Source organism: Ambystoma mexicanum, chromosome 4p (genome assembly GCF_040938575.1).
Source record: "Ambystoma mexicanum isolate Mex_15411 chromosome 4p, UKY_AmexF1_1, whole genome shotgun sequence".
Lineage (NCBI taxonomy): Eukaryota > Metazoa > Chordata > Amphibia > Caudata > Ambystomatidae > Ambystoma > Ambystoma mexicanum.
Window position 1 is genome coordinate 488,422,201 of NC_090927.1, and position 1,153,433 is coordinate 489,575,633.

Consider the following 1,153,433-nt stretch of genomic DNA (forward strand, 5'->3'; position numbering starts at 1 on the left):
TGTGTGCACCTCCATTCTTGTGATACATGTTAAACTGCCTTTGTACGTATTTTATAATGTTTTGCAATGAACTGCCCAAGTGCATGAATTAATGCTTTTTGTGAATCTTCTCTCTTGTTTAGGCAGTCCACACTGCTGGCATAACATTGTAATCATTTGTACTAATTCAACTATAGTACAGCTTGCATTGTTTCCTGTGAACCTTTTTCTGTGCACATGTTGTTCACAGAGTTTGTGTTTATGTTTATGTTTGATGGAGTAACTTGGATACTCATACAGAGGGAATGAGCTGAGCCAACCTCTTGTTGAATTTATGCAGGTCAACTACTGACCACAGACAAACTTTGTTGCCTCTACAAAATCCACAAAAATATTAAAAATAGTGTCAGCAACAGCAATTAGTTGCAACTGATAAGAATTTTTTTCAGGCAGGACACCCCCTTGTTCGCATCCATTGATAGCCCAAAGTCCTGATCCTGTTTTGGGCCATCCCTCCTGTTACCTCCAACTATGGTCCTGGCACGAACATCTAGAGGTCACGTGACTTACGGAAGTCACATCACCCACGCAAACAGGAAGTTCTGCAATTTCTACAGTATTTAAGGGAACTCCTCGCACTCTGTGATGCTTCTCAATATTTGTGAGTGGCAACCTTGTTTCTTGCGTTCCTGTTATCTTCTTTGGATTGCCTGGCTGCTTTGGACCTCTGCTTATTGGATTGCTTCTGAATTACCCATTCTTTGGTGTCGGTGAACTGACTTCTGGACTTGGCTATGTTTACTGGAATGCTGTTGGATTTCCCCTTTTCTGGCAATGATGTATTTTTTTTGGGACTTGGCTTAACTTATAGATTGCTTTTGGAACTCTCCAAACATTGGTGAACTGGTACTTTTGTTTCTACAAATTGTGTGCCTTCTGGATTAAGTGACTACCATTTCCCCTGAAATATTTCCTGTGGGTTTCGAGTTTTGCATTCTTTGGCGGTGCATTCCTGTCCTCTACAGGTTCTTCTCACCAGCGTACCATCCTGGTGTGGGTTCCGCTGGTGCCAGGTAAGAATCTATTGCATGCACACCGTCCAGTAGGGGGAGGGTGTCGTTGCCAATACTTCACTGTTGTTAATCACATTATTTCCCATTTTACCACAGAGGACCTGGAGCACTGTTTCCAGTTTCACCTTTGGCCTCAATGACTGGCTACGGAGACTATTTAATCTCTCTTTTGGTTTATTGGTGTATTTAGGATTGCGTCTAGCAACAGCAACGACTTTAGTGTTTACCCCTGGCCCCCCAGCATCCTATCGATGTGCAGCGCTCCCACCCATGGGTACACATGGCATGCTGTGCAGCTGTGAGTATACACCGGCAAATGGAACGTCGTGTATGTGGAAGTGTGGTAGCCACGGCTACTGGCTGGACATTATTTTATTGCTGTTAAAGCCACATCTATTGAACCACCCATTTTCTGTGCAATAATCATATTATGTGGATGAAAAAGCATAGAATTTAATTTCTGTTTTTAATTTGTTGTACTTAGGTTTTCCCTTATTTCATGTGAGTTTTGAAGGCCAGCTTAATTTGATTTTGAGCTTGCAAAAAATAGCCACAGAGATGCTGGGCAGGTATGAAATAGATTTCTGTGAGTTTGACTGTTATTGGTTGTTGTTATTGTTCTATTTGTGTAGCTGTCTGTTATAGGTTGCAGTGAAAATGTGTCATCGTTTTAGTAGTTTTGTTTTAATATAGTCCTCTTTTTATGGTATTCCTTTTGAAAAGTATAAAACCCACCGTTTTGTACAATATTCTATTTTGATTGCAGAACTACACAGTACAGTCTGCTGAGCATGTGTCTAAGGATGTAAATACCAGTAAGGATTTAAATATTTAAAAGTTTATTTGGGTTGTTATGTGTCAGGTACATTTCCACTGCTATCAGGTGGTATATATTGGCACGATTTTGGGCCTATTTAGATTTACTGGTAGTTTATTTGTACCTTTTACTTTAATGCTGCTCAATTAAATGTGTGTGAGGTATATGTATTACTATTCTCAGCTGCATACTTTGGTACTATTTTTCTCAATGACCCAATGATTTCTATGTGTGAAGAGACAGTGTTGGATGTACAAATGTTGTATCTTATATAGTGCTTGTGATGCAGTACATATGAGATATGAGGGTCATAAAAACTTGAGGATTAAATTGTGTTTCTTAAAGTGAATCTGTTCTCTAACTAATTATGTTTTCTTTTTTTACAGATAGAAGGATTTATTGAATCTTCCCTTTTCTATATGTAGGAATCTTTTCACAGCTTCTGTACCGTAGAGATTAACTATACTCCCATCTCTTTATTCTGGATGACTTTACATATGCAGTTTTTTTAAAAACATAGTTCCATAACCGCAGCTACCGTATTGTCCAACGTGACGCCGGAATTTGAAGGCCCGGGTAATCGTAGAAAATATTGGAGGTCGTAGCCGTGTAGCCATGGGTGAAATGGAACTTACCTGTGGCTATTAGGTCCCAATATGCTGAAAATATGCTAAAAGGCCTCTTTCAGGTACAAACCTTTGGTAACTGAAAGAGGCCTTTTTAAGAACTGTCTACTACATAAATATGTATATATGTATGAAATCCTATGTGAGCCCCCCTAACAATTTCTAACTGCGGCTATAAAAAAAAGTCAATGAGCTCTAGCCTCAGTTATACTAAAAAAAATGTTTTTGGGTATAGCTGTATTTTATTTGTTTATGTAATAATTAGTCCATAAAAGTACTATTTTGGGGTACACTGAGTGTAGTATGTTAGCACATTTGGAGTATTGTTTTGATGTTATGATGGAACACCGCATTTCCTTCATCGGTTAGGTGTACTCCATCATGGCTATAGAAATTAGCCATGTAGAACAGTATATTGTTGTTTGAAATCTATAATTGCTTGTGGTGTCTCATGAATGCTGGGAGTATTTTATTAATATTTCTTTGTGATGTTTCAGTTTTACTATTAAATCTGGTGGTCCATCTCCATTTTTGCCTCTCAGCCAGATTGGAAAAGATATAGATGGTGTGAGGAAACATTTCCCTTAGTCTTCCCATGTCTTGTTTCATCATTAAACTAAGGGACATACCTTGTACATTCCCTGAATCATTGCCTCCAGGAGGAGGAAATAGTAGGACGTCTGGCTGCCCTGTACTTCTCAGACTGAACAATTTTGGCAAAACCTGGAACCAACGCATCCCCTGCAATCCAAACCTAGGTCCATGTTAATATTTAGTTTCTCACAAAAAGCCAATATCCAAAACAGCCAACTGTCTCCATTCAGCCACACAGTTTTCAAACCAGCCATGATATATGCAGTATTTCTATGTTTCCAGGAAAATTATTCCTAGTTTGAATTTCTAGTAATTTTACTGATGTGTGCATGTTGTGTGTGTTTTGGTGTTTGGAATTGGTTGATGTTACTGTTGTAATTATGTGTTTGTCTGTGATAGGTTACACTCAGAATGTGTTTGCCATTTTAGTATTTTGGTTATTAAATATAGTCCTCTTTTTGTGGTTTTGATTTTGGAAAGTATGAAAGCTATCATTGTATTCAGTGTTGTTCTTATGATTGCAGAACTCTCTATGTACTATACTCTCATTGTTTGTGCCCAACCCATCCTTTACCTGTTTTTGAAAGTTATCCACCCTGCCTAACCCCAAACTTCTATATCCCAACTACTATATATACTTTATCATCATCCACTTTAAATAATTCCATGAGCAGTCATTTATTGTTCTGACATATTTTAATTACATTGTATCACTACTGTCTCTTTTATCATTTATATTCTATAGTCAGATTTTGTTAAAAAAAATAATTCTTATAGCAGCGGCTATACAAAAAGGCGAGTGATTGGTGGATTGAGGATTGCGCCTAGAAACAGCAACAGCTGGGTGGTGTTTACCCATTGCTATCCCATGTCCACCTAGTGTGCTGCTTTACTACCCGTGGGTATAGGTGGCACCCTGTGGAGCCACGGCTATATACTGGCAAATGGCACGTTGTGTGTTTGTGGACGTGTGGTAGCTGTGTCTATCTGACATTTTGGTTAGAGTAGCATCATAGATTCATAGAGTGTTTTGGGGGATTGGGAGAGACAAGGGGAGTGGAGGAGGACCATGGGGAGTGGAGCGTGGCTCGTAGGCATGTTAGGGACTCTTGTTTGGAGTTTAGGGGAGTGCAAATACATGTTTTTATTCATAGTTCTTCTCCTATAGCTGCGCTAACAGCCAAGAAAGGGTGTTTCTATAACTTCATCTATAAAAAAACATGTGTAGGCTTGTCAATGCTTTTCACCATTTTGTTAGTTGTACCTTTAGGCACAGCTATGGTTATAGCCGCGTCTATTAAAACATACATTTTCTGTGCAATAATCTTATTGTTATGTGTAGTACACAGTGCACATGTGTGAAGAATGTGGCCAGTGTCCATGACTGAAGGCCATGATTAGTACCCATTAGTGGGTTAAAATATATTTGGCCATGCACACTGACCATGGCTGAAGTCCATCCTTAATGCCTGTTATTGTTGTAATGTAATTAGTGATGTTATCAGTGATGTGAAATGTGATGCCATCATTGTGGTCATAGGCTGCGCAACAGGGGGTGCAAAGTTAAGGTGGCTTTAGCTGAATAACACATAACACAAAAAAGACTCTGGGGAAACTTCAAATGGCCCTGAGATTCATCCCCTAGCAAGGCATACGACAGTTTCAAAATTAGAGAATCTGGTGACTTCCATATGGGCCCTCCTTTGGAATGAATCTCACCATACTTCAGACCACCTTAGCAAACAGAACAATTAAACTTATGGGTAGTACATATAATTATAATACTTTAATAATTTGACATTTGCATGAACATATTCATATGATTGTAAAAATCAGTGCTTAGCATTGAACTGCTAAAAACACACATTTAATTTCATTTTCTGTTTTTTAGATTATAAAGTGCAATCAAACCAATATTCTTAAACTAAAACCCTATAACACAACCTATTACCTCCGATAACCGGTTGCCTATACTATATAAAAGACCCTGTAAAGTGATAAACACTCCTAATATATACCAAAGATAGTCCCTATCCTGTAGGGTACTCTCTCACTACACCTTATGTCCTTATTCAATGAATCTGCATAAATACTGGCATGTCGTTCTAAGCAGTAAAATACTTAGTTGTCAAATGTTGGCTATTGTACAACACATTGACAAACCCGACATGTTTGTTCTCTATCAACAGTTGGTAAAATGTAAGAACTTCTTCAGGGGGAGAACTTGGCAATTTATCAAACAAGCACAGGTCTTGGCACTTTTAACACTGTATATATAAAGAATAATTCTTCCAAAAGAACATGAGTAATTTGTTCTTCATGGTGAACTTCATGTAACCTAAGGAGGGACAACATGGAAAAACAGCCGTCAATTAAGCTGTAAATTATTTCATAAAGCCCAAATTCAAGCAGGAACACAACTATCCTACTGACGGCTTACCGTAATCATATTCACAATTAATGCTTATGGACGGATGGGTAAACTTGTCTTCCTAATAGACAAAAACAGATCTGAAAACAAAAAACACGCACACCGATTGAGAAAAATAGTACCGAGTAAGTCACTTTATAACTCATCACCACAAGGCGCCTCTAAGGGCACAACTGTCTACTTGATCTTTAAAGTGATACCGTGAAACGTGGCCTCTACTTGCAATGATATCTCTTCATCAGACACTCCTTTACCCCTTACTGGTGTGACTCATTGCTGCCTGTAACGCTCGTGATCAACAACTAACAACAGTTACATTCTAACTCTAGGCTGATAGACTTACTAACCCTTATGCTCTGGGTTGTCAAAGAACATCTCTGTCTACCTTCACCATAGCCACAGGAACAGAATCAACGTTCTTACATTGAAATCTCTAACTGTATTACTACATGAGCCCATAGCCTTAATAATGTGCACGGTTTACCCTTGGTAGAGCGACACGTTGTTCTCTATTAGGTCTTAAACGAACGGTCTTCTCAGCTGTAGTCATTCATACCGTGGCGTGCGTGCTATCAGCAGATACTACCTGTTTTAGTTGCTGAGGACGTACGCGGTTTTCTTGGAGACTTCAATCCTGTGTGGTAAAAATCTGAAATTACCAAGCACTTAACACGGGGATGTGGTAGAAAAACAACTCGCGTGTCCGGAAAGCGTCGGCGCGATTGAAAGGGATACACACAATCACACCCTTTCGATGGAACAGATCATCGCAGAATACAACAGCGACTTGGCTACTTACTTGCACAGAATCCAAATGCTGTCTAGCTCCCGTCAGCCCGAATCGCGTAACTGGTCACCTGATCATCACGCACTCGGCCTTTGTTTCTTTTAAAGCTACAGTTCTCGATCACCAATTACACCTAATTAAAAGTATTGGCTCCATGAAGTGCCTAAGTTAGGACCGCTCAGTACTATGAACGGCCCGCCTAACATTTAAATCACAACCAGACAGCTGGGCATGCTACTAATAAACTCACCATAATTACTGTATTTTAGTGGGGAAGAGTGATTAAACACTCATGTTGTATATACAACGTGCTGTTCCACTACATTTCTATTGCGCACTTTTCCCGACCAAGATGCACAGGAGAAAGGTATTATTATTTTATCCTGTATTATTCCAATCGATAGCCTCATTAAGCCCTACTTCTGTAGTATTACAGAGAAAAATAAGCCAAGTTTCTTTTCTTTGCAATCTTTTCACTACAGATTCCCCATCTATGTCAGGATCAACATGAAGAAGTATAGTCCACCTGAGATCATTTTCCTTATGGTCCATCATTACAAAATGATAGACAATTGGAGCCGTGGTCACCTCATTTTTTATGCAGCTTTTGTGCTGAAATTCTCACCTTAATCTTACGTTTAGTCATTCCTATGTACATTTTATTGCAAGGACACCAAATTGCATATACTACATTGCTAGTATTGCAATTGGTGAATTTCTTTTGGGACCATGGTTTATTCAAACCTATATCCACTTGTATAGTTCTACTAGTAAGGTGACAATTCGTACGCTGGCCACAGGGCACATGCCCTATCAATTTCGGTAAGCCCCACATCGCTATGATGCTCCTCTGTTGGGGTCATCTTCTTGAGATATCATTTTTTGTAAGGAGATCTTTTAAACGCGCATAATGGCCGATCTACAGGGCATTCGCCTCCTAATAGGATATGCCAGTTCTTTCTGATGATTCACACCACTTGATTAGCTAAAGGGTTGAAAGTACTGACAAACACTAGATTTTTCTTCTCTATGGTCCTGTCAGCTTTAGCTGAATTTCATGGGTTGTGTTGCAGTTCTCACCTTAACATCCCTGCAACTTGTTTTTTCCTTAAAAAAAAAAAAAAAAATATATATATATATATATATATATATATATATATATATATATTCAGTGAAAAAACATTGTTAAAGGGACGTTATGGTTACAAGTAAAACTGAAAACCTCCAGAAATTTACCAGCTATGGTAAGCTAAGCAACCATAACTAAAGTCACTGCCGTGCACTGCTAAGTCTAACACCCAGGACATCAAAGATGACATCACAAATGTCACTAATGACATCACATATGAAATTAATTTTGATGAAAAGTCCCTAAAAGGGGTTGTGTTTAGAATGTTGGTAACAAGATGTCAGGGGTGAAAGGAAGACCTACCATGACCTACCTAATGTATAAGAGAATGTATTCATCTAAACAAAACATTATATTGGAGTGTTGTTGTTAATGCAGAAACAACATCAACCTTTGCAGAACCATTCAGGGTCAGGTCTAAAATTATATTGCAAGATTGTATGCACTTTCATTGAGTAGTGCCAAAGATATAAGCCATCCAAAAACTGCTTTTCACTGAACCTGTAATGCAGAAATATGCATGGATGTACTCAAACTTTTGTGAAGTTCGCATACATCCCAGTAATTTCCCAGAACATCTGAGATGTTCACAGACTTCATAGTAGAAAAACACCTGATTTTGGGCTTTTTATGGCCATATGCCACCCCTCCCCTCCCCAGAGATCGTTTCATTTGTTCGACAAGTGCAATTTTGTGTTTTTTAATATGTTTTTACTTCGATGTCCGTGGACTATGGTGCTGTTCCCAAATCCAATATGGCGTAAGTTTCAAAAGTTTTGACAGACCTCATGTTTTTAATTGACCAATCAGCGGGTGTGTATGATGTCCGCAAATGTCTTGCTGCTCTCTCATTGGTCCAGGGGGTGTCCATGGTCAAAAAATCGACTGGACGGATTTATACCAAAATTTCAAAAGCATATGTCCGGGCCCAAACCGCCTCTCCTCGTGCAGGTTTGGTGCAACTCCGTCCAGCAGTTTGGGCTGTAGGCACAAGCAGAAATTTGCTTCCATGGTGTCTATGAGGATTTCAAACATTCCCCCGCCATAACCTCCGGCCCCTTGACAAAACCACAAGAAACTGTGCAGAATCGTTCCATGGGGGCCATACACTTTTTTTTAAATGTTTTGTGAGGGGAGGAAAAGTTAAAAGCTGCCCAAAAAGTGTTCTTCCTATGATTTGAGCAATTTAACCATAACTACAGTGCTGCTACCAGAGGCCCTGTATAGATATATACATATTCATTTTTCTCTGGTCCTCTGTGTGAAATGGTAAGATGTTCCATGCTTTTCTCTGCACTTTGTAATGTTTGTTTGTTTGTTTATTAATTTGTAGGGCTCACCAGACCCTTAGGTAACTGGGCGCAACAAGGTACAAAGGATACTTAAAGGTTAGTTACTCAATACTGTTGGGTGTCCTGACCCACGTTTAAGCTATCATGCCACAACATTTGGTGCTGTGGGCTTAGAAAATTCAAGATGGCGTAAAACCCACATGTGCGCCGAAATCCAGGAAAGCTGCGCAGTTTGTGCGCACACCAAAATGGTTGCCTCACTTGCCACCCACCAGTGCGAGAATGAAAGGCCGGGTTGCCATGAGGGAAATGGGTTGCCAAAGGAAAAACAGTAGCGCCGGTTAGCTTCAAAGCGCTTTAAAACCACCATTGGACTACCCGCACAGTAGTCTGAAACCATTGGGAATGGCAATGCTGATTGCCAAATGCAACCTAGAATTGTGGGGAATTCATTTCTTAAATCCCAAAAATGGGTGCAGTACCAGTACTCACCACTATCCAAAAGCCGGCGTTTTAAAACCACCCTGTGTTTCTCTGAAGGCAGGCTCAAAATGCCTATTTTCAAACATTGCAACATGTGCAAAATATTCACTGAACACCAGCAGACATTTGGCAGAATGAGGTTTTGTGTGCTTACAAAATCTGGGAAATGAAGAGCCCAAAACAATGCTTATAACAAAACTGCTATGGAGTCAGCAGTTTAAGTTGCACTGGATTTAAAGACACTAAAATCGAAAATGTTTAGATTAAATGAGTGACCTATGTTTGGTGTCACATGCCTTTGTAACTGTTGAAATGTCATAGTTTTGCACTTAGAATCAGCATTCTAGCTGCATGTGTAAAATTGCAAGTTAATTTAAAAAGCAACAAAAACATGACAGTTAGCTGAAAGTCTGGCTTAAGGAACTTGATTTTGCTTGACAGCTACCCCCATCAGGAGTGAAACTTGAGTCACAACTGTGTTCCCAGGCCTATCTGCCTTTTGCTGGCCACACTAAGGATATGCCATTTATCTGATAATTGAATTACCTGTGCTCTACAGGAGCTCTGAACAAAGCCTGTCTTGACTCAGGCAAAGGTTTTATTACAGCGGTCGTAAAATGTAGCTTCCTCTTGGCAGAAGCTGGGAGGGGCACTGCCTGTGAGAGCAAGCTGGCTTGGCAGAACTGGATAAACCAGTATTTCCACCATGTGACCTGGGAAACCACACCGCTTTGTAGCCAGAATATTGTTTAGAAAAAGATGAATAACTCATGGTGCGGACATGTGAAAATTTTATAAATGACACCATAATTCTTGTGATTTTTCTGCCCACAGTTTAAGAGGTTTTTAGAACCGGTGGTATGTTCAGGGGGGTGTTAGCGGAAAAGTGGATATTACTCTAAATGTATGCATGTTAAAAATCTGAAACTTCATCAGTTAATGTCCATACTCCCTGCGCACATGTATGTAAAGTTGGGTCAATGTCAGAAATTGAAAAATCAGTTAAAAAGTCAATTATGTGCCATTTCTGAATGCAAGCTCTTAGAAACAGCAGATTTGGACAGAGACATGGCTAAATTCAGCCACACCATGTATATGTAATTTCAAACAACTGTGTAACTCTGAAATATGTATTTTGATCATATATAGATTTGGGTGCACAGATGACAGGGGAGGTTTTTCAAGAGATCATAAATGGCTGACATCACTCTGACACAACTTAGTTCCCCAATCAGGGGAGGAATGAAAGCTGGACCAATGACAAGCGAGAGGGGCAAGTTTAGTTATGACCAACACACACACCCACTTGCAGAACATATAAATGGACCACTGAAACTTAGGTAGAGACCTTCAAATCCATTTGCAGCTGGAAGCTCTGCCGGGAAAATCCATACCTTGCCTCCATCAATCTCCAGAGAAAGCTGTGCAGAAAGATCCAGACTTTAAATCCCTCAATCTTCAGAATCCAGAGAGAGAGCAGACCCAGATCACTGTGAAGTGCAGAGACCAGAGTCCCGTTTAAAACCTGACCAGATCCATGACGAGGCCCATTTCATTCAAGAATATAGTGTGAGTACCTAGAAAACTGTGCAGAACCAATCTCTTAGTTAAAATAATATAATTCAACCTATTTTAATCTAAGTAGAACTGTCTCCTAACTGTCACCTGTCATTTGTAAAGCTGTCACCTGTCATTTTCTAGTTGCAAGCTGCACTTGTCTTTTTGAACTTTAAAATTTCAAATCTGAAAAACGACCTTTATTTAATCGCTCATATCTCCGTGACCGTTTGTGCTAGAGACTTGCAGTAACTTTCATCGGAAAGCTTAGAATCGTGGCTTTCCTACGAACCTAGAACCGCATTCCTACCCCGTATAGTTTTACCGCAATTCTCGCTAAAGTGAGCCTGGACTAATATTAACTTGATTTCACTCACCCTGAACCTCCTAGAATGAATTAAAAGCATTTTAACATATTTTCACTCCATTGCCAGCACATATCAAGCATTTTGCCTGTGTTTTCAAACTTCTGTAGTCTAAGCTTGCTGGGGTGAACTGAATCACATTTGATTGCATTTCTGAGAACTGTGTGCTTTCCTCCCATTTCCTTGCATTGCATAAAGAGGGGGGGAGTGAATAGCCAGAGAAAAGTGATTACATTGTTTGGTTGAAATCATATTGAGTATTTTCTGTACTGCATTCATTGAATATTGCATCCACCTGAGCTTACATAAAGCATTCTGTACCACCTTCTTCTTTTGTTCCTATTCACCTGTGTGCTACCTTATCCATTTTATGTCAACTCCTTATTGATTATAGAGAAGCGTGTTAGTGCCAGATTCCCTGTTGTTAATATTTATCATATCAGATTAAGTGTGATATTCAATTATTAATTTATTATAAAGTGTGATATACATATCTATTGTTTAAATTATCGAATAAACCTTTTAATTTGCAAACCAGAACTACTTCTTGGCTCAGTGGGGTCAGGGGGATTCCAAGAGAGGGGTGTTATATAGGGGTAGTCATCCAGAACGCATGAACTGGACATAAAGATATATCAATAAGGGTTTTCATTCAGTATTATAGACTAGGCGTTGACTTAGCTGTAGTGTTGAATTGAATCCTCTTACAATACATAGGTACACAGTAAGTGGGAACAGTGGGGATCAGAATAATGCAAAAATAAAATAGAAGAGGGGTACAGTAGGTTACAGGAATGTAGTACGGCAGATGCATACGTAAGAACAGCAGAGTTGAGTCCACAAGAGATCGTATGTCATCGGAGCGCAGCTAATTAAAAGTATTCCGTCTAAAACTGAAGTAGGATTGGTCAGTTCTGAGAGCTGGTGGTAATGCATTCCAGGTCTGAGCGGCTTTCACCGGGAAGCTAGTACCTCCAGATTTTTTTTGCTTAAATATTGGTATCTCTATGCAAGTTGGCCACTCTAGTTTGGGGGGTCTAGGTTCCTCTAACCATTCTCTATGCTAGGTAGGGGGGTGCTGCGTTGTTAAGACATTTGAATGTCAGTGAGACTGTTTTAAGTAGGATCCTATCGCATATTTCTAGCCAATGGTGTTCCCTTCTGATTTTAGAGACATGTTCTCTGTTGGGTATGTTTAGGGCATTGTTCTGTAATGCTTGGATTTTATCGAGGATATATTTGTTAGCTCCTAGGTATAGAGCGTTTCAGTAATCCAATTTTAACAATATTAGTGTGGTGGCAAGGATAATGCAGCTGGCTTTAGTTAGAAATGGTCTGCAGGCCCTGATGAGCTTGCAGGTGTAAGCGGTGGATGATGCTAAGGAGTGTACCTGTTTCCTTAGGGTTAATGTGGAATTGAGGTAAAAACCTAGCGTTTTTACCTCTCTAAATACTTTAATTATGTTACCATCTATGTTGAATGCAGAGTAGTTAGAGTTCAGATTTTTTAAACTGGTATCGGATTCAAAAATCAAGATCTCTGTTTTCTCGTCATTCATGCAGAGGCCATGGGATGCCATCCATGCCTGAATGAGGAGGTATATTTCATTTACCAAGGCCGTATCTTTGTCAAAATTGCCCAAAAGGGGAAAGAGGATCTGGGTGTCATCTGCATAATTTGTGTAGGTGACACCCAGTCTGTCCAATTTGTCAAATAGAGGCTTGGTAAATATGTTATACATGGTTGGCAAGACGCATGAACCTTGTGGGATGCCGCATGTAGTCTGGATCGGTTCTGCCAATGCCGAGGGGGAGAACACTCTCATCGTTCTGTTGTCTTAGAAAGACTGGACCCAGGCTATTGCATCACTTGAGAAGTGGGCTGCCGACAGTAGGTGTTTGCATAGAACTGCATGGTCCACCAGGTCGAAGGCCACGGACAGGTCAAGGAGGAGCAGCATGGCAGTTTTGCCTTTTTCCTTGAGTATGTCAATTTGTGTTTTTAGGTCGATTAATGCCATTTCTGTGCCATGTTGTGGTCTAAATCCGGATTGGTGGGAGCCTAGTAGGTGGTTTGCTTCAAGGTGGTTCTGAATTTGAAGGTACGCTAATCTGTCAATTATTTTGAGAAAGTGTACTGTGGTGATGTGCCTGTAGTTAGTGGGGATGGAGGGGTCTAGGGGTTGTTTCTTTAGGAGAGGTAGAACCCAGGACTCTGAAGTTGCTTGGGACAGTGTTGGTTGTGAATGAGGCATTAATTAGCTTTGAGATGAAGGGCGCTAGGTCTCTCGCAGCATACTTAATTATTTAGACGGGGCAGTTGTCACCATGGCAGTTAGATGGCTTCAGTGATAATATAATTTTCTCGGTTTCCTGGCTGGAGACTTTGGTGAATCTGAATGGTGCTGGAATGCTGGTGGCTTCAAAGGGGCTGGTGGGTTGCGTTTCCGTGGGGAGCAAGGAGGCTTTTTTATTGGAAAATTTGTTTTGGAGTGAGGTTATTTTATTGGTTAGTGCATTCTGAATGCTAGTGCACCATTGTTGGTCCTTAGGTACATTGTCTAGGAGGGTATGGGGGATTCTAGTTCCCGAGGGTCACAAAGAGTTCCTTAGTGTTGGAACTGGCATTTGAGATTCTGTCATTAAAGAGGTCTTTTTTGGTACAAATTATTTCCTTTTTGTAGTTGTTAGCGAAGTGGGTTAGTTGTAGTTTATTTTCATCCGGAGGAGTGTGTTGGCACAACCATTCAAATTTTCATTTTTGAAGTCTCAGTTCTTTGAGGTGGGGTGTAAACCAGGCATTGGGGTGTGCCTGCTGTTTACTTTTGCTCAATTTGACAGGCGCAATGATGTCTAGGGCTTTTGTCATAGGGTTATTAAAGGCCTCAATGAGGAGATTGGGATCAGAGTTGCTAGGGAGAGAGTTAAGGAAGGGATGGAGATTTGGTAAGAGTTTGTCTGGCGTAATGTTTTTTTTTGCTCCTACTGGGAAGTGCTGGTGCCATGGCTTTAATTTAACTTTGGATGTTTGTTTGTCGATTGCTATGGAGAAGTCGATCAGGTGGTGGTCAGTCCAGAGCTGTAGTGTTATTTTTGTGATGGAGGTTATGCAATTCAGGTCAGCTACACAGTCTAGGGTCCTTCCTTTGATGTGGGTTGGGGCAAGGACTTATTGGATTAATCTGTGTTCAGAGAGGATGGTCGCAATGGCCTGGGCATGTTTGTCCTCTGGAGCATTAAATCCCAGGTTGAAGTCGCCCAATATTAGTATATGCAAGGGGTCTTTAGTGTTCTTAGCCAGGAGACTGGATAAATCCTCTTCAAAGGTGGCGATGGGTCCTGGAGGTCTATAAAGTAGGTAGATGGTTAGGGTGCGTCAGCTAGAAATGGCCAGTTTAGCAACTAGTATTTAAAAGGATTTAACTGGAGGTGGAGTCAGAGGTCTTATGGCGAGGTTGCTTTTCGCTACAATGGCTAGGCAGCCCCCTCTAGCATTGGGTCTGTCTACTCTGAGTATTTGATAGTTGTCGGGTATTGCTAGCGTGAGGGCTGGGCCTGCTGCATCATGCAACCAAGATTCAGTGACAGCTAGGATGTACAGCTCATCCGCGGATAACAGGTCTGCTATTTCAGTGGCATGTGCCACTAGTGATCTGGCGTTAATAAGAGCTCCGGAAATGGTGGTCGTATGTATCGGCTCCTGAGGTTTGGTAGGGGTCATTTTGGGTTGATTAGATCTGGTGTTGGATTTAGAGGGAGAGTAGGGGACATGGTTCAATGTTTTAGGCAGTGCCTCGAGGTCTGATCTAGATGTCAATTCATGGCATGAGGCAATGGAGATGTTATTAATGCAGGGATTAGGGTTCATGTTGCTATTAGTGTTTGGCTCATAGAGACGGGGTAATCTGGCTTGGAGTCTGTTGTTTCTGTCTGGTGGGTGACGGGGTGTGAGCCTAGCTTGGGACATTGTTGCATAGATAATTGGTAGGATACACAGAAGGAGGGTCAACAGAGTCTTTCTGGTGTACATAATTCTACGCTGGCAGCTGTAGTGGTGTGTCTGTAGGTTGGTCAACCGGGAGGGCTGGTCATGTGGCAGAGTAGGCTAATCAAGCCTTGGGCAGAGATAGATACAATCAACGGAATAGAATAGGCTAATGCAATCTGAAGAGTAGGCTAGTCAAGCATAAAACACGGGCATGTGCCATCCACAGAGTAAGCTGCTCAGACATTAGGCAAACACATGTGCAATCAACAGCAAAGGCTAGTCAAACATTAGGCAAAGGCATGTGCAATCAGTAGACTAGGCTAATCAAGCACTTGGGCAGGTGCATATGCAATCAGCGGAATAGGCTAGTCAATCATTAGGCAGGTGCAAGTGCAATCAGTGGAATAGGTTAGTCAAATATTAGGGACAGGCATGTGCAATCAGCAGCATAGACTAGTCAAACATGTGCAAGCAACAGAATAGGCTGGTCAAACATTGGGCAGTGGCATGTGCAATCAGTAGACTAGGCTAATGAAACATTTGGGCATGTGCATATGCAATCAGCGGAATAGGCTAGTCAATCTATAGGCAGGTGTATGTGCAATCAGCAGAATAGGCTAGTCAAATATTAGGCAGGTGCATATGCAATCAGCAGAATAGGCTAGTCAATCATTAGGCAGGTGCATGTGCACTCAGTGGAATAGGTTAGTCAAATATTAGGCACAGGCATGTGCAATCAGCAGCATAGACTAGTCAAACATGTGCAAGCAGCAGATAGGCTGGTCAAACACTGGCCAGTGGCACATGCAATCTGTAGACTAGGCTAACCAGGCATGTGCATATGCAATCAGTGGAATAGGCTAGTCAATCTATAGGCAGGTTTATGTGCAATCAGCAGAATAGACTAGTCAAGTATTAGGCAGGTGCATATGCAATCAGCAGAATAGGCTAGTCAATCATTAGGCAGGTGCATGTTCAATCAGCGGAATAGGCTAGTCAAATATTAGGCACAGGCATGTGCAATCAGCAGCACAGACTAGTCAAACATGTGCAAGCAGCAGATAGGCTGGTCAAACATTGGCCAGTGGCACGTGCAATCAGTAGACTAGGCTGATCAAGCTTTTGGACATGTGCATATGCAATCAGCTGAATAGGCTAGTCAAATATGAGGTACAGGCAAGTGCAGGCAGCAGAATAGGCTAGTCAATCATTAGGCAGGTTCATATGCGATCAGCAGAATAGGCTATTCACAAACATAGGCATGTAAGAGGGCTGGAGAAAGGGCTGGTCATGCATAGTTAGACTGTGGTACAACAATATAATGAGCAGCACTGGAGGCTAGTCGTGGCATAGGGCATGTAAAAGCTGCTTGGATGTATCAAAGTGTACATGATGGTGGCCGGCACAAGGAAAAAGTCAAAGTGAGCTGGCCAGATTGGTAATTGCCGTAGGATCAGGTGTACTGCTAATGGTGGGTGCTCCAGCAGGAGATAAGACGGGCGTAGGTGATGGGTAGAACACAATTCTAGAGGCGTGTGTTCTTGAGTTGGTGTGAAGGAATGGATGGACTGTGGTGATAGGCATACCTCTACGTGGTGGTGCCTCAGAGATCAACATATTAATATGCTGTACAAAGTTGCCTAATCTGTTTGAATATGAAAGGTTGGTATTGCAGGTGTTTTGTATGTGAATTGTGATGAGCATGTTTTGTGCAACGTAGTGCCTAATAATTCAGCATGTCTGGGTCCAGAGCATTGTACATTATGCAGTCTCTCTTTGTGTTGCCCTTACTTGATTCACCAAACTGAAAAAGCACATGAAACATTGTCCCTAATCTGTGACACCATCCCACAGTGGTGACAGTACAGTATATATATAAAATACGTGTGTGTGTGTGTGTGTGTGTGTGTGTGTGTGTGTTTTTTTTTATGGCAAATAGAACAGCCCTTTGTAGCCACAGTGCCAAAGCTAGTGTTTAAGACCAGTACCTGGCATGCCTATCTCACTCTCAAATTACTTTAATTCTTTCCCTGCCCCCCGGCATCTCCCCCGACTCCCTGTACTCCGCTGCACCCACCCACCCGTGCCCCTTCTAAAACCAAACCACAGACACTCTTTGCTATCACTTGGCTTCATTTTTCTCTGTTCCTCTTTGTAAAATGGTAAGATTTTCCATGCTTTTCTCTGAAATTTGTAATGTTATTTTGAGTTGGTGTGGAGGAATGAATGGACTGTGGTGGTAGGCATACCTCTTGGTGGTGCCACAGAGATCAACATATTAATATGTTGTACAAAGTTCCCTAATTTATTTGAATGTTGAAAGTTTGGTATTATACGTGTGCACATTTATTATATTGTTTGTTTATTTGTTTGTTTGTTTTATTTTATTTGCACCGAACCCAAGGGTATCTGGGCGCTTTACTTATAGCACAACATGGTTACAGGATGAAGTGACATACAATAAGTAGTACAGTAATGTGCATGAAAATGTGCAACTAATTGCATAGAGAATTACAGGCAGAATTTACACGAAATAGTAATAAAACATAATGGAATACAATGAAATATAATTTGGGACTATAATATGGACAATATGCATGATAGCCATAACTTGGCGTTGAAGCGGCTTGGACTAGGGCGTAGTCAGTGCAGAAGTTAGGTCCTGTCAATGCGCTAGAGCGTGATGATAGCTAATGAGTTTGTGAAAGTAGCCAGGATTTTACTTTGTGCTGGAATGAGAGGAACATAGGGTCTGATCTTAGATTCAGAGGTAGCTTGTTCCAGTCCTTGGCTGCCAGCACTGGGAAGCTGAAACCTCCTGCTCCGGACAGCCTGAATTTGGGAATGTTGAAGCAGTGTGTGTAGATGGCTCTGGTAGGTCTCGTGGATTTGTTCCTGGGGAATTTGTCTGCCAGATACTTGGGGGTTGCGCTGTTTAGTCACTTATGGATGATCATGAGTGTTCTGAATGTGATTCTGTCTTGGATAGGGAGCCAATTCATGTTGTGTTGGATTTGTGAGATGTGATTGGACCGAAGAATGTTTAAGGCAGATCTAAGGGCATTATTTTGTAATACTTGTAGCTTATGCAGGTTTCTTTGGCTGGTGCCAAGGTAGAGGGTGTTGCAGTAGTCCAATTTGGACAGTATCAGGGCTCTTGCCAGGGTGGTGCAGCTACTAGTGGACAGAAAGGGTCTGCAGGCATTTATCAGTTTTGATGTGTAGGCTGTTGTGGAAGAGGTGGAATTAACTTGTCTTTGTAAGGTTAAGGCAGAATCTAAATAGAAACCTAAGGTTTTGGCTTTGTTGCCTACTTTAATAAGATTACCATCAATGCTGAAGGTGGAATATTTGAGCCAAATTTGTTAAGTCTCAACTTTGATCCAATGAGTAATACCTCGGTTTTATCATAGTTGAGACACATAGCCTGATTCATGGAATTATTTGCGTGAAAAACGCAGATTTGCGCACCTTTCTGCCCAAAAATCCCTACACTTCATACAGGGATTTTCAGGCAGAAAGGTGGGCAAATCTGCGTTTTTCACGCAAATAATTCCATGAATCAGGCTGATGATCTGTGATTGGCCATGCAAGCCTGGATTTTGCTGTAGATCTTGTTTAGGAGAGTGGAATCAGTTTGGTAGCCGCCTGATACTGTGATGAGGATTTTCGTATTGTCTGCGTAGTTAGTATATCATACACCAAGGTCATCTAGGAGGTCGAATAGGAGCTTTGTGAATATAGTATAGAGGGTGGGGGAGACACAGAAGCCTTGTGGCACTCCACATGAGATGGGGGCAGGATCAGCTGATGTGGTATGGGAGAAGACCGTCATGGATTCATCCGAGAGGAAGGACTTGATCCAGGCTGCTGCTTTGCTGTAAAAGGCAGCCACTGTGGTTAGATGGTTGCTTAGGATATTGTGGTCGACTAAGTCGAACGCTGCCGTCAAGTCCAGTAGGAGAAGTAGTGCAGGTTCTCTGTTGTCCCTTGCCTCATCCATTTGGATTTTCAAATCCAGAAGGGCCATTTCTGTCCCATGTCTGGGTGGAAACCGGATTGTGTGAGGCCTAGGAGGTTATTGGTGTCGAGATGATTCTGAATCTGGACATAGGCTGCTTTGTCTAAGATTTTTAGGAGAAAAGGAACTGTGGTGATTGGTCTGAAGTTAGTGGGAATGTTGGGATCGAGGTTAGGTTTTTTGAGAAGGGACATTGGGCCGGTATCTTTGAGGTTTTTGGGCACTGAGCAAGAAGCGAAGGAGGCGTTTATAAAGGAGGTGATAAAGGGGTAACATTCTTTGGCTCCTTCTTTTATGATTGAAGCTGCGCATATAGTCAGTGAAAAAACGCTGTTAAAGGGACATTATGATTAGGTTGGGCTACTAAAAAGCTATCAAATTCAGTGCAAAGACTTTTTTAAAGGGACATTATAGTTACTTTGCACTAATAACAACCTATCCATATTATGGTTACAAGTAAAACCGAAAAACCACAGAAATTAGCCAGTTATGATAAGCTAAGCAACCATAACTCGCGCCACCACTGTGCACTGCAAGGACTAACACTCATAACATTAAAGATGACATCACAAATGTCATTGATGACATCACTGATGACATCACAAATCTGACTCTCTTTTTTTTCTTTACTGACATATGTAGGCCAGGTGGTTTTCTTCACTGGCAGTCAGGAACTAAAAATGCAAACGGTATTATATTTGTAGATCTTATCCTTTTCATATGTTCTTACAATACTTTCCTTAGGATCCAGTCACATCTTATGCTACATATACATGGGGAGGATGCAGCCTTAAAACACAGCAATCATTTGTGTGCATGAAGATACTCAGTTACATTGTTATCACATTCTAGTTGTACTCCTGCTTTCTTGCTGACTTTACTTTCCCTGTACATGCTGATATTTCTATGCTTTGTGCTCTCTTTATGTTTTGTCTTTAGTAGTATAATTATGTAGTAAGTGGGGCTTTATTAGCTACTTATTACATGTTTCACTGTATGCAAAACTCTAATACGAAAGCTTTTATCAATTTATCATCCAACATGGCAATATTATGAATACTGCACCTCTATGGTGTATGCTGCACACAATGCCTATGTTTCTACATGAGTAGGTTCCTATACTACAAAGAATTCAGTAATACAATGGTGTTTATAGCAATGTGTTGCTTAATGAACTATGTAGCTCATGATATTTCCCCCAATAACCCCTGACAGTTTTGTGCCATCATTATAATAAGAATCCCTTGTACAGACTTTTCATGCAAAGTAAATGCACATGTGATTTCATCAGTGATGTCATCAATGGCATTTGTGATGTCATCTTTAATGTTATGGGTGTTATCCCTTGCAGTGCACAGTAGTGGTGCGAGTTATAGTTGCTTAGTTTACCATAACTGGTGAATTTCTGCTCCCCATCAGCAAAGGAATAGAGCCTGAAGGGCTCTTTAAGTAGGGAAAAGAGCAGCAACCAGGAAAGCACCAGGTGGGCGAGGCTTGCTAAGTGGAGAAAAGAGCAGCAACCTGGAAGGCACCAGGTGGGAGGGGCTTAGGCCAGGTGACCTAGATCCACTTGCACCTGCTCACGTCATCCATAGCTTCTGCCCCTCCCCCAACCCAATACCTCAAAGGTAAGAAACATCGCTCACTAAGGCAACCGTACCACCCTTATACCAGGCAGGTACAACAGCTTAGGGACACAATGGCCCTCATTAGGACTCTGGCGGTAGCTGCTCCGGAATCATGAATTTACCAGCACCCGACAATGTGGACTTAACAGGGCATTCCAGCCTGGCGGACCCGGTAAATCCCCATTGCTGGGTGCCGGTATTTATTACTCCCCATTCCTATTTGAGTCGCATCTGGACTCAATGGGAATGGGGAGTCCAGATGCACCAGCACCATTCGGGAATTCAATTTAAAGGTGGTCTAAGGAGGAGCCCTCAGATAAACTTAACCCAATTAGAAATGTAACCCCTATAAAAAGTAAATGTACTCACCACCGCTAACCAATGCTCATTCCCCTTAGGTTTTGGTAACTAAGATTACAGTATGATGTCAGTTATGACAAACATTGACTATGTAAACCATTATTTTGATGATAACAAAGCTGGGTTTTGCCTTGCAATTTTGTCTACTTCAATGACTTAGTCTGGTTTGGACTGACTCCATATTCTCTGGGTAACCCAGGACTTTCCTGGGCCGTCTTAAAAGTAACACAAATAAAATTTTAAACAACTAAACTAATAAAGTTAGCACAGTTACAACCAACATCAACATATTTTAACAAATTATTAAACACCATAATTTATGAAGGGTGCTTTAAATCAATTCATACGGCCTCATTACGAGTTTGGAGGTAGCCATGCTGTTTTTACCGGCATGGCTAACCCCAAACTCGGGTCCGGGTCCGGCAAAATGGGAATTACCTAGCCATTCCGACCTTTGCGGGTCCAGTAATTCCCTTTCGCGAGACCCGGACCCGGTACGTCCCCCATTCCCATTTGAGCCCCCGTAGGGCTCAATGGGAATGGGGAGGATGGCAACAATGGCCCCGTTAATAACGGGGCCATTGCTACCATCAGGTATAGCTTGCCGGTGGCCCCTCTGCATGTCTGATCTGACCAGGCATGCAGAGCTGCCCCCGCGAGCAGTACTCGTAATGTTGCGGTGAGGTAACAACGGTGCCGGTAGCACTACCGGCACCTTGTTGCCTTACCGCAACACTTATAATGAGGCCGATAAACAATTACCTAACGGTAAAGAAAACATTGAAATTATTTAGAAAATCTATGTTACAAAAGAGTTATGGTTAAACCAACAAAAGGTTAAAGTCTACAAACATTAGAAACAATAACGCTATAGTAGAAACATAATATATAAATTGTCAAGTAATTTATAAACCTATTATATGAAAATATAATATATTCAGTGAAAAAACTTTAGTTGAAGCATTGTTAAAGAGAAACAATTTGATGCAACAAAGTCCTTGAGATTCAGTAAAAAAAAATTAATTGAAGAAATTTTAACATGCCAATTTAATGCCACAAAACCGCTGAAATTCAACAGGTGTGGAAGCTATGCCACTGTGAGGAATTGCCCACTTGACAGCCACAGTGACAGCCAAGTCCCGGTGGCGCAGGGGCACCATTTAGTATATGCTTCCCTGTACAACAACTATGATAATCATAAGTAACCCATGATGGTGGCAGGGTAATTTCAAAAATAAACCTATGTCTGAATTTAGGGATAGTGCATGGCCCTACTTATGATCGTGACCACAGCATCCCAATTGGTATCGTGCATGTGTCAGCTCCCATAAGTCAGCTAAAATGTAGAAGGTGATATATAAGCAGGTCAGCTGGGTGTAGACTGCCAAATGGCAGGACAGGAACCTGGAGGGCTGGACTTCCTCTTTGATCCCTTTGTGAGGGCAGGTATCAGCCTGTCCTGAACCCACGCATCAAAGGAGTACACCCATCTGAAAAGAGTAGCCTCAACATCAGGGTGCTGCATCATTAAAGGCCTTTTTTTTAGTGAGAAGGAAAGGGGTGGAATTATGATAGACAGGAGTGCTGGAAGGCGACTTCCATCATTTTGTTTCTCTCTGTCTTTCTCTATCTCTGTCTGTCTCTCTCTCTCTCTTTCATATCTCCTCCGCATCCTCTGCAGCAAAGCACTTTGGGTGTGACATCAGAAGAGCAAAGTACACTCCATTCAAGAGCTGGGATTGGACCACTAAGGAAAGCTAGCTTTAGCCCAATCACTTGGGGACTTATGCCTTTAAAGGAAGGGGTCATCCACCCCTTCAACATATTCTCTCTGATCTTATCAGATCCTCTTAAGGCTGCAGATTCAATCTGAGGAACTCACTGGACTTCCTTTGGGAAAGTTGCACTTTCCTAAGCCCTCAGCCTGAGGTGAAGAAGGAGCCATCCAGGGTAGAAGAAAGAGTTGTCCCCTACCCACTCCCAGGGCACCTAGAGAGTGACCTATGCTGTGGACCAGTACCTACCACTCTGCACTGGAACCTCCTAGAGCTGGGGATGACGAAGAGGAAGAAACAAAGAAAGACCGTGAGGGGATGAGGAAGAAGCATCCTTAGATGAAGCGTTGTTAGAAGTTGAATGTAGTGATGGGGACAGTGATAAATGGACCCCAAACAAACTTAGGTGGAGGAGACGAAAAGAGTGGAAACAACAGGACAGTGACGGTTGTGACAGGGACTGATCCACCGTCTTAAGTAGCAAGACAGGAAAGGTAAAAATGGGGTTAACACAAGCTGTCAGAGAGGGAGGGATGGGACCTAAGACACAGGAGAGTCCTGTTACTGCAGAAGGGATGCGGGGGAGCCCTTTATGTGCCATGGCAAACAATGGACCGGAACAACCTAATATGCAGTGAATGTATACAGGTATTCGAGAAAAAGGCAGTGGGGGTGAAGCTGGCCATAGGGTATATGAAAAGTTTGTTTGCCACAATTATAGGAGAGCAGGCAGATAAAATGCTTATGACAGAGCTCCATTTAATAATTGCCGAGTGCATGTCTGGGAGGTTCTAACAAGCGTTTATCCAGACAGGTATGACCTGGGGACAGTGATGGCATATAAAATGAAAGGTGACGATGACCTAGCTGAATATATAAAGCGAGTTCAGGATTTATGAACCCAAGAGACGCGGAGATCCTAGGACGAATGCATACCATTGGTTTATCACATACTAGTGAAAGGACTGCCAACAGAAGTACAAGCTTCCTTGGATAAGGTAGTGGGAAGAGAAGCTAAGGGCTGGCCCGAAATACAAGCAACAATATTGCACTTTTGTAAGAGGAAGAAGGAGAGGGAGAGGCAGGTAGCCGCAAATGCCATGAATGCAGAAAACAAATTAGTAGAAAAGAAACAGGCCAAATACACCATGGAAGGAGTACTGTTATTGCCAGATGCCACTGCTGTGGCACCAGCACCACAGGGAGGGTTTCCTGTAGGACCAACACAACAACAAGGAGGGTACATGCAGCCGCAGTATGGACCACAATGGGAAACACTGCAACAGGGGAATTACTTACATGGGGTATACTTCCCTATAGGAAAAGGGGTTTCACAATGGGGAAGAGGTGGATATCGACAAACAGGATACAGGGTTTTTGGACCATTCTACATATGTCAGAACATGGGACAAATAGCACGCACCTGTCCATTTATGCAACACAACAGTCACAGGCAATCCAAGTAGCGCAAAAGTAGGGGCCCCAGTGGCAGCAGATGCAGTGTCCTCCAGGCAGTTACAGCCAGCGCCGGTGCCAGCACAGCAGGGAGGAGTGCAGCCCCAAGGAAGGACAACCAACAGCGGGATAACGGTCCCAGCTATGGTTGAGCCACAGGCAGTAGCAGGCGGAACCACAGTGGTGTTAGGAGAAAACATGGCACCCCATTACACAGAGGTCAGTGTGGTGGGAGGGAACCATTTTCCCTTCCCAATAAATAACACACACCAATAGGGGGCCCACAGAAAGCCTAAACATGTCCATTCTTAGTAGTAACTGATAACCCCGGGGAGGAACCTGATGTAGCAGTGAAAATAGGACCAAGAAAGTTCTTGTTTGTCATAGATACAGGAGCAACCAAATCCTGCACCTGGAAGGGAGAAATCCCATTATCTGACAAAGTGATGGATACGCAGGGCTTTTTGGAGGCAGTAGTTGCGGTCCCAGTAACAAAATATGCACCATTAATTACAGGGACACAACACCTTGTAGATCCCTTTCTGTACTCCAAAGACATAGCCATCAATATCTTGTGGAGAGAACTGCTCAGCAAACTGAATGCAACCATATCATTCACAGAAAAAGGAATGGTGTGCTCCACGCCCAGCATTTACTATGCTTGGGTAGCAGCTCTTATCTTAGTAGCACACACGCAAAGCACCTTGCGAGCACAGCCACTATACCACTGCATGTTCCTGTACGGGGTCAAAGGATGGGTCCCAGGAATACAGGGGAGTGTTCAGACTGCCTTCGAAATTCCTATTAATTTAACAGTGTCAAGAGGATGACTTAAAGGAGAAAACAATGGTGTTTTAGTTGGAAGAAGCAGTAGTACGCAAAGACATGGTCATTCTGATGTCCAGTTAAAGTTTCGAAAACAAAAGGATTGAATGCCAAAAGTGAGAGTGCATTCGACCGAAAGCAAAAGGACCTAAAACATTTTTTAAATGTATATTTATTTTTTGCTCTAGTTTATCTTAAAAAGGGTGTTTTTACACCAGAAACACGGGTTTTGGGGGGGACCCCCCAAAAGAAAAAAAATGTCGATCCTTTTTTTCAGTCGAATTGACTCGACCCTTTTGTCATTCAACCCTTTTGATTCGATACTATAACCTATAAACGGTCATTCTGTGTGGAACAGACGATGACAACATGGAGTCATGAACAGTGCTCTGCATTGACCCCACTTTGACCATTACAGGTGCATCAGATGAACAGTTGTTTAAGGATGAGGAGGAAAAAGTGGAGATGGTGTTCCAGATACAGATACATTGCTCATTTCAGATATTGCCGCATGAGTTGAGGACCAAGGGACCTCACGATGTGGGGGCACTGAAAGGGGTTGGGGCTGTAAAAATAAAACTGAAACAAGAGACCCTGCTGCCCTGGACAAAACAATACCCATTGACTAGAGAAGCAGATGAAGGGATATATTCCACTTTGTATGCATTATGGCAGCAAGGCATAGTTCAGACATCAAAATCAACCCGCAGCACGACGATCTATCCAATAAAGAAATCAAAGGGTAGGTCATGGCATTTCATCCAGGATTTGCGCCCCCTTAATGAAGTGGTGGAAGCAGAATTTCCTGTGGTTCCAAATCCCGCCACAATATTGTGTAATATACCAGCAAAGGCAAAGTACTTCATGTTCATTGACTTGAAAAATGCATTCTTCTCTATACCTTTGCACCCAGACTCAAGACACCTGATTGCCCTTATATATTGCAGAACTAGATTCGAACACAATCATTTGGCCAAGGGGTACTGCAATTTGTCCAGTACTATCAATAGGATAATGCAAATGGATCTAAGCAATGTGTAAGCAGCAAGCACTGTGATTCAATATGTTGATGATCTATTAATATGAAGTGATACAGAGGAAGACTGTAGAACAGACGTAGTACACATTTTGTCACTACTTGCAGAGAAAGGGTATAAGGTAGATAAGGCAAAATTACTGTATTGCCTAGAAGAGGTTGTGTACCTGTGGCAAATATTATCCATTGAAGGGCGTAGAAAGGACACAAACGATTAATCCCACCACCCGCCTACGAACAGTGAAAGAGATGCAGAAGTTCCTAGGTCTATGCAATTACTGCAGAGCATGGGTATTTGATTATGCCACATTCACAATACCCCTACTGCCGGGCCTTACGGAAGCACAAAAGGAGAAGAGGGACATAAAATGGACATCTGAAATGAATGAAAGTTTCACAGAACTAAAAGACACACTGGCACATGCACCAGTGTTAGCTACTCCAAATTACAGTGAAAGATTCTATTTGTTCTCAAGTTCAGATGGGTTAGTGATGACGGCTGTCCTCACACAAAGGAAGCTGCAGGGCCACCAACTACTTGCTTACTCCAGTGGAAGCCTAGACCCAGTAATGCAAGGACACTTCCCTTGCGAGCAATCGCTTGAAGCTGCAGTGTTTGCAATTGAAACGGCATCAAGGATCACCATGGGGTGTCCCGTAGTACTGTAGATGGAACACTCATTCACCATTCTTGAGAAATCAAAAAGTACCCTAACAACACAAAAAGCATCAGGATATGAGGTGATATTAACCAACCCAGTTATAGAGGTGGTAAGGTACCGAAGTGTAAACCCAGCAATCTATCTAGCAGAACACATACAGTAAGGGGATTACATACAAGATTGTGGAGCACACATGGACAGGATGGAAGGGAACGTACAGGTAAAAGAGGACAAAATAGCAGGAGCGGACATGGTCTATATTGACTGGTCATCAATTTTTCACACAGAGACAGGAAGGAGACATATTGATGTGGCAGTAGTGTGGTGCATAAATGGAGAACATGTAATAGCATCTCAGCAGCGACTACCTTTGCATTATTCAGCACATGCAACAGAATTATTGGTGATTATAAGAGCGCTAAAAATTATGCAAGGGCATGCAGCAAACATCTTTTCCAACTCGGCCTATGTCACATCGACTATCCGTTCAGGACTGGCACAGTGGGAAAGGAGGGGATTAAAAAGAAATGATGGATCCACCATTCAACATGCAAAACTACTAAAGGAATTGAGGCCCTAAAGGTCCCAATAGAGGTGGCGATAATATAAATTCACCTCCCACAAGGAAAAACAAGACAAACTACCAATAGGGAACGAAATGGCTGACAGAGCGTCAAAAGCAGCAGCACATTTACCAGAGGGAGGAGGTGTTAAGAGATACCCCAGAGAAGGGGGAAAAGTGCCACTCATTGCAGAAGAAAGGAATAAGAGTGGTGAGGAAGAAAGGGAGGAAAACTTTAACACGATCCCCACAGTACACATAATAATAGAATTACAAGGAGAGGTACCAAAAGAGGAAAAAGAACTATGGATAGAAAGAGGGTGTTCACTGTCACCAACTGACCTGCTTTGGCATCAGAATGGCACAGGGAAGCCTGTGATGCCCATAACATTGTTAGATGTAGCTTTTGAACAACTGTATGGCTGCAGAGCTGAGTGAGGGATGGTACATTCCAAACATGCATGAGCGAGTGAATGAGTTCAATGGAAATTGTATGGCTTGAAAACAGTTTCTGTATGGCCACACTTTAAAAACATTGTGGGGAACAATACCACAGCTGGAAGGGCCCTTCTGGCACTTGCATTTCGATTATGTTGACATACAAGAAAGATGTTCCCCCTACAGGTACCTAATTGTAGTGGTCTGTCCATTTTCGTGTTGGCTTGGCGGGAGGGGCTGTACAAAGAATGATGCAAAATCTTCAGCAAGTTCCTAGTGAGGGAAGTGTTCCCAAGACGGGGTGTATGTGAGGAAATAAGGTCAGATAATGGTCAACAATTCACCAACCATTCTTTGAGGAGATAATACATCTCTTAGGGATCAAACTTTGCACAGTTTACTAGCCGTTTACTGGCCTCAGGTGAACAGCATTGTGGAGATAATTAATGGATTACTAAAGGAGCGCTTGCCTAAACTAACAACTACTATGTGCTAAAAGTGGCTTTTTTGCCTCCCTCTTGCACTTTTTGCCCTTGGAAATGTACCTTCTATGGAGCACCACCATACTGAGTATGAAATTGTAATGGGCAGGAGAATTCATTTGCCTGTCCCTCCTTCACGTTTAATGTTTGATGCTAACCCTAGCTTAGAAGTACTTTGCAATGAAATTAAACACTATTTAATTGAGATGGCCAATGTACTTCGCTACATCTCCCGCCAGGTCCAGCAATCTACAAGTGAGCAAACCAACATTGAAGAGTGTGCACAAGGATATCGAGCATTTCTACAAACACAGCCTCTTTATCCAGGGGAGAAAGTACTTATTTGAAACACAGTGAGGACGTAGAGGGAGCCTCTGTTTTGTGGTTCTTTGGAAGTGGTCTTTTCAACACCTACAGCAGTGAAAATAAAAGAACAATGTGCATGGATCCATCACACAGACATTTGTCGAGATATCAGCAGCATATATCGGGAAGAGGAAGAATCACTTTAAGGGAAGTATTAACCAAATTACATTAATATTTTGTACTATAATAAGGTGTTACAGAAGACCCACAATAGAGATGGAGATTGGACAAGAAGAAAGAATAGGGGGCTGGTTTTAAAGAAAAGAGTGGGGCAAAAGTCAAAAAGAGTTTAATTGTTCTGCATCTTTGTTTTTTATGTCCTCCTTCTTTTCTGGCATTTAGCACGTAGGATAACTTGGACCCATCAGCTGGTGGTGATAGGGAGACACACGCTAAGCAAAATATAGCTAGCCCAGAAGAATTCTGCAAAATTGTCAGGAAGGGAGTGGACCTGGCCTCAGAAAATGTATGGTATGGGGAAATGAAGATGGTGGAATGAGGGAGCCCCAATGGTACACGCTATGTTTGCTCACTCATCCCACACCTTACAGGAACACTGAAGCAATTCTTGCCACAAGAGGTGACAGCAGAAGAAGAAGGATGTCTGGTACATATGTCCTTATGCAGGACTAGGGGTATGTTCCAGGGGCATACAGTGGAAGTAAAGTGGATTGGTGAGGGGGGAGGTGTACAAGGACACTTCATACAGTTAGAGAGTATGGCCCAGGGGGAGAAGAGTAAGCACCTAGTCCAGGAATATGTAACAGAAGGGGCACAAAAGGCAAAACAGGTGCCCCCTGTCCATAGAATAATAATCTGTAAGAACTGCACGGGGTATGATGTGCCATGGTGTCACACCAGACCCTTGATGCAAATCCAGGTTCCAGTGCTGCACAATGGAAAGTGGCAAAGGGGAGTGTCACAGTGCCATGCAAAAGGACTGGTAGGCTTCGAAGAAAGGGTGGTTAAGAAAATAAATGCAGGATGTATGAACATTTGGAACGGTTATGTGCATGCTTTAAGGATAAATGAAAACTCATGTCCAGAAAACAAAGTCGCTCACACAGTATTCCTTGTATTTTTCAGAGCAAATGGAACAATAATTCTGTGGATGAATACCGGATTCAGGAGGACGATGGACTTCGGAAAAGGGGACTACAGCTGTGATGAACACTTGGTGGGCATGTGGAATGGGAGCATACGCCCAGCTACCACCAGACTGGAAGGGAGTGTGTGCTCTGGTAACCCTCCTTAATCCTACCTTAGTTGTGCCCCACACAGACTTGCTACCACTCAATGAGTTATTTGCATATAAAGAAAACACGCTAGCAAAAATACCAACAAACAAACAAACACAAGGTAACAAGGAAGAAAAGCTCCAGTAGCATCTACATCTTGGCGGAATCCACCAAGGGCCTAGAGAACATTCCACCCCATTTCAAATTGTTCAGCTCAGCATCTGTCTTCTGTATTTATCTCCTGCTTCCTAGGGTACACACTGCAGCCAATACAAAATGGTTGCAGATCACACAATATAAACTGTCCCAGTTCGCAAATGAAACCAAAAAAGGGACACCACATGGTTGATGACCCTTCAATATTGTTTCATTTTGGATGTTATGATGGCGATGGAGGAAGGGGTGTGCCATAAGATAGGGAGCTTGTGCTGTACCACAATTCCTGCTAATGATGCTGCAAAAGCAACAATCACAGAAGATATTTCATCGGCAACCTGGCTGGATTTGTTGTTCACCAAGGAATCCAACTGGCTTAATGCAGCATTTACGATAACTTTCCCTGTGCTCATCACGATCCTCATTGTCACTTGCATCGGCTGTCTGATCATTCAGTCGTGTAAATGCCACCAGCAAAAGAAGGGTTACAGAATGGTATTACAAATAATTTAGGTCGAGAAGGTATTAGGTGAAGAACATCCCAGTATGAATGAAATATAGAATGAAGTAGAAATAGTTTTCACAGCACCCCCACCAGAAAATTATGAAGCATTATGGGGAGAGTGTTCACCCGATGGAAAAAAAAAAAGATTTTTGGGAAATATTTGGATGGAAACAAAGAGGAAGGGGACATGACAAAGGTAGCACAGGTGTGGGTGAACAAGGAAAAGGAAAAAGGGATGAGAGGGACAGAAATGTCGATCGAAAGATCGATCAAAGAGGGAATGTTTTAAAGGTGCTAATTCAGCACCAGGCAGGGTGACAGACCTGCCAACTGCAAGAGTAAATAAGGGGGATGGTGGGGCAGCTACACAGGAAATGATACAGGTATTCTAAGCCACAGATGCCCCATACAAAGGGCTTTACCGGGAACGGTAGGCAGTAATGATGCATTGGGTGTACACACAGTCCGAGATACTGGCTTATGATTAGCTAACGAAGGGGAAGGAAAAAAATAGCACCATCATGAATATGTCAACCACCTGGGGTAGAGCAATATGCAACTGCTCATAGGAAATAATAAGATGTGAGCAGTTGTGCTTGAGCACAAGACTTTTGACCATTTGGTTTTCTATATTGAGACATAAATTCCTTTTTTATCACTGTAACTAAAAACACATTTGTATTGCCCATGTAGCACATTGCTCTGAGCACTCCACCAAGAGCCAGTGACGCCTATTGGCCCTTGCTTCTTTGGCTAAATCACTTATTTTTAGGAGAGACCCAATTGAATGTAGCAACCTATTTTGTCAAGTAGCAAAAGCTTCACTGATCGATCCCCTGTGAAACTAATCTCCTAATCTTAGAAAAATATGGCTAGTTTAGGATGCAAAACTAGAGTGAAATGTTTTTTCCCATCATGGTAAGCCTTGGGATTTCCACTTTCATTTTCTTTCTTGGTATGCTATCTAATCTTTTCCTTAGCAAGTCTTCAGCAAAACTCATGACATGAGGAAAACCGAACTGTTCTGATGAATTGGGCTGTGCTAAATCGAAAGGGGATAGCATTGGATCCTGTGTGTGATCCACTATGACAGAGGTTCTGGGAATAGCGGGAATTATGTCAGTGTGCTCTATCTCAAAATCAGGGATGGAAATTGAAGGGAGGACAGGTGTGTTTGTAATGCTGGCTGTAGCCTTCCACCATTTCTCCGAATTCTGAGCTTAAAGCATGATCTAACATTGCTCTCACTGTTCTTCAACTTCCTGGAGGTGGGGTCTGTGGTGAGCCCCTGTGGAAAGAACAGAAGTACATACCGACTTGTAGATACAAGCAGACTGGGTACTTGAGCAGTGGTGATGAGGCAATAAATGTCAATAATTTCAGTTTAAAGGATATGTCTTTTCAGGGAAAGGTGCAAAAAGGTTCTTAAGAGTCTCAATGATCCCATAAAGAAGACTTGGGGAACAAGGCCTTTCAACAGTACATTGTTCTTGATCTTTGGTGGTTTGACCATGACAAACTGGGTTCAATGTGCAGTGAGTCATGTTGATGCAGGGCACTAGTCTGTGTCAAATTAACTTTGAGACAGGAGCTGTTACTGCTAAGGCAAGTCAGTGTGTGGCATGCTGGATTGCAACGATGTGAGTCGCAATTCGAGTTGGTTGAGGGGACATCCTCATGGTTCATGATGTCCTCAAAGAAGCTGTGAGCCAAAGGATTCTGCAGTGGTGGGCTGAGGTTCAAGCCAAGGCAGTATTGAGTGCATCTGATGCAATGCATTGTCAAGTTGATTCAGAGTTGCAAGCTAACAGTTTGAAGTCAGGGATAGCCAAGAAGCGGCACCATGGGTCCTGCGATTCGTAGAGAATCAAACACAGTTCAAAAGCAGTTTTAAAATAACCAAAAAGTATTCCAGCTACTGGTTGGCTTCTGGTTACTGGGAGACACTGGATATAGATAGAGAAACAAAGGGAAGAAGATGAGAAGGAAAAGCACATTCTAGTAAAGAGGGAGCAGAGAAAGTGGGAAATAGAGAGACTGGCAAGAGAGCGCATACTCAAGGAAGAGGAGGAGCGTGCGATCAAAGACATAAAGGCACAGTGTACACTGGGCACGGGAGATGACAGGATGAGAGGGGATAGACAAACAGACAGGACTGCCGCTGTATCAGACAGGACAGGCATGGGGTCTTGTGGGGGAGGAGGCAGGCAAGACTTGATTGACAGCAACTTCACAGTGAATCCCAACACAGACACAACCTCTAGGAGACTAAGCTTCATGGACAATTTTTGAGGTAATATGGACACTGACTCAGACAATGATGCAAGGGATAGTGAGGATGAGGGAAGCAGTCAACCTAAGCATCGATCAATGAGGAAAAGTGCAGACAGAAGTGTGACCTGGGACATGGGAAAAAGAACAGGGGGATCAAAGGGAGACAAAGACGACCAAGCATTGCAGTCAATGGACACCTTATGCAACCTAGATGACCTGGTTCCATATGTTCAAAGGCTTTGGGATCTCCCAGGACGACAGAAAGGGGAGCCAGTAAAAGCATACACTGGCACTAAAGACATCAACAGGCAGATTTAGACTGACTCCAGGAGTGAATGGGGAGTAGGGTTTCACACAGTTGCGCCTGCTGGAAAAGGGAGGGGGGGCGACCTCAATATATACCATGGAAGCACATAGACAAGGAAAACCTAAGGTGTAGGCTACTCCCATTAACCGCAGGTGTGGAGAAATTGATATATGAGATGGAAAGAATGACACCGGGACAGAAATGAGTAGTGGGGGACATAAAGGGGCTACTAGTGGCAATCATCGGAGAGGCCGCTGATGACATTTGGAGAAGGGCGGGGTACTCAGGATTAATTATCCAGGACAGGGCCGAATGATGGTTCACAATTTGCAAATTGCCAAGCAGCTGTATTGCAAGCTCTAAGGACACAATACCCAGATACTTCAGACATTAGTGTGATTATGGCAGGCAAAATGGGGGAAGTCTAAGACCCCTTACACTATATTCAAACAATTGATGAACTTTGGCACCTTGAAATGCAGGAACCGTGGGATAAAACAGCAGCATTATTTTATCACATATTGTGCCAAGGGTTACCAGAACCGGTAGAGACGCATCTTAAGAAATGAGTATGCATGGAGGCAAAACCGTGGCCAGAAATACAGCTCACGATAGTACACCATTGTAGGATGCTGCGGGAAAACGCTGCAGGAAAACGCGAGGAAAAAGTGGGAGGAGAGGAAACATGAGGCAGCAAAATTAGTGCAGAGGAAGCTATCCAAATATGCCCTGGAAGGGCAGTACTGACAAGCACGGAAGGACAGGGGACAGCACAGCCATAGTACTCACCACCACCCATGGGGGAGGATTCATGGAGCAGGAGAAAGTGCAGCATGGGTTTTCGAGGAAGAGCGGGGCAACCTAGAGGACTTGGGTACCGACCACAGATACATTACAACCAAGGGGGATTTCCAGGAGAGTTTTGAGGATACAGGCAGCAAATGCAGCAAGGCCCAGGAGGATTCTCTCAGGGTTTCCAAGGGCAGGGGAGAGAGCCACCACAGTGCTGGGTATGTGAACAGATAGGGCACATTTTGAGAGTGTGCAGAAGCAGGGGGATGCCACAGAATAGGTGGATGCAATACCAGCCAGCAAACCAAGGGGAACTGGATGGGTATTATACACAGGACCACACACAACAACAAGGACAGGCACAAAACGCATACCCACAGCAGCACCAGCCATGACACAGGCACTGCAGATGCAAGCGCCTATACCAGAGTATTTGCAGTCACCACAGATGCCCCAGGCACAAGATAACACACAGCACATCTACACAGGACAGGATGTACTGCAGACACTGAATAACATACAACCAAATAACAAAACAATGGCACGTACAGACTCCATAGCATCAGTCCCCATTAGGAACCTGGGGGGGTCACTATGGTAGGGAACAACCCATTTCTGGGGAATGGGATGTCCTAATACCCTCAATGAGACAGCCCACAGATAGACTTAATGTGTTCCATCCTGTCGATTACACCCAACCCTGTGGAGGAGCCAAGCATAGGCGTGACGATAAGTGACACAAGTTTTTTCCTTTCTTGTGGACAGATGGGGCAACTAAATCCTGCATTAGTGAGAGGCGATATAGGTTGTCAAGTGATGCCATGAATACTCAAGGATTCTCTGGGACTACGGAAGTCGTTCCTTTCACAGACAATATTACACTTTCTATTAGGGAACATGATCTATCCCTGCCCCTACTTTACTGCTGACAGACACCTGGAAACATACTGGGGAGAGACATTATGAGCAGACTTCACATGGCCATTTGATTCACGGGAAAAGGGATAGTGTTCTCCACACCAGGGATACACATTCTCAACGTGAGGGAAATCATTCAAGCTTACTCTGGACAAAGGGTATAAACGGGGGTGCCAGTGGTCGAGAAGCTGTTCCAATATGGGACTGAGACTGCAATAGCATGGTTCCCAGGGATTCAAGGGAAGATGTGGCGCATTCCAAATGAGTATTTGTTCAGACCAGAGATACCATTGGATGTAGAGGAAAGGATGATAGTGCCACTAGAATTAGACACAATAATTGTAGGAGACGAGTGGATAGCAGTACATGGGACAGATGACACAGGGCAACCAGTGATCGCCGTAGCAGAAGGATACAGGTTGACCACAGTGACAGATGCAGAGTTGTTGAGGGACAACAGATCTGACCATGAGATGGTGTTCAAAATGAGCATCACATACTGGGTGAGGATACATTACAGAGAGGTACCACAGAGAATGGTGATGGCGCTGAAAGCACTGCTGACCTTTCTCAAAAAGGTATTCAGCATTTTATGGACCAACAGTCCCTATGATATGGGGCTTCTGAAGGGGGTGGTAGCAGTGAAGATCAAGCTGAAGCCAGGAACTATTTTATCACGAGTAAAACAGTACCCACTCTCAAGGGAGGCAGGCGAGGGAATCTATGAAACCATTGTGACACTAGTGAAGCAAGGCATCCTAGTAACATCAGAATAACCATGCGACACAGCCGTGTATCCATTCAAAAAGTTGACGGGGATTGTGGCATTTTACACAGGACTTGCTCCCTCTTAATCATATTTTAAAGGCAGAATATCCTTTAGTTCCGAATCCAGCGACAATTGTGTGCCGCATCCCAACAGAAGCTGTCTGCTTTATGGTCATAGATTTGAAGAATGCTTTCTTCTCTATACCTCTACACCCAGACTCACAAGAATTGACTTCATATCTATATAGAAATAAGAAATGGAAACATACAAGACTTTCTCAGGGTACTGTGAATCACTGTCCGTATTCAACAGGGTCCTTCCGAGGGGCTTAGGCAACATATAGATGGAGAGCATGGTCATACAGTACATAGATGACATACTAATCTGTAGCAAGACAGAAGACCAGTGCAGAAACAACACAGTACACATGCTGAAAGTGTTAGCAGACAAGGGATGCAAGGTGGATAAGGCCAGACAGAGGTACTGTACATTAGACAGATGATCTCCCAAAATGGTCGATGAATGATGCTGGAGAGGGAAGAGACAATACGAAAGACAGTAAAACCTACAACAGAGAGATGCAGCAGTTCTTAGTACTATGCAATAATTGAAGGGCATGGGTATTTGACTACAGCACATATACCAGATCCTTATAACTGCACTAAAGGAAGCACAGTAGGGGGAGAAAGTAATATGATGCACAACAGAAATGACTGACACCTTTAACGAGCTGAAGGAAGCAATCTGCACAGCTCCAGCGTTAGGGATCCCAGACTATCAAAAGGAATTATTTTTGTTTTCCAGCTCCGATGGAGTGGTAATGACAGTGGTACAGACTCAGAAGAATAGCCTATGGCACAAGCCACTAGCATACTACAGCAGGAAGCTAGACCCAGTAATGAGAGGACACTATCCATGCGAGTGAGCTATGGCTGCAGCTGCATTCACAGTGGACAAATCAGAGTATTACCACGGGATGAAGCACCACTCTTTACATGCAGCATGCTCTGCTCTCTTTGCAATACTGGAGAGAACAAAGAGCACACTCACAACATGAAGAGCATCTGGTATGAGGTGAAACTATCAAACACAGCCCAGAAGGTAGAGAGATGCAGACTTGTTAACCCGGTGACATTTATCGCTGACGTTCTAGAGGAGGGTGACTACACACACGACTACACAGCAAATCTGGAAGAATTCAGTGACACTCGCAAGGTACAGGAAGACACACGTGAGGGGGGAGACGTGCTTTACATTTATGGATCATCAACGATTGACCAGACAGATGAGAAGAGACATACTGGGACTGCAGTATTGAGACTGAGAGAAGATTGGACTAGTGAGGTAGTGACAAGCGCAAGACTGCCATCACACTCAGCACAAGCAGCAGAGCTAGTAGCCTCAGTATTGGCCTTAGAGCGCAGCAGGGGAAAGGAAGTGATGATTTATTCAGATTCAACCTATGTAACATTCACAGTGCATTCTGGGTTATCACGTTTGATGAGGAGGGGCTTCAGGCATGTTGATGGATCCCTGGTGCAGCAAACACTTCTACTGGGCAGGTTGGTTTGTGTCATACATTTCCCAGAGCAACTAGCAATAGTAAAATACCAGGCACACACCAGAGGGGAGGACCATGTCTCAAGGGGAAATGAAGCAGCAGATGCATGTAGGCTTTATCACACACATGTGATTATGCAAGAACCATGATACTAAACAAGGGATACAATATACTACCAGCGACACAAATCATGGAGCTGCAGGGAGCTGTACCCAGGTAGGAGAAGGAACTGTGGCTTAGGAGGGGATGTACAGTATCGCCAACAGATGCCCTATGGTGGCAAAATAACACAGGGAAAGTGGTTATGCCACTCGCATTATTGCATACAACACTGACACAACTACGCTATCCAATACATTCAGGGAAGGAAGTGCTTGCCTCCCATATTGGAGAAAGATGGTTCTGTCCTAACTTGGCGGAACACATGGCCGAATTACTGAGTCTGACTTGCAAGCAGTTTACTGCAGGACATACCTCACCCAGTTGGTCCATTTTAAGACCTCCACATCGAATATGTGGGCATGATCGAGTCTGCCAAGGGTACCGGCTACATGATAGTGGTTGTATGCCCATTTACCCGGTGGATCGAGACTGGTCCCTGTTCTCAGAGAGGCAATATTTCTGGTCAGAGAAGTGTTCCCATGATTGGGCATGTGTGAGGTCCTACGGTGTGACAATCGTCCTCACGTTGCCAATGAGATGTTCCAACATATTACAACATTTCTGGGCATCCAACACAAATTCTCCTGTGCTTATCACCCACAAGCAAACGGAATGTGTGAATACTTTAACGGCCTGCTCAAGGAATGTATAGCCAAGACTAAAAAGAATCTCAATAACAATTGGCTACACTGTCTGTCTGCCTCTAGCCCTGTTCGCATTGCGCAACAAGCAAGTGTCCGACCACCATTTACCCCCACATGAGGTGGAAACAGGAAGGCACATGTAAATTCCCCTGGCTCCTCCCACTGGGAAATTGAGGATGTGCAGAACACTGCAAATGTATTGGATCAGGAAATATATGATTATGTGACTTACTTGATTGCTAGTACCTCTTTTATCTCTCGCGAGATACAACAACACCGGGGGTAGCCTGAAGTCGGTAAGGACAGCAACGGCATCAACAGCATCAGTAACCCAGAGGACGTGTTTAAGCAGCCACCTGTATATCCAGGAGACAAAGATCTCCTCAGAAATGTCTCTAGACTTTGGGACACACCCAGGTTTATGGCTTCCCACACCGTTGAGGCAGTGACTGAAATAGCTATCCAACTAGTGCGAAAAACTGTCTGGAATCATATCGGTGACATCAAGCTCTAAAAAGCTATGGCCTCACTTGGCAACGAGATCGGAAGGGCCAATCATCCTCAGCAAGAAGAGCAAGGAGACACTTTGGAAAAAGGACTGCAGAGCAGAGGACACCCAATGGTTACTTGCTCATGGGTAGCATAGCTAGGGCAAGGACTTCCTACACATCCAGAGTGAGAGTACACTGTCTGTTATTTTTCTCTTACACACATTCTTCATGAAATTGCGACTGTTTTGTTGCATAATTGTTCATGCTGCACGATGATTCAGAACCTGATACTTTCCAGAGCCAATGTGTTCACTTCATCAGAAGGTCCAACAGATTCCGAGCAAGTCCTCCTAAGGTGTACTACCACATTTTTTGAGGATATTGGCCCAAGCTTACCCACAACTTGAATGAGGTAACCCAATTGTCCTTGCAGTACTAAGAGACCCCAGAATTAGAACTGTGTGGGAACAATTGTTCATCTTCAGCATGACAGACTATATGATCCACAGGGCTTAAACTAATACAATACTAAAACAATAACACACAGTTTTTGCACCTTTCAGGCGGGCAATGGATATTTTCAAGCTGCACAAGAATCTGGCAACACAGGTAAATTGAACAAGCAATTAAAAATATGCTCATCTTGTCTTGCTTCTTATTTTCAAGTGTTGTTTTTGCATTTCTCTTTTGACAAATATCTCTTGTGTCTAGTGAAACTGCTGAATCCTCTACTAACATTACCCCAACCCCAGAAGATGGAACGACCAAGTCAGGTGGACAGGGGAGCACTGTAAGCACGGTAAGGAGGCGTAAGGGCAGTGCTGACACAGACATGGGGGGTGGACCTATGTCTCACGGACCCTGCTCGAGTGTCTAACAACATGCGGTACAAGTGCATGACTAACGTAGCTAAGAAAACCACTTGGGAGAGTTGCTATACCTGATCACTAATCCCCTATGTCATGAGTGCCTGTAGAATGTTCATAGTAACTGAAATGCCAGCAGCAAGAGCACAATGCCTCATGTACCTATCAATGTTCACAACCCAAGGAACATTCCAATGGAAAACAGCCACATTGAGATGGATGTCTCAAACAACATTTCCCTATGAAGACAGCTACATAAAGCCTCTTGACATGAAGAACAATTACTGGCAGTTAGACCAAAGCATACAATACATAGCTGATGGCCCGCAGAAAGGCGAGACGAAAACAATAACACTGAAGAAGCTACTGTGCCCGAAGAGGGGGCCAAGGAGATAGGAGGAGAACCTGAATGCTGGGAAAGACTGCAGATGCTTGTGTATGGCCAAGTACACATAGAGGATGGATGGAAAGATGGAGTAGTAGGAAGCAAAGTACACACCCTAGTACAATCACCAGGGGACATAGTGCAAAGAGAAAATGACAAGTGCCTGAAAGAACGGGATGCAAGTGCCACGTTGCTTACCTGCGTAGACAATGAAGCTGGACCAATGCCCATAATACCACTGAAGAAACCAGCATTGTGCTACAAGAATGAAGGTGCAGTAAAGGTTGGAGATAAAATAGAATGTAGGTATGCAGAAAAGCATCCAGCAATGAAGGTCAGCACAGCAGTATTAATGGACCACTATTGTGCGTGTTGATCTGAGGCATACGAGAAGCTGCCACCCAACTGGGGAGGGGTTTGCTAGTTGGGGCACATCAATATGCCAGCCCTGGTAGTGCCACAGAAATACGTGAATATAGACGACTTCCCAAAAATGGATACTAACACGAGAAAGAAAAGGTCTGTGGAAGTAAAAGAAAAGGGAAGAAAGAAACAGTCTGTGGAAGTGAGTAGAGTAAAAAGAGACAACTATTTCTCATCAGAGTCAGAAGCATCACTAGATGATGTACCACCTGAATGTCGATTATTCAGCAGGACAGAAATGTTTTTCAAGTCAGTGCTTCCAGCAGTTCAGATGAATGCGAAATGATTTCAGATAACCAGGTGGGAGCTGATGCAGACAATACACTGTACAGTAAATGGCTTCAATGTGATAAAGGAAGAGCTCCGAGCAGTAAGGTTCATGGCACTCCAGTACCAATATGTTCTAGATTTTCTCACAGCAATGGAAGGAGGAGTTTGCGCCAAGATCAGGAGTCCTGTTTGCACATTAGTGCCTGCCAATGACGAAGAGAATGGCACACTGACGGAAGCAGTGACACGATTATCGAAGATGCATGCCAAGATGAAGGAAGAAGCCAAAGGGAACAGAATAGAACAGAGTTTGTAGGTGTACATATGGTCCTGGATGCTGTCATGGCTGGCGGATGGACTGAAAGTATTACTAGGGGCACTAATACTAGTACTTGTGGGACTGCGTGTGTGGTGAAGATCTACAATACACAATGCCACAAAACTACTGAGAAATCAATAGGAATGAAGGTGTTGGTGTATGTGAACATGGGAGAAGAAAGAGACAAGATAGTGGAAGAAAGAAATAGCCTAAGGACTCGGATAACAAAATGCCTGATGTTCCCGACTGAATTCATACAGTTTGATAACCCATATGAAAATAGCAGATACTGGCAGAAGTGGGTGTGGTGCAACCCAGAAGGAGAATGTACTTTTATGACCTGGAGTTTCGATGATCATGCACATTTCTATGGACACGTTGGGGGAGTCACAAAGATATGGGTGCCAAAAGCAAGAGTGACAAAGTATAAAGTATTAGTCGCTAAATTGATCAGAGGGGGACTGAAGAGAAGGTCCCAGGAATGCCCCTCCTCAACCCATGAAGATGGCGAACCGAAGAGCCAAGGACACCCGGAGTGACTCGTTATTCGGACAACCCCTGAGTGTACCACTGCCTGGCACTTATGCAGAGAGGTATTCCCTCAGAAAGCCATTCCAACCTTATCCAGTGCATGCCCTCACGGGTACAGGTGACTCAACGGTGATCATGGATACAAGTACCATAGTGGACTGCATCGATTAAATGCCAAGAAGCCACTATGCGGACATCATTAGTGATTCCACGACGTAGCTGCGTTATCCATGAAGAACACTGGCAACCATGCACATCTTACATAAACACTCACTCGCATACACGAAGAACATTCTTACACAGTTCTGTAGATAGAGGATAGATACATATACATACTGTAAAAGCTTTTAGCATTTTTCTCATTAGTCAAGAGATCCTGAGCAAGCTTGCAGATGATTATGGCAAATAATCCTACAGGACTACGGGAGTATATAGGGAGCATGGTATGACCACTAATGACTAACCTACAGGAAACATAGCACAATATAAGTAGGTAATCACATTATAAATCTAATGAAAATCACAGAAGGCCTTAAGCTACAGGACACCAGACAAGGGAAGCAGTCTCAGACTGCACTAAGTGGGAAGACCAAGCTCACAGCCAAGGTCAGAGATAAACAAGCTCATTCCCAGCTCCAAACGAGAAGGGGTCAGCTGCAGGAAAACAGAAAGAATCCTCATAAATGCAGGCCCAAAGAGCTCTATTTTGTAGTCCACAACCACGTGATGCAGCCGAACTAGACAATGGTTATTCACCCCGGGAGGATAGCTCAGCGGCAGCGTGCGCTTCTTGGAAGCAAGATGACACGAAGCAACATAGGTTCGATCCCCGGGTCCGCGCTTAGAAACCTCTGGGTGTTTAAGCGCATTATAAATACGTAACTAAGACAAAAAAAAACAATTACGCAACTAAGAAAAACAAACAATTCCTGTAACAGCGCCTCGATGCCCGCCGGCTGTGTGAGCGCTTTAAAAATGTAAAATAAATGAGCCATTCTCAGCAACCCAGATGAAAAGTGAAACAAATGTTGCAATGTGGAGCCCACTCTCATAGGCAAATGTGGTGTTACTACCATATACATTTGGGACACAGTCATTTCACATCACCTTGGAGAGGTGCAAATAGGGGTGACAATCGAATCCATCCCAGGCATGTGGAGGCTAGTCCAACCAATGCGGAGACAAAAATCCAGGGGTGGATGGTAAAGGACAAGGGTCAATTATTGCAGAATTGTGATTGTCCTGTATGTCCCTGTCGGTTTTTGTAATAAACGTTGGTTCTAACTTGCCCTTGGCTGAGTCCTCTGTTTATTCTGGGGAAAGGGCTGTTGGGCCCTTGGGAGCCGAGTGGGCAGGCTCCTAGCCATCCCCAGACCTCTGTTATACCGGGATTCCTCACCAACAATCACCTGCAGTGAGGAGCCAGGTCCCAGTGAACCTGGAAGAGTGGAAGATCTTAGTCTAAAGCATTTCACACGCAATGTGCATTGAGGAGGGTTAGGGAGAAGAGCTTACCTCTGCTTTGGATAGCACCAGTCCTCACCTCTATGACAAAAGACATTGTTATTGATGGTACTCCCAACCGGGATCCAGAGAGGTTTTATTTTTGGTGTCAAGGAAATAATTAAGGAAAGAGTAGCAGACCACGTATTATGGCAAATTGTTACCGGGGATTGGACAAAAGCAAGCCTACTGTAATGGGCCCAATCACTATTGCTGTAACAAGTGACCCTTGCCATCTGGCATCATACCCATAGTGCCTTTGGCATTATACTCATAGTGCCTTTTTATACAATAAATATAGGACAGGGAGGAAAAAGAGCCCAACAGAAAAGCAAAATAGCAGACCCCTTCTCAGATACACTTTCTCCTCTCTGGCTAGTCTAATTCCACCCTCTCCCCATGCTTTCATACCTCAAATTCCCTTTGTGTGCAACATCCTGGTGTAAGGCTAGCCTTTGCGACGTGAATGCTCCTTTATAGCAGGTTTCCCAGAAGATCTCCTGGTGAGAGCTCCTGTGGCCGGTGGGGAGGTTTAACCCTTCCACCTTGGGGAATGAAAGGAAGCCAGCATTCTCCATATTGTCTCACTTGCTAAAGTAGAAACAACCAGGGAGAGGTTAATAAACATGCCTATCACACATCTGATCTGAGCTCATAGAGCCGACACATGCATGATATCAAATTGGTGGGGCTTTAATAACTGTTTGCTCTTAACAGTCACACACCATAGCCAGGTATGGCTTATTCATATAGATTTTGCTGGCACCATAGTTATGAGGCAATAATTATTACATTTGGAATTAAAGGTGAAGAAGTTGAAATGTCACCGCTGGCAGCAGTGGCTTTGGGTCACAGCAGCTGTCAAGAATGTGCATGTCATCAAATAAACACGGTTGTTTTAAACTAAAAATGTGGTCCTGATTCAAAAACTGGCAATGGTGTTCAAAAACAGCATATTACAAAAACAACAGCCATAAAATAACTACACAAAGTTAACGGAGGATAAATCAGTAAAAGGTTATCCTGAGGTTTATGCCACAATATGGCAACACAAGATTCCAACATCTCAACTGCAAAGTATAGGCAAAGGCAGGCGGGGTTTCCCGCTAAAGTGCAGAACTATGGTGTACACAGCAGCCAGACTAGGGATTTTGGAAAAGGTAACTCAGAATAAAGTGCTAAGCCAATTGCAGTGTACCCTAACCACTCTATTGAAAATTGACACAACATATAATAAACTAGATGCAAGGAAAACACAGGTTGCTTTGCCTAGATATGATATTATATGATAAGTCATTTATAACGCCCCTGTACACAAGTGTTTCCAGGCGTGACAAGACAAGGAAAGGTAGACGGAAGGGGGACAAAAGAAACGATTTTACTAGGCCTTGTGTAATTCAGATCATACAAGTCCTAGGGGGAGAGAAGAGGAGAAGTGCCAAGGGCTTAGGGGGAGGGGAGAGTGTAGTGGCAAGAACGCGGTAAGTGCTGCCAGAGGGTGGCTCAGTAAGTGCAGAGAGGTAGGGGACTGTAGGGTTGCAGATACAGTCCATAAGTGTGTGGGAGGCCCGGAGGCAGTGCAAGAGGCTACTGGTCACACGTAGCGCAGAAACCTGGTGCCTGTGCGGTTCAGTGGGTGGCCAGGTAACCATTTAGCAAAGCAGCAAGGGAGAGAGAGTGAATAAGCAGAAGCGAAAAGTAAGGTCTTGAGTTGCTTCCAGAACGTTAGGTGGTCCTGCTCAAGTTTGAGAGAGGCAGGGAGGCTGTTCCAGAGGGGGGCCCCAGCCGAGGACAAAGATATACCCCACATGCTCTGTTTGAAGAAGCTTCTGACCCTTAGAGAGTTGGAGGTGGATGAGCAGAGGGCTCGAGAAAGAAGATGCTTATGAAGAGAGAGTTGGATGTAGTGTGGTCCCCGGCCACAGAAAGCCCTGTAGACGATGCAGAGGGTCTTGAACTTGATCCTTGCAGCCAGTGGTGAGATTTCAGGGCTGGAGAGATACAATCCCTGGGCTTGGGGCCAAGGACAAGTCTTGCAGTCCTGTTCTGGATTAGTTGCAAATGGCAAAGAGTAGAGGCAGGCAGATTTAGAAAGAGGCTGTTGCAGTAGTGCAGCCTAGAGAGAACAAGGGCTCTGGAGACAGTGAGCTTCTGGGGGAAAGAGAGAAAGGGAAGAATACCTCTAAGGACGTGCAGCTGGTAGTGTGACTTCTTAGAGACATCAGAGATGTGAGGAGAGAAGGAGAGGGTGGAGTTGAGGGTGACCCCAAGGTTCTTAGCCTTGCAGGAAGGTGTGGGTGGAGGGCCCATGGTGGTTAGCCAGAGTGAAAAATGGAAAGTGGGAACAGTGGTCCCAATGAGAAGGATATCAGTCTTACTGGCATTAAGGCAGAAATCGTTGGAGGCACAACATTCCTGAATCGCAGATATACAGTCAGGAATGAGCGAAAGATCAAAGGAGGCTGAGGGGAGCCTGAAGGATAGTTGAGAATCATCGACATAACACTGATAGTTCGAACAGAAGGTAGGGATGCGGTGGACCAGAGGAGCCAAGTAATGGTTGAAGAGCCCGGGTGAGAGTTTAGAGTCCTGGGGAACACCACAGGTAGAGAGAAAGGTGGGAGAGAGAAAGGACCCAAGTTGGACCTTGGAGGGTCGATTGGCGAGAAAGGATGTCAACCATGCTAGGGCCTGACCTGTGATGCCCAGGTTGTCACGGAGATGATTAATCAGGATAGCATGGTTGACCATATCGAAAGCAGAGGATAGATCAAGGTGAATGAGGCCAAAAGGAAGGTTAGAGTCAAGATTAGAGAGCAGGTCTTCACAGGTGTTCAGAAGAGCAGTGTCTATGTTTTTGGCTGCTCTAAAGCCAGACTGATGGTCATGGAGACGGCCAACAGATTCAGTATGGAGAGTAAGATGGGATATGGCTATCTTTTCCAGGAGTTTGCCCAGGAAAGGAGTGATTGACATTGGGTGGTAGTTTTCTGGAGAAGAGGGATCAGCAGAGGGCTTCTTGAGGAGGGAGTGCACAAGGGAGTGCCTAAGGGCCTAAGGGGAGGTTACAGTGGCAAAAGAGTGATTGCAGAAATCGGCAAACGCTGTAGGGAGGGTTTGGATGTGGTCCTTGATGGTTCTGGAGGAGAATGGGAGCACCTGCATAGATCAGACTTGTCTAGAAATATCATCAGGGGTGAACAAAGGGAAAGAGGCAAAAGGAGGAGGAGAGATGACCCAAAGGGGGGCAGGAGTGATAGAGGAAGAGGAGAGAGTGGACAGGGTGACCTGAGTTTTACTTGTGAAGTGAGAAGCCAGTACCGTGCAGAGGGCCTGGGAGGGAACAGGGGAGGTGGAGACTGCAGCAGGATGGGCCAGCTCCTTGCAGATTTTGAAAAGTTCAGCCAAGTTGTAAGAGGCTGCAGAGACGCGGGCTTGGATGTAAAATCCCCAAAAACAAATCTCACTGGTAGCTGTTGGAAAGAGCTCACCAAACCAGACCCAACCTGTACATCAAAGGATCATGGCCAATGTGGTCAGCAAACAACCCTGTACATTTCTGGGTGTCTCGCAATGAAGAAAGGAAAAGGATTTGCCCTTTTCATGTCTCTTGTGAAGGCCAAAGATGACTTCATATTCAGGAAAAAGCTACAGCTATCAATGGTTGAACGCTGCCCCACAAGTGTCAGGATAACTCTGACACCTAAAGCATACCTGAGTCACTTGGATAGCATCTCTGAGGGGTAATATTCATGCAAGCAGGGTTGAGTTGGGTTTCCAAATAGATCCATCTGGCACAGCAAAGATGAAAAGTACAAATAACATGTTTCTGCGTGTTACTCATTGGCCCATCTACTCATCACCTGTCCACACTATAACACCCACAGGATGATTACAGTTGGAGTATATCAGCAAGCATTAAAAGATCACTCAGAGGTATCCGAGGCATGGAAAGCCCCCATGGAAAGATACCCTTTTGGAAACAGCAATATGTCCTAGTTTGGCCTGGAAGTAGAGGGTACAGGTGTAAATGCCCTCTAGACTGGATCACCCTGTCCCCACAATGCACTCTAGCTCAGGCCGTCCGGCCCACATAATGCACTTTAGTCAGATTGTTCAGCCCCCACAATGCCCTCTAGCCTACAGCGTCCTGCCCCAAGAATGCACCCTAGCCTAGAACGTCTGGCCCCCACAATGCACTCTAGCATGCACCATGCAGCCCCCACAATGCTCTCTAGCCTGGACCGTCGTGCCCCGACAATACACACTAGCTTGGACCGCACAGCCAGTACAGACTCATATGCCTGCTTTGGAACATTAAAGCCTTGAGGACTGCTGGGAAATGTCACGTTACTTCTGGTCCATCCAACACTACAGCCATTACTGTGCACAGCCCCTCGAACCCATGTACGTTTCGGGCTCTCTTTCTGTTTGTACCCCATCTGACAGACACTACAGCCTGGCGGTTGTGTCGGCTAGAGCAGTATCTGGAAAATAACACTGTTTCTTAAGCACCTAACCACTGGCGATGGTTCTTAAACAAGTCAACAAACATAAAAGTAAAGGTTAGACCTTGTAAACGCATCTTTATTACACTTACAAATTGTGAACCGTATTGGTTTCTTGTCATTCACGAGCATACCTCTTCAAGCCGTGTTGTAGTCTTTTTTTAAATTTTATTTTGTATCCCTTGTTGTAGTCTTGTATGCACTTTAGTGAAGCGCAAGCATTAGAACCCGAGTAAAGTTTCACCGGTTAAAGTTGTGAATCGCCCTCAAGTTTCTGAATGACTCTGCTTTCCAAGCAGGGCATTCTCAAGTGACATTGCGTTCAGGGTATATTTGCGACAGTAGCAGAATTTATTTCCTCTGCACCCGCACATTTCGACAAACGTATCTATCTACTTGTATGGCCAGTCTGCTCTCTTTCCGTTGGCAGTGGTGGGCCAGCGGTGCCGGACCACTCTCGTGAAGGGCTCTGCAGGAGAGGCCCTGTGCCTGGAAGGTAGTGCTGGCGCAGCGCCGAATCAGAGTCATCAGGCAAAAGTCTGGCGGCATTGACTGTCGAGCAATCTTCTGTCTGCCTTCTTCTTGCTGATAGATTTGATCCACCAGCTGTGATTATTGGATACCTAGGCTTGATCCCCATTACTCCATCTTCTCGGGTTGCGTATGTGGATGGGTTATGATTCTTCCTGGTCTGTGTGGACTTGTCATAGATGGGCTGGTTTCACAGGGTCTTCGCCGTGATGGCCACGGGTAGCGGTCGAGAGAGTAGGCAGTGGTGGCAGTGAGTCTTCTGATCTGGAAGCTGCTCTGCCCTTTTATTGGGTCAGTCACTTGGTGCACAAGCATGTGACACAGCACAAGCCGTCGGCACAGGGTCTCAAATTATAACATCCCATGCAAAGGGTATAAAATGAAACAAGTTCATAATAATAAAGCAAAATGACATATATCCAAGATTAATACATTTCAAACTCAGTCCGTGCGGACATGGGGCATTGCCCTTGCTGGCAACTTTATTAGTCCGGGGGGGGGGGGGGGAGCGCCCCACTGGCTGGCAAAGGCGCACCCAGGGACACCGGGGGACACATCGGCATTTTGGTCCTTAGGATAGTCCCCCTTTACCAGTCCAGGAAAGGTGGGGCAGGGTTAGCAGCAGGCAGCTTACTTGGTTCGCTTTAAGCTTGCTGAGAACATGCACGACAACAGCTTTGCACCTGCATCACTGTTCTTTGGAGGTCCCAGTCAGGCGCAGACATTGTAGTGTGAGTTGGGGATAGCCTGTAGGTAGCGTGTTTGGACTGCGCCATGCGGGGTCTACCCTGGCAGAATTCATCTTGGTAGGAGTGCACCACTATGGTGAGATGCTGCGGCGACTCCGGCACCATGAGCCTGCATACTGCGGGGCCTTGTTGGGAAGGTCGACTGTCGCCAGAAAGCCAGATTTGTGGTGGGGGAAAGGCTGCATCCCCTTGAAACATGCACAGATTTCCCCTGGTGGGAGCGAGTCTCGCCGCGCCGGCAGTGTGGTACAGACAGGTCTGGTCCCTTGCGTGTGACCTATGCTGGAGTTCTCATGGGCACTGCGGGCTCCCCCAGGCAGGAGTCACTACCGGCCACATGTCTGGGCTGTGCCGTGCATGTGCTCCGCCAGGCAAGAATGCTTTGCCAGCAACCAGGGGCGTTGCTAGGGGGGGCTAAGGGGGCTATAGCCCCTGATCTTTTGGTTGTAGCCCCGGATAGAATCTCAGGAGCTACAGCCAAAATACTAGCTAGCCCCCAGTCCCAAAAGTTCCGACATCAGCATAGCCCCGGGTCTTTTCCAGACCTAGCAACTCCCATGCCAGCAACACGTGTCCGGGCTGCAGGGAGGCCGCGCCAATCATTCTGGCCACCATTTCAGCTTCGATTGCCCCCCCCTGCGGGAGAGGATCTCAGTTTGGCGTCAGGGGGTGGCGGGGTGACACCCAGAAGGGCTTGATGGCCCTGGGTACCGCTCTTGCCTCGTCTTCATCAATGCCGGTAGCCAGCTTTGCCGTCGTGGTAGGAGCAGGCTACACCCTTGATGTCGGGACCGGGGGGAGGCCGTATCCCAGCCTCGACACCAGTTGTTGGGTTTGCCGGGACTGTCGGACTACTCTCATTAAGGGCTCTGCAGAGCAGGACCTCTGCCTGGAAGGCGGCGCTGGCACAGCACCGAATTAGAGTCCTCAGGCAGCAGTCTGGTGTGGCATTGACTGACGAGTGGGAAGCCACTCAACCTATGGATTGGGTCAGTCACATGGTGCACAAACATGTGACACAGCACGAGGGCACAAGTTACAACACATAGGCGACCGCCTCGAGTTTCCTTGTTCTAAATCTGGCCCTCTTTGAGATCTTTTACAGAGCCCTTAATGGAGAATGTCCAAATTCACGAGAAGGTATGTTAACATAATGTAATAGGCACGGCTTACAGTTCGAGGATCCTCGTGCTTCTCTCACTGTGGTGTTGCCACTCTTTATTTGTTTAGAGGACGAGTCCTCTGTCTGTTGCCATTAATTAGTGGGCTGTGACCCACGGGAGTTAAGCAGTTGTCCAATAAAGACGTGTTGCACCCCAGCTCTGTGTCGGCTCATCCTTATCGATGAATGACACGACAGCGTGAGGCGGTCCTCATAGAGGGACACTACACTCACGAGACGTTGTCAAGTGGAAGCTTCGAGAATACATGAAATATCACTGCATGCAGACCCTGCAATGATTGCACGCTTACACTCTCAAACTAGGTTACGATACTACCACGTTAGGGGGGCTAGTTAAAGGTTTAAAATGCACTTGTTTAATGAGAGATGTTGTCACTGTATCTCTTGTTAAGGTTCGGCCACTTGGCACCCATCCCAATTCACAGAAAGTGGCATCAGCATGTAGTGATTTTATTTAAACAAATAAGCTCACGGATAGTCTAGATGCGTAGGCATTCCTAAAAAATGTGCAACTTTACCAGCCTTTTCCGAGCACAAAATAAGCTATAGCATTAAAACTGATTTGCCACGTCTTTCCTAGTGAAACAGCGACCCCTAGTGACGTTGATTGGAAAGATAGGTACAATTCAAGTTACATGAAAATAACAGCCGCCTTTGCAAGTTTTCAAAATAAAGAACAATCAAAAAAGTAAAAAGAAATTGGATTCGTGAAAGATGTGAAAGTTAAAACGTCTATAAATCGCACTGTACTCAGAACCCAACTTCCAGTCGTTGAACCGCAGTTACATTCCTGAACATGCCAATGCTCTTTATATTTTCCGTCAACGTCTCCGAAATGAATGTTTCCATTCCCTGTGGTCAGAACACTTGCCATGTAGGAAATCTGCACACTGCAAAACGGGAAGAATTCAACAGCCAGGAATCAACCGTAAGCTAAGCGACCTGCTCCATTCTATCTACTTTAATGTCAAACCCCTGCTTGGGTTATCCGCCGTTGCCCACATGACCCCCGTTCTGCAGGCACGCAATTAACTGAGGCGGGCACCAGAGACGATTTCAAATTACGTTTTTATTCAATGTATCCCCATCGTTAACTGCCCTCCATTTCCCCCTCCCTCTCCACTCCCCCCTCCCATGATCCTTGTCCCCCTCCCAAGCGATACAGGTGTCAGCTTCATGCGATGTCACAACCCCCCGCCCCCTTACTTAACAAAATGTTACTTTTCATGAATTTCCTCCATACTCTCTGGGGTCTATTCCTAGCCGTCTGTGGCCCCTCCACTGTACTTATGGGTGGGTGGTCACGTGTCCCTCTGACAGGTGAACTGACCTGTTCTTAAGTGAAGTCTTCACCATCACCTGTGGATCAAACTCTTCCTCTGACAAACTGGTTGCGATGATTCCCTGCATCTTCTTGAAGTCTGAGGAGTTTCTTGTTATTCCCTCTGCTCTGCTTCGGGCTGTGACATGAGAACCTTTCGCTCGGGTGACAGTCAGTGGCTCTTTCTCAAACGCAGCTGTGCGTTTTCTGGTCTCTGGTTGGTGCACTATCACGACATCTCCCACATCCAAGTCATTTTCACGAGCTCTCCTGTCCACATGCGCTGCCCTTTCATGACTTCCTTAGCTCTCGTGTCTCGCTCTCTCATTTCCATACCTTCCTTGTATTTTTCCTCGGGACTCACGACATGTAGAATTCTTGTGCCCACGATACGCCCGAACATCACTTTAGATCAGAGGTCTTCAAACTTTTTTGGCCAGGGCCCCCCTGAGCAAAATTTGGGCAGGTCGGGACCCCCCAGAAATGCCAAATGGACAGTATATATTGCGCGCCGTCACCTGCTCCCATCAAAGTCGCTGGGCTCCCTCATCCCACTCCTACCCAGTCGCTGGTCTCTCCCCACCCCATCACACACCCAGGGCTCTCCCCACTCTGCTCCCATCACTATCCCATGGTTCCCGCCCATTGTGCTCCCACCATAGTCCCTCGGTTCCCCCATCCCGTTCCCAACACAGTCTGAGGGCCAGTGGCGGCTGGTGAATCTTTTTTAAGTGGAGGGGCATTAAGGGGAGGTTCGGGGGGTTTCCCCCTGTGAATTTTTTTTTAAATAATAGGTTAAAATGTTGCATTGTAGAGCATACTTTTAACAAAAAATGGGTAAATAGCCAAACAGTTTGCAATTGTTGCTGGGAGTCCAGGGGGCAGGCATTGATATTTTATTTCTATCGCGCTCGTACACAAGTGTTTCAGAGCGTGACAAGGCAAGGGAGGGGAACAGAGGAGAATAAAACAGCGATCTTACTAGGCCCAGTGACATTGAGAACGCGCAAGCGTGAGGGGAAAAGTGCATGGAAGGGGGGAGAAGTGGAAAGTGCGAAGCAGAGGAGAAACAGATAAATAACAATAAATAAATAATAAAGGCAACAAACAGTGGTAGTGCAGCCAGCAATTTGCAAGTGCTACGTTTAAGGCAGCAGACAGGGTAGGTCTGATAAGTGCAGGAAGAAAGATGGTTCTCCTCAAGTTTTAGAGTGGCAGGGCGCTGTTCCAGAGGGAGGCCCCAGCCGAAGACGGAGATCTACCCCCAGCTCGTTTCTTTGATAAACGACTGACCCTGAGGGAGTTGGAGGTAGAGGAGTGAAGAGCTCGAGAGGGGAGGTATTTGCGGAGGAATAGCTGAAGGTATTTTGGACCCAGGCCCCAGAAAGCCTTGTGGACAAGGCAGAGGGTTTTGAATGATAGATGTCCGGTAAAAAGATACCATCCCTGTCCCCTGGGCCCCATTGGTCCTAACACAATGAACATGATTATGTGTATATGCAAGGCGCTGCACATTCATACAGCAATCACTCTATCATTCACATGAGCATCCATCACCATACACTCACTCATAACGCATCCATACACATGTTTAAATAAAAACAATGAACATAAACGTACCTAAAGTTTAGATGGTGCTTTTCCTGTGGTGCTCTGGGGTGTATTGTGATAATCACACAACAGTTGGTATAAGGCCTTGTCCACGGGCTCTCCCGTCAAACGTGCGAACTGCGCATGCCTACCCCTCTCGTCTCCCAGTTAAGTACTATATATGTATGTTGACATTGCCTCCATGTGGCTAACCGTTAAACGATGTCACCACCTACAAACGAGCATCTAGCGCCCGTATTGTCTGCACGCCACTGGTTGGGCTCCTTAATGTAAACTCTCTGGGAAAGTCTTGTCTATCGTATAACTTCATCTGCCTACCCGAAATCTGCTTCACGTTGCCACATTGAATGGGTTGTTTGCCCATGATGTGTCGTAAAGCCTTTCAGGACCATTAACCAATTACTGCAGTAATGTGCTATTAATACCGTATGACTGCCGACCTTTTTCACGGTTACACTTTGCGTACTACTCATGGTGTTAGCACTATCCCGCACCTACAGCCTGTGCCCACTGTGAGCCACCGTCCACTTCTGCCGGCCCTCTTTGCCTCCCACAGAACTAACCGACTGCGGCTCAAACGTGCTGTACCGTATGCCCTCTGCACGGTCACATCTACGTGCCACCACGACTAATCATTCTGCGGATTATCCTGCGTTTCGTCATCCCTAGATGCCATAGTCAGCCTGCTTCCTTCTTGACCAACTGGCGCCTCCATGCGTCTACTATGACCAAACGATGTTAACCAATGCCTCAACTACTAAAGTGCGGAGTTAGTATTTATTACCTCAAGCCACTCATTACAACATCATACTATTTGACTTGTACATGATCAGAACCAAGGCTCTTGCCGTGTTAAGCGCTGCTACGGCCACTCATGCATTTCGTGCAATTTGCAACTGCTTTGCTCACATGAACAAATAATTTATAGCAACGAGTACTGACGTCTCAACCGCTTCAAGTGTTGCAACTACTATTTTTTTTTACATTTCGTTCTATCTGTACTGCTTTGTCTCACGCTAGCAAATCCTTTACAGTGACTCGACCTAATAACGTTCTAGCCCTAACACGCATGCATTTGTCTGGTCTCTAGGTGATCCTGTATCATCCTATTGAAATCGATCACCCACTCTCATTCTTACTGGTAAGCACGTCCTCACTTCATATCAGTGCAAATAGATGCAACAACAGTGCCACTGTGCCCCTGACTCGCACCACACGTACAATGATATTTCCCATGCATCGCTCTCTGTCACAATGGGTCCTCATGTGCACATCTAGGTAGATTGTGCTTGTATATATATATACTGAATCAGCATTGAGTCCAGTAGAGCGGACCAGACAGATGTAGGGAAACTAATGTTGTGCTTTGAATTACAATAGCTTGCTTGCTTATAGTTTAACCATCACAACTCTCTATAAATCGACCAATTCCCTAAGTTTTCATACCTCTGGCATCGTTTAAACCTCAACTACACAGGGACCTAGTTGCACCTAGTTAACCTAGTAGACCTAGTTGCACCTAACCATGTTAGTTTGGTTTACTATCGTCATGCTTCCATGCCACCTTATACCTCACCACACTCCCTGCCTACGTAGTCATTACAACATCCACGAAAATGGGCCCTCTAAACCAGCTTGTCCCAAGCACCATCCTGTCCTTGCCCTAAACCCTTTTTGCATTCACTATCACCAGTCACACCTGTCACGAAAGACGCTACCATCCTCAAACCGATGGCCAACACTCAAGTCTCCCATCTTGACGTCTCTACCACCATATACCATAAACACACACAGAAGCACAGTAATGCAGTAGAAATCCAATCACTCACTACCTGTCTCAGGTAATGACAGACGACAAAGTCTAAGAGCTCATACTCAGCACCATGCCAAGTATCATACAGCCCTTGATACACTAACCACTACTCCCCATACCAAATCGCTGCTAAACTGCCACTTTGCCATGCCTAAAATTAAACTGCAACAATTACTACCTCCAAACGAGCAACCACAACAACAGAAGAAACCCACTCTCCTAAACCACCATCCACACTCAAATGCCCCCTCATAAATGCTCGCTCTTTAGGAGCTCATGCCATCCAAGTACATGACCTCATAATAGAATCTAAACAGGACATCCTAGTCATTACTGAATCATGGCTCCACCAAGCCTCAGGCCCCCACCTCACCATTGCCATCCCCCCGGACTATACCATTCTTAGAACAGATAAAACCCACTCACATGGAGGTGGAGTAGCCATCATTGCAAAAACTAAACTTAATCTAAGATCAGGCCAAATTGAAAGCCTAAAAGGACACAAAATCCTACTAGCCAAACTTCCTATAGATGGAAAAACAACTATCAATGTAGTTGTCACCTACAGAGTCACCTCAACTCCAATAATCAGACAGAGATAGACATCCCGTTACTATTGGCACCCATCATTAAACCTAATACCAAATGCATACTTTCGGGAGATTTGAATTTGGGATTCAATGATAGTCAGGATCATAAAGCAGAAGCCCTACACTCAGCTATGAAGGACATGCGTTTCACCCAACTAGTGAACGTCCCCACACACTCGAAAGGAATAAGAGACAGTAAATGTTCCACCATTGGATGCGCTGCCGTCTCACACAAGTTATACATCTGCTATGGCAAAAGTCTGCATAATCAGTCCATGTGCAATATGTATTTCAATAGGTTGTTGCGTTATTTAATTGTATTTGTTTTTAATAACAGAGTTGCATGACAACACGTGTTTCGACTTCCACAGGTCTTTTTCAAGGCAAGACTCTGCTTCACAAATGTGGTGTACAGTGTTTTAATACACATGTGTGTCACCATGCATTAAACAGGGTCAGGAAATACAGGAAAACACATCAAACAATGAAGTAAGGTATACATTACCAAGCCAAGATGTCATAATCAGTTAACACACCAACATGTCATCAACAGCACAGGAAGAGAGAAATAAAAATAAGGAAAGAAAACTTCAAACTCGAATGAACAAAAGTAAATCAACTGGTATGCTATGGAGTGTCATCCGAGTATTATATTTGCATTTTCAAAGGCTCATGCAATAGATTCATGCATGCCACCGCCAGGAGCCCGGGAACACCAGCTACAGCATCTCTGATATGATATGATATGGCATTTATAACGCGCCTATACACAAGTGTTTCAAGACGCAACAAGGCAAGGGAGGGGGAACAGGGGAAGACAGACAACGATCTTACTAGGCCAAGTGTCATTCAGATCGGGAAAAGCTTAAGGGGGAGGGGAGAGGGGAAGTGCAGTACATAGGATAGTAGAATAACAAGATAGTAACGGCCAGAAGGTGCCAAGTTCAGGGTAAGTGCAGATAAGTGCTGGTAGGGGACTGTAGGGCTACAGGAAACAGTCCCCAGGTACAAGGGTTGCTGGGGAGGCAGTGCAGGTGTGCAGCTGGTGGGACCTGGGCCCGAGTATCAGCCAGGAATTCAGCAGGGGAAAGGGGGGGAGAAAGCAGAAGCAAAGAGAAAGGTTTTGAGGTGCTTCCGGAACCGGAGATGGTCCTCCTCAAGTTTAAGGGAGGCGGGAAGGCTGTTCCAGAGGGAGGCCCCTGCCAACGACAGAGATCTACCACCAACTCGTTGCTTGGAGAAGCGACTGACCCTGAGGGAGTTGGAGGCGGATGAGCGAAGAGCTCGAGAATGAAAATATTTAGGAAGACATAATTGAAGATATTTCAGCCCCAGGCCCCAGAAGGCCTTGTGGACAATGCAGAGGGTTTTGAGATCCTCACAGCCACTGGGAGCCAGTGCAGAGATTTCAGTCCTGGAGAGATACGATCCTTGGGCTTGAGGCCAAGGACAAGTCTCACTGTCCTGTTTTGGATAAGTTGCAGAGGGCGGAGAGTAGAGGCAGGCAGTTGTAGATAGAGGCTGTTACAGTAGTCCAGTTTAGAGAGAGAACCAGGGTTCTGGAGACAGTGAACTTCTTAGGGAAGGAGAGGAAAGGAAGAATACCTCTGAGGAGGTGCAGCTGGTATTGCGACTTCTTAGAGATGTCAGAGATGTGAGGAGAGAAGGAGAGTGTGGAGTCGAAGATGACCCCGAGGTTTTTTGCCTTGCAGGTGGGAGCAGGAAGAGGGCCAAGAGAGGCCGGCCAGAGAGCAACAGGGAAAGAGGGAGTGGGTGTGCCGATGAGTAGAATCTCAGTCTTACTGGCATTAAGGCAGAGGTCATTTGCGGCACACCAATCCTGAATGGCAGACAGACATTCAGAGATGAGAGAGGGAGAGGAGGAGGAGGAGGAGGGTAGCCTGAAAATGAGCTGGGTGTCATCCGCATAACACTGAAAATTGGGGCAGAGAGCGGGGATGCAGTGGGCCAGGAGTGCCAGGTATTGGTTGAACAGCCAGGGGTAGAGGTTTCTCTACCACAGGTAGAGAAAAAGATCTCAGAGAGGAAGGACCCAAGTTGGACCTGGGAGGGTCGGTCGGAGAGGAAAGATGTCAGCCACGCCAGAGCCTGACCAGTGATACCCAGATTATTACAGAGACGGTTGAGCAGGATGGCATGGTTGACAGTGTCAAAGGCAGAGGAGAGATCAAGCAGGATGAGGACACAGGGGGTGTTAGAGTCAAGGTTGGAGAGCAGATCTTCACGGATGTTCAGGAGAGCAGTTTCCGTGCTTCTCGCAGCTCTGAAGCCAGACTGATGATCATGAAGACAACCAACAGATTCAGTGTGGAGATTAAGCTGGGAGATGGCTGGTTTCTCCAGCAGCTTGCCCAGGAAAGGAGTGATGGAGATTGGGCAATAGGTAGCCGGCAGGAGGGGTCGGCAGAGGGTTTCTTAAGCAGGGGGTGCACAAGGGAGTGCTTCAGGGGGGGATGGGAAGATTCCAGTGGCAAAGGAGTGATTGCAGAAGTCGGCCAGGGCTGGTGCCAGGGAATCGATGTGGTCCTTTATAGTTTTGGGAGAAAAGGGGTGAACCTGTTTTGACAAGACTTTCATAGATCAGACTTTTCTAGAAATCTTGTTTGCGGAGAACAGGGGAAAGGCAGAGAAGGAGGGAGGAGGGGTGGCTGCAGGAAGGCCAGAGGAAGAGCAAGGAGTGGGTGGAGGGAGAGGATAGGAGGAAAGAGAGGACAGGATGTCCCGAGTTTTAGAGATGAAGTTAGAAGCCAGTGCCGTGCAGAGGGCCTGGGAGGGGACAGGAGAGGTAGAGACTACAGCAGGACTGGCCAGTTCCTTGCAGATTTTAAAGAGTTCAGCCGAGTTGTTAGATGCCGCAGAGACACGGGATTGGATGTGAGCTCTCTTCTTTGTAAGGACAGAGAGCCGGTATTGCCTTTGCAGCAAGCGGCAGGCCAGTTTGTCAGAGGATGTAAATGAAGCACGCCATTTCCTCTCGGCAACCCTACACTTGCGTTTTAGGGTGACAAGATCTGAGTCGTACCAGGAGTTGCATTTGGCTTTGGGCTTCAGGCGGATTCTCACGACAGGGGCAAGGATATCAAGAGTATCAGATGTGGAAAAATGTAAAGTGAGGAGGGCTGTGTCAGGATGAGAGTCAGCCAAAGGGGAGAGGGGGTGAGAAGGTGGCGGCGAAAGCCTCAGTTGACACGCGCTTCATGGGTCGGATTACCGAGAAGGTGGGTGGCAGTGATGGAGGTGGCTTGGCCTGAGGGGTAGGGAGGGTGAGGTGAAATATCTGAATCAAGTTGGAGTAAATACCAATGCTTTGCCAGTAATCTATATAGCATATCCGAATTTTGCACATACTTTGTGATAATGCGTACATCAGAGAGCCTGTGACAGCTACAGCCCCAGTATGTGTTTTGTTACTCGTATCTTAGATTGGCATTGTCCGTCGTTTGGAAGAGCTGTTCTATTTACATTTTTGATTCTCACGTGACTGGCGCGGGACACGTGATCACGAATCACGTGACGTCAAGGTGCTTTTCTTTTCTTTTTATTCAGAACGCGGGATTGACCGCGTTTGTACATGTTGCAAATATAATACTCAGATGACACTCCATAGCATACCAGTTGATTTACTTTTGTTCATTCAAGCCCGAAGTTTTCTTTTCTTATTTTTATTTCTCTCTTCATGTGCTGTTGATGACATGTTGGTGTGTTATGACATCTTGACTTGGTAATGTATACCTTACTTCATTGTTTGATGTGTTTTCCTGTATTTTCTGACTATGTTTAATGCATGGTGACACACACGTGTATTGAAACACTGTACACCACATTTGTGAAGCAGAGTCTTGCCTTGAAAAAGACCTGTGGAGGTCGAAACACGTGTTGGCACGCAACTCTGTTATTAAAAACAAATACAATTAAATAACGCAACAACCTATTCACGTCTCAATTGAAATGCATATTGCACATGGACTGATTATGTGTGAGACGGCAGCGCATCCAATGGTTGAACATTTACTGTCTCTTTGCATTGTTGAGTGGGTTTGAGGTACCTACTTGTTCCCCCGGGTGCAGCAGCCAGTTCGGTGTGTGCAAAGAAGGATTCTGTCTAATACAAAAGCTCAAGCGCTTCCATTTACCTGGCACACCTCCGCTATACTGTTTCTTGTTCTCCAAAGGAATAACCCTGGATTGGATCCTTTCACTCAACACAAACATTACTATTGATTCCATCTCACCTTTAGACTGGTCAGACCATTATAATATCATGTTCACCATCAACTCCATTGCTCCTATGGCTAAGGAGGGGATTCTCAACTCCTATGAAACCAGAAACCTTCACAAACTCACTCCTGAAACACTAGAACCATTGCTTCTCAAAGCACTAGATACACATTCCATCACCGACGACAACCCCAATTCACTAGCAGACACATATCACAATTGCCTCACATCAACTATCAATGTTGTAGCCCCACTCATCACCAAAACCAAGTGCTCAGTAAAACACTCCTGCTTCTGGTTCAATGAGGAACTATTCGCGCTCAGAAAAACCAAACGGGCCCTTGAACATATTTTTAGAAAACTTCCTTTACCAGAAAATGAATCAGCCTTCCAGGAAGAACTTACAAAAAAGCCATCCTCACACACAAAGCCAATGCCTTGAACACCCGGATCAGCAATGCCACATCCGACTACAAATAACTTTTCACAATACTAAAAGAACTGGACAATCCAACACCCATCACCAACTGCACCAATACTAGTAAAGAATGGTGCACCACGATCCAAGACGCGCTTACCGCAAAGATCAACCGCCTTCAAAATTAAATCCAAACCAAATCTAGCCGATAAATATGACAATGACACCCAACCTCCCACCACCACCGGTAGCACCAAACCTACCTTCCAATTCACACCTGTTTCACAAGATTTAGTGTTCAACACCATCTCTAAACTCAAAGCATCAATTGCAAGGGAGAGTCTGTCCCGGCAAAAGTAGTCAGATCTTGTGCCCATGCACTGACACCTATCATAACGAAATTTGTAAATGCCTCGTTTGCCAAAAATATAGTGCCAGCTAACATCAAAGAAGCCTGGGTTACCCCGTTACTAAAAAAGCCTAACCTTGACCCCACAATACCCACTAACTACAGACCAATAACAACAGTCCCATTCTTATTAAAAATCCTGGATAAAATAGCATACAATCACGTCCAAGCACACTTGGAAAATAACCAGCTCCTTGGCACCAGACAATCTGGCTTCCGCCCCAACCATAGTACTTAAACAGCCCTTCTGGACCTCAAAATCCAAATGGATTCCATCAGAGACTGAGGAAAGCGCTGTATCCTCCTTCTACTAGACCTATCTGCAGAGTTCGACCTTGTGGTGTTATGGGTATCAACTGTGATAGGTATTATTCCCGTTTAAGAAACGTATCAATCACCTCCTTGAATATCACATAGGTATAAAGAGTGAAATCCTACCTGTTCTTCTGTAATGCCTTCAGTAGGTAAGAGCGATTCACCCAGCGCTCCCTCACAGTGTGGAAAGGTGTCGACACTGCGTGAAAACGCCGGGGAAACCCTCAAGGGGAAGAAAATCCAGAGACGGTGGTGAAGAAGAATCAGATGAAACTGCTCGGCAAATGGATCCGCGATTGAGAAGAAGGGTTGGTTGGGTATTGTAGTTCGGTATTGTCTCGATTTAGCGAGTGCTATGCGAACGGGATCTGGAGGTTGGATCGGATCACGTAGTTCGTGGGAGAGTAAGGAGAGATTCAGTGTCTCGTGGTATGAAACCCTGGGAGTGAGAAAAGGAAGGTAAATGTGTGTGTCTGTGAGGATTGCTAGTTCGTAAGGATTAAAAGTCCCTAGGAGCGATACTCACGGAGCGCAGTCTCTGTTGACAGAAGCAACGAGAAGCCGTCCTGTGTTGAGAGCCGGAAATACTTTCTCTTCGAGGGTGGGCGGAGTCGGTTCTCTGGTCTCCTGAACCACTGGACGAACCCCCTGTGAAATAGCGGCCATCTTGGGATAGGAAATTGAAGATTAGCAACGTGACGCCAGCGGCACCATAGGGAAAGGCGCCGGAGAATCCCGTGCTGACGAGGAAATGTAACAGTATACCCCCTTTTATGGGAGACAAACCCCGGTTTGCCAGGATGAAAATGATAAAATGTCCTTATCAGACGAGGAGCATGTACAGCCGAGGCGGATTCCCAAGACCTTTCTGCAGGTGAGTAACCTTCCCAATCCACCAAAAATTGCAAGGTACCTCTTCTATAGCGTGAGTCGCAGATACCTGATACTTCGTATTCAGGACCATCGTCTGTAAGGATCGGAAGAGGGGTACTGGTAGGTCGTGGATGGAATACGTTCCGGAGGTCTGGTTTCAGTTGAGAGACATGAAAGGTCGAATGGATGCGCTTCCACGAGTCTGGCAACTGAAGTTGAAAGGCAGCAGGTCCTTTTTGCTTAATCACTCGAAAAGGACCAAAGAATTTAGGAGACAGTTTTGAAGAGATTAGTCTCCTGGGGAGGAACCGGTTAGACAACCATACCCGATCCCCAACATGAATCGATGGAGCCGAAGTGCGATGTCTGTCCGCTTGTTCTTTGCTTCGGAGTTCAGTTTCTAACAGGGCCTTCCGGGCTAGTTCCTGTCCTTCTTGTATGGTTTTGACCATACTGTCGATGTTAGGAACGGTTGAGGAGGATAATCCATGAGTAGGAAATACTGTAGGATGAAGTCCATAGGTACAAAAGAAAGGGCTGAGATGTGTAGCCGAATGGGTGCTGTTGTTATAGGCAAAATCCGCTAAGGACAGAAGTCCTTTCCAATTATCTTGTGTGGCAGAAATGTAACACCGCAGATAACCCTCAAGAGTTTGATTGAGCTGTTCCATCTGTCCGTTCGTTTGAGGATGAAACCCGGAGCTCAAGGCTCTGGATATTCCTAGGACATGGCAAATGTGTTTCCAACATTTGGAGGTGCACTGGGGCCCTCGATCTGATATGATCACTTCCGGAAGTCCGTGGAGAGAGAATATACGGTCTAGAAACACCTGCGCCATCATGGGTGCAGAAGGGATAGCCGACAGAGGAATGAAATGAGCCATCTTGGTGAGGGAGTCTACAGTAACCATGATGGTGTTACAACCTTCCGAAATTGGCAAATCTACTATAAAATCCGCGGAGATAATTTGCCACGGTCTTGTTGGTATTCTTGTGTTCACCAGTTTCCCTGAGGGTGCTTGTCGAGGACTTTTGGTTTGTAGGCATATGGTACAAGAGGAGATATAGTTCTGGACGTCCGTTCGGAGATTTGGCCACCAGTAATGTCTTAGTATCAGGTCTACAGTGCCAGCGTATCCTCGATGCCCGGCGGTCTTGGAATCATGACATAGTCGTAACACTTCTTTGTGTAGATCCTTGTCCGGTACAAACACCCTTTTATCTCTACACAAGAGACCCCGTTGGGGTGTTAGATGATATTTAGGTACGAGTTCCGGATGAGATGATTCCCACTGTCTGGTTGCTGCTTCTACCTTCTGCAGAAAGTCTCGTACGACTGGGATGCAGACTGTCTTGGGAAAAATAGGTTCAGGGTGGAATAGTGTTTCTTCCACAGGATCCTTTCGAGACAAGGCATCTGCCTTTAAATTGGTTCTGCCAGGTATGAATGAAAAATTGATATGAAATGGGGAAAAAAATTGGGCCCATCGGGCCTGACGGCTAATATGCGTAAGTTGTGGTGATCAGTCCGGACCTCTACTGGGAATCGGGCTCCCAATAGCAGATGTCTCCATTCTTCAAAGGCACATTTTATTGCCAAGAGTTCTCTTTCTAACACTGTATAGTTGATTTCGGCGGGTGTCAGAGTCTTTGATAGATAAGCTACGGGCTGTTCAATGTCATCGATTCCTGGTTGTAGGAGAATGGCTCCTAATGCCTGATGGGAGGCATCTGTTTCTACAATGAATCTCTTTTGTTGGTTGGGCATGATCAGAATTGGTGCCTTGGTGAATAGTGTTTTTAGTTGATCGAAAGAGTGTTGTATCTCTTCATTCCAAAGAAACAGTACCCCTTTCTTGAGGAGATGTGTTAAGGCATGAGTCAGGTAAGAAAAGCGGGAATGATTCTTCTATAAAAATTAGCAAACCCCAAGAATCGTTGAATGTCCTTGCTGGATTTGGGAACTGGCCATTCCGTGATGGCTGACATCTTGGAAGGATCCATTGCAATGCCTTTCTCTGCCAAAATATACCCAAGGTATGCTACTAATGATTTATGGAATTCGCACTTCTCGATTTTGCAAAAGAGATGCTTTTGCTGGAGACGTGAAAGTACTTCTTGAACATGGGATATATGCTCTGCTAAAGATGAAGAAAAGATCAATATATCATCGAGATAAATGATTACATAATGTAAGGATATATCTGCAAAGATGTGGTCCATAAACCATTGGAAGACGGCCGGTGCGTTAGACAGCCCGAAGGGCATGACTCTGTACTGGAAACGACCAAAAGGTGTGCGGAAGGGCGTTTTCCACTCGTCTCCCTTCTTTATGCGTATTAAATGATATGCTCCTCGCAGATACAGTTTGGTATAGATGTTAGAGCCTCAAATTGCCTCCAGGATATCCAGAATGAGGGGCATCGGATATTTATCTGGCACAGTGATCTTGTTTAATCCCCGATAATCTATGCACGGACGGAGTTCTGTGGTATTTTTCTTCGGTATAAAGAAGAGAGAGGCTGCTGCTGGGGAGGTGGATTCTGTAATAAGACCATTTTGGAGATGGTTTCTTAAGAATTCCTTTAGGACCTCCTTTTCTTTAGCTGATAGTATGTATATATGTCCGAATGGTAGAGGATTGTTGGGTACCAGATCTATTGCACAATCGTCTCTTCTATGTGGAGGTAATTCAGAATATTCGTCTTGTGTAAACACTGAGCGAAAATGCTGGTATTCGGGAGGTAGCGTTGATATTTGATTCAGCTGAGTTTTTTCAAGGCTTGGGGCAGTTTCCCGATTTCAATTGGACTGAAGGGAGGTTGTTTTTAGACACCTTCGAACACAAGTCTCGGAACCCAGGAATAGAGTACCCGCTGTCCAATTTATGTAGGGATTATGGAATTTTAGCCAAGGAAGGCCCAGGATGACAGGGTAATGATTTGTTCTTATTATGTCCAATTCTAAGGACTCTTGATGGGAAGCGATGGTCATGATCAGGGAATTTGTTTGGTCTTTAATGGGCCAGGAAATTAGCGGGCTATCATCTACGTTTTCCACCGGGAATGATATGGTCTTTGGATTTCTGGGAATATTGTGTTTCTGATCCCAAGAATCATCGATGAAATTACCAGCGGCTCCACAGTCTACCAGAGTGGGCACGATCTCTAAGCGGAGGTTGTCCCATGAGAGGGATATCGCTAGAACTATCATCCCGTTATCTGTTGTCTGGGTAGGAGTTTCAGTACAAGTAGTAAGGAGGGAACTGTTTGGAGAAGTCGTACCCTGCACCGTTGTTCCCCTCACGGCCGGGCACTGGCGTTTCCCGTCTTCTTAGTGGGAATCAGATGGCACTCTTTGACCGTATGTGTATTTGAGCCACAATACATACAGAGTCCGAGAGACTTTCTCCTAAAACGTTCCTCGGAGGAAAGGGGACCGCGAGCGGCTCCTAACTGCATAGGTTCCTCTACAGTCACAGTCTTACTAGCTCGAGTGCTTCCTTCAAGATTCAGTCGACTGTGTCTACCCTTTCTCTTCTCCCGGTTTCTCTCCTGAAGTCTATAGTCTAATTGCATTACCAAGGAAATAAATTCGCTCATATTAGGTGGACGAGGTACTCGTGAGACTTCGTCCTTTAGTTCCTCGGACAAGCCTCTCTGAAATAGGGTCATCTGAGCATCATCCGCCCAGGTGGTATCTGCGGCCTTCTGCTTGAAACGGGTTATGTACGAAAGAAGATCTAAAGAACCCTGTTTAAGATCCAAAAGATGCTCTTGGGCGGCTATAGTGACTTCTTGTCTTCCGAACATGTTCCTTATGCTGTTGCAAAAGGTGGGGTAAGAGTCTAGAATTGGGTTGTTGCTGGTCACCAAGGGGGTGGCCCAAGCTAATGCTGCTCCGGTCATTTGTGATATCATGTGACCAATCTTGTCCCTGTCTGTTGGGAAAAAGGCTGCTTTGAATGCAAACTGGATGGTGCAGGATTTGAGATACTCCTTTACCTCATGAGGATTTCAATCGAATCTGCCGGAGGGAAGGGGACCTGGTGGGACTTCTGAACTCTGTGCAGATCGACCCACTTGGTTCTTTAAAGACTGGTTCTCTTGTTTGAGGAATTACACTTCTGCAGACAAATTCTGCATGGCGGCCACTAGTTGTTGGACCTGTTGTTCCATTTTGTGTCTCTGATACCTATGTAAGGAGGTGAGTGGTTCGTATCCTTTCTTTTTAGGTGTTGCTTGCTATTATGGGTATCAACTATGCTAGGTACTATTAACGTTTAAGAAACGTATCAATTACCTCCTTGAATATCACATTGGTATAAAGAGCGAAATCCTACCTGTTCTTCTGTAATGCCTTCAGCAGATAAGAGCGATTCACCCAGCTCTCCCTCACAGTGTGGAAAGGTGTTGGCACTGCGTGAAAATGCCGGGGAAACCCTCAAGGGGAAGAAAACCCAGAGACAGTGGTGAAGAAGAATCATATGAAACTGCTCGGCAAATGGATCCGCATTCGGGAAGAAGGGTTGGTTGGGTATTGTAGTTCGGTATTGTCTCGATCTAGCGAGTGCTATGCGAACGGGATCTGGAGGTTGGATCGGATCATGTAGTTCGTGGGAGAGTAAGGAGAGATTCAGTGTCTCGTGGGATGAAACCCTGGGAGTGAGAAAAGGAAGGTAAATGTGTGTGTCTGTGAGGATTGCTAGTTCGTAAGGATTAAAAGTCCCTAGGAGCGATACTCACGGAGCGCAGTCTCTGTTGACAGAAGCAACGCAAAGCTGTTGTAACGCTCACCTGATTCCCGTAGAGGCGCCGGTCTTGACTGGGCGTATACCGTATCTTCAAAGGTGATGTGTAACACACGGCTGGCTCTTTGGGCTGGACCTCTGTGCACTGTATGTCTGACTCGAAGGGTAAGATGTCTGCAGATAGAAAATATGGGATTAAGGAACTGGGTTATTGAATGTCTCTCTCTTCTTCCCTTTCTCTTCTCCTGTAGAACCCCAAAGGTTAACGCTCTCACCTTAGGTAAGTGAGCGCCGTGCTCTCCATCTGCCTCGGGGCAGGGTGCTGTAACCAGTTTCTTCACTGGATAAGGGGAGCAGGCCTCTTGACTTCAGAGGACTGCTGTCCGTTGTTTACTGCACGAACAGTAAGTTTCGAGTAATTCTAATGTCTTTAAAGTCTTTAGTAATGATGTTTCTTGTTTTGCAGGGTTCCGGCGATGGCGGATGACGGGCTGAAGTGAGTTGAAGATGGAGCCCGTGTGATGAATAGAAGCGCCTGGAAGCACGTAAGTAAGCGCTTGTTGCCTGCTTCACGATGCGCTCTAACTGTCTTTTTATTTTGCAGGTACAAGTTCGGAGCGGCTGCAGGGTGCCGGAATACCCACTGGGTTAGATGTGGAAAGGAGTAATGGCACGTGAGTATTAAAGTTCCCCAATGTCTTTAAACGCACCGTGTTTTGTCTTTCAGATGCGGGATGCAGCGCCGAAGGCCTCCGGAGCGTGCGAAGAGTTGGTAAGCTTTTGTCTTTCAGATGCCGGAATGCAGTGTGAAGACCTCCGGAGCGCACGAAGAGTAGGTAAGCCTTTGTCTTTCAGATGCCAGAATGCAGCGTGAGGCGTTGGTGACAGCCGATGGACCAGGTAAGTGAAGAGCTGTCACTGGAGACCGTAATGCTAACCTGTTCTTTCTTGTCTTTATAGGTGTTGCTGAAGACTGGATTCAGGATGGTAAGCCTTTTTCCTTAGGCCCAGGATCAGATGCAGAAGACACGATGAGCGTTCTGCTGCAGAGGATGCAGAATAACGCAAAGCAAGATTCATCCATCGGGTGTGGTTTAAATAGCCTCCTGTAGTGCTTAGGTGTCTCCTTCCACAGCCACGCCTAGGTAAGAAAAGAGTTCCTGCTTTCCAGAAGAGTTCCAGTGTTCTGAATCTAGGGAGTGGCTCCTGCCCCACCCAACAGGAAAAGTAGTTCCAAACAGAAGAGGATCAGAGGCTCAACTGGCAGGCAAGTAAGCAGCATGGTCTGCTGCAGGTAAGTCCACCCAAGCATTATGAGCCTGGCGCTTCCAGCGCTGGGACTGGGCATATTTATGAGCCTGGTGCCACTGGCGCCAGGACTGGGTCCAAAAGGTCCCAATTGGGACTGGTTGGCACTCGGAACCTGGGTTATGGATCTGCTTCCAAGGGAGTTGGGAAAACCCTGACCTTTTGGAAGCAGAGATCATGACAGTACCCCCCCTCAAGGCCCCTCCCAAACCGGGCTTCTCCGGGGGTTTTGGCTTGTCAGGAAATGTTCGGTGAAATCTTTTGATTAGACGAGGAGCGTGGACATATTCAGCAGGTTCCCAGGATCTTTCTTGGGGGCCGTAGCCTTTCCAGTCAATTAGGTAAAATAGTTTAGATTTGGAGATCTTGGAGTCCAGAATGCTTTTGACTTCAAACTCGAGTTCTCCATCAACTAGGATAGGTTTTGGAGATTTAGTTAGTCGGGTTTGAGGTTGCACGGGTTTTAATAGAGAGACGTGGAAGACCAGATATATCTTCATGTGCGGGGGCAAGTCCAACTTGACCGCTACTGGGTTTACTATGGTAGTGATGGAATAGGGACCAAGGTATCTTGGGTTGAATGTGCGTGGCCCTTTTAGAAGTAGATATTTGGTGGATAACCAGACTTGATCCCCTACTTGATATTGATGGGCTTCCTTCCGATGTTGATCTGCTCCTTTCTTGTATTGTTCTTTAGCCCTTTGAAGGTGAGAAACAGCTTCCTTAAAGGCTTGGGTGATTGTAGAATGCAGGTAGTCTACTGCTGGTGTTTCAAGATCTTGGAGGGGATCCAACTCCGAGGTTCGAGGGTGACTGCCGTACAAAAGAAAAAACGGGGTTTTCCCAGTTCCCGAATGGACAGAGTTATTGTAGGCATATTCGGCTATCCAAAGGATGTCTTTCCAAGTTTTTTCAGTTTGTTGCAGCATGCAGCGTAAATACTGTTCCAGAGTTTGATTGGTCCTCTCGGTTTGTCCGTCGGTCTGAGGGTGGTGACTGGTCGATAGTCTCACATCAATTTGAGCCGACCGACAGCAACTTCGCCAAAAATGAGAAATAAATTGACTACCTCGATCCGAAATTAGAACCGAAGGAAAACCGTGCAGTCGGACGATGTTTTCGAGAAATTCTCGGGCCAGAGTTGCTGCTGTTGGCAAGCCTTTGAGCGGAATGAAATGCGCCATCTTGGAGAATAGGTCCACGATTACTAGAATCGCATTGTATCCGGAGCATGGAGGTAGATCGGTGATGAAGTCCATAGAAAGCGTATGCCAAGGGCGAGGTGGGATGTCAATAGGGCGTAAGAGGCCTGCTGGTCTTTCCTTTTGACTCTTGTTTTGGGCGCATACTCCACAGGACATTATAAAGTCTCTGATATCTTTTTTCCAAGACGGCCACCAGAAGTAGCGCTTGATCTTTTCTGAGGTCTTGGCCATACCGGGATGTCCTTCCATTAAAGAATCGTGATAACAAGAGATTACTTTTTTCTGTAAATCTGTGCTGGGTAGGTATAATCGTTCTTGGAAATACAATAAGTTGTCCTTTACTGCAAAGTCCTTTCCCTGCAGATGCCAATTCTGTATGTCTGCTGGAGTTACAAGTTGCCTGGCTTTATCCTTAACTTCCTCTATGGATTCTGTGGCGATTACACCCAGAATTCTTTGTTCGGGAATGATTGGTACGGGTTTAGGGTTGATCAAGTGTTCTTCCACTCCCATCCGAGAAAGGGCATCAGCTTTACCGTTCTTTGTACCAGGTCGATAGGTAATTAGGAAGTCAAACTCGGCAAAGAATAATGCCCAACGGAGTTGTCTAGAGGATTGGGCTTTTGCGGTTTTCAAATATTGCAGGTTTCGGTGATCCGTAATCACAGTAACGGTGTGTCGGGCCCCCAGCAGATAATGCCGCCAAGCCTTAAAGGCAGACTTGATAGCCAGAAGTTCCTTGTCAGTAATCGTGTAATTGATTTCAGGAGGCGAGAATTTGCTGGACCAAAATGCCACGGGATGCAACTGATTGGTTACCGGGTCCTTTTGTGATAGAACTGCCCCCATGGCAAGGCTTGAAGCATCAGTTTCCACGATGTAGGGGAGTTCGGGGCGAGGGTGTTTTAAGATTGGTGCAGAGATAAATTTAGTCTTCAAATCCTGGAAAGCTTGTTCCGCCTCGGTAGACCATTCAAAACGTTTGTTTTTCTTTAACAAGGCAGTGATGGGCTGGACTATTCAAGAGAATTCGGGGATAAACCTGCGGTAAAAGTTAGCGAAGCTAACATGCTTTGCACACCTTTTACGGAGGATGGTGATGGCCATTTGAGAACTGCATCGACCTTCTTTGAATCCATACGCACTCCACCAGGTGATAATATGAATCCCAAGAATTCAACTTCAGTCACGTTGAAAACACATTTTTCCAACTTAGCGAAAAGTTTGTGTTGACGCAATCTTTCGAGGACCATTTTCACGTGTTTCCGATGTTCAGATTCCGAAGAAGAATAAACGAGGATGTCGTCAATGTAAACAACAACACACACATCTATGAGCTCTCTGAGGACATCGTTCATAAAATATTGAAAGGCGGCCGGGGCATTGCAAAGTCCGAAGGGCATGACCTGATATTCAAATAGCCCATACTTGGTGCGGAAGGCCGTCTTCCATTCATCGCCCTCTTTTACTCGTACCAAGTGGTAAGCTCCTCTAAGATCCAGCTTTGTATATATGCATGCTTTTCTGACTTGGTCCAGGAGTTCAGTTATCAAAGGTAACGGATATCTATTCTTAACGGTGATCTGGTTCAGGGAGCGATAATCTATACAAGTTCTAAGGTCTCCTTCCTTTTTTGGAACGAAGAACAAAGCTGAAGAAGCAGGGGACTTGGAAGGACGAATAAACCCATTTGCCAGGTATTGATCCAGGTATTGTCGAAGGTGAAGGTTCTCAGGCTCGGTGAGGGCATAAATTCTACTACAAGGAGGAGGAGATCCAGGTATCAGGTCTATCTGGCAGTCATAAGACCTATGAGGAGGTAGAGAGTTAGCCTGATCCTTCCGGAAAACATCTTGGTATTCTAGGTATTCAGGAGGTAACTGGGGAGTCTCTGAAGAAATTGCTGCCAGTGCAACACCAGGTGGAGGGTGACAAGTAGAGACACATTCTGGAAACTGGACCGTTCTTGCTCGCCAATCGATCAGAGGATTGTGTTTCTCTAACCAAGGTATTCCTAGAATAATCTGAAACCGAGGGGCCTTGATCACATCGAACACAATCTTCTCATGGTGTCCATCTTGACATACTAGCGTCACCTCTTGAGTGGTATGCGTTACTGGCCCGGAGGCTATCTCCGTACCATCCACCGTAGTAATGACGTCCTTTACAGCCTTGGGACAAAGAGTTAGATTCATCCTCAAAACAATTTCATGATCCACATAATTGGCGATGGCACCGCTGTCGACGTAAGCTTCAATTGCATGTAATCGATCCGGATTATCAGGGCTAATGAGGACCATAGGTATCACGAAATGCGAGGTCACGGAACTGGTTTTCACGCTCGGCAAGAGGACCTCTATTCTTGTCGGGCGAGGTCGTTTCCCTGCTCAGAGTTTGTAACTTTGGTAACTGCAGCTCCTACTGCCTTCTTGGCAGGTTTCACCGGACAGTCTCGAAGAAAGTGCCCTGAGTTTCCGCAATAGAGGCATAATTGCAACTGTTTTCTCCTTTCCCGCTCCTTTTGTGTTAGAGGACCTTTCAGACCCCCTATTTGCATGGGTTCCCCGGAGTCTACTCCTTTGGAAGGAGTTGGCGGTTTGGAAAATACTCGAGCATCAAACTTGGAACGATCGGCCTTCCTGTTCTGCAGTCTGTGATCTATTTGAACGACTAAGTCTATATAGTCCGAACAATCTTGTGGGGGATTCACTACTTGGGCTAACACATCTTTGAGCTCTCCACGTAGACCTCTATAAAACAGCGTAATCCTTTTGTCCTCAGGCCATTGAGTTTCCACTATCAGTCTGTTGAAATACGCAATATAAACCAAAAAGTCTTGATTACCTTGTCGCAACGAAAGAAGCTCATTGTCCAAGGCCTGCCCCTGTGAATGTCTTGCGAACAGTTTTTCCATACTGAGCTGAAAAGCTTGAAAATCATGGAGGACCGGATCATCTTGATTTACTAGAGGGATCGACCAGTCTGCCGCATTGCCACTAAGGTACGAAAGCACGAAAGCTACTTTAGCTTGATCAGTTGGAAAGGCTGCTGGCCGGCATAAGAAATGCAACCGGCACGGATTGATAAATACTGCAAACCTCTTTGGGTCACCAGAAAATCGTTTGGGCGGAGCCAGAGGTACATTCCCAGGTAGGTTGATCTGCACTGGATTCATAGAGGATGTAGAAGGAAGATTTTCCCCCAGATGCGGGTAACGGGGTCTGTCCGGCTTGTGACTGTAGCAATTGTCTAGCGAGATCATCTGTTCGCTCCTTGGAAATAATCAGTTCCCTTCTTAGAGCGTTCGTTTCCTGACGGGCTGCATGCACTTCTGCCCTTAGTTCCCCAAGTAACTGGGCTAGCTCGTCGGTATCCGAGGTTTCCATAGCGCCTGGACGGGAGTTTTGTGGTAGGCTTTGCGTTCTGTAACGCTCACCTGATTCCCGTAGAGGCGCCGGTCTTGACTGGGCGTATACCGTATCTTCAAAGGTGATGTGTAACACACGGCTGGCTCTTTGGGCTGGACCTCTGTGCACTGTATATCTGACTCGAAGGGTAAGATGTCTGCAGATAGAAAATATGGGATTAAGGAACTGGGTTATTGAATGTCTCTCTCTTCTTCCCTTTCTCTTCTCCTGTAGAACCCCAAAGGTTAACGCTCTCACCTTAGGTAAGTGAGCGCCGTGCTCTCCATCTGCCTCGGGGCAGGGTGCTGTAACCAGTTTCTTCACTGGATAAGGGGAGCAGGCCTCTTGACTTCAGAGGACTGCTGTCCGTCGTTTACTGCACGAACAGTAAGTTTCAAGTAATTCTAATGTCTTTAAAGTCTTTAGTAATGGTGTTTCTTGTTTTGCAGGGTTCCGGCGATGGCGGATGACGGGCTGAAGTGAGTTGAAGATGGAGCCCGTGTGATGAATAGAAGCGCCTGGAAGCACGTAAGTAAGCACTTGTTGCCTGCTTCACGATGCGCTCTAACTGTCTTTTTATTTTGCAGGTACAAGTTCGGAGCGGCTGCAGGGTGCCGGAATACCCACTGGGTTAGATGTGGAAAGGAGTAATGGCACGTGAGTATTAAAGTTCCCCAATGTCTTTAAACGCACCTTGTTTTGTCTTTCAGATGCGGGATGCAGCGCCGAAGGCCTCCGGAGCGTGCGAAGAGTTGGTAAGCTTTTGTCTTTCAGATGCCGGAATGCAGTGTGAAGACCTCCGGAGCGCACAAAGAGTAGGTAAGCCTTTGTCTTTCAGATGCCAGAATGCAGCGTGAGGCGTTGGTGACAGCCGATGGACCGGGTAAGTGAAGAGCTGTCACTGGAGACCGTAATGCTAACCTGTTCTTTCTTGTCTTTATAGGTGTTGCTGAAGACTGGATTCAGGATGGTAAGCCTTTTTCCTTAGGCCCAGGATCAGATGCAGAAGACACGATGAGCGTTCTGCTGCAGAGGATGCAGAATAATGCAAAGCAAGATTCATCCATCGGGTGTGGTTTAAATAGCCTCCTGTAGTGCTTAGGTGTCTCCTTCCACAGCCACGCCTAGGTAAGAAAAGAGTTCCTGCTTTCCAGAAGAGTTCCAGTGTTCTGAATCTAGGGAGTGGCTCCTGCCCCACCCAACAGGAAAAGTAGTTCCAAACAGAAGAGGATCAGAGGCTCAACTGGCAGGCAAGTAAGCAGCATGGTCTGCTGCAGGTAAGTCCACCCAAGCATTATGAGCCCGGCGCTTCCAGCGCTGGGACTGGGCATATTTATGAGCCTGGTGCCACTGGCGCCAGGACTGGGTCCAAAAGGTCCCAATTGGGACTGGTTGGCACTCGGAACCTGGGTTATGGATCTGCTTCCAAGGGAGTTGGGAAAACCCTGACCTTTTGGAAGCAGAGATCATGACAGCTGTCCTGTGTTGAGAGCCGGAAATACTTTCTCTTTGAGGATGGGCGGAGTCGGTTCTCTGGTCTCCTGAACCACTGGACCAACCCCCTGTGAAATAGCGGCCATCTTGGGAGTAGGAAATTGAAGATTAGCAACGTGATGCCAGCGGCGCCATAGGGTAAGGCGCCCGAGAATCCCGTGCTGACAAGGAAATGTAACATGTGGACCATAACAAACTCTGCTCCACCCTAACAAAAGATTATAACTTTTTCAAGGATGCCACTACATGGATTAAATCATTCTTGGCTGAACAAACCTCTAGAGTGTCCATAAGCAAAGAAGCTGCAGACCCCATACCAGTCCCCATAGGCATTCCACAAGGATCCTGCCTATCCCCCACCCTTGCAACGCCTACACGAAGCTCATCTTCTCAGCTCTGGATGATATGGGTGTCATCTACACAAACTTTGCAGATGACACCCAGATCCTCATCACTTTCTCAGGGAACTACACACAAGACACCGCCACTATAAATAAAATCTACTCCATAATCCAAAACTGGATGGCCCTAAACAGCCTCTGTCCCAATGATGAAAAGCAGAGATCCTCATTGTGGGTCCACAAGCCAAAATGAATGCCCTTCAGCCAGACCATGCCACCATCAACATAGACAGAACTATCATCCCAGTTCTCAAACATGTAAAAACACTAGGGGTGTATTTAGACTCTAATTTACCTTTAACCAAACACATCAGCTCTCTCTCTTCTTCCACTTCCTACACGTCTAAGCTTATCTCATTCAGCCGCCAATTCCTGACCCCTGCCAACTGCATTACATAAGCCAGGGCTCTGATACTATCTAGACTCCACTACTGTAACATACTATTTCTAGGCACCACAGCCACAAATCTCAATAAATTGCAATGAATCCAAAATAAATCTCTCGGGGCAGCACTGGGAATAAGAAAATCTGAGCACATATCTAACACTAGAAGAGAGTACCATTGGCTTTCTATCAAAGATAGAATCTTATTCAAAACACTATGTACCACTTTCAAATGTCTACACGAAAATGCACCCATATACCTTAACCACATAATTACAAAAAAATCGATTACCAGAACCTTAAGATCTAATAACCTCTCACTACTCACAATCCCCCACTTTAAAAAGGCCAGAGCAGGAGGTGCTAGCTTTCAGTATTTCCCCAAACACTGGAACGCTCTGCCTCTCCACATCAAAAATGAGACAACTCCCACTGGATTCAAAACATTACTGAAAACTTGGCTATTTAATCAAGAGCAATAACATAGCCATTTTATTCTGATGGAAATATACTGATCCCTGCATATATGCTAATGTCATGAATATATGTTCTCTGTACCGCTCATGTATATATCTTGCCAATTGTAATTGGCCAATGTAATGCCTTATAATTTATACATATTCAAGCTGTAACTTCGCCTTGATACCTAAGGGTCTGGGCAAATAACGAATGTAATAAAATAAAATAAAATAAAATAAAATAAAATAAATGAATTCCTCTTAATGTTGCTCATAAAGAGCTCTACAGTTGCATTAGCCTGTGGCCAGAGGGGTGTTTTCCGTCTGTGGGTGAAGCCCATATACTCTGCGAAAGTCTTGAAATCTTGTCCTGTAAATGGAGGTCCATTGTCAGATTTTACTATTCACAGTATCCCATAAGCAGAAAATATGCTGTCCAGTGCAGGTATGGTGTGACAGGGAGAGGTAGATGGTACCAATTGAAGTCCACTGCTATGTCATTCCAGACCTTCTCGGGGAGGTCTGAAACGCACAAAGGTTCTGGATGAGTAGTGGGACTCATGAATGCACATGTGGGACATTGTCACAGTACCATTTCCGCTTGTGAGTCTAATTGTGAAACCCATACCTTCTATCTTAGCATTCTCTTAGTGGACACAATGACCGTATGACCTTTGTGTGCCAGTTCCAAAATTCTTCTCTGTAGTGTCTGAGGAATTACTACCTTGGTCCCTTTTAACATGAGCCCTTCTTCAGAACGGACCAAATCCTCCCTCACAGCCACCAGACTGCTGATGTCCTGCTGGGTGTCTTGGTTGGTGTTCTCACCCGCCTGCCTGGCTTGCTTCCACCGACCTGACTCCATGCACCTGAAGATGACTTTCATGGCCTGGTCGTTTTCTGTTTCCTTTGCAATGTGTGTTGTTTCAATACCTTTTGGGGTAGCCGCATGTACAAGATAGTGTATGTATTGGTCAGCGATGGAGGGAGTGTACATGGGTTTCTTGGAGGGATGCCTTCTTTTTCGGCTTGGGAGTGAGCTTGCTCAGTTTTTGGCAGACTTCTGCTGGCATATGAGATGATATGGCACAGTCCACTGTCTTTGGAATCAAACTGTGTCAAAATGTCACCTAGCCTTATGGGGCTCGTATCTACAATCAATTCAGTTTCCCTTGCGGTGTTAAAGATGCCATGTTTTTGGTGTTGGCTATTCTTTGTTGAATTATTTCAAATGCCTGTTGGCACTCTTCAGACCACTCAAAAGGTGTTTGTTGTTTCGTCAGTGCTCGCAGGGGTTCACTTACTGATCTGAAGTCCTGGATGTACCAGGTGCAATAGCTAACAAACCCTAGGAAGGATCTCAGGTCAGATATATTCGTTGGTGGGTCTGCTTCGGTGAGGGCGGTCACTTTCTCCCGATCCGGGGTCATTGCGTGTGCCGAGAATAGGTGTCCAAAGAACCAAAGAGTGTGTTTCCTAAATTCAAACTTAACCATATTTAGGGTGCAGTGGGCTTCTTCAAGTGCCATGCACACTTGCGTGAGGGTGTTATCATGTTGTTCTTGATCTTGTCCGAATACCACAATATCGTCACTATAATTTAAGCAGTTGGGAAAATGTTTTATGACGCAGTGTATCTCTGCCTGGAGGATCTTGATGGCCAAGGAGACACCAAAACTGAGGGGTTTACATCTGTAAAGACCTAAACGAGTCATAAATGAGGTTACAACCATGACTACTTGCTCAGCTCAAGTTGATGGCATCCTTTATTAAGTTCCAGTTTCAAAAATACGGTAGCCCCATTCAGTAGGTGCACCATGTCGGTGATCCGAGGGGCTTGATGATGCTCCCTCAGTATGGCCTCATTTGATCAATCGCATGTCTATGCATCTTCTAATATCTGATGAGTCCTTGTTGAGCACTGGGACGATTGGTGATACCCACAGTGTAAGGCCTTCTGTCGGTTCTATGATGTATGCTTCCAGTAATTTATACAATTCTTACTCCACCTATATTTGTATGTTCAGTGTCAGGCTAGTGGGGGTAGCTGTAGATCAATGTGTAAATTGATCTGCTCATCTTTTAGTTTGCCCAGCCCTTTGAATAGTGTTGGAAACCGATGCTCTATTTTGGCTGATGGATCCAGATACTTGTGGTCCATAAGTCCGTAGAGAACATGTATGAGGCCCATGTCTATGGCAGCATTGAAACTTAGAATGTAGCCACTGTTTGTTGCAGCCTCCAGGACATGCATAGGTATTTTCGTTGTTTGTGCCTTGTATTTGCATTGTGCCATGAAATATCCTTTTCAGGGTAATCAGCTTTTTGATCCACATTCGTAAATGTGTACCTCTGCTGGTCATAGACGCGGGTTTGAGGTAGGTTGTTGTAGACTTCTTCACTGATAACATTTACTGTGGCGTTCACTTGGAGAAGCAGTACAGAGCTTTGCTGTTTTGCCGTCGAATTCCGTAGTGCATGGAGATATCCTCTTTTCCAAAGTTCCTCTCGAGGGCTTTCTTTTTTTCTTGCATCTTCTTCGAGTGATGTGCTGGTTCTCCTGTCTGTCTGCGAATGTTCCACTAGGTATCTCACATACCTCTTCTGTCTTCTACTGGATCTGGACGCTGTTGATTTGCACGACCTCCATTACACTGATGTTCTTTCTTGTGGTTTTCCTTCTTCTCTTCTGTCTCTTTGCCTTCGATGAAGTGGCTCATATGGTTGGCTCTCGGTCTCTGGGGGACTCTGCGGTTGTCTATCTCTGCCCTGTGGGCGTCTTCCACCATTTCCTTCTCCCCGTGCTTTGCTGCGGTACATGTGGCAGATGGCCTTGAAAGGGATGTCACCTCAGCATTCTGAGCATTGTTGTCCAATGGCCAGGCAGGTGCCATCATAAGGGAACTCATAACCGCACCTGTAGCAGAATGGTTCACTGTTGCCTTTGCTTGAATGTGTCGTTTCCATGTGAGATTTTTATGTCACTTAGACCCTCCACTTGAAGCGCCAGGGCCGCATGCGGTCGTGCAAGGCATAGTATCTCTTCAAAGGATCTGGGTTTTTAGCAGCCTTTTCCAGAAATAAATGCATTCACACCCTGCGATGATCTGGGACCTTAGTGCTTCATCATTCGAGTAGTTATTAAAGTCACAATGTTTTAGTCTAATGCATAACGGCATGACGTATGAGCCCATGGATTCCCCTTTTTTTTTCTTGGTGGTATGAAATATGTGCCATTTGTAGTCCACTTTGGTGTGGGGCGTGAAGTAGTCAGTAAGAGCTGATTTGAGATTAACGTAGGTGTCTGTTGTCCCAGTTGGGAGTTCATCCACTATATCCTGCATATTGGGGCCTATGGATAGAGTCAGTAGGCTGTGTTTTTTATCCTCCTCAAGGGGGCAGTTGGCTTTGATGTACACCTCAAAGTCCCTCATCCATCGTCTCCATCTGAGACCCAAACTGCTGGTCTCTGACAAGTCAAAGTGATTTTTTGATTGGGTGATGATATTATCTTGCAGTCTCGAAGGCAGAACAGCAGGTGGGGTGATAGGCACATCAGATACTCCTCCTCAGACATACTGGGGCTGTAGCTGTCACATGCTTTGGACACTGAAGTCTTCCTTCCTGGGATGCACTGTCGTAGATGTTAAGTGAACCGCACAATAGTTCCTTCCCCGCCAGACTGGATTTGGTGGAGTGACAGTCACTGCTCTTCCCCTGCCTGGGCCTGTCTGTTCTGAGGCAAAGTTTTCAGAGCATGTAGGGCTGGTTAATCACACAGTGCAAGCATGTTGTTTGACTAACCTTTTCCAGCAGACACGTGCTCCATCTGCGTTGTACTGCTTGTTGGGTGATTCTCGTTGATCATCCAGCTTGTGTGCCATGTTCTGGCTCATGTGCCGTAGGTACTATTGGAACGTGTGGAGCAGCGCAGGCCTTCAGGCCTCGCATGAGAGCTCTGGTGAAAATGTGCCACCTGCTGTGCACAGGAATGTGTGCTCACTTGTTTCTGGGTCTTGTGCCTGGACCGTTTTCGGGCCATCCCACTCTTCGATTCTGCTCTCTGAGATGAGGTAGGGCACACTGAACCACCGTGCCCACTAGCACCTCACTGCGGCACCTCTGCTGCCAGGAGCAGGCCTCACACTGCGCAGGGACCTGACACACGTCCGTCGACCTGGTTCGTCTCCAATTTAATGTCTAACTCTTGCTTGGGTTATGCTGCAGTTGCCCAGATGACCTCCGTTCTGCAGGCATGCAATTAATGGAGGTGGACACCAGAGAGGATTTCAACTTACGTCTTTATTCAACGTATCCTCATCGTTAACTGCCCTCCCTTGCCCCATGATCCTTCGTGACCCGCTCCCACGTGACATGGGTGTTGGCTTCATGCAGCGTCACATCTACCTGTCCAAATGGCCAAGAAAAAGAGGGCCAATGTGAAACACCTAACAACTAATCACAGGAAACTTGCCGACCCAGAGAGCTAAACAGGCCATGTTCCAAGCACCAGGTTCCCAATATAGGTAGAGGAATGCCACCAGTACTCCAAAAGCACATCCCAAAACATGAACAAGGCAACACTCAGAAGTGATAAATAGCAATGGGATAAGTGTGGCACGAGAAAAGGATGAATAAAACTAAGGGACTAAACCAGTCCAGACAGTAACCAATGAACCAAATGACAAAAATAAATGTATCTCCCACTTAGTAACACAAGGGACACAAACACTGAACATTACTCCTCAAGGAATTCAAAATCCTATCAATCAACCGATATTAGAAAATGATTGCTACAACAATACACCTCGACGCCCCCAATCGTCAGATTTAAGATACACAAATCTTTATTTAAGAGGAACCAAGAAACAAAAGCAGCAATACCCAAGAATAAAATCTTAGGGTCAACCACGGAAATAACACCAGAAATAGGATGACCGAATGTGGAGGATTCGACAATGCAAAATTGATAAAGAGATGAAACAGAATATGTGGGTGTTCCCAACATCATGGCGCTATAGCGCAATAATGCCCATCTATGAAAAAAGAAAAGATGCAGGACCTTGCTTGCTGATCGGCTTTGTGGATATTTATGGGAATACAAACACCAAAATTCTTCTAAGGAACCTTGACGTTTGGGTGAGAGATGACTAGGTCATTTTCAAAATGCAGGATGCTTTTTGACCGGCCGATCCATCTTCGATCAAATGCAAATTAACTGGTGCATAAATACAGCTCACCATATAAAGAGTCACTGTACCCAGCTTCCCTGGATTACTCCTCAGCCTTCGGTCTGATAGACAAAGAATGATTGAGGATTAAATTGAGAAGAATGGAAATGCACCCACATTAAATCAACCGAATGCAGGACCCCGACAAATGCTCAAGAGAGATATAGTTCAAATGGGTAGCTAGCAGACACATGTATTACAAATAAAGAATGAATAGGATTGAAGAAGGTTGCCTGTGGTGCCTTGCTGTTTAAACTTCATATAACAGATCTTCCTGGTACCCTCCTGGAACGCACCAAAGATCAACTTAAAAAAAGTAACGCTGCAATCCCAATTCTTTTTTATGCCAAAGATTCAGTTCGGTTTGCCCACACCTCAAATGCTTTGAAGTAATGCTGGAGGTAACCCGCAATTACTGTGGTAAAAACAAAAGTAGGACAACTAAAGACACATCTAAGGTAATGTTCTGGAGAAAGCAATCGTCACTTTCACTCAAGAAATAAATCTGCCTGGAAAAGGGGGTTAAAGAAAAGATGTAATCATTTATCCAGCTATGATAACATTCTTAGCTAACAAATCCTGGAATGTACGCCAGGCAAAGACAGGCAAAGAGAGCAGAAAGGGTGGAACATAGAAGCCAAGGTCATTGTGTATTTTACCAAACTCTTTGGAGCTGGCCTTCTAAAGTACATTTCCCAAATACTTGAGGCCAAGATCAACTCAATAGCAAGGTTGGAGGAGCCAAGGGGACACAGCAGCAACAAGGCAAACCACAGCAGTATATGTGTAAGAACATTCCCAACTTGCGAAAATCATTTAAAACATCATGGCTTTAAGGAGACTGTGGCTATTTAGCAGCTACTATTCATTGCAGCCTAATCCCCAAGTTCCTTGGATCAGCCTGAAACATGTCATCCATTCAGGACCTAGGAGTTTTCAGGGAGCATTTGGTCGGGTATTTCTTATAGCCTGGTTTTATCTCTGAATTTTAAGAAAGTGCTTAACCGCGAGTGTTATTATAGCCGGACATTCGGGTGCTGTAAATATAGGGCCTGATTCATTGAATTATTTGCGTGGTTTAAAAGGGTACTTGTGTGCCAAACAGCGTGAAAATCCTCCTTCGTCGATGCATGGAATCGAATGCGTTGTACTTTTCCTAGACTTGTGTGGAGTTCATGCAGGCTCAGGATGTCTCTGCGAGCCGTCAAGGGCCTTGCGTGAGACTCCACGCAGAGCATGGGAGTGGCTTGCACAGAGGGCTGGGAGGGGGTTGGAACACCAAAAATGGGGAAGAACTTGCAAAAAAGTGGGCAGTCTGAGGAATGGCCTGCAGGCAGTCCCTTGCATGGCCACAATTGCGCAGCATGAGACATATTCATGGATTTGATCGCGCAACCTCTCAGCCGGGAAATGGCCACGCAAGTCCTACATACTATCCGCCTAACTGAAGGCAAGCGTAAGTACACTTGCTCGTAGAATCCGCAGCAAAGAGGTGGGGTTGCATGTCGGATCTTGGGGTGCATGTACTCAACCAGGGTTTCTATCCAACTTAGGGGTGCGTGTACTCAGTTTAGCAGGGTACAGGAACCTCTTACAGGGGTTTGCACGCAGATTTCCTGAGTTATTACTGAGTTACCATTTGTGATACACATGTTGTCAGAGGTGCTGGGTGCAGTTACGGGGGACCCCGCGCAGGGTCCCGGAGATGCAGGCCTGATTACGGTGGACCCCACGCACTGTTTGAAGGGTGTGTGTATTCGGGCCCAGTGGAATGCGCAAAGGTAGCTGTTCTGGCTGTCTATGATTTGCATTTGTGCGCGATTTGCGAATATGTTTACTTTGAACATTAAATTCCATGATTACACAGGACGCACAGTTTTCATTCTGCATGCAGGCTCATGCAGTGTCCTTCTCGGCACATGGCCCTGTGGTATTTTTGCAGACATTTCCATGAATCTGGCCCCAATTAGTATGGAATTTTGGATCTAGTCCATCCCAGGATTACAGAAGCCAGGGTGTGGTGGGGAGGGTGGTGTGGAGCCAAGACATTATGAGAGATACTGGAAAGTATACTGTACTGTGTGTTTCTACATTCGACATATTTACAATTTGAGGATCAGGGTGATACACTGGTTTGACAGTTAAGGGCAAGCACTGAAGCATACATTGCAGGTCCAGATAGGTTAGCTTAGCCACTAGGTCAGAGCTGACGAGAATTGATCAATTGTCTACAACATAACACAGACTTATAGGACCTAATTCACAGAGCGTTTTCCAATGGGGTTTTGCCATTATAAAACGCTTCTGTGAATTAGGCCCATAATGTTCCCGATCTGTGTGTTTCACTCAGCACCATCAAGACAGTTAGCTGGTTGGTGAAGCAGGGGTGTGTTTTATCTTTGTGTAGGTCGAATTTATGTATGAAAATAGTTAAATAAAGGACTTACCTTCACTCTTGGCTTCCTCATAATGGACACGACACCCACCTACTGGATTATAAAGAGGAGTATGAGAGAGTTTGTTATCAATATTATTTAGGGTGGTTGTTTACTTGCTAACAAAAGTGGCCACTATCTTCTAAGCTTAAAAAGAGGTAACAAAATACTGCATTTAAAAAGTATTTCCAACTTGCATTTTCATGGGCATATTTATTGTGGAATCAGATGTCACATGAGCTCCACTGTAGCATGTTTTAATCAGGGACATCTAGATCGAGGGAATTTCCATCCATGCCAAATCACACATGCATAAAGTTCACTTAGTAAGTTCTTTACAGATGTCGTCCGACTAAATCATCTTTCAAAGTGAAGGACACAAGAGATATGATTTCTGGGATTACTAATGCCACTGCAAGAGGATGCTGTGAGTGCGCGAGAGTGCATTCTGTATTATCTGCAGAACAGAGCAGAACAAGTGGTTAGGGCATTGATGGGAGTGGCCGCAGTGAATCCAGCACGGAGATGGACTAATCCTGCCTATTTCATCTCAGAGCCTTGCACATAGCCTGAGCATGTTGCTCTGAGTGCGGGAGAGTGCAGTCTGCAGAACAGAGCAGAACAAGTGGTTAGGGCATTGATGGGAGTGGCCGCAGTGAATCCAGCATGGAGATGGACTAATCCTGCCTATTTCATCTCAGAGCCTTGCACATAGCCTGAGCATGCTGCTCTGAGTGCGGGAGAGTGCAGTCTGCAGAAAAGAGCAGAACAAGTGGTTAGGCATTGATTGGAGTGGTTGCAGTGAATCCAGCATGGAGATGGATTAATCCTGCCTATTTCATCTCAGAGCCTTGCACATAGCGTGAACGTGTTGCTCGGAGTGCAGGAGAGTGCAGTCTGCGGTATCTACAGACCAGAGTTGAAGGCAAAGGCAGTGTTAATTGATACCTAGTGGGGAGAGAGGCGCTGTGTGTTCATTAACTGTGGCAACTAAGTGGAAAAATGCTACTTTAATTGGAAAATTATGGTGCACACATGTCCTTGTTTGTGATAATGTACGTATATGCTCTGAGAAGTCGAATGGCACAAGAAGCACAAGAAGCCCCAATATTACCCTATGCATTCTTAGGAGCTCAAGTGACGTTGTTGCTGACAACCCCCACAACTATTGCATGGGGAGAAGAGTGTGGCGGCAGCTGAAATCTTGGATACGCAAACTGTGCGTAAAACTGTGGTCAACTTGTTTGGTGGTCATTCACCCAGAATGAACGCAATATGGGAAGCAGTAAACTTACTGAGTGATAACCCTGTATTGGAAGTTATGGCGACAGAGGGGCAAGATGGGCCTAATCATTGCGATAGAGGTATAGTGGTCCATACCCAGTGAGTGGTACTTGAGTTAAATGATATAGAGGAGGAGACCAATCCAAGTAAAGAGCCTAGTTCACAGCGACTGTCACAACCCCTCTCACTTTATGCTTGGAATGTTTCAAGCTTTACGAGCCGTCAGCATTTTGATACCAACCAAGACCACGGCATATTATAAATGAGTTAATCACATCATGTACAGAGGCTCCGGACGGTACAAACTCGGCCATGTATGCACTCAATTTTGCATCATCACCTCTCGTAAAGCTGTATGAAATTATTAGAGCTGACTTTAAATCTCAACAGCACACTCAGCCATTGTAGCTAAACTTACTTTATTAGAGAGCTGCATGCAGAGGCGTTGCTAGGGGAGGGTTTAGGGGGCTATAACCCCGGGTCTTTTGATTGTAGCCCCGGATAGAAGCTCAGAGGATTACAACCAAAAGGCTAGCTAGCCCCAATTCCTAACAGTCCCGACATTAGCGTAGCCCCAGATCTTCTCCAGACCTAGAAACACCCCTGGCTAAATATATGCAAAGCCAAGTGAGCGATGGGATGAAGGCAAAGAAGCGGCCGACAAAAGCACAAAAGAGGAAGAGAAGGACTCTGAGTGGATGGCGCAGAGCCCATCAGTGTTTAACACGGATGGCAATGCCGTCACGCTGGAGGTCGCTATTATTCAGACAGAGGGAGGGGATGTAACGTGAGAAACATCATCGTCCAGAAGTAGCCAAGGCACTGTTCATTTAAACAGAAAGAAATAGAAAAATATGAAAAATAGTGACAAACCTAAGAATAAAGGTTCGAGAAAATTCCTGTGGAAATTAAAGTCTTCACTAGTTAAGATGAAGGGAAGAGAAGATATATTGGATAATGAACAGCGGAATAAGGAAGATTGTGTAGTATAAGAGAAAGTATCAAAGATAGCGCCTATGGAGGGATCTAAAACCAAAGGCAGAAAACAAGAGAAAAAAAAACCTAAAAGGAAAAATTGCTGTAAAAAAGTCTCATCTGACCAGCCATTGTCCTAAACCACAAGCAAAGGAATCTGAAATATCAGCCCTGGATCTAGAGCCAAGTCTTTTGACAGAGCACTCTTGTCAAGAAATAGAAGAAAGTGTTAAGACAACTAGTATGACAGTCATGGCAGCCCAACACGAGAAGGTCAGGACAGTAGGCTGGGCGTGAGAGTCTTTAATACCGTGGTATGAACGTGCAAGCGGGCCTTCTACTCAGCTGTCACCAGTGTTTTGCAAATTGGATGAGAAAAGACACAAATTGCTATCAAAACTGGGATGGCATGATATGGGAGCTAAATATTTGGCTGGAGGGGGGATGGTGTTGAAAGGTTTAATCTTGCCCAACAGTCATCTTGTTCCGGGGCTGGGAAGCCTGAGGCTTGCACCATTCAGAGAGATAAGGATAATAGAGGAGATAGGAATAATTGTGTTGTGGATACTTGGGATGCGAGGGAAGGAGCAAGAGTAAAAATGGTGGTTAAACATAGCAAGGGAGCCCTCTACTTTGTGGCCAGACACGTTAGAGCTGCAGGCTTGACAGCCCCGGAACAAGGGTTCTGGAAGCGATCATGTTGACTACTTGTAGAGATTATTTAATGATGATCTAAATACACCACTAAATAGACACAATATTATAGCTCTGGTTGATGAGATACCACATTTGTGTTTTGTGTCCTCTAGCGACATAACCCAAGTTGATTGTGTGGATGACCACTACCTGTGCTTAGTGGAAATTAATTTTGCCTCATTAAGTCAATGGTGCAAGAAGAAGCAATGTCAGTTTTGTCTATGGCTTATGATATTTTCTTGTCCTTGGGTTTAAATCATAGATGGGACAAGGGAATAGGAGCACGTTGGTACCAAATGAAGTAATGAAGAAAAGGTGTGAGACATTAACTGTACAGTTAAGTGGGAGATTTTAATATTGAGTGTTTGGATGTGCTCAGCAGCGTTCAGATGTATGGGGGAAATTCAGAGAACGAGGCACGTATATCACTGGAATTCTGGAGGAAAGGGATATATCACTTTTGAATGGATGTATACATGATGATAGACCTCCTCACTATGCATGGAAGAGAGAAAATAAATCCTCCAGGTTGAATTACATATTCATCTCTAAAGATTTGTTGCAGAGGTGTAAAAATGTAAGAATATTGAAGAAACAAGTAAGCGATCATTGCCTCCTGAATTTGGAAACCTCAATTTTATCCTTGGAAGATGGGTAACAAAGGTAAAATCGAGATTAAGATTTATTTTTTTCCTTAGCGTGGAGACCGAATTTGGTGTCCAAATTGAAAGAAATAATTGATAAATTGATGATTGTTAAAAAGGAGGATGGTATTGATATAACTAAACCTATGAATTTTTCAGTCAAATGTTAAAATATATTAAGTAGTCTGTACAGTGATTAATCCTGCAGAGTCATTACTGATCCCCAGCCTAAAGTCTCCTCCCATGTGGCCAGGGGAAGGCAGCCGCAACCTGATCCTGACTTTGGGGGCAGTATTCTGAGGGCGGATCGCATGAGAGGAGATGGCTGTCAGGGGAGAGTGGTAACACAGCAGGGAGAGAAGCGGTATCATTCTCTTGGTTGTGAACAAAATCCATTCATTCCAGAGTTCTTGATGGATTGCTAGCATTACACAAAATCCTCTCATTGTAAATCTCTGAAAACGACTTTTAAACAGAATCCTATTCAATATCCATCTGTGCCTGTGAACATAGAGTATATAAAACATCTGAAAATGTTGACGATTGTATTTCAAAAACAACTTTTCTACAATGTGATCCATTACCCAGGACATTTAAATTCCCCGATCAGCTGTGGAAATGGACACAAGGAGAATGTCAGCAATGAAGGAAGAGAGAGAAGGAAGGCTGCAGAGTGCATGGAGTGGGAAGCAGGACTGATGGCAGAGGAAGACCTACGCAGGACCGTTGGGGAGAACAAGAGATGCATTGCCGAAGCAGTTTGGCGTTGCTCAGAACCGGAGGAAAATGCCAGGGGAGAGAGCACAGAAGATGCTCAGCTTGACTGTTAGGCGAGAGTGCCTAAAGTCCTACTGGCAGAAAGACTATTGGTAAGCTATCCCAGTGGTTTGTAGATTCCCCAACTCTTAGTATCAGTCTGCACTAACTCAGGACCTTGGCAGAGTGGCAAAGCAGTCAGGCTTATCTTAAGAGAAAGATGTGAGCTGTAGGTAAGTACACTGAATCTAGTTAGACAGGCACAGCAAAGAAGCACTTACACTCATAAATTATATAAAAGTACATATTTATTATATTTACAGCAGAATCACTTAAAATACTTTAGTTTAAATACTTTAGATGTTGATATTAGAACACTTAGTAATACTTGATAGTACAATTTAAAGGGTACTTTCACTTATGTGTTTGTTCTCGGTTACATTTGTAGCAACGTTATAAAGGGAAAATACAATGTTATCGTATTATCGGTTGCTGCACATTCATGCAGTTTTCCACGGTTTATACGGTAATGCATTTACTCTGCAAATACCTATAGTAAAGTCACTTAAAGGGAGCAAACTGGTTAGTTAGTGTAGCAAGGTTCTATTGAGGGTTTGTTCGCATAGTAAGTATGTTAAGTCCCAAAAAGCAACCCTACCTAAAGTTGAAGGTGGTTGCAGAGGGCACGAAGGCTTGACAAGCAGCGAATAATGAAGAGTTTGTGTGGATTTCTTCCCATCTCTAGTGTTATTGAAGCAGCGAATAAACAATTAACAAGGGAGACCTTAAAACAGACTCGAGGAAGAGACACAAGCAGCGGCCTGGGTCTAAGGTAAGAGGGGGTTGCCCTGGACACCTCTAGGTGCACTCCAAAGCTCTGGAGCAACTTCTTGGAATCAGGTAAGCAATACCGTTTCCCCACAGTACTTTAGGTTTGAAGAAAATTTTTGTGCTGGATGCTCTATGATGTTGCAGCTCTATACTCGATTTCCGGATTCCTTGGTCTGATTACTGAAGGCAGGACAATCAATGGGATCTCTTAGCAGCAGTCTCGAGGGAGGCCTGCACCACGATTTTCAGTAACTTCTTGGTTCACTGTGCAGTTTTGGCGCATTTTCTGCAGCACCAAGAAAGGACACGGATCGCCCGGTCAATCTTCTTCACTTCCTGCAGTCCCACACTCTGGTGAGGGGGTCTGGGAGAGTTGGATCGGATCTCTGGAGTGTCCTTATAGGTTCAGCAAAGATCTGGACGGATTCAGCATTTCCACAATGATGCACTCGAAATGGGCACCAGTCCTCCCGGAATTGGGGTTCCACAGCTCTGGAAGCTCCTAGGACCTCGGGAGATGGCTCGCTCCAAAGTTCATAGTGGGATTGGTTGTTCCCACCAGCCAAAGGTAAGGAGTCATCCTCTTCGGAGCTCCTCTGTGGCACAGAAGACAGGGTCGGGCCAGCAGTGGTCGCTGCATAGTGTTTCAAAGGGTCTGCAGGCATCTCTGGTTGTCCTCTTCTTTGGTGGTTTCAGCTTCCATTGGTAGACTTGTTTGCACTTCAGAAGCCTCACCTTTTATACAGTTCCAGGACACACTCCTCTGCACTCTCTCTCAGCATTTTACAGAAAGGGGCATGTGGCTGTCCAATCAGGACAGCCAGACCCCACTGTTGGAACTGGACCTATTCAGGCATCCTGGCAGACAAAGGACAGGGGGGTGAACCCCCCCCCCCCCACTTCCTGGCTGACCAGACACTCTGGAACCTGGGCAGGAATGCGCAAGTATTCCCGTTAAAGGCAAAACACACACACAGGCCTCCCCCTTCCAGAATGGTAGAAGAAGGACTGACAAAGAATGACCATGCTAGTAATGACAGAACAAGAAGGAGGGTCCCAAGTTAGTACTTATGTGTGCTTATTTTGCACCACCTTGGCTATGGACATAGCCTGCAGTACCAAAAAATACACAATAGTTGGTAGTACACGTCCACCGCCACCAGCCATAACTAGGTGACTGTCTAAGTGACTAAAACGTCACAGGGGTAGAGAGAATAAGGATACTAGGTATCCCTTTGGCACTCCACTGAAGGTGGTGTGTGCCAATCTCTCAGACTATAGAGTTTTGGGAGAAATACTAAATACCTATCTATCCCTGATACCCGTAGTAACTTTGGGATATAACGGCAACACCATCTCTGTCTCAAAGGAAGTGAAACCCTTGGGAGTGTACCTTGACTCACCGTCATCGCTCACTAGACAAGATAATGCCACTATCTCCTCTGCAGCTTACACAGCTAAGTTTATCAATGCATGCAGACCCTACCTCTCAACCGACAGCTGCATGACCTTAGCCAGAGCACTCATTCTCTCCAAATTGGACTATTGCAAAGTCCTCCTCGCCGGTACCTCCACAAGTAACATTAAAAACCTTTAGGTCACACCAAACAAATGCCCTACGAGCTGCCCTAAATATTCCCAGAAGAGAGCACATATCTGAAACAAGACAGAAAGCACATTGGCTACCTGTCAAGGACAGAATCAGATAAAAAACCTAAGCAATCACCCACAAATCACCCACAAATGTCTTGTCATCACTGCACCAAAATATCTCTCCAACACACTCACCTCAAACCAAACTACCAAACAAACATGCGCCTCGACTGCCCACCTCCTCAGAGTGCCCAAATTCAAGAGAGCGAAAGCTGGAGGCCCAAAGTTTCCTTATCGTAGCGGCTAAGGAATGGAACACCCTTCCACTAGCTATCAGAACTGACCCCTCCCACTTCTCCTTCCGCAGAAAACTCAAATCCTAGCATTTCATCAGCCATCTCTCCCACACTCCAAGTAAAAGTGATGCGCCGCCCAACCACATTGTATATATTGTATATTGTGTAAACCTGTAAATATATATATATAACTATATTTTCCACTGTGTATCACCTGTTTGTCCAGCACCCAGATACCCACGGGTTCGGCACACTCTACAAATATCCAAAAAATAAAGGAGGACCCTAAGGGTCCCCAGCAACCCTGCCCACAAGGAGTTGGTTGCTGCAGTAGTAAACACTTAAGAGCTATGGAGCAGACAGACTCCATAGAATAGGTAGAATACAAAGAATGGAGTTCCAAAAGACAGAGCCTAAAATAATTAATGAGTGGAAAAAGGCTCCACTCATTTAGGATTTAAAGAAAAAGGTCCATAAATCCTGCAAAAAGTGCTGGGGGTCTCACTAGGAGAGGGGATGAAACATAATAATGATACATTTCCCTAACAACCGTCACCTCTAGACTAGGGACAGGAGGTTCTAATCCACTCCTGGATTGCTCCAGTCAGTCATACTTCCTGAAGAGACCATCAGCATTCATGTTGGGTACCTGACCTGGGCTCAGTAATGAAGTCAAAGCTTTGTTGGCTTATGGACCAGCAGAGCAATTTGGGGTTTTCTCCTTTCATCTGCATCAGCCACCTGAAGGGTTGCTGGTCAGTTTGAATATTGAAAGTAGTTCCATTGAGGTATGGTCTGAATTTCTTCAAGGCCCACACACTAGAAAAACATTAACGTTCAATGGTTGCCCACCTTGTTTCCCTATCTTTTAATGTTCTACTAATAAAGCAGATGGGGTGTGCCCTGCCTTCGCTATCAAATTGGCTCCAGAGTGATCCTATCCCTGTGTTGGAAGCATCAGTTTAGACTACGAAGGCCTGACTGTAAACTAGAGCTTTCAGCACTGGAGCTTTACAGAGGGCATCTTTCAGCCACTGGAAGGCTTGTTCACAGTCCTCATTCCATATGACCTTTTTAGGGTACTTGGGAGAGGATATGGTATTCAGAGGAGAAGCTATGGCCCCATAGTTATCAATGAAGTTCCTGTAATAACCAGTAAATCCTAAGAAGGCTCTTACTTGAGTTTGAGTCGCTGGAGTGGCCCAGTCTTGTACAGCCTGTACTTTGATGGGCAAGGGCTTGCTCTCCCCTCCCACTACCTCATGACCAAGGTAGAACACTTTGGTGGTCATTACGAGTTTGGAGGCAGCTTTGGCGCTATTAGCTGAGACCCGCTAAGGGACCTCGGAATATGGCGGTAGGGGCTTAACGGCACCGCCATCCTTAACGGTGCCATTAAACCCCTACCGCCATACTATTAATGACCCCCTTTATCTTGACCAACTTGGAACTTATTTGCTTTGCTAGTCAGACTGGCCTTCTGAATGCAATACGTGTCCCAGGTGATCAAGATGTTCTTCCCAGGTAGGGCTGAACACTGTTATGTCATTGAAGTATGCCATGAAGAAGTTCTCCAACCCATTCAGAACATGGTTAACATGGTTAACCATTCTCTGGAATGTGGCAGGTGCATTCCTTAAACCAAAGGGCATGACCTTAAACTGGTACAAGCCTTCTGGGGTTGAGAATGCTGTCTTCTCCTTGGACTGGTCAGTCATGGAAATCTGCCAATAACCACTTGTCAGGTCAAAGGTACTGAGGAATTTTGCTGAGCCAAGCTTATCCACCAGTTCATCTGTCCTTGGCAAGGAATGGGCATCAGTGTCACATCACGGCAGAGATGGCGGGTATGGAATCGCTGGCGCGGGATCACTGGCGTGACAGTCCGTCATTGATTTTCCTGCGCAGCGATTCCCTGCGCCGTCCTGGACGTTGCGCGCGTATGAGGCCGGAGGTATAAATTACACCACTTCCGGGTTACGTGCGCGTTGCAACGTTCCGGGTTTCTTCCAGTGTTGCTGCCGCTCCCGTGATTGTTCCCGCTAGCATTTTTTCTTGTCTTTCTTGCCCTGCTAGGGTTACACTGCCTCTCCCTGGTTTCTAGCTAGCTTTTTCCCTCGTTTTCTCCCTGGTTGCTGCCTTCCTTCCTTTTTCCCTTCCTCCTTTTTTTCCGTCCTTTGTTACTCCCTGGTACCTTGTTGGATCCGCTGGTTACTGACCCTGCCTGCTCACCGGACTGTCTTTGCTACTCCCTTGTACCTTGTTGGATCTGCTGATTTACTGACCCTGCCTGCTCTCCGGACTGCCTTGGCTACTCCCTTGTACCCTGCTGGATCTACTGTTTTACAATCCCGTGTTACCTACCAAACTGCTTTGGTCTTACCTGGTACCTCGCTGTGCTTCTGATTCCAACCGGTGCTGGTTGGATAGTCGACTCTTCCACCACCTACCATTCTCCAGCGCTTCAGTCTACTTTGCACTTCTACCAGAAGGAAGTCTTTAGGGGTTTTTTGTGCCGTTGGCTTTTTCCCCTGGGTGGCGCTCCCGGTGGGAACGCCCCTGTTGCCCCTATCTTAGTGGCACGGTGGCATCCTATCGAGGGCGTCCTTATCGTCATAAAAAAAAGGAGAAGCCTTCAAGACACAAGGAAGGAAAACCTAAGAAGAAAGTGGAAGGTGAGGAGTTGGGGGAAGGGGGTGAATCTGCTTTTTCCTCTGAAGAAGAAGATATAACCGACGTTATTGACAGTTAGTTTGCAACGCCAACAAGAAACCAAGATGGCAACTCCACAGCAAGTACAAGAACTTATAGCTGCCGTCCAAAACCTTAACCTGGAAGTCCAGAATCTTAAGGCCGCCAATGCAGTACTACTACAAATAATGACTGATAGAGAACGACCTTCTTCAGATCTACCTTCACTTCCTTTGGTGTCAGGCAAATTTGATGGTTCGCCTAAGCGAGTAAAGGAATTCCTCGATGCATGTAATCTGCACTTTTCATTCCGTCCTCAAACATTCGCCTCAGATCATGCCAAAGTAGGATTCATGATTACCCACAAGACGGGTAATGCCCTGGCTTGGGCCACTCCTTTGGTTAATCAACCCGATCCTGTACTACAGAATTATGATGATTTCAAGACTTTACTCCAACAAACCTTTTTGCGTACGGAAAGTACCTTCCTGGCCTCCGAAGATCTCTTGGACATCCGACAGGGCAACACAGACTTACTCTCCTATATTACCACCTTTAAGCAGATAGCCGCCGAAGCTGGCTGGCAGGAACAGGCTCAGTACGCCATTTTTCGTCGAGGGCTGAGAGAGGATCTCAAGGACGAGTTGGCACGAATAGATCGCCCAACATCTTTTTCGGATCTTATAACTGCCACTCTTCGAATTGATTTTCGACTGTCAGAACGGCGGTCTGAAAGAAAGAAGTCCAAATTCTTCAGTCACACTCCCCCTGAGACTCAGTCACCTTCCTCTGTACCCTCTTCTCGACCAAGCAAGGAGGAACCAATGCAAATTGGAACAGCTCGAGCCCCACTCACCCCGGAGGAACGTAAGAGGAGACGAGATGGCAATATGTGTATGTACTGTGTAGCCTCAAATCACTTGCTGCGTGACTGTCCAGATGTCCCACCAAGACGTTCGGGAAACGAGCGCCCTCGGTAAGTGTTAGGACGCACTCCCGAGGGGCCATCTCAAGTCCTTATGCTACTCTATCAGTGTCTTCTTCAAGTACTCCAGAGGATTCCCGGCTTATGGTCCTTACTGTTACCTTAACGTTGGGCAAGACTGAGATTGTAACCCAGGCATTGCTCGATTGTGGCGCTGCTGGCAACTTCATCGACACCTTGTGGGCAGAACAGAAGGGTATCAACCGCCTGGCTAAACAAGAAGACCAGAAGGCAGAGGGAGTTGACAGAGAACCTTTGAGTTCCGGCCTGATCACACACACCACTGAAGAACTAAACCTATGCATTCAGCAGCATTCTGAAATGATCTAATTCGATATTATTCGAGCAGCTCATTTCCCTATCATACTGGGGATAGGGTGGCTCAGAAGACATAACCCTCTCATAGACTGGACTAAGAACATACTGAGCTTTCAGTCCGCTTTCTGTAAGGCCGAATGCCTTCCAGAGCCAAGGTTCGAGACTGTCCAGACCACCAGTATCTACGACTCCAGACTCATCCACTGCCTTCCTCATCACCTCAAGGAATACGCTGAAGTAGTGACTGAGAAATCTCCTAGCGAACTACCTCCTCACAGACCGGAAGATTGCTGCTTAGACCTTATCCCAGGAGCATTAGTCCCGTTTTGTAGGATGTTTCCTCTATCACTCAGAGAGAGACACTTCCTCCGGGAGTACCTGGATAACAACTTGGCCAATGGACTCATAAGACCAACGAAAATCTCCAGCAGGAGCTTCGCTATTTTTCATCCCCAAGAAGGATTCTCAGGAGTTAAGACCTTGTATCGATTACAGGGGTCTGAACAAGGTGACCATTAAAGACAGATACCCAATGCCTCTCATTTCCGAAATCATTCAAGCTGTTCAGGGCGCCACAGTTTTTACCAAGTTGGATCTCCGGAACGCATACCACCTTCTCCGGATCCAAAAGGGGGATGAATGGAAGACAGCGTTCCGGACTCCTTATGGGCTATATGAATACCAGGTGATGCCATTTGGATTGGTAAATGCCCCTTCAGTTTTCCAGCGTTTCATGGACAGAATATTTTCAGACTTACTGTGCCAGACCACCATTGTCTACCTTGACGATATCCTAGTATACTCCCGGACTACAGAAGAACATGAAGATCATGTCAAAGAAGTTTTCCAGAGATTAAGAGACAACAGTCTCTCAGTCAAGTTAGAAAAATGCGTGTTTTCTGCAACCTCAATTCCGTATCTGGGATTCATATTGTCAAGTCAGGGTATTGCCATGGGCCTTCGCAAAGTATCCGCCATCCTGGAGTGGCCTTCCCCTACCTCTATCAAGGAGGTACAAAGGTTCCTAGGATTAGCAAACTTTCACCGTAAATTCATTTCCAATTTTCTCACAAGATAATACCCATTACCTCCTTGCTCAAGAAATCTTCTAATCCGTTTTCCTGGTCCAACGAGGCTGAAGACAGCTTTCGGCAACTCAAGGAAGCCTTTTGTACCGCTCCCATCCTTCAACAGCCAGATCAAGACCAACCCTTCATTGTTGAGACAGACGCCTCCTCCTCTGCCATAGGGGCAGTTTTGTGACAAGAACATCAAGGAGTAGAACACCCGATTGCTTATTTCTCTAAAACTCTCAATGCCAGCCAAAATAACTATTCCGTCATTGAGCGTGAACTATTGGCTATGAAGTCGGCCTGTTTGGAGTGGCCACATCTACTACAGGGAGGTAAACATCCATTTTCCCTCAGAACCGATCATAAGAACTTACAAGTACTGCGACAATTTGAGTGTTACAACACACGTCAAGCTCGATGGGCCCACTTTTTTGCCCAGTTTGATTTTGATATTACCTACATTCCAGGGCATCAGAATCTTGTCGCTGACTCTCTGTCCCGCCGAGGAGACTACATGTCAGGATCTGATTATGCTCATGATCTGATGTTTCCTCTACCAAGACGGATAGGAGTACTAACCTCGTTTCTGAGTCAAGTGAAAGAACCTGGAGGCAAATTTGAGTTAGAGAAACACCCTCACAACATCCAATACGACATCAAGGAGGGTCTCTACCTTGTGGAAGGCAAGTTGTATTTGCCTACTTCATACTTCCGGAAACTGGCTTTAAAGTGGTGTCATGATTCCAAGATGGCTGGTCATAGGGGCACCACAGGCACTTTGGACTATCTTCAGAGACATTTCTACTGGCCAAATATGAAAAGAGATGCAAACCGTTATGTACAATCCTGCATGACCTGTCTTCGTAGTAAGAGTACCCGTCTAAGACCTTTAGGACTTTTGGAACCCAATGCCGTTCCTGATGGTCCTTGGAACGTCATTTCAACCGATTTCATCGTAGACTTACCTCCATCCCAAGGGTGCACATGCATCATGGTTGTGATCGATTATTTCACTAAGATGGCTCACTTCTCTCCTCTACCTGGTATCCCGACAGCAGCTGGCATGGCCGAAACATTTATCAAGGACGTCTTCCGTCTCCATGGGGTAGCTAAGAAGATCATCTCTGATCGGGGTAGCCAGTATACTTCTCAATTCTGGAAGAAGTTATGCGACCGATTGGGAATAGAGAGAGCCTTGACGTCCGGGTTCCACCCTCAATCCAATGGACAAACAGAACGCCTCAATGGTACCTTGGAGCAATACCTGCGATGCTATGTGAACCTTCAACAGGATAATTGGGTCTCTCTACTACCCCTGGCAGAGTTCTCTTACAATAACTCTTTTCATTCTACTCTCAGTCTAACCCCTTTTTTCTGCAATTACGGCTATCACCCCGAGGCCCTTCTGCCCGTCTCTAACATATCTACCAGCTTACCCACTGTAGATTCCACTCTCGCCATATTGACAAACATCGCAACCCGGTCCCTAGATGGGAGGTGGGTTCTCGTGTCATGTTATCCACGAGATACTTACCTCGATGGGCACACCCTTCCAAGCTTTCCCCTAGATATCTAGGTCCGTTCGAAATTACACAAGTTATCAACCCGGTGGCCTTTAGATTAAAATTACCCAAAGGCCTGCACAGAGTCCACCCAGTGTTTCATGCTTCTCAACTTAAATGTTTTCATGAAGACACTTGGTCTCGTCAGCCCAAAAGAACCCTCTTGCCTGCAAGTTCTACCCAGGAGGAATTTGAGGTTGCCCAAATCTGTGATTCCCGTTATCGTAGGGGTAGGTTGGAATACCTGGTACGTTGGAAGGGTTATCACTGGTCCGAAAATTCATGGGAACCAGCCTCTCACGTCCATGCCCCACTTTTAGTCCGCAGGTTCTATCATTTCCATCCTGGCAAACCTGGGGGTGGCCTCCCTAGGAGGGGGCATACTGTCACATCACGGCAGAGATGGCGGGTATGGAATCGATGGCGCGGGATCGCTGGCATGACAGTCCGTAATTGATTTTCCTGCTCAGCGATTCCCTGCGCCGTCCTGGACGTTGCGCGCGTATGAGGCCGGAGGTATACATTCCACCACTTCCGGGTTACGTGCGCGTTGCAACGTTCCGGGTTTCTTCCAGTGTTGCTGCCGCTCCCGTGATTGTCCCCGCTAGCATTTTTTCTTGTCTTTCTTGCCCTGCTAGGGTTACACTACCTCTCCCTGGTTTCTAGCTAGCTTTTTCCCTCCTTTTCTCCCTGGTTGCTGCCTTCCTTCCTTCCTTCCTTTTTCCCTTCCTCCTTTTTCTCCGTCCTTTGTTACTCCCTGGTACCTTGTTGGATCCGCTGGTTACTGACCCTGCCTGCTCACCGGACTGTCTTTGCTACTCCCTTGTACCTTGTTGGATCTGCTGATTTACTGACCCTTCCTGCTCTCCGGACTGCCTTGGCTACTCCCTTGTACCCTGCTGGATCTACTGTTTTACAGTCCCGTGTTACCTACCAAACTGCTTTGGTCTTACCTGGTACCTCGCTGTGCTTCGGATTCCAACCGGTGCCGGTTGGATGGTCGACTCTTCCACCACCTACCATTCTCCAGCGCTTCAGTCTACTTTGCACTTCTACCAGAAGGAAGTCTTTAGGGGTTTTTTGTGCCGTTGGCTTTTTCCCCTGGGTGGCGCTCCCGGTGGGAACGCCCCCGTTTCACCTATCTTAGTGGCACGGTGGCATCCTATCAAGGGCGTCCTTATCTTCATAAAAAAAAGGAGAAGCCTTCAAGACACAAGGAAGGAAACCTTACGAAGAAAGTGGAAAGTGAGGAGTTGGGGGAAGGGGGTGAATCTGCTTTTTCCTCTGAAGAAGAAGATATAACCGACGTTATTGACAATCAGTCTTGATAACTGCATGTTCTGCCCTATAGTCCACACAGAATCTATGTTCCTTAGTTCCTGCTTTTGGTAGTAACACAACTGGGCTAGCCCATGGACTTGTGGAATGTTCAATCACTCCAAGGTCAAGCATTTTATTGACCTCTTCATTTATGTGATTCCTCACATTATATTACAACCTGTACCCCCTGCTTCTTACAGGTACACTATCGCCAGTGTGAATGCCATGCCGGCCCCAAGGGGTCAAGCATGGTGTGAGTGAAAATAGAGGGGGAAAGTGAGTTAACAAAGCCTGATGCTCCTCCTGTTGCTGCATTGTCAGATTAGTAGAGAGTTGTACCCCTTCCACTGACCCATCTGAAGGGTGTCCCCTTAGAAAATCTGGGAGAGGTTTGCTTTCCTCTTCTTCTTGATCATAAGCTTAGAGCAAAGCTCCTGTCTCTAGTCTGGAAACCTAAGCCTTCAGAAGGTTGGCATGAAAGACACTGGGGGCCTCCTTGGGGTTGCCCAAGTCTACAAAATAATTGACCTCTCCAGGTTTACCTACACATTTGAAGGGTCCTGTATATTTCTCCTGTAAGACTCTCTGTCTTACTGGGACCATGATGAGAACTTGTTGGTCTGGAGTAGACTTCTGGTCATGTCATTGCTTAACCAGAGCTTGACCAGCTTTCAAATTCTCAGTAGCCTCTGTCATCTTAAGTGCCATGCTCTGTCTGATCCCATGCACATAGTCAGTAATCCTTACTGGCTTGAAGAAAGGAGCACTCTCCAGACCCTCCTTAATCAGGGCCAAAGGGCTTCTGACTGGATGACCATTAAGCAACTCAAAGGGGCTAAAGCCCACTCCAGCTTGAGAAACGTCTATGTAGGAAAATAGTAGGCATGACAGAAGAAGGTCCCCCTATCTGCTAAGTGGTTCTTCCAGAACTCCAATCATGTTCTTCATTATACTATTACACATCTCTACCAGCCCATTATTCTTACAAAACCTACACCCAGTCTCTGCTGCTGTAATAAATCCTGTCCTCAGGCGTATTTTATTGGTGGGTAGAATATTCCAACGAAATCTAAGGAAAACTGATCTATGCAGATTATTGGTAAATCTTACCAAATAAGACAGCAATGTTCCTCTTGTGTTCAATGTGAAGGTGATTCAATGACAGAGAGCTATGAAATGTCTCTACTGTGTCACTCCAATATTTGGCATATAGGCAATTTTTTACCTTTATCGGGTTTGTAGCCAGGTCATCGGTATTCAAATTTAGGCTTTGCAAAATATTTTCACACAAATCTGCGCAATATAATTAGTGGACTTCCCTAGGATTTTGGTTCATACATATATTCCAGTCTACATACCATGAAGCAGAAACAGGTACAAGCTATTTTCTATATAAAGAAAATACCTTCCACTCTACCCATGCTCTGATTGAAATTAGGCCTAGCTCAAATCTTATGGCCACAAGAAGAACAGCATTAGGTACCCCCAATATCCTCTGACAAATTTTAGCCTCTGCCAAATGCAACAATTTAGGAACAACATGGAAATAAAATTCCAGCCCATATGTAAGTTTTGGAATTATTTTCCCTTCATAAAATATTAGTGTAGGAATAACAGAATACATTCCAAATGTTTGATTTAATGTTATCAGTTAGTTAAGCAGAAGACAGGAGTTTTGGAGGAGGCTTTGTTTTACATTACAATAACCTGGGATGGCCAATATAGGAAAACCCAAATATGTAATATTAGGCACTGGTTTAATTGCTGTTTTCTCCCTGGACCATGTGTGAGCCCTTTGTTTCTGACATCTTGTCAGAGCAATGTGAGAAACCTGAAGGTGTCTCCCTAGCTAGTCCCTGAGGATAGGTCATCCAGGTGGCCTGGACACAACCATTGCTATTGGATCCAGTTCCTGGGTGTGGACCAGTGAGGGAGGATCTCCTGGATGGGGGAACCTCTGGAAGTGGGAGTGGGACACCAACTGGTGAGACACGGTATCCCCCTTCTTCCAACACCTTTTCCCTATCCTACCACATAGGAGATTCAAAACCACTGCCCCTCCTTTTCTGACATGAACACTTTCACATGACACACCAGTGAACAGACGGATACCAGAGCCATTTACCTTATATGTCCCAATACAAGGGTCAGGCAAAGTCAGACAATTGATCAGAATCACACACACACTGGATGGCTCTTTCCCTTTCCCACAGAGATATAAGGCAGAGCAATAGAGTACAGTACAAGCAAGGCAGACAGCACAATGAGACAGCTAACCAGGTCCGGCAGTTCAAGAGGAGGAGAAAGGCAGTGAATATCGAGAAGCTGACAAGAAGAGACATGACCTTGCCCTTTCCGACACAGACCCGTGAAACCTTTGCACAGGGAATCGTAAGACCGAGGACAATAGCCCAAGTATGCTGCAACAGATGTCAATGGTACACAGAGCATGTTGACGCTTATAAGCGGGAGCGAGGGAAACTCGAGAGTCTCTGGTCGATCCCCCTGTGAATGAAAACTACAGAAAAGAGAAGGCCGTAGGAGGGCCGCCAAGATAGGTCAAAGTGGTTATACAGGAGGTCAAGCAAAATCACTGTATAGTCGAAGCCTTTGATCTACGAACGGGGGAAAGCCAGGTAAGTGAATCCCACAAACTTTTATGAATGTGAAGTTGGCAAGAGTGAACCTGACCGACGCATGCTGAGAAGCGGGCAAGTCTAAAGTCTCAGGAAACAGCGTGTTGACAAGAGTAAAGCCGGCCGAGGGATGGCTACTGGAACTGTTTAAAAAGACATTAAGATTTGTAAACAAAGGAAAATCATAGTGAACCCTGAGAAGGGAGGCTAAAATTAATGAAGTGCCAGTGCCAGCACCCGGAAAAGGGGGACCCAAGAGGGAAAGTTCCTCACCCAAAATGAAAACCGGAAACAAACTTTCATTTTGTTGAAGGAATTTTGGTTTGTTGTTGAATACATCAGGCCCTCGAAGGCAAGAGACTTTCAAGAGAAACAAGACTTAGCCATCGATGGTCCTGATAGCTGCAAGTGGAACTGTCAACTTGTGCTGGGGAAAGCTCAAGTGTGTGCTGTGCTCCAAGATCTCATCTTACCCCGTGTTCACAATGTGGGGAAGGGAGATCCAAGCTATTGCATCCTAACATATTATTTGTGGACACTTCTTTCTTTTCTTGAAAATCACCCCACACCCTTTCAGAATTAGTTGTAAGTTTTGGCAATAGGTTTCTTAGTGTAGGCCCTTTTTATTTGACACAACGCCACTGGCACTGCCTTTCATTTGATGTTTGACGCTTGCTCCCATCTTAGATTTAGGTTTATACTAGCTGTTTTTCCTACCTGCATACAGTTTAATAAACACCCTTGAACTGTGATCCCTTGTGTCTTTCTTCATTGTTGCCACTATGTGTTCCTCACACATGGTGTCATAAGTGGGATGCGACTCAATTGAAACAAATTGGGGGACCCTACAATCTTAGTCAGAGAGCCTCTAACTCTTCCATCGCCACCAAGGAATCAATAGGGTTTGATATCTGTAGCAGTAGGGAAGCTATTATACCCCCTGGGAAAAGAGGAATGATTCCTACAGACTTGGTCTTGATACACCCTCTGGGGTGCTATATAAGATTAGCCCCAAAACCTGGTTTAGCATGGAAGTTTGGGATAGATGTCTGTCACGTCCCCGGTCCTGCCCTCCTCCCGTCACTCACCAGGCACCATTCGTTCCCATACCCACCACCCACACCAAAGGGGAAGACACGGCAGGCGGGATGTCCGAGGGGGCAGAACCTCCTCTTTCCGCCCATTTCCGTGCTGGCGCTTGCCATGGCGTCTCATACATGCCCAACGGCTCCGGCGTCGGCGGCTCCAGCTTCCACGCACGGGGGAACCTGATCGCGTCTCGCTCAGACAATCACGTGACTGGTCACGGGATCGCCTGTAGCCGACGCTGGCGTCCACATCGGACGAACACCAATCACTGATGGCGTCCGTCCATCACGTGATGCTTCTGTGCGGTCACGTGCCCTGTCACGTGATCTACCTTTCCTTCAAAAAGAGCTGAGAGGAAACACTCAGTGCTTCACAGCTGTTACCACCAGAGACCTGTTCGGCATTACCCTCGTTCTTCTTGTAACTCTTTGGAACTCGACCACGGACCGCTACTTGGACTTGTCTTGGATTGCCCTTTTTGTTTCGACGCATCTTCTGGACCCTTGGAACTCTTGACCACCCTTTTTCTGGCCCTGGAATTGCTCTGGATTACCCTTCTGTTTTGGCGAACTTCTACCCACGCTCCTGGCGATCACGTTTTGTCTCCTGAGTCATTTGGGGTTCACCACCTGGACCTTGGATGGACTTGCTATCTGGTCACGCTCTGGCTATCGGTGTGAGTTGGAGGAAGTGCTGTCCATCCCAGCCTGCTGTCGGTCTTCCCTCGTTGTCTATTCAGGCTTACTACCTGTCCTATCATCCCCAGGGTAAGCTTTGCCATTTTCTCCTTGTTTGCTTGCACTGCCATTATTGTTCACAGTATACCCGATCCTAACCTTTGCCTTACAGCACTCAGGGGTCCTTCCGGTGTTCCGGGTATCCGATTGACGACGCCACTCATCACCTGTGGCCTCAAAGATTGCTAGGGCAGTATTCTTTACCTGCTCGAGCGGTACTTGGGGACGGAGGTAGTTTATAGCTGCACGACCATCAAGGCGGATCACCAAGATCAGAACAATGTCTTAGCGGGCATTATTGACCCTGACTTCTGGGGAGATATGAAGGTTCTCTTACAGAATTGTGACAAAGCCCCTTTTGAGGCACGTCGGGAAGACCAAATTGCACAGGGAATTCTGGAAAGGGCTCTGTTCCCTCAATTCAAAGAAAGCGACCCAGAAAAAACAGAAAGAGGTCATTCAGGCTTTGGGGAAGCAGATAAATCTCTTAACATCAAAGATAAGAAAAGAGAAGAACCCACCATCTATCCCGACCTAGCCTTTTCCCAGTGAAATGATCCAGCCCTCGCTGAGACTTTCTTACAAGCAATTCCAGAAGAGGAAGGCATATAGAAGGGAAGTCCATTTTTCTTCTTAAAACTTGGGTTACTTTACCGAAGAGAAATCACCACCAGAAGTTATTATAAAAACCCAACTGGTAATACCAAAAAGCCACTGAAAGGTCGTGCTAGAGATCACACATTCCCATATCACAGGAGTTTTACTGGCCATATATCCATGCCGATAGAAAAACTTTCATACAAACCTGAAAAATATGTCACAATACTAGCCCCCACATCCCAATGCCTGCCCCTCTAAACCTGTTGACGATCATAGAAGTCCCCTTTTCTAGAATTGGTATGGACATATTAGGACTTCTACAAACATCTAAAATTGGAAACAAGTATGTCCTAGTGATCGTAGATTATGCAACTAGATATTCGGAGGCATTCCCAATGTGAAATAATAACACACAGATCCTGAAAAATCTTCTACTGTATTTCTTTAGGGTTGGTTTTCCCAAAGAAATACTAACCGACCAAGGTTTGAATTTTATGAATATGCTTAGGGATTAAGTCAAAGAGTTATTCCATATATCACCTTGCAAACATCTGTGTACCATCCTCAAACCGATAAACTAGTAGAACGATTCAATAAGACTTTCAAACTAATTTTACAAAAACAGGTAGACAAGGACAGGAAAGACAAGGATCGAATGATCCCATGGGCACTATTTGCAGTGAGGAAAACCCCCATGTTTCCATGGGTTTCTCTCCCTTTGAGCTACTCTATGGAAGAGAACCGAGAGATATCCTGGACATGCTCTGGGGAACCTGGGAAGAACGAGAGGAGGCTCCCATTCCAATACCACAAACCTCCACTAGAATGTGAGAACACATTAAGTTGGTTCGGGACTTGGTGTGTACTCATATGGGAAAGGCTCAGAGCCAACAAAAGGCCAACTATGATAACACAGTACATTTAAGATTGTTTTCTATTGGACAGAAAGTACTACTCCTTTTACCCACCTCAGAGAACAAGCTTGTTTCCAAGTGGCATACACCTTACGAGGTAATAGAACGAACGGGAACGTACACGTATAAAATATCATTCCAGACTGAAAACAGAAAGTCCACTTATATCACATCAACCTCTTAAAAGAGTGGAAGGAGAACCCATCAGCCACCCAGGCCAAAATATTAGCCTACCTGGTTCTCGAAGATATAGATAATTTTGATTTAATTCCTTCCAAATTATCTATCCAACAAAGAGAAGATCCAAAAGGTGTAGTGGTCTACTTCCCTGATGTATTCTCAGAAAAACCAGGAAGAGCAAAAAGGTACATACCACTATAACCAAACCCATAAAGGCAAAGTAGTCCATTTAAAACCCTATCATCTACCTGAGGCATGAAAACAGATAGTGATCGAGGAAGTCAACAAAATGTTGGAGGCTAATATCATTGAACCCTCCTCAAGTCCATGGTTCCCTCCTATCATGTTGGTCACGAAACCTGACCATTCCTGGAGATTCTGCATAGACTTCCATCAAGTTAATGTCATATCAGACTTCCATGCCTATCCCATGCTACACATCAATTATCTAATTGCTAAACCCGGAACAGCCACCTTTTTATCCACCCTAGATTTAACAAAGCGGTACTGGCAAGTCCCTGTATATGGGCCAGACAAGGAAAAAAACAGTTTTCAATGCCCCTGGGATTATTCCAGTTTAAAGCCCTCCCTTTTGGCCTACACAGTACACCAGCTACGTTCCAAGGCCTTATGGATAACATTGTGCAGCCCCATTCTGATTTCTGTGAAGCTTACATTGACGATATTGTCATTTACAGTAAAACCTAGGAGGACCATCTCTTCCATCTTCATACCATCATGAAAATCCTCAGGAATGCTGGCCTAACTGCTAATCCAGCTAAATGCAAATTGGCCCAATCAGCCGTGAAATGCCTTGGCATTTTCGTAGGGAATGGGAATGTACAAACTCAACATGAAAAAGTAAAGACAGACTTGCATACTACAATTCCCAAGACCAAAAGAGATTTTAGGGCTTTCCTTGGTTTAATAGGATATTAACGTAGGTTTAACCCTAACTATTCCGATAAAACAGCATGGCTAACAGATAAACTTAAAAATGCAGAACCCCAGAAACTCCATTGGAACGACGATGATGATGAGAAATGCTATAACATCTTAAAGCAGACATTATGACAAAACCTAATCTTAAAGGTAGCCAAATTCTTGAAAGAGTTTGTGCTTCAGACAGATGCCTCTCTTACAGGGTTAGGAGCTGTACTGTCCCAAATTTGCGACAGACTAGAACACCCTATACCATACACCAGTCAGAAGTTATTCCCACGTGAAAAAAACAACTCTGTGGTAGAACTAGAGGTCCTAGCCATCAAGTGGGCCATTATCCATCTTAGATATTACCTATTGGGACAAAAGTTTAAACTGGTTATCAACCACTCACTTTTAGTTTAGACTAGCGAACGTAAAGAGTCCAACCCTCGTGTCATCCAATGGATTCTAGACCTACAACCCCATTGTTTCACAGTGGAACACCAGAAGAGAAAAGACCAGGAAAATGTGGATTTTCTTTCCCGTTACCCCTGTGAAGCAAATGCGGCTATATCGTATAGAGGAAGGGCACATGAGAAACCTGAAGGTGTCTCTCTAGATAGTCCCTGGAGATCTGTCATCCAGGTGGCCAGGACATGGCCATTGCTAGTGGCTCCAGTTACTGGGGGTGGACCAGTGAGGGGGTATCACCTGGATTGTGGGTCCTCGGGAGTGGGACACTGATGGGTGAGACGTGGTATCCCCCTTCCTTCAATACCTTTTCCCCATCACCACGTAGGACAATCAAACCCATTGCCCCCCGTTTCCGACACAAACACTTTCACACAACACACCAGAGAATGGACTAACACCAGAGCCATTTACCTATCATGTCCCAGTACAAGGGTCAAGCAAAGTCAGGAAATTGATAAGAATCAGACATACCTGATGACCTTTTCCCTTCCCCACAGGGGTAAAAGGTAGGGCAAGAGAGCACACAGCGAGCAAGGCAAACCACATGACACAACAGCTATCCAGACCTAGCAGATCAAGAGGAGGAGAAAGGCGGCAAACATTGAGAGGCTGACAAGGAGAGACACGACCTTCCCCTCTTTGACAAAACCCTGCAAGCCCTCCACTGAAAGAATTGTAAGGCCGAGGACAATAGCCCAAGTGTGCTGCAGCAGATGTCAACTGTACACGGAGCGTATCAACAGTGATAAGCCAGAGCGAGGGAGAATCCTGCTTCCAGGGTACTGGTCTTGTCTCCAGTAAGGAGGAACGCCAAGCGGTTAATCAAAGCCGGTGAGTCGAGGGTGAGCTGATAAGAACCGGGATGTGGTGAATGAAAGCCGCAGAGTGGCAAAGTAAGGGCTGGTACCACATGAGTGTTGCTCCATGAAACCCTGGTCAATCCCTGCCTGAATGAAACTACAAATAACAGAAGGTTGTAGGACAGTCGCCAACATAGGCCAAAGGGGTCATACCGGAGGTCAAGCAAAATCACTGTACAGTCCAAAGCTTTTGACCTAAGAACTGTGATAAAGCCAGGGAAGTGAATCCTGTGAACAATGAAAGTGATGTGAATATGAGGTTGACAAGAGTGAACCCGGCCAAGGGATGTCCACTGGAACTGTTTAAAAAGACATTGAGATTTGTGAATGAAAAGCCATAGTGAACCCGGTAGAGGGAGACTGAAAGTAAGAGAAGGATCAGCACCCAGACGAGGGGGACCCAAGTGTGAACCGTTCACCCGAGAAAAGCCATAGTGAACGCAGAGGACGGAGGCTGAAAATAGGGGTCTGCGCCTGGAAGAGGGGGACCCAGGGGTGAATCCCTCACCCAAGAAATACGTAGAACAGAACTTTGTGTTTGTAAACCTATCAGGCCCTTGGGACCAAGAAATCACAATCACGAAGGCCTCGATATAGATAGCAGTTTTGGGATCCAAACCCGGAAGAGCGAGATGCAGGGAGTGAAAAGTTATCACCCAAAACCACAACCAACAAGTTTCAGCACCCGGAACAGGGGGACCAAGGGGTGAAGAATCCTCACCCTAAGTAAAACCAGGAAACAAACTTTCATTCTGTTGAATGAACTTTTGTGTTAATATTTGAATACGTCAGGCCCTCGAAGGCAAGAGACTTTCACGAGAAACGAGAATTAGCCATCGAGACTCCTTATAAACTGGAACAGAACTGTCGTCTCGTGCTGGGGAAGCTTGAGAGTGTGCTGTGCTCCAAGATCCCACCTTACCCCATGCTCAAAATGTGGGGAAGGAAGCCTCAGGCTACCATCCTGACATCTTATTTGTGAACTGTTTTTTTTTCTTTTCTTTAGAAGTATCCCACACTCTTTTTGTATTAGTTTTAAGGTTTAGCAATAGGTTTCTTAGTATAGGCCCCTTTCTATTTGACACAACACCATTGGGACTGCCTTCTAAGTTTATTTGATGGTTGACGTGTGTTCCCATTTTAGATTTAGGTTTAGATTAAGTACTTTTCCAACCTGCATACAGTTTAATAAACACGCTTGTACTGTTATCACTTGTGTCTGTCTTTACTGTTGCCACCATGAGTTCCTTCCAGACCAGAGAAATGGAATGAACCTACATGCGGGGTAGCGGCATCCTCGAAGGTTACCATTTTAGGCATGGTTTCCATTCCAGCATCCAACTTCAAATGTACCAAAGCATCAGGATTTACCTGAGCTGATACCCCCAAATGGTCTAAAACAAAACTACTTTTTAACACTGGATAGAGGCGTGTCAAAATATTTAGTGGGGGGGTTCATCACATATGAGGATTGGGACATGCAAAGGATTAAGTGCCCAGTTGGCAAAGCAAATAGGATCTCCATACCACGTTCTTCTATAACTAGGGTCAGCTGACTTTGTCGACCTTTAATCTGCTTTTGTGATTTTTCATGAGTCAACAACAGATAGATTATATAACCATTTATGAGAAGAGGTGTTTCGTCGTTTTATCAATTTCTGATTTTCTTTTTTTGTGCCTCTACCTCTCGCACTGTCGAGGGCTTCTATGCCCTGCAAATGAACCATGGCTACTGTTTCCATTTTGAACAGCCTTTTGGGAAGCGATACCAGTCTCCAGAATAGTTTCCGCTAGTGGAGGGACAGAATTAGAAAGAGAGGTAACTTCGACAACAGAATCACCTATTGTTATAGTGTCATTAACTGATTATCAGAAATTGCTATGACATGATTCACCCACAATTTGTACTATACTTTGGGATTCTATATGCCCCACACAAGCTTCTACATTGTCAATCTTAATATTTATAGTGCTTAGCAATGTAGTGTGTACCTTCATCTATTCTCTTCCCAGATATTGTCATATAATTTAACAAATGAGCTTAATGTCATATTAAGTGCTGAGAAGCTGGGAGAGGATAGCTTTACAAAGTCATCAGCATCTCTGCGAGTATGATGAATAACACCCTAACTAGGTTGAGCAGAGTAGTCTGGTGAGGAGATCGACTGATCAACACAGTTCACTTGTGATAAATAGTCAGTTAATTTCATTGGTGAACAGACTCTTGAAGCATCACATGTCTGTTGGATAACACTCTCGGAGATCTCACAGGCATTCGGAAGCATGACAGAGTCTTCATACTCTATTATGCTTACATATGTTACTGCATTCATCTGTGTACGATCTAGGATAGCAGACTTTCTAGTATGCTGAGAATATTAAACCTCAGTACTTGACCCAGAGAGTTTGGTAAAGTAGTCCATGATGCATTGACCCGCTGTAGGAGATGTCGGGATCAGTGTGCCTGTTTTCTTAGTGAAAGGGTGTGTATTTTTGCACCCCACTTTTTCACTCCTTTAGGCAGTAACTCTACAGGGGCATCCGAGGGGTCTGTTTTCAGTGGTGTATTTATATTATCAACCCCTAAATTATGCCTTAAAGCAGCAACAATATCCTCTTTGTTACAATGCTCTTCGGTGTCCTTGGTACAGGATGTTGGGTGAGCAAGACCATCGTCCTCAATTGATAAACATGTTGGAGTATCCAAGGAATGAAATTTCTCTGCACCACGGATTTGGCTTCTAAGACCAGTTCTGAGGGCCATGTTTTCAGGGAGTTGGGTTCAAAGAGCTGACAAGCACAACTCTGCAATCACCCAATGCAGAGGTGTTGGGTTCAAAGAGATAACAAGAACAAATCTGCAGTCACCCGATGTATAACACCTGCTCTTGTAATGATAAAAAAGGTGCTTGGTTCCAAGGGAAATTATCCCTGCAGTCACTGAGGAATATTGATGCAGCCAAGCAATGTAATGTAATTGGGCCAAGAGGAGGAATTTCTATGAAGAATGGAAGGAGTCAAAGTCGTACCGTGTTAGAGGGGTATGCAGGCTGCCTGAGTCTGACTAGCCGTCGCAGTCGAAGACAGAAGACAAACACCACTACAAACGACTCCGTGGAGGCTCTGCATCCAAATGAGGTTTTTAAAGACTGACTCATCCTTCAATCCAGCAAGCAGAGTAGACAGACTTCAACACAGCACCGGTAGAAGACAAATGCCTCTGCAGACGGCTCTGCAGATGCTCTGCATCGAAATGCAGTTTTTAAAGACCCGGCTCCGTGCAGGTCTTCCCAAGCCTGAATATGAGAGCAGTTTTTACCAACTGGTAATCTTGTCTATCAACATCATCCAACTCCATCAAAGCATCACAGCCAGTCTGGGGGAGCCTAGAGATTACCCATGGAACAAACTCACTTTCGCAAATACCTTGTACTTTACATGTAAATTCAAATGTACTCAGCCAATCAAGAATATCAGTTTTCACATCATACAAATTCACCAAATCTTTGGAGAGATGAAGCTTCCTGCTTCTGGAGTGGTCTGGCAAAGCGGACTATGAAACAGAAGTGGAATCAAGGGACAACATTTTAGTCTCTAGTTAATGCTGCACCTCTTTTCCCTGAGTTGTAGTTCCTTCCAGATTAATCCCCTTGTCTCTCTTTTCAGACTGAATCTCCAATTTCCTTAATTAAAGCTGCATTTTCATCTTTTCTAGCAGGAGGATTGGCAGGTGGATTCATATTCACATTCTCTTCCACATCATCTTCTACCTCATTATATGGAAGTTGAGGGTTAAGAGTTCAACTTTTACCATCAATATCGTCTACATCTACTCTGGAAGTAGGGTTACAGGCCTGCTTGCAGTTTGATAATCCAACAAATATGGATTAACTTGTCTTTTTTCCTTTTGTACTATGACATTTATCTTTACACATTTCTAGCAGTTTTTCAACAGTAAGAGACATAAGAGCTTCTGCCTTATAGTTTCCCATAGTGGACATAGTTTTAGTATTTTACAGTATAGTGACCTGGAGGATACATTCTTTGTGTGCAATACAACCAGAAATCAGTGTAATCCAACCTACACAAATCCCACCGGCTGTAACACCAGTGTTAGGGGTGTTTTCCTAAAGTCCTACTGTCAATATGACTTTAGTAAGCTATCCCAGTGCTTTGTAGATCCCCAACACTTAGTATCAGTCTGTACTAACTCAGGACTTTGGTAGAGTGGAAGAGCACTCAGGCTTATTTTAAGAGGAAGATGTGCACTATAGGTAAGTACACTGAATCTAGTTAGACAGGAACAGCAAAGAAGCACTTACACTTATAAGTTATATTTACACCAGAATCACTTTATATACTTTAGACGTCAATGCTATAACACTTAGAAATACTTGATAATACACTTCAAAGGACACCTGCACTGTTGTGTTTGTTTGAGGTTACATATGTAGCAACGTTAGAAAGGGAAAAGAAAATGGGCCTCATTACGAGTCCGGCGGTAACCGAGGCGGTAAAACCACCTGGTTACCGCCAGACTCGTATTACCATTCCGCCTCCGTGATTCCCGGAAATACCAGGGCATTACAACCCCGGTTTTCCGGGAATCACGGAGGCGGAATGGTGTTAATCCCCATTCCCATTGAGTCCTATGGGACTCAATGGGAATGGGGATCATGGAAACACCGGCAGCATCTCGTAATGCTGCCGGTGTTTCCTCGTCCGCCTGCAGGCGGGCGGTGTTAAACCCGCCAGGTCAGACCTGGCAGGAACATCACCTCCCGCCTGCAGGAGTCGGGATCAGGTGGTCCAGAAACAACGGTGGCGGCGGGTTTACCGCCACCGTTATTTCCGGACCGCCTCAGTTATAATGAGGCCCAATGTTATCATATTATTGGTTATTGCGCACTCATGTGGTTTTCAACAGTTTATACAGTAATGCATTTACTCTGAAAACACATGAGCTCGGGCCAAGGTTCTAGAGAGGGTATCTTCACATAATAAGTCTTTTAAGTCCCAAAATGCAACCCTAGCTAAAGACAGTTCAGAGAGGGATTGAAGTCTTGACAAGCAACAAATTATGAAGAGTTCCCGTGAATGTATTCCAGTCTCCAGTGTTATTGAAGCAGCAAATTAACAACTAACAAGGGAGACCTTAAAATGGACTTGAGGAAGGGACACACGCAGCAGCTTGGGTCTGAGGTGAGAAGGGGTTGCCCTGGACACCTCTATGTGCACTCCAATTCTCTGGAGTGACTTTTTGGAATCAGGTAAGCAATACCTTTTTTCCCACAGTACCTTAGGTTTGAAGAAAATGTTTGTGCTGGATGCTCCACGATGTTGCAGTTCTGGACTCGACCACCGGATTCCTTGGGCTGATGACTGAAGGCAGGGCAATGGATGGGATTTATTAGCAGCAGTTTTGAGGGAGGACCTGTAGCACGACTTTCAGAAACTTCTTGGTTCACTCTGCAGTTTTGGCGCTTTTTTCTGCAGCACCAACAAAAGAAATGGATCACCTGGTCAATCTTATTCCATTCCTGCAGTCCCACACTTTGATGATGGGGTCTGGGAGAGTTGCATTGGATCTCTAGAGTATCCTTATGGGTTCAGCAAAGATTTGGACAGAGTCTGCCTTTGCGCAATGATGCACTCAAAATGGGCAGCAGGTCTCCTGTTATTGGGGTTCAACAGCTTTGGAAACTCCTAGGATCTCCGGAGATGGCTCATTTCAAACGTTGTCTTGGGACTGGTTGTTCCCATCAGCCAAAAAGAAGGAGTCATCCTCTTCGGAGCTCCTCTGTCACACAGAAAACAGGGTCAGGACAGCAGTGGTCGCTTCACGGTGTTGCAAAGGGTCTGCAGGCATCCCTGGTTTTCTTCTTCTTTGGTGGTTTCAGCTTCCATTGGTAGACTTGTTTGCACTTCAGAAGCCTCACCTTTTATACAGTTCCAGGACACACTCCTCTGCACTCTCTCTCAGCATTTTACAGAAAGGGGCGTGTGGCTGTCCAATCAGGACAGCCAGACCCCCTGTGGGACACCCTGTGGGAGATGGACCTATTCAGGCACTCTGTTAGACAAAGGATGGGGATGGAAAACCCCTCCCCTACTTCCTGCCTGCCCAGACACTCTGGAGCCTAGGAGGGGATACCCAAGGGTTCCTGCCAAATGTAAAACACAAACAGGCCTCCCGCTTCAGGAATGGCAGAAGAAGGGCTGACAAAGAACAACAATGCTAGTAATGCCAACAAAAGAAGGGGGGTCCCAAGTTGGTACGTGGGTGCCCTTATTGTGCACCACCTAAGCTATGGACATAGCCTGCAGTACCAAAACATACACAATAATTGGTAGAACACATCCACTGCCACCAGCTATCACTAGGTGATTGTCATTGTGGCCTAAAAGACACAGAAGTAGAGTGAAGGAGGATATTAGGTATCCCTTTGGCACCCTCTGAAGGTGGTGTGTGCCAATCTCTCAGACTATAGAGTTTTGAGAGAGATATTAAGTATCTCTCTATCCCTGAGAACTGTAGCTACGTGGGGATATTAAAAAATAATCTTAAAGGAGGAGCCTGAGGGTCCCCAGCAACCCTGCCCATAAGGAGATGTGTGCTGCAGTAGTAAAGCACAGATGCCTTTAAGAGCTATGGAGCAGGCAGACTCCATAGTATAGGTAGACTACAAAGAATAGAGCTCCAAAAGACAAAGCCTAAAAGAATGCATGAGTCGAAAAAGGCTCCACTCATTTAGGATTTAAAGTGAAAAGGTCCAGAAGTCGAGCAAAATATGCCGGGGGTCTCACTAGGAGGGAGGATAAAGTATAATAATGATAAATCTCCCTAACAGAGACTGTGAGAGACGCAGTCCCGTGAGGCTGCACAGGTCTTGTCAAGGAAGGCCAGGAGGGCCGATGCAGAGACCCAGAGAGACTCTGTCCAAATTTGAAATCTGGCCCCATGTGAGCACATCTCAGCCACTGAATGGTGAACTAGTGAATCAACCTAGTATCAAAAGGTGCCCTGGGACATTCAAACATGCTAAACTGCGTTGAAAAAGTACTTTTGAATGGAAAAGGTGAATACGGTGTAATTCTCCTGACATGAAATGTCAGTTGGGGGACACCTGGGAGCAGAATTGTCTAAGCCAAGAGACATTGGCCCTCATTACAAGTCAGGCATTAAGGGTTTAACGGCGCCGTCGGCGCGTTAACCCTTAACGCCTGATTCACACTTTAACGCCTGATTTTTGCAGGCGTTAAAGTCCAAGGCGCTAAGCGACCTTGGTGCTAATTACGGCACCGTAATTTACGGTGCCGTCATTAGCGCCTTCCCCGTCCCCATTATGCCCTATAGAGCAAAAATGGGAATGGGGAAGGGCAAATGGTGAATGGGGAATTACCGCCCCACTCACCTTGGAATGGGGAGGTAATTCCACCATCCACCATGGCGGAATCCGGCATGGACCATGGTGCTAATAGCACCATGGTCCACCGCCTGACTTGTAATGAGGGCCAACAGGGGCCAAACAGGGGCAAATATGGTGAAATTATACTGACTTAAGAGGTCAGTTGGGAGAAACCTGGATTGCCAAGAGCCAAAAGAGATTCTAAGAGAAATAAAGAGGCAACATTTTAATACCAATCTCCTGACATGAGATGTCAGTTGGAGGAAAACTGGAACAAGCATTGCCAAGAGCCAAAATACTTTAAAAGAGAGGTTAACAGAAGGAGCCTGAACAAACCCTCATATGCGAGATACCAGTGTAAGAATACAAAAAAGGAGAGTGAATGTTGCAGAGAAGCCTGATTAGGGTATCAGGTAGTGAAACATTTTGGGAAGGTGATACCTGGCAGGAGTTTAGTCTAGAGAATCTAAGTGAACAAAAAGGGGGATATTCCTGGCAGGCGATTAAACCAGGATATCAACAGTTTCTCAGTTGAAGTTGAGAAGTTTCCAGGCAGAAGAGAGTACCGGGAAACTTATTTTGAGATAGTGTTTTAAAAAGAGAATTTGTCATATTAAGTTCTTCTTTCAATTGAAAGTTTTTCAACCAGAAGCTTTAAAAAGACATACGTTTTGCCATATTTGAATCATTGGTCTGAAAAAGACATTCACTTTGCCATCCTGAAAAGTAGTAAAGACTTTTTCTTGCTTTATCTGAGCAATCGTTTTGACTACATTTGTTTTGTCATCCTGAAGAAAGTATTAGGTGAAAATAACATTTATAATGCCTTTGAGAGACTGGTCTTGATACAAGAACATAGTGAATAACTTACCAGAAGTAATACAGGGGTAGGGAGTCAACCCTGGAGACAAGAACGATTTTTATTGATGTTATATTTTTGAGTTGTTGCATTTTATATTAAGTTGAACTTTGAAACATTTACCTTGAAGTGTTTGCTTGTACATGTTCGTGTGAGTGTCAGATTGAGTTTGGAGACAAGCTCATCCTGTTTTAGTTTTAATTTCATAGGAAGGGACATTTACGTTAGGATAGGGAAAGTTAGGACTTCATTCATACTACTTTTTCTTTTAATAAAATGACTGATATTGAGAAAAGTATCGCTTTATGTCTGCCTCTCATTGCTGACCCCTCACATATGGTGTCAGTTGAGGGAAGCCATCAAGAACTGGAATAAATTGTGGCACCAGGACCCAGGAAGGACAGTGCGAGCGCCACACTATTAGCAGCCTCACTGGTCGATGATTGCATCAGGAGCTGCGTGCTGGAGAAGAGATCCGGTCATAATTCACCATGAGTGTCAGTGTCCCCGGCATGCGAACGGAGCTGCTGGTGACCCACAGAGAGAGAGAGAGAGGGAGCGGGGCTCGTCAATCCACAGAGGAAGTGTACACAGAGCAGAGCAGGAGGTGACAGCCACCACGAGGAGATGCTGAAGACCGGTGAGTGAGGAAAAGGGATCACTGGAACCGAGCACTCCTGGGCTTTTACGTGGCAAAAGGGAACCGAGTTAATGAGAATTAAGGTGCAAAATAGGGTGAACCAAAGTAACCTATTGAATACCGAATTGAATGAGAACTTTTTCTGAACATAGGAAAGCTTTTAAGAAACCAATGTGCAAATGACAAGTTGGTGTGAACAGCGAATATCACATATTGTAAGTTGAGAGCAAATCTAATGAAAAGCAATATAAAGCAAAAATTGAACATTGCTAAGGAGTGTGAGTGCAACGTGGTGAAAGGAAAATAGCACCACAAAGTGAACTGTACAACTGAACTCATGGTGGCAAATTCCAGAGACTTGCAAAGAGTGAACCACGTGAACAGCTGGCAAAGAGAGAGCCAAGTGAGTGTGAACCAGGGCACAGGTGCAGCTACAGAAGAACCTGTGTGGGCAAGCAAGCCTATGGTGACTGGTTGTGTGACCTGTAATGGGTGGACCTTGTGGTCTGACAACTGCACCTTATGCAGGTATACTCTATCTGTGAAAGCCAAAGAAATGCACAGAAAGTAATTACAAGTGCCTGAAAGGGATTTCTGAAGTGAAGCAGAAGAAAGCAATCTGTATGAACTATCAGTAACTAGAAGGAGTATAAAGTGGACCTGGAACTGGTTTAAGAATATTGAGAGACTGACCTTAAAAAACAAGTTGGTAGGCTTAGCAAGCTGGTATCTTGGGAAGGAGAATCCTGAGACTCATTTTGAACTCTGTTGTTTCTGGGGGAAAGGAACCCTGAGATATTGTTTTGTAACTGTGTTGTATTCTTGGGGATGGTAACTCCCAGATTCCTTTTGAGACTTTGTGGAGCCGTCTTATCTCAAAATCACGATGAATTTAAACACCCGATATTATACATCAGTCGGAAGTTCCTTCAAGAGAAAAACTACTCAGTCATCGAGTTAGAGGCCATGGCAATCAAATGGGCAGTGATACATCTTAAATACTATCACTTGGGTCGTAGGTTTCAACTGATAACAGATAACTCCCCTTTGGTGTGGATTAGTCAGCGGAGGGAATCCAATCCTAGGGTTATGCAGTGGTTCTTGGACCTTCAACCCTACTGCTTTACAGTGGCACACAGGAAGGGCAAAGATCAAGGTAACGTGGACTTCCTCTCCCGATGTCCATGTGAAGCACATGAGTTCAACCCGCATTGGGGAAGGGCATCTAAGAAACCGCAGGGTATCCTCACACCTAATCCCCTTGGATCCTCTTCTCAGGTGGTTAGGGAAAGGCCATCGCTTTTGGATCCTGACCGTGGGGGTGGAGCTATGAGGGAGGATCACCTGGGAGAAGGGTCCTTGGGGTTTGGGGTAGGATATCCATAGGCAAGACAGAGTATTACTCTTTTCCAAATGAGAACCAACATCCCCATCCTCCTGCCTTTATAGGCTGTTGTAAACCCCCTCCCCTTAAATACCTCTCATTCATACCACTATAGTACTGGGATGAGAAAGAGGAGACTAGGAGTAATGCACACTAACAGATCCTTTCACCATCTTCTACTGAGATGAGAAAGAGGCCTCCAGACTGGTGTAAGGGTAAGGCATGTCCAGAATTCTTCACTAATTGTGGTCAATCAATTGAGCCTAAAGACTCACACCTACAACCTGTGAAACGGTTGCAGGTGTTTAAAAAGTGGCATCTGAGAGAACAGAGAGACCAGCAGGGAGGCATTCAGAGAAATCCTGTGGAGTATGAGGCATCCAAGGGTGGTCCTGTAGGGAAACCAGGACACCAGTGAGAACTGGAAGAAACTGTAGCTCTGGGGCCAGAAATGGCACAGAGAAGAGATCCAGTCATTGTAAGTCACTGCAGCATCTGCAGGACGCAAGAGTGCTGCCAGCAACCCACAGAGAGAGAGAGAGAGAGAGATAGAGAGAGAAGAGAACTGCGAACGGGGCTCGCCTTCCACCAAGAAAGAGTGCGCGGAGCAGAGCATGAGGTGACAGCCGCCCGGAGGAGACGCCGGAGACCTGTGAGTGAGGAAAAGGTATCACTCGAACCAGTACACTCCTGGGGCTGTTACATGGCAAATGGGAATGCTGAATTAATGAGAATTAAGGTGGAAGATACAATGAACCAAAGTAATGATTTTTGATTATTACTGCAACTATTGAATAGCGAATGGAAAGAGAACTTTTGGTGAGCATATGAAAACTTTTAAGAAACCAATGTGCAAATGACAACTTGGTGTGAAAAGCAAATATCATATATTGTAAGTTAAGAGCGAATCTGATGAAAAGAAATATAAAGCAAGAATGGAACATTACGAAGGAGTGTGAGTGCAAGTGGTGAAGGTAAAATAGCACCACAAAGTGAACTGTATAACCAAACTCATGGTGGCAAAGTCCAGAGAAGGGCAAACCATGAAACATGCTGTAGCAAAGACAAAATGCTGGCAAAGAAAGAGCAGAGTGAGTGTGAACCAGAACACAGGTGCAGTTACAGAAGAATCTGTCTGGGCAAGCAAGCCTAGGGTGACTGGTTGCGTGACCTGTAATGGGTGGACTGTGTGGTCTGACAACTGCACCTAGACTGGGTACATCCTATCTGTGAACGTCAAAGAAATATACAGAAAGTAATTACAAGTGCCTGAAAGAGATTGCTGTAGAGAAGCAGAAGAAAGCAATCTGTATGAACTATCAATAACTGGAAGGAGTATGAAGTGGACCTGGAACTGGTTTAAGAATATTGAGAGACTGATTTTAAAATACAAGTTGGCAAGCTAAGCAAGCTGGTGTCTTGGGAAGGAGAATCCTGAGACTCATTTTGAACTGTGTTGTTTCTGGGGGAAAGAAACCCTGAGATCTCATTTTGGAACTGTGTTGCCTTCTTGGGGAAAGAAACCCTGAGATCTCATTTTGGAACTGTGTTGCCTTCTTGGGGAAGAGGAGCTGGAAAGTAAGCCCAGAGCTCAGAACATTACTTTGGAAACTATTTATTTTGTTGCTGACATCCCTACACCACCTTGTTTAGCTTTAGTTGTGAGGGCAGTTATATGTTTTGGACATAGACAGATTTTTAAATTGAACTTCCTGACTCAGACTATCCTTGGTGTCGTTGGGTAGGGAAATGTCACCTTAGCATAGGGCAAGTTAGGCCATCAACCATCCTGACATTTAAGTTAATATCTCATTTGTATTTGAACTTTGAATCTGTTGTCTGTATCTTGCTTCATGATGCTTTCACAACATCACTCATTGGGGTCCAATAGTTTCATTAAAAAAAAAGCTTCTTAACTTGCAACAAATGTACGATTTCTAATCTAGCTCTTAAGGGTAAGAGCGTATAGCATGGAGACCATAAGGTATGACAAATTGAACATACCAGAACATGCAAAACATATGTTGCATATTATATTGATTGCCCATGTAAGATGAGGCACATTGGTTCAATCACTGTACCACTTAAACTTAGAATCGTACAACACTAAAGAGCGATCACAAATGTGAATGCTAATTACCCTTTAGCAGTACATTCCATACAAATCATAGCAGTGATGTCTCCCAAATTAGTTTTGGTGCTTTAGCACATGTGAAAGCACATAGGCGGAAAGGAGACAGAGAAAAAATACTTAGATGTCTATAATCTAGACTCATTATCAGGATGGAAACATTAAAAACAAAGGGTCACAACAGTGATGAAGAACTATGTATTTTTAAGATAGCACTTTCTCTGAGAGCCTATAATATCTTGCCATACATGATTATAGGCTCCCCTCTTTGGTCAGTACATCAGTTAGGATTTTAGATGTAATCAAAATAATTGCAGCAGAACATATACATATGTATGGTTTTATTTGGTTGAAATATTGATATGTTCTACAAATCATGACCAGTGGAGCACTTTATTATAACAGGAGGTCAGTATGAAACTTACCAATGTGTCAATACAAATGATGCAAGGTTGTATTGTCATCATGGAATTAAAGGGATGGTCTAGTAAACATTTTTATTTAAAAAATACATAGGCCACATAAAAAAAAAATACTAGCATCCTCCGTTTTAAAACTTCCTATGTAAAATTTTGAGCTATTCAAGCTCAAAATTCGAAAAAGCAAGCACAGCGGCGCAGCCATTTTGTGAAATGGAGGCCCTCCTGTGCTGGCTTTTGCTTTTGCGGCACTGATGAAGGAAAAGCCAGCCAGCTGTAGTAAACAAAGTCTACCGCTGGGTGGCTTTCCCTTCATTAGTGCCGGGACTCGGAGGACGCGGACCGGAGACCAGAGCAGGAAAGCTGCAGCTGAATCTCGGTAAGTGCTATTTATTTTTTTTACAAAAAATAAGCACTAGCTGCGTTTTTTTTTCTAAGTTTTCCGGGCTGGAGGAGCCCGGAAAACTTAGAAATAAAACCGCAGCTTTAAAAACGTATTTATGTTTGCTGCAGGTAGAAACACTACGCGGCATGTAAACATAACCGCATGTGTTTCTGGCTGCTGTGGCTTTCACTTTGGGTCTCCGGTGCTCCCCCGGGAGCACCGGAGACCCAAAGTGATAGCCACAGCAGGCAGAAACACACGCGGTTGTGTTGGAAAACGCAAAACGCTGCGGTTTTTCTTTCCAAGTTTCTCAGGCTCCTCCGAGCCTGAGGAGCCTGAGAAACCTGGAAAGAAAAACCGCAGCGTTTTCCAACACAATAACGTTGTATTTATGTTTGCGGTCGCTTCAAAAGCGACCGCAAACATAAATACAACGTTTTTAAAGCTGCGGTTTTATTTCTGGGCTCCTCCAAACTTAGAAAAAAAACCGCAGCTAGTGCTTATTTTTTGTAAAAAAAATAAATAGCACTTACCGAGATTCAGCAAAAGCCAGCACAGGAGGGCCTCCATTTCACAAAATGGCTGCGCCCCTGTGCTTGCTTTTTCGAATTTTGAGCTTGAATAGCTCAAAATTTTACATAGGAAGTTTTAAAACGGAGGATGCTAGTATATTTTTTTTTATGTGGCCTATCTATTTTTTAAATAAAAAATTTTACTAGACCATCCCTTTAAGGGCATAGACACATCCCCATCAGAAAATATATATTAATTCCATAGTATGTGGTACTAGATGATTTGCAAATATTAATAATCTCCCTTTTGGCTATTTCTAGATATCGGTCTGTTTTTCTAACCTCTGTGGAGTAAAGTATTGAGACATGTGGTACATCTAAATGTTAAGAGCACTTTATGTGTATATGGTTATTCTTCATTTCCATTTGTGGATTATTTGATTACACTGAGATATATATCAATCTGAAGTTCTGACAAACTAATTTCTTTCACAGCAACACAACAGTCCGGAATGCTGCTTTGTATGCTCGTCTGATCTTATCTGTGACTAATTGTATTTTTAGATAAGAGAAGAGCATTATCTATGAATTGTAAATATTGCACTAGCACTTTGCTCGGTTCAATGGCATTTTAACAATTTAAAGTGAAGAGCACCACATGGATGAAATCACTTAATATATAAACTAAAATATCACAACATCTATTAGAATAATTTGCTTATCTATTGTTGTACTAACGTAGATGTATGACATGGTTACACTTTACCATGCCAAGATGCTGTGTGTGTTTTATTGGAAGTCTCGAGCCAATATGCGAGACTATCACATTATATTTTAACGTGGAGCTTGACGCTATAATACAAATACTGAGTGGTTCATTTTGTAATTAAAGCTTGAGGAAGTCTGTAACAGGACAGAATGCGTGGCTATTTCAAACACGTTCTCATGAGTATTTATTAATTTTTGAGCCCATGCCATTAATGAGCTTTTAACATGGTTTCTTAACCAATGGCTAATTAAAATAAATGTTTGCACTTTCGTCTATAAAACAACAGCCAGGGTTTTTCTTTGCAACAGAAGCACACTCATTTGAACTAGAAGGATGGCTTTTCATGTGGGACCTTTGTATTTTATATTTATGGGAGGAGCTTTCTCTCACAAAGACAATAAAGCCACGTGTGTGAACTATATATATGTTATTGGGTGGTAATAACCACCCTATAGTTAAGGTGAGTCGACTCCCATAGGAACCCCTCAAAATGATATTGCTAATAACCTTTGATTCAAGTAGCGGACTTCACCAACATTTTGAAAGTGATTAGACTCTCGCCCCGCAGACTGCAAAGTTATGTAAAGAAATGTTAAAAAAAAAAATGAAGAGAAAAAAAGCATTGTCCAAAAGTGCGGGCTATTTCCCATTCATTTTCCGATAGACAAACAAGGTCCATTGCTGGGCGGATTTAGACCAGGTCCAAAACAACTTGGGCACAAAGCGTTGGGTCGTAATCCATGCATGGTTTGGGGTTATTCTGTGCAGTAGTTATTTAAATATTTGACCCTTCTTAAGAAAAGATTGCTACATCTGGTGGATTTACCTAAAACTGGGGGATTTTAAAAATGAAACAACCACCATCTTGTTTTTCACTCGATGCAAGCGATATCTGCGGATATAGTCGAGGATATGGGAAAATGAAACACAGGAAAAAAAGTTATTTGCAGGTCAATAAACATGCAATTGCCATCAGGGTAGAGGTTGGGGGGGGAGGGGGGTGCAGGGCACCAAGTGAAATTTGGGAGTTGGAGCCAGTCTAGGGACTGAGTTTGCAACACAAAGCTTTCTGTAGCCACGTCACAGAAAGAGCATGTGTTGTGGGTGGAAGGGAAGAGGGCAGGGGAGATGAGGAGGCCATTTGGTGAGTGGAGGGAGCTGGCACAGATGAGGGGGCACTTGGTGAGGGCTTGGTGGGCAGAAAAGTTGTCAGGACTGGGCCTATAGCTGGTGATGTGGGACATGTTACTGGTGCTGTGGGACATGTAACTGGTGCTTTGGGGGTGTTGGGGGATTAAAGATGTTCCTGGCCGACTACATTATAATCCAGGTGAGTTCTCCATCCCTTTTACAGAAAGAAGGCTGATGTATGGAGAACAGCCCAAAAACTACACTACCCAGCAGGCCATGCTGTGCACAGGCCTGCTAGTAAGGAAAATGCCCCACTCAAGCCATTGCGCATGCGCAAGCCGCGTCCACAAGACAGCGCTCACAATTCCAGACTTTGGAGGGAGAGGACTTGTTTTCCTGAGCTACGGCAGGCACGCCTTCGCGGGGCACAAGCTCCCACCTGATGATCATAGGCCCCGCGTACACCCATAAGATAAGTCCCTTGCTTTATTTACGCCATGAGTGCAAGTTGGGAACAGAAGGCGCAAGAACGCTGAATACTCAGCAAGGACCGCAAACGAGGCAGAGTCCCCCAAACATGCTCATGCTCATGCTGCTAGACCTTAGCGCAGCTTTCGATCTAGTGGATCACCAACTACTACAAGCTGCACTAGACAAAATTGTAGGCTGCTCCCCATCAGCACTGGCATGGATAGCGTCCTTTCTAAGTGATAGGAAGGCACGTAGCCATTGGGGAGATAAATTCTCAGAAGCAGCTCTCATCTAATTTGGAGTACCGCAGGGAGCCAGTCTTTCTCCTCTGCTATTTAACCTTTACATGCGTAGCCTCTGTGACCTATTGCAAAGCATCGGTGTGTTGTTTACCAACTGCGCCGATGATACACAGCTGGTTTTCGAATTAACGGGAGATTACATGACAGATAGCGATAAAATAGAGGAGGTTTATAAGATCATTGACATCTGGATGCAGAGGCACTGGATGTGTCTAAACAATAGCAAGACAGAACTCATGATCTTTAGATACCAGCAAGTAAGATTCAAGTTAGGAGACCAATAAAGGGAATTTATGATAAAAGAAGCCAAAATTCTAGTACTACCTCAGGTTAAAACATTAGGGATGATGGTAGAAGCATCAGTGGGGGCTGAAGCGCAGGTACATTATTTATTTAAATATAATGCATATTACTTGCGCCTGCTGAGAGCCATCAGACCATATATTAGCGAAGCTAACACGCCAAACATCGCAAGAGCGATCATTCTATCCCGTCTAGACTATGGCAATGCGTTATTAGGGGGTGCCACCAAGAGGGATTTGCAACGATGCCAGGTCTTGCAAAATGATGCCATTTGCATCGTCAAGAAAGCAAAATATGGAGAACATATATCAGCTGCAAGGAGAGACCTCCATTGGCTCAGAATTGAAGAGAGAGTTAAATTTTAAGGCCATGACGATTGTTCATAGATGCTATATGGTAAGGCGCCAAGGTACTTCAAAGAGAAATTATCACTCTACACACCCAGGAGAAACCTTAGGTCAGGCAACATTGGCCTCCTGGCCATCCCAAGGGCCAAACGACGAGCAGCAGGTGGAGGCAGATCCTTCCTGATCAGAGCAGCCAAGTTCTGGAATAGTCTCCCATGGAACCTAAAACGGGAAGGAAATTACAGTAATTTCAGGAAATCACTGAAAACCCAGCTATTTCAATAACCCCGAGACAATTCAGGTCTTTTTTGTCCCGAGGCATTTCATGATAGACTTGATCTTTCTTTCTCTTAACGGTCTTCCCACTTCCCATGCTCTCTTTTTTTTTTCTTCCTTAGGACGTCTCCGCGCCCTGATGCCCACGGGCTGTCGGCGTGTTACAAACACATAGAAAATAGAAAAATAGAAAAAATGTTTGTTATTTTCCAGCGGTCTTTCAGAACCTTGTCAAGGCAGCATAGCCAAGCAGCACGGACTGACCAGGAGACCGTGGGACAAACAAGAAAACCACAGCTAAGTGATTTAATATTTTCTTCTCGTTGAGAAGTCTTGTACAGAAGGCTCGGCATGGTGTTAATGTAGCAGAGGTTATTCCTGCATGGGTATTAATGTGGGGAGATAAACTCTGCATGAGTGTAATGCCGGATGCACTAGAACTGCATGTCTAGCATACCTAAGCAGCCGGTTGGCATGGGCTGTAATTCAGCGATCAGGGCCTAAGGCCCATAGTGTTCTGGTTGGGGAGCTCCAGCACAAAGGCTTTCATACTACCATGGCACATAGTGTGAATGAGGAGTGCATGAGAGTAAGGGCGAAGTAAACACCACTCTGGAACCAACAGCAGGAGCCGAGGAGCAAGCTACCCTAAATCCCCCTACCTATCCACTTTCATTCCCTAACCCTCTTTCCGGTAATCCTGAATCCCTCTACCCATCCAACCAACGGACCCTAACCCTCTTTCCCCGGCAGGTTGCGGTGGCCTGTGGTAGTGTTATTCCCAGGTGCCAAGACCCAACGGGGAGGTAGGTGTTTGTGCTGCCTCTGCGCCAGTCAAGATTGGGACAGTACGCCTGACAGAAGCATTTGTTTTTTGCCCAGGGTTTTTCTTTGCAACAGAAGCACACTCATTTGAAACTAGAAGGATGGCTTTTCATGTGGGACCTTTGTATTTTATATTTATGGGAGGAGCTTTCTCTCACAAAGAAAATAAAGCCACGTGTGTGAACTATATATATATTATTGGGCGGTAATAACCACCCTATAGTTAAGGGGAGTCGGACTCCCATAGGAACCCCTCAAAATGATATTGCTAATAACCTTTGATTCAAGTAGCGGACTTCACCAACATTTTGAAAGTGATTAGACTCTCGCCCCGCAGACTGCAAAGTTATGTAAAGAAATGTTTAAAAAAAAAAATGAAGAGAAAAAAAGCATTGTCCAAAAGTGCGGGCTATTTCCCATTCATTTTCCGATAGACAAACAAGGTCCATTGCTGGGCGGATTTAGACCAGGTCCAAAACAACTTGGGCACAAAGCGTTGGGTCGTAATCCATGCATGGTTTGGGGTTATTCTGTGCAGTAGTTATTTAAATATTTGACCCTTCTTAAGAAAAGATTGCTACATCTGGTGGATTTACCTAAAACTGGGGGATTTTAAAAATGAAACAACCACCATCTTGTTTTTCACTCGATGCAAGCGATATCTGCGGATATAGTCGAGGATATGGGAAAGTGAAACACAGGAAAAAAAGTTATTTGCAGGTCAATAAACATGCAATTGCCATCAGGGTAGAGGTTGGGGGGGAGGGAGGTGCAGGGCACCAAGTGAAATTTGGGAGTTGGAGCCAGTCTAGGGACTGAGTTTGCAACACAAAGCTTTCTGTAGCCACGTCACAGAAAGAGCATGTGTTGTGAGTGGAAGGGAAGAGGGCAGGGGAGATGAGGAGGCCATTTGGTGAGTGGAAGGAGCTGGCACAGATGAGGGGGCACTTGGTGAGGGCTTGGTGGGCAGAAAAGTTGCCAGGACTGGGCCTGTAGCTGGTGATGTGGGACATGTTACTGGTGCTGTGGGACATGTAACTGGTGCTTTGGGGGTGTTGGGGGATTAAAGATGTTCCTGGCCGACTACATTATAATCCAGGTGAGTTCTCCATCCCTTTTACAGAAAGAAGGCTGATGTATGGAGAACAGCCCAAAAACTACACTACCCAGCAGGCCATGCTGTGCACAGGCCTGCTAGTAAGGAAAATGCCACACTCAAGCCATTGCGCATGCGCAAGCCGCGTCCACAAGACAGCGCTCACAATTCCAGACTTTGGAGGAAGAGGACTTGTTTTCCTGAGCTACGGCAGGCACGCCTTCGCGGGGCACAAGCTCCCACCTGATGATCACAGGCCCCGCGTACACCCATAAAATAAGTCCCTTGCTTTATTTACGCCATGAGTGCAAGTTGGGAACAGAAGGCGCAAGAACGCTGAATACTCAGCAAGGACCGCAAACGAGGCAGAGTCCCCCAAACAGGGGGCAGATGCATGAAACTGTTACGCATGATACCCGCTTGACTTCCATGCCTAACTCAGACCTCGCATGTTAATTAGGGGCGATTTGCATACGATCGAGGTGACAGCAACCACGAGGGAAGTGATTCCCGAGCCAAGATCGTGTGATCACGTTCAAGCACTAACACGGCCCTGAGTGCACCAAGAAAAGCATAATGCAGCAACCGCATGTACTCAATATTCATTTTGTGAGGAGAACATCCTGTGAGGGGAACATCTTGCCCACAAAGATCATTTTGGATAAAGAGCTTTTTGCACCCACCCCCATCAAAATAATAAACGCCTCGTTATCTGAAGGGAAAATACCAAATACCATTAAAGAAGTAACGATAACTCCTCTGGTCAAAAAGGCGGGTTTGGATCCAAAAGATGCTTGCAACCTACGCCTGATAACAAATTTCAATTTTGTACTGAAGAGTCTGGACAAAATAACCACGAATCAGTTACAAAAACATGTAGAAACGCTGGAGATGTTACACACCCAGCAATCGGGTTTTAGGACAGCCCATAGTACGGGGTCAGCCATGCTGGACCTACAATCCCATATGCTAGAGCTGATCGACCAGGGCAAAGCAGGGATGCTCATGCTGCTAGACCTTAGCGCAGCTTTCGATCTAGTGGATCACCAACTACTACAAGCTGCACTAGACAAAATTGTAGGCTGCTCCCCATCAGCACTGGCATGGATAGCGTCCTTTCTAAGTGATAGGAAGGCACGTAGCCATTGGGGAGATAAATTCTCAGAAGCAGCTCTCATCTAATTTGGAGTACTGCAGGGAGCCAGTCTTTCTCCTCTGCTATTTAACCTTTACATGCGTAGCCTCTGTGACCTATTGCAAAGCATCGGTGTGTTGTTTACCAACTACGCCGATGATACACAGCTGGTTTTCGAATTAACGGGAGATTACATGACAGATAGCGATAAAATAGAGGAGGTTTATAAGATCATTGACATCTGGATGCAGAGGCACTGGATGTGTCTAAACAATAGCAAGACAGAACTCATGATCTTTAGATACCAGCAAGTAAGATTCAAGTTAGGAGACCAATACAGGGAATTTATGATAAAAGAAGCCAAAATTCTAGTGCTACCTCAGGTTAAAACATTAGGGATGATGGTAGAAGCATCAGTGGGGGCTGAAGCGCAGGTACATTATTTATTTAAATATAATGCATATTACTTGCGCCTGCTGAGAGCCATCAGACCATATATTAGCGAAGCTAACACGCCAAACATCGCAAGAGCGATCATTCTATCCCGTCTAGACTATGGCAATGCGTTATTAGTGTTGCCACCAAGAGGGATTTGCAACGATGCCAGGTCTTGCAAAATGATGCCATTTGCATCGTCAAGAAAGCAAAATATGGAGAACATATATCAGCTGCAAGGAGAGACCTCCATTGGCTCAGAATTGAAGAGAGAGTTAAATTTTAAGGCCATGACGATTGTTCATAGATGCTATATGGTAAGGCGCCAAGGTACGTCAAAGAGAAATTATCACTCTACACACCCAGGAGAAACCTTAGGTCAGCCAACATTGGCCTCCCGGCCATCCCAAGGGCCAAACGACGAGTAGCAGGTGGAGGCAGATCCTTCCTGATCAGAGCAGCCAAGTTCTGGAATAGTCTCCCATGGAACCTAAAACGGGAAGGAAATTACAGTAATTTCAGGAAATCACTGAAAACCCAGCTATTTCAATAACCCCGAGACAATTCAGGTCTTTTTTGTCCCGAGGCATTTCATGATAGACTTGATCTTTCTTTCTCTTAACGGTCTTCCCACTTCCCATGCTCTCTTTTTTTTTCTTCCTAAGGACGTCTCCGCGCCCTGATGCCCACGGGCTGTCGGCGTGTTACAAACACATAGAAAATAGAAAAATAGAAAAAATGTTTGTTATTTTCCAGCGGTCTTTCAGAACCTTGTCAAGGCAGCATAGCCAAGCAGCACGGACTGACCAGGAGACCGTGGGACAAACAAGAAAACCACAGCTAAGTGATTTCATATTTTCTTCTCGTTGAGAAGTCTTGTACAGAAGGCTCGGCATGGTGTTAATGTAGCAGAGGTTATTCCTGCATGGGTATTAATGTGGGGAGATAAACTCTGCATGAGTGTAATGCCGGATGCACTAGAACTGCATGTCTAGCATACCTAAGCAGCCGGTTGGCATGGGCTGTAATTCAGTGATCAGGGCCTAAGGCCCATAGTGTTCTGGTTGGGGAGCTCCAGCACAAAGGCTTTCATACTACCATGGCACATAGTGTGAATGAGGAGTGCATGAGAGTAAGGGCGAAGTAAACACCACTCTGGAACCAACAGCAGGAGCCGAGGAGCATGCTACCCTAAATCCCCCTACCTATCCACTTTCATTCCCTAACCCTCTTTCCGGTAATCCTGAATCCCTCTACCCATCCAACCAACGGACCCTAACCCTCTTTCCCCGGCAGGTTGCGGTGGCCTGTGGTAGTGTTATTCCCAGGTGCCAAGACCCAATGGGGAGGTAGGTGTTTGTGCTGCCTCTGCGCCAGTCAAGATTGGGACAGTACGACTGACAGAAGCATTTGTTTTTTGCCCATTATTCCGATATTCATGGCAATATTCGAAGCTATGAAGGACTATAGATTCCTGCGGGTCTGACCAGTTCCATGCCTGTGGCTATACATTTTGGGGTGCCTGTGTTTTATTTCTTTTTTAAAGTTATTTTTATAGGTATACTGACATTGGGGGAGAACTATCACTGGCCATGCCCAAAGGCCATGGTCAGTGGCATGGTAGGTGTTTGGCAGCCTGATCTATTTTGGCTGTGTGTTTTCAGACTTTCTTACATGTTAGATTGTGGAGAAAAAAAGAAGAAATTTGTTTAAAAAGAAATATTAAAATAGAAGCCACCCTACTCTAGTTTTAGATGCCCCATACACTGCATTTTAGCCTGTGTATTCTCACCCATGGCATAGTACCTTGTGTAATCGTACCTTTTAAATGTATCCCCACCTAGTTTACTGTGATGTATTATACTCCGCTTTCTTCATCTTCATCTACCTTACATAACTACATGGGGAGCCTTTTACTGTATTGATCTTTTAACTTCTATTGTATTATAAATCCTAAAGTGAACCCCCGCCCTCTTTAAACTAACAATTTGTAACCACAGTTATAAAAAAAAAGTAAATGAACTCGTTTTGTTCTTATGATTGTAGAACTCTCTATGCACTGTACTCGCATTGTTTTTGTTCAAACCCTGATTTACCTGTTTTTGAACTTTATCCAGTCTGCCTAACCCCAATCTTGTATATCCTAACTACTATGTATACATTACCATCATCCACTTTAAATAACTTCATGAGGTGTCATTTATTGTATTGACACCTTTTAAGAACCATTGTATCACTATTGTCTCTTCTGTCATTTATATTGCATACTCAGAAAAAAAAAAGAATTCTTATAGCTGCGGCTATACAAAAAAGGGGAGTGATTGGTGCATTGAGGATCACGCCGAGCAACAGCAACAAATGGGGGTTTTACCAGCGGCTATTCAGCAGCCACTGGTTGCGCAGAGTTGCTACCTGCCGTTCAAAGTGGTACCCACTGCAGCTGCTGCTATATACAGGCAAATGGCACGTCGAGTGTCCCTGGACATGTGCTATGCGCAGTTACGAGAGAGGTTTACTATGTGAGGACTGCAGCTACATGACTATCCTCCACCCACCCGGTGCACAGCATTGTCAACCATGGGTCAAAGTGCTACCCTGTGCAGCCGCGGCTATGTTCCAGCAAATGGCATGTCAATGCTTTTTTGTTGGTTGTTTTGATAGATGCGGCTACTGTTATAGCAGCGTCTATTGGACAATACATTTTCTGTGCATTAATCATATTTTTATGATACAGGTCAGAATTGTATCTGTGTGTGTTATTTTGTGTGCTTAGGTGTTCCCTTGTCTTATTTGAAGTTTTGAAGGTTGGCTTAGTTTGTTTTTCAATTTGTAGAGAGTTTACATGTCGACACAGCTACAAGAAAGATTTGTAGCTGCATTTAATAGCCGAGGCTACTATGCTGGGAAGGGTTTTGTATGTGTTTCGGTGTTTCTAATTGACTAGCATTAATGTTGCAAATGTGTACTTCCTCTGTGATAGGTTGCAGTGAATATGTGTCAGCCATTTTTTTTGTTTTCTCTCAATATAGTCCCCTTTTTCTGCTTTTGATTTTGGGAACTATGAAACCCACCATGTTTTCTCATTTTGACTGCAGAACTCACACTGTGCAGTTCATGTTACCTGTGACAAAATATGATTGGCATTAATCAGTTCTTTGTTATTGGGTTTTGAAAGTCTTATTTGATAATATGTTGATAATAGGGTGTTGTTATTTATTTTTTAATCTTACTTTATTTGTTAACAATGATGTGGTCCTGCTGTATATGTAGAAAATGGGTGGGAACACTTGTGGGAAGTTGTTTATTAGGAAAGAAAATGTATTTTAGTAAGGTGCATGATATAGAATCACTAATTATACTTCCTGCCATTAAAAAGAAAAGCATGGTCACAGAGTAGTAGAAATATTATTTTATTTACAATGCTTTTATAATCAGTTGTGGTGTGTATTAAAGGGCTTTTTGGGGTGATCTGATAATATGTGTACTTTAAAATGATTTTATTTGCTGGAGTGTGTTACTGTGTGGTTATCTATAAGAGAAAATACATTGTCTTCACTTATTTGTTGGTTTGTGAAACCTAGTGTTTAATTTCATGAAAAATATGTTTGATAGGTTTTATTTTTAAATATATACTCATAAAGAATATAGGAATGGTGTTATTAGTTGTGCAAACTCCGATTATTTAAAAAATGTAATGCAATGGTTTTTCTGGTGCAAATTATCCCAATAAATGCAGGCACACTATGGGTTCAGCAATGCAATTTAAGTCCACACATAATATTAGAAGTATGGGTTTGTTGTGCCTACTCTATTCATGAATTTTTTCTGTTTTTATTTTTGTAAAATAAGGGGATAGAAAAGATTGCCACTGAATTTCTTTTTATATATTTTCAGTGGTAGGAATTTATTTATTTAGTTATTTTTATTTATTTATTTGCATTTTTAAAGCACTCACACAGCCCGGGGGCATCAAGGCGCTGTTACAGAAATTTTTTGTTTTTATTGTTGTCTTACTTGCATATTTATAACGCGCTTAAATACCCAGAGGTTTCTAAGTGTGGACCCGGGGATCGAACCTGTGTTGCTTCGTGTCGTCTTGCTTCCAAGGCAAGCACGTTGCCACTGAGCTATCCTCCCGGGACTTGCTTTGGTGTTGTAAAATCGGTCTTGTGTAACTATGTAGGGTGCGATTTAACACCATGAGGCCGTTGTCATAGTTTGTATACATTATTTAGCAGTTGTGCAGTATAGGTAGGATGGGAGGAGATTGGGTGGAGGTGCTGAAATAGAGGAAGCAATAGAAGTGGAAGAGTGACACGGATGTGCTTTTTTACAGCAGATATCTGTGTGCAGATTATAGGCCAGCAGCTTGTACATTTTTATGCTAATTAACCTTTCTATAGGGTTCCTCCACATTGTTGTAATGGAATTGGATGACGTGCCAAATCAAATTAGAGGTTGCAAAAGTTTGGGATGCTTTATTGGAAGCTTTCATCTGCAACAGTTTACAATAGAAACACACTAAACCTCTTTATGTCCTTTTTATTCAATTGCTACTTGACACAGAAATACTGGCAGCTGTCAATTAGAGTTTTCTGGGCACACTGGTTCTTCCATGGAGTAAAGTTGAATATTAATCATACCCATGAACATCTTCATAACTTTCTTTTATTGAAGTAGTGCAGATTGTATATAGGTAGGATAGGATGAAATTGGGTGGAGGTGGCTGGAACAGAGGAAGCGATAGAAGTTGCAGAGAGTGACGCAGACATGGTTTTTCCACATCAGATATCTGTGCATAGATTGTAGGTCATGGGTTTGTACATTTGGATGTAAATTAGCCTTTGTATAGGGTTCCTCTATATGGTTGTAATGGGACTGGATGATGTGCTTAATCAAATTAGAGGTTGCAAAAGTTTGGGATGGTTTATTGGAAGCTTCCATCTGCAATAACTTACAATACGAAACACACTGAACTTTTTGAATGTCCTTCTTACTCAGATGCTACTTGACACAGAAATACTGCCAGCTGTCAGTGACAGTTTCCTGGGCACTGTGAGAAACCTGAAGGTGTCTCCCTGTCTAAACATCAAGCAGCTTTCATCCAGGTGCTCAGGACATGGCCATCACGATTGGATCCAGTTCCTGGGGCTGGACCAGTGAGGGAGGATCACCTGGATGGGGGTGGCCTCGGGGAGAGGGAGTGGGACACCGATGGGTGAGACTCAGTATCCCCCTTCTTTTAGCACCTTTTCCCTATCCTCTCACATAGGACATTCCAAACCACTGCCCCCCATTTTCTGACTGTAACATTTTGCGCACAACATAAAAGACAACAGACAACACCCGAGCCGTTTATCTGACATGTCCCAACACAAGGGTCAGGCAAAGTCAGGCAATTGATCAGATTCACACACTTGAAACACTTGTGTATAGGTGTGTTATAAATGCCATATCATATCACACCTGAGGCCCTTTCCCTTCCCCACAGGGATAAAAGGTCGAGCCAGAGAGCACATTATGAGCAAGGCGAGTGCAGCAGACAGCACAATGAGACAGCTACCACGTGGCAGTACAAAAGGAGGAGGAAGGCGGCAGGAAAGGAGAGGGCTGCGAGGAGAGAACTAACCCTGACCCTTTCATCCCAGGCCTGCAAAGCCTAAGTGGAAAAGAGCCTAAAACCGCAAACAATAGCACAAGTGTCCTGCAACAGATGTCAACGGTACACAGGGCAAACCTATGCTGATAAGCAGGAGCGAGGGAAGCTCCAGCGCCCGTGGTACCGACCTTGACTCCAGAAAGACAACAACCAAGTGGCTTGTCACAGCTGGTCAGTCGAGGGGAGGACCTATAAGAACCGGGCTGTGATGAGTGAGACTCACAAAGTAACAAGTAGTTTTGAGCCAAAGCTGATGAACTTAGAATGAACTGTGAAAAATTGTGAAGGGAATACCAGTTGCAGTGGGAAAGCGACACCATGTGGGGGCTATCTTGAGAAACTCTGGTAGAGCCCCATATGAGAGGAACTACAAGTGCCAGAAGTCTGTAGGGGAGCCGGCGAAATAAGTAAAAGTGGTCATACAGAGGGTCAAGCTAAATCCCTGTACAATTGAAAGACTTTGATCTACAAGCAGTGTGAGAAAAAGGGAAGTGATCCCACAACGAAAGTGAACATTGAGAAACCAGGGAATTGAATCCCGTTAAAGTCAAAAGTGGTCCGAGCCCGACCAAGGGAGATCCAGGGGTGGAACCATCACCCAAACAAAAGACAGTGAGAAATTGAGGGAGGAGAAAATCCTACAAAAGGCAAGAGGGGTCCCAGCCCAACCGGGGAAGATTCAAGGGTGAAGCCATAACCCAGGAAGCTAAAGAGAAGAGGGGTCCAAGCCCGGCCGAGGGAGATCCCGGGGTGAAATTATCACCCACAGTTGATTGATAAAGGAACTGTGATATATTGTGAAATATGATACAAAGAGGGTCAGTGCCCAGAAGAGGGAGACCCGGGGTGAAGAAGTGTCACCTGAGGTGAAACTGTGGAATACGATTGAAAAGGGTCGGCACCCAGAAGAGGGGGACCAGGGGTGAACCCATCATCCAGCAAACATTGGAAAAGAACTTTCATTTGTTAAAGGAACTTTTGTTTTGCTGTTTGAACACATCAGTTCCTCGCAGACAAGAGACTTTCAAGTGAAACGAGACTTGGCCATCGAAGGCCCTGATAACTGAAAGCTTGAGGGTTAAAAGATGAACCGTCATCTCATGCTAGAAAAGCCTGAGAGTGTGTCCTGAGAGCTGCCAATGGAACTATCGTCTGTTGTGGAGAAGCCCGAGACTGTACTGTGCTCCAAGCTTCCATCTTGCCCCGTGCTCGAAACTTGGGGAAGGAAGACCCAGGCTACTGTATCCTGACATATTATTTGAGAACACATTTCTTTTCTTGAGAACTATTGCACACCCCTTTTTGTATTAGTGGTGAGGTTTTGGCAATAGGTTTCTTAGTATAGTCCCTTTTTATATTGACAACGCCACTGGTACTTATTTTTCATTTAGTATTGGACGCTTGTTCCCATCTTAGATTTAGATTTAGATTAGGCATTTTTCCAACCTGCACACTGCATTCATTGTTCAATAAACACCCTTGAACTGTGATCACTTGTGTCTGTCTTACTTTTTGTCACCATGAGTTGCCCACAGCACATTGATTCTTCCATGGAGTTAAGGTGAATATTAAGCATAACCATTCACATCTTCATAACTTTCTTTCATTGCTCTTTTCTCTGTGTGCTGAGCAGGTCTCCTGTAAGGTTTGAACAAGTGATTTGCAAATTCCCCAAGAAAGTGACAATGTCCAATGCAACTTAGACATATTCCTGGTGTTTATTTTATTTATATGTTGACATATGTCTGCCGGATATGTAGCCAGAGTGAGGGCCTTAACAAAGACCATAGGGTATTACCTGATGCGGTAATGGCCCCCTGGCTCTGGGCGTATTGCTGTTAGGTCTCTCACCCATTAGACCGGGGTACTAATACTGTCTTTATTCAGTTGCAAGACACACTGGCATTTTGCAACTGAAAAACATGTCCACCTTGAAATGGGATACGAACTCTGCCCACCCTTTCGATGGCTGCCGTTTAAAACAGGAGGAGGTCATGTGCACTTTCTGTGGTATGGGCTTGCGTAGGGGACCTTCAAGCAAGCTGTCGCAAAGCTTGGGAACCTTAAACATTCATTCAACATCTTGTCCGCGTACATTGAGATGAAGTGGATGAATTGTATAGGAAGGCTCATGTGAAACATAAGGTGAAAGGGCATGGAGCAAGATTAGTACAACTAACACCGAGCCACAGTCCATTCTGCCTGCACCCGATCTTTCAAACTTTGTGGAGATGTCCAAAACTTGTCACAGCTTGATCAAGGTGGCGGGTGACATCCTAGATGCTTTGGGCAAGGCTCCTTTAGAACATATTGGCAATTGAGAACGGCAGGAATCTTTTTAAGTGTCTATTTTTGTACATCATTATTTAGAAAAGAAAATATTAAAAAATGTACAAAATATTAAATGTGAAAACACATACATGTACTTATTTTCCTTTTGTTTTATGTAGGGATTCTAGCGTTTTTCCCTTCCCAGTTCCTACTTCTTTTTTCTTATATGTGCGTATATTCAATGGTGCCAGCTTTTGATTTTCCGCTATGGGGGGAAAAGTAACTGGCCATATGCTATTCTTGCAGTTGGTCATGTTTTAACTTTTTCAGTGCTGCTTAAATGAGATTAGTTGGGGTTGCACAGTGTAGTACAACAGTCGACTAGGAATGGCCCATATTCAAGGGACTTGTAGCACAATGTTTAACGAAAGTGAGAGATCCTTGGGAAAAATGTAATTTCACTGTGTATTGCCTAATAACATTGTGAGTTCTCAAAGTCTGCACTAGTTTATGTATAACAATACCACTGTCAAAACAGCTCCAAATTAGTTTGTGATTGATGAATATCTTTGAGTGATGGGTTGCAAGTGTTTTAAAATATTGAGTGGCCATGCCCACCGGACATGGACGAAAGCCATGGCTAGTGATCGGGTAAAGTTCTAAAATGGACAGGGCTGTGTGCAACGGACATGGCTGAAGGTCATGGTTAGTGGTGTGGTAGTGTCCTAAAATATACAGTGGGCACGGCTGTAGGCCATGGCCAGTGCTCATGTGTGGTAAACATCTATGTAATAAAATAACCCTTGAATTTCAAGGAAAAATTGTGTTTGTACATACATTATGGTGAGAACTTAACGCAACAGAACCCTGAAATTTAGCTAAAGTCAACTCAACTTCACGCTCTCTGTTGCACAGCCTATGACAATGATGACATCACAGATCATATTACTGATGACATCACTAACTGCATGGTGTATGAGAACACTGATGACATTATAAATCACATCACTGATGCCATCCCTGGTGACAATAATAATTACATTGTATATAACGGATTACATCAAAAATGGAATGTGACATAACATTATTTTCTTAAGAACAATTTAGGCCTTGGACTTTGCCATTACTATGGCTGTGGTCACTGGTCATCATGAAACACAATAGCTAGTGGTTAGTTAGTGTTGCAAAATACTAATGTGTATGGTTAAAAGCCATGCCTAGTGGCCTGTCACTGTTTTAGAATACACAGTGTGCAACCTTGAAAGTGTAGTCAGTGGCCGTAGCTAAAGGCCATAGCTAGTGACCATTAAAATGTTAGAATATACAGTCAGCACAGCTCGAGGCTGTGGCCACTGGCTAGTATTGTGCTGAAGAGCATGGTTAGTGGCTTGTTAGTGCATGTGATATACAGTGGGCACGCCAAAGGCCACAGATAGGGGCTGGTTAATGCTCTACAATACAGTGGGCACGCACAAAGTCCTTTGCTTATGGCATGTTAGTATTTTAAAATATATAGTGTATATGGCCGAAGGATGTCCAAACTGCTTGTGGTCAAAGGCCATGGGTAGTGAGGCCCATTTTTATTTAAGAATGTATAGTGGGCACAGCCATATATTGTGCCCACTGGCCAGTATTGTGCTAAAGGCCATGGCTACTGGCTGATTAGTGTATATAATATACAGTGGACACAACTGAAAGCTGTAGCCACTGGAAAGGACAAAGTGTATGGTTGGTGGCCTATTAGTGTTTTAAAATATACAGTGCACAAGGGTGAAGACTGTGGCAGTGTCCAAGACTGAAGGCCATGATTAGTACCCATTCATGTGTTAAAATATATTTGGTCATGCACACTGACCATGGTAGCTGAAGGCCATCCTTAATTCTGGTTACTGTTGTAATGTAATTTGTGATATGAACAGTGATGTGATCTGTGACTTCATCATTGTAGTCAAAGGCTGCACAACAGGGGGCACGAAGGTAAGGTGGCCTTTACTGAATATATAGGAAAATGTATCACTCGAGTTTTTACAAATCTTTGGAGAAGTGTGAAACTCAATTCTAGATATGTTGTAAAGGAATTTTTGCAAAAGAAAAAAGAGTAGAAGTAATAATTAAAAAAGCTTTTCATATAAAAGGAAAATTGTTCATTTTTGTATTGAAAAAACATAAGAAAGTACTTAAGGTGACTGTACCAATCCATAAAAATATAGAAACAGTTCAAATATTTACATGTGATCACTTTTGTGACGATGAGTTTGGTGGAGAGTAGAAAAACACTTCTCATACAAAAATATTTTTTGATGAGGAGAGCAACATGCAAGGAAAGAATGTGCCCCTTGCTATTGATGAGAGTGGACGTAGCTATGAAGTCCAAAACGGTGTGATTTCTAAAAAAAATAAGAAATGCTAAAGGCTGATAATACAGAAATGTAAAGTTAAGTCAGTCTAGACTAAAGCCTAAAAAGCAAAGTGAGGTATGGAAGTGGAATCTTTTGTGCAATATTGCAAAGTCTTAAAGAGATTTTTGCAAGATTTGGCCAAAAATAATAATGTTCAAAGACAGATCAAGATGCTACAGTGAATAGATAACTGTGAAGGTTGTGAACAAAGCAATACTTCTGGGTCACTCTCTAGCTCATTTTGATGAAACTAGATGCAACAGTCAGTTTCATTACATACAGATGGTAGCTGCACATCATAGTAAAATGAGATACAATCTAGTTAAACTACATGAGCGCAAAACACCAAGTATGTTTCTTGCACTTTTAAATCAAACATTTTCTGACTGGAACTGTAGAAAGTTTAGTTTCTACACTGGAAATGATCAATATAATGCAGTGGCCTCATTACGAGTTGGGCTGTATTCCCGGCTGTAATACTGCCGACTGTAATAGCCCTTGCACTGACCGGTCCAGTGGTTACCACCGGATCACGGGATGGGCCTTAACGGTAAATCCCCATTCCTGATTGGGTCCATTGGATCCAATGGAGAATTTTCGGTGCTAATACTGCGGGCTAATACAGCCGGCTGTAATACAGCCGAAAACAGGGATTTTCTCCTCCAGAAAAAAGCTGGAGGTAAAACAGCCGATTTAGCGCCCAACTCGTGATAGAGCCAGCCCTTAAATGTGGCGGTAAAACCGTTAACACTGCATTTAAGGGCTACAGCCCAACTCGTGATGAGGCCCATATGTATTGTGAGGAACTCATGGTGGCAACAGTAAAGACAGACACAAGTGATGACATTTCAAGCTTGTTTATTGAACAATGTTTGCAGGGTGGAAAAACACCTATACTAAACCTAAATCTAAGATGGGAGCAAGTGTCGACCATCAAATGAAAATAAGGCAGTCCTAGTTGTGTCAAAATAAAAAGGCCCTATACTAAGAAACCGATTGCTAAACCTTACAACTGCTACAAAAAAGAGTGTGGCAGGGTTTTCAAGAAAAGAAAGAAGTGTTCTCAAATAATATGTCGGGATGCAGCAGCATGCGTCTCCCTTCCCCATGTTTTGAGCACAGGGTAATGTGGGATCTTAGAGCACAGCACACACTACTTTACCACAAAGCCAGTCCCAGGTGGACATGGCCACTTTAACCCCAGGTATTGTCCCTCGTGGACATGGCCAGTAGCCAGATTGTCCGGATCATGACCTTATTCCATGACCCGGACAATATGGCCACTGCCCATGGCCACAGGCTACACCTCAGTCACCAAAGGTATATCACAATTTTTTGTACCTACGTTATGACACATGTCAAAAAATAAAACACGGGCACATTTGCAAAACCATGCTTTCAGGTCCTTGCCAATGCTCCTTACACAAGTTTGCTGGAAATCCACCCATATTTTATTTTTTCAAAAGTGTTAAGTGTATGCACATACAATAGTCATATAACCTAGCCCCCACTTGCCAAAATCCATTCAGACTTTACAAAAACATTTATATCTAGATCTATAATCGTTTTGCAAACCTTTGTGTGTATTTGTCAAATGGCCCGATATTTATAACAATATTTGGGACCCACCCTCTAATTTTTCTCCCTCTTGACAAAATCCCACCAAACTTAACAAAAACATTTATATTTAGATTTATTATCAGTTTGCCAAATTAAGTGTAGATTCGTCAAATGGCACGTCATTTATAAGCCTTTACATCATTTTGGGATCCCCCCTCTAATTTTGCCCCCTCTTGACAGAATCCCACCAAACTTTGCATACTCATTCAGTATCAGGTCAGGAATATAATTTCATGCAGTTTTATTAAGTGGCACCAAAGTTATAACCATGCAAGAACTGCTTTTCACCAACCCTGTAATGCAGAGGTATCCGTGAACTTCACAGGACTGTTCACAGACTTTTACTGCTTTGCGCACGCCTACAGCCCAAACTGCTGGACGGATTGTCACCAAATTTGCAGCAGGAGGGGCTGCTTGGTCCCGAAAGCGTGCTTTTGTAAATTTGGTGAAAATACATCCAGTAGTTTTTTTTAAAACAGGTAAAATATAGGTCCCCAAATCTGACTCCGCTCTGTGGTCCCATTTCCCTGTTCACTTCTCGAACAGGACTACGATTGGCCAGGAGGGAGGCGTGATGTCCGCAGATATATGGCGCATCTGCAGATTGGGTGGTGGGAAGCGTGATGTGCGTCACAATTTTCGGAAATGCCCGCCATGTTGTATGTGAGGGTATTGAGGCAGCGAAAGGGGCTCGAAAACATGCTTTGTAGCATCTGGTGGTGGGAAGAGGGGCTGCAAAGGGTGGGGGAGTGAAAAATGGTTCATATTTGTATTTGTTTAGGTGGAAGACAACGGCGATGTGTGTGCAGTGTCCACGGATACTACATCAGTTCGCGGGTAGCTCCTCAGGCGAGTAGCTTCTGTGGTGACTGCAGGCAGCCTTCATTAGGGTAGGACAGGTCCTGAGGTTAGCAGTTTCTGTGGTGACTGTAGGCAGGCTTAATTGGGGTAGGGGAGCGGATTGCAGATGATATGAGGATGTTTGTATAGGGTGTATTATGCTGTGTTGTGTGCAGTAAGCCCCTAGCGCCTTGGAATGCACCGAAGAGTCTGTCCACCAGTTGCAAGTAGGTTTCAGGTTATTGGCTTCTGTGTGTGGTTTGTGAGCAGTGTACAGATTGTTGGTTGCATGCGTGTGTGATGGTGTGGTGATTTTGAACATGTACTATAGTTTTGGGTGCATGGCTGTAGGCGATGGAGTCAACAATCCTGGAGTGTGTCCACTGGGTGAATTATTGGAATACTGTGTGTACGGAAGTGGATAGGGTTCAGGTGGATGGTTTATGTGTTTGGGTTGTGGCCACTGTCCAGATTCCTGAGTAGTTTACTGTACTATGATGTATTGGTTGCGAGCAGTTAATAGACTCTTGGGTGCAGAGGCTATGTTCTGAAGATTTTGTGGTTTGGTTGGAAGTACTATAATAGTATGTTAACTGAAGTGGGTAGGGCCGCCAGTGCCTGTCTTATGTTTGTGGGTTGTGGTAACTGGGCAGATGTTTGCATGCATGGCTTTATTATATTGCAGTGGTTGTGGCCAGGGCCTAGACGCTTGGGTGCATGGCCGGAGTCCTCCGGCCATGCACCCAAGCGTCTAAGCCCTGGCCACAACCACTGCAGCTTAATACAGCCATGCATGCAAACACTGTGATACTGGTATATGGATTCGACAAATATGTGTACAGAGTGCATTTTTGTTACGGCCATCGGTTGGGTAAGTTGTTATAACTATACATTGATTGATTGTTCAAATCTTTCATATACATCTTACCTAGGGTGGTCACCTTTATAGAATGGTCTGAAGGACAATATAGACTTGGTAGTGCACCAGAAGTGACCTGAAATGCGGGCAGTTCCGTAGGGTGTAATTCGTTCCCCTTCCTTCACATTAGGGAGACAAAAGACAATTTGAGATTAAAATGGTTTGCCCCAGATCAGACGCTTTGGTTAGGGAGTGAAATAAGTTTGCTTAGCATCACTCATTTAAAATATGGGCAATTTAAGCAGTTGCCCACATATATTTTAAGGTTTACTTGCCATACATATTTATCAAAGGCTTTCTTTATAGAAATGCATTGGAAAAAAACGCATACAACATCACAAAAAGGACTATCTCACAATGAACTAACCTTACACTATATTATTGGTTATAGAAATATGTTGCGCAATAGGAGTATGATTTTTTTCCCCATTCTGATTGGAAGGTCACAGTACTACTAGGCACACTACTGTGAGACAAAACATTTTCACTTGACTTTCCAAATTATAGTCTTATTTCAAACACAGCCTGCTGCACTGCCACTTGTAATCACTCCGAGTTCACATTTGTTAAGGGACAAAAGTCACTGGTAATATCCCCCCTGGCCCCTTTTGATGTCTAATTGCTGCCATTCTAATGCTCTTTTTACGCAGAGCAGCATCTTGAAATGCTGCACATCCTGGGAGAGGTGCACTTGTATCTTTCTGCCCTGAGCTTCAAATACCACATAGAAGTCTGAGCTCAAGGCACAAAAGGCTTTAATCAGGCAGGAGGGTCAAGGCAAATTCGGGACCTTTAGCGGCCATCAATGCGGGTAAGTTCTGCAAAATACAAGACGGGTGGCCATCTTACTCTTACCTGATATTTCTGCACTTTTTCAGATGCGAAAAGAACGTGTTTGGCGCAGCCATGTTGTGCTAATGTTATGCGTGTATCGATTGTGCTAAGTTCAAGTGAGGGCGTGCCAATATCTGAAAACACTTGCATCCAAAGCTGACATTAGTTGTTCCAACTATTTGCTTCTGCTATTTTGATTACGTTCATGGCCAGCACAGCCCAAAGTGCCATGTCATGATCCAGGTCCACCAAGCAGGAAGATAAACACAAGATAAAACAGACATGCTCAGACAGAGCGAACGTTCTCTGTGCTGTCATACATAGTAGTTGTACAGTGAATATTTCAATGATTCATCAACAACATTGTGTAATGTTGCAAGTGGTTTAATTTTTCAAAGAATGTTCACAAGAAAGTGTAAGCTGCATGAAACAATCGATTTGTACATTTTGCGGGTAACTTCGAGTGCAGAATGCCGTCTGTGCTTTTGTGTCCTTTTTTCGTATGGCAAATTAGCAGAAGAATTGATTGATGGTCCTTGGTGGTTTGTGTGGAAGAACACAAGTTTTGGGGGATTTAGAAAGCTGACAGTTCTTGTTTTTGTGGTTTCTTACATCATGAATGCTTGCATGTTGCTCCTTATTGCCAGAAACGCAAATGGACATATAAGGCCATAACGATCATCCCAGATACCGATGACCGAAAACACACCGCTTATGATAATCTTGCAATGTTTGTTCCAGAATCCGTCTGTTGGCATGTGGAAGGGTGACACTGGTAGTAAGGTAGAAGGTATCTGTGAATGAAGAGGAATAACAATACATCTAAGTAGCCGTTATCAGTGGCAGATTTAAGGCAAAGGGCTCAGTGGGAAGCATCTGACAAAGGGTTCTAGGTGAGCGGGTCATGGAAGTGGAGCTTAGGGTGGGCAGAGTTAATTGCAGTGATGTGCTCAAAGGCAAACTTTTCAGACAAAAGCTTTTTCACAGATGCAATTAAAGCAGTGTGTGCACACTATACTGTTGTTATATATCAATAATAAAGTCTCCATTTATATACTATAATACAGAATTCTCTTGCTTTACACATGGAATCCTGTATCCAGGATGGCCAAAATAATGCATAATCACATTGCTTTGCTTGACCTGTTTCTATACCAATGTATATAAAAATGTATATACTGTCATATTATTGTATTATGTGATTTGCTACAAAAGCAATTATTTAACCGTTTGCCTTTCAACCATTACCAAATACCGATATGAAGTAAATCTGTGAAGATATGTGGTCAAATTCTTACATGTCCGCCTGGAACAAATTCCTGGTTTTGCTACTTAAAGAAAGTGTGTAATCGTGGGCAATTCATGCATTTGGATCATGGTTGATGTACCAACTTTGGGAGCCCATACAATCAATTCAGTGTGAAACTTTTGCTATGAGATAACATGTACTCCCAGTAGGTAAATGAGACTAATCCTAGTCCAGGTTGGGCAAACACACATAACCCAGGTCATAAAGGACCTACATAGCGTGGCCAGGTTGGGTATAAAGAAATCATGCAAGGGTGCACATACAGAGCCCAGGTTGAAGGTACTGTAGGTTGAGCCCACACGAGGCCAAGAACACAGGGTGCAGTCCTGGTTGGTCGCAGGGCATCAAAGCAAGACTGGGCAAACACAGAACGCCTTCCAGGAAGCGTATGGAACCCAGGTGGCTATTGACATGGTCCGAGTAACACCCTCTTATAGGAGTAGAATGGTTGGGGGAGTATAACGCACAGTGGCTTCAACAAACTTTTCATGTGGGGCCGTTATGTAAATATCCAAGTTGTATTGCAAACTGCAACAATGCACGTGTTAATGGAATTATCAAGCAAGGGCAATAATGGGTATAGTGTTTCCTGCCCAGCTACCTTCATTTTGAACTGTGGTGGATAGTTTCTGATATTGCATGGACCTCATTTTCATTTGAATAGCTGCATACAAAAATCTAAGACTAAGCAATAATACAAAAGATTTGTGTTTCTATAACTAAACTGGATGGTGTGCATTTTGTGGAACATATATAGATGAAGAGTGGAGGTGGTTGTGTCCACGGAGCTAATGCCTGTTATTGACTTGCGTTGGGTGTTCACCCAGAGGCGTGCTGTCTGTTTTGTAGGTGCCTCTCGCCTTACACGGCTACACACATGTGCTTCGTCTTTCAAATGTTGTCAACACCCACTCGTTTCATGTTTTTGCTTTTTATGAATGATTTCAGTGCTAGCGAGTGTCGTCAGACTCACGGCACGTTCCCTCTGTGTGTGCCAAAAAAAACTCCAAAACAAAAATTCTCATGAGGCGAGTGTTACATCTGCCTCTGGCCGTTATTTATTTTAATATAATAAGGTAGCGTACAACTCTTAAGTGTTGGAAAGCTAATTATAAGGACAATACAGACAATCTTTAAGCACACAATTGAACACACAGTGTACTGTTTGAGAGCAGGAGTGTCGTTCAATTTCAGTGTTGTGCTCTAGGTATACGTTTGAATGGGTGAAGAACGATATGAACAAAATGAAGAACAATCATAGCACTCATTTAGGCTGAATCCCAGAGAGATTGCACTGTAATGAAGCGTGCAAGAGTACTGCTAGAAAACCCAGTACAGTGCACACAGACAAGGTTTATGGCACTATACGTTATTAATTATGCATACATCACTGTATCCTACTCATGTTTAATCCCTATAAAAATGTTATGTAAACTTCTACTTGCATCATTTCTGCAAATTCCATGGTTATACCGTGTCAACGGGAAATCTGTCTGTACGCCGTATTCGGCGGTTGCAGAGTACCTCGGCGGAAAATGTGCGCTTTGACTGTAGTGTACATTATCTGTGCTTCTTTTTTTTAATTTCTTACAATGTCTGTCCTTGGAGCAATTAATGCGTAGCGGTCAAGGCTATTTTACAATAAGCATTTGTCCTGTTGAAAGAGAGGCTTCTTAGGTTTTGATTTCCGGGTAGAATGCGGGTAAAAACAGCATTCAGGAGGGAAAGTGTTATGATGTTATTGTGCCTTTCGCAATGTAAGTAGTGTGGTTATGTAGAAGTTAGTATTAGGTACATGGAGAGATGATGGTTCCTTATACATGGTGCAATGAATGGACGGATGATAAAAAAAAATACAACTGTAGAATTAAGGCCCCTTTGTATTATTTATAAGTGCAGTGTGTTACGAATTAACTGTGTATTTTGGGAGCCTGTGTGTAAGACGGCTGAGGATACGTGGGTGACAGGGCCATGTTAAGCACTTTAGCATCTTTGGGCACGGATATATTTGGGGCCCTTGTCCACGAAACAAAAGGAATTACTTTACAACTCTTCAAAAGATTGTAAGTGGGGTCTGGTTTTCACATTGTGTTTCCATTATATATTAAAAGAGTAAAGCAGAAGTTTAAAATGTTAAGGGGTACAGTAGACTTTCAAATATGCTTGCCGCGTTCTGCACCATGTGGTCTACTCTATTGTGTGTTCTACCCGTTCCAGTGAAATGGTGCATAAGAAGAAAGATGAAGTAATGGCCTAAATGATGCCAGTGGCATGCGAGGAGACAAATGTTACAGAGCACAGGACAGTTATGAATGTGATATGGATGCATTTGTGTTTGGGTTGTGGTGACTTTGCAGATTATTCGGTAGGTTACTGTACTATAATGTATTGATTGTGGCCAGGTATTAGAGGCTTGGGTGAAGAGACCATTCAGCAAAGTGTTTGCCCATTGAGTGGAAGTACTGCAATACTATGTGACCTGAAGTGGCTAGGGAGTAGGTGGCTGTGTTATGTTTATGGTTTGTGGCAAGAGGGTAGATATTTGCATGCATGGTTGTAGTATGCTGTGGTGGTTGTGGCCAGTGTCTACAGTAATGAGTGCATTGCTGGAGGTTGTAGGCTGTAGGGTATGCAGTCAAGAGTGTAGGCCATGGGTACAAGCAGCACAGTATAATATAGCTATGCATTGAATATTGTGATATTGGTATGTGGATTGCAGAAATATGTGCACAGATTACAATTTGGAGATTATAAAGAAGTATGACACCAATAATGTTATACTTACCGTTTGTATTGTTGAGGGCCTATGCAGTTTTTGTGTATGGTACATGAAATGTAGGAGTAATCGTTTCATTCTCTGTGGTAAAAGAAAACATAACATTTTAGAGCAGGTAATTCTTTATTTTGTAGTTCATTGAATTGCAGATATTTCTATACTTTGTGGACCCTCATAATTAGTACTTTGTAAGTACTATGCTTCAAACAAGTGTACTGTGCAATGTGCACAGTTCCTGTGTTTCTTTGCATTTGGGTCTGTGGGGAAAAAATCCATGCTGGATTAAAAAAAAAACTTCAGCATTCAATTGCTGTTATGTTGCACAGTTTGTTTCAGTAACGTTTGCTCTGGTTACAGCAATGTTTAAGTTGCACAGTTGCAGTAGGTGGAATTGAAATGGTGAATGATTTCTGTTTTGTAAGTGCTGGTAGTATGGTTGCAGTTATATACCAGTTGGCGTATTCTAACTGTTTACCTGTTTCCTTTCTTTAGCAGTATTTTGTTATGCGTTTGGTTGTTGCTGATTTTTTGTAAGTATTGTGCCATTGCACTGTGATATTGCAGAATTGTGGGGGCAGGTAGATACCTGTTGGCGTATTGTAACTTTTGATAGTTTGGAAGTTTTTGAGGATATACTTCTAGCAGTGTGGTTGTTGAAGGTTGAGTTTGGTAGTTTGAATGCTGCAAGTAATATTGACGTATTATGGTTGCAGTTAGATTAATTATTATAACTGTTTACAGTTTCTCATTTTTGCTGGGTATGTTTAGAAGCTTGTGCATTCTTGTTGGTACATTCATTGTTTGAATATTCTGAAGTACTGGTGCACCGCTATCAGTTTAGTTAATAATATTTGCATATTTCTTGCATTGGTATGGGCATTGTTGGGCAGTTGTTGCCTTATTGCAGTAGCTGGTGGTTTCAGAGGTTACAGAGGATGGTTTTAAACCCTTATACTTAGTCGTTTTTTTTTTTTAAAGTACCATGTAGGCAACAATATTAGTGTGCTTTATGTGCACGTATTGTTTTTGTGACAGTAATCATTGGCGAATTTTGGTAAAAATCATTTTTTGTCTAAGTTCCAGCAGAGATGTTCTGAAATGTTAGAGAGAGCGGACTGTGATGTTGATATGCTCCTCCAGAACCCAAATAAGGTATAAGGTAAAAGAAAAGATGAAACAGTGTGACTGGATTGATACCATAGACAGTGTGAGGAGGGCAAAGAGATCTGCCTCCTTTACAGTGGTTGATAAGCGGCTATCTATGGTCCCTTCCTATCTAAAAAAGTCACCTGATCTGCGTCTTGGTTAATCATTCCTTAGATTTCTTTTAAACCTACTCCCTACTCTAGAGATTTTGGCCACCAGAGAGAGTGAAGGGAAAATAGCACCATACTGTGACAAGTGCCCCAACAATGATTTGCAAACATCTAAACACTTATTATCTAATTGCACGGGCACTTGGAGTATGAGGGTTAGAAGATTTGGTAGATTTGTCCATCATGTATCCTGGCTTAACTCCAAAGAATTCTGGGGGAGATTACCCTGAGGGCAGGAGTCTGGACTCTCTATAGAAATTGTCAGAGCCCTAAGAGAACTCAACTTGATTAGACATTGAGTCACGAACTGGAGAAAAGGAAGTGACTGGTATTTGTAGTTGTGTAGGTGCGAGCCAGTGTACTCCTTTTTCTCCGGGTTTTGGCCAATGGAGGTTGATTCTGCATAATGTTGAATTTTTGAAGACTTATCTGCTTGCCTATTTTGGAATATGTTGTCTGGTGCTCTTTTTCTTTTTTGTTTATATCATTCATGTTTCTCATGTTTCGTTTCAGGGTCTGTGATATAGGTTTTCTTTTAATTTGAGATTTTAGTGAAGGGAGTTTTGTAAATTGTTTGAAGTGTTTTAGTTTCAGCTTTTTATTGTATGTATTATTGTCTTAGTGTTAAAAGTCAAATGTTGGCTATTGTACAATAAATAAATTAAAAGAAATAATAATTGGCGAAGTAATTGTACAGCAGGCACACTGATGTATTTATTGGATAGTTGCTGTATGCTAAGTTGCTCCAGTTTCATAGAGTAGAAGCTATTTTTTTAATGCAATCATGTATGTACTGGTGGGTGTTAGGGAGTAGGTTATTCTACTTTTGTAGATCAGTGAGTACATTTTGGTTTCAAGAATATTAAGTAGGCATTTGTAAGATTTGCTGGTAATCTCTGCTTTAGAGTACTAGAAGTATCATTGCATTCAAGCTATGCACATTCCTTTCTAATGTATGCAGCATGGTGACCTGCACTGGTTGTGTTGCCTGTGTGGTAGATTATGACTACTGTTGTGAAGGTTTCTTGCCAAGTGATACTTGTCCGTGTATGAAGGTAGTAAACTTGCAGTTGGTTTTGGTTCCATCTTCATTGTATCTTAGAAGCATTAATATTAAGTATTGGCTATGTGATTTTATATGTAAGGTGGAAAGATTATCGGAATTGCAAGTAGTACACAATATGCTATGGTTTACATGTTGTACAAGTTGCTGAAATGGAATGGAATCGCAGTTAGGTATAGATATATAGACAAAGCATTTGTTAGGGACTTGTTACTGAATGACATGGTTGCAGCAAGTGCATGTATGTTTCTACATGTAGGAAATCTGGAAGATTTCCTTTATGGGTATGTTTTTGCTTTTGAGTTCTTGTAGTAAGTACATTAGACATTCCTGTGGATCTTCTTGTGTGTTTAAAGTGAATCGCACCATTCCAGCACAGTAGTCCAATTCCTGCCTTATTCCTGAGACACTGTAAGTGTTTTCCGGATTGTTTGTTGCATTTCTGTGAAGGAGTAGCATTTGTAAACACAACTGGTCCTAGCAGTTTAAATAAATGTTTTCAACAATTGCTGGCAATTGGAATAGAACATTGATTGCTACATTTGTATAGCAATTTGCACCAGTTGTATTGGAAAATTGGAATGGACCAGACAGTTTTGTGTCTGAGTACTTTGATGGAAGTGCACATGGTTTGTTCCAAGAGGTAGTTCTCTTTGTTCGTGCAGTTGGGTATGTATTGCCTTTTCAGTCAATTTTTCTGTGTTTTTGGTAGTTGAAGGAGTATGAGCTGATTTCAATGTCTTTGGTGGTACTGTTGGGAGATGATTATTATATGTTCTGATTGCATTACTTTTCTTTTACAAAGTTTGTGTTTTTGAGTCACATGGTACATTTTGACATGGGGTGTGTAGAGTGTACGTAGTCTATTGTACTCTACGATGCAAGGAATGTCAGCGCTGACTTTACTTGCATCAAAATTGACTAAATGCTGTTGTCACGTGGGTATGTCTGGAAGCCAACAACTGTACCAAGTGCTCCACTGTCTAATCCTTGCTCTATGTCAAGGTTACGCTTTAGCATTACTCTACAGTTTAAACACAATGTTAACATTTTCTGCAAACCAACTGTGTTAGAGATAGAGGTTTCTAAGATATTTAGTCGTGCTATGGCTTGTTTGCACATAGGTATTGTCATACCGTGTATATCTAGTTTGTCTGTGGAGTAAATTTGAACTAGTGGTTGCATTTCTTTTTTCATTGCATAGTTTCATTGAATTCTGCACAGCTTGCTAGAGTTGGCATTAAGGACATACAGTTGACATTTTTGTGTGCTAATTGTTCCATGACATCAGTAGCACATGTGTTATGGCTGTATAGCTCATGGATGCATCTGGTATTTAGGGTAGACTGAGCTTCCTCAGATAGCAAACCTATCCAAATGTTTTTTTAAATGTTTGCGTAGGTGAGGTCTGAAGACTGATGCATATTTTCCGTTAGTTCTCTGTATTGGAAATGTTGCCAGAGATTTACATTCCCTATGCTTCCAAGGGTTTGAGGGCATAGTTTGTGTGCTAAGGTTTTAAAGATAGGTTCATCTTTCACTGGTGTTAATTGAAGAGATCTCTGAAAACAATAACATGTTTTCCTCCAAAGAGTTCTTCGTAGTCTGTTTTTAGGACCTCTTGCAATCGGAGGTGAATCAAAGCTAACATTAGGTTGGAGACCATGCTCAACTCATCTATTAGGAATACTTTCATTTGTTTTAAAACTCTCTGTAGCTCCATAGCAGCTTCTGTTGAAAGTTTGTAGTAATCTAATTTGTTTTGGTGTTCTACTGGAAGAAGTATCATCGGTATAAAGTGATACCAACTATGTTGTAGGCAGCTAAACCTGTGGGGCGGTTACAACAGCTGAAAGTTTTTTGTATGTTAATTGTAGGAGGAATTTACTGATGAATTTTATTAAGAATGTTTTGCCTGACTACTTAAACATAGCAGTATAGGTTTGTAGTGATGACAGGTACAAGTTTTAGTTTCATGCTGCATAGCATGTTCAATTTCTTTGGGTACTTTGAAGAAAATGGTATGCTGCTCATTGTTTAGTTGTGATTTCAGTAGAGCAAAATCTTCTGCAGATTGTTCACAATGGACACATGGTGTCCTCTACTTCCGTCATGGCTAATTATGCCTCATTTGCTATGAGCGGCTGTCCAAGAGGCTCTTGGCTTCCAATCAGAGAAGGTTGACTGCTCTCAGGATTGTCTATATTTAGTTGAGCTTGAAGTTCTTCTTCTTGTTGGCGTTCATTGTCCACCATGTTTTTGTACTGTGTAAACTTTATATCTGTTATGGTGCTTTCACTTGCATTGATATCATCTTCATAGAAGGCATGGGTGTCTAATAAATCTTCTTTTCTCCATGGTTTAAAAAGTTGCAGTTGCAGGGCCATGTAGTACAGGTCTTTGTGTTGAGGAGTTTTTAATGGCAGCTTCATATGATTAATCACGCTGCGTTTGGTAAGTTTCACCAGGCTGCCTTCACAACTTTCAACTCTGTATTTACCTTTTTTCTCACCTGGTTTAATGTTATTTTTGTATGAGATGTTTTGGGCTATGTGGTATAGGCACATGGTTTCTAAAGCAGTATTACTGTTTGGGTAGTATGTGTCCAATAAGTTGTTTTCAAAAGGTCCTGGTTGTTGGGATCATTTTTAGCTATTGTTTCTATGTCTTCATATGATTTCAGAACTCTTTTTCTGGATGCAGCAGTGCCCAGGCTTAGCCACACTATGTTTTCAGATTTCCCATATAAGGTGGTGCCGGTTAAACCGTCTGCAGCTTTGTAGCAGCCACAATCTCTATGGGAGAGCTTTTTTATACCAAAACTGTACAATTTCTGTGACAGTGTTCTGTCAGATGATATGTCATCCCAGAGGTCTTTGATCTCTGTTTTATCTGCTTTGGTTAAGTAGGCTGTGACATATCGTGCTACTGCAGTGGAATTGTCTGCAATGTACTGCACATCAACATTTGCATTCCATAGGAGGGCAATGATTGCATGTAATCATTGATGTACTTTGTTGCTTTGGTTCTTTTTATGCAGTATGTGTTCTTAGGAGATTTGCCTTTTACACTGTGTCTAACTGAAGACATGAAGCTGTTTACATGCCCTGTTGCTGAAACTGGTCTAGGGAAATCAAAGCGGTATTTGGTGTAGTATCTGCCTTTGTTTTTATATTTGCGCCGCAAATACTTGCCACACTTGTGTCTTTGAAACTGCAAAATGTGTGCATGTAGGCAACTATGTGTACTTTCTGAAGGGATTTTGCAAGTGACATTTGTGAATGAACTTCAAAACAGTTGCATCACTGTCCTGGCCAGATTTAGGCGCATTTTTAATCCACAAAAGCATGTGGATGTGTGGTGCTCCTCTGGCTTGATATTCTTTTCTCCAAAAGAAGTGTTCAACTTCTCCCAGGGGAGGAAGTGTTTTATTACAAATGAAGTTCATCATGGCAATAAAGTGATGATGGAAGTACCTTGATACATTTACAGGATCAAGAGAGCAGAGTTCTCCTGGTGTTTTCATCTCCATACCTGTTTTGTTTTTGTTTGCTATGCGTAGTAAAGTGTGCAATTCTTCCCATGCATACTCTGCACAACTTAAAATGACAAACCATGTAGGTGAGCCAAGGTTGCGTAGCATACACTGTACATTTGTGCCGTCGAAACAAGTATTATTTCGTACCACGCATGTTTGCCAAGAGATTTGTAATACTTAACTGTAAAACTTTGTCTTTGTCTTGCACCTTTTGAAGTATCTGTGTAGCATACATGTTTTGAATATTGGAACCTGTTTTCAATGTGGGCGCAACTCCATAACATAGAGTTTCTAGTTCACTTTCAAAGAGGAGGTGGAATATTTATTCCACCTTTTGTCTGAATCTAGGTTCTTCAGAATACATTCGTAAAGAGTGGTATTCTGATGCTGTTACTTGTGTGCATCTTTCATCGTATCTTCCACCTTTTGCCTTTGGAAAGAGTAGAGGTAAGGCTTGTGCTTCTACACTTTTTCCCATATACTGATTGGTGAACCTCTTGCTTGCCGCATTTGATATGTTTTTAGTGAATTGTCTATGGTGTCTTTGGAGTGCAGTGGGTGAATTGTATAGTGGTCTAAAATATTGAAGGCTGCTGTAGTATCTAGAAGTTCAATTTGGCCAGTTGTTGAGGAGTCCTGAATTATTTCAGTGGTTTCTCTCAGTTTTTCTTCAATGTTTATTTCATTGTTTTCTTTAAAATATTGCAAGGCTTTCCTAACTTTGTTTAAGTCCACTAGTTGTTGCCAAATTTTTTTGTCTTTTGTGGGTATACCATTCACCAGGATAATCAAAGAATGTTCTATTGGCCGTTGCACTCATAGAATGTCTACATTTCTTTGAGATCTAATGGTTAATAAACTACTTTGCCACAAATGCCTTTTAGTAATTCAGTGGGCGGCAATTTTGCAGTTTTTGGTTCCAGTCGTATTATTGCTTGAAATGGGTGTACTGTTTGGATCATAATGGTCTCATACAAATCTAGCTGTTGGAGTGTGTTTGGCAGTGGGAATATTTCCAAATTATTACTGACAATCCGTGAAGGCATTTGGTTATTGTCAAGTTTTGCAGTGCAGTATGTGCACAGTATGGAGGGGTTGGTAATTTTGTATTTGTTTTCTGCTATAAGGTATAGAGCTAATTGGAACCATTGGGATTGCTCATTGTCTTCTATTTTGTACATTATATCTATAGTTTTTGTGCTCTTTGTATAAAATGTTCTGCAACAACACACATACTTGATTTGGTACTTCAGCAGATGTACTTTTGAACTTGCGTATTTCTTTTTTGTATGTGTGTAATAGAAAGTTGACATCTGCAAGGTTGTTGCTACGGTTTTCTGAAGTTAGTGGACTTTTTAAGTGCTCTTCAGTTCCAAAATATTTGCTTTGGATGTGGTCCATTTATTCGAGCAGCTGTTTGGCTATACCATGTAGGAGAATATCATTTAAATGCTCCAGTGCTAAAGCTGGACTTTTTGCATAGTACAGTTTGTGAAGAGATTTCTTACAGTAGAATGGTGTATTGCTAACATTTTGATATGGTGGAAAGTGCTTTTGCAAGCAGGTCCAGAAAGGCAGGCTAATGAATGTTCTCTTAGTCCTGTGTATTTGCGCACTGGACAGGAGTCCATAGTTTGTAGTATTTTTATTTTTCCTTTGTTGTTGGCTTTCACATAGTGATTGAGGAACTGCTGCAAAGACTTGATGGAGTTTTGGCGAATGTTAAAGATTGATGTGCATGTCCATTTGTAGATGGGGCATATTGGTTCGATGGAATGGAGAGTTGCATCTACGTTTGATGGGGATATTTGTGAAAGCAGTGTTTCTTCTTCCATTATGGTGTTGTCTACCTTTTCTTTTCATTCACTCACCCACTGCTACATATGGCAATGTCGTTTGTTTGCTCTTGTTTGTATGATTCTCCATTGAAGTATGGCTCTGTGCTGGTGGTGTGACTCCACTCACCTGTACAGATGTTCCCCAAGGTATCTTTGCTGATATTGTGTTTGTTGTGAAGTTTCTGGTTGTAATTTACCAATTCATTTTGTTAGTGGTTTCATTTCGTTTAAAATATAAAGAATTTCCTTTTGAGGAGCATTGCACTGTCTACAAGAGCATCCAGGATTACCTTTCTGCGGTAGGTTTTAAGGGTTGAGCGTGATTTCTCCCCTGTATTTATAAGGTTTTGAAGGACTTTTTGGGGGACATTTTTTTGTAAAATTAATTTTTTGGAATGCTTCCTTGTGGCTACGTTACCATTTGTATGTGCTCTGTTAGCAGTAGTGTTAGTTGCAATCTTTTTAGTACCTTTCTTTTTATTTCTACATTTTGAAAGAGGAGTTAAAGTTTGCTTACTGTTAGGTGCTTTCATTTTCACTAGTGACTGTATCAGCTGTTGTGTTTGAACTTTCTGTACAAATTCTGATAGAGATGGATGGCTATTGTGTGTGCTTCTAGGTTGATCTGATCTATTTCTGAGTTGTTTTCTATGGAGTTGATTTTTGGTAGGCATTCTCTAGTAGCTGTTGGAGAAAAAAGGAAAGTGTGGACGTGCAGATTTTGTAATGTATATGTGTGCACGAGTGGTTGAATATGAGGGCAGGCATATACATAGAGGTGTGTGATGGTGTAATGGGTAGTTACTTTAGGTTGGGAAGGTTGTGTGTTACTATAGTAGCAGTGAGATGACAATACAAAGTGGGCACCTGTTGGCGTGTAATGAGTAAGAATGAAACAAGTACAGTTGGGTTGATGGAATTCTGTATCTTACAATACAAGAACACTGCACTGTCTCAGTAAGAGGAAAAACCACTATAGTATTGCACTTACTTTCTTGCATGTTGACAGTAGGTTTCTTCTAGGTTGTATTTTCAAGTTGATATGCCACTGGCTTTCAGGATAGAGGTGTTAACTGCAACTGTGAAAGAAGAAAGTAAGAACATATGTTTGTTAATGGCATAGTGATTGCATTTGGAGAATACATTACTTAAAATTTTAGGGGGATGTATTGGCAGGAAGAGTTAGTGTGTGTGTGAAATTGTATAGTTTTGTATATGATTGGGGACTTGGGAGCATCAGTATTTTTGGTAAGGGGGTAAGTGGTTTGTTTGTACGTGTGCCGTCTGAGGTGCAGTTTAGCAATTCTGTGTGTTGCTGTAGGACTATTAAGTTTGAAAATTGTTTAGTTCTATTTGTAGAAGGGTGAGAAAGTTTGGAAAGATGCACAGATTGGAAAGGAGAATGTTTTCGAGTGTGCAATGCATTAACTTTTCTGCAGCTATATGCTTGCTATATGCGTGGAGCAGTTAATTCAGTGGTTTGATTTATTGGGACTTTGGGGATTATCCAATCAGGCATTGAGGGTGTGCTTAACAGGAAGGATGGAGGGCAATACTTTTTTTCATTGCTGTGTACAGTGAAGATGGTAGAGATGCAGAGAGTTAGAGTGTTGATCGTGATTGATTCATTTGTGGGTGATCTTCAGAGGTATGCCCACGGTAGAGGCAATGATGTCAATTTTGGTTTTGAAGGAGTGGACGCTTTGTGGGGCAGTGTGCCTGTGGCCAGTTTGCAAGCTGTGCTTGCAATTTGCAGAGATGTGGCCACTTGGAGTACTGTTGACATCCTAGTGGTGCATTGTGGAGCACTGCATTTGGGTTACATCAGTGCTGGAAGTTTGCTCTGTGAACTAAAGGAGTTGGTGAAAGCACTGATGCAGCTTTTTGCCCACTTCAAAGGTGGTTTTATCAGGCATATCACCTAGAAGAGTATGGAACAATGCCGATGTACTGTGTTCCCAGCAAGAGGAAGGTGTCTTGTAAACGGAGGCATGTCTGAATTTTTGTTCAATGCTGGGATATTCTTCTGTGACAATGAGAACATGAATCCTTTTACTGTGTAGTTTTTCAGTGTAAATGGCTTTTTTAGTCCCCTATTGAAAATGCTATTTTGTTCCACAATCAAAGGGATATTTTGGAGAGGCTCGTGCAAGATTGTGAGGAGGAGAGAAAAATCCCCAAAAAATACAAAAGAAAAGGTGTTTGTTTACAAGCACCTTTAAAAAAAGGCTCTTTTCAGAGCTACCACCAAAGGGGAGATCCCCGACCCTGGTTGAAATGTGTTCCCCACCCATGTAAAAAGCACGATATGTCTGCGGACAACGCTGTAGTTTGAGGATTACATGTGCCACAGGAGTGTCCCTAGTGGTGGCAGAAGCAGATGGGGAGGATGTTGCAGAGGAACTCAACCTACTCTCTTGTTCGAAGGGGCAACCCTCTGAACTGCTGCCTTGTGGTTCGATTTCAGGTGTCTGCGCATGGAGGTGGTGCCGTAGCTGTACATGCCTGGTTTGCCTGACTGAGTACTATGTAGCACTCAGTGGATATCACCTGGTTATCACAAGCTGTGGACACGTCTCTTAGGGTGGTAAATAGCTTCCAAACCCAGGACTCACATTGGCTGCAGGGAATGGGGAATTCCTCTACTTCATCCTCGTTCTCGTCTTGATCCCTATCTACATCCCCATGCCTGTTCCCCTGTCCAGGCCATTGGGAAGGTGGTGGTGGTGAGGGTGAGGGTGTGGGTGCTGCTGACGTAGAGGCAGTATCAGCAGCCATGGTTGCCATTAGCTCCAAAGGTAATATAGCACAGCAGAATTGATCAGAAAGCAATTGCAGCACCGAGCAATCTGGAATACTGTTCTGGCACAGCAACAAAAGTAGCAGAGCAGATTTTGGCAGAAAGCAATTGAAGCAGGAAGGAGCAATCTGGACCATTGCTATGTTCTGCACAGCCAAAAACAGAATGAGGAGTAGCTCGGGTATGGCCTTTTATAGGGGTGCTGGGGAGCGATTGGACCCCGAAAGCGGGCCTAAACCGTTCCCAAAAGTGGTCAGATCACCAGGGGCACAGTGTGGGACCTCTGGTAAGGCTGTAGTTTCACAGTAACACACCTTGCATTGGCAAAAACAGCACATTTTCGATGTCCGGGGGCCCCAATCATGTCCGGAAATAAGGGACGACGCTCAGTGTGGGGCGGTCACATGGTGAAGTCGTGAATGTTCTCGAATGGGATGGCTGTCTGCAAGACACGTATTGCACAGGATACTTTGTGTGCATGTGCATAGGTGTCCTACGGACAGGGTTGGGATCCCCGGACTAATTAAAAGTGTGACACACGTGCGCCAGACATTTTTGAAGAAGATGGGTGTTTGTAGGATACAGTAGGTGGAATGCGCATGTGCGTAGCTGTCCATAGGACGTGGGTGGGCAACTTGAACTAGTGAAAGTAAGTCACAGGTTTTTTCAGACCTGCTTGACAGGGGTGGTGTAACAAAAACACTGAGGATGAGATACGCATGCGCGCAGGTGTGCTCCGGACAGACGTGGGCTCCCACAACTAATTAAAGGTGCATCACGAGATGCGTACATGCGGACAGGAGTGGCATGCTATTGACACCTCCATTTTGATTGCAGATAGGTCGGCCGGGTGTGGTGTCCGTAGGACACCTCCATTTTGCTTAACTGCGGCCATCCCAGACAGTACTGTGCTCCACGGAGTCGTAACAGGATTTTTTACAAAAAGGAAAACACACACAAACACACACAGCAACAATTTACATATAAACCTTTATTTTCACACATACATAGATACAATTAGGAAAGGGAAGGGGTAGCAGAAATGGACACATATACAGGGGAATTGGGTTTTTTTAGAAGTTGGGCATGAGGGGAGGAAGGGATTGCGGTTTCATCGTAATGTCTCTTTTCACAGGGAATTTGTGGGGAGGGTTGGCTGGGAAATGTGGAAGGGGTACAGGTGCAGGTGTGGCAGTGGTATTTTATTTTTCCATAATATGTCCTTGTACAAAATCTTTTAAGGCAGCAAATTTGTTTAGCAATTGCTCGATTATTGCATCCAGGCTGTCTAGTTTTTCATTTACAGAGTTTGCTTCATTTTCTTTGCCCGTACGCTGTTGTGGAAGAGGTGCTGCTTGTGGTGCATTTTCTTCATTTCCAGTATGTACTGTTAAAGAAATAAATATCTGTTAGGTGTGTGTGAAGCAATATATATGTATTAACTGTCTTACTTTTCAGACTGTGGTGCATACCATTGGGGTTACTATCTTCACTCATTTCGTCATGAGGGAAATTCTCTTCCAGCCATTCCAGGGTGCTTGTTATTGCTGAGTTCAAAAAATTAAAATTATGTTTTTCTACTATTATACACTGAAGAAACTGTGCAATTATAGTTAAATATTTAGTGTACTTTCCATGTAGTAGTGACGTTTTGCTCTCAGTACTTTGCAGTCCTTTCTCTAACAGTAATTTCTTAGTTTCTATGTAAAGCAGCACTGCGGTAATATTGTTGGAAGCAGACATTATTTTTCTTGTTGGTGCATTTCATTATGGTGCATACCCTATGCATTTGTTCTGTTAGTTTCATAAGTACAGAGTTTGTAGACCTACTGTATGTTTCATTGCGCTTCACGTATATGGTGCTGTTTGTATATGTTCTGTGTCTTTGCTGAATGCTACCACTATGTAAGAGAACCCCTGACTTTTTGAGAAGTTTGGATGCTACCCGATGTCCGCGCACAGACATATAGTCTGCGGCCACTGTGCCCAGCTGCATTGCGCCATCGGATTTAGTATGTTGTATGGTACATCTATACAAACTAAGGGTATCCTGGTAACAAACTATGAAATTCAGTGAAAAACATTGTTAAAGGGACGTTATGGTTACTTTGCACTAATAAAAACCTATTCATATTATGGTTACAAGTAAAATTGAAATTTGTTCCAGAAAATTGGGGAAACAACTCATAGCTCATATAATAGCTTTTTTTCCTTTACACACAAGAAAAAGCAACCATCATAATCCGGTCCTCCCAAACATTAGCAAACGGATTTTGCTGAGACGTCTACGTGTTTTGCGGCTGACTTGCCGCTTGTTCACAACCAATATATATTTGTCATCTCCAGTCTTGAAATTGCATCTACTTCAATGTGAGCACAGATCTCAGCAGCAAGCATCAAGCACAGTGAGCTATCTGTCCTGCAAGAGAGCATGACTACAGCCAGGCATCCGTTTACACTGATGACTGTTGGAGGGAGGGAAATGCTAATATGTGGTTTTGTCTCTGTTGAGGTAGCCCTTGACTTAAGAGGACGGGGGAGGGAGAGTGGAAGTGAAACGATATGCTGTGCTTGCTTTCCTTTTACAAATGCTGTTTTACTGATGGTACAGGCCCTTAATCAGTTGTATAAAAGGATGAATTTTAATTAACACTTTCTTCCATCCCTTGATGGTTGTTTATAAAATGGAAAATGGTAGCTTAGCAATTCCTACTGATGCTTTGAAGTAGTTTACCAGGTAGCAGAGAATTGTCAGGGTCTGCTTAACAGCTGAGATTCGGCAAACACAGAAGGGGCACACTAGTCAAGTAACCCCATACAACAAGGTAAGCAATAGCAACAGCTAGTTAGTCAAAAAGAATGATTCTCACTCACAATGAGGCAGCCCTAAAGCAGTGAGAGATCAGCTGTGAAGTCTGATGTTGCTGGGCCACATGGAAAAAATCATTAGTCAGCCAGCCAGCCAGAATCAATGGATGTGCACATACTTAACACCTACTCATTAAAAGGGGTTGCTATTGCTTGACAAGTGCACTAAACGGTCCAGAAATAGTTAACACCATTAACGAATGGAATAAGCATTATTGCATGTTTACTTTTTAGGCCCTTGCCCACTTGATACACAGATTGCACAGACTCGATCGACACTGCTAATATGAAAGTCCCGCCTCCTTTCTGGGAACATCAAATTAACTGGACGGTTGATTTAAGTGAAAGCATTCCTATGACTGCAAGATGTAAAGGGAATGCATTTATATGTCACACTCCCGGTCTCATATGATTTTAACTTTTATGAGTCAGTTGACTGGACTGACTCATTAAAGGTCAATTTACGTATTAGGTTTAAATTCATTGCTTTTTTCTTCTCGCAGTATTTGACCATTTAAAAGTAGCACCAGTCCAGGAGGCTTTTCTTGCCTCAAGAAACGCATCCTGCACTGGTAGTGCTGCTTTTAAAGCATCAAATTATGTGACTACCACTTTTGAGATGTAATTCGGTCTATGACAGTGCATTTACATCTCAGAACTGGCTGATCAAAAAGTTCAAATTATGTCACTGCAAGTCTGCGTGACACGTAATCACATAATTTGAACTTTTTCTGTCAGCAGTCAACTTCGAAAAAGTACCTCACGGACTCAGACTCCTAAATTTGTCAGTTTCTAATAAAAAATAAGGTTAACATTATTTTTCTCGGATACGACGTTCATTGAACTTCCTTTGCCTCGAGTTAATCTTCATTCTAAATCTACATGCATGCCATTAGATAAGAATATGCCTGAGGAATTCCTCACATTTAAAAAATGATCCTCAAAGATCTTTAACAAATTGTGAGTAAAAGAAAAATCAGACATTTAATGTCCCGAAATCAGAAAAATTGGCATTAAACAAACTGAAATCAGATCCCACGATAACAGTAAAAAGTGCAGAGAAAGGTTGAATTGTTTTACAAAACATCTCAACATACAACAATGAATGCTTGTGGCAGCTTAATAATAGAGAACACTAAGAGATTTTGAGAGATGCCACTAAACAAATAAAAACATTTTTTATCACAGATTGACTAATTACGCGTATAATTAAGGTATTATTACATCAGAGGTACTTACATTCTTTAACAGTGAAAACCCTAGGATCCCTGCATTGTATAACCATCCAAAAATCCATAAGGACATAAGCAATCCACCAGGGAAGACGAGTATTTGGCTGTGACTCAGCATTTGAACCAGCATGCAAGTTTGTGGAGCTTTTTTTGAAAGCCTTTAGCCAAGCATACTAAATCCAATATAACAGACACAAAGGATGCCATCAATTAAACTGAGGGCTTCGACTTTGATACAAAAACAAATGTCTTGGTAACACTAGACATCAAACCGTTATATACTGATATCCCTCAAAGAGAAGCCTTAGAAGTTGCTGAACAATATTTGGGAAGTACCATAGGATAATACAACTGAGGTTTTAGTCAATTTAGCAGGAACAATTTTGTTATCAAAGGTCAATTCTACAAACAGATAAAGGGCACCTCTAGGAGTTGTGATTTTTCCCCCTATTTAGAGAATTTGTTTGTAGATGAATTTGAATATCAATACCTACACATATCTAGTAATATTTTTCTGTCAACATTTCGTTTTTATTGGAAGTATATAAATTATATTTTGATTTTATGGAGAACCCGCAATGAACCAGCTTGAAACTTTGTTACATTGATGTATACCGTGAATGAGAATCTGAGGTTCACATTGATTATAAATATCAATGAGATCGCCTTTTCAGATTTGCTGATTTTTCTACAAAAAGTGATGTTAAATACTGCAATATACATATAGGAAAACCACAGAAACAAAAACAACCTTACATGTTAATAGCCAACATCCATTGGCTTTGAAAGAGAATATCCCTTACATACATTTTTAAGAGCTAGAACAAATTTCTCTATCTTAGATGATGTTTTACAAACAGTCATCAGTACAAAAAACCTTGAACAATAAAGGTATAGATATACTGAATGGCAACTGACAACTCATACCAACTACAATAGTCAGGATTTAAAATATGGTATGCATTGCCCGTTTGATCACCTTTATGTTTGCAAAACAAAGAAATGTGTCAACATAGGTATCATTGCACACAGATCACGCATTCAAAATAAAATACTTTCTGCACTGCTATTTAAAAATGTCATTGAAGCAGGTCAAAGTTGTAATGACTTTCAGGGGTTTGAAATTGAAAAAGTATTCAAAGATCCAAGAGGAGGTAACTTTGGTTTAAAATGGTCCCAAAGAGAACATTATTGGGTATATAAACTTCAAACCTCCAAAAATGACCTCAATGAGGCAGAGGAACGATGGTCTACGTTGTGATAGTTGCATTTGAATTGTAGTGGGCTTGTAAGGCATTCTATTAAGGCTGTGACATCTGTCACTGCACATTTTTATTTTATTAGCGGTCTAGGTGTTTTCAAACAATTGTGTGATAGAGCTCCTCTGAAGCACGCACAGCACCTCTCCTCTAATTCCAGTAATTGCAGCATGCTAAGTCAGGCCACCCATTTTCGGCTTTGAGAAGGAAAATGCAAAAGTCCAGCAGCTACCTACATTTATGAAATATGGTTACTGGATCAATAAAAGTTAATGCAAGTCGCTTTAAATGTTCAAAGGAAGGTTAAGTTATTAATCTCTTGCACACAGATGTGAACAGGTTACCTCATACTTGTACATTTAAAAGGAGGGATTGAGGACTCCGTTCAACTGCTAATAAAGTAATCCTTCCTTCTGTTCACTTTTACTACTTGAACATTATTGATTAGGTGAGACGTAAATAAAGTACTTTCATTTGCTACATCTTAGCATGCCAAGTTATGTTTAAAATAAAGAAGTTATAATGTATTCCTTTAGTATGAGATAGGTTTAATTAAAATGTAATGTATATTTTTTTAGAAATACCTTCTCCCAGAGGAAGACAAGATCTCTATACGTTATCAACATGCAAGTTAACTGGTAATTACTAGTAGGTTAGCTTCAAAATGTTTAAATTGTCCATTTTGAAGTAAAATTGAATATTCTTTGGTTGATGTACAATAGTGTGCAGTCACGCTGATTTAATCTGTAAGATACGCATTTGTTTTTTGGAATGAATTGTATTGATATGGACTTTTCTCTTGTAAGAATTGTTTTATGTAATGCATGTTGGAATTGTTATTTTTTTATTGTAGTTTTGTTTCATGTTTTATGAGCACAAGCAATTTGAACGTTTTCTTCACTTTGAAAGTTTCCAGTCTATTGTATTCTGATGGACTATTTTCTAATCTTTTTAGGCTGGCTTGGAAAGCTTTGGAAAACGCTTATTTGAGTGTAGCATCTTTAATGGGTCACTTGTAACGTTTTTCAGAGACATTTGTGTATGAAAACTCAACTGAAAGTAGAGTCTTTACCATGAGGAATCTAAAATGTTTAATGAAATGTTTGAATTGGCTGGCTGCGAAACCACATATTTGAGTTTAGCGTTTTTAATATGAGGTTGGTAAAATCTTTAAATAAATGTTTTTTTATGAAAATATGTCTATTTGGAAGTAACATTTTATCTTGCTTTGGTTGACGTACAATAGAGCGCAGCCACAATGATTTGGTCTGTAAGACACACATTTGTTTTTTGTAGTGAATTTGTATGGATATGAACTGTCCTCTTACATTAATTGTTTGTACATAAAATGTCTTTTCAATTGTTTTTATGTGATGATATTTTGTTTCGTGTGTTATTTTTCTGGACTGAGCACTAGCACTTTCAAAGTTTTCAGTCTATTGTATTGCAATGCAGTTGTTTCAGTGATGTATTTTTTCAAGTCTTTTTAGAAACACAAATGTTGTCATTATAAAAATGGTGAAGTAAGAAATAAATACCTGGTAGCCAGCGGAATAAGGACCGGGTATCACACTAAGGGCTTTAGTAGGTTATTACTCTTATGAATAATTTGTAAGTAATTGTGAAAATTACTTTTTTTATCTTTCTTATGCACTCAAACATATATTTCATATAAATGCTACCCGAGAGGCAGCAGAATAAGGATCTTTTGGGTTTACCCAGCTATTGGGGATCCACCAATATGAAAATGTTTTGGATAATACCCACGACATGAGAGATGTCAAGAAAATCATTTTTGCCACTCCATGCTACCTGAGACCCACCAACATAAACATATTTTGGGTGCTCCAAACTATCTAAGGGTGTGAATATTTAGGGTTATAATTGTGCTATACACGACAGACACAGGCATAACATGTTTCTCATGGTCTTGCTATTGGTGGGTGGAGAGTCAGTCATGAAGTTCGTGCAGTGAACAGAACAGAAAGGGTATTCACAGAAAGATATCAGCAAGTATACAGACCGTAGTGGTCGGAAAGAGAGGTCCAAGGGGGTCAAGAATGTTATGGGAAAGTCTGGTAGACCCCTTTCAAGTGTAGTAGCAGGAAAGCCAACTTAAAAATAAATATCTTGGGGGTGTTTTTGATGATAAGCAATTACAATATTGGTTAAGGAGGCTGGAAGTAGAATGAGCAGATGAAAAAGTTGTCAGACAAGATTAGCGAGCATGCCAGACCGTACAGTGCCAGAAGGAGAGTGGAAAGAGAAATGAGCAGCCAGATTGCGAAGGATAGTTTTTGTAAACACATAGAATGGTTCCTGGTCTTTCCTGTATCCTCAATTTAGTGAGCATGTTCGGGTGATGGGCACACAGATGTGACTCCAAAAATGTTTTGATGGCATAGCCTCACACCCACCCCCCCAGATGATTACCACCATGCAATTCAAGCAATGTGTGCCTGCATGCCAAAACAGCAAATCATGTTGGCTGATTCTGTTTGTAGGCACAACCAACCTTACCACCACACGAGTCTGTGGAGTAACCAAAGTAACACCGGCCTGATAGTTGCAGCCAATATAATGACTGTGGTGTGGCCCCCTTTGTCATTCAACTGTGATCTATGTCATGTTGTGAAATTAAATTCAACAAACCAAACCAGTCGAGCCATGGAAAACTGTGGCTAAGATCTAATAGGTTCAATGTATTATTTCTATACCATAAATGGACCACTGCATGAAGTAGTGTGTAACAGGCTATGCCTTAAGCCTTATAAGTAGCAAAAAAATATATACACCATTAAACTTGCGCGTGTCCTGTAATCATTCAAACCATGATTTTTAATGTCACATTTAAAGAAAGATGACAAAGTCATGTACATTATGCAATAAATCCTTGCATTAGCCGACATGTGTTCCGACCCCTATGGGTCCTTATCAAGGCTGTACAGTTACAAATATGTGCTATATACAAAATCTCATTTCACAGATCAATGTTTGGTATGGAATTTAAACAACTGAAGTCTCTGTTCCCGTTAATCAATTAATATTTGGTATAGGATCTAGACAGTTGTTTAAATTAAACAAGATTCTCTATGAAGTACTTGAGGCACAAAGAACTGACTATTCATAATCTGTGTTGTTATTAACAATTGCTAGTGAGTAAGAAGCGTGTATTTTATACGTTCGTGTGATGCTTTTGCTCTGAGATAGTCCTTTATAGTGATGCTAGATTCCTCATATAAAGTCTGTCCTGTAAGGAGCACCCTTGCCGCGTTCGGCGTCCCACGTGTGTTTGTGACATGATCTGCAACTCTAGATTTGGTGGCGGGGCAGTAGATTGCACATGTGTATAAAACATTGGTTTATGCCACTGCATAATGTGTGGATGCATTGCAGATATGCCCCTTGCATAATGCACAGTCTTCTTGCCGCACCACACTTCATTATTGCCGAGACACCACACAACTGAACACACCTCCCTCTGTACCTTCTCCTACATCAGGGGGAAACATTGCTACATTCATGTGGGCCCCAGACTGGAATGTTTCAGAACAGTTGCCTTTCTTGCCCTGGGAGAAACCACATCAGAACTGTCAGTTTCTAGATGCCACATCTTCCCCCTTCCACTCTTCCTCTTCCTCCTCATCATCTGCCTCCTCTTGTTTCATCACTTCATGTTGTTTCATTACCTCAGCTGCACCTCTCTTCCTCTTTTGTTTCACCTTCTACTGCCCTCATCTATGCCTCCCCTGTTCCTTCCCTGCTGCCCCTGCATCGTTGCATCATCCTGTTCCTCCACTTGCCAACCCTCCATCACTGCCTCCTCCTGTTCAATGTTCTGTCGCTAACCCATCACCTCACCTGAAGATTAAATGCACCAAAATGATCCACTTGTTTCATAACAATTGTGTGGTCTAGGGACAATAAGTGAAAGTTTGCTACTAGTATGAAGGGTTTCACTGCAGGTTTCCATTTGTCTATTTTGGGGTGTTGTAAGGGAAAAGCATTAAGAACAATACAATCACAAACGGGTTAACAAGTTGATTCGCCCCATGTGGATCAGCCATGATCCTCCCTCTAAGGGCCAAACACAACCCACAAAGTAACAGGAAGTGGGCCTGGCCTATTATCAGCTCATAGAAGACCTCCAGGGAATCTGGGGCTCTGATTGGCACAATGCCCAAGGCTTAATTTGCACAAAAAGTGGCAGGGTCCAAATGTTTTCTAGCACTCCTATGACACTGTGGGTGGGTCCCATTGCTGCTACCACCCATAGCTGCTTCCCAGTGGCAACATATTTGGGGTTGCACCTGTCAATTGTGGTTGATGGATGTACTATCCCCGCTTGCAAATTGTCTGAGACAATATAGTGGCTGGGCTCATTAAATAAGTGCCATGGCTGAGCCCTGGCACATCTCCACGAATTAAGCACTGATGAGGCCCCTTGGTATGTTTGGGATTAGGTAGCTGATGCATGTCCCACATCCTGAATCTCTCACAGGTGCTCAGGAATAATGCGTGGATGCCAGTGGGCGAGACCTCACGGGAACGCTAAATATCGCCCTGATTATTTGGCTTGTGCTGCGAGATGAGTTTGGCAGGAGCAGACCAACCCTTACTTATTTTACATTTACCTGTTTTTAAAGCACCCAACGAGAATAACAAGAATTGAAGCTCTGTTGATAGTTTCCCCTTCATGCACATGTTCTCCACCTGAACTTGCTTGACAATTGCCATAACTGTGCCAGCATTCATCACACCTCCTGCTCATTTGTCTTGCCACTTATTATACAGTCTTGTATTTGGGGTGCATATTCCGATGTGAGGTCACTTTGTATTCTTGTGCTAGACTCCAACTGGAAAATCTAGTTTATATTCTTTTCTGCTATCGAAGAAGTCATCTTTTGAAAGCATTTGGAAGTGGGGATATTTTCACACAGCATGACTGATTGAATGTCACACTGTGCAGATCATGTCGTGAATCAAACCCCACAGGCCAGGTGTTAATGTAGCAGTTGCCATCACATCATGAGAGCTGACAGAAGCCGTCTGTTAATCTGTCATGCCCTTCCAGAAGGTCACAATATTTTTTTGGGATAAAAACTGTATGAAGAATTTTGTATTTCAACATGTACGTATGCATCCAGAAAGAATTACGCCCATTATTCCCACGTTATTTGCGCATCACTCCTATTTTGCCATAGCTAATTAGCACACGGTATATATACGTGAAATGCAATTGAGTGCAAATGATAAATACATTTTTTTAGGACGTGATGGGATCTTCACTGTCACTGTAAGAGGGCGTCCTGTCAATGTGAACGTGCTGGTCAACTGACAGTGGAAATGTTCAGCTTGACAAAGGCAGGCCATTCTTTTCTTGTTTGGTTATGTAACAGAAGCAGAATAACATTTTTTCTGTTTCTTTGGCGATTCCTGCAGTGCTACTGTAATCAGGCCTATTCCAAGTGTTTGAAGTAAATTCAGCAGTATCACAACCACATGTCAGTGGTGGCACAGCCAACCAGTATCGAGTAATTCTGGACAATACACTCCGTTTAAATGTGGGGAATGGCTCACCAATTGTGCCCGCCGGATCACATCCTTATCACTTTCTTTTCTCTGCTCCCCAACCCCGGTCCCGAGGCCTTTCCCTTTGTTTCTTTTTTGGGGCACACTTCTGCATATGTGGACTGCCACTCTACATCTTCCTTCTTATGACTCGGTTGCTGCATTACTGTGGTCAAGTGGCAGACCGACACGGGCTTCTTCTTTTTTGTGCTTGGGTGGCCACCCTTCACCTCGTTTTCTGCTTGGGTGGCCACCCTTCACCACGCTGGATGCTAAAAGCATTATATCCGCTCGCCTTGGGCAATGGCAGGCATTCGGTGCGTGAGACCTGCTTAGTGACATTTAAGTCAGCCCGTCACTGCCCACTCCTTCAGGATATAAAATTCTGAAAAATAAACAAAAAATGATGCACCATGCAAAAGCATAGTTAATACTGATGGCAAATGTGAAGAGAGATCTGACTGTTCAAGTTTCCCCCCAGTTTATTAATTGCTTGGCACATCAGAACAGACAGAAGGCACTGTGGAAAGATAAAACTTTATTATATTCACTGAACAATCCTTTGTTAAGATGCAGTTAAGTTGGGCAGATTTAACCCACCAAAACCCTTGAAATACAGCAGATATGGGAAGTCATGACCAGCTTAACTCGGCGCCTTCCCGTTGATGTTCCCCATTACGCCATGTCTCCCATAATGCCATTTTGTAAGCCATTGTGAACCCCTTCTCTTATAATATGTATCTGCTCATGGGCTTTGCAATGGGAACACTCCGAGTTAATCTGGTCATGACTTTACACATCTACTGAATTTCAAGGGTTTTGTTGCGTTAAATCTGCACAACTTAACTGCACTGTAACTATGTTTTTTTTCTGTGAATTTCAAGGGTTCTGTTATGCCATTGTTTTTATGTGGGTCACTAGCCATGTTCACCACTCTACATGTCTTTCGGCCCATTATAGCCAGGGCCTTCAGCCATGCCCACTGTATCTTTTAAAACACTACATACACCTTTCTTACCCGCTCACTATCCATGGCCTTCACCCATGACCACTGGACCCGGCCTTCGGCCGTGGCCCCTTTACATGTTGCCCCAGTAGCTTTCTTCCAGTCCCACTAGCCATGGCCTTTGGCTGTGCCCTCTCTACATATTGCTCCAATAGTTTTCCTAAACAGGCCCACTAGCCATGGCCTGCTGTGTATGCACATGTTGACAGAATTCAAATACATACCGTTGATGAGATAAGTGTCTGATGCGATTCAGAGTTTTTTTGCCTTTTCAGTCTGAACATTGTACATATATTGTCCTACCTGTTACATGTTTAGTTACATTGAATCACATAGTTAAATTGCTGGTGAGTGAACTCTTTTATATGATGGTTATATGGCCATATGAAATGTCTTATCTAATACTCAAGCTTATTGTGTAATCCGATTTCCTTCAAAGCAATCGAATATTGGGGATTCTGGTTTGCTCATCCGCATAGATTTTCATGCAGACAGAGATGCTTCAATCTCAATGCAATGCATCTGATTTGTATGCATGTAAAAAAAACCTTGGAATACATACTAGCGCCTTGGCGGGAGGAGCCAGCCAATCAGGTGCCTAGGAACCAGGGCTTGAACAGCCAGTGAAAGCCCACGTTCCATCCCACCTGACGGCTGGCTCCCCACACTGCCCTCTTCCCCCCACCCTCTGTCCCATTTTTGTTTCCGCTCCCCACCCCCCACTTACCGTATTTCTGCAGCGGCAGCACTCCCCCGGAGCTGCATGTTCCTCTCTGTTCTTGCAGGCAGCCATGGATTGTGAAGAGGGGCTCTGTACGGAGCCCTGCTTCCCTTTCCATGGTGGCCATCTTGGAAAATAATATTTTTTTAGCACCCGGGTTACCGCTTTGGCAACCATGGGTGCTAATAGCCTTTATACCCCGTTCCAAGGGCTGGAACGTGGGAGGGGTAACAACCCGGTGTCCTCATTATCCTCCCTTGTTTTAGCTCAGGCCGATCTCTTGCAGTGCCGAGCCGTTACCCCCCCCCCCCCCATTCTAGCCCTTGGAACGGGGTATTAATGCCATATTGTTTCACTGAAAGTACAGCCCCCATGAATGGCTATGTTGGCCAGCATTACTGCTTGTTTTTAGTTAGAGTTGTAAACATCCATAGGTTCCTGGAACCACCCATATACCTGTGCTTTTAACACGCCTAATGAAAAGCCATCAAAGCTGCACTGAGGGCAGCAGAGACACGTGTGTTAGTGGCTGCAGTCCTCTGTGCAATGTACTCCTCATTTGAAATGAGGGTGATAATGTAGACTATAGGAGCTTCTACATATCTATTCAAAAATAGTTTGCTTTATTGTGTGACATGAAAGGTAAACAAAGATGTATCAAATAGCTTGCACATTTTAGTCCCTCCAAAATATTTTTCTTGGAAAAATAAGTCAATTTCTCAAAAGAACTCAGCAATAAAAATGCTTAATTGGTATTGCAAGTATACTGAATGGGGTGATCGGCAGAGTTAGGAGCTGAAATAGACCATGGAGAACAAGATTTAGTGACATTGCAGAGAAAGATAGGGTTAGATCCTACAAGAGTAAGGCAAAGTGAAAGATAGATACAGAGCGAGAGGTGTTGGTCAAGACTGTTACAGCAGAAAAAGGAGGAAGGAGTGATACACATAGAAATGAGGAAGACATTAGAGAGACTGAGGAACAGACTGTACTACATGCTATGGGCTGTACACGTGAGTCCAAGCCAAAGATACATGCAGAGTATCGCCCAGCAGACCTTGGAACGAGTGATCGTGGACACGCGGTGCTATGCCTGGCAGCCTACCAATAAAGATTGCATGCCCTGGTATTTATTTCTTTACACATTCATCAGTGTACAAGGCTGTCCCTCAGAAGACACAAGCAGTTCAAAAGCCCCACCAGGACTTCAGAGATTTCCTCCCAGCATAGAGCAGCATTACCGCGTAGGCTAACATTGGCCCTGTTCAATCGTATATGCACAGTAAACTCGTATCTGTTGCTGAGACCGTTTGGGGTCACAACATATCAAAGGTTTGTTGAAAAGAACACAGGGGTGATTGCACCAAACTATTGACACTCGGCGGCCATGTCATATGGCGTTTCTTGTTCGGATTGATGTCAGAGAATAGGGAGGGACAGAAGTCAAGACCCCACCTCTGAGCTTGTAACAATAAACACAAAAACACGCCCTCCAAAAATATTTTCCTCCACACTTAAGGGAATTCAAATCAGCAGACTGTTGTTTATTTGCACAAACAGTTTTGAATATACATCACACTTTTCCCTTTGATGACACGTGCTTTGGCAAAAACTCATTGCCTTTTTCAGATCAGGGCTTTGCTAAAACAAATAATAATCAATTACGAAATTGGCCACATGTTTAAGAAATTGAAAAAGATTCGGTCATTGAGAAAAGTCACATAAAATGATATTTTAGACAGAGAGACGAGGGACAGTGTTATAATGTAGAATACTAATCTACATATGTTAGAATACTAATCTATATATGTTCTATATTCTATTAAGAGTGTTCATCTTGTGTGGTTCCAGTACCTAAATTGAGAACCACACAAGAAGATGATCAGTAAGATTCAGATATGCTGTGAGGGACGTACACCGTAGAAGAAGACAGTGTGAAGTCTGGGGTCACAGCGCCGGTGAAGACAGCTGAATCCACGCGAACGACGATCGACACAGAACAAGGTCAGGCTTTAATGCTAATGCGACCAGTGTACATCTCTCACCAGGGGAAACATTGAAGGAAATCTGCATCGTTTGAAGTGTGCGCGAGGGTCATACTGAAGAGCTCAACGGAACACGTGGTGAGTGAACACGTCATTGCCAGTGGGGAAAGCATTGAGGGAGACCAGCATTGTTTGAACGGTACACGAGCTGGCATACGGAGGAGCTCCACAATACGCGCGATGAGTCTGCGCGTCATCGCCCACACGGACTGCTTCCTGTGGAGGAAAGGACCTAGGTGCGTGCTCTACGTGCCTCCATTTTATGGGATTGTGATTTGGATGCCATAGCAACAGCATTTACTACGGACAATACGTTGTGAATCGGCGCCTGTATTACGGCGTACTGACACTTAAAAATTAGCATTAGCAATGGCGTTTGGCACACTGCACGGTAGGTTTGGTGGATCGTGTTCAAGCATAATAAACAAGTATATTACAAAGGAATGTACACGAACTGAGATACTGGCAATATGCATTGGTTGGAGTGAAAGAGACAACATATTATTTATTAAAGACAAATTGCCATTTTAATAGACACACATCCCATCACAGCAGCAGAACAGCTACAGCAGCCATGCAGAACATAGTGGCCCCTGTAATATTCCTTGCCCAACCACGGAATCCAGTATGCAAATGGGAGCAGTGGCTGGATAATTTTCAGGTCTATTTAAGGGCAATAGGAGGGGCTAAGTTTAACGATGATTTGAAGGAGGCTACTTTGCTCAATTGTGTGGGGACAGAGGCTTTGAGGATATTCAGAACTTTGCCAGATCCTGGTGATGCAGAGGAAGGGACAAGTGACTCTGCTAGCAGGGCTAGGAAATATGAGACTGCATTATCCAAACTAGGCATGCATTTTGGGAACAAAACAAACATTGTGCTTGAGAGATACAGATTCTTTTCTAGGAGGCAAAGCAAGAATAAATCTGTTGATACGTATGTTGCAGCTTTGAGAGGTCTGATATCTACGTGTGAATTTACTGGAGTCGCGGGTGAATATTTGAGGGACCAGATTGTCCTGCATGTAGTTGATCCCCGGATCCAGCAAAGACTTTGGCAAGCAAAGAATCCAACGCTAGAACAAGCACTGGAAATAGCCAGGTCAATTGAACTTGGGGAAAAATGCATGAAAGAGGTTCAGAATAAGCCAGAATATGTTGATGTAAAGTCAGTCCAAGAAATGGAGGGATCCAACAGAGATGAAGAGGCATTAGTGGCAATTGTGAAGAGAATAGTAAAGTCGGATTTTGGTATGAACTCAAGGCAAAACAGAGAAAAATTGAATAGGTCACAGAGCAACTGTGGTAAATGTGGATGGTATAAACATGTCAACCCAGAAAAAGATTGCCCAGAAAATAGGGCTGAGTGTCATAAATGTGGAGAAGTTGGACATTTTGGCAAGGTCTGCCGCACTTCCAGAGGAAGAGATAGATTCAATTCACGTTATAACACGGCAAGGAATAACACACAATTTGGAAGGGGCGCTTCAAATAGCGTGAGAGCACTTGAAGAAATTGGTGGTTCGGATGATATAGTAGCCATCACAAGCGGGTTCGAAGAAGAAGTGCAGATATTGGCACTCACATCGATGGAAAGTTCTGTTGGTCCTTGGGTGCCTATGGCTATAAATGGCATCACCTTACAGGTTATGGTTGACACGGGGTCTCCATATACAATGGTAGACATGGAGATGTATCTGAATGTGTTAAAGAAGAAAATGGAGGATTTACACATGACCAAAGTTAGAGCAAGTGGCTATGGTAAGACACCGATCAACATTGTAGGCTATACTTGGGTACATTTGGACTTTGAAGGGAGAAAGACATATTGCAGATTATATGTAGCCCAAGATGGCTTTTCAATTGTAGATTGGTGGGAACAGGCATTGTTAAAGATCAAGATACACCCAGGAGAGGATGTACCCATATTGTGTGTAACAGACAAGAGCTGTGACTCTGCTACTGATTTAGCAAAGAGTTTTCCGAAGGTATTTAATGATAATATTGGTGTCCTCAAAGGTTTCAAACATCGCATAATTCTCAAGAGAGGGGCAAAGCCAGTGGTTCACAAAATAAGGAATATCCCCATTGGCACCCGGGAAGCACTACAAAAGGAATTTGAGAAATTGTGTTCACAGGACATTATTGAACCAATTGAGAGCTCTGAGTGGCTTTCTCCTATAGTGATTGTGAGAAAACCGGAAGGGTCAATCAGGATGTGCGTTGATTTGAGGGATCTCAATAACAGCATATGGGTGGATCGCCATACCCTGCCTAACATTGGAGAAATGCTCACTACCATGGAGCCTGCAAAATGTTTTACTACGTTGGACCTATCCTCTGCATGCCATCAGGTGGTTCTGGAAGAAGAGTCTAGACACCTCACATCGTTCATAACACCCTTGGGTGCATTTAGATATAAAAGAATGCCATTTGGTTTGGCGTCAGCAGCTGCTGTATTCCAGAGATTGATGCAACATTTGTTCAAGGGTCTACGAAGCGTGTATTATTTTCAGGACGAAATATTGGTGTCTGCTATGACTGAAGAGGATCATGATGCCAAACTCCTAGGAGTTGTGCAGGTCATACAGCAAAAAGGTCTTACCCTCAAGATTGACAAATGTAAGATAAAGAAAAAAGAGGTGTCATACCTAGGACACTGCATAAATGCAGAAGGAATAAAACCTAAGGAGACCCTAGTGAACACTATTCTCAAACTACCTGATCATGTGAACAAGGATCAACTTCGGAGCTTATTAGGCCTGACAGAATATTACTCGAAGTTTGTGGATCATTATGCAGACAGAACAAGTCAAATGAGAAACTTGATGAATAAAGGTGCGAAATTTGAATGGTCCAATGAATGCAAGAAAGAACTAGAGACAATTAAAATGTTGATCAATAAAGCACCTGTCCTCAAGATGTTCGATTGTAGTGCTAAGACCATGATATCAGTGGATGCGAGCAACATGGGTCTAGGAGGCGTTTTGGAACAAGTACAAAATGGATGTGTGGTTCCAATAGCTTTTGCTTCTAGAACTTTGAAAGGAGCGGAAAGAAACTATTCAACTATTGAAAAAGAGGCTTTAGCGGTGAAATGGATCCTAGAACATTTTAAAGGACTTATTTGGGGAATCCCCATTGAACTCAAGACAGATCACAAGCCACTCATTCATGTTATGAATCCAAAAAACCCACATTTGACATCTCCACGCATTAGGAGATGGATCCTGATCATCATGCAGTACAATGTGATCATAAAGTATATTCCAGGGAGAACAAATGTAGTGGCAGATTGTTTTTCTCGTTTGCCTTGTATCAGTGGAGAGGAGGATTCCAGTGAGGATGATGAAACAATGGAGGATCAAAACAGTGATTGCGTCATTGCACAAATACATCCTAGTTTCAATAGAGAGGAATGGATTGAAGCTACAAAGACAGATTCAGAACAGGAAGAGTTGAGGAGAGCAGTGGTGAGTGACTTGAAAGAGATTGACAGAAGCACAGGAACTTGGGAGAAGATAAAAGGTGAAATTTCATGTGATGAGATATGCATATACAGGGAAGATCGTATTATTCCACCTGTAACATTGAGAGAAAGGATAATGGAAATTGCACATGAAGGGCATGTAGGGAGGAGCCTAACGAAGAGAAGAGTGAGAGAGGCATACTGGTGGCCCAACACGTGGGGAGATTTGGAATAAATGGTCAAAGATTGTTCTCCATGTGCAGTGAGTGATAAGGGAAAGATTACCAGGATGACGCCGCTGCAACCAGTACCTGTTCCTGATGCAGTTTGGACAAAATTGGCTATTGACATAGCAGGCCCGTATGAGATACTAGAACCACAAAAGATTTATTTCATTGTATTAGTTGACTATACATCCAAATGGATGGAGTGTGGAATCATTGACGAGTCTGTTACTACCAGGAAAATGAAAACATTTCTAGAAGAAATATTTAGCAGAGAAGGTGAGCCACAAGAATTAATATCAGACAATGGCGCTCAATTCATGTCACAAGAGATTCAAGAATTTCTAGAAAAGCGAGCTATCAAACACAGCACGACAGCTTTATATCACCCCATAGGAAATGGTTTAGTGGAGAGAATGAATCGCTTTATAAAAGATGCAATACAATTAGCAATTGTCAACAATCTTCCGTGGAAAGAAACGCTTAAAGAGGCATTGAACACATATAAGGTTACTCCACACTCAGTGGCAATAGTGGAACCTTTCACATTGATGAGAGGAAGAATTGCCACAAACAGATTGAGACCTGCATGGATGGCTCCCAAGAAAAATTAGAACATTAATATGGAGGAGATTGTAAAAAAATAAAGAGGAAGCAAGAAGAATATAAAAGATATTATGACAATCACAAGCATGTAAAGGAAAGTAAAATTGAGAGTGGGGATTGGATTAGAGTAAGAGAACCCAAGAGAGTTCTTAAAGGAGAATCTAAGTATCGTCCACCACAGAGACTGGTTACATGCTCAAAAAAATTGGTGACCTTAGAAGATGGCAACAGGTGGTCATGTGATGATGTAATATTAACAAGAACAAAAGAGCAATCTGAGAACAGTGACAATAGATACTCCTCACAAGGAACATGGAAGGATAGATGCATGGTACCTGGTGATAAAGCTGAGTGTTCCACAAATACAAGTGACATTGATCAAGTGAACAAGCCTAACCATCAAAGAAACCATGCAACCTCTATGAGACCCAGAAGAATTGTGCACAATTTCAAGAAGGATTTTATTTACTATTGAGGTTGCCAAATGTACATCAACAGTACATTAATTATATCTACCATCGGAGAACTAACAAAGAATCATCACGTGTATCCTTTACATTTAGTCAACCACAGTGTAAATTTGGAAGTCATGTGTTTGTTTAGATGTGTACATAGTTACAATGTATATAGTTTACAGTTACTATCTTTATGAACAATGTGGAGGGGGAGATGTTATAATGTAGAATACTAATCTACATATGTTAGAATACTAATCTGTATATGTTCTATATTCTATTAAGAGTGTTCATCTTGTGTGGTTCCAGAACCTAAATAGGAGAACCACACAAGAAGAAGATCAGTAAGATTCAGATATGCTGTGAGGGACTTCCTTACAATAAACCCATGAAACTATCAGTGGTGTCACATTGTTATTGGTGAAACTACATAACAGATGGGGAGTGGGGAAGGGTTTGTAAGGTTGAAAAGGAATTAGAAAACACTGTGTTAACAGGCACAACAAAATTGTCAAAGGATACTTCAAAAGCATAGTGAAAACAAACACCAAATAGGATCCATCAAGCGAGAACCATGATTTTTAGTCTGAGCAACAATAGAAAATGTAAAATATTGAGCGCTGATTGGTGCACCAATCAGCGCTCATTATTTTACATTTTTTCTGGCACAGAATCTTTTTGGAAGGGTGTGTTTTAGTGTTTATTATATCAAAGGTTTGGGTTGGGGATTGTCTGGTATTTACCCAATATGCTTAAAAGACCAACTTTTTAACCTGCAACTCTTACTGAATACTGAGCAATTTTTCCTGTTACATTTTGTTATACCGTCTGGCACCACCCACCAAGGTCTTTTATAGAGCTTAGCCCTTGGCTTTTCGGCCAGATCTATCTAATTTGAGTGAAGGGACAAGCCCTGTCACACCTGACCAGGTATAGACCCCCTAGACGAGGGAGAACCCAAGCAGTCCCTATCTAAGTCTAACTACTCCTGTTAGTCTTTCTCTATAGCAGCCAGGGTCAGGATTACAAGCCTGAAAGACGGCATCAAAAAAGATTATGTGACATTCCAATGAAAACAGGACCACAGACACGTCGATTTTTTTATATCAGGTGTTACCATCATGAGAATTAGAGTAAACGCCTGTGCTCATTATTGATATGGTGGTTGGTAGGACACCGCCTAGATTGTGATGTGATGTTCTCACTATCATTTCATAGGAAGTTTAAGAGCCGGGTGAAACTGACCACAAAAGGTTATGATCGAAAATTGCTGTATACTTTGTATGGTTGTACTGGCCAACAAATTTGTAATTAAATAATGCATTTGAAGAAGAAATGTGTGTGTATTAACATTGGAAAGAGAATGGAGTGGACACAACTATTTAAGGAGTGACTACATGCTTTTGGGGTTATTTTGAGAAAGTATAGCTCAGGGGTAACGCGTTTGTTTTGGAAGCAAGACAACACAGCAGTAACAGAGGTTCGAATCCCCATCCCGACTTAGAAGTCACTCACTGGTATTAAGCCCTATATAGATATATATATATATATTTCCAGATTTTGGATTGTTAAGCATGCTACCAGATGGTATCGACTATACTTGGAGCTGAACTTTGTTTTTTAATATGTAGCAGCTGGTGCTCTACGTGTTAGACCAAAGGTAAAGTGAATTAAATTGGATTTGTACTACTTTTCAGAAAAGCGAATTCAAATTGGTTAGCAGTGGAAGTAGCCTTAGTATGAACCCATAAGTAAGTAGCCAGAAACATACACGTGAATAACTGCAAAAGAAAAGATACTGATAACACGAGCTTCATGTTGCATGTTCACAGAAAACATTCATAAAACTGAACAAAATATTTGAAAACGATTATTATTAAACTCACGCATTCGAATGCGGTTCACAGCGTCTGTTATTCCTGTCTTTAAACGACAAATCAGTCTGTCACATTTCGTAATGCCAGGTGCTGTCCTATATGTTAGTGATGGGAAATGCATGATTAATAGCAATATTTCATTTGACACACTTTATTTTTCCTCAGGGAGTCATGAATAGAAACGTCGAGCACCGCCTCATGGAGCGCGGCACAGGTGCAGCTGCTGGGCATTGTGAGCGAGGCGCGCGCTGCGGCGATCACGTTGGAGACCATTTGCATGACCAGCCTTGACCCCAGCTTCTGGTCTCCCTGACAGCGGCATTGTTCTGCAATAGCATTATCTCCCGCGCAGAGCGCCAACGGAAAGAAAGAGGCGTACACCTGGAAAAGCGCAAGTCGCAGGTATTTGCATATGTATAGAAATAGTTCCTTTCATCTGCATTCAAGAAAAAGTTTCTAAATATGTTATATCGAAGAGGGAGTGATGGATCTGGGAAGCACGTGGCGGCAAGGCATTGCTGGATGGTTTCCACAGGGTGTTTCTCACAGAGCAGATGAGGAGGGCTCTACTGTTCTGCGTGTATTAATTAACCAGGCACATTTTACTGGGTGTAAATTTTTTTTTAAAAAAAACCTCAATACGGAAATGTCATTCACAAATAAAACGAAAAAAAAGTTGTTCAGCTTGTGGTATGTTTTGTGACTTGTGCATGTGTGTTTATCTGTGAACAGACCACTTGAGATCTGTCTTCTTTCGAGCACACACACCAGATGACTACATTTCAATTCCTCCAATAATTATGAGTTTGCTTTTGTCAGTAAATGTTTTAAAAAGAGATGTCTTAAAGAGATCAAAACGACAAACATCTTAGGAATGCAAGTAGGGACGCTTGTCTCCTGGAGTGAAGGAATGCAGACAGGGACTGCATGTTATTTACTTTCACTCCCTACTCTTATTTAATCAGATTCAAATGCAAACTATACAAGTCATGCAAATACCGACATAACCCACACCTTCCCCAATACATCACGTAAGAACTTGTTTACTTTTAGGTAACTGTTTGAGTCATGCAATTACCTGTAACAGTCTTGATGCCACATAGAAACACACATCAGAGAAGGATCAGCAAATCAACTGACTCACTGGTTTTATACCAATTTAATCTGCTGTTTCCTCTTTGTGTGACACACCATATAACACGTAGTCTGCCGATGTTGTGTCCTTGCCAGCAGCGGCTGCTTTTAATGGATGGAGAGTACTGCACCCTGAGAGATGTGCACACTTTCATTAACATTCTAGTGTTCGTTTAGCATGTTCATCTAAACATTCCATGTACATCTCAACGCAGTGGCAGGCAGCATAGTCCACCTAGGACGGAAGTCCTCATCCTTTGGCTCTCCAGAGGTTTTGGGCTGCAACTGCCGTCAGCCCTAGCCAGTATAGTCAATGGTGAGGGATCATCTGAGTCGTGACCAGGGTGCATTATTTGCACAGGGGACTGTGTTGTCTGCCTCTGAGAAGGGGTGCATCCCTCCTCTGCAAATTTGTAAGATGTTCAACGCAGAGCCTTTTCACTCCACAAAATGAGTAGATGGCAATAATGAGAGGTGGGCAGGGTGCAGAAAGTCTGGCCCACCACCTCTAATTTTTACACTATTAGCATCAGTGCTGACTGACAGGAGAGGAGTCCTCTCCTCTTCTGTCAACGTGCTCTGCGAGGGACAGGCCATCCAGTCTCATCTCATGTGTGGCGGTGTGCTGAGGGTGGGAGCAGGATGTAAGGCAAGTGAAACATTTATGTTTTATGTATATGTATATTACACGGCCACGGTAGTGGCCGTCTAGTTATGGTTAAGTTGCTGTTTCCATAGGAAGAGCACTTTTTGGGCAGCTTATAACTTCGCTTCCCCTGGACGAATCCTCACCAAATTTAGCCAAAAAAGTATATGGGCCACTCTGAATTGTTCTGCAAAGTTTGGTGAGGTTTGGTGCAGAGGGGGGCAAAATTATAGGGGGGTCCCAAAACTTCTGTTTTTCCCATAGACTGAATGGGGGAAAAACTTTGCGCACGGCTACAGGCCAAATCGCTGGACGGATTTTCACCGAATTTGCAGCAGGGATTTGGTCCCGAAAGCATGCTTTTGTAAATTTGGTGACCTTCCATGTAGTACTTTTCATAAAAATGACCAAAAAGTAGGTCTGAAAAAATTAGTGATATCTATGTCCGCTTTGCGGTCACACTTCCCTATTCGGTCCACGGACAAGATACCGATTGGCTAAGGGGCTGGCGTCATGACCGCAGACACGCAACGTCTCCGCCCATTGGATGCTGCGAGACGTGTTCTGCGTCAGGTTGTTTGGATGTGCCCGACATCTTGGATCCGCAGAAAGCGGAGCTACAACCAGCGTACACATGCTCTATTTATAAAACTCTTTTGCTGTGTCACAGAGCGTTGGGAAAGGTTCAGACAGTAAGACATGAGTAATCAATGCATTTGATCTGGGGGTCGGTCTTCATGATGTACTTTCTATGGACACCTTGTACGCACAGAAAATGTGGGGTGTAATAACGATAGCACTTCAGTCCATGCAGTGGACAGGAAACTTCTAACTGTTGAAAGCACACGCGTAGTGGTAGCCAACATTGGAATTGACAACATGCCATGATTGCATCACTTTTTCCGATATCTTTTATTATATTCATTAGTACGCTGCCATGGGTGTCACATGCTACAGTGGTTGTGGCCAGGGCCTAAAGTCTTGGAGGAATGGCCGTCGGCCGAAGGCCTTCCTTCCAAGACTGTAGGCCCTGGCCACAACCACCGCAGCATGTCACACCCATGGATACACCCATAGTTCGATTGGCAAGTTGTGGGGAGTGCGTACAGTCCTGGGTGCATGGCCAAAGGCCATGCACCCAAGACCAAAGTTATAAGTACTAGACGTGGAAGCCACTTCACACCCATCCCATGTAAGATCTATGGACATACAGCTAGGAGTGAAGCCTCTGGCCAGAAGCACTGAAGGATACCACACCTATAGAAAACCCCCCACTACCACACATCGCTGAGGTGGTTGTGGAGAGGCCATGCACCCAATAACAGAGTTATAATCTTTTTATGATGGATTTTCTATGGCCACCTTGTACGCACAGAAAATGAGGGGTCCGACAAGGGCAGTATTTCAGTCCGTCCAGTGCACAGGGAACTTGTAACTGTTGTAAAGACCCGCGTAGTGGCAGCGAACATTAAAATTGACAACATGCTGTGATTGCATTACTTTTTCCTATGGCTATTATTATATTCATTAGTACGCTGCCATGGGTGTCAGATGCTACGGTGGTTGTGGCCAGGGCATAGAGTCTTGGATGCATGGCCGTCGGCCAAAGGCCGAAGGCCTTACTTCGAAAACTCTAGGCCCTGGCCACAAATACTTCAGCGTGTCACACCCATGGATACCCTCTTACTAATGCGTATCGATTGCCTGGTTGTGGGGAGTGTGTGCACTCTTGGGTGCAAGGCTGAAGGCCGAAGGCCATGTCCCCAACAACAAAGCTATAACCTTTTCACTTCCAATCCCACATGGGTTTCATGTAGTGCGGTGGTTGTGGACAAGATGTGTACTTTTGGGTGCATGGTTGCAGGCTATATGCCATACACCCAACCATGCACCCAACAGGAAACTGGTAAGCACTGGAGTTATAAGCCACTTCACAACCATATTTTGAAATGTATGGCAATACACCTTAAATATTAGGCCCTGCCCACAAACAGTGCAGCATTTCAGACCTACAGAGACACCCCTAGTATTGAACATCAGTTAGGTGGCTGTAGGGAGTGTCTGCAGTCATGAGTGCATGGCCGCAGGCCATGCACCCAACAGCACAGTAATTTGTAGTGTACTTACAAGGTACAATGGGTACGATACAATGTGGTAGTGCATCACTCTGGCGGCTGTGGGGAGTGGCTGCAATCATGGGTGCATGGCCAAAGGCCATGCCACCAAAAGTACATTTGTTCGTAGTGTAGTTATATGCCACAATGGATGCCATATGGTGTGGTAGTAGTGGCCAGGATGCAGAGTACCTGAACTAAGTAATAAGCACTGCAGTTGTAAGTAACTATGCATTTGAAATACTGTATACCCATACATTCATAATGCTATGGCCTCAAACTCACCTCTGTAGCCAGTGGCTACAAACTACTGCACCATATCAGAGCTATTGGTACACTTGTACTATGCAACATCATTAAGATGGTTGTGGGGAGGGCATAGCGTTTTGGGAGCATGGCCAACATTTTTGTGTGTACATAGTAAAATGACAAGGCACCATGGTTCATATATGCTGTGGTGTTTCTGGCCAGGACCCAGACTCTTGACTGCATGCCCAAAGGCCATGCACCCAAGACTGAAGTCATAAGCAGTGGAGTTACAAGTTAATATGGGTGTGCTGTAATGCGCTAGTTGTGTCGACGCCCTAGTGTCTTAGCTTCATGGCTGCAGACGATGGTCCGAAAAGTAAATTTATAAGTAGCTAATTTACAAGGACCATGGTTTTGATATGCAGCGATGGTTGCGGATAGGAACTATACTCCTTGTACCTTGGTCGTAAGGCGTAGGTGGTAGGTTACACACCTAAGATGCAAGGGCCAGCCTACAGGTACCATAGATTAGATGTGTAGATTCGCATGTGTAGAAAATGACTGCCAATATACTTACTCCTTACTTTGTTCAGAATCCACATACAATTTTTAAGTGGCTATCGTACTTGGCGGAAGTATCCCTTTTTCCATTTCTGTGATAGAAGAAAAAGGTATGTTAGTGTTTGCATTTTTTGAAAATGTACTACATTGCATAATAGACATTTTACCTTTTTTTTACCCTCATATTTAGTTTACAAACCAGTGTACTGTGCATTGCGCTCAGTTTCTGTGTTTGCTTTTCTAATCCTTGGGTCTGGGGAAAAAAAACTTGTCGGATTAAAACAAAACCTTCATTTACTATGGTACTAACTACTTCATTGTTTCCTTTGAGTGTTTCCTTCATCTTTCTGATCAATGTTATGTTTGTTGCCTTTCTGCCGATTTTTAACAACAGTTAGATACCAGTAGGCGTATTCTAACTGTGCATTTGTTCCTACAGATTTGTGATACTCATTCATTTGTGTCATTGTTATATCCTGTTTCCTTCATCTTTCCCATAAATGTTTTGTTTGTTGCCTTCCTACCAATGTTTAACAATAGTTAGATACCTGTAAGCGTATTCTAGCTGTGCATTTGTTTCCAACGATCTGTTATAATCATTTATTTGTGTCATTCTTACATCCTCTTGGGTAGATAGATACCTGTGGGCGTATTCTAACTGTTTGTGGACTTTCACATAATTTGTTGACAATCCTGAAGTACACATTATTTCGTAAATTATGGCTTTAAGAACATTAAATACGCATTTGTTAGATTAGCTGGCAATCTCTGTTTTAGAGTAATGGTGCTATCATTACATTCAAACCATCCACAATTCTTTTTAATGTATGCAGTGTAGTGACCTGCATTGGTTGTAGCTCCTGCATGGTAGATTATACCTACTGTTGTGACACTTGACCATGTGTGAATCCAGTCAGTTTGCAGTTGTTTTTGGTGCCATCTGCATTATAACATAGAAGCATAAGTATTACGTAGGCACTATGTGATTGTATCAGTAAGGTGGAGTGATTGTCTGAATTGCAAATAGTACAAAACCTGCCATGGTTTGCATTTTGTACAAGTTGCTGAAATGGAATGCTCTCACAATTTGGTATCGAAACATACACAAATCGCTCATTTGGGATTTCTTCCTGTATCACTTTGCTACAGAGAGTGCATGTATGTTTCCACATGTACGAAATTTGGAAGATTTCATTTACAGGTATGCTTTTGTTTTCCAAAACTAATAGTATGTACATTAGACATTCTTGTGGATCTTCTTGTGAGTTCATAGTGAATCTCACCTTTCAAGCACAGTCATCCAATTGTTGCCTTACTCCATGAACACTGTATGTGTTGTCAGGATTGCTTGTTGCATTTCTATGCAGCACTAACATTTGCAAACACAATTGGTCTGTACTGTGCAGGTAAATATTGTTAACAATTGGTGGCAATTGAAATAGAATATTCATTGCTACATTTGCATAGCAGCTTACCCAACTTTCATTTTCAAATTTGAATGGACCAGCAAGTTCTAAATCTGAGTGCATTTTTCTGTTTTTCGGTTGCTTCTTTGCCGACGTCCCTGGTTTATATTCCCTAATAGGTTCTTCTATGTTTGTGGTAATTGATGAAACTTTAGCTTCTTTTCTTTTCTTTGCAGAATTTGCTGTTGAATTCTGTTGCATTTCTGTTTCATTTACTTTTCTTTTACCACGTTTTACTTTATCTGGAACAGGGTATCGTTTCAGATAAGGGGTGTACAGTGAACACAAACTATTGTATTCTAGAATGCAAGGAATATCAGCTTTGACTTTACTTGAATCAAAGTTCATTAGTAATAGACCGTCAAGTGTACGTTAGCGTGATAATGCTACGTAGCTCATGCCTTCCTTAAAGACTGTGTTTCCTATATCTATCAATGCTTTGTCTAGGATAAGACCTTGGGATTTATGAATGGTAACTGCATATGCAAGAGTTAGAGAAAATTGCTCTCTACGTACATACATGTCTTTGAAGAGATAGAATCGAGCAATTGAGTGCCCTATCCTTTTCACTTCTGAAACTTTATCAAAGCAAATATTTACAAACTGAATGTTGCTATCACGTGGGTATGATTGAAAGCAAACAACTGTGCCCAGTGCTCCATTAACTAGCCCTTCCTCTACGTCAAGGTTACGTTTAAGCATTACTCTACTCTAAGGATAATTTCAATATTTTTTCCAACCCAGCTGTGTTGGAGATTGAATTTTCTAAACTATTTAGTCTTGTTGTGGCTTGCTCACACATGGGCACTGTCCTACCATGTACGTCTAGTTTGTCTGTGGCGCTAATTTCTATTATTGGTTGCATTTCTTTATTTAACATTATTTCATTGAATTTGAAACAGCTTGCAAGAGTTGGCATTAAGGCCATTCAATTGACATTTTTGTGTGCTATTTGTTCCATAACATCAGTTGCACATGCATTAAAAGTGCATGTATATGCCGGTTTTTCAATACAACTTGTGCTTCTTGTGATAATACACCAACTCTAATACTTTTTAAGATGTTGGCATAAGTGAGATCTGCAGATTGCCGCATGTTCTCAGTTAATTCTCTGTATTGGAAATGTTGCCAAAGGTTAACATTACCTATGCTACCAACAGTTTTCCGGCAGAGTTTGTGGCCTAAGGTTTTAAAAATCACTTCACCTTACACTTGTGTCAATTGCAGAAGATCTCCGAAAATGATAATGTGTTTCCCTGCAAAGAGTTCTTCTGTTATTTGTAAGTACTTCTTGCAATCTGAGATGAATCAAAGCCAACATTAGGTTGGAGACCATGCTCACTTCATCTATTAGTAGCATTTTCATTTGTTTCAGTACTCTGCGTAATTCCATTGCAGCTTCTGCAGAAAGTTTGTAGTAGTCTAATTTATTTTGATGCTCTACTGGAAGCAGTAGTAATTGGTGTAAAGTGACACCGCCTATGTTGTAGGCAGCTAAACCTACAACAGCTGACAGTTTGTTGTTTGTCAATTGTTGAAGGAACTTGCTGATCATTTTGATTAAGAATGTTTTCCCTGGTCCAGCTTCACCACTGACGTACAGCAGTATAGGTTTGTAATTTTGGCAGGTACATTCTTTATTTTCGTGTTGTACACCATGTACAATTTGTTTTGTTACATCTTCAAAAATGGTGCGCTGATCGTTGTTAAGTTTTGCTTGTTGTACAGTTAAGTCTGTTTCTTCTTGATACTGATACATGGTGTTTTCTACTTCTGCCATAGCTACTTCAGCCTCATTTGCTATAAGTGGTTGTCCTAGTGGTTCTTGACTTCCAGTTACAGAAGGTTGACTACTCTCAAAAGAGTCCTTATCTAGTTGGGCCTGAAGTTGTTCTTCCTGTTGCTGCTCATTGTGTAACATTGTTTTGTACTGCGTAAAGTTCACATTGGTGACAGTGTTTTCATTTGCTTTGAAAGCATCTTCATAGCAGTCATAGTTATCTAGTATGTCTTCCTCTTTTCTCCATGGTTTGAAAAGTTATAACAGAGACATGTAATATAGTTCTTTCTGTTAAGGAGTTTTTAATGACAATTTTACATGATTAAGCTTCATTTGGTAAGTTTCACTAAGCTCCCTTCACAATCGGTCACTCTATATCTATGTTTTCTTTCATCAGGTTTTACATTATTTTTGTATGCAAAGTTTTGAGATATATGGTATAGAAACATCATTTCCAGAGTGCTACTCCTGTTTGGATAGTATGTGTCAAGTAAATTGTTTTTTAGAATGTCTTGGCTGTTGGGATCATTTCCGGCAATTGTTTCTATGTCCTCGTATGATTTCGGCACTCTTTTTCTAGATTTTTGCAGGACCAAGATTGAGCTATACTATGTTGTCTGATTTTCCATACAAAGCAGTGCTGGTTAAACAATCGGCTGCTTCATAGGTGCCACATTCTCTATGAGAGAACATTTTTGTGCCTAGACTGTACAATTTCTGTGATAATGTTTTGTCTGATGCTAGGTCATCCTGGAGGTCTTGAAGCTCTGTTTTTTCTGCTTTTGTTAAGTAGGATGCAACATATTGTGCAACAGCAGATGAATTGTCTGCAATGTACTGCACATCTATGTTTGCATTCCATAAGAGGGCAATGCTTGCATTGTAATCATTGATATATTTTGATTCTTCCCTTCTTTTTATGTAATATGTGTTCTTAGGTGATTTACCTTTCACATTATGTCGAACTGAAGACATGAAGTTGTTTACTTCACCTGTTTCTGTAACTGGTCTAGGGAAACCAAAGCGGCATTTGGTGTAGTATTTACCTTTGTTTTTGTATTTGAAGCGACAATATTTGCCACATTTGTGTCTTTGAAATTGTAAAATCTGCCCATGCAGCTCACTATGTGTCTGTTGTGAAGGGATTTCACAAGTGACATATTTCTGGATAAACTGCAAAACAGCGCTATCACTGTCGTGCCCAAATTTCGGTGCACCTTTGATCCATAATAGCATGTGAATATGTGGTGCTCCTCTCGCTTGATATTCTTTTCTCCAAAAGAAGTGCTGCACTTCTCCAAGGGGAGGAACAGTTTTAGTGCAAATAAAGTGTAGCATGGCAATGAAACGATGATGGAAATATCTTGAGACATTAACTGGATCTAGAGAGCAAAGTTTTCCAGGTGTTAATATATCTATGTTGTTTTTGTTTCTGTTTGCTATGCGTAGGAACTCATGCAAATATTCCCATGCATTTTCTACACAACTTAGCGTAACAAACCAAGTCGGTGGTCCAAGGTTTCTGATCATGCAACGCACGTCTCCGTGCCATCTAAAACAGTATTCCTTTGTACCACACAGGTTTGCAAACAAATTTGTTATACTTGATTGTAAAACCTCATCTTTTTCCTGTACATTTTGTATTAACTGCGTAGCTGACGTATTTTGAAAGTGGGTTCCAGATTTAAGAATGTGTGGAACTCTGTAACATAGTGTTGCTAATTCACTTTCATAGAGTAGGTGGAATATGTATTCCTCATTTTGTCTAAATCTGGGATCTTGTGAATACATTTGTAATGAGCGGTATTCTGATGCCCAAATCTGAGTGGGTCTATCATCGTATCTTCCACCTTTGCCAGAAGGAAATAGCAGTGGAAAAGCATGTGCTTCTATACTTTTTATCCAAATACTCATTGGTGACCCTTTGGTTTGTCGCATTTGGTAAGTTTCTAGTGCATCATCTATGCTTTCATTGGAATGCAATGGATGAATTGTGTAATGGTCCAAAAGAGTGGATACTGTAGCAGGATCCTCAAGTTTCGAATTGTCCAGTTTCTGATGGCTCTTGAATTATTTCAGTTGTTTCCCTTAAGCTTTCATCAATATTTATTTCCTTGCAGTACTCATTATTGTCTTTTAGATATTGCAATGCTTGTCTAACTTTGTGTAAGTCCACTAATTGTTCCCAAATTTTGTTGTCCTTTGTTGGTAGTCCATTTACCAAGACTATTAAAGAATGCTGTATTGAACGTTCCACTCCTAGAGTGTTTACATTTTCCGTTAGATCTAATGGCAAATAAACTACTTTGCCACGAATGCCTTTCACCAATTCAGAGGAAGATAATTTTGCTGTTTTTGGATGAAGGTGTATAATTGCCTGAATTGGGTGAACTGTTTGAATTATTATGCTCTCATACAAATTGAGCTGTTGCAGGATTTTTGGTAATGGAAACAATTCCAAATTATGTGTAGTAGCACGTGAAGGAGTGTGGTTGTTGTCTAATTTTGTAGTACAGTAACTACAACATATTAGGCGCTCAGTTAGTTCATATTTGTTTTCAGCTAAAAGGTACAGAGATAATTCAAACCATTTAGAGTTTGATTGTCTTCTATTTTGTATGCTATGTCCACAATTTTTCAGGGGATACTTTTGTAAGCAGTGTTTCTTGTTCCATGATGGTAGTATTGATTTTCTCATACCCTCGTCCACTACTATGGATGGCAATTGTGTTTGTTTGATTTTGTTTGTATACTTCTTCATAAAAATATGGTTCTGTGGTTGTTGCGTGACTCCATTCACCACCACAAACATGTAAAAATTATTTTTGTTCACATTCCGTTTATTGATGAGTTTCTTTTGTAGTTTGGTACTTAGTTTTGTTAGTGCTTTCATCCTATTTAACACTAATATAAACAACTTCCTTTTGAGAAGGATTGCACTGTCCACGAGAGATTGTAGAATTAACTTTCTATGGTAGGTTTTAAGGGGTGAGGATGATTTCGGTCCTCTTCTTAGTAGATTCTGAAGGACTCTATGACGAAACATTTTTGATAAAATACTTTTTTTTACTATGGGTTCTTGTTAAACTATCAGGATTTTTAGGAGCATTGTTAGCTGTACTGGTAGCCTTTTCTTGACAACATTTTTGTGTTTTGTGACACATTTTGAAGGAGGAGATAAAGTTTCGGTAGTTGAGACTTCCTTTGTCTTGCTAACCAACTGCATTAGCTGGTTTGTTCCAAGATTCCCTACAGACTGTACAACAGGTAGATGCTTACATTGGGCACTTTTATATTTGTTTGCTCTACTTCTGCGTTCCTTTCTACGGAGTTGCTTTTTGGTAGGAATTCTTTGGTGTCTGTTGAAAAAAAAAGGTATACTTTGGTCTGTTGTCCAATGTATGTGTGCACAAGTCTGATGGGGAAGCTCTTTGTCATGGTGTGTCATTGTGCATTGAACTCTTGCAATGATTCGGTAAGGCTACTTTACTGTTTGTATACTACTACAGTGTGCTTCAGATGAGAGTACAAAGTGGGCTACTTGTGACGAGAACCATTATTAATAAACGAAATGTTATAAACGTGCAACAGCAACTTCTTTTCTAAATCTAACCTATGTTATTTGAGTTCCAAACACACAGGGATTTGTCAGCCATTCTGCCTGTTATTCTTTGTTCAATAAATGGATATTTGTAGGTAGAATGGTTTACAAATCAAGGTTTGCTTTGGTGCCCAAAATAACCAAATAACCTGAGCAGCCTCTTTGAGGAGTAGTTACAATATAAAGGTAGCACTGTGCTTACTTTTTTTTGCAAAATGACCAGGTTTCTTTGGATATGTTGTCTGCAGTGTAGATGTTGTTGATTCTCAGGAGAGTAGTCTTCACTGCGATTGAAAAAAAAAAAATCAATTACTTTGTGTGTTTACAGCAGTGATGATACTGCACACATTAATTGTGCTTCTTTCGTCAGAGCATTTTACTTTCATATTTCTACCCAGTGCTTATGTGCACTTCACTTCACTCTGTGCAGGCTTTGCATGGTATTTGCAATATGGTACTTGAAAGTCCTTCAAAATTGCTAACAATTTTAAGGTTACGGAAATGCCTTGTTTGTTACAAGGTGCACTATGCATAGGAGAGAGGTTTGTAAGCGATAGGGCATAGTAGTAGATGAGGAAAAATTTTCTAATTGCAAACTAAAAGCATGATGCCGACACATCGGGAGACCCTCAGTGGGAGATGTCACCACAGCAATCGGGAGCGCTTACTTTTCTCATACGATTACATTTCAAGTAGCATTACTGTAGACCGTACACAGTACACAACTCCGACATTTCCACATACACAATTGAGTTCTGCTCTAAATAGGCATGCTTGCAACTTATGTACAGGATATGTGGAAGACAGTAAGCAGTCGTGCGGTTTGTCAATGACAAATCGGACATTCTGCACTTAAAACGTGGAGCGTTCGTATATATTGCCTATGCACATTTAGCAGCATTATTTTGTCTAAATTAAATCATAAGGGTTTCACATGTTCTCTGATTAAAATATACATACCTGTACTCTATACTCATGCATGTGCGCATGCGTGGAGCTGTACGTAGAAATTTGCAGTACTTGCACAGTAGCTTTTGAAGTAGGTGCTTTGCAATGATATGCGACTTCCATTCAGAATCACAGTAATTTTGAAGTGTGCAATGTTGATGACGGAGTTAGAATTAGCGATGTTTAATGTGATTGGTGGATGGTTGTGTAACTGCTTAGTTGTGTCCAATGAGGGACTCAATTTGTTACCGCTGTGGAAAGGTTGGAAGGACTGGGTAAGAGTTACGTGCCGCACATAGACAACGCTTGTCCACAGGTAGGGCATGTCACATATGGGTTTCTACAGCAAATCCTGCATGGAAAGGGGACTGTAGGCATCAGCCAATCAGATGTTCACATTACTCTTTTCTGTCGAAAGACGGTGCGCACACTGAAGATGGCAGAGGTGGAGAGGGTCAGGGTTTTGGTGCTTGGAGACATTTTTGTGCATGGCTTGCAACACTATGCCGAGAGTAGGCATGTGGCACACCATTTCGATGTCAGAGGAGTGGAGGTCATGTGGAGCGCTGACACTGATGCCAATGCTGCGGCAATTCTGCAAGATTGCAGAGACATGCGTACAATGACCACTCCTCATGCGGTAATTTTGCACTACGGTGCTTGCCATTTGGGATACGTGAGTTCACGCACTTTGTTGGCAGATTTGACACAGTTGGTTGAAGCACTCATGACCATCTTCCCAACAACGAAAGTCATTTTTTCTGCTTTACTCCCTAGAGTAAAATGGTACAACAATTCTGTTTTCTGTCCAGATCAAAGTATTGGGAGGTGTATCATCAATTGCGGCATGCGTGCATTCATGCTACGAGCTGGTATGTTTTTCTGCAGCCACGATAACATTGCTCCAAGAAATGCAGATTATTTTGAAGCAGATGGTGTTGCGCTATCTTCTTTAGGAAATGCGATGTTCTTTTGGAACGTAAGGCTTGCTTTAGAGAAGGTTCTGTAATGGTTGTAGGAGTAAAGCAAGAACAAAAAATACAAAGAGAATAAATAAAATAACAGATCTCTGTATGGTATCTGGCCAAAAAAAAAAAAAACAGTTCTTTTCAGAGCCCACCTTAAAGGGGAAAAAGGGGAATATTACTTTAATGTACCGTTGTCACGCTGTGATCCTATACATGTCCGCGAACATAGCGGTAGTTTGCAGCCAGCGCATACCACCAACGGGGATTCAGGGGTGGAGACGCATGCAAATGAGAATGAGCAGAGCTAGGGATTGGTCCATAAAGTTCAGTAGGTGTGTTCTGACCGGTGCACTTTAGTAAGACTGTCTTCTCCCTGACAGAAGACCACACAGCCATGGCTTTCCATGCTCAAAAACAGATGATCTGGATTGTGAGAGACTCATCGGTTGAAGGTGCATGTAGAAAGCTGCCGTTTATCTGGAGATCTCGGATTTCCTCATGTGGAAGTGCACTGGCATGGCGTGCGTGGCATTAGGTGGCTGGACTTGGAGCCTCTCTGTGTTACTTGACTGACAGAGCATCCTCCAGATATACTCATCATTCATTTCGGAGGAAACAGTTTAGGCAATGTCTCTGGAATTTCTTTGCAATTTCCAATGAAGAAAGGACTTGCGAAGCACATGGACATGTTTCCAAATTGTCAAATACTTTTTTCCCGTATTGCACAAAGACAAATATGGCTGCGTTCTTCTGCTTTTGGTCCACAAATGGAGAAAGCAAGACGCATTGTGAATAAGGCTGTTTGTGCCTTTTTAAGAGATGTTGGCATGTCCTCTTTCCACAATGAAAACATTTTGTTTCGCAGCTCTTTCATTTTCCGCAGAGATGAAGTCCACCTCACATATGTTGGCAATCAGATTTTTCTTCGCAATGAACAAAATGCATTGCAACCTCTTTTGAAATCACACTAACCTATCTGACAATCCGTTTTCTCTAATCCAGTTTTTGACCCACACAACACACCACCGAAAGGCTCTTTTCAGAGCCACCACTTACTCTCAGCGTACATTTCATTGTGTTTGCTCCGCTTGCACCCTCCTTTTTTTCCCCCTATGACTGTCCGCAAACTTTTCCATAACTCTGCAGGGGTCTACAACCGTCACTTCATAGTTCTATTGTTAAACTGAGAAAGGCAGCTCTGAAAAGAGCCTTTTCTGTATTTTTTGTTGTTTCCATGTTTATTGCTTCACAGCACATGACACACTAGGAGAAGGAGCCAAAGGAGGGTAAGGAATGGACACCAGCCATGGGGATAAGAAAGGGCAAGTGAACAGAGAAAGATATAGGGTGAGCTTTATTTAGGTAAGGAGCAGATCATCTGGTGCTCTGTGACTGCAGCCTCAAAAGCACTTTGAAAACTCTCCCCCCTGCAGAGTACTGCGTCACAATGCGTACACACTATTTTCACCTTTGAAAGGTAAGGGTCAACAGCATTGCGAATGGCTTGTGAGGCAGCTGGAGGGAGGCGCTCCCCCACAGGAGTGTCTCTTGTGGTGGGAGGATCGGACACAGAGAATGCTGTAGAGGAACTCAATCGACTACGCTCTTCACATGGCACCACCTTGCTAATGTCCGCAGTGTGGAACGAAGTGAGGGGTCGCTTCATGGTTGTCGTACCAAAGCTGTACAAACTAAGTCTCCCGTGACTCAGCACTACCTCGCACTGGTTACACTTCACCAGGTTCGCACGTGCTTTTGGTACGTTCCCATAAACGGAAAACAACCGCCACACCCACGACTCCCAGGGAGTGCTCCTAGTGCAGAGTTCCTCCACTTCATTCTCTTCCTCCTCTTCTTCCTCGCTTTCTACATCCTCACCCGTATATCTCTCTGCAGGCCCTTGGGGAGGTGGTGGCGGGTTTGGGGGTGGTGCAGAGGCCAATGACCCAACAGCAGCCATGGAAGCCATACCGATTAGTTTCCTTTTTGTCACTACAGCAGTAAAGGCAGTACACCTCAATCTGCTATAGCTAAAGGGACAATGAAGCTGCGCTGAGGGGTGTGGCCATTTGTAGGGGTGGCGGGGTGTGCCTCATGACCGTCTTCTTCCCTGCAAAGTGATACAAAATTTTTATACACCAAGTCCTCAGATCTGCTATTGTCTGGGATATGTGAAATTACATTTTTACACTCTACAATACTTTGCCTTGTGTCTACAAGTTCTTTTGTACTGTTGCGGAAGCACACAAACTGCGCAAATTAGTCCACACGCTCAGCGTGGGTGCAGTCACATGATGACGTCCTCAACACATCTGCACCAGAAATGGGACTCCGCTGGACAGCAAATGCAGAGTACAGAACGTGCGCATGCGCGCAAGTGTCCTACGGACAGTGTTCGGGTTCTCTAACTAATTCAAAGTGCGACACACGTGAGACAGACAGTTAGGGACAGGCGCGATGTTCGCTATACTTACGGTTGTACTGCGCATGTGCACACATGATATGTTCACAGTACAGACAGTTCCATTGTCCTTAGGACAACTCCATTTTGTTTGCCTATGCACTTGCCGGCCACCGCGCCTGTTCTACGGACTACACCATTTTGGCTGCGCCCGATACGGACAGGTATGCTGTCCTTCACACACTCCCATTTTGCTCATTTACACCCATTCCGGACAGCTGGAGTGTTCTACGAACATGTTTCAGCTTGTTTGCAAGCGGTACGGCGAGGTATAATGTCTTTAGGACGCCCCTTTCTGTTTATGTACGCACACCTTCAACAGATGGTGCAGTCAACCATCAAATCCATCTTCCTTGACATTAGTAAGGGTAGGTGTACTGCCTTCACAGTACCCGCATTCCATTCCTTGTGGATGGGTCGAACAGGCGCGCTGTTCGCAAATATTTTAAGTCTTTTTAAAAAAAAACATTTTTACTCAAACTCTTTCAATACAACTACTGTACAAAAACATTCCAAACACATACACGAACACTTCAGTCTAAAGAAATAGCGGGGGAAGCGGACACTGACACAAATATGGGGGAATTAGGATTCAACACAGGCTGGTTATGAGGAGAAGATTTGTGAGGGGAAGAAGGGATGGATATTTCGTCAAAACGTCTATCTTCCACTTGAAGCTTTGGGGAAGGTTCACTAGGGAATGGAGAAGCAGGGCAAGTACAGGCGGGGCAATGGTAACACACTTTTCCTCTCACACAGTCCTCCACAAACTCCTGTAAACTTTTATAATTTTCTTTCAATATGTCCATTTTCTGCTCAATCCTTTTTATCCTGTCTTCTTCTGTCTCGTTTGTTGCCCTTTCTTCTTTTCTTTCCTGGTCTGTTCAAAAAAAAATATACATATGTTAAATGCCTATAAAATACTGGTCAATATTTTGCATATGCAGAGCAATGTGTACCATTATTGTCGCTGTCTTCAGACATTTCCCCATGCGGAAAATTCTCCTCCAGCCACTCCAAAGTACTAGCCATTTCTGAGTCAAAACAACAGAAAGAAATTATTATTTCTGCACCACATACCAAAAAAAAACCACACATACGAAAAAATGACCTCCACTCACTCTTTTGATGTAATCTGTCTTCATCCTACTGCGTCCATCCACTATCGTTCCAGGCTGCCGAGTTTCTGTGAAGTGATTACGCTGGAAGCATCCTTTTTTTTGTTGGTACCATCCACTTCATTCTACATGGTTATTAAATGTGTCGTTTTCTTTTCCCATCTTCAGGTTTCCATATTTAGTTACTACTTATAATATATATAACAATAGTACATTTCCAGCTACCCCCCGCCTCTTTGGGTAATGTTGATCCTGTCCGCCCCGTCTGCAAACAGGCGCTCAGTCCGTCCCTTTCTAATATCAATAGGGAGGGGGTTCTGTATGTTCTATGTTAAATGTATATCAAGTACGTAGATTACACTACATATCTCCCAAAATCACAGAATGACAATGCATATTCTGCACAACTACTTCAATGCCACAATGTCATGATTAAGTTCCCCTTCCAAAAACCTGTACAATTCACTACAAAAAAAACTTTGTTAAGGGGACGTTATGGTTAAGTTGCCCTACCAAAAACCTCTGCACTTCACCCTCCCCTTTACGCTTCAACTTAAAACCGAAAAACCCCTGAAATTCGACAGTTATGGTAAACTAAGCCCCCAAACCTGCCACCACCCCTGTGCACTGCTAACACTAACACCCAGACCATGAAAGATGTCATCTCAAAGGTCACTGAGGACATCACTGAGGACATCACATGTTTAGCCCTTTTGTTTTCATTCCCTGCATATATATGTATATATATATATATACATATATATATAAATATATATATATATTCAGTAAAAAAAACTTTGTTAAAGGAATGTTATACTTCACAGTGAAACCAAACACCACTGCACATTCCCCCATTATGGTAAGCTAAGCAACCATAACTCCCACCATCTACGTGCAGTGCTAAGACTAACACCCAGGACATCAAAGATGACATCACATGTAAAAATAATGTTGATGAAAAGTCCCTACCTACAAGGGGTTCTTTCTATTATGTTGATAGCAAGATGTCAGGGGTGATTGTGTAATGTTTAACATGTAATAACTAGTGAACAATTCAAGACTTAATACACACGTATGCTACTACAAACAATACATATGAATACCCAATGCATACAAATCTGAGACACATACAGGGAAACTGAAGAAAGGAGGAAACAGCATCATCAGAAAGTTTATCTTCCTGTATACAAATTAATTGTGTGTTTGAGGCCTGCTATTGCCCCATGCATGTGCATCATGAGCTGCGACCAGACCCTAAGGAAAGTACTTTAAGAACACACGACAAGGGTAAAGCTTTGATATACAGCACCTTTTCAATTTTCATATTGTGATGGTCAGTGAATGAAACCACCAGGCCTACATTTTTCAATGCACCAAAATAAGTGAGGCAGACATGTGATGTTCAAGTGATGTCATTAATGATATTTGTGATGTCATCTTTGATGTCCTGGGTCTTAGTCTTAACAATACATATAGATGGTGGGAGTTATGGTTGCTTAGCTTACCATAATGGGGGAATGTGCAGTGGTGTTTGGTTTCACTGTGAAGTATAACATTCCTTTAACAAAGTTTTTTTACTGAATGTAAACATATATATATATATATATATATATATATATATATATATATATATATATATATATATAGAGCAGGGAACGAAAACAAAGGAGCTAAACATGTGATGTCATCAGTGACATTTGAGATGACATCTTTCATGGTCTGGGTGTTAGTGTTAGCAGTGCACAGGGGTGGTGGCAGGTTTGGGGGCTTAGTTTACCATAACTGTCGAATTTCATGGGGTTTTTCGGTTTTAAGTTGAAGCATAAAGGGGAGGATGAAATTATTTTTTTAGTGAAGTGCAGAGGTTTTTAGTAGGGCAACTTAACCATAACGTCCCCTCAACAAAGTTTTTTTGTAGTGTATATATATATTCAATGAAAAAACTTTGTTAAGCGGACGTTATGGTTAAGTTGCACTAATAAAAACCTATGAAATTCAGAAAAAAAACGTGCACTGCTAAGACTAACACCCAGGACATCAAAGATGACATCACAAATATCACTGATGACATCACATGTCTAGCGCCCCTTCTTTTTTGTTCACTGCCATATCTAGGTCAGGTGGGTTTATTTACTGACAGTCAGAAACTTAACTTTCAAAAGGTATTACATTTATAGATATTGCTATTCTCACATGTTCTTACACTACTTTCCTTAGAAGTTAATCGCATCATATGATGTACATATATAGGGTAAGAAACAGGCCTGAAAAACAGCATTCATTTTTGTATGTGAATACAATCATGTAGATTATACACAGTTGCTAATGATACTGCCTCTTGTTTGCTTACTTTACTCTCCATATATATGCCCCATATGTGTTTTCATTGTAGTCCATTTATGTTTTGTGTGTATTAGTAGAAATATGTAGTAAGTGATGCATTATTAGCTACTTAGTACATGTTTCACAGTACGGAAAAGTCTAATACAGAAGCATTGACCGTTTTATTATATAACTTTGGAAAATTACAAATATAGCACCTCTGTGGTGTATTCTGCAGCCAATACCTACATTTTTGTATGAGTAGTTTCCTGTACTAGAAAGAACACTGCAATGGAATGTTCTTTAGAACACTACATTGCGTCATGAAGTATGTAGTTTATTACGCATCTCCCAATAATCCCTGATACTTTTTTGCCAACATTCGATTCAAAACCCCTTGTATGAAAGGTAAATGCACATGTGAGGTCATCAGTGATGTCATCAATGATATTTGTGATGTCATATTTGATGTCCTGTGTGTTAGTCTTAGCAGTGCACGGTGGTGGCGCGAGTTATGGTTGCTTAGCTTACCATAACTGGAGAATTTCTGGGGTTTTTCGATTTTACTTGAAACCATAATGTCCTTTTAGCAACGTTATTTACTGAATTTCATAGGTTTTTATTAGTCCAACTTAACCATCACATCCCTTTAACAACGTTTTTTCAGTGAATTTCATGGTTTTTTACCAGTGCATGCTATTTTCCTACAACTTACTAATATCATACTTACCAAATATAAAAATATTTGTGTCCAATGTACAAAGTGTCACCTTAAAACTCTGCAATTTCCCACATTCTAGAATCATTTTGAACACTTCTATACTCTTTTTGCAACTATTTCAACTAGTTTTGCACCCGTAGACATCTACGAACATCTGACTTCATTGCGGACCTTTCCAGACAGTGCCACATGACCATACTCTGGCGCGCGGCATGATGACGTGTCCAAGAACCCCTCCACACTTCACAATAATATCCATCCTTCGCGGACAGTTCGGGACTGTATTTTCTACTGATCTGGGAACTTTCAACTTCAACATTTCCCTTGTGCACCTCCTACACCTTTTCGTACTCATTATCCATTACCAATCTAGTACACAGTACATACTTGGAAGAATTCTATCAAAACTGCTATTTATCTTAACAATGGCATCAGTTATTGTCATCCCTCCTCCCCAAGAGCCACCACCATCTGGAGGACCTTTACAACAAAAAAAGCGCAGTACTTTCAAAGACAATGAAGAGGACCAAGAAGATGAGGTGGAGGAAGTGCCTACTTCTAGAACCAAGGTCGAATCATGGGTGTGCCAGTTCTACTGTTGGGAGTGTACCAAAAGCTAAAGCTACCAAAGTGAAATAAACTGAGTGCACTCAGTCGCAGACTACCTGGACAGTACTCCTATGGGACCACCTCCATGCACCGCGACACCAAATACAATGACCGGAATGCTCTCAGAAAGGTTGTTCCTTTCTCAGCAAGTAGTAAGATGTCTTCCTCCACCTCATCTTCCTCAACAAATACTGTAACCACACAGCCTGATGTCTGCAGGCTTTATAAATACATAAATAAATAAGGAGGGCTGCGGACCAATATCGTCCATTGCAGCCCCTGAAATGGGGGATAAAGGCCATTAGCACCCCTGGTTCCCAAAGTGGGAACCCAGGGTGCTAAAACATAGATTTTTCTTCCTATAGCGGGACATCTGCGACGTCCCACTGTAAGAAGGAAGGATTATTCTTCCTACAGGGGGACACCTCTGGCGTCCCACTGTAGGAAGGAAAATCCTTTTACAAGACAGCCAACATGGAAAGAGAAGGCGGGGCTCCGTACACAGCCCCTCTTCCCTTGCCTTGGCAGCCTGCAAAACCCTATGAACACATTACCACAAGCACTTTTTTCCCTTTCAAACCTATCCTACCTTTGAATAACTTTACCACATAGCCGGTCCCAGGTAGACATAGCCACTTTAACACCATTTTTCGTACATAGCTGCCATGGCTAGTAGCCAGATTGTCCGTGTCATGAACTTATGCCATGACCCAGACAATGTGGCTACTGCCCACGGCCACAGGCTATACCTCAGTCACCAAAGGTATATGACTATTTTTTGTACCTACATTATTACAAATAAATAAATAAAACACGGCACATTTGCAAAACCATGCTTTAATGTCCTTGCCAATTCTCCTCACGAGTTTGCTCGAAACCCGCCCATGTTTTGTTTTTTTAAAAGTGTCAAAATGTATGTACATACAATAGTCATATAACTTAGCCCCCACTTGACAAAATCCATTCAGTCTTTACACAAACATTGAATGTTGGGTCTATAATCTTTCTCAAATCTTTTTTCCACATTCGTCAAATAGCAGCATAGTTATAAGCCACCTAAAAATGTTAAGACCCCTCTCTAATTTTCTCTAAAAAATCCCACCAAACTTTAGAAAACCATTTATATCTAGATCCAAAATCGTTTTTCCAAATGTTGTGCAGATTTGTCAAATGACACCACATTTGTATGCCTTCACAATATTTTGGGACCCCCCCTCTAATTTTGCCCCCTCTTGACGGAATCCCACAAAACTTTGCAAAACCATTCAGGATTAGTTCTAGAATACAATTGCAAAATTACATGCAGTTTTATTGGATGGCGCAAAAGTTATAAGCCATCCAAAAACTGCTTTTCCCCAACCCTGTAATGCAGAAATAGGTACAGATGACCTAGGACATCTGAAGTGTCCGTGAACACCACAGGACTGCCCCAGGACATTGGAGTGTTTGTGGACTTTCGGGGGCTGAAACAACCTGTTTCTTGGCTTCTTATGGCCATATCCCATCCCATCCTCATCCCCCCACCTCTCCAGAGATTGTTTGTTGAGTTTGACAAGTGAAATGCTGCTTTTTAAAAAAGGAAATTCACTGCGCTGTCCGCAAACCCCAAAAAAGTCTGTGAATCCAAGATGGCGGACGTTTCAGGGAAACCGACACATTTTACGTTTCCCCACCAGCCAATCAGCGGTCGCGTCCCAGTGTCCGCGGACCACGCAAAAGCCAGCAAATTTTTCAGCCAATCAGAGGCCAGTCTGCGGACAGCAGAGCCAATCAGAGGCCAGTCCACGGACCAAACAGGGAAGTGAGTCCGCAGAGCGGACATAGATATCACACATTTTTTTGACTTACATTTTTGTCATTTAAAAAAAAATACTGGACATATTTACACCAAATAAAAAAGCACACTTTCGGGACCAAGCCGCCGCTCCTGTTGCAAATTTGGTGAAAATCCATCCAGCGGTTTGGGCTGTAGGCGTGAGCAATGTTTTTTTCCCATTATGTCTATGGGAAAAAAAGACATTTTGGGACCCCCCCCTTGACCAAACCTCACCAAACTTTGCAAAGAAATTCAGAGTGGGCCATATACTGTAAAGTTTGGTGAGGATTCGTCCAGGGGGAGCAAAGTTATAAGCTGCCCAAGAAGTGCTCATCCTATGGGTTTAGCAACTTAACCATAACTACACTGGGGCCGTGTAATGTAATGTGCTGCATGCACAGGGTTTTCTGTGTGGGTGTGTATAAAGGTGTCCATATGTGAATGTGTGCATTTATTTTAATGCATTTATGCCTGCAATGAGTTGTCAGAGCGCTGTATGAATGGATGTTTGGCTGAGAGTATGTGTCGTCGAGTGAATGAGAGTTTATGTGTTGTACGAGTGAGTGTGTTCTTGCACTGCATGTGTGACGGGGTAGAGGGCCTCTAATTTTAAGGGCATGGGGCTACAGACATGCATTATTACTGGGCACGAAGGATAAAGTAAACATGATAAGTGCTAGTAGGTGGCTAGAATGGGCTAAATAGGTATCAATCAGTTTGGACAAGTTTTCTAACTGCGGCATTGCATTTCTTTTTACTAGGCATCAATGGTTAAGCAAACATGAAAGTATTATTACAATGCTAGACTATCCTATGTTGGTGCAGCCTGTCTTGTTATGTTGTATTGCTGTGGCATGACAATTCTTACCTGTATAAAGGATAAAGCCAGTTTCATGAGTCTTATAACATTGCTGGACTGGCCTTCATTGGTGCAGCGAGTCTGGATTGTTCTTTCTTAATGTTGTTTGAATTTCTTTTTTACTGAGCATCAAGAGTAAAGCATACACAATAAAGTATTACTATGTTGCTAGACTGGCCTTCAATGGTGCGGCCAGTCTGGATATATTTTCTTACTGTGACATGGCATTTATTTTTACTGGCAAAGTGAACAGGAGTATGCTCATATGTATTTATACTGGGATATATTGGTGCAGCCTGCATGGACATGTGTGACTACAATCAGCATGAACATGTTTTTCATACTGGCATATATTGTGGCAAAAGGTATTACGAACATGATTGCCATCTGTAAAGTAGAGGACGGCTGTGGTAAAATTTATGGCCAAGAGTCTGTTTTGTAAACAAGCCAGTAACGTCGCCCATCATGGAGGAGCCACACCTGCCCAGTGGAAACACGGAGAACTCTCTCAGGTGCTAGCTTCCCAGGCTTTGCATAGCCCATTGGTGAAACAGGTTGGGGGACTGCATGCCTGAGTGCGAGTAGGGGCCATGCATGCACCTGGCAGCACATTCAGACAGATCGGAGCACTAGCAATGGAGTGCCCCGGCTCCTGTGTGCATGTGCAGGAACCAAGTAGCACCCTTTGCTTCCTGGTTTCTGTTTGTGCTGCAAAGGAGCCGAGGACTTTCGTGGAGGTGCCGGCTGAGAGGAGCAGTGTACGGAATGGGCCTTCAAGCAAGATCTTTCTTACTGTGGCATGCCATTTTATTCTGGGCATCAAGGTTAAAGCAAACATGATAAGTGTTATTATGTTGCTTGACTGACATTTTGGTGGAGCCAATCTAACTATTTCCTACTGTTACATGGCATTTTAACTGGGCATCTATGGTAAAGTAAGCATGGTAAGTGTTATTAGATGGCTAGAATGGCATTTTGCTGCCGCCAGTCTAACTTTTTCTTACCGTGGCATGGCTTTTTTTAATGGCTATCAAGTTTAAAGCAAACATGATAAGTGTTATGTGTCTAGACTGGTCAAAGTTGTGCAGCAGTTTGGATTTTATTTTCTTGTTGTGGCATGGCATTTTTAATGGCAAAGCCAACAGGAGTATGTTCTTAGCAGGAGAAACTGCCATATATTGGCAGAGCCAGTGCGGACATGTTTTCTGTTTGCATTGTTACTAGCATTATATGCAAAGCAATAACATCAACCTGTGGTGTCTTTACTGCGCTTCCAACCAAAATGCCAAAGAACTATATCATAGCCACTTGTGGTTGAATAAATTATTATTTAAACAAAGTATATCATAAGGTATATACATGTAAGCATAAGCTTCACAAAGAGTAGTTCCACAAATGATTGACACAATAAGCTCAATGATTATGCGACCGGCCAAATGGCACCTTTTACTTTCCTGAACGCATTCAAGCGGTTATACGTTAACCTTTGAAAAACCACGCCACAACTATTAAACTCGGAAACTTTTTTCTACGGAATGTATCCTTATCTGTTCGCACGCATTACTACCTAAATGAAAATTGATCTCCCATTTCACTGGATGTTATAGAACTAGGAGAACATGCACTTAAACATTGTGCGGACATCCACGCACAACTAATACTGCGCCCTCGACCTACCAGTCATTCATAGACTTTTACGCCGCGAGGACGGCCCGCTTAGGGTTGAAACACATGTTGGCGTCTTTTTTCGTTTGGAACCGGGTGTTCACTAATTAATTGTACAACTATAATTTACGCAAACTATGCACTTCATGTTTCAATCATTTGTGGAACTACTCTTTGTGAAGCTTATGCTTACATGTACATACCTTATGATAAAAATATTAGAACAGAAACAGATTACCCCACTCTCTGCCTATATATATCGGGATGGATGATATTGTCCAATGTAGGACGTCATTTTCTCCTTTAAGACAGCTGGTGTGACAATTGTCACCTCACATAACAAAACATTGCTAACATTGCTAATGAACCACTTTCCACTATCAAAATATCAAAAACCAAATTTGATTATTATTGGATATCACAAAAAATATATATCTCTCTACATAAAAACAATCAATATTCATTCACAATTTTACAAAAACACAATTAAAAACAATTAATTAATCTGTGATAGGGGTATTTGTCATTAATACAAACAGACTACTTCAAATTGTTGCAGTTAGATGTAAGACTTCTTGTGTTCTTTAGTCTTCTACAATAGTCAACATGTTTCGGCCATGGGGAAAGGTGGGCACTATCTCTAGTGCTTGTCGAAGCCTTGATTTTACAGCCTTCTTCAGGACAAGTACATTTCTTCTTAATAGCGATGTTACTTTTGTATACCCCATATACAAATATGCGTCTATCTATAAAGAAACTTTAAAAACCGTATTAAAACCATATTCACATTTGGTAGTGTTTCAAAAGAACACATAAACAGAACAATAAACACTAAAAAACATAGCCCTTCGATTTCTATTATAACTCAAAAATAGAAAAACTTGTTACTGCTTATTCTTTAATTCGCATGTTGTGAGGGCAGATGCAAATCTCTATCTTTATATATTAGAGGTCCATATTCAAAACCACAAAAGACTAGTCTCTATCCATAGACCTGTAATTAACATGTTTCGCTATCACACTCTTCTCATATACAAGTTTCTGACAAAAATTGAGAAAAACAGAGTATCATTCAACCCTTACTTACATAAAATAGGCGTGAGTGCACCTCGGCTCAATTTGTAGCCTGTGCTGTTTTTTTTTTCAAGAAACTGCTGTTCATCAATATTCAGACAAAATCTTAACCTCGTGGATAAATATTCCACCATCAATAGGATTTCTTTTGGTATCTACATCTGGTCAAAGCCTAGATGGGAACCACCACACACACAGAGGAGAAAAGGGAAAAACAGGGTGTCAAAAAAAGGAAGAAACACACCCTCATACCTTCTCTGTTTTCTCTGAGGAAGTCTACCTCATATGGCATATTAATAGCAATACCCTCAATTTTATTGGTTATTATAACTAGGGTCTAGAGGCTTTACAAGGCATCATTTTCTAATATTTCTATTCTAGGTTACCCGTTTTCCATGACTGGAAAAAAGGGGGGTCTTACCTTCAGATCACTTTAGAAGGTCACTTGAGCGTGTGTAGATATTATAGACGTAATCTCAACATTCAGCAGCCACTCGATTCACCAAAGCTGCTGTGTTTGGAAACTTTTTGTCTAGCAAAACACACAGAGCGGAAGAAACATCAGGCCGCAGTACAAAATCTATACACAGATCTAGGGGGAGAGAGGGGGCCGACTGTTACACCAGACTTCTTACTGAAGCCTCTCCTATCGTTGTCAGGGTCAACCTGGTGCACATCCTGTGGAGAGATCTACTACATCTCTCACTGTGCTCAACAAACTCATGGCGGAACCCGACGCCATGCACTATCCCGACAAATGGGCGAGTGTCAATTAAACCGCATGAATGCTCGCTTCTCAGCAAATATGTTTTGTTTGCCACGCGTATTACGTGATTACGCGTATACGCCAAAAGGCAATCCGTTCTCACTCCCAAAGAGAGAACAAACTTTAGGGCTTCATACTTCAAAGTCATACCTTTCCATCAAAGAATTTTGACGTATTCACCACGGTCCATAAATCACTGTGGAGGGGGGCAGCAGGGACTACAGACAGCTGGGTTTCTGTTCTTCACTGAGCGTGCTGGCGTGGCCTCAGACGTCTGCATCTCTTTTTATTGGGTCGCGTCTATAACCACGTGATGCGGAAGTGCTCATGCACTAACTTGATTAAAGGGGCCACAAGTTTATTCAATCAATGTGTATTCCTCAACTAAACTATCCAAGTTTACGAACAGATCCCGAATAGAGGGTAAACGAAGGACATGTTAGTTGACGGGTTTATGGTATTACATACGGCCCGGACTAGATGTTCCCAAACAAACCATCTCCTGCGGACTACAATGACCATAATGCACCCCAACGGATAAGGCCCGTGAATGAATCACGTGTTGCCATAAGGAGCCATTAGGTTATAAGGTAAATATTAGTTGTTATTTCTAGACAGCACGTCTAAGCTTAAAGAGACATGCAAATTGCCAAATTTATGGTATAAAGACCGGCCCAGGACAAAAGGTGTGCCACAAAAAGGCCATCTACCACAAGCACCAATAGCTATGCATCACAACACAGTGTGGGACCATGGGCAGATTACCAAATGTGCAAAAAACGGTGCATGGCTCTGTATTCTGAAAAAGTTGTATTATGCCAAAAGGGAATTCCACTCTACAGCTACATTTAACCCGTGATTTGCGGTGTAGATCCGACATTGTTCGCTTATACTGAGCAGCCTTTCTCTGTTTCCTCCTCTTTCAGTTGAGGGAATTCGTTGTAGTACAAACCAAAGCTGTTCCGTATATATTTATGTTTGAGCATTTCATAACGAGCCACCAAGGGTTTATTGGCCACCTTGTTTTTTAGGCACGATTTGTGTTCGCAAATGCGCTGTTTCACACATCTTTTTGTTTTATCTATGTATATTAAGTTGCACGGGCACTTAATTCCATAGATGACCCATGAGGACATACAGTTTGAGAAATCTCGAAAAACCCAGTCTTTCCCATTGAGTTCGATGGATTTCAAATGACTAGTTAAAGGGCAGACCACACAGTGCCCGCACTTAAAGTGGCCTACTGGTGGTGGAAGTTGCCAGAAGGTATTTTGGCTCGATACTACTGCTTTTTTTGAATATGTATGTACTAATATATCTCTAACTTTTTTTGGCGCTTAAAAGCGAAACGTGGTGTAGTAGGATTAAAGTCAGCTGTTTGTAAAATATGCCAGTTCTTTTTTATACTCTTTCTCAACTTGTTACTGATAGGTTAGCTTATACCTCAATGCATTACCTTTAAAAATAAAAACTGCATCAAATCTTGAGTATATCTTGACATCAACCTTCGCTATCCTCACAAAATTCCAATGGCCAATGTGAGGGCTATAAGAACCGGTATAGCTCGCAGTTTCATTATAGCCCGCAAATTGCCCATTGCTTTCTTCAGCTGGGAATGTTGTGCATTAACCCTGATTCACCCCCCTTTAGCGGCCAAAGTGAAAATTACATTTTCCTATGAATACCTGTAATTTAATAGTTTGTTAGTGAAAAGAATAGCTTACTATAATTATGCATGACTTATTTTTTATCATGCTATTTTTCATGTTTTTTTTTAACTGAAATATTCCACAAGGAATATTTAAGTCCCCAAAAAACAATATAATTATTTTACAAATTATATTTTTTAATGAACTTTTCTCTCTTTCGCCCTGGGTTCTAATAGCTTTTTTTAATGTTATGTTTCATGTTTTTTTGTAAACATAAATGTTCCATAGGGAATATTCAAGGCCCCCAAAAAACAATGTATTAATAAAAAAATTATATATTTTAAATGAACTTTGTTCTTTTTCCCCATGGGTTTGAATAGCCGTCGGGCTGTACCGTCATTATGGGCCCTGAAGACCGAGTTAAAGGCCCGAGCAGAGTTCTTGCATAAGGTCTATAAAGCTAGATTATCCAAGATGGCCGCCTGCCGGGTTCTACCATCACCAGCACTGTCTACCTAGTGCTGCTGCCCTTTGTGCATGCGGATTGGCTGCTGGCCTGCTATTGTCAGCCAATCCGTACCGTGAGGCGAGAGCCGGCCCTCTCCACGAAGGCACGACTCACAAAGGCTCCCTGTCCCTTGCCTGTCCCAGCCTTCCTCGCCGTTCACCCAAAAACTCTGTCCGTTAATATGCCTACATCTCCGAACACGTCCAGCCTAGGTGTCTGAGGCACTGAGCGGATTACAACGACCTGCTGCCTGCAAAACTGTAAGACTTTTGAACGTTGTTATGCTTCACTAATTATCTACACATGGCATTACTCCCACCGATCCCCCTACCGTATCTGGGTGCTCCTTTTGAGTTCCTGACATATCATTAGCCGTATGTACAATGTGCTCAACGATCCTTTGCTTGAAGCTCTCATTGCATGCTATTGTGCAAGCCCAAACGTGAGAGCTGCATCACTGGCTCTTATTTGCTAACCTGCAACATGCTGCCATCTGATATACTTTGCAATCATCCTGCCTGCTAATCCATATGTTTTATCCTCACTTTGATTAGCCGTACCTGCCCATGCGCCCACTACAAGCCGACTGCCTTTTAAATCCTCGCTTACTCCCTCACGCAATATACTGTTTCTTTAAACTACATTTATTTAGGCACAAGATGTGTACATGCCAATCTGCTCATTTGGCTCCTGCTTAATTCCTCATCTTGTGCTTCACGTCCTGCCGTACTGTAGACTTACCTTGTTTGCAGCCCCCAACGTGCGTTTAACCCATTGGTTTTTTGATTTTGCCTGCTCGCACACTTCTCACTGAGCCCTGCCATATTGTTGATTTTACTGTATGCAGCATTCAACGTGCGTTTAACCCATTGCTTTGTTGACCCTGCTCGTATGCAGCCCCTTCTCTTGTACCCATGCCCTGACACATTGCCATTCTTGACGCTCCAGGTAGCCTCTAGAACCCAGCTTGCCCTTGGAACTTATCATCCTCATCTGAACAGCTTCTGCCTACCACTAGCTGTCTCCCCTTGCCACATACTGCTTGACCCCAGTCAGCTTACTCACCTGTTGCTATGCCTGCCCAGAGTCCCTCTCCTATCTGCCTCCAACGTGGACTCTACTTCTTAGCTCAACTATTGGCATTATTTGAACTACATCTACGTTGTTCTAACACTACCACCACAGCACCTCTACTGACACATCCTGTTCTTAACATGCACTCCATCTCTCATCCACACACTACTTGCATCCCTCCGTGCCTCACACAGCAGCCCCACATCATGTGGCCTATCACGCCCAACCCCCCAGCTGCCAACCCTTACCTCAACCATCCACTTCTCTGGCTCCAACACTTTGCCACTAAGCCAACACCTAACCAACCCTGCACGGTATCTATGAGAAACTTTAGATTAGGGTCCAGACTCTCTCATACCTCTCACCACCCCTCCATCACTAACCGACCAGCCAAACCATCACCTAAGCCTGCAACCTGGGATCAACAACCTGTAACCACACCTACTGCTATCACTCCCATGCCGGACACCCCCTCTGCCCCTAGCACACCAACTTGCATCAAGGCTGCCCTGGTCAACACCAGATCACTTACGGCCCATGCCCTTGATATGACTGATTTCATCTTAACTCATGACTTAGACCTGATAGCCATCACTGAAACATGGCTACATGCCGCTTCAGGACCCCTTCTATCATTAGCCATCCCTGATGGCTATACCATTATCAGAAGCGATCGCAACACTGATCAATCCAAAGGAGGTGGCGTGGCTATCATCCACAAAACCTCAATTAATCTCCACTTATCCGCTGCTCCCTGCCAAATCACCTCAGCTGAACTACTTACAGCCAAACTAGCCATCTCTCCTAACCAGACTGTCACTCTACACACTATATACAGACCCCCTGGCCCACTCTCCACCTTCGCCGAAGACTTGTCTCATGTCCTCACTGACAACACTAAGTCCAGGTCCCAAATTATAGTTCTAGGTGACTTTAACTTAGGCTACCTTGACCCCAACGATGCCCCAGCCCTCGAAATCAACAATCTTCTATCTAACTTAGGCTTCACTCAACGTGTTACCTCCCCTACTCACTCTAAGGGCAGGACCCTAGATTGGTTAGCCGACCTAAACTGTGACACCATTATCGACTCTAACCAACCTTGCACGTGGACCGACCACCAGCTTATCACCTTTAGCATTTCAACTAAAATTGTCCCTACTATCACTAACATTGCGCCAGCCACCACCACTAGAAATAAGCGTAATATAACATGTGCTAAACTACTTCCTCTCATCCTTCCTGTCCTCAATGATCTCTCCCCCTCCTGCTCTGACCCCACGGTCTTGGTAGACACTTACAATCAGACCATGCTAAAAGTGCTTGATCTCATTGCACCATCCAAGCTACGGAAACCCAAACCCCGGGCCCACCTCAATTCCTGGTTCACCCCCCAGCTGAGAGCCCTTCGCAAGGAAAAAAGGATCCTCGAATCACGCTTGAAAAGTCACCCCACAGAAGCTAACAAAGCAAGTGTTGCTATAGTGTCTCTAAATTACAAAGAAGCCATACTCTCTGCCAAAAAAAGAGTCCTATAACAAACGTATTGAACTAGCCCATTCCAACACTAAGGAGCTTTTTAAAATCCTTAAGGAACTAGAATCTCCAGCCACCCCACCAGACACATGCCCCAAAAACAGTATTCGGTGTGCCAACATTCAAAAAGCCCTCCTGGGCAAGATTGCCACCCTCCAAACTAAAATTAATGAGAAAAAAACCAGTCTGGAGTCTATTCGTTCATACAACATTACCAAGGAGAACCACAAAACTAACAATGAATCTCTGCAACCTTTTTGCTTTTCACCTCTCTCCATCTTGGAAGTTGAACACATCATTAATACCCTCAAACCTTCCAACTGTCAGGGGGACCATTGCCCTGCCACTATCATTAAGGAGGCCTCACATAACCTAGCCCCCTTCATCACTACCCTTATAAACTCGTCTTTCAGTTCTGGGATCGTCCCTAACAACTTCAAGGATGCTTGGGTCATACCACTCCTAAATAAACCCACCCTGGATGCCAGCATACCCACTAACTACCGGCCGATCACTACGGTACCTTTTCTTCTTAAAATCATTGACCGTGCAGCATACCTCCAGATAGAAGAGTACTTGGAAACTAATAATCTATTAGGTCTTAGGCAATCTGGCTTCCGACCACGCTATGGCACCGAAACCGCCCTTCTGGACCTTAAAACCCAGATTGAGGACTTACAGGACAAGGGCAAACTTGCCCTATTACTCCTGCTAGATCTCTCTGCGGCTTTTGATTTAGTAAGCCACCAAATCCTATGCCGTCACCTGAAAACTGCTGCCCACTTCTCAGACAAAGCCACTGCCTGGATTACCTCATTTCTCGACAATAGATCCATGTGGGTCTTCTCCCCCACTGCCACCGCTGCACCTTCTCCTGTCACCTGTGGAGTCCCCCAAGGATCTTGTGTTTCCCCTACACTCTACAATGTTTTTACAAAGCCTCTCTTTGACATTTTGGATCTATTGGGCGTCACGTATACTAACTACGCTGACGACACCCAAATACTTATCCCCATCACAGGAGACCACAACATTGACTCCCTAGCCATCAATGCCATTTACCAAGTCATCCAGGCTTGGATGGCTCAGCATGAACTGTGCTTGAACGATGAAAAGACTGAGCTTCTCATCCTTGGCTCTCACCAAAGACTAAGTAAACTTGACCCAGTGTTTAAATCCTTCACTATTGATGGCAACCCCATCAATGTTGCTAAAGACACAAACACTTGGCATCTACATTGACTCCACACTCTCTCTATCCAGACAAACTAATGCAGTATCCTCTGCAGCAGCTTACACATGTAAGCTCATCACAGCATGCCGCCCCTTCCTTTCACCAGCCAATTGCACCACACTTGCCAGGACTCTGGTCCTCTCTAAAATTGATTACTGTAACGCACTTTATCTGGGTACCAACCAAGGCAATCTAAATAAACTACAAATCATCCAAAATAATGCAATTAGAGCAGCCCTCAACATCCCTAGGAACCTGCACATCTCAGACTCCAGACGTAACCTCCATTGGCTTTCGGTTTCCCAAAGAGCTTCTCTTAAAGCATCGGCGCTTACACACAAAAGCCTCGCCAACCTAGCCCCTAGCTACTTAGCTTGCAGATTTGCTCGACACACCACTTCCAGACCACTTAGAAGTGCCCAAACTAACTGCCTGGTTATCCCACGCTTCAACTTACAAAGATCAGGTGGACGTAGCTTCCCAGTCTTAGCAGCCAAGCTATGGAATTCGCTACCTAACTCCCTGAGAGCTGAACCCGCATTCCCACTCTTCAAACGCAAAGCCAAAGCCTTGCTGTCCACCCATGACCTACCTTCGACCTTACCTTAGAGTCAGTAGCTACTGCCTCTACTGCCCAATGCCCTAACCGTGCCTCTTTCCATACCTGTATATTCACTGCATCACTTGTATATCTCTGATATCTCTGTATATTTAATTCATATGTTTATGTATCTGTTTGTATATATAATGCCTTTACCTGCTATAACTATGTCTGTAACCAAGTGATGCGCCCTTGGGCCTGGTGCGCTATATAAATAAAATAAATATCCAGTATCATAAAAGAGACAGGGTTCATAACAGACTACTAGGCCTGATGGTATGCTATTAGCCTTCAGGTATTGTCATAGAAAATACCTATGTAGTTAAGTTCTGAAGCATTTTTTCTTTAATTTTAGTAAATCATCACAATAGACTTGAGAAGTAATATTCTGGTTACTTCCAGTTGGATTAAAAAGTGAGGAACTCTAATTATCTCTGAAATTAGTTCTTCACTGTAGCTTAGTGTTGCATTCTCTGCCATACTAAACTCAAGTTAGAATCTAGATCTTGTGGGGCTGACTGCGTTATATGTCAAAACTAATGAAATACCCAAGATTGGTGAGTTATAGTCATTTACAAAGCGACTTATATGAAATAGAAAAATTAGAAAAGTACACAAAGAGAATAGACATTCATTGAATCCCTACTACAGCCCCAAGGCTGTATTGTACATGTATTACAGAAGGTGGTGTCCCCTACTCACATGGGACCTGTGGAATACAGGAAGTTGTTCCTTATGGGAAATATTTAAACAGTTATTTCATGACAATTAATATTTAAATAGATGTGTTAATAAAGACAATCGATGATATTGTAATAATCTTTAATATCACTTTTAAATGCTTTCGCTGATAATTAATATCAGATATTTGATTCAAAGTGCAAGCAAGCTTGTCTAACAACCTTATTCGGCCTGTGAGGCCATCAAAGTACATCCTAATGATACATTTCTCATACAAAATTACAGCAAACACAACAAAAAAGAAAAGCGGCAGTGAAAGAAGTGGCACCCTCCTTGAGTGCCACTGAGCAGAACTTTAACCAGAAATCTTTTGATTCCCATAACGCCTCGGTCCCAAGGGAGTAAGATTCACCCCTGCATGGGGTCTGTTACTAGTGGGATCACCCAAAGGGGACACAAAGGCAGAGTTGGTGGAAAAGCTGACTGTGATCACACATGGGACTACTACGTCCTTCATGTGTATGGTACCTAGGCAGAGAGCTCCCTTGACAGGGGATTTAGGCATTAGCCACCCTCCACACTGGGCACTTGTTGCCCTGGACCCTCCGTGCAAGGTTCTGCAATGGTGAGGGCTCATCCCCCAGGTTTGGGCTCCCAGTAGGCTCCCTCAGCAAAACAATCGATGATATTGTAATAATCTTTAATATCACTTTTAAATGCTTTCCCTGATAATTAATATCAGATATTTAATTCAAAATGCAAGCAAGCTTGTCTAAGAACCTTATTCGGCCTGTGAGGCCATCAAAGTACATTCTAATGATACATTTCTCATACAAAATTACAGCAAACACAACAAAAAAGAAAAGCAGCAGTGAAAGAGGTGGCACCCTCCTTGAGTGCCACTGAGCAGAACTTTAACCAGAAATCTTTTGTCTCCCATAACGCCTCGGTCCCAAGGGAGTAAGATTCACCCCTGCAAGGGGTCTGTTACTAGTGGGATCACCCAAAGGGGACACAAAGGCAGAGTTGGTGGAAAAGCTGACTGTGATCACACATGGGACTACTACGTCCTTCATGTGTATGGTACCTAGGCAGAGAGCTCCCTTGACAGGGGATTTAGGCATTAGCCACCCTCCACACTGGGCACTTGTTGCCCTGGACCCTCCGTGCAAGGTTCTGCAATGGTGGGGGCTCATCCCCCAGGTTTGGGCTCCCAGTAGGCTCCCTCAGCAAAACAATCGATGATATTGTAATAATCTTTAATATCACTTTTAAATGCTTTCCCTGATAATTAATATCAGATATTTAATTCAAAATGCAAGCAAGCTTGTCTAAGAACCTTATTCGGCCTGTGAGGCCATAAAAGTACATTCTAATGATACATTTCTCATACAAAATTACAGCAAACACAACAAAAAAGAAAAGCAGCAGTGAAAGAGGTGGCACCCTCCTTGAGTGCCACTGAGCAGAACTTTAACCAGAAATCTTTTGTCTCCCATAACGCCTCGGTCCCAAGGGAGTAAGATTCACCCCTGCAAGGGGTCTGTTACTAGTGGGATCACCCAAAGGGGACACAAAGGCAGAGTTGGTGGAAAAGCTGACTGTGATCACACTTCCTTGGGACCGCCCATGGTGATTACATTTTTCCAGGACATCCCTTGCCATATGGTCATCCATAAACACCAGTTTAACAATATCCGTTTTGGCAGGGAGTTTAGACAGTCTGGTGCACTCCAACATAGAGCCCCTAGACACAAAGCCATAATCCCCTACAGCCAGCATCCAATGAAGGCATTTGTTCAAAACGGCGTCCCTTGGTTCTCTTCTATCAGAGGATAGTTTTGGGACACCATGGGACTACTACGCCCTTCATGTGTATGGTACCTAGGCAGAGACCTCCCTTGACAGGGGATTGAGGCATTAGCCACCCTCCCCACTGGGCACTTGTTGCCTTGGGCCCTCCGCGCAAGGTTCTGCAATGGTGGGAGCTCATCCCCCAGGGTTGGGCTCCCAGTAGGCTCCCTCAGCAAGGGTGGCACTGGGGGGGTTGGACTACCTCTGGTTGACTCTTCGTGGATGGGGGAATCAGGGCTCCAGAGGCAAGGGGGGGGACAAGGGCACAGAGGATGTATTCCTGTGTCTAAGCTGGACTCAGCCCCCAGGCCCAGCCCCTAGTGAGCCCTCTCCTCCACTCCCCTTCGTTCCCCCTAACCCCCATCACCCCCTTAATCAAAACCAGTAATAGATTGTTGATATCAGCCAGCTCAAAAAGCAGATGTTGACAAGCACAGCTTGACATATTAGCCAGTGGTATGGGAGATGGAGCTGGTGGGCAATGATCTTCTTTGGAGGGAGGTTTGGGAACCCACAGTGGGCTAAGACGTAGGAAGGAGCTGGCCCCAGAGGGAGCATCTGGTGTGGGCTCACCCCAGGTACTACATGGAAGGCTGAACTGTTTTCCCTCGCCCGATCCGTCTTAACCTAAATCCATGGATCCAAAGTGGGGGTGCGGGAGAAAAATGAGAATGGACTTCGGGAACAACCAATGTCGTCTGCAAGTCTTTGGTGTCGGGTTTTGGGCCAGAAGGTGAGTAAGGGGGGCCAGCACCAGAGTTAGGGCCAGAGGTGGGGCGGCCAAGGGAACATAACCTCCAGTCAATTTAGCTATGCCCATGGAAATCTTCCCACAGCCATTGCCCAGGATATCGAGAAGGTCAGCAGTAGCCACACAGTCAAGACCTCCCCAGGGGTTAACAAGACAACAACAGGTACAAGTTCATCTAGAAAGGAGCTGGCCTGGTCCAGGAGCAAGGAGTGGGTTAAAAGCAGGTCCATGGGTAATACCAGATGGCCATGGTGGGGCCCTGCCTCAAGGCTATGGGTGCTGAGTGACTGGGGTATAGGCTCCCCATAAACCCCCTCCAGGTCACAAGCAATGTCTGTAGGCAGTTGGGAGGGTGCTCCATCCACGTTAGAGCACCGAAGGCAAACTCTACTTCCCTGAGTGTCCCACAGCGCTTAGCCTGACATCCCCCCCCCCTTAGTTCTTTGGCCCATAATTGGTTTCCGGTACACCAATGAGACTGGGGGGTCTTGTAGGTTTGATAGGAGGGCAGATTTGGAGAGGAAGGGGGGGAGGGGAAGGAAGTTCCCCTCCTTCCGTGGCTCTGAACATTTCCATGGCAGCACCCTGAGGAAGGCTAAACATCATACACACTCGGGAGAAGCCGTGGTGTTCAATTCCACGATGTCTCACCTCACCTCACTAAGATCACACTGTGTGCTGCTGCACTGTCCTCTTGCACCTGTTGGGACTCCACTCCACCTTTTCAGCCCGCAGTAGAAGTCCTGTTGGGGCGGGGGCTTAGGAAACCGCAAGCAGCGATGACAGACTCCAGGGCCCTCCAAGACAAACACCTGCACCCTTTCCCTCGTGGGCTTCCACCATCGTGGGTTTCAGCCTGCAGTGTAAATCCTGTTGGAGGCGGGGCTTAGGAAACAGCAAGCAGCAATGACTGACTCCAGGGCCCCCAGACAAACAACTGCTCCCTTTCACCCCCGGGCAACCATCCTCACGGGTGTCAGCCCGCAGTATAAGTCCTGTTGGGGGCAGGGCTTAGGAAACAACAAGCAGCGATGACAGACTCCAGGGCCCCCCCAGGCAACCACCCGTGCCCCTTTTGCTTGTCTTACAGTATTGAAATCAAAGGCATTACAAACATAAATATATTTAAAAATTACACAGTAACAATTGGAAGACAGCATGTTGTAAGGGAGGAAGGGTCCTTTCGACCCCCCTGTACATTCTGTACGGAATGAATCTTATGCTCATCCAATTGCAGGAAACATCCCCACGTTCTGTCCTCTGAAGACTGAGGACAGGAGCCATTGGATGACTCAAAATCAATTTTATACTTCTCCAAACTCCATCTTTTTACTAGGCGGCAGGAGAGAACTTGCTGGGGTTGAATCTGTTAAAAGAATTAAAAGCAGTGATTTATTTTTTTTCTGATGGAGTGCGCTTGATGATTTCACCACAGCAATTTTCTGTCTCGCAATTTTTGACTAGACCTTTGCCGCCAGAATTCATTTATGTACCAGAGAACTTGTGGGCTGTTGACGACAATGATGTTGGTGTTTTACAGATTGAACTTGTTAAGATAGTTTTGAAACATGCCACACATTCCCCAGTATAGGATTTCAGTTGAGGGCGAGCGAGCTTTGAAATCCATTGTTTCCGATTTTGTGCATTGCGGGGTGATTGGAGAAATTTCAGGAAGTTTGTGTAATAGTCCGATTTTACCAATGTACAAGAAAGGCGATAATGCAATTCCATTCCGTTTTATAATTGATTTATGTGCCATTAATAAAGTCGTGGCTCCACAATTTCCAATTGTGCCTGATGTAACGACAATCCTATCCATGATTCCAGCTACAGCTAATTACTTTAGTGTGGTGGATCCAAAAAATGCTTTCTTCAGTATTCCTATACACAAGGATAGTAGATACTTGTTTGCGTTCACCTTAGGGGGGACGCTCGTTCACATTTACTCATGCACCTCAAGGGTACACAGAGAGTCCTAGCATTTATAGTAGGGCTTTGAAAGAACAACTTGATACCCTTGAATTGCCCTCTACCTGTACATTGCTTCAGTTTGTTGATGACTTGCTTTTAGCTGCTGACTCTGAGAGCGCCTGTAATGAGGGCACTGTGTTATTGCTTATCCATCTAGCAAAGCACGGTCACAAAGCTTTGCTTAAAAAATTTCAATATTGTTGCCAGGAGGTCGCCTATTTAGGCTATCTCCTGTCAAAGGAGGGAAGAAGATTGACACCTGAAAGAATAAAAGACATTTCTCGCATGTCTGTCCCAAATACACAGAAGGAAGTTAGAGCCATGATAGGTATGGCTTCTTACTGTAGGTTGCGGATCCCAAATTTTTCACTAGTGATCAAACCGATGTTGGCTTTGACAAAGAAGGGCATTTCTTCACCATTGCCCTGGAACGCGGAACACCAGCAATAGTTTGACTTGCTTAAGACTGCATTATGCTCTGCACCAGTTTTGGGCACACCAAACTATGAAAAGGCCTTTGTGTTGTTTGTGCATGAATGTGATGGATGTGCTTTGGCTGTATTAACACAGGAACATGGAGGGAACAATAGGCTTTGCGGTTACTTTTCCTCCGCCCTTGATCCTGTAGCATGCGCTTTGCCAAGATGTTTGCGAGCTGTCGCTGCTGCTGCTGCGTCTGTAAAATAGAGTGAGGGAATGGTCCTAGGCCATGATCTAACCCTGATGGTGCCTCACTCTGTAGATGTTCTACTGAACCAAAGTCAAACGCAACACCTCACTTCTGCACGGTTGACCAGATATGAATTGTTTGCTCCTCACATTCAAATTAAGGTGTTGTGTTCTTAATCCGGCTGAACTCCTACCTTTCCCGCAAGATACTACTTGCGGCGATGAAGAGTCACATGATTGTTTGTATACTACCGAACAAGAGACGAAGGGTAGAATTGAGTTGAAAGACACCCCTTTGGATAATCCACAAGCAGAACTGTTTTGTGATGGCTCCTGCTTCAAACTTCCGGATGGTACATCCACAGCTGCTTATGCAATCACCACATTAAGCACGGTTGTGGAAACTAAGAGAATCACGCATAATTCTGCGCAGGCCGCAGAGATTATAGCATTGACCCGAGCTTGTGAACTTTCCGAAGGGCATGCAGTAAATATATATACTGACAGTCAGTATGCCTTTGGGGTGGTTCACAACTTTGGGAGACTTTGGTCAGAAAGAGGGTTTCTAACTTCACATGGCACCAAAATCCAACATTGCTCCCTAATAGTACTACTCTCAGCGCTTGCGCTCCCTACTCAGTTAGCAGTTATGAAATGTGCAGCACATCGAAAGGTTACAGATGATATAGGGAAAGGGAATGCTTTCGCTGATCAAATAGCTAGACAAACTGCTTCCGATCCCCTTACGGAGATGTATGTTTCAAGGGAGACTGTAAATGCTTATGCAATGGATGAGGGTGTTGGGTCTGTACGGGATATCCAAGCTGATGCCACGTTAGAAGAATCCAAAAGGTGGGCTGAAGGCTTGGAGAAACTTGAATATGACGGGTGTTGGGTGGATATAGTGGAAGGGAAATGGCTACTCCCTGACGCGTATGTAATGATGATGGTCATCATGGCCCATGGTCCTACGCATGTATGTGCCCAGAAGATGACAAAAATGTTAGAGAAAGTTTGGGTAAATGACAAAATTTCGAAAACTGCCCAGCACTACGTCCAGGATTGCATGATTTGCCTACAACACAATGTGGGAAAGGGGACAGTAACTCCAAGGGGAAGTTTTGGGCCACCCTCTGTCCCCTTCGAAGTTATGCACTTTGACTTTATTGAAATAGAACGATGTGATAATAAAAAATATGTGCTGGTGGTTATCTGCGCTTTTAGTAAATGGGTTGATGCTTTCCCTGTTAAAGATGCTACAGCCATGACCACTGCAAAAACCATGTTAAGGGAATACTTACCACGGTTCGGGCTACCAAGAGTTATTTGGTCGGACAATGGTCCACATTTTGTCGCTGCTGTAATTCTGCAGATATGCGCGGCATTACAAATTGACAAACGGTTCCATTCGGCCAGACATGCTCATAGCGCCGGACTAGTAGAAAGACACAACGGTACCATTAAGAACAAGCTCGCTAAGACGTGTGCCGGCACCAAACTAAAATGGCCAGACGCCTTACCGATCGTGTTGTTATCCATGTGTACAACCCCTCAAACTAAGACTGGGCTCTCTCCATTTGAGGTGGTAATGGGGAGACCTGCCAATATTTGGAACCTTCCTAAATGCAATTCATTGAAAAATGTTGAAAATGTATTACTTTCAGATTATTGCAGCCAGTTGCCTAAAAATCTGTATTTGATTTATCACCAGGTACAAGAAGCTTTACCTGTGCGATACGAGGGCCCGGGCCACAGCATAAGACCTGGAAGCTGGGTGCTCGTCAAAGCATTTGAGCGCTCTTCCTGCCTTGCGCCTTGCTGGTGTGGCCCGTTCCAAGTCCTGTTGGTCACCCAGACAGCGGTGCGGGTCTCTGGGAGAAAGAACTGGATTCACGTGTCCAACGTCAAGAAACGTCCTCACCCTGTGCCACACGTTACAGAAGAAACAGAACCCCTCGCTAATGCTGCAACCAACGATCCCAAAGCAGTAAGTAGCACTGAGAGTGTGTCGGAGAATCTCTCTGAGCCTGTGAGGCTTGAGGAAGCTGCCATTTTGTCTCCACACTCTCCAAAAGTTTTGCATCCGGAAACTGCTATTCCAAATTCGGCATCTTCACCTGTGTCTGACACGTTGCTTCCACCAGGAAGTGACGACATATTGTTTCCGGCTTAATCAGTACCGGGAAAAGTAAGGTACAATCTGCGTCCAAGAAAATAGACTTACGGCATGGTTCAGCTGTGCATTTGAAGAAGAAATGGATCATCGAGGGCTTGTTTTTGCCCAAATTTGAGAAAGGGGATTCTGTTGTCTAAGGTTGTGGAAGGACTAAGAAGTCGCTCGACCGGGAGGTTGCCAGCTGTCATGACTGCTGCCTCCAAGGAGTCAGACCCAGCCCAACATCCTTGGAAGCAGGGTCACAACTTCCATTCCAGGCACCAGCCGGTCCCCACAGGGGCCTTTTGGACCTTGTCCTGGCGCCAGTGGCGCCAGGCTCATAAGGGAACCCAGTCCCGGCACAGGAAGCGCCGGGCTCATATTGAGAGGAATGGTGCTTGGGTGGACCTACCTGCTGCAGACCAGGCTGCTCACTTACCTGTAGGATGATATCCTCATCCATTCCTGGCTGGAACTACTTTACCTTCTGGGTGTGGCCAGCACCACTCCATGGGACTGGATACTGGAACTGTTCTGGAAGCTGGAACTTCTTTCTTGTCTGGGTGAGGCTGTGGAAGGAGACACCTAAGCACTCCAGTGGCCTATTTAAACCACACCCGATCAGTGCAACGTGCTTCGCGTTATTCTGCACTAGCAGCAGGACGCTCACCGTGTCAGCTCCAGAGAATCTTCAGCTTCTGCATCTGTGAATAAGAAATCTTCAGTCTTACCTCCCGGAAGATCAGTCTTCAGTCTTCAGCAGCGTCTGAAAGAGAACAAGGACACCAGGTTAGGACAAGACAAAACCAGCGCAGCACTTACCTCGTCCATCGGAGCATCCCGAGGCCGCGTGCCGCACTCTTCATACTCCGGCAATCCTGCGGAAACAAAGGACATTGGTTAGTGAACCTCCGTGATTATTCTGCTTACCTGTGCCACGTACGCCTCGATCTTCGTCAGGCGCTGTTTGTCCGCACCTGCTAAAACAAGAAGGACATCATTAGGGGCACTGTACGCCATCACTACTCACGTGCCTTCTTGCTGCCATCGGCTTGCCCATTCTCCAGCACGTACCTCGGCGTCCATCTCCACGCCGACTGCTACGGCTACCTGAAAAAGGGAAAAGAGACATTAAGAAGTGCATTTAACTTCGAAAGGGAAAAGAGACATTAAGAAGTGCATTTAACTTCGAATAACATTCTTTTACTTACGTGCCTTCACAAGCTCCGGCATTCTTCTCGCTTACCTTATCTACATACCGGACCTGCAATGGCGAGAGACATTTAAGGGGTCATATAAATAAAACTCCATATTCAAGCAATCACCGTTCGTTCAGCTAACGACGGCCTTGCTCCCTGACTTCATCCTCTGCAATCAAGAGGCTGGGCAATTAACCAGTGAAGCAACTGGCATCAGCACCCCTGCACAGACGCAGGATGGAGAGCTCCGCTTTCACCTATATGAGGTGAGCACATTCAGCCTACGAGTAACGTGGGGAGTCCAGAAAAGGGGAAGGTCAGATTGGCCAACCAGACATTCATTAACCCCTTGTTCTCCTACTTGCAGACACCTCACCCTCCAGGTCAAAATTACAGTGAGGAGAGGGTCTATCCAGGGTGTTACCAGAGGCCTGCGCGTGACCCTAGAAGACACTGAAATCTCCAAGCCCGGACCTGCACCTCCGAGGGATTCAGGTGAGCGTTACAGAACGCGAAGCCTACCGCAAAATTCCCACCCAGGCGCAATGGAAACCTCGGACACAGATCAGTTGGCCCAATTGCTTGGGGCACTGAGAGCTGAAGTACAGGCATCCCGCCAAGAGACAAATGCTTTACGAAGGGAGTTGATCGTTTCAAAAGAACGAACGGATGATCTGGCCAGACAGTTGTTACACACACAAGCGGGACAGACGCCTCTGCCTGCCTCGGGAGGGAGCTACACTCCTACAACCTCAAATAATCCGGTGCAAATTAATCTGCCAGGGAATGTGCCTTTGGCCCCGCCCGAACGTTTTTTCAGGTGATCCAAAACGGTTTGCAGTATTCATCAATCAATGCCGCTTGCACTTTCTGTGTAGACCCACCACATTCCCAACTGACCAAACCAAAATAGCGTTCGTACTTTCCTATCTTAGCAGTAGTGCTGCAGATTGGTCCGTTCCTCTTGTGACACAAGATGATCCGATCCTCCATAACTTTCAAGATTTCCAGACCAGTATGGAAAAGTTGTTCGCAAGACACTCACAGGGGCAGGCTTTGGACAATGAACTCCTATCACTAAGACAAGGGAATCAGCATCTCCTAGCATACATAGCATCTTTTAACAGACTGCTGGTTGAGACTAGGTGGCCTGAGGATAAGAGAATCACGCTTTTCTACAGAGGGCTGCGTGGAGAACTTAAAGATGTCTTAGCACAGGTGGTGAATCCCCCACAAGATTGTTCCGATTATATCGACCTAGTAGTCCAATTAGATCACCGGCTACAGAACAGGAAGACCGATCGTTCCAGATTTGAAACCCAAAAATTTTCAAGACCTCAGAGCTCCGCTAAAGGAACTGATTCCGTGGAGCCCATGCAGATAGGGGTTGTTAAAGGACCATTAACCCAAAAGGAACGGGAAAGGAGAAGACAATTACAGCTGTGCCTCTACTGTGGGAATTCCGGACATTTCCTTCGTGATTGTTCAGTGAAACCGGTCAAGAAGGCTGTAGGAGCTTCCGATAAGAATGCTGAAAAACCAGAATCGGGAAAACGACCTCGCCCGACAAGTGTAGAGGTCCGCTTGCCGAGCGTTAAAACCAGTTCCTTGACCTCGCATTTGGTAACGCCTATGGTCCTCATAAGTCCAGATCGACCAGATCGCATGCATGCAATTAAAGCATACATTGATAGCGGAGCGATCGGTAACTATGTAGATCAAGATATGGCAACCAGGATGAATCTTCCTCTATGTTCTAAGATGGTTAAAGACATAATCACTACAGTGGATGGTACAGAAATAGCTTCCGGACCGGTTTATCACACTACCATGGAAGTGATGTTGCTATGCCAAGATGGACATCGGGAGAAGATCGTGTTTGATGTAATCAAGGCCCCGCAGTTTCAAGTAATCCTGGGAATTCCTTGGTTGGAAAAGCACAATCCTCAGATAGACTGGCGAGCCAAGGTAATCCGGTTTCCAGAATGCGCCCCAACTTGCTACCCTCGACCCGATATCAGGCTAGCAGCCATCGCTTCCGAGAGCCCCCAATTGCCTCCAGAATACCAAGAGTTCCGCGATGTCTTCCAGAAAGATCAGGCTAATACCTTGCCCCCGCATCGGTCATACGACTGCCAGATAGACCTAATACCTGGATCTACTCCTCCGTGCAGTAGAATATATGCTCTCACTGAGCCAGTAAATCTCCATCTCAGGCAATACCTGGACCAGTACCTGGCTAACGGATTCATTCGTCCCTCGAAATCTCCAGTTTCTTCAGCTTTGTTCTTCGTTCCGAAAAAAGAAGGTGACCTGAGAACATGTATCGATTATCGCGCCCTGAACCAGATTACAGTCAAAAATAGATATCCTTTGCCTCTGATTCCCGAATTATTGGACCAAGTTAAAGGAGCCTGCATACACACAAAGCTAGATCTCAGAGGAGCTTACCACTTGGTACGCATTAAGGAGGGTGACGAATGGAAGACGGCCTTTCGCACTAAATACGGATTGTTTGAGTATCAAGTAATGCCCTTTGGACTATGTAACGCACCGGCCGCCTTTCAGTTCTTTATGAATGACGTTTTCCGAGAACTTATTGATGTATGCGTAATTGTTTATATCGATGATATCCTGGTATACTCATCCTCAGAAGCTGAGCACCGAAGACATGTCACAGCGGTTCTACAGAGACTTCGCCAACACCGTTTGTTTGCTAAATTGGAGAAGTGTACTTTTCATGTAAAGGAAGTCGAATTCTTGGGGTTCATCTTGTCACCCAATGGAGTTCACATGGACTCAAGAAAGGTGGACGCTATCACCAAATGGCCGTCCCCAACTTCCCTGAAAGGAGTACAGAGCATGTTGGGCTTCGCTAATTTTTACCGGAGATTCATTCCAGAATTTTCTCGAGTAGTTCAACCCATCACGGCCCTTCTGAAAAAGAATAAAAAATTCGAGTGGACTCCAGAGGCCGAACAAGCCAAGAATTGAAAGCTAAATTTGTCTCCGCTCCAGTCTTAAAGCATCCTCGTCCAGAACTTCCGTATATCGTCGAGACAGACGCATCCAGCCTCGCAATGGGGGCTGTGCTATCACAAAGAGATCCCGAAACACACCAATTACACCCTGTGGCATTTTGGTCCCGCAAATTTTCGGCCCCCGAAATCAACTATACAATTACGGACAAAGAACTTCTGGCAATTAAGTCCGCCTTTAAGGCCTGGCGGCATTATCTCCTGGGAGCCCGGCACACTGTCACTGTAATCACTGATCATCGCAACCTCCAGTATCTGAAGTCAGCCAAGGCCCAATCTTCGAGACAACTCCGCTGGGCATTATTCTTCGCGGAATTTGATTTTGTGATCACGTATCGGCCAGGCAATAAGAACGGAAAAGCAGATGCCCTTTCCCGAATAGGGGTAGACGAACACACAGCTAATTCAGAGCCGGTACCAATAATCCCCGAACAAAAGATACTGGGAGTGATCAACATGCTATCCCTTGAAGATATCGAAGCAAAAGTCAGTCAACTAATAACTCCTGAAGATTCATTGAATTGGCAACTGAAAGGGAAAGATTTTACGATAGATCAGAATCTATTGTATTTCCAAGGAAAACTATATTTGCCATGTGCTGACTTACAGAAGCAGGTCATCACCTGCTACCATGATTCTCTAATAGAAGGACATCCTGGGGTGGGCAAAACCCTAGAGAAAATCAAAAGACATTTTTAGTTGGCCGACTTGGAGAAAAGACATTAAAGATTTTGTGGCTTCTTGCGGCATCTCGCACAAAACAAGAGTCAAAAGGAAAGACCAGCAGGTCTGCTACATCCAATAGACATTCCACCATGCCCTTGGCATACTCTCTCAATGGATTTTATCACGGATTTACCCTCCTGCTCCGGATACAACACAATTCTAGTAATCGTGGACCTTTTTTCAAAAATGGCTCATTTTATTCCACTGAAAGGTTTACCCACAGCTCCCGTTTTGGCCCGAGAATTCCTTGAAAACATCGTCCGGTTGCACGGTTTCCCTTCAGTGTTAATCTCCGATCGAGGGAGCCAATTTATTTCCCATTTTTGGCGAAGTTGTTGTCGTTTAGCGCAAATTGATGTACGACTTTCCACCAGCCATCACCCCCAAACTGACGGGCAGACTGAGAGGACTAACCAAACTCTGGAACAATATCTACGCTGTATGTTGCAACAATCGGAGGGCACTTGGAAGGATGTCCTTTGGATTGCTGAATACGCCTACAACAATTCAATCCATTCAGGAACTGGAAAAACCCCTTTCTTTCTGCTGTATGGAAGTCATCCTCGAACCTCTAATTTGGATCCACCTCAAGCTCTCGGAACGCCCGCTGTAGACCATCTGCATGCGACAATAACTCAAGCATTTAAGGAAGCCACAGCTCACCTTCAACGAGCCAAGGAAAGGTATAAGAAAGGAGCGGATCAACATCGAAAAGAGGCCCCTCAATACCAAGTAGGAGATCAAGTCTGGCTGTCCACGAAGCATTTATCCCTAAAAGGACCACGCACCTTCAACCCAAGATATTTAGGACCCTACACGATCACGGTTGTGATAAATCCGGTGGCTGTGAAATTGGAGCTACCTACTCGGATGAAGATACATCCCGTTTTCCATGTTTCTCTCCTTAAACCTATGCAACCCGGAACCCGTTTGACTAATCCTCCAGAGCCAATTCAGGTGGATAGAGAACTCGAATTTGAAATTCGAAACATCTTGGATTCCAAAATTTCCAAATCGAAACTGTACTACCTGATTGATTGGAAGGGATTTGGCCCCCAGGAGAGATCTTGGGAGCCTTCAGAATATGTCCATGCACCTCGTCTAGTCAGGAAGTTTCATCGGACTTTTCCCAACAAGCCAAAGCCTCCGGAGAAGACAAGCTTGGGAGGGGCCTTGAAGGGGGGTGCTGTCATGACCGCTGCCTCCAAGGAGTCAGACCCAGCCCAACATCCTTGGAAGCAGGGTCACAAGGGAACCCAGTCCCGGCACAGGAAGCGCCGGGCTCATATTGAGAGGAATGGTGCTTGGGTGGACCTACCTGCTGCAGACCATGCTGCTCACTTACCTGTAGGATGATATCCTCATCCATTCCTGGCTGGAACTACTTTACCTTCTGGGTGTGGCCAGCACCACTCCCTGGGACTGGATACTGGAACTGTTCTGGAAGCTGGAACTTCTTTCTTGTCTGGGCGAGGCTGTGGAAGGAGACACCTAAGCACTCCAGTGGCCTATTTAAACCACACCCGATCAGTGCAACGTGCTTCGCGTTATTCTGCACTAGCAGCAGGACGCTCACCGTGTCAGCTCCAGAGAATCTTCAGCTTCTGCATCTGTGAATAAGAAATCTTCAGTCTTACCTCCCGGAAGATCAGTCTTCAGTCTTCAGCAGCGTCTGAAAGAGAACAAGGACACCAGGTTAGGACAAGACAAAACCAGCGCAGCACTTACCTAGTCCATCGGAGCATCCCGAGGCCGCGTGCCGCACTCTTCATACTCCGGCAATCCTGCGGAAACAAAGGACATTGGTTAGTGAACCTCCGTGATTATTCTGCTTACCTGTGCCACGTACGCCTCGATCTTCGTCAGGCGCTGTTTGTCCGCACCTGCTAAAACAAGAAGGACATCATTAGGGGCACTGTACGCCATCACTACTCACGTGCCTTCTAGCTGCCATCGGCTTGCCCATTCTCCGGCACGTACCTCGGCGTCCATCTCCACGCCGACTGCTACGGCTACCTGAAAAAGGGAAAAGAGACATTAAGAAGTGCATTTAACTTCGAAAGGGAAAAGAGACATTAAGAAGTGCATTTAACTTCGAATAACATTCTTTTACTTACGTGCCTTCACGAGCTCCGGCATTCTTCTCGCTTACCTTATCTACATACCGGACCTGCAATGGCGAGAGACATTCAAGGGGTCATATAAATAAAACTCCATATTCAAGCAATCAGCGTTCGTGCAGCTAACGACGGCCTTGCTCCCTGACTTCATCCTCTGCAATCAAGAGGCTGGGCAATTAACCAGTGAAGCAACTGGCATCAGCACCCCTGCACAGACGCAGGATGGAGAGCTCCGCTTTCACCTATATAAGGTGAGCACATTCAGCCTACGAGTAACGTGGGGAGTCCAGAAAAGGGGAAGGTCAGATTGGCCAACCAGACATTCATTAACCCCTTGTTCTCCTACTTGCAGACACCTCACCCTCCAGGTCAAAATTACGGTGAGGAAAGGGTCTATCCAGGGTGTTACCAGAGGCCTGCGCGTGACCCTAGAAGACACTGAAATCTCCAAGCCCGGACCTGCGCCTCCGAGGGATTCAGGTGAGCGTTACACCAGCAACGAACATTGGGGTATCCGTTTGAAGACTACAATGCCTGCTACCGCTACCGCTCATATGGGACTTGTAAATAAGGGGGTGACCAGCCGGGACAATGGACAAAATGCCTGGGCCCCAAAAATGTATTGCTGTATTTTATAATGATATTTGGGTTTTTAATAGTCACTGCCTTAGGATTGTGGCACCTTGAGGAAACTCATTTTTTAGAACTTTTGTTACCTACTGAAAGTACACCTATTGTTCCTACTCCCTTTGTACATTTGCATACTCTATCCCCTAGGGACTCTCTCAGCATAGACAAAGGTACCACAATAACACTCTACTACTTATCATAAATGCTACGCATGCCATTTTTAATAAGTCTAACTGTTGGGTCTGCTCACATTTACCGCAACATGGGGATAAGGGGCTAGGTTGGTATATTCATCCTTTACCTTTGACAACTGCTTGCTATGCTTCTCTTAGAGAGCTGTTCTTTGGCCGATGGAATGATAGCATCACGGGGAACTTTGATGGCACCAATTTGAATAGTTTTGAGAAACATTTTTTTGACTCCCCTGGGATGCCCGCTTTTCGCAAACAGGAGTAAACCGAACGTTGCTTCTATTAGGCCTTCTGATTAACTGTCTCGTCCTTTCCAATCTTTGATTCCCTTTAAGATGGCTCAAATAGGCAATAAGGATGCCATGCCTCCTTCTCACACTGTTAATCAAAGCCCTGATTCAGTTTCTTTTTGCATATGGAGGAATGGAACTCAGTCAATGGGAGATTTTCTAGGTTGTGCCAACATTGCAAATTTGACTGAGGAAAACAGACCTTTGTACGTAGGTGAACCTGTATACTTTGTCTGCGGTAATGTAGCATTCCCATGGTTGCCCAGGGATTGGCAGGGAACCTGTTATTTAGGGATCCTGTTACCTGGGGTGTTTATAGCTAGTACAAGAGAAGTTTCAAAGGCTTGTCCCTGGCGGGACGAGAATGGTGACACCCCAGCACAAATTTTGGGCGATATAGCAAAATCAGTTGTGCCATTTTGGGGGCATATAGCGAATTCAGAAGATATCAGAAAACTAGCGAGAGTACTGGAGAGAACTATCAACCGGACCACGGACATACTCTATAATATGATGTTAGAACAGAAGGCGATAAGACTAGTTGCACTTCAAAACCGCATGGCATTAGATGTCATTCTGGCTGAACGTGGTGGAGTGTGTAAATTAGTGGGGTCCGCTTGCTGTGTTTTCGTACCAGATTCCTCCCCAACCATCTTCAAGGCAATACAGAATCTGCATGTCCTTAGTTCAGAAGTGCATGTTCCCGAGGGAAACTGGGATCTTAGCGCTTGGTTCTGGGACTTCTTGCGATCTTGGGGTTGGAAGGTACTTTCGGTCTTGCTAATTATTTTGGGAATCCTGTTGTTTCTTTGTTGCTGTATTCAATGTCTACCTGGTATGTGTTTGATGCTAGGGGGTGTTGCGCACAAGCAATAGGTTCAATAGGACATAAAGTGTATGCCCCAGATAAAACTTCCAAAGAATATGTGTTGAAAGAAATTTTAGCAAATGACCTAATGGCAATAGATCTTTCCGACAGTGATTCAGGGTGCATGGACGATGATGCATGGAGTTATTTGCAAGGAGATCAAAAGTAGTTTTAGCACTTGGCATAGGCCAAAAGGAGGGTTTGTCAAAAGAGAAATTATATCGTGCCTCCTACTGCAATAAATATATGTATATTGGCCTACGCCAAGCTGCTCGAAAGTCGTTTGCGAAAGAATCCGTGTTGCAAGGTCCTGACCTTAAAATCAATGTAAGCCGCCATTTTAAGTCAATCCGCCATGTTAGGATACGCTTAGTAAAAGTCACCCTGTGAGTTAAAATGGTGGACGATGTCATTCCAAAATACAACATGGCCGTCTTGACCTCTATACATAGCTAATATGTAACTTGCCTGCAGGCCACTTGTTGAGGTTGTGAACTAAGGCCTTGTCCTTCGTTGACCTGTGTGTAAGGGATTACTAGTGTAAAGAAACTAATCCACGAGTATACTATAAAGACAATGTATTCAAATACTGAACATAGAACACTTGTTTAACCACATTGTATTAATGTCTAAGAAGACTAACATGGAAAATCCCAGAATACACAGTTGCTGTATAGGCTTGTTGATACATGTATTAAAAGCAAACTAGTTATATGCGGTTGTTCGAGACTTGGCATGAACCCTAGATCAATGATGTATTAATGGAATATTAACCCGAAGTGGGGCTGGACATCGTGCTCACAAAATGTATAAAAAGCCAATGCATTCTAATGTACAGCGTCTCTCACTGAACACACTGAACCACGCTGGAGTTCATTGTGTTGTACTGAGGGCCGATAGCTATCTGATTTTGCTCTGTTTTTGTAACTGGATTCAGTATAAAATAAAGTACTTTGTATGTTCCTTTGTAACCCGTGTTCGGTGTATTTCCTTTTGGGGTACTCAGCCTCGATATTTTGATTTTGTTTTCACAGTACGGTGCCGGGCTGGTTGTATTTGGATCACGTAGGTGGTTCTTGTCCGGTAGTTACAGGGTTAATGGGGCTTGTCCGTGATGTTTCGTGCAGACCTTCTCCTCTTCTCTGCTGCTGGTGCCTGCATTAGTCTCGCAGGCTAGGAGGAGGGAGGGGAGGGGGGAAAGTATTCCTTTGCGGGCACCTGCAGCTCTTATTTGGTGTTCCAAGTCTCACGGAGAACCGGGGGTTTCACAGCGGCACCCGGCTGTGTTCTGAGCTGCCGAGCTGCGCAGTGTGTTTCAACACTCCCTGCGAGGTTGCAGATCTTTGGTTGGTGTCCCGCTGGTCTGCTGGGCTACGGCTCACTTGTAACAGCTCCCAATGTTTCACTGCTTCATTTCTTCTGCGGCTCTCCACACCATTTTCTGGGCTCCTCCTCGTGCCCACTTTGGTCTTTTTTTGGCCAGAATAAGCACTTTCCCAGGATCGGAAGTGGGATTATATTCGTTATTCAGTCTGGTAGATTCTCCACAGCTGTTCTTTTTTTCCAATTATTGTCCTTTCCACTGCAGAGGATCTATTTGTCAGATCAAGCAGGGTTCTCAGTGAGGCACATCTACTCTACATCATGCCGGCTGGCCACTCCCCCTCTCCCCCCACATCGATCATGCATAAGATGCAACAACATTTCAGCCCCACTTTCTTGAATTTCAAATCACACCGACTGACCTTCAGTGGTGGATTATTGACCCAGTAAAATCTTCCACCAATGTGGAACGCCTGGTGCTCAGTAAGGCAGCTAATTGGATGCACAAGATACAGACTCATGCATCCAGGGCCAATGAACAGTTTCCAACATTGAGTTACACAATGATTTTTAATTTGTCCTAATTCAACAGAATACATATAACGTTTAATGTACAGTCCGCCATATATATTCAATCTCTGCTTTTTGCAATGCAAAACATGATGTTCAATAATAGCTCCTCATATCGGCAGGCTTATTTTTCCTCATTGTACTGTAGCAGGCCTGTACCGCTCTGTGGTCATGTCATCACTTAATGCACAATGACGTCATCACGCGCTAGCATCTCTCCATTTCTACCGGTAATTTTTTCACCTAAGGTCCCTTGCCAACTTTGACCGTTGCCGTCCTTAGGCCTTACTGCATTTACTGGCTAGGTAATAGATCATAGGTAGAACTTCTTCTACAGGTAAAACATTTCCGTACATAGATTCTTTAATTGTTGCAATGAGGGTCTCTTTCTCCCTCTCCTTTTCCCATATTCTGTAGATGAGAAGATACACTCTTGAAATAATGTACCTTAAAGTACTCTGATAATGCAAGACTTCATAGCCTCCTACTCAGGTACTCCAGCACATATCAATATGGCCCCCCAAACCTTGACATGCTATATTAAATTCCATTGTAGCTAATTATGCAAACTTTAAAATACTTCTAGATTCTTCTGAATTACGTCTGCGATAACAACTATTTCCAGTCAAGGAATTGTCATAACACCAATCAATGTACACTGCAAAACTATACAATGGTGAGGCACATGATGTTACCACACCTTTTATGGCAATCATACTATCTTATCAGATTAGACTAGTTACTTGTTTTGCTTTTTATTTCTCATTTTGTTTGATTACATGTATGGTCAGCAGAATTAATGGTCCTGATGAAAGTGGCCAAAATGTAATTTCACGTCACCCCTATGTTTGAATAAAACGTTAATATTGGACAGTTTCTAAAAAAAATAACTTGACTAATGAGAAATTAGTGATCACAAGCCATCAAAGGTCTGATTGCTTTCCTAAAATAAATCACCCAATTGCAAATAAATGAACTGTCTATGTTTTAATGTTATCATAAGAATGGGAAAGATTCCACAGTCCTGGCAACTTGTCCTGATACACCCCATTTACAAAAAAGGCAATAGAGTTAACCAGCTGCATATAGACCAATTTCATTACTCGGATCTGCTTATTTGGGAATGCCCTTTTAAAAAGACTAGAACAATGGATTGATGTTGACTCCAATATATCATCCAGTTAGGATTTCGCTAGAGTCTGGGCCCATCTGAACAGCCCTTCAACTTGTACTTGATAGGGTTTTACTCCCTCTTATTAAGGGGGAACCAGTTTACTTTACCTTCATGGACCTAAGCACCACCTTTGACAAAGTTAATAATAATAATTTGTATTTTTATATAGCGCTACGAACCCTCAGGCATCTGAGCGCTGCTTATGACCCACGTGTGTGATGCTCATTTATCAACCTCGTAAGGATGAAAGGCTGAGTTTGGCCCTGCCGGGATTCAAACCTGCGTTTGCAGGCTCTGCACGGATGTCAAAGCGAGCGCTCTACTCGCTGTGCTATCTGACCGGCAATAGAACCAAGTTATGGGACGTGCTCAGGTCATTAAATTGAAAGAGCTAATTTCGGTTTTTACAGCTTTCATGAGTAATTTGGTTCTGAAAGTCAATGCCGGGAAGTTGGCAGTCACAGCCTGTTACTTAGGCAGTAGGTGTATTCCTTTCCAACCAATCTGAAGTGATGGTAACAGGTTTGGGAATTTGATCACTTTGGTATACGTTTTACTCGTAAACTATCTGGGGGAGGCCTCAATGCTAAACAAATGCTAAGAATGAAAAAGGCACTTGGGGAGGGGGTGTTACACTTCATGAAGAGTGGTAGAGCTCAACCTTTATCTATGGTTCTCAAGGTCTATGATTGCAAATGGTAACTCAATTGCTAAATATGGAGCTTCTTTATGGGGCTTTTCGGATCAGCCTTCTTTGCAGTCCCTTGAGAATTAATTTATAAATAAATTACTGGATTTACCACATTCAGTTCCGAACTATGGATCCCATCTGGAGCTGGGGTTGAAGTTCTTAGCTGATGACATAGTTGTCCAACCGGCCATACATTGGTTACATATCTGGTCAAACCCTAGAGCAAACCCAACTCAATCTATCATAGTGGTCATTTTAACTAAACCTAGAGCACTTTCTATTCCTTAGATTCGTCATATAAAACTGTGGTTGGACAAAATAAAGTCACTTTGTCACTTTACCCTATTAACTAGCCTTAATTGTACTAGGACTACTACTTTTAGAGAGCTATTTTGTATGATTTGACTACTGCATGAATCTGAAGAAAACCGAGAACCAAGAAATTATGTTATTTTACCCTCCGATACCATTCAGAATTATTTGATTTAGTCTTGAAGATATGTCTTATGACAAGGGCAAGACTTAATTTCTTACATCCGAGAGCCATCACAGTGGGATGGACTGACTACCCAGACCTGAAATGTTGCCCATTATACATAGCACCTGAGGAGGATCTATTAAACTTCATGTTCTTTTATCCAGCTTTTAATTACATGAGCATCAGAATGTTAAAACCAATTCTCTGAGAAGCTGCTCTCGCTCATTGTCACCCTGTGTTAACACTTCAGGTTGAAGCTCCAAGAATAAGCTGGGCATTACTTTTGTCTCGCACCTCGAAACACTTGTGTATAGGCGTGTTATAAATGCCATATCATACCCAAGCCAATTTATGAAAAGGAGAAAGTGGATACTTGATCATAACTGTAATATTAATTGATGGCAACCTACAACACTGGAATTTTAATGTCACCGTATTTTAATGTCACTCCTACTGGCTGAACATATTTTTTCTATTTTAGGAATTGTATTCTGAAGCATTTATGAATTTGTATTGTTTTTTATGAACTGTTTTTATGGAGGTTTTTATTCCATAATTAACCTACACTTGACTTTGCTACATTTTCTCCAACTGAAACTGATTCATTCACATCTTCTTGGACACTCGTGATGTCACTTTGCTACGTTTCCTTTACTGTGATATGCTGAGGAACATGCTGTCTGACAATTATAATGCATTTTTAAATATATTTGATTGCAATGCCTTTGAATTTAATACTGTAAGAATAGCATAAAAAAGATTGCTTGCACTTTGAATTAAATATCTGATATTCATTATCAGTGAAAAACATTTAAAAGTGATATTTATGATCAGTTAAAGATTATTACAATATCATCTATTGCCTTCATTAACACATTGTCATGAAATAACTGTTTAATGGTTTCCCAATTGGAATAACTTACTGTCTGATAAGCTAGAAAACTTAAACAGGTTTCTCCAGGGCCACAGTGCAGCCAGCAAACCTGAAGCTTCATTCAGCACCCCCGGCCAGGTCTAGTGAGTGATGTTATCTTGTATTGCTTTCAGCTGGTCATTCAGGCAGTCTTGGACAGGGCCACATGCAATAACCCATTTTATTCCTCGACCTGCAGGTTAAATATAGGAATCCTTAGCTGGTTTTGTGTGATGCTATTCAAATCTCTAATTACAGAGTTCTCTCCAGTTATTGCATCTATGTTTGACAGTGGCACCCTAGTTATCAGTCTTGCTGCTTTTTCTTATTGGCCCAATGCAGGCACGACCCTGTATGCTCACACCAGAAAAAATACAACATGCTAGGGAAAAAAGGGCAAGAGATTTCTTGCAAGGATAAACAGTTTTAATCGTACAAAACGTAAGGGTGCAAGCAAAGAACTCTGCCTTCAAGTAATACAAACATAAGCTTATAAGGTATCACTGCGTCATCGCCATATAGTAAAAATCTGAGTGGCTGGTTAGTGAGACCCTATACATGGGCCTGCTCCATAGGGGATGCCAGGCTGCAATTGGTTCCAGTCTTGCCCGTCTGTCTTGCATCACGTGGGGTTGGCTGGGCTCATCTCTCCAGGGACTGAAGGTATGGTGCTTCACATGTTGCTATTACAGAGTTACTATTGCAAGATAATACTACATCATTATGGCATGCACCTAGAAACTTATGGACTGACACAGTGGGAGGAATACATTCATGCTGACCCAAACATTCTTTGCTCGGTTCATATCACACTCTCCGCACCCAAGGCTTCCGCCTTCAATTTTTAACATTTTTTTTTAAATTCTGTTCAATTTTCCAGCATCGAAACATTGCCATAGAAAGAGGGCATACACTAACAAAATCAAGGTGCCTTCGGGCCACCCCTTCCTATCTTATTGGAGATACATCATATTCAAGTTGCTATCCTCCCACTAGAAATACTTTTTATTCTCCCTGTGAAAATAGTATACAAAGAACCTAGCCCCCTACCCCTTGGACAACCAAGCCTATCCCTCCCCCTACCTACTACTCATGTTAACGTTTGGTTACAAGGGTATGTCTATCTGCATATGGGCTATGCATGGACGTTGCTATGGCTATTGAGCCCAGGTCGTCAGGAGCAGGGATATTGGGGCTATGGTGCAGGAGTGTCACCAATCGGGGCCAGGGTCCGGTCAGCTGATGGTGGCGCCCCATAGGGGGCTTCATGCAACCTTAGACTCCCTAATGTTCCTATATGAATGGGTCCAGCAGTTCCCAGAGCTTGTCTGCCCGTGTGTTAAAGCCTGGGTTCCGCCGTTTATATGCGGCACGTTCCAGGTTGCAAATCTTGGACAGTAGATTAGTCCACTGTAATTTGGAGGGTGGAGATGTCAATTTCCAATGTATGACCAGAAGTTTGTGGGCAGTGAAAAGCATGATGCCTATGACCTTACAAATGTGTCGCAATGCCAGTCTCTGTGGCCGCCCCCAAACTACTTAGAATCGGGGGATAAAGATAGGTCAGATTCTGGAAAACTTGAGATGCATCATGCATCATTCGCCAGTACATCTTCAGTTTTGGACAGGACCATAACAGGTGCCCCATAGTACCCATGTCCGTACACCCAGCCCAACAACTGAGGGAAGATATCAAACCCATCCTAAACAGTCTAGCCAGGGTGTAAATATGTGCATTGAATTATCTTGAATTGGATTTCCCTATTTCTAATGTTCGCTGAAGTCCCCAGTATGGCTGAAAGGTAGTCATATACATATCCCGTGTCCATGGTGAGGCTGAGGTTGGTGGACCAGACCATTGATGGAGCGCTGTTCCTATCTACACTATTCGGGATGCTAATAGCATAAAAAGTGCAGAGGCGGGGCTGATCGTCTTGTTGTTCCAATTCTAATTTGCATGGAGCTGGGAGAGTTTGATGGGAAATTCCTGTAGTATATTGTAATATTACAGCACGGATCGTCCTATACTGCAGCCAGTGTCCAGCCTTGAGATACAACAGTCGACGACCGGCTTCAAATGGTATTATTTGAGGGCCTCTGCATAAATCCATACTCCTGACCTGCGACCACAGTGTGTCCTGTCAAGTGTGGAGCCTATACTTCCCTCCAATTGCCAACTGTGCTCCCATGCTCATCCATGTGGGTGCTACTTTAACGTCAATTCCCTGTTGGGAGTGTAATTTGTGCCATTGTGTTACCGTCAGGCCCAATATAGGATGGGATTTGATATGAGGTGGGAGCTGTGTCGGAGGGGTGGCTAAGATTTCGATGGGGATCTGGGGGGCAATCAGGGTTAGTTCTATTCCCTTCCAGCTCGTGGGAATCTCCCATATTCAACCATCATTTTGCCCAGCAGATATGTGCAGTCTGGTAACAACTCCTCCGCTTTGGCAGCCGTAAGGATTGGTGTCCGCATGCACGCTTTTTCCCCTCACCATATAAACCTGGAGATGGCAGTGTCCAACTCTTTGTACAGTTTGGGGGTGGAGTTACAGGGGATCATTATTGCCAGGTAGATAAGCTTGGGCATGGAGTTCATCTTCACTGCGTTTACCCTGCCTGTTAGGGATAGGGGTAGCCTTGGAGGTCCACAATATGTGCGCCAATTCTGACCCTTAAGTAGGTGATATGGTATGTTTGTAATCGAAAAGGGGCTATCCCACCCGGGTCCCAGGGGATTTCTGACATAGTGGGAGAATCTCGGATTTTACCCAATTAACTTGGTATATTGCCATCAGCCCGTATTCCCATAACAGGTGTTGGAAGCGCGGTACAGAGGTCAGGCTCTTACCGATATGGAGCAAAAAGGTCATCCGCATACAGGGAGACCAGATGTTCTTTTCGTCCCCGTAGCAGGCCTTCCCAGTGGGGGTTTTTGCATAGCTTGATTGAGATCGGTTCAATAGATAGGGCGAAGAGTAAGGGTGAGAGTGGGCACCCCTGATGCGTGCAGGAGTGAAGGCCAAATGATACCGACGCTGTGCTGTTCGTGGTCACTGTGGCCGTCGGGTCAATGTATAATAGTCAGATCACATTGATCAGGGCTGGGGGATGCCATAATCTGCGAGAACCAGGAACATACAATCCCACTGGACCTTATCGAATGCCTTCTCGGAGTCAATAGCTAGGATCGCATCCCCTTATTAAGGAGAATTCTCATTGATGGCTAATTTCCCTCACCTAGTGAGTCCCCCAGCAGCTTTGCTGGACTTCTGGAGTTTATTTTTTTCCACTTGGTAAGAGTGTGAGCTTTTCCCCCACTCCTACCTGTGTTTTGCCATGTGTATTTCTCTGTTTTTGTGATTGTGGACTCTGGAGTACACCACTTTATTAGCCCCCTTCTTTTGTGTGTCACACAGCACCTTCAGTGCAGTGGCACAGGGTTGTCTTTGAGACTTCCCACCGACTCCATTTCTGAGGCTTATTACAGTCCCCCAGAAAAGGGTAAAGTTGCCATTAACTTTACTTAGTCAATCTACCACAGATCCAGTACACCCCATCTTCCATGGAGTACTGGAAAGGGTTACTTCGTATCCCTTTTTATCTGTACCTCCTAGAGCACTGTTTCGCTCTTTTAACATTTAGACTTGGCTGGTGGCAGTGGTATCTACCCTAACTTTTGTACCGCGATTATATTAGATAAACGCGGTATTGGTTTAAGCTATTATAGTAGCCTCGAACATAAACCCGCTTGACCAAATTGTCTTTCTTTTGGCTCCGGTTTGGGTTTATTTGCCATTTCTTTTTGTTAAAGTCCTTCTTGTTTTTTACTTTGCGCGGCAAACTAGGTTCACCTTCTTTGTTCACCGTCTTTTGACGCTCCCTGGTAGACAGACCTTCGACAGGCTGCCGACCCGATACGGGGACTGCTGCGGAACTCCAAGGAGAAGCCAATCAGGCACACGAGGTATTCAGGACATTCACTTCTCTCCAGACACTCACAACGAGTTATGTGTATTGGGACAAGTACCAAGCCATTCAACACTTCAAGCCGCATTCATACCGGTTTCGGGCATGGTTGTCTCAGTCATTGTGTCAACCACCAGATACTAGACACCCACAACACAGAATGCATATTCATCACACACTCTATTCACCCAGGTCCCACACACAGGAGGTACCCACAACATACATCACCGGGAAGGCTCCAGCTAGTCTGGCCGGGCCTTCACAACAACACCATCAGGGGGAAGGGACAGAGTCAGGGCTTCCCAGGACTTTGGGAAAACAAAGCAATGGGTAATAGAAAGCAAGAGGCCACAGGGGCCGTCTTGTTTTCCATCAGGAATCAACAGATCCCAATGGCAGGGCCGAGGTATCCCAAAATGGAGGATACTCCACGCACCTGTCAATTTCAGCATGGAGCTGCCACCAGCCCATACCCTGCTCCGTGCGCCACCCACAGGCGCCAAAAAACATACACTAGGGGCACAGGGTTGTACCCCCACCCATGGGTGCCATAAGGGTATCCCACGGGTCCATTCACCAAACCAAAAGAAAGAGAGCTGCACCGCCAGGAGTCCCACATAAACTCCTGCACGGAAAACACGACAGAACACATGATAAAAAGCAGTAAAGGACAAAGATACGGAGGCCCTGTCCCTCCGATGCATTTCCAGCATCACAACATCGACTGTGGCAGTCGGCCCCTTTGCGTTGGTCCGGCAAAGACTTCTTCCAGTCTGGGAACGATATCGCCGGCAATGGCTCGGTAAAAATCTATCGGGATTCTATCCGGCTCAGATGCTTTTCCTGGTGAAAGGGAATGGATAGCTCGATCTATGTCTGCCACCGGAATTGGGGTGTCAAGAGTGTCCCGTTTGCCCCTTGTGAGTCTGGGCAATGTAATGGACCTCAGAAACCCTTGGATATTTTGACAAGGGATGTGTTCTGGGGCTGCGTATAGATTGACATAGTATTCAGCAAACCGAGTATTGATACCCCTGTCTCGCAATAGGGGGTTCCCAAACCCGTCCCATATTGTGGTGATCAACTGGGTAGCTTGCAGCTGTTTCAGGGCGAGTGCCATCAAGTGTAGCAGTCTATCATTTGAGGTAGTATTTTTGAGACCATTCGAGAAGGACCTTTGGACTCTGGTGCTTGTTATATGTTTGATTTCTGATCTAAGGGATTGCATGTGTACAAGAGTCTGTCAATTGGGTGTTCATTTGTGTGCACTCTCGAGTGTGACGAGATGCCACGTGAGCTGCATTCCTTCTCCTTCCACTGTTTCAGTTTATGCAACCATCTATATACGCATTGGCCTCTCACAAAGGCTTTCAACGCATCACAGCACAGGCTGCCAAAGGTGGGGGAGCCTCTGTGTGGGAGATCGAGCAGCTGGGGCTGTGAGTGAGCAGGAAAGAGGATGCAGTCCGCATCCGTGCAGAGGCAGCAGAGCTCTCGGCATGTGCAAGACAGCAACCAACATGCAAGCGGGGCTCACAGAGGCTGGCCTGCTGACATGAGAAACAGACAGGAAGCAGGAGGAGCCACTGGGAGGAATGCCACGGATCGCTGAGTGGCAGAGAAAGCCACTTGAAAGCTGGGACTGCGCAGAGCTAACAAAGTACTGAATCGAACGGAAACTTGAAGTTAAGCATATTGAATGCATATCGAATACTGAACTGAATGAAACCTTGAAATTAAGCATATTGAATCTGCAATTGAATAAAACTTTATGGGCAAAGCAAATAGCAGATGACAGCCAAAGGGAAAGTGCCCATGTGTGACAGGGTCCACACATCCAAGGCGCAGGAGTGGTATGAACCAACCACCACCACTGCAGTTTCCACGCTATTTAGGGCCTTTCACTGTATGTAAGGTCATTAATCCAGTAGCAGTACGACTCAATCTACCAGTCCAGATGAAAATACATGCAAATTTCCATGTTACTCTATTGAAACCAGCCTGAGCCACTATATGCACAAAACAACCCCCACCCATACTGGTACAAGGCCATCTGGAATATGAAGTACAGGTAATCCTCAAATCACAGCTAAGAAAAGATGGGAGGAGTACTATTTAATAGAGTGGGTAGACTATGGTCCAGAGGATCGAACCTGGGAACCGGCCTGTAACGTCCTTGCACCAAGACTGGTGTGAACGTTCCATACAAACCACCCGGAAAACCCAAACCAAGGACCTTTCCGAACAGGGGTGCAGGGGGGCAGGGGAGTACTGTCGGACTGGTGGTCCAATGCAGGTTCTGGGGAGCCCAACGGGTCCTGGGCAGACAGTACATAGCACTTGCTGTGTAGGCAGTAGGCTAAGTGAACCGAGAAACAAAACAAGAAATACAATCAAGCCATATCGGAAGCTTCTCTGCCCTCTTTTCAGGGTAAATGTCTACAGAACTGCATTTCCCAGTAGCTCCTGGGCCCAGGACAACAAATCAAAATCCACGCTGGGAGTGTCTCGCCCAGACGCAACGAAAAGCATGGCACCTAAGATGCAAATTTACTGTCCAAATTATTAGATGTACAGCCCCATGGTGGAATGCTTGTAGTTGCATGTTGCTTTCAATGGCCCAGTGCCACAACCGTTGGGCTTCTCTCGAGGGCGCCCTTGACCTTTTGCCCCCCTGTTTTCACACAATACATTGCGGTCGTTTTGTCTGTGAAAGCTCCTACCACTTTGTTCTTGAGCACTGGTTGGAACGAGCGAAGGGCATGTGCTACTGGCTTCAGTTCAAAGATGTTGATGAGAAGTTGTGCCTCGGCCGAGGAGCAACAGCCCTTTACCATTAGCTGGTTTGAGTGCGCGCCCCATCCTGTCAGTGAGGCATCCATGATCAGGGTTTCTTGAAATGGTGGATCCCTGAATGGGACTCCCTTTGCGATGCGAGATGGCATGAGTAAGCTGTCTGTGAGTGACTTTGTTACAGTCAGCTTGTCGTTCCATGATCCGGTTAGCTGGGACCAGCGTTCCGCTAGGAATTTTTGTAGCAGTCTCATTTGCAACCTACCATGTTGTATTAGGGCAATGCAGGATGGCATGGTGCCCAGTAGTTACATGAATGTTCTGACTGCGATTCTGGTGCCTGGGGAGAATTTCACGATTAGACAGGGTATAGTCGCTGCTCTCTACAGAGGGACGTACCCGGCCCTCAGTGGTGTTGAACTGTGCCCCTAAAAACACTAGCATGTTAGATGGCTTGAAGCAGGATTTGCTGGTATTTATTGCAAAGCCAAGGCGTGTTGGGACACCTGTTAGATCGTCATTTCCGCTACCCAGTGCGATGGTGCTCGAACTAACCAATCATCGAGATATGAATATAAATGGAATCCTTTTTTTCCTGAAGGACGCAGCTATCGAGCCAGGCATTTTGTGAATGTTCTTGGGGCCGACCGAAGACCAAAAGGGAGGACTTTGAATTGATAGTGATTTGTTCCCACGACAAATCTACTTTCTGTGACTTTTCCGAATTTGAATGTGAAAATATGCGTCTTTGAGTTCCAGTGATGCTAGGAAGTCGCTGTCCCTTACCAACTTTATGACATCTGCCAAGGTGACCATTTTGAACTTGTGTTTGACATATTTGTTGAGACTTCTTAAGTCCAGAATTGTTTTTGCTGTCTACCTCTAGAGGTAGATGTTGTCGTCTTCTTGGAGCTTGCTTGTAGTCTTTTTGTGTGTATTGTGAGAAACCTGAGGCGTTTCTCCCAGGCTATTCCCGGGGATCCTTTGTTCAGGTTGCCAGGGGAGGGCCATCGCTCTTGGATCCCAACCCTGGGGGTGGACCAGCGAGGGAGAATCACCTGGGCAGGAGGTCCTTGGGGTCTAGGGGAGACAGGCCCTCGCGCAAGACATGGTATTCCTCCCGTTCCGATACAACCTTACCCAACATCCCCTCAGTTGTCATGGCATATTGTCAGCATCATACCCCAGTATCTTTCTGTAAGGAAAAGGAGAAAACGACCAGGGAAAGTAAAACCAAATAGAAAATCCATTCACAGATCACAATAGATTAATCCCCTCATCCTGACGAAAGCCTACATGGTTTTTCTATGATTTCCAGAAAATCCTACAACTTCCACAATCCCTACTTCCATTCTAGAAGTCCAACTATTGGGACTAAGAAGAGGCAGTTGAGAGTCATGGGGATCACCCATAGGAACCAATGGGCAATGGATTCCTATGGGCAGTCTCCATGTTGTCCCAATAATGAGGTCAGGCAGAGTCAGACAGGGAGGGACAACTTCTCACACCTGACTCCAATCAACTCTTTCAAAGAGTATAAAAGGTCAGACACCAGGCACAGTGTGAGCGAGCTGGGGATGTTGAAGGAAGCAGAGAAGCCAGGATGACGGAGCCAGAGCATATGCAACCCTGGAAGGCTTGGAGTGGCAAGGACTGCCAGGACACTTGGCCTGTATGCACCAGAGAGGCTGCAGTGTGGCGGGGAACATATACATCTAGAAGGCTAACCCAGGGGCAGTTGAGGCTGCCTGACCATACCCAACCCAGAACTCCTCCCCTGGGTCAGACTCAAAGACCCAGGCTCTTGAGGAGCAGACGGTAAGACACTGACCTCAGGAGAAATCCCATTTGAACACTGATGCACTCTGTGATTTGAAGTCCAAAAACCTTTATTTTGAGAACTGTGAAAGAGGAGTCTGAGCCCAACGGAGGAAGTACACTAAAAAGCAAGCTGGTGCACGAGAGAAAGCGGTACTTCCAGGGCACATGTAAAGGAGTCAAAGGAGAGCGAGACACCAGGGGGCTGAATCCAGGAGGCTGGAGACTGAAAGCCCCTTTGTCGAGAGGCTGCTACTGCCTAACAGCCAAGGGGGCTAGGTAAGCCAGCCCAACAGAAAGGAGAAAGACGGCATACAGTGCTACAAGGTTACCAGCATGCCCTCCTCAGTGAACGGCAGAGTTGGGGAGGTGCTGAGGCTGAAAGAGTAACAGCCTTTGACTCCGACACCAAATTGTGACTCGGAGTGGTCCTGCGACGGATCGAGATACTGCACACATTCGAAAGTCTTCAATTTTGATGCAGAGAGAGGGACTCGAACCCGACGGAGGGAAGTCCCATAAAAAGATAAAGAAAGCTAGGGGAAGGTAACCCCGGAAGTGAACTTGGGAGGGTTTGAGCCCGATCGAGGGGAACCTTTAATTGAAGAATACACATTTTATTAAGGAACTTGTATGCAAACTCTGTAAAACCCAGGAAGGTTGATCTGAACTTGGGGAAAGAAAACCCGAGAGGTAATGCCTCCTGAACCGATAGCTGAATGCCTAAAGGCCAACAGCTCTGGAAGACAGGGTAGGCAGCTTAAGGTGCATTTGCATAGTTAATGTGGGTCTGAGCCCGGCAGAGTGGGACCCAGGGTGAACCAGTAAATCACCAGAGAAGTTGTACATATGAAATCCTTAGAAGAAATGAACTTTAATGTTTGTTTGTTGCATCAGGCCCTCTGAAGTAAGAGACTTTGAATGGCAAAGAGATGTTGGCACAGAAGGCCCAGATACTCAGATTTTGTAACTGCATCCTCATGGTAGAGAAGCCAGAGTGTGCTAAACTTGAGTGGGCCCCCTTGTCCCATGCAGAAAACGTGGGCAAGGGAAGCCAACGGCTTGAATATCCTGACATATAATATCTTGAACACTTCTTTTGCAGAACATCGTTTCCCACACTGCTTGTATTTAGAACAAAGGATTGGCAATAGGTTTATTAGTTTAGGCCCTTTTATTTCGACAAGACTCTACTAGGACTGTGTTATTATTTGATAGTCGTAGCTCGATCCCATCTTTAGATTTAGGATTAGATAGGCCTTTTTTCAAACCCAATTTAAGTTCAATAAACACCCTTGAACTGTGATCAATTGTGTATGTTGTCTTACTGTTGATACCATAATTTCCTTACAGTATGGATATGCCTGGCGATACCACTGGTACAATGTCTGTGAATAGAAAGCTCCCCTCGGGTGTACTTTTCCGCCTCCACTACACACCATGGAGTGAACCGAGACTCAGTGAAAGGAGGGAGAAGTGTGTCTCACCATCAGGGTGGTAAAGCAACCTTGCTGTTTCTGTTTTTATCACTTTAAGGGCGTTGTCAATTTTGGGACAAAAAAGTTGGTCTCCCTCGAAAGGCATTGAACAACTGATCTGAAATCTGTGCATTTTAACCATGCCTGCCTCTGTAGCACGATGCAGTTACTGATTTGTTTAAAACCTGTTTCCGATATGTAGACTTCAATGTTGATCGCATTTCCCCATCTCGCAGGATGTCCAGGACCGGTTTTCTTTTATCTTCTGGCAAGTATTCCAATAGCAGCACCATCAGGTTCCACATCTCACGGTCATTTCTCGAGATTATTGCCAGTGAATTTGCTGTTTTTACTGTTGTGGCCCCCGTGGCCAGAATTTTCTTGCCAAATGCATCTTGGTTCCTGCTGTTGTTGTCAGGTGGTACTGTGCATTTCTGACCTTGAGCGTTTGATTTTCTGCATGCTGCTGCTGCTGACACTACTGAGACAGGGGTTGGTGGAATGTACGGCTTTTTAGGGGTACCTCCGGCACCTTAAAGTTCTTCTCTAAGCAGCCTTTTAATGCTGGCTCTGAGAAGGGTTCTCATGAGTAACAGTTCTTCCCAAACATGGTCTAGAATGGGAGTCGACATTACCGCCTTTCTGTACTTGTGCATTCAACCAAAAAGGAAAATCTTTTTTTTCTGCTCAGAGGGTATTAGTCTGAATTCCTCACATGCCTTTTGGACCGTATTGTGAAATGCTGTATGTCGTCGGGTGGTGACTGACAACGGTTCTTCGGAGTCTTGGTTCAGGCACATGTTTGTGTCCTCCCAGCTATGTGGCTGCTGTGATTTTGAGGTAGAGGTATCTGCGTCTCTATTCCCTCCCTCATCGCCCGTGGTAGAGAATTGGAGTTCTCCCTCTTACTGACGGTATGGGGAATATTGCAGCCTTGGGGACGCCCCTCGTGTTCTGGTGGGGCTGCTGATCCTGTCTAGTCTTGTGTGTGCCTCATAGGTTTGATAGATGGTTCTTTTTGCAGCGAGATTGTACGCCTGGTAGGTGTATTGCCACTCGGTTTATCCACCTGGTCCCTCAGAATTGTTCTGCCAGGCCTACGGTGACCACCCCCTCCGGTAACTCTTGCCACCTTGGCCCCACAGGCGCTTCCGCGGCGAATATTGGTCTTCCTAAGAGAACTGTTCGAGTATCCCTGTTCAAATTCCGAATCAATATGGAGCACCATTATCTGGTCTGATGAGACCGGAGTAGGGCTGGACCTTTGGACGCTATTGGCTGATCAGAATTGCCCTTGGGTGAATGAGATGGTGATGGTTCACCACTCCCTGCTATCATGGCCTTCTATGACGGGCGAGTGCAGGGGCCTGAGAGGCAGCCTAATGCCTATTGGGCCTATTTGTACTGGTGTAGAGTCCTCTATTGGCTTTTGTTCCTTTCTATCAGGCATCTGTTTGTTTCTAGATTTATGTTTGTGCTTTAATTTCTCCAATTTTCCCTTCAGTTTTCTGATTTTTTTGATTTTCTGAGTGCCCATAGACGAGGATGCTCTAACCTCCTTTTCGGGCCACTCCCTGTTGACGTTGCGGACAGCAATGGTGTTGGTGACTTTCCATGTACTGTCAATGTTGCCATCAACGTTGTCTGGCTTTCAGTGGACACTACCGGTGTCGATGGGGAAGCAGTCGACACGGTCGATGACATGGTCTTCGAGGGCATGGTTGCCGTCGATGGCTGCGTAAAAAATGTTGTCAAAGATTTTATTGCACCTTGTTTTCCCGTCAACAACGATGGTTCGATGGCTGTCGACAAATGCACCGTCAATGGGAGTTTTAGGGAGATGGCGGGGCCGTTGCGCTCATCAACAGAGCACAAAAGGCAGGTTCCGAGGTGGTCTTCGTCCTCGTCGGGTCCCTCATCGGCAAGGTCGTCGCCGGACTGACTTTTCAAGTTTTCCTTACTTTTTCTTTTTGACGCTAAAAGAAGACATTCTCTCCTCTGACATGGCCCTTTTATGAGTTTTGGCCTGTCTGTTCCGTCCTTCAACACACTTCTAGAGGATTCAGCCTCTGAAGTGGGGGCTGGAGCGTGGGGGATATCTGCCCTTATTAAGCCAAAGGGCTTGTCTCCTTTTTCTATCTTTGAGGCTTTTTTTTGCTAAAGGTGGCACACATTACACAATCCTCCTGAATGTGATTTGGATATAGACAGTATATGCATTCAGAATGCTTGTCTCCTTCATACACATTCTTTATTCTACATGGCTGGCATGCCTTGAAAAGAGCTAAGCACTTATCTGTATAGGTGTTGGTTTTATAAAGTTCAGAAGAAATATGCTGGTCTCTGGACTTTTTTTCGCCAGGAGAGAAAGCGTTGAGGACTCCTCAGCACAATGTGGGGTAAGAATCTGAAGATGGCCCCCTGGGTGGGCTCGTCACTCAACGTCCCATTGTCTGAGGTAGAATGCACCAAAGAGGACATGGATGGGCTACTGAGGTGAGCTTGGAAGCTCTATTGTAAGCTATAATAAAATATTACAGAGGATTCACAGTCTGTCGGCGGGGAATATTCAAAGCATGTGAATCCATGAAAGTTCTAATGCTGGAGAATGTCTTTTTATTCTTTTCACCACACCAATATTACTAGATAAGGTTATGTAGCTTGGATTTTGTTTGGATGTGCAGATTGAGCTTCATTGGATATAGCGGATGTAATGAGCAAGATGTCTGCCATATTAGAATAGGCCATTGTTAAAGGCTGCAGATCTTGCTATATTAGTGAGTACCAAGCAGCCAAGGTCAGGATGGAAAGTGATGCTGAAGTTTACAGTTAATTATTGCGAGGGAGGAAGTTCAGAGGGACCTGAAATGAGACTCTAGCCAGAAGGGACCTTCCCAGATGATAGACCAATGAATACACAATGGTTGTGAAAGACAGTGAGATACACGAGAAGGCCCCAGATAACCACATTGCCAGAATGAAGAACTAGGTTGTGAGCACAGCACCCCCAATGAAAGCAAGGCACTTGGTGCTGTGGTAAAAGTGCCTTAGTAAAATAAACAGACATTACTTTCCAGGAGCAGGGCCGAAGACATGTTTTTCATGCAGCTATTCATTGCAAGAAGATACGTAGGGGGTTGCTTCTAGAGTTGGCAATATGTTTCGAGATGAGAGTTGCAGAGTGAGCAGGTACAAGGGGCGAGAAGCCAAGAAGGCCAATTATGGGGAAAGGACTGTGGTGTTCCATGGGTTGCAACGTTTTCACCTTGCCGATTTCCACTCATTATAGGATTGGTCTGTCTCGTGGGATGTCTCTGTTGTCACTGGCCAATTAGGATACAGCTTTTTTTCATCAATTGCACCATGAAAAGTTCCAACCAATTAAAATTATGTATTTTGTGCTGACTGAAGTGTCCTGTTCGAGGGGTGGTATGTTGATGGTCACGAGAAAGGAAACCTCCAATTATATTGTTTAATGTATAGTGTTCTTTATGGTTTCAATGACTAATAGCCAATGGAAATGTTAAAATTGGAGTTAATGTTGCATTTGTAGAACATGTTAATTTTGAGGTTTCTTGCTTTAAATATTGTAGCCCCGAATGGGCGTGTTGAGATGGTCCTCCGTTCAGTTCCACAGAGCTGTATGATTCTCCAGGCAGTATTTTGCAAATAAAAAGATGGTTTTTCTTGCAACTTGTGCTATATGTTTGATTAATTTTTGCATTACTTTTAGATTACTTTTGGGGAATTTTACCTTTACAGAATGGTTCTGTTAGAACAAAACCTTTTTTTTTCACTGTGATTTAAAATAGCAAACTGTTTTTAACCGCAAATTTCAGAGGGGAGACCCCCTGAACTCCCCCCTCACCTACCCTCCAATCCACCTTTCTCTATACATAACCCCAAACCCCCCCATCTACTGGTTTGAGGTAAAAATAAAATATGTTTGTAATCGCCGTCAACGTGATGAGTACCCTTAGAATTATATCTTATCAGAAAATAATGTTTATGGTAGGTTCTGATGAAGTGCCTTGCTCAGTAAGATACATTTTGACTCCAATATGTACTGGAAGTGATAATTAGAAATTAACATTACAAAATGTTCAAAAGCAAAGGTAATTTTGCTTATGGACATTATGGTATGATTTTGCTGTCCTTTAACATTTAATTTGGCAATACTACTTAAAACATACACAGGAAACACCAGTGCTGTATCTTAATGCAATCGTCATTAAAACAGGTATATTATTTTGTCAATCAATAAATCACAACAGACACCAAGGTTTTTACTCATTGAAAATATCTATTGAAATTAAAAATTTTAATCTTCGATGTTATACAAAACACAACAATAAAAAGCATCCAACATATCTTTTGTACATCACAGTGTTAGTGGTACACAATGTAGTTACGTTGTACATACATTTACATTTATTTACAATATTGAAATGCACATGATTTATATATGTTGGCATGGCTCGCTCATGCTGCGCACTATACAAAATTAGGATAGAGCCTAAATTAGCTCGGCATGGGAAATATTTGTAAAATGACTCAGCATTTATTTGAACTATCTAGAGTTCCATGGCTTCTAAAATAGAATGGGTACTGAACAAAAAAAAGAATAAGACACCAATTGCATGCATTAATGAGTTTCATATTCTCATTAATATATTATTTCGCTGCAGAATTCATCAGTGTCACCTACATCATTTTAATAATGAGTCCGATACATAAGCTGGTTGAAAGAAAGAGGTCTTAAGAGATGCAGAAAGAATGTGGCTTGTGTGCATTTTAATGGAGACCATTTTATACAGTGAACATTTCAAAGTGCTATTTTCCACTGCTGTAATGTCATGTCAGTAGAAAATTATGGTTGTATGCCAATGGTGTGAAATTAGCCTTTTCTATGAGCCCCCTCCCTCGTTCCCAAGTTCCTCAGGAGAGAAGAAAAAGAGGACATGCTTACTGACCATGGGCCACACATAAGATGTCAGGAAAGGGACAAATTCTGCAGTAGGCCGGTCATTGTAGCAAGCCTACTGCTTAATGAGGCTCTTCTGCCTTTCAGCTTATGATCCACTGGCATGTCAATGTGACACATATTCAGTCGCTACTTTGTCAGTGATCAAAGTCATGCTTGTCAGAGGGGAGTGGAAAACGTTAAGCGGGGTGGGTTATTGGTAGCTAGATACCTGATGTTTATTGATGTTTTGCGGTATAAGAAAGATATGCTAGGGTTTAAGCGGGTTAGAGATGCTGTATATTGTTTGCTTCTATTTGGGCAGGAGATGGAAGTGAAATGTAGGGGCTGGGCCAAAGTAAGAGGACACCAGGCAATTTTCGTCTGGGATACCACCAGGACTCCCCATCACTGCTATTTGCACTACAGATCCATGGGGACGCCTGAGGGGGTGGGAAAGTGATAATGGGGGATTCATGCACAACATGAATTGGAGATGGGTAGGTATCAACAATGGCAGTATTTCACCATCATTCTCATGTCGTCGCTGGGAAATGCTTTGTGGACAACATCCTGGTTATTTATCAGCTGTTGCACATTGCAATCTGCACTTCTATATTTATTCATGCAGCCCATTACAATTGGATTATTATTAGCGGGCAATGCACCCACCTCTTTATTGCATTCACACCTCTTGACATAAAAATATAAGTATCATTAGAGAAAATTTGCAGCCACAGACTGGATACTTGTGACAATATACTATGCATTTTGTAACCTTTACATATCCAGAAATGCTAAATATTTTTTAAAGAGAATTCTTTAAAGACACTGAAATGTTCAATAACAGTGAAACCACACTGAGGGAATTGTGAAACCGTACAACATTTTTAATATTAACACATCTTGACAGAAAGGAGACAAGTAAAGCAAAGTAGCTGTCAAAACTATAACACTAATATAGTTTAAAGCAATACAATTGTGTTTTGGTGGACGACCCATGCAGAACCTTCAAAGACAATCCTTTTGTAAGCAGTTCTTCAGAAGTGCAACAAAACACTAATCAGTTCATGGTTAGACATGAAGAAAGAAAAATCGTCAGGTTTGAGTTGGCACAACCATAAACGTGTATTCAATTTCAATTTGCAGTTAAAATAAATTGTTTTCTTTTTCATGTCTAAACAAATCTATTTATTGCTTATAAGACATTGGTGATGCCACATGGATGTAATATTAAGAACTTGATCTGGGCTCCTCAGCAGCCAAGGATGCAGCATTTTGCCATCAACAAAAGAGTTCAAATACGTATTAACGTGTGCACTCATAGGAATACAAACACCAAAGTAAAATGACAAAAGACTATACAACTAAAACTGCAATATATTGAAATATCCATCCTGCTCTACACATATTTGCTCCTCTAAATAGTTTCTTCTGTGCGTTTATCACAATACCTAGCAGTGTGTACCTCATGGTGTGGATCTTAATGAAAAGAAGACGGTTTCCCTTGTACGAATTATCTTAAGAAATGCTATGGAGTCTTTCTACTGGTCCAGTGCTCAACATATCAAAGCCAAGATTAGTGACTATAAACATCTCAGAGATAAAAGTGTAGTTCACTTCTGCCCCACCAATCTCACAAATTAGAATTGAGATTTTATGGAACTTTTGTAGCGTATGTTTAAATGATTCCGTTTTATTGGACTGGAGTTAAACTACAACACTGACTTGTTCCCTTTGGGCACATGGACAATAAACACTAAACCTTGCAGTGAATCAGTAAAATTCTATAGAACTCTCCATTTAGAACAATAATGTGTAAGAAGGCCACCGTCTCAGTGCTCTGCTTTCAGGGTATCACAGCTATGGAAAGGGAAGAAAATGTAAAAGTACCAATGTGTGAATATCTGCATCATCTTTTTTTGCTGGCTTGGGAAGACCTATAACACCACATGTAAAACCAGACGATAATGCTCAGGTGTTGGGGAAGATTTTCATATTTATGATAAATCTTCCTGACCTGTTTCAATCCCAGAACATTTTGCTTGGACTAGGTAACTATTTTATCTTGTCCCTTGGTGAAGGGGAATCATTCCCCCCCCCCCACCTAGTCTTTTACTCTTTGTATGGGGACCTTTTTATGTCTCTCCATGTTGTATGGTTGAAGTTATAGTTTCCTACAACCTTTGGGCTTAGGCATGGGTTGCCCCTTTTGGCTCCCCTGGTAATTTCTCTTTCATATACCTGGGTGAACTACTGTTTCCAAGTAGTAAAGAGTGAATTTCACCCCCTTTACATTTTGAATAAGTGAGCCAGCACACCCCTACCTTTAGTGGAGTGATGGGGGGATACAATCTATCCCCTTTTCTTACTTACCTGGGAACATTTTGTTACAATTGCAAGTTTACTTGAATGGCTGGTGGCAGCGCAACTACTTTTTATTACTTTTAGTCACTTTTACTTGCAGGCTGTCAATTCAGCCCCTGTAATGCACAGAAGGGTCACCATTTCGCTAAAATTGCGGGCTCCTTCTTTCGCCATTTCCTGTTTGCTTGCTGTTCTTTCCCTGCCATTCTAGGTGGGAAGGACCTCAGTGGAAGATTTGTCTTTGGCAGGAATCCTTTGGATTCCCTGTCCAGGCTCCAGAGTTTCTGAGAAGGCAGGAAGCGAGGGAGGAGTCCAAGGGAGCAGCACTTTGATCTTCACCTTGGCTGAAAGGAACCAACTCCCAGTGGGGAGTTGTCTGTCCTGATTGGACAGCCAGACCATTCCTTTCTGTAAAATGCAGAGGGAGATTGCAGAAGTTGTGCTGTAATTCCTGTTAATTACTCTGAACCTGGAAGCTACTGACAAGTTGACCACTGGATCTGAAACCGAAGAGGAAGAAAAGACAGCTGTAGCAATTTCCAGCGACCAGAGAGATGGCTGCGTACCCGTAGCCTGCTGTATCCCTTACTTACAATCGACCTGGGGGTCCCGAATGTGGTGACTCGTACACAGAGGCAGTGATATCCACTAGTTTCAAGAAGACCTGCATTTGGAGCCATCCCATGACGTGCTGCAACCTTGCTGGTCTGCAATACTCCAATACCCTGGGACCTCGAGCCATTGTGCGCTGCACAGTCTCCCGAATTCCTAATCTCGCTGCAACTTTGATGGCATCCTGCTGGACCTTGAGAGACTTCATTTGAATCCTGGAAGTCCCCTCAACCGAGTGCTGGACCCGATAAGTGACGAGAATCTGACCAGCAATATTCAGTCTGCTCCTGGATCCTGAAAAAGAGTGCCAAAACCACAGAGCTGCGACCAGTTTCGAAGAAACTCTTGCCTGAAGTCTTCCCTGTTGATCCTTGCTGCAATTTCCCGTCCAATGCCCTATCTTCAGTCACCACAACAAGGAATTAAAGGGCAAGGTTTTGGGCTGCGGATCCTGTAAGACGTCCAGCTGCAAACTCCTCTTCTCTGCTGAGGTACTTTGTGGTCTGGGTATTACTTACCTTAAGCCTTGTGTGATTACTATGAAGCTTTGGGGGTGATTTGTGTGATTTAGAGTTGCCTCATCCAGTTCGCCCAGGCCAATGCTGGAATCCCGCTAGGCTGTCTTCTCTGAAGTCCCTGGACCTTTTCTACAACTCTGCAGTAAAGTACTTACTTGTTTGAAGAGCCTTCCTCAGGAACTACTGTTCAACATTCTGTGCCTATACTGACCCTGGCAAAAGATGGCCTCTAGACGACTAGGGTGCCTCTTCTGCCACTGAGAAAACTCATGCTTCAAGATTAAGGAAGAACTTAATCATGTGTTGAAAGCATTTTACTGATGTATGTGCTGTTTTGGTAACTGTCCCTCTGAAATATGAACAGTTACAACAGTTCTTCCTTACTTTAGAATGTGTTCTGCCATTCCTAAAAGTATACAGGATTACTTAACATATCTGTGATTTGGATCCTGCGATTCTCAAAAGTAATACTGTTGGCTTCACTGGCTTATTTCTTTCAGAGAATAAGTGTGTAAGTTCACCAACTGGGTTTTGCTTCCCGTGACTTGCTTTATAGCCGGTCTAGAATAAGTCTGCCTTTGGTTTAACCTACCCTGAGAATAGCTGTGTGCTATTCTGAATAGGTGTACTGTTGGTTTTCCTAACCTTGGTCTGCTTTGTGCAATCCGACAATAGTGTTAAAAGAGTTATTGCTTAACTTAGTCTGTGTTTGACTAATCTGCAAAGCAACTAATATTTTTTTTACATTAAGTCTTACTCACCTGGTATAACTGAAGGTTATCGTAATGTAGTTGTAGGTTCATACTGTTCCATGAATTTGTGTTCCACTATTCAGAAAAGTATACTTGTAACAGGGTTGGTTTATAAAGTGATTTCTTCACTGAGTGTCTGCATGACTGACAGGGTCTACTACTCTTGATTTACTGTCTGTATTCAAAAGGTATATGTAACCTGGTTTTACTCCCTAAGAATAGCTGATTGCATCCTGAATGTGTTATAGGTTTGACTCACATTTAACTGCTGATTGCTATTCTTAATGTTATCATTTTGGTTGTATCCCTTAAGTATTGAGTTGTTTTTTATAATTATGTTTATATATAATGTGATAGTACTTGTTTACCCAAGATTCATCTTGGTTTACTTGTATTTAAATAAACCATTTATTTTTTACAATACATAGTGTTTGTGTTTCTTTGGACCATATGTGTGCAAAAATATCTTTGCACTGAACTACAGCCCTCTCTCCCTCCTAAGATACGCCGGCTGCTCTGTCCATGCTACCTCATTCTCAGGTGTTACATCCTTTTAATAAGAGCGGAGCTTATGTACTGCCTCAGATGTATGTTTTTTTTGTGAATTCTTGGTAGGACTTTTGATAAACTGTCCAAACATCAGGGATCAGAGACGTTGTAGTCCCATGTCCCTCTGCTAAACTGTGGGTTGATCTAATTTATTTTACTGCCTCAAATGTGGTGCTAAACGTGGCAAATCTGAGACATTCAAGCTACTTCCGTGACAGATTGTGGAAAAATCCTGTTGAAAAGGGGTTAATTGACAAACTGCAATTACATGTTTTTAAACACAAAATGTTCATGATCCACTTTACTCGTAAAGAATCTCTTTACAAACAATAGCCAGGCCAATCCTGCAGGCAGGTGCCTCATAATACGAAAGAGCTTGAGCAACAGAAAACAGAGCCAAGTGGTGGTAGGAGCTAGGTTGAAATTGGACCAGGGATAAAGCAGATTGTGATACAGACAGGGAATATTCACAAGGGGATACAGTGTAATTATACAAGCTGTGGCTAAGAGCGGGTTTAGGTAGGAAAATGTCCCTGAAGGGTGTGGGACCCCCTTTAACGAGAAGGAGTTTGAGGGCCATGTTAAAAAATGGATGTTGATGAATGATTTAAGGGTGTGGGGAGTGCGACTGGTATGGGACCAGAAGTGAGGATTTGAATTATGAGGATTATGGTATGCGAGGGACAATGAGTTTAAAGAGAGTGCCAAAGGGTGTAGCAGAAGATAGAATCAGCTAGCGGGCATTGGAGGTAAGGGCTAGCACACCAATTTGAACACTAGTAGTAAAAAGATGAAGGGGGAATATTTGTGCATGGAGAACCAGCCAATGTGGAGGCAGTGAGGAGAGGTGGGTGAAGAGGACGGTTACAGAAAGTGCAAATGAATGAGGTGATTTGAGCAGTGGTGATGATGACTCCGTACTAAAGAGGAGATCATTTTACCAGAATGATATGAGGATATACAGATCTTCCTCATATTCAGTAGGTTGATCTATGCACCGGAGGAGATGAACAGTTAGAGCTTGAGATTGCTGTTGAAGAGAACCTCAAGATTGCAAGCCTTGGGCGAGGGTACCAGAATTTCCAGGATTTAATGATATTGGTATGGAGAGGAAGGTCTCTGCGCTATGAGCAGGGAGATCGATTAATTCGGTATTCACAGATCCGAGCATAAGACTGCAAAGTGACATCCAGTGCCAGATGACCTATAGACAGACAGTCACAAACATTAAAGGAGAGATCTGGGTGAGGACAGAGAAACATATTTTTTGTCATTCACATATTGACAGTAGGAATACCCAACTGAAGAAATGGGTTTATTCAGAGAGGTGCAGGTAACGTGACCCATGCCATACAAGTGTCCTTGATTTGAACATGCCACTGGCGCTACCTTACCTCTGGTAAAATGTGAGAAAATAGATTCCAAGTGGACTTTGTTGCAGGAGAAGAATTTGCGTTTCCAGAATTTTGCAAAAGAAAGTATAAAGCATGCTGAAACCAGAGACAGATACAAGCACATTTACAAAGCTTGAGAAGCTTACAGAAGGGGATACAAGGTTCTAATGCAAATGTCCTTAATCACATGAAGTCCAGATAACACGTTGGTGAAAAACAAAGGAATATTTCTTAACACCATATCATCTAGATTGAAGACTGAAAAGCTTTCAGGTATATGTGCAAGGTGTCAAATTATGATGAGATTCCCATGAGAAGAAACATTATCTAGGAGAGCAGACTAGATTCACAAATGGCAATTAAGTCACATTATTTATGAATTACACACAACAAGGTCAGAATTCACAGGATTGCAAACATTTACTGGGTGAAGAAGTTCAATGAGGTACAAGAGGTACCATTTAATGAACTTGTTCTATGCTGGGAAGAATACTCCAGGATTGTTCCTGTAATATCCTAGGGCAGCAAGGATTTTTAGCAAGTATCCAAATGGCTGCAAAACCCAGCAAGGTATATATACACATGTATATATGCAAAGTATATAATGCAAACATAGCTGGGAAGCAATGGAATGTGGTACACCGGGGACTCGCTCAAGAGGGTTATGGGAAGGAGTAGCAGAGGTAGCTGGGATGGGTAGTGGGAACAGATGAGGGAACCAGTATGGTTGAGTGTTCTTTGAAGAGTAGGGTCCTCAGTTTCTTTTTGAAGTGCAAGATTGAGAGGGCCCGACTGATCTTCGTAGGTAACTTGTTACAAAGACAATGTGCAAAGCAGGAAAAGGCCAGTGTGCTTGTTTCTTTCCCTCTTGTTCTTGGTTTGCATTCTGGTGTTATTGTGGCTTCTGGTGATGAGTCGGCCTATGTGGATTTTGAATTTCACAGTCCAGTAGAGTGATGTTTTGGTTGTGACTGCTTTGTAGGTGATAGGTATGTAGACTATCTCACTGCGACATAGATCTCTCAATGTTGCAAAAAAGTATGCCTGTCGCACCTGTAGAGTACGTAAGGTACACCCTCTCCTTATATTTCAATCAAATTCTGATGTTTTGTACTCTTGTACTGCGCCAAGCACCCCAAACAATACTCCAGGCTTCATTGGGATCAATAGTCCTTTTTAATTTAGGTCTCTGGACCATATTCAGTTTCATCCATATGCCCCTCTATGTTGACACGTGTTTCGGCCATCAAGGCCTTTCTCAATACCAGGCTTTTATATTAGTAAACAGAAAAATCTCCACCATTTATCTCAAAATCGTGTGTACATTCATATTGAACGTTCCTCCAATTCTTATAGTTCCCTTGGTCCGTCCTTAGTTCCAGGAAGACCGGTAAAGCGTCCTGCGTGCAATTTTATTTCTTTGTAGGTGATGTAAGCTATCTTGTACATGGTGGGTGTCTGAAGGAGTAGCCAGAGCAAATCCTTGAGGATGGTGATGAGTTGTGGCATTTGGAACTTCTTCGAGTAGGGAATTGCCATGGGCAGGGTGTGAAATTACCAGAGCTCTGAAACCTTGGGTAGAGGTGAAGGTCTTCACCGTTAGGAGGCATTTGAGCTGGTATCACATTGTCGGGCCTTGTAGGAGATGTGTGCATTAAACGAGAGATCACAGTAAATAGTATAGCTAAAAGACTTTGAATTTGATGAGAGCAAAGGTGTGAATCCATCAACTTACTTATCCTCTGCCAATTCTAGTCTTGGCAATGCTTGGTGAGATTTCCCATGAGAATGAGTGGGTTCAGTCTTTGTCAAGTTGAGCTTTAGGTAGGCGACTGACATCCAGGCATGGATGAGGGACAGCCAGTGCTGGAATTCAATTGCTCTTTCGTTAAAGCTGTCCTTTACCTGCGCATTGGTGTATCTTGAGGTCAGTGTAGGAGAGGAGTTCCCCTAGAGGCTGCATGTAGAGGTTGAAGATGATGGAACTGGATGGGGATGTGTGGAAGTCCCTAGGTCACTGTTAGTGCTGGGATATGCCAACCCAATCTAGATGATTTTCTGTCTGTAGGAGAGATAGGAGACCAAGTACTGCAGGACTGTTCCATCAAAGCCCATGTGTGTGACAATGACGTTAATGAGGGCATTGTGGTTGTTGATAGAGTGATTGAATAGGAAGGTAATCCCGATGTCAGGGATTCTGAGTGTGGTGTCAATAACGAGGATGGGGACTTCTTTTGTGATGCATCCAGATTGGTAGTTCTGAAGAAAATTGGATGGCCGTGATGCTCTAAATCCTTGTCTCAAAGAAGGGGAGTATTGAGATGTAGTGAAATTTAGCCACGTTGTCAAGAGTCGAGTTTAGGTTTCTTTTGAGGGAGGATTTATCACATGTTCATTGATGTAGGAAGGGGGCTCGTGTGAGGGTTGAATTGATAACAGTAGTGGTGAGAGTGCTTCTCATGTGATGATCTTCACAATGGAGAGGAAGCGGATGTTGTCTTTGCTTGTGGCGAGTTTGGGTGCTGTCAAAAGTGTTGGTCAGGTTGTCTTGATATGTGACGGCCTGGTATGGATGAGGCGACTGATGTTTTGGGGGCAGACACAGCGTTGCTGTATGGAACAATTTACTTACCTGTAACTGTTGTTCTCCAGCATGGGTCTGGCATGGATTCACATGCTCATGAATATTCCCCGTCGTCAGGATGGGAATCCTCGGTAAAGACAAAAACAGTTTCAGTTTTGTTTCTGAACTGTCTTTCTACTAATAACCAATCACTGGTCTCTGGGTCATACTGCCCCCAGCCAATGACTGCCCTCTACCTAAGCCCCTCCTCTGGCAGCCATCTTCAGATTTGGAAGCATGTAAAGTGGCAGTAGGACCAAGAGAAGAGCCGCAGAGGGGTTGGAGGGAGGGTTTGCATGTGAATCCATGCCAGACCAATGCTGGAGAACAACATTTACAGGTAAGTAACTTGTTCCTTCTCCAGCATGGGGTCTAGCATGGATTCACATGCTCATGAACACAAGGATACATAGCAGTGCACACATGCACAACCACAGGAGGTGGCAAGGCTCAACATTAAGCATTTCAACAACTCAACATTAAGCATCTCTTATCTCCTCACCAGGCTGACCTTCAAGCGAACAGGTTGCGCAGCACTGCCTGGCCCACTCTGGACTCCTCCCTGGAATCCCGGTTGACGCAGTAGAATCTCGTGAAGGTGTGCGTCAACCTCCATGTAGCAGCCCTGCAGATGTCCAGCAGGGGCACACCATTCAGGATTGCCGTGGTAGCAGCGATCGCTCTGGTTGAATGGGCTCTCGGAGAGCCGGGCAACGGTCGGTTTGCCAACCGGTGACAGTGCATGATGCATCCGGAGAGCCTTCTGGAAATGGAAGCCTTCGAGAGGGCCTTCCCTTGGTTCACAGGTCCAAAGTTCCCAAACAGCTGTGATGTTTTCCGAAGGCTCTTCGTGTGGTCCACGTAGAACTTCAGCGCTCTAGCCACATCCAGCGAGTGCAAAGTCCTCTCAGCTGGCGACGAAGGAGACGAGAAGAAAACCGGTAACACCAAGGGCTTGTTGAGGTGGAAGTCCAACGGCACCTTGAGCATGAAGAAGGGGTGCGTCCTCAGCACTAGCCTCGTCTCGTGAAATGTCAGGTACAGAGGTTTACAGGAGAGGGCCTGGATCTCTCCACTTGTCGTGCGGAGGTGATGGCCACAAGAAAAGCTGTCTTCCTCGATAGGATCTTCAGTGGTGCTGAGTGCAGGGGCTCAAATGGGGGACCCATGAGCTTGGTCAGCACCACGTTGAGCTCCTACGCCGGAGCCTTCACCAGTGGGAAAGAGCGGAACATTCCTTTCATGAACTCCTTTACCAGGCGGTGAGACCACAGCAACGACTGCCCCAGAGTTCTGGTGTAGCAGGAGATAGCTGCCAGGTGGATCTTGATGGAGGCATGTGCCAGCCCCGCCTTGGCTAGCGACAGCAAGTATGGCAGCACTTGAGGGGCCTGATCTTCTGTGCACGGAACCAGACAGAGAACCTCGTCCACTTATGTCCATAGCACTTCAGAGTCGAGGATGCCCTGGCCTTTGCAAGTACCTCCTTGCAGTCTGCAGGGACATTGTAGCCTCCGAACTCTAGTGCTGCAGGAGCCAGGCCTGCAGGTTCAGCGATCGCGGGTCGTGATGTAGGATGGCACCTCCTTCCCTGGCGAGAAGATCCGCGTCCGTCGGCAGTTTGACTGGGGGGACGCTGACAACAAGACCAGAAGGTCCAGGAACCATATCTGCCTCGGCGACACCGGTGCGATGAGGATCATCCTGCACCGGGACCGTCTGAGTTGATTGATGAGTCGCAGAAGCAACAGCAATGGTGGGAACGCATACAGGAACAGGCCGTACCAGGGGAAAGAGAATGCATCACCCATGCTCCCCGTCTGGGGAATCCTGCTGGCGAACCTGCAGCATTTGGTGTTCGCCGCCGTCGCAAACAGGTCGATCTGGGGACTGCCCCATCGTCAGAATAGGAGATCCAATTGGTCCTGCCGAAGCTCCCACTCGTGGCAAGAGCGCAACTCCCTGCTGAGTAAGTCGGCAACAGTGTTTTTCACTCCTGCCAGATGAAAACGTACCAGGAATATCCCCTGGGCGAAGGCCCAGTGCCGCACATCCTGCGCTTCCTTGGACAGGGCTGGGGATCTGGTGCCCCCCTACTTACGGATGTAGAACATTGTGGTGGTGTTGTCGGTGAAGATCCGTACCACCTTGCCCCTGAGGAATGAAAGGAAAGACCTGAGGGCCCAGAACACGGTCCGGAGCTCCAAGACATTGATGTGTAGGGACCTCTCCTCCGGGAGCCACAGCCCTCTTGCGTGGAGATCTCCGGTGTGCGCTCCCAATCCCTCCAGGGAGGCGTCTGTCGTCAACGTCTCCTGATGCGCTGGGATCTGGAAGTCCGTGCCCGCTGCGAGGTGCGCGCGGGTGCCCCACCACCGGATCGCCTGACGGAACGTCTCGTTGAGAGAGATCTTGTCTTCAAAGCTGCCCGCCGCTTGCATCCAATGGGCGTTGAGGAACTCCTGCAATGGCCGCATCCGCAACCTGCATAGACGCACGAGGAAGATGCACAATGACATCATGCCGAGCAGGGACTTGATGGACCTAACCCTGGCCACCTCCATGGTCAACAACCGTTGTACCTTCCCCAGGATGGCCTTCATCCTTTCCTCCGATGGTGAAGCCAACCGCGCCACTGTGTTGAGCCTGGCTCCCAGGAACAGGGCGTCTTGCGATGGTACCAAGTGGGATTTCGTGGAGTTGATCGAGAATCCCAGATCCGTGAGCAGTCGGACGGTAATCGACAGCGAGTTTCCTTGACTTTGCTCGGATGAGCCAATCGTCCAGGTAGGGGTATACGAGGATCCCCTGCAGGCGCAGCCGCGCCGCCACCAGTGCCAGGCACTTGAAGACCCTTGGCGCCGACTTCAACCCGAAGGGCAGGGCCTTGAACTGGTGGTGTTGCCCTTGGACCATGAATCGTAGGAACTTTCGATGTCCTTTGTGTATGGGGATGTGGAAGTAGGCATCCTCCAAGTCCAGGGACAACAGGAAGTCGCCCTCCTCCAGCTGTCACAGAACGTGCTGAAGGGTGACCATCCAGAACTTCTGGGATTGATGTATTGAGGCAGCGAAGGTCCAAGATGGGCCGCCAGCCTTCTTTCGGATGAGGATGTACCGCGAGTATACTCCGGAGCCCCAGAACCTCTTCGGGACGAGTTCTATCGCGCCCTTTTTTTAGCATTGCTCGTACCTCTAGAAGCAGCTGTGGCACGTGGTTTTCCTTCCTGCCCACGGGTGGTAGACAGGGACACTTTCTTTGGAATTCCAGAGTGTGACCGTGGGCCAGAGCATCCAGAACCCAACGGGTGGTGGAGATGGACTCCCAAACACTGACGAAATTCGCCAGCCGGCCTCCCACCGGGGTGCTCGGGTGGGGGCCCGACGTCACGGGCGGTTCAGTTTTGCTTCGCCTAGGCCTTGCCGCCTTGGTCTCCTTGGCGATGATGACGGTGTCCTCCGGCCTTGCTGCGGCCTCTGTAGGCTTCCTGCAATGAGGAGCGGGCCGTCTGGTGGTACGACGCAGAACCACCACTGAATCCTTTGGAGGCACCTCGAGACTTGCCTCCGGAGGTCCGAAAGGACAGCCGTCGTTGATGGAGAGAACCCGAGGCCCAGGCAGTCTCGGTGGCCGCCTTGATGGACCTGCAGTGACTCGTTCACTGCCTTGCCAAACAGGTTGTTCCCATTGAAGGGCATGTCCAGTACCATCGTCTGTACATCCTGACGAAAGCCGGTGGCCTTGAGCCAACCACACCAGCGAAGGCAAACGCTGTTGCCCATCTGGCGAAAGCCAGTGTTGGCGATGTCCGTGGCCACCGTGATGGCGTGGTCTGAAGTCACCTCGCCTTCCTGTAGGATTTCAAGGGCTTACGCACTCTTGTCGTCTGGCAGGAAATTCAGGAGGGGAGTGATCTTGAACCATAGCTCCCTGTTGTAGCATGCCACAATCACGAGGGCGTTGGCTGCTTTGATGGTCGTCGCTGCAGATGAGATGACTCGTCGTCCCATGGCGTCCAGCTTCCTCCCCTCGCCGTCCGGTGGGAAAGTGGAAGTTGATGCCGTCGCCCCTGCCGATTTCTTATTGGCCGTCGCGGAGACCACTGAATCAAGAGATGGCTGTCCTCTGAGGCACATAGGAGCAGAGTCTGGGACCCGGAACTTCTTCTCATACCGGTCCCTCTTCACAGGAGACTTGGACGGGTTCTTCAGCAGTGACAGTCCTTCGTCCCAGATGTCGTCCAGTAACGGGACTGAGAGGACGGTCTTCCTCTTGGCCTCCCGTCGTTGGTAGAGGAAACCCTCCTTCTTCTCTTGAGGGCAAAGCTGGAAAAGCTCTGATGCCCTGGCGATCATGGCGTGAAAGGAGTCAATTTTGTCAGGGGTGGGGCCCGGGCAGAGGGTGATGGGAGATCCGTCCCATCGTCACCACCGTCGTCATCTGTCCCCGCCGTCTCTGTTCCCGTCTCATCCCTCGGTGGAGGGGATGGAGGTGAAGGCTGGAAAGGGGGGAGGATGGATTCACCTCAGCTTGTTTGGTGGGCTTGTCCGCTGGGGGTAAGGGCAACCTTGTCCTTATCTTCGTAAACAGTGTCTGGATAGCCATCAAGATTGCTCCCGAGTTGTCATGTGGTATAGGCATCGGTTGCAACGGGAGCGAAGGCTGGGGTGCGGGGACATACGTTTCCTCCGCGGCCCGCTGCTCCTGGTCGCCCCCACCGTTGCTCTCTTTGTCCACCTCGTCGGGATCCCTCTCGTAGGACCTGACTTCCTCGAACTTCTTGTCCAGGATCTTTTGACGCCATCATCTTTGGAGGTGGTATCTGTGTCTGTTATGGCTACCATGCCCACCCCCTCTTTCTCGTCCCGGGGTTTCACGGGGGTCTTCTCAATAGGTTGAAAAGACGATTCACTCTGGGGTGGCAAAGAAACTCTAGGCCCGGAAGTCGTCTCCACTGGGGTAGCCTCCACAGGCTTCGCCAGGACCTCCACGACTCCTTCAATCGAGGCCTTTGCCGGGTGAGTCAGCGCTTTCACGACCTTGGGCGCGTCTGGGGCCTTCACCTTCAGGGGCGGGTTACCGCCTCACCCCTCCCCCCCCTTGGCTTTCTCCGTCAGGATCGACCGGGGCTTCTCCCGAAGCTTACCCGGGTTCTCCGACTTCCTTTTCCCCGAGCCAGAGCGTTGGCTCGTGGATGATGGCGTCGGTGACATTGCGCCCTGCCTGGCAGCCGAGGAGCCCGAACCAACGGACTCACAGTGCTTTACCTTTTGTTGGGCCCCTGTCACCAGAGCGCCCTCAAAAGGTCTTAGAAGACCGCTCGGGCTTCTTCTTCTCACCTGCTGCTGGGCTCTTCCCCTCCAGCCAGTTAGTGAGTCGAGTCTGACGGTCCTTCAATGTCCGGACGGACATGTTCTTACAGAATGCGCAGTTCTCTTCCACGTGCGACTTGTCGTCGTGAAGGCAGTAGATGCACCGGGAGTACTCATCCTCTTTTAAGACATTCTGTAATCCACATCCTGGGCAGATCCTAAACAGCTTGGATCCAACAGGCGTCAGGTCTCCTTTGTCCTGGGCCATGTCCACAAGGGGTAGGCCTCAAAGATCTTCTGGAATCCTCCAAGAAGAGAAACCCAATGGAAATTCACCCTTGAGGGGCGTAGAAAAATTCCAAAACGAGTAGCCGTTTATCGGAAGAAGAATCGGTGGAGCTTGAGGCTCGAATTGACCGAAAAATAAGAGTAAACTCTTAGGAAAAAAGCAAAACGCAGTAAAAGCTCGAGAGCTATAGCACGAGGACTCCCAACACTTGAACGTGCGGTAAAAATCTGAAGATGGCTGCCAGAGGAGGGGCTTAGGTAAAGGCCAGTCATTGGCTGGGGGCAGTATGATCCAGAGACCAGTGATTGGTTATTAGTAGAAAGACAGTTCAGAAAAGAAACTGATTTTTTCTTTACCGAGGATTCCCAGCCTGACAACAGGGAATATTCATGAGCATGTGAATCCATGCCAGATCCCATGCAGGAGAACTTGTCTTTTCTCAGAAGAAGTTTTTGATGATGTTGGATTGGACTGTAGATTGTAGTACTGAAGGTTGTTGATACAATGATTCATGTTTTGGAAGATCACTCTGCTCTTGCGGGATAGGTCCATGATGGTTGTTATGTAGTATGCTTTGGCTGTGATGATTGGTGTATTGTATGCTAAATGGAGGCTTCTTGTTGATGGGATTTTCTCCAGGTTTCTCGCCTGTGGATGGCACACTTGCTATTGAGTTGTTCCTGTATGTAACAGTGTCAAGGCTTTGTCTGTTGAGTCATATATTCAATGGTGTATGTTTGTTGGTCTCAGGGTGTGCTTTACTGCACCAAGCAGAGCATTGAGGTTCTGTGAGGGGTCAGAAATGGAAAGGTGATGTGGTTTCCATTTAGTGCCTCTTTGGGGATCAGTCTCTTGGTTGGCCGTGGTAAGCAAGATGTCTGGTAGAAAAGGATGGTCGTAGATGTGTCGTCTGTCCAGTACAAATATGTGAGGGGACAGGGCAGACATTTGATGGCTGGATAGAAGGAAAATACAAGATCAAGTGTGTTGCCCTTGTTGCGGGGTGGTTCTGTCACAAGTTGCTTGATGACCGTTGTGTTCAAGTGTCACTCTAGGTTTCTTGTTAGAGTGGCTTCAGGGTAAGTATACGTCTCATTTTTTTTTTTGTGTGTTGATAAATGCTTCTGTTTTTAGTTGTGTGATTTCATTCAGAAAGTACTTGTTGGTTTTGCGTGGCCAGCGGATCTGGGGGAATGTCGCTGTCTGAGCATGGCTCAGCAGAAAGTGCCACTTGACTTCCATTGATCTGGGTGTGGTCCTCAAGGGTGCATGCCCATGAGGTCTTATGGTTGATTGTGATCCCCCTTCGCATCTTCTGTTTGCAGTTGTTGTGTTTGATGCTGTAGCCTGTGGGGATGATTGCATCCATTGTGTGTGGCGGTGAGGGGGCGACTCAGATCTCTGTGATGAAGAGTGTGTCTAGCTTGTGATGATGGTGTTGGCAAGGTCTGCTGCATGTCATACTGTAGAAAGAGCACTGATGAGCATGATGTTGTGTGCATGTTTCAGAGGTGGCTTGAATGGTGATGGGGATAAGGTTATGTGGTTTGAAAGAGTGTGGGAGCAGGGTGCAGAGTGGGAGTCTACGGCTGGGGGTTGGGAAGAGGCGAGTGTGCTGTGATGCACAAGCTGCAGGGCCTGCTTGGGTTGTGTTGCTCAAGGGGTCTGCACTTTCCAGGTTCTAAAAGTACTAAAAAGTAATTTCCCTCCTCTCCATCCAGGGCAGACACAATGAATGGTAAAAGATTAGCAGTGATTCACAGGGGGTGGGCATAGATCATGTGACACTGATTCACTTGACCCACCTGACCATCTTAAGGAAATGCAACATGTCATCAACACAGAAAAGCAAAAGGCGTAATATCTGGTCTATGGCTCAGTAGCACAAGGATATATTTGCCAGCATGAGGGAGTGAAGCATTTCTTGGATGCTAAAAGTACTGCACAAGGATTGTTGATCAGTGAAGATGTGCAAAATATTAGCACTTATGGAACCATGACATCAATCAGCAATTGTACTGTGGATTGTGACCATTCTCTTGTGCGTAAGTACGAATCAACAACAGTTAAATTGAGATGCTTTGCTCCAGCAGAGATTCTGCGAACCAACAGTGAAAATGCCCACTAGGATCAATCAACGTTCCTGGGCATTTTAGGAATAAAGGTTTTGGCATGTTTCTCTTTCCCCTTCTTCTGTGAGACTATTCAGACAGAAGCATGTGAATGTAATGTATGGCACATAGTTGAAAGAGAATATTACAGATATAAGAAAACTAAAAAAAGACTGCTTGTTTTGATAACAATTAAAAGCGAATGGAGTTGTATGCAAAATAACCACGCTTAGCCTATCAATCGACCTATTATAAGGGCAAATCTGATTGGTGAAGACAAGCATGTTTCAGTAAAATGTTTGGTTTAGAAACGATACAAAAAATATTGATACAAATATTAAAATCCTTTGTATGTCAAAAACATTTTTAAGTCTGTAGTAGTGTGGGTTCAATTGAACAAAGACTGTCATATGATTGTGTATTCCAACCCATATGTTATACCCAGGTTCCTCTGGTCTATTTGGGATTGTGACATTGTGTTTAGAGAGGCAAAGGGGCTCAAATTAAATTTTCAACTATTCACAGGAGGGAATACAGTGGTCTGTGCGTTTGCTGTGAAATGGGTCTCACAAGCAACTCTGCTTGTACATGGAGTTGAGCCCAAGCTACCAATGGAACAGTTGCTCTCGAAAGGGAGACGATTTCAGGTGTTTTTGGTGAGAACGGCACTAATATCTCACAGCTTAAAAAAAAAAACAGACCCAGCTGCAAAATATGTATCTGGGCCCTAAAGGCAAGGTTCTCTGGTGCTTTCACCTTGCAAGGTTCCCAAAGTACCGGTCTATGGCGTTAACTTTTAAGGGTGGGGGTGGGAAGGGTGGTTCTGTGATTGTATAGTGAGGTCCTCTTTATCCGGGGCGCTGCAGGTGCCACATCTCCACACACACATTTATAATAGGTGAAAATCAAATGGTATCCAAGGGACACCTCCAAACACCCACAAAACTGCAACAGAATTAGAGAACTCTTGGTAAGAAATGTAGCTATTGTAATATGTAGACAGCAGGGGTGAAAAGGATGGCTGACGTCAAAGCAGGAGACATAGTACCTGTGTGTAACAGATACAAATGTAATAAACCTGCGACGTAAATGCCCTCCAAGCCAAAGCATAGAGGAAAAACTAGTACACGTCCCATGGGATGTATAGAAGTCAAATCCGTAATGCTGAGGGCAAGGAAGCATGCTCAGACCACACATTGATCAAAATAAACAAGTTATCACACATTCTTGGGGAAAGTGTCTGTGCATGTGTACCATACAACAGAGCTCATAGTGCATGTAAACCTTTGAATCAACAGCCTTCTGAACAGATTCAGCACTCAACTACTGTGAACAATGGGTGTTTCAAAGTTGAAAATATGAATGCTAGGATGTAGTAGCAAATGAAATAAAGAGAGTGCCTTGAAATGCATTGCACCATGAAAACAAATACAGATGAAACTGAAAGAAACTGCACTGAAAAAATACACGTTAAATCAGGAGTTTGGTAAGAGCACCATAAAACTGAATGTAGTCTACATTAAAAAGTAAATCTCATCTGAGCACTTTGTGATCTTTTCACCTTAATGGGAGAGGGAAATGATACATTGAAATATCACATAAAATTGTACATGAGCCATATAGTCTGTAGGTATGTTTTGATGTCAACAGTCCATGTACAAGTCTGAAGAAATATACAAACATTTTGTAATCTTCTCCTTCTGTCCTGCCATTCTATCCCATGTTATGATGTTCTTGCTAAGTGTAGCCTGGGCTTCACAATCCATATGGCCTTTTGTGGGTGATGGACCTGCTGTCATGAGAGTGTGCACAATTATTCTGCATCCCTGTGGCAATGTAACGCAGGACGATTCAAGTCAGGCTACCACAATGCAAGAACAATATTGAACATGTAGGTCAGAAGATGGAGGGCAAGGCGTGAAGAATATGTCTTCTTGATCTACGAGGGTAGAGGGTCATCATCTCCTTTACTACATTTGCATTTGCAACATAGCACAAATGGGGTGGCAAGTAAAAGGAAAGGTGATGCAACTAAAAGTAGTAGGCCAAATCCAGCAAAGATTCCCACAACCTAAAATGAAATAAAATAAAGCATACTTGTTAATTACAGTATCTGCTACAGAAACAAAGCCCATGAAGTACAGTTTGTTTATACATTTCCAGAACAAAACAAAATACCTAGATGTCATCAACAAGAAGGTAAACATACTTTTAATGGACCACAGACAAATGTGTTCAAATGGAGGTAATCACAATGAATCCATTACAGACTCCATGCCTTACAGACTACCAAGCATTATGTCATTCTGGTATGACTCGCCGTAAGACATGCATTACTTACCGTAATATCATTTCTGATGATTGTATCTGCTTAGATTCACATGCTGTGCATATGGTCCGACATCCAGTGGTAACCGCAGAGTATTGCATCTTGTCTTTCGGGGACCGAAAGGGGACGTCGGCATAGGCGTGTCTGTAACACTATCCCTATCGTGACGTGTGTACTACCCAAAATCCCTCACGCGCCGAAGTCCCTCCAATTTTCTGCCATGAGGGAGCCATTGGCTATAGTGAGTGAGTACATGAAGAGATAAAGTAGTAAGACATCTATGTTCCTTCCCCCCCGAGCGGGGAGGTAGGGAGGGTGCATGTGAATCTAAGCAGATACAATCATCAGAAATGCAACCCCGTAAGTAATGCATGTCTTCTGATGCTTGTTAATCTGCTTAGAATCACATTCTGTGCATAGACTAGCGAGCAGTACCCGGAGTTGGAGGTGGGTTGTGAGAAGGGGCAGTAGAGAAAAGATGTCTTAGTACTGCTTGTCCCACCTGAGAATACGACCTAGAATGAGTGTCTAGGCAATAGTGTTTTGTAAAGGTGTGTACAGAACTCCAGGTTGCCGCTTTGCAAATGGACTCAAGAGGAACATTTGCAATGAATGCTATGGATGCCCCAGTGCCTCGAGTAGAGTGTGCTCTAGGCTTGAAGGGCAGTTCTCTCTTAGCAAGAGTGTAACAGTGTGATGCATTTGACAATCCACCTTGAGATAGCTGATTTAGAGACAGGCTCCCCTTCTCTACCAGCTGCCACTGAAACGAAGAATTGTTTAGTCTTCCTTAGTGGTTTAGTTCTTCCCAGGTAAACCATGACTTCCCTGCGCACATCTAGTGTGTGAAGGCTTCTTTCGGCCACGTTAGTAGGGTTCTGGAAGAAAGTGGGTAGTTCGATTGATTGGTTCACATGGAACTTCGAGATGAATTTGGGGCGCAAACCTCGGGTGTGAGCACAGAACTACCTTATCTTCGTGGACTGTAACAAAGGGGTCTAGAACAGAGAGCGCCTGTAGTTCGCTAACCCTTCTGATAGAAGTGATAGCCACTAAGAAGGCTGTCTTATAAGTCAGGTCTTTCAGACTTGCATTATGCATAGGCTCAAAGGGAGCTCCCATGAGCCTGGTCAAAACCACATTCAGATCCCATCCAGGGGCTGGGTGAGAAATGGGAGGATAAATCCTCTTAACCCCTTCCATAAAGGCTTTAATCACCGGTATTTTCCACCACAACACCCTTTGTTGTGACGTAGTGTAGGCTGACAGAGCAGCCAGATGAACCTTTAGGGAATTGAAGATTAACCCAGTGTCCAACAGGTGGGTTAGATACAGCACGATGTGTGAGGGTGAGCAATTGATGGGATGGACACCCTTGGAATTGCACCAGATGACAAAACGTTTCCATTTGCTGGCATAGCAATAACGTGCATTAGGTATTCTCGCTTCCCAGAGTATGTCCATGCACCTTTGAGGGAGCTGTAGGTGTCCAAACTCGATGACCTCAGGAGCCAAGCTGCTAAATTCAGAGTTTGTGGGCATGGGTGTAGGGTCTCCCCCCTGTCCTGAGACAATATGTTGTACGGGCAGAGTAGCTTGACTGGCAGGGAGAGGGACATTTCCATGAGGTGAGCGAACCAGGGTTGGCAGGCCCACATGGGGGCCACCAGTATCATGGTAACTGGTTCCCTGGTGCATCTTGTGCACTATCTTGTTGAGAAGGGGAGTCAGGGGGGGAAAAGCATAGACAAATCTCCCCGACCAGCTTATCCAGAGACCGTTCCCCTTGGATCGGTTCTGGGGGTACCTGGATGCGTAGTCTTGGCATTGGGCGTTCTCCTGAGTAGCGAACAGGTCGATCTCTGGGAACCCCCATTCTGCGCAGACGTTGGACACAATGTCTTCATGCAGTCGCCATTCATATACTTCAGGTAGAGGGAAATCTCTGCTGAGTACGTCTGCTAGAAGATTGAGGTGCCCTGGAACATGTTGGGACAACAGAAACATCCTGTGATTGAGAGCCCATATCCAAATGTTCTGGGGCAGCTTGGATAGCCCTGGAGAGTGAGTGCCCCCCTGTTTGTTCAGGTAATACATAGCTGTAGTGCTGTCCGTCAGAATCAGCACTTTCTTCCCTTGCAGTTGCACCTGAAAGGCTTTCAAAGCATTGAACACTGCTAACAGCTCCAGTAAGTTTATATGACTGGACGCTACGTGAGGAGACCAAACTCTGTGCTGTGTGTTTAAGCAGATGAGCTCCCCACACTGTGAGAGATGCGTCTGTTGTGAGAGTGGCTTCTACTGCAGTGGAGGTGAAGGTCTTCGCCTTCAAGAGGTTTTCTCTTGACCACCACTGCAGAGAGAGAACGAGGGCTGGCGAGACAACTACCAGATCTTCCCATTGTCCGCTGGCCTGACACCACTGGCTGTTGCCACTCTTGCATGGGACGCATGCGCAGCCGTGCGTGGGGAACCAAGTATATGCATGACGCCATCATTCCTAGCAAGCGCATTGCTTTGCGTACCGTGACCTCCCGACAGGCTACATATTGAGGGATCTGTGAAAGCATGTTCTGAACCCTCTCGCTGGAGGGGAAGACGAGACTGTCTTCCGTCCGAATTAGAGCTCCCAGAAATTGTTTTACTTGGCTGGGGACTAAACTGGATTTCTTTTTGTTGATTGAGAAACCCAGGCTGAAGAGGAGATCTACTGTTTGTTGGGTGTTTGAAAAAAAAGCGTCGAACGAGTCCCCCGTGATGAGCCAGTCGTCGAGGTAAGGGTAAACTGGGACTGATAGTCTGCGCAGGTGTGCTGCTGCCACTGCCAAGACTTTGGTAAACACCCTTGGCGCCGAGGCGATGCCGAAGTTGAGTACCTTGAATTGGTAATGTTTGTCCTGGATCATGAACCTCAGATATTTTCTGTGCGCTGGCAACATTGAAATATGAAAGTATGCATCTTTCATGTCCAATGTTGCCATGAAGTCCCCGTTTCAGCAATGGTATCACCTCCTGCAGTGTTACCATGCAAAACTTCAGGGGTTTTATAAACTTTATCGCTGGGCGCAGGTCTAGAACAAGGCGCATGGTGAGATCCTTTTTGGGTACAAGGAAGTACACTGAATAAATATCCTTGTTTACCTGAAGAATAGGGACGGCTTCTATGGCGTCCTTTCCCAGCAGTGCTTCCACCTCTTGGATCAGGATTTCCAGATGGTCCGGTGAAAGGCGTTGCGAGCGCGGCGGTCTGAACTGTGGAGGTCAGGCGAATTCCACGCAGTAACCATGGGCGACCATCTTTAAGACCCACTGATCGGAAGTTATCCCCTCCCATGCCCTGAGGTAAGATGTTAATCGCCCACCGACTGGGGTGACATGGGAGGGGACCTGGACTTGGTGGTCATTTCTGACCAGAGGTCGTGGCTCCTCTGGGATTGGGGCCTCTGCCTCTACCTTTGCTGCGTTTCTGATCCCTTGAGGGGTAGTAAGTGGGGCTTCCAGATGTTTGATTTGTGTTGAAGTTACCCGTGCCATAGTTGTTTTGACCAGCACGGGCTTGCCCTCGAAAGGACCGCTGAGAGTTATTACCCCTCTGGGAGGAGGGTTTCTGTGTAATTTGATGCAGACACGTTATAGTCTCATGCTCCTTCTTGGCTGTCTCCAACGCCTCACCCACTGCTTTCCCGAAGATGTTAGTCTCCTCAATGGGTTTATTAATGAGGGAGGCCTGAGTTTCAGGTCTAAATCCTGATGTACGCAGCCAATCGTGTCTTTTCAGTAGAGTCCCTTGAGCCAGAGACCTGCCTGTAGTTTCTGCAGTGTCCAGGGTGTTTTTCACCACATTCTGGTTAACCAGTCTTCCCTTCGTTACAATGGCGAGAAGTTTCGATTTGGCGGGTTCGGGAACCTCTTGGAGGCCTTCCTGGAGCAAATTCCATTGGGCATCAGCATAGCTTGCTAATAGAGTAGTATTATTAGCAACCCATATGGTGTATGCAGCTGCTGACATGACACATTTGCCCAGGGTATACAGCCGCTTAAAATCCTTGTCCGGTGGCGATTCTCCCGTGGCAAGGGGTACCCCTGTCCTCTTTCGAGTGGTAGTCACTACCACTGAATCTGGGATGGCGTGCCCTTTGATGTATAGAGGGTCGAAAGGAGAAGGTCGAAATAATGTTTTGACTTTTGGGTTCACTACCCGTGTTTGAGCAGGTGACACCAATGAGGGAGCTACCCGTCTCTTAACAGAGTTAAGGAGGGGGATGGATTGACCAGCCGGAGGTGTTTCTTTAATGATATCCTCCACAAAATCCTGCTCAGGTACCGCCTCTTGAGTGGCAATTTTGAAGTATTCAGCTGCTCTTTTCAACAATGAGTTGAATGCCATTTGGTCAGCTACAGGAGAGGCCTGGCGAGCCAAGGTGGACGGAGGAGAGTCTAGGCACAAAACATCAGTGTCCTGATCTTGCTTACCAAGCGGTAACATTCAGAAATTGCCAGGATAATCCATCGAGACAAAGTCGGCTCAGTAACAGCTTGTCCCAAACGCCTTCCAGCGTAACCTGTGGGATGTTTTTACCCATGCATCCGAGCCCTACCTCAAAAACTGTACAGTACTGACATTAAAAACATCATGATGGCCAGAGCTTCCCAGAAAATGCACAGGGAAATGCATGAAGAATAGGCTGCCACTCATTTTTGCCGATGTTATGGGCACAGAAGGGCACTGCCTAAAACCACCATTGGACTACCCACACAGTAGTCTGAAACCATTGGGAATGGCAATGCTGATTGCCAAAAGCAACCTAGAATTGTGGGGAATTCATTTCTTAAATCCCAAAAATGGGTGCAGTACCAGTACTCACCACTATCAGAAAGCCGGCGTTTTAAAACCACCAGATTTTTTTTTGTTTTGTTTAAAACTGAATAAATGAACCCAAACCATGCCAAAGAAAGACTTACTGAGAGGTGGATCCAATGTAAAGTTATATTCTGAAGTGACTTGAATGTTCATAACAAGACTGGCTGAGCTCTGCAGGTCTGCAGCAGCCTAACTGAAACTGGATTTAAAACTACCAAAAATCGAAAATGTTTAAAAGAAATGAGTGACCTACTTTGAGTGTCACATAGGTTGCAATTGTTTAAATGTCATAGTTTAAATTTAGAATCAGCATCCTAGCTGCATATGTAAAAAAGTGTCTTGACTTAAACTGGGGAACAAAGGTGACATTTTATCTGAAACCTGGTTTAAGGAACTGAATTCTGCCCACCAGCTACCCCCGACAGGAGATGAGACTTGCACAACAGCTGTGTTCCCAGGCCTAGCTGCCCTTTTGCTGCTCCCACCAAAAGGGATATGACACTTCCCTGATTGAATTACCTGGGCTCTGCAGGAAATTGAACAAAGCCCTGTCCTGACTTCGGCAAAGGTTTTATTACGGGGGCCGTAAAAAGTGGCTTCCTCCTGAAGGAAAGGGGAGGAGCACTGCCTGTGAGAGCAAGCTGGCTTGGCAGAACTGGAAAAACCAGAAATTCAACCTTGTGCTGGGGGGAAACCACACCCCTTTGGGGCCAGAACGAAACTCTAAAAAGATGGATCATTCATAGAGCGGACTTGTGAAAATTATTTAAATGATACCATAATTCTTGTGATTTTTCTGCCCACATTTTAAGAGGTTTTTAGAACCGGTGGCATGATCTGGGGGCAAGCTAGCAGTTAAGAGGGTATTACTTAAAATGTATGCATGCTAAAAATCTGACACTTCATCAAGTAATGTCCATACTCCTTGCGCACGTGTGTGTAAATTTGGGGTAATGTCCGATTATGCGAAACCAGTTAAAAAGTGCAAATGTCGCCATTTCTGAATGCAAGCTCCCAGGAAGAGCAGATTTGGACAGGGTATACCTCCTGTAATGCATGATGGGTGCATGTAATTTTAAACAAATGTGTACCTGTGCAAATATGTTTTTTGAGCAAATATAGATTGTGTGTAAAGTTGACAGGGGTGGGTTCTCTGTATCATAAACATACCTCATCATGATGACACTTCATTTCATTCCCCCAATCAAGGGGAAGAGGATGAAGTGGCCAATGATAAGTGGAGAGGGGTAGAGCCTAGTGATGCTGCACACACACCCATTTTCAAAACACATAAAAGCAGACAGTCAGGACAGATAGGGACCTTCAAATCCATTTGCTGCGGGACGCTCTGCCGGGAAAATCCATACTTTACCTCCATCAATCTCTAGAGAAAGCTGTGCAGAAAGATCCAGACTTCAAATCTATCAATCTCCAGAATCCAGAGAGGCTAGACCAGCAGAGCAGAGCTGACCCAGACCACTGTTAGCAGAACCAGGGAGCTGACCCAGATCACTGTGAAGTGCAGAGACCAGACCAGAGTCCAGTCTAAAACCTGACCAGATCCGTGGCGAAGCCCATTTACTCAAAAAATATATTGTGAGTACCTAGCAGAACTGTGTAGAAACAATCTCCTAGTTAAAATAATATAATTCAATCTATTTTAATCTAAGTAGAACTGCCTCCTAACTGTCACCTGTCATTTTCTAGTTGCTAGCTGTCACTTGTCTTTTTGAACTTTAAAATTTCAAATCTGAAAAACGACCTTTACCATATCGCTCATATCTCCGTGACCGTTTGTCCTTGCAGTAACTTTCATCTGGAAGCTGAGATCCTATGCTGTCCTAGGACCCCAAAACGATAGTGCTAGTCCTTGTAGTTCCTCTGTAATCGCGAAAAACGCACGCGCGAATTTTACCGCGATTTGAACATTCCTCCATGTGTGAAACCAGCAGCTTCTTGCTAGAACTGTTAGAAAGTCGTTTGCAACCTGCCAATCATTCCTAGAATCATTGCTAGAGTGAGCCTGGACTAATATTAACTTGACACCACTCACCCTGAACCTCTAGAGGGAATTAAAAGCATTTTAGCATATTTTTCACTTCATTGCCAGCACATGTAAAAGCATTTTGGGCCTGTGTTTAAAACTCCGATCTGTAATCTAAGCTTGCTGGGGTGAACTGAATTACATTTGATTGCATTTCTGAGAACTGTGTGCTTTCCTTCCATTTCCTTGCATTGCATAAAGGGGGGAGGGGATTGCCAGAGAAAAGTGATTACATTGTTTTGTTGAAATCATATTGAGTATTTTCTGTATTGCATTTTCATTCAACATTACATCCATCTGAACTTATATAAAGCATTCTCTACCACCTTCTTCTTCTGTTCCTATTCACAAGTGTGCTAGTGCCAGATTCTCCGTTGTTAATCTTTATCATATCAGATTAAGTGTGATATCTAATTATTAATTATTATAAAGTGTGATATATATCTATATTGTTTAAATTATCAAATAAACCTTTAAACTTGCAAAACAGAACTCCTTCTTGGCTCAGTGGGGTCAGGGGGATTCCAAGAGAGGGGTGTTATATAGGGGTAGTCATCCAGAACGCATGAACTGGACATAAAGATATATCAATAAGGGTTTCCATTCAGTATCCCAGACTAGGCATTGACTTAGCTGTAGTGTTGAATTGAATCCTCTTACAAACCAATAAAGAGTTGATCGTCCACTCTGTCCCGGGACATGCGTGAAATATAAAAGCTTATAGCTCTCCTAGGATCCAGCCTATATAGCCTCTCCCCTTCCTTACCAGGATGCGGAGGAGGATAAAATGCCGGAAAAATAACCTTCTGGCTTAACTGAAATTTCCAACACCACCTTCGGAAGAAAGGAAGGACGAACTCCAAGGACAACCCTGTCCTTGTGAAACACAGTGAAGGGTGGCTTAACTGAAAGTGCCTGTAAGTCACTCACTCTGCGAGCGGAAGTGACTGCAACTAAAAATACGGTTTTAAGAGTTAACAGTCTCAAAGGGCAGGAATGCAAAGGCTAAAACGGAGCACCCATTAGAAACTTGAGAACAAGGTTCATATCCCAACTGGGCACCTGGAAAGGAGACAGAGGGAACACTTTTGTGAGCCCTTTTAGAAACTGAGAAATTAAAGGAATTGTAAAATAAGAACACTCTTCAGATGAGCGCTTAAATATGGACAGCGCCGTCAGGTAACCTTTAACGGTACCCACTTGCAGGCCCTTGTGGGCCAAATAAAGCAAAAAAGACAGAACCACAGGAATGTCACATGAAAAAGGATCCACATCCTTAACCCTGCACCAGTCGCAGAACTTTGTCCAACGGCAACGGTACAGGGACTTTGTTGCCGGCCATCTGGCCGAAAGCAACACCTCCATCACGTCTTCAGGGAGGTCCCAATCCTGATACCTCAACCTTTCAGAAGCCAAGCGTGAAGGTTGAGGGATCTGACCTCTGGATGGAGAACCTGTCCCCCCTCCCGTGAGAGCAGATCGTCTCGGTAGGGAAGACGACGTGGAGGGCAGATGGACAAGTCGTGAAGGTCCGGGTACCACGTCCTCCTGGCCCATGCCGGAGCAATGAGGATCATCTGGGAATCGAACCTCCGTAACCTCCGCAGTACTTGCAGAATGATGGGGACAGGAGGAAACGCGTACAGCAGTGGGAATGACCACTCCACCACAAATGCGTCTCCTAAGGCTCCTCTTGGAGGAATTCCCCTGAGCAGAACCTTTCGCACTTCCGGTTGACACTGGAGGCGAGAGATCCACTTGAGGGGTCCCCCAAAGGCTGGAGATCTCCAGGAGAATCTCCTGAGCCAACTCAAACTTGTGAGAGATCGCACTCTGCCTGCTCAGAGCGTCCGCCATCTCGTTTTCTTCTCCGGCCAGATGAACAGCCGAGACCGAAATTTCCTGCTGGATTGCCCAGAACCAGAGCTGCATCGCCTCCCTGCACAGAGGAAGTGACCCTGCCCCCCCCACCCTTTTTGTTGAGGTAGTGCATGGCCACTGTGTTGTCCGTCAGAATCAGGACATTCTTTCCTCGCACAGTCGGCAGAAAAGCCTTCAGGGCAAGCCCGACAACCCTCAGCTCCAACAGATTGATATGGAGTCTGGATTCCGACGGAGACCAACGACCGCTGACTGTCAACTCATTGGCATGAGCTCCCCATCCCGTGAGGGATGCGTCCTCCACGATCGTCACCTCTGGCCAGGGTAGCCAAAATGGAGCCCCCTTCATCAGATTGTCTTCGACGGCCCACCACAGAAGGTCCTGGACGACCGAGGGCGGCGCCTGAACGGGGTCCGACATCCTGCCGGAGGACTGAGACCACTGGAGCTTGAGTGCCCATTGCAAAGATCTCATCCGCAACTTGGCCTCTGGCACCAGAAGAATGCAGGATGCCATGAGGCCGAGCAATCTCAAGAACTCGAACGCAGGGAGACTCTGGGCAAACCATCTGCTGAATGTGATGAGCCCTCACCTGGGGAGGAAAACACTGCCCCAGGGACGTGTCGAGCACTGCTCCGATGTACTGGAGCCTCTGAGTTGGCGTCAAGTGGGACTTCTTTCCGTTGAGGGAGAAGCCCAGCTTGTGGAGGGAGTGGCAGGTGACGGACAGATGATCCAGGACTTGCTCGGGAGAGCACGCCCTGATCAACCAATCGTCCAGGTAGGGGTAGACGTGAATCCCCCCTTTCCTGAGATGCGCTGCCACCTTGGGGCGAAGGTCAATCCGAATGGCAGGACCCGAAAGTGAAAGTGCGAGTCGCCAACCGCGAACCTCAGGTACTTCTTGTGCTTTGGATGGATCGGCACATGAAAATAAGCGTCCTTGAGGTCAAGAGTCACCAACCAGTCCTGAAGTTGAAGGACCTGGAGGACTTGAGAAAGAGTAACCATTTTGAACTTGTCCTTCCTGAGGAGTTTGTTCAAACCGTGCAAGTCCATGATGGGTCTCAATCCCCCGTCTTTCTTTGAAATAAAAAAAAAGGGGAATACCATCCCTTGTTCCTCTCCGCTACAGGCACCAGTTCTATGGCGCCTTTCTCCAGCAGGGAGTGAATTTCCTGCCCAAGGTGCGGATCCGGACTCTTCAAAGAGAGGTTCCCTGGTGGATTGTCGTGAGGCCTCTGCCGGAAAGGAAGACAGTAGCCGTGGGCTATGATCTCCAGAACCCACACATCTGAAGTAATGGCACGCCATTCGACAAGATGCTGCGCCAGCCTTCCCCCAACCGGCGAACCATGGGACATGGCTTCATGACTGAGCTGAAGCTGCTGCAGCGTTGCCTGAGGGCAAATAGGCAACAGCCCAAGCGGCCTTGGCACCTCGAGTACCTTGTTTTTCACCTCTGGCACTCCTACAGTGGCCCCTTTGACTAGCAGCCCCTTTCGCTTTACTAAAGGATGAGTAATAACGAAAGGAACCTCCCCTCCATTGCTGTCCCCTAGGACGAAAAGGCAGAGGTTGGAGTACTGCAGCGCCCAACGACTTCGCTGCAGCTTTTGAGGACTGCAACCTCTCAAGGCTCTCGTCAGCCTTGCTGCCAAAAAGATGGACACCATCAAAGGGCATGTTGAGGAGCCGGGCTTGCACATCAGGAGCAAACCCCGACTTCCGCAACCACGCAAACCTGTGTATTACGGTGCTCGCCGCCATGGACCGGCTGACGCAATCTGCCATGTCCAAACCCGACTGAATGGCCTCACACATGGCATCCTTGCCATCCTGGACCATAGCAAGAAAACCATCCCGTTCATCCCCTGTGGGAATATCTACAGCCGCTATGGAAACACAGTTCGACAGAGTGTGCGTGTAACATGACAAGGCACATAGGGAGTAGGCCGCCTGAAGAGCCATACCCACTGAAGAAAACACTTTCTTCGCCCAACCATCAAACCGCTTGTCGTCCCCATCAGGAGGGATGGTAGGATACGACGCCTGCTTTGCTGGGGCCGTAGCCGCCTGCACCACCAAACTCTCCGGAGTGGGGTGCTTGGTCAAGTAGCAGGGGTCGCAACTGGCTGGGCGGTTTTTCGCGGCAAAGACTTGCCCACTGCCGGGAGACTCTCCGGAGCAGTCCAAGCCGCCGCCGCCACCCTCCACTGTAGAGCCATATGGAACGGCATTACCGGGTCAGTGGTGGACCTTGGTCGAAGATATCCGTAAGGTCATCTGGAAGAAAATCCCCTGGGGGAGCAGACCACCCCAAGTACTCGGTGACCCTTGACATAAGGCGCCGGTACGAGGAGTCGGCATGGGTGCCAGGCTCAGGCCTACAAAACTCCACATCCGGAGAAGTGTCCAGACCACTGGCGTCGTGCAGTGACTTACAATTACAATTGTGGCTGGATATACACCTAGAATCCCTGACATGGGTATAATGCTTCACAAACTCTCACTCCCGGCTGGAAGTTTTCAAGGTCGGGAAGAAAAAAAATGGCAACACTATATACAGCACCAGCGAGTTCCCTACAGATCCCACAAACAATTTGAATTGAATACCTGGTTCAGTTGCAACAGTAACCAAGAACGTGGTACCATTGTTAACGCCAGATAACCCCTTTGCCCTAGAGGCAGAGATTACATTTTGTACAGACTCTCTAAGTTGGGGAGGTTTTTCACCAGTATTGTCCGGCTAGGACTTTGAGGAAAATAAATAGGGTTGCCCGATTCGGAACTAGACCACACAGCCTTTCATAAAATGTATAAACAGAGGAAATGATCAAGAACAATGTTGTGCAGAACAGAACAGGACTGAAACACCCTGGCAAACGAATAGAGCACCAAATACTCCAACTTACAATTGCAATAACTGTTACATTTATTAAATTCAATTTTGTTAAACTAACTTCACATTTTTGATACACCATATAAAAATATAATTGATCTGTAAAAACAATCACAATATGTTGGGTCAATACATCCATGCATACCAATTATTCATACACATTCATTTAGATTCGTACTAGATCTTTACACGCCCCTATTAATGTGAGTTTTCACAAGAAATGAGAAATAATACATTGGTTTCTATGTCACTAATTTACTAGGATGTGTCAGTCCTGTTCTGCACAACATTGGTCTTCATCATTTCCACTGTTTATAAACGGCTAAGACTTTGGGCGCCGTAAAAGCTTTTATGGCCGCCAAGTCCTACTGGGTTAATGGGGTAGTGGATTTCTAGAACCCCATGACTGGCCTGTGCTGTAGAACTGTGATGATCCCCTTCCATATGATGGAGATCGAGGTGAGATGGCCAGGGGCTCTTCACAATAAACCGGTGTTAAGGCACCCAATTGAACCCGGCATCCTAAGGCATCACCTTGTGTAAAGAATGGAGGGGAGTTATCTGTACTCCTGCACACTACATGGCAGAGTAAAAGCGCAGAGCACCCCAGCCAAGATTCTCTATAGGGTAGCAATGGACGAGCAATCAAGGCTTAAGCTCTCAGAAGGTGATGCAGGCTGGTTCTTAAGTACAGTGTAGTCCCCAAGCGCCCACAAAGGAATGTCCATAAACTATGCTAGTGATAACACAGTTCTTTATATGAATAAGGCTTTGATTATGTACACATAGAATAACACACTTTGTGCTCAGGCAATTCTAAAATTATAAATATATACAGTCTCTATGTGGTACGACAATCACTTCTTAGATGCCATTACAATGCATCAACTGTAGACAGTTCCAAATGGCATACAAATCAATTAATAAAGTGGACCAACAATAGACTTGAGGAGGAAAACAAGCTGGTTAACAAATGGCAGAATACGTTGTCCCGTTTACCTAGACACAGTTCTGTGCGAGGATCCCCCAACCTGGGCAACCTGTAAATAAAGTATATTGAACATGCCCAGTCCATATATCGTTTATCAGAGCTTTATTCCCTCTAAAAAATGTCTACTACCCCAATATACCTGGTTTAGCAGAGTTTGACATTGGGGCGTCTGCTGATCCTTCTTGAGTGACTCCGTTTAAGGCAGGAGCCACGGATCGTCGAGATCCCTCGAAGAAAAAGTGAACAAAGTCCTCGAGGCAGCAGCTTTGGTCCTGGCGGTGCTCATAGACTATCGGCCGTCAACATCCTGCGAAGATGAGGCATGCAATGCATCTCGACAATGGTAGTTAGCTGCCACAAAGAGTCAATGAAGAACTTTGGCCCAGCAAGGGCGTCGGGTCATCAGAGTTTTTGTGGTGGGAAACCAAATGGTGGATTCTCCTCGGTTCGTAAGCAATCTTAACTTTCTCTGGCGGGACAAAGTGGTTGACGGTGATGAGCAAAGAGTCCTTGATTCAAAGTGTTCTTAGGCAATGGAGCGTTGCGGCTACGGTCGTCGGCGGCGCAGCATCAAGCGGTCCCCGCTTCTGGCCAACACTGCTTCGACGGTCTTCCAGCGGTTACGTCAGTCCTCCGAACCCTGGTCGATGACGGTGGATGGAATGTCCAGCGGTTCTCTTCAATGTCCTCGGCAGTTCCCGTCTCCAGTCGTAAGCCTTTCAAGAACTTCCACGGAGCGTTGGTGAAGGTTAGCTGGTGCACGATAGTCCCTCCTAGCTCGGGAAGAGGTCTCCTAGCCAGGTGCTCTCTTGGATCAGTTCCTTGAAGACACAGCAGCTTTCAGATTGCGTAGAAGGTAAAAGCAGTCAACCTTCTTCTTCCGGCTCCGCTTCGAGAATAAGCATCAAGTTTCGACTTCAGCTTCTGAACAATTCCAGTGAGTGAGAGGTCACAGATATACTGTTCTGTCTCTCATTCACACAATCATTCATCAGGGCATTCAGCAGGCAGCCCATCAGTCTCACAGTGCATTCAGGCCATTCTTCTCCACCCAGACACCCGCAACACAGAATGTGGATTGGGACAAGCACCCAGCCATTCAGCCCTCCACACTGCATTCATACCAGTTTTGGGCAGGGCTGTCTCATTCATTGTGTCACACACTAGAAACCAGACACCCATAACATGAAATGTAGATTGGTCGCACACTCCATTCACCCAGGTCCCCCCCGCAGGACGTACCCACAACAAACAGTCATTGGGAAGGCTCCAGCCAGTCTGGCCTGGACTTCCCCACACACTAGAAACCAGACACCCATAACATGAAATGTAGATTGGTCACACACTCCATTCACCCAGGTCCCCCCCGCAGGGCGTACCCACAACAAACAGTCATTGGGAAGGCTCCAGCCAGTCTGGCCTGGACTTCCCCCACAATACCATATATGGAACTTCCACCCAACAGCCAGTCGGGGGAAGGGACAGAGTCAGGGCTTTCCCGGAATTTGGGAAAACAAAGTAACAGGCAATATAAAGCAAGAGGCCCAAGGGGCCATCTTGTCTCCTATCAGGAATCAACTGATTCCAATGGCAGGGCCTTGGTATCACAAAATGGAGGATACTCAGAGCACCTGGCAAATTCTGCATTAAGCTGCCACCAGCCCATACCCTGCTCTGTGGGCCCCACACAGGTGCCCAAAAACATACACTATGGGTACAGGGTTGGACCCCCACCCATGGGTGCCATAAGGGTATCCCAAGCGTCTGTTCACCAAACCAAAAAGAGGAAGAGCTGCACTGCCAGGTGTCCCACATGGACTTCTGTGCGGAAAATAACACAGAACACACATGATAAAAGGACTACAGGACAAGGACAGGGAGGCCCTGTCCCTCCAATGCATTCCCAGCATCACACCTTGCTAGTCCACAGAACCAGGCTGGGGACTTCATTACACCCTCGATAAGCATGTATACAATAAGGATTTGAGATGACCGAAAGAGTGTGCCTGCATCCCACACCACAAGGTGGGTAAACCAGAATAATGTTTTTTTTTATTGTTGCCTGGTGTGAACTTTCCAAAACAGCAGTTCTTTGTTGCACATTTCTGACAAATGACGACATCACACTAGGACTGAAAAGGTAAAAATACTTTATTTTCAAAGTTACAGAAGTTAGAACGTGGGTGGTCTTCAGTTTTCTCCTTCACTTTCAGTATTAAAATGGTGATCTAGATCTTGCTTTCTCTGTGAGGTAGTTTTTTTGTCTGATTCTCAGAAACTCTAGTGTATCAGCACCATGTGTCCTATTTTTGAAAAGCAAATGCACAATCATAACATTCACCTTTTCCAAAGGCTCTAGTCAATTCTGTAGTGCCACATGTACTTTTTTTGTCAAACGGCATAGCCATAACTCTTAGAGGGTCATTTAAAAAACCCCAAAGCGGTAAAGCAAGGCATAAAACCAGGGCATTAAGCGGTTAATGCCTTGTTTTACCGCTCTGGGAGATTTTCTTTCTTTTGAAAGTGGAGTTGGGGGAGGAAGATGGAAAAAAACCTTTTTGCCATTCATTCCTCCTCCGTTTCTCAAGAACACATGCATTTTTAAGCTGGTCATACACAAATGGATTCTCGTGTAATTTGCCTGCTCTTAGCAACTGCTAAATGCAGGCTGATTCCATAGGAATCCATTCTCTATGGGGTTTGTAGTGCATAATTTGGAGGTAACCGTTCAATTTGTCCGAAAACGGAGCATAACAGCAAAGAGTTAAGGCGCTTCCAATCGTTTTCAGTCTTTACTTTAACACTGCTTTTGGAAAAATTCAAAATTGCATGCAGGAGACCAAACAGCAAGTAAGTGATACCATTGGCAGACCCTTTCCTGCAACTAACCTCTTTTACAAAAATAGACCGCTCACTCAATAGTTCAATGTTCCTTTCTCTCTTGATTCTCTAGTATATTCAGTCCTTTGTGCAACTTCAACAAGTAAAAGAACCACAACTCCCAGTGTTAACTTAACTCGTTTTACCAGATTGCTCTGCACCACCTGTACTACCCTGGTTGGATCTTAGAATCACACCTCCCAGTTACATTTCTCGTTAGATTCTATGTGGTTGAATAGCGCCAACTGTGCTACCTGATGCAACCATAAGTACTACACCTCAAAGCATTCATTTTATTGTTTCAGTTGGTCCATGCCTCTAAACTACGACTGCAGAGTCTTAGAACCACAACAATTAGAATTCAACCCACTTAGTTCTCTTTCAGCTTGTCAACGCCTCTTCACCACAGTAAGGGAGTGTCCAAACTATATTACACCCCCCTACATTCAGTTCTCTAGATTCTTTTTTCATTTGTCTTCACAACTGCTGGACAGTGTTGGGAACATAACTGCTAGCATTCAGTTATCTTTCAGTTTGTCTACATCCATTTGGGGTTTCAATCGGTCAGTGCTTCTGTGCTAATGTTGCATAGTGTTAGAAGCTGTGACAAATCAAAGGAATTCGACCCTTCTCCCCAAGGGGGAGCACACCCATGTGAGGCTAAAGAGGAGAGCCTGCTCCGGGACCTCCCCGGGAGAGACTCCTATGGGGACAGACCTCACATGAGTGACTTTTCTCCCTTTAATGGGGCAAAGTGTTATCAAAACAAACGTTTATGACTGACCGCAGCGAAGGGTCATGATGCCCATGCCATGTGGTTCCAAACTAATGCAGGTAGAGGCCGATTTTCAGAGCGATGACCTGTGACTGGGCAGCAAGCTCATTGCTCAAAAAGTGCATTTTAACACTTCCACTAGTCACTGTTTCATTCAAGGCGATCAACGAGTGAGCGCCATGAAAGACCAAATCTGCAGCCACCTTAGATTACTGGAGGATCAGCAAAAAATGTGCAGAGACAAGTTTCAAAATGATGACAATTTATGACCTTTAAGAAAATATGCTAAGATTAGTTAACTCCACCTGCTATACTGCGATAACCATGATATACTATCATTTGGCAAGAAGGTTATCATACCGCCATACAACCAATACCGTGACACCCCTAGTTCCCAGATAAGGGCGTTCGACAGAAATGTATGCGTTTCAAATTTAATGTGCTTCGAACACGTGAAATTTTACATGCACGAAATGTGGGGCTGAGTACCCGCTAATATGTAGATATTGTAACACCCGAGATGTAATTGAAAATCTAGAACACCTAATGGTGGACTTTGTTACACTTGGGAACGCACGCATTCGGCACTTTGGGAAATTTGTTACTACTACTGGATTTGTTAACCTGGACCAACTGTGGTAGAAAATGCTTCATGGTAAAGGTAAACCATTACAGCTCACTGTAGTCAGGTTTCTAGAAAGTATATGCAAATTGGAAATTGACAAATGAATACGATACAATTGAATAATTATGTTGATTGCAAATCTCTTAACTGTCTGTATGTTCTGTTCAGTTTTGAGAATTATGTGCAATCTATTCAATGATGTTTTATACTTGGTTTTTTATTCGGTTTTATATTTTGTAAATGTTATGTTCATAACCACAAACAAATAAATAAATAATATAAATTTTGACCCACTACCGTTCAATGGGTAGAAATGTAAAATATAAACATGGGCATGGCATCCATGAGTGTATTTATCTGGTTCAGAAAAATTGAAGCAGGGGTCTAAAAAGGACGACCTTTTCAGTTAAATTTGCCCACGAGCCTCAGGGATGACCTAAGCAGCTGACCGACCCCATATTGGCAGTCTTCGAGCAGAGCAAAATACTTCTTTTAATTCACGACATTAAATGTGTACTTTGAAGAGCACACGTTACAGGCTGCTTTTGTGGGTGTCCTCAACCCCTCACCTTCCTCGAGTCTTGCAGCATTCTCATCACCATGCTCCCCTTTTCTCTAGCCTCAGCTACATTAGTGTCTTGCTGACAAGGACCGCTTCATTGCTTTTCAGTGGTCATTTTGTGTTTCAGCTCTCCGTAGGCTGCCTGTCTGCAGCTATAAAGCCCTCTCCCTCAATTCCTTGATCTCGCCATTTTAATGAATGCACCCCAGAGGGGCTTAAGACTGTTTTTCCCAGCTGTACAGAAGGTGGCCCCAAACATAATTTTGAAACGGACCCCCACCAGCCTAGTCCTGCAAAGGACCCTTGTCTGTACTGTACTTCCAACTGCACCAGATTTATGACCGGGAAAACTAGGCAAAGGGCAACCTGCCACAGGTAGCGATACATCCCAGAGTGCATTCTTTTGAGAATCGGGGGTGCACTCTGGACAGGCCCAAGGCGATTCTTCGTGTGAACAAAATCTGCCTGGTTCAAGGCATTTGTGCAGATTCGTCCATCCGAAGAATACAGCAATTTGCTTTCACTTGCAGGATTCTCCAGTGACTTGAATTATAGTATTTTGTAGTTTGGGGTTATTACTGTGAACATGGGTAGCAGGGTGTTTGTTGTAATGGGCTCTGGTGTGTGAGGTGGAATGGCGTGATGTCACGTGGAATGCTGGAGTGTGGCGAGTGACCAGGTTCTACAGCTCGAAGGGTGGCAGTTATAGGAGACTAGCTGGAAGGATATGATACTGGCGCATCCATCCCTTCCAGCTAATCTCCTATAACGTCACCCTTAGAACTATAGAAGCTGGTCACCCACCACACTCCAGGATTCCACATGACATCACGCTATTCCATCTCACACACCAAGGCGGAGAACCCATTACTCCACATGGCAGCGATGGCATAGCTTTGCATACAGAGGCATGGCAAGGTTTGCTCTTAGGATATTATGGGAATGCATTTTGGGGTATTGTTTTATCTCTTGTCCTTGACAGTGGAAACGTGGTCTGTGATCAGAGGGTAGCCTTGGCTGCATTATGATGAATACGGGTTTCTTCAGGACGTGGAGGTTTTCATTTAATTTTAGTTTCTAATGCGCATAGCATAGTGTACCAAGCAGGATGAACTGCGTCTGTGCACAGATGAATGCAGAACAGAGCGTTCTCTGGAAAAGAAGGTTAAGATTTCTGTAGTATATGGATTCAGTGAAGGACACTGCACGAGTGAGTTGATCAATAAAGATGATATTTATTCAGTTACGTTATAAGTAAAATATATACATTAAAGTAATACTGTATGGGAAGAAAGGAGGGAGACTGCTCAAACCCACAAAGCTGGAAATAACTGTTGATCTTCAACCAGGGTTCCACATTCCATGACCAGACAGAGGCTCGAGTAGGCTCCTCCACCAATGAACTGGGAGCATGCCATCCATGGTTGAGTCAGGCAGGTCTGATTGCTTCCAGGAAAACCTCACATGGCTTGGCTGAGATGCTACACATCTCCCTTCCTTTATATTGTTCATGAACGATAGTCATTTGAGGAACAACAAAAGGTAAGTGAAAAATGAACATAAATCTAACAAAACTAAAAAATTAATAAAGAAAGTCACACATAGTCCTCCATCCGTTTAGGTGGGCGATATGATCTTCCCCATCTGGACTTGAAACCGATATCTCTGGAACAAACTGACAAGGAAACATCTTTTGGCTTAATTTCAACCCTAGATGTATTCTTCCTCTCCCTCACATCTTCACCAACTCTCTTATCACTTTCCTTCACATCCACACTGACCTTCTTACTACCATTCCTGTTACATTTACTGTCCTCGCATACCCAAATCCTCTCAAAATTCCAGACTCTTCCGTCTTCCGTTCTAACAGCGTGCCTGAAAGCTTCTATTACTCTAATAGGCGTAGACCACTTGCATGGGCCCATTCTAAGAGCAGACGGGAGTAGAACTCTAACCAACTTGCCAACAACAGAGACTTTATCATACTTGTCACTACATCTTTTTCTGTCATAAACAATTTTGTTCTTTCTCTGAACTCCTCTGATCTTATCACACACTACCAAAATCCTTTTCCACCCCATGACCTTTGGTATCTAACCAAACAGGAGCCAATTTGGTGTTGGCCTTCCTTCCTCTACTGAGTTCAAAAGGAGAAAGACCTGTGCTGGAGTGTGGTGTAAAACGATGTGCAACCACCCTATCTTTGACAGCTTCCTCCCAGTTCATACCATTAGACCAAGACATTCTGATAGACTCTTTCAGCACTTTGTTGAAACGTTCAACTATCCCATTGGTCTGAGGATGGTAAATCGAGCTTGTTTTATGTACAATAGAATATCTATTGCAGAAATCGGCTACCTCTTTGGATTTGAATTGAGTACCATTATCAGAAAGAATGCTCCCTGGGTATCCTTCCCTTTCGCATATGGTGGATAAAAAATCAGTTATTGTTTTTTCCCGTGATACTAGATGCAATCAACACTTCCACCCACCTAGTGAGGAGATCTATAATCTCCAGACAGTACTTTTGCACCCCATTGCTACACACTGGACCTAAGATATCCATGCCCACATCCTTCCATACTTTGCTAGGAATCTCCGTAATCACCATCGGTTGTTTCACACCCACACATTTTGTTTCACCAATACAGCAAAGGATACAATTCCTGATGTAGCGTTCAATCTGTAAATCGCATCCTGGCCACCAGAAGTAATTCCTTATTCTTTGTTTGGTCTTTATAATACCCTGATGGCCTTCATGACCTAGTCCAATAACCTTCTGGCGTAGACTTGACGGAGGAATTACTTTATCCCTTCTCATAACAAATTTGTCATGAACATGCAACTCATCAGCAACAGACCAAAATTCCATCAAATTTGCATCTTCAAATTTTGACTTGTTCCAGGAACTTTGACAATTAAGTAACTCCTTTAGACGTCTGAGACTCTCGTCATCTCGCTCAGCATTGTCCCATTCAGACTTTGAAATCGATGCTGCATCAATACTTAGAACGACTTCCATGTCATCTTCCCCATCATCAATTTCTGAAACATTCGTTAGACGAGACAAACAATCAGCCGTGATATTCTTAACTCCAGGAACATATACTACTGTGTATTCGAATTCTTTTAGAATCATCACCCATCTTCTGATTCTGTTAGAAACTTTGTCCAGACCTTTTGACATAAACACGAGTCAGTGGCTTGTGATCTGTTCGGAATTCAACTTCATTTCCCCATATAAAACTTCTGAACTTTTCAGCTGCCCACTTTATCGCCAAGGCTTCTTTTTCAATTGCAGCATATGATAACTACGCCCCCTTAAGTAACCTCGAGGCAAATGCAATCACCACTTCACGACCCTTATCCTCTTGGGTGACAACTGCTCCCAACCCAACATTACTAGCATCTGCCGTGATGATTATTTTCTTGTTGGTACAGAAGTTCTTCAAAGCAGGAGCAGATCATATAGCAACTTTAATAAAAATTAAACTCCTCTTCACAATCATTGTTCCACTCAAAACTCCTCCTTTTGAGTAATTCCCGTAATGGAACTGTGTGAACAGCAAAATCTTTGACAAATTTGGAGTAATACTCCGCCATTCCAATGAATGTACGAACTTCTTCCTTGCTGCACGGCCTTGGCATCTTATTAATAGTATCAACTAGTTGTGGTCTTGGAGAAATTCCTTCCGCAGAAATCTTATGTCCCAAATACTCTATTTCAGAACGGTTGATTTTACATTTGTCCTTACTAAAAGTCATTCCTGCTCTGTATAACTTTTCATATACATAACGTAACCTGTCGTCATGCAATTTTTGATTGTCGGCATGGACCAAAATGTCATCCTGGAAGCAAATCACTCCAGCTGCACCATTGAACAAATTGTGCATCACTTTCTGGAAGACCGAAGCCGCGGACACCAATCCAAATGGCATCCTCCTAAATTGGTAAAGCCCATCCGGCGTAATGAATGCAGTGAGATTCCTGGAACACCCATGTAATTTGATCTGGTGGTATGCAGAAGTCAGATCCAAAGTGGAAAAGAACTTTGAAGGTCAAATTGTGGAGACTATTCTTGTATGTTGGGGAGGGGATGCCGATCAGGAACAACACACTTGTTCAATTCCCGCATATCTACACAAATTATGAGTTTACCAGATTTCTTCCTTATGACAAGTGGCGAAACCCATTCACTAGCATCAATGCTTTCAATAATCCCCATTTCCTCCATCTTTCTTATCTCCTTTCTGACTTCATCACGCATGGACAACGGAATGTTTCTCAATTTTTGGGCTACAGGTTTATGATTTGGTCTCAACTGTATTTGGTGTACATAGCCCTGAAGACATCCTAAACCGTCTCGAAAAACAGCTTGCATGATCTCTGTATCGTTCACTTTATTCGTGACAAAAGCCTTACTTGGTTTGCTCCCATCATTACTTATGGCAAAAACAGAGTCTTCAATGGTGGAATCTAGCTTAACTTGCAATTTACTTTGATGAGTACAACTTAGAAGTGGTGTCTTACAAAGATTGGTGATGTAAATTTTACCTTTGGCTCTTCTATGTTTAAACTTCAATTTTCCCCAATACCACCCTATGGTGCCAATTTTCACTCCACCATAAACTCTGGGGTTTATATCGGTCTCATGTAGATACTCATGTTTCTCCTTGTTCCATAGATGGCGCGGCAACAGTGTGTACTTGGCACCAGTATCAATCATCATATTTATTTCTACACCATCAACCGAAACCATGGCTTTGCGACTCTCCAGTACTTCCTCATCATCATCACCAGTAATGACAAATACGCATTCTTCACCTTCTTCTCCACCACTATGGCCACTATCTGAGTTGCCTCCAATCCAATTTGTAGAGACATTACGGATTCTGCAGCACTTTGAATAATGACCTTTGCCTTTGCACCTGCTGCATATGATCTTCAAAGCCGGACATTCGGGATCATCGGCCCAGTGATTTGCATTGTCACACCTGTAACACCTTCCTTGGCGTCTCCTTCTAACATTCATGGATAGCTTGTCAGAATTATCATTCTTGTTTCGATCACTAACAACACTTTTATGACCAAACTTGTATCTCTCTTTATCAGGTTGCGATGACCCATATTGTCTATTAGATACCTTCCGTCTGACAGAAGCATTGTTAACCATAGATATGGACTCATTTTCTTCAGCAATGTTACTTGACACTTTGACAGACTTGCCATTTAAATTCTCAATTTTCATATGTCTCATTTTATTTTCCAATTCTTTCACACATTCTTCGGTATGTTCCACTTCTTTCGCCACACGAAGTACTGTATCCAAAGGTGGGTCATTTTCTGACCAAAGTCTTTCCCTCACTTTGGCACTACGGCATTCCAGCATAGACTGGTGCCTTAGCCTTTCATCAAGTTGCTCATTGAAATTACACGACTTGGCCAACTTTCTCAGGGCAGTGATGAATTTCTCAACGCTTTCTCCCTTCTCTTGCGTTCTCTTCCCAAATTTATATATCTCTCCAAAATAATGCTTATTTTTTTTTCAAAGTGTTTGTCAATCATCTTGACAGCACGCTCATATTCATTGATATCAGCATTCTCTTCAATTGACAGATCTGGCAGGGTCTCATATTTCTCATGACCCGCTGGGCCCAACCAATGTAACAACAGCAACTTTCTTTTCTCTGCACTGCAGTTAGGGCCACAAACCACTCCAGCGTAGTGCTCAAATGACTTGATCCACCTCTTCCATGGAATGCTGGGTTCATCAGTACTTGGCATAAAGAAAACAGGTGGGGGAACACTGCTGAAAGCCATGGTACACTACGGAACACACTGAGCAATGACTTGCAACTGTTTTGTCCTTAGTGTTCTTGACCTGTTAGAAAAACATTTGTCACTGATGCACTGGATACTGTTGCACAAAATGCAGTGCAGCAATTGGCCTTGAAAGTGTTTTAACAATGTCAAATATAACACTCCTTATGGAACATCTGTGAATGCCGAGCTGGTAAGGATATTCTCCTGAAACAATCCAAGCTTCGATGTGTGGTTCAGTGCAACTTGTCCACAAAATGCTTCTGCTCTATTACACCAGCGTGCAGCTTTTCATTTGCTCTCACTCACATCCCGAAAATGCATGCGTATCACTTTAAATGACATCTGCTCCCGATCAGGAGTACATCAAACAACGTGCATGTGCGTGTGACGAAGCAGGAAGAGAAAGATCGAAAAGAGTTGCGGAACAGTCAGCTCCGTACGCAGCACCCAGGACATCAAAAGCGCCGCATAATACTGTTCCGCGATATAAACGAAACACTCGCGCAGCAATGTGTTACCTTCAGGATCACAGCTGGGGCCGCTCAACGCTCGGGCATGAACGGAGCAGCTCCATGCAACGTAGCTGGTCAATATGAACTGAAAATCCTCGTCGCCAAATGTAGTATGGGGATTCAGTGAAGGACACTGCACGAGTGAGTTGATCAATAAGGATGATATTTATTCAGTTACGTTATAAGTAAAATATATACATTAAAGTAATACTGCATGGGAAGAAACGAGGGAGGCTGCTCAAACCCACGAAGCTGGAAATAACTGTTGATCTTCAACCAGGGTTCCACATTCCATGACCAGACAGAGGCTCGTGTAGGCACCTCCACGAATGAACCGGGCGCATGCCAACCATGGTAGAGTCAGGCAGGTCTGATTGCTTCCAGGCAAACCTCACATGGCTTGGCTGAGATGCTACAATTTCCCATTATATGGGTAGCTATCCAGATTGAAGGAAAATAAACGTGTTCCGTTTTTTACCGAAATCGGCTAGAGTATAGGGTATGACTAGAGAAGGGGAGATGTTCCCACGACTTTGGGCCGAGTACTGAGAAACGTTTTAATTTGACTTACTTGGGAGGTCAACCCTGACCGTGCAGTGGACGGATCTCAAAGTGTTTCAGAACCGTCATCGGAATTCAACGAACAAGAAGCAGCTTCTCAGACCCGACCCGAGATAGAGCGAGAGCTCTTCTTGACATCGTTTCAATCCACATACCTATATGTGCGTTTGCTTATTCTCTGAAGGATGGAGGGCTGCTCACAAGACCCCGCCGGGATGTTTACAAAGGATTTTTAACATTGCCTAATCTATTATTTTGAGAACCACCGTGCGCCAGGGATAGAACGGTGAGCGTTTCGTTTCCCAGTGAAATCACTCCCTCATTAGGTACACGTGTAGCCTAGTTCTCAAGCAGCCAAGTGCCCTTGGGTAACATGTGGTCGATAATGCGGTTCTAGGGGCTAAGTAAACAATACTCTCATCTTTCTAAATAGCTGTTTGCCTGAAATTGCTCTCCAGTTGAAAATGCGGTTTCATCTTCAGGTGAAGTTGAGTCATATCCCCAGCAGGCGGCGATGTTTGACAAAATATAGATATCCTTGAAGAGTCCGATCATACACAAATTAGAGATCAATAAATATGCATTTGTCTATCCTTTGGGAAACCGTAACTAACCCAACAACCACACAATTGAATTATTTATATCCATCACTGAGGGTGCTCGAAAAGCTGGGATGGTTGTACAATTGAATGTTTTGGAAACAAATAATTCTTCTATTCAGATTTGAAATTTTTGATTCGAGCATAGCGAGAGGTTTTCGTTTCGCCGTCACTGTCCATTTATCTATATATAGAACTATTGATAATCCAAACGTAACGTTTTATTCCCGTTTCCAGATTAAGGTCCCAGAAATTGTTTCCTCTAAACTATCCGGTTACTAAACTCTGAGGCAAGAACATTAATGGTCCGTATTTCATATATTACAACCCAAGCAGTGCTTTATGTGGGGGTGAGCACTCGAAGGAGGGCGGGCAAGAGGGTGTGTGGCCTAAATAAAGTGCGCGGCCTGAACTACCCCAGCTGGGCATTGCCCTGCAGTTGACAAACCAGTGTTGCATCGCACTGTGCTATTTCATAGGTGCACAATTTGTTTCCTTCAATGAACTGCTTGACACAAAGCCAGTAGTTATAGGCTTTATATGTCAAGCAGTCTATTGAATGAAACAAAAGAAACAGCACCTACGAAATAGCACCTTGCTACTTCATAGGTGCTGGATTGTTTGACACAGTCTATTGAATGAAACCCAAGAAATGCAACGCCTACGGAATAGAACAGTGCAATGTGACACTGGCTAGTCACCGGCAGTGTGCAGGTTGACTCCCCAGCACGGAAAGAAACTAAAAAGTGGCTGTCGAGGGTAATGTCAGCCCCGGCTCGTTTGAGGTTTTTGGAGACTACGGGGACTCAGCCGTGGCTAGCCCCAAACCACTTAAAACCCAGAATACAAGGCTGTTAACATCTTGCAGTAACCTGCAATCACGTTTTGTAATTTAGTCATAAAATGTAAAAAAAAAAATGCACAAATAAAACGAGCCACACATATAAACGGTGAGCAAATGGATTCTGTAAACTGCAAAACACAATACAGGTAACTTAAAGAAGAACGGATAAGCCCCATGCAAGCAATGCATTGTACATGCAAGGAGAACAGGAACAAGGGGGCGAGACGACGTCAGCAACATAAACATTTTGAAGTTTTGGCACTTTGAGCACAAAGCTAGTCAGAGCCCGAACACAAGAGAGAAGTCGTCCGACCAAAAATAAACGTTCACATGGCTCAGAGTGAAAGAAAGGTTAAGTCCCATGTTGCTAAAACTTTGTTTTCAAGGCATTCAGCTGCTTGCTTACATTAAGAAAGCAGCGGGGACAGTGGAGTAGCAAGTGAATAAGCAGTCGAGAGGGACAATAAGAAAAACAAGCATTGCAATGCCAATAGTTTGGGCTTTTGTGTAGGAACGGTGTAGGAATGCCAGGCACTGCCCTAGTGGTATTAACTGGCTGTTGATGGTAGCAGGTGCAAAACGGCGCAAATAATTGGCCATCTAATACCAGTGCCTGGCACATGCCTACTATTTGCACACAAGTCAAAATTGTTGGCTTTGCGAATGCTCATCTTTAACAGGAATTTATTGATGGACATGCATAGTGCTTATACATCGAGTGGCTGAAGGCGACCTGGGTAAGAAATTTCTATTACAGCAGGAGTAAGTTTACATCTCCAATTAAGTCATTAACTCTCAGAAGACACTGGCATGCACTTTGAGTGCAAAGTTTGATGGTAAGGCTTGTTTAAAGCGAGCTCAAAGAGTTTCCATGAGGAGGTGTTTTGGGTGGGGTGGGGTGGGGTAGGGCAGGGCAGGAACTGTATGGGAATGACCATAGGAATTAGCATGGCCATAGGTAGTTAATGGGTGGGCAAATTACAAAACAACAACTACAAGCTTTGTGTCCCACCTCATATACTGTTTCTCCCTATCTGTACTGTAATGCAATAGGTTTGGCTCATAGGTGGTGCTGCCACCGAATAGCCCAACTAAAACATTGGAACAGAGACAACGATTAACAGATGAGTAGCTAAATAAGCAGGGGCGCTTCAGCACTGGTTGGCAACGTGCATCCATCCAGATGTTTTTGCCTTCTACTCCCATCAACCCTAGCCACAACAGTCAACATTGAGGGATCATGCGAGGGTCCTAGACTGCCCAACAATCATTTAGATGACCCGGAACAGAGATAAATATAGAAAGGGGTAGGGGATTCATGGGATCTCATAAAGAGCACACTGTTTAGAAGTAGGAAACGTCGAAACAAAGGCAGACACCACAACGGAATGGGGGATATGCTAAAAACAATAACATACATTAGCACCTTGGAGAGAACATTGGAATCCAAAGATCCCATCATAGTCCATGGCTCACTGCTGCCCCCGCTCACCTCCACCAGCTTCCTCTCCTTCTGCCGGTCCCACTTTGTGCCATCCTTGTCCCCTGCCCTGCACCACTCTTTTCTGCACTGTCGATCCCATTGATAGAAATGATAAGTGGTCTTTGCAGTCAGGCCTTGCAAGGTGCATCTCTTCCTCAGCAACCATCAACAAATGGATTTCTTTGTTTGCATTTTTATGTTTTCTTTCAAACCACTTCTCAGCCTAGCACCTGGCTATTATCATTATTACCCACAGCTTCTGGGCAATACGGGCTCTCGTGAGCCCGCTAGCCCTCGAAAAGTCTTGCTTCTGGGATCATAAGGGCCTATATATTGTCAGAAGGTTTGGACAGCCAATCAGGTTGCTCCAAACCCAAGCTGAATCCCGCCATCCGCAGTAAAGCGGCATAGTGCATTCCTTTAATACAGTGATCAACATCACTTCCGTTGTCAAGGAGTAGCGTGGCTGTATACGAGGGGGGAGTCGTCATCAAGCGGCACTAAGCCCGATTTTGGAAAACCTTTCTGAACAGCTGAAACTGGAGAACTATCTATGAAGATTGAGGAATCTGTGGTAGAATGCAATCCATTAACCTTCCGCTGCCCCAAGCATACCTTTATGGGTACCATTCCCTGCAAATCTGCAAGTAAATATATATATATATATATATATATATATATATATATATATATATATATATATATATATATATATATATATATATATATATATTTGGTGTTTCACTAGATGTCACCACTTCTATCCAAGGGGGCGCCCTTTCCCATGAGGCCAGAGAGGTGACGCCACTTCCCCATAGTCCCCCTGTGGGTGGTATAATGCGGGAGGATCTCATGGGGAGAGACTCACCCTCTAGGAATAAGGATGACACCTAGTGTACAGCCCCTATGAGAACATAACATCCCCAAATACTCTAACCTCCCCTTCCTCTGCTAACCTCTTTGTAAACAATAAACCTATGTACTGTTATAAGGCAGAGTACCCCCGGGTTCTTTAAAGTACTGAGACGAAGAAGAACAGGAACCTAGGTAATACAAGTACTGGGAAGAGTTGGCCCTGCAGAGTAGTGAAAATGATCCCTGTGAAAGAGACGATGGACTTCCACAATGGGCCCAGAGACTGCTGGCAAAACTGTAGATAAATCGACAATGGACTAAACACTTGGTCTCGAGCAGCCGCAGAAAATGGCAGGTGTGCTTTGCACCGGACTTGAGAGATTCAAACCTGAATTGCTGATCTGGAGGGAGCGAGCTCCAAGGACACAGGCAGTCCCCCACGTCTGATGATCGGGAGGTCTGCAGGAGCAGACCGGTGCACAGCAGTATCGAGAGGATGAAGGAACGCAGAAGGTAGCCGGGAACGCTGTTGCACCGCCGCAGGTAAAGCGAGACGATGGAGAAGCCGAACCGAATGCCCACCATCCCAGGAAGCCCCGACGATGTGCCAAAACCCCCAACAAGGTAAAGGGTGGCTCGGGAAACCCAGCAGGGACATAAGGCAGCTTACCAAGAGGGCACATGCAGTTGTCCCTAGGCCCTGCAGCTATAACGCTTAGGTAGCACGGCAGGGGCAGAAAGCCTACAAACCTTCTCCTCATTGCAGTGGTGGAACAAAGTCAGTTGATCACTAGCGAAGGGTCGAGGAATCCAAGTAACATGAAGAGAACTTGAGAGGGAGTTCCCCACAACAGTGGCAGGGATAAACCCACTTACAAAGGAGGGTCAGAGAGCCTAAGCAAGATACAAGTCCTCTTCCTAATGGCTGTAGTGGGCAGGAAAGTGAACCAAGTCGGCCAGTTCAAAGAAGAAGAGAATCCATGGTCACGGTCCCTCCCAACAATCGGAATTGGGTGTTGTGGGTGTGAAGCCTAAAGAAAAGACAAGGGGAAGGGACTAATTCCCTCTGGTTGTAAGGAACGGATAACATGATACCAGGAGAAGGGAGTCATTCTCCTGGTAACCCTCCTGGTAAACCGGACCGGCAGTAAGGTCCAAAGAGGCCTGGGAAGGGAAACATTCTCCTGGCCCACCAAGAAAGTATAGTTTGGAACTTTTGTATCAGGGAAAGGGTGCCATTCCCCCAGACAACGTGTGAGACACGAGACGGTCTAAGATTTGGGAACTGTTTCAACAAACCAGGAACTATAACCCAGGAGAAGGGAGTCATTCTCCTGGGAACAGAACAGTACAGACGTATTCTTTAGTTTCTAGTTAAGGCACAGAATGAGCAGGTTACGTACCTGTAAGGAACAAGTTACTTACCTTTAACTGTTGTCCTCCAGCATGGGTCTGGTATGGGTTCACATGCTCATGAATATTCCCTGTCATCAGGCTGGGAATCCTCGGTAAAAGAAAAAACAGTTCACTTCCGTTTATAAACCGTCTTTCTCCTATAAACCAATCACTGAGCTTTGGGTCATACTGCTCCAGCCAATGACTGTCCTCTCCCTAAACCCCTCATTTGGCTGCCATCTTCAGATTTGGTAGCACGTTAAGTGGCAGTAGGACGAAGAGAAGAGCCGCAGAGGGGCAGGCGGGAGAGTTCTCATGTAAATCCTTGCTGGAGAACAGTTACAAGTAAGTAACGTGTTCCTTCTCCACCATGGGGTCTGGCATGGATTCACATGCTCGTGAATAAAGAACACACAGCAGTACATAATTACACAACCACAGGAGGTGGCAAGGCTCAACAGAAGCAATCTCTTACCTCCTCACCAGGCTCACCTTTAAGCGAACAGGTTGCACAGCACTGCTTGGCCGACTCTGGGCTCCTCCCTGGAATCTCTGTCAATGCAGTTGAATTTCGTGAAGTTGTGCGTCGACCTCCACCTTTCATCCCTGCAAATGTCCAGCAGGGGCACACCAGACAGGAACGCCGTCGTGGCAGACATTGCTCTGGTAGAATGGGCTCTCGGACAGCCAGGCAGCCGTCGGGTTTGCCAACCAGTGACTATGAGTGATGTAGCCGGAGAGGCACCTGGAAATGTAAGCCTTGGATAAGGCCTTCCAATGGTTCACAGGACCAAAGTTCACAAAAAGTGGAGACGTTTTCCGGAAACACTTTGTGCGGGCCACGTAAAACTTCAGCACACGTGCCACATCCAGCGAGTGCAAAGTCCTTTCAGCCGGCGACAAACGTGTAAAAAAAAAAAACACCGGTAACTCCAACGGAACCAAGGGGTGCGTCTGCAGCACCACCCTCGTCTCGTGGAAGGTCAAGTAAGGCCGCTTGCAGGACAGGGCCTGGATCTCACCTACTCTTCTTGCAGAGGTGATGGCCACGAGGAAACGGTCTTCCACGACTGAAACTTGAGCGGAGCTGAATGCATACGCTCGAATGGGGGCCCGTGAGCCTAATTAGCACCACGTTAAGTTCCCACACCGGGCCCGGAGCCTTCACTGGCGGGAAAGCATGGAACAGTCCCTTGATGAACTCTTTGACTAGACAGTGCAACCACAGTGAAGACTGTCCCGGAGACCTGGTATATCAGGAGATAGCCACCAGATGTACCTTGACGGAGGCATGCGCCAGTCCCGATTTAGTCAAGGACATTAATAATGAAGTACTTGAGGGGTCTTGACTCTCAGAGGGTTAATCAGACCGGCACCATGTCACAAAATGCTTCTATTTGTGTCCGTAGCACTTCAAAATTGATGTTGCTCTGGCCTTGGTGAGTACCTCCCTGCAGTCCGCCGGAAGCTTGTAACTACTGAATTCTAATGCTGCAGGAGCTAGGCCTTCAGGTTCAGCGATCCTGTGTCGTGGTGCAGAATTGCACCTCCTTCCCAGGCGAGGAGATCCGCGACCACTGGCAGCTTGACTGGAGGCGATGCTGACATGCTGAGAAGGACTGGGTACCAGATCTGCCTCGGCCATGCTGGTGCGATGAGGATCATCCTGCAGCAGTACCGTCTGAGTTGACAGATGACTCTAAGTAGTAGTGGCAACAGAGGGAATGCATATAGAAACAGGTCTTCCCAAGGGAAGGAGAATGTGTCCCCTATTCTCCGCAGCTGGAGGAACCTCCAGGCGAACCTCCAGCACTTGGTGTTCATCATCGCCGCAAACAAATCGATCTGGGGACTGCACCATTTGAGGAAAAGGTTATCCACTTGATCCTGCCGAACCTCCCACTCGTGGCAAGAGCGCAGCTCCCTGCTGAGAGAGTGTCAGCGACAGTGTTCTTTACTCCTGCCAGGTGAAACGGAATGAGGAACATCCCCTGGGCGACAGCCCCGTGCCACAAGTCCTGCATCTCTTTGAAAAGCACTGGGGATCTGGTGGCTCCCTACATCCGGATGTAAAACATTATGGTGGTATTGTCCGTGAAGACCCTCACCACTTTGCGCTTGAGGGACGGGAGAAAAGACCTGAGGGCCCAAAACACTGCCTGTAGTTCCAATACGTTGATGTGTAGCGCCTTCTCTTCCGGCAGCCACAGGCCTCTGGCGTGAAGACGTCCGGTGTGGGTCCCCCATCCTTCCAGGGAAGCATCCGTCATGACCGTCTCCTGGTACGGAGGGCTCTGGAAGTCCGTTCCTCCGGTGATGTTGGATTTTTCTCCCTACACCGGGACGAGGAAGGAAAATCCTTTTCGAAGTAGGCTACCATGGAAAGGGAAGGCGGGGTTCCATGCAGGGCCCCTCTTCGCTTTCCATGGCAGCGTGCAGAAGGCAAAGAGAGAACCCTATGACCATATTACCACAAGCACATTCGTCTTCCCTTTCAAAGCTATCCCACTCTCAAATAGTAACTTTACCACAAAGCCGGTCCCAGGAGGACATGGCCACTTTAACCCCATGTGTTGTCCCTCATAGTCATTGCCAGTAGCCAGATTGTCCGGATCATGACCTTTTTCCATGACCCAGAAAATGTGGCCACTGCCCATGGCCACAGGCTACACCTCAGTCACTAAAGGTATATCACTTCGCAAAAACATTTATATCTAGATCTATTATCAGTTTGCCAACTTAAGTGTAGATTCGTCAAATGGCACCTCATTTATAAGCAATTTCATTATTTTGGGACCCCCCTCTAATTTTTCCCCCTCTTGACAGAACTTTGCAAACTCATTCGGAATCAGGTCAAAAATATAATTGCAGAATTTCATGCATTTTCATTAAGTGGCGCCAAAGTTATAAGCCATCCAAGAACTGCTTTTCAATGCAGAGGTGTCCGCGAACTTCACAGGATTGTTTCCCGAATATCCGGACAGTTCGCAGACTTTTACAGCGAAAAACACTTGTTGTTTTGCTTCTTGCAGCCATACCGAGGGCCGCGTAATATGTGGGGGTGGGTTTAGGGATATATTTAATGTATAGGGGTGATGGGGGGCTGCTGGGTGTTTGCCTATATATATCAAGCAAATGTTTTCAAGCAAATCAACCCAAACTCATGAGGATATAACATCCCACAGTAGATACTAAAAGCTCGTAGAGGAATGAACACATCAAAGTTTGGCAACAACAGTAGTTTTCTTACAGGAATCATGTTAAGTACAGCAAATCATCCATCTAAACAGTTTACAGTCACTGCCGCAAAATTATGTTTTCTTGTACCATTTTAACAATAGAATTTCTGTTGTGATAGTTTTAGAAAAGCATTACCGACAAAATACAAGTTTGATTTTCAATGAAGACATTTGATGCAGTCTTGCTCCGTTTTGAATGTGACAGGAATAGGTGGGCACTTACCTGTGTTCTGTGCCAAATGACAGATGCCCGGGAGTGGCCCAACTTATTTCGGCACGGCCCTTTGTCGTAATGTATTAGAAGGAAATCATCCTGAAAAACAATGAACGGAAACACATAAGCAATTCATGAACATCCATACGTCCTTCCATGCTCTGTTGTGGAAAGCAGAAACCTTGAAGGAAAATAAAAATAGGCATTGCTACGGTACCCACAAGATGCTGCCTACTGTAGTGCACCATAACGGAACATCCTGGGCACGGTGGCCGAACATGGGGAGGCATTTAGCGTAAATAATTCTTGTTTGCATTAATGGTCTTTCTCTGTGTATTAATGGGTATTTTTCTTCTTTATAATGTTTCAGATAATGAGCAAAAACACATTACACAAAGTTACAAGAGTTGTGTAGTAATAGATAGGATAATGCATGTCAACATTCTGGGGCAAGATTATAAAAATGATGCCTTTGTGCAAAAATAATGGTGCAAATTAATTTAGCACTAATTTTGCTTCTTATTTAATAAGGAATGCAGCAAACAAGTGTAGCCCCAACCTGAATTATCACAAAATGTTTCCACTGGGAGGTTTGGTGAATAACATGATAAAACCAGTCTTCTTCATTTTTGCATTAGTGCAAGCTTTTTTTTTTTTTTTTAGATAATATGGATTTTAGCAAAACCGGTTTGCTTCCTTCTACTCACCTGCTCAATTTTTAGCACTGGTGCAACTGTTAGGTAATCTGGCTGCACACCTAATAAGTGGGACCATTATATTATTAAAATGTGTGCTAATTTTATGTACTTGCCACCGAATCCCTGTACTAAACTTGCTGACATTATGGAAGTAGGGCTTGAAGAGGTTTACACTTTGCCCTTGTGCCTAAAGAATAGGGACAAACTAATTTAGCACCGGGTATGCTACTTATATAATATGGATTGGGGAAAACGTGTTTAGTGCTACTCCCTATTATCTAAAAGATTTTTTAATACGCCAAAAATGACATACACTGTTTAGAAAACACATTTCTCTTCATATTATGAAACAAACATAGTACAAAAACTGTCAGTCGTTTTTGCCCTAGTTCAAACGTTCTTAGACAATACGGAGCGTGAGCAAACGCAGCCTCTAGGTCCCTCATGTGCAGAAAAGTGATGGGTGGAAGGTTTTGAACCAATCTGGAACACTGGCACTGCTCTGGGCAACCTTCCCATTGGTGGTTGTACTTGACTGATTGCACATGGATGGATCCCCTTAGCAATGGCGCAGACGGGCTAAAAAAAGTGGTGTGGAAGGTTGCCTACAGCAGGGCCAGTGGTTCAGTTTAATTCAAAACTTTCCACCCATTACTTTTATGGTTGTAGTTTGTCTCCCTGTGTGAGAGAGGGGCTGCCCAGACTTGGGATCCTTGCTCGCTGCACCATTGGGAATCAAGCTGCACTTCACTGATGATGCCCAACAAGGTCGAAGACAGGTATGGGGTTGCTTGCGGTTCCGTGCAGAGGGGACCTAGCCTAGCAGTTCGGGTTGGGCTCCTCGTATTGGTGCCCGTACTTGACCGATTTGCATATGGCTGGACTCCTTTTGCAATGGCGCACACAGGCTAAAACCTGATGGTGTGGATGGCGTGGAAGGTTGCCCTGAGCAGTGGCAGTGTTTCAGATTTAATCAAAACCTTCCATCCATCCACCCACCCATCCATCACTTCTTTGGTTGTACGGTGCCTCCTATTGAACACATCTCTGTATCGAAATATTCAAATCGCAATCTTAATCACATTTTAAGTGGTTTGAAAATAAAAAACTTTAATTGTAAGGCCTAAGGCCATCTCTGACAACCACTTCTCGACGGAACACTCAATTTAGAACATATTTAAGTAGCTGAAACATCTGTTTATTTTCAATATTTTATTATTGTATATTTATGGTTCTCACCCAAAATCTTATACAATTATGTGATTTGTGCATAATCCCATAGTTTATAAAATGGCAAGGTTGTTGTACAGAGGGCAAATCAAATCCATTCAAGAAGATATTAATATGATTTTAATTAAAGAGAAGGTTTCTATTTAAAGTTTGAACTACACGTGGACAATTGTAAACACTTAAAATGTACTACTATAATATAAGATAAGATCAAAGTGTGCAATTAACGTGTTTGCTCTTACCTTAACTAAAACTGGTTGATAGCATAAAGTGTGGAAATCAATCCACGTGAATGTGAAATAAGAGCCAATAGTCTGAAAATTGACTATCCAGTTGCAGAGCAGTCAGTGTTATGTATTTTCATATGTAACTGTTTGTCATATAATTTAAACACACTGGCTGCAGTAACATACAGTGCTATACAAAATGTGAAGGGTCAGACTGGGGTAAAATGGTGTGTATTATTCTTTGAATCAGTGGTGCAGGTGATTAAAAAAGCTACCTGTGCCTGTTATTCCAGCAGCGGTCAGGAATGCACATGTCACCTTTGAACCTGCCGCCACTAAAGGGCATGGAGCTTTATGAAAGGGGATCTAATTAGAAGACCTCCCTACCTGCATCATTTTATTTCTAAAAATCAAAAATGTTCAGGCTATCCTCCTTACCAGATAACATTCAGTCACATTTAAAGGCAAACAATTGCAGAACAGGATACACTTTCTGAAAGGGGGGACAATTCAAAAGGAGAGGGGTCGGGGTGGAACACATTTTCAAAGGGTGACAAAAAAGTCCTGTGGGGAGTGAGGGGGATATTTTACTGATCACAGCATCAGAGGGATACAAACATTATCTGAAGTACTCTGTAAAGAAAACAACACTTCCCAAAATGGGCAGCAAGGACAAAAAGGGCAATTATTATGGGTGAATGGAAATCGTGTTGGGGATGTCCAGGAGAATGGAAGTGAGGGAAAATGTAGGGGACCCTCCTCAAGGCTCAGGGACAAAAAAAAAAAAGAAAAAAATCAAAGAAGCGGGGGTGCCCAAAATCTGCTTCTTGGATGGTCAGCAATCAAAGTCCTTGGGTGATCAGCAATTGATGTTTACAATAGGGATGGCTAAGATTGTAGAGTGCCATAGTGTTTGAAAGCATTTAATTGGAAACATTTTTGTGCAATTCCTCCAAACTCTTGAGTGGACAAAAGTACAAGGGGCGAGCAAAGGAATTGTATAAAGTTCTAAGAAGTTATTTCAGGGTTTGAAAGTTCTGAATGGCGCTAACAAATGTCAAGTTCATGTCAAGCTAGACCTGGCTATGGTGATGGGATGGTTGTGTGGGGCACATTTACCCACCCAGCAGAATTCCCCTCCATCACCAATCTGCACTTCAGCATTTACCAGCAAAATGGCTGCGCTGGCGAGCACCATCGCCTTGCCTTAAAAACTGCGTTTTGCAGTCACCAAAATAATGGCTGTGCTGTCATCGCCAAGCACATATGGGGCAAGATGGAACCACAACACACCAGGAAAGGCTGCCAGTGTGTTTCTGATGTGCCCCAAATTAGAGAGTTGAAAAGCAGCGCTGCTTAGCTGCTAGCTCCAGTATTTCCCATGAAAAATGAAATATTTTCCATTAAATTGGTGGAGCCTGATGCCCCTTTTCATATGTTCAACAGTACACAGTCCTGATCCAGTGAGACCCAGCTATGCCCAGCCATATTTAGGTTGTGCTCTGGCAAAAGAAAGCGTTTTTCATTGAATGACAGCCTGTCTCAGGCAAAATTCTGGGAAATCACAAAACTTTATTCCCAGCCATACAGAAAAACGCTGGACTTTTTGCTACAAAATATCCCAGATAAACTCTTCTAAATAAACCCAATATCTCTGTGCATATGTCAGTTTTAAGGGATCTTTATTTGGACAGATGCCTGTGTATTAGAAACGTGACTGGGGCTTTGGAAAGATTCAGAAAATGAATGCAAGAAGGCTGCATTTGAAAGTGACAGCCCAGCAGAATTCCCCACGTGTAAAAAGGGTTGCTTTTGCAAACAAGAAAAATGTCTGTTTTAAAAGTGTAATGTTGAATAAGGCCCTGTCCTTGCCTGGAAATGTAAGGGGGGTTTTGTTTGAAATCTAATATAATGTTTGATTCCAACAGCCATGCGGCTCAGAAAAAAAATGCATTTGCTGTACTGGGGCACCAGAAAAACAGGTTTTCCTGCTTGGATTCAAAGGACATTTGTGTGCTTGCAACAGTAGTGGCCTTCCCCCAAAAGGAGCCACCTCCTTGGAAACCTTGAATGGAGTAAGTGGGAGAATAGAACACGCTCATCAGACTTTCTGTCTGGGCTCTACTGTGTGAAATTGCAAATAACACCTCCCATCAACTTCAACTGGGGGGCTTCAAAGCCAACTCCAGAGCAGCCTTGGAAGTTATGCCCTTATTTGGGAGACAATGCTGGCCATCTGGCTCAAAAGACTATTTTATTAATAAACTTTAAGATTTTTATCTCTGCAACCGAACCACGCCGAAATGTAAAGGTGTTACAGCTTACATTTTTGTGGCTTTAAATTAAGACGTGGTAACCTTCACTAGCATGTTGGGGAGGGAAATGACGGAAAAGTGTATATTCTTAGGAAAGTGTATATGGTGCCACTTTGAAATTCAATACTAACATGCCTTATGATCATAGGTATACATGTATAAAGTTAAAGAATTTTAGGTAAAATAATTCTCACAGAAAATGATGAAAAATGATTAGAAGGACAAAACAAAGTCCTACAAAATTAGGAGTGGGAGTATTATGCTCTGTGTGGAATGTGCAATTTGCCTGTATGATTTGTGAAAGGTCCACCACTCTAAAAAGGTGCAATTTATGTCAGAACTGATTTTTGTAGGCAGAGATAGGCTTTGATCCCTCTTTTTTTGTTACAGGGGCTTGGCTCATGATGGTGTAACAGAAATAAAGGACAGGAAAGAGACCAAGCTACCTCACCCTGAAGGCGCTGTGGTGAACGTTGACACAATCCAAAAGAAGGCTAATGAGCATAATTAGACTACACTAGTTTTGAGCACACATCTAGTTAAAACAAAATTTATTCTAAAACAGAAAGTAAAAAATGGCGACAGCAAACAAAGCAAACAATATGATACCACAATAGTGTATGCACAAGCATATACGATTACAAATCATGGTCTAGTAACAGTGTTACAATACACAACATTGTTTGTAAGCCATGGATTAATTGCATAGCCCATTTCAAAAAGGGACTGTCGACACTTTGTTTTGTGTTTGTAGTTCGGAAGAGAAATGTCTAGTCTTGGGTGCAGTTGTCTAGTATCGTACGCCACCCAAGAGTTCCGAAATGTCATCAGGACTTTAACAAAATGATTTGTTTCAAGATGTGGGAACAGAAGGAGAGTGCTTCACCAGTCGACCATTAATCTAAAAACAATGTAGAACAAGACGACAGATCAATACATGTGCTGCCACATTAGGATCCTTTTGAAATAAGTAGATATAAAAAGTGTGGGTGTCAAAGTACCAGTGGGTAATGGGTGAAGGGCGCCTGTGGGATAAGCACGATGGTGCCGGGTGGGTCACTTCTTCTTGATAATGTAGTTACAAAGATATAGTTGTAGTAGCACTTGTCAATTTCCTTTCCAAACCGTTTTTCTCTGTTAACTGCCTTTATTTTCCCAAAGCCGAATCTCCTTTCACATTGAAAATCTCATCCAGTTATTCAGCTAGAGTCACTCTTTCACTATTATCCCTGTGATGTGCATCTACCACCCAGCCTAAAAACCGCATTCCGATTTTGTCTATTTTACCTGTCTTTCAAACCGTTTTTGCCATTTAAACCAGTGTAATTTAGAAAATGCAAATTCTGTGCGTGTGATTCTGGCTGCACTGTGTTGTCACTTCAAAGTAGATTTTTGAACTGTATGCCCTATGTTGATACCTTGCCTTGTAGTTTCTAGTGTTATTAAATCCCTGATACTGTGATAAATTATATTTATTTCATTTATTCAACCCCACATTTAAATTAATTATTTACCAATTCAGAGTGTCATTTATGCAATTGCAAAGGTTTCCAAACACGATTTTGCCTCCCATTTCGTGAGGGAAGGTCAGATTTTCATTCCGTTTGCTGCTTAGCATCCCGGACTCCTTTGCTGCTCCTTTCTATCCACTCAAAATTCGATTAATAGGGGTTTGAGGGAGCATTGCTGGGGTAAATCCTAACTCGGGTGCTATCTACCCGAACAGTAAAATTGCTCCTATTCATCTGTGCTTTGGATATGTTCTAGTACAAGGTTAACCAAGTGTATTTCATCAGTTTACATTGTAATTATCACCCCATTGATGATTGCTGCCCAATATTAAAACTGTGTGATTTTCTTTGAATTTTAAATAAATAAATATTGCATTCGCACCAACTGGCCTGGTTCATGGTTCATTGTGACCCGGGGTATTTGATAAAGGGGGTGTGAGACGGGTTGGGTGCCAGCTCAATCTTAATTCTAGGAAATAAAGGAAAAATCATTCTAATTGAGCGCTACATCCTCGGCTAAGGGCAAAGGTCCTGGTCCGGTGTGCGACGCCCGATTAGATTCCTTAACAGTTTGCAGTGATGGGGTCCTCATGACTGAATTACATTACAGCTTCTCTGGGTCTCACCATCCCTTCACAGTCATCATTTGGTCAATGATTTTCTTACTTCCTAAAACGTTGTTCTCTTTGTTAGGGTGGTAAGGAAGAGTCCTCATGAAACACTTTTGTACAGGCACGTTATAAATGCCATGTCATATCATTGTGAGGGGTTCATGTTGCATGCACCATATTGATGACGGGAGGGTGTCCGCAAACTGTATCGTGTGCAGTTAATTATGGATGGGATATGTTACTTTTAGTGTTTTTGTTTTTTAGAATGTATACAAATTAGATCTTCAAGCACATGGGAAAATACAATATTAAAAGTGCAAATGCAACATGAACGCAATGTACACACGGGTTGCTTTGCAAAAAACATGGTAGTTGGGTCTCTATTACAAAATGTATGTTGGCTTTTAAACTGTCTCAGGTTTTCAGACAGCAGAAAATGAGTAAATCAGTAACTTTACCCTTCGCGGTTAGCTGCTGCACATGAACTTTTAGTAGCAGGGACATTTGTTGATGGAAACAAGAATGAGTCATCTAGTAAGAAGGCACTGTGGACCAAGGTATAGTTCTCTTCGGTGCGGGTTTGCACACCCTTAGTCTAGCTTGATAACTAGATTTGACATTAGTTGAAAAGTAATAGACCTCTTGTGTACAACATTTTTGTGGGTTTTATTTATATTCCAAACCATATATAGTTTTTCAAAAAATACCAACTGTATTACACAGTTTGCCAATATGAGCTACAAACGCCAATGCATTTCGGACTCTCGGTCCATCTCCAGGGCCAGTGGCTCTGTATATTTACAAACAAACAGTCTTTTGCCCATTTACCCGGGCTAAGTAGTTACAGGAAATACAAATGTATGGATCAGGTTAGAACACAATTAAACAAATCGCATCACATAGCCACCATCAGTAATCAATTGACAATTAAAATGCACCAGCCTGCGATACCAGTGGAAAGTCGCACAATTATTCCTTCCCGTTGCCAACCTGTCATTCAATACAACGTAATCAACCCATGGTACCATGGTTCGAAACATATAACCAAGAACACTTCCATAAACACCAAGGCCAATCATCCATATTCCATGTATTAGTTGACAAAGAAATCATTCAATAAGTAATGCCGTTCAACATTGGAAGAGCAAGTTAAAAAAAGCAATATGAAAAAAAAAAAGCATACATAGATATACAATCAACATGTCCGATAGTCCCCAAGTTATGGTACAAAAAAAAGAACAAAAAAAGAGAAAATGCACACAAGTGATAGATTAGTAATGGATCCAATGTCAACTTCCACCATATACTGCTAGCTATGTCACTCATATCCCAGTACCTAGACATCACTATATCCCGTTATCTGCCTTTCACAATCACTGTCCACATGGGAACTATCACATTAGTAATACAAACCACTATCCCGTAAAACCCGGTCTACTGTCGATATGTGCTGCGTGGCACCACACTATGCTAAAATCATGTAATCCATCAAAACATTGCTCCCGTACATCTACAATAGGGCATGTGCGGAACCCCAACTCGAATATTAGAACGTACCTGCTTCAAAAAAACTGTGCAAGACTGTTTCACAAATTAAAAAGGTGACTGGGCGTGTGTTCACCGCGTTCCTGCTCGGAGCCTCGGGGGTAGCCAATTAAATGGGCAGATGCTAAAGAAAACGATAATGTAATCAATCTCAGTGGCTATTTTACCTATATATCTTACCGAGGAGCTTTCACAGCCTCATCTTAGTTTGAAACCCGAAATCAGTGTGCCTCCGTGTTCCTCGTACATGTTCCTATCAAATCTCGCTCCTTAAACTTGTCATTAGAGGAGAAAGGTACTAAAGTATTTACAAACGTGGTTACGTTTGACGCTCCACTCGACTTGAGCGTTTACAGCGATTCATTTTAAAGTGATTTGCTCAGTGAAAATGTACCCGAGTGCATTGGAGATAGTTACGCAACAATTACCAAAGTAAACCATGATAGTAGCACATGTACATTCTTATATCTCCTCACTAAAATAGCATTAAATCCTATTTCATACCCCTATGTCCATGTGCCATAATGATTACAATTGTCTTTAAATAAAAATACGTCCGTGAATACAAAATGTATAATAAGGGTAAGCGCTAAGAACCAGCTTGTACAGGCTGAATTTAGACAGTTCGTAAGGCAGAAATAAAGAATGAGAAATAGACACATATAGTAATCAATGAATGGCTTGTGCACAATTATTATGGGTGAAAAACAACTTCTAGAACAACTATCCAAATAACAATCTAGTGCCAAAACCAATCGGTAGTATGGTATTGAACCAACAATCCCTAATGTTACAGTGTTTGACTGTTTTTTGTTAAATTTCCAAAATGTTCACATGATGAAGAGAAAAAAATAGATTAGCATACCATATTGTTTATGGTAAGGAAAATGTACATTAAATATACAGATCTGGTTCACAGAAAGCGATGTAAGTTGAGTTCTTCATTCGTGCCTTAGTCATTTTATCTCGCATGCTAACCAGCATGTCTCTTAGGCTTTCATTCCGCTGGTATGCAAACACTGGTGTTTCTGGAAACAAATCTTGCATTCGGACGTCGTTCCTCAATATATCCCAATGTCTGTTGACAATCGGTTCCATTTTATTGCTCTGCAGACTAAATTTAAGACAAACACCAGTGGTGGGGTGGTTTTTTGAGGTTTCTTCTGGAGTACCCTAGCTCTTGGCTGGGTGTTGGTTTTCACCACTGCTTTATCGAAGTCTTTCCTTGGATAGCATCTATTTATGAACTACACCATTTTGTTAAATTCAATTTGACACCCCTCAGTGTCGCTCACAAATCTTTTGCTTCTTAACAGTTGCCTGTACGGTAAGTTTCTCAATGTGTTTGGCGGGTGCAAGTTCATCCGATGAAGGAGGTTGTTCCGATCTGTTGGTTTACTAAACATTGTAGTTGATATAATGTTGTTCATGACCTTCACTTCAACATCTAGAAAATGTACATTGGTTGTAGCAATCTCAGCCGTAAATTGAATATGTGGATCAATTTCATTTATAAACGTGAGAAAATCTACCATGCCACCCGGCAAAAAGGTCATCGATATATCTGACCCATTTCAATAAGTACTTGTGCCAAACTGAGCGATTTGTAATACGAGTGGTTTCAAACCTGTGCATAAAGCTATTTGCATACACAGAGACCATTCTGGCACCCATGGAGGTTCCAGATGTTTGTAGGTAGTGTTTTTTGTACTTAAAGTACAAGTTCTGCACAATGAATTCCAACAAGATAACGATACATTTTTGTTAACTCCTATAGCATCTGTTTGTAAGAGAATCCATTCAACAGTCTCCAGACCCGGGTCGTGCGGAATTCTAGTGTATAAACTACACACATCCAAGATGAATAAAATGTCATTGTCTGTTAGTTGAATAGTTTCGAAAATGTGCAGAAAGTGAGCAGTGTCCTTAAGGTATTGGTATGTGGCTTGTACCAGGGGTTGCAGAAAGTTATCTATACAGGTAACGAAAGGTTGGAGCAAACCTACGGCTGCTATTAGTCTTCCTGGAAGATCAATCAATCTTTTATATATCTTTGTTAGAAGGTAGAACGTAGGTACCACAGGGTGTGCTGTTGTGAGATACGTTTTGGTCTTGTTCGAAATCCACTCCAACTCCTATTCTCTTGCCAATAGATGTCTATGTTCTTCTTAATTTCAGGTGTTGGATCAGTAGCCAACGGCTCAGATACATTGCGATCTTCAAATTTTTGCATGCATTCTTTATCGTAATCTCTTGTATTAAGTAATACCAAAGATTCTCCCTTGTCAGCTGGACGGATTGTTATATCTGGGTCTATGTACAGTGATTTAATCTGTGAGATTTCGCACCTGCTTAAGGTTAGATTGTTTTGGTTTACAAAAGTTTAATGTCTTAAGATCTGTCATGACCATGTTTTGAAAAATGTCAATTGCTAGTACTGAAATTGGTGGAAAAAACATACATAGGTTTGATCTCTGTGTATTGTTCACTATCCTCTTGTACAATCACCTCTTCTGTATCATCTCTCTCTGGCATCTCTGAAAAATAGGTTTTCAGCTTTAATTTCCATGTGAATTTGAACAGATCACTTTCATATTAAACATATTTGTGCTGTACGTTGGTACATATTTTAGACCCTTCTGTAGTGTCAGTTTCATGTGGAGTAAGTATCCTATCCCATAAATTGACCACTAGGTTCTCCGGGTCTGGAATCAGGTTTGCATCCCTCTGTTTCTTCCGTCTCCTCCCCCTCCTTGTCCTTTTCCTCTGGGTCCCAGCTCTAAAAAAAGCATGTGGTGCCCATCTAGTAAGAAGGTCAGGTTGAAAACAGGACATGGATTATGATTTAACAGTCCCACAACTGAACAGATGTTATCTCGCTCATTGTATTAAAGTTGCATAGAGGAAGTTGTTCATTTGTTGGGCTGGTAATAAAAACAGGGCCCAAGGCCAGGCTACCCGGCGGTTAATTGTTTTTACAGGTCACCAGAGACTGTATGTTCTGGAGTGGTGGTCACAGTAGATCCAAGAAGATCTTGCTATTAAGGCCTTCCTCGTATTTGCCAAAATATGTAAGCAGACCATCTGCAATCACACTTAAAGTTAAAGGCCCTAGGCCAGTTATTACTAGCAATGAAGAAAAGCTTCATTAACCATGTACTATGGACGAACCCTAAGAAGGTGTGTTCTGAATATGATCTGAAGACGACTATCGAGATAAGACTGGCCAATGAAACGGAAGAATTGGGAAAAGATGTGATTTCTTTACAGAGGTTTCTTTCCAATCATGTTTGGGGGAGGGGGATGGACTCTGCAATAAAGTTCTTGGGAGTGTTAACTGTTGCAAAATTGTAAAACTGTATAAAATATGTGAAATGATGTAGTATTGTTGAGACTCGGGTTAGTCTGGTCCGGCAACACCATCTAACCGCTCCCACTTGCTTTATGTACAACCGTGTACTCGCATCTTAAGTAGTGGGCCTGGTTGGGTTGAGGTGATTAAAGGCCCATCCGTACATTTGGCGAGCCAGGGTAGGAGCCCAGGCATTCTGAGACTTTGGGGGTCTTCTGTCCACACCCCTCAGCTGCAGCAACTCACAAAGGGGACCAGTCTACCAAGTAAAGTGAAAAAGAGGTCTTTAGACGGCATATTGGTTATGATGTGTTAGGCAGGATTATATGCAGTACCCTTTGGGAACACCACACACAATTAAGACTACAAGTGACAGTACAAATTCACCTTTGGCACAAGCCTGTACTACACAGTAAAGTGGTAGAGATGGCTGAGCAGCCAGACTTATCTCAAGACCAAGTTTGCACTATCAATAGTTACACAAAGGACAGCAATTACTATGATTCAAACAAACACTGACTCAAGGTTTCTGAGTAAAAGAATAAACATTTATTTACACATCAGTTGTAAAACATTTCACTAAAGAAAAGCAGTTTAGAAATCACATTCTTAATACACCACACCGCTCCCAATAGATTCTGGACAAGTTAAGCTCAAAGATGAAGTGTGAGCAAAATGGCACTCCAATAATTTAAAAGGTAGGGAAAGACAAAGTTAGACAAAAATGGAGAAGCACCAACATGGTAGTAAGCAGGGCAATCCAGAAAGAGGAACTACAGTGATGGAATCAAATCAAAAAGGCTTAGGGCCAAAGTCAATAGGACACAAGTCTTTTGCTCAAGATCACACAGTTCAGGGTAGTTCGCAGTTAAGTCTTTACCAAGAGTTCCGGACGAGGTTGGTCGGCAGACAAGTTAGTTTAAAGAGTAGAGAAGGACAAGCCCTCGGATTGGCAAAAGGTTTCACACACCTTCACCGCGGCTGGACGAAATGAACAACTGGATCCGAAACAGTACCTTAAAATGGAGAAGCAGCTGTAGCTGAGGCGGACGTTCCTGGCAGGTCCTGCAGGCTCACTGTTCCTGAAGCGACTGTCGGACTGACACGAAGTAGGAAGCATGGAGGGTTCTGTACTGCCCAGGGAAGAAGCCAGCAGCAGAGCAAAGCAACGAAGAAAAAGGTGCGCTCCTTAACACCCAAACAGGATCCGACCTTCCTGGCTATCCGGTTCACTGTAGCTCTGCACAGCAAATTCGACCATAGGAGGGAGGCCTGGCTTGGAGTTTGGGTGAACTGATTGGTCCAACCAGCTCAAGGGGAGAAGATTCCAAGACGATCTTCCCTGTCATTGGAGTATGAAGATTCGGACCTGCAGCAGGGCTTCACCGGGCGGTTCAGTCATTGTAGGGGTCCTCTTCTGTTAGCTCCTCTTTGGTTCTTTCGTTCCAGTGGCGACTCTGCCTTTCCAGCCCCAGAGACCTGCTTTTTATGCAGTTTTCCCCCATTCACACAGCCTGGCTGTCAATCACACAGCAGGGTGGCTGTCCCGCCGGGACAGTCACCACAACCAATCAGATCACAGTGCGACATGGGTCTACAAGGAGACCCTGTGCATGGAGTCCTAAACCCCTCCCTCACATCCTGTCCCCGCCAGACATACAGGCGCCTAAGGAGGGCTTCTGTGTAGAAGCCTGCAAAAGGACGGTGAACAAAGGAACCAAACCTGGTTTGGCGCGCAGAGAAAAACACGAGAAAGACATTTTCAAAAAGAAATGGCGAATAAACCCAGCCGGAACCATATAAAAACATATATGGTTTAGCAGGTTTAAGTTTGCGGCTACCAAGAGAGCCTAAAACAATACCAAGGTTATTTAAGATAACCACGGTAGGAAAAATAGGGTAGTTACCACTGCCACCAGCCAAGTCTTAATGAAACGGGAGCGAAACAATGCTCCAAGAGAAACAGACAAAAAGGGATAAGTATTAACCCTTTCCAGTTCTCTATGTAAGATAGTTTGTAATGGGTCTGTTTGTACTGGGTCTGTGGATTTTAAAGAGACTAATAAACTCAATGGCAACTTTACATGTTCTGGGAGACAGTAGTCAGTCCCAGAAAATGGAGTCTGAGTTCGGAAGTCTAAAAGAACACCCTGCGTCACTGCACTGAAGGTGCTGTGTAACACACAGTAAGAAGATGATGCCTGGAGTAGGTGAGGCTCCACAGTCTATGAAGACAAGTAAATGTTAGACACACACAGCAAAACACATCTAAGAGTGGGAAAAAAGGCTCACACTCTTGCCAGGTGAGAAAAATAAATCCTAGAAATCCAGCAAAGATGCTGAGGGACTCAGTAGGTAAGGGAAATTAGCCATTCTGGAGAATTCTCCCTAACAATATATGATATGATATATTTTATTTATATCGCGCTCATACACAAGTGGTTCAGAGCGCGACCAAGCAAAGGGAGGGGAACAAGGGAGAATAAAAACAACAATCTTACTAGGCCCAGTGACATTAAGAACGCGTAAGTGCATGGAAAAGGGAAAAAGGGGGAAGTGCAAGGAAGGGGAAGGAGTGGAAAGTGCGGCACAAAGGAGAGAACAGAATAAATAATAAGCGCAATCAATAAATAAATGCAATAAATAAATAAAATAAATACAAGCAGAGGCAAGTGCATACTTTGTCAGATAGGGTATATCTAATAAGTGCAGAAGAAAAATGGGAGACTGTATGGGTACAAATACAGATCCCAGTGCAAGGGGTAGCTCGGAGGCAGTGCAGGAGGGCGAGCAGGTACCTGGGTCCAAAGGACAAAGGGTGGCCAGGAGCATAGTGCCGAGAGAGAAATCAGATCAGCAGGTGAGAAGAGAGGCAAAGACAGAAGCAACGAGGAAGGTCTTGAGGTGTTACGGAACCATAGATGGTTTGCCTTCAAGTTTCATGGTGGCCGGGAGGCTGTTCCAAAGCGTGGACCCCACCGAAGACAGATCTACCCCCAGCTCGTTTCTTTGAAAAATGACTGACACTGAGGGATTTAGAAGTAGAGGGGCGAAGGGCTCGCGAGGGGAGGTACTTACAGAGGGATAGTTGAAGGTATTTTGGACCAAGGCCCCAGAAATCCTTGTGGACAATAACAGAGGGTTTTAAATGTGATCCTTGTGTCCACTGGAGCCAATGATGGGATTTCAGAGCTGGAGAGATACGATCCCAGGGCTTGAGGACAAGGAAAAGTCTTGCAGTCCTGTTCTGGATTAGTTGTAACGGGCGGAGAGAGGAGGCAGGCAGATTTAGGAAGAGGCTGTTACCACAGTGCAACCTAGAGAGAACCAGAGCTTGGGAGACCTGAGCTTCTGGGTGAAGGAGAGGAAAGGCAGAGTACCTCTAAGGAGGTGCAGTAGGTAGTTTGACTTTTTAGAAACGTCAGGGATGTGTGCGGTGGAGGAAAGTGTGGAGTCAAAGATGACCCTGAGATTCTTGGTGGCCTCGCAGGTAGGGGTAGAAGGAGGGCTAAGGGAGGCCGGCCAGAGAGTGAAGGTAAAGGATGGTGAAGGTGTACCAATGAGGAGGATCTCCGTCTTGTTGGCATTTAGACCAAGATCGTTGGCGGCACACCAATTTTGAATGGCGATTAGGCAATCAGCGATGAGGGAAGGAGAGGAGGTGTCTGAGGGAAGCCTGAAAATGAGTTGGGTGTCATCAGCATAGCACTGGAAGTTTGAGCAGAAAATGGAAATGCAAAAGGCGAGAGTAGCCAGGTATTGGTTGAAAAGCCAGGGCCAGAGGTTGGACCCTTGGGGAACACCACAGGTAGAGAGGGAGATAGAGGAAAGGAAGGACACAAGTTGTACCTGGGAAGGTCGATCAGAAAGGAAAAAGGTCAGCCATGCCAGAGCCTGATCGGTGATATCCAGGTTGTCACAGACGATTGAGCAGGATGGTATGGTAAACCGTGTCGAAAGCAGAGGAGAGATCAAGTAGGATGAGGATCGAGGGACTGTTAAGAGTCAAGGTTGGAGAGCAGGTCTTCGCACATGTTCAGGAGAGCAGTGTCCGTGCTTCTGACAGCTCTGGAACCAGATTGGTGGTCATGGTGAGAGCCAACAGAGTCGGAATGAAGATTAAGTTGCGAGATGGCTAGCTTTTCCAGGAGCTTCCCCAAAAAGGGAGTAATGGAAATTGGGAAATAATTAGCAAGCCAGGAAGGAAGGATCAGCTGTAGGGTTCTTGAGGAGAGGATGCACAAGTGCGTGCTTGAAAGGGGAGGGGAATGATCCAGAGGCAAAGGAATGGTTACAGAAATCGCCAATGGTCGGAGCAAGGGTATCAATGTGGTCCTTAATGGTTTTAGAGGAACAGGGATGCACCTGTTTTGATGAGGCTTTCATAGATCGGACTGGTCTAGCAACCTCATCCCCGGAGAAAAAAGGAAAGGAGGAGAAAGAAGGGGGGTGTCTGAGGGAGGGTCAGCAGGCTGGGAAGGAGAGGGGAGAGGAAGGGGGCAGAGAGGGAGGAGAAGATGTCCTGAGTTTTGGAATTAAAGTGAGCGGAAAGAGTTGCAAAGAGCTTGGGAGGCGAGAGGAGGGGTGGAGATTGCAGCAGGGTTAGCCAGCTCCTTGCAGATTTTAAAGAGTTTGGCCGAGTTTTTGGATGCCTGCAGAGACGCAGGCTTGGATGTGGCCTCTCTTCTTAGAGCGGACAGTGAGACGGTATTGCCTTTGGAGCAGGCAGCAGGCCAATTTGTCAGAGGATGAGCAGGAAGCCCTCCCTTTCCTCTCAGCCGTCCTAGACTTACATTTAAGTGTAGCTAGGTCACAGTCATACCAGGAATTACACTTGGCTTTGGACTTCAAATGGATCCTCATGACAGGGGCAAGAACAGCAGAGATAGAGGAATAGAGCTAGGAAAGGGCTGTGTCAGGGTGTGAGTCAGCCCGAGGTGAAGGGGGGTGGAGAAGTTGGCAGCGAAAGCCTCAATTGACACACGCTTCATGGGCCAGATGTCCGAGAAGGTGGGTGGCAGTCTTGGGTTAGGCTTGGCTTGGGGGGAGGAGATGGAAAGATGAGAGGAGAGGAAGCAGTGATCACTCCAGGAGAGAGGAGTGGTAAGGGGACTATAGAGCTGTGTCTGATCCCCAGAGACATGGTGCAGCGGCCTAGCTGTGCGGGATGACTTGACAAAGCACCACATCTGAACACCGCAGGTTCACGCGAGTACACATTTGGGGCTGTAAAGGAAGGAGGAAATGGGGGTAAAAATGGGGTTGTTACTTTGATTTAAGTTTTATTTTTGGTAAGGGTAGACGGAGTGTGGGTGTGAAATTAGTTGAGGTTGCTGGATTTGGAAATGTGGATGTTTTTGATAGAGTGGTTGAACAGTTTTGTGTTGCAAGTCCCTGTATATATTTTGTACCTAGTTTGTTATTTTAGAGGTGTGAGGGGGTACCTTACCCCGCACGCCCATGTGAGGCCTGGTCTGATACCATTTAGTTTGCTTGTCTGGTTGTCTGGAGCCCTCACCTGAAGTTGGGTTGGTATCTTTGGGTAATTCCAACTGTAGATACCTTTCTGAAGTAGGGCTCAACATTCTTTTGTATTTGCCGTGTGAGCAGAGCCCCTCACCTTGATTTACTTGGTTAGTCGAAGTATTGAAGGGAAACTTCCTGTAGTCAGGAAAAGACGGTTTTGTATTAAAGCAAACCGTGCTAGAGATTAAATGAGCGAGAGCAGCGGTGCCGTAGTGAACATTTTTGCGCCCCTCCTATGCTCAAATGTTGGGGATATCTTGGAACTATTGGCCAGAGAGTGTTTTAGATAAGGTGCTGTAATCTAAGTATGAGTGAGAAGTAGAAGTAGAATTGGAGTAAATAGTGAAGTGAGGTAATTGCGGTATAGACGAGTACGGTGAATGAGTGTGAAGTGCAACTAAGAAACTGGATAAGGGTAAAAAGGGAGCTCTTGGGTGAACAATCTTATGTGCCGCAGGTTCGGATTGGGATTAGATTTTTGTGAAACTATTTTTTGATAACTTGGGATGGAGTATGGAGTATTGGTTGTATCATTTATGCCATGTGTTGCACAGCTATAAGGCGAACATTTCCAAATATCAGATAATGGTTGCAGGAGGGTAAGGGGAAAATGATACATTCTTGGCCTATTGAGGAATCCTAGGATATGGGGATATTGGAGTACCTGCATAACTTTTTAACTACAAAGCCCAAGAGCTCGAAGTTAGAGAAGCGGTTTAACATCTTGGAATTATGCAGGATTTATGAAAAAAGCAGGTAGGGCCATAATGTTGAAATTGTGGGGGGAGTTCTGAAAAAAGGAGGGTGCAGGAATTTCTTCTGCACTGCACCTGTATGGGTGCCATCCTTTACCGCCCATAGAGGGGTACACAGACACTGGGTTTGTACCACTAGTTTCCCCAGCAGCTACTCCAGTGGTTGCAAGACAGACACAGGTAAACGCCTCCTTCAGTTACGATTTGCAAGAACTGGGATTTTGAGGAAAGTGGAAAGATAATTCCTTCAATGGTTAGGGCTAGAGAGAGGTTGAAAACAGAAAGAAAAGGAAGGGGATAACTGCCCGACTGCTTGGTTAGCAGATAGCTTAAGGGTGGATGAGCCATAAATAGTGAGGCCGATGGACAAAAGAGCCGAGGAAGGATTGAAAATGAAGAACAAAGAAGAAGTTAGGCCTCTTTCTGCCAGGATAGAGGATAGGCTGCGAAGAGTGGTAGATGCGCAAGAACAGGAAAAAATGTCGGAAGCGCTAAGGCTTGCGGAGGAAGAGGTAGTGCTGCTATGGCGACAAAGAGATGAAGAATGGGAGGAAGTGAGAAGACGGGTAAGGGATGTTGAACGAAGGTGGTGACATGAGTAGGTTCTTGTTAGATTGGACAACTCCGTTATCACAATGGTTGAGGATGATATGGAGAACAGGGATGTTGTCACAGGTACAGGGGCTGAGCAGGGAGGATGGGAGATGGCACCCTATTGAAGTGCCGATTATGCTTCTGTTCCTGTAGAAGGGTTATGGGATGTAGTAGCCAGAGTAGCCGAAGAAGAGGAGGAGGAATGGGATGTCGAGCAAGGAGAGCAGGGTGTAGGGCACCCCACCTTCCGCTCCAGTAGCGGTGATAGAAAGCACACCATGGCGCCATAGGACGCGCCAGGGTACTTGCATAGCTGTAGTAAGCGGTAGGGGAGAGATGAGACAAGTCCCAGTAAAAACAAGTATAACTCAGTTTTGGTTGCTCCAAAAGGGTCTAGAAAGAGCGTATTCTGTCCGGTGGTCACACATGGACCGGAATAACTTGAAGACACTCCCTTCACTCACTGCAGGAGAGGGGAAGTGGATGTATGCATTGGAGAAGCACACTGCCAGTGTCATGTTGGCCAGAGGGGACATGAATTGTTCATTCACGGCCCTAATGGGGGAGCGGTCAGACAAGCTTTAGAAGAGATTGGGTGTATCCAGGAGTTCAGTCGGATACAAATACCCATGATGGAGCAGCTTTTATTAATCTTGGGGCAGAGGTATGTGAGCCTTACGTATTATGTATCCCGATAAGCCTGATATCAATTCAATTTTAGCTAAGATGATGAAATTGGATGATGATTCTGCTGCACACATCCAGTTAATTGAGGAGATGTGGAGGGCAGAAATGAGTGACGCATGGGACAAGAATGTGGTGATCTTTTACCACATGCTGAAGAAGGTTCATCCTAAAGAAGTCCAGCACGATTTAGATAAAGTAGTAGGGATGGAGGCTTTTAGGAGGGTTTTCCTAAAGTCCTACTTGGAGATAAGACTTAAGTAAGCTATTCCAGTAGTTTGTAGATCCCCCAACTCTTAGTATCAGTCTTTACTACTCAGAGACCTTGGAAGAGTAGCAGAGCAGTCAGGCTTATCTTAAGAGATGTGAGCTGTAGGTAAGTATACTGAACCCAGTTAGTAAAGCACATTCAAAGAAACACTTACACATAAACTGATATAAAAATATAGATTGATCATATTTAAATAGGAGTCAATGTTGAATACTTTGCATAATAAACCAACACACATAGGTATACTTTTCAAATGGTCTCTTCTTAGTTGGCAGTTGCTAAATGCATACAATCGATACAGGAGTTTGACAGTTATATTGGTAATACCGCGCTCCCACAAAATGTATTTCTTTTATTTATTGTTCAATTGTTAGGTGCTTATACAGATAGCAAACACTAAGCAGCCACAGGGCAACAGGGAGGGGGACAGGGGATGAAAGAAAATGCAATTATAGCAATAATAAATAATTTATTAAATAAACCAAGGAAGACAGCGGGGAGGGGAAGACGAACCTACTATGCCCTGTGAGTGTTCAGAACGTGCAAGTGCAGAGGGCAGAGTGGTATGGGATAGGTGCTGTGGTGCTCATGGTGAGCTGCAGATGAAGTGCTATGAAGAAAGGGTTAAGTGCAACCTCTAACGGGAGGGTGAGCCGAAGCAAGTGCAGAGGATGGACAGCAGCTGAGTTGATAAGAAGTGGGAGGGCCGAGGATGCATAAGGGACCTGCACTTCAGTCAAGCTACTGTGTGAATAGCAGGGGAGAGAGGGAGTGAAGGAAGAGGAAAAGAGGAAGGTCTTGAGGCTTTTCCGAAACTTAAGGAGGGGTGGCCAGAGGAGTAGAGAGGGAGGTTGAAGTGAATGATGGCGTCTAGCATAAGTCCAGCAGAATGAGTTGGGCCAGAGGGAAGAATGGAAAGGGATAGGTAGGAGCAGAGGTCAGTGAAGAGGGTGGTTGATGTGTATGTGGAGTCTAAGTGGATGTTGAAGTCACCTAGGAGTAGCAGGTTAGAGGTGGTAGAGAGTAGGGAGGAACAGAAGTCCACCCACCCAAAGAGGAACAGAGAAGAAGTGTCTGGAGACCGGTAGATGGTAGCAATGGTCATGGTGGAGGAAGGAGAGATGACCAATTTGCATACTAGGCTCTCAAAGGACGAATAGGGCTGGGTGGGTAAGATGGAAGAAGGAATCCTCTCAGGGAAGATTAAGGCAACCCCACCGTCAGCACAGTGGGGTTGAGTCTTTGGGGTGATTTTAAAGCCGTTGGGTAAGAGTGAGTCAAAGGAAGCGACTGAGCTGGCATTGAACCAAGTTTCAGTGAGTGCAAGTAATGTCCAGGTCAGTGTCTTCAAGGAGAAAGCAGATGACAGCAGTGTTTGATAGCTGAGCGTGAGTTGAGGGTCACCACGTGGAGACGATCACTGCCTTTGAAGGTTTTTTGAGGCACAGTGTCGGGGCATGGGGCTTCAGTCAGAAGTGGTGGAGCAGGGGGTATAAGGAGGAGAGGCAGGGGAAGGAATTAAATTGATTAGATATGTCAGGTTAAAAAGAAGGAGGTTGGCCTGAGGGCCTTGAACCAGGACTGTGCCTGTGAGGTAGACATTGATGCAGCAGCGACATGAGAAGATGCCCGTAAGGAGGACGTCTCACTTGGTGCCGCCATTAATGGATGTGGAAGAATAAGGGGGGAAAGTGGCAGTGAGTGAGAGGTCCATAGGTCAGGAGATGGGACAGAGAAAAGGATGTCAGTGAAGATTTCTCTGGAGGATGCACTGACATAGGTGTCTGCAATTGGGAGGACAGGGTTTGGAGCAAGGATGTCTTTTTGATGCTATTTATGTCCAGATATTGTGAGAGAGGGAGGATACACAGTCGGCCAAGTGGGTGTTCAGAGCACAAATAACAAAACAGTGAAGGATGAAGGCACATATAAAATCAATTTTTTCACTAACAGTCACATACGATACAGGATGAAGGCAGAGCTGAATTTGATTTGTAGACCAACAGTCACATAAACGGAGGATGAAGGCACACCTAAATTTGATTTTTACAGTAACAGTCACATACAATGCAGGATGGCAAAGGTATTGCAGCACAGCAGAACAGAAATGGGGTCAGTGGAAATGAAGCTCAGGGAGTGAAAAGCAGAGTAGTTTAACTGTAGTACAGGGGACATCTGCCTGCTGGCAATATGAATGACTAGAGAGGCAGAGGGAGTGAGTCAAGTAGAGAAGAGCCAGCCACCAAGCAACAGTCAGTACTCATGTGATGGCAAGGGGGGGGGGGGGCTGTTACAATACAGAGGTGCGTGGATGGAGTAACCAACATGATGAAGCCTCTCTGCCTGCAATAGTAGGAGAGAGTAGGGCCCGGAAGCCCAGACAGGGCCTAGATGTGGGCCTTTGTTGGGGGCCGGCTTTCGCCTCCCCGTGCTTGCAACTGGCTAAAGAAGAATTTGTGCAGCCAATGGGGAGGCCAGGCATGTTAGTGCTGGAAGGCCCAAATACAAACAACCAAGCCGGCCATCTTGGAGTGAACACTGACCAGCAGGGCAATGCAGCAGAGATAAATCCCCCAAAAATGCATCTAAAGCTAGCAATGATTTGATTTATTTGTAATCACGCACCTGACAAAACTAATCGTATGTGGGCGCAGATATGTTGAATGAACGCGACTCATCTATCTGTGAGGTCCTTATCAATTAGGAACATTTATATTACAGTTAGCAGAAGAGATAATGATGCAGGTACTTGCTAAGCAAATTGAAGGAGCTAGTGGATTGGAATCAATCAGGCATTTAGCCCGAGTTGTGCACTGCATGCCAAAAAACGGCAAAAAGTGCATTTTGCGAAAAATTGTGTTTCTTTTTCCCCCTCTTTTAGCATGTAGAATTGCCAGACAATTACGGGAGCCCAATGGGCTTACCTTCAATCAGATATTCACTTGTAGAATAATTATATGGTAATTGCATTTCATCTGCATACACATATAAGATAGTGATTTTTGGGAAGGAAAACAGTTGGCTAATGTTCTCCTAGTAGAGTTTTGGGTTCTAGAGGCAAGTTTGTGGCACAGCAAGCCTTTCAAAGTCGAAAACGCAACGCTAGCTAAAAGGTAGTTCATACGGTTTAAAGGCTTGCAAAGCCGCAGAAGTCAAATATTCCTGTGGATACTTTCTAGTCTCTAGCAAGGAAGATACAAGAAGGTTTTAACCAACATTGGAGACCATGTTATCTGTGTGCTGCAATAGTAAAATACAGATGCCTTTACGAGCTATGGAGAACATAGACTCCATAGTACAGTTAAATACAAATAAGAGAGCTCCAAAAGACAGAGCTCACAAGAACGAATGAGCGGAAAAAAGGCTCCACTCATTCAGGATTAAAGAAAAAGGTCCAGAAATTCATCAAATAGTGCTGGGGGTCTCACTAGAAGAGGTGATGAAGCATAAACATGACAAATCTCCCTAACAGAGGCCAAGAGTTCGCTGGAAATTTAGGAACACATTGTGCATTTCTGCAAGAGAAGACAGGAACAGAGGGAGAAAGTAGAGCAGGCACAAAAAGCAGAGGCTAAGCCCGTTCAAAAGAAATTGGCAAAGTTGTGTTTAGAAGGGGCAGTAAGGAGAAAGTTGCTTACCTGTAACTGTCGTTTAACAGCATGGGTCTGGCATGGATTCACATGCTCATGAATACTCCCAGTTGTCAGGCCGGGGATCCTCGGTAAAAGAAAAAACAGTATCTCTTTTGTTTACAAACTGTCTTTTTCCTATAAACAAATCACTGAGCTCTGGGTCATACTGCCCCAAACCAATGACTGCCCTCTCCCTAAGCCCCTCCTCTGGCAGCCATCTTCAGATTTCATAGCACCTAAAGTGGCAGTATGACCAATAAGAGCCGCGGAGGGGCAGGAATGAGGGTTTGCATGTGCATCCATGTCAGACCCATGCTGGAGAACAGCAGTTACAGGTAAGTAACTTGTTCCTTCTCCAGCATGGGGTCTGGCATGGATTCACATGCTCATGAATAAAGAATACATAGCAATACATAAATACACAACCACAGGAGGTGGCAAGGCTCAACAGAAGCAATTAATATCACCTCCTCACCAGGCTCACCTTCAAGCGACGCAGTAGAATTTCGTGAAGGTGTGCATAGACCTCCACGTAGCAGCCCTGCAGATGTCCAGCAGGGGCACACCAGACAGGAACGCCGTCGTAGCAGCGATCCCTCGGGTAGAATGGGCTCTCAGAGGGCCAGGCAGCAGTCGGTTTGCCAACCAGTGATAAATAGTGATGCAGCCATAGAGCCACCTGGAGATGGAAGCCTTGGACAAGGCCTTCCCATGGTTCACAGGACCAAAGTTCACAAAAAGCGGATAAGTCGCCCGGAAATTCTTCATGTGGGCAACATAAAACTTCAGCGCTCGAGCCACATCCAGCAAGTGCAAAGTCCTTTCAGCCGGCAACGAAGGAGTCAGAATAAACACAGGCAACACCAAGGGTCCGTCTAGATGAAATTCCAAAGGAACCTTGGGCATGAAGGAGGGGTGCGTCAGCAGCACTACCCTCGTCTTGTGGAAAGTCAAATAGGGCCGCTTACAGGACACCGGGCCTGGATCTCACCCACTCTCCTGGCAGAGGTGATGGCCACGAGGAAAGCGGTCTTCCAAGAAAGGAACTTGAGAGGAGCTTGATGCATAGGCTCGAAGGGGGCCCCCCATGGGCCTAGTCAGCACCACGTTGAGTTCCCACGCCAGGGCAGGCACCTTCTCTGGCAGGAACCAATGGAACAGTCCTTTAATGAACACCCTTAATTAGACAGTGTGACCAAAGAGAAGAGAGATAGCCGACAAATGCACTTTGATGGAGGCGGGAGCCAGCCCCAATTTAGCCAATGACAACAAGTACTGAAGACTTGGGGGGCCGTGACCCTCAAATGGGTTAATCTTCTGCGACCGGCACCAAGTCGTGAAACGCTTCTATTTGTGCCCGTAGCACTTAAGAGTCGACAACACCCTGGCCAGGACCTCTATGCAGTCCGCTGGCAGCTCCTAACAACCAACTCTAATGCTGCAGGAGCCAGGCCTTCAGGTTCAGCGATCATGGATGGTGGTGCAGGATTCGCCTCCTTCCATGGCGAGTAGATCCACAACCACTGGCTTGACTGGAGGTGACGCTGACATGTTGAGAAAGTCCGGGGTACCAGATCTGCCTCGGCTACGATGGTGTGACGACGATCATCCTGCACCGACACCGCCTGAGTTGACGGAGGACATGTAGTAGTAGAATCAAAAGGAGGGAACGTGTACAGGAACAGGCCTTCCCACAGGAAGGAGAATGCGTCCGCCATGCTCCCCGGCTGGGGGAACCTGCTGGCGAACCTCTGGCACTTGGTGTTCAGCATTGTCGCAAATAAATCGATCTGGGGTCTGCCCCACCTGAGGAAGAGACTGTCCACTTGATCCTGCCGAAGCTCCCACTCGTGGCAAAAGCGCAGCTCCCTGCTGAGAGAGTCGGCGATGGTGTTCTTTACCGCTGTGAGGTGAACAGAAATGAGAAACATCCCCTGGGCAACGGGCCAGTGCCACAGTTCCTGCGCCTCTCTGGAAAGTGATGGGAACCTGGTGCCCCCCTGCTTCCTGATGTAAAACATTGTGGTGGTATTGTCCGTGAAGACCCTCACCACCTTGCCCTTGAGAGACTGAAGAAATTACTTCAGGGCCCAAAACACTGCCTGCAGCACCAGGACGTTGATATGGAGCTCCTTCTACTCCCCAGCCCTCCAGTGAAGCGCCCGTCGTGACCGTCTCGAAGTATGGGGGGCTCTGGAAGTCTGTGCCACTGGTGCGCACACCCCACAACCTTATCGCTCGACGCAACTCCTCGTCGAGCACAATCCTGTCCTGGAAGCTTACGGACACCTAGAACCAACAGGCATCCAGGAATTCCTGGAAGGGTTGCATCTGCAACCTGCAGAGCCTGATCAGGTAGCTACACAAAATCATGCTGAGCAGCGACTTGAAGGCCCTCACTGTGGCCATCTTCAGTGCTAACAGATGTTGCACCTTGCCCAAAACGGCTGCTATCCTTTCTTCCGAGGGGGCCGCCAGGCAGGTTACCATGTTGGGCCAGGTCCCCAGGAACAGCGCATCCTGCGATGGAATCAAGCAGGACTTTGCATAGTTCACAGAGAACCCCAGATCCACCAGCAGCCGGACGGTCCTCTACATGTGATCGACAGCAATGTCCCTTGACTTGGCCCGAATTAGCCAGTCGTCGATGTATGGGTACACATTTATTCCCTGTAGGCGCAGACAGGCCGCCATCGGAGCCAGGCACTTCGTAAAGACTCTGGGCGCCAAGTTCAGTCCGAAGGGGAAAGCCTTGAACTGGTAGTATTTCCCCTGGACGCCGAAGCACAGGAACGTGCAATGCTTTTCGTGAATGAGGACGTGAAGTAAGCGTCCTCTAGATCCAGCGACAACAGGAAGTCTCCCTCTTCCAGTTGGCCGAGCATGTGCTGCAACATGACCATGCCGAATTTTAGGGACTTGATGTACTTGCTGAGTCGTCATAGATTGAGAATAGGCCTCCAGCCCCCGGTCTCCTCTCTTACTAAGAATTATCTGGACTAAACTCCGGAGCCCCGGAGTCGCTTCACAACCAGCTCTAGTGCCCCTTTTTTTTAACATGGCCCAAACCTCCAGCCACAGCTGAGAGTTGTGTTGTACCTGCCGGGCCACCGATGGTAAATGCGGACACTTCTCGCTGAAACGCCAAAGTGTGTCCGTGGGCGAATTCGTCCAGCACCCATCGATCAGTGGAGATGTTTTACCACACGCTGACGAAGTTCGCCAGCCGGCCTCCCACTTGGGTACAGGGGTGAGGGCCAGACGTCTTGCCCGGTTCAGTCCTGCTTGGGAGTCCGGCGCACCGCCTTGGGAGACTTGACGATGACCGCAGCCACATCCGAAGGCCTTGGAACGACCCCTGAAGGCTTCCTGGGTCATGGAATGGGAGGGCTGGCGGTAAGAGGACGATCCTCCACCGAAACCCTTTGAAGATCTGCCCGACTTCCCTCCTGAGGAACGAAAGGACGGACGGTGCTGTTGCAGCGTGCCCAGGGCACGGGCCATCTCTGTGTCGGTCTTGATTGCCTGAAGAGATTCATCGACGGCCTTTCCGAAGAGACTGTCTCCGTCGAACAGCATGTCCAGGACCCTCACGTGAAAGTCTTGCATAAAGTTGGTGGCCTTCAACCAGGCTTTATGACTGAGACAAACCCTGTGCCCCATCTGGTGGAACCCTGTGTCCACAATGCCCAGGGCCACGGTGATGGCGTGGTCCGATCCCACCTCACCCTCCTGAAGGATCTCCATTGCCTCGACCTGTTTGACTTCGAGGAAGAAATCCAGTATCGGGGCCATCTTGTACCATAACTCCCGGTCGTACCTGGCCAGGATAGCTAAAGCGTTCGTCACCTTGACCGTTGTCGCCGCTGAGTAGATGACCTTTCTACCCAGGGCGTCCAACTTCTTCCCCTTGCTGTCCAGGGGAACGGAGGCTGAGGATGACTGGTTGGATGACTTCTTCCGCGCAGCCACCAAGACCATGGAGTCTGGTGATGGCTGCGACCACAGAGACTTTGGTGCAGACTCTGGCACCCGGTATTTCTTTTCTAGCCGATCTCTTTTCACCAGGGCTGAGGCGGGGTTTTTCAGCAGCGCCAGACCCTCATCACAGACATCGTCCAGGAGGGGTGTGATGCTGGAAATGCATCGGAGGGACAGGGCCTCCGTATCCTTGTCCTTTACCGCCTTTTTATCGTGTGTTCTGTCGTGTTTTCCGCGCAGGAGTTCATGTGGGACTCCTGGCGGTGCAGCTCTCTCTCTTTTGGTTTGGTGAACAGACCCGTGGGATACCCTTACAGCACCCATGGGTGGGGGTACAACCCTGTGCCCCTAGTGTATGTTTTTGGGCACCTGTGGGTGGCCAGCAGAGCAGGGTATGGGCTGGTGGCAGCTCCATGCGGAATTTGACAGGTGCGCCGAGTATCCTCCATTTTGGGATACCCAAGCCCTGCCATTGGAATCAGTTGATTCCTGATGGAAAACAATATGGCCCTTGTGGCCTCTTGCTTTATATTGCCTCTTACCTTGTTTTCCCAAAGTCCTGACTCTGTCCCTTCCCCCTGACTGGCTGTTGGGTGGAAGTTCCATATATGGTGTTGTTGTGAAGTCCAGTCCAGACTGACTGGAGCCTTCCCAGTGACTGTATGTTGTGGGTATGCCCTGTGGGTGGGACCTGGATGAATGGAGTGTGTGACCAATATGCACTTCTTGTTGTGGCGGTCTGGTTTCTGGTATGAGAGACAAAGAGACAGCCCCGCCGGAAACTGGCCTGAATGCAGTGTGTAGTGTTGAATGGCTGGGTACTTGTCCCAATCCACATTCCTTGTTGTGAGTGTCTGAGAGGGAGCCTGATTGGCTGACTGACTGCATGAATGCCCTTCTGTATGATTGGCTGCTGAGAGTGACGCAGCAGTGTGGATGAGAGACGAGATAGTATATCTGGGGACCTCTCACCACTGGAAATTGTTCAGAAGCGTTCAGAAGCTGTGTCTACACTTGAAGAGTAACTGGAACTGCTGATCCTCAACGCCCAGCTGGAAGAAGACTTGCTGTTGCATTTGCTTCGACCTGATCTGAAAGCTGCCGAATTCGTCGAAGACTGATCCGAGAGAGGACCTGGTAAGGTGCCCTCTTCCCGTGCTCCGAGGGACCATCGAGCACTGCTAACCTTCGCCGAAGCTCCCTGGAAATCAGACCCTCGAAAGGCTGCCAACCTGAGACGGGACCGCTGAGGAGAACGAAGCAAAGCACCCGGACTTCTCCGCTGTCGAAGTCTATTGCCGTCAACCAGGGTTCGCAGGTTTGTGTAACCGCTGGAGGCCCGTCGAAGTTGTGTTGCCCAGCCGTGGGGACCACTTGTCGCCGTGCCGCCGACGACCGGAGCCGCCCGCTCCTTTGCCTAAGAACATTTGAATCCAAGGACTCCCTTGTCTGCAACGTCGACCGCTTTGTCCCCCCGGAGAAAGTCGAGGACGACCAACGCGCCGAGGAGAATCCGCCGGTGGGTTTCCCGCCACCTGAAGGCCACAAAGTCTTTGACGACTCGACGCCCTTGCTGGGCCACAGTTCTTCTGAAACTCTCTGCGGTCCTGAACAATCCATTGCCGAGGTGCCCCGCACACCTCATCCTCGCAGGACGTCGCTGACGAGCACAGCCTGGATCGACATCGGGGTCTCGGCACCCTTGAACTTCTCATCGCCGCCGTCAACGCCAAGTTCACCATCTTCAACGCCTCTCGACGATCCGTGGCTACAGCTTTAAAGGGAGTCACTCAAGAAGGATCCTTCGACGCGTCTTCGAAGAACTCTACTCCACCAGGTACATTGGGGGGGGTAAAACATTAATAGGAGGAAATAAGAATAGTGAACGATATATGGACTAGGCTTGTGCTATATATCTTTATTTTACAGGTTGCCAAGGTGGGGGGGGGATCTCCACACAGAACTGTGCCTAGTGGTAAGGGCCAGTATTCTGCCTATTGTTTCAACAAGCTTCCGTTCTTTCCTATCTCTATTGCTGGTTTCTGCGTTATTGATCTGTGTGACCTTTTAACCGTACAGTTGATGCACTTTAATGAGATTCGATAACATTGGTGGTACCACTTTAGAATTGTATATATTTATCATTGTTGATTTCCGAGTACAAAATGCGTTATTGTGATCGTGTACATACCCTTGAATATTAATTATATAAAGACTGTGTTTTCAGTAATACAGTGTGTGGACATTCCTTTGTGGGGGTTCGGGGACTACACTGTACTTAGGAACCAGCCTGCATCACCTCCTGAGAAGCTAGGCCTTGATCGCTCGACTACGTTACCAATAATAGAGAATCTTAGCTGGGGTCCTCTGTGCCTCTCCTCTACCACTTAGAGAGCAGAAGTACAGACACCCCCCTCCAGTCTTTACACTGGAGGCAGCGGTGGGACGCTTATGGTTTTAAGAATCAGTGTATAACCGTGCCACTTACAAAATATCTGCACTTTATTAAATTAAGGTTTGGTTGTGTACAAAATAACTGCATTACAAGCAATGGAGTCTATCACAAATGGTAAATTGACTAGGATGAGCTTGGAGGCTCTCCAGAGTGCTTGTGAAGCCAGGGAGTTAGACTTTGTGGATAGGTCTAGGGCTGAGCTGATAGCTGCCCTGGTGGACTACCAGACTGATTGTGAAACTCTTGATGAGGGGGGGAATGCAACCAATGAGGACTCTGCCCCTCGGGGTTCTACTGAATCTGTTTCTGGGAATGCCACCATTCCTGCTGCCTCTGTTCCGAACCCCAGCAATTCCTTGGAGCTTGAGTTATTAAGGATGGCCTTTGAATATCGCAAGCTGGAAACAGATGCTGAGCTTAAGAAGGAGGAGTTGGCTCAACAAGTGGATCTCAAGAATAGGGATCTTGAGCTCAAAAATAAGGACCTTGAACTCAAGAACCAGGACACTGAATGTCAGAGAATCCAGCTAGAGAAAGCTAGAGTGGAGACTTCAGCGAAAACCCAGTGAGAGGGTCAGGTCCCCAGCAACTAAATTTATGAAAGATTTGGTTGGTGTGTTTGTGGAGGGTTTGGATATCCTCCAATGGATTGAAGTGTTTAAAATGGCTTGTGGAATTCATGATGTTGACAAAAGAGATTGGGTAAGTGTTTGTTAAGCAGAGTGCCTCAGACTGGGTATGACTGTATTCTGAAGCGGAGTGTGGAAGAAAGGGGTCAGTATGAGTGCATGAAATCTGCTTTGATTGCCAAGTTTGGCAAGACACCTACCCAATACCTTAAAAGGTTCAGGGATTTTAAGAAGAGAGAGAATGTGTCTTGGGTTGACTGGGTAAGTACTGCGCACATGAACATGATGGGGTGGATTGATGGTTACAATGTGAAAACTTTTGTTGAATTGTCCCACCTGTTTTTTGAGCATTTTTCTGAAGCCTGTTCACCAGAGCTGTGTCAGTATGTTGCTACCCAGAACATTTTGGATCCCTTTAAGCTGGCTAGGCTGGCTGACAAGTGGGTCTCCGACTGGGGGTCCCCTAAGGACTCCAGTGGGAAGGACAAGGACAAAGAAAAGGGGGCCTCTCAGAAAGCTGAGGAGTCCCAAAAGCAGTCACAGTCGGGTAAACCTAAACCCTCCTCTCCTAAGACCCAAAAATCTAGTGGGGATAAGTCATCTGTGGGTGGGAATAAGATTAGTGGTCCACCTGCTGCAAAGCAGGCTCCCAGTGGTTCCAGTACCGTACCCCGCACTTCCGGCACTTGGAGTAAAGGCTGTCAGCCTGACCTACCCTTACCCCATGTCTGAGGTGGAGGCCACTGTCCTCCCCTCCTCTACAGGGATCACCTTTGGTGCTCCTGTAGAGATTTCCTTAGTGTCCCTTGGGGCCTGGGACCAGTACGCGGAAGTACTGGCGACTATCCCACAGAACCCGCATAGATTTTTGAGAAGTGTCCTCCTGAATGGCCAGCCTTCTACTGGTTTGAGAGACACTGGGGCAAGCATGACAGTGGTGGACAGGACCCTGCTCAAGCCAGAGGACTATGTAGGTGCACCTCTGAGAACCACCAGGTTAGCGGGTGGGCCTCCCAAATTATTGCCTGTAGCCTTAGTCACACTCGTAATTGGAGACAAGATGGCAAAGCTTCCTGTCCTGGTTTAGGACAATGTCCCTGCTAACATTCTGTTAGGTAATGATCTAGTAGAGTTGGGATTGATCTCAGATGGTCTTCCCATGACTGCTGCTGCGGTCACTAGGTCACAGGTGACCCCGGGTCTGGCTGTGAGTCAGGTACCCGAGCCAAAGGCGAGGCCCAAGGCAAGACGAAGGAAGAACAAGAAGGTCACCTCTGGGGAGGGAGCTCCTTCTCTTCCTGCTGTTCCTACAGCACCCATTGGGATCCATGCTCCGGACGGGCTGGGTCCAGTGGTCAAGCCCGTCTCAACTCCTGTGGGAGAAGAGCCAGAAGACTCTCCTGTGGGAGAGGTTCTCAACCCGGAGGATCATCCTGATCATCAATGCTTGTTAGCTGAAGGGGGACTCTCCCGGGCAGACTTCTGTAAAGGACAGAAAAAGTGCCACTCTCGAGGGTCTGAGGAAACAGGCCCTGTCCCAGGCACAAGGAGAAGTGCCTAGGACATTCCGGATTTATTGGGAGGGTGAGCTCCTTGTTAGTGAGCCCACTAAGCCTGAACCTGGTGCCCTCAAGAGGTTGGTGGTACCCCAGGTTTACAGGCCCTTCCTACTGCAGTTGGCGCATGAGGTGCCCTTGGCTGGTCATCTTGGTACCAAGAAGACTAAGCAGAGGCTCTCTGCCCATTTCTACTGGCCTCGGATGGGAGTAGAGGTGGAGTCCCACTGCAGGACCTGCCCAACTTGTCAGTTGTCTGGCAAGACTGGAGGCAGTGAGTGTCATTGCCCAACTGCAGCCATTGCCAGTGGTTGGCACACCATTTGAGAGGGTGGGCAACGACATTGTCGGTCCCCTGAACCCTCATACTTCAGGTGGACATCGGTTCATCCTGGTTTTGGTAGATCATGCCACCAGGTACCCTGAGGCTATACCCCTTCGGACTGTAACTGCCAACGTGGTTGCCAGGGCTCTCCTGGGCATTTTCACCCATGTTGGATTCCCCAAGGAGGTTGTCTCTGACAGAGGCTCCAACTTCATGTCTAGTTGCATGAAGACCATGTGGAAAGAGTGCGGAGTAACCTATAAGTTCTCCACCTCTTACCATCCCTAGACCAATGGTCTGGTTGAGAGATTTAATAAAACTCTCAAGGGCATGATAGGTGCCTTGGAAGAGCCCCTAAGGAGGAAATGGGATCTCCTCCTGCCATGCCTGCTGTTTGCTTACAGAGCGGTACCTCAAGAGGGTGTTGGTTTCAGCCCCTTTGAGTTACACTTTGAACATCCTGTGAGGGGGCCCCTTGCCTTGATCAGAGGTGGTTTGGAAGCCACCCCTCCAGGTCCCGCCAAGCAAGTGGGGGACCATGTGTTGGGCCTCAGACAGAGGATGACACAAATGATGGGTCAGGCAACAGCGAATCTCAAGGCCAGCCAGGAATTGAACAAGTACTGGCATGACCTTAAAGCATCGCAAGTGGATTGGACTCTGGGACAGGAGGTCCTCATGATGGAGCCTACCAAGCCTCGGGCATTGGCAGATAAATGGACTGGACCCTTCAGGATGATCTCCAAGATGGGCGAGGTCAATTATCTGGTTGACATGGGAATCCCAGGGGTAGCCCCTCAGGTATTCCATGTTAATAGGCTCAGGCCTTTCCACAGGCGAGCCAAAGTCTCATGTCTCTTGCTGGCTTCAGAGCAAGAAGAGGATGAGAGTGAGCCCCTTCCCGATTTGCTGTATAGCAACCCTCAGGATGGCTCCGTGGAGGGAGTGCACCTCTCTCCAGATTTGACAACAGAGCAGCAGAGGGCCGCAAGACTTTGCTCCAGCAGTATGCCTCTCTGTTTTCACTGACACCAGGCATTACACCGTGGTGTAAGCACGAGATTGACACTGGTGACAGCATGCCTGTCAAAAGCAGGAGCAAACGTATGTCAGACACTGTTAAGAACCACATCCAGGCTGAGGTCGCCAAGATGTTGGATCTGGGTGTTATTGAACCCTCAACCAGTCCCTGGTCCAGTCCCGTGGTCCTTGTCCCCAAGGCAAGTTCCCAGGCAGGTACCAAGGATTGGAGGTTCTGTGTGGACTACCGAGGAGTCTATGCCGTCACCAAAACTGATGCGTACCCATTGCCCCGTGATGATGAGCTTGTGGACACCATAGGTGCTACCAAATTTGTGAGCACCTTTGACCTCACCTCAGGCTATTGGCAAATAGTTCGGACGGACCATGCCAAGGAAAAGACGCCGTTCTCAACATCAGAGGGACTCTACCAGTTTAGGGTCATGCCTTTTGGGTTGAAGAATGCCCCTGCCACCTTCCAGAGATTGGTCAACCATGCGCTCAGTGGGCTGGAAGCCTTTTGTGTGGCTTGTTTAGACGACATAGCCGTCTACAGTTCCACTTGGGAAGAGCATTTGACACATCTGGGTAAGGTGTTGCAGGCCTTGAAAAGGGCTAACCTCACTATCAAGGCCACCAAGTGCCAGATAGCTCAGGGGAAGGTCACATATCTTGGTCATGAGGTAGGAGGGGGTCAAATCCAACCTCTCCCCAGTAAGGTACAGGATGTACAGGACTGGGAGACTTCCACTACTCAAACCCAGGTGAGAGCCTTTTTGGGCCTCACTGGGTATTATCGCAATTTCATGGCGGACTATGGAACCATAGCTGCACCACTGACAACTCTGACCTCCCCCAAACAACCTAGGAAGGTTAATTGGACAGAAGACTGTCAGAGGGCCTTTGATGGCTTGAAAGAACGTCTGTGTAGGGCACCTGTGTTGTGTGCGCCTGACTACAGCCGACCCTTTACCGTCCAGACGGATGCCTGCGACACCGGAATTGGAGCCGTCTTGTCCCAGTTAGATGACAAAGGGAGGGAACATCCTATCATCTTCATCAGTAGACAACTCAAGGGTAGAGAACTTAGGTGGGTTACTGTTGAGAAGGAATGTTTCAGTATAGTTTGGAGCCTTAGGCGTTTTAGGGCCTACCTTACGGGGTCTACCTTCAAGGTCCAAACAGATTATAAGCCCCTGAAGTGGCTTATGCAGATGAAGGGTGAAAACCCGAAACTGCTCAAGAGGTCCATTAGCCTGCAATGACTAGACTTCACCATAGAGCACAGACCAGGGAAAAGTCACGATATAGCAGATGGCCTTTCCAAAAGGTATGTTGACCGTCTGGATGAGGGTGTCTATCCCTCCACCTCAGTCTGGGGGGGCGACTGTAATGCTGGAAATGCATCAGAGGGACAGGGCCTCTGTATCCTTGTCCTTTACTGCCTTTTTATCGTGTGTTCTGTTGCGTTTTCCGCGCAGCAGTTCATGTGGGACTCCTGGCGGTGCAGCTCTCTCTCTTTTGGTTTGGTGAACAGACCCGTGGGATACCCTTACGGCACCCATGGGTGGGGGTACAACCCTGTGCCCCTAGTGTATGTTTTTGGGCACCTGTGGGTGGCCTGCAGAGCAGGGTATGGGCTGGTGGCAGCTCCATGCTGAATTTGACAGGTGTGCTGAGTATCCTCCATTTTGGGATACCCAGGCCCTGCCATTGGAATCAGTTGATTCCTGATGGAAAACAAGATGGCCCTGTGGCCTCTTGCTTTCTATTGCCTGTTACCTTGTTTTCCCAAAGTCCTGGGAAGGCCTGACTCTGTCCCTTCTCCCTGACTGGCTGTTGGGTGGAAGTTCCATATATGGTGTTGTTGTGAAGTCCAGTCCAGACTGACTGGAGCCTTCCCAGTGACTGTATGTTGTGGGTACGCCCTGTGGGTGGGACCTGGGTGAATGGAGTGTGTGACCAATATGCACTTCTTGTTGTGGCGGTCTGGTTTCTGGTATGAGAGACAAAGACTGAGACAGCCCTGCCGGAAACTGGCCTGAATGCAGTGTGTAGTGTTAAATGGCTGGGTACTTGTCCCAATCCACATTCCTTGTTGTGAGTGTCTGAGAGGGAGGAGGATGGCCTGAATGCACTGTGTGCCTGATTGGCTCACTGACTGCATGAATGCCCTTCTGTATGATTGGCTGCTGAGAGTGACCCAGCAGTGTGGATGAGAGTCAAGATAGTATATCTGGGGACCTCTCACCACTGGAAATTGTTCAGAAGCGATCAGAAGCTGTGTCTACACTTGAAGAGTAAATGGAACTGCTGATCCTCGACGCCCAGCTGGAAGAAGAAGACTTGCTGTTGCATTTGCTTCGACCTGATCTGAAAGCTGCCGAATTCGTCGAAGACTGATCCGAGAGAGGACCTGGTAAGGCACCCTCTTCCCGTGCTCTGAGGGACCATCGAGCACCGCTAACCTTCGCCGAAGCTCCCTGGAAGTCCGACCCTCGAAAGGCTGCCAACCCGAGACGGGACCGCTGAGGAGAACGAAGCAAAGCACCCGGACATTGCTGCTGTCGAAGTCTATTGCCGTCGACCAGGGTTCGCAGGTTTGTGTAACCGCTGGAGGCCCGTCGAAGTTGTGTTGCCCAGCCGTGGGGACCACTTGACGCCGTGCTGTTAAGTCACTTCAATTCAGCAATCCCACTAAGTCAGTGCCTCGTCTGGGACGCCCAAGGGAAGCCCTTATTTATATATTTTTATGACAACTTATACTCTGGATGATAAACCCTTATATAACGCCCCTCTCTTTGAATCCCCCTGACCTCACTGAGCCAAGAAGTAGGTGTGTTTTGCAATTTAAAAGATTTATTGGAAACATTAAACAATATATATATCACACTTTTATAATACATTAATATTTGATATCACACTTAAGAATATGACAGTGATCAACAATGGATAATATTACAATTGTACGCTTATTTAATTACTTAGGAGTTGGTATAGGAAGGAAAAGGTAACTGAGAATGCTTTTATGGTTTCAAGGAAAAACAATGATGGAAAGAATGCCGTACAGAAATAAACTGATAGGGTTTCACAAGAGATAATATGTTCCCTTTTCCCCTGGCGGCAATTCACTCACCCCCATGCAATATAAGGAGATGGAAGGAGAGCACACAATTTTGAGGAATACAAACAAAATGCAATACAAAGTTCCAGTTCCCCCCAGCGAGCTTAGAGGAAAACAGGTATGATTTTAAAGCAGACAAATCCTTTTAAATGTGGTGACAGTTAAGTAAAATATGCTAAAAATTCTTATAATTCCCTATAGGAGGTTCAGGGTAGGTGATAGCTATTTAAGATTAGTTCAAGTCACACTTGCGATGCTCAATGAGGGATTAGCAGGTTGAAAACGAATTTTAGCAGTTCAAGCAAAAGCAGCTATTTTGACAGGAGCTAATTGGACCAAATCGCGGCACTTTTTCCGAGTGCGTCGAGCGCGATTACGGAAAGACTATAAGGAGTAGAAAGTCTTGTTGGAAAGCTTAGAATCTTAGCTTTAAAATTAAAGGTAAATCTCGTTCCTAGCACATGCGGTCCCAGAGATACAGATGATTTTGTGGAGATAGTTTCCCGAAATGAAAGTAAACTTCAGAATGACAAAATGACACTTTTACAGATTTGAAACGACAGAATGAACACACGATTCCTATGATGCAGTTCTGGACAGGTTCAAATGTTTTGAATCAGATTATATTAAACTAAGAGATTGGTTCTGGCACAGTTCTAGCTGAGTACTCACACTATAAATTTGAAATAGGCCGTCAAGGTCTGGTCAGGTTTGGACTGGACTCTGGGTGGTTTCTGGTACTGGTTCTGCTCAAAGCGATCTGGTCTGGGTCTGCTAGCGGCAGTTCACAGCTGTCTGGTCTCTCTGGTTCTGGTCTCTTTGGATACAACACTGCTTTCTGGGTCTGCTACCGATTCTGGATACAGCTCTGCTTTCTGGGTCTGGATATGGTTCTGGCCCAAGGTTCTAGCCAGAATCAAACAGCTCACCCGGCTGTTGAATAATTGGCAAAAGATTTTGAGGCCTGCTGAAAAAGTTCTGAAGTCTGGATTCTAAATTCTGGAGATGGTCCTTCTGGATATTGTCTGATCCGGCAGAGTGCTTCGCAAGAAAATGAAAAGTGAGTGTCCTGCCTGTCCAAAGCAGTCTCTTTTTATGTGTTTTGAAAGTGGGTGGGTCGGCTCATTCTGCATGCCCAACCCTCTCATGATTTGATAGGTCAAGGATTCTCTGTGACCTGATTTGAGAAGGGATAGTGTGTCAGAGTGAGTCAAAGTGAGTCATCAATTTACAATCTATTGAAGAAACGCCCCTTTGCTTTTACTTAGAAAAATCAATTTTACCCAAAACACATTTCCCAGATACACAGTTTGTTGAAATTACATGTACACATTGCAGATGAATTAAGGTACATTCTTGCCCAACTCTGATCTTTCTAAGAGCTTGGGTTAAGAAATGACAACATTTTTTCGTTTTTGGTAGCTTTAGAAACATTGGTTTTTTATCCAATCTTTACACAGACCTGTACCCTATCCCTGGGCATATTACAGTAATTTCCTATGTCTCTAGCATAAACCCCGTGTCTGCAATATTAATAAATAGCGGGGTTTGGTCCCAGAACACCGCACAAAGTGGAGTTTGGTCTCATATCATGAGGGCATGTTCCATATTAAGGACCCCCAAATTGTACGTTTCTGTGAGCTTAATACAAGATTTTATAAGCAATTTAATCAAACATACATTTGCCCTTAATTGAATTCACATAACAGTCTGGCCCGCCCCCCAGAACTTGGTGAGGCAGAGATCACAGGCCTCTCCTTCCTGGCAGGGCAGCTGTGGACAGTTACACCCTAATCTGCATTTATATTCAATTAAAAGGGTCTATTGTGTTGTGCCCTGCAGGATGCAGGCGAAAATCCTCCCTCTCAATCAACAGGGCCATGTGATATCCTGGGCTGTTGTGTGGGTCTCTGAACTGTTAATTGAATCAGACTGCCTTCTGGAAAAGCAGGTGTTAAGAATTTTCATTAATCAGCAAGCCTTTGAAGTCCCAGCTAGCTCATGATCCTTTTGCAACTCCTGAAATACAGTTCTCCTATCAGAGTTTAGATCGCTAGCGCCGGTTAGTTCCCAATGCCGGTACTGCACCTATTTTTGCCAGCTGTCTTGAATGAATACATTTAAAAAATAAAGGATTTTACTTGATAGTGTATGATCCTTGCTTGACATGGTATTGATGTGGATCTGCAGTAGAGTAAAGTAGAACACTCAACTAGAGTTGGATTTTTGTTTGGTGGTTTCGGGCCCATGATCTTAGTAATTTTTGACATTAATAAAAACGGATTTTGAACAGAACCATCTTTCTTTGCACGGGTGGGTGGCAGGTCAGGGGACCATTTTGGTGTGCGCAAAACTGCGCGGTTCTCCTGGATTCTGGCGCAAATGTGGGCTTTTCCGCCATCTTGCATTTTCTAAGCCCACAGCACCAAATGTTGCAGCATAATAACTTGAACGTGGGTCAAGACACCCAACAAGCCCCCCCGCCTGACTGCGCTTTGATTTCGAGTCGAAGGGAAGTCGGGAGCAAAGGATGTGTTGATCCATGCGCTGGGATGTCCGCATCATCTTCTTCCGATTCCGCAGATGACAAAGTTCAGCATCTTTTCCTCCATCAGGGTGGATCGATCGGTTCTCCTCGCCGGTCCTGATGGGAGTATTGGGCGGTACCCCGGGCCCCTCGGATCTTGGCTCCCGGGTCGTCTTCCGTGGTCAGTCTCCAGGTTTTCTTTCTCCTAGGATGACAAAGCAAAGCGGCAATACCTATTCGTAGACATTTCGCCCCCACTATTGATATAGTGGGGCAGCATATACATTTTATAAATCAGTAGACATTTACATTCTTATTTTAAAAAAACAAGATATAATCAAGAATTATTCAAGAATCATAATATTTTAGAGACTATATGTGGGATATTTTAGGGTTGGAACCAAATTACTCTGGAGCGGCCCCCTCTGGTATTGCAGAGGACTCCTCCAGTTTCTGCAGAGTGTGCCTGGGATGGCAACACTTTAACTGATTTATATGGACCCACTCGTCTTCCCCTTCTGCCAAACTACCTTTGGGGATGCGGATCTTGTAGGCAACTGGGGAGATCTCTTGTCTATAATTTCAAAAGGTCCCTTCCATGTAGGCAAAAATGTTCACTGTTTGGCCTGGTTTCTTTGGAAATTGTATAGATAAATCCGGTCTCCTACATTGTACTCTTTCATGGTAGTTTTCAAATCGTAATGGGTCTTCATGCTATCAGCTGATCTTTCTAGATTCCGCTGAGCATAGGCAAAAGCATGTTGGAGGCGTTTCCTCAAATTCTCCACATACTCATGAGTTGTGGAGGCATTGATCAATGTCTGCTCTTGGGTCCTGTAGAGCAAATGCTGGGGAAGCGACATGTTGCGTCCAGTCATCAGCTCAAACGGTGACATTTTAGTTGCAGATGAAGGGGTAGATCTGATGGCCATTAGGACCAGAGGTAATCGGATATCCCAACTTTGCCCAGAATCTGCCACAAACTTCTTTAAGATGCTCACTATGGTTCTGTTGTATCTCTCCACTGCACCAGAAGAGGCTAGCCGGTAAGGAATATGTAGCTTCCTTTTAACCCCCAGTATCTCCGACATCTTAGTCATTACTTTGCTGGTAAAATGGCTACCTCTGTCTGACTCAATCCTTTGGGGTAGACCAAAACACGAAAAGATGTGGTTGATCATCAGGGCAGCTGCTGTTTCTGCCTTGCAGTTTGGGGCCGGGAGACACTGCACCCATTTAGTAAATAAGCATGTCACCGTCAACATGTACTTATTTCCCCTAGAGGAGCAAATCACGGGGCCTATGAAGTCGATTTGCAAATCTGACCATGGCAGTGTCATCCCCCTTCAAGTATTGGTCGAGGTCCTGCCCCATGTGTGGCCAGTATGCAACCTCTCTTAAGATCTCAAGTGTTGTGTGAAACCCTTATGATCGGCGGTGGCCGCATCATGGGCGTGACTTAACATCAGGCTTCGGAATGAGGTAGGGACCACCCACTGATCATGGCCAGCTTGGGTTTTCCTTACCAACAAACCATCTTGGATTCGGAACATTTTTGGACATTTCATCAACACTCTAAGGTCCTCTTTCCCAGTGTAATCGGTATCAGTCAGGAGAAAGTTCTCAGGATCCTCAATGTGTTGGTAAAACCTACCAATTATTGGATCCCCTTTTTGAGCAGTAATCAAATCGGCATCTGGGGTCTACTTACTCCATTGTACAGTTGAAAGATCATTGTGAGCATTTCTCTGGGACCTTGTGATAGCAGTGACCTGGATTTCCCCCAACAGGGACTCAATCTCTATTAGATTCCCTTGGATGGCCCCGGTTTTGGCTAGCTGATCAGCTAAGTCATTTCCAGTTTTTTCTGGTCCATCTACTTTGGAATGACCCTTGATCTTTTTCCAGTAGATGGTCATCCCGTTCGAGGTGACCAGATCATCAATGTTTTGAATTAACTTCCCATGTTTCAAGGGTTTGTTATTAGCACATAACATGCCTCTGGTTTTCCAATTAACCAGGTGCTCCATGAACCCGTTCCGTACATAATCTGAATCTGTGATTATGACCATTTTGTGGAGTTGATGTTGGACAGCAGTGAGGATGGCTTGATACACAGCCATCAATTCTGCCACCTGACTACTTCGGAGACCAATTTTGTATCCAGCGGAGGGTTCTGGGGACTCATTCACCCATGCATTCCCTATGCCGGCCACAAGTTCTTTCTCCCCGTTGTTGTCAACATGGTAAGAGCATTCATCCACATACACAGTGGGCATTCCCTCACACTTGTCTTCTTCAAAGACTTTGTGTGGGGAATTAAGGTATGCCTCCAAGTTGTCCTTGATTTTTAGACTTTCGTCCTCGAGACAGTTTTCTCTGGCACAATCATGCAAGTCAGCCAGACCTTGCGCGAGGGGACTCTTCTTGTTTTGGCCGTATCTGACCTCCATAGGAAAGCCTTGCATTGACAGAATCCAGGAAGTAATTCGGGAATTACTCACATTTCCAGCCCGGATTCTGTCACTTTGGAGATATTGCAGAGGCTGGTGTGGAGTCTCCACTATGATGTGTTCCCCCTGGATGAACGGGCGGTAATTCTTCAATGCCCACATCGTTGCGAGGAGTGCCTTCTCACAATCGTTGAATTTTTCCTCCACAGAGGATAAAGTTTTGCACACATTGGAGATTACCTTATTGACTTTGTCATGCTTTTGGTATAATACTGCCATCAAGCACATATTAGAGAACCCTGTCACCAGGAAAAACTCCTGGTTTCTGACAGGGTAAGCTAGGCAGGGCGCTTGTGAGAGGCTTCTTTTGAGCTGTTTTACTGCCTCAGATTGTTCTGGACCCCATTTCCACTTTACCCCCCCTCAAGAGATGAATCAGGGGTCTGGTGATCTCTGCGTGCCCTCAATTAACTTTCTGCTGTAATTAGTCAGTCCAAGGAGGCTCCTTAGTTCCCGCAGAGTTGTGGGTTCTTTCAGTTTCTGGAGTGCTTCCACTTTCTTTTCCTGGGGACAGAGACCCTGAGGAGTAATCTCATGCCCCAATACATTAACATGGGTTCTACACCACTGTGCTTTCGGAAAGGAAAGTTTTGCTCCGGCGTCCCTCAACTGGGTCAGAACATAACGGATCTTCGCTGTATGTTCCTCCACAGTTGAACTTTTGATGAGGACATCATCTACATAAGCCAGGTTACCCCTCGCACCCAGGTCGGGCATGGCCTTATGTAGGAAAATGTTGAATTCATTGCCAGAGTTGAGGTACCCGAAGGGAGTTCGGGTCCATGTGTACTGCTGGCCCCCAAAGGTAAAAGCCAGTTTGTATTGGTCCTCCCTACTGACAGGCACGGTCCAGTATCCATTGGTCAGGTCTATTGCAGTAAATACCTGTGACCCCTGGATCTGGGCCAGCCCTTGGTCAATGTAGGGAAGAGGCCATCGGGAAGTATGGACCCGTTTGTTGAGCTCCCCAAGGTCGGCGCAGAGTCTCCACTGGCCGTTTGGCTTCAATATTCCCAGCACTGGATTATTGAAGGTGCTTTGTACTGGACGGATTATTCCCCGGGACTCAAGGTTCTTAATTATTTCAATAAGGGACTCCATTGATGCGAGAGGCAAGCGATATTGCTTCACAAACACTGGAGTCATGCCAGGGTCTGTGTGAATTGTTGTTGTGTGGATGTCGGTGCGACCACAGTCATATGAGTGTACCGCAAAGAGATCTTGGAAATCCAAGAAAACTTGTTTCAACTTTTGCTTCTGTTCCAGAGTCACACAGGCATCAGCTAGGTTGACTCTCTCTTCCACCATCTGCCTGAAGCCTGGAAAGACTTCTGGTTTGGCTATCTCAGCAGCCTCCTCCAGCTGGGTGGAGAAGTCCCTGGTCAGAGTGCTGATTTGGAGTGGAGGCTTCAGGTGGGAAAGGCAGCCCTCATGGACCTGGAAAATCACCTCATCCCTCCTGAAGTCACAAGTCACATCTTCCTTACCATAAGGGCAGGAAGTGTACACCAGGAAGTCCCCCCCACTGCCGGGTAAAGATCCTGCCTGGCGTTGTGTTGTCATCACTGTCACTATCAAAACAGTACTTGGGGATTGGTCCTAACAGTTTATTTCCTAAATCTTTGGAGAAATGTCGGTCATCAACCGCCATTCTAATAATGGTGCCTGCAGCTAGAGTAATACTCTTTAAGTCGCTGTTATCCACCTCTATTGGATTGGTGTCATGTTCTATGTTGACTAATGGTGTTGGGTTTACCCACAACCCTTGCTGTTGGAGAGAAGCATTCAGATGAATATAAGCATCAGGGTTTTTCAATTTTTGTCCTCCTAACTTTCACTTCCAGGGAGAATTGTCGGGTCCTTTCTGGGATGATGAATTCCTCTTCAATCTGAATTTCAACTGCATAAGGTAGCGATTGAGCTGACCTAAATGCTTTTTCTGGATCATCAAAGCCCATGGGATTATCCGCTAATCGGGACCAAGCTTTGAAGTTTATTAGGTCCAAATCAATGGCAAAGCGATTGAGAATGTCACTGCCTAAGTAAAAGGCGGCAGTGACGTCTCGCACGACCCAACAATTATGTTGCCAATGGAGATTTTGAGCATACACCTGCTTGGCAGGAGATGTTTGGAATTGGGTGCTTCCAGGTCCATTTCCCATTTGTCTATCAGTTTGAATGTGGGAATGGCTGGATCTTTTGGGAGTTGGCGGAACATGGCTTCGCTGATGAAGCTCTTACAGTTGTTCACACACACTCGAGCGAGAACAGAGTCCTTCCCATCATTTAACTGAACAGGGATGAACAACTGCTCTCCAATTTGCTGAATATCAGCCAGGCTCTGAGCTGATTTCACATCTTTCTGGACTATCGGAGTGGGAATGTCTGATTGTGGATTAGTAAAGAATTTCAGAGTGTTTCCTTCCAGTGTGGAATACCACCTTAAACTGGAAGGAAGGTTGATTTTCAGAAATAGAGAGGACCCCCCATCGCCAGTCTGTTGTCCTACTGCTATTACTGTCACCTTCTGGAATTTGGTTGTTCTGGAAGTGAAATTCTACTTGGCCCGATTTTTGTTCAACCATGTGGCACGTGCCGTTTGAACTAACATGGTTGACACTCTGCTTTAATTTTATTGGTCGGCTAGTCTGGGTCCAGAGGACCTTGTTTACGCAATCTATTAGGGGTGACAACCTTCTCAGGAGGTCATTCCCTAGTAAACAAGGGGTGCCCTCTGGAGTCACTACTATGACCGGGTGTTTCACCTTGTGTCGCCCAATTTTGATGTCCAAATCTGCAGTCCCCTCGACGGGAATTTCCTTCCCGTCAAAGTTCTGAAGTTGTCCAGGAAGAGAGGTGAGAGGAATACGGTAATTCTCCCCCCTTCCTGCATTTAGTTCATCAAAGGCCCTTTTGGATAGAAGAGTAGCTTGGGATCCAGTGTCCACCAGTGCCAAAATTGTACCCTGCCCCTGTACTTGTACCGGGGCATAGTATCTTCCCTCCTTCTCCTCAAGGGGGCACAGATCATGCAAATTTTTGGACAATTGGTGGGCTAATTTTCTGGTTTTGGAAATTGAGAGAGAAGAGATCTGGGCAAAATTCTGTGGTGAGTCTCGGGAATCTGAAAGAAAAAGTTGGCAACTGGATATGGTTTTGGGTTCCCCTGGTTCCGGTTCTGGGCCGCCCCCCCCCTTTTTGGAGGCAGTCACTAGGATGGGTTTGAACAGGGGGTTTTTGGTATTGTTGGTTCTGGGATAGGATGATGGGCGGCGACAGCTCAATCCCCACATCTACCCAGTCTATGGATGCGGTTTTGGGTTCCCCTAGTTCCGGTTCTGGACCGCACCCCCCCTTTTTGGAGGCAGTCACCAGGATGGGTTTGAACCAGGGGTTTTCGGTATTGTTGGTTCTGGGATAGAATGATGGGCGGCGACAGCTCAATCCCCACATCTACCAACTCTGGATTGGAATCCCTTGGGACCCATTTTTCCTTGGGAGGAGTTCCCCCCATCTCTGAAGGAGAAGATCCTTTTCCCAGGATCCTCAGAGGATCCCTCTCCCTCAAATTGGAAGACCTGTATCTCCTCCACAAAATGGGTCTGTTTGGGTCCTTTGTTTCTCCTACCTCCTTCTCTGCTCCTTGGGTGGCAGACTTTCAGGGGTAGGAGATTTTGTATCCGGTTCCTGGGTTTCCAGGGGCTGTTTACAAGTGGGGAAGGAAGCTTCCTCCAAGGCTTTACACCCCCCTTTCCCCTTGTGCCTCCTCCCTGGGAACCAGTGGGTTATCGGGGTGCTGCCCCCGTCATTGTTCTGGAGCACCAGGCCCAGAGTTTGGTGCATTCTGTGCCGGCATGCCCATCTGAGGGTTTTGCTGAGCCCTTAGCACGCGACCCAGCTCCTGTGCCATATTTTGGACCTGGCGCTCAAGTTGGGAAACCCGCTCAGGCTGATATGGGGTTCTGTTTTCTCCCCTGGGCTGATCCCGGGAAGGGAAGCTATCCCTTCTCTGGTAGTACCCTGGGTTGGGAAGATTTGGTCACCCCTCCACCCTTGGCCTCCCCTCTCCCGTATAAGGTTGTCTGGGCTCAGGGAATTGGGGAAAGAAGGATGGATGATTTTGGGGCTGGAAATTGGGTGGATACCTGGGAAAAACGTTCTGCCCAGGGTTTGGTGAAATTCTGCCCTCTTGTGGGAAGTTAGGAGGGAGGTTCCCTGGGTTGGGTGCCTGGTTGGATCCCCCCCTTGGGCTGGAGGAGTCCACACATACCCCAGGATGGGTCTGTTTCCCATGTAGCAGGGACTTACATAGTCAGGGGAGCGAGGGACCCCATTTGTTGGACTAACTCCTTGACTCCCTGTCTGTGACTGGCCCGAGGGCCTTCTGGGCTGAGAATTATTCGGTGCAGGCAGGTTTTTAGGCCCCCCCCATCTCCAAATCTAAAATGGGGCAACCTTTACCTCTGCAACCTTGGCAGCAGCAGGGGTGCTGTTGGTTTTGGGGTTTTTGGGCTGATTCTTACTTTCCACCGGTTTCTGCACCTCATAGATGCGGGTGGCTTGCTCAATGACCCAGTCTAAAGATCTTTTCTCGTGAAAATCTCTCACGAGCTGGGTCATTATGTATTTGGGTAAGGCAAGGAAAAACTTATTAACAAATTCTTTACTGTCCGTGCGCACCCTTTTTGTAGTCTGCGCAAAGCACGCTTTAACTCCTGCACAAATTCTTGTGGGGTCTGATCCTCCCCACATTGCAAATTGTAGGCTGCCTTGTGAGCCTCTTGGGGATTTCTGTGAACAGAAAAATGTTTCAAGATGGCCGCCCTGTAGGTGGACCATCTTGAATAATTTTGGTCCTCCAGCCCCGCAAAGAAACTGGAGTATTCTAGGGAGAATGTCCATTTTACATACTGAATACTGATGGAAAGTCTCCATCATTTGCTCATAAAGCTCCAAGTGTTCCCAAACAGAATACTTGGCGTTCTTGCGATAAGGCGTGATGACACTCCTTATTGCCTTAATCTGTTTTAAGGAGTCCTTAAGCAAGGCCCTTTTTGCCTTATTGGCCTTTTTGGTTTGGGTAACCCTGGTCCATTCATCCTCTGACTCAGAAGCAGGGCTCCCAGTGGTGACCGTCTGATCTTCCAGGTTTTCCCGGATTCTGCGAGCCTGGGAATGGCTGGCAGAATGTGGGGACCTGGTCTCCTTTGTCCTGTGACGTTCAGAGGAGTCTTCAGATTCCTCCTTGCTGCCAGGATTTGATGGGTACCCCCCCCACTGACCTAACTGGGCAGAGGTTTTCAGGATGCCCTTAGTGGGCCAACTCTCCTGGGGTTCCCCACTAAATTGCACTGTACTTAGGTGCCCATACCCGGATGCCCGCCCGTCCATTCCTGGGTGGTACTGGCCTACGAGCCCCATACTTTTGGCTGGATAGTAATCTGCCATCCCTGTGGCCCTGTGCTCATGTGCGCCAGGGGACATGGGGGTGGCAGAGTCCAAGGACTGGGAGAGATGAAGGCCTCTGGTACTAGGGTTCCTGAGGTTATGCTCAGGTGTTTCCCTTTCCCAGCGAACTTCATCTCTGTCAGCCCCTGCTCCCTGTTGCAATGCAAGAGCCTGTGCATTCAGTTCCTCAGTTAAGGCCTTGCTAGACTATCATTCTCTCCTGCATGGCTACCTGTTGCTGGAGCCTATCATTGTGCTGACAGAGAGCCTCATTTTCTCTCTGTGCTTCCTGATTGGTCCTGGAATACTGGGCCAGTCTTTGCTGCAGGAGGGTTACCTCCTGAGTCCCATCCCTACTGGCCTGTTCCTTTCTTGCCAGAGCATCTTCCACCCTCCTGGTGTGCTCTAACAAGTTCTGATGCTCTTTTTGGAGGTCACCCAGTCCCTGGAGTGCCAGGTGATTTTCTTCACTTTTTTCTTTTAATTGGCAGACTTCCTGGCCTAAGGTGTCCCTTTCCTGACTAAGAGCCTGCATCTGTGCCGCCAGGTCGTCCCTCTGCCTTTGAAGGCACCAGCTCTCTGGCGCTCCTGATCAAACTCTGCCTGGGTATCCAGGTCTTTCAGGATCAGTTTGTTGCTCTCTGTCTTCTCACTATCTAGGTGGCTTTGCAGGGTGACTACCTGCTCTGCGCATGCCCTATTGAAGTCCAGTTGTTGCTCCAGCTCTCTCTGGCTCTGCAGTAGGGCGTCCAAACCTTCTTGGTACTCCTTCTGCAAGGCCAGGAATCTGGTATCCTGGTCTGACTTTTCCTGTTGCAGGATACCCATATCCTCTTTTATCTTAATGATATACTGCCTACTATCATTTTCTGACTCTTGGCTCCTCTGCAGCCTCTGCTCGGAAGAGACCAAGTCAGATTGGGCCTTCTCTAATGCCATCAGTTGCCTATTTGCCAGATCATGGCCTTCAGCACATTTGTCCTGTATGGCTCCCATATATAAATATAAATATGCCGCTGCCCTGGCAATCTTGTTGTGGTCATACTTGGCCTTAGGGGCCATATATAGTTCACTCAGGGCCACATGAAATGGACCCTAATCTCTTCATATGTCTGATCCTGTTTCAGTGATCTGGGGTGTGATTGCCAGCAACCAGACTGCCTGGTCCTGATGAGCCCACTCACCTCTCACAAATAGCTTATGTAAGAGGTGTTCTCTGGCTATTTTGATATCTACCAAGGTCGTCATTCTGGAAATTGATTTCCTTCCTGACTTACAGAAGTTTGTATTTTATTTTGCAAAACAGACCGTTTCCTTAGAGCGTTCCTTTGAGGGGTGTTTTTACAGTGTAACACGGCGTGGTGATCAAACAGGATTATGTATCCTGTCGGTTAGCACACTGTATTTATCTGCACAAGTGATAGCTCTAATCCAGAATCCCCGGCTCGAGCCCCCAATCTGTTAAGTGACTTCAATTCAGCAATCCCACTAAGTCAGTGCCTCGTCTGGACGCCCAAGGGAAGCCCTTATTTATATATTGTTATGACAAGTTATACTCTGGATGATAAACCCTTATATAACGTCCCTCTCTTTGAATCCCCCTGACCTCACTGAGCCAAGAAGTAGGTGTGTTTTGCAATTTAAAAGATTTATTGGAAAAATTAAACAATATATATATCACACTTTTATAATAAATTAATATTTGATATCACACTTAAGAATATGACAGTGATCAACAATGGATAATATTACAATTGTACGCTTATTTAATTACTTAGGAGTTGGTATAGGAAGGAAAAGGTAACTGAGAATGCTTTTATGGTTTCAAGGAAAAACAATGATGGAAAGAATGCCGTACAGACATAAACTGATAGGGTTTCACAAGAGATAATATGTTCCCTTTTCCCCTGGTGGCAATTCACTCCCCCCCTATGCAATATAAGGAGATGGAAGGAGAGCACACAATTTTCAGGAATACAAACAAAATGCAATACAAAGTTCCAGTTCCCCCCAGCGAGCATAGAGGAAAACGGGTATGATTTTAAAGCAGGCAAATCCTTTTAAATGTGGGTGCAATGAAGTAAAATATGCTAAAAATGCTTTTAATTCCCTATAGGAGTTTCAGGGTAGATGATAGCTATTTAAGATTAGTTCAAGTCACACTTGCGATGCTCAATGAGGGATTAGCAGGTTGAAAACAAATTTTAGCAGTTCAAGCAAAAGCGGCTGTTTTGACAGGAGCTAATTGGACCAAATCGCAAATCGCTGCACTTTTTCCGAGTGCGTCGAAAGCTTAGAATCTTAGCTTTAAAATGAAAGTTAAATCTCGTTCCTAGCACACGCGGTCCCAGAGATACGGATGATTTTGTGGAGATAGTTTCTCGAAATGAAAGTAAACTTCAGAATGACAAAATGATACTTTTACAGCTTTGAAACGACAGAATGAACACACGATTCCTATGATGCAGTTCTGGATAGGTTCAAATGTTTTGAATCAGATTATATTAAACTAAGAGATTGGTTCTGGCACAGTTCTAGCTAAGTACTCACACTATAAATTTGAAATAGGCCGTCAAGGTCTGGTCAGGTTTGGACTGGACTCCGGGCGGTTTCTGGTACTGGTTCTGCTCACAGCGATCTGGTCTGGGTCTGCTAGCGGCACTTCACAGCGGTCTGGTCTCTCTGGTTCTGGTCTCTCTGGATACAGCACTGATTTCTGGGTCTGCTACCGGTTCTGGATACATCTCTGCTTTCTGGGTCTGGATATGGTTCTGGCCCAAGGTTCTAGCCAGAATCCAACAGCTCGCCCGGCTGTTGAATAATTGGAAAAAGATTTTGAGACTTGCTGAAAAAGTTCTGAAGTCTGGATTCTAAATTCTGGAGATGGTCCTTCTGGGTATTGTCTGGTCCGGCAGAGTGCTTTGCAAGAAAATGGAAAGTGAGTGTCCTGCCTGTTCAAAGCAGTCTCTTTTTATGTGTTTTGAAAGTGGGTGGGTCGGCTCATTCTGCATGCCCAACCCTCTCATGATTTGATAGGTCAAGGATTCTCTGTGACCTGATTTGAGAAGGGATAGTGTGTCAGTGAGTCAAAGTGAGTCATCAATTTACAATCTATTGAAGAAACGCCCCTTTGCTTTTACTTAGAAAAATCAATTTTACCCAAAACACATATTTCCCAGATACACAGTTTGTTGAAATTACATGCACACATTGCAGATGAATTAAGGTACATTCTTGCCCAAATCTGATCTTTCTAAGAGCTTGGGTTAAGAAATGACAACATTTTTTTGTTTTTGGTAGCTTTAGCAACATTGGTTTTTCATCAAATCTTTACACAGACCTGTACCCTCTCCCTGAGCATATTACAGTAATTTACTATGCCTCTAGCATAAACCCTGTGTCTGCAATATTAATAAATAGCGGGATTCGGTCCCAGAACACTGCACAAAGTGGAGTTTGGTCTCAAATCGTGAGGGCATTTTCCATATTAAGGACCCCCAAATTGTACATTTCTGTGAGCTTAATACAAGATTTTATAAGCAATTTAATCAAACATACATTTGCCCTTAATTGAATTCACATACCAGTCTGGCCCGCCCCCCAGAACTTGGTGAGTCAGAGATCACAGGCCTCACCTTCCTGGCAGGGCAGCTGTGGTCAGGTACAGCCTAATCTGCATTTCTATTCAATTGAAAGGGTCTATTGTGTTGTGTCCTGCAGGCTGGAGGGGAAACTCCTCCCTCTCAATCAACAGGGCCATGTGATATTCTGGGCTGTTGTGTGTGTCTCTGAACTGTTAATTGAATCAGACTGCCTTCTGGGAAAGCAGGTGTTAAGTATTTTCATTAATCAGCAAGCCTTTGAAGTCCCAGCTAGCTCAGGATCCTTTTGCAACTCCTGAAATACAGTTCTCCTTTCAGAGTTTAGATCGGTAGCGCCGGTTAGTGCCCAATGCTGATACTACACCTATTTTTGACAGCTGTCTTGAATTAATACATTTCAAAAAGAAAGGATTTTACTTGATAGTATATAATCCTTGCTTGACATGGCATCGATGTGGATCTGCAGTAGAGTAAAGTAGAACACTCAACCAGAGTTGGATTTTTGTTTGGTGGTTTCGGGCCCATGATCTTAGTAATTTTTGACATTAATAAAAATGGATTTTGAACAGAACCATCTTTCTTTGCACTGGTGGGTGGCAGGTCAGGGGACCATTTTGGTGTGCGCAAAACTGCGCGGTTCTCCTGGATTCTGGCGCAAATGTGGGCTTTTCCGCCATTTTGGATTTTCTAAGCCCACAGCACCAAATGTTGCAGCATAATAACTTGAACGTGGGTCAAGACACCCAACAGTGCCGCAGACGATCGGAGCCGCCCGCTCCTTTGCCTAAGAACATTTGAATCCAAGAGTACCTTGTCTGCAACGTCGACTGCTTTGTCCCGCCGGAGAAAGTCAAGGACGACCAACGCACCGAAGAGAATCTGCCGGTGGGTTTCCCGCCACCTGAAGGCCACAAAGACTTCGACGACTCGACGCCCTTGCTGGGCCAAAGTTCTTCTGAAACTCTTTGCGGTCCTGATGAACAATCCATCCCCGAGGTGCCCCGCACACCTCATCCTCGCAGGACGTCGCTGACGAGCACCGCCTCGATCGACATCGGGGTCTCGGCACCCTTGAACTTCTCATCGCTGCCGTCGACGCCAAGTTCACCATCTTCAACGCCTCTCGACGATCCGTGGCTCCTGCTTTAAAGGGAGTCACTCAAGAAGGATCCTTCGACGCGTCTTCGAAGAACTCTACTCCACCAGGTACATTGGGGGGGTAAAACATTAATAGGAGGAAATAAGACTAGTGAACAATATATGGACTGGGTTTGTGCTACATATCTTTATTTTACAAGTTTCCCAGGTTGGGGGGGGGGATCTCCACGCAGAACTGTGCCTAGTGGTAAGGGCCAGTATTCTGCCTATAGTTTCAACCAGCTTGTGTTCTTTCCTATCTCTATTGCTGGTTTCTGCGTTATTGATCTGTGTGACCTTTTAACCGTAAAGTTGATGCACTTTAATGAGATTCGATAACATTGGTGGTACCACTTTAGAATTGTATATATTTATCATTGTCGATTTCAGAGTACCAAGTGCGTTATTGTGATTGTGTACATACCCTTGAATATTAATTATATAAAGACTGTGTTTTCAGTAATACAGTGTGCGGACATTCCTTTGTGGGGGTTCGGGGACTACACTGTACTTAGGAACCGGCCTGCATCACCTCCTGAAAAGCTAGGCCTTGATTGCTCCACTACATTACCAATAATAGAGAATCTTGGCTGGGGTCCTCTGTGCCTCTCCTCTACCATATAGAGAACGGAAGTACAGACACACCCCCTCCAGTCTTTACAAGGGGCACCGCCAGAATGGTCTTCCGTTTAAAAAATGGTCTTCCCTGCGCTGATAAAGGAAGACCTACTTCTTCATCTCCTCCGGTGTGAGCGGGAAGAGTTTCGATGCATGGGAGACCCTGGAGTGGAAGGAACCCACTTCATCCGGGGGAGAAGCTCTTGGAGGCGAAGATATGCCGCTGTCTGTGTCTGTCGTCGCCGTGTCCGTCCCCATATCCCTATGGGGGTGGGGGAATGGCACTGGCAGCTGGACCAGAGGCGTAGGGTGCCTCTTCCTTTTCTTCGGTGGTAGTGGCCTGGTGTCAATGCCTGTGGTGCCATTGGTGGTGCTTTCGGCATCCTCTTCTGTATCTCGAACACCAGAGTGTAAAGGGTAGAGAAAGTGTCATGAGACAGATCTCTGGGAGGTGCCTGGGGAGTAGGGTCACTGGGCCCAGCGCCGTCATCATCCCTTCGGCGACTACCTCCTCGACGTTACCGTCGTCATCATCGTCCCCAACGTCTTCTGGGATGGGCTGGACGGCACCCGCGTCGTCCACATCAGAAGAAGAAATATCCGTGCGCTGCAGTGCTTCTACACCCCCTCACCCCTTTTTGGGTCCTGAGGGGTCGGTCTCGGGCTAAGGGACAGCATCCTCTTTTCACGCGTCTTTTCCACTGGTTTGGCCGAAGCCTCCCGCCTGGGAGGAAAAGCCACCCTGGTTGCCGTAGAGGTAACCTGGTTCGGGTCAGCCCCTTTTGCCTTCAAAAGGGGGGCCGCCACCAGCTCGATAGAAGAGGACGACTTAGCCTGTAGCCTGGGACTTCACGGACAGGTCGGACACCTTGTCCTGTTGTCTGACCTTCGCTGGTTTCTCCCACAGCTTCCCCGGGGTAGCTGACTTTCTCTTCGACGAAGAACTGGAGAGATGGCTGGAGACTGAGGCCGATGGAGATGATGAGCGCGTCCTGCCCGTCGTGGGAGTCGCTTGCGCGGTGACCCTGACGGAAACAGACTTGCCGTGCTTAGCCTTGTTTTGGGCCCCCACAGATGGAGCGCCCTCAAAGGACTTATAAGCCCGCTCTGACTGGCTGGATCCGGATGAGGCATGCCCCTGTGAACCACACGGGGTAGGGGCCTTGGCTTTGAGCCACACCAGCAGTCTGATGTGCCGATCTTTCATAGTGCCCTTGGTAAAGCCATGACAGATCTCGCAATCCTCCTCCTTGTGCATCAGGTGAAGACAATAAAGGCACTGGGAATGCTTGTCCTCCATGAAAACATTCAGCAAACCGCAGCTGGTGCAGAGCTTAAAGAGGGAAGTCCGCCCTTCTCCTCCGACATGGTACGGCTTGCGGTTTAGGCCCAATGGCCTTTTGGAAACTTCGAAGAAGAAACACTCGATGATTCCGCCCTTGAGGGGAGATGAAAGATGCCAAAAAAAGGATCCCTGTTAGTTGGATGATCGAACAAAAATAGGATATTCCTAGCAAAAAAGCAGGAAAAACACAGAAAGCGGTAGGAGCGAAACACGAGGACTCCCAACACTTGGACATGCAGTAAAAATCTGAAGATGGCTGCCACAGGAGAGGCTTCGGGAGAGGGCAGTCATTGACTGTGGTAGTACGACCCAGAGCGCAGTGATTGGTTTATAGGAGAAAGACCGTTTGTAAACAAAAGTGAAACTTTTTTCTTTTACCGAGGATTTCCGGCCTGACGGGGAATATTCATGAGCATGTGAATCCATGCCAGACCCCATGCTGGAGAATTACAATTTCTATGGAGGGACAGCAGGGGCAACCAGGACAACAGGTATACAGTGAACCGAGTATGTTCCTAGTTCAAGGCCAATGGGAGGATTTCTGAGGGGCAGGGGAGGATTTCGATGGGGAAATGGGTCATTTGGCAAGGTCAGAGGAATGGGTCCCGTTTACTGGGCCAACAGGAAATAATGATGGAGGATTTTAGGGGATTCAGTGTGGAAGGTTGGGACACGATGGGTTGGGACACGTGTCACGAGATTGTCGTGAATGGCCACAGTACTTTAACTTGGGAGCTTAACCGATGCAGGCACGATCCTGCCATATGCCACAGGCTATGTGCAATCGTAGCAGGCATGGGTTGAAGAGAACCCAGCTACTGGGACTGCACAGACCTTCGGGATCCCATCGACCATGCCAGCACAAGCATTAGTACAGACATGGGACAAGAATCCTTGATTCCAAGTGAAAACAGTTTTCACTGGACTGAAGAAAAATACAGAATCGATGTAGAAAGACCGCTCTGTGACCACACAGAATGGTCATTCTAAATGGAGCTGTCGAGAGAGTGTGTGTGTGTGTGTGTGTGTGTGTGTCTGCCTCTCCAAGTCTTGTATCAAGGAAGGTGAGTTCCCCTTGTAAGGCAAAAACGATTGACACTGGGATCCTCTGGGGCTGTCCTGTGGGTTCCATATACTGGAGATCTTTGTATCAAGGTGGGTAATCAAAATGTATCAGCCCCTTTGTTGTACTGCACGGACACCGAGCAAATCTTTTGGGAAGGTACATCCTGAGCAAGTTGCAGATGTCGAGTGCCTTAATGGAGGAAGGTATTGTATGCTCGACGCCAGGGTTGTATCTGGTAAGGGAAGCAGCCCATTTTCTGACCTATTGTAGCGACAGCGTGATTAGGGAAGGGGGGGTTTCCAGTGTATGCAGCATTGTATGTCTACAGAGTGAACGTTTTGTTGAGTAGGGTTCCCGGGAATCAGAAATCAGGCCGGAGCAGTACAATTTGAGTTTTTATTTCGGGCTGACGTGCCGCAGGAAGAAACGCCAGATGCCACCATTAGGATTCTCTTAGAAGCCGTAGTGATTAAGAGAACAGGGTGGTTTTCTCAGGCAAAGATGAGGTAGGCGGAGAGTGTCGCACAGTTCTGTACATTGATCAGTTCTGATCATCAACTTCTCACACCGAAACCCACACAACCACTTCTCTGCACAGCAACCTGCACGTACTCCACCACACCAACCCAGACAAACAACACATAACCCAATCTCAACAGCACATGGGAACTCTCACCGATCCGATAACCACACAAGCTCAGCGCACAGTGAAAACCGAACTGAAGCTGCCAACAGGGCATCACAGCTCTCACTATCTTACTCCCGCTAGACCCTACTAACCCCTACCCTTCCTTTTCATATCCGCTAGAGCGCCTGAGCACCACTTCCGGTGATGATGGTGTGTGGTACAAATACATTTAACATAACATGTCATGGGGCTGCTAAAGAGTGTTGGAACAGGGAGGATAAAATGGAAACCATGTGCAATATCACCAGAGATTAAGCAGTAGCCCATGTCAAAGGAAGAGGATAAAGGAATTTATGAGACCATTATGGCATTGTTAAAGCAAGGCACAATACAACCTTCTGTGTCCCCATGCAATATGGCTATCTATCCTGTGAAGAAGGCGAAGGGGTCAAGGATTTGCACCCCCTCAATAATAGGGGGTAATTTCCAGTGGTACTAAATCCTGCCACCATTCTCTGCAAAATCCCTACTGGGTCGACCCATTTCACAGTAACCGATTTAAAAACTGAATTTTTCTCTGTTCCCTTAGACCCCGATTCTCAGTACCTCACAGTGTTTGCATATCGTGATCAGAGATTTGAGAACACGTTTCACAGGTGTACTGCAAATCTCTGTGGTTTGAACAGGGTGGTTCGGATAGATTTGGGGAATTTACATATGTCCAGTACCGTAATTCAGTACGTGGACGTTTTATTAGTCGGCAGCACTTCAGAGGAGCAGTGTCGAGGAGACTCAATAACGCCTCTCACCCTGCTCGCAGAGAAGAGGTGTAAAGACAAAAGGAAATTGCAGTACTGTCAGGCAGAGCTAGTGTACTTGGGGCAAGTAATATCGCCCACAGGACGGAAGGTAATGCTGGAGAGCCACCACAGGTGAAAATACGCCTCAGCCAGTCAGTCAAACAAATGCAGCAGTTTTAGGGGCTCTAACTATTGCAGATCATGGATTTTTGATTACTCTCGTTATGTATAGAAGGCGAAAGGTCTGATAAGAGTGGTCTGAGGAAACTGGGACTTGCTTTTTGGAACTCAAAGCTGTGATCAGCAATGCTTTGGTCCTGGCGACCCGCAAGTTACAAGAAGCCATTCTTTCTGTTTTCCCATTCAAACGGCAAGGGGATGACAGAGGTCCTGACCCAGCAAACATTGCTAGGCCACAAACATTTAGCGTATTACGGCAGAATGCTAGACCCAGTGATGCTGGGATAGTTGCCTTGTGAACAAGCTCTAGCAGCAGCATGTGTTGAAACTCAAAAGTATTCAACCATTGCTATGGGTTTCCCAGTGACATTGCAGTTTTTGTGATTCTAGAAAAAACTAAATCTACATTGACGACCTAGAGTGTCAGGGTACGAGGTCATTTTATCAAATTCATCAATTCATCCCATGAGATGTCACCTAGTAAATTCTGTGACATTTGTAGCAAAGCCAGTGCAGCCTGAGGATATTGTTCATGATTGTACCACGTATGACGGAGAAGAGGAAGGCAGGGTGAATGTGAAAGGATACCATGGATGGGGTTGAGGCGATTTTGTTGATGGGTCAACCAAGAGATGGGTGAGAGGCATACAGGTGCAACTGTCGTGGGTCTTGTGGATGGGGAGTACTGTGTAACTGAAGAGACGGTTGCCTTCTCATTACTCTCAACAAGCGGCCGTACTGGTGACACTTGTAGAGATGCTAGAAATGAGTAAGGAGAAAGAAGTCACTGTTTATTGTGACTCCACGTACGTTACCTCCACCGTCCATTCAGGCTTATCATGACGGCAAAGAAGAGAGTTTAGGAGGTCTGGCAGGTCCCCTGTCCAGCATGCTGCGCTGCTATCCCAGCTAACTGAAGCGCTAACCTTGCCAGCAGAGATTGGTCTAGTGAAGGGCGCTGCCCATGCTAAACGCACAACTTCAATAGCTCTCGGAAATGATGCCACAGACAAGGCGGCGAAGTAAGCAGCGTATTTTCCTTTCAAAGATTTCCAGAAAATGGAAACAGTGTCCCCACAGGTAGATGTACAGTTACCAGCCCTGTAGACCGCAGTCCCGGTGCTCCAGATAATAGAAATACAACGCAAAGGCCCTAAAGAAGAAAAGAAGAACAGACGCTCTGGAAAAAGAGTATATGTGTTCTCTCACCCATAGATTTGCTTTGGAGACAGGAAGTGATGGGGAAGGTAGTAATGCCTGTAGTAGAGACGCTTCCTTTGGCTCTAGAGCAGCAACCTTACCAGTCACATACTTTGATAAGAAATCACAGCAGAGCTCCAGGAGGACTGGTTTATCAATAACTTGCAAGAACAGATAGGTAGATTTGTAGGTAATTGTATAGTGTGCAATCCCGGAAATACCATGAGGTTGGTAAAGGAGGGGGGGGGGTCTGGCCCAGGCACTCGGGTCTATTCAAGGAGCTCCAAATCGATTTTTTGTTGACATAACAGGGGGCAGTAACTTCTGATATTTAATTGTTGTGGCTTGTCCATTCTCCCGGTGTCTTGCGGTTGGTCCATGAATACATCCTGATGCTAAATCTGTGGCAAGGTTTCTGGTAAGAGATATTTCCAAGATGGGGAAGCTCTAAAATCCGACAACAGAGTCCACTTCTTTAATGCCTTGTTTGCAGAAATCACTTTGCTGATAGGAATAAAGCATCTGTTATGCCAGGAGTACTATCTGTAGGCCAATGGGATCGTGGAAAGGCTTCATGGGGTCCTTAAGGCCTGGTTAGCCAAATGCTGTGCAGAATTAAATGAATCATGGTATGTTTGCCTCCCACTGGCTTTATTTTACATATGAAACCAGCCAGGGAGGGGCCACCCCTTGAGCCCTCACAAAATCGTGATTGGGCGTAGGCTACATACACCTCTCTCACCTACACGTATGACTTCAGACGCACACATGACCACATCGGTCCTTGGAGAGGAATTTAAGAATACCTTACAGCATTAAAGAAAGTGTTAAGACTATATCATTGCAGGTTGTGTCTTCAGGAGAAAGAGCCAAGACTGGCAACAATCAGCACAAAACAGAGCTTCTCCCCCCAGGGGCAGAGTCTACATTCACTGGAACTAACTGCCTTTCCATGGGTCGCATACAGTGATCTACGGAACCTAGACTGCCGTGAAGGTGGAGGGTAACAAGAGTTGGATCCACCTGAAAGACACCCGAAGGGACACCGGCAGCCCTCCACCTGCACAGGAGCAGGCACAGAAGTACGCCCTAAAGATTCACCATTAGTTTCAGTGCAAAGGGGGCGTGAATAGAGAAATGGAATTTAAATAAATTTTGTATAGGCAAAGGAATGTTTAAGATTGTAAATTGTTTTTGTGGTCCTTGGGTCATCATGTCTGAAGATGACAATCAGTATGAAAACCCCCAAATTGTCTAATCTTATGAAATCTGAGGAGAAAATGTAAAGCAGGAGAAGAATTGCTGACAACGATTTTTTCGATAATGATAAACTAAATCCCATAATGAATGCACATAGTTTTACAGTTGCCAATTTATGGTATTGCCATATGAGGAAGGTTGGGGGGGATCCGTAGGATAGTGCTACATCTGCTCTCATCCCACATGCTTCTGCCGTTGCTAGGGTTTTCATCCCGATTGAGGTAACGTAGCAGATGCGCTATGTCTAATGTACTTAGCCCTGTGCACGGTTCGAGGGCAGTCAATTATGGCATCAATCATACCAAGTGACGATTGTTCCATGGCCGAGCCTGCAGAACACAAAAATATTAGGTGTATTCATAGAGTTCAATTGATCTTGGAAAGAGCTATTTGTTCTAAAAATCGATGGGAGCAAGGGTTGAAGAGTTACAGAGCCGGAAGATAGAGGAGATTCTCAGAAGAAGGGGTGGCAGAAATAAACAAAGCATGTGGGACATTATGGAAAAATAATTTGCAGTATCGGACGTGGCTCAAAGAGCCAGAAAAACCTGTTAAAATACAGACACTTACCCATTTTTCTCTATGTTTTAAGGGCAATGGCACGGTATGCGTTGGCACAAATGGGAACTGCAGCTGTATGCTATGCATCACAAATTTGTCTGGCGGTACGGCTGCTCTTCTAGATAACTTTTGGAACGGTGGACAGAATGCGTACAGGCAGTAGCCTCCAGCCTGGCGAGGTGTGTGCAGTCTCTCTACCCTTCATTTGCCCGTCCTTGTGATCCCTGAAGAGAACCTCATTTTGGCCCGTCCAATGCCCGAAATTAATTCAGTGACCCTTGCATCCCTTTCACCACTGTATACAGACAAATCGGTGACTAGATTTGATGGCGAAAATCACAAGAAATTGCAACATAGGAAAAGATCGAACTACCTTTCAGCATCATCATCACAGGCTTTAGCAGATATTCCTGATCGATATCGGCTGTTTAGCCAGACCAATACCTTCTTTGCCTCCCTCCTGGCACCTGGCGCCCAAGCAGCGGTCAATGTCAAATTGCTCTAGGTGACCATGTATGAACTATTGTTCTTCGTGAATGCTTCTGAGTTAGTGTTTAGTGGCAATAAGGAAGAGTTATGTGCCCAGAGGCTCATAACTTTTCAAAATCGATTCATACTCTACCTCTTAACAGCAATGGAGAGCGACTCCACCTTTTGACAGCAATGGAGAGCGGAGTACGTCGGAAAATAGGGAGTACCTGCTGCACATGTGTGCCTCTCAATGATACAGACAATGGCACACTCGCCAGAAATATTGCTGTCCTGCATAAACTGAAAATGATCATGGAAACGGAGGCTACGATTACCAATCATTCATGGATCGATTCTTTATTCTCGTGGGTACCTCTGTGGTTGAGGCTTGGTATAAAAAGTCTGATGCCTATTTTTTGTCTTTTTACTTGTTCTTTTTTGTTCCTGCCAACTGATCCTACATTGTTGTTTTGCCCAGGTACCAACAGTTGCTGCCATAATGACCGTAACCCTGTCCAAGGCTAGGGCCACCACTACTTCATCCCATACGGGTACTCAAACAGAGTTTTTTTTGTTTCCTCCACCAAATGTTTGTTCTTGTGTGGAGCAGCGGGTAGACTGCCGGAATGGTGGGGGAAAAAGTTACGGTTGTTCAGCGGAAGAATATGCCCATATTGAGAACATTGTGAATGATGGTTGTGGGGTTGTTCCCACGAAGATGATTATGATTTGTTAGTTAAAGTATTCATTAAAGGTGGGAATGTTGGGGTGGTCAACAATCAATGTTTCCAATAGCGATGGCTTAGATTGTTGTGGAAGAATCCCATAGTGTTTGAAAGGATTTCATTGGAAACATTTTAGTTCAATTCCTCCAAATTCTTGAGGGGGCAAAAGTACAAGGAGCGAGGAAAATAATTGTATAAAGTTCTAAGACGTTATTGCAGGGTTTGAAGGTTCTGAATGGAGCTACCAAATGTCAAGTTCATGTCAAGCCAGACTTTGCTGTGGAGATGGAACGGTTTGCAGTGACAGGGTCAAGCCTGGATTACATTTCTGCTTCTCTTGGTCTCACCATCCCCTCACAGCTTTTAATGGCCCCAACACTTGCTCAATTACTCATCTTCTTAACTGTGGTCAATCTTTTTCTTACTTCCTAAAAGTTTCTTTGTTGGGGTGGTAAGGAAGGGCCCCCATAATTGTGAGGGGTTCATGTTGCGCGCACCGTATTGATAACGGGGGCATGAATTCGAACTGGGTGCAATGTTGCAAATTCATATATCGAGTGTAGTTAATTATGGATGGGATATGTTACTTTTAGTGTTTTTGTTGTTTAGAATATATACATATTCGATCTTCACGCGCGTGGAAAGGTACACTATTAAAAATGCAAATTCAACATGACCAGAGACTACACATGGGGTGCGTTTCCAAAAAACATAGCAGTTGGGGCTCTCTTACAAAATGCAAACTGACGTTCTCAGGTTTTCAGACGGCAGAAAATGAGTAAATCAGTAACTTTAACCTTTGCGGTTAGCTGATGCACATACATTTTAAACAGCAGTGACATTTGTTGATGGAAAGAGGAATGAGTCATTTAGTAAGAAGATCAGCTTGCAAACATGACAAGGTTTATGATTTAACAGTCCTGCAAGAGAACAGATGTTATCTCGCTCATTGTATTGAAGTCGTGTTGAGGTGGTTGATCATTTGTTGGGATGGTAATAAAAATGAGGCCTGAGGCCAGGGAATCCAGCAGTTAATTGTTTTTACAGGTCACCAGAAGCTGTATGTTCTAGAGTAGTGGTCGCAAAAATTAGTAGGTCATCAGATGCGCCAGGAGTGTGGGATAGTTTAGAGCGTAATCAGTCGTTCTAAGAAAATCTTGTTGTTCAGGCCTTCTTGGTATTTGCTAAAATATGTAAGCGGACCATGTGCCAGTACTGAATTATGTTTCAACAACAATGTTGAATCCTGTACTGACGAATCCTAAGAAGAGGTGTGTTCTGAATATGACCTGAAGAGGACTATCAAGGACTATCAAGAAAATACTGGCCAATTAAAATGGAAGAATTGGGAAAAGATGGGATTTCTTTGAAGAGGTTTCGGTCCAATCAAATTTAGTGGCTGGACTGAAGTATTTGGGAGTGTTTTAACTGTTGCAAAACTGAATAAAAGATGTGAAATGATGTGATGTTGAGACTTGGGTTAGTTTGGTCCTACAACACCATCTAACTGCTCCCCGGAGCATAGTACAATAAACTTGGTTTATGTAGAACTTTGTACTCACTTAAGTGGCGGGCCTGTTTGGGTTGATGTTAAAGGCCCATCTGCAAATCTTGATCAAGAACCTGGAAATTCTCCTCACTGTAATTTGATAATGAACTTCCAGTTTAACACTGTCATTACAGGTGGAATGGTCAATCTGATGTAAATGTATAATATCAATGTAAATATTCTGTGTCATGCCTCCCAAATCGAAGTAGTGTATTCATAGTTGTCATTATTTAACACATTTTATTGACCTCAGAAAGATGAACGACAGACAGGCCCTGCTGAGATGTGCACTTGCAAAGTGCAGGCTGGCACAATTCTTGGAGGTGTGTGCTTAACTTATGAGCTATCCACTGAGGACTACGAAGAATATACCCCTTCATACCTCCCAAACTGCATCCTGCTTGGTTTGAGTCTCGAGTGAATGATAATCTGCTTAGTGGCGGCCCTCTTTTGATCAGAATCAACTTGATCATATTAAGTTAATCTGAAAGGCAACTACGTGACTAATCAATGAAGTAAAAAAAAAAGAGAATGCCTGAGTCGCATTCTAAATCTTTTACCTCAGTGCTCTACAAATGTCTGTTAGGCAAGGTGCCTCTGTCTACATGAAAGAAATCAATGCTTACACCCAAACTCTGAATCTAGGGATCCCACAACCACCACCTTCTGTTTGTACCCTCAACCAAGAGCGCAAGCCATCAGCTATCTGTTGTAGCATCGCAAAAAGAAGCAGCTCACCACTGGTATCCAAGTCTCATCTTTAGTTCTTACCTACATTGTCACTTCCCCACTGCTCAAATAAACTGTACCATGAGATTCAGACCTTTCATTTCCATGTCTAACATACCCCAGAGGTGATCAAGTTTTCAGTCTGAATTTCAGATCCAGTATATATGTAATGATGGATCTGTATATATGTATATATGTAATGATGGAAGGTTTGGTTTACATGGAAACTGATAAGGCTGGAAAACAGCCTGCCAGCCAGCCCCAGCCAGGTAGGGGAGAGCACAGCTAAAGGCCGCTATGGGAACTGCCAGCCACCATTGTGGGATTTATCATTACAGCAGCCTGGGGGAATACCTCTGGTATACTAATAGTTTTAAAATATGTATTTTCTCCAGGAGATGGGCACCGCATGTATTGCATGAGCACAATCTCCTGTGGAAAATAAAACAAAATGGCCACTGCTATGGCTAATAGAAAGGAGTAGTCCCTTTTCTATTTCCTTAATGGGAGGCAGAGGTGACATGGGCCCAGGGGAGAGGAGCAAGAAAAGTGGGGTCGGACGGAGGGTGCTATAAAAAGAGTGGGGCTCTAGGGGATGACAGTAGAGAAGAGCAAGTTATTTACCAACTGTAACATTCTTTCGATTGGATGCTCCTCCCACGTATTCCTCATCTTAGATACATCCTTACCTTTAGCTTTGCTGCTTCAGATAAAATTTTTCTCCACCAGAGGGCGCTCTGCTCGAGTCCGCAGCGTCGATGTCCCTCAGCGGTATCCGTCGAGCGTCGACGTCATCCGCAGTATAAATGGCTCGAGCCGCGCCCGTTGGCCTCAGTTCTGTTTTTTCATTTATTGTAGTCAATAATTATCTGATAAGGCGCACCCCTTTGACCAAAAGCTTTAGAGGAGCTTTGAGTGTAAAACACGTAAACTGTACAGTGGGGTCGGCTGAGAGGGTTGATGAGGAATACGTGGGTGGAACATCCAATCGAAAGAACGTTACAGTTGGTAAGTAACTTGTTCTTGTAATGGATTGTGTTCTCCCATGTATTCCTCATCTTAGATAGGCTCCCAAAGCAGTTTTAATAGGAGGAGGGAGTACCATGAATATTAACCATGTACAGAATGAAGTACTGATTTTGCAAAGAGACTTCCCTGTGAAGAAGTTGAGTCAAGGGACTAGTGTTTTACAAATGTGTGCAAGGATGACCATGTGGCTGCAGCACAAATATCTTGTATCAGGACACCTCTCTGAAGAGCTGTTGAAGTGGCCATGCCCCTGGTTGAATGAGCTCTTATCCCATCTGGAGGATCTTTCCCAGCCAATCTACAACATTGAGGTATAGCTAAAATTATCCATCTGCACAATGTTTGTTTTCTCACTGCCAGCCCTAATTTAAGGCCAGTATATCCCACTAAAAGCTGGTCACACTGACGAAATTTAGCCAGTCTCGATATATAGAAACTAAGAACTCTCTTAGGGTCCAATCTGTGTAATCTCTCTACCTCCTTACTTGCGTGAGGAGGATAAAATGCAGCTAATGTTATTCTTTGTGACAGGTGAAAATCTGACTATATAAAGCACACAGGATATTGTTCGGGTTTGCCAGCTGTGAGCTGCCCAATACGATAATCACACAGCTTCTTTACTGGGGTGAAATTGGGAAAGGCACAAATCTCTGGCTTGGCTTTCAAGCTTGTGTTAATGCACTGTGTTGTGCTAAAAGGCACAGGTTTGCCCACTCTGGGCTGGACACGTGTCTGCTGCTCTTCGGATTAAAGAACCAGAATTATTTAATAGGTTTTCTCTGTCAGGGAGGTGCAGATGTATATAAAAACAGGGAAGAGAAGGTTCTTCAGTGGGTTCCTCTCTTGGACATTGTTGGTATTACTGGATCCTTAGAATTAATTTCCAAGAAGGATCCTAATCAGAAGACAAACTGACTCTGTGCGGTATATGTTGAGCACTAGATCTGGTTATTCTTTAAGCTGAACGGTTTCTGTGGTGCAAGGTAGCTATGCCACATTCCTCAGGGCTATCTAGAGGAATGTGGCATTCCTTAGGGCCATCAGATTCTATGCCTTCATGGTTTAAATGGCATGCCATTTAAACCAAGAAGGCATAGAATCTGATGCCCTCTAGATAGCCGTGAGGAATGTGGCATAGCTACCTTGCACCTCAGAAACCGGTCGGCTTAAAGAATAACCTGATCTAGTGCTTAACATATACTGCACAGTGTCAGTTTGTCTAGGTGAAAATCTGAAACAAGTTTCGGTAGAAAAGAAGGTTTAACCTTTAGAATAACTTTATCTTTGTTTAGGATAGTGTGAGGAGGTTTGCTAGAAAGCGCCTGCAACTCACTCACCCTGGGGGCTGAAGTAATCGCCACATGTAGTATAGTTTTTAGAGTTAGGAGCCTTAATGTGAAGAATGTAATGGCTCAAATGGAATACAAGTGAGAAATGTTAACACTAAATTTAGATCCCACACAGGTACTTGAAAGGGTATAGGAGGAAACTCATTAGTAAGCCCTTTTAAGAATTGTACAATTAAGGGTATTTTGAAATAAGATTCCTCCTCTGAGGAGCATTTAAAAATGGATAGCGCTGCCAAATAACCCTTAATCATGCCAACTTGGAGCCCCAAATTGGCCAAATGTAAGAGAAAAGACAATATTGTAGGAGTATTACATTGAAAAGGGTCCACATTCTTATCTCTGCACAAGTTACTGAACTTGTTCCAACGACACCGGTACAGAGATTTAGTTGCTGGCCGAAAGCAAAATCTCCATTACGTCATCCGGAAAGTCCCAAACCTTGTATCTCAGCCTCTCAGAAACCATGCATGAAGGCTGAGTGTCTTGACCTCTGGATGAGAACCCGACCATCCTCTCACGAGAGAAGGTCCTCTCTTTGTGGAAGACGTATTGGAGGGCAGATGGACATGTCCAGAAGGTCCGGGTACCAAGCTCTCCTGGCCCAATCTGGGGCAATTAGGATCATAGATTTGCCAAAATGTCTTAACCTTCTGATTACTGGAGGAATAACAGGGACTGGAGGAAACTCGTACAGAAGTGGAAATTCCCAGTCCACCACAAAAGTGTCTCCTAGAGCACCTCTTGGGGGAAATTCCCTTCAGCAGTACAGTTCGCACTTCCGGTTGGCACCGGTTGCGAACAGATCCACTTGCAGGGTTCCCCAAAGGGCGAATATCTCTTGAAGGACTTCTTGATCTAGTTCCCATTCGTGGGATACTGTGCTCTGCCTGCTCCGAGCGTCCGCCACCGTGTTCTGCTCTCCGGCTAGGTGAATTGCCGTCAGAGAGATTCCTTCCTGTATTGCCCAGAACCAGAGCTGCATTGCCTCTCTGCACAGTGGTAGTGACCCTACTCCTCCTCTCTTGTTGAGATAGTACATGGCCACTGTACTGTCCGTCATTATCAGGACGTTCTTTCCCCATACAGAGGGCAGGAAGGCCTTCAGCGCTAGTCAGATTGCCCTCAGCTCCAAAATGTTGATGTGTAGTTTGGACTCCGATGGAGACCAACGACCGCTGATTGTCAGTTTGTTGGTGTGGGCTCCCCACCCTGTGAGTGAGGCATCCGTCACTACCGTTTTCTCCAGCCATGGTTGCCAAAAAGATTCTCCTTTGAGGTTATGTTCAACGCAAGCCCACCATCGCAGATCCTGTGCCACTCTGGTCGGGACTTGCAAAAGATCTGACATCTCCCCTGAAAACTGGGACCATTGAGTATTGAGGGCCCAATGTAGGGATCTCATCCTCAATCTGGCTTCTGGCACCAGAGAAATGCAGGATGCCATAAGACCGAGCAACCTTAGAAAATCGAAGGTCGGCAGATGTTGGGCATTCTGGAACTTCGTTACCATCTGCAGAATGTGGTGAGCTCTCTCTTCGGGAGGCGAGGCTTTGCCCGAGAAGGTATCCAGAACTGCTCCGATAAATTGGAGTTTTTGTGATGGTATCATATTTGACTTTTTGAAATTCAGAGAGAAGCCCGGTCTGTGTAGGAAGTGGCAGGTCTTGCTTAGATGTTCCTGGGCTTGTTCTGGAGAACGTGCCCTGATTAACGAATCGTCCAGGTAGGGGTAAATGTGAATTCCCCCTCTCCTGAGACTCTCTGCCACTACCGCCATCAACTTGGTGAAAACTCTCGGGGCTGAGGTCAACCCGAATGGCAGAACTCGAAACTGACAGTGAGAGTTGCCAATCGCGAACCTCAGGTATTTTCTGTGCTTGAGATAGATTGGCACATGAAAGTAAGCATACTGAATTCCCAATGATATCAACCAGTCCTGGAGTTGGAGAGCCAGAAGGAACTGAGAAATGGTAACCATCTTGAACTTGTCCTTCCTGAGGAACTTGTTCAAGTTTCTTAAGTCCAAGATGGGTCATAATCCTCCGTCCTTCATTTGGGATGAGAAAATATGGGGAGTACCAACCCTTGTTCCTCTCCGCTAAATGAACATGTTCTATTGCACCTTTCTCTAGCAGAGTTAAAATATTCTGCAACAGGAGCAGTTCTGGAATTTTGGCAGAGTTGTACCCCGTAGGGTGATTGAGGTTTCTTTTGAAAAGGAAGGCAGTAACCTTCGGATACTGTTTCCAGTGCCCAAGCATCTGAAGTAATGCCCCGCCATTCTTTCAAATGCTGAGAGATTCTGCCTCCCACTGGGGTCTTGTGGGTCAAAACCTTAGAGTGGCTTTGCGGCAGCTGCACTAGCGGCTGATGGGACAGTTGCCGTTACTGGGGCAGATCTTGCACCTTTTCCTCACCCCCGAGGAAATTTCCTTTGTCCTCTTTGACAAGTCTGTCCCTTTCCTTTTCGAAATGAGGAATACAATCGAAAGGGACGACCCCTCCAGGAAGATGAGCCTTTGAAGGGGCGTTGTTGAGGTTGTCGAATTGCGGCACTAAGAGACTTTTCTGCCACTTTAGGGGTCTGCAGCTTCTCCAAACTTTCATCTGCCTTGCTTCCGAACAACCTCAAGCCGTCAAATGGCATGTTGAGAAGTCTGGCCTGCACATCCGGTGCAAAACCAGACTTTCTCAGCCACGCAAATCTGCATAGCACCGTACTAGATGCCATGGACCTGCTGATACTGTCTGCAGTGTCCAAACCTGATTGGAGGCATTCCCCCATAGCCTCCTTTCCGTTCTTAACTATTTCCTGTTCCTCACCATCAGGGATATGTTCAGCTGCCGCTGTCATACAGTCCCACAGGGTGTATGTAAATCTTGCAAGGGTGCAAGTTACATTTGTAGATTTCAATGCCATGCTACCCGAAGAAAAAATATTACGGGACCATGCATACATTTTTTTATCATCCCTGTCTGGGGGAATGGTCGGGTATGCTGCATTCATAGTAGAAGTGGCCGCCTGAACCACCAGGCTTTCAGGTGATGGATGTTTCTTTAAATATTCCGTGTCTGAAGAAGACGGCCTGTATTTAGATGTGAATTATTTATTCACTGCAGGAGCTGACTCAGGGTTTTCCCATGCACCATTCACCTTCCTTTGCAAAGCTACATGAAAAGGAAGTACTGGGTCTTGTTGAGTTCCCCCTGAAAGGATGTCTGTCATATGATCCTCTTGGTATGCCGTGGAATTTCTGTTCCATTCCAAACATTCTGTTACCATATTCATTAATTTCCTGTATCCTGCATCTGCATGATCAGCAGGGTCAGGTTTTCAAATTCATACTCTGGAGAGGTGTCCAGCCCACTCGCTGTTTGTAAACACTCATACAGGTCTGCCATTTTTGAATGAGGGTCAATTAACTCCTCAGGGACTTACCTTGCCCCAACCTTTACACCAGCTGGTGAAATATCCTCCTTCTCTGAGGATTTCTCCTCATAAATGGAGGACATTGATTTGAATTTTCCGGATGGAAAATCTTCTCTAGTGGCATAGACCTTACATTCGACACAGCAGGCGATTTAGTAATGGGAATAAAAGAAGACGTCGACAATGGCATTGATGGCGTCGACGTAACGGTAAAGGCTTCGATACAGTCGAAGGAGCCTTCGATATCGCCGAAGAAGTACTCGACTTTAGAGTCTTCGAGTGGCTTGTCGACACCTTGGACTCAGACGTCTTCGAGAAAAGCTTTGAGGAAGCCTCTGATGACAATTTTAATGGCAGATGAGTATCGAACGCCATTTTATGGAGTTTTTGCACTGGTAGACCTTTCTTGTGAGGCACTGGGGAGGATCCCCTCGACGACGCCCTCAACGATTTTTCGTCAGATCTTTTTTTTAGATCTTCCCCTGTCACTTTTAGCATGAGCAGGTACATGGCTTTCAATAGATTTCTTTGAGGGGGTCTGGGCCGCATTCTCAAAGATTTTTAACATTGATGTTCTGAAGGCCTCCCACTTCTTCGGAGAATCATGTTTGGAAGGGCAGGTGATAACCTCCTCTGAAGATGTCGAAGAAAATGAAGAGGGAGACCGGTGTCGCCTTTTCTTGGACTTTTTTGAAGAAGACGTCTTCCTAGATCTACTCCTCGACCTTGATTTCTTAGATTTATGACGTCTTTGACTAGACTCAGCCGAGCCTTTCTTTCCTCTTGAAGAAGACTTCGACAATTCCTCCCCCACCGCTAGTTTACCTCTGCATTCTTTTATCGCTTTAATGGTCATCGACTGACAGGAACCGCACTTGTCTATCCGATAGTCGGGGCTGAGGCACCAGAGGCAATTTCGATGGGGATCGGTTATCGAAATCTTCTTATAGCATTTCTGACATTTCTTGAAGCCAGTTTTAGGCGTAGAAGGGTTCGATGACGAAGACATACTTGAGAATTGAAGCGCAGTTTTCTTGGTACAAAGCTAAAGCTATCGTAAAAAAAGAACTGAGGCCAACGGGCGTGGCTCGAGCCATTTATACTGCGGATGACATCGACGCACGACAGATACCGCTAAGGGACATCGACGCCGCGGACTCGAGCAGAGCACCCTCTGGTGGGGAAATTTTTTTGCCGAAGCAGCAAAGCTGAAGGTAAGGATATACCTAAAATGAGGAATACTTGGGAGGACACAATCCATTTGAAAGGGGACGGTCTGAAAAAAAATGGCAGACCCCCAAGGGAGGCACTGTGGTTGCTGAGAATACATAGGGGGCTGCTGTGTGATTCCTATTATGTGACCCCCTGATTGGTCAGCACCTCTGCAACAGGGGCTAACAGCAAAAGCATCTTAACTCTTTCCACAGTAGGTGGAAGCCCTCTAGTGAAGTTAAGGTTTTATTTGGCATACGAAACATACATTCACCAACTACAAACCATAACTTCCAATTTAAAGATAAAATACATGTTTCTTACTGAATCCACTTTCTTCTGCTGCAGCTTTGGTTTTAGGTATAGAATGAATCAGTAGTTTTTTCCAAGTGAAATAAGCGAAGATAGTGGCACTTGAACGGTTTCAAACATGCACAAAATAAATCTGGCTATCCCATGTAAATTAGAACTAAAATGCTGAATATGTCAACAACCTATCAATCAAAAAAAGGTGTGCAAATCATGAATGATCTGCAATGTATACTCACATCAAGTGATTCCAGGCAATACCAGCAAAAGGCATGTTTACAATTTTTGCACATCATCTGCGCACAACCTTCATCTCGTTCAATGTAAACTTTGCACTTTGGACAACGTTTGATTGGCACTTCATCCTCTTCAATTTTGCATACCGAGCTGTAGAGAAATGTTTCAAAGAATTTCAACTTGCAGTTGTTAATTCACTGAGCAGGTTATGGGAAAACTTGAGTTGAAAATCAAGCAACTCCACATGTATCACTCCATACATGATAAAAGCAACAAGAGATGCATGAAATAAAATCGACTAATATTTCAGTAATTAAAGGATTTAAGGTAACCACACACAATTATTGCCCTGATTGTCAATATCACACCTATAAGAGACCAGAGGGAAAAGGAAATATTTTTGTATTGCACTACATTGCAACAACCCTCTTTAGCACACAGCCAACGCCTTAGTAATGTATGTGCAAAGGGTCCCTTGTTTTCTCATCCTCATCCGGTTTTGACCCTAATTGTATGTCATCAAATATTAAATTTGAACATACCACATCTCGTTTTTTATCTCAAAAATAATGTCAATTTTATTTTCATGTATAAAAAATATGTCATCTTATTCTTTTCTCTAAAACAACCTTCATCATCAATCACTACATTTTATCTGATTTTTCACAATTTACTTTACAATACTGTTTATAATACAACAATTTATTTTTCTGACGAGCTATCTCATGGGCAATCTGTCGTGCAATACTTTTTTTGGTTTTCTATAACAGTGTTATTATTCATAACAAGATCTTATCTGTCAACCTGTTGCCAATTACAGGGTCGACTAATAGTCTTATACTTTCTCAATCACTGGTGATTTGCACTTAACCATCCATTCTTTCTTCATTCATTATACACCCGACATGTTTCATTCCTCAACTCTGCTTTCACACTATTAACCAGGAAATTCTTCAGGGGGAATGTTATGACTTGATGGTCGTGTAGATAATGAAACTTCCGTCCCCAAGTACCACACGGACAAGTATAGAATATAACTGTCCGTGCAATCTTTGGGGCCACAGGTGTGGAGTACCGTCAGCCTGGAACCAGGAACGCTGGAAGTGAACCCCCTGACCACTGTAAGGCAAGCAACAAGGTTAGAGAAAGCAAGGCAAGACAGTGAATGGTTACAAGGACAAGTCACACTCTTTCTTACCCCAATGGCAGTGGTCAGATACCCTGGGTGAAGTACTGGGCAGGATTCTATTATGGTCGATGGCGGCAGGCAGCAGATGGTAATGTGGCACTCTTGATGGAAAGAAAAACCTGATTTTGCAAAGAAACGTGAGCAAAGTACTGTGATGGGATATCCGTAATCAGTCCAAGATGTAGTCCGTGGTCAGAAAACCGGCCGGTCACGACAATAACAATGGATGATCCAAAAGCAAGTCTGAGGGAAAAACCAAGTTCGTATTTTGATCTGGGAAAGATCGCCAAAGCAAAGGTACCGAGGTGAAGCAGAGCAGGTCCGTGAAGGCAGTCCGTGATCAAGGATTCCAAGGAACAGAAGCAGGGAAAGCGCTCTACAAAACTTGCCATAAGTAGCTGTGAAGCGACGTGTGAACGTTTGCTCGAATCTTTTGAAAGAAAATTAAAGTCATGTGAGCGCGTCATGTGTTACGCTCCATGTCACTTGAGCGCGTCGATGCTCCCTTCCTGATCACATGATGCGTGCTCCTCGTCTCGTGTAACCAATCGAGCCTGTCACTTCCTGATCATGTGTCGCTTAACGCAACGGGGCCCAAAACCAATCTGAAGACCATGAAGTGGCATGGACAGTCTCCATGGTAACCGCCACTGGAAGTAAGGGGATTGTGTCAGAAAGGAGTTTCTCTTGAGTCGTTTGCTATGCCAACATGAGCTGTAGTCCAACCGCCATCGGGAATTACATGGGGACATGGTGGTAGTGCGATGTGTGACGGGGGACGTGACAGGGAAGAAAACACAACAGTAATTTGTCTCCAATTTGTGCTTGTCCTCTACTTTCGCCTGTGATATGAGCTCCTTTCTCTATCCCTTCTATTTCGATTCTGGGTCAGACTCCGGATGATGGTCTGTGAAAACAAGTTAGAAAGATGGCTCATTTAGTGACCAGTCTTCTGATGTAATTCAGTTTCTACATTCTTAATATACACTAATTATTTTACAGATGGGTTAGTTAATCCCCATCTCGTTCTTACTGTCTATCTTGCATCCTTCTCATCTTGTCCAGGAACCAGTTAACCATGGTATTCCTGTGACTCATTGGCTCACTCTCTTATACTCCCCGTTAGCTATGGAGGGCTATTTTCTGGTAGTCTCCTCTTTATCATATTTACCTATGTAGTATCTTCAGTTTGATCTCTGTTCTTATTGTTTAGGGATGATTTTTTTCTTCTATAACGGTTCTCTTCCCGCTTTTTTCTATCCTCACTTGACTGATCACCTATGCAGGCAGAAGGTGACAATTCCACTATTACATATTATTCCAATCCATTTTTTTTTTAGAACAACTAGCCAAATTCCTTTATCCTTTCTGTAATTTTTCCCTTACCTCTATGTATTCTGTTCTTTAAATCGGCACTTAGTCCCGTTGTTATATAAAGGCTATTGCAATTCACATCAGTCTTGTTTTTCATTGGATTGCATGGGCAGTTTTGCAATTCTTCGGCTTTTTTCGTGTAATGCTTTTACACTCTGTTGAATTAAATACATTTTATTTTAGATCCATACACATGTTTTCATCCATTCTACATCTTATAGCTGCCTCTTTTAGAGCTTTCTATCTAAGCTAGCTTGTGTTCTTACCTTTCCTCGGTGCTTCTGTTTTTCTAGTCTGTCTTCAAAACGGGCTTCTGCGGTCGTGGCTTTCTCCTCCCACGTTCGTGTTTTTCACTGAGGTTTCTCCTCTGGTTGGCCTTCCGCGTCCAAGGCGTTCCACTTCTGCGTTCGTGTCTCTCGCTGAAGTTCACCTTAATGACGAGGCTCCACGTCCATGGCGTTCCCCTCCCACCTTCGTTTCTTCTTCCTCCTGCAGTCTGTCTGCTTCCTGCGGTCTTGTAAACCCTCGCATACTCAGCCCATTTTCTCACACTTATTCTACCTTTGGTGATACATTGTCACAAGATGTTACTTATTTTGTTTTCTTAAGATCGTGTAAATAACTGAGCTTTACTCCTATTCCTACTGGTCCCCATTACAGTACTTATTTCACAAGGTGTCCATTCCCAAACCCAGAAACCTTTCTCAAACTGTTTCTTTCTTTATTTTTATTCGGCTCGGTGGGCCCCATGCGGTATAAGACTGCCAAGTTACCCACACATCCCTTGTATACACAAAAGGAAAGGACTAATTCATTGCATCAGACATATGGGAACGGTGGGGGCAAGTACTGTGACAAACATAAGCAGGACTGTTGTACTCAGAGGAGTGAAGTCACTGGAAGGTATTTGATAATGACTTACAATGTTGTCAATACAACAGAAGTGAATACACCTTTCCAGCACACAAAATCATATGGTGTTCCGAGTTGGCACAGGCAATGCTGATGAAGTCTCCAGTGGCTTCTCTTATTAACTATTTAGCCCTGCAAACATGTTCCAATGTTGGAGAAGTTTATGTTTCCCTGGCGATTTGGCTGTGCCACCTGGAATGAAAATGCTTTATTTATCTTTAATCATGAAGACCCATTAGGTTCTGCAAGTGTGTCAAAGAAGAAAGCCGACACAAATGTGTCATGTTGGTTGCCATACACCTAATTGAGGAACAAAAGGAACCTCACTATCCCTATCTCTAAGAGGGGGCTCCCTGCCTCAAACTAATACCAAATGATCGATCAGAATGTCAGTCAAAATCAAACTCCCCCGTCCTGTGTCACAACCTACTTCTATTCCTTACACTACAAATAAAGAATAATATAATCCAACAGAAAATTGCTTCTCCAGGAGAATGACTCCCTTCTCCTGGTTTAAGAGTGGTGTTCTCAAAATATCCTCTTGCAATATGATGCCAGGGGGAAAGACTCTCTTCCCCTAGCTTGTAGTTCCCAACACCTTGTACACTCAACTTTCTGGATCAGGTGAATTGCGTCCTTCTCATGTAACTGGTCTGCACTCTTCAATATAATTCACAACGAGGCCAGGGGGAATGTCTCCCTTCCCCTGGCATCTCTTCAGTGTACTTGTAAGGATTCAGTTTCCCCCTCCAGAGGAATAACTCCCTAGTCCTGATGTTTGAGAGTTCTTTATCAACTTCCTCAGCATGAAGCGGAGACCGCTCTACGCCCCCCACGTCTCTACCGATCTGCCTGTGCTTCCAGTTACCTTCTGGAACTTTCATGCATGACACTGGTATCTCCAGGGACTGGGGTCGGTATCCTTACCGCTTCCTGCAGCCGCCTGCTTCGTTACTGCTTCTGCTGTGATTCCGCGTGTTGTGGTTCCTTGCAGTCTTGGCACTGTTAAAGGACAGCATGGACCACCTCCTCCTGGAGGTCGTGCCACTGCTTCGCCTACTTTCAGCTGGGCTAGGTCCTGCCGTAGGACCAGTCATAGACTCCCTCAGCCACTCGCTGGCGTCCTCTGCAGAGCCCTCTCTGCTTGTCGAGCGCAGACTTCAAATCTCCAGGTTCTTTGTGCGAGGAAGGAAGAGGAGTCCTTCTTCGGTTTCTACTTTATAGGGCTTATGCCGCTCCAGCGTAACGTCAACACCCATTGTCAATGGCTCCTTATTACTCCTCATGCCGCCTGTGAGTCACCTTGAATCAGTACTAGCAGTCAGTAATCCTCTTGTTTTCTGTGCTCGTCTTTGTCCTAGTATTTTCTTTTCTGTACGCCAGGTGCTAGAGAAATACATTGGTCACTTACAATATAGTGGTTTGGAATGTATGGGGGGGGCATAGAATGTGGGATTACAACGTTGTTCGTACACCAGGTGGTCGTCCTTATCCCCGAGGGGGGAGTCCCTCCAGATGAGGTCCTCCCGCATTAAACCACCTCTAGTGTGACTATTTGGTAGCAGCCGCACCTCCCTAGCCTCATGGGAAAGGGCCCGCCCCCCAGGCAGAACTGACGACACCTGGTGAATTGTCAAACTTCACAAAACAAAAGGCTCTGTGGAACAGGCTTCTGAGTCAATAAGAAGCCCCCACTCTGGGGAGCTCATTTCAAGGGAGTCGTTCTAATAAATGCATTTTAAAATCCTAGCAGAGGCTGAAAATAGTTTTCCCGAGAGAGAGAAATCAAAAGTGGCCTCTCCTGGCAAGAGCCTGGATTTTCAAAATCTCATGCTCAAAGAAATATTGCTGCATTTAAAGTGTCACCTTTGACATTAGTTAAAGAAATAAACATGTCCAGATGTTCAGCCTAAGGGATAATTAAACAAAAGCAGCAGATCCAGGCCAACTATTAATTGAACAACCTGCCAGCATTAGGGTTTCACAATCCAAAGAAAAGAAACTTGAAGATCCACAGAAATATACTGGGCCATTGAATGTACATTACTCATGCATTAAAAATGAATGTTTCTAATACAATCAGAGACATTGACTTAAAAATAAACATACAATTCTGTAATGACCATGAGGAACTCCTCCATCATATGAAACACAAATCAAATTGCCCATTGTTTTAATTTTTCTAAAATTATAAATATTAAAAACTTTAAGAACAATGTCACACCTTCATGCTGCATATTCAGACATCCGTCTAAGGCTGCAGGATCCATGAAATTCTTATTACACTGAGGTGGCATGTTTCTATATGGAATAACAATGACTTTGCATTGAAAAGTGAGCAGTTTAGCCCCCCCATTTCTCTTTTCACATGTATAGAAATGATGATCAACCTATGAAGATTGGAGTTTGTATTCAATGGGAGTTCCTGACTGTCTAGCAAACTTACAGAAAGATCTGCCAAACAAAAGGTGTGACATAATTAATGACAAGTAGTGGGAATAATTCCAGTTATAAAAAGAAAAACACAAGGAAAGAGGACCCAACTCTGGAATCAAAAGCTTCACAGAAGGGATAGGACTGGTTCCAAACAGAAGAGTGCTAAACCTGGACATTAGCTGGAGAATTCAGCCCTACCCATAAGGTGACGCTTACCTGACTTGCTTTCCAAGGGGCAGGAGAGGCTGACTGGGAATTCTTTGAAAAATCTTGAGGGCCCATTCAGCACCTTAAAGAATGTTTCAAAGTGAGTATAAAGATTCTCCCAAATGCAATTAGAAAAGTCTGATAAATCATTGCCATCCAAGTCCTGGGAGTAGAAGGGATTAAGGCTGTTTCCACTGGGATGCACTCATTCAAAATATAATGTCTGCCCATGTTTGTGGGAAATGCAACAGGGCTTTCTCTGTCTATTAATGACCAAGAGAGATTTTACTTCATGTACAAAATACAGCATTTTTCTGCGCACAGAGCGCAGGGGCTAAATTATTATTTAAAGAATGAGAATATGATATTTTAGTTTACTAGAGCAAGTTATATCCTGCTTTCACTGTATTAAAGCTGAAGGAGACTACATTTAAATAAAAACTGGAGTTTTACAAAAGTCCACCAACAGGTGATACTTTAGAAGACTCACACTTGGGACACAGGGATCCAACTCTTAGTAAAGGCCTGAGCCACACAAGTATTTTGGTAGCAATGGCTGAGCAGCCAGTGGGGAGGAAGTGCAGCGTATACACATAGTGTATCAGTGTTTCTTTGGCTTAACAGTTAAATAAAGGTAATGTTTATTTTATATTTACACAATAAGGGAACGGTAAAAGGTAAGTACTATAACACATAATAAGTCCCCTTAGAAAAACCAATGCATTATTCAAAAGTAAGTAAATCACATTTGTAACACTTTTAGAACGGCAGTATGCAGTTCTAACGTAGGTAAAACATTTGTAATAACTTTTCAGAATAACTGTTTCAGGTAAAATAAATCAAACAAAACCAACACAAGGTAAGTAGATACTTAGCAATAATTTCACATAGGCCTAACACCTTAGAAGTCCTTCCCTACCTAATGATGAGCGTCTCAGCATCAGATTGGATGGCAAAACAGGTAAGGCACAGCTGTAGAAAGTTCAAAAGTTCCAGAGGAAGTGTTCAGTAGCAAGTAAGTAACAATCTTTGTGGGAAAAAGTGTTGGGGACTTTAGAGAAGTCTCCCTGTAGGCTCAAAGGCATTAGGCCTGGGCGAACGTGTATGGGCAAACTCCCAAACACACAAATCAGCACTCCAGCAACACAGGAGCAGCAAAGCAACTCTAGGTACGTTCTACAGAAGTCTCACAATACCTTAGCAGTGAAGAAAAGGATGCAGTACAATGCCCCCACAACACAGCAGAAGCGATAGGCCCGGTCACCAGATTCTTGGTCAGGCAGATAAAAGAAGCGACAATGGAAGGGATCTTGCAGCAGCAGTTGAGTGAAGAGACTCTCAGCAATGGATTCTTCTTGGTTCTGTGATTTTGGCGCCTTTTGTGAAGCACCGGCGAAGAACGATTACCAACCAGTCGATTTGTCTCGCTATCTCGGTCCAAGCGCTCTGGTGAGGGCACTTCATGGAGTGCAAGCTATCCTCTAGAGGTCTGTAAGGAGTCCACCAAAGTTTCGTGAGGATTCCATTTTTGGGAGTTTATGCACTGCACAGTGGCCACAAGTCCCAGGGTATTAGCAGTTTTTAGCCCGGGAAGGTCACAGCTTGTCGTGGGGTGGCTTGTCGTCTCAAGACTGATTGATCCCACCAGTCTAAACTGCCTGGAAAGGCATTGAACTACATGCAGACTCCCGATTGACGCAGCAAATACCAGGACCCAGCAGAGCCGGGAGCTGAAGCCAGGCCCAGGTCAAAGGCCCACGTTTAAGGCCTCTGTCCTTCCCTGCATATGCTGGTCCAGGAAGGATGTGCCACCTTACCATCGGGGTACAATACCCCATCTACCTGCACCCCACATTGTACTAAGTGGCCTCAAAAACACTGCAAAGATGGCTGCCACCGCACCATCCTGGCCTGGCCTCCTCGAACTGCCTGGAGAGGCACTGAACTACATGCAGACTCCTGGTTGGGCCACCAACGCAGCAAATACCAGGTCCCGGCTGAGCCGGGAGGCGAAGTCAGGCCAAGGTCAAAGGCCCAGGTTTAAGGTCCCTGTCTGCCCCTGGCTGATGATCAATCTAGGGTGCCTTCCTATGCATGCATCACTTTACAATCTATCATGGAGCCCCCGAGACCTTACCTCTGCATCATGCTTCTCCGATGGTAAGACCTGTTCGAACTCCCACTGCTCCTTTCTACAAGTCGTCCGATATGCCTTCCTGCCTAGCGTGTCTGTGCCATAGCGTATACCACTCAGTCTAACTAGTTCCCTTCACCCTCTATGCACACCGTTCGTGTACACTGCACCCACCTGTTCCTAACCCCCTTCTATCTTGTTGCTTTAAGTGCAAAATCGCCTTCGCTCACCACAGACACAGTGATGCCATCGCCACCTCAAACAGTCACTGACCACTGCAAAGGAACAATATCACTGGCAAGCCTACCATTATCTGCAGCCGTTTCAACATCATCTGCACCCACCCACTACTACTGCGCGTTACTGGACTACGCCGCTCTCTCCACATCAACTTTACCTGTTTGGCCTCCAATATTCTGCTCCGACGACTGAAATGTTTACCTTAGCAACTGCTCCTGCTGGAATGCAACTGCTATGATGTGTCACGGTTGCCACGGCATTACCCAACGGTCTCCTACACTGTCGTATCTATATGTCTAGCGATACCCCGAACCGTGACATTGTCCCACATCAGCTAATCAAACTCTTTTCATTGGCACTGTGTACTTTCCTCAATGATCGAACTCAGAAGTACTGTTCACCATGTTTTCGAAATATCCATGCTATACTCTAACTGCCTGACGTAAGATGCTCGATTGACTACTGTCTATAATCTATGGTGTGATCTTTGCTGATCTGTATGTATGCGCTGTTGCTGTGCAATGTTGTCACCCAACGTTGCCCACGCTACTTGCCTGACCTCTTATCACTTGCTACCCAAGATGTGATATTGTGACTAGACTGCCGCAGCCCCAGGCTACACGAGGGGTGTTCTGCCCATCTGCATACAGCATCCATTCCACAACCGTATCATACCGGAACTGATCTGTCCCCTTACCCAATCCAGGCCTTGACTAAGAGCCCTGTGCTGCCCAAATGCAATCCAAAACCTTGCAACTACCTAACTTGACAGAGCGGCCTACGCTGCCCACTCACCCAATTAGGTAGGCCGATAACCTACCCGATTGGCCGGTAGCTCTGTGCTGCCTTGGTCCAATTTAAAGCCTTGTAACCACCTGACTTGACCTAGCAGCCTGGTCTGCCTTACCACCACTACATCTGAAGCACTTTGCATGCTGTAACTACTTCTGCAATTATACTATGTAATTCTATCATGTTACCGATTTGTGAGTTTGATATAACTGCCGCAAATCTACTATGTAACTACCTTAAGCATTCCTTGTAACCAACTATCTTAAGATAAACACCCAGATGCCTCCGGGCTAGGTGTGCTATATAAATGCCAAAATAAATATATTAAAAAAGAGAAATCCAAAAGTATCCCAAAAGATAGGATAAAAGAATGAGTGAGTGTGGAAAAAGGTTCCCACTCACTCAAGGGAACAGACCAGAAATCCAGAGGCCGAGCAAAAAAAGTTGGGGGGACACACATGGAGAATAGTGTGCTTCAAAATGAAAATCTACCCTAACAAGAACAAAAATCCTTATTCTGAGCTTTGTGCACTGTGTAAAATAGGGAACAATTTCCAGCCAGCGCCAAAGGTGCAGCATTTGGTAAATGATGGGTTAAATAAATTAAATCCTGTAATATTCACTAGTATAGCCCCACATTTTGGTCTGTGGCTCGATGGCCTAAATAGAGAATTGCTTGATAATTTGCAATCTGTTAAAGCCATATTCATTTAAAAAAGGAAATTGGGAGGTGAAAGGGAGTTTAACCATCCTAATTCCAGTGCCATGGAAAACGATACCATTATAAATACATAGTCCTCTCTTGACTTAGTACAGAATAGAAAGAGCTCTGCACCTCTGGGACCCGATTTGTGAAATGGGAGGGGTACTCATCCTTGTATTAGAAAATCATAATACCATGTTTCTATATTTGGTGGCTGAAGCAAGATTGGGTGCATTCAAAATTGATAGCTGTTTTTTTTAACCCAAACCTGCAGAATTAGATGAAACTCAGTGTAGATTTAAATTGCAAGCAAATGCTAGAAATCCACAACCCTGCATTCATACCTGGGGTCTGATGTGCATAGGTGCACACAGATATCACTTTTCTATGCAACCTTTCTCTAACGTTAATACTTGATTTTGTTACTGGCGAAAAACGGTTATATGAGATTTTACCGATGGACATTGCAGAGTCATACATTTCATCGCTGTCAAAACACCGATTTTTAATTTGCCCCCCCCAAGCCATCCCATGATTTCCCACCCTTATAACTCCACCCCAAACCCATTTTAACCCCTTAGCCACTAAACTTTATATATTTATTTAATTAATGTTTCCAGTGTTTTTAGGTTTCATAGTCCACAGTGAAATGTACCACTCTGTATGTTTTCCATAAATTGACTGGGTACTGAGAAAAACATATTCTAAACTTGCTGATTGTTTTTTGAAAGGGAAATAAGTGGCAATACCATTATTGAAGTATTTGGCTGACTCCAGATCTTATTTTGTATTATTGAAGACTATTATGAAGAAAAACAAATTGATCTGGTAAGACTGCATATGTGTGCACCTCATAGCGAGATTGTCAGAGGAAGGAACTTTGTAAACACATTATCGTTTATGTATCTTATTGTGCTGAATTCCCTGCATAAAGTAAGGGGACCACGTTTTATTTAATAAAGTTGAGTTTCAATGATACAAGAACCAAAGAAGCATATTCAAGCAATTGTGATGGCTACCAGAAGAATCCTCCCCACAGCCATTGAAGGGTGCCCCGATATCAAGAGATAGATGATGATTCGCCACATCCCCATGTACGAAATCACACAATTTCATATGTTGTAAGCTAATGGTTCAAAAGCACAAACAAAGACGGCGCCCGAATGAGCACTCACCCGCTTACAAGGCAGTACCTTTAACACAGGGCATGATTTGCCATGTCATTAGTTGTGATGTCACACAGTTTACATGTGTTTTCATAAAATAGTTTATTAGCATTCGCAAAGATGGCGCTCGCGGATGTGATTCATACGGGAGCAGCAGACAAACACAGCACTAGTATATTTTCTATATATTATAAGGTAAGACGGCTCATCGTAAGATAGTACATTGAAGGATACGTTTATCGGTCAAGGACAGATAAGAGTAGATTCACTTCGGCAACCATTAATCATGGACAGAATATGTCTGCCTGTTGGCTATCTCCTGCCACACACTTTATTGCAGGAAGTGAACCTCGGGTTAATGTATTCATTAAGGAAGAGACACTGCTGCCACTACCTACATTAGACGAGTCTTTCACCCCCATGTATTTTAGAATCACATGGATTATTTTACACGAGCTGTGAAGGCATCATGAAGCAAGACAGACAACAGATTCAAAGTTCAAGGAAAATAACTGTATTAACTTAAATGTCATGATGGAAACAGGTCTAACTTGCCCAATGCGAAGGTGGGATTTCCCTACCTAAATGAAACTAAGGAACGTCTTAGTCAAAGAGTTCAACTTAAGAATCTGTCTGTGTGAAAACCTATACTTGCCCTCAAAACTAAATCTATACAATGTGTAGGGATGTCAGTAACCAAAAGAAAGAAGTGTTCAACAAAGCTCTGGGGTTCGTTTCAGCTCCCTTCCTCAAGTATCCAACAATTCCACAAAAAGTCTCAAAGTTACCTTCCTTGGATTCAAGCTGATCTAGTTTCAACCAATAGCCAGGGTTCCATTCCCCAAGTTCCAAGTATCGCAGTTCAAACACAAAAGAAGGTTGAGGCTCTATCCCCAAGTTACCAAATGTTGCAAGTATCAATGTGTCCCTTCCGCAACACTTAATTTCACTTCCTTAAAAATGATTCACGTCTTTCCAAAGTTCAGTTAATTCTGTTTTCATATTCTGTGATTTGCAGCTTACACACAATTTGGTATCCAATACTCCTCTTTGGTTTAAATTTAAAGTTCCACTGTAAATAAAGCTTCAGTATTTGTTTGCGCTTATTCTTTAAACTTCAGAACACAGCATGCAGTGGTTTTACTTGAATTTAAAGTTCTATTCCTTCTGGGTTCAACAGGTAATGGGTCTGTTTATTCACAAAGCTTTTATTCAGTTCGGTATTCAATAGATATGGGTATTACACATGACTCACTTAATTTTATCCATTGTTTCGTTCGATTCACTTTAATTGATTTGCCCAGCACTCAGAGGCTTTTGAAAACATGTTTCCTTAAATACACGACCACTCTGATACAAAGTGTCTCTGGCAGTTTAATAATTGACAATGATTTACCCAGGAGACTTTCGAAAACGTGCTCTTCGGAGAAACGTAACCACTCCGATACAAAGTATTCCTTCACAATAGAACTCTTCAAACACTTACACACCGGGTTTCTAATTCACCAGAAACTCACTGGTCGCTTCTAACAGTTCTTCCAACAGCACAGATCAAACAGCCCAGACACACCTGTGTGGGCCGCTTAACACAGGAGAACAATCACCTCGCACATAAGGGAAAGGAATAGCCCCTCCTGCACGGCTCCATTCTCTACTTTCAGTCCGCTGCATGGAGCCCAAGCTCCCACGCCACGCTTCCACAGACCACCTTTCTCTGCAGTCCCCAGCATCTCGGTGTGCTTCACACGGCGGACCAGCTGTGGTCTCTCCTTAGACAAGATTCCCTACTGCTTGCACCGGCTTCCCTGCTGCTCCTCTCTGTATGGTATGGTAATGTTTATTTGTAAAGCGCCTATACACAAGGCAAGTGTTTCAAAGCACTCAAAGAGGGAGGGAACAATGGGAAAAAACAATAACAGTCATTCAGAGCCCTTGAATTTCTGGACGATGCAAGTCTGCACAGGCAGAATAAGTGCATATACAATTAACAGTGTAGATAACAGCAAATAGATTCTGCAGTTTAGTTTTTTCAAGTGCATTCAGGCTCCACGATTCAAGGAGGGGACATAGGGAAGATAGATCGACTATCTTCAAGGCATGGTATATTTAGATCATGCAAGTGCACAGACGGTACAGGATAGGGGAGGGGGGGAAGACAAGTGCACCCAGTCAGACAGAAAACTGGGTAAGTGCTGAGAGATGTCATTCCCATGGGTCATTGACCAAGTGCAATAGCGATGAGGCAAGTGCGAGAGGACTGGTGAGGGTGCCAGGGACCTGTGAGACTCTGAGCTACACCTGGCGCCCAGTTAGAAAGCTGTGTAAGAGAGGGATAGAGCAGAGAGAGAGGCTAGAAGGGTAGAGGGAGAGAGAAGAAAGAGGAGAATAAGAATGTCTTAAGGAGTTTCCGGAACTTAAGGAGATCAGGCTCAAGACGGAAGGCAGCAGGGAGGCTATTCCAGAGGGAGGCCCCTGCTGAGGATAAAGATCTCCCTCCAAATCTCTGCTTGTAGAACTGGATCACTTGCAGAAGGTTGGAGGTAGATGAGCGGAGGGCTCTGAAGGGACAGTATTTAGGTAGGCATTGTTGCAAATAGGTAGGTCCTCGGCCCCAGAAAGCTGTGTGGAAAATGCAGAGGGTCTTGAACTTGATCCATGCAGCCACAGGCAGCCAGTGGAGGGATTTCAGCGCCAGAGAGATGCGTTCCCTGGGCTTGAAGCCAAGGATAAGTTGTGTGGTTCTGTTCTGGATGAGCTGCAGAGGTCTCAATGAAGAGGCAGGGAGGTTAAGAAAGAGGCTGTTGCAGTAGTCCAGCCTTGAGAGAACCAGGAATTTGGAGACAGTGAGCCACTGGGGGAAGGTGGGAAAAGAAAGAATACCTCTGAGGAAGTGCAGCTGTCCGAAATATGTGTGGAGAAGGAGAGGGTGGAGTTGAAGATGATCCCAAGGTTTTTTGCCTTGCAGGCGGGTGCGGGCGCAGGGCCAAGGGAGGCTGGCCAGAGTGGGAAAGCGGAGGAGGAGTCCCAATGCGAACGATCTCAGTCTTACTGGCGTTGAGGCAGAGGTAGTTTGCAGCACACATGACTGAATTGCGGACAGTCAGATATTAGCGAGGCAGAGGTGGCGGCTGAGGGTACCCTGAAGGAGAGTTGCGTGTCATCCGCATAACACTGGAAGTTCGAGATGAAAGTGGCAATCACATGTGCCAGGGCAGCCATGTAGACATTGAAGTACCAGGGGGATAGGTTAGAAACCTGGGGAACGCTGCAGGTTGAAAGAGTGATAGAAGAGAGAAAGGACCCAAGTTCCAACTGGGATGGTCGGACGGAAAGGAAGGGAGGGAGGGAAGGAGGGAGGGAGGGAGGGAGGTTAACCATGCCAGAGACTGACCTGTGATTCCCAGGGTGTCACAGAGAGTTGTGATCAGGATGTTGTGGTTTACCATGTCAAAGGCAGAGGAGAGGTCAAGAATAATGAGGAAAGAGGGAGTTGTTAGTGTCAAGATTTGGGAGCAGGTCTTCACAGGTGTTCAGAAGAGCGGTTTCCGTGCCACTTGATGCTTTAAAGCCAGACCGATGGTCGTGGAGGCAACCAGCAGATTCAGTGTGGAGGGTGAGCTGAGAGATAGCCAGCTTCTCCAGGAGTTTACAGAGGAAAGGGGTGATCAAGATGGGGTGGTAGTTTGCCAGAATGGAGGGGTCGGCATGGGTTTCTCGTTCCCATTTTATACACCTGCACACCGCTAACAGGTTGCAGGTGTGGCGTTCTAATTTGACTTTCCTAAACAGGATTAAGGGGGCATGCCTGAACTTCCTGAAACTTAACAGGCATCTTCTTCATCCCAGTACCAAAATGGTAAAATGGAATAGTGTACACTGTCCTCAGCTACATCTTCCTTGTCTCTGTACTGTCAAGTATTACATGAGGGGAAACAAGGGAAGCAGACTTACAATAACCCCCAAAAGTCAGGGAAAAGTTAGGTTGATCGTCAATGGTAAACAGGGATACCATGTCTTGCCTGGTTGCACCCCGCTCTCATTCCCCAAGTACTCTCCACCCAGGTGATCTGTCTGTGTCCAACACCTATCCTTGCCCTCACAAGTAAAGCTAAACAATGTGCAGGGATGTAAATAATCAAAGACATGGTGATTAAACAAAGTGCTAAGCTTCATCCAGTTCTTGGCTTCCTCTTCAGCTCCCCTTCCCCAAGTTCAAGGAAGTTCCACAGACATCTCGAGGTTACCTTTCCCAAGTTTAAAAGAGTTCCACAAATCCTTCAGGTTCCCTTCCCAAAGTTCAAGGCAATACAGTTCCACACAAGCCTCGGGGTTCCCTTCCCCAAGTTCCAAGCAACACAGTTCAAAAGAAAAAGGGTCTTGAGGTTCCGTCCACAAAAACAACATTTGCAGTTTATCAAGTCTCATGGTTCCCTTCCCCGAGACTTGAACGTAGCAATTTGCACTTGTTTCAATCTGTCCATGTTCAACATAACTCCCGGTCAACTTCACCCTCCTTCTGGATTGCATCAATAGTTCACCTATATTGCTCCTTCTTGGTTTGTTTCACAATATCTCTGGCTTTCACAATTTTAGGGCTCCCCTGTCTAGGCGCAGTTATCAGACCACCTGGTCCACCAACCACAGGTCGCCCAACCAGGAACTTGGCTCTTCAGCCCACACAGGTGCTTCTGTACTTGCCACTGTGTACAGATCCAAATTCACTTAGCTTCTCCTTGTTGGCATCTTGGCTTTATGTGCAGGTTCACACTCTCCTGGCTTCTCCTGGTTAGCCTCTTGGCTTTGTCATCATGTGTCAAACATGTCTTGGGCCTTGCTGCACTGTATTCAATATGTGTAATCTAGCTTTGCTTCATGTTTTCATTCAGTTTGGTATTCAATATAACTTATGCATAGCCTCTAGGAGTTCTCCCGGTTTAGAGTGTCATCTCCCTTCTCTCAACGGCCCTTGGCGTTCCTCTCAGACGACCTTGCTGCTTCCTTTCGGCTTTGACGGGCAGTCACTGCGAGCCCCGCTCGCACTCCGGGTGCTTTCCTGTGCACGCCAGCAGGTTTGCTCTTCTTCCACTGACGCAGAAGGCGTCCCTTCTTTCTTCGCAGCTCCAGCTGCTCTCTCCCGTCCACGGAGACTCCCACACCTGTCGGGGTCCTGGCTTCCTCTCCGGTCCCAGCACAGCTGCCTCTTCACGTGCAGTGTCCCCTGCCGGTCTCTCCCATACTGGCCTACCTGTTGGTCGTCCTGTTGCTGCTCTCTGCCTATATTCTTATACAGCTGCAACCACTTGACAGGTTGCAGGTGTGATTTCGAAATTGGATTTACCCAACTGTAGTTAGAGTGACATGCCTCATCTGCACAGTACTTTGCAGGCATCTTCCTCATCCCAGTACTAGAGTGGTAAAAGGAGCTACTAGTGTTCATTACTCATATCTCTTCCTCGTCGTAGTACTGACATAGGTAAAGTGTGGGAAATGAGAGTCTCTGTTTTACAATAGCCCATAAAGACTGTGGGAGGGTTAGATTGGTTTTAAATAGGGAAAGGGGATACCATGTCTCACCCTTGACCTCTCTCTTCTTTACCATCTTTCGGGTGCTTCTAGAGTGGTAATATATCTGAGTCTTTTCCTGGTCAGTGGGACAGGGATAGCAATACCCCATAACTGCTTCTGGGATAGAGGGTTCTTCCTGAAAGGGAAATGCGGAATACCACATCTTGCCGGAATACCACATCTTGCCTGAGGAGATCTCATTCTCAATCCCCAGGCACCTTCCATCCAGGTGACACGCCCTCGCTTCTCCACCCCCAGGGTCGAAATCCAAGAGCAATGGCCTTCCCCTGCCGACCTGAGAAGAGGACCCAAGAGGAGTAGATGTGAGGGCGCCCTCAGGATTCTCACCCCCCAACCTGTCCCCTGTAGCGCAGGCCTTTGTTGATATAAACAAAAAGGGCAGTCATGTGTTGTCCCATGGTTCCAGCCAAGGTTTCTCTCCGTCTCTTCCCACTTGGATTCTTTCAGTCTTTCTCTCCCCTGTTTGGGACTCTCAGGTTCTCCCCACTATGGGGTTCTGTTTCTTCTTGGCCACCACTGTAGGGTTTTGGTCTTTCCCTCTCCCGACTCTGGGATTGCAATCCTTCTCGTCACTACCCACTCTGGGATTTCAAACTTCATCTTTCCCCAATATGGGGTTTGGATTTTTCTCACTCCCCACTCTGGGGTTTCAATATTTCTCTCCACTCCGGGATCCTAATACTTTTTGTTTCCAGGCTCTGAGGTTCTGGTTCTTCTCACCCACCTCGCCGGCGTTAAGTTTCTTCTCGGCCGCCACTCTAGGGTTTCAGACTTTCTCTATCCCCACTCAGAGAATTCAATCTTTCTCCTTCCCCGTTCTTCTCACTCCACACTCTGGGTTTGCAATCTTTTACATTCCCTGCTCTGGGGTTCGTCTTGCTCTCTCTCCCGCTCGCTTCTTTCTATCGTGGAGCAACCACATACCTGGATTCCAGTGGCAGCGCTCTTCCATTAATTTTCTCTCACTCTTCTACTGGCACAGAGTGCCTTATGTGAATCTTCAATGGGTGCTGCATCGGTCTTTCTGCTGCGCCTTGCTATATACTTTCCTGCAGCGTTTCCTGTCCCGGCAAGCAGACGCTGGTGTTTGCACTCTGTTCCCTGCCACACCTCCATTTGCCTGTATTGTGGTTAAACTCTGTGGTGCCTGCTGAGGCTCCCCCAATATTGCTGTCTCACGGATACTCCCCCATGGGTCTAGTTCACTCATCTGTCCTCATTCTTTGTGGGGGATTGGGCACATCTACGGTCAGAAGTCAAATCAGGTGTACATTGGTTAGTACAAAACCTAGCCCCTGCATACCCTATAAAGTTGTTAGTAAGAAGAGGGAGGGATAATGATGTGTACCCCTATTGGGGTTTCTGTCCCATTTACCCTGTCCCCTAAGGTGTGTGAAGCGTAGCAGGCTCACGTACCTAGTCCCAAAGGGGGTGGCTCCCCCTTGGGGAGAGGTGACCATATATTTTCCTGAGACAAGTGACTGACATTATCAAATTGAAAGGTAAACCCACTCCAGCACTGTTAAAAAAAAAAAAAAAAAAGCTTAAACATGAACAGTGACAGAAATATGCAACCATGCACATGCAGGATCAACACAATGCTATAATCAGACAAGAATTTTATAACCTGAAAATTCCATTTGTCTGGAATAATTGGATCACATGTCTGCATCACAATATTTGTGTATTTTTCTTCCTTAGTACTGAGAATGTGGTAGGTGCAGAACTTAGTGTTTTTCGGGATTACTTCCATCAGTACATACTTCCTACAGTTTGTGGTCTGATTAGCACTGATGTTACAGGTTCAACTACAAGTGGTCCTGTACAAAAAGTTTATAGGTTCAAGGGAACCAGAATATTTACAAAAAACTCTATTCCTCAGGTCAGTGTTTACTATGCTCAGTAGCGTTGTGATGATGTTGCCAGTCCAGAATAATACACTAATTGTGGGATTGACTGCTCCTTATCAAAAGGGGCTCCAAGTGTAAGTACATCAACACTAGAAAACAGAAATGAACATAAGTACCTTTTTTGCTCATTTGTTCAAACCTAAATGGCAAAACATCCAGTTTTAACTGCTTTATAAAAGTTCATAATTAAGATATTTATTTTTATTAAGCACAGTTATATTACAAACATATGCTTTTCGTAAAATCCTGGACTTCCAAAGCCAAGATATAAAGTAAGATTTTCAATAAAACCCTTCCCATTTCTTTTCAGAACCAGTATCAAGGCACTTTCACACTTCACATACTTATCATGGTCCTTTCTCTTTCTCACCATCATTCTTTCTTACTTCATTAGATTCCTCTCTTGGATTATATTTATTGACCTTCCCAGCTGGCTGTCGAGTGGACTTTCTTAGGTGGTTTGATCACAGCTTAAGGCACTCTGACTTGGCTTAGGTCGATAATGTCCATAGAGACAGTTCTTTCAGGGTGAAAATCCCATTCTGTATGATCCCAGCGCTCTTGTAGCTGTGTTTGTTTGTCCACCATAGAGAACTTCCCACCAAGCGTCAGCATTCAGGCCATGCACTTTATTCAGCTTGTCCAATAAAATGGTGGTTCTCTCCTTTCTCAATTTAGGGCAAAACAATATCAGGTGTCTCAGGGTTTCTGTTTTCTGTTGACAGAAGCGGCATTTATCATCCTTTGTTAAACCATATTTGAACAGCACTTCATTTGTCCTTAGTATGTTTAGCCAAAATCTTAAAATCAGTTCTTGGAACTTCGGGCTGGGAAATTTTGGAGGTATCCGCCAGTGATGCTTGGCAGAGCAGACCAGTCAACACAGCGGATAGGGTTTGGCGTTTCGATTCCAATCGATTTACTTCGGTAAGCAGGGCCTCCTTCACCTTCTTTGGATTTTCACACAGATATGCGACAGAGAAGCCCAGGTTGTTCAGTAGGGTTATTACACATGAATCTCTCCACTGATTCAGGGTCCAAAAGGTCATTCTGTCTTCTTTGAATCGGATTATGCAATATTGGGGTGGACAGTCACGGCCTGCCACCTTTCTAAATGTCATCACAGATCTCCACTGAATCCTAACGTATAGGGAGTATTTTTTTTCTTACGACTCCCATTGGTACTGAGTTTGGAAGCTGCAAAACCTGCTTCCAATATTTACTTTCCAGTTGATCCCAAAATGTTCTTTGGAAGTTCAGACCTGTTTCTCCAGCGTTTATCAAAGCTGAGACAACTTTCAGATAGTAGTATGTGATCACAGGCTGAAATTAGAATTTTCTGTATTTTATTATTAGGAGGCCTTGCGCTGTGAGCTGTTTCACTTTCAGCAAAAGGCTTTTCTTTCAGGGGGAGTCTCCACTGTTTGCGCTGATCATGATTCCTAGGTATCTTGTTGCAGTTGTTGTACTTAGAGTGGCCGAACCAAGTGACCAAATTAAGGATCTTTTTGCCCTTGCTCTTGGTTTCTTGAGCACTAATATATCATATTTTCCTATATTGATCCCTAGCCCATTTTGAGTTACATAGGCCTGGAGTGCATCTAACTTTCTCTGAAGGCCTATTTGGGTAAGAGTCAACTAATAATTAAGATTTAAAGACCCAATCTCAGGGCCGTACCAGGAGTAATAGGCTCTGAAGACAGAGCTAAAGACCTGACCACAGTGAGGCCATTTAACAAGATTTTCAGGCCCCTAAACTTCCAGTGCGGCCTGAGGGTCTATAAAGCCACTATGTTTAGCATTTTTTTGTTTAAAATAAAATAAGGGGGGGCCATCAGCCTGGGGTCATTGCAGGGAACTGGCTGGATTGGTTGGGAGTTTAAAGCAAAGAACTGAGGCAAGGGGAAAGCTTGTCTTGATTAGCCTTGCAATGCCGCATCTACCGGATGCAGCCCAAAAAAGAAACTGAGTGGCGGCCGGGGGAGAGGGAGCAGGGTCAACGCAGGGCCGCTTCTGCCAGTTCCTGCCCAGAGAAGATTGAGTGGGGCGGCGGGGGTGTTGGGTAACGGAGATTTGTTGTATATGACCAGAACGACCCATGTTTAAGATAGGAGGCAAAGAGCAGAAAGGGTGGAATTTTTGAGTGTTTTCTTCAGGGAGTAGTGCTGCCGTGGGGCTCGCAGTAGCGCTTCTGAGATGAGATGGAGTGCACAGTGGGGGACAGACGCGGTCTCCCGACATTGGTTAATTTTCAGACTATATAAGATTCCCAAGCCATACCAGCCTGTTTAGCCCAGAAATGGACCAAGTGGGAGATGCAATGTGCTTTCCCGGAACATAATTGCACTTATGTTTAGGATGTACATGATGCCTTCTGAAAGTTCACTTCCTTAATCTGTACAGTTTGGAAATAATGCACTCTAGGGGTGTGAATACATTCAGCGAGAACAAAATGATGCGGAAGAGGTGAATCCTATGTATAGATCAGGCACATGCAAGTCACTAATATTACTGCCTCACAATTTACCTTCCACCAGTGTACAGCAAGGGGTGAACTTGACATCACACCAGGCGTCATAGGGATTATAAATAAACCCCAATTAATTTTCCAGCTGCCACTACCAGCAGCGACACAGGGTGAGCTACAAATCTTAAAAACCATACTGTGTGATCAGCAAGTAAACCTCTATTAGGAGGAATTTTCAGAATCATCCCAGTTCTGAAAACACACACGCACTAAGTTAGATTACACACCACTTTAGTATGCAAAACAATAAAAGAGCAATTCAAAAAAGTAATACAAAAACTATACCAAGTAAGAAAGTGGTTAAAACATATACACCCTGCCTTATAATTATAAGGTGGAGTTAATTATGCAAGTACCTGAAGGGGTGGGAAAGGAGTTAAAAAGCCTCAAAATTACCCCGCACATGTTTTGAGATGACGAAGCGGTGAGCTAATGTGGTTTAAAAGCACACTTTTAGAATAAAACATTATGGGTACACTTCCAATTCCACCACACCAGGGGTTACTCAGGGATGAATGCTAGGCTAGAACTCCACCAGTCACACCCAGATAGTTCAGCATATTGGCCAGTGGACTTTATGCACATGAAATCCATATTTATTTTAATTTAACATTTATAGCAGCGCACCAAACCCTCTGGCATCAGGGCACTAGTTACAGAAAGAGCGAAGTGACAATCTTAAGATATACTGACACAGTCAGGTAAATGCATAAACTGGCAGAGCCGCGCCTCATGCTACAGGGGTGGGGGAAGGGGGCTACATCAGGTATACAAATGAGTAGTCACAATCAATCACAGCAAGATTTGATTTTTAAACAGATATGCATAGATGTACCAATTTGGTTTCCAGGCAGAAATTATAAATTACTCACCGTAGTGACTAACATAGTCTTAGTCCATAATCCCCTTTCCTCCATACTGTATGGGCGTCCCTTCCAAGGGTCAGGAGACGGAACCTTTTTCACCAGAAAAAACCTTCCTCCCCTTTAAATTTAGAGGCGCGCGGGGTGCGGCTCAGGGAGCATGCGCTGCCCTGACTCCGCCCTCCGGCGCCACACCTCAGTCCCCATTGATGGTTATACGTTATTTTGCCGTGGGATTTTTCGTTGCAGGACTTTTCATCGCCGTATTTTTTATCAAAAAAAACTCAACGTTTTTTTTTGGGGGGGGGGATACCCCCAAACCCTGCTTTATTTTTTTTTAAAAAAATTATTCCCTTTCACCCACAAATAATTTTTTTTATTTTTAACCCCCCCAAAAAAAAAACGAAATGAAAAGTGCTGCGACGAAAAATCCCGCAGCAAAAGTACTGTATACCCCATTGACACGTCGACAATAGATTTAACATTGCCTAATGACACCAGTATTATTAGGGGGGAGGTTGGTGGGACGTATGGAGGAAAGGGGACTATGCACTAAGAGTACGTTAGTCACTACAGTGAGTAACTTATAATTACTCTTACGTCCTGTCCCCTTTCCTCCATACTGTAAGGGCGATTACAACTGATTGTAGCCCCCGGGTGGAGAGGAGACCCTCCTTAAGCAAATATGTTCCTGAAAACCGCCTGTCCAAAAGCCGCATCAGATCTAGAGCCGGCGTCCAAAGAGTAATGCTTGCAGAAAGCCGAGGGAGAGGCCTAAGTGGCCGCCCTGCTTACGACTTGCCAAGGGACATGACGTTGAAATGAGATGGCCGTTGCCTTGGCCCTGACTGCGTGGGCATGCATGTTGGCCGAAAGTGGCTTGTGCTGGCCGTCGTACGCTTCTTTGATGACTGAGGAATGATAGCCTGGTCTTGAGCCTCCAAAACTGACAGACAAGGTGTCCGACTTGCGGAAGCCTTTAGTCCTGTCCAAGTAGATTTTCAGAGCACACCTGACATCCGGGCACTGCAGTACTCTTTGTGCCTCGTCCTTAGGATCGGGAAAAAAAGTAGGAAGGACTATTTCCTTGTTAAGGTGGAAAGCAGATGGAACCTTGGGCAGAAAAATCCGGGTGCGTCTACATGATTACCTTGTCCTTGTGAAAGGTGGTATAAGGTTCAGAGGCGACCAGCGCCTGGATCTCGCTGACTCTACGAGCCAAGGTACAGCCGACTAGTAAAGCCGTCTTGATGCTGACCATCTTGATGTCCACAGACGCCACTGGCTCGAATGGTTTGTGTGCCAGTGCGCCCAAGACTATGTTGAGGTCCCACACCGGGTGCGGTCTGGATGAGGACAACCTTGCCCTTGAGAAGTGGTAGGAATGCTCTGAATGCTAGCCAGATGGTGTTCAGCTCCAGCCAACTGATGTGGTATTCCTGCTCCTGCCGAGTCCAGGTGCCGTGGACTGAGAGATCGTCCAGAGTAGCTCTCCAGCCCTCGAGTGAGGAGTCTGTGGTGATGGTGGCCTGTGGAGAGGGCAGCCGAAAGGGCTTGCCCGTCCGTAGGTTGCAGTCCATGGACCACCAAGATAGGTCCGGTTGGAACGATAGAGGAACGTTGATCATCTCCGATTGAGAGCCCCGCTCCCGATTCCATGAGGACGCAAAGTGCAGCTTACAGAACCGGCTAACAGAACCGCCGCAAAAAGACCCAAGAGATGTTGGTACCACCATGCCGAGGTCACTTCTCTGCTGAGGAAGTGGGCAGTGGCCCTCTTGATGGCCAAGATCTTGCCCTCCGACGGGAAAACCCTCTTGGAGCACGTGTCCCAAATGAGTCCCAGGAAAGTCAGAGTCTGCGTAGGGAGCAGCTGTGTCTTCTTGAGGTTGAGCGAAAAGCCCATGTCATGCAGTGTGTTCATGAGGGCCTGGGAAGAGTGATGAACCGCTTCCGGAGAAGTAGCCCAGACGAGCCAGTCGTCGAGGTATGGGTAAATGTGGAGGCCCTGCGCTCAGAGAAGGGCCGCTACAGCGTTCATTAGTCTGGTGAAGACCCTTGGGGCCGAGTTGAGGCCAAACGGAATGACTTTGTATTGGAAATGGTAGCCCATGATCCTGAACCCAACGATGGGGCAGCGAAATCGGGACATGTAGGTACGTGTCCTTCAGGTCCAGGGAGCACATCCAGTCTCCCTTGTCCAATGCCTCCGCTATAAAAGCTGGTGTAACCATCTTGAATTTTTGAAGGGGTAAGGAGAGGTTGAGGGTGGAAAGGTCCATCACAACTCTCAGGCCCGCCTGGTTCTTCTTCTGAATGGCAAAAATCCTGGAGTAGAAGCGAAAGCCTCGCTGGGAGGCTGGAACTTCCTCTACTGCCTGGCTCTCTACGAGCGACCAGATCTCTGCCAAAAGAGTTGCTGCCCCAACTTGGGGGAGTGAAGGGGAGGAGGGAGGAGAGGCTGGGATAGGAAGGCGGTACCCCGTGGATACTAGGGAGAGGATCCAGGGATCCGCGAAATTCTGGCGCCAGAACTGTGCATGGAGAGCAAGCCTGTCCCCCACCGGAGACACGTGAACACGAAGGGGCGTGTCAAGTCTTCTTTCCCTCAGAGGCTGAGGAGAGGGACTGGAAAAAGCCCTTACTCCCCCTCCCCCTTTTTGTTGTTTGCACCGGTTCTGATACCGCGAGCGGTCCTGCTGCCTGGATTAGCGTTCCTGGAAGCTGCGGAACCCTCTGTAGGTACGACCCTTCTCTGAGCGCTTCTGAGATTGGGTTTACGACTTGGGTGTGGTCTTTGTAAGAATGGATAAAGACTTTGCCGTTTGTGAGCTGTTCTTTTTGTCCAGCTCGTCGTCCATAGAGGAGTGGAAGAGGTCCACGCCCTCGAACGGTAGATCTAGAATGCGCTCATGGACATCCGGGTTGAATTTTGTTGCCCAGAGCCAGGCTGTTCTCCTCATGTCCGTGGCAATTGCAGATGGCACGGCCTGAGGTATCGATATGCGCCACTGTGAATTCCATGAGGTCATGTGCCACAAGCTTGGCTTCTGCTAGCCCAGCCTTAAAGCGCGATTGGCAGTGGGTGGGGAGTTCTGGGAGGAAGTCCGCAATTTCCTGCCTTATCTGTTGGTTGGCGGCAGCCAGCATGGTATCTGCGTTGGCCTGACGCAGGTGTAAGGAGGCGTTGGAGTAGATCTTCTTGCCGTACGTCTCCAAGATCTTTTCCTCCTTGCCTAGTAGCGCTGCAGAAGAGGAGGCTGAGGATGACTGAGGCTTGGAGTATAGTGATGCAGCAGTGATCACAGAGGAGTGTGGCTGAGGATGGGTTGAGAGCAAGAGTGTATGATATGATATATGATATGGTGTTTATAACGCGCATATACACAAGTGTTTCAAGGCGCAACGAGGCAAGGGAGGGGGAACAAAGGGAAGACAGACAACAATCCTACTAGGCCAGGTGACATTCAGATCACGCAAGTGAATGGGAAGGGGAAAGGGAAAAGCGCAGGGGGAAGGGAGAGGGGGGACGTGCAGTACAAGGGATAGTACAATAAAATAAGATAAATAAAACGGCCAGCAGGTGGCAGTGTATGATAAGTGTAGAACATAAGTGCTGGTAGGGGGGCTGTAAGGATACAGAAAAACAGTCCCCAGGTGCAGGGGTTGCCAGGGAGGCAGTGCAAGTGGGCAACTGGCGGGCCTGGGCCCAAGATCAGAAGGGAGGCCAGGTATCCAGTGCAGTATCTGTCAGGAAAATCAACAGAGGAGAGGGGGAGTAAAAGCAGAAGCAAAGAGGAAGGTTTTGAGGTGCTTCTGGAACCGGAGATGGTTCTCCTCAAGTTTCAGGGAGGCAGGAAGGCTGTTCCAGAGGGAGGCCCCTGCCGAAGAGAGAGATCTACCACCAACTCGTTGCTTGGAGAAGCGACTGACCCTGAGGGAGTTGGAGCAGGTAGAGTGGAGAGGTCGAGAAGGAAGATATTTAGGAAGAGAGAGTTGAAGGTATTTTGGCCCCAGAAGGCCTTGTGGACAATGCAGAGGGTTTTGAACTTAATCCTCGCAGCCACTGGGAGCCAGTGCAGAGATTTCAGTCCTGGAGAGATTCGATCCCTGGGCTTGAGGCCAAGGACAAGTCTTGCAGTCCTGTTCTGGATAAGTTGCAGACGGTGGAGAGTAGAAGCAGGCAGATTTAGATAGAGGCTGTTACAATAGTCCAGCTTAGAGAGAACCAGGGCTCTGGAGACAGTGAGCTTCTGGGGGAAGGAGAGGAAAGGAAGAATACCTCTGAGGAGGTGCAGCTGGTAATTAGACTTCAAGGCATCAGAGATGTGAGGAGAGAAGGAGAGTGTGGAATCGAAGATGACCCAGAGGTTTTTAGCCATGCAGGTGGGAGCAGCCGGACCGAGTGTGGCTTGAGACAACCATTCTTGGCCAGGGAGACAACATTGGTTTGCAGTGGAATCCCCGTGTTGGCAGAGGGGTGTCTTGTGAGGACTTCAGCCAGAACCACCTGTGCCAGCTGTTCGACCTCGGGTTTGGGGAGGCCCAGGTACTCCGCCAGGCCAGCAAGACGTTCATGGAATGCCTTGGCTGAGGATGGCATGTCCGGATCCTCCTCCTCGTGCGTATCCAGCTGATCTGGAGGATCTTGTGGAGGAGGGGTAGATGGGGCCGGAGGCTGGGGCACAGGGACCGTGGCAGGAGGCTGAGGAGGTGGCGGAGGTTGCGGAGTTGGCTGTGGAGCCCTGATGAAGGCGTCGGTGGTGCATCTAGCATGGCGGGAAGGACTTCCCTGACTGCGTCCTTGATGATAACCCCCATCTCAGGAGACCTCATGAGGCCGAGAAACTTCTCGAAGAGCACCTCCTCACTGGCCCAAGAGGAGGCAGGGGGGTATCGACAGGGTAGCGGGGGGTTGCTGGAGCCGCTGCGTACCCTGTCCATATGGACGCACGGGAAAGTTGCCCTGTGCAAATGAAGGGTAGACTTTAGGCCACGTACCTGGTTGAGACCAGTCCCACCTTGAAAATCATTCTTTGCCTGATTCGTGGAATGGCTTTGGACAGGTGCCCCTTTAAGGAGCGGCAGCCATTTTGTCGAGTTGTCTGCCATGTGCCTGCGATGTGTTGCCAAGCGTGCTGGGCCCAGCCTCGTCCCGGACTCTTGCGTGTGGATCACGAGGCCTACCCTGCCCCTCAGGTCTCGGCCCAGTAGGTGTAGCACCCTCAACCAGGGGGTCGGTAAAGCTGTGTTTAGGCGCCCGCTCAGACGTATTGCCGGTGTTAGGGCATAGCCCTAACTCGGCCATAGTGCTGGTAAAAGGGCATAGCCTCCCCGGATGTAGACCCGGTACCAGAACCTTCCGGTCCCTCGACACTGCGCCTGGGAGGATCTGAGGACCCCTCTACTCGAAGGCCGGTAGTTGTAGCAGCCTCGGTGCATGTACCAGCAGAACGAGCTGGCCGGTCCCTGCCATGCAGGAGAGTCCCTGGGAAGGAGTCTCCCATGCAGGGTGAGCTGGAGAATATCGGCCCTACCTTGGGCCTGGTTTGATGCTTCACAAAGTTCTTGAGATCTTCTGGAGGCGACTTCTGGAAGAGCTCCCTCCACCTGGCTAGTCTGTTCCTCAACGCCTTCGAGGACAGCGAGTCACACGCCGAACACGATTGCCAACCGTGGTCTGGGCCAAGGCAACGTAGGCAGAGGGCATGGGGGTCTGAAGTTGGGAAGAGCCCGTTGCAGGATGGACACGTGCTGAACCCTGTAGAGGTCGGCATGCGCCGGGGAGGAGCTTGACGCCGGAGGACCGAGTACCTGAATGATGGAAAAGACAAAGAGAAGAAGTATCCGCACGTGGAAATACATGGCCGAAGCCAAACCCAGGAGCACTGGTGAATTAGGCCCGTTCCCGTCGATGCCGAAAAGGAGAGTGAGGTGTGGCGCCGGAGGGTGGAGTCAGGGCAGCGCATGCTCCCTGGGCGTTCCCCACGTGCATCTAAATTTAAAGGGGAAGGTGTTTTTTTCTGGTGAAAAAGGTTCCGTCTCCCATCCCTTGGAAGGGATGCCCATACAGTATGGAGGAAAGGGGACAGGACGTAAGAATATGCAGCAATATAGACAAGCTAACAAAGGCAGGGGACAAGGATTTGAATCAATTATACAACTAAATGAGAATGCAAGTATTTAAGAAAGCACCCAGGCAGAGGCAACACAATGAATCAACCTAGGCAGTAACGCTACAGAACCTGGAAGAATAACATTTAGTGAAGGCAGGATTTGAATAGAGAAGGTGGGGGGTCCTGGTGGACGGGGATGAGGCAGTGCTGGCAATGTGGATAAGGAGAGGAGCAGGGAGAGTCGGTGCGCACACATAGGCTGAGAGAGCAGATAGAGATCTAAATGAGGCAGGACACATGCGCCGACAAGTGGAGGGTCGAGGAACATAGGGCAGGCTAAAGAATATCATAGGGGGTAGAGGTTTGGTCTAGGATGTTGGCGTCATGTTAAGGGTAGCGCAGGTTGGAGCAAGCGGGCGCCCAATCCAGATGCGGCTTGGAAGCTGGTGGGAAGCCTCAGAGGGAGGCAGCAAACCCAGCGGCCATGTTTGATGCCCATGTTTTAATGAATGAAGATGATCCTTATGGCCACGAGGGCCTTCCATGTGAGGTTCTCGCCAGCAAAGTTGAGGTGGGGAATGAGACAAGGATCCATATGGTGGGCATAAACCGTGGTATGCACACCTGCACCCTGAACTCAGATTATCCAAATAGCCACCCCAGGGGCATTCCGAATCGCAGAAGCCACTTACTCCTGTCATTTGTTCTGTTGATGGTGGACCAGGAGTCGCAAATGCAGTGGCTGAATGGAGTGTCAGGTTTCGGTCCGGATAGGCAGTGGGTCCGATATCCAGCTCCGAGACAATTCCAAGAGACTGTAGCAGGACAGAACAGACAATAGGGCAGCATCCAAGATGACTGCTACAATGAGGCTGGGCTCTCAGGCTGCAGCAGGCGAATAGTGGTGGTGAAAACCCCCAGTCAGGAGCAGCAGGCATGGTCCAATGCAGCAGCAACGAACAAGCTCCAGGCAAGCCCCTCTTCATGTAGGAGAGCACCCGATGCCGGCGACATTGTTCCTGAGACAGAAATAGAGAACCTACAGAGTTCAAAGCACAGCGACCCCTGCAGTAGAGATGTCTGATCAAGGACTGGTCATTCCCAGGAGGATCCCAGGCACTTCAGAAGACCACAGACGGAAGGAGGATAATGCAGGACTAGTTGATCCCATCAGTCCCAGGGAGCAATGCACTCTTGAGGATCTTTCCCTGGTCACAAGAGTGGCAGCAGAGGTTCACTTGCAGTTGGCTTGGGCAATGCTGGTTTGTATTCTGCAGTAGTCCTTTGGGTCTTTGATGCAGCCTTCACATCTTCAGATACTTGGCTCCAGGGACATTTACCCTATGTTAATGTTACAAAAAAGGTAGCAGGCGCCCCTCTCTAAAAGGACATGGCATGATAAACTGTTCTGCGTTTTATTCCTACTTTGAGAGTCTGCAGTCATCGCTTTTTGCTCACTGTAAATTTCACAAAAGAGAAATACCCATTTGCATATCAATCTTTGTCCCGCCCACCAGGGCAGCCAGCACCGAAATGCCAAGCAAACCTCCTTTGAACAAGACTACCAACAGCAAACCCAAACACACGTTTCTGCCTTGTTGGGCCTCATCAGTGAGGCAGAGGTGTATACAACCTACTCCCTCATCCAAACCTGGATGGCAACCACTGGCCTGTGCCTAAATGATGAAAAAACAGATCGTGCTGGTAGGGTCCTCGTCAGTGACAAAAAACCTCAGTCCCCAGTTTCTGAACTTTAACATTGACAATCTGCAGATACCGGTCTCCACCTTGGTGAAGACTCTAGGCATCTACCTATTAATGCTGCTAGACCATTCCTTAGCCCAGCCAACTGCCTCACAAACACAAGAGCCATGAGCGGAGCAAGATTGGATTAGTGCAACGCCCTATTTGCAGTCACTTCTACATATAACATTCACAGACTACAAGTGATCCAGAATAATGCCAATCGAGCGGGTCTCAACATTCCCACAAGAGAGCACATCACTGAAGCGAGAAGAAATGCCCATTGGCTCCCGATCAAGGAAAGGATCATTTTCAAAATACTCACAATCACGCATTGATGCCTTCTGCTCCCCCCCTACCCGTCTAAAGGCTTTGTGAAAGCTCAGTCCATCAGACCTGCCAGGAGGGCTTATGCACATAGACTTGTCCATCCCCAATCAAAGCGAGCCAAAAGTGGTGGCGCCAGCTTACCCACCGTTGCCGCCCGTCTTTGAAACGCACTCCCAACATATCTGAGGGAGGAATAATCAAACTGGGCATTCCGAAAATCTTTTAAAACCTGGCTCTTTAACTAAGGACTACAACTGAGATTACATGGTCTGCTTTGCCTGATCTGATCACTTGACCTTTCTATGCAAGTAACTGGTTGTAGCAGCGCCTTGGTGCCTCAGGGTTTCGTGAGCTTCATAAATGTAAAAATAAATGAATAAAATATTCCTTCAACCCACATTTATCCACTAAACAATAGCACAATTAACAGTTAGAATACGTCAACAGGTATCTATCTACTTCAAGCATTCCATTAATCACAACATACTTCCAACAAACATATCACCCTTACATTCACGGAACTGCAATCAGGTTTTTTTTAATCCAATAGAGATTTTCTTCCCAATGATTATTCAATGTCAAAACAACAGCAGTGTGTCATACACTAATTTTGTGCCAAACATAGAACTTAGAATGTACTGTTTATGAGGGTCTAAAAAATGCACATGTAAAATGGTATACAACTACAGCTTTTAAACTATCCTGCTTACAAATTGTACTGTTTTTTTTCACAGAAAATAAACCAAAGATTCCAGGTTCATAACGCTATAAAAACAAATTAACCATAGCAATTATAATCAAATACATATTCTACAAGCACAATCCTCAATTGTACTACCTGGTTTGAAATTGCGATTCGATGAGCGGGAGCTAAAACAAGCTCCTGGGTGTCGGGCTTCACCCTGTAGGCAGGAGCTACTGCATGGTAACTAGGAGCTTCCAGGCTGTAACGTACGCGTGAGATGGCGGCTTAAGCTCGGGAGCTCCGATCCGAGATCAATCCTAGCCCGTAATAAATCAGTTTTGGGGCCACCTAACTACTAAACATGATGCGGTACGGATAAAGGGGCGGAGCATACCCTGCAAAAGTTTGGTGAGGAACCGGAGAACGAAAGCCAAAATATCCCTGGTTTATAAGTGGCGCAGGGGGGAGCGGGCCTCCCATGAGACCCAGGTGTTATCTACTGGAGTTCGCAGGAGAAGTCTGACTGAAGGTCGTGTGGGGGAGAAGTAAGCTGCAAGGTTTGGCAGAGCGATGTTGCAAACACTGGTGCTTCCACACTGCCAGCGTCCATATGGGGCACTGAACTGAGTGACATTCTCTCCCCCCCCCCCCCCAACGAGTGGAAGAACGCAGTGGACGCCCCCGGAGAGGGCACAGTACGCAGGGGAGCTACTCCGGACTCCCTAGTCTGGACCAGGTGGCACGCACGGCGGAGCACAACTCAGAGGACAGGGGTCGCACCCGAAGTACAGAGGCCACTGGATACAGACCCGTGTACCGTCGTCTTGGATTACACACTGGTGATCTGGCCAGTAGCGCCCCGCGAAGCGGGCGGAGAACAGTCCTGACAATATGTGGGTCAGGCGTGGGACCAGCGGCCGATACTACCATCCTGCCAGGAAGTGTTGACATCTCCACCTGGAGACTGAGGTCCGGCGGCATAGACTACAACAACCAACGGGTGAGACAGTGCCATCCGACCCTTCCAGCCCAACGACATCACCTGGGGGGCGTCCAGGCCCCATACCGCCCTGAGAACGACACTGGGCTAGGACGTGTGATAATCCGCTGATTGCCCCCTGCGTTCCGATTGGGGACGAGTACTGTAGCAGTGGGCCGGCATCCTGCACTCATCATTGGGGCGACTGCCTCAACGTGCTGCCTCATTGCGGGCAGACTGTCGTTTCACGGCCTGTCCAGCGGTCACGCGAACATCCCAGATAACCAGCCCCGAGCAACAAGGAGACCCGTAAGGAGCGGCGCCGAGCTGTGCGACGCATGAGGGCAGCAACTGGATTAGCAGCGCAAACTGGCTCATAAAAGTTGAACACCCTATGGATATGGCCTACAACACGCTGCGCCTGTCTGTGCCTAGAGCTATAGGCAATTGCCATTGCTGCGAACATTGAAGGGTGAACTTTGTGCCCCGGCGCTGTCCAGAAATTGAACTGCGTATCACACCAAGTAGTGGAAGTAACACCAAGTTGTGGCTCCAGCACCCTCTAACGAGCCCTCGAAAACCACGGGCTCCACGACGTGGGAGATCACAGTCCATTCTCTGAAGCAGACCATAACGCGAGTGCCGACACGAAATATTACAAGTTTAACACACTATCAACCCCTCTATCAGTGACAGAAGGAGGCGACTCCAGATCACACAGGATGTATGTCAATTATAGCTTTGGTTACTTGTCTGCATGAACATAAGGTTGAGAATACCAATACCACCACAGACCAATCGTGAGTTCTAATACCCGGCAGGCACGCCACAACAAACTGAAACTGGGAACACATGGTGCAGACGCCGCTACAAGCCTGGGACATACCATATCCTACATTCAACGGCGCCCGGTGGCGGATGGTCGCTATACTGAGTCATAAAAGCGTAAACCACATCCCGAAAATGCTGCTTGTTCCACGGCGTGGGTGAATGCAATATATCCGTGAGTGCTGAATTGGGTGTAGGATACAGCATACACTGCTCCGGGCCCACAATGATATACCAGCCCGGACCCGAGTGGTGTCGGATCAGTGGCGGAATAATTACTGTAAGAATCACTGTCTCCTGGTACTAATTTTGCCCCACCTGCAACACTAGACGCCAGCCCGCTGACTACTGAGGGACACCCGGAAGGCAACGATTCGAGCAATAATGTGAGGAGGAAGTGTGAGCTAATACCCTGTGCCTTACCGTGCTACCCATAACCTGAGGTGGTACAACCCCACATCAACACTACCGAGGGTCTGGCCTATATATGCGGAAATACAACCCAGGGTGCCAATACCGCCAAGGCCCATTCGTGAATTAAAACACCTGCACTGAAGGCCGTGATACTGCGAGGGGGTGATGGCACGTCCCCTGTAATCGGCAATACAAGTCACCACTAAATAGAGGCCCTAACATTCCATAGCGTAATCTGGGAATAATAGACTCCTTGTTTCACGACGTGATAGAACACGGTCCACCCCCTATACATACTGCAAGACATGGGTCGGCACGAGAAGAAAAGCACAGGTGCAAGAAAGACAGGCCTGATGGACTCCTTCTCAAACTCCTAGCCCCAAGTGCCTACAGAGACAACATCAACTACTACTGATGCCCAGACAGTGATGCCTGACGATTCCAGGGAAGATCGCCTGACGGCCATCGTGCAGGATGGATTCCTAGCAGTTAACGTCCAATTAGACAATATAGTGGCAACCATCGGCTCACTCAAAGCGAGGGTGGACAAGGAAAGCAGCCGCATCACTGAAGCAGAGGGCAGAATCAGCACGAATGACGATGCGATCACTCAACACGGCCGCGACATAGCACAACTCAAGGGGGACCTATCCAAGATGCAGACAAAGTGCGAGGATCTCGAATCTAGATCTAGAAGAAACAACAGCCGAATCGTAGGGGTCGCAGAATACTTCTGTAAAGGCTCAATGGAGGGAAGTGTGGAAACCCTTCTAAAGTCCCTATTTGGCGTGGAATCCTTCTCGGAGCATTTTCTGATCAAAAGGGCCCACCGTACCATAGCTACGGTGCCAAAACCTGGAGCGCCGCCACGCACAATAATCACCTGTCTCCTGAACTACAGGGACAGAGACACAATCCTCAGACTGGCCAGAGAAAAAGGTACGCTACACTTTGAGGAGAATAACATACACATCTACCTGGACTTCGCAGCAAACATACAAGCACAAAGGAGGTCATAAAAGCCAGCAATGTGACAACTCCGCTTACGCCGTGTCCCTTATGCCCCGATTTTCCCGGCTAAAATGAGGATCCAGCACGCCGGAAGGGCACATTTTTTCGAAACACTGTCAGCAGCCATGGCGTATGTCAAGGCCTCCATCCCACTGCCCCCCAGCGAACGCAGAGCTTATCAGAACATGAGACCCCGACCAGGCGAGGAGAGGCGGGATCCTGCAGACTGAATGGCAAAAACGTTGATATCCTTTGCATTGTTTGAATGGTTAAATTAGTGGGTGGCCCAGCTCACTACTTGTTAAATCTCGATGGAGGGCACCCGAGGATGGCAGCCACGCAGCTTCAAAATGCTCACCTCAGGAAGGTTCCACAAGTTTGAAGGGATGCATCATCGAATTGGGGGTGATGATGTGGGAGGGGGGTTAGAGTGGGTGTGGGGGGGGAAGAGAATTGGCCAATTACCAATACACCTAGGGGTGGGTGGACGAAGGAGTGGAGTTTGGGCCATGTTGGGGGAGTTGAAAATGTTAAAAAAGTATGCTCATTCCACTGTGTACGGTAACTCCCTAGAAATGGCACACAGTTCAGGATAATCAGGAGAAACACAAATGGCACAAGGGAATCCCATGGGCAAAGGGCTAAAAATAAAACTACTGTCCTGGAACGTTCGTGTGCTCAATTACACAATAAAGTCTAGAAATGTTGGAACATACATAGCTTGGCACCATCCACACATTGATGTTGCAGGAAACTCATGCGCTTGAAAAAGTGACCATGACCACCTTGCACACTGGGGCCCAAATGGGTATTACACGGAATACTCCACCCAGGCCAGGGGGTGCTCACACTAATACACTCATTGTTGGGAATACACAGATAGCATAATTGACCCTCAGGGACGCTACGTATTGGTCTGGGGCAGTATAGTTGGGCATTCAGTCGTGTTGGTGAACACTTACGGGCCCAACATAGACGACCCTGATTTCTATATTAGTATATTAGACATGCTTACCCCATCAGATGATACTTGGATATTATGGGAAGGCAATCTCAATACGATCCTAGATATTACACTGGATAGGTCCTATGATACTCACCGGGTTCCCACCAGGGCAGCCACCACTTTAAGCCAGATACTACTACAGATGTCCCTGATGTGTGGAGGACGTTACACCCACTCTATAGGCAGTACTCGTACTATTCCTCAGTACACGATTCTGTATCCCGAATTGATTACTGGCTTCTCTCCTAAAGTCTCTCAAATACGTTGATATGCTGCAATATACACCCCCGCACATTAACGTGCCACTCCGCGGTATCCCTAACACTAATGCTAAAAGAGGCTTGGCCGCCAGCTCGGCAATGGAGGATGCCCTCCGATATCCTGAAAGACCCTAATGTATGGAAATTGAATTCTTCACAGTAAACAAAGGGTCCGTTGACCAACATGCAACACTTTGGGAGACTTTCAAGGTCTGGGTTTGAGGGGTCCTCATGTCTAAAACCACTGGGCTTCTGAAATCAGTTAGATCAGAACTGGCAGACGTAGAGGTACGTTTATGAAAGAACTTGAATACAGTGAGAACCGTGAAAAAAAAACACTCGCTAACATTAATAGATTATTGCAAGAGTTCCATAAATTGGCAGCCAGAGAAGTACAATACATGATCGCCCCCACAAGGGCACGTAGATACGGGGAAGGTAGCCAACCTATTGAAAGCTGAACGGCATCACAATCTCATTGCTAGTATATATGCGATGAATGGCACAACAATCACAGAGGAAGAAGACATCAAACAGGAGTTCACACGTTTCTATACAGAGCTTTATTCAAATTGGGATATGAGATCCAGTGAGGAAATTAGGGGTTACCTAAATGCATGAAAACTTCCTAAACTCCTGCCTGAAGACAAATTAACCCTAGAACAGCCAATCACCTGTGAAGAAATAATAGAGCACACCTGTGAAGAAATAATAGAGCAAATAAAATCCCTAACATCCGGGAAAGCGCTGGGGTCGGGCGGGTTAAGCGTGGAGCTGTATAAGGAATATCATGCCGAACTGGTCCCTGTTCTGTTAAAGATATGGGAGGACGCAATGGACCGGGGCATCCTGCCAGAATCCTTGAGGGAAGCCGTAATAACAGTGTTACTGAAGCCTAGGCGCCCAGCCCATGACATGTCTTCATATAGGCCCCGTTCATTAATCAACTCTGATGCGAAAATATTTGCTATGGTCTTTGCCACTAGGCTCCTCCCTAATATGCCTAGACTGGCTCACCTGGATCAGTGCGGCTTTATCCCTACCCAGTCCACTGCTCTAAATCTCAGCAGATTATTTGGGGTCATGGCATAGGTTAACCCTGCGGCACGGGCAGCTGTGACTTCCCTAGATGCTGAAAAAGGCCTTTGATTCTGTTTCATGGGAATATCTGTTTGCAGTGCTCGAAAACTTTGGAATAGGCCCCTACTTTCTTAAATGTGTTCAGCTGTTGTACACCGAACTGGGAGCTAAGGTCCTAACTAACCACACTCTCTCCAAATTCTTTTCATAAGGTAGGGGTACTAGACAGAGTTGTCCGTTTTCCCCCACACTATTCGCCTTGGCAATTGAACCAATGGCGGCATTTGTGCGGCAGAACCACGGACATAGGGCATCAGAACGACAGGCCCGACCAAGTCTATATCCATATATGCGGACGACACGCTTCTTTACATTCTCAACCCTGAGGAAAACGTAGGCCCCATCATGACTGACATACACATGTTCTCTAAATACTCGGGCTATAGAAGGAACAACTCCAAATCTGAAATATTCCCACTTACACCTGCCACCGTGTGCCCAGCCAACGCCTATGGGTTGAAGTGGTCACCCAGGCAAATCCGGTATCTGGGCATAATCGTTTCCAGGGAAAGAATTACATTATATATAGACAACCATGACCAACTTCTGCAATCAATTGCTGTTAAACTGCAGATATGGGCTAGGGTTCCCATCTCCCTATAAGGCCAGATTGCAATCCTGAAGATGGTAGTCCTTCCCAAACTCCTGTACCTCTTCGGAAACATCCGGATATGGCCAGGCAGGCGTTCTATACCAGACACAAAACCATGGCTGCCTCGTTCATATGGAGCGGGAGAACGGCCAGGATGAAGTGGGAAAAACTAGTCGAACCATTCAACACGGGCGGTATTGCAGCACCGGATTCTGAGCTTTATTACCTGGTGGCCAGGCCCAATTTGCCAAGCACTGGTATGACCCACAGGACATGTCACCACACATCCGTTATGCTGCTTGCCCTACTGAACTCCTTTCCATCTTATTCAGCACACGACATCAGGACCCATGCAAATTCGACCCGGTCAGTACCACTGTCCGTACCTGGTTCATAATCTATAAAAAATTACAGATAGAGACACCTTATGAACTGGAGACTTCACTGTGGAATTTCCCCGGCATCTTGCCCTCATTCGACGAGGCTCTGCAGAGAACATGGGACCCCAATAGAGAGATTGAGAGATAAAAGTACAGGATATGTTTCCCAATGGAAAATATGTGACACTGGATAATTTTGTTAATACAGTCGGTGGAGGACAGCTTAGAGTATTCCAATACCATTGTATGAGAGCAGCGTTGTACTTATGTGACATGATACGCAATGATGAGATATCGCCCATGCCATTACCATGATTATGTACAACCCGATTTTATATTGCTGTTGAAAAAGGTCTGTTTCATTTGTAATTCATTTAATTGCGCTGTATGCAGAGGACATGACTAACAAATAAAGTTAAAAAAAATAAACGATGAGCTTCCACAGATGCTCCTTTACCATTGTGTCCTATTGCGTATGAACCATTATGTTTAAATGTATATTAGATATGTTCTAATTCTTCTTTATTAACATTCAGTTAATGTCACATTTACATGTTTGGAAGGCACCATTAGGCCCTAGGAGCCAAATGTAGCTCCTGGTAGCTGTTGGTTTCAAGCTAACCAGCTCTACAATGCTAGAAGCAGGAGCTAAATCGCTCCCAGATCCCCTCAATTTCGAACCCTGGTACTACAATCATAAGTACCATATGCAGTTCAATTACATAATTCCTCCATATTACAAACACTTTGTACTCCCACTACATTACCTATTACTATATAAATATTACTACTGTGGTGGTTGTGGCCAGTGGACATATTCTTGTGGCCATGGGCTGTGGCCATGCCCTCCAGAATCTGGCCACTGTCCTCAACCACCACAATACAGTATGTACCATACACCATCAAATAATACAATTCACCCAGATCTCCCCTCCCCCCCTGCAATCGAAATGATGCCTGCGGACACTGAAATTGACTGAAGACTCTGCAGCATTTCCAAACCCTTTTTTCACCTACGAACACAGCTCCATATTACCATCATTCCACTTCCCTACCATTTCTATGCCCCCTTTCAGACATCAAATAACCCCTAATATCTTTTCCAAGCTGCCCGTTCACGGCACTGTCAGCTAAAACACCTGCCTGACCTTTTACAACCTACAAAAATAGCCCCATATCATCTTTTTTCCACTGTTCCACCTTTCCCATCTTTCCACCATCGTAAAATAACCCAAAATGTGTTTTCCACACTTCTTCCGCAGCGTGCTGTCCGCAGACACATGCGGCTGTCCGTTGGATCCAACATGGTGGGCGTATTCAAAAATCTGATGCACCTCATGCTTTGCCATCCAATCGGCGGCCGCGGACCGGACAGGGAAGTGAGTCCGCGGACCGAAACCCATATATCACTAATCATTTTTAACCTACATTTTGGCTATTTTACCAAACAAAATGCTGGACGGATTTACACCAAATTTACAAAAACACGCTTTTGTGACGAAGGCGCCGCTACCGCCGCAAATTTGGTGAAAATCCATACAGCGATTTGGGCTGTAGGTGTGAGCAATTATTTTTGTGCATTGCGCCTATGGGAAAAACCACACATTTTGGGACCCCCCACTATAACCTTGCCCCCCTGCACCAAAACTCCCCAAATTACGCAGAATCAATCCGACAAGGTTGTAAGGTTTTGTGAGGATTCATCCAGGGAGGGCGAAGTTATAAGCACCCAAAAAGTGCACTTCCTATGGGTTGAGCTACTTAACCACAACTACAGGGCCGCTACCGCAGGCCCTCTAATAAAAGTGAACATTTGTGGGTTCACATATGTACCCTATACAACTCCACAGCGTTTCACCAATCTGCACCACATTTTGCACAGTCACCTGTTAAGACCGTCCAGACATTACTGGCTACATGACATCTGGAAACCCTAAACCCTTTACCCAGATTTCAGCAAAAGTGAAAAGAACAAGTTACTTTCTTACCTGGTAACTTTCTTTCGATGTGATGTTCCAACGACGTATTCCATATCTATGACAGGTAATCACCACAGCTGTGCTGCTTTGGAAAATTTTCGGCATCTGCGTCCTGCGTCGATGACGTCGATACGCTGTCCTTGAGGGCCTCCGTCGAGCCGACGTGACCGGATGTTATAACTAGGACGCACGACGCCCGTAGCCTCAGTTGTAGTTTTTTTCTTAGAACGTGTGGCACCAATATTCTGCCAGTGGGACCACAGAAAGCCTTGCGGAAACGTAAGCTGCAATCGCATTAGAAATTCTGTAGCGGGGCAGGCTGGGAGGGTACGATATGGAATACATTGTCAGAACATCCCATCGAAAGAACGTTACCAGGTAAGAAAGTAACTTGTTCTTCGATGGGATTGGTTCCTCCGACGTATTCCAGATCTATGACAGACTCCCAAAGCAGTACCAACATATGGAGGAGGGAAAAGAATTTAGAATATTGAAATTTAGAATGCCCAATTAAATTGCAGAATAAAGGACAGCCTTGCCAAAGGCCAGATCCTGCCCATGGATAGAATCTAGGGATTAGTGTCTCACAAAATTATGGACCGAAGCCCATGTGGCTGCTTCACAAATGTTACTAATGGGAAAACCCCTCTGCAGAGCAGTAGAGGCAGCCACACCCCTAGTAGAATGGGCCCGTAAGCCGACCGGAGGGTCCTTACCCGCCAAGCGGTAACATTCAGAAATTGCCAAGATAATCCATGTAGACAAAGTCTGCTTAGTAATAGCTTGTCCCAGACGCCTTCCAGCGTATCCTATAAAGAGCTGACCGTCCACTCTGACCCGGGACATGCGTGAAATGTAGAAACTTAAAACTCTCCTAGGATCCAACCTATGGAGCCTCTCCTCTTCCTTACCAGGATGCGGAGGAGGCTAGAACGCCGGAAGAATGACCTTCTGGCTTAAATGAAATTCCGACACAACTTTTGGAAGAAAAGAAAGACGAACCCTAAGGACAATCCTGTCCTTATGAAACACCGTGAAGGGTGGCTTAACAGAAAGTGCCTGCAACTCACTGACTCTGCGAGCGGAAGTAACCGCAACTAAAAATACAGTTTTAAGGGTTAACAGTCTTAAAGGGCAAGAATGTAAAGGCTCAAATGGAGCACCCATTAGGAATTTTAGAACCAGGTTCAAATCCCAACCGGGCACCTGGAAAGGTGACGGTGGAAACACATTAGTGAGCCCTTTCAGAAACTGAGAAATTAAAGGAATCTTAAAATAAGAACACTCCTCAGACGAGCGCTTAAATATGGACAGCGCCGCCAGGTAACCTTTAATGGTACCCACTTGCAGGCCTTGTGGGCTAAGTAAAGCAAAAAAGACAGAACCACAGGAATGTCACATGAAAAAGGATCCACATTCTGAACCCTGCACCAGTCGCAGAACTTTCTCCAACGGCAACGGTACAGGGACTTTGTTGCAGACCGTCTGGCCGAAAGCAACACTTCCATCACGTCTTCAGGGAGGTCCCAATCCTTATAACTCAAGCGTGAAGGTTGAGGGATCTGACCTCTGAATGGAGAACCTGACCCCCCTGCCGTGAGAGCAGATCGTCTCGGTAGGGAAGACGGCGTGGAGGGCAGATGGACAAGTCGAGAAGGTCCGGGTACCACGCTCTCCTGGCCCATGCCGGAGCAATGAGAATCATCCGGGAACCAAACCTCCGTAACCTCCGCAGCACTTGCGGAATGACAGGGACTGGACGAAACGCATACAGCAGTGGGAAGGACCACTCCACCACAAACGCGTCCGCTAAGGCTCCTCTTCGAGGAAATTCCTGTGAGCAGACCCTTTCACACTTTCGGTTGACACTGGTGGCAAAGAGATCCACTTGTGGGGTCCCTCAAAGGCAAAGATCTCCAGGAGAATCTCCTGAGCCAGCTCCCACTTGTGAGAGATCGTGCTCTGCCTGCTCAGAGCGTCCGCCGTCTCATTTTCGTCCCCGGCCAGATGAACTGCCGAGATCGAAATTTCCTGCTGGATGGCCCAGAACCAGAGCTGCATCGCCTCTCTGGACAGAGGAAGTGACCCTGCCCCCCCTTTTTGTTGAGGTAGTGCAAGGCCACTGTGTTGTCCGTCAGAATCAGGTCATTCTTCCCTCTCACAGTCAGCAGAAAATCCTTCAGGGCAAGCCTGACGGCCCTCAGCTCCAACAGATTGATATGGAGTCTGGACTCCGACAGAGACCAACGACCGCTGACTGTCAACTCATTGGCATGAGCTCCCCATCGCGTGAGGTATGCGTCCGCCACGATCGTCACCTCCGGCCAGGGTAGCCAAAACGGAGCCCCCTTCATCAGATTGCCTTTGACTGCCCACCACAGAAGGTCCTCGGCGACCGAGGGCGGCACTTGAACGGGATCCGACATCCTGCCGGAGGACTGTGACCGCTGCATCTTGACAGCCCACTGCAGAGATCTCATCCGCAGCCGTGCCTCTGGCATCAAAAGAATGCAGGACGCCATGAGGCCGAGCAACCTCAAGAACTCGAACGCCAGGAGACTCTGGGCAAGTTGAAACTTGTGCACCATCTGCAGAATGTGATGAGCCCTCACCTGGGGAGGGAAACACTGCCCCAGGGATGTGTCGAGCACTGCTCTGATGTACTGGAGCCGCTGTGTTGGCATCAAGTGGGACTTCCTTAAGTTGAGGGAGAAGCCCAGCCTGTGAAGGGAGTGGCAGGTGACTGAGATGATCCAGGACTTGCTCGGCAGAGCGCGCCCTGAACAACCAATCGTTCAGGCAGGGGTAGACGTGAATCCCCCCTTTCCTGAGATATGCTACCACCACCACCATGAGCTTGGTGAAGACCCTCGGGGCGGAGGTCAATCCGAACAGCAGGACCCGAAACTGAAAGTGCGAGTCGCCAACCGCGAACCTCAGGTACTTCTTGTGCTTGGGATGAATCGATACATGAAAATAAGCGTCCTTGAGGTCGAGAGACACCAACCAGTCCTGAAGTTGAAGGACCTGGAGGACTTGAGAGAGAGTAACCATCCTGAACTTGTCCTTCCTGAGGAGCTTGTTCAAACCACGCAAGTCCATGATGTGTCTCAATCCCCCGTCTTTTTTCGAAATAAAAAATAAGGGGAATACCATCCCTTGTTCCTCTCCGCTACAGGCACAAGTTCTATGATGCCTTTCTCCAGCAGGGATTTGATTTCCTGCGCAAGGAGCGGATCCATACTCTCCAAAGAGAGATTCCCTGGTGGATTGTCGTAAGGCCTCTGCCGGAAAGGAAGACAGTAGCCGTAGGCTATGATCTCCAGAACCCATACATCTGAAGTAACGGCACGCCTTTCTACAAGATGCTGCGCCAGCCTTCCCCCCCCAACCGGCGAACCATGGGACATGGCCTCATGACTAAGCTGAAACGGCTGCGGCAGTGCCTGAGGGCAAAGAGGCAACTGCCCGAGCGGGCTTGGCACCTCGAGTACCTTGTTTTCCACCACTGGTACTCCTAAGTTGGCCCCTTTGACTTGCAGCTCCCCTTAATCTACCAAAGGAAGAGTAGTATCGAAAGGAACCTCCACTCCATTGCTGTCCCCTAGGACAAAAAGGCAAAGGTTGGCAAACTGCAGCACTCAACGACTTCGCTGCAACTTTGGAGGTGTGCAACCTCTCAAGGCTCTCGTCAGCCTTGCTGCCAAAAAGATGGTCACCATCAAAGGGCATGTTGAGAAGCCGGGCTTGTACATCCGGAGCAAACCCCGACTTCCGCAACCACGCAAATCTGCACATCACGGTGCTTGCCGCCCTGGACCGGCTGACACAGTCTGCCACGTCCAGACCCGACTGAACGGATTCACACATGGCATCCTTGTCATCCTGTACAAGGGCAAGAAAGCCATCCCATTCCTCCCCTTCGGGAATATGTTCAGCCGCCAATGAAACACAATTCCACAGCGTGTGAGTGAAACGTGCTAAGGCACACACAGAGTTGGCTGCTTTCAAAGCCATACCCCCTGAAGAAAAGACTTTCTTCGCCCAACCGTCAAAAAGTTTGTCGTCCCTGTCAGGAGGGATGGTAGGGTACGACGCCTGTTTTGCTGGGGCCGTAGCGGCCTGAACCATCAAACTCTCTGGAGCTGGGTGCATGGACAAGTAGCCGGGGTCGCCACTGGCTGGGCGGTACTTTTTCGGCAACAACTTACCCACTGCCGGGAGAATCTCCTGAGCAGTCCAAGCTGCTGCCACCCTTCGTTGAAAAGCCATATGGAATGGCAGTACCGGGCCAGTTGGTGGACCTTGGTCCAAGATATCTGTCAGGTCACCCTGCAGAAAATCTACTGGTGGCGCAGACCACCCCAAGTACTCTGTCACCCTCGACATCAGCCGCCTGTACGAAGAGTCAGCATGCGTACCAGGCTCAGGCCTGCCAAACTCAACCTCTGGGGAGGTATCAAGACCACTGGCGTCATGCAAAGACTGACGCAAGTCTTCAATCTGGCTATGACCAGACAATATTTCGTCAGGCCCTTCCTCCACCTCAGAAATATAATCCAGAGGCTGGAATAAATCCCTGGAGGAGGGCACAGAAAAAGGCTCAAAGAGAGGTCTCACTGATTTCTTCAGGGCCTTCCTCTGGGTTTCCATCGAAGAACGGGGTACCTCCGATAAAGCATCATCGAAAGGCGTTGACAGAATCGACGTCGAGCGTGGCGCTGATGGCTTCGACACAGGCCTTGAGGGCGGAGCCCCGAGCGTGTCCTTCGACGGCCTCGGTGCCGATGGCATAGATGACTTCCTCGGAGGCGGAGACTCGAGAGAGTCCCTCGACGGAGATGGCGCCGACGACGTCTTCTTCGAAGACCTCACAGGCTCCGACGGTTTCGAGGTCGTCGAGGACCGGGACCTGGAGCGGGCATGGCTGGAGTGATCCACCTTGTCCGATCGGGACCTTGAAGGAACCCGATGATCGCGCCAACCACCCGAGCCCGAAGGCATGCGAGCGGTGGCCCTAGCACGTTCCCTGCCAGCTTCTTACGAAGGTGCGGACAGAACGGAGCCCTGCAACTGAAAAATCGCCATCATCTCCGTACGAAATGCATCCCATTCCGCAGGAGAAGAGTGCTTGTTGGGACAAGCAACCCACCGACAGGCGGAGTCCTCGGACGAGGACGGGGAAGGCGACCGTTGACTGCTCTTCCACGAGTGCCTCGAAGGGGCAGAGGAATGGCGGGAACCACTCCGGCACCGAGACCCACTGGACTTACGCCGACGACGCATAGAGTTGCCTCTCGAATCGTCGGTCGAAAGCCCAGCGGATTTTGAATTTCAGGGCTTGGAAACCCTTTTGACAGAAAGCTGCTTCTTCCGCGCCCGCAAGGCCCTCGATGTTAACGACTAGCAATCGTCACAATCATCCGTGGCGCGGTCCGCACCAGAGGCAGGCTTCGTGCGGGTCTGTAAGCGACATCTTGGAACCGCAGTATCGACACTTCCTGAAACCCGGCCGCGGGGTAGAAGAAGACGAAGACATGATATCTTCACAAACGAACAAGGTCGAAGACTGAAAGAATATAACTCAGAAGAACCGAGGCGCGCCGAGATCTCCGAAGCAAACACATTCGCAGAAAAAACAGAACTGAGGCTACGGGGGTTGTGCGTCCTACTTATAACATCCAGTGACGTCAGCTCGACGGAGGCCCTCGAGGACAGTATATCGACGCCGAAAATTTTTAGAAGCAGTACAGCTGTGGTGATTACCTATCAGATGTGGAATACGTGGGAGTAACCAATCCCCTCTAATGTGGGTTTGTGGCTTTGCGTATGTTCCCTATACAATTCCACACTGTTTCACCAACCTGCACAAGATTTTGCGCAGGCACCTGTTAGGTAAGATTGTGTAGAGTCCAAATGGTGTGGGACTTTACAAGATGTATCTGCTTGTTATTAGTGACCCAACTTTCAACATAGGCCTGTACTACAGAAATCAGTAGAGTGGCTTAGCAGCCAGGCTCAACTTAGAAGAGCTGTAGAGCAGTACAATAATCAGTAGAGAATAGTAGACAATTAAACACATACACACTTTAAAAGTTATACTTTTAAAGTATAATTTATGTATATACACAAAGCACATGAATCACACTAGGTTATGCAGTCACATCAAGCAGAATTTCAGAATCAAGTTATTAATACCAGAATCCATAACGCCAAATCAAGTACCAAAGAGCTCTTCGGTATCCTAAAAGAGCTTGAATCCCCAGCACCTCCCTTCCAGGACTGTACCAAGGATGCGGCATGGTGCACAAAAATCGCAAGCACTTGCTGACAAAATCACCCTACTTCAAAGCAAGATTGATTCTAAAAAGACTAGTCTCTCAAGCGGCCTCCTTCCCAAACCAATGCTAGAGAAAAACCAGCAGCATTGTACACCTTTCACGTCTTCCACTTCCTTTGGTATTACTTGGGAGAACATCATTAAAAGTCTGAAACCCTCTCACTGTCAAGGGGACATCTGTCCTGCCTCCATCATTAAGGAAGGAGCCAAAAACCTAGCCCCTTTCATCGCCACACTGATAAACTCATCCTTCAAGTCCAATCAGGTCACCCAACAATCTCAAAGAAGCTTGGGTTATGCCTCTCCTAAAAAATAAAAAAAAACAACCTCGATCCAAGCATCCCTTCAAATTACAGACCCATTACCCCTTCCTTCTAAAAATTCTGGACCGAGTTGCTTATCTGCAAATCCAGAAGCATTTAGAAGAAAATGATCTATTAGGCAGTAGACAATCCGGTTTCAGGCCAAGACATGGAACAGAGATAGCTCTCTTAGACTTGAAGATCCAAATGGACGAGGCAAGGGACAAAGGCAAGCTAGCGATCCTCCTACTCCTAAACTTGTCAGCGGCCTTTGACCTCGTCGACCACCATATCCTCACCAGGCACCTCAGCTCAGCTGCCGCATTCTCCACCAATGCATCTGACTGGGTCAACTCCTTTTTCTCCAATCGGACCACCAGAGTTTTCTCCCCATCAGCCTCAGCAGACCCAATTCCTACACATTGCGGAGTCCCTCAAGGCTTGTGCGTTTCTCCAACCTTATACAACATATTCACAAAGCTCCTATTCGATCGCTTGAACAAATTGGGTGTCATCTACACCAATTATGCAGCTGACACCCAAGTCCTCATCCCCCTCACTGGCTGCTACGACCAAGATTCTAAACTAATGAACGATATCTACCTAGAAATTCAGGCCTGGATGGCCACCAACAGTTTATTACAAGTCCTTACTAGCCTGAAAAAGAAAAACTATTGCACAGACAAAAGATGAAAGAGTTAGCCTTCAAAATTTAAGTAACCAAGAGAATCTATCAAATCGGCTGATAAGGGAGGGGGGATAGTCAAAACTATGACAAAGAATGTCTTAGATTACTCAATGACACCAGAGCATATAAGAAATGGGATCAAGATCCCACTGTACGACTGCAGGAAGAAATTAAAAGTAACAACACACGCCCTACAACAAGAATGGATCTGCCTGGATGAGGAAAAATTCCTGAACAAAAAATATCCCAAAAAAGCAGCCTTCTATATACTTCCGAAGGTTCACAAAAGCCTCGAGAACCCACCAGGGAGGCCAATCGTGTCAGCAATAGATTCCCTACTGGAACCTCTCTCCATTTACAGTGATTTTTTTCTGAAACCCTTTGTTTTGGCAATGCCTTCATATATCAAAGACACCACAGATATGATCAAAATCCTTCAAGATGTGGTGATAGAAACAGGAGACCTGCTAGTAACTATGGATGTGGAAGCGTTATACACGTCTATCCCCCAAATGGCATGGCTAGAAGTACTAGCAGAGGTACTAGATACACGGAACAGACCACATAAACCACCAACAGGGTTCATATTAGAGTGCCGAGACTCGCTATGACAGAGAACTTTTTTCTGTTTAAAAAACAGATCTTTAAACAACAAAAAGGGGTCAGCATGGGGGCTACTTTTGCCCCGCATGTAGCCAATTTATGCATGGCCAATTTCGAATCAAGACATATTGCTGAAATCCTAAAAATGCAAACACACGGACAGCTAAAAATGTGGCGTCGCTATATAGATGACTTGTTTGTCATATGGCGGGGTGATAACACATCTTTACTTGCCTTCCATGAGTGGCTCAATACTTGTGATTCTAATATCAATTTCACCATTGAATGGAGCCGAGATCAGGTATGTTTCCTGGATCTGATGATCAAAAAACAAGGGAATGGGTTGGTTACCTCACTTTACAGGAAACCAACAGATAAGAACACCTTACTCCATTACTCCAGATTCCATCCGGAGAGTTTGAAATTCAATCTGCCATATGGACAATTCCTTAGGATTCGACGCAATTGCACCGATAGGGATGATTATCAAACACATGCCACCCAACTGAAAGAAAGACTCGATACTCGTGGTTACCCAAAACAACTGGTTAAAAGGAATATGAAGAGAGCAGCCAATACTAATAGGGCACTTACCCTACAAAAACAGGACAAAAAAACCAACGAGAGATTGGTCTGTGTTACAACCTATAACCCAATCAGCAATTGAATCAAAAAAATCATTAATCGGAACTGGGATTTAATTAAAAACCCAGGCACACTATCTAAAAAACCAATGTTCGCATTCAAACGAAATTGTAACCTGCGACAAAAACTGGTACACACTTATTACGAGAAACCTAAAGAAAGTTCAATTTTGAATCAATGGGGATTTCCACCCTTTACTGGACACCACAAATGTGGGAATTGCAGTGTATGTCCCTTTACTGAGACTAAACATAGTTTCCAATATGGGGCCAAAACATGGATGATGAAGAACCACACCAACTGCCGTACAAAAAATGCAATTTATGTCATATCATGTCCGTGTCAGCTACTATATGTAGGGAAAACCACTAGAGATGTTAAGATACGAATCGGAGAACATCGCTCATGCATCAGGAATCACACACCTGATAAACCCCTGGTTGAACATTTTGATAGATAACATCACAAAGACACAGATATAAAATGGTTTGTACTTCAAACCCTGTGTACCAAGACAAAAGATGGAGATATGGCTAGTGCCCTACACCGCCTCAAACAGAAATGAATCTATTCTTTAGACACGGTTCTGCATGGATTGAACATTTCGGTAGAATGGAATGTCCTCAATAGCACATAAACTTTAGTATCCCCAGGACACACTAGCCACTAGGCTCTGCTCGGTTGGAAGGTATTATACTAATCTGTACCAACAGGTAAGTAATTTGTTTTACCCACCTGTTTTCTAAGAAGAGCAGGTGCTATATGCATAGAGAGATCGCCTGATAGAGATCAGTTAAGTATACACTTTATGAAATTCCACATTTCCTGGACTTCATATCCCACAATGCCTAGCGGCCATGTGCCTTTTTTCGCTGCCACACCCGGACTTCGTATTCCAGAATTCCGAGCGGCCGTGTGTCAGCTTTACCAGAATGCCGAGCGGCCGCGTGTTACTCCTAGCAGACGTTTAGACGCCGCGGGTAATGCTGAGAATTCTACGGAGGAGCCAGTAAAGACTCACCCGCGTACGAAAGAGCTTACGAAAGCACAAGGTGAGTAAATGAGGGATGGGGATGCTCCTGTAGGCCCACGTTCACCCAGCCTAATTGTAATTCCGCGAATTACGCTTATTTCCACTGCCTCGCGGGACCGTTACCTACGGCCAAATATGACCATTGGCATTCCACCTTAAACGGACCAAACCAGGGAACCCATTAAGTAAGCAACCTTCTTTCTCTATTGAGTACCCAGCTTAATAATAGCGAGTTGAACGGTGATATAAACGGGATTACATATACTTATGGGTCCCCGTGTTATTTGTTTTCCCCTCTGCAGGCGTCCAAATTATTTTGGCATTCTACTGAGCTGTTGACCAATTCAAATTGAGTGAGTACCGACCCAACTAACGTTAATCACAATAGTCTGCCATACTCTCATTTTTCCTATCTCATGAGTATACATATCCTCTCATTTTGCAGGACATACGACGTGAAGCTTATTAATTGAGAACTTTCACCACGGGATTTATTCCATTTTACTGGTCCGCCAGCCACTGAAAGATTCAGAGGAGGTGAGCCGGTGGCACACAGCCTCATTAGTCAGCTATTTACTCAGTAAAAGGGTTTTTATGAAACAGAGATGATGTCTTTATTTATTTTTCTCACTATTTTATAGACCCAAGGCTTCCTTGCCTCACACCCCCATTTTCCTTTGAGACAACGCGGAATTGGCAATTGTTTCCCTTGTCCTGAAGAAGGTTGAACATAATATATGAGTGAATCAGTTACCCACGCTGAGAACCCAACCGAAACATGTCGACAAACAGTTTTCCTACCCCCTGAATGTTGACAGAGGGGCACATTGCAAATTAATCAAGTGTTGAATTAACAAGTGCTCAAACTGCTATTGTGATATGAACAAGATATCATTTTCTATCGTTTGTGAATATGATGAATGCATGAAGAAGTTGTGAATGAAGTGTGTATGGAGGGATGTGTTGTTTTGGTGTATGGAGCCATATTTTATATGAATAGAATTGTTATTATGCAATTTGGTGTGCGTTTTTTGTAAAATAAACAGTGATTACAATTGAAACAGTAATCAGATGTTATCTCTGGTCTGGTTGGTCTAATCTCTTCTATTACATTATACATTGCCTGAAGGACCACAGACATTAATCAGGCGTCCCTTATATTTTTTCCACCAACAGTTTATGCCTTAACGATGACAAGACCGAGCTGTTAATTGTTGGCACTCAGGCACGCCTGAACAAGCTTGACCTCAGGTACTCATCCTTCGACATTGACGGCAATGCAATTAAAGTATCCAAAGAAATAAAAACATTGTGGGGGGTCTACCTTGATTCAACACTGTCCCTCAAAAAACAAGTCAGTAGCGTGGCGGCCACCACAGCCTACACCAATAAGCTAATCTATAGCTGTAAATCATACCAGTCTACCAGCAGTTGCCTAACGCTAGCCAGAGCATTAGCGTTGTCTAAAATTGACTACTGCAACACACTCTTCCTAGGCTCATTTGAACATAACTTAAACAGGCTCCAGGTCCTCCAAAACAATTAACTGAGAGCAGCATTCAGCCTACCCAGGTCCAGCCACATCTCTACTTTTAGGCGTAATGCCAACTGGTTGCCAGTTCGCGACAGAATCACTCTCTGTCCCTTAGCTATTACGCACAAGTGCCTCACGAACACAGACCCTAAATACTGGTCTGAAATGAAAAAAATCTGTAAACGCCATTCTTCCCGCTCCACCAGATCGGCTCTTTCCCACAGCCTTGTAGTACCTAGGTTCAACCTAAAAACAGCTGGAGGAGCCGGCTTCCCAGTCCAAGCAGTCAAATGTTGGAACTCCATAACCCTCTCTTACAGACAAAAACCCTCCTTCCTGACATTCAAAGCCATAATAAAAAACTGGTTGAGCATTAAGCCCGTCCATTGAGGTGCCACTTCGTCTGTATCGGCTACCTTCCTGCACCTCCACTTTGACTATCTGATGCACTTATGTTTATTACACTTATGTTTATGCTATTTGACAAATGATTCCTGTTACCAGACCTTTCTGTAACCACTGGTCCTCTCATCTGCCACTGTACTGTGCTTTACCATGTATGTAACTCCTAAGTCTCTCCAGCGCCCAGTTAGCTCAGGGTTCGGTGCGCGACATAAATAAAAAAATACAAAATACAAATAGGAAGCACTACATTTTGCCAAAGGTGGTTAAACCACAAGCCCCATAGTACCTTAGAATTGAAGCAGATGTTCCAGCTGGCTTCCTTCTTGATGCAGCAATGCAAACCCTTGTTCCTGGACCTTGGTTGTGGTGGCGAAAGGAAGGCCGTTGGGTGGGCTTCTGCGGCAGCACTCTCGAGAAGGACTCTGCAGCAATGGATTCCACTTGTTTCAGCTGCTCTTTGTGGTTCTGGTGCCTTTTTCATCTGCGCCAAGGAAGAACGAAAAGCCCCAGGTGGAGTTTCCTTGGTCCCACAGTCCTGAACTATGGTTAGGGGATTCTGGACGAAGAATTCCTGTTTCCGGAGGTCCTTGAAGATGCCCACAAAGTTTTGACCAGATTCGTTCTTGGTTAGACGTTGCACTCGTCCGTGGTCCAGTACCCTGCGTATTGGGATACTGCAGCCCAGGAAAGTCACAGGGTCTCCAGGGTTGGCCCAGAATGAAAAATGTCTTGAGGCTAGTTGATCCCACCAGCCTAAGGGAGGAAGTGGTCCTTGGCGGAGCTTCCACCGTCGATGGGAAAACGGGGTCAGCACAGCTGCAAGGCTGTGCTTTTGCAGTCCTGGAAGGCGCTGCTGGCATCTCTGTCTTCTTCTTCGGATTTGATGTTCCAGTGGTCAACTCTGCCTTTAGTCCCAAAACCCTCACCTTATATGTGAAATCCCATTCATTCACAGCACTAAGCTGTCAAACAGGGGAGTCAGGGGGGTTCGTCCACTAGGACAGCCACTCGCCCAGTTGGAATTGGTTTCAGCCAGGCATGCCTATAAACAAAGGCCAGTGAAGTTTTGGGCTCCTCCCTCACTTTCCTGCCTTCCCAGATATGCTGGAGCCTGGAGCAGGCTTCAGTGCTGAAGCCTTCCAAAGGCAAAACACACAATTGACTCAGATCGGATCTAAACAGAGTAATAGCCCAGAAGGAACTTAAACGAGAAATGGCAGAAAAAGAAGACAGGGGCCATTTTGGTAAAATGGTCACCCATGGGTGCTGTACTGCAGCTGAGAAATCAGCCTGCAGATACATTGCACAAAAAGTAGTAAAAAGAAATCACTGCCACCAGCCATTTAAGTTAGTGTAACAAAAATGTACATGAGAAGTGGGATAAGGAGTTACTATGTAACACCTCAGCACTCCACATAAGGTGGAGTGTGCTGGACCCACAAAGGAAAAAGGTAATGTGATGCTGGAAATGCATCGGAGAGACAGGGCCTTCCGTATCCTTGTCCTTTACTGCTTTTTATCATGTGTTCCGTCATGTTTTCCGCACAGGAGTTCATGTGGGACTCCTTGCGGTGCAGCTCCCTCTTTTGGTTTGGTGAACAGACCCATGGGATACCCTTATGGCAACCATGGGTAGGGGTACAACCCAGTGCCCCTAGAGTATGTTTTTGGGCACCTGTGTGTGACCCACAGAGCAAGGTACGGGCTGGTGGCAGCTCTGTGCTGAAATGACTGGTGCCCTGAGCATCCTCCATTTTGGGATGCCCAGGCCCTGTCATTGGAATCGGTAGATTCCTGATGGAGACAAAATGGCCCCCATGGCCTCTTGCTTTCCATCACCAGTTATCCTGATCTTCCCGAAGTCCCGGTAAGCCCTGCCTCTGTCCTTTCCCCTTGACTGGCTGTTGGGTGGAAGTTCTGTACATGGTAGTGTGGGGAAGTGCCGACCAGACTGGCTGGAGCCTTCTCAACGACTGTATGTTGTGGATACGCCCGTGGGTGGGACCTGGATGAATGGAGTGTGTGACGAATATACATTCTATGTTGTGACTGTCTAGTATCTGGTGTTTGACACAATGGTTGAGACAGCCCTGCCCGAAACCGGTATGAATGCAGTTTGGAATGTTGAATGGCTCGGTACTTGTCCCAATACACATAACTTGTTGTGCGTGTCTGGAGGGAAGTGAATGACCTGAATACCTTGTGTACCTGATTGGTTGCCTGCCTGCATGAATGCCCGTAGTCGTGATTGGATGCTTGAGTGCGACCCAGCGGAATGAATGGGAGATCAACAGTATATCTGGGGACCTCTCACTGCTAGGAATCGTGTTCAGAAGCTGAAGTCCACTACAACGAGTAACTGGAGTGAAGCTTAACCTTGAGCCCTGCTGGACGAGAAGAATTGCTGTTGCTCTCCTTCGCAATCTGAAAGCTGCTGTGCTTCAAGAACTGACCCAGAGAGGACCTGGTAAGGCACCCTCTTCCCGAGCTACGAGGGACCATCGTGCACAGCTGATCTTTGCCTAAGCTCCCTGGTACACAGACCTTCGACAGGCTGCCGACCCGATACGGGGACTGCCGCGGAACTCCAAGGAGAAGCGCCTGGACTGTTGTCCGTCACTGTCGTCGACCGCCGTCGCCGACTGGAGCCGCCCTGCTCCCGTTGCCGCCGTGCTCCCGTTGCCTAAGAAACTTCCGTGATCCAAGTACGCTCTCGTCCGCATCGTCGCCGATGTATCCTGCTCGAGAAGGCCTGACCATCGACGAGCCAAGGAGCATCCACCGGTGGGTTTCCCGCCACTCAAAGACCACAGAGACGCCGACGACTCAACGCCCTTGCTGGGCCACAGTTCTTCAACTCTTTGCGGTCCAGAACTATCGACACCGAGGTGCACCGCATGCCTCTTCCTTGCAGGACGTTTACGCTTCCCTGTCAACGAGCACCGCTAGGAACGGCCACTTCACCGTCGTAGCTCGACCTGTTCTCCGTCGGACGTTCGACGACCCGTGACTACTGCCTGAAAGGGAGGACAGTCAAGAAGGGTTGTCGATTTCCCCGACGCGGAACGCTACAACACCAAGGTACTTTGGGGGTTGCAGAACTATTGGGAAGTCTAAGGGTGAACAATATATGGACTGGGCTTGTATCTTTCTTCTACAGGTTGCCCAGGTGGGGGGATCTCCACACAGAGCTATGTTTAACGATAGTTACCAGTATTCTGCCTATTGCTCAACCATCCTGCTTTCCTTCCTCTCTACTGCTGGTTTCCTCCTTATTTGGATCTGTGTGTCATTCTGACCGTATGTACTTTAATAAGATCTAATAACGTTAGTGGTACCACTTTAGAAACCGTAATAGAGAATCTTGGCAGGGGTCTCTGTGCCTCCCCTCTACCATATAGAGAGCGGAAGTGCAGACACCCCTCCATTCTTTACAGGTATGACAAAAGTTGTCCTACTATTCTTGGGAACTGTAATTCACACAAGAAAATGTATTTAAACATTTAGACGAGTTCAAGGTACTCCTCAGTGGCACTGCACAAAGGGTGCTGTGTGTCACTAGATAAGAAGCAGATGCCTATTGAGTTTACCAGACTCCATTAAAACATAAGGAGCACAACATTCTTGTCAGAGGGAAAGGCATGAATGAGTGGCAAAAAAAGCCCCCTCAAGAGGTTAAAATCAAAAAAGGTTGCAGATTCCAGCAAAGGGCTGGGGGTCTCTAAGGTTAAAGGCAATTAGCACAGAAACTGAACATTGTCCCTAACAGGACCCTCCGGACATTACTGACTACATGACATTCAGACACCCCACACCTTTCCCCAGATTTCAGCAAAAGTCACATTTATTTGTGGATTTGTGGCTTGGCAAAGCGTTGTTCTTTATACAATTCCACACCGTTTCACTAATCTGCACCAAACGTTGCAGGGAATGAAAGCCCGGGCAACGCTGGGTATATCAGCTAGTGGTTTATATAGTTTATGGATTGTGAATTGCCTACATACCCACCCCCCGAACTCTATGGTATGACAGGTGGAAGGTATAGATGCATGGGAATGCAGCACATGAAACACTTGTTTAATGCTTGTATTACTGCTTTACAAATCTGCTCCACTACATTTCTACTTCAGGTGTCGACACATTTCCAATGTACGTTTTCGAAGGTGCATTTAATTAATTGCAGTTTTATGGGTTGAATTATAATATATATCACTATATATCAGTATATATCAATTGACCCTTCACTGGTCTAACGGAAATGGAAATGTTAATGTTAATGGATTAGTGTTTAGCTCTCCCATGAAGGTTTTTTTTCTTTTCACCCGTTAAAGAATATTCGAAAACAAAAGAACGACAAAATGTAAAAAGAAAGTACTATGCAAAAACAATAAAACATTTGAGAAATGTGTTGTGCAAATTAAACTCTAACATGTGAAATACTTACCCTGCTTCACCAGGAAGGAACGTTATTGGCAAGTTATCTGGACAGCCTTGTCCTGGGTGCCAGTTGGCTTTACAGGCAGAGCAAAATTCAATGTCACAGATGTTGCATTGTACCAGCTGAGGATTCAGTGGGCCTGCCTCTTGAAGTTGGCAAACTGCCTGACAGGAGGAAGATGGACACCATGTCCGGCAGGGATCCAGGAGAACCTCTGAAAATCAACAGACAATCAGCACTTCCAGCCAAAGCATACATAATATTAACAACTGTACAGAGTTTCCTCAAACAGGTGTCACTCGCTTGACTTACTATTCTTGCTAGGCTTAAGAATGATACAACTCTGTGGTCACCCCGTTCATTAAACGCATAAGGGAACTTTGCCACAGTGTGGCCTGGCAGAAGGGCTAAGCAACATGAGCTACATATTTGCATTTGCAAACAATTACAAAATATGCAGAGTATTTGCAAATGCAAAGAATGTTGACTCCCTGTAGCCCTGCACTCTGCTGGCAATGAGTCACCCCTATCCCCTGGCGAATGCACAGCAAAGAGCAGACAGACATTGGAAGCATTATCGTCACCAATGGAGACCTATTACAGAGCCCAACAAAAAGAGTGTCCTTTACCAATAGTGCCGCTGCCAGTCACAACTGGGAGTAGGGTGTCAGCTCACTGACCCTACACTCAGCCTTCTGCTCAAGCTGGGACATTGGGGTGGGGGCTGAAGGTAGGAAGTTGTTGTTGTGTGACAACTGCTGAGCAGTGCAGGACTTTCATACCTGCCCACGACAGGTGTCACACACAGCAAGGCTTTGGCCCTCATTCAGCATGCCCAACATACCATGCTCAGGACCAGAGCAAATGAGAGTACACTGCCATGCAAGGAAGGGGTCATGGTGTTATTCTGGTGGCATAGAACCGGAAATTGTATTCTAAAAGCAAGGTGAGTAAATTGGGGGTAACAGGCACCAATTGGAACATTCTGGGTGCAATGAGAGTGCCAGGGGGAAAGACTGGTGGCCAGTTTTGGATCAATTGGAGCGAAATTTGGTAAGAAAGGTGGAAACAAATGACATATGGGCAGGTCAGGAGACAATGGGCCAAGTCTGGGAGGGCCGTGGCGTGAGAGGAAGAGGGAGGGTAAGGACAAAAGGGGGCCTTGATTGTTGAGTGCAAAAAAAGGGCGATAGGATTTAACTCAGGTGAAATCGGGCAAAATGTGTGACATAGGGAAAATCTGACATATAAGAGTAACATGGTATATATTTTAGGAATATGGTACGTTTTGCCCTACAGAAATGCATGTGTCCAAAGAGTTTTTAAATCTAATTTCACTCAAAATAAGAGTTAAAAAAACATTCCCCTCTGAATGAGGTTATGCTCCCCACAATAGCATGCTCAAATTCTACTTTCCAACAACTAATAACACAAACCATCCAAGCCACCCACACAGAGCAATTGGACAATCCAACCGACAGTCATCAAGTATCCAAACCATTCAGCTTTCCATTCAACGTGTTTATCATAGTCCCAACTGGATAATCATTGAACTACTGGCACAGTAGGCTCCACTCCTGAAACCACTACTTCTGAAATGTACGTAGTAACGCAACAGTAAAGCTATCTTGAATTTTCCCTCCGTCCCCAATAACCAAATCCAGCCCCATATTTTTGCAGGTCGCATAAAGACATGTGACAATGAAAATTGCAGTAGAGCATGGTATAAAACCCAATAGCATAACCTAACAAATCAGGGACACCAATTATTTGCATTCACTAACAAGTCAATAATGCCACTAAACAAAAGCGTTTTACAGTGAGATAAGGGTGCAACGCTAAGATGTTCCTCAATCCTCCTTTTTATATCTGTGCACGATTAACCCTATACTATATACATCTACCTACTCACTGTTTGTTGGGGGGGTGGGCAGTGCTATGATGAGAAAGAGTTGGTCATTGGTAAGAAAGGCGGGTTCGATTGGATTTAATTTAAAGTATAGCCACCCACCCCCTCCCAAAGTGCAGTAAGAACTGGTTTGAGATAGGATACACCAGAATGTATACATGATGAAGAGAATTGTATAGACAATCTGATTAACAGCTCTAAAAATAGTATGGAATGTTTGCAAAACGCATTTGATGCGCCTTAAGGAATCTCATAATGATGGCTGAAAAAATAGACATGCACATGGTGGGTCACTGATGCTGTATTTCTAAAGTGGAATAGATCGGAGAGTCACTTGGTCATAAGCTCTTTTTGAAAGGGGTAGCATTTTGAATTACTGTGAATAAACGAAGGAACTATGAACACCTTGTAAATCTCGGCAAAGCTTATACAGAGGAATTCTCTTCTGTATGCATCACAATTCTAGAGGCATCAATGAGTAGTCTAATGCATAAAAACGGGCTCCCCTTTTTAACTTTCTCTGGCTAACCTTGCGAGAACTACAGTTGCCAAGGGTAGACAGGATCTTTGGATCCCTTTTACATTTCATTAGGTACAACCAGTACCCCCTCACCTTATGTGGAGTGCTCGGGGGATACTGGGTATCCCCCTTCACATTCTAAATTTAACATTTATGTTAAAAGGACACACTTACCTTTAATGGCTTGTGGCACTGAGCATTTGAACTAATTCAGTGTACCTTTACCGCAGGCAGTTTCCACGGCCCCGGTAATGGCACAGGTGGGTGCTCATTTTACCAAAATGGCCCCTCTCCCCACCTGTCGCCATTTCAGTGTTCCCTGTCCTTTCTAGTGCCTTCCTTTCTTAATCCTTTGTGTTAACTTTATCATTGGGGTGGAATCCTATGGATTCCAAGCCTAGGCTCCAGAGTGTCTGTGAAGGCGGGAAGCAAGGGAGGAGTCCAAAACTCTGTTGCCCTTTGGCTTCCAGCTTGGCTGTGAGAATCCAGTTCAAACTGGGCAGCTGGCTGTTCTGAAAGGACTGCCAACCTCCCAAAGTTTGAATGTTACATGGCTCTCTGATTGGCTGGGTTCATTCATACAAGTCGGATCCTGGAAGCTGAAGAGATAGCCGAACAATGGAGCTGAAACTGAAGAGGATGATGAAGAAAAGGCGGTTGAGACGATTCCCAGCGACCAGAGATCCTGCTGTGTAACCGGAGGTTGCCCAGGGCCGGTGCTATCACTAGGCAAGGTTAGGCGCTTGCCTATATGTTGGAAATTTTAGAGCTGCAAAATGCTTTTTTTTTTTTAACACCCCCACACTACTGCCTTGCCTGGTGATAGCACCGGTCCTGTTAGTTACTGTCTGCAGTAAGGCTGGCTGCAGCAGCAGACCAGGTGGCGCAGTGAAGGTTGGGACTTGGGGGCGGGTCACGATGGGTGAATGGGCATGGTGGCAGCGCTGGCACCTGTGCAATGTGCATTAGCACACCACCAAGCACCACAAGTGCCCCCTTGACCGATCCAATCGTCAACTCAATGGTATGAATGCTGCAGTGCAGTGTGACGACCATGACACAGGAGTCAGGACAGGTGAGGAGGACCCCTGGACTGAGGTGCCGTAACAACTACACTGCCAACCAAGTAAGTAGATGTACCCGTGCGCAAACCCACGTTAAACGTGCTTACTTACAGAACACACATGCTGAAAAACTGCATTGAAGAGCTATGTGGCGGCTCAAGAATGGGTTCCACATAACACCGCCGCCAGCGAGACGAGGCCCAGTGCCAGGCTCAGCGCCGTCACCCGTCCCCGGGGCTCCATGGCTGGGGGCGCAGGGCATCAGGGGCTGAGAGCAGAACTACTGTGGGGGGCAGTGGCCAGCCTGGAGCCTACGGCCGCCCCTGCAGACTGCAGTCCTCACTCAGTGTGGGTGGTTCTACCGCTTGCTTCCCAGGAGAGAGCGCTCTCGGTCCGCCTAAACCACAGTACTTCCATATGTGGCTCAAAGGCTCTGTCAACCTGTGGTAACATAATATTTCCTGAGCTTTACAAAATGTCATGTCATGAGGGTCCTTTGGAAGTCTCCCAAAAAATGCAACACTTGGTACGACTGGCAGTCCTAAAACGCAAGTGTAGGGCAGCTGAGCGGAAATGGAATTTGTCGGGCGAACTCTCTGACAAACTGGCCTGCCGCCTCCTTCAAAGATGATATCGACTCTGCATCCGCACCAAGAAAAGAGCCTTTAATTCAAGCCTGCATCTCCGTGGTATTAAGCAACACCGCCAACCTTTTCAGTCTGTAAGGAACTGACCAATTCTGAAGCAGCCTCTTCTTCTGTCACACCCACCCAGGACCTTTGCTCTGCCCTGGCTGCACACTTCATCACAAAAACCGAAGACATCCTTTCCTCCCTCCCTCCCTTCCACACCACAACATACACCTACACTGGAGCGTCTTTTGCCCCCCCCCACCACTTCCCCTCTCTTCCCCCTCACCCGTCTCACCCGCTGAGGTCGCCAGACAAGTCCGGTCCATGAAGGCCTCATCCAAACAGGTCGCCCCTTCCCCTCCAAAACCATTAAGGACGACATTGATTCCCTCGCCCGAGCCTTGGCTGATCTCTGCAATCTCTCCTTTTCCACTGGAGTTTTCCCAACGGCTCTTAAGTACTCCCTTGTGCACCATCTGCTCAAGAAACCCTCTGTCGACCCGTCCATTCTGGCAAACTACCGCCCGATCTCTATCACTCCTTTCCTGGGCAAGCTCCTGGAGAAGTTGGCTATCTCTCAGCTGACCCTCCACACTGAATCTTTTGGGTGCTTCCACGACCATCAGTCTGTTTTAGAGTATCCAGAGGCATGGAAACTGCTCTTCTGAACACCTGTGAAGAACTGCTCTCAAACTTGACACTAACACTCCCTCTGTCCTCATTTTCCTTGACCTCTCCTCTGCCTTTGACACAGTTAACCACAACATCCTGATTGCACGGCTCTGTGACACCCTGGGAATCACAATTCAGGCTCTGGTGTGGTTAACCACCTTTCTCTCTGACGCCCATCCCAGGTGGAACTCGGAGCCTTTCTCTGAACTATCGCTCTCTCAACCTATGGCATACCTCAGGGATCTAACTTATCCCCCTGGTTCTTCAACGTCGATATGGCTCCCTTGGCACGTGTGATTGCCACTTTCTCCTCTTATTTCCAGTGCTACGCGTGTGACACACGACTATCTTTCAGGCTACCCTCAGTCGCCTCCTCCTCCTCGCTCATATCCGACTGTCCGCTACTCAGTCACCCCTGCTCCCGCCTTCCTACTTTCACTCTGGCCAGCCTCCCTTGGCCCTGTGCCTGCACCCACCTGCAAGGCTGAAAACTTTGGAGTGATCTTCAACTCCACTCTGTCCATCTCCTCTCACATTTCTGACATCGCTAAAAAGTCTATCAGCTAGACCTCCTCAGAGGTACTCTACCTTTTCTCAATTTCCCCCAGCAGCTCTGTCTCCAGAGCCCTGGTTCTCTCTAGGTTGGACTACTGCAACAGCCTCTTCCTCAACCTCCCTGCTTCTGCCCTGCGCCCTCTGCAACTCATCTAGAACAGAAGCGCAAGATTTATCCTTGGCCTCAAGACCAGCGACTGCATCTCTCTGGCACTGAAATCCCTTCACTGGCTCCCTGTGGCTGCAAGGATCGAGTTGAAGACCCTCTTCATTGTCCACAAGGCTTTCTGGAGCCTTGAACCTACCTATCTGCAACGTTGCCCACCTAAATACTGTCCCTCCCGAGTCCTCCACTCATCTACCTCCAACCTTCTGCGAATGAGCCGGTTCTCCAAGCAGAGATTTGGATGGAGATACTTATCCTCAGCAGGGGACTCCCTCTGGAATAGCCCCCCCGCCAACCTCCGTCTTGAGCCTGATCTCCTTAAGTTCCGGAAACTCCTTAAGACCTTCCTTTTCTCCTCTTCCTTCTCTCTCGCTCTCTCCCTCCTTTTCTCTACAGCTTGCTGACTGGCCACCTGGTGTACCTCAAAGTCTCACAGGTCCCTGGCACCCCACCAGTCCTCTCTTGCACTTGCCTCAGCGCCCTGCACTCACCCCTGTAAGAGGATTCAATTCAACACTACAGCTAAGTCAATGCCTAGTCTGGGATACTGAATGGAAACCCTTATTGATATATCTTTATGTCCAGTTCATGCGTTCTGGATGACTACCCCTATATAACACCCCTCTCTTGGAATCCCCCTGACCCCACTGAGCCAAGAAGTAGTTCTGTTTTGCAAGTTAAAAGGTTTATTTGAGAATTTAAACAATATATATATATATATATATCACACTTTATAATAAATTAATAATTGAATATCACACTTAATCTGATATGATAAAGATTAACAACAGAGAATCTGGCACTAGCCCACTTCTTTATAATCACGAAGGAGTTGACATGAAATGGATAAGGTAGCACACTGGTAAATAGGGACCGAAGAATAATGTGGTAGAGAATGCTTTATAGGGTTCAAGGAAATGCAAGGTTGAATGAATGAAATGCAGTATAGAAGATAAACTGAGATGGTTTCACAAAAGACAAGGTAATCACTTTCCCTTTGTGGCAATTCACCCCCCCTATACAATGTAAGGAGATGGAAGGAAGAGCACACAGTTCAGGTATACAATCACAATGTAATACAGAGTTCCAGTTTCCCATCCACCTTAGAGGAGAATAGATATGAGTTTTACACAGGCTCAAAATGCTTTAAAATGTGATAGCAATATATTGGAAAATGTGCTAAAATGATTTGAATTCCCTCTGGAGGTTCAGGTTGAGGATTAGTTGGTTTAAATTAGTTCAGGCTTACTTTAGCAAGCTGCTGTTTTCACACGTGCAGAAATTTGCAAATCGCGGCAAATTCACGAGTGCGTTTTTCGCGATTGCGGCAAAAGTATAGGGAGTAGGAATGCGATTCTAGGTTTGTTGAAAAGCCAAGATTCCCAGCTTCAGAGAACTCTAAGACAAACGTTCACGGAGATATGAGCGATATGGTAAAGGTCGTTTTTCAGATTTGAAATTTTAAAAGTTCAAAGTGACAAGTTACAGCTTGCAACTAGAAAATGACAGGTGACAGCTTTGCAAATGACAGGTGACAGTTTTGCAAAATGACAAGGGACAACTTCTAGGAGACAGTTCTGGTTAGATTAAAATAGATTGAATTATATTATTTTAACTAAGAGATTGGTTCTGCACAGTTCTGCTAGGTACTCACAATATATTTTAAAATAGGCCTCGCCACGGACGGTTTCTGCGCACAGCGTCTGGGTCAGCTCTCTAGTTCTGCGAACAGCGGTCTGGGTCAGCTCTGCTCTGCCTCTGGTTCTGGATACTGCTCTGCTTTCTCTGGGTACAGCACTGCTTCTGGATCTTTCTGCACAGCTTTCTCTGGACCCAGCGCTGATCTGCACGGCTCCTGGATGCTGCTATCGCTGTTAGGTTTGCTGGATGCTGAGGCCCACTGAGAAGAGTTCTCAGTTTGTGGGTTTAGGCCCTTGCTTTGAGTTCTGAATCAAGTTCTTTGGAGTTTTAAAGTCTAAGTGTTGAATCTAGTATCTTCTGGATGTTGTGTGGTCCGGCAGAGCGCGTTGCAGCAAATGGAATTGAATGTCCTGACTTTCTGCTTTTATGTGTTTTGAAAGTGGGTGTGCGTGCAGCATCACTAGCCAGCCCCTCTCCCAACTGCCCATTGGTCAAGCTTTCCTTTCTCTCTTGATTGGGGAAAAGAAGTGGAGTGTCAGAGCGATGTCATTTAATGGCTTGCAGAAAGGACACTCCCCTGTCAAATTACACACAATCTATATTTGATCAAAAAGACATATTTCATAGCTACACAGTGGTTTGAAATTACATGCACCCATCATGCATTTACTGATGGTAGCCCCTGTTCAACTCTGCTCTTCCTGGAGGCTTGCATTCAGAAATGGCAATATTTTGTGCTTTTTAGTGGTTTTGCAACATCAGATTTTTCTCCAGATTTGTACACATGTACACGGCCTGTCCATACATACTCCAGTAAATTAACATGTCTCTAGCTTAAACACAGAGTCTGTAGTATACATAAATAGCAGGGTTTTGCCCCAGAACATCACACAAATTGGAGTTTGGGCTTGAATTGAAGGTACATTTTTTTAAATTAAGGCTCTCAAAGTTATACATTTCTGTCATTTGATTACAAAGAGTTATCAGTGTTTCTGTAAAATATATATTTTGCTTTCAATTCAGTTCTCAGAGTGTTGGAGTCCGCCTCCAAGACTTGGGTGGGTCAGTCACATGTGTCTTCTGGCAGGCAGGCCTTTGTTGACAGGAAACAGTCAAAATCAACATATCCTATTCAATTGCAAGAGCCTATTGTGTGGTCTCCAGGAGGCTCCCAGCCAGTCTGCCTTCAATCAATCAAGAGGTCATGTGAGATTCTAACTCCTGGTGTGAATCTCTGGAGGTGAGAGGGTTTCCCAGGCTTCAGGCCTCTGGGAACAGCAGGTGGCTAATTTTTAATTAAAATGCAGCCTTTGAAGTCAGCTGAGTCAAATCCCTTTGTCAGCAACTGCACTCAGTTCTCCTGTCAGAGTTTAGACCGCTAGCACCGCCTTGAGGATTTTGTTGGTACTGCATGCAATTTTGGGATCTTTCTTGGATTAATGCATTCTAAACAGGAATGGTTCTTACATGGTAGTAAATAATCCTTGCTTAACGTTGTTTTGATGGGGCTCCTTACAGTAAGATGGTTATGTGGAACCCCACAAAAGGGTTGAATCTTTAAAGTGGTCCAATGAGCCACGATTTCAGCAACTTTTTGGCATCAGTAACAGTGGATTTTGTTAACAAAGATCTTTCTTTACACTGGTGGGTGGCAAGTTAGGTAACCATTTTGGTGTGCGCACAAACTGCGTGGTTCTCCTGGATTCTGGCGCACTTGTGGGCTTTTTGGCCATCTTGGATTTTCTAGGCCCACAGCACCAAATGTTGCAGCATGATAGCTCAAACGTGGGTCAGGACACCCAACAAATCCCCCCACGTGACTGCCCTTTGAATTTGAGTCGATGGGGAGTCGGGTGCACAAGGGTTTTGACCCATGCACTGGTCTGTCCGCATAATCTTCTTCCAATTCTGCAAATGGCACAGTTCAGCATCTTTTCCTCCATCCGGTACTGATCGATCGGTTCTCCTTGCCGGTCCTGATGGGAATATTGGGCGGTACCCCGGGCCCCTCGCGTCTCTGCTCCCGGTCTCCGGATCGTCCTCCTTGGCCAGTCTCGAGGTTTTCTTTCTCCTAGGACGACAAAGGAAGAGCGGCAATACCTATTCATTGACATTTTTCCCCCACCATTGATATAGTGGGGTGGCATATAAATTTATAGTCAAAACATATGGACATGCACATTTCTTTTTGCATTCAAAAACGAAAACGCCCACATTGAGAAACTCAGAATTTGATAGGCGATATGTAGGATATTTTAAGTTAGAACTAAATTAATCTGAGACAGTACCCTCTAGGATTCCAGAGGATTCCTCCAGTTGTTGCAGAGTGTGCCTGGGATGGCAACACTTCAACTGGTTTATGTTGACCCACTTGTCTTCCCCCCTCTGCCAAACCGCCTTTGGGGATGCGGATCTTGTAGGCCACAGGGGAGATTTTGTCTATAATCTCAAAGGGTCCCTTCCATGTAGGCAAACATTTTCGCTGTTTGGCCTGGTTCCTTTGGAAATTGTATAGATAGACCCGGTCCCCCACCTGATATTCCTTCCTGGAAGTCTTCAGGTCATAGTGGGTCTTTCTAGATTCCGCTGAGCATAAGCAAAAGCATGTTGCAGGTGTTTCCTTAAATTCTCCACATACTTGTGAGTTGTGGAGGCATTTATTAGGGTCTGCTCTTGGGTCCTGTAGAGCAAATGCTGAGGAAGCACCATCTTGCGCTCAGTCATCAACTCAAATGGTGACATTTTGGTTGCAGATGAAGGGGTAGATCTGATGGCCATTAGGACCAGAGGTAATCGGATATCCCAACTTGGCCCAGAATCTGCCACAAACTTTTTTAGTATGCTCACAATGGTTCGGTTATATCTCTCTACTGCCCCAGAAGAAGCTGGCCGGTAAGCAATATGCAACTTCCTTTTGACCCCCAGTATCTCCCACATCTTTGTCATTACTTCACTGGTGAAGTGGCTACCCCTGTCTGACTCAATCCTTTGAGGTAGACCGAAACGGGAAAAGATGTGGTTAATCATCAGGGCAGCTGCGTTTTCTGCCTTGCAGTTTGGGGCTGGGAGACATTCCACCCACTTGGTAAACAAGCATGTCACAGTCAACATGTACTTATTCCCCCTAGCAGAGCGAATCACAGGGCCTACAAAGTCGATCTGTAAATCTGACCATGGCAGTGTCATCCCCCGCTTTTGGAGAGGCGCGCGGTGTGAGGGACGTCGGCTGAAATTGCGCACACACAAGACACCCCTTCAAGTATTGGTCAAGGTCCTGCCCCATGTGTGGCCAGTATGCAACCTCTCTTAAGATTTCCAGTGTTGTGTGAAACCCCCTATGACCGGCGGTGGCCGCATCATGGGCGTGACTTAACATCAGGCTTCGGAATGAGGTAGGAACCACCCACTGATCGTGGCCAGCTTTGGATTTCCTTACCAGCAAACCGTCTTGGATTCGGAACATTTTTGGACATTTCATCAACACTCTTAGGTCCTCTTTCCCAATATAATCGGTATCCGTCAGGGGAAAGTTCTCAGGGTCCTCAAGGAGTTGGTAAAACTTACCAATAATTGGATCCCCCTTCTGAGCGGTAATCAAATCAGCATCAGGGGTCTACTTACTCCATTGTGCAATTGAAAGGTCGTTGTGAGCATTTGTCTAGGACCTAGTGATAGCAGTGACCTGGATTTCCCCCAACAGGGACTCAATCTCAATTAGATCCCCTTGGATGGCCCCGGTTTTGGCCAGCTGATCAGCTAAGTCATTTCCAGTTTTGTCTGGTCCCTCTACTTTGGAATGACCCTTGATCTTTTTCCAATAGATGGTCATTCCTTTCGAGGTGACCAGATCATCAATGTTTTGGATCAACTTCCCATGTTTCAAGGGTTTGTTGTTAGCACATAACATGCCTCTGGGTTTCCAATTAACCAGGTGCTCCACGAACCCGTTCCGTACATAATCCGAATCTGTGATTATGACCAGTTCGTGGAGTTGATGCTGGACAGCAGTGAGGATGGCCTGATGCACAGCCATAAATTCTGCCACCTGACTACTTCGGGGACCAATTTTGTATCCAGCGGAGGGTTCTGGGGACTCATTCACCCATGCATTCCCTACGCCGGCCACCAGTTCTTTCTCCCCGTCGTTGTCAACATGGTAAGAGCATCCAGCCACATACACAGTGGGCATTCCCTCACACTTGTCTTCTTCAAAGACTTTGTGGGGGGGAATTAAGGTATGCCGCCATGTTGTCCTTTATTTTTAGACTTTCGTCCTCGAGACAGTTTTCTCTGGCACAATCGTGCAAGTCAGCCAGACCTTGCGCGAGGGGACTCTTCTTGTTTTGGCCATATCTGACCTCCACAGGAAAGCCTTGCATTCACAGAATCCAGGAAGTAATTCGGGAATTACTCACATTTCCGGCCCGGATTCTGTCACTTTGGAGATATTGCAGAGGCTGGTGTGGAGTCTCCACTATGATGTGTTCCCCCTGGATAAACGGGCGGTAATTCTTCAATGCCCACACCGTCGCCTTCTCACAATCGTTGAATTTTTCCTCCACAAAGGATAAAGTTTTGCTCGCATAGGAGATTACTTTATTGACCTCATCATGCTTTTGGTATAATACTGCCGTCAAGCACGTATTAGAGAACCCCGTCTCCAGGAAGAACTCCTTGTTTCTGACAGGGTAAACTAGGCAAGGCGCTTGTGAGAGGCTTCTTTTGAGTTGTTTTACTGCCTCAGCTTGTTCTGGACCCCATTCCCACTTGACCCCCCCCTTCAGGAGATGAATCAGGGGTCTGGTGATCTCTGCGTAGCCCTCAATGAACTTTCTGCTGTAATTAGTCAGCCCAAGGAGGCTCCTTAGTTCCCGCAGAGTTGTGGGGTCTATCAGTTTCTGAAGTGCTTCCACTTTCTTTTCTTGGGGACAGAGACCCTGAGGAGTAATCTCATGCCCCAAGAAATTAACACGGGTTCGACACCACTGTGCTTTCTGAAAGGAAAGTTTTGCTCCGGCGGCCCTCAACTGTGTCAGAACATAACGGATCTCCGCTATGTGTTCCTCCACAGATGAACTTTTGATGAGGACATCATCTACATAAGCCAGGTTACCCCTCGCACCCAGGTCGGGCATGGCCTTATGTAGGAAAATATTGAACTCATTACCGGAGTTAAGGTATCCGAAGGGAGTCCGGGTCCATGTGTACTGCTGGCCCCCAAAGGTAAAAGCCAGCTTGTATTGGTCCTCCCTACTGACAGGCACAGTCCAGTATCCATTGGTCAGGTCTATTGCAGTGAATACCTGTGACCCTGGATCTGGGCCAGCCCTTGGTCAATGTAGGGCAGAGGCCATCGGGAAGTATGGACCCGTTTGTGGAGCTCCCTGAGGTCGGCGCAGAGTCTCCACTGGCCGTTTGGCTTCAATATTCCCAGCACCGGATTATTGAAGGTGCTGTGGACTGGACGGATTATTCCCCGGGACTCAAGGTTCTTAATTATTTCAGTAAGGGACTCCATTGATGCGAGAGGCAAGCGATATTGCTTCACAAACACAGGAGTCATGCCAGGGTCCGTGGGGATTGTTGTTGTGTGGATGTCAGTGCGGCCACAGTCATATGAGTCTACTGCAAAGAGATCTTGGAAATCCAAGAAAACTAGTTTCAACTTTTGCTTTTGTTCCACAGTCACACAGGCGTCAGCTAGGTTGACTCTCTCTTCCACCATCTGCCTGAAGCCTGGAAAGACTTCTGGTTTGGCTATCTCCGCGGCCTCCTCCAGCTGGGTGGAGAAGTCCCTGGTCAGAGTGCTGATTTGGACTGGAGGCTTCAGGTTGGAAAGGCAGCCCTCATGGACCTGGAAAATCACCTCATCCCTCCTGAAGTCACAAGTCACATCTTCCTTACCATAGGGGCAGGAAGTGTACACCAGGAAGTTCCCCCCCATGCCGGGTATAAATCCTGTCTGGTGTTGTATTGTCCTCACTGTCACTGTCAACGCAGTCCTTGGGGATTGTCCCTAACAGTTCATTACCTAAATCAATGGAAAAATGTCGGTCATCAACCGCCATTCCAATAATGGTGCCTGCGGCTAGAGTAATACTCTTTAAGTCGCTGTTATCCACCTCTATTAGAATGGTGTCATGTTCTATGTTGACTAATGGTGTTGGGTTTACCCCTAACCCTTGCTGTTGGAGAGAAGCATTTAGATGTATGTAAGCATCAGGGTTTTTCAAATGTTGTCCTCTTTTAGCTTTCACTTCCAGGGAGAATTGTCGGGTCCTTTCTGGGATGGTGACTTCCTCTTTGATCTGAATTTCAACTGCATAAGGTAGCAATTGAGCTGACCTAAATGCTTTTTCTGGATCATCAAAGCCCATGGGATTATCCGCTAATCGGGACCAAGCTTTGAAGTTTATTAGGTCCAAACTAATGGCAAAGCGATTGAGAATGTCACTGCCTAAGTAAAAGGCGGCAGGGACGTCTCGCACGACCCAACAATTGTGGACTATGCTCTTGTTGCCAATGGAGATTTTGAGCATACACCTGCTTGGCAGGAGATGTTTGGAATTAGGTGCTTCCAGGTCCATTTCCCATTTGTCTATCAGTTTGAAGGTGGGAATGGCTGGATCTTTTGGGAGTTGGCGAAACATGGCTTCGCTGATGAAGCTCTTACCATTGTTCACGCACACTCGAGCGAGAACAGAGTCCTTCCCATCATTTAACTGAACAGGGATGAACAACTGCTCTCCAATTTGCTGAATATCAGCCAGGCTCTGAGCTGATTTCACATCTTTCTGGACTATAGGAGTGGGAGGTTCTGATTGTGGATTAGTAAAGAATTTCAGGGTGTTTCCTTCCAGTGTGGAATACCACCTTAAACTGGAAGGAAGGTTGATTTTCAGAAATAGAGAGGACCCCCCATCACCAGTCTGTTGTCCTACTGCTATTACTGTCACGTCTGGAATTTGGTTGTTCTGGAAGTGAAATTCTACTTGGTCAGATTTTTGTTCAACCATGTGGCATGTGCCGTTTAAACTAACATGGTTGACACTCTGTTTTAATTTTATTGGTCGGCTAGTCTGGGTCCAGAGGACCTTGTTTACACAATCACAATCTATTAGGGGTGACAACCTTCTCAGGAGGTCATTCCCTAGTAAACAAGGGGTGCCCTCTGGAGTCACAACTATGACCGGTTGTTTCAACTTGTGTCGCCCAATTTTAATGTCCAAATCTGCCGTCCCCTCGACGGGAATTTCCTTCCCGTCAAAGTTCTGGAGTTGTCCAGGAAGTGAGGTGAGAGGAATTTGGTAATTCCCTCCCCTTCCTGCATTCAGTTCATCAAAGGCCTTTCTGGACAGAAGGGTAGCTTGAGATCCCGTGTCCACCAGCGCCAAAATTGTACCCTGCCCTTGTACTTGGACCGGGGCATAGTATCTTCCCTCCTTCTCCTCAAGGGGGCACAGATAATATACATTTTTGGACAACTGGTGGGCTAATTTTCTGGTTTTGGACATTGCAAGAGAAGAAATTTGGGCAGACTTCTGTGGAGAGCTTTGGGAATCTGAAAGAAAAAGTTGGCAACTGGAGATCAGAGCCATTGTGGGTTCCCCTGGTTCCGGTTCTGGGACGCCCCGTCCTTTTTGGAGGCAGTCATCAGGATGGGTTTGAACCAGGGGATTTTCTTGCGGTTGGTTCTGGGATGAGATGGTGGGCGGCGGTAGCTCAGTCTCCACATCTCCCCAGTCTGGATTTGCATCCCTAGGGACCCATTTTTCTTTGGGAGGAGTTCCCCCCCTCTCTGAAGGAGAAGATCCTTTTTCCAGGATCCTCTGAAGATCCCTCTCCCTCAAATTGGAAGATCTGTACCTCCTCCTCAAACTGTGTCTGTTTGGGTCTTTTGTTTCTCCTACACCCCCTCTGCTCCTTAGGAGGCAGACTTTCAGGGGCAGGAGATTTTGTTTCCGGTTCCTGGGTTTCCAGGGGCTGTTTACAAGTGAGGAAGGAAGCTTCCTCCAAGGCTTTACACCCCCCTTCCCCTTGTGCCTCCTCCCTGGGAACCGGTGAGTTATCGGAGTGCTGCCCCCGTCATTGTTCTGGAGCACCAGGTCCAGAGTTGGGTGCGTTCTGCGCCGGCATGCCGATCTGAGGGTTCTGCTGAGCCCTCAGTATGTGACCCAGATCCGCGCCATGTTTTGAACCTGGCGCTCTAACTGGGAAACCCGCTCAGGCTGATACGGGGCCCTGTTTTCTCCCCTGGGCTGATCCCGGGAAGGGTAGCTATCCCTTCTTTGGTAGTACCCCTGGTTGGGAAGATTTGGATACCCCTCCACCCTTGGCCTCCCCTCTCCCAGATTCGGTTGTCTGGGCTCAGGGAATTGGGGAAAGAAGGGTGGAGGATTTTGGGGCTGGAAGTTGGGTGGATACCTGGGGAAGAAGTTCTGCCCAGGGTTTGGTGAGTTTCTGCCCTCCTGTAAGAAGTTGGGAGGGAAGTTCTCTGGGTTAGGTGCTTGGCTGGATCCCCCCCTTGGGCTGGAGGAGTCCACACATAACCCAGGATGGGTCCGTTTCCCTTGTAACGGGGGCTTACATAATCAGGAGAGCGAGGGACCCCATTTGTGGGGCTGCCTCCCTGGCCCCCTGTCTGTGACTGGCCCGAGGACCTTCTGGGCCTAGCATTATTAGTTGCAGGTAGGTTTTTAGGCCCCCCCATCTCCAAATCTAAAACGGGGGTGACCTTTACCTCTGCCACCTTGGCAGCAGCAGGGGTGTTGTTGGCTTTGGGGTTTTTTTGGCGCATTATTTTTATTTTCTATTGGCTTCTGCACCTCATAGATCCGGGTCGCCTGTTCAATGACCCAGTCTAAAGGTCTTTTCTCGTGAAAATCCCTCACGAGCAGGGTCATTATGTATTTGGGCAAGGCATGGAAAAACGTATTAATAAATTCTCTGCTATCCGTGCGCACCCTTCTTGTGGTCTGTGCAAAAGCACGCTTTAACTCCTGCACAAATTCTTGTGGGGCCTGATCCTCCCCACATTGTAAATTGTAGGCTGCCTTGTGAGCCTCTTGAGGATTTCTATGAGTAGAAAAATGTTTCAAGATGGCCGCCTTATAGGTGGACCATCTTAAATGATTTTGGTCCTCCAGCCCCGCAAAGAAACTGGAGTATTCCGGGGAGAAGGTCCACTTTACATATTGAATACAGCTTTGGCTGTCCTTCAAATGGAAAGTCTCCATCATTTGCTCAAACAACTCTAAGTGCTCCCAAACAGAATACTTGGCGTTCTTATGATAAGGCGTGATGACGCTCCTGATTGCCTTAATCTGCTTTAAGGGGTCCTTAAGCAAGGCCCTTTTTGTCTTATTGGCCCTTTTGGTCCGGGTAACCCTGGTCCATTCATCTTCTGACTCAGAGGCACTGCTCCCAGAGGTTCCCGTCTGTTCTTCCAGGTTTTCCCGGATTCTGCGAGCCTGGGAATGGCTGGCAGAATGTGGGGACCTGGTCTCCTGTGTCCTGTACCGCTCAGAGGAGTCTTCAGATCCCTCCTTTCTGCCAGGATTTGATGGGTACCCCCCCCCACTGACCTAACTGGGCAGAGGTTTTCAGGATGCCCTTAATGGGCCTACTCTCCTGGGGTTCCCCATTAAATTGCACTGTGCTTGGGTGCCCATACCCGGATGCCCGCCCCTCCATTCCTGGGTGGTACTGGCCTATGAGCCCCATGCTTCTGGCTGGATAGTAATCTGCCATCCCTGTGGCCCTGTGCTCATGTGCGCCAGGGGACATGGGGTGGCAGAGTCCAGGGACTGAGAGAGGTAAAGGCCTCTGGTACTAGGGCTCCTGGGGCTATGCTCAGGAGTTTCTCTTTCCCAGCGAACCTCATCTCTATCCGCCCCTGCTCCCTGTTGCAATGCAAGAGCCTGCGCCATCAGTTCCTCAGTTAAGGCCTTACTAGACTATCAGTCTCTCCTGCATCGCTACCTGTTGTTGGAGTCTATCATTGTGCTGGCAGAGAGCCTCATTCTCTCTCTGTGCCTCCTGATTGGTCCTGGAGCACTGGGCCAGTTTTTGCTGCAGGAGGGTTACCTCCTGAGCTGTGTCCCTATTGGCCTGCTCCTTTCTTGCCAGAGCATCCTCCACCCTCCTGGTGTGTTCTAACAAGTTCTGGTGTTCTTTTTGGAGGTCACCCAGCCCCTGGAGGGCCAAGTGATTTTCTTCTGTTTTTCTTTTAAATGGCAGACTTCCTGGCCTAAGGCGTCTCTTTCCTGGCTAAGAGCCTGCATTTGTGCCGCCAGGTCGTCCCTCTGCCTTTGAAAGGCACCAGCTTTCTGGCGTTCTTCATCAAACTCTACCTGGGTATCCAGGTCTTTCAAAATCAGCTTGTTGCTCTCTGCCTTCACTCTATCTAGATGACTTTGCAGGGTGGCTACCTGCTCCGTGCATGCCCTGTTAAAGTCTAATTGTTGCTCCAGCTTTTTCTGGCTCTGCAGTAAGGAGTCCAAACTGTCTTGGTGCTCCTTCTGCAGGGCCAGAAATCTAGTATCCTGGTCAGCCTTTTCCTGTTGCAGTATATCCATGTCCTCCTTTATTTTAATGATATACTGCCTACTATCATTTTCTGACTCCTGGCTCCTCTGCAGCCTCTGCTCAGAAGAGTCCAGATCAGATTGGGCCTTCTGTAATGCCAGCAGTTGCCTACTCGCCAGATCTTGGCCTTCAGCACATTTGTCCTGCATGGCTCCCATATGTAAATCTAAATATGCCGCTACCCTGGCAATCTTGTTGTGCTCATCCTTGGCCTTAGAGGACATATATAGTTCACTCAGGGCCACATGTAAGGGACCCTGGTCTCTCCATATATCTGACCCTGTTTCCGTGATCTGGGGTGCGATTGCTTGCAACCAGACCGTCTGGTCCTGATGGGTCCACTCACCTCTCACAAATAGCTTATGTAAGAAGTGCTCTCTGGCTATTTTCATATCTACCAAGGTCGTCATTCTGGAATTTGAGTTCCTTCCTGACTTACAGAAGTTTGTATTTTATTTTTTATTTTTTTGCAAAACAGACCTTTTCCTTAGAGCGTTCCTTTGAGGAGTGCTTTACAGCGTAACACAGCGTGGTGATCCGACCGGATATGTGTATCTGGTCAGCTGGCACACTGTATTAATCTGCACAAGTGATAGATCTAATCCGGAATCCCCGGCTACGAGCCCCCAATTTGTAAAAGGATTCAATTCAACACTACAGCTAAGTCAATGCCTAGTCTGGGATACTGAATGGAAACCCTTATTGATATATCTTTATGTCCAGTTCATGCATTCTGGATGACTTCCCCTATATAACACCCCTCTCTTGGAATCCCCCTGACCCCACTGAGCCAAGAAGTAGTTCTGTTTTGCAAGTTAAAAGGTTTATTTGAGAATTTAAACAATATATATATATATATATATATATATATATCACACTTTATAATAAATTAATAATTGAATATCACACTTAATCTGATATGATAAAGATTAACAACAGAGGATCTGGCACTAGCCCACTTCTTTATAATCACGAAGGAGTTGACATGAAATGGATAAGGTAGCACACTGGTAAATAGGGACCGAAGAATAATGTGGTAGAGAATGCTTTATAGGGTTCAAGGAAATGCAAGGTTGAATGAATGAAATGCAGTATAGAAGATAAACTGAGATGGTTTCACAAAAGAAAAGGTAATCACTTTCCCTTTGTGGCAATTCACCCCCCCTATACAATGTAAGGAGATGGAAGGAAGAGCACACAGTTCAGGTATACAATCACAATGTAATACAGAGTTCCAGTTTCCCAGCCAGCTTAGAGGAGAATAGATATGAGCTTTACACAGGCTCAAAATGCTTTAAAATGTGATAGCAATATATTGGAAAATGTGCTAAAATGATTTTAATTCCCTCTGGAGGTTCAGGTTGAGGATTAGTTGGTTTAAATTAGTTCAGGCTTACTTTAGCAATATTCTAGGAATGATTGGCAGGTTAAACAAATTTTTGGCAAATGAAAGCAAGGAAGCTGCTGTTTTCACACGTGGAGAAATTTGCAAATCGCGGCAAATTCGCGAGTGCGTTTATCGCGATTGCGGCAAAAGTATAGGAATGCGGTTCTAGGTTCGTTGAAAAGCCAAGATTCCCAGCTTTCAGAGGAAAGTTACAGACAAACGGTCACGGAGATATGAGCGATATGGTAAAGGTCGTTTTTCAGATTTGAAATTTTAAAAGTTCAATGTGACAAGTTACAGCTTGCAACTAGAAAATGACAGGTGACAGCTTTGCAAATGACAGGTGACAGTTTTGCAAAATGACAAGGGACAACTTCTAGGAGACAGTTCTGGTTAGATTAAAATAGATTGAATTATATTATTTTAACTAAGAGATTGGTTCTGCACAGTTCTGCTAGGTACTCACAATATATTTTAAAATAGGCCTCGCCATGGACGGTTTCTGCGCACAGCGTCTGGGTCAGCTCTCTAGTTCTGCGAACAGCGTTCTGGGTCAGCTCTGCTCTGCCTCTGGATACTGCTCTGCTTTCTCTGGGTACAGCACTGCTTCTGGATCTTTCTGCACAGCTTTCTCTGGACCAAGCGCTGATCTGCACGGCTCCTGGATGCTGCTATCGCTGTTAGGTTTGCTGGATGCTGAGGCCCACTGAGAAGAGTTCTCAGTTTGTGGGTTTAGGCCCTTGCTTTGAGTTCTGAATCAAGTTCTTTGGAGTTTTAAAGTCTAAGTGTTGAATCTAGTATCTTCTGGATGTTGTGTGGTCCGGCAGAGCGCGTTGCAGCAAATGGAATTGAATGTCCCTATCTGTCCTGACTGTCTGCTTTTATGTGTTTTGAAAGTGGGTGTGTGTGCAGCATCACTAGCCAGCCCCTCTCCCAACTGCCCATTGGTCAAGCTTTCCTTTCTCTCTTGATTGGGGAAAAGAAGTGGAGTGTCAGAGCGATGTCATTTAATGGCTTGCAGAAAGGACACTCCCCTGTCAAATTACACACAATCTATATTTGATCAAAAAGACATATTTCATAGCTACACAGTGGTTTGAAATTACATGCACCCATCATGCATTTACTGATGGTAGCCCCTGTTCAACTCTGCTCTTCCTGGGGGCTTGCATTCAGAAATGGCAATATTTTGTGCTTTTTAGTGGTTTTGCAACATCAGATTTTTCTCCAGATTTGTACACATGTACACGGCCTGTCCATACATACTCCAGTAAATTAACATGTCTCTAGCTTAAACACAGAGTCTGTAGTATACATAAATAGCAGGGTTTTGCCCCAGAACATCACACAAATTGGAGTTTGGGCTTGAATTGAAGGTACATTTTTTAAATTAAGGCTCTCAAAGTTATACATTTCTGTCATTTGATTACAAAGAATTATCAGTGTTTCTGTAAAATATATATTTTGCTTTCAATTCAGTTCTCAGAGTGTTGGAGTCCGCCTCCAAGACTTGGGTGGGTCAGTCACATCTGTCTTCTGGCAGGCAGGCCTTTGTTGACAGGAAACAGTCAAAATCAACATATCCTATTCAATTGCAAGAGCCTATTGTGTGGTCTCCAGGAGGCTCCCAGCCAGTCTGCCTTCTATCAATCAAGAGGTCATGTGAGATTCTAACTCCTGGTGTGAATCTCTGGAGGTGAGGGTTTCCCAGGCTTCAGGCCTCTGGGAACAGCAGGTGGCTAATTTTTAATTAAAATGCAGCCTTTGAAGTCAGCTGAGTCAAATCCCTTTGTCAGCAACTGTCAGAGTTTAGACCGCTAGCGCCGCCTTGAGAATTTTGTTGGTACTGCATGCAATTTTGGGATCTTTCTTGGATTAATGCATTCTAAACAGGAATGGTTCTTACATGGTAGTAAATAATCCTTGCTTAACATTGTTTTGATGGGGCTCCTTACAGTAAGATGGTTATGTGGAATCCCACAAAAGGGTTGAATCTTTAAAGTGGTCCAATGAGCCACGATTTCAGCAACTTTTTGGCATCAGTAACAGTGGATTTTGTTAACAAAGATCTTTCTTTACACTGGTGGGTGGCAAGTTAGGTAACCATTTTGGTGTGCGCACAAACTGCGTGGTTCTCCTGGATTCTGGCGCACTTGTGGGCTTTTTGGCCATCTTGGATTTTCTAGGCCCACAGCACCAAATGTTGCAGCATGATAGCTCAAACGTGGGTCAGGACACCCAACACCCCACCCCAATGCACTTGAGAAAGGACCCAAGAGAGTGGCTCTCTCTGCACTTACCCTAGTATCCACCGACTGGGTGCACTTGGACCCCCCCTGGAACTGTCTGTGCACTTCCACGATCCAAATGCACTGTGTTTGAAGATTGTCTGTCTGTTCTCCTCTGTCTACCCCACTTAATTACACTTGGTAAAACTGCAGAATCGTCCGCAGGCCTATTTGCTGTGTCTCAACTGTTAATTGTGTTATTTGCACTTACTCTGCCTGTGAAGACTATTATCGTCTCAGAATTTCAAGAGCTCTGAACGACTGTTGTTTTGTCCCCATGTTCCCACCCTCCTTGAGCGCTTTGAAGCACTTGCCTTGTGTATAGGCGCTTTATAAATAAACATTACCATACCATACCATGACTATGAGCATGCTTTAGTCAAGCCTTACCATACAACTTTGTACTTGTAGTGGCTGCAAATGTGTTTTCAAAGCAGTCTTCTGAGAGTTATTCACTTAATTTGAGCTGTACGTGCTACTGATATAATAAGAATGTCTTACCAGGCCTGCCCACAGCCACTCAATTTATAAGCACTATGGTGTCCTTCACTGAAGTCCTGTTAAAACAAGCCTTGGCAAAGCCAACAGTTTTGACTTGTATATAGGTACTAGGCATTTGCCAGGCACTGCAGTTATATGCCCAGGTAGCCGCACCATTTGCACCTGCTACTATTAATGGCCAGTTTATACCACTACAGCAGTGCCTGGCAAATGCCTTTCCCATGTCTACAAAAAGGCCCAAACCATTGGCATTGCCAATGCTTGTTTCTTTTGTGTTTGTGGTATGGTGCCAAATCTGTCAGGGCACCTGGAGGTGCTGTTTTGAGCTGCCTCACATTCATTTGTTGATTTCTTTTTATGCATGCTGGCCTAGAAGTCACCCCCTCCTGCAGGGCAATACACATCTCGTGAACACAAGGCTGTGGGGGAGGCGGGGGTTGGTGTGAGGATGGTTGATTGAGAACAGTTAGAATCTGGAGTAGGGGTGGCAATCTGACAGTTTGCCTAGCGTGGCAAAATTCCTTGCACCGGCCCTGAGGTTGCCGTTACCCTATCTTCCAATCGACCTCGGAATACCGAAACGGATGAACCTGGTGAGACCCACTAGACTCAAGAAGACACACATTTTGAGCCATCCCACATCGTGCTGCAACCTTGCAGGGCTGCAATACCCCAATACCCTGGGACCGCGTGCCATTGTGCAGTGCACGGTCTTCTGTATTCCGAATTCTGAATCTTGCTGAAACTTTTGTGGGCATCTTGCTGGACCTCCAGAGACGTTAATCAAGTCCAAAAAGTCCCCTCTTAAGAGGGCTCGACATTGCAAACTACGAGAATTTGAACAGCGATATTCGTCTTCTTCTGTGCTCCTGAAAAAGGCGGCAAATCCACAGAGCCACATCCTGCTGCAAGGAAAATCTTACCTGGAGCCTTCTTCCTTGATCCCTGCTGCAAAGTCCTTTCAAAGTCCTGTCTTCAGTCTTCTAGACAAAGGAATCCATCGTGCAGGGTTTTGGCTGCATATCCTGATGTCTTCCTGCTGAAACACTTCTTCCGTGCTGAGGTACTGTGTTGGCTGGGGTGTTTACTTACATTCAGTCTCTTGTGATTCCTGTGTATCCTTGGGCTGTTTTCAGTGACTGGTATGCCTCTCATCCAGTTCACCCAGGCCCACTGCTGGAATCCTCCTACAGTGTCTTCGCTGAAGTCCCTGGACTCTCAACTAACTCTAAAGTAGAATATGTACTTGTTTGAACAGTCTTCCTCTGGAACTCTGAACATTGCCTGCAACTGGGCCCTATCTCACCCTGCCTACAGCTGGCTCCTAGACAACTAGGGTCCCTCTTCTGCCTCAGAGAGAACTCATGTACTAGCAATGGGAAGGGTTAGATAATCTAAAGGGTCTGTCTTGAAAAGTAAAACAGTTGTTGAAAAGTGTACTTACTTGTAAAAGAGTTTGTTGGTAACAACTCCCAGAGTGAATAGTTACAAAAAGCTATTACTTACCTTAAAGATGTTCTGCCATTCTGAAAAGTATACATAGGATTTACCTTGAATATGCTGTGTGCCTTCTTAAATAAGTATTCTCAATGTCTTACTTTCCTTAGAAACTGTCTCACCAGTCTAACAGAAAGTAGATAGAAGGATAACTTACTCACCTGTCAATTGGGTTCCCCTCTTCGCAAAAGTAATGCTGCTGGTTTCACTTTACTATTCCTGTTAGGATAATTGTACAAGTGTCTCCAATTGGGACTTGCTTCCCCCCGACTTGCTGTTAGCTTGTCCAGAATAAGTCTGCCTGGGTCATACTTACCTTTTAGGTTGCTGGTAGCTCCTTTCAACAGTATATAGAAGTTTAACCTATCTTGCATAGCTGTGTGCCATCCCAAAATAAGTTAACAAGTTATTGCTTCCCTTAGTCTGTGAACTGAAAAGCAACTGTAATTGAATATTACACCCCAAGGTCTATCTCCCCTATAACAAACTCGGTTATCCTAAATGGAAGTTATAGGTTTTCATGGTTCCTAGAATAAGTGTTCCACTAGTCAGAAAAGTATATTGCCCAGTAAATCTACTAAGGGATTTCATGCGTAGCGTCACAGTATAGCCGACTCCCCAAGTATAGGTGTGCCCTACACTGAAGTACAAAGGTCTGACTTACCTGGAAATATTGTTAGATTTCTAAATAAGGTCTATGCTGTCTTCTGAACTTTAAAACATAGAGTTGGTGGTGGTGGCACTGCCATCATCCATAAAAATGCTCTAAACTTCCACCTCTCCTCTGTGCATCACTTTTACTCTATGGAAGCACTGACAGCCAAACTAGCAGTCACTCCTAACCACTCTATCACCTTCCATCTACTTTACCGGCCACCAGGGCCGCTATCCACCTTCGCTGAGGACCTCTCCAACATCATCACTCATAACACCAAAACCAAATCCCAAGCCTCGATATTAGGGGACTTTAACCTGGGCCTCACTGATCCCAATGACACTGCTGCCATGACTATTGATAATATGCTTATGAATGCAGGATTCATACAGCTTATCAACCAACCTACCCACGTTAAGGGCAGAACCCTCGACTGGCTAGCCTCCCACAATTGTCCTATCCATATCATCTCTAACCAACAGTATGCATGGACCGACCACAACTTAATTACATTTAACATTCAGTCCATACCTGCCAGCCTCTCTCCTACCATTGCACCGGCTACTGCCACCCGCAATAAACGTGACATCACTTGCAACAGACTCCTCCCCCTCCTCCTCGCGGCTCTCAATGACCAGGTTCGCTCATGCCCCGACCCCACGGCTATGGTTGACACCTTTAACCTCGCTATGCAAAAAGCCTTAGATATCATCGCCCCATCCAAATTGAGAAAACCCAAACCTCGAGCCCACCTGAACTCTTGGTTCACACCCCAGCTCAGAACCCTGCGCAAAGAAAAACGAATTGCGGAATCACATTGGAAAAGCAACCAGTCCGCAGCCAACAAATCGTGCCTCCTCCTGGCCACCCTTAACTACAAGGAAGCCATATTCCAGGCTAAAAAAGACACTTACAATAAACGTATCGAACAAGCCAAATCCAACACCAAAGAATTGTTTTGAATCCTAAAAGAACTTGAAACCCCTGTCACTGCACCAGACACTTGCATCAAAGATAGCACTTGGTGTACCAAAATCCAAGAGGCTCTCCTCGGCAAGATTGCCACCCTCCAAATTAAAATCAATAACAAACAATCAAGCCTACAATCCAACCCCCAACCCTACCCTATCCCCACCCTAAACCACTCCATCCCAGACTCTCTGACTCCTTTTAGCTTCTCTCCACTCTCCATTTCCGAAGTGTAAAAGATCATCACCAGCCTTAAACCGACCAATTGCCAAGGTGACCTCTGCCCGGCACCTATAATCAAGGAAGCAGCTCATGACCTAGCGCCATTCATTACTAAGCTCATCAACTCTTCCTTTAGCTCTGGGATCGTACCTGACAATCTAAAGGACGCGTGGGTCATTCCCCTATTGAAAAAACCTACCCTGGACGCTAGTATATCCACAAACTACAGGCCAATCACCACGGTCCCGTTTTTACTAAAAATCCTCGACCGTGCAGCATATCTACAAATTCAAGATTACCTTGAATCTAACAAACTCTTGGGATTTAGGCAATCTGGGTTCCGGCCACGTCACGGCACTGAAACTGCCCTCATAGATTTAAAAACACAGATTGAAGATCTAAAAGACAAAGGCAAACTTGCTCTCTTACTCCTCTTGGACCTTTCGGCAGCCTTTGATCTCGTCAATCATGAAATCCTCTGCCACCACCTTAAATCTGCTGCACACTTCTCCGATAAAGCTACAACCTGGATTAGCTCCTTTTTAGACAATAGATCTATGCGCGTGTTCTCTCCACTAGCAGCCGCCCCACCTGCACCTGTCTCCTGTGGCGTGCCACAAGGATCTTGTGTTTCACCCACGTTGTATAACGTGTTCACCAAACCTCTCTTCGATATCTTGGACTATCTGGGTGTCACTTACATCAACTACGCCGACGACACCCAGATACTAATCCCGATCTCAGGTGACTACACGGCTGACTCCTTCGCTATCAATGTCATCTACCAGGTCATCCAGGCGTGGATGGCTCAACACGGACTCTGTCTTAATGATGAAAAGACTGAGCTCCTTATTCTTGGTTCGCCACAAAAACTTACCAAATTCAACCCTGCGTTCAAGTCCTTCATCATCGATGGGATTATCCCAACCGCCAAGGACACAAAAACCCTAGGGATCTACATTGACTCGACCCTATCCCTGACCAGACAAACTAACTCAGTCTCTTCCGCAGCGGCATATACCTGCAAGCTTATTACAGCCTGTCGCCCTTTCCTCTCCGCAACCAATTGTGTCACCCTGGCTAGAACTCTTGTATTATCCAAGATTGATTACTGCAATGCACTGTACCTAGGCACCAATTGCTTCAACCTAAACAAGCTGCAAATTGTCCAAAACAATGCGATTAGAGCTGCCCTCAACATTCCCAGGCACCAACACATATCCGACACCAGACGCAATATTCGCTGGCTCTCAGTCCCACACCGTATCTCTCTGAAAACCCTGGCTCTTACCCACAAATGCCTTCATAACCAAGCTCCCTGCTACCTGGCCAACCGATTTGCCCTCCACAACTCCATTAGACCCCGCAGAATGGCTCATTTAAACTTTCTTGAGGTTCCACGTTTCAATCTCCAAAGATCAGGTGGAATTAGCTTCCCTATCTTGGCAGCTAAATTCTAGAACACGCTTCTTAATGAGCTTAGAGCAGAACCCTCATTCCCGAGATTCAAACACCTTACGAAAACCTGGCTGGCCGCCCAGGACATTTAGCTCTGGGTACTCTGCTTAATTTGTACATGTATATATAATTTGCTTGTCCTCTCATTGCTATTATTATACCTGTAAATTCTGTATTATACTTGTAAACTTTGTAATTATGGTTCTGTCTGTTTTTCTTATGTTGTAACTAAGTGATGCGCCCTGTTGCCCCTGGGCCTGGTGCGCTATACAAATAAATAAAATACAAATACAAATTGTGTTTTTATAATGTGTTTATATGACTGTGTTAGTACTTATTTACCCAAGATTTACCTTGTCTACTTGTATTTAAATAAACCCTTTATTTTTTACAATACATTGGGCCTCATTACAGGTCGGGCGGTCCGGAATTAACAGTGGCGGTAAACCCGCTGCCACTGTTAATTCCGGACCGCCCGATCCAGAGTCCTGCAGGAGCATGTTAAGGAGAATTTTCATTTCTGTGCTCAATTCCTCCCACCTTAGAGACCCCAAGATCTTTTACTAGACTTCAGGACTTTTTAATTTTAACCCTGAATGAGCCCTTTTTCTCACTCTCTCATTTGTTTTGACCTGATATGGATTATACATTTCCTTTGTTTTTGGAGTCTGACAAACTCCATAAGCATCTACTTTTTGTATGATGATACACAGCATCTTTAGTGCAGTGTTGTGATGCTAGAAATGCATTGGATAGACAGGGCCTACCTGTCCTTGTCCTGTAGTCCTTTTCCATTTGTGTTCTGTATTGTTTTCTGCTCAGGAGTCCATGTGGGACTCCTGGCAGTGCAGCGCTTCCTGTTTTTGGTTTGGTGTACAGACCCATGGGAAACCCCTGTGCCCCTAGTGTATGTTTTTGGGCACCTGTGTGTGGCCCACAGAGCAGGGTATGGGCTGGTGGCAGCTCCATGCTGAATTTGACAGGTGCTCCGAGTATCTTCCATTTTGGGATACCCAGGCCCTGCCATTGGAATCAGTCGATTCCTTATAGGAAACAAGATGGTCCCTGTGGCCTCTTGCTTTCTATTGCCTGTTACCTTGTTTTCTCAAAGTCCTGGGAAGCCCGGACTCTGTCCCTTCCCCCTGATTGGCTGTGGGGTGGAAGTTCCATATATGGTGTTGTTATGCAGTCCAGGCCAGACTGGCTGGAGCCTTCCCAGTGACTGTGTGTTGTGGGTACACCCTGTGGGTGGGACCTGGGTGAATGGAGTGTGTGACCAATATGCACTTCTTGTTGTGGATGTCTGGTTTCTAGTATGCAATACAATGACTGAGACAGCCCTCGCCGAAACTGGGATGAATGCAGTGTGTAGTGTTGAATGGGTGGGTACTTGTCCCAATACACATTCCTTGTTGTGAGTGTTTGAGAGGGAGGAGTATGGCCTGAATGCACTGTATGCCTGATTGGCTGTCTAACTGCTGAATGCCCTTCTGAGTGATTGGTTGCCTCTCACTGCTAGGATCTGTTCAGAAGCTGAAGTTGAAACTGACGCTTAATCTCAAAGCCGAGCCTGAAAAAGGAGGTTGACTGCTGTCTCCCTTTGCCGAAATCCGAAAGCCGTCCAGACTGATCCAAGAGAGGACCTGGTTAGGCGCCCTCTCCCCATACTCCGAGGGACCATCGAGCACCACTTACCTTCGCCGAAGCGCCCTGGAAGTTCGACCCTCGACAGGCTGCCGACCGGAGACTGGGACCGACGAGAAGAACGAAGAAGCACCGGACCTTCCGTCCACCGTCGCCGACCAGGGTTCGCAGGGTTGCTATAACCGCTGGAGGCCCATCAAAGCTGTGTTGCCCAGAAGAGGGGACCGCTTGATGCTGTGCCATCGCCGACCGGAGTCGCAACGCTCCTTTGCCTATGACGTGATTCACGGACGCGCCTGTCCGCACCACCGCCCGCCTTATCCCTCTGGAGAAGGCGAGGCCGTCGACGCGCCGAGGAGCATCCACCGGTGGGTTTCCCGCCACCCAAAGATCGTAGAGACGCCGGATGACTCAACGCTTTTGCTGGGCCACAGTTCTTCACAAACTGTTTGCGGTCCTGAAATATCGACATCAGGGTGCCCCGCACGCCTCTTCCTTGTAGGACATCTTCGCTCCATTGTCGACGAGCACCACTGGGACCGAAGCTGCCGCCTCGACGCCGAGTTCACTTTCTTCGAGGGATCTCGACGATCCGTGGCTTCTGCTTTAAAAGGAGCCACTCAAGAAGGATCCGTCGACAACTTGTAGTCGAACTCTGCTATTCCAGGTACATTGGGGTGGTAGAAACATTATAGAAGGAAATAAGACTTATAGAACAATATATGGACTGGGCTTGTGATATATCTTTACTTTACAGGTTGCCCAGGTGGGGGAGGGGGGGGGGTCTCCACAAAGAACTGCGTCTAGTGGTAGGGGCCAGTATTCTGCCAATTGTTCTAAACCAACTGCTTTCCCTCATATGCCTATTGTTGGTTACCTTTATTAAGTGATTTGTGTGACCAGAGTACAGTTGATGCACTTTAATGAAATCTGATAATAATTGTGGTACCACTTGAAACTGTATATATTTGCCATTGTAGATTTACTGAGCACAAAGTGATTTATTGTGATTGTGTATATAACCTTGAACCTTAATTATATAAAGACTGTGTTTTAACTAATAGTGTGTGGACATTCCTTTGTGAGGCTTGGGGACTACACTGTACTTAAGAACCATCCTGCATCACCTCCCAAGAAGCTAGGCCTCGATTGCTCGACTACGTTACCAATAATAAAGAATCTTGGCTGGGGTCCTCTGTGCCTCTCCTCTGTCATATAGAGAGCAGGAGTACCCCCCCCTCCAGACTTTACAAGTGTCACAGAGAAATCCTTTATAGTTCTCATACGGTTTGAACACCTTTTCTTGTGTGAACTAACGTTCCCAAGAATAGTAAAGTGAAACTGACTTTACTTACCTTTTCTCTTTGGAGGTTCAGCACACACCACCTTATGCAAAGTGCTGGGGGGTTACTTATTAGCCCCCTTTCCTACCTACTCATGTATCATTTTTTATGTTACCCTCAATGGCTGGTGGCAGTGGTTTAATTTTCTTCCCATTGTGCTTTTATACCGCAGGCTGAATCCTCAGCTGCAGTATAGCACCCATGGGTGACCATTTTGTCCAAATGGCCTGGTCTTCTTTTTTCACCATTTTCTGTTTGTGAGGTCTTTCTTGGGTTTTAGGCTGCGCGCCAAGCCAGGTTTGAGCCCTTTGTTTGTTTTGCCTTTGGCGGGCTTCATTACTGAAACCCGCTTCTGGCTCTAGTGTGTCTGGAAGGGCAGGAAGTGAGGGAGGTTCACGCAACTCCAGTCCTTTGTCTTTAGCAATGCCTAAATGCACCAAGTCCTTTCAGGACAGCCACCCTGCTGTTTGAGTGACAGCTAAGCTGTGCAAGAATGGGAGAAACCTGCCTAAAAGGCGAGGGTTTTGGGACTGAAGACAGAGTCGACCACTGGGAAGAACAAACCGATGAAGAAACCGTGGACAAAGCTTGCTGCATCCTCCTGGACCTTTGAATTGCCTGGTGAAGCCCTGCTTCTGTGCTGAAACTCCTTTTTCTAATCGACAAGAGAAGCTCCGGAAGGGACAAACGTCTTCCCTTGGGTTAGTGAGACCAACTAACCTCGAGACGAACTCCACTGGACCATCTTCCCCGACTGGCTGTGCTTCTTTGCTGCTGCAGGAATCAAGTGCCAGGGGTCGAGAAATCCGTAGTAGAGTGCAACGTCTGAGATCCGGCCAGAAGCTCCAGGAGTCTCACCAGGACCCTCCAGAAGCAGGACCACCAGAGCTCCAGTCCCCTCACCAGAGTGTAGGACTCAGGGAGTGAAGGAAGCCCAACCGGTATCCAAGATTCGCGGTGGTGCTGTTCACCGAGCGGTGAAACCGCAAAGTGCCACTGATCCAAAAAGAGCCCGTAGCTTCCGCCGACCTTCAAATTGCAGTCCTCCAGACGTCCTCCCCATTGTCCCCATGACTAAGGCCCAGGAACCAGGATCTGCATTGCTGCAACCAGTCAGAAGCAGCTGGACCACTCTTCTTCTAACCAAAGGTAATTTTCCGACTTGGGGTACTTAACTCAGTGGGCCTCATTACGACCCAGGCGGTAAGTGAACAACTATGCCGGTAAAGGATTACCGGCATCGCTTACCGCTCCGGCCGATCATGACACGAGTATCCGCTATTAACGGCATCGTAATTAACGGTGTTGTAAATAGCGCCCGGAGCGCGGGCACGCGACCATCCATGCTGCAAATTCTGGCATGGCGCAAACAGGGGAACATCACAAGTCTGGCGGACATGCAAACAACGCCCTACTGAAGCCCGAAAAGTACCTTACCGGCATGGAGCTAATTCCGGCATCGCGGACCACCCGTAAACGGCCATGTGCAGTGTTCCCAACTGCCACAGGTGCACACAATCAGCACAGGTGGAGGCAATAAAGACTGGGCCAGTACAAAAGGAGCACACCCCACCCCTTCCCACACCCAGTCACACTCCACAATGATTCCAATACTAGAAATGCTGGGGCTGGAGGATATGATTGCTGTGGAACTGCTGCAACAACAACAACTACTGGCAGCACAGAGGAGACGCAGGAGGAGAAGTAGGGCGAGGCAGGGCGAGCATGCCCCACCAGTGCAGCCAGTGCCACCACACAGGCAGCCCCCAATCCCTCGCATCCGAGCCAGTCCATTCAACCTAACCCCTGAGCAGATCCACACCCTGTACCGTCTGGACCGGGACACCATCACCACCATTGTGGATACGATACATGACGACATTGTCAGCCTGACTGAATCACGCACCGCCATCCCACCCCTACTGAAGGTAGTGTCTGTGCTCCACTTCCTGGCCACAGGCACCTACCAGCACACAGTGGGGCACATGCATGGCATATCACAACCATTATTCTCACATACGCTGAACCAAGTGCTTGATGCCCTCCTGAAGCACACAGGCGACCACATTTACTTACCACGGTCTGCCCAGGAGATCTCAAACACAAAAGTTGGTTTCCATTCACTGGCTGGAATTCCTGGTTGCATTGGCGCCATCGGCTGCACCCATGTGGAATTGGTGGTCCCACATGCCATGGAGGTAGCGTACCGCAACCGTAAGCTATACCACTCAATCAACGTGCAAATGGTATGTGACTCAAACAAGATCATCACACATTGCTGTGCCCGATACCCCGGATCAACCCATGATTCAATGGTCCTGCGGAACTCCACGATTACACGCTACATGGAGCGACATGCAGGGCAGAGATCCTGGCTTCTCAGTGAGTCGCATGTTAGGCCCATGGAAATGTGATGTGGGTAAGTGATTGGGGTAGAGATGCATACTTCACCTGGCTGAGATGGGGGGGTAGAGATGCATACTTCACCTATCTGAGATGGGGGGGGTAGAGATGCATACTTCACCTGGCTGAGATGGGTGGGGTAGAGATTTATACTGCACCAGGCTGCGAGTGCCTGCGAGGATGGACCATGCTCATACCCCAAAGCAGCCCAGACTGGACCTGACACCTGACCACATAATGAAAGATGAAAGCTGCCCTAACATGTAAACGATGCAGTGTCACAACATTTCCACAGCCATCTACATGTGCACTGTACCTAATCAGACCATAGCCCCCTCAACACAATGCAGCTACAAGCAACTACTGTGGCCAATACACAGCACCAAATACCATCAACTGAAAGGACAGTCCCCCATTGCTGCGTACATAGGAGTCAAATGAGGCCCAAATACATTAATGCACCACTACACTGACACAGAGGTCCAACAAAAGTGCATTACACCATTTGTTGTGCATAGTGACATCATCATGAGGCTGACATCAACGGTGCCAGGATGAAAGCATACAAATTACTGCACATCAGCCAGATCATGGAAAAAACCGGCGTGGACTAACACAGTGCATGAGCACTTACAACGAACTGGACCCCCCCAGCGCCCACTAGTCAATGGCGCGCACACCAGTCCATAAGAGGAATACACACATAGCAGTCACATCGTGTGTCTCAATCAGGAAATCAATGCATGCTATGGTGTCATTGATCAAGGTCACATATGATGTGATGACCTACACTTATGCATTGTTGCCCACATGCAGGTGATGTAGGCCATCCCTTGAGGAGGTGGCTCCTTACCCCAGTCCGGAACCCACAGAACAGGCACGAGGACTACAATCGTGCACATACACGTACCCGTGTGGTGATTGAACAGACATTTGGCCTCTTGAAGGCACGGTTTCGTTGCCTCAGCAGGTCTGGTGGGGCACTCCTTTACCGCCATGAGAAGGTGGCCAAGATCATCATGGCATGTGTCATGCTACACAATATGTGCATCAGACGGAATGTGCCCCTACCCCCTGATGCAGAACTGCAACCACCTGACGATGAGGATGAGGAGGGTGGGGATGGAGCAGCACCTCAGGGAGGCAGCGATGCACAGGAGGGACGTGACATGCGTCAGACACTGATCAACCAATGTTTCTAGCACACATGGACGTGGAGTGTGACATGGATGTGGCACTCGGGGCACTGGGTGTGTCAGGGACATGGACACTGTAGACTGTTCACCAATAAAGCACACATACGCAATAAGCAATGTCCACTCATTTGAATCATGAGTCACCAAAATGTGTATTAAACAACCATAACAAAGTGAACAAGCCCTGCACCCCACACACACTCTTTCCCCCTCCCCCTCAACTCCCCCACACACCCTCTCCCCCAACTCCCCCACACACCCTCTCCCCCCTCAACTCCCCCACACACCCTCTCCCCCTTCCCCCCTTGACTTCCCAACACATGGTGTTCAGTAGCGCGCACCAGTAGTCCACATGGCACCAGTATGCATGGCTGTGCCTGCTGCCCTCCCCCTCCTCCAGCACCAGGTGCCCCCTTGTCGAATCTGTGCAGGTTCCTCCTAGACCGACGCACAGGGCTGGTCCTAGTAGAGCTGGCATTTGATGATGGTCCAGATTGTCCTGGGAAGTGTGGTGGATGCATGTCCCGCATTGCTGCCACCATTTCCGAGAGGACCTGGCGTACTGCTGCAAGTTCCGCACAAATGTCCTTTGAGGTGGTCTCGATGACTGTTTTTAGGGATGCAGCACAATCCCGGATGTCATCCCTTGTACGGGTGCACTCTGTAATATGCTGCGTCAACAGCCCTGTGAGTTCCTCCTGGCACCTCTGTATGGCCATGATCCCCTCTTGGGTGGTTGTCACTGGGGTGGAAGTGTGAGGCGCTTCCGCCATGATTTGGTTATCAGGGACAGTTGGCGTGGGGCTGAAACTTGCCAGCCATGAATCTTCAGGTGACAGCCCGTGCATGCTGCCGTCCACCACGCTGCATGGGGATAGGTGTGGAGAGTGGAGGAGGCCTGTGGCGGGTGTTGCGCCATGCAGCTGTACCTTGCCCTCGTCGTCCGATATGGCTGCTGTGGCAGCTGTCTCACCGACTGTGCTGCTGCCAGCCGATGGTGTGCCCTCTGTCAATGCCTCCTGGGTGATGGTGGCTGGTGTGGGTGTTGTGGGGGCCGTGGTGCACATTGGTGCTGTGGCCTCTGTGGTTTTCAAGGCCTTCCGAGGTGGTGCATGTTGGCCTCTGCCCCTTGAGGTTGAGGGGCGGTGTTCACCCTCCTCAGCCCTGGCCTTCTTCTGTGGTGTGGCACCGGTGTCCTCATCACCGCTGTCAGAATGTGTGTCTGTGGGGGACCAAAGGAGGGAGAGGGTTAGTGATGGGTCTACGGGCATCGGGGATGCATTGGGGTGGCTGCATTGATATGGAATGGTAGATGATTTACATTGGGGGTAGTGACATACGGTTTGCCTCACTCTTGGGTGGGTGATGCATGGAGGCGTCTGGGTTGCAACACATTTGGGGTGCAATATGGATGTGGACAAGGTGATGCTCTGCACTGCCTGTAGGCAGTCTTGTACTTATGTGTCTGGTGGACCCTGCTCTACATCATTGCACTGTCGGTTCAGGTGGACATCATCGTGGTGGTTTTAGCATGGTTTCATTTGAGACACCTACCTGCATCGGCTGATGACGGGGCTCCTTGCTCCATGTCCCCCGACTCCCTCTATTGCCTCGGTGCCTATGGTGGAGGCGCATATCTCCTCCCAAGGTTGCAGTTTTATTGGGGACTCAGCACCTCCGCCTGTCGCCATCCCAAGGTTGCGGTTGGCGGACAGTATGCTCCGCACACATAGACGTAGGTCATCCCAGCGCTTACAGCATTGATTAGGTGTGCGGGGTGTGGTGGCAACGGCACTGGCCCTCCCGGCGACCTCTACCCAAGTATGCTTTTTGCGCTGCAGTGCTGGACGGGACATGTCATTTGAGAACACCACATCTGCATGTTCCTGCAGTGTCTCAGCTAACATGGTGAGCTCCTCTCTGGAGAAGCGCTCCTTGCGCAGGCGATCTCCCGTTTTTTTCACTGCTTTTGGCATTTTAAATTGCAACAGGTAGTGGTGGAGATGTGTTGGAGTTCTGGGGGTCAGATGGCTCCTGGTTGTGGTGGATGGCAATAGATTGTGTTTTTAAAGATGGCCGCCGTGCTCTTTCCCGTTCCTGTGCGATGACGCAACTTCCGGTTTCGCGTATTTACGGTCACCGCTATTAGCGGTTACTGCTAATGCTGATGGCTTCGATGCCGGAGGTGCTATTTCCACTACAGACGGTGGCGCAAAGGGGGATTTTTTGGACTTAAGCGCCATGGCGGTGAGGTAATTACCGGCATGGTGCAAAGCTCGTGCCCGTGAACTCGTAATGGGCCGCTTTTAGAGGTCTATTGCCAGCACGGACACGGTAATTGCGCCATGCCGGTAATTACCGGTACTTAGCGCCCGGGTTGTAATGAGGCCCAGTGTCTTTAACTTTGCTCTTCTCAGTTGAGAGTTGCAGTAGCTACTTTGCTAGAGTTTTTAAAGAAAAACGGTAACTTGCTTTACAACAGGGACAATTGAGCATTGTATGAACCATCAACATCTTACATTGAGAGTACAGAATTGGGTAATGCCACCACGCAGGGTCTTAACAGAGGAACTCACAACCTTTAAGTCAAGAAGGCAGGTACCAAAACATTCATGTAGACATATCTAACAGGGGCAGAGGTCAGGGGACAGTGGATCGTCACTGTCATTCAGTCTCAGCAGTCGGAGTATAGAAAGGATTGAAATGGGGCCCAGATGTTCCTGGGTCATCTCGTTGCTGTCTGCATGGCGGACCAGCGCTCCTCCACAGCAGAAGCCCAAGTGACAGCCTGAAGCCACTGGTTGAAGGTGGGGGTACCAGGGCGCAACCAGAGGAACATACAGTGGGTTGGAAGCAACATGCAGAGACCGGCCAGCCTCCTAAGGTCACAACCGGTGCGTAGGGGAACTTGTGGAATAAACAGGTCTAATGAGCACCGTGTAATAGTGCAATCTAGTATTTGAAATACCGCCTCACATACCTCCTCCCAGAATTAAGTGAGTTTTGGACAGGACCAGAGCATGTGTATATAATCAGCGTGGTCTGTTCTGCATCTCGGGCAGAAGGCTGATCTCTTGACATACGATGTAACCTAGCCGGGGTATGGTGGTATCTGTGGAGTATTTTAAACTGGATTCATTTGAACATAGAATTAAAGGAGACTTCCCGGGTACGGGTGCACATGGATTCCCATATCTGGTTGGTTGTATCTATACCCAAGTCCCTACTCCAAGCACCCCGGAGCCTATCCCATGAACGGCCTGTCCTTCCCTGAAGAAGACCATATATCCTGACGACCCTCCCCCTCATTGCGGTGCCCATCATAATCTCGGATAATAGTGAATCAAGGGGAATTTGTGCCACCTGCTCTTGAGCGCCCGGTGCAGGCCGGCATATTGTAGCCATCGGGAGGGACGTCCTCTCAGGGACTCCGGCAGGTCCTACCATTCCGAGAAGGATCCCATAGTAAAAACATCCTATGTAGTGTCAAAGCCCGACCCGACCAGTGGCGGACCGTTGCGCCATCCACGGGAGGAGTCTCGGGGAGGCAGTTCCACACGGGGAAATCACTGTGAAAGGGATGAGGGGTGTCTACCTGTTTCCAAAGACTACTCCACGCCGTCATTGTGACTCCACTGGGATCGATGGGCTCTAGTTTCAGACTTGAAGAGGGGAGAAACAGAGAGCGAACATCCGTGATACTGGCTGCCAGGCGCTCAAGATTGACGTGGGGAGGTGAACCGCCAGACTCAAACCAAAATGAAGCGAAATGGGCCGGAGCAGCAATCCAGTATCACTCAAAATTAGGGGCATCAAACCCACCCTGCGCAAAAGGGGTAGCCAATGTGTCCAACTTCAGGCACACAACTCCAACCACAGTGCCACAAGAATGCATTGACCGCCGGGTAAGTGATTTGAAGAATTCACATCCAGGCCAAAGCGGGACATTCTTAAATCTGGATAGAAGTTGTGGGAGTATCACCATTTTGAGAACTGCCACTCTCCCGGCTAGCGTGATCAGCAATTTATCCCAGCCTTCAGTCTTTCGGGTGAGGAAGGTGAGGTAATTTCCATAGTTGTGGTCGTATGATGAGGTCCGGTGACGAATGACTACTACCCAAAGGTATTTAATCTCTTATTGAGACCAGGTGAACCCATGTAGGTCCCGGGGGACCATGATGGCGTCCGTCAACGGGAATATTGTGGATTTAGTGCAGTTAACCTTTATCCCGGATAACTCACCAAAGAGGATAACGTGTTCTATTACTGGTGCCAGATTCTCCTCAGGGGAGCGGATATAAAGCAAAGAGTCATCTGCATAGAGTGAGGTGATATTGGGGTCCCCGGAAAGTCTTATACCCCCTATGGGCATATCGCTGATGAATCCTCTCTGCCAAAGGCTCAATGGCTAACGCAAATACTCAGGGCGAGAAGGGGCAGCCCTGTCTGATGCCCCTGGCTATCTTAAATTGGGTTGAGCACCGATCTTCAGTATGGGCCCTGGCGACAGGGGACGCACATAGTAATTTCACCCAGGACAGGAAGCGGGGGCCAAAATTACTCTTCTCAAGCACCAACCATAGAGACCTCCAGGAAACCGAATCAAACGCCTTTCGCATGTCTAATGTGGCTGCTACGGCCTGCGCCTCTGTGTCGATCCGGGCCAGGATGCCAAATAAGTGACGCAGGTTAGGTGGAGTGCCCCGGGATGAATCCCGACTGGTCGGATTGAATGATAAACGACATATATGGTGCTAACCGGAGGGCCAGCACCATGGCAAATATTTTGACATCACAATTAATGAGAGAAAGGGGCCGGTAGGAGCCACATTGCATAGCTGGCTTGTCAGGGTTCAGTAATACTAAAATAACCGCCTCACGAAGCGAGGGGGGGGGGGGTTTACCGACCACACATACCTCCTCCCAAAAAGCCGCCAGCCGGGAAACCAGGCGACCCTTGTAACATTTATACAATTCGGTAGTCAGCCCATCGGCTCCGGAAGCCCTCCGGGTAGATAATGAATCTATTGCCTTAGATAATTCTTCTGTGGTCATTGGCCGGTCAAGTGCCTTCCTGGTCTCCATGCGGACAGAACCGAGGGCGGAACACTATCGATAAGGATTCGATATCTGCCATAGAAGAGGTGTCGATATTAGTATAGAGCGCTTAGTAAAAGGAGCAAAACTCGTTAATTTCTTGAGACGAGAGGGCAAGCTAACCGTCCGCTCTCTCAATTGCTGGTATATGGGGTGCCCCCCTCTCTTGGAGGATCAATCTAGCTAATAGACCGTGTAGATCGTCATTCATGAGCACCTATAAATGGGTTCAATTGGAATACTGGCTTTCTGGATCAACTACAGAAAGGTTGAACTGTGGTGCACGAAGCGTGCGCGCGAAATGGGGGTACGATTGGATATAATAAGGCGCCGTATGCCCGTATAGTCGCGGAATGGCGCAAATAGGCAATATGAGCCTTTTAAGGGGCCTTCTAAGAAAGGGCCGGCTAGTGCCTTCCGGCTGTGTGTGGGCCCGGAAATAGGGCTCTGCAACCAATCCGATGGCGCAGCTTGAAGACAACAACTCCGGTGTCGGCCATTTCCTGGCGGCTGCACGCCGGATTCTTGAACACAAAGGGAGATCACTGGTGGCCTCGATTGCAATGTGGGCAGAGATGCACAAAGGTAAATTGTGGAAATGGGGTAGCCCGACTGGCTTACCTACTTGATCGCTGATGCATGAAGGGGTGCTGCTTCCAGAAGTGCTCAGGAGTTGAGGCTTGTGGCAGGAGAGAAGAGCAAAGCTCCCTGCTCCCGGCTCAGAGAGTCAGCGACCATGTCCTTTACTCCTGCCAGCTGAAACGGGATGAGGAACATCCGCTGGGCGACGGCCCAGTGCCATAAGTCCTGCGCCTCTTTGGAGAGCGCTGGGGACCTGGTGCCACCCTGTTTCCTGATGTAAAACATTGTCGTGGTACTGTCTGTGAACACCCGCACCACCTTGCCTTTGAGGGATGGCAGGAACGATTTGAGGGCCCAAAACACTGCCCGTAGCTCAAGAACATTGATGTGCAATGTCTTCTCCTCCAGCAGCCACAGGCCTCTGGCGTGAAGACTTCCATTGTGGGATCCCCATCCTTCCAGGGAAGCGTCCGTCGTTACAGTCTCCTGATGCGGTGAGGAACTGGAAATCCGTGCTTCCGGTCAGATGAGAGCGCACGCCCCACCACCTTATCGCCCAACAGAACCCCTCGTTGAGCACAATCTTGTCCTGGAAGCTCCCGGACACCTGAATCCAATGGGCGCCGAGGAACTCCTGCAGTGGGCGCATCCGTATCCTGCAGAGTCGGATGAGATAGATGCAGGACAACATTGCCGAGAAGACCCGTTGCACCTTGCCCAGGACGGCCTTTAGTCTCTCCTCAGACGGTGACGCTAGGCATGACACGTGTTGAGCCGGGACCCCAGGAACAGCGCATCCTGCGATGGAGTCAAGCAGGACTTTGCATAATTCACTGAGAACCCCAGATCCGTCAGTAGGCGGACGGTCCTCGCTGTGTGGTCGACAGCGATGCTCCTTGACCCGGCCGAGCCAGTCGTCCAAGTACGGGTAGACGTGGATCCCTTGTAATCGCAGAAGGGCCGGCGCCAGGCACTTGTTGAAGACTCTGGGTGCTGACTTCAATCCGAAAGATAGGGCCTTGAATTGGTAATGCTTCCCCTGAAAGACGAAGCGCAGAAACTTGCGGTGCACCTTGTGAATGTGAATGAGACTGCTTCTGCTCCAAGCCTATAGACGACAATATTTCTGCTTCCCGTGGTGTAAAGTGGCACTGATTAGGATTTCTAATTGCTTAGGATGTTGCCCAGGACGGAGCTGTACAGTAAGGCAGCCATTTCTTAACTGCACAATAACACCCCCCTACTTTGCAAGAGTTGAATTCAGCTCTACTCTTCACAATTTAACAGCTTGTGACCCTACAGTGATTTTTCTTCAACAAACTCTCTGTGTGCAAGACTGTCTTCTAAGAAGTGCCTCAGCTCCACAGACTATGCTTGTGATGCTGGAAATGCATTGGAGGGATAGGGCCTCCATGGTCTTGTCCTGCACTCCCTTATGTGTGTTCTGTGTTGTTTTCTGCACAGGAGTCCATGTGGGACTCCTGACAGTGCAGCTATTCCTCTTTTTGGTTGTGGTGATCAGAGACCCTTGGGATACCCTTATGGCACACATGGGTAGGGGTACAACCATGTACCCCTAGTGTAGGTTTTTGGGCCCATGTGTGCGGCCCACAGAGCAGGGTACGGGCTGGTGGCAGCTCTATGCTGAATTTGACAGGTGCTCCGAGTGTCCTCCATTTTGGGATACCCAAGCCCTGCCATAGGAATCAGTGGATTCCTTGATAAGAGACAAGATGGCCCCTGTGGCCTCTTGGTTTCTATTACCTGTTAGCTTGTTTTCAGAATGTCCTGGGAAGCCCCGACTCTGTCCCTTCCCCTGACAGGCTGTTGGGTAGAAGAACCATTTATGGTATTGTGGGGAAGTCCAGGCCAGACTGGCTGGAGCCTTCCCACTGACTGTATGTTGTGGGTACACCCTTGGGGTGGGACCTGGGTGAATGGAGTGTGTGACCAATACGCACTCCATGTTATGGGTGTCTGGTATCTGTGTGTGTGTGACACAAAGTATGAGACAGCCCTGCCTGAAACTGACATGAATGCAGTGTAGTGTGCTGAAAGGCTGGGTGCTTGCCCCAATCCACATTCCTTGTTATGGGTGTGTGGGTCGCAATGAATGGCCTGAATGCACTGTGAGCCTGATTGGCTGCATGCCTGCCTGCCTACCTGAACGAATTCCCACTCTGACTGATTGGCTGACTGGTCCTGGCTCAGCAGTGTGTGAATGACGGTGTTAGGGAGAATTCTCAGAAGTGTGCTAATTCCCCTCTACCTTAGAGACCCCCAGCAACATTGCTGGATTTAGGGGACTTGAATTTTTAACCTGGAGAGAGCGAGACCCTTTTTCCCACGCTCTCATGTATTTTTATGTGATTTTTTAACACTTGTTTCTTTTGGTCGTGGAGTCTGACAAACTCCATAGGCATCATCTTTTACATTGTGTCACACAGCACCTTCAGTGCAGTGGCACAGGTAAGTCTTTTAGATTTCCCAAAGGTTTCAATACCTTCATCTTTTGTAAACTACTGTTTCCAAGAGCCGTGAAGTTAAATTGACTTTACTTTCATTTGTAACTTTCTAGACTCAGCACATAATGTCGTACAATAAGGTGCTGGAGGGTTTACTTTGTATCCCCTTTGTCTAGCTTTTCATGTAACATTTTTATGTTACCCTTTCCTCGATGAATGGCTGGTGGCAGTTGTTTACTTTTAACTACTGTGGTGTTCTTTTACTGCGGGCTGCACTCGCAGCTGCAATGAAGCACCCAAGGGTGCAATTTTTGTCAAAATGGCCCCGGTCTTCTTTTTTCAACATTTCTTCTTGGAATGGTCCTTTTTGAGATTTACTCTGGGCACCAAACCAGGTTTGGTCCCTTTGTTCGCTTAGCCTTTGGCAGGATTCACGAGTGAAGCCAACCTCGAGGGAGGTGCCCAAAACTCCCTGTGCTTAGTCTCCTAGGAGACAGGAATGCACTCTTAGGTGATTGGCCGGCTGGCTGTCCGGCAAGGACAGCCACCTTGCTGGGTAACGGACAGCTAGGCTGGAATGAAAGGGAGAAACCTGCATAAAAGGCTAGGCTTTTTGGCTTTGAAGGCAGAGTCGACCACTGGACGAAGGAATCCGAAGAAGAACTTGAAGAGGACGCCTGCTGCAACTCCTGGACCGTTGGTTTGCCCGGTGAAGCCCTGCTGCTGTGCTGAAACTCCAGTTTTGTTTCGACTAGAGAAGCCCTGCAAGGACGACTTCTCCCATTGAGTTGGTGGGACCAATCAACTCCAAAGTAAGCCACCTGGACATCCTCTCTGAGCTGGTTGAAATTCCACTGCAGTTGCTGCCGGAACCGAATAGCCAGGGAGAGGAACACCATTTCGTATGCGTTGCTTTTAAGCTGGCCAAGAGCTCCAGGAAGATCCTCCTGATTCCCAGGAAGTAGGACTGACCAAGCCTGAGCAACCTCAGCAGAGTGCTGGATTCCAGATGCAAGAAAAGCCGATCTCAACAGCCAGGAACTGCAGTGTTGCTATTTGCGGTAGAAGCGAGGAGCTGAGGCACCAAAGTGCCACTTGTTTGAAGATTGCTGGTTGCGGTCGGTGACCGTCCCATTGTAGTGCAGGAGTCCCCAGAAGTCCTCCCTCTTGTCCCCACGACTGAGGCCCAGGAACACCAGGATCTGCAGAGCTGCACAGGAATAGAAGCCTTCTGCTGCACTTTTCTTCAAACTAAAGGTACTGTACTAAGAGAACTTACCTCTTGTTGTGTAACCACACTTGTACTTGTTGGAGCTTTGTCTTGGTTACTCTGTGAAGTCGCTTCCAGCTTCTTTACTTTACAAGCTTAATCCGCTTGTGGCCCTACTTTGATTTCTTCTATTCTACAAAGACTTCTAAAACATTGTACAAGACTTTCTACTTACCTTGAAGAAGTGTTTCAGTTCAATTTTACTTTTGCTAACTTAACATTGGCTAGCCTGGCTCCCTGAATGACTCTTCTCTCATCTCCTCTGCTCATGTGGTGTTTCTTCCTTCCAGGAAGGGGTTAACTGACTTTGCATTGGGGGGGTTGCATTGAAAGTACTTACCTGCTTAAGAATAATTGTGTGAATATTTGTCTTATTCGGAAACCTTTTTTCTTTGACATTGCTCTGTAAAGTTTTCTAAATGCAACAGTAATACATTAATGTCCCCAGCACCCTAATTACTGAAGTCACCTGAGGGTGTAGGTAGTGTCTGTGGGTCATCCCAAAAGGGTACCTACTGGTTTAGAAATACTGAGTGTGTGTATTGTGGAGTGTATTTGTGTGTTACTATTATATTTCCCCCTTCTGAAGAAGGCTTCCTCTGACTATTTAATAAATTAATAATTATTTAAGCAAGAAACCTTGTGTGTAAGAGTTTATTTGAATACTTGCCACTGTGAACCTCTAACTCCCTTACAACTCTCATGGACCCCTCTTGAGATAAGCCTGGCTACTCAGCACGCTACCAACCTGTGTAGTACAGACTTATACCAAAGGTTGGGTTCCTATTGCCATGAGGTCAGGGTTGTTGTAGTGCACCCAAAGGGTACTGCATACAGTCTTGCCTAACAGAAGGACAGATCTGTATACCTGGGGGTCTCTCACTTACCAGAATTGTTCAGAATCTGAAGTTGAAACTTGAAGATGCTTATCCTTGAAGCCCAGCTGGAAGAAGGTTTGCTGCTGCTCTCTGTTGACGAAATCCAAAAGATGGGAGACCTCTCCCCCGAGTTACGAGGGAACGTCGTGCAGAAGCTGATCTTCATCAAGGCACCCTGGAAGTCAGTCCCAAAAGGCTCTCGAACAGAGATGGGGTCCGCTGAGAAACACTGAAGTAAAGCACCATGACATCGAGGCCATCGGGGTTCGGAGGATTTCCGTGACCGCTGGAAGCCCATTAAGTCATGTTGCCCAGAAGCGGTGTCAGCTTGACACTGTGCTGCTTGATGACCAGAGCTGCAACGCTCCACCATTGCTTAAGAACATTTAAACCAAGGGCTCCCTTGCCATCACCATCGACCGCTTTGTCCCGCCAGAGAAAGTCGAGGTCGCTGACGACCGAGGAGAATTCGAAGGTGGGTTTCCCGCCACCTAAAGTCCACAAAGATGCCGACAAGTGAAGATACAGCAGTGGTCGAGTCCCGATCGTCGACACCAACGCCGACACCCGACGCCCACTGCTGGGCTTGCGCTCGTCACCTAGTCCACTTTAAAGCACCGAAATCTGTCATCGAGGTGCACCACCGCACATCTCGTCTAGGCAGGACATCCACAACCGATCGTCGACGAGCACCGTGAAATTTGAAGCTGCTGTCCTGACGCCGGTGTTCACATTTTCTTCACAGGATTTCGACGACTGTGGCACCTGCTTTAAACGGAGTCCACTCACGAGGAACCCGTCGAAGAAACTCTGCTAAGCTCTGGTACATTGGGGTAGTGGAACATTTTTGACCAGGAACCAAGACTATTTAAACATACATGGACTATGCTTGTTAATACACGTTATTACAAGTTGCTCAGGTGGGGGGGATCCTCAACACAGAACTGTGTCTTAGTAGCAGGAGTACCATTCTGCCATTGTTGAACCGAACGTGTCTTCCTAGCTATGTCCTATGCTGATCCACATTACTGGTTGATATGTATACCAATAGCAACTGTCAGCAGTTGGTGCATTTTAAAGGAGTCAATAACTGTGGTAACACAGACATTTTATATATTTGCCATATTAGATTTTCCAAAGTACAAAGTGTGTTATTAATTGTGTATACCCCTTGAACCTTCTTTTTATATAAAGAACTGTGTTAGCACATAACAGTGTATGGATATTCCTTTGTGGGTGGCTTGGGGACTACAGTGTACTTAAGAACCAGCCTTACATTAGGGAACGTGAAATTTCTGATCACGCTTTAGTGGATTTAAAGTTGGCAGTAGGTGGAGAAAAATCAAACTTCTTTAGATGGCGCATGAAAGGAGGTATTTTAAGAAATGGCAACTAAGTAAATCACCTCAAAGCATATATCGAGATGTTTTTCAAGGAAAACATAGGTTCTACGGATATTCAAACTGTGTTGGATAGTTTTAAGGCTGCCATACGGAGTGAATTAATTAACAGGACCTCATAGCCTTGGAAAACGGGGTTACAGGAGATACATAAGTTAGAGGGGGAGTTAGCCGCCCTTCATAGGAAATATGCACAAACAAAAAATACGGAAGATCGCCTAAAGATGTCTCGTACACAGGAAGAACTGAAACACAAAACAAATATGATGGCTGAAAGGGGTATCTTTTTTTATGAAGCAAAAGAACTGGGCGAGTGGGGATAAGAGCGGTAGATTACTGGCTAATAGACTGAAAGGGATGATGGAATCATCATTTATGCAAAATATTGAGAATGCACAGGGTGAAATTGTTATTAAGAATACAGATATTTGCCAATGTTTACGTTCTTATTACAAAGCTATTTACAAGGAAGATACCTTTCCATTAGAGTCAGAACTAGAGACCTTTTTTAGCAAATTGGACCATCCCAAATTAAAAACTGAAGATGCAGAGGCATTAGATACAAAATTTGAAATAGGAGAGATCTTAAAAGCCATCAAACAACTTAATGTTGGCAAGTCACCAGGATTGGATGGTTTGCCTTCAGAGTTTTATAGATCCTTTGAGGATACGCTAGCTCCCATTATGTGTGATCTGTTCAATGATTTCATCTGCAAAGGGACCATTTGCCGATCAATGCGGGAAGCCCTTATAACACTGATTCCGAAACCAGGAAAGGATCATAAGAAGTGTGGTAATTATAGACCCATCTCTTTACTTAATGTGGATATTAAAAATGTTCTCTAAAGTATTTGCTAATAGGTTAGATAAATATATTGGGGGCCTCGTACACAAATCGCGAGTAGGATTTATGAGGAAAAGGTCCGGGTAGGACAATATCAGGACCATTATTGATATATTGGGATTACCAAGGGATGTGCTTCAGGAAACAGTACTTATATTTATTGATGCAGAGAAATCCTTCGACAGAGTGAATTGGTCATTTTTAGAGTTTTTTTTTTTTATTGGTGCATTTACACTTTACAAGAAACCATCCACAACATGTTCCAAAGAAAGAAGAAAAACATAAAATTAAGTTACAAATGACACAAAAACACATCTTCTATAAAAAAAAAATCATTAGAATCCAGACTATTCAGTACATTTGTTAATAAAAAATCAATTACAAATTTTCAATACTACATTTTTCTTATCTAATTCAGAACCAAGGAATGTAAGAAAAAGATTCTAAGCTAAAACCAAAGAAATAGCAGTGCCCCACACACAACGACACCAGAAGAAATTCGTGGACATCTCCGAGCTGCCAATTATCTTATCCTTGAAGAACTTGGGTCGTTCCTTATCCAAAAACGTACACACAACAACCAAGTGTTTCAAGGTTTCACTAGAGTTGCTTGCACCACAGAACCTACATTCCCTCTCAGGTGCATTCAAATCAGGTATTCGGACTGCTTCAATGCCCAATTTCCTCATAAACAGGTAGTTGATTGAACCTGAAACGCATATAGTTCATACGTATTACAGGGAAGGGGAATTTCTGAAGGTATAGCGGTAGACATTCCCTTGCATGTACAAACTGAGCATTCCACAAAGCTGGCATATGAGTAGATACAATCCACTGTCTCAGCCAAGTTTAACTTAAACAGAATCTTTTTAATGTGCCCTGGTCTAAGAACCAGATCGTCTTCAGAGGCACTAATGTACGCCAGCACAAAACACATCCGATCATTGAACTCTCTCAGGGATGGAACAGAGCCGGCAAGCATAGCTGCTTTTAGACTCTCATAAAGGGAATTCTTAGGAGGAGCAATCAGTCTTCTGAGGAAGGAAAGCCGTCTCCAGACTACCTGGCCTATAATGACACTAGACATTACTTGTGTCTGATTGCATTTGGAATAGCCATAGAAAGGCCAAGAACGTCTTCCAGAGTCTTCCCTGAATAATATTCCAAATGCCACCCATGTTGTGGGAGCAAAGGTCAAGACCATACAGGATGATGCCCATTTTTGGAGTTCACGATGCAAAAGTTAGGATTTGATATGATATGATATGGCATTTGTAACGCGCCTATACACAAGTGTTTCAAGGCGCGACGAGGCAGGGAGGGGGGGAACAAGGGGAGACGGACAACTATCCTACTAGGCCAGGTGTCATTCAGATCGCGCAAGTGCATGGGAAGGGGGGATGGGGAAAGGGAGAGGGGAAAGTGCAGTACAGGGTTAGTAATGAACAAGATAAATAATAAGGGCCAGCTGGTGGCAAGTGCAAAATAAGTGCGGACAAGTGCTGGGAAGGAGGGCTGTAGGGATACAGAGACAGTCCCGCAGTGCAGGGGTTGCCAGGAAGGCAGTGCAGGGGAGAGTGGCTGGGCCAAGGACCAAGATTGGTGATAGTTTCAGTGATTTAGCAGGGGAGAGGGAGAGAGAAAGCAGAAGCAAAGAGGAAGGTTTTGAGGTGCTTCCGGAACCGGAGATGGTTCTCCTCAAGTTTCAGGGAGGCAGGAAGGCTGTTCCAGAGGGAGGCCCCTGCTGTGGAGAGAGATCTCCCCCCAACTCGTTGCTTGGAGAAGCGGCTGACCCTGAGGGAGTTGGAGGCGGAAGAGCGAAGTGCTCGAGAAGGAAGATATTTAGGAAGGGAGAGTTGAAGGTAATTTGGCCCCAGGCCCCAGAAGGCCTTGTGGACAATGCAGAGGGTTTTGAACTTAATCCTCGCAGCCACAGAGAGCCAGTGTAGCGATTTCAGTCCTGGAGAGATACGGTCTCTGGGCTTGAGGCCAAGGACAAGTCTCGCAGTCCTGTTCTGGATGAGTTGCAGAGGGCGGAGAGTAGAGGCAGGCAGATTTAGATAGAGACTGTTACAGTAGTCCAGCTTCGAGAAAACCAGGGCTCTGGAGACAGTGAGCTTCTGGGGGAAGGAGAGGAAAGGAAGGATACCTCTGAGGAGGTGCAGCTGGTAGTGTGACTTCTTAGAAACGTCATAAATGTGAGGAGAGAAGGAGAGTGTGGAGTCGAAGATGACCCACAAGGTTTTTTGCCTTGCAGGTATGAGCAGGAAGAGGGCCAAGAGTGGCCGGCCAGAGAGCTGCAGGGAAGGAGGGAGTGGGTGTGCCGATGAGTAGAATCTCGGTCTTACTGGCATTAAGGCAGAGGTCGTTGGCGGCACACCATTCCTGGATAGCAAAAAGACAGTCAGAGATGAGGGAAGGAGAAGAGGAGGCCGAGGGTAGCCTAAAAATTAGCTGGGTATCATCCGCATAGCACTGAAAGTTGGGGCATACAGCAGCGATGCGGTGGGCGAGAAGTGCCAGATACTGGTTGAACAGCCAGGGAGAGAGGTTAGAACCCTGGGGGACACCACAGGTAGAGAAAAAGATGTCAGACAGGAAAGACCCCAGTTCGACCTGGGAGGGTCGATTTGAGAGGAAAGAGGTCAGCCAAGCCAGAGCCTGACCAGTGATACCCAGGTTATCACGGAGACGGTTGAGCAGGATGGTATGGTTGACAGTATCAAAGGCAGAAGAGAGATCAAGCAAAATGAGAACAGATGGGATGTTAGAGTCAAGGTTCGAGAGCAGGTCCTCACGGATGTTCAGGAGAGCAGTTTCCGTGCTTCTGGCAGCTCTGAAGCCAGACTGATGGTCATGAAGGCTACCAACAGAACTTTCATTTCTTGCAAGCTATCAGAAGTCTTCATGGTGATGCGACAGCTAGAATTTGGGGGAACAATGAGGCTTCCGCTTTGTTTAAATTGGAGAGGGGTACAAGGCAGGGATGCCGGCTGTCACCGTTCTTGTTTAACTCGGCTTTAGAATCCTTCCTTGCATATATACGTAGGGATAATGATATCAAGGGACTAACGTTTGGGGACACAGAACTCAAAGACTTGTCATATGCTGATGACATGGTATTTATATTATCAAATTCGAGGGAGGGGAGTAGTGCCCTGAAGAGAGCTTTTGAAAGAGTGGGTAAACTTTCTGGTCACAAATTAAACTGGGAAAAGTCAGACGTTTTTCCACTTTCAGAGAGATGTATGAGGGGTGATTTTGAGGATTTGAACTGCCAATGGTCTGATTTGAAAGTTAAGTATTTAGGGGTATACCTCGCCAGGGACCTGAAAGGAATTGTTGGGTTAAATGTTGAAATTTTGATTAGTGACCAAATTAGATATATCAGAAAATGGGAGAGTTTGAATCTGGGAATTTGGGCCAAGGTTAATGCCATTAAAAGTACGTTATTGCCAAAAGTGTTATATTTAATCCAATCACTTCCCTTGCCTTTTACTAAGAAATTATTAAAAAGGATTGATGATACATTTCAGAGACTTCTATGGGGTGAGAAGGGGAAAGCCAAAATTCCTAAATATATTATGTTGCGTAAAGTACAGGAGGGAGGATTTGATTACCCGGATCTGGTTAAGTACCATAGGGGCTTTATTTAAAAAAAGGCTGCTCTTTATATGGTAGCCACAGATAGTTATGAGCCAATTTGGCTTACAATTGAGAGGGAGGTATTTCGCCCGTTGGAATTGGACAATATTTACTCAATGGAAAGAATTTCATCAAGACCAGTTTGATTGCAAACTATAAGAGCAACACGTATGACTCTAGTTTCTTGGTTGATAGATAATGATCAGAATATTTATTTGCATTCCAAGGCTTCAATTTGGGGTAATCCTAGTCTTCAGCTGGCAAACAAAACTCTATATTGGAGTAGTTGTATTGTTAAAGGTATTTTAAGGATAGAGGACATTATACAGGACAGACGGATGGTTCCCTTTTTAGAGTTGCAGAGGAAGTTGGTTTGGGAATGAGGGAGTTGGCTAGGTATAACGAAGTTAAGATACTTCTCCGCCAAAGGCTAAGAATGTTGTCATGTTCACTGGGAATTTAACCTGTTTTATGTAAAGTACTGAAATCATTTTTACACGCTGTATCTACTTACGTCAACCTAATGCCTCCAGAAGATACCAATGTTTTTTTTAAAAACTTTATTTAACGATTGTGGTACACAACAATGCAACAACACGACATTCCATGCATGTACATATCATAAACATTCGATTCAGTCTCTGAACATAATATGCGGTATTACAGAATAGGCTTATTACTAGGCCCTGATGGGCTACTGCTGGTCGAGTCCATTTCACATAAATATACTCTGAACGGGGCCCAGATGTCCTTTGGTTTACATGGGCTCGGGAGTGCCATAACAGTGTTCCTCGCATTCATTAACATACATCAGCTCCTTAAGAAAATGGTTTACTTGCGGTACCAGTGCACTCTTCCATTTCTGCAGAATGCACTTTTTGGCCACCGCGCATGCGATGTTAAAGAGCCTTCGGATCACCTCAGATCTCTTTCCTATATCCCCAAACAGGTATTTTAATGGTGTGAGGTCTGCCGGTATCTGCGTAACATCTTACAGAATTTTCACCACCTCCCCCCAGAATACGCATATGTGTGGGCAGCTCCAATACATGTGAAACGAGTCAGCCTGATCAGCCCTGCATTTCTGACACCTGCCAGGACTGTTTCGTGTGAATTTCGCAGTTTTTTGGGAGGTATAGTGTAACTTGTTCAACACCTTAAATTGAATCAGCCGGAGGCCCGCGTTCATGGATACCCTCTTGGTCAGTTCACAGTACCTCTCCCAGGATCTGTCAGTAATGGTAGCACCCAAATTCGATTCCCAGGAGGCCTTTATCATGTTTGCCGTTGGAGTGTTGGCTTGTACAGACGTGTAAAGTCCCGAGACACTGGTTCCCGATCGGGTGGACAGAGCCACCAGGCACGGGTGTGGTGGGGGCTCATCAGGGAACAGTGGCCATCTAGCCTTAAATGCCATTCTCATTCTGTAATATTGTAATACCATCAACTGATCTCTAACCATCCCTGTTTTGAATTCTTCCAATGTTATAAATTTGCCATTAGGGAATATGTCCTTGATTTTAAATTCTCCCTCCGGGTCCCATGTCTTTTGCACATCCAGATCGTATGTGGGTGCTATACCGGGGAAGTCCCAGAACGGGGCCTCCGAGTAGTATGGTGTCTCCAACCCAAGCCTACGGTAAATCTTGGACCATGCATGCACTGTTGATCTAACTGGGTCGAATGGGCACTCATCCTTGTGTTTTTCTTTAAAGATAACTGACCTTAAGTCGGTTTGGCGTGCTGCGTGTATCTCTAGGCAGATGTGGTGTGAGGTGTCTTGCTCATCATACCAGTGTTTAACAAACTGGGCCTGTACCACTAGGTAATATAATTCAAAATCTGGGGCTGCTATGCCACCTTTGTTATAGGGTTTGACCATCTTTTCCCACTTCATTCTGGCTGCCCCCCGCACCAGACAAACTCTACTGCCATGGACTTAAGTTTATCAAAGAACTGCCTACCAGGCCATATCGGGACATTAGTAAATATATATAATAGCTTGGGGAGAATAACCATTTCCATTACAGCAACCCGGCCGATAAGTGAAATGGGAAGTTTGGCCCAGAAACGGAGTTTAGTGGCAATCGTGTCCAATAGGGAGTCATGGTTGTTTGAAAGTAGGGATGCTTTATCGCCCGACACGATAACACCCAGGTATCTTATCTTAACAGGGGACCATTGTAGGCCGTGTATTGTATGGGCATCTAGTGTCAGGGGTTAAGGGAACGATTTCAGATTTGGAACGGTTGGTTTTGTATCCCGAGTATTCTGCAAACTCATGTACAGTCTCCATCGCTGGCCCCAGGTGTATGTCTGGTTCTCGGATATATAACAGAGCGTCATCTGCATATAGAGATATTGATTGGGTCAGGCCCGACATCCATATGCCCCTCTGACTTTGGTGTTCCCTAATTGCTGCTGCGACTGGTTCCATAGTGAGGGCGAACAGTATAGGGGAGAACGGGCAACCCCGTCTCGTACCCCTTCCCAGCTCAAACCATTCAGACATGGTGAGATTAGTAAATACCCTAGCCCCGGGGTTAGTATATAATAACTTAACGCATTGTAGGAAGTATGAGCCTAGTCCAAATCTCTCAAGCACCATGAACAAGTATGTCCATGACACCGAATCAAACACCTTTTCGGCGTCAAGAGAGACAGCCACCGCCTGGGCCTCCGGCTTAATCTGGGCCATGATACCAAACAACCTGCAGAGATTCAGTGCCGTCGATTTGGTGGGGATAAACCTGCATTGGTCCCGATGCACCAGCACGGGCATGTTAGGTAGGAGTCTCGTGGCCAGGATCTTTGCAAATATTTTGGCGTCACAGTTTATAAGGGATAGAGGCCGGTATGAGGACATCTCATTCGACGGGCGCCTGGGCTTGAGGAGCACCATTATTATAGCCTCTCTCATGGATGTTGGGAGTGTCCCCAACTCCATGGCCTCCTCCCACACGGACAGAAGCACCGGGTCAGCTCTTCGTGGAGTTCCTTGTATAGCTCAGCCTCCAGTCCGTCTGCTTTTCCGTTAGCTAGTGATTTTATCGCTTCCTTTATCTCATCGACCGTTAGGGGCTGATCTAGCAACAGTCTGTGTTCTGTTGACAGTGTCGGGAGCGTGATGTTAAGTATTCTCCAATCTCATTGGGTGTTTTCAGATCATGGTTGGCATACAGGTCTGTGTAGAATTGGGCAAATTCTCTATTTATGCCCTCCTAACTTGTGGTTACCGTACCGTCCCCCACTACTTTTGCTAGAAATCGTGGTATAGTGTCTCTTGGCCTTCAACAAGTTGGCTAGGGTGTGACCCGCCCTGTTCCCCTCGCCATACCGGCGTGCTCAGACTGGGGTTGCCATATACAGCAGCTCTCCCTAGTGGCCAGTCTATTGAATTCCTGTAGGTTACCATTGATGTCGGCCAGGATGCTGTCCTCATGTGCGGCCGTATATCGCACCTCCAACTCGCCCAACCGCTTCTCTATTTCCGCCAGTTCCACCCTGACGGCCCTCAACATCCCCGTGGACTTGGAGATCAGAATCCCCCTCATCCAAACCTTAAACGTCTCCCATAAGGTTGCATTTCTATTTACTGAGTCTTTGTTTGTTTCAAGGAAGAGCTCTACCTCTATGTGTAGTGCCTCTGCCACTGTAGGGTCCCTAAGAATATCGGGTGGCATTCTCCATCTTCTGGCCGGGGGGTTTACATTTCCCAGTGCCATATCTAAAAGGATAGGGGAGTGATCCGATAGGGTACGGGTGAACATTTCACTACTGTCGATTTGGTTCATAAGAGATGCGGACATCAGCCAGTAATCTATGCAGGACTCGGTGTCATGCACTGAGGAGTAAAAAGAGTACTGCCTTTTATGGGGGCGTAGTGTTCTCCAGGTGTCCACTAGTGTTAGTTGCAACAGGATTTGTTGTAGGATAACAGCGGTTTTGGTGGGATTTCTGTGTCTGGAGGTAGAGCGGTCTAGGGTGGTATCCAAGATGGTGTTGAAATTCTCCCCCACACCACTTGTTCGCCACCAGAGAAGCCCATTTCTTGCATTACATTCGTATAGAAGTCAGGATCGTCCACATTCGGACCATACGTGTTCACCAATATTAATTTCTCCCCAGCGATGTTTCCCCACACTATTACGTAGTGACCAAGTGGGTCTATTTTGCTTTTCCCAAATTGAAACCCAACAGAGGGGTGGATCAGGATGAGTACTCCTCTTGCCTGTGAAGAGTATTCAGTATACTATCTATGGTGACCCCACCCCTTCAAAAGCTCAGTGTTGACATTCTGGAGTGCATGAGTTTCTTGCAACATGACTATCTGGGGATGGTGTCGACTGGCATATGTCCCCACCTTGTTTAAATTGGCCCGGTTGTTCAGCCCACGGACATTCCATGTGAGAAGTTTTAGTCTCAACCCTCGGGCCGTCACATTAGGATTAGCCATATCTGTATACCCTCATCATGTCTTTTATCTTGCTGTTACTCAGGAGAGTTCCATGTGCTGCACTGTTACCACAATTTTGAACTTGTAGGACTCTTCCAACTGAGTCCCAGCACCACAACACCCCCCGGTCATTCCCACATTGTTCAACGAAGCTAAACACCCTGCAATACTTTAATCCCCCACCCACATCATCTACCCCAACTGGACGATGCTGCCCACCAATTAACATTCCCTTAAACTGGTGGAGCTTTCCCGAGGGTCACTGGTTGCAGCCATCTGGCTCGCTCTCGACGGAGGCTCACAGCTCGGTTAATCATAAGTCTTTGTTCAGTCCGTCCACGATACGGAGCTTCCCATTTTTCTCTGGCGGCAGGTAGCTGGCCATCATTCTCCCTTTCAATCTGTGGGGTCTCGTCTCTCCTCTCTCGGTTGTGGTCTCGCATTTTGGTCCACCGCTCGACCTCCAGGGAGCAACGGAGTGGAAGCTTCCACATATGTCATGGCTTCTGTGGGATTCTCGAAGAAGTGATCCCTTCCCCCATGTTGTATTCTCATCTTCGCCGGAAGATAAGGGCATAGGGTACATTGCACATACGTAGCTGCCTTTTCACCCCTTCATAGGATCTCCTTTGTGTTTCCACAGTGGCTGAGAAGTCTGGGTATATGTGGATTCTGTTTTGGTCATGGTGCAGAGTTCCTTTCTCCCTCGACAGTCGGAGTATAGTGTCCCTGTCCCTATAATTAAGGAGCCGTGCAATTATAGTTTGAGGGGGAGCTCCTGGTTTTGGGTGCGGTGCTAGGGTGCGGTGGGCCCTTTCAATCAGAAAATGTCCCGAGAAGGAGTCGGCACCTAGGATGTCCTTCAACAGGTTTTCCACTTGTTTTTCCATGGGTCCTTTGCCAAAGTTCTCCGACATCCCAACAATCCGGATGTTGTTCCTCCGGGATCTCGATTCAAGGTCCTCGCACTTGTTTTGAGTAATTCCATTTGGAGGTGGGCTATGTCACGACTGTGTTGTGACATTGTAGCCTCGCTTGCGCTTATCCTGTTTTCCGCCTCCATAATACTTGCGCTCTGTTTCTCCACACGTGCTTTCAGGGATCCGATCGTTGCTACTATACATTCACGGGCATGAATCCATTTTGCACCAGTGTTGCTAGGCGATCTATCGGGTCATTCTCCTGCCCATCAGGTGTCAATGGTACCCCCCAGTCACCCCATAAGGTTGCGAACTGGCAAAAGGTGTCCATCGGGCCGATCTTTTTCCCTCCTGCCCCCTTCTTCTCGTTGCGGCCCATGTGTTGGGGTTTGCAGTTGGAGGTGGACTGTGTTCTCCCATGTATTGTCGCCCAATGCACCGCTGTATGGCTCAAGATGGGGGGGGGGGTGTTTCCCTATGCGTCCGCTCCTAGCACATGGTGCGTTGCTTATATACCAGGAGTGAGTTTGGCAGTTCTGTGCTGGCAGGAACCCCCCCGGCCACCCTCCAGGACTGTGAGCGCGAGGGCCTTGTCAGGACGTCCGGCAGCGTGCCCGGAATAATAAGGGTGGCTCGCAGGGGCTGCCCGGCTGTGCCCGCGTGGTCTGGGGCTTCGAGGTTGTGGGCGGTTATTCCGCACATGAGGATTTATGCTCATCGTCCCCCGTAGTCACATAAATGCAGCCTGGTGGGCCTCCTAGATGTGCCCGTGTTGTTTAGGGTGTTGTAGGCGGCCACCTCGCGCCCGAGGATCAGTACTTATTTCCCCATAGTCGCTGGGGGGGCGGCCTAGTGGGCCAAGACAGCAGCTGTGGAGCGTGATGCGGGGCCCCCCTCGGCGGTTACCACCGTGGGCCGTGCATTAGAAAAGCCTGCCTTGCGGGCGTCGAAAATGGGGCTTCTGCCCCTGCCCGAAGTCACTTACTTGGTGTGGGGGGGGGTTCCTTCCCCGCTTGTCCTCGGCTCGAGTCCGCACCCCCAATGGAGATCGCGGGCAGTGCCGCGTGGAGCCGCGGCCCGGGGCAGGGCCGTGCAGCAATCACAGTGTCTCCAGCCGGGAGCAGCACATGGCCTCTGGGTTCCTTTTCCCCGCTCCTTCCTCCTCCCGTCACCTTTCACGGGTCGCGAGGAGCGTTCGCTGGCGCTGTTGCAGTCGCCTCAGGGCGGGTTTGCCACTCGGCTCTCTCCTTGGCCTAAGGATGTTGCAGGCCGCATGGTGCCCCTCCCCCAGCTCGGCTCGCAGCCTACGTGGCCGTGGAGCCTCCAGGCGTCCACACGGGTGTCTCTCAGCCACCGGGAATACCGGAGGCAATATCTCGCCAACACAGCCGTGGTTTTTCACCGGATTTTTTCCAGGTTGTGTCTTACGCTTTCCGCCACCAGATTGCAGCTTCTTGTTGGGTCTGGGACAGTTCTGAGAGGATCTATTTCAAATCAGGATTGTGTCCGAGTCAGAGCTCTCCCTCTAGGCGGACATGTTTGATGTGCGCAACAGCGCCCCCCAGAAGATACCAATGTTAAGTCCTGGGATAGACAAAGAAAAATGGGAAAATGAGTTGCAGTGCCCAATTTCGGAAGACGACTGGAAGAAGACACTACAGGGAGGTTATAGGAGTAAAAATTGGATTTGAACTTACGCCTAGTTCATCAGAAAATTCTGGGTGGTCTGTATTGAACACCTGTGCGTATGCATGGATTTGATCTAGATAATGAGGTATGCTGGGATGTGGGAAACAGAGAGGGACTATGGTTCACATGATGTGGAATTGTTCGAGATCAATGAGTTTTTGGGGGAATGTGTTAGATCGGTTGGCTACAGTATTGTCTATAAGCTTTCCGAGGACACCCTTGTCAACAATTCTTTTATCAGATAGAGGAAAATGTATGACTGCGAGAAGGCATAGGTGTTGGATTAATAAGGCTTTAATAGTGGCAGTGAAACAAATTTTGCGATTGTGGAAAACTAGGAAAAAGCCGCAGGTGGAAGATTGGGTCAATGATATGAGGATTTTGAAAAGTATATGTATTATAGGAGAAATCAGTAAGAGATTTATTTGGATATCTGGTCGCCCTTTAAAGATTTGTATGGTGCATAGAAGTGGGTTTAGTGAATGACAAATGATAGCTGCCTGTTCATGTGGGTTATGACAAATATAAGGCGTGTGGGGTGTGTATGTTTTATGTGGGGTGCTTAGTTTTCTGTTCTCTTCTACTCTCTTTTCTTCTTTCTCTTTCTTTCTTCATGTTTTCTGAATATTTTTTCTTGGTTTTAGATCTTATACAAATTTACTAATTGCGTATAGAGGGGTGACGACAATAGGGTATTGGTATGTTTGTTAATATGCTCATTGGATAATTATAATCATTTAACTCTTTGAAATGTGTACTTTCTGTAAATACTAATGTTAGAACTTTTGAGAATTGTTAACTATTCTTGACCCTGTTATATGTTTTATTGGAAAATATAAATAAAGTTTTCAACAAAAAAAAAGAACCAGTCTGCATCACCTCCCGAGAGCTTAAGCCTTGGTTGCTTGTCCATTCTACCATATAAAGAGTCTTGGCTGGGTTGTTCTGTGCTTCTACTCTGTCATACAGAGGGCAGGAGTACAGATACTCAATGTAGTCTTTACAATGTTCCAATTGACTTCCTGCAGACTCTTCTAGTCCTTTTGACTTTGATACTTACTTTCCCTCATATGCGATAACTTGGTTTTTAACTATTATTGCTGGGAAAGGTTTTTATCTAGACTTCATTGGAAGATGTAAAGTGCTCACATGCTCCGAGTAACCTTTTTTTCTTCCCTTAACCTCTCCTTTCTACAAACCTCAGAACCTACAAAGTGGACTAGTGGTATATAAATGCCATTACTGTCTTAGTTAGTGAGGTCACCTCTGGGTGTAGGAAGTGTGTAAGGAGCATCTCTAAAGAGTATCTACTAGCTTTGTGATAATTCTTGAAAAGTATATTATATTTGATTGTTGCATGTATTGCCTTTTTTTAAAGAATGCTTATTTAAAAACGACTGTTAAATAAATAATTATTTATAACTACAAACCTCGAGTGTAACTGTTGCTTGGCTACTTGTATTTGTGGATTTCATTGCTCCAGCTCTACAGCTCACATTTGCCCCTCTTGAGATAAGCCTGGTTGCTCAGTCACACTACCAAATTGCGTAGTACAGGCCTATACCAAAAGGTAGCTTACCCAATACAAAAGGACAAGGGTTGTGTAGTGTCCCACAGGGTTACTACATCAATTCTTGCATAACACTGGTGGCAGGTAGTGGGATAGATGTAGAGTGGTTACACTGATTATTTGCTGTACTTGTGCCCAATTAAACCAGCCACAAGGCTAAGCTCCATCAAAAAGTGAAGCAATTTTAACATGCCAAAAATTGATAATTTTAATGAGGCAGCCCTGATTGTCCTGACAGTAGATCAACTGAAAGACATGTGTAAAACCAGGGGTTTGACTCTGAAAGGAGAAAAATGTGAATTGATTACAAGGTTGTTGAATCAAGTAATGTGGAAGATAATGATGAGGATGCTAGTTTATAGTCGAGCTAAATTTGCAAGAGGAGTCAGAGGAGGTAGAAGAGTCTCAGGAAGAGAGACCCTCTCTGCCACAGCCTGCCCTTATGCCTCAACCATTTTCTATTGGGACCCCACAAGGTCCACATGTAGGCCCAGAATATGTTTCTCTTGAAAGACTAAGATTAGAGTTGGAGTTCAAGAAAATAAATGCCCAAGCTGAAGCCAAACATCAAGAGGTGAAACTAAGAGAAAGAGAAGCAACATGAAATTAATATGAGTAGGATGTCCCTTGATTCTGCTTCCCTTTCAGGTTGCTCTAGGTCTGCTTGTCCCAAGCAGCCTTGCCTGCCCAAAGAAGCAGCGAGTATGTATGAACCTAAACTTGATGTGTTGGATTGGCTGGGTATATTTGAATACACCCATTATCTTCAAGGAATCAGCGGGAATTATTTAAATACATGGCTCATGTCTAGGCCTCCCCCTGAATGGCTGTGATGGAGTTGGGGGCCATTGAGAGAAAGGATTATGAATCAGTAAAGCTGGAATTAATAGCCAGATTTGGGAAAAATCCTTCCCAGTACCTTAAGAGGATTAGGACCCTCAAAGAGACTGATGGTACCCCTGGGGCTACCTGGGTATGTGAATTTTTAAAGAACTTAGATGGTTGGGTTAGGTGGTACAAAGTAAACTCCTTTGAAGGAATGAGGAATCTTTTTTGATGCCTGCTGTCCTGATCTGAGGCAGCACTTGGTTGACTAAGGAAGTTCATCCTAGAAAACTAGCACAAACAGCTGACTCATGGGTAGCCAACAGGGCCACTCGTAAGGATTCTGGAGCTACTCACATAAAGGAGGAAGGAAAGCAGCACAGAGGTGAGAACAAAGATATTTCTAATTCCAACCACCCAGAAGAGGTCCACAAACAACATAAGGGTAGACCCCATGGGAAGCCTGGTAGGTCTATTGGACCCCTCTGGTGTCCAACCAGCGCAAGGTCATCATAATCCCCCATTCCAGAGGGCATTTGGGAAATGCTTTGTCTGGGGGTCAGTACACTATGTGAAAGGAGATCCCAGCTGCAAGGGTAAACCTTCAAGGGTCCTCAATGTGCCTCCTTAGCCTTCAAGGGAGAAGTACACATGGCTAGTGCCCACTTTCACCTACTGGCTGAAGAACCCTTTGGTGTTGAAGCCAGTGTATCTTTAGTGTCCCTGGGTCTGTGTAAAAACCAGAATTTGGATGTGTATAGCTCAAATCCAGAGAACACAAAAGGATATTATATTGACAGTGTTCTTGGGAATGGCTAGGAAACTCCTGCCATGAGAGACACTGGAGCCAGCTGAACACTAGTGGATGAACGTTTTTTCAAGCCTGAGGATGTGGCTAAGGCACCCAAAGGCCCCACTAGATTTGCTGGAGGCCCTGTCCAAATGGTTCCAATTCTACCAGCTCTCATTCAATGCAACAATAGGACAGCAAGGATCCCCATCAGTGTGCAGAATGGGGTGCCTGGGAGAGTCCGATTGGGAATGACTTAAGAACTCTAGGAGTAGTGTCCAGTACCCAAGGCCTCCCAGTAGGAAGAAACAGGAGCAAACCAAATTGGCTAGAGAGGCAACCTTAAGAGACCACTCTGAGCCACTGGGACCCTCTACATAGAACCTCACTCCAAGTCCTTGTGATAGTAAGTTAACCTGCACATGCCCTAGAAATAGCAGATCTCATTGCCATAAATAACCTTGACATCCTAGCAGTCACCGAGTCATGGTTACACGCTGCAGCGGGTCCAGCCCTTGCACTAGCGGTCCCAGAAAACCTCCAAATCATTAGAGCAGACAGACTTGACACAAGAGGAGGTGGCATTGCCCTTATTGCCAAATCTCATCTAGCAATTAGATTAGTACCTTTACCACCAATCACATCCTGTGAAATGCTCACAGCCAAAGTACCTATCTCCAAGTCCAGTACTTTAACAATCTACCTAGTGTATAGACCGCAGGGACCTATTGGCTCCTTTGAGGATGACATCTCAAGCATTTTCTCCAACAACACCAAAGAAACCTCACAGGTACTTCTATTGGGGGACTTCAACCTCGGCTTTTTAACGACTCAGCAGACAAAGATGCTAAGGCTATCACTAACATGCTCTCAGAACAGGGACTCACCCAAAAAGTGACCCAGCCAACTCACACCAAAGGCAGCACCCTCGACTGGGTGGCCGACATGAATTGTGACTTATCTATTAACACCTCAATTCCACTATCGTGGACAGATCACCATCTGATTCCCTTCACGATGGCAATAAACAAACGGCCACAACCAAATCTGGCCACAGCCCCACCACAGTTTACAATGAATAAAAAAATATAACTGACAGATTACTTCCACAAATCCTCCCTTCTTTAAACTCACTCATGCCCGCCTCTGACCCTGACATCCTAGTCGATGCCTTCAACAATACCATGTCCAAAGCTCCAGACTACATCGCACCCCTCAAGCTACGTAAAAGCAAACCACGGGCACACCTGAATGCCTGGTTCACACCACACTTAAAATCCCTCAGACTGGAAAAGAGAAAACTGGAATTGGCACCACACCCCTTCAGAAGAAAATAAAACCACCTTAACGAAAATTTCTGACAACTATAAAAAGAAATAATACGCACAAAGAAAGACCTATTCAATGACAGGATCTCCAAAGCCAGATCCAATACAAAAGAGCTATTCACTATCTCACGAGAAATGGAGGCTCCAATCCCACCAGCAGACATTGTGAAAGACAAAACTTGGTGTACCAACATCTCCTCGCTGAAACCATCAAGATGCCAGGCCGATAATTGACCAGCACAATTAATTAAAGACGCAGCCAGAGACCTGGCACCATTTATTTCCAAACTTATCAATGCGTCGTTTTCAACTAACACAGTCCCAAGTAACCTGAAACAATCTTGGGTCTTACCACTTAAAAAGCAAACATTAGACACATCCATTCCAACCAACTATAGGCCTATTACGACAGTACCTTTCCTTCTGAAGATACTTGACAAAGTAGCGTATCTCCAGATACAGCAATACCTCGGATCTTATCACCTTTTAGGCATCCTCCAATCAAGTTTCGGGCAACAACATGGCACTGAAACTGCACTAATCGACCTAAAGACTCAAATCGAGGAGCTCAAGGACAAAGGGAAACCCGTCATGCTACTCCTCCTTGACCTATTGCCCGCCTTTGACTTTGTGGGGCATTAAGTTTTATGTAAACACCTTGTCTTGGCGGCTCACTTCTCTAGGGATGCAATAGCATGGGTCCAATCGTTCCTAAACAATAGAACCATGCAAGTCTTTTCACCATCAGATTCAGCAGATCCGATCCCTATAACGTGCGGCGTCCCACAAGGTTCATGTGTTTCGCCCGCTATGTATAATATCTTAAAGCCGTTGTTTGACAAATTGGACAATCTGGGTGTCACCTACACCAACTATGCAGATGACCCCCAGATCCTCATGCCCCTTTCCGGCAATTACCTCAGTGACACAGCTCTTGTGAACAAGATCTATCTCCCCATTCAGGCTTGGATGGCCACGCATGGCGTCTGCCTTAATGACGACAAGACTGAACTTCTGATCCTCGGAACTATGGCCAACCACTACTCTTCCTTCGACATTGATTGCAATACTATCAAGGTCGTAAAAGAAGTAAAAACCCTAGGCTTTTACCTTGACTCCACCTTAACATTGAGTAAACAAGTTAACTCCTTGGCTTCGACATCAGCATACACATGTAAGTTAATTAGAGCTTGTAGGCCGTACTTATCCCCATCCAGTTGCATTACCTTAGCAAATGCCTTTATACTCTCAAGACTGGATTACTGTAATGCCCTTTACCTGGGAGCGAAAAAGTACATCCTAAATAAGATTCAAACCCTACAGAACAATGCCCTAAGAACAGCCCTAAATGTTCCCCACAAAGATCACATAGCTGAGCTCAGAAGATAAAATCACTGGCTGACAATCAAGGACAGAATATTGCTTAAAACAACCTCCTTGACCTTCAAATGCCCGAATAACGCCACCCCACTACCTCGCTAACCACATAGTCAGGAAAATGTCTAATCGCCCTTCCAGGACTGCCAACTCTTTCTGCCTTAATATACCACGATTCAACTTAACCAAATCTGGTGGCAGAAGTTTCCCAGTCATGGCAGCTCAAACATGGAACTCACTCCCACTTACACTCTACTACTACTACTACTACTACTACTACTACTGATCAAACTTACCCTTGCTTCAGACGTAACATTCAGAAATGGCTGAGAACTAACAATACTCACCCTGGGACCTAATGACAAGAATAATATGCAACCTTAACTACATGCCACAGTATCTATCTTGAACAACTAATTTGCTGTTGCATTCTATGTACGTATCATACTGTTTACTTTCCTCACGTTGACTACCATGTATCCAGGTATCTTGTAAATCTTGTAAAATATTGTAAACTGTAAACTTCAATTGTACATCCTTATAACCTAAGCCTAATGCCTTCCTGTACTGCTTGTGGCCAGTTACCCCCGGGTTTGGTGCGCCATAAAAATAAATAAACAAACAAACCTCTAACCAAGGCAAATCCAATACTAGAATATTAGGGAAATGGGAGCCCCAACCATGCTCCATCATTGCTACTCCAATTGTACAGCCTTTGACCCCCAAATCTTCTGAGGAAGAGGTGGATAGACACATTGGGCCCCTATCTAGGCCTGTGAGAACTGGTAATTCTCAAAACTGGTGGAAAATCAGGAAGCCTAAGGCTAAACACCTTAGGAGGGAAATTTCTAAACCAGGTAAAATAAGATCAAAGAGGAAGTGAAGGCATGTACCTTGCTTGACCACAACCCTCCAACCAAGATACCAGAGACCCAACCTGCTCTTGTGAGAGGGGTGGTGAGGAATCATGGAGGCCTCTCTATGTCTAAGGAATTTCTTTCTAAGAACCCCTTGAAAAAGCCTACTGTAGGTCCAGAAGTTGTTGCAACTTCTGAGGGACTGTTGAATCAGATCCCCTATACATTAAATAAGAGATGTACCCAACAGGATTTGTAGGTCATGTTGCTTGCAAATGAAAATCAATGTTAAAAAGTGCCCTAGCAAGGGTTACAAAAGATTGGTGGTGTCGTCAGCAAACAGTTTAACCTACTTGCAATAGGAGATCCATCCTGGTGACAATGAGATCCTCCTGTCCCTTAGTTTTTTTTGGGGGAGGGGTGGGTGCGTTAGGGAGAATTTTCATTTGTGTGCTTAATTCCTCCCTCCTTAGAGACCCCCAGCTCTTTTGCTGGACTTTAGGACTTTTTAATTTTAACCCTGGAGTGAGTGAGCACTTTTTCTAACTCATGTGTATTGACCAGATTTGGATTATACATTTCCTTTGTTTTTGGAGCCTAACAAACTCCATAGGCACCTACTTTTTATCTGGTGACACACAGCACCTTCAGTGCAGTGTCACTGAGAAATCCTTTAGATTTCTCATAAGGTTTAAATACCTTTTCTTGTGTCAACTACCGTTCTCAAGATTAGTAAAGTGAAATTGACGTTATTTACCTTTTCTCTTCGTAGGTCCAGCACACACCATTTTATGTGGAGTGCTGGTGGGTTACTTAGTAGCTCCTTTTCCTACCTACTCATGTAACATGTTTTATGTTACCCTCACTACTTTAAATGGCTGGTGGCAGTGGTTTAATTTTCCAACCATTGTGCTCAATACCGCAGGCTGAATCCTCATTTGCAGTATAGCACCCATGGGTGACCATTTTGTCAAAATGGCCCTGGTTTTCTTTTTTTACCATTTTCTGTTTGTGTGGTCTGTCTTGGGTTTTACTCTGCATGCCAAGCCAGGTTTGAGCCCTTGGTTCATTTTGCCTTTGGCGGGCTTCAGTACTGAAACCCGCCTCTGGCTCCAGTGTGCCTGTGAGGGAAAGAAGTAAGGGCGGTTCCCGAAAACTCCCCTGTCCTTTGTTTTTAGGAATGCCTGAATGCACCCAGTTCTGATTGGCTGGCTGTCCTTTTAGGACAGCCACCCTGCTGTTTGAGTGACAGCTAGGCTGAGCATGCCCTATTAGAGTCACTGTATTAGAGTTGAATTAAGATAGTATCACCAACAACATTGAATGTACCTTAAAAGCGTCACTGTGTTAAAAGTTAAATTTAGTAGGTAATTGCATACACTTCACTGATTACCACAATATCACACTACTACGCTTACTCTCTCCTATACACCACCATTCAACTAGAACACAGCAGTACTATGACACATTCAGTAAAGCTGTTCTCATACTAACACGACCCATCAAACCACCCATCATCCTAATAAAACACAGCTAGCTAGCACACACCGGCTAGCTTAGGCGTCTCCTCAGGCCTAACACAGCCATAACTCAGCCTGGTTGTCAACCCTCCAGACTGAACACATTCAACTGATCTTCTCAGCACCACACCTACCGCGAAGAAGCAGCTATCATGCAACAACCACACCGTCTGCACACATACCTGGTGCGCCCACGCACTTTACGATGCGCTCTCTCTCTCTCAACCGACTTGAACTGCGGTTCCCGAGGGCGTTCACCCTACCAGCGCCTTGAGATCATACCAATGGTACATAAGGCGCTATACAAATGCAAAATAACATAACATAACATGAATGGGAGAAAACTGCTTAAAAAGCGAGGGTTTTGGGACTGAAGACAGAGTCGACCACTGGGAAGAACAACCCGACGAAGAAACTGAACGAAGCTTGCTGCATCCTCCTGGACCTTTGAATTGCCTGGTGAAGCCCTGCTGCTGTGCTGAAACTCCTTTATCTGAGTGACAAGAAAAGCTCCAGCAGGGAACACTTCTTCCCTTGGGTTAGTGGAACCAACTAACCCTGAGACGAACTCCACTGGACCATCTTACCCGACTGGATTTACTTCTTTGCTGCTGCAGGAACCGAGTGCCAGGGGTCGAGAAATCCGTATTCGAGTGTAATGTATGTGATCTGCCAGAAGCTCCAGTCTCCCCAGAATCCTCCAGAAGCAGGACGACCAGAGCTCGAGTTTCCTCACCAGAGTGCAGGACTCAGGGAGTGAAGGAATCCCAACTGGTATCCAAGATCCGCAATGGTGCCGTTTACAGAATGCTGAAACCGCGAAGTGCCACTGATTGGAAAAGAGCACGTCCCTGCCGCATGAGTCCTCCAGACATCCTCCCTCTTGTCCCCACAACTGGGGCACAGGAACCCAGGAATTGCATTACTGCAACCAGACAGAAGCCAGCTGGACCACTCTTCTTCTAACCAAAGATACTGTTCTGATTTGGGGTACTTACCTCAGTGTCTTTAACTTTGCTCTTCTCAGTTAAGACTTGCAGTAGCTCCTTTGCTGGAGTTTATTTCAGCTCTACCCTTCACAAGTTTAACAGCTTGTGACCCTACAGTGAGTTTTCTTCAACAAACTAACTTTGTGCAAGACTGTCATCTAAGAAGTGCCTCAGCTTCTTAGACTATGTTCCAATTGACGTTGGCCGTCCTGGCTCCCTGCAGACTCTTCTAGTCCATTTGACTTTGATACTTACTGTCCCTCATAGGTGATAACTTGGTTTTTAACTATTACTGCTGGGAAAGGTTTTTATCTAGACTTCATTGGAAGATTTAAAGTGCTCACATGCTCTGAGAACCTGTTTAACCCTTTTTCTTCCCTTAGCCTTTCATTTCTACTAACCTCAGAATCTACAAAGTGTACTAGTGATATATAAATGCCATTACTGTCCTAGTTAGTGAAGTCACGTCTGAGTGTAGGGAGTGTGTAAAAAGCATTTCTACTAGCTAGTTGTTAATTCTAGAAAGTATTTTAAAGTATATTTGATTGTTGCATACATTGCCCTTTTTAAAGAAGGCTTATTTAAAAACTGTTAAATAAATAATTATTTATAACTACAAACCTGGAGTGTAAGTGTTACTTGGCTACTTGTATTTGTGTATTTCATTGCTACAGCTCACATTTACCCCTCTTGAGATATGCCTGGCTGCTCAGTCACACTACCAACTTGCGTAGTACAGGCCTATACCAAAAGGTGCGTTACCTAACACCAAGAGGACAAGGGTTGTGAAGTCTCCCCACAGGGTTACTACATCAATTCTTGACTAACAAAGCATCATTTACCAGATCTCTCCTTTATCCAAGCCAATTTGAGGACTAACACACTCGAGTGTCGGTAGTAGATTCAGCTTACATCTCAAATAAATAGTATGAACCATACTACACGTAAACAAATGAATATATTTAGACACATTCTCACGTTTCCTTACCGTTTTAGAGCATTTCACATTGTATAAATTGGCTTCAAACAGGCTGGTGGAGAGGACTAATAGGTTTGTAAAGGTTTTTTATATTTTATTTGTTTATTTTAGGACGACACTGCAATGAAATTTTAAAGATCGTCACATTTTGAATATAACTCATTCCCTTTCTTCCCCACCCTTTTCCCCATGATCCTTCCCTAACCCCAACCCAGAACTACTAAAAACACGGCCATCAACTTCCAAATGTTCTCTTGCATTCTGTCCTATTGGTAATCGAGATCCTCTGCTGAGCTCCTGGCCCCCCGCACTATCCCTGTTCACCGTCCTTCCCAATTCAGCATCTATTTCTGGTAAACCTAATGCATCATGGGGATTTGTCATGGGGTGTCACGACCCTCGCCAAAACCCCCTCCAGCAAACCCATTGGCCAGGTGGAGTCAGGACTCAGGTCTCTAGAGCCTGGCATCCTCTTCAAAAGCCCTCATGGGGCCAGTCCTGGAGTCTATGGCGCCAGGCTCATACAACATAAAAAACAATGTGCTTGGGAACTACTTTTTTGTATTGTCAGCCAACATGGAGGCATCCACATAGCTTGGTTCCTAAGAACCAAGCTATGCGGTCTAGTGTTTTGGTTGTGGTAGCCTAGGGACTACTTTACCTGGACTATTTTGTTGGGGCTATTTAAACCACACCCGAGCAAGACAACACGCATTGCGTTACTTAGCAGCTTGCAACGTGACGCTCACCGTGTCCAGCTATTCCCTCGAACCTCGGAGAAGCAGAACCTGCAAGGAGACAAAAGGAACATCATTAGCAGCAGCATCTTACCTGCAGTCTTTATCTTTAAACACTCGCAGCTACTGAGAACAGCTTCCTCGAATCTGCACGCCTCCCGGACAGAACGACCTGAAAGAGGAAGATAGAGGCAACATTAAAGAAAGCAGTAGAGACATTTACAAATTACGAACTGCTCAAAAGGCTTACCTGGCTGGTCGCCTCTCGGCTGGCACCACTCCGGACATTCCACTCGCGCTGAAGAACACCGCGACCTACAAGGAAGGAAAACACAGGTTAGCAAAGGCAAGACTTACCGCAGCATAGCGCTCTTAATGCGCCATCATTTACCAGCACGGCTCAACCAAGCCAGTTTGCAGCACTGAAGCTCCGCACACCTAAGGGAGAAAAAAGACATTTTAAACACAGAAAGGCATTCAGGATAGCAACAAAACTAAAGAACAGCAATACGACCTACCTGAACAATATCAAACGGGCCGGCGTCAGTGAAGTAACTGGACCGCACTCGCCCGTGAAAGACAACGCGCCCCTGCAAAGAAGGCAGGACGGAGAGCACGCCTAAGTCTACCACAAGTTGAGGAGAGGGCGCCAGAGGGACTGAAATCATTCGGGGGTGGAGGGAGGATACTTGCCCAAGTCGACCAGTCTTGAACACAGTCCTACTGTATTTTCAGGCAGAACCTTCCCCGCAGACCACATCAGGGCAAAGCTGAGAAGCATACCAGCGAGTAACCCGGCTGAGTGGCGTCCCTGTGGATACCAGGTGAGCGTAACATCGGGTGAGGTGAAGAGAGCATGTACTAGGGCGTTCCATGTTGTTATATCATCTAAGCTCTCCTTTTCAGATCCTCCCACCATCTATCTATCTATGTGTGGTCCCTCCTGTGCTTTCCATGCCATTGCAATTCTTTTTGCTAGTACCCAGTCCAGATCCATCATCCTATACTCTGGCTTAGCTTTTTTAGTGTGTTTGTACACCACAAGGAGGCATGCTTCTGGCAACCATTCATCTCTTACCATCTTAGGGGATTACAACATACGGTTTGACTCACCCTCCAATCCTATGACCCGATCACTCCGAGACAATCTAGAATCACTCAATCTGACACTACATCTCCACACCCACCCACACGGGAGGTCACACCCTTGATACAATTTTCAGCACCACAAACATATCTACCCAGCCCCCCCGCCCTCTATCATGGACTGATCACTCAGAAAATTATTTCTCCATACCACTGAGCACAGCGGCTAATGTTCAAGAACACACATGACCACCTTCAAACAGCCCCCCTACCATTCCACTATGGAACAAAGTCGCAATCACCCCAGATCTAGCACACTCGCTCCTCAACTCTCTCCATACACTTTGCCTCCAGGAAGGACCCCCAGCGATCAAATCATTCGACCTCTGGCTTACAAACGCCCTCAATCCCCTCATTCCAACAAAACAGACCTTGCAGAGATCAGGACTAACACCCACTGCTAAATTCAAATCAGTAAAAACTCTCAAACACCCTCTGGAACGGACCTGGAGAGCCAACCCTACAGCCCAGAACAAAAACACCCTAGCTAGAACAACCAGAACATACAGACTGGAAATAAAAAAAAAGCAAAAAACATTCTATGGAACAGAATCCTAAATGCTCGAAACCCGAGCCAGGAACTACATAGAATCATATCAGAATTCAAATCCCTGCATGCACGAGCCAGCTCCCATCAATTTCCCAAGCCCTATGTGACACTTTATCACTGCACTTCCACAATGTCGCTGACCGACACGCCGCCATCACCTCTAAACTGAAACAAATGCCCCCACCAACCTCCTGTCCACACTCCGACCTTCAAAACACCCCTTGATACAAATCATCGACTCTTTCTCTCCCATCACATACCTAGAGTTCCCCTCGCTCGTAGCAGATAGTCGCCCTTCAGGCTCCCCTGAGGAGCCTTGCCCACCTTCATTCCTCAAAAACATCCTGTGCAGGTTATGTCGCACGCTCAATCCTCAACCACTCACTCACATCAGGATCTTTCCAGGAAGCCCTAAAAACCTCCTACATTAAACCCATCCTAAAAAATAAAATAAACTCTGACCATTGTTTCCCCAGAACTACCGGCCAATCTTCAACACAAGCTTCATCGCCAAATTCATGGACCGCGCAGCATACAAACCGCTTGGCCATTTTGACGAAGCCAACAGCCGCCTAGACCCTGCACAATCAAATTTCAGGCACTCTGAGAAACAGAATCTTCCATAGTCTCCATCTGGGATGACCTAAAAAGAACAGCCGATGCAGAATCCTGCTGGTCAGGCTACAAATGCTAGGAATCAGAAACACAGCCCTCTCATGGATCTCCTCTTATCTCAAATCTATCACAAATCATGCACCGCCACCGGTTCACATCCACATCACAACCAGTAAGAAAAGGTGTCCCACAAGAGGCATCCCTATCTCCCCTATTCTTCAACTTCTACCTAAAATCCCTGCCCGCAATCATCTGCTCTTGCAATCTTACCTCCCAAAATCTCAAGGCTCCGGCAGTCCGGACTGGTCATCATGCCCCTCGGATATGGACCACTGGATGACGACAAACCACCTCCTCCTAAACCCTGGGAAAACTGAAATCCTAGTTTGCGGGAAAACAGCACTCCTTCCCCAGCCGATTCCGTGGCCTCAATCCCTAGCACAAGCACCAGAAATTTAAAACGTGGTAAAAAACCTTGGATGCACATTGCACTCAGACTTATCCCTCGCCCAACACACCACCACCGTATCTAAAACCTGCTTCTTCCATCTACGAATTCTCAGGCGTATTTTGCCTTACCTCAACTATCCCCACCGTTTTTCGGCCATCAACTCCATCATCCTGTCCTGCCTAGATAACGCAAACTGCCTGTACCTAGGCGCTCTGGCATCTCAACTTATAACTCCAAACAATCCGAAACGTGCCAGCACACTTGCTCATTAACCTACGCGTCAGAGAACACATCAGCCCTGCACTAAAAGTCCTTCGTTGGCTCCCGATTGGTCAACGCACTAGCAAGGAATCTCAGATCTCGCACAGCATATCGTCTAGTGGTCCCACCCCACAACACCTTGGGCGGATCATCATTTGTCCCATACAAGCGCCAATCATCTGGAACTCCGTAACCCTACACATTCGGAACACTGAAAATCACATGAAATTCAGAAAGGCCCTAAAATCCTGGCTCTTCCCAATATCCTCCCGAATCCTCCCCTCTCGAAATTACACTGCTGAACCCAGCCTTCCTATATATCAATTACAACACAGATGCCGGCAGCATTCGCAGCGGCTCACCCTGAAAGATTATCACTCCATAAACAACAACATTCCTACCCGACACACACCGCAATAAACTCACTCCCCCTCGCTGCTCAGACTCTCGCACCAGAGACCACGAATAATGAGACACTGCCGCTCTCGCTAGACAAAGGTCGCCAACATCGAAGCCTATGGTACGTATACCTTAAACCACGTCTGTGGACACGGGCCACAGGCCCGGCCTAACATCCATGCACCGTAGAATGCAGCTATGGCTATGCTCATCCGGTCTAGCAGCGTGCATAGCCATCCACACAAACACCAGACGTACCTTAACACCTCTGCCACTAGCATACAGTGACTACCAACGAAAACAAATACAGTATAGCTGGCCACACATCAACTCTCTTTCAACAATAGTACTTATCACAAACCACCAACAGCACCCACCACGTGCCCGACCATTTTGGGATTCTTAGTCAACCCTAGCCGAGGGCGTTCAAACCACAAAGCGCATTGAGGCCATACAAATGGGGAAAGAGCGCTGTATAAATAACCAAATGCAATACAATATCCTGTTATGGCCCCCTTCGTCAACCTTGCTTCCATACCCTGCCAGAACCCTTGGATTACTGGGCAGGACCAGCACATGTGCTCCCATACCTGCAACTTCTGCTCCGCACCTCGGGCACCTTACCTTTGCGTCAGAAAAATGCATTATCATGTAATCTTGGGTCCATTTTAGTCTGGCATTTCGGGAGACCTTCTTGGGGTATAACAGTGCCTTCGACCACTACCCTTCCGTGAACTCCCTGCCTGCCTCTGATTCCCATGTCCTTTTCTCCCTGGTTAGATCTTTGGATAATGCCTCTAGCAGTCCCTGATACAATTTAGAAACTGCATTGCCACCCTCCGACATGTCCTATAGCAGTCCAAGGACCTGGTTCTCTTCTCCTTGGTTCGGGAGGTCTAGGCATTTTTTTAATGCATGTTTTATTCCGGAATACATTATGAACTGGCCCATTTGTATCCCAAATGTTACCCTTAATTCCTGGAATGTCAGGCGCTGTTCTAAGGACTACAAATCTCCAATCGTTATTACACCCTTGTCCTCCCAGTATGTTCTACTCTGTGCTAAATGCCCTCCATTGTCCAATTATATGTTATATGGCTGCCAGGGGAATCTGGGGGAGTAGGGTTCTTTGAGTTTTAGCATTGATTTGGTTCTGGTCCATATCTTTATGCCCAACTGTAGGAGGCCCAGAGGGTCCTCAACCCTACTCCCTACTGAGCCACAACACCTCTTTTAGGAAGATTGGGCTATACATGGGGCTCCTCAAGGTGTGGTTGCCCGTTTGAGTCCGCAAGCCACCCTGCCACATGATGAAGTTGTCCTGCCAAGTAGTAGAGCTCGAAGTGCGGGAGGCGCAACCCTGCATGCGCGTACTCCCTGTCTAAAATGTTCAGAGCTATCCTTCTGCTGCATCTCCATATGAAGCTACCTATCATCGACGTTGGGTCCCTAAAGAAGGCGCTGGGTATGAGGTATGGAATATTTACAAAGTGGTAAAGTGGTATAGTAGTCGTGGGAGGGCTACCATCTTTAAGAGTGCCATTTTACAAATCATTGAGAGGGGCAACTTTCCCCAAGATTTGATAGAGGCTTCTAATCTGGATTTCGCCTGCAATGTATTTTGTAGGTGTGTATTCATTGTGTCATGGTATATATCAACCCCCAAATACCTGAAGTATGGAACTTCCATTGTAGTCCCAGGCGTGGTAGTCGTCCCTCATCTATCCCCACCCATCCCGCTAGTGGCAGGATTTTGTCTTGCTAATCAAGATCCACGACAGTGCATCAAAATTCTCCAGCACCTCCAGATACGACTCCAGGTTGCCCTCAGGGTGTTTTTTGTATAACATAACATCCTCAAATATGGATAGCACATGATGTACCCCATCTATATAGAGTCCAGTATCTTTAAAGGTATTCCTCAAACATTGCTAGGGGTTCTAGTGCCAGAATGTACAGCAAGGGGGCTAAGGGGTGGCCCTATTTTGTGTCCCTGCGGATTGGGAACTGTTTCAATGTGTCTAACAGTGCATACACTCGCAGTCAGGCTACACTAAAGCATTTGGACCCACCTCATGAAATTGTCCCCCAATGCCGAAGCTTCTCAGGGATGCAAACAGGCACTTCCACCTGACCAAGTCAAACGCTTTGATGACATCTAGCGCCACCAGTGTGCAGCCCTCTGGCCATTTCCATGTTCTATCTATTACTATGTGTAACCTTCTCATGTTTTCTGTTGTTGGTCTGCCGAGGACTAGCCTGTTTGATCAGGATGTATAGGGTTGTAATCACCATTTTTAATCTCTCGGCCAGCACTGACGTAAGGATTTTGGGTCTTGATTAATTAATGATATCGGACTATATGATATGCAAAATGTCCCTTCCTTGTCGGGCTTCAGAATCGGGAGTATGATGGATTCTTCCATACTGTTTGGTAGTTTCTCGTTTTCGTATGCCTCTTTGAGCATCAAAAGTAATTTCCCTGTAAAACTCTGCTGGGAGGCGATCTCCTCCTGGAGTTTTGCCTGTGGGGAACATGGCTATCACATCCCTCAGCACTTCCACTGTGGGTGGCGAGTCCAGCATTCCTTCTGCTCCGCGTTCAGTGTGGGCAAGCCAATATCTGTCAGGGTCTCTGCTATGTCCCCATCTTTGAGGAGTCCTCATACAGTTTTTGGTAAAAGATCTGAAAGGTCTCAATTTCTTTTTTGCGACCTCCAGCTTTCACTGCATTCATGTCATCTCAACAATTTCAGAACAAGAGTCCCTGTGCTTCTAGTTAACCAAGTGTTCGGGAGAATTCTCAGAAATGTGCTAATTACTCTCTAACTTGGAGACCCCCCCCCACCAGCTCTTTCGCTGGACTTCAGGACTTTTAATTTCTAACCTGGAGAGAGCGAGTCATTTTCTCACCCTCATGTATTTTTTATTGTGATTTTGACTATGTGTTTCTTTTAATTTTGGAGCCTGGCAAACTCCATAGACATCATCTTTACATTGTGACACACAGCACCTTCAGTGCAGTGGCACAGGGAAGGCTCTTAGCTTTCCCAAAGGTTTAAATACCTTCTCTTGGTGAAACTACTGTTTCCAAGAGCAGTGAAGTGAAATTTATTTTACTTACATTTTGTAACTTTCTAGACACAGCACACACTATCTTACTATAGGGTGCTGGAGGGGTTACTTAGTATCCCCTTTGTCTAGTTTCTCATGTAACATTTTTATTTTACCCTTTCTTCAATTGATGGCTGGTGGTAGTGGTTTACTTTTTACTGTGCATTTTTACCACGGGCTGCAATTGCAGCCTTGGTAAAGCACTCATGGGTGCCCATTTTGTCAAAAAGGCCCATCTTCTTTTTTCACCTTTTCTTGTTGTAAAGGTCCTTCTTGAAATGTACTCTGCACGCCAAACCAGGTTTGGTCCCTTTGTTCGTTTTGTCTTTGGTGGGATTCACGAGTGAAGCCTGCCTCTAGCTCCAGTATGTCTGGCAGGGGCAGAAAGTGAGGGAGGTGCCTGAATCTCCATTTGCTTAATCCCCTTGGTTACAGGAATGCACCCAAAGGTGATTGGCCGGATGGCTGTCCGGCAAGGACAGCCACCCTGCTGTGTGATTGACAGCTAGACTGGAATGAATGGTAGAAACCTGCACAAAAGAAGAGGCTTTTTGGCTTGGAAGGCAGAGTTGACCACTGGACGAAGGAATCGGAAGAAGAACTTGGAAGAGACACCTGCTGCAACTCCTGGACCGTTGGTTTGCCCGATGAAGCCCTGCTCCTGTGCTGAAGCTCCAAATTCGCCTCGACTAGAGAAGCCCTGCAAGGATGACTTCTCCCTTTCAGTTGGTGGGAGCAATCAACTCCAAAGTAAGCCCGTCTGGACATCCTCTAGGAGCTGGCTGTACTTCCACTGCTGCTGCTGCTAGAACCGAAGTGCCAGGGAGAGGAACACCAGATAGTGTGCGTCACTTTTAAGTCGGACCCGAGCACCAGGAAGATCCTCCGAACTTCCCTGAAGCAGGACTGACCAAGCCTGAGCCACCTCAGAGTGCTGGACCCCAGACGCAACGAAAATCCAGAGTGGTATCCGAGAAAAAGGTTTTTTTCTCGATACCACTTGACCCAACCTCCAGGTACCTTACAGCATTCACATTGGGTGGGGGGGGGAACAGATACGAACACTGCAGATTGCCCCAAGGGTACTGCGAGAGCCCCAGCATTTTCAATAGAATTTTGCACGAAGATCTTGGAAATATTGCTGTAGAAAGCACAATAATATAATACGTAGATGATTTACTCGTCTGCAGTGACAGTGAGGAAAAGTGCAGGGCCGACTCGATAGCACTACTAAATTTGTTGGCCACAAAATGATACAAAGTGGACAAAGGAAAACTGCAACATTGCCTAGCAGAGGTGCTTTACCTAGGGCAGTTAATTTCAAAAGATGGCAAGAGAATTTTACCAGAGAGAGCAGCAGCCATACGTCACATGATCATACCAAAAACTGTAAAAGACATGCAAAAATGTCTTTGCATATGTAATTACTGCCACGCATGGATTTTACATTATGCTGCTTACACACGCCCATTGTTGCAGGCTCTAAAGGACGTACAAAAGAATAATGTCCCAATAAAGTGGTCAAATGAAATGATGATGCAGTTTTTCAAATGACAGGATCTTATCACACGCTCCTGCTCTAGCGAACCCTGATTATGATCGGGAATTTTATCTCTTTTTGCTCAGCAATAGAATTCTTATGACTGCAGTGCTCACACAAAAATCACTAGGCAACAGGCCTTTGGCCTATTACAGTAGCACACTAGATTTTGTAATGCAAGGTCACTTCGACTGCGAACAATCTCTCACTGCAGCGGCCTTCACAATAGAAAAAAGCGCCACGATTGTGATGGGATGCTCAGTGACACTATATGCTGAACACTCACTATTGATTTATCATCCGATGGCTAACAGGTTGGTGGAAAAAATAAACGGCCTACTCAAAAGCAAATTATCAAAACTGTGCAACACATTGAAGAAGAACTGTGTTTATTGCTTACCCCTAGCACTGTTTCAACTCAGAACGCAACCAAGCAAGGACCACCATTTAAGCCCGCACGAAATAGTGACTGGCAGACGCATTCATACGCCACTATCTCCCGTGAGAGGAGCCTCGGATGCTCACAGAGCTGCCACAGTGCTGGGGGACAAGTTTAAGGAATACCTCACAAAATTAACTCGTGTAGTACGTAGTATAGCAGAACAAATTGCACCACCATTTACAGAGAATGCTGCGACTGACACTGCCATGCCGGCAGATGATAGCCCAAAAGGACAAATGATGCCAGGAGAAAACGTTTATGTTCGGAGCTTTATACGGAGATGGAATTCTCATCATGGCCCTTATGAGGTCATATACTGCACACCCACAGCAGTAAAGGTGAAGGGATTGAAATATTGGGTGCATTTGTCAGAAATGAGAAAGGCACATGACAGTGCAATCCCTTAAAATGAAGCAAGTACCAGCAACGAAGATGCAAGTGGGTGAAAGAAAAAGCAAACTGCAAAAACATGAATATAGGAAGATTAAATGAACTGACCAAGATTTAAATGGAGATATGTATTTATCAACTAAAAAATATCACACTACATCTCTACCTCTATCTCTCTCGCTATCTCTCTCTCTATATATATAGCTGCTAACAAACAAACTAACACTGCATGGGCTGGAATATTTCCTATACACTATCGAAGAGTAAAAATGACCCAGGGTAATAAAGGGGAGAGGAGGAGATGGAAAAGGGTGGCGGGAGGGAAAAGATATGACATTCACCATGGGTTGGGATTAGACGAAATAGAAGACCCCCGCCACCCAGACCAGTCCAATAAATGGTATTCAGACATGAGTGCAACCGCAAAAAAAGCCACTAATGAGAGCTGCTATGTTTGCTCTCTCATACCGCAAGTATCGGGAATGCCCAAAATACTTATTCCTCAGGAAGTGCCCTTGCAAGACGCCCAATGTTTGGTTCATCTCATGTTATCTAGAATTCGGAGCACCTTCCAGGCACACACAGTTACAATAGAAATGCAGCAGAATGAAAAAACGTGCACGAGCAAGCACCAGGGAGTGATTTTCATCAAAGAGCCTCTTTTCGTCATAGAAGGAACAAGATTCACAGAAAACAATTGGCATGACGAGAGAATCGAATGCAAAGCTGAAGCACTAGGAGGGCTGACTGAAGAACACTTCCAATGGGTCAAAGAAACGTTTACTCCCGTCTGGTCCCAGCACATTGGAAAACTGACATGGGTTACTGCTCTCAAAAAACCCATCAAAACTCAAAAAGAAATCTTGTATGAACTTTGTTTCCATGGAGAAGGGAAGGTGCAAATGGGTACAAACAAAAGATGCAACAGAACCCTCATTATCCCAGACATGAAGAAAGGTACAGCCGCACTCATGGACATGTATTGGGTGTGTGGCAAACAAGCCTACCTGCATTTACCGGCATCATGGAAAGGTACTTGCGCCCTGGCTACTTTGCACTCCGCACTGATGGTGATTCCAGAAAGCAACATCCAAAGAAAGGGGAAATCAGCTGGCATATCTGCAGCAGGGGAATCGGCTGGCATACCGGCAGCAGGGGAATCGGCTGGCATACCGGCAGCAGGCCAATCAGCTAGCATACCGGCAGCAGGGCAATCAGCTAGCATACCGGCAGTGCCCCAACCAGCACCTACAGAATCGTACCCATATGATGATATATCCGAGAATTACCTGAAAGAGAGACTGTCCTGCAGAAAAAGGTCAAATTACATTTCCACTGAATCCTCTAACCTCCTGGCTGAAATTCCGTCAAAGTACAAACTGTTCAACGCAGCAGAGATATTCTTTGCGTCCCTCCTAACGCCAGGACTCCAGGCACGTACCAACGCCAAATGGTTACAGATCGTCCGCTGGGAGCTGATCCAACTGGCCAACAACACTGAAGAGAGGTTCAATGTCATTAAGGTGGAACTCCGTGCCTTGCGGCTAATGACAAAGCAGAACCGGTACGTCCTAGACCTTCTCACAGCAATGGACAGCGGGAGCGCGTGCTGCACCCACGTCATATCAGCCGTGCACAGTCTGGGGGAACACATGCGGGAAGAAGGAGGAGTAGAGCCAAGCAGCTGGTTTGACAACATGTTCAATTGGATAACATCTTGATTCAGCATCATGATGAAAATTTTTGTTCCAGTCATTATTTTTATCTTACTATTTTTCTGTGTGTGCCAACTAGGGATCGATGTTGCACAAAATCTATGCCTAGTTCAGCAATGATGATGGTAACAATGGGCTGACAGGCAACGGTAACAATGATAGATGCACAGATGCAAACCGGGGAGCCAAACCCCCAAAATACTGCATGACTGCTGTCTACCGACAAAATGGGGACAGGGTGGATAACTTGTATCACACCACAATCAAAGAGCAAAGAGAGCTGCAATGGTATAGGGAAGTGTGTGTGGACCTGGATGGGGATGGAGGAATTTACATGGCCTGTACCCCTGATGAATACGCCAGAAATGGGCATAATTTGGGAAGTGTATGTAGAGCATGGATGCCCATAAAAGGTACCCCTGCATGGGATGAAGCTGGCTGAAGCAGAGTACTATCGCAGTGAAAGTAAAAACAAAATTGAATTTGTTACTTTAGATGTAACGAAAGGGGGGAATGTGTGGGAGTGGCAGGGCCATTCGGCCCCCCCTGACCTATTCAGTTTAAGATGCATCACTTGCTCGACCAACATTGGGGGATACTTCTTTTTGCCCCTGTGTACATAACCAGCCCCGTGCCGACGACGATGCAGGTGGGGCTGTTGTAGAGACACTTGGCATCCATCTTGGGCACCCTCGACTCCATCCTTGGACTAGGCCTCACTGCGATACTACGAGAAGGCTTCTCTCCCCTCTGCAGCGCCGCGTACGGCGCTCTCAAAGACCCCCATCTTTTCTCCCCGTGTCGGAAAGCCCTGCAGCTCCATTCTCACGCCTTAGCCGGAGGTAATTGCAACAATATAAATGTAACGCCTCATCCGTCCTCTGAGATCACTGTCCTGTGCTTGAACCAACTCGAACCATGCCTTGCAAACTCATCCGTCTCCACAAACCTGCCTGTGCCCCCCCCACCCCCGTTGCTGGAAAATTACTGGCAATATAACCCCATGGCCCCGCTAGGTATTCTCTTGATGTGCCAGACACGTAACCTCGGTGTGATGCCCACCCCAGTGTGCCCCAACTAACAAAAGCCAACCTCTGTCACAATATATTGCACCTCAGAACTAACAAATGTCGGAATGCCCCCTAGTCTCTTTGATGCGCCCAGACCCACCCCATGATCAATGATCTCACCTGGACTGAGCACCTCCCCCTCCGCCCCCACCCCCCCGAGTCTTGATAAATCCCCAGTGAATAATGGTGTTGTTATAGACTTAGAATGTATAGAGTATAATGATTTGCTCAAAGGAGCCTCAGTAACTTATTTAGTGCATGCTTGAGACAATATGTTATGTTAGATTAGATAGTGCCTGCCCTGCATCATCATGACCTGACCCTCACCCCACCCGGACACAGGCAACTGGACCTCGTGGCACGTGTCCTCCCGCCAACTGGACAACCAATTCAGCGGGAGCAACGTCATTCAAGATAGATGTATCTAACTGTTTTATCCAATCCTGTGTCTTTTTAGTCCCCTATACAATGATGTCATGTGTGAAGAGTTATACCTACTTAAGCTGCTACTTTTGTTATGTTTGCCAGAGCGCTCTCGGGCAGCAGAGTTCTCTGGATACCAATTTTTATATAAACGACTAACTCTTGCAGCCTGTACTCCTGGTCTCATTCCCCATTGGGGTTTGTCTTATTTCGTTTATATTTTTGAAATGTAAAACGGGGAGTGCGCCTACAATAGTCGGCCCCATATTGCCCAAATTGATAAGACAACCACTAAAACACTGGGAAAGGAGAGCTAAACCATTAATGAAAAACTGTTAAAGATGTAGCATTACAAGTCTGTGGGCCTCATTACACGGACGGCGGTGGACCAGGGTGCTATTAGCACCTTGGTCCATGCCGTTAAAATACCAGCACCGCCTTGGAGGAAAGGGTAATTACCGCCCTATTCCAAGGTTGGTGGGGCGGTAATTCCCCCTTCCCCCATTGCCCTTCCCCATTCCCATTTTTGCCCCATAGGGCATGATGGGAATGGGGAAGGTGCTAATTACGGCACTGCAAATTGCGGTACCGTAATTAGCTCCCTGGTCCCTTTGCGGGTTGGTTTTTAACACCTGCAAAAAGCAGGCGTTAACGTCTCCAACCCGCAAAGGGACCTCGTAGTAAGGCGTTAAGGGTTAACGGTCACCGGTACCATTAACGGTGACCGTTAACCCTTACCGCCGTCCGTGTAATGAGGCCCTGTTAATGAAGACACTACCCATTTGATGCTAAATTCTGGCTGCCTAGCCAAAAGGTGCACTTTGATATATGTAATCCTCATTTCACGCACAAATAATGGCTTCAACTTGCTTAGGCTCTTTATAGGTTGAGGTCACCTCAACAATACCTGACTTTAAAGAAGCTGGATTCCCCAGGCGATAGGAGACCTTCCATACTTTGGCAAGAGCCTTTAAGGTGTTAAAAGACCTCCTCCTCTCCAAACATGTCTGTAAAAAAAATAATTGTGGCCACTGTTCTGTTCCTAAGGGGACCGTGCCCAGGTACTAGCCCTCTTCAAGATCATCATCTTCATAATTAAGTAGAGAAATTTCACGTTCGTAGGTCAAGGTCTTTGACCCTCTGAATAAGTTGCTATAGTGATGGGATGGGCACACTGAATCTTCATACCTGTGCCTGAGAGGAAGTTAAGGAGCCTGGGGATAGTCCTCGCATACGATGTGCCAATGCCTTTTTGGCCCGCAGTATAAAAGGCCTGGTAGGTTATTCAGTGGCTGGCCACACATGCAGCACTCTGCCAAGGCCTTGTGCAAACACCTTGTGGCAGCACGTAGCTGTATGTTCCCCACCTTCTATAGCTAGCAAATTGCTGCTCACTTTGTTCTTTGTTTGCTCGGTCACATGCAACCACCGGGACAGGGTTGGGGGTTTGGCTGTAGGGCTTGGCTATGCGTTCCACTTCGCTGATAGATTGTATTTCAGAGCTGACTTTCCCAGCATGCCCTGTGTATCCTACTCGTCGTTACCAGTGTTGCTCTTGCCTTTCCCGGCTATGAAGGTGTGAAGGAGTGGGTGTGTGTGTGTGTGTGTGTAGGTGTGTGTGTAGATGTGAAGGTGTGTGTAGATGTGAAGGTGTGTGTGTGTGTGTGGTGAAGGTGAGTGTGAGTGTGTGTGTATTTTGCCCCTGGATGACAACTAACCAGAGTATGGGTGGCCTGTGATTTTAGGCAAAGTGCAACTGTTTGAAAGTGTCTTTTTTCTCACTCACTCCTTGCTTATATGTGCATTAGATTGAATGGCTCACATATTAATTGCTTTCAGCCCAGAAGTTTCCTTTCATTACTTCACCTGCCCCATGGCTGCATTTTCATGGTGTTCATTTTGTTTCACATGCAGAACATAAACAAATAAAACTTTCCCTTTGAACTCTTCTGTTCATAGCTGCTGGTTCGCTACAGCTGTCATTCATCCACATGCACCAACATTCTACCATCAGGCAAACGGGCAAGGAGGACCAGTGACATGCACTACACTCATTCATGCTAAATATAACACTGGGGACGTAGTTGTAATATGGAACAAGTTACTTACCTGTAACTTTTGTTCTCCAGCATGGGTCTGGCATGGATTGACATGCTCAGGACTATTCCCCATCTTTGGGCTGGGAATCCTTGGTAAAAGAAGTTTCACTTTTGTTTACAAATTGTCTTCCTCCTATTAACCAATCACTGAGCTCTGGGTCATATTGCCCCCAGCCAATGACTGCCCTCTCCCTAAGCCCCTCCTCTGGCAGCGATCTTCAGATCAACACAAAGTGACAGAATGGCCAAGTAGAGCTGCAGAGGGGCAGGAGGGAGGGTTTGTATGTGAATCCATGGCAGACCCATGCTGGAAAACACCGGTTACAGGCAAGTAACGTGTTCCTTCTCCAGCATGGGGTTTTGGCATGGATTCACATGCTCATGAATAAAGAACACATAGCAGTACATATGAAACGACGGGAGGTGGCAAGGCTCAACAGAAGCAATTACTCTTACCTCCTCACCAGGCTCACCTTCAAGCGAACAGGTTGTGCAGCACTGCTTGGCCGACCCTGGACTCCTCTCTGGAATCCCTGTCGATGCAGTAAAATTTTGTGAAGGTGTGTGTTGTCCTCCACGTAGCAGCCCTGCAGATATCCAGCAGGAGCACACCAGACAGGAACGACGTTGTACCAGCGATCGCTCTGGTAGAATGGGGTCTCGAAAGGCCAGACAGCGTTCGGTTGCCAACCGGTGACAATGAGTGATGCAGCCGGTGAGCCACATGTAGATGCAAGCCTTGGGCCAGGCCTTCCCATGGTTCACAAGACCAAAGTTCACAAAAAGCTGGGAAGTCTTCGAGAAACTCTTCGTGCGGGACACATAAAACGTCAGCGCTCAAGCCACATCCAGCGAGTGCAAAACCCTTCAGCCGGAGACAAAGGCGTCCGCAGCACCACCCTTGTTTCGTGGAAGGTCAAATGTGGTCGCTTACAGGACAGGGCCTGGATCTCACCCACTCTCCTTGCAGAGATGATGTCCACGAGGAAAGCGGTCCTCCAAGAAAGGAACTTGAGAGGAGCTTGATACATAGGCTTGAAAGGGGAGGCCCCATTGAGTCTAGTCAGCACCACGTTGAGTTCCCATACCGGGACAGGCACTTTCACCGGCGGGAACGATCGTAACAGTCCATTAATGAACTCCTTCACTAGACGGAGTGACCAAAGAGAAGAACATCACAGAGACCCGTTGTAGTGGGAAATAGCCGCCAGATGCACTTTGATGGAGGGGTGCGACATCCCCGACTTAGCCAACGACAAGTATGGAGGGACTTGGGGGGGCCGTGACCCTCGGAGGGTTAATCTTCTGCGACCGGCACCAAGTCACAAAACGCTTCTATTTGTGCCCGTAGCACTTAAGAGTAGACAAAACCATGGCCCTGGCAAGGACCTCCCTGCAGTCCACCGACAGCTCGTACCCACCAAACTCTAAAGTTGCAGGAGCCAGGCCTTCAGGTTCAGCGATCCTGAGTCGTGGTGCAGAATTACGCCTCCTTCCTGGCAAGTAGATCAGCAACCACTGGTAGCTTGACTGGAGGTGCTGCTGGCATGCTGAGATGGTCTTGGTACCAGATCTGCCTCAGTCACGCTGGTGCGAGGAGGATCATCCTGCACTGACACCGTCTGAGTTGACTGATAACTCATAGTAGTAGAGGCAATGGAGGGAACGCGTATAGGAACAGGCCTTCCCACGCGAAGGAGAATGCATCCCCCATGCTCCCCGGCTGGGGACCCTGCTAGCGAACGTCTGGCACTTGGTGTTCGTTGACGTCGCAAATAGATTGATCTGGGGTCTGCCCCACCTGAGGAAGAGGCTGATCTTGCCACAGCTCCTACTCGTGGCAAGAGCTCAGCTCCCTGATGAGAGTCAGCGACTGTGTTTTTTACTCACGCAAGGTGAAAAGGAACGAGAAAAATCCCCTGGGCAACGGCAGAGTGCCACAGCTCCTGCGCCTCTCTGGGGAGCGCCGGGGACCTGGTGCTCCCCTGATTCCTGATGTAAACCACTGTGGTGGCATTGTCTATGAAGACCCTCACCACCTTGCCCTTGAGAGACGGAAGAAAAGATTTGAGGGCCCAAAACACTGCCCACCGCTCCAGGACGTTGATGTGGAGTTCCTTCTCCTCCGGCAGACACAGGCCTCTGGCATGGAGACGGACTGTGTGGGCTCCCCCGCCCTCCAGGGAAGCGTCGGTACGGGGGGGCTCTGGAAGTCCATGTCCCCAGCAATGTTGGAGAGCACACCCCATCACTTTATCGTTCAACAGTACTCCTCATCGAGAACAATCCGGTCTTTGAAACTTCCAGACACCTGGATCCAACAGGTGTCCAGGAATTCCTGGAGTGGTCGCACCCGCAACCTGCAGAGCCTGATCATGTAGATACAAGACGACATCATGGCGACCAGCGACTTGATGGTCCTCACTGTGGCGATCTTCAGTGCTAACAGCTGTTGCAACTTGCCCAAAATGGCTGCTTTCCTCTCTTCCGAGGTGGCCACCAGGCAGGGCACCATGTTGAGCCCTGCTCCCAGGAACAGCGGGTCCTGTGATGGAGTCGAGCAGGACTTTCCATAGTTCACTGAGAACCCCAGATCGGTCAGCAGCTGGATGGTCCTCTCTGTGTGATCGACGGCAATGTCCCTTGACTTGGCCCGGATGAGCCAGTCGTCGAGGTATGGGTATACATGAATTCCCTGTAGGCGCAGATGGGCCGCCACCGGAGCCGGGCACTTCATAAAGACTAAGGGCGCCGACTGCAATCCAAAGGGGAGAGCCTTGAACTGGTAGTGTTTCCCCTGTATGACGAAGCGCAGGAAATTGCAATGTTTTTCGTTAATGGGGACGTGGAAGTAAGCGTCCTCTAGATCCAACGACAACAGAAAGTCTCCCTCCTCCAGTTGGCCCAGAACGTGCTGCAACGTGACCATCCTGAATTTTGGGGCCTTGATGTACCTGTTGAGTCGTAGATCGAGAATGGGCCTCCAGCCCCCGGTCTCCTCGCTTACTAAGAAGTGTCTGGAGTAAACTCCAGAGCCCCAGAGTCATTTGGAAGCAGCTCTATCGCCCATTTTTTTTAACATGGCCTGAACCTCCAGCCGCAGCTGAGGGATGGGTTGTTCCTGCCGGGTCACCAGTGGTAAATGCAGACACTTCTCGCCGGGTGCAGGGTGGGGGCCCGACGTCTTGGCTGGTTCAGTCCTGCTTGGAGGCCGGAGTGCCGACTTGGGAGCCTTGATGATGACAGCGGCCACCTCCGAAGGCCTTGGAGCAACCCTGTAGGCTTCTTGGGTGGTGGAACGGAAGGGCTGGCGGTAAAAGGGCGATCTTTCGCTGAAACCCTTCAAAGATCTGCCCAACTGCCCTCCTGAGGAAGGAAAGGATGGACTGTGCTTTTGCAGCATGTACCAGGGCACGGGCCGTCTCTGTGTCAGTCTTGATGGCCTGAACAGATTCATCAATGGCCTTTCCGAAGAGATAGTCTCTGTCGAACAGCATGCCCATGACCCTCATCTGAACTTCCTGCCTAAAGTTGGAGGCCTTCAGCCAGCCACGCGACAAATCCGGTTTCCCATCGGGCAGAACACTGTCTGCAATGTCCAGGTCCACGGTGATGGCATGGTCCGATGCTACCTCGCCTTCCTGAAGTATCTCCATTACCTCGACCCGTTTGTCCTCGGGGAGGAAATCCAGTATCGGGCCAACTTCTACCACAACTCTCGGTCGTACCTGGCCAGGATAGCTAAAGTGCTCTTTGCCCTGGCCGTTGTTGCCGAGTAGATGACCTTTCTACCCAAAACGTGCAACTTCTTCCCCTCGCTGTCCAGTAGAACGGAGGCCGATGACGATGGGATCGATTATTTCTTACGCGCAGCTGCTGATTCCACGGAGTCCAGTGATGACTGTGACCGCAGACACTTGGGTGCAGACTCCGGTACCCGGAATGTCTTCTCAAGTCAGTCTCATTTCGCCGAGGCAGGGGTTTTCACCAGCGCCACACCCTCATCCCAGACGTCATGCAGGAGGGGCACCGCCAGAATGGTCTTCCTTTTCGCCTCCCGGCGTTGATAAAGGAAACCCTCCTTTTTTTCGTCTCCTCCGATGTGAGCTAGAAGGGTGATACGCGGGCGATCATGGAGTGGAAGGAACCCACTTCGTCTGGGGGAGAAGCCCTTGGAGGCGGAGAGATGCCGCCGTCGTCGATTTCTGTCATCGTCGTGTCCATCCCCATATCGCTAGGGGGTGAGAGTACTGGCGGCTGGAGTGGAGGCATAGGGCGCCTCTTCCTTTTCTTCGGTGGTGGTGGGCCTAGAGTCAACAGGGTTGTCGCCGGTGGTGGTGCCATCAGCATCCTCTTCTGTATCTTCAACACCAGCGTGTGGAGGGTCGAGAGAATGTCATGCGACAGATCTCTGGGTGGTGCCTGGGGAGTAGGGTCCCTGAGCCCAGCGCCTATGTCGTTGCCGACGCCTCCGGCGGTTACCTCCTCGACATTCACGTCATCTTCCCCAATGTCTTCCGGGATGGTGTGGATGGAACCCTCATCCTCCACGTCGGAAGAAGAAATATCCGTGCCTTGGATCTCTTCCACACTCCACACACCCCTTTTTTGGGTCCTGAGGAGGCGGTCTTGGGCTAAGGGACGGCATCCTCTTTACTGGGGTCCTTTCCACTGGTTTGGCTGAAGCCTCCCACCTGAGAGGAAGAGTCACCATGGCCGCCGCAGGGGTACGCATGGACTCATGCCTTCGAAAGGGCGGCCGCCACCAGCTCGATAGAGGAGGACGATTTAGCCTGTATTACCTGGGCCTTCACGGGCAGGTCTGACACCTTGTCCTGTTTGGCCTTCTCCAATTTCTCCTGCAACTTCCCCAGGGTAGCTGAATTTCTCTTTGGCGAAGAACTGGAGCGATGGCTGGAGACTGAGGCCACTGTGGATGAGCGCCACCCCTGGCCATCACAGGACCCACTTGCGTGGTAACCCCGACGGAACCTGACTTGCAGTGCTTGGCCTTGTCTTGGGCCCCCACGGATGGAGTGCCCTCAAAGGACTTAGAAGCCTCCTCTGACTGGCTGGGGGCAGGGGCCTTGGCTTTGAGCCACGCTGCCAGTCTGATGTGCCGATCCTCCATAGTGCGCTTGGTAAACGCACGACAGGTCTCGCAATCCTCCTTCGTGTGCGCCGGGTGAAGACAAAGGCACTGTGAATGCTTGTACACCATGAAAACATTCTGGAAACCGCAGCTGGTGCAGAGCATGAAGAGGAAGGCTCTGTCCTTCTCCGACATGGTCCGGCGTGCGGTGTAGGCCTGATGGCCTTCTGGAAACTTCGAAGAAGAAACACTCAACGATTCTGCCCTTGAGGGGCAATGAAAGATGACAGAAAATGGATCCTGTTAGTCGGATGAAGAAACGATAGAGCACACTGGCCGATTGAACAAAAATAGGCTTTTCCTGGCAAAAAGCGTGAAAAACGCAGAAAGTTCCAAGAGGGAAACACGGGGACTCCCAACACTTGGACGTGCGGTAAAAATCTGACAATAGCTGCCATAGGAGGGGCTTAGGGAGAGGGCAGTCATTGGCTGGGGGCAGTATGACCCAGAGCTCAGTGTTTGGTTTATAGGAGAAAGACAGTTTGTAAAACAAAAGTGAAACTGTTTTTTCTTTTACCGAGGATTCCCAGCCTGATGACATGCTGGAGAAAGGTGCTAATTCAGCGCCAGATAGGGGGGCGCACCTACCATCTATGGGAATAGGGAAGAGGGATGGGGCACCTACTATGAGGGAAAGACACACACACACAAACTAACTGTAGGAACGCTGTGAATGAAGTCCACACAGGGAAATGCAGGGGGAGGATTGTACTGTCTGTGTCAGCGGCCCTAAGAGCTTATGTAACTACAAGATGTAGTTCAGGGCTAGCACAGTGCGAAAGGAGAGGGTTCAAGAGAAGTGACGGGTCCCCTGTGCAACATGCAGAGCTGATTAAACAGTTTTTGAGGCACTAAAAGTGCCTGTGGAAGTAGCAATAGTACAATGCAAACCAACACTGGTAAACAAGACAGAATATCATTAGGAAATGAAATGGCCGACCAAGCAGCAAAGGAAGCAGCCTACTTACCTGAAGAAAGTACAAGACGGTACCCAGGGGCAAAGGAAAGAACTCAACTCATGGCAGCCGAAAGGAAGGTGGGTGGGGTGTGTGAGAAACCTGAGGGTGTCTCACCCACTTGTCCTCGGGGATCGGTCATACAGGTGGCCCGGACACGGCCATCACTGTTGGATCCAGTTCCTGGGGGTGGACTAGAGGAGGAGGGTCATCTGGATGGGGGGGGGGGGTCTTTGGGGAGTGGAAGGGGGACACGGAAGGGTGGGACGCGGTATCCCCTTCCTTATGACACCTTTGCCCATCCTGCCAATTGTGATACTTGGAAACTCTACATCCCCTTTCCCAACACAAACACTTTCTCACAACGTGAGCGACAACGGACTAATACCTGAGCCGTTTACCGGACATGTCCCAACACAAGGATCGGGCAGAGTCAGGCACTTGCCAACAAATACACACACCCAACTATTCTTTCCCTTTCCCATTGGGATAAAAGGCATTGCACAAGAGCACACTCCGAGCAAGGCCGAACGCACGAGGAAGCAGCAATTCCAGGACGGCGGCAGGTCAAACGGAGGATAAAGGCGGGGAGACCTGAGAGGACGTCAATAAGGGAGTTGGCCTTGCCCTTTTCAACCCAAACCTGCAAAGCCTCCGATGAAAGAAACATAAGAACGGGAATCACAGCTGGCAAATGGTATGACGGGTGTCAGCAATACATGGAACCCTCCCACACGGATAGCCAGGTCCGGATGGGTAGAAGCGGTTGCCATTGTGGTACCATCCTTGACTGCAGTGGCAAAGGAACAGTTCGGCAGAGCCGGTTAGTCGGAGGAACCGGATATTCAACCGGACTGCGTTAGGCGCAAGGTTGCAGTGGCAACATTAAGAAGATAATGAGACACAAGGTCTTTTGTGAGCAAACTTGGTATCAGAAGTAGAGTGGCCCGGCGCCATGTGGGTACCGCTCTTATGAACAAAGACTGTATTGAACATTGGGAAATAAGAAACTACAAATACCAAGAGGCCATAGCGAAGGCCGGCATAAAGTGTTAAGGTGGTCATACAAGGGTCAAGCCAAATCCCCTTTACAATCGAAAGTCCTTGACCCATTGCAGACATTTTGACATGTGAAGCAGGCATTTGCGCCCGGCTGAGGGAAACGCCGGCTGAGGGGAAAAGCAGTGCGAACAGTCAATGTGTGAAAACCGTGCTTGCCGTAGACAAACGAGTAACCCAGCAAGAAGAGATCCCCCTTCGGAAGTCTGTTTGAATTGGTAAGTGCTCTGGTTGGTCTGAGACCGACTGAGGGAGATTGACGACTAAGAGAAGGATCGGAGACCGGCTGAGGGTGATCCAAGGATGAAGGCTTATCACCAGACGTAAGGATTACCAGAAGGAACTTCTGTTTTTTTGTTTTGGCATATCAGGCCCTCTGAAGCAAGAGACTTTGATTGAGAAGAGACTTGGGCACAGAAGACCATGATATTGAGAAAAGGAACTGTAAGCTTGTGCAGGAGAAGCCCAGGAGTGTGCAGTGCTCAAGAGTCCCTCCTTGTCCCGTGAAAAAAACGTGTAGAAGGGAGACCCTGCCCATCCCATCCTCACTTACTATTTTATGAACACGTCTTTCTTTTCTTGTGAACATTTTCCCACACTCGTAACATTGGCAATAGGTTTCTTAGTATAGGCCCTTTTATTTTGACTAGACTCCACTTAGACAGAGTTATTATTTGATGGTCGTAGCTTGCTCCCATCTTAGATTTAGGTTTAGATTTAGGCATTTATTAAACTGTAAAATGGGTAAGAAACACCCTTGAACTGTGATCACTTGTGTCTGTCTTACTTTGATGCCATGTCTTCCTTAAAGGTGGAAGAGAGAGAGGAGCATTTCAAAACAATACCCATTGTCCAAATTATATAGCTGCAAGGAGAAGCACCAAAAGAGTAAATATACTTATGGGTGCAGTGTGGGTGCTCACGCTCACCCACCAACTTAATTTGGTGACAGAATAGCACCAGGAAGCATCTAATGCCCAGAAAATGGCTAAGTGTAGCACTAGAACAGCTGCATTTCCCCACCATGCACCTAAATATGGTATAGTGCCGAAATGAATGAAGGATGGTATGTGCATGAGAGAGTTGCAGAGTTTAAGGGAAATTATAACCGGTCAACAATCTGTCTGGTCACACGTTGAAAACAATCTGGGGAACAATACCTTGGCCGGAAGAGCAATTCCGGCACTTGCATATCGACTATGTTGACTTGCAAGACAGATGCGCCTCTTACAGGTACATGATCACTGTCTGTCTATACTCACGTTGGCTTGAGGCAGGTCCCTGTGCAAAGAACAACGTGAAATCTGCAGCCAAATTCTTAGTGCGAGAAGTGTTCCCAAGGTGGGGAGTATGTGAAGAGGTAAGGTTGGATAATGGCCAGCATTTCGCCAACACATTTTTTGAGAAGATGACGCATCTCCTACGGATACAACACAAGCTTTGCAAAGTGTACCGGCAGCAGGCAAACAGAATTGTTGAAAGGCTCAATGGCTTACTAAAAGAACACTTAATGAAGCTAACCTTTTATCTTTGCCAAAACTGGCTTCCTAAGATCCCCCTTGCACTTTTTGCCCTTCGCAACACACCACGTGCGGCTCACAATTTGACTCTGCACAAATTTGTAACGAGTAGGACGATCATTCGCCTGTCCCTCCGACACGTTCAATTTCGGATGCTAACCCTAGCTTGGAGATCCTTGGCGATGATATGAAAAATTACTTAACAGAAATGACAAATGCGCTTCGCTGCATCTCCCGCCAGGTTCAGTGACCGACAGGTCAGTTGACCAAGAGTACACAAGTGCACATCAGGAGGAGGACTTTCCACAAGCACAGCCTCCCTATCCTGGAGACAGTCTAGTGCGCAACGTGGTGAGGAAGTGGAAGGAGCAGAGGTTTGGCGGTCCATTTGAAGTTTGCAACCCCAATGGCGGCAAAGATAAAAGAAAGGAGGACATGGATACATATGTGCCACATCCGCAAAGACAACAGCAGCATAACAGAAAGACAAGGGAGAAGAGTCACCTAATAGGAAGTATTAACCAATTGTCTTTGACATTGTGTACTGCGATAACACCCTATAGGAGGCCCATAAATGAAAGAGAAGAAGGCAAGTGAATACTAGGAGGGATGGGTGGGGGGAACAAAATGTGATACAAATATTATAGGGGTTGGATCGTTTTGCTTGTCTTCCATCTTCTCCTCATCTTCTGGTCCCTGATGCATAAAGATAGTGTTGGGCAGGGAAGGGACCTCATCTGAAAATACGTTGTATGGAGAGATCAGATATTAAGTATAACACTGAAGGGGTACAGAGAGGAAAGCAGGTGGTTACTGCCAACAATTGAATATTCTGCAAGAGTGCAACATGACATGACATACCATGGTGCCACACCAGGCCCTGATGCCAATTAAGGTTTGGTGTATCACAATGGAAAATGGGAAAGAGGGATGGTACAGTGCTGTGCAGAAGGCTTAGTCGGATTTGAAGAAAAGGTGGTAAAGAAAATAGATGGGGGTTGTAGGAGGATATGGAATGATAATGTACATGCCTTAGCATGGATAGATGAAAAACACTTCCCAGTCTATATAAAAGCACTCACACAGTATTCTTTGTGTTTCAGAGCAAACGTGACAGTGGCGCTGGGGATGAACACCGGCTGCGCAAGGACAATGAGCATTGCGGCACTACAGAAAGGGACCGCAGCAGTGATGGATGTATGATGGGCCTGCAGGAAAAGAGTGTATGCCAAGTTACCACCAGATTGGGGAAGAGTATGTGCATTGGTGCCCCTCCACAGCCCAGCATTAGTGGTGACCTGTGCAGATTTGATGCCATTCAACGAGCTATACAACCAGAAATTGAAGCAGAAAGCAAATGGGCCAATAGAGACACAAGGTGAGCAACCGAAGATGACAAGGAAGAACACATCAAGTAATTATATATCAGCAGAATCCACCCAGAGCTTGGCTGCTATCCCACCCCATTCGAGATTGTTCAACAAAGCGTCCGTGTTTTTCACCTCACTCCTGCTACCCGGGGTGCAAACAGCAGGTAATACAAAATGGATCCAAACTACGTGTTACGAGCTGCTCCAATTGGCCAACGGTAGCGAGAAAGGACTGTACGCAGTGCGAAAGGAGCTCCGAGCATTGCGTCCAATGACCCCAGAGAACCGTTACATTTTGGACCTTATGACTGCAATATAGCGCGGCATGTGCCATAAGTTCGGAAGCACATGTTGCACAGCAATAACAGCTAATGATGCCGCTAACGGAACGCTCATGGAACCTTTTGCGGAAATACAAACAATACATGAAAGAATGATGAAGACACAGGACACTGCGTCAAACACCTGTCCCGATTCTTTATTTGCTTGGGTTCCAGACTGGCTGGCAGCGATGTTTAAAATAATTGTCCCTGTGATCGTCGTGATGCTCCTCGCCCTCTAACTGCCACCAACGTAAAGCAGATTACATACATAATGACAGTAAATACAACTGAGCATGGTAAAGAGTTAGGTAAGGAACCTCCAAGTGTGAACGAGGGAGGATGATGTGGAGTTATTATTCACAGCACCCCCACCAGGCGTTGAAAATTACAAAGCACTTTGGGGTGAGTGTTCACCTAATGGGATAAAACTACTAGTATTTGGCAAATACCTAGAGGGTACGACGAAGAAGGGGACATAAACAGGGCAACACAAGTGTGGGTGCACAAGAAAAAGGAGATTAAATGAGCGGGAAGGAAATGTCTATCGAAAGATCAATCAAAGAGGGAACATACTAAAGGTGCCAATACAGCGCCAGATAGGGGAGGCACACCTACCACCTACAGGAGTATGGAAGAGGGATGGGGCACCTCCTAGGGGGGAAAGACACGGACGGGCAAACAAACTGCAGTAGCGCTGTGAAGTCCACACAGGGAAATGCAGGTGGAGGATTGCACTGTGTGCATCTGCGTCCAAAGAGCTTATGTAACTAAGAGCTTATGTAAATAACTAAGAGGTAGGGAAAAATCCCAGGTAAACACACTTAGCAGGGATGCCCCAGGGTTGAGCCTCGCCCAGAAAGCCTGCACTGAGCACATTTATCAACACACCACGGATTCGGGAGGAGGGAGACAAAGCTACGGTTGTGCGTCACGAGCAGACCAGAGCAGATGAGACAGCACTGGGTGATTGTAATAACGGGGCAGTAGACCAATCTCACAAGCACTTGGGGGTAGAGGGGAAGTGGACCCGAGCCAGCAAGCCGTTCACATAGCGATGAATGCCGTTCGGCAGGTGGCTATGAGAATGGGGAATCTGCACAGATTGACCTGTCTGGGAGGGCCATTCAGATGGTAAGTTTCCATGTCCCTGAGAGGTGGCCAGCCTTCAGAGTATCTAGTACAAGGTCTGCGAAGGCCGTTAACCGGCAGGTGCCATGTGAGGCAGGGTTTCTCGTGTCCCTTTTGCAATGGTGCTGACCAATGGCAATATAATAATCTTCTGGCGGCCAGCACAAATGTAATTTTACTAATTGTAAACTGTACCTGGGAGGGGTGAGAATCAACGTGGCGCCACATGGGGAAGCGACATGTGTGGATACTATTGATCTGTTTGCTCCAATCACTTTTCACGAACATACCACCAACTCTAAGGATATGATGTAGCTTAGCCAATGAGTTTCTTGGGAACGTTAGAAAAGGAATAAGTTACTTACCTGTAACTGTTGCTCTCCAGCATGGGTCTGGCATGGATTCACATGCTCATAAATATTCCCTGTTGTCAGGCTGGGAATCCACAGTAAAAGAAAAAACAGTTTCAGTTTTGCTTCTAAATGGTCTTTCTCCTATAAACCAATCACTGAGCTCTGGGCCATACTGCCCCCAGCCAATAACTGCCCTCTACCTAAGACCCTCCTCTGGAAGCCATCTTCAGATTTGGTAGCATGTAAAGTGGCAGTAGGACCAAGAGAAGAGCGCAAAGGGGCAGACGAGCAGGCGGGAGGGTTCGCATGTGAATTCATGCCAGACCCATGCTGGAGAATAACAGTTTTAGGTAAGTAACTCGTTGCTTCTCCAGCATGGGGTCTGGCATGGATTCACATGCTCATGAATAAAGAATACACAGCAATACAATCTCTTACCTCCTCGCCAGGCTCACCTTCAAGCAAACAGGTTGCGCAGCACTGCTTGGCCAACTCTAGACTCCTCTCTGGAATCCCTGTGGATGCAGTAGAATTTCGTGAAGGTGTGCGTCGACCTCCACGTAGCAGTCCAGCAAATGTCCAGCGGGGGCACACCAGACAGGAACGCCGTCGTAGCAGCAATCGCTGCGGTAGAAAGGGCTCTCTGACGGCCAGGCAGTGGTCGGTTTGTCAACCGGTGACAATGACTGATGCAGCCGGAGAGCCACCTGGAAATGGAAGCCTTGGACAGGGCCTTCCCATGGTTCATAGGACCACAGTTTGAAAAACGCTGAGAAGTTTTCAGGAAACTCTTTGTGCGGACCACATAAAACCTCAGCGCTCGAGTCACATACATCGAGGGCAAAGTCCTATCAGCCGGCGACAAAGGTGTCGGAAAAAACACAGGTAACACCAAGGGCTCATTGAGATGAAATTCCGAAGGAACCTTGGACATGGGTGCATCTGCAGCACCACCTTCGTCTTGTGGAAAGTCAAGTAAGGCCGCTTGCAGGACAGAGCCTGGACCTCACCTACTCTTCTTGCAGAGGTGAAGGCCACAAGGAAAGCGGTCTTCTATGATAGAAACTTGACCGGAGCTGAATGCATAGGTTCGAATGGGGGCCCCAAGAGCCTAGTCAGCGCCATGTTGAGTTCCCACGCCGGGGCCGGAGCCTTCAAAGTCGACAATGCCCTGGCCTTGGCGAGTACCTCCCTGCAGTCTGCCGAACTCTAATGCTGCAGGAGCCAGGCCTTCAGGTTCAGCGATCCTGGGTTGTGGTGCAGAATTGTGCCTCCTTCCCTGGCGAGGAGATGCGCGACCATTGGCAGCTTGACTGGAGGGAACATTGCTGCGAAGTTCCAGATCTGGCTCGAATTCGCTGGTGCGACGATCATCCTGCACCGGTACCATCTGAGTTGACTGATGACTCAAAGTAGTAGAGGCAGCGGAGGGAACGCATACAGAAACAGGCCTTCCCAAAGGAAGGAGAATGCATCCTCCATGATCCCCCGCTGGGGGAACCAGCTGGAAAACCTCTGGCACTCGGTGTTTGTCGCAGTTGCAAAACAGAACGATCTGGGGCCTGTCCCATTTGAGGAAAATGTTGTCCACTTGATCCTGCCGAAGCTCCCACTCGTGGCAAGAGCGCAGCTCCCTGCTGAGAGAGTCAGTGACAGTGTTCTTTACTCCTGCCAAGTGAAACGGAATGAGGAACATCCCCCAGGGTGACGACCCAGTGCCATAAGCTGTGACTCCCTGGAGAGCGCTGGGGATCTGGTGCCCCCCTGCTTCCGGATGTAAAACATTGTGGTGGTATTGTCCATGAATACCCTCACCACCTTGCCCTTAAGGGACGGCAGAAATGACGTGAAGGCCCAAAACACAACCCGTAGTTCCAGTACCTTGATGTTCAGCGTCTTCTCCTCCGGCAGACACAGGCCTCTGGTGTGCAGGCGACTAGTGTGGGTTCCCTATCCTTCCAGGGAGGCGTTCATAGTGACCGTCTCCTGGAACGGGGGATTCTGGAAGTCCGCGTCTCTTGCAATGTTGGAGCGCACGTCCCACCATCTTATCGCTCGATGGAACTCCTCGTCAAGCTTGATCCTGTCCTGGAAGCCTCCGAACACCTGGACCCAACGGGTGTCGAGGAACTCCTGGAGTGGACGCATCAGAAAATCTGCAGAGCCAAATCAGGTATATGCATGACGACATCATGCCGAGCAGTGACTTGATGGTCCTCACCGTGGCAATCTTCAGTGCCAACAGCCGTTGCACCTTGCCCAAGATGGCCGCAATCCTCTCCTCCGACGGTGACACCAGGCAGGATACTGTGTCGAACCTGGATCCCAGTAACAGCGCGTTCTGCAATGGAGTCAAGCAGGATTTTGCATTGGTTCACCGAGAACTCAAGTCCGTCAGCAGTCGGACAGTCCTTGCTGTGTGCTTGGCGGCGATGTCCCTTGACTTGGCCCAGATGAACCAGTCGTCCAGGTAAGGGTACACATGAATCCCCTGTAGTCGTAGATGGGCCGCAACTGGTGCCAAGGCACTTGGTGAAGACTCTGGCCGCTGACTTCAGTCCGAAGGGGAGAGCCTTGAACTGGTAATGCTTCCCTTGTATGACAAAGCGCAGGAACTTGCGATGTTTTTGTGCATGGTGACGTGGAAGTATGCGTCCTCTAGATCAAACGACGACAGGAAGTCTCCCTCCTCCAGCTGGCCGTCATGTGCTGCAGCGTGACCATCCTGGGACTCTTATGTACTTGTTTAGTCGTCGTAGGTCAAGAATGGGCCTCCAGCCCAGTCTTCTTTCTTACGAGAAAGTATCTTGAGTAAACTCCAGAGCCTCAGCGTCGCTGTGGAACCAGCTCTATCGCCCCTTTTCTTAACATGGCTCGAACCTCTAGCAGCAGCTGAGGAATGTGTTGTGCCTGTCGAACCACTGGTGGTATTTGCGGACACTTCCATTGAAATTCTAAAGTTTGTCGTGGGCGAGAGCGTCTAGCACCCATCGATCGGTGAGATGGTCTCCCACACACTGACAAAGCTAGACAGGATGGCCTCCCACGTGAGAGGAACATCCAATCGAAAGAACGTCACAGTTGGTAACTTTTTCTTCTAATGGATTGTGTCCTCCCACGTATTGCTCATCTTAGATAGATTCCCAAAGCAGTGAAAATTTGGAGGAGGGAGTACTAATTAATTCTACTTATGGACCGCATGTAGAACGGCATTAGCAAAAAGACCCCCTTGGGATGAGGTGGAATCTAAACAATAGTGTTTCACAGAAGTGTGCATTGACGACCAGGTGGCCGCTGCACAAATATCTTGCACCGGGACACCCCTCTGAAGAGCCGTCGAAGTCGCCATGCCCCTAGTAGAATGAGCCCTTAGCCCATCTGGAGGTTCTTTACCTGCCAGCTTGTAACACTCTCCAATTGCTAGAATTATCGATCTGGATAAGGTCTGTTTTGTTACTGCCAGGCCCAATTTGTGGCTGGTGTATCCAATGAAAAGTTGGTCACTTTGCCAAAATGTTGGCAATCTAGAAATGTAAAAGATGAGAGCCCTTTTTTGGGTCCAGCCTGTGGAGCCTTTCTTCCTCCTTACTTGCATGAGGGGGAGGATAGAAAGATGGCAATGGGATCTTTTGAGACAAGTGAAAGCCAGAGACTATTTTTGGTAGAAATAAAGGTTTGACTTTGAGCATAACTTTGTCTTTATGAAAGATGGTGTGAGAAAGCTTACAAGAGAGAGCCTGTAACTCACTCACCCCGCAGGCTTATGTAATAGCCACTAGTAGTATTGTCTTCAAAGTCAGAAGCCTTAGAGGACAAGAATGCAAAGGTTCGAAAGGAATCTATGTAAGGAATTTTAATACTCAATTTGGATCCCAAACAGGCACTTGAAATGGGACTGGAGTGTACACATTAGTGAGACCCTTTAAAAACTACACAATCAATGGAATTTTGAAGTAAGACACCGATTCCGAGGAGCGCTTAAAAATAGACAGCGCAGCCAGGTATCCTTTTATTGTACCAATCTGGAGCCCCTGATTGGCCAATTGTAATAGGAAAGAAAGTACCATAGGTGTACCACATAGGAATGGATCCACATTCTCATCCTTGCACCAGTTACTGAACTTGTTCCGACGACACTGGTACAAGGATCTTGTTGCTGGCCATCTGGCCAAAAGAAAAATCTCCATTACGTCATCTGGTAGGTCCCAATCATTATATCTCAGCCTCTCAGAAACTATGCCTGAAGGCCGAGTGTCTTGACCTCTGGATGGAGAACCCGACCCTCCTCTTGCGAGAGAAGATCCTCTCTTAGTGGAAGACGTATTGGAGGACAGATGGGCATGTCCAGAAGGTCCGGGTACCACGTCCTCCTGGCCCAATCCGGGGCAATTAGGATCATGGTTTTCCTAAACTTTCTCAACCTCCCGATTACGTGAGGAATCACAGGGACTGGAGGAAATGCGTATAGGAGTGTAAATTCCCAGTCTACTACGAATGCATCCCCTAGAGCGCCTCTTGGAGGAAATTCCCTTGAGCAGTACAGTTCGTGCTTCCTGTTGACACTGGTCGCAAACAAATCCACTTGAGGGGTTCCCCAAAGGGTGAAGATCTCTTGAAGGACTTCCTGAGCTAGCTCCCACTCGTGGGATACTGTACTCTGCCTGCTCAGAGCGTCCGCCGCCATGTTCTGCTCTCCGGCTAGGTGAACTGCGGACAGAAAGATTCCTTCTTGTATTGCCCAGAACCAGAGCTGCATTTCCTATCTGCACAGTGGTAGTGACCCTACGCCTCCTCTATTGTTGAGGTAGTACATGGCCATTGTGTTGTCCGTCATTATCAAGACTTTCTTTCCCTGTACAGAGGGGGGGGGGGGGGAAGGCCTTCAGCGCTAAAAGGTTGATGTGTAGTTTGGACTCCAATGGAGACCAACGACTGCTGATTGTCAGATCGTTGGTGTGTGCTCCCCACCCTGTGAGTGAGGAATCAGTCACTACGTTTATCTCCGGCCATGGTTGCCAAAAAGATTCTCCCTTTAGAATATTGTTCTTCCAAGCCCACCATAGAAGATCTTGAGCCACCCTGGCGGAACTTTCAAAAAAAGATCTGACATATTCCCCAAAAAATTGGGACCATTGAGTGCTGAGGGCCCATTGAAGGGGCCTCATTCTCAATATGGCCTCTGGCACCAGAAAAATGCAGGATGCCATGAAGCCAAGCAACCTCAGAAAAATCGAAGGCCGGCAGATGCTGGGCATTCTGGAACTTTGTTACCATCTGTAGAATGTGATGAGCTCCTACCTCGGGAGGCGAGGCTTTCCCAGAGGAAGTATCCAGGACTGCTCTGATGAATTGGAGTCTTTGGAATGGTATCATATTTGACTTCTTGTAATTGAGGGAGAAGGCCAGTCTGTGTAAGAAGTGGCAGGTCCTGCTCAGATGTTCCTGGGCCTGTTCGGGTGAACGTGTCCTGATTAACCAATTGTCCAGGTAAGGGTTGACATGAATCGCTCCCTCTACCGAGATTCGCTGCCACTACCGCCATCAGCTTGGTGAAAAACCTCGGGGCGGAGGTCAGCCCGAATGGCAGAACTCGAAACTGATAGTGAGAACTGCCAACCGCGAACCTCAGGTACTTCCTGTGCTTGAGATGGATTGGCACATGAAAGTAAGAATCCTGAAGGTTTAATGATGCCAGCCAGTCTTAGAGTTGGAGAGCCTGAAGGATCTGAGAAAGGGTTAGAATCCTGAACTTGTCCTTCCTGAGGAATTTGTTCACATTTCTTAAAATGGGTCTCAATCCTTCGTCCTTCTTTAGGATGAGAATGTATGGGGAATACCAACCCTTGTTCCTCTTTGCTACAGGTACATGTTCTATTGCACCTTTCTCTAGCAGGGTTAAAATTTCCTGGCTCAAGAGCGGATCTGGAATTTTGACAAGTTTTGTATCCTGGTAGATGGACCTGAGGCCTTTTTTGAAAAGGAAGGCAGTAACCTTGACCCCACTGTTCCCAATGCCCAAGCATCTGAAGTAATGCCCCGCCATTCATTCATACACAGAGATCCTGCCTCCCACCGGGGTCTTGTGGATCAAGGCCTCAGAGTGGTTTTGAGGCTGCTGCAGCAGCGGCTGAGGGGACAGTTGCCACTGCTGGGGCTGATCGAGGACCTTTTCCTCGTCCACCCCAAGGAAATGTTCTTTGTCCTCTTTGACTAGCCTGTCTTCTTCCTCTTCCAAATGAGAAATAAAAACGAAAAGGACGACCTCTCCAGGAAGATGAACCTGAGTATGAGTGTTGCTGAGGTTGACGTATGGAGGCGCTAAGTGACTTAGCCGCCGCCTTAGAGGTCTGCAGCTTCTCCAAACTTTCACCCGTTTTGCTGCCGAACAACCTCAAGCCGTCAAATGGCATATTGAGAAATATGCCTGCACATCCGGTGCAAAGCCCCACTTTCTCAACCACGCAAACCTGCATAGCATTGTGATAGACGCCATGGACCTGCGGATGCGATCAGCAGTTTCCACTACTGATTGGAGGCAATCCCCCAAAGCCTCCTTTCCAGCTTTTACAATTGCAATGAAGCCGTCTCGTTCCTTGCCCTAAGGAATGTGTTCAGCCGCCGCTTTAATACAAACCCGCACGGTGTATGTGAATCTTGCAAGGGTGCAAGTCACATTTGTTGACTTTAAAGCCACACTGCTCGAAGAAAAAATCTTGCTAGACCTGGCATCAATGCTCTTATTGTCCCTATCTGGGGGAATAGAAGGGTATTCAGATTGTCTAGTGGATGTAGCTGCCTGGACTACTAAGTTTTCGGGTGTAGGATGCATAGTTAAATAGTCAGGGTCAGAGAGGATGAAGGTCTATATTTCCTAGCAACATTTTTGTTTACCGCTGGTCCAGATTCAGAGGTTTCCCATGCGCCCATAATCTTCCTCTTAAGTGCTGTGCGAAAAGGAGGAACAGGATTCTTTTGAGGACCTTGACTGAGAATGTCCGTCATGTCATTTTGTTCGTAGGTGGGTGAATTTCTGTTCCACCCCATGAACTCCACTGCCCTATTCATAATATTTCTATATGCCGAGTCTGCATGATCAGCTGGGTCAGGTTTGTCAAATTGCAATTCAGGTGACGTGTCTATACCACTAGCTGTTCGGAGACAGTCATAGAGGTCAGACATCTTGAACTGAGGGTCAATTAGTTCTTCAGGACCATCCCTTGTACCATATACGACCCCAAAAGGGGAAATCTCCTCTGAGGATTGCTCTTCCTCATAAGGCCATAGACTTGGAAAAAGTATTTTCTTGGCACAGGGTAAAACATTTTACCTGTGGTGTGTGAGGGCATCAACCTTGGTTTTTCCAAATGCGTCAATATTGGGGCTGGAATCAATGTTGGCCTCGACAAAGGCGTTGATGGCGTTGATGTTGTTGATGCTGGCTTCGGTAAGGTCAAAGGAGCTTTCAATAGAAGTGCTGTCAAAGAAGGTGTCAATGGAGCCTTTGACACTGGTGTCGAGTAAGTCTTCGACAGAGGCGTTAAGGAAACCTTTGACGCAAGTGTCAATGACTGTTTGGAACCTGGCGCCATTTTGTCTGATGTCACCTTTGGTTTATGCACCGATAGGGCTGTCTTGCTCTTTTTATGAGGTATCGGGAGGTTTCTCTCGACGACACCCTTGATGATTTCTCCCCAGATTTAGAGCATCTAGTCTCCGACCTTACTCGGTCATCCTTAGAATGAGCTGGTGCAAGGTCTTCACGCGATTTCTTCGAGTGCGTCGGGCCGCATTCTCAAAGATTTGCGAAGAAGAAGAAGAAGAAGAAGAAGAAGAAGAAGAAGAAGAAGAAGAAGAAGAAGAAGAAGAAGAAGAAGAAGAAGAAGAAGAAGAAGAAGAAGAAGAAGAAGAAGAAGAAGAAGAAGAAGAAGAAGAAGAAGAAGAAGAAGAAGAAGAAGAAGAAGAAGAAGAAGAAGAAGAAGAAGAAGAAGAAGAAGAAGAAGAAGAAGAAGAAGAAGAAGAAGAAGAAGAAGAAGAAGAAGAAGAAGAAGAAGAAGAAGAAGAAGAAGAAGAAGAAGAAGAAGAAGAAGAAGAAGAAGAAGAAGAAGAAGAAGAAGAAGAAGAAGAAGAAGAAGAAGAAGAAGAAGAAGAAGAAGAAGAAGAAGAAGAAGAAGAAGAAGAAGAAGAAGAAGAAGAAGAAGAAGAAGAAGAAGAAGAAGAAGAAGAAGAAGAAGAAGAAGAAGAAGAAGAAGAAGAAGAAGAAGAAGAAGAAGAAGAAGAAGAAGAAGAAGAAGAAGAAGAAGAAGAAGAAGAAGAAGAAGAAGAAGAAGAAGAAGAAGAAGAAGAAGAAGAAGAAGAAGAAGAAGAAGATCGATACCTCTTCTTTGCCTTCTTCGAAGACAGAGATTTTCTTGAAATCTTACGTAGGGACTTTTCACTAGACTCCGCGGAGCCTTTATATTTCTTCGAAGAGGCCTTCGAAGATTTCTCCTCCCCAGCCAATTTACCTCGTAGTTCCTTGAGAGCTTTATTTGTCATAGCTTGCTGTGCTTTAGATAACCAGGGACAGACCCTACACGTGGATGGGTCAGCGATTCAGGGTTTTGATCTCATGTAAATAAATGTGTTTGAGAAGCAGACCTTTCATACTCAATCCTCATTGAGTAACAGATACCGGTTTGGGGGTTGGGTCTTTTGTTGTTTTATCAGGAACTTTTCTCTATTGGCTGGCTAGAGTCATTGAGTTGTTGGTTTTACTAGACCTCTGCTGTGAGGCATTAACCATCTCTTGGTTATCTCTAGCTAGGTATGGTTAACATACTTAAAGATTGTTCCATAGAATGTGAAGGAGCCAAGTAGCCTTGCAAACTAAAGAAAGGTTCAAGCTAAGTTAGAATGAGAGAAGTGGGTGTGGCATTCCTTCAGGAGACACCTCCTAGAGGTTAAAAGATCCCTCCTCGCATGCCATCTCCCTCCTATCTGCTGTCTAGTTCAATACTCAGCTTAGAGGTGGAGCACAAGCAAATTCTAAACAGCCAAAACTAAACATTTAATATTTCACAGCCTACTAAAGGAATATTAAGGGTTTTATTGTGGGAGACGAGACACCACAAGATAGTGGCAAGTTCAAGTGAAAAATACCATTCTGTTTCAGAACTTTGAGAAATGTGGGAGATGTTTTTTTAATGTACTTGTGATACATACAATCATCAATTGAAAATCATTTTAACTGACCCTCTTTTTAGACATAGCTGCTCATACGAGTATGTGGTGCAGCAAATGCCCTATTCTGCACTTTTCATGAATGTAAAGTCAGCTAAAACAAAGAATGGGCCCAGGCATTTTAAAAGGCAATATATAAATAGATCAGTCTATACAGTGAGATCAACTGTGCAGTCAACAGATGGTTCCTCTTGTGTTCATGTTCAACCTGGTTGCTGGTGCTACAGATGAAACACATGTGGAAGAATAATTAATGTGCAAAAGTAACAAGGACAACTATTAAGATTTAATCACAAACTCATATCTGACTAAAATAATCAAAAAAGAGTTGAAGATTAAAAACAATATACATTTGCTTACCTCTTTCAAACTGCAGCTTTTTATACATTTCCATGATGTCCACTTCAACCATGCACTCAATCTAAATAAAATAATCACAAAATAAGACTCACTAGGATACATATATTTTTATGAGCCTGGCAAACGTAGTCACATTGTCAACAATTGTTTGAAAAGAAATGCTGAAAAAGATGCCATTATGTTCCACCTCTCACAGAGGAAAATCTCAAAAGGGAAGATAGACACCTGGATTGCCTAGTGTGTGATACTGTGCATATGAAACGTACAGTGGGGTTATAGCATTCACTTCAAGACAACTGTAGTCCCTACAAATATTTCTAAACAAACTATATAGCCTAAACCCACTTATTACTTAGGAAACACCAACAGAACTGTAATTAAAGGTAAAAAATGGAAAAACATTTCTATAACTGTCATGTCATGATACAATCCATTAAATAACAAATATCCTTGGTCCTGAAAGACCATGGAGACAATCATGTATTATTTATTTCAAATTATTGTAGGTTGCCAAATCATTCTGATGGGTCGCGAAGTGCTTTAGAGGCCAGTGTGCGAACACTAAAAGCAAAAGGTTAACAGAGAGGGATGCTGGACGGCCATCCGGGGTATCAGGTTCTCCAAGGGGAGGCGTCCTGGAGTGGAGAACTCCATTAAAGGAGGCAAGAGGTCACAGAAGGGCCCTTGAGAGGAGTCTGCAAGGGAGGCTCCCAGGTCTACAAGTCAGAGGTTTTCAGGAGCCTCCTGGAGGTGAGGTACGATGGGGCAGCTCTGATGTGACTGGGGAGGGTAATCCATGGACGAGGGGCACAGGGTGAGAAGACTCTGCATTTCATATGGGGCGATTCTGCACTTGGAAATCTGGAGGAGGTGGTTGTTGGGTTGCCAGGGGAAGTTCATGGTAGTGGGAGAGTATAGTTTGTGGTGGAGGTATGTGGGTGAGTGTGTCTGAGAACTACACTGAAAATGATGTTCATAGTTTTTATATGGTAATCTAAACAGATCAACCCAAACACATTGACATCAACCACAGAACTGCTCCCAAAAGTAGTGCACATATTACAAACACGTAACACCATTGCAAGTGCATTTTTGCATCATATTAGTAATGGGGAAAAAAGCCACAGGTCAAAAACGTATTTTTTCAAAACACTTTAGCACCAGAGCAATCTTTGCCTATTTGTTAATACCCTTGCCTTTGTGAAAAAATGCACTGAAAGAAAACGTTTTGCCTACACCGTGCAACATTAAAATATTTGTGTCCGTTTATCACGGAGTGTGGGTGATATGTGAGATTGTGGGTTTGGATACATGAGTACATGTATGTCATCATCTTGATAAAGGTGGTCAGTGCATGCTGGAGTCTTTGTATATCACAGATTTCAGAGTTTAGTCATACGTTTGAGGTGCGATACAGTGTTTGAATAGGTTTGTATACAATGCCTGTAAATAGGTGATCAGTGGGTGTGCACATACATCGGGACTGATTAGATGGGTTTGCATAGATTTGTGTTTGGGTGTTTTATCTGTACATACAAACAGATCAGTTGTCTGTATGCACTTACATGGGTGTTTAAATTGAGCAGAAAACCTTTCTCCAAGATGCATGCATTTATTCATGGTTGTGAGCGTTATGTGGAGTATGTATGGCGAAGCTAATCTACGTGTCACACATACAGATTCTCCTTTCTTCACACAAACAGACAAACATTTTCATTGTGTAATTTAGTAGGGGTTTAACCACTTTATCTTTGTGTGGCATTCAGTACCCCCACTATGTCCCCAATATTAGCCTACTCAAAACCAGATACTGTATGCACAATCGCCAATTTCCTTCTATCCCCTGCAATGTACACTATCTTTTGTCTTGTCCCTGCTGTGCTTTTTCACAAATGTCCCCGATCCAAAGTATGTCCTCGATCCTTTCCATGTTACAAGCTGAAGTTCCAGCGCTAGTCCTCATTCCCTGCTCTACCTCCGTTTCCCTGCTCCAAGCTGTGCCCACCATTCTGGGCCTGGTCCCCGGGTTTGTACATCTTCCAAATATACCCTCCATTCTCGCTCATCACTTTTTCAAAACTTTTTTGTTTTGTTGTTGTGAAGAACGGGAACAGATCGGACAGCTTTTAATCCTATGTCAAAAGCTTTATACAGCTTCTCACCCCTTTTCTTGGTTTATGCTTACCTCAGAGTGCAAGATAATAAAAAGATGTTGGTAGCCTTTCTGCGAGGACCAGGTCAATTTGACTAATATGCCACTTTGTTGGAAATGCCTAAAGATGCAAAGTTTAATTATCGATTGAGGTGGACAAGCCCAATAGAAATCAAATCTTTATGTACACAGGGGAACGCTTATAATCCAGTGCGAAATTGGGTTGGACTTCACACTACAAGTTCTGCTCTCCAATCTACAGTTGATATTTCTCCAATCTACCTTTGATTAATTTCCAGAACCAGCTAATACACCTCCCAAGTAATCCTCACATTCTGTCTGAAGTATGGGAGGAACTGGTTTAGGTTTGCTGGATAGCAATTTTTTAAAAAATACCAACAGCACAGGAAGAAGATAGGAGAAGAATACAAGGATATAGCAACACTAAAGGTTAAACTACTATCAACAAAAAAAAACAGTAATAAACCTTCATTTAAAAAGAAAGAACCAAAGATGTAAAACCATAGAACAGGATGCAAAGTAGGAGTAACCCATGTTTTAATCAAATTAAAAGTTAAGCTTATTAGGACTTCAAAATTTTTAGGGCTAATAAAATAAAAAGTGATTTAAAAAAGAAATAGCAGAAAGTGCAATATATTGTCTGCAGACTCTTAATTGATCTCCTTTTTACATATACAATAAGCTATGGTACTGCAACTTTACAATCAACATTTTGAAGAAAGGCAGACAACATTTGATATCTCTGCTGACGTTACATTCAAATTAGGGTCCACTACGCATAGGAAGAATAACAGCCATGATGAATTGTTAGAGAAATATGAAATTCCTTGGTAGGAACCATCTCTAACAGAATCACAATATTCAACAATCCTACAGACCGCCCCCCCCCCCTATTGATGGTGTGAAATCTCACAACAGCACTAATAATTTAGAAGACAAACTTATGGAGGGCCAGATGGAACGTAGTAATGGTAATAAAATTCAATGTGCAGCACCCAAAGGTGGGAAAGACCAAGAGGAAAGGTCAGCATACGGGAACTGTTGTGAGAAAATTATGTTGGAATTAGTCAAATTGAAAAAGAGGGTTATGACCCTCCATGGGGCGGTGCATATGATAAGGAAAGCTATCAGCTCATATAACCAACAGGGTAAGAGAAAAAACATTGTTGCTAGTGACCCGCCACCAATTGCGAGGATTGTGGCAACAAGAAAAAAATAGTGGTATAACCAAGGCAGTATACCACCACAGACTGGTAGCAGAGACCGATCAGTGCCCGAAACCTTTGAAGCTGCAATGTAACAAGAAGCGCAAGAGGAGAGGGCCCACCTAATTACTACAAGTGGACAGAATAGGAAATGAGAGTGCTGCAAAACAGCCAATCAATGAAGAAAGGTATCAAATTGATTTAAGAGAAAAAGAATAACAACTTATGATCCAACACAGGCCATTTTGCCCACCTCCTAACCCTGAGAAACAAGCAATGAAACCCAGAAAGGACGTTCTAAAAACCCCTTTCTACAACAAGGACTATGAGGGAAACCCAGAACCCCTAGGGAGACAGGAAACAATACCAGAAAGAAACACCATATTATCCAAGTCATCGAAAAGGATTTTGGGGGGGACCATAACTCAGAAGAACAATAGAGAAAAGAGAAAAGAGGGCTCACTTGCATCATATAGCTAGGAAACCTTCCTAAAGTCATTATAACAGGAGAAAAAATATTTAAGCAGAAAAGGCAGATCAACAACCAGGTTAGATTCTGATGAGCAAAATTGGACTCAAGAAAGAAGGCCTAGAAAAAGAAAACCACAATCACATTTTGTGAAAGACCCAATCAAACAGAATAAGGCCGCACAATGCCTTATAACCCATTGACATCAAAATGCAAAATATTCTGTTTGGGAACAATTAGAATTGTAAAACAAATAGCCTAATTTGGATTAAAAAATTACCAAAACAATACTGAATCAAAAAAATTGACTTTTTAATCCCCTAAAATACAAAAATAAATATAAATGGTCCTCTTGCAAGGCAGCAGTTTTGAAACCACCAGGAAGACGGCCTATGACTTAATATGTGTTGAGGAATAATCTCCATTGCAAGTTTGCTTAAGAACACAAGTGCGCATTTGTCCAACTTTCTTAACAGGTAGCGAATGGGTCTGGGGGGGGGACTTTAAAACTACTTTTCTTCCATGCCCTTCTGAAATAGGTTGCAACCCAGTCCACGATTTTGATGCTTTGGGATTGTTGGAATGCTGCATCATCAAAGCTACACGTTTTTATGAGGTGCAGAACCCAAAAACAAAGAAAAGAACCCCAAACAAATGCCTGCTCCAACCGTCACTAAGGTAGCTGCGGTGAAGGATACTCCTCCGTTAGACATAGTGAAAGGTGGGCCAAAGACTTACTCCTCTGCTAAAGAAACTAACAGGCAGAGGAAGACAGTGTTTAAAGTCAATCGACTAGTCCTCCACCTGGAAGGCAAAATACTCATCCGAGGCTAAAGACTTGGGTTCTAGGCCTGTCCTGGGCTAGAATCCTCCACCAGAAAGAGAATTGGAACCACGGTTCAAGCTGCCAAGGGAATCTAAACAAAAATTTCTCCCTGGAAAGAAACCAATTACCTTCTCAGTGAACCATTTACCACAACTTTCTCCTCCTCGGCTGCAGGATAACAGACCATAGTACTACGGAGAGTGGAGGCCAAGCAATACATAAAATAGTTATCAGAATTATCAGCCATACTCTCCTAGAGTAAATCATGAAGTTCCAAAGGAGTAACAGAGATGAACAAGTTACTTACCAACTGGTAACATTCTTTCGACTGGATGTTCCTCCCATGTATTTCTCATCTTTGATATTCGTATCTTTCCAGCTTTGCTGCTTTGGAAAAAAAATATCTGCAGAGGGCACTGTGCATGATGTTGTGGCGTCAATGTCCCCGGAAGGCCGCCGTAGCGTGTTGACATCACCAGTAGTATGAGTAGCTCAAGCCGCGCCCGTTGGCTTCAGTTCTGTTTTTCGTTCCATAACTCGAGGAACTAACCAGGCATACCCCTGCAACCTCTCCGGAAAGGCAGAGTGTAAATCATGTCAATTGTACAGTGGAGTAGGCTGGGAGGGGCGATGAGGAATACATAGGAGGAACATTCAGTTGAAAGAACGTTACTAGTTGGTAAGTAGCTTGTTCTTCGAATGGATTGTGTCCTCCCACGTATTCCTCATCTTTGATTGACTCCCAAAGCAGTGACAATTTGGAGGAGGGAGAACTATTTAAATTTATCATGAATGGAATGGGGGGCTGCCTTGGCAAAAAAGCCTTCTTGAGATGAAGAGGAGTCTAAGCAGTAATGCTTAACAAAGGTATGAATTGACGCCCAAGTTGCAGCTGAGCAAATTTCAATTACGGGGATACCCCGTTGAAGAGCTGCAGAAGTTGCCATGCCCCTCGTGGAATGAGCTGGAAGCCATTCCGGCGGGTCCTTTCCAGCAAGTCTTTAATACTCTCCAAACACCAGTGTAATCCACCAGGACATAGTTTGTTTTGTTACCGCTAGTCCTAATTTAGGACCAGTATAACCCAGAAAATGTTGGTCATCATGGCGAAATGTTGCCATTCTCGCAATGTAAAAACTCATTATGCAACCTTTCTTACTCTTTGCCCAAATGAGGAGGAGGGTAGAAAGTTGGGAGTATTATTTCTTGCGACAAATCAAAGTCAGAAACGACTTTCGGCAAGAATTATGGTTTAACTCTACTTATGAAAAGTAGTATAAGCAGGTTTGCATGAAAGAGCCTGCAATTCGCTTACCCTGCGTGCTGATGTTAGTGCTACAAGAAGAGCAGTTTTCAGTGTAAAGAGCCTTAACAAGCAGGAATGTAAAGGCTCAAAGGGTATACATGTAAGGAACTTTAAAACAAGATTTAAATCCCAAGCAGGGACATGAAGAGGGGCTGGAGGGCACACGTTAGTAAGTCCCTTCAGAAATTGGACAATTAATGGACTCTTGAAATAGGAAACCTCTTCAGAGGAGCGCTTAAAGATGGAAAGCGCTACCAGGTATGCTTTTATTGTTCAGGTCTGGAGCCCCAGATTGGCCAGATGCAACAGAAAAGAGAGCACCATAGGAGTGCCACATTGAAAAGGGTCCACATTCTTGTCTTTGCACCAGTTACTGAATTTATTCCAACTGCACCGGTACAAGGATGTGGTTGCTGGCCTTCTGGCCGAAAGCAAAATCTCCATTAAGTCATCCGGGAGGTCCCAATCCTTATATCTCAGAAACCATGCGTGAAGGACGAGTGCCTTGACCTCTGGAAGGAGAACCCAACCTTCCTCTTGTGAGAGAAGATCCTCCCTTTGTAGAAGACTTATTGGAGGGCAGATGGACATGTCCAGAAGGTCCGGATACCACGTCCTCCTGGTCCAATCCGAAGCAATTAGGATCATGGTTTTCCTGAACATTCTCAACCACCCGATTATGTGAGGAATCACAGGGACTGGAGGAAACCCGTACAGGAGTGGAAATTCCCAGTCCACTACGAACGCATCACCTAGAGCCCCTCTTGGAGGAAATTCCCTTGAGCAGTACTGATCGCACTTCCGGTTGACACTGGACGCGATCAGATCCACTTGAGGGGCTCCCCAAAGAGTGAAGACCTCTTGGACTTCCTAAGCTAGCTCCCATTCATGGGAGACTGGGCCTCATTACGACCCTGGCGGAAAGGGGTTTGCGGCAGCGTTAGCTGCGCCAACCCCTTTCCGCCAATTACGAGTTCCCTTTCCGCCATGGCGGTTTTTACACCTGCTTTTAGCAGGTGTAAAAAACCATGGCGGTAAGGGAACTTGGTGTTAATTACGCCACCGTAATTTACGGTGGCGTAATTAACGCCTTCCCCACTCCCATTATGCCCTATGGGGCAAAAATGGGAATGGGGAAGGGTAAATGGGGATTGGGGATTTACCGCCCCGCCAAGGTCGGAATGGGGCGGTAAATCCCCTTACCGCCATGGCGTAAACGTAGTAAAGTCACGGCCCTGGCGGTAACTTACTGCCAGGGTCGTAATGAGGCCCACTGTGTTTTGCCTGCTCAGAGCGCCCGCTGCTGTGTTTTCCACTCTGGCTAGGTGAACTGCCGACAGAGAGATTCCTTCTTGTATTGCCCAGAACTAGAGCTGCATTTCCTCTCTGCACAGTGGTAGTGACCCTACGCTGCCTCTCGTGTTGAGGTAGTACATGCACAATGTGTTGTCTGTCGTTATCAGGATATTCTTTCCCTGTACAGAGGGCAGAAAAGCCTTCAGTGCTAGTCCGATTGCCCTCAACTCTGAAAGGTTGAAGTGTAGTTTGGAAACTGCTGATTGTCAGTTTGCTGGTGTGGGCTCCCTAACCGTGAGTAAGGGGTCTGTCACTACAGTTATCTCTGGCCATGAATGACAAAAAGATTGTCCCTTGAGAATGTTGTCCTCGCAAGCCCACCAAATTAGGTCTTGAGCAACTCTACTCGGAACTTGCATAGGATCTGAAATGTTCCCTGAAAATTGGGACCACCGAGTTCTGAGAGCCCATTGAAGTGATCTCATTCTCAATCGGGCCTCTGGCACCAGCAAAATTCAGGACGTCATGAGACCAAGCAACCTCAAAAAAATCACAGGCCGAAAGATTTTGGGTATTCTGGAATTTTACAACCATCAGCTGAATGTGTTGAGCTCTCACCTCGCGAAGCAAGGCTTTCCCCAAGGAAGTATCCAAGATCCGATGAACTGGAGATTTTGTAATGGTATCATATGGGACTTCTTGTAATTGAGGGAGAAGCCCAGTCTGTGTAGGGAGTGGCAGGTGATACTGAGATGTTCATGGGCTTACTCGGTTGAACGAGCCCTCATCAACCAGTTATCCAGGTAGGGGTAGACGTGAATACCCACTCTCCTGAGACTAGCTTCCACTACCGCCATCAGCTTGGTGAAAACCCTCGGGGCGGAGGTCAGCCAGAATGGCAGAACTCGAAACAGACAGTGAGAACCGCCAACCGTGAACCTCAGGTACTTCCTGTGCTTGAGATGAATTGGCACATGAAAGTAAGCATCATGAAGGTACAATGATACCAACCAGTCTTGGAGTTGGAGAGTCTGAAGGATCTGAGAAAGGGTTACCATCTTGAACTTGTCCTTCCACCACGAGGGAATCTTCTTCGCCCTCTTTGTGCGGCCTGTCCTCTTCCTCTACCAAATGAGTAATAGAAGCCAAAAGAACGACCTCCTTCAGGAATATGAGCCTGAATCAGGTTGTTGAGGTTGCCGAATGGAGGCTTTAAGGGGCTTAGCTGCTGCCTTGGAGGTCTGCAGCTTCTCCAGACTCATCTGCCTTGCTGCCGAACAACCTTGAGCCGTCGAAGGACATGTTGAGTAGCATGGCCTACACGTCCAGTGCAAACCCCGACTTTCTCAACCAGGCAAATCTGCGTAGTACAGTGCTTGCAGCCACGGATCTGCTAATGCTGTCAGCAGTATCCAGTCCTGATTGGAGACACTCTCCCATCGCCTGCTTGCCATCCTTAACCAAGTTCAGAAAGCCATCCCTTTCCTCGCCTTCTGGAATATGATCAGCGCAATACTAACACATTCCCACAGGGTGCAAGTAAACCTAGCCAGGGTACAGGTAAAATTAGTGGACTTCAGGCCCATGCTGTCCAAGGTAAAAACCTTGCGATCCCATGCGTCCACTTTTTTATCGTCCCTATCTGGGGGGGGGGGATTAGAGGGATAGGCAGACTTTCTAGTCGCAGGCTGGACTACCAGACTCTCAGGCATAGGATGTTTACTGAGATAGTCAGGGTCACTGTTTGAGGGTCTATATTTCCTAGCGAAATTCCTGTTGACCGCAGGACCAGATTCTGGAGCTTCCTAGTTAGCTACCACCTTCCTCTGAAAGGCCTTATGAAAAGGTAAGATTGGATCTTTTGGGGACCCTGGTCTAGGATGTCCATCATGTCATCCTGTTCGAAAGTTGGTGAAGCCCTACTCCAACCGATGCATTCAGCAACGCTGTTCATAAGATTTCTATACCCTGGATCAGCAGGGTCTGATGGGTCAGGTTTACCAAAACCCAACTCTGGTGATGTATCAAGACCACTGGCAGAGTGGAGGGAGTCACAGAGATCTTTCATTTTTGACTCAGGGTTAATTAGTTCTTTAGGCACCTCCCTAGTGCCAAACCTCATTCCTAGGAGAAATATCCTCATCTGAAGCACTTTCCTCTTCATAAATTGAGGACATTGACTTAAAAAAGTTACTGTCGACAGCGTCAAGGGCGTCTTCGATAAATCTCTTGATTGTGGCTCTGAAGCAATCGGCACCGAATGTCAACATTTTTTGCTTCTTCACCGGTATCTGAGACAGACTCGACTCACGAGTCGATACGTTCGACACTTTTTTGTCGGGTCGAGCATGTCGAGTCTCTGATTTACCACTGACTTTGCCGAAGTCGTTTTTGACCTTCCTGAGTCATCCAAAGGAGTGACCGGGGTCTGGCTTTTGCGTGGCTCTGGAGGGGGTTGAGGCTGCATTCTCACAGATCTACAACATCTCCTCCCTAAAAGCATTCCATTTGCTAGGAGAATCCCACCTAGACGGGCATTTTATAACCTCTGTAGAGGTATCCAATGACGAAGAGGGAGACCTATGGTATCTCTTCTTGGCCTTCTTTGAAGAAGACAACGAAGATTTTCTCGACCGACTCTTTGATCGGGACCTCTTTGAATGTTTATGCTGAGTGGAGTCCTTAGACTCACCAGACATTTTATACTTCTTCGAAGTAGACTTCGAAGCTTCCCTCCCCACCGCCTATTTACCTCTGCGTTCCCGCAGAGCTTTTTCAGTCAGACTGACAGGACCCGCAGTTGTCGGTCCAATGGTCGGAACCCAAGCACCAAAGGCACACGCAGTGAGGATCTGTTATCGACATATTTGCCCCGCAGTCATGACATTTTTTAAATCCCGATTTAGGGGTAGAAGTAGTCGAAGAATACATTTTTCACAAGAAAAATTAAGCACACCGTTAGTACTCAAAGCAAAGCTATCGGAAAAACAGAACTGAAGCCAACGGGTGCAGCACAAGCTACTTATACTACTGGTGACGTTGACACAGTACAGCGGCCTTCGAGGGACATAGACGCCACAACATTGTGCACAGCGCCCTCTGCTGAAAATATTTTTTCTGAACCAGCGAAATTGGCGCGATACGAATATCCAAGAAGCGGAATACGTGGGAGGACACAATCCATTCGAAATGACTAAACACTGTCCCAAGTCAAGAGGGTGGAGAAAAGACTTCTCAAATGGAGCAACAGATAAAACAATTTACTGAGAACATTGGCCAAATGATGAGATCTCAACATAGAAATCCTTATTCTAATACTCTCTAAGAAATTGGCCAATCTGGTTTAACATGTCACAGTGGACAATGATAGGAAGCAAAGGGGCTACAGTTGGCAAGATACTCCAAGCCTTAGATGAAGCTTCTTTTGTGCCCTGTAAAAACGCTCCCCCACCCCTTGAGTTTGCTGAAAAATTGGCACAAGCCAATAGTGACCCCTCTACATTCCTTGAAACAAAATCTAATAAATAAAAACAAAAAAGTGAAGTCCAATGAAGAAAGCAATGCGACAATCATATCTGAGAAAGAAGGAAACTTATTGGAGATGGAGCCAAGAGTTATCTTTCAGAGATGCATTGCCACTTCCAAAAGAACAACAACTCAAACAAAAAAAAAGTACCAATTAAAAATAAAACGCTTATCTTAGAAACCATAGACATGTGCCCTAAAAGAATAAAATAAAATAAATTCAACTGAGACCGAAACAAATAATGTATTCCTTCATCTCCACTTTTTCTATGGACTGCGTGCCAAGAAGAAACAGTGACCTGGAACATTCCCTGTAGGAATAAAAATGCATTTTAAAATCACTAATAGAACAGAGTCCTTGACTACCCCACCTGTACTGGAGGAAAATGCCCACGTGGTGGGTAGTCCAAGATCACAGTCATGAAATCAAACACAAGAGAAAGATACATGGACAGTATGACCTATTGGCAAACGTAGATACAGGGTCACAGGTGACCAGGATCTCTCAAGAAGTAATCAACCCTTTGAACCAAGGAGGAGATGAAAATCATTACATTACCCTCAGACCCCTCTATGGGGAACTATATAACATTGATGGAAAGGAGATTCCTGTAACAGAAGTAGAAATCAAAATAGGTCAACATCCACTCAGCCATCCTGTGATAGTGCTAAAATAGTAGTAGTTCCTCTGGGTTTACACACCCTTCCTACTGGGAAGTGATTTACTTGACGGCCTTTGACTTTGATAGATTAGGTGAATTAGGTCTTCTGGACCCAAACCTGCTGTCCGTTCAAGTTAAAAAGAAGTGTCAATTATGTCACTTTGAATGGTACTTATCACCCAAATGAAAATCATCCAGAACAAGTGGAAATAATGTAAGACTGCATTTGCTGTCTAACTTTTAGCTTAGTCATTTTCAGTAAAACATTTTTCCTCTCCATTTCAGTATTCATTTTTGCAGAATGATTTTAATTGCATTCCTAACACACTTCCTATCAATAAATCCTGATAAGATGTCTTGACTATTGCTAGCAAATAAACATGACTTGGGAAATTTCTTAACTATACGTTTGAGTTTTTCCTGAGGACACAGTGAACAAACTAGTTATTCCTCCTTCCAGCTTAGGTGCAGAAAGGATCTTACATATCCTTTTCATTCAGATCCCTTACCTCATGTTCTTGTAAATGGCCATGCTTCGGGCATCTTGAATCAGGACAGCTTATTGTAGTTTCTAAACCTTCCTTGATCAATATTTCAACATACTGTTTTAAACACTGTTGGAAAAGGGTAAAAAGTGTGTCAATGTCACTTCCATATTTACTGACTTTATCATAAGATGCTAGGCTATGAATGAACACATTTGCGTATTAGATGGATTTGAATGGAAAACTGACATTAACGTCTTTACAATTCTGCGTGCTGATCATGGATTTACATTATAATTAGACGTGTGCACTTATTCTAGGGTCATCGCCTTTTTGGTCACTTTGATACAGCGCAGATTTCATATTGAAGCTACCTTTAATGTAGATTTAGGGGAGTTTTCCTAAAGTCCTACTTGGTAGTACGACTTTAGTAAGCTATCCCAGTGATTTGTAGATCCCACTCTCTTAGTATCAGTCTGTACTACTCCGAGACCTTGGTAGACAGGCAGAGCAGTCAGGCTTAGCTTAAGAGGAAGATGTGAGCTGTAGGTAAGAACAATAAACCCAGTTAGTAAAGCACATTCAAAGAAACACTTATAATAAATCTATATTGTAAGATTAGAAGGAAAACCTCTTAGAAGACTACTCAGATTTCCTCCACGTGTGTCCATTGAAATGCCTTATCTGGAATCTAACGCCTATTAATGTAAAGCTGCAAATGCGCTCTATGTCACTATTCTGGGAAATTTCCAATTCCTCAAATGGCTCTTTGTTGGGTCTCTTGCACTAGGTCACCCAATCCAGAGCAAGGCTCATGTCAAACAGTAATATTCTGAAAATTTCGCACCTCGAAACACTTGTTTATAGGTGCGTTATAAATGCCATGTCATATCCAAATTAAGGCTGCTGGTAATATTTGGTTGCAGAGGGGACTCAACCAGCCTTTAAGCTGGCCTTTTGGTACATTTAAGAACTATATAAAGTCAGTTTTGCACTCAGATGCACATCAGCAATGTATAACTAAGCTGGGGAGCAAATCTCAGGCATCTGGCTTTCTCAAATACTTTAACACACAAACTGGCACACCGGGATACATTGAGAGTTTCACCAGGAACTATGTGGTCTGGGACTACATTAAAATCAAGTTCAACAGTATAAAGACATATGAGATAACTGGGGCCGGCAAAACATTCCCCGGAACCAACGGCAATGCCAATTATTTAGAGAAAACTGTGTTGAATCTGCAAAATACCCCTTAATGGGCTGTGAAGCACTTTATTTCCTACGGCTAATTGCGCTCAGAAGGGCGGGTATACAGATGTTGCTCTCACCTGATGAGATCTGGCAGCTTTATATGGGAGGGAACTTGGAAGGTTGTATTTACAATTTTTCCCTTCCAAGGCAGATTTGTTTTACATTTTTGATGTACTGTTTTAATAAGTGATTATGTTTTTATGATGTGGACCTGGGATTCAGCATTTTAAAATTTGCTTTGTACAACTGTAGAAAATAAAATACATTAAAACATTATACATTGTATCCCTAACAGGGGATACTGTACGTCCAAACACAATTTGATAAAACGTGAAGTTCTGCAATACTGGTTTAAACTCTGTGTCCTAAGATATATTGTCTATTGGGGTTGCTCTACCATAGAATATATGATCAGATGTAAAAGTAACGGTAAAATAAATGGAATCCAGTTCTGAGGGGCATACCTGATTTGCATATGGTATTTCCCCTTCTGTAATGGCTCGGCAGGCGAAGAACGATGGTCTGGCGGGTTGCCCAGACTAATGCCAGAGGTAAGGGAATACTTAGCATCCCCCTTATCTCTGCTCCTGTGACTCATGTCACATAGACCATCTCCTAGTTATGGCTGGCAGCAGGGGACGTGTTCTACCAACAATTATGTAAATTTCTGTTGATAGCCACGGTTGTGCCGAATAGGGTCACCCAAGTACTAACTTGGTGGCTCCTTTCTTTTTTGCCATTACTAACATGGTTCTTTGCCCTTCTTCTGCAGTCCCGGGAGGGGGAGGCCTGTGCGAGAGTTTGCCTTTAGCGGGAACCCTTGGGTGTCCCTGCCTAGGCTCAAGTGTGTCTGCGAAGGCAGGAAGTGGGGGAGGAGTGTTTCACTCCCCTGCTCTTTGTCTGCCTGAGTGCCTGAATGGTACGAGCTCCCACTGGGGGTCAGGCTGTCCCGATTGGATAGCCACCTGCCCCTGTCTTTAAAGTGCTGACAGAGATTGCAGAGGAGTGTGTGTTGAAACTGTATAAAAAGGTGAGGTCAAAAGGCAAGTCGACCACGGAAAAATGAAGTAACCGAAGAAGACAACCACAGACGCCTGAAGACCCTTTGCAACACTGAAGCAACCACTGCTGTCCTGCAACCATTTTATGTGTCACAGGAACTCCAAAAAGGTCCCATTCCCTTTAACTGGTGGGAACAACCAGTCCCACGATAAACTTTAATCAGAGCATCTCCAGAGGTGCTGTGCCTCTCCAGAGCTACGGAACGCCAATACCAGGAAACCTCCGACTCAATTGAAGTGCATCGTTGTGGAAAGGTCGAATCCATCCAAGTCTTTGCTGAGCTCCAGGTGAACCTCCAGAGACACAATCTGACCCGTCCAAGCTTCCAAAACAGAGTGCAGGACTTCAGGATCCAATGAAGATTGTCCGGGCGAACCTCGTCCTTTGTTGCTGCTGTAGAAAAGGTGGCAAAAGCACAGAGTGGCCAGAAAAGTTGCTGAAATACGTGCCAGAGAATTCCTCCCTCAGCACTGCTGCTGAGAGATCCCATCCATTATACTGCATTTCGTCATCAGACCAGAAATCCGGAGGTCAGGTCCAGCGCTGCCACATCGAGGAGAATCCAGACACAAAGATCCCTTCAAACCAAAAGGTACTGTGGGGGGGGGTATTGATTAACTTAATATGAAAAGTTCCACCAGATTGTTGGTGTGATGTCCAGAGCAACCCCCCCCCCCCCCTTCATACATCCGACACAAGCTGCTGCTTGTGTCCCTTTAGCAAGTCCTTTAACAGGGTCTCCAACGTTGGTTATATCCTCATGCATCTTAAAGACTAGAAAATAGCCATTTGCTGTTCTGCTTGTCAAGAATGTAAGCCCTCTTCGAACTACCTTTTGCTAGGTTTGCATTTTGGACTTTAAAAACCTTGCTGAGGCACAGGATAGGGGGAAAATTCGCCTCAGAGGCTATGAAATACTGGCACAATCCAATGCAGCGGAGAAGAGAGCGGGGGTGATGATTGTAGTTAAGGAGGGTCTGGAAGCAACCCTGATCGACAAACTTTCCGACAAAGAAGGAAGGTTCGCCTTTGCCAATATCAAACTCCACAATGCCACACGGACACTAGCCTCCGTATATGCCCCAAACACGGGCCAAGACGGTTTCCTGAGAGACACGATGGGGAGGCTGGAGGAGTATGCGAAAGGTGAAATAATCATAGGAGGGGACTTTAATATGGCCTGGCACCCCCAGATTGACAGGAGCACAGGTGGGCCCCACCACCAAGGCGCCCCGTCGGAACGACTTAAACGACGGATAGAGGGTATGGGATTGTGCGACTCATGGAGAGAACACAAAGGTCAAACTAGGGGATATACATGTTACTCACACATCCATAATACAATGTCAAGAATTGACTACTTCTGGGTGTCAGTGGGGAACTTGGGTAAAATACAAAACATGGAACTGGGACCCATCTCTCTGTCTGACCACGCACCCCTTTGGATGGATCTGTCGACCCCAAAGAAAGAGAAAGGAATCTGGAGGTGGCAACTCCCACAGGAGATACTGTCAGACCCAGTGATGGGAGAATCCATTAGGGACAAGATCACAGAATTCTTCGAACACAATGATACAGGGGAGACTGCCCTGAGTACGGTGTGGGAGGCGTTCAAGGCAGTAATCAGGGGCCACTTAATAGCCCTCAAAGCAGCGAGGGATAAACAATCACAGCAGTGGGAAACGGAACTGGAAAAGAAGCTGTCCAAAATCCGGGAAGAACTACTGGCAAACCCCACCAGGAACTTAAAAAGGTCACTTAAACACACAGAGGGGCAACTTGAACTCCTCCGTAGCAAGAAAGCCCAGAGATCCCTCTTATACCTCAAACAGAGATACTATTTAAAAGCTAACAAGGCAGGCCGATATCTAGCCTGATTACTCTCGTCAAAGCGAAAAACAATGACCATCGGGAACATTAAAAACGCACAAGGGGATCTGCTGACGCGCACCGAAGAGATAGGAGACACGTTCAGGGAGTTCTACCAGAGCCTTTATGCCACTGAACACCCAGATGAGGCAGACCAAAACAGATTTCTGACATCAATTCCCTTTCAAAAAATACCTGAAAACGCCAGAATGGAACTGGAGGCCCAGATAACGGAAAGTGAAGTGAAGAAGGCAATAAAAGATCTCCCACTCAACAAAGCGCCAGGCCCGGATGGCTTTACTGCCCCATTTTACAAAAAATATGAAGACCTCCTCACCCACTTTCTCACTAGATTGCTAAACACCTTTAGAGATAGACGGAATATTACTCCATGCATGAATGAAGCTAAAATACTGGTGTTCCACAAACAAGGGAAAGACCCCACCCTCCCAAGCTCATACAGACCGATTGCCCTGATCAATTTAGACTCAAACATATACACAAAAATCCTGGCTGCCAGGCTTTCCCCACTGCTTCCCTCCTTAATTAATCCGGACCAATCTGGTTTCATACCAGGGAGGCAGACATACGACAACACAAGAAGGCTAGTTCACCTAACAGAAAAAATTAACATAACCCTCACCCCTGCAGTTTTATTATCTTTAGATGCAGAAAAAGCCTCTGACCGGGTAGAGTGGTCAATGCTCTTCAAAACCATGGCACATATGGGATTCGGGAACCAATATATTAATATGATCAAGGCCAACTACTCCTCCCCATCGGCAAGAATAGCGGTAAATGGGGTGGTCACAGAGAGGGTGGAAATCTCTAGGGGAATGAAACAAGGCTGCCCTTCATCGCCGCTTCTATATGCGCTGTTCCTAGAACCACTACTAATTAAAATTAGAGAATCCGACCAAATCAAGGGAATCGAGATGGCGGGTAAACAAGCTAAGGTAATTGCCTACGCAGATGACATGCTACTGGCACTCGAACACCCATCCCAGTCCATCCCCGCGGCATTCCACCTACTAGAGTCATTCGGGGATATATCGGGCCTAAAAATAAACAAAAAAAAGTCAGAAATTTTACTCCTAACCGGGAACAGAGAAACACTGAATAGAGAAGCAGGGCAATTTGGCCTAAAAGTCGCAGAGGAAGGCATAAAATATTTGGGTATAACTCTCACACAGAAGGTAGAGGCACTATATAAAAGAAACTACCCCCAACTCCTGGCAAGAATACAAAAAGAGCTAGAGCGGTGGTGCCCCCTAAATATTTCTTGGTGGGGAAGAGTCCAATCGATAAAAATGAACACCCTCCCTAAACTGCTATATCACTTCCAATCCCTCCCGATTGTGATCCCAAATTCCTTTTTCAGGGCACTGGCAAAGTCAGTCTCGTCGTTCATTTGGAATACGAAACCCCCCAGTAGCCAGATCAGTTCTCACGTCTCACACCAAAGAGGGGGGCCTGGCGCTCCCTCACTTTAAGAACTACTACCAAGCGGCACAACTTTGGATCCTGAAAGAATGGTTGGGAGACAATCAGCGAACGATCTGGGTGACCCAGGACAGAGAGGTCGCAAGAACACCATTGGAGGACTTGCTGTGGAAGTCAAAGCAACATAGGCACCCGAACCTGCGCATCAGCGAGACCATAAAGGCCACACTGAACGCCTGGGACGAGCAGACACGGAAAGGGCACATTACCACCGCTCTAGCCCCGTTCTCTCCAATCTGCAGGAATCCGCAGTTCCCACCAGGGACAGAGCAAGGCGCTTACGAGAACTGGGAGGAAGCGGGTTGTAGAAAAATTGGGGAAATGTTCGTGGACAAGGAGTTGAGATCCTTCGCCGACTGCAAAACACTATGGAACCTCACAAATGCGGATAGATATAAATACGAACAGCTCAGACACTGGCTGTCCTCACCCGAGATAACACACGCAGCGACGAGGGAACTTACCGCCTTTGAAAAGTTTCTCCTCACCAACTCAGGAGACAAAAAACTAGTCTCCACTCTCTACAAGTTCATAAATACGCAGGAGGAAGACATAAAGTGGGCATATATGAAAAAATGGGAAAAAACACTGGGAGAAGACATCACACCACAACAGTGGCAGTCGCTATGGGCCGATATCCCCAAATTAACCCAAGCTGCCCAAACCAGAGAAATGTGGACTAAAATTATTACACAATGGCACTACACCCCAGAGAGGCTATATAGCATGTTCCCACACACATCAAACCGCTGCTGGAGAGGCTGCACGGAAGTAGGCACGTGGAGACACATTTGGTGGGACTGCCCAAAGGTCAAAGGCTTCTGGACAGAAGTAATATCCGAACTAAAGAAGATATATCCAGAAGCGGAATGATTCCCAGAAAAACTCTGGCTTTGCGGACTTAAAGGACATCATGCCAAAACACTCACTAAGGCGCAAGGAGGAGTCTCATGAGCCTAGTCATAGCGGCCTGGGTCACGATCGCACAGGGATGGAAGAAGAAAGATCCACCATTGCTATACACATGGCTATATAAGGTCTGGTCCCAAATGACCATGGAAAAGATAACACACAATAGCCAAGGAACACAAGGTGCCTTCACAAAAGAATGGGGAGGAGTACTAGAATATCTCCAATCAGACTATATGGCACAGTGGTGCCCGCACAATATAAAAATAACAGATTTCTTCACTTCTTAATCGATACCGAGGACATATGAACATGGACTTCTCTTCCGAACGGGGTGGGGGGGGGTGTTATGGGAAGGTTGGGGATTGTTTACCGTTGTACTATCTATGAAAACAGTAAAAATATGTTTTAAAAAAAAAAGGCAGGGGGCTAAAATGCACACCTGCCTAAAATAAAAAATAAAAAAATTAAAAAAAAAGAAAAACACCTTGCTGTGCGAAGAAACTACCTCTAGAACCTCAAGCCTTGCTAATGTTACACTAACCAACTATTTTCCTTTCTTAAGTGGGTCAGCAGAGTAAATATATTTACTGTACCCTGGTCGGCCCAGACTTTCGCGGTGCATACTTAGCTTGGTACAAGTTATGTGGCTGATGAATGGTACCAGGCACCTTTCCTACACTAGCTCAATATTTGGTCGAATCCCAGAGGAAAATTAACACAATATCTTATTCGAGCATTAAAGGGTAGTGAAACCTGGAGAAATATCCCCTGGATCATGGGTATTTCTGTTTTCAAGGTTAAGTTAAATGTCACATGTGTGTCTACAGACAACTTTGATGAGCAAGGAGGAGATAAAAGTCCATAAAAGACATTTTGTTTCCTTTATCAAGGAGGGACGTGAATCACTGGGGTTCTCTTTGACATGAAACAGGAACCATGCAATAGTGGCGAAAGTAGACTCCATGCAATCCTACTTGACCCATAGCAACGATCCAAGAGATCGCTGGATAGTGACCTAGGCCAGGTTTGACCGGTTGATGCTCAGAGGAAATACAGCAAAATGGGCGGGTGGGGCCCAGGAACTCTTAAGCCCTCATTTAACTTAGAAGGCGAAAATCTCATGCACTTTGTTGTGCATATTACTGTGAACTAAGGCGGCAAACAATCCTCCCGATATTGAAGCGAGAGTAATGTACTCATTGTCGATCAGCATTAACCTTCTTATTACAGGGTCAGCCAATCTTTGTTGCTTAGGCATTTTGAAGATATCTAAGAAGGGCCTGGAGTGCTAGAAGAAAATGCCTGGAGAATACTGTCCTAACTGACCTGAGCATGTGAACAGGAATACTTCTTGATACTGCGCACCACTGCACTCGCAATTTTTTGTATGAATGCATGTCTTATCTGGTTTTATCACAATGTTTTAATGTTTTTATTATATAATGTTTAATGGATTTTTATTCGAATAAACTTCTAAGTTTCACAAGTGAACGTTATTACCGATAATACGATAGAACGACGATTACTGTCATAAACTGTAACAATTACAACTGCGAGCAACTACAAACTAAGCAGTGGCCTTTTAAAAGTATTCTAAAGTGTTCGACAGTGTTTTCGTTCAATGTGCTGAGTATTTAACACTAATTCTTGTGTTTGTGTGGGTATATATATATATATATTACATGGACTCGGTAGCGTCCATGTAGTTATGGTTAAGTTGGTGTTTCCATAGGAAGAGCATTTTTTGGGTGGCTTATAACTTCGCTCCCTTTGGACGAATCCTCACCAAACTTTGCAAAAAAAGTATATGGCCCACTCTGAATCTGTAAATCCGTCCAGTAGTTTTTTTTTAAATGACCAAAATGTAAGGCAAAAAAATTAGTGATATCTCCGTTCGCTTCGCAGACGGACTTCCCTGTTCGCTCCGCGGACAGTGCCCTCATTGGCCGAGCGGCATGCGCGATGTCCGCGGACACCCGACGTGTTCGCTGATTGGACGGTGTGAAGCGCGTCAGATTTTCTGTGGCGCCCGCCATCTTGCATTCGCAGACGACCGCGGACAGCGTGGTGAAACTTGGATTAAAAATTGTATTTAGTGGAGTGTGTTGGTGTGTAAGAGTGTTTGGGGAGGGTGGGGGAGTATGATAGGTTCAATGTTGTGTTTTTTTTATATGCTAGACACTTTTGTTGTGTTCGATTTGTCTGCGGACAACACGGCTGTTCTGAAATGTTCTATATAAACTAAATAGTGGGGTGTTCTGAGGACGGAGTATGTGTCCGTTTTGTTCGCAAGCAAGCTAAAATTGAGCTAAGAACACTCGCGGTGTCCTTAAATGTTCGTACATAAACAAAATGGGGGTGTCCTGAGGACGCTGTCCGTATTGTACTCCGGCAAGTTGAATGTGTTCTAAGAACACTCGCGGTGTCCTGAAATGCTTGGATTACTTACCGGTAATCTTCATTACTCCTAGTCCTACTCTTCCTTGTCACAGTACTGACGACCCTCCTCACCCTCCCTGCGGGGAAGGTCCCATGCTCCGGCTTGGTAATATGAAACTGAATGATGTGGATGGGGGGGAAGAGTTATAGGAATTTAAAGAAATAGAACAAGGTCCTGTGTCGGAGGCAGGGGCCTCATGAAGTAAGTACTGGGACGAGGAACAGTGGACGTGGAGGTAATGTTTGCAATTAAACAAAATGGGGGTGTTCTGAGAACGCTGTTCGTATTGTTCATTGTCAGGTTGAAAGTGTTCCAAGAACACTCCTTATGTCCGTTGACATTACAATTTCCTATGGCCCTTACCCAACTTTTTGTCCACTAAACAAACGATAAATCAGGCTGCTGTGTGTCGACATTATGTGATAATCCTATCACTTGCCCCATCGACCTGGCTGACCTGCTTTTGCGACACTAAATCATATCTCCCGCCCCTAAGCCTGACATTATCAAAGCATTTATATTCCCTGTCTCTCTCCGTGACGGTACATGGCGCATAGCCAAATGCGCCCAGTCGTCGCCAGTCCTACGCGACTTTACACAGAACCCGGAAAACAACACAGATCATCTCACAACACAGCGCGCCACAATTGGGAATATGAAACTGTGATTTCAAAGCAAACAGCAAGATTGTACATTTCGTAAAGTACTTTTATTTGACATCAAATGTTTAGAGAATATTCAGCGATTTGCATTTGTCTTTGCTGTCGATCCGCAAAAGTTCATCTTGAGTTACGCGCTGTTCCACTATGGTGGCACTGATAATCGGAAGGCTGTTCCAACAACGAGGCATTAGACCACCATAATGGTTGGCATGTTGCTTCTAACCGCTAGTACCGCGTAAGGGCATATTGGTCCTTGGCGATTGTCCCATAAAATGGTGAGCGTCATGAAGTTGTTTAGAAGTAGCTGCACCTGGCAGTTGAAAAATCCATCGGCTGGGGTGTGAAAATCATGGCATGGACAGTACGGGAGGACATACCCGTTTTAAAAAACATAAATTAGTCTCACCAGCCGATATTCATTAAAAATAATCATTTTATTTATTAGGGCGTGAAACTATTTGCCAGCGAGGATAGTGCAACTGAGTATATTAACTTATTCCCATTAACCCACCCTCTGTCCTCTGCCTTTTTCAGAGCCCTCTAAGCAACAGGGGACCAATTTGGCGGTGATAGCGCGCGGTAGAAAACACTATGCCACTTTGAACGAACAAGTACAACTTAACCGGGCTTTAACACCACGCTATTGTTATTATATTCCGGTATAAAATAATCTAAAGGGTTACTTACATTACATTGGCATTTTCCATTGTCTAAGCGTAGTGCAGTCCCAAAATACGACTCCGTCTGTGTCAACGATCTTTCTCATAGTGATATAATATATAAAAGTGGTTTTGTTTCCGAAATGTCATCCTTATCGCGTCTTACGCTTTTGCAACACTCCTTCAAAAGAAGTCTTTTAGCACGATCCCCGTCTGTCAAGGTCAAAATACAATAGAACCTTATAGTGCGTGTCGTGGGCCTCTCCGGCACGCGAGCAAAATATGGTAGCAGCTGACCTTCACTGTAAACAACCATAAATTCTTAGTTTGCAACATTCTGTGTACAGCCATCTCTCAGAAATTGCGTTTTACACTCCATCTTTGTATATTGTTTGCGTGCTAATAAAAAAACTTTGTTAAAGGGACGTTATGGTTCCAAGTAAAACCGAAAAAAACCCTGAAATTGGCCAGTTATGGTAAGCTAAGCAACCATAAGTCGCGCCACCACCGTGCACTGCTAAGACTAACACCCAGGACATCAAAGATGACATCACAAATGTCATTTGACATCACTGATGACATCACATGTGTATGTACTTTTCATGAAATATGTGTACAAGGGATTCTTATTATAATGTTGCGAAAAAAGTGTCAAGGATCATTGCAATAAATATCATACCCTAATTAGTGCTTTGAACGATGCATTGATATAAATAGCATTCTATTATGGGGTTCTATCTAGTATACTAAGCTTCTAATGCAGAAACATAGCATTGTGTGAAGCGTACAAGATGAAGGTATAATATTCGTAATGTTAATATGTTGATTAATGAAATGATAATTGTTTTCTTAATAGATTTTTGTGTACTGTGAAATATGTAATAAGTAGCTAATAAAACCCATGTATTACATAATTACATTACTATAGAGAAAACAGAAAGAGACAAGAACACATACCAATATACATATACATAGGGTAAATAGCAGCTTTGAAACAGAGAAATCATCATTTATTTGCTTGAAAATAATGCTGTCTTTAAAGCTTGTGTCTTCCCCTATGTATATGTTTCATATGATGTGACTGGACTCTAAGGGAATTACTATAAGAACCTACTTGTAGGATATGTCTACAAATAAAATACAATTTTTAGTTTCTGACTGTTACTGAAGAAAACCATGTGGCCTAGATATGTCAGCAAAAGAAAAAAGAGTGAGCCAGAAGAACACTTGCGGTGTCCTGAAATGTTCGAAAATAAATAAAATGGGGGTGTTCTGAGGAAGTTCTCCATATTGTGTGACTGCTTAGCTGTATGCAATGAGGGAATGGCACAGAGAGTGAAGTGGAAATGGTAGAAGGGCTGTCCAAGAGTTACGCGGTCCGCGGACACCGCGGCTGTCCGTGGACAGGGCATGCTACATCCGGGGTTTTCCAGCAAATCCAGCATGGAAAGAAGACTGTAGGGATCAGCCAATCAGATGTGAAGTTTGTGGATTTGTGTTGAAAGACTGTGTGTAGAGAAGATGGCAGAAGTGGAGAAATTCAGGGTGTTGGTGCTCGGAGATATGTTTGTGCATGGTTTACAACAGTATGCTCAATGCAAGCATGTTGCAAAGAATTTTGAGGTTAAAGGAGTGGAGGTCGTGTGGAGCACTGTGCCTGATTGCAATGTACAGGGAATTGTACAAGTTTGTGAAGATATGGGCAGGATCAACAGTCCCCATGTGGTAGTTTTGCACTATGGTGCTTTCCGTTTGGGCTATGTCAGTGCCCCTACTTTGTTGGCAGATTTGGAACACTTGGTTCAAGCAGTAATGAACATCCTTCCAAATGCCAAAGTAAGTTTTTCTGGATTACTACCTAGGGCAATATGGGACAATAGTTCAATTTTTTTGTCCTCAGCAAAACAATGCTAGGTGTGTAATCAACTGAGGCATGTGTGCCTTCATGCTTAGAGCTGGTATGTTCTTCTGTAATAATGAGAATATTGATTCCAGTAATGCTGTTTATTTTTAAAGAAGATGGCATTTCCTTATCTTTTATGGGAAATGCCATGCTGTTTTGGAATGTAAGGGTTGCTTTGGAGAAGATTATGTGAAGATTTTAGGAGTAAAGTAAGAAAAAAAGAAGAAAACAAAATACAAAATAACAGGTGTCTGTCAAGCATCTGCAAAAAAAACGTCTCTTTTCAGAGCCAATCTCAAAGGGGAAATGGGGCCACTATTTAAATTTACATTCACCACGCTCAGATTGTCGATATGTCTGCGGACATGGCGGTAGTCCGCGGACATCGAAATCACTAGCTAGGGGTTCAGTATGTTCTACGTTAAATGTATTTAAAGTCAGGGATATTATGGTTAAGTTGCGCTACTAAAAACCTATGAAATTCAGTAAAGAAACTTTGTTAAAGGGACGTTATGGTTCAAAGTAAAACCGAAAAACCCCTGAAATTCGGCAGTTATGGTAAAATAAGCAACCATAACTCGCGCCACTGTGCACTGCTAACACTAACACCCAGGACATCAAAGATGACATCACAAATGTTATTGATGACATCACATGTCTGGCTCTCCCTTTTTTCCCCTTTACTGATATATCTAGGCCACATAGTTTTCTTCAGTAACAGTCAAGAAGTAAAAATTGAAGAGGTACTATATTTGTAGACTTAGGGTCAAGTCACATCATATGAAACATATACATAGCGGAAGACACAGGCTTGAAAGAGAGCAATCCTTTCTGTTCATGAAGATAATCATTAGGGTTATCAGCACTTTCTCATAGTTTTATTTTTATTACTCTACCTTCCCTGTATATGCTCATATTTGTATACATTATACTCACTCTCCTTTCCTTTGGGTGAAGTCACATCATGTGATACACATACATATGGTAAGTAGCAGCTTTGAAACAGAGCAATAGTTTCTCTGCATAAAGACAATCAGTTAGGTTATGAACTCTTTCTGCTACTACTTCTGCTTTTTTGTTTACTTCACGGTCCATGTATATACTCATATTTGTATGTGTTGTTGTCTCTGTGTTTTGTCTGTAATAATTATGTATTAAGTGGGGTTTATTATCTACTCATTACATGTTTCACAGTACGCAAAACTCTAATAAGAAAGCAGTTATCATTTCACTATTCAACATGGCAAGATTATGAATATGGCACCTTCATCATGTATGCTGCACACACTGCCTATGTTTCTGCATGAGTAGCTTAGTATACTGGATAGAACTTCATAATAGAATGCTATTTATATCAATGCATTGCTTAATGCACTAATTACCTCATGATATTTATCCCAATGATCCTTGACAGTTTTTGGTCAGCATTATAAGAATCCCTTGTACAGAGTATTTTTGAAAAGTAAATGCACATGTGATGTCATCAGTGATGTCATCAATGACATTTGTGATGTCATCTTTGATGTCCTGGGTGTTAGTGTTAGCAGTGCACAGTGGCGCGAGTTATGGTTGCTTATCTTAACATAACTGCCGAATTTCAGGGTTTTTTCGGTTTTACTTTGAACCATAACGTCCCTTTCACAAAGTGTTTTCACTGAATATATATATATATATATATATATATATATATATATATATATATATATATATATATATATATATATATATATATATATATATATATATATATATATATATATATATATATATATATTACTATACATTTATTGACTGTTTCTTTGAATTGCTTTACTAACTGGGTTCAGCGTACTTACCTATAGCTCACATTTTCCTCTTATCATAAGCCTGACTGCTCTGCCACTCTACCAAGGTTCCATGAGCAGTACAGACTGATACTACAGAGTTCGGGATCTACAAACCATTGGGATAGTTTTGTAAAGTCCTACCTTCCAGAGGACTTTGTGAAAACTCCCCTAACACTGGTGTTACAGCTGGTGGGATTTGTGTAGGTTGAGTTACATTGACTCCTGGTTGATTGTATTGTATTCAAAGAATACATCCTCAAGGCTACTATACTGTAAAGTACTAAACCATGTCCACAATGGAAAACAATAAGGCATAAGCTCTTATTCCTCTTACTGTTGAAAAACAGAAAGAATTATGTAAGTACAAATGTCTTGGTACTAAAGGAAAGAAAGCTGAGTTAATTGAAGTCTGTTGGCATCTGTGAGTAGGCCTGTAACCCCTACTCCCAGAATTGAGGTAGAGAATAATGATGGTGCAAGTTTAACCCTTAGCCCTCATCTTCCAGAAAGCGAGGGAGATGTTGACGATGATGTGGATGAAAACTTTAAAGGCATGGTCTAGTAAAAAATGTTATTGTCCCTACGGGTCGGCCATGTTTTTTTAAGCCTAAGTGGCTCGATTTTAGAAAACTTTCCTATGGACTTTACCGAGTTTTCGTCCATTAAACGCACGCGAAAACAGGCACCAGGGAGCTACCATTTTGTGATAATCCTATCACTTGCCGCATCGCCCTGGCTGACCTGCTTCTGCGGCACTAAATCAATTCCCCCGCCCCTCAGCCTGTCATCAGCAGACTCGTACTGCCCATTTCCCAACGCCAAAGCACGTCTTGTGTCAACATTCGCTGCGCTTCAGCTAAAGACGTGTCGCCATGGAAATGGCAGGACGCCTCTTTCCTCAATAAGTATAAACAGACCGTTTCACAACACACAGCAGCAGATTTGCGATTCCATTCCTCTCTGTGTTACTTAGAGTATTTTGTGACTCGTTTCTGTGCTCTTGTCAGCTACCTTCGCCGCTTGTAGCCTGTGTGAACACCTGTACAATCTCGGTAAATTATTTTACTTTGTTTACCACACAAGGGTTACAATAATGCCCTACATGTACGAGCCCGAGTATACCGAGGAGGAACTACTGGAAAGGGAAGCACGAGAAAACGATGGGGATTCGGCGGCAGTTGGCAGGACGAATCAACAGATGAAGAGCCTGGGCCTAGTTGCATGGACGGCGTCTCCACCTGGTGCACATGCAATCGGTGCGAGCTAATGCCAACCGAGGAGGAGAACTGCTGCTGCCGAGAAAACTCGGGATGCCTGGCCTACATTTCCGAAGGCGAGCCACGACCGCAATGCATCACCGAGCTGCCAGACTTCAGGGCAGCCTGCCTCACACGGGCCGTGTTGAGAATAATGATGGTGCTTATGCACGAACTTCGCGCAACTGTTCGTCCTCGTAATCCGAGTAACGAGTAAGTATACTCTGCTTGTCATGCCACTCCTACTTCATGTTCTTCTACTATATCCAAAATTACATCTACATATCATTGTAACGCATGTAAGTCGTTCAATAGTGAGCATTGTCTAGATAGCATTTGTCCGTGCAGAATGCCATTAGTTACAAGAATTGTCATTGACAACAAACGTTTATTAAACTTATCTTGGTCATTTAAAAACAGTTTGTTTCATTCCTTTTCACAGGTGGTACAGGCTGGTGGCCTATCGTTCCTTTACATGGTGGTTCCACCGGAGGCTTGGACACCGCGTTCGAAGAGTGATACCCGCCTGTGCCGTTCGTGCCATTAGAGAAACGTTCCCGAGTGACAGCAGTCAGTACAGGGGATTTTCTCTCGCTGTGCTGCAACCTGACCTGTATAATCTTTAAAGTCTTGTATTTTTGTGTCATGAAAATAAGATACAAAATAAAACACCACATATATTTTAACAACTGTTGTTTCGATTTTTTTAAATGAATCAAGTGTGTCTCCATTCAAGGATGGACAAAAGACATATGTGCTCCGAATGGGTGAAGGTCTGGTCGCTGTGAAGCAGGGTGGTCACTATCTAAGCTAACATAAAATATTCTCGATAATGCATGCACTAAATAACACTTGTTCAAAGTTTTTCAGTAGGTTATGTCTCTATAAAAGTCACACATATATCTATACTAACAATTAACATTGGATTATACAGGCCTTAGGTTAAGGGTCTTGACCACTGTAATACACCGGTTGAAGTGTGGGTCTGTGCTCACAAGAATCTCTGGTATGTGGCATTTGTTATTGATAAGCAACGATATACTGCAGTAGGGGTCCAATGTTAATTGGGGATCTGCTAGGTGGGCATCATGTCGTGGACAGTGGTCTGGCACTTGAAGAGAATACCTTGCAGGTACACAGGGTCACAATGGCAGTAAGTTTCCACTGGCGAGGGTGTGTGGGCAAGGACATGTTTATGGAGATGAACGAGCGATGTGCTTAGTTCAGGCTGGTTCACATGCAGGACAGTGATCTCAGAGGAAGAGTCATGCTCAGTGGTCCCATCTACGCAATTGTCAACCAAAGTTATCACATAAGGGCAAGGGGTGAACCCACTACTGGAGGCACTTGGTCCGAGTTTCTACTGAGAAGTAAAGCATGAGAGGGGCCATCGAAAGGGGCCTGATGGCCCCTTGTTCCCACACACTTATCTGCACGGCCACCGGCCCATCCATCCACCCCCCCCTATCAAAGGCAGTTCGCACCCGTGGATGAGCGGTGGCATGTGGGGCTGTCTGGGGCGCGAATGGCCAAGGTGCCAAACAACATGTACACTTCAAAAGGTATTTTACGCACAGGGGCCATCGTTCACATGGTCTCCTCAGACCCCGTGTCTCCAGGCAGGCCTCCCCCGAGGTAGGCCGCCCCCCTGCAATCCATATAAGTGTGTCTCCATTCAGCAGTCTTCCCGTGCCTTATCTGCACGCCCCAGGCCCATCCAGCCCACCCCCCTCTATCAAAGGCGGTTCGCGCCAGTGGATGCGCGCTGTCAGGGGCGCAAAAGGCCAAGGTGCCAAACAACATGTACACTTCAAAAGGTATTTTACGCCCAGGGGCCATCGTTCACATGGTCTCCTCAGACCCCGTGTCTCCAGGCAGGCCTCCCCTGAGGTAGGCCACCCCCCCTGCAATCCATATAAGTGTGTCTCCATTCAGCAGTCTTCCTGTGCCTTATCTGCACGTCCCAGGCCCATCCAGCCCACCCCCCTCTATCAAAGGCGGTTCGCGCCAGTGGATGCGCGCTGTCAGGGGCGCGAAAGGCCAAGCTGCCAAACTACATGTACACTTCAAAAGATATCCCACGCCAAGGGGCCATCGGTCACATGGCCTCCTCAGACCCCGTGTCTCCAGCCAGGCCTCCCCTTGAAGCAGGCCGCCCCCCTAATACCACGACATACATACGTCATTCATTCACAAACACACCCCCGTTTCTAATACTTTATAAATCACTTGATATGTCTCATGAGAACATCTTTGTGCTTTGCAAGGCAACTCCTGAACGTGCTACCTGGCAACCACTGAGATCTACGCTAATCTACTCGTCGTCGTGCTATCCGTGAACTTCTGTGACCGCTTAGAGCAAACCCATCAGTGTGCTACCTGTGGCCACCCACCTATTCTCCTGCAACATACTGCTCTGCTAGCTGAATCCAACTGTTTGTTGGTCAAGGTAAGGCCATGTATCCTAGTCATATTTCGCAGATTTTTAAATTTCTATCTATTTGCGAGTAGAGTACACAATAGTGCTATGTTCATTGGTCTAATTGCTATTGACTTGAGTTTCCATTGCTATGCTATCAATAGATCTATTTATTTTCATCTTTGTCTATTGTCATCGAACTGCATTCTTCCGGGGTCCAGTCTATAATGTAAGCATGTTTCCTTCTCGTGCAAGACAGAACATCCAAGGGACGAGTCACATGTCCAGATTTTAGTCACATCATTTATACATTTCTGCAAATACTTAGCCGCACATAATGAACTGGTATAGTTCCTGCGACCAAAACAAACCTTGCATTGATCATTGTATGATTCATTTACTTTTGTATTAAATCTTTATTCATGAAGATTGTATAATAATGGCGATATTTACTTTTCAGATTTATCAACAATGCCTGCCTGTTCGATTAGCGTTTGCCCTTCGAAGACCCATGCGAAATCTGAAGGCACTACAATGCATGTATTCCCAAAAATTGTTGATCGAATAAGAGAATGGGTCAGACATTGCGGATATCCACTGGATGAGCTGGAAAGTAGAGTCCAACAAGTCTTACAGGACAAGAGGGGCGATCGATACCGCATCTGCAGCCGGCACTTTTCCTTGGACATGTACACAACATCTTGGGTAACAAAGAAGAATAAACGGCGAACGACACGGAACTTGATCCAAAACGCTATACCCACTCTATTCGTCCACATTCCGCCACTGGTGAGTCAAGTGTCTGGATTTAGCTTTAGGCCTTGTGGTAGTGTGTAGGTAGCCGAATGGATTAATTGATATTGTAGGTGTTCTATCCCTTGTAATAATTTCGATATTGATATGAGTGTATAGTTTTTTGAATAATGACATTTATCATATATTCTTTTTCGATTTCATAACCCACAAACGCAATATATATATAAATATATATATATATATATATATATATATATATATATATATATATATATATATATATATATATATATATATATATATATATATATATATATATAGGAACAGGGAACTGTGCAGTATTGAGCATTTTTCAAGTATTCTGTCGCCTTACATGGCTATTTTTAATATTGGCATTTCATTATCAATCATTAATTTACCTTTACAACTTCTTGACTATCCCTTGAATCTGAAGCAAGAACATTCTACATCCTTGACGTGGTCGTAGTTATCAACCACTTCTAGCGCGTATCAGGTAATCTTACTAGGCTAATCCGCTACATACTTGTTTTATGCATGTGAAGTTTTAGTCTATCGTGTAATTATTTTACCGAATGTTTGGTTAGTGCTTTCCAATTGATATACACCTTAGTTATCGTCCACTGGTGTTTGTTTTCAGTTATAATTAGTGTTATCCATACTAATGCAAGGACTGTCTTTCACGGAGATGCTGAAGCGTCCGCCACATCTACATTTCTAGATGTTCTTCACCAGCAGGAGGTATGGATACTGACAGCTCCATCGAGCGTCATCATCAGAGCTGGAATTCTTGTCGTTTGATTGTTCTACACAATGTTTCATTCGTGGTTAGCCGTTGATATGTACCTGTACTGTCGACCCCAGGTGTGTGTTATGTATTCACTATTGTAATCCTCACTAATGCAAGTACTATGTTTCAGGCAGTTGATGGAGCGTCAACCCCTGCACTTGATGCAGAGCCTGACATTCAAGTAATTCCAGGGGTAGTGGAAGCGGGACCATGCGTATACGAATCGGCGCAACAGCTTTCGGAAGTGCACACTACATTTGCAACATCCATAGATATTCTTCAGCAGCACGAGGTATGGATACTGACAGCTCCATTATGCGTGATCATATAACGTGATTCCATTTGCTATACTTTCTTCCCTATTAACGCAAGTGCTGTGTTTCAGGGAGACGACGAAACTTCCACTACAATCACAACATCCAATTTAGATGATGCAGATGTAAATAAATCGGAGAAATAAGTCGATGAAATGTGATCATATTTAGATTTTCCTTGATTCTTTTAGACAATGCATCATTTGTGGTTATCTCTTTATATGTACCTGTGCGTTCAACCCCAAGTGTGTGTTATGTTTCCAATATTGAAAACCATACTAATGCAAGTACTGTGTTTCAGGGAGATGCGGATGCCTCCTCTCCAATACAACCATTTATGGCAGTCCATGCAGAGCCAGAGGTATGGATACTGACAGCTCCATCGAAATGGATCATCACTGGTCGAATACTTGTTGTTTGATTGTTGCACACAATGTTTAAATCGTGTTTGGCTATTGAGGTGTACCTGTGTGTTCGTCCTCACGTGTGTTTTATGCTAACAATATTTTGATACATAGTAATGAAAGTACTATGTTTTAGGGAGACGATGGAGCCTCATTCCGTGCTGTCTATGCGGATACAGAAAATATACTCGTTGCAGCGCAAGAGGAAGGGAGGACATGCAGAAACTAACCGGAGCTACAGTGTGCAGATGTTGAAGGTCGAGTCAAAAAAGTTGCAAAGAAAAAAAAGAAAAAAAGGTTAGTTACAAACAGTTCATAATTTTAAAAAAATGTTTGTGCTGGGGACTATTTTATGTTTTTTTTTCCAGTCAATTGGACTACACTTTATCTTGTGTTTAAACTGAACATACCTTTTCCAATCTCTCCTCCGGTTACCTCTGGGTGTCAGAACTATAAATACACAGACAGTGAAGCGAATGAGAGATGTTGCTTGCCAGACCATGTACACTATGGAGGAACTATTAATTGAGGCGAGGCGTGTTCAGGCTCGAGATGTTCATGTCCAATGGCCAGAACATGAATTAACTGTGTTTGGAGACTACAGCAAAGTTGCATTGGACCATTGCTACAGTGCGACCGCACCACCACAAGAAGATGTTATTGAATGTATTGAAGATAGCTCTGAAGTAGTTGCAGATCAATTCACACAATCTACACCCGCCAAAAATTTGCCACCCAAAAACCTGTCGACATTGTTGTGTTGTCCCATCAATGTTGAAGTAATAGATGTCGAAATGACAGAGAATGAACCAGCCGCAGCATCCATAGACGGATCAGAACTTGATATCAGCGATATTACTTTCCAATGTGTTGAAATCTCCACAACGTCACAGGCCGAAACAACGTTGACGCAGGATGACAGTCTAATGAAAGAGAGCAAATACATTGTATTCGACAGTTGTTTGATGGAAATTATAAGTATGCTGAAATGTGTGCATTCCATTAGAGGGAAAGTATGTGGGAAGCCATTGATTAATGTGACTCGTCAAATAAAAGGCAGTAACGTCAAAATAAATGCCGCCTGTAGATTAAATCATAGGTTCTCATGGTCTGCACAATCGATGCTGGGGAAACTGCCAGCAGGCAATCTACTGTGTGCAGCTGCATCACTTTTTAGTGGCTCCAGTTTTAGAAAGTTAGAGGCTTTCTTTCAGTTTGTGGGACTCCATTTCATTTCTAAAGCGCTGTACTACATATACCAACGTGATTATCTGTTTCCGGCCATTAGTGATGCTTGGAAAATTGAACAATTGTCTCTAGCAAGTACATTCGAAGGCAAACGATTCAGGCTAGCCGGCGATGGACAGTGCGACAGCCCTGGATTTTCTGCCAAGTACTGCACCTACCACTTTCAGGACATAGATAGTAAGAAAATTGTGAGTTCGGTGGTCGTGCAGGTAACACAATGTACATCGTCAGTGGCCATGGAGAAACTAGGATTTATAAAATCAGTGGAATATCTACAATCAAGGGGAATGCACATCGACCTCATAGCCACGGACAGACACGTTTCAATTGCCAAGACAATGAGAGAGCAGTTCCCACATATTAATCATCAATTTGACATATGGCATCTTGCTAAATTAATCAGTAAGAAAATCTCGGCTGCAGGAAAAAAAAAGGTTGCTGTTTGATTTTAAAGTACAGTTTCATATTCCGAATTGTGGCGCGCTGTGTTGTGAGATGGTCTGTGTTGGTTTCCGGGTTCTGTGTGGAGTCGCGTAGAAGACGACTGGGTGCGTTTGCCTACGCAGCACAGTAACGTCACAGAGAGAGGGGGAATATGAATGTTTGGATAATGTCAGGCTCAGGGGCGGGGGAATTGATTTAGTGCCGCAGAAGCAGGTCAGCCAGGGCGATGCGGCAAGTGATAGGATTATCACAAAATGGCGGCTCCCTGGTGCCTGTTTTCGCGTGCGTTTAATGGATGAAAACTCGAGTAAGGTCCTGTAACGCTCACCTGATTCTCGCAGAGGCGCCGGTCTTGACTGGGCGACTACCGTATCTTCAAAGGTGATGTGCAGCACCCGGTTGGCTCTTTGGGCTGGACCTCTGTGCCCTGTATGCCTGACGTGCAGAGTAAGATGTCTGCAGATAGAAAATACGGGGTTAATGAACTGGGGTTATTGGGGTGTCCCTATCTCTTTCCTCTTCTCCTCTCCTGTAGACCCCCACAGGTTAACGCTCTCACCTTAGGTAAGTGAATGCCGAGCTCTCCATCTGCCTCGGGGCAGGGTGCTGTAACCAGTTTCTTCACTGGATAGGTAGCGCAGGCCTCTTGACTTCAGAGGACTGCTGTCCGTCGTTTACTGCACGAACGGTAAGTTTCGAGTAACTCAAATGTCTTTAAAGTCTTTAATAATGATGTCTCTTGTTTTGCAGGGTTCCGGCGATGGCGGATGACGGGCTGAAGTGAGTTGAAGATGGAGCCCGTGTGATGAATAGAAGCGCCTGGAAGCACGTAAGTAAGCGCTTGTTGCCAGCTTCACGAAGCGCTCTAACTGTCTTTTTATTTTGCAGGTACAAGTTCGGAACGGCTGCAGGGTGCCGGGATACCCACTGGGTTAGATGTGGAAAGGAGTAATGGCACGTTAGTATTAAAGTTCCCCAATGTCTTTAAACGCACCTTGTTTTGTCTTTCAGATGCGAGATGCAGCGCCGACGGCCTCCAGAGCGTGCGAAGAGTTGGTAAGCTTTTGTCTTTCAGATGCCGGAATGCAGTGTGAAGACCTCCGGAGCGCACGAAGAGTAGGTAAGCCTTTGCCTTTCAGATGCCGGAATGCTAACCTGTTCTTTCTTGTCTTTATAGGTGTTGCTGAAGACTGGATTCAGGATGGTAAGCCTTTTTCCTTAGGCCCAGGACCGGATGCAGAAGACACGATGAGCGTTCCTGCTGCAGAGGGTGCAGAATAACGCAAAGCAAGATTCATCCACCGGGTGTGGTTTAAATAGCCTCCTGTGGTGCTTAGGTGTCTCCTTCCACAGCCACGCCTAAGTAAGAAAAGAGTTCCTGGTAAAAAAAGAGTTCCTGCCTTCCAGAAGAGTTCCAGTGTTCTGAATCTAGGGAGTGGCTCCAGCCCCACCCAACAGGAAAAGTAGTTCCAAACAGAAGAGGATCAGAGGCTCAACTGGCAGGCAAGTAAGCAGCATGGTCTGCTGCAGGTAATCCACCCAAGCATTATGAGCCCGGCGCTTCCAGCGCTGGGACTGGGCATATTTATGAGCCTGGTGCCACTGGCGCCAGGACTGGGTCCAAAAGGTCCCAATTGGGACTGGTTGGCACTGGTTGGCACTCTGAACCTGGGTTATGGATCTGCTTCCAAGGGAGTTGGGAAAACCCTGACCTTTTGGAAGCAGAGATCATGACAGGTCCATAGAAAAGTTTTCTAAAATCGAGCCACTTAGGCTTAAAAAAAAACATGGCCGACCTGTAGGGACAATAACATTTTTTACTAGACCATGCCTTTAATCCACCTCCAAATCTTCTGAACTCAACCCATGTCTAACATGTCAGCTGAGCTGGTTCTAGAAACAGAGAAAATGAAAATGCAGCTTGAGTTTAGAAAACCAGAGATGAAGTCCAAAATGAGAGTCAAAGAAATGATAAAGGAACTGCAACTCAGGGAAAAGAGATGCAGCATGAGCTTGATATGAAAACATTGTCCTTTGATTCCACTTCTGTTTCAGAGTCCTCTATGTCGGACACCTCCAGGAAGAGTAAGCCCCAGTCCCCAAAGATTTTTTGAATGTGTAAGATGCTAAAGCTGATATTCATGATTTGCTGGGTACATTTGAGTTTACATGTAAAGTGCAAGGTATATGTGAAAGTGAGTTTGTTCCATGGGTAATCTCTAGGCTCCCGCAGAATAGCTGTGATGGAGTAGAATGATGCTGATAGACAAGATTACCAGTTGATGATAACTACTCATAGCCAGTATTAGGAAGACTCCTTCCCAATACCTGAAAAAGTTTAGGGACCACAAGAGAGATGGTAACTTGTGGGTCATTTGGGTGCATTAAAGCCTGAAAATCTTAAATGGGTGGATTAAGGGATACATGGTGAGCACTGTGATGGTATGAGATGTCTCTTTTGTATTATAAAGTATTTTTGATGCCTGTTCCCAGAGCTGAGACAGCACCTTTCTGACTAAGTAACTGGACCCCAAGAAGCTGGCAATAGCCACTTGTGGGTGGCCAACAGGGCTACGCACAAGGAGTCTGGGGCTCCTCAAAAGAAAGAGGATGGGAAAAAGCATAAAAAGAATGAGAAGGAACATTCCAGAAATCACCCACCAAAAGAGTGCCACAAACATAACAAGGGTAAACATCCCTCTAAACAAGCTTATAGGGGGCTTGTGAAACCTCTGGGCCAAAACCAGGGGGAGCTTGCCAGAAACCCCCATTCCAGAAGACATATGGGAAATGTTTGGTTTGTGGGTCCAGTGACCACGTGAAAGGAGATCTCAGATGTAAGGGTAAACCTTCAGGGATCCCCTCTGTCAGATTATCATTCACACGCAAAATGGATACACCGATGACAGTGGCTAGCTTTCACTCTCCAGCCGAAGAGCCTATTGGTATTCAAGCTAAAGTTTCTTTAGTATCTCTGGAACTGTGGGAACAACAAAACATTGCAGTCTATAATTCCATTGCTGATAATACTAAATAGTATTACAAAAAGACAGTGTTCAGGACCCCTCTACCATTAGAGACACTGGGGCCGGTATAACTGTGGTAAATGAAAGTTTCTTTTAACCTGAAGTTGTTAAGGCTCCCAGAAGGCTTACCAAGTTAGCAGTAGGTCCAGTCCAAATGCGTCCCATACCGCCTGCGATCATTAAATGTAATGACCTGGATGTAAAAATCACAGTGAGTTTCCAGTCTGAAGTGCCAGGTAAGGTTCTCTTGGGCAATGCGTTGAAGGCCCTGGTTATAGTTACTAGCACCCCAAAGCCCCCCTCTAAGAAGAGAAGGGAGCTGACAAGGAAATCAAGACAGGCAACCATAAGAGAGCTCCCAAATGGGACCAAGGGGAACCCAGAGTCTCCAAAGGCAAGAGGGACCTCAAGCCCAAGATTACCTCAAGGAAGAACGTTCCTGAAGAAGAGATACAAGAGGTCACACCCGTGACACCCACCACCGGCTGAGATGGTGCCAGACGAATCCCCAGAAGATCCATCTTCTGATTGAGTCAGAGGTGGAGGAGATTCAACCCTGTCTGCAATATCTGGATCCAAGAGACCATCCTGAGCTGCAGACTTTGCTTGCAGAAGGTGGACCCTCAAGGAAAGATTTCAGTAGGGGACAGAGAGAGGATCCCTCTTTATAATGTCTGTGTCAGCAGGCAGCTTCCCAGAGTGAAGGGCAAGACCCTGGGAAGCATATGCTGTACTTGGGAGCATGGACTTCAGTGAGCATATGGAGTCACTTCTTGGGGTACCACCAGTCTTCTGAGGTACCCTGGAATAGAGATCCGAATTACTGCATTTAGCACATTAAGTACCCCTGTCTGGCCAAGAGGACCACGAAAGGATATCATTGTACATCTACTGGGCCAAGGTGGGTGCAGAGGTTGAGAAGCACTGTAGCAGTTGTCACACTTGCCAGTTATCTTGTAAGAATGGATCCAAGAATGTGGCACATTTAGTGCCCCTCCCAATTGTGGGAGTTCCTTTTGAGAGGGTGGGGATTGACATTGTTGGTCCCCTAGACCCTCCAAATTCCTCAGGCAACCGATTTATATTGGTTGTAGTCGACCATGCCACTAGGTACCATGATGATATTCCAATGAGAACTGTTAATGATCAGGCAGTGGCAAAGGCCCTACTTGGTATTTTTACGATTTCCTAAGGAGGGTCTATCTAATAGGGGGTCAACTTTTGTTTCCCACTACATGCAGGCCATGTGGAAAACCTGCAGGGTCACCTAAAAGTTCTTAACTGCCTACCACCCTCAGACAAATGGGCTGGCAGAGAGGTTCAATAAAACAATGAAGAGCATGATAGGAGCTTTGGAAGAACCACTTAGAAGAAAGTGGGCCCTTTGTCTGCCATGCCTTCTATTTGACTATAGAGAAGTTTATCAAGCTGGAATGGGCTTCAGCCCCTTTAAGTTACTTTATGGACATCCTATCTAAGGCCCTTAGGCCCTGTTTAAGGAGCGTCTGGAGAGGGCTCCTTCCCTCAAGCCAGTATGAATAACTGACTATGTGCTACGCCTCAGACAGAGCATAAGACATATGATGAGGCTTCTGAGAATTTGGAAGCTGGTCATGCTCTTGTCAAGCATTGGCCTGACCAGAAGACTAGCCTGTTGGAGTTTACTCCAGACCAACAAATTCTCATCATGGTTCCTGTAAAACAGAGGGTCCATACAGGACAAATTGACAGAACCCTTCAAAGCGGTAGGAAAACTTGGAAAGGTCAACTACTTGGTAGACTTGGGCAACCCCAAGGAGGTCTATAGGGTCTTTCATACCAATCGTCTGATGGCTTATGGTTCTAGACCAGAGATAGGAGCTTTGCTATTAGCTTCTGATCAAGAAGAGGGGGGTAAGCCTCTCCCAGAATTTCTAAGGGGGCACCTTTCAGATGGATCAGTAGATGGGGTAAAACTCTCTACTAATCTGACAATGTAGCAAGAGAAGGAGTGCAAAGCTCTGCTAACTCAGTTTGCCACTCTGTTCTCACTTACACAAGGTTTGACCCTTGCGGCCAACAAGACATTGGTACTGGTGATAACATACCTGCTAAAAGCAGTGTCTACAGAATTTCAGATAATGTGAGAAACCACATTAAGGAGGTGAACAATATGCTTAACCTTGGAGTGAATTAACTTTCCACAAGTCCATGGGCTAGCCCAGTTGTGTTAGTGCCAAAGGCAGGCACTAAAGAACTTAGATTGTGTGTGGACTATAGTGCATTAAATGCAGCCACCACGACTGATACCCAATCCCTTGCCAAGGACAGATGAGCTGGTGGAAAAGCTGGGCTCAGAAAACTTCCTGGTTACTTCTGACCTAACAAGTGGTTATTGGCAGATTGCCATGATTGACCATGCAAAGGAGAAAAATAGCACTCTCCACTCCAGAAGGCTTGTACCAATTTAAGTACATGCCCTTTGGCTTAATGAATGCACCAGCCACATTCCAGAGGATGGTGAACCATGTTCTGAAGGGGTTAGAGAATCTCTGCCCGACATACTTGGATGACATTGCAGTGTTCAGCCCTACCTGGGAAGAACATTTCAACCACCTAGGATGTGTGTATCATGCCAATCTGACCATCAACGCAAGTAAATGCCAAGTTGGTCAGAGTAAAGTGGTCTACCTTTGTCATGAAGTAGGAGGATGGGAAATGAAGTCCTTACCAAACAAAGTGCAGGCTGTACAAGACTGGGCCACTCCAGCTACTCAAACCCAAGTAAGATCCTTCTTAGAACTTACTGGTTCCTTCATGAACTTCATTGAGAACCATAGGACCATAGTTTATCCTCTGAATACTGTATCCCCTCCAAAGTACCCTAAAAGGGTCAAGTGGAATGAGGACTATGAGAACGCATTCCAGAGGCTGAAAGATGCCCTCTGCAAAGTTCCAGTGTGGAGAGCTCCAGACTGTACTCGGGCTTTCCTAGTACATACTGATGCTTCCAACACAGGGATAGGAGCAGTCTTGAGTCAATTTGATAGCAAAGGCAGGGAGCACCTCATCTGCTTTATTAGTCGAAAACTAAAAGACAGGGAAACCAGGTGGGCCACAATTAACAATGTGTTTCTATTGTATGGGCCTTGTTAAAATTCAGGTCATACCTCTATGGAACTACTTTCAGGAATCAAACTGACCAACCCTTAAGGTGGTTGATGCAGATGAAAGGAAAAAACTCAAAATTGCTCAGGTGGTCCATAAGCCTACAACGTTTTGACTTCACTATTGAGCACAGGTCAGGTACCCGAAAGTATGACCAACTGGATCAAGAGAGCCATCCAGAGTGGATTACATCCTCCGGTCCCTAGTCTGTGGGGGGAGAGTGTTAGGGAGATTATCTTTTTATGCTTCATCCCCACTCCTAGTGAGACCACCCCAGCACTTTTTGCTGTACTTCTGGACCTTTTTCTTAAATCCTGAATGAGTGGAGCCTTTTTCCACTCATTCATTCTTATGGGCTCTGTCTTTTGGAACTCTGTTCTCTGTGTTTTACTGTCCTATGGAGTCTACTTTCCTCCATATCTTTTTTAATGCATCTGTATTTTACCTTTGCAGCACACAGCTCCTTATGGGCAGAGTTGCTGAGAGCCCTTTGGGTCTCATTTGAGACTACTTTCTATATCCTAGAGTAACTACAGTTCTTAAGGATAGAAGTAGCTCTCCTAAAATGGTATAGTCTGAGAGATTGACAAATAACACCTTATTTGGAGGGCCAAGGGGATACTTAGTTTCACACTTTTCTCTGCTCCTGTGACTTTCATGTCATACAGAAAATCTCCTAGTTATGGCTGGTGGCAGTGGACGTGTTCTAACAACTATTATGTCATTTTCTACAGCAGGCTATGTTCATAGGCCCGGTTGTACACAAGAGAGTCACCCAAGTACTAACCTGGAGGGTCCTTTTTCATCACCATTTCTAGCGTAGTTCTTTGTCAGCTCTTCTTCTACTGTCCTGGGAGGGGGAAGCCTGTGTGAGTGGTGGGAACCCTGCCTAGATTCCAGTGCGTCTGGGCAGGAAGGAAGTGCGGGCAGAGTGAAGGAGCTTTTCACTCCCCTGCTCTTTGCCTGCCCGAATGGAACCAGCTCCCACTGGGTGTGTTGTTGTCCTGATCGGACAGCCACACGCCCCTTTCTGTAAATTGCTGCGAGAGATTGCAGAGGTGTGTGTGCTGAAACTGTATAAAAGGCGAGGTTCCTGAGGTGAAAGGCAAGTAGACCCCTGGAAACTGAAGTAATCGAAGACGAGCAGAGACGCCTGAAGACCCTTTGCAACACTGAAGCGACCACTGCTGTCTTCCCATTTTCTGTGCAACAGAGGACAACTCCTTCCCTTTGACTGGTGGGAACAACCAGTCCCAAGACAAACTTTAATCAGAGCAGTCTCCTGAGATGCTGACCCTCTCCAGAGCTGCAGAACCCCAATACCAGGAGACATACGACCCAAATTGAAGAGCAACGTCGTGGAAAGGCCGAATCCGTCCAAGTCTTTGCTGAACTCCAGGTGAACCTCCAGAGACACAATCCGACCTGTTAATTCCCCTCAACAGAGTGCAGGACCTCAGGAACCGACGAAGATCGCCCGGGCAGATCGCGTCCTTACTTGGTGCTGCAGAAAAGGCAGCAAAACCGCAGAGTGACTAGAGAAGTTGCTGAAATCCATGCCAGAGGTCCTCCCTAGAGACTGCTGCTGAGAGATCCTGTCTATTGTCCTGCCATTCGTCATCAGACCAAGGAATCCGGAGGTCGGGTCTATTGCTGCCTCATCGAGGAGAATCCAGCCAAAGATTTCTTCAAACCAAAAGTACTGTAGGGAAAAAGGTATTGCTTACCTTAATGCGAAAAGTCGCTCCAGAGCGTGGAGAGCACGAAGAGGTATCCAAGGCAGCCCCCTCTTACCTCCGACCCAAGCTGCTGCTTGTGTCCTTTAATAGGGTCTCCAACGTTGGTTGTATCCTCTTGCATTTTAGAGATTAGTGACAAGAAAATATGGACAGGAGTTTTCATTTTTCTGCTGCTTGTCAAGACTGAGCCTTCTGCAAACTGCCTTTAGCTAGGGATGTGTTTTGGACTTTAAAATACCTGCTGAACTAAGAAATTGCCTCTAGAGCCTTAAGCATTAGTAATGTTACACTAAACCAACTATTTTCCTTCCAAAAAGTCACACTCTTATATGGGTTTGCAGAGTAAATGTATTTGCCGTATTTCTTCTATGTTTTGCAAATGCACGTTATTACCTATAATACGATAGAACTGTCATTACTGTCAAAAGCTGTAACAATTGTAACCGCAAGCAAATACAAGCTAAGCAATGGCCTTTTAAAAGTGTTCTAAAGTGTTTTGGTTAAATGAGCTGAGCATTTAAAAGTAATTCTTGTGTATATATAATACATCTATATTTTATTATACATTTATTGAGTGTTTCTTTGAATTCCTTTACTAACTAGGTTCAGTGTACTTACCTATAGCTCAAATCTGCCTCTTATGATAAGCCTAACTGCTCTGCCACTCTACCAACGTTCCATGAGTAGTACAGACTGATTCTAAGAGTTGGGGATCTACAAACCATTGGGCGAGTTTTGTAAAGTCCTACCTTCCAGAAGACTTTGGAAAAATCCCATAATAAACCCGCACCCCCAACAAATGACAAATGTCAATATTATCATAATGCACAATATGATTGTAATATTGATTTGACGCCTATCCATTGAACCTGCTTAATTTTGTGTCTTCGGTGAGTTTTTAATTTAGTCAGTACATTTTGGTTAACAATTAAAGCTTGTATTTATAAAAAAAAGAGTATGCGAGGCGTCTGTGGTATCCAGCCACACAAGGTAAGTCAGGGAGCACACTGGAGTCGGGTAAATGCAGCTTAGAACTGATTTATTAATTACAGGGCAGGTTAGAAAGATAATAAAGCAGAGCAGTCCAGAGATATCTTTCCATTTGGGTCTCCCATCCCGTGTGTCTCCCAACAGTCTTCACTGGAGCCTCCTACACTCTAGGTTCCACATTTCAAAGCCATCATTCCATAAAAGTGATGCACTTAGCTAGACACTGCACCCATCTCCCAGTTTCACATTGAAAACAAAAACAAAACAGATCCTGCAACCTGGATGAACTTCACCCACCATCTTACAATGCCACTCTCTTTTCAACAACAAGATACACACACTTTCCGTCCCAGGCTGCCACCCTCAGATCTGGGCCTGCCACACCCCATCGTACCAGCTTGCTCCATCTATGATATAAAAAAATGTAAGGCCCAGTTATTCACAACTGTAATCCCTTAAGTGCGGGGGACAAGGTACCTAGTCTTCCGCATTGCTTACCTTTGGGGGGGGGGGTGGATTGCCACCCCTGCTGCTACCTCGATCAATCCGAACCCCAGGCAGTGAAGGGGTGTACTTCCCCTTCCGTACCTGGGGGTCGGCCAGGATGACGTCATTACACGCTATGTGCACCAACGTCATCAGGAAGTGATATTTACATGCTGAAGCCCCCAGGCTTCAGCATGTAAATATCGCAGCCATACTTTTGCGTGCTGCTCAGGCATTTCTAGCCCGATTTCCTTGAGTGAGGGCTTGTTGTAAACTCTCCCCTTTCCAACGAGCCCTCACTCAAGGAGAATGCTGGTCGTGGGACTAGATGTTGGGGGTGCGGGCTCCCCACACAAGTCTAAACAGCTCTCCACCCAAAATAAAAATGCCAAAAGGTTTTGCCTTATTTGGGGGGAGATGGGTGCTATTTTGCACCCATTTGCCCCGAAGGAAGGCAAAAAAAAAAAAAACAATTGAAGGTCTGAGTACATTTTGCCACCCCAGAGAAGGAGCAAGGACCACTAGCGCCGCAGCCAGAGTTCCAGGATGGTCGGGGGTGCCGCCTCCGGGCTTGGGCACCTGTCTCCCTTGTTGGTCAACCGCCCCCAAGTTCAGTGGGTGCCCCAGGGAGCCCCGGCAGGGTCCCCATCCCTCCCTGGAGGGAAAGCCTGTAATGTAGCCCAGCCCGAGCTCAGGGACAGCCAGAGGTACTGCCTCCCAGCAGTGGTCCAAGGGAGCCCTGGCAGTGTGCCAATCCCTCCCTGGAGAGAAAATCTGCAACACGCCATGGCCAGAGCAACAAGACCGCTGGGGGGTGGTGTCCCCGGCCTTCGGCGCCCATCTCCCATGCTGGGCAACCATCCCCAAGTCCAGCGGGGGTCTCAGTGAGCCCAGGCAGAGTGCCCATCCCAAACCTGTACACAAGCCAGCCAGAACTCCAGGATGGTCGGGGGTGATGTCCTCGACCTTTGGCGCCCGTCTTCCATCCGGTTCGACCCTCTACAGGTCCAGCGGTGGTGCCTGGGAGGCCATGGGGGCCTCCCTGGCCTTTTACAGCTTTTCCCTCTGGGAAGGGACGGGGACCCTGCCTGGGCTCCCTAGCACAGCTGTTGAGCTTGCAGACAGTCGATCCACATAGTAGACAAGCGCCCTAAGGCCGGGGTCTGCACCCCCAGCCATCCTGGAGCTCTGGTTGGGCTGTGTTACAGCTTCCCTCTGGGGAGGGATGGGGACCCTGCCGGTGCTCCATGTGACCGCTGCTGGACCTCTGGACGGTCGCTCCTGTGAGAAACCAAAACGTGTCTTGCCTGCAAGTCCTTGTCATCCAGGTGGCCAGTTACTGGGAGTGAACCAGTACGGCCTGATCACCTGGGTGAAGGGTCTTCGGGGCGTGGTGGTGAGGCAGTTGATGGTGAGACGCAGTATTCCCCCTTTTTTTGTACAGCCAACCCCTCCTATTTTGTAGGATCTCATGTCCCAACCCCCTCCCCCTTTCTGCACAAGCACTAGCCAGAGGAAGAGGGCGACCGAGTAACAAGACTAACTCTTATACATTGCACTACATGTCCCGCTAATCGGGTCAGGCAAAGTCAGGCACTGATTCCAATTAGCTCTCCTCACACGAATAAAAGATGGAGTCTAGAGTCACATACCGAGCAAGGTGGAACACGAGTACGAGCAGAACTTCTGAGGCAAAGGCAAAGCTACTGGAACAGGGCGACGGACCAAGGAACGAGAACAGTGGGTCGAAAACCCAACGATTTCCCTACAGGAACTAGTTGCCTCCACAAGGCCACGAAAGGCATCTGGAGCAGGCCAGATCCCAATATAGAAGACTGCATTGTGTTTCAAGGACGCCAGCGATCCTCCCGGGTGAACAGCAGAGTTGTGGAAGCCAGGCAAATCCTGTGGTGCTAACCTTTACTCGTGAATTGGAAATCAAAAAAGCAAGAAAGAACCTCAGACAGCTGGTGAGTTGGCAAGCAAACGGAGACCGCTGTGTGCTAAGAAAGATTGAAGTTTGCAACAGTATATCACAAGTGAAGGCTGCACGTGTGTAGATGAGATGCGAGGAAAGGCAGACCTGTGAATTAACTTTAAAGTAAGGACAGTTGTGGAATCAGCGATACAGAGTAACTGAGTCGTCCGGCGAAAGGAAGTAGCCCACTCGAAAGTCTCTGTGAAAGGTACATTGTATGGAGCGATAAAAGTGAATGAACTGTAAAAGCAACTTCCTGGAGTCGCTGCTTTGCTTGGGGACGGTCAACCCACATGGGACACAGCCGCCCAAGACCAGAAACATCACCCCAGACTATCCAAGAGCTCTGGCTGGCCTGTGTTACAGCTTTTCCCCACCATGAATCCCAGTCAGTGTGCCAATACCTCCCCGGAGGCAACTGCTGTAAAGCAGCCCAGCCCGAACTCCAGGACAGTTGGAGGTGAGGTCGCAAGCCTTGGGCATCTGTCTCCCATGTGGGTCTACCATCCCCAGGCACAGCTGCAGTCCCAAGGAAACCTGCCAGGGTTTCCTTGGGTCCCCACCCTTTCACAGAGGGAAAAGCTGTAACGCAGGCCAGCCAGAACTCCAGGATAGTCAGGGGGGATGTCCCAGGCCTTGGGCAGCTGTCTCCAATGTGGGTCGATCATCCCCAAGTGCAGTGACAGTCCCAGGGAGCCGCAGCAGGGTCCTCCTCCTTTCCCGAAGGGAGAAGCTGTAACGCAGAACAGCCAGAGCTCCAGTATAGTCGGGGGGGATGCCCCTGGCCTTGGGCAGCTGTCTCTCATGTGGGTCGACCATCCCAAAGCACAGCGGCAGTCCCAGAGAGCCCCAGCAGGGTACCCCTCCTTTCCCAGAGGGAAATTCTGTAACGCAGCACAGCAAGAGATCCAGGATGGTCTGGGTGATGTCCCTGGCCTTGGGTGGCTGTCTCCCATGTGGGACGACCATCCCCAAGCACAAAGGCAGTCAACGGAGCCCCGGCAGGGCTTTCGTCATTTCCCAGAGGGAAAAGCCTTAACACAGCCCAGCCAGAGCTACAGGCTGGCCTTGGAGATGGTCAACCCACATGGGAGAGGGCCACCCAAGGCCACCGACATCACCCCCTACCAGAAGAATGTCCTCTTCCTAGGCCCTTTGGTGTCCCAGTGGTTTCGCTTTTCCCTTTTGTGCCCATAAGTGCACTGACACAAGTGAGGTACCGTTTTCGCCGGGACACATGGGAAGGTAGGACATGTGCTGTTGCCGGCGTGTTTCAGTGGTTTCCTGGTGGAAAATATCTGGAAAAGAATTTTCTCCACTTTTTGGAGTTTGCGGGGTCTTGTAGGTGATACATTCTAGGCAGACAGGCGAAAGTTAGACCTCTGAATTTGCCTGGGTGTATCCTTTTCAGAAATGTATGGCATTCCCCTGTTATTCTTGGTGGCTGCGACACCCCAGGCCCAAATCTGTGGGTTGTCCAGACAAGCAAAACCAGTATTCCCCAGGGCGTCTGATGTACCAGCGGTTTAGGCTTTTCCCTTTGCACCCAGTTAAGTGCACCTACACATTTGAGGTACCGTTTTTGTCGGGACACCTGTGGAAACGTGGGAAGGTAGGACATGTGTTGTTTTCTCTTGGTTTTTTTCCTACTGCACTTTGTTACACAGCCTTTCATGTTACCAAATGTGACCTACATTTAGTCGTTGCTTTAGGCACACTGTGCTTTTGTAACCTGCACAAGTCACCTATCCTTCAAAAGGTCTGACTGTGCTCTCTCCAAACATGCATGCTTGCCATTCTTCACCCCCTTCATTTTTCTTATTTTCAAATGTCAAGTACGTCTGTTCAGTCCGACAGCATAAAAAGCCTGTGTGCCATGGCTCAGCTTTTGGCTCGTGGTATTGCTTGTATTGTGAAACATTACCAAAAATGTGTGATTTCCTAACTATACGAGTCAGGCGGAATGTAGCCCACAAGCCAGTATGTTACCGGTAACATGTCCAGCAAATACTTTTCAAATGTATTCCCAACTTATAGAACACTTAGGTATATAGTTGTTGCCGGTCCTGCGCAAATCACCCTTCTTAAACGTAGAATTGTGTCTACTTTTCAGAAATGTATGCCTTTCTGGCTTCCCATCCTACCCTCCCCTTCCATTTTTTCCAAGCAGGTCCCATTAAAAAAGGAAAAAAAAAGGGAAACATCGCCTACCTCGAACAAAACTGATGGTAACCTTATAAAAAAAATGTTTTTATGTTTCCACTCAACCGGTACCTGAGCGCTCGGACAATGGAGAATTCAGAACTGCAAACCATTTGTTCCTAGCTCTTACAAGAAAAAAAAAAACACAGGCTTCTTTGTACATCATGTTATTGTCATTTTCTGAAAAAACACAAAATGTACTCTTTTTTGTTATTTTCTTTCACCGCCTCCTACAGTAAATTAAGATTCCTTATGACTGCCTACATGTGGGAAGAAAAGGGGCCAGAAGTGGCCTTGATATCTCTTGTAAAATAAAAGTCACAACGGATTGAATGCAGCATACCAAAATCTCCAAAAAAAGGCTCAGCACTGGGAGGAGAAACCCTTAGCAGTTAAGGGGTTAATGCCAGAAGAACAAGAGGGCCATCATAACACTTGCATTCAACCTAGAAACTTAACACATTCCATCGGGGGCTACCAGCCCTGATAACAAGACCTTTAAAAGAAATGAAAAGATAGAAAAGTGAACACGCAAGACACAAGATGACACACACACAAGTACTACAAAGAAACAGAACGTGCGAAAGTAAAATAGAATTGCTATTTTATGCTCTTACACCAACTGTTTTAACTGACAAAGCATAAGCAATTCACTCGCCTGAGCATTATAGTACTACACACTCCTACACCATTATTGCCAGAAGGGATGAATTTTATCTACAGCCGAATTAACACTTAGCCATCATGTTACTATGCCCACTGCACATGTGGCTGCTCCTCTTACCACTGATTATAATGCTTTGCCTAATGTTGTTACTATGCCCACTGCACATGTGGCTGCTCCTCTTACCACTGATTATAATGCTTTGCCTAATGTTGTTACTATGTCCACTGCACATGTGGCTGCTCCTCTGCCCACTGTTGATAATGCTAGGCCCAGTGCTCCTACTATGCTCAATGCCCCCGCACATATCTCATCTGAGCCTCCGTCCACGTCTACCAGCCCACCTACCTCCACGCCCCCTACCTCCTACACACTCAGCTGCGCTATGCTTAATGCACGGTCCATGCCTGCCCATGCCCTTGACATCAACGACCTGCTCATCAAGGACAACCTTGACCTCTTCATCCTTACTGAAACATGGATCAATGAAAGCTCAGGCCCAGCATTATCGCTGGCCATTCCACCTGGGGACACCATCTTCAGGAAAGACTGCACCTCTCACAGAGGTGGAGGCGTTGCCCTCATCGCCAGGGAAACTCTTGCCATCCGAGTAGTTGATGGACTACTTGACAACAACAGCGACTACCTCCCACTAAAAATTAATGTCTACCCTAACTGCACCATAACTATGCACATTGTGTATAGACCCCCAGGCCCATGTCCCGACTTCCACGACACCCTTATCCCTGCACTCTCTAACAACATCAAAAAGACCTCACAGGTTATACTTCAACGACCCCAAGGACTCCCCTGCCAAGTCCCTCAAGAAGGCAATGTCCAAACTCGGCTTCACGCAATCTATATCTGACCCCACACATCTCAAAGGTCGCACCCTTGACTGAATCAGCCACCACAACTGCTCACTTCTCATTACCGCCAACACCCCCATCCCTTGGTCTGACCACCACTACATCCAATTCAACCTTGGAACCAAGAAAGTTGCTCTCTCACCGCCCACACCGTGCCCAGCCACTTATGCAAGGAGCTCACGTCTACTCACAGTAGAGAACCTAGCACCCTACCTTCTCCACCCTGCCCTACAGGCCCCATCCTCCAATAACCCCGAAACCTTAGCCAACACTTTCAAGGAAGTCATCACGTCAGCTATGGATGCCATTGTTCCCCTGACCCTTAAAAAAGCGAAAAAGGCCAAACATGCTAATTCATGGTTCACTAAAGAACTCCTTGACCAACGTGTGCTAAAGAGGACTGCCCTCTCCACATGGAAAGCCAACCCCTCTGAAGCCACCAAACAAAAATTCAAAGCCATCTCCAAACCCTATAAAACAAACATCACCATAGCCAAAGCTGCATTCTTTAACGCCAGGATCTCTGATGCTAAGTCAGGGCCTAAAGAGCTATTCACCATCTTTAGGGAATTGGAAAAACCACCTGCCCCCCCCCCCCATCAGTCATCAAAGACGACAAGTGGTCTAATAGCATTCAATCTGCAGTCATCAAAGACGATAAGTGGTGTAATAGCATTCAATCTGCCATGCTAGAGAAGCTCAACATTCTCCAAACTAAAATTCGCGGGCACCAAAAAGCCCTCTCCAACCTTATAGCTAATCTGCACGCCAAACCACCTAGCAAGACCACCTCCTCCCCTCTATATGTCTCTGAGCTAGAGGTAATTGCCCTGCTCAACTCCATCAAACCCTCCAACTGTAAGGGTGATGCCTGCCCAGCTATTCTCATCAAAGATTCGGCACTCACCCTAGCCCCATTCCTTACTGCATTTATCAACTCCTTCTTCCAGTCAGGCCATGTCCCGTCTGGACTCAAGGAAGCCCGAGTACGCCCACTCCTTAAAAAACCCTCACTCGACCCAACAGTCCCTGGGAACTACAGGCCCATCACCACTGTTCCGTTCCTGCTCAGAATTTTGGACAAAGCAGCCTACCTGCAAGTCCAGAAATTCCTGGAAGACAACCGTCTCCTCGGCCTGCGGCAATCCGGGTTCCGCCCTCGTCATGGCACTGAGACGGCCCTCCTTGACCTAAAGAACCAAATGGACAATCTCAGAGACAAAGGCAAACCTGCTCTCTTATTGCTCCTAGATCTCTCCGCCACCTTTGACCTGGTGGACCACAACACCTTGTGCCACCATCTATCCACTCAAGCCAATTTTTCCACCAAAGCCTCACCTCCTTTCTCCAAGAAAGAGCCATGAAGGTATTTTCTGATTCAGCATCCGCCTCTCCTAGCCTTATCACCTGCGTTGTCCCTCAGGGCTCCTGTATTGTGCCCACGCTTTACAACCTCTTCACGAGGCCCCTGTTCAACATCCTCGACTCCCTTGGCATCTCTTATACCAACTACGCGGATGACACACAGGTCCTTATCCCACTTACCTGCAACTACCTAGCAGACACTAAAACCCTCACCTCTATCTACTCCACCATCCAATCCTGGATGGCAGAGAACTGGCTCTGCCTCAACAGTGATAAAACTGAACTCCTCCTCATAGGGTCACCATTCACTTTGGGCAACCTCGGAGTTCAATACGCCTCCTTCACCATCGACAACATTCCCATTAAAGTCTCCAACTACGTGAAGACGCTCGGAGTCTACCTGGATTCCAACCTATCCATGGACAGACAGGTAAATGCTATCACTGCCTCCTCAGCTTACTACTCTAAAGTCCTCAAAGCTGCCAGGCCCTTCCTGTCCCCTCATAACTGCCTCACCATTGCCAGGGCAATTATCGGGGCAAGGCTAGACTACTACAATGCCCTCCTCGCTGGGACCTCCAACAAAAACATTGCCAAATTGCAGCTAGTCCAAAACAACACTCTGAGGGCAGCCACATGCACCGCCAGAAGAGACCATATCTCCAAAATCAGAAGGCAGGCTCAATGGCTCCCAGTCAAACAGAGAATTGTCTTTAAAACCCTCGCCATCACCCACAAATGCCTGAATGAACTTGCCCCTCCTTACCTAACACACAGAATCACTAAGCACACGGCCACAAGACCCTTGAGGTTGTGCTATGTCAACACAATTGTCATGCCCACAACGCGAAAGGTACGCGCTGGTGGCTCCAGCTTCCCCACCCAAGCAACCACGCATTGGAACGCACTGCCACCTCACCTCAGACTGATTGAGTCATACCAATGTGAATCTCCTTAAGCATGATTCCTGTACCTGCATGCCATTGTATAACTATGTGTATCTACGAGACCTATGGTCACCCGCTTTATAAATCACAAGTCCGCTCATCTTCTGTAACAGTGCCTCGATGCCTTTTGGCTGCAAGTGCGCTTAACAAATGCAAATAAATAAATAAATTAAATAAATTTGTGCCAGAAACATTGCCACATACCAATTACTTTATGTAGTATTCTTTCCTCCACGGTTACACTACCTTTATTTCTAGGATTCACTTCTTCACCCACCTGGGGGGGGAGAGTGGAACATAGAACTAGAACGTTGGAGGAAAGATGTTCAGGAAGAATGTTATAATATGCATTTTGTTCTTGTGCTGTTGATGGAGCCTGTGGGTTTATTCCTTATACTTAAATACATCTCCAAATATCCTCCTATTGGCGTTGAGTGGACGTTATAAAAACCTTGAAACGCCATTCACGTGAGGCTTGGAACACAAACATCGTTACTGCAACTTTATACTCCATGTATACCTCAATAATAGGTCACAGAGGTGTAGATCAGTAATTTATATAACTCTGGCAAACCCCATTTTTAAGAACATGTGGGCATGCCTGGTTCATCAACCAGTGAAATCTACAACATAACTAATATTTGTACTTATTAACAACAGTAATAAAACCTATATAATTCTAGGTACAAAAGAATGATGGTGATCAGTCACATGTCCCCACCTCCCTTTTAGCACGGAATGATCCTGAAAGCAGTGGTGATCAGCCACTTCCATCAAGCACCTCGTTGATAGCAAAGACAAATTGCACAATTGGAAAAAAACATTACTACATTGCTTATTGGTAACGTGGTTGCTGTGGTCTAATTGAAATGATGGGCACTTACACTATTTGAAGGGAAATAAATAGTTTTATTTAAGTGCAATGGTTAGCCCACCGGCTCTGCCAGCAACACAACAGTTATGGTCATTTAACATCTTTCCCTTTACATTCTATGTTCTGTGTTCTACAGCCACTCTGAAGGTGAGGCAAAGAACACAGAACCCAGTCCATGGTTGCACAATAAGGTATACAATAAGATATAACACACCTCCCTTCTTTGTACAGAACACACTAAACATTAGAAAGATGGACTCTCATCCCTAACAACCTGTACTAAAATGACATCAAGAATAACACACTGCCCACGATACTAAGATATTGGTACTGCAACTGAACAAATGCTACTTCAAACGGAATACTTAAAAACAGTGAAATAACACAAAACCTAATCCTATAGTATTACCTACAAAAGTGTGTGCATGCAGAGCATTTGATAGGTGCAAAAATTTAAAATGGGGAACATTACTTAACTCACATAGTCTTTTATATATGAAGGTTTCCCACATATACATTTAGTACATTTGACCACCTTCTCATGCATCACATTTGCTCTCCCATTTTTATTGCTCTTTCCAGGGTTCATATTTCTATTGTTTGACTCAGCATTCCTGGATATTTGATTACAACTCTTACAAACCCTGTTGACATTCCAGACCCTCCCATCTGCTACTTTCACAGATCCATGAAATCTCTCCATCACCTGTGTATGTTCTTACCACTTAGGCTATCCGGCTGCAGATATTGGGGATGTTTAATGTGTACCCAATTCCCTACTTTCACATCACATACTTTCACAGCCTTCCTGGCATCAAAATAATTTTTGTTCTTTACCTGTGTGTGTAATATTTTCTCCTCAACATCTTTAAACAAACCCTTGTATTGGGTTTCCTACCCCTCAGCATCTCAAATGGTGATTATACCCTTGGTGGTATGCGGAGTAAACCTATGTGCAACAATGGTCACGTCCACAGCCTTCTTCCAGTCACCATTTCCTACTAGAGCCCCTATAATACTGTTTGTTATCACCTTGTTAAACCTCTCAACAATCCCAATTGTTTGGGGATAATATGGAACTGGTTTTATGTTCAATGCCATATTCTCTAAGAAATGATTTCATCTCCTAAAATACAAGCTGTACGCCATTATCCGTAATAAACGTGGTGGGGTAACCTTCCCTTTTAAAAATGACATCCAAAAATGAAATATCTTTTGAGCATATATTTTTCACCCATTTAATCTCGACCCATCTGGATAAAATGTCAATGACCACTATACAAAACCTAAGAGTTCCTTCACTTCTCACTGGACCCACGATGTCTAACCCAACAAGTTCCCATGGTATGCTAGGTATAGACATGATGGTCATTGGTTCTTGTCTCGAAAAATACCCTTTGGCAGAATCTTCCCATACACAACATTCTCTTATAAGTCTCTCCACTTCCAAGTCCATGCCAGGCCAAATCTTGTCTGACAAGTTGTTTAGTCGTTGTCTTTCCCTGGTGACCTTCATGTGCCAATTGTAATATTTTCTCCCTCACTCCTACAGGTGGATAGACTTTGTCACCTCTCATAACCAAATTATTCCTAACATGCAACTCATCAAATATGTGTCTGACACATTCTGGAATTTCTCCCTTTCTAATCTCATTACTCTTCACACCATTCAACAACTGCTCTTTAACTCTCTTTAAGACCTCAACGGATGACAGGGCTTGTGACCATTCCCCTTCTGAAACCACCTCCAGATTGACATTCAGTATTTGTTCTTCATCACTTTCGTCATCATCAATGTTGTCAATTACATTTGTTAATCTAGATAAACAGTCAGCAGACTTGTTCTTGACACCGGGCACATATTCAAGCTCCCAGTTATATTCTTGTAAACCTGCCACCCATTTTCTAATCCTAAAGGAAACTTTATCCAACCCTTTTGTCATGAGAATTTCTTTCAGTGGTTTGTGATCTGACTTTACAACAAATCTTGTACCCCAAATGAATGTGCAAAACCTTTCAATGGACCATTTTACAGCCAGCAACTCCTTCTCAATTGTAGAATAATTGCATTCTGGCTTCCTCAACACTCTTGAGATAAACGCAAATGGGTATTCCACACCACCTTCAGCCTGTGACAACACAGCTCCTAAACCATAGTTGCTAGTATCAGTGGTAATGATACTTTTCTTGTTGGGACTGAACGATTTTAAAGTGGGAGCATTGTTCAATTCTACTTTAATCTTCCCAAATTCACATTCACACTGTTCATTCCACTCGAATTTCACCTTCTTTTTTACCAATTTTCTCATATTAAATGTCTTACTCGCTAGATCAGGAATGAACTTTGCATAATACTCTGCCATGCCCAAAAATGAAGTGGGACTGGAAAAATTAATAATGGTGTTTACTAATTCAATCTTTGGTCTGATGCCTTTGTCTGAAATCTCATGACCCAAATATTGTATACTGGACCTTTTGAACTTGCATTTGTCCCTGCTAAGAGTAAGACTGGCCTCTTAAAGATGTCTAAAACTCTGTGAATCCTTTTGTCATGTTCTTCCTGGTTTCTCCCATACACTAGCACATCATCTTGGAAACATAAAACACCTTTCATATGATGAAATAGCCGATACATTATTCTTTGAAACACAGCTTCAGCAGAAATGAGATCAAACGGCATCCTCTTGCATTGGAATAAACCCTCTGTAGTGATAAAAGTGATAAAAGGGAACAAGTTACTTAACTGTAACGGTTGTTCTCCAGCATGGGTCTGGCACGGATTCACATGCTCATGAATATTCCCCGTCGTCAGGCTGGGAATCCTCGGTAAAGAAAAAATCATTTTCAGTTTTGTTTCTGAACTGTCTTTCTCCTAATAACCAATCACTGGTCTCCGAGTCATACTGCCCCCAGCCAATGACTGCCCTCTACCTAAGCCCCTCCTCTGGCAGCCATCTTCAGATTTGGTAGCACGTAAAGTGGCAGTAGGACCAAGAGAAGAGCCGCAGAGGGGTAGGAGGGAGGGTTCGCATGTGAATCCATGCCAGACCCATGCTGGAGAACAACAGCTACAGGTAAGTAACTTGTTCCTTCTCCAGCACGGGGTCTGGCATTGATTCACATGCTCACGAATACAAGAATACATAGCAGTACACATATGCACAACTCAACATTAAGCATCTCTTACCTCCTCACCAGGCCCACCTTCAGGCGAACAGGTTGTGCAGAGACAGTAGGTACGGCAGCACTTGAGGGGCCGTAATCCGCAGAGGGTTAATTTTCTGTGCACGGCACCAGACAAAGAACCTCTTCCATTTGTGTCCTTAGCACGTGAGGGTTGAGGACGTCCTGGCCTTTGCAAGCACCTCGTTGCAGTCTGCCTGGATATCGTACCCTCCAAACTCTAGTGCTGCAGGAGCCAGGCCTGCAAGTTCAGTGACCCCCGGGTCGTGGCAGAGGATGGCGCCTCCTTCTCTGGAGAGAAGATCCGCGTCCGTCGGCAGTTTGACTGGGGGGGATGCTGACATGTCCAGAAGGTTCGGGAACCAGATCTGCCTTGGCCATGCCAGTGAGACAAGGATCATCCTGCACCGAGACCGTGATGAGTCGCAGCAGCAACGGTGGGAACGCATACAGAAACAGGCCGTCCCAGGGGAACGAGAAGGCATCGCCCATGCTCCCTGGCTGGGGAAACCTGCTGGCGAACCTCCGGCACTTGGCGTTCGTCGCCGTCGCAAATAGGTCGATCTGGGGATTGCCACATCGTCGGGAATATGAGATCCACTTGATCTGCCGCAGTTCCCACTCATGGCACGAGCGCAGCTCCCTGCTGAGTGAGTCGGCGATGGAGTTCTTTATTCCTGCGAAATGGAAGGGCACCAGAAACATCCCTTCGGCAATGGCCTAGTGCCACAGATCCTGGGCCTCCTTGGATAGGGCTGGGGATCTGGTGCCTCACTGCTTCCGGATGTAGAACATCGTGGTGGTGTTGTCGGTGAAGATCCTTACCACCTTGCCCTTGAGGGAGGGAATGAACGACCTGAGGGCCCAGAACACGGCTCAGAGCTGCAGGACCTTGATGTGTGGTGACCTCTCCTCTGGGAGCCAAAGGTCTCTTGCGTGGAGATCTCTGGTGTGCGCTCCCCATACCTCAAGGGAGGCGTCCGTCATCACCATTTCCTGATGAGCCGGGATCTGGAAGTCCATGCCCGCCGCCAGATGCGCACGGGTGCCCCACCACCGGATCGCTTGGCGGAAGGTCTCGCTGAGGGAGATCCTGTCTTCGAAGCTGCCCCCCACTTGCATCCAATGGGCGTCGAGGAACTCCTCTAGTGGTCGCATCCGTAGTCTGCATAGGCGCACGAGGTAGATGCACGAGGACCTCATGCCGAGCAGGGACTTGATGGACCTGACCCTGGCCACGTCCATGGCCGACAGCCGTTGCACCTTGCCTAGGATGGCCTTCGTCCTTTCCTCCGACGGAGAAGCTAATCGCGCCACTGTGTCGAGCCTGGCCCCCAGGAACAGGGCGACTTGCGACGGTACCAAGTGGGATTTCGCGTAAAATCCCACATCTGTGAGCAGTTGAACGGTCTTCGCTGTCTGATCGACAGCGAGTTCTCTTGACCTTGCTCGGAGGAGCCAATCTTCCAGGTAGGGGTAGACATGGATCCCCTGCAGGCGCAGGTGCAGCCACTCCACCACTGGTGCTAGGCACTTGGTGAACACCCTGGGCGCCTATTTCAATCCGAAGGGAAGGGCCTTGAACCGATAGTGTCACCTTTGGACCACGAATCGCAGGAATTTTCGATGTCCTTTTAGAATGGGGATGTGAAAGTAGGCATCCTCCAAGTCCAGCGACGATAGGAAGTCACCTTCCTCAAGCTGTCCCAGCACGTGCTGGAGGGTGACCATCCGGAACTTCTGGGACTTGATGTACCTGTTTAGACGACGAAGATCGAGGATGGGCCGCCAACCGCCAATCTTTTTGCTTACGAGGAAGTATCGTGAGTACACTCCGGAGCCCCGGAGCCTCTTTGGGATGAGCTTGAAGGCTCCCTTTTTTTTTTTAGCATCGCCCGTACCTCCAGCAGCAGTTGAGGGACGTGGTTTTCCTTCCTGGCCACGGATGGAATATGGGGACACTTCCTTAGAAATTCCAGAGTGTGCCCGCGGGCCAGGGCATCTAGCACCCAACGGTCGGTGGAGATGGACTCCCACACGCTGATGAAATTAGCCAGCCGGCCTCCCACCGGGGTGCTCAGGTGGGGGCCCGACGCTGTGGCCGGTTCAGTCCTGCTTGGCCGCGGCCTTGCCGCCTTGGTGACAACGAGATCCTGCTGTCTTGAGCATCCCTCTGTAGGCTTCCTGCGACGAGGAGCGGGCCGACTGGCGGTACGACGAGGCACTGCCGCCGAATCCTTTGGAGGCACCTTGCTTGCCTCCGGAGTTCCGAATGGACGGCCGTCATTGTTGAAGAACACCCAAGGCCCGAGCCGTCTCCGTGTCTGCCTTGATGGCCTACAGTGACTAGTCCACAGTCTTGCCGAACAGATTGTTCCCATCGAAGGGCATGTCCAGAACCCTGGTCTGCACGTCCTGGCGGAAATCGGTTGCCTTGAGCCAGCTGCACCAACGAAGGCAAACGCTGTTGCCCATCTGGCGAAAACCGGTGTCAGCAATGTCCGTGGCTACCGTGATGGCGTGGTCCGAAGCCACCTTGCCTTCCTGTAGGATTTCCAGGGCCTCAGCCCTCTTGTCGTCCGGGAGGAAGTCCAGCAGGGGAGGGATCTCAAACCACAGCTCCCTGTCGTAGCGTGCCACAATCGTGAGGGCGTTGGCCACTTTAATCGTCGTTGTCGCCGACGAGATGACCCGCCGTCCCATGGCGTCCACTTGCTTCCCCTCGCCGTCTGGCTGTGAAGTCGAAGTTGAAGCCGTTGTCCCCGCCGCTTTCTTCTTGGCCGCCGCGGAGACAACCAAATCCAGGGACGGCTGCGCCCTAAGGCACATGGGGGCGGAGTCCGGGACCCAGTACTTTTTCTCATACCGGTCCCTCTTAGCAGGAGCCGTGGATGGGTACTTCAGGAGCGGCAGACCCTCGTCCCAGATGTCATCCAGTAATGGAACTGAGAGGACCGTCTTCCTCTTGGCCTCACGCCGTTGGTAGAGGAAACCTTCCTCCTTCTGTTCTTCAGGGCAGAGCTGAAAGAGCTCAGATGCCCTGGCGATCATGGCTTGGAAGGAGCCAATTTCGTCGGGCGGGGAGGCCCAAGCAGGTGGTGATGGAAGGTCCATTCCGTAGTCACCACCGTCATCCGTCCCCGTCGTTGCCATCTCTGTTCCAGTCTCATCCCTCGGAACAGGGGAAGGAGATGAAGGCTGTGAAGGCCATGAAGGCTGGAAGGGGGGGGGGGGTGAGTTCTCCTCCGCTTGCTTGGTGGCCTTCCCAACGGTCCAGGCTCCGCTGGACCGTCTGTTGGGGGTAAGGGCAACCTTGTCCTTATCTCCGTACATAAGGCCTGAATCGCCATCAAGATTGCTCCCGAGTTGTCTTGTGGCATAGGCACCGGCTGCGAGGGGAGCGACGGTTGGGGAGGAGATTTGTGGTTCCTCATCAGCACTGCCGTCGCTTTCTTTGTCCGCCTCGTCGGGATCCCTCCCATAGGACCGGACCTCCTCGAACTTCTTGTTCAGGATCTTCTCGACGCCAGCCAGCTCCTCTTCAGAGGTGGTATCTGTGTCTGTAATGGCCACCGGGCCCCCCACTCTTTTTCTGCCTGGGATTTCACACGGTTCTTATCGATGGGCTGAAAAGAGGATTCCCTCTGTGGTGGCAGGGAAATCTAGGCCCCGAGGTCACCTCCACTGGGGTAGCCTGCGCAGGCTTCACCAGGGCCGCCACGACCCCCTTGATCGAGGCCTTAGCCGGGTGAATCAGGGCATTTGCGACTTTGGGCGCGCCTGAGGCCTTCACCTTGGGGGGGGAGGGTCACCGCCTCGCTCCCCCTCGGCTATCTCCGTCGGGATCGACCAGGGCTTCTCCCGAAGCTTACCCGGGTTCTCGGATTTCCTCTTCCCCGCCGAGCCAGAGCGTTGGCTCGTGGTTGATGGCGTCGGTGATAATGCGCCCTGCCTGGCAGCCGAGTAGCCCGACCAATCAGCACTCCCGGTGCCCGCAGACTCGCAGTGCTTAGCCTTTTGTTGGGCACCCGTCGCTGGAGCGCCCTCAAAGGTCTTAGAAGACCGCTCAGACTTCCTCTTCTCACATGCTGCTGGGCTCTTCCCTTCCAGCTAATTGGTGAGTAGAATACGACGATCCTTCATAGTCCGTTCGGACATGTTCTTGCAAAATGCACAGTCCTTCTCCACGTGTGTTTTGTCTTCGTGAAGGCAGTAGAGGCATCGAGAATGCTCATCCTTCTTGAAGACATTCTGTAATCCGCATCCAGGGCAGCTCCTGAACAGCTTGGATCTGGGCGTCGTGTTTCCTTTGTCATGGGCCATGTCCACGCGGGGTAGGCCTCGTAGATCTTCCGGAATCCTCCAAGAAGCGAAACTCGACGAAAACTTCACCCTTGAGGGGCGTAGGAAATTCCGAAACGGGTCCCCGTTGATAGGAAGTAGAAACGGTGGAGCTTGAGGCTCAATTGACCAAAAAAATAAGGTTAAACTCTTCGAAAAATCGCAAAACGAAGTAAAAGCTCGAGAGCTATAGCACGAGGACTTCCAACACTTGTACGTGCTGTGAAAATCTGAAGATGGCTGCCAGCGGAGGGGCTTAGGTAGAGGGCAGTCACTGGCCGGGAGCAGTATGACCCAGAGACCAGTGATTGGTTATTAGGAGAAAGACAGTTCAGAAACGAAACAAACTGATTTTTTCTTTACCGAGGATTCCCAGCCTGACGACGGGGAATATTCATGAGCATGTGAATCCATGCCATACCGCATGCTCGAGAACTGTAAGATTTCTGGAACTGGGATGAAGTTTTATCAGATCTAAAGTACTCATCATCTTGGCATCTTTGATTGTGCCCAACATTTCTGTTATGTTGGGCAACGGATGTCTATCTGGGATCACTCACTTATTTACGCATCTGAGGTCTATACACAATCTCAGTTTACCATTTGGCTTGTGTACAATGACTAAAGGAGAAACCCATTCTGACGATTCCACTCTTTCTATTACTCCCTGTGCTTCCATTTTTCCCAGCTCTTCCTTTACTGCAGCCCTGATGGTCAAAGTAACGGGTCTAACTTTCTGGACTACTGGAACCGCATCATTTTTCATCCGAATTTTATGATTGAAATTATTAAAGGTACCCAGTTCCTCACGAAATACAGAATGTTGTTCAAGTAAATTCGGTAGAATTTCTTGCTCCATAGCATATACCGCCTCCTCAGCACTGGGATCAAGCTTTATTTTGAGTCTCCTTTGGTGTGACCAACTGAGCAGTGGTAGTCTTCCTTTATTGGAGACATAAACATTCCCTTTTGCTACTCAATCCTTTCAGTACAGACCAAACCCACCCTTCCATCTCAATTCGCCTGCCACCGTATGCAACAGGCTTGACATACACTTCTCTTAATGTGATATTGGTCTGGAAATTGACCTCAGAAAGTACTTTGGGTAATAGGGCATATTTTGCACCGGAATCAATAACCATCCTTAGGTTCATACCACTTAATCCCATTGTTGCCATTGGTTTCTGCATCATCATCCTCAATTTCATTGACATTTGAGTCAGCTATGGAAAAAGTGCATTCTTCCATCTCATCGCATAGTTCATCAACACATTCTATGTTTTCTTTTTTTGTCCTGCAGCAATTGATGAGATGTCCTTTTCTATTAGATCTTTTACACACTTCTTTTATTACGGGACAGTCTTCACTGCTCGCCAAATGATGTACACTATTACACCAGTAGCATTTTCTGCGATCCAGAAACTCTTTTCTTTCTTTGAATCGTGGTACCTTTTTCTTTACATATATCAGATTTCTTCCAAGTTGGTTCTTCTTGGTTATATTTTTACTTTGAACCAACAAAATATCTGGAGTCTGCAATGCCTCATGTTTCTTATCATCGGTTTTTGTTATTTTTTCAAGATCTCTCACACATTTACTAGTATGTTCTACTTCTTTCGCAACCCTAAGAACCTCCTCCAAAGAGGGATTACCTTTGGACCATAATGCTTCCCTTACCTTGCTGTCACAACATTCCAGCATAAAATGGTCTCGTAGCCTTGCATCCCAATTGATTCCAAATTCACACAAGGTTGCTAAACCTCGCAAGGAAGTAATACATTGCTCCACCGTTTCTCCAGGTTCTTGTTTCCTTTTACCAAAATGATACCTTTCGAGAACAATGCTAACAGATTTTTCATAGTGCAAATCTAGCATTTTAACACACTTCTCATATTCTGTGAGTCTCACTGACTGTTCCTCTGACAAAGCTGGCAGATTCTCAAATTGCTCCTGTCCATAATTTCCCAAACAATGTATCAGAAGACATTTTTTTCTTTCATTCTTTCATTAACACAATTTAGACCATGAGCGGCTAGTACATAATGCTCAAAACGTTTCTTCCATCTTTTCCAGGGTAACACAGGCTCTCCCTTAGTGTCCAAGAAATAGTGTGGAGATGGTGTTCCTTGCATTGTTGGGATTGCAGGTGTTGGTTGGTGGCTAATATTGTGAGCATGATTTTATGGCTTTATTGATCTTCTCTGTGCCTTTGCAGTTGTGAAAGTGAAAATTAGGAGTTTTGTGATGCGATGTATTTTAATTGGAAATGCACATAACAGTTACAGAAGGTTGCCTTCACTTGTTGCTTGTGCTAGCTTGGTTCATTATAAATACGATGGTGACAATTTATTATTCACTTTACTATCATAAATTGTGCATTTCATAAAAGAATTCAGTCCATTTTTTTTACAATCATTTGCTTTATATTCACTTTATATATGTATCCTTTGAAGTCGTAATAATGTCACTTAATAGCTTCGTTAACACGCACGTTGTTGCAGCGTTTAAAGCAGTATACACATTGGTTCTTTCCTCTAATGTGAGCATTGCGCTTTGCGATCGCGGCAGCATTCAAAGGATCCCGTGTCTCGCGCCAGTGAGTTTCCTTTTAAACAGCATTTTACAATGTTGAAACTTAGATGTGAATGTATTCTTAGTAGTAACGCAACCACTTTCTTGACATAAACGGAAACTGACATAAATCTTGTGCACGTAGCTTTGTTTCTTAATTACGCGCACACATTTTCACGGTGCACTCTGTATAGTGACATTTCTGCAGTCCTGCAATCCTGTGCATGGTTCTTAACCTTCGAGCATGCACTATCTGGCAACCTTTTTTTTCGCGGTACACTCTGTAGAGTGACTTTCTGTATTTAACTACGTGCTCCTGTCTTTCTAACATATGCGCAGCATGCAAGACTTACTTTCTGAAAGTACTATTGTTTTCTTGCCTCACAAAGACACTTTTCACAGAGCTCTGTGAAGTTGGTAGTGTCTTGTCTCTGCTGCTGGATTATAGACTCCTGACACAATTCAATCAGAAGTCATCAGTCGTCCAGGTGCAGGAACTATGCAGATAAAGTAACAATGGATGAACAGCTACTCGGTGGGCTGCTGTTCTTTCTTGACAATCCCATCCTCATTGCCACTGAAATGATGGGCACTTACACCACTTGAAGGGAAATAAATGGTTTTATTGGAGTGCAATGGTTGACCCACCGGTTCTGCCAGCAACACAACAGTTATGATCATTTAACATTCTTCCCAAGCATCTTTCCCTTTACATTCTATGTTCTGTGTTCTACAGCCACTCTGAAGGTGAGGTATAGAACACAGAACCAAGTCCATGGTTGCACAATAAGGTATAAAATAAGATATTACACTATATATATATATATATATATATTTTTTTTTTAAATCAGCTGAATTAAAGCACAAGATGCGAGAACATCCAATTCCTCTCAAATACATGTGACACTTGTTGCATTAATGGCACCAACCTCTTGTTATCAAGATCTGCACTATACGTTTGCTATGGTACATACCACTTTGCACTATATCTTCTAAATCTATAATATGTAAAATGTTCTTTTCTCTTATCCTAAGATCATACCCTAAACATTTCAAAACATCTTAAAGCAGTAGGTGCCTTTGCATTTCATAACCGCCATACAGTTTCTCTTTACAGAATTTGCCCATCAAAGCAACTTTATACCCATTTTCATCACGGATGCTTCTCCATCAAGCACACAAGAGTCCTCTGCAATAGTGCTCCTGCTTTGCAGCTACCCGCAGCAGTTACCTTCTCATGGTCTGTTAGGCAGAATCATATGCAGTACCCTTTGGGAACAACACACACAATTAAGACTACAAGTTTAAATACAAATTCACCTTTGGTACAAGCCTGTACTACACAGTAAAGTGGTAGGTTTTCCATTGCGAACTGTGTGGGGACTGCCTTCTGAGCTTCTTACACTTACCTGATGTGCCCGACACTGCGAGCATAACCACGCTCTTGTCGGTGCTGCTGCCGCTGCGCTTCCTGAAGAAGGCGGAGACTGGACCACGTGACTCATCACGTGACCGCAACTGGCCAGAAAAGACCGAGGCTGCCGCCCGTGCGCGGTTTTCCATTGCGAACTGTGTGGGGACTGCCTTCTGAGCTTCTTACACTTACCTGATGTGCCCGACACTGCGAGCATAACCACGCTCTTGTCGGTGCTGCTGCCGCTGCGCTTCCTGGAGGAGGCGGAGACTGGACCACGTGACTCATCACGTGACCGCAACTGGCCAGAAAAGACCGAGGCTACCACCCTTGTGGCGTGAAGCCCGGTGGAGTAAAGCCCACTGGCTGTTGTGCGGCTGTTTGGCGAGCTGCGCACGGGATCATCAATACGTGGAGGTACTTTTCAAATATAGGGCACCTACATTGATATTCGATGACAAGTTAACGTAACTCACATCTGCCACTCGATAAAGCAATCATCATATCATAACATGAAGAGGGGCATCACTTCTTTAAAATCAGGAATGCCTGCAATTACTAAAAGTCATGTTACCAATGTGGAGCGATCTTATTTCAATTCTTCGTCTTGTTTAACCAAGAAATGTCGTCTGAGCTCTACTCCTTGTGCAACTACACCTAAGCGTTCCGTAAAATCCAAAACTGATCCTTCATTGCAAGTGGATATTCGCCCTTTTCTTTGTGATATGGATAACTTACATTCTAAAGCAAAGGGTCAGATGACTACATCTGATGAATTGATTGGTTCATTTATAAAACCTGCCACAACGTACATCCATGGCACGAACACTTCTGTCGCCGAGACGTGTGGGTTGCAAGATTCTCCAGGAACACCAAGAGTACAAACTAATGGTGAAACTGGAGGCACCCCCACTGTCACATTTGCTAAGGAAAATGTTTCTTTGACAGACAGTATACTTTTAAACAATGTACTTACTGCAAAGACAATAGTGTCTGCAAACAATTCTGTTCTGCCCTTACCTGTTGTAAATGGTGCCAAAAGTCCACTTTCTACCAACTTGGCAGTAATAGATTTGGATATAAACGCTTCTTGTTTTACTGTGCACACTCTTTCGGACAACCTCTCTAAATCACCAATTATGTTCACAAATATTAGTGATTCTTACTCTGCTGAGAAAATATCATTCATTGCTCCCACTCTGCGTAAAATTGCCCCCGATCATCATTCTATAACGGAAGCAGCAAATACACAAAATAACATGGTCACTATTGCCTTGTCATCTATGAACACAGCTATTCTGTCTCTTGCAAAGCTATTTGAAGCTTTGGCTTCCAAGGCTGATGTACACTCAGAGCAACTAAATCAGTTGCTATCTGGTCATCTTGACATAGTAAACAAGCTAAACGATCCACACTTTCCATCTTGTCCACTTCTGCAGAAAAAATCTGTCAGCTCTAAAACTACTGTATGGTCTGATGAGCTTCGTCAAACATACTCTATCTTACCCTACATAAGTAAGCCCATTGTGGATTTAACGGCTAGCCCTAAGGAGCATTTGCCTGACTCTACCATTCAGGAGAAAAAACCAAACTATGCTTTGTTTGGCAATATGGGGACAGAGACCGTATCCTTAAAGCAAGGGAAATCTAAGGATGATCTACAAAAGAAATCAAAAAATATCAAATCTGTCCCTAAACGATCGTCACAAATTAAAGCATTTGTTTAAAATATTACATTGCCCGCATCAAATTCTCAAATGGCTTCTAAGGCAATAACAAAAAAATATCTAACAATGTCCCAGACAAAGTCAACTAGAGAAGCTTTGGTGAAAAATAAAACTGTTCAGTCGTATAGTCCTTTGAATGCTTTGGTTGATGTAGCGCTGGAAGTAGAACAAGATTTACCTGTAAATAATTTGAAAAAAAAAAACGTCATTCTTACAACCCAAACAATCCATACATGAACCAAATTTAATGGCTCAGCGACGAGAAATTAGACAGGCTGTTGATGACTATATGGCTTCCCAGCCGGTTTTAAAGAAGTTGGTATTACCAAACTGTGAACCTATTGTTCCTGATGTCAAAACATTGAGTCTAAATGTTAATTCCAGCTCTGGAAACTCTCGATCTCTGAATTTTTGCAAAATTCAAGGGCCAGGACAGCAAGTGATTGATGACACTAGGACAGCGCCTCACGAGAATAAAACACAAGAAGAACATTTGTCTTGTCTGAATATTGAATCTCTGATTAAAACTACATTAGTCAAAATTCTTAACACTGATACCTCTGTAGTTGGAAAAGATTCTAAATTTGTGACTTTGAGAAATAAAACATCTATGGAGGCTAATAATAATTCTGAACTGACACAAGGGAATTTGCGCCCTAAGAGACCTGCTGTCCATTCGCTATCTTTCAAGTGCTGTCCCTTACCGGCCACTCAGTACCTCTTGAATCGCGCATCTATTTTGGCCATATTCAGTGAGTTCGCAGAGCTGGATGATATTGGCTCTATTGATATCGAACAAGTGGAATTCCCTGACCACTCTCAACGGTCTTCAGTAATATTGTGGATAAATTCTCGCATTGTAGTTAATACCATCTGGGCAGTTCGAGTAAAACTGCTTGAATTGGGCTTTATGGTTTCGGTACATTCTAGTCCATCAGAACTTACTTCAGAACAAAACACTCAGCATCTCACACATCAATTTGTAAACCGTAATCTGAGTTGTAGTCCTGTAAAGTGTGCCTGTAATCAAAAGCAAACTCAGCGTTAGCATCAGGCAAACAATGAGGTTACCTTTTCCTTGATCAGCTGGAATTCCAGGGGGCATCGACATCTGATGAATAACCGACTTTACGACCTGTCGAAGCATGATGTCATACTGCTACAGGAATCTTGGCTCATGCATCTGCCATCCTGGGATAACTATGACATCTTGCTTGTACCCGCTGAGAAGGGGAAATATGGAAGGCCTACCTCTGGTCTTCTAATGGCCGTTAAACAAAATTCCACTCTTAAAGTTGAACCATGGTTTTTCCCTAATGCTTCCATTCAAATGTCAAGGCTCATTGGTCCCGACATGCATTGTGCACTTATCAATGTATATTGGAATGCCTTGAGCATCACAGATGATACATTTTTGGCCATCATAACTAACGCACTTGATCTTACTATTGTAAATGACAAAGTAGATTCTATTGTCATTGCCGGAGACTTTAATCTCCATTGTCTTGGTACGCCTCGTAGTACAGAGTTGAGTCGGTTGAATAAATGGCTGAACTTAGTTGAGGACAGAGGACTGTTTATGTTAAATGGTTCAATTGCTCCTGACATACCTGCAAGAGCAACATGGCAACGTGCCTTTAGTAAAGGAACCATCGACTATATCTATGTAGATAGCCGTATGTTAGACAGGGTTAAATCATTTCAGGTTATAGATGCAGAAGCAAGTGACCATAATATTCTTAATATGTCTTGGACTTCTAAGACTTCCACGAGTCATGAAATGCCACAATGCTTAAGAGGTTCCATAAATGTGAATACAGCTGGGAACAGATTACATTGGACTGAAACCTCTTTGGAAGCATTTAGACATTACTATGAGGCTCAACTTGAACATCAGTGTATGTTGGATCACAACCCTACAGTTATATATTACGAGTTAATGCAATTGTTTCAACCCGCTTCTATCATGCATACACAAAGACAATCACCTCATTTTCACACTTTCGATCACGAAATTAAAACTATGAAAGCTCTAGTTCGAGCAGAAAAAAGGGTGGCTTGTAAACTTAATGATGATAATCGAAAGAAAATGCTTATTTTGATTAAAACCAGGTATAGGAACTGGTTAAGAGGCAAGCGGGCTAAACTATATCAACAAGAGGGTAGTAAGATGCTAAAAATACTGGCTAGCAAAAACTCGAAAGCATCATGGGAAATTATAAACCAGACGACTGCAGGTCAGCAGGCTGCTATACAGATGAATGGGGTGAGTGAAGGATCCTGGGTACAATATTACTCTAATTTGTATGCTTCTCGTACCATCATAGCAGACAGCCTTGAGCTTTTTCAACAGTCTGCTTTTGAGCTTAATTTTGATGAAGAAGACCTTTTATTCTTTATCAATAAAGCTAACTCTTCACGGGCCCCTGGGCCTGATGGTTTGTCAAACATGCACCTGAAGCAATTTCCTATAATTTGGGCCAAAATACTGTACTCCATTTTTGTGCACATACACAAGACCCAATGCATTCCGGCATCGTGGAAAAAGTCCATTATTGTTCCTATTTATAAAAAAGGGGATCGATCTAACCCGGCTAGTTATCGCCCAATATCCTTGCTAGACGTGCCGGGAAAAATTTTCTGTCGCCTAATTTTAAGAGATCTGCGTGTGTGGTCGACCAACAATCATGTGGCAGATCCTTTTCAATCTGGCTTTATCTCAGGAGTTGGTACTTTGCCTAACATCATGACCATTAACATGTTAAAATCTCAATATGCAGTACGGAAGCAGTTTTTATACTTTGCTTTCATAGATTTCAGGTCAGCTTTTGATTCTATAAATAGGAGACTTATGTTTCAGAAATTGTATCTTTTAGGTTGCCCTCCCTCATTGTTAACCCTTATTGTACAGCTACATTCTAACACCTCCATGCGTGTAAGGTTAAACTTAGATGGGCTTCTGTCAGCTTCCTTCTGCACATACATGGGCCTCAAACAAGGCTGTATACTGGCCTCTTTTTTGTTTAACTTATTTATTCTTGATTTGGGTAAGCTTTTTTCTGAGGTGCCTTCTGATGCCCCAGAGTTAGGGGGTCAGTGCATAGGATGGTTATTATATGCTGATGACTTGGTCCTAATATCGCAGACCCCAAAAGGATTACAAAACCTATTAACTGCACTGTCAACTTATGCTGAGGATAATCATTTAATTATAAACTTTGATAAATCTCAGATTTTGATGTGTAACCCTCATGTTAACAGAAAATCCACTTACTTCTCTTGGTCTATTGGCAATGAACCCTTGAAAACTGTCTCAGAATACAAATATTTGGGCCTTACGGTGCAAAATACATTAAATGACAATCTTTACTTATCCAACTTACAGTCTAAACTAGCTAACTTGACTTCTCAAGCAAGAATCTTGAACTTTAAGTATGGCAAATTCACTTTAAAACACCTTTTGCTCTTTTATGAACAAAAAGTTATACCTATATTATTATATGCTGCAGAATCCAAGCTTTGTCTTAGTGATAGAACATGGAATAAGTTTGAAGCTATGTTTTGGAAGAGTGTCTTACGTCTACCAAATTGTGTTCCTATGCCCATACTAAGATTCGAACTTGGCTTGAATTCAATGGCTTCTAGAGTCAAATGGCGGATGTGTGTTTTTTTCCGCAAATGTTTATTGGGCCTAGGAATGAACAATATATTAAGTACTGTAGCACGTTACTTGATTTCTTCTACTCACTCTTATCCACGTACTTGGCGTAATTATGTAATTGATATTTTGCTTGTAGCTAATATATCAATCCCTCTTTTACTTGAAAATCCTGCACGGGCAAAGATAAAATTGTATCAATGGTCATGGATTCTTAATCAAACAGCATGCCTGAAATATAAAGACTTTGATAGACGTATCTTTGGTCATAAACTTTTGGGCTATTCTGCGCCCTATTTGTTGAAATGTCCTTCCACTGACATAAGGAACAAATATCTACGGTTTAGGTTGAATCTGTTCCCAACTAGGGAAGTCCTTGTGAGGCGGCATTTGATTCCAAATAATATGGACTATTGTCGCTATTGTGAAATAACTGATGAAAAGGAGACATTACAGCATTTGATCATTTTTTGTAGTGGCTTGCATGATCAACGGTCCAAATTTTTTACAAATTTAATGAATTTTTATAGCCAAAAAGATGGTATACAAATTTGGGAAGCAGTATGTGCTGATATGAAATTTTCTACAATTAAATCATTAGTGCAATTTCTTGATGCAATTCTACCTGCTTTAACTAAGTAATGTCGAGCTATTTAATAAGCAATGAGCTAGATTTTTTATTAATTGATTTGAAATTTTTATGTTACTAAAATTGCAATTTTATAGAAGAATCGATGTACAATTATATGCATGTATACTTCCATATTTGCTGATTTTAGTCTGTTGTTATCTGCTGTTTTCATTCTGCTTTTTCTTTTTTTGAAAAGTTGAATTATTCAGCTAAATCAAAATAAAAAAAAAATAAATGAAAAAAATGGTAGCGATAGCTGAGCAGCCAGACTTATCTCAAGAGTAAAGTGAGCAGTATCAGAAGTTACACAAAGGACAGCAATTACTATGGTTCAAACAAACACTGATTCAAGGTTTCTGAGTAAAAGAATATACATTTATTTACACCATCAGTTATAAAACAGTTCACTAATATAAAGCAGCAAAAAATCACAATCTTAATACACTACACCCAATCAATTCTGGACAAGTTAAGCGCAAAATGAAGTGTGAGCAAAATTGCACTCCAGCAATTTAAAAAGGGAGGGAAAGAACAAGGTTATCAAAAATCAACACCACGAACAAGTGATAGGCAGGGCAATCTAGAAATGGGTTACTACAACTAGGATTCAAATCAACAGGCCTGGGCCAATGTTAATGGTTCAGAGTCTTTGCAGAGTATCACACAGTCAGAGCGGTTAAGTCTTTGCCAAGAGTTTGAAATGAACTTGGTCGGAGGAAAAGTTATTCAAAAAGGTAGAGAAGGACAAGCCTTCGGAGAGGCAAAAGATTAAAAACACTTTCACCGCGGTCGGACAGAACGAACGACTGGATTTGAACAGTGCCTTAGATGAAGAAGAATGCTGTAGCTGAGGCGGTAGTTCCTGGCAGTTCCTACATGCTCACGGTTCCTGAAGCGACTGTCGGACTGACAAGAAGGAGGAAGACTGGAGGGTCCTGCGCTGCCCAGGGAAGAAACTAGCAGCAGAGCAAAGCGACGAATAAAAGGTGCGCTCCTTAAAAGCACAAAGGGACTCTCGCTCACTGGCTATCCGGTTTCCTGTAGCACAGTAAATTCGACCAGGCTGAAGAGGAGGTCCAGGGGCTTTGCGAGCTGGTTGGTCCCACCAGGCTCAAGGGGAGAAGACTCCTTGCGGATCTTCACCGTCATCGGAGTTTCAGGCGATTCGGACCTGCAGCAGGGCTTCACCAGGATGTTCAGTAGTTGCAGCAGTCGTCTTCCTTCAGCTCCTCATTGGTTCTCTCGTTCCAGTGGTGACTCTGCCTTCCAATTCCCAGAGACCTGCCTTTTTATGCAGTTTTCCCCCATTCACCCAGCCTGGCTGTCAATCACACAGCAGGGTGGTTGCCCTGGCAGGACAGCCACCAAGCCAATCAAACTACAGTGCGACTTGGGTCTCCAAGGAGACCCTGTGCACGGGGCCTCAAATGCCTCCCTCACATCCTGTCCACCCAGACACTCAGGTGCCTAAGGAGGGCTTCTGTGCAGAAGACCGCCAAAGGCCGGCGAACAAAGGAACCAAACCTGGCTTGGTGCGCAGGGTAAAACACGTGAAAGCCCTTTACAAAAAGAAATGGCGAATAAACCCAACCGGAACAAAATAAAATTAAAAAGCATCAGCGGATTAAAGTTCGAGGCTACCACCATAGCCTCTAACAGTACCGAGGCTATTTTCATAGCGCGCGATAAAATAAAAATTGTAGATACTACTCCCACCAGCCAAATTTTCGAGAAAGGGGAACGAAATAATGTTCCATGAGAAACAGACAAAAAGGGATAACTATTAACCCTTCCAGTACTCTATGGAAGATAGTTTGTACTGGGTCTGTAAATTTAAAAAGACTAGTAGCAACTTTACATGTTCTGGGAGACAGTAGTCAGTCCCAGAAAATGGAGTTTAAAGTGGGAAGTCTAAAAAGACAACCCTGTGTCACTGCACTAAAGGTTCTGTGTGACACACAGTAACAAGATGATGCCTATGGAGTAGGTGAGACTCCACAGTCTATTAACACAAACATGTAAAACACACAGCAAAACACATGTAAGAGTGGGGAAAAAAGGCTCGCTCACACTCTTACCAGGTGAAAAAAAGAAATCCTAGAAATCCAGCAAAGCTACTGAGGAAGTAGTAGGTAAGGGAAATTAGCCATTCTGGAGAATTCTCCCTAACATTGTCTCAGCAGTTCAGCTAATCACTGCTTCTCATCCTTACTGAGTGGGCTTGTTTTCAAAACACATCGCCATCATTTGTAGTATCTAGGCACTTAAGTAAAGTCAGGAAGCAACTGGAGTTAGGTAGGTGCAGTTTAGAATATTGATTACAGGGCATGTTCGAAAGATAAGGAACAAGTTACTTACCTGTAACTGTTGTTCTCCAGCATGGGTCTGGCATGGATTCACATGCTCATGAATATTCCCCGTCGTCAGGCTGGGAATCCTCGGTAAAGAAAAAACCAGTATCAGTTTCGTTTCTGATCTGACTTTCGTAGTAATAACCAATCACTGGTCTCTGCGTCATACTGACCACAGCCAATGACTGCCCTCTACCTAAGCCCCACCTCTGGAAGCCATCTTCAGATTTGGAAGCACGTGAAGTGGCAGTATGACCAAGTGAAGAGCCGCAGAGGGGTAGGCGGGAGGGTTCGCATGTGAATCCATGCCAGACCCATGCTGGAGAACAACAGTTACAGGTAAGTAACTTGTTCCTTCTCCAGCATGGGGTCTGGCATGGATTCACATGCTCGTGAATAAAGAATACATAGCAGTACACACATGCACAACCACGGGAGGTGGCAAAGGCTCAACATTAAGCATTACATCAAACTCAACATTAAGCATCTTACCTCCTCACCAGGCTCACCTCAGGCGAACAGGTTGCGCACCACTGCTTGGCCGACCCTGGACTCCTCCCTGGAATCCCGGTCGACGCAGTAGAACTTTGTGAAGGTGTGCGTCAACCTCCACGTAGCAGCCCTGCATATGTCCAGCAGGGGCACACCAGATAGGAACGCCGTGGTAGCTGCGATCGCTCTGGTGGAATGGGCTCTCGGACGGCCAGGCAGCGGTCGGTTTGCCAACCGGTGACAGTACATGATACAGCCGGAGAGCCATCTGGAAATGGAAGCCTTCGAGAGAGCCTTCCCTTGATTGACAGGTCCAAAGTTCACAAAGAGTTGTGACGTCTTCCGAAAGCACTTCGTGCGGTCCACGTAGAACTTCAGCGCTCTAGCCACATCCAGCGAGTGCAAAGTCCTCTCAGCCGGCGACGAAGGCGACGGGAAGAACACAGGCAACACCAAGGGTTCGTTGAGATGGAAGTCCGACGGTACCTTGGGCATGAAAGAGGGGTGCGTCCTGAGCACTACCCTCGTGCCGTGAAAAGTCAAGTACGGGGCCTTACAGGAAAGGGCCTGGATCTCTCCCACTCGTCGTGCGGAGGTGATGGCCACAAGGAACGCTGTTTTCCACGACAGAAATTTCAACGGAGCCGAGTGCAGAGGCTCGAACGGAGGTCCCATGAGCTTGGCCAGCACCACGTTGAGCTCCCACGCCGGGGCCGGAGCCTTCACCGGCGGGAACGATCTGAACAGTCCCTTCATGAACTCCTTCACCAGACGATGAGACCACAAGGACGTCCGCCCCGTGGTTCTGGTGTATCGGGAGATCGCAGCAAGATGAATCTTGATGGACGCCTGTGCCAGTCCAGCTTTGGCCAGCGTCAGCAGGTACGGCAGTACTTGGGGAGCCGTAATCCGTAGAGGGTTAACCTTCTGTGCGTGGCACCAGACAGAGAACCTCTTCCATTTGTGTCCGTAGCATTTAAGAGTCGAGGACGCCCTGGCCTTTGCAAGAACCTCTCTGCAGTCGGCCGGTATGTCGTATCCTCCAAACTCTAGCGCTGCAGGAGCCAGGCCTGCAAGTTCAGCGATTTCGGGTCGTGGTGGAGGATGGCGCCTCCTTCCCTGGAGAGTAGATCCGCGTCCACCGGCAGCTTGATTGGCCGGGACGCTGACAAGTCCAGAAGGTCCGGGAACCATATCTGTCTCGGCCACGCAGGTGCGACGAGGATCATCCTGCACCGTGACCTCTTGAGCTGGTTGACGAGCCGGATTAGCAGTGGCAAAGGAGGGAACGCGTAGAGGAACAGGCCCTCCCAGGGAAACGAGAAAGCATCGCCCATGCTCCTCGCCTGGGGAAACCTGCTGGCGAACCTCCGGCACTTGGAGTTCGTCGCCGTCGCGAACAGGTCGATCTGGGGTGTGCCCCACCGTCGGAAGAGGCGATCCGCTAGATCCTGCCGTAGTTCCCACTCGTGGCACGAGCGCAGCTCCCTGCTGAGTGAGTCGGCGATTGTGTTTTTTATCCCTGCCAGATGAAACGGCACCAGAAATATCCTTTGGGCGACGGCCCAATGCCACAGGTCCTGCGCCTCCTTGGACAGTGCTGGGGACCTGGTTCCGCCCTGTTTCCTGATGTAAAACATGGTGGTGGTGTTGTCGGTGAAGATCCTCACCACCTTGCCCTTGAGGGATGGGAGGAAGGACCTGAGGGCCCAAAACACTGCACGGAGCTCCAGGACGTTGATATGTAGGGATTTCTCCGTCGGGAGCCAAAGGCCTCTTGCGTGCAGATTTTCGGTGTGCGCTCCCCACCCTTCCAGGGAGGCATCCGTGGTCACTGTCTCTTGGTGGGCTGGGGTCTGGAAGTCCATGCCCGCCGTCAAATGCGCGCGGGAGCCCCACCACCGGATCGCTCGTCGGAAACTCTCGTCGAGTGTGATCCTTTCCTCGAAGCTGCCCGTCGTTTGGATCCAGCGCGCGTCCAGGAACTCCTGCAACGGGCGCATCCGGAGCCTGCACATGGGAATGAGGTAGATGCAGGAAGACATCATTCCGAGGAGGGACTTGATGGACCTCACCTTGGCCGCGTCGGCCACCAACATCCGCTGCACCTTGCCCAGGATGGTCCTGGTCCTCTCCTCCGACGGGGAGGCCAGAAGGGACACTGTGTTGAGCCTCGCTCCCAGAAACAGAGTGTCTTGCGCGGGTACCAGGTGGGATTTGGCGTAGTTCACGGAGCATCCCAGGTCCGTGAGAAGTTGGACGGTCCTTGCCGTGTGAACCACGGCGAGCTCCCTCGTCCTGGCTCGGATGAACCAGTCGTCCAGGTAGGGGTAGACGTGGATCCCCTCGCGGCGCAGCTGCACCGCCCCCGGTGCGAGGCACTTGGTGAATACCCTGGGTGCCGACCGTAGTCCGAAGGGGAGGGCTTTGAACTGGTAATGACGCCCTTGGACCACAAACCTGAGGAATTTTCGGTGCCCCTTTAGGATGGGAATATGGAAGTAGGCATCCTCCAAATTCAATGACGACAGGAAGTCTCCTTCCTCCAGCTGACCCAGGACGTGCTGGAGGGTGACCATCCGGAACTTCTGCGCCTTGATGAACTTGTTCAGACGTCGCAGGTCCAGGATGGGGCGCCATCCCCCCGTCTTCTTCTTCACGAGGAAGTATCTCGAGTAAACTCCGGAGCCCCGAAGCCTCTTTGGGACGAGTTCGATGGCGCCCTAGCTGAGCATCGCCTTTACCTCCAGGAGAAGTTGAGGGACGTGAAGTTCTTTCCTGGCCACGGGGGGGACGCGCGGACACCTTCTTTGAAACTCGAGCGCGTGGCCCCGGGCCAAGGCGTCCAGCACCCAACGGTCGGTGGAGATGGACTCCCACACGCTGACGAAGCTCGCCAGCCGGCCTCCCACCGGGGTGCTTCGGTGGGGGCCCGACCCCACGGCCGGTTCAATCCTGCTTCGACGAGGCTTTGCCGCCTTGACCTCCTTGGCGGCGACGGCGGGGTCCGCTAGACTTGCCTCGTCCTCTGTAGGCCTCCTGAGACGACGAGCGGGCCGCTTGACGGTAGGTGGAGAAACCGCCGCCGGAACCTTTGGAGGCGCCCTTGCCTCTGCTGCTCCGAAAGGGCGTCCGTCGTTGTTGCAGAACTCCAAGGGCCCGGGCCGTCTCAGTGTCCGCTTTAATGGCCTGAAGGGAATCGTCCACTGTTTTCCCAAACAGGTTGTTCCCATCGAAGGGCATGTCCAGGACTCTGGTCTGAACGTCTTGACGGAAGTCCGTAGCCTTGAGCCATGCACGCCTCCTAAGGCAAACGCCGTTGCCCAACTGGCGGAACCCAGTGTCGGCGATGTCCGTCGCAACGGTAATGGCGTGGTCCGAAGCTACCTCAGCTTCCTGCAGGATCTCCAGGGCATCTGCCCTCTTGTCGTCCGGCAGGAAGCCCAGCAGGGGAGCCAGTTTGTACCAGAGCTCCCTGTCGTAGCGGGCCACGATAGCCAAGGCGTTGGCCGCTTTAATCGTCATCGCTGCAGACGAGATGACCCTGCGTCCCATAGCGTCCAATTTCTTTCCCTCGCCGTCCGGTGGGGAAGTCGATGTGGAGGCCGCACCCCCCCCGCTTTCTTCCTGGCCGCCGCGGAGACGACGGAGTCCAGGGTAGGCTGCGCCCGGAGGCACAGGGGGGCCGCGTCCGGGACCCGGTACTTCTTCTCGTACCGGTCTCTTCTAGCTGGCGTCGTGGAAGGGTTCTTGAAGAGGGTGAGGCCCTCATCCCAAATGTCGTCCAATAGAGGCACCGCGAGGACCGTCTTCCTCTTGGCCTCGCGCCATTGATAAAGGAATCCTTCCTTTTTCTTCTCCTCAGGGCAGAGTTGGAAAAGCTCGGATGCCCTGGCGATCATGGAGTGGAACGATCCAATCTCGTCGGGTGGAGAAGCCCTGGTGGGAGGTGACGACGGTAGATCCTCGTCGTATACCTCGTCGTCCGTACCTGTCGCTGCCGTGTCAGTCCCCGTATCATCCCCTCGGGTGGACGGGGAGGAGGGCTGGACGGGGCGCGACGGTTGAAAAGGAGGTGGAGGGTGGATCCTTCTTTTCTTGGTAGGGGGGGAACACCCGAAGGTCCCGGTTCTGGGTCCCCCGACGGGAGAGGTTCCTCCGTCGGCAACGGTAGTCTCGTCCTTATCTCTGAGCATAAGGACTGTATAGCCAACAAAATGGCCGCCGAGTTGTCTTGCGGCGCTGGCAGAGGGGAATCCGACGGGCGATCAGGGGCCTCGTCGGTGCCCTCGACAATGTCGTCGTCACCTGCGTCTGGATCCATCCCGACGGGCCGGTCTTCTTCCACGCCGAGGCCGTGGCTTAAGACCTCGACCAGCTCCTCCTCCGAGGTTGAAGCCGAATCTACGACGACGCCCTGCCCCCCCTTTTTCTTCCCCACGGGGGTCCTATCGATGGGCACAAAAGAGGATTCCCTCCGAGGTGGCAGGGAGACTCTGAGCCCCGAAGTCGCCACTACTAGTGTAGCCTCCACAGGCTGAGCCAGGGCCGCCGCGACAGTTTCGATAGAGGGCTTGGCCGGATGGATTAAGGCCTTCACCACCTTAGGTGCGCTCACCGCCTTATCCTTGAGGGGGGGGGCACTGCCTCGCTCCCCCTCCACCTTCGAGCTCGACCGGGGCCTCTCCAGGAGCTTCTCCGGGTGCTCGGCCTTCCTCTTACCCGACCCAGAGCGTTGGCTCGTGGTTGATGGTACCGGGGAGGGTGCGCCCTGCCTGGCGCCCATAGAGCCCGACCGTTCGGCGCTCCCGGTGTCAGTGGACTCGCGGTGCTTAGCCTTATGTTGGACCCCCGTCGCCGGGGCGTCCTCAAAGGTCTTAGAAGACCGCTCGGATTTCTTCCTCTTCTTCTCGCCGGACGGGCTCTTCCCTTCTAGCCAGTTGGCGAGACGTTGATGGCGGTCCTTCATGGTCCGCTCCGACATGTTGCCGCAAAACGCACAGTCCTTCTCCACGTGCGTCTTGTCCTCATGAAGGCAGTAAAGACAAAAAGAGTGTTCGTCCTCCTTGAAGACGTTCTGCAGCTGGCATCCAGGGCAGACCCTGAACAGCTTTCCGGGCGTCGAGCTTCCCTTCTCCTGGGCCATAACCGGGCCTGAGAAACTTCTGGAGTCCTCCAAAAGCGTAGCTCGACGAAATCTTCACCCTTGAGGGGCGCAGACGAATCCGACACGGGTCCCCGTTGATCGGATGGAGAGTCGGTGGAGCTTGAGGCTCTTTTGACCGAAAGAACGAATTTTTTGAGAAAAAACGTGAAAAAATAGCACTAACGCTCGAGAGCAATAGCACGAGGATCCCAACACATGAACGTGCGGTAAAAATCTGAAGATGGCTGCCAGAGGTGGGGCTTAGGTAGAGGGCAGTCATTGGCTGTGGTCAGTATGACGCAGAGACCAGTGATTGGTTATTACTACGAAAGTCAGATCAGAAACGAAACTGATACTGGTTTTTTCTTTACCGAGGATTCCCAGCCTGACGACGGGGAATATTCATGAGCATGTGAATCCATGCCAGACCCCATGCTGGAGAACAAAGGAGAGCCGTACAGAGACACCTTTCCAGTTAGGGCTCCCATCATGTGTGTTCCCAGACGGTCTTCCCTGGAACTGCCTCCACTGCAAGTTCCACATTCCAAAGCCATCATTCCATAAAAGTGAACATTTTTTAAGACATATTTTAAAACAAATACGAAGTGAAGGAAATAGATAACTTTGCCAGAAAAACACTTTACAAATGCCACTAATTAGAAGAGCATGCTTTGATGTTTCAAAAACATGTAATAGGGATGGTACTCAGACTGCACTAGCATGGCAGAAATAATTTGTTTAGGTGCCTTTGTTAATCTATGGAATCTTTCAGCTGCCCCATCAAGCAGTGGATGTAAAAAACAAAAAAAAACACTTCCATTCTTATTCTTTCCACATCCTCAGCACAGGTGGTGTACAGTACCTGAGAGCTACATTTGTGCTTACTGATTTATTTATTATGTTTTATGAGGGAAAATAGCCACCTCAGAATTTTTAGTTGGTTATGTTGGTTCATTATTTGTAAACTTCCTTGCCAAGGCGGAGTCCCCAAGGCCCACTGGGACGCTGAGGCAGGGGGCACCGTCATCACCCTCAACTAAGGCAAACAGCAACTGGAGACTTCGAGGTTGCCAATTCCCACATAGGGAACCCAACCCAGGCCGAAGCCCAGGATGAATGGAAGAACTACAAGGGCCAGAGGAGCCCATAGCCCGAGAAGGGCCAATCAAGGAACAGCAGGGGAGAGACACTTCCAGAGCCAAGAACCTGTCAGAGATAGAAGAAACCATAGACGGAAAGGGCCAAACAAGAAGGCAAGAGACGCCCATCGCCCACAACGGATGGACGAACCACGAAAAACCAGAGGGCCGCAGACGTCTGTAGTCTGCAAGAGGCTAATTATGGAACCACAGAGGTCAGGAAGACCTGTAGCCCACAAAGAGCCAACCGAGGAGCTAAGAGGGCGAGCAAAGTCTGTGGCCTCCGAACAGTCACCAAAAACTGGGCCCAAGAAGCACATGGTCTACCAGAAGCCAAACAGAGAAAAATACAACCTGCGAGAACTGAGCCAAGAAACCGCAAGAGCTGTAGACCGACATAGCCTGAGGGTGGTTAACCGAGAAACAACAGCACCAAGAGACACCCATATCCTAAAAGGAACTAAAACCAGTGGGGCTGGGGAAGTCCACTGCCTATCTGGGGTCAGTGTTCCACAACCTCCAGCAATACTCAGATCTGTATTCTTGAAAGTTGCCTTTCCGAGACCTAAAGGACAAACTCCAATATCCCAGGAGACAGGAGAACCATGGGTACCTGGCAGAAGCCATATTGAACAAATTATTTTTGACATGTTGAGCTTTAATAGACTTAAGTTTGCTGTAAAGAGACCTTACTTACGAGTCTTGAAAAACTTCATGCAACAGTGGGTGGTTGTCATAAACCAGCCTCCACTAAAGTCCTAGCGGTGGAGCAACCTGAGAAAGACATCAACTTAGTATTCTTTTCTAACGTCTTTCTTTCCAGAGCAGGTTAGCGATAGGTCTTTAGGTTTTGGACCGTAGACTTAACTTATGTTGGGACATCCTGACAAGCACCCTTTTTGTTTTGGAGCACAAGGATTTCACCTTAGCGAAACGGACTAAAGAAGGTTATTCTTTAGGTTTTCTAATAAAGACTCATTTGAATCATGTCTTTGTGTCTATCTCCTATATCTGGCTTACCAGAGTGTGCATATTGATTTTTTTTTAAAGCCCTTGCCAAGGAAGAAACAAATATTTCCTTGGTTAACTCCAAGTATTGAGTAAACATTCAGATTTTGAATTATGAAATGTTTGATTCACACTCTTAGACCTAGGTCCAACACCCGTTTTACAAAAATGGGTTCATATGTATTTTACACCCATGATTACGAGCTTCTTCAGCGCCATATGAATTTTTCTAAAAGAAAAGGAAAACAAAGAAACATAAATCACAACATCCTTTTGAAGTGAAAATTATAAAGTCTTCTTAACTGACCAAAGTTAGTCACTGTGGAATCATTATCAATTATTCTCATTCATGTGATCTATACTTGTACAGCGTTATATCATATGTATTATCATAGGAGTTGCTGTCCTAACATAAATTAGGTCAGCCGAGCAGGGTTTAAAAATTAAAGATACTTTCCTTTTTACTTATCTTAAAATTGCTTTTAGAAATCCGATTGCATTCAACTATTAATAACATACCTTCTTTTGTTTTACACGGCTTTCCAATAATCTTCATTGTTTGTAAAATCTTTCTCCTTCAGCTGCTTTCTTTGTTAATTTTCTAATGTGAATTATCCACATTTTTCAGTTGATTATCTTTGTTTTTCGAAAGTGCTACATAAGTATAATTTGAATGAATATGCAAGTAAGGGCATATCTGGAAGATATCAATCAGTGGCAGTTGCCTAAAGATAGCGACCTTCACGGCTTCCCTCAAAGTGTACTGTAGAGCACAACATTAGTATTTTAGACAACCCGACAGCAGGGCAAACATATCCGCCAATGAAATTTCACAGGACTCGTCATCTTGGGAGTCACAAAACTGTAGAGACCTTGTAGCTTAGCTTGTATGGGTGAATGGTTATCAATAAGATATCGTCAATCAGTATGCAACCGTCAACCTGCAGCACCATGAGGTTTTGGTCATTTTTCTTAAGTATATGCAGTCTAGATAGTTGGCATTAGCATGAAACAACAAACGGCCTCACTGTATTTTGACATGGTTATAGAAACATCATGGTATATTGTATTTAACTCTTACTTAGTTTGTCTTAGATGTTCAGACAGCTATTTTGAAAATTAAGGTTGGGAATCGAGGAATTATGTTGTTGTATCTTAAAAAAGGTTCACTCCATGACCTTCTCCCAGAAGTATAGAAAGTAGTAATTATTCTAGAACTGCACTTTTCCAGTACAAACATGGGTTAATGTGTACACATGATAGGCCTCGACAGCCCCTTGCTATCTCTGGAAGGGCTGCCCATAAAAGTAAATAGTTATATATAACTGCTTTTGCCAAGGGTCTTTTCTTAGCTCTTGCACAAAATGGTCCAAGGAAGCCCAGCAGAGATCAGTACAAGTTTGAGATTAGTGTTCCCAAACTAATCATCTCATAGCCCATGCCCTATTCCTCTTTCTTTCACTGTCCTCCTTTTAAGGTGCCTGCTTTTCATCTCGTCATGAAGAACCCCCATGTATGGTTTCAGCATCATGAAGTTATGGAGCTTACTCCACACTCTGTAAAGGGTGCTGCAACATTTCACTCTGGCCTGTGGTAGTGTGTACACTGTGTAAGAGGACTGAGGCTTGTGGTAGACTTCTGGGAGAAATAAGCCCCCCCCCTCCCGATTGTCTGGCAAGCACGTTTTTCTCGGCCAAGAAGGTGTGGTGTTAGGCAGAAACCTGTGCAGTTCCCTCTGGGACCACTGCAAAAGATTTAGGACTACAGGTGTTTGGCAGTAAACCCAGTACCACACATATTCACTTGGTAGCTGTGGCCGAGCAGGCAGACTTCCCTCAAGAAGAGTTAGGCAGTATACAGAGTGTTCACAATAGGTCAAGAGAACACAATAGAACAAGTAAACACTGACCAGGGCTTGGTGTAAAAGAGATATAATTATTTATTTAAAACCACATCTAGAAAAACACACAGGCACTAATAGTAAGCAATTCAAAAACACGGTCACTAAAAGATATACACTCCCTTTAAAGAATATTAGACAAGTCTTAAGTAAAGCCCCACTTATTTTCAGACAGCGGTGAGCGCTTAACGTAGATGGCACTCTAATAATTCGTTTTAAAGAGGGAGAGAAAAGCAGAGAATAAATTGAAACAGATCCCAACACTTTTTCACGAACACAACAACAGAGGAAGGCAAAGTAACACCGTGAATTCAGAGTCAGTAGGCCGGATCCGCTTTAAGAGGATCAAAACGAAATGTGTCCAAGGTCACACGGATTGCAGTGCACAAAAGTCTTGTAACGGTTCAAAAAGGAGTTGGACCCAAGAAAGGGACCAGTTAGAGGGTCAAGGTGGCCAGCCCAGTCCAGAAGGTAAGGGGTTATTATTACCTTGTAGCAATCTTTAGAAAGGGAGGCCTGGCGGACACGGTACCTTAAAGTGGTGAGAATACTCCAGCGGGGGCAGTTGTTCCTGGCAGTGGATGCAAGTCGGTGCTTCGTCCGGGTGAAGAGAGGATCTCGTCGGGGAGGAAGTCAGGAGTCCGTTGCACTGCCAGGGAAGAAACCAGCCGCAGAGTTTCTCAGGTACAAGGAGCGGTCTGTAGATTTGCGGTCCAGTGGTAAGTGGCTATCAGGGTGCTTGGCACGGGCAGTTCGACCACAGACCAGTCTGGGGTGCGAAGAGAAGAAGGTAAACTGGTTGTGCCCACCAGTCAGGGGAAGAAGCCTCTCCAGCCGGGAGATCTTCTCTGTCGTCGGGAAGTGGTAAGTCGGTTCCGCAGGGCTCCACCGGTGGTGTCGTCGTGGTAGGTCGGCTCAGCTTCTCCCTCGTCGGATTCTCAGGTCCTGTGGTGACTTCTGAAGTTCCAGTCCCCAAAGCCCTGCTTTTATGCAGCATACCCCCATTCACTCAGCCTAGCTGTCAATCAAACATGCTAAGTGGTGAGCCGGCCGGCTCACCACTTGGGCCAGTCACACAAGAGTGCGACTTGAGTTACCAAGGTAACTCAGTCCAGGGTGCCTAAACCCCCTGCCACACCCCCTGTGGTACCCAGACAGAGTGGCGCCACTTTTGGAGGCTTCTGTGGAGAAGCCCGCCAAAAAGTGGAACAAAGGGCTCGACTTGGGTTGGAGTCACAGAAGAGAACACAAACGCCATTTTAAAATCGCGTCCTGCCAAAAAATACCAACTGGTGAATTAATATTAATTAAATAAACCGGTGGTATGTTCGAGGCTATGAGAATTAAATAATTAAAGTTGGTAGCCTCGAACAATGGGAAATTCCCATAGGGAAATATTTGCGGTCGAATATAAAAAGTAGTATCCACTGCCACCAGCCAAAACTCGATCGGGGACGGAGACGTGCCCCCTCGACTAACAGACCCCACGGAGGGTGCTGTGTAACACACATAGTAAAAACACATGAGACCCTATGGAGTAAAGGACCCCATAGCCCATAAAACACATTAACAGTCAAAGGAACACCATAAATCATGTCCAAGAGTGGGAGAAAAAGAGTCTCACTCTTGGCAGGAGAAAAAAAACAAACTCCAGAAATCCAGCAAAGCTCCCTAACATGTGGTCGTGAAGGGCAATAGCCCTTGCTGGTCACTGAGCACAGTACTTTAGAAAAATAGTGTAAGGATTGAGATGGTTCTCAGTCTGCCAACTAACACTACAAAAGGTTAAAAGGGTGCCTGCAAAGGGTCATATCTCATTTATACCCTGGAGGGTGCGCACAGCAAATCAGTTGTGAGAGAATGTGGGCTGTATTAACAGGTAAACGTTTGCATTCACTTGCACTATGCTTGGCTCTGTGCCCCTAAGACCCACTGTGTCCCTTGGATCTAAATTCCACACACCCATCACCATTATCACCTACGGCTAAAAGACCAGAGTGTCACTGGCTTTTGAAAATGGAAAAGGCGAAAGGGTAGTCTTCCTTTCTAGCAGCCAGTTGCCAGATTATTTTGTAGATTGCATGTGTACTTTCAGTGATGGAAAGAGTTCAAGAAACTACACCCATAGACCTCCCAACATACAAAGTATTTTGTTTCAAATAATGTGCATTATGCAAAAATGGGTTATCAATTTAAATAGAAAAAAAAAATCAGAAATGGCAGCAATAAACTGTGTCTTGTATAACAGGAATTGACAAAGTATAGGAAAGATCAATTATTTCTATGGGCCCCATTACAATACACAACCGCCCAGTTTATCGCTATACATAGCTTTCTCGTTTTCTCCACTTTCAATCCTCATGGTCAGTAGAAAAAGCAATATACGTTTAAAGTATAGTTTTCTTTGAAAGAAAAAGAAGACAATTCATACAATACTAACCATTGTGCAGAAGATGCATTGGCATTGTGCAATTGTTGTCATCTGTTCAACTGGAAATTCCCCAAGGCAGAGTTTACAAGAAACCAAAGGGTCAAGTGCCAAGTCCCAGGTTGGCCTATACCGTGCCATCGTCATTGCAAAGAATTCTGGAAAAGAAATCATATGAAAAAAGATTCAACAGATATTTCTAAGCATCCCTGTTTTTTGCAAACCGGAGGAATATCTACTTCCATAAGGACATAAAAAGATCAATGTTCAGAATCTTTATGTACCAGTAGCTTACTGAATTGCGACCAATACAGGGATCTGATGCAGCAGATGAAAGGATCATACAGATTATGATCCAAGCAGGTAATCTAATTTGTGGAAAATTTCATGATTTGAGGGTAATGGATGTTGCTTGTCAACAATTGGATTGAAAGATTCCCACTGTGTTCGACCTAGCATGAGTAGAATGAGCAGGCTCATTCTATGTGTCTTCTGTTGCTTGTAGACAGCAACAGATGCGAAAGTCAAACTATTTCCAACTAACAACTGTAGAACATGAAGCAATTACAGATTTCCATTACTGTACAGTGAGCACATCTGACTGTCGGTGGGAAAAAGAAATAAGAAATTAGTTTATAAACTAAACAATGGGGAAATAAAATGGTTTGCTGAATCGGTCGCGCTTGCCCTTTTTTGGGTAAAAAGGAGCTGAATTTGGATATGTTTTTTCTATTATTGTAATGGCATACAAGTATCAAACTATACGGAGTAGAAGACCGCCCAGAGTAATTACCAGTGGTTATTAATGCAAAGCATTTCCAGTCATCACACTTCCATGTTGCAAAATGTCAGAAAGTGGGGCCAGGTATGCCCAGATATGGTTGCCGAGCCTGCTGTCTCTAGAGAACCAAGCTACACCTCACTGATGATCTTCAATGATGCTGAAACATGTTTGGGGTTTTGCAGTGTTTTGCAGGAGGGATGCTCGTTTTAGTGAGGGCCAGGCCTCCGGATAAGGTGCGTACCAGGCCTTTTTACACATGAAAATCTTGTAAATACGACAGCTTTATTATTTTCTGGTGTACATTTAGACACAAGTTTAGAGCAGAGGGCAGTGCAACAGTCAGGTTACTTGACACAAACCAGAACGCTTCTTTAGATTTTTTTCTACATGGATGTAATTGCAAGCCATGGATAAAAGCCCCCGAAACAGAATGTATTTCTCTGAAGCCTTTCAAAAAAAGCAACTGCACACTGTGATTAAAGGAATGGTTTATTTACATTCAGCTTCTGCTGTGTTGAAGCTCATGGCGCAAGCAGTAGCACAGTGCATATTATCCTAGCATTTTAGGATTTTATATTTAATAAGATGGAAAACTAAGTTGCAATTGAGAATTAACATGTTGTAACAAATTATGGTTTTCTTTTCAGTGAAAGCAAACCAGTATTTCACGATTGTGTTTTTCAGAGTTCCTGTGCTGTGTGCATAATCATGCGCAGGCAGATAATTTTTACACTTCTAATTTAATTTACACTCTAATTATAAAATCAGTGTGTAAAATGATGTCTATGCACGGTCTAGTTTACATCCATTCAACCTTGCAGTCAATGGGGTACCTTACTACAAATGGTCAGTGGCAGCAGAGTCAGAGTCTTTACTCAAGGGTGAATGAGTCATTACACCAATCACAGGTGTTCTAGCCTCTCAAATCTTCAAGACTATAATTAAAACATCAAAAACTTGACTCTCCAGGAAGTGCAAGAGCTGGTCAAAAACAAACTAATGAAAGTTACATTTGTAATTGAAATAGAAACTCAGCAAAACCTGTCCTGTGATAATCCAGATAGGTATTTGGTTCGTCCAACATCTAGGAACTGTGATTATTATACCCTCAGTTGATACTCAAGTTAACAGACCCCTGAAGGATCTTAGCCAATAAGAGATATGTGCATGATCTTTCGGTTGCAGGTTCGAATCCCGGCAAAGTCAATGCAGACTTTCATCCTTTTGAGGTCGATAAAGGAGTACCGACTTCAGTTTGGTGAGAATTGTGATAAATATGTTCCATGTACAGCGCTTTGCCAAAAGCGCCATCTAACCATTTCACCATGAGATTAGATATATAATTCAGCATGGAGTCCTTGCCTCTCTGCACTGTTGTATCATAACATTGGCATACAATTAGCTCCAGGAAATGAGGACTTTCATTAGACATCAAAAGAAAATTCTGCTATCGAACCTCAAAACACACAATACAATTCATATTTGCTTTACTATGTAATTGGCTAGATTTTTGTGTTTTCAACATTTAAATATATACAGGAGAGATCAAACGGCCAGACCTTAAAGAAATAATGAAAGGTGTATTCTGTCACAATGCAGAAAGCTGCCGCATAGTAATGTCCATACAGTTTTTGCACACGTCAGCTGGATGTCACATACATTTTACTCTCTTCCAAAGGAGAAAAGTCATTTCTACTCTCTTAAAAATAACATTTACACTCAAAGTTTAAAAATAGGGAGTAAAATACTCCCACCTCAAAATCTTATCCGGAGCACTATGCCTGATTTGCGTATGGAATTTCCTCCTCCTGTAATGATTTAACAGGGTAGATAATTTTGGAATGGCAGGTAGCGCAAAGTAATTACCAGCACTTATAAGGACTGCCATGAGTGTTGCGGAACGCCCATGATCATGCCATTCAGGTCAAGCAGGGGAGCCTAGATTAGGGTCCAGATCTTCTGGTTTTAAGTCGGGCACTAGGTGTTTTCCTGCATCTCATACCTTTGCTCTCATTGCCCATGCATGTTCTCCTCTTTACCCAGTCCACTGGCCACACTGATCCCAGGGCTTGTCCCCTCAAGGCTTCTTTGCATTGCTTGCCCAAATAATGTCTGAATAAATCTCCAAATGATCTAAACCCAAGCTATGAGATTCATCTGGGGTAAGAGGAAGAGTGATCGCATTGCTAATCATACATCAATGTTGGGTTCAATCTCCATAGAGCAGCAGATCAATTTTAAGGTTGACACTCTTTTGTGTCAAGGAAAAAAGTCTATAGACCCACAATATATCTATATGCTGGCTGTTCCCCAATGACCTGGGAAGACACCTTGCCCCTCCTTTGACAAAACGCTGGCATCACTGAAGTTTCATACTCGAAAATGGGGATGGAAATGTTTACAGATTTGGAGTTTCAAAATATGGAACACCTTGCCCCGCCGGTCTGCATATTTTTTTTTGCAGCAAGGTAAACTTAATAAAGCATGTGAACATGAGTAGATGGCAGCTCTCAGCACAATTGTTGGTTGTAAAATGCGCAATGACGCTGTTTTGTGGTAATTTGTCCACCTAATAAATACATTTTCATTCATTCAAGTCCACAACACAGCTGTCTTGGGCTGTGTTTTTCTCCTATGTAGTGAGCCTTTATAGCTCCCTGGATCTGATCCCCTCCTGGTCCCTGCCACCTCTGTCAATTGACATTCCTGGTTCGCACTTTCCAACTCTTATCCTCATCCTACTCCTATTAATATTGCTTACCTGCCACCTCTTGCTTCAGCTTTTACTCCTCTTTCTGCTCATCCTACTCTTGATCTCCTTCACCATCACCAAGCTCTAGCTCTCTCTGCTCCTTGCTCACTCCTCCAATCTCTATCCAGCTCCCCTCTCTCTCATTAACATCAGCCATCGGGAACACTGTGCGCTCACCAAAAAGCTACTGGAGACAGGATGCCTTTTATAATGTGGCCGAGACAGGGACAATAAGGGTTCCAATTTGCTCTCTTGTTGCTTGCTGGATTTCCGTGGCTTTGGCTGGATGCTGTGCGCCCACATTTCCACTTGTTTGACAACCACCCCCCCTCCTTTTATGACAGGTCGACAGAATGTTTCTATTTGTTCATTATGTGTGCCCACAATGTGAGGGTAAGACAGCAGTGGCATGTCTGCTTCCTGCACCAGTGATATGCCTGGCAAATGTTTGGGTATGTGGCGCTCACTACCACAAGCTCCTTCAGGCAAGTTTGTGGGGAAGTGGATTTTTTGGTGTATGGTTCAAATGAACCTTTGCAAACACACAGTAGTTACAATATTTTCAATTACAAGAAAATATAAAACCAAAAGTATAAACATTGAGAAAAGCATAAAAACATTGGACAAGCATTCGATATCTAGAAACACTTTTTAAAAATCATTTTGAGTTACAAAGTTACCTTAAATTATAGGTTATATTTAAATACAAATAACATATGACTATTGCATTATATAATATCATTAAGAAAATCCAATTAATTAAAAGAGCGTAGTGTACATGTTATGCATATAATACAAGAAAAGCTGTGCACATGTCTTGAGAGATAATAAAGTGCGATGTGCATTGTTGCCTATATAATTGTACATTGTACACATGTCTATATCAGTCACTCCTTGAAGTAGATTCTAAAATAAACATTGTGCAAGTACAAACTTGTGCAAATATGCGTTGAAAAAAGCAGCATGAATCAGCTCAAATGATGGAATGCCTACATTTGTTTCTCCTTAATGTAGGTTCAACTACGCAACCTGGATTATTTCATTAACCTACTATTAAAACATCAGTTAGCCCTTTCAAGCTCAGTCAAGTGTTCCTGAATAGTATGTAAAAGGCGGGTAAGGGATAGAATCAATGATTTGTTTGTGCCCCACATACATCAAACCCATAGTACATTACGTGAATCTTTCGATTCGCCACAACAATATTTACCAAATGACAACTTTCTAGCACTTTCCCAGCAATTACCATACATGACCAGATGCTTTAAAGTTTCTAGCTCACAACTCTGTGAACAAAATTGACATGAACCATCAGAATACACACCATTTTTTGTTTACCAATATTTGGTACGATCATTTGTGTGAAACTGATCAAACTTGAATCTTAAATATAGGTCACAAGCCTTGACATGGGAAACATAGCAAGTATGGCATTTGAGGATGTTGTTTTTTTCTTCACTTTCCACAAATAGAGCGTACTCCTGGTACGATTTGTAAGCACCAATAGTCTGAATCCTACCTATCCAATCGTATTCGTAATGCTTTCTCTTCACCAATGCCGGGTGAAGGCAGAGATCAAGAGGCTTCATCTCAATATTTTTTAATAAAGCTTTCATTTTACCCTCAAAGAGCACCATTGAGGCTGGATGGGCATTAACATCTGCGATAGATCCTCAAAGTGAATTGGATGGGGGCAACAACATTTTGGTACGATTTGTTAACATCCTCCAATGATATTTGGATGCCACAGAATTTAACCCAAGTTCATGTATAAGGATCGCATTTGGCAGAGCATTGGATAATGAAGATTGCCCATGAGCTTAGCGCAGGAAGTCTTGATTCTATTAAAGACACAGATGTGAGAATTATGCTTATTCTTCTTTATTTTCTGCTCAACAGCACTTTGAAAAAAATAAACAGTTAAACAATGCCCAACTGGCTTGAAAAACAAAGATAAACAAAAACGTGATGAAAACTAGATAACTCTCTAAACTACATCCCCCTTGAGTCTCTGCAGGTCAGTAGTCCCTAGCCTCAGCTCTGTCCTCCAATGAGGGCTCCTTAGCAGGTATAAGTCCCTGTCTCTGTAGGTGCCTTCCTCTTCTTTTTTCCTTTTCGCTGCTTTAAATTCTGCAACAGTCTAAATGATCGACCTCTTAACTACTTGGTCTAACTCCACTACACTGGGCGGTACTGCCCCCTTTGCGCTGAATTGCTAGATGTCAATCATAAGAGTTCTTTTGCTCTTCTCCTATGGGCTAAGAGAAATCAAGATTGTTAGGGCGGGAATTCGTTGCAATACTCCTATTATAGAAACAATGCAGTACATATTATGTAAACAGAATTCCATAGGGAGGGATAATGCTCACCACCGTGTCTTTAATAGAATCAAGACTTCCTGCGCTAAGCGCATGGGCAATCTTCATTCTATAACAAGACCGGAGGCGAGCATTATGCTCGTTCAAAGCATTGCACTACTGCTGAAGCAATGTTAGATACTGGCTTGAAATAGGAAGTCCTGAAAACGGAGTCACTGGACCAGTCTGCTACCTTCAGGATCTCCTGCAGCGAAACTCTGGCTGCAAAAGTTCCGGAAGCCATAGCTCCTCTGGCCAAGTGGGCTCCAGAGACAGAAATGTCTATTCCTGCCAGCTCCATAATCTCCTTCACCCATTTTGCTATAGTGGCTGGGGCCACTGCATTATGCGACTTCCTGCGTGCTATGACTAGCTGAGTCACACCCTGCGGCCTTATCGCTGCGGTTGCTGCATCGTATTGCTTTATGCACTGAACTACGCAGAGGTTGCTGATATCAGGGAAATATGGATACGTAATAACTCTGGAATTGGTCTTAGTACGCTGCGCAATATTGAACGCCGCTCCTTCAGGATAAAACATCTTTCGGTCTATTTCGAGAGCTTTTACATAAGAGATTCTTCTGCAGGATACTAAACAGAGCAAAGTGGCTAACTTCCCGGACAATTGCTTTCCCGATAAAAGGTCGTTCCCTGGCCACTGTTCAAACAGATGTAAGACTTTATTAACGTCCCACAATACTGAGTATCTAGGTAACGGAAGCTTGCTCACTTTAATACCCTTCATAAATCTAACTACTGCCGGGTGCTCCCCTACTGGCACTCCTTCCACCAGATTGTGGCCTGCCGAGATGGCTGATCTGTACACTCCCACTGATCTGAATGATTTCCCTCCTGTGTTAAGAGATGCTAGAAAGTTTATAATCTGAGTTATAGGAGCTGAAATGGGAGAAACACCCCTCTACTGCACCATAACTCCCAGGCCTGCCAAGCGGAATTATAGCTCCTGACTCTAGAGGGTGCCCATGATACTCTGATGAGTTCTGTAGCTTCCTTTGAAAGTGCCAGCAGGCACCATCTTTGCCTGAAATTCTGCTGGCCAGGAGGGTTAGTGTCTGATCCTGCATCAGAGGGTGCAGGGATTCCGCCGGATCTGTGAGAAGATCCGCTCTGTGAGAGATCCTCTGAGGGAAATCTGTGGAAAGTTCCATCAGAATCGGAAACCAGGCTTGCGACCTCCATTCCGGAGTTACTATGACTAGTTGCGCCCTGTCTCTGCGCACTTTCACTAGAGACCTTGCCAGCATCGCGAAGGGGGGAAATGCATAGTGGATGTGATCCTTCCAATCTTGTAGGAACGCATCCGTCCCTGTCGCTCCTGGATCCAGCTTCAAGCTGAAGTTGTTCGGCAGGTGAGTATTTAGTCTGGAGGCAAAGAGATACGTGGGTAAAGGACCCCATCTGTGCTGTAATTTGTTGAAGACTGATTTGTGTAGTCTCCAGTCGCTCGAGTCTCTTAGATAGCAGGAGTTCCAGTCCGCCACTGACATTCCACTTTGACCGATATATTCCTGTCCAGACAGAAGTGCCAGAAGTCCTTGGCGATTTCCACCAGCATCTTGGACTTCGTGCCTCCCAGCTTCTTGATATATCTCACCGCGGATATATTGTCCATGCGTAAGAGGATGCAACATTGCGCTCTGTCCTTGGAAAAAGCCCCAGCTGCGAATGACCCTGCGGGAAGTTCTAAACAGTTGATGTGTAACTAGCTCCTTTTGGGACCATTTTCCTCCCGTCTCTGTGTGCCCGCATCTGGCTCCCCACCCTGATCTGCTGGCGTCTGATTCCACTATGAGCTCTGGCAGGTCTCCGAACATGGCTCTGCCGTTCCATGCTTCCATGTTGTGACTCCACCAGCGAAGGTCTGTCTTGTTGTCTACGTCCAGAGGTACCTGGTGATTGTATCTCCATCCCTTCTGCATGTACCTGATCTTGAGCCTCTGAAGGGCTCGATAGTGTAAAGTACCGGGTAAAATCGCCTGGATCGAGGCTGCAATTAATCCTCTGTCCTGGCTAGATTCCGAAGCCATATAACCGGTTTCTCCAGGGCTGTCCTCAGATCCTTCTTGATGGTTCTAATCTTGGAGGACAGGAGCGCTAACGTGGCTTTTTTTATATCTATGGTGAAACCTAGAAACTCCAGCTTCTTGCCAGGGATGAGCGCCGATTTCTCCAAGCTGATCAGAAAGCCTAGGCCCGAGATGAAGGACGTTGCCCACTGCACTTGCCTCTGCAATCTCGCTTTGTCCTCTGCCATGTGCAGGATGTCGTCTAGATATATGATCATCCTGATTTCCTGCTCTCTCATCGCGGTCGTCAGGGGCCTCATCAGCATGGTAAAAGCCCAAGGCGGTGAGGCTAGACCGAAAGGCAGTGTCTTGAACTGCCAAATCTCTCCCTTCCATGCAAATCATAGGAAACAACGATGGTGTGGGGCTATGGGTACCGTCAAATATGCATCCTTTAGATCTAATCATGCCAGCCAATCGTCCCTTCTGAGAAGATCCGCTAGCAGATGGATTCCCTCCATTTTGAAATGTCTGTAAAGTAACCAGCTGTTTAGTTCCTTCAGATAGATGACTGGTCTTACTTTGCCCTTGCGGTGATCTAGAAACATGTTGCTCAAAAAATCTTCTGAGTGAGTTTGCGCTCTCTCTATGGCTTGTTTGCGAGCTAGCGATTCCATTTCTCCGTCTAGAAGAGTCATCTCCTCTTTCAAGGTGTACATGCGCTGTGGGGGGCTTAGCTAAACTGGCATTTGTACAAAATCTAGGTGAAACCCTTGCTCCGTCTGTAACACCCATGCGTCTGCTGATAATTCACGCCAATTGACTATAAAAAGCAAGGTTCTCGCTCCCACTGGGGGGTACATCGCTGTGCACTCTCTCACCTGTGGGATTGTTCTGGTGCCTGAAGTAGCCTCTGCCTCGACGGTTTCTGAAACCGCTTGCTCTGTTCGGAAAGAATGCATCCTGCTGGCGCGATTCCCAGCATCAGGCTCTGGGCCTTTGTGGTCTCTTGTTTGAATTGAAACGGCCAGTCGAGCGGCCCCTGAATCGGCTGGCCCCTGCAAAAACCCGACTAGGGAAAACTTTACTAATCGACGCTTGCGCCTTCTCTAGCGATGTATACGTTCCTACGAATGAATTCATTTCTTTCACAAATGTGTCTCCTAAGAGTAGGCCTTGGGCCCCTTCCCCTGCCTCGTAGGAGGCTAGGTCACCTAGTTTGTTGTCTATCTTTAATAACATAGACCTTCGTCTCACAGCTAAAATGGCTGTGTTTGCGTTTCCAAGTAGGCAAACGTCTCGCTGGGCCCACCCAGCTAAAATGAGAGGATCTACTGGCTCTCCAGTGCCTTTAGATCTCTCCGCCAGGTCCATCATTTTTCCTATGGGGCCTGTTAGGTCTAGGATCTTGTCCTGGCAAGACCTCCATGCATGGTCCATCCCCTTCCTGACGTCTTTACCGGCCTTAGTGAAAAATGTTAGCATTTTAGAGTCTAGCTCCGGAGTTTCCGTCACTTTCCCCGTAAGCTCTGGTCTCGGGCATTCAGCTCGAAGTCAAAACCTGGTCTCCTTCTCCAAAGGTTTCCTGATCTTTTAAGCCATATGTAGAGAGCTACTCTTGGGGATGGGGTCCACTCCGTGGACATGGGGTGCCTAATGGCGTCCGGCTCGAACATATCTGAAATGTCCTCCTCATCGGGGGTACTCTCCACCAAGCTGGCTTTCTTCTCTGATGATCTGTCTTTTTCTTGATCATACTCCTCTGAGGATGAGGGCACGTCCCCTATGTTTTTCGCCCCTGGGGTTGGGGGTACGAGGCAGGGCACTGCTGATTTTGCAAGGAAAGCATCCTTAACCTATTAAAGACATCAGCTGCCACCTGGGGCTTCTCTCTCTTCCCCATATCTGTGCCCGGGGGGGAGGGGAAGAGCGTTTCCTCTTCCGGGAAACTTTACACCCCGTATGCGGTTCTTGCAGAGGCTTAATGGTGGAGGTCTCCTCACCTGGATCATCCTGCAGGCCAGCTCTAGTGCCTAAAATGTTCTCCAGGACCTGTAGCCTGTCCTGTATAGGCTTAACTCCCTGTGCCAATGTTCTGACTAGGGAGTCTCCCAAAACTCTTTAAGCTTTGGGAGAGGTCTATTTCCTCCTCCTGCAGCTCTTGCTCCTGGACATTAAATTCTTCCCAGTGCTCCTCCCCTCTGTCATAGGCCATTTTTCTGAACGGTGTGAGGGGCAATGTGACCATACACTGTCTAGGCCTTGGATCGCCCTATCTGCCACTAGTGTATTGGCAGAGCGCTTCAATTAAATATCACTTTTTTTTTAATCAAAACTTCGCCTCTGTATCTTGAAACGCTGAGCTCTGTCAGTAGATCAGGGTATATGAGCTCTGGAGCGCTGCTCGGCACCCTTCTGTTCGAAAAAGGAACGTTGAAGGAGGAAAAGTAATATCGCACATGCACGGCTTTGCTGCAATACGCGTCTCTGTTTGTGTCAAGCGTGTGGGCCGCCGGAGCGCTAGGCAGCCGAAAATGCTAGCCTGTGAAAGGAGAACGACATCCCTAATGTGAGCGAGGTCTCTCGCGGGCCCGTCATCTCTTGCATTTAATTACCACTGAAATATGATCAATTCATTCCGACGCGCGGACGCACGTGAAGCGCTTGGAAAATAAATAATAATACGTGCACTATGTATCACGCTGCGCCTCTACGTCATTAGACAGTACTCAAAGGTAATTTAATAACATTCTGATTCCAATAATGAATCTATAGTCTGTCACAATACAAATGCAACAATAGAAGGCAAATGGGTACTTAGCTGTCGGAAGCAGCAGCAAAAAAAGAAGAGAAAGGCACCTACAGAGACAGGGACTTATACCTGCTAAGGAGCCCTCATTGGAGGACAGAACTGAGGCTAGGGACTACTATCCTGCAGAGACTCATGGGAGATGTAGTTTAGAGACTTATCTAGTTTTCATCACGTTTTTGTTTATCTTTGTTTTTCAATCCAGTTCGGCATTGTTTAACTGTTTGAAAAAAAAATTATAATAAAGTGAAGTTTTAAAGTGCTGTTGGGCAGTAAATAAAGAAGAATAAGCATAATGCTCGCCTCCGTTCTTGTCATAGAATCCAAGAAAGCTTTTCCAGATCCTGCCTTGAAGCTGATGCAGTATCTTATCAATGTCCAAAATGCACAAGTCAAGGCCGAATAATACAGTTGCTTCCACCTTCGATGTGTAGAATTCCAGTATGGGTAATGTGTGTGGAAAATCTGTCTCATTTGGGATATTAATTGTGTAACCTTTGTGTTCAATGAATTCTTCCACATTAAGAGTGAAGCTGTGTCACACAAAATTGTAACCCAAGTAACGTGTAGACATTGAAAGCTGAATTTCAGAGACTCCAATAAACTATTTAAAGGTTTCAATTTTTTTCCTGTTTGTGAATATGATTATATTGGATTTATTAGCGTTTGTCTGCAGATTATACTTTTGAGCATGTGGAAAAGAGTTGTTTTGTAGACGATATGGAGTTTGGTCAAAAAAGATCACATCGTCAGCAAATGCCAACCATTGAAGACTTAGTCCACCTAGTCTTACTGCAAAGATGAGTGTACTATTCCACATTTGGTCTAAATCAGACATACAGGTTAAACAAAATTGCTGCTAAATTACAACCTTGCCATCTAATCCCTCTTGATTGATATGAACCCCAACGTTGGTATTCGAATGAAGCTTTCCTAACAGGCCAATAATGTGCAAAGGTATGCCAAAAGTGAAAATTTTAATCCAAAGATGCGCTCTGACAACTCGATCGAATGCAGAGGACATATCAAGTGAGGCCATGTATATTGGGCCTCCTTCAAGTAAAGTAAAGTAAAGTAAACCATGAAGACGGAATAGTTTTGAATTTAAAGATGTAATCAAACTTTTTCTTTTTTTGGATATAGTGGACCAAAAATGCAGATCGTATTTTAAGACACAGGGAGGAATACCATCTGGCCCTGGAGTCTATGAATAGCCCATCGAACATCCTCCAGTGTCCACGGGCATTGTGGCAGAATAACATTGACAAAGTATTGTGCGGAGACTGATGGATGACCATGAGGCAATTGGTATTTGATCTTTATGAAGTCGGCCCCAGACCTCTCCTGAAACCGTTGAGACAAACCTAGACATAACCCTTGCAGTGGGGTTTCTCATTATAGTGTCATGTTTCCATAGATGATGAATCATGTTTGATTGTCTTCGATGTAGCATTCCAATTTGATTCTTTTAAGTTGTTTTTTGAAGAATCTATTTTTTTGATACAAGATATAAGGAATAGGTACAGGGTGTCAATTTGAGTTTTCTTAGATCGTTATTTTTGGAACGTTTCAAGGAGGCTATTTCTTTACTAAATTTATTAGTGTGAATTTGTATTGTAGAATTACGCTGTTTGGAAGCCAAGTTGTTTCTATGAGACTATCATATGCATATTCATAGAGATGAGGTGCAAGGGTAGTCCCATGGTATAGCATCGGTCTCAGACAGAAGGTCACGACTGACCAGAGAAGATAATTTCCTACAAAGTGTGTTGTTCCAGTGAAGGGACACTGCATAGCGTTCCAACTCCATCAGAGCGAAAACAGACGACTGTTGATATTGCTTGAATGAATGGTTATATTAAGACTTAGAATCATATGATCGCCTAGGCCAGGATTCATAATGGTAACTGGTTCACAAACACCTAACAGATTCCTTGACACACCAAAATAGTCAATGAAGCACCTAATTGACCCCCCCTCTGCCAGGTAAATGGCAGTTGGTTCAACGCTTTTGGAACAATTTGAATGTCCCAATCGTCTAGGAAATTAACCCATCAGAGACCTCTGGACAGGGAGTTCGTGCCATGTGAGCCCTTGATGGTTGACATTTCATTAGTCTCCCCCATAATTAGTGTAGAGTTGAAGTTACCTCCTATGATGATTTCATATTCGCGATTACGAATATATGGATCTTCCAGAACTTTATTACATTTTGCAAAAATAACTGCCTGGTGTGTCCTAGTGGGATTCCAATATACAGAGATTATTAAAATACATATCGGGGGGGCGTGGCTAACTGCCGACTGATGATCAGGTGAATCTCCGTAGCTCCCATGCAGCGGTAGAAATCCGGCCTAAATCCTGCATATAAATTACCATGGAGAATAAATAGTTGGCTGGGGACGGTGCCTGAAATACAGGAGCAGCAGACGGTGTACCTGGAAGGCGGCGGACAGAGGTGGTTGTCCCCCGGCAGCTCGCCGAAAATCCTGGTGGTTCGGCGGGAAGGGGCGATCAAAATGGCTCCCATGTGGCAGTGAAGAGAGAAGAGGAGGACGGTCAGACGTGCGCTGCTGCCCCAGGGGAAGTGGAGGCAGCGGTGGCTCTGGGGGCAGCCTGAGCGAGAGAGCGGGACTGGGTGGTGCCCTGGGACGGAGGTGAAAGGAAGAGCTGCTCCCCTGGTATCCGCTGAGTGCCCGTGGCTCGGCGGGAAGGAGTGTTCGGAGGATCCCTGTGCCGCGGACAAGAAGGAGGAGGTCGGTGTGGCCCGCGCCCCAGTCGGTGTGGGACTGACGGCGGCTGTGGAGGCAGGTCGGCAGGATATTGGGACGGAGCTCTGCCCTGTGAGCGGCGTTTGCGCTGCTTGCCTGCATTTTGGAGAAGTGACTTGCCACAGAGATCCGGGCTCCGCCCGGTGTGGAGTGGCCCGAGGTATCGGCTGAACGGATGTCAGCGGCTCCCCTGGAGAGACCCGGGAGCAGCCCAGTACGGAGGGGCACGGAGCAGCGACCAAGGGCGATCCAGCAGTGAGTCCCTGCTGGGAGGTGGACAGGAGCTGCAGTGAGAGTGCTTAGGCAGCGGAGCCTCGAACGAAGGTGGGGAGAGTTCGGTCCTGCACAGGGAGGAGGTGGTGAGCCCCCTTTGAAACAGCGGTCGTCCCGGAGGTAGTGGAAGGTGTTGAATGGTGCCTGGCCTAGACTTTTTCTTGTCAGTGGGGGGAGGAGGCAAGGTGAAGAGAGAGCCCACCCCCACTGGACCTGTGGAGGTGCGCCTTTGTCTGGGGCGGAAGGCAGGGGATATAAACTGTGGAATCTCCTTGTTGGGCAGTTTCCGTGAGCTGCCGCTCTTCTCTGGGACATCTAGGTGGGCGGCGACCACCGCTGAGACTTGGAACAGCTCACGGCCTGTGCAGAGGAGGGAAGTGAACCCCCGGAGGCTGAGGTGGGGGTGTGGGTGACTGAAACGCCTGCGGCAAGGTAGGAAGGACCGGTGGAGAGTCAGAGAAGAGTTGAGGAATTGTTATGGACGCCAGTGGATTAACTACAGACCCCACGCCTAGGGGTGGGACAAGAGCAGCGGTACTACAATGGGCAAGAGCCAGCAGCGGATGGACAGATATGCCGAGGCTAAGGACGCTGCGCAGCGGCATGAAGGCCCATATCGGCAACAGACCCCCCCGGAGGAGGAAAGAAATGCAGTGACCCTGGTCGCGCTGATGGAGGCGATACAAGTCTCAAGGGATACTCTACAGGAGAGCATCAAGGAGGTGGGAGTGGACGTCTCTTTGGTGAGGGCGGACCTCCGTAAGGTATCTGAGAGGGTAACGGAAGTGGAGCAAAGGGTCAGCATGGTGGAGGATGAGGTCCAGAAGTTGAAAAATCAGGTAGCGGGCTTGGTGGGGGCTACCCGAATGCTAGAAGTCAGAGTAGAGGATGCCAAAGGACGCTCCAGGTGGGGTAATATCCGTCTGGTTGGAGTTCAGGAGAGGGAGGAAGGAAGGACCTACCGCTGAACTTTTTATGGAAAATTTGATGCTGAGAGTCCTGGGGATTAAAGGCCTGTCTAATTTCGTCACTGTGGAAAGGGCGCATAGGGTTCCGGGAAGGCCCCCGCCACCGGGCGCTCCGTCGAGGGTCATTGTGGCTAGAATTATGAACTTCCGAGACCGAGATGCTATTTTGCAAGATGCCCGCAGACGGGGCTATTACGAGATTGGAGGCGCGAAGTTGAGGATTTTCCCAGACTACACGCTTGTGGTGCAGTGACAGAGGAGATCCTTTGATGCAGTGCGCAGTCGGCTAAGGGATCTCAATTTGAAATATATGATGTTTTTTCCGGCTAAGTTGTAAGTGCTGTCGGGGGGAAAGTCATGGGTCTTCACATGTCCGAAGGAGGTGTGGGACTGGTTGGATGCGGGGCAGCATCAAGAGGAGTCACGGAAGGGGAGCCCTAAGAGGGGGATGGATCAGGAGTGTGTGGGTAACGCCCAGTGTACTGTTCGGGGTGGAGACCCCAGCAGACATGGGCCCTCTATAGTGGGGGGTCCTGGGTAGAAATGGGGGGGAATACGCTGGTGGAGCTTCACGGGACAGGTGGTGACGCCCTTACTTGAAGCGACACTACTGACCACTAGCCCCAAGAGAAGGGAGGAAGAGGGGCTGAATAGGCCAGTGGGTCTATAGTTTTGGAAGGGGTGGGGGGGAGTTCAGGGGGGTTATGGGTGATGTAGGGGGTAGGGAGGGTCGGGGGGAGGCGGGAGGGTCAAGGGGCACCCAGTTGGGGTTCAGTGCGGGGGGGTGGGAGGGTCATAAGAATATTGGAGGGGGATTTTGGCACAGCAGTTGGAGCGGAAGAGGCTACGGGAGGTCAGGCCAGGTGGATGAGGGAGGGGCTGTCTGGGGATAAACTGAAGGAGTAAGATGAGATGTTTGAAGGTTGGGTCGTGGAACGTCCGCGGGTTGGGGAACTATCAGAAACGAAGGAGGGTGGGAGAATATTTGAAGAGGCAGGGAATACAGGTTGCCCGTGCGCAAGTACACGGACCCATCAGGAACCACTGCCCATCCAATCACACTCGTGCGTTTAGAGACACACCCGCGGGAGTGACTGCGGTGCCTCAGTCTAAAACAGTGACTCAGCTCTTCGGTGCTCTTGAGCTGCTGCACCTCACGAAAAGCAAGCAAGAATAGTTTCTGTGTGAGGCTGCCCTGCACAAGTCTGCCTGCCTTTTTCTCAACGCGAACCAGGTATACATTTATCTATTACATGACGGTGCGCATTCAGCAATGTACACCTCCACCGGCATTTCATGACGATTTAACGTTCGTCTTCTTTATTTTTCATTTTTTTGTCTCCCTTCTCCCCCCTCCTCCCTTCCCCACTTCTCCTTCCCTCTACCCTTACCTCTCCGCCCCTCGCCTTTCTCCGTCTCGTCCGTTGTTTAGGCAAAACAGTTGAACCACTCACGGCATTTCTTTCCAGTGAGGCATACGTTGTATGAGTGCCCCCACAAGCACGAGTTCTACTGATTCTAGTGCCACACAAGCATAGCCGGCGGACACACGACACCCTGACTTTTACCAACCCGGGGGCCCTTTGAAATTTGTTGATCAACAAGTACCCTTCCAATAAGGTACGAGATTTTTCATATTGGGGACTACACTGTGCATGTGTAAAATGACCTTTTTTGACATAGCCTGGGATCTGACGGCTATACTTTACTGTTCCAGTACCGGTCCTATTACTGAGAGGCCGATTCCTGGCTGCCCGGGTGTACGTGCTGCGCTCTCCTTACCAGTGGAGGGCTCCAACCCCTACCTACATGGGCTTGTTTTAGTCCCTACCTACGACTTGGGTAAGGATTATGTTCCCACAAGGTTTTCTTTAGTTGTTCTGCAATACAAAAAATATGTGATTTATGCAAACGCCAAAATTACTGAAAACACTCCTTAAATATTTTATCTGTCTGCCTTCACACAGGGTCAAGTTTAATCTCTCTCCCTGTTCCCGCCCTGAGGAAGGCTGCAATTTAATCAAGATGCCCGGCAGGGGGCTAATCCGAAACTTGACATGGATGTTTGTTTTCACAGGAAGAGCCTATTTTTTTAACTATATTTTGAGCTAAATCTTGTTTGAGTTCTACACATTTAGGTTCTAGGTTATCTTCCAAACACGTACACGTCGGCAGACCTTCATTTTTGGAACTGCAGAACCTGGAATTCTAATTTAGGCCGCAGGATTCCTCCCTTTCCATTATTCCTTACTTACCTTTTTTTGTATTTATTTACTTCAAAAGATTTGGTGCTTTATTCAATAAGGTTTTTCTGTGTTTTTTCTGTTTGCAAATCTATTTTGAATGTATATGTCCTGATGACTTTTTTGACTTCATTGAATTTTGCTTAACCTTTTGTTTTCAAGTTCTTTTCTGCACTTGTGTTTAAATTTGTCATATTTTCTTTCATGTGATTCTGAGTTTAAGCAATTAGAAAGAAAAATATTCTGGAATCTGGTTCACCAATTTATGTACCATTGATGGTTGTTTAAAAAATAAAAAACAAAAGATCCCATTAAAAAATATTTTTTCAAAAAAAGAAGGAATGTTTTCAGTATTTATAGTGGCGCAAAATAAATGTGATATTCGCTGTTAGGATACACCATAATTAAATTTGATTTAAATTGTACTTGATTCTTCTCTATAATAGCATAGTGGATACCATTGGTATAACAATTTTCATATGTCCCAATCCACATTATGCTTTAAGGAACTATCCCTACCTCTTTTTTATGTATGAAGGCCCTGTTGCAGGAGACGCATGCAAATGTGGAGATATTGGGGAAGCTAGAGAGACAATGGGGGGTCAGATACAGGGCACGACATACTCCACCCAGGCAAGGGGGGTTCTTATTTGGGTGGCAAGGGGGTACCGTTAAAATTGGAGCGCGGAATGATGGATGGGGAGGTAGGACGGTTTTGGCACGGGGTACATGGGACAACAGGACACTATGTTTGGTTAACTCATATGCGCCCAATGTGGATGACAAAGAGTATTTCCCTTCAGTGTTACGCATGATGGGGGCCTACAGGGGGGAAATGATAATATGGGGGGGGGATTTCAACTGTCATTTGGATGAGCGGCTGGATGGGCAAGGTACTGGGGGGGCAAAGAAGAATATGACGGAATCTCTACGGGAGGTGATGCGGGATTTGGATCTAGTGGAGCTTTGGAGGGAGAAACATGGGGAGGGGAGGGGTTTTCTTATTACTCGAGTGTACATGGCTCCTACTCGTGTTTAGATTATATGGTAGTGGGAAGGGAATATTGCCATTATTTTGGGGAGACTACCTATTTGGGGCATACTCTTTCAGATCACTCCCCTTTGGTGACGACGTTGTGCGAGCCCAGTGAGGGCCCCACCGAGGCGGTTGTGGTGGTTCCGGATGAGGCATTGCGGGATGGAGCATTTGTGGCGGAGCTTAGAGAGGAGATTGGGTGGTATTTTGAACTGAACGAGGGCACGGTGGGCACTAGGGGAATATTATGGGACGCCTTTAAAGTGACCATCAGGGGGAAGTGTTTAGCCATGGTAGTTGGAATGAGGAAACGCCTCTCGGAGACACTGCAGCGGACATAGTCCCAGATAGTGAGATTGGATAGGGAGGCAGTGGGCGGGACAGAGGTGGGGGAAGCCTTGGCACAGGCATTGGAGCTCCACCGGAATACCTTGGCAGAGCGGTCACATTTTGATGATAGCAGACGGGACGTGAGGCTCCACGGCGAGGGAGATAAGGCGGGCAAGCTCTTAGCATGGCTCATTAGTAGAGGCCCCAAGCCGCGTTATAACCCAGTTACGATCTAATGACGGAGAGATTGTTGGTACGCAAAGGGAGATCAATGCAGCCTTTGTGACATACTACAAGGGACTCTACACGAGTGAGAGGGGATATATGTGGAGGTGGAAGTGGAGGACCTTGTGGAGATACTCCAGCTGCCGAAGTTGGGGGAGGATAGTCGGGAGGAACTGGAAGCCCCCATAGGGGAGGAGGATATACGTTGGGCGATACGCGCTATGCGGAGGGGCACGGCGCCGGGCAGAGACGGGCTCCTGTGGAGTTTTATGCGGAATTCTCCGATTTACTTGTCCCGCAACTTCAGAGGATATATGAGGAGGCGTTCCACAGGGGATGTCTCCCGGAATCGATGAGGGAAGCAGTGATCACAGTGATTCTAAAGGGGGGGGGGAAGGACCCGAGAGACTGCACGGCGTACCGGCCCATCCCGCTCTTAAATGTAGACAGGAAAATCCTGGGGAAGATTTTGGCGGCCAGGCTGGCGGCGGTTGCACCGAATCTGGTACATCCTGATCAGTGTGGGTTTATAGGGGGTAGGAGTACGTCGGGTAATATTTCCCGACTACACCATGTGATGGTCCGAGTGAAATTACAAACACGGGAGATTGCCATAGCATCGTTTGATGCTATGAAGGCGTTTGATTCTATGGAGTGGAAGTAGCTATTTCAGGTGCTACGGGGGTTCGGGTTTGGGGAAAACATGAACAGATGGATTTCTGTTGTATACTAAACCGCGGGCCATGGTGAAGACTAACAATTGGGTTTTGGAGAAGTGAGAGTTGGAGGGGGACTACGCAGGGGTGCGCGTCTTCCCCAATTTTTGTTTGCCCTGGCCTTAGAACCACTGGCGGTGTATCTACGGCAAGAGATGGGTGAGGCTGGAATCGAGGTGGACGGGCAGAGGCATATTGTATCCCTATACGCGAATGACTTTGTTATATGTAGGGGACCCCAGGTTACACCTCCCGGACCTCTTAGAAATTCTGCGTAATTTTAGAGCCATGTCGGGGTTCTGTATAAATCCGGAGAAATCGGTGCTATTCCCGCTGGGAGGGTTGCAGGGCCGTCCAGTTGGGGATAAGATGGGAAACGGAATCCTTTCGGTATCTGGGGGTCCGGGTGTTCCATGACATTGTGGACACGTTTGTACACAATACTGGGGGAGCGGTGTCCAAAATAGGGGACTCTATCCAGTTTTGGAAGGTTTTACCGCTCTCATTGATGGGCAGGGTGGCGTTGTAATCCTCCCGCGGTTGCTCTATTTCTTCACGAACATACCGTATGAGGCAAAGAAGGTGTTGTTCAAAATGTTGGATGTTAAGGTCAGGGAATTTCTCTGGAACTCGGGGAGGAGACGGTTGTCCCTGCAGACTCTGCGGAGACCTAGGGCGAATGGGGAATTGGGCCTTCCGGATTATGGAAAATATATTTTGTGGCGGCGCAACGACAATCGGTGCTGGTGTGGGATCATCTGGAGGCGGAGCTCCTGGGCACACTGGTGGGGTCAGTGCAGCGCGGTGGCCGACCGGCAGCGCTCTTGTGGTACCCATGGGGTAATGTGGGGATATCGGTGGTTTTTACAGCGGTAAGGGAGACGTGGAGGAAGTACGTGGGCAGTACGGGGGTTAAGGGCCGTTATGAAACCAACCTCCCATGGGGGGCTGACCAGAAATTCCGGCAGGCAATCGGGAGGGTAGGAATACGGAGGTTACGGGAGAAAGGATGCTAAAAGGTGGGGGACCTCTTTGGGGGAGGAAGGCTTCTTACCTGCAGGGAGTGGTGTGAAAAGTTTGATTTACCGCAGGGGGTCTTTCTGGCATATGGGGCTGTGGTTCGGAGGATGACAGAGCTGTGGGAGGAGATCCCTGAGGAGCCGTTGCCATGCCCGGTGCTCCGTGTCCTACTTAATCGGGCAGGGGGGAAGGGACGTATCACATGGATATATAAGGCTCTTGGAGAGAGGGAGTTGGAGAGGGAATTGCGAGTGAAGGAGAAATGGGAAGCGGATATGGGACTTTCGATTGCGGAATGGGCGCGGGCTTGGGATTTGGTTAGAAAATCCTCGAGGAATGCCCGCTTCCAATTGGTTCAATTTAATATCCTACATAGGGTATATGTTACCCCATTGGCGCTCAAGGCGATGAACGGGGAGCATCCGGGGGATTGTCCCAGGTGTGGGTTGGAGGAGGCGGGGTTTTGGCACATGGTGTGGGAGTGTGGGGTAATTGTGGAGTACTGGGATGAGGTGCTTAAGGGAATAAATGGGCTAATGGGAGCTAATCTGGAGCGGCGTCCGGAGATCTGTCTGCGGGGGAACCTGCGTGGGGGGATGGGGGGGACATAACAAGTTGCGGAACAGAATGGGTCGGTTTCTACTAATATTGGCAAAACGCCGGCTGGCGATTGCATGGAAGTCCCCCCTGGGTCCGACAATCCAATTATGGAGAAAGGATCTAAGGAGGTGGGATTTAGCAGAGTTGACGGTGCTGCAGAACTTGAAGGGGGAGGAGGAGGCGGAGGAGGCGGGGGAGGTAACGGTTCATTGGTCCCAACTGTTGAATGATCTTGCACAGGACGACCTCCGCCCGCCGTGAAATAATGGATGCTGGGAAGGGGTCGCGATGAGGGGAGAGAGCTTGGAGATGGGGGTAACAGATGGACTGCCTCTAACCTCACTGGACTGTGAACTTTTGGTGCTCGACCGCTGTGCCTTGTGGAAGAAGGAAGATTTACAGGGGATTTGGGAAGGGGGGGTTAGAGGGGGAGAATGAGTGTTGTTGGTTAAGTCTTGACAATTGTGGGAGGGAGAGAGGGGTTTGGGGGGGTTGGGAGAGGTGGAGTGGGAGTTTGGGGATCGTTATATCAAAATGCCAATAAAGAGTGTTAAAATAAAAATACATATCTGGGATTCATCATTTGTGATTAATTCAGCGACCAACAAATATTCGGACGCCGAGATGAGCTTTGTTGACAACCTCAAGCCATTGTATACCAGGATGGCAAGACCTCCAAACAGACGGCCCAAATGGCCGCTGTTTGCGGGTTGAACGAAGGAGCTATAACCATCTAGGTAAATAGTTCGTACTTACATTATTCTATTGCAAGAGACCATGCAACATTTGCTATTACCAGCAAAGGAATTAAACCAAGTGGTGAGATTATTAATTCCGCAAGAATTCCAGGATTTTCTGGAGAGGACATGTTTGCTACGTATGAGAAGAAGTATTATGATTGCTCATAAGGGATTTCATGTATGGTTCGCTTCATGCCAGACCCTGGATTGCATTAGCAAAAGAAGAAAGTTGAACCAAAATTTCGTCATTTTAAGTATTTAATGATTGTGGATTAGAGCCCAAGTTGTCTGTGTCCTTTACCACAGTCAAGTGTGTCTCTATAAAGCTACCAGAAGTCTTGCTTACATTTAAATACATGCACTTCGAGCCCAAGTGTAACTAGATCTGATCGCTGGTCCCAGATCATTTTGGTAACAATGTAAGTTTGGACTTTGCAGATCATTCTATTATTGTGTGTCGATAGTGTCACCCATTCCAGATCGTCTGTGTTTAAAGTTCCCAAGAGTGACATCTGTTTAAATACTTTTAACATATAAGTACGGTTGAGTCTAGATCAGCCATTAAGATTGACATCACTGACACAACCAATAATGTTACTCCTGTCAGACGGAAGTTCTGCCAGAGTAATTACGGTGGATGGGGCCTGGGAAGGAGTCAGTAGAAACACCATTAGGGGGGGTCTACCTGTGTAGCTATTGTTGATAGGAATTTTGGTACCATTTATTTTCATTGCGCGATATCTCATCAGTGTTTGCCGACACTGTCGCAACCTGTCTACCATTGTCGTCATTGTTGATGGGAATTTTGGTACCATTGGAACTATCACAGTTGTTTTCATTGAACAGTATCTCATCTTTTTTTGCTGGCGCTGTTGCTACCTGTGGATTTGTGTCATTATTGCATTCTTGAGACAAAGTATTGTTTGGTTTAGTGGCTACAAGGGGTTCACAACCTCTCCCTTTTTTGATTGTTGTCATAGGAAAGTAGTTAGATAACTGAGTTTGTTTAATAGAAGAGGCTGAGGTGAGCAAAAGAAGAGGAACTTGGATGCGATCAATCGAAATATACGATTTTCGATGTTTGGGAGGTTGATCATATGTCCTAGCTTTGGCGTGAGATATTGAAGCTTTATTGTTAGTAGTGGCAGAGGATTAGTTCTTAGCTAAATGATTGACTTCTTTTAATTGTAAATGGGCTTTGCTTTCATCATTGAGTTGGTTAGGGTGAAGAGTCACATCTTCATTTGAAATGTTACATACATTTTTTACTTCGGAATTGTGGCTCTTGATGCTACCAGATTGTGGATTTTTTGTTTTTTTCTCTAAGGACTTGTTTTTGTTTTTTCTGAGAAGCCTTCTTTTTTGAGCTCTAAGATCAAGCTGCTTTGCTTTGCGTGATAAATAATGCTTTGAAGCATGGGACAAATCATGTTCTGACTCAGCTACCACATTTTCAGGAGCTGTGTTATAGGGAGTGGACTTTTGCCCAATTAAATAAGTAAGAGGAGTAGGACTGTCAGGAGCATCATATTGCAGTGTCCTGTCAATACCCTCCATCAGTGGGATTTCCTGCAGGTCTTTATTATCGACTTGGGAATATTTGTGTGCAAATTTAAGATGTTGCTCAATTTGTACAATCCTTTCGTATTGCAATTTAGTTATTTCAGCAAGGTCAATTTGGATATGCCCACTTGGATGTTCATTACTACACACAATACCCTCTACCACATTCGCGTAAGACCTTCCCTTAATCCCCTGAAGGTAGTAGGTGGCATTTGTTTGAGTAGCTTTGTAGGATGCGGTTGTGATGCTAGTTTGCGTTGCAGTCATAGTTTGGTAGGCAAGATACGCCACTTTGTACGATGCAGCCCGATTTAAATAAAAGGACACTTGAGCTAGCATGTATCCCGAGCTTGTTAAGTTTAGCAAGTATATCAGAGAGAGATACTTGAATTTCCTAAATTTCATAGCGGGTGGTGTCATGACCCTTGTCCAATAAAATATACGTGTTAAAAAAGGAAATTAATAATTGTCAGGCACATTAAGCATATGAGACATATCACTGCATCCATCCCAATGGGGTTGACATGTTCCACATTAGCCCCATAACCAATTGAATCACCTGACAATAAGGGTAAGTCAGTGTCAGGCACAATGAGCATGGCCTGAGCAACGGGCTAACTCGCTGTCATGCCAAACGAGTATGGACCACATATGATAGTGTTCAAATGAAGTTGGTGTAACAGTGGAGAATATAGGTTAGGTTGATTGTGGAGGTGTACCTCCTTAATATTTGAGTTGGAGTTGACTACACGTGTGGAGGGACCCAATGAGAGTCTGATTTGCTTGCCAAGCCCAGCCCCAACAGCAGGCGCAAGCATGGAGATGTCTGAGATGGATGTGTTGAAACGTTCATCTGGACTGAAAGTAAAAAAAGTATTAATTGACATGTTATTTGGTGTTTCTAATATCGTTAAGGGCACATTGTTTACTTCACTCAGTGTAAATGTATTAGATCCGATCTGGGTAATTGGTGCGGCATGCACTTCAGCTTCTGCATTTACAACAGATGCCTTGTGTGGTGCGAGAGAACAAGCTGGGTGGCAAGAGACTGAAATTGCCTGAAGATTGCCAGGCTGCGTGAGCCCTATGAGCCCTATGTCATGCTCGTCATGTAGAGATGGATTTGCAGGTGCATTTTCCTTCGGAACTTCAGAATCTGATAGATTAGCAGATTTAAGTGGTGACTTAAGAGAGGACTCCTTTGTAAGCTTCCGCTTCTCAAATCCCCTCACCATGTTCTGATTTTTATTGCATAAAACTGTAAGATGAATTATATGAACATTTTTGCACGTGATCATTTTAATACACCGTGAACGAGTCATTCCAGGTCTGTGAGTAAAAGGCACGTCACGCTTGCTGCACGTATTACTTAATGCAAATTCAACTCAATATGCAACAGAAGAAATCCACAACACACGCATTAGCGCTATATTGTTATATAGGAGAGGAAGACACGTCTACGTATCCACCATCTACAGCCGAAAGCTGCCTACCTTCATAGCGATGACCAAGGCGGGTATGTTTGTGTTACTAAACTACAAAGTGTACACACATAGGCCAAAACCAAGTAAGATGGAACACCGCTCACCTTGGGTATATGAACGTAACAAATTAGTTGCGCACAATACACATCATGCGGTCAAAATGAACAAATGCGGCCCACGATCCGCTGCACACGCAAAACAAGCGAAAGAGGCCCTTAGGAAGGCACTTCTGATGCGGGCGCGCTGATGCAAGCGCTCGTGCCTGAAATAGCCTGCTGGAAAGGGTGTGGGTGGGCTTGTAACAACTTTGAAATTAAAGAGAAATAGCGCACATTAGTACTGGGTAAAGAGTTCTTTAGCGTTTTTAAAGTTCAATATAGAGTCCATTATAGAAGTAACTCTGTTTACTTCTGAAATCTGACCTTGCAGCAATTATGTTGAAAGGTGTAATCCAGCAACGTCAGAGTCCCCAGGCGAAACAGGCACTTAGTAAGGCACTTTTGATGCGCATCTCACTTCGTCTCTCATGCACTGCTTCTTTGTGCGTCTGGGTGAGCATTTCCTCCTGGCTATGGATTATTTGCTTGCCATCTTTGCTCTTAACTTTCCTTGCTGTGGGGTAAAATATAGTCACTGAATGTCAGAAATAAATAGGCCATGACAGTCCAGGATTTAAGAGTGAAGATGGTTGGTGCTATCCATTAGAAAATGCAGGCCAGTGCCAAACACTTCTTTGTCTGACTTAAGGCCAAGTGACATGGAAAGAAAGGCGCCTAGTTAAACTCTATTAAAATGGACAAGTGCACAAGTGGAGAAAGACACTTACTGTTCACAAATAAATTGATATTTAAATAGAAAGGCCTACTTGGAGTATTAAAGGGGACATCGGTTTCCTATGGTAAATAATGGCCTATGCGTGGACAATACCGAAGGGATACTCATGTCATCTCGACTGTTATATTAAAGGAAGACATTACACATGGAACGGTGCACATGGAATGAAAAGAAATAGTTGTGAATTTGGAAGCTAAAACAGGAGGAATAATGCATTTTCAATTCAGAAATAAAGCCCTGCGGACTGCTTTTAAACAGTAATAAGAGACTTGATTTCAGCACATTAAAAAGACATTTGTAAGAGAGGCCTATTTTGTTTGGTGTAGATTTGAATACTGCTTCCTGATGTAACTATGGTCTATCAGTGTGGATAGAGGGAACTTATTTCTGTGTATACAGTATGTAAAGAAAAGATTATAGTGTGGACAGCAGGCCCTGGTGCAGCATTGAAAGTTACAGATACACAGTGGGCAAATGCAATATGCTAGCCTTCCAGAATGGTAAACTGCAACTCGTTTTTCTCTCGGAGCGGAAATCCCACACTGAACTGTGAACTGAATAGTGTATTTGGATCCTGACCTCACAGCCCTTTGGTTTGATGAATACAAGGGATGCAGGGCTGGTTTTAAGTAAATGCTTAAATATACAGAGAAAGAGATCGGAATTGTGGTGAATTGTGAACCAACAGAAATTACATTTAAGGTCAGTATTCCCATAAAAAGTGCATTAGCTCTGAACAAAGACCCTTTGAAATCTGAACTCGAGACCTTTGGCTGGGCCCACCAAGGAAACCTGTCTGGCTGTCAAATTAAATGCTAAGATAAATAACCTATCATATCATATCATACACAAAGAAGTATATTGAAATTATGGGAAGTTGATGATAACATGTCCTGCAGAAGTAACCTTAGGGTCAGGCCTTCCCGTAAACAGTGCTTTGAAGCCAACGAGGGAAAAGGTTAAGATAAACATTGATAAACCAGATGGCTGTTCATATGCTTTAGGTCACATGCTTTAAGGGAAATGGAAACTGCTTGGGGCTGATCTGAATCTGAAACTAGAGGCCATGTAATGCCCTGCCATTGATTAAACATTGAATACAGTTTATTGTAAATAAAAGGAGCATCTTGTGTCATATCGAGCCCACCCTGGTTCAAATTAAAGGGGAGATGACAAAGTTGGAGTGTCATCCGTGCTATAAGAGGGTATATTTGCATCAGAACATGGCTTTTTTACTTTATCACAGGAGATAGCCTGCTGCTGGACTCTTGCGAGGAACAACTAGCAGTGAGGGAAGGAGAGCTACAAAGGCCATCAGGATAAACCTGGCCCGGAAACCTGGGAGCCCTATCAGGAGGGACCTTGCTGTGGGAGAGGCCTGGTGTGAGCTGACTACCAAAAGAGGGTCCACAAATCTGGCTTGCTTCCTGAGCAAAGAGCAGAGAGCTCCCATGTAAGTAGATATCCCAAAACCATCAATTGCATGGGGAACCACCTGTCTCTATCCCTTTCCATTAGTCGGTAAAAGGGAAAGGGGTGTAACTGGGTAGGCCCTTCGCACTTTTTAAATCTCATTCGAATTATTTCCCCATAGAAACCACCCTCTCTGTTGAAATTGCATTGTGTTGGGAGCAGCTCGCCTTAATCCTTTTCATTAAACTGGGGGAAGGGGAGACACTGTGTCGACCATTAGCACATTTGATTAATGTAAATCAATTAATTCCCATATAGAAAATCACAGGCCTTTTGGACACCAGTGCGTCTGTTTAAGCGACACTTGTTGGAAAATGATCTGTGCTGGAAATGCAAACAAGCAAGAGGTACCTTAAGTCATCAGATCTGGTTCTGTCCCAAGACGAAGGTATTCTGGGAGGGAATTTGTGAGAGATTAGGTTTGGTGTTGAGCAGCACCATTCCAATGGTTGCGTCTCTCTTAGTACTGGGTGATGTGTCATTGTTAGAGGATGTTGACTTTAGAAAGAGAATGTGGTTCCTTAAGGCCTGTATGATTGCGAGGCAATTTGCAAATTGAAAGGAGAGACTGAAAAGTTTATGGACATATGGGGGATCTTTCTCAATGTGTATGGTTAAAGTCTCATGGTGACTCAATATGCTGGTGTGTTTTGTCCAAATTCACTATTACCCTGAAATGTATTCTGATTTGCTCTTATGCTAGCCAAGATCATGCCATGTTACGTGGGGATGTGTTTATTGATTATTTATAAATTGTATTACCAAATGATACAGTTAGATATTCTTCTGTTTCATTCTCTTCTCCTTTTCTGGTCTCTTTTCAATATTCTCTCTTCTTCTACTTTTTCTCCTTATTTATGTTGTGTTATGCATTATGAGATGATTTTTTGTTCTTTTTCTTCTCTTTTGGACTCAATCTTGTGACCAGGTTTGTAATTTTATAAAGCTTGTTTACCTCTAATTGTATTTCAAACTTTATTGGTGAAAATAAAAATGATAAAACACCAAAAAAAAATTAAAAAAATAAAATCGCAGAATGAGTTTTGTTAGAGTTCGAAACTAACAAAGTTCATGCCTAGTGTGTTAGAGGCGGTATAGCGTACAAAGACTTGGTTGACTTGTCTGAAACCCCTGACTCCAGTACAGAAGGGGGGGGGGGCTGAATCCCAAAATCCACAAAACACCTCCTTTCAAGTTAGTGTGGAGGGTGCAAAACGAAATTTCCCATTTATCCCCATTCATTTTAAATCAGAATTACAAAGCATTGCATCTCATCTGTATATGTGGTTTACGACCTCTGTGACTCGCTCTTTCTATTCTCCCCTCTAGCCCAACTCACTCTGCAGGGCACACTCTGGATGTTCTGATCTCCTCAGACCTCCCACACTCTATCGCTCTCACCACTCCTCTCTCCTGGGGTGATCACTTTCTCTTTTCCTCCCATTTGTCCCTCTCTTCCCCTCAGGCCAAGCCAACTCCAGCACTGCCACCCATCTTCTCTGTCATCCGACCCATGAAGCATGTGTCAGTTGAGGCTTGCCCCGCCACTTTCTCTCCACCTCCTCCTCCTACTCTGGCTTACTCACATCCTGACACAGCGCTTTCCATGCTCCACTCCTCTATCTCCGATACCCTTGATGTTCACTGCCCCTGTCATGAGGATCCGCTTGAAGCCCAAAGCCAAGTGCAACTCCTGGTACAACTTTGACCTCGTCACCCTTAAACGCAAGTGCAGGGTGGCTGAGAGGAAATGGCTAGCTTCTGGTACATCCTCTGACAAACTGGCCTGCCGCCTGATCCGAAGGCAAAATCGTCCCTCTGTCCGCACCAAGAAGAGAGTCCACATCTCTGACGCATCTAACAACTCTGCAAACTCTTTAAAATCTGCAAGGAGCTGGCCATTCCTGCTGCAGTCTCTACCTCTCCTGTCCCCTTCCAGGCCCTCTGCACGGCCCTGGCTTCTCATTTCATCTCTAAAACTCAGGACATCCTGTCCACTCATGTCCTCTCCTCCTCGTCCTCCCTCCACTCTCTCCTCTATCTCCGGCCCCCCTGTGGCCACCTCTCGTCCCTCTGGCTCTGCCTATCCTCGTATCTCTCCTGACAAGATTTCTGGACAATTCTGATCTATGTAGGTCTCGTCAAAACAGGTTATTCCCTGTTCTTCCAAAACCATCCAGGACAACATTGACACCCTCACTCCTGCCCTGGCTGACCTCTGCAACCACACCTTTGCCACGGGAGCCTTCCCTTCCCCCCTGAAGCACACTCTTGTGCATCTTCTTGAGAAGCCCTCTGCCGACCCCTCCTGCCCGGCTATCGCCCGATCTCCATCACTCCTTTCCTGGGCAAACTCCTGGAAAAGCTGGCCATCTCCCAGCTTAATCTCCATACTAAATCTGTTGGTTGTCTCCATGATCATCAGTCTGGCTTCAGAGCAGCCAGAAGCACGGAAACTGCTCTCCTTAATATCTGTGAAAACCTGCTCTCTAACCTCAATTCTAATCTCCCCTCTTGTTACGCTCACCTGATATCCCCGGGGGTGTCTGGAAGGCTCCGAGATCTGAAACCCTGGATGTGTAGTTGCCCAGTGCTGAATAACGAATCTTAGTTATTTGTCGGGTGAGCTATCCGTCCTGCGTTTCTTGTGCAAGGGCGCTTGACGTTTGTTGGCGAGCTGACCGAGTTTCTTCACTGGTGCAGTATGCCTTCCTTGGGCCCAGGCCTCCTGTGACCCCGAATCTGCTGGTAGGCGGGTAGGTTTGTTAATTGTCTTTGTGCTGTTTATGGTGGGAATTCGTTCATCTCTTTATCTCCTTCTTTTCAGGTGCGAAGGTCTTGATGCTGGCGTGCCGGATGGAGAGGCACGTTATCTAGGTAAGAGAAAGCGCGAAGCGCAGCACCTTTATTGTCTTTTAAAGCTAACCTGTGTTTTCTTCTTCTTCTCCTCACAGGCCTCTGTGGTGCCGCGAGTGGATGAGAGCTGGACACGGTGAGCGCCACGCTGCAGGTTGCAGAATAACACAAAGCGTGTTCTGCATTCAGGGTGTGGTTTATATAGCCCAGGTAAAGTAGTACCAGGGAAAGTAGATCCAGGCCTGCCACACCCAAAACACTAGACCGCATGGCTTGGTTCTTAGAACTAGACTGTGTGGGTGCTTCCATGTTGGATTTAAAGGCCCATGTACATAAATGGGACTTAGTTTGAACAGCCCTTCCTTCCTACAGTGGGTTTAAGGCCCTTAGGGTTCTGGTGGGAGCCTGCTTGTGGCACAACTTGTGCCCCCTCACAGTGGTCATGACACCTCTGTTCTCATCTTTCTCGATATCGCTTCTGCCTTTGACACGGTCAACCATGCACTCCTGCTCGATCGTCTCCGTGATAACCTGGGCATCACCGATCAGGCCCTGGCACACTTGCACCCTCCTTTCCTGTCACTCTCTGGCCGGCCTCTCTTGGCCCTCTTCCTGCTCCGACCTGTGAGGCTAAGAACCTCAGTCATATTCGACTCCATACTCTCCGTTTCTCCTCACATCTCTGATGTCTCTAAAGTCAAAATAGCAACTGCACCTCCTCAGAGGTACTCTTCCTTTCCTCTCCTTCCCCCAGAAGGTCACTGTCTCCAGAGCTCTGGCTCTCTCTAGGATGGACTACTGCAACAGCCTCTTTCTAAATCTGCCTGCTTCTACTCCCTGCCCTCTGCAACTCATCCAGAACAGGAATGCAAGACTTGTCCTTGGCGTCAAGCCCAGGGATCATCTCTCTCCAGCACTGAAATCTCTACATTGGCTCCCAGTGGCTTTGAGGATTAAGTTCAAGACCCTATGCATTGTCCACAAGGCCATCTGGGGCCGGGGCCTAAATACCTCAAATTCTCTCTTCTTAAATACCTTCCTACTCGAGCTCGAGCTCTTCACTCTTCCAACTCCCTCATGGTCAGTTGCTTCTCCAAGCAACGAGTTGGTGGTAGATCTCTTTCTTCGGCTGAGGCCTTCCTCTGGAAGAGCCTCCCTGACTCTCTGAAACTTGAGAACCATCTCCGGTTCTGGAAGCACCTCAGGACCTTCCTCTTTACTTCTGCCTTCTCTCTTCCTCTCCCCTGCCGATTTCCTGTCTGAAACTGCACCACTAAGGAAGAACAAACGGAAGAGAAATTGGTCCATATCAATCAGTTGAAGAGCTGTCACCCCAGATAGGCGCTACGGCTGATTGAAGAGCCTCAGTCAGGTAGAACACAGGAACCATCGGAAGAATCATAAGAAAGAATGGAAACCCGGATGGAGAAAAAAAAAAAAAAAAAATCACACATTTACAGGAAGTAAAACAATTCATACTTGGAATGTATCAAAATTAGAGAAGGTTGTGAATTGTATATTTCAAGTGAAAAGCAATGTTTAACTTGTTTTGTAGTCAATTTGTATGTCGATTATACTGGGGAATAAGGACTGTATGAAATACTTAACCTCTCTTTTACTCTCGGAGGATTAAATAACTCCTTGCCTTTACAGCCAGGAGGTCGGAATTACCGGAAAGGGAGGGGTCCAGGACCAAAACCCCAAAATCTGCAAAGTGTGGAGTGCAGACCAGAGCACCACTCCCGCAGGAGGGGAAAAGAGCAGCTGTGCTCTGATGTAACGCTCACCTGGTATCCACAGGGACGTCACTCAGCCTGTTCTGACCTCTTACGACCTCGAACCCTTCCCTGGAGGCTATTAGACTGGAGACTGGGCCTGAAACACAGGATTGGTAGAGTTGAACTCCCTATTGTCTCTGTGTGCTTGAACCCCTTCTTCCCCGGGGTCCAACCCTTCCCTTTGATCCACAGTTCACCTGGTTTTCTTGGATAGTGTGCTCTCCGTCCTGCCTTCAGCGCAGGGGTGCGCTGATTGATGCAGGCTCGTTGCTGCCTAGTTACTTCACTGGTAAGAGTCCGACAGGTAAGTATAATGAGTCTTTTGAACAGCTATCTAACTTCGTTCCTTTCCTTCCTTAGATGATGGCCGGCGTCCGGGGATGGTGGCGTGCTGCTGAGAGGAGTAGAGCTGAAGGTGAGTAAGAGCGCGATGCACCCCTTTCATTTTTGCATTGAACTGAGTTCTTTTTCTGTTTCTTTTAGGTGCCGCAACGTTTTCAGCGTGGATGCACGTTATGAAGAACAAATGCGGTGGGTAAGCGCGGTATGCGGCGCCTCTAGATGTTTCCACGCTAACCTGGAGTGTCTTTTCCCTCTTGCAGATGGATGAGAAGTTCCGGAGACAGAGTTCCCCCAGAGCGGCTGGGATTCAGGTAACCGTTTGAAGCTCGTACAGTATTTAAAAATAAGCGAAGATTTGCAGAATGCTTACTAATGCCTTTTTTCTGTTCTTTTCCCTTTTCCTTAGGAAGCGGCGTGCCGGGATGGGAATGACACCGCCGAAGATGCCCGCAGAACAGAAGGAGCGATGAATGATGGGGAGAAGCGCCGCAAGGTAAGGCTGTTCCTAACGTTGTTCTTGTTCTTGCAGGAGCTGAGCGCAGAAGAAAGATGCAGGCCTACTGGAGACCGATCCGAACACTGAGTGTCAGGCTGCAGGTGCAGAAAACGCAAAGCATGTTTCTCAACCTGGGTGTGGCTTAAATAGTCTCTGGGTATCCCAGGTGTCTCTGGGCTGTCTCTGGGCTGAACCACACCCAAAAGACTAGACCGCACATGCAGTTCTGGGAACCGAAATATGTGGGGGCATCCATCTTGTCCCCATCAATGCACTACAAGTCCAATCCCCAATGTTATCCTATGGGAGCAAGGGAGTCTGGTGCCACAAGCGGCACGTCTGACTCCAAGTGGGTCTTTGGAGGGATGGAGAGGCCCTTGAGGGCCATGTAGGTGATCGTGGCCTGGCGCCAGCCTGACATCTTGGAGGGATGGGGACATGAGGGGCAGGAATCACGACAGAACTCCCCACCCCCCCCCCCCCAAGGTCCCTCTCAAGGTGGCCCTTCTGTCTGGTCCTGGTTTGGTTGGATGGTTTTGATGAAATCTTCTAGGCAAGCGAGGTGCATGGATGTACTCACAAGGCTCCCATGTCCTGTCTTGTGGACCATACCAGTCTACTAAGTAGTATAATTTGGATCTGACGTACTTTGAATCTAAGATGTCCTTGACTTCGAATTCTGGCTCCCCGGCGACTACTACTGGCTGCGGTGGCGTTGCTACCCGGGTCCCAGGTTGAACAGGTTTAGGGAGAGACACGTGGAACACAGGATGAATCTGCATTTTTGACGGCAAAGCTAGTCTGACCGCCACAGAATTTATCACAGAGGTGACAGCGAATGGAACCAGGTATCTTGGACGGAAAGTTCGGGCTCCTGTAATGGACACGTGTTTAGACGCCAGCCAGTCTTTGTCTCCCACTTGGTAGTTAGGGGCCTTTGCTCGGTGTTGATCAGCAAACTTCTTTTGGCGATTCTTAGCTTGAAGTAGGTGTTCAGCTGCCCTTTTAAAGGTTTGAGAAATGGTTGTGTGCAAGGTTTTGACTGCTGGCATTTCCAGGGTTTTAGGAACGTCCAACTCAGAAGTACGTGGGTGCCTGCCATGCAAGGTATAAAAGGGTGTCTGCCCAGTGCTGGTGTGTAGGGAATTATATGCATATTCAGCTATCCATAATAGGTCGAACCAGCTTCCTTCAGCTTGGTGTAACATGCAACGCAGATACTGCTTGAGTGTCTGATTTGTTCTTTCAGTTTGACCATCCGTTTGGGGATGGTGACTGGTGGATAGCCGGATGTCGATCTTGGCCATAGAGCAGCATTTTCTCCAGAAGTTAGATACGAACTGAGTACCTCGGTCTGAGACCAAAACTGAAGGAAACCCATGGAGCCATACGATGCCTTCAAGAAATACCTTTGCCAGAGTGGAAGCATTTGGGAGCCCCTTAAGAGGAATGAAATGTGCCATTTTTGAAAATAGGTCCACGACCACAAGAATAGTGTTAAACCCTTGACTGGGTGGTAAGTCAGTAATAAAATCGAGGGACTATGTGTGCCAGGGTGCTGGTGGGAATTCCAATGGTTGTAATAGCCTAGCCCGTTTCTGCTTGGGTGACTTGTTTTGAGCACACACTCCACAAGATAGGATGAATTGGATAATGTCTTTACGCCACGTGGGCCACCAATAATTTTGTTTTACCTTGGCTAGGGTTTTAGCGATTCCGGGGTGGCCCTCGATCAAGGAATCATGATAACCGGACATGACTTGTTCTCGTAGTGCTTGGTTTGGTAAGAATAAACGATTCCTGAAGTAGGGCAACTGATCTTTTATCATGTAATGTTCTCCTTGTGCACTCCACGCTTGTAATTGTTCCGGACTCATCAGGTTTTGGATTTCTTCATGTAATTCTTTCTGAGTTATGGTTGCTGTGATTCCTAGGAGCTTGTCACTCGGGATGATTGCTATTGGGTCAGGGGTCTGATACCCTTGCTTTTCCACCCCGATACGGTAAAGGGCATCGGCCTTCCCGTTTTTCACCCCTGGTCGAAATGTAATCACAAAGTCATATTCAGCAAAAAAAAAAAAAAGAGCCCAACGTAATTGTCGTGAGGATTGGGCCTTTGCCGTTTTTAGGTACTGGAGGTTCCGGTGGTCAGTTAGTACGGTGATTGTGTGTCTGGCGCTCAAGAGGTAGTGCCGCCATGCCTTAAAGGCGGACTTAATGGCCAGGAGTTCTTTGTCTGTGATAGCGTAATTGAGTTCAGGGGGTGTGAATTTACGCCGCCAGAAGGCAACAGGGTGTAACTGGCCAGTTTTGGGGTCCGGTGAGAGGACGGCTCCCATATCCATGCTTGAGGCGTCCGTTTCCACCAGGTATGGGAGATCAGGGCGAGGGTGGCCTAAGATTGGGGCAGATGTGAATCTTGCTTGGAGTTCCTGGAAAGCCTCTTCGGCTTCTGTTGTCCACTGGAACTTTTTGTTGCTTTTCCTTAGTATGACGTGATGGGATGCACGATTTGCGAAAATCCTGGGATGAACCGGCGATAGATGTTTGCAAAACCCAGCATACTTTGAACCCCCTTGAATGAATTTGGGGATGGCCTGTTCAGGATAGCCTCTACCTTGTGTACATCCAGTCGGATTCCATTCGGGCTGAGAATAAAGCCCAGGAATTCCACCTCGGAGACGTGGTGTAATGCATCGACCTTGGAAGGTTTGGAACCGATGGAAGTACACCTAACATGGATGCTGGAAACTTCGTGTAGCCGTCTATGCATTATCCAAGATGGCAGCCAGCATGTATTTATGCACAACGCACCAGTGCTCCGATGCGTTGCATCTTAGTACTTTCGTACCTTACCAGCGCTGTGTTGCTGAATATTTCGCTACCTGTTATTGCTTCCGGTTGCTTTTCCTCTCTCTTCATTCACTATCTTACACAGAGGTAAACGTACTATTTTTGGGTAGCTTTTTTCTCTTAACGGTTTGATCCCTGTTAATCGCACTTTGAGGTTGTTCTTAACTCCTCAGCCCCTGTACTTTTCCTACCTGCTATTACCTTGTTTAACTTTCTTTCTGACTACTGTTTCTTTTCTACTCACTCCATTTCTTTCGCCTGGAGTTTCTTCTCTCTTGTTAAAGGCTTTCTAGTCTACTATTCATCAGTTCGTGGTATCGCTGCCTTGGCGTTCTTCTACCTTCTGACCAGTTTCCTGTGCTTCTATTGTGCCTCAGTACCTTCGGCACCAGCGGCTACTCGATCATCTACACCGAAGAAGGAACTGGACTCGCTTCTACTCTTCTATCCAACCTGAAGACCATTCACACAGGGTTTTTTCAGCCTACAGCTTTTTCCCTGGAACAGCGGGTTGGCTCCTGGGATTTGGTTCCTATCCGGTCACGGTGGCCTCCGGGGAGTCACGCCCGTACTTGCATCGAAGAAGGAGTAAAGAAATCGCATCAAAGAAGGAGTAAAGAAATCAGAAAGACACGAAAGAAAGAGAAGACGGAACTCCGAGAAGAATTCGACAGAGATTCAGGTGAGGAGGAGTTGGAAAAGGGAACCAGGGTTGCAAGTATTGACAGTATACAACGCCAAAAGACAAAGAAAATGGCTACTCCAGAACAGGTTCAAGAAATGTGTAACGCATTTCAAGCATTACGAGTCGATATGCAGAATTTACAGGCTGAAAATCAAGCTCTTCGTCAGCAAGTAGCAACTTGAGATAAAGGAAGAAGTGAACTACCACCGATGCCCCTTGTCCATTAACAAATATGATGGTGACCCTAAGGGAATGAAGGAATTTCTCGACGCTTGTACCGTGTATTTCTCTTTCAGAAGGAGGAATTTTGAGTCTGGTAGATCACGTGTTGGATTCCTGATAGCTAACCTAACGGGTAGCGCATTAAAATGGGCAACACCTCTAGTTACCTCTGATGATCCTTCGGTAAATGATTACGACTTATTTGTTCGCAATTTCAAGACTAGGTTCGAAAGACCTGAGGTTCAGTATTCTACATATGAGGCCCTTATGGATGTAAAGCAAGGGAACCAAGACGTACAGACATATTTCTCACTTCCAAAGTTTGGCAAGCTTAGCAGGATGGCCAGACACTGCGCAACAGACCATATTTCGAAGAGGGTTGCACGAAGATATAAGGGATGAGTTGGCACGAGTCGAAAGACCCGAGACGTTCTGTGATCTGGTTTCCTTGGTACTCCGGATAGATTTCAGGTTGCATGAGAGACGCCAAGAGAAACAGAAGGGTCGAGGACTCCAATGGAACACCCAAGGCCTTGTAGATAATGCAGAGGGTCTTAAACCTGATCCTTGCCACCACTGGGACCCAATGGAGAGATTTCGGGGCTAGAGAGATAGGATCTCTGGGCTTGAAGTCTTGCAGTCTGTTCTGGATGAGTTGTAGAGGACGGGGAGTAGAGGCAGGTAGATTTAGAAAGAGGCTGTTGCAGTAGTCAAGCCTAGAGAAAACTAGAGCTCTGGAGACAGTGAGCTTCTGGGAGAAGGTGAGGAAATGAAGAAAACCTCTGAGGAGGTGCAGCTGGTAGTTTGATGTCAGATGTGAGGAGAGAAGGAGAGAGTGGAGTCGAAGATGACCATGAGGTTCTTAGCCTCACAGATGGGAGCAGGAAGAGGGCCCAGAGTGGGCAGCCAGAGAGTGACAGGAAAGGAAGGTGGCATTAAGGCAGAGATAAATGGTAGCACCATTCCTGGATTACAGACAATCAGGGATGAGAGAGGGTGAAGAGGCATCTGAGGGAAACCGTAAAGCGAGCTGAGTGACAGCCGTATAGCACTGAAAGTTGGAGCAGAGTGCAGCTATGCAGTGGGCAAGAGGAGCCAGGTATTGGTTGAACAGCCAGGGAGACAGATTAGACCCCTGGGATACACCACAGGTAGAGAGTGAGATAGATGAGAGGAAGGACCAACTTGGACCTGGGAGGGTCGGTCAAGGAGGAAAGAGGTCAGCCAGGCCAGAGCCTGATCAGTGATAACCAGGTAATCACGGAGCCGGTTGAGCAGGATGGCATGGTTGACCGTATCAAAAGCAGAAGAGCGAGATGGAGTACGACGCGGACAGAGGGGTGGTTAGCATCAAGGTTAGAGAGCAGGTCTTCACGGATGTTCAGGAGAGCAGTTTCCATGCTTCTGGCCACTCTGAAGCCAGACTGGTGATCATGGGAACAACCAACAGATTCAGTGTGCAGATTAAGCTGGGAGATGACCAGCTTTTTTAAGAGTTTGCCCAGGAAAGGACTAATGGAGATTGGGTAAAAGTTAGCCGGACAGGAGGGGTCGGCTGAGGGTTTCTTGAGAAGAGGGTGCACAAGAGAGTGAATCACTGGGGAAGAGAAGGTTCCAGTGGCGAAAGAGTGGTTGCAGAAGTCTGCTAAGGCTGGAGTGAGAGTGTCAATGTGGTCCTTCATGGTTTCGAATGAACACTGAAGAACCTGTTTTGACGGGACCTTCATAGATCAGACTTGTCTAGAAACATTGTCAGGGGTGAAAAAAGGAAAGGAAGAGAAGGGGGAGGAGAGGTGGCCACAGGAGGAGGAAGGAGAATAGGAAGAGAGAGTGGATGTCCTGGGTTTTTGAGATAAAATGTGAAGCCAAGGCCATGCAGAGGGCCTGGGAGGGGACAGGAGAGGTACAGACTGCAGCAGGATTGGCCAGCTCCTTGCAGATTTTAAAGCGTTCGGCCGAGTTGTTAGATGCTGCAGAGACGCAGGCTTGGATCTGAGCTCTCTTCTTAGTGTGGACAGAGAGTCGGTACTGCCTTTGGAGCAGGCGGCAGGCCAGTTTCCCAGAGGATGCAAAAGATGGCAGCCATTTCCTCTCAGCCACCCTGCACTTGCGTTTAAGGGTGACAAGGTCTGAGTAGTATGAAGAGTTACACTTGGCTTTGGGCTTCAAGTGGATCCTCATGGCCGGGGCAAGTACATCAAGAGTGTCAGAGATAGAAGAATGGAGGTTGGAAAGAGCTCTGCAAGGATGTGAGTAAGCTAGCGGTGCAGGAGGGATAGAGAAAGTGGCGGCGAAAGCATCAACTGACACACGCTTCATGTGTTGGATGACTGAGAATGTAGGTGGCAGTGTAGGGGTTGGCTCGGCCTGAGCAGGGGGGGGCTGCGGGATGGAGAGAGAGAGAGAGAGAGAGAGAGAGAGAGGAAGAACAAGAGGAAAAGGCGGTCACTCCAGAAGAGAGAAGTAGTGAGAGAGTTAGAATGGGGGACGTCTGAGGAGGTCAGAACATCGAGGCTGTGCCCTGCCGAGTGAGTTGGACCAGAGGGAAGAATAGAGAGAACCAGTCACAGAGGTTTCAGAAGAGTCCAGATGGGGGACAGGAAGCATCCAGGTGGATGTTGAGGTCTACACAGAGGATGAGTTGGGTGGTGGAGGCCAGGAGGTAGGAGAAGAGGCCCGCCCATTCGGAGAGGAAGGAGGTAACCTGACCAGGTGGTCAATAGATGGTAGCCACAGTGAGTGAGCGACCAGGGGGTGGGGGGAGAAAGAGAGAAGGAGGGAGAGAAAGAGGGAGAGAGGGATGGAGGGAAAGAAAGGGGAGGGAAAGAAAGAGGGAGGGAAAGAGGGAGCGAGAGAGGGAGAGGGAGACTAGGCATTCAAAGGAGGAGTAGGACTGTATAGGAATGATGGAGGCAGGGCTCCACTCTGGGAAAATCAAGGCTACACCCCCAATAGGACGGTTGGGTCTGGGACAAGAGAGGATCTTGTAGCCATCAGGGAGGAGAGTGTCAAAACTCGTGACGGGATCTGGCCGTGAACCATGTCTCGGTGAGACCGAGAAAATCAAGTTTGAATTCTTCCAGGAGATGGCAGATGTTAGAGGAGTGTTTGACATCTTATCGAGAGTTTAGAGTGGCAATGTGGAGAAGGTTGCTAGTGGAGGGATTTCAGGGCCAGAGAGATGTGGTCCCTAGGCTTGAGGCCAAAGAGAAGTCACTTTTTCTCTCATTCTTTCTTTCTCCCCCTTGTGGAAGCCTTGCATGCATCCAATCTTCAATCACTGTCACCTTCACTTGCACCATTACTTCCCCTCATATCCTTCCACCTCATTCCCTCTCCCTCTCGCATACCCTTGCCCCCCCTCATACCCTCCAGCTCCCACTCACTTTTACTCACACCTCCTTGTGCTCACTCTAATTCGCACAATCTCTCACTGGCAATTTTGCTTGCTTGCAGAGTCATTCTCTCCCTCCCTCTGTGCTCATCCTCCATTCGAGCCCTTGCACCACTGAGATCTTCCCTTGCTAGCTGATGCATACGAATGCAAGATGCAATCAACAGCAACGATTGTCTTTAACAATACTTGTTTTTCTTGTTGCTCTCTCCCCCCTTCTCCCCTTTCTTCCATTGGGAGTCAACTGATTCTGCCGCAGAGAAAAAATTATAGATGCAGGTCCTCACTTTTGGAGACACTTTCTACATTACAGGGGGCATTATATATTTGGTGAAGGATTTCGATTGGTCCTCCACCTCCAATATTCAGGAAGCGCAATCTCCCGCTACACATGTTCGGTATTGTTTATAAATCGATCAAATGGTACTGGCCGCATTCGGTCAAATGTACCATTCGATCGATTATAAACGAGCAAATTGGCTAAACCGGATAAGGATTTAGCACCCTTACCATTGAGCTGCTCTGTAGCGACTTGCAATATGCGTTTTACATATTGTAGAGGATATTTTAATCGTTAAGACCTACACTGTCACCCACTTTAATATCTGGCCTCTCGCTTATTATAATTGAAGATATCTCTGGCTGCTGATGGGTACAATCGGTTTTAAATTTTAAATATGTTGGGATGCAAAAATTCAAATAAGCAACTTCTAACGTGTTGGAGAAAAATACTTGAAGTAGTTTAATAAAAATGAATTTAAACAGCTGTTCATGTCGTACTTTAAAGTAAGTAATCGCATGCATATTCTTGTTCTTGTGTTTAACTCCAGCAGTACACACAAAAAGCATCTTGTTGTGAAAAACAGACCCTCCATCCCCAAGAATACTACAGCATGGAATGGGGCATTTTGCATCTTAAACAAAAACATTTTGAAGCTCTTAATTTAATTTTTGGGAGCACATTTTCAATCAAGTTGAGAGTATGAGGGAGCGCTAGTATGCAGAACAAAGAGCCAGGGGAAGTTGAAAATATAATCAATATCCTCCGTTATGACACTCATCCAACCCCCATTTTACTACTGCTACCCGTATAGCCGCCCTCAACCATCTGTGGTGAAATGCTGAGAAATGTCCCACTGCATAATGCAGTCAGTTGTCCACGGTCAGTAGGGGGGATACTGTTATGTCCACAACACTTCTTCTTCACCAATATGGGCCTACGCCTCCTCAACTCCCTCTGCTCTGGTAAAATGACCCTCACATATTTCGTTCCAACCTAGCCTTGGCCGCTGAAATTCTGATTCTGCATGTGATTTGATTCTGTGACAGAAACCCTTCTAATCGTCCAGCAACATAATCTATATACCCTGCCGGGGATTCTCAATCACACACTGTCCATCGCCCAAAGGAGAGTCTGGCTGACAAAGTAATTTGCGATGCTAAACCCTACCTTGTAGTTTAATTTAAACCAAAAACAATTGATATTTGGAATCAAGTTTACCAGCACAATGCAGAGAACTTTTGAATGGATGTTAAATGCAATTGTTTTGTTCAGCATTGTACCAGAGCGCCACAGATCACCGTCACAGGAGCGCTGTTTGACGGAAACGACTTAGTTAAGTATTTAAATCCCAGGACATACTGTTAATATCCATAAATGGAATGACATTAAGACACAAAACCGATAAAGGGCGTTTATTTCTTATTAAAGGACATCCAAATATTAACACATGGACAATTCCAACATAGATAAAAAGGACTTGAGAGCTTCACTGCAAAGGATTTGCCAGAGAAAAAAATAGGAGGCACTTCTAGGAACAAGTATAAAATAAGGACAGCCACACATTGACAAAGGGCTTTGCCGGTAGAAGACTTGTCCTACCATTCCTGTGTCTATCGAAACATACTGCTCAAGGAGGCATCCACGAGAATAGTGACAAAAGAACTCACAAAAAGAGGTTCACCAAGATTTGCAATTGGGATAAAAATAGGATATGGCATTGTAGAAGGTGGGTACAGTCAGGTGTTAGACTGTCACGGATCTAAAGATACGGCATACTCTCGAGACCAGTACTCTTTCCACGGGCCAAGTTTATTTGTTTCAGATTCAGCTTTGAGAAGGCAGACAAACCATCTCACACCGCCCTTGCCCTACATCCCGTTTCGCAATTAACCCAGTGTTTGTTGAGCAATCTACTTTTTTCAACAATGCCCACCGGAAGTAACAGGGGTTCCCCACAGACATGGATTACTGAGGAGACCCCTTGAATTCTCATCCTTTGATGTGACAAGTATTGGGAAGAAGTTCCTACAGAGTGTTAGGTAAAACAGACAGCATCCAACTTAGACTATGATCGTGTAGAGCTCTATTCATATGATTAGATAGACTCATATTGTGCTATTTTTTAGGACCCCTACGTAAGGTTAGATAGACCATCTTTTTTTAATAGATGTCACTGACTATAAAACCAACATAGCTATAAACCACAATTTGAACCTCACACAGTGACCATTGGTACCCAACTATTTCATACCCTGGTAAATGTGCTCCGAGGTGGGGTACAGCAGGGTTCTTGATCCAATGATTTTCTAACATTGTATATTTGATTATACTATTGCATGGACTATAAATATTCTGAAAGAGACTTACTGGAATAGCTTAATGTTTTAGCTCTGTTATATGCTTTGAATTTTACTGTTAATTTAAGAGACATGGACTAAAATGTCTCTTATAAATTCTTTTCCTTTGTAGAATTGATTGAAATGTATTGTTGCCCCTGATGAAGAGTTTAAACTACTCGAAACGTTTGTATAAATAAAGAAACAAATCGTTCTTTACATCTTCAACTGGTCAAATTGTAGAATTGCTTTTATTGAAATGTATTACATGTTTACATGTGATTAGACAAACCTATGATTTATAATTCCTTAGTACCCAGGTAATATATGTCAGTCTACAACAGTTTCCAGCTATTGGGGGAACAGACACTAGACTGTGCCTCATAAATCCCCCTTAGGCTTAGGCCATCTAACAGGGGACGCGGGTTTCCTAATTGGAAACCTTTCTGTCTTGAATTTTCCTCCAGCCTAGATACCAAGGCTGAGCATTCTCCCCTGCACCTTAAAATACCTACAATTCTGTGGCTACACTAGCTACACTATCTACCAAGGTATTCCATCTACAACTATCTAAATAATTTTCCAAATTAATAGGTGTGCTTATTGTTCTTCCCTCTTGCCCTAGTTTGAAGACCACAGCCTTAACTGAAGACTTTAAATAAATGTGTGCTTGGCAGCAGGTTACAGATTGCCTTTGATAGCATCCAGCAGTGTTTACAACTCTGCCTTTTACTCTAGTTTCATCTGCGTTAGCACCTCGAGGACTTAGCAATTACTAAATTTTCAGTGGCAATTTAATGTTTCAGCTCACCTCTGGGTGCCTGCCCTGCGAGATTAAAGGGCATTCCTTTTTATCCATTCTTATTTAAGCAACTCAAGGGTGCCAAAGACTGTGTCCTCCACCTTCACAACTGTCAGCAAGGGGGGTCCCAATCATATTGAAATTAGTCCCCATGAGCCCTGACAAATGTTTAGGTGGGCCATGTGAGAGTGCTAAATCTACTCTTGTTATTCCAATGTGCTGGACTGCAAGCAAGGAGGGAGGAGAGCGTATGTGTTGTGGCTAGTGTGATGAGAAGCGAAGGTTTCCGACCAAGAAACGGCAGGGCACGGTCGCCTTTTGTCGGTCAGCTGAGTGACAAGTCTGCCTCTGGCTACATTATCACTTTGGTTAAATGAGGTCCAATGGGGCCAATTCTCAAATCCAACACATCACAACTGGGTTGTGCATGATCGCACATCTAATTGAGATGTTGCACTTCTCAAAGATATACACATGAAATGCGTGGATTAAAGCTCCAAATTCAATGCCAAAAATGTGCAAATGTAAACAAGCACATGAGGGTGAAAAGAAAATCCATCTAACCAAACGCGCTTGAAAGTAATGGCTGCATATGCTTTTGATGCAAATGCAGTCACATGGATCAGGTTGCTCAAAAAACGTGCCCATCGCACAAATATGGCAAAATCGTGTATTCAATCTAAAAAGACTCAAATCAAGATGTCGCTGCGGAACACTTCTGCAGCTCAATTCAGTGACTGAATGAAAAGCTGAAGATGGCAGGAGGGCCAGGGAAGCAAGAGCGGTAATGGCTATGAGAACTTTACTAAGACACAGATTGTCCTCTTCCTTCATGGAGGAGCATAGCTATCCATGGACAACATGCCAGCATCATGGTGTCCAATTCCCTCTAGTTGGTGATAGCAAGTTGCATGAATGTGTGAGGAGTGCACACTACAATTGAAGCAAAGAAGCTCTTGACGGTCAAGACAATGGAAATGTAATGTAAGCTTGCTTTGCTTTCTTTAATTTGTTCAAGTGTTTAATCGGCCTACATTGTTTCTCTGACAGTTGGCCCAACAGTACGATGATCTCGTTAAGGACTTTGTAGTGAAGTAAGGATCGGGTAACTCCAGGTAAGTTTACTGATGCTTTAATGTCCAAGTCCTGCACCTTCACCAAAACATTAGGATCGTAGAGAATACAATGGACAGGACAGGAAGGAGAAACACTGGGCTTGCCCCACACCCCACTCACACTCTAACTGTTAAGCCCAACCGTCACCCATGGAACACATACAGCTCCCACATTCCAAACCATGACACCTCCACGCTGCCAGCTTGAGCCTAAGCTCACAATACAACACTTCCCCCTCCCTTGGGGACAACACAATGGAATGATAAAAGCAATGTGACCAGCACACAACCTAAATCATTGACAACACCAGCACTCAAGTCGCAGAACACAGCGGCCGTCCATGTTCGCCATTCCAGCACACAAAACCAAGGAAAACCCCTCACAGGCCAACCGGACCACCCAAAACGCCAGAAGCTCCATGTTCAAGCCTACCAATACCAAACCTGCCACTAGACTCAATCAACCACATGCCCCTCGACTGACATCCTCGAGAACCAAAACAACAAAAACGCATCTCCACCATCCCAAGCTGCCCTTCGGGACCTAGGACTGCCACTCCTAGACCAAAGAACAAGTTACTTTCTTACCTGGTAACGTTCTTTCGATGGGATGGTCCGACGACGTAGTCCATATCTATGACAGGTAATCACCACAGCTGTGCTGCTTCGGAAACTTTTTTCGGCGTCTGCGTCCTGCGTCGAAGTCGATGCGCCGTCGTCGAGGACCTCCTCCGATGTCCGACGTCATCCGATGTGATAAGTAGGACGCACGACGCACGTAGCCTCAGTTGTAGTTTTTTCCCCCAGAACGTGTGACATTAGTCAACTGCCAGTCAGACACAAAGCCTTGCGGAACGTAAGCTGCAATCGCAAAAGAAATTCTGCAGCGGGGAAGGCAGGGAGGGAGCAATATGGAATACGTCGTCTGACCATCCCATCGAAAGAACGTTACCAGGTAAGAAAGTAACTTGTTCTTCGAGGAGATTGGGTCCTCCGACGTATTGCATATCTATTACAGACTCCCAAAGCAGTACCAGAGCAAGGAGGAGGGAAAGAATTTAGAATCAAAATTTAGAATTGCCAATCAAATAGCAGAGCAAAGGACCACCTTGCCAAAGGCCAGATCCTGTCCTCGGATGGAATCGAGGGAATAGTGACGTACAAATGTATGTACAGAAGCCCAGGTGGCTGCATCACAGATGTTGCGAATAGGAACACCCCTCTGCAGGGCAGTAGATGCAGCCATACCCCTGGTAGAATGGGCCCGCAAGCCAGCCGGCGAGTCCTTACCCGCCAAGCGGTAACACTCCGAGATGGCCAAAATAATCCAGCGAAACAAAGTCTGTTTCGTCATAGCCTGTCCCAAACGCTTTCCAGCGTAACCAATAAAGAGTTGATCGTTCACTCTGACCCGGGACATGCGTGAAACATAAAAGCTTAAAGCTCTCCTAGGATGAAGCCTATAGAGCCTCTCCTCTTCCTTAACAGGATGCGAGGAGGATAAAATGCCGGAAGAACAACCTTCTGGGCCAAATGAAATTCCGAAACCACCTTTGGAAGAAAAGAAGGACGAACTCTAAGGACAACCCTGTCCTTGTGAAATACAGTGAAGGGTGGCTTAACTGAAAGTGCCTGTAACTCACTTACTCTGCAGGCGGAAGTAACCGCAACCAAAAACACAGTTTTCAGAGTTAACAGCCTCAAAGGACAAGAATGCAAAGGCTCAAACGGAGCACCCATAAGAAACTTAAGAACAAGGTTTAAATCCCAACCGGGCACCAGGAAAGGCGACGGAGGGAACACATTAGTGAGTCCTTTCAGAAACTGTGAAATTAAAGGGATTTTAAAGTGGGAACACTCTTCAGACGAGCGCTTAAAGATGGACAGCGCTGCCAGGTACCCTTTAATGGTACCCACTTGCAAGCCCCTGTGGGCCAAAGAAAGTAAAAAGGACAGAACATTGGGGATGTCACATGCAAAAGGATCCACATTCTGAACTCTGCACCAGTCGCAGAACTTACGCCAACGGCAACTGTACAGAGACTTTGTTGCTGGCCGTCGGGCCGAGAGCAACACCTCCATCGCATCTTCAGGGAGGTCCCAATCCTTATACCTCAACCTTCCAGAAGCCAAGCGTGAAGGTTGAGGGATCTGACCTCTGGATGGAGAACCTGACCCCCCTCCCGTGAGAGCAGATCGTCTTGGTAAGGAAGACGACGTGGAGGCTAGATGGACAAGTCGAGAAGGTCCGGGTACCACGTCCTCCGAGCCCACACCGGAGCAATGAGGATCATCCGGGAACCGAACTTCCGTAACCTCCACAGCACTTGCGGGATGACGGGGACTGGAGGAAACGCGTACAGCAGCGGGAATGACCACTCCACCACGAATGCGTCTCCTAAGGCTCCTTTTGGAGGAAATCCCGCGAGCAGAACCTCTCACACTTGCGGTTGACACTGGAGGCGAAGAGATCCACTGGAGGGGTCCCCCAAAGGGCGAAGATCTCCAGGAGAATCTCCTGAGCCAACTCCCAATCGTGAGAGATCGTGCTCTGCCTGCTCAGAGCGTCCGCTGTCACGTTTTCTTCTCCGGCCAGATCAACTGCCGAGATCGAAACTTCCTGCTGGATGGCCCAGAACTCGAGCTGCATCGCCTCACTGCACAGAGGAAGTGACCCTGCCACCCCCCCCTTTTTGTTGAGGTAGTGCATGGCCACTGTGTTGTCTGTCAGGATCAGGACATTCTTTCCTCGCACAGTCGGCAGAAAAGCCTTCAGGGCTAGCCTGACGGCCCTCAGCTCCAACAGATTGATATGGAGTCTGGACTCCGACGGAGACCAACGACCGCTGACTGTCAGCTCGTTGGCATGAGCTCCCCATCCCGTGAGGGATGCATCCGGCACGATCGTTAACTCCGGCCAGGGAAGCCAAAATGGAGCCCCCTTCATCAAGTTGCCTTCGACGGCCCACCACAGAAGGTCCCGGGCGACCGAGGGCGGCACCTGATCCGGGTCCGACATCCTGCCGGAGGACTGCGACCATTGCATTTTGAGTGCCCACTGCAAAGATCTCATCCGCAGGCGAGCCTCTGGCACCAGAAAAATACAGGATGCCATGAGGCGGAGCAACCTCAAGAACTCGAACGCTGGGAGCGTCTGGGCATACTGAAACCATCGGCTGAATGTGAAGAGCCCTCACCTGGGGAGGAAAACACTGCCCCAGGGAAGTGCCGAGCACTGCTCCGATGTACTGGAGCCGCTGTGTTGGCGTCAAATGGGACTTCTTTAAATTGAGGGAGAAGCCCAGCCTATGAAGGGAGTGGCAGGTGACGGACAGATGATCCAGGACTTGCTCGGGAGAGCTCCCCTGATCAACCAATCGTCCAGGTAGGGGTAGACGTGAATCCCCCCTTGCCTGAGATGCGCTGTCACCACCACCATCAGCTTGGTGAAAACCCTCGGGGCGGAGGTCAATCCGAACGGCAGGACCCGAAACTGAAAGTGCGAGTCGCCAACCGCGAACCTCAGGTACTTCTTGTGCTGGGGATGGATCGGCACATGGAAGTAAGCATCCTTGAGGTCGAGAAAAACCAACCAGTCCTGAAGCTGAAGGGCCTGGAGGACTTGAGAGAGAGTAACCATCTTGAACTTGTCCTTCCTGAGGAGTTTGTTCAAACCGCGCAAGTCCATGATGGGTCTCAATCCCCCGTCTTTCTTCGAAATAAAAAAATAAGGGGAATACCATCCCTTGTTCCTCTACGCTACAGGCACCAGTTCTATGGTGCCTTTCTCCAGCAGGGCTTGAATTTCCTGCCCAAGGAGCAGATCCGGACTCTGCAAAGAGAGGTTCCCCGGTGGATTGTCGTGAGGCCTCTGCCGAAAGGGAAGACAGTAACCGTGGGTTATGATCTCCAGAACCCACACATCTGAAGTAATGGCACGCCACTCTACAAGATGCTGCGCCAGCCTTCCCCCAACCGGCGAACCATGGGACATGGCCTCATGATTGAGAGGTAGCGGCTGCAGCGTTACCTGAGAGCAAAGAGGCAACTGCCCGAGCGGCCTTGGCACCACGGGCACCCTGTCATCCACCTCTGGTACCCCTGCGTTGGCCTCTTTGACTGCCAGCTCCTCTCGCTTTACTAAAGGACGAGTAATAGCGAAAGGAACCACCCCTCCATTGCTGTCCCCTAGGACGAAAAGGCGGAGATTGGCGAACTGCAGCGCCCAACGACTTCGCTGCAGCTTTGGAGGTCTGCAACCTCTCAAGGCTCTCGTCAACCTTGCTGCCAAAAAGGTTTTCACTGTCAAAGGGCATGTTGAGGAGCCAGCACTGCACATCAGGAGCAAACCCCGACTTCCGCAACCGCGTATCACGATGCTCGCCGCCATGGACCTGCTGACGCATTCAGCCATATCCATACCCGACTGAACAGACTCACACATGGCATCCTTACCATCCTGGACCATAGCAAGGAAACCATCCCGTTCGTCCCCTTCGGGAATATGTTCAGCCGCTAACGCAACACAGTTCCACAGAGTGTGTGTGAAACGAGACAAGGCACAAATGGAGTTGGCCGCCTGAAGCGCCATACCACCAGAAGAAAACACTTTCTTCACCCAGCCATCAAAACGTTTGTCGTCCCTATCAGGAGGGATGGTAGGGTACGACGCCTGCTTTGCCGGGGCCGTGGCCGCCTGCACCACCAAACTCTCCGGAGTGGGGTGCCTGGTCAAGTAGCAGGGGTCGCTACTGGCTGGATGGTATTTTCGCGACAAGGACCTGCCCACCGCCGAGTGACTCTCCGGAGCAGTCCAAGCCGCCGCCGCCACCCTTCTCTGTAGAGCCATATGAAACGGCAGTACCGGGTCAGTTGGGGGACCAACATCAAGGATGTCCCTGAGATCATCCTGCACAAACTCCCCTGGGGGAGCAGACCATCCCAAGTACTCGGAAACCCTAGCCATAAGGCGCCGGTAGGAGGAATCGGCATGAGAGCCAGGCTCAGGCCTACAAAACTCCACCTCCGGAGAGGTGTCCAGTCCACTGGCATCATGCAGTGACTGCCTCAAATCGTCAAACTGACTATGGCCCGAGACCATTTAATCTGCAACCGGACTAGGAACCAGGCCATCAGAATCCTCATCCACCTCCGAAATATATTCCAGGTGGCGAAAAGAAGGCACCCGAGAGTGCTTGCTCTTAACCAGAGCCTTCCTAGGGGGTACCTCCGACACCCCGGCCTCGAAAGGCGTCGAGGGCATCGAGTGAATCGGCGCGGGCGTCGAGAGAACAGGCATCGGCGCCGAGAGGATCGACGTCGAGTAAATCGTCGTCGACGACGTCAGATGCAGCGCCGCCAGCATCAACGGCGTCGACACAGTCCTCGAAGCCGGAGCTCCGAGCGTGTCCTTCGACGACATGAGCGTCGACGGCTTTGACGACTTACTCGGAGCCGGAGCCTCGAGAAAGCCTGTCGACGCCCTCGACGCCTCAGACGTCGATGTCTTCCTCGAAGACATTACAGGTGCACACGGTCTTGAACGCGTCGAGGACCGGGACCTGGAAAGGGTACGTCGAGAACGAGTCCCCTTGTCCGAACGGGACCTCTCCCGTGACTCGTGCCGACCACTCTTGCGAGCGGTGTCTCTCGACCTCTCACGCCCGACCCCACTCGGGGGCGCGGACGGCTTAGTACTCTGCGACTCGAGAATCGCCAGCATTTTCTTTCCGAAGGAAGCCCATTCCTCCGGCGTCGCACAGCTGGAGGGGTAAGCGACGTGCCAGCAGAGTCCTCAGAAGAGGACCTGGAAGACGACCGCTGTCGGCGCTTCCGAGAATGCCTCGAAGAGGCCGAGGAGTGGCGAGACCGACTCCTAGAAGGAGACCCACGAGACTTCCGACGATGACGTGGAGAGTCACCTCTCGAAACATCCGTCGAAAGCCCCGCAGACTTCGACTTCCGGGGCTTGGACACCCGACCTACCGACAACAACTTCTTACGTTCACGTAAGGCTTTGGACGTGAGCGACTGGCAGTCGATACAGTCATCCGTGTCGTGGGCCTCCCCGAGGCACCAGAGGCAGGCTTCGTGCGAGTCCGTCACCGACATCTTGGGCCCACACTCCCCACACTTCTTGAAGCCCGGACACGGGGTCGAAGACGAAGTAGAAGACATCTTCACACGAAGGATTTACTCACAAAAACGAACAGGTTCGAAGAACCGAGAAGAACAGAACTCCAAAGAGTCGAGGCGTTAACCGAGATTCACGAAGCAACACGTTCGCGGAAAAAACGGAACTGAGGCTACGGGCGTCGTGCGTCCTACTTATCACATCGGATGACATCGGACGTCGGAGGAGGTCCTCGACGAAGGCGCATCGACGCAGGACGCAGAAAAAAGTTTCCGAAGCAGCACAGCTATGGTGATTACCTGTCATAGATATGGAATACGTCGGAGGACCCAATCCCCTCAAACTATTGATACGGAAACACTGCAAAAACTAACAAACCCGATACCAACAACGCACCAACCTCCTCCTACTCCGGTCTGCCCCCCGGAGTCTCTAGACTACCACCCCCCGAGCACTAACCCAGCTCAAAATGAGCACAACAGTTGCCAAACACCACCGAGGGACCCACTACACTAGGATAAACAACTATCAACCTAGTCAACACCACCAAACAACCACCAACTCACTATAAAAACAACCCAATGCACCTGGACTAGGCATCTTGACACACCTACCCACCCAGATAACCACAACTAACATGAAACCCTGGGGCACATATCAAAATACAACCCAAACGGGAACTCCTACCAACATTAGTAGGGAGCAACCACTCTAGTGTTGACCATCTCACAGCGGAGAACAACACCAACATTGCTCACATTTCCCACCTCATCACGGAGGAACAAAACACACCCACTAGCTCTCCAACGACAGAGCATCCACAACCTCCTTACACCACACGCCTACATGCAGCTTGCTCCCAACACAACAGACTAGAGAACAAAAAGTGGCTGCACGAAATGTGGACCCGCCCGGCCATCCACACTATATGCAAACACCAACACACCTACTGCTGAAACCATGCCTGCTCACAAAATCCAACCAGAAACTGAGCGTCCACAGACACACACTGCCTCTAACAGCAGAGCACGAGGACCCGCCCGGCCATCCACTAACGGTGTACACAAACCATCAAAATTCAAAAACTGGAACCTGAGAGTCAATTAACACGCTGCATACTTAAAGCAGAACACTTGGACCTGCCCATCCATCCACGGTGTAAGTAGAACACACCGCACTATAGAATCACGGACAATGACGAACCAATGACTGTTGGCATGCTACGTGGACCCATACGGCCATCCACGCCATACGCCCCCCACCAACACCTCAAGACAACCCCTGCAACAAAAAGAACTCACATAGGTACCGAAACGTCAGCATACACGTACTCCAACCCACACGAACACGCACTCTCGCCCATTGACACACCCGCAAATAAATGACAAGCACACTACCAACCCAGTGCCACACACACCAACACCATAACACGAAAACACCACGAACAATGTCGTTATATAGAAACCTCCACCCTCAAGTCCACATTGGAAAAATTGCATTATACAGAAACCTCCGCCCTCAACAGGCCCTCAAGTCCCCTAGAGAACATCAAAACCCTTTCCCATGAAGACTTGGAAACACCACCCTCAAGTCCAACCAGGCCCTCAAATCCCCAGACCCAGAGCACATTACAGTAAGGTTGGCCAGGGACCTATCAGGGGGAAAGGCCACAACGAAACACTTCCTAGTAAACAGAACAACAGCCTTAACGGGACATCAACCCCCTATGCCAGGGAAAAACAACCTGTACCCCTAACCATGGGCCACAATATCAAGACAAAGACATCAAAAGAACTGGCCCAAACCACTTACCTGATGAACGTCCTCTACCCTGGCTCAAATCCAGCAGGGTCTCAGAACCATCTCAACGCCGCCTCATCCAGGAGTTGACACAGAACAGCAACACAGGTAACTAGGAAGTTCGTTGTGGACTCCACTCTCCTCTGCTGACAACGCTTGTCAGAAACAGGACAATCCACCGCCACTAGAAATTCCTCCAGAAATGCTGGCACACCTGTGACTCCACTCTCCTCTGCTGTCAGGACCAGGACAGCCCGCTGCCTCCAAAACGCACTCCAGAAATGTTGCCACATCACCGGCACCCTTCGCTCCATTATCTCTACATGGCACACGATCCTCGATGACTGCGCCCCTGGGATATATTTTTTCCTCCACGCTCTGTTGACTTTTGCTTCCATGCCGCTGAGGGCGGAACACAACCCATGAGAACTCCAACATCCTTGACAGTGATAGGCCCACGGCAATCCACCAGGTGACAACGTCACCACTCCAGCATCAGACACCGTCCCTGACACATCGACAGGAACCCTTTCTACACCAGCTCCAGCTGACGCTTGCAACTGGCCACCGAACACCGAAACAAAACGTGCATGCCCACATGAAGAGAACTCGGGCGCCCACAACAGCCGGTCCGCTAACACGCGGCCGATCTCTGGTCTCCGCTCCATGGCCTGGCCTGATCGCCCCAGGTTCTTGGCTCCCAGCTCCAACTCGCTCCGGCACAACAAGAGCAGCCTACGCTGCACACCAGCTCGCAGCACGGCCCTACCCAGGCCTCGGTTGAGCACCGGACAGTTCAGGGAGCCCAGGATTGTCTCAGCTCAGACTGCAGATGCCGCTACACTGGCGAACGCAACCACAACGGGAGAGACCTGACTGGCTACCGAATTAGCCGCACTCTGACGGGGCAACTGAACTCAAATCCTGTCTGGGGTGTGGCGCCGACCATCGGGGCAGTGTTCTCCGGTGTTCCAGGTGTCCTCTCCCTCCCCCCCAGCAGCATAGATGTCCAAGACAGCGGTCCCCTCAGGATCCCATCCTCATCACCAGTGTAGTGAAGTAAGGATCGGCTAACTCCAGGTAAGTTTACTGATGCTTTAATGTCCAAGTCCTGCACCTTCACCAATACATTAGGATCATAGAGAACACAATGGACAGGGCAGGAAGGAGAAATACTGGGCTTGCCCCACACCCCACTCACACTCTCTCTAACTGTTTAGCCCAACCGTCACCCAGGAACACAAACAACTCCCACGTTTCACACCATGATGACACCAACACATTCCAAACCATGACACCTCCACGCTCCCAGCTTGAGTCTAAGCTCACAATACAACAGACTTCACTTGTACTAACCAAGGCTCGGCTGCAAATTTACTTTGGCCTTTAGTAGCCGAATCTCGAGTCAGCATTCAAAAAGTGCATATCAGATTATTTCTTTAGGTCCTTTCTCGCAATGAATACATTTCGTATAGAGGCCGATTTAGTTGCCATTTCTACCATTTTCAAAAACTGCCAACAAGCTCTTTGTGTACTTAATTGCAATGACTGATATGTCAATGCAGTCCTAGTTGTATGACCCGCTGGGTCTCTAGGCCAAGTAAAAATATGATTTTATTATTTTGTCTCCTCTTTTTCACATATCACTTGGCTCTGGTGATGGTAGCACTGCTTGGTCGGTTGTGTCTTCACAAGATGGTTCTGTGGTGTTATAAACATTATGCCCCAGCAGCATCCGTGTTAGTTTAGTTCCACCTTCACAGTTGTTTTAATTTTACATTTCGACATTGTGTTCTGTTCATCTTTGATGGTTTCCGTTGATCTGTTTTGTTGAACCATTGTTCTAGTAAAATTCAGAATTCATTACATTAAAATGCATAACTGTTGACAAATAAACAATTCATTTCAGTTTTCTCTTGATTAAGTTTCAAATATCCACAGGAACCACAACCTTTTTGTTTCGCTGGTCATAAAGTGGAACAAAGAAGGCAAGATCACCCAGAGGAAATCCAATGAAAGCGGGACTGGTGGAGTCCTCCCTGAAACATGACTCTCACATGATGGGGAAAGCAGCGGATGGGTGGATTTCAGCAATTGCGGGGACAAGCATCTGAGAGATAGGCGCTGCGCGAGCCTGAATCAAGAGAACCTCCCACAAGCAGTGGTTTACTGTAGAGCGGATCTCCTGCACATCCTGTAGGTGGTGCAAGAAAGTTAGCAGAATGAGAGTGTAAATGGGAATTGTCCTTGCAAGACTCAAGGAAGCATATGTATACAATGAATTGAAGCAGTAGAAAAGTTGGCCCATGGCTCTACACGTGTCCAGTGGCACTGTAGTGGTAGCATTCAACATCAACCAGTGTAGTCTTATGCATGTAGCAGTGGGAAAGAAAAGAGGGTCTTCAGAAAGCCAACATGTAGTCTAAAATGCAGTGTCCATCCATAACAATCACATGTACAATGCACTGTAATCCCTCTCCACCACCTGAAGTGAGTATATCCAAAAACACTGATGCATCTAAGGAGTTCATCCCTAAATAAACACCTACAGTCAGGCACAATTGCGCATTGCCACAGCTCTGTTAGCACCAATGACCACAATGAATTACCATATGCTTGTATGAAGCACGGGATGACATACGTGTCAGTCTCATTCCATTTTCCACTGGGGTGTGGCAACACGACATGGATATTGTGACATTATCAGGTCTCGTCATTGGTTCCGATTTAGGGGTGCCGTATCATATGCAGGTTCAGTTAATGCCATAGCCCCTAGAAAGTTGGAGGGGAAAAGGTTTTGTAAATGTACATAGATGAAAAATGACAGACGGTTGTGTTGATGTGTGCATAACACAAGTACACAGTTACTGTGAATGGGTCAGTTCCTCAGTGGTTTGTGTTGACCTCACTTGTGGTGTATATCTAGAGTGGATCCTCATCTGCTTGCAGTGCAAGGGTGCATTGTTCGGGACTGTGAAGTCTAAGTTTGATCAGTGTAGAGGTATAAAGATAGTTTGATGTGCCTGTGAATGGGCTGGTCAAATTTCCTGTTTGGGTCCCTTCGATTTTGATTTGGACTTCGTGTAGCCATCACAGCAATTTGAACATCTCAGTGGTGGGATTCACAGAAAATGTTCCATAACAAGAGTAAGTGAGCTGACAGAAAGAGCGACACTGGCTGGTGCCAGCACATAGTAGGTAGGAGTGGGTGTAGTATAAGCAGAGGAATGTGGGAGAGAGAAAGAGAGAGAGAGAGAGAGAGAGAGAGAGAGAGGAATAGGAGGAGGAGTTGGAGAGAAGGGAAGGTCAGACTGGAGTTAGAATGCTGGTAGCTCACACCCACACTACCCCCACCCGCCCTACCCATCTCCCCCTCTAACACCCATCCTACCCCACCCCGCCTCCCTAGATGCTCATTCGCCCTACCCCACCTCCCTCTACCCCAAACAACCAACCCCCCCCATCTCCCTATACCCAGCCTACCCAGTCCACCCACCTTAGCCCACCTAAATCTACACCCATCTCCCAAACCCACCTCCCTCTCACCCACCCTACCCCCAACTCCCTCTCCCCTACCTCCACTCCTGCTCCCCCACTCTCTACCCCACGTCACTCTCCCCCTCACCCTACCCAACCTCCCACTAAACCCAACCAATCCACCCCTACCTCCGTATAACCCACTCTATCCCCACTACCCAACCCCACCAACCCTAAACCCCCCCCACTCTCCCACACAGTGTATCCAACTCCCTCTCCACTACACACACTACCCCACCTCCCCATCCCTCACACCCTACCCCACCACCCTCTACCTTCACTCAACCTACCTCCCGCCATCCCTCCTCCATTGCTCTATCGCTCTCACCTTCCCTCCGCTCCCAACTGCCCTACCTCCTCCTATCCCACCTCCCTGTACCTCCAACACCTGCCCTACCCAACATCCCTCTACCCCCACCCGCATCTCTCTCTACCCCCCCACCACCCACCACACCCTACTTTACTACACCCAAACAACATCACTCTACCCCATATACTCAGCTAATATAAATATATACCCCATATACTCCTTTAAAAACTGCCTAGTACTGCCTAGTACCCAACTATTTTAATGAGGCATGGGTTATGCCTCTCCTTAAAAAACCTAACCTAGACCCAAACATACCGACAAATTATAGACCCATAACAACGGTCTCATTCCTCTTAAATATACTAGATAGAGTAGCCTATCTACAAATGCACCAACACTTAGAAGCGAATAACCTGCTTAGCTTGCGACAGTCTGGCTTTAGACCTAGGCACGGAACGGAATCAGCCCTTCTATATTTAAAAATCTAAATGGATGAAGCCAGAGATAAGGGTAAGCTGGCCATCTTGCTTCTTTTGGATTTATCAGCTGCGTTCGACCTTGTCGACCATCAAATTCTGACCAAACACCTTTCTACCGCTGCAGCATTCTCATCTAGCGCCACCAGTTGGATTCAATCCTTCTTCTCCAATAGGACCACCAGAGTCTTTGCTCCTACTGCAGCCGCTGAGCCAGTTCCTGTCCACTGTGGAGTCCCTCAAGCATCCTGTGTTTCACCAACGCTTTATAACATATTTACTAAGCTCCTCTTTGATCATCTTGACAACCTGGGTGTCACCTACAGCAATTATGCAGATGACACTCAGGTCATCATCACACTCACTGGTTGCTATGAAAGAGATTCCAAAAAACTAAATGAAATCTACACATGGATGGCCACACACAGCCTCTGCCTGAATGACAAATCGGAACTTCTGATTGTCGGCTCGCAAGTCCGTCTAAATAAACTTGACCCCAGGTAAAAGCCCTTTAACACTGATGGCAATATCATCAAAGTAGCCAAAGCGGTGAAAACCCTTGGTGTCTATTTAGACTCCACCCTTTCTCTCAAAAAACAAGTAAACTCCATAGCCTCTACCACAGCATATACTAACAAATGAATCAATGCAGACGGTCCCTTTTTAGCTACAAACAGCTCCCTCGCGTCAGCAAGGGCAATGATTATATCCAAATTGGATTACTGTAATACCCTATTCCTAGGCTCTACTGAGCATAACGTGAATAGATTACAAGTACTCCAGAATAACGCCCTTCGTTGTGCCTTGAACATACCAGGCTCCTGTCACAGCTCGTCCTTCAGACGAGACGCACTCTGGCTACCAGTACGGGATAGAATCAAACTACGCACACTCGTCATTACTCAAAAATGCCTGTCTAACACAGCTCCCCAATATCTGACTGACAAATTCTCAAGACATTCCTCTATCAGAACGAAAAGGTGATGGCTGGAAGGTTTTGAATAAATCGTAACCACAGGCACATCTCTGGTCAACCCTCCAAACCATTGTTTTTCAGCCTGCCAAGCCATTACAGAAGGAGAAAAACCATATGCAAATCAGAAGGGGCAGTCCAGCCCAAACTGCTAGGCCACATCCATTCTGCACGAGACAAGCCTCCCCAGACATGTTTCAGTGTTGTTGGGCGTAATCAGTCAGAAGTATCTTGGGTCTCTAGGCCCGGCAGACTCGGGACCCACGTCTGGGCATACCCGTCCCACTCGGGGTGACTTTAGCAAAATGAAAAGGTGATGGCTGAAAGGTTTTGACTAAATCATAACCACGGGCACAGCTCTGGGCAAACCTTCAGACCATCATTTTTCAGCATGCCAAGCCATTACAGAAGAGGAAAAACCATTTGCAACTCAGGCTTGGTCCTGCCCCAAATGGGGCAGTCCAGTCCAAACTGCTAGATCACATCCCTTCTGCACAAATCACAAGCATCCCCAGACATGTTTCAGCCTTGTGGGGGTGGGGCCAAGCCTGATTTGCAAATGGAATAATGGTTTACTCTCACATAAAATAACTGCGCCACAAAAAAGTAATTTTCAAATATTTGTATTGTTAGGTTTTGAACAATTCACTTAATTGCCCTCTTCATTGACACGTGTTTCGGATTCACCCTGAGGGCATATATTTTAATCACATATCATTTTATTAACATAATTCACAACATGTTTGTATACACATATTTTCAAAAATAATCAGTTGGACAGAGAATTAGGAGGGGGGAGAGGGTTTGGATCGAATAGGTGAGAAAAAAGAAGAGAAATATAAAGAAAAGAAAGAAAAAATGGAAAAGGAAACAAAGAAACTGATTGTAATATGCATAACAGTTTTTCCAGAATCAACAATATTGCAGCTTTAGTATTCCATTTGTTAGAACCAAAATGGTTCACAAAAAATCTATTTGTTCATCTTCAGTAAGCATAGAAATTATCCATTCATAATTACAAGATTAGGTTCTCCCTGAATATAAAATGCTCATCGTGAAAGAGTGTTTGCTTAAATATAACACATATGGTGTTCAGTACCACTAAACCTAAAGTGCGCAAAATGAGAATTCCTCTAATTCTCTTACACATAGATAAATGTAAAGAACACATAGTAGTGTGTTTCTTACCTGGTCTGTAGAAATGCTAGCATCTGGCTATAATCCAGTTTCACACTCTGTAGTTAGCACTGGTTAGCCTAACTACAGAGTTCGAAACTGGATTACAGCCAGATGAGAGGAATTCTCATTTTGTATGTGTATATAAACAGGTTGTGAATTATGTTCATACAATTCAAGATATGTGATTAAAATATATGCCCTACCATTTTGAAAAAGGCTCAGGGTGAAGCCGAAACACGTGTCAATGAAAAGGGCAATTAAGTGAATTGTTTAAAACTGACTTTTTTGTGGTGCAGTTATTTTATGTGAGAGTAAACCATTCTTTCTTATCCACAGAGGTAGGGATAACTTGGTTCCTCCGACAAGGTCTCACATTAACGCAACACGTTTTAAACAATTGAAATAGATTGCAGAGCATAACAGGTTGTACCACAACAAAAACATCCCGCTATCACTTTACTTATTTGCATATGGTCTTTCCCCTTCTGTAATGGCCTGACAGGCGAAGATCGATGTTCTGGAGGGTTGCGCAGAGAAATGCCAGAGGTTAAGATTCATTCTAAACCTTCCAGGCATCGCCGCTTTGTTTTTGATTCCTCCATCAGACCCATTAGATCAAACTACCTTCACTGCCTCAATGTACCCTAGTTGAATCTAAAAACGTCAGGGGGCTGAAGCTTCCCAGTGTTACCAGCCAAGTGTTGGAACTCCCTCCCCACTGCCATCAGAGCCGAACCCTCTTTCTGGACCTTTAGTTCTAGTGTGAAAACATGGCTCTTTGCCCAGCATCACTAGCTCTGAATTTGTATACTATGACTGGTTCTACTGTACCTTTGCCTGTCACCTGACCCCTAGAGTATTTTGACATCAGCCAACTGCCATTTAACCAGCTGCACTTGTAAATTGTGTCTGTATTCTTAACTCTATTGCGAGCCGATTTACCTACTGCGGCTTTATTTTGTAAATTTTGCATGCAAGTTTAAGTCTACTGTGAGATGACCTGTAACTGTATATATTTTGATCTTATTCTTGTAAATTTTGTATGCATGTTTACCTCAACTGTGACATGAACTGTATCTGTAACTGCGCCCAAGCTAAAGCGCACGAATCCCTGAGGATTAATTGCGCTGTAGAAATAAACTAAACCAAACCCCATCTCATCTCATTTCATTTCACTACTCCTCAGCATACCCACCCTACCCCTCGCCCTCTATCTTAAGCCCCAACTACCTAAACTCCCTCTACCTCTACCTCACCTGCCCACATTACCTCCCTCCCTCTAAACTCCCACCTACCTCTACACCCACCCTCAAACACCCCAGCCCACTTCCCTCTACCCAAACCACTTCCCTCTACACCACGTCCCTCTATCCCCCATCTCACCTCACCCTACCCAACTAACCTCTACCCCCACCCACCCTACCCCAACTCATGTTGCCCCACCTCCCTCTACTGTCACCCACCCAAGCCCAACTGCATCTGCCCACACCTACCCCACCTCCCTCTGCAACCATACACCAAACCCCACCTCCTTCGACCGACCCACACAACCGCATCTCCCTCTATCCCGAACCACATAACCTCATCTCCCTCTATCCCCACCCACCCAACCTCACTCTACCCCCGACCTCACCTCCCTCTACCCCAAACCTCACCTCCCTCTAGCCCCACCCAGCCAACAAACCTCAAACACTACCCCACCCATCCTCTCTATATACCCCGCCCACCCTATGTCACCTCCCTCTACCCCTGCACACACTGTACTTGTCCTTCCTCTACCCCCACATACCAGACTTTGCCTCCCTCAAAAAACCTTGCATCCCTAATCCCCCACCCACCCTACCTCACCTCCCTCCCTCTATCCCCCAACCTTCCTCACCTCCTCTACCCCAACACACACACTACCTAATCCCTCTCTACTCACCCATGCATTCTACCTCATCTATGTAATATCCCTCTTTACCAGCACCCACCTGCACCCATCTCTACCCCGCCTCACTCGAACACCACCTTCCCTACCCCACCCCTCTCAAACCCACTCTACCATACCAACCCACCCTACATCACCCCTTTGGATCTCCAACAAACCACTCAAACTAGCTCACCTCTGTCCATACCCACTCTAGCTCTTCGTTCTTGCTGATCTGCAACATTAGTAATATGCATGGTAAAAAAACTTCTCAACACCATATGAAAATCTTTCTACTTTGTCTATTACTAATGTTTGTCTCCAAATATGCTTATTACCTCCATATATAAAATAGAATAGACCCCACCCCACCTCCCTCTACCGACCCAGACCTCACCTTGCTCCATCCCTAACCCACCTACTCCAAACAAATCTCCTTCTAGCCCTGCCCACCCAATCGCACCTCCGTCTAGACTGTCTGGCTCCTGCAAACCACATTATTTTACCGGATGAATGGGGTCACCCCCCACACCCACACCAGGGAGGCTTAGTGTAAACATGCAGTCCCAGACAGGACAGTTCATGGTCAATGACACAGAGGGTGGGAGCTGGCTTCAGGTTGACACAGTTCCCCATGAAAGGTTGTCGGCTCCCCCCCCCCCCCCATCTCCTTGGGCCCAACAAAAACAGGGTGGATCCATGGAGCCTTTGTTCGTTAATCAGGCTGGCCAAGGCAGGAGGAAGGTTGGTGCTCCCATTTCTGGAGATGCCATAGTCTAGTCCTGGCTATCATATTCCAACTAAATATGAGGGTGGTCTGTGCCTGTAGGCTGTGTCCACCCACAGTACACAGGTCTATGCGTTTATCGTGGTGCAAGCATAGGAAAATGTGTGTGAATTAGCCCTACACATTTTCCGGGGATTGGTCTACCATCATTCCATTTAATAAAAAAAGTTTTTTAAAAAGCCCAGTTGAGCACACACCCACCGTGCGCATGGTCAAATTCCTCACAAATTGCTGATGCTTCCACATGATGTACTATAGAGGACAAACAGCATCTTCCATCACATGACATTGCTGTGAATACACAATGAATCCCAACTGCTCCCGACTCGTGGAAGGCCGTCATGCTGCATGACCAACGAAGCTGTAACATGACACCAACAGCTACTAGGGGTTGTTGGGTCATACTGACTTACCCTTCAACACTGTGCCGACTTCACAAGCCCTATCCTCAAAATACAATGGTAGCAGCAACCACTCGGCCGTAGATGAATCATCTGAAGAAATAGGTTGCAATCAAGTCGGTACCACTTTCTGCATCCAAATCATTGAAATTGTGGACTCACTGGCCAGATGAATTAGCAATCAAAAGTGCAGTACTGGTCTTGAAAGGAAAGACAACGAATGGGACATGCCTCGGATTAGATCATTTTAATGTTGAGACATGTTTATCATACTTTTTATACTTGCAATATTGCATTTCATTTTTTTTTTTTACTGCGGCAAAATAGAGCGCCAATCGGGTGTTGCTAGGTCCGAGAAAGATCCAGGGCTATGCTAATGTTGAAGCTGTCGGGACCGGGGCTAGCTAGCCTTTTGTTTGAAGCCCCTGAGCTTCTATCTGGGGCTACAACCAAAAGACCCGGGGCTACAGCCCCTTTAGCCCCCCAACCCATAGCAACGCCTATGGCACCAATAACTAGACATTGTGCAGGTTGCAAACAGAAATGGGACAGCCGACCCGAAACAATCCACTGTAACTGGTGACAATGCACGGTATCAAAATGAGCATGCAGGTTGACTAAAAATGGGGCACAACCGACAGTGTCCGTGTGCAATAATTCATCTCATGAAAAGGGCAGAGAGTGGGATGGCATAGTTCAGCTAAGAGTGTTTGCTATATGCCTATCCTCTACTGTGGAAGCGAAGTACCGGGTCATCGAACATATGTGATTTACTAATTTACCAGAAACCCTGACTGGCCTACCTTTGTAATCCCTCTACTCGTTCAACGTCCTTGCAACTCACTGCATGTAATGAATGCGCTACAATTATGCAGCAATAGAAGGGGGTTATCATTGTTATTCCTAGCTGAGAATCCACTGCAGAAACTATCAAACGCATGCTTTGCAAAAGGGGACTCCACTTAAATGTGGCGCAGCTTTTTTGGGAAACTGCTACTCTCAAGTGACTGCTCATTGCAAGACTAAGGGCCCAATTCTGAGGGCTATATAAAATCATACAAGGGATGTTCCGTTGAAAAATGACACTTTACCTAAAATAACCATTTTCTGTGAATGAAAGAATGTGGCACATTGATGTGAAAGTATGAACTCTTGCATGTGCCTAATTTCAGGCCCGACTATGGCTCTAGTGACTTTGTAATGCAGGGAAGACACTGGGAGGGCATTTTTCGTGCAGAACCCTACTTTGCATGTAAAACAAGCATTGACAATGCCAAAAGTTTCAGCTTTTTTTTATAAGCAGAGATTGCCCAGCCTTCGCCTCAGAATATACCATTAACTACATCTTGGAGGATCCAAGGCGGTCCAACAGTGCATCCATAGAACCTCTGAAAAGATTAACAGATTTAACAGAGGATAAAGCAAGGTTCTTTGAAATCCTCCAAAACTGAATTATGGGGTGGAGAAAGGAATTTGTGAATAATCAACAGCTGTTTCCTTTGAAGTTGAGTATTCGGGGAGATTATATTAAGTTTTTGTCTCAAAATCGCCCCTGGAATAGCGCTCGAAAGCCCCAGCACATTTTTCCATATCCTGGCCTGTATGGAATCTAAGGTGTGTCCTAGGTTTACAGATGCAATATCTAGGCCGTACAATAGGATAGGCCAAAGTAGTACTTTATGACAGGCAGACAAGAATATCTGCATAGCTTCCTTTAAATCAACTTCATATGGGACAGCCAGGTACCATCTTTTCCTTAAGCATATTTGTCCACATATTAATAGATGATACATTGGTTAGGCTGTAGCGTAGGCAGTGCAGAGAAGCCACCTGTTCCACCCTTTCCGTACCCAAGGACCACCACATTGTTTTAGGCATCTTGTTGTTGGAAAATACCACCATCTTAGATTTGTGTCCGTTGACTTTTAGATTGTTTATGAGGGTATACTGGGAAAAATGTGTAGCTTCTTTTAGAGGCCCCACCGAGTCCTATCAATGATAATATCATCCGCGAAGGCCAACCAATGAAGCTGTAAATGGCCTAATTTAACCACTTGTTGGGTAGGCCACAGCTCTTTGATGTCTCTTAGATACACATTGAAAAGGGTTGGTGCCAGGGTACAGCCCTGTCCAAGACCTAAATTGGTCGGAATTGGACTGGACACCAACCCTTTCTAAGTAAAGTGAACCCTCAAACGAGAGCTATTGTGCAGTAGTGCAATCACAGCACCAATTTCCTCAGCACCTTAAGTTCCAGTAATTTGTCCCAGAGCAACTGCTGCTGCACACAGTCGAAGGCAGAAGACAAATCCAGGGAGGCCAAGTATATGTTACCTCACTGGAATCCTTCACTGTGTGCAACAGATGCTTCGGTATTGTTGCATTCAGCGAGGTTCCAATGTGTCTGCAAAATCCCACCTGGAGGCAAGACAGGATATTATTCTCTGCCAGAAGAGTGTTGAGATCTCCAAGTAGGAGAATCGAAAACACACTGCTCGAAGAGACGATAAGGGCAATAGGCCCGTAATGCCCAGGATCGGAAGGGTCTCCTTTTTTGAGGATGGAGATGATGATTGAATCCGCCCAAGAAACTGGAACTTTGTGAGGCATAGATATCAAAATAAGGTTTTAGGAAATGCGCCAGGCTGCAGGGTCCCTTTTTTAATATAAATGGGGCAAGCCCGTCTGGACCCGGGGCCCTAGAAGATTTCAGTTGTTCGATGGCCCAAATTATGTCCTGCTTTTGCCATGGACACATACTCTCTGACGCCTTAGTGGACAGCCAGTCAGAAGAGTGCGTGTGAACAGCGATGCTAATGAATTTCTTTTTTTAGTAGGACTCCCAAGTATCTTCTTGGATGGAATTATCTGAATTGTGGACTCTTTCCCAAGTTCTTGTTGATTTATGACCAAAATTCCGTAGAATTGGCACACATCAAAGACCTCAACATCACTTGATTGTCTTTTATGGAGAGTTGGACTTTCATGTATTTAACCCGATTTTGGTGTCGCTGACATTCCTGCTTCTTGAGCATAAGGTAGTCCTCTATCGGTAAATCATTTTTCCCCAAAAACCTTATGACCTGATGTTTTAGTGTCTTGGAATGTTTTATCTGGGATTTAATGCAATGGGTATAAGTCATATTGATGCATGCTTTTTTCTCAAAAGAAATATTCTTCACAGCTCTCATGATGGTAATATCCAGGGGTCTGTAATAATGGTAAGACATGTCTCTGCCAAGAATCAGTTCTTGCTCCCACCAGCCCATGTCTCCCTGAAATAGATAGTTGGTAAGTTTGGTGTATCCCCCATACCAGGAACAGCTTCAGATGAGAACAGTGATGCAAACCCACTGGCTGAACATTGCAGTTTTGAAGTTCAGATGTATTGGAACCTCACAGAAATACAGCTTCAAGGTTGGCACCTGCGTTATTTATATATATTTATTTATTTTCTTACTGTTTTATTCTCAGTTTTCTCCTCCTCTCCCTTCTCCCTCTCTCTTCCCGGCATCCTTTTTACTTTTTTCTATGCACTTACTCTATCAGAATTGTCCCTGGACCTAGTATGATCGCAACAAATGTTCGTCTCCTCACCCCCTCCCTGTACTTGTCCCTCCCCACCCGCTCCAGCACTACTAGAAATGTTGTCAGGCCTAGTACGGTAGTCGCCTGTCTGTTTCCCATTTCCTTCCTATCTGTGTTTTAGCTCTTGCACTATCTGAAATGCCGTCAGGCCGAGCGCAATAGTTAAGTTCACATTCTTGTTGTTCAAGGCCTGTAAGAATGTCATTGTATTTTCCCTTGTTCCCTCCCTTGCCGTGAAGCGCTTTGAAACACATTGTGTATAGGCGCTATATAAATAAACTATCATATCATATGTTTTGTTGTTCCAGCAGCACATGGTGCCTTTACTGTCCACCTTCACTGGAACCACTGTAATACAACGATTCGATACCCGTGTATTCCACGTGAAGTGGATTAGCAGGTGGTCGCCAATTGCTAGATTGCTGAAACCCAAGTTATTATTTACTGCTTTGCTGTTTAATCAGTAAAGATGTGATGAAATAGTCTATCCAAGAGGACGACTCAAGTCTATGCCTGGTGTAAACGTGTTGGTCCTCGTCGTCCTCCACCTCCAGCTGTTGTAGGTCCCAATTGTGCAAAAACCTATGCCACTGAATGGTTCCATGTGATAATGTCGCCACAAAAATAACGCCATACAAAAATATCGCCGAAAAATGGTTGTTTTTTGTGGCGACATTATTGCATGGAACATGTGGGGGACACCCCCGCAACCCCCACATTTAAAACAAAAAAAACAAAAAATAATGTTTTGCCCCTATCGCCACATATATGGTCACCCAAATAATATCGCCACAACATTTTTGCGGCGATATTATTTACGGCGACCATAGATGTGGCGATATTAATACCTGATACCCACTGAATCCCCCACATTAATGTAGTGGAAAACTTGAGTTCAAGTGGTAGCCCCCGACATTCAGCGCAATGTGCATTAAAGTCTCCCCCAATGATCACGGAATGATGGAGCCCCAGTGTCAGCCAAGCATCAAATAACTCTGACAAAAGGGCGTGGAACTCTTCTATTGAATCTCTTACTGGGTTCCAATACACATCGACCAGGAGGACCTGGATTCCTAAAGCATGAAGCATCACCCGGACTGCTAATATTCCCTCCTCTGCCTGCCACATGTTCGCTGTGAAGTTTAAATTATTATCTATGGCAATTGCCATACCACCACTGGGTCTCCCCTTAAGCCCGACCAATGCAGGAACAGAAAAAGTGCAATAGTCCTCCAGTGTAAAATTGCCCATATATAGAGTCTCCTGGATGAAATGCACATTAACTTTCCATAGATCTGCCCGCCCGTTCCAGGCAAGTAAAATGTTTTTCAGTCCACATATATTCCAGGAAGCATATGTAATCCCGGGGGGACTAGAGTTGGTTTAGGCCCATGGACAATAATGCAAAGGTTTTGATGGCAGACTCCACCCATGACCAGTCTTGCCCGGCTGTTTTAGAAAAGGACGGTAGTCCTGATTGGATAGAGGACAGGCCTGTGTGGTCAGTCCCCATCTGATTGTTGCCGGCATGGGTTGGATAGAAGGTGACGCCAAAAACACTTTAGCTGCCTCTTCCGAATCAAAATGAATCAGTTCAAAACCAAAAATGTCCCTTTGACACCAAACTATTATGTCATAATGGAAGCGAGACACCATTTGATTATTATTAGCCAGTGATAATGATATAAATTCAATGTCACCTGTGTGCAGTGATCAAAGAGTAGGAATCAAAGTGAACAGATCTAGAACCCTTGATCTGTTCAGGCGTACCAGACCTTGCCTTTATTCATTCACCTCCCAGCCTATAGTCCTAAACATTGCGCTGGGCATGGTATTAGAAGATCTTAACGGATCATCAAGAATTGGTGGGACAGCATTTTGTGCAAAATGTTAAGTCGTCCCCATCCCCATTGAGATGTTGGCTTGTTGCCCCGTAAAGTGCACCAACCGAGACTGTATGTTCGGGTGAGGATCCTTATGTTTAATGTCAGTTGATTGTGCTGCCCAGAGAGGTGTCAGTTTGGATTGTTGGCCTTGCACTAGGGCTTCAATCTGTTCCTGAGGGATACCGAGTGGCAGATTCGGAGAGACAGCCCGTTCAATTGTTGACACAGATTTTACCTCTGTGTTCTCAATAATGATGGGATCCGTTCCCATCTCTCTGCCCCTTACCATCTGGGGGTCACCCAGTCCCTTCATATGTGGGGGAAAGTCATCTGTTGTCTGACATCCCCTTATTTTTTACTTCAAGTCCCCCCTCCTGTGTATTGGCTGTAGTCAGAACATTTAGATCAATGATTGTGTCAATTGTTGACATTTGGTTCATGCGGTTCCTGGAAATATTAACAAATCTCTGTCTTGATGGAGTTTTATTCCCCTGGGCTGCCCTTTTTTTCTCCTACTTCTCTGTTGTAAAAAATGGTGGAGAGGAGTTGGCCCCTGTACCTTGGATGTGATCTGCCAGGGAACAGCCCGACGATCCCACACCTACAGTCTCAGGGGTAGTCATTATCCTGTGTATAGTTTAGTTTGTCGTCTTGGGAGAACACAGCTCCTGAGCCTCTACAACATTGACTTCCCCAGCATCCTCCTCTTCCCCCATTAGTTCCCTCCCCTGACAAATCCCTGGTAGCACAAGGCCTGGCTGAAGATGCCATACATTAAACCAGAGGCTATGGATAATCTGCTCGTTCTGATCCCTGTACCTCAGCCAGATCCACCACGCCAATAGGCAATTCAATATTGCTTAATGATACCATATTGCCCTACATTGCCACCCCTGCCCCACATTTATATGAACAGAGAGGAGGCTCTGAATTGTTCATCTCCCTTGAGAAATGCACCCTGAGGAAACCTTCTACAAATGACAATTTCTCATTCAGCCCAGCCAGGTTATCAGTGTTGGCTCTTACAGCCATAGAGACCAATTCTTGTTGATCATATAGTGCTGTTAATTCCTGGTTTATATCTGGTGAGAATTGACCACACCTTTTCCCTCGTGTTGCACCTAGTGGGACACTTGGGGTGATGTGTCCAATGTCAGTCTCTCGTAGGTGCAGGGTTTGAAATGGAGCGGACCTGCGAGCTATTTAAATCCTGCTATTAGCAATATAGAGCCTGGTTAGCTTGAAACCAACAGCGACCAGGAGCTACTTTCGGTTCCTAGGGTCAACTGGTGCCCTAGGAACCGAATTAGAACAATCTAATACACATTTAAAGAAGAATTAGAACACATCAAATAAACATTGGTTCATACAAAATGGACAAAAAGTTAAAAGGAGCGTCTGTGGTAGCTACTGGTTACTCTGCAACAGCTCCTGCCTACGGGGTGCTGCCCCAACACCCAGGAGCTGGTTTTAGCTCCTGCTCACCGAATCTCAATCTCAAACCCTTAGGTGATGTTATTCCCATTGATACTGACGACTGCCGTGTTGGGAATTGCATCAGGGAGGGCCTTGTTGAGGTCTGAGATGCTGTACCTTTGTTCTTCGTCGTGTTGTGTTTAGGCGAGTCCTGTGATACAAGGCTGAGTTCACATCCTGTCAAGAGTTCTAAGTCAGTGATGTCATATGGAATGACTCTGATTGAGGTGACCAGTTCGTGGTTAGAGCTTCCTTGTTTTTGTAAGCAGTAGCCCTCTCTAGGGCCACCTTCCGCTTTTCGAACATTGGGTTGGATTGCCCATAATTGGGCCACTCCTTATTCTCCGAAACACAGTTAAACGTAAATGCCTGCAGTTGACTAGTTCCGAAAACAAAAATGTTGGTAGTTGTTTTGGCTTTCCGCAGGTCGGGTGCTGCCGAGTAAGGACATTCCAGTTTAAACCCAGACGAAGATTGGGTAGAGGCTGTCAGCAACAGATGAAAACGAACCTGCTTGCCGGTAGGTGGAGAGTTCTGCATTGCTAAAATCGAATGCAATGATTCCAGTGAAATACGTCTTCTAGATGTTAAATTGGCTTTATATAAGTGAGTGCAATTCTACACAATTTGACCTGGAGTCAATTGGCCATTTCCCAGTTAGCCATTTCCAGAGGTTGGTTGGAAGGAAAATGTTCCATCAATTGGCTCCGTCAAGTTGGAGGCCACAGGTATGGCTTCTTCAGAGAAGGAGTTCAACACCTCTGCCCTATCCATATACTGATGATGGCTATGTACCGCATCCGCTCCAGATTGGGGACTGGTTGCAGTCATTGAGCAAGGCACTGTTTTAGATGGTGTAATGGCGATGGTCTTTACCTGGGCTAGTGCTGACTCTCACATAGTGTCAATCCAGACCTCAGCGTACATTTAACCATGGCATTGAAGGGGCAAAGTTCCACTCGTAATCCACTTATATTGCTGAGTGTACAACAAGTGATAGTGTTGAATGGAATGGGGCCCGTCTGGCTGATTTGATGGACCACTGTGAAAGCACAACTGACAATTCAGTTATAACAGGGCTACAATATGGGTGCAGCCACAGTCGAGAAATGGAGGCTGTGGGATGTTTTAACCCACTTCTGCTCTGCTATGCTGCAGCACTGTGTTAGGAGGGTGCCAGAAATAACAAAATGGCCACGAAACCCTTGTGCACGCCAAAACCTCTGAAAATCGCGCTTTGCAAAGCACAAAAAGATGGCTGCCCAATCTGCCACGCATGTTGTCAGTGGTGGAACAGAGATCTCACTCCTGGAATATGTCACTGGGCTCCACAACCAGTGAAAATGGAGTACAGAAGGAAAAAGCAGTGCTCTGCTAATGAAACCCCAAAATCTTGCTTTAAATCCCTTTTTCTTTGTTTAAACTGAAATCAAATGGTTGCAATCTAAGTACTGATGGTAACCTATGTTGTAATTGTTTTGATCCCATGGTTTAAAATCTTGAATGAGAATTCTAGCTGCTATTTTGAAATCACAAGTTTGTTTTAAGCTAAGGGAAAATGCAACAGAATTAACAATTAAATCAAGCCTGGCTAAAAGCTACCAAACTGGAATATCAGGTTTCTCCACAGAAGGATGGTCTTTGCCCCCACCAGGAAATCACACCCAAGCGGTAATTATAGTGTTTGGAAAGAACTTGGTCTACAGAGGCAAAAGGGAACAATGAACAGCAGCTGCTAAGGAAATTTGAGGTGTGAGGACAGTGGTATGCTTCTGGACTGCAGGGAGATAAAAAGAGGCAGATCCAAACAACCATCTGTGGCTGAACATTAACAAAGAACATTTTGTTTAAAGACTTATAATTTGCCAGTGAAAATTGTGAATAACAGATTTGTGAATCTAAATTGTGGCTGCACGTTTCAAGAGGCGGAAAAATCGTGTGACATGTTCTGGAGAGAAAGGGCAAGAAATGTGATTTTACACAAAATGTATTTCTGCTAGAAGTATGAAACTTTACACACTTATGCCCATGTTAAATAAGCACACTTGTAGAAATTTGTTTAAAAATTGGACATTGGGGACCATTACGAGGTTGGAGGTAAGGGATTACCGGCATCGCTTACCGCTCCGGGCTATTCCGACCCGCCAACCCGCTATTAGCGGCACCGTAAATAACGGTGCCTCTAATAGCGGCATGGGCGCGTGCACGCGACTCTTCATGCCGGCAATACCGGCATGGCGTAAACAGGAGGACATCACAAGTCAGGCGGACATGCAATTAATGGCCTACTGAAGCCCGAAAAGTACCTTACCGGCATGGAGTAAATACCGGCATCGCGGACCACCCGTAAACGGCCATGTGCAGTGTTCCCAACTGCCACAGGTGCACACAATCAGCACAGGTGGAGGCAATATAGACTGGGCCAGCACAAAAGGAGCATACCCCACCCCTTCCCACACCCTGTCACACACCAAAATGATTCCAATCATACTAGCAATGCTGGGGCTGGAGGACATGATTGCAGTGGAACTCCAGCAACAGCAACAACAACAACAGGCAGCACAGAGGAGACACAGGAGGAGAAGGAGGGTGAGGCAGGCCCAGCATGCCCCACCAGTGCAGCCAGTGGTACCACGCAGGCAGCCCCCAATCCCTCGCATCAGAGCCAGTCCATTCAACCTAACCCCTGAGCAGATCCACACCCTGTACCGTCTGGACCGGGACACCATCACCACCATTGTGGACATGATACACAACAACATTGTCAGCCTGATTGAAATATGCACCGCCATCCCACCTCTACTGAAGATAAGTGTCTGTGCTCCACTTCCGGGCCACAACCACCTAACAGCACACAGTGGGGCACATGCATGGCATATCACAACCATTATTCTCACGTACGCTGAACCAAGTGCTCGATGCCCTCCTGAAGCACACAGGCGAACACATTTTCCTCCCACAGACAGCCCAGTTGATCTCCAACACCAAATTTGGTTTCCATTCACTGGCCGGCATCCCTGGTTGCATTGGCGCCATCGACTGCACCCATGTTGAATTGGTGGTCCCACATGCCATGGAGGTAGTGTACCGCAACCGTAAATTATAACACTCCATTAACGTGCAAATGGTATGTGACTCAAACAGGATCATCACACATTGTTGTGCCCGATTTCAAGGATCAACCCATGATTCAATGGTGATACCACGCTACATGGAGCGACATGCAGGGCACAGATCCTAGCTTCTCTGTGAGTAGCATGTCTGGCTCATGGCATCGCGATGTGGGTAGGTGATTGGGGGGTGAGATGCATACTTCACCTGGCTGAGATGGGGGGGAATGCATACTTCACCTGGCTGAGATGGGGGGGAGATGCGCATACTTCGCCTGGCTGAGATGGGGGGGGAGATGCATACTTCACCTGGCTGGGATGGGAGGAGGGGGAGATGCATACTTTACCTGGCTGAGATGGAGGGGGTTCGGGGGAGATGCATACTTCACCTGGCTGAGATGGGAGGAGGGGGAGATGCATACTTTACCTGGCTGAGATGGAGGGGGTTCGGGGGAGATGCATACTTCACCTGGCTGAGATAGGGGGGGGGGAGAGATGCATCCTTCACCTGGCTGAGAGTACCTGAGAGGATGGACCATGCTCATACCCCAAAGCAGGCCAGACCGGACCTGACACCTGACCCCAATATGCAAGATGTAAGCTGCCCTACCATGAAAATTATGCAGTGCTACAACCATTCCATAGCCATCAACATGTGCGCTGTACATAATCAGACCGTAGCCCCCGCAACACAATGCAGCTACAAGCAATTAGTATGGCCAATGCACAGCACCAAATACCATCAACAAAAAGGACAGTCCTCCATTACTGCGTACAAAGGAGTCACATGAGGGCAAAATACATTTACACACCACTACACTAACACAGAGGTCCACCAAAACAGCATGTCAACATTTGTCGTGCATAGGGAGATCATCATGAGGCTGCCATCAACGGTGACAGGATGAAAGCATTATAATTACTGGACATCACCCAGATCATGGGAACAACCAGCGTGGACTTCCACAGTGCATGAGCACTCACAAGGAATAGGACCCCCCCCTGCGCCCACTAGACGATGGCACACACACCTGTCGATAAGAGGAATACAAACATAGCAGTCACATCATGTGTCTCTATTTATGCATGGATATGTAGTTGCAAACAGGAAATAAATACATGCTATGGTGTCATTGATACAGGTCCCATATGATGTAATGACTTGCACATAATCATTGTTGCCCACATGCAGGTGATGCAGGCTATCCCTTGAAGAGGTGGCTCCTTACCCCAGTCCGGAACCCGCAGAACAGGCACGAGGAGGACTACAATCGTGCGCATACACGTACCCGTGTGGTTATTGAGCAGACATTTGGCCTCTTGAAGGCACGGTTTCGCTGCCTCAGCAGGTCTGGTGGGGCTTTCCTGTACGGCCATGAGAAGGTGGGCAAGATCGTCATGGCATGTGTCATGCTACACAATATGTGCATCAGACGGAATGTGCCTCTGCCCCCTGATGCTGAACTGCAAACACCTGACGATGAGGAGGGTGGAGATGGGGTTGCACTTCAGGGAGGCAGTGATGCACAGGAGGGACGTGCCATGCGTCAGACTCTGATTAACCAATGTTTCTAGCACACATGGATGGGGAGTGTGACATGGAGGTGGGACTCAGGGCACTGGGTGTGTCAGGGACAAGGACACTGTAGACTTTCACCAATAAAGCACACGTACACAAAAAGCAATGTCCGCACATGTGAATTCTGATTTCACAACGGGTGTATTCAAGAAATAATACATATCAAGTGCACAAGCCCTCCACCCCATACACCCTCTCCTCCCTCCCCCTCAACTCCCCCACACCCTCTCCCCCTCCCTACCCTCACACCCCTCCCCCCTCAACTCCCCCACTCACCCTCTCCCCCATCCACCTCCCCTCTCAACTTCCCCACACATGGTATGCACTTGCATGCACCATAAGTCTACATGAGATCAGAATGCCTGGCTGAACCTACACCACTTCTCTTCCGGCATCAGGTGGACCCCTGTCCGACCTGCGCATTTTCAGCCCAGACCTACGCAGGGGGCTGGACTTAGTGGCGCTGGCATTTGAGGATGTCCCAGGTTGTTCTACCACCTGTGCGGGACGCATGGCCTCCAATGCTGCCACCATTTGGGTGAGGACCTACCTCACAGCTGACAATTCACCACATATGTCTTATGAGGTGGTCTCAATTGCAGATTTGAGGGATGAAGCGCATTCCCTTATTTCATCCCTTGCCCGGCCACATTTGTTGATGTGCTATGTCAACAGCCCTTTCAGTTCCTCCTGCCGCTGTTGGATTGCCCTGATCCCCTCTTGGCTGTTCCGGACACTGATGGATGTAAGAGGTGCTACCGACATGGTTGGTTCCTCATGCATGCTTGGCGTGGGGCTGAAACTACAAGGCCATGACTCCCCAGGAGACAGCTCATGGCTGTTGCTGTTGTGTATGCTGGAAGGGGAGAGGTGTGGTGACTGTGGGGGGCCTGTAGCGGTAGTTGTGGCATGTGCCAGACTATCTGCCTCGTCATCGGACACGGCTGCTGTGGCAGCTGTCTCCCCAACAGTACTGCTGGCAGCCGATTCAGTGCCTTCAGCCACTGGCTCCTGTGTGTTGGGTGCTGGTGTGGGTGCTGTGGCGGTGGCAGTAGTGCACATTGGTGCTGTAGGTTCTTGGGTTGTCTTGCCCTTGCGCGGTAGTATAGGTTGCCCTCTTCCCCTTGATGTTGAGGGCCGGTTTGATCCCTCCATGCCCCTGGGCTTCTTGTGTGGGGTCGCAGCATCCTCCCTGGGGTCCTGGTCATCGCTGTCCGATTGCATGCTTGTGGGGGACCAAGAGAGGGAGAGCATTAATGATGGGTCTACATGCATCTGGCGTGCATTGGGGTAGCTGCATTTCTATGGAATGGCAGGTGATTGGCATTGGGGTAGTGACATACGGGTTGCTTGGCTTTTGGGTGGGTGATGCAGGGATGCGTCTGGGATGAAACATATGGGGTGCATCATGCATGTGGACAAGATGGAGCTGTGCACTGCCTGTAGGCAGTCTTGCAAAAATGTGTCTGGTTAACCCTGCTTTTCATCATTGCACTGTCAGTTCAGGGGGACATCATCGTGTTGTTCTTTACAGTATTTCATTTGGGACACCTACCTGCATCAGCCGATGACGGGGCTCCTCGCTCCATGTCCCCCACACCCTCGATAGCCTCCATCCCGATGGTGCTTGCACAGATCTCCTCCCAGGGTTGCATCTTTATGGGGGAGTCCGCACCACCACCTGTTGCCATCCCCTGGTTACGGTTGGCCGCGATGACGTTGCGGACGCCTAAGTGGAGGTCGTCCCAGCGCTTCGAACATCTTTCGGTGTGCGCGGGGTGGTGCCAACGGCACTCACTTTCTGTGCCACCTCTGCCCATGTCTCCTTCTTCCGCTGCACTTCAGGTCGAGACATGTTGGTGGAGAAGATGACGTCCTCATTTTTTGCCAGCGTCTCGGCCATCATGTTCAACTCCTCTGGTGAGAAGCGCTCCTTGCGCAAGCGCTCTGCACTTTTTTTGAGTGCTTTAGGCATTGTGATATGCTGCAGGTAGAGGTAGAGGTGTGGTAGAGGTGTGGTGGTGATATGGGTCCTGGTTACAGAGGATGGCAATGGATTGTGTTTTTAAAGATGGGCGTAGTGCTCTTTCCCGTTCTTGTGCGATGACGCTACTTCCGGTTACGCTTATTAGCGGTGACCTCTGATGGTGGTCAATGCCGATGGCTTGGATGGCGGTGGAGCGTTCTGCGCCCCGCGCAATGCCGGTAAGGGCGATTTTTCGCCCTTTAACGGCAGGGCAGTAAGGTCGTTAACGGCATGGCGCAAAGCTCGTGCCCGCGTACTCGTAATCGGCCTCTAATAGCGGCCTTGTAGCAACACGGACACAGTATTTGCTCCATGCCGGTAAGGGCAGTAACTTACCTCCAAACTCGTAATGAAGCCCATTGTGTTCCTGATGAAAAGGGCAAAATTCTGTGAAAAGCCGAGACAAGATCCCACAGCTATGGGGTTGCACAGGTGTAAATATGTAATGTGCCAAAAGTAGATTTTGTGTTGAAGGGGCTAGGGGTGGATTCTCGGCCTCAGAAAATTACACCATAAAGGTGACACACTGTTTCTCTCCTCCTATCAAGGCAGAGAGGAGACTCTGACCCAATCACCTGTCAAAGGGGCAAGCTTAGGATAAACTAGCCCACACACCCCCTTTATCATAGCATAAATAGAGAGAGCTCACCACTCAAAAGACAGACAGATTCACTCACTGTCCCGATACTGGCAGAGAACCCTGCTGCTGAACTCTACATCTTCCTTGCTCCAGACTCCAGAAACTTGGCAAAGTAGAAACCCATTGCATAGCTGAACCATTTTCAGCCAGGCCTCAAATTCCAGAACCAGAACCCCACCAACCTAAGGGGAAGCATCAAAATACAGCCGGGCTCTGCTGTACTGCTTGCCTGCTGAAAATAATTATCATCAGAACCAAAAAGGGGAGATCCAATCCAGTCCTGTGCCGTGCTGTGACCAGAGTGCATTGCAGATCCAGTCCAGTAATGTGCCGTGCTGTGACCAGAGCCCCTTGCTGATTGTAGATCCAATCCAATGTGCCCAGCTGTCTGTCCTAGCACCATATCAAATTCCCTGACCAGAATCTTGATGGACAAAAATCCTGACGGTTCTGTTTAAAAGCATATCTAGTGAGTATCTGTAGATACTACTGTCTCACTAGCACATGTACCTTGTTTAGTTAATCCCCATCTTAAACGCATCCTATCTTGTATTCAGAACCTGCATTCTTAGAAGTATTTTTGAATTGTCTGAACTCTCTATCCAAACCATCCCATCTTCCTCCTGTACTAGTATTCCTAAAACTATATTTGCGCTGATCTTTTCTCATCTGAAGGAGGCGAGTTGCTCTGCAGGCAGTCATTCTGATCAAGTGGCTGTGTTCCTGTGGGGTATTAATTTTGTTCATAGTCATTATCCCGTGTAAGAAATCCATTTATCATTTTAAAAGTACATTCCTGTTTCCCATTCTTGCGCCTATCACGAAAAAACAACCTCCACTAAAATGTCCATAACTTCCTTTTGTGCTAGAAAGAAAACTTCTGCTTGTAATTCTGACACGTGTAAAACAGCTTTTGATTGCCTCTGATTTCAAATTGTTTCTTGGTATTAAATAATTGCTTGTGTTTGTGTGCAACTATACAAAGTGGCTCCCATAAGAATTTATAGTAATTTCTGCAATTTTGACCAGATTTGGCGTTTTGCCCAGTCCATTCTAAGGTAGCTTTAAAAGCCATTCTGACAGCTTGACAGTCAATTTCGTTTTGCTCTTGTGTTTGCTGGGGGGGAAGGGGGATTGATGTGTGTGAATTTTACCATTCCGGACTACCTCCTCTCTCCTCCTATCTCCTCCTATCTCTTTACATTGCCTATTGGGGGTTGAGGGGTGTGCAGGGGGAACTTTTAACCACAGTGCTATCTGATCTGAACACACACACACAAAAGTATTATTTCTGTGCTGAATTGTTTTGCTCACTATTACTCCTTGTGTATTAAAGAGATTAGTCAGTGTTACATCACCCCACTGGTGATCATTGTGTACCCATTAAACAGTGTGATTAAATTGTAAACACATAAATATTTTAACTTTGCAAACCAGCCCTATTCCTGGTTCAGTGCGACCAGGGGGGTTCCAGGAGAGGGGTGTGATATCGTTAAGAATAAAGACAAAAATAAATAAGGATTTCAGTTGTGCATTACATGCTAGGCGTTGACTTGGATGTGTGCCGGATTGAAATCACTTACAAGGCACACCTCCATTCTATTATCAAATACCAAAGTAGTGCTAGACTATATGGCCGTGTCAACCCTATCCTTCAATGAGAGCTCAAAGGCACTCGGGCCGCAGTCACTCTCTAAACAGATGGTGTGAATCTCTGAGGAACCGAGCTAAAGGCTTCTTATTCCAAGATACAATCCTTCTTCCTGATAGAGAGCTAAAAGGCACTCGGGCCTGCAGTTAGTCTATAGTCACATGATGTGAGGCTCCCTTGAGCCAAACTGATGGATTCCTTACCAGGTTCAATCCTGCTCGGTTCAATCCTGCTATCTGTGGTAAAGCTTAGAGGCTTCCAGGCCGCCAACAACTCCTGTCTTTTGCTATTAGTTCACAACGAGAGTTGTAAATTCTTACCCCAAGTGTGTGCGTGTTTGCATTGTTTATTGTAGGCACTCTTGGGAGTGCTTCTCTGGGTACACCACAGCACTGGGAAACAGAAGCCCAGAGCAGGGACAGGGTGAGGGTCAAGGTCTTACCTCCGTTATTAAAAGAAGAAAAAAAATTAAGCTGGGCACTGGATAATGGACCACACTCCACACACAGTGCTTCGTCCGTCGGCAATCTCTGCCCACTTTTAGGGCCGCTTTAGTGCCTCACTGACTCCGTGCTTCACTGCCTCGTGGTAAACGCCAACGCGGCTCGGTTAGGCTCAGCGAGGCTCTGCCCGTCTGCCAACAGCAACTTCACCAGCACGCTTCAGGTTCGGGGGAAAGAGCTTAGTAGCATCAAACAACACTACGCAAAGGTTTGGGCTTTTGTGTAGGCATGGGAAAGGCACTTGCTAGGCGCAGCCGTAGTGGTATTATAACTAGCCATTGATGACAGCAGGTGCAAGTACATGGGTATCTAATAGCAACGTCTGGCAAATGCCTTATGCTTACAGAAGCCAAAAGTGTTGGCTTTGCCAATGCTGGTTTTTAGCAGGACTTCAGTCAAGGACAGGCAGAGTGCTTTTAATCGAGTGGCCAAAGACAGACATTTAAGGCATTTTCATTATACCAATAGAGAGTTTCCAACTCCAATTAAGTCAATAACTCTCAGAAGACTGCTTTGAAAAAAAACATTGGCACTTGGAGCGCAAATTTTGATGTTAAGACTTGACAAAAACGAGTTCAAAGATTTCCCATGATGGGGTCAGTGGGCAAGAACTGGGTAGGAATGGCCATAGGGAGTAGTGTGGGGTACATCTACCAGCCCAGCAGAACTCCCCCACATCGCCAAACTGCATTTCAACAGTACCAGCAGAATGGCTACGCTGGCTCTGCTGAGCACATATGTGGCGAGATGGAACACCCCAAGAATGGCTGCCAGTGTTTTCTTCATGTGCACCAAAGAAAAGAATTCAAAGGCAGCGCTACTATGCCGCCAGCTCAAAACTTCCCACTGAAAAAGAAAATGTTATGCATTTAAAATGACTGCGTACTGATGCCCTTTCCATCTTTTCAAAATTACACGGTTTGGTTCCAATAAGACACATCCATGTTCATCCATATTCAGGGTGTACACCAGCAAATGGGGGCATTCCTCACTGAATGGCATGTTATGTCAGGCAAAATCTGTGAAAGAGCAGAGACTTCACTCCAGGCCGTACAGCGAGTGTTTTACTTTTTGCAACAAAATAACACAGGCAAACTCTTCACAAGAAGCCCTCTCTCGCTTGGCTTTACGTCAGTTTCAAGGGACCCTTGCGTTGAACAGATTTATGTGTATTAAAAATTGACTAGGTCCATGGAAATGCTCAGAATACAGATGCTAGGAAAACCCACATTTGTAAAGTGACATCCAAGGAATATTAACCTACGTGTAAAATGGTGCTTTTGCCAAACAAGAAAATGCCTTTTTAAAAGTGAAATGTTAAACTAAGGCTTTGTCCTTGCATAGAAATGTGATGGGGGTTTGCTTTAAAATATATATATAGGATATTTATTTCCAAAAGACTTGCTTTTTGGTTAAAGAAAGAAAAATAAATATATAAATAAAATTACTGTTAGGCCAGCAGAACAGGTTTGGCAGGCCTTGGCTTCAAAGGGCCCTCCCTTTCCTGGGAACAGAATCACCTTCCCCAAGTGGACCAGCCCCCTGACAACTTTGAATTGGCCAAGGGGGAGAATCTAGCACCCTCATCAGACGAAGCAGCACTGCTCCAGCCTGAGACAATGGACTGCCAGGGCACATCAGTGGGAATTCCTGACAACACCTCACCTCAACTTAAACTCAAAGGACTTCAAAGGCGAATACATGGCAACACTGGGCTAAACTGACCAGAGCCTGACATTTGGCTGTGGGCTGGAAAGGAATGCCCATTTTTGGAAAACAAAGCCAGTCTAGTTGATTTAAGAGACTATTCAGTTTATGACATTTATTTCAGTAATCAAAAGACATCTTAATGTGAAATTATGACTATTTAAATGTCAGGTTTGCGCCATTAAATTAAGACATTGTAGGTTTTCCTAGCATGCTCGGGGCGCAAACGGCAGGAAAATGTCAATTCTGGGGAAAACATACATAGCACAACTTTGAAAATTAATGAGAACATGACCAGTGATAATATGTATACATATATAACATTGTAGAATTTTAGGTGTAATATTTTCCATGGAAATGGCGAAAGATTGCCAGAATGGCTAAACTGCATTGCACCGTCTTGGGATTTGGATCAGCATGTGTCTTGTAAAATATGTAGTCTGCTCGTATAAGTTTCCTGATGATGACATTTGTAAATAGGAGTGTTTTGTTCCATAACTGATTTTGTCAAAAGTAACTTTGGTAGAACAAAGCACATTGGAGTCACCTCCTTCAGTCCATTCTGCTTCCAGGGAGGTGGTGACATCCACAGCTGACCTATACGATTTTAAGAGGTTTGTCCAGCTTGAGTCTGCCCCACAATAAAATCCTGTGATGTCATGCTCCTTATATAAAGGGGAGGCATAGGGCGCTATGGACCCTCTTCTGACTTTTCCAGCTCCCGCGCATCCAGAGATCCAGACATTCCATATTCACCCTGCAAGATTCCAGATGCCAGGCCAGATGTAGCTGATCTCACCCAGGCTGAAGCTCTGATCCAGTATTAAAACCCTACTAAAATCCCAATAATTCAAGGAGAGCCCAGCTGATGCACCTTGCTATCCAGTGACCAGACTAAGCCCACATGTCCCCTTCTAGGAGAGTCCGCCGCTGTGTGCAGTGACCAGATCTTGCCTCGCTGTCCCGAAACCCAGTCCGCTGTCCAAGCTACCACATTCAAGTGCTGTTGCAAGTATTTCCCTTCCCCAGTAACCACAAACTGCATCCCTTGTTTTGTTCCCTTGTATTGGGTCCAATTCCATAGAGATCCTATAACCGCCCTAGCAAAATTGTCAGAATCCTCCTTATCTTGTTCTTAGGAAAATCTGTAGTGATCTCCATGTGTTAGCGCTGTTCTTTCCAATCCTTTTAGTCTGTGGTATAGGTCCCTAGTACTATTTGGAATAAATTAATGAATTCCCACATAAAGAGACACACGGCGTGAGGGGGTTAAAACTGCAGCTTAACGCTTTTCACGGGCAGCGTTTCTCTTCTTGATGATCTAGTCAAGAACATATAGTTTTAAAACCGATTTTTCCTTCCCCTTTAAGAATCCCATCCTGTCATTCACTCAGAGTTACCCTTTCACTTCCATATCCTACCTGCGAGGTGCCTCTGTCCCTTAGCATCAAAACCGCACTCTGATTTTGTCTGTTTCACCCATTTTCCAAGCCGTTTGCTATTTTTAACCCGTGAAACTAAGCAAACGCAATTTCTCCACGTGTGATTTGGCTGCACTGTGTTTTTTCTTCCGAAGTCAATTTTCTGAACTGTATGTATGCTTCGTAGTTTGCTAGTGTTCTGACATCTCTGACACTGCTATACTAATTTTTGCCTTATTCATTCAACCGCACATGTAAAACAAATACTGAGTAATTCCGAGTGCAATTTTGCTCAATTTCAAAGGTTTTCAATCCGATTTTGCCTCCATTTCAAGGGGGAAGGTCGGATTTTTATTCTGTTTGTTGCCTAGTATACCCGACTACTTGCTACCCACACAAAATTTGGTTTTCGGTTTAGGGGTTTGAGGGAGCGTTGCAGGGGGAATACTAACTGTGGTGCTATAAATATTACAGTACTACTTAGCATGCCACCCCATCTTCCTCCTCCAGATATAAATGGTATAAGTGGTGACTCACTTCCAGTGCTACCTAACAGCCGCCCCTGCCTCACCATAGACAGGAACTCAAGACTCAGAGCTAGACTAGCTAAATTCTATGAGCCACTCGCCCGTTTAATGCCTCAAAGACTAAGGTCCACGACTACTAGCCTAACACCACTAAACCTAATTCATCTCAGAATTACCACCCTAAACCCCCTCACAGTCCCACCACTCTGAGCAGTACTAAAATAACACAGGAATCTACTCCCACCTCAACTGCCACAACTACAGCAAGCCCTCAAATCAAGGGAGCCCTGATTAACGCCAGATCGCTAGTAGGTCATGCAACTGAAATTGCAGACCTGATTCTTATAGAAGACCTTTACTTCCTTGCTATCACGGAGACTTGGCTCCATCCGGGAGCTGGCCCTATGCTTATGCTTGCAGTCCCAGAAAACTATTCCATCCTGAGACAAGACAGACCCAACTCTAGAGGAGGAGGTGTGGCCATCATCCATAAATGTAGTCTTACTATGAGATTGGCTACCACCATCAATGCCCCCTCTTGCGAATTACTCTGTCAAAGTTCCCATTAACAATGCCCAAACTCTTAACATTCAAGTGATCTATCGCTCTCCAGGCACAATAGGCACTTTTGACGAGGACATTAATACCATCCTCTCCACCAACCTTAATAATTCCAGCCAGGTACTCACCCTTGGAGACTTTAACACAGGTTTCAATGACCCAGAAGACCAACCTGCCATCACCATACTTAATACGCTTACCAAACTAGGATTCACCCAAAGAAGCACTAAACCTACCCATACCAAAGGTAGAATACTCGATTGGGTGGCGGACTTTAACTGTCTAGCTAACATAACCAACATCTCACCTCTTGCTTGGACTGACCACCACCTGGTATCGTTCTCACTCTCCACCACTAGACCTCCACCTATGTCGACCAGTAGGGCTCCACCCGCACTCACGAGAAATAAAAAGAGTATCACTGTGGAGCGACTTATCCCGAACTTACTCCCCACACTCAACACACTCCCTGACAACTTGGACCCCGAGACTTTGGTTGAGGAATATAACAAAATCATGTCTACTTCACTGGACTTAATCGCCCCTCTTAAACTCAGACCAAGTAAGCCCAAAATGCATCTGAATAAATGGTATACACCATTCCTTAAAATCTTAAAACAAAAAAGAAACTGCGAGGCTACTTGGAAAAAAGTCCCTTCAGCAGCCAATAAAAACAAACTCACTAAACTAGTGGGCTTGTACAAAAAAGAAATCTTCCTAGCTAAACGTACCTCCTTTGACTCTCATATCTCCCAAGCTAAATCAAATATGAGGGAATTATTCTCTATCCTAAAAGAGGTAGAAACCCCCATAGCACCACCAGATACATGCATTAAAGATAAGAATTGGTGTTCAGAAATACAAAATGCTCTAGCCAATAAAATTGCTACTCTACAAAACAAAATCTCCTGTAAAAAAGCATCCTTGAATAACCCCTACCAGGCCAAACCACCTGGAAAGCAGACTTCAAGAGATACCAGCCGTTTCAACTTCACCAAGGTGACCATACTTGAAGTTGAAAAAACCATCCTGTCTCTGAAACCCTCCAACTGAAAGGGAGACTTGTGCCCGGCACAGTTTATCAAAGATGCTGCCCGCGACCTCTCCCCTCTCATCACAAAGCTAATCAACGCCTCCTTTTCTACCGGATCTATCCCAACCAATCAAACAATCCTGGGTACTGCCTCTTCTAAAAAAATTTTAAAAAAAAACACACTCGACCCAGCCACTCCCACAAATTATAGACGCATAAAGACTGTACCATTTCTGCTAAAAATCCTGGACAAGGTCGCCTATGTACAGATACAGAAGCACCTGGAAGAACACCTGCTAGGAGCCAGACAATCAGGCTTCCGTCCCTAACATGGGACTGAGACGGCTCTTATTGACCTTAAAACACAGATCGACATGCTCAGAGATAATGGCCAAGCTGCCCTACTCCTACTCCTCCTCCTCCTCCTCCTCCTCCTCCTCGACCTCTCTGCAGCATTTGACTTGGTCGACCACTCTGTCCTCTGCACACACCTACACACATCAGCTCACTTTTCCGCTGAGGCCATCACATGGATTAGATCATTCCTTTACGGCAGAACCATGAGGGTTTTTTCGCCCACAGATGCAGCAGACCCCATACCCATCACTTGTGGCGTACCTCGGGGATCCTGCGTCTCCCCCACACTGTACAATATATTTACTAAGCCCCTTTTCGATGATCTGGATCATCTCAGTGTCACCTACACTAACTATGCAGATGATACCCAGATCCTCCTTCCGCTTTCTGGAGATTATGGGAAGGATTTGGCCTTGGTGAATAGGGTGTACATCATCATCCAGGCATGGATGGCCACACATGGACTATGCCTGAATGATGATAAAACCGAACTCATCACCCTGGGCACTACGGCTACCCTAAAGAAACTAAGCCCTGCCTATTCATCGTTTGTGATCAACCGCAACACTATCAGGGTAGGACATGAAGTTAAAACTTTGGGCTTCTACTTAGATTCCAACTTCTCCTACAATAGACAGGTAAATTCATTAGCATCCTCCACGGCTTACACATGCAAATTGATCCGTGTAGCCAAACCCTTTCTATCTGACTCCAGCTGCTTGACCCTTGCCAGAGCCCTTATATTGTCCCGTCTGGACTACTGTAACGCTCTTTATCTTGGGTCCTCAAAAGCTACCACTGGTAAATTACAAATTCTCCAGAATAACGCTCTTAGAGGGGCGCTAGGCATCTCTAGAAGGGACCATATCACAGTATACAGCCAACAGAACAATTGGATATCCATCAAGGATAAAATTCTCCTTAAAACCGCTTCACTTACCCACAAGTCCCTCAATAATGCTGCGCCCATCTACCTCATCGACAGATTTCACAGACAGACGTCTCTGAGACCAACAATATCAGTATATAGAGACTGCCTCTCTGTCCCCAACTATAAACGCTCCACCATAGGAGGCAACAGTTTCCCAGTGAAAGCAGCCAAATTGTGGAACTCCCTACCACCAACTCTCAGAATGTACTTACCGTACCAAAACTTCCGTTCCAAGACTATCTCTTGGCTGAAGACGCACGCCATCTAATACTCAGAGTCCTTATACCTGTGTTAATTTGTATATGTGTATATATTCCTGCCATTTTCTTGTGTATGTACATATTATCGTTGATGTAACTAAGTTTTGCAAATCCACGTAACTGCTGCGCCCTGTTACCTTAGGGTATTCTGGCGCATTACAAATAATAATAAAGAAACAAACATCTGCAAATAATCTCTGAAAAGTAATCTTGCCTTTATTCAATTGTGCATTGTGTATCTCATGTAAGAAGGTCACACTAAGTGTATTCTATTAATTTACACTGTAATTATCACCACACTGGTGATTGTTGCCCTATATTAAATTTGTGTGATTTTCATTGGAATTTAAAAATAAATAAATTTTGTATTACATACTGGCCTGGTTTATGCTCCATTGCGACCCAGAGTGTTTGTAAAGGTGGGTGTGAGATGGGTTGGGAGCCTTCTCAAACTGAATTTGTAATACATAAAATAAAAAAGTGTTTTGATTGTGCGCTGCATCCCCGGCCAGTAAAAAGAGTCCTGGTCTGGAGTGTACCGTGCCTTTGAAATCCTTAACAGTAGCATGTCATGGGCAGTCCTAGTGGAATCTAGGATGTCTCCAAACGCTCAATCATACGGGCCCTCAAAACGTCACTCACCAATATATAGAGACGGAGGCATGGAGAGTTGTTTGAACATTTCTTTATTCTATTCACTCAGTACATAATGGGAACTGCCGTTCCTTAACTGCTCCCCGCCTCTCCCCTTCCCACTGCCCCATGATGTCCCTTCACAAGTCACATGGGTGAACTGACGACATCACATCCCCCCCCCGATACTAAATATAAAATTCTGTTTCTTCAAAACATTTCTTTGATGAGCCGATGTGGTTTCTTCCGAGTCCTTTGGGGTCTCCGGCTAGCTTCTGCGGGCAGCCCTGGCGACATGCACGTTGGAGCTTCTGAGCTGGAGTACTCTTGATCTCCTTCATAAGGCGCATCCCAATCTGATGGATATTTTAAGGAGCTGTGGTTTGCAGAAGGTATAAGTCCAGGCATTCTCCTGAAGTGCGAAGAGTTTCTCGTTATAGTCTTTTGGTTACCTTCCGTGGTGACAAGAGAATCTTTTGTTCCCACTATGGTGAGGGGTTCCTCATTGAATGAGGCCATGTTCTTCCGACTTTGCATTTGCTTCATGATGACAACATCTCCTGGTTCTAGATCGTTTTCCTGCGCTTTTTTTGTCTGATCGGTAGCTCTCTTCATGTCGGCCTTCTTGGAGGTGTCCAGTTGTTTCATCTCAGGATCACCTTTGTACTGATCATCTTCAGAAGAGAGGTGGGGTAGTTGAGTCCTTATGTTTCTTCCAAACATCACTTCTGATGGCGTTTTCCCTGTGGTGCTGTGAGGGGTGTTACGGTAGTCTCTTATCAGCTGGCAAAGTAGTTTCTCGGAGGGGTTCCCCTGTGATTCGAGCTATTTGAGTGGTGCACTTAATGTTGCACATGAATCGTTCTACTGTGCCATTTGCCTGAGGTCATATCAAAGTTATTTTTCGATGGTGGAAACCCTTGTCTTTTAGAATTTTGGGGATGCCAAAGGTGGCGAACATTCTATCTAACACAGGAATGGTGCGATAGTCTGCAGTGGATTGCACGGTCTGTAGATCCGGCAAATGCGAGTACTCATCAACCACTACAAGGATGTGTTCACCTCCTTCCAGGGGGCATAGTGGTCCACAGCGATTTCCTCCCATACTCCTTCCGGCAAATCAGTCATGTTAAGGGGTTCAGGTCTAGTGTGAGGTTTTACTACTGCACAGATGGGGCAGTTTTTGAGCAGTTCCTCTACATGTGCATCAAGTTGAGGGAACCACAGTTTTTGTCTCAGCATCCTTTTGGTGGCTACTATCCCTCTGTGTTCTTCATGTGCCAACTCGAGGACCCTTTGTCTTAAACTGCGAAGGATTATTTGCTTTGTGCCTTTCAGTAGTAGACCGTTGTCTGATTTTGCGAGATCTTCGTTCACGGCCAGCAAGCATGTGATGTCTTGACTTTCTTCTTCCCCCACGCTTTCTTTGAGTTGTTTTGCGCGTTTCCAGTGACCCATTTTTAGGCATCTCATTAGGACTTGTAGTCCTTGATCTGCATTGGATTCTCGAGCTATCTGTTCCGCATCAAGGCCTGGTGGTGTGTTCTCTTGAACCACATACCTGATGTATTGGTCTGCAATGGATGGGGCTGTCTTGCACTCTTTGTTTGGGTGCCTCGACAGGAAATCTGCAGGATTGTGTTCTTTCCCTGGCTTGTGTATTATGTCAAATTGATAGTCTTGTAATCTCAAGGCCCAGCATGGTCTTCTTGGGAGCATCTTGGCCTGAGAGTTGCCATATAGAAACAATAGTGCCTGCTGGTCCGTGATAACTGTAAATGGCTTCCGATATCAAAACAAATGAAAATGTTTGCAAGCCCAGACTACGGCAAGACCTTCCTCCTTAGCTTGTGAGTAGGCCTGTTCAGTTTTGGAGAGGCTCCGGCTTGCATATGACACTATGTACTTAGCTTGTCCATCGTTATCATTTAGTTGTGTCAAGATGGCCCCGAGACCTACAGGGCTTGCGTCTACTATTAGCTCTGTGTGCTTCCTCGGATCAAAGTAAGCCATGATTTTGGTATCAGCAATGCGCTACTTGATCGCTTGGAATGCTTCTTGGCACTCGTCAGACCATTTGAATTCTGAGTTGAGCTTGGCGAGTGCTCTGAGTGGTGCACTGACGGATGCAAAGTCCTTAATGTATTGCGTGCAATAGCTTGCCAAACCTAGAAATGATAGAAGGTTGGTGATGGAATTCGGTGATTCAGCACCTGTGAGAGCACTGACTCTCTCCAGGTTGGGTGTCATTCCCTTTCCTGAGAAAATGTGACCGGAAAATCGCAATGTCCTTTTCCGAAACTCACAGTTCTCTTTATTTAGAGTTAGATGAGCTTCTTCCAGTGCCATGCAAACTCGCATGAGCGTGTCGTCATGCTATTCCTGTATCTGACCAAATACCAATATGTCATCACTGTAGTTCGGACAGTTGGGTACATGTTTGATCACATTGTGAATTTCTGACTGAACAATTTCGGCTGCAGACGACACACCGAAGCGGAGTCGTTTGTACCTATAGAGACCTAGATGAGTGGCAAATGTCGTGATGTACCTGGACCTTTTGTTGAGCTCTAATTGATAGTACCCTTTGTTGAGGTCCAGCTTTGAGAAGATTGTGGCTCCGTTGAGGAGGTGTACCATATCCGTGATTCAGGGAGCTTGGTGACGTTCTCTCATGATGACTTCATTTGGACGTCGCATGTCCACGCACATGCAGATGTCAGAGGAGTCCCTTTTTGGAACAGGCACTATGGGTGACACCGATGGTGTGGGGCCTTCTTCCGGCTCAATGGTATCAGCCTCTAGCAGTTTTACTAGCCCGTCTTCAACCTGTTTTTGTATGTTGATAGGGACTCCTCGGTAGTGTTGGGCCAGTGGAGTGATGCTGGTGTTAATGTGCAGTTCTATTTGATGGTCTTTCAGCTTGCCCAGTCCTTTAAACAATGTGGGGAATACCTGCTCGATACTCACGGTGGGATCCAGGTACTTATGCACCATAAGTCTGTATAGGACATGGATTAGGCCCATTTCGATGGCAATCTTTTAACTGAGGATGCATTCGCTCTCCGTGGCCGCTTCAAGGACATTCATGGGTACGTCTTGGGCATGGTCTCGGTACTTGCATGACACTGTGAAGAAACCTTTGCAGACCAATGGTGTTTTTTGATCCATATGGAAAAATGAGTGCTCTAGCTGGCTGTAGGCTGGGGCATTTGGTATGCAGTTGTATACCTCTTCACTGATTACATTAACCATGGCTCCAGTGTCTATCAAAAATTCTGCTGCCTTTTTGTTCACTTGGATCATCAGGGTCGGGCTGTTTTCCTTGGCCGTTGGGTTTCCTAAGGCGTATAAATAGCCCATTTTTCTAGGTTCTCCTTTGTGTCTCCCACTTTTCTTAGCGTTGTCCTCGGAGGAGGAACTGGACGCACTGTCGGACTGTGATTGTTCCATCAGGCATCTGACATATCTTCTGGGTCTTCTCCTTTGTCTTGATGATGCGGGTTTGTTGTCTTTCCACTCGCTTGAGGGTCTTTTGTACATGTGTTCCTCTTGATGTTTCCGACGTGTGAGAGTGCTCTGGTGGTGTGACACACGAGGTGGGCTTACGGGTCTCTGATCCTGGTCAGTTGTGTGCCGCTCATTTCTCACAGTACCTCGCATTTTGCTATAATATATGAAGCAAACCGCTTTGTAATGATTTTCTCCTCCACATGCAGACCATATCTGACCCAAGGCAGGGCATTGTCCTTCATGCGGATATTCATGTCCACATCTGTAGCAGAATGGGTCATTGTTGCCTCTTGAGGCACTTTCCAATTTGTTTAGACTTTCATGCTCTTCATGGGATTTCTTGATGTCATCCAGTCCTTCTACCTGTGCTGCTAGTGGTGCATCTGATCGGGCTAGACATGGAATTTCCTCCAGATTTCGTGGTTTTTGTAATAGCCGTTTCCTGAGATCAGCAATCTCGCATCAGACTAGGATTTGAGAGCGGAGAGCTTCTTCATTGGAATATTTGTTGAAGTCACAAGGTTTCATCTTTACCCTTAGTCTCATTACAAAAGTATACATAGTTTCGCCTTTGGTTTGTTTAGTGGTGTGAAAAACATGTCTTTCGTAGTCCACATTCGTGTGAAGCGTAAAGTAGTCTCTGAGGGTTGTTTTTAGATTTGTCTGTCTCTCCTTCTGGGAGTTCGTCCAGTATGTCGCTCACATTAGAACCTATTGCATGGATTAAAATGCCGGTTTCGTGACAGACAGACAGACAGACAGACACACAGACACACACACACACACACACACACACACCCCTACACCCCACCCCACCCCACGTTGTAAGACAGCAAGCCTCAAATGATTAACAGTGTGAGATCACATATTTCACATAAACCCAGCGAGTTCTTGCACTGTCCCTGGAATGGAGGCTTGGAATATGTATCCATCATCAGTTAATCTGCAAAAAACAGGTGTAACGAGACAGTGCCACTGATTTTGATGGTGCCTTTGCACTTTGTCACACTATTTGTTTTAAAAACTCTTTTCAATAGTCATCAATTTTGATTGATTGAACAAGTGCCTTTAAAACTTGTGCAATAGCAAAGAAACGTTATTTGCATTGTGCCTTCACGCTTCATAGCAATGGGCCATGGCTGCTCATGTTCTCAACATAGCCCGTTGTTGGGCACCATTTTTGGCACAAGACTAATATTTTGAACAGGTGCTGTACAAAAAATGAAAAAAAACATAATAGTGGCGCTCTTGTTCGTGACCTACGAGTGTCCTATACTTGAGATAGCACCCACCTTTGCTTTTCAGGCAGGCTTTTATAATCAATATGAATTAAAGGAAATACATATATACTTATCATACATAATGCATACAGTCCAAGTCCACCCCTGATCTCTGGTATAATATCTTTAGAAGGTTAAGCATCCATTTCTCCCATATTTGCATACAGACCTTGGATAGCCTAATTGGTTGTAATGTGTGCACACAGCTGCTACACTGGGTGGAATCCCGATAAGGACGACTTTCTTTTTCTTTTTTCGGAAGGCTTAACTGTCGATGTGGCGCTGCAGTAACGGTATAGAATATACACAAAATGCATTAACATAGTAGTACTGCAGAAATGCACTGTGCATCTCAAGTACAATCTGGTCAGTGTTGCAGGAAGAGCATTTGCCCCCTCCTTAATGAAATAAGTCATTATTGTCTAGAACGGTTCTATGTTCGAACAACGAAGCATTTTTTTTATTTTATTTATTTTTTAAATCACGGGTAAAACCCTTTTTTTAACCAGGTTTTAAACGCAAAATACTTTCCATATACCTAAGCCCAACACCCCCACCCATTCCCCAACTACACATTAGCGGCAACAACAACAAAAAAGCAGTAAAATAATATAGGAGATTTGTCTATACCAACATGACGTAAAGTCTAGAACAAAATGACCAGAATCACCACCCCACTCTTGAATAAAGTTATTACCTTTTCAGGCAAAGCATTTTTCCTTTTCTGCAATGTCGGCTCACTGTCTCCAGAGCTCTGGTTCTCTCTAGGCTTGACTATTGCACAGAGCCTCTTCCTCAACCTCCCTTCTTCTGCCCTGCGCCCTCTGCAACTCATCCATAACAGAACCGCAAGACTTTTCCTTGGCCTCAAGCCCAGGGACCGCATCTCTCCAGCGCTGAAATTCTTTCACTGGTTCCCCGCACTGGTCGAATTGGGCGGGAGCGGTTCTCTTCTACTTTTTTAAATTACTTTTAACTGTTCCTATTTTAAAAAGAAACCGATCCGGAATTGTTTGGTTTTAAATAAAAGTGTAGGAAGAAGTTGACATGTGCACTTTCAGTGCACCGCACTGAACGTTCCCTTAACCAGCAGGCGCCTGTGTTTGGGGGTTTGTATTGCGCATGGGAGGGGTGTAGCAATGGGGTTTGGGTGGAGCGGGGCATGCCAGCAGGGAACATAGTTCCACTACTTCTTTTCGTAAACTTCGCCCACTGGCTCCCCGTGGCTGCAAGGATCAAGTTTAAGACCCTCTGCATTGTCCACAAGGCTTTCTGGGGCCCGTGACCTACCTACCTGCAACGCTGCCTACCTCAATACGGTCCCTCACAAGCCCTTCGCTCATCTACCTCCAACCTTCGGAGAGCGAGCTGGGTTTCCAAGCAGAGATTTGGAGGGAATGCCTTATCCTCAGCAGGTGCCTCCCTCTGGAATAGCTTCCCTGCCGCCCTCCGTCTTGAGGCTCATCTTCTTATGTTTCCGGAAACTACTCAAGACCTTCCTCTTCTCCTCTTTCTTCTCTCTCCCTCTACCATGCTAACCTAGCCCTCTGCTCTTTCCTTCTCTGCCGCCTGGTGTACCTCAGTCTCACCGGTCCCGGGCACCCCCGCCAGTCCTCTCTCGCACTTGCCTCACGGCCCTACACCCCACCCACCTTCACTGCACTTGAGAAATAACACAAGAGAGTGGCTCTCTCTACACTTACCTCAGTCTCCACCAACCGGGTGCACTTGGACCTCCCCCCTCCCTGTTACCGTTCTGTGCACTTGCACAATCTGAATGCACTGTGCCTGAAGATAGTCTGCTTGTTCCCCCCCGTCTTCACCCCCCAATTGAACTGATAAAAACTGTGAAGTGGTCTCTAAGTGGAGGCAGTCTGCAGTCTGCAGACAGCGCCAGCATACATCTTGTAAGCGGCTGGAGTTGCTAGCGCATCAAGAGAAGTCCCCCTGTGAGTACTGCGGATGAAAGCCTCTCAGCAGGAAATTTTGTTTCCTCATAGGCTACTCTTGAAACGCTGCAGGGGTGTCACCTTCTACTCTGTTTTACAACTTTGTTTGATTTGGTGTGGAACCGTAAATCTGTTAACACCTTCACGGTGTTACAGTTACCTTCTACCGTCTCACGCCAGCGGTTAACTTGGATACTGCGGGGCATCCGCCCTTTGATCCAAGAAGCCGCATTGAACTATAGTGATTTCGACCAACAGCGTTTAGTGGGGCCCTGTTCTCCAATGGAGAGGATAACAGAGTGATGTTGAGCACGAGTCTGCTGGACACATGAATCGTTTTTTGAACGATTTCGAAGAGAAAAACGGCCCGGCTATACGTCAAAATAAAATCATTGGAAAGAAGTAGGCCCCCAGTAGTTGTGACATGGGCTTAAAAGCAGCCATGTCCAAACATGAACCCTCACCCCATGGCTTTATACATGTTCGGCAAAAACTAACAACAAAGGGTTATTAAAAAAACAAACACAACCCTCTCCTAAGGCAGTTTAGAAACCAAGGGGCTTCGCACCGACCAATTGATTGTCCAAACAGCGTTTTTTTACCGTTAACCAGACAAGAGCCTGGAGTCCCATGATGAGGTGGAAGGAGGAAACGTGGAATCTACGAACCCAGAGCCACCGTCCAGCCCGGGTCAGAAGTCTGTGGAAAAAAGGCTGGATACTGTCAACATGGACAGGGGATAGGGTTGGTTTGGGTCACAGAGGCCTTACAACCTACATCCAGAAAAAGGATTAATCCCTCAGTCTCTAGGGGGAGGAGAAATGAGGACACCCGGAGCCAGGTGCAGATCAGAAATACCAGATTCCGTGAACATACACCTATAACTGGGTCCCTGAAATCCTGGGTCCTCGATATGGAAACCTCCTGCAAAAAGTAAGTTTTGGAGGGACAGGACCTGCGTGGGAAAGTAAATCCAAGTCACAAAAGGGCAAAATTGATGTCTGAAAAAGGCCAACAACTGAACGCGCCACACGCCCATAATAGCAAGTGTTCTAGATCAGCGCTGGTCGCAGATGATGCTCGTCTGAATGCAGACAAGTTTCTATCGGATGAAGATCTCTTGCTGGATATGGCAGCTGCCCAAGTGGAAGATCAGTTGCCAGCCAAGCCTACGATTGAACCCGGCCTGATAACTTTTTTTTTTACGATCACAATGGCGCCCTTCATGAAGCTTTATGAAAATCTGAGCGACCAAATTTGAGACCAGACAACGGTCATGGCAATGCTACACTCCAAGGATATACTTGTTGAAGGATTTATAACTGCGCTCCAAGGAAACCTGGATAGAAACTCAGAGCAGATTACTAATATCCTTCATAGTATCATCGATCCAAAAATATATGAAAAAAAACAAAAAGGAGGATTGACCTGGACAAACAAACGACAGAAGTCGTACATGATGTGGGAAAAACAAGGACCAATAAACCTATATCAATGCCAGCTCCCAAGCCTGGTGAAATGGTGCTTTCAGATTTGAGGAAGGAACTGAATGAGAATCAGGGTCTGGATGTAAGGTCTATGGTGAACATCCCTCCTGACTCTAGCTAGGGCGAGGTCACTGATACCAGCTGCTACGAAAATCTGGAAATTGAAGGTACAACGGACGCAAATAACTAGCGCCCCAAGTAAGTCGACTCAAGGGCCGGGAGCTCTGCTTACAATCCAAGGAGCCGACTGCGAGTAAACCTCTGAAGAAATTTGAAATATTCTCCAGACTGTTAAAGGTGGCCCAGAATCTGAAATGTACTCTCAAAGTAGGAGAGAGTCTTTAAAGTTGATATTTTCCAAACACAAGAAATAAGTAAATAAAAAGGGAGGAGAAGTACCCAAAGTCCAAGAAAATCTTGGCAGATGCCTCCTTCGATAAAAACTCACTGGTGAGGAATTTAGCCATCCCAAACAAAATACTGGGGACCTCCCAGAGAGAGAGAGCGAGCGAGAGAGCGAGAGAAGTGAAACTAGTTTAAATTAATGTAAAGGCAATAAACAGGGGTGGTCCCCAGCTGTTGAAAACAACCATGCCGTCCAATAGAGGACGTCATTGAGGAAAGAGGAAGAATTGGATTTAATCAATCAACGTACTCATCCACCGTGGAAGAGGGCAGCTTTGATCAAAAAGAGATTGAAGATGGAGCGGTCACCCACAGGGCAGATGGGTCGGACGACTTCAGCGATGCGGAGAGTAGTAATGGGGAGGTAAACGAGGATGATGAAGTGGTTGAAAGAACCTACGACGAGCAAGCCAAGAGAGTAGTCATTAAACCCTCCAGAAATGTCAGTTCACAAGGGTTGGGGAGGGACAGTGCATCAAGTAGGGCAGAGTTCCACCCTCCCGATACGCAGAGTAACTTCTATCCAACCGAGAAAGAAATAAAATCATTCCCCAAATAAGGGGGCTTCATTTACAACAGTGGAGCAAAGGAGGAAAGAGGTGGTCAGTAGAAGCTGTGCCAAAAGGGGTGAAAAATCTTTGACAACTCAAAAATCCAGCAAGATTGGGAGGAAAGGAAAAATGAGCTGCAAAGAAAGGGGAACAGATACTTTCAGATTGCTCTTGGAGAGAGGATTATTCATAAACAACAACCTAATTCTGAACAGAGCAAACCAATCTAAGGGGGGGATCCAGTCGAAGGATTTACATCTGATTGAATTTCCAGAAGAAGCTCAGTTAGATAAAGCATTAATTTACCAATCCTCAGTGGGGAAAAACATCCATTAATGACGGAGGGACAAAACCACTATCCATGATGAGAGGTTCTGCAGAGCGACAACCACAAGGTTTGGAAGATGAAAGAGTGGAGCTGGCTAGTAGGTGCTCTTGCAAGGGGTAGCTTGCAACTATAATGTTCACAGCATGAGGCCGAAGCAGTTCCCCTCCAACTGGTTTTAGGCTGCTCGAACACGAGAGGCTTCACTCACCTTTTCAGTAAGGGGATCTAGACTTTGGCCAATATGTCATCTGCATCCAAGAAACGTGGTTGCGGGAGTCCCCGCTCTTGGAGGGCTTCACCATTTACTTAAACCCAGCTGAGAAAGGCTCAAGTGGTCGCCCAACTGCTGGGCTCTTAATTGCATAAAAAATGTTGGAGGATTTAAAGTAATTTCAGTGATCCATCCATCACCATTGATTCAGGTTTTGACATTAAAGGCTGGCCCACTCCAAAATCCCAAAGCCAGGACTGTAATTTGTATTGGAATTTTGGAACATCTAAGTCAGCTGGCTTTGTAAAAACAGTCCAGGACCTGATAGATGATGCTTTGGGAAGTTGAACAAATCTATACGCCATGGTTTGCAGGGATTTAAACGTCCACTGTTTCAACGACGAGGTGAATTTGATCAAAGATCTAACCCTATGCCAGCTGAAGTATGGGTGGTGCACTTCACTACACTATTTACCAGATTAGGGAAACCAGTGGACAGAGATGATTGTACCACTTCTATGGACTGCTCCTTCCAGATAGAGAAAAGTGAAATTCTTAACTTAATTAGGAATTCAAGTAACTTCAGGGCAGGCGGACAAGACGGCATAACGAGCTTAATACTGAAAAGGGACCTGGAGAAATGGGCATCATTCATGCATTAACAGTTTTATTTAACCAAAAAGGCAAAACAAATTCCGGTCTCATGGACTAGATCCATTATGGTTTCGATCTTCAAGAAGGGCAATAGCTCTGACCCTAACAACTATAAGCCTAGCGCTCTCTTGGACGTCATTGGGAACATTTTCGCTGCACTGATCCTAAAGGTTCTCCTGAACTGGAGTGCAAAAACAAAGCACTACGATCAATGGCAGGCGGTATTTGTGAAACGGATTGGGACTATCTTAAATCTCTTTTTGATTAATGTCTAAAGACCAGGGCTAAGGCTAAGAAGAATTCTGAAATGTGTCTGGCCTTGATCGACCTTGCCCAGGCTTTCGACACAATTGACAGACACATCTTCTGGATAAAGGTGAAAGCTTGGGGCTGCCTGCAAGATATAAGAAATGCTCTGAGGGCCCTATATTCAGATACCACCTTTAGAGTGAGGTTAGATAACTCTGGAAACTTGTTAGAGCCTATTCAAACCGTAAAAGGTTTAAAACAAGGTTGTACACTGGCCCCACCGATGTTCAACTTGCAGATCTCAGATATTGAGAAAGCATTTATTAATATAAGATGCTTCCCGCCGAAACTGCCGGTAAGTCACCTACTGTACGCTGATGATCTGGTCCTGCTGAACCAGATTCAGGTGGGCCTACAAAGACAACTGGAGGCGCTGGCTGGTTTTGTAGAGTACAATCGGCTCAAAGTATATGTAAAAAAAATCAAGAATTCTAACCTTGGGCCGTAAACAAGGAAAAAGAGGCAACTAAAAAGCATGGTATCGGGGAGATGGGGGGATATAACGGAAGTTACCTCGTTAACATACCTAGGAATGTGCTTAAGCGATATTGTCATTGACGCACACAGAGAAGCAATTCTATCTGAAATCTGGCAGCGCAGGCGCAACTGATATTAGCGAGACAATGTAAATTCTCCCTGCTTCCGGTTATCGATTTCTATCGCATGAAATTTATGCCAATACTGACTTACGGAGCTGAGGCTTCATCTGCATTGTCATCAGAAGTCTGGAGCAAACTGGAATGAATTGTTTGGAGACGTGAATTGGCCCTGCCGAAGTGTATGCCAAATCACGCAATCAGAATGGAGCTTTGTCTCACCTCGATGTATGCCTTGACGGTTTGGAAAACACAACTGCATTATGGCGAACACCGATGGAGGTTTTGGCCTATTAAAGAATGCCCTAACAAATAACACTGCACAGACTCTAGTCAAGTGGAGGGAGATATGCAGGACATGAGATAGTAAGCTTGAACTCATCAGAAGAGGCTCTAATTGAGAATCCAGTCCTAGTGAAGCGGAAATTATATGATCTTGATTGGATTGAGACGTTGGATGCCAGAAGTCATCTTCAAATGTATGGCAAAATCAGCCCTGAACTCAAGGCTCATGGCACGGTTCATATCTACTTATCAAAATGTCCGAGTAGCCACCAGTTTATGCGTTTTCGCTTCAATCTGCTGCTGACGAAAGAAATGACTGAGGAAAGGAAGGACAAAAACCTGCGGGATCTCTCATGCAGACTGTGCAAAGCCAATCTGGAATCACTCCATCACCTGACTCTACTTTGCCCAGTACGAAGGGACACTAGGACTAAGTGGATTGGCAAGTTTTTGGATCATTCAGCAACTCTATCAGCGGATGACTGGGGAACAGATCTCATTAACATTGGCACTACTTGCCTATTTGAAGGAACTATTTATCTTAATTGAGGAGAGTGGTTAATTAACTAGCTATCTCACCAAGAATCTCCATTGGTCTGGTTTGGTTAAGTGACAATTGCCCTGGTTTCAGGCCTTGGCTGCTTGTCCTCCTCCTCTATTTTCTCCTTTGTTTTTCTCTTTTCTCACTTTCTGCCGTTTCCTTCTTGTTCCCTTCCTTCGTTTTTATAAACGAATGACATGATTTAGTGGAAATGGTTTTTGTCCTTCTAAATTGTGAAATTTGATTGTAAATGATTCTAGTTTTCTATTTTTATCTTAACGCTGGCTATGTACATTACACACACACAACATTCAAGGGCACATTTCTGAACTGCATGGTCTGTCACCTAGCAAACCTTCAGCACCAACATAGACAATGGACCTCATTAAGAGATTGGTGGTATTTCTTGGAGATTTACTACCAAAATTATTTCCCATTACCGCAACTAGGTCCCTCAACTTTATGGAGGAATTAAGAGTGGTGTAACAGCAGAGTTAGTCCCCATTATTGGAGTCCACAGAATGGTAATTTCACTGGATTTCCTGCAAACGGTAATTGCACTAAAGTAAATCAGGCTACTTTTGGCTCATAGTTCACGTCTATTCTACAAGTATCACTAACATGTGAACAATTATTTTGTGTGCCAGCAAAAATTCCATTGGTATTCAAGCAGCCAGCAGTTGGGGGCCATTGTCGCAGCCACAGGTTCTCTACAAACATCAATAACCTTCACATTACAACCCTTGGCGAAGTAGCAGTGTCTGTGATTCAAATGAAACATTCCACTTAAAAAGGTTATGTTAGTTTATTCTGTGCACCTCTGACATTTGCATGGTCTCCAGGCGGTCTTGTGGATCTGAAAGGGAAAGAGGAAGTAGGTTGGTTTGGGGAGAAAAGACAAAAAGGTGTTGTGCTTAGTTGTTGAGGTCTGTAGAACTAGGAGAAACTGGTTTCTGTGCTGGTGTGCTTTCTGGGTAGGTTTTGATGTATGTACCAGCGTGTATTGTTTCCAGCATTTGGTTTGTCGTCGTTGGTTTGGGTGAGAATGTTTTAGTCTAGCCATTTATGTCGGCATGGTTGGTCTGCATGGGGTAAGAAATGGTGGGGCTTTATTTGGGATATTGTGTTGTGAGAAATCACAAGGTACAGTACAATTCATGAGATCTTCTTTTGATGCGTTACCTACATGCGAACACAACAGTGTACATTTCAGAGATAGTGGATGGGTCTTGGATGTACCCAGAGGTAATAATGCGAAACCTCCTGTTGGGCATGTCCAGGTGTCTAGCCCATTCATATCGATATAGGGCGATGTACCCACGGAGGTGCTCACAAATATGAAAAATATTTTGGGTGACTCAAAATGTCATCGCCGGCATCCAGGTTCCAGATACCTCGGGGACTCGGTGGTGCACAGTTGTTGCATAATGTGCAGCGCTCGCACGGGTACACAGATGTGTCATACAGTTAGTGCACAGTATTCAGACATTGCAATGCATTTCTGTAGGGGAAACGAAGTTTAGAAGGAGTAATTATAGCACGTCAAAAGGGGATAAATGCAGTGTGCCATTGATGGGATACCCAGATGGTAGGTAGAAGCACGGGGAATGGAGGTATATACTTCTGTAAGCCTTTGTGTTCTGTTATGTCATTGGGATGCATATTGTGCACATCTGTCATTAGGAGAGTAGGCAAGCATAAGTCAAAAGATGTGGTATTTTTTGGCGTTGGTGCCAGTATTAGGCTCTGGGGGTGGGGCTGGAGCTTGTTCGCAAGAGTGGTTAAAGGTGTTTTCCTTGAAGTTGTGCGTTTCCTGATGAGAACGGATGTTCATCTATTTCAACCACTACATGGCACCTCTTGCCCACTGCATTGCCAATTTCTGCTCCAATTTTCAAAGTTATGCAGAGGACACTCAGCTCTCTTTCAGGCTTCCCTCAGCCACCTCTCCTTCTTCTCTCATACCAGACTGTCTGGCCGCAATTCAGGAATGCAGGGATGGTGTACCGCTAATGATCTCTGCCTTAATGCCAGTAAGACAGATCCTTCTCATCGGTCTGTGTCTCTGTGTCTCTGTGTCTCCCTCTCTCTCGCTCTCCTCCCCAACCCCACTCTGGGTCCTCTTCCTGCTCCTTCCTGTGAGGCCAAGAACCTTGGTGTCATCTTCAACTCTCTCCTTCTCCTTCTCCTTCTTTCGTCCGATCTCTGACATCTCTAAGAAGCCACACTATCAGCTGCACCTCCTCAGAGGTATTCTTCCTTTTCTCACGTTCCCCCAGAAGCTCAATGTCGCTCCAGATCAAGTTCAAGACCCACTGCATCGCCCACAAGGCTTTCTGCAGCCTGCGACTGCTCTACCTCCAACTTTCTCTCCCAAAACATCTCCCTTCTCAAGCTCTCCGCTCATCCACCTCCAACTCTGAGGGTCAGAATCTTCTCCAAACAGAGAGTTGGGGCAGATCCATCTCCTCGGCTGGGGCCTCCCTCTGGAACAGCCTCCCTGCACCTCTGAAACTTGAACAGAACCACGTCCAGTTCCATAAGGCAACTCAAGACCTTCCTTTTCGCTTCCGCTTTATCTCTTCCTCTGCCCTGCTGATGCAACCGACTGCTCAGCGCACTGGTCACCTTATGAACTCGGGCCCAGGCTCCTACATGTCCAGTTGCCCTTGCATTGCCTTCGGGCTCCCCAGCACTTAAGGGTCTGCATCTGCAACCCTGCAGTCCCTTCTCTCTGCACTTATGAGCCACCCGCTGGCAGCACTTTTGAGTTAACTGCACTTCACCCTTCCCTCTTCCCTGCACTTGTGCGATCTGAATGACACAGTAAGATCGTTATGTTGTCCTCCCTTTGTTTTCCCCTCCTTGTCTTGTTGCGCCTAGAAACACTTGTGTACAGGCACATTATAAATATATCATATTTTGATGTTAAATGTTGTTCCTTTAGATGATGTTTCGTCTCAACAGGTATTTCGGTGTAGCCTTTGAAAGGTGGGGAGGTGTTAGTCTATGTTGCGAGTTGTTCATAATGGTGGTTTTGCTCTTGTGTTCGTTTTTGTAGTGAGGTCAGTGTAGTTCTGGTAACTTGTTGTAGTCTGTATCCTGTCTTTGGTTGATAGATAGGTCTCTCTGCCGGGTGTGTTGAATAAACAGGTTTTCAGCTGTTTCTGAAGTGTCATATGGTCTTCGGTGGTTCTGACTGCTTTTGGTATTGTGCTACATAGTTTTGCTATGACGATGGAAAAGGCTGCCCCTCTGTATTTGTTTCATTCATAGTTCCTTGGTTCTACGAGATTGGCTTGTGAAGCCAGAGTGTAAAATAACTTCTGCTCCACTGTGCAAGTTTTATTTGTATCGTCAATACATTCTATGATATCTGTTTACCTGATTAATATCTGAAACCTTATTTATTAACATTTATAGAGCGCACAGCAGCACTAAGGCATTGTGGCGCTGTTACAGAAAGACTTGTTGGTTACAGGAAAGTGGTGAGCAAAGTGGTTACAGGCAGCAGCTTCGCTCAGTGGTTACAATCCAGCAGCTTAGCTTAGTGGTTACGAGGACATCATATACATATACATCCTCTAATATTATTCTCCACAATTTATATGTGCGGCTTTATTACAACATGGTGTATTGATCATGACTGCACTCAGATATTGTGCACCAAAAATTATATTTACACATGGATTTTGTGCCCCGATAGATCTTTTCACCTTTACAGCACTGATAGTGTGCCTTTCAATTGATTTGTGTGCCTAAATGACACCATGTGGTATTTTGAACCTAGATTGTTATGGGTATCTTGACTACATCAGGCGACACCTGCTTCTAAAGTGATGTTTTAGCAATAAACTGCACCTTGTGATACTTAGCAACTTGGCTGCATCCAGAACTTTATGACAGGTGAAATATAGAAGCAATTTGCACTATCCGGTTCTAGCAGAAAAATACTAATTCCTTGCCATAGCGAGGCCCAGAGGCGTTGCTAGGGGGTGCTAGTGGGGCAATAGCCCTAGGTCTTTTTGTTGTAGCCGCGGATAGAAACTCAGGGGGCTACAACCAAAAGGCTAGCTAGCCTAGAGTCCCAATAGTCCCGACTTAGGCGGAGCCCCAGATCCTTTCCACACCTAGCAAAACCCCTGGCTAGGCCATTTCAGAAGCCACAATGTGGGAAATAATCCATTCATAATGCCCACTCATGGACACAAACATCAACAATGAGATACTGCCAGAGCGCTATTTTGGCAGTCAAAGGTTTTTTCATACAGAATGTTATTAAGTGGAGAGCAGATCGACAGCAAAGACTTTGTGGTCCCTCTGCCTTCTCATCACAAAGTCTTCATATTTATACATATTGACCAGCAGGATGACGTGACACATGGTTACCATAAAAAAGGAGCACAGTGAACATAATTCACACAAGACATATTTTTAGCACACGGTTGTCAGTCAGCCACCTGGTTTGTTGCTTCAGTTTGGAATGTGTGTCGGCAACCTAGTCCAACAGAAATAGCCCGCCAAGTGTATTCCTGTCTTCCCCACAACACGCTGAAAGGACTGTTTGTTCCTTAAAGTAATTGCACATATGCTCGAGCTAGATTCACAACGAGTTAGACTGTGCAAACATTTGCACTCTGTCCATCATACCTAAATGTAGTGTGTAACAAATTTCCCATAGGAGCTGTGAATAATCCCAGGGTATTGTCATTGCTTCCACAGGACAAGCCCTTCCCTTGAAGCCATGGAGGAGAGGCAGCTACCAAATAGCCCCCCTGGTGGTGGTACTCAGCGGGTTGTTCCCCCTGTGGGACTGGGGACGATCATCAGGGAAGAGCGCAGTATACCCAGAATATCCCAAACCCTCCCTCATCTCTCTAACCTATACAGGGTAACATGATTCAACACTCTTCCATGTACCTATGAAAGAGCATCCAAACATCTTCCAAAGTACCGAGACGAGGAAGAATAGGGGCTCCCTGTATGAATCCTGCAAAAGTACAGAGACAAATGATTTCAAGTAACCCAGTTGAGAGGAACAACATCAGTACTGGGGCAGAGTAATGGAGAACGCTCCACAGAACCAACTCCAACAGGCTAGTCAATATGGACAATCAGTAAGCTGCTGTTACATAAAAAGGGAAGTAGTACTGAAAAGTTTGTTCAGCCTTCCCTCAAGGAGCCGCCGGCATGGCCACGTACACCACATATGCAGGCAAAGCAGAGTAGCAGCAAGCAGCAGGTACGGAGTGCCGTGGCTAGGGCTGATGACGTGGAGAGCACAGGTCGGAAGAGATCGACTCCTGGAGCCGGCCAAAGCCCGAATGGAAGCTCCCTGAAGGTAGGGGCTTGTTGGGGCGCACTGGTGGGAACAGAGGACAGATCTGGGAACCCCTTAAAAAGGAGAAAATGCCCCCTGGAGTTCAAGGCTGGGAGGAATGCCTGTGAGAGAGACTTTAAAGGAACAACTGCATATGAAGTAGGAGTGTGGGCCCCCAAGTACATGAAAGAGTATGACGGAATAATTACAGAGGGAACAATGGTCTGGGAACCCCAAATACAGAGAAGCTATTACAACCACTATATAAACAATAACAGTGCCTAGCAGGATAGGTACCCAGGTCTGCTATATTAACTTAAGAAGCCATAATATGACCAATCATAGTACCTGACAGGATAGTTAACCAGGCCTACCTTACAAACAGCAGAGAAGCTGGAAACCAACCAGGGGAAGGGAGTCATTCCCCCTTGGGATACGAGAATCTGCAAAGGAGCCAAAAGGCAAGGGAGTCATTTCCTCTGGGATTCTAAAAGTCTGAGAAAGGCCAAGGCAAGGGAGAGATTCCCTCACCATTTGTTGAACTGCCTGGAAGTCTGAGAACGACCCGGGGAACAGAGATATTCCCCCATCGTCTGTTGAGTTGTCATAGTGCATCCAAGAAGAGCCAGAGGAGAGTGAGCCCTCGCCCTGGTATTGTGAATGGAAAAAGTAATTTGAAGAGACTTTCTTTTCTGTGCATGCCACTGATGGAGAAATTCTCCAAGAAATGTTAGAACATTTTGTTTATGCAATTTGGAAAAGGTCTCATCACAAGGAGGTGAACACAAGGCCTCAGTCCAAACGAAGGGAATAACTCTTCTGGACTAAGAAGATCCTTTTTCTTCCTTTAGTTAGTTAAGAGTGTAAGGGACGGAAATAGGTTTTGACACAGGACAGTGGACTATTTGCTTTAGACGGACATCCGGACCAAGTCCATAGTATTTAGTTGAGGCAGGGACACCCCTGTTAGTGCTAGAGACAGTTAGGGGGTTTACTCTTTTATTTAAACCCAAATAAAAGTCTATAACCACAACAATGCCACATGTGTGTCTGTCTCCTCCTTCCACATTCTTAAGGAGGGAAGCAAAACTTACCAACAGGAGGAGTTCCAATAAAACATTCAGATAAAGGAGACAAGAGTTCAACCATGGATCCACAGGACATTTCTAATCAGCCCAACCATAGTGAAGGGTAAGGATCACATATCTCCACTGTGCAGACCAGAGATCCACTACAGATCACATTATCGGACTAGAGGCAAGTCTAGGAGAGACAACTTAAGACTAAAACCACAGGACAATTAAAGAGGCGGCAACAAAAAAAAGACCAGTGCATCTACCAAAGACACAGAGTCTTAGGTCAAGATTCCAGGCCACTACAAACCAACTCCAATGCAATACCATGCAGAGATGAAGGCACTCAAGCAGGGAAGCCATTAAGGCACACATCATACTGCAGCAACAATATCGACACATCTCACAAACCAAGATGATATAGAAAAAGTACAAGGGTTGCTGTCCTTTTACTATTAGTGACATTTGATATTTTGAACACAGAACCAAGAAGAATCTTGGTAGGCCAACTCAATTAAAACAGACACAACCCAGAACAAGGAGTCCCAAAACACACCTGCAGCTGGGAAATCTGACAAGGAAAGCAAAAGAAAGGCCCATATACACCCAAGATAGCCATCCCCAAACAGAGCATCAAAAGAAAGAAACATGGAGAGTTAGCACCAAATTAACTAGGGCACCACTGAAGGCTGCAGTCTAACACTACACTGGATGAGGAACCAAACAAGACACAAGAGGTCTCCTCACCAGCACATACTCAATCTCCAAACACAGAACAGCCATCTACAAGCTACTCCTAGAAGATGAAACTGACAAGCTATTCATTGCCGAAACTTTGCTTGCAGACAATTACAAAAAAGTTGCCAATAAAGCCATCAAACCAAATTCAGGATCGTCCATGGCACCCGCAAAGGGAGCAAGCAGAGGAAAACCCCCTTAGACCTTCCAATTCCTCCATGATAACTGCAATATCACTCACCTGGCAATCCAGTCCTTCTGTCTAATCTATTGCCCATCATACACCGGCTCATCTGCAAACACATTTTCAGACGCAATAGCCAATTTTATTGTGGACCACAGTCATGGACTTGTTTTGAACAAAAAATGACCATATAGTGAGTTCAGTATTTTCAGATGTGGGAAGCATCCACTTCAAAACTAATGGTAAACGGAGCAACGCATTCATATAGTACACACTGTACCACTTACAGTGGAGTGATCCCGTCCTCATCCACACACGAATTTCCTTACAACCAACAAAACAACCTTTCATCAGCAAATGTCTATTAAAGCCCTTCAACCTACATTAACTTCCTGCACCATTAGATGAAACAAAAACAGGCAATGCATTATGGCACCCATAAAACCTTGGAGAATGTAGCAAGCATGATACAAAAATTGAACCACAAGTGCCCTAAAAAACACTTAGAAACTTCTATCCTTTGGAAAACAATAAGCATCCATATGGTACACACCGGAAGACAAAACGCACACAAGACAAAAGGAAATTGGAAAATGACCTGGGAAAGAGAAAGCAGCCCAATTCAAATAACCATGACACTACAAAGCAGCATCCTACAAGTAAAGAAAGTCATAAGCATGGCCTGGAAGAGGGGTCACTACAAAGAACAAAGCAGCCCAACTCAAATAATTGTTCTACTACAAAGCAGCATCCAACAAGTAAGGAAAGATTTTTTTTTTATTTGCCTGATTTAATGGAGTTACAATGTTTACAAGACAGCTACTGATGAGGCAGTCCTCCTTTTTTATTTTCTTAAAATCTCAGAAGGCTAAACTAGGATGTGATTGATCCGTTATCCCCCGACGTTACTTCCTCCAACCTCATTTACAGATGTTCTCTTCGTTCTGTGAATGTTGCAGTGTTATCCGCCAATTTTGACAGGTTATTCTTTCTTATCTGTTTTCCTTTCACAGTCCAACATTTTGGAAGAATAACGCCACTGCTATCACCAAATTAGTTTTTTCCCCGGTCATCAAACAAGTCCACCAATCTTCTTCATCATAGGTTTGGAGGCCAGAGAACAAATGGCCCAAATATATGTTCCTTCAAATTGTTATGGCCCAGGCAAGACAGTAGCAAATGTCTCACGGTTTCCATCTGATCTGGTGTTCCAAAGTAACAGCAATATTTTTAAATATACATTCCTCTAATTGGCAAGATTTCGTTGGTCGCCAAAAGATTCAGACAGGTCCTCAGGAAGGTGTTTCGGAGGGCTTTATTAAGGAATTTTTCCATATACCCCAAAAGCTGATTTGGTCTTTTTATATTTATTGGAAGACTGGCTGTTAATTTACTTATGGACGCAGTTTCAAGTGTCTGTATCCAAACATGATCTTCCAAGTTTTTTCTTTACCTGTTGGATTTTGTCACAGTTCTTCCTCCGAACTACCAATCCTTTCAAGGATACCTTTGTTTCTGGTTAGCCAAGTCTTCAGAGTGCTGTTTTTACCAGTTGAGAGTTCTTTATGATTTATGGAGGATTTCGAAAATTCTTTGGACAAGATGGCGTAAGTATCCTTCTGTATAGCATCAGGCTGTTCCGGTCAGTCATGGCTTGTAGAGACATCAGGCTTAGTTCCCGTTGTATGTAAGTCATTGGAGTAGATGCTGGCAAGCCCAGAAAACTCTGCCAGAAGTAGCCCTCCAATCTCAGCCAAATCTTGCAGGAATATCGGGCATTGCTTCCACGCCGAAAGTCAATGACGGCAGAACTTTCGCCTTATAAAAATTTAGTGTCGGGATGATGGAAAAGCGACTGCATTTCTGGTTTACTGCTTTTGTTTGTGCCGTTAATCTTCTGACCTTTTCAAATAAGGCTGCTTGCATCTGGGTTTCAACTGAGCTGTTATTCAAGATTACACAAAGGTATTTGAATTCCTTTACTCTTTCAATCTCCACTCCGTCTAAATACCATTGCCGGTTTTTAGATCTCCTAGTGGCTTTTTCGAGGCTATGACTTTAGTTTTATCCTTATTAATTTCCATGTTATTTTCCTTTATATAGTCCAATAGGTTGTTTAATTTGACGCTGAAGACCGACTGCTGTCTGATCTAATAAAATCATGTCTGCATAAAGGAGGCAAGTTATTTTCTCTCCTCCTAATGTTGGTGGAAAGGATCTGATCTTCTGTTCTGTGTATTGAAAGTTGCCTAAGTAGGAATTAAACAAGGCTGGGGCGAGTGGACATCCCTGATTTACTCATCTTGATGTTAAGATTTCCACAGATAGGAGCCCTGAACAGTTTAGTCGCACTCATTGATGCATTAGTGTGAAGGGCTTGTATCGGCTCCAAGATAGTTTTTGGACACTCCCAGGCTTCCTGTTTCCGCCACAGGATTTCTCGATTGACCTGGTCGAAGGCCTGGACCAGGTCAATAAAAGCGATAAACACTCTAAAGAAACATCACTTAATTCAAAAGCATCAAGTATGCAGCTTTTCCACAAAAGAAAATGTGCCACCTCATCAAGTAAATGAGGAATTCAAATGCCTGCAACAACACCTCTATAACATTGCAAGAGTTATGCCATATCTCCAACCACTTAACCAACTAACAGACTCACAAGACGCTACATGAAGCAAGCAAATCAGAAACACAAACCAGCAGCTCACTGCAGATTATCAAATTTGAACAGTTTCACACTTCTCACCAAACCATAAACTAGTAACCAAGAGCAACAGATCCGACTTACCAACAGAACATGCTCTCCAGATATCGTCATATCAATTCTCCGGAAAGAAGCACCCGCTTCTTTGTACTCTGAACAATATATTTCATACCAGACACAATAAGTGCCCTAAGGATATTAAAACTGCATACATTAAACTCCTACTACCAAACACAGCAGGAAACCCAGAAGACCCAACCAAATACCACCCAAACTCCAACATAACATTTGTGGCTAATCTTCTGGTGAGTTACACGATCACTCACAAATGTGTTTCAGATCGTACAAAGGACTCGAATCAGAACTACTCTATGCATCTGCTGATGTGATAATGAACACAGATATAGACTGTGGGCCTCATTATACGTTTGTCGATATTTCAGTGGTAAATCTGCAGATATACGGCCAAAATCATTTACTGTTACTGCCACTTGGTCCCGTGGGATTACAAGTGGTGGTAAGGCGGTGTAAATCCCAATTTATTAGAACCCATAGGCTCCATGGGGATTTTGGCAGAATTAGCACCAGCAGTAATTCCGCTGCAGTAATCCAACCGATTCTTGGCATTATATTGGATTTACTTCCATCATGCTGCTGGAAGAAAATCTTCCATTTCAATAGAAAACTAGGGATTTGGCACAGCGGTAAAAATGGATGTATTCCATCACTGTTAGTGCTTCAGATCATATTTTGAAGTGGAAGTATTTTACTCACTATTTTTTTATAAAGTTGGGAGTAAATGTTTTAGGTAGTAAAAAGATAAATCCCATTCCCAATGCAAGTATTTAATAAGCGAGTAAAAATATTTTTACTGTAAAACAAATATTTGTTTGTACCAGGTTATTTTTGCACATTAAAATATACTTTTTACCTCTACAGATCAGGCAGTAATAAGTGTACTACTGGTCCAAACATATACATGTATCTGCGTGGATTAAAGCAGTGGGATATGCTCCTGTGCTTATTTCCATCTTTTGTTGGGAGTATTTGTACTCCCATTCTTTTTTTTCGGCGTGCATTTGCCTATTTTTAGGCAGTAAACGTGGCTGATACACTCCTAAATTGTAGGGCTTGTTAGCCCCAAACAGAGTTGTCGTAACTGAAATACCACCACTTTTTCACAGCTCTGACAAACTCTGAATGAGGGCCTATCTCGCTAATCTACACAACATCTCGGCATCTTTCACATCGAACCTATACCACCTGGATTGAAAGGCAAGAGCTGGCCTGGCGTGCACAGCACTACTCTGGATTAAGTCATTCCTCACGGATAGTGCCAAAACCACCCATAAAACAACTCAGAAAACCACTGAACCACCCGTATCACCTGTACCAAATATTAACCATGGTGGAGCAAAAGGGTCCTGACCATCTTATGTGGTTCCTTTGATAAGATTCATCAATACACAGTCTCACATTCTCCAAACAGGTTTGAAAATATGCACTCACCAGTAGCCAATGCAATGCCTCTTGGTGAAAAAGAAATGGTGTGATGTGCACATGAGGACAACTGATATGAGCGACATTGTATGCCTAGTTAGTAGCTTGTAACTTAAATTTGGACCACAGCTACAACTACACAGGTGACAGACTAAGCATCTTGAAACTTCATCCAAACTGACTCTCGGGTGACCAGAAATAGAGGAAATCAGGTACTTGCCCAGAAAATCTACTACTGCATCATGCCCGTGCCCCCAAAGAATGATAAACTGCCTACAAAACGCCCAAAGTTGGCAAGGACCTGGTGAATGGCCAACACCAGAGCCACAAATTCACAAATGAGAGCACTAGCCATGAAAGATTTCTTTCACTTACAAGGAACTATACGCAGAATTATACGCATTCTGACTTTACTCACCTTTCCACCAAGAAAAATGGCATTCATACACATGTAACAAATACAGTACATAGAAGTCTGCCCGTAACCCCCGGCTGTGGCTGGAAACGCCTAAAGGTAAAACAGCATTTAGAAATACCTTTCATTAACTAATAAAGATATCGACTTTGCAGATCCAAGAGATGCAATAAGCTGCACTGGGATTGCAGGGCAAGAAATGATCTGACCACCCATGCATTATTGCTACATAGAGCGGTCATTAAATTGACTAAATACGGCAATCGGAATAAGGATTTGTTGAGCCTGAGCTAAAAGCACCTCTGTGGTATCAGCAGCCTTGCAAATAAGGGGTGTATCGGCCACTTTTACTACCTAAAAATTGGCAAATACTCCGAAAGAATAGAAATCAGGAGTATAAACACTCCAAACAAAAAATAGGAAAAGGACATGTAGAACCTTGCGCCCCTGTTTTCACTCTCTCAGCTTTATGGTGATTTTTGGACCAGTATTGCATGTAGTGCCACAGGAAGAAACTACTATTTAAACATGTATCTTTTAATCTGCATGAATAACTAGGTGCAAAAAAATGATTACAAAAACATTTCCGTTTTCAGTTAAGCATATTTGTACTCACTTAAATACTCTAAATGGGAATTGGACTTTTACTCTCTAAAAAATTATTTTACTACCAATTTATAAAAAAAATAGGAAGTAAAAACACACACTTCCAAATCCTATCTGGAGCACTAGGTATCAGGCATCACAACCAATGTAAGCCGGAACTACCTCTGCGGATCGAGGAGCTAGTATACATCAAGTCGGAAATCTAAATTCGCCACCAGTGGCAAACTACAACCTTTTGTCCATTATAAATGCCCCATTAAGGTTTAAATCTCATCAAGATGTGGCCTAATGCTCCCTTAGAAGCATTCCCAAAAGCCCAGAGCTAATGTTACATAGGTATGTTTCTATGGCATCAGTTGGCCTGGGGAGGTTCAAAGCAGGTGCTAAACAGCTCCCACTCCTGTCAATTTCGACCCCTTGAATGGGTCATGTTTATTTGCGACTACTGATCTAAATTATTCAACGTGCTGCTTTATTGTGAACTGCTATGTTAGTCACGATTGCCTCAGCACTTCAACACCAGACGAATTGGAGTGAAGTGCTTTACAAAGGCCATGTAACACCACATATCCTCCTGCTGTGGAAGCTGCATCGTTTTTGATCAAGTTCATTTGTGATTTGACAGGTTTTAATGCTATGCGCCTGTGCTTTTGAATGGTTTGTAAATGATTTCCAACTGTATCCGCTGCACACTTTATCTGCGGGAAAGGTGCCTTATCTAGGAGTCTCGTCTGAAGTAAATGCATTTGTGATTTACAGGTGTAGTACAATTTCATGTAGGTGGTAAAGTGTTTGTGAATAGTTTCCAAATGCATCCGCTGCCCTAAGGTGACTTGCCTGCAAGTCTGTATTGGTGCAAAGTCATTTGTGTTTTAATGCCATTTAATGAATTTCTGTCCTGAAGACTGTCCTGCTTTTCAGCAAACTTGTCAATTCCGACATGGACGGAGGTCCAGTTCAGCCCGGTACAAAGCGCCAGTAAATCTAGTAAAGGGACATGTTTATCAAAGATATCTGGCTTCTCTCTACTGCTAACAATTAACCTAACTAGGCAACTACAGCTCAGGGCAGTGGTTGGAAGGGGTTTTCTGCAGATTATTACCAGAGGATTCGAGCAACCACCTGTGAGGGGGGCCTAGTCTACACAACGTGCCAGAAATCGCCATGGGTTTGCCGACGGGCCCAAAAGGACTGCTCGGCCTGGATTCTTAGCAGGGAATCTACATACTGAAGCCCAGCCTTAGATGGGAGTGCCTTCAGGCTCACCCACTTATCTCTACTAGTGAACTTTCCATTAATGACCATAGGAAGTTGAGGGTCCCTCTAAAGCTATGCATTTAGGCACACTGGTATTTGTATAGTTGAACATCAGCCGCAAAAACTCCCTCCCGGCTCATCGCCCTCAGCAATGCGAGGTCGTCTTACTATGGTATACTGAGAAACGAAGCCAGGCAATTTAAATGTTCAAAGTTCATTACCCTTACTTTAGGGCTGCAAATAGTTAAAATATCTAAGACACTTGGGTGTTAGTAACAGTTGAGATGGTTTATGCTGTGTTTCTACATTCACCTCCCATCTTTGCACTCATTGCATTAGGTATTCTTAGTGTATTTGCCAAAGCGTTACCTACTAAATCTTTTTACACAGTATGGTGCCAGGCTAGAACACTTTCTTCCACTAGGGTGCCAGGCTTTTACTGCATACAATTTACGGACAACATCCTATCTCGCTTCTTCCGCTGACATTCAGCATACACAGTCTGTTCTTGATTTGACAACTCCTTGCCTTCAGGCATGACGGGCCATTAATACCCGGCGAGAGACAATCAGAATGCAACAAGCATTCTGATTGGCTCTCGCCGGGTCATTACCCGGCCGAGAATCATTCAATTCTCGGCCGGGATTCCAGCCGCCTTGTCCTCGGCGGGGGCGTGGCAGCCCCTCAGCCAATGAGGAGGCTCGAAGCGGGGCCATCCCCGCTCCGAGCCTCCCCACGCCTGAGAAGCTGCCTTTGCCCCCCGCCGGGGACTAGGGTAAGCTTTTTCTTTTTCCTTCCCTCCCTCCTCCCTACCCCACTTACCTTTTTGCTCCTGTGTCCCCGCTGGGCAACGATAGCAGGCTCCAGCAGTGTGGAGACTCGGAGCGGGCCATCCCCGCTCCGCGCATCCACGCGGCTGGAGGCTTCCATCGTCCCCCAGCGAGGATGCAGGCACGTTTTTTTTTTCTTTTCGTCCCCTCCCTCCCTTCGACCCTCCCAACCCCACTTACCTTCTGCTTCTTTTTTTTCGGACGCGCTGGGAACACTTGTGTTCCCAGCGCGTCTGCTCCCGATGGCTGCCATGGAAAGGGAAAAAGAGAAAACAGATTTTTTTCATTTTTTTTCCTGTTTCGAAAATGCGGCGAAAAAGAAAAAAAAAATGCCTTCATGTAAATACACCCCGGTCCTACAGAAACCTGTAGGACCGGGGTGTGTTTACCCTCTAAATGTTCGTCACTTCTGATCCACAAACCATGGTCAAAAACAATCCCTTGCACTTAGTTGAGTCTCCTCTCTGTTTTAGATGTCCTCTCTTTCCTCTACCCCTCGATTTTCTGCTTTCTCTGCAAACTGGTGACAAAACACAAACTCCAGACAAACCCTGGGGCTTTGAAAGCGCTGCAGCAGTCATTTGGGGCAGCATAAAACTTTGAAACAAAAAAATATCGCTTGTCCTTTTAAGGGATGATTAATCAAATAGCATCGGGCACCAAGTACACCCATGTTGAAATATCTACAGAAAGCAAATATCAGCTGCCAAAATACTACTAATATGACTGGAGAAAAGAGAACATATATGTTGTATTTGTATTTATTCATTTATATTGCGCACCTAACCCCTAGAGGGGTAGCAAGGCGCAGGGGCAACAAGAGGAATGCAAAGCTTGGTTACATACAAGGAATGAGGTCCAGCCGTGGTTACAGTGCTGGACGCGTAAAAAGAAACAATGCACGCCGATGAGGCATGGGTTACAGAAATATACAATATAGGTAATACTATATACAATAAATCGGTTGTCTCATGAAAGCTGTTGCCTCGACTACACTGAGCAGTTGACAACCTAAATGTACATATTTACAATCACAGTGGTGGAGCATTAGGGTAGCAAAAGAGCAAGAGGTCGTTATGTGTCGGGAGTCTTGAGCCAATGGATGGTCTTGGTTCTGAATAGGCGGTAGGGGAGGTCCTCCCTGCAAGGTGGTGGAAGGGAGTTCCAGTATTGTGCTGCTTTAACAGGAAAGCTGTTCCCACCCGACATAGAACGTTTAAACCTGGGCACCAGGAGGAGATTGGAGTTGGCCATTCTAGAGGGGCGAGAGGAAGTAGTTCTGGTGAATCTAGTGAGGTATTGAGGGGCTGCTTGGTGGAGGCATTTGTGGGTCAGGGAAACCGATTTGTGGAATATTTTGTCTTTGGTAGAAAGCCAGTTGACAGACCTTCTAGAATCAGACATGTGGACTTTCTTCGGGATACTGAGGGCCGCTCTTAGGGCGTTATTTTGGAGGATCTGAATTTTGTTCGTAATATATTTGTTGCATCCTACATAAAGTGCGTTGCAATAGTCCAGCTTGGACAGGATGAGAGCCCTGGCTAGGGTGATACAGTTAAACGGGGAGAGAAAAGGTTTGGCTGCTCTGATGAGTTTGCATGTATAAAATGTGGCGGATGCTATAGCATTAACTTGTTTTTTTAAAGGTGAGAGTGGAGTCTAGGTAGAAGCCAAGGGTTTTAACCTCCTTGGCTACCGTGATCTTATTGTTGTCAATTACGAGAGAGGAGTAGTTTTGGTCTAGTTTGTTAAGGTTATGTGAGGACCCTAGAATGAGTAGTTCTGTTTTGTCGTCATTCAGACATAGACCGTGTGAGGCCATCCATGCCTGGATGATGAGGTATACTTTATTGACGAAGGCCAAATCCTTGTCATAATCCCCCGTCAACGGGATGAGGATCTGGGTATCATCGGTATAGTTAGTGTAGGTGATACCCAGACCATCTAGATCATCAAAAAGGGGCTTTGTGAAGATGTTGTACAGGGTCGGGGAGACGCAAGATCCCTGAGGCACGCCACAGGTGATGGGTGTTGGGTCGGCTGCTGCTAGTAGGGAAAAGACTCTCATCGTGCGGTTATTTAGAAAGGATTGGATCCAGTCAGTTGCCTCTTGAGAGAAGTGGGTGGCTTTTTGAAGGTGGTCACATAGGATCTCGTGGTCGACCAGGTCGAAGGCAGCCGAGAGATCAAGAAGTAGCAGTAGTGCCACCTTACCCTGATCTCTCAGCTCATCTATCTGTGCCTTAAGATCTATGAGTGCGGTTTCAGTGCTGTGTTGAGGCCTGAAACCCGATTGTCTGACTCCTAAGAGGTGGAAGTGCTCAAGGTAATGTTGGATTTGTTGGTATGCTATTTTGTCGAGGATTTTAAGAAGGAACGGTACTTTGGTGATGGGCGGTAATTAGTGGGAGTAGAGGGGTCTAAATTCGGTTTTTTGAGCAGGGGGAGGACCCATGATTGTTTCAGATTGTTAGGTATGCTGCCTGACGTGAATGACGCATTTATTAGTTTGGTAATTAATGGTGCAAGATCACGAGCCGCATCCTTTATCAATTGTGCAGGGCATAGGTCCCCGTGGCAGTTCGAAGGTTTGAGGGTGAGAATGACCTTTTCTACCTCTTTGGTGGATACTCTGTGGAAGTTAAAATGGGGAATGTGCACAGGGGGGTGTGTCTGAGTTGGGTGTATCTTTTTAGGGGTGGGGATGCTGGGTTTAGTGGAAGAGAGAAGGGAGTCCTTTTTAATGTTTATCTTTGTCTTGAGAAAGGAGATTTTGTTAGCTAAGGCATTTTGTATACCCGTGCACCAGTTTTTATCCTTGAGGCACGAGTCAGGAGCTTGGATGGGAGATTCAACCTCTTTTAGTATTGTAAAGAGCTCTCTGGTGTTGGATTTGGCTTGTGAGATTCGAGTGCTGTAGGACGTGTGTTTGGCCAGCATGATTTCTTTTTTATAATGAGAGGCTAGTCTACTCAAGTTTTTCTGAGGGAAGTGCTCTCCAAATTTTTTCACAACGTCGCTTTTCCTGTCTGAAGGCTTTAAGATGAGGAGAAAACCAGGCGTTGATGTGTTTTCTTGGTTTGCTCTTTTTTAACTTCAGTGGGGCTATGGCATCAAGAGATGAGAGCATGACTCTATTGTATATGTCTACCATCATTAAGGGATCTTAGTGATCCGGAATGGCATTCAAGGTCGGTGCGATTAATGGGATCAATTTTCGGGGGTGATGTTCTTTTTATTTCTGGTCTAAACAGCAGGAGCTATACTGTCAATTTGCGCTGGTGTCGGCTCTAAGGTGAACGAGATCAGGTGATGGTCTGTCCAGTGCTGTGGAAGTATAGAAGAGATCAGGACTGGGCAATTGTGCACAGCTAGCCAGTCCAGGGTTCTACCTTTGGTATGAGTGGGCTCAGTGATCCTCTGGGTAAAGCCCAGTTCCTCTAAGGTATTATTAATTATTGTGGTGTTAGCATCTGCGGGGTTGCTAAAACCAAGGTTAAAGTCTCCTAATACGATACTTTGTGAGGAGTTCTTGAGTTTGATAGGATATTTGTGAGGTCTTCTTCAAATGACCCTAAGGGGCCAGGTAGACGGTAAATAAGGTGAATAGAGATGGATTGTGTATTAGATAGGGTTAATTTTGCAGTTAAGGATTCAAAAGATCCTATGTTGGCTGGTGACTCAATGGTCAGAGGGAGTTTAGTTTTAGCTATAATGGCAAGACCTCCGCCTCGAGAGGCGGTACGATCCAGTCTTAGTAGAGTATAGTCATCTGGTATGGCTAACATAATTGCGGGGCCTGCTGTTGGATGTAGCCAGGATTCGGTTACGGCTAAGAAGTCCAAGTCTTCATTGTAGAGTAGGTCAGCAATGTCTGTAGCGGGCGTTTATCAATGCTCCCTTGGTCTCAGGTTGTACTGGTTTTAAAAGTGATACTGAGGATTTATGCGTGTCTTTCTGGGTATGGATAGGTTCACGATAGAGTCTACTGTTTAGTTGAAGAGGGTGCTGGGAGGGTCTGTGGTGGCTAGTAATAGCCTTGCTGTGGGCTGATTTGGTTAAGGGGTCATAAAACCTTGGGAGCCTTGCACATAGTTTGAGGTTCCTCTGGAGGACAGTGCAGGGTACAGAGATCATATCAGTTGGTTTGTGAAAATTCGGCGGGGACTCGTTTGTAGGTGAGTTTGGTATCATGGTCGGGTATTGTATATTCATAGTATAAAAGAAGTGATCTAAGTATCACAGTATAGAGCGTATGGAGATACATTGTGTACGTAGACAGGATAGAATAGGTGCAGGGTGGTTGTTGGCAGTTAGCATACAGTCGTGAAGCACCTGGGTATGAAAAGCAACAGTATGAATGCAGGGGCAGTAGCACACCACAGAAGGGCTAAATGCAATTCAGGGCGCAGAGCACTTCCAGGCTAGTCAATGCAATTATAAAAGGGCTAAATGCAATTCAGGGCGCAGGGCACCTCTAGGATAGTCAATGCAATTACAAAAGGGCTAAATGCAATTCAGGGCGCAGGACACCTCTAGGCTAGTCAATGCAAATACACAAGGGCTAAATGCAATTCAGGGCGCAGGGCACCTCTAGGCTAGTCAATGCAAATACACAAGGGCTAAATGCAATTCAGGGCGCAGGGCACCTCTAGGCTAGTCACTGCAAATACAAAGGGGCTAAATGCAATTCAGGGCGCAGGGCACCTCTAGGCTAGTTGATACTAAATATAGATACATTTGGGTGCGATGCAGCCATTGAATGTCGTAGTACACCCTAGATAAAGTTCATAGTATAACAGTGCTGCTGAGCAGTAGGCACTAAATGACGCAGTAGGGCGAGAAAACCATTTATAACTAGACATGCAGAGACATCACCCACAAGACACATTTGGCAGTGGGAGTAGGTGAGTAAGGAGGAGGATGACAGTGCACGTGATTCAGGTTAGGGGCATGGTCATAGCAGTCAGGCTGCATAGGCATAGGCAGTTCATGTTAAAAGAGTGGTCGCGCGTATGTACACTGAGGCAAGTTTTGGCTACTGTGGCAATGCAGTGTCTGAAAAGGGATGGAAGAGTACCTTGTATGAGGAGGGCAAGGGGGTCTGGCAGACGGCAGTCACGGCACCGAACAGGCACAAAACAGGTGCTGGCCTTACCTCCCGTGGGCTGGCTTCGCCTGCCGGTGACCAATGGGAAGGGATATGTGCCCGTAGACCAATCAGCTCACAGCAGGGGCCTGGATTCAATGGCAGGTATTGTAGGCAGTAAACTATCGGCCATCTTAGAACTATGGGTACCTCGTGTACCTTGATGGCGGCAGTATGCTCAGAAAGGCGTTTCAGGATAAATAAACGCGCACATTTCGTTTTGCAGGCTCCGGAATCAATGCATGCGCATTAGGCGTAAAATTAAGTATTTTTCATACGATTTTTGCACGGTTGAACGAGGGGCATCCACGCTTACCATTAAAGATGGTCAGCAAGGCTGGGCAGCTGGTATGCTCTGTGGGTCCACTGCTCCTGCAGGGACATGACCTGGAGCTCCTGCTCGACAGGAGGATGAAGGGGAATGCTGGCAGGCACAAAACAGGTGTGTTTTATTGTTGTATTAGCGTGAGTAACGTCAGCCATTCAGAAGGCTAGAAATGCATGCAATATCCGTAAGTAAAAGTCTGCGTTTCATCCGTCTCCTGCGCCACTCACCCTGTTAGGCAGAATCACAAGCAGTACCCTTTGGGAACACTACATGCAATAAGGACTACAAGTGTAAACACAATTTCACCTTTGGTACAAGCCTGTACTACACAGTAAAGTGGTAGCGATGGCTGAGCAGCCAGACCTATCTCAAGTGAGCAGTAGAACAAGTTACACAAAAGGACCAACTAATACATTGATTCAAACAAACACTTACTCAAGATTTCTTGGTAAAAGAATATACATTTATTTACTCAGTCAGTTTGAAAACATTACACTAGCAAGAGAAGCTCAATATCACACACTAATAAACCACAAATACACAACTGATATGTAAATGAACACGTTTAGCTCTCCTGAAGTGGGAGCAAAACGGCACTTCATATACTTTAAAAAGGGGTAAAAAGACAAGGTTATAAGAATCAACAGCACAAATGCATTCATAGGCAGGGCAAAGGGTTTCAGTAAACTACAACCAGCAATTCATCTCATAGGCCTGGACGAAAGTCAATGGTTCAGAGTCTTTGTATTGGATAGCACAGTTGTGGTAGTAACGGTAAAGTCTTTGTCACAGAGTTTAGAAGAATTTGGATAGGCGAAAAGTTTGAAGAATGTCTAGGGAAGGACAAGTCTTCGAAGTTGAGGAAAGTTACACGCACTTTCTCGATGGCCGAAAAGATTTCTGGACCGCGTTTGCACAGTAACTTGTTAGTGAAGAAGAGCTGTAGCTGAGGCAGTTGTTCCTGGCAGTTTGAGTAGATCTCGCTGTTACTGAGCTTCAGTCGTGTGGACAAGAAGGAGGACGTTGGGAGGTTCCTGCACTGCCTAGGGATGAGGCCAAAAGCTTAGCAAGACGTCAGTTTAAGGTGTGAACGCCTTAAAGTCCACAAGCTGGTTTCCTTCCCTCTGGCTACCAGTTTTCGAAAGCACTCTGATGAAAATTCCACGAGATAGGGACGTTGGCTTACGAGTTGGTTGTTCCCACCAAACTCAAGGGAAGAGCTAACCTCGAAGGGCTTCTCTGTCGATTGGAGTTTCAGGCAATTCAGACCTGCAGCAGGGCTTCACCGGTTGTCCAGGAGTTGCAGCAGTCCTCTTCCTTCAGCTCGTCTTTGGTTCTCTTGTTCTAGTGGTCGACTCTGCTTTCCAAGTCCCAGAGACCTGCTTTTAAACAGTTTTCCCCCATTCATTCCAGCCTGGCTGTCTCACATAGCAGGGTGGCTGTCCTTGCTGGACAGTAAGCCGGCCAATCGCACCAAAGTGCATTCAGCTCTCCTAGGAGACTAGGCACAGGGAGTTTCGGGCATCTCCCTCACATCCTGTCCACCCCAGACACTCAAGTGCCAGAGGAGGGCTTCAGCATGGAAGCCCGCCAAAGGCCAACAAACAAAGGGACCAAACCTGGTTTGGCGTGCAGAGAAACACAAGAAGGACTTTTCCTACAAGAAATGGCGAAAAAAGATGAACAGAGTCTGTTTTTACAGATAGGTCTGGGGTGCCATATTGGAAAACATGGCTGACCCGATTTTTAGCTACCGTTGTTAGCGGTCGAGAAAAATCACGGTAGTTTGACCTAAACGACTGCCACCAGCCATTTAAAGTAGGAAAGACTGTTACATGAGTGTTTTGACTCAGGGGAAGCTAGACAACCCCTCCAGCACTCTATAGGAAGATCGTGGGTGCTGGGTCTGTAGATTTAAAGAGACTAGTAAAGTCAATTTTACTTTACATGAGTCCCAGAGAAGGTATTTAAACCTGGGGAAGTCTGAAAGACATCCCTGTGTCACTGCACTGAAGGTGCTGTGTGACACACAGAAAAAGATGATGCCTATGGAGTTGTGTTAAAGCTCCATAACCAAAGAACACAAAAGTAAAACACATTGAAAATGAAAAGTTCAAAGCCCCAAAATATAGCAAAAGAGTTGAGGGCTCTAAGGTAGAGGGAATTTAGCACGTGGGTGAGAATTGTCTCTAGCACACCCAAACCACCATCTTATTTCCACCTGCATGCTACCCTTTTGTGTCCTTTTCCATTCCTCCCGAGCCCACACCTCCTGACCCGACTCCCTGCCGCAGACCCACACCTACCTGCCTACCACAGACTCCCCTTTTCACTTGCACCCACACAGAAACAGTAAAGGGCTACTGTCCTTTTACTATTACTGACATCGGATATTTACATTTGACGTTTATAATAAAATAAAATTTAAAAATAATTATACACATGCTCATTTCCATAAAAAAAAGAAGAAAAGAAAAACAAACTATTAGCACCTGGAACAAAAGCCAGGTGTGCTAAAAGGGTTATTGCCTTTTGTTTGGTGCTGACTGGGTCAGTAATGCCCACAAGCCCTTGCACCAGCCCAAGATCATTTGACAGACCAGCCGTGTGCCTCGTTGTATAAACGTCCAGGGTACTTCAAAGTACGTATATACAGTTTTAGTTACTCTTAAGTTATTCACAGAGACCACCCACCAGCCATCATCATCCTCGCCAGCTCAGAGCCCCAAAGGACACTTTGAAAAATTGCCTTGAAGCATTCAGCAACATTCCCTCGAGATGTCAATCATCATCATACACTAACAGACAAACTGCACTCATGGATGTCCAGCAGAACAGAGATCCAAAGCTAAGATATGATATCAGTATGCAGGTGCAACGTCCAATACATAAAAAGAGGGCACTCACTGAAACTGTTAACTCAGCTTGCAAAGAAGGGTTATAATGTAAATAAAGAAAGACTGCAGTTTTGTCAGAAGGAGGTAGTGTACCTGGGACAAATAATATCATCAACAGGGAAAGGAATAAGCCCAGAAATAACAGCAGTAGTAGTTCAAGACACAAGACAGCCAACCACAGTCAACTAGATGCAGCAGTTTCTAGGATTAACTACTGAAGGGCCTGGGAAGATAGCCATTCGGACAGAGAAATAGGCGTAACACCTACAAATTAGGAGGTGGAAGCTGAGATTTTCGAGGCTCTAGGGGGAGGAGAAGGGAGTTGAGGTGAGGGAAATGTTGGGGGGATTGTTTTAATGTACCGTGTTTTGGTGCACTGTATGTGGACTATTATGAAAACCAATAAAGTATGTTTAAAATAAACTGCTGTAGGGCCTGGATGTTGGACTATTCCACCCACACTGAACCCCTGCTGCAAGGCCACAAAGAAGCAGGACTATTCCACACTAAACCCCTGTTGCAAGACCGCAAGGAAGTAGAGAAAATAAAAGGGACCCCTTGTCTGGGCAGATGAGGTGACCAAATCCTTTCAGAAACTTAAAGACACCATAAATAATGAACCAGTATTAGCAACACCAGATTACAACAAGCAATCCTTTCTGTTCTCACATTCAAATGGTCAAGTGATGAGGGCTGTCCTCACTCAGCAAACATGAATGGGACACAAGCCTTTGGCCTATTACAGTGGACTATTAAACCTAGTAATGCAGGGTAATTTTCCATGCGGGAAAGCATTAGCAGCAGCTGCTTTCGCAAAACAGAAGTCATCTACAATCAAAATGGGTTGCCCGATCACATTATATGTGGAACATGCAATTTTCACCATCTTATAGAAATCCAAGTCCACCCTTACCACACAAAGAGCGTCAGGGTATGAGGCGATCCTATCAAACTCCTCCATTCACACAGCCCGTACAGCCAGATGATTCAGTACATGATTGTGCAACATACGAAGGGACTACAGTAGAGGGCCCCAAAGTCAGGGAGGATATACTTGAGGAGGGGTAAGTACTCTTTGTTGCCAGGTCCAAAAAAATTGATCAGAAGACCGTGTGAGAAACCTGGAGGTGTCTCACTTACTTCGTCCCCGGGAACTGTCATCCAGGTGTCCAGGACATGGCCATCGCTATTGGATCCAGTTCCTGGGGGTGGACCAGTGAGGGAGGATCACCTGGATGGGTGCCCTCGGGGAGTGGAAGTGGGACACTGACGGATGAGATGCGGTATCCCCCTTCTTATACCTTTTCCCCATCCTACCCTGTAGGATCCTCAAACACTCTACACCCCCTCCCCTTTTCCGACACAAACACTTTCACACATCGCGAAATACGACGGACAAAAACCAAAGTCATTTACCTGAAAAGTCCCAACGCCAGGGTCAGGCAATTCACCAGAATCACACACACCAGACGACCCTTTCCCTTCTCTACAGGGATAAAAGGTGGAGCACGAGAGCACAAGAAGAGCAAGGCAGACGACCGACTAGAGGGCTAACTTAGCACAGCAGTTCAAGAGGAGGAGAAAGGCGGCACAAACCGAGATGGTGACAAGGAGAGAAGCAACCTTGCCCTTTCCGAGCTAGGCCCGTGAAACTTCCACAGAAGGAATTGTAAGATCACGAACAATAGCCAGCGTGTGGTGCAGCAGATGTCAATAGTACACAAGGCCCTCCTCCGCTGATAACCAAGCTGAGGGGAGACGCTTGCCACTGTGGTACCGGCCTTGACTTCAGAGACAAGGAAAATCCAAGCGGTTCATCACAGCCGGAGAGGCGATAAGAAACCGAGCTATGTCTGCACAAAAGTAGCAATACGGCTAATTCAAGAAAGTACAAAAAACTGTTTGTTAAATACGAGAGGAAAAAAACTGTTATAGAGAAGTCAGACACCACATCAGTGTTCACTTGAGAAACACTGGAGATTACTCCGGTGGAAACTACCATTACCAGAGGGCCTTGGGAACGGAGCGAGAAGAGGGTCAAAGTGGTCATACGGGGGTCTAGTAAAATCCACCATATAGTCGAAAGTCTTTGACCAACAAATGAAGATAAGGGGAAGTGAATCCTGCAACAAAAGAACTGTGTGAATTACAAAAGTTGGCAAGAGCGAACCCGGCAGAGGGATGCCGATGAACAGGGGGAAAAGTCTGAAGTCTTAATATACAGTGTGTTGACAAGAGTGAACCCGGCAGAGAGTTGTCCACAGTGAGCTGTTTAAAAAGACATCAAGATTCACGAATGGCACAGAGAAGATTGTGTTAAAAGCCATAGTGAACCCGATGGAGGGAGGCTGACATTCGAAAAGGGTCTGAGCCCGGAAGAGGGGAGGGGGACACATGGGTGAAGAAGCATCACTCTGAAAGCAAGTAGAACATAACTTTTGTTGATCTGAATATATCAGGCCCTCGGAAGCAAGAGAGTGAACACCAAAGGTCCCCATATCAGATAGAACTTTCTAGGGATCTGAGCCCAGAAGAGGGGGATCCAGGGGTGAAAAAGGAATCACCCAACATGCAAGTAGAAAGGAACTTTTGTTTATTATTTTGGAAACATCAAATCCTCGGAGGCAGGAGACTTTTTGTAGAAAAGAGACTTAACCACTCATGGCGCTGATAGTTAAGAGCGGTACTGTTAGCTTGTGCTGGGAAAGCTCGAGTGTGTGCTGTGGAGTCCTACCTTGTCCCATGCTCAAAATGTGGGGAAGGGAGACCCCGACTACCGCATCCTGATGTATTATTTTTTAACACTTCTTTCCTCCCTGTGAACCCTATCCCACACTCTTTATTTGTATTTAGCGTAAGGATTGGCAATAGCTTTTTTTTTTAGTATAGGCCCTTTTATTTGACAAGACACCACTAGGACTGCCCTCTTTATCATTTGATGGTTGTAACTTGCTCTCATCTTAGATTTAGGTTTAGATTAGGCGTTTTTCCAACCAGCACAAATAGTTTAATAAACACCTTTGAACTGTGAGCACTGTGTCTGTCTTTACTGTTGGGACAACAAGTTCCATACAACGGGCTAAAGGCACACTGGTGCAGCAGTAGTGTGCCTTGTAGATGTAGAATACGAGGTAATGGTAAAAAAGTGGTTGCCCTCAGATTACTCCGCACAGGCGGCAGAAGTTATAGCCCACATAGAAGCATTACAAATGTCTAAAGGGTGTTATGTCACAATCTATTTAGATTCAGCATAGATCACCCCAAGTGCATTCAGGATTGTCAAGATGGCACAGGAGAGGGTTAAATAAGACCAGATGGTGCTGAAATGCATCACGCAGCATTACTTTCTAGGTTAATTGTCGCATTAGGCATTCCCTCAATAGATGCAGTGGTGCAATGCGCAGCCCATACTAAGAATATAGACCCAATTGCTTACGGCAACGATGCCACAGACAAAGCAGGAAAAGAAGCAGCATATCGGGAAGTACCAAAACCCACAGTATTCCATTAAGTAGTGCTACAGCAGGTACAGCTTCCAGTCCCTTATAATTTAATATCTTTGACACAGATTACTGAATTACAGGGACGAGCCCCACAGCAAGAGAAGGATGTATGGATCAAAAGAGGCTGTTCCCTATCCCCCAAGGATTTAATTTGTAGACAAAACATCACGGAAAGCAGTGATGCCCCAGGAATTGCTCACAATTATCATTGAGCAATTGAAAAGTACATTGCACAATCTTCCAAGCAGCACTTTGCAGATGGCTTACAAGAGGAGTAGCTTGTCCCCAATCTCCAAGAAAATGTACACAGTTTAATATCCAACTGCATCACATGCCATCTGTACAGTACAGGCCACACCCTCAAGACGATGAAAGCAACATTGCCCCGTCCCGCAGACCCATTCCAGCAGCTCCATGTTGATGACAGATTACCAGGTGCAGTAACTTCCATTATTTAATTGTTGTGGTGTGTCCATTCTTTTGTTGGCTTGAAGCGGGTCCCTATGTCCGCATGGATGCTAAATCAGCAGCAAAATGTTTGGTACGCGAGTGTTATGCGTGTGCAAAAATAAGATAAAAAACATGGCGCTGGTGTGCAGCCTTTTGGGACATTCATGTCCAAAACCGTAATGGAAGTCTATGTTTCTGTGAGCCCAGTTAGAAAGCAGCCATTCAGATGAGCTCTTTATGGAGGATAGTTGGCATATTATTCAATCAAGGATGCGCCAACAAGGGAGTCAGAGTTGTGCAGGTGCAGTGAACAAGTGTGTGGGAGACAAACTGGGTTTTTCCACTATTAACTGGATTGTTCTGCTCTGTGCTCCCAATGCTTGCCGTCTGTCCTTCAGCCGGGAACGGTTGACAACCTGAGGTGGGCGGGGATTTGCTCCCCATAAGAGAAGCGGTATTTGGGTAGTAGAATAGAATTGAAACCCCGGGTGATGAAGTCTCACTGAGAAGGAGGATGCTGCGCTCCAGACCCCGTTAGCAAGTGTGATCTTTCTGCTCACCTGCCTGTAAAGAGCCAATTAGATTCTAAACTGCGAGTCTAAGTGTATTTTATTGCCTCCGAGTCCAAGAACATTTGGTCTGTGTAATCTGGTAAGTGGTTCCTATGGTAATTACACAGGACTGGAAGACAAAACATTTTGGCGCTGTGAGCAGGGTCTTTGTGCTGGTATTGAGGCCAAAGAACACAATGAATCTGGAGCTTGGACTCAGAAAGGCAATTTTTTTTGTGTCTTTTGGAAAACAGTGGGTGTGTTTTGAGAAATTGGTGATAGGAACGTGAAACATGAGTCCCCTCTATAGGAATAAAGGAAGCTCCGCAGGTGGAGACGGTGACAGCCACAAGGGTGGACAAAGAGTCCATATGATAAACTGGCACAGACATGGGCGTGTGGCACAGGTTTGAGCGAGCACTGGAATACGAGTTTGGGAGAGGCAAGTCCGGTCAAGGTGGCAGGGTATGCCTGCAACAGGTGCCCGTGGAAAAGGGGAAGGAGTGTTCCGCCTCAGGTAGATGAGGGCGGATTTTGTTGCATGCATTTAGAAGGATACACCAACAGAATGTAGAACTGTAGGTGCATATTGTAAGATTGGAAAAGGAGCTGGCTGCTGAGAAACAGATTGCGTTGATGCAGCAGCTGCAAATGAAATTATATCATGACAAGGCTGATAAATATCAAGCAGTAGCTGAGTGAGCCGCTGCGAGAGTCGCTCGATATAAATATCGAAAGAGAAGAGGCAGAGTGAACACTGGAAAGGTGGCAACAGTAATTGCCTCTGCAGGGGTTGATTGGGACCCCGACCAATGGGACAGAGATGTTTGATAGTACCAGCTCAGAAAGGGAAGTGCCGTCCAAACCTGACCCTGGGCATAAATAAATGACAGTTAAACCAGTCATGCGCAGGCGAGCTGGGCCAAATCCAAATAATCCAGCAGGTGGGTTAGTCGATTTGAGAATGTTAGAGGATTACTCTCAGCAGGAGGTTGGGGAAATAATCAATCAAAACAGAGGGCTGGTGAGCCTTTGTTGACATGGATAATCTGATTATTTGATGGAGGTTATGACAGCTAGCTGCACAAGGGGGTAATTGCAAATATCTGATCACCTCGGACTTGCCTAGTGAGGAGAAGAAATGGTACACATTGAGAGAGGAGATTCAGAAACTTAGAGAACATGCCATGAATGAGGCCATCCATGTAGCGACTCCCGAACATATAGGGGTAGTAGCTTTAAATCGGCCTCAGCCCGAAATACCATTATTCAAACTGCTCCTCCAGCCATCATGACTTTGCTGGTGAGAATGACTGGTAAGATAATGTACGAGATGGTGGATGCTATCAGCCAGTTGTCCGACCTAGGGGAATGGGACACGACTGGAGAGGGAGAGAGACTCCTAGGTTCGATAGCCGAGATTCCCGCGTATCCAGGAAGAATTTGTTTCTGGCGCTATTAAAAGATCGAGTTCCGCAGGAAGACATTGATGAAATCAAAACCCGAGAAATTTATCCGCTCTATAAAAAGAGAGGGCTGGAAGGAAAGGAGCCGTACAAGGAAGTGAAACGGCAAGATGTGAATAAATCCAATGGGAGCAAGGTTCCATCTGCACCGCCTGAGTAGGAGGCAGATGGGGAGTCCATGGGGACGCCGTTACCATATCAGCCGACCTCCGCTCAGTTATGGAAAGTTGTGAGCTGTTGCATACAGAGTCCCAATAGGCGCATTCAAAATACGAATAGGATTGTGGTCAAACTCCGGTAGCAGCTGCCCGACTTAAGGTAGACAGTGGGCCTCATGTGAATGCAAAGTTATTTTGGCAATCAGGAAATACACAAGAGGTCCGCGCCTTAATTGATACCGGGGCGGAGGCCTCATTGATTCATGGGAATCCTTCAAGGTTTGATGGCAAGCATTTCACCATTACTGGATTGGGAGGTAAAGAGACACCCGCAGTCCAAACCAGAGTTGACTCAAAATTGGTAATTTACAAAGGAACAAATACCAAGTGTCGATTGTTCCCATACCAGAATACATTATTGTTTTAGATATTCTGGAGGGGTTGACACTAAGGTTGGAGGGTAAAACCTATCAATTTGGGGTGAGTGACTTGACGTGTACTACCGTTCTGGTAGGAAAATTGAAAATGCCCCCCATACAGGTTCCCCTAGCCACAAAACAGGTATCTGTAAAACAGTATTGTATTCCAGGAGGGCAGAAGGAGATTTCAGACACAATCAAAAGGATATGTGGGTGCAGGCGTGCTATGACCGGTCACCACAGCTTTGAACAATCTGGTCTGGCCGGTTAAGAAACCAGACGGAAGCTGTAGATTATCGTAAATTGAATAAGTACAGTCCTCCGTTAATACCCACAGTCCCAGATGCAGTTACCTTGATTGAAAATGTGCAACTGTTCGAAGGAACCTAGTATGCGGTAATCAATCTGGCGAATTCATTTTTCACAGTTCCGATTGCAGATCTCTTGGAATGGGAGGCACTATACATTTCAACGTTTGCCCATGGGGTATATGCAGCCCGACCATGTGTCATCGGCTGGTGCCAGAACATTTTGATAAAATTAGGTGCAAATCTGATGTGTAGATTTCGCACTATGTCGATGATATTTTGATACAGAGAAAGGATGAGCAGAGTGTGCGGATGCACCTAGACCTGGTTAGTGAGGGACTGAGAAAGAAAGGGTGGGAAATTAATGCGATAAAACCCCAAGGTCCTGCAGAGACAGATTTTTCTGGGGATTCAGTGGCATAAAGGGTATCGTGAGATGGTGCCAAAGGCTAAACAAAAGATCCTTGGGTTCATATGTTTGTTTGGGTTCTGGAGACAGCATATACCACATTTGGGGCAGATTCTTGCACCCCTTTACAAAGTGACACTTCGAGTGGGAAGAGGAACAAGAGAAAGCATTTCAGTTAGCAAAAGATACCATACAGAGAGTGTTGGGTTTATGACCCTTGAGGGCAGGGGAAGTGGAGTTAAATGTGTTAGTACAAGAAAACTATGCAAATTGGAGTTTGTGTCAGAAACAGGACCGAGAGCATGTTCCCCTGGGATTCTGGAGTCGTAAGTTACCGGACGCCGGTGACCGATACACTCCTTTTGAAACGCAGTTATTGGGCTTTTGTGGATACAGAGCAAATGACGGTGGGTCACGATGTATTGAGTCGATCAGAATTTCAGATCATGCAGTGGGTACGGAGCTCTCCTAAGACATGTCAAATAGGACATGCACAAGAAGCAAGCATCATTAAATGGACGTGGTACATACAAGATCAGGCCAAAACGGAAAAGGAATGAATTGCTAAATTGCATAAGCAAGTGGCTGGTGTTCCGTTGGTTGATTTTGAATCTTTGGGGGAGGAAGTGAGGGAATCTCCTGTAAAATGGGGAGTCTATGGAGAGTTGACGAGTGAACAAACCGAGTCTGCATGGTTCACGGATGGTTCAGCCAAATTCTGGGGACTGAGCGATACTGGATAGCCATGACATATAATCCCAAAATGAAGAAAATATTGACATCATCAGGAAAAAGGAAGAGTAGTCAATTCGCAGAATTGTATGCAGTGTATCAGGCAATGAAGCAGGAGACGCCAGGTTGTTGTTATGTATACACCTACTCCTGGTAAATGGCGAATGGACTAGCTGTTTGGCTGCCAACATGGCAGAAGAATGAATGGAAGATTCATGGTAATGGAGGTAAAGGTAAGGAGTTGTGGCAAGATATTGCTGAAATGTTGATGCATAGTACAGTAACTGTGCATCATGTAGACAACCATTGCACAACTGACTCATAGGAAGGCTGGTTTAATTCTGTTGCAGAGGAGCATGCCAACATTTCAGTCATGGACATGAGGTCTGAGGAAGATGGTCTGCAAGGGCTTGCTAAGTGTGCACACCAGAAAAGTGGGCATCTCAGGGAAAAGGCTATAAGGTGGGCACAAGATCGAGGAATTGCCCTTCGATTAGGGATTGTGAAAACAGATTTTACAATGCCCAGTGTGCCAACATCACAAACAGGGGTCTATCCCGCATATCATTCAGGGTACATTGAAACGAGGTAAATTACCAGGACAAATCTGGCAGATCAATGATATCGGTCCAATGCTGATTAGCAGCTTGCACAATTGTGGACACATATTCCGGATATTTGATGGTGATGCCATGCAAGAGAGCTACGCAAATGAATACCATTAATTTGTTAGATCAAGTAGCAGTGTACTATGGAATCCCTTTACAGATTCAAAGTGACAATGGGTCACATTATAAAGGAAAGTTGATTCAAGAATATGATGGATTTTTCACATCCCCCCCATCAGCCTGAGGCTTCAGGAATAAGAGAATGAAAGGCTTGTTGAAAGAACAGTTGCAGAAAACCGGTGAAGGCAGTCTGAAAGGGGGCGTGAAACAAGTTTTGGGTGCAGTGCAAGTATTAGTTAACAGACCAATTGCCAATAGGGAGACCCTCTTGGTGCGTATGTTAACGCCAGACTTACAAATGAAACTGAATAGGGTTGTTGAGACCTTGATGTATTGGGAAATGTCACCTGGAGCGCTAGCTCCTTATAGGGCCACACCACAGTCTGCAGGGGTAGATTTACATGCAAGGGAAGAGATGAGACTGGAACCACAGGTAATCTGTGTGGTTGGCACGGGAACTGGAGTGCAAATTCCATCTGGGCAATGGGACTAATTGCCCCTACATCTAGGTTAGGGTTGTTGATGCAGATTATCAAGGGGAGATAAAAGTGATCTGGGTTAATAGTGGGGAGAACATGCTACCTATCAATAAGGATGAACGTATTTGAATGTTTAGATCTTAAAGGGTTTTTCGCGCTCTGCAGAGAAAAAGACTGTTTCCAGTTAACAGGAAAAAATGTATGTATTTCAAATGGTAGTTTCAAAATCTTTTGCAGAAATAAAGATAAGCCAAATGTTAGTTCTATAGTCTTAGCCTTGATTTTATTCCAAACAGGAAATGGTTTAAAGTATAAATTGCAAGCAAAGCAAATACTGTTGCATCACAGGATTTAACTACGCAAAAAAAAGTGCAAATTCGTTTACTATTTAGGTACTGTTGCTTCACAGGTTTGGTTTTAGTTCCGTCCATTAGTTCCATCCAAGTTCAATATAGTAGTTAAACACTGTTGCATCACAGAATTCAGTTGGTCTCAAACAATGCAAATTCAAATACCCGACACGTGTTTCACCGTCTGGTGTATGGTGGATCTTCAGGTTTTTTTAAAAAAATTTAATTGAAAGTGGTTCAAAAAAAGGAAAATCATTTGAACTGATGGTATTTGTTTTTGTTCTACAAGGGTGCCTAGTGAGGATCAAAGAAAAAAGAAAAGAAACATTACTTGAATTATAAAGAAGAAGTAGATTCCCAATTTTACATATATCCTGTTTGTGACACTTTTTATTCAAAAATATTTAAACAAATGGGTGGCTGTGTAGGGGTTATCCGAACAGTATCGGATCAGTCGCTGAAAGAATTTCTGAAACATTGATCATTATTTACAGCCCTTAGCCTCCAGCCTGAGTTCTTTTATCAAAGATACCACCCATGCATTAAACCAACTGGAGAATATATTCTGGGAAGACAAATACTGGTTCGTCACTTTCGATGTGACAGCGCTATATACACCAGCATTATTCATGTAAAGGGAATCACAACAACAGAACATTTTTTGAAAACCAGATCGGTTTCTCTTTTAGATCAAAATATGATGGTTTTGGAAATGATTCATTTTACTTTAAACAATAACATCTTTTGCTTTGGAGAAAATCTTTAGACAAATACAAGGCACGGCGATGGGGTCAAAATTTGCCCCATCCTATGCCAACCTCTACATGGGACATTTCGAAACACAATTTGCTTGGCAACATCCGGACTTCACGATCAACAATAGAATTGCTTTTTGGGGAAGATACATTGACGATATCATCATCATTTGGAATGGATCAGAACAACAACTATTGGATTATCATGCCTTTTTGAACAATAACGATTACAATTTGAAATTTACTATCAAGTACAACCAACAGGCAATTAATTTTCTGGATCTTCATCTGTATATACAAAACCAGACAATCCATAGTACACTGTACACCAAAGAAACAGCTGTCAACAATATCTTACACGCTTCAAGCAACCATCCTCGTCATATCATTCAGAACATTCCATTTGGAGAATTTCTTCGCATTAAACGTAACGGTACATCAGATTTAGAATGTAAAACACCAATCAACAACTATCAAAACATTCAAAAACCGTGGTTACAGCTCTAAACATTTGAAAACAATGCTTCAAAAAACCAAAGAGAGATCCAGAAGAACTTTACTAAAACCAAAAGAAAAACCAAAAAATTACCAGTTTCAGATACACCTAGATTCATTACGACTTGCAGTACCAATAATCATTGCATCAAGAAAATTCTACAAAATAATTGGAACATTTTGACAACAGATTTGGATCTTAACAAGCTTTTGGATAAAAAACCAAATGTTGTCTTTCGCAATTGCAACAACCTCAAGAAAATAATAAGTCCATCATATTTTGACAACAAAAAATACGAGAAGTACAAAAGAGATTCCTCAATACAAAAGCAATCCTGGCTAACAGCTCCCACTCAAGGGAATTACAAATGTAACAACTGCCAGATCTGCCCACACATGCTCAATGCTAAAAAAGAATTCGAACAACCAAATGTCAAAAAAAGAAAAATCAAAGAACTCATAAACTGCAATAGCAACTTTGTCCTTTACACCATCATTTGCGTATGCAACAAACCTTACATTGGGAGTACAATAAGAAAATCCAGAGTTGGTGAACATTTGAGAGCAATAAAAAACAAGGACATGACATCCCCTCTAGCATTTCACTTTCACCAATATCACCAGGAGTCAGACCGAGCAAAAATCCAATGCTATGGGATCGAAAAACTTACCTCCAAAAAGGAGGCGATTTGGAACTATGTCTTCGAAAAAGAGAAGCCGACTGGATCTGGTGCATGGACTCAATTTTCAGTGGGCTCAACGTAGACCATGAACTAAACTATGTTTTGCTTAATTAATACACTAAACCTTTCAGAGGTCGTGAATGAGCTAATAATATGCTTGTAAATCAGTCAATGTATTTCTTTATGTATCGTTTGTGCTTTTTCCTGTCATATCTTTGAAATAACATCTATTTATCTGGCAGTAATTTTACCAAGTTAAGTTTACACCACCCCTTTGTGTGGAACACAAGGGTGAAGTGTGTTTGAGCATGATTAGTCACATACCTGACTGGTCCATGTCTACCTCCTTTTGCTTAGATTCAAACTTGTAAACAATCTAGTGCTATTTAGCATCGTATATATCATATCATTGAAACACAAATTGGGTGTCTGTTTAGGGCTTACTAGTCTCCATCTACCAAGAGATCCACCTATCAAGTAGAGCCCTTTTCTCTACATGAGTTAAATCCATAAGGTTTATCTCATCATATTTGGTCTATGGAAACTCATTCAATCATGGCGTGCACATTAACACACTTTCTCAATTGCACACTTGCGGTCACGCTCACCTGACCGCAACGTCACGGCTTTCATTCTCCTTTCTTTCACTTCCGGGTCATTCCCGGCAGAGTCCACAGTACGAACTCTCAGCAATCGAACCGGAGATCAAATTCGAACTGCTACCATTGGAAACTCTCATGCTTTATACCTAGGTAAGAAGCCTCACCCCATAGTTTTTGCTAAAGCGGCAATAACTGTATCGTGTACCTCACAGTGCTCGCATTTCAGAGCCTAATTATGTCTGCTATACACGCGATTACTACTGACACTGCATTCGTACATTGTTTCTATTTAGGGTCTTTCTTACAAACAGCTACTCTTAACTTCAAAAAGTGATAACCAGATCTACCTACACTAGTCAATTGAAACGGGCTACTCAAGTAAGTGCTTTTTTGTATATATCTAGAGATCGGTCTTTTTTAAAAATAACAAAAAATAATAACCCCTACACAGCCACCCATTTATTTAAATATTTTTGAATAAAAAGTGTCACAAACAGGATATATGTAAAATTGGGAATCTACTTCTTCTTTATAATTCGAGTATTTTTTCTTTTTCTTTGATCCTCACTAGGCACCCTTGTATCAGTTCAACTGATTTTCCTTTTTTTGAACCACTTTCAATTGAATTTTTTTTAAAAAACCTTGACGATCCGCCATACACCAGACGGTGAAACACGTGTTGGGTATTTGAATTTGCATTTTTTGAGACCAACTGGATTCTGTGATGCAACAGTGTTTAACTACTATATTGAACTTGGATGGAACTAATGGATGGAACTAAAGCCAAACCTGTGAAGCAACAGTACCTATATAGTAAACGAATTTGCACTTTTTTTCCATAGTTAAATCCTGTGATGCAACAGTATTTGCTTTGCTTGGAATTTATAATTTAAACCATTTCCTGTTTGGAATAAAATCAAGGCTAAGACTATAGAACTAACATTTGGCTTATCTTTATTTCGGCAAAAGATTTTGAAACTACCATTTGAAATACATACATTTTTTCCTGTTAACTGGAAACAGTCTTTTTCTCTGCAGAGCGCGAAAAACCCTTTAAGGTCTAAACATTCAAATACGTTTATTCACTTCCCCTTACAGTCTAGGGGTAATAGACTTTAGTTTCGCTGACCTGCATCTATTTCATATGGACATATTGAGGAGCGCCGGTATCAGCCAAAGACTGCCTTTATTAGATGTGCTATCCATAAGGATGATAGGGTGGTGCAATTAATCACTGTACCTGTAAAATTGTCCGTGGTGAAGAAGGGAGGGATGCTATTGATTATTTGTTTTTGAAACATAATTTAAGTTGCAATGCCGTTGAAGAGATTTGTTGTTTCAATTTGTAAGATCATCCCTGTTCGATTGAGAAGAACATTGGGGGGGTTGAGGGACCTAATTTCTCAAATCTCTCAAGATCAGGATGGGAGCTGGTGGAATCAGGTATTCTCATGGATTCCAGGGTCATTGTATTATGTTTTTGTTTGTGTTTTTGATATGTTAATGGTTCTCATGATCAGTTGTTGTTGCGTATCTTGCCATTCCAAATTTGATAGGTATGTTTCGTCGTTGTCAGAGACTGGCTTTTCATCCATTGGGATATGGAAATTGTTTGTCCAAAAGGGCGGAGTGTAATGCGCGTGTGAAAATGAGCTAAAAAACATGGCGCCGGTGTGCAGCTATTCTGGACATTCATTTCCAAAACCGCAATGGAAATCTATGTTTCTGTGAGCTCAGTTAGAAGGCAGCCATGAATTCTGCAAGTGTTGCAAGATTCAGATGAGCTCATTGTCAGAATGTACCAAAGTATCAACTGAAAAGGATACAATATTCAAAAGGATACAGGAGGTAGGGTCTTCCGGATCCCTTTTCACCCGACTTGATAGTCGTGAAGTCAACAAAGACCTTCCAAATGATACAACCCTCTGGCTGATAATACAGGCAGAGCGATGGATCACTGGAAAGGGCGTGGGTAAGGTATAGTAATCCAGCCTAGGACAAATTAAAGTATCATGAATAACTGCTCCAACCTGAGTATGATGAATTAGAAAATGACAGGAATGATCACACTGACCTGTATCTCTGGGTAGAACAATCCAGAAGTCTCTTGATGGATTTGAAACGAAGAACAAAACGACAGGGAAGGGAAAATTAGTAAGGGAGACTTATCCCGAACGGAACGAGGCTCACGCTAGATACGGGTTGAATTCACCACAGGATAGCGTCCAAAGTTCAGTTCAAAGTCACTTCCAATAATCCTTGAAAGGCTTCCTTCCCACTTTAGGGATCAATCCTTCTGTTAATTCCACAGATGCAGGAGTTAGAAGAAAATAGCGTTTGAAGACAACGTGAGCGTGTGGATTTACACGCGGGCAGGATTCGCGCAGCCTTGGCCAGCCGCACTTGAAGACGAAGAGCGCGTGTGGATTTTACACGCGGGCAGGATTCACGCAGCCTTGGTCAGCCGCACTTGAAGACAAAGAGCGCGTGTGGATTTTACACGCGAGCAGGATTCACGCAGCCTTGGTCAGCCGCACTTGAAGACAAAGAGCGCGTGTGGATTTTACACGCGAGCAGGATTCGCGCAGCCTTGGCCAGCCGCACTTGAAGACGAAGAGCGCGTGTGGATTTTACACGCGGGCAGGATTCACGCAGCCTTGGCCAGCCGCACTTGAAGACAAAGAGCGCGTGTGGATTTTACACGCGAGCAGGATTCACGCAGCCTTGGCCAGCCGCGTGTGAAGACAAAGAGCGCGTGTGGATTTTACACGCGGGCAGGATTCACGCAGCCTGGGCCAGCCGCACTTGAAGACGAAGAGCGCGTGTGGATTTTACACGCGGGCAGGATTCACGCAGCCTTGGCCAGCCGCGTATGAAGACAAAGAGCGCGTGTGGATTTTACACGCGAGCAGGATTCGCGCAGCCTGGGCCAGCCGCAATTGAAGACAGAGAACGCGTGTGCATTATCACGCGAAGGGATAGCTCCAGGAATCAGCGTGTGGCGGAACACACGCTATCGAAGGCCCAAAAGTAGCTGTAGGAATATACCAGGATGTAGATCAGAGGTTCAGCTACACAACGCCAATAGAGACGATCAGAAGCAGCGAGTGAAGTTTCTACGCTGCTGAAATACGTGATACCGTAGTTCACGTGACGAAGCAAAAGTCACGTGAAGTTAGCGACGTGAAAAGTGTAAACGTCGTTTTCCCGGTAACGTATCGAATAGCCTCCATTTGGAGTAGAACGGTCTAGCTGTCCTACGAGCGTAGCGTCCAGCATGCATGACACTCATTATGGAGGATAGTTGACGTATTTCTCAATCAAGGACACGTCAAGAAGGGAGTCCGAGTTGTGCAGGTGCAGTGATAAGAGGTTGTGGGAAGGAGCGCGTGGATACAAACTGGGCTTTCCACTATTAACAAAATTTTTCCTCTCTGTGCTCCCCAAGCTAGCCATCTGTCCTTCGGCCGGGGACGGTTGGCAACCTGAGGTGAGCAGGGATTTGCTACCGATAAGAGAAGAGGTATCTGGGTAGTAGAATAGAATTGGAACCTCGGGTGATGAAGTCTCGCTGAGAGGGAGGACGCTCTGCTCCAGAACCTGTTAGCACGCATGATCTCTCTGCCCACCTGCCTTGGGACTGGGTAGTGTTGTTGTGGCTGAGATAACGTTTTCTCCTTCAACTGCACTAACAGTGATGTAAAACTGCCATCATAGTTTTCTTCTTTGTGTGCATATGTCCATGTATAACCTATTCCATTTTATTTCACTTTCTAGCTGTATATCTGTGAGGTGTGAATAAAGGCCTGTAAAGAGCCAATTATATTCTAAACTGTGAGTCTAAGTGTATGTTATTGCCTCCCGGAGTCCAAGAACATTTGGTCTGTGTAATCTGGTAAGTGGTTGCTAGGGTAATTACATATGACTGGAAAGCAAAGCAGCAAGGTATTTCCTTGTTGGGGCATATGTGATGTCCTGAAATCTGACAATGGCACACACTTTTTCAATGAACTCTTTTAAAGAAATGACCTCCCTATTAGGCATAAAGCACAAACTGTGCTCGGTTTACCACCCACAAGCTAATGGGATTGTAGGACAGCTCAATTGTCTTTTAAAACAACGTTTGGCCGAAATATGCAATTCATTACACAAAGGTTGGCTATATCGTCTTCCAATCGCATTGTTTGCTCTCAGTAATAAGACGGGAAAGACCATCATTTAATTCCTCACAAAATAACAGGGAGGAGGTTGCATACCCCACTCACACCTGCACACACAGCCTTCGACGTCCACAGCTCAGCGCAGATTTTAGGAGATGCGTTTGAGGGATATCTTAGGGCCATAGCCGAATCTGTCAGTCTTATCTTCTGCCATGGGGGTCCTCATCCATGGAAGCTAGCTCCAAACAACACTAAAGCATCGACAACACAACAGGACACTGCATCTCAACAACCGCATCAACTCTACCCCGGGAATGAACCACGCTTCGAGGGACCGTATAAAGTCATCTACGCCACTCCCACAGCAGTTAAGATTGTCGGCAGGAACATCTGGATTAATTTGGGCGACTCCCAGAAGGCCAACAGACCCACGCTGTCTATTCAGCAGCAGGAAGAGTAAATGGAGCCATGGAAAGATGAGTGCCTATAAACATTATTTGAACTTTTTTATCTCAGTACGCCCCTTTGGGCAGATGGACAATAAAAGTTATTTGCTGATTTGAAGGACATCTGAAAAAAGACAATGCCTTGTGCTATTTTCCTGTTCTTTGTTCTCACAAAATAATATATTGTTTTTTTTAGGGTTAGGTTTAATAATGATGTTGACCTTGCATCGATACAGTGCATCATCGATACAAAATAGCAGTTCATCAGTGACCAGGATTCAGAGAGACATGGTGGATCCAGAGGGTTTAGATCTGCAGTACCCCGAGACAGACAATCTATGGTACAATCACATGAGAGAGGTGGGAACAGGGATGTCAAATTACTTGTTATATTTATTCTTTAATACCCTATGCAACTGGCACACCCAGACAGTTTCTGCCACAAGACATGCCAACTCTGACAGCACAATGATTAGTGCACCTTTCCCTATGTACGGTATGTGGGTTGTTTCAAGGGACACAGGGACCAAGGAACTTTGGTAAAAGCAGATGACAGTGAGTGTTCGGAGGACAGGGGGCAGGGGCGGTTAAGGTGCAAAGTAAGCCTTAATTACGGACTGAATCCAGTGTTTTTTCACCAACAATAAGTGGGTTAAAGGACTGATGTGGTGCAAAGCAGGAGGGCTGGTTGGGTATTCAGGGGAAACAGTGATGTATATCAATGAGACATGTTATGCCGTGTGAGAAAGGTATGTGAAACAACTAACATGGATAAAGCAACATGAGCAACCCACTAAACTACAAATATGTACACAATTCTGCTTGTGTTTCAGGGGCAATGGCAGCGTGCCTTGCGGTACCAATGACAATGTAATAGGACACAGCATATTCCAGACCTCAATGGGTGAAAAGCAGCGCTCATGGAGAATGTATTCTGGACATGCGAGGGCCTCGCCTATGTCCAGCTCCCACCATTCTGGAGTGGTGTCTGGTCCCTACCTACTCTACATTCTGATGTTCTTCTTACACTAGACACCCACTTCACCATATTGAATGAGCACCCCACCCTCGAGGGCCACAGCCACCATAAATGCTCAAACTATTTTCCCCCCGCCCCAAGACGCAACCGAGAAGCTCAATGCCATTCACAGGCAGTATCGGCTGTTCACCGACACAGAGACATTCTTCACCTCCTTGCTCACCCCAGGAGTACAGGCAGCGCTGAATTCCAAGTGGATACAAATAGCACACTGGGAGATGATACAGCAGACAAATGACACAGAGCATGGACTTAATGTGATCAGGGAAGAATTAAGGGCCAATAAGTTAATGACAATGCAAAACAGATATATTTTCGACCTGCGTGAAGATCGTACAATTGTACGTTCATCCCACCCAATGATTCAGATAACAGATCCCTGACACGTGCAATTGTGGCCCTACACGATCTACATACTGTAATTGAAAAGGAAGGTGGGGTGGGGGTGGAGCAAGATTGGTTATCAATATTAGCAAGGGTCCCGTCATGGCTGAGTACTGTTTTCAAATGATTGACTCCTATCCTTGTAGTGGTGCTTACAACCTTATGCTCTTGTCAACTAAATTTAAGGTGTTGCACAAAGACGCTGTCCAGAAGAATGATCATGATTTCCGCAACCCTCAAAGTAGGCGAAGATACTCCCCTCTTAAAACAAGTGCACATAGACAAATGGAATGGTGAAATAAAGCACTGTATGGTAAGGATAGAGCATCCAATTGGTCCTCCAGGAACACTTTTCTTTCCCCTAGCCGACTCAGTGAACTATACGAGCATTGCGTAGATGCAGCAGGTGTTGGGGGCTGCTGCTTCTTGACATGTACCTCTGAGGAATATGCCAGGTCGGGAGAAAGTTTGCATCATGTAAGCAAGATGTGGGTAGCCAAAATAGATTTTGACAAGCAAAAGTAAGCCAGCAGATTAATTAATGTATTAACTAACTAAAGAGGGGAATGTCGTTATGCAGGTGAAATGCCCAAAACATGAAAAGACGTATAGGGGTTTATAGTGATTGCATCAAATTCAAAGTGTCGACACACCCAAGCATCGAAAACAAAGCATCTAATGCCAAAGCATCGACAGTCTATTTTTAACATGGAAAAATACCTTTCCATCTAAACCAGTCCATCGAAAATATAAATGGACTGGTTTCAATGGAAATGCACTTTTACATGTAAAAGATAGCATTTCAATGTATTTTTTTGTAACGTTAAAACATTACATGGAGCTGTCCAGTGCTGACATTTCGGCACTGGCCAGCTCCTTGTAACGTTTTAATTTTTCTTTTGTATATTGGGGGGATTCCCCCTCAGCCCCCACCAACCCCCACGCCCACCCCCAGCCCTAACCCCAACCCTAATGTAACCCTTAATCTAACCCTAGCGCCAACCCTAACCCCCAGCCCTAACCCTAATGTAACCTTTAATCTAACCCTAGCCCCAACCCTAACCCTAATGTAACCCTTAATCTAACTCTAGCCCCAACCTTAACCCTAACCCTAATGTAACCCTTAATCTAACCCTAGCCCCAACCCGAATCCTAACCCAGCCCTAACCGTAACCCTACCCCTATCCCTAATCTTAACATTACATTTCAATGGAGCCATCAAATTTTATTCAACAAAATGGCCATTCTATCGAATGGTATTTCGATGGAAAAAATGTGATGGTTTGGTTGTCAATGCAATGACTGGATACCAGTATAGGCTGTGTATGTTTCTATTAGTAGAGAGAGCTGGTCCAGTTAGTGTAAGGATTTCTGACATTGGTTTAGCATTTCGGTCTACGTTTGAATTGTACTTACTTCGGACACATTTTTACAAAGCATTATCCACAGCAAAAGATTCTGGCAATTATATTTATAGTTTGGGGCCAGGTCACTCTTCAGGGGTTTCTTAGCCAGCATCATTGAGGTTGTGCCTTGTTTGCAGTTAACAGAGATAGAATGTGTCGTTTTTGTAGTTGGGAAAGCTTTTGTTAGTTGTCGAGTGTATGGCTGAAGAGCCAAGTAGCGTAAGCATTAAGTAGGAAAGACACGGATTTTTATTAGCATGAGGGCCATCTCCCACACTGAGCAGAGTTCTGACATTTTGAACTAGGCCCGGTTAGAGTCTGTAGCTTTCTACAATTCAGGATAAGAGGCCGCATTTCTGAGCTTCAGTCCTGTTCATTTAATTGGATTTTATTCCTGCTTCCCCCTGCGATTGCCCACTTGGACGAAGCCGTTAGAGGACGGGTAAACCGCCACACAAATATTGGCTATTGTTGCATGATGTAGCTGATTTCAGATTCAGGCAGGAGATAGGTACCGCTATTTTCCCAACATTGAATAAATGAATGGTAGTGATGGACATTTTTTGGTGTGAACAAGGCCCAGAGGCAAGAACTAGTCAGGGGATTGAACGAAATTGTGGTTATAGTGCCCCATTGAGAAGTGGTAGGACCACTGGAACTGCAGCTGACAGGCTAAATAGAGCCAAATAAATTTGAGAAATTAGCCCCAGGTGTAGTACTGTAAATTTGTTTCAATGAAGCCACCTGGTTCCTAAGACAGATATGGGAGGATGTGTGCTAGGAAAGCAAAATGTTTCAAGACAGAAGTTGCAAAGTGATGTAAAATGTACAACTACATGGTCTGAGAATCTCTGAGGGATGCAAAGTTCTATGGCCCCATGAGAAAGTAGTATTGTGCCAATTAGTTGTCACAAGTTGCTGACTTCGCTGTTCACACTTGCTTCAGGATTGGGTCATCTCGGGGGGCATGCACATCATGAAGTTGTCCTGGCCAATGGGAAAAGGCCAGTGTTGCAACAGTAATATCAATAATGTTGTCCAATCAAAACTGAGTATTTTTACTGACTACACAATTAAGTCAGCCGTAGGGGGCGGCATTTAAATGATCATGGGCCGATCACTAACCAATGGGCCTGGGATGTATGGGTTGTGTTTCGAATTTTGTATAAGGGCTAGCTAGTGGGGAGTGCAATTGATATTTGTAACAAATGTTTGTGGTTTTTGTCTATAGAAAATTGTAGACTGCAAGGCATATATTAGCTTTCAAGAATTGATTAGCAGAGTTTGCTAATTAAAATGTTCTTGACTAGTAAACAAACCCATTTGATTAGCAATGACATCTTTTATTATTTTTCTTTATTGATACAGCTCAAGGTAAATTAATACAAAAGGAAAATAAATGTCTTTCTTCCATTTTATTTCCACAAAACACTCTGAACAGAATAACTATTATTCTAATAATTATAATAACTAACTATCTTTCTGTCCACTCCTTGCTCTCTTTCTCCCTCACCCTCTCCTCGCTCCCCTTCTTCCACCCCCTTCCTCGGGTGTTATCTACGCAACTTCAACCCTTCGCTCTTCCTGCTCCTCTTCCCTCCCCTCTCTCTCCCACTTCTCTTCTCTTTCAGCCATGGAAGCCTTATCCACCTTAACTTCATCCCCTCTCCTCTACTCTTGATCATCTTTACCCTCTCTCCTCATTCCGCCCTTCTCGCCGACCTGCTCAGCCCTGGCTATCAGCTCATCTTTCCTCCATGCGCCGCCTTCTTAGGCACCTTGAACGTTCCTGGCTCAAACACCCTACCACCCCCAACCAAACTGCTTACTTCTTCTATCACTCCCTCTATGACTCTTGTCTTAACTCTGCTAAACGCACCTACTTCTCCGACCTTCTCCACTCTCAGTCCTCTCACCCTCGCTGTGTCTTCCAAACCTTAACTCGGCTTCTCTCTCCACCTACCCCTGTTCACTCCATTGCCTCCCCCCTCTCTGCTTCTGACCTTGCAACCTTCTTTTCCAACAAAGTCCTTAATCTCCAACACACTATCCTATCCTCCCCTTCGTATTCTCCTCCTCCCCCCACTCTTCCATGTCCTCATTCACCCCATCACTCAATTTGAAGTTACCCTCCTCCTTTCTAAAACCACCCCACTGCCTCTCCCTGATCCCATACCTACCTCCCTCATCCCCAAAATCTACCCTCTTCATTCCCTATCTCACATCCCTTTTCAACACCTCTCTTTTCACCTCGACCTTCCCCACTCCTTTTAAGCATGCGACTATCATCCCCATTCTCAAAAAACCTACTGCTAATCCGCATCTTGCATCTAACTATCGTCCCATCTCTCTACTACCTTTCCTTTCTAAACTCCTAGAACGCATTGTCTACTCTCAACGCTCTACCTTCATCTCGAACCATTCTCTCCTCCCCCTACCCAATCTGGTTTCCGCCCTCTTCACTCTACTGAAACTGCTCTTACCTCTGTGCTCAACTCTCTCCTCTCTGTTCGCTACTCTAAGCACTCCTCTATTCTGGTCCTCTCTGCTGCCTTTGACACTGTCGACCATCCTTTACTCCTCATTTGGCCTTAAAGACTCAGTTCTTAACTGGTTCTCCTCCTATCTCTCTAACCGCACCTTCTCAGTCTCTTGGGGTGGCTCCACCTCCCCAATCTCTCCACTCAACCATGGTGTGCCCCAAGGTTCTGTCCTTGACCCCTTTCTCTTTTCGCTGTATACTTCCCTCCTTTCTCCTTTAATCTCCTCCTTTGATGTCTCACATCATTTCTATGCTGATGATACCCAGCACTTCCTCTCTTTCTCCTCCTTCTCTCCTGATATCCACCATAAACTTTCTTCCTGCCTCTCTGCTATTAAATCTTGGATGTCCTCTCACTTCCTTACTCTCAATGCAGATAAAACTGAACTCCTTTTCTTCCCTGCCAACACTCTTCCTCCTCCCTCCCCTCCTCCTTTTTCCTCCTTCCAAACTCCTCGGTCTACACATAGATACCCACCACTCTCTTTCTCATCACTTTTCTCTCACTGCCAGATCTTGCTGTTTCCACTTCTACAACATCAGCAAAATGTGTCCTTTCCTAACCTTCCAAGCTACTAAACTCCTCATCTCCTCCCTCTTCTCCAGACTTTTCTACTGCTCTACTCTTCTCTTTGGACTCCCCCTCGTCTCATCTCTCCCCCTTCAAATTTGTCTACCACTCTGCCATTCCCTCCCTCTGCCTCCTCTCACCTCACGACTCCATCTCCTCTTCTCTTAACTTACTAAGCTGGCTCCCATTCCACTCCGAGCTCAAATTTAACTTCCTTTCCTAGTCTTCAAAGCCATCTATGGTCTTGCCCCTCTGTACCTCTCTTCCCTTCTCTCTTTCTATACTCCATCTCGTTCTCTCCATTCTGCAGATCTCTTCCTTCTCTCTACTACACCTCCCCCTTGTTCCCTCTCCCGTTTCCACCTTCTTGCTCCTTTCTACTGGAACCGCCTTCCTCTTCCCATAGCTCCATCACCTCTTATCCCTTATTTTGAAGTTCTCTAAAATCCCATCTCTTTCACTCTTCCCCAGCACCAATTGTTTCCTCTCTCACCACCTAATCCACCTCCACCCTCTCCTCCTACCTTCTGTCCCTCTATTAGTACTTAGCCTTATCATAAATGTAAATTGTTCGTTGTACTGTTTTCTGGTTTAGGTTCATTGTCAAGTATTGCTTGTTGTATTCATTTGTTCCTCTTGTAAATCGCTTTGGATTAAGGCGCTATATAAATTAAAATGAATACAAATAAAATTAACATCAATTCAATAAGCAGTTAAAAGTGAGTTTACTCCTTTACTAAATTTTCTTAACTAATCTCCTAGTTTACATGCTCAATCTTAGATTCCAGATTAAAATGTTTAAGGTAATTTACAATTGAGTAACTAATAGCTTTACTCTCTGTATGAAACAATCTTGACCGTACGTCATCGGCAGATGAGATTTCTACTTGGAGTAAATGTTTCTTGAAAAAACGTATTCGAGTATGCAATAAATCAATACACTCTGTAAGCAGGTGTTTCAAAGATTCACATTGCTTATAACAAAATCTGCATCTGTCTTTTGCTTGAGGTATAGCCTTCCAACGAGACAAAATTTCATTGATATACCACATATTTAAGCAAAAACGCAGGAAGTCAGATCTATGAGACATAATGGGTGATTTCATCAGATACAGAGGAAGCAAACCATATTTCTTTTCAGTGAATGTATTCATTTGAAAACCTTTGTCTCGCATGCATTGCTCCCTCGTTTTGATCCAATCCATTTGCCATAGCTTTGTTTTGGCTCCATCCGGATTTGTCAATAACAGATCAAGTGAGATATCAGCCTCTTGCAAAGTGGTTTGTATTACAGATTTCCATTGTACTATGAAATGTGTCGAAGTTTCCACATAATTTGATAGTATGGATAACAGATCCACTGACTTCCTCAATATCATGCACTTTCGATACAAAACACATAACCTCCATTTGATTAGCATTGTCATACTAATATTTTTTATGTCACCAGAGGTTATTTGAACCCAAGACATAAAATGAGCAACAATACTGCAATTTGTGGACCGCTGAAGTAAGCGAGATGAGTTAGGCCTTGCAAATTCTTTGAAATTACGCTAGACCTGCAGGTCAAGTAACTTAGTTTACCTACTCGACCTAAGAAAAATGCACTTATGGCAACACATGATACAAAAATGAAATGCTCCTTCTGTAAATTGGTGCAGGTCCCCACAAACCCATGTTTGCCACACTGCGGCCACCAAGAGGACAGCCATGCATAGTGAAACTTGTATTTGACATTTACTGCAAACATAGTAAATGTTAAATGAATTTTTCAAACATCCCTTGCAAATGATACTCTTCCTTCTTAAAATCTACTTGAGACAGAGTGGGCGAAAAGACTTTGCTAGCCCTGGATGAGTGTCTGTAAAATGTAAAGGTTTAGCTGCATGAATGGACACAAATATATACATATGATAAAACGGATCTGAAATTAGTTTGGCCAGCTTTCTCCCGCAGGTGCCAATATATAATGCAATCATAATCAGAGCAAAGCAACCTGTGGAGGTTAACTACAGGTACGGTACTGCTCTAGATCTGTATAAGTACAGTCCGTATTGAACTATTGATCACTACTTTGCATAAACATCTGGTTAGCTCTGTGTATTCATTATCTAACATGAATGTAAGACTAAGCAGAGTAGATGGCGTACCAGGCAGAGAACTGGACAAACTAAGTGGAATATTTTGTTTGCGTGCATCTCTCATTTTAAGGGTAGCTGGTATAAAGCAACAGGGTGACGAGAGAATGTCAAGGAGTTTGGGATCAGCTCATAGGTTGAGCACCAGTTGCACAAGAGCATGCAACCAGCAGCAGGTCGCAGAACCAGGTTGGTGATCAAAATCATTTGTGATCATGTACTTTTGCAAAAATGTTTGCTCTGCAATATGATGCATCTTGTCCAACAAAATGAAATATAGTTAACATTGAGATTTAGATACACTAACCTAAACTTTACTGTAAAGCATGGAGACAATACAGGGCCCGATTCATGGAACGTTCTCCTATGGGATTGTGCCATTATAAAACACTTCCATGAATCAGGCCCACAGTTTCTTACAGGAGCAATACTGTTATTAGGTATAATGTAACAAGTTAACATTTTAGGAACGGAATTACATGATCGTCTTAAAAATAAAAAAAAATAAAAAAGAAATCAGTTAGCACATGCTGGTTTTAGCCAGACAGGATACAGTTAGCTTAATAAAAGCATCAGCCCGATTACTTTGGGTTTACAATTATTTGATAAATAAACATAAATGCTTGACTAGCACTCCCACACAGGTCTTTGGCACTTAAGAGTGGAGAAGATGATTACTGCTGCACTGGCTCTCTATTAGTCCCTTTGAACTTGAGAAAAGACAGTAGAGAGGGCTGAGGACAAGAGGAATGCAGGGCGAGCTATGCTTTCATTGACCATTGCATCTTAAAATAGCGAGCTTTGCTACACTTGTCAATTGCATAGCAAATTGCTATGCAACACTGCTTATGTTATGCCTTTTCACAGATGTGAGCGTGTCAAGAGCATTTTCAGTTTCTGTTCTGCAAAGCTGAATGACCCTTCCGCCGTATTTGCATGTAATAAAATATCTATTATTGATTCCTTGGATTGTTTTTTTCGAAGGTTTTTTGGGCCTATCTTACATACACCAGCTTTCTGAACTCTACAATGGCTGCCTGTAGAGTGTACAATACATTTAAAAGTGCTCTGCATCTCTGCGCGCATTTCTGGGTAAGGAGGCAAAATGTTACAAGTAACTTCACACCCTACTACCTATGACCAACACCAAGATCCAGCAAAGCTGCATGCCAGCCAATGCCTTGCTAAATTGGGAAGAAGCCTTCAGGTTAATCATTTGCAAATGTGATAACAAAACTCTGTAACACACTACCAAGAGAGAGATGCACACAACACCACCACCTCGCCTTCCGCCAAGCACTCGGAAGACTTGGTTCATAATCAGGCCCTTTAGATTTCGATTAGAATAAAAGGCCCTTGACCATAGTCACTGAAACACCTCTTCTGCACCCAATCAACAGTTCGAAAATAAAAAAATAAAAAGAAGAAAACTAATTAAGATAACCATAAAAAGAATCACAATGAGCCCAAAACAGACAAAAAGTTGATTAACCAACCATACCGATGCGCCACAGATAGAAGTCGCGTCAAGATCTACCCTATAAGAACACAGTTCCTTCAAAGAACTCAGATAGCTGTAAGTAACTTATCACTACACCGTGAACCACTACTAACCACCTAGCAACCTTCCAGCCTCCCACTCTAACCAACAACACATAATCCTTAAAATTAAAACACTATTCGAAGCTTTGGGACCAATACCATCACAAACACATATCTTACACAAAGGAACCTTTTGGACCACTGCACAAAGTGCCAAAGACATCCACTCAATCAGGGCCAGCCTTTGCTCTGCCAGCGGCCGGGGCGAGGAAAATCATGTAGCACTTCCCCCGGACCGCCAAGGCTGGGGGGGGCGGGTGAGAGGGCCTAGCAGTGGTGCTCCCCATTCCTGTGCTGGAGCGGGGAGTTAATCACTTCAATACGGCACCATTGCTAAAGCAGCATGGGGCAGCTAAAAGCTACCCCATGCTGCTTTAGCATTGGCACACTACTGAAAGCAAATGCACCCCACTCTTATGCTGGCAAGAGCGAGGAACATTTCCTTTCAATAGGGCGCCTTTACCCACCATGCCAGCTATGGGGAGCCCTTGAAAGACCACCCCCAAGCTTGTGGGGGCTAATGTAGCACCGCAGGCGACCTCCCTGCACTCAATCACACATCAACATATCACTCAAACACTTATTAGGAGCACTACCTCAAATGCACAACCTGCCAGCCCACTTCAGGGCATACACAGGTCGAGTCCCACCACACAACACGCCTAAAACACTGCTTACCCTTCACACAAAGACCAATTCCTTCCAATATGCATGCAACAAAACAGCGGCAAGACAATCTTGCATTGCTTCCTCTGCTCGTGACCAATGCTACTGACTCTATTGCAGGGCCTGAAGCACAAAGAGACTGTGGAAGTGGTAGAAGCTTTTCTACCCAAGACCCTATAACATAACATGCTTCAAGATTGTGTGTTGGGTTCACTCATGCGATGTGCCTTGCTTGCACAGGCTTAGAAACCCTGTTGACGTTAGACATGCCAGATGCCATCATCCCAAAGAAACACAGATCTTCGTATGGATAGAGCAATATCAGGAGAAAAGCATAGCACCAATGCGTTGATTTGGTGCCACAATAATGATTTTTAGAAATAGCACACCTGTAAAACAAACGACAATATCATGCCCAGTGGGTATGTGAATACAGAATGTAAATGAACAATCGATATGAATAAATAGAATGCTGATCGGGACGGCCCTGTTAGTATGAAGTCTATTCGGTCAGTTGGACCTATATATGCCGACCTATTTTCTATGTAAAATCTAGGCAGCAGAAATAACCCGTAAATCACAGAACGCAGACACAATGTTTCTTTTTTTTTCTTTCTTTTTTTACTGTCGGAGCCATATGCAACTTGACAGCAGTAACAATGTGCTCTGACCAGGCTGCGCTCCTACCATGCATTTTTGACAGCTTGCACCTTCATAAGTAAGCACATTGCTTTGTTGACTGCGCATCAAACACAGTTTCTGTTGTAACAATGAAATCCTAGCGTTGTTAAACAGCAGAGGACACGCGTTAATACAAAAAAACAATACACCACTCGGGGAGTTTTGATTTTTCCAAAATACATTTATGTCATGACTTTACTCAGTCTGGGGCTTCAGATAACAGTCCATAAATGCAGCAACGGGAAACGAGCCCACTAAAATAGCATAATACATTATAAATCAGAGGTTTAAAGCCACACGCTTTGATTCCAGGGCTCAAGCAGTAGAACAACTCACAAAGGATCTATATAAAGTGCAAGTCACAATGTTTACCCCAAAGACGGGTCCCTTACCAGATGGACGGGTCCAAGTGCAGGCAGCGCCAACAAGTAGATTCGGCTCGGTAAGCTCCAGCACTAGATGCAGTATGCGTGTCTGTGATTCCAGTGAGCAGATTCCACTCGAAAACGGGATTGGTTGGCGGTTGATACTAAAGTGTAACATAACCACTGTTCCCGGTGGCTGTGATTCACAAAAGCAGATTCTCGGAAAATATATCAGCATGTACGTAATAGCAAGGGAGGCTTCACCAGACAAGAACATTCACATGAAGCAAAAGATAAAGATACACAAATCAAGCTGCTTTGCTTTAAATGAAAATTCAAAGATACGTTTGCAGTCAATATATTATCTAATGTGTATTTAAGTAAAACGCAAATCTATCAATGAATTATATTATGCTCGTGTGAGGTTTGGAAAAATGAGTTATGATTAAAAGAAAAGTCTACACACGTTGATAGCTCTCAACTCACCCGCTTTTGGCGGGTGTCACCCGCCTTGCAAAGGGCTGACTCACCCGCCGAACCTCCTGCACGCCCATTCATTTCAATGGGCGTCTCACCCGCCAGAAACAAAATCGGGTGATTTCACCCGCCTTTGCGAGACAAATGGTTGAGAGCTATGCGTTGGAAATGCCTTCATTAAGGTACAATGTACCTCTCAACCTCTTCAGTTCCCAAGGCTGGTAAAATAAATAGATTTTTTGTCTTTGGCAGGTGAAAGCCTACCGAAGCCTACGGACGAAGACATGCCAACCCTCCAGTTTTCACAGGATGCTATCGATTTTTTATTTAAAATTGTTGGTGTTTTTTTTCTTCTCCCACCTAAAACAATTCTTGCCCCAATTCAATCCAATACAAGAATTCTCCCGCGTTCCATAGCAGAATTTCCCTTCCTGGTGCTGCAAAATGTTTGCATGAAAATGCGGAGCGGTAAGGGGCTTGACGGGTGAATGAACTGATTCCATGGCAGATGACACCCGCCAAAACCGTGTGAGTTGAGATCAGAGGTATGGGTAAGCACTCTTTGGAGGTCAAAGGACACGGTTTTGGGTGTTCAGATTTTTTGTTTGCCTAGTGGTGATAGTGCTAATAGATAAACTTGATCACATTACAAAACCTCTCCTTCATAGCATTCACTTTAAATATCATTGATGCAGGGCAGTGCTTAAAGTGGTATGGAAATCAAAGCGGTTCTATAAGGTGGGGTGGCCTAAGAGGGGGAATGGCGTGTCAGGCATCCCTTATCTATCATGACCCTCTCATCCGCATACATGCCAACATTCTGACACACCTAAGGAGGGAGATTTCGTCAGGAAAATCGGGAGACATATATTTTCCCATAGGAATGCATTGGGCCTACAGTTATTTTAGGTGGGGGAACTTGAAAAATAGCAATATCTTTCACTGAAAAATTAGGAGTCTTCCACCTAAATCAGGAGGGTTGGCTTGTTTGCATATCTGTTCCGGGGGTGATGATCCCTGCATCTCTTACTTAAAGGGATGACTGGTGGGCGTCGGCCCCACATAAAACCAAGAGCGTTGTCATAGCTCTCAACGTTTTGTCACTACACAGTGGGTGAAAACATTTGATTTTGCTTTTGGCGGGTGAAAGCCCATTCATTTATATGGAAGTGTACACCGATTGGCGGGTGAGAGAGCTGCTTTCAGTGCGGGTGACACCTGCCAAAAGCTTGTGAGTTGAGAGGTATCAGTTGTGTCAAAGGGGATGAATTAAATAACATATTCAAAGATCGAGATACATCAGCTGTCTCTGTATTAAGTAGAGATTAATCACATGCCACAAGAAATCGCAACATGCAGGGGTGATAATCCCTTCATCTCTTACCTAAAGAGATTCCTGGCGGGGGGTCAGCCCCACATAAAACCAAGAGAGTCGTGTCAATGTTGATGATTTAAATAATATATTAAAAGATCGAGCTGCACCAGCTTTCGCTATATTAATTAGAGATGAATCAGACGCAACAAGAAATCACAAAGTTATTTTTCATTATGTAATCGAAATGCACGCAAATGTCTGAATTCACGAATGCACAAAAAATACACGTATGACAATATTACTTAAATACAAAAAATATTTAAAAATTCAGATTTTCAACACATACGTTCTATTAAAGACGTGAAGGTTTATGCTTTACTCTCATCTTTACTTTCTCGAGCAGCATCATTAATCATAAAAACAATAACCTAACAAAGTGAAAAAACTTCAATCTCCATGTATTTTGAGTCCTTTGTAGTCCTTAAAGATTTTGGTCAGTGAAACACAACACGTGGCTTTTCTCAACCAATAGATCATATGCTTCCTCATAAAGTCTGTCCGCAATCTTAAATCCTCCTCTTTCTTTTGCTGATCTTCTCAACATTTGCGCCCCAAACGGTAAGCGCCAATTGACCTGTCCCTCCAAACAATTTTCCCGACCCTGACAGTTTGTTATCTGTCATGGAACCTGCAACATAAACCAAAAGTCAGACATTTGGTCTACTTGGGTGGGTAATAGTGACACAAGAGGAAACATTTGCATAATATATGTGTATCATGGCAATAAATTACATCATTACAACATTCATCATTGATCTCGATTACTAGAGTGCGATAATCCTTCATCTCTGTGTCTTTAATAGAATTATGAATTTCTGTAGCATATGTGTTGAAAATCTGAATTCTAAGTCAAGAACCAGAGGCTTGGATTATGCTTGTTAAAAGCTTACTTACCACCAACGTCGATGCCTTCTCTACTGGCTTGAAATAAAAAGTTTTGAATGTCGATTCATTGGACCAGTCTCCCGCTCTCATAATGTATTCTAGTCATGCCCCCACATTAAAAGCCGTATAGGCCATCGCTCCCCTCACTGAATGGGTGGCATAACACTTATGTATTTATTTATATATATTTTCATTTGGAGAGCGTGCACAAACCCGCAGGCATCAGGGCGCTTTTACCAGTTACATGGGGCCCATGGTAGGGTATAGGTGTAGGTGCATTTACAAATTACGGCTACTGATGCATATGTACAAGAGTTTCCATAGTTAACTTACAGGCATGGGGCATTGGTAGAAACTTCCAGGCATGAAGCGGTGCACAGGTATGCTCTTTCGATTAAGTGAACAGCCAGGTTTTGTGAGCTTTGCGGAAGACCCAGTAGGATTCTTCAACTCTCAAGGAAGGTGGGAGAGAGTTCCAGTACTTGGCGGAAAGAACTGGAAGTTGGACCCTCCTGCTATGTCTCGTTTGAACTTGGGCTGGGGCAGCCTGTGGGAGTATGGATCTCTAGTGGTCCTACTAGATTGAACTTTGGTGATATTCTTAACCAAATAAGGGGGGGGGCTGCATTGGAGATACACTTGTGGGTGATTGAATGGGCCTTCAATAGGATTCTTTCGTTAATGGGTAGCCAGTGAGAGGCTCTGCAGGCGGCCGAGATGTGCTCTGATCGTGAGATATTGAGGGCAGCGCGTAAGACATTATTTTGCATGGGTTGGAGTTTTTTTATATTCCGAGTTATAGGACATTGCAATAGTCCAGCCTGGCGCCCACCACTGCCTGGGTGATCATTGGACAGTTGTCACTGGATAGGAAGGGCCTGGTGGCATTGAGCAGTTTGGTTGAGTAGGCTGCTGCAGGGGAGGTGGCACTTACTCGGTGTGTTAGGGAGAGAGTGGCATCGTGATATACTCCAAGTGTTTTTACAGCTCAGGAGACAAGGATCACAGATCCATCGATGTTGAAGGAGGTATATTGAGAGTTGAGCATTTTTACTGCCACTGCCGGACCAACAATGAGAAGTTTGGTTTTCTCATCATTGAGACACTCAATGTCAATGCTTGCCTGGCTCATCAACCATCTGACCTATCTTGCCAGAGTTGCAGGAGCTACTGTCCTGAAGGGTTTCCTTAGAGCAATGAGTAATTGAGTCCCCCATGCTGGTCGTCGGTCTTTCGTTATTCTTTCGTCAGCTGATACACATCTCAACGAGCATACCTTAGGATTGTCCGGGAATGTTTCACACGACACAGATCTGGAAAGTTATCCCCTGTGGGCATAACAATTTCTTGTTGACTTCTAACGTGCTCACGTCCGATACCCTCTTACATGACAGCAAGCATAGAAGCATTGTCACCTTGGCTGATAAAGAATTCCTCGTTAGATCACTGTTGTCTGGCAATGTTGTGAACATTTTAAAAACCATATCTACATCCCACACTTCGTCGTAATTCTCCCTCGGAGGTCTGATCATTCTAACACCCTTCAATAGTGTACATATCAATGGGTGTTCCCTGACTGACTGCCCTTCTATTTTCAGATGTCCTGCCGATATTGCTGAGCAATAATCATCCTGTATGCTTTGCCTTGAGCCGCCAGCTGTGCTATGAAATTGGCTACATGTAGCACATCTGTTCCAGCAGGATGTATGTTCCTTTCCATGCACCAGCTATGCCAGATTGACCAAGCCGACATGTTTGCCTTCCTGGTCCCTGTGGCCATGATTCGTCGATGATATGTTCAACCTCGCTCAATAGTCCTGGCCTTGTCCAGGAACCCATGAAATTGACCATGCAATAAAGCTGAGGCTGCCCATCTTAACCAGCGGGTGACCTCCTCCTGCCCGGACCCTCACTATTAGCTCGTAACTCAGTAGAGCTACCAGATTGTGTGTGACATCTCTAAGAGATCCAGTAACCATGATTGACCCCTCCAATCTGGGGTTATTTGAGCCATGGACACTTGTTGTCTCACTTGGGTCAGCGTCCTCGCTATCATTGAGAATGACGGGAACGCATATTCTGTGCATGGAACCCAGGTCTGTAGGAATGCATCTATCGCTTCCGCCTGAGGGTCTGGTCTCCAGCTGAAGGACCAAACAATTTGTCTGTTCAGTCTCAACGCAAATAGATCTGCCTGGCATGGGCCCCATCTTGCCTTCAAGCTCTGGAAAACTCTCTTGTCCAGCTTCCAACTACTGGCATCCTTGAGGAATCTTTGCGTTCCAGTCGTCCACTTCGTTCTGACGGCCTGGAAGGTATTCTGCCATCACTGACACCTCTCTTTGAAGACAAAGGTGCCAAAATTCTTTCGCTAGTATTGCTAACATCTTGGGATTTCATGCCTCCAAGTCTTTTTATGTAACATACTGCAGACACGTCATCCATTTTAAAAAGAACGCAGCACTGTGCTCTCTCTTGTGGCCAACATTTCACTGCGAACGAGCCTGCTAAGAGCCCCAGGCATGTTAAGATTCAACTCCTCTTCTGACCATCTGCCCCCCCGTCAACAGATCCCCACACCATGCACCCCGGCTCCATCTGCTGGCATCGGACTCTATTATTAGGTCCAGGGATGAGCCAAATATTGCTCTTCCATTCCACGCATCCATATGCAGAAGCCACCACTCCAGTTCCTTTCTCGCATCCAATGTTAGTGGTATCCTTTGTTCGTAGGATATGCCCCTCCTGAGATGCTGTATCTTCAATCTTTGAAGTACTCAGTGGTGTAAAGGGCCTGGGAATATTGCCTGTATTGATGAAGCCAGTCGCTCCACCAACCTAGCTCTCTCAACGACATTGCTTCCTTCGCCAGCGTACTCTTTATCTCTTTTTTGATGTTGTTTACTAAGTTCAGGGGAAGACTCAGTGTCCCTTTCACTGTATCTAAATTGTACTCCAGAAATTCCTGGTTGAAGGAGAGATTTCTCCCAATACACTAGGAAACCTAGGCGTAGCAATAGATTTATGGTGGTGTCCACCTGTTCCTTTATCAACACCCTGTTCTGACACATTATTCATACATCGTCCAGGTAAATTATCAATCTGATCCCTTGTTCTCTCAGAAAAGTTACAACCGGTTTCATCACCTTTGTGAAGCACCAAGGGGCTGGCACCAGCCCAAAGGTTAGACATGTGTATTCCCATATCTGACCGCTTCAACGGAACCTTCAAAATTTCTGTTGTTCTGATGAAATGGGTACTGTCAAGTATGCATCCTTGAGGTCTATTCTGACCAACCAACCCCCTTGCTGTAAAAATGTCTCTCAGGAGGTGTATGCCCTCCATCTTGAAGTGTCCGTGTACCACCAAACTGTTGAACTCTCTTGGATTTATGATTGGTCTCACATTTTGACTCCCTTTTTACCAAAAATGTGGTGCTTAAGAAACGTCCTGTCGTATCTGTCACCTTGACTATGGCTGCCTTCTGTTCGAGCCCTCTTATTTCTGAGTCTAGCAGTGCCCTGTCTGCTGCATTCTGTATTAACTTGTTTGGCCATCTCTCTTCTCTTGTATTGGTAGGGTATGAAAGTCTATATGAAAACCTCGAACTGTATCTGTAACCCAAGCATCTGTTGGTATGTGCAACCAGCTCTCTACACATAACTCTAACCTTCCGCCTACCGCAGCAACTTCTAAGTTCACATCTAGCATATGAGCACTTGTTCTCACCTGAACTAGATTGGTGTTGGTTGTCTGATTGTCTCCATCCCGTTCCTCTTCCTCTTCCTCTCGAAGGGAAGAATGGGTTGGGGCTTCTCTCGTCTTGTTTCCACCGGTTCCTGTCCTTGTAGGACCTGTTGAATGTGTAGTAGCTGACAGAACAGCCCATACCTCTCCCAACCCATCCAAAATTCTGTTTGCCGAAAACCGTTTTCAGGGATGCTTGAGCTTTGTCAATGGCTGTGTAAGAATATGCACATTTCATCAACTCCTTTATGACGGAATCGCCGAACAACTTTCCTTTAGCTGATGCAGCTGCTTCTGACGTGGTTAGTTCACTGAGCTTCAGGTCGATCTTTACGAGTATCGACCTCCTCCTCTCCATAGTAATTGTGCAATTAGTGTTGCCAACTAGAAAAATCGCTCTTTGTGCCCACTCTGTCAAGATCACAGGGTCTATGCCTCTTTCTTGTCTTTCACCTCTTTAGCCATTTCTATAATCTTTGCCAGTGGACCAATCACATCAATAATCTTGTCCTGGCATTAGCACCATGACCTGTCAAGACCTTTAATATCTTTCACGTATCTTCCCATGAACGTTACCATCCAGTCATCGATATCCAGGGTTTCCGCTATCCCCTCAAAAAGATGCGGCCTGGGGCATTCCGCCCAGAGCTCGTTTCTTGGCCTCCTTAGCCAAGGACATCCTGAGATGCTTTTTTATATAGGTCACCACTTGCGTCTGTGGTTCCCACTCTGAAGAGCGTGGGTGTATCAAGGCACCGGGCCAAATTCATCCCCGGCCTCTTCTTCAATGAAGGTGACTTTCCTTTTCTTGGAAACTCCTTTCCTACCCTCTTCATCAGATGATATAATTTCAACCTCATTGTCAGATGACTGACTCTGCCTGTTGTCTCCTCACACACCTCTGACCTCTCTGAGGTTGCATTGTGCTTCTGCACTCCTTCGTTTTGGAGCTCACTGTCTTCTTCTTAACCTTTCCTTTCTGTGGTGAGCCCAGGGAGGGTGGGTCCTGGCCACTCAGGCCTTACAGGCTTTCTTTCTTCCCCCTTTCTGTCTCCCATGTCCACTCTCTCCCCTGGGTTCTTCAATACCATGGGAGAATTTCAACCAGTCCTCCATGAGGGACAACTGTTGGGATCCGTGTCCCATACTGGTTCCCAGAGCCTTCTGTAAGACCTGCCCCATACTGGGCTGGATTCTTTTTTGGCTCACCTGCGCTCTTCCTTCTTCACGGTAGCTGGACATCATGTAACGATTCACTTAGGAGATTGACCACAAATACAGAATTCTTGGGCCTGTTCCCATCCAAATATATATGCATACATGGGCAGAACATGTGTGCAGTGAAAAAAAAAATAAAAATAAAAAAAGATATATATATATTCAGTGAAAAAACATTGTAAGGGGGCATTATGGTTAAGTTGCACTACTAAAACACTACCACCTTTACTGGAAAAACTATGCTAAAGGAACGTTATGCTTAAAGTGCCCTAGTAAAAACCTACGCAATTCACTGACAAAAAACGTTGCTAAAGGGATGTTATGGTTAAGTTGCACTAGTACAAACCTATGCAATTCAATGGACAAACGTTGTTACAGGGACGTTATGTTTACAGGTAAAACCAAAAACCCCCAGAAATTTGCCAGTTATGGTAAGCTAAGCAATCTCCTCCCTCATTTTCTCTCGCCTCTTCTATTGTTCTTCCTTCTTCCTTGGTCTCCCTGCCTCCCACCTTGCCCCCCTCAAATCCCTCTACCACTCTGCAGTCCGTACCTTCTGCCTTCTCTCTTCCTTTGACTCCTTCTCTAACCCTCTATCTAACCAAGGCTGTCTTCCTTTCCACTCCCAACTTAAATTTCACTTCCTTTGTCTTGTCTTTAAATCTCTCCATGACCTTGCCCCTCCATATCTCTCCTCTCTTCTCTCATTCCACACTCCCTTTCGCTCCCTTGACTCTGCTGATCTCTTCTTACTTTCTGTTCCCCCTCCCCTTGTGCCTCTTCTCATTTCCGCTCCTTTCAGCTCCCTGCCCCTTTACACTGTAACTCCCTGCCTCTTTCTATCTGCTCCTTCCCTGCCTATTCATCATTCCATTCCTCCTTGAAATCACTCCTTCTTCATTCCCCTCCCTGACACCCTATCCCCTTTTTTCCCTTTCTCTCTCTCTCTCCTCTCTCTTTCTCCCCCTAGTAACCCCATCTTAGTTTTCTTCATCTTCCCCCTTCTTTCATATGAGCTCTCTTCCTAATATTTACTTTACTCCCTAATCTCTCTCCCTCATCCATCCTTCCCCATCCCCCTCCTCTTCTCCTCCTTCTCATATGCAAATTGTTCTACATACCGTTTTTTGGTTTGATTCATATATATTGTTGCTTCTACTGTTCCATGTTTGATGTATCCTTGTTGTTAAACTATAAAGCACCTTGGATTAAGGTGCTATATAAATACAATAAATACAAATACAAATGCGTACAGCAGTCGCGGACTATGTGTCTGGTTGCGGACTTTGGGTGGCATCCAACCTGGTCAGAAAGGCAGGGGCTTTCTTACGTAATGGTACCATTCACCAAACCCAAGGAACATATACAAACAGCACCATGTGCATGAAGTGCAAGGGAAAATAGAGGAGGTCTGCAAACTGTGTACTTATGAAACAAACAGCACAAAGGCATAGGGAGAACACCATAATGGAATGCACCAACAAGAGAAGTGAAATCTGCCGTCAACAATCTTACCGCACTGCTACTTTACATGGTAACAAAGTACGAACGGGCAGAGTAAGGACTGGAAGACCACAATGTCACTACAACGTAGTGAGCACACTGAAGTGTGTCTGATAATTGCATAGGTGGTGCAGTATACAACAGTTGAGAAGCATAACGTTTCTTTTTTTACGCAGGAATGGCAAGCACCTTAGAGTGGCTGGAAGAAATGTTCCCTCATGAAGCAATGACTTACGAAAGTAACCCCATTGGTACGCACCGCAGTCTGAAATGTAAAATATGTAATATCTATTGCTTCATGTACACCTAGCAGATTCTATTTTCTTTAAGAGAACATATTGGAAAGGAAAGCAAGGCAGCACAAGCGGCACCCTTTCGACAACAGCATACGGTCACAGGAAAGGAAGGAAACTCCATAAATAGCAAACCGCCTTAAAAGATGACATACAAGGACATAATATGGTCAAAATGAAATACCACTGCCCGACCTGCATGTGTACCCCCTTCCCCATTTCACAGCCTGCCATCCCCTCAAAATCTGTGTGATTAGAGACATTACACTGCTACCTCAATCCCTTCTTCCCCTCATGACCAACTTTTGCAATTCCCCAATTCCCCACAATAAGTATCCACTTCTGCTACCCCCTCCCTTTCCTAATGGCGTGTATGAATTTGTGGAAGTAAACGTTGATATGTAGGTTGTTGCTGAGTGTACATGTGGCTTTTCCTTTGGTTTTAAAATGCCGTTATGACTCAGCACTACACAGTACTGGTGGGAATTACTGCAATTAAGGAAAAGGGAAGTGTCCTACTGACAGCGCACCTGCCCGTATATCCACAATCACAATGAGGCAATTGTACCACGCCAGTACGAACCGCATGTCTGCACCTTGTGAACCACCTATAACTAGTTGTGGGAGCAGACGTTTTGTCCGTTGCACAAGTACACGAATGCGCATCTCTTCCTCTATCACTGCTCCTGTCCAGCATATGCAAAGAAACTTGTGACGAACTTTAAGTAGTTTGTGGCACCCATCCACATCCTACAGGTAGCTGTACACATAAACATCCCACCTACTGCACCCTACAAACACCCAGCGTGTCCCAAAATGGTTGGCGCACATGTGTTTCACTATTAATTACTGCAGAGATCCCAACAGTGTGCATAGGACACCTATGCACATGCGGACAAAATATTCTGCCCAAAACGTTCCCTGTGGACAGCGATCCCAATGGAGAACTTGCACGGCATCACCATGGGACCGCACCCACGCTGCATGTGGGCCCTTATGGCGTGGACACAATCTGGACCCACGAACAGTGGAAAAGTGCAATGTTCTGTGATCTACGAAGTGTTATTGGGAAATTGCTTACAAACTCCCCACAATGTGCCATTGTACATGTATGTATTTGGTTCAACAATGTAGGCCTCTTTGCCAGCTGCAAGGACTCTGCAGCAGCCCTACAAAAGGTCACACCCCAGACCTGCTCCGCATTCTGTTTATAGCTTTTCAGAACGGAGTAGCAGCCTACATAGCTGTGAGCTGATACTGAGTTTGGAACAATTTCTGCTATGTTACATTACCTTTGCAAGTAATGGCAACCATGTAAGCCTGTCTACCTACGCACAGTAATGGAGAGAAGTATTAACGCCCCTTCCTGTGAATCACACCCACAGTACCAATAATCCCCACTATATCATTCCCATGGGGAGCATGCACAGAACGGAAGTATATGGCACGCGAGCTTCTTGAAGTACCGCGAGGGCCATGTCCTAGTAAAGCAGTAACAGCCCTTCTTCGCTTTCCTCTATCTTCTTTGCAGCCACCCCTCATTCGGTACTGATAAATAGTCACACACGCATCCACCAATCACAGTAAGGAGCTCGGCATGTAACACATCAGTTGTGAACAACATTCCTCTACGTAGACACCACACCCAGAAATGTTATTGTGCAATCCCTTAGCCTGCACAGTCCCATTTCCATGCCTGCCATCCTCAAAAGCCCTATATGTGGCTTTCGTGCTGTGTGCGGGCATGGGGGAATAAATTGCAACCAAGGTAGGGGATTTCGTCTTCAGTGGTGGCTCTGAAAAGAGCCTTTTTTTTGTAGATGCTTCTAGAGAAACACCTTTATTTTCATAGGGTTTTCTGTTTTCTTCTCACATTTTTACAATAAACTTTTCAACACCGCCTGTATATGGGCAAACAAAAGAGCATCACCAATGCTGGACAAACAAATGCCATTTGCATGGAAACACACTGCATTTCAAGAATGAATACTGTTATGGTTGCATAAGAACATCCCACGAGCGGACACACAATCACACATGCTTCTATTAATGAGACCCCTTCCAGCCTCTGGCTGGGCAAAGCATACATTAGGATAGTTCCATACTCTTCTTGGTGTTATGGCAGCGAAAACCACCTGGGCAGTGGGAAACAGCCTCTTCACTGCCTTCATCAACCTCTTCAGTTGATGGAACACACGTGATCAAGTCATATAACCCAAATGCATGCCGCCATAATGCACAACGACAACGTGCACTGGAGAAAAACTGGCCACTTGTCTGCAAAGGTCAAGAATAACGCCAAAACTGTGGACATTGAAAGTGCACCACAATGCGCCCAGTCCTTCCAAACCGAAATCACCATCAACGTACCTTTCCTGGGCATACTTGTGCAGATCTACCACAAAGGCATCACCCAAAATCAATACAATGCGTTTCTCCATGTGAACCCTCCTCACTATGCAGAGTAATGAAAAATAGTATTAACGGCCCTTCCTGTGAACCACACCCTCAGTACCTGATTGGATAATCCCCACAGTCCCATTTCCATTGGCCCGCATGGTGAGAAGCGCAGACTGTGGCATGTGCACTTCCCCAAGTACCGCGAGGGCCGCGCCCCAGTAAAGCAGGACCAGTCCTTCTTCCCTTTCCACAATTTTTTGTCCAGCACTACCTCATTGGGTACTGTTAATTAGTCACACATGCATCCAACAATCACATCGATGACGTCAGCATGTAATACTGTCAGTTCTGTACAACACCTCATATGTACCGTAACACATTTAGAGTGCAGGTGCCATGTAATTCAAAAGCACCTCCAGTACAAAGTTCTGTAAAACTATCCAAGATTTCAGCATCCACATTCACCCACATGGCCACCCATCACCGCAAAGTACAGGTAGAAATATTTTCTGTACACTATTTTTACAACTCTGTTATAAGTGCCTCTGAGCAGGCTGTCTGCCACTGAACGTCCACAACGTACTTACAAGATGTACTGTCCTTTCTCCCATCACCTACCATCTAGTGCCACTGCAATGGAGTATGCTTTCAACGTTTTCATTTACCCATATTAGCCATTCTAATATCCAAACAGTAACTGTTTTCTTTCCTTACGACAATGCTACAAATGTTCGTCCGCACTTACCCATCTCCTACAAAATACGTAAAAATATCGAACAAAAGCAGCCTTCAATGTTTCTTAGCAACGTACATCAAATACATACTGTGCATGCACACAAACAGGATGCGTTTCCCTTACTTTGCACACTTCAGCCATAGCCTTCTGCAGGTCTCTGTACAAATAGACTTTCTGCCACAGTTATTGTGTACACGCCACAACCAAAAACCTTATTGAACAATGCATTAGCCTCCACAGTCCCATTTCCATGCCTGCCATCCTGAAAAGAGCCGGATGTGTCACGTGTAATCCTGAAACTACAGCAGAATCTGTGGTATTATCATGCTAGGAAGGGGACGGGGGAAAGAAATTTGAAACATGGTAGGGGATTGGGTCTATAGTGGTGACTCTGAAAAGATTATTTTTTTGTTTCGTGTTTTTTTTTACGTGCTAGCAAACAACCTTTTTTTATCTCATTACATATGTTTCTGATTGCTTCTCCTCCTTACATTTTTACCGAATTCTGGTCAACGCTTCTTACACAGTGTAAAAGAAAATGGCATTGCCAATGGCGGTCAAATAAATGCCATTTCTATGGAACCACTGCATATTTTGCAACCTCATGATCTCATAGTGGGTGGAGAACATCCCAGCAGTGTGCATACATTCACACATGCTTCTGTTTATAAGACACCTTCCGAGCTCTGGCTGGGGTCAAATTACACCAGCATGGTCCCATGCTCCTCTTGGTGTTATGCATGAGAAAACAACCTTGGCAGTGGTAAAAATCTGAATCACTGCATTCAGCAACTTCTTCAGGTGACGGAGCAAACACCCACATGATAAGTAACCCGAATATAGACTTTCATAATGCACCACGACAACATTAACGGTAGCCACACAGGCCACATATCTGCAAAGGTGAACCGTACCACAGAAACTGCACTCATAGAGACTGCCCCACAAAGCGTCCACTCCTTCCAGCCCGAAATTAGCAGCTATGCCTTTTTGCACGGCACACCTGTGCAGATGTTGCACAAAGGTATCATCCACGATTAGCACTGTGCATCTCCCCATCTCTACCAACCTCTCTACACAGAGTATTGGAAAAAATAGATCTTCCCCCCTTCCTGTCAACCACACCCTGAACACCTGATTGGATAATCCCCACAGTTCCATTTCCATGTCCACCTTGCTCAGAATGGCATGATGTGGCATGTGCGCTATCCCAGCTACAGCGAGGGCCGTGCCCCAGTAAAGCAGGGACAGTACTTCTTACCTTTCCACTGTTTCTTTTGCAGCACTCCCTCATTGGGTACTGTGAAATATTCACACACGCATGCACCAATGACAGCCAAGACCTCTGCATCCAACACTATAATTTCTGTACAGCACTCCATATTTATCGTTACACACTTTGAGTGCCCATCGTGTGTTCTTCCAAAGCACCTCCAGTAGAAAGTTCTGCAAAAGAATCCACGATTTCAGCATCCAAAATCATCTAGAGCAGCACCCATCATGACTTTTGGCATGTACACAAGAGTCTAGGCCTTGCCCACACCCAGTACAACATAATGGAGCCATGTATGCGAACATGTGGCCAGATACCACTATCCACAAATGTAACATAGCCAGCAGCACTTCTACCCAACCCCCACACCATAACACAGCAATGCATAGAAACATGTAACAGTTAGCAGAATCCACAAACATACCACAGCATCCGGCACCCCTACCCACTTCCATTCACTAAGTATGGTGTCACTGTCAACCAAGCCACAACATCTTCACAACATTGGCCCTACTCCCACCAATCTCCACAAAGCAGAGTATTCAAGCACATAGAAGATCCACTTCAACCCTATCCTCTTCTATACTGACAGTATTCCAACACTGCACCCAGTGGCCACACTGCAGGACTTGTCACTGCACCATCTCCAGCCATACACCGAAAACTGTAGGATGTTCTATCAATGACCACACCAATGGAACCAACAATGTACGCAGGTCAGATCACTTCTGGTGCTCTGTCAAGTCTAAACTGTGCTCCACAACCATTCTTTACAGGTCACCACCCTCTGACTGATGCAGAGTCCAAACTGCATTGCTGCGGTGGGTGTGGTCAAGGCCTAGGCTCTTGGGTGCATGGCCTATGGCCTGCGGCCTTTGGCCATGCACCCAAGAGTCTAGGCCTTGGACAAACCCACTGCAACGTAATGCAACCATGCATGCCAACATGTGACCAAGTACCAGAATCCACAAACGTACCACAACCATCGGAACTCCTACCCAATCTGTGCACTGTGATACAGCTATACATGGAAACATGCAACAGTTAGCAACATCTACACACATAACACAGCCTCCGGCACCTCTACCAACCTTTATTCACATACTATGTTTTTACTGCCAACCGACCCAACCACACAACAGTGGCTCTGAAACGGCAGTATCCAAGCACATAGTAGCTGCACTTGAACCCTACCCTCTTCTATAAGGACAGTATTCCAACACTGCACCCAGTGTGCACACTGCAGGACTTGGCACTACACCATCTCCAGCCATACACCGAAAACTGTAGGATGTTCTAACAATGACCACACCCATGGAACCAACAATAAACGCATGTCAGCTCACATCCGGTGCTCCCATCGAACCAACAATGTATGCAATACTGACAAACCACACACACAAGGCAACAATGTCAAACCTAGTTGCTACCAGGGCCCATAGTTGTTGGTGCAAGGCCTCCAGCCATGCATGGAAGGGGCTACGGGCTTACCACATGCAACACAGCATACCACATGCTATGTTACAATGTTTATGGCATGCGCAATGCACTCCTCTTCTGCAATTGAGCTGCCTCCAATCACCGTGGGAAGAGGTCGCGGCACGAGCTACCATGCCGTAATGAAGGCTGCCTACATTCCTCACACATGGTAGTCACCTGTGGAGGGACCCGTGAATTGCTGCAGTACGAACGGATACTGCAGGTACACCACCATCTTCTTCCACCTAATAACATATCTCAGATGAACCACTTCTCACTCCCCAACCTTTCCATTCCTTCTTCGCACCACCACATGGCATAAAGTATGTTTGCCAGCCCCTTTTGGTGCCGCACTGTCCTCCGATACACCATGGCGGCATTTCCCAAAAATGTTGACGCACAGCAAGCTTCCCTCCAGCCAATCAACGGCTGCGTACAATGTTCGCCAACATCACAGGGTACTCCAAGCAAATGAGACTTTTGTCTGCCGAGCAAACAGGGACATGGGACGGCGGAGGGGAGCCAGATATCCCGAATATTTTTAGATGTGCATTTCAGTTCTTTTCAAGAAAAGTACTAGCCAGATTTCCACCAAAAACACAAAAGCACGCTTTCGGAAACCAAGCCCCAGCCCCTGCCGCAAATATGGTTAAAATCCATCCAGCCGTTCAGGCTGTAGACGTGCGCAAACATTTTGCCCATTCAGTCTATGGAAAAAAAAATTGGGACCCCCTATAACTTTGCCCCCCCTCCACGAAACCTCACCCAGATTCCCAGAAGAATTCAGCGGGCCTCATATACTTTGTTGGTAAAGTTTTAGCCACATTCGTCCATGGGGAGCAAAGTTATAAGCTACCCAAAAGGTGGTCTTCCTATGGGTTTAGCAACTCAACCATAACTTCATGGGCACTACCGCGGGCCGTGTAATGTATGTGTATATATATATATATATATATTTATATATATATATAAACACACGCACAGTGGTTATCTCTTACCCCACAGTTTTTACAGGGACTGTGCATGTCCAGTATTGATTTCTAAAACAAATTATTAATAGCCACCAGGTGGCCTTATACCGCTCCGTCGAGCATTCTGACTGAAGCCTGTGGCTTTGAATTCCTCACTATGCTTTGCACATTGATTTTGGGAACCCTGTCGGGCGCTGACACCGCCTGAACTGGCTCTGCTTCAGTAAATTTACTTTCTCAGTCTCTGGGGGTCCTCGCACCTGTCAACGGTCAAGGAACAGTGATCAGTGAGCGCCGGAACTACAATCAGTCCGATCGCAATCCGATCACTCCTGTGACTGTAATGCCCCCTTTCTGTAAGTTTGGATAGTTGCGGTGGCTGGAACTTTCGCCTAGTCGCGCCCCCCTTCTATCAATAAGTTTCACCTTGCTATTGAGCTCCATATGAGCTCTTCCAAGCCCTTCTCATGCTGCGCTTGCGTAGGATTTAAGATGGTGGGCAGACTTTATGAGAAAGGATATGATCTATTGGTTGAGGAAGATCAAGTGTTGTGTTTCAAGGACCAATATCTTTTACGGACTACAACTTAAATACATGGAGATTGTAGTTTTTTCGTGTTGTTATGTTATGTTTTTATGGTTAATGATGCTGCTCGAAAAAGTAAAGATGAAAGTAAAGCATAATCAAAGCCTTCGGGTCTTGACATAGAATCTGTGTACCAATCAATATTTGTTGATATCTGGACCCCCTTTCTGGACTTTCTTAACTGAAATATTTGGGTGGTCTGCCTTTTCTCATATTTAGATACAGTTGGGTAATACTTTTCTCTTACTTGTTGTATATATATATGTGTATGTATGTGTGTACAGCTGGGAATATGTGTATATTTCTATGTGTATATGTGTGTGCTTACATGTGTACGTACATCTCATGGGGATTACCTTATTTCCCTTTTCCCCCTCACACCTTCTTACTGTATTCCCTTTTTTCTTCCTCTTGTTCATCTTCTTATCTTTAGGTTTTTAATATACTTATTTTATCCTAGTGAATCTAACTGTTGAAGTACATACATTTGTATAGAATCTTTATTGTTTGTTATCAATGTCTTGACATGTATTCATCTCAGCTTTACAATTAAATTGGTAATTATTGTGAAAGACACTGTTATTACTTATGGTTAGTAGAAGATCTTCACTTTAAATAAGTAATATTGTGTTTTTTCCCATTATATCTGATGGAAAACATGTATTATTATTTCAGGAACTTGTTTTTTTCTTTTTTTACTTCTAGCAATTCGACTAAGTTAGTTCTATTGAATTAACCTGAGCATATTTATATTATTTTCTGTTTGACTTTTGATTCTCAGTACTGAATGTTCTTCTTTTTTTCCTCAAATAAATTTGAAAATAAATGTAAAAATAAATCTGTGTACCACGGTGCATAAAGTGAAACCATTTGAATCTGCAATCTCATAACGTTCTAAGACTAAACAATGTCCATTAGTGCCTCACAGATATCTATTGAACAAAAACATTTAAGAACCTCAAAAATGTTCCACCATAATTGCATATTGAAGAAATAAAAGTCAACAAATTGAGACAAACAATGGGAAACCCATTTTGTCTTCCTAATGTGTGAGCTTGGTTTGTACTAATTTCATTAGAAACTGTATACCTCTTTTTGACATTTATAGCAATAATTCTGAATGCTATATCTTCATCAGGACTGAATAGAATGATCTGACACACAAACAAATACATGTATATTTAAAATATGTGTTTATCATCTATACTTAATAAAAATAATTCCTCAATACTTTGAAATGCCTACATTACCATCCAATAAATTTGTCATGTAGGGCGTTATAAACGTTCAAGGAAACCCCTGGCACGTAGTTGCATGATAATACAAAAGTATGCTATGGTATAATTTAACCATACCTTATGCGTGAACTCATACGTAAACTAGCGAAAATGTGGGGTACCGCTTGAATACATTTGGCTTTCTTGATGTAGATTAACTCAAAATAAGCAGCAGTTCTGCCCCTGAAGATGGAGCACTCATCTCATTGCTCCCCATGGTATAAAACTATAAATGTATTTATTTATTTATTTTTATTTTTCCATTTATAAAGCACACTAAAGCCAGGGGCACCAAGGTGCTGTTTCATTACTAGTTACTCACAATAGATGTACAGAAAGTCAATAAAACGGGCAATGCCGAGTTCGAAGTTTATGCAAACAGCCACGACTTTAGGGCTCTCCGGAAGGTCCAGTATGATAGCTTGACTCGCAAGGCAGGAGGGAATAGGTCAGATTGTTTGGCTGCAATAGTCGGGAAGCTAGAGCCTCCAGCTTTTGTCCATTTAAATTTAGGTTGGACGAGACAGTGCACATAGGTCGCTCTGGTGGGCCTGGAAGAATTTGTTTTCATAATTTTCTGTGAGAAGTAAGGGAGTTGGAGAGACATCTGTGTGTGATGGACAGGGTTTTAAATAAAATCTGTTCTTGAATCGGCAGTGTAAAGAAGGCATGGTATCAAACAGTAAGACAGACACAAGAGACCACAGTTCAAGGTATCTAATCCTAAATCTAAAGGTGGGAGCAAGCTACGACCATCAAATAATAATAACGCAGTCCTAGGAGTGTCTTGTCAAAATAAAAGGGCCTATGCTAATAAATCTAATGCCATTCCTTAATTCTAAATACAAATGGTGTGGAAAACAATGTTATACAAAAGAAAAGTGTTCAGGAAATGATTTGTCAGGATAGTTGAGCCATTAGCTTCCCTTCCCCATGTTCTCAGCACGGGACAAGGTGGCAATATTGATTCACCAAGGTGGCACACTCGAATCTAGCACATACTCTGGCTTTTCTAGCATGGGGATGCAGTTCAAAATCTCAGTATCAGGGCCTTCTGTGCCAAAGTCTCTTTCCCATTCACATTCTCTTATTTCAAAGGGCCCAATGTGACAAACATTCAAAGTTCCTTTCTCCTCAGGATTCTCATATGCACAACTTCTCTGGTGATTCACTATTCACTCAGGGTGCCCCTCGGACGGGCTCAGACCCACTTTAAGTCAACATTTTCAATTGGTCTCCCTCCGTCAGTCTCGGACCAAATTTATCTCATTTTCCAAACTTTCTTTACTGTATGAAAACCGAAGACTTTCGACTGGGCACAGGACTTTGCTTGACCCATTGCAGGACCACTTTCATTCACAATTCTTTGTTCTCTTCTTAATGCAACCCTTTAATTTCACTTCTGCCACTTCTCAGCTGGATACTTACAGAGACCTTCGATTGAGCACCTTTGCGGTGCCAGATCACTCTCTCAAAGTTATCATATCTGGCTTTTTAAAGTTCAAACACACATCAACAGTTCAACTTTACTTGCGTCTTTTATTACATGCGTTTTAACAATGTTCATTCCAGCACTCGACATACAGTGTTGCTGCTTGCAACCTTGTCTTCAACACAGACTGGTCTTGTATCAGCCTCCCCAACTCAACAGCTGTGTTGATTTCAGTGAAGCTGCTTTGTTCTTGGAACCAAGGACAGAACCACAGCGGCTGCTGCTTCTCCCCGCCTTGATTAGTGGTGCTGGGCAGCCTCAGGTATCTCCAAGACAATGTTGGGATGGAAAAGGATCTATTGTTGTAGTCCTCCCTCCCCCTGCACACTCTTTAAGTCCGCCAAAAAGGCGGCTAATAATTTAATGCAAACAGCAATGATCAGTTGTGTAATATGTAAAATATTGATTCACCAAGTAATACGCATCAACAAATAATCTAAAAAAAAGAGGACGCAACCTAAGAGACAGACTAGTCAAAGCAGAAAGACCGGCTAAGGACAAGGACTAGTCACAGCAGGAAGACCGGCTAAGGACAAGCAACTGTTATTAAAAACAAAGAAAAAGGGAACTTTTCCGTGTCTGAACTGTACGCACTGCAACAATGTGACAAAAGGAGACACTATATCTCAACCCCAAACAGGCAGAAAAATTAAGCTCAGAGACTTTGCTACTTGCCTCTCCTCAGGTGTCATACATTCTCTAAAGTGTCCATGTGGGAAACTCTATATAGGTCAAACTACTAGACCTGTCAAGGAGTGATTTGTCCGAGCATAAATCTACCATCAGATGCAAGAATCTGAGAACTTCAGTAGCCAGACATTTCATGAAACATCAACATACTATTGCCCAGATTAAATTCCAAGTCATAGAAGTCCTTAAACCACCACAAAGGGGCGGTGATTATTCATCTCTGCTGTCCCAAAGAGGGAAATATTGAATACCCTTGCTTGACACCCCACATCCAATGGCTCTCAATGAGGAATTCTCCCTGAATTGCTTTATTTATTTATTTATTTATTTTATTTAACATTTTGTTTTTGATGCAAACGCATCTTTACAAAATATCAATACAATACTTATGCAATTCCTTACTTTACAAAATTATATAAAATAACTTTCATAGTTGCAATTGTTAAAAAACAAGTGAATATAATAACTATCCTTGCAGCATGTATCTACAATAAATGAGGGCTATACAGAAAAAATAATGAATTCGATTTGATTGCAAGATTCACTAACATAGAAGTTATAACATGTAAATTAGAATGAAAAGTAAATGTATCGACTTATAAACTTTAAGTCACGCTAAACAGATTTAAAGCTGAATCAATAATTTTCACTAGACGAACAGTTGCAAGAATGATGGAGTTACAAGATCCCCACATGCAGCGAGACCATATTAATTCTCTCCCAACTTGTGAATGTGTGTTGGTGAAAGCATAGAAATTAGACATTCTGTCTGTTTCAAAGAAGGGACATATAAGAAATAGATGTTTTAAAGTTTCAGGGATATTCATATCTTTACAGAATCTGCACGAAGTATTTTCAACACTCTTAGCATCTTTTACCCAATGTTGTGTGCGTACATTTGTGTGAAAAAGATCTAAACGGAAGCGCATATATTGCATTCGAATTTCCGCACTCGGGCATAGCAAAAGATAGGGTAGGCGTGGAACTTGATTGTGTCTAAAGAAAGCATATTCAGAGAATGAAGAATAAGATGCAATTTGATCACAGGTATTTGCCCAATCATTCCAAAAGAGACGTTTATGTGCAGTGATTATTTGATGCTCTAGATCTTGAGAGGCGACATTTATTCCGGAAAGAATCGAGAATATACGCTTTTGAAAATTCTTTATCGACCTTGGATGTAAAGTATGTAACATGAAATAGAGGTCTTCATAAAGTGAATTTTCAATTGGAAAATTCATCTTGGCAAAGATTTTGAGAATACGCCAATTATACCGTGCAGACAGCGAATTGAGGCCTAATTCGTTGCGAAGGATGGCATTGGGAAGATATGAGGGTAATCCTAGAGTAGCCCTCCATAATTTCACTTGAGGTTTATTCAAAAAAGTGGATAGATCTAAGAGACAAATATCAAGACCATATAAAATAATTGCTTCCACTTTCTTGGAATAGAATTCCAGCAAAGGTACCAAGGAAAACCTACAATATTTTCGAAAAATTATTTTCATTTGATTCTGTAAAGGTATGATTTTTCCACATAAAGCTTTATGCCAAAAGGAAGGAGAGGAATTATTAGCGAGATTGTAACCAAGATAAATGGCCTGGTCAACAATTTGTATACGGTTTTGATTGATATGCCAACAAAATTTGCGCACCTTTTTCTTAGAGGATAGAACTAGGATGTTGGATTTAGCAAAATTTATTGTGAGGTTGTTTACTACACAGAATTGATAGAAGATTTCGAGTTTTTTCTGGAGACCTGAGTGTGTGCTATCAAAAAGTAGCACATCGTCCGCATATGCTAGCCACGAGAGTTTAAGCTTGCCAAGTCGAACCGCGTTAATTAGCGGAGAATCCCAGAGGTCTTCAATATCCGACAGGTAGAGGTTGAAAAGTACTGCCGCGAGGTTACAACCTTGTTTCACACCAATTGATGCAGGGATAGCCTCAGTCAGTAGCCCATTGTTGGAAATTCGGACTCTGAAGGAAGTCTGGTAGTGCAGCATAGCTAGAAGTGCAACTAGAGGAGTCGGGAATTTTAGTTTTAACATTTTTTCCCAGAGTTTACTGCAAATAATGCAATCAAATGCGGACGACAGTTCTAGAGAAGCGATAAAGACGGGTCCAGTAAGGGAATTGTGTACCCCCGCAGTAAGATGGGCTAAAATAGTTGCATTTAATTGGGTTCCCAGATTTGTTCTGAAACCTGTCTGTGCTTTGTTTAATATGCGTTTTTCTACAATATGTTTTTCAACATCTTGTAAAAGAAGTAGTGCGAAAACCTTAGCTGCGACATCAATCAATGCTATGGGCCTGAAATTTAAATGATTGTTTAACGGCCCTTTCTTATGTAAGGGGATAATAATGGAAGATGTCCATGAGGCTGGAAGCCTTTTGCAACAAAGATAGATTGAAAAATCTTTAGAAGTGTAGCAGCCCAGAATAGCGGGTCATCTTTGATGACACAGGGTGGGAGACCATCAGGGCCTGCACATTTTGAGCTTTTCAATTTAGATATAGCAAAGAGGACATCTTCTAAAGACCAAGGACAAAGCAGAGGAATCTGTGAAAGTAACACCTTAATATCAACTTCTTTAAAGCAACTTGGTAAAATATATTTTTGTTTAAAGAAAACAGCCCAACAGTTGCCATCCAGGGCGGTTTCAAAAGAGGGTTGAATGTAATTGTTAGCACCCCTAAGAATTTTCCATATATCCCTGATGTTTTTATTGCAGATTAGTCTCACCATATTTTGATTCCCAATTAAATGATAAGAAAGACGCACAGCCTTTATTCTGTTTTTGTGGCTCCTTAATAGAGCTTTTTTAGCACCTATGTAGCTAATACTATCCATGGAGGCGAGTTGTTTTTTCAGAGTTCTTAATGCTGTGTTTCTTTCATGCTTGAGTTTACCTAAGCGGTATGCTAAAAGGCTATCAGCATTACTTGCATTTTGGTGTTTTGCCGAGGAATTTGCAATGGTAATTAAGTGTAATTTTATCATGTGAAGATTCCAGGCTATAATAGCCTGAGCATTGCGATCATCATACGTGGAAAGGGGCCACCAATCACGATTTACCAGAAAGGTTATTTGGCGGCAAGTTGAAGTGTTCCATCTAATGGAAAGAAGATGGCGATCGCTGTGGATTAAAGTTAGGATTTGTGATCTATCAAAGGACGCTGATTCCACAGACAAAGTAGTTGATAGTATAGCATGGTCTCCATACGAAGGGAAATTTGTGTTGATAGGAGAGGACAAACCTGAGAGATGGTTAGATACAACAATAGAATCAATGGACGAATGAGAGTTACCCCTCCGCCATGTAAAAAAGGATGCTTGACAAGGAGGTTGTAATACAACGAGATCCCAGTGTGAGAGAAATTGCACCCATCTTTTACCATTTGCACAGGCGTTCTTAAAGTGGTGGGATGGCATGTTAGGTGAAGCAGGGGTCAAAGGTTCATATAAGAATGCATTAAAGTCACCACAGATGATGACCATGATGTCGGGGTAGATGCAAAAAGCGTCCACCAACATAACATTCAGAATATGAAGAGCATAGTCTAAGCAAAAACAGTTAGGATTCCAATATAATGAAACTAGCATAATTCTTGTCTTTACTGAGAGATTAATATCAATAATAGTGGCTAGACACAGTTGGTTGGTAATAGTTTGAATTATCGTAAAGAGAAGCTTATTGTTAAGTAACAAAGTGAGTCCCCCACTGGGGCGAGCAGCCGGGGGAAGAAAAGCAACATTGTGTACATCAGTAAATCCATCAAATTGAAAATCATAACATTGCATTGTTTCTTGTAGAAAAAAAAGAGAAGGTAGCTCATCAAAATTCTTATTGTTATACCATGTTTGCAAGTTATTAAAACCACAACAATTCCAAGATTGAATAAGGAAATGTTTACATTAGGATTTTGAAATAGATGGGGGGTTAGAAGACACAGCTGCATCAGATAGTGTTCGTGAGGGCAAGATTCCTAAAAGACCATTTAGGGCAGATGTCAAAAGAGCTAAGTTTGAGAGAATTTTTTCATTTTCTGAGGAAAAAGATGAAACATTATCAGCTGTAGCATTGATTTTGGGTGGCGGAGGAAGATTAAATTCAAGGAATTGCATCGCCTTTTCAAGTGAAGGGAAGGCTTGCAATTGAAGCCCCAAAAAAACAAGATTCAATTTGTGTTCCCAGATGACTTTTGCAATGATTGGTGACAAAACAGTTGAGAAGCATAACGTTTCTTTTTTTACGCAGGAATGGCAAGCACCTTAGAGTGGCTGGAAGAAATGTTCCCTCATGAAGCAATGACTTACGAAAGTAACCCCATTGGTACGCACCGCAGTCTGAAATGTAAAATATGTAATATCTATTGCTTCATGTACACCTAGCAGATTCTATTTTCTTTAAGAGAACATATTGGAAAGGAAAGCAAGGCAGCACAAGCGGCACCCTTTCGACAACAGCATACGGTCACAGGAAAGGAAGGAAACTCCATAAATAGCAAACCGCCTTAAAAGATGACATACAAGGACATAATATGGTCAAAATGAAATACCACTGCCCGACCTGCATGTGTACCCCCTTCCCCATTTCACAGCCTGCCATCCCCTCAAAATCTGTGTGATTAGAGACATTACACTGCTACCTCAATCCCTTCTTCCCCTCATGACCAACTTTTGCAATTCCCCAATTCCCCACAATAAGTATCCACTTCTGCTACCCCCTCCCTTTCCTAATGGCGTGTATGAATTTGTGGAAGTAAACGTTGATATGTAGGTTGTTGCTGAGTGTACATGTGGCTTTTCCTTTGGTTTTAAAATGCCGTTATGACTCAGCACTACACAGTACTGGTGGGAATTACTGCAATTAAGGAAAAGGGAGGTGTCCTACTGACAGCGCACCTGCCCGTATATCCACAATCACAATGAGGCAATTGTACCACGCCAGTACGAACCGCATGTCTGCACCTTGTGAACCACCTATAACTAGTTGTGGGAGCAGACGTTTTGTCCGTTGCACAAGTACACGAATGCGCATCTCTTCCTCTATCACTGCTCCTGTCCAGCATATGCAAAGAAACTTGTGACGAACTTTAAGTAGTTTGTGGCACCCATCCACATCCTACAGGTAGCTGTACACATAAACATCCCACCTACTGCACCCTACAAACACCCAGCGTGTCCCAAAATGGTTGGCGCACATGTGTTTCACTATTAATTACTGCAGAGATCCCAACAGTGTGCATAGGACACCTATGCACATGCGGACAAAATATTCTGCCCAAAACGTTCCCTGTGGACAGCGATCCCAATGGAGAACTTGCACGGCATCACCATGGGACCGCACCCACGCTGCATGTGGGCCCTTATGGCGTGGACACAATCTGGACCCACGAACAGTGGAAAAGTGCAATGTTCTGTGATCTACGAAGTGTTATTGGGAAATTGCTTACAAACTCCCCACAATGTGCCATTGTACATGTATGTATTTGGTTCAACAATGTAGGCCTCTTTGCCAGCTGCAAGGACTCTGCAGCAGCCCTACAAAAGGTCACACCCCAGACCTGCTCCGCATTCTGTTTATAGCTTTTCAGAACGGAGTAGCAGCCTACATAGCTGTGAGCTGATACTGAGTTTGGAACAATTTCTGCTATGTTACATTACCTTTGCAAGTAATGGCAACCATGTAAGCCTGTCTACCTACGCACAGTAATGGAGAGAAGTATTAACGCCCCTTCCTGTGAATCACACCCACAGTACCAATAATCCCCACTATATCATTCCCATGGGGAGCATGCACAGAACGGAAGTATATGGCACGCGAGCTTCTTGAAGTACCGCGAGGGCCATGTCCTAGTAAAGCAGTAACAGCCCTTCTTCGCTTTCCTCTATCTTCTTTGCAGCCACCCCTCATTCGGTACTGATAAATAGTCACACACGCATCCACCAATCACAGTAAGGAGCTCGGCATGTAACACATCAGTTGTGAACAACATTCCTCTACGTAGACACCACACCCAGAAATGTTATTGTGCAATCCCTTAGCCTGCACAGTCCCATTTCCATGCCTGCCATCCTCAAAAGCCCTATATGTGGCTTTCGTGCTGTGTGCGGGCATGGGGGAATAAATTGCAACCAAGGTAGGGGATTTCGTCTTCAGTGGTGGCTCTGAAAAGAGCCTTTTTTTTGTAGATGCTTCTAGAGAAACACCTTTATTTTCATAGGGTTTTCTGTTTTCTTCTCACATTTTTACAATAAACTTTTCAACACCGCCTGTATATGGGCAAACAAAAGAGCATCACCAATGCTGGACAAACAAATGCCATTTGCATGGAAACACACTGCATTTCAAGAATGAATACTGTTATGGTTGCATAAGAACATCCCACGAGCGGACACACAATCACACATGCTTCTATTAATGAGACCCCTTCCAGCCTCTGGCTGGGCAAAGCATACATTAGGATAGTTCCATACTCTTCTTGGTGTTATGGCAGCGAAAACCACCTGGGCAGTGGGAAACAGCCTCTTCACTGCCTTCATCAACCTCTTCAGTTGATGGAACACACGTGATCAAGTCATATAACCCAAATGCATGCCGCCATAATGCACAACGACAACGTGCACTGGAGAAAAACTGGCCACTTGTCTGCAAAGGTCAAGAATAACGCCAAAACTGTGGACATTGAAAGTGCACCACAATGCGCCCAGTCCTTCCAAACCGAAATCACCATCAACGTACCTTTCCTGGGCATACTTGTGCAGATCTACCACAAAGGCATCACCCAAAATCAATACAATGCGTTTCTCCATGTGAACCCTCCTCACTATGCAGAGTAATGAAAAATAGTATTAACGGCCCTTCCTGTGAACCACACCCTCAGTACCTGATTGGATAATCCCCACAGTCCCATTTCCATTGGCCCGCATGGTGAGAAGCGCAGACTGTGGCATGTGCACTTCCCCAAGTACCGCGAGGGCCGCGCCCCAGTAAAGCAGGACCAGTCCTTCTTCCCTTTCCACAATTTTTTGTCCAGCACTACCTCATTGGGTACTGTTAATTAGTCACACATGCATCCAACAATCACATCGATGACGTCAGCATGTAATACTGTCAGTTCTGTACAACACCTCATATGTACCGTAACACATTTAGAGTGCAGGTGCCATGTAATTCAAAAGCACCTCCAGTACAAAGTTCTGTAAAACTATCCAAGATTTCAGCATCCACATTCACCCACATGGCCACCCATCACCGCAAAGTACAGGTAGAAATATTTTCTGTACACTATTTTTACAACTCTGTTATAAGTGCCTCTGAGCAGGCTGTCTGCCACTGAACGTCCACAACGTACTTACAAGATGTACTGTCCTTTCTCCCATCACCTACCATCTAGTGCCACTGCAATGGAGTATGCTTTCAACGTTTTCATTTACCCATATTAGCCATTCTAATATCCAAACAGTAACTGTTTTCTTTCCTTACGACAATGCTACAAATGTTCGTCCGCACTTACCCATCTCCTACAAAATACGTAAAAATATCGAACAAAAGCAGCCTTCAATGTTTCTTAGCAACGTACATCAAATACATACTGTGCATGCACACAAACAGGATGCGTTTCCCTTACTTTGCACACTTCAGCCATAGCCTTCTGCAGGTCTCTGTACAAATAGACTTTCTGCCACAGTTATTGTGTACACGCCACAACCAAAAACCTTATTGAACAATGCATTAGCCTCCACAGTCCCATTTCCATGCCTGCCATCCTGAAAAGAGCCGGATGTGTCACGTGTAATCCTGAAACTACAGCAGAATCTGTGGTATTATCATGCTAGGAAGGGGACGGGGGAAAGAAATTTGAAACATGGTAGGGGATTGGGTCTATAGTGGTGACTCTGAAAAGATTATTTTTTTGTTTCGTGTTTTTTTTTACGTGCTAGCAAACAACCTTTTTTATCTCATTACATATGTTTCTGATTGCTTCTCCTCCTTACATTTTTACCGAATTCTGGTCAACGCTTCTTACACAGTGTAAAAGAAAATGGCATTGCCAATGGCGGTCAAATAAATGCCATTTCTATGGAACCACTGCATATTTTGCAACCTCATGATCTCATAGTGGGTGGAGAACATCCCAGCAGTGTGCATACATTCACACATGCTTCTGTTTATAAGACACCTTCCGAGCTCTGGCTGGGGTCAAATTACACCAGCATGGTCCCATGCTCCTCTTGGTGTTATGCATGAGAAAACAACCTTGGCAGTGGTAAAAATCTGAATCACTGCATTCAGCAACTTCTTCAGGTGACGGAGCAAACACCCACATGATAAGTAACCCGAATATAGACTTTCATAATGCACCACGACAACATTAACGGTAGCCACACAGGCCACATATCTGCAAAGGTGAACCGTACCACAGAAACTGCACTCATAGAGACTGCCCCACAAAGCGTCCACTCCTTCCAGCCCGAAATTAGCAGCTATGCCTTTTTGCACGGCACACCTGTGCAGATGTTGCACAAAGGTATCATCCACGATTAGCACTGTGCATCTCCCCATCTCTACCAACCTCTCTACACAGAGTATTGGAAAAAATAGATCTTCCCCCCTTCCTGTCAACCACACCCTGAACACCTGATTGGATAATCCCCACAGTTCCATTTCCATGTCCACCTTGCTCAGAATGGCATGATGTGGCATGTGCGCTATCCCAGCTACAGCGAGGGCCGTGCCCCAGTAAAGCAGGGACAGTACTTCTTACCTTTCCACTGTTTCTTTTGCAGCACTCCCTCATTGGGTACTGTGAAATATTCACACACGCATGCACCAATGACAGCCAAGACCTCTGCATCCAACACTATAATTTCTGTACAGCACTCCGTATTTATCGTTACACACTTTGAGTGCCCATCGTGTGTTCTTCCAAAGCACCTCCAGTAGAAAGTTCTGCAAAAGAATCCACGATTTCAGCATCCAAAATCATCTAGAGCAGCACCCATCATGACTTTTGGCATGTACACAAGAGTCTAGGCCTTGCCCACACCCAGTACAACATAATGGAGCCATGTATGCGAACATGTGGCCAGATACCACTATCCACAAATGTAACATAGCCAGCAGCACTTCTACCCAACCCCCACACCATAACACAGCAATGCATAGAAACATGTAACAGTTAGCAGAATCCACAAACATACCACAGCATCCGGCACCCCTACCCACTTCCATTCACTAAGTATGGTGTCACTGTCAACCAAGCCACAACATCTTCACAACATTGGCCCTACTCCCACCAATCTCCACAAAGCAGAGTATTCAAGCACATAGAAGATCCACTTCAACCCTATCCTCTTCTATACTGACAGTATTCCAACACTGCACCCAGTGGCCACACTGCAGGACTTGTCACTGCACCATCTCCAGCCATACACCGAAAACTGTAGGATGTTCTATCAATGACCACACCAATGGAACCAACAATGTACGCAGGTCAGATCACTTCTGGTGCTCTGTCAAGTCTAAACTGTGCTCCACAACCATTCTTTACAGGTCACCACCCTCTGACTGATGCAGAGTCCAAACTGCATTGCTGCGGTGGGTGTGGTCAAGGCCTAGGCTCTTGGGTGCATGGCCTATGGCCTGCGGCCTTTGGCCATGCACCCAAGAGTCTAGGCCTTGGACAAACCCACTGCAACGTAATGCAACCATGCATGCCAACATGTGACCAAGTACCAGAATCCACAAACGTACCACAACCATCGGAACTCCTACCCAATCTGTGCACTGTGATACAGCTATACATGGAAACATGCAACAGTTAGCAACATCTACACACATAACACAGCCTCCGGCACCTCTACCAACCTTTATTCACATACTATGTTTTTACTGCCAACCGACCCAACCACACAACAGTGGCTCTGAAACGGCAGTATCCAAGCACATAGTAGCTGCACTTGAACCCTACCCTCTTCTATAAGGACAGTATTCCAACACTGCACCCAGTGTGCACACTGCAGGACTTGGCACTACACCATCTCCAGCCATACACCGAAAACTGTAGGATGTTCTAACAATGACCACACCCATGGAACCAACAATAAACGCATGTCAGCTCACATCCGGTGCTCCCATCGAACCAACAATGTATGCAATACTGACAAACCACACACACAAGGCAACAATGTCAAACCTAGTTGCTACCAGGGCCCATAGTTGTTGGTGCAAGGCCTCCAGCCATGCATGGAAGGGGCTACGGGCTTACCACATGCAACACAGCATACCACATGCTATGTTACAATGTTTATGGCATGCGCAATGCACTCCTCTTCTGCAATTGAGCTGCCTCCAATCACCGTGGGAAGAGGTCGCGGCACGAGCTACCATGCCGTAATGAAGGCTGCCTACATTCCTCACACATGGTAGTCACCTGTGGAGGGACCCGTGAATTGCTGCAGTACGAACGGATACTGCAGGTACACCACCATCTTCTTCCACCTAATAACATATCTCAGATGAACCACTTCTCACTCCCCAACCTTTCCATTCCTTCTTCGCACCACCACATGGCATAAAGTATGTTTGCCAGCCCCTTTTGGTGCCGCACTGTCCTCCGATACACCATGGCGGCATTTCCCAAAAATGTTGACGCACAGCAAGCTTCCCTCCAGCCAATCAACGGCTGCGTACAATGTTCGCCAACATCACAGGGTACTCCAAGCAAATGAGACTTTTGTCTGCCGAGCAAACAGGGACATGGGACGGCGGAGGGGAGCCAGATATCCCGAATATTTTTAGATGTGCATTTCAGTTCTTTTCAAGAAAAGTACTAGCCAGATTTCCACCAAAAACACAAAAGCACGCTTTCGGAAACCAAGCCCCAGCCCCTGCCGCAAATATGGTTAAAATCCATCCAGCCGTTCAGGCTGTAGACGTGCGCAAACATTTTGCCCATTCAGTCTATGGAAAAAAAAATTGGGACCCCCTATAACTTTGCCCCCCCTCCACGAAACCTCACCCAGATTCCCAGAAGAATTCAGCGGGCCTCATATACTTTGTTGGTAAAGTTTTAGCCACATTCGTCCATGGGGAGCAAAGTTATAAGCTACCCAAAAGGTGGTCTTCCTATGGGTTTAGCAACTCAACCATAACTTCATGGGCACTACCGCGGGCCGTGTAATGTATGTGTATATATATATATATATATATTTATATATATATATAAACACACGCACAGTGGTTATCTCTTACCCCACAGTTTTTACAGGGACTGTGCATGTCCAGTATTGATTTCTAAAACAAATTATTAATAGCCACCAGGTGGCCTTATACCGCTCCGTCGAGCATTCTGACTGAAGCCTGTGGCTTTGAATTCCTCACTATGCTTTGCACATTGATTTTGGGAACCCTGTCGGGCGCTGACACCGCCTGAACTGGCTCTGCTTCAGTAAATTTACTTTCTCAGTCTCTGGGGGTCCTCGCACCTGTCAACGGTCAAGGAACAGTGATCAGTGAGCGCCGGAACTACAATCAGTCCGATCGCAATCCGATCACTCCTGTGACTGTAATGCCCCCTTTCTGTAAGTTTGGATAGTTGCGGTGGCTGGAACTTTCGCCTAGTCGCGCCCCCCTTCTATCAATAAGTTTCACCTTGCTATTGAGCTCCATATGAGCTCTTCCAAGCCCTTCTCATGCTGCGCTTGCGTAGGATTTAAGATGGTGGGCAGACTAAATGAGAAAGGATATGATCTATTGGTTGAGGAAGATCAAGTGTTGTGTTTCAAGGACCAATATCTTTTACGGACTACAACTTAAATACATGGAGATTGTAGTTTTTTCGTGTTGTTATGTTATGTTTTTATGGTTAATGATGCTGCTCGAAAAAGTAAAGATGAAAGTAAAGCATAATCAAAGCCTTCGGGTCTTGACATAGAATCTGTGTACCAATCAATATTTGTTGATATCTGGACCCCCTTTCTGGACTTTCTTAACTGAAATATTTGGGTGGTCTGCCTTTTCTCATATTTAGATACAGTTGGGTAATACTTTTCTCTTACTTGTTGTATATATATATGTGTATGTATGTGTGTACAGCTGGGAATATGTGTATATTTCTATGTGTATATGTGTGTGCTTACATGTGTACGTACATCTCATGGGGATTACCTTATTTCCCTTTTCCCCCTCACACCTTCTTACTGTATTCCCTTTTTTCTTCCTCTTGTTCATCTTCTTATCTTTAGGTTTTTAATATACTTATTTTATCCTAGTGAATCTAACTGTTGAAGTACATACATTTGTATAGAATCTTTATTGTTTGTTATCAATGTCTTGACATGTATTCATCTCAGCTTTACAATTAAATTGGTAATTATTGTGAAAGACACTGTTATTACTTATGGTTAGTAGAAGATCTTCACTTTAAATAAGTAATATTGTGTTTTTTCCCATTATATCTGATGGAAAACATGTATTATTATTTCAGGAACTTGTTTTTTTCTTTTTTTACTTCTAGCAATTCGACTAAGTTAGTTCTATTGAATTAACCTGAGCATATTTATATTATTTTCTGTTTGACTTTTGATTCTCAGTACTGAATGTTCTTCTTTTTTTCCTCAAATAAATTTGAAAATAAATGTAAAAATAAATCTGTGTACCACGGTGCATAAAGTGAAACCATTTGAATCTGCAATCTCATAACGTTCTAAGACTAAACAATGTCCATTAGTGCCTCACAGATATCTATTGAACAAAAACATTTAAGAACCTCAAAAATGTTCCACCATAATTGCATATTGAAGAAATAAAAGTCAACAAATTGGGACAAACAATGGGAAACCCATTTTGTCTTCCTAATGTGTGAGCTTGGTTTGTACTAATTTCATTAGAAACTGTATACCTCTTTTTGACATTTATAGCAATAATTCTGAATGCTATATCTTCATCAGGACTGAATAGAATGATCTGACACACAAACAAATACATGTATATTTAAAATATGTGTTTATCATCTATACTTAATAAAAATAATTCCTCAATACTTTGAAATGCCTACATTACCATCCAATAAATTTGTCATGTAGGGCGTTATAAACGTTCAAGGAAACCCCTGGCACGTAGTTGCATGATAATACAAAAGTATGCTATGGTATAATTTAACCATACCTTATGCGTGAACTCATACGTAAACTAGCGAAAATGTGGGGTACCGCTTGAATACATTTGGCTTTCTTGATGTAGATTAACTCAAAATAAGCAGCAGTTCTGCCCCTGAAGATGGAGCACTCATCTCATTGCTCCCCATGGTATAAAACTATAAATGTATTTATTTATTTATTTTTATTTTTCCATTTATAAAGCACACTAAAGCCAGGGGCACCAAGGTGCTGTTTCATTACTAGTTACTCACAATAGATGTACAGAAAGTCAATAAAACGGGCAATGCCGAGTTCGAAGTTTATGCAAACAGCCACGACTTTAGGGCTCTCCGGAAGGTCCAGTATGATAGCTTGACTCGCAAGGCAGGAGGGAATAGGTCAGATTGTTTGGCTGCAATAGTCGGGAAGCTAGAGCCTCCAGCTTTTGTCCATTTAAATTTAGGTTGGACGAGACAGTGCACATAGGTCGCTCTGGTGGGCCTGGAAGAATTTGTTTTCATAATTTTCTGTGAGAAGTAAGGGAGTTGGAGAGACATCTGTGTGTGATGGACAGGGTTTTAAATAAAATCTGTTCTTGAATCGGCAGTGTAAAGAAGGCATGGTATCAAACAGTAAGACAGACACAAGAGACCACAGTTCAAGGTATCTAATCCTAAATCTAAAGGTGGGAGCAAGCTACGACCATCAAATAATAATAACGCAGTCCTAGGAGTGTCTTGTCAAAATAAAAGGGCCTATGCTAATAAATCTAATGCCATTCCTTAATTCTAAATACAAATGGTGTGGAAAACAATGTTATACAAAAGAAAAGTGTTCAGGAAATGATTTGTCAGGATAGTTGAGCCATTAGCTTCCCTTCCCCATGTTCTCAGCACGGGACAAGGTGGCAATATTGATTCACCAAGGTGGCACACTCGAATCTAGCACATACTCTGGCTTTTCTAGCATGGGGATGCAGTTCAAAATCTCAGTATCAGGGCCTTCTGTGCCAAAGTCTCTTTCCCATTCACATTCTCTTATTTCAAAGGGCCCAATGTGACAAACATTCAAAGTTCCTTTCTCCTCAGGATTCTCATATGCACAACTTCTCTGGTGATTCACTATTCACTCAGGGTGCCCCTCGGACGGGCTCAGACCCACTTTAAGTCAACATTTTCAATTGGTCTCCCTCCGTCAGTCTCGGACCAAATTTATCTCATTTTCCAAACTTTCTTTACTGTATGAAAACCGAAGACTTTCGACTGGGCACAGGACTTTGCTTGACCCATTGCAGGACCACTTTCATTCACAATTCTTTGTTCTCTTCTTAATGCAACCCTTTAATTTCACTTCTGCCACTTCTCAGCTGGATACTTACAGAGACCTTCGATTGAGCACCTTTGCGGTGCCAGATCACTCTCTCAAAGTTATCATATCTGGCTTTTTAAAGTTCAAACACACATCAACAGTTCAACTTTACTTGCGTCTTTTATTACATGCGTTTTAACAATGTTCATTCCAGCACTCGACATACAGTGTTGCTGCTTGCAACCTTGTCTTCAACACAGACTGGTCTTGTATCAGCCTCCCCAACTCAACAGCTGTGTTGATTTCAGTGAAGCTGCTTTGTTCTTGGAACCAAGGACAGAACCACAGCGGCTGCTGCTTCTCCCCGCCTTGATTAGTGGTGCTGGGCAGCCTCAGGTATCTCCAAGACAATGTTGGGATGGAAAAGGATCTATTGTTGTAGTCCTCCCTCCCCCTGCACACTCTTTAAGTCCGCCAAAAAGGCGGCTAATAATTTAATGCAAACAGCAATGATCAGTTGTGTAATATGTAAAATATTGATTCACCAAGTAATACGCATCAACAAATAATCTAAAAAAAAGAGGACGCAACCTAAGAGACAGACTAGTCAAAGCAGAAAGACCGGCTAAGGACAAGGACTAGTCACAGCAGGAAGACCGGCTAAGGACAAGCAACTGTTATTAAAAACAAAGAAAAAGGGAACTTTTCCGTGTCTGAACTGTACGCACTGCAACAATGTGACAAAAGGAGACACTATATCTCAACCCCAAACAGGCAGAAAAATTAAGCTCAGAGACTTTGCTACTTGCCTCTCCTCAGGTGTCATACATTCTCTAAAGTGTCCATGTGGGAAACTCTATATAGGTCAAACTACTAGACCTGTCAAGGAGTGATTTGTCCGAGCATAAATCTACCATCAGATGCAAGAATCTGAGAACTTCAGTAGCCAGACATTTCATGAAACATCAACATACTATTGCCCAGATTAAATTCCAAGTCATAGAAGTCCTTAAACCACCACAAAGGGGCGGTGATTATTCATCTCTGCTGTCCCAAAGAGGGAAATATTGAATACCCTTGCTTGACACCCCACATCCAATGGCTCTCAATGAGGAATTCTCCCTGAATTGCTTTATTTATTTATTTATTTATTTTATTTAACATTTTGTTTTTGATGCAAACGCATCTTTACAAAATATCAATACAATACTTATGCAATTCCTTACTTTACAAAATTATATAAAATAACTTTCATAGTTGCAATTGTTAAAAAACAAGTGAATATAATAACTATCCTTGCAGCATGTATCTACAATAAATGAGGGCTATACAGAAAAAATAATGAATTCGATTTGATTGCAAGATTCACTAACATAGAAGTTATAACATGTAAATTAGAATGAAAAGTAAATGTATCGACTTATAAACTTTAAGTCACGCTAAACAGATTTAAAGCTGAATCAATAATTTTCACTAGACGAACAGTTGCAAGAATGATGGAGTTACAAGATCCCCACATGCAGCGAGACCATATTAATTCTCTCCCAACTTGTGAATGTGTGTTGGTGAAAGCATAGAAATTAGACATTCTGTCTGTTTCAAAGAAGGGACATATAAGAAATAGATGTTTTAAAGTTTCAGGGATATTCATATCTTTACAGAATCTGCACGAAGTATTTTCAACACTCTTAGCATCTTTTACCCAATGTTGTGTGCGTACATTTGTGTGAAAAAGATCTAAACGGAAGCGCATATATTGCATTCGAATTTCCGCACTCGGGCATAGCAAAAGATAGGGTAGGCGTGGAACTTGATTGTGTCTAAAGAAAGCATATTCAGAGAATGAAGAATAAGATGCAATTTGATCACAGGTATTTGCCCAATCATTCCAAAAGAGACGTTTATGTGCAGTGATTATTTGATGCTCTAGATCTTGAGAGGCGACATTTATTCCGGAAAGAATCGAGAATATACGCTTTTGAAAATTCTTTATCGACCTTGGATGTAAAGTATGTAACATGAAATAGAGGTCTTCATAAAGTGAATTTTCAATTGGAAAATTCATCTTGGCAAAGATTTTGAGAATACGCCAATTATACCGTGCAGACAGCGAATTGAGGCCTAATTCGTTGCGAAGGATGGCATTGGGAAGATATGAGGGTAATCCTAGAGTAGCCCTCCATAATTTCACTTGAGGTTTATTCAAAAAAGTGGATAGATCTAAGAGACAAATATCAAGACCATATAAAATAATTGCTTCCACTTTCTTGGAATAGAATTCCAGCAAAGGTACCAAGGAAAACCTACAATATTTTCGAAAAATTATTTTCATTTGATTCTGTAAAGGTATGATTTTTCCACATAAAGCTTTATGCCAAAAGGAAGGAGAGGAATTATTAGCGAGATTGTAACCAAGATAAATGGTCTGGTCAACAATTTGTATACGGTTTTGATTGATATGCCAACAAAATTTGCGCACCTTTTTCTTAGAGGATAGAACTAGGATGTTGGATTTAGCAAAATTTATTGTGAGGTTGTTTACTACACAGAATTGATAGAAGATTTCGAGTTTTTTCTGGAGACCTGAGTGTGTGCTATCAAAAAGTAGCACATCGTCCGCATATGCTAGCCACGAGAGTTTAAGCTTGCCAAGTCGAACCGCGTTAATTAGCGGAGAATCCCAGAGGTCTTCAATATCCGACAGGTAGAGGTTGAAAAGTACTGCCGCGAGGTTACAACCTTGTTTCACACCAATTGATGCAGGGATAGCCTCAGTCAGTAGCCCATTGTTGGAAATTCGGACTCTGAAGGAAGTCTGGTAGTGCAGCATAGCTAGAAGTGCAACTAGAGGAGTCGGGAATTTTAGTTTTAACATTTTTTCCCAGAGTTTACTGCAAATAATGCAATCAAATGCGGACGACAGTTCTAGAGAAGCGATAAAGACGGGTCCAGTAAGGGAATTGTGTACCCCCGCAGTAAGATGGGCTAAAATAGTTGCATTTAATTGGGTTCCCAGATTTGTTCTGAAACCTGTCTGTGCTTTGTTTAATATGCGTTTTTCTACAATATGTTTTTCAACATCTTGTAAAAGAAGTAGTGCGAAAACCTTAGCTGCGACATCAATCAATGCTATGGGCCTGAAATTTAAATGATTGTTTAACGGCCCTTTCTTATGTAAGGGGATAATAATGGAAGATGTCCATGAGGCTGGAAGCCTTTTGCAACAAAGATAGATTGAAAAATCTTTAGAAGTGTAGCAGCCCAGAATAGCGGGTCATCTTTGATGACACAGGGTGGGAGACCATCAGGGCCTGCACATTTTGAGCTTTTCAATTTAGATATAGCAAAGAGGACATCTTCTAAAGACCAAGGACAAAGCAGAGGAATCTGTGAAAGTAACACCTTAATATCAACTTCTTTAAAGCAACTTGGTAAAATATATTTTTGTTTAAAGAAAACAGCCCAACAGTTGCCATCCAGGGCGGTTTCAAAAGAGGGTTGAATGTAATTGTTAGCACCCCTAAGAATTTTCCATATGTCCCTGATGTTTTTATTGCAGATTAGTCTCACCATATTTTGATTCCCAATTAAATGATAAGAAAGACGCACAGCCTTTATTCTGTTTTTGTGGCTCCTTAATAGAGCTTTTTTAGCACCTATGTAGCTAATACTATCCATGGAGGCGAGTTGTTTTTTCAGAGTTCTTAATGCTGTGTTTCTTTCATGCTTGAGTTTACCTAAGCGGTATGCTAAAAGGCTATCAGCATTACTTGCATTTTGGTGTTTTGCCGAGGAATTTGCAATGGTAATTAAGTGTAATTTTATCATGTGAAGATTCCAGGCTATAATAGCCTGAGCATTGCGATCATCATACGTGGAAAGGGGCCACCAATCACGATTTACCAGAAAGGTTATTTGGCGGCAAGTTGAAGTGTTCCATCTAATGGAAAGAAGATGGCGATCGCTGTGGATTAAAGTTAGGATTTGTGATCTATCAAAGGACGCTGATTCCACAGACAAAGTAGTTGATAGTATAGCATGGTCTCCATACGAAGGGAAATTTGTGTTGATAGGAGAGGACAAACCTGAGAGATGGTTAGATACAACAATAGAATCAATGGACGAATGAGAGTTACCCCTCCGCCATGTAAAAAAGGATGCTTGACAAGGAGGTTGTAATACAACGAGATCCCAGTGTGAGAGAAATTGCACCCATCTTTTACCATTTGCACAGGCGTTCTTAAAGTGGTGGGATGGCATGTTAGGTGAAGCAGGGGTCAAAGGTTCATATAAGAATGCATTAAAGTCACCACAGATGATGACCATGATGTCGGGGTAGATGCAAAAAGCGTCCACCAACATAACATTCAGAATATGAAGAGCATAGTCTAAGCAAAAACAGTTAGGATTCCAATATAATGAAACTAGCATAATTCTTGTCTTTACTGAGAGATTAATATCAATAATAGTGGCTAGACACAGTTGGTTGGTAATAGTTTGAATTATCGTAAAGAGAAGCTTATTGTTAAGTAACAAAGTGAGTCCCCCACTGGGGCGAGCAGCCGGGGGAAGAAAAGCAACATTGTGTACATCAGTAAATCCATCAAATTGAAAATCATAACATTGCATTGTTTCTTGTAGAAAAAAAAGAGAAGGTAGCTCATCAAAATTCTTATTGTTATACCATGTTTGCAAGTTATTAAAACCACAACAATTCCAAGATTGAATAAGGAAATGTTTACATTAGGATTTTGAAATAGATGGGGGGTTAGAAGACACAGCTGCATCAGATAGTGTTCGTGAGGGCAAGATTCCTAAAAGACCATTTAGGGCAGATGTCAAAAGAGCTAAGTTTGAGAGAATTTTTTCATTTTCTGAGGAAAAAGATGAAACATTATCAGCTGTAGCATTGATTTTGGGTGGCGGAGGAAGATTAAATTCAAGGAATTGCATCGCCTTTTCAAGTGAAGGGAAGGCTTGCAATTGAAGCCCCAAAAAAACAAGATTCAATTTGTGTTCCCAGATGACTTTTGCAATGATTGGTGACAAAACCTTACACAACATCCTGTTGTTATTAATCAGAGGGAGCTTTATCCATTCAACATCCTGGGAAATTAGATTACGCAGTGCAGGAATTGTATAAAGAGTATTCATCAAAAATGAACGATTGATAGACACTAGTCCATTTATTTGAGAATTACTCGACCATCCGATCAAAGTTTGAGTTTCCTCTGGAATGTCATTGAAAGAACAAAGCTCCCTATCAATTATACATGAGGTGGAAAGGGGATGTGTAAGGGGAGGTGTAGGGACCGCATTCTTTGCTTCACCATGATTGTGACAAGACACCACTGGTGGTGAAACAAGAGTTGGGGAAGATTCCAAAGAAGGAGAACAGTTAGAATTAATCATCACCTTGGGAGGGTTGGATATTTGAGAGGCTGTGCTTGGGGTTGATACAGGAGACGCAAGGTTGTGCATAGACGAAATATTCAATGCAGAAGGAGTCAAGGAGGAAGAGGCTTGATGAATCATCACCTGTACAATCGTAGACTCTGGGGCAGTCAAAGAAGTACTTGCTTTTGTAGAGATATTTGAATTAAGGTTGCTAGAGGTTTTTTTGTTCTCCACTGAGGGAAAAAATGAATTAAGATTTGCCTGTAGCAATGAGATACCGGTATTATGGCAATCGGTACCTGAGGGCAGTGATGCATCATTTTAATTGTTGGATGTCACCTCAGCAATTGGAGGGAGAGAGGGAGCACAAACAACTTTTTTTTTTGCTCCTTTGCAAGATTTTTTGGTAGAATTTAACTGAAGAGCACATAGACTTTCTTCATTTAATTGACTGACATTAAACTGAAGTTCTTCGATGCCCAATGAAGAGGAGTTAGTGGTGACATCAGGAATGATTTGGATGTCGTCTAAAGGTTGTATACGAGTAGTGACCTTGTTATCATTGACCAAGGGAGCTTTATAGGCCTTGGATTTATTTCTGCGTTTTAGAGCTCTTTGATAAGATCTTTTCATTCTGCGAGAGGCATGATGTAACTTTGGTGAGGTTTCAGTAGTTTCGAGCTTCTCCCTAGCCTCCTCTTCATCAATAAGATTAATAAGAGCTGTGGGACTGTGTAATGAAGTTTCGGAAGGAATGTTTGTCTGTTCTGGATTAATAATTTTGAACAGATCACTAGAGAATAACGGAGAATTAAAGAGTAGCTGTTCAATTTGTCGAATTCTTTCATGTTGCAGTTGGGCCACTTCGATTAAATCGATTTGTGAAGCAGCTGTCTCAGACAAGGCAGGATTGAGTGCTGGAGTGACAGCATTTGCAAATTAAGTCGGTCTACCTTTTAATAAGAAAGTTGTATCGGAGGTTTGAGTACTTTGAGAAGATTGAGCTATGTTTGAGTTGGTGGGTTGAAAATTCTTCCTTACAAGCTCAGCACTGCGTTCCGCGCAGTTGCTATGAAAAGAATGACAAGCTTCCTGAGCAAGCATGAATCCTTCAATTTTGGAAAGTTGAAGAGAATTAGTCATGATTGCGTCTTTGATGTCCTTTAGGTGAAGATGAGTAAGTTCATGACCTTTATCTAATAAGTTTAATATACGGGTGAGAACTGGGAATGAATGTAATTCATGTTCCAAAAGCTGTGAAGAATTATCTGCTTGAGGATTGGGTGACAATTGTGGATGTAATGCAAAAGAGTGAGCAAAAGACTCTTGGGGCAAGTGTTTATTGGAAGAGTCTAGGTTTGGGGGATCATCAAGGAGAAGTTTCTTTAAAGGATCAAAATCTATAGTTGGGGAGCTATCTAAATTGCATGGTGCAAAAAAACCAGTTGTAGGTTTAGGTGATGAGGCAGGAAGGACATGCGAATGAGAAGGAACAGATGGAGTGGGATGAAAGTGGACTTGTTTTTGCATACCACGGGATGCCGCTGCTGGGGTGGAAGGGCCTAGGAAGAGGCTGATATGTCTTTCCAGTGCAGCAATAACCCCTGGAGCGAGCATCGAGGTATCAGAAATTGGGATGGACATTTTTTCAGAAACCTCGGGAAAAATATCAAAATTGGTGTCTAAATCATTAGCCGCTTTCAATGAAAATAGAGTATTAGTATTTGTTTCTAATATAGAAACTAGGGGAGAAGGTTCTTGGCGGGTAACAGTGGAGCACTGTTGCAAGACAGAGTCGTCAGCGTTTGAGATGGAGCTTACTTGCGGGGGAATGGGGCAAGAAGAAGGCTGCCCTTCTTCAGAAGATTGAGAGAGCTCCATTTTTGTTCTCTGTGATTTATTAGACAGACGTTTTTTGATGGAGTCTTTCAATCTTTTCCCGTTCCTTAGAATGAGAGATGAGGTATCCATAAAGGAGAACACACTGGATGGCGTAGGGCAGTAAATCCTTATCACATATGCATGCTAACAATGTTTTCAAACACAAGAGTGCTCAAAAAAGAATCAAGTAGCCAGTGTTGAAATTGGGAGAGATAACAGAGCCACCTACGTACACCACAGCGGAGAATACCAGACACCACGCGCCGCGCACCGCCTTTGCGGGTGCGCTGGGTCTCAACGCTTATGTAGTGACGCGGGAGGCAATACCAAAAACAGAGGAAGGGGGAAGGCGGACCACCTAAAAAAAAATAAAAAAAATAAAATAGAGATAAATATATATCCAGAATTCTAGCAAAGCTGATATGAGAACAGTTCAATGGTGCATGTGAGGACGAGAACATGACACTCGCACGAGCAAAGGATTGAGTTGGGCACACTCGCACGAGCAAAAGTTTGACTTAGGGAAAGGCAGTCCTCCAATCACCTGTGTTCAATCAGGGCTAAGGTCAGGCAGGATGGTGTTCCTGCAAAGGACTTCCTCCAGCGCGAGTGGCAGCCCGCCACCAACAAGCGAGGAAATCCAATCCAGCGAGTCCAATGGAAGCGAGGCGCAGACAAGGCAGATTCCAGAGAGACTTGGACCGCGGCACAGCAAATAGTCCTTTATTTAAGGTTGCATACATTCTTGTATCACCCCATAATATACTGTTCACAAACTTTTCTCAACCACCTACAGAGCATACACACCAGATTGCATACCTCAATGAACCAAAATAATGACTTTATGTTTTCTCTCATCACAGTTGCTAACGTATGAAGACGGAATGTGTCTCTGATGTATATTCCCTTTCTTAAAATTACATCATTTGTCTACGTACTGATATATACCATGACTGCCCACATATTATATAGATTACAACATAGAATTGTGTTAGCCATTTCAGTTAGACATTTTAATTCTTCTTTTTATTTCTAAGAACATGCTTGTGAGTTGCTAATAGAATCATACATATGTATTGGACATGACCTGTCATCACTACGTTACAGTTACACTGTTGAAATGGGTATTCACGGTTCAATTTCCATATAATGACCTTATCATGACTGCTTCAGTAATTATTACGTGGCTTTGTACTTCATTACTATAATCATCCCTGGTATTTGAGGCGATAGCTCCACTGTGCATTAGTTGTGATGCATATGTTCAATTTAATGGCCATTTCAGTGAAATATTGTAACTTACCTTGTTAACTAAGTCTGTAAGCTGTTATCAGAATCATACATATGCACATTACATTACCTGTCATCACTTCTTTACAGTCACACTGTAGAAATGGTTATTTACTGTTCAAAGTTCATATGATCACCCGACCATGATTTCCTGTATAATTATTTTGAAATTGCATCACTGTAATCATCCCATGATTTTAATATGACATCTCCACTGTGCATTAGTTGTGATGCGTATATACAATTAATGGTCTTAGACTTGATAGAGGACTGACAGGTAGCCCTGCTATGAATGATCATTGTGACATGAATGATTCAGTAGCTACATAGACAGTTAATTGACTTGAAGGCAAGATCACGTTATCCACCGCCATTAATTGAGATATTAGGACTTTGACTTTTTGAACACAGTGTTATTACTCCTTGCTATATTCTCCCCTCTGGGAAATTGCAACTCTAGGTTAGTCCCTGAGCAAGAGAGGGTGAATATCATCACAGAGGCTATCAGACTATTACATTCAGTACCTGTTCGTTGAACATAAGCACCGCCATACATTAATATACTACGGTTTAGTTACATTGTAAAATGGCTGCCAGATTCTTTCCTATCGCTACTAGTGGTCCGTCCTTGGTGTCTATCGGACACCTTATGTTTAAGGTATACACAAGATGGCACCCATTTGACTTTGGTATCATAGTCGCCTAGGATACGGATGCCACACATCTCTGCCGACTGCGAGCACTCCACACTCTAATAGCTTGCAGGTACATGTTGCTGTGCTATTTCTGACGTTCTGAACAGAACATTTTATGCAATATGCGCCGATCCTTATTGCACGCTTTTTTGTCATCTTTTACTAGATATATCCTGCTTTAACTACCAGCATTTGTTAGCTTCAGGACGATGCATAAGAGTGTCCCCATGGTTACCCACATCTTACTCGCTGCACCCAGCGTGCAGAGTGTCCTTAAGGTACAGTCTCCTATCCTGGTTCTTTATAGGTTCCCTTTCATTAATTCCTTGCACTTGTTCTATGTAATGAACAATCTCTTGCTCACATTTCCTTATATTTAGAGCGCCGTTTTTTTAAACACACGCCGCTGCACTAGATGCATGTTGAAGGGCAAGTCATTTGCACTACGGATGCCCGGCCGTTCTACCGGCTTAATTTGGAATTGAGAACTCTTTTATCACGGATATTCGATCGTAACAGCTTCCTCATCCATATATTTGGGAGGGTGAGTCATGTGCCCCACTTCCTCTTTCCACTGCTCTTGTGAACCACTGGGGAATATGTTAGATCAGTCCTGATAGCAGTTAGTAGTTTGACATTATTCTTGTTGTCTATAACAGTTTCAGGAAGACACACTACGAAATATAACATTTTCAGGAAGACACGCTATGAAATATTCCAACTGCCTCATTTCCAACTTTTGAATTTTTGAGCACGATACTGGCACACCGATGTTGCCAATTGTTCCCATTGGTGAGTGTAATCCTTTTCCTTTAAGATAGCACTATAATAGTTCTTCCTTTATTTTGGGGATCATTTTAGTGGCATCCCTTCTAAGTCGTTTTACTCAGCATACTCTTGACCCATTCAATATGGTCCATCACAGCTTTCTACATGCTCTCCAGATATATAATATAGTTTGACAAATTTTGGGCCATATAACGGCTTCTTTCTTGATTTTACATCAATCACTTGCTACGCCACAGTGGCAGTACGTATAGCTCACCTCCAGTATTTTGCTATTGAATTCACCGATTTGAGAACTATATTTTTCGACATCTTTTACTGATATAGCTATTTAGGGCCCCCCCCCCTTAAAACATGTCGCTCTAGTTATTTGTCGCTGTGGTCTCATTATATGAATCTCCCCTAATAAGTGGTCTAATAAGCCTATTTTTTTACTTTCATTTATTGCTTTGCTCTCATTGGATAAGTTGCAACAGTATACAACAGGGCTCTGATTGTCTATGCATGTGATTTATTAATTGATGTCTGATTTAGACTATTACACATTTATTTGCTCTATCTACTTGGGTTATAACAATATCTATGACATCTCTTCTTTTTTATGTATGTGATCCATCAACAGTCCCATTAGACTCTAGAAGACAACCTCGAAACGCACCAGCCTTCAATATTGGACAACTTGATTTGCCTTCCTTTGCTTCCACAATTGTTTGTGATTAAATTATTGTTGTTTTTTTTTTTTTTTTAGATTATTTGTTGATGCGTATTACTTGGTGAATCAATATTTTACATATTACACAACTGATCATTACTGTTTGCATTAAATTATGCACTGCCTTTTTGGTGGACTTAAAGAGTGTGCAGGGGATGGGAGGACTCCAACTTTGGGACCTTTTCCTCTTTTCCTGTATGTAGTAGGGCTTTGTGCCAAGACCTTAGTTCCTCCCCTGCACCTTGAATTAGTTAACACCAGCTTTGCTGGTTTTTGAAAGATTATATCGTATATATTCGAAATATCGGTGTGTACCCGTTATTCCCATTTCATGGAAATTAATCCCACCCCCCTAGGTGCTTTAAAGTGAGGCAAATCCTGTATGAAGCTGTGTAGTGTGCTAGGGTGGAGAGGGCCATGCTAAGAAACTAGGCACATATGTAACATAACAGGAATGATAGATGCATAGATCCAGTGTGTGCATAGAAGGGATCACCATTTTGTAATCATGGTAGATGCATAGTCTTGCATGGCTGCGCGGCATAATGTTAGCTCCATGGAAGGACTCAATTAGGCCCAGATCATTAAGATGAGACACAAGGCCAGTTCTCACGGAAGCTTCCCCTTGTCCTTTCACTGTTTCAATTACTTAGTATCACTGGGAGGAATGCACTCTTTAAGGCTGTCAGACAACAGCAGGCTCCTCGCAGTGCTCATTCTTCACAATCAGTATACCAGCAGACTTTCAGCCCCCACCCAGCCTACCCAGAGCCATGGCCCACACCACTGACCCGATCCAGAGACCCCTGCATTCTATCATAGTGAGTGACCCCAACCCCCAGTCATAAAAACCAATGGCCATAAAAGATCTAAGCATGTACGGCCGTGTTCACCTTTACACATAAATACATAATTTGTATCACGCGGTACAGGGAGGGATAAATTATAGATCAAAATGAGGGTGGCGGCCTTGGGTGCAAGGAGTGCAGTAGCAACAAAGCACAGAATGTGTGGTTCAGTGTGACTGTATTTCTTCCTCCCTTACCCCTGGCACCAGTCCCCGAGCCTCCAAGGGACATGCCACAGTGATATAGTAGTAGACTTAGTGTATCATAGCAGTCCTGATATTGTAATTTACGAGGAACCTGACCTCTCCTCAGAGAGATGAGCCCATCTGACCCACGTGGGAACTGACAGATGGTGGACATTTGAACCGATCGCAGCCTGGCATCGCCTATGGAGCAGGCCCATGTATATGTCTCACCAATCAGTGGCAATAGTTTTCACTGTATATTTATGACGTTTTACTATCTTTTAAGCTTCTGCTTGTACTAAGTTGGACCAGAATGTTCTTGACCAGCAGAGTTATTTGCTGATACCTTTGTACTCTTTACAATTAAACCTTGCTATCCTTTAAAGCAATCTTTTTTTTCCCTAGGGTGTTGTATCCCTTCTGGAAGTGCTGAATTTGAATATAGGCTGCTCTGTTCAAGACATTCAGTAGAAAGGGGACAGTTGTAATTGGACAGTAGTTGTTTGGGGCAGTGGGGACTAGTGGAGGTTTTTTAATAAGTGGGAGTACCGAGGCTTCCTTGAGGCTGGTGGGGACTATGCCAGTGGAGAAGGAGGCGTTAATAAAGGTGTCAATGAACAGTGCCAAGACCTCCGAGTAGTCCTTAATGACGGCCGCTGGGCATAGGTCCCCTTTGCATCTTGAAGGTTTCAGGCCCTTTAGGATGATTTTGACTTCAGCCTCAGTGACATTGCTGACACAAAACATCAAAAGGTCTTGGCGGATGGCAGTTGGGGGAGGGATGGTAGCCAGGGGCTGTTGAAAGGATTTAAGCATAGATTGCGTGGATTTTTTTTATGTAAGGTGTCAATTTTGGTAAACATGGGATTTTGAATATTAGTGCTTCATGCCTCATCTTTAGTGATAGTGGGAGGGGGGTTGGAAGGGGCTTTTAATTTCCTGAGGCTGGTGAAAATCTCATGGGTGTTAGACCTAGCATTATAGGTGGTAGATTTAGCAAGAAAGATTCCTTGCTCGTTGCGTTATGCTACAGTTGTGAACAAAATCTTCAAGGCGCCTGAGGGTGATTTTTTCCACTTAGATTCTGCTAGCCATTAATTTGCATGGATATGATGCTGGAAATGCCTTTTGGAGGGGCAGGGCCTCCTGGTCCTTGTCCTACCACTTCTCTATGTTTTCTGCCACTGAGGCCCAGCCAGGACCTCTGGCAGTCCAGCTCTTCTTGTTTTTCTTTTGGTGAACAACACCCATGGGGTACCCTTATGTCACCCATGTGTGGGGTACACCCTTATGTATGTTTTCGGGCATCTGTGTGTTGCCTACAGAGCAGGGTATGGGCTGGTGGCAGCTACATACTGACTTTTCAGTGGCTCTGGGTGTCCTCCATTTGTGGGACACCCAGGCCCTGCCATGGGAATCAATGGATTCCCGATAGAAGGAAAGATGGCCACTTTTATGTTATGTTATGTTATGTTATGTTATGTTATGCTATGTTATCAAAACAGCTAGAGTGCACTATCACCCAAGGGTATCCAGGACTGGTGCAAATAATTTGGCCACCGTAGGCAAAGTGTCACATTGGCACCCCTCACTCTGGGTCCTAACCCTTAACTAAAGAATGTGTACAGCTCCCACACATTCCTTGGTGTGGGAACATCTGGCCCCATAGCGAAAATGAAAAGCTGGCACTGATGAATGTATGCACAGTAACTGTACACACATTAAAAAGAAATATACAATTTTGGCTCAATTGACCTTTCCCCTTAGAAGAAAGTGGACAAGACAAAAGAGCATAGACATTACAAATAAAATAATCAACACCGGAAAAATGACCTGAGATGGGAGATTTTCCATATGTACACTGGCAAAGTATACAATCTTTTAATCCCAACAATTTATAGTGATGTATTCCAGAGAAAACAAAATCCCAATACAAGACATAATAATAATAATAATAATAATAATAATAATAATTTAGCATTTATATAGCGCTACAAAACCTCAGGTATCTCAGCACTGCTTATTGCCCACGGAGTGTGGTGCTCATTTATCGACTTCGGAAGTATGAAAGGCTGAGTTTGGCCCTGCTGGGATTCGAACCTGTGTCAGCAAGCTCTTGCCAGATGTCAAAGTGAGCAGTCTATTCGCTGTGCTATCGGACTGGCTGTTTTGTCAACATTTTTATGTGGTCTTGCGGGTAAGTGTCTGCACTTGAACCATGACAATCTGGGTGAAATCCTTGTAGCACTTGAGAAAGTTTGCCAGCCTCAGAAACCCCCTGGCAGGGTGACGTCCACCCTTTGAAAAAGAGTGCTAACCCATATGTATCCTCTGGTTGTGCCCTGAAAATCACCACATAGGCACAATAAGGGAAAACAATCTTGCCAGGATTGCAACCTCTTACCACATCCTGGGCATATATGTAAATGACTCTCGTGCCCTCTGATCATTTCCCCTCACCCCATGTTTAGCTTTGAACAGTATTCTGTTTTAGAAAGTTGACTTAAAAAGTACAAAAACCATAGTAAGGTATTCACACAGATGAATAAATCCTGATAGAAACATGTAAAGCCAAAAGTGCAAAATTGTGGCATTATTCGCCCCCCATCTTGAAAGGGAGACTACAAATACCAAAATGCAATTCAGCAGAAGGCAAAAAAGGGCCTTTGAGTTTTGAAAATATACTTTCAAGACTTAGTCTCATAACAAAAGGTATTGTGTGAAAAGGTTACCTGTTTGTGTTACAATGTTTGACAAATACTGGCTTTATATAGGGTGTGATGAAAAGATTACATTCTACCAAAAATACATGCTTTTTGGTGTTAAATATGAACATCTGAAAATAATGTATTTAGTTTAAAACTGGTTTGTATGCTATATTTTGAGTGGCCTGGATGGAGGGCGTAGATTTAGTCAGCAAACTGGTGGCTTGCGTGTGCTTTTAGAATAAAAATGACGCTTTGCATGTCTTAACACGCAAACGTTAAGAACGTCTTGTCAAAACAATGGTCTCTTAAATGGGCCATCAATTGGAAATCGCTCCCACTTTAAAAGCTCTGCTAGATGAAAGAAATTGATAAGCCGCAATTATGGGTCCTGCAGCTTTTGATAGGTGGCCTACTGAGTGTGGGGTATATGTGTCCCCAGGGGCTTGGGAGGTGACAGTCACACATGAACCAATGCCCTGTAGTAACTGCACATGGAGCACATAAATGAATGCTGCACATTCCAGTACATATCCGCCGCAATTATGGGTCCTGCAGCTTTTGATAGGTGGCCTACTGAGTGTGGGGTATATGTGTCCCCAGGGGCTTGGGAGGTGACAGTCACACATGAACCAATGCCCTGTAGTAACTGCACATGGAGCACATAAATGAATGCTGCACATTCCAGTACATATCCCTCACACCGACGGATCAATGACTTGCTACTGGCCTCTGCCTAACAAGCATGACTAGATATCCTGCTCTTAGTTCCTGGATACTGCCCTCGAACATATCACGCACATGTCCAGCCAGTGTCCCGAAATGATCAAATCTGAATAAATGCCCAGTTACTGCCCCAGTACACATCACACAGAAGTTGCTGCACACACAAGCACTGTTACCGTGCTGCTGATCCAGTGAATTTAGGTTCTAGTGCCATGCTGCTGGGCTGATTACACGCTTTAAATCAATAAATGCCTTGCTGCCATCCCCACCCCCTGTGATTTCAGCTTGTATCTATTCCCTCATATACACCAGATAGATTGTCTGTGTCCCACTCTTGCTCTTGTGCGTTTTAACCTCACGTATCCCGACTATTTGCTTATCAGATTACCCTCCCTCACCTCCCACCCACCACTTTAGCTTTTTCCCAAACTCCAGCCCTTCTTCCGGATACTATCAGACAGACATTTTGGCAAGTAGCCCAGGACCCCTGTGGAAAACCAAGCAGACAAGAAACAAACAGAAACTTTTTTCTTGCACTGTCACATTTTAATACAACAGGACATCATGAACCCATTGGAATTGTTGTCGCCACTGTCTGGATCCTAGCAAAATCTGAACATATATCTGTCTTAATAATTAGTGTAGGACGCCAAGGGGCCATGTAAATAACAGCAGTGCTATATGTAACATGGCAGAAAGCATGATATTAGTCGTAAATCAAGCCTGTTCCAAACAGCATACAAACATTTCAATTTGTAATGTATTATTCAGATCATATACCCTCGCTCGAATCCTCATGATACGCAGGCTCCAGCTAGTGTGCAGCAGGGACGGCCACCACAGACGGTCACCAGAAGACAGTCAACTCGTCCAGAAGTCGGAGAAGAGAACATTCTCATGCGAGAGCCTCAGTCACGAGCGCAGTGGGCAGGTGCAGTGCTAATGTGCAGGTGCTGCCTGAGGATATGCGCAAGGCACAGCGTGCCATGCCCACACCCTCCTGAGTCTGACCGGAACCTCCTCACAGTGCATCTGCGGCTGAGAGTACCGCCCACCTCAGTCACGAGAGCGAGAATAGATTATAATAAATAAACATTATACAATAAATCATGCATTTGACACTATAAACGTTTCACATTATAGGCAAGCGCCTAACCTTGCCTAGTGGTAGCACCGGCCCTGAGGGTATTTTTACACTGGGACATCACAGGTAAGGTGCATAGTCGGGACTAAAATTGAAAAGTCTTCAGGGAGTGTCTACACTCTAGGTACTTATGAACAAACCTCAATGAAAGTGGTAAGGACTTCCAGAGTTGGGCCACCGCCACAGTAAAAGCCAGATCACCAACCTTAGCTACCCTAGTGGTAGGGACTGACAAAAGACCAGTGTCGAAGTTCACGATGAGGGAGATATTGTTCAAATTTATCCTGAAGGTAGCTGGCTCCTTGGCCATAAAGAGCGCAATGGACCAAATATAGAGACTTGAAGTCAATTTGTCTGGCCACGGGTAGCCAATGTAAAGCGCAAAGAATTGTGGTAGTGTGTGCCCCACTCGAGCTGCAAGATTCTACAAAAGCTGCAGACAATATACCACGCTCTTAGGTTGGGCTAGATAGAGTGCATTGCAATAGTCTATCCTACTATAGATCAATGCAACCACAACTGGTGAGCAGAGATGAGGAGGTATCAGATGAAGCACCTTCCGTAGAACCCTCAGCGAAAGTGTCCAACTTTACAAACATAGACAGGGTAGAGGATAATGCCAAGATGTTTGACCACCGTCACTGGGACAGGAAGACACCCAAGTGTAGATGGCCAGAAAGAACAAACCCATAGTGAAGGAATAGGAGGAGCACCCACCACCAACTCCTCTGTCACCAACACTGTGGCCTCTTGGTTTCGATTGCCTTTTACCTTGTTTCCCAAAGTCCTGGGAAGCCCTGACTCTGTTCCTTCCTCCTCACTGGCTTTTGGGTTGCAATACCATATATGGCTTTGGGGATGCCTCCTGTCAGACTGACTGGAGCCTTCCCATAGGCTATGTGTTGTGGGTACACTCTACGGGTGGGACCTGTATGAATGGAGTCTGAAATTAACTCACATTCTGTGTTACAGGTGTCTGGGGGTGGCGTGTGTGTGACACAATGCCTGAGACAGGGCTGACTGAAAACTGACATGAATGGAGTGTAGTGTGTCGAAATCCCATGTCTTTTCTATGGGTGTCTAGGTGGAGTGAATGGCCTGAATGCCTAGTGAGCCCGATTGGCTGCCTGCCTGCATGAATGCCCTTCTGCATTATTTTGTTGACTGGGCCTGGCTCAGCCTGAATGAATGGTGACCAAATGTGTATAACAGGGGACCTCTCACTCACCAATTGGTTCAGAAGCTGAAGTTGAAGTTGAAGCAAGAAAAAGCTATTCCTTGAAGCCCAGCTAGAGGAGAAGTCTGCTGCTGCAATTTCTTCATGTAATCCAAAAGCTGCTGAGTTCTTCCAAGGACTGATCCAGAGAGGACCTGTTTAGAAGACCTCTCCCGAGCTCCAAGGGATCATCGTGAAACCTGCTGCTCTTCATCCGAAGTATCCTGGAAGCCAGTCATGTGTACCTGCAATCCGGAGAACGGCAGACATACAGGACTACTGTTGAAGAAGTCCATTGGTGTCACCTACCGTCCAAGAGGAGCGTTTGTGACCACTGGAAGCCTGTTACTGTCTACTGCCCAGAAGAGGGGTACTCTGGCATAGTGCTGCTTGATACCCAGATCTGCAAAGGTTCCAAGCTGCTGAAGAATACTTTGAGGGACATCCTTGCCATCATTACTGAACACTTTTTCCCACCAGAGACGGTCCAGGTTGGCAGAGTGCACAAGAAGGTCCATGGTGGGTTTCCCGCACCCAGAATCCAACAAAGATGTGCCGATGGTCCAGACATGGTGAGGGTCCATGGTTCACTCCAGTGGTCGAGTCCAGGTTGCCAGGAGCCGTCCAACGGTCCATGCTGCAGCTGCAGCACCGAACAATCGAAAGTCAGAAAACGGTGTAATTCCGAAACCCGACACCAAAAGTGACCTATACTCCCGTCGCCTCCAGAAGTCACTCAAGGTCCCCAGGGGTCTTACTCTCATCTGCCAAGCATTTGAGGAGCCCCCAGCAAGTTTCATCTTCCCAGGGCTTCTACAGTCAGAGAGATCATCGACCAACGGAGAGCACTGCAAAGAGCCAAACTGCTGCACTTCAGACAGACTTTGGTTCAATTTTCCCTCTTGGACTCAGCATCCCAGTGACTCCTTCTTCCAAGGGGGGGGTCTATGCTCCAATGGAAGCATCAAGTGAAACTGAGAAACTCTGCCACTTCACCTGCCAAGGTATCAAATGTACAGTTACGAGGTAGAGCATCTTCTAGTCTCAGGAGTAGGCCAAGGGTCCCAGATTCGTCTTGGATCCCGTTCTCCTGTGGCCTCTCAGGTACTTTGAGGTGGTAGAACCTTTCAGAAGAAAATAGACGGATATTAAACATTTTTGGCCTGGGCTGTAAAAGACAAGATACGTTACTCTCTAACATTTCCATTACTGGTTGCCCAGGTGGGGGGATCCTCACACAGAATTGTGTATCTAGTCTAAAGAAAGCATTCTGCCACTGTTCATAACTAATCTGCCTTTCTTCCCTAATCTATGCTGTTCCACCACACCTAAGAATTCAAAGGCCTATTTAAAACTGTCTGCATTTGGTGCACTTATTACTGAATTTAAGTATTGTGTGGTAGCACATAGAGTGTATATATTTCCATTCTTGGAATAGAACTGCCTGAGTGCACAGTGTTATTATGTATATGTATGTATATATATATATATATATATATATATATATCTGAACCTTATTTTATTTAAATAAGCTGTGGTATCACCTAACATAGTGTGTGGACATTCCTTTGTGTTGCTTGGGGACTCACTGTACTTAAGAACCTGCCTGCATCACCTCCTGAGTGCTTACGCCTTGGTTGCTCGTCCAAGCTACCATTTAGAGACCCTTGGCTGGCATGGTCTGTGCCTTTGTCCCAACCACATAGAGGACAGAAGTACTGTTGCCCCCTCCAGTCTTTACAGCAGAGCTCTTGGAGGTCAGCAGTGAACCAGGAGTTTATATGTACTGAAGGTTTGGTTCTGCAGGGCGCTAACGGTACAATGGTGTCAGTGGCTGCAGTCAATGGCTTGGAGTAAAGGTCAGCAAGCACATTAGGGTTGATGGAGTGGAGAGACCCAGATTGGAGTGTACTAAGCAAGGGCACAATACAATCTTTAGTGAGGTTTTGGGAGCTGTGGGTCAGTGTAGGTGGCAGAGATGGGGTGGCGAGTGTGGTGTGCCTAATGGGCGAGATAGTGAAGGACACAATGTGGTGGTCAGACCACGGGCAAGGGGCGTTGAAGAAGAAAAACACCTGCATTTGTGGTCTGCAATACAATCTAAGATACAACCTCTAAGATAAACAATGTCCATTAGTGCCTCACAGATATCTATTGAACAAAAACATTTAATAACATCAAAAATGTTCCACCATAATTGCATATTGAAGAAAAAATTCAACAAATTGAGACAAACAATGGGAAACCCATTTTGTCTTCCTAATGTGTGAGCTTGGTTTGTACTAATTTCATTAGAAACTGTATACCTCTTTTTGACATTTATAGCAATAATTCTGAATGCTATATCTTCATCAGGACTGAATAGAATGATCTGACACACAAACAAATAAATCTATATTTAAAATATGTGTTTATCATCTATACTTAATAAAAATAATTCCTCAATACTTTGAAATGCCTACATTACCATCCAATAAATTTGTCATGTAGGACGTTATAAACGTTCAAGGAAACCCCTGGCACGTAGTTGCATGATAATACAAAAGTATGCTATGGTATAATTTAACCATACCTTATGCGTGAACTCATACATAAACTAGCGAAAATGTGGGGTACCGCTTGAATACATTTGGCTTTCTTGATGTAGATTAACTCAAAATAAGCAGCAGTTCTGCCCCTGAAGATGGAGCACTCATCTCATTGTTCCCCATGGTATAAAACTATAAATGTATTTATTTATTTATTTTTATTTTTCCATTTATAAAGCACACTAAAGCCAGGGGCACCAAGGTGCTGTTTCATTACTAGTTACTCACAATAGATGTACAGAAAGTCAATAAAACGGGCAATGCCAAGTTCGAATTTTATGCAAACAGCCACGACTTTAGGGCTCTCCGGAAGGTCCAGTGTGATAGCTTGACTCGCAAGGCAGGAGGGAATAGGTCAGATTGTTTGGCTGCAATAGTCGGGAAGCTAGAGCCTCCAGCTTTTGTCCATTTAAATTTAGGTTGGACGAGACAGTGCACATAGGTCGCTCTGGTGGGCCTGGAAGAATTTGTTTTCATAATTTTCTGTGAGAAGTAAGGGAGTTGGAGAGACATCTGTGTGTGATTGACAGGGTTTTAAATAAAATCTGTTCTTGAATCGGCAGTGTAAAGAAGGCATGGTATCAAACAGTAAGACAGACACAAGTGACCACAGTTCAAGGTATCTAATCCTAAATCTAAAGGTGGGAGCAAGCTACGACCATCAAATAATAATAACGCAGTCCTAGGAGTGTCTTGTCAAAATAAAAGGGCCTATGCTAATAAAGCTAATGCCATTCCTTAATTCTAAATACAAATGGTGTGGAAAACAATGTTATACAAAAGAAAAGTGTTCAGGAAATGATTTGTCAGGATAGTTGAGCCATTAGCTTCCCTTCCCCATGTTCTCAGCACGGGACAAGGTGGCACACTCGAATCTAGCACATACTCTGGCTTTTCTAGCATGCGGATGCAGTTCAAAATCTCAGTATCAGGGCCTTCTGTGCCAAAGTCTCTTTCCCATTCACATTCTCTTATTTCAAAGGGCCCAATGTGACAAACATTCAAAGTTCCTTTCTCCTCAGGATTCTCATATGCACAACTTCTCTGGTGATTCACTATTCACTCAGGGTGCCCCTCGGACGGGCTCAGACCCACTTTAAGTCAACATTTTCAATTGGTCTCCCTCTGTCAGTCTTGGACCAAATTTATCTCATTTTCCAAACTTTCTTTACTGTATGAAAACCGAAGACTTTCGACTGGGCACAGGACTTTGCTTGACCCATTGCAGGACCACTTTCATTCACAATTCTTTGTTCTCTTCTTAATGCAACGCTTTAATTTCACTTCTGCCACTTCTCAGCTGGATACTTACAGAGACCTTCGATTGAGCACCTTTGCGGTGCCAGATCACTCTCTCAAAGGTATCATATCTGGCTTTTTAAAGTTCAAACACTCATCAACAGTTCAACTTTACTTGCGTCTTTTATTACATGCGTTTTAACAATGTTCATTCCAGCGCTCGTCATACAGTGTTGCTGCTTGCAACCTTGGCTTCAACACAGACTGGTCTTGTATCAGCCTCCCCAACTCAACAGCTGTGTTGATTTCAGTGAAGCTGCTTTGTTCTTGGAACCAAGGACAGTACCACAGCGGCTGCTGCTTCTCCCCGCCTTGATTAGTGGTGCTGGGCAGCCTCAGGTATCTCCAAGACAATGTTGGGATGGAAAAGGATCTATTGTTGTAGTCCTCCCTCCCCCTGCACACTCTTTAAGTCCGCCAAAAAGGCGGCTAATAATTTAATGCAAACAGCAATGATCAGTTGTGTAATATGTAAAATATTGATTCACCAAGTAATACGCATCAACAAATAATCTAAAAAAAAGAGGACGCAACCTAAGAGACAGACTAGTCAAAGCAGAAAGACCGGCTAAGGACAAGGACTAGTCACAGCAGGAAGACCGGCTAAGGACAAGCAACTGTTATTAAAAACAAAGAAAAAGGGAACTTTTCCGTGTCTGAACTGTACGCACTGCAACAATGTGACAAAAGGAGACACTATATCTCATCCCCAAACAGGCAGAAAAATCAAGCTCAGAGACTTTGCTACTTGCCTCTCCTCAGGTGTCATACATTCTCTAAAGTGTCCATGTGGGAAACTCTATATAGGTCAAACTACTAGACCTGTCAAGGAGTGATTTGTCCGAGCATAAATCTACCATCAGATGCAAAAATCTGAGAACTTCAGTAGCCAGACATTTCATGAAACATCAACATACTATTGCCCAGATTAAATTCCAAGTCATAGAAGTCGTTAAACGACCACAAAGGGGCGGTGATTATTCATCTTTGCTGTTCCAAAGAGGGAAATATTGAATACCCTTGCTTGACACCCCACATCCAATGGCTCTCAAAGAGGAATTCTCCCTGAATTGCTTTTTTTTTTTTTTTTATTTTTTTTTTTATTTAACATTTTGTTTTTGATGCAAACGCATCTTTACAAAATATCAATACAATACTTATGCAATTCCTTACTTTACAACATTATATAAAAGAACTTTCATAGTTGCAAATGTTAAAAAACAAGTGAATATAATAACTATCCTTGCAGCATGTATCTACAATAAATGAGGGCTATACAGAAAAAATAATGAATTCGATTTGATTGCAAGATTCACTAACATAGAAGTTATAACATATAAATTAGAATGAAAAGTAAATGTATCGACTTATAAACTTTAATTCACGCTAAACAGATTTAAAGCTGAATCAATAATTTTCACTAGACGAACAGTTGCAAGAATGATGGAGTTACAAGATCCCCACATGCAGCGAGACCATATTAATTCTCTCCCAACTTGTGAATGTGTGTTGGTGAAAGCATAGAAATTAGACATTCTGTCTGTTTCAAAGAAGGGACATATAAGAAATAGATGTTTTAAAGTTTCAGGGATATTCATATCTTTACAGAATCTGCACAAAGTATTTTCCACACTCTTAGCATCTTTTACCCAATGTTGTGTGCGTACATTTGTGTGAAAAAGATCTAAACGGAAGCGCATATATTGCATTCGAATTTCCGCACTCGGGCATAGCAAAAGATAGGGTAGGCGTGGAACTTGATTGTGTCTAAAGAAAGCATATTCAGAGAATGAAGAATAAGATGCAATTTGATCACAGGTATTTGCCCAATCATTCCAAAAGAGACGTTTATGTGCAGTGATTATTTGATGCTCTAGATCTTGAGAGGCAACATTTATTCCGGAAAGAATCGAGAATATACGCTTTTGAAAATTCTTTATCGACCTTGGATGTAAAGTATGTAACATGAAATAGAGATCTTCATAAAGTGAATTTTCAATTGGAAAATTCATCTTGGCAAAGATTTTGAGAATACGCCAATTATACCGTGCAGACAGCGAATTGAGGCCTAATTCGTGGCGAAGGATGGCATTGGGAAGATATGAGGGTAATCCTAAAGTAGCCCTCCATAATTTCCTTTGAAGTTTATTCAAAAAAGTGGATAGATCTAAGAGACAAATATCAAGACCATATAAAATAATTGCTTCCACTTTCTTGGAATAGAATTCCAGCAAAGGTACCAAGGAAAATTTTTGAAAAATTATTGCATGGCTGCGCGGCATAATGTTAGCTCCATGGAAGGACTCAATTAGGCCCAGATCATTAAGATGAGACACAAGGCCTGTTCTCACGGAAGCTTCCCCTTGTCCTTTCACTGTTTCAATTACTTAGTATCACTGGGAGGAATGCACTCTTTAAGGCTGTCAGACAACAGCAGGCTCCTCGCAGTTCTCATTCTTCACAATCAGTATACCAGCAGACTTTCAGCCCCCACCCAGCCTACCCAGAGCCATGGCCCACACCACTGACCCGATCCAGAGACCCCTGCATTCTATCATAGTGAGTGACTCCAACCCCCAGTCATAAAAACCAATGGCCATAAAAGATCTAAGCATGTACGGCCGTGTTCACCTTTACACATAAATACATAATTTGTATCACGCGGTACAGGGAGGGATAAATTATAGATCAAAATGAGGGTGGCGGCCTTGGGTGCAAGGAGTGCAGTAGCAACAAAGCACAGAATGTGTGGTTCAGTGTGACTGTATTTCTTCCTCCCTTACCCCTGGCACCAGTCCCCGAGCCTCCAAGGGACATGCCACAGTGATATAGTAGTAGACTTAGTGTATCATAGCAGTCCTGATATTGTAATTTACGAGGAACCTGACCTCTCCTCAGAGAGATGAGCCCATCTGACCCACGTGGGAACTGACAGATGGTGGACATTTGAACCGATCGATGCCTGGCATCGCCTATGGAGCAGGCCCATGTATATGTCTCACCAATCAGTGGCAATAGTTTTCACTGTATATTTATGACGTTTTACTATCTTTTAAGCTTCTGCTTGTACTAAGTTGGACCAGAATGTTCTTGACCAGCAGAGTTATTTGCTGATACCTTTGTACTCTTTACAATTAAACCTTGCTATCCTTTAAGGCAATCTTTTTTTTTCCCTAGGGGGTTGTATTCCTTCTGGAAGTGCTGAATTTGAATATAGGCTGCTCTGTTCAAGACATTCAGTAGAAAGGGGACAGTTGTAATTGGACAGTAGTTGTTTGGGGCAGTGGGGACTAGTGGAGGTTTTTTAATAAGTGGGAGTACCCAGGCTTCCTTGAGGCTGGTGGGGACTATGCCAGTGGAGAAGGAGGCGTTAATAAAGGTGGCAATGAACAGTGCCAAGACCTCTGAGTAGTCCTTAATGACGGCCGCTGGGCATAGGTCCCCTTTGCATCTTGAAGGTTTCAGGCCCTTTAGGATTGACTTCAGCCTCAGTGACATTGCTGACACAAAACATCAAAAGGTCTTGGCGGATGGCAGTTGGGGGAGGGATGGTAGCCAGGGGCTGTTGAAAGGATTTAAGCATAGATTGCGTGGATTTTTTTTATGTAAGGTGTCAATTTTGGTAAACATGGGATTTTGAATATTAGTGCTTCATGCCTCATCTTTAGTGATAGTGGGAGGGGGGTTGGAAGGGGCTTTTAATTTCCTGAGGCTGGTGAAAATCTCATGGGTGTTAGACCTAGCATTATAGGTGGTAGATTTAGCAAGAAAGATTCCTTGCTTGTTGCGTTATGCTACAGTTGTGAACAAAATCTTCAAGGCGCCTGAGGGTGATTTTTTCCACTTAGATTCTGCTAGCCATTAATTTGCATGGATATGATGCTGGAAATGCCTTTTGTAGGGGCAGGGCCTCCTGGTCCTTGTCCTACCACTTCTCTATGTTTTCTGCCACTGAGGCCCAGCCAGGACCTCTGGCAGTCCAGCTCTTCTTGTTTTTCTTTTGGTGAACAACACCCATGGGGTACCCTTATGTCACCCATGTGTGGGGTACACCCTTATGTATGTTTTCGGGCATCTGTGTGTTGCCTACAGAGCAGGGTATGGGCTGGTGGCAGCTACATACTGACTTTTCAGTGGCTCTGGGTGTCCTCCATTTGTGGGACACCCAGGCCCTGCCATGGGAATCAATGGATTCCCGATAGAAGGAAAGATGGCCACTTTTATGTTATGTTATGTTATGTTATGTTATGTTATGTTATGCTATGTTATCAAAACAGCTAGAGTGCACTATCACCCAAGGGTATCCAGGACTGGTGCAACTAATTTGGCCACCGTAGGCAAAGTGTCACATTGGCACCCCTCACTCTGGGTCCTAACCCTTAACTAAAGAATGTGTACAGCTCCCACACATTCCTTGGTGTGGGAACATCTGGCCCCATAGCGAAAATGAAAAGCTGGCACTGATGAATGTATGCACAGTAACTGTACACACATTAAAAAGAAATATACAATTTTGGCTCAATTGACCTTTCCCCTTAGAAGAAAGTGGACAAGACAAAAGAGCATAGACATTACAAATAAAATAATCAACACCGGAAAAATGACCTGAGATGGGAGATTTTCCATATGTACACTGGCAAAGTATACAATCTTTTAATCCCAACAATTTATAGTGATGTATTCCAGAGAAAACAAAATCCCAATACAAGACATAATAATAATAATAATAATTTAGCATTTATATAGCGCTACAAAACCTCAGGTATCTCAGCACTGCTTATTGCCCACGGAGTGTGGTGCTCATTTATCGACTTCGGAAGTATGAAAGGCTGAGTTTGGCCCTGCCGGGATTCGAACCTGTTTCAGCAAGCTCTTGCCAGATGTCAAAGTGAGCAGTCTATTCGCTGTGCTATCGGACTGGCTGTTTTGTCAACATTTTTATGTGGTCTTGCGGGTAAGTGTCTGCACTTGAACCATGACAATCTGGGTGAAATCCTTGTAGCACTTGAGAAAGTTTGCCAGCCTCAGAAACACCCTGGCAGGGTGACGTCCACCCTTTGAAAAAGAGTGCTAACCCATATGTATCCTCTGGTTGTGCCCTGAAAATCACCACATAGGCACAATAAGGGAAAACAATCTTGCCAGGATTGCAACCTCTTACCACATCCTGGGCATATATGTAAATGACTCTCGTGCCCTCTGATCATTTCCCCTCACCCCATGTTTAGCTTTGAACAGTATTCTGTTTTAGAAAGTTGACTTAAAAAGTACAAAAACCATAGTAAGGTATTCACACAGATGAATACATCCTGATAGAAACATGTAAAGCCAAAAGTGCAAAATTGTGGCATTATTCGCCCCCCATCTTGAAAGGGAGACTACAAATACCAAAATGCAATTCAGCAGAAGGCAAAAAAGGGCCTTTGAGTTTTGAAAATATACTTTCAAGACTTAGTCTCATAACAAAAGGTATTGTGTGAAAAGGTTACCTGTTTGTGTTACAATGTTTGACAAATACTGGCTTTATATAGGGTGTGATGAAAAGATTACATTCTACCAAAAATACATGCTTTTTGGTGTTAAATATGAACATCTGAAAATAATGTATTTAGTTTAAAACTGGTTTGTATGCTATATTTTGAGTGGCCTGGATGGAGGGCGTAGATTTAGTCAGCAAACTGGTGGCTTGCGTGTGCTTTTAGAATAAAAATGACGCTTTGCATGTCTTAACACGCAAACGTTAAGAACGTCTTGTCAAAACAATGGTCTCTTAAATGGGCCATCAATTGGAAATCGCTCCCACTTTAAAAGCTCTGCTAGATGAAAGAAATTGATAAGCCGCAATTATGGGTCCTGCAGCTTTTGATAGGTGGCCTACTGAGTGTGGGGTATATGTGTCCCCAGGGGCTTGGGAGGTGACAGTCACACATGAACCAATGCCCTGTAGTAACTGCACATGGAGCACATAAATGAATGCTGCACATTCCAGTACATATCCGCCGCAATTATGGGTCCTGCAGCTTTTGATAGGTGGCCTACTGAGTGTGGGGTATATGTGTCCCCAGGGGCTTGGGAGGTGACAGTCACACATGAACCAATGCCCTGTAGTAACTGCACATGGAGCACATAAATGAATGCTGCACATTCCAGTACATATCCCTCACACCGACGGATCAATGACTTGCTACTGGCCTCTGCCTAACAAGCATGACTAGATATCCTGCTCTTAGTTCCTGGATACTGCCCTCGAACATATCACGCACATGTCCAGCCAGTGTCCCGAAATGATCAAATCTGAATAAATGCCCAGTTACTGCCCCAGTACACATCACACAGAAGTTGCTGCACACACAAGCACTGTTACCGTGCTGCTGATCCAGTGAATTTAGGTTCTAGTGCCATGCTGCTGGGCTGATTACACGCTTTAAATCAATAAATGCCTTGCTGCCATCCCCACCCCCTGTGATTTCAGCTTGTATCTATTCCCTCATATACACCAGATAGATTGTCTGTGCCCCACTCTTGCTCTTGTGCGTTTTAACCTCACGTATCCCGACTATTTGCTTATCAGATTACCCTCCCTCACCTCCCACCCACCACTTTAGCTTTTTCCCAAACTCCAGCCCTTCTTCCGGATACTATCAGACAGACATTTTGGCAAGTAGCCCAGGACCCCTGTGGAAAACCAAGCAGACAAGAAACAAACAGAAACTTTTTTCTTGCACTGTCACATTTTAATACAACAGGACATCATGAACCCATTGGAATTGTTGTCGCCACTGTCTGGATCCTAGCAAAATCTGAACATATATCTGTCTTAATAATTAGTGTAGGACGCCAAGGGGCCATGTAAATAACAGCAGTGCTATATGTAACATGGCAGAAAGCATGATATTAGTCGTAAATCAAGCCTGTTCCAAACAGCATACAAACATTTCAATTTGTAATGTATTATTCAGATCATATACCCTCGCTCGAATCCTCATGATACGCAGGCTCCAGCTAGTGTGCAGCAGGGACGGCCACCACAGACGGTCACCAGAAGACAGTCAACTCGTCCAGAAGTCGGAGAAGAGAACATTCTCATGCGAGAGCCTCAGTCACGAGCGCAGTGGGCAGGTGCAGTGCTAATGTGCAGGTGCTGCCTGAGGATATGCGCAAGGCACAGCGTGCCATGCCCACACCCTCCTGAGTCTGACCGGAACCTCCTCACAGTGCATCTGCGGCTGAGAGTACCGCCCACCTCAGTCACGAGAGTGAGAATAGATTATAATAAATAAACATTATACAATAAATCATGCATTTGACACTATAAACGTTTCACATTATAGGCAAGCGCCTAACCTTGCCTAGTGGTAGCACCGGCCCTGAGGGTATTTTTACACTGGGACATCACAGGTAAGGTGCATAGTCGGGACTAAAATTGAAAAGTCTTCAGGGAGTGTCTACACTCTAGGTACTTATGAACAAACCTCAATGAAAGTGGTAAGGACTTCCAGAGTTGGGCCACCGCCACAGTAAAAGCCAGATCACCAACCTTAGCTACCCTAGTGGTAGGGACTGACAAAAGACCAGTGTCGAAGTTCACGATGAGGGAGATATTGTTCAAATTTATCCTGAAGGTAGCTGGCTCCTTGGCCATAAAGAGCGCAATGGACCAAATATAGAGACTTGAAGTCAATTTGTCTGGCCACTGGTAGCCAATGTAAAGCGCAAAGAATTGTGGTAGTGTGTGCCCCACTCGAGCTGCAAGATTCTACAAAAGCTGCAGACAATATACCACGCTCTTAGGTTGGGCTAGATGGAGTGCATTGCAATAGACTATCCTACTATAGATCAATGCAACCACAACTGGTGAGCAGAGATGAGGAGGTATCAGATGAAGCACCTTCCGTAGAACCCTCAGCTGAAAGTGTCCAACTTTACAAACATAGACAGGGTAGAGGATAATGCCAAGATGTTTGACCACCGTCACTGGGACAGGAAGACACCCAAGTGTAGATGGCCAGAAAGAACAAACCCATAGTGAAGGAATAGGAGGAGCACCCACCACCAACTCCTCTGTCACCAACACTGTGGCCTCTTGGTTTCGATTGCCTTTTACCTTGTTTCCCAAAGTCCTGGGAAGCCCTGACTCTGTTCCTTCCTCCTCACTGGCTTTTGGGTTGCAATACCATATATGGCTTTGGGGATGCCTCCTGTCAGACTGACTGGAGCCTTCCCATAGGCTATGTGTTGTGGGTACACTCTACGGGTGGGACCTGTATGAATGGAGTCTGAAATTAACTCACATTCTGTGTTACAGGTGTCTGGGGGTGGCGTGTGTGTGACACAATGCCTGAGACAGGGCTGACTGAAAACTGACATGAATGGAGTGTAGTGTGTCGAAATCCCATGTCTTTTCTATGGGTGTCTAGGTGGAGTGAATGGCCTGAATGCCTAGTGAGCCCGATTGGCTGCCTGCCTGCATGAATGCCCTTCTGCATTATTTTGTTGACTGGGCCTGGCTCAGCCTGAATGAATGGTGACCAAATGTGTATAACAGGGGACCTCTCACTCACCAATTGGTTCAGAAGCTGAAGTTGAAGTTGAAGCAAGAAAAAGCTATTCCTTGAAGCCCAGCTAGAGGAGAAGTCTGCTGCTGCAATTTCTTCATGTAATCCAAAAGCTGCTGAGTTCTTCCAAGGACTGATCCAGAGAGGACCTGTTTAGAAGACCTCTCCCGAGCTCCAAGGGATCATCGTGAAACCTGCTGCTCTTCATCCGAAGTATCCTGGAAGCCAGTCATGTGTACCTGCAATCCGGAGAACGGCAGACATACAGGACTACTGTTGAAGAAGTCCATTGGTGTCACCTACCGTCCAAGAGGAGCGTTTGTGACCACTGGAAGCCTGTTACTGTCTACTGCCCAGAAGCGGGGTACTCTGGCATAGTGCTGCTTGATACCCAGATCTGCAAAGGTTCCAAGCTGCTGAAGAATACTTTGAGGGACATCCTTGCCATCATTACTGAACACTTTTTCCCACCAGAGACGGTCCAGGTTGGCAGAGTGCACAAGAAGGTCCATGGTGGGTTTCCCGCACCCAGAATCCAACAAAGATGTGCCGATGGTCCAGACATGGTGAGGGTCCATGGTTCACTCCAGTGGTCGAGTCCAGGTTGCCAGGAGCCGTCCAACGGTCCATGCTGCAGCTGCAGCACCGAACAATCGAAAGTCAGAAAACGGTGTAATTCCGAAACCCGACACCAAAAGTGACCTATACTCCCGTCGCCTCCAGAAGTCACTCAAGGTCCCCAGGGGTCTTACTCTCATCTGCCAAGCATTTGAGGAGCCCCCAGCAAGTTTCATCTTCCCAGGGCTTCTACAGTCAGAGAGATCATCGACCAACGGAGAGCACTGCAAAGAGCCAAACTGCTGCACTTCAGACAGACTTTGGTTCAGTTTTCCCTCTTGGACTCAGCATCCCAGTGACTCCTTCTTCCAAGGGGGGGGGTCTATGCTCGAATGGAAGCATCAAGTGAAACTGAGAAACTCTGCCACTTCACCTGCCAAGGTATCAAATGTACAGTTACGAGGTAGAGCATCTTCTAGTGTCAGGAGTAGGACAAGGGTCCCAGATTCGTCTTGGATCCCGTTCTCCTGTGGCCTCTCAGGTACTTTGAGGTGGTAGAACCTTTCAGAAGAAAATAGACGGATATTAAACATTTTTGGCCTGGGCTGTAAAAGACAAGATACGTTACTCTCTAACATTTCCATTACTGGTTGCCCAGGTGGGGGGATCCTCACACAGAATTGTGTATCTAGTGTAAAGAAAGCATTCTGCCACTGTTCATAACTAATCTGCCTTTCTTCCCTAATCTATGCTGTTCCACCACACCTAAGAATTCAAAGGCCTATTTAAAACTGTCTGCATTTGGTGCACTTATTACTGAATTTAAGTATTGTGTGGTAGCACATAGAGTGTATATATTTCCATTCTTGGAATAGAACTGCCTGAGTGCACAGTGTTATTATGTATATATATATATATATATATATATATATATATATATATATATATATATATGTATATATCTGAACCTTATTTTATTTAAATAAGCTGTGGTATCACCTAACATAGTGTGTGGACATTCCTTTGTGTTGCTTGGGGACTCACTTTACTTAAGAACCTGCCTGCATCACCTCCTGAGTGCTTACGCCTTGGTTGCTCGTCCAAGCTACCATTTAGAGACCCTTGGCTGGCATGGTCTGTGCCTTTGTCCCAACCACATAGAGGACAGAAGTACTGTTGCCCCCTCCAGTCTTTACAGCAGAGCTCTTGGAGGTCAGCAGTGAACCAGGAGTTTATATGTACTGAAGGTTTGGTTCTGCAGGGCGCTAACGGTACAATGGTGTCAGTGGCTGCAGTCAATGGCTTGGAGTAAAGGTCAGCAAGCACATTAGGGTTGATGGAGTGGAGAGACCCAGATTGGAGTGTACTAAGCAAGGGCACAATACAATCTTTAGTGAGGTTTTGGGAGCTGTGGGTCAGTGTAGGTGGCAGAGATGGGGTGGCGAGTGTGGTGTGCCTAATGGGCGAGATAGTGAAGGACACAATGTGGTGGTCAGACCACGGGCAAGGGGCGTTGAAGAAGAAAAACACCTGCATTTGTGGTCTGCAATACAATCTAAGATACAACCTCTAAGATAAACAATGTCCATTAGTGCCTCACAGATATCTATTGAACAAAAACATTTAATAACATCAAAAATGTTCCACCATAATTGCATATTGAAGAAAAAATTCAACAAATTGAGACAAACAATGGGAAACCCATTTTGTCTTCCTAATGTGTGAGCTTGGTTTGTACTAATTTCATTAGAAACTGTATACCTCTTTTTGACATTTATAGCAATAATTCTGAATGCTATATCTTCATCAGGACTGAATAGAATGATCTGACACACAAACAAATAAATGTATATTTAAAATATGTGTTTATCATCTATACTTAATAAAAATAATTCCTCAATACTTTGAAATGCCTACATTACCATCCAATAAATTTGTCATGTAGGACGTTATAAACGTTCAAGGAAACCCCTGGCACGTAGTTGCATGATAATACAAAAGTATGCTATGGTATAATTTAACCATACCTTATGCGTGAACTCATACATAAACTAGCGAAAATGTGGGGTACCGCTTGAATACATTTGGCTTTCTTGATGTAGATTAACTCAAAATAAGCAGCAGTTCTGCCCCTGAAGATGGAGCACTCATCTCATTGTTCCCCATGGTATAAAACTATAAATGTATTTATTTATTTATTTTTATTTTTCCATTTATAAAGCACGCTAAAGCCAGGGGCACCAAGGTGCTGTTTCATTACTAGTTACTCACAATAGATGTACAGAAAGTCAATAAAACGGGCAATGCCGAGTTCGAATTTTATGCAAACAGCCACGACTTTAGGGCTCTCCGGAAGGTCCAGTGTGATAGCTTGACTCGCAAGGCAGGAGGGAATAGGTCAGATTGTTTGGCTGCAATAGTCGGGAAGCTAGAGCCTCCAGCTTTTGTCCATTTAAATTTAGGTTGGACGAGACAGTGCACATAGGTCGCTCTGGTGGGCCTGGAAGAATTTGTTTTCATAATTTTCTGTGAGAAGTAAGGGAGTTGGAGAGACATCTGTGTGTGATTGACAGGGTTTTAAATAAAATCTGTTCTTGAATCGGCAGTGTAAAGAAGGCATGGTATCAAACAGTAAGACAGACACAAGTGACCACAGTTCAAGGTATCTAATCCTAAATCTAAAGGTGGGAGCAAGCTACGACCATCAAATAATAATAACGCAGTCCTAGGAGTGTCTTGTCAAAATAAAAGGGCCTATGCTAATAAAGCTAATGCCATTCCTTAATTCTAAATACAAATGGTGTGGAAAACAATGTTATACAAAAGAAAAGTGTTCAGGAAATGATTTGTCAGGATAGTTGAGCCATTAGCTTCCCTTCCCCATGTTCTCAGCACGGGACAAGGTGGCACACTCGAATCTAGCACATACTCTGGCTTTTCTAGCATGCGGATGCAGTTCAAAATCTCAGTATCAGGGCCTTCTGTGCCAAAGTCTCTTTCCCATTCACATTCTCTTATTTCAAAGGGCCCAATGTGACAAACATTCAAAGTTCCTTTCTCCTCAGGATTCTCATATGCACAACTTCTCTGGTGATTCACTATTCACTCAGGGTGCCCCTCGGACGGGCTCAGACCCACTTTAAGTCAACATTTTCAATTGGTCTCCCTCTGTCAGTCTTGGACCAAATTTATCTCATTTTCCAAACTTTCTTTACTGTATGAAAACCGAAGACTTTCGACTGGGCACAGGACTTTGCTTGACCCATTGCAGGACCACTTTCATTCATAATTCTTTGTTCTCTTCTTAATGCAACGCTTTAATTTCACTTCTGCCACTTCTCAGCTGGATACTTACAGAGACCTTCGATTGAGCACCTTTGCGGTGCCAGATCACTCTCTCAAAGGTATCATATCTGGCTTTTTAAAGTTCAAACACTCATCAACAGTTCAACTTTACTTGCGTCTTTTATTACATGCGTTTTAACAATGTTCATTCCAGCGCTCGTCATACAGTGTTGCTGCTTGCAACCTTGGCTTCAACACAGACTGGTCTTGTATCAGCCTCCCCAACTCAACAGCTGTGTTGATTTCAGTGAAGCTGCTTTGTTCTTGGAACCAAGGACAGTACCACAGCGGCTGCTGCTTCTCCCCGCCTTGATTAGTGGTGCTGGGCAGCCTCAGGTATCTCCAAGACAATGTTGGGATGGAAAAGGATCTATTGTTGTAGTCCTCCCTCCCCCTGCACACTCTTTAAGTCCGCCAAAAAGGCGGCTAATAATTTAATGCAAACAGCAATGATCAGTTGTGTAATATGTAAAATATTGATTCACCAAGTAATACGCATCAACAAATAATCTAAAAAAAAGAGGACGCAACCTAAGAGACAGACTAGTCAAAGCAGAAAGACCGGCTAAGGACAAGGACTAGTCACAGCAGGAAGACCGGCTAAGGACAAGCAACTGTTATTAAAAACAAAGAAAAAGGGAACTTTTCCGTGTCTGAACTGTACGCACTGCAACAATGTGACAAAAGGAGACACTATATCTCATCCCCAAACAGGCAGAAAAATCAAGCTCAGAGACTTTGCTACTTGCCTCTCCTCAGGTGTCATACATTCTCTAAAGTGTCCATGTGGGAAACTCTATATAGGTCAAACTACTAGACCTGTCAAGGAGTGATTTGTCCGAGCATAAATCTACCATCAGATGCAAGAATCTGAGAACTTCAGTAGCCAGACATTTCATGAAACATCAACATACTATTGCCCAGATTAAATTCCAAGTCATAGAAGTCGTTAAACGACCACAAAGGGGCGGTGATTATTCATCTCTGCTGTCCCAAAGAGGGAAATATTGAATACCCTTGCTTGACACCCCACATCCAATGGCTCTCAATGAGGAATTCTCCCTGAATTGCTTTTTTTTTTTTTTATTTAACATTTTGTTTTTGATGCAAACGCATCTTTACAAAATATCAATACAATACTTATGCAATTCCTTACTTTACAACATTATATAAAAGAACTTTCATAGTTGCAAATGTTAAAAAACAAGTGAATATAATAACTATCCTTGCAGCATGTATCTACAATAAATGAGGGCTATACAGAAAAAATAATGAATTCGATTTGATTGCAAGATTCACTAACATAGAAGTTATAACATATAAATTAGAATGAAAAGTAAATGTATCGACTTATAAACTTTAAGTCACGCTAAACAGATTTAAAGCTGAATCAATAATTTTCACTAGACGAACAGTTGCAAGAATGATGGAGTTACAAGATCCCCACATGCAGCGAGACCATATTAATTCTCTCCCAACTTGTGAATGTGTGTTGGTGAAAGCATAGAAATTAGACATTCTGTCTGTTTCAAAGAAGGGACATATAAGAAATAGATGTTTTAAAGTTTCAGGGATATTCATATCTTTACAGAATCTGCACAAAGTATTTTCCACACTCTTAGCATCTTTTACCCAATGTTGTGTGCGTACATTTGTGTGAAAAAGATCTAAACGGAAGCGCATATATTGCATTCGAATTTCCGCACTCGGGCATAGCAAAAGATAGGGTAGGCGTGGAACTTGATTGTGTCTAAAGAAAGCATATTCAGAGAATGAAGAATAAGATGCAATTTGATCACAGGTATTTGCCCAATCATTCCAAAAGAGACGTTTATGTGCAGTGATTATTTGATGCTCTAGATCTTGAGAGGCAACATTTATTCCGGAAAGAATCGAGAATATACGCTTTTGAAAATTCTTTATCGACCTTGGATGTAAAGTATGTAACATGAAATAGAGATCTTCATAAAGTGAATTTTCAATTGGAAAATTCATCTTGGCAAAGATTTTGAGAATACGCCAATTATACCGTGCAGACAGCGAATTGAGGCCTAATTCGTGGCGAAGGATGGCATTGGGAAGATATGAGGGTAATCCTAAAGTAGCCCTCCATAATTTCCTTTGAAGTTTATTCAAAAAAGTGGATAGATCTAAGAGACAAATATCAAGACCATATAAAATAATTGCTTCCACTTTCTTGGAATAGAATTCCAGCAAAGGTACCAAGGAAAATTTTTGAAAAATTATTGCATGGCTGCGCGGCATAATGTTAGCTCCATGGAAGGACTCAATTAGGCCCAGATCATTAAGATGAGACACAAGGCCAGTTCTCACGGAAGCTTCCCCTTGTCCTTTCACTGTTTCAATTACTTAGTATCACTGGGAGGAATGCACTCTTTAAGGCTGTCAGACAACAGCAGGCTCCTCGCAGTTCTCATTCTTCACAATCAGTATACCAGCAGACTTTCAGCCCCCACCCAGCCTACCCAGAGCCATGGCCCACACCACTGACCCGATCCAGAGACCCCTGCATTCTATCATAGTGAGTGACCCCAACCCCCAGTCATAAAAACCAATGGCCATAAAAGATCTAAGCATGTACGGCCGTGTTCACCTTTACACATAAATACATAATTTGTATCACGCGGTACAGGGAGGGATAAATTATAGATCAAAATGAGGGTGGCGGCCTTGGGTGCAAGGAGTGCAGTAGCAACAAAGCACAGAATGTGTGGTTCAGTGTGACTGTATTTCTTCCTCCCTTACCCCTGGCACCAGTCCCCGAGCCTCCAAGGGACATGCCACAGTGATATAGTAGTAGACTTAGTGTATCATAGCAGTCCTGATATTGTAATTTACGAGGAACCTGACCTCTCCTCAGAGAGATGAGCCCATCTGACCCACGTGGGAACTGACAGATGGTGGACATTTGAACCGATCGCAGCCTGGCATCGCCTATGGAGCAGGCCCATGTATATGTCTCACCAATCAGTGGCAATAGTTTTCACTGTATATTTATGACGTTTTACTATCTTTTAAGCTTCTGCTTGTACTAAGTTGGACCAGAATGTTCTTGACCAGCAGAGTTATTTGCTGATACCTTTGTACTCTTTACAATTAAACCTTGCTATCCTTTAAGGCAATCTTTTTTTTTCCCTAGGGGGTTGTATTCCTTCTGGAAGTGCTGAATTTGAATATAGGCTGCTCTGTTCAAGACATTCAGTAGAAAGGGGACAGTTGTAATTGGACAGTAGTTGTTTGGGGCAGTGGGGACTAGTGGAGGTTTTTTAATAAGTGGGAGTACCCAGGCTTCCTTGAGGCTGGTGGGGACTATGCCAGTGGAGAAGGAGGCGTTAATAAAGGTGGCAATGAACAGTGCCAAGACCTCTGAGTAGTCCTTAATGACGGCCGCTGGGCATAGGTCCCCTTTGCATCTTGAAGGTTTCAGGCCCTTTAGGATGATTTTGACTTCAGCCTCAGTGACATTGCTGACACAAAACATCAAAAGGTCTTGGCGGATGGCAGTTGGGGGAGGGATGGTAGCCAGGGGCTGTTGAAAGGATTTAAGCATAGATTGCGTGGATTTTTTTTATGTAAGGTGTCAATTTTGGTAAACATGGGATTTTGAATATTAGTGCTTCATGCCTCATCTTTAGTGATAGTGGGAGGGGGGTTGGAAGGGGCTTTTAATTTCCTGAGGCTGGTGAAAATCTCATGGGTGTTAGACCTAGCATTATAGGTGGTAGATTTAGCAAGAAAGATTCCTTGCTTGTTGCGTTATGCTACAGTTGTGAACAAAATCTTCAAGGCGCCTGAGGGTGATTTTTTCCACTTAGATTCTGCTAGCCATTAATTTGCATGGATATGATGCTGGAAATGCCTTTTGGAGGGGCAGGGCCTCCTGGTCCTTGTCCTACCACTTCTCTATGTTTTCTGCCACTGAGGCCCAGCCAGGACCTCTGGCAGTCCAGCTCTTCTTGTTTTTCTTTTGGTGAACAACACCCATGGGGTACCCTTATGTCACCCATGTGTGGGGTACACCCTTATGTATGTTTTCGGGCATCTGTGTGTTGCCTACAGAGCAGGGTATGGGCTGGTGGCAGCTACATACTGACTTTTCAGTGGCTCTGGGTGTCCTCCATTTGTGGGACACCCAGGCCCTGCCATGGGAATCAATGGATTCCCGATAGAAGGAAAGATGGCCACTTTTATGTTATGTTATGTTATGTTATGTTATGCTATGTTATCAAAACAGCTAGAGTGCACTATCACCCAAGGGTATCCAGGACTGGTGCAACTAATTTGGCCACCGTAGGCAAAGTGTCACATTGGCACCCCTCACTCTGGGTCCTAACCCTTAACTAAAGAATGTGTACAGCTCCCACACATTCCTTGGTGTGGGAACATCTGGCCCCATAGCGAAAATGAAAAGCTGGCACTGATGAATGTATGCACAGTAACTGTACACACGTTAAAAAGAAATATACAATTTTGGCTCAATTGACCTTTCCCCTTAGAAGAAAGTGGACAAGACAAAAGAGCATAGACATTACAAATAAAATAATCAACACCGGAAAAATGACCTGAGATGGGAGATTTTCCATATATACACTGGCAAAGTATACAATCTTTTAATCCCAACAATTTATAGTGATGTATTCCAGAGAAAACAAAATCCCAATACAAGACATAATAATAATAATAATAATAATAATAATAATAATAATAATAATAATAATAATAATTTAGCATTTATATAGCGCTACAAAACCTCAGGTATCTCAGCACTGCTTATTGCCCACAGAGTGTGGTGCTCATTTATCGACCTCGGAAGTATGAAAGGCTGAGTTTGGCCCTGCTGGGATTCGAACCTGTGTCAGCAAGCTCTTGCCAGATGTCAAAGTGAGCAGTCTATTCGCTGTGCTATCGGACTGGCTGTTTTGTCAACACTTTTATGTGGTCTTGCGGGTAACTGTCTGCACTTGAACCATGACAATCTGGGTGAAATCCTTGTAGCACTTGAGAAAGTTTGCCAGCCTCAGAAACACCCTGGCAGGGTGACGTCCACCCTTTGAAAAAGAGTGCTAACCCATATGTATCCTCTGGTTGTGCCCTGAAAATCACCACATAGGCACAATAAGGGAAAACAATCTTGCCAGGATTGCAACCTCTTACCACATCCTGGGCATATATGTAAATGACTCGCGTGCCCTCTGATCATTTCCCCTCACCCCATGTTTAGCTTTGAACAGTATTCTGTTTTAGAAAGTTGACTTAAAAAGTACAAAAACCATAGCAAGGTATTCACACAGATGAATAAATCCTGATAGAAACATGTAAGGCCAAAAGTGCAAAATTGTGGCATTATTCGCCCCCCATCTTGAAAGGGAGACTACAAATACCAAAATGCAATTCAGCAGAAGGCAAAAAAAGGGCCTTTGAGTTTTGAAAATATACTTTCAAGACTTAGTCTCATAACAAAAGGTATTGTGTGAAAAGGTTACCTGTTTGTGTTACAATGTTTGACAAATACTGGCTTTATATAGGGTGTGATGAAAAGATTACATTCTACCAAAAATACATGCTTGTTGGTGTTAAATATGAACATCTGAAAATAATGTATTTAGTTTAAAACTGGTTTGTATGCTATATTTTGAGTGGCCTGGATGGAGGGCGTAGTTTTAGTCAGCAAACTGGTGGCTTGCGTGTGCTTTTAGAATAAAAATGACGCTTTGCATGTCTTAACACGCAAACGTTAAGAACGTCTTGTCAAAACAATGGTCTCTTAAATGGGCCATCAATTGGAAATCGCTCCCACTTTAAAAGCTCTGCTAGATGAAAGAAATTGATAAGCCGCAATTATGGGTCCTGCAGCTTTTGATAGGTGGCCCACTGAGTGTGGGGTATATGTGTCCCCAGGGGCTTGGGAGGTGACAGTCACACATGAACCAATGCCCTGTAGTAACTGCACATGGAGCACATAAATGAATGCTGCACATTCCAGTACATATCCGCCGCAATTATGGGTCCTGCAGCTTTTGATAGGTGGCCTACTGAGTGTGGGGTATATGTGTCCCCAGGGGCTTGGGAGGTGACAGTCACACATGAACCAATGCCCTGTAGTAACTGCACATGGAGCACATAAATGAATGCTGCACATTCCAGTACATATCCCTCACACCGACGGATCAATGACTTGCTACTGGCCTCTGCCTAACAAGCATGACTAGATATCCTGCTCTTAGTTCCTGGATACTGCCCTCGAACATATCACGCACATGTCCAGCCAGTGTCCCGAAATGATCAAATCTGAATAAATGCCCAGTTACTGCCCCAGTACACATCACACAGAAGTTGGTGCACACACAAGCACTGTTACCGTGCTGCTGATCCAGTGAATTTAGGTTCTAGTGCCATGCTGCTGGGCTGATTACACGCTTTAAATCAATAAATGCCTTGCTGCCATCCCCACCCCCTGTGATTTCAGCTTGTATCTATTCCCTCATATACACCAGATAGATTTTCTGTGTCCCACTCTTGCTCTTGTGCGTTTTAACCTCACGTATCCCGACTATTTGCTTATCAGATTACCCTCCCTCACCTCCCACCCACCACTTTAGCTTTTTCCCAAACTCCAGCCCTCCTTCCGGATACTATCAGACAGACATTTTGGCAAGTAGCCCAGGACCCCTGTGGAAAACCAAGCAGACAAGAAACAAACAGAAACTTTTTTCTTGCACTGTCACATTTTAATACAACAGGACATCATGAACCCATTGGAATTGTTGTCGCCACTGTCTGGATCCTAGCAAAATCTGAACATATATCTGTCTTAATAATTAGTGTAGGACGCCAAGGGGCCATGTAAATAACAGCAGTGCTATATGTAACATGGCAGAAAGCATGATATTAGTCGTAAATCAAGCCTGTTCCAAACAGCATACAAACATTTCAATTTGTAATGTATTATTCAGATCATATACCCTCGCTCGAATCCTCATGATACGCAGGCTCCAGCTAGTGTGCAGCAGGGACGGCCACCACAGACGGTCACCAGAAGACAGTCAACTCGTCCAGAAGTCGGAGAAGAGAACATTCTCATGCGAGAGCCTCAGTCACGAGCGCAGTGGGCAGGTGCAGTGCTAATGTGCAGGTGCTGCCTGAGGATATGCGCAAGGCACAGCGTGCCATGCCCACACCCTCCTGAGTCTGACCGGAACCTCCTCACAGTGCATCTGCGGCTGAGAGTACCGCCCACCTCAGTCACGAGAGCGAGAATAGATTATAATAAATAAACATTATACAATAAATCATGCATTTGACACTATAAACGTTTCACATTATAGGCAAGCGCCTAACCTTGCCTAGTGGTAGCACCGGCCCTGAGGGTATTTTTACACTGGGACATCACAGGTAAGGTGCATAGTCGGGACTAAAATTGAAAAGTCTTCAGGGAGTGTCTACACTCTAGGTACTTATGAACAAACCTCAATGAAAGTGGTAAGGACTTCCAGAGTTGGGCCACCGCCACAGTAAAAGCCAGATCACCAACCTTAGCTACCCTAGTGGTAGGGACTGACAAAAGACCAGTGTCGAAGTTCACGACGAGGGAGATATTGTTCAAATTTATCCTGAAGGTAGCTGGCTCCTTGGCCATAAAGAGCGCAATGGACCAAATATAGAGACTTGAAGTCAATTTGTCTGGCCACTGGTAGCCAATGTAAAGCGCAAAGAATTGTGGTAGTGTGTGCCCCACTCGAGCTGCAAGATTCTACAAAAGCTGCAGACAATATACCATGCTCTTAGGTTGGGCTAGATGGAGTGCATTGCAATAGACTATCCTACTATAGATCAATGCAACCACAACTGGTGAGCAGAGATGAGGAGGTATCAGATGAAGCACCTTCCGTAGAACCCTCAGCTGAAAGTGTCCAACTTTACAAACATAGACAGGGTAGAGGATAATGCCAAGATGTTTGACCACCGTCACTGGGACAGGAAGACACCCAAGTGTAGATGGCCAGAAAGAACAAACCCATAGTGAAGGAATAGGAGGAGCACCCACCACCAACTCCTCTGTCACCAACACTGTGGCCTCTTGGTTTCGATTGCCTTTTACCTTGTTTCCCAAAGTCCTGGGAAGCCCTGACTCTGTTCCTTCCTCCTCCTGGCTTTTGGGTTGTAATACCATATATGGCTTTGGGGATGCCTCCTGTCAGACTGACTGGAGCCTTCCCATAGGCTATGTGTTGTGGGTACACTCTACGGGTGGGACCTGTGTGAATGGAGTCTGAAATTAACTCACATTCTGTGTTACAGGTGTCTGGGTGTGGCGTGTGTGTGACACAATGCCTGAGACAGGGCTGACTGAAAACTGACATGAATGGAGTGTAGTGTGCCGAAATCCCATGTCTTTTCTATGGGTGTCTAGGTGGAGTGAATGGCCTGAATGCCTAGTGAGCCCGATTGGCTGCCTGCCTGCATGAATGCCCTTCTGCATTATTTTGTTGACTGGGCCTGGCTCAGCCTGAATGAATGGTGACCAAATGTGTATAACAGGGGACCTCTCACTCACCAATTGGTTCAGAAGCTGAAGTTGAAGTTGAAGCAAGAAAAGGCTATTCCTTGAAGCCCAGCTAGAGGAGAAGTCTGCTGCTGCAATTTCTTCATGTAGTCCAAAAGCTGCTGAGTTCTTCCAAGGACTGATCCAGAGAGGACCTGTTTAGAAGACCTCTCCCGAGCTCCAAGGGATCATCGTGAAACCTGCTGCTCTTCATCCGAAGTATCCTGGAAGCCAGTCATGTGTACCTGCAATCCGGAGAACGGCAGACATACAGGACTACTGTTGAAGAAGTCCATTGGTGTCACCTACCGTCCAAGAGGAGCGTTTGTGACCACTGGAAGCCTGTTACTGTCTACTGCCCAGAAGAGGGGTACTCTGGCATAGTGCTGCTTGATACCCAGATCTGCAAAAGTTCCAAGCTGCTGAAGAATACTTTGAGGGACATCCTTGCCATCATTACTGAACACTTTTTCCCACCAGAGACGGTCCAGGTTGGCAGAGTGCACAAGAAGGTCCATGGTGGGTTTCCCGCACCCAGAATCCAACAAAGATGTGCCGATGGTCCAGACATGGTGAGGGTCCATGGTTCACTCCAGTGGTCGAGTCCAGGTTGCCAGGAGCCGTCCAACGGTCCATGCTGCAGCTGCAGCACCGAACAATCGAAAGTCAGAAAACGGTGTAATTCCGAAACCCGACACCAAAACTGACCTATACTCCCGTCGCCTCCAGAAGTCACTCAAGGTCCCCAGGGGTCTTACTCTCATCTGCCAAGCATTTGAGGAGCCCACAGCAAGTTTCATCTTCCCAGGGCTTCTACAGTCAGAGAGATCATCGACCAACGGAGAGCACTGCAAAGAGCCAAACTGCTGCACTTCAGACAGACTTTGGTTCAATTTTCCCTCTTGGACTCAGCATCCCAGTGACTCCTTCTTCCAAGGGGGGGGTCTATGCTCGAATGGAAGCATCAAGTGAAACTGAGAAACTCTGCCACTTCACCTGCCAAGGTATCAAATGTACAGTTACGAGGTAGAGCATCTTCTAGTCTCAGGAGTAGGCCAAGGGTCCCAGATTCGTCTTGGATCCCGTTCTCCTGTGGCCTCTCAGGTACTTTGAGGTGGTAGAACCTTTCAGAAGAAAATAGACGGATATTAAACATTTTTGGCCTGGGCTGTAAAAGACAAGATACGTTACTCTCTAACATTTCCATTACTGGTTGCCCAGGTGGGGGGATCCTCACACAGAATTGTGTATCTAGTCTAAAGAAAGCATTCTGCCACTGTTCATAACTAATCTGCCTTACTTCCCTAATCTATGCTGTTCCACCACACCTAAGAATTCAAAGGCCTATTTAAAACTGTCTGCATTTGGTGCACTTATTACTGAATTTAAGTATTGTGTGGTAGCACATAGAGTGTATATATTTCCATTCTTGGAATAGAACTGCCTGAGTGCACAGTGTTATTATGTATATATATATATATATATATATATATATATATATATATATATATATATATATATATATATATCTGAACCTTATTTTATTTAAATAAGCTGTGGTATCACCTAACATAGTGTGTGGACATTCCTTTGTGTTGCTTGGGGACTCACTTTACTTAAGAACCTGCCTGCATCACCTCCTGAGTGCTTACGCCTTGGTTGCTCGTCCAAGCTACCATTTAGAGACCCTTGGCTGGCATGGTCTGTGCCTTTGTCCCAACCACATAGAGGACAGAAGTACTGTTGCCCCCTCCAGTCTTTACAGCAGAGCTCTTGGAGGTCAGCAGTGAACCAGGAGTTTATATGTACTGAAGGTTTGGTTCTGCAGGGCGCTAACGGTACAATGGTGTCAGTGGCTGCAGTCAATGGCTTGGAGTAAAGGTCAGCAAGCACATTAGGGTTGATGGAGTGGAGAGACCCAGATTGGAGTGTACTAAGCAAGGGCACAATACAATCTTTAGTGAGGTTTTGGGAGCTGTGGGTCAGTGTAGGTGGCAGAGATGGGGTGGCGAGTGTGGTGTGCCTAATGGGCGAGATAGTGAAGGACACAATGTGGTGGTCAGACCACGGGCAAGGGGCGTTGAAGAAGAAAAACACCTGCATTTGTGGTCTGCAATACAATTTAAGATACAACCTCTAAGATAAACAATGTCCATTAGTGCCTCACAGATATCTATTGAACAAAAACATTTAATAACATCAAAAATGTTCCACCATAATTGCATATTGAAGAAAAAATTCAACAAATTGAGACAAACAATGGGAAACCCATTTTGTCTTCCTAATGTGTGAGCTTGGTTTGTACTAATTTCATTAGAAACTGTATACCTCTTTTTGACATTTATAGCAATAATTCTGAATGCTATATCTTCATCAGGACTGAATAGAATGATCTGACACACAAACAAATAAATGTATATTTAAAATATGTGTTTATCATCTATACTTAATAAAAATAATTCCTCAATACTTTGAAATGCCTACATTACCATCCAATAAATTTGTCATGTAGGACGTTATAAACGTTCAAGGAAACCCCTGGCACGTAGTTGCATGATAATACAAAAGTATGCTATGGAATAATTTAACCATACCTTATGCGTGAACTCATACATAAACTAGCGAAAATGTGGGGTACCGCTTGAATACATTTGGCTTTCTTGATGTAGATTAACTCAAAATAAGCAGCAGTTCTGCCCCTGAAGATGGAGCACTCATCTCATTGTTCCCCATGGTATAAAACTATAAATGTATTTATTTATTTATTTTTATTTTTCCATTTATAAAGCACACTAAAGCCAGGGGCACCAAGGTGCTGTTTCATTACAAGTTACTCACAATAGATGTACAGAAAGTCAATAAAACGGGCAATGCCGAGTTCGAAGTTTATGCAAACAGCCACGACTTTAGGGCTCTCCGGAAGGTCCAGTGTGATAGCTTGACTCGCAAGGCAGGAGGGAATAGGTCAGATTGTTTGGCTGCAATAGTCGGGAAGCTAGAGCCTCCAGCTTTTGTCCATTTAAATTTAGGTTGGACGAGACAGTGCACATAGGTCGCTCTGGTGGGCTTGGAAGAATTTGTTTTCATAATTTTCTGTGAGAAGTAAGGGAGTTGGAGAGACATCTGTGTGTGATTGACAGGGTTTTAAATAAAATCTGTTCTTGAATCGGCAGTGTAAAGAAGGCATGGTATCAAACAGTAAGACAGACACAAGTGACCACAGTTCAAGGTATCTAATCCTAAATCTAAAGGTGGGAGCAAGCTACGACCATCAAATAATAATAACGCAGTCCTAGGAGTGTCTTGTCAAAATAAAAGGGCCTATGCTAATAAAGCTAATGCCATTCCTTAATTCTAAATACAAATGGTGTGGAAAACAATGTTATACAAAAGAAAAGTGTTCAGGAAATGATTTGTCAGGATAGTTGAGCCATTAGCTTCCCTTCCCCATGTTCTCAGCACGGGACAAGGTGGCACACTCGAATCTAGCACATACTCTGGCTTTTCTAGCATGCGGATGCTGTTCAAAATCTCAGTATCAGGGCCTTCTGTGCCAAAGTCTCTTTCCCATTCACATTCTCTTATTTCAAAGGGCCCAATGTGACAAACATTCAAAGTTCCTTTCTCCTCAGGATTCTCATATGCACAACTTCTCTGGTGATTCACTATTCACTCAGGGTGCCCCTCGGACGGGCTCAGACCCACTTTAAGTCAACATTTTCAATTGGTCTCCCTCCGTCAGTCTCGGACCAAATTTATCTCATTTTCCAAACTTTCTTTACTGTATGAAAACCGAAGACTTTCGACTGGGCACAGGACTTTGCTTGACCCATTGCAGGACCACTTTCATTCACAATTCTTTGTTCTCTTCTTAATGCAACCCTTTAATTTCACTTCTGCCACTTCTCAGCTGGATACTTACAGAGACCTTCGATTGAGCACCTTTGCGGTGCCAGATCACTCTCTCAAAGGTATCATATCTGGCATTTTAAAGTTCAAACACTCATCAACAGTTCAACTTTACTTGCGTCTTTTATTACACGCGTTTTAACAATGTTCATTCCAGCGCTCGTCATACAGTGTTGCTGCTTGCAACCTTGGCTTCAACACAGACTGGTCTTGTATCAGCCTCCCCAACTCAACAGCTGTGTTGATTTCAGTGAAGCTGCTTTGTTCTTGGAACCAAGGACAGTACCACAGCGGCTGCTGCTTCTCCCCGCCTTGATTAGTGGTGCTGGGCAGCCTCAGGTATCTCCAAGACAATGTTGGGATGGAAAAGGATCTATTGTTGTAGTCCTCCCTCCCCCTGCACACTCTTTAAGTCCGCCAAAAAGGCGGCTAATAATTTAATGCAAACAGCAATGATCAGTTGTGTAATATGTAAAATATTGATTCACCAAGTAATACCCATCAACAAATAATCTAAAAAAAGAGGACGCAACCTAAGAGACAGACTAGTCAAAGCAGAAAGACCGGCTAAGGACAAGGACTAGTCACAGCACGAAGACCGGCTAAGGACAAGCAACTGTTATTAAAAACAAAGAAAAAGGGAACTTTTCCGTGTCTGAACTGTACGCACTGCAACAATGTGACAAAAGGAGACACTATATCTCATCCCCAAACAGGCAGAAAAATCAAGCTCAGAGATTTTGCTACTTGCCTCTCCTCAGGTGTCATACATTCTCTAAAGTGTCCATGTGGGAAACTCTATATAGGTCAAACTACTAGACCTGTCAAGGAGTGATTTGTCCGAGCATAAATCTACCATCAGATGCAAGAATCTGAGAACTTCAGTAGCCAGACATTTCATGAAACATCAACATACTATTGCCCAGATTAAATTCCAAGTCATAGAAGTCGTTAAACGACCACAAAGGGGCGGTGATTATTCATCTCTGCTGTCCCAAAGAGGGAAATATTGAATACCCTTGCTTGACACCCCACATCCAATGGCTCTCAATGAGGAATTCTCCCTGAATTGCTTTATTTATTTTTTTTATTTTTTTTTATTTAACATTTTGTTTTTGATGCAAACGCATCTTTACAAAATATCAATACAATACTTATGCAATTCCTTACTTTACAACATTATATAAAAGAACTTTCATAGTTGCAAATGTTAAAAAACAAGTGAATATAATAACTATCCTTGCAGCATGTATCTACAATAAATGAGGGCTATACAGAAAAAATAATGAATTCGATTTGATTGCAAGATTCACTAACATAGAAGTTATAACATATAAATTAGAATGAAAAGTAAATGTATCGACTTATAAACTTTAAGTCACGCTAAACAGATTTAAAGCTGAATCAATAATTTTCACTAGACGAACAGTTGCAAGAATGATGGAGTTACAAGATCCCCACATGCAGCGAGACCATATTAATTCTCTCCCAACTTGTGAATGTGTGTTGGTGAAAGCATAGAAATTAGACATTCTGTCTGTTTCAAAGAAGGGACATATAAGAAATAGATGTTTTAAAGTTTCAGGGATATTCATATCTTTACAGAATCTGCACAAAGTATTTTCCACACTCTTAGCATCTTTTACCCAATGTTGTGTGCGTACATCTGTGTGAAAAAGATCTAAACGGAAGCGCATATATTGCATTCGAATTTCCGCACTCGGGCATAGCAAAAGATAGGGTAGACGTGGAACTTGATTGTGTCTAAAGAAAGCATATTCTGAGAATGAAGAATAAGATGCAATTTGATCACAGGTATTTGCCAAATCATTCCAAAAGAGACGTTTATGTGCAGTGATTATTTGATGCTCTAGATCTTGAGAGGCGACATTTATTCTGGAAAGAATCGAGAATATACGCTTTTGAAAATTCTTTATCGACCTTGGATGTAAAGTATGTAACATGAAATAGAGATCTTCATAAAGTGAATTTTCAATTGGGAAATTCATCTTGGCAAAGATTTTGAGAATACGCCAATTATACCGTGCAGACAGCGAATTGAGGCCTAATTCGTGGCGAAGGATGGCATTGGGAAGATATGAGGATAATCCTAAAGTAGCCCTCCATAATTTCCTTTGAAGTTTATTCAAAAAAGTGGATAGATCTAAGAGACAAATATCAAGACCATATAAAATAATTGCTTCCACTTTCTTGGAATAGAATTCCAGCAAAGGTACCAAGGAAAACCTACAATATTTTCGAAAAATTATTTTCATTTGATTCTGTAAAGGTATGATTTTTCCACATAAAGCTTTATGCCAAAAGGAAGGAGAGGAATTATTAGCAAGATTGTAACCAAGATAAATGGTCTGGTCAACAATTTGTATACTGTTTTGATTGATATGCCAACAAAATTTGCGCACCTTTTTCTTAGAGGATAGAACTAGGATGTTGGATTTAGCAAAATTTATTGTGAGGTGGTTTACTACACAGAATTGATAGAAGATTTCGAGTTTTTTCTGGAGACCTGAGTGTGTGCTATCAAAAAGTAGCACATCGTCCGCATATGCTAGCCACGAGAGTTTAAGCTTGCCAAGTCGAACCGCGTTAATTAGCGGAGAATCCCAGAGGTCTTCAATATCCGACAGGTAGAGGTTGAAAAGTACTGCCGCGAGGTTACAACCTTGTTTCACACCAATTGATGCAGGGATAGCCTCAGTCAGTAGCCCATTGTTGGAAATTCGGACTCTGAAGGAAGTCTGGTAGTGCAGCATAGCTAGAAGTGCAACTAGAGGAGTCGGGAATTTTAGTTTTAACATTTTTTCCCCAGAGTTTACTGCAAATAACGCAATCAAATGCGGACGACAGTTCTAGAGAAGCGATAAAGACGGGTCTAGTAAGGGAATTGTGTACCCCCACAGTAAGATTGGCTAAAATAGTTGCATTTATTTGTGTTCCCAGATTTTTTCTGAAACCTGTCTGTGCTTTGTTTAATATGCGTTTTTCTACAATATGTTTTTCAACATCTTGTAAAAGAAGTAGTGCGAAAACCTTAGCTGCGACATCAATCAATGCTATGGGCCTGAAATTTAAATGATTGTTTAACGGCCCTTTCTTATGTAAGGGGATAATAATGGAAGATGTCCATGAGGCTGGAAGCCTTTTTGCAACAAAGATAGATTGAAAAATCTTTAGAAGTGTAGCAGCCCAGAATAGCGGGTCATCTTTGATGACACAGGGTGGGAGACCATCAGGGCCTGCACATTTTGAGCTTTTCAATTTAGATATAGCAAAGAGGACATCTTCTAAAGACCAAGGACAAAGCGAGGAATCTGTGAAAGTAACACCTTAATATCAACTTCTTTAAAGCAACTTGGTAAAATATATTTTTGTTTAAAGAAAACAGCCCAACAGTTGCCATCCAGGGCGGTTTCAAAAGAGGGTTGAATGTAATTGTTAGCACCCCTAAGAATTGTCCATATGTCCCTGATGTTTTTATTGCAGATTAGTCTCACCATATTTTGATTCCCAATTAAATGATAAGAAAGACGCACAGCCTTTATTCTGTTTTTGTGGCTCCTTAATAGAGCTTTTTTAGCACCTATGTAGCTAATAGTACCCATGGAGGCGAGTTGTTTTTTCAGAGTTCTTAATGCTGTGTTTCTTTCATGCTTGAGTTTACCTAAGCGGTATGCTAAAAGGCTATCAGCATTACTTGTATTTTGGTGTTTTGCCGAGGAATTTGCAATGGTAATTAAGTGTAATTTTATCATGTGAAGATTCCAGGCTATAATAGTCTGAGCATTGCGATCATCATACGTGGAAAGGGGCCACCAATCATGATTTACCAGAAAGGTTATTTGGCGGCAAGTTGAAGTGTTCCATCTAATTGAAAGAAGATGGCGATCGCTGTGGATTAAAGTTAGGATTGGTGATCTATCAAAGGACGCTGATTCCACAGACAAAGTAGTTGATGGTATAGCATGGTCTCCATACGAAGGGAAATTTGTGTTGATAGGAGAGGATAAACCTGAGAGATGGTTAGATACAACAATATAATCAATGGACGAATGAGAGTTACCCCTCCGCCATGTAAAAAAGGATGCTTGACAATGAGGTTGTAATACAACGAGATCCCAGTGTGAGAGAAATTGCACCCATCTTTTACCATTTGCACATGCGTTCTTAAAGTGGTGGGATTGCATGTTAGGTGAAGCAGGGGTCAAAGGTTCATATAAGAATGCATTAAAGTCACCACAGATGATGACCATGATGTCAGGGTAGATGCAAAAAGCGTCCACCAACATAACATTCAGAATATGAAGAGCATAGTCTAAGCAAAAACAGTTAGGATTCCAATATAATGAAACTAGCATAATTCTTGTCTTTACTGAGAGATTAATATCAATAATAGTGGCTAGACACAGTTGGTTGGTAATAGTTTGAATTATCGTAAAGAGAAGCTTATTGTTAAGTAACAAAGTGAGTCCCCCACTGGGGCGACCAGCCGGGGGAAGAAAAGCAACATTGTGTACAGCAGTAAATCCATCAAATTGAAAATCATAACATTGCATTGTTTCTTGTAGAAAAAAAAAGAGAAGGTAGCTCATCAAAATTCTTATTGTTATACCATGTTTGCAAGTTATTAAAACCACAACAATTCCAAGATTGAATAAGGAAATGTTTACATTAGGATTTTGAAATAGATTGGGGGTTAGAAGACACAGCTGCATCAGATAGTGTTCGTGAGGGCACTATTCCTAAAAGACCATTTAGGGCAGATGTCAAAAGAGCTAAGTTTGAGAGAATTTTTTCATTTTCTGAGGAAAAAGATGAAACATTATCAGCTGTAGCAGTGATTTTGGGTGGCGGGGAGGATTAAATTCAAGGAATTGCATCGCCTTTTCAAGTGAAGGGAAGGCTTGCAATTCAAGCCCCAAAAAAACAAGATTCAATTTGTGTTCCCAGATGACTTTTGCAATGATTGGTGACAAAACCTTACACAACATCCTGTTGTTATTAATCAGAGGGAGCTTTATCCATTCAACATCCTGGGAAATTAGATTACGCAGTGCAGGAATTTTATAAAGAGTATTCCTCCAATCACCTGTGTTCAATCAGGGCTAAGATCAGGCAGGATGGTGTTCCTGCAAAGGACTTCCTCCAGCGCGAGTGGCAGCCCGCCACCAACAAGCGAGGAAATCCAATCCAGCGAGTCCAATGGAAGCGAGGCGCAGAGAAGGCAGATTCCAGAGAGACTTGGACCGCGGCACAGCAAATAGTCCTTTATTTAAGGTTGCATACATTCTTGTATCACCCCATAATATACTGTTCACAAACGTTTCTCAACCACCTACAGAGCATACACACCAGATTGCATACCTCAATGAACCAAAATAATGACTTTATGTTTTCTCTCATCACAGTTGCTAACGTATGAAGACGGAATGTGTCTCTGATGTATATTCACTTTCGTAAAATTACATCATTTGTCTACGTACTGATATATACCATGACTGCCCACATATTATATAGATTACAACATAGAATTGTGTTAGCCATTTCAGTTAGACATTTTAATTCTTCTTTTTTTTTCTAAGAACATGCTTGTGAGTTGCTAATAGAATCATACATATGTATTGGACATGACCTGTCATCACTACGTTACAGTTACACTGTTGAAATGGGTATTCACGGTTCAATTTCCATATGATGACCTTATCATGACTGCTTCAGTAATTATTACGTGGCTTTGTACTTCATTACTATAATCATCCCTGGTATTTGAGGCGATAGCTCCACTGTGCATTAGTTGTGATGCATATGTTCAATTTAATGGCCATTTCAGTGAAATATTGTAACTTACCTTGTTAACTAAGTCTGTAAGCTGTTATCAGAATCATACATATGCACATGACATTACCTGTCATCACTTCTTTACAGTCACACTGTAGAAATGGTTATTTACTGTTCAAAGTTCATATGATCACCCGACCATGATTTCCTGTATAATTATTTTGAAATTGCATCACTGTAATCATCCCATGATTTTAATATGACATCTCCACTGTGCATTAGTTGTGATGCATATATACAATTAATGGTCTTAGACTTGATAGAGGACTGACAGGTAGCCCTGCTATGAATGATCATTGGACATGAATGATTCAGTAGCTACATAGACAGTTAATTGACTTGAAGGCAAGATCACGTTATCCACCGCCATTAATTGATATATTAGGACTGTGACTTTTTGAACACAGTGTTATTACTCCTTGCTATATTCTCCCCTCGGGGAAATTGCAACTCTAGGTTAGTCCCTGAGCAAGAGAGGGTGAATATCATCACAGAGGCTATCAGACTATTACATTCAGTACCTATTCGTTGAACATAAGCACCGCCATACATTAATATACTATGGTTTAGTTACATTGTAAAATGGCTGCCAGATTCTTTCCTATCGCTACTAGTGGTCCGTCCTTGGTGTCTATCGGACACCTTATGTTTAAGGTATACACAAGATGGCACCCATTTGACTTTGGTATCATAGTCGCCTAGGATACGGGTGCCACACATCTCCGCCGACTGCGAGCACTCCACACTCTAATAGCTTGCAGGTACATGTTGCTGTGCTATTTCTGACGTTCTGAACAGAACATTTTATGCAATATGCGCCGATCCTTATTGTACGCTTTTTTGTCATCTTTTACTAGATATATCCTGCTTTAACTACCAGCATTTGTTAGCTTCAGGACGATGCATAAGAGTGTCCCCATGGTTACCCACATCTTACTCGCTGCACCCAGCGTGCAGAGTGTCCTTAAGGTACAGTCTCCTATCCTGGTTCTTTATAGGTTCCCTTTCATTAATTCCTTGCACTTGTTCTAAGTAATGAATACTCTCTTGCTCACATTTCCTTATATTTAGAGCGCCGTTTTTTGAAACACACGCCGCTGCACTAGATGCATGTTGAAGGGCAAGTCATTTGCACTACGGATGCCCGGCCGTTCTACCGGCTTAATTTGGAATTGAGAACTCTTTTATCACGGATATTCGATCGTAACAGCTTCCTCATCCATATATTTGGGAGGGTGAGTCATGTGCCCCACTTCCTGTTTCCACTGATCTTGTGAACCACTGGGGAATATGTTAGATCAGTCCTGATAGCAGTTAGTAGTTTGACATTATTCTTGTTGTCTATAACAGTTTCAGGAAGACACACTACGAAATATAACATTTTCAGGAAGACACGCTATGAAATATTCCAACTGCCTCATTTCCAACTTTTGAATTTTTGAGCACGATACTGGCACACCGATGTTGCCAATTGTTCCCATTGGTGAGTGTAATCCTTTTCCTTTAAGATAGCACTATAATAGTTCTTCCTTTATTTTGGGGATCATTTTAGTGGCATCCCTTCTAAGTCGTTTTACTCAGCATACTCTTGACCCATTCAATATGGTCCATCATAGCTTTCTACATGCTCTCCAGATATATAATATAGTTTGACAAATTTTGGGCCATATAACGGCTTCTTTCTTGATTTTACATCAATCACTTGCTACGCCACAGTGGCAGTACGTATAGCTCACCTCCAGTATTTTGCTATTGAATTCACCGATTTGAGAACTATATTTTTCGACATCTTTTACTGATATAGCTATTTACGCCCCCCCCCTTAACACATGTCGCTCTAGTTATTTGTCGCTGTGGTCTCATTATATGAATCTCCCCTAATAAGTGGTCTAATAAGCCTATTTTATACTTTCATTTATTGCTTTGCTCTCATTGGATAAGTTGCAACAGTATACAACAGGGCTCTGATTGTCTGTGCATGTGATTTATTAATTGATGTCTGATTTAGACTATTACACATTTATTTGCTCTATCTACTTGGGTTATAACAATATCTATGACATCTCTTCTTTTTTATGTATGTGATCCATCAACAGTCCCATTAGACTCTAGAAGACAACCTCGAAACGCACCAGCCTTCAATATTGGACAACTTGATTTGATTCCTTTGCTTCCACAATTGTTTGTGATTAAATTATTGTTGTTTTTTTTTTTTTTTAGATTATTTGTTGATGCGTATTACTTGGTGAATCAATATTTTACATATTACACAACTGATCATTACTGTTTGCATTAAATTATGCACTGCCTTTTTGGTGGACTTAAAGAGTGTGCAGGGGATGGGAGGACTCCAACTTTGGGACCTTTTCCTCTTTTCCTGTATGTAGTAGGGTTTTGTGCCAAGACCTTAGTTCCTCCCCTGCACCTTGAATTAGTTAACACCAGCTTTGCTGGTTTTTGAAAGATTATATCGTATATATTCGAAATATCGGTGTGCACCCGTTATTCCCATTTCATGGAAATTAATCCCACCCCCCCTAGGTGCTTTAAAGTGAGGCAAATCCTGTATGAAGCTGTGTAGTGTGCTAGGGTGGAGAGGGCCATGCTAAGAAACTAGGCACATATGTAACATAACAGGAATGATAGATGCATAGATCCAGTGTGTGCATAGAAGGGATCACCATTTTGTAATCATGGTAGATGCATAGTGTTGCATGGCTGCGCGGCATAATGTTAGCTCCATGGAAGGACTCAATTAGGCCCAGATCATTAAGATGAGACACAAGGCCAGTTCTCACGGAAGCTTCCCCTTGTCCTTTCACTGTTTCAATTACTTAGTATCACTGGGAGGAATGCACTCTTTAAGGCTGTCAGACAACAGCAGGCTCCTCGCAGTGCTCATTCTTCACAATCAGTATACCAGCAGACTTTCAGCCCCCACCCAGCCTACCCAGAGCCATGGCCCACACCACTGACCCGATCCAGAGACCCCTGCATTCTATCATAGTGAGTGACCCCAACCCCCAGTCATAAAAACCAATGGCCATAAAAGATCTAAGCATGTACGGCCGTGTTCACCTTTACACATAAATACATAATTTGTATCACGCGGTACAGGGAGGGATAAATTATAGATCAAAATGAGGGTGGCGGCCTTGGGTGCAAGGAGTGCAGTAGCAACAAAGCACAGAATGTGTGGTTCAGTGTGACTGTATTTCTTCCTCCCTTACCCCTGGCACCAGTCCCCGAGCCTCCAAGGGACATGCCACAGTGATATAGTAGTAGACTTAGTGTATCATAGCAGTCCTGATATTGTAATTTACGAGGAACCTGACCTCTCCTCAGAGAGATGAGCCCATCTGACCCACGTGGGAACTGACAGATGGTGGACATTTGAACCGATCGCAGCCTGGCATCGCCTATGGAGCAGGCCCATGTATATGGTCTCATCAATCAGTGGCAATAGTTTTCACTGTATATTTATGACGTTTTACTATCTCTTAAGCTTCTGCTTGTACTAAGTTGGACCAGAATGTTCTTGACCAGCAGAGTTATTTGCTGATACCTTTGTACTCTTTACAATTAAACCTTGCTATCCTTTAAAGCAATCTTTTTTTTTTCCCTAGGGGGTTGTATTCCTTCTGGAAGTGCTGAATTTGAATATAGGCTGCTCTGTTCAAGACATTCAGTAGAAAGGGGACAGTTGTAATTGGACAGTAGTTGTTTGGGGCAGTGGGGACTAGTGGAGGTTTTTTAATAAGTGGGAGTACCCAGGCTTCCTTGAGGCTGGTGGGGACTATGCCAGTGGAGAAGGAGGCGTTAATAAAGGTGGCAATGAACAGTGCCAAGACCTCCGAGTAGTCCTTAATGACGGCCGCTGGGCATAGGTCCCCTTTGCATCTTGAAGGTTTCAGGCCCTTTAGGATGATTTTGACTTCAGCCTCAGTGACATTGCTGACACAAAACATCAAAAGGTCTTGGCGGATGGCAGTTGGGGGAGGGATGGTAGCCAGGGGCTGTTGAAAGGATTTAAGCATAGATTGCGTGGATTTTTTTATGTAAGGTGTCAATTTTGGTAAACATGGGATTTTGAATATTAGTGCTTCATGCCTCATCTTTAGTGATAGTGGGAGGGGGGTTGGAAGGGGCTTTTAATTTCCTGAGGCTCGTGAAAATCTCATGGGTGTTAGACCTAGCATTATAGGTGGTAGATTTAGCAAGAAAGATGCCTTGCTTGTTGCGTTATGCTACAGTTGTGAACAAAATCTTCAAGGCGCCTGAGGGTGATTTTTTCCACTTAGATTCTGCTAGCCATTAATTTGCATGGATATGATGCTGGAAATGCCTTTTGGAGGGGCAGGGCCTCCTGGACCTTGTCCTACCACTTCTCTATGTTTTCTGCCACTGAGGCCCAGCCAGGACCTCTGGCAGTCCAGCTCTTCTTGTTTTTCTTTTGGTGAACAACACCCATGGGGTACCCTTATGTCACCCATGTGTTGGGTACACCCTTATGTATGTTTTCGGGCATCTGTGTATTGCCTACAGAGCAGGGTATGGGCTGGTGGCAGCTACATACTGACTTTTCAGTGGCTCTGGGTGTCCTCCATTTGTGGGACACGCAGGCCCTGCCATGGGAATCAATGGATTCCCGATAGAAGGAAAGATGGCCACTTTTATGTTATGTTATGTTATGTTATCAAAACAGCTAGAGTGCACTATCACCCAAGGGTATCCAGGACTGGTGCAACTAATTTGGCCACCGTAGGCAAAGTGTCACATTGGCACCCCTCACTCTGGGTCCTAACCCTTGACTAAAGAATGTGTACAGCTCCCACACATTCCTTGGTGTGGGAACATCTGGCCCCATAGCGAAAATGAAAAGCTGGCACTGATGAATGTATGCACAGTAACTGAACACACATTAAAAAGAAATATACAATTTTGGCTCAATTGACCTTTCCCCTTAGAAGAAAGTGGACAAGACAAAAGAGCATAGACATTACAAATAAAATAATCAACACCGGAAAAATGACCTGAGATGGGAGATTTTCCATATGTACACTGGCAAAGTATACAATCTTTTAATCCCAACAATTTATAGTGATGTATTCCAGAGAAAACAAAATCCCAATACAAGACATAATAATAATAATAATAATAATAATAATAATAATTTAGCATTTATATAGCGCTACAAAACCTCAGGTATCTCAGCACTGCTTATTGCCCACGGAGTGTGGTGCTCATTTATCGACCTCGGAAGTATGAAAGGCTGAGTTTGGCCCTGCCGGATTCGAACCTGTGTCAGCAAGCTCTTGCCAGATGTCAAAGTGAGCAGTCTACTCGCTGTGCTATAGGACTGGCTGTTTTGTCAACACTTTTATGTGGTCTTGCGGGTAAGTGTCTGCACTTGAACCATGACAATCTGGGTGAAATCCTTGTAGCACTTGAGAAAGTTTGCCAGCCTCAGAAACACCCTGGCAGGGTGACGTCCACCCTTTGAAAAAGAGTGCTAACCCATATGTTTCCTCTGGTTGTGCCCTGAAAATCACCACATAGGCACAATAAGGGAAAACAATCTTGCCAGGATTGCAACCTCTTACCACATCCTGGGCATATATGTAAATGACTCGCGTGCCCTCTGATCATTTCCCCTCACCCCATGTTTAGCTTTGAACAGTATTCTGTTTTAGAAAGTTGGCTTAAAAAGTACAAAAACCATAGTAAGGTATTCACACAGATGAATAAATCCTGATAGAAACATGTAAGGCCAAAAGTGCAAAATTGTGGCATTATTCGCCCCCCATCTTGAAAGGGAGACTACAAATACCAAAATGCAATTCAGCAGAAGGCAAAAAAGGGCCTTTGAGTTTTGAAAATATACTTTCAAGACTTAGTCTCATAACAAAAGGTATTGTGTGAAAAGGTTACCTGTTTGTGTTACAATGTTTGACAAATACTGGCTTTATATAGGGTGTGATGAAAAGATTACATTCTACCAAAAATACATGCTTTTTGGTGTTAAATATGAACATCTGAAAATAATGTATTTAGTTTAAAACTGGTTTGTATGCTATATTTTGAGTGGCCTGAATGGAGGGCGTAGTTTTAGTCAGCAAACTGGTGGCTTGCGTGTGCTTTTAGAATAAAAATGACGCTTTGCATGTCTTAACACGCAAACGTTAAGAACGTCTTGTCAAAACAATGGTCTCTTAAATGGGCCATCAACTGGAAATCGCTCCCACTTTAAAAGCTCTGCTAGATGAAAGAAATTGATAAGCCGCAATTATGGGTCCTGCAGCTTTTGATAGGTGGCCCACTGAGTGTGGGGTATATGTGTCCCCAGGGGCTTGGGAGGTGACAGTCACACATGAACCAATGCCCTGTAGTAACTGCACATGGAGCACATAAATGAATGCTGCACATTCCAGTACATATCCGCCGCAATTATGGGTCCTGCAGCTTTTGATAGGTGGCCCACTGAGTGTGGGGTATATGTGTCCCCAGGGGCTTGGGAGGTGACAGTCACACATGAACCAATGCCCTGTAGTAACTGCACATGGAGCACATAAATGAATGCTGCACATTCCAGTACATATCCCTCACACCGACGGATCAATGACTTGCTACTGGCCTCTGCCTAACAAGCATGACTAGATATCCTGCTCTTAGTTCCTGGATACTGCCCTCGAACATATCACGCACATGTCCAGCCAGTGTCCCGAAATGATCAAATCTGAATAAATGCCCAGTTACTGCCCCAGTACACATCACACAGAAGTTGCTGCACACACAAGCACTGTTACCGTGCTGCTGATCCAGTGAATTTAGGTTCTAGTGCCATGCTGCTGGGCTGATTACACGCTTTAAATCAATAAATGCCTTGCTGCCATCCCCACCCCCTGTGATTTCAGCTTGTATCTATTTCCTCATATACACCAGATAGATTGTCTGTGTCCCACTCTTGCTCTTGTGCGTTTTAACCTCACGTATCCCGACTATTTGCTTATCAGATTACCCTCCCTCACCTCCCACCCACCACTTTAGCTTTTTCCCAAACTCCAGCCCTCCTTCCGGATACTATCAGACAGACATTTTGGCAAGTAGCCCTGGACCCCTGTGGAAAACCAAGCAGACAAGAAACAAACAGAAACTTTTTTCTTGCACTGTCACATTTTAATACAACAGGACATCATGAACCCATTGGAATTGTTGTCGCCACTGTCTGGATCCTAGCAAAATCTGAACATATATCTGTCTTAATAATTAGTGTAGGACGCCAAGGGGCCATGTAAATAACAGCAGTGCTATATGTAACATGGCAGAAAGCATGATATTAGTCGTAAATCAAGCCTGTTCCAAACAGCATACAAACATTTCAATTTGTAATGTATTATTCAGATCATATACCCTCGCTCGAATCCTCATGATACGCAGGCTCCAGCTAGTGTGCAGCAGGGACGGCCACCACAGACGGTCACCAGAAGACAGTCAACTCGTCCAGAAGTCGGAGAAGAGAACATTCTCATGTGAGAGCCTCAGTCACGAGCGCAGTGGGCAGGTGCAGTGCTAATGTGCAGGTGCTGCCTGAGGATATGCGCAAGGCACAGCGTGCCATGCCCACACCCTCCTGAGTCTGACCGGAACCTCCTCACAGTGCATCTGCGGCTGAGAGTACCGCCCACCTCAGTCACGAGAGCGAGAATAGATTATAATAAATAAACATTATACAATAAATCATGCATTTGACACTATAAACGTTTCACATTATAGGCAAGCGCCTAACCTTGCCTAGTGGTAGCACCGGCCCTGAGGGTATTTTTACACTGGGACATCACAGGTAAGGTGCATAGTCGGGACTAAAATTGAAAAGTCTTCAGGGAGTGTCTACACTCTAGGTACTTATGAACAAACCTCAATGAAAGTGGTAAGGACTTCCAGAGTTGGGCCACCGCCACAGTAAAAGCCAGATCACCAACCTTAGCTACCCTAGTGGTAGGGACTGACAAAAGACCAGTGTCGAAGTTCACGACGAGGGAGATATTGTTCAAATTTATCCTGAAGGTAGCTGGCTCCTTGGCCATAAAGAGCGCAATGGACCAAATATAGAGACTTGAAGTCAATTTGTCTGGCCACTGGTAGCCAATGTAAAGCGCAAAGAATTGTGGTAGTGTGTGCCCCACTCGAGCTGCAAGATTCTACAAAAGCTGCAGACAATATACCACGCTCTTAGGTTGGGCTAGATAGAGTGCATTGCAATAGTCTATCCTACTATAGATCAATGCAACCACAACTGGTGAGCAGAGATGAGGAGGTATCAGATGAAGCACCTTCCGTAGAACCCTCAGCTGAAAGTGTCCAACTTTACAAACATAGACAGGGTAGAGGATAATGCCAAGATGTTTGACCACTGTCACTGGGACAGGAAGACACCCAAGTGTAGATGGCCAGAAAGAACAAACCCATAGTGAAGGAATAGGAGGAGCACCCACCACCAACTCCTCTGTCACCAACACTGTGGCCTCTTGGTTTCGATTGCCTTTTACCTTGTTTCCCAAAGTCCTGGGAAGACCTGACTCTGTTCCTTCCTCCTCACTGGCTTTTGGGTTGTAATACCATATATGGCTTTGGGGATGCCTCCTGTCAGACTGACTGGAGCCTTCCCATAGGCTATGTGTTGTGGGTACACTCTACGGGTGGGACCTGTGTGAATGGAGTCTGAAATTAACTCACATTCTGTGTTACAGGTGTCTGGGGGTGGCGTGTGTGTGACACAATGCCTGAGACAGGGCTGACTGAAAACTGACATGAATGGAGTGTAGTGTGCCGAAATCCCATGTCTTTTCTATGGGTGTCTAGGTGGAGTGAATGGCCTGAATGCCTAGTGAGCCCGATTGGCTGCCTGCCTGCATGAATGCCCTTCTGCATTATTTTGTTGACTGGGCCTGGCTCAGCCTGAATGAATGGTGACCAAATGTGTATAACAGGGGACCTCTCACTCACCAATTGGTTCAGAAGCTGAAGTTGAAGTTGAAGCAAGAAAAAGCTATTCCTTGAAGCCCAGCTAGAGGAGAAGTCTGCTGCTGCAATTTCTTCATGTAATCCAAAAGCTGCTGAGTTCTTCCAAGGACTGATCCAGAGAGGACCTGTTTAGAAGACCTCTCCCGAGCTCCAAGGGATCATCGTGAAACCTGCTGCTCTTCATCCGAAGTATCCTGGAAGCCAGTCATGTGTACCTGCAATCCGGAGAACGGCAGACATACAGGACTACTGTTGAAGAAGTCCATTGGTGTCACCTACCGTCCAAGAGGAGCGTTTGTGACCACTGGAAGCCTGTCACTGTCTACTGCCCAGAAGAGGGGTACTCTGGCATAGTGCTGCTTGATACCCAGATCTGCAAAAGTTCCAAGCTGCTGAAGAATACTTTGAGGGACATCCTTGCCATCATTACTGAACACTTTTTCCCACCAGAGACGGTCCAGGTTGGCAGAGTGCACAAGAAGGTCCATGGTGGGTTTCCGCACCCAGAATCCAACAAAGATGTGCCGATGGTCCAGACATGGTGAGGGTCCATGGTTCACTCCAGTGGTCGAGTCCAGGTTGCCAGGAGCCGTCCAACGGTCCATGCTGCAGCTGCAGCACCGAACAATCGAAAGTCAGAAAACGGTGTAATTCCGAAACCCGACACCAAAACTGACCTATACTCCCGTCGCCTCCAGAAGTCACTCAAGGTCCCCAGGGGTCTTACTCTCATCTGCCAAGCATTTGAGGAGCCCCCAGCAAGTTTCATCTTCCCAGGGCTTCTACAGTCAGAGAGATCATCGACCAACGGAGAGCACTGCAAAGAGCCAAACTGCTGCACTTCAGACAGACTTTGGTTCAATTTTCCCTCTTGGACTCAGCATCCCAGTGACTCCTTCTTCCAAGGGGGGGTCTATGCTCGAATGGAAGCATCAAGTGAAACTGAGAAACTCTGCCACTTCACCTGCCAAGGTATCAAATGTACAGTTACGAGGTAGAGCATCTTCTAGTCTCAGGAGTAGGCCAAGGGTCCCAGATTCGTCTTGGATCCCGTTCTCCTGTGGCCTCTCAGGTACTTTGAGGTGGTAGAACCTTTCAGAAGAAAATAGACGGATATTAAACATTTTTGGCCTGGGCTGTAAAAGACAAGATACGTTACTCTCTAACATTTCCATTACTGGTTGCCCAGGTGGGGGGATCCTCACACAGAATTGTGTATCTAGTCTAAAGAAAGCATTCTGCCACTGTTCATAACTAATCTGCCTTTCTTCCCTAATCTATGCTGTTCCACCACACCTAAGAATTCAAAGGCCTATTTAAAACTGTCTGCATTTGGTGCACTTATTACTGAATTTAAGTACTGTGTGGTAGCACATAGAGTGTATATATTTCCATTCTTGGAATAGAACTGCCTGAGTGCACAGTGTTATTATGTATATGTATGTATATATATATATATATATATATATATATATATATATATATATATGAACCTTATTTTATTTAAATAAGCTGTGGTATCACCTAACATAGTGTGTGGACATTCCTTTGTGTTGCTTGGGGACTCACTGTACTTAAGAACCTGCCTGCATCACCTCCTGAGTGCTTACGCCTAGGTTGCTCGTCCAAGCTACCATTTAGAGACCCTTGGCTGGCATGGTCTGTGCCTTTGTCCCAACCACATAGAGGACAGAAGTACTGTTGCCCCCTCCAGTCTTTACAGCAGAGCTCTTGGAGGTCAGCAGTGAACCAGGAGTTTATATGTACTGAAGGTTTGGTTCTGCGGGGCGCTAACGGTACAATGGTGTCAGTGGCTGCAGTCAATGTCTTGGAGTAAAGGTCAGCAAGCACATTAGGGTTGATGGAGTGGAGAGACCCAGATTGGAGTGTACTAAGCAAGGGCACAATACAATCTTTAGTGAGGTTTTGGGAGCTGTGGGTCAGTGTAGGTGGCAGAGATGGGGTGGCGAGTGTGGTGTGCCTAATGGGCGAGATAGTGAAGGACACAATGTGGTGGTCAGACCACGGGCAAGGGGCGTTGAAGAAGAAAAACACCTGCATTTGTGGTCTGCAATACAATCTAAGATACAACCTCTAAGATAAACAATGTCCATTAGTGCCTCACAGATATCTATTGAACAAAAACATTTAATAACATCAAAAATGTTCCACCATAATTGCATATTGAAGAAAAAATTCAACAAATTGAGACAAACAATGGGAAACCCATTTTGTCTTCCTAATGTGTGAGCTTGGTTTGTACTAATTTCATTAGAAACTGTATACCTCTTTTTGACATTTATAGCAATAATTCTGAATGCTATATCTTCATCAGGACTGAATAGAATGATCTGACACACAAACAAATAAATGTATATTTAAAATATGTGTTTATCATCTATACTTAATAAAAATAATTCCTCAATACTTTGAAATGCCTACATTACCATCCAATAAATTTGTCATGTAGGACGTTATAAACGTTCAAGGAAACCCCTGGCACGTAGTTGCATGATAATACAAAAGTATGCTATGGTATAATTTAACCATACCTTATGCGTGAACTCATACATAAACTAGCGAAAATGTGGGGTACCGCTTGAATACATTTGGCTTTCTTGATGTAGATTAACTCAAAATAAGCAGCAGTTCTGCCCCTGAAGATGGAGCACTCATCTCATTGTTCCCCATGGTATAAAACTATAAATGTATTTATTTATTTATTTTTATTTTTCCATTTATAAAGCACACTAAAGCCAGGGGCACCAAGGTGCTGTTTCATTACTAGTTACTCACAATAGATGTACAGAAAGTCAATAAAACGGGCAATGCCGAGTTCGAAGTTTATGCAAACAGCCACGACTTTAGATACAACCTTTGACATGGGTGGGTGCACTGATACCGTGTTTAAAACTTAGTGTATTGAGGGAATTAGCTACAAAGGTAGCAATTGGGTCAGCCGGGTCATTGAATCCAAGGTTTAAGACCCATAAGAGGGTGGTTTTGGAGTTTGGCTTAATGGTGGAACACAAGGTATGTAAGATGTCCTCTTCGAAGGTTTGGCTCGGGCATGGAATTGGATTGATGACGTGTAGTGAGATGTAGTAAATGGATATAATATATTTCAAAAATTGTTCTTGTTAATATCTGCACTCTCAATTAATGGTAACTAAATGTGCCCCAATTTTCACATCGAGTTCCCTGTCGTAAAAGTGGTGGGCATAAAAAACTCAACCAGGCCTTAATTTTCCTTGGACGGTGCAAGATCTTATTTTTTATTATAATTATATAATATATCAGAAACTCAACTTTTACAATAATAGCATGTATAAACACATTTTACAAATACTTAACACAATTTATCACATATATCATATTCCAATTTCATAAATAATAAAACATTTACCAAGACCTAAAATGAAAACATGTGTTTCACTAAAATAATAAAACATCACATTAAAAGGAAAATCAAGTCATCTTCAGATAGTCCCACTCTCACTTAAAGGCCCCAATACATACATTTGCCAAACCTAGTATCCTGCCATAATCCTCATAGTCATACTCCGGGTCAATGGTAGACTACTCCAGCATCATCACTGCAGATCTCCAGACCCTATAAAGGGCCAAAAAGCAGTTATTGATGTAGAATTAACACATAGAACCCAGAACTCATTGCTTTCAATATTGTCTAAATTGTGGACTAGATGTCCCAATGCCACCATATACAAAGAGCCAAGGTTAGGGCATTCCATCAGAACATGTCTAGCTGTTTCAAGGTTGGTAGGGATATGATAGATCCTACAGAATCTAACCTCGCAGGGGATCATTTTCTGTGCACCATAGATGGCCAGAACCGGTAGTTGATTCACCCGGAGCCTAAGATAAAAGTATCTTGCCCGCGGATCAGGACATAATTTTAGATAACTCTCAGGTTTCAAATATTGGTGAATCACTGGCACCACACTCGAGTAGCTTTTTAGGAAACTAAGATGATCATAGTTTCATATCCAATCATGTTTCTGGACCCTTCGCTTGAGAGCGCCTTTCAACACTTCAAAAGTGGAGTGGGCGGTCATAATCGGGGAACCATCCTACTTCATCGCATAGCTCATCAAATAACCAAACCTGCCAAGAACACTTACTTCTCTCCAGTGCTGACACATAACTAGAGCCCAGTATACTTAATAGAGGACAGGAGGGAGAGGTTCTAGCTTTTAACATTAAACTACCTCTACATATTAGTAACTGGGCTCTGAGGGAAACGAGTCCCAGTTCCAAACTAATAAATTCTACAGAGGTTGCCCTAGATAGATGTAGTACTGCTCCCCAAAATCTAACTTCCTCCCCATTTAGCCATTTTAGGTCTTTCATAGCTAGGGCCTCAAGCCCATATAATACCGTCGGGCATAACCATTAATTGTATAACATTAACATACCCGATAGTGTGAAGCCAGAGTGGTCCGTTACAAACATTCGGCAAACCCCTGTGATCTGTCTTGCCTTAGCAACCTTTGTATCAATAATGTCAGCATACCCTTGCGCTCTAGACATCTCTAGCTTTAGATGTTTGTAGCTGTCCACATACTTTATTGTCCTCATAGAGGATTCCAGCTTCGGCTTACAGATTTTCCTGGAGGACACCAGCATCCCCTTGGTCTTACCAAGGTTTACCAATATTTAAAACTCATTTGCATATGTAGCCAGTTCCTCCAGCATCACCTTCAGACCTGTCACCAAATGATCAACTATAACCAGATCGTCGGCATATAACACGCCTCCGATCCTAATATTATTGATCTTTGGTGGGCAACCCGCTCTTGCTAGTAACCTGGCCAATAAATCTGCTACATAGATGTTAAAAAGTAAGGGGGCCAGCATACCCCCTTGCCTGACCTCCTTATTACTAGGTGATTTATCTGACAGAGTCCCCTTGTCGTTCAATTTAATCCGGACAGAGGTGCCCTCATGCAATGCCCTGATGACCTCTAAGAGCCAACTAAGACAACCCAGCTGACGTGGTATACCCCATAGGATGCACCGATCAACCTGGTCAAATTCTGGTCTGAAATTGACAAAAGCGATATACAGAGAGTGGCCAGCTGCGGTACAAGCCTGAGAGATAAACATATCCAGTCTGGCATGGGTACAAAATCTCAGCCGCGTCAACCCAAGCCTGGAGATGCTCCAGTACGTAAGTCGGAAAAACCTTTCCGGTTACATCAAGTAGCGATAACAACCTATAGTTATCAGTGCACAGACGGTCCCCTGCCTTAAACACTGGGACCAGAATGGCCTCCTTCCAAGAGTCTGGGATACTTTTGCTTCTGCACACCTTAATGAACAATGGGTGCAAGACTTCAGCCCAAGCTAGAGGGTCACTCTTTAATACAGCTAAAGAGAGGCCATTTGGCCCCGGCGCTCTAGAATCTTTTTTGGGCACATAAATGTTGGCTGATGATATATCTTGTAAAGAAAATGGGCCAGCTAGACTCAGACTGTACCACAGGTAAGGTAGGCTCCATATCTTTGAACATTTTGCTTTTCACATGGGCAATCCAAGACCCCTTAGCAATGGGGTTCAAGATCTGGAGTTTGGCGGGAGTCCTAAGATCCTCCACATGGCCCCCACCTTACAGGTCCTCAGGATCTGAATCAGATGTTCCCAGTTCGCCTGCTTCCCCTCCCTAGATCTTCTTCATACCTAATTGCAAAATGTGGTCTTTAATCGGGCTCTTTCATAGATAACCATATCTGGGAAAACATTTAGAGGGTCGACAACCCATAGTTTTCTTCTCAGTAATTTTTTAGCCCTATTAATCTCTGGGTCATAGTCAATTGGATGTACTTTCCCAGTAATGGTCAAACTCTTATTTTTACATTTACCTGTGGTATTGGATAACCATTTTAACCACCCTTCAATCTTGTTAGGAGTCAATACATATAGGTTTAACCTGGTGTCACCCAACTCCTTTTTTAACAACTCACAGGCATTGATCACATTTTTGTCAGACCATAGTAGTTGATGACCTAGGGATGAGACTCACAGATTAGCAGGCCCTTTTTTCACATGGCGATTTAACCCCAACCCCCATTCTATAGTGAGGGTGACATGGTCACTAGCCATTTGAGAAGACACTGTCATCCTCAGCACTCTCTCAACCAAAGTGTCGGGGTGACTCTCCCGGGAGCCGGCAGAGCCGTCAGCGGACCTCTGGGCTGGGGAGGCCCCAACTCCTCCCCCGTCCCAAAACGAGTATGAGACACTCACAAGGTAAGTACTGCTGTTTATTTTAGTAATGGCAGGGATGGGTCTCAGCTCGCATGCATCCGGTGAGACTCTCGTCGTTAGTGGGGCTCGCAGGCCCTTTTTACAGCAGTATGACGCGCTACTTTCGTCACCTGGGAAAATCATCACAAAACCTATTGCCACTTCGGATGGGTTCCCCGAGTGGTAGGGTTAGTATGGTTATGCAATATGGAGAGAAGTTAGTGGATAAGGACGGGTCATGTGATACACTTGGGTTGTCCCTAACATTTGCTACAAGGAAATTGTTACACAGAGCCCCTTAGTGATTGGCTAAGAGTGATGGCGTCAGTGATAAGCCCCCTGTATTTTGATTGGTTCTCCCGTGAGCCCCCAAGCCTGGGACCATCGCCGTTACCAGCTCGTGGTGTACCTGACATTAGCAACAATGTGCAACTATGTGTTTGTGGTGGACAATGGACAGGTCTGCTTGCGGACTAGTGAGCAGGAATTTCCCATCGCTGTAGGTGTCCAACTTGCCGCTTCGTTGTTGCAACCTGTGTCCCAGAAGTGGGACCCTGGCGGTTTGCTGTCTCGTGAGCTTGGCATCTTGTCAGTTCGGCTTGGTCACGTGTGAGGAGACCGTAGCTGGAGCAGAATTGTGAGCATTAGATTTGTGTTTTTCGGCTCTGATGGCTTGGTACCGGCAGGTATAACCTTGGAGCTGAGAGCGCAGCATGTGGGTTGCAACATCGTGGCCTTGGCTATGAGCTCTCGTTGGGGGCTCGTTCTGCATGGTCAGCTTTCTGCATCTTCGTTCTGGGAGGATTTTCGTTGGCGAGGCTCCTGCCTGGGGACTCTTGCTTGCGGCCTACTTGGGCCTAGTTCCTGGGTGGCGGTACATAATCCATAGTATGGAGGTCACGTGGCGACAGAGTGTCACAGGCAGCGTTAGATATACATGGTGGTGTCCTCATAGGGATGGGTGGCGAAAAAAGCATCAGCAAGCATGTACACAAGCTCTTCAGGCATCTTGCGTTTCTGCGGTGCTGTAGAAGGCCTATGTGAAAAATAACAACGATGCATGTCAGTGGGTGTGTCAGTCACCTACGTCATAGCACTGAGTATGTTCTTCATGTGGGTTGGTGTGTGAGTGACCAGTGTGCATGGTGGCACATGTGTTCTTGTCTGTTGGCTATGTCGTCATGGCATCTCTAACGATGTGAATCCTTGTGGGTGTTGTTCTAGTCGATCTGATGCATGTCGCATGCGTCGGTTTGAGCATGGCATGCTAGTGGGCATATTCCTCGTATGTGTATGTTTCTGAAGCAGGATACTTTGTTTCTTATCGTCTCGTCTGGTAAGTAGGTGAACTCCTCTCGTGGGGGGTGCATGGGCCGTGATCCCCTAGGCCATGGTCTGGATGAGATTGGGGGGATGGTGTTATCCCATTCTCCCACTTCAGTCCCCCCTCTGGTCGACTTGTCGACCACAAAATCATCCTTTTCCTTATCTCCTTTCACTCTCCATACCTTCGTTATTCCAGCCAGGTGCCCATAGTGTTTCACATGATCTTCAAATGACCAATACATATAAAAACAGCCGCCGCCGGATTTGCAGTAGACCCATCTTCCAACATAGCTCCTCGGGTTCCTTGGGTTCTCCACCTTCACAGATGGCTGGTCTAGATGGGTCTCTAGTATTTGTTTTGTGCAGTCTCTCACATTCCTGTATAATCACGTCTGTGTGCTTGTCATCTTCAGCTGGTAGTAGGGCGTGCATGCCGACCAGCTCCATCATTTCGTCCGTTGTACGTGCTTTTCTATCTTTCCACAACCTCATTACAATCAACACAGCCATTGCCAGTATTATGCATCCTACCATTAGTTTCAGTCCATCTGACAGCCATGAAGGCATCCATGACCATAAAAATGAAAACCAGCTGCCATCTTTCTTTACTCCTTTACTTTCGTCGACCATTTTTGAGTGCATCAGGGCGAGTTGTGATACTGCTTCAGTAAGTGTTCCATTGTCTGCGTCATTAGCGGGGATGAATGTGCAACATGATTGTCCAATTTTAGCACAAACTCCTCCTTCCATTGCCGTGAGGAGGTCCAGCACATATCTATTTTGTAGTGCTACCATTGGTACTGCCCTCAGTTCTTCTTTTCTTGCATTGAATCCATTGACGGTGGAATTAATCGTCATCATTAGCTCCTATCGGGTGATTTGGAGCCATTTTGCATTTGCATATGCCTGTAGTCCTGCATGTATTATTGATGAGAAGAACATTGCTGCTCTGCTAAATAGTCTGTATTCTGGTGGGATGGAAGTGAGAGCTGTTTCCAATCTTCCCCACAGGTAGTTTCCCGTCAGAGGTTGTCCTTGTCTTTTCACTCTCGACAAAACGTTAATGTCGTTGTTCTCGTCACCTTCTTCAAACGTCACAGATCTTTTCCTCCTTCCTTCTCCTTCGTCCATCTTGGGGAAGTTGGCCAAGTTGACATGTTTCTGAGGCACAACCAGAGATGGTACGTTGACATGTACCATAGTGCATATTCCATTCCATGGCGGAGGTAGGCTGTGGTATGCTTTATCGCCGCAGGCACAATAGTGGTCCATTAGAACTGCAGTCCCGGCACCCCCCTCAGGTATCATTATTGTTATATTACAGTTGTTGTTACTTCCAACATCCACATCGCCGTTATGTTGAGAGCACAGTGTGGGTGCAGTTAGCAGAATTATACTTATTGGGTCTTCGTCCTTCTCTAGCCATGTCAACATTGGTACATGTTTTACCCACATCATCCAACATTTGTCATTGTGGTCTTTTATTGAGTTAATATTTTCTCTTGTTACCATATTGCTCCCAGCCACTCCTATTTCCCATCATTCATTCGTATATATTTTCCAAGTTATTGATATTAGAGGTCTTTCCAACACCCTTGTACACCAGCAATTTCGCTTGCATACCAATCACACGGCAGGTATTTTAACGTTACTTTCTTTGTTTCTCCTTTTTCAGGACCATCCTTCATGTATCTGAAACCTTCAGTATGTAGGTGTTTGCTATGGTACATCAGATATGTCTTGAGGAAGTTATTTTCGTATGGTATGAGTCCCTTATTTTCCATTGAAGTGATACCACTGTCCCTTGAAATCGTCGTTTTGTTTGGAATAGTGCCAAATATATCAGGCATTCCACCGTCTTTGCTGGTACTTCAGTAGTTATAAATGTCCTTGATGCGATCATAGCGTATGGGATCAACGAGCACACGTAGCAGTTGTCCTTAGTTGTCTCCTTACCAATTTTGGTCATGTGCTGATACCACATGTTGTTCGAGACGTGTGCTGAATCTGTGAGATATGTGTCACTCCACTTATTATTGCCATATGTGCTACTTTTAACCCCATTTCCTTTATCTCTGGGGTTACTTGTACCACCTGACACCGTACCTGTTTCAGCCGTGGGAGGGGGTAAATTAGTTTTAGGTGCAGCCATAACATTGTAAGCATAGTGTGTCTGCCAGACAGAGGCAGCCAATAGACTAGTGATAACCAACACGCCTATTAACTTTATTACAATAGCTAATCCCACTGGCATTTTTGCTCTTACCTTTACTGCGGTCCTGCAGCTTATTCTTTATGATGTTAAAGATGCCTGCCTGAAAATTCTGAAAATATGCGTTAATTTGTTATTTTTCTTTAATCAAGCTCTCCCTATCAGATAGTCATTTAGTGCCCAGGTGAAAAGCTGTTCCCATGTTAATCTCAGTGACCTATCCCTCAGAGCTGGTAGGTGCTCGTGGAGATGTGGGAATGATTATTCTATGGCCAAAATGAACGTGTTGTAAGACGCACGTACCCTTCTCCTTTCTTAATATTTTGGTCTCTTTATATGGTATACAAATTGGTGTGACAGCGCTTCGGGGGTATTGTCATCTGTGGGTAGCATTTACCCCTGGGCAAAACACGACGTTAGTAACTTCACTTTCTTTACAACACAGTAATATGCAGTACCTGCATGTGCGAGACAAAAGAGAAAGAGAACATGCACGTGTTTATATGTGTGGTGCAGTATTCATTTTTGTTAGACAATGTCCTTTATTGGGTAGTGGCAGGGACGGGGCTGGGCAGGGCAGCGGTTTGTTTGCTCTGAGATCTCATGACCATGGGGTGGGCTAGGGGCGATTGTCCAAAGTCTATGGGTGTGTCTGTGGCTGGGGAGGGGTCAGGGGCAGTGTCACAGTTGTCTTTTGTTGTAGTTGCTGCGTCTTTTTTTGTTGTTGGTGTTGCTGATGCTGTTGTTGTTGCGGTGGCCCTGTAGTCAACGCGAGGGCGGGTCTGACCTTTGTAGGGCTTGACGTCATGCAGGTGATTCCACACCTTTTTATCGCGCAACTTTACAGCACGAGGAGCTACTGCTTCCACCTGATGGGGCCCTGAAAAGCGAGGGCTGTTCCACCAGCGATTGAAGTTGCGGAGGAGAACGTGGTCTCCTTCCGCTATTGTCCAGTTTGTTGGTTGTACTTGTTCCTCGTTTGTTTCTTCTTGTTGGGTGATCTTCGACCCACCCCGCGTGCGCTTGAGCTGTTGAGAGATAAAGGCGACACTAGTAATCAAGGAAGACACATATTTATACATTTCATCACCAAAAACATTTGCAGAACTTTCATAATCGGTCATTGCTCTTGAGGGTGGAGTTAGCAGAAGGTGCATCTGACGTCCAGTCACCACCTCGTGGGGAGTGAGGTGGTGATCAGACCGTGGCCTATTTCTTAACTCAAACAGGGCCAAGGGGAGGCAGTACAACCAGCTTTTCTTAGTTGTCTGCTGAATTTTGGCAATCGTTTCTTTTAGTAGGCCGTTCAGGCTTGCACAAATACTGTTAGCCTGCGGGTGATATGCACATGCAAATTTGTGTTTGATGCCAATCACTGCAGTTATGTGATCGAACATCTCATTTGCAAAGTGTGGGCCATTGTCTGACCGCAGCACTTCACAAACTCCCCACCTTGGGAAGACCTCCCTCACCAGAAATTTTGCTGCTTTGCTGCTCTGAATGTGTCTGCATGAGAGCAGGGCCCCGCCTCAACCCATCTTGAAAATGGACATACTACTACAATCATGTATCTGTTTCCTTGACATACATTTATCATGTCAACGTAGTCAGTGTGTAGGTGCAGAAACGGTCCTTCTGGCCAAGGTATTTTGAAGCATGTGACCGGCTGTGAACTGTTGACAAGTTAGGCATCTGCTGATAAAGTTTGCAACATGAGAATTTAACTCGGGGCAGAACCAGTCCTCTTTTGTACATGCTGCAATCACTTCCTTTCCTGTGTGTGTGGGATGGTGTAGCTGTGCCAGGGCTGTTTTCAATAGAGCCAGGGGCATCACTACCTTTCCTGTATTATTCTGACGCTACAATGCATCAGCTGGTGACATTGTGCATCCCCTTTTGACCCATAGCTCTTTTTCTGCCATAGGTGTTGCTGCCTGTATTTCCATTATCTGTGTGTCAGGGATGTGTGTGTGTACCCATCCTTCATCAGCATTTGTCTTGCTCCAACCCTCCCCATATCTTTTCCTTTTTCTGGGGGTGTCCAAACTTCTCCGAAGTATGCAGCATGCTTGGCATGTGCATCTGCTGTTTCGTTACCTTTTGAGATAGGGTCATCCCCGTTGGTGTGGGCCTGACATTTTACCAGTGCTATTTCTCTTGGGTCATCAATTACTTCAATTAGTTCTGCAAGTAGTAGGGCATGTTGTACTGGGGTACCATCTACTCTTCTGAATCCTCTTTTATTAATCCCAAGTGCACTGTTGACGTGACATATGCACTGTCGGAATATATTGTTACTCTTTTATCATAGCTCTCTTTTAGTGCCAAAATTAGGGCCACTAGTTCTGCTGCTTGGGCCGAGTAATGTTGTGGTAGTTGAACACACTTTACTGGTACATACATCCAGTCTTCTGTCAACTTAACCACTGCTGCTCCTGTTCTTCTAACACCATCACTTTGGTCAATTGTTGAGGACCCATCAATGTACATTATTTCTCCCCCCTCTACGGCATTTTCCTCAACTTTTCTCGTGCTGGAGTACAGTTCAATGGCCTGTGTGCAATCATGAGCGTAGTCACCATCTTCAATTACCTCAGCTATAAATCTTGCTGGGTTTACATTGCTGCACCTTACAATTGTTAATTCTGGTCTGTATAGTATTATTTCATAGCCTGATGCTCTCTGTGTTGTCAATGTTGATTTGGGTTTGTTCAATATTGCAAAGAGGGCATGTTCCACGAACTGTGTAGTGGGGCACCCCATTCTTATTGATGATGAAGATTTCTCCACTGCAAAAGCTGCGGCTGCGAGGCTCTGTTCGCAAGGGAAGTGACCTAACATAACAGGGTCTAGGTGTCCGCTGTAAAAAGCCACAGGCTTGTGTCCCATGCTTGTTTTCTGTGTCAGCACTGCTTTCATTACAGCTGAGTCGCAATGTGAAAAAATGAAAAACTGGCGTTCGTAGTTAGGGGTAGCTAGCACTGGTGCTGTTGAGATGGCGTTTTTTAATTCATCAAATACCTCTTTCATTTCTCTTGCCCATCCCAACTTTTTGTCCCGCTTTTGTGATTCTCTGAGGGCCTCGAGCAGGGGTCCTATGTATGAGCTGTAGTCAAAAACCCACGCCCTGTAGTAGTTGCAGAGGCCCAGACATTGCTGTAGTTCTCTCACTGTTTGTGGGTGTGGTGTGTTTGTTATGGCCTGTGCCCTTTGTGGTGCAATGTTCCTTCCATGCTGTGAAATGAGCTGACCAATGTAGAGCACCTGTTCCTGACAGTACTGAAGTTTATCCTTATCCACTTTGTACCCCTTCTCAGCCAACACTGTAAGCATTTTTACTGAGTCCTTCCTACACCTTTCTTCGGTGGTGCTGCAAATGATTATGTCATCGACATACTGCAGCACCGTACTCTCCATATCAATGTGTCTCAAATCCATCTCACTCTGTTAAAGATGGATGGGGACTCACAGTACCCTTGGGGCAACCTTGTGTGTTTCCATTTTGTGTTGCGGTATGTGAAGCTTGTTAGATCTTGTGAGTCAGGGTGCAGAGGTATCGAGAAAAATGTGTTTTTTAGGTCAATCACGGTGAACCGTGATGCTTCTGCTGGTATTCCACATAGTATGGTGGCTGGGTTAGCTGCTATGGGGTACTCTGCCTCTACAATGTAATTTAAGGGCCTAAGGTCCTGGATGAAACGCCAAGACCCTCCTTTCGCCTTGCGCACTGGGTACACAGCAGTGGTGCATGGTGATTCTGATGGTATCAATATGCCATTGTTTATCAGACTATGATTGTTTCATATATGCCCTCATCTGCCTCTTTCGATAGTGCTTATTGTTTCACTCTGGGTAACAATGCTCCCTTTTTCAGTTTTATTTTCACTCCACCAATGCTTTTGATGCAGCCAACGTCATATGCACTGGTGGTCCAGAGAGATGATGGTACTGGTGATGGTAGGTACCTCTAGTGCCATTGCCATTTTTAGTGCCACTTGCTTGTATGTTACCATCAACCATATATTAATGCTTATCCCAAACACCATCTCTCCCTCTCCATTATCATCTGAGAAGAGCTCCTCATCAGATACCTGTGTAAGCATGCACCCCTCTGCCAGTGCTATTACAGCTCTCCAGGCTCTCTCCTCCCCTGTCCTGGGCATATACTGCGATGTAATCTGCAGTTGCCATAATGCTCTCAATGCTTACTGAAATCATTTTCCCTTCTTTTTCATTTGCTGGTGTTTCAGGTCTGAATAGGTAATCTGCTGGCCTTCTCCAAATGTTGCCCTCAATTCCAGGCAACCATGCTATTGCCATGTCTGCCATGTCTGACCCATATTGGAAGAGGTCTCTGTCAACTGGCTCATTTCCCCACTGGCTGCCTGGTTAGCCCGGGCCACTGTTTGGCCGCAGTAAGCCTGCAATATTTGTTGTGCTGTGAGCATGTTGATGCCTGGTGTGGAACAAATTATGCCCTTCTCCGTGAAGGAGATGGTCATGTTCAGTCTGCTCATTATATCCCTTCCAAGTATGTTTACTGGTTACTGCTTCGAGTACAGAAGTGGAAGAGACATGTTGTGATCTCCTATAGATAAGGAGATGTTATCAGTAAACGGAACCAACCCTCGAGCCCCAGAGAATCCTTGAGTGTTCATAGCTTCGCCTGACAATTTAAACTTCCCCTCTCTTATGCAAGACCTAGTTGCCCCGGTGTCAACTAGGAAGGAACATTTTTTGTCACCTATCGCCACCTGTATGCGTGGTTCCTCCGCAGTGTTAGGTGTTACTGATAGGATGGGACACATCAAAGACATCTGTGGGCTGTCCTATTGTGGGTATAGTGACTGACCGCCTCCTGTGTAAGGGTTGTGACCCAGTATTGTCACCTTCCCCAGCTGTGTCTGTTGTAGGGGTGTATCAGTTGTTGATACTGCATTGTCCTGTATCTGTGTGAGCTGCTGTACCGTGTGCACTTGGTGTTGTTGTGTTGCTATCGTGTGTTGCTGTGGTGGTGTGCATGTTTGTATCTGTTGCTGCGGTGATCAGTATGTTTGCACCTGTGTCTGTAGTGGTGAGTATGTTTGCACCTGTGTCTGTGGTGGTGAGTATGTTTGCACCTGTGTCTGTGGTGGTGGTTGTTGTAGTGGCGCTTGTTGTCGCGGTAGGCATTGTTGTATTCCCTGTTGTTGTTGGTAAACTTGTTGTTCCCCCATATGCTCTTGTTGCCCTTGTTCCCCCCAGGCTGCCTGGTTAGGCCTCATCCTTTAAGTGCGTGACATGTGTCCCACCATCCCACAAGTCCAACATGTTGGTGGTTCTCTGGCCTGCCATAGGAAACCCCCCGCGTTGTCTTGGTATTCTTGCTGTCCATTTTGGTAGTAGCCCCTGAAGCCTCCTTGTTGTCGTGCCTTTTGGCCATAGCCCCTCCCTCTCGTCATACCACCCCTCCCCTTGTAGTTGTTAGAGTATCCATTTCCCATTTGCATGTATTCTCCTCCTGTGTATGCCGTGTATGGTGGGGGTGGGGGCATTTGCTGTGTTATTATTTGTGCTGGCTGTTGTGGTTGTGCTACCTGTTGTTGTGTTGTGTCTTGTGTAACCGTGACCTGTGTGGGGGCGGGTGTTGTTATTAGTGCTCCTTCCATGGCATATTTGGATAGCTTCTTTTGTACCAGTTTTGCCTCTTCGGCCTTCCTATCTTCCTCCTTTTGTTTAATCTTTTCCTGCCACAGCCTGCAGTGGTGTACTATAGTCAGCTGTATTTCCAGCCAGGCTTTAACTTCCATACCCACTATTTTCTTTAGCTGCCTTTGTACTTGTTCCGGGAGTCCTTGTATTAGTATATGGTAGAAAATTGCTAGTGTTTTATCCCACGGTTCCCGCGTTTCCAAGCGCCACTTCTCCTGAATCTCCTGGATGTAATCAACAGGATCTTCATTCTCAAGCATCTTGCGTGACGTTATTGCTCCTATGTCTGACGTGTCTGGGTACTGGACCCTTAAAGCCTGCCACAGCGCATGTCTGCAATTTGCAAAATGCGCTCCATCATGTGACGTGTCTGTTACTGTGACCCCTGGGAAGACCGCCTTTTTCCAGATGTCATCTCAAGCATCCCCAGTATTGATATTAAGAGCCCCTTCACGTCCCCCACCGCTAGTCTTTGCCCCACAGTGTGTTTTTCCATCTCATATATCCATTTCCCTGCTCCTCCACTTAGGGATGGGAGTCTGCATTTTATGTTCTCTTTATCAGTATGATTCCAGAGGACATATTGTGGTCTGGACCCTCCCCTTTCCAGAAGTGGCATTAAATTGTCCTCCATTATTTCCCCTGGTGCCCGTGGGGTTATGTTGGTGTATTCATCCTCCTCCTCTGTGTCAGGTAATTCTTCAATCATATCAATAGTACAGTGGTCTGTTCTTCCATCCCCTTCATCCTTCCACCCTCTCCTGTTACCCTCTTGTTTCATCATGGGCGTGCTCGCCCGTTCTACCTGCCTGCGTCCTGGGAGGTCTCTAAGTCTGCCGACATACGGGGTTGGAGCTTCAGGAGCACCTGTGCTGCTATCCATTCATCTGGTCCTATGTTTGCTATTATTTCCCCACCTTTTTTCCCTACCTCCATCCCTGCCTGCTTTGATTGTAGATCTGTCGTGCTTGTCACCACCGCCCCCCTCTGGTAGCTATCTGTAGGGGCGTATGGCGGAGGGCTGAACGCGGCGTTTTAGTACCCTTCAGCAGCTTCTCTTAGTTCTGTTACTGGGTACAGCCCACCTTCCTCCTTCACTACCTTCGCCAGAGGCATATCTTCTGACCCTTCTTTTTTCACCTTCTCGTCTGCTGCTGTACCTGATCCCTCTTCCTCCTTCTTTCCCTCTTCTGTGCATAGTGCATTGCTGCTTGCGATGCCCATGCCCTCTTCGTTGTCTTTCTCCTCCTTCACTCCCTTCGTTGCTTTGCTCCCTTTCTCCTCTGTTGTCCCTTCCATAGTAAAACATTCCCATTGCCCCTGGCCTGGCTCCCTGGAACATCTTCCATAAGTTGAACACTTCTATATGGTGAGCTAATTTCTTTCCTTTGTACGTGTTGTGAATGTATGTCAGTAGCGAGTGTTGTGTGTATGAGTCAAAGCTGCCGTTAGGCGGCCACGGTGTTAGTATTTTGTTTTCTGTTCCTTGCGTCCAGTCAATACTGTATTTTATAATTTTCTCCTTTTAGGGTGATAGTCACGTGCAAATATGCTGGAAGGGGTGTAGTCAAAGCGTTTACCCTCGCCCCAGATCCCGACCCGTAGTATGCAGCCATGTTACAATTTTTCTTTTTCCTAGTATCAACCTTCTGTACCTTGCCCCGTAAGCTGGGGACTTTCGACTGTCCACGGAAAAGTGCTCCTATGTCTGACGTGTCTGGGTACTGGACCCTTAAAGCCTGCCACAGAGCATGTCTGCAATTTGCAAATGGTGCTCCATCATGTGACGTGTCTGTTACTGTGACCCCTGGAAAGCATGCCCTTTTCCAGATGTCATCTGCAGCATCCCCCATTATTGATATTAAGAGCCCCTTCACGTACCCCACCGCTAGTCTTTGCCCCGCAGTGTGTTTTTCCATCTCATATATCCATTTCCATGCTCCTCCACTTAGTGATGGGAGTCTGCATTTTATGTTCTCTTTATCAGTATGCTTCCAGGAGACATATTGTGGTCTGGCCCCTCCCCTTTCCAGAAGTGGCATTAAATTGTACTCCATTATTTCCCCTGGTGCCCGTGGGGTTATGTTGGTGTATTCATCCTCCTACTCTGTGTCAGGTAATTCTTCAATCATATCAATAGTACAGTGGTCTCTGCTTCCATCCCCTTCATCCTTCCACCCTCTCCTGTTACCCTCTTGTTTCATCATGGACGTGCTCGCCCGTTCTTCCTGCCTGCGTCCTGGGAGGTCTCTAAGTCTGCCGACATATGGGGTGTGTGCAGGGGTGGGTGTCAGTGGGCGTGGTGTTTGTACCGGTGTTGATGGTTTGGGCGTTCTCGTTGCTGCCCCTCTTACCTGTGCTTCACCTGTGTTTTCTTCTTCCCTTTTTCCGCATGCCCATTATGAATCGCCGTAAGTGCGTGTAATGTACAGTTTTTCCAAACTCTCTCTGCTGCCATCTCTTCCACTTTTTCTCGAACAATCTTCCTCCTCGCTGCAAAATCCATCGAGAAATGACACCCCCCACTCTGTGCATTTTCCCCCCACTGTTACTGACCTTAAACCTATTGTGTCCGCTTCCTTGTGCTCTCCTCCTCTAGCAGCTGCCCCCTGGGTTGACGTTGTAGTCCCCTCCAAGTCCTTGCGCGTGTAAGTTCTTACTCCGTTTTCTCATCTCCTTTCTCCCTTCTCCTCCTCCTTTTCCCCCAATATTCCACCACCTATTTCCGCTCTCTTCCTTTTTAATTCTTGCATTAGTTCTTCACTTACCTTCACTAATATCCTCTCTTCTTCTTCCCTTCTTCCTCATTTTGCCCCTTCCCCTTTTAATATGCTCTCTATTACTTTACCCTCCTCATACTTCCAGGCGCTTTCAGATTGTATCTTCCTTCTCCATAGTTCCATTTCCCTATCCTTCTCTTCCTCCTTCCTTTTCATTTCCCGCTGCTCCGCGCGTGACACCCTTTCGGCTACGGCCTTCATCTGCTCTGCTTCTCTCTTCCTCTCTTCTGTTCATTCCTTCATTCTCTCCTATTCGTCCCTATTCTCCTTTCTTTCCTTCTTCCTTCCTCGTGTTTCTTGCTCAAACTGTCTGATCAGCTCGCTTCGTACTTCTCTTAATTTAGCCAACTTTTCCTCCAATATTTCTTCCTCCACTCGTGACAGTTGACCTTCTCTTGTGTTGCTCGCCTTTGTCCCTGTCTGTGTGTTATCCATTTCTTCCTCGCTCACCTTCCTCACCGCGTCCTCTTTTTCCCCTGTTAGTGTCCCTCGGAGCTTCAGGAGCACCTGTGCTGCTATCCATTCATCTGGTCCTATGTTTGCTATTATTTCCCACCTTTTTTCCCTCCCCCATGCCTGCCTGCTTTGATTGTAGATCTGTCGTGCTTGTCAACGCCGCCCCCCTCTGGGAGCTATCTGTAGGGGCGTATGGCAGAGGTCTGAACGCAGGGTTTGAGTACCCTTCAGCAGCTTCTCTTAGTTCTGTTACTGGGTACAGCCCACCTTCCTCCTTCTTCACTACCTTCGCCAGAGGCATATATTCTGACCCTTCTTTTTTCACCTTCTCGTCTGCTGCTGTACCTGATCACTCTTCCTCCTTCTTTCCCTCTTCTGTGCATAGTGCATTGCTGCTTGCCGTGCCCATGCCCTCTTTGTTGTCTTTCTCCTCCTTCCCTCCCTTCGTTTCTTTGCTCCCTTTCTCCTCTGTTGTCCCTTCCATAGTAAACATTCCCATTGCCCCTGGCCTGGCTCCCTGGAACATCTTCCATAAGTTGAACACTTCTTTATGGTGAGCTAATTTCTTTCCTTTGTACGTGTTGTGAATGTATGTCAGTAGCGAGTGTTGTGTGTATGAGCCACGGTGTTAGTATTTTGTTTTCTGTTCCTTGCGTCCAGTCAATACTGTATTTTATCATTTTCTCCTTGTGGGGTGATAGTGACGTGGAAATGTGCTGGAGGGGTGTAGTCAAAGCGTTTACCCTCGCCCCAGATCCCGACCCGTAGGATGCGGCCATGTTACAATTTTTCTTTTTCCTAGTATCAACCTTCTTTACCTTGCCCCGTGACCTGGGGACTGTCGGCTGAAAAGTAAAACAATTGCAAGTATACAGTTTCTTCTCCTTTTATTATTTGTCCCCCTTGTTGTCACTATTATGGCCCCCTGCGGCCGTGGCGTACGTTGCCCCCTGCGGCTGCGTGCCCTATGTGGCATGCTCTTACAGCCGCCCCACCTTTCCTTCTTCTTCAAACCTCTCCCTCCCCTTTTCCAACCCCCTTGCTGAGCGTGACCGGCGTTCTCAGTGCACAGCCACCTCTCCCCTTTTCTGACCCTCCCTTATCGACAGTTATCCCGCCCTTTCCCTTTTCCTATCCCCGGCCACTCCTTGATCAACCCGAGATGGTCGCACTGTCCTATACAAGCCCTGCGGGTGACGTCACCACCTTCTGCAACTAGTAACAGTAAGAAACCTTTATAAGATGAAAAAATAGCACGCAATACGTTTTAACACTTTTCTCCCCCGTAAACCCCACAGCTGTTCTCTCACTACAACCCTAGCAAGGTAACCACCAATAAACTCTTATAATCGTACTGCGCACACTGCGTCGCCTCGCGTGTGATACGCCCCCTCTCCAGGGGACCTTAACCAGCCAATTATCTTCCGCACTTGGGGCCAAAACTAGCTACCTCCTGCGGGAAAACGTCATCTACCTAACGAGCTTCAACACGCAATCAGTAGGGATCCCCGTCTATCCATTGATCAAAAAATGCCAATTCATAGGAAAGCCACACATCCCCTTTACAGGTGCCCGTGATCTGGACAAATCAGTGCCTTCGAACAACCACACGTGGTAGCTTGCTCTCCACCCAGTTTACCTCAGGACGTGGTAGAAGATGGCCCTTGTGCCTGTCCCGCTACCGCTTCCTCATCTGTCAACACTTATTAATCAAATCTTTTTCAACACACTGTAAAACACCTCCCACCACCCTTATTACAATTCCTCCCTCCTCCCGCGTAACATTACATTGCTTGTTGGGTGTGACATACTCACCAAGTCCTCATCAGCCGGGGCCGCTCGACTGCGTGCACCCCTCTAAAGCTGCTCGCCGCCTCCCCTCGTCTGGACCACGTCTGGACACTCGCCAACCACGGGCGGGATTCTTCTCAATCGGCTCCCGAGGGCCAATATCCGGATTGCGCTGTCCGGTCTTCTCGCAGTTCCACGATGGTCCTGTAGTTCTCAAAAGGGGGCAACGGCAGAGGGGGCCGCGCTGCGGGTTGCCTCATTGCAAGAGGCCTTGGAATGATGCTCTCAGGGTAAGTGGACCTCAAACAGATCTCAGCAGTGCCTCCAACTTGTCGGGGTGACTCTCCCGGGGGCCGGCAGAGCCGTTGTGGACCTCCGGGGCTGGGGAGGCCCCAACTCCGCCCGCGTCCCAAAAGGAGTATGAGACACACACAAGGAGCAAGGCAAGTACTACTGTTTATTATAGTAACAGCAGGGATGGGTCTCATCTCGTATGCATCCGGTGAGACTCTCGTTGTTAGTGGGGCTTGCAGGCCCTTTTTACAGCAGTATGACACGCTACTTGCGTCACCTGGGAAAATCATCACAAAACCTATTGCCACTTCGATTGGTTCCCCGAGTGTTAGGGTTAGTATGGTTATGCTATATGGAGAGAAGTTAGTGGATAAGGACAGGTCAGGTGGTACACTTGGGTTGTCCCTAACATTTGCTACAACAAAATTGTTACACGGAGCCCAATTAGTGATTGGCTAAGACTAATGGCGTCAGTGATGAGCCCCCTGTATTTTGATTGGTTCTCCCACGAGCCCCCAAGCCTGGGACCATCGCCGTTCCCAGCTCGTGGTGTACCTGACATTAGCAACAATGTGCAACTATGTGTTTGTGGCGGACAATGGACAGGTCTGCTTGCGGACTAGTGAGCAGGTCTTTCCCATCATTGTAGGTGTCCAATTTGCCGCTTTGTTGTTGCAACATGTGTCCCAGACGTGAGACCTTGGCGGTTTGCTGTCTCGTGAGCTTGGCATCTTGTCAGTTCGGCTTGGTCACGTGTGAGGAGACCGTAGCTGGAGCAGAATTGTGAGCATTAGATTTGTGTTTTTCGGCTCTGATGGCTTGGCATCGGCAGGTATAACCTTGGCGCTGAGAGCGCGGCATGTGGGTTGCAACATCGTGGCCTTGGCTATGAGCTCTCGTTAGGGGCTCGTTCTGCATGGTCAGCTTTCTGCATCTTCGTTCTGGGAGGATTTTCGTTTGCGAGGCTCCTGCCTAGGGACTCTTGCTTGCGGCCTACTTGGGCCTAGTTCCTGGGTGGCGGTACATAATTCATAGTATGGAGGTCGGGGGGCGACAGAGTGTCACAGGCAGCGTAGATATATATGGTGGTGTCCTCATAGGGATGGGTGGCGAAAAAAAGCGTCAGCAAGCATGTACATGAGCTCTTCAGGCATCTTGCATTTCTGCGGTGCTGTAGAAGGCCTATGTGAAAAATAACAACAATGCATGCCAGTGGGTGTGTCAGTCACCTACGTCATAGCACTGAGTATGTTCTTCGTGTGGGTTGGTGTGTGAGTGACCAGTGTGCATGGTGGCACGTGTGTTCTTGTTTGTTGGCTATGTAGTCATGGCATCTCTAACGATGTGAATCCTTGTGGCTGTTGTTCTAGTCGAGCTGATCCATGTCGCAGGCGTCGGTTTGACCATGGCGTGCTAGTGGGCATACTCCTCGTATGTGTATGTTTCTGAAGCAGGATACTTTGTTTCTTATCGTCTCATCTGGTAAGTAGGTGAACTCCTCTCGTGGGGGGTGCCTGGGCCGTGATCCCCTTGGCCATGGTCTGGATGAGACTGGGGGGACGGTGTGTAATCCTATTCTCCCACTTCAAAAGAGTGTAGCACAACTACCTCCAAACTGCCACGTTTGTTTCCTGGGTATAGCTCCCTTAGCTCTGTCATTTAGAACCACCAGATCCCAGTCATTCAGAAACATTAGCCATTTTTCCCCTTTGGGATTAACAGCTTTGAGCTCCATAGAATTGACACCAGATCCACTCTCATCAATGGGATGCTCACCAAGTCTAGCATTTAAGTCCCCTCCCGCAATTATGCCTTTGTTCGCGATACTAGTCACCCACGCAGTCAACACCTCATCAATATATGCAAAGGAAATTTCAGTGAACAACATACCTGAGGGGTCATATACATTAACAAAAACTGCCTTTTTTATCTATGAAACCTCAACAATCAACACTTTCCCCTCTTTTTCCACTGGGCCAATTTTCCTAGATGCCAATGTATTGTTAACCCCAATCAACAAACCACCATAAGGGCACCCCACCAACCCCTTCCGTGCCTCCATCTGGTATATCTGAAAACCATCTAGTAAAAATTGATCAATCAGCTAGGTTTCCTGGAGCATAAACACACTGGGCCTCATTACGAGGCTGGCGGTATTACAGGCACGGCTGCCCAGGAATGGGCTATTACCGGATCATTACGGCCTTGCTGGACCCGGTATTTGCACATTCCTCGGCGCTGGAAAATATTCTTCCCCTTTCCCATTGAGCCTTATAGGGCCGGATGCAGTGGCAATGTTATCAACAGTGCTGGTGCATCCGACATGCTCTGCTCGCGTGTGCCGGTACGACCGGCAGGTCAGACCTGGTGGCTGCAATGGCACCCGCATGCAGAACTCATAGTTTGCTGGTCCGGGAGCTATGGTACCGGCATGCTTTCCGGTACCGTAATTCCCAGACTGGCAAACTCATAATGAGGCCCACTGTGTTGTTCCAAAATCTTCAGGGAAGGGCCTGCTTGCAAGAAATTAGAATGGCCCCTGGTATTCCACACCAGCATGGCACTTCCCGCAAACATGGCCACCCCTGTACATTATCAAACTTTATCCCCTCAGGTTCTTTTACATTTAATGAACAAGTCATAGGAGGAGCATTCAGTTCAATTTTACATCCACACACAGGTGTAAGACTTCCCAGGGTTGGAGGTTTATCTAAGGTGTAACCTAAGAATAACAAAGAGTCTGCCTGTTTGCGCAGTAGAGCAGCAGTTATCAGCAATCTACAGTGAATTGAGGCATCGCCAAATAGCCCCACTCTTAATGGCTCAACAAAATCAAAATCTACAGAACTAAGAATCTGCAAGGCCGGTATTTTGTTGCAGATTGTAAGTAACTCGCTTCTATTGATGTATCTCTTCTGGGAGCTCTTAATTCTCGCTATAGTTACTTTGCATATATCTAGAGGCACAGGCTTGGGTATGGGAGACTTTGAGGTAGCCAAGTCAACTTCCTTTGACTCCAGCCGAAGCGCCTTTCCTTTCCCAGGTTGAGAATTTGCCAGTGTTCCATCACCCAATGGGGTACTCTTCAGCCGTCTTTGCTGCGCATTTTCGTTTACGCTTAGTCAGTTTTCGCAGGCCCTTGTTTGATATTACTGTAGAGATTGATAATAAGTCAGCCTCAGACGGCTCACTTGCCTTTGCTTCCTTATTCATGGGCTTTTTGTTATTCTTTTTCTGTTTATTCAGTAGTCCTTTCTGCTTACGTGTAGGGTAATTCGTATGTGATTGAATAAAAGACTCTATGCATTCTTTATATTGGCCTAGACTTTAGGAGGGAATTGACATGGGATAATTATTTAACAGTACACCATTTGAGCCCTCTTGGGGACCCAACTGTCTTGCTTCATCCATCTGCTGCATGGCCCCCATACATTTCACAACTTCTTCCTGAGGCAATGTAATTTGCTCTGCCTGTTTCAGAATGTCATTATGGGTACTTCCACATAGTTTAAGCAGAATTTGAAGAGCAAAATTCAGCACATCCATTGATACACCTACTTCGAGTTGAGTTAACTATGCACCAAGGTTCCCACTCCTATTACCAATTACCCTCTTATCTGTGGAAGCTTCGCGCACAAATCCGGGCACTTCCACAGATTCCGGAGAATTGGAATTTGAAATAGGGAACAATATTGAAGTGGTAGATAGTCTATCGCCCGTGACCTTATCAGACACTTCACCCTGTTTTAGTGTAGGAGAGGTATTCCTTCTGGGGTGGAAGACAGGCTCAATGGGTAGAGCCGTGGGATTAAGGAGCATGGGGGGGTGGTGTGATAAGATGTTAAACTGATCTCCCTCAAAAGTAGAATTCAACACAGTCCCTGGTCCTGCTTCAGCTGTGCCACTGATCACCCACGGAATACATCTGATAACATAACCATAATAGGGAGTATAATAGGGGATCTGTCAGCGTTCTGGTTGTTTTGGCACTTTTGGATGGAAAATACTTAGTAATCGGGCCCCTTATAGGCAAAGGAGTTGTCTCCCCCCTCTCATCAGGTGCCCCATTTTCATGCTGACTGTCCCCTCTTGTTGGAGAGCTCGCTGTCGCAGTTCTTTTATTCCAGTATGATTTATTCTTTTGTTTATTCTTGGATTTGTGCAGGTTGTAGACACGCTGTTTGTAAGGAGCCTTTCCAGGCACCTCAGCTCCCTAAAACACACTGTGTACAACTTATACTAACCCTGCTCCAAAACCCACTGTTTAGGTGAGATTCACAGGGCTAAGGGAGAGATGCTTCTTCACGCAACCTCATTCCGCTTCCCCACGATAATCCAAAGGTTATTAGTATTCAAATGGTTTAGACAGATGTTTTTCCCATTGCTTTTACTAGCAGGTTCAATTCCAAAGTCACAATTCAATCTGTATGCTCAACAGGGGGCATCCCCCAACAGCCACCAAAGCGGCTTTGTGAGTTTCAACAATAGCTAAATATTTTCCTTCAAAACATATTGCTCTTTCGTTTGTCAGAGCGTCACTTGCACATTGATGAATACCGCAGGATCAAAGAGGAATATCCATGAGAAAGCAGCAAAAGACATGAAGGAAATCCTCGATCGTCACAGCACGGCAATGTCAATCACAAAACACTCTGCTCAGCTCTTAGTGTTCATATCTTCCTGTTTCCCAGCATATGTCATGAATCACAGGGTGCGCCCCTTTTGGGCCTCATGGTCCCTGTCACAACAGGCTTATACACATTAATACCTCCAATATGGCCGTCCAACGCATTCCCTTCTCTCTCCATGAATTGGTCATAACCTTTCTCTATTTCTAGACCACGCCTTCCGCGGCTCCGCGCGTCTCAATGCTACTGCAAAGTAGCGACCAGACCTGTGCTCCGTAGCTCGCGGTTCTTCGCCTTTCCACTCCGCTTTCCCTTCCTTGAACCCCCCCTTTCTTCCTCCTCCTGGATTCTAGTTCTAGCAAACTTACCTTGCCTCCTGGATTCCTGGATTCGGCCTCCTGGAAAACTGAACGCATTCTGGATTCGGCAGAGACACGGGCCGCCTTCTTCAAAACCCGTTCATCCGAAAGGAGGCAGCATCCAAGGACACCGGTAAAGAACGGATTCAGGTGAGAAGGGGGGAACTCCTTGACAGTTTGAGACGCCACCCAATCGAAAGCGATATCGACATGGAGGCTGCCGTGCAGGACTTGATGCGTCGTATGCAGGAACTATCAACCGAGGTACAGAATCTGAAAGCGGAGAACGCCGCTCTCAAACAATTGGTCCTATCCCGGGATTCTGCTACAAAAGAGAGTGATATACTGGGCGGAGTCGTGGATAACTACGACGGCTCAGCAAAGACCCTTCGTGCATTCCTGGATTCATGCTTGGTTCACTTTACCTTCAAGCCTTACTATTTTGCGACCCCCAGGACCAAGGTGGGTTTTATAATTTCTCACCTTTCCGGGAATGCCTTGACTTGGGCCACTCCCCTCGTTAACTCTAGTGATGCCCTCCTGGACAATTATGATGGATTTATACAGGCCCTAAAAGACATGTTTGACTGCCCCGAGCAGGTCTACAGCGCACAAGAACGCTTGTGAAACTTTCATCAAGGGGCCCAGGATATGCTCACGTATGTGACCCAATTTAAACAACTGGCAAAGGAAGCTGACTGGTCCAATGAGGCGAGTTTTACCCTGTACAGGAGAGGACTGAACGAAGAAATTAAGGATGAGCTGGCCAGAGTGGCACGACCAAGCTCATTCCAGGCATTAATGGATCTTGCCATGTAGATTGACTTCCATATCCAGGAAAGGAAGTCAGAAAAGAAGAAATCCAGGGGAACTCCTTCCAAGGTATCATTTGAGGGTACCCCCAGACCGGAAATCAACCCAAGCCCAGTCTCAGAATCCGAGCCCATGCAGATTAGGGCCTTTCGTGGACCCATATCTCCACAAGAGAGAATGAGGAGAATTCATACGGGCTTGTGTATGTACTGCGCCTCAGATAAGCATTTGGTTAGGGAGTGTCCTTTAGCACCCCCTCGGCATTCGGGAAACGCCAGCTCCCGATCCTAGATGGAGCAGAGCTTCGGGAGAGAGATGTTTGCTCCACATCCATTCCATCCTTGAACTCTCCTGGACAAAACAATTTGGTGGTACTACAGGCCTTTTTATCACCATCCAAGAATACTAACTATTCCATATTGGTCCTGGTAGACTGCAGAGCTATAGGAATATTCATCGATCATGAGTGGGTTGATAAACATCAGATTCCCTACGAAACACAAAGCACCGTGCAGCCTGTGGAGGCTATCGACGGAAGACCCCTCACATCAGGACCCATAAGCCTTCAGACCAAGGAGATCCAGCTTTCAATAAATCACCGTCGAGAGCTGATCAGGTTTGACATTATTAAGTCAGCTCATTACCCCTTGGTATTGGGCATGCCCTGGCTACAGAAACACAACCCATATATCAACTGGTCTGCGGGTTCCCTATTCCTAGGCTCAGAGTTTTGCATGTCTCATTGTCTATCCCTAGAACCTCCATTAACACACCCAAAGGAAGCAACAAAGGAACAACAGACACCACTAATGGTATCCAATGTCATGCAAGTTCCTGAAGTCTACCAAGCTTATGCTGATGTGTTTTCGACTGCCAATGTCCAGGCCTTACCCCCACACAGACCTGAAGACTGCGCAATAGATGCGGAACCCTCTGCAGTGATTCCCTTCGGCAGGATGTTCATTCTTTCCGAACCCGAGAAGAAGGCCCTAAGAGAATACCTGGATACCAACCTTCAAAATGGCACCATAAAACCTTCGAAATCTCCTGCTGGTGCTTCTCTATTCTTTGTTCCCAAGAAGGATACCAAGGAACTCAGACCCTGCCTTGATTATCGCGGGCTAAATCAATGTACCCTCAAGGATCGGTACCCGTTACCCCTGATTTAGGATATCCTGGAAGCCGTGAGAGGCGCAGTGATATTCACCAACTTGGATCTCAGGGGGGCCTATCATTTGATCCGTGTCAGGGAAGGAGACGAATGGAAGACCGCCTTCAGAACAACCTTTGGCCATTTTGAGTACCTAGTCATGCCCTTCGGATTGGCTAACGCCCTGGCAATTTTCCAACGCTTTATGGATAGGGTGTTCTCTGACATGCTGTTTCTCTTTGTTATTGTATATCTGGATGACATACTGATCTTTTCCAAGGATCCTAAACAACATAAAGAGCACGTGAAGGCAGTTTTGCAGAGACTCCGATATCATAAACTCCTGGCCAAACCTGAAAAATGTTTGTTTCATGTGACCTCCGTTCACTACCTAGGGTTTATTCCTACCCCAGAAGGAATTGGTATGGACCCTTCAAAGGTAAAAGCCATATTGACCTGGCCTGCTCCTACCTCCGTGAAACAAATTCAATCTTTCCTGGGACTTGCCAATTTCTACCGGAAATTCATATCTAATTTCTCTGAGCTAGTTCAACCGATTGTTGCTCTCCTGAAGAAAGACACTCCTTTCCTGTGGTCAACACCACAAGATATGGCGTTCCAGCGTTTAAAGACAGAGTTTACGCAAGCTCCTATCTTGGCTCAACCCGATACTAGCAATCCTTTCCAGGTAGAAACAGACGCTTCAAATTATGCCATTGGCGCAGTCCTGAAACAAGAATTAGGAGATAAACTGGAACACCCAATTGCTTACCTCTCACAAACTCTGACTCCTAGTGAAACACATTATTCAGTCCTGGAAAAAGAATTGTTAGCCATTCGCCAAGCCTTCACTGAATGGCGACATTTACTTTTGGGAGCTAAACATCCCGTTCAGGTCCGTACTGACCACCAGAACCACCAGATTCTATAGTCTTTGGAGTATAGGAACAGTCGTCAGGTGCGTTGGGCATATTTCTTTGCCCAGTACCAGTTAAATATCACTCACGTTCCTGGATCACAAAACCTGATCGCCGACGCCTTATCTCGAAGACCTGACTACGAGCCCACTGAAGACAAGGCATATCCTAGATGTTTTCCCCCAAGATCTTTGTAGCCCAGGCAGTCAACCTCCTCGAAGAAATCCAAGCCCAAACCCAATCCTCTGATCTGTGGAAGGACAAATCCAAAAGAAATCCTTGGAATGTAAAGGTCCGGGAAGGTTATTTGTTCAAAGACAATCTGTTGGTCATCCCTACAAAAAGACTACAACAGAGAATAATGAATCTCTGTCACAATACCCTACACTCCGGACATTGTGGTGTCACCAATACCCTCTGTCTGATACAAAGGCAATTCTGGTGGCCTAGGATGAGACCCGACGTACGGCAGTACATTCAATCCTGTGTTGTCTGCAGCCAAAATAAACACAATAACAAGAAACCAGCGGGCCTTCTACTACAACCTACATTGCCAACTAGGCCATGGGAGATTATCGCTATGGACTTCATTGTGGAACTGCCACCTCCCGTGGGTATACCGCCATCATGGTTACCATAGACTTGTTCACTCATATGGCTCATTTTACGCCCCTTCGTAAATTACCATCCTCTTCTGAACTAGCAGGAATCTTCCTGGAACACATATTCCTTTGCATGGACTCCCTTCCAAGATCATTTCGGATCGCGGACCTCAATACATCTCACAATTCTGGAAACATCTTTGTCAATGCTTAGGGATCCAACGTGCCCTTTCGTCAGGTTACCATCCTCAAACCAACGGAATCACGGAACGTGTCAATCAAACCCTGGAACAGTATCTTCGATGCTTCGCCACCAAGGCCCAGGATGACTGGTCGCTCCTGATACCCATGGCTGAATTCGCTTACAATAATTCTGACCATTCAGCACTTAAGATCAGCCCCTTTTATTGCAGTCAAGGATTTCATCCGTCGGTCCTACCTACAGTTGACTCCTGGATCGAAACCCTTGTCAACATACATGAAGAAGCCAAGGAATTTTTGGAGAAGGCCAGGAAACAGACCAAGAAATATGCAGATTCCAGAAGAAGACCTGGCCCTTCTTATGCAGTCGGTGATCAGATCTGGTTGTCCCCAAAATTACTACCCCGACATCTACGGCCTAGTAAACTGGCCCCTCGGTACTATGATCCATTTTCCATTAAAAAAATTATAAATCCTGTTTCTTATCGGATCGAGTTGCCTGAATCCTGGAAGAAGATACACCCAGTCTTCCACACATCTTTATTGAAACCCTACTATCCATCCTCCCAAAACCCTCCAGACCTCCTCCTATACTGGTCGATGACCAATTGGAATATGAGGTATCTCGGATTTGTGATTCCAGGTATAGAAGGGGCCAGCTTCAATACCTGGTTGAATGGAAAGGATATCCTCCTAGCGAAAGAACCTGGGAACCTCTCTCAAACATCAAGGCCCCACGGCTGCTCAGTAGGTTCCACCTCATCCACCCGGACAAACCAGGAGGGAAGGGTCTTCGGAGGAGGCATGCTGTCATGAATCACAGGGTGCGCCCCTTTTGGGCCTCATGGTCCCTGTCACAACAGGCTTATACACATTAATACCTCCAATATGGCCCCCCAACGCATTCCCTTGTCGCTCCATGCGTTGGGCGTAACCTTTCTCTATTTCTAGACCACGCCATCCGCGGCTCCGCGCGTCTCAATGCTATTGCGAAGTAGCGACCAGACGTGTGCTCCGTAGCTCGCGGTTCTTCGCCTTTCCACTCCGCTTTCCCTTCCTTGATACCCCCCCTTCTTCTTCCTCCTGGATTCTAGTTCTAGCGAACTTACCTTTCCTCCTGGATTCCTGGATTCGGCCTCCTGGAAAACTGAACGCATTCTGGATTCGGCAGAGACACAGGCCGCCTTCTTCAAAACCCGTTCCATCCGAAAGAAGGCAGCATCCAAGGACACCGGTAAAGAACGGATTCAGGTGAGAAGGGGGGAACTCCTTGACAGCATATCCTCTGACCATAAAGTGTTACGTTAGGGTACTACATTATGTAGATGATGATTAAATCTGTTCTGCTTATATTGAAAGTGGCATATCACATGACCACTACGCATCACGTTGACCAAATACATTTAGTTAGATAACAAAAAGTAGAATATTAATGTGCAGTTTCAATACACTTATGTATGCACCTTAGCAAAAAATAAGTTAACAATTAAATCCATGGAAGTGGCATATCACGTTGATAAATTATGTTTATTTGAATAACGAAGACTGAAATGTAAACATGCAATTTTCAATGTGCTTATGTGTGAATCTTAATAAAATGCATCATATCCTTATCCAAGATCGGATATTAAAATGCTCTGTCATCTACACATCTACACACAAATGCATATCTAAAATCCTGCATATTAGAACCTTATACAGAGAAACTTGTATGAACCACCTATTTTATGGCCAAAAGGATGCTATAAAAAAGGTTTAATGTGATTATTATAAACTCAAAAGATAAGAATACAAATTACAACTTTATACACAACCTAATTGAAGCCACTCCTCATAGTTATTGAGCACATCAACAGAACTCTTGGATTTATACATCCAAAATAGTTCTCAGACTGACAACCTCTGTTCTGCTTCTATCTGTGGTGCCAATTCTCTCTATGGCCCACCATTGTATTTTGGCAGGGCCATGTCCCACTGAAACATAATGTTGCACCAAAGGTGATGTGTTGCATTTAGTACACATTTTGGAATGGTGTTCTACAATGCATGGTCCAACTTGTATGCCCAACATATAATTATTAACATGGACATTAGATAATATATATCACATTGGCACTCATGCATGTAGTGTGAATGTTTAATGCCTACATTTTATCTCCCAGGAAAAAGTTGTTTCAACTGACATGAATTTACAACCCTACAATTTCTGCATGGCAAATTATATTTTATTGGGTCTAATCCCCAAAGTGTCATCAAACTATAGGAAGAATGAATTTGTTTTCACTGATCAATGGTTGTCTATGGTTCTTCCCTTTGTGAAATATGAAAAAGGATCATTTAAGGTGAGGTTCATTTAGCTGTAAAATGTGCAGATTATTTAAGATTAATCTTTGGGTACCATTACTTTGTTGCTGAAATTCGTGACACATACCAAATTGTCAAAATCTTTGTTATATTTTGAACCTGTAATAAAGATGCAATATCATGACATCTGGCTGTTTCTTGGATTCCCTCAATAACTGTTTAGGGTAACCTCTTTGCAAAGTCTGCCCAAAAGGATTTATTCCTGAACGTGAAAGTCTTGTAATGTTGTGCACTTGTGTATGACTCTAAGAAATTGACCTTATAGGATGATTTATTTAAGTGCCCTAGGGTGAAAACTGTAATAGTGGTGTATGGTGTTTTGATCTGTCAGTTGTCTCTAAAGGCTGATCCTTAATTGTCCACCTAAATCTTTAATAATGAGGTCAAGAAAAGGAATCTCTCCTTTGTTGACAGTCAAAGTTAATTTCAAATCGGATTTACTCCATTGATCCATTTAAAACATTTTGCGACTTACTGTTTTTGTGTCCCCCAAATTAGTAAGATTTCATCAATATATCTCTTGAAGATCTTTATTGACAGTAAAAAGGGTTTAGTTGTGTAAATATGGTAAATATAGTGGTTGGCAAAGAAAAGTAAATACAGCCCCCATTGCTGTCCCTTTTGTTTGTAAATAAAATGATTTTTTAAACTGCAAACAATGCTTAAACCTATTTCTGATAATTACATGATGAACGCAGTGTGAATCAAATATGATGCTTTCCCTTTGTGTTAATAATCTTTCATGATTCTCAAAGCAGCTCCCAGAGGAATGTTGGACTATTGTGCTTCTATGTCCATTGCAACAAGTAATTCAGTCCTTGAATTAAAGGATTTGCCTTCAATCTCGTTGATGACATCTCTGGAGTCAGCCAGAAAATTTGGGGTCTCACAAGCGGAAGCTTTCAAAAGAAATCAATACATTTGCCCAAAGGTTCTAAAAACATCCCACATAGTGAAATTATCGGGTGGCCTGGTTAATTTAGTTGATCTTTATGATTTTTTTTTTTTTTTAAACTGGGTTTCTCGGATTATTTTCAAATTCAAAAACACATAGGGGGTCATTCCGAGGTTGGCGGTAAGTATTGGTTTCTACCGGCATGGCGGAAAGAGCGAGTCCGATCTGGTACCACGCCGCTATTTACAGGCTATTCCGACCTCGCGGGCATGAGCTTTCCGCCATGCCGGTAAATCCCCTAGCGGCGTAAATCCCCTAGCGGCATACCGGTAAAGGGCCCGTTAAACCTCTTAGCGGCATGAAGGGAGACGTTCTTAACAACACCGCCATCGAAGCTTCGCCGTCTGTAATTAGTGGTGACCGTAATTTACGGATACCGTAAACCACCTGTGCTGGTTGAGTGCACCTGTGCCTCTTGGAAACACTGCTCAGGGTTCTTAACACCTTCTCGGCGATGCCGGTATTTACTCCATGCCGGTAAGGTACTTTGCGGCCTTGTAGAGGACGTTTTTTGCATGTCCGCATGACTTGGGATCTGCTCCGGTTTACGCCATGCCGCTAATTTCGGCATGGGGTGTCGTGCGCGTGCCATGAGACCGCTATTTACGGCCTTGTACTTTACGGCGCCGTAAATAACGGTCTAGAGGGTAAGAATGGCCCATAACGGTAAACGATGCCGGTAATCCTTTACCGGCATTGTTTTTCCCTTAACGCCCAACTCGGAATGACCCCATAATCTTTATTGCTGAGAAAACCCAGCTGTAATAATTTTTTGTGTGATTTGTGCAATTTGTTCTTGTATGGTATGCCTACGGGTTGTATGTGCGCTTTACAAATGAAATACATAAATAACTACATAAATAAATAATGTTCCTTATTGTTCAAGATTTTCAACACTTCTGCATCATACTGTGAGAAATCTGAAGGTGTCACCCTGGCTAGTCCCCGGCGAGCTGTCATCCAGGTGGCCAGGACACAGCCGTCGCTATTGGAACCAGTTCCTGGGGGTCGACCAGTGAGGGAAGATCGCCTCGATGGGGGGCCCTTGGGGAGTGGGACACTGACGGGTAAGACACAGTATCCCCCTTCTTTCAACAACTTTTCCCCATTGTACCACATAGGATATTGCAAAACACTGCCCCCTGCCTTTTTCCACACAAACACTTTCACACAACATGAAAGACAACAAACTAACACCAGAGCTGTTTACCTGACATGTCCCAATACCAGGGTCAGGCAAAGTGAGGCAATTGAACAGAATCACGCACACCTGACTGCCCTTTCCCTTCCCCACAGGGATAAAAGGTGGAGCACAAGAGCACAGGATGAGCAAGGCAGTCCGCATGACGTAAGAGCTAACTCAGCATGGCAGTTCAAGAGGAGGCAAAAGACGGCACAGCCTGAGAGTGTGACAAGTAGATGGTTGACCTTGCCCTTTCCGACCAAGGCCCGTGCAACCACTGCAGAGGGAATGATAAGTCAGCGAATAACATCCAATGTGTATTGCAACAGATGTGCACGGTACGCAAACCCTCCTCTGCTGATTACCAAGCCGGGGAGAGATGCTTGTCTTTGTGGTACCAACCTTGACTCCAAGACACCAGAAAGCCAAGCAGTTCATCACAACCAGTGAGTTGAGGCGAGTGTCGATAAGAAATCGAACTGTGTGAAATAAAAAGTAGCCGAAAGCTAAATTGAATTTCAAAAAACAAAAGGATACTCTTAACGAAGGAGGGGTAAAACCAGATATAGAGGAGACCGCCACCACATGGGTGCTCATGCAGAAAACTCTGGGCGATTACCCAATGGTAAAGGCTACCATAACCAGAAGGCCTTGGGAAGAGGCGAAGAACGGTCAAAGTGGTCATACAGGTATCAGGTGGGCAAGGCTTGCTAAGTGGTGAAAAAGAGCGGCAGGCAGGAAGGTACCAGGTGGGGGGGGGCTTAGGCTAGGTGACCTAGATCCACTTGAACTGGCTCCCCACCTGCAAAGGAAAAGAGGCTGGAGGGCTCCTTAAGTAGGGAAAAAGAGCGGCAAGCATGAAGGCACCATGTGGGCAGGGCTTGGTAAGTGGTGAAAAAGAGCGGCAGGCAGGAAGGCACTAGGTGGGCGGGGCTTAAGCCTGGTGACCTAGATCCACTTGCACCTGCTCCACATCTGCAAAGGAAAAGAGGCTGAAGGACTCCTTAAGTAGGGAAAAAGAGCAGCAAGCAGGAAGGCACCAGGTGGGCGGGGCTTGCTAAGTGATGAAAAAGAGCGGCAGGCAGGAAGGCACCAGGTGGGCGGGCTTAGACCAGGTGACCTAGATCCACTTCACCTGCTCCACATCTGTAAAGGAAAAGAGGCTGGAGGGCTCCTTAAGTAGGGAAAAAGAGCGGCAAGCAGGAGTGCACCAGGTGGGCGGGACTTGCTAAGTGGTGAAAAAGAGTGGCAAGCAGGAAGGCACCAGGTAAGCAGGGTTTGCTAAGTGGTGAAAAAGGCTGGCAGGCAAGAAGGCACCAGGTGGGCGGGGCTTAGGCCAGGTGACCTAGATCCACTTGCTCCTGCTCCCCATCTGTAAAGGAAAAGAGGCTGGAGGGCTCCTTAAGTAGGGAAATAGAGCGGCAAGCAGGAAGGCACCAGGTGGGCAGGGCTTGCTAAGTGATAAAAAAGAGTGGCAAGCAGGAAGGCAATAGTTGAGCGGGACTTGCTAAGTGGTGAAAAAGAGTGTCAGGCAGGAAGACATCAGGTGGGCAGGGCTTGCTAAGTGGTGAAAAAGAGCAGCAAGCATGAAGGCACCAGGTGGACGGGACTTGCTAAGTGATGAAAAAGAGCAGCAGGCAGGAAGACACCAGGTGGGCGGGGCTTAGGCTGTTACGTGATCTAATTATGTGTTTTTTTCTACTTTCTCAGAGGCCCTGCGCAGGAGGAGATAGGAACTGGCGCCAGCAAGGTCACCGTGGCTGTGGAATGCGTGACCGTCATGCCTCCAGGGATGGGAAACCATTTCTGAGAGAATGTACACAGCACAAACGAGTGCCTAACAAGCTGTAACCAGAACCCAAGGCCACAGTGCCCTGTGCGCAGGAAACAGTCCATTACAAGAACTTTTATCGCTTGGCCTCTGATTGCTACACACCATACATGGGCCGGGATGCAGGCCGCAGGCATCCCTTTGACATGAGTAATGTGGTTTAGGACTGGGGTAGCCACCTAAACTGTATATAAGGATGTTGCTGGTCTGGGGGAGCACAGCAGTCCACCCAGGCGGTTTTGGATACTTGCTTTCATTATATGCAAATACCCTTCTACCTCTGGTCTCCCGTGTATTTATTTTGGTGTGTTTCTGAGTGTGCAGTGAAGCAGGGCGATTGCAGGAGGGAGCAGGATGGACTAACATTTGGTGCTGAAGCCCAGAAGCTTTCTTTCTCGCCTATCACTAGCACAGTCGCAGAGGCAACATCAAATACAGTAAGTGAAAAGTGTGTTTTTCACTGTACCAATGTATTTGTAATTTTTTTTTAGTGCTAGGTAGCACTTAAAATTGATTAATTATTGTAGCAAGGGAGACTGACTTCGGAGTCCTGGGGTCTCTGAGACATACGTAGGGGTACAGCCACCTATCTGGTAGGGTCAGTTGCCTCAGATTACTTTATTGTTGGTACATGGTCAAAGGGCAGCAACAGAGCCACAGTTTTAGTCAGAGCACATTAAAGTAGGGCTTGTGGTACAGTCAGAGCACTGAACATGTGCAGGGTCGAAGCTGTATTAACATTAAGCACTGTGCATGGTCGGAAGCTTCCACTGCGATAGGGTCAATAGGGACAGAAGGAATAAGGCAGATGGAGGACGCCAGTCCACTGACCAGGCGGGAAGAGGAGGCTAAAGAGGTTATTGAGGACTTTTTAAGAAAAAAGAAGGGGATATGCATGTGGTCGAATATTGACAGGCCTCCGAGAACAGTGGAGGATTTAATTGATGAGTTACTGTTAACCACAGGCAAAAAATATTATTGCAAAGACGCATGTCATGGTGACATGTCTCTGGAAGATGTATCGCATAACTAAAGGGGTAAATGATGAGGTTACATGACAAAATGTACTGCTGTGCGACATGAGAGATGACCTCATGTACGCACAGCAAATGGCAAATATTCACTGTACGCAAATTTCGTCTACTATTGTGCTAAAGGTACAAGAGTGTGAAGATATTAGACAGCAGCTTGCTGATTGTCAAGAGGAGCTAGAGATGCACAAAAATGCATTTGAGGTATACAGACAACAGCACCCAGACAAAGATGATTGGGCCTATCCGGTGTTGCCTGTAAAAACTACGCAACAGGAGGAATATGTAAACCCCCCACCATATAATAAAGCAGTTAGAATGGCACCAATATCACTGCTAACTTGGGGAATTCTTACAAAAACAGAGGTGGATGATACACCAACGGTGGATGAATTACGGGCCGAGCTAGATTTGAATAATATAAACTATAATAATGTGACAAAAGTTGTGTGGGACAGGGTGAAAGAGGTTATGGGAAAATGGGATGTTGTGCACAACATTGCACACAAGGACAGGGAAGTGGAGATACAGATCGAACAGGAACTTAAAAGAGCTGAGGGCTAACAGGAGTTACAGGAACCCCACAAAAGTAGGCCACAGGACATTATGAAAATGTTAGCACTCCTAAAAGAAATGCCCCAGTATGAAGGGGCAGGCCTGATGGAACTTTTTAGCGCTCTCCACTCTGCATACAAAATGCTGGGTGCACACCGACTGGACAGGGGACAAGTAATAATGATATTAAAGGCAGTATGTAACCCATCACGGTTAATAATTCCGGGGTTTTCTGATGTGGACGACAAGAACTTGGTAGAGGATGTAGCAAAGGGTGCAGGGACAAAATGGAGGGTGAGCATAGACCCCATTATGGCACTAATGAAAAAGCACCACAGAATACTGGCATTTCCTAAGCTAATGCAGGTACTAAAGATTGGAAGGGATCAGAGCCCGTCCGATTTCGCAGATATGCTAACTCAGACATTAATGAGGGACCCAGGGGTGGAAGAAAAGATGACCATTTGGCAGTTGCTACCGGATGACATTACAAGGGTGGTGGAAGGGAAAGCAGATGTGGAAGAAAAAATAAAAACGTTCCAGGGATGGGCATATGTTTTGAATGCAGCTGATGATACATGGCTAGTGGTACGAAAAATAATTCCTGTAAGAGAATGTAAAGAGTGGGCATAGGGCAAGTACATGGAGGAGCAGGAGTGTGAAACACTGACACGGTGAGGAATATTACCTATGATGCAGAAAGATATAGCGAGGATTCCAAATTTTTTCGGGGCAGGGGTAGAGGACGCAGGAGAGGTACGGCGGGCAAGGTGTTGTACGATATAAAGATAGGGGCTAAATTGTACCAAAATGCAGTAGGGGTAATACGGCCTGAGTCACATATTGGGAGCAACAACAGGAGCTAAATGACAACAAGGAAAAAGCGCAGAAATTGAGAGAGCAAGTGACCAGTACAGGGGCAACGCCAGTGGCTGCTGTGACAAGCTCCACTGGGTAGTAGGACAGGGACAAACCAGCCGAGTTGGAGGCCGCAGTGATACCCCTACGCCAAGATAGATGGGGTCTCATGACGGCAGAAGGTTCTTTCTCCGCTGGTGGAGTCACACACAACGCAACCATATTGGTAGATAGACAAAAATGCAGGGATTGGGCTGCCCTATAATTACTTCCCCGATAAAGGAACTAAAGATCTGCTTAAACGGGGTGGATATGTTGAAAAGGGGGGCGGTGATTGACTTAGCAAATCTATGCCTCCGCCTTCAAGGTACAGCAGGCATAGTACAAGTGATACCAATGGCGGTTGTCACAGCAACAACGAAGGGTGACACACATATCCTCACACACACAAATGGCATCCTAACAGAGAGGGAAGAGATGTTTCTAGACATATGGGCAAAACACAGGCTAGATTATGGGAGAATGCAGGATAATGTGGTATTAAATCTAACTAGCATCCAACGATACGTAAAACCCTATGGAATACCCCCTGAGGTGGCAGAACAAATACATGATATACTAATGACCCTACAGGAGAGGGGGGCCATTACAGAACATACAGGGTTGGTACCATTTGTATCACCGGTATGTGCAGTGAAGAAACCTGATGACTCATTCCGTTTAACAATTGACTACCGCATAATCAACCAACACTTACAGTCCAGACCACAGTTAGTTGCCTCATTCACGGAAATGATGGCAAAAATACAGCCAGGCATGAGGGTCTTCAGTGTCTTAGATATCTCTAACGGGTTCTACTCTCTCCTATTCCATGAGGATTCACGGGAACTAACAGCATTCACGGTTGAAGGGGTGGTGTATGTATGGAATGTGTTACCACAAGGACTCAGAGACAGCCCCACAATATTCCACGCTGCCATGAAGTGAATACTGCAGGGCTTAACATGCATGAAAAATGTCATCCAATATGTAGATGACATATTGGTGTGTAGGGAGACAGAAGAACTACATAAGACACATCTAGGGGAAGTGCTAGTGGCACTACAAAATGGGGGACTCAAACTGAATGGTGGGAAAGCACAAATTTGCCAAGCAGAGGTAAGATTTCTAGGGGTAACTATATTAGGAAAAGGAAGAAGCATATGCAGAGACAGACTGCAATTGATTAACTCATTACCACTCCCAACGGATCACACTGCACTACACAGGGCCATAGGGATCTTGGGATTCTCAAGGAACTTTACTCCCCTAATTGCAGAACACACAAAAATACTATACAACCTATTACGATCCAATAGGTTTGATTGGACTGAAGAACACACTGAGGCCTTTCAGAAATTAAAGTATTTATTGAACGGGGCACCATCATTAGTAAGCCCAAATCCAGACATGACCTTTTACATATGGCCAATTATATCAGAAAGTACACAGGCTGCCATATTGACACAAAAATATGGGGATACCCATCAGCTGGTGGCATGTAATTCATTGAACTACAAAATAACAGAATTGAAATATTCCAGATGCGAGAGACACCTATGCACACTATACTGGGCAATCAACACATTTAGATACATAACGGGAGGGGCTACATGCTTCATCAAAACAAACCATGAACCCCTACAGATGTTATTATCCTCCAAAATGTATCAAGGGAATGTCAGTATACAGAGGATAGGTAAATGGATTGCATTATTAACTACAATCACACTACACTTTGAGGAAGGAGGAGAGAAGCACATACCAGTGGACGGTATACAGATAGATGAGCCCCATTTATGTAGGACAGAAACGGTAAACACATTACAAAACATATTCAGGGCATGTGCACCGGATAAAGATATTGATGGTCCCACATTCTATTGTGATGGGAGCTCTACATATGTAGATAACAAGCTACATGCAGCAGCAGCGGTAGTCTACAAGCAAAACGATCAGTGGCAGCACAACTCAATGGTGTTTGAAGGGAAAAGCGCACAGTATGGCGAGCTCCAAGCGGTACTACTGGCATTTAGGGAAATGCAGAAAATACCACCGGAAGTTGTCACAATGGTGGTGGTGGACTCAGACTATGGGCCTCATCACAACTTGGGCGGTAACGCCGGCGCTATTAGCGCCAGCGCTATCTGCCCTACCGCCGAACTCACTGGCGCTAATAGCGCCTGATCAAGAGTTCGGCGGTAATGTTAATCCCCATTCCCCATTGAGCCCATTCAGGAATGCCCCATTGCCCATTGGGCTCAATGGGGAAATTTCGCACCAATACCGCCGGCGGATTTCCCGCCGGCGGTATGAGCGCAAATTTTCGGCGGATTTCCCCCCAGCTCAGAGCTGGGGAGAAATCCGCCAAAGTCCTGATTTGGCGGACCCTTAAATCCGGCGGTAATAGCGCTACCGCCGGATTTAAGGGTTACCGTCAAAGTCGTGATGAGTGTCATGCATAGACCACTGCGCGATGGTTCACGCATTCCTAGTCCAGCAAATGCAGTAAGAAAACACTCAACTCGAAGCGCGGCTCGCCACAGTGAATGGAGGTTGCCATGGAAACTATGTGATACGTTGCTAAGGAAGCGCAACGTTCGTTTGGGATCACGGCATTGAACAGGTGACCTGGACTATTTAAACCACACCTCCACGTTCGTTCAGTGCTTCTGATCGAGCATTTTTTGGCGTTCGGTTTTTGGCCTTTTTCTTGTTCTGATTACGTACACCTTCTTGACCCGGCTTTTGACTCGACTACTCTTTTGGATCATCCTTGCCTGCTTTGTAAACTTTTGTCTTCTTGGTAACTAACTCTTGCTTTTGTCCCTCGATTACGTCTGGCTTTTCTCCTTCTGTTCCTGTTCTTGCCCGCTTGGATTTGCGACCCGGTTTGTACTTGGCAACTCTCTGGTTTTCCTTCTGTTGTTTGCTCTCGGTAAAGATAGTATCTCATCTCCGCGTTTTAGAGACTAATCTAACCGTGGAACAGCTTCTGCTGCACCGTGGGACAGCCTCCGCTGCACCGTGGGACAGCCTCCGCTGTGCCAAGAAAGACGGTCTCACCTGGTAAACTTTCTCCATTTAAATAAGGACGTCCCATCGTTTTTGCCTTACAGAGAAAGGTCTGGGTAAGCAAGATTTTGTTCTTGTTGCTTATTGGCACTCTTCATTTGATCCCAGGGTTATAGGCTCATAGTGTTTTTTCCTTCTTTCAGAACATCTATTGGATTTCCTTTAAACCGTTGTGTTAGACATTCCAAGTCTCTAAACATTAGTCAGGTTAGTTTGGAGTAACTCTAGAGAAATTAATTTTCTGAATTCATTGTCAGTTGTTCTAATCACATCATTCTTTATTTTCTACAGCCACGAGGTCTCGATGGGAATCCAATCTTCCAGTCAATAGATGGCTTTGTATGTTTATTTGTGCATTCAAAGTGATATATTAGCAGGAAGGATTCTTCTTCTACACTACAGGGCCAAGTCCAAGAGGAAGAATTCTGACATTGAGGCCCTATGTGTTTAAAGGGCTCACCATATGCTTGCAATGGTGGAGAGACTAACACTATCGAGGGACTGATGGTTCAGCTATACAATTCGAGCAGGGATGGAAAGACATTGATGAATTATCGGGACAGCACAACAGGATATGGATCTTCAAAACAAAAAGCTCACAAGACAAAAGGACAATGGGCTGAAGGAACCAACAGGGCAGATGCGACAGCAAAATTGGCAATAAAAGAATACTCACGTACACCGGTACCCCCCATGGCGCCCCGGCAAGAACTGGACGGGGCCAAAACAACAGAGCAAGGATTGGAAGAAGAATGGCTGCCACCACCCCACCCAGAACCACAGACAGAGGAGGAAGATTGGAATGTTGAAGCGGGGAAGGGAGCAATGAAAATAACTCTACGCAGGGGAAAGACAAAGGAACAGAAAGGAAGGGACTTCTTTCAGACTTACAGGAGGAAGATGACGCACTCATGGAATTCATCAACACGAATAAAGAGAGCGATGTTGTACGACGAAAGGACAGCACATGGTGGTACAAACCACATGGAAAAGGACATGGGTAACGAATCTGCCCACCATCCTGAGGAAAGATGTCTTGCAATGGGCACACGGATACTGGACACATGAGAGAGGGGAGAATGGGTTACGGAGACTGACAGCAATGGCCTGGTGGCCAACGATAAGGGAAGATTGGCGAACGCACGTGGCAAACTGCCTGACCTGCTGGAAACGAGACAGAAGAGGAAAAGAGAAGATGGGACTACTCCAACACGAGCACCGAAGTACAGAAGCATGGCAACATATCCATCTAGTCTATGTGGGTCCACTACCAAGAACAGCAAAAGGACACAGAAACATATTGGTGATCATTGACACATTCAGTAGATGGCCAGAGGCATTCCCAACAAGAAACTGCTCTGCAAAAACAACAGTAGACATCCTACTACAGGACATAATAGCAAGGTTTGGCATCCCATCAAAAATGACATCAGACAATGGCGGTCACTTCTCCGCTGAACTAACATGAACCTTGTGTGCCAAACTACGAATAGAACAAAGATTTTATATTCAATATCGGCCGGAGAGTGCAGGGATGGTGGAGAGACTTAATATGGTAATTAAAAAGGAACTGTTCAAAATTAATGGATGAAGAACGATCATATTGGGACCTACTGCTTCCATTCCTACTGCATGGAATACGATACACTCAGCTATGAAATACTGTTCGGAAGAAGCATGCCCAGCACTGAGAAGTTATTGCTGCCACTGACAATGGGGTCACCCAAAGATTATGAAGTTTTAGATGCAGATTACATATCAACATTGGTAAATAGATTACACAAACTGACATTGACACAGCAAGAAAAAACAACAAAAGAAGAAAGGAGATGATACTACACATAGGGGACACTGTGATGTTACCTAATGAGGGTAGAACTGCAAAAAGTCAACCTAAATGGAAAGGACCATACACTGTAACAGACAGGATAAGTAACGTTGTATACTATATTGACCAATTGCACAGTGAAGGTCTAGTTATAAGACACATCAGCCAACTGAAAAGAGTGAAAAAAGGAATGGAATACATGGAAAGCAATGAGCACGACAGGGGCAGAAAGGAGGGCGTGAAAAAAGTATGGAAAGTATGCACCAAAAAAGGTACTACAGAGTTATCTGGATAAATATATTTCTATTTTTGTCTTCCAGATGCGCCTGTGCATATGGCCCATGCTCTCACTACTATCGATCGCCACAGCAAAATGGCATATGAATGTCTTCATCAACATCACACAGGCGGTGGCCGATACTTTCAACATATCTAGTTGCTGGTTATGTTCACAGTTCCCTACGCATACACAACAAGGGACATCACTGATGGCAGAACCATTTACTATGGAAAAATGGGTGAGGGATGTAAGGGCAGGGACTAGAAAGGATGAAACAGGACGGGCTGTACGTTCATTTACGTTCCAAGAATCACTGTTTGCACCATTTTGCATTAAATCAGGCGGTGGGGGAGGAGCGAAACCACAGGACTATGCGGTAGGAAGATACGAGCACTGTCCCATGACAATCAGGATAGACACAAGAGAAAGTTACATATATGGATTTGAAAGAGTAATGTGCACGTGTTATGATGAGGATGGTCACAGAGAGCAAAATGTAACTATGTATGACATACATGGGGATATAGTGGATGCAAGGGGACGCATCTTAAGACAAGATGATTGTAGGTGTAAGGACACAGGGAGTAGAAATGAAACAAGCTACTTTGTGGGCCTGGCGATATATAATGGGTTACTGTATAATGCAAATAGCTACCAAATACAGCTATACACACCAGGGGTGTATTGGCTCTGTGGAGGGTGGGCCTATAAAACATTGCCCAAACAATGGGAGGGGGTCTGCACCACAGGACATCTGCGACCAAACGTGACAATCTTGGTTCTAAATAAAGGGGTACACAGGACGAAAAGGGACAGCGGGGAGAACCCACTGGTGTTACGTAACACAGGGTTACACCAATTCGTAAGAATATGGATCCCATCACTGGGGATATCTGAACTAGAAAGGGCCATAGTGAATATATATGCCTCCTTAGAACTGTTTCCCAATGCTACAGAAGACGCATTAGGGCACATACAAAAAGAGATACATAGCATAGGTGCCACTTCTATGCAAAATAGGATGGCTTTAGATTTACTTTAACACACAAAGATTTACTTTTAACTCACAAAGGAGGCGTGCGCGCTACTTTTAACAATTCTTGCTGTTTATACTTGGAAGAAGACGGCATCATAATAAAAGACATCGCAGTAATAAAACAGCAGGCAAAGATATACCAACAAATAGCTTTGGATGGCAGTGGAACAATTGATTGGTGGGCATGGCTAACAGGGCCTATTGGAGAACTTGGACACAAAACTGCAGCAGGCATCATGATCTTGGTAATACTATTACTGTGTATATATTGCATCATCGCTCTTATAAAATGTAGAGGTAGGAAGGGTATGGAAAATGTAGAAATGCGAAATATTAAGCAACGCTTGTAGAAAGGAAAGAGATGAAAAAGAAAAGTGGGCATATGTTATGTGATCCAATTATGTGTTTTTACTACTTTCTCAGAGGCCCTGCGCAGGAAGCGATGGGAACTGGGGCCGGCAAGGTCACCGTGGCTGTGGAATGTGTGACCTTCATGCCTCCAGGGATGGGAAACCATTTCTGAGAGAATTAGCACAGCACAAATGAGTGCCTAACAAGCTGTAACCAGAACCCAAGGCCACAGTGCCCTGTGCGCAGGAAACAGTCCATTACAAGAACTTGGACACTTTTATCCCTTGGCCTCTGATTGCTACACAACATACATGGGCCCGGATGCAGGCCGCAGGCATCCCCTTTGACATGAGTAATGTGGTTTAGGACTGGGGAAGCCACCTAAACTGTATATAAGGATGTTACCGGCCTGCGGGGAGCAGAGCAGTCCACCCAGGCGGTTTTGGATACATGCTTTCATTATATGCAAATTACCTTCTACCTCTGGTTTCCCGTGTGCTTATTTTGGTGTGTTGCTGAGTGTGCAGTGAAGCTGGGCGGTTGCAGGAGGGAGCAGGACGGACGATTGTAAGATAGGCCAGGTGACCTAGATCCACTTGCACCTGCTCCCCATCTGCAAAGGAAAAGAGTCTGGAGGGATCCTTAAGTAGGGAAAAATAGCAGCAAGCAGGAAGGCACCGGGTGGGCGGGGCTTGCTAAGTGGTGGAAAAGAGCAGCAAGCAGGAAGGTACCTGGTGGGCGGGGCTTGCTAATTGGTGAAAAAGAGCAGCAATCAGGAAGGCACCAGGTGGGCAGGGCTTGCTAAGTGGTGCAAAAGAGCAGCAGGCAGGAAGGCCCCAGGTGGGCCGGGCATAGGCCAGGTGACCTAGATCCACTTGCCCCTGCTCCCCATCTGCAAAGGAAAAGAGGCTGGAGGGCTCCTTAAGTAGGGAAAAAGAGCAGCAAGCAGGAAGGCACCAAGTGGGGAGGGCTTGCTAAGTGGTGAAAAAGAGCGGAAAGCAGGAAGGCACCAGGTGGTCGGGGTTTGGTAAGTGGTGAAAAAGAGCAGCAGGCAGCAAGGCACCAGGTGGGCGGGGCTTAGGCCTGTTGACCTAGATCCACTTGCACCTGCTCCCCATCTGCAAAGGAAAAGAGGCTGGAGGGCTCCTTAAGTAGGGTAAAAGAGCAGCAAGCAGGAAGGCACCAGGTGGGTGGGGCTTGCTAAGTGGTGAAAAGGAGCGGCAGACAGGAAGGCAGGTTAGGTGTTTTCCACCCTGCACTTACAGTTAATAAACACCCTTGAACTGTGATCACTTGTGTCTGTCTTTACTGTTGTCACCAGGAGTACCTTGCAATACTTATCCGCATCTAAAATAACAATGCCTTCATCTTTGATGGCATTCTTGATCACTTTGTTTTGAACATGTCACAGTGAACTAACAGTGTCGAATTCTTGTTGACTAAAGGTAAAGTACATAGATTTCTGATTGGCCTTATAAATTGGGTCACAGCCCTGAAAATTCACTTTCTCAAAGGTGAGAACCTCCTTTGAGATCATATTGTTTGGAGGGATAAACGTCTAGAAGGTTTGACAAGTGGAAAGGGGTACGACCCCCTTAATGCTTCGGTCCCCATGCCAAACAAATCATGACGTCTAATTCTTTCTTAGAAATTGTTGAAATTCTATCTCTAAAGTCATTTTAGGTATCTCATTCATTGGAACGTATGAAACACCTTATCCAATGTCATAGGTTCATTCGCAGTTAGATTTCTGGATGAAATGTTGAAAATGGCTGAAGTTATAATGGATTGGTATGATTTTACCTTGGCATAATTGTTTGTGGCGGAACTGACCGTAGTCAATTTTGTCACAAACCCAATTTTGCAGCAGCCAAAATCAACAAATCTATGCCCCTCCAGCCTCAATACATCCCCACCCTCCCCCAGTTACCTTTCAGAATCCACTTTCATTCTGACCCTGCAGCGTCAGTTCTGTCTCTGCAACATCGCAGGGTCCCTTTCTCTGTTTACATTTTTTTAAGTCCCCTGCTTCCAATGCCCCGAAAGCGGGGGAAAGCCCTGCAACCTCCGTTCCTATTATGGTGAGCAAGGGGAGCGGGCGACACCCCCGCAACCCCCATCCCCCTGTTTGCTATAATGGAACAGTATTGCCTAGTTGACTGATTTTTTTAGTTGTAGGATTGTTAGGCAGAATTCTCTGTAAAGGCTAATTTCCCAAACCTAGTGAGTCCCCCAGCAGCTTTGCTGGATTTTTGGGGTTTAATTTTTTCTCCTGCTAAGAGTGAGACACTTTTTCTCCCACTCTTAGGCATGATTTGAGAATGTCCTTTGACTTTGTAATGTGTTTTATGGGCTATGGGGTCTTTTACTCCATAAGGCTTCATGTCTTTTTGGTAAGTGTGTTACACAGCACCCTCAGTGCAGTAACACAGGGGTGTCATAGTGACCCCCAAACATAGCCTCCATACCCTGGGACTGACTACTGTCTCCCAGGGCATGTAAAGTCACCATTGACTTTACTAGTCTTAAATTGTGAACAGAACCAGTACAAACCATCATATTGTGGAAGTACTGGTAGGGGTAATTCGATTGCCCCTGGGTCTGTTTTCCAAGGGGGCACTGTCCCGTCCCCCCTTGTCGAGTTTCTGGCTGGTGGCAGTCATTACCACGCGAATTATTCCACGGGAATATTTCCTATGGGAATTTCCCATTCATTTTAAACGCACCACTTTTTTGGTGCAATGTTAAAGATACCGCAGGGTTATTTATTTAATATTTATTCCCTGGTTGGGTCTTTTTGCCTGGACTCGGTTTTAAAATGGCGTTTGTGTTTGCCTCTGTATCTCCAACCCAAGTCGAGCCCTTTGTTCCACTTTTGGCGGGCTTCTACACAGAAGCCCCCAAAAGTGGTGCCACTCTGTCTGGGCCTACAGGATGTGTGGGAGGGGGGAATAGGCACCCTGGACTGAGTTGCCTTAGCAACTCAAGTCGCACTCTTGTGTGATTGGCCCAGTGGTGAGCCGCCCGGCTCACCACTTAGCATGTTTGATTGACAGCTAGGCTGATGAATGGGGGTTTTCTGCATAAAAGCAGGGCTTTGGGGACTGGAACTTCAGAAGTCACCACAGGACCTAAAGAATCCGAAGAGGGGAGTAGTTGAGCCATCTACAATGGCGACACCACCGGTGGCACCCTGCTGTACGAAACTCACCACTTTCCCGACGATAGAGAAGATCTTCTTCCAGGAGAGTCTTCTTCCCTTTGAGCTGGTGGGACCAACCAGTTTGCCTTTTTCGCCTTCCTGGATCATCTCGTGGTCGAATCGCCCGTGCCAAGCACCCCGGCGGCCGGATAGCAAAGCTTCACCACTACCGTGAATAAAAGGGTAGTACCTTTTAACCGGGTAACTCCCCGGCTGGTTTCTTCCCTGGCAGTGCAACGACCTCCAGCTTTCCTCCACGTCGAGATCTTCTCTTCCCCTGGACGAAGCACCAACTTGCACCCGCTGCCAGGAACAACTGCCTCCGCTGGAGCTTTCTCACCATTTCAGATACTGTGTCACGCCTGGTCTCCCTTGCAACAGACCGTCCAAGGTGTCCCGTAAATCCTTGACTCTCTATCCTGGGGTGACCTCAGACCTGTTAACATTACCTTTCTAACTTGATCCAACTTCTTGTTGACTTTCCTGCAAAGACTTTTAGTGCATTTCCACTGTGTGATCTTGGGCACATTCCGTCTTGCTCTCTCCAAGAGTGGGCCGGCCTATGAACTTTTTGCTCTACAGTAGACCCTGACTTTCTTGACTTGCTGTGGTTCTTTAAAAGTGTTGGTATTGTGTGTTTTTCCTATTTCTGCCTTTTCTCTCCCTTTTTAAATAATTATTGGAGTGCCATCTATGGTTACGCGCTCACCTCTGTTTTGCTAAATAAGTGGTGTATTAACCTAGACTTATCAAATAATTAATTAGGGAGGTGTATGTATTCCTAGTGACTGTGTTTGAACTTGATTGACATATTAGTGCCAGTGTATTTTTACAAGTGTGTTTTTAAATAAATAATTATATACTTTTATACCATAGCTCTGGTCAGTGTTTGCTTATACTACTGTAGTTTTAGCCCTATTGTGTATACTCTATATACTGCCTAACTCTTCTTGAGAGAGGTCTCACTGCTCAGCCACAGCTACCAGGTAAATCTGGGTGGTACAGACTGCTACCAATTGGGTTTACTGCTAACACCTGTAGTCTTAAACTTTTTGCAGTGGTCCCTATGGGAACTGCACGGGTTTCTGCCTAACACTGGTGTACAGCGGTGGGATTTGTATTGAGTATACATTTTAGTGTGCTTTTTGATACCTTAGTGCAACTAACCACAAAGCTTAGCACTAAAAAGTTTATTTTCTAACCTGTCAACTATGGAAAGTTATAGTCAAGAGTCCCTTGCTACAAAAACTGCTGATTGTTTAAGACTTCTCTGTAAGCATAAGAATCTCCTGACTAAAGGCAAGAAAATGGAGCTAATAGAAAGATTGTTAGCAAACCAAAGTCTGGGTGATGGTTCAGAGGAATCCCCTCTCCCAGAAAATGTAGATAACAGTGAGGATATTGATATTGATCAAAGTATTCAAAATTTTGAGGCAGAGTCAGAAGAGGAGGGTGAGGATGTTGTGACTGTCCCCCCTGGGCCTCTGTCTGCTCTACCAGCTGTACCTACTGGACCTTTACCAGGTCACACACTTAGCCCTCAATGTCTTGAACTAGAGAAAAAGAAACTTGAATTGGAGTTTAAGAGACTTACTGCTCAAGCAGAACAAAGACACCAAGAACTGAATCAAGAAATAAGGCTCAGAAATGGAGCTCAAGCATGAGCTAGAGATGAAGAAATTGTCTTTTGAAAATGCTTCTCTCTCCGGATCCTCTAGGAGTACCAGTCCCAAAAGACCCTGGATGCCTAAAGAGATTGTGGGTATGTATGAGCCTAAGTTGGATGTGTTGGATTGGTTGGCTATGTTTGAGTATAATTATGGGCTCCAGGACATCTCAGGGAATGAGTTACTTCCCTGGTTGTTCTCTAGGCTCCCCCTGTTGCATCTGATGTGGTAATGGAGTTGAGGGAGGTGGATAGAAGGGATTATGAATGTGTGAAGCTAGCTTTAATAGCTAGATTTGGGAAGACCCCTTCCCAGTACCATAAGAGGTTTAGGACCCTCAAAAAGATTGATGGTACTCCTTGGGCTACCTGGGTGAATGAGTGTTTGAAAAACTTAGAGGGATGGATTAAGGGTTACAAGGTGAACACTTATGAGGGAATGAGAAATCTTGTAATGATGGAGTCAATTTATGATGCCTGCTCTCCTGAGCTCAGACAACACTTGGCTGATTCAAAGGAATTAGATTCCAGGAAGCTAGCTAAGGCTGCTGACTAGTGGGTTGCCAACAGGGCTACTCACAAGGATTCAGGGGTCACTCAGAAAAAGGATGAGTTAAAGCAGCCACCAAAAGGGAACCAAGAGACTTCTAATACCTCCCAACCCAAAGAGGGCCCCAAACAACAAAATAACCAGGGTAAGCCCCAGGGTAAACCACAACAGGCTAGTGTACCATCTGGTCAACAACCAGAAGGAGGCCAGAACAAGCCACCCTATCAGAGAGCATTTGGAGTATGCTATGTCTGTAAGGCAACTGACCACATCAAAGGAGATCCCAGATGTAAGGGTAAACCTACAGTGATCAGCACAGTCTCCTTAGTCTTCACTCCTGAGCAGGAAGTCCAAATGGCTAGTGCTCACTTTGAAGAATTTGCTGAAGGACCTTTGGGTCTTCAAGCAAGTGTAACAGTAGAGTCCATGGGTCTGGTTAGCAATCAGAATAGGAGTGTGTACAACTCCATACCAGAAAACTCTAAAGTTTATTATATGGACAGTGTTCTTGTCAATGGCCAGGATATTCCTGCCAGGCGGGACTCTGGGGCCAGCAGAACAGTAGTGGATGAAAGCTTTTTCAGGCCTGAGGATGTTGCTAAGGCACCCAAGGGTCCCACTAAGATGTCTGGAGGCCCTGTCCGAATGTTTCCAGTTCTACTAGCCCTCATACAGTGCAACAGCATGACAGTGATGATCCCTGTCAGTGTTCAAACTGAGGTGCCTGGGAGAGTCCTGTTGGGGAATGATCTAAGAACTTTAGGAGTAGTATCCAGTACCCCCAGGACTCCCAGTATGGAGACCTAGAACCAAACCAAATTGGCTAGAGAGGCCACCTTAAGGAACCACTCTAAGCCTGTGGGAACCTCTACAGAAAACCCCACTACAAGCCCTGGTGTTGGTAAATTGACCTCTGACCCATGCACATTTCAGGCTAAAATGTTAGGGAAATGGGAGCCCGAACCAAGCTCCATCATTAGTCCCCCAGTTCTAGAGTCTGTGACTCCCCCTGCTTCTGAGGAAGAGGTGGATAGACCAACTGGACCCCTAACTAGGCCTAAGAGAACTGGTAATTCTCAGTGCTGGTGGAAAACCAGAAAAGAAAAGTCTAAGGCCAAAAACCTTCAGACTGTTGGACCTTCTACTGAAGACTCCAACTCAAATCCTAGTTTTGGGAGTGAAAATCCTAAAGTAGGTAAGGGTAGATCTAAGAGGAAGGAGAAGCACGTACCTGCTTATCTCCATCCCCTCCAACCAAGAGGCCCAAAACCCAACCTTCTCCCAACAGAGAGGGGATGAGGAACTCTGGAGGTCCTTTAGATCTAAGGGAATCCTTTATAGGGGCCCCTTGAAAAAGCCTAACACAGGTTCAGAAGTTGTACCAACTTCTGAGGGACTGGTCAAACAGATCCCCTATAGTTTTAAAAAGACTGATGTTCCTCAAAGGGTTTGTAGGTCATATAGCTTACAAAGGAAAATGTTTCATTCGACCATAGAACATAGGTCAGGGTGTCACCACCAAAATGCTGATGGTCTCTCTAGGATGTATGTCATCGACTAGAGGTATGAGATTCATCCAGGAGTGGATTAAATCCTCCTGTCCCTTAGTCTGGGGGGGGGCGAGTGTTAGGGAGAATTCCCTGTAAATGCTAATTTCCCAAACCTAGTGAGTCCCCCAGCAGCTTTGCTGGATTTTTGGGGTTTAATTTTTTCTCCTGCTAAGAGTGAGACTCTTTTTCTCCCACTCTTAGGCATGATTTGAGAATGTCCTTTGACTTTGTAATGTGTTTTATGGGCTATGGGGTCTTTTACTCCATAGGGCGTCATGTGTTTTTGGTAAGTGTGTTACACAGCACCCTCAGTGCAGTAACACAGGGGTGTCATAGTGACCCCCAAACATAGATTCCATACCCTGGGACCGACTACTGTCTCCCAGGGCATGTAAAGTTACCATTGACCTTACTAGTCTTAAATTGTGAACAGAACCAGTACAAACCATCATATTGTGGAAGTACTGGTAGGGGTAATTTGATTGCCCCTGGGTCTGTTTTCCAAGGGGGCACTGTCCCGTCCCCCTTGTCAAGTTTCTGGCTGGTGGCAGTGGTTACCACGTGAAATATTCCATGGGAATATTTCCTATGGGAATTTCCCATTAATTTTAAACGCACCACTTTTTTGGTGCAATGTTAAAGATACCGCCGGGTTATTTATTTAATATTTATTCCTTGGTTGGGTCTTGTTGCCATGACTCGGTTTTAAAATGGCGTTTGTGTTCGGCTCTGTAACTCCATCCCAAGTCGAGCCCTTTGTTCCACTTTTGGTGGGCTCCTACACAGAAGCCTCCAAAAGTGGTGCCACTCTGTCTGGGTCTACTGGTTGTGTGGGAGGGGGGAATAGGCACCCTGGACTGAGTTGCCTTGGTCAACTCAAGTCGCACTCTTGTGTGATTGGCCCAGTGGTGAGCCGCCCGGCTCACCACTTAGCATGTTTGATTGACAGCTAGGCTGATGAATGGGGGTTTTCTGCATAAAAGCAGGGCTTTGGGGACTGGAACTTCAGAAGTCGCCACAGGACCTAAAGAATCCGAAGAGGGGAGAAGCTGAGCCATCTACAATGACGACACCACCAGTGGAGCCCTGCTGTACGAAACTCACCACTTTCTCGACGACAGAGAAGATCTTCTTCCAGGAGAGTCTTCTTCCCTTTGAGCTGGTGGGATCAACCAGTTCTCCTTTTTCTCCTTCCTGGATCGTCTCATGGTCGAATCGCCCGTGCCAAGCACCCCGGCAGCCGGATAGCCACGCTTCACCACTACCGTGAATAAAAGGGGAGTACCTTTTAAAACGGGAAACTCTGCGGCTGGTTTCTTCCCTGGCAGTGCAACGACCTCAAGCTTTCCTCCACGTCGAGATCTTCTCTTCCCCTGGACGAAGCACCAACTTGCACCTGCTGCCAGAAACAACTGCCTCCTCTGGAGCTTTCTCACCATTTCAGGTACTGTGTCCCACCTGGTCTCCCTTGCAACAGACCATCCAAGGTGTCCCGTAAATCCTTGACTCTCTATCCTGGGGTGACCTCAGACCTATTAACATTACCTTTCTAACTTGATCCAACCGCTTTTTGACTTTCCTGCGATCTTCTGCACATTCCGCCTTGCTCTCTCCAAGAGTGGGCCTGGCCTACGAACTTTTTGCTCTACAGTAGACCCTGCCTTTCTTGTTTGCTGTGGTTCTTTAAAAGTGTTGGTATTGTGTGTTTTCCCTATTTCTGCCTTTTCTCTCCCTTTTTAAATAATTATTGGAGTGCCATCTATGGTTACACGCTCACCTCTGTTTTGCTAAATAAGTGGTGTATTAACCTAGACTTGTCAAATAATTAATTAGGGAGGTGTATATATTTCTAGTGACTGTGTTTGAACTTGCTTGACATATTAGTCCCAGTGTATTTTTACAAGTGTGTTTTTAAAAAAATAATTATATACTTGTATACCAAAGCTCTGGTCAGTGTTTGCTTGTACTACTGTAGTTTTAGCCCTATTGTGTATACTCTATATACTGCCTAACTCTTCTTGAGAGAGGTCTCACTGCTCAGCCACAGCTACCAGGTAAACCTGGGTGGTACAGACTGCTACCAATTGGGTTTACTGCTAACACCTGTAGTCTTAAACTTTTTGCAGTGGTCCCTAAGGGACCTGCACAGGTTTCTGCCTAACAAGGATAATTTCGTACAGCCTACATTCGGAGAACTAGGCCATGCAGTAAAATATTTTTGGGCAAATTGGCCAATTCCCGTTTTAATTATCTCCAATATGCTCACCTTCTGTTATGGAAGGTCTGAGTGGTCAGAAAATTGAGGTGGACAACTTTGTGAAGGTTTTTCAGCAAATGCAATTTCATTATTGCAAAGGCTGGATGAACGCCTCACTATCCCTACTCTGATGAGTATTTCCCTATCTAAAATAAACCAAAGGAAACTCTCTAGCAAAGGATACCTGTCCCTCACACTTATACATATAATAAATAAACAAGGAAATACATGGCAGTGCAAAACAATAATGATAACATTCATAATGTAACCACAGTCTCTCTTTTTGACCTGGGCCTATTCCTCTTCCCCAGAATTAAGTTGGGTCTGCGTCACAGTTCAATAAAAGTATATAAGTAAATCCTGGTTCGGCACAAAGTTACAACACAGCTCGTTGCAATTTCAACTCTTCAAGTGAATGTTCCAATACTCCAGTGATTCAACAAAGCAATAGTAGACTCTTCCTCTTCCTTGAACAATCTTACTGTTTATCCTTCAAATAAAGGATAGTGTCTCAATTCATCAAATAGCATCAATAAATGTCTTGGTCAGGATGATTTGCCACAACTGATAGGTTCAAAAGAATTGCAACTTCTTCAATAGCAACAGCGTTATACAATTCTTCCTTCACCACCTTAACAGCATACATTAACTATGTCAGAACCACTTTGTAGCACTTTGCAACTTCAACCTGGTTTACTCCCATGCCAGGCCTACTCCTTCAAAGGTTTGGCATACAGGTATAATCTCCTCCCGAACAGCGCTTCACAACTAATAGTGCTTTTGTGGTTAAAGTCAACATACACAAGGTTCACAACAACTTCACAAGGTTCACCAGTTAGCAGCTTCAAAACTATTAACAACTTTTCAGGGGAAACGAGATTCACTTTGGTGCTCTTCAATACTTTCAAGCAACTAATGCTTCTCTCTGAATATCCTTCTACAGAAGGGCAGCTTTTTTGCCACTCTTATTTCCCCAATGCACCAGTAACCTAATATTGAAAAGGATAGGGTTTTACTTTGCTCCTCCCTTGGCATTGACAATCTGAGTTTATACCAGCTTTTTGCCTATATTGGGCAAAGTAGGGACAACAGGTTTCACACTTCATTAGCCTCTTTTCGTTGTGGGAAATATTTGTTGGATTGTACTTGCTTGACCTTTAGTCTCTCCGGACTTGGGCAATGCTTGTATATTTGATTTCTTTCTTAACAATCTCGCCCCATCAGGTCAACATACTCGGACTTGTAAAATCACAGGTTTTGTTACATATTGGTTTTGATGCTTTTCATAAGTTCAGCATTCAAAATAAATCTGTTTACTCTTAGAACTGCTTTCACTCATACGCAAGTCCTGCTGCTGCTGCTTTTCACAAGTCTGAGTTAAAAAAATGCTTTCTGAGCAACTTTCTTTCATGCTTGAGTGTTCCTCAATCGCCAGACTCTTGCTTTACACATGTGAACCAGGAAGGAGCACTCCAGGGTTACTGGCAAGCTGTGAACTCACCGGGTAAGACGTGCACTTCCATTCCTCTCACCACCTGCAGGATTTCTGTTTCTGTGGCTTTTGATGCACACAAGCCACCAGAAACAACCTCGAGGCTCTCAGGTGCACGCCAGCAAACTGAAACAGCCTCCTGGGAAGGAATGCTTCCCTCGACTTTGTTTCACGCTGCACAGCCTCTGCAGATTAGGTTAACAGGGGGCAAGCTCCCCCCCTGAACGCTAACCACTGCACAATCTCTACAATTCAAGAATTGAGAGGTACAGACCCTCTCAAGGCCAGAAGCTGATATCTGCCACACACTGGTCCTGGCATCTTCTCGCTCCTCCTGCTTCTTTCTGGACTGCCAGATGGAGCTAGGCGGCTTCTGCTTCTTCACCTTCTCCTCCTGCAACCTCCTCATGACCTACTTCTGAGGGGGACTTTTAAGCCTCCCAGCCTCGCTCAGGCGTGGGTCATTTGCATTAACAAACTGACCAGTCCTTCATGGCTGCTCTTTAGCCCTCTTTCTCGTCACAGTAATTAGGGAATTATGGGACTTGAAGTCCCTAATGTCAAAGTTAGGTTTTTGGGTTTGATTTATACTCGTAAACCCAAATACATTCTTTCTAGTGTTCTTTAAAAGAACATCACAAGGATTAGTTATTGGATTTAATTGAACATGGGAAGGTTGTTCTTTTATTCCATTACAGTTCACACATTTTCTCTCAGATTATTTGTGGGACTAAGGGAGAGTTTTAGCTTTACCAGTCTCTAGAATCAAGGAAGGATTTTTCTTCCTTCTGATGCCTAGTGGCATGCAACTATTTTCACCTGTATTTATATGTGGATCTTATGAAACAAAAAGATTATTACAACAACCCAGTAAACACTCTGGCATTGAGGAGACACCCCCCAACCCCCCTAGGGGAAGACAAGTACTGCGTCTTATCCCACTGAATCCTCTCATTCCCCCGGCCTTTTCTCCTCCCAAGTGATCCTTCCGCAGAACACCACCCCCAAGGTCAGGACTAGTAAGCGCCTGCCATTCCCTGACCACCTGGGTGGAGACTTTAGGAAGGGACTTACCGAGGAGTCTGTACGATTCATCACAATGGTTTCCAGTCGGGGTTGAGTTTCTGCATAATTTGATGTTTGATTTTAAGGAAGAGGATCCACTCTTGCCCATCACCTGTATTTTCCTCTCTCTAAAAAATGCCCTATCTGGGGATCATAACCTTTTTCAAAATGTGATTCTTGTTCTTGAACTGAGCCAGACGATGTATCTGAGAATCTCACAAATCGTTTTTGTGACCTAATGGTACAGAAGTTGTGTATTGTTTGTTATAACCCCAATTGGAAGATCCAATATAGTCAACCTTCAAATAAGGGTAGACTATTCTTTGTTGTAGGTGGCTAAGTCTTTCTTTAATTTGGGGGGAGTAAGAAGCAAGGTATGGGCAAGTGCTAAATGGGAGCCCAGGAGGGGAAGTTCCAGGGGGTGCCAGGGAGGAGGCCACTGGCTAAGTGCTTGGGCCGAGGTATCCCAGGGAGGGGGAAGCACAGCTGCCAGGTTTGGGGCCCAGAAGGCAGTGCTGAAGGGGGCAGGTGGTGATGTTGACTGGGCAGAAGACCTGGTACCTGTAGGACTCGTGAAGGACCAGTCTGCCAGTCTCACCAGCAGAGGGGAAATTGGCAGGGGAGGGAGAGAGGGAAGGAGGTAGAGAAAAGATGAGTTCTGAGAAGATCCAGAGCTGAAGGAGGTCCGGCTCAAGTCTGAGAAGGGCAAGGAGGCTGTTCCAAATGGAGGCAACAGCCAAAGAAAGAGAACTACCCCCCACTCTATGCTTGGAGAAGCGTTTATCAACAGAGAGTTGGAGCTAGATGAGCAGAGGGCTCGAGCAGGGAAGATATAGGGAGAGAGAGAGTTGGAGATAGTGGGGTCACAGCTCCCAGAAGGCCTTGTGGATGATGCTGAGGATCTTGAATTTGATCCTCAGGGCCACCGGGAGCCAGTGAAGAGACTTTAGAGCTGAGAGATTCTGTCCCTGGGCTTGAGGCAAAGGATAGGTCTTGCAGCCCTATTCTGGATAAGTTGAAGGGGGTGAAAGGAGGAAAGGGGAAAATTGAGGAAGGGGCTGTTGCAGTAGTCCAGCCTAGAGAGGACCAGGCTTCTGGAGACATTGAGCTTCTGGGGGAAGGTTATGTTATGTCATTTTGCATTTGTATAGCGCCTTATGTATCATTGGTATGATCTCAAAGTGCTGGTAGGTTGAACGCCCTCGGGTACCGCAGTTCAAGTCAGTTGAGAGAGAGAGAGAGTCGTAAAGTGCGTGGGTGCACCAGGTATGTGTGCAGCTGGTGTGGTTGTTGCATGATAGCTGCTTCTTAGTGGTAGGTTTGGTGCTGAGGAGATCAGTTGAATGTGTTCAGTCTGGAGGGCGGACATCCAGACTGAGCTCTGGCTGTGTTAGGCCTGAGGAGACGCCTAAGCTAGCCGGTATGTGCTAGCTAGCTGTGTTTTATTAGGATGATGGGTAGTTTGATGGGTCATGTTAGTATGAGAACAGCTTTACCAAATGTGTCATAGTACTTCTGTGTTCTAGTTGAATGGTAGTGTATAGGAGAGAGTAAGCGTAGTAGTGTGATATTGTGGTAATCAGTAAAGTGTATGCGGCCAGGCACACTCAGTGAATGGTGGGAATACCTTCTAAATTCAACTCTAATACAATGACGCTATTAGGGCACATTCATTGATGTTGGGAATACTATCTTAATTCAACTCTGATACAGTGACGCTATTAGGGCACATTCAATGATGTTGGGAGTACTATCTTAATTCAACTCTGATACAGTGACGCTATTAGGGCATACTTCTAAGTTCAACTTTAACACAGTGACGCTAATGGGGCACACTTTGTAGATTCAACATTAACACAGTCACGCTATTAGGGCGTACTTTCTAGATTGTCATGATCTCTGCTTCCAAAAGGTCAGGGTTTTCCCAACTCCCTTGGAAGCAGATCCATAACCCAGGTTCCGAGTGCCAACCAGTCCCTATTGGGACCTTTTGGACCCAGTCCTGGTGCCAGTGGCACCAGGCTCATAAATATTCCCAGTCCCAGCGCTGGAAGCGCCGGGCTCATAATGCTTGGGTGGACTTACCTGCAGCAGACCATGCTGCTTACTTGCCTGCCAGTTGAGTCTCTGATCCTCTTCTGTTTGGAACTACTTTTCCTGTTGGGTGGGGCAGGAGCCACTCCCTAGATTCAGAACACTGGAACTCTTCTGGAAAGCAGGAACTCTTTTCTTACCTAGGCGTGGCTGTGGAAGGAGACACCTAAGCACTACAGGAGGCTATTTAAACCACACCCGATGGATGAATCTTGCTTTGCGTTATTCTGCATCCTCAGCAGCAGAACGCTCATCGTGTCTTCTGCATCTGATCCTGGGCCTAAGGAAAAAGGCTTACCATTCTGAATCCAGTCTTCAGCAACACCTATAAAGACAAGAAAGAACAGGTTAGCATTACGGTCTTCAGTGACAGCTCTTCAGTTACCTGGTCCATCGGCTGTCACCAACGCCTAGCGCTGCATTCCGGCATCTGAAAGACAAAGGCTTACCTACTCTTCGTGCGCTCCGGAGGTCTTCACTCTGCATTCCGGCATCTGAAAGACAAAAGCTTACCAACTCTTCGCACGCTCCGGAGGCCTTCGGCGCTGCATCCCGCATCTGAAAGACAAAACAAGGTGCGTTTAAAGACATTGGGGAACTTTAATACTCACGTGCCATTACTCCTTTCCACATCTAACCCAGTGGGTATTCCGGCACCTTGCAGCCGCCCTGAACTTGTACCTGCAAAATAAAAAGACAATTAGAGCGCATCGTGAAGCAGGCAGCAAGCGCTTACTTACGTGCTTCCAGGCGCTTCTATTCATCACACGGGCTCCATCTTCAACTCACTTCAGCCCGCCATCCGCCATCGCCGGAACCCTGCAAAACAAGAGACATCATTACTAAAGACTTTAAAGACATTAGAATTACTCGAAACTTACCGTTCGTGCAGTAAACGACGGACAGCAGTCCTCTGAAGTCAAGAGGTCTGCTCCCCTTATCCAGTGAAGAAACTGGTTACAGCACCCTGCCTCGAGGCAGATGGAGAGCACGGCGTTCACTTACCTAAGGTGAGAGCGTTAACCTTTGGGGTTCTACAGGAGAAGAGAAAGGGAAGAAGAGAGAGACATTCAATAACCCAGTTCATTAATCCCACATTTTCCATCTGCAGACATCTTACCCTTCGAGCCAGACATACAGTGCACAGAGGTCCAGCCCAAAGAGCCAGCTGTGTGTTACACATCACCTTTGAAGATACAGTATACGCCCAGTCAAGACCGGCGCCTCTACGGGAATCAGGTGAGCGTTACAAGATTCAACATTAACACATTGACGCTATTAGGTACGCTTTCTAAGTTCAGCTTTAACACAGTGACGCTATTAGGGCACACTCAATGATGTTGGGAAAACCTTCTAGATTCGACTTTAACACAGTGACGCTATTAGGGAGGAAAGGGAGAATGCCTTTAAGGAGGTGAAGCAGAAAGTGGGCCTTCTTGGCAAGGTCCAAGATGTGAGGGGTGAAGGAGAGAGAGGAGTCGAAGATAACCCCAAGACATGTGGCCTGACTAGATGGTGAGGGTGGAGGGCCCAAGGAGGGCGGCCAGAGTGCAGGAGGGAAACAGGGCACAGGTGTCCCAATAAGAAGTATCAGAGTCTTACTGGCATTAAGACAGAGATCATTAGCCAAGACAGAGATCATTAGCCGTGCACCATGCCTGAATAGCAGTCAGTCGGGAAAGAAAGAGGAGGAAGAGGAGGTAGTAGAGGGAAGCTTGAAGGAAAGCTGTGTGTCATCAGCATAACACTGGAAATGGGGAGAGAAGGAGGAGATCAGATGGGCAAGAGGGGCAAGGTAGATATTCCAAAGCCACGGTGACAGGATAGAGCCCTGGGGAATGCCGTATGTAGAGAGTGAGTTGACGGAGGAGAAAGGGCACAGTAGCGCCTGGGAAGGACGGTTAGTTAGGAAGGAGGTCGACCAGTCCAGTGCCCGTTCCATGATGCTGAGGCTATTGAAGAGACATTTTATGAGGATAGAATGGTTGACAGTGTCAAAGGTCGAGGAGAGATCAAGGAGAAGGAGGGCAGCAGGAGAGTTGGAGTCAAGGTTAGTGAGCAGATCTTCACGGGTGATCAGGAGAGCAGTTTCCATGCTTTTGGATGCCCGAAATCCCACTTGATGGTCACAGAGACAACCAGTAAGGTCAGTGTGATGGATCAGTTTGGGGAAGACCAACTTCTTCAAGAGTTTGCCCAGGAAGGGGGTGATAGAGATGGGGTGATAGTGAGTCGGGCAGGAAAGGTCAGCAGACAGCTTTTTTAGGAGAGGGTGCACAAGGGAATGCTATAAGGATATCGGGAAAGATCCATTGGTTAAGGAGTGGTTACAGAACTCGGCTAGGGCCGGGACAAGAGAGGAGATATTGTCCTTAATGGTTCTGGAAGAGCAGGGGAGCACCTGTTTGGATGAGACCTTCATAGAACAAACAACTTTAGTGACCTCATCAGGTGCTATGGGCAAGAAGGAGGAGCGTGTAGGGGAGAACGAAGGAAAGAGAGCAGAAGTAGGTATAGGGGTGGAGGAGAGTGAGGACAGTCTGGCCTCTGTTTTAGATGTGAAATGGGAGGACAGAGCAGTGCAGGGAGCCTGGGAAGGAAGGGAAGATGTGGAGACTGCAGTTGGATTGGTGAGTTCCTTGTAGATTTTGAAAGTTCAGCCGTGTTGTTAGTGGCTCCAGAGATGCAGTCTTGAATATGGGTCCTCTTCTTGGAGCGGATGCAGAACTAATATTGCCTTTGGAGCAGGCGGCAGGCCGGTTTGTCAGCAGATGCATGCGAGGTCTGCCACTTCCATTCAGCAGCTCTGCACTTACATTTCAGATATGCTAGATCAGAGTCATACCAGTTATTACGCTTGGAGGCTGACCTGAGGTGGATCCTCATCATAGGGGCAAGGATGTCAAGGATATTAGAGATGGAAAGGTGAAGATCAGCAAGGACTGAGTCAGTGGAGGTGTCAGATGTAGGTGTGGGAGGGTAGATGAAAGTGGAAGCAAAAGCAGTGACTAATACTCGCTTCATCGGTCGCATGGCAGCAAAGGAGGCTGGTAGTGCAGGGGGTGGCTCGGACAGAGGGCTAAGGGGCCCCAGGTGGAAAGAGAGGAGAGAGTGGTTAGACCAGGAGGAGGGGGTAGTGAGAAGGTTAGAGATAGGAATGTCTGCACAGATGAAGGCATTCAGATTGTGTCTGGCAGAGTGGGTCAGACTGGAAGGAAGAATGGTAAGGGAGAGGTAGTCAAAAAGGTTACGGAACAGTGAAGTGGGATAATTCAGTAGAGCCATGGTGGATATTGAAGTCTCCAAGGACGAGGAGTTAAAAAGTAGAGGATAAGAGAGAAGAGGTGAGGTCTGCCCAATCAGAGAGGAAGAGAGAGATAGGGCCAGGGTGCCTGTAGATGGTTGCGACAGTCAGTGAGAGAGTAGGGGAGACACTGAGCCTGCAGATGAGGCATTCAAAAGAGGAGTAGGATTAAGTAGGTATGATAGAAGCAGGGACAGACTAAGGGAAGATCAGGGTCAATCCACTGCCAGACCGGTTCGGCCTGGGTTTGGAGAGGAACTTGTAGCCCTCGGGAAGGAGAGTGTCAAGAACAGTGACAGAGCTGGCGTTGAACCATGTCTCCATAAGGATGAGGACATCAAGGTCAAAGTCCTTTTTTAAAGAGACAGATGTCAGAGGAGTGTTTAACAGCAGAACGAGCATTCAAAGTGGAGCTAGTTACCAGCTTTGAAAGTTTTCTGAGGAGGGGTACAGGGGCATGGTACTCCTGTCTATGATGGTAGAGAAGTTAGAGGGGAGGAGGAAGGAGGAGTAGCAGGGGAAGGGAGGAAGTTAATTAAAGACGGAAGGCGGGAAGGAGAATATTTGGTTGAGAACCCTGGTCCATGACATTCCCATTGTAATAGACATTAGTGATGCACCTAGAGGATGAGAAGTATGCCAAGAGTACTTCCCATCTAGTGCCACCATTAATGGGTGAAGAAGAAAAAGGGGAGCGAGTTGAGAGCAAATGGGGAGTCCTTAGGTCCAGGGAGGGGACAGAAAAGAGAATGTCAGTAATAGTCTGCGTGGATGAAGCATTGATGTAGCTGTCAGCAATAGGTAGCCTGGATTAGAGGGCAGGTGAGCTTTTTTCCAGGCTTCGAGAGTGAGATAGGATAGGTGACAGATTAGCAGGTAGAATAGATAGGGCGATGGAAGGCACCATGGGACTAGGGGGGGAGACATACAGAGGAGCTGCACAGTGCACAAGTGAAGTCACCAAGTGGCCTAGCAGCTGATAGGCGGGTGGAAGCCCAAACAAAGCTCTGGCGGCCTAGCAGCAAGTCAGGCTAAGAAGAGTCGAATGGAGCAAGTTAAACAGTTAATCAAAAGGGGAGGAGTAGGTGTAAGGCATAGGTTACAAAAGGCAGTGAAAAGCACAAACAATTTATAAAATATTGAGGCGCGGCCAGTAAGTGAGCAACGAGAATTATAGTCAAAGGTGGAGGTAAAGGCCTAGCAATGACACAATGGTAATATACAAGCAGTACTCGGATTTCAATTACACAGATAGGTGGGCAAAGCCTGGCCTCCTAGTGCAGCCTGGGTTTTTTTGCGCAATAAGATTTGATGTTTCAAAATGCAGTGGAGATGTCAACATTTGAATGAAACCGGCAGACACAAGACCCACATTCGAATTTCAAGAAATTCAGTAAAAAAGGCCTTATTTGAATGAAACCAAAAGCCACAAAAGACACCCAGCTTTGAATTTCAAGAATGCAGTTAAAATTGCAGTATTTGAATGAAACCTGCAGATACAAAAGTCATCTACTTTTGAATTTCAAGCAATGCAGTCATTAATGGCAGTTTTTGAATGATATACAAAACACCCAGATTCATTTTCCAAAAGTAAAGTGAACATGCCAACTTAAAGCCGGCAGGTTCGAGAGCATCTAGATTCAAGAATAAGGTGAAGGCCTAACATGTAGAATCAGTCAATGCATTAAGGTACACAGAATTGGCTTGCTAGGACAGGGGTGAGAAAGGTCACACAGTTGAACAGCGGCGGCAGATCTCAAGAAACACATTGATTTTGCTGGCAACGTTTAGCAACTAGGGGCTGAGGTTAGGAGGGTGGAGGTTGGCCAGTATGAGGCAACAAAAACCATTGAAGCAAATGGGATATGGGGATTCATAGACACAGATGACAGTTAAAACGTTCAGTCCAGTTCGATGCGCACACAGTGTGAGACAGGTCCTCAAACTTGGGGTTGAATGTACGATGCAAATTGAAGGTAGCAGGATTGTGAGTCAGCACAAGTAGGATGGAAGATCCATTGTGTGAGCCACGTAGATGATGTGGGGAGAGATATTTAGCAGGCTGCTAACATACTGAGCTCAATCGAGTGAAATGGGAACAAGACACTGATGCGGGTGCGGCATACCGAGGCAGCGCTTACCTTCAGGACCAATTGCTGGAGCAGTGAGCTGCCTAGAGGGGCAGAGCCTCAGAAACAGAAGAAGGCAGATGGATAAAGGTGGATGGGGCACGAAGTTCAGGGCAAGAGCGGCACTGTGGGAAACGGTCGGACATGCCAGTCAGGGCTGAAGAAGGCCTTATGAGTGGGCCTTAAGCAGGGGCCATCTCTGCCTGCCGGCTCTTCGGATAGGCTCAAGTCAAGGCAAGAATGAGCCAATCAAGAGTGAGTAAAGGCAGGCTGCGGGGCACACAGATACTGCAGATCTAAGATGGTAATGCGGTGGCCATTTTGGAGGAGATGAAACAAGGTCAGCACAATGTAGTAGGGGCCAGAACTGGGCCTTAAGTATTGTTTTAACATATGACTGTGCATATGTGTCCTAAAATGTTTCTTTTTGGGTCTTAATAATAAATCACTTGCTTTTTCTTCTTTCATTGTGACGCCTACTCCTGCCAGGCTTCCCTTTACATAAGAGATGCACGGATCATGACCCTTGCACACCAGGAGAGAGGGCAATGATTGCTGCAACTCTTAGTTAAAGTGATGGCTGGCGGGGGTCAACACCACCATTAAAGAAGAAAAGGCAAGGTCTTTTTTTCTTAAAGCCCGAAGCTCTATCGCATGATAGAGATTTTTATGCTATGAAAAAAAGACCTTGGTTTCTAGCATCCTCGACCTTTCTTCCATGACGGTGGTGCCCGCCTCCGTGCATCTCTTATGTAAAGGTATGCATTGCCGGGGCCGGTGCAACAATTATGGAAGAGAAGACCTGCTTCAGGCTTTAGAGAAAAAGGCCTTGGCCTCTAGCAGACTCATCTGCTGGGGCTACCAGGGGACTTTAGGTAGCCATGGCTGCACCCTGTTTCAGAAAAGATTTTCAGAGACTGCCCACGCTCTGCCCTGATGCAGGTTACCAAACATTTAATATGAGTGTTCTACAGTAGTTGTGTAATGTGAGTTGAGGTTTTCATTTGTAGGGAGATGGACATTCTTTGTTGGACATTAATTGTTCCTTAACCTTGGCATTTCCATTGTTGGTAGGCTTTAGCTGTAACCTTAAATGTATTAGGTAATTATTCACATAAACTGAATGTTTGTGTCTCAGCGTTAGCATTTTTAACATTTGTAGAGGTTAATGTTCATAGGTAGTAATCGTTCCTCTTTTAACATACATGCCAGCCCTAACAATTTAGAGGGCAATTCATAGAATTCAGCGCACAAGTGGCGCACGCGGCTGGCGCACAGTGTGCGCGTGCGACTTTCTGTGCCAGCCGCGTATGCTAAAATCCATTTCCGCGCACAGCGTATTCATGGATTTTAGCTACCAAAACCAGCCGTGGCGCACAGTGGCGCAGCGACCCTGCAGCAGCGCCAGTTACGCCCCCAAGAACGCACCTCGCGCAAGGAAAAGCCATCAAAATCCCCAATCCAGCGCAAAGGGCTGCGCTAACCATGTACCAGTATACAGGGCCGCCACACAGCACACAGCAAGCGTGGAACGTGTATTACTGGGGTTTGCGGGAAGTTTCACACGCGATCGGAGCATGGTACGTGTATTTCGGGTGTGGGCGGGAAGTTTCACACATGATCGGAGCGGGGTATGTGTAATTTGGGGGTGCGTGGGAACTTTCACACGCGATAGGCCCTGTGCGAGTGGGGTGTATTCCTGGGGTGCGCGGGAGGTTTCACACGGGATCGGAGCGGGATACGTGTAAATCGGGGGTGAACGGGACGTTTCACACGCGATTGGCCCTGTGCGAGTGGGGTACGTGTATTCCTTCTCTTGATTTCAAAGTCGTTCTTTCTTTTGCCACTGTAATGATATTATCTGGGTAACCCCTCTCAAGGTATTTCTTGGTCATCATATCCATTTCTACTGTGAGTGTGGATTCGACAGAAGTAATCCTTTTGGCCCGAAGGAACTGGCTATAAGGGAGGTTGTTTTTAAATGTCTGGGGTGGTGACTCAGGTAATGTAGGCTATTGTTCACATCCGTTGGTTTTGTAAAAAGGTTTGTGATGATTTCTCCATCCTTCAATTCTAATTCCACATCCAGGTAATGGATTCTAGGATTCCCTATCTCCATAGTGAATTTGATTCTGTCATTCACTGTGTTGATGTATGTTAGGAACTTGTCGAGTAACTCTTTGTTGCCTCTCCAAATGACAAAAACATTGTCAATATATCTCATCCAACAAACTAGTTTAGGTCCCCAGTCTGGGTGAGAGATTATTTTTTCGGTCTCCAAGTGATGCATAAATAGGTTGGCGTATGCTGGCGCCATAGCTGAACCCATTGAAGTGCCGGATGCTTGTAAATAAAATTGTTGATTATATCTGAAGAAGTTATTTTGTAAAATGATGGTGGCTAATTCCAGTATAAATGTTTTCCCTGCTTTGCAGTCCTGTCTTGTAATAGTGCCCATTCCAGTGCTTCTAAACCTTTGTCATGGGGAATGGATGTGTAAAGACTTTGTACATCCAAGGTTGCCAGCAAGTCATCATGTTGTAAATCCTGTAGGTTCTGTATAATGTTTAGAAAATAGGTTGTGTCTCTTAGATAGGTACTGGTTTTTTGTACAATGGGTTGGAGTATCTGATCAACATAAATTGCCAATGGATCGAATAGGCTATCAGTGCCTGCCACGATTGGTCTTAGAGGTGGTTGACGTAGGTGTTTGTGAATTTTTGGAAGTCCATAAAATACTGGAATTATTGGGTCTGTTTTATGTAGGTACCGTCTGGTTTTTTCTGTTATCCAGTTATTATCGGTTGCTTTCTCCAGGATTACCTCAATCATGGTTGATATTCTGGCTGTAGGGTTTTCGTTAATGGGGATGTAGGTGTCTCTATCCGCCAGTAATGTTAAGCATTGGGAATTGTAGAAAGAAGTGTCCATGATCACCATTGTGTCTCCTTTGTCAGCGGGTTTCAATGTTATGGAGTTATCATCAGCCAGATCTTTGATTATTTTACTCTGATGTTTGCGGATATTATATTTTCTTACTTTATTGTAATCCAATTTTTTGAGTTGATTTAGCATCTGATTCTCGAAGATTTTGAGAGTGGTATTCTGAATTGGGGGATCAAATGTACTTTTGGGTTAGATTTCCATGAATTCTGATGATGAGGGGATTTCGGAAGGTGGTTGTATATCGAAGAAGACTTCAAATCTCATTTTTCTCATAAGTCAGTGCAAGTTTATGCGCTCTTCTAGATGCATGGTGTTTTGTGTAGGAGTAAACGAGAGACCCAAATTCAATACTTCAAGTTGGTTGTTAGACAGTGGTTTGGAGGATAGATTGACTACTAGGTGTTGTTGGCTTTTTTCTTGGATCTTAGATTTCTTGAGCCCTCTTTGTATGGTCTTTCGTCTAAAAAATCCTGAGGGATTGCTGCTGATGTTGTGGCTGTTTGGGAATAGTGAAAAGTGCCACTTCTTGGATTAGTCGTTGTGGGAAACTCCCCTCTTGGTTCTTTTCTTCCTCTTGCTTCCTCGCTGCTTGAAGGAATATCACTACTCTTATCACTAGTATCCTGTCTCTGATCTCCTGGTGGTGGTCTATTAGGGCGAGGTGGTCTATTGGATTGATAAAATTCTTGCCATGTGTTTATATACTGCGTTATTTTTATTTATAGAGAGCAATTTAGACCACTGTTAGACCACTACCTCGATTTGGCTTCCCACTTAAACCACTGGTTGTCCCTGTGTTACCTGCTGCCTGAATAGCACGGGTGAGCATGCCTGAAGAAATAAAGTTATTGGTCGTAGGGCTGTGTGTGGATAGGTGTAGGCGGGTATGTGTGTATGTTAGCATGACACATGTCTTTGTGCGCATGTGTTTGTGTGTTTAACTGCATGGTGTTTGCTTTTTCCGTTCTGTTTCCATACATTCCTGTGTGTTCTCACACTGTTCTGACTTGCTTTCAGAACCTTTCCTGGCACTGCATGCCTATTGGAACGTCTGTGCAGCTATCAGCGTGTACTTATTGCTATTGATGTGTTTGAAGAATGAGATTAGTTTGTGATAAGGGCCATATGCAGTGGCCACATTATTGAAGGTGCTCCTCTAACACCTTTCTTTTGCCCGGATTTTACTTGGGAAAACAAAATGGCGCAACACCTGCATTTCGGATCACTGACTGAATGAGGTAATACAAGTGCATCTTTCACATGTATAATATTGCCATTGTTACACCGACCATATCGAACCACATCAACATTAAGGTTATAGAAAATACGCTCACAAATGAAATTATGGAAAGTAGTTTATACAAATGCATTTCCTCCTGGCTGAAACAAGCAATTAGTTTGTCACCTCTTATGTGAGCTATTTATAATGTAAATCCTGTTAGGAAACACACCTGTTTTCTGTGAAGTGGCACACTAGGCCCAAGTAAAGATATTTACAAAATCTGCTTTGCAACTGAACAGAAATCCAGAAAAAAAACGTGCTGGCTGCCAAGTTTTGTGTCAGGTTGTTTGATTTGATTAATTTAATCAAGCATTACAACATCTGCTGTGAAAAAAACGGATTTCTTCTTATCGGATGCTTTTCATTCCGTTTCTCTTTTACTTGTTTCTTTCCTGACTCCATGGGGGTCATTACGACCCTGGCGCTAAGGGATTACCGGTACCGGTAAGGCTACCGGTAATCCCTTAGCGCCCAATTCCCATAGCGGCGGCTGGAACCAGCTGTTATTGCAGGGACCCGCAAAGGGACCCTGGTGATAATTACGGTACCGCAATTTGCAGTACCGTAATTACCGCCTTTCCCCATTCCCATTATGCCCTATGGGGCAAAAATGGGAATGGGGACGGGCCATGGTGAAATGGGGAAGTACCGCCCGCCAACCTTGGAATGGGGTGGTACTTCCCCATTTCACCATGGCGGACTCGTTACAATACCAGCAGCAACCATGGTGCTAATAGCGCCATGGTTTGGCGCCAGTGTTGTGATGAGGGCCCATGTGTGCAAAGCACCTATTTTGAACTCTACAACGGAGAATGGAAAGATGCGAAATACGCTTTATTCAACCAGCTGTGATCTTGATTTCATAGGCTATGTGTGAATGCGAAAATACTTTCTCAAACGATTAAACATAACAATATTTCATAGCACTTTTTTTCCTTATGTGGCTTCTTATGACAACAGGTTCACTAGTAAAGAACCAGTGAAATGTAGTTAAGATAAATATTCACCAACTCCCAACGCAGTTGTTGCTATAACGAGTAGTTCCATGAAAGCCGTTAAAGCACATGGTTTCACAAAAACGATCACTGGTCTCTCATAGCCACAGTTATACATATGTTACATCTCTGTGGCACAATTAAGAGCGAAATATTGCCAATGTGAAATAAATATTTTGTTCATTCATATGTTCATACGCGCTGTGAGAAACCTGAGGGTATCCTCACTCCTACTCCCCCTGGATCGTCTTCTCAGGTGGTCAGGAAAAGGCCATCACTTTTGGATCCTGACCTTAGTTGTGGAGAGTGGGAGGATCACCTGGGTGGGAGGTCCTTGGGGATTGGGGAGAGGGTACCCATAGGCAAGACATGATATCCCTCTTTCCCTAATGAGAACCAACCTAACCCTCCCCTGGCCTTTATGGGCTATTGCAAAACATCTCCCCTCATTTTCCCACATTCCACCTATGACAGTACTGGGACGAGGAAGACGTGACTAGGAGTAGTGAACACTAGTAACTCAGTTCACCACTCTAGTACTGGGATGAGAAAGATGCCTGCAGAGTAATGTGAGCGTCAGGGATGTCCATCTAATTACAGTCAGGCAAGTGCAATTGGGAACCCACACCTGAAACCTGTCAAGTGGTTGCTGGTGTGTAAGAGGAGAGGAAAAGAGCACCGAAGGGAGCAGCAGGGAGGCCTGTGTTGGAGAGACCAGTAGGGCATCCTGTTTGAGAGGAGGCAGCCATGGTGGGTCCTTCAGGGAAGCCAGGACGCCCGCAGAAGATACCAAACACATGTAGAGCCCAGGACAAGTTGGGCCATTAGAATTCCACAGGTGTGGGAGCCTCCTAGTTCAGAAAGTCGCAGCTGGAGCTGCGGGCTAAGGAGGTGAAACAAAGTTGCCACCAGCGCCCACGTAAGGGAAGCGGAGCTGCTGGCGAGAACAGAGAAGCAATTGAAGTGCGAGCAGGTCTTGTGGCTACAAGCAAACTAGCAGGCGGAGCAGAAGTTGAGCGGCGCAGCAGCCCGAGAGGAACGTCGAAGACCGGTGAGTGAAGGGGAATGTCACTCAAATCCAGGTGCAATTAACTAAGCAGGGAAGAAAATCCTTATTAATATTGAATGCTGAACTAAATGAAAACTATATGGGCAAAGCTACGACCTGATGAAAGTTAAATACGAAAGTGTCCATTTGAAAAACAACGTATGGAAAAAGAGAACAATAGTAGAAGTTTGCGAAAGAGCATAACAGGAAGGTGGGGAAGAAATAAAACCACCACAAAGTGAACTTTATGCATGAATACATACAGTATGGCAAGCCCAAAGACTGGCAAAGGATATGTGACACATTGTGGCAAAGCCAAAAGGCTAACCAGGAGAAGCGAAGAGTGTGTGAGCCTTCACATAAAGCCAAGAGGCCAACAAGAAAAAGCTAAGTTAATGTGAGTCTGTACACAAGGCCAAATACAGAAGAACCAGTGTGGGGCTGAAGATCCTAGGGTTTCCGGTTGCAACCTGTAGTGGGTGTACCGTATGGTCTGACAAATGCACCTAGACCAGGGAACCGCCAAATGCAAAAACTGAAGACAAATAAGCCAAGAAGGAGTAATTTAATTGAACTGTTAATTCAATATAGAAGGAGTGTCAAATTGATCCGGAGTTGTGTTGATTATTGAAAGACTGAAACCAACTATGAGTTGGCACATTGTAGTCTTGGGAAAGCAAACCCTAAGACATGATAAACTGCAAAACTGTCTTGAGGACGGAAGACTCAAGACCATTTTCCTTGGAACTGTGCTGCCTTGAACTTGGGGAAGGAAACCTCGAGGATGTGTGGAACTGTGTTGCCTTGAACCTGGGGGAATGGAGTCCCAGGCATTGGTTGAACTGTTTTGAACTTGAGAAAGGTAATCTCGAGACTTTTGTGGAACTTTCTTGAACTTGGTAGCAGCAGGGCCACCATGCTTTACATTGGAGAGCCACAAAAATGGCTTTCCCCCTGCCCCCATCAAGGGGTAGATTTGTGCTATGGAGGGAGTTGTTTCCAGCCACCTGCCAGCAAAATCAAGTGAGAAAAATACGAGTAGCAGAATCCTCAGAGCTAATTAATTTGTCACACCTGAAACAGAAATGCAGACCCGCCTGAAAAAACAAAGAAACTCAGCCTCCCTGAAGATTGATGAAGTCATGAAAACGTGCGTTAGGAGGAGAAGCTAAAGACTGGTAACTGAGGGCCTGCCTTCACACCTTTAAACATTGGGGACAGGGAGCTGAAAAGGAAGGTAGAAGCTGCTCAGAACTTTGTTTTGATCATCATTTCTTTATTGTTGACACCCCTACACATTGTTTAGATTTAGTTGTGAGGGCAAGGATAGGATTTGGACACAGACAGACCTTTAAGTTGAACTTTCTGACTCAGACTGTGCTTTGTTCAGGTAGGGAATTTCCACCTTAGCATAGGGCAAGTTAGGATTTCAACCATCGTGACATTTGAGTTAATAAATCATTTTATTTTGAACTTTGAATCTGTTGTCTGTGTCTTGCTTCATGTTGCCTTCACAGCACACCTGTGTGTATGTGTGTGTGTGTGTGTGTGTGAATTCATTTCAGTCTTTTGGTTAATAATATGCAATATATTCAAGTGAAACATGGAAATACTCATAACACCTTGTTCACACATGGACTGGATGAAATTTGAATGAAGGAAAATCTTTTTCTTATAGTGCTACACACATTACTGCAAACAGATATGCTAGATTTGCATTTCTAAAACCATTTAAATTTAGCTGCCAAATCAGTGGGTGTCTGTTTTTAACTTCCATCTAACATCAGAAAATGCAAGATAAATAATGCCTTTGCATGAATATACAGTCCAAAATGTACAACAGTGCCTCTCAAAATATTTTGATATATATATGCCATATTTCCCTACTTTTATTTCTTTGGACAGTTGATCATTTCTGAATCCAAGAAAGCTACTTACATAGTTGTGGCTGAAAGGGGGGATATGATACCATGTCAGTGAACCTTTTGGTGAAGTGCTTTTGCTGTCTGGAGGCTGGATAGACACTTTTGCTGTTGCACAGGGAGAACTTTCCTCCAGACAATTTCACAAGGTGGCGCACAATACTTGATGTGTTACAGAAAATTCCTTTCGAGTAGCAAGTGCCAATCCAACTGCTATTGAATGTATTCCTGCAACCAAGCTGTTTAAGTTGTTGTTTAGATAGAGGTCTTGTCCTCATGGAAACGGAAGCCTTTCCTGGATTCTTGTTCTGCTTTGCAGATATTAGCATTGATGTTTCTATTACCATGTAAAGGTTGTTGGGTTCTCTCGTTGAATGTTGTTGTCTGCAAAGTCAATTTTCCATCTCCTCATGGATTCACCTGCAATTGTGGAGCATGATTTCCAGCTCTCACAAATGGATTGTCAGAAATTTGCCAGTAGAAGAATCTCACACCCAAGAGGTCTTTATGATCACCTAATTTCCTGAAGCTTTGATGTTTGAAGTTTGATAACAGTCAAGGTTCAACACTTCAAGTCAAGTCCTTAAACAGTTCAATGGAATGTTGACACAATTTGCATGAGGTTGTACCCTTGATGAATTTCCCAGTTCTGGCCAGAGGAAATGAGGAAAGAGGTGAAATGTTCTGCATGTATCATATAGAAATCATGAGAATTTACAGTGAAGTGCTAGTCCTTGTATGTCATATTTTTCAACGGGTGCACCATCCTTCTCTGGGTGATAGTGCCTCTCTATTGAATAGAAAGTAAGAGGAATCGTGACGCCTTCCATTATGACCGATGAAGGTGTAGTGCCTGTGACTACTGTAGAGAGGAAGTCTATAGATTTTGTACTTCCCTTCAATAACTGTGTCAAAGTACCTGTGATCTCTGCTGCAAGGTGATTGTGACTTCAAGATGTTAAAGCTTTTAGCACTGCTTCTGTGCCCTCTGGTAAGAAGATTGTGTTAGATAATCAGGGTGTGGTTAGCACTAGAGTACACTGACTAACTTCCTCGTAGCACTATGTACTGCTTTTCACTAGAATGCAAAGATTTTTAAGATAAGCCATGTGTAGTGCCAGCTGCGGATACTCAAGGACTTCATTGTCCTATTTTAGGCCAGTCCCAAGGTATCAATCTTGTCTGTATGGGGAGTTTCAATTAAAAACCACCACATTTCATAAGAGAGGTCAAACAAATGATGAATGTGACTTCAATAGCAATACTAAAGCAGCGTCTATTGGATTTGACCACAGACAAACAATTTGAGCATTTGGTATCTGCTAAGAAAGCTCCTTATGGGTTCAGCTGGTAATACTCATTCACTGCTTCCTACAGTTCATGTGAATAGTTCCTTCACATTCTGTCAAAGAATATAGTTCTATATTTTGATTTTCAAGCGGGACACAAACATGGGTGTCCTCTGCCCTCACCCATGTTTGTGTAAATCAACCAATTAATGTTTCCATGTGTGAGTCAACCAATTAATATTTTAATGTTTCCCTAGGATTGAAGAGCAATCCAAAACATAGACAGTGTGGATTGTCGTGGGATGTTCAAGTCTCCATGATGTTTTCAAGAAGTTAGGCCTACAGCCCAAGGGGGCGGGTGGGGATTGCATATAACAGCTTCTTCATATGCACAATAGAGTATCTGTAGATCTGGTGATTGCTTCCTAATTCACCCTTGCAGTCAGATTGAATGATTGAAAGCAGCTATATGCTGTGGTAATTTTCATACAAAAAGGAAATTAGGGAGAGTCCCTAATGCAAAAGTGGATTGGGACATTAAAGAGAGAAAAAGCAAACAATGGTATCCACTGAGCTAAATTTAGTTTTTGGAAGTAGTTTAAATTGATTTCAATTGATGTGTATCCAAAGCCAGATATCACTATTGGTTGAAGCCTCTGTAGATACGGAAAACAATCCCTGAGGTAGATTGGTTGACAATTTAATAATGCATATGAATGGAGAAAACCAGTAGTCAAAGAAACCAAACATACAAGAAAATAATTTTAAAAGCAGAAATTAATTTTCATTAATGAGAAAAAAAAGAGGAAAGAAAGGTATTTAGTAATGCAAAATTCAATCATGGAGAAGAGAGAAAATCAAAACATCAAGAAACAGCAAAACAAAGTTTTTTGTTGGTTGTAGACGTGAAACAATCTGAAATATGGTGAAAAATAAATCACGTAGAAACAAAATTAGAAATGGGTGGCCTATGTACTAATATTCAAAGTACCACTCAAGTAACCAATTGTTTGGTTGGACAAACTTTGTTTGTCAAATGCAGGTCTGCCGACGTGCTTGTGTCAAAAAAAGTCCAAAGGAACTAAACTCCAAAGTTATTCAGACAACGCATCCATATCTGGGGTGGAGTTGTATCAGAAAAGAGTCCAAGTGAACTTCAAACATTTTTTGAAACAACATCCATGTCACTTTTCGTTGAAAATGCCACCTGCTGGGCAAAACATTTTGGTGAAAAAAAGGAAACTGCACCCTGTGTGGAGGCAGACACATGAAGAAAAAGTATTTTTAAAAGATTGTTTTCAGAGTCTTGTGGGCTAAACTGGAATAAATCTCATATTTTAGATTGCATTGCGAAAAATCAGAGGGTAGAATCCTTACCCTGGTAGAGAGCAAAATATGTGGGTATGCTTGCTGGAAACTGGTTGAGGTAACCCTCTGGTTCGAGGTGCACACCACGGGCAAGAAGACAAACAGGCTCAGGTCTGAAAGGAGGAGTTGTAATTCTGAAATAGTAATCAAACCAAGGATTGGTCTGATATTGCATATTTACAAATCAGGGGAAATGTTTGGTTGTAATACATTGTCTTGGCAAAAACGTTAAATGAAAGATCTTTATGTGATAAGGGAGCAACAAGTTACCTTAATTGGAAACCTTGGTGAGAATTTGCAACATGTTGAGACTGCGCGTTCTGGTTATCGATTCCAACCTCGCAGTTCCATGTGGATGACAAATTCATCTAACTTTGTGTATCCTAGTGCATAAAAAAGGGACAAACTGTGAGATTTGATGAATGCTGTGCATTGGAATACAATGCTGCGCGGACAGAAGCATTTCTATTTGAACCAGTGCAGGCTCATTTCTGCAGTGTTGTGTACGAGCGCTTACCTTGCATACTTGTTTCTATTCTGTTCACGAAGTTACAGTCTCAGTAAAATGGACATGGCGGCCCTGCCATGGGTAATGGAGACGCCAAGGGTGAGCCGTCTTTACAAAGGCTGAGTCATGGTCTGGGTGTCACGGACAAAGGGATTGAAAGAGCAGCGTGCTATGATTCGCTGCGAAACAAAGGGTGTGTCGGCTGAGCGTGAGTCTGATTGGTCAGAAGTCCAACAGACCCGGAAAAACTGCAGCTCTTTAATCATTGGGTCAGAGCAGCGTCACTTGCTGCTGGAACGCTAATCGCTTGCTATCAGACAACCTTTGGGTCTGGCATTTTGATAGGCCCACACTCTGACTAACCCCTGTGTCCCTCGTTTATGAGAGAGCATTGAACTCTGCCGAACTCTCAGACACGGAATAGGGAAAATTACCCCACTTGTCCAGCTGCCATAGTTTCAAATCCAGTTCATTGCTGCTGGGACACATCCTCTTGCGCAGGTTGGTGTGTCATAAAACAGCAGACAGTCTCCGCGCATTAAACGTATCCAAGCCGGTTTGACTGTCTGAACAAATTCCGCATTGAATACGTGCTGTAATGTTAACAAGCTTTTTTATGTTAACATGTTTATGTAGAACCAGAGTGGATTTGGAGTTCAATGATGACAGTAAAGCACATAAAGTCTAATCCTGTCCGCTTAGGATACGTGCAGAGTTTTTAGGCATGTTTAATAAAGCCACAAAAAAAGTTTGTTGTCCATGGGTCACAGTGAGCCCCGTGACCAATGTTATTGCCGGATCTGTGTGGCAGTCATCATTGGTGGGGTGCTATGCTGTGATAATGCCATACAAGTCCAATCTGACACAACCATAGTCAAAGGGCCTCATTCCGAGTATGGCGGTAGGGTAAGGATGCCGGTGCCGTTAAACCCCCTACCGCCATATTCCGAGGTCCCTTAGAGGGTCCCACCAGGAACAGCTGGTCTAACCAACCGCTCTTAGCAGGACCCGTTAAGGGACCATGGAGCAAATAACGGGCCCACTATTAGCTCACGAGCCCCTGTCGGGGCTCAAATGGGAATGGGGAATGGTTTTCTGAATGGGGACTAACCGGGTCTTCCAAGGTTGGAATGACTCGGTAAGTCCCCATTCAGAGACACAGGACCCGGACCCGGGTTTGGAGGCAGCCATGGTGCTATTAGCCTCCAAACTCTGAATGACGCCCAAAGTGTCTAAAAGTGCTGTAACAATTAGATGATGGGCTGCTTCTTTATCATTTCTAATAGTGGGTAAGTAATTCTGAATTATTCCTTTCACATCTGTGATTACATCACATAGGATATACATACTTTGTTGTAATATGTGCACATTAACGTCCAGTGGTTCAAACCCTTGCAAAAGAACACCACTCTCTGCTTGCTGTATCTGTATTATTGCCTGCGCCCAGGTGTTGGAGTTGCTGTCCATGGATCCCTTGCCCAGCTGACGATGTACTACATGATTGGTTGTACTATAAATTGCTCTACTGATAACACACATGCTATGTGTTTTTTTTCTAGACGCCTGTCTGCTTGTGTAACAGAAGTTTAAGGTGTTTATCCCAACAATTAAGAACATCCTTTGGGAAAGTTTGAAATCTGTCAAACTATAGAGACTATCAAAAAAAGAAATGTTGACATTTTGGGAAATAGTATCACTGAAACAGTATTCAGAATATAAAAGAAAAACACAAAAGGCTTAAGAATACTAGCATTCCCTAATGTTGATGAGTAGGATGATGATGTATGTGTTCAATCGGAAAATTGTAGTACATTCATCAATAACTATGATTAAGTTGCTGAGAGTACATGCAGCGATGATATACGTTACAACTGAAGAACGAATGTGTAATTTGAAACAAGAAGTTGAACAAACAAGCCCATAAGAGGTAATCAAAAATAACTATGCAACAGTCGATCAGAGCCTCATAAAATATCAGGATGAGGTTAAATTGAAAACATCCCCCCAAAAATGTGGGAAGAAAGGGATTATAGAAACAGCCAGGCTTTTACCCACTAACCTAACCCAAAAAAGATTACACAATCCATAGATCAGGCTCACAGGGTAATGCGCAAGTAGGATCCCCATTATGTCCTGGTCCTGAAAAGGCAGAAAGTAGCGAAATGATAGAGGGCACACGAGATGGTTTCCAACACACAGCACCTAAAAATAGAGCTGTTTTAGAAGAATTAAAAAGATCCAGGAAGGCGTACAGAACCCTGTACCAGAAAAAAAAGCTAACTTTTCAGGAGAAAGCTGAAATATATATCAGATATCTCAAACCATAACTTGGCCGACATTAAGAATATTTGCATCTTTCTAACATGAAAAGAAGACTTTAAACCTAATATAATTAAGATATTAGAAGAGTTGAATATTGACCAAGCAATGTCTCCACTAATAGAATTCAGGGGGAAAAACATGTTCATACCCACTTACACGGCAGGTAATGCAGTGGATACTTTTTGATTTTGTCACTGTGGAAATATACAAACATAATGAAATGAAGAAAAAAAAAAAACAGTTCAGCCAACATCTTTCTGTGCAAGAGCACAGAACATTGAGAAATTTAGAACAGCATGACTGCATTGCAATTATTCAAGCAGATAAGGGAGGTAATGCAATATTGATTAACAAGACTGATTACATTACAGCTGCATTGACCACCTTAAACACTAGGTTCATATAGATGTATAGGGCAGATAAAACTGTATAAAAGCCAGTATATAACAATGGTTTGATACAGGAGTTATACTGATGGAGAAAAGGGACTCCTATGGATATTACACCATAACGGACCCACACTATATTGTCTTGCTTACAACCATAAAGACTTTCTCAGAATGCCAACCATGAGGCCAATCATCTTTGGCATACATCTCTCTTAGAGCCACGGCCAGAATGATTGGATTTGCATTTTAACCCAATGGTCAGATTTCTTCCATCTATGCATGTACTCGACATATTGTGCAATATACAATGGGATGAGAGCTATTTCCTGGTTTCATTGGATGTGGTGGCTTTGTATACTTCTGTTGATCATGAATAGGCCAAAAAAGCCATTACCTTTGTGACAAAAAATCAGCCTTATGTTTTAATGAGCATCAAATTATAGACTTAGCCATAAATAACAATGATTTCTTATTTAATGGTATGTTATATCAACAACAGATGTTGGTGGCAATTGGAGCAAAATTCACCCCAGCACTGACCAATCTCTTGATGGTTATGATATGATATTTTATTTATATCGCGCTCATACACAGGTGTTTCAAACAACACATGCTTTAAGCTATCATGTCAACAGCATTATGTTGTTAATGCCTTATATCAATGACATCTTTCTAATATGGAAAGGCGATGAAGTAAAGCTTATGAGGCAGAATATTGTGTCGGCTAGAAGAGGCATATGTTAAAACTTGTGTTTAACAGAACAACATCATTTATGTTTGCCCTGAAGTGAGGCGTTTTACTTAAACCTCTTGTTCTCTCCAAGCTGCTTACGCTGTTGTTCTGTCTCTGTGAAGTCCCCTGGGTTTTTGTGGCACCCTGATGCCCACAAGCTTTTGGCGCTTGATAAATAAATACATAAATAAAGGAGTGGCATTTGTTAACCTGTGATGAACAAAACAACTTAATTTATGTTTGTATTGCAGTGATTAAAAATGGGTGTGCACGTATTTTATGGGTGAGCGCAATGATTAGGATTAGCGATTGATGTATGATTATCCAGCTAGGCACTGGGGCTGATGATCTTTCTGCCGCAAACAGCCATAACGGACCTTATCTGCACCAAGGCCAAGTGCTCAGGTAGACAGTTCCCCAGCATGTACAGAACAGAGTTGTGCTGAACCTGGTACGGCAGGTGTACCCATTGTCCTGGATCTCCTGGGTCAGTCCTTCTCATTTTCCTTAGGCTCTTCACAGTAGCCTGTCTGGGAACAGCTACTGCAAATGTGCCACAGAGTTTGCACCCACCCTACAGTCATCCTCGCTGAGCAGAATCCCTGGGCTCATGAAATCAAACCCTTTTTGCACCTGCAGAGTGTGTGCCCAGGATGCCATGGTCCTTACTTGGGGGTATAGCAGACTCTGGCTGGCACCCTTCTCCTCCAAGTCCTGGCCCTGGGTGGACCTTGCCATAACAGTTCTGGGCGCTACTCCTCAGCAATCTGTAGTGTCCCCAAGATAAACAGGCTCTCTGAGTGTTGAATGGTACCCCTCTCCAACTTCAGCCCTGGGTGGTGGGAAGACGACTTTGGGGGGCAGTGGCTACTGTTCAACGCAACCTGCACCCCCTACAGCAGATATCCTCTGTTCCCTTTTCAGCTCCTTACAACTATTATACTACACCAACTCATCGCCAGTGTTTCAAAGTGAGACTTCTGGAGGCAGTGGGTGAGTTCTTCTTCGCAGGTGCCATGAGAGCACTCTGGAAATGGCTCTCCTCCTTACTAGCCCTGGGGGCCTCACAGCAGTTTCTCCTCTGGGACGAGCTACTGCACAGTGCTAGAAACCCTTTTGCTCCTGAAGAGCATGGGTCCAGGGCGCCTGCAACCTTATTTGGGGACGGAGGAGACTCTCTGGGTGCTCCATGGCACCCGTCTCCACTGATCTTTGTAAGGAGATATTGAACTCTTTTCTTTCCGCACTGCTAGTCCATTACTGATTGAAAAACTAAGTGTGCCTACAACTAAGTGATTGTTTAGAAGGTGTGAGTGGCTTAACAACTTTATATCAGGTTTAAAGCTACTGGACAACATGGACTTAGAGGCTGATGTTATAGTTCATCTGTATGATGGTAGCGTGATTTTATTCTTACATGCATGACGACATATGGATGGTGTGTGGATGCCAGGTGCTTGTTTGCAGTAGGTGTCATGTGCTGTTATTTAAATTACTATGATAGCTATAATGCTTTGAGGTATTTGCAGGTTTTAGAACTGCCCTGGGCAGTGTGAACGTTCAGGGCAGAACTTGAACGTGTATGTGGTGAATGTGGTGAATGTGAAAAGATGTTTGGGGTTTGGATCTTTAGAGTGACGTAATGCACATGCATATGTACATTAGTTCTAACTAATATTTGAGGTTTTGCAGGATTAGCGCTGCAACATGCAGCAAGGATGAATAGTTTTCTTCATGTATTAAAGTGATATGTTTAGTATGAACCATTTTTGTTTCGAGGAATTGTGACCATGTCACTTTAAGTTTGAGTTAAGAGTTACTTACACTGAGAACGGTTGCTACTTCAGAGTTTTTTTTACTAGGGTATATGACACTTAGTTTGTGGTGGATGGTTTATGTAGGGGTTCTACCTCCTTGATATATGGTGGAAATGGCAATGTTCTATATTGAGTGTTGATACACCTACCAGGGTGTAGATTTGTGTTGTAATACACTATATTATTTAGTCTGGAGAAATCTACCGAGTGTATATTGGATTTATGACAGTATTTATAGTGTTATGTATGAATTTCCCTGGGGTCCAGATCAAAAGACCAACTCATCGCAAGTGTTACATATGAAGACTTCTGGGGGCTGCAGGTGAGTTCTTCTTAAGCTTCTTTATTAAGTTATATGACACCGGAGGGTAGGAACAGGACAGGTACTTCAAAGGATAAGAAGGGTCGGTACAGGAGCCAGCGGGCTCCCACCAACAAGGCTTACATGTCCAACTGCCCGGTTGTAGAAACTCTTTCACACACAAACATTCTGGTCATTCTAACAGGATTCTCAAAATGACATCACTCACTCATGCATCCAGGGAGGCACTATACAACACTCTGGCCCAAAGAAAGTACTATCCGCAATTTGCTACTGATAGCAGTGTCAATTAGTCCAGTTGTTGCTTTGGCATCAACCTGAATGCGGTGAAGGTACTGCTGGGTATTGTGATATTGTGTGCAATTGCAATTTTCCAATGGGCACTTAGCTCCTCCACTAGAACAAGTCCCTGGTATCTTCTGCATAATAGCAAATCTCCTCAGAGTTAGATTCTGAGGCCACCTTCCACTTGCCTTTGGGGTATTGGTGCCACCAACCCTATGGGATCCAGCCACAGGGGGCTTACTCACTGTGACTTTGTGGACCTGTGTAGAGGAAGTACAATGATCTGACTTACATGTTCCTTTCTCCTTATGACCGACCACACAAAAGTATTCTTTGCCAACACCATAAAATCCACGACCTTAGAATCAGTAAACTGATGATGCAACACAGTGGCATTCATGTTGTGCCCCAATATGACTAAATGAATCATGTCTTCGAAGAAGTCCACCTTGTGGACATTCACTCATGCATACATGTTTATCAAGAATAACGCAACTGGGGGCTTTTTTCTTTAAACTGATTTGCTCGGAGACTCCTCCAATGGTAATTCCTTAGTTTTCCGTCTAAAAAGAGTATAACGGCGAATAGCCAAATACCGCTCCTTCTAGTAAACCTATTGTTACTCAATGAAGACAAGCACCAAGATGAATCGTCACCACCACTATTTATTCATCCAATAATTTGTGCCCTTTCGATGACACATGTTTCGGCTTTGCGCTTTTCTCAAACCAGGGCATGTTAGCTTTGCTATCAGTCTTAGGCATAAACATTAGTTACATATAGTAACAGTGAATTAAAATACATAACAGTTATGTAATTTATCCAAAAGCATACATTTAATGCATTAACAATAGAAATAAAATCATGACATACAAATCGGGTTGGGGCCAGGGAGGGGTAAAGGAGGTTTAAGAGAGAGAAAAATATAACATAAAATAGGTGAATCAAACAGAAAATCCAACCAGTTGTTAAGAAACAAAACAACTATCCATGTTTCTATATAGTACTTAATTCAATGTCATTCAAACATTTCTGTTGTACCATAATTACTGCCTAAAGGTGATTAAGTTCAATGCATTCTCTATAATTACTTCCAAAATACCAAAGTACCTGATCAGTGAGACAACCTGTTTTAACATTAAAATATCACATGCTGTTCATTTTAGTGTTAATGGTTTGAAAAAACTCCTTTCCATTAGTCCTGGGTGGTCTCACTGACTCTCTCGTGTTATTGGGTTAAATCCCTGTAACCAAAAATTGTTTCACTTAAAGACCGCGTGTATGTCTCCTAAAATCGTTTATTTTCTATCATTTCCATTACTGATCCCTGTTTAAACTCTAGTCATATTTATAATTCTCTACACATTTGTTCCCCCACAATTGTGCATGACAAATTATCTGAAATGTAATATGATATCTGACCAGTGAAATTTCTCCTATCATAGGTAAATATATCTGAGATTGGAATCTCGCTAGATTGTAATGACATTTTCTGTGTCGACGGTGCTCTGCACACATCCACTTTTAGCACGTGTCTGTTTCCCTGTGTTAGCCCCGCTTTCGTGCGATCCGTTTTACAGATCAATAAAATTGTCCCCTTTAGTTCTCATATACCGTAGTGCTATATCCCAATGTCTCGCTAATGTATACTTTTTTAAAACGCTTATCAGCTTAATCTGCCTATTTGTCATCCGCGTCAGCTCACATAGTGTCTACGGGGAGCCGGCGCCATTACTTGAGTGTTTTGATGTGCTTCCATGGCAACGTAAGACTACCTTGCCGTCTTCTGTTTCCATTGACTTCACAGATGCCATATTTTGGGATCCTGGTCCCGTATGCCTGCAGATCTCTATCAAGTGCCCAAACCTATGTCATTCAAGGGATTCAGTGCGGTATCTAAAACCTCACTGATGTAATACTCCTGCCAATTAACTGCACAACGTAATTGCCTGCATCAAATACTAAAGTAGTGCACAGTCCCTATTTTATGTTGTTCACTATAATAAGATGTATATTCTATGAACTCATTAAAATTCCTATTTAATACCGTACAATGTGTTAAAGTGGACCACTGTCCAACGTGTCCTTGTATTTAAATCTGGTTTGCTGACATTATCTGTACATATTGAAATACATTGCGGCAAAGGCAAGATTTTTCTTAAAAAGGGAACATACATTCTTTGAATGGCATTTAACTGTCAGATAATGAAAACTTGTCTCATCACAGTTCTTGTTCACATATAGGTTCATTTTAAGTTGTTCATTACATTATAGAAAGGAGACAACTCATTGTCTGTGTTTAGACCAGTTACAGTAGTATTGAATTTACATATAAGTTTGGCTTCCGCCTGTCTCAACATTTTCTCCCTGTCGCATCCTCTCCTGCCGAGTTTTATCTTCTGTAGTCCAATATATTTGATCTCAGTTTTCTTGTCCATTTGGTGTTCCTTCTGCCAGTGTTGGGCTATTGGAAATGTTGGGTCTTGACTGCCTATTTTTGCTAGTATTGCCCTTATTCTTCTTCTCATTTCTCTAATTATGCTTCCAATGTATAACTTTTTGCATTTGCAGATGATGCCAGACACAACATACTTGGTCCGGCAATTAATTTCATCTCTAATTTTTACCATTCATGTCCAAGAAGATGCTTGTTTTGTCATGTGCGTACTTGCACATGGTGCACGTTCCACACTTTCTAAAACCACTGTTGTCAGACTGCAGCCATGTCCTGGTAGCTGTGTGTTCTTCATTAGGTAATAAAGATGGGCTTAGTTTGTTCTTGAGGGTGTTCGCTCTTCTATATGTAATCCATGGTTTTTCTTCCACATATTCTCATATATATTCATCCAGTCTAAAAAGATACAAATGCTTCTTCAAGATTTTGTTGATTAAATAGTAGTCACTGCTATATCTTGTTACAAACCCTACATTAGTGTATTCCATGTCTTGTTGTTTTTTTAGTCTTGTCATGTGTCTTTCTGTGAAAGTTCACATGCTTTTTTATGTGCCTTATTAATGTATTTTTCTGTGTATCCTTTTTGTAGAAACTGTAAATACAATAGCTTGCATTCCTGTTCAAATTTATGTTGGTTCTGACAATTGCAACAGGCTCTTATAAATTCACCTGTTGGTATATTTTGTACTGTTGGTTCATAATGGCAGCTGGATGCGTGCAGCATTGAATTAACCTCTGTTTCTTTCCGAAATGTCCACGTCTCTAGTTGATTGCCAACTGCATTTATCGTAAGGTCTAAGAAATTGATGTTATTCTTACTGCATGTTGCTTTTATTTGTATACCAAAATTGTTGGTGTTAATCCTCCTTGTAAACTCCTCAAATTCCTCTATTGTTCCTTTCCATATGAAAAAAATGTCATCAATGTAACACGTCCACAGTATCATTATATCAGAAAAGTCTTCATCTGTGTATATGACTTTGCATTCAAAAAGACCCATAAATAGGTTGGATAGGGCTGGGGCGTACTTTGTGCCTATAGTCACACCTTTGTCTATTGGAAATACGTATTGTCAGGCATGGATATATTGTAGTCTAATGTTATTTGTAGCATCTCCTTGAGCATGTCAATTTGTTGATAATATGACGCTGATTCTTCTCTAAATGAGTATTCAATGGTGCTGATTGCCAGGTCATGTTTAATTGACGTGTATAGAGCCTTGACGTCCAAGGTGGCCATGAGATAATCACTTTTCCGTTTCACAATTTTTAATTTCTTGATCACATTGGTCATGTCTTTCAAATAGGATTTCAACTTGCTCGCTCTCGGCCGTAAGATGCTATTTAAATATTCTGAGATTCTTTCTGTTGCCCAGGCAGTTTAACAGGTAGATCAGACAGATAAAAACCAAAGAGAAATGGAGCAAACACACACCCCTGTTTAACCCCACTGAGTGTTTTAATAGGCTTGGACACCATGCATTTGGCATTCAGCCCAATGACCGCAGTGGTTTCCAAGTGGAATAATTTTAGAAAATAAAGTCGTCTAGGTGGACAGTTCTTATTTTCCATTTTGATCCACAGTAGGTCCCTATCTACTAGGTCAAAGGCAGCGGTAAAATCAACAAACAGTGCATGGGCTCTTAAGATCAGGTGATCTAAAACCCGAAGGTTATGAGAAGTAGAATAACCCTGGCGGAAACCCCCTTGGAACCTATCAAGTAAACCCTGGGTCTCGGCCCATAGTTGCAGCTCCTTCAAGACAAGGGATGAAAAGATCTTTCCAGCAGAATATAACATTGATAGGAGCCTATAATTAGATGGCCCCAAGGGTTAGCCCTTTTTTAGAACCGGGATAAAAATTGATGTTTGCCAGGACCTAGGAATGCGTGCTTCGCTTAATACTTAATTGAACATGATTTTCAATAAGGCCTGCCCAAAGTCAGGGTCCTGCTTGATGACCACATTAGAGAGCCCATCAGGGCCGCGAGCCCGTAAGGGTTTTTAATCTTTGGATGCAAAGTTTATTATCGGATTCCTCATAGAGGTGAATTGAAGTTGTTAGCTTATCTTGGGTGACAGGGTGTACCTGGGTCTTTTTTTGATTAGTACGCTCGCTCAGATAATTAACCCAGACCTCTTCCTTTTTAGGGTTAATCATTCATCTGGTGCTGCAACCTTTTGCTTCACCAAGAATCTGCCAGATACTTCTGGTTTTCCCCTGTGCAAAGACTTTAATCATACGCTGCCATTCAGCCATATGTTGTGAACATCTCCAGTCCCTAATCCAATTTCTACAGCCATTTATTTTTTGCGACTCTTGTCAAGGCTAGTCATTCCTTACCGTTGGAAGCTTTACGGATAATCTGTCTGCTAGTCTGCCTAAGGAATTGTTTTCTGTCCCGCACGTTCAACCAATGTCGTGCGAGAGGTAGCGTGTGTATTAGAGAACTCCACAATCCACTGCTCTATTTCCTCGAGACCCTTACTACTGAATTTAATGAGAGTGGGTGAGCCATGATTATAGATGGTTCTAGCAGCATTCTCAATATTATGTGCAGACCAAACAATACGATTATCCACCTGATTTCTTCCTACTTGTCCGAGGTTAACTTTAGTGACTCTAGGGGGACTGTTAATTCGAATTTCTACCTTTGCATGATCACTCCAGTTGTTCCATTTGGCCCTCATATCAACCACTCTATATAAGAATGGAGGGGTGACAAAAAAATAGTCCAAAGTAGCTAGCTTTTGCAGCATGCGCCAGGTATAATTGCTTGGAAAGTCACCTTTCGTGCATCCATTCAACATTTTAAAATCCCATCCCTTCATAAAATCAAACCACACTTCACCAGCATAATTACCACACTGCTGCTTCAGACTACAATGCTCGGCCACATTTTTATTCATACTTTCCACAGCTTCTAAAGAGACACAGTGGGCGTTGAAATCACCCCCAATCACTATTTCATCGCCCCCCTATGCCCAGCGGACCAGCTGATAAGTAACTTGTTCAAGGACCCTTGTAGGTCCAGCATCAGTCTCCCACTAGGGGGATTATAAACATTAACCAAAAGGACTGGGTGGCCATGATTGTAAGGATTGAGATCATTTTCCATGGCTATGACATTTTCAGTGTTTGGGACGGGAATCCTACATGAGTTCACAAAATGGTTAACCCCAATAAGCAACCCCCCATAGGGTCTCCCGCTCTTGGCACGTTTGGCCTTAATTTGATTAATAGTATATCCATCAATTACTATATCGTCCATCAGCCAAGATTCTTGAATCAAAAAAATCTGGCTACGGGTCAGGATATTGAGAGAACCCCCATCCTGCAATAAATGGGTGAACCCACGAGTGTTCCAGGAAAGAATAGAAGTGAATCATTCCTTGCTTGTTAGAACCACAGGAAATGATTCAGCGAGCCATTTTAATGCAGCCTGGATATCAGTCATTTGAACCTTGCACCGTTGCCTTTAGATATGAACGAAATGGTACCATGCATGCCTGCTTTAATACTGGGAAGGCTCGGGTCCTCGGTCTCGCAGTCCACGTTGATTTGAATTGCTAGGTTCAAGAGATTCTCTTTGAAGCTCCGCAATAGTATGGCTGCACCCATGTTTTTACAGTAGAGAAGGGATGTATTCGCATTTGTCGCTGATACGGGTTGAAATAGAAGGAAGTCGCTGTTGTTAAGGACCCTAAGCTGAGGGATCTGCTGCACGCATTTCAACCGACTAGCCCAAGACTTCCTATGTTTCTGGTCCAGATGTTTGAACTGAATTTTCCCATCCGATCTCAGTTGTTGGACCTTGATTTTATCCGGACAACCGTTGGATTGATCTTTGTTGCTAATCTTAGGACTCAGGGGGAACGTACCACCATTGCTTTCCTCAGTCCTAATAACTTCAACTAAATCTGTGAGATTAGCGGAAGAGGTAGATCCATCCATTGCTTCGTCTGCTTGACGTTCATCAGCTGATGGGACTAAACCACTGGTCAAGCCCCCCTTCCTTTTATTGCAAACGTTTCTCAGAACGGGCCACTTTCTTCTGCGCTCTTTTAGAGCCTTTCTTAGGCTGAAGAACAACTTTGTCAGGTAAGTTATTCGATGGTTTTACAAGTTCTCCTCTGCTTCCAAGAATAGAAAACTGTGCTTGCAGGATTTGACATCAGGAATTCCGGTTCTACCGAAGGTGAAATCTCCCTTGGTGGTGTAACCAGATCAATTGAATAATTTTGAGGTGCTGCATTCTCACTCTCTGGAACAGTCTTCGGCTGAGGTTCAGGATTGACCACAGGTCGGCCAGAACGATCTGCGTCCAGGATCGGTTCATAATTACTGGTCGGTTGTGACACTGTGTCAAAATTTCTTGCACAATGTTTTAATAGAATCTTAAGGGCAAATGGCATCGTAGACAAGGATGATTGTAGGTCCATAAATGCGGAGATGCTCTGTTCAGTTGCCTGGGGAGGCTTATTGGGTGACAAATTAAAAATTAGTCTAGGGGAGCCAGATAGTCGGTCTGTATCTTTATCTGAGGCCCCACTATCATTTACATGCAGTAGCTGTGCTTCAACTGTAATAGGGACACCCCCCACTTCCCGAGGGGCAGGTGGTGGGGCCGTCATCTGTTGTTGTAGTACATAGGCCATATTGAGTAACGCGTTGTTGTCAAGGCCTTAGAAAGGATGTCAACTCAGCGCTCAGCTGTGCTCGTGGTGTATTTGGTTGAGAGGTAACACATTCCTCCGTAACTGCAGACAAAACTCTAGGAACCTCTTTAAATACCGGGTAAAGATTGGACGTCTTCCCACAGGTGGTGCCAGTTTCCATTTGTGGCTCGGCAACAGGTCCAGATCGGGAGATTACCTCAGTCAAGGGCTCCTTATTCCCTGCCAAGTTGGTAGCGGTCCCACAGAGATTGTATTTGAGGTTTTTTTAACATTTTTTGGGAGCCATCTATGGTATCCCTTATGGAGCGACAGCAAAAAGATCCCACAAGGGATATATTGGCACTGTGCAGGTGATGGTAGAGATAATCAACCACACAATGCAATTAAATATGCAGATGTCCAATTGTTAGCAACAGTGTGCTCTATTTGGTAACAGGTCACTAAACCCGTTCTTACACAGGCCAGAACATTGTTTAATTTTGTAAGGCAACTATTGTCTTCAGAGATAACATAAAACGAGGCAGCTTTAGAGCACAAAAGTAAACAAAGAAATTAAAGCACACAAATAAAAATACAGGCTGCAGATGGCTATGGCCCCCAACTTTACTAGTGGGGAACCACACTCCAGCTTGCACTCCCAAGCTATGTAGAAAAAAAAGAACTTACATCCAAAGAAGGTCGGCAAGAGCCTTCCTGTTTTGGGCAGCAATCAGACAGTTCTGGGCCGAGCAGGAGGAGAGTAGCTGAGTAACAGGGAGGCAGAGGGGGTCAGAATAGAAAGATAAGAAAAAATGAAAAAGAAGAAAGAACGCTCCCAATTACCAGCACACTCTATACAACGTAATGGGGCGATTGCCGCTCAGCACCCACAGCGGCTGATCAGCTGTTATCTCCTCAATAACGTTACCACTGACCCAAGCCCACAGCAGAAGGGACTGTCCGGTTTTGCAGAGGGACACCACGGACCGCTTGGCCACTCCACCACACACTGTCCGATAAGCTTCACAGTGCAACTGAGTCAAAATCCTCGAACAGACCAGAACTAACTCAGCGCTTCCTGCTAGAGGAAAGCACCTAGTGCCAAGCACCGGCACCAGAAAACGAGTATCAGGCCGCACTGGATAGAGAGACCAAATCGCTGCAGCACATCTCACTTGCGTTTCAGAGCGGCCAGATTGGAGTTGTACCAAGAGTTTTACTTTTTGGCAGGCTTCATGCAGATCCTCATGAGAGGGGCAATGATATCCAGAGTGTTAGAGAAAGAAAGGTGAAGGTTGGAAAGGGCTGTGTCAGGATGGGAGTTAGCCGCAGGAGTAGGTTGTGGAGAGAAAGTGGAGGCAAAGGCAGCCACTGACACTTGCTTCATAGGTCGAATGACTGTGAAGAAAGGTGGCAGTGCTGGGTGGGCCTTTGCCAAGGGGAAGCTTCAAGTGAGAAGAAAGAAGAGAGTGGTCAGTCCAGGAGAGAGGATTAGTGAGAGGATTTGAGAGGGGAATGTCTGAAAGGATGGGAGCATACAGGGTGTGCATGGCAGATCAAGTCAGACCATAGGGTAGAATGGAAAAGGACAGAGAGTCGCGTAGGTTGCGGAAGAGTCCAGAGGAGTCTGAAGAGTCCTGGTGGATGTTGAGATCCCCAAGGAGGAGAAGCTGGGAGGTAGAGGAATGGAGAGAATAATTGAGGTCAGCCCATTCAGAGAGGAAGAAGGTAACCTGGCCCGGTGGCCTGTAGAAGGTGAACAAGGTCAGAGAAAAGCCAGTAGAGATAGAGAGCCTGCAGACCGTGCATTCAAAGGAGGAGTAGATTTGAGTGGGGATGATGGTTGCAGGAATCCACTCAGGAAAGATCAGGGCCTATCCACCTCTTGGCATGTTGGGCCAGGCTCGGAGAGGATCTTGTAGCCCTCAGGGAGGAGTGTGTCGAAACTCGTGGTAGAGCTGGCCTTAAACCAGGTCTAGGTCCTTGAGTTCAAGGAGTTGGCAGATGTCCGAGGAGTGTTTAACAGCAGAACGAGAGTTGCGAGTACAATGTGGAGCAGGTTGCCACTTTTGCAAGACTTCAGTAGAGGGATATAGGGAAGAGGGGTACCCATCAGAAGTGGCAGAGGAGCCTGAGAGGTAAAGGAGGCAGAGGAGCCAATGAGGTAATGGATGGCAAGGGAGACAGAGAGGTGAAGGCAGAGGGTGTCAAGTGAGCCAGGAGACAGGTAGCTGGCAAAGGGGCCAGGGAAGTGGTAGCAGGAATAGCAGGAGAAGGAAGGAAGTTGATGACGTGAGGGAGGCACCTATCAAATAGCAGGGGGTTGGGCTGAGGCCCCTGGACAATGATGGTACCATTTGGATAGACATTAATGATGACTCTCAAGGACTGGAAAGGGGCCAAGAGGACATCCCATTAGGTGCCACCATTAATGGGTAAAGAGGAAGAAGGAGAGAGAAGAGCGACCATATGAAGGGTCCATACATCGTGTGAAGGAACGACAAAGAGGATCTCGGTGAGAGTCTCTCTGGAGGCAGCACTGACAAAGGTGTCAGTGATGGAAGGCCTGGGTTGGAACCCACGGTGTTCTTCTTAAGCTTCTTCCTACCAGTCTTAGTGAGAAGAGTAGGACAGGAGAAAGAAAAGCAGTTAGAGAAGATGGGGAACATAGAGAGCAACATGATAGAGGGAGCAGAGAGCAGGCTAAAGGGGGAGAAGCAAAAGAAAAACTGCACAGAGCCACATCTCACAGGGTGCACAGGAAGGAAATAAGGAGGGAGGGGGAGACAAGGGGAAAACAACAGACTGCAACAAAGCGCAAAGAACAAGTAAACAAGGCGGCAGCAAGCAGTGAGAAACAATGGTGGGAGCCGGCTTAGAACACCATAGGGAGGACGAGGGCTTGGAGGGCAACAGCAGTGGAACACAGAGAAGAGGGGAACCTTGAGAAGAAGAGAAAGGTCTAGTGGACAAACCATACCATGTGAAGCTCACCCAGGAACACTTGCCTAGAGGAGAAAAAGCATGAGTATGAAATAAAACAAAAAGAAAAACTGAGACAGAGGCCAATATATTCACCTAGTGGGAAAAAATGCAGTAATGCAGGGGGAATGCAGAGACAGTGAAGAGGGCCAGAATGTTCACCTAGAGGGGAAGAATGCCGAGAAATGCAAAGAAAATAGTTTGGAGATGCAGAAAAGAGAGTACAGCTACCCGTGCGAGGGACAGCCTAATGGATGCATGGATGCAGTGCAGGATAAGAATTCCACTGAAAAGGAAGTAAGCGCGAGGTAGGGCAGTTTAGTAGGATGCATTAATGGCTGCACCCTCTGCCTGCACCTTTCTTATCTTGCAGTAGCTGCTGGTCGACGGCTGCGCTGCATGCCGTCAAGGAAATTGAGAATTATGGGTACAAGGAAATGGAGAATAACTGGCCATGTTTACCCCTGAATGTTTACTGCCAGAATAATACATTTCAGTAACACTTTCTTCCTGGATGTCATCTTACACAACCCTTGACTGAGTCAAACGTTGTTGCTCCCCCCGATCCCAGTGACGGTACAGTGCATACTCTGGTGCCTCTGCAGGGGAAGGGAAGGTGCTTTGATTGCTTCCTCCAATTCCTCTGGTTCGTTTCTTTATCTATTGTTTCTGGAATCCATTTCTGGATCAGGTTTGCTTTTCCGTCTATGTCTGTCGCATCCATTTATATGGCCATTGGCTTTGTGGTTTCTAGTTGTTCTCATAGGCTACTGTTCCTGATGGTTTTCCAGTTTCTTTTCCAAATTGGTGGGTATTTTAGAGGATTTCTGGATGGGTTTGATGGTATTTGGATCAAAAAAGGGATGATGAGGTGGTCACTCCATAGTATTTGGCTGGGCAATGCTGTTGTGATCAGGTTTTTTCAAATGGATATTGCGTCCAGGATATGTCCTGCTGTGTGTGTTTCTCCTTTCAATATCTGTCGAAGGTTCATGGTATTGAGTTGCTTGATTAATGTTTTCTGCGAGTTGGGGTTCTCTTCTTCGAACCATATGTTGAAGTGCCCGACAATGATCATGTTTGATGGCTAGATTACTGACTGCTTCTATGAAGGTGCCTGTGAAGGTGGCGTTGTAGGTTGGAGACCAGTAGAAAAATATGAATGTCAGGTTTGATTGTGGGCCCATAGTAAGGTAGAGGAGGTTTAAAGGCTCTGCTGTTTTAATTTGTAGGTGTTCTTTGTAGCCTGCTGCAAGTCCCCCTCCTCTTTTCCTTTCCTGTTCACCTGTTTGCATTTGAAGTTATCAGATAGGCAGTGTGTAGTATGACTTTGTAGTTTTCAGCTAGGTAGGTTACCGTGATGAATAGGATGGCAATTTCCCCCCTGCAGAGTAGGTCGTAGATCTCTGTTGCGTGTTTGGACATAGATCTGGCATTGATTAGGTTGCACTGAAGTTTTCTCTTTGTGGTCAATTGATTTGTTCTGGTTTGCATCTTTGGGTGGTTTTGTTGTTATTTCTCCTAATCATCTTTGCGTTGTTGAGAGTGTCCAGCTATTCTTGTTTTGTTGTTGAATAGGTTGGTTAGGTTTCTAATTGGGTTTATGGCCATTTCATGCTCCTCTTTGGATTCAGCATGATGTTGGCAGTTCTCTTGGAATTTGGTGATGTATGGTGTGAGATTGTACCAGTTGTTTCTGCCTTTTTCCCATGGGGTCCTGCTATCAGCATCTGTTGATCCGGTTGTTGCAAGGTATGAGGTAAGGTAGAGTGCCGTTAGTCTGGTTTTCGGGGTGGCTCTTATTCCTGTAATGGTTATGGCGGTGCATTGTGATGATGTTCTGGAGTTTGTCAGGTTATGGGTCTGTTGTGGTTCCCTTTTGGATATCCTTTCTTGTTGATTTTTCTCACATCAGCTGATTCTCTGATGTAGCATGGTCTGGTATTTTTCAGGTTACCTCACGGTTGCATGTGGCTTCCCGTGATCTGGGTTATTTGGGGTTACAGAGGCATAGGCTCTCCTGTGTTAATTATAATGTGTTTCTGTGTTTCTGTCTTGTGGTTCAATGCCTTGTTGGTTTTGGGTTGGGTTCCTTTCAGTGGTGATTTCCTAATGGGTTTTCTTTCCCTGGGTAAAGTAGGGGGTGCTGAGAGTGGCTGAATCAGGTCGCTGGTTGACAGTGGTCTCACGCTGTGTGCGGCCCTGATGAGTTGGCTCGTGTTGTTGTGTGGGGGGATGGTAGATGATGGGCAGGACTTGCTAGGGGTCCTAGTTTCTCCCCTTGGAGTAGTTTTACCAACTAGTTTGATTATGGGTTCTGTCTTGCTTATGGTTGTTGAGGGTCGTGGCAGGATTGAGTACCTTTCTATTATTGAGAGTTTGTTTCCTGCCTTTTACATGGGTGTGAAATATGGCTAACTAACGTAGTTGGTCTAAATTCAAGTTGGGCTAAAACACAATTCGCCTAAGTGTGAGATATGGGTAACCAACACAATTCGCCCAAGTGCAAGATATGGCTAACTCAAACAATCCACTCAAGTGTGAGATATGGCTAATTGACACACTTCGCCAACAAATTTGTGATATGACACAGTCTAAGTTAAAATAGGGCTGGCAAAAAATTCACCTAAGTGTGAGATAAGGCTAGCTAATACAGTTGGTCTAAAATCAAATAGGGCGAGAACACAGTTTGCCTACATGTGAGATATGGCTAAGTGACACAATTGGTCTAAAACCAAAAAGGGCTACAACACAATTCACCAAAGTGTGAGATAAGGCTAGCTAACACAGTTGGTCTAAGATCAAATAGGGCTATAACACAATTCACATAAGTGTGAGTTATGGCTAATTAGCACAGTTTGCCTGCATGTATTAACACCTATATTTGAGACACTGAGATAGAGGGAGAATGACCCAAGATGGGGTACAACAGTAAATGCAGTAACAGTGAAAACATATGGTTTTGAAAGCACTCAGGCTAAAAGCGAGATATGGCTAACTAGACACAATCAGTCTAAATGTGAAATATACAACTAACTAATTAGACCTGAAGGTGTTTCGCGCTCCACTAATGACTGGATTGTAAGTCTAATGTTCTATGGACGAGTGCGCCCTTTGGTAACTTGAGCAGGCTTTGTTTCAAAGTTTTGTGTTCAAAAAATATTTTTTATTATACAAACTGTTTAACAAGTTTTCCCAATTTGGTATGGTTAGATTAATGCATTTTCTATTTCGTATGTTTCAAGTGGTTATACAAATTTGAGAGCAAAACGTAAACATGAAGTACAAACAGTAGAAAGTTCCTGATACACATGAAACACAATTGGTTGTAGCTCCTGTTACTTCACAGAAAGATTTAGTTACACTAGATGGTTTTAGATTCAGTAACTCCTGTTACTTCACAGATAGATTCGGGTACACTTATTTATTGGAAACTCAACTCTAGATGAACAGTAATGATAATTGTAGGGTTGGATGCTCTAGGTCACTGTTGCTTCACAGTTCGAAATTGAATAGGCTTTGAGTCTTAAATATTCAGAGGTAATTAATTGGAGTCTAAACCCTCTTATTCACTGTTTGCATCACAGTTGCATTACTTCTGATTACCATCAGTTTACCATCTTTTTCATTATTTATTCTGCTGCCCAACACGTGTTTCACCGTCTGGTTGGTGACGGATCTTCAGGGTTAGTGAGATTTAGAGTTGATTGCGTGGGACCAATGCGTGGGAACAAGTTGCATGGTATTCACAAATTAATTGTAAATGCTGTTCTTTTAATTATCCGGTTGTGAAATATGGCTCATTAGACACAGTCCGGCTAAATGTGAGATATGGCTAACTAGACACAATCAAGCTAAATGAGAAATATGGCTAACCAAACACAATCAGGCTAAATGCAAGACATGGCTAACCAGACACAATCACGCTAAATGGCAGATATGGCTAACCAGACACAATCACGCTAAATGGCAGATATGGCTTACCAGCCACAATCACGCTAAATGGCAGATATGGCTAACTAAACACAGTCAGGCTAAATGCGAGACATGGCTAACTATACATGGTCAGGCTAAACGCAAGATATTGCTCACTAGACCCAATCAGTCTAAATGCGAGATATGGCTAACTAGACACAGTCATGCTAAATACGAGGTAAGACTACTATACATACTTTGGGGTGGGTGCATCAGACAACCAGCTAATAGAGAATAAGATAGTATAAGAAAGTATAAGGTTGGGTTAGACAGTTTAGTGGGGAGCAGTGATGGCGGTACCCCCTGCCCGTAATCTCACTTACCTTGTCAGCAGCTGCTGGTTGATGGCTGCAGGCCCAACAGGCTAACACAGGCCAACACGGTCCGGAACTGATTCTTCAGGAGCTGCCCTTTGACTCTGGGCCCTTAGCCGGAGGGCTGAAAGAGCAGGAGAGCTGCCCTGTGCAGATGTGCTAATGTGGCCCTCTTGAGCAAATCAGGTTGTGAGGATTCTGAGGGAGACAGGTCAGAGGGTTGAATCTACAAAGCAGGGAAAGTCGAAATAAAGTAAGCACACAGAATGCTGAAAATGGATTTAAATGCACCAAAGCTGCACAAAATGAAGCACAGGGGCCGGGACAGCAGAAAGCAAACTACTTACATTTCCAGCATTATTTAAAAATCTTAACACAATGTAATGAAAAATATCAAAAGGCAGCTTAATGGGAAAGCAAAGGGGGACGCTGGAGCAGGGACCTAGCTCTCACGTGGCACTTGAGCTAAAGAGGTGCAGGTGGTGAAGTCTCAAGGCCTACAACACTCGCTGCAGTGAGGAGGCAAGATTCAGCCAATTCGGCTGGGGCTGGGCAAGAGGTGGGTCAGGGGAGCCAAAACCACTAAAAAAAGCAACGCTTCAGGGCTGGTGCACGCAGTGCAGAGAAGCTCTTTTCACAAATTACTGAAAAATATCAAATGTCAGCTTAAAGGGAAAGCAAACAGGGTTGCTGCAGCAGGGACCTACCTCTTACCTGGCACTTGAGCTAAAAAGGTGCAGGTGGTGAGGTCTCATAGCCTACAACACTCGCTGTAGCAAGGAGGCAAGATTCAGCCAATCAGGCTGGGGGCTCGGTGGGAGGCGGGTCACGGTAGCCAAAACCACACAAAAAAAGGAATGCTTCAGACCTGGCACAGGCAGCACAGAGAATCTCTTAACATAATGATTTAAAGAATGCATTTTTCTCAGACCTCTTATTCCCCGATTCTCAGTGCCTCACAGTGTTTACGTATCGTGGTCAGAGATGGGGTATTGTGAATCTCCAACTGTTTTCAACAGGGTGGTTCAAATGGATTTGGGGAATTTACATGCGTCCAGTACAGTAATCGCCGGTAAGATAGCTCAGCGGGTTGAGCGCTCGCTGCTGCGATCTGAGCATGATCGGCAGGTCGCAGGTTCGAATCTCGGCAAGGCCAACTCAGCCTTTCATCCTTCCAAGGTCGATAAATGAGTACCAATTTCGGTTGGGTGATATTGTATGTAAATATGTGCTCTGTAAAGCGCTTTGGATTAAGGCGCTATATAAATACCACATCATTATCATTAATCCAGTACATGTACAGTTTGTTAGTCTGTAGCACTTCAGAAGAGCAGTGTCGAGGGGATTCAGAAACACTCCTCACCCTGCTTGCGGAGAAAGTGTATAAAGTGGACAAAGAAAAATTGCAGTACTGCCAGACAGAGGTAGTATATTTGGGACAAGTGATATCGCCCGCAGGAAGGAAGTAATGCCAGAGAGAGCCACAACAGTTTTTGAGACTCTGCAGCTATTGTAGAACTTGAATCTTTGACTACTCTATTTATGTGAGGCCTTTGTTGCAGTGACTTAAGGAACTGCAGAAGGTGAAGTGTCTAGCAGAATGGTCTGAAGAAATTCAAGGCCGCGATCAGCAATGCTCTGGTCTTGGTGACCCCAAATGACAAGAAGCCATTTCATTTCTTTTCTCACTGAAATGGGCAGGTGATGACAGTAGTCCTGACCCAGCAGACATCACTAGGCCATAAACCTTTTATGTACTATAACAGGGTCATAGACCCAGTGATGCAGGGACAGTTCCCTTGTGAACAAGCTTGTTCAATCATTACCATGGGTTGCCCAGTGACATTGTACATGGAACATGCAGTCTTTGCAATCTTGGAAAAGTCCAAGTTGTCTTTGACATCCCAAAGAGATGAGAAACGTGTCATGAGATTATTGGAGCAGACCACAGTATTTTGACATGAGACCTAAGCAAATGCAATCCCGACCATGCCATATGCCACAGGCTCTATGCAATCACAGCAGCTATGGGTTGAACAAAACCCAGTGACTGGGGCTGCACATACTTATTTGATTCAACCGACCAGGCACTGGAGAAACATGGGAGAACAATCCTTTACTCCAAGGAACAGTCACTCATTACACTGGAGCAAGTGTTTTTGGAGGGAATCCGTTTTCATTCCCTGGTGCTAATATGTACCAAGAGTAGGACAGCCCACAGGGATCTCTGATATGTACAGACCAGTCCGTTACCACTAACCCAGAAGAGGAACCCGAGATAGGTGTGCAGGTAGGTGACCGAACATTTTCATTCATGGTCGATGCTGGGGCTACAAAATTCTGCATCAGGGACTGTGAGTTCCCCTTGTCACGCATAACGATGGACACACAGGGATTCTCTGGGGCTATCCGGTCAGTTCCTTACACAGAAGAGCTACGCATTAAGGTCGGTACACAAAATATATCTGCTCCATTGTTGTATTGCACAGATACCCCAGCAAATCTCTTGGGTGGAGATCTCCTAAGCAAGCTCCACATATCAATTGCTTGAATAGAGGAAGGCATAGTATATTCAACTCCAGGTTTGTATCCGGTAAGAGAAGCAGCAGGTTTGCATGCATATTGTAATGACAGCACAATAAGGGGATTACTGTACATTCAATTGTGTTTCTTTATGGAATAATGGTTTTATTGAGTTGGGAGCTGGAAATCAGAGATCAGACATGGCGGGTACTGATTGAGTTTTTGTGTCGTGCCCCTGGAAGTAACACCAGGCACCATTGTTGCGATTCTCCTAGAAGCAGTAGCCCTGAAGAAGAAAATGTGGTTCTCTCAGACACTGATGAGGAAGGCAGAGAGTGGTGCACAGTTCTGTGCATCGATCCAACCTTATCAGTAAGGGACATGTCCGACAGGCAATTGTTCGAAGACACAGGAGAGAGGATTTTTGAAATTGGGGTGCCTTGTAAGATAGCGACAGAGCACAGAGAAGTACCACAGACCATGCTCAAAAACATCACCATATTGCAAGGAGGATTTGGAAAAAATGGCAAACTATTTATGGACCAGCAATCCTTATGATGTGGGGCTGCTAAAGAGTGTTGGAGCAGTGTGGATAACATTGTAACCCAGTGCGATATTACCACAGGTTAAACAGTACCCCAAGTCTAGAGAGGCCAACAATGGAATTTATGACACCATTATGGCGTTGTTGAAGCAAGGCATAATACAAACATCGGTGTCCCCATGTAACATGCCCATCTACCCTGTGAAGAAAGCTAGGGGGTCAAGTTGGACGATGGTCCAGGATCTGAGCCCACTCAAAAATATTGTAGAGGCAGAATTTCCAGTGGTACTAAATCCTGCTACCATGCTCTGTAATATCCCTACTGGGTCAACCCACTTCATGGTGTTTGATTTAAAGAATGCATTTTTCTCAGACCTCTTACACCCCGATTCTCAGTGCCTCACAGTGTTTACGTATCGTGGTCAGAGATTCGAGCACACAAGGTTGCCCCTGTGGTACTGTGAATCTCCAACTGTTTTCAATAGGGTGGTTCAAATGGATTTGGGGAATTTACATGCATCCAGTACAGTAATCCAGTACATGTACAGTTTGTTAGTCCGTAGCACTTCAGAAGAGCAGTGTCGATGGGATTCAGAAACACTCCTCACCCTGCTTGCGGAGAAAGTGTACAAAGTGGACAAAGAAAAATTACAGTACTGCCAGACAGAGGTAGTATATTTGGGACACGTGATATCGCCCGCAGGAAGGAAGTAATGCCAGAGAGAGCCACAGCATTTTTTGGGACTCTGCAACTATTGTAGAACTTTAATCTTTGACTACTCTAGTTATGTGAGGCCTTTGTTGCAGTGACTTAAGGAACTGCAGAAGGTGAAGGGTCCAACAGAGTGGTCTGAAGAAATTCAAGGCCGTGATCAGCAATTCTCTGGTCTTGGTGACTCCGAATTACAAGAAGCCATTTAATTTCTTTTCTCATTGAAATGGACACTTGATGACAGTAGTCCTGACCCAGCAGACATCATTAGGCCATAAACCTTTTACGTACTATAACAGGCTCATAGACCCGGTGATGCAGGGACAGTTCCCTTGTGAACAAGCTTGTTCAATCATTACCATGGGTTGCCCAGTGACATTGTACATGGAACATGCAGTCTTTGCAATCTTGGAAAAGTCCAAGTTGACTTTGACATCCCAAAGAGTTTCGGGGTATGAGGTTATTTTATCAAATGTATCGATACATCCAGTAAGGTGTCTCCTAGTCAATCCTGTGAAATTTGTATCTGAGCCAGTGAAACCTGATGACATTGTCTACGATTGTGCAACATATGAGGGAAAAGAGGAAGAGAGAATGAGTATGAAGAAGGGAGGTAAGATACTTTTTGTTGATGGTTCCTCGATAATCAATTGGGACACTGGTGAGAGGCATATGGGTGCAGCCGTTGTGGGCCTTGTCGATGGGGAATAGCAGGTCAGACTGAAGAAACGGTTGCCTCTGCATTACTCTGTAAACCACGGTACTAGTGGCATTTATAGAGGTGCTAGAAATGAGTAAGGGGAAGGCAGTCCCTATTTATTCAAACAATTCTCTGAACTAGAAACACCAAATACAGTGTCAACCTTTTTTGATATGTGCTATGTACTGATCTATAACTCATCAAAACCTTTATGTACTGAGAATTGTGATAATAATTTTTGCTGCTCTGTTCTGATGTCACCATTTTGTAACCCTTTTTTTAGAATACATTTTGTTTTAACTGTATGTGTGCCTCACTAATGTAATCTAATTATGTTACATTAGATTCTGGTTGTGTGCCAACCTCCACTTAGCGCTAAATGGAGAGGTAGCCTTGACTCACCTTTTTCTACATAATGATAAATATGTGGCTTCTTTCACTTCCCTGTCTGCTGCATCATTTCCAATTGCTATTGAGTTTGTACGATTAGTGTGCCCAGCACATTTTACTATGCCTACTGCTGTGGACAGGGTTAGTGCTCCGATTAGTCTGGAAAACAGCACAGCATGCTGAACAGGGGTCCCATCAGATTTCGTAAACTCTCTTCTCTGCCACCTTGATAACCCAGAATGCACAGTGGAGGCTAAATACTCAGAATCACAATAAATAGATTCTGGTTATGTGTCAACCTCCACCTAGCTCTAAAGGGAGAGTTAGCCCTATGTTCTACATAATTTCTGCCACATCCTCATGAGTCAGGCCCCCATAACCAAAAACGAGGGTCGCTAGCCTTTTTGTATGACATATTTACCATTTAAAGATTCCCAGAAAATGGAAACTGTGTTCCTTCAGGTACAGTGGCCAGCTCTATCCATTGCAGTTATGTTGCTTCAAATCATAGAAATGCAGGGAAAAGCACCTAAAGAGTAACAGGCGCTTTAGGTAAAGAGAGGATGTGCCCTCTCGCCCACAGATTTGCTGTAGAACTGCTTATTGTTGCTATAGAGCAACATTACCTGTTGCACACTTCGCATTGACAAATTGCAGCAGAGCTCCAGGAGGAATGGTTTATACCAAATCTCCAGGAACAGGTAAGTCAATTTGTAGGATACTACATAGTTTGTTGGGAATTTAATCCTGGAAACACCATGATGTCAGTAAGGGGAGTTTTGCCTAGGCCCTCTAGCCCTTTTCGGGATATTCATATTGACTTTGTCGATATGCTTCTGAGATGTAACAACTACTGGTACCTTTTAGTCATAGGTTATCCATTCTCCTGGTGGCTTTAGGTTACTCCCTGCATACACCCTGATGATAAGCCTGCAGCAAAATGTGAGGGAGGTATTTCCACGGTGGGGAAATTGTGAGGTCTTGAAGTCTGACAATGGAACCCACTTTTTAATGCCTTGTTCTCAGAAATCACTTTGCTCTTGGGTGTGTTCAGTGTACCACCTGCAGGACAACAGGTCATGGAATGGTTAAATAGGGTCCTTAAGGACCCGTTAGCTAATGTGTGTAATGATTTAAGTAAACCATGGTTGCACTGGTGTTATTTTATTTGAGGAATCATACAGGGAAAGAGTACCACCTCAGTCCTCACAAGATCGTGATGGGGCATAGATTAGACACACCACTCTCACCTGCATGCACAGTATCAGATGCACAAAAGACAGCACATGTACTGGATGAGGAGATTAGGGAGTACCTTAGGGATTTAACTAGAAGTGTCTGAATTAAATCTTCACAGGTTGTGTCATCTCACCAACCGCCTACAGGAGGGAGCGACAAAGAATCAGATGATCTTCACAAGCCATTATTGCTACACAGGAACTGGATATTTATCCAAACCATTGTGCAATGATGCAACAAGTGGAATTTCCAATTGGCCGCAAATTGTGATTTTCACAACTCTGACTGCTGTGAAGGAGGAGTGCAACAAGAGCTAGGTCAATATCAGTGACATACAAAGGGATACTGGCACCACTCCATCAGCACAGGAGCATGATCAAAGTTAAGCATGTTGTGAGGATTTGCATTTCATTCCAGTGGAAATGGGGGGGTGTGCATAAAAACGGGAATGAAATTCTACGAGAAGAAGAAGAAACCTTTGGATTTATAATGTATATTATGATGAATATTTATATGTCTTTTTTGTTTTGTTTGTCATTATGTTCAAAGATGGCAAATAGTATGAATGTGAATGGTTTAAATGTAGCTAGTCTTATAGAATTTGAGATCATATTATTACGATCCCGAAGAAATGTTGATGCAGATTTCCAGAGCAATGAGGATAATGTAAATTTAGACCCGATAGTAGATGCACATGGTTTTGGCAGCAGATAATGTGTGGTATAGCCAAATGAGGAGCTTTGGGAGAGAGAGATATGTAGGATTTAGCTTCATCTACTCTCTCATACCGCATGCTTCTGGTGTCCCTAGGGTGTTTATGTCAGATGAAATAGAGTTAGCAGACATACTGTGTCTAGTGCATCTAGCTTTGTGCAGGGCCTGAAGAAAGTTCAAAGGGCAATCAGTCACAGCATCTATTTTACCTGTTTATGAAGAATGTTCAGCTACAGATCGTAAAGAGCAAAAGAATGTCTGATGTAGGCAAACAGTCCAATTGATTTGAAAAGGGGGCTATTATCACCAATAACCGATGGGAGCAAGGCCTGAAGAGTTGCAGAGCTGGATGGATGCAGGGATTCTCAGAAGAAGTAGTGGCATGGCATGTGTAAACCAAGAAGGGGAAATGTGTGGCAGAAATATTTACATCCGACATGGCTGAAGGATCAAGAAAACCCTGTTAAGATACAGATACTTACCCATTTTTCGCAGTGTTTTAAGGACGATGGCACACTTCACATCGCCGAACTGGCTGGAGGTATAGCTGCACTTTTGGAAATGTTTGGGACTTGCGCCCCATATGCCGACAGGCAGTTTCCTCCAGTTGATGGGATCTGTGCAGTTTTACCACGTTGCATGTGCTTGTCCTTGTCATTCCTGAGGAAATCTTGATCCTTGCCCGCCCTATGCTCATAGCCACATCTGTGCCCCCTCTGTCCACTGTGCCCCTAACGTCCCCTTTATCATCACACATGGACATATCAATGACTCTGTCTGATCACCGAAAAGAGGGACTATTGCGACGGAGCAAGCGGTCCAACTACCTTTCGGCAGCAAATTCCAAAGCTTTAATGGACCTCCGCTAACAGTATCAGCTGTTTAGTCGCACAGAGACCTTCTTTTTGCCCCTCCTGGCACCTTGCGTCCAAGCCGCAGCAAACGCCATGTGGCTCCAGAGAACCGGCTACAAACTTCTGCCATTTGTCAATTCATCCAAAACAGCTTTCAGTGCCATTCAGGGAAGAACTGCGGGCCCTGAGGCTTATAACCTTACAGAACAGGTACATCCTTAACCTCCTAACAGCTATGGAGGCAGGGGTCTGCCTGAAGATAGGGTGCATCTGTTGAATGTTTGTGGCTTCCAATGATTTGGAGAATGGGTCCCTGACTGTTGCTGCCTTGCACAAGCTCAGAGTGATCATGGCGAATGAGGCAGGAATCACAAATGACCCTTGTTTTTTTCTTGGGTGCCTAGCTGTGAGAATTCTAGTGCCTATTTTGTCTTTTTTCTTAGTATCTTTTGTTTCTGTCAAATGCTCTTATAGTGTTGTTCTGCCCAGGTACCAAAAGCAGCTGCTATGATGACTGATGCCGTCCAAAGCTAGAACCACTACCATTTCATTTCACAAGCAAACTCAGACTTAAGCTGTCTTGTGTCCTCCACCAAGTTGGAATGATTCGGTGGAGCAGTAGGTAGATTGCTGAAATGGTAGGGGGCTGAGCTGGGGCTGTTCAGCGGAGGAGTATGCCCATATTTGGGCCAATGTGAGAGATGATTGTAGGGTTTTTCCCTCAGAGGATGTGGTTAAAGAACAGGAATATGATTTATTAGTTAAAGTGTTAACTAAAGGGGAGAATTTTGGGGTGATTAGGGAAGGTCAAAATGAGGATGAGGGGTTCCCGTTGTGCGTTCCATATTTGTGACTGGGGGTGTGGCAAAGTTGACACGATGGTGTAATTTCATATGTATCCCTTGTAGTTAAATGTGAATGGGATGTGCTACTAAGTATTACTTTTTGTTCAATTTCATACATATTAGAGGTGCACATGCGTAGCAAGATAAATGCCAAAATTGCCAAATGAAATTCAAACATAATCCAGATATGGTGTGCTATGAAGTGCCTTGAAGCTGGGCAACGAGGAGTTTCATAATGTGCATGCTAGGAAGGGGACTTATCATGAAGAACCCACTGTGAAGAAGAGACAATATTTATTAAACATGTATGCACACTGATATACTGTCATGCATCAGCCCTGGAGGTTCGTTCACCATTGGAGGTACCACTAACATGGCCGACTGTTACTTGTTAACAGTCTAGTCTTTTTTCCAACATGGCCGACAGGATCTATAACTTGCAAGCCAGACCGGCGCTCTGCGCGTTGTATCATCTATCGTTACGTGCGCTGCCAGTCTCTCTCAGCGACTAGCGCCTTTCAGCATATATCCATTACCCCGCTTTTCCCTTGCCTTTATATTTTACTACAGACTTCCCGCTACTTTTCACTCGCGGTGCTTCCAGGTTCTCAGGTAAGGTGTTGGGATCTCTTTCGCTATCCTTTCTAGCATGACGCGGTTAGTACTTTGACTACACCTCTTCGGTTTGTATGTCTATCGCGGCTATCTTTCTCAGCTTGCTCATAGAGTTCTGATTTCCTTCTACTCAGTCTGTCCGTTCCTTTGATCTAATCTTACCTAGACTTCTCTTTCCATTCCTCTTCTTCTTGTCTGTTGTCTAGCAAGAATGTCTCCCCCCCCCCGTTCTATTAGTTTGCTTGATACCCGCTTACTTGATAAGTATTCCTGCCCGGCGGATTGTGACACCGCTCCGAGCTTCTTAGCCCAGCACTTTCTTTACTTCTTATTGGAGAAGGAAAAGCAGCAGACTTAGCTTCTACGCTTCCTCCGTGTGCGACTGCAGTGGGCATCATCCGTCTAAGCCATCTTAAAGCTACAGTACCTAAGCTTTCACAGATACTTCTCCAAGGATGGACTAAATTTCGATTGGGTTTTTTTCTGCCATTTTGGCTTTTTCCCCACTTAAAGGGCATGCTCCCCAGGTATCCTCCAGGTTTGCAATCTATCCAGATCACGGAGCCACTGAGGGAGTGTGACCCTATCTATGTAAAAAAAAAGAGAAGAAGTCACAAGAAGGAGTAAAGATCAAGAAGAAGAAAGGAGTGGCAAGGTTGGAGGAGGTACGAGAAGAAACAGGTGAGGAGGAGTCAAGGGAAGAGGAGGCTCAGCTTGACAGTATACAACGCCATAGTGAACCCATGGCGTCACCAGAACAGTTCCAAGAGATGTGTAACGCCATACAGAAGTCTTAGAGTGGAAATGCAAGCTCTTCACGCTGAGAACCTTCTTCTTCGCCAACAGGCTGCAGCCAGGGATGCAGGCAAGGATGATCTCCCTCCAATGCTGTTTGCATATTGCAAGTATGATGGAAACCCCAAGACTATCAAAGAGTCCATAAATGCATGTGCTGTTTACTTCTCCTTCAGGCTCGAGCCTTCGAATCAGGAAGGGCTTGTGTTGGATTTCTCATAGCCAATCTGACTGGAAGTGCCCTGGCCTGGGCTACCCCTCTGGTCACAAACCAAGACCCCTTGGGAAATGATTATACCCTCTTTTTACAAGGTTTCAAGAACCGGTTTGAACATCCAGATTTCCAATATACCAAATATGAAGCTCTCCTCGACGTAAGACAGGGGAACCAAGACCTGCAGAGTTATATTGCGCAATTCGAAGCGCTGGCAGTAGCGGCTGGATGGCCGGACACGGCACAACAAACCATATTCAGAAGAGGGTTAAACAAGGAGCTGAAAGATGAGTTGGCCAGAGTAGTACGTCCTAACTGCTTCCAAGAATTGGTTACTCTCATCCTACAGATAGACTACCGTCTGCAGGAAAGACGGGCAGAAAGGAGAAGAGGAAGAGGATTCGCACCCCAGCACAGTCCCCCTCAAGGATGAAGAGAACGTCCCACCTTGGAAGAACCTATGCAGATAGGATCGACTAGGGGACCCCTAACCAAGGCCGAAAGAAGGAGAAGACAGGATCTAAATCTTTGTATGTACTGCAGGTCTTCTAAACCTACCCTCAGGGAGTGTCCTAATATTCCCTCTAAGCGACAGGGAAACGCCAACCCCCAGGTTTATGCAAGGGAGACCATTGGGATGACTGCTCATACCCTTGCTACGCTACCAGATCCACAAGTGAAGGAATAGAAGACAACCGATTGATGGTGTTCCAGGTATCCTTTTCGTACAAACCGAAGCAGAACCTCTCGGTATTGGCAATGCTTGACTGTGGTGCCGCAGGAAACTTCATAGATGTGACCTGGGCTCAGGAGAATCAGATCCCACTGAGGGAGAAGGCCAGACCAGTACCGGTAGAAGGAGTAGATGGTCGTCCGTTATCCTCCGGACCCATCACCATGGAAACAGTTCCAGTTACAGTCGAGATGAACCATCATACAGAGACCCTCAGTTTTGATGTAGTAAGGGCAGCACACGTTCCGTTGATACTGGGAATTCCCTGGTTAAGAAGACACAACCCTAAGATCGACTGGACTAATAACAGACTAAGTTTCGACTCTGAATTCTGTGGAGAAAATTGCATGAGCACCAGGAGCTCCCAGATTGAAGTCTTATCCAGTTATACCCAGACCCAGTACAGTCTCACAGTTTCCTCAATACTGGGGCATTATCAGCCCTTTGCAAGGGTTTTTGAAGAGATGAACCCCAGACTCCTCCCACCTCACTGAAACGAGGACTGTAGCATAGACCGCAAGGAGGAAACCTCCCTTCCATTTGGACGAATGTACCCGTTATCCCTAACGGAAAAGGAGGCGTTGAAGGAGTACCTCGCAGCTAACCTGGAAAATGGACTCATTCAACCATCGAAGTCCTCAGGAGGGGCTTCATTTTTTTTCATATCCAAGAAGGACACTAAGTAACTACGCCCATGTATAGATTACAGGGGCTTGAACAGCATAACCATACGGGACAGATACCCTATGCCACTTATCAGAGACATCCTCGAAGCATTTAGAGATTCCAAGGTGTTCACCAAGCTTGATCTCCGCGGAGCCTACCATTTGTTAAGAATCAAGAATGGAGACGAATGGAAGACCGCATTCAGAACTCCACTGGGGCTGTTCGAATATTGCGTGATGCCTTTCGGACTAGTGAACGCTCCAGCGGTGTTCCAGAGATTTGTGGACAAGATCTTCGCCGATATGCTGTACATATCGGTAGTTGTATATCTAGATGATATACTGATATATTGGTTGAACATCGTATTCATGTGTGCCAAGTACTACGAAGATTATTAGAGAATGATCTCTTTCCAAAACCCGAGAAGTGCCTTTTTGAAGCCTCCAAAGTCCCTTACCTGGGATTCATTCTGTCTGCCAAGGGGATTCGCATGGACCCTGACAAGATACAAGCGATAGACCGATGACCAGAACCCACTTCGGTGAAGGAAATTCAACGTTTTCTAGGTCTGGCAAACTTTTATCGCAGATTCATTCCAAGATTCTCTGACCTCGTATTACCCATCACCGCTCTCCTCAAGAAGGGTGTGGTTTTCCATTGGTGATATGAAGCACAGGAGGCATTTAAGGCCTTAAAGAGACATTTCACCACCGCCCCGGTCCTTGTTCAGCCGGATCAGGAGAGAGCTTTTGTCCTGGAAACCGATGCCTAAGGAGGAGCCTGTCATGATGCCTACCCCCGGGGACCCAGACCACGTCCAGCAACCCCAGAAGCAGGCATCAAGTTATCCTAAGCAAGCCCAACAACCCCTGCTAGGGGATATTTGGGTCCAGTCCTGGTGCCTATGGTGCCAGGCTCATATGGAGAGTTCGTCCTGGCGCCATAGGCGCCAGGCTCATGGATTAAAACTTACCTGATGCAGACCATGCTGCAAACTTACGTGATGCAGACCATGCTGCAAGAGCACCAAGCCAAAGGAGGCTTGGAAGGGACTACTTTACTTAGGGAATATTTTTTACTCGGGTGGGGCTGGGGAGGAATACTTACCTGGGACTACTTTGGAGGCTATTTAAACCACGCCCGAAGAGCAGCACACGCTTCGCATTATTCTGCATCCAGCAGCGTAACGCTCACCGTGCCTGCAAGTCTGTATCCAGCCTTCTGCCACGCCCACCTCGAGTTTGGAGCTCCTAGAAAAAGGGAGAAAGAAGGAGAAAAGGTTAGAACAAGAGCAATACCTGTAATCCTTACCTGAATTCCCGATCCATCGCGCCTTCGAGCTGGAAGAAAGAAGTTATTTTATGCACGTCGCCTTGCCTGCTGCAGCGCCGCGCTGAACTCACCGGCCTTCGCAGCATCTTCACATTCCACCGCATCCTCCTGCATGTTCCCGCCGCACTCCGGCACCTAAGAAGAAGACAAGAACAGCAAGGTGAGCCAAGGGAATACACAGATGAATATTAGTTACCCCCCATAGACTTACCTGATTTTACCACCGGGGGTACTATTCCTCTTCACGGGTCGGCGCAGCTTCCACTGCATCTTCGTTGAACCCTGGCGAAGAAGGGGAAACAAAAGGACAGCAAGGTGAAACAAAGGGACTAACAAGGGGAACCCTCCTCACCACAATAGACTTACCTGATTTTACCGTCGGAGGTATTATTCCCCAAGACTTCATACTTTCTCTCAGCGCCTGAATAAGGGAGAAAGCAACAGGCTACATATTGACATTATTTTATCGAACTGTGTTGGAAAATACAAATCCTTACCAGAATACTATCGGTTGCCATGAGGAACTCTTCATTAGGGTCAAGCTGCAACCTGCAAGGAATCGGACAAGAGTGAAAGTCAGGCATTTCAACTCTTACGAACTTTATACTTACGGCGTCTTGCCGGGAATCTCTGAGTCAATATTGTTCTGGAACTCACCAATTCCTTCGGGTCAGTGAAGCAACTGGTTATCAACGCGGCCCTGCGCTCAATGCAAGATGGAGAGCTCATCTTTTCAAACCATCAGGTGAGACTATTAGAGGGGACATCAAAGGCGATCTGTGGGGAGAACAGCGGGGTGGGGGGATTTACGCTCAACTCCATGGGTGGTTAATTCCCTTTCTCCATTTGCAGAAGAATATTCCTACGGGCCAAGCAAACGAAGCTAGGTGGGCCAGTCCAGTCCGTCATCTCAGCCCTACGCGTCACATTGGTGGAGACCGCAGTTGTCCAGTTCCGATCGACGCCTCTGTGGGAGCCAGGTGAGCTTAACAGGGCCTTAGGAGCGCTCTTGTTACAAGATTATAATGGGGTTGAACACCCCATAGCTTACTACTCTCGCACCTTGACTGGAAGCGAAAGAAACTACTCAGTCCTTGAGAGAGAACTATTGGCAATACGAGCCGCTTGTCAAGAATGGAGACATCTTCTACAATGATCTTCACACCCATTCACTATCCGCAGAGATCATAGGAGTGCCGGAACTCAAGACATGCCCGTTGAGCGTACTATTTTTCCAATTTTGACTTCCAGATAACTTACATACCAGGATCTCAGAACAGTGTGGCGGATGCCTTATCCCAAAGCTGGGTTTGAGCCAGGATACAACCACATACTTAAGGGACACGATGGCCACCATCTCGAGTTTTGAAGACCAACCATTTGTCCATACAGAAGAACTACTAGTAACCATGGACATTGCCAGTCTATACACCAGTATTCCACAAGACTCCGCCATTGAATGCATACGCCACCATCTTACGCACAACATGAAACAGACTCGAGTACCTACTAATTTCATAGTGGAGTTACTCGAATTGGCACTTAAGAACAATTTTTTCTCCTTTGACGAAACTTTCTATCTCCAAGTGAGTGGTACTGCGATGGGCGCAGCCTTTGCCCCCAGCATGGCTGTCATCTACATGTGGGAATATGAACAACACTTCATTTTCAATTCCAACAATTCTTTCAGAGATAAAATCTCACTGTGGTATCGCTATATAGATGACATCATCTTTATCTGGAAGGACAACAAAACCTCCCTGGACAACTTCCTTAAATGGGTAAATGAACAAACCAGGGAAATCAAATTCACACTGGCTAAAAGCAACCAGGCCATCAACTTCCTCGACCTGATTATCTCTGCCAAAACAATAAACTCACATGCTCCCTGTTCAGAAAGGAAACTTATCTCAACACCCTTTTCCATTATAGGAGCTTTCACCCAAGCAACCTAAGGAACAACTTGCCCTTTGGGCAGTTCCTGCTCATTAGACGGAATTGCACGGAACTTGAGCAATACAAGGCCAACGCCACTACGTTGCAGGCTAAATTACGGAACAGAGGGTACCCAAAGAAACTGGTCAATAATACTAAGAAAAGGGTCCAATACATACCACGTGAAACCCTCCTCACACCCAGAGAGAATTCCACTACTGAACAACAGATGACTTGTGTCACCACCTTTGAGCCAAGTACCACCCGACTTAAGGCCACCATTAGAAAATTCTGGCCACTAATACAGTTAAACCTACCGGATGAGCCCTTCCCGAGGATGGCATTGAAACGGGGCAAGAACCTTAAAGACATGCTAACTAATGCAAGACTGAACAAAAAATCCCAAAGGTCCGAACTCTGGAGTATGCTTGAAATCGTGCGACAACACCCTTGCGGGAGGTGCAAGGTCTGCAAACTAACTATAAAAACTATGTACTTCATGATCGGAGAACAGGAATGGAAGATTAAGCATTTTTCTAATTGCAAAAACTCGAATGTGATCTACATAATCGAATGTCCCTGTGGACTAAGATATGTAGGGCAGACCAAAAGACAAGTGAACACAGATCACGCATTCGCTGCAGAGTCCATACAGCACCCCTGGTAACACACTACCTAGAGCACCAAAATGGAGTGGACGACATGAAGTGGTGGGTTGCAAATACCATCTTGAACAACACCAATGCGAGCAATGCTTTACACCACAAGGAATCTTGGTGGATCTTTAAATTGAACTCAATTACTCAGGGACTCAATGAAGTTACACACACTGTGTTCACTTAAGCTGAGTTTCCCTGTCCCACAATCCCATTTCTGGGCACGATATATGTGCCTTCAGCAGTCATACCTACTCTAGGTTTCTCCCTCTGTAGGCCCTAGTCCATTTTATGAGGGTTGACGTATTCTTTGATATACGTGTCTTGCGCACACGTACACCATGATTTTCTTGGAATTTATCTCATTTGGCACCACATGCCCTGTTGCCCACTCTTACAGAATGAAGGCCAAAGTATGTCCTAATGGTACGAACATAATTTGTCTTTGTACTTCTCCTGTGAACAGGGCGCCCCCTCGATTGGTTGCCATGTTATACTACTGTGGGGCCCTCAGTTTGTTACAATATACAGTGCATATAAAATATGTTGTGAATAGAAACTGCATGTAAGATACTGAATTTTGCTCTCACGCTGTGCTTCTGTGTAATGGGACTTGTCTCGAGGCTAATACAACAGTCCATATGGACATCGGTTTGCATAACCACTCTTTTGAACTGTGCTTCATCTTGTTGCTTGTATGTGGTTCAATTTGTTACACCAGACAGTAATCATTGCCCATAACAACAGGCACACGTCCCTGCAGGTAGTCTGCATCTATTTTCCACAGACTACAACATGCAGTACACATTCACCATTACATTAGCAATATCCATTAGACTGCATTAGGCTCTGTTTCTGCCGCCTCGCAAAATGAGTCTAGCCTGGGACCCATTGCAACAGACCCTAGGGATATCCATTTTCCATGTCAGTTTCTGCATTCTGTGCATATCTTTTGGCTGTTTAACTTCACTGTCCCCATGTGGTCTAATTTGTCACTTCGCACAGCAAATACTGCCCATAGCATTAGGGAGCCGGATATTTCAGGCCACCTACATTTACACTCTATAGACTCCCACACACGCGTGCCTGTCCACCTATCCGCAGTACACCTTGAACATTACCTGCAGTATCTAGCATTGTTTTCCCGGCGACACTATTAACCGTCTCTTTGTGATTTTGATCGGCTCTGGTACACGTTTCCATGGTAGCCGGCCACCTCAGTCCTCTACGCAGGCGCGCACTTGAGAACACTAGTCCTCGCGCGCATGCGCCTACTGAAGCGTATCCACAGCTCCATTTTAAACGCTGCTTCGTCCACACACAGTTAGCAGCCATCACCCCGGAGAACAGATTAATTTGCATCTCAGAGTTTCCTATGGTAAGCCTCCAGCCTCCCATTAGGCAGCCCTGCTACAAAAATGCCTCTTAACATGATAGCCTATTACTGTGGTTACTTCCATATGGCAATTTACAGCCTGCACTTTTTCCTCTATTTTCCCTGTGCAGTTTAGTGGACGGACCCCACTCGTTCTGCTACAAGTACTTCTCTGCATTTTCCAGTGAATAGCCTAAAAGGGCTGCGTGATTCGTATGGCCAGCAGCTTCTGGGCACAAGGCCCTCCGCCCAGCCCAGCTCTGCATCCTACTCTGCACTTTTACAGCAGATCAGGTATTTCTCCCATGCCGGCCCCGGCATATATATATATATATATATATATATATATATATATATATATATATATATATATATTTATTTATATATTTTTCCATTTTTTCTCATCTGTAATATTATCTTTTCAACCTGCATACGTTGCAACCTACTGATGGGCGTCTATCTGTACATATCTTCCCCTTCTAGACAGTACGCCATTTCAAGGTTACCTTCCACACATCTACGCCATTGGATGGGAATCCTTCCTTCTCTTTGGCCCGGTCAGTGCCTTCTTATCACAAGCATACGGAAAGTGTAGGTTACAGATACTCCATACTTTTTGGGGGCTTTTAACTTTCACTCTAATTTAATTTGTTTTTAGAACATGCCAGTGTCCTAGTTTTTTGTTTTTTGTTTCAATATTCAGAAGAACACTCTTTCTAACAACGTCCTTACTTAATCCCTCCACCTAGGGAGTACCGTTCAAGGCCCATGAAGAAGGCTCTTTATGCCGAAACGTCATGGGACCACACATTGTTTGGGATAACTACCGTTGTCCCGCCACAACATCTGATCCACATCTAGACGTAAACCAAAGACTTGGTTACCTCCCAGTATCCAGTACATCATGGAAATAACAACTAAGATGTACTTGTGAAGATTAAACTTAGCCCATTGTTTTCCAACCTGCCACCTAAGTTTTCCGATTATCACATTATTGTTTGCTATCTAAATGCTTTGTTATTTCATGAGGGTTATATGCTCTAAAATGTGATCTTTGTAAAGGATAACCCTGGCAGAATTTACTGCTGAACAAATGACTTGCATCCTTGTGTGTGTATGAGCACTTTTTTGTTCATCTATAAGGAATTTTAACCAATTGTTATGTGTGTCTTCTTTGTTTTTTCTGTTCTCTTGTCTCCACAAAAGTTCTGCCAGTTATTAGGCAGGTGTTTTTTCAAAAAAACAAAAAAACTAAAAATACTATGGGAAATTATACCCAAGTTGACTGGGCATTAACTAAATAAATATGTTAGCAGTCACTGTGTTTTCTTGTTCTCATTTTCATTAAGCATGAATATACAGTCCCATTGAGACTTGGCCTGTTAAATGTTTAAACCTTTGCATTAAAAATTAATACAGAGGTATAGAAAATGTTGTTGTGGTAGGACGCCACCCCTATGTTTCAATAGTTTGCAACTCTCAAGTCCTCCCACATTTCTTGAGCAGTCCCTTTTGTTACTCTTATCCCAAAGCCAGTCAGAGGAAGATCTATCCAAGGTTAAGAGGGAGAGGATTCTACCCATGCATCATTTTCAAATGATAGCCAACCTCTTTCTTCAAGAGGTTCAAGGTAGACAGATTAACTTCTCCCGGGAGGAAAGGCAGACTTACCAGTTGCAAGAGCACAAGGGATTATAGTTTCATAACTCAGCACTGTTTCTTCCCACACTATCTTTGCGGAAGCAAGCCATCAGCTTTTGTCACGATCTCCCCTTAGCAGGACATAAGGGTGAAAAGGCAGCCTACGAACTGGTATCCAGGAGTTTTTGGTGGCCATCAATGCAAAAGGACATCACATCCTATGTTTCTACATGTCCCACCTGTGCCATTAACAAGACCCCTCGCCACAAACCACTTGGACTCCTGCATCAGGCCCAGACACCCTCACGCCCTTGGGAGAATCTTTCATTAAACTTTATTGTTGAACTACCTACTTCTCAGGAGAGAACGGCGATCATGGTGATAGTTGATTCTTTCACCAAGCTGACGCACTTTATAGCCTTACCTGGGGCTCCCTCAGCCTCAGAAACGGCTACAGTCTTTCTTCGCGAGGTAGTGAGGTTACATGGCTTACCACGGACCATCATCTCTGACAGAGGCACACAATTTACTTCCAAGTTTTGGAACTCGCTATGCACCCAACTAGGCATACAGAAGGCCCTGTCCTCTGGGTATCACCCTCAATCAAATGGACAAACCGAAAGACTGAATGCTAATTTGGAACAGTATCTGCGCTGTTTTTGCAATAGAGAGCAAGATAACTGGGCCACCTTGCTATCAATGGCGGAGTTCGCATACAATAACACATATCATACTGCCATCAAGATGAGCCTGTTCAAATGTACCTATGGATACCAGCCACACCACTTTTCTGGAGCATTGTCCCTTAGGAATAAGTCTACGACTCCAGCCATAGAAGAAATGCTAACCGATCTCAAAGTTGCACACAAGAAGGCTTTACGAGCATTAGAGGACAGCCGCAAGAGGTACAAGAGGTATGCAGACACCAAACACAGTCCTACTCCTCTTTGGCAACCAGGAGATTTGGTCTGGCTATCCACAAGATATCTACCCCGCTGGGCTCATATGGGAAAATTTGCAGCAAGATATATAGGTCCATACCGAATTTTGTCATAGATCAATCCAGTGGCCTTCAAACTAAAATTACCCCACGCTTTGCGACAAATCCACCCAGTCTTTCATTCCTCATTACTCAAGAAGATCCATATCAAAGATCTTAAAGAAGAACTGTCATTACCCCTTTCGAGGAACCCGAAGAATATGAGGTGGCCAGAATTGTGGATTCCCGTTACAGGAGAGGAACCCTTCAATATCTTATCCATTGGAAGGGCTATCCCATTGCAGAAAGAACGTGGGAACCAAGATCCCATGTGCATGCCCCCAGACTTGTACAGCGCTTCCATAGACCATATCCAGGGAAGCTGGGAGGAAGCAGGCATCGAAGGGGGCATACTGTCATGCATCAGCCCTGGAGGTTCGTTTACCATTGAAGGTACCACTAACATGGCCGACTGTTACTTGTTAACAGTCTAGTCTTTTTTCCAACATGGCCGATGGGATCTATAACTTGCAAGCCAGACCGGCGCTCTGCGCGTTGTATCGTCTATCGTTACGTGTGCTGCCAGTCTCTCTTAACGACTAGCGTTTCAGCGTATATCCATTACCCTGCTTTTCCCTTGCATTTATATTTTACTACAGCCTTCCCGCTACTTTTCACTCGCGGTGCTTCCAGGTTCTCAGGTAAGGTATTGGGATCTCTTTCGCTATCCTTTATAGCACGACGCGGTTAGTACTTTGACTACGCGTCTTCCGTTTGTATGTCTATCGCGGCTATCTTTCTCAGCCTGCTCATAGAGTTCTGATTTCCTTCTACTCAGTCTGTTCGTTCCTTCGATCTAATCTTACCTAGACCTCTCTTTCCATTCCTCTTCTTCTTGTCTGTTGTCTAGCAAGAACGTCTCCCCCCCCGTTCTATTAGTTTGCTTGATACCCGCTTACTTGATAAGTATTCCTGGACGGAGGATTGTGACACCGCTCCGAGCTTGTTAGCCCGGAACTTTCTTTAATTCTTATTGCAGAAGGAAAAGCAGCAGACTGAGCTTCTACGCTTCCTCCGTGTGCGGCTGCAGTGGGCATCATCCATCCAAGCCATCTTAAAGCTACAGTACCTAAGCTTTCACGGATACTTCTCCAAGGACGGACTCAATTTCGATTGGGGTTTTTTCTGCCATTTCGGCTTTTTCCCCACTTAAAGAGTGTGCTCCCCGGGTATCCTCCAGGTTTGCAATCTATCCAGATCACGGAGGCCACCTAGGCGACCCTATCTACGTCAAAAAAAAGTGAAGAAGTCACAAGAAGGAATAAAGATCAAGAAGAAGAAAGGAGTGGCAAGGTTGGAGGAGGTACGAGAAGAAACAGGTGAGGAGGAGTCAAGGGAAGAGGAGGCTCAGCTTGACATATACATACATATGGAATTTATAAATCTACATGTAGTGGGCTTTTTTAAATAAATTGACTAAATTCTGCAGTCAAGTGTTCACAATGTGAATTCTGAGCATCTGGTAACAACTGGTTTGCAGGGTTTCAGAGGCTAGAGGAGAAGTAATGAGTTACTATGATCATAGCAGATGGTATACCAACAAGCCTTGCCCATAGGTTTCATGGCTTGGCAGTATCGCAAAGGCAGATGTAATCTTTTTAAGTGCATGGGAGCTTGCAGAGGGATCCAGCCATTTGTTTTTGATCAGCAATAAACCAAGAGTGGAGGACACCTGAGCCTAGAGTTAGCCAATATTCCCTGTGTTTTGCTAGTCTTCTCAGGATGTTGCCAGAAGATATGCATGCTGAATTTTAGTCGTTAAGATTAGAATGTTCCCATGATGCCAGCAAGTCGGGGTGGGTGAGATAGCTTGCACGAGCACTTCAAACAACCTGAGGATGGGCAGAATAAACAGGTTTCCTTTGAACTGTCAATAGCCATGTTCAATTATATTTAGGGTTAGGAGGTCTCAGACCAGCTGGGACTTGTAATGAATTTTGTTTGTATGTGAATATGGAACTGTATGATGATGTCATGACCTGTCATGGACAAATCCAAAAAAGGGGTGTCTTGTACACATGAACTGAAGATGGTAGTTAAGAAAACTGCAACCAATTTAATGGGGGAATTGGAGAAAGATTGAATTTCTTTGTATAGGTTTTGACCAATCTTATGTGGGGGTGGATTGCAATAAAATAGATGGGAGTGTTTAACTGTTGCAAAAATGTATATAATGTGTCAACTTGTGTGGTTCGGGGAGACTCGGGTTAGTCTGACTACTGTTGATTGTGCAATAAACTTGCTGCACATACAAACATGCACTCACATTTTATGTGGTGGGCCTGCTTTGCGTTAAGGTGATTAAAGGTCCATCTGCACACAAAGATGCTATGAACACATGCACACACACATACCCAGACACATAGGGATATCATTGTACCCATGCACAGTTACTCACTCAACTAGTCCCACACACAAACACACACACACACACACACACACACACACACACACACACACACACACACACACACAATGCATTACATTCAGACACACAAGCACACGTACACACATACAAATGCATACATTTCAAATTGAAATGTACGTATGTCTATGTTCAAATAAACATATTTCAAATACATACATTCAAATACATGCATTCATAAATACATAATTACATATACACAACACTTACCATAATTAGGTCTTCTTCTGGCCGGGGCAGGCAGGGACAGGACATGCAGCATGCAAGTGCAGTGGTGCGTGGCGACGGCACACCCCAAAAGGACTTGAATCTCTGGGGCGGGCCACCGCCATGCAAGTCACAACACTGATCTGCCACTCACAGAGTTCAATTTCAGCATTGGCTGGCACACACTAGCCAACCAGCACTGATATCAAATATATATAAAAACAAAACCTGTGAATGGTGCCATGTCCTGGGTGGCGCAGTGTGCCACTCACACAGTGTTTTTTTTTTTATCAGGTCTGGCTCTAATTCAGAGGGCCAGCCCTGAGGTGGCCTGAGGCCATACCGGACACCAGAGTGGGGGGGCATTGGTGGCTGCCACCGCCACTGCCACCCCCATGGCTCTGCCACTGATTCAATGTAGAATCAAAGTGGCAGAAGAGAGAAAAAGCTTTTCACAATTTTGAATGGGAAAATCCTGTGCTTTGTTTGACGGCTTTCAACACTGACAAGCATGATTCTGTCTAGATTATTACAACAGTACTAACAAAAGCATCACCCAACATCTCAAAAGGACTGTAATGGACCTTGCAATGCTGTCAAATGAAGCAGGAAGGATATTATTTCTGTTACTATGGAGAAAGAATGGCGTCATTTTCAGTGAGCATGTAGTGTTCACATAATTACTACACTAATTAGAGAGTGTCATAAAAGGCACATGATGATCCAAGGGCGACATTTACTTACCACTATCCTGTTCCTAGGGAATTGCCCTGTGCATGGCAGCGCCAACACAATTGCATGTGGTGGCTTCTCCCTGTGGTGCTCATGTTGCAACTATTCAAGCCCTGCACATGTCAAGTAATAGCTGTAGGTTACCTCAGTGATTCTAATCCGAAAAAGTCCCTGTCTCGGTTATTATTGTGCGTTTTGTATTCACGTCTACAGAAATATCTATTCCTCTCGCTGTTTGCATTGTTTTATATTTCTTTATTTTATGTAAGACATGTAATGAAATCCTCCTGTAGTTTTCAATAATCCTGTTTTGTATAAATGTTTACTGTATTCTTACTGATTGCACGAAAATAAAAAATATAGAAACGTCTTTTTCAGCACTTTGGAAAAAGGTGTGAGGATAAATGGCCACAAAGGCGAAAAAACCCCACAAACAAAGCAATGTATGACTTAGTTCAAAACATAATGACGGTTATGCGATTCATCCCACGAAAACATCCCAACACATCTCCACAATACGCCATATATGTCAATCGTGCCAGGGCCATCTTAACAGTTTCTGGGGCCCGGGGAACAGGCAGCCTTAGGGCCCCTTCCAAAATCCATGTCCTACTCCCCACCCCCCTCGAAACCCATGTCAACCCCCCACCCCAGAAACCCATGCCCTCCTCCCAATCTGAAAAATGTAAGGGATTACATACCTTGAGTCAAATTCAACAGATTCTTGTCTAAGCAAATGCCCTGATCATGCATGGTAATCCCCATTACTCCAGCTCTCCTCTTTCATCACCTTACAACAGATCCAAATGCTGAAGTATGGATACGGGAGACCGATTGGAAGCAAGGAGAAAGATACACCTACCATAGAATAGATAGTGGATGAAGATTAGAAGCTACCAGGAAGGTGCACGCATTAAAACAGATTGAGATTAGAAGAGGGACATGGTTTTCAGGTAGGGTTGCCATTAGAGAGCAAAGCACTGGCTGTGGTGTGCAATATATCAATGCTCACTATTACTATAGGGGAAGCAACACTATAGCTAATGAAACCTTGTGTGAAGCTGTTGTGAAGATCATAACCTGAGAACAACATCACTCAGAAGGGTGACAATTGTGAATTGTTTAGGGACGGCCAATTTTGACATATCAGCAATGCCAGATTACATGAGAGGCCCAGGATTACACATTGGTTAAAATGTGAAGCTGGGATTTGCACCTGTTAGGGAGAATTCTCATAAATGTGCTAATTCTCTTCACCTTAGAGACCCCCAGCAACTTTGATAGATTTTGAGGACTTGCTTTTTTACCTGGAGAGAGTGTGAGCCTTTTTTTCCCCACTCTCTCATGTATTTTGAATGTGTTTTACTCTTGTGTTCTTTGATTACGGAGTTTTAGACGACTCCATAGGCATCATCTTTTCATTTGCGTCACACAGCACCCTCAGTGCAGTAACACAGGGAAGCCTTTTAGGCTGCCACAAGGTTTAAATACCTTCTCTGGGATAAACTACTGTTTCCCAGAGAGAATAAAGTGAAATTGAGCACACACTATCTTACAATAGAGTGCTGGAGGGGTTACCTGGAATCCTCCATGTCTAGATACACATGTAGCAGTCAAATGCAACCCTTTCCTCTCAAAATGGCTGGTGGCAGTGGTTTTACAACAAACTACCATGATTTTTCGCAACCGCGAACACCGGTAGCGATAAATCGCAGGAGCCATGTTTTTATTTATTTATTTTAATTTTTTTTTAAAAAACCTTTATTTTTTTTTCTATAACACAATACAACTTCTCCCCCACATTAGGGTGGAATTAACTTGCGCCATTCCCATTCCCCACTCCCCCCACCCTACCCCCCACACTCCCACCATGGTGTTCGGTATCAATGTTGGCACACTCCGCACCGAGCCAGTTCCTCGTTACAGAGTGATGTGGAGTGCTGGGCTCAAGTGTTAACTACATCGCGGTCAATGTCTAATGAGTGCTGGCAGGGGAGGCTGGGGCATCCTCAGTTTCCTTCATCAGGAACAGTGTCAGTGGGCCCCATATTTCTGGAGGACGGGCATGGAGAGGCAGCAGTTTGACAAAGTCTGTTTCAACATCTTGGCAGTAAAGGATGCCTTTACGCCAGGAGGAGACTGTGGGGGGCGGGCCTCGGTCCCAAGCCATGGCGACCCTCCTGCGGGAGAGTGTTAACAGTGGACCTGCCAATTTTCTTGTTGGTGCTGATAGCATTTTTGTCATTCCCAGTAGGGCTGCCGTGTGGGCAGGTTGAATAGCTTCTCCGATGATTGCTCCAGTAGTTTCTAGAACCTGGTTCCGGAACGTGGTCAGTTTGGGACAGTACCAAGCGAGATGGACAAAGTCGGCTGGCGGTGTCCCACATCGCTCGCATCTTGAGGGAGATTCAGGGTGGTGTTTATTCGCTTTTGCTGGTGTGTAATAGGTTTGATGAAGGAAGTTGAAGTGGATTAATTTGAGGCGTGTGTTGAGTGCAATTTTTTGTGTTTGTTTCATGATGAACGACCAGTCCTCTTCTGAGATGGTTGTACTGAGGGACTTCTTCCATCTGGCTTTTGCACGGGAGTTGTCGGAGGTTGTGTCAGCGATGATGGCCCTGTATAATTGTGAGACCAGCCTTCCTTCTCCTTGTGTTTGTATTACGTTGTGTAGAAGTTTCCAGGTTGGAGGTTGACGTGGGAAGTTCGGTAGGAGTGCTTGAAATGTGTAGCGAGTTCTGAAATAGATAAAGGTGTCGAGCGCTGTGGTCCCGCCTCTCATTTTCGCATGCTTTGGAGTTAGGAAGTTATCTTCGTTGAACAGGTCTCCCAAGGTATTTATATGAAGCTTTTCCAACCATTGATGAAAAACCCTTTCTGACGTCAGTGGGATCTCCGGTATGAATTTGACGGGGAGGAGGGGCGAGTATCTCGTTTGTACATCACATTTTTGAGCGAGTTTCTTCCAGATTTTATACGTCGAAAGTACTACATTAATGGTATTGTTGGAGACAGGGATCTGGCTGAAGATGAACGCCCTCAGTAAATTGGGCGTCACCAGGGCTTGTTCCACCTGCACGTGGGGTCTGACTGTCTGTGTCGAGTACCAGTGGCCGAGGAATTGCGTCTGCGCCGCCCAGAAGTATTTCTCCAGGTCCGGAAGGGCCAGACCTCCGCTTGTCACTGGATGAGTCAGTATTGAGTGCGCCACTCTGGCCGGTTTGCCTGCCCATAGTAGATCGAGGACCATGCTTTTCAATTTTTTCAGGAAGGGTTGTGGCAGTAATAAGGGAATGTTGGTGAATAAGTATAACAGCTTAGGTAAGATCACCATCTTAACTAGGGAGGCTCTTCCCCAGAGGGTTAGAGGTAGGGTTTTCCAACGAGCCACCTTCTCCTGCAATGATTTTGCGACTTCTTCATAGTTGTCATGGAACACTTCTTGGTGATTTCGTGACAGTTGTATTCCTAGGTACCGGACTTTGGATGTTTTCCACTTAAACTGGAAGTTGTCTGCAAATGGTTTGGTTGCCGAGGTCAGTGGGAACACTATGGATTTTGACTGGTTGATTTTCAGCCCGGAGGCTGCACCAAATTTGATCACCTCTCTCATCACCAGGTTCAGATTATCTGCGGGGTCTTGCACGAATAACACAACATCGTCCGCGTACAGGGAAATGATGAGTTTATGTGGACCGATGATGAGTTTATGTGGACCAATGATGAGTCCCCTATGTTGTCGCTGTTCCCGAAGGTTAGAGGCAAGTGGTTCCATTACCAAGGCAAATAAAAGAGCTGATAACGGGCAGCCTTGCCTGGTACTGCGTTGCAGATTGATGGTAGCTGACTTTGCTGACCCCACTATGATGTTGGCTTGTGGTTTGGTATATAAGAGGGATACCAGTTTAATGAAGCATGCTCCCAGTCCCATCCTGGTGAGCACTGCGAACAGGAACGGCCACTCCACCGAATCAAATGCTTTCTCAGCATCGAGTAGGACTGCGATTGCTTGCTGGGATGGATCTAATGCCTCCATGACACTGAATAGCCTTCTGATTCCAAAGGTCGTTTTGCAGCCTGGTATGAACCCTGCCTGGTCTGCAAGTACTAGGGCGGGCATCAGTCACATTAACCTGCTCGTGAGTACTTTTGCTAATATTTTATTGTCGAGGTTTAGTAAGGAAATGGGACGGTAGGATGGGCATTGTTCTGGAGGCTGTCTTGTTTATGCAAGAGGACGACGTTGGCTTTGCAGGTAGATGGGGGAGAGGCTTTTTCTAGGGCTTCCTTGTACACAGCTGCTAGGAGAGGGGCCAAAGTATTCGCAAAAGCTTTATAGAATTCTCTGGTGAGGCCGTCCGGGCCAGGGGCTTTGGAGTTTGGAAGAGACTTGATAGCCTCAATGATCTCCTCTTGCGTGACCAGTTCGTTGAGAGGCTCCCGTAGCTGACTTTCGACCCAAAACAACTCTGTCTTTTAAATACTTGAGTGGTAGATTTGAGTTTCCATTATGTTTGGTCTTATAGAGGTCTTGGTAATAGAGTCTAAATTCTTCCGCCATTCCCTCGTCTGTGTGTATTAGAACTGCCTGAGTGTTGCAGATGCCTCCGATTGGAGTCAGCTTGTGGTCGGCTTTTATTAATTTTGCTAGAAGGGCACCAGGTTTTTGACCCTTGCCGTATTGTCTGATTTGGCTGCCGCGGTTTAGGAATTTTATTTCTCGCTCTGCCGTGGCGTTGAATTTCTGTAGTTCCTCTCTCAGGACGGCCTTTACTCTCGGGTCATCTGAGCTCATGTTCTGGCGTTCGAGGTTTTTAAGTAGGTCTTCACTGGTTGCCAGCTCTCGTCTGATGAGTTTGAGGATGCCGTTTTCCTTGGCTTGACAGACTCCCCTTAAGAAGCACTTCAGAGATTCCCAGATCATGCTGGCAGAGGGGAATGAGCCAATGATGGCTTCTAAGAATGTGTGAATCTCTTCTCTCAATTCGGCAGCGAACACCTCGTCTTGCATGGAGCTGGTTTTGAAGCGCCAGCGTTGCAGCGTGGATTTTGGATGGCAGGAGTTGAGGTTTAGGATTATCGGGGAGTGGTCGGAGAGGGTTCTTGGAAGTATGTGGCAAGGGCCATTCTTTAGAGGACCATTTGCTGAGACAAACAGATAATCAATTCTCGAGCTCGAGTTGTGTACCGTCGAGTGGAATGTGTAGTCTCGCTTTTCTCCGTTGGCCGTTCTCCATGCGTCTTTTAAATCGAATGCTCTGCAGATCTCAGCTATTTGCAGGCTGGCTTTAGATTTATGTTGTGGTATGGTTCGTGATCTGTCTTTAATTGGGTCCCCAGATTATTGTAGTCGGTTCTTGTGAGGAGAGGTGTGATAGTATCCAGCCAAAATTATTCGGGCCGCCCACATTAGGTGCGTGGGAGTTAACAAAGGTTATCCTCTTGCCTGCTATAATGCCACTCACCAAGATGGCTCTACCTTCGGAGTCTTTTGTTGTGTTGATTAGGCAAAAGTTAGTCTTCTTGTGGATTAAGATAGCGACTCCCTGGAGTAGGACGAGTATGATGAGAATTACCTGTGGCAACCCCAGGATTTGGCCCATGTGTGGTTTTTCCCAGGGATTAGATGTGTTTCTTGGACCATAGCCACATCGACCTCATGTCTTCTCAGGTACTGTAGGATTTTCCGTGTTTTTGGACGGGATATTACCCCCCCTTAAGTTCCAAGTTGCGACAATGAACGGAGCGGGTTAATATACATGTTAGCTTTTAAACCTTCATAATCCGTCATAGCTGACGAGGCTAGCCTTGATTCAACAGCTTGGTTGCTGTTTGTGAGGTACCTATTGGACGGCTCAGCAATGCCGGCGGTGAGTTGGGAGACGGTGGGATGGTGGGAGGTTTCGGGTGGGCGGCGCAGTTTTTCCCCTCTAGCCCTAGTGAACTTTTTCCACGGGCAACCCCCAACTGGCCCGTAAGTGATCTGTTGCAGGAGACGGTTCCTGGGGTCACCAGGTTGTCGGGTGCAATCCCTTCCCATAACAATAACTGTGAAACAAACAGGTGCTGTGCAAGGGGCGCTCGGGGCTTCCCGTTGACCTTTCCAAGCAAGGGGCCCTAGAGACCTCCTGTGGTGCACGGCCTTCCGGTGTCCGTCTTCAACGATCTTTTCCAGAACTTGAGATGAGTTATCCTCTGCTTTGTGCATTTGCCTTTGACTACCATTTAGTTTATGGAGGGTTTCTGTTTCTGTCTCTTTGTGCCTGTGCCTGATTGGGGTTAGGTCTGGAGCAACCTGCACGGTCCAGGAACTCTTTAGCCTCTTCTGGAGATTGGAAGAAGTGGGCCTTACCTCCGTGTTGGATCCTGAAGCGAGCTGGGAACAAAATGGAGTATGTGATCTGGTTTTCTTTAAACCTCTGCCGGGTGGATGTGAAGGATCTTCTCTGGGATTGGACTGTTGGTGAGAAGTCCGGGAAAAAGTGGATTCTGTTCCCTTCATGGTGCATTTCCCCCTTCTCACGGGCCAGGCGAAGGATGGAGTCCGGGTCCTTGTTGTTTAGCAATTTAGCAATTATCGGCCTGGGGGGCCCCCCCTAGATTGGTTTAGTGGCAGGGATCCTGTGCTCTCTTTCTACAACAAAGAGAGGGGAGAGCGCATCGCGACCGAACAGAGTGGTACATAGTGTCTGTACAAAATCCTCCATCTTTGTGCCGAGGTGGCTCTCAACCTACCCCGACTATCCTGATGTTGTTCCTACGGCAGCGACCCTCCAAGTCTTCGCACCTGGCCATAGTTGTTTTCATTTGGGATTCTAGCTGGGTGAGTCTAGTCTCCAGGTTTGATGTGCCGTCGTCAAGGCCAGACACACGCTGCTCCACCTCAGTGAGCCTCTCGGAGTGCGTGTCCAGTCGATGCTGGAGGAGATCAACCTTCGAAGCAAGACCATCCATTTTACAATTTAAGCACCCTATGCCAGCTTTCAGCTCTAGGAGAAGGGCCTTAATATCAGTGGTCGCTTTTGTGTCTTCCATTTGGGGTTCACTGGCTGAGGGGGATTCCGCTTCCTCTTGTAGTCTTGGGGTTTTTGGGGCGGTGCCTGCCTCAAAATTGAGTTTTCTTTGTGATCTGTCCATCTTCCCCATTTAGCCTGCTGTGTTGTGGAGATGATCTCAGTTTTGGGCTGCGGCTGCAACTTGGAGGTCGTTACCCTTCAAAGGAGCGTGGTTAGTGTCGTGGAGAGTGTGGTGGCACCCAGTTGTCAGAAGTGTCTGTGGGGCTTGTGTGTGCGGCTTAACCCCGGCTTCAAGCTGCTTCTGCTGAAATGTATATAGACTCACTGCCGTGATGTTCGGTGTCCAGAGAGCTTTGCCACTCCAGGAGCAAGAGGCACGTCTGGTCTATTCTTTCGGGTTTTATTGGGGTGGGGTGGAAGCCGCCACACTACTATGACTGGGAGGAGAGACTCGCTTTAACTGTGCTGTATCTGAGTTGCCAGAGGGGAGGTTCACCCTTCAATGTTCTTCTGGGGGGGCGGCCGAGGCCAGCAGAGACAATGGGGGGATTTCGAAGGGAATATCTTATGATTAACAGAGCACCTTGCCCCCAATGCTTATGTGCTGGTGAGCAGGGGGGCCAGCCGAATGGGCACACCGACCGCCAGGTCAGCAAGGAGGTCACAAGGACTGGCTGCCTCAGGAGGAAGGACCGTCGTGAATAATTGATTTGTGGCTGGGTCTGCTGCCAGGCTCCGGTCTGTGGAGGCTGGATTCACCTGGTATTCTGGCCAGGCTTGGTGAAGTATATGTGTGTCTAGGACCGTGCCGGATGGATTGATGGTAGGGGTCCCAGCGTAGTCCCAGCACACTCGGGCCGCGGGCCACTTAGGTCACGGGGGGTAGGGGGAAGGTCTAGGATGACAGAAACGTGGCTGGAGACCTCTGCCCCACCTCGCACACCCCGTACCTGTTCATGAGGCGGACGATGCTTGCAGGCTGCTCACCCAGGTTCTCTGGCCACGGGCGACGTTGTCAGTGTGCGCGGCCACGGGGCTGCAGTGCTGCGGCTCCGACGCCATGGCCCCTCGGTCTGGACCTTTCAACCCCGTGACTCGGGTCTGGTCACCGGGGGGAGGCCGCGGGGGCGGTGTTGGCTCCCGGCTCGCCCAGTGAGCCTCCGGTGCCTGCAGTGGCACCGGCCACGTCCCACGGGGCCGCGGCTACGGGTATCTCCTTCCGGTCTGCCGCTGCCGACGCGCCGGCGCTCCCAGTTCCACGGGATGACGAGGGAATGGAGCAGTTTCCCCTGGCCTGCTGTTGTCGGGGGGGGGTCAGTTGCGGCATCCGCCCACGTGCCGGCAGTCCCTTCACCTCTGCCCAGCCCGCCGGCCGAGTTCGGCACCTCGCCTCGCGGCTTCTTACAGGCCCACTCTTCCAACGTGGTCTCAAGACTGGAGGGCTGCGTTTCACCGCAGGGCTGCGCGATTTGGCTGCGGTTTTGCGCAATTCTGTAGAGGGACCTTCTGGCAGAGTAGAAATGTCTTTGTCAAGGCAAAGGAGATCCAGAGTAACAAGGATTAAACAGGATTTATTTCAGGCCGTGTGGGAGCTTGTTAGATTGCGGCCATCTTATTTGGCCCTCTAGCGCCCTCGTGGGGAGCCATGTTTTTCAAGATGGCGTCCGAGCCCCCTTTGTTTAAACAGGTCCCGGTCTTCTTTGTTCGCCATTTCCTTTTGGAAAGGTCCTTCTAGAGTTTGTCTCTGCGTGCCAAACCAGGTTTTTTCCCTTTGTTCTTACACCTTTGGCGGGCTTCAGGACTGAAGACCGCCTCTGGTGCCCGAGTTTCGGGGATGGGCAGGAAGTGAGGGAGGTGCCCAAACTCCTTGTGCTTAGTCTCCTAGGAGACCCAAATGCACCTTGGTGAGATTGGCTGGCTGACTGTCCGGCAAGGACAGCCACCCTGCTGGGTGAGTGGCAGCTAGGCTGGAATGAATGGGAGAAAACTGTTTAAAAGGCAAGTCTCTTGGCTTGGAAGGCAGAGTCGACCACTGGAACAAAAGAACCGAAGACGAGCTGGAAGAGGGCAGCTGCTACAACTCCTAGACCGTTGGTTTTCCCGGTGAAGCCCTGCTGCAGCTCCGATTCGCCAAGTTCATCTCGACAGAGAAGCCCTTCAAGGACGACTTGTCCCTTTGAGTTGGTGGGACCAATCAACTTGTAAGCCATCTGGACACCATTCTCGGAGCTGGTTGTATTTTCCTCAGCGTGCTGCAGGAAACCAAATAACCAGGGGGAAGGACACAAGTTTGTGTGCTTGACTAGAGCTACCGGAATTAAAGATTTCCTTTTTCCAACTTTTTGACCAGTCCCAGTGCAGTGCAGGAGTCCCGCAACGTCCTTCCTCTTGTCCCCACAACTGAGGCTCAAGAGCAGTGAGATCTGCAGGAACTGCCATGGACAGATGTCTTCAGCTGCATCTTTGTCTTCATTGTAAGGTACTGGGAAAACCCGACCGAGAGAACTTACCTCTCACTGCGAAAGTGCTTGAAACTTTGGCAACTTGCAGGCCTAGTCAGCTTGTGATGCACCATATGAATCTTTCTTTTGCAAACTACTTCTGAGAACTTTGGGAAAGACTTTTCCGTTTAACTTCCAGAACTGCTTTATCCTATACAAGACTTTAGCCCATTGATTTTGGTCTAACCTGTTGCATTGAATCAACCCCTCTGGTGAACTCAAACTATTTGTACTCTTTTAAAGTACCTGTTTTATCCGTTTTATTAATGTATGCCTTTTTGCTCCTACTTCAAATGCTCTGAATGCCATTTTGCTCCTCCTTCAAAGTAGTTTCAATGCCTCAGAACCTGATATTGTGATGTACTGAAGTATATTTTTGTGTGATATAGATTGCCTCATTCTAGTGAATGTTTTATAACTGACTGTGAAATAAATTAATAAGTGTTTTACCAAGAAACCATGAGTATATAAGTCTGTTTGAATACTTGGAATTATAGACCTCTGTGTAACATCCTTACAGCTCACATTCCAACCTGAGATAAGCCTGACTGCTCAACAGGGCTACCACAAAACTGTGTAGTCCAGACTTATACCAAAGGTTGGTTTTGCTTACACATGTAAGTCGAAGTTGTGTGTAGTGGTCCCAAACGGTACTGCATACAAACTTTGCCTAATAGCACCCACTCTGCAAGTTACCACTTGCTTTTCTAGTACTTACCATGAACTAAAATAATCACATTTTATAGATCTGACTTAGAAAGTAGACAAATCCCATAACCTAACATGACAATTTTAAAAACAAAATGTTATAGAAGCTTACAATGCAAAATAGGAATGATTCTAGCTTCATTGTCTTGATCGTCAAGGGAAGTATATAGGTGCCAACATACTATTTGATGTGATCCTAAAAGATTACATCTGGGATTGATATGATATGATATGATAAGGCATTTAGAACGCGCCTATACACAAGTGTTTCAAGGTGCGGCGAGGCAAGGGAGGGGGAACAGAGGGAGGATAGACAACGATCCTACTAGGCCAGGTGTCATTGTGACACCTGACCTAGTAGGATCTCTTTTATATTTTAATGATTTAAATTGGCCCAAAACACAGGCTCGTGAAATAGTATTTATTAACATGCACAAAAACCTTTCGATTGTACAAAAAAGCAAATATTTTTTGTGCCAAATGAGCAGACCTTAAAATATCCTTGCCAGAGGCCTACAATACCCTATTCCGCTCTCTTTTGTCTGGGACCCCTTCTGAAATTACCTACATAAAAAGTCAGATAAGGTAATGAATGGGCTAAAAAATACCCCCAGCATGTGAGAAGCCAACCTTTTCAAGGAAGACAGTACAGTAATGTCAGTGAAATAAGTTGATTTGTCCAGGATCACTCTATCGTCTGCTGGGGAAGCCAGGATGGAAGCATGAACGCTTTGGTTCCACAGTCTTGAGTTTGCATACCTAATCACTTCTCGGACTAACACTTTATAGTCTTCATTTGAGGTTACTTCCTAGGTTTTACAAGCCTCCATATGCAGAAACCAATTTCTAGACCTTAACCATACAGATGCTGTATCCGTTTTTTTAATAGCAACCACAGGTACAGGTACACTGCTGAAAATAGCATCTGTTGCACTACAACTTCGCAATTTCAATAGGAAGTGGAACGATAAGCGGTTCACTGGCCCCCATCTGGTAGAGGACGTATCAACAAGAGCAGTAAAACCAAAAGACAAGCGTGCCTGGAACCACCTACATGATGTAAAGATCTACAAACTGCAGACCCGCCCCAGCGCCAACGACAGGTCCATTGGAAGAACAGCAACAACATCCCCGACAGAGGAAGGAAGTTCTACCACAGACAACGACCCAATTGTTCCCTTACCGTGTCACTACCCAGTTTCCCCGGAGACAATAACTGACGAAGAAAGGGGTGATCCCCATACTGCCCACCCCATGGTCACACGCTCAAAGAGTAAAAATACTTCCGCCATCTGAGCCCAAACCCCCCGCCCATTGACCCCCAAGTATAGTTATAACTGAACTGAAAGACATTGCCTCACAAATACATATGTAAACACGTGAATGTTCTCTTTTTCTCTCGCACATACAGAAACTGCGTATTATTGTATTGTTAAGAAAATAGCTTACTAACAAGTTCACTGCCCAGGTGTAGATGGTACTCCCAGACGATAACTACCCAGAAGAATTGTGACACCAATTTGTATACGAAATAAAAAGGCCAACGTACCTAAAAAGGAGAAGGGTGCATGTCTACTACACAGCATTCCTCTTGGCCATAGAATATTCCATGCCCCACCTCCGCCCATACTTGCCGATCCTAAGAGACAGATCACTTAGAATAGCGTGGGAACAGCTCTTCGCCTGGGAACTGAATGACTATTTGATAGGGAGAGCTTAAAGGAAACAAACAACTAACATTTAATAACAAGCATTTTGAGAATTTTTAGGCGGGCAACTTTAACGTCGCAAGAATACGCTGCCAGGACTGCAGCAAGGTAAGAGCAAAATGCCGGTGAGATTAGCATATGTAATAAAAGTAATAGGGATTTTGATGATCACCGGGTTCTTGGCTGCCTCTGTATGGCAGTACAGCTATGCTATTAATTTTATTGCTGCACCTACCCTAATATACCCCCGTCCCCTGCTGCAACAGGTGTTACGTCAGGTGATAGTAGTAACCTTGCACCCAAGCAAAATAGAGTTAAACGCAGCACATACTCAGACAATAAAGGTATTGATAATTATATAAAAGATTCAGCACACGTCACAAACAACATATGGTACCAACACATGACCCGCATTGGTAAGCAGACAACTGAGGACAGCTGCTACGTTTGCTCATTAATACCATACGCCATGAGTGCTTCACGAACATTTGTTGCCACAGAAATAGATGAAAAGACAGCACAGTGCATAATATACTTGGCACTGTTCCAAACGAAAGGAAGATTTCAAGGGACGGTAGTGCACATGACATGGAAAACACGAGACTCATATCCATATGAAAACAACTTCCTCAAGACCTATTTGAGTTACCACAAGAGCAGTTTACATGCTGAAGCATTCAGATACATAACAAGTGGCCCTGCAAAAGGAGAAACAAAGAAAGTAACACTGCAGTATCTACCATGTGATTGGTACGCCACTGAAGTTCCGGGTAAACAAGGATGTTGGGAGAGGCCGCTGGTGACGATAACAGGAAAGGTGTATCTGGACAACAGCTGGGAGATAGGAGTGATTGGCAGCAACATGATAACAAAAGAAACTATCTCAACTATCGAGGCACACAATCACCGATGTTGGACGACGTGGATCAAGTATGTACCAATGCTCACGTGGGTAGAAACAGATGAAGACCCAATAACAATACTACCGCTGACTGCGCCCAAGGTATGCTACCAGCATAAAGGAGAGGTGGACGTAGGATATAACACCTATTGTGCAAGTGTGATGGAGTTACCTGAGGGGGGAGCAGGAACAGCAGTAATAATGGACCATTATTGGGCCTGTGGAGAAAAGGCATACCATACACTGCCCCCCCTGTGGAATGGTGTGTGCACAATGGTGCACGTCAATGTACCATCACTAGTGGTACCTAAGAAGCATGTCAATGTGGCGAACTTTCCCAAAATGGATGAAGGGGACAAGAGAAAAAAGAGATCTGTACCACTTCAGGAGGAGCAAGGGAACAGGACCAACAGCAATGATACTGTCCTAAATAGAAGAAAAAGACAAGGAGAGCCACTGACAGGAAATTACCTGTGGGGAAGGTCAGAAACGGCACTAGCCTCCATACCGCCAGAACACAGACTATTCAGCAGAGCAGCAATGTTCTTCTCCTCAATAATACACCCGGGACTGCAGGCTTACGCAAACGCGAAATGGCTCCAAATAACTAGATGGGAACTAATGATGACCATCAATTCTACAGTAAATGGGTTTAACGCAATAAAAGAGGAGCTGCGAGCTATAAGGGTGGTAGCACTCCAGAACAGATATGTATTGGACCTTCTCACAGCAATGGAAGGAGGAGTTTGTGCAAAGATAGGACAATCATGCTGCACGTTCATACCTGCCAACGATGCTGATAATGGTACACTGACGGAAGCAGTTTCACAATTGGCCCAGATGCACTCCAAAATGATGGATGAAAGTAACGGTGTAAACAAGGATAAGAGCTGGTTTTCACTATTATGGTCATGGATGCCATCCTGGCTGTCAGATGGACTGAAAATAATAGTGGGTTGTACTATTTTGGCTGGAGCTACGCTGATCATAATTAGATTTTGGAAGGCCCGGAAGGCACGTACCACTGACGAGTTGCTCGAAATGGTTGGAATGCACCCCTTGATGCCAGCAGATGACGGCCAACATGCAGGTGTGATAATACAGGAGAGGGAGAAGTTGCGCACCCAAATCATCACCAACCATCTAGACCAGTGGTATTCAAACTGTGGGTCGCGACCCCCTAGGGGTCCGCGGGTGCATCCCAGGGGGGCCCTGAGAGCTCAGCATGAAAAAAGATTTTTTTTTTTTAGATTGGAAGAAATGGGCAGGGGTGGCCCACATGGGCGGGCTGAAGCATGAAACTGTCTCAGGCAACAATGAAAAAGTGGCCCACAGTTGTAAATGGATATTCATTCCTTTAGTCACAGACTGGGCCTCATTACTACTATGGCGGACCAGTAACAACGGTGCTGGTAAGCTACCGGCACCGTTGCTACCGTTCCGCCATAGTAAGAGTTATGCTCGTGGGTGCTTGACAGCCCCCGCCAGGTCTGACCTCAGCTCGTCGGATGCACCAGCACCGTATTAACGGTGCCGGTGCATCCGAGCTCCCCATTCCCATATGAGCCATATGGGGCTCAAATGGGAATGGGGATCTACCGGCACCTTCGAAAGGGCAATTATCATGTCCGCCTAACTCGGCATGACCTAGTAATTGCCCATTCGCGGGTGCCAGACCCAGATGCAACTCCAGTGGCAGCCGTGCCGGTTTTACCGGCACAGCTACCGCCACAGTAGTTATGAAGCCCACTGTTTCAATAGTACCCAAAGGGGTGCTTTGTGTTAAAATGTAAGTAAATTGTGATATATTCAGCAACAATGGTCAACATTACTAACTGCATAGTTAAGTAACTCATCAAAATGGTCCACATTGGCCAAAATGGTGGCCCATTTTGATTGGCCCAAACTAGCATTTTACATTTTTGGTACAGGCATTGCCCTATAGGCCTTTCCGAGCCTGGCGGCTCATCCATAATGGCAAGAGGCGCCCACCCAGTGGCCCCTCACCCATTATGGAGGAGCTAAGGAGCCAGCCCAGTGAAACAGTGAGCACTCCCTCAGCTGCTTTATCCAGCTAATGGAGTGCTCCTGGGCTGGCTGAACTGTCAAAGGGAAACACTGTTTCCCTTTGACAGTTCAGTTTAGTTCCCCAGCCGCACATGCTCACTGAGCCATGCAAGTGCTGGGGCGTTTTGCTTCGCCAGCATTGCATAGCTCATTGGAAATGCTGGCTGGGGCACTGCATGTCTGTATGTCCGAGGGGGAGCTCCTGCGCCTCCTCGCACATACGGACAGAGCAGCTGGAGCAGGCCGTTTCAGCACCCACACACAGGCCAATGCAGAAGGTACGTTTATGTTCATTGTTTTTATTTAAACATGTGTATGGATGCATTATGAGTGAGTGTATGGTGATGGATGCTCATGTGAATGATAGAGTGATTGCTGTATGAATGTGCAACGCCTTGCATATACACATAATCATGTTCATTGTGTTAGGACCAGTGGGGCCCAGGGGACAGGGATGGTATCTTTTTACCAGACATCTATCATTCAAAACCCTCTGCCTTGTCCACAAGGCTTTCTGGGGCCTGGGTCCAAAATACCTTCAGCTATTCCTCCGCAAATACCTCCCCTCTCGAGCTCTTCACTCCTCTACCTCCAACTCCCTCAGGGTCAGTCGTTTATCAAAGAAACGAGCTGGGGGTAGATCTCCGTCTTCGGCTGGGGCCTCCCTCTGGAACAGCGCCCTGCCACTCTAAAACTTGAGGAGAACCATCTTTCTTCCTGCACTTATCAGACCTACCCTGTCTGCTGCCTTAAACGTAGCACTTGCAAATTGCTGGCTGCACTACCACTGTTTGTTGCCTTTATTATTTATTTATTGTTATTTATCTGTTTCTCCTCTGCTTCGCACTTTCCACTTCTCCCCCCTTCCACGCACTTTTCCCCTCACACTTGCGCGTTCTCAATGTCACTGGGCCTAGTAAGATTGCTGTTTTATTCTCCTCTGTTCCCCTCCCTTGCCTTGTCACGCTCTGAAACACTTGTGTACGAGCGCGATAGAAATAAAATATCAATGCCTGCCCCCTGGACTCTTGCAAACTGTTTGGCTATTTACCCATTTTTTGTTAAAAGTATGCTCTACAATGCAACATTTTAACCTATTATTTAAAAAAAATTCACAGGGGGAAACCCCCCCGAACCTCCCCTTAATGCCCCTCCACTTAAAAAAGATTCACCAGCCGCCACTGGCCCTCAGACTGTGTTGGGAACGGGATGGGGGAACCGAGGGACTATGGTGGGAGCACAATGGGCGGGAACCATGGGATAGTGATGGGAGCAGAGTGGGGAGAGCCCTGGGTGTGTGATGGGGTGGGGAGAGACCAGCGACTGGGTAGGAGTGGGATGAGGGAGCCCAGCGACTTTGATGGGAGCAGGTGACGGCGGGCAATATATACTGTCCATTTGGCATTTCTGGGGGGTCCCGACCTGCCCAAATTTTGCTCAGGGGGGCCCTGGCCAAAAAAGTTTGAAGACCACTGATCTAGACCCACCATCAGTGAAGATCGAGAACCCAAGAAACCCCAGGAGTTACATAGGGAAATGGGTATACTGTACTCCTGGAGGAACCTGTGAATATATGTATTGGTCATTTGAAGATCATGTAAACCATTATGGACATCTAGGAGGAATAACTAAGATATGGCGAGTAAGAGGAGATAACGAGAAGGATATGTTTGTGGTCGACAAGTCGACCAGAGGGGGGACTGAAGTGGGAGAATGGAAGACCAGGCTCCCGTCCTTCACCTCTCGCGCTTGGCCTAGAGGGTCACGACCCAGACACCCGCCACGAGAAGAGTTTGTCCTTTTACCAGACGACCAAATACCCTGGTACAGGAACATACGGATGTGTCCATCTGCCTGCCCAACAGCCCGCACTGGCCATGCCGACACCTGCGGCACGGACCAACTAGACTAAAATCTACACGTCGTTAGAGATGCCATGACGACCTAGACAACGGGAAGCACATCTGTACAAATATACACACTGGACATTCCCACACCGATCTACACGAAGAATATACTCAGTGCTATGACGTAGGCGACAGGCATATTCACGGACGTGCATCTTTATTATTTTTACATAGGCTTTCAGAATGCAGAAACGCAAGACGCGTCATGAACTCATCTACAAAGCTTGCTCACGCTTCTCTTGAAACCAGTTACCACCATAAGAAATATAATGAAGACACGATACTGGTCATGGAACTATATGCTACTATAACCTAAAGCACCTATGCACCAAACGGACCACTTATGCACCAGGCCCAAGTAGGCCTCAAACAAGAGCTCCCGTGGACATTAACAAAGCAAGAGTCTGGTTGCTGATCCTGCAGAATGGGCCCGGTGAAACAACCAGCCAAGGTCGCAATGTTGCAAACCCATATTCCAAGAACAAAGCATCAAAGGCACGATGTTGCAACCTCGCACTCCGCGCACCAACGTTAAGGTCACACCTGCAAATTAAACCAGACACACAGTGGAAAAGCAATATTAATTGTGCAGAATTCTGCCTCAAACACGGTCCCTCCCCACGTGACCAAGCCGAACCTGACGAGATGCCAAACCCAGGAGAGAAAAGGCGTCTGGATCCCTCGCTACGAGACACAGGCAGATACACTTGAAAGGCTCAATGGACATCTGCGACAGTGGGAGCGGTCAGCCTTCCAACTATGAATAAATCCTCACATTGTCTGCACGTACCCATAGTGAAACATTGTTGCAAATTGCAGGTACACCGAGAGCTGGGAACAGCGGTGGTCCCAGGCTGGGAAGCTCACGGGCGCACCAATCAGAACATGGGGCTCTTATCACTGACGCCAGTAATATTAACCAATCCTCAGGAGTCTTCATGTAACAATTCTCATGTATCTAATTGTAGGGACAACCCAGATATATCACCTGACTACCCTTTGTCCACTAACATTGTCCTCTATATGTGTGCTATACTAACCCTACCACTCGAGCAACCAATTAAGAGTGGCGATAGGTTTTTTGTTAACTTTCTGAAGTGACGCAAGTAGCGCGTCATAATACAGTAAAAAGGGCCTGCGAGCCCCACGATTGTGTGTGTGTCAGGACGGACGCGTACGCTCCTTGACCCATCCCTGCCGTTTTGTCTAATAAACAGCAGAGTCACCTTGCTCCTTGTGTGTGTCTCATACTCTATCTCATCTGGGATACACGGGAGGAGTTGGGGCCTCCCTGCCTGGAGGTCTGCTGACGGCCCGGCCGACCCCGGCAGAATTTCCCCCGACAAGTTGGAGGCACTGCTGAGATCTGTTTAAGATCGACTTTTTATTTTTTACTTTTTCCAGGCACTCCCGTTGCGAGGAGGCCCGGCGGCGCGGCCCCCTCTGCCGTTGCCCCCTTCTGAGGACTACAGGACCATCGCGGAGCTGCGAGAAGACCGGACAGCGCAATCCGGATATTGGCCCTCGGGAGCCGGTTGAGAAGTATCCCGCCCGCGGTTGGCGAGTGTCCAGACGTGGTCCAGACGAGGGGAGGTGGCGAGCCGCTTGGAGGGGTGCACGCAGTCGAGCGGCCCTGCATCGAGAGAACTTGGTGAGCATGACACGCACAACAAGCAATGCGAAATTGTGAGGGAGGGGGGAGGAAGTAAGTAAGGGAGGTGTTGTACAGATGCACGGCGAAGGTCTAACAACTTAGTGTTGCCAATGGAATGAATGGTAGCGAAACGAGTGCGAGAGCAGTCGGCTACGTTACGCGAAAGAGGGAGGGCGGAGCACGAAAACATCACGTGCGGCCGCTCGTAAGGCACTGATTGGCCTAAGTCGTGACTACGTGTAAGGGTGGGGGTGTGTGTGGTTTCCTACGATTTGGCATTTATTGATCAATGAGTAGACGAGGATCCCTATTGTTCGAGCAAGAAACTCGATAGGTAGATTACGATTCCCTGTAGGCGGTGGCTAGTTGCCTAGTTGCCCAATACGGAAGATAATTGGCTGGTTAAGCCCTCCTGTTGAGGGGCGTATCACACGCGAGGCGACGCAGCGTGCGCAGTCCGATTATATTATTGATTTGATTACCTTGTTCCAGGAGTGACAGGAAGACAGCTGTAGGGTTAGCGGGGGTAGATTGCAAGTGTATTTTGAACTTAAAGAACATAATAAGAATGTACCAGTAGCTCGAAGAGATCGGTGACGTCACCAGTAGGGATTTAATAGGATATCGCAAACACAAGGAACTTTGGTTTTGGGAGTGGTGGGGAAGAGAAATATGATAAGGGAGCGGACACGGAGATAAACGATAAACGAGTGGATCGGGAAAAGGAGAAGGGGAGAGGGGCGTGGCTGCGCACGGAGAACGCCGGCCACGGCAAGTGTAAAAGGGGGAGGAGAACGGGGAAACAGGACAACTGTATAAGAGCGTTGTAAAGGGTACGCAGCCGCAGGGGGCTGCGTGCGCTTCGGCCGCAGGGGGCCGTAAGGGTGTAGTAACAGAAGGGAATAGACAAATGTAAAACCATACATAAAGGATTGTCGTAAGTCCCCATACTTGCGGGGCCAGGTAAACAATATAAGGTTGTATTTTGTAAACTACTAGTGAAGGGAAGGGTAACAAGTGGAGCGCCACTATGTCATACGGGACAGGGTCGGGAGGGTGGGGGAACACCCTCACTACACCACTACAACACATATGCACCACACTGCCACCCCATAGGGAGAAATTAATTAAGTACAGCATAGAGTGGATCTAGGGGACGGATAACAAAATGTTAACACCATGGCCGCCTAATGGTAGTTTCGATCCATATGCCCAACATTCACTGCTAAACCATCTGCACAATACATACAAGGGGAAGAAGTTGGCAAACCATGTGGAGGTGTTTAACTTATGGAGGATGTTCCAGGGGTCCCGACCAGGACCAAATGGAATGTTCACTATGGGGGAAACACCGGAAGAAAAGGAGATTAAGAAAGAAGGAGAGGATGGGAAAAAGGGGCGTGAAAGCACAAAGAATACGGGGAACGGAGGAGAGGGAGGAGAAAAGATTGATAAATCAGACGACATAAAAAAGGAACCGAACAACGAGATACCCATAACACCGGGAGTGAAAACAGAGGGAGGAGGGTTGTACCCTTTAAGAGAATTAGGAGAAATAGAAGGACAGTTAAGGGCGGCTGAAGGATACTAGAACCCGGCATACAGCCCTCCACCATATGTGGCTCATAGGAAGATGCCAGTGGGGGAGGGGAGGATTGGAGAAGAGCAGACTGTAGAGATAGGAAATGATGAGTGGGTAGCTGCACAGATATTATTAAAATTACGAGGTTCACTAACTGGAGAAGAGAGGGAGGTAGTAAAGAGAACAGACGAGGATAGTGCAAGAAAGAGTGAAATGAGGGGGGAGGAGCTATTATGGCAAAAGGAAGAGATTTTGGAGGAAAGATTAGCAAAGCTAAGGGATGAGCAGAATGAATTGATCAAACAGCTTGAGAGGGAGGAAAGAGAGAGAGTGAGGAAAAGGAAAGAAGGTAAGAACGAATTGGAAAAATTAAGGGAACGAAATGAGGAGCAAAGGGGAGAAGCTGAAAGGGTAAAAGCAGCAGCAGACAGGGTATCAAGAGTAGTGCTGAGAGAGAAGAAGGAAGAAGAAGAAAGAGAAAAGGAAATGGCAATATGGAAGAGGAGGGTACTATCAGAGACAGCTAAGAAATATGAAGAGGGGAAAGTAATAGAAAGTATAGTAGAGAGAGAAAGAGTGAAATGGGAAAGGAAGAAAGAGAATGAACGAATATTGGAACAGATGAGCAACGAAGTGATGGAGGAATTGAAAAGGAAAAGGGAGGAAAATAGTAGGGAGATGGAGGAGAGAAGTGAAGGGGAAAGAGAAGGGAGGAGTAGGGAGAGTGAAAGATGGGGGGATGTATATAGAAGTAGAGAAGTAGCAACAACATCAGCACTAGGGGGAGCAGTTGGTAACAAAGGAAAAGGAGAAATAGACCTAATAGACTTAGAAACAGTAACAATAAAAGGGAAAAAGGCAGAGTGGGGGGTGCCATTTATGAATGATTTTTGCAGTGAGGAGGAAGAAGGAGTGGAGAGAGAAGGAAGAAAGAGTGAAAGGGAAAGCTTAGATAAGCTATACCTCACTCGAACAAACATAGACTCGCCATGGATCAGTAGGAGAAGGGAGGACCTGGAGAGAAGTGAGGAGGGAGTGCAAGGACTAGTGGAAGGACAAACCCATGAAACCACACCATCCCCATCTCCATCACGCCCTCCCCCATCGCACCCTACATGCTCAACCACCGCACGCTCGCTGCGCAGAATAAAGCTCGCGCCCTTCATGGACGAACTGACACCCTATGCATGTCGGCTTAGAGACCTCCCTAGTCGCAGGCAAGACAGACAAATAAACACGCCCACATTAAATACAGGAAATGACAAAAGCGGAAAGGATGGAGAAGGAGTTAGGAGCAGGGGTAATAAGGACGGAATTGAAGAGATAAAGGAACCGGAAGAAGAGGAGGGGTGTGAGGACTCGATATTATGGAACGTAAAGGGTGACACAAGACACAACTTAATGCCACTGTTGGAGAGAGGAGGGGTTAGACCACAGTACGTCCCTTGGAAGCATACGGATAAAGAAAATATAAAATGTAGGCTCCCATCACTAAGTGGAGGTGCGGGTAAGTGGATATATGAAATGGAAAAACACACCGCAGGACAGAAACTAGCAGTAGGAGATGTAAAGGGCCTGTTAATATCAATATTAGGGGATAGAGCGGATGACATTTGGAAGAGAGCGGGATTCCATGGGGTAACAATAACAAACACATCGCATGATGGGGCACCATTTGCAAACTGCAGACATGCGCTATGGCAGGCACTGAGAGTACAGTACCCAGACACATCAGACATAGGAGCAATTACTTCCCGTAAAATGCGTGAGAATGAGGATCCTGTTGATTATATCCAGGATATCCAAGAGAAGTGGCGCATGGAAACTAGAGAACAATGGGACAAAACACCAGCCATATTTTATCATATACTAGTACAAGGGCTCCCAGAAGGAGTTCAGAAACAACTAAAGAAAGTAGTGGGAATGGAAGCAAAACCATGGCCAGAAATACAACTGACTATAGTACATCACTGCAGGACATGGCAAGGAAAAATGAAACAAAAGGAAGAGGACAGGAAAACAGAAGAGGCTAAATTAGTACAGAAAAAACTTACTAAATACACAATGGAAGGGGCACTAATAACTACGCCCACACCAATGGCCCAAAGCCCCACACAAGTAGTGGCTGCACAAGATCCTGCTCAAATAGCACCTCCACAGACAATAACACAACAAGTCCCGCCACTGCAATTACACGCACCAAACATGGGAGGAGGGTACCCAATGCAAGGAGCTGGGTATTATAGTTATAATAGGGGGAGAGGAGGATTTATGAGAGGGAGAGGATACGGATATAATGCCGAACAGCAGGTGGGAGGACTTAGAAATTCCTACCCCACAGGGCAACCAGTATACCAGGACAACACAGGGAGCTTCCCATGGCAAAGCAGGGAACCACCCGTGTGTTGGAGTTGTGGATTATTAGGACACATGTCACGTACGTGTAGGGTCAGGCCAGGAACACCAGCATGGAATGAACAGGCACAACCTAGGACCTCACAAGAACAGCAGGGCATACAACAACAGCAGACGTTACAACAAGGAAGTGACCCACAACAACAAATAACACAACAACAGCCACTGCCACAACAACAAGTAGCGCTAACACAGCAACCCCAAACTCAACAAACGCAATTGGGTAGGGTGACGGTCTTGGGACACAACCCTTACACAGGGAATGGCCAATCATTGTACCCACAATAGGACAGCCCACAGACGGCCTTGGTGTGTCCCATCCTGTCAGTAACACCTAATAGTGCGGAGGAGCCACGCATAGAGGTAACGATAGGTGACAAAAAATTATCATTCCTTGTTGACACCGGGGCAACCCGGTCTTGCATAAGGGAAGGTAAATTTAAGATGTCAGGCGAAGCCATGAACACCCAAGGATTTTCTGGGGCTAAAGGGTTGGTTCCCTTTACTGATAACGTTCCCTTATCTATTGGAGATTATGATCTGTCGGTTCCACTTTTATATTATAGTGCCTCACCAGTAAATATACTGGGGAGGGACATAATGAACAGGTTGAGTATGACGATCTCCTTTACAGAGGATGGCATAATTTGCTCTACTCCAGGGATTAACATGCTCGCAGCACGACAGATTATGCAAGCATACTGTGGACAGACAGCGATTAGGGCGAAGCCAGTAGATGGCGAGCTATTCCAGCATGGAACAGGCATGGCATTTGCATGGATTCCAGGGATAGAAGGGAAGATATGGAGGAGGCCAGCAGCCTATCTGTTCCGACCAGAAACACCTGTTAATGAACCAGAAGGAAAGGTGTTTGTAATGGACATTGATAGCATTATTGCAACAGCTGATTATATTGCTGTGCATGCCCAAGATAAAGAAGGGAGAGCATGGAGGGCAGTGATAGCACTAGCAGAAGGATGTAGGCTGACCCAGGTGTCAGATGAGGAGCTGTTCTCAAAAGAAAAGGAGGAAGGTGAAATGGTGTTCATGATGAGTGTAGAAATATGGCTAAGAGTGGCTCACAAACAAGTAGCACAGAAAATTGCAATGGCACTTGAGGCACCCGCATGCACCCCAGTCCCCTTCTTTAAGGAGGATATGTCAAGGGTGCCCAAATCATTATGGACTATTAGCCCTTATGACGTGGGATGCATAAAAAGCATAGGGGGTGTAAGGATAAAATTGAAAAAAGGTGCCATACTACCAAGAGTGAAACAGTACCCACTGTCAAAAGAGGCAGATGAGGGCATATATGAAACCATAACGGCCCTTATAAACAATGGCATATTGGTCCCCTCAGAGTCACCATGTAACACGGCTGTGTACCCAGTGCGCAAGGCTAAAGGGGGGTCTTGGCGCTTCATACAGGACCTCAGGCCCTTGAACAACATAGTAGAAGCGGAGTATCCAGTAACAGCAAACCCGGCCACAATATTGTGTGGCATTCCAGCAGAAGCATCACGGTTTACAGTGATTGACCTTAAAAATGCTTTTTTCTCAATACCATTACACCCAGACTCACAAGATTTGACAAGCTTCACTTACCGAAATACAAAGTGGAAACATACCAGATTGCCACAGGGGTATTGTGAATCACCCTCAATTTTCAATAGAGTAATACAGATGGATTTGGGTAACGTTGAAGTGGAAAGCACAGTGTTACAGTATGTGGATGACATAATAATTTGCAGTACAAACGAAAGTAAATGCAGAGAGGACTCCTTAAAAATGTTGACGATATTGGCTGAAAAAGGGTACAAGGTAGACATGGATAAGATACAATACTGTCAGGAACAGGTACTTTACATTGGCCAACTGATATCCCAACATGGAAGAAAGATTGCACCACAAAGAGCACAGGCCATTTCAAGCACTCCAATGCCACAGACTGTGAGAGAACTGCAGCAATTTCTGGGGCTGTGCAACTACTGTAGAGCATGGGTATTTGATTACAGGTCATACATAGGACCCCTGCTTGAGGGTTTGAGGGAAGCTAATAAAGGGGAGAAAAAGTTGAGGTGGACTATGGAAATGAGGGAGGCCTTTGATGAATTGAAAGACGCAATATCAACTGCTCCGGTACTGGCATCCCCAGACTATGAGCGACGATTTTTTATATTTTCACATTGCGACTCAGCAGTGATGAAAGCAGTATTGGCCCAAAAAACGAGCATGGGCTATAAACCAGTAGCATTTTACAGCGGTCACTTAGACCCTGTGATGTTAGGTCACTTCCCTTGCGAACAAGGTCTCGCTGCAGCTGCTTTTGCAGTGGAAAAAGCATCAGCAATAACCATGGGGTGTCCAACTACACTGTTTGTGGAACATGCACTATTTGCAATATTGAATAAACCTAAGTCCACACTAACAACGCAGAGGGCATCAGGTTATGAGATCATTTTGTCTAGAGCTGTACTAGCAATTGTTAGATGTAGCACGGTTAACCCTGCAAGGTTCCTAGCAGAAGTAATTGAGGAGGGAGATTACGCCCATGACTGCACCCAAATAACTGAAATGTACTCGTGTACTAGAAAAGTTGAAGAAAACGCACTAGAGGGAGGTGAGCTTTTGTTTATTGATGGGTCATCAACTATTGATCAAGGAGATGGGATACGGAGGACTGGGGCAGCAGTGGTAAAAATGATGGAGGCGCCGGTGTGTGTGGCTATGAAATGTGTACAATTACCACAGCATTACTCTGCTCAAGCCGCGGAACTGGTTGCACTAATATTGGCATTGAAGGAAAGTTTTGACAAACGAGTAACCATATATTCCGACAGTGCATATGTTACATCCACTGTCCACTCAGGGCTATCAAAATGGAGAAGAAGAGGGTTTAGGAGAGCTGATGGCACTCCAGTGCAACATGCCCTCTTATTGGCTGAACTAATTGAAGTAATAAACGACCCCCAAGAACTAGCCCTAGTAAAATGCACCGCACACACCAATGGTGAAGATCACGTCTCAAAAGGGAATGCAGCAGCAGACGCACATGCGAAATATGCTGCATACTTTGGTGAGATATGGAACCCCACAGACTCACAGAGAGGGAGAGGGAGGGGAATGGCTAGGGAGATGTTGATAAGAGAAGGGTACACCCATCTCCCAGCCACACAGATTATGGAGCTACAAGCGGCTGCACCAATGGCCGAAAAAGAAATATGGGTAAAAAGAGGATGTACAATGTCACCAACCGACGCACTATGGCGCCAGGGTGGCACTGGGAAAGTTGTAATACCGTTGGCACTTTTAAACACCGCCCTGAGCCAATTACATCACCCAGCCCATACAGGCAAGGAAATAATTGCAGCACAAATTAGAGAAGATTGGTTCTGTCCCGAGTTAAATTCTCATGTGTCGAATTTTATCAGCAATTGTCTCACATGTCAGCAGTTTACGGCCGGTCATACCCTAAAAGTGATAAGAGGTACCATACCCCGGCCAGAGGGACCTTTTCGGCACCTTCACATTGACTATGTTGATATGATCAACATATGTCAAGGTAATAGGTATATGATTGTAGTAGTATGTCCATTCTCTAGGTGGATTGAAGCAGGGCCCTGTTCACACCCAGATGCATTTAGAGCAGCCAAATTCCTAGTAAGGGAGGTCTTCCCCAGGTGGGGAGTGTGCGAGGTGTTAAGGTCAGACAATGGCCCACATTTCGCAAACGAAATGTTCCAGCATATCACATCCTTGCTGAGCATAAAACATAAATTTGCATGTGCATACCACCCACAGGCTAACGGTGTATGTGAACGCCTGAATGGCCTATTGAAGGAGGCAATTGCAAAAATACAACAAACAACAAAGAAAAGCTGGTTGTATTGCCTTCCATTAGCCCTATTTGAATTGAGGAATAGGCCAGGGTCCGACCACCACCTCACCCCTCACGAGGTGGTTACTGGACGTCAAATGCGCCTTCCCCTAACGCCAACGTCAAGGGCATTCACTGACCACGAAAGTTCAGCAAGTGTGTTAGGTGATGAAATGTATCAATATGTGTCTTCTTTGATTACTAGTGTTGTGTTTGTGTCTCAACAGCTCGAGCGCACACGGGGTGGGTCTACCAGCAATCAAGAAGAAGGCGCCAGTACAGAATTGGAAAAGGAGAACTTGTGCAAACTTGCCAAAGGTGACCACGTGCTACTTCGCAATTTCAATAGGAAGTGGAACGATAAGCGGTTCACTGGCCCCCATCTGGTAGAGGACGTATCAACAAGAGCAGTAAAACTAAAAGACAAGCGTACCTGGAACCACCTACATGATGTAAAGATCTACAAACTGCAGACCCGCCCCAGCGCCAACGACAGGTCCATTGGAAGAACAGCAACAACATCCCCGACAGAGGAAGGAAGTTCTACCACAGACAACGACCCAATTGTTCCCTTACCGTGTCACTACCCAGCTTCCCCGGAGACAATAACTGACGAAGAAAGGGGTGATCCCCATACTGCCCACCCCATGGTCACACGCTCAAAGAGTAAAAATACTTGCGCCATCTGAGCCCAAACCCCCCGCCCATTGACCCCCAAGTATAGTTATAACTGAACTGAAAGACATTGCCTCACAAATACACATGTAAACACGTGAATGTTCTCTTTTTCTCTCGCACATACAGGAACTGCGTATTATTGTATTGTTAAGAAAATAGCTTACTAACAAGTTCACTGCCCAGGTGTAGATGGTACTCCCAGACGATAACTACCCAGAAGAATTGTCACACCAATTTGTATACGAAATAAAAAGGCCAACGTACCTAAAAAGGAGAAGGGTGCGTGTCTACTACACAGCATTCCTCTTGGCCATAGAATATTCCATGCCCCACCTCCGCCCATACTTGCCGATCCTAAGAGACAGATCACTTAGAGTAGCGTGGGAACAGCTCTTCGCCTGGGTACTGAATGACTATTTGATAGGGAGAGCTTAAAGGAAACAAACAACTAACATTTAATAACAAGCATTTTGAGAATTTTTAGGCGGGCAACTTTAACGTCGCAAGAATACGCTGCCAGGACTGCAGCAAGGTAAGAGCAAAATGCCGGTGAGATTAGCATATGTAATAAAAGTAATAGGGATTTTGATGATCACCGGGTTCTTGGCTGCCTCTGTATGGCAGTACAGCTATGCTATTAATTTTATTGCTGCACCTAAACCTAATATACCCCCGTCCCCTGCTGCAACTGGTGTTACGTCAGGTGATAGTAGTAACCTTGCACCCAAGCAAAATAGAGTTAAACGCAGCACATACTCAGACAATAAAGGTATTGATAATTATATACAAGATTCAGCACACGTCACAAACAACATATGGTACCAACACATGACCCGCATTGGTAAGCAGACAACTGAGGACAGCTGCTACGTTTGCTCATTAATACCATACGCCATGAGTGCTTCACGAACATTTGTTGCCACAGAAATAGATGAAAAGACAGCACAGTGCATAATATACTTGGCACTGTTCCAAACGAAAGGAAGATTTCAAGGGACGGTAGTGCACATGACATGGAAAACACGAGACTCATATCCATATGAAAACAACTTCCTCAAGACCTATTTGAGTTACCACAAGAGCAGTTTACATGCTGAAGCATTCAGATACATAACAAGTGGCCCTGCAAAAGGAGAAACAAAGAAAGTAACACTGCAGTATCTACCATGTGATTGGTACGCCACTGAAGTTCCGGGTAAACAAGGATGTTGGGAGAGGCCGCTGGTGACGATAACAGGAAAGGTGTATCTGGACAACAGCTGGGAGATAGGAGTGATTGGCAGCAACATGATAACAAAAGAAACTATCTCAACTATCGAGGCACACAATCACCGATGTTGGACGACGTGGATCAAGTATGTACCAATGCTCACGTGGGTAGAAACAGATGAAGACCCAATAACAATACTACCGCTGACTGCGCCCAAGGTATGCTACCAGCATAAAGGAGAGGTGGACGTAGGATATAACACCAATTGTGCAAGTGTGATGGAGTTACCTGAGGGGGGAGCAGGAACAGCAGTAATAATGGACCATTATTGGACCTGTGGAGAAAAGGCATACCATACACTGCCCCCCCTGTGGAATGGTGTGTGCACAATGGTGCACGCCAATGTACCATCACTAGTGGTACCTAAGAAGCATGTCAATGTGGCGAACTTTCCCAAAATGGATGAAGGGGACAAGAGAAAAAAGAGATCTGCACCACTTCAGGAGGAGCAAGGGAACAGGACCAACAGCAATGATACTGTCCTAAGTAGAAGAAAAAGACAAGGAGAGCCACTGACAGGAAATTACCTGTGGGGAAGGTCAGAAACGGCACTAACCTCCATACCGCCAGAACACAGACTATTCAGCAGAGCAGCAATGTTCTTCTCCTCAATAATACACCCGGGACTGCAGGCTTACGCAAACGCGAAATGGCTCCAAATAACTAGATGGGAACTAATGATGACCATCAATTCTACAGTAAATGGGTTTAACGCAATAAAAGAGGAGCTGCGAGCTATAAGGATGGTAGCACTCCAGAACAGATATGTATTGGACCTTCTCACAGCAATGGAAGGAGGAGTTTGTGCAAAGATAGGACAATCATGCTGCACGTTCATACCTGCCAACGATGCTGATAATGGTACACTGACGGAAGCAGTTTCACAATTGGCCCAGATGCACTCCAAAATGATGGATGAAAGTAACGGTGTAAACAAGGATAAGAGCTGGTTTTCACTATTATGGTCATGGATGCCATCCTGGCTGTCAGATGGACTGAAAATAATAGTGGGTTGTACTATTTTGGCTGGAGCTACGCTGATCATAATTAGATTTTGGAAGGCCCGGAAGGCACGTACCACTGACGAGTTGCTCGAAATGGTGGGAATGCACCCCTTGATGCCAGCAGATGACGGCCAACATACAGGTGTGATAATACAGGAGAGGGAGAAGTTGCGCACCCAAATCATCACCAACCATCTAGACCCACCATCAGTGAAGATCGAGAACCCAAGAAACCCCAGGAGTTACATAGGGAAATGGGTATACTGTACTCCTGGAGGAACCTGTGAATATATGTATTGGTCATTTGAAGATCATGTAAACCATTATGGACATCTAGGAGGAATAACTAAGATATGGCGAGTAAGAGGAGATAACGAGAAGGATATGTTTGTGGTCGACAAGTCGACCAGAGGGGGGACTGAAGTGGGAGAATGGACGACCAGGCTCCCATCCTTCACCTCTCGCGCTTGGCCTAGAGGGTCACGACCCAGACACCCGCCACGAGAAGAGTTTGTCCATTTACCAGACGACCAAATACCCTGGTACAGGAACATACGGATGTGTCCATCTGCCTGCCCAACAGCTCGCACTGGCCATGCCGACACCTGCGGCACGGACCAACTAGACTAAAATCTACACGTCGTTAGAGATGCCATGACGACCTAGACAACGGGAAGCACATCTGTACAAATATACACACTGGACATTCCCACACCGATCTACACGAAGAATATACTCAGTGCTATGACGTAGGCGACAGGCATATTCACGGACGTGCATCTTTATTATTTTTACATAGGCTTTCAGAATGCAGAAACGCAAGACGCGTCATGAACTCATCTACAAAGCTTGCTCACGCTTCTCTTGAAACCAGTTACCACCATAAGAAATATAATGAAGACACGATACTGGTCATGGAACTATATGCTACTAAAACCTAAAGCACCTATGCACCAAACGGACCACTTATGCACCAGGCCCAAGTAGGCCTCAAACAAGAGCTCCCGTGGACATTAACAAAGCAAGAGTCTGGTTGCTGATCCTGCAGAATGGGCCCGGTGAAACAACCAGCCAAGGTCGCAATGTTGCAAACCCACATTCCAAGAACAAAGCATCAAAGGCACGATGTTGCAACCTCGCACTCCGCGCACCAACGTTAAGGTCACACCTGCAAATTAAACCAGACACACAGTGGAAAAGCAATATTAATTGTGCAGAATTCTGCCTCAAACACGGTCCCTCCCCACGTGACCAAGCCGAACCTGACGAGATGCCAAACCCAGGAGAGAAAATGCGTCTGGATCCCTCGCTACGAGACACAGGCAGATACACTTGAAAGGCTCAATGGACATCTGCGACAGTGGGAGCGGTCAGCCTTCCAACTATGAATAAATCCTCACATTGTCTGCACGTACCCATAGTGAAACATTGTTGCAAATTGCAGGTACACCGAGAGCTGGGAACAGCGGTGGTCCCAGGCTGGGAAGCTCACGGGCGCACCAATCAGAACATGGGGCTCTTATCACTGACGCCAGTAATATTAACCAATCCTCAGGAGTCTTCGTGTAACAATTCTCATGTATCTAATTGTAGGGACAACCCAGATATATCACCTGACTACCCTTTGTCCACTAACATTGTCCTCTATATGTGTGCTATACTAACCCTACCACTCGAGCAACCAATTAAGAGTGGCGATAGGTTTTTTGTTAACTTTCTGAAGTGACACAAGTAGCGCGTCATAATACAGTTAAAAGGGCCTGCGAGCCCCACGATTGTGTGTGTGTCAGGACGGACGCGTACGCTCCTTGACCCATCCCTGCTGTTTTGTCTAATAAACAGCAGAGTCACCTTGCTCCTTGTGTGTGTCTCATACTCTATCTCATCTGGGATACACGGGAGGAGTTGGGGGCCTCCCTGCCTGGAGGTCTGCGGACGGCCCGGCCGACCCCGGCAGAATTTTCCCCCGACAACCTGCAGATTTATCAACTTCAAACACAGGAAAGGCTCAGTTGGCCTTGCTGGAATGCAGTATTATAATCTTGCATATGAACACCAATCTCTGCAATTAGTGCTTAACACACTGAGCTATCTTCTGAACCAACGCGGCACCCATATTTATCAGTATGCATTTCAACTTTGGCTATTGCGCATGATCAATATAATTCCCATAGAAAGGTGAGATTGTTACAGGAGTTGTAGTGAACACACTAACTATGTGTGGGACAGTGAAGACAGAACGCATTACAGGATTAATTGTTCAGAGCAGAAAGTATTTGCTACAACAGACAGGCAATAGGTTCAGAGCCTCAGCAATACGCCATACAATATCTTGACGTGTGCTATTTAAGTTTTGTAAACAATAGTCACTAACTTCTTTAGATTAGAAATTCTTGTGGGGCCCCCTCCAAGGTGGGGGCCCGGGGCAAGTGCCTCTTTTACCCTCCTATAAAGACGTTACTGATAGGAAGTGGGTGGAATGGCAAAAGGGATTAGCATGGCCATGGGTAGTAAATGGGTGGGCAAATCACTAAACAACACCAACAAGCTGTGTGTCCCTCCTCATGTGCCATTGCTCCTTATTAGTACTCTTATGCAATAGTTTAGCATATAGGTGTCGCAAGCAACAATTAATAGCTAAAACTAAAAAGAAACATATCCTGCTAACAACACTCCGAACAAACATGCATATCTCATAATCTACCCTGAATCTGACTATCAAATTCCCATGAATAACAAAAGAAGATAGCTGTTAAGGACCATCAGGTGATAATGGACATAGCACAAAGATGCATCTTCTTCCACCGAATGAACTTAAATCGCATCATCAATAGCATTACACACCCTTATATTTTCTGCAACTTATGAAACAACTTGATGAACTTTAACAATCATGGGCCTGATTTACAAAGTGCTTTTCAATGGGATTTTCCCATAGAACAAAATGCTTTTGTAAATAAGGCCTCATATCGTTTCACAAAATCGCAGCACCCAAGTTTCAATATTTGAACAGTTACACTGTAAGCCCCCGTCTGGCAATGCAATCTTGACCAGAAACATGACATCCCCCAGTTGTTGTTACTTCGACCCTCTCCACCCATGCAACAAAGGACCAGCGGCGTCCCAATGATGCCAACCCTGTGATCTAGTTACCTCAAATGTGAGCTGGGTATGTCTTTTCATACCTTCAAAAAGCAGATTCTGTGAAATCTCGATACCTTATATGTTCGCCATTTGCGTCCAATCAGGTCATTTGGATCACTTGTGTTCTCAAGTACTGCATACTTCTGTATGCCGGCCTAATTGCTTTCCTTTTGCAAACACCTCCATGTTCATCTGTCCACGGGTGTTGCTCTTCTCCCTAAGTTCCCTTACGCCGTTTATTTTCCAAGTGTATGTATATTTCACCAGAAGCCCTAAACCTGTCACTGTTGCTTCACACAAACCACTCTTGTCATCACACAGCACCATACATCATATATGGATAGACCACCATGTGAACTTTGGGTGGATAGGATTCCAGGCCATGTTTCATATATAATATGTTTAGAATTCCTATGGGAATACTTTCTACCAAAAGGAGAAACATCTCTTTGAACCAGAAATGTTGCCAGCATCCGTCAATGGGGCAGAGCCACACACCGTGTAGGCCCCCTCTACACATGCCAGATGCAGCCATTTTGGAGTCAATATCCAATAATTTTAACAGCTCTTCATACTGGCATTTGGCCTATGTCAAAGCTCTCCCACTGATGGCTGATATGAGTAGATGTCTGCAGAAATCTATACTGAGGCTTTTGCCCAGGATCACACAATGTGGCGAAGTGTGAAAGTAGGCTTTGAGAACAAAATAACCTGGTGTAGGGCAATTTTGCACTAGTGCGGGAAGTTTTGCAGTGACATCGACATTGAAAGAGCAGCGAACAAATGGAATTGCCAGGCCTCACCAGAGCAATATGTTTGCAGCAGTAAATTGGCCAAAAGCCAGTGCCTCTTTTTTTTCATGATCATTGCAGGTTTAAGAAAATCATCAGAATCACATATAATGGAAACATTGAAATGTGGGCACACATATGATTTCTAAAATGCCTAAATACTTAGGGTCTGATTTACAAAGCGTATTTTGTTGAAAAACGCTTTGTAAATCGGGCCCTTTTTCTTTAAAATAAAATGCTCGAACATTTCAAAAACATTCTTGCAAATTCTTAGCACCGCTTCAACCTCATCCGAAAAGAGTTCCAAGTGTCAAATGTCTGGTTAAGGTGCAGCTAATATGGATTACTGCCTAACCCCTCCACCCCCCCCCCCCAGACAGTGCCAAAAGACCATGGAGCAGTGGGGAACTGTCCGACAGCCGAGCAAATTCTGCAAACTGGCTAGCGGTCCCCTTGATTCAAAAACGGTAAATTCGCCCAATCACATCCCTTTAAAACAGGTATTAATTTACCACTTTATATTATGTGCCTGGAACTTACGCAGCAGCTTGGTTTAGTTGTACACTGACCCAGAAGCGCAATTATTTCAGCCTGATTCTGACTCACTCACACATTATCTGCTGCAGGTCTGCAGCTGCCCCAAGTCTGGAAACTCCCATTGAAAAACGATTTGCATAGCAGGCCTCAAATGTAAGCCTGTCATTTTGGTGTCTTCCAATGAATAGCGTCTTACCAGCTATTTCGGGGAGCATTGCCTGATTTGATTACGACATAGAGTTCACAACAGATGCATGGTATGGTGTGCCCATTGTTGGTTTTATCATTTTTTATTTTCACCAATAAAGTTGGCAATACAATTAGAAATAAACAAGCTTCATAAAATTACAAACCTGGTCACAAGATTGAGTCCAAAAGGGAAGGAAAAGAAGAAAAAATCATCTCATAATGCATAACAGGTGTGCCCATTGTTTAAAATGCCCCAGTGTGTTCCATCAGCTTCATGTGGCATTTCAAAGTTGCTCATTAAAAAAAGAACCCAAATGCATTAACATGCCGTACTCCGAGTGCTACAGACTTTGCAAATACGTTTGAAAGTAGTGTGCTTATAATTCACCATGCTGTTGAACTAAAACAACACGATGCCATTACAAGAGGATCTATAAATAGTAATAGCGGCGAACTCTATGAGGTGCTCCATCTTGTCTATTTTCTCCGAAAGTAACTGAACAGACCAACTATCGATTTAATTTCTTGCAGTTAGTAATACAGGTAAAGCACGAAGCTGTGCTTTCGTGGTGTTGGCTAGCAGCAGCTGTCTGTCTGCTCTGCTTTTCGTTCTTTGGTATTATGTATTGGGTATACCCTCTCTTTATCGCACCCCCGCCCCCCGCTGCCCCAAGTGCACCACATCCCCCAAGCACCCAAGAGACACACCGCTTCCCTGTGCATCCCGCCATTGTAAAGTAGCGTGCACTCGCACCAACCGTTGGAATAGAGCGACAGATTTGGGATTTGTCACGAGAAAGAGCGAATGGACACGAGACGAGAGGATCGAATAGCCTCGGTTTCTTGCAACGCAAAGGAAGGCAATACCAGCAGCTGGCTGATGTCTCACGATGAGGGCAAAACTAGGATAGGGCGCCATGTGCCAGACTAACGCTGGTTATGATTGTAACAAACAGGGTGGGGAACTTTAGAAAATGTTGAGCGCAACATTTTTGGAAGCAGTGGTGCATCGTTAGGGTGGTGGTGAGTGCCTCTCAGAGTGCATAATTCACGTGCACACATTTCCGTTTGCAAATTGCACCCATCCACGTTGGTGATAACTTTGGCTAGAAATCCCCTTTACCTGTATATCATGCTTGGATACAAGGGATTGCACTGGTCACCAGCTCATCATCATTATGCAGAAGGAGGAACAGTGCAGCTCTGGATCAGGACCAGCCCACCAAACACACACACACACATTATGAGTGCCGTTGCCGTCCGCATGCTGCAGCAGCATTGACTCACCGGTTTGTCACCCAGGGCGACAGGACGCAGGCCATGATGCTGCTGGCAGTCTAGCAGCAGAGCTCTGGGTTCAAACAGGACTTCCTCAGCTAGGCTAGGACCCTGAGGTGGTGGTTAGACAGCCAGGTATGAGAGTTGAACTCGAGCTGGGGAGCCAGGGTATAATGATAGCTGAACTCCAGTAGAGACAGAGAGGCCAAGCACACGGGGCCTCGTGCAGTTTCTTGTCATTGTTACACGCTCCTCCAGACACACTGGCACCAGGAGTGATCACATGGTCTATAATGCAAGCTGTGATTGGATACGCTTGAAATGGCATGGGGGAGCACGGAGCAGATAGAATCACCACGAACTTCACACTTTCTTAATCTCAATTACTTAAGCTCTTTTTTTCTCGTTGAGCAGAGCCCGTACGGACACGTGTCTCGCTCTAGTCTCTTGTAAGGCTCAGCACACGATGCGAGCACTCTGGCAGATGCTCTAATGTCTTAGTCCGAACACAAACACACTACATCTCTCACCTGTTCCAGACCCCCCTCCAAAGTGGTGCGGGCCCCTTCAAAGGATCCCAGGATGGGGGCACGGGGCACGAACCCCGTTTGCCCTTCATAAAGACGTCACTGAATGGCGCTGCAACCTGATGACTTCCACAAGCCGAAGAGCTACAGCACAGAACGAACTACAACACAAAATCTGAACAAAAACCGCAGAGCGAGAAACATGTTTCTATGATAACCATTCCACTTACAGCATGCCGACCCATGCCTGGAGTAACAAACTACATGTAGCCATAACAGTCTGTAAACTTGGGGGGGGGGTTAAATCCAGAATGGAAAGGTGGGTGCCGAGTTTCTTGCGACCAGTCTCTCTCTCTCTCTCTAATGAGGGTCCTCTCCCCCATATGATCCTCCATCGAGCAGCCACCACCAGGGTCGGGATCAGGTAGCAGCTGCCCTTACCTGGCCATATGGGAAGAGAATTTCCCCAGAGAGGGAGCGATGATAACGCTGTATTCATCACAATATCGAAAGTACAAGCATGCAATGCACCCACAAGGGCATGCCCCAAACACGAGTGTGATAATGACAAATATAAAAGTGAGAAAATACCTGTAGGAGGTTTTGTCTTTGGGACTATTACCTAATTTGGCAGTAATTTAGTGTTGTGGTATTTTGGGCAGTAAATTGGCATTACCTCATTTTGGTGGTAATTTAGTGGTGAGCAAATGATTTACACTACCCCATATGATAAGACAAACCTTCTCCCTTTTATAACTATGATACACTTCGGCCTGATTGTAAACATCCACCCAGGTTTAGCACATTTATAAGGGAAGCCAGTAATATCACAAATAATGTCAACTGTCGAACATAGATTGTGCCAGTGACTCATCTACGTGCCAGTGACTCATCTACACCAGAGGCCTATGCTCTTGAACGGCTCTGTTCCCCCTTCCAGCGTGCAGGGTGGAACACATTCATACCAACACGCAAACTTTCTAGCTTGCACATATATTTCCCCTTTTTCTCTGACTTTGCCTCCTGCGGTAAACAAAGTGGTAAATGTTTTATCACTGTGGTGCAAACACCAGAGCCTCCTATTTATCTCCCCTCACTGAAATAGTGACCATCAGACATGTGAAATGAAAAACAAAACAATACACCAACTTTGCTTCTGCTATTGCAGTTATTATTTTTAAATACAGCAATATATAACAAGAAACACAACATTACATTTCATGATAACACAGTTATAATCTCTTACCAAAAGGCTGGCACAGCTGCAATTCTTTGAAAACAAAATATAAATGCATTGCATAAACTTTTCATTTCATCTTGTTAGTTCCCTGTATGCGAAATAGCCCACAATTACCTATTTGAAAATAATGCCCTATTCTTGTCTAAATAGTCAAAGAGATAATTGGCAGTCACCCAACGCTCTCCTCAATTCCACAAAAATACTTACTTAAGGACTTGAAGTAGATGTTTATCTGTGTGACCTCCCTTTGCGCCTGCCTGCGCTGAAGCCTTCCGAAGCCACACGATCCCTGACGCTCACAAGAGATGGCCTTCGGCTTCCAGGCAGATAGGACTGCAGCCCCTCTGCAGCCAGCAGCGAAAATCAGCACCCAGCCGAAGTGCAGGAAAGAAGGAAAAAGCCCAGCCTTTCTGTTCAAACCCCTATTTAATCAATCTGCCTGTCAATCAAGAGTATCACTGCCTCCCCCTTCCAATCACCTACGAGAGCATGTATCAACTACTTTCCTGCACACTGAAGAGATTTCAGAATGCACAAAAGACAGTTCATTCTTTTTTTTTATCGTGCATATTTCTCTTCCATGGAAAAACACTAAAACAGAATTTCCATCCGTGTTCACTGACATTGCATTGCAATGCAATGTTAATCAGAAGAATTAATTGGTTACTGGGTTGTTGTTAATAGGGAAGTTAGTTAGTATAGGTTATTTTCTGTAATGAAATCTTACACAGATGGAAATGCTCATAATTTGTATATTTCACTTTGAATTCACTGTCCTTTTCTTGCATTTTGTTTTGTCATGGAGAGCCTCATTCACTGTTATAAGGAACCAATGTGGCATTTCATATAATTTCCCATCTCTTCTCTGCATGTAGACCAATCCCACTAAAAATAATGCTGACCTGTATCCCTAGTCTGCTGCCCCCACTTGCACCCATTTGCATTTTAAAATGACTGTTATCTGCACACATTTTGTTAGCTGCTTCTATTGAACACACTGTCATCAGTGCACATTTATATCCATTTTGTTGCTTCCATTGAAAACACTGTCTTGAGTACACATTTTGTTGGGTGCTCTTAAAATGACTGCCATATACCCCTACATACCTCATACACAACACATAGAATTGCAACTGAAACAGACTACCCACAGCTATCCCGGTGCACACCATAGCCATGCCACCCCTTCTAGATGCGCTTCCCATCACTTACAATCCATGCCTCATTATCATCAGGACACTGTTCACACATGATTCCTCTGAAAAATAGACATCATTCTGTAGACATATAGCCATGAAATAAGCCAGGTCCTGTCAATCCAGGCAGCTACCCTGTGTATAACATTGATGACATCCAGCTGCTGCAGTTCATGGAAGGCTCGCAGGCCTACCTACCTAGGACATATATAAACATTGCTTTATCCCTCAACTCTGCTGCTGTCTCTGTGGAGCCAGCGAAGTAAGCCTCCAGAGGCTTCCTGGCAGTACCCTTGAATATAATAGAACCATTGGCACAAAAGATATTAGCTGTGCCATCTTGCTCAAGCCATCATTAAAACAATGCAGTATTGGAAGCCCAGAGAAACTCACACACAGCACAGTCACCTGCCAACCAGTACTGGGATAGGTACAGGAGGAAACATAAGGGTGAACGTCCTTACCTGACTGCTGATGGAGTCCTCCTGCAACCACTGGCAGCACCAAACAGCCCTGCCTAATTGCTCAAGAACATCCCTTCTACATACCCTGAGGGCAGCATCAAATAACACCTGCAAACTATTGCAATAACCTATAATGCACCACTGTTCAGACTGTTTTACAAAATACAACTCAAATCATACTCAGTGTTCATTCCCCTTGGATATTTACTGGATAGTACGATTGGAGTCCACATCCCCAAGGGGAATTAACACTGGGTGCAATTGCAGATATGGGGTTGTTCCCCCACAATGTTGAACCTGACATGCCACGTATTTACAAAAACATTTTGACTGTGACATATGATGTAGTGGACAATTCTTAATACAGATGATGTGGGTTTCTTTGCCAAATATGTCGCACATGGCTGAATTTCCTACTGCACAAGTACCAGAACAGTGTATTATAATGCTTTCTTAATATTATTATTGACATTATAATGATTCCAAATTTCCATCTTTACATTTTGAAGATGACTGTTAATGTAGTTTATTAGACACACACCATACAGTCATGTCAAGCTTTGGTTATAATCTCTATATTTTTCAACAACTAGCAAATGGTTGCTGTTTTTCATGTAATACCACCATAATTTAGAGTAGTTCAAGATGGCACCTTGAAAATTCATCTTCTAGATGGGAATCACGTCACCAACGTCATTGCATCTTTATGCGCTACACATTTCGCGCTATTCAATACTTATTTGAGCGCGGGACCGGTGCATCTTTTAGATATGATGCTCCTGATTCTCGCGCTCAAATGATTTTTTTTACAGTAAATGTGAAGGTAAGCTGGTGGATACACCATGGAACCTCTGAGACAGGGGTTATTGTTTAGGGCATCAATATCTCATACACATTTTTTTTTGACAGTGTACATCTTCACATATCAGAGTGACAAGGTACTCACGCTACTTCAGCGTTGTTACGAAGAAACGAAGAAGTGGTTCATCACAAAAGAGGTCTATCAGTTACATGGTAAGACACTTGTATCATTCACACACTCAATATGTGATAGTAGTCTGGATTGATTTTATAGTAAACCACATGTTTTGGTCTTCTTTCAGGTCGTTTGGCATGATCATTGTTTATGGATTAACAACATGGACACATTATTCCTTATTGTGTTCAGTGAGTGACAGTGAGTTAAGGTTAGTGGTTGCAGGCTTATTTATATTTCAGTTACTAAGGTGCCATTTAAAATTAAAATGTATCTAATTATAAATGTCTCTGTTTTTCATGTTTTTGAATCTTAGGAAGACAGATTGTACTGACCTAAAGAATGGGTTTTTATATCTTCAAACGCTAAAGTGAGCAAGGGACAACATACAACACATGCATCACCTACCACAGTCTGTCAGTTGTGAAAAAAATACACTGAATGAACTTTGTTCTATAATGTTAATCTTGATGTAATTGATTTGATTGTCTTTTAATTTGCACGAAAAGCTTGTTATTGATTAATTTCTTTTTTTACATTACAATTTATCACAATCAACATATTGTATACATTTTTATATTAACAATTATCTGAGATTTATTATAGGGCCAGTCGCTTGAGCGTGCCTGGTCATTTCTACTTTGAGTGAAGAAATCTTTGTGCATTTATTTAGACTCTATAGCCAGGGACTTGCTCGGAGCACCTGACATTTGGGATTAGAATTCTAAGAAGTATTTATTTTACTGGAAGTATCCAGTAGTGAGTCCCTAACCTCTTGTTTTTGTTACAGGGACAGGGGATACTATATCCTGGAATGACAGACAGCCCCACCAACAGCAGCACACCAAAAATACTTTTCAAGATGCAATACCACTGGCGATCATCTAAGAGAGAAGATGCAAATTTAGCAAAAGATGCTGACACTTCTGCAGTGTATCAAAGCTACAAGTGACTTTTCTGTACCATGATAAGAAAAGCAACCATGACCAATGATGGAAGACATGAGGAGACATTCATAGGCACTTCATCACATAGACAAGGACCCCTGGATGTTTTGTGTAACTTAAGGTCAAATATCATTACTTGGAAAGCTTCAATGCTGAGAAGGTTTACATGCATGTCTGCAACTGGTACTGGCTCCCTGACTGTTAGTAAGTAGTGTGTATATAATACATATCTGCCAATGTAACAAACCGACATTGATAAACAGGATACACCTCATCCCATGTTTCTTCAAAGCGGCTGCATGTGAAACAAATGTCAAACAAATGTAAACACAGGGAACTGTACATCATGAGATCTGTACAGAGCCATGCAACTGTTTTGGGGAGAGGTAACTTTTGAGATTGACTACGGTGTCACACATCTCGGCATGCACTTCATGGTTTGCTGTTCCAAACTAATCCTTGTGTAGCAATACCGTTGCATGCCATTTCACACTGTATTATGATCATCAAGGCAGATGTACTCATACATTTGCATCACATATTGACATATGCTGGTTCTTCAGAAGTGGTCCTGAGGCACACCCCGGTCCCCCTCTTATCATCACCTTACATGCTGCCTCTGCTATATGTATTGAAGGAAGGATATATTCTCTCAAGGAGCTCTAATAATGACATTGTCCCTCGGTGACAAGCTGGTTCAATGTCAAGTGTGGCAGTCCTAAGCCCATTCTGTCTGGCGTTTATAACTCGTGTAATTTCTCTTATTCAGGCAGGGACTCTCTCTCTCTCTATGACCTGAATGTGCATAGTGTTGTAGGAGGAAGTTGCACCTCATTTAGAGGTTCTGAAAAGCAGCACCGGAGAGTCAACAAATCATACTGAAGCATTGGCAACATGCTTCTAGGATACAAGGGACGAGTTGGATCAGGATACTGGGCCTGAATCTCCAATGAAGACTTGGCCCTAAGGGATGGCCAGCAGAGTCGGTCACAATGTGAAGTCTCTGCTAGGTACAATGGGTACAGACACAGGTCAAAGTAGTGGTGCCTACATTGTTGACTCCATCCCCTTTGACAGAACAGGAAGTGTATTGGCCCTTGGAATCCTACTATTTAGACATCATATCTGCCAGGTGCAAGTCAAAGATAATGATGATGCTTGCGCCATGAGGGGATGGTGTATTGCCATGGTCAAGAGAGAGATAATGAATGCTCTGGAGAACCACTTGAGTACAACAGCACGAATTGCTTGAGCCCAACTTATATGTGCTGAGGGGTATAGAGAAAACCTCTGCTGGTGTGCGATCTAACACAAGCCACCACGTGAATAGGTACGTTTCAAAGTCCTAGTTAGTTTGCATGTGCCTAACTTGTATACAGTAGTGGGAGTATGAGCAAAAGACCAGTGGCACAGTTGTTAGGTCAGGAAAAATGAAGTTTGGTGCATATGTCATGAGGAATCACCAGCAATAATGGGAGCCCCCGATAATGATAATGATGTGTTATTTTATATAGCGCCTTAATCCAAAGCGCTTTACAGAGCACATATTTAGATACAATATCACCCAACCGAAATTGGTACTCATTTATCGACCTCGGAATGATGAAAGGTTGAGTTGGCCTTGCCGGGATTCGAACCTGCGATCTGCAGATCATGCTCAGATAGCAGCAGCAAGTGCTCAACCCGCTGAGCTATCTTACCGGATAATGCAGCAGCCAGTCTGACAAAGGCAGTTGAAAACCATTGTTATGTTCAGATTCAATTAAACATTGACCAAGGCCACTTAGTATGAATATCTCTTTATTATTCCACTGGCACAGTGGCAACTAATAGACTCCTCCCGATCCGACTGCTGCTAAATCTGTTAGTGGGGTTTTGGACAGGCCTAATAGAACTGTCCAAGGTGTTTTTGGTACTAATATCGTGACCTCCGAGGCAATGTTGGTCTCTCTGGAGTTCCCTCGTGTTGTTGAGGGTCACAGAACTGCAAAAGATGACCCCCTGAGAGGGTGACGTGCTTTAAATCTGATGTGCTGTTTCAAGGGCCTCAAGCATGGCAATACAAATGCCTATGAAATATTATTAGCACAGGGTCTGTAAATAAGTAAGTAAATACTTACTTAAGGACTTGAAGTAGATGTTTTATCTGTGTGACCCCTCTTTGCTCCTGCCTGCGCTGAAGCCTTCCGAAGCCACACGATCCCTGATGCTCACAAGAGATGGCATTCGGCTTCCAGGCAGATAGCACTGCAGCCCCTCTGCAGCCAGCAGCGAAAACCAGCACCCAGCTGAAGTGCAGGAAAGAAGGAAAAAGCTCAGCCTTTCTGTTAAACCCCCTATTTAATCAATCTGCCTGTCAATCAAGAGTATCACTGCCTCCCCCTTCCAATCACCAACGAGAGCATGTATCAACTCATTTCCCGCACACTGAAGAGATTTCAGAATGCACAAAAGACAGTTCATTCTTTTTTTTTATCGTGCATATTTCTCTTCCATGGAAAAACACGAAAACAGAATTTTCATCCGTGTTCACTGACATTGCATTGCAATGCAATGTTAATCAGGAGAATTAATTGGTTACTGGGGTGTTGTTAATAGGGAAGTTGGTTAGTATAGGTTATTTTCTGTAATGCAATCGTACACAGATGGAAATGCTCATAATTTGTATATTGCACTTTGAATTAACTGTCTTTTTCTTGCATTCTGTTTTGTCATGGAGAACCTCATTCACTGTTATAAGGAATCAATGTGGCATTTCACCTGCTTCATATAATTTCCCATCTCTTCTCTGCATGTAGACCAATCCCACTAAAATAATGCTGACCTGTATCCCTAATCTGCTGCCCCCACTTGCACACATTTGCATTTTAAAATGACTGTTATCTGCACACATTTTGTTAGCTGCTTCTATTGAAAACACTGTCATCAGTACACATTTACATCCATTTTGTTGCTTCCATTGAAAACACTGTCATGAGTACGCATTTTGTTGGGTGCTCTTAAAATGACTGCCATATACCCCTACATACCTCATACACAACACATAGAATTGCAACTGAAACAGACTACCCACAGCTATCCCGGTGCACACCATAGCCATGCCACCCCTTCTTGGTGCACTTCCCATCACTTACAATCCATGCCTCATTATCATCAGGACACTGTTCACACATGATTCCTCTGAAAAATAGACATCATTCTGTAGACATGTAGCCATGAAATAAGCTAGGTCCTGCCAATCCAGACAGCTACCCTGTGTATAACATGGATGACATCCAGCTGCTGCAGTTCATGGAAGGCTCACAGGCCTATCTACCTAGGACATATATAAACATTGCTTTATCCCTCAACTCTGCAGCTGTCTCTGTGGAGCCAGCGAAGTAAGCCTCCAGAGGCTTCCTGGCAGTACCCTTGAATATCATAGAACCATTGGCACAAAAGATATTAGCTGTGCCATCTTGCTCAAGCCATCATTAAAACAATGCAGTATTGGAAGCCCAGAGAAACTCACACACAGCACAGTCACCTGCCAACCAGTACTGGGATAGGTACAGGAGGAAACATTAGGGTGAACGTCCTTACCTGACTGCTGATGGAGTCCTCCTGCAACCACTGGCAGCACCAAACAGCCCTGCCTAATTGCCCAAGAACATCCCTTCTACATACCGTGAGGGCAGCATCCAACAGCACCTGCAAACTATTGCAATAACCTATAATGCACCACTGTTCAGACTGTTTTACAAAATACAACTCTGATCGTACTCAGTGTTCATTCCCCTTGGAAATTTACTGGATAGTACGATTGGAGTCCACATCCCCAAGGGGAATTAACACTGGGTACAATTGCAGTTATGGGGTTGTTCCCCCACAACGTTGAACCTGACATGCCACGTATTTACAGAAACATTTTGACTGTGACATATGATGTAGTAGACAATTCTTAATACAAACGATGTGGGTTTCTTTGCCAAATATGTCGCACATGGCTGAATTTCCTACTGCACAAGTACCAGAACAGTGTATTATAATGCTTTCTTAATATTATTATTGACATTATAATGATTCCAAATTTCCGTCTTTACATTTTCAAGATGACTGTTAATGTTGTTTATTAGACACACACTATACAGTCATGTCAAACTTTGGTTATAATCTCTATATTGTTCAACAACTAGCAAATGGTTGCTGTTTTTCATGTAATACCACCATAATTTAGAGTAGTTCAAGATGGCACCTTGAAAATTCATCTTCTAGATGGGAATCACGCGACCAACGTCATTGCATTTTTATGCGCTACACATTTTGCGCTATTCAATACTTATTTGAGCACGGGACCGGTGCATCTTTTATATATGATGCTCCTGATTCTCGCGCTCGAATTATTTTTTTACAGTAAATGTGAAGGTAAGCTGGTGGATACACCATGGAACCTCTGAGATAGGGGTTATTGTTTAGGGCATCAATATCTCATACACATTTTTTTTGACAGTGTACTTCTTCACATATCAGAGTGACAAGGTACTCACGCTACTTCTGCATTGTTTACGAAGAAGTGGTTCATCACACAAGAGGTCTATCAGTTACATGGTAAGACACTTGTATTATTCACACACTCAATATGTGATAGTAGTCTGGATTGATTTTATAGTAAACCACATGTTTCGGTCTTCTTTCAGGTCGTTTGGCATGATCATTGTTTATGGATTAACAACATGGACACATTATTCCTTATTGTGTTCAGTGAGTGACAGTGAGTTAAGGTTAGTGGTTGCAGGCTTATTTATATTTCAGTTACTAAGGTGCCATTTAAAATTAAAATGTATCTAATTATAAATGTCTCTGTTTTTCATGTTTTTGAATCTTAGGAAGACAGATTGTACTGACCTAAAGAATGGGTTTTTATATCTTCAAACGCTAAAGTGAGCAAGGGACAACATACAACACATGCATCACCTACCACAGTCTGTCAGTTGTGAAAAAAATACACTGAATGAACTTTGTTCTATAATGTTCATCTTGATGTAATTGATTTGATTGTCTTTTAATGTGCACGAAAAGCTTGTTATTGATTAATTTCTTTTTTTACATTACAATTTGTCACAATCAACATATTGTATACATTTTTATATTAACAATTATCTGACATTTATTATAGGGCCAGTCGCTTGAGAGTGCCTGGTCAATTCTACTTTGAGTGAAGAAATCTTTGTGCATTTATTTAGACTGTGTAGCCAGGGACTTGCTCGGAGCACCTGACATTTGGGATTAGAATTCTAAGAAGTATTTATTTTACTGGAAGTATCCAGTAGTGAGTCCGTAACCTCTTGTTTTTGTTACAGCACAGGGGATACTATATCCTTGAATGACAGACAGCCCCACCAACTACAGCACACCAAAAATACTATTCGAGATGCAATACCACTGGCGATCATCTAAGAGAGAAGATGCAAATTTAGCAAACGATGCTGACACTTCTCCAGTGTATCAAAGCTAAAAGTGACTTTTCTGTACCATGATAAGAAAAGCAACCATGACCAATGATGGAAGACATGAGGAGACATTCATAGGCACTTCATCACATAGGCAAGGACCCCTGGATGTTTTGTGTAACTTAAGGTCAAATATCATTACTTGGAAAGCTTCAATGCCGAGAAGGTTTACATACATGTCTGCAACTGGTACTGGCTCTCTGACTGTTAGTAAGTAGTGTGTATATAATACATATCTGCCAGTGTAACAAGCCGACATTGATAAACAGGATACATCTCATCCCATGTTTCTTCAAAGCGGCTGCATGTGAAACAAATGTCAAACAAATGTAAACACAGGGAACTGTACATCATGAGATCTGTTCAGAGCCATGCAACTGTTTTGGGGAGAGGTAACTTTTGAGATTGACTACGGTGTCACACATCTCGGCATGCACTTCATGGTTTGCTGTTCCAAACTAATCCTTGTGTAGCAATACCGTTGCATGCCATTTCACACTGTATTATGATCATCAAGGCAGATGTACTCATACATTTGCGTCACATATTGACATATGCTGGTTCTTCAGAAGTGGTCCTGAGGCACACCCCGGTCCCCCTCTTATCATCACCTTACATGCTGCCTCTGCTATATGTATTGAAGGAAGGATATATTCTCTCAAGGAGCTCTAATAATGACATTGTCTCTCGCTGACAAGCTGGTTCAATGTCAAGTGTGGCAGTTCTAAGCCCATTCTGTCTGGCATTTATAACTCGTGTAATTTCTCTTGATCAGGCAGGGACTCTCTCTCTCTATGACCTGAATGTGCATAGTGTTGTAGAGGAAGTTGCACCTCATTTAGAGGTTCTGAAAAGCAGCACCGGAGAGTCAACAAATCATACTGAAGCATTGGCAAAATGCTTCTAGGATACAAGGGACGAGTTGGATCAGGATACTGGGCCTGAATCTCCAACGAAGACTTGGCCTAAGGGATGGCCAGCCGAGTCGGTCACAATGTTAAGTCTCTGCTAGGTACAATGGGTACAGACACAGGTCACGGTAGTGGTGACTATATTGTTGACTCCATCCCCTTTGACAGAACAGGAAGTGTATTGGCCCTTGGAACCTACTATTTAGACATCATATCTGCCAGGTGCAAGTCAAAGATAATGATGATGCTTGCGCCATGAGGGGATGGTGTATTGCCATGGTCAAGAGAGAGGTAATGAGTGCTCTGGAGAACCACTTGAATACAACAGCACGAATTGCTTGACCCCAACTTATATGTGTTGAGGGGTATAGAGAAAACCTCTGCTGGTGTGCGATCTAACACACGCCACCACGTGAATAGGTACGTTTCAAAGAGCTAGTTAGTTTGCTTGTGCCTAACTTGTATACAGTAGTGGGAGTATGAGCAAAAGACCAGTGGCACAGTTGGTAGTTCAGGAACAATGAAGTTTGGTGCATATGTCATGAGGAATCACCAGCAACAATAGGAGCCCCCGATAATGATGTGTTATTTTATGTAGCGCCTTAATCCAAAGCGCTTTACAGAGCACATGTTTACATACAATATCACCCAACCGAAATTGGTACTCATTTATCGACCTCGGAAGGATGAAAGGTTGAGTTGGCCTTGCCAGGATTCGAACCTGCGATCTGGAGACCACGCTCAGAGTGCAGCAGCGAGCGCTCAACCCGCTGAGCTATCTTACCGAATAATGCAGCAGCCAGACTGACAAAGGCAGTTGAAAACCATTGTTATGTTCAGATTTAATTAAACATCGACCAGGGCCACTTAGTATCAATATCTCTTTATTATTCCACCGGCACAGCAATGAACTAATAGACTTCTCCCGATCCGGCTGCTGCAAAATCTGTTAGTGGAGTTTTCGACAGGCCTTATAGAACTGTCCAAGTTGTTTGTGGTACTAATATCGTGACCTCTGAGGCACTGTTGGTCTCTCTGGATGTCCCTCGTGTTGTTGAGGGTCACAGAACTGCAAAAGATGACCCCCTTAGAGGGTGGTTTGATTTAAATCCGATGTGCTGTTTCAAGGGCCTCACGCATGGCAATACAAATGCCTGTGAAATATTATTAGCGCAGGGTCTGTCGGAGGTGTTGTGGGTGAATGATATTTCTTTTAAACTGTTTCCTGTGGTTCGTATTTTTTCTGATTGCATGTTTTGTAAAGGGTGCATTGTCTGCTTTCCTTTGTGAATGCCAAGTTCTGCATGTGTATTTGGAACTGTCATGAGGTTTTGGCATCAAAGGTGATGGAAGTTTTTGAAGATACTAAGGCTGAGTTGTGCCATATTCACGATTCTTGGTATTATTGGCAGGAGATGGACGGAGTTGAGGAGGTTTCTTTCTCTTCCTCTAAGGTCCCCATTGTGGGCTCCCAGTATTTCAGACCTGTTGGTTGCTTTGAGCCCTTTATTGATCCTAATCGTCCCATCATTGATCTGACCAGATCTGAATTGGAGCTGATGCTGAGGCAACCCTCCCCAGTGACCTTCCAGATCTCACGGCAGGCTCGGGAGAAGGCGTATGCTGCTGCCCTCTGCCCCCCCCCAATGAAGTAACTTTAGGGATTGGAGGAAATTAGAGGAGAGGGAGACTCAGTATTGTCCCAGTGAGGGCCTGCTGTCCAAGGGTCTCCTCTCTTTGGTGTGCTGTCTGCATCATCCCTCCACTCCAAGTCTACAGAATTGTTGGTGTTTGTTTCCTGGAATGTGGCGGGTATTAACACCAGATTAGGTGACACTAATTCCCTGTAACTTTTTGAAGGGGACGATATTATCTTAATACAAGGTCACCTGGGTGACAGAAGGTGTAGCTGTGGAAGGGTTTATGGCCTACTCTGTGCCGGCGCTGAGAAGCGTGAGGGGGTGTTGCCATTGAGGGTTATGCATTTTGGCTAAGTCGCCCCATGTAAGGGGACTCTTTCACCTGGAGTTCCTCTGCCCTTTTTGCAGGTGGGGAGAATTTTCAGAGTGGGCGGGCGTGACGTCCTGGTGGTCAACTTTTATAATAGCCTACGTGCACAATTTGGTAAGAAGTGCTTTTCAATTTAAGCCACTGTGATGGTGGGCTTGGTCAGTTGGGTGGATGCAAATGACATATTTCTTATCTTGGGTGGGGATTTTAATGTCAAGTTGGGCAGTGAACTAGGTGATATTGTGTTTGACCCTACTGAAAATGATTTGGCTGGCATTGTGCCCCCTATTATGAGGGATGTTAGGACTTTTAGGGAGGGACGTAGGCTCTGGGAGCTTATCTATGGATGGGGGATGCGCACCACCAATGATAATTTCCCTGGCAATGTTTTGGGAAATTATACTTTTCTCTCCACACTCGGGCGTTCCACTATTGATTATTTTTGCATCCCCATAACATTTTGGGATTGTGTTAGCGGGTTCAGAGTGCTGGATGACCTATGTAGTGACCACTTCCCAATTCGGCTTGAACTCAGACTTCAGGGTAGGTCACTACCCATAAGGTTGACTAGTTTGTGGGAGGCGTCCTCAGGTGCTCAGCAGTGTTGGTTGAAATGGCAATTAGTTGATCGTGAAAGTATGCAGAGGGATATTGTCAGAAACAATTGGCAGATTCTGGCAAGTTTTTTTCTGGTAATCCAGATCAGAGTGCTATTTAGTCTGATGTGCTTCTTCTCTTGTCCAATTTTTCAGCCTTGTTTACTTTGAGGGTATGCAAAAGGAAGAGTAGCCTGTATCCCAGGTGGTTTAAAAATGGGTATGGAATATTGGAAGTCTTCCTTGCTCAGAACCTTTAAATACCCCTACAAAGCCTAATATAATCATGGCTCGAGCTATATATTAGAAAGCCATTGCCTGTAGAAAGTACAAAACCGAAGGTGAGAACTCAGAGGAATGGATTAAATCCTCAGTCACCAATGATGTTTAACATTTTTGGGACATTGTTAACAAATAGCCTTTTTTATAAATGTGAGTCTGCTGGCTCTCCTGTGACTGTTTCGGAACAGCAATGGGTGGCCCATTACTCTTCCTTATTTAGCAATGGTCTTGTGAATGTGGCTAGTGATAGATCACTCATCCCGGACTCTGAACAGTTATTATCTGTTATGGAAGATAATATTGTTACCAATTTGATATATAAGTTGGGACTGATACTTTAAAGGCTCTTTAGAACATTCCCACTCATTGTGTGATATTTCTTGTAGGTCCACCCCGGAGAAGCTCCACTCCAATACTTATCTAGGTAGTTTCCCATTTAATTAAACTGTTCTGATTACTTGCATTAACTTCAACACTGTCTAATATCTTTGTATTCCTTTGCAGCATTGGTATTGGCGGTGTGTGTTCTCCCCACTCTTTTATTCAATTGACACCTCTGTCTGTCCCAACTGAAACAGCAGAGAGATACATTGTAGAAAAGAGCCCCTCTTTGAGGAAGCCTGAGTCTTGTACTCAGGGGAGTTGGGATGGAAGGCTGAATATCGATTCTTGTACCACCATCATCTCCAAGGTCACTCCTCCGCATCTTCGGCCTATTTTGGAGTGGTGAGTAACACTGTCTCATAGAAGGCTTGATGAACCAAGCATAAAGATTTTAAACTTGACTCGTTTCGCCACTGGCAGCCAATGCAAAAAGTTCAAAATTCCAGAGGCTGGGGACCACCGGGCAGCGCCAATGGCCAATCTAGCAGCCGTGTTCTGGAACAGCTGTAACCGTTGAAGGAGGAAGGCAGCCTGTGCCAGAAACAGAGCATTACAGTAGTCCAGTGAACCTGAGCTAAGAGAGGATACTACCACAGGACGAAGGGAGACAGGGAGGCAAAGCAAAACTTTATGCAGTGTCCATAGTTTAAAATGAACAGATTGGCACGCAGCGCCAGTGTGATCCTGCATTACATAGCGAGGACAAGAACTTCACGCCTAAGTTCTTGACAACCAAGGAATGCTGGTGAGGAGGGCCAAGTTCCAGTAGCCAGAACGCTGAACACCACCCCAAGGATTCAGGCAATGACCCGAATATGAGCACCTCTGTTTTATCTCCATTAAGACAGAGCCAGTTCTTACACCCCCAGGAGTGAACTGCCAGGAGGCATGAGCGACATCGTTTCACAGTAGCCTGCACAGAAAGATCGAGCTGCACCAAGATTTGTGCATCATCGCCATTCGATAGTAGCAAGCCATTGTTAAACCGAATAATACCTTTGTCAAGAAGAGAGCTCCTCCCGAGTATGCTTTGCTAATATCAAAGGACTGAATCATTTTATCACTGAATGTTGAAAGCTAAACAACCCAAAATAAGGTAACCAACATCACCTACGCATTGCCAAAGCCAAGAGGGTATTGGGAACTGTTTAAAGAACTGTTAGGGAAGTGTTGCTTGCATACAAAAGGGGTTGCACAGAGAAAGGTGGGGGAAGAGATAACACCACCATGCCATGAACTTTATGCAGGTTACCCCTGGCATGTTTGGAATCACCAGCTGCATTAATCAAAAATGTAGAATCTAGAGGAATCATTAGGCCTATTGAAAGGACATCAAACACCCCTATATTAGGTGTGCTAAAACCTAATGGCCAATGGTGTTTGTGTGCAGATCTGAGATTAAACAAAAAGATACCTGTTTCAAGGAGGCCCCTTCCATTTATTGATCAGCATCTTGCACAGGTACATGGGTCAAAGGTGTTTACCACATTAGACCTTACAGCTAGCTGCTGGTGTGTGCCACTAGCGGAAGATATTCAAAATGTGTTTGCATTTTCTTTTGACAAATCACAATATGCGTGGTCCCGGACACCTTTTGGGTATGTCAATAGTGGGAGTGAGTTTGGGATATTCCTGAGCAAGGCACTGCCGGATGCAGCTGAAAGAGTGACAATAGTTTATGTGGATGATGTGCTAATCAGAGATGAAGATCTTAAAAGCCACTTCAATGAGATTAGACATGTGCTTAGTCAGCTACAGAAAGATGGGGCAAAAGTATCTTTACAGAAAGCACAGTGGTGTAGAAAAAAGGTAAACTTCCTAGGTCATGAAGTGATATAGCTTAAAGTTTAAAGAGTTTGTAAGGAAATTTACAACAGGAAATGTATTGAGAATTGTGCAGGGATTACACAACTTTTAACGAGATTACTGAAACAGGGCATACACTGGAAATGGGAAAAGGAACAAATGAGGCAGTTGCCAGGCTAAAAGAGTGTCTAATGAAAACACCATGTTTCGCACATCCAGTGAAAAAACAGGATTTATTTGTAGAAATTGAATTTACATATCAAGGCATTTCAACATTGTTATATAAAAAAAACATGATGTGAATAACAAAACCATTGCATATGCTTGCAAAGCATTATCACAGGTAGCAACCAAATTTAGTGAATGCGATAAAGCACTTCTAACCACTGTCTGGGCGTTGCAACATTTCCACATCATAATTCAAGGGGAGCTGGTGATTATTGAAACAAATCACCGGCCTCTACAATGTTTGCAAAGTAAGAGAATCAGATCAGGGAATTTGGCCACGTGGAGAATTACTTCCTGGACATTAGCACTTCAGGGATTTCCTGTAGAAGTGAAGTATGGCCAAAATAAAAAGAGTCCAGTTGCTCAAGGACTGGCACAATTGAATGATTGTGCAGATGCATCTGCACCTGATGACACAGGGCTAGAAACAAGTTTGAATGAATTTGAGCAATCTCCACACAAAGCATTCAATGAAGAAACAATGTAAAGATTTACCAACTGTGCATGTAGATGGATGTGCATACCATGTAGAAAATGATACAGAAAAAGAGCTCGTAGCGGGAATAGGAAACATATGGTTTAAATGTGAAAACATTCCAAGAGTAAGCATGAGGATAGGTCCCAGAAGTAGTCAAGTGGCAGAATTTACAGCTATTTGTGTCAGAAAATGACCTGATAATCCATTGGATGAAAATACATGGTGAGGATAAGGAGGGAAATGATAAGGCAGATCAGTTAGCCAAAATTCGAGCTGCAATGGGGGAGTTATTTCCTATTGAACACCATCTTGGTGAAATACAGGTAGATGTGATAACACGCTCCAAAACTCCAAAAGCAGTTGAGCATCCTGTGGCACAAAGGAGTTTTGATACTCCAGATCAGGTCCTGATCAAAGCGCAAAAGGAAGACCTTATTCTAGACCTATTTAATAGCTATTTGTTAGACACAGAACAAAATCCTCTGACTGAAGAGGACTGCAAAGGGAACAAGGAATTGAGAGTGTTATTTAAAAAAAAAAGAAAATTAGATTACAAGATGGACTGATGATTAGAGAATCTCTGACAGGCCAAATCCAAAGGGTAGTGCCTTTGTCATTTCAGGGATTGATGTTACATCATGCCCACAATGCCATAACTGCAGGACACAGAGGTTCACAAACAAATTTGGAAATTTAAAAGAGTATGCCTTTTGGCCACACATGTGCCAAGATGTTGAGCTCTACACCAAAGAGTGTTTGGTGTGTGAACAGTTTCAACCTGCGTCACCACCTCATAGAGCATAGTTGATGAAAAGGGGCTTGACACTGCCATGGTCTGATTTACAAGTCGACTATATCGGGCCCATAAGAAGATCAGCAAAGGGAAATAGGTACATGCTGACAGTGACTTGTCTAATGTCCAAATGGGTGGAGTGTATTCCAGCTCCAGACTGCAATGCCCAAACGACGGCCATTTTAATTGTAAATCATATTTTTTCAATATTTGGTTTGCCTCAAAGAATAGAGGGAGACCGTGGAAGTCATTTCACTAGTGCATTAATGACAAAAATATGGCAAATCTTGGGTGTGAAGAGAAAGCTACACATTTCTCACCAGCCCTCCTCTTCAGGGGGAGTGGCACTGTGTAACAGATCGATAGTTGTTCTGTTGAAAGGTTTGTAGCTGAAGCAGGATCTAGTTGGGATTTGTGGCTTCCATTGGTACTAATGGCTATTAGGTCGACGCCCCCTAAATCAACAAATCTCAGCCCCCATTAAATGTTGACAGGAAGGAAAATGGTACTGCCACAACACTTTCTTTACAGAACAAATGAACAGGTGCCTGTAAATGTGTCCACAATTCATGAATATGTGGAAGAATTGAGAAAGCACTTGCAATATGCGTTTGCATTTGTGCAGCGTAATTTGGAAAAGGTCGCTGATGGTGCAAAGACATATTATGATAGGAAAGCATCTGCGAGAGAATAGAAATAGGAGACCAGATTTACAAGTTTAATTTTGGGAAGGGGAAACATAAAAACTCTGAATTTATTTTAGCATGGCAAGGGCAATATAGAATTGTAGATAAGGTTTCACCTGTGGTCTACAGAATTGCTAAAAACGAGGCAGAATTAACAAAGGAAGTTTGTCCATGTTAATCAAATTAAACCCTTTCACCGTAACATGAAGTGAAAAGACTAGAGTGAATGGAAACTAACAGGGAGAAAAAAAAGAAAAAAATAGAATTGCCATAGCAAGTGGTTAGGTGTAAGTAGTGTGAAGATATAAAAAGGAGGTTGAAAGTGGTAAAAAGAAAATACAAATAGATAAATAAGGGAAAAGAGTGTTGTGTTTGAGGCTGCTATCTAAAATAGCATGTGGTATTAGTGTGTTTAATTCATTTTGTGTCATGCTCCAGTGAGAAAGGAAAGTAAAAGGTTTGATGTTCTTGGTACTTAAGTTGGCTTTCCTTTTTACTGTAGCAAAAAAATTGTTTCCCCCCTCAGCAACGGATTCTTGGAGCGTTAGATCCTTGGAGGGCGGGATCCCTGGAGGATACCACTGGATTGGAGTCCCCTGGGAAGCCCCTGGACTGAAGAAGGGGGTGAAGATGATGACCCTGAAAGATGTGAAGATAATGAGCCCAAAAGAAAAGGTTGACTCACAGTTTTGTTCGCATGGCTGAGCGAAAAAGGAAATCTTTTGGCTACTTTTGGTGTTAGTAGTCATGAATGTTCCATGTGCAATGGTTGTGAAAGCACAGGTTCTGATACAGCCGAGAACAGAATCAGGAATTGCAGTAGAAGAAGTACCAGGCTTTATATTGGGAATAGAAGGTTGTTATGTCATAACATATATGTAATCCTAAATCTTGATTTAATCATTGAAAAGTTTGTTAACAGATCAGAAATAAAATCAGAGCAAGTGACGGAATGGGTGCAACCCCGTAAAGAAGAAGCTTGGAGGGCAACCAAGGAAATAATGTTACAGTTAGAAAATACTTTTATGAGTTCATTAGTGCTACATGATATTTTAAGTGTTGTATCTTCATTTGAAAGCATGATCACAAAATATTTACAGGAAGTTCAAAGTGCGGTATCTCAGCTGATTCAAGGCCATATACCTCTGTATTTTGTGTCATCTAATATCATCCGTCAAATGATGGCACAGATCACACAAAGATAGGTGGAGATAACCAAGAAAGAATTGCATTTGAAATGGGAAGTGCAATACCATTATAAATTAATTGGAGGGAATGGAAATAGATTTTCTACTGTGTATTCTGTTTATTTCCCCAGAGTTGATCTATCAAACTAAATTGGTACATAATGTAGGTTTTTGGCAAGATGGCAAATATGTTAAGATCGTAACTCCAGAGATGATAGTATTTCAAACATGGGAACCTAATATATATCTGATACCAAAGTTAGATATCTGTGTAAAATTGAAGGATCAGAATTATATATGTCCAGGCAAGCCATTTATACCTGATGCAGTGGATGCTATTTGCGAACGGAAGTCAGACAATGGGGTGTCTAAGGGGTGTGAGGTGATTATAAGTAATACGGAAGTTGAGGGGTTAGCCCATGCTACATTGATTAAGGATATGTTGTTAGTGAGTACTTCAATGACAAATTACACAATTACTCACCTTAACCATGGATCTTTTATTGTAAAACAGTTGCAGCATAGTGTGTTCTACATATCTATCCCTAAAGATATGATGGTGTCGGTGGGTGGATTGACCCTGTTTCATGCCGATGGCGATTTGTGGGAGGAGAAGGTGGAGAACATTGATGTCTTTCGGAAAAATGCATTTCCTGTTGATACAGATATTCAGTTCTTACTGAAACATAAAAGCGTACATACGATTAGAATTAATCTAAATAAAGATAACATTACTGTGAGCAGTTTAGGCCTGACAGAGGCTGATCGGTTCAATCGGGGTCCTGGGCAGAAAGGGGTTTGGTGATTTTGCCAGTTCCAATGCTAATTATTTTGATATGGTTGATTGTACTCACCATTAAGATGAAAATGATGATATTGGTTTTAATGACAATGGGGAGGGAGAATATGCAGTTGCGAGAAGCATATGTGTTTTAGAACAAGAAAAGGAGGGAGTGTAGGAGTAGGGGCTCAGAATTTTAGCTGTGCAACTCTACATTTAAACTGATAGGTTCATCATTTTAGCATGCACATCTTAGCGTGGGTTTGAACTGCAACAGGGGCCCAGGAGGTGAAACTCATTTATGGACTCATGAGTATGAGTCTCAGGCAGAATTAAATATATGCCAATGCACAGAGCACATGCTTGAAATGTGCACTTTGCTTCAGGATGATATTTCAATAGACTGAGATGCACTGAATATAATACTAACATAAATGAACCTACTAACCCAACCCCAGTTAACATGTAACTGAATCCCTTAATAACATTTAGTGCAAATCAGTCCTTGATGAAATATGCTGAATGCAGAATGGGAAAATGCATGATGCTATGTAAATGGGAAATTAAACGTGCAGGCTGAATCTGCGCTGGGTGATGAAAAAAATTGTGAAGATCCGTTCCACTGAAAACTGCATTGTATTAGAGCAGGAAGCTCAAGGAGAGGTGTATCTTTTGCTCTCCAGTAATGAACTCATGTGCCATTTCAGTGGAATGATCTGCTCAAAGGGAGGTATTTCCCTTGAGTGACAGGGGGATTTGATAGAAAGGGTTTTGAGAGTGAGTAGCATACATTGTTCGGGCACTGGGAGACGAAGTAACAGAGGCTTACTAGGCAGACGGAATTCAGTGTTGGCAAGCTGTCTGATGCTGAAGCGGTCCTTATCTGGGTGACTCTGGGTGAGGCTGGTGGAAAGATTGGGGACAATCTCTATGCCAAACAGAATCAGAAATACCACCAAATACCACCATAATAAAAAAATACCACAAAGTAATAGATATAACACCAAAGCATATCCAACAGGATCCAAGTTAAATCCACACACAACGGCACTCTACACAGATTTAAATGGGCCCCCAGTTCCAATGTACCTAATGGATTTTAACAGTGTGGAGGCTAAATAGCAACCAGAGCATGACATTGGGCCACATTACGACCCTGGCAGTGACGGTATGAATGGCACCGGTTAGGCACCAGCACCATTCATACCACCCGCCGCATTATGAGTTCTGCTCGCGGGTTCCTGATAGCCTGCTAAGTCTTACCTGGCAGGCTGTGCGACACCCGCAAGCAGAACTCGTGATTTTACCGGCACCGTTATCAACGGTGCCGGTGCAACTATGCTCCCCACCCCCATTCTGCCCTATGGGGCAGAATGGGGATCGGGAGCCCGGCAATACCGCCACCCACGAATGGGCAATTACCGGCCCATTCAACTCATAATGGGCCGGTTATTGCCCAATCATGGGTGGCGGGCCAGTAGCGAGCATGGTGGTAGCCGTGCCTGCCATAAAGCAAAGGCTATCGACATGCTCGTAATGAGGCCCTTTGTCTATGTAACCAATTTTTCACTTGTTGAGCTTGATCAAAGCAAGAAGGGGGTGACCAATTCCCCTGGGAACGGCCAATTGTCGAGTCTTAAGCATCTGTGTACTTCCATATTACCCGATCCATCCAATCAGCACACTGTTCCCTTAGTCATCAATGGAGCACCCACAACTTGTTTCTGTGATTGCAGTGCTGTTCTGTCGGAACTTAGAGCAGTACAAATATGACTTCCCGTCCTTATAGAGGCCCAGGGAAGAGGGGGAACATCGGGGGATTCTCAATGGGATTGGTGGGTGCTACGAGGATTAGTTAACCATCTGGGACCATGGCCTACTTTAATTTGCATGCCCCCATAAGCATCATGAAATGGAGCACATTGGGGATAGGAACCATTTGTGGAAGTGTAGAATCCACTGGCTCTGATAGGGCCATGACCACCCAGGTGCTCTCAGATCCAAATAATCCCAGTCACTATCCAAGATGTCTCCTGTTACCCCTTCAGCGGTCCCAATGCAGAATATTGCTTCCCTTGAATCTAGGGAAAAAATGAATACTGAGGGACTTTTTTACAATGTTTGCCCTTGGCTTGAAGAAAGGAAGTGCTTCCACCTAGAGCTGTGGATGCGAGCACAGCAGCGAGACAGTGGGAGTCTCACCCAGTACTTAATGAGTCCACGCGAGCTGAACATTCGGCAGGACCTCGGGCGCAGACATAGAGTGCACCATGAGGCCTGGCAGGATCCTGTTTGTTGGTGAGCCGCACACAGGAGGGCGCGGGACTGCAGTCGGAGGCGTTGGCTACTTGTGGTCTGACCTTGCGGTGCCAGTGAAGACCCGGCACTACAGAGAACAACATAGAAGCTCGTGGGCGGGGGCTGCAGGGCCCGCTCGCCAATGCAGCTGATGGAATAGGCCTCCCGAAGATGGGAATAACCTCGTAGAGGACATCCTGGGACCAGCTGACGAGAGGAGAGGCCAGGACGGCACTGAGTGCCCCGATTGTACAGCTTGGCGGGGCTGAGGACTCCCATATCGCCGGCCCTCGCCAGCTGGGCAGTGGGATCCGCAGAGTGAGTGCAGAGCCAGAACATTATAATGACAAAAGCACCCTGTTGCGAGGAAGAGCGGGAGCCTTTCCCTGCCGGCAGAGTCAAGCATACGCATGATTGGACATGAGGAGTAACAAGCGAAGGCTCCACCAGCACAGAAACTCACCAGCAAGCAACATCGGACACCGCTGGCACTAGTAAGCTGGGGGTCATAGCACCTGAAATTACAAAAAAATGGCACAAAGCAACTGAAAATGCATGTGGGAAGCGTAGTGGTTCGCCCAATCCTGACCCTGCTCAGGGTCTGGGATTGATCAGGACTGCTGAAGTAAAACAGAATGCCAGATATGTGGGGGCAATAAAATGACAGTGATCCAGGCCCAGCAGCTATAGAGCTCACAGGTGGACCCCGCACAGAGCACAAAACCTATACAGAAGATATCACGCTGCCCTACTGGGGGAGAAGTGGGTGCGCCCCCCCACCAGCGGGCTGAGGTCTCGCATTACTGGTGGTGAGGACAACAATCTGAAGAGCAAGTGGGGCAGGGTTCCACAAACACAACATAGTGGACAAGGTCGAGACCTCGCAAACTGAAGGGAAGAAAGAAGAGCATAACCAGGCAGCCTTTCACGGCCACTACTGATCGTGGTATCGGAACCAAGGGGTGCCCAACAACATCAGACATTTGAATAAATGAGGGGCAGGACCAGATCCCGATCTGATCTGGAGCCAGATCAGCAAAGAGAACATTGGAGTGAAATAAGCCACCAGAATAAGCAGGGACAGGCGGTACAACGTTAGCCTATTAGTGTGGAGCCCCTTTGATCACCGAGAGCCTCTGCCTTTGTTACACAACACAAGACACTGCAAATTGAAAGGGAGAGAAGGGAACATAAACGGATGGCTCTTGCAGCCATTGCAGATCATAGTATCCGCATTCAGGGACAACCAATAACATCGGACAATTGAATAAACGAAAGGCAGCGCCAAACCTTGATCTGCCCCGGCGCACGACCTGTACGGAGAGCGTTGGAGTGAAATGAGTTGCCATAGAGGTGGGGACAGCAGATACAAGACCAGTCTATTAGCGTGGAACCCTATTGCTTGCGATGCGACCTGGCTCCCGTTATACAAAACTAGACAACATACCTCAGGCCTGATCTGTATGGAGACGTAGGGGTTATTAGAGCAGAACACTCAGTGGCCTCAATAAGGAGTATACCCCAGGACAGAGAGCCAAATATAACACAGTGTGCCCATATCACATAGGCTCCAAGAGCAGCGGAGATGTCCAAGTCCGGAAATCGATGGAAGATTCTCCGGAAGCACAGATCCAACCAGCACCCCAAAATCCAACTGGGGCATTTCATGACATTAAGGAAATGTTTAACCAACTGCAAACTAGTATACAGTCTCTAGATGGGAAAATGGATACTCTTACCGAAAAAAGTCGATCACATGCAAGTCTGCCTGGACAAGCACGGGGAGAGGCTGGACGAGGTAGACGGAAGAGTGTCCAGTATGGAAGACGAATCTGCGAGACATGACACTTGTGAAGCGGGCGCTGAAGGAGCTTGCTGACAAACAAGACGACTTAGAGTCAAGATCCAGAAGGAACAACCTAAGGATAGTCGGGGTTCCGAAGTCGGTGGAGCAGAGGAATATGGAGCCTCTCGTGGAGGAGATACTGCGGGAGGTACTTGGGTCAGAGGAGTTCTTCACTGTGTACATAGTGGAGAGAGCACACCGGATACCCAGCGGGAGGAGACCAATTCCATGCGCATCCCCTCGCCTGATCATAGCCTGCATGCAGACCCTATCCCGACACACAATACCTTCAGCTTCGGGAATTGATTCTAGTCACTAATGAACACTGCTCATTTGCTCTACTTCTTATTAGTTTGAATAGAGTTGCAGTTGTATTTATTACTCTCTGTTTTCGTCTTTTGCTTCTGATTTAATCAAGCATCCCAGTGACTAATAACTGTTTTTTTGTCAATATTGAAAATTGCTTTATGTTTTTCTTTGATGTACAAATTCTCATTTTTTTGATTGAAAGTTTCCACACTCAATCTACAAATGGGAGATTTATGTTTATGTTCTTGATTGCATATGTCCTTGCAAGTTGGATTTTATTATATGCACCAATTTTCTGATATAAAGTTTTAACATCAATCTCTCCAACAATCTGTTTATTTTCAAGGAGTGTTCTAGTACACACATTTGCATGCAACATTTATAACCATTATGGTTCCATGGGTTTAGACCCGATGAACATTTCTAATTTATTTTCACTTCACACTGGCTAACCCCTAGCATACCAGTACCTTTGTTTTGTTGAGATGCTAATTTATCAAGACAGCTCGAGAAAAAGGGATGGTGACCTACAAAGGAGACACGATTAAACTCTTCCTGGATTTCTCAGACAAAGTACAAGCTTCCAGGAGGACATACACGGAAGTCAAGAAACAACTAAGAGACAGGGGCATTCGGTACGCCATGCTGTTCCCGGCCAAGCTGCAAATAGAACATGAGGGGCAAGCAATCTTCTTTCATACTCGGAGGAGGCCAGTGCCTGTTTGGAAATGCAACTGAGAAACCCCCAACAACGTGGGAACAATGGGTGAAAACTTGCTCGGTGACACATATCATTTAATAATGCTCGACACACTTGAGAACAAATGGGATGTGATCCGAATGAGTCGAGCTGCAACCGCAAGATTACGGAGGTGTGGTGGGTGGCTGGACTTCAGGCTATCCCTCATGCAAAAGCTCAAGTTTTGTGTTTTGGTAGGGGAAGGGGCCTAGCTGATGAGTTGATTGATAAACGGGGGTGACCAGGAAACTGATAAATTGGGGATGTTGATGGGGTTCGGGGGGGCTCACAGAACACTGCCGATTCGCGGTTGTCAGTGGAGGTGGGAGATGGGGGAAGATCGTTACGAGTACTACATTGTATGCGGAGTGCGCAGGAATCACGCAGTATGACCAAAGGGGCAATATAACGACAGATCACTTGAGGGTCTGTCCCCCGGGAAATATACATACTTTAACAATGACCAATGACACCTCTTAGTTTTGTTACCTGGAACATCAGGGGTTTAAATTGCCTGTCAAAGAGCCGAAAGGTCCTGCTATATATGCATCACCATCAGGTGGCGATTGCCTTTTTACAGGAGATCCATTTAACATTGGAGGTGAAGCCTAAATTTAGGAGGAGATGGGGCTGCCATAGATACTTCTCGTCATACTCCTCGTATGCAAGGGGAGCTATACCCTCATACATAGTTCCGTTGGGTTTCGTCAGACCAATGTCGTTAAAGATCGGGAGGGGAGGATCGGGAGGGGAGGGCTCTTGTGGTGCAGGGCTCTTGTGGTACAGGGTAGAAACGCGGGATTACAATTGGGGAAGCTACCACCAGGGGAGATAATCTGGGCTGGCAACTTCAATGTGGTTATGAACCCAGCACAGGACCGAACAAAATGACCAGGAATAGAGGGACAAATAAAATACAGGGCATAGGCCTCACATGGGAGATTTAAGATGTTTGGAGGATCAGAAATCAGGGCATAAGGCAATACACACACCACTCTGCACCCCATAACTCTGCATCACGACTAGACTTCTTTGTGACATTACAATCGCTGTTGGAATGGGTCAAGGAGATAGACATCCTTGCCCGCACACTATCAGACCATGCCCCTGTGCTGCTGGTGGTTGAACTATCGGGCTGTATGAGGGAGAACTACCCTGGAGATTTAAAAGTGAGGGTCTCACGACAAAGTGTTCTGGGAGGGATAATAGAGGCCATAGACACCTTTTTTGAAGTCAATGTGGTCTTGCAGGGGTCTGCGGGACAGTGTGGGAGAGTTTCAAATGCGTGATCAGAGGGGAGTGTATATCCAGGGAATCAGGGATCCAAAGGCAAATCAGAAGGGAACTGGCTGCTCAGGAAAGTAAAATACGAGCAATCAAACGGCTGAACCCACCCCATCATATCAAGACCAAGCAGAGATTCTGCAACAATTGCAGGACTTCCAGGAGCTAGCACAAAGAGAAGCCAAATACATATGGGGGAGGGCAACAGTACGACAGTATGGGGAGGGACAGACCCTGTCAGGACATTGGCAACCAAACGTGATAACCTTAGGGGCAGAATCTCAGCGATGGCGGATGATGAAGGGGTGGATACATTTGAGGACAAAGAGATTGTCCAGCAATTCCTGGGGTTCTATGACTGATTATACTCTTCCCAAACCCGGGCTTCCCAACCTAGATCAGGTTGCTCTGCATTGGAGCACAGATAAACAGAGGGAATGGCTGGACCGCCAACTGACATTAGAGGAGGTGCTGAGTGCTATTAAATCCCTACCATCCGGGAAATCTCCAGGACCCGATGGGTTCACGTTGGAATTTTACAAGCACTATGCCCCATTCCTGCTACAGATGTATCAGCAAAGCCTGAAAGAGGGGTAACTGCCATAATCCCTGAGGGAGGCAATAGTAGTGGTATCATTAAAGCCGGACAAGCCCTTTAACAAATACTCTTCCTACCGCCCGATATCACTTATCACTCAACAACTAAATTTTTGCGAAAATCCTGGCGTCCCGATTGTCACTCCTGATGCAAACAATGGTGAGAGCGGACAAGTTGAGTTTTATATAGGGGCGCTCCACCTCATATGGGCTAAGGAGGATGTTTTGGTTGATTACGGTTGTACAGGTACAGCAGGAGGACTTAGTGGTGGCAGCACTACTGGACGCCACTAAGGCCTTTGATTCAGTTGAATGGCCGTTGCTGTTATGGGGCTGGCATAGCAGTTCATAGCATTGCTGTCATTTCTATCCACAAGCCCGGTAGCCAAGAGAAGGATGAATGGTCAACTATCACCGACTATAGTGCTGGGAAGGGGGACATGACAGGGGTGCCCCCTCTTCCCTTTACTGTTTGCCCTGGCAATAGAACTGCTAGCAGAAAGAATGAGAGAAGTGCATCTACACTGTGGAATCCAACTGTACACTCATAAGGTAGTGATATCACTGTATGCAGAAGATATGGTGTTGTTTATTAGGGATCCTGGCACCAACCTGGATCCAATCATGCTTTATGTTCAGCGATTTGGGGACCTTTCGGGGCTAAAAGTGAACGCCACTAAATCGGTCCTCTTTCCATTGACAGATAAGGTGGAACAGAAGCCAGGCGGGTGGTGGTTCCAATGGCAAATGACCCAGCTCCGCTATCTAGGGATTAATATAGCTAGGGACACTAAGGTTGTATATAGTAGCAACTATCTGAGAGTCCAGGAGTAGGCAAAGGTCGGCCATGTCCAGATGGAAGAACCTCCCTGTCAACCTGTACAGCAGGATATGTGATTAAAATGACATTGCTCCCCAGATTCCTGTATGTTTTTCTACATGCTCCAATAATGGTATTTATTTCGGAAGCTGAAATCAGCAATACTGCAGTTTGTTTGGCCATTAAGCAAGCCAGGGTTTCCTGGGACAAACTGGAAGTGCATATACATGAAGGGGGTCTAATGATGCCGGAATTTGAGACATACTATAACGCTGCACAGGCAGGGTTTCTCCTTTACTGGTTTGGGAAGCGGGGAGACAGAAGACACATGGAGGTGGAGAGGGCAATTGAGGTGCCTTCCCTCTTGCGGTCGGTAATCCCCACAGCGCCGGGTAGGACACACCGACCACAAAATATGGTATATTAAATCTGCAGGGCCTGGATGTAAGACCAGGGGGGAGGTACTCTACTGCCCTAGGCTCCCTCTAATACATATTCTGGAGATCCCTATCACTGGTGAGGCTTACTACGTGGACCTGAGGAGGTGATTGGGAATTACACACTTTGGGGATTTTTTCCCCCGATGGGATGTTTATAACATTGGCAACACTGAAGGAGAAAGGGGAATTATCTGCGCTGGATATATATTCTTATACTATAGATTGAGAGTGGCCATGCAGCAACTGTTCTCATCTTTCCCCAGGCAGCCACAGATCACTTGCACACTACATAAACTGCTTCAGGGGGGTATGGACATTAAAGTGACATCAGGGCTGTATGACATGATTCTCAACTCTGGGGAAAAGGTGAAAGCCTCCCCTCGGAGGAGAGGGGAACATGCCCTGGGGTGGAGATTTCAGAGGAGACCTGGAGGTACTGTTGCGAGATGACAAGAAAAGGGGCCATCAATGCGAGAATTAAACTAATACATTTCAAATATATGTACCAATTCTACTACACATCAGTTCAACTAAAAGGATATTTCCCAGGAAACTCTGGGAGGTGTATCAGATGTGACAGCGCACTGGCCAATTTTCTCCATGTGGTCTGGGGCTGCTCTGTCATACGGCAATTCTGGGAGCAGGTATTTGAAACGATAACTGGTGTCACGGGGCAGGATGTAGAACCAAACCACTGGCAGCTATGATAGGCTACACAAAACTGATCCCCAAAAACTGTTAGGATTGCTCTTGATACTGGTCAAGCGACGGGTGGCGATGCTGTGGGGAGGGAAACAAAGCCCAAAGATAGCTCAATGGAGGGTGGATATTTTATACTGTAATGACATGGAGAGTGGATGGAGCTCCCTGTCACGTAACCAATACAGCGATAGATGCCTGTGGGACGCCTATACGCAATTCCTGATCAGACAAACCAACAAGGAAGAGGCGGAAACCACCACACCATAGCTTCAACTGCAGAAACTGGAAATAACAATGTAGTGCTGTGTTATACATAGAGACTTTTCAAGACGTTTAACCAATGCGGAATGCCGAGAAAGAACAGCCCAGTGAGGCACTATCTGATATAAGCAAAGTACATGGAGTAGCAAATAAAACGTACCATGAAAAATGTTGAGCGGTATCGAGGGAGGGGCAATGGGGTAATTTGATTGTTGGCACGCTGGTACCGGTTGTGTTTCAAATGCCAATAAAAAGTTTTGGTTTTTTTTAAAAGATCATTTTAATGCATTTTTTCAACGATGGCAAAAGAGTTGGACAGTCATTGCTGTGGTGTAAAAATGCATTGAAAAAATATGTTTTTTGCATTAGAGCAATGTTTGCGATAGTGCTAATTGTACTTTGGTGCAAAGCTTCTGAAATATTACTTGAAATATTACTATAGACCTGCAGTAAAATAAATACGAACACATGTTATGTGCAATAAAAAGATCTGTCACGTGTTCACCTTTTCAATACTGCAGTTATTAAACAATGGCGTAGTCTTTGCATCATTGCAAGTACATTAAGCATTCCTGCGGTGTAAAACTGCATGGAAAGAATACGTTTTTTATATTAGAGGAATGTTTTCACTAGTGCTAATTGTACTTGCATTGGTGCATTGTTTCTGTAATAATGCTTGCGATCTTTTACAAAACTGCAATTTTTTAAAATATGTTCACGGTGATCTATAATCTGCAATGTTTGTTGAAGACTTGCAGTAAAATAAATACGGTCACATGCTGTAGTGTAGAGCACAGAAAGGGACAAAAGGCAGAGGCCATTGTTGAATAATTCAACATTTGCAGACAGTAATTTCAGACTGAAGGAGGGTGATGACTGACAGACAGGAGAACATTTGAGATACACATGAAAGGTAACAAGATGTCCAAAATATCAAAGGAGCTCAGCAAATCGGGGTAAATCTATCTGGTGTGTGGTATTGCACAATCAGGCAAAAGTGGTTTCACACAGAAAACACACTTGTGCTCTCACTTTCATTATGAATTCATTAAATGAAGGTACATTAGAAATATGGGAAACACCTAATCCACCTGATTATTTAGAGACATAATTAGCTGTGCTTAAGTGAACCCCTGTGGGTGTTAAATGAACACACACTGATTACCTGCATATTAAACCATAAACTGACAGACTTGGTAATTCAGACAGACTATGTAAATGTAATCAGTTAGCCTAAAAGTTAAGACCTGAAGGAAGGTACCATGCAGGAAGGCAAAACGTCTGTTAAGAGCAGGAACATCACCTCCGAGCTCAATTTATCTGAACTGCATTCTGCTCTGGGCAGTTATTTATGCACACTCCGGACCTATTGTAATTGGGAGAGACATTTGTAAACATTGCTCTTTTCTATTTGGCAAACGGCCATCTCACTAACACAACTTGCAATCATTGCTAAGTCTCTCCAATGCAGCCTTTCGAGATGTCTGCCTTTTCGCCATAATGTTTCTCCTTCTATTTTAACATGGGGCTAAGCGGCTGGACCTTGAAGCCCTGGCCAAAACAAAGTGGACACCTTTTTCAGTCATATAATCTTTCAGGCCTGTATCACTCCCGTCGGACTGGTGGGCTTGTGGATACATGCCACTACCCTGGAAACCATTATGTTATTTTATGGTCCAGAGGAAAGTCACTGCAAACCATATTTCAGCTTGGTCAGGTGCGTTGTTGAATATCTAAATGGGTTTTCACAAAGACCAATTTTGAAAGTACTCAACTCCTGGAACCCAACAGGATATAAACCCAGAGGGCCTCATTAGGAGGAAGGAGGTAGCCATGCCGCTTTTTGCGGCATAGCTACCCCCATTACGGGTACCAGGTTTGGGTTCCCTGAATGGGGAAATACTGGGCTATTCTGACCTTGGAGGGCCTGGTATTTCCCCTTTCAGGGTACCCAGACCATCTCCATTCCCATTTCAGCCCCCATAGGGCTCAATGGGAATGGGGATGATGCTAACAACGGGTCCATTAATAACGGGCCCGTTGTTAGCATCCTGGTCTGCTCGCGGAACCCGTTAGGGACGCCTGTTTTTACCAGGCGTCACTAGCGGGTCCCGCGACCAGACCTCGTAATGAGGTGGTAGGGGGTTAACGGGTCCGGCAGCACTACCGGCCCGTTAACACCCTACCGCCTTCCTCGTAATGAGGCCCAGGGTGTGAAAGCAGGTGAGTAATATCAGAAAAACCATATATCACATATATTACAGGGCCTGCAGTACAGCCAAGTAATTATGGTTAAGTTGCTCAACTACTAGAAAGAGCACTTTTTGGTGCGCGGCTTATAGCTTTCCCCTCACCAAACTTTGCAGAAATATGTATATGCCCCCTCAGAATGTTTTTGCGAAGTTTGGTGCGGTTTCGTGCGGGGGGGGCAAAGTTATAGGAGGGTGTCCCAAAATTTTTCAAAATCCTCAGACACAGTGGAAAAATGTTTTTGCTGGCGCCTACAGCCCAAACTGCTGGATGGATTTTTACCAAATTTGTGCCAGGAGCGGCAACTTGGTACAGAAATCATGCTTTTGTACATTTGGTGTAAATCCGTTCAGTAGTTTTTTTTAAATGGCCAAAAAGTAGGTACAAATAAATGTGTGATATCTGGGTTTGGTCCGCAGACTCAATTCCTGATTCGCAGTCCAGAGATGCGTCTGGACCAATCAGAGAGCAGTTTGACATTCGCAGACATCATAAGCACCCACTGATTGGTCAATATAAAACGTGAGGTGTGCCAGTTTTATTTAAGCGGTCACCATGTTGGATCCACAGACAGCCGCCGAAGTCTGTGGATAGCGCTGTGAGGAAAATGTCTGAAAAACACATTTGGGGTTATTTGGTGCCCGAAAGAGGGTCTGGAAAAGGTGGGGGAGTGGAAGAAAGTTGACATTGAGCTGTTTTTATAGGTAAAACAAAGGTGTGCAGATGCCGCTGAGTCCGCTGTCAATTTTTATGTCCGCGGATATCATTTGGATTGCAAGGGTTTCAGGGTGAGTCTTGTTATTTGAATGTATATTGTACATACTTGTAATATGGGTTCATTCTATTATGGTGGTTGTGTCCAGTGCAAGTAGAAGGGCTGCCCTGTGCAATGGTGTCTGCGGACACCACGGTTGTGCATGGACCTGCATGTGCCATCCGGGTCTTTTGAGGATGCCTGGCATGGAAAGAGGACATTGGGGGACTAGCTAATCAGGTTTTGTGGTTGTGGAGGAGGAGTTGAAATGTACAGGAGTACAGGATAGCAAGTATTTATTTGTTGTGATGGCTCTAGCTATGGCTATGTAGAAGCAGAGTGTATGGATGGTGAGACATTATTGGATCCATTCATTGAAGGTTTATACTGAATCTGATGGCATCTCTGCCACTATTGGATTGGAAGAAGTGGAAGTTTTGTGGCATACAGATTGTGGATTAAAGTTGCCAACTTTATTACCATTCTGTGTAAGTATGGCTCATTTTAAACGTCCAGAGATTATTAATGTGCATTGGGGAGGCAGCGGTTTGGACTATTTGACTGCAGGATCTTGGCAGTTTGCCATGAAGAAAAGTCTAATGGAACTGTTTTCAGCTGTAAAGAATATTATTTTTGAAATCCATGAAAGTTAAATATTGAGACGTCCAAACTTGTTTTGTTCTAAAATGGAAAAAGCTAGAAAGCATGTCAATAAAGGTGGATGTGCTTTTTTATTTGGTTTAGGAATGGCATTTTTGACAAAGCAAATATCAAGTTGGATGGTGTAAATATTTTTTTCGAGGAGATGCAGTGCATTTGACCGATGTCTGAAATCAGATTTTAGTAGTGATAAATAAAAAACAAAAACTGAAAAGTTTTTGTGAAAAATAATTAAGTTCAGTAGAACATTTGTTTGTGTAATATATAAAACCCTCCAAAAACTAAGAAAAAAGGTTCTTTTAAGAGCCACCATTTCTCAACGAAAAACTATTTCATTGATTTTAATCCCCCCCACTGCACGGCAGGAATTTTCCAGAAGTCTGCAGAATTTTGTACTGTCCACGGACTATGCAGACTGCAAAAGGTCCTGTGATTTTTATTTTTATTTCAAGTTTTGGTTATTGTGTACTGTTGGGGACGAGCTGCGCATTTTGGAAAGCACCGAAGCAGCACTTCCATTTGTCCCTGCCCTGAATTGGCCGCACTGCGAGCATTCTGCTCTTGCCGCCTAGAGCCCGCACACAGCTGCCAGAGCGGGGAGGAGCCTCAGTGTGTCACGTGTTGGATCACGTGACTGGGAAGGAAGGATATCTTCCCGACACGGTCACCCTCGCGGCGTAAGCCCTGGTGGTAGAAGGGCTGGTGCTGTTTGGCTGTTCGGCGTGGGCGGCAGCGGACTGCAATATAGAGACTGCAGAGCCTGCATATCGAGGTGCTCTGGTAAGTGCCGCACCACTCGGAGGATTTTAATAACTCTTAAAAGTGATTTGTGGACTGTTTTTATTAGATTTATTTTGCATTTATCATCAAACCTACAGGATTTACTGACCAGCTTTTCTATTATGCAGGCAAGATTGCCGTCGATATCAATGGGCTTGCCCCCAAAATCTCAATTGGCACGCAACTCGTGCTCACGAAATTCTATAGCATTAACTGTACAACATCCACCACTGTCTTTGTGCTCAACGCCAATAGCCAGCAGAACGCGCAAAGGTCGCAAGGCTGCTCCTCTCGGGCCTCCTTTGCAGGACATTCGACAATTTTATAAAGGATGCGCAAAGCCGCAAGTTTTAAGTCTCCCAAAACCTTTGCCTATGGTTCATATGGTTCATGATCAAACTTTTGTTGAATTAAATGTTCATCCTGTTTTGTGTAATGATACCAAAGAAGTGCCAATAGTCACCAAGCTAACAACACCCATTTTGCCTGGGTTGGTTCAATATGGTTCCCTTTCGGACAGCATATTATTACACAACATACCTTCTTCTGCTCCCATTCCACCTGCAGGAGCTCAAACTCCTATTGCTGCAGCAAAAAATGATACTGCAAATTTAAATTTGAGTCATGCTGACCTGTCTTCCAAATTACTTTCTGTGGATGTTTCTCCTCGTCTTTCTGAATCTCCCATTATGTTCTCAAATTGTGAGTCAAATTGTTCTGCTATTGATGCTTCTTATCTTGCTCCCACCCCACGACAACATCTACAATCCCCAATTTTATCATGTAAGGTGGACCCAGAAATGACAAATAAAAACTTGGTCAACTTGACATTAGCGGCCATGCACACCTCACTTCAAACATTAACAAAACTATTTGACTCGTGGACAGATAAGTCCACTGAACATACCCAAAAATTAGACAAAATTTTGGAATGGCAGGAGCATGCACCTATTTTATTTTCTCAATATGCTAATGTGCAGAAAGTATGTGAACCAAGTGATATGCCTGTAGTATTGAAAGCTTCTTTAGGTACCCAAACTTCTGGACCATTACAAACAGTGGTGAATTATCATACTGAACATAGTTCACCACCCAAATCTTTTTTATATACTGCCGTCCCATACATTGAAGGCATAATTCACAGCGCCGTGGTTTGTCCAAGTGCTTTTGCACAAGGTCAAGCCACCACTCAGTCTGACTCTGGCATCTCATCAACCGCCAATGTCCCTTACGAAATATTCACAGATAGAGCGCAGACAGGTGCTGGTAAGGGGGTCCCTATCAAGAGGGCGGGGTCAAAAATAATAAAAACAAAAAAAACAAAAAATCAAACTATCACCAATCAAGACCATGCATCCAAAATTAAAAATTTTATTCGCCAGATTCATTTGCCTAAAAAAAATGCTTTAATTGCTGCTTCAGCAGTATCAAAAAAATATCAACAAATGGCTTTGTTGCGCACCTCGACTATTTCCCTGACTAATAACTCCAAGAGTGCGCCAACTGTGCCGTCTTATGCCCCTTTGGATGCTCTGGTGACAGCAATTAATGCACCTAAATTATTAAACCCTATATCGTCAAATGAAAGAGATATTACCCCGAATCCCTCATCCTCTAAAGTAAGCAGTCCTTCATCAGAGTTCCATCGTATGGAACTTCGGCGGGCTGTTGATGCCTATATGTCAGATCAGGGTTTTCGCAAACATGAGTCTTTTCCTGTAACTCAATCAATTCAGAACAAACAGGTAAAGACCGTGGTTGAACAAAATCGTCAACCTGCGAGTCACCCACTGTCTGCTTTTAGCGAGCCCAAGGCATCTCCTATCAAGCATTGTTCTGAAACTAATATTTTGCCCATGCCCTTATCTGATAAGTCTGGGAGATCACTCTTGGCTGAAATCGTCCCTGAATTATTCACCCTACTTAAAGCCGCGATTTCTAAGGATCTTCAAATGTCATCTAGTACAGCTTTAACCAGTGACAAAAAACTTACCTCTAGTCACTCGGTTTCTTTGGGTTCCAATAACAAATCCAGCACCACTCAACCCCCTCCAAAACATTTAGCTAACTTTTGTCTAGTACTAAAATGTAGATCGTTGCCATATAAGCAGTTCGTTTTGAACAGAAACTCTATTTTGAATATCTTTGCAGATATAGCGGCACTTGAGGATATTAGTTCGAACGACTTAACATTAGTAGAATTTTTTGACAATTCTAACTTACATATTGTGAGACTTTGGATGCAATCTCGTGTAATCCAAAACGCAATATGGTTAGCAAGAAAGGATCTGTTCGATCTTGGTTTCGAAGTATATTCTGAATCCAATCTTAATCCACAGGTTGCTCAACAGCAACATTCTCTGAGTCAGTCAAAACATGTTACACATGAAAGTCATTCTTATGGGTTTAAAGATTCTAGAGCTCTTATAGGATCTGAATACCAGCAGTAACTAGATCAAGCTCTGACCCCAAGTGAATTCACATTTTTAAGTTGGAACTCTAGGGGTTTTTCTCACCTCATGAATAATGATCTGAGCTTACTAAGCAAATACAATCTGATTCTGTTACAGGAAACCTGGCTGACCAGCACGCCAATTTGGGACACACATGATGTTTTAATGAACACTGCTAGTAAGAGTACTTGTGGTAGACCATATGGTGCTCTATTAACAGCCATTCAAGCGAACACCAATACCAGTCTCACTTCCTGGTCATCACCCAATCCCTTTATTCAAATGTCCCGGCTCAATTTGGTTGCCACCTCGTATGCCATTATAAATGTATACTGGAATCCGGCGGGGATAACGGATGAATGCTTTCTGAACACGTTGAGCGATATGATCAGCCTCATTTGCCTAGACAATACAGTACACAAAATTTTGATTGCTGGTGACCTAAATTTGGATTGTATAGCTGGGAAAATCTCAAATACCCAAATTAGAACCAAGAAATGGTTACAATTTGTAAAATATCACAATCTTTTCAGACTCAATGGTGCGTTTAAATCCGATATCCCCCCGGGTTCAACGTGGCATAGAGGGAAGTCTTCCTCCATCATAGACTACATGTACATGAATCTTAGTTGTTTCTCTGATGTGATAGACTTCGAAATTATAAAATCTGATGTGAGTGACCACAATCAACTGACGGCCAAATTTTTGCTCAATGGTGTCCCAAACTCGCAGAGAGATAAATATCAACATTCTCAATTGACCTCTAATAATGCAGGTAACAAAGTAAGATGGACAGACAAAGCTTTAGATCGCTTTTACACACAATTGAATCACAAAGTTAACAAAATCCAACTGAACTTGGTAAATTCTAACATCTGTTACTCTGACATGATTCAAGTTTTTCGACCTGTATTGCCGAGCACTTTATCTAAATCTAAGACCCGCCCTTCGTTTCTTCATGAATTCAATTTGGATGTCAGAAATCATAAGAGATTATTCAGACGTCAAAAAAGGGAAGCTATGAAATTACCTCATAGTATTCGTCATAGTCAGCTAACAAAAATTAAAACCAGTTACAGAAACTGGATTAAATCCAGGCGTGCCACATTATACCATCTTGACAGCCAACTGTTATTGGCCACCATTCAAAGCCAGAACATTGCTAACACCTGGTCACTGCTCAATCATGCCACTATTGGGCCACAGGTAATAGTACAGGCCAATGAAGTTACCGAGGCAGACTGGATTTCCCATTTCTCAGCCTTATACAGTATCCCAAAAGGGGGATCTGCACCATTATCTGACAAGTTCACGGCGAATTTTCATCTAAACTTTGACTTGGATGATATTCGCCTGTTTATCAAGACGTCCAGTCGATCTGGTGCATGCGGCCCTGATGGTCTATCTAACAGAATGTTTAAAGATCATCCAGAAATCTGGGCCAAAATACTATTTCAAATCTTCTCTACCATTATTAAAACGCAAACTCTACCCCCTTCCTGGACTCACTCAATAATTATTCCTATTTTTAAGAAAGGGAACAGGAAAGATCCTACATGTTACAGACCTATAGCGTTATTGGACGCCCCCGGTAAGATCTTCTCTCGTATAATCTTAAGAGAGTTTCAAAAATGGACCATGCAGGCTGGACTTAACGATCCTTTTCAAGCAGGCTTTGTGGCACAAGTAGGTACTATCCCTAATATTTTTACCTTAAATACACTTCTTTCCGAGCATACTGTTCAGAGACAGTCTTTGTTTTTAGCCTTTGTTGACTTTAAAGTCGCTTTTGACTCAATCGACAGAGCGCTCTTATTTTCAAAATTAATCAAACACAATTGTCCCTCTTCTTTGACATCACTAATAGTTCTCCTTCACACAAACACTACCATGCAGGTGAGACTTGCTTTGGGGGGCGATTTGACGGCCAAATTCACAACACACAGAGGATTGAAACAGGGGTGCATTTTGGCCTCCTCTATATTCAATTTCTTTATCTTTGATTTGGGTATTGCTCTCAAGCAGATAAGCAGTGACTCTCCGACAATGGGCTTGACCAAAATCCAATATCTCCTTTATGCAGATGACCTGATTCTCATTTCAAAAACTCAAAGTGGTTTACAAAATCTTTTAAATGGTCTGGAATCGTATGTGGATACAAACCACCTAAATATAAACATGAATAAAACACAAATAATGGTTTGCAAATGGCACTTGGGAGCGAAAGTCAAACCATTTAGATGGAAATTGCACAATTTTGCCCTTGACAAGGTATCCATATATAAATATTTGGGGATCCTGATTACCGACACCCCTGCAAACCCCAGTCAAGATATTGAACTTAAGGGCAAACTACAGACTTTAGTTGCCCAGGCCAAAATATTAATGGGCAAATTCGGCAAATTTACAATAAAACATGTGGTAACTTTCTATATGCAGAAAGTCCTTCCAATCTTAACTTATGGGTCAGAAGCCCAGGCCCCCAAAAAAGAACTTTGGTGGGATAGATTGGAATCGTCCTTCTGGAAGCAAGTACTACATTTGCCGGCAAGCACCCCGTTACCATTGATTAGGTTTGAACTGGGCTCCCTTTCCATCTTCTCATACGTCACTTGGAAATACTGTGCATTTCTCCGAAAATGTCTTCTTTCTCTTAATCGTATAGACATTTTGGGCAAAGTGGCTGTCCATCTATTAAGCAGAGATCGAATGTTCACCCAAAAATGGTGTAAGGCAACTTTAAATGCACTAGCTGATGCATCAATTTCGCTGGAGCTTTTATTATCAAATGAAAGCAGTGCAAGGAAAAAAATTCAACATTATGATTGGTGTACTAACCAAAATAAATGTTTAAATTATAAAGACTTCAAACAGAATTTATTTGGTCATAAACGTCATAGTGTTATGGCTGATTATTTGATCAAATTTCCATGCTCTAAAATACGTCAAAAGCTGCTTCGTTTTCGTCTGAACTTGTGGCCAACTCGAGATGTCCTGTCTCGTAGAAACTTAATCCCGAAGGCTGATAATTACTGCCGATTTTGTAAAGTCTTAGACCAAAAAGAGACTTTGGAACATTGTATAGTGTACTGCTCTCAACTGGCGGCCACTCGTATGCTATATTTTAAAAACTATCTGGAAGACCAAAACAGGTATATATACAAAGATCTGTGGCAATTCATTTTTTCATCACCTAAGCTAGTCATAAAGATAGCCACGATACAATTTTTGGATGCTGTATTTCCTGTTAAATGCTATAAGCTTCAGTCAAATCCTATTGAATATCAAAAAGAGTATCAATTGAGCAGCCCTGATTGTTGAATCCATTTACTGCACGTGCTGCTACTCTTGTATAAATCTGTTGGTAAATAATCATGAAATGCAATTCTTTTGTATGTTGAAAATTTGAAAGGTTGATTGTATTAACCAAACAAATAATAATAAAAAAAAAAAAAATGTGAAAGGTGGCTCCTAAAGAAATTGAATTGTGTTATTTTGTAGGAGAGGCCAGGAGGTAAGGTGGGGGAGGGAAGGTAGGGAAGTGGCATCAACCACAGATACGGAGGGGCAGGGGAAGATTTTGGGCATGCCTTAAATTTAAGGTAGGTGGCAGTGATTCTTGTGCTCCTTGACCGCGCCCCCGAAAGCACTCTGAAACTGCTCCCCCCTGCAGAGTGGTGTTTCATATTACAAACAGATTATTGTGACTTTCAAAAAGTAAGGGTCACCAGTGTTCTGTATAGCATGCAAGGCAGGCAGTGGGTTCCTCTGCCCCACAGGAGTAGCCTGTGTGGTAGTAGGAGTGGTTAAGGAAGATGGGGTAGAGGAAGATAACCTACTTCTCCCTGAGAAAGGAATAGCCTTTATTAGAGCAGCTGTGGTGTCGCATGGAAGCAGTCACAAAAGAGTACTTACCAGGTTGTCCACGAGTGAGTATGACCCTGCACTGCATTGAACCTTGGCAGCCCGAGCTTTGGGTACATCCCCAATGGTTTTAAATAACCGGCTCACGTGGGGGCACTGTTGTGCGCCGAGCAAGATGGCCGCCTAAAGCGTGAGCTCCGTGGTGGGCAGACTTCACGATCCTGTTTTTGGCACATTTGCCCATTTGCAGCCGCTCACGGGGCACACGGCTCTGTAGCTGCTACTTCAGGGATCCTGTCAACCCAGTCCCGACGTGAATCGGGGCCGGGAGGAGCTTTCCCCGGACTTCACGGTGCCCATCCCCCAGCCTGCGGCACTCCTGCGCGTCTAAACCCGGCCCCGGCGGGGAGTGGACGATCCCGCCCGGTGTCTTGCCGCACTTCTTCCCGCATCTGCTTGCATAGGTGGGGGCCGGCCTGCCTTACCCTTCTCGGCGACGGGGTCGACGGAGACCTGGGACCGTGACCCGCCGGCCGAGCTACTGTGTCTGCTGGTGCCGGGTGGCCTGAGGCGCCCTGCCCCGGCGCTCCTGGAGGAGCATCCGGCCTGCAGCGAGGCCGCCCCGCTCTTCCTCCCCAGCTGCGGGAGCCGCCGCAAGATCTCCTCGCCCTCTCCTTGGAAGTCTCCCCCCCCCCCATCAGCACACGCTGCGCTGCTGGAGCGGCACGGCTTCCGGGTGCGTGCTTTGGGGGACTCCACTGTGATCCTGTGGTCCCATCCCCGGAGTGAGTGGTGGGTCCTGGAGGAGCTTTCTCCGGACTTTGATGTGCCCACCCCCCGCCTGCGACGCTCCTGCGCGCCTACACCCAGCCCCGCCGGAGAGTGGACGAACCCGCCTGGGGTCTTGCCGCACCTCTTCCCGCATCTGCTTGCATAAGTGGGGGCTGGCCAGCCTCTCCGTTCTCGGCGGCGGAGACCTGGGACCGTGACCCGCCGGCCGAGCTACTGTTTCTGCTGTGCCGGGTGGCCCGAGGCGCGCTGCCCCGGCGTTCCTGGGGGGACGTCCGGCCTGCGGCGAGGCCGCCCCGCTCTTTCTCCCCAGTTGCTGGAACCGCCGCGGGGACTCCTCGCCTCCTCTCGTGAAGTCTTCATCGCCCGTGAGGGGGTTGCTGGGTCCTTCCCCCCGTCAGCTCGCGCTGCGCTGCTGGAGCAGCGCGGCCTCCAGATACGTGCTGTGGGGGGCTTCACTGACTTCCCGTGCCGGAGTTGCTGCCTTCTTCCCTCTGTTGAGGGGTGCCCGTCGTTCTTTCACTGGCGGCTCCCGGCCTCGGGGCCCTGGTGTCACCCCTATCTGGGGGGCCATCTCTCCTGCGGTGGGGGCATCGGAGGGCCACAAACAACAACAACTGACCCCGCCTGGTGAGCTCGAACTCTTCCTGGCCCTTCTACTTGGAGGCCCCGCTCTTGACTATCCCCCCCACTGGGGGCCACTCTGCCTTCGCTGCCCACGCATTTTCTCCACCCTGACTGGAATCCTAGGCTCTGGGTGGCCCTACTGCTCATCGATGGCCTGTTCCTCCCCGCTTCATTACTCTCGGGGCTGCTACCTCTCCACCCGGAGGGATACTCTGCTGGGGGGTGCTGGCGGTGCCGCTGGTCCCCACTCTCCCATATCTGGGGTCTCCCACCTTCAAAGCCCTCTGGTGCTGATTCCTATGCCCCCCTGAGTGGGCTGGTCCCCCGCGGTCTACACTGACAGCCATAACACTTCACCAGTACGGTCTCGCGGCCATGGCTTTCCCTGCTTCCCTCTCTTGTTACACACCCTACCTGGGTTATTGGCTCGCGTGGCCCGGGCCCCCCCGTCCCCATATTGGGGCGGCCAGCGCTTCCCCCTTCATCCCACTCAACCACCATCTTCGTCAAGATGACCAAGGGGGGCGCGAGGAAACAGAGCTCCATTAACATGTTTGCGAGGGCTGCTGTGAGATCGCCGGGGAGCCCACTGAGCAGGCCCCTGTTGCATCATCATCCGTCGAGGCACCCGAATCCCAAAACATGATGGACTTTATCAGGGAGGGCTTCACTGCTCTGCACTCAAAACTGGATGATATGAACGGCACAATATCTTGGATCAAAGCCCACATTGAGAGGACCAATAGTCGTGTGTCTGAGGTCGAGACACGGGTCGGTTCTGCAGAGGATGCACTGGGTGCCCTGCACTCCGAGGTTGTCGCTCTCTCTGGCCGAGAGCACGAGGTGGAGAAGAAGAACGAGGACTTGGAATCCCGCTCAGGCGTAATAACCTCCGCATTATCGGGGTTCCTGAGAACGAAGTCCACGAGCCAATGGAGGACTTCGTTGAGCACACACTAATGTCACTTCTGGATTCACCCAAGCTCTCCCCTTGCTTCGCTATTGAGCGGGCGCACCGTGCCCTTACGGCTAAACCCAAACCCGGGGCTCTGCCTCGGCCCATCATTGCCCGGGTCCTGAACTACCGAGATCGTGATACCCTGCTTAGGGCCGCGAGGATCAAGGGCGAGCTGTTCTTGGGTGGTGCAAGGATTCATCTTTACCCCGATTTTTCGACTGCCGTCCAACGGGAGCGTAAGACTTTCCAAGCAGTGAAGCGGAGGCTGCGAGATCACTCCATTAAATATGTTATGCTCTACCCCGCCAAACTGCGCATAGAACATGCTAACCAGGTGTTCTTCTTCACGATCCCAGAGGAGGCCTCCAAGTTTTTGGACGAACACTTCCCAGGTTGACTCCCTTCTCCTGTCCACGGCTCTGCAGCTACCCCCTTGGGCCCTGCGGGGGGAGGCCAGGTCCGGCCGTTCCCCGGCACTGGAGCCGCATTGATCCTCTTCCTCGGATTCAGCTTATTCAAGTTTGTTTAGTACAAATAAGTGCCATATCGCTATGTGCAAGACACTTTGCCTAACTCATGTACAATGTTTGTAGTTGCACCTTAAGCTCTACTGGTTCTGCTGCAGCCCGGAGCGCTGCGGCCAGCCCGGCCTACAGGCCCCCAGGCGCTGATGCCTCTAGTTTGGTTTTGGTTGAGGGGGGTTGGGACTGTCATTCCTCTGTTTGGGAGGGGGATGTGGGTGGGGGTGGGACATGTTTGGGGTATTATTATCAGAAAATTGGCGCTGGCAGCGAAGGCGGACCGTGATGCAGCATTCATCCATTGGTCTTGGTCACTTTTTTTGACTGTAACACCATCGTATCTATGGCTGAAGGGGACTTGACCTTTATGAGTTGGAACATACGGGGGCTGGGTAACTATAAAAAGATGAGGCAGCTCCAGCTGCAGGCTGAGCGCCACGGATCCAAGATTCTTTTTTTGCAGGAGACACATGCTCGCACGGAACAATGCGTGCGTTTCGCCAAAACCTGGGGCCCCCATAGATTCTTTACCGATTTCTCTACTCAAAGTCGTGGGGTCATGACCCTCATTCACAAAAGTCTCCGGTTCACCCTCATTTCCTCACAAAGTGACCCCCTGGGCAGGTATGTTCTGTTACATGCCACGCTTCAGGGGAAGGAAGTGGTTCTGCTGAACATTTATGGCCCCAACCTGGATGACCCTGAGTTTTACAGACAGGTCACGTCTCTTCTGGATGGGTTACCCCTTGTTCCAATTCTCTGGGGGGGTGATTTTAGTACTATCTTCGACGTAGCCCTTGATAGATCTGGGTCCAAGCCCCGTCATCTCTCCAGGGCAGCCTATGCTGCATTATCATCCTTACCTCGCTTGGCCATGGTGGACGCATGGAGGTTCTTTTACCCCGACTCCCGCGTTTATTCGTTCTACTCCTCAGTCCATGACTCATACTCCCGAATTGACCGTTGGGTGATCTCCAATACTTTGGTTAAGGACGTGATACAGTTAATGATTCTGCCCAGAACCTTGTCCGACCACTCTCCAGTGACTATCACCGTGAGTTGGAGTCCTGTTCCCGACCGGACCCGCTGTTGGAGATTGAAACCCCTCGCTCTGCTCGACCCAGAGTTCCGCTCCGAGCTCGAGGACTCTATTGAGGAGTTTTTTGAGATGAACGCGGGGTCGGTACCATCACTGGCCACACTATGGGAGTCTTTTAAGGCTTATATTAGAGGGATTGCACTTTCCAAAGAAAATGGGGTCCTTAAGTCGATCTGGAGAGACCTAGCCGAGAGTGAGTCCAAGTTATCTACCCTAGAGGCTGCGAGCTCACTTCACTCTTCCCCGGGTAACCCAGCGGCAATTGGGGCGGAATTAGATACGTTCCGCTCCCTTGCTGAGCGCGAACAGAGGTTTCTGGACAACCCAGGCACTGCGAGGAAATATGGGGAGGGCGAGCGCCCTGGTCGTCTCCTTGCGAGGTTGATACGACATGAGACGGGTTCCCCACACATACTCGGTATCGAGAGACCTGACGGCTCCTTGGCTGTCTCCTCTCGGGAAGTCAACACGGAATTCTTTAATTTTTACGAGTCCCTATACTCTAACTCAGACGAAGTGTCGGTGGTAGAGATTGACTCCTTTCTCGATTCCCTCCCCTTGTCGACTTTACCCCCTGAGGCCGCGGGCTCTCTTGATTCCCCACTCACACTGGAGGAGCTCTCTGACGCTATCGACTCCTTATCCTCGGGGAAGGCCCCCGGCTCGGATGGTATCCCAGTCGAATTTTACAAGTCCTATAAGTCACTCCTGCTTCCCCACTTGTTGGCTGTTTGGGAGGAGTCGGTGGAGGCGGGGGTGTTCCCTCCTTCACTTCGTGAGGCCACGATTACAGTATTACTAAAGGCTGGCAAACCCCCCTCGCATTGTGGCTCGTATCGTCCGCTTTCACTTATGAATTGTGACGCCAAAATATATGCAAAGGCCCTGGCGCTCAGGTTAGCCCCCCTCCTACCATCCATCATTCATCCCGATCAAGCCGGCTTTGTCCCGGGGCGCTCCACCACCCTTAATTTAAGACGTATATTTAATATAATCGATAGGATTAGCCCAGGGACTCAGGCTGTGGCGGCCACGCTTGACATGCAAAAGGCCTTTGACTCGGTCTCATGGCAGTTTCTTTGGCGGGTTCTCGAGAGCTGTAAATTTGGTCCCTCCTTTCTCTCTTGGGTCAAGCTACTCTATTCATCTCCCGTGGCTAGGGTCTGCACTGACGATCACTGCTCCCCTCTCTTTGGGATCGCCAGGGGGACGAGGCAGGGGTGTCCATTTTCTCCCTTGGTTTTCGCGATTGCCATTGAGCCCTTCGCGGACATGCTCCGTCACCGTCATGCCCACAGAGGCCTCCGAACTGCGGGTAAGGCGGACATAGTCTCCCTATATGCAGATGACGCACTGTTGTTCATTCGTTCTCCATCCATCAACTTGCCTCCAGTGCTTGAGGATATCATTCATTTTGGCCGGGTCTCTGGCCTTAGGGTGAATTGCTCGAAGTCCACCCTTTTTCCACTAACGGAATACACTCTCTCCCCCCCCTGACACTCTGGGATTCACATGGGCTCAATCCACGTTCACCTACCTGGGGATAGAAGTAACGCGTCAGCGGGCGCTGACCTTCGAGGAGAACGTTTGGAAGTACCTTACACATCTGTCCGTTAAAGTTTTAGCCTGGGACAAGCTCCCGCTTTCCCTCGCAGGCAGAATGGGACTCCTGAAAATGGTGGTGTTACCCCAGCTGCTTTATAGGTTTGCCAATATACCCTTGTGGCCAGGCGCAGACTTTTTTCGCGACTTGACTCGTACAGTTAACTCCTTCCTTTGCCACTCAGGTGCGGTCCGGCTTAAGTTTGAGACCCTGTCCACTCCTATGGCCAATGGGGGCTTTGGCGCTCCTGATTTTCTTAAATACTGGCTGGTATCCCAGATCCAATATATCTCTCATTGGTTTAACACGACTGACCCCCCTCCTCATGTCCGGCTCGAGAAGCTCGCGGTCTGCGACCGTGACATCCGCTCTTTGGTAATACAACCCGCTCCTCTGGTACTGAATTCACAGAGCCCGGTCGCGTGCACATCCCTTGCAATGGCCAAAACATGGAAGCTGCTTGGAATTGCCCACGTCTTCCACGGCAACCTTCCTCTCTGGAACTTCCTCCCAAGGGTCCCCCAGGTTGCACCACTCACTGTTCGTCGCTGGGCCGAAGCGGGTTATGAGTTGCTGCGGGACATGTTTGACCAGGGTATATTCATCGAATGGCTTAACCTCCCTCTGCCCTTGAGGAAGGACAGGAGTGTCTGGCTTCAATACGCGTCACTCCGCAAGACCCTCAAGCGTAATTATCAAATGTTCCCTGCTTTACCACCAGACGATCCGGCCATTGAGGAACTTACCTCCCCCTCACCCATGAGAGGTAAAATCTCCAGGTTATATTCTATGCTGCAGTCCAGATCCTTCCCTGAAAATGTCAGATGACCGCTGGGCACACTTATGTGAACGCACTCACTGGGTGTCCTTTAATTCTCGATTTAAACTTATTCAGTTCAAGGTGCTGCATAGGTTCCACTATACGCCGGTCAGATTGCATCGCATGTCCAGTGACCATCCCTCCAGTTGCCCTCGCTGCGGTCATGTAGATGCGGACTACATCCATATGATTTGGTCCTGCCCCCGCCTCTCACAGTTCTGGGGAGCGGTTTGCTCGACGGTATCTGCTATTTTCGATCACCCCATTGACCCTTCCCCAGCATTGTGTCTCTTCCACGACCTCCCTGGCCTCTCACAAAACTCCAAAAAATTGGCCGGCCTCTGCATGCTCTTAGCGGTTCGGTCCATCCTGCTTTGCTGGCTTCGCCCCTCTCCCCCCACACATGCCCAATGCTTAAGGGCGATCACGTAGGCCTCTGACTCCGAGGAAACCTGGTCTCACATGCAGCCCTTCCACTCCAGGCCTAGGGACATCTGGCTTAGGTTCCGTTCCTACATGTCCGACCTCAACATGACTCCGGTAGCTTCCCCTCCACCTGCTCTTCCTCACTAGTTTGAGATCTCCCTCCATATCATGGGGTTTGGCCACCCTTCTTCACATGTTACTTGTATCTATGTTCCTAAATCGTTTTGTGTGCAATCTCTGTATGCCTGTACCATGAATAATATTGACAGATTGTACTTGCTGGGCGCTGTTCGCCTGTTGTTTTGCTGCCACGCTGCCTAATAGAATTAAAAAAAAAAAAATAACCGGCTCACGCATGATTTTCTCAGGGTGCTGGAGGTAGGAACTTTCTCTACTTCATATTCCTTTTTCTTGTCATTCTCCTCTGCATCGTTGTGTTTGTTACCCTGTCCAGGTCCTCCACATGATGGTGGCCCCTCGGAAGGTGGTATGGTCATGAGAGATTCTTGAACTCCTGGAATTATCTCTGAAAAGATGCTCTCTCCTGGTCTGCCAGTTTGAGAATGACTAAAAGTAATGAATGAGTCCCTTCAGAGGATCCTTTGTGGACCTTGCGATATCTGCGGACTACCAAGTAGAAAGTAGACCTTGAATAAGTTGACAGATCAACTAAGAATAGGTCTAGGAGCACTGGAAGGGTAAACTTTCAACTTGAAAAATTCTAGATTGGCCGGAAATGCAGTTTCAAACCCTCCACAGACACAGACACTGTCCGTGGACACATTGGCACGCTGCATGAGCGCAGTGACATGATGACATCTATTGAGCGTCCCTTGTGGAGGCAGTTGTCTGCAGACAACGGGAGGTGGGAGGCACTGGGCGCATGTGTGGGGATGTTCACAAAATGGCGCATAGTTTATAGACTTATTTAAAAAGCATCAATATGCGATACCAGACATGCACGGACAGGGCCTTCTGTTACTCACCACTCCGAAATAGGCCGAAGATGCTGAGGAGTGACCTTGGAGATGATGGCGGTACAAGAATCGATATTCAGCCTTCCATCCCAGCTCCCCTGAGTACAAGACTCAGGCTTCCTCAAAGAGGGGCTCTTTTCTACAATGTACCTCTCTGCTGTTTCAGTTGGGACAGACAGAGGTGTCAATTGAATAAAAGAGCGGGTAGAACACACACCGCCAATACCAATGCTGCGAAGGAATACAAAGATATTAGACAGTGTTGAAGTTAAGGCAAGTAATCAGAACAGTTGAATTAAATGGGAAACTACCTAGATAAGTATTGGAGTGGAGCTTCCCCGGGGTGGATCTACAAGAAATATAACACAATGAGTGGGAATGTTCTAAAGAGCCTTTAAAGTATCAGACCCAATTTATATATCAAATTGGTAACAACTAACCTGAATAAGGATATTTTGAGGAAAGGAATCCAGGAAACAGAAGACAACGAAAGGAGAAAATAACAAACAGGAATGTTAGTATAGGGAAGTAGCCCCGAACGGCACGAGGGTCGCACTAGTGCCGGGTTGGTGCAGTTTCAGCAGAGCGTTTATATGCACTTGTAGACAAGTTCACAAGACAGTCACTCAATGTCCCAGAATCCAACAGGAGACAAATATCCAAACAAGTCGTGGAGAGAAAATAGTAGCAGAGAAGGGATTTGCCAATTAAGTATGTACCTGAGCACATGCATCCAGAGTAGATGTAGAAAAGTTCCGGATAGATGTCAGCAAGTCCTCTGCTTTGGTTTCGTGTGCAGAAGCGGCAACCTGGAATGAAGCCCGAAGTGTAACACCTTCCCCCTGAGATTCCACTCAACTACAGGCCTATTACAAATACGCCATTTGTATTAAAAATCCTGGATAGGGTCACGTATGAGCAGTTTCCCAAACATCTCAACAACTTCCCTGGCACTGAATCAGCACTACTGGAACTTAAATCCAGGTTATTGAAGCGGATGGACAAGGGCCTCGCCTTGGTGTTGATGCTTTTGGACTTGTCTGCTTCCTTTGACCTGGTTGACCACTCCATTCTGGTTGCCAGGTTCGAGATAGTACCTAATTTCTCCCCGCCTGCAGTACGATGAATTGCTTCTTTCTTGAATAATTGTGAAAGCAGAGTCTTTTCAGGGGAGGCGGAGGCTCCCCTGATCCCAGATGAATTTGGCATCCTGCAGGGCACCTGTCTTTCCCCCTTTCTCTATAACATATTCATGGTTCCTTTCTTTGCTGGATCTAGAGGGGATCAAGTTCCCAAACTATGTGGACGACATGCAGTGTGTGGTCCCTGTTGTTGGCATTCATGAAATAGACGAGGCAGAACTGAATAGAGTTTACTCCGCCATTGAGGATTGCATGTTGGAGAATAATCTAGCTCTCAACAGGAACAAGACGGAGCTCTTGATTGTTGGCTCGCAAACCACGCTACTTAAGCTGGACTCATCCTATGAGAATTTCTAACTAGGTGAAGTCAAGATAACCCCTTTGAAGAAGGTTAAAACTTTGGGGGTCATCTTTGACCAGCAGCTCACAATGAAAGCCCATGTAGGGAGTTTGTTCTATGCAGCAGCCTTCCATATTAAATGTTTAGCCCACCTCAGGCCCTTCATTACCGAGGCTAATGCAGAGACTATTGGCCGTGCTATCATCAGAGGCAAAATAGATTATTGCTGCAGTTTATTGACGGATGGAAACAGACTTCAGGTCATACAAAACGGCACTGTCAGAGTTGTGATGGGACTCTCACACTGTGACCATGTGTCGGATGCAAGAAGAGGATTTCATTGGCTTCTGGTGGAGGCATGAGTGCATTACAAACTCTTGGTAATCACTTTTAAATGCATTCAAGGCATTATGCCCAGTTATTTGAAGCAACTCGTTGTGAAAAAAGTTTAAAGTCGATTATTAAGGTCTAGTAATCAGAAACTATTTATGCTCCCCAGAAGTAGGACTAAGAAGGCTGAGAGTGGAGCGTTTTACCTTTCAGCGCCTGCAGCTTGGAACAACCTGCCACCAGACCTTAGAGACCAGCTGAGTTTAGAATCGGTTAAAAGAAAACTGAAAATATATTTGCTTTATCTGTTCTCTTCTCTTTGGTGCTCCTCCCCTCAGGTGCCCTTAGTGAGCGATCTTGCTTTTGTGGTTGTCAGCACCCTAATTGCCACGGGTCCAATGCTTTACACTTTAGAAATGTTTTAAAGTAAAGTTTTAAAGTAAAGGGCGTGATATCTGCGGATTCCCCATTATGCAAACTTACCCTCAAAATGGTTGAGATGTTCGCAGACTTTTGATTGGGGTTTTAAAAAAGAAATACGAATTTATTAGAGAATAATATACAAGATATTTATAGTAGGGTATCAGAATGGGATACATAAATGGGAGAGTTTGGAATTTTAATAAAGTTATAATCTGGGGAGGAAGGGAGAGAAGTTTGATCAAATTGTGTTTGATTTATGTTTTGTGAATTTGATTGGGTTGAGTGATGGGGAAAGGGGGACAGGTACAAGTAGGAGAGTGATAATCAATACTGTGTAATAAAAGTTATTGCTAAGTTTATTTAATTTTAAAGACAAGATCATTATTTCATTCTGTGCAGTTGGGGTTTGGGATTGTATTTCAGATTGTTGGTATTCAGTATAAATAATCTGTGGGGGAGTTTTATATGTAAACTATGTACCGTAAGTAAAGAGGAAATTATTATTTCAATGCGCTCTCCATAAATTATAATATTTGTTAATATTGAAAGATGTATTGTTTATCATTAGAGATTTTATTTTCACTCATTTCCTCTTTGGCAAAGTTTTCTTCTAGCCGCTGAAGTGGGTTTGACATTATTGTAAAAATATAAAATGGTGATATTTTTTTATGAGAAATGTTTATATCATGAATGCTAATAATATCTTTGCTTATGTTGCTCGACTAATAGAAAGAGTACTTTTTTGGCAGCTTATAATTTTGGTTAGTCGTTTGATGAATGGTTAAAAAAGTTTGCAGAGTGGCGCATGTTAATTGGATGTTTGAAAATATGAGGTGCGTCGTAATTTTCGAAATGGTCGCCGTATTGGATGGGTGGATCATGGCCTTTGTTCGCAGACAGCGCAGTGAGGAAAAGAAGTCTGGAAAATATATTTGGGGTTATTTTTTGGTCGAAGGAAGCCCTGGAAAGGGTGGGGGAGTAGAAAAAAGCTGATATAGAGCTCTTCGGGGCATGGCTAAATAAGGAGCTTTTGAAATCAGCCAATTTGGCAGTTTTTTCTCATTTGTACCCACTAGACAGGGCAAGCCTCTTCTTCAGTCCCCTCAAACTAGATAAGTGGCGCACCACCGCAATCTAGGGTCTAGCAACTCTAAAAGGGACTAGAAAGAATGGTTGGAGGGCAAGATAGAGTGTATTTATCTATGTACCAAAAATAACATTAACTAAATACTTAACCTGTCTACACAGTGTGTGAACGTAAAAGGGTTGGTTACAGGTTAGCTACCCACCCCCAGTCCTGTGTGTGTTCTTTACGTCAATGACACACATCTTTCCTTAAACTTCCCTCTACTAATTTCTTTTTCTCATTTTTTATCCCTGATTTTCTGACCGCCATCCAGGCATTGTGTGCTGCTACCAATCTCTATCTCAATGTCAGTAAGACGGAGATTTTTCTTATTGTGACACCTGTGTCCTGTTTTCTTGCTACCCTCTAGCTGCCCTCTTTGGGCCCTCTACTCTCACCATCCTGTGAGGCCACAAACCTTGGGGTCATCTTTAAGTCCTCTCTCTCCTTTACTCGTTACATTTTGGAGCTTGTAGAGAAAACCCACTTCCAGCTTCACCTCCTTACAGGCATTCTACTGTTCCTCACCTCCCCCCAGAAGCTCATCGTCTCTAGAGCCCTGGTCCTCTCTAGGATGGACTACAGCAACAGCCTCTTCCTTAACCTCCACCTTTGTTGTCTATACGTCCTTCGGCTAATCTAGAATTGAGCTGTAAAACTTATCTGTGGCCTCAAGTCCAGAGATTGTAACGCTACAGCCCTAAAATGTGTACATTGGCTCCTAGTGGTTACAAGGATGTAAATCAAAATCCTCTCTATCATTGATAAGGCTGTCTGGGGCCTCGGACTACACTATATTCAACTTTGTCTCCCTAAATGCACCCCTGCTAGAGCCCTCCTCTTCTCTAACGCCAAACGCTTTTTGAAACAGAGAGTGGGAGGCATTTCTATCTCTTCAGCTGGTGCCTCTCTTTGGAATCTGCCTTCCTGCTCCTCTTATACTTGAGCTGGACTTCCTTAAACTCTGGAAACTTCTGGAAACTCAGCTTTTCTCTTCCTGTTTCACTTAATCTCTTCCATGCTAACTCATAGCACTGCCACTGAGACTGGGGGCATGGACGCTCATAAACCTCACATTTTCCAGGCCCTATATCTAGTCGACACAAGTACACCCCGTTATACTGCCTGGCGGCTGTGTGTACCACACCCGTGGGACTCCTCTGCCCCAGCAGTTAGCCAATGGCCTCCGGCCTTGGCCTCTCTTGGCACTTTCCGTCTGGGTACCTATCAGGACTTGGCAATCACTACTCCACTTTCCATTCATGCACTTCTCTTACTGCACAATGCACATGTGCATTTATAGGAGCAGTGTGTATTACTGCTTTGGATAAGAAAGGGAAATGCAGATGCAAAAGATTTCTAGAACATTATTAGGTGGCTGTTGGTGTGTGGAAGATAATATGTTGATAGGGTTATAGTTAAAGTTCTTGGAAGAGATTCCTAGATAGATGTGTGACTGTTTAAAAGCAGGCAATGGGGCAGTGTTACAAACATAAAAGTAAAAATGGTAGAAGGGCTATTTTATGCGATGGTGTGGACATGAAATCTGGGTTTTTTAATGATGTGTGACCTGGAAAGGAGTCTGGAGAAACCACGGATAGACATGAACGTCCATGGGTTATGGTCCTTATCAATGGAGAAAAGTATTTGGACAGAACATTGTTTCTGTGCTTCTTTCTTTTTCTCTAGTGTACAATTGTATACAATTGTCCATTATCATGAATTATTACTATTAATTCCATGTTTAACATTATGGTTAACATTACAAAAAACTATACTAAAGCAGCATTCATTATTTTAGTAGCCAAAATTGCCAAATTAAAGATACTGTACTTCTATGGTGCATGCTACAGCCATTACCTATGTGTGTGTATGATTAGGTTCCTGTTTTAACAACAACACTCGAATATATTTTGTTTGGATGAGAACATTCTTTAATACATGAAGTACTTGATGATAGGTCTCCTAATCACCTCTAACATGTTGCTACCAACATTGTGAACACAAAAGCTTGTAGAATCTTTTCATGACGATTTAATATGTGATGTTATCAGTGATATCATAATTTACATTTGTGTTGTCATCTTTGATGTCCTGGGTGGTAGCGTTAGCAGTGCAGGGTTGTGGTGCGAGTTATGGTTGCTTAGCTTACCATAACTGGCAAATTTCGGTGTTTTTTCAGTTTGACTTGTAACTATAACGTCCCTTTAACAATGTTTTTTCACTGAATTTGATAGGTTTTTATTACTGCAATTTAACCATGATGTCCCTTTAACAAAGTTTTTTCACTAAATTTCATAGGTTTGTATTAGTGCAACTTAACCATAATGTCCCCTTAAGAATGTTTTTTTCCCTGAATTTCATGGGTTTTTACCAATGCACCCTAATTTGATACAACTTCCTAATATAATACTTATCCCCCAATATAGCTGCATTTTTGACCGATGTACAAAGTCTTACCTTAAAACTGTGACCTTCTCCACCTCCCAGCAAATTTTTTTTAACTATTCTATACACTTTTTGCAACTTTTCCCACTGTTTTTGTGTTTGCTGATGATCGCAAACATCTGACGTCACCGCAGACTTTCCAGACAGTGTCACGTGACCTTGTGCCCACGCGGCATGATGACGTGTTTGCGAGCACGTCCGCACTTCGGGAAGGAGACTGTGGTTCGCGAACTGTTTGAAACTACATTTCCATCTGATCTAGGAAGTTTTAAACTTAAGATATACAATTTGAATGATTATCCATTTGCAATCTAGGACACAACACATGCTTGGAAGAAAATCAGCAGAACTGCTATTTTTCTTCAAAAATGGCATCATCTATTGACATCCCTCCTGTCCAGGAGCCCCCAAAACAAGGACTAGCAACAGAAGATGTGCAATAAATCAGAAAACAATCAAGAGGACCAGGAAGATGAGGTAGATGAAATGCTTACCACTAGCACCCAGAGAGAATCATGGGTGTGGCAGTTCTTTACCACTGTTGGGAGTGTACCAAAAGCTAATGCTATCAAGGTAAAATGCACTGTACTCAGTCGCGGACAACCTGGGCAGTACTGCTACAGGACAACCTCCATGCTCCGGCACACCAATTCCAACCACTGGGATGCTCTGAGAAAAGATGTTCCTTTCTCAGGAAGTAATAGGCTGTCTTACTGTACCTCATCTTCCTTAACGAATACTGACACCACACAAGCTACTCCTGTGGTGCACAAGATCCCACCAGCTACCTTGTGTTAGGCAAAATTGTATGTAGCAACCCTGTGGGAGACTCCAACAGCCTTGTCCTCTTGGCAATAGGTAATCCAACCTTTGGTATAGGTCTGTACTACACATGTTGGTAGAGTGACTGAGCAGCCAGGCTTATCTCAAGTGGGGTCAATGTGAGTTGTAGACGTGCAACATAGAGATTCACAGTGATAGGTATTCAAGTAACACTTATACTCAAGGTTTCTTATTAAAGTAATGATTTATTAATTTAACAGTCAGTTTTAAAAATAGCCTTCTTTAGAAAGGGCAATATGCATCAATAAAATACACTTCAAAAATACAATCCTTCAGTTTCAGTAAAGTAAGTAGATACCCTTTTGGGATGTTACCCACACTCCTCCTACACCTTGAGGTGATTTCAATAGCTAGGACACTGTGAACATTGATACATCACTTTAACACTTAATGCAATACTGATGTTGTGGGAAAAGGAATAGGTTGGGGAAGGAAACAAAGGTTAACCAGTTTCTCCAAACAGGTAAGCACTTTACAATCCCCCAATGAAATATAGGTTAACCCTTTCCCAGAAATACAAGTAACTTATGTAAGACTTTTTTGAGGGACATATAAACACAAAGTCAGAGGGTAAGAAGAGTCTTCAGGGAGCCAGGACAGCCAATGTCAATTGAGCAATGTCTAGGGAAGCTCAGGCACTTCTTGAAGATAGCACAAAAGTCTTGACGAATGTTAATGAGAGTTTGTGGTCAAATTAATCACAGTTGGGCCACAAGCTGGGAGGCTTGTGAAAAGCAAAGCTGCAACCAACTCTGCAAAGGGGATCAAATACAAGTCTCCAGCAATAAGCTACACACAACAAGAGGTAAGTACCCCTAGTTACACAGTACCTTAAGTCTGAAGAAAGTCCTTTGCGGGTCCTGCGAGGGGACCAGCAGGCTAACAACGGTCCCGTCATTAACGTGCCCGTTGTTAGCATGCTCCCCATTCCCATTGAGCCCTATGGGGGCTCAAATGGGAATGGGGATGGTCCGGGTTCCCTGAATGGGGAAATACCGGGCCCTCCAAAGTCGGAATGGCCCGGTATTTCCCCATTCAGGGACCATGGACCCGGACCCGAGTTTGGAGGCAGCCATGCCCTTACTACGGGCATGGCTGCCTCCAAACTTGGAATGAGGCCCAATGTTTCTTGAAGGCTGGCCAGGTTAGCTAGGTGTGTTTTGTTATGAGAAGGATGCTGCAGTCCTTAAGTCGCAAGCCAATGATTAAATCACCTCTGTTTGCCAGGAATAGACCAAAATTACTGTATGATATGATATGATAGGTTATTTATAACATGCTTAATACCCAGAGGTTTCTAAGCGCGGACCCAGTGTTCGAAAATGGGGTACTTCGTGTCATCTTGCTTCCAAGGCAAGCACGTTGCCCCTGAGCAATCCTCCCAAGAATCCAAATTACAACCCCACGCGCCTAAAACACATACCACAAAAGTTCTAACTTTTTGTTGTATTGGGTCTTTTGGTGGGGTCAGTAAAAAAAAAGAAACACAAAGGCTGCAAGGACTGCGCACCCCTGCAGCTCACCCACTGAAAATAAGAAAAAAAAAAGAAAAGAAAAGCCAGGAGTTGCGGGGAACACTCCCGCAGCTCACCCGACCAAAAAAAAAGAAAGGTGGGGTATGCGGGGGTGTCGCCCACAACCCCCGCTCACTATACTGTATAGTATCATGAGCGGGATGTTGCGGGGGACACCCCTGCAGCTCACCCAAAGAAAAAAAGCTGGGGGCTGTGGGGGTGTCGCCCGCATCCCCCACTCACTATATAACATTACACTGGCTTCCAGTAAAACATCGCATCACCTTTAAAACATTGTGCATAACGCACAGAGCAATCAATGGACAGGGAGCAGAATTCCTATAAAAAAAAATAACAATCTACAAACCAACAAGACCCCTCAGGTCAAGGAACGAAATCCGCCTGGAACCTAAACCATACTTGAAGAAGAAACTGGGAAGCACCTCCTTCTACCACTTAGCCGCAAAAACCTGGAACAACATCCCAAAAGAAATAAGAAACACCAAAGATCACCTAAAATTGAGGAAATTACTAAAAACCTGGCTCTTCAACACCACAGACTTGAACTGAAAACCAAATCGGAAAGAAAAAGGGATGAATGAACTGCCCAACCCCCAGTACAGACGGTGGACATCTCCCTATGTGACGAAGCCCCACGGCACCTGGATGAAGGACGCCGGTTAGAGGGGAACACAGGCGACACCCGGACTGAGACGGAATAAACTCCCCCACCCAACAACTGCACTCGTCTGTAAAATTGCCACCGAGTACCATAGTATAGTGGAATTATCGGGATTTTATTTTTTTGTGGTTTTTCCAAACCTTTAAAAAGAGAGAAAAAGTCTCATCAATTTAAGCAATCACTTCGGTATGTCCAGTTCATTCAAGAATTTTCATTTAAAATGCATGTGCCATTTTTAAGGATAGACTCTCCTTTAGGACACGGAGAAAGGATAACAAGGCGCGTAACACGGCTCGGTTTGAACCATCAAACAGTATTCTCCACCAGTCTTCCGTTTTTAGGACCTCAGATGTTTGATTACGGGCCCAAAAATCGTGTTTATAAGTTGTTCTAGTCCATGGCACGTCATTGTTAGGTGCTTAAGAGTTTCATTAGTGGTTCCACAAAACCGACACAGTAGATCTGACTGATCGAAATGAGCCCAGAAACTTAGACGCTGTTTTGTGGGTAGTGCGTTAAGCCTGAACTGCATGTATAGTGATCTAGACCACTGGTCCGGGAAGCAGGTCAAAAAATCAGAAAGCAGACCATATGCTGTCACCTCTGCCGGAGTTTCCTTCATTGATCGTGGGTTAGTTCTTAAGGTACATGTATTAATCCAGTCAATTCTCCACATCTTTAATTTTGCAGCGTCTGGATTGTCAATCAGTGTTTGCGTTGAGATATCATATGTATTTAATACATCGAGGCACAGGGCGTTCCATTGAAACAAGGTTGTTTGTAGGGTTTCGGTCTCAGGATTTTGAAGTATTGCAATTTGATCCGGCGTGTTCATTTGGATCGTTTTTCTGTAGAGACTTAGGAGATTCCAGGTGACTCTTGCTTGGATTGAAATATATGCAAGTTCATATCTTATAAAGGCCGTTGCGGCTCCCTTCGGTAAATGTAAAACTTTTGACCAGAAGATATTTTCGAAAGAATTCCACACCTCGTGGCCACAGCCAAACACATTTTCTCCGCCGTATATCAATGCAGGCACAATTTTTTGTTTGAAAAAAGTTATTGTGGGTTTTAAGGAGAATTTTCCACATTTTTGTTGATCAAAGACGCCTGACATGCTAATTGCCGACATTTGTTCTTCACTGCTTCAACCCAAGGTGCGTCATTTCTACTAGCGCTAATTCGCATCCCCAGTTACAAAGTGTTCTTCACAATCTTAATTGGTTCCTTGTCCAAATGCCAGTTGAATTTTTTCAAATTCCCTTTATAACCCTGTCGTTTTTCAAATACCAGGATTTCACATTTGGCCTTGTTGATGGTTAAGCCATTCGATGTTAGATATGCTTCAACAGTGTTAAGTTTCCGTTGAAGACCTATCGGAGTTAGATCCAAAAGGATCAGGTCGTCTGCATAAACAAGGTAGTCGATGTGGGTGCTGTGTATTTTTGGAGGGAATGTGATTAGGTCCTTGAAGATCTCTCTGATATCAGAAATAAACAGGTTGAAAATGCTTGCTGTCAATGGGCAGCCTTGTTTGACGCCCCGTGCGGTGTCAATTGGGGCTGAAAGAGTGCCCTTACAGTCTAATCTAACCCTGATTGAGGTGTTTGTGTGTAGCTCGCGGATGGCAGCTAGCAGACTGGGTGGGCAATTCCATTTACTCAACTTTCGCCAAAGTAGGTTTCTATTTATACTATCAAAGGCTTGTCGGGATATTAGCAACCACCACAATATATGAGCTGTGGACACGGGCATGTGCACTAGCCTTATCAGTGTGAAGAGAAGACCGGGGAGGAGGGGCCAGATGTGAAAAGTAACCCCAAAGGACGGAAGGACCAAGATCTAGACAGAGGCACAGGGGTGCTCCTGAACCCCACCTGGGGAAATTACGGAAGCCCAGCGCCTCAATTCCGGATAAAGAGGTCAACTAACCAATTGCACTAACAATTTCCCCCTCTGCATACACCTCTCAAACTCCAAACCAAACACAACCACAAACCTACAGCACAACAAACCGCAAAAACTTCCCTACATTGCAACAACAAAACAAAAAACACACAGACTCGCATAACAGTACACGACGACTGCCGGCTGCAAAACACCCCAGGCCCAGCCAACGGACCCACCGGGCTGAGACCGCCAACAGCACATCACTGCTCTCTTGCACTTCTCCTTTGCGTACAAATCACACAGATTAATTAGCCATCAACCTAAATTGAAGTGTGTGCTTAGTTTTCTCAACAAACCCCAGCTGCATTATCCAGAGTGCTTGCATCATCTAAATTCTGTGTGTTCTGTGTTCTTCTCACAAGGGTGGATTTGTGTTACTGTTTTTTAAAGATAGTTATTGTTGCATATTGGTGTGTAAAGTATGTACATATTTTTATAGAGCCTTGATTGGGCTTTCCTATACATTGCACTTTGTACTATTGCTGTTTGGGTGGCTACTGTTATCACGTTCACACCCATCTTGAGAGTATGTAGCCTGCCATCGGCCCATGTTACCATAAAAGTCAAAGGAGGTATATCTCAAGACTGGGGCTGTTTCACCTTTAGGATTGGGATTACTGTTCGCTAGTGATAGAGTGAGGGGTGAGTAGGTGGTTTAGCCATTACTCTCCTCTTTCTCGGAAGCACTATACAAACAACTTCAGGCGTCCCAGATGCCTTAACACTTATGGAAATGAGCTCAGTGACCATTCAGCCCCAGCAAGAGAGAGACGGAGGCAGAGGCCAGGATTAGGGTTGACATGAGGGTCAAGAAAAGACGGAAGGCTCAACCCATCTGTTTTCAAGGGCAGGATAGGTCACAGAAATGGCCTTAATTAATTAAAACAGGATTCTATTTCCAGTCGATACCCTGCGCAAAGATCCTTCTGTTCCTTTTTAGGTTCTCATTTGGGTATATACATTCAATATTATATGCATATATTGCAAATGTGTGTGTGCGTGCGCACGTGGGCACTTATGTTTAGGCCTAAACGTGCCATAGATTCTGAGCAATAAATTGCACATGCATTGGTTGGGACAGTGGAAATTGTTAAAAGGGAATCTTCACTAAAAACGAATGGTATAAAATTCTAAGATTAGGCCTATCGAAGTTAGAGCGCATCATAACGCCTATACGTAGTATCACGATGGTATAGGATGCATCTATTTGATTTTCCATTTTAAAAACATATCCGTTTGCATTTGCCATTAAATCTTCATATTTTCAAATCGTTCAAGCTGTAATTGGGACACATTTTGCTTGCAGTTCTTAATGGACACGTTATTAGGATATTTCTCTCAAAAGCGTACATTTTTAATTGATCAGGATTTCAATGAAGTATGATAATTTGCTGGATGCGGTTGTGTCAAATGACATAACTAGCATCACGGGGTTGTCAAAGTATGTGGTGCAGTGTCTCTCCTGGCAACATGTTTAGACTCTGTAGTATGTTCGTTCATCATAATATTCTACCACCAGAGGGCGCTTCCATCCCTAGAAAAAATCGAAGTCTTAAGTATAAAGACGTGAACGTTTGCCTAACAGAACAGTTTCCTTTAGCCCACAACATCTACTTTCATAAAAACCACTGATAGGGTAGATATGCTTTTCATTACAAGGAGACGTAAACTAACAAGCAAACGACATATAAGATTATTTCGGACAATGAAATGTTTCATAAAACCGATTTTTTATAAAACATGTTATTCGTTATTGTTGCTTTACGCCCCCACACCGTCATAACTTGGAGGTAGAATATTTAAAAACGTGACATAATTGACAAAACTACATATAGTTCTGAGTAGTCACCTAAGATTACTGAAACATCAGCGTAACGTTTCTATTAATCACTATCATTTGTTAATGCCCCTCATTTCCACATACCTCCGTATGTTCCAGGGATACCTTACTATGCCCAGGTCCAGCCTAAAATATCCAGCCATCATATGACAGGAACACCTTTATACGCCAAAGTTCAGCCATGCACACCCTTCATGGCTATGCTACGTGAGAAATACCTCCATAGGCCCAGGATCCGCCTCACGTGCCAATGCTCAGCACAATAAGCCAAAATGGAGCCATCCTATATCAACACCGTTCAACATTTGTCATTTTCTACCGTCATACATCAGAGCAGCTTCATATGTCAAGGTTCAGTCACACAGGTTTAATTAACATCACTGTTGTACAGCTTTTCTCGTGGTTCTGCCAAGCTGTCCCTGCATGTCACTGCCTTCACCACTGGGTCGGTGTTGTACTGCTTAGTCGGGCCTTTCACATGTACACTGAACAACAAACACATGGGAGCCATGTTCTCTGGTGACCTTCCCTTTATTCCTCCTTCTCCTTACTGACTTCCCTCTTCCCTTACCCCTCCCTTTCCTCCCACTTTCTTCCCTCCCATAGTCCCTTACAACACCTCCCCCTTGCTTAACATGAGACTTCCCAGGTTACATTTGTTCCATGAGCCATTGGGGTCTCTTTGTGGTTCGATGGGCCTGCTTGGTTGCTTGTGGGTCTCCTCTGCACTTTCTCGTTGTGGTGTTTCATGAGTCTCCGCTCTCTCTTTTTCCTCCGTCTCGATCACTTCCCTTTTCGTTGGTTTATGCTCTTCGAAGTATAACTCGTGGAGCAGGGAGTCATTTGGCGTCATCTTGCCATAGTTCCTTGTCGTACTTGTCACTTGTTCTTTGTCCCCTGTGGCTGGGATGGAATCTGCGCGGTTCGTCTGTCCTTTGGCTTTGTTTGTCTCTCCTGCATCTTGCTCGGCACATGGTCCTTCTTGTGGGTTATTCCGAATGACCTGTAGTGAATGCTGCTGAGCGCGTGCTGTAGTGCTGTCCGGTGGCTGAGACGGCTGTGCCCTATGGCGGGACTCGGTATCATGCGGTTGGCATCAGGCACTGCAGTCTCCTCGGGTTGGGTCGTGTCGTGACTGACTTTTTGGCTGTGCTGTCTGTGCAATCCTCCCTTGGCCGGCATGGTCTTGGGGTTTGTCTAGGGGGTGGTCTTCCGCCCCTGTCTGGTACAGTTGCCTTGTGCCGACGTTTCCTGTGGCTTCCGCCTTCCCCCCGTACGATATCTCGAAGGATACTGGATGGGTGCGAGACTCATAGTCCTCTCGAAGAACGGGTGTGGTTTGTGTGCCATATGCCAGTCTGTCCCCTTTTTGGTGGGCTGGCTCGGGGTAGAGGGGGGTGTGCATGCTCGTGACGTCTAGGTGGGCTGGTGTTTGTGGCCTTGATGTCTTTCCTGACGTCTAACCGTGCCATCGGTGTATTCAGGTGTCTCGCCTGGGCTGATGGTGTCGATTGGCATGCAAAGTTTGTGGGTGGTCTTGATCTGCACATTCTCTGAAGGTGACCTTCCTGGCCACACCGCCAGCATGTTCGTCCAGAGACTAGGTATGGTTGTCTGTGTGTGTGTGTTTCCACCCTCGCTCATGGCATTGCCCTTTGCTCGGCCTTTGTTGCCTGTGTATTCTAAGTTCCCACCTTTCCCGGGGTCGAGTGGGCTTGGGGTGTAGCAATCGCCCTTCCGTGAGGGCTGCGATGGCATCGCGTTCACTTTTTCTTTCAATGGCGGCTGGCTGTGCGTCTATTCTCTGATATGTTTTTGTCAGGCTGAGTATTTTCACTAGGGGTAGAGGCTTTTTAAGGAGATGTTTTCTGAGCGTTGAGGAGGTGCACCCCTCTATGATCTTTAGTTTTATAGCTTCTTCATCATTGAAGTTGGCAAAGTCGCAGTTCGCTATGTTTAGCTGGAGACGTAAGACGAACTCTCCAATAGATTCATGCAGACGCTGCCTGTGTTGGTTAAATTCAAGGCGTTCGTAGTCTTTGTTGGAGCCTACTATCAGCTTGTCATTGACTGCATCGAGGAGGCGTTGGTACGTGGTCTTGTCTGTCACTGGAATTGTCCTGATGATGTCCTTTACCTCTTTTCCTACCAGGTTCTTGAATATGCTGAGTTTGTTTGGTGGGTCTATGTTCCCGATCGCATCTAGAAAGTTGTCAAACTCTTCGATCCATTCTTCCCATCTTTGGCTTTGATCGTGGTGTGGGTGGAGAGTAAACGGGTTGGGCCGTCGTAGGAACGGGGTGTGTGTTCCTGTGTCGGCAGCCTGTCTCGTTAAGTCCGCCATCTTGTTGAGGGTTTGCAGCGTGCGGCTTAGGATGTTGTGCGATTGTGGGTGTGATATGCCCTTGTTGGGGTTGCTGGCGGTGTTCCCTTGCGGGGCTGTCTGTGGCTGTATCAGGCCCAGGTGGTGCAGGCACTGGAAGCCTCCAGGCCTTGTAGGGGCCACTGCCCTTTGTGGTCTGTGTGGGCTGCTGGTGTCGTGGCCGGGGCTGCCCTGTGGTGTCTCAGGGCTGCTGGTGGCGTTGTGAGTGGTGCGTTGCCACTCTCTGTGCCGGCTTGTGATGGTGGGCCGGGTACCTTATGTGTGGTTTGGACCTTTGCACTGGGGTGTGCGGGCTGCTTGATTGCACAGTTCCTCTCCCTGGGCGTGCCCTGTTCCCGTTTGTTGCTTTCCCTTGTGTCTTTCGTAGTGCAGCCTTTTCAGTGCTGCTGAGTCTCCAATTGCATTGTACGTTCTGTGGCAGCAATTAATTCCGTGTGGGGGTGCTGTGCAATGGGTGGTGCCTGCATGATGTTCCAAACACCATTGGTGCTGTGTGTGTTACGTGTTTTTTCCACCTTTTAGATGGCCCACACGTAGTGTAAGAAGGGTTTCTGCTGTCTATGCAGTTCTGTTTGTTCGTTGCAACGAGCGTTGCAGAGCTCTGTGTAGCATGCGCTCCTCCTCTCACCTCATTCGCGGCTTGCCCACTCCTCTGGGCGGTCTCCCGCTGGCCGCGTAGTGCGTCTGCTGGCTGCGGTGATGTGGCGCTCCTCATCTGCCGCTCCTGTGCACTGGCGTCGGGTCACACTTCAGGTGGCGTATCGGTGGGCTCACTCTCCTCTGACTGGTGTGCTTGTCGGCTCTCACCTCCACTGTTTCTCCCTCTGCTGCCGTCCGTCAGCACACGCTGCTCTACCTCAGCTACCGATGCTGCTGAACCCTTCCAGCCCGTCCTGCTGCTGGGTGTACGTCACCCGCCATGGAGGCACTCTTTCCTGCGTCGGATGGTCCGTCCTCCGTCTGCTGCCCCGTGTCACTAGGGGTCTCGCCGGCGCACTGCTGGGCTCCGTTAGCCGGCTCCTTCACCCCCTTGGTGCGGGCTGCTGGCTTCACTTTTCCCACCGCACGGCATGGGCGTCACGGGTCTTCTCTACTGCTGGGTCTGGTCCACCGCACCCTCCTCTTTGCTGGGCATCCCTTACAGGCCTTCCATACTGCTGGATGCAGCACACCCTCCGCCCTGCTGGACTGCTGCCATGGCTGGTGATGCTGCATCAGTTTTGCAGTCCTGCTCTGCTGCGCCTCCGTCACGCTTGCTGGCGTTGCCTGTCTGGCATCCGTCGTCCTGCTGGGATATACCCGCCCGTCACTGCCGTGGGTCAACCTCTCCAGTTGCCGCTCCTGAGGTCCTAATCTGTTGGGCCATGCTCTCCATCCTCTCACTGCAGGGTGCCCCAGACCCTCCACCTTTCCTGCTGGTGCTGGCTCACCTGCACCTCCGCTGCTGGGCACACGTCCCTCCGACACTCCGCACTGCTGGGCTGCCCTTATCAGCCGTACCCCGTTCTCTTCCTCAGCACGGTAAATTGTTGTACCACATACGCCGCATGTCTCCCCGGGCTAGAGCTCTCAGTCCCTTGTTGCTCCATTCCCGCTCTCCTGCTGCTGGGCTCCTCTTTGCAGAGTGCTACCTGCATGGCACCTCTGGCGTTCGTTTCCCTTCGTTGCCAGTTGTTGTACTGCTTAGTCGGGCCCTTCACATGCACACTGAACAACAAACACGGGAGCCATGTTCTCTGGTGACCTTCCCTTTATTCCTCCTTCTCCTTACTGACTTCCCTCTTCCCTTGCCCCTCCCTTTCCTCCCGCTTCCCGCTCCCTCCCATAGTCTTGGGCTCCCCTCTTAAAGGGGCTCTGTCCTTTGCCCCTTACAACAGTCGAGTCGGCCGCTCCCTTCTGTCTGCAGGGCTTTGCTGGCCCACCGTTTCCGCTGGGTGCTCCTCACCCCCTTATTCCTCCTGCCTCGTTGCCAATTGTTGTACATAATACGGCCCTCATCCACATGCATTCCATTAAGGGTACAGGAGCCCCATTCCGTCCAACCTTCACTTTGTTGCTCCACTTTACAACTGCCTTTCCTCCTCCCCTGCTCCTCCCCTTCCCCTTTCTTCCCACTCCCTCCGACTGTTCTGTGTTCACCTCTCCTTAAAGGGGCTCTGCCCTTTATTCACTCACAACAGTCACATGCATGAAAACTACTTCATATAGAAGATAAAGTTTCACAGGACTAGTTGCTCCTTCCTATGCATAGCTACAAGGCCAAGTGCACATGCACAAATTCTCATGTACAGACTTTTATTCCATACTCGCTAAAGTACCCATTCTCCAAACGGGTTCAGTAGACAGACATGATAACACTGATCCTCTAGGTAACTGTTCCAATTCGCTTATCGCTTGATGTGCTTTGCACTCTGAAGTAAACTGCACAGAGAAGGGGCGCATGTGGCTGGCTGACATACCCCGGAGCAGACAATGGGGGGAGGCGAGAGTTGCTGTGCTGCTACATACTGGGACCTGCTGTGCTCTTTCCCCAACTGTCGCCTCACCATGGCATGGTGCAGTTTGTTGCAGTGCAAATATCTTGGAAAATGTAAACCGTACATCCTAGGGCCTAGACCTCCAGTTTTGTTCCTCATGTCGGGAAAAGGTCCTTCTACGACCACATTGATGTTTTGTCGATTTCAGGCACTTCCTCATGTGTGAAGGTGCTGAAATCTGGGTAAAGGAGTGTGGTGTCCAAATGTCATGTAGATAGTAATGTCCAGAGGGTCGTAAAAGGTAACTATGCAAAATGTGTGCAGATTGGTGAAACGGTGTGGAATTGTATAAGGAACATCAGCCCGCCAAGCCACAAACCCACAAACACATTTTGACTTGTGCTGCAATCCAGTGAACGGTGTAGGGTGTCCAAATGTCATGTAGCCAGTAATGTCTGGAGGATCCTAACAGGTAACACAATTTGGTGGTGATTGGTGAAACAGTGTGGAATTGTATAACGAACAACGCTTCATCAGAAATCCCCCCACAAACAAACACATTTTGACTTTTATATATATTGATATAGTTTCACATTCTCAGGTTTACTGCCCAATAATCAAGCACTGCTCTGCTCAGAAAACTTAAACCACACATTCAATACAATACATGCATCACACATATTCACCAAAACGTTCACCCCCTGCATATGCAAATGTTACACTGCTGGTTCTAGTCTCGTTCTGTAAATGAAGGGTTGGTGGACTGCTGTAAGGATAGGCTTGGACTGGCCTATAGGGCAATAGGGCAATGCCTGAATTGGGCAACATTTTAGCTAGACTGGGGCAGTTTTATGAGTTTCTACAATTTATTTAATCAATGTATCTCAACAAATTTTCCTCAAATGTACTATTTTAAATACATTTTAGAAACCATTCCCCCTTGGGTAGCATTCAAATAGTCTGTTCTGAAAATTAATTAATATCAGTTTGTGAAAGTGAGCCACTGTTTCATTGGTGCCTGGGCCGATTTTATGTCCCCGTCTGACCCTTTATGCAAGAGGTCAAGCATAATCCAAAATTAATTCATTCAGTAAAACCTTGCATCATCCAACATTTGGGTGATTCAACTAGGTCGTACTTCAGACTAACATTTTAAGAAGTTTGATCAAGTTCAACATCATGTGCTGCAAAGGAGCATATGTGGTTGAAGGCACTTACAGGGTAATTCATAGATTTCAGTGCAGAGGCAGCGCACACGAGCAGCGCAGAGAGGCAGCGTGCGCCAGCTTGCGCCAGCCGTGTGCCCTAAACAGCATTCTGGCGCACCGCGTATTCATGGAAAATCAAAGCCATTTTGAGGGCTGGTGCAGAGAACATCCCGCAGCCGCAAGTTACGCCCGCAAGAACGCCCCTTGCGCAAGGATAAGGCATTGAAATCCCCAATGCAACGCAAAGGGCCGCGCTAACCATGCACCAGTTCACAGGGCCGGTACAGTGTATTTGGGGGGTGCGCGGGAAGTTTCACACACGATAGGCCTTGGCCGAGTGGGGTACGTGTATTCTGAGGGGTGCGTGGGAAGTTATACACGCGATAGGCCTTGGCTGAGCGGGGTATGTGTATCTTGGGGGTGCGCGGGAAGTTATACATGTGAAAGGCCTTGACCAAGCGGGGTACGTGTATTCTAAGGGCTGCACGGGAAGTTATACACGCGATAGGGCTTGGGCGAGCGGGGTACGTGTATTCTGAGGGGTGCACGGGAAGTCATACACGCGATAGGCCCTGGCCAAGCGGGGTACGTGTATCTTGGGGGTGCGCAGGAAGTTATACACGTGATAGGCCTTGGCCGAGCGGGGTACGTGTATTCTCAGGGCTGCGTGGGAAGTTATACATGCGATAGGGCTTGGGCGAGCGGGGTACATGTATTCTGAGCGGTGCGAGGGAAGTCATACACGCAATAGCCCTTGGCTGAGTGGGTTACGTGTATCATAGGGTTGCGTGGGAAGTAATACATGCGATAGGCCTTGGCCGAGTGGGGTACGTGTATCTTGGGGGTGCGTGGGAAGTTATACACACGATAGGCCTTGGCCGAGCGGGGTACGTGTATTCTGAGGGCTGCGCAGGAAGTATACACGCAATAGGGCTTGGGCGAGCGGGGTACGTGTATTCTGAGGTGTGCGCGGGAGTATCACACGCGATAGGGCTTGGGCGAGCAGGGTACGTGTATTCTGAGGGGTGCCCGGGGAGTATCACACGCGATTATGGTGGATGAGCGGGGTACGTGTATTCCTGGGGTGCACCAAACTGATTTGGCAGTGTGTGTCCTCCCAGGTGTGCACTCTCCCCCCTCCCCAGGCCCTGCAGGCAGCCCACAAGACAGGGGACTACCCTGCACCCCTGGCCATGCCCCCCAGCCAACCCACATATCACCATGCACAAGTGAGCACCCACACATGTCCCCCTGCACCCCCACTCACCCAGCAGTGACAGGCACCTGCCAGCAGACCCCGACTCATGTCCCCCTGTACCCTCACCCACCCAGCAGTGACAGGCACCTGCCAGCAGACCCCGACTCATGTCCCCCCCAACACGTCATCATGATCCACAATCATGGGCCTTATGGCCACCCAAAGCCCACTGCACACCATCTCTGTCCAAAGAGCCAACCAAGTATTCCATCCACCCCACATTGTCCTCCCAGGTGTGCACTCTCCCCCCTCCCCAGGCCCTGCAGGCAGCCCACAACACAGGGGACTACCCTGCACCCCTGGCCGTGCCCCCCAGCCAACCCACATATCACCATGCACAAGTGAGCACCCACACATGTCCCCCTGCACCCCCACCCACCCAGCAGTGACAGGCACCTGCCAGCAGGCCCTGACTCATGTCCCCCTGCACCCCCACCCACCCAGCAGTGACAGGCACCTGCCAGCAGACCCTGACTCATGTCCCCCTGCACTCCCACCCACCCAGCAGTGACAGGCACCTGCCAGCAGGCCCCGACTCATGTCCCCCTGCACCCCCACTCACCCAGCAGTGACAGGCACCTGCCAGCAGACCCCGACTCATGCCCCCCTGTACCCTCACCCGCCCAGCAGTGACAGGCACCTGCCAGCAGACCCCGACTCATGTCCCCCCCAACACGTCATCATGATCCACAATCATGGGCCTTATGGCCACCCAAAGCCCACTGCACACCATCTCTGTCCAAAGAGCCAACCAAGTATTCCATCCACCCCACATTGAAATGCCCATTACATGACACAACCCAAATGGCAAGTATGTACATCAACACATGTCTGTCACACACACACAATGGGTGGCAGTAAATGTGAAACCCACATTGTGACATGCATGAAACCAATGAGAGAATACCACAAACTGAAGTACAAAACAAAAATGTATTGAACACAAAATGAAGAGAATTAAATGAAAGCACACAATAATGGAAATAAGAAATAAAATGCAGCATGTCCCAAAATTAATAAAATATATGAAATCAGAATCCAAATAAATCCAAATGAAGATGTGTCCAAAGTCTCCGTCCAACAAAGCAAATCCAAAGGGAAAGAAATAAATAAAATCCATTGCTCCATGGTCAAATAAAAAAAGTAATGATGAAAAATCCACTAATAAAGACCTATCTACAAAAAGGTGGGGCATAGTCCGAGCGCCCCAAATGAAAGAAAAACATAAATGAAACCTAACACTAACTAACTATATACAATGGCGGCGGGCAAGTCCTACGGCTCACTTGTCGGTTTCCCGGGCCAGGGCATCATCGAACTCCTGTTCTATGTCCTGGAGGTGGGCCTGTTCCATGGCCCGAGGTTTTTCAGGGATTACGCCATGTCCACCTCCAACTCCCTGCAAATTGCCTCGAGGCACTCGGCCCACCTCAGCTCCCTGCGCATGGAGTACTCCGCCCTGACCATAGTGAGCCGTGCTTCTTCCACCCGCCGCCGCTCTGCATCTATGTGCTGGCCCAACCACTGCCACACGGAAGACACTAATGTACCACCAGAGGGTGATGACAGCGATGGCAGTTCTTCCACTGTAGCGTAGCCGTGCAGGCCATGAGCCCATGGAGGTATATTTATTTTCTCAACATCCACGCATGTGGGTGTTGGGGTGCACCCTGAACCTCGTCCCTCCTGGGTGGCCTCCCCCCCGGTCCACACATGGCCATTTTTGATTTTGATTTTCTTTATTTTTAAAACAATGTGTTGCTTTGTGTGGCTCCCGTAGGCATCCCCTGTGTATTCCAGCTGGGCACATGCCGGCTTGTCCTGTCTTTGGGTTAGATGCTTGGGTTCCTGACACACACACCGCTCCTGCTTCCCCTTTCCCTGGGCTTGCAAAGGGTGTGACCAAGTGACAGTAACTTACACAGTGACATTGGGCTCCCATAAGTTGTGTGGACAGTCTGTAGTCAAAACTGTGTATACACCCCTAGCGGGTATTGTTGTAGAAATCTCCACTTTATGGTGGATTTATGTATGTTTCTACATCCATGACTTTTTCCTTATATACATGTACCTTCTTCATGTCTTAACAAGCCCGTCTACTTTGCAGGTGCAGTTCATGTTGTATGCAGTACACTGAAGCATTTGCCTACCACCAACACTCTACAGTTGGAAGGGGTCGATGTGCTGCCTTAGTGAGGTTGTGACACTTGTACTACTTTGATTTTTAATTCTCATATATTGCCACTGTTTGAACATGTATTGATGTTTTCTCTTGCTGGTAAGTATTTGTTCATGTATGTCATTATTGAGACAAATTCTATGTGGCCTGTTTCCATTTAGGACAGTGCACTTTGTGACACTTGTGTCATGTGTTGTGCATTCATTTGGTTGCTTTCACATTGCATGCCATGCCATGGTGTGTTGGGAGGTGTTGAGTGACATGCCACTATTTTGATGTGGTATTTTGCAAGGGGGTAGTCATTCATGATGCATGAATTTGTCCCTTTTTGTGACACAGCATTGGGTGTATTTGAGAAGCTAGGGATGCACACAATGTAGCACTTCCAGGTGAACAATCTCAGGCTGGTATGGTTGTGACAGTTGACTGTCCCTTTTGTCATCATCATTGATTGTGAGCTGGTATGTGCCAGGCCTGTGTGCACTCCGCTGCGGTGGGAATTTAGGTGAAGTAATTTGCCACAAGCTGTGTCGGGTGCTGCCTCACCACGTGCCCTTTCACCTCCCATGCGCAGCGGCCGTGCATGTGGTTGGGGATGTGGGGGCACCACCATGTCCACCGGCACGCCCCGCTGGGTTGCAACGTTGTGCCACTATGATCCTGCACACTACTGGGGGCGCATATAGCAGCTGCCCACCAGAGCGGTCAAGGGAGCGAAAGCGTGACTTGAGCACTCTGAATGTGTGCTCCACTATGCCCCGGGTTGCAATATGGGCTGTGTTGTATCTTACCTCGAGTGGTGTGGTGGGGTTCCGAATTGGCATCATCATGTAGGTGCTCAGAGGGTAGGCACTGTCCCCTGGGGAGGTGATAATGGTTGTCATTAGTGGGGTTTTCCCATTTCTCAGTTTCTGACATGCATGCATGTGCAGAGACATTTATACTCACCAATTAGCCATGTGTCGCCATGCTGGCCAGCTTCCAGGTCCCGGTTTAGGGGTGACATTCTGAATATGAAACTATCATGGCTGGACCCTGGATAGTTGGCATATACTGAGGTGATGATTCCCTTAGCATCACATACAACCTGCACGTTGATGGAATGCCAGTGCTTGCTGTTCCGATAGATATGCTCAGTGGCCATGGGTGGGCGTAGAGCCACATGGGTGCAATCAATGGCACCTAGGACTTTGGGGAAGTGTGCCACCCCGTAAAATTGCTGGACAGCAGCCTGCCTTTCTGCAGGTGTTCTGGGCATGTATATGTGCCTGCGGACTGAGGGGTGTGCTGTCATGATGGCCAACACCCGGTGTAGGCAGAGGGACTGTGTGGCCTGTGACACACCCCCCACTATGGCACTTGTCTGCTGAAATGAACCAGTAGCCAAGAAGTGCAGTACATTGAGCACCTTTTCCAAGGGGCTCAGTGCTTGCGAGCACAGGGTGGGTGATGTGAGGTCATCCTCCCACTCCTTCATCCAGGTCTAGGATTATGTGTGGTGGAACCCTGTACCTCCCATACACCTGGCCATCAGGCATCCCAAAATGGCTGGTGCTGGGTAAAAGAAATGCGGGGCCTGGCTATCCTCCTCCTCCTGTGGTTTCCCACAAACACTGCTGCGAGGAACGGTATATTTATCGTAGCGTCTGAGCTTGTTTGTTGTTAGCGTGCACTTTTATGCTGCGCTGGGCCACTTACACCTGCTTCCTGCTGGCGTATTTGTTTGCTGATTATCGTGTCTTTTTTGGCGCACGCCTTTCCCCTGTTGGATTCCATGAATACGTGTTGTTAGCGCGCGTGTGGGCGTTGCAAGCATTTACCTCCTGTACTTCCCCCGTAACGCCCACATTTTCACGTGTTGTTCCCCATTCCGCATGTTACGCCCCGTGTTCCGCCCACTTTTCTTGTGTGCGCTACACGATGTGTGCTTTCCCTGTGCGCGTAGCGCGGCCGTTTAGTGAAATGTGAACCCGCGTGCGCCACCCACAGATTTCGCGCACATACCAGGTTTTACTAGTGCAGCGCATTCCATGAATGGCTGAACGGTGGCGTGCGTGGCTTTGACACGCGTGCGCTGCGATTTTCACACTTGCGCTCCCCTTTTCGGCGCACATTTATTCCATGAATTACCCTGTTAATGTCAGCCTTATGCAGCTTTCAGAGAGGCTGGATTTGTTGCAAGAGGCAGGCTTAGGAAATTTAGGAGATTGAATGAAGAGTAGTTGAGTAGGAAGAAGGGTAGGAAGTGATACTGAGAGACTTGGGACTCAGAGACCTAGGTTTGTAGTAGGTTTTTGTTTCGTTTAACACATTCACTGATTTGAAGTGGGTAAACGACACAATTACTCTCTGGGGATTCTTGAAAATGAAATCCCTGCCAATGAGAGCATCTTTAGTGACTGTGAGAGAAACACAGTTACTTTCCATTTTGAGTGATCCGTATAAAAAAAAGGTTTGGAGAAAATGTCTGTGTTTGCTGGAAGAGATATTTTGCATTCAGTGGCTTTAAGCGACTCTAAGTGACAAACATGCTACAAGGGAAAAAAAGGTGTCCAGCTTTTGCTTAAGAGTTAGGTAAGGAGGAGCAGAGAATCCCTGAAGGCAGCCTTTGTTAGGATCACGCATGCATAATCGTTCAACATAAGAAAGTAGCAGAGATTATTATAGGTGGGAGATATGCCATTCGTTGTCCCTATCTTGAAGGGAGTGAAAGTGACAAAACGCATTGGGTGTCACTTGGGAGAAAGAGTAGGAGGAATTGCGAATCCTTGAGGGCAGCTTGTGTGAGACTCACACTGACGTGAGTTTTGAGTAAAAAAGTAGCAAATATTCAGTGAGGCAGGAGATACAGCAGTCAGTGTCAGTCTTTTGAAGTGCACGAATGAGACATATGCCTTTGTGTGACACTTGAGAGGGGGATTAGGAGGAACAAACACTTCTTGAGGGCATCTTGTGTGAGGCGCACACTGATGATAGCATAGATTGAGTAAGGCAGGAGATACCATTCAGTGAGTGAACAACACATTTTGACAATGCGTCTGGAGCAGTGAAACAACCCAGAGGCAGTGGGAGACGTGCTGATTGTGGTCTTTTCATATCTGTAGCAGCACTTGCTGTGTGCACCTGGATGCCATTGCCATTGTTGTACATGGTCATTAAAGGTATAATCCACCTCGCAATCCACAAATCTGGCATAAGTCGCTTTGGAGTGCATGCACCAGTTCATTATATGCACGAGTATTGCACCATGATGGTGAAGATCCAGCCACACTGACAGATGAGGTTACACTTTCAGTTCCATCCACTATCCCAGTGAATTTAGGGGGAGGGGGTGAAGATCCTATCTACTGAAGATAAAGGAGGTACAACACACAGTGTAGTTGAACAGCAGGAGGAAGTTTGAAGGTTCCAAATCTTTAGTTTTGCTGGCCCCATCTACTGATAATTCAGATAATAATGATGATAACGACAGCATAGATGATGATCACTATAAAGTGTATAATCCATTAGAGTCGAGGCAAGAACATGTATTGCAGCGGGAAAGCAATGATACTCAGGAGAAGGAGAATGACACCCCAGATACCTGTGTACTGCCTTGTCTAGAAACAGACTTCTTGTCTGTCACAGATCGGAAGGTTAATCTGACCATTACATGGCATCTAAAACAGCAGCACCACCACTGTCAGTATCATCACGTCAGAGGCGCACAGCCTGCGTGATATTAGCCCACAATGAAAATCAAAAGTCATTACTCTGCACCGAATAAACAGTAACCTAATCTGGTTTGCCAAGAGAAAACAGTGACCAACTTGCATACCACAGTTATGCTGCAGCACCATGCACAAACATGGGAAGAACGGAAAAGGTTGGAGGTACAACCCTCCCCAAACTATCAGACAAGCAGCATACCACGACCTGTATGCATAATTACACTGGATAATACCACAGCTGTGCCATTGCCTGGGTCACCAAGCTCGGTTATATGTTCTTTCATCGCCAGAAATTACAACGCCTGGCATTTAAACATGGAAAGAATTACGAAAACGGTAATCGAATTTCTTTTTTTGGGGCGGTTCCCCGCAATCCTCCTCCCCCACCCATTTTTACCTATTCCCTACCGCCCAACTCCTTATCTGCCCTTTCCCACACCACCCCCGAAAAATGTTGTTTGCCGTTTTCATAATTCTTTCCACGTTTCAATGCCAGGCGTTGTCATTTCCGGTGATGAAAGGACATCGTACCCCAAGCTCTACCCCTAGTATAGTGCTGATACATGTGAGTGATCCTCATTTATGTTAGGCCAATTGTGTAGAATCACCGAAGTTGAGAAAAATATATCACAAGTCACAGGGCAGGCAGCACATGCTCAATGTTAGCCTATCTATAAGGTTGGAAATTGACCTCCTACCGTGCTCTTTTTGGAAACATCTGTTTTTTGGTGGCTTATGGGAAAAGGCGATCACAGCTGGGAAGCTCCAGGCCACCATTCTTTCCCCACAAGATCAGTACTGAAATTGTAATATGAGGTTATGGCTTCAGTGAGGCAGATATGACCGCAGTCTGTAGAACAAAAATTCCACTTCACCGTGGACATGTTGATCAGCGGTCAGAGCATTAACTACATGTCCATCACATTGGGTGGATTTTCCCTTCTTCTACCAGCACAAAGGCTCCTGCACTAATGCCAGAGGACAGAATATGCAAACGACTCTGCTTGAGGCAATTTGTTACGCTCACCTGGACCCCACATGGGTGTCGATCGGACCTGGACAGCTGCAGTCTCCGTCAACGTGATGCGTAGTGCAGAGATGACTGTCTGGACTGGCCTGCCTAGTCTTGTCGGCTGGACCCGAAGAAGTATTTTCCTGCAAGTGGAGAAAGGGATTAGCCACCTGTGGGTTTTAGTGATGGCCTCCCAACTGTTCTCGCTCTCCCCCACTAATCACCTCCGATATCCCCTTAGTAACCTCACCTTATGTTTGTAAAAGATGAGCTCTCCATCCTGCGTGTCTTGCAGGGGCGTGTAGATACCAGTTACTTCACTGGTTTGAAGGCGTTGGGAGAGTTCCGGTAAGCATTGACTCTAAAGTCCCAGGCGGATTGGTAAGTATCAAGTTCAAAGAGTTCAATGTGCCCGATGTTCACTCTTGTCCCCTTCCTTCCATAAGTTGCAACTGAGTTCGTGAGAAGAAGGTCTCCTAGCTGCTGCTGGCGTTCAGGTAAGAGTCTGTGTTACCCAATGCTGTCCGGTAACTATTGCATGCGTTAACGTGTTGTTTTTCTCCCTCTTTACAGATGCGGCATATAAAGATATGGAGAATAATACCGCCGGTGGTAAATCAGGTAAGTCTATGGTGGTAAGAGGTATTTGTTGATTCTCTTGGCTCAACTTGTTATTCTTGTGCCCCTAGGTGCCGGAGTACGGCGAAGAAATGATGGAGATGCTGTGAGAACTGGTGAGTATGGCGCCGTGCTGGAGCTGGCGAAGCTACGCGTGCAGGACTGATGTACTTTCCAGGTCGGGAGATTAAATGGATCCGGAATCAGGTGAGGAATTTGAAATAACTTTGTTTTCTATCCTTGTCCTTTTCTTCCTCTTTATTCTAGGAGCTCCGGATTCGAGGCGGGCGTGGCAGAAGACTGGATGCTGGCTGCAGGCACGGTGAGAGTCACGCTGCTGGATGCAGAATAACACAAAGCATGTGCTGCTGTTCGGGCATGGTTTAAATAGCCTCCAAAGTAGTCCCAGGAAAGAAGTTCCCCAGGACCTCACCCGAGTAAAAAATTGTCCCTGTAGTAAAATAGTCCCATCCAGGCCTCACGTTGGCTTGGATTTATTTGCATAGGGAATACAATAGAGAGAGCCCAAATTCCACAAGTGCGGAGTCCTATCTTGTTTTTGGGCCTTAAGACTACACAAGACTCGAAAAGATAGGACTTGGTCCTTTATCAACAGTTATCCATTTACCTGAATGCCATCAATTAGTTCAAAAAGTACAAATTTTAATAGAAATTACAAAATTGTCTAAAATACATGATTAGACCCTCTAAAAAGATACATATGTATCGTATTAACAAAGACAAACATCATGCACAATCAATTCTAAAAAATCTTAGAGATACTGACGTTACTGATCTCTAATTAAATCCCTGTTGTGTAGTTCTTCTAGATCAGAGTTACGATTATGATTCATTGTTATCTTTTCTATTCTTCTATTCTAATTCTATTCCATTATTAACAAACCACAGGGAGTATGTCCATTAGTTATAAAGGGATTCCTGTTTTCCGTTACTACAAACAGATCGAAAAAGGCTGCAGTTCAACCCTTCTACAGCTGTTCTCAAGCTAAAATTTAGCTAATCAAATGCTGTGTTATATCTTACTTCTATTTAGCTCAGTATTCGGAGCGGGTTACTGCGTGTGTAGTGATTTACCTCTTACTTGATCTCTTGATATACCCAATGGTGCCGCTGAGGGCTGAAATGGTATCCCTGTGAGCTGGTGTATTGTAGGAGCTGCAATTGGCTCCTTCTGCACGATCCTACTTCATAGGAGCTCTTCAATTTTTCAAATTTTCCAAGCCCTCCATCCAGCATACCTAATAACTAAGATGTCAGAAGATAGAACACTAGGTTATAGTGATGACTATGCAACGGCACTTATGAATGCCCTCTCGATTATTAACAACAGTGAACTGGGTGATATCCCAGACAAAACAGACAAATTAGATGAAATAATCCAACTTCGCAAAAGATTGATAAGGACAGAATTACATGGTGCCATAATGTTGGAATACCTAAAGAACAAAGCCCTACCACAAGGTTTACCGGTTCCAAATGAGCCACGACTGTTCCTGGACAACACCAAATTTATCCTACAATGGAGCTATATAGCTAACAGTTGCGGGAGAGACTGGCTGATACTAATAATAGATACAGCCAAAGAAACAGCTAGCAAAATAGAAATCAACCTAAAAAAATTGGAAGAATACATTAAAAAACTGATTGCCTTGGATCTAGTCAAAAAGAGACTAGAAGAGATAGAGAAAGAAATGAAAGATTTTAAACAAATCAACACACTAGAAAGAATTCAAAGATTTAAAAAAGATCTGAGTAAATACTCACACAAAAAGGCATATCCCTACACAAAAGAAGGATACAAAACACAGATGGCACAAACACAAGGACCACCACGAAATAACAGACGGGTTAGATTTAGGGCGACATCTTATAGCTCAAGTAACTCAAGTAGCGATCCAGACAACACTATTCCAGGTCAAAATCCACCAAACCGTGGAAGAGGAAACCCTAACTACAGACAGAAAAGGGGAAACAGGTATCAAGGGACACGGCCTTTTTTATACCAAGGGCCCAATCGGGGCCAATGGAATGGGGACCAGCGATACCTGAGGAGCGGAAATTAATTTTAGTGAACCTCTCCACATACACACCTACCAATATGGAAAAACAAGTTCTGGAAAAGGGTCTAGGTTTCGTAATTTCGAACAAACATGATCCCTTTCTGTTCCGCACAGATTTCTTTAAATTTATGCGTAAAATAAGAATTAAATAATTTTTTGCCACACGTAACAAAACAAATAGAGAACCCAACATGATTAACCACTCAGGACTAAAAAATCCCTCTACTTTCTGTCCTCCCTCATACACATACTCGCCAGAATCAATAATTCTTTAAAAAAGAGTTCTGGCGGAAGTAACTAAGTTGGAACAACAAAATATCCCTATGTATCAAAACTTGACCACAAATGAAAGAACAGCGATCGAATCATTAGCTTCCAATGAAAAGATTGTGATCAAAAGAGCAGATAAGGGTGGAGCTATAGTGTTGCTAAACAAGAATTAATACATAGAAGAATGTCATAGACAACTAGAAAATGAGAACTATTACGAGAGATTGTCTGTAGATCCCACAAAATAACTGGAAAACCTTATTGAAACCAAAACGACCAAAGCTTGTGACAGAGGATGGATTAGCAAACAGGAATGGGCCTTTTTAAACAAAATGGAACCAGCTACACCCAAATTCTACTGTCTACCCAAAATCCATAAAACGCTGATTAAACCACCGGGTAGACCCATAGTTTCAGGGATTAATTCTATTCTAGAACCGTTATCTAAGTATGCAGACCACTACTTAAAAGGATATGTAGAGAAAATGAGATCCTACCTAAAAGACACCAAAGATGTGATCAACAAATATGAAAACGTACCGTATGATCCCGCTAAAACACTCCTTATAGGTCTAGGTATTGTATCCCTATATACTAACATTCCCCAAGAAGCTACACTTGAAACGATCAGTGAAATTCAACTCAATAGACTTGACAACGACCCAGTACCCAGCTCGTTCATTATGTGGTGTATAGAAATAGCCCTTACACGAAATTATTTTGAGTTTCAAGGCTCTTACTTCCAACAAATAGAAGGGACAGCAATGGGGGCTACGATGGCGCCGAGCCTAGCCAACCTTTTTGTAGAATTCTTCGAGAAAAAACACCTGTACACAACAAATCTTTTTGAAGCGCATATTCATTCATGGGTGAGGTATATTGATGATGTCCTGTTAATTTGGGCGGGAACAGTAGAAAAAGCAGAGGAATTCTTAATCTGGTTAGACAATTGTAATCCACATCTACAATTTACCATGAACATTCAAAAAACTTCTATCGACTTCCTAGACCTCACTATTTTCCATGAGAATGGGCGCCTATTGGTCAAACCCTACCATAAAAAGACAGAAAAACATTCACTATTACACTACTCCAGCCATCACGTCAAACACTTGAGAGATAACCTTCCATATGGCCAATTTTTAAGACTCAAGAGAAATAGCAGCCAAAATGCAGACTTTGAAACAGAAGCAAAAAATCTAACGGCCAAATTAAAACAGAGAGGATACCCTAAAAAACTGATTAAAAAGTCAGCCAAAAGAGTGGCGAATAACAACAGGGAAGCCCTCCTAGAAGTAAAAATTAAACAACCTCAACAAGATATGCTAGTATGTGTCAATACTTTCTCGAATTTGAGTCTGAAAATCAGTCAAATAGTCAAAACCCAATGGAAAATCTTTGAGAAAAGTGAAATAGGGATTCCAGCTCCTCCTTTTGCATACAAAAAATCCAAGACAATTGGGAACAGAGTGAGCAGCAACAAACTTAAAGAAAAACCAATCAAAACCTTGAGCCTTACCAAAATCTGGGGACTAAAACCTATAAGTGGACATTACCCATGCACTAACTGTGCAATGTGTAAATTAACCCACAAAACCAAAGAAATAGACATAGGGTTACCCACCCCTTGGAAACAAAAGCTAATGACTAACTGCAACTCTGAATATGTAGTATACATGATTACATGTCCGTGTAATAAACACTACATAGGGAAAACAAACCGGAAGGTTAAAACCAGGATGCTGGAACATAAAAGTTGTTTGAAAAATAAAGTCATCAATGCTCCTCTAGTAAAACATTTTGGAGAAGCACAACACAGTTATGAAAATTTCAGCTGGACCGTTTTATTAATGGTACAAGGGAGAGATCATAATACAAAAAGCAGAATTCTGCTTGAAAAAGAACAGAGACTCATTTTTATAACAAAAAGTGATAAAATAGGACTCAATGAGTCTATAGATTGGATAAAAATCTGACCGTCTCAACTTATAATCATTTTTCATCTGTCAGTGGCAGAGTTAGAGGATTAAAAAGACTAGAGGTCCTTTAATTATAACAACATTAAAAAAGGTCAACTAGAGAGCTATATTTAGACCTCCTAAAATGGCGGCCGAAAGGTAGACACGAACCACAACAAGTGCGAGCTCCTATGAAGAAGGATTGTGCAGAAGGAGCCAATTGCAGCTCCTACAATACACCAGCTCACAGGGATACCATTTCAACCCTCAGCGGCACCATTGGGTATATCAAGAGATCAAGTAAGAGGTAAATCACTACACATGCAGTAACCCGCTCCGAATACTGAGCTAAACAGAAGTAAGATATAACACAGCATTTGATTAGCTAAATTTTAGCTTGAGAACAGCTGTAGAAGAGTTGAACTGCAGTCTTTTTCGATCTGTTTGCAGTAACGGAAAACAGGAATCCCTTTATAACTAATGGACATACTCCCTGTGGTTTGTTTTCAGAAACCACCTGTAGAAGCCGCAAGACAGACGCTAGAAAACTATTAGCACATCCGCAAAACCCTGCGGCAAGGAAAACCACGAAGAAAGCTTTTTGGACTAAACCTAATGGTAAGCTGACAACACGCAACCTTTTCTAAGAGTTTATGCACAATGGAAATGCCACTAAGGTTTCGCCACAATGTTTAGAAATCTATATAAATGAGTACCTATCACTACTGAAAGGATACCTCACCTCTTTTAACTAAATGGCCCCTCAAAGGAACTACGACCACCAGAATGCATTGCGTTTCTTAACCTGAAGGCTGTAAGAAACTTTCTTGCAAATAAAACATTTATTTGTTTGCTGATTTTGTAGGAAGATCCTTCCTCGTAAGAAAATAACGCCCAACCTATGTGGACAAATTTTCGCCTGCTAATCAAGAAAGCCTGCACACTAAGAAGACCAGGTAACCAATAGGACCCTATAGTCTTCTTTGACACTTTTAAAGATGTCGGAAGAAACATAAATTGATTCTTTTTTATCGTTTCTTTATCAACAGTTACTATCATCTCTAAGAGAAGGCCAGAGGATTCCTAACTTGGCCAAAGCCCACTTGTAACCCCTCACATTGACCACTCCTGAAGAAAGTCCCAAGACCCACATAGAGGACTGAAACATGTCGAGAATTTTTTTGTCAGTCTAATTAATTAAAATGTCTGAGTGAATTGATTATTCAAGTGAAGGGATGTTCTAATTCTAATAATGGAATAGAATTAGAATAGAAGAATAGAAAAGATAACGATGAATCATAATCGTAACTCTGATCTAGAAGAACTACACAACAGGGATTTAATTAGAGATCAGTAACGTCAGTATCTCTAAGATTTTTTAGAATTGATTGTGCATGATGTTTTTCTTTGTTAATACGATACATATGTATCTTCTTAGAGGGTCTAATCATGTATTTTAGACAATTTTGTAATTTCTATTAAAATTTGTACTTTTTGAACTAATTGGTGGCATTCAGATGAATGGATAACTGTTGACAAAGGACCAAGTCCTATCTTTTCGAGTCTTGTGTTGGATTTATTTGCAGCATGGTCTGCATGAGGTAAGTAATGTCTATGAGCATGGCGCCTATGGCGCCGGGACTGATTTTTATTATGAGCCTGGTGCCTACGGCGCCAGGACTGAACCCAGACAGCCCCTAGCTGGGGCTGCTGGGGTTTTTGTAAATGTCTGGATGCCTGCTCCCGGGGCTGATGGGCTTGATCCGGATGCCGGGGGGTAGGCATCATGACACAATGTTCATGCAGGGAGTTAGCATCTGGGGAGAGGCTAGAAGGTGGAGGAACAGGAGGACCGCCTACTTTGCATTTGGGCTGGGTTGCAGCAGACAATTGATCAAATGTACTTGCCTTACAAATAGGCAATAATGCAAACGAGCGGGCAAAGCCCAACACTGGAAGGGCCTGGGGACACAGAATCAAGGCAAAGGGGGGCTCCATACAGGAATTCCTTTTAAACAGAAATATATTCAACTAATTTCATTTTCGAAAGTGCTGGACAACTTTTTGTTCGAATGATCACAGTCAGGACTGATGACAACATTCGAATATTGACCAAGGCTTCTCAATACTTTTTTGATTGTGTTTTCCAAGCGTTTATTATTCCAAATTGTTATATGTTCAAATCTTTTGTTTTATGAAAAAAGGATAAGCATATATAGTGAACAACTGCTCAGTAAAGCAACATAACATTTTTTTAACACATGACTATGGACAAGGAAAACATACAGTTTATCTAATAAGTCCATAAACGTAAGTAAGGAAAGGAACATTTCATCAAGCAGAAGGAAAGACAATGTTGTGTCACAATTTTCCAATTGCACAAGGAAAGTCACTTTGACAAAACCACAGACTCAGGGGTCTACGTATAGAGTACAATCATGTTCAGTTTGACTGACTCCGCGGCGCAGAAGTATGCACTGTTAATTCAGCTAGGCTATACATTTTGGCGGATATTTAACTTGACTCTGCCTTCGTGAGGACCAAAGGAAACCCATGAAGACCAAAACATAATACTACATTAAAAACAGTAGGCTTATTGACTAAATAAAATCACCATGGTTGGTGCCTATCTCAAAGGTCATATACCAACACTGAAAAAGCGCCCTGAGTGAAACCCTCACCAGATAGTTAGAAAGTCACACTGGCAGCATAAACCAAATGTTGTCTAATCCTTTACCCAAATGGTGAGGTGCCACCCTAAGCAAAAAAGCTTACCCTTAACCTACTAAAGGGTTGTTATCTTCCGATTTCAAAATCTCATGAACTTGTCATTGAAGTGCCAACTACGGTGTGGGTATACCAGATTTCTTATAGAAGAAGTAAATGAGAACACGTTTCTTTTCTTTTATTGTGGACTACTTGGGGGCACACGTGTGTAGAGAGGGGCAGAAATAATGATGATGTACCACTCAGATGCAGTGGATTCCAAAACCTCATTGGGGCTGATGAGTGCAGGTAAATCCCCCAAGGAACAGCAGTGCTGGAAATGCAACTACCTTTAGGAATGGGAAATACAAAGGTGGGAAATATGTAGCAAACTGCACTGCCCCGCGTTAAACATGCTATAAAGCGATAGACACCCTACTCTGGTTAACCATATGTGAAAAATCTGTGGCTTACCATATGTTATACTGGCCCGACCAGACGGTCGCATCGGGTCTATGCACAAGCTATTCAAGATCTGCTTGCATGTTAGTCCCGTCGTCAACGTAGTATGACATCATCTGTTGAACCGAGACAGAGATGAGGGGAGGCGTGTGAGTGTATGGTTCCTCCCACTGCAAACAAGCCAAGGGAAGCCTGGTTGAACTGTAGTGGCTACTGTAGTGGCTGCCCCTTACTGTCCCTGCACTTATCGCAGTAATTGAGGGTCCAACCCGGCGATATTGTAATCTAGATTTTGACTCAAGGCACTTTCAGCTCACGTATAAATGCTATACCACGTACAATGGCAAGGTGGGCACGTGATATCGGGGAGCGTGCATGGTTCCCCAGTTCACTTAAAAGTGCATTGATAGGTAGACCACCATCTTGGCAGGTCTTATTTATCAGTTGCAGTAGTAATTCAAAGTATATGAGTCATGAAAGAATTGGACCTAATCCTAATAACCCTTTAAGTGACCCTGCGAGCACCGTATTACTTGTATGTCAATACTGGTAACCGACGAAGAGATTTGTAAGTGCCGAGGTAGGTGACCGACAGCATATGGTTTCTCAGTACAGTGAATATTAATGAATGTATACCTTTGATGGACAGCATGTTAGGTCATAAATAAATAAATAGAAAAATATTTTTCTTGCGCCTTCCAAGATTAGGCACAGAGGAGTGTAAAGAATCCTAGGGATCCCTCACTAAACCCCGGCCTAAAGTTTCCCCCCAATTGGCATGAGGAAGGCAGACGGTTCCTGATCCTGACCTTGGAGGTGGTGTACTGCGGGAGGATCACCTGGCAGGAGACAAGGCCCATGGTGGTGGGGAGATCCTGTGGGATGAGACAGTATTTGTCCTTTAAAAGGTAGAACCTTTCAGAGTTGCCAAAGCAGGTAATGGTGTATTGTCATTATGATGTATCTAAACCACATATAAGATCTGTGGCTCCGGACTTAAATGCCTTTAAACCTGAATGGACCTTAACAACAGAAAGACCATGTAAGGTACTTCAGGATAAAATACCTCATTACTCTCAAAGGTGTAATGGAAAGGAATTTAGAAATATTGCCTTAAATAAACTGTCTTCCTCTGTAACAATGAATTATAATGGCTCATCCTTGAATAATCCTAAGGTAAGTAAGTGTAACCTTCAAAGCAATACATTACTGAATATAACTGATTTTGTTGTTGAGAACTACACAAGTCCTATAAATCCATGAATACTGGAATGAGGAAGAGGGCTGAAGAGTCAGGCTGTAGTAGTAGTCAGGCAATTAAGCCTAATAGCCAACAACCGAAGGAACCTAGTAGGCCTAAAAGGCCCCCTCAGGTCCAGGTGATTAGAGGGCGCTGGAACTGTGGCTAGCATGCATGCAGTAGTAGCAGAAGCAGAAGGAATAAGGTGCAGTGTTAGCACTCGAGGCAGAAATGGAGAACCAAAGGGATGCCATGACTCTGATATAGCAGATTTTACCTGCTTGTCCTGTGAGGGTCTTTTTCCCCCAAACTCTGAGGTGCAGAGGATGTGCAGCGGAGGGTGAAAAGGAAGGCTGCCTTTCCCCATGTGAACCCAATTGCAGAGATTGCACAGCAAGAAGCATGTTGAATACTGTGGCAAGCAGTTGTCGTGAAGCCGTGGGTTTCAGGAACGAGAGGGTCTCCTTCATAGAGTGGCTGGACCAGACAACCCTTCAGAAAGGAAGGGTGTGGGTCCCAAGTGAAGCCAGAAGTTGTAGAAGTTGTGCAACCTGTGGAGAAAGGAAGACAGAAGCCGGTGAGTTAAACCTGGCATTCTGATTCCTTGTGCGAGCACTGACGGCAACAGTATCCAGCTTACAAATCATTTGCGTAAGAGTAGAAGTGAGGTGAAGTTGTTTGTTGAGTCTTTAACATTGGGGCACTTGAAATTTAGTACTTGCGTGTGATCCAGTATTTTCTCTTTCACTCGCGTGAAGAGCAAACGCAACTAAAAGCAATTGTTAAACCTTTAAACTTTGTAAAACCTATGAAGGAGTGGCTGTGTGTGCCTAATTACTCTTGTCAGAGGAAAAGTGAACTCTGAAGCATTATTCACGCAGACATAAATTGCTTATAAAGCAAAATCACATATTTAACCACTGTATTTGAAGATGGAGAAAGCAAGCATTGGCCCAGCCAAGAGTATTCCACAATTGAGACTGAAATCGGCCTTTCCCAAAGACAGATAGCAGTTTAAAGAGCCCAATAAGCCAAATAGAACTTCAGCATTCCCTGCAATTCTAGTGTGCAAGCATTGCCTGAAGCCCAATTACCTTCGGGTCAGGTGCAAGTTATAAATAAAATAAACAAACAAACAAACAAACACACCAAGAGAGTGGCAATAAAGCTTCAGGGTAATTATTCTGGATAACAAGTGGCAGAAAGATAAAGGCAAGGTTGGGGAAGAGGAACTATCTACTTCTATATATTCTTAGAATTTGATGCAACTCACATTGCCAAAGACTGTAGAAGGAAGAGAGAAGTCTGTTCATAAGGAAATTATAGCTTGCTGTTGGTTGTAGACAGACAAGAGAGGCAAATAAGCTGCCCTTTTGAAGAGGGATATTCGGAGGAAGAGTGCCTTGGCTATTTGAAGGTGTTGAAGTACCTGAAAGTGAATCTTGCCATCTGTTTGAAGTCACAAAGTACTGAAGTTGTATTGGTGTATTTGGTTGTCAGTAGATGTGAGACTACAGTAGCACAAATGAAGCTGAAATACTATGAGGCCAAAGCTTATGCCCTCCAGGTAAACTTTTGTAGAAGTTGAAGTTGTTGAAGTGGAAGTAGAAGTCCTGTGAAATCCCCCTGACCAAGATACCTTGTATGACTCCTAATCTTATAAAGAGAGATATATTAACTGTTGAACAAGACAGTGTTTCACTAACATTTACAGAAATTATATTTCTTTCGAATTGTGGCAATTCTTCTTAGATAATTGGAAGGGGTGGCAAAGCACAGTGGCGGGAATAACATTGAGGCTATTTTGAGGAAGTTCAAAGTCCTTATTTCACAAAGATGAAAAGCTTTGCTGTTGTTGGAACTTTGGTTAACAAAACTTTACTTTTCAATTAACGCATCAAGAACTGAATTGATACTGTATCACCTACATGGATTTCCTTGTTTCTTTTTGTTGAACATTGGAGCTGAATGTACCTTGTATCCCAGGGAAATGGAGTTCACGTAGGTTACTAAGAGTTTATCAAGAAACTGTGAATATCATTGTTGATGTTATTTGAATTGCCATAGTGTTTCTGTGTATTTGATGTTTAACTGTGTGGGCAAGACATCCTATGTTAAAGTGTTTCCCTTTAGTTTTGTTAAGTGGAGATATCCTCGCCAGAGTAGGGATAGTGAGGCATTTATAACATTTGTGATATAAAACGGCATATATCGAACAATCATCCAAAAATGTTCTGCCTCGCATTGCTGACGCCGCACACGAGAAATTGTAAAAACATCAGAAGGCCTCTTAGAGCCCGTACTCTCTAAAGAACCTACCAATAAAAATATGTTATTAGAATACCGGAGTTTCAATCCTTTGAGTCTCAGAGAAAGTTTTCCTATATGACAATTTCTGAGGATTCGTAGAAATTGTACACAAATCACAGACTATGGACTTCATGGAAAAGCCCTAAAAACACAATTAAAAGATGGGGGGTATACAAGAAAGACAATTCAGATGGCGTATAAAAGAGCAAAGCATGCAAACAGGGCCATATGTCTAAATCCACAGAAAAATAACAGTCTAGACAAGATTATGTGCGTAAGCACTTTCAGTCCCATAAGTAACTGCCTAAGAAAGATTATCATAAAAAACTGGCATATTATAAAAAAAACCTGACTTTAACCCTGATCCTCCAAGGCTCCCCATTAAAAGGCAAAAAAACGTAAAAGATAGCCTTGTGCATACTTATCCAGACTATAAACAAGTTGAGGTAAGACAAACAACCTTATGAGGCTTGCTGCCCGTGAGAAGCCACTTTAAAAGTGGAAATTGTTCAGTTTGCTCCCTCACCAAGAACATCAAAAGCATAGATCTGAAAGGGAAAGAGTGGCGTTTAAACAACTTTACAAACTGTCTCTCCCAGTGGGCAGTATATGGGATAAAATGCCCATGTGACCTTTTGTATATTGGTAAAACCAAACGACCTATACCCCAACGAATCTGTGAACATAGATTGTGCATCAAGAACAAAGTAGACAATAAACCCTTAGTGGCACATTATATATGTCACCAACACAAATCAACTGAGATGTTCTGGCTCATAATTCAAGTAGTTAAGATTTCAAATCGAGGAAGCGATAGAGATGTAGCCTTAAAAATATGTGAACAATAATTGATATACAATCTTGATACAGCTAAACAGGAAACAAAGCATACAAATGAATAGGTCCAAAGACACTATGCTAGGTCTCAAGCACAATTTACTGTATGGACAATTTTTGCATATACGGAAATTGTTCTGACCTGGAGAAATTCCATCAACATGCAGAAGGACTGACTCAACGACTTGCCGAAAGAGGCTACCCAAAAAAAGCCATTAACCAAGCCAAAAAAAGAGCGAGGTACACGCCTAGAGAGATCTGTTTGGAAAACAAACCGAAGAAAGATTTGGGAAGATTGGTGTGTGCCACCACCTTTGGGCCCCTGAGCCTAATGATCCAAAAAATGATTAAGAAGAACTGGCATCTGGTAACACACCCTGGCACTCTACAGAATGTGCCTTGCTTCGCTTTCAAGAAAATAGGAATCTAAGAGATGCTCTTGTACACACGTTTATAGAGCCACCTCAAACACAAAATACACTATGGGATTTACCTCCGATAGTTGGACACCATAAATGCGGTCACTGTGTGGCATGCCCTCTGACCCTACAAAAGAAATCGTTCGAACACGAACAAGTGCAATGGACAATGAATGATTTCACCAATTGTAACACCAAGGGTGTCATATACATAATACAATGCCCTTGTAAGCTCATATATGTGGGTAAAACCATACGTGCGATCAAAATGCGTATCTCGGAACATCGTTCCTGCATCAGGAACAAGGTAGCAGATAAGCCCTTAGTAGAACATTTTATCAGCAAGAACCATAGGGACACTGACTTAAGATGGTTGGTCCTCCAAAAAGTCAAACCAGCTAAGCGGCAGGGGTGATTTGAACAAAACGCTCACTCAATTAAAACAACGGTGGGTTCATAGACTCAACACCGTACAAGCTGGTTTTAATACTTCAGTTGAGTGGAAGTCTTTCCTATAACCACATGCAGTTCATGATTTGATATGAGCAAAGGGCACATGTAATTCGGCATTGCAGATGCCTGTGGTGAATGCACGGTGCAACCCGTCATAGATTGAGTTTTTTGAAATAGTATTTGAACTGTTTAGCCAGCAAGCCCTTTTTTCCAACGACCATGAGTAAGTTATTTACTGTGTTTTGGGTCTATGCATGTAATCCTCTACATGGGAATTTGCACATTATCAGCGAATGTATTTTGCCTTTGGCTACCATGTAATCACGTATGTGTTTCCTGGCTAGGTGCCTGATTTGTTTTGGCATCATTGTGGTGTTCTCTATGGTATTAAGCTGTGCCAAGGTATGCTTTCATGTTGCCAGTTGCATGCTTTGTACACTATGTGTTTTTTCTGAGATCCATGAGACTGTATAGTGTTTCACTCATACGCACTATTGGCACAGCGCATTTAACTTGTTTTTAATTATACCCCACGGGCCCACCATGTAAATTCCTGGAAGCGTGACTCATTTAGGTCATCACGCGTGGCTCATGGTTGCCATGACAACCACTATGTCAAGAATAGTCTCTAAATTGATTTTTCGGTCACACGTTAACAACTAGCGCACCCATAATTGTTTTAGCGCATCAATGCCCCCCCGGATCGAGTGGAGTACACTAATTTGCTCTGCACTCGATGCGAGCCTGATTCCAAGATGGCCGCCATACAAATACTTATGGAGACCTGGCAACAGCGTTACCAACGCTTTACAGCCAGGCCCCCGCAGTCTCGTCTGCGACTCAGCAGCCAGAGGAGACCCTGCACGGACACCGCTGCAGACAGGCTGCTAACTTTGCAGCCTCACAGGTAACCCTGCATCCACGGTGTTTTGAATAGATTTCCATGAGTATTCGCTGGATTCGAATGCTCACTGTGAGTTTTGATTTATTTTTTAGCCGTGCATTTCATGGTTGTCTTCTTTGACACCACACTGGACCTTTCGACCCAGATACCTCCAGTGAGAGGTAAGATACTCCACATGTGTGTATTTTCATGTTTTGTGTACACTACTGCGAGGGGACATTATTAGCCTCAACTTCCCCTATTTCTTTCTGTTTTTTACAACAGGATTACCCAGAGACCAGCCAATGTGGCTAGCGGATCTCTATTACAGTGCCTGTGAAATTGATTATCCCATAAGTAAGCTGTGTGTTTTGATATTACGGACCACACAGCATCTTGATTCATTCAGTCTTATTAATTATTTTGCTCATACACCTCCCTGACTGTAGTCTCCCTCCCCTGCAGCACAGACATCATTTTGCACAGAACTCCGTCCTGATGAAAGCCATGTTAAGGATGAGGCACACCTAGCCCACCTCAAAACGACTGAAACACCTGGTGTAGACGCACTACTCCCCTGAAACCACAGCACATGAATTGCTGTCCACACAAGCAAAAAATTGTTTTGTGTCTTCCTAATTGTTTACGTTGTTTTAAAAATCTTGTTCTGAATTTGTACACTATTTTCGTTGTGAATTTTGACAAACCCTCATAGAGGTTGGGTTTGTTATATGCGCACTATTTGGATATTGTCCCAAAAAGGTTTTGGTACTGTGTGTTGTAAACATATATTTTTCTGTTTGTTCTGTTTTGGTTCAGCATACCATTCTGATGTCTGAGTTTTTTGGAATTGTGCATTTATGTTCTGATTCACACAACTCTAATATAAAAAATTGAGAGCTTTTTCTCTACGATAAAATACTGAAGAGTGATTCCTTCTTTAAAAAAAAAATGTGCAGAGGTAAAAAAAAACCTTGGGAGTTTTTTGTTATGAGCATAGTGTCTTTGGACCTATTCATTTGTATGCTTTGTTTTCTAGTTAACCCTCCTGGGTAGAATAGGTTCCATACCAGGAGCCCTATTTTTTGATTACAGTTAAACAGGGCCTTAACTCCTCGGTAGAGTGGGGATTTTTTATGTAAAATCAGGAAAGACTAGAGGACAATAACATCAATGGCCATAAAATACATACACACAAGGAATATACACAAAACCTTCTTCAAAATATTTATTGACTAATACATGTATAAAATAACAGGCAAGAAATGTAATAATAATGAGCCCGGGACAACACTACACTAAATAATAAACATCATCATGAGACAATGGGGACCATAATGCTAGATTTAGTTTGTGACTCGTTGTGGTAGCATGTAAAACCAACGAGTGACAAAATAATTGTAAGCGTACACATACATGATTGTGTACCGGATGATGAGACTAAATAATAAAACCTAGTTCATTAAGACCAATGTGCTGTACGATGTAGAGAGATACACTGTGTGTGTAAAATAAAGTCCCTCTCTATATATAACAGTATGGCCGGAACCAATAATAACAATGACTAGAGACAGCATGACCTCCACCGCACCTTACAAAATATAAATTGTGAAATAAGAGAGATAATTCAATACATGTGAGACGAATATGGATCAACTAATGCTCTATCATGTTTAATTCCGGAGTAAAATCATGTTACACTAACAAAATAGAGTGATTTGCAAATGCAGACATGCCGATCCGCTGTAGGAAAGTGACCTCCCTACGATGGCGTTGCATTTGAGAAAACATTACTGAAGCAGCGGCATTAGCATTTGTAAGAGTCACGTGACCAAAACAATGGAATCACGTGACCACAGGTTAATAGATATAACAACTGTGAGGAATATCGCGGGTTGTTTGACTGAGCATTTGACCAAATGTGAACGCGAGTATAGAGGGAGTGACAGCGTTTCGAAGAAAATAAAGTAAGTACAAAACTATTATACCTGAGAAGGCTTGAGAGAAAGTTAAGAACACATAATAGAATGCAGCATTTGACCGCATGGTTAGACAGATGAGAACTGTGATAATTGAAGCCTAATACTTTGATGTAGTCTGCAATAACAAATGAACAGTTGATATTATACCTCTACAGATGAGGATGAGAAGGAAAAATGATACACATAGGAGGTTTATAATAAAAAAACAAGGATTTATAATACTTTCCTTTCAAATGAAAAAAGCATCTATGTAGTGTTCAGTGCCGAGAGAGAGTAAATCTCTTTTTTATAAACTGTTCTAGTATGACTGGCAGAAAAAGGTCCAGTCACCAGCACAAGGCTGAGTACAGAAGACAAGCTTTAATAGAGTCCTGTAAGAACAGGTCAGTATGATGCAAATAAATTGTAAAAATAAAATTAACATGCAAACCGATGTGAACAAAGAAAATTAAGACATACACAACTTACTGCTTGTTACAGGGAATAGGAAGCAGTTCCTCACCGCATACAAGAAATTACATTTACAAGAAAAAAGTATCTCAAATCCGACTCAAATAAACTGGTTAGTGCCCACAGTAGCCTGACATTATAGGAGCCATACATATGTTTCCCCCACCTTTTTAATTGATGATTTTAAATGTAGTTTTATGATTTTGAATTATAGTGTTTGGGAGACGACACCCAAGGGGTTCTTGTGATTTTTTTGCAACCTTCCAAGAAATATTGGTGTCCTGAAGATGGCCATAATATCAAGAAGAGATGCTAGGGATAGCGCCTAATATATCTGTTGAAAGCCAAAACATATGTAGACAATACCATTGGTTTTGAAATCGAAAACATTAGATAACTGGAGACCACAATAAAGGCATATTTCTGTGACTCTAATAGAACAGAATGAAATAAGAACATTTGATATCAGTTTAATATGTTCTCATATCGCTTTTGAGAAATTTTCAGAAAGCCAATTTAAGTGTACAAATGAATTGTGTCACGTACTAACCCTACTTTTGGCAAACGTCTTTACAAAGTTGTTGATAATTTGGATTTGTACATATGTGTCTTTAGATAAAGGCACACAAGTAATCTTAAATTGTTTTCATGTTGATGTACAAATATGAAACAAATTTAAACAGACTGGAGAAAACATGTGATACTTTTCAAACGGTTCAGTGATAAGTTAGAAAGGTGGTGTACTGACCAAAACTAATCGGAGTTAGAGAGGGGTAATCGCTCTCGCTGTTTCACTTTCTCATATATACCATCACAGGACCCACCGTCTAAACAAGAATTAGAGGTATGAAAGTGTAAAGACTGGAGGGGGCTATCTGTACTTCTGCCCTCTATATGGCAGAGCAGTGGCATACAGCACCCCAGCTAAGGTTCCCTATTGTGGTAGCAATGGATGAGCAACCAAGGCTTAAGCTCTCAGGAGGAGATTCAGCTTGGTTCCGAAGTATAGTGAGTCCCCAAGCCCCACAAATGAATGTCCACACACTATGTTATGTGCTAACAAAGTTCTTTATATAGAAATAAGGTTCAGAGATTTATACACAATTAATAACACACTTTGTACTCTGGTAATTCTTATATGGCAAATATATAAAATGTCTATGTGGTACTACACTTAGTTTTAGATTCCTCTAAAATGCATCAACTGCTGACAATTATAATGGCATACAAATCATGCAGCGATGTGTAACAGCACAGATCATAAGGAAGTCAGGCAGGTTAGGTTAAACAATGGCAGAAGGCTTTCTTTAGCTACTAAGACACAATTTTGAGTGAGGAACCCCCCACCTGGTCAACCTGTAATAGAAGAATTAGCAATCCCAGTCCATAAATGTCTAATCAGTCTTGTTTCCTGGTCCTAAAGTTCATCCACCCCAATGTACCAGAGATAGAAGAGTTTCTTGACGGTTCGCTCACGGATAGCTCGAGAGTGGACTCCCTTTAAAGCAGGAGCCACGGGGCATCAAGATTCCTCAAAGAAAAATGAACACTTGCGAGAAGACTGCATCGTTGACCTTCGCGGTGGTCTTCAACAATCTTTTTTGGAAGTCCTGGGAAGATGAGGTGTGCGGTCCACCTCGATGCAAAGAGATCAGTGCTGCAAAGAATACTCCGTGTTGGATGTAGACCCAGCAGTGGGCGTCGGGTGTCGGGAGATGCTTTGGTAGTTCTCTGGCCTGTCGGTGCTGCAGCCGCAACAAGTACCTCGGGATAGCTTCGGCAATCGGTATTCGACCACAGGATGGGCTTCGGATCTTCACCTCATCAGTGTCCACGGGACATCTTTGTCAGCTTCAACTTTCTCCAGCAGGACCAAGCGGTCGACGGCAGTTCCCTTATTTAAATGTTCTTAGGCAAATGTGGAGTGTTGCGACTCTGGTCATCGAGCAGCACAGCATCAAGCTGTCCCCTCTTCTGGGCGACACGACTCAACTGGCTCCCAGCGGTTGTGGAAATCGTCCGAACCCCAGTCGACAGCAATGGACTTCGATGGCCTTAATGTCCTGGTGCTTCACTTCAAGATTCTCGGTGGAGCCCTTCTCCGGTTGACAGCCTTTTGGGACTGGCTTCCAGGGTACCTCGATGAAGATCAACTTTTGCACAATGTTCCCTCATAGCTCAGGGCGAGGTCCCCTAGCCAGGTCCTCTCTCCGAGCAGTCCTTGACAGACACGACAGCTCAGCTTTTAGATTTCACCGAAGGAAAGCAGCAGCAATCCTTCTTCTTCCAGCTGGGCTACAAGGATAAGCAGCTTCAAGTTTCAACTTCAGCTTCTGAACAAATTGTTAAGTGAGAGGTCCACGGATATACACATGTGTCCCTCATTCACTCTGGCTGAGCCAGGCTCAGTCAGCCAATCACACAGAAGCGCATTCATACAGGCAGGCACCCAATCAGGCTCACATGCATTCAGGCTGTTCACTTCCACCCAGACACCCATGACAAGGAGTGTGGATTCGGGAAAGCACCCAGCCTTTCAGCACACCACACTGCATTCATGCCAGTTTCAGGCAGGGCTGTCTCATTCATTTTGTCACACACACCGAAACCAGACACCCATAACATAGAATGCATATTGGTCACGCACTCTATTCACACAGGTCCCACCCCAAAGGTTTACCCACAACATACAGTCCCTGGAAAGGCTCCAGACAGTCTGGCCTGGACATCCCCAGGATTTTGGGAAAACAAGGTAACAGGCAATAGAAAGCAAGAGGCCCAAGGGGCCATCTTGTCTCCTATCAGGAATCCACTGATTCCTATGGGAGGGCCTGGGTATCCCAAAATGGAGGATGCTCAGAGCACCTGTCAAATATAGCATGGAGATGCCACCAGCCCATACCCTGCTATGTGGGCCACACACAGGTTCCCAAATATATACACAAGGGATACAGGGTTGTACCCCCACCCATGGGTGCCATAAGGGTATACAATGGTCTCTGTTCACGACAACCAAAAAGAGGAAGAGCTGCAATGCCAGATGTCCTAACTGATAACCAGTGCAGAAAATAACACAGAACACAGATGATAACGGAGTACAGTACAAGGGCATGGAGGCCCTGACCCTCCAAAGCATTTCCAGCATCACAGAAAGCTCATGTCAAAGTGAGGTATAGGACATAGCAGGACTGACAGGCACCAGCCCGCTTGTGGAACAAAAGGGCTATCACTGTGTAAAGCCCACACTGGCATTTGTGGAGTGATCTTGATGTCCTCCAGGTTGGGAGCTACTGAGTCTGTCCTCAGTGTGTGTGGTGTGGCTTACCACAACATGGGCATCTCTTCATTAAGGCCTGCTTGCATTTGGTGTGTGGCTTACTACACAAGGGGCATCTCTTCATTGAGACATGCTTGCAGCAAATTAAGGCAGTGAATCCACTGTGCTTCCTTATGCAAGAGTATTCATTGCTGATTTGATACATATTTCTCAGTGTCAAGTATCCACCAGAGCATATCATCTGCATTGTGTTTGTATTTAATAAAGTGGAAAACCACAGTGACTGAGATGTTTCCTGCAGCGTATTCTAGACCAATGTTTGTTGATTCTAATATGGACTTCCCTTGAAGTTTGGCCTAAATATTGAAGTCTGCAAGGACACTCTTTGCAATATATCACATTTGTGGTTTTGCAATTAGAAATGAATCTCAACTCCCATTGTCTATCCTCAATCTTGAAAGCTTGGATGCACATGCCAGCTGGAGCTGGTTTTCCTGGCCTTGTCTGACCCTGGAATGGACCAATTTGTCCTTCAGATTTGTCTACTGTTTGAAGGCAAAGAGGGGTACAGGCGCATTAGATAGACATTAAACCAACAGGGGCCAATACATTCTGATAATTTTTCATGATCTGGAAATAGTTGGTGGTGTAAATCATAATGAAAGTCAATATATGCTCTGTCTCTCCCGGATTTTTAGGCTCAAGCAAAGTTTCCCTGGGTATCAAGCATGCTCTTTTCATACAGTGCAAAGTGTGGTTTTTTTTATACCCTCTCTGTTTTAAGCAGAGACAGAGATAGTTTGATAGTTTACGTGTTGGCAGTAGTCTTGCAATGAAGTAAAAATACGTCTTAGGTGCAAAAAGCTGGTCAGAGGGAAGAATCTCCTTAAGGTTCCTGGGGTGGAAGATTGAGAAGTGGAGGGTGGTGTTCCTGTCTGTGGCTTTTTATGGACAGATGCCCCCCTGCAGTCTTTAGTGGCAAGTCCAAAAACTGTATTTGTTGTTGATTGATTTCCATGATTAACTTAATAGTTTTATGACATGAGTTGAGCCAGATGGAAAAATCACTCCCTGTCCAAATGAAAATAATGTCATCGATGTAATGAAACCAATATGTGATCTTGGATAAAAACAGATTGGATTCATATGAGAACAAATTCTTTCTCAAATGTTGACATGCACAGCACCGGCAAACTAGTACAGCGCTTATACATGTGAGCGATCCTCCTTTATGTAAGGCCAGTCGTGTGGAATCATTTCAGTGGAGAAGAAAATATCAGAAGTCACGGGGCAGGCAGCACCTGCTCAATGCTAACCTAACTACAAGGTTGGCAAATTATCTCCTACCCTGCTCTTTTGTGGGAAAATCCGATCACAGCTGTGAAGTTCCAGGCCACCATTTTATACCCACAAAACTGTACATAAATTGTAATATGAGGTTATGGCTACAGTGAGGCAGGTATGACAGCAGTCTGTGGAACAGAAACTCCACTTCACCGTGGACCGATGGTCAGAGCATTAACTACATGTCCCTCACATTGGGTGGATTTCCCTTCCTTTACCAGCTATGAAGTGTCCTGCATTAATGCAAGACCACAGAATATGTCAACAGCTCTGCATGAGGCAATTGTCATGCAGGGAGTTAGCATCTGGGGAGAAGGTGGAGGAACAGGATGATCTTTTAATTTGCATTTGGGCTGAGTTGCAGCTGATAATTGATCATATGTACCGGCTCCCCTGCAAATAGGCAAGCCAATGCACAATGCTTTCTTTGTGCATGTCTTGAACTTTGTCATCACATGCTTTATGGGTAATTTTCAATCTGTGAAAGAAGTGGTCACTGTGGACTAGAAGATCAGCTCATATTTCAGACAGGCTCACCACGCCAAAAGGTTACTTTGAGCATGTGCCAGCTTCCTTGATGGACCAACTTTGCAAGGTAAAAGTGGTCACTTTTAATCCATCTGTGTTAAAGACTAGGACTTGCAGCAAAAATCCCAAGGAGGAGAAACCATGTACGTGTGTAAAGGATGCGTTGCTGCAACATCAATTGTAGAAAGAATGCAAGCAGCAGGGAGAATATCAAACCGCACAAATATTTCTGATTATACCAGGGAAGTCAATGTCAAGACTGATGGCATTAACATCACTGATACCTGTGAGATGAAGTGTTGTGCGACACCTGCATTATTGAGTCACCTATTTTAAGAAGAGATGGATCAGCAACAGAAGCAGGCAGCGATTATTAACTGCACAGATGCTTGGCAATCTACTAAGAGAACTGGGCATTTTTAGAACCAGAGAACCAAACACATTTTCAGAACTACACAACAAGAGCAAAACACAACAGAAAATAACACTATCATTCTACAGAGATACGTCAACAACCAACACGCAGGAAACACTGGGAAAGATTTTAAAGAACTCCTTTCAACTTTTTTGCAAATGGAATGAGGACAAGAACAATTGATTGTTTTTTAAAGTTTTATCAGGCGAAAGAAACCGAAAAAGGGACAATAGGGTTCCTTTTGCTTTTTTAACTGTGGGAAATTAACAAACCATGTAACAAACACTAAACAGACAAAGAGGTAGAGAAGTAGAGAACGAAAATTCTACAAACAACACCAAACTAAACAAAACCAGAGCATATACCAGACTTCAAAAACGGATGCTAAAATTCCTCAAAATGCTCCAGGCACCCTACAATTGGGATCCTGCCTTGAAAAGAACCTTTCCCCACAGCGTAGCAAACCCCACAAAGTAACAACATGTGAGGTGGATATTTGAGGGCTCTGATTGGCTAAGCAAACTTGACAAATCCACCCAAAAGGACTCTATCTGATTTAACACGCCTTATGAATAAGCCTGAGATTCAGCCTTAGTTAAAAGTCTTCTATTGGGAGAATGCATCAAGTCGAGAGACCCGGAAACCCAATGCAAGTTTGACCTGGATTCCAATTGCCCCAAAAGCCATTCATACGTGAACATGCAAAAGAGATTAGGAGTTCACGGGAGCCACTGAATGAAGTTCATATAGGCTTAGTCCACAGTAGGCATTACCAGAAGAACACATTTTCAGGAGTCACGGAACAGATACATTGCAGGCAACAGCATTGTAAGCTTCCAGCCTACATTACACATAGAGCACAATTAGTGCATTAAAATCATCCCTCACACAATGGTCCAGCACAGGGCATGGCCACTGGCCTTCTCCTTCACAGAATAGGTGCAAGGCTGATACTGTACAAGTACCAGAAGATGAAGTGTCCCCAAAAGAAGAGCTACAGCACACGTAGCAGAATTGTAAGTTGTCCTGCAGTAGGTACTGCACAGAAAGCATGAATGCAATCTTCCTCTCCCACACAATAGGTAACATACTGGCATCATCAATGCAAGCTGCACTACAACAGCACAGATACATTAGACACAGCCGCATTCCAAGCTTCCTTTGCACATAACTTCAAACACACAGATAGTATCAGAACACATTTCAAAACACAATAGGTGCAGCATGGGCCTCTGCAATACAGAGTGTCTCGGGCCAGGACAGTGGCAACAGATCTAATGGCAATGCATGCTTACCTCATACAGCCTGTCCAACACAGACAGCAGCAGTGCAGATTTCCCTCCCACAGAAAAGGTAAAGGCTGGGTAGCAAATACGCAATAATTCATCATGCAACCACTCCAACAGACACCAGTAAATCAGACTTCCCTTCACAGCAGGTCCAGCACACCAACTCCCAGCTCAAACTCATTCTTTCAGAGAGTTCTACCTCCTTCCCCTGCACCAGACAATGCCCATCCCCCAGGGTGCCATAATCATTGCTTGCAGCACCGACAATCTACTCAACCGTCTAAGCCTTTGGGAGGGCGAGTTCATCAGACCGGGCAACTTGACAACTTACCTGTGAACTCTACAAACACAGAGCAATTTAAATATAATCCTGCAAGCATCCTGCTTCTTTTCTTATGTCCCCTTCTGTGAGGATGGGCCCGAGTCACTTTGTGTGTTTGAATATCCGTCTCTGAAGCCTCAAAGGCTAAGCAGGAAGGGGACGCTCATGAGTGGTGTGGGCAGCCTGGGTAGGGGAAGGTTGCTGGTGAGTGCCCAGGCTGGTGGCTGGGTCAGGGCCGTGGGCCCTGGGCCATTGACAGCGACTGAGCCAGTTGACCAAAGAGGCTCTTCCACATCGACTGTTCATGACTGATTTGCAGGAGCTGTCTGACTCGGGTGGTGCTGCTGGTCGGCGGTGGACAGCTCAATCTGGTGGCAGCCCTTAATTGGCTTTGCAGCAGCTGGCCTCTGTAGGCATCCCACCCCAGAATTCAGGGGTGCCATAGTAGACCACTATGGAGATTGAACCTAGTGTGACCAGGAGTTGAGGGGCAGAGGACAGACAATATAGGTGGCCCCAGTTTGGTTGCCTGAGCCACATATTAGGAGCAAGCTGCGAGATCCACGCAGGAAATATATCCACTGCAGCAAGAGATAAAAAAGGAAAGTGAGAAAATGGGAAGCAGGATAAACAAAAATCCAACCGTTCCTTTAATTCAAATGGGGGAGCAAATAAACTCAAACTACATTGAGCGGCCATGCCCTAGGTGTAGTAACAAGGTGACTGCTCCAATGGGAACAGCCTGAAGCACTGATGATTACGGAGATGTTCCTGCAACTCAAGGCTGACATCAATACTGTTGACACTAAAAGGGACTCCCTTACATGTAAAGTGAATCACACGAAGGCCAGGTTGGACAAGCACGCTGCAAGACAAGATACGGCTGAAGAAGGAATCTCCATGGTGGAAGGTAGCCTACAAGCAATGTCAACAAACATTACAGAAATGATTGATAACAGATAAGAACAGTGATCTTGAAAGGCATTCATGAACAAGTAACATCCTTGTAACCGGGATAATGGACTCGGAGCCAATCAAATCAATGCAAGCATTTGTTTATGTAACTGATTAAGGAGATACTAGATCCTGAGCAACTATCAGCACTATTTGTTATAGAAAGAGACCACAGAATTCCAGGTCTTATACCAAGACTGGAGCACCTACTTGTCCCATTATTGCCAGATTGTTACATTTCAAAGATCCGAATGTGATCCTACAAAAGGCACGAGAGCAGGGTAACCTGAGATTCAAAGGGGATGTGATCAACATAGTTCCAGATTTGTCACCAAAAGTCCAGGACTCCAGTAAAACATTTACAACAGTCAAAGAAGCACTAAGAGTGAAAAATATGAATTACTCCAGGCAAATGACTTCATCACATCCATTTGAGCTAAGTCTAATTCATGCACACCATCGAAGGAAACTGACTTATTTCAGAATGATACTTGATACAACTGACGGGAACAAATTGAGCACATGGCTACAGGAAAGGAGATATTGGGAACCTCCCTCTCTTCTTTTTTTGTTGCAGGATACATGGAAACCCTACTTTGTAATTGGTTGTACTGGTTGGCCCACTGGGCCCCTTTGGCGTGTTCCACTGTAAGTTTGTTATACATGGTTTAATGGGCGGGTGTACCACTGACCATGGTAGATTGTCAGAGTGGGTGGGGGAGGGTATTAAACATACTGTTGGGGACAGTAAAGGATTGAAAATGTCCTTTAACAAAGCAAAAAAGTTGTTTTTGGATGATATGGTGGTGATACATGATGACAAATGATATGAAATGATTGATACAATGGTTTAAATTCAATGAAATGATAGGACAAAAGAATTCAGCAAAATGTTTAATGTGTGTGCAGGATGTACGATTGTCTGCATGAGAACCATTAATAAGTCAGTTGCATGTGGGTGATGTAAGGGCTTGTTACATTATTGACTTGAAATGTTAGAGGGGTCAGCATCATCTAAAGTTAATGTCGCCTTCCTTCAGGAGACACACCTTGCTGCTGTGTCAGAGGCAAGGTCTGCAAGAAGTTGGGATACCACTGGTATTTCTCCTTGCATTTGAAGGCTTATCCCCAACAATTCATGTATACCTGAGACCAAATAGATGGACAAACCCCGCTAGGGAATGAGACCAAGAGAATAATTGCAGGTAAAAAAAATGTATATAAAATGAATGTGAGCAGAGAACTCTGCTGCCCGAGAGCACTCGGCTAAACAATACATGGTCAGCAGATTAAAAAAACACACATCGTCAGCTGTGACGTTTCACATAGGGTATAAATCTTGGCAATTGATTAGGGGAAGGCCTATGCCATACTCGATCACATAGGGGAGGTAGGATGCTAATTGGACGTTGCTCCCCGTTGTACCGGGCACACTTGGGTCTGCTGGGCACATCTCTGCGGTGTGAAGTTCGCGTCAGAAGAGTGCTACATATCTATTTCTCTAAGCTAGCACAGCAGGAACTGATGGCATGAGACAAATGACAAGCATACCATTCTAGCATGAATGGGGGTACTTTCAGAACTCATTGGCAGATATATCGGCATTCCAACCCCTATGCCCAGAGGTTCATAAAACACAGTGCCCCAGACCTGAGCGACTGCCCCGTGGGTTTCGATCTACCTGATGCCTCATGATACGGGTAGATATGTGTTAGGTCTAAGGAGGATATATTGGTGCCCAGGATTAGGACTATGGTGGGTGTCCCCATCTAGTCACTGCGAGGGGTCAGATGTGTATCTGTATGAAAGACCAGAGGGGCATGGGCCCTGTGAGCTGTGGCCTGGCGTGGTGGGGGTCTGGGGTGCATGGACAGGTTTGTGGAGATGGATGTGCATATGAGCTGGGGCCTGCTCCGGTCTCACACAGTGCAGTGAGCTCATCTGTCCTGAGATGATACTAAATGTTGCAACAATAAATGGCTGGAATTCCGTGAGAACAGGGCTTGTGTGGAGCTGGCAGGAGGCAGAGGCGGCCTGGGCTGTCTGTGCAAGGCAGTGAACAGGGGAGATTCAGTATTTAGAGATCATTTTTGGGCCTAGTAAAAGATGGCATCAGGTGTGTCACAAAATTGAGTTTCTAGGCATTGATACAGACTTGGTTATTCGTTTGTCTACTTCTGTTAGTTAGTGTGAATAGTTGACAGGGTGTGGGGGGCGTCTCCCCCCTTTAGCATATATGGGATCTTGCTCAGCTCGGGAATGGTGAGGGGGTGGAAAAGACCACATCCCCCAACACATTCTTCTGAATCCAGGAATGGTAATAATAATTCACAGTCCTATAAACTTCAGTTTGCTTAAATATGCTATGGATCAGGAAGGTTGCTCCCTTATTGTATTGGGTGAAATGAATGGTGATTGGACCAATCTGAGTCATAGTTATGTACGTAACATTGACGCCCCCAAGTATGGTGAATGGACAGCCAATCAAATGTTGCACTTTAGAGATACAGTGATCATATGGGGAGGGGATTTTAACACTGTACTTGACCAGCATTTAGACAGATCTACATCTATTCCCTGCTCCCGGTCCAGAATCACAGATTCAATCAAGCAAATCAGGGATCTCTATGGCCTATTGCATCTGTGGTGGGGTTGGCACTTCTCAGACAGAGACTTTACTTTCTACTCATCTGTAATGTGGCATCAAACATACACTTCTTCTCGGTGTCAGAGACAGGAACCAAATGTGTGATGGATAATATCTGATCATTCCCCAGTGAGAACTTTACTGCTATAGTCTTCCGGTTTGACCTAAAATCCAAAATATTAAAAAAAAATGAATAAATATGGGGTCAGTTGACTACCCACGTATGCAATTGTTCACTCTTCTACAGTACTTGTAGTTATATTCACATTATTAAGGCATCACTACAAGTACCAGAACACAATATGATGTGATCCTAAATATTCAGACTGGCAAATCATTTCACACCTGACAAGGAACAACTTGACAACACTACAAACTGTTCTATCGTATGTACCGTATTCACCAAATAAATACAAAGCCCGAAGAGCATTTATCATAAAGTTACCTGGGTATAGGCAATGTTTTACACCGGATTACAGCATGTTGCTATTCATAGCTACAAAATACTTTTCCACTGCTACTAAAAGTAGAGCACATGTTTGCACTTTTAATAAGCAAACTCCATGGACTAGTATGTCGCATCCTGCTTAGCAACACATCTTTGTATGGTCATGAGCTGGGGGAAGCAGGACTGGGACGAAGGAGAAACATTTCTATTTCTATCCTGCGCTTCATAATTCCTTTTCATTATCTTAAATAGATTACATACATGTGTGTAATATATTGTGGCTAATGCTAATGAACCTGCACCAAGTTCAATTAAGTATGAATTTATGGATCCACCAGAGAGAACAATGCACTCTCCCTTGGGCTACCTTGGACAGAATGTGTCCCTATATAATCGAAATTAAAACATCATTTATAGTTATTAAAGTGAATTCATTTTAAATTTAACATTAAGTTATAGCATTAGTTCATCATTAAAGTATGCTTTCAATATGTACTTTTAACATTTCAAAAATAATGTTCTACAGTCAACCAATTGATACATTTACATAATTACAAAAAGCATTGTCATATGCATAAAACATTATAATTTATTTTCTAAATTATTCCCTGATAGTCCTAGTTGATGAAATCAAACATATGAATTGCTTGGCTCTAAGCGTTTCGGAAACACATCCTTCATCAGGAGCTGACATTCAACTTCGCTTATTTATATAGGACATAGGGTGAGCGCATAATTCACTAGGAGATTTTTCATTTTTTAATAACTCATTAAACATTGGAGAATAATCCAAATTGATAGACATCATTTTGAGAAGTTTCCAGATTACATAAATAAGTGAATTTGACTAATGTCAGCTCCTGATGAAGGATTTGTTTAGAAATGCATTGAGCCGAGAAATGCATATTGTTGATTGGATTAATTTAGAAAATAAATTATAATATTTTACAAACCACTGGCATTGCTCGGAGCAACCTTTTAGCCAACCTGCACCATTGCAAAAGGCGTCCAGCCATATGTAAATCAGTCAGGTACTGCCACCAATTGGAGCAGCCCTGCCCGAACTGCCTGGCCAGGTCCTCTCTGTATGGAAACACTAGCAAACGCATACATATTTTGGCCTTGTTGGGCCTCCTCAGTGAGATGCATCTTGGTTCCCTATGTCGCAGTGAGCAAGGGACCCAAGTCTGGGCATACCCTCTCTCACATACGGAGACAAACTATAACCAAAAAAGTGATGGGTGGAAGGTTTCAAATTAATTTAAACCACTGGCAATGCTCTTGGCAATCCTCCACTCCACTATCTTTTAGCCCAGCTGCGCCTTTTCAAAAGCGGTCCAGCCATATGCAAATCAGTCAGGTACTGCAACCAATGGGAGCAGCCCTGCCCAAACTGCTAGGCCAGGTCCGCTCTGCACGGAAACACAAGCAACCCCAGACATGTTTCAGCCATGTTGGGTCTCCTCAGAGAGGTGCAACTTGGTTCCCTATGGTGCAGCGAGCAAGTGACCCAAGTCTGGGCATACCCTCTCTCACATAGGGAGACAAACTAAAACCAAAAAAGTGATGTGTGGGAGGTTTATAATTAATCCAAACCACTGGCATTGCTCTGGACATAAAAAAATGTAAATTTATAAATTGGTTGATTGAAGAGGATTCTATTTGAAATGTAGAAATTACACATTGAATTCTTAATTTAGTGTTTAAACACATTTAATAATTTTATGTTAAATTCAAAATAAATTAAATTTAAGAACGATTGACTCTGGTTTAATTTCTAACATGCAGGGTTGGAGGGTGCTGTTAGTCCCACATCGTTTCTATGGTGGATTCATATTGACAGGACGGAGAAATATGCCATGTAAGCACTAGTGAGGAGTCTCGTCATAAAAAAATGTATTTCGGTGAAACAAAGGGTATCATAAAAACACAACAAAATTGGCAATCAACAATATTACAAACAAGAAGTAAAATAATTAAAGTTACATTAAAAGATCCTTAAAAACAAAACCGCAAAATTCACAAACGAGTAGATCTTAATAAGAATTATCTCATAGTAAAAGCACGCTTTAAGAACATCAAAACAGTCCAGCCGACCTGAACAGAGTCCACCCGTAACAGATAGTGTACTGCCGACTCATAGCACCGAAAACCAAGAAAACCAAGACCCTGCAATACAGGTTTCAGTGTCTACTTTCTGATTGCTGAATAAATGGGGCAACACAGAAAAAAAGTGTGCCCGATCTTCTTTGCGCGCCCCACAGAGAACACACAACTGATCCACATTCCCCTTGGACCAAACTGTCAACACAGCTCTCAAATGTGAACATGAAAGCACTGAGACGGGTAGTAACCCCAACTAAGATATTTCTGAAGGGCAGGAGATGTGATAATCAAATGTTTCCTATTAGCTGGCTTCATAATCTCCAAAGACTCTCTCCTATCCAGAAAAGACTAGAATACGCTAGCCTTTGCAGATTTTATGACCTTGAGAGATAAGATAGTTGACATAGAAAACAGTGATCAATGCCTGCCTCAGCCAGTGAAGCTTTCACATACTTTAAACAGGGGATCCTCAAATTGGGGTCTCTAAATACCAGATAACTGATTTATTCCTGTTCCAGAGTAGCTTTAACATACCCCCAACAACCCGATTCATGATGAACTGCAAAATTGTGGGTGGACCCATGTAACCCCAGAATGCTCTTAGAAAAGCATTCTCAACCACCTGAATAGGCTCCATTTTACCAAATCCCCACAGCTCCATTCCATGTCTCGCCAAAGAAGTAGCTTTACCATGATAATCTTTGAGCACAAGCTCAATCGGCTTTGTTTTAAACAAGCTCAAGACTCTGCTAGCCTCTGCCCTCCCAATTGCCTGATTAAATCTTAAGGAATGCTTCTCAACATGTGCCTCCGCCCCAACGTTCGAAGAAAATCTCACCCCCAGGTAATCAAAATAATCCACTCTCTGGATTAACTCCTCCTTGCAAAACATTGCTGAAAACCCTGGGGAATGCTTCCCTCTGCAACAGGCCATAATAGTCGATTTATGGGCATGTATCTTCAACCCAAGTGTATCCATACATCGGGAGTAATCATCAACAAGGTGTTGTAAGGATCTGGGGGTGTGAGCTAACAGAACCGTATCGTCAGCATAGGCGAGTAGGGGCAAACACCTATTACCCAGCCTAGGAAAATAAGAGAAGGATTTCAATAGATGTTCATATAGGCCATTAGTGTAAAGACAGAGGGGCAGAGGGGCCAAAGCACAGCCTTGACACACCCCTCATTCCACCTGAAAGAGGGGGGTACATTGTCCAGCAACTCCACTTCTAACTTGAGCCACCGTAAAAATATGTAATCTCCCCAGAAGATCTACCAGAGCACCAGGGCAATTCATGGATCTGAGCACACTCCACAGCCTAACACGATTGGCCTTGTCAAACGCAGTGCTCAGATCCATGAAAGCCAAAATAATAGGCTCCTCCTTGATGAATTATGAACACGCCACCACCAAATAAAGATTCAGGACCTGCTCTGTTGTTCTCAGGCCAGGTCTAAAACCCAGCTGAATAGACGAGAAGATGTTTGTACTCTCTACCCAAGACTCCAATCTCCCTAAAATGGCCCTCCCCAAAATCTTAAATACTCTGAATATAGGAGGGAAATAGGTCTATAAGACACTGGAAGCACCCATGCCCCCTTTTTATATATTGGACAAATCATCGCACGAGACCAGGAGGCGGGATGAATGCCTCCAGCAAAAACAGCATTGAACCCCAAAGTCAATATTGGGGCCCACAGGTTCGGCTCTTCCAAAAACAAATCTGCAGGAATATTATCCGGGCCTGGGGCCTTGTTTCTGCCTTGGTTCCTGATGGCTGACAAAGTTTCCTCAACTGTAAAGACAATATTTTTATTTATTTATTTATTTGATATGGATAATATCATCATCCTTTCAAATTTCCTTTTTTTTGTTTTTTCCTTCATTTTTTTTCTCCTTTTTCTTTTCCTTCCCCCCTTTCTCTTTTTGACGGTCAAATTTGAGTATCCTAAGTTGGTTTTTCTCTGTGCCTTTCTAATTGCGACATTGTTTAATTGCTCTGAGCTACTATCAACCTTTTATCAATTATTATTGACGGTCAAATTTGAGTATCCTAAGTTGGTTTTTCTCTGTGCCTTTCTAATTGCGACATTGTTTAATTGCTCTGAGCTACTATCAACCTTTTATCAATTATTATTTATTAATTTGGTTTAGTTTTGTCCAATGTGTAAACTTCATTTCTGTGTAAATTGTAAACAATTTGTAGTGTTTCACTTGTATACAATGAAAGAAAGGAAAGAAAAGGGAAAAAAAAAAAAGAGAAAGGGGGGAAGGAAAAGAAAAAGGAGAAAAAAAATGAAGGAAAAAACAAAAAAAAGGAAATTTGAAAGGATGATGATATTATCCATATCAAATAAATAAATAAAATAAATTGGTAACAACTAACCTGAATAAGGATATTTTGAGGAAAGGAATCCAGGAAACAGAAGACAACGAAAGGAGAAAATAACAAACAGGAATGTTAGTATAGGGAAGTAGCCCCGAACGGCACAAAGGGTTGCACTAGTGCCGGGTTGGTGCAGTTTCAGCAGAGTGTTTATATGCACTTGAAGACAAGTTCACAAGACAGTCACTCAATGTCCCAGAATCCAACAGGAGACAAATATCCAAACAAGTCGTGGAGAGAAAATAGTAGCAGAGAAGGGATTTGCCAATTAAGTATGTACCTGAGCACATGCATCCAGAGTAGATGTAGGAATGAAGTACCGCAAGAGACAGAAGGGAGCCGCATCCAGTAATGTTCCGAGTAAAAACCAGACAAGCACGACAGGAACAAAGGAGGAGACAAGTCAATCCGGTAGTCAGGCAAGGGTCGAAACCAGGAATTCAGATGAGGAATCGTATGGAGAAGATACGAAGAAGTAACGGACGTAACTGCTTGTAGCTTGTAACGCTAATTAGCAGCAACGAGCCCCTTGAAAGACGGTGGTTTTATAGTCGTAAGGGGGCGTGTCTTGCCGTACATCTTCCACGTACAGGACGTGTCAGCTGACCCGGAGTCCGTCGTAGTTTGTACAGGTGCCATGGCAGCCTGTATTCGGTCAACAGAGAAGCTTGTAAAGAAGTCGTATTCTGCAAGGAGGCCTGCGGGGAAGCCCGAAGTGTAGAGGCCCGCGGGGAAGCCCGAAGTGTAACAGCCAGGCTCAGAGTATTTGCAGGTCAAATTCAGACATTATGTTTCATCTCATTCTCTTTGCTCCTCTACCTCCCTGAAGATCACAATGCCTCGATTTAGATACACATGTGTGGGTGGTCTCTCTTTCTCTGTAGCTGCTAGCCTGTTGTGGAATTCTATTCCACTGCATTTTTGTGAGATCACTGATCTCTCCTTTAGGTGGGTTCTGAAGACTTTCTTTTCCATGCCTACGCTCTTTCCCTGCTGTTAGTGTTAGCAATGTGCTTTGTTTCCAGTGTGAGCACCATGATGCCCTTGTTGGTGAAGGTGGACTATACACATTTGGATAACATAACATAACTTTGTGCCTGCTCGCGCATAGAGTTTTCCCACACAGATTGATTCAACAATGCTTTTGAGCCACTTGATACTGTTTTAATGGGATATTCACTTTTGCGTGCAGAGCGCCCAGCATTTACCCATCCACAGAAACTCACTGGTATTGCAGCTTGGCTCGATTTCCATAGTGCACCTCTCTGCTGTGAATTCCAATCAGTGTTCAATTCCCTGCTGCACCAGTTACTACAGAGACTTCTCCTGCCACTCAGACACTCCAGTGTTCGGTTAACTCCCAGAAGTATCAGGCATCTTCTTCCACCTCTTTGGGAATGGCCCAGCTCAGAACCAGTTCCTGCTGTGCAACCACTGCAGAATGGAGGTCCTGCTCCGACGCCAGCCACAGGACTCGATCCCAGACTCATTAAGGGTGTCAGTCTGAGCGCATTCTGCTTTCAACTATCTGCCTGTTTCATCCAGGGGTACAACACATCTGAACCATGATTAGTTACAGCCTAGTGTGTCCAGTTTCTGAAAAACAATGTGCAACAAAACTGTTTTCAGAAATAAACACTGTGGTTAAGGGAAAAAGCAGTTTTAGAAGAACAAGGCTGTGAAGGTAGACAAGAAGGATAGAGTGATTTTCTAACTATCCCTTCCTCCTATCCACACCTCAACCTAGGAAGCGTTTTGTTGTGACGCTTATCAAAAAGGGATAGGAAAAGAAGGTAAACTACTTAATTCTATCAGTGGTAATACGTCCAGCCTTGTTGGTATTTTGCCCATCAACCACTCTCTTCCACTATGTGTACGTGTTGGAAGAGAGAAATAGCCAAACAGTGAAAATCAGTGCATCAATGGTCTTGAATGCAGCCATCCACTAGGATGTTTGTCAGTTTAATGGCCTAGGGATTGCCGTTAACCTGGCGCACTGGGATTTAAAAGACACAAACTACAAACAACCCAAGTTTGTATGCCAAAACCAACACGAAGACAATACACAGTCCACGTTTTTAGAAATGTTAATGGTTAACCTAGGGTGGGGTGAGGTAAAAAGATTGCTCACATACAGTAGGTCAAATTAATGCCTCTACAGTGTAGCAGTCACCATCTACCGGTTTCAGTGGTGTAATTCCTATTGAGGCCACTTTCATCAGGGCAGTCTTCTGGTTCCCTTAATCATGGTAGGTCAAATCAGTACCTACCAAGTATCGGAACCTAAAAGAGGGCATCCCACTACAACTAGGGAGACAGCGGGGGTCATTCCGAGGTTGGAGGTAAGGGATTACCGGCACCGATAAGGGTGCCAATGCCGGTAATCCCATACCTCCGTATTCCGAGTTCCCTTTGCGGGTCCTTGCTTACCTCCTGCTTTTAGCAGGAGTTAAGTACGGGACCCTCAAAGGTACCTCGGAGGTAATTACGGTACCGTTATTTATGGTGCCGTAATTACCTCGTTCCCCATTCCCATTGAGCCCTATGGGGCAGAAATGGGAATGGGGAAGGGCAAAAGGTGAATGGGGAATTACCGGTCCCCCCAACCCTGGAATGGACCGGTAATTACTCCATTCTCCATGCCGGATTTGGGACGGTTTCGGAGGCAATCATGGAGCTAATTACTCCCTGGTTAGCTCCAAACTCGGAATGAGGTCCAGCATCTTTTGATATGTGGAACTATCCTAATAACTCACGTAACCATGACTGAACCAAAAAAGAAAACAAGCCTGCTTGCTAAGGTCAGTGGACCACAGCCCGGTTTAACTTTTGGCTTCTCCTGTTGCTGAGTCCACTCTGACCATTTTTTGCCTTTCCATAAAACATATGAATATGCACTTGAATATGTCAAATTGTTAAAATCTGATTTTAAGAGACTACATATATGAATAAGCGTATGTTCAATCAAAGTGGACACACTGTCCTTTTTATCTGTGATTGTTGGTAAACGAGGTACTGATGTCACCCGTTGTGTTATAAATGAATGGCATTTAACAACGTTGATATTTCAAAGCCATGCTTTGACGGTTACTAGCCTATAGGTGACTGTGGTGTATTCTCTTTCTGCACCCAGGTTCACCTGACTGATCCAGTCCCATGGCACAATGAAGAAGGTGGTAAAGTATAACCCCGCCCTCTTTTAGGCCCTGATACTTGGTAGGTACTGATTTGACCTACCATGATTAAGGGAACCAGAAGACTGCCCTGATGAAAGTGGCCTCAATAAGAATTACACCACAGAAACTGGTAGACGGTGACTGCTACACTGTAGAGGCATTAATTTGACCTACTGTATGTGAGCAATCTTTTTACCTCACCCCACCCTACGTTAACCATTAACATTTCTAAAAACGCAGAGTGGAGTGTGTATTGTCTTCGTGTTGTTTTTGTCATATAAACTTGGGTTATTTGTAGTTTGTGTCTTTTAAATCCCAGTGCACCAGGTTAACAGGCAATCAATCCCCAGGCCATTAAACTTACGAACATCCTAGTGGATGGCTGTATTCAAGATCATTGATGCACTGATTTTCGCTGTTTGGCTACTTGTCTCTTCCAACACGTACACATAGTGGAAGAGAGTGGTTGATGGACAAAAAAGGCTGGATGTATTGCTATTGATAGAATTAAAGTAGTTTACCTTCTTTTCCTATCCATTTGAGGTGTGGACAGGAGGAAGGGATAGTTAGAAAATCACTGTATCCTTCCTGTCTTCCTTCGCAGCCTTGTTCTACTAAAACTGCTTTTGCCCTTAACCACAGTGGTTTTTCTGAAAACAGTTTTGTTGCATACTGTTTTTCGGAAACTGGACACACTAGGCTGTAACTAATCACGGTAGAGATGAGTTTTGCCCCCCATTTCGTGTTCCAGAGTATCTAGAGTAAGGGCATCACCCTGTTAATTTACTCCTTGCCCTCCCCTCCAGGTTAATTCATCCAGGGGTACCCTGAATTCTTGTGCCGGTGCCAGTGTACATGCTTTCTTCCACCATATCGCCTGGCAGCATCATTCTTGCAGTGGTGGCGTTTGCCATGGCAACGAGCCACAGCATCTTTTCCCATGCTACTGTCATGTGGCGCGTCATCTGACTTTGGCCGCTACTCGGCCTCACAAGCTCCACCTCAGGAAGGGTGTTTATATACAGCATTCTCTTTACAATCCCTGCTTCTGTTTGTAGTGTTTACTTCACCTTGTCTTATCCATATATCTCTGGTACAACCTTGCTCTTTGTTTGGAATACCCACTTGCCTCCAGTTGTATACCATTCAGACCCACTGTTGTTGACCCGGAAAGCTAATTGGACTTTCTTTGCCTTGCGCCTTGCGCCTTGCTCCTTTGGCCCTTGACGCTGCCGACTCCAGCCTGATTCCTGGATTTCTCTGCCTTGCTTTTTGCCTCGTTGGTCTTTGCCGCTGCCAACCTCAGACTGCTTCAGGATTCCTGCGCCTCACCCAGGTACCTGGTAAGCCTTATTTGTACTGCTCTATTGTATCCACAGACTTCCTGAATTGTCTACCCTACAGGGGTCACATACTCCTTACCTTCCTCCGCTGTACATACTGCAATCTGCTACCATATCCTCCATTTTCAACCCACGCTGCTCAACATTCCATTACCAAACTTACTATCCCCCGGACTCCACACAAAAGGGATATTTTCTACCGGCCTACATTACAAGAATACATGCAGTCAGAACGCTCTGTAGAACCAGTGCACCAACCCAGATCTAGTGCGACCCTCGTGCCGCCTGGGGTATCCACCCTACTAACCTCCCTGTTTGTTATTTTCTCCCTGCCGTGGTTATCCGGACTCATTAGCCATTTCAGTGACTTATCCCTTTTCCTACAGTGGTAAGCTTGTGTCATCCTTATTGACTCATTTAGTAAGTTCTCCTAGTATCAAGAGGTAATTCAGATTTTTGTTAATTCACATTGGAACCATATTCCTCTATGCCCTGCCTGCTCTAATTAAGGTAATACTAAGAGAGGATTAGGGGATATTAAATACCTTTCCACTGCCAGCCTTGTTTAACCTGTTGTTCTTTCCTTACAGCTTGTGTTTCTAGCGGTACGCGTGTTCCCCGCTCTTTTTTATTTGATTTACCCCTCTGTCTGTTTCTTATGTCCAGCAGAGGGGTGTATCATAGAAAAGAGCTCCTACAAGTTGAGGAGGACCAAGTTTAGGGAAACCTAGGATCACGGTTCGAGTACCAAGGGAATGATGTTCTTCACGTACGACTCCCAAAGCCCCAGCCAGTGAGTTGGTGAGTAACACCGGCTCAGTTCTCGCTAATGCCATACCTCTCCTGCCATGTAGCTTCACTTGCTGAAAGTTTCCCTGACCCTTTTCCTGTTTTACGGCACGCGTTCTTGTACGTGAAATACTGTTTAAGTGACCCCAGGTGTGGGCCCCTGATGTAGTTGCCTGACTTTGATAAGAGTAATTAGTTGGACGTGCCTGACTTCACAGTACTCTGCAGGCATATTCCTCATCCCAGCACTGGAGTGGTGAAAGGAGATACTGGTGTTTACTACTCCTATCCGGCTCCTCCTTCGATCAGTACTATCATGGGAACTATGTGGAAACATGAGGGGAGATGTTTGATAATAGCCCACAAAGGCTGGTGGAGGGTTAGGTAAATTTCCAATAGGAAAAGGGGGATACCTTGTCTCGCCTAGGGGCACCCCACTCCCAATCTCCAAGGACCCTCGACTCAGGGATCCTCCTTCGCTCGTCCACCCCATGGTCTGGGTCCAACAGTGATGGCCTTTGCCTGGCCACTTGAGGGGAGGATCCAAGGGGAGATGGGGTGAGAATACCCTCAGTTTTCTCACATACCCTTCCCCGTGTTGGACCGGGGTGCTTCACAGGGAAACCGGGAGAGGAAGTCTACATTACCTTGCTCTCGGTTCTTCCAGTTTTCTACTGTGAAGCAGTGAGGTTGAACGTCCAGGAAACCCTGCATAACTCTTGGGTTGGTTTCTTCTCTCTAATGTACCGGGTTCACCCTTAAGAAAATAATACTTTCTTCCCCACTGATTTTTTCTTCCGAATTTGGAGGTTTTGGTTTCGTTGAGTAGAGGAGCCCCACTCTAAGAGTCTTGGATTTGACTTGGGCCACCTGTGAAACCCATTGATCAAATAGGGGTAAATCAGGTCCCAGGACTAACTGGGCCGGTAACTTGGAAATCACTGCTATGATTAGGTTTATTTTTCTTCCCAAGATGGTAATGGGGATCTGGGTTAATGGGTGATTTCCCATATGTACCATGTACAGAGGTCACTCTCTCTTTTCCTACTTCTTTCCGTCCCTGAGGAAGTAACCCTAGTCTTATGGCACTTTTCTTACTGCCTGTATCCAATTTCGCCCAGATAATTTTGCTCTCTAAGGTAACAGGGATTTTATACGTTGTTTTATTTCCAGTATATAAAAAGATATGTGGTTTTCTCTGGTCTTTATGGTTCCTCCCCCTTTTCCCAGACTTCTTTAGACGCTTCTAGCATCATTTCCTGAGATAGGGTGTATAAGATGTTATTGTATGGCGACTTCATTCTTTTTTCCTTATTCTCTTTATTCTGTCTGGGTTCTTTTAATGATGGTGTGATTGATTATGTTTAACGGACAATAGGGCTCACTACAGGGTTGCCGGTAAAACCTGCTGTTAGCCGGTGGGTTAATGGCAACTCTGTAACACCCTTACCACCGCCTGATATCCCAGTGCCACTAGCATATCACAAGCAGCAGCAGTAATGATTAATCCCCATTTCCGTGGAGTGCTTGGACCCCATGGAAATGGGGTCATGAAGCACCAGCACCATTGCTAACGGTGCCGGTGCTTCAGTGAGAGAGATGCTTTTGGTCTTGGGTAGGAGATAGGGATAGAGAAGATGAAAGGTTTCCATCCCCAGCTCCTATCACAAGATTGTCTGAACCTAATTTTCCTAAGGTCTCAAACTCTTGATAATTAGAAGGCATTTGAAGGTCCAAAGGACATGGTTCATTTAGGTGACTAACTTCTCCTCATGAATAACAGGAGCTTCCAACATCTTATGATGCTGGAGAAGAAGAGAGACTCTCACTCCCTCACCTCATAATGTTTACCTCAATATCATGGGTTTCCAGATCTTCTGGGGGAGTGGACAGCTCTGATAGAGTATCCCCTTTAAGGGAGAATCTTCTTTCCCCTTCTAAAAGACTGAAAATAGAATTTTGACTTCCCTCCTCACCAGATGTCTTCTCATGGTGCTTTTTTCTCAAAGGCTTATAGGCAAGAGGTTCCCATAGATTTTTATACCTCAAACTTCACACCAATTGGCCCCGCTCGATCTCAATGGAGTTTGCAGAGAAATTAAAAAGAACAAACTTCAACTCATCTCCCCAGGAGAGTAGAGGTAGTATCTTTTATTATCTTTCTCTAGGGGGTAGGACATAGATGCACACGCTGTTGGGGGAAACCTAATTGTAAACCTAAAGTGATCATTATCTTGTCTCTCCTGGTATTCGACAATCTTGTGGACCGAAATGATGGAAATGATTTCCATCTGTGGTCCGTATTATGGGGAGAATAGCCTGTAAGTTCAAAACCAGGACAGTGACCCTAAATGATGGTTTACATGGTTGGCGGTGGGGGGTTGTTGTCCCCAGCTGACTCTCATTTAATAGATCTGACCGACTCAGGGGTTTTAGGTTGGTCTTTGCCCCTTGGGATTTTAGTGTAGAGGTGGAACAGGTAGGTGGTATATGAGTGCACATTTTTTGGCAGATTACACACGCTTGAATGAAGTTTTAAATGTCAACATGAATTCCAGGCCAGCAAAATGTATCTGTTATATGTGTTTGAGTTTTAGACTCTCCCAGATGGCTTCCTGCCAGATGTGAATGGTCTATTCCCAGGACCACCTGCTTGTGATTTTTAAGGACTACCAATTGGGTTTTTATCAGGCCTTCTAAAGTGATGTCTCCACAAAGACGTCCATGCTTTCAAAAGAAAAAAGGTCCACATTTTCCATGACACCTGGCCGCCGATATTACTAGCAAAAATGCATCTGCTAACAAGGGGTTGTTTCTTTGGGCAAAGGCTTAGTCTGAAAGGGTCTTAGGCTCTTCCTCTTTAGTTTGTCTGGGTTCAGAATAGGGAGGGCTATCAGATATCTCATCAGCCCCCCCCCCCCAAAGCCCTGAGTTCCTATGTCTGTTCTTTCCTTCCCAGATTCTTCCTTAAGCCTAGGGAACACTGCTTCCTCAAGCCCCCCTTGGGCAATTGTATCCCCTTGATGAATTTGGAATGGGTCCTTCTGTGATTTTGTAACAATAACTTAACATCACCTCTAAAATCTGGATCTATTATTCCCACTAATACACCAATTGCAAATGTCCATGCCAGCCCTGCTTTGGGTGCTAGTCTGATGCATGTATCAGGAGGTAGTATTAGAATCTAATCAGTGGGTATAAATCTTCGTTCACCTGGAGGAACTGCCTCATCCCTGCTACTGCAGATATCACACCCAATCGATCCCTTAGTAGTTACTGAGGGGCCTGATGCTCTGGCACTTAGCTTTTCAAATGTTAGGGTCCTCCAAATTATATCGGTTGCACTGCACCCCACAACCGACACCATTTGTGAAGACGTCACAAAATAAGACACAGACAACAGATTCAAAGTTTATAACAAAAAGGTTTATTAACTAAAATGTCAGGATGGTAGAAGGCCTGACTTTCTCTATGCTAGGGTAGGAATTCCCTACTGGAATGAAACTAAGGAAAGTCTGTTTCAAAGAGGTCAACATAAAAGTCAGTCTGTGTCCAAAACCTATACTTGCCCTCACAACTAAAGCTAAACAATGTGCAGGGATGGCAATCATAAATGAAATGGTGATCAACAAAAAGATCAGAGCTTCTTCCAGCTCTTAGCTTCCTCTTCAACTCCCCTTCCCCAAGTTCAGGAAAGTTCCACAAAAGGTCTTGAGGTTACTTTTCCCAAGTTCAAACAACACAGTTCCACACAACCCTTGGGGTTCGCTTCTCCAAGTTCAAAGCTACACAGTTCAAATGAAATGGGTCTTGATGCCACGTCCTCAAGACAGAATTTGCAGTTCGTCAAGTAGCAGGGTTCCCTTCCCCAAGACTGTAACGTGGCAACCAATGCGTGTTTCAGTCTTTCACAGTTCAACTTAACTCTAAGCCAACCTGACCCTCCTTCTGGTTTGCATCCCAGCTCACTTACAGTGCTCCTACTTGGTTTATTTCACAATGTATTTGGCTTTCAAAATGTCAGCGCTTACTGGTTTAGGCGCAGTTGTCAGACCACATGGTCCACCAATCACAGGTCGCGCAACCTGGACCTCTAGGCTCTTCAGCCCACACAGGTTACTCTGTATTTCCTACTGTGTACAGATTCACACTCTCTTGGCTTTCCTTGTAGGCCTCTTGGCTTTATGTGTAGCTAGTCACAAGCCAGCCTTAATGGGTTTAACAATGGCTTGCTACTTTGATGCTGCTTGCACATAGAGTTTTCACACACAGATTGATACAACAATGCTTTTGAGCCACGTGATACTGTTTCACAGGATATTCACTTTTGCATGTATAATGGCCCAGCGTTTCCCCGTCCACATCAATTCACTGGTATTGCAGTTTAGCTCTGCTTCCATGGCACACCTCTCTGCTGTGAATTCCAATCAGGGCTCAACTCCTTGCTCCTCCAGTTACTACAGGGACTTCTCCTGCCCCTCAGACACTCTGGTGTTTGTTTAACCCCCGGAGGGCGCAAGCATCTTCTTCCACCTCTTTGGGAAAGGCCCAGCCCGGCACCAGGTCCCTCTACATATTGGAGCTCCTGTTCTGATGCCAGACACAATCCCAGCCTCACAATGGTGTCAGTCTCAGTGCACAATTATCCACCACAGCTCCTGCTAATGCCACGCCTATTGCCACACAGCTTCACCTGATTCAAGCTTTCCTGACCCCCTTTCTGTTACACAGCACAACTTCTTATATGTGAGATACTGATTAAGTGACCTCAAGTGTGAGCCCTTGAATGTAGTTGCCGGACTTTGATAACAGTAATTAGTTGGCCATGACTGCCCTTCACAGTGCTCTGCATGTATCTTCCTGGTCTCAGTACTAGAATGGTGAAAGGATTTATTGGTGTTTACTACTCCTACAACCTCTTCCTCATCTCAGTACTGTCATTGGAAATATGTGTGGAAAAATGAGGGGAGATGTTTAACAATAGCCCACAAAGGGAGGGTTAGGTCGGTTTTCAATAGGAAAAGGGGGATACCATGTCTCGACTGCAGGCACCCCACTCCTGTTCTCCAAGGACCCTCCAACCAGGTTATTCTCCCTCGCTTCTCCACCCCCAGGGTCAGGATCCAAAATGATGGTCTTTCCCTGGCAACCTGAGGAGAGGATCCAAGGGGAGTAGCAGTAAGAATACCCTCAGGTTTCTCACACTACACAGGAGCATAATCAAAAAATCCAATTTCACCTATGCTGATCTCCTTAGTGACATGCAGCAGGTCCTTGCTAACCAACACATTATCAATCCTGGAATATATGCTGTGTACATGTGACAAAAAGGAGTGATCCCTGTCACTCGGATGGGCATGCCTGCATGAGTCCATAAGGTCCAACTCTGCAAGTTGATGTGGAAAATCCCTTAAGGGCTGAGGTGTGCTCTGATATGAGCTCCTGGACAACTCCCAATTCTTATCTAGGGCCAGATTAAGGTCTCAAGACATTATTATATGCCGAGATGTCAGCACACCCATTGCTCTAAAAAAGGTACAGCCAAAGTCGTTCTCACCTGTTTTCGGGCTTTACCCTAATGCTACAGTTACCTGGGAGCCGTCAAGCCACGCAGAAATGTCAACTTATCTCCCTTCCTTGTCAGTCTTGCAGCCTTCCAATTGAAACTTAACCTCCATGCCCAGCAGTCTGACAACACTCCACTTGTTTTGCTTACAGCTGGAGAAGTACTGATGCAGCAATGATCTGGACATAAGTCAAGCTTCTTCACCCCTTCTCAAATGGGTCTTCTGGAGGCAAGCCACATCTACCTGCTGATCCCAGCCTATGGAATAATTGTGCTCTCTTCCTCTGGGTATTTAATTCCCTTACATTATGTGTGATAAGCTTAAGCATCATTTCGACAAACAGCAGGAAGCTTCAAAGCATGCCCATAAGTATGCTGAACACAAGAGTCCCCAACCCCAAGCACCCCCAACCCCTCAACCCCATGGCAATATCCCACCAACCCCATAACCACTCCCCACAATAAAGTATGCATCCAAACATTGAGTATAGAACCAATAACAGCAACAGTAAATAAATCAAATATACATAGTCTAGGGCGCTCCAAGAAGATCCCAATCATATCCATCCAAACAAGTGCAGAAAGGACTCAGATCGAGACTTGGTCCGCCTCTCCTCACCACAGGTGTATCAATTTATGATCAAACATCTAAAGAAATACCACATGAGGAGCAAGCGATCAAACAATAGCATTCACCCCCCACCCCACTGCGTCAAGATGTGCCATGGGACAGTTCTTTGGGCCGGCCATCGGACAATCCCAGTGCCATCCAGGGACATGTCTCCACCGTCTAACCTCAGAGGTGTGGAGCTTCCTCTGGGGTTGTGCATCTCAACTGTTTTTCTTCCCAGGAGAAGAGGAGGCCAAAGGGAAGTGTGAGGAAGGCATGGTATCAACAGTAGAGACAGACACAAAAAGATGCAAGTTTTGAAAACCTTTATTTTGTAATGTCAAAGGGTTGGGAGAATTCCTAACTGGCCCTAACTCTATAATGGGATTAGTCGCTACCATTAAACAAAATAAAACAAGTCCAAGTCAGTCTAGTCAAATAAAATGTCTGTGTTATAAACCTAACCTGCCTCGTTCTTAGGTAACAAATGTGAAAAGGGAATATGTTTCAAAAGAAAATAGTGTTTCAAGGGGAAGTCAGAATGGCTTTTATAAGCAGGTGACAACTCCCTTCCTCACGTTCAAGACACAGGGTCTCAAAAGTTAAGAAAGGGATAGGTGGATGGCAATGTTCTCTCAATGTGGCACACTTTGGCTTGCTGGTGCGATTCAACAGTTCATTCTTGGGCATCAAGCATTTCTCTGTTCAAACTGTTTCTTTAGGCTTCCTTGTCTTGAATCAAAGATACAGTTCAACACTTTCTCAAATAGACCCCTTAGATTTCCCTTATCCAAGTCCAGGCCTTTCTTGACACTTTCACTTTGGTACAATTCACTCCAGCTTCCCTCATTAGGGCTTGAGCCTGTCTTTGCTCTTTACAGTTCATTATATAATTCAATCAGATTTCCCTCGTTTGGGCTCAAGCTTTGTCATTCAATTTCTTTGTAACACACTTTACTTAAGCTTCCCTCAGTCGGTCTCGAGCCTTCTTTTATATTCACTTTACGACTCTGGTTCTCAATATTCACTTTGTAGGGTTCCCTTCCGCATGTTTCTTCTCGTTATCTCATTGGCGTTGAAGACTTTCGAAACTGCACAGTTCTTAGATACTTCTATGCACAACCACTTCGACGTCCCATTTAATATGATTCACAGTTCACACGTGATTTCTCAACATACTAAAGCTTTCTGGTATTTGTAGTTCCTTTCACCAATTTTCATAGGCTTCCCTCGGCTGGGCTTGTGTCTTCCATCTTTTTATTATGAACATGCTTTCAAAATATTTCACAGATTTCTTTCTTTAGCCTCACGCTACAGTTCAAACCCATTTCACAGAGACTTTAGATAATGCAATTTACATCCGCAGGACCACTCTGTTACTTTGTAACAACTCGCGTTGCTTATAACAATCGAATCCCTCCTGACACGATTATCATCATTCACGTAACCTTCACTTAATACAGTTTCACTCGCTTGCAACACAAACTAGACTTTTGTTTCATTCAGTTACTCACCGGTTGTGTTTATCTTGGTTCTTTCTTCTTTGCCTTGAATGTGGCTATGAAGGTCTTTACCAAGGACTCCTCTGCTCCTCCCCAACTCTGTTGTTCACCCAGGAGGGGAACAGGCAACCTCGGAATACTTCAAAGGCAGCCTCTATCCATATTCATGTCCTCACTTTGCGAACCCTTCTGTCCTCTTGGAAATACGGTTGATTCGCCTGGCTTTCTTTCGCTCATCTCAGCATTCGAACAGCCTCTTGGCCTTCCGATCTCAGAAGCCTGGTTTGCAGAAGCTCAGGAAGAGTTGTTCCTTCTTGTCCCCAGCTTTCCTCAAACTCAAAGTGTGCATGTGTGCTCCACCTTTGATGCTCACATGGATAGCTAACGTATGGCAGGTGTATGTGATTGAAACTGAGTGTCTGACCCTGCCTGGCCTCATTATTGGGACAGTGCCAAAGCAAAGTGCTAGGGGTAATCTTCAGAGCCTCAATCTTCATCTTATTTGGCTCAGTAGCTTTGTCAGCATAGAGAGGGTAAGGATCATGGGAGTTGAAGTGTCCCAGAAAATAGGTATGGTCAGGGGTTTGATAGTGGTTAGGAAAAGAGGGATACCATGTCTTACCATCTGGTGACTCTGCCCCACTCCCGAGGACCCCATACAGGACTCTCTTGCTTGTCCGCCCCCGGGGTTGGGATCTAAAAGCAATGGCCCTCCCCAGGCCACCGGAGTACAGGATCCCCGGGGACTAGGTTGTGAAACACGTTAGGGTTTTTCACACAAGCCAAAGGGGAAAATCCACCTCTATTGGACTTTCAAAGACTGTAGTTGTTCCATGTTTGGGCAAAATGCTTGTCTCTTCTGCAGCACGAATGCAGCCAGATCTTGATAAGTGAGCAGCTTCTACCCCTGGTAGGCGATAGTTCTGCATTGCCTGGAGTTGCCTGGACTAGACAGGGCATTTCATTATAGAATCTCTGGGCTGTGCCTTAGGGCCCTTCCTTAGCGGGCCGACTCTATGGACATGATCTACACTGATGCTCTCAATCGGCATGTGCAGGAATATCTCATGAAAGAACCTCAGGACCCAGCCATGCATCTGTCCCTTCCACTCCCTCATCCAGGCCTTGGATTCTTCGATTTTCCCTCTTGTGCCTATTTTGGAGATCTTCAATAGTTGCTATCAGGGAACTCATGTTCTGCTTTGCTTTGCACCAGCCAGTTCTCCCTGCAGGTGAATGACTTCATCATGCATCTATTGTAGTGCATCCTCTGCATCCTTCATCCTGGTGCTTACCTTCTTCACATCATTCACTAGGCCCGAGAGGGACTGGTGAATATCTGCAGTTGCTTCCTGTATCTCTTTTTTCATCATGTGTGAGATTTCATCTCTCAGAGTCCCGAGGCACTCCAGCAAATCCTGCTTTGTCAATGGGCTCGCTCCCACCTAGTACATTTCCTTCAATGACTCCATAATGCCTCCCAAGTTCTCCTTCTCACTCCTTTTACCAGATGGCTGCTGTGGGGACCAGAGCTAAAATATGGGCCTGGTCTTATTTAGAGCCTTCCTTGGTGACATCATCTGTCTTCAGGCCAATTTACAGCACCGGGCAGTAATAGGGATTTGTGTTTCTACCACTAGGGCAGCCCTAAAGTGGTTACAGCACTTCTCCAACCTCCCACGCTGCACAGATCTCACAGGAGCTGCTCCACAGGCTAGGCCAATGGTCCCAGCCTCACTACCATAATATGATCATGCACTGTTTCTTTTCATTTCACTGGACAACCTAACCTCCTGGGCTTCCCAACCAGTTCTAAATTGCACAGCTTGAATCAGGCTCAGGTAATAGTCAGAGCCTTCAAATGTCTCTGGACCCGACCAATTAGATATTGTCTCACTGAGGCTACAGTCTCTACTCAGACAATGGGAAGGTGCCGGCAGGTGGCCTCTACCATGTCCACCACAATGGGTAGCTGGGGAGGTCACCTCCTCCAAAATATCCTCTGGAGCCTGCTTCAATTAAGTGGGGGTGGAAATAAGTAACTTGAGATTATTCCAATAATTGCGATAGTGGAATGTGAAGGTGACCACGTAGAATTGTGCTTTCTGTTTGATAAAATGATAGCTGCTGTTGAAGTGAAAGAGCACACGGAGGTGCACTTTGCCATATGGACAGTAGAGGGCAACCTAACAATGATGAATTGCATCAGTACAGACATAAACCTAAGCATTTTATATATATAGATTTTCCTGTCAGAACATTAAGATCAACTTCTGCCAACTTACTGAATGTGCCAAAGTTTTAATATCAGTGCTGGGGAGGCAGGTCTTTTAGCGTTTTGGCACTTAAGCTTTGGAATGTGCTTCCTCCATGCTTTTGAATTCTTTCAAAACATCTAGAATGTAGATGACGCCTGAAGACCTGGTAGTTTCGAAGTTAAATGTCTTCAGCTTGGGAGGCAGGGTATTTTGGACATTTTAATGCCTGTAGGCCTCCTTTGAGGTGAGCAGTGCGCTCTACAAATGTACTACCTACCCACCTCTTTACCCAGACAAATGGTAGCTATAAATGAGCTTATGAAGCTGCACTTGTCAAATGAGGGCAGTACATTTTTTGTAATTTGTTTATTGCTTTTTTCAGAAACCCATAAAAATAAGAACAATGGAACATCAATAATACAACTTGACATCTCATCAATGAATCACAGGGGAGTGTTATTGTATCAGAGAGTTTCGCTTACACGGCATGCCATCAACCTGCTCAGCCAGTCAGGGAGGAGTCCGGGGAGGACAACAGATATTGAACATAGGCTCCGCAGATGTCCGGTGGGTTGGGTTCGAAGAGGCATAGTGCATATGAACGCTACCTCAAGGTTGTAGCAGTAAGCCATGTCTTTTAGCCATCTGACATCTGCGGAGGGGGACCCTTCCACCACACAATGGCCACCCTTTTGTGAGCCAGCACTAAGAAAAGCCCAACCAGTCACTGTGCCTGCCTGGGTAGGGCTATTGTACATCCCAACAACACCACTAATGGTTCTGGTCCAACCCGTTCCCCAAAAATAAGAGACATTTTGATGAGAACCTCCTCACAGAACAAAGCAATCAATGAGCATCTCCAAGACAGATGTATGAAGTCAGCAGATCCTGTCTTGCATAACACACATTCCTCGGGTGTTTCAGGGCTGCGGCTGTGCAACCTGGCTCGGGTGTGATATATTTGGTGTACAACATTGAAGTATATTAACTTAAGTCTGGTATTCAGAGAGACCTGTTTTATTTGAAGCAATATCTATTTACAATCTGCATCGCAGTTCTTCACCTCCAAACACGCCACCCTACATTTCCTGGAGCATCCCTGTCCCATGGAACACCAGCCATTAAGCTGTTATACAATTGGGAGACTAGGTGACCCTCGCCCTGAGCTTGAATGAACTGATGTAGCAGTGAACACGTAGGCAGTGGAGCAGGGAAAGTGTGATACCTAGCTTTGAACTCATTCTGTGGCTATAAATACATGAAGTTTTCAAGAGATGTAGAGCTCCCTCTGGTCTTGAGCTGTTCAAGGGGCAGAAAGTTCCCTTCACGGTAGAGGTCCCCAAGTGTTTGCACCCCGGCTGTCACGATCCATGCCCCCCTCAGGTATAACAGCTCCCTGGCAGCAGTGGGGCTAAAGCCCTTCACACTGGCCCCAAGGGCCTTGAAACTCCATCAGAAACATACATGGAGTCAGTCCAGGCGCCTTCGGCGCCAGGCTCATTATCAGGAATAAAGCAATACCAGTTTTGGACCTTAATCCAACATGGAGGATTATTACACAGCTCAGTTCTTTAGAACCAAGCCATGCGGTCTAGTGGTTTGGGTGTGGCTGGTCCTGGAACTACTTGCCCTGGAACTACTTTATCTGAGCTATTTAAACCACACCCAAACAGCAGAACACGCTTCGCATTATTCTTCACTCCTGCAATGTAACGCTCGCCGTGTCCAGCTCCTGCTCATCTGCTTCTCCGGCGGCCCGATCCTGAAGCCCTAGATCTGGATTCCATTAATAACCTGGAAGAACAAGAACAGCATTAGCGAGCAAGAACACTTACCTGTGAAGTAACCAGTCTTGAATCCATCCTGCGCTTCGCTTACCTCGCCCATCTCCGGAGTTCGCCGCAACCTGCAAAGGTAAAGAAACAAGGACAACATTAATACTGGGCAAGCAGCGAGTCCTGGCAGCACCCTGCGCTTCTCTTACCTCGCCCATCTTCAGGTTTCACCGCAACCTGCAAGGGAGAAGGAACAAGGTCAGCATTAACAAAGCACTTACCTGGGCAAGCAGCGCTTCAATCGCTCATCACTCCGGAACATCACCGCAACCTGTAAAAAGAACAGAAGGGAAGACAAATTAGCAATTAACACCAATAAACAGCGCAGCGCTCCCCGCATTTTAGAGGGAAAGAATGAGACAGAATAAAGACAGAAAAGGCATTATAACTCACCTGGAAGACAGCAAGCAGATTCAAGACACAGCCGGTCTGGACCTGACATAAGGGCACATGGACCAGTGAAGCAACTAGGTCCACGGAACACCCGCACCAATCACATATCCCTGTACAGAGATGCAGGACGGAGAGTTCAACGCACAAAAATCTAAGGTGAGCAATAACCCCAAAGGGAGGTGGGCGTCCACCCATTACAGAACCAGTATCTTAACCCTCCATTCTTCTGTTATAGGTGCTACCCAACGTCTGGCACATAACCAAGCACAGTGGGGTCCCGGATAGCGCTTAGACCGCCATCCAGTATCTTGTGGTGCCCCCGTGGATACCAGGTGAGTGTAACACCGACCTTGGCAGCCAATTGTAGATATGCACACTCCCTCGTGATCCACATCCCTGCCACGTTACCTGGCAGGTATCAGTGGGGAATATAAAGTGTCTACATTCAATTTGTCGGCAATTGGATACCAAACAGCACTTGTACTAGGTTCAATGTTTCCGAGTCTCAGGCTAGGGTTTGCAGGGGCAAAGTGCAGCAGGGACAGATGGCAGCCATATCTGGTCCCTTGTTTCATTTATACCAGCCCCAACATGTGTCCAGCTATGGTTATCCTAACTAAGGGCGAGCTTTAGAGGAGCACCACAAGCTTAATGAATCTATCCCCCAGTCCCAGATTATATAGTAAAGGGAAGAGAAAGGGCAACTCAACAGCGTCAAATGCCTTTTCAGCATTCAACAACCCAACAGCACAGGCACCACCTGTGTGTCTGAGTCCAGTGCTGCCAAAATCCCAAAGAACCTCCTCATCCCATATGAGGTGTTTCCTCCAGGTATAAAGCCTAACTGGTCCGCGAGTAACAGGCCAAGCATGATCGGGAGAAGCTGATTCGCTAGTACCATGGCATATATCTTATTCTCTGCTTTGATCAGGGTTTTCCCGTCTTGTGTAACAGGTGATGGTTGATTCCCATAGTGTGGGGGGAGAATCCCATACTCCATGGATTCGGCGTATACTTGAAAGAGAAGTGGGCCCAGAGGGGTAGTGTATGCCTTGTCAAAGTCAACAGAAAGGCCATCGGGCCCCATGGCCTTGGATCCTGGGAGGTCTTTAATGACTATGGGTATTTCTTCAAGGGTTATTTCTTGATTGAGAGCCTCCCGCTGGGAAGCACCTAGTCAATAGAGCTCTATGTCTTCCAAATATTGGATATTAGGTGTTTCATGAGCCATAAAATACCTCGTAAAACAGATGGAAGGTCTCAACAATATCTGCCGTCTCATGGCAGAAGTTCCTCTGAGAGGTTTTAACTGTTTATACATGTCTGGGCTTCCTTTCTGCTGCCAGCATTCTGGCCAGCAGGGCTCTGGGCTTCTGACCCTCACTATCTGGCCTTACTAAGCAGCCTCGGCCAAGGTACTTAAGCTCACACATGCATTGTCATGAAATCTATCCTGTTCTTGCCCGATTTGGGCCAGAAAGCGGGTGTGTCCTGAGGCTTGAAAGTCATGCTCCAGTGTTTTCAATTTATTTTCGTTTCCCTACAGCACCCTTCTTAACTGTTTTCAGATCCCGGTCTCTTTAGACATACATATCCTCTGAATAGAGCATGTGAAATTTCCCATAGAGTTCCCCATGATGCCACAGAGCCTACATTGTTGTCCAGGAACGTGGTTATTTTTTCCCATACTTCTTTATCGAAGACCAGGTCTTTAAGGGCTTCTAATCTGAACCGCTAGGTTCTCAAACCACAAGACCTCCCCACAGCGGATCAATCTAGGGTAACGGGCGAATGATCTGAAAGGGGCAAGGAGAATCTCACACTTTGCAACCATGAGCTTCCCCGCTCTAGAAATCCACACATAGTCTAGTTGGTCTACTGATCCATGCACCCAGGAGTGAAAGATGTAATCACGCTCTGTCATATGCTATACATGCCAAGCGTCCACCAACACATACATAGTATAGATGTCAGTCACTCTCTGGCCAGCCTTGCTCAGTGATTGCACAGTAACATTAGATCTGTCCATGCAGGGGTCCAGAACCACATTAAAATCCCCCCATTATACCATAGCATCATCACTAGTGGCCAGATTGACAAACAGCCAATCATAAAAGCCTGGGCAGTCTACATTATCAGCGTAAGTGTTAACTCTTATCATCTTTGTGCCAGGAATCCCGTTACCATAATGGCTCCTGATCTTTTCCTACCCTGTGGAGCCAGAACTTAAGAGAGTTATGGATCAGAATGGTGCCCTCCCCTGGAGTATGTGGAGAAGGATGAGAAGTGCCTGTGGCCGCCCCACTGCATGGCTCAACTGTTCTCAGTGGCGAGCTTTAGGTGTGTCTCCTATATGAAGGCATGGTTGGTTTTATGCCTTTGCATATATAGGAGTAGTTTCCTTTTTTTCCCAGGCTGGTTGCCTCCCCAAATATTCCAGATGATTACTTTAATGGCCATTATCTGACTCTTGTATGTCACCCAGTTTTAGTATTATTTCCCCTGGCTGGTGATTCAACAAACCCCCATACTCCTAGGTATGAGCTTGTGATGCCTTTAGATTCATGGTTAGAATTCTCCAAATAATTACAACATAACCTCAACCCAGCGAAATACCCCCCCCCCCCCTGAGCAACCCCAACTGGCCCAAAAGTCCCATGGTGAGACACAGAGGCATGTTGCTTGAAATTGAAGCATAAAAAAAAAATCAGGTGTTCATTCAGGGATTTACTTGCGCTTCAGTCCGCCAGCTCTTTTCTCCTTTGTTCGGACTTGGTTTACTTCTTGGTGCAGCATTATCGATCCTGTCAATGAGTGTTCTTGCAGCATTGGAAGATGCAAAGAACTGCACTTTCCCTTCATACTGGATATGCAATTTAGCTGGAAACAACATTGAGTATTTAATGTTGTTATCCCACAGCCTATGTTTCATGCCGTCGAAGGCTCTTCTAGATGCCTGAACTTCAGCTGAGAAATCGGGGAAGATTTGGAAGCAGTCCCTTCATCCGGGTCAACCGCAATGTAGTGTCTCGGTCACAGTAGTTGAGGATGTGTGCAGTAATAGGATGCGGGGGGGATGCCCAGGTATCAGCCTGGTTACCAAAATCATGTCCACTCCTTACATGACAAACATGGATGAGAACTCATTGTTGCTGAACACATTTGTACACAGTTGCCCATTTCGTCACTGTTCTCGGATTCCCAGCAGCATTATATTGTTCTTTCATGCCCGTCCTTCCAGGTCTCCATTCTTGGCCTATACAGCCTTAATTATGGACTCCAGCACCTTTACTTTGGAAGCTGCAATGTTTGAGGTGTCCTCCAGCATCGTTTATTCTTTCACCGTGTTTATCTAACCTCAACTGCACCATGTCAGCCTTGTTGGACAGAGCATCCAATTTGGATTCCATGCCACCAATACCAGCTTTCAGTTGGAGGAGAAGTTCCTTGACTCCGGTCTTTTGGTCCACAGTGGTGACATCGGGGTACCCCCCTTCCCTGCAATGCTCACTTTGTTGTTGCACGGTCTTGCTTTCTTCAAGACTGCACTGCTTTCAAAAGATTTTGTTCTATGACTGCGATCAGTCTTTCGCACAGTGGGTTCTGCTCTGCCAGCTGTTCTAGTTCGCATGGTTGACTTCCCGTGTCTAGCCATTGAACAAGCACCCCTCTTAGGCTGCGGTGGATCACCCTTGGTTTCTTTGGCTTGTGCATGCTGTTGGTGGTTCCCAGCCTTGTCCTGTGATTCTGCTAATCTTTTTGGGTAGCAACCCAGTCTGCCCGGTCTGTTTGCTGTTCCTAGCTGGTCACCACTGCCAATGTCATCCGGGTGAAGAGCATATGGTGCCTGGATATGCAGATCTCAGCTCATGCCCCACATCCACCGGTGCACACCTGAAAGTACTGGTTATCAGGTTTTCTCTGAGACTGGGACGTAGCTTTCTAGGGGGTGTGTGCTGATGGGAAGGCCTGGCCTCGCTGGCGGCTCCTCCTTCATTCACATTGCTACAGCGGCTGTCCATGCAGTCAAATTGTTGGGGGGACCGGCATCCACCCCAAGGTGTCCATGCTGGGGGCTCCTGCTCACCTTGCACTGGAGGGAGTATTTCCCACCTGAAACCATTTTGAGATGACCAAATCACTTTCAAGTGGCTTTTAAGCTGCAACAGGATCCCATGACCTGCCATAGACATTCAGCACTTTCTTGAACCACTTCAAGTTATTGCACGGATGACTGAACCATCATCTGGCTTCATGTGCTCCTGCCATCTTCAAGCCAATCACTTCTGAAGAGGTGCATTGCATCATTGGGTGGAGTACTTTTGTGGATTTAAATATTCAAGTCACTAAGGTCCAGTCTCTGATTTAACACTCCCTATTGTACAATCCCACCCCCAAATTCTGGGGCCAGAAACAGGCTGTATTTGAATGTATATTCTACTCTATTTCCGTAAAAGGTGAAAGTCAAAGATGGTCCCCTAAATGTATCGTGGGGAACTCAGCAAATTAACAGGCAGCTTGTCTATAAAAGGAAAAATGTGCCTGCCTGTGTAATCTCCAGACTTTCACACACATACATCATTATATGAATCAATTATGTGAATCAAACAATACCGTATCTAGGCATTTCTTCTAGACATTTCCTTAATGCCACTTGCCAGCAAACACAGTTTATGCTTTCACTGCACAGGCACAATTTATTTTCTTCAGTATAAATTACTATTGAAAAGTGTTGATATCAGAGAAAAATTAAACAGAAAATGACATTACAGATTTCTGGAATTCGCTGGATATTTCCTCCCATTAGCAAGGTGTTCCATGTGCAAAGTAGCATGGTTGTTTTTTAGCATATGCATGTAAATACAAACACTGGTGGGTGCATTAAAATCTACAGGTTTGGGTTGAGGGCAGCTGCGCTATCAATTTAGAGTGCACATAATAATTATTTATCCACACAACTTATGAACATATTTTTGTTATTGTCTGAAGGCACGATAAGTACCCCTCCCACTTTACTTTTATGATTGAAACACTTGTGGACAAGTGCATTATAATATGATATCATTTGAATGATCTAATACAGGGGCCTCTCTTTTCTGTGATATGTCATTAAGGAGATGTGTTTGTTCATTTAAAAATGTATAATTCTCTAAGGGAATGGATGTGGTTCTGCTAAGCTCCCTTTCATCGCAATATCACTTTTTAAATGATTAGGCCCTCTCAGGTCTTGATTTATAAATTCTCTGTTGGCTACAGATTGTGGACACCGGCACACAGCATCCATTGCTGAAAACACACAGATTTTAATTTACTTGACTTTGGTTGTGTGGTACTGTGCACCCCACGTAGAAGTGCTATCGAGTTCCAGTTTTTCCCTAGGCTTTAAATATGCTCAGGAAGCAAGTTTCATATCACATTAAAATGCTGTGACCTTCTATTTGCATTTCATTACTTATAGTTTTTGAGACATTGTGCAGGAAAAGGCTATTTGTTTTACAATGAATCAGATCTCAATTGGCTTTGAGTATAGTGGGAACACAAGGTGCATTTCACACTGCAATGCTAAAGCATTCTATTTGGAATCAGAGCCCTATAATGGCATCCATCCTTTATGTCCACCGATTCCTGGGACTGCAGAGAAATGATAATAGTGGATATATATCTAATTGCATTGTGGCTTTTTATACTCAGTATTGAATAATTACATTAAAGCACAGAGCCAGCATGTATCCTCACAGCCTCCCGGTAATCTGTCCAGTCTGCTAGGCCAATCCACTCTCTGTATATATCTACCTCTCTGCCTCAAGTAAAATATGCTTCAGGCTTCCTCTAGGACAAGGCTCTCAGTCTCTTCCATCTTCAGCTATTGTCCTATTATAGCACTCATCCAGTTTTCTGCAACCTTCAGAATTCCAGATCTCTCCCACTTCACGTGGGTTTCTGATTAAATACTCCATACTTTTCCACACAGTATGTCATTTGACACAGCAATTTCTGATTTATGAAATCTTCCCATTGGTTGTCTTAACAGGTTGACACTCCCATAGATTACACCCCTCAATTTCACAGTATTCTGAACAAGTGACAAGAGGTGTTTCTGTACAATTTGTACTCAATCATATTTTCTTCCATATCGTCCGGTAGGTGTTTTTCCCATCAATAAAATATGGATTTATAGATTCCCATAATGAAGCTGAATCTATACATATGTCACTTGAATCTATATGATCATTTTTGGAGAAGTTCATATATTTAAATATTTTATCAATTAGTGGTAAATATGAATATATCGTGCTTAGTCTCATTTGTTGTGGGGGGGCTTTAACAGTTTCAGCACAGTTGCCATTTTTCAAAAGGACCCATGTATTCTAAGGATATAGCCAACATTGTATTCAATGATTTAAACAATATTAATTTAAATAGTCAACTTAATTATTGATTGGCCAAATGCACAAACCCATTCTAACTCTGTAATCCCCAACACTCTGGATTTCGGTCCTCTAAGGGCGCTCCCACTACCAGCACTTTGAGACTATAATAATGCTAAAAGGCGCTATACAAATGACAAGTACAATACAGTACAATACAATACAATACGATATAAGTGATTGAGAGCTCCTTTGTGAAGGCTTGCATTATCTCTTGATCGTTTTATGGGAAGTCAGAGTTCATTGTTGGCATTTTAAGAGCAACAATTTTCCTTTGAAGCCTCGTGTTTGGAAAGCAGGCCAGTTAATCATGTAACCAATATTGATCTTTATCAGGTTAGATGACCACATCTTGGTTCTAATGTAATATATTTCAATGTATTTGTTTAGGAACATTTCTATTAAAATGTAATCATATGGGGGGTAGCCAATTAATCAGAGGTCTTGAGCAAGGGATTGCTTTGTAGTACTGGGCTCAATGCATTTGTTTGATGAAAAATAAATATGTTTGTTTTTCTCTAGACGGCTGAGCTAATTTGGTGGGGTCGTAAACATTATGCACGGCGACCATATATATAGGGACATTATTACCTGATACTGGTAATTCAGCCTACATCCCCATGGAGTCCTATGAGAACTACCACCAGACCAAGTGGTGGTAACCGTAAATCTATTTGGTGGTATTTCAGTGGATTTACTGTCAAAATACCACCAAACCTGTACTGAGGCCCATTATGTTTTAGTGCAGTAAAGTACCACACATTATCTTTGTATATGGAGAAAGCTGGTCTAAACCTGACAAAGAACCATTTCAGCATTTTGTGCACTGATTCCACCAGCCTGAATCTTCCTTTAACTTTCCCCTACAGTTGACCATTTCAACACACCAATTCATGCAGCACCTTCCTGTACTTCAACCGACTTGAGCCAACCACTGCTTCAGAGCTGCACCACATCACAGGACAACATTGAACCGATCGACCATCTTTATGATGACTCAATCCATTGGGAGCACATGACTTGATCATCTTGACAATGACTCAATCCATCCATTTGAAATGTATGTATTGTTCACTTGTTAGGCGCTTATACAGGAAGCAAATACTGTTTCAAAGCACCCACAGGTCAACAAGGAGGGGACAAAGAATGATAGACAAAGTAATCACAACAATGTTACATAATTAAATACAGCAAAGAAGAAGAGACAATGGGGAAGGGAAGACAAACTACTATGCCTTGTGAGTGTTCAGAACCTGCAAGTGCAGGGGGAGAGGGGTATGTGATAGGTGCTGTGGTGCTAATGGAGAGCAGCAGGAGAAGTGCTATGAAGAAAGGTAAGTCCAATCTCCAGTGGCGGAGGGTGAGCCGAGGCAAGTTCAGGAGATAGACAGCAGCTGGGAAGAAAGATATGGGAGGTCAGGTTCCTGAGGATACATAAGGGCCCTGAACACGCTACTGTACTGTGCGATTAGCAGGGGAGAGAGGGAGTGAAGGAAGAGGTAAAGAGGACGGTCTTGCGGCTTTCCCGGACCTTAAGGAGGTCCTGCTCAAGACGAAGAGGGAGGGGGAGGATGTTCCAAAGAAGGGAGCCCACTGGGGAAAGAGACTGACAACCCTGCTCTCTGTTTCGCAAACCGCATCAAACGCAAGGAGGTGGGGCCAGAGGAATGCAGGTGTCTAGAGGGGGAGTATAATTTGGTCAGAAAGAGTTGTAGCTAGAGTGGTGCCTGGCCCCAGACAGCCTTGTGGCACCAAGAAGCTGTGCTTGACACTGTCAAATCACCCAAGAAAAAGAGAAAGGAATTCACAATGGCCTTGTCCCCATGTCCTGGTTTTAAGGGCCATAGTGTTAATAGTGTTAATTTAAGACCACACTCCATAACTTTTTAGAGATCAGCCATGAATTTGAACGTTGCTGCAGAAACTATTCTCCTTGTGTTCAGACCCAGAGAGCCCTATCATCCTAAAATATTTATAGAACCATGAAAGAACATTTAATTTATTTCATTATCACAGTACTATTGTTGTTTGGATGTTTCTTTACTAGCTCACTCCCAGATTAGGCATTTACAAACCTCTCTTGTAGAGCTGTATGCATTCTGTCAAAGTTATATAATCTGCATTGATTACCTAATCAAGAGGTGTCCCTCATATGATCACATTCAATAATCAGTGTTACTGCATGCAGTAATTGTTTCATGAAATCCACCAATCTTATAATTCTATTAAACATCTCACGAGTGCTCTATTCAGGAAAACAACATGGAAGCACCACCACATCTCTCTCTCTCTGGGATTATCTCAAAGTCTTACCCATTCGAGGATCACCTAAGCATGTCCCCAAATACCAAAGAGTGCTGGTCTTTGGGCAGCAGTGACTATGATACTCCTTCTACAGTCCTCTTTCTATGGTGTTTCAGTGAGCCCAGCAGTAAACCCATCAGCTAAAACCCTCTGGCTCCCGCGGAGCAGCCGCAAAGTCAGTTGCAGAGTCTTTGGGTAGCACTGACTCTGAGACTCCTTCTACAGTCCTTTTTCTATGGTGTTTCAGTAAGACCAGCAGTGAGCCCAGCAGCTAAAACCCTCCAGCTCCCACAGAGCAGCGGCAGAGTCGGCCGCAGAGTCTTATGGACTTATGGCTCTGCGAGCGTGAGAATGCCCTTGCACCCTTCCCCAGACTCCGTGACCCACGTCACTCCTGAATAACACCTTTGAACTTGCAGCTCAGAACTCTCCACATGATCTATAACAATCAGCTCTCGTGCCAACGCCTGATCTAACATTGGCCTCATGGAATACAAGAGGCCATGCGCACCTATTCCAACAGATGCACGTGGATCTTGCAAAATGCCATATAATTTGTCTACAAGAGACATGGTTGTCTCAGTTTTCCAACATGCACAGGGTTCAAGGTGTTCATTAATCCTGCCTTGCAACAGTCAAAAGGAAGACCTTCATCAGGCCAATTAATGTTGATAAACCTTGACTCACCATGGTCGCCAATCAATCAAAAAAATCTGAATCTGTGGTCACAATATACATTATTGCAAAACCAAGTGTCTAGCCAATCAAAAGACACTCCAACACTAGTTGTTTTCAACTTATATTGGAATCCTGCAGCGATCAACGAGATAAAATTCATCAACACAATCCTGACAGAATTAGATTCCATCATACTGAAATATAATAACCTTGATATATTAATCTGCAGAGACGTGAATATACACATCGTTGACAAGATGGGAAACCTGAGGGAGAAAGCTGACCTCTCAGAACGAGCAAGAATATGGATCAAAGAAATGGAGATAAGAAATCTGTCCAGTGTGGGAAACTATCAGAATAAAGAAAGTCAAATGATCCCCGCTTGGTCGCAGGATTCTTCAAAAGCCATTCTAGATTACATTTACGTATCTCTATGTATAATGAAAACAGCACTTACCACGGACAATATCCAAACTGCAAATAGTGATCATCATATATTAACCTTGACGTGGACAGGGCCTGGAGGACAGCGCAACAAACAGCCACTCCCACTAATGGAATTCAATGCGCAGAAAACCAGATTATGAATCAAACCAGGCCAGATAACTGATCTTCCAGAGATTTATCACCACTCTGAGAAAGAAGGGATCGTTAAGTTAAACTACGAATGGCTACTTGACCCATACCATCAAGCAAAGAAAAGCCCCTTAATATTGAAGCAAATACACAAACAACACTCTGACCCGCAAATTAAGGAAAAAAAATGAGAACTTTGAAACCTTTGCAGTTTACTCCGGAGGAATAACACAGAAGAAAACTGAATTGCAGTAAAAGCTGCGAAATCCAGATATTGAAACTGGGTCAAGATAAATACAAGCACCATAAGCCAAAAGGATGCTGATTCAATGCTCAAATGTCTTAAGAATTGAAACACAAACGACCTATGGAGTCTACTGAATCCGGCGTACATGACCTAACACCGGTTGACACAAAATGTCACGGAACATCACTGGAGAGAGTACTTCTTAGATCTGTATAGTAAAAGGATGGGTGCAATCGACGAAACCTGTGGTAATGTAAGTAAATGGCTTGTTCACAGGACAAAAAATGAACTTATACAAATTATCAAAAAGCTTAATCCATCAAGCGCACCAGGGCCCGATGGTTTGTCGAACGAAAACATAAAGGAGTCCCCTGAGATATGGGCCGATATCATATGTCAAATACTCAGCCTAATCAACCAATTCAAAAAAATACAGCCACATGGAGACTGGCTACCTTGATACCCATATTTAAACAGGGTGATAAAGAAAATACAGCAAACTACAGGCCCATTGCCCTTCTAGACCCGTTAGGGAAGATATTTGCCACAATTTTGCTGCAGTATTTATCGGCCTGGGCCATTGCAGAAAATCTATTTGCCAAGAGACAGACAGGATTCGTCCACAAAGTAGGGACAAATTTGAATCTTCTGCTCCTGAATCTTATCAAACAAGAAGCCATCTCCAAAAAGATAACAGTTTGGATGGCTTTTGTCGATATTCATTTAGCTTTTGACACAGTGAATCGACAACTACTGTGGAACAAACTAGAAAAATGGAAATGCCCGTCACACATACTACAACCTATTAAACTACTCTATTCATGTACCAAAATATGTGTAAGGCTGACCAAAGAGGGCGTGCAAACAGCTTTCATCGAGACATGGAACGGACTCAAGCAAGGGTGTCCCTTGGCTGCAATGCTTTTTAATTTGTTCACTGCAGAGTTGAACCAGGAAATGATATTGCCTGTGACAAATCCCCCACAAATAAATTTCAACCCAGTTCCACTGATGATGTATGCAGACGTGATGCGATGGGAACATTTATGGACAAAAACGAGTTAAAGATGAATACTTTCAAAACAAAGATCATGTCCATAACCAAAAACAAGAAAAAAAATAAGATCCCAACATTTAACATAAATGGACTCCCGCTAACTGCAGTATCGATGTTCAAATATTTGGGTATATTGATAAATCAATCAACCGATGAAAAATAATGGGTTCTCCAGCTTCAAAAGAAAATGTACTCCCTCGCCAGAGAAGGCTATGCCATGCATGGAAAATACGGCAAATTCTCCTTTACACCTATTGTAACCTTGTACCAGAGTAAAGTGATCCCTGCGATAGCGTATAGAAGTGAATCACTGATAAATCTCCCGATGACCATCTGGCCCAAACTTGAGGCCATTTTTTGGAGGAAGATAATGAGTTTGCCTTCATCATTTCCTGCGGTAAGAATACGCTTTGAGCTAGCCATCCAATCATTGACCTTAATAGTGACCTGGAAGAAATTGGACTTGTATCGCAAGATAATCTCTGAAGAAAAGATTCCAGTAACTGACATATTGAGGTTACAATCCAATCCTAGATGCACGAAAGCTCTGATCAAATGGAATGAACAGATGATGCAAATCCTTGCTCAAGAGGATCTAACAGCAGAAATGCTGACCAACAGACTGCAAAATGCAAAGAGGAAAATTTAGCACAATGATTGGATAAACCCCATCACAGAGAGCATGATACCAAGAAAACTTAGCGTGTGAATTGGATGTAAAATCAGTGAATCAACTCCCTCTCTATTTGAAGATCTTTCCAGACAAACCAATTAGGTGACTATATATGAAACTGTGCTTAATATACTGCCTACAAGAGCAAGATTAGCAATAATAAAACAACAAGACCTCAAACTTCAATACTGTAGGTTCTGTAAAAACGAAGCAATGGGCCTCATTCCAAGTTCGGAGGTAACCACGCCGCTATTTACAGCATGGCTGCCTTCGAACTCGTCCAAACTCTGGCCTGGTGAATGGAGTAATTACCGGTCCATTCCGAGATCAGAGGGACCAGTAATTCCCCATTCACCAGGGCCATTCCCCATTTCCATTTGAGCCCCCATAGGGCTCAATGGGAAGGCGGCAATAATGGTACCGTAAATTACGGTACTGTTATTGACCCCGGAGTCCCTTTGCAGGTCTAGTCCTTAACGCCTGCTAAAAGCAGGCGTTAAGGAAGGACCCGCAAAGGGAACTCGTAGTAGGGCGGTAAGGGTTTAACGGCACCGGTCTCGTTACCGGTGACCGTTAACCCTTACCGCCCTACTTGGAATGAGGCGCACTGACTGAGACTCTACATAATTTAATCATGATTTGTCTGGAACTAAAGAAGAAAGATCCATCTGAAGGACTTTTTTAATATCAGTAATGAAGTGTCTAGCCCTGAAGTGAGATAGGTCCAGATACTTGTGGGACAGGACAAAAAATACATTTTTATCGCCATCATTTTTTGGACTTAGATCATGAATTCTGTAATGGTATAAATCTTTTTTCATATTCTTTTTTGTTTGGAAAAGTATATCGTATTTTGTTTTCAAAAAATGTCTCAGTAAATGTATGAATAAGATAAAATGAAAAGTTTCTATGTAAACTTAAACTTTTTTTTTAAAGTGTGCTGGTATTTTGTTAAGAATTTCACGTCATATTTGTATTTTCGACACAACACACTTTCTATATCTATTAGCAGGATATGTTGGCTGCACATGTTAACCCATTCCCCCGATATATATATATGTTCTTTCTGAATCCTCTGGAGTTTTGATGGACTGGAGAAATAATAATTTTTCTCACTCAATAGGACTTTTCAAATGAACTATTTGTTAATGTGGGTAATCCTTACATCACCCACACTAAACAATGTGATAAAAAGTAGTTAGCACATGAAAGTAAAATATGTCCTTTTATAACTAGCACCAATTCAAAGAAAGTGGTGATATGCGTGTGTCCAGAAACACAATCTTAGGAAAATAAATGATCTGTGCAAGATAAGAACACTTGAATAAGTATATTTTTCAGTTAGTTTTTTTTTTTTTTTACAATGAATCCTCATGGGTTCAGTCATGACCTAACTTTCAATTTCTTTATTATTCATGACCAAAATCACAGACACACGGCAAAGAGACAAGTGATTCAATATAACTACATTTCCTCTGTCAGATTGGACTATGGTAATGACAATAAAATTGTTCTTAAAAAAAAAATAAAGATCCCAGAACAGTGTGATTTGAAGGATTGTACATGCCCCAGCCACAATGGCTCTCCTAAAGCTTCACATTCAATTCCCTACAGTGCATTTTGCTACAGCAGTGGATCAGGAATTTAGTGTCAGTGTCTTCATTTGTTTAAATAACCACCCACTTAATGTGATGTAAATGCAAATGTAAGATCTTTTTCTCTGTGTGACAGAGGCACCCCAGTCATTTGCAACACAGTGGGGCAATTATTATTGTATTTGTCCAATCAATATACTTCCCAGCCCACATATGCAACAATTCCCTTGAAAAGGGTTGTGTAATTTCACTTTCATCATACTTTCAAGGTTTATAGGCATCCTGACGATTTCTTGAGGTTGTTTTTGATCACATTGCACGTGAGTGAAGAAGGGCCATTTGAGAGTGAATTTAAACATTTTCGAGTTGTTGCTAGCCTACCTGTAGACTGAAAGAAACTCAATAATAGAAAATCATAAATGTCTTGCAAATAACCATCAAACCTGTTAAATCTTTCAATGAATATGATCTGATGACAGATAAAAAAACACATAATTTGATGATGTTCTCACCAATCTCATCATTAGAATGAATTCCAAAAGTGTTGTCACAGGTAGTAAATGAAACCTTTGCCAAATTGTTCTCTGACAAGCTGATAGCTCTGAAAACCAAAGAGCATTGATCCATAAATATTCTGACGAGTGTGAAAATGCATACACAGAAGACCTAAATTCAACTTATTGGGAAACCTGCTGAATAACATTATTATAGAACACATATTACCAATGCAGCAATTCACCACAAATAATAGAATAGTATCTAATTCCCAAATCCAGATGCAACATTGCAAGTAATCACACCTTCAAATCCCTGTGACAGCATGGCTTATCATTTCAGTGACAGAATAACTAACACCCATAAATAACTTGAGGGCAAATGGAACCAAAGTCAAGTATCATTTGTATGGAGCCATCCTCCCTTCTGTCATTCTCTGTTACATGCACACATAGGCAACTTTACAACAGCCAACCTCCTACCCACCAAAGCTTTTCAAGAACTGGTTCACAAATCTAATCTAAGTGCTCTGATATTCATGTCATCCTCTGTCCCCCTCGGTTGTTCAACAGGCTTCTGCAGACAGACAGTCAGCAATTGCTCTATGAAACCAATCTGCATCTGATGTGTCCATATGTTACCTGCATGGCATGGCCCACTATCTCATTTCATAAAAGGAAGTCACACAAATATCAAAACCAGGAATTGCAGTAAGCAATACAAAAATTACTTCTTGAACTAAGAGAAACCATGACGAAGCTCAGAGAGTGAAACATGGGTTGCCTTAGATTAGATCCATTTTTTTTAAAGTTTTTTGTATTGTAATAAAGCAACTCTGATTTGTAGCTTTTTGCTTACCTACATAGATTTCCTAAAAATGACCTGCAATACATTCCACAGGAATTCATTCTTTAAAATATTGTAAAATGGATATTAGGGGTTTAGTATTCTTTCTGCAGGAAGTACAGCCTATTCTTTTTCTTGGTTCTGTGGTGCACTGGATGACACTTAATACATCCCCTTTCTTGAAATGTTCACACAATGGTATCAATTGCACAGAGTAAGGCTCCATGAGATTGCGCTGCAATGATGGACAAACATACGTTTGATCAAACACTGTACATTGTGTGCCACGTCAGAGAGAAGTGCAGCTAAGGGAGATGAAAAGGTTACCTTCATAGTCAAGCATTGTTGGGTACAAAGGTAAACCATGCTGATCCCTCACTCCCAGCTCCTGCTTTTATTTGCAGAGCCTTAGCAATGTACAATGCTGAATTTGAGAGTTGATGTACATAAATACACGACTTATGTTGCACAAGAAAGATATGCAGATCTGATACTAATGACTTAGTCATGCCAGACTTTTGGTTCTCAAAATGTACTGTAATCCACTTTCTGTACCTAATGCATATGCATACTAATACTCACTTCTCCAATCTGTGAGTGTTGTGAAATCACCCAGCCAGGCTCTCTCGACATCCAGTCATTCTGATACTTGACTTTCTCTGTCTCAAGATTGCTTTAAGTCGATAATCCTTCAACAGTCCCTCTGAAGGCCATTCAACAAATCACCCCGGGACACTGACCACTCTCTTGACCATGTGTTTTTTCTACTTAAGCTATAGGCCCCGAGCAGGGGAGGCATTACCACTTCAGCTAGTGCTCCGTCTCCCATAGTTACAGGCCCCAGGGCATTACCTGAAGTGGTAATCCCCCCCATTCCCCGCAAGGGCCCTATTGCTATTAGTACCCCGGCAGTACACTCTGGCGTTTCGGAACAGAAAAAAAGAAATGAAAAAAAATTGACACTGTGGAAGGGAAAATAAAGTCAGTTTTTTCTTTCCATGGCGGCCATTGAAAATTCATGTAAAAAGGTAAACAAACAAAATGCCCGCCATGGAAAGGAGAGAAGGGACTACGTGTAGTCCTGTCTTTCCATGACTGCCTGTCGCAGATCGGGAACAGACGCGCTGGGGACAAAAGTGTTCCCAGCGCGCCTGCTTCCGAAATGGACAAAAAAGAAGGTAAATGGGTTTGGGAGAGCGGGGAGGGGATTCTTTAGATTGGGGATGCGGGGCAAGGAACAACACTTACGTCGATCCCCGGTGGGGGAAGATGGCAGCCTCCAGCCGTGTGGTGGTGGCTCAGAGTGGGGTTCACCCCGTTCCGAGCCTCCTCATTGGCTGAGTGGCTGCCACACCCACCGCCAGGGACAGAAAGGAAGGAACATTAAGGGGAGAGGGATTCTCGCCTCGCCAGGTACTAATAGTTCTTAGTTTTAAAATTACCCCAACATCATCAAAGTAGGCCTCCTTATATACAACTTACCTTTACATTCTGTCTGATCTGAAATGTTAAGCCTTCTCACCAAACCTCCTCCCTTTGGCTGTTTAATTTTGTTATGTGATGAAATAAATACATTTTGAATAAATAC

General features: G+C 45.1%; 1 protein-coding gene across 3 annotated transcripts; it reads right to left on the minus strand.

Annotated features, from left to right (window-relative positions):
- Positions 1–262,830: 262,830 nt before the first annotated feature.
- Positions 262,831–933,215, minus strand: RNF144A (ring finger protein 144A). Of its 3 annotated transcripts, XM_069606019.1 has the most exons (11): positions 933,009–933,215; positions 932,762–932,874; positions 932,501–932,625; positions 761,347–763,799; positions 612,571–612,716; positions 540,568–540,672; positions 528,597–528,657; positions 425,421–425,628; positions 369,927–370,074; positions 299,968–300,057; positions 262,831–266,652 (listed from the first exon to the last, which is right to left on the minus strand). In XM_069606019.1, exons 4-11 carry the CDS (start codon positions 761,594–761,596, stop codon positions 266,521–266,523), a joined length of 1,140 nt encoding a protein of 379 aa, XP_069462120.1. In that variant the 5' UTR covers positions 761,597–763,799; positions 932,501–932,625; positions 932,762–932,874; positions 933,009–933,215; the 3' UTR covers positions 262,831–266,520. The 3 variants fall into 3 exon arrangements, with proteins under 3 accessions (XP_069462120.1, XP_069462119.1, XP_069462121.1); XM_069606018.1 differs by lacking the exon at positions 932,501–932,625; XM_069606020.1 differs by lacking the exons at positions 932,501–932,625; positions 932,762–932,874.
- Between the last annotated feature and the right edge of the window lie 220,218 nt (positions 933,216–1,153,433).

Coding starts and splice junctions, on each gene's coding strand:
- RNF144A (XM_069606020.1), bottom strand. CDS start 761,596: ATGTTCTTGTCTGGTGAAGCCTCCCTTGCTATTACGTACATGCTGATA. Junction 540,673..612,570: donor AATGCATCTTCTGCACAATG/GTTAGTATTGTA, acceptor CTTTTCCAACAG/TGTTTAAAACAGTATGTTGA. Junction 528,658..540,567: donor GCCATTTACAAGAACATGAG/GTAAGGGATCTG, acceptor TATTTTATTTAG/ATTGAGTGCATGGTTGAAGT.